The sequence below is a fragment of the Macaca fascicularis genome, chromosome 9 (assembly GCF_037993035.2).
Source record: "Macaca fascicularis isolate 582-1 chromosome 9, T2T-MFA8v1.1".
NCBI lineage: Eukaryota > Metazoa > Chordata > Mammalia > Primates > Cercopithecidae > Macaca > Macaca fascicularis.
In genome coordinates, this window is record NC_088383.1 from 135,644,297 (window position 1) to 136,560,000 (window position 915,704).

General features: G+C 44.5%; 3 protein-coding genes and 1 non-coding gene across 9 annotated transcripts; 2 read left to right on the forward strand and 2 right to left on the reverse strand.

The window, feature by feature from the left end:
• Nucleotides 1-106,902: 106,902 nt before the first annotated feature.
• On the reverse strand, nt 106,903-106,977 carry LOC123566994 (small nucleolar RNA SNORD60). Its single transcript, XR_006689705.1, has one exon. It is a non-coding gene; the product is annotated as a small nucleolar RNA SNORD60 (small nucleolar RNA).
• Nucleotides 106,978-225,573: 118,596 nt separating this feature from the next.
• Nucleotides 225,574-780,973, forward strand: DOCK1 (dedicator of cytokinesis 1). Of its 4 annotated transcripts, none has more exons than XM_005566736.4 (52): nt 225,574-225,685; nt 289,336-289,419; nt 296,878-296,918; nt 300,848-300,903; nt 306,334-306,430; nt 309,253-309,401; nt 314,390-314,525; nt 315,728-315,885; nt 316,992-317,073; nt 317,823-317,958; nt 332,040-332,112; nt 335,545-335,687; nt 343,090-343,215; nt 347,477-347,601; nt 348,946-349,044; nt 350,631-350,703; nt 355,919-356,022; nt 356,407-356,590; nt 361,093-361,190; nt 366,291-366,380; nt 366,738-366,838; nt 376,471-376,605; nt 385,889-385,997; nt 431,600-431,670; nt 436,373-436,479; nt 451,365-451,492; nt 453,582-453,677; nt 574,977-575,078; nt 582,929-583,023; nt 664,262-664,340; nt 669,611-669,711; nt 680,464-680,522; nt 687,594-687,742; nt 700,857-700,942; nt 701,159-701,315; nt 707,144-707,184; nt 708,345-708,435; nt 711,817-711,936; nt 730,952-731,041; nt 732,605-732,709; nt 737,637-737,778; nt 737,913-737,991; nt 739,437-739,521; nt 744,039-744,125; nt 747,268-747,444; nt 748,553-748,636; nt 755,081-755,218; nt 762,178-762,323; nt 767,982-768,180; nt 772,631-772,784; nt 775,865-776,016; nt 779,792-780,973. In XM_005566736.4, the coding sequence occupies exons 1-52, from the start codon at nt 225,640-225,642 to the stop codon at nt 779,885-779,887; spliced, it is 5,661 nt and encodes a 1,886-aa protein (XP_005566793.1). In that variant the 5' UTR covers nt 225,574-225,639; the 3' UTR covers nt 779,888-780,973. The 4 variants fall into 4 exon arrangements, with proteins under 4 accessions (XP_005566793.1, XP_005566794.1, XP_073859173.1 ...); XM_005566737.4 differs by having other exon boundaries at nt 335,608-335,687; XM_074003072.1 differs by lacking the exons at nt 574,977-575,078; nt 582,929-583,023; nt 664,262-664,340; ... (20 more) ...; nt 775,865-776,016; nt 779,792-780,973 and adding an exon at nt 456,538-458,242.
• On the reverse strand, nt 461,482-522,637 carry INSYN2A (inhibitory synaptic factor 2A). Of its 3 annotated transcripts, XM_045362264.3 has the most exons (5): nt 522,247-522,392; nt 505,347-505,439; nt 501,607-502,795; nt 479,710-479,781; nt 461,482-463,849 (listed from the first exon to the last, which is right to left on the reverse strand). In XM_045362264.3, exons 3-5 carry the CDS (start codon nt 502,788-502,790, stop codon nt 463,666-463,668), a joined length of 1,440 nt encoding a protein of 479 aa, XP_045218199.2. In that variant the 5' UTR covers nt 502,791-502,795; nt 505,347-505,439; nt 522,247-522,392; the 3' UTR covers nt 461,482-463,665. The 3 variants fall into 3 exon arrangements, with proteins under 3 accessions (XP_045218199.2, XP_005566787.3, XP_005566790.3); XM_005566730.5 differs by lacking the exon at nt 505,347-505,439 and having other exon boundaries at nt 522,247-522,637; XM_005566733.5 differs by lacking the exons at nt 479,710-479,781; nt 505,347-505,439 and having other exon boundaries at nt 522,247-522,637.
• A 103,899-nt stretch (nt 780,974-884,872) lies between the features above and the next one.
• NPS (neuropeptide S) lies at nt 884,873-888,387 on the forward strand. The gene is made up of 3 exons (XM_005566738.4): nt 884,873-884,940; nt 885,052-885,133; nt 888,029-888,387. The coding sequence occupies exons 1-3, from the start codon at nt 884,933-884,935 to the stop codon at nt 888,206-888,208; spliced, it is 270 nt and encodes an 89-aa protein (XP_005566795.1). The 5' UTR covers nt 884,873-884,932; the 3' UTR covers nt 888,209-888,387.
• Nucleotides 888,388-915,704: the final 27,317 nt, after the last annotated feature.

The following is a 915,704-nucleotide window of genomic DNA, read 5'->3' on the forward strand; positions in this document are numbered from 1 at the left end:
TGTATGGCCTCCAAAGCCTGAAATATTTACTATTTAGCCCTTGACAGAAAGAATTAGTCACCCCCTGAAATGAGACCAGCTGATGAGGTGGTGAGTCGGCTCTACGGTGACCATCAGCTTTGACTTCAGCAGAGTAGTCAAACCTGGTTTACCAAGGTTTACCAAACCTACCTATGCAACAGAATCACCAGATGCTTCTGAAAAGCTGTACTCCCAGGGCCCACTGGCCCTGAATCAGAATCTCCAGATGAGTGGGTGGAGCAGGCGGGTTTAAGAGGCACTAGTTGGCTCCCAGGAGTTCTGATAGCCACATCTCACCTCTCCTTCACTTTCCACCCTTTTCCTAGATCTTTCCTGTGCATTTCCTCGTTTAGTGTGAAGATGCAATTATTATTCTCATTTTGCAGATGAGGAGGTGAGGCTCCTGTGGTGTGCCTGCTGGTCAATATAGAGCCAGGGCTCAGACTGAAGGGCAGAACCTCTTCCATTAACCCCCTGACCCCTCCCCATGACCTCTGAGATCCACAACCCTATAAAGTCCCAAATAAAACAGGAAAGAAAGCCTCAAAGACAGAGCCAGCTCATTAGCATGTAATCAGCAAATGCACACATTTTGGGTTTGGTATGCCCAGGAGAGCAGGACACCTATTCAAGGAACTGTGCCTGGCACAAGGATGAGCAAGTTCACATATTCACCCATTCAATAAGCACTACAAAATTCTAGGCACCAGGATAAGATAGGACTATGCAGGAAGGAGGCAGCATGATGCTGCCCTCATGGAACATTCCAGAAGAGTTGGAGGGCAGGGGCTTACCCAGATAATTCCAGAAACATTGAGTGTTGAGCTTGCCCTTGGGTCTTGCCAATCACACTCCTACCTGGTCTCCCTTCCCTGAACCTCTGCTTGGCTCTCTCCTTCACTCAGCTCCCAACTCAGATGTCATCTTCCCAAAGACCTTTCCTGGCCAAGTTCCCCCCGTGAGTCCCCTACACTGCTCAGTCTGGTTTCATGTTACTTCTTACCCTGACATATGGATTGATTCTGGTTTTCTCTGGTCTCTCTCTTACCCCAGGATGAAAACTTTCAGAGAGCAGGACATGGTTTCATGTGTGATGGTTGTGGTGTTCCATATTTGCTCCTGCCTCCCTCCTTCTCTTGCTCCCTCCCTCTATCTCTCCTTTCCTTCCCACATTTCACCACCTAAAACATGAATGAACAACAGGGTTCTACCAGGGTATTAAGAATATGGGTACTGAAGCAGGGTGGGTATGGCCCCAAAAGAAGGGCCTGCAGGGATTAGATGTCCTTAGCAATATTTGGAAATGAGTGGGTTTGGGTTAGCCCTTCAATGCAGAATGGGACTTCTCTTGTGGCCCCATCCAATCTCCTCCTCCCCATCTCTGGCTCATTCTGTTCAGGCTTTGGCCAGCTTTGTGCAGCACTGCCCGCGGGGCCACTTTGGCCACTGGGGGATGGGGGTGTGATGGATCCCCAGAGGACACACCTGAGATGTTCTTCCTACGGCTCATCTGAGGGGCCCTTGGAGGGAGGACTGGTCACCCCAGGGGTTCAGCACTCCTCGCTTTGGTCTTTCCAGTTTCCCAGCTTCATGCTCCTGGTTCCTCACTCACTCCTCCTCCTGGACACATTTCCCAGTCAACTACGGCTGCAAGGCTTTTCTCAGGCTCTGCTGTAAGGGGAAGTCGGGCTGAGCCCAATTTCAACTCACCCATGATGTCTCCCACCATGTCACCCCTATTGAGTGGCCTGTCCCACCCCTGACCTTGAATTTGAGTTCCCCAGGGGCTTTGGTGGTGCCCTCCTCTTTTCTTGGAATGACTAACAGGATCTTCACAGGTCCTTCTAAGTGGCTGCCTCCATGCCTTGCTCATAATAGAATCTCAATAAACATTTGTTAAGTGTGGTTTCACAGAAATGAATCCATCCACATTTCTGAATAAATAACAGTTCCTGTGTATAAGGATCATGCCTGAGTCCGTGAATGAGCCTTATCACGGAACACTGAGTTAAGTAGCATTTAGAGGACCTGGTGTGACTCAGTGGCCCAGGAACTCTGCATGGTCCACCTGCTTTCTGTCCTGAGGGTCAGCTCCTTCCCCAGTAAGGCCAACACTCAGGCACTGGGGCATGGAGGCAGGTCATAGAGAATGCAATGCCATAGGCTCCCCTCTGCTTCCAAGCTACCATCAAAGGGGATATAGGCCAGAAATAACACTGAGGGGTTTTTTAACACATGCCAAAAGAGCACAAGGCTATCTCCTATTGTGTTCAAACACAGGGAAAGCGGGCAGCTAAATGCAGGGCAAAGCTGCATTTGCTCTAGCAGGCAGGCAGAAGCCAAAGGAGCTGACTCCTTCACAGTGAGCTCCCCCTCCTGCTCCTTCTCTATAGCTCACAAGTACCAGTATGTTGAGCCTTTGCCCCAGCCCCATCCTGCCAGGAGGCAGGATGCAGGAAATGTTGGTTGAATTGATCACCGCTCCAACTTTACTGGATTCTCCCTGCATTGGTTCAATAGGCTTCTATTTAACCCTTCGGATATAATTCAGCAAAGTGCCCGTCTCTCAGAGCAGGATTCTGTTTCTGTGCGGCATTTGAGTTCATCTCACGACCTGCTCGGAAACCAGGAAGGATGCTGAAGTGAGTGATCCGCTCTTGATTGCCTGGTGGACCGGCCTCCCCAGCCCCTCTGGCAGCTGTCTGGGAGGTCTCCACTTACTGAGGCGGACAAAGAAACTGCAGCAGCATTGCAAACAGACCAGGAGTGTGAGGCCTGCCGGACAAGTCTGTCCTGTGTCTGTGAGGAGTGCACACTATCCCCATTCCCCACTTTCTGTGCCTGGACACCCTGGGCTTGTGGTGAGGCCACCTTACTGTAGGACTCTGCTCCCTCCCCTCTCGTGTGTCCCCCGGGGTTCTAGCTCTTCATTCTCAGCTGCACTGCCTGACCTGTGTTCCAAGCCAGCCCATCATGCAGGGAAATTGGGCCTCAGATTCATTTCTCCTCCCTGCCCGGCTGATCACAAAGCATGCCCTGCTCGGGTTTCCAGGGCATTTTCTTGTCCCAGCTTCTCTTTCCCAGATCCTCCGTCTGCATTGGCTGAGGGCTTCTCTGTGCTCCTCACCCTGCAGTGAGCATTCAAATAGGATGACAGCCCTCTTTTTAAGCAAAGAAAACAGCCTTCTGCAGGAGAACTGAAATGAGATGAGGAATACAGGGCCGGACCAGCCAAGTGCCCTTTTTAAAAGGATGAAAATAGAAAGTCTGAGGGTTTGTTTGTTCTTTTTTTTGATAAGAAGAATCTATACTCTCGGCCACTCGCAAGGGCTAAACTAGTTTTATAAAAGGTATAGCTGGGGTCCTCCGAAGAAGGGGGCAGCCCTTTTGGCACCTTAGCTGGAAAACAAATTATTCCAGGTCTAGTGCCCAACACCCCCCACCCTGCCCCCAGGGAAGCACTCAGTGGAGCTTCCTGCTGATCCGCGTCCTAACTCTCGGGCCCACGCCATTGCATTATCCCTGCAGAGACCAGCATGGTTCACTCCCTGGCCCCATCGGAACTTCAGAGAGCCTTCTGAAGCTCCCCTCCTCACTCATGTATTCACTTCAGCGCCATTTTCTGAGCACCCTCCAGATGCCAGGCACAGTTCTAGCCACCAGATGTGCAAGGTGAACTTCAACATGACCCCGGATTGTGCACTGCTGCTGGGAAGGTAAAATGCTTCCTCTGCTGTGGAAGACAGCACGGCAGTTCCTCAGTCACTTACAAATAGAAATTGCTGCCGGGCGCGGTGGCTCACACCTGTAATCCCAGCAGTTTGGGAGGCCGAGGCAGGCGGATCATGAGGTCAGGAGATCGAGAACATCCTGCCCAACATGGTGAAACCCTGTCTCTCCTAAAAATACAAAAATTAGCCGGGCATGGTGGCGGGCGCCTGTAATCCCAGCTACTCGGGAGGTTGAGGCAGGAGAATGGCTTGAACCCGGGAGGCGGAAGTTGCAGTGAGCCAAGATCGCGCCACTGCACTCCAGCCTGGTGAAAGAGCAAGACACTGTCTCAAAAAAAAAAGAAAAGAAATTGCCAAATAATCCAGCAATTCCATTTCTCATATATGTCCCCCAAAACTGAAAGCAAGAACTTGAACCGACATTTGTACACCATGTTCACAGTATTGTCCACAATAGCCGAAAGGTGGAAGCGACCGAAGTGTCTGTTGATAGCTGAATGGATAAACAAAATAAATGTGTATGTGGCATACACACACAATGAAACAGGATTTAGCCTTCACAAGAAAGGATATTCTGACCCATGCTGCAACATGGATAAACCTTGAAGACATTAGTGAAATAAGCCAGACACAAAAGGACAAATACTGTAGGATTCCACTTACATGAGGTATCTAGAGTAGTCAAATGCACAGAGACAGAAAGTAGAATGGGGGCTGCCAGAGCTGGGGCTAGGGGGAAATGGAGAGTCATTGTTTAATGGGTACAGGGTCTCAATTTGGGAAGATGGAAAATCCTGGAGATGATGTTTGCACCACAACGTGAATGTACTTAATGCCACTAACTGTACACTTAAAAATGGTTAAAATACAAACACCGCATGTTCTCACTCATAGGTGGGAATTGAACAATGAGAACACTTGGACACAGGGTGGGGAACATCACACACCGGGGCCTGTTGTGGGGTGGGGGGAGGAGGGAGGGATAGCGTTAGGAGATATACCTAATGTAAATGACGAGTTAATGGGTGCAGCACACCAACATGGCACATGTATACCTATGTAACAAACCTGCACATTGTGCACATGTACCCTAGAACTTAAAGTATAAAAAAAAATGGTTAAAATAGTAAATTGTATGTTATGTGCATATTATCACAATACAAATAATTTAAAATGAATATGTAAATAAAAACCACAGTCCCTGATCTCAAGGCTCTCCAGGTCTTGTGGCTCTGGGCCGTTGTCCCCAAGGCTCGTCTGGACACTTGCACAACCACTGTTGTCCCCAGGAGTGATGAAAGAAAATATTACAAGTTTTATTTATACTTACTTGTATCTCATCTTTTACAATATGTGTATAGAACTTATGAGTACAATGGCTGGTAGTCATACTTTATAGACAACTAAATGGGCCATCATCAGGAGTGCCCTAACAGTTCCTTTCTGGTGGGGATGAGTGATAGAAAGGAATGTGGAGCCCCCATCCTGGTGGATAGGGCTTCGTGGAGGGCCAGGGTATACCCCCAGAATTGGAATCGGCTCCTCCTTACCGTGGGGAGGGTGGTGGCGGGTTGGGGAGTGTCATCATCCAAGATGTGCTAATGACCACAAATATGCAATGAAGTTGGGGACGGTCGTCCACCAGGCCACCAACCCTGCACTGGGAAGGCCAAGCAGGGGTCTAGAAACAGCCCACCGCAGGACTTCACATCAGCACTGGCTCCCAGCTCCCCTTCCCTTTCTTCAAAAAAGATCATGGCTTCTTTTGGAGCCTTTTGCCATTGTTCCTGGGACTGCTTGTCACCCTGCTGAACTGCGGGCAGCTGAGCCTGGCACAGCCACTGTGGCTAACACCACTACCTGGGGCCAGTCTTGCCTGCATGGGCTCTTTCCCTACTAGGATTAGAGTCTGCCATTAGACACCTCACTGTGGTGGACCTTCCTACAGCCCCACTCAGAAGGAACTTGGGTCACGCTTTTCCAGGACAGTGCCGAGTGTAGCTGTCAACCATCCTTTCCACTGTCCTTCAGCAGGGACCCACATCAGCCACTGACAAGCCTTTACCTTGGATGAGGTCCAGCCCCACCTTGGAGGGAGGGGAATTTGCTGAGGCTTCCAAGGAAGATGCTCTTCCTTGATCTGGGAGATACTTTGCTCAGTATCTGTGAAGTCCAGAACTTCCACAGCCATCCTCTCCTGAGAACACAGCTGACAGCAGGGAAGCCAGAGTGAATACACAAAAGGCAATCAGGTTCTTGATTTTGGAACAGCCAAATCAAAGCATCCCTGAGGTCTGCCTTACTACTGGATTCCAGTTCCACATGCAAATGAATCCCAAACTCTTTTAGAATTCAGTTTGAATTTATTATTTGCACCAAAAGCATCCTAATTATGCACTGGCTATTTGATTTGGGTCCCGTTTTTTTTTTTCTTGCTAGCTTTGATAGACCAGGGAACTCTCCAAGGACTTTTCTCAGGCTGGAATTATTTTCAGCAGAGCATGGAGTGATGTGTTTGCTTGTGCTCTCCATTTTCTCTCAGAAGCCAGTGAGTTCTGTGAACACAAAATGTCTGAGACAGGTCTCAGTCAATTTAGAAAGTTTATTTTGCCAAGGCTGAGGATACGTCTGTGACACAGCCTCAGGAAGCCCAAGGTGGTTGGGGGTGTAGTTTGCTTCTATGCATTTTAGGGAGACATGAGGCATCAATCAGTACGTGTAAGATGTACATTGGTTCGGTCCAGTAAGGCAGAGCAACTTGAAGTGGGGGCTTTCAGGTTAGAAGAAGATAAGAGACAAAAGGTTGCATTCTTCTGAGTCCTTGGCCAGCCTTCCACTGAATACACAATTTAGTCTGGCTCAGTGAATCTGCATTTTTACATAAACAGTAGGGGAGAGGGAGCAATCAGATATGCATTTGTCTTAGGTGAGCCTCAGAGGGATGACTTTGAATGGAATGAGAGGAAGGTTTGCCCTAAGCAGTTCCCAGCTTGACTTTGCCTTTTAGCTTAGAGATTTGAGGGTATTTTTGTTAATTATTGTAGATGAAATTATTTTCTTGATTTTTTTTTTTGGTCAGTTCATTGGTAGTGTAGAGAAACAATACTGACTTTTGTATGTTGATTTTTGTGTCCTGCAAGTTTACAGAACGTATTAATCTAACAGTTTTGGTAGAGTCTTTAGGATTTTCTATATTTAAGATCATTTCATCTGCAAACAGAAACAATTTAACTTCTTCCTTTCTTATTTGGATGCCTTTTGTTTCTTTCTCATGCCTGAGTGCTCTGGCTAGGACTTCAGTACTATGTTGAATAGAAGTGGTGAAAACGGGCATCCTTGTCTTGTTCCTGACCTTAGAGGAAAAGGTTTTCTCCAATGGTGAAAAAAATTTTCACCATTTAGGATGACGTTAGTGAAACGATGTAGTTCCCTTGACCCCTTTGTGGGACTCACGAAGGGGTTGGCTCATTTACTCAGCCCACAGCTCTCAACCCCTCACGAGAGGGGGAGTATCCAGGTGAGCAGCTGCAGGGGCCAGGATGAGTGCTTCTGGGTGCCAGCAGGAGTAGAACTCTTTGCGTCCCTGTGGCAGCATCTGGGGGATAACTGCAACCTTCAAAGCCCCAGAGGGTGTGTGTTACAGTGTGCTTTTTTAGCTTTGGCACACTGTATGGCTTACGTGTTTAACAGCTCAGTGGAGGGTCAAGGTGACAGCCTTTTGCACTCACCCGCTTGGTATCCAAGTTCTTGTCCAGCATCCAGCAAAAATCAGGTCACACAGATGAATTGAAGGGTGGTGAATGTGGAGAATTTTACTGAGCAGTGGAAGTGGCTCTCAGTGGGATGGGAGCTGGAAAGGGGATGGAGTGGGGGAGTGGGAAGGTGGTCTTCTCCTGGAGTTCAGTCGTCCCCAGCTGAACTCTTCTCTGAAGTCCCACTATCAAGCTGTCCCTCTGAAGTCAAGCTGCTTCTCTCTGCTCACTGCCCAGTGGAGCCTGGGGATTTTATGGGTACAGGAATGTGGGGCTGGGCAGGGTGGGGCAGGGTGGTTTTGGAAAAGGCAACATTTGGGCAGAAAAACAGGAACGTTATTTCTCACTTTGGTCTGCAGGTCCAGGCTTGAGGGTGGGGCTTCACCAGGGACCTCCCCTTCTCTGCCTAGTATTTCTCTGCCTCCTGTCCATATCATTAGCTGTGGGTTTATCATATATTATCTTTATTTTGTGGAGGCACTTTCTTTTTATACCTAATTTGTTGAGAGTTCTTATCATGAAAAGATGTTAAATTTCATCAAGTGTTTTTTATGCTTCTATTCAGATGATTGTTTGGTTTTTGTCCTTTGTTTTGTTAATGTGATGTATCACATTTATTGATTTCCCTATGTTAAACTGTATTTATGTAGATGCCCAATGGGTTCACCTTGCCTGCTGCCTAGACAGAGCTGATTTATCAAGACAGGGGAATTGCAATGAAGAAAGAGTAATTAACACAGAGCCGGCTGTGCAGGAGACAGGAGTTTTATTATTACTCAAATCAGTCTCCCTGAGCATTTGGGGATCAGAGTTTTTAAAGATAATTTGGTGGGTAGGGGCTTGGGAAGTAAGAAGGGCCGATTGGTCAGGTTGGAGATGGAATCATAGGGGGTCAAAGTGAGGTTTTCTTACTCTCTTCTGTTCCTGGGTGGGATGGCAGAACTGGTTGGGCCAGATTACTGGTCTGGGTGGTGTCCACTGATCTATCCAGTGCAGGGTCTGCAAAATATCTCAAGCACTGATCTTAGGAGCCAGAGGCTGCATGACCTCTAAACTGTAATTTCTTTCTTTCTTTTTTTTTTTTTTTTTTTGCAATTGCAATATTTAATAGAGTGAAATACAGTGAAAACAGAGCTCCCATACAAAGGGAGGGGACCCAAAGGGGGTTGCCGTTCCAGCTCGGCTCGAATACCTGTGTTTATATCCTGATCACTGTCCCTCCCTCTGTGCTCTCAGGCAACAGATGATTGGCTATTTCTTTACCTCCTGTTGTTGCCTAATTAGCATTTTAGTGAGCTCTCCTTACTATCTTTTTGGTTGGGTGTGAGCTAAGTTGCAAGACCCGTGTTTAAAGATGGAAGCGGTCACCTTCCGAGCTAGGCTTAGGGATTCTTAGTCAGCCTAGGAAATGCAGCTGGTCCTGTCTCTCAGTTCCCCCCTCAACAGGAAAACCCAAGTGCTGTTGGGGAGGTTGGCCGACGCCTGCTCTAACTGCTTCCTGCTGAATTGGGGCATAGCAGGGGTCGTGCAGTTGAGATTTCCTTGTGAGGGGTGCCTTCGATGTCATTAACATCGGAGCATGGGCTAGCAGGCTGGTCCGGGGATCCGCAGTGGATCTTAGTCATGGACTGCATCTGGGGCTCCATTTGAAGAACGATTTATAGTTTTACAGCTTCAATTCTGGAAGAGACAAACTTAACAAGGAGGTTAAAGATACAGGGATTGAAATGCATGGCCTGCAGTGCAGGGGATTATTTCTTTGGCACACTTCACAGGCCCTGACTATTTGCTTGATAGTTTTGAAAAGGCCTGGTCCAGTAAATAATAATTTGGCCATTTGATGGGTGCTGTCAATGCCTAAGTGAAAGGTTCGGTGAAGGGTTTTAAGTAATTTCCATTGGTTAGCTGTAGGCAAAAGTATTTTTCCTTCTTCGGTGGCTAGCCATCCTGAGGGAAGGAAACTATGTCTTCATGAGGTTCCCCTTTCTATTTCTTCTTCTGAGTACTGGGGCTTGGTGTCCTGGAGGGGAATACCACATACTAGGAGTCCTTCTATAAGCATTTTAATGTTGGGTCCTGCCTTGCGGCTCTTTTGGCTTCAATATCCTCTTGGCGGTTCCTTTCTATTTCCTTTTCCTTTCCTTTCTGGTGACTCTGGCAGTGTAAGACTGCCACCTCTTCAGGTTTCTGTACAGCCAATAATAATCTCCCAGTGGCTTCCTTACGTTTGATAGGTGTTCCCTCCGAAGTTAGGAATTCCCTTTCTCTCCATATTGCTGCAGGGGTGTGGAGGACTAGGTAAGCATATTTAGAGTCTGTATATATATTTACCCTTTTTTCTTCTCTCCTAATTCTAGTGCCCAAGTGAGGTCTATTAGTTTTGCCAGCTGAGCACTAGTTCCTGGAGTGAGGGGATTACTTTCAAGTATTCCATTATCGCCGACCACTGCATACCCCACTTTTCGAAGTCTTTTTCCTACAAAGGAACTTCCATCAGTATACAAGTTGAGGTTGGGATCAGTCAAGGGAACCTCTAAAAGTTCCCCTTGAGTGGCATAAGTTTGAGCAATTACCTGTTGACAGTTATGTTTTATCTTTTCTCCATTGTCTGGAAGCAATGTGGCTGGGTTAAGAGTTGCACAAGTGTGCAGTCGCAGCACTGGCCCTTCAAGTAATAGAGCCTGATATTTAAGTAAACGGTTGTCTGACAGCCACAAGTCTCCTTTAGCAGTGAGTATGCCGTTCACGTCATGAGATGTCCACACAGTAAGATCTCTTCCCTGTGTTATTTTAACTGCTTCAGATACTAAGACTGCTACTGCTGCCACTACACGTAAACAATGAGGCCAACCCTTTGCCACTACATCAATTTCCTTACTCAGGTATGCCATGGGTTGCAGGCTCGTCCCTCGGACCTGTGTAAGGACTCCTAGAGCTATTCCTGTTTTTTCTGACATATAAAGAAAAGTCTTGCCTTGTTGGCAAGCTTAACACTGGGGCTTGGGCTAGGGCCCTCTTTAGGGCCTGGAAAGCCACTTCTGCTTCATGTGTCCATTTTACTAAGTGGGTGTTAGCTTTCTGATAAACCATAATTTCTAATCTTGTAGCTAATGTATTAGTGCTGCAAAGGCAGACTGGTCCCCAGGCAAGAAGGGAGTCTTTTCAGAAAAGGGCTATTATCAATTTTGTTTCAGAGTCAAACCATAAACTGAATTTCTTCCCAAAGTTAGTTTTGTCTATGCCCAGGAATGAACAAGGACAGCTTAAAGGTTAGAAGCAAGATGGAGTCTATTAGCTCTAATCTCTTTCACTGTCATAATTTCCTTGTTTATAATTTTTGCAAAGGTGGTTTCACTTACATCTCAGGGATAAATCCCACTTGACCATGGTGAATGATCCTTATAATGTGCTATTGAATTCAGTTTGCTAATATTTTGTTTAGGAATTTTGCAGCCATGTACATCAGGGATATTGGCCTGTAAATTTTTTTCTCGTAGCATCCTTGTCTGGCTTTGACATCAGGGTAACGCTAACCTCACAAAATGAGTTTGTAAGTACTCTCTCTTCTTCAATTTTTTGGAAGAGTTTCAGAAGGACTGGCATCAGTTTTTCCTTAAACGTTTTGTAGAATTCAGCAGTAAAGCCATCAGGTCCTTTTGATGGGATTTTCTTTGATGGGAGACTTTTTATTACTAATTCAATCCCTTTTCCTGTTATTGTTCTGCTCCGATTTTCTATTTCTTCGTGATTCATCGTGGTAAGTTGTATGTTTCTTGGAATTTATCCATTTATTTTAGGTGATTCAATTTGTTGGCATGTAACTGTTTATAGTAATACCTTATGATTCTTTGTGTTTCTGTGGTATCAGTTGTAATGTCTCCTCTTTCATTTCTGGTTTTATTTGAGTCTTCTCTCTTTTTTTCTTTGCCTAGCTCAAGTTTTGTGTGTTGTATTTATCTTTTCAAAACATTAATTCTTAGTTTTATTGATCTTTTCTATTGTTTGTCTAGTCTCTTTATTTATTTGTGCTCTAATCTTTATTACTTTCTTTCTTCTACTCACTTTGGGCTTATTTTTTTTCCTACTTCCTTGAGGTATAACATTAGGTTGGTTTATTAGAGATCTTTCTTTTTTGATGTAGGTTTTCATTGCTACAACCTTCCTGGTTAGAATTGCTTTTGCTGCATCTCATAAGTTTTGGTATGCTGTGTTTCCTTTTCTGTTTGTCTGAAGATATATTTAAATTTCATTTTTAATTTCTATTTTAATCCATTGGTTGTTCAGGAGTATGTTGTTTAATTTCCATATATTTGTAAATTTTCCAAAATTCCTCCCATTATTAATTTCTAATTTCATACTATTGTTGTCAGAAAAGATATTTGATATGATTTCAATCTTCTTAAATTTGGTAAGACTTGTTTCTTGGGCTAACATATAATCTATCCTGAAAAGTGTTGTGTGTGTACTTGAGAAGAATGTGTATTCTGATGCTGCTAGGTATAATGCTGCATATGTCTGTTAGGTCCATTTGGCTTAAAATGTAATTAAAGTCCAATGTTTCCTTATTGATTTTTCTCTCTGAATGATCTGTCCATTCTTGAAAATAGGGTATTAAAGTCCTGTACTATTATTATCATAGTCTATCTGTCCCTTCTGATCTATTAATATATGATTTATATATTTAGGTGCTCTTGAGCATATATATATATACACACACACACACACACATACATTCCCATTAGGTACATACACACAAACACATACAAACACACACACATACAATTGTTATATCTTCTTGATGAATTAGTGACATTATTACTGTATAGTGACCTTCTTTGTCTGTTTTTATGATGTTTTGCTTAAAGTCTATTTTATCTAATATAAATATAGCTACTCCTGATCTTTCTTGGTTTCTATTTGAACGGAGTTATCTTTTTCCATCCCTTCACTTCCAATCTATGAGTATCCTTAAAAATGAAGTGAAAGTGAGTCTCTTGTAGGCAGCATATAATCGGGTCTTTCTTTTGACCTATCCATTCAGCCACTCTATATCTTTTGACTGGAAAATTTAATTCACTTATATTTGAGATAATTATTGGTAAAGACTATTGCCTTTTTATTTATATTTTTCTGTTTTTTTGTAGATCCTTTGTTTCTGTCTTCCTCTCTTTCTGTCTTCCTTTGTGATTAAATAATTTTCTACAGTGGTATCCTTTGATTCCTTACCATTTCTCTTTTTTTGTATCTACTATAGGCTTTTGCTTTGTGGTTGCCATGAGGCTTACATAAACCACCCTTTATACTCTGGTCATTATTCATCCTTCTGATTTCAACACCACTTCTGTCTACACATGAACCCAAGCCCAATCACAAGAGACAAATAATGGGAGGGAGAAATGAAACTCTGTGTATTTACTTGGGGCAAAGGAAAGAACCAAACACCATGATTTCAAGCATCTCTATTATTCTCATTCAATTTCCCATAGTTGCCTCATTTTATATCTCACCAGTCTCTCTATTAGTAGATACAAGGAACATTTTAATGTTTTCTTATATCTCAGCCAATTGTGTTCACAGGATGCTTCCAACATTGTGATCTTTAATCCAATTAATAGGCTTAAGCCCCATTTTTATTTTCTCTTGTCTTGTCCTACTTTTGTTCTATCAATCAAGTTACTATGTAGAAAGTCACTGAACTAACCGCAGCTTATTCTTCTCCAGTGCATATATCCTGGTATCATTTATCTTGCTGTTGCTCTTTCACCTCATTTCTTTCAAGAATTATGTGAACATTCACATGTGTTAAATTAAAAATATATACAACCTTGTATCAGGGAGTTATCATTTGCATAAAATACTGCCACCTGACAGCCTTGTAAGCCATTACAGACAAGACAGGACTTAAACATGAAGCTGAAGGCTGTCTGGTCATGCACAGCAGATGTCTCCTGCAAAACTCACTGTAAGTCAAAAATACTACAGTTTGGGTCATGCCTGAAATGCACAAAAGGATGTTTTTCTTTCCTCAACAAACTGGTAGTAAGTTATTTTCTACAATTAATAATGCTTATAGAAATATTAATTACTTGTGGCCGGGCATGGTGGCTATTCCCAGCACTTTGGGAGGTCGAGGCTGGTGGATCATGAGGTCAGGAGTTCAAGACCGGCCTGGCCAACATGGTGAAACTCCATCTCTACTAAAAATACAAAAATTAGCCAGGTGCAGCAGCTGGTGCCTGTAATCCCAGCTACTCAGGAGGCTGAGGCAGAGAATTGCTTGAACCCAGGAGGCAGAGGTTGCAGTAAGCTGAGATCGCGACACTGCACTCCAGCCTGGGCGACAAACTGAGACTTTGTCTCAAAAAGTGTGTGTGTGTGTATATATATATGCACATATATATATATATATATATCTTTAACTTGTAAAGGTAGCTCCAAGTTTAAATTGTGGCAATATTTTCTTAAGCAGGTTCTAGCTAACTGACAATTTGCCTGTCCACAGGAGTGGCCCTTAAATCACATGATCTTTTTTACGAGATAATTGGATAGGGGTGAAAGTTCAATTCAAACTTAGCCAATCAAATTCTCTCAAAGTGGCTTAGTAATCAAAATAGCTTTGTCTCTCAAACACAGGGAGACTCAGTCAATTAGCCCTGAGAGACCAGTCAGGAAGGAAATACAGACTGAAGTTTGTCATTTTGAGCCAACCAAGACAGAACCATGTGCATGGGTGTGATCTGAGTCTGGGCAGCAGAGAGAGCAGAAAAAAGCGGTTTGGCAGCAACAATGAAAGGGGAGAGGAAGATGCCAGAGCACCTTACCCAAGCTCACCTGCATTTACTATATTTAGAATTCAAAAAATACACTTTTATTCTATTCATAAATCCTGCATTACTTGGGCAGTCACACTGGCTAGTGTGCATTCAGTGATGCATTGGATGACGCTTTAGACAATGAAGCACAAACGTCCAGTGGCCTCTTATCCACTCATCTTTCTTGACACTAGAAACTTCTCCCAGGCAGTCAGCTTTACTCACTCTGCCTTCTTTTTTTCTTTCTTTCTAATTTACCAGCTGTTCATGAATGGCCTCTGGAGAAGCCTTTAGTGACACACTGCCAATTTATCTTCTATGAAGAAGCCCAAGTCCTCATGATGGGAATTTCCAAATCTTAGCGCACTCATGCCTTAGTTCTAATTAACAGAATTTTAAAGTTCAAAGGAACTTTATATGAAAGGACCATATGGCCCATATTTACAAGGTAATCCTCACATCAAATATTCTGTTTAATTTGCAATTAATCTATTCTCATTTTTGTTTCAGAAAAATGTTTCCCTTCAGGCCAGCCATGGTGGTTCACACCTGTAATCCTAGCACTTTGGGAGGCCAAGGCAGGAGGATTGTTTGAGCCCAGGAGTTCAGGACTAGCCTGAGCAACATGGCAAGACCCAATCTGTACAAAAAAATTTTAAAAATTTCAGATGTGGTGGCGTACACCTGTGGTCCCTGCTACTCGGGAGGCTGAGGCAAGAGTGATATGGTTTGGCTGTGTCCCCACCCAAATCTCATCTTGAATTCCTACGTGTTGTGGGAGGGACCCAGTGGGAGGTAACTGAATCATGAGGGCAAGTCTTTCCTGTGCTGTTTTCATGACAGTAAATAAGTCTCACGAGATCTGATGGTTTAAAAAAAGGAGTTCCTCTGCACAAGTTATCTCTCATTCTTTGCCTGCTGCCCTCAAGTATGATGTGACTTGCTCCTCCTTGTCTTCCACCATGACTGTGAGGCTTCCCAGCCACGTGAAACTGTAAGTCCAATTAAATCTCTTTCTTTTGTAAATTGCTCAGTCTTGGATATGTCTTTATCTTCAGCATGAAAATGGACTAATACAAAGAGGATCACTTTAGCCCAGGAGGTTGAAGCTGCAGTGAGCCATGATTGCACCACTGCACTCTAGTCAGGGTGAAAGAGTGAGACCCTGTCTAAATAAAAAAATGTTCCCCTTCCTTCTCCTAGGGATCAAAGAATAAGTGTGGACCCAGTAGCTAATCTCAAAAAGCTTACAGTCTAGTGGAAGATTAAACAAGTACATGTTAATCAGAATTCCTCAGGTTACAAGTGACAGAAACCCACCTAAACCAGGCTGGACAAAGAGAGGAACCCATTGGCTCAAGGAATCCAAGGATAGTTTAAAGAGTCAATCGGACAAAAAAGCAAGAACTCATCAAGGAATCAGAACCAACTGGGTTCTCCACCCAGACTCTTCCTCTGCATACACCAGTGAGGTTCATTTATTAATAAAATGGAAGGATAATGTCTACCTTAGAAGTCTAGGGTAAAGATTGCATTTTAAACACCTCGGGGAAGTGCTGAGAAGCATGCAAGGAAGGAGCTCAATAAATGTCCCTATTTTCTCTTATAGGTTCCACAGTACTTATAAAACACTGAGCACCCAAATGCAGCAAATCCCAAAAACAAAGAATTTGTTACCACATATACTTTACATAGGATGAAATGGAAAATGGAAAACTGAAGAAAAGGGGGAAAACAGATAAAGGAACTTTTGAGTAATTAGGGAGAATCTTCCAGGAATTTTCCAGTCCAACGGAGATATTCTTTCTTCAAAAACCAAAGAGGTACATTCAATTTCTCCCCCTCCCAGGAAAGTTGCAGGAAATTATCTTGAAGAAAGTGGTATCAAAAAGGAAACCACACTTCCTAAATTTTCAACAGTTGCACAATAGCTAAAGTATTAAAATGGAATATGTAGAGCTAGAAAAATAGGAATACATTTATAATGCCTATAGATCTGAGTTAGAAAATGTTTATAGATTCAAGAATGAATTTGGAACCACTTGGAGAGACTGAGAACTCTCTGGAATTAGCATATAAAAAATAAGCAAGCATTCTGAAATCAAGCAGCATGGACTGATCCTGATTAGTACATTAGCAGTAGAAAAACTCATGAAGATGAACGTGGATGCAAAAGGGCCCAGAACAAGACTGCCTTCATCATCCATAGCTAAGGATTCACCAGTAACCTGATAAAGAAAGATCTGAAGGAAATAATGTGAAATGAGGAAAAATACATTTTTTAAACTGTCAAAGGTGCTAATTAGAATATTTTTAAACAACTGAAATGTCTAAATGAAAATAGAAAATTATGAAATATAAACTTGTACACACAGAGAAAGCTGTTTACATGGAATATGCTAAAATAATAACAATGGTCTGTTCTTAGGGTGGCACTATAGGCAACTTGTTCTTCATTTCTTTTCTGTAATGAATATGCATTACTCTTCATTAAAAAATGATTTTAGGAATAGACAGTTCTCAAAAGAAGATATACAAATGGCCAACAAACATATGAAAAAATGCTCAACATCACTAGTGATCAGGGAAATGCAAATCAAAACCACAATACAATACCACCTTTCTCCTGCAAGAATGGCCATAATCAAAAATATCAAAAAACAATAGACATTGGTGTAAATGCAGTGGTCAGGGAACATTTCTACACTGCTGGTGGGAATGTAAACCAGTACAGCCACTATGGAAAACAGTGTGGAGATTCCTTAAAGAACTAAAAGTAGAACTACTATTTGATCCAGCAATCCCACCACTGGGTATCTACCCTGAGGAAAAGAAGTCACACAGAAAAGGAACTTGCACACGTATGTTTATAGCAGCATAGTTTGCAATTGCAAAATCATAGAACCAACCCAAATGTCCATCAATTAATGAGTAGATAAAGGAACTGTGATATATATATACAATGGAATACTACTTAGCCATAAAAAGGAATGAATTAACGGCATTTGCAGCAACCTGGGTGAGACTGGAGTCTATTAATCTTAGTGAAGTAACTCAAGAATGGAAAACCAAACACCATATGTTCTTACTGATATGTGGGAGCTAAGCTATGAGGACACAAAGGTATAAGAATGATACAATGGACTTTGAGGACCTAGGGGGAAGAGTGGGAGGGGGAAAGGGAAAAAAGACTACAAATAGGGTACAGGGTATACTGCTCGGGTGATGGGTGCACCAAAATCTCATAAATCACCACAAAAGAACTTCATCGGCTGGGCACAGTGGCTCAGGCCTGTAATCCTACCCCTTTGGGAGGTCAAGGCAGATGGATCACCTGAGGTCAGGAGTTTGAGACCAGCCTGGCCAACATGGTGAAACCCCATCTCTATAAAAATACAAAAAATTAGCTGGGTATAGTGGTAGATGCCTGTAACCCTAGGTCCTTAGGAGGCTGAGGCAGGAGAATCACTTGAACCTGGGAGGCAGAGGTTGCAGTGAGCCAAGATTGCACCATTGCACTCCAGTCTAGGTGACAAGAGGGAAACTCTGTCTCAACAACAACAACAACAAAGAACCATCCCAAAGGAACACAGCTCCTCACCAGCAATGGAACAAAGCTGGATGGAGAATGACTTTGACGAGTTGAGAGAAGAAGGCTTCAGTTGATCAAACTTCTGCGAGCTAAAGGAGGAAGCTCGAACTCATCGCAAAGAAGTTAAAAACCTTGAAAAAAGACTAGATGAATGGCTAACTAGAATAGCCAATGCAGAGAAGTCCTTAAATGACCTGGTGGAGCTGAAAACCATGGCACGAGAACTAAGTGACAAATGCACAAGCTTCAGTAACTGATTCGATCAACTGGAAGAAAGGGTGTTGGGTGATTGAAGATCAAATCAATGAAATGAAGCAAGAAGAGAAGTTTAGAGAAAAAAGAGTAAAAAGAAATGAACAAAACCTCCAAGAAATATGGGACTATATGAAAAGACCAAATCTACGTCTGATTGGGGTACCCGAAAGTGACGGGGAGAATGGAATCAAGTTGGAAAACACTCTGCAGGATATTATCCAGGAGAACTTCCCCAACCTAGCAAGGCAGGCCAACATTCAAATTCAGGAAATACAGAGAACACCACAAAGATACTCTTTGAAAAAAGCAACTCCAAGACACATAATTGTCAGATTCACCAAAGTTGAAATGAAGGAAAAAATATTAAGGGTAGCCAGAGAGAAAGGTCGGGTTACCCACAAAGGGAAGCCCATCACACTAACAGCAGATCTCTCAGCAGAAACTCTACAAGCCAGAAGAGAGTGGAGGCCAATATTCAACATTCTTAAAGAAAAGAATTTTCAATCCAGAATTTCATATCCAGCCAAACTAAGTTTCATAAGTGAAGGAGAAATAAAATCCTTTACAGACAAGCAAATGCTGAGAGATTTTGTCACCACCAGGCCTGCCCTACAAGAGCTCCTGAAGGAAGAACTAACCATGGAAAGGAACAACCGGTACCAGCCACTGCAAAAACATGCCAAAATGTAAAGACCGTCGAGGCTAGGAAGAAACTGTATCAACTAATGGAGAAAATAACCAGCTAACATCATAATGACAGGATCAAATTCATACATAACAATATTAACCTTAAATGTAAATGGGCTAAATCACCCAATTAAAAGACACAGATTGGCAAATTGGATAAAGAGTCAAGACCCATCAGTGTGCTGTATTCAGGAGACCCATCTCACATGCAGAGACACACATAGGCTCAAAATAAAGGAATGGAGGAAGATCTACCAAGCAAATGGAAAACAAAAAAAGATAGGGGTTGCAATCCTAGTCTCTGATAAAACAGACTTTAAACCAACAAAGGTCAAAAGAGACAAAGAAGGCCATTACATAATGGTAAAGGGATTAATTCAACAAGAAGAGCTAACTATCCTAAATACATATGCACCAAATACAGGAGCACCCAGATTCATAAAGCAAGTCCTTAGAGACTTATAAAGAGACTTAGACTCCCACATAATAATAATGGGAGATTTTAACACCCTACTGTCAATATTAGACAGATCAACGAGACAGAAAGTTAACAAGCATATCCAGGAATTGAACTCAGCTCTGCACCAAGTGGACCTAATAGACATCTACAGAACTCTCCACCCCAAGTCAACAGAATATACATTCTTCTTAGCACCACATCGCACTTATTCCAAAATTGACCACATAGTTGGAAGTAAAGCACTTCTCAGCAAATGTAAAAGAACAGAAATTATAACAAACTGTCTCTCAGACCACAGTGCAATCACACTAGAACTCAGGATTAAGAAACTCACTCAAAACCACTCAACTACATGGAAACTGAACAACTTGCTCCTGAATGACTACTGGGTACATAACAAAATGAAGGCAGAAATAAAGATGTTCTTTGAAACCAATGAGAACAAAGATACAACATACCAGAATCTCTGGGACACATTTAAAGCAGTGTGTAGAAGAAATTTATAGCACTAAATGCCCACAAGAGAAAGCAGGAAAGATCTAAAATTGACACCCTAACATCACAATTAAAAGAACTAGAGAAGCAAGAGCAAACACATTCAAAAGTGAGCAGAAGGCAAGAAATAACTAAGATCAGAGCAAAACTGAAGGAGATAGAGACACAAAAAACCCTTCAAAAAAATCAATGAATCCAGGAGCTAGTTTTTTTAAAAGATCAACAAAATTGATAGACTGCTAGCAAGACTAATAAAGAAGAAAAGAGAGAAGAACCAAATAGATGCAATAAAAAATGGTAAAGGTATCACCTGGTGATATCACCACCGACCCCACAGAAATACAAACTACCATCAGAGAATACTATAAACACCTCTATACAAATAAACTAGAAAACCTAGAAGAAATGAATAAATTCCTGGACACATACACTCTTCCAAAACTAAACCAGGAAGATGACAAATCCCTGAATAGACCAATGACAGGCTCTGAAATTGAGGCAATAATTAATAGCCTACCAACCAAAAAAAGTCCAGTACCAGATGGATTCACAGTCAAATTCTATCAGAGGTACAAGGAAGAGCTGGTACCATTCCTTCTGAAACTATTCCAATCAATAGAGAAAGAGGGAATCCTCCCTAACTCATTTTATGAGGCCAACATCATCCTGATACCAAAGCTTAGCAGAGACGCAATAAAAAAAGAGAATTTTAGACTAACATCCCTGATGAACATCGATGCAAAAATTCTCAAAAAAATACTGGCAAACTGAATCCAGCAATACATCAAAAAGCTTATCCACCATGATCAAGTGGGCTTCATCCCTGGGATGCAAGGCTGGTTCAACATATGCAAATCAGTAAAGTAATCCATCACATAAACGAAACCAAAGACAAAAACCACATGATTATCTCAATAGATGCAGAAAAGGCCTTTCACAAAATTCAACAGCCTTTCATGCTAAAAACTCTCAATAAGTTTGGTATTGATGGAACATATCTCAAAATAATAAGAGCTATTTATGATAAACCCACAGCCAATATTATACTGAATGGGCAAAAACTGGAAGCATTCCCTTTGAAAACTGGCACAAGACAGGGATGCCCTCTCTCACCACTCCTATTCAACACAGTGTTGGAAGTTCTGGCCAGGGCAATCAGGCAGGAGAAAGAAATAAAGGGTATTCAATTAGGAAAAGAGGAAGTCAAATTGTCCCTGTTTTTAGATGACATGATTGTATATTTAGAAAACCCCATCGTGTCAGCCCAAAATCTCCTTAAGCTGATAAGCAACTTCAGCAAAGTCTCAGGATACAAAATCAATGTGCAAAAATCACAAGCATTCTTATACACAGTAACAGACAAACAGAGAGCCAAATCATGAGTGAACTCCCATTCACAACTGCTTCAAAGAGAATAAAATACCTCGGAATCCAACTTACAAGGGATGTGAAGGACCTCTTCAAGGAGAACTATAAACCACTGCTGAACAAAATAAAACAGGATACAAATAAGTGGAAGACTATTCCACACTCATGGATAGGAAGAATCAATATCGTGAAAATGGCCATACTGCCCAAGGTAATTTATAGATTCAATGCCATCCCCATCAAGCTACCAATGACTTTCTTCACAGAATTGGAAAAAACTACTTTAAAGTTCATATGGAACCAAAAAAGAGCCCGCATTGCCAAGACAATCATAAGCTGAAAGAACAAAGCTGGAGGCATCACGCTACCTGACTTCAAACTATACTACAAGGCTACAGTAACCAAAACAGCATGGTACTGGTACCAAAACAGAGATATACACCGATGGAACAGAACAGAGCCCTCAGAAATAATACCACACATCTACAACCATCTGATCTTTGACAAACCTGACAAAAACAAGAAATGGGGAAAAGATTCCCTACTTTATAAATGGTGCTGGGAAAACTGGCTAGCCAGATGTAGCAAGCTGAAACTGGATCCCTTCCTTACACCTTATACGAAACTTAATTCAAGATGGATTAGAGACTTAAATGTTACACCTAAAACCATAAAAACCCTAGAAGAAAACCTAGGCAATACCATTCAGGACATAGGCATGGGCAAGGACTTCATGTCTAAAACACCAAAAGCAATGGCAACAAAAGCCAAAATTGACTAATGGGATCTAATTAAACTAAAGAGCTTCTGCACAGCAAAAGAAACTACCATCAGAGTGAACAGACAACCTACAGAATGGGAGAAAATTTTTGCAATCTACTCATCTGACAAAGGGCTAATATCCAGAACCTACAAAGAACCCAAACAAATTTACAGGAAAAAAACAAACAAACCCATTAAAAAGTGGGCAAAGGATATGAACAGACACTTCTCAAAAGAAGACATTTATTCAGCCAACAGACACATGAAAAAATGCTCATCATCACTGGTCATCAGAGAAATGCAAATCAAAACCACAACGAGATACCGTCTCACACCAGTGAGAATGGCGATCATTAAAAAGTCAGGAAACAACAGGTGCTGGAGAGGATGTGGAGAAATAGGAACACTTTTACACTGTTGGTGGGATTGTAAACTAGTTCAACCATTGTGGAAGACAGTGTGGTGATTCCTCAAGGATCTAGAACTAGAAATACCATTTGACCCAGCCATCCCATTACTGGGTGTATACCCAAAGTATTATAAATCATGCTACTATAAAGACACATGCACACATATGTTTATTGTGGCACTATTCACAATAGCAAAGACTTGGAACCAACCCAAATGTCCATCAATGACAGACTGGATTAAGAAAATGTGGCACATATACACCATGGAATACTATGCAGCCATAAAAAAGGATGAGTTCGTGTCCTTTGTAGGGACATGGATGCAGCTGGAAACCATCATTCTCAGCAAACTATCGCAAGAACAGAAAACCAAACACCGTATGTTCTCACTCAAAGGTGGGAATTGAACAATGAGAACACTTGGACACAGGGTGGGGAACATCACACACTGGGGCCTGTCATGGGGTTGGGGGAGGGGGGAGGGATAGCATCAGGAGATATACCTAATGTAAATGACGAGTTAATGGGTGCAGCACACCAATATGGCACATGTATACATATGTAACAAACCTGCATGTTGGGCACATGTACCCTAGAACTTAAAGTATAATGACCTAGAACTTAAAGTATAATGAAAAATAAACAAATAAAAATAATAAGTAATAAGTATCACCAGCAGTTCAAATGCCAGTAAATAAATAAAGAAATAAATAAATAAAACTTCAAGGATAATTTGAGCCAGAGAAAACCCAACTTAGGGTTGGGTGTGGTGGCTCACGCCTATAATCCCAGCACTTTGGGAGACGAGGCAGGTGAATCACCTGAGGTTAGGAGGTCTCAAACTCCATGAGTATATACCCGAAGGATTATATACCCGTCTCTACTAAACATCAATATCGTGAAAATGACCATACTTCCCAAGGTAATTTATAGATTCAATGCCATCCCCATTAAGCTACCAATGACTTTCTTCACAGAATTGGAAAAAACTACTTTAAAGTTCATATGGAACCAAAAGAGAGCCTGAATTGCCAAGACAATTCTAAGCCAAAAAACCAAAGCTGGAGGCATCATGCTAGCTGACTTCAAACTATACTACAAGGCTACAGTAACAAAAACAGCATGGTACTGGTACCAAAACAGAGATATCATGAAACCCCGTCTCTACTAAAAATACAAAAATTAGCCAGGTGTGGTGGTGCATGCCTGTAATTCCAGCTACTCAGGAGGCAGACAGGAGAATTGCTTGAACCCAGGAGGCAGAGCTTACAGTGAGCTGAGATCACGCCACTGCACTCCAGCCTAGGTGACAGAGTGAGACTGTCTCAAAAACAAAACAAAACAAAACTAAACTAAACTAAGCTGTGCCCTGATTCTTGACCCAAAGAAATTATAAGATAATAAATGTTTGCTATTTTAAGTTGCTAAACAAAACAAAACAAAATAAAAAACTACTTTAGGAAAATGTTTTAAAATGACTTGTCATTGCTAAGAGAGGTACACAGAAAATCAGACTGAAGTTTCAAAAAAAGTACCCAGAACATAAATTTAAAGGCACAACAGTCTAACACTTACTGGGTGTTCCAGTGGCCAGGCACAGTGTAGAGGGCTTAGTGTTCTAGAGGACCAGCACATTTCATCTTCACGACAACCCCACAGGTTGATGCTATGACTCCCCTCTATGCTATAAAAGGATAAAGTGAGGCACAGAAAAGGGAGTGATGTGCTCAAGGTCACCCACCTGGGCAGAGGCACAGCCAGGACGTGGACTCAAGTCCATCTGACCTGGGAGAACACACCCTCTAAACCTCTACTGGGGCAACTCACTCCATCAAAGTCCATCGGTTCACAAGAGATGTTACATTAAAACGATTGCAAAAAATCACTTTCAATTCTCATGAGAGTCCTGGGGCAGGTACAGAAGCTATGTCTTAAAGAAGTCAGGCTCCTAGACCACACTCACACAGCTGGTAGGGGCACTGCACCCATGCAGCCCTCCTCTTTCTACACTGTGGCCACAAACCTCATCAGCAGGAGAGCTGGGATTCCAACTGTGCTCTTCCCACCCAGGACCAGGGCTTTTGTTCAGGAAATTCAATAGCACATTCAACAGCTCTTCATAAAGCACTGCCCCAGGGGCTGATCACCAGGGATCCAAAGACAGAGCTTTGTCAATGTCCCTCTTTCAAGTGACACACATTCTATTGGGGTACATATGGCACAGACAGTCAAGGCAATATGACAATGATTGTGATGATGGCAGCTGTAAGATTTACATGTTTTCCACAGAAGACCCAGGAGAGTGCCCAAGAGGTCCAGACAATAAGAAAAGAAGCCTATTAGATTCTGTTGCAAGCCAGCAACAAAGATTCTCTTGTTGAATTGAAGACAGTACCCCGAGCGTCTGTAAACAGAACACAGGGAAGAGATTCAGCTAAACATGGAATCCAGGGGTGCATTCTTCCTTGCTCCACCTCCCATCCTCACCTGTAATCCGGTTAGCATCCTTTTGATCTTAGCTTTGTTCATTGGTAAGTACATTTTAGGCTATGGGATATACATGCATAATGCTATGCAGAGCACAAGCATGAGAGCCAACCTTCTTGCTGATGTTTAGACTCTTCGTTCCTGACTTCACGCTCTAGGAGGGCCAACTGCAGCTCAGTGGTACTGAGTCAGATCTGTGGTTAGCCCACAGGATGCTGATCCAGATGGGTAGAGAGGAAAGAACAAGGACACCGGGAGCTGGGCTCCTGATTTCAATTCTGTTCGTGACTGGCTTCTCTCCCTTCCTTATACCTTTTACTCCCTTTTCCAAAATAAGTGGTCTTCAATATTGGACTCACTAATTTTATAATTGGAATTAGTCTTAGAGCTAGCTGCCTCCTATATTGAATACAAGAGAAAACCAAAATATAAAAGATTAAGCAGACTACCCAAAGACACATAGGCAATGAGAGATACCCTTTCTATTCATTCTAAGTGGAAGCTGTCTGGGTGTAAAGGATCCTATTCTAGGGATAACTTCCAGGAGGAGAAGCAGAAGTGGGTTGAGGAGCCGTGGCTTCACCTGCAGCTCAGAAAAACCTGGTCACTGGGGGGACCAGAGGTCAAAGATATATACTTCTCCTCCCCTTCTCTGCCCTCACCACCCTTGTTGTGATTGGCCCCTTTCCCCTGCACATCTCTAGTCAAGTTTCCTGGCCATGTGGAGTAAATTCAAGCAAGGAAATGCAGATTTCTGGCTTGAAGGAATAAGGGAAGACTGTGTTGTCTGCAAAGCTAAAAGTGACTCCACCAACCAGAAATCAGGTCTGAGCACTGTCATCTGTTCTATGGAACTGAAATCAGGTCTGAGCACTGTCATCTGTTCTATGGAACTGAACAATGAAAGCCTCAGTTTCTTTTTCAGTAAAATAGGAGCAATGTTTGCCTTATTTACCTTAGAGAGTAGCCTGTTTAAGATAAATTTATTCTGACACTTGACAAAAAGATAACGAAGACTTTATTCAAGACCACTGCAACAGAAGTCAGCTCTATGGAATAGGGAAGAGAGTGGGCTCAACTTCAAATATAAGGACAAAAGGGCTTGACAGACAAGGAGCAGGGTAAAGGGTGGGGGAGCAGAGGGTTCAGTGGATGGAAAATTGCTCAGAAGAATATCAAGGATCAGGGGGTTCCTGCTAAACTCACCTAGCAGGATTCTTGTTAAAGGCAGGCCAAGGACTTAGATCTCAAAGTTGGGGAATGAGAAACTCGATCAGATATCAAGGGTAGTGAGAGCCTTGCTAAGGCTGAGCTGGGCAGGTAAAGGAGAGGACAGGGGCTAAACTCAAGGCCTGATCAGAAGGAGGGATCAGAGAGCCTGACCAAAGTTTAGCCAAGGAGAGAGTCTTCGTCAAGCCACAGGAATCAATTGAGACACTCACTCTAACATGCATGCTAGGAAACTGTAAAGAACAATTCATATAACTTTGCTACATATATCTTACAGTTATTTGCTACGAGGATTATTTAGAAATAATTTGTGTTTAATAGCTGGCTAAAATACAGTTGGTATTCCAAGTGTAATAAAACCAAACACACAAGATGCAAACACTGGAAGCTCTGAGAAAGGAAGGATTTCACAAGCTGATAATGTTATGACCATCTGATTAACTGCATTTAGCCATCATCGCAGCTAACAGCCAGGTAGTCAGGGACCACTGGGAAGCTGGTCTTATCCAGGCATCTGCATGATGAGCCCAGCCAGTCACCGGCAAGACCCTTGGGATGGGTACCACTTCACAGCTGGGGAGGTGGCTCAGGGTTCAGCCCACATAGAGCTGTGCTAATCAATCCTGTACTTCCAGCCTGAGGAAGAACAAAAGGAGGAATAATTCAGAGAAGAACTTTCTCATCCTGTGTCAATGTCTTTCTACTCGTTTTAAAGACAGCTGTTTAATACCTGCCAGGAATTTAGGAGATGATTTTAAATTATTTAATAGATTTGAGAATGTCACTAAGAAAACAGATCACTTGCACCAGATGCAACACTGCAATGCTGCATTTAATGCACTTTTATTCATCCAGGAAGCTTTGAAATGTGCCCAGAAATACAGCAGCAGATGAATTTAAGAGATCCAGAACCCAGAACCCAGAGAAGCAAACTAAATCTGAGCAAAGGCAGTCACTGGTCAGGGGTAGGTACTAGGCTCTGCAAGTGAGCCAATGGAGTCATCAGTCCAATACAACAACACGTAGACCACACAGGTGTGAACTAACTGAGCCCTTGGCCATTCTTCCAACTGGCACATTGGACACAGATCTGCCCAATAAGCCATGTGCTTTCTTTACTGTATGACATCTTCCTTTAGACTTCTCAAACATGGATGCCTGGTAGAAACAGAACTGCCTATTATTGTATGTTTGGGAAATTCAAAATTACTAAAGATTATAGATGCATTAACGCCATAACACAAACCACTCACACAAAAATAGGAAGTAAAAGATAAAGTTTTATCCTAAATGAAGCTCTTCCTTATTCCCCAAACTCAAAGAAAACTTTCTCACCCAAGCATCTGATATGCTGCTAGTCTTCTTCTGAGCACATTTTGTTTGTTTTGTCCTGAGGTTATTTCTGTGTTGGCCTCACCCACTGTACTCCACCACTTCCCTTTCAGGACCCATGGAGCCCTTCTGAGTCAATCAAGACTTAGGTTCTACTGGCTCTGGATGCAGCCTCAGAATCCTCAATCACTTTTCCAGGCATAAACAGCCAGTGAGCCAGAACTGGCATGGAAATCACTCAATCTGTTGCCATCCTGAGTCTAGACAAGGAGGCAGGGAAAACCTCTTACTTTATTTTTTTTTTCCCCTTGGGGCCACAGGAAATGGTCTCAATACTATTTATTTGCCTGCCTTTGCCTTAGGTTCTCACCTGCATTCAAATAATAATAATAATAATAATAATAATAATAATAATAATAAAAGTCAAATCCTCTTATATCGGAGAAACCAGCCCCCAATATTTTAATGTAGGTCTTTTCTATTTTCACTAAGTGTGAGCTGGTCTGAGAAATAAAGAGGAAGAGTACAAAGAGAGAAATTTTACAGCTGGGTCTCTGGGGGTGACATCACATGTTGGTAGGACCGTGATGACAACCCTAAGCCACAAAACCAGCAAGTTTTTATTAGGGATTTTAAAAGGGGAGGGGGTGTACGAACAGGGAATAGGTCACAAGGATCACATGCTTCAAAGAGCCATAAAGATCACAAGGCAAAGGCAAAATTAGAATTACTGATGAGGGTCTATATCCCACTGTGCACGTATTGTTTTGATAAACATCTTAACAGGAAACAGGGTTCGAGAGCAGAGAATCAGTCTGACTAGAATTTACCAGGCTGGAATTTCTCAATCCCAGTAAACCTGAGGGCACTGCAGGAGACCAGGGCATATTTCAGTCCTTATCTCAACTGCATAAGACAGACACTCCCAGAGCAGCCATCTATAGACCTACCCCCAGGAATGCATTCCTTCCCCAGGGTTATTCCTTGCTGGGAAAATAATTCAGCGATATTCCTTCTACTTGCATGTCTGTTTATAGGATTTCTGCAAGAAGAAAAATATGGGTCTATTCTGCCTGACCCTGCAGGCAGTCAGACCATGTGGTTATCTTCCCTTGTTCCCTGAAAATTGCTGTTATTCTGTTCTGTACACTGATTTCAAATTGTACAACCACACATTTTACAATCAGACTTCATATTGTTCAAACACACATGTTCTACAATCAATTTGTACAACAGTGGTCCTGGGGTGATGTACATTCTCAGCTTACAAAGATAACAGGATTAAGAGAGTATAAAGACAGGCATAAGAAATTATAAGAGTATTATTAGGGAAGTGACAAACGTCCATGAAATCTTCACAATTTATGTTCAGAGATTGCAGTAAAGACAGGCATAAGAAATTATAAAAGTATTAATTTGGGAACTGATAAATGTCCATGAAATCTTCACAATTTATGTTCTTCTGCCTCGGCTCCAGCCGGTCCCTCTGTTCAGGGTCCCTGACTTTCCACAACACTCTTACCAAAAGCAAACAGAGCTTGCAAATGCTCTAATCCAAATGTCCTAATCTTTCTGAAAAGAGAGCATACAGACAAATCTTGAAGGGCCACCTACCCTACTTCCCCCTTGCTCACTTTATTCCTGCAGGACACGAGGAGCTGCTCTCTCCAGAGGGTGAAAGAGGAGGTGCCAGCCAGCTTCTCCAACAGGTCAGTATGGTTACCTTTTGGAAAACCCTTGTCAGAATTCCACCTTCACAGACATCTGATCCTATAGAGCTATGGTTCCCCCAAAGATTTTGGATGTGAACAGTGGGGGCTCTTGTTTATCCTCCAGGGTAAAACCACCAGGGGTTTTCAAAGCGGAGCTTCAGCAGTACCTGATGCCACCTCACTTCTGTAAGGATGAAGGATGTGGGGAAGCCCCAGACCATATAATGGGTACAAATTCCTACTGGGAAATGCTTTTTCTTCTAGATGTAAAAATCCAAAAGAGTCTATGTGATCTTCCTCTAATGGACATCCATGAAATAACCTATATGATCCATTGAAAGGATGCTCTGTGCACTGAACTTACTGTTGGAAGCTGGCAGCTCTTTGGAATCAGAGTCGCCTGGAAGGTAAAGATGGGGGCAAAAGAGGCTTATGCTTTTTGAAATAGTTTTGAGCACTGAAGAGTTGATTCCATTAAACTGCTGAGTCTAATAAAAGGAAACTCCCTTCAAAAAGAGTATTTATATGAAAGGGGAAAAAATACATCCCTCAGGAACTAAGCAATAAACACATGTAAAAATGTGATAAGGAGACATTTAAAAAATCACTGTACTACAGTCAGCTAGTTTCAATGACTTTAATACTACACAAACAGGAACAAATCCGAGGATCAGGAACAAACCCTGGGCTGCCAGTACACTTTCCAACTAGCAACGCCAGAGTGCTGTCTCAAGAGGCAGCGTCTGGAGCCTGAGGATCCAAGTCCACTCAGTGTGTTGAGATGATCTGGCTGTCCTTCACAGTCTGAGGTCACCTGGTTCCAGTGGTTTAGCAGGGCAGAGTGCCCAGGAGCTGCCAGCCCTGATGCCAAAAGTGGGGAGCTGCTGTGACCAGATACAAGGTCAAACAGGCAGGGATGCAGAGTTGGAGCAAGATTGAGTTTAGAAACCAGAACCTAGGGACCGCTGTGAGGGCAGAGCCAGCAGGCCCAGCAGGCAGGAGGCCAGAGAAGCCAAGAAACTTGCCAGCCAGGCCACTGTACCTGCTGGGGTGGTATTTAGTTATGGTAGGATCTTTCCAGAGGCATGCTCCACCCCACCCTATCCCCAAACCCACTGCTTCTGTTCTTAAAGACACCTGACTCCACACCCAGCACGGAGGCCCACAGCCAGTCCAGATGCCCAGTGTCTGAGGAGCATGGAGGCCCACATCCAGTCCAGATGCCCACTGATCCAGGGACAGTGAGAGCAAGTTGGTGCAGCCACAACCTCTGTCACCTGAGGCCAGCAGTTTACAACTGGAGACAATTTTGCCACCCCTTTTCCCCGCCCCCCATTTGACAATGTCTGGAGGGATGTATGGTTGTCACAACTGGGAGGCACAAATGTAGCCTCTGGTGGCTACAGGCCAGGATGCAGCTCGTATCTTACGATGCCCAGGATGGCCCCCCGCCACAAATAATATCCAGTCCCACACATCAATAGTGCTGACACTGAGGAAGCCTGCCTTAGACCAACCAGTAGGTCATGAAATGTTTCAGATGCAAAATGGTGCTGCACCTCACACATGGTGGGTACATTGCTGGAAGTCTCTGCCTCCCTAGAATTTCTTCTTTGAATTCTGAATCTCCCGTAAAGCTGTACAAATGCCCTGATTCTCAATCATACTGAGAAAAAAGTGATCTGGAGGGTCTCGAGACCTGGCTGACTGCTTCGATGTCACCCACCAGGCTGTTTTCATACACATGCTCCTTCGTTGGGGGAGATACCCTGAAGAAAACCAATTTAGGAGAAATGAATTGTTCACTCTCCTTGCAATGAAAAAAAGAAAGCTGCAACTTGACTGAACAGGGGTCATTACCCTTGGAAAGATATCTTCCCTTTTGTCTGATTCAAACTAGCCATTTTTCATGTAAAATATAAGCTAACCAGGGAAATTACATTTCTACTCTTTTATAATACAGATTAGAAAGATGAAGAGAAATCTGCCATAAACAATAGAAAAAGCCATTATTCAGATGAAGAGCAGCCTGCAGGAGGCCAGTTTGCTGGAGATGCAAGCCCTGCAAGCTGCAGGTGACTCGAGAGCAATAATTCTCAGGCTGGGCTACACATTAGAATCACCTGAAAAGCTTTAGCAGCAACTACCAAAGCTCAGGCCACACCCCTGAACAATTCTATCAGGACCTCTAAAACAAAGATCCGGTTCTCAATAGCTTGCATCAGAATCCCTGACCGGCTGGCCACAGCTCAGCCTGCTGGTCCACCCCAGGTTTTCCACTCTGTAGGTGAGGGTGGAGCCTAATAAGTTGCATTTCTCTTTTTTTCTTTTTTTTTTTTTTGAGACAGAGTCTTGCTCTGTCACTCAGGCTGGAGTACAGTGGTGCAATCTCGGCTCACGGCAACTTCTGCCTCCCGGATTCAAGTGATTCTCCTGCCTCAGCCTCCTGAGTAGCTGGGACTATAGGCACGTACCAGCACGCTTGGCTAATTTTTGTATTTTTAGTAAAGACAGGGTTTCACTGTGTTGGCCAGACTAGTCTCAAACTCCCGACCTCAGGTGATCCACCCACCTGGGCCTCCCGAAGTGCTGGGATTATAGGCGTGAGCCACCGTGCCCAGCCATAAGTTGCATTTCTGAAAGTTCTCTGATGCCTCTCGTGCTGCTGGTCCAGGAACCTCACTTTGAGACCCACTGCTCTCAGGGAGAGATCCAGGTATTACAGGAAAGGGGTCCTGATCCAGACCCCAAGAGAGAGCTCTTGGATCTCTCGCAAGAAAGAATTCAGGGTGAGTCCACAGAGTAAAGTAAAGCAAGTTTATTAGGAAAGTAAAGGAATAAAAGAATAGCTACTCCCTAGAGAAAGCAGCCCCGAGGGCTGTTGGTTGTCCATTTTTATGATTATTTCTTGATGATATGTTAAACCAGGAGTGGATAATTCATGCCTCCTCTTTTAGACGATATGGGGTAACTTCCTGATGTTGCCGTGGCATTTGGTGGGGAGGGTAGCAGAGGATGACCAGAGGTCACTCTCATCGCCATCTTGGTTTTGGTGGGTTTTAGCCGGCTTCTTTGCTGCAACCTGTTTTATCAGCGAGGTCTTTATGACCTGTATCTTGTGCAGACCTCCTGTCTCATCCTGTGACTTAGAATGCCTTCACCATCTGGGAATGCAGGCTAGCAGGCCTCAGCTTCATTTTACCCAGCTCCTATTTAAGATGGAGTTGCTCTGGTTTACATGCCTCCTCAAGGAGACAGATTTGAGGTTTCCTCCTCTCTCCTTGTTTGGTGGTCCTATGATTTGTGGGGGAAAAAAAAATACATCTTGTGGTCCCAAAATCACTAAGCTAAAGGGAAAAGTCAAGCTGAGAACTGCTTAGGGCAGACCTGCCTCCTATTCTATTCAAAGTCACCCCTCTCACACTGAAATAAATGTATTTCTGATTGTCTCCTCTGGGGAGGCTAATCAGAAACTCAAAAGAATGCAGCCCTTCCTCTCTTATCTACCTATGACCTGGAAGCCCCTTCCCCACTTCCAGTCATCCCGCCTTTCCAGACTGAACCAATGTTCATCTTACATGTGATGATTGATGTCTCATGTCTCCCTAAAATGTATAAACAAAACTATGTTCTGACCACCTTGGGCACATGTCGTCAGGCCCTCCCGAGGCTGTGTCATGGGCGTGTGTCCTCAACCTTGGCAACATAAACTTTCCAAATTAACTGACACGGTCTCAGATATTCGGGGTTCACAGATTGAACATTTTTCTCTACTGCAACCCGGTGTCTTGGTGTATTGCCTTGCTCTGTATATTGGGCAATGTACTTACTATTGTTACAAAGTAACATCACGCACAAGGTGAGGTGACTGATAGCAATAGCACTGGGGGCAGCACAAGGGCAAATGTTTGAATTTTAGTGGTAAGATGCTCGTTTATTAGGAAAAAGGACTAGTGATCTATGACTCTGATAATATTGAAGAGGTGTTCCAGAAGTGGCACAATGTGTGAAATACAGATATAAAGCAGAGATCTAGGCATTCCTGACCAGGTGTGCTTGCTGAACCTCAGTTTACCCAGCTACAAAATTGCCGGCTGAGATCTCTTTCAAGGTTCTTTCCACTCTCATCTTCGACAATACATGTGTATATTGAGATGTTAAAATAATCGACTTTTTTGAAAGCAAGCCATGCTTGTTTTAAACACATAAGGAAATTCAAAGGGCTATCAGTAGTTAGCTTTAAATGATATTACCAATGATTTAAGTTTCTTCTTTAGTCTTTCATAAAATTTTGCAAATTTTGCAAAAAGTGATATGTAGTATTTTTATAAATCAGAAAAAAATGAACTATAGCAAACACACATACAAATACAGAAATCTAAGTGTCCAAGATACACGCAAACACATCATATGAGAAGGCCACAGATGATTTGGGATTGCTAATGAAGTTCTTCTCCAAGCGATATCACGAATTGATAAAATGTATAAATATCAATGCCTGAAGGCTCAACAAGATGCTAAAAGAAATGAGTTTATTCTATTTTCTGGAATACAAAATTGGTTTTTCTCTTACCTTGAAGTCTCAAATTATGCTGTGTTATATCTTTCCCACCAGCACTTTTACTAGGCTGTAAATGTGACTGAAACTCAAAGGACCCAACACAACTTTTCTCTGTTTTTTTTTTGTTATTGTTTTTGGGTTTTTTTTTTTTTTGAGACACAGTCTCACTCTGTTGCCCAGGCTGGAGTGTATTGGCGCAATCTTAGCTCACTGCAAGCTCCGCCTCCTGAGTTCATGCCATTCTCCTGCCTCAGCCTCCCAAGTAGCTGGGACTACAGGCACCTGCCACCATGCCCAGCTAATTTTTTTGTATTTTTAGTAGAGACGAGGTTTCACCGTGTTAGCCAGGATGGCCTTGATCTCCTGACCTTGTGATCCACCCACCTTGGCCTCCCAAAGTGCTGGGATTACAGTCGTGAGCCACCGCACCCAGCCAACACTACAATTTAAATACAGTGTTTTGGAGTAAAATAAAAACTAAGCAGAGACTACCAAGTCTAGCCATGACAGAGTAACTGGTGTTAGATGTACCTCCTTGCTATAAATAGCTGTTATGGACTAAACATTTGTGTCCCAACCTCAAAACTCATAGGTTGAAGCCCTAATCGCCAATGTGATGGTATTTGGAGATGAGACCTTTGGGAGACGATTAGCATTAGATGAGTTCATGAGGGTGGGGCCCTGATGGATAGGATAAGTGCCCTTAGAAGAACAGATACCACAGGGCTTGCTCCCTTCCACACACATACACAAACAAGAGGTCACCACCTACAAGTCAAGAAAAGAGGCTGAAAAACAAAACCTATCTTGCTAATATCTTGATCTTAGACTTTCTAGCTTCCAGAGCTGCAAGAAATAAATTTATATTGTTTAAGCCATGCCATTTACAGTATTTTATAAGCAGTTTTGCTATAGACTAAGATAACAGCTAGCCATGAAACTGAGCAATATGTATGTGGCAACTGTTTTGAGACAGTAGACAAGAGGCAATGCAGGAGAGTAACCCATGAGAGACAAGAAACATACCAGGTAAGCTGCACATTTTCTAGGAGCAATTTCCAGAGTTCAGTATGGGAAGTGAAGTCCAAACCCAGACTGATGATCCTGCAGGGCTAAGAAGTTTGGGGTTGCCAAGACAATTGGAAATTGTGGGGAACATGCAAGGAGAGAGGAAGTGGGAGCTCACCTCTGGTTCTTTAGCAACAGCTGGACTCAACATACACATAATAAGGCTGCGAAATTTAGCAAAGAGCCAGGAGATGAACAAGATGCCAGAGGTCACACAGTGCCAGGCATCTAACCATTGGAAAAAAGGTTACAGACAGGGAAAGGGACAAAATCAGAATGTACCCCATGGTGCTAGATTGGAATCGGAGTAGTCATTATGCACTCATGCATATATGCATGTATTTTCATGTTTTTGTGTGTGTGTGCACACATGTGTGTTTGTCTATACACAAATACATGTATACACATACACAGAATAACTATAAAAATAAACATATTGGCATACATATGTGCTTGAAGTATATGTACTTGTGTGTTTATGTATACGCATGCATGCATTTCTTAGCTCTGTCCACTGAGAAGATCTAGAATCAGTGACACACCAGTAGCAGTGAGCATATCTGCTGTTTAGATTTTGGCTTCTAAATACCATTCTTCACTAAAAAGAACAAAGAATCCTAGACTGATCTCACGGATGGGACAAGTAAAATATAAAATAAGACTGTGGCATCATATTGTGCCAGAAAGCAAGAAATTGCTCAAAGAATGATAGGGACATATCAAGAGAACATAGGAGCCACACAAAGCTTTCAATGACTAAGTCTGTGACAATTTGAGCACTAAAAATAATATTAGTAATGGTTAGTAACTAATCAAATAAAGTAAGAATACATGAGTCCATAAACAAGTAGATGAATACATACAGTAAGCAAGGAAAAAAAGAAAAGTTTTCCCTTCTGCCAAATGCCAACTAATAAATATAAAGGCCTTAGGAGAGTTAGAAAATCATCAATGAGTGCTAAAACTAGTGGATAAAAGTTGGAGGTGGTACATGATATTTACATAATCTCAAGGCACATCCCTTTACATTGCCTGTTAATTTCAAAGGAAAATGGTAAGTTTACATAGAGAAAGTTGGCAGATTCTACCTTTGCCAAGTGATCAAACTTAACGTCGCACGTATTGAGACAAACAAATATCACGTGCCTTCTGATATTATGTGCTGTGAAAGACAGAGTACTGTTTATTGTGTATTTCTGCTAAAACTGCTGAATCTGAATCTGAACGTGGGAAAACATCAAACAAACCTCCACTGAGAAAGTCCAAAAAATAACTTTAAAATGTCCAAGGTCAAGGAAATGATAAAAAGGACAAGAGACAGCTTCAGATTAAGGGAGACTAAAGAGACATGAAAACTGAATGCAAGAGTGGTCCAGAATTGGGTCCAGGCCTTGGGGAAAAAAAACTATAAAGGACATTGTAGGAGTGATAAATATGGACTAGGGTTTAGATAGTAGTATTTTATCAATGGCAAATGTCCTGAATTTGTTAATAGTACTGTAATGATGTAAGAGAATGTCTTGCTCTTAGAAAATACACACTGAAGAATTTAGGGGTAAAAGGGAGTGATGTCTCCAACTTACTTTCATATGGCTCAGAAAAATATTGTCAATAGATAGGTAACGATAAATCAAATGAGAATAAAATGTAAACAATTGGTGAATCTGGATAAGGAGATATTGGATAATTTTTGTATTGTTTTCTGCTACTTTAAAGTCTGAAATTATTCAAACTAAAGAGTTACAAGAGAACCTGTCATCGCTGGAAGGAACAAGAGCTTCCCTCGAAAACATGATTCAGCCTGCCAGTCTCATCCTCTAAGCCACGAGTCCCTAACCCCCCGGCCACGGACCATTACCAGTCTGTGGCCCATTAGGAACCAGGTCGCACAGCAGAAGGTGAGTGGTGGGCAAGCGAACAAAGCTTCATCTGTATTTACAGTCACTCCGCATCGCTCACATTACCACCTGAACTCTGCTTCGTGTCAAACCAGCAGTGGCATTAGATTCTCATAGAAGCACAAACCCTACTGTGAACTGAGCAGGCAGGGGATCTAGACTGCCTTCTCCTTACGAGAATCTAAGGCCTGATGATCTGTCACTGTCTCCCATCACCTTGAGGTGGGACCATCTAGTTGCAGGAAAACAAGCTCAGGGTTTCCACTGATCCTAGATTATGATGAGTTGTAGAATTATTTCGTTATATATTACAATGTAATAATGATAGAAATAAAGTACACAATAAATGTAATGCATTTGAATCATCCCCAAACCATCCACCTGACCCGAGTCCATGGAAAAACTGTCTTCCATGAAACCAGTCCCTGGCACCAAAAAGGTTGGGGATCATTGCTCTAAGCTCACTTCCACCCGTGAAACATGGTACCCCGCACATGACTGGTTGCTCAGGGTGATCTAGGGAACAGAATACTAACTGGTTATGATACACCCAGTGCATAAGCCCAGGTGAATAATTAAAGGCAGGTCACACACTAACATTCCCTTCCAAACCCCTGCACATTAACCCACTGAATAAGAATGTACCACCTCCTGGTCTGCCATAATAACAATTATCCATTCTCTGGTCACTTAGCCTGTGACATACTGAGATACTCGGTGTGACAAATGTTAGTAAACTGAGAAGTGGTGTCTATGTGTGCATGTGGGTATGCATGCATGTGTGCAGTAATAGTTGTCATTTTAATCTACTAACCACAGGCAACAATGCAACAGAGGGGTGAGCTTTTTGAAATCAGAGAATGTGTCTTCCCTTTGGAATCCTACATAAATCCTCCCACAGCACCCAGCACACACGAGGCATCCACAAGACACCCAGTGTTGTGTGGAAGAAAGCTGAGTCAGGAGACCTAGAGTTTACTGCCCAATGTTCTCCATGTGGTCCAGGACTTCTTACTTTACCTCTCTGGACTCCAATTCAGTTCCATCAAGCACACACTGATGCCGTCTGTAGCCGATCTTAAAAGTAGTGTCTGAGGCTGGGTGCGGTGGCTCACATCTGTAATCCTAGCACTTTGGGAGGCCAAGACAAGTGGATTATTTGAGGTCAGGAATTCAAGACCAGTCTCTCCAACACGGTGAAACCCCATCTCTACTAAAAATACAAAAATCAGCCTGGCATGGTGGCAGGCACCTGTAGTCCCAGCTACTTGGGAGGTTGAGGCAGGAGAATTGCTTGAACCCAGGAGGAGGAGGTTGCAGTGAGCCGAGATTGTGCCGCTGCACTCCAGCCTGGGTGACAGAGCGAGACTCTGTCTCAAAAAAAAAAAAAAAAAGTAATGCCTGAAGAGTTATTTTATCAGTCAAGGTTTAATCAAAGGAGCAGAAAACTTTGAGTATTTTGGATTAAGGGATTTATAGGATGAGGCTTTACACAATTGTGAGAAAAGCTGAAGAAGTAAAGTTCTGAGGAGAAGTTAGTAGATCAGAGAAGAGTCATTCCCCAGCTTCTAAGACAAACTCCAGAGTGTGCAGAGAAGGTCACGGAAAGCTGCAGCCTTTGCACTGAGTTTGCGTCCATCAGTAGGGCCACCGGTCAAGAGCTTGATATAGAGCGGAGAAGGGCAGAAGTCAGCTGAACTCTGCTGGAACCTCACAGCCTCTAACCAGAACAGTCTTCACAGAGTCCTACTGGCAGCTTCATTTCCATCTCTGCCACAGCTCCCTGCCTAGACAGACAGACTCCCCCCACTCAAAGCTTGGTTCCATTGTGGACACTGATAATGCACATACAACAAGCTGGTATGAAAAAATTTATTACTCACATAATTGAGCTCTCTGAGGGGGAGCAGGCCCGCCTCCCCAGCAGGCCTGACATGGCTTCAGAGATCGGGGAACGCTTTTCCTGATCAGGGGTTATATGTGGTTAGGGGGTGGGACCAGCAGAGGGTTCCTTAGTACAGGCAAAGGCTTGTATGGTTTGAATCTCCTGCCAGCACTAAAGGAAAAGAGAAGTGGGCTTTTCCATCAGCTTGTCCAGCTATGGGGAGCCGGGGATCAAAAAGAAGAGGGAGGAACGAGGCTTAGAGCTGTCAGCAGTCAAACATCAAAACAGGGAGATAGACTTCTCATTATAACCTTCAGATCTCACACAGATATCTCTTCACCAACTTTCATTCGGGGCCATACAAGAAGGAAGAGTCTAAAAAGCATAACTTCAATTTAGCCAAGTTAACCCCATGCAGAACCACCACAGATATCGCTTGGCAAGTCCATGATTAACCAGAGCCAGTTTTGTTAGATTGGGAACATCCTATTGCCCACTAAACTGAAATTCGTTACTGAAGAAAACAAAAATACAGGATAGAAGGAAACTCTTCTTCAGCTTGGCTCTTGAAATATACAACTCTTCCCTTAATTTGCAATATAAAATAATATCCTCCATATCCTGGGCGGGAAACAAACCTTGCCCTCTCCACTCACTGATCTCTATCAAGAGGACCATTTGCCGTGGCTGATGCTTATGGGGATTGCTGAAAAGATACGCCAAGGCTTCCTATCCAGTTCTCAAGCTTTTCCCAATTTCACCCCTGGATCATGCCAGCTTGTCAGGGAGCTGCACACCTGGCCATTGTCCTGCCTCCTGTGATGGATTAACAGCAGCCACCTATTTTTTTCTATTTCTCCTGTCAAGAGGTGGAGTCAATTTCCCATTGATACGGGAGCTATAAAGTAATTATTTAGGCAGATACTAAGGGCAACAGAGTCCTTGGTGGAATTTCCCTTTTAACGAAAAGCAGTCCCCAAAATCATTTCTTTTCTAATGAAGAGCGGCCTGAAAAATCAAGCTGCAGACACAGACAAGCAAGCTGGAAGCTTGCACAGGTGAATGCTGGCAGCCGTGCCAATAGAAAAGAGCTACCTGAGGGCCAGGTGTGTTCAACATGGAGGCTCCATCTTCCCTTTTCTTTGTAACCATGTGTAAAGGAACAGGCAACATGGCACCAGCAGGTAGAGAATCCAAGTGCACAATAAAAGATTAGGGTGGGGTAGCCAGATTTTCGCACACTATGCAAATGACACACCTAGTTCTAACCAATTTTTTGCGCCTTATGCAAATGGCACACCTGGTCCAACCAATCTTACGTGCCCTATGTAAATCAGACACCTCTTCCTCAAGCTCATCTATAAAACTCGCTGTATTTCACCATGGAAGCAGCAACCCATTTTTCCGGGACCCTTTCTTCTACAGAGAGCTCTGCTCTTCTCTTCTTTGCCTATTAAACTTCCACTCCGAGCCTCCCTCTTTGTGTGTCCACGTCCTACTTTTCCATGGCGTGAGGCAATGAATCTGGGGTATTTACCCCAGACAACAATGCCATTTCACCATTCTCTTGAATCTGGACTAACCCCACAATGTGTTCCTACCAATGGAATGTAGTGGAAGTGATGTATAATTTCTGAGGCTGAGCCTCAGAGGCTCAGAGGCTATGCCTGTCCCGTCACCCTTAGGATGGTCCTCTTGGAACCCTGCTGCTGTGTGATGAGAATCGAGGCATGGAACCCCAGCCCACAGCTGATAGCAGCGTGGGAGGGAGCCATGCTGCATGCTCCACATCCAGTTGAGCCCATGGATGACACCACCTCGCCACTGCCTGGCTGAGCCCAGTCCAACCCACAGAATTGGGAGAGATCATAAATTGGGCTAGTTGTACTAGGCCACTAAGTTTGGGGCAATAAATAACCAAAATTTCCACTACCCCCCAACTCCACCCACCCGCTTTGTAGGATCTTTCAGTGAAATGTGCTTTGGTATTGGGTCATCTGCTAGCATTGAAGGACACTGTGAGAGACTGGCTTTTTACAAGGTCATTACTGTCTCCAGTAGAGCTGCTTTCAAGGACAAAGTATGCAACAGCCAACACTGTTGCTTTGTGAGCATCCGAAGCAGAAATTCCTCTCAGGTGTCAGCCATAGAAAAGGCTAGGCATCTCCTAAACAACTCACCTGTACACCTGTATTTATCGTACTATCTTTTTCCCTCTTTGCTTTGTGAGCTAGGAAGTTTGGAACCACATTAATGAATCTCGCTTCCATTAGCAGTGAACTAGCCCTCTATAACTTCATTTTTTTTTCCTACTTAAAATTTCCCTTTTCTTGTTTTCCTCAACTACTGTTCCTGCATCATGCATTTCTTGCATTTTTGGAAGTTACATCAAACACTCTGTGGGCTGAGGCAAGATATAAATAAAATGTAGAGAAAACACAGTTGAATAAACATCAAAATGTGAACCTCTAAATTTGCCATTCCACATTTCTCTATAAATGTCATAAAGTGACATTAAAATAAGAATATAGAAAAATGAATGATGTCTTGTCTACCACGAGGGGCAGAAAAAGGAATTCTGTGGTTCTGTTGGTAAACCTGCTCCCAAGATCATCTTTCAGAAACTCTGATCTGACTCTGTTGCTCCATATTTTAAAAGCCTTCAGTGATTAGAGGATGCAGGGGCAGAATGATGGCCCCCAAAGATGCTCATGTCCTAATCCCCAGAACCTGTGGATATCCTATGTGACATGGCAAAGGGGAACTGAAGTTGCAGATGAATTAATGTTACTAATCAGCTGAACTTAAAATAGGGAAACTATCCTGCATTATTTCGGTGGCCCAATGTACTCTTAAGGGTCCTTAGAAGTAGAAGAGAGAATCAGAGAGAGGCAATGTGAAAAGGACTCAACCCAAAAGGAACTCAAAGTTGTGGCATTGAAGAGGATAGAGGGGGCCCCCTGCCGAGGAAGTCAGCAGCCTCTAGAAGCCGGTTAAGGCAGGAAAAGAGATTCTCCCCTCAAGCCTCCAGAAGGAACTCCGCCCTGCCAACACCTTGATCTCCACCCCAGGAAACCCATCTCAGACTTCTGACAGCCAGAATGGTAGATCATAAAATTGTATTGCTTAAGCCACTAAATTGTGGTAATCGGTTACAGCAGTCATAGAAAATAATACACGAGATAATGAACAAAGAGTAGGAATGCACCCAGGACTTTTTGTAACTTGCCTAACTTTCCCACTTCATTTCCAGCCATTCCCCGATATCTGATTCCCTTGCTACCCCACTGTTCTCCATCTTGTCCCATTCAATGCCCACTGGGCCACTAGGCCTGCCATGTCTAGTTTTTCCTTCCCACTCTTATTCTAATCTGTCTAGCTGCTAATCACCTATTCATCAATTAAGGTCCAGGTTGATGGTTACCTCCACCTTGGAGCCCTCCTTGATTCCTTTCCTGTTTCACCCACCACTCCAGGCTATGCAGAAAGAGCCCCTGGCTGAGAGCACCCAAGTGTTATACTGTTCTATCAGCATTATGGGTTTTTCTGTAGCTCTCCACAGAACCAACTCTTTGAAGGCAAGGACAGTGTCTTGATCCCCTTTGTATTCCCCAGTGCGTGGCTCTTTCTAGACTCCTTATGCATGCTGGCCTAATAGGACGGAATGGAATTGAACGAAAACACAAGAACACACCCACAGTACCCACATTGGCAGATCTTTCACCATCTGTAAAAATTGTGTCAACAAATTGGAGGCAGCACAGGGTCAGGAGGTGGGCCTGACACCAGATCACCTGGACTCCCTCCAGCTCTGCCACTGCCAGCTGTGGGCAAGTTCCTGGATGTCCCTGTGCCTTTGCTTCCTGCCCTATAAACCCAGGGGTGGTAGGAGGAAGCATCTATGTTTCAGAGTTGCCAGAATAAAATGCCAGGATTGAGCACTCAATAAATGATATGTATTATTATTTATTGCCTACTAAACAAGTCTCCATTTTTACCAAAGTCCAAAAATGAAACATTCCAGCTTTTGCCACCAATGGAGAGAAATGCTTTTGCCACCATAAAGACCTGCCCAATTGCTTGCAGAAGTGCCTCTTCCCTTTTTAGACCCTCTCCTTTCCCAATACATCTTCCAGGCTTCAACACTCCTCATCACTGGATGTAGTTTGCTACACACTTGGAGAGTCCTGGCATGTGAAGTTCATGGAAGCAGAGAGCAGCCAACATATTGCTTTGAAATTAAGAGGCTTGAAGGGCAAACTGGGGCCACAACTCATTTCACAGACAGATCACCGAGGAAATATGCTAAAATACAGATTCTGAGCTCCTCCGCCAACATCCCAGAGATTCTGATTCTAAGGAATGGGGTGAGGCCCAGGAATCTGCATTTTCCACAAGCTTCCCATGAGATTCCAATGCAACGTGCATCCATGGAGCACATTTAGAGAAACACTGAACCATGATCCTTAAATCCTTTCTTGCTGGATCTTAACAGAATTCATTCCGGAGACCTAAATGCCAAGGAATCCTGACTCCCTCCTGAAACTCACAGAAGACAGCATGTGCACCTACCTACTTGCCTGCCTCTGCTACCCTTCTTCTGAAACAGCAGCCACACTTGGCCTTTGGCACTTAGCCCTCCAACACAGGGTGTAGTGGTGGTGGGATCACCAGCCAAAGCCCCCGGCCTTTCTACTCAGCCAGCTGGCATTGCTTTCTCCCAGGCTGGTGCCCTGCAGAGGCCACCATTCACTCCTGCTCCCAGCTGGGCAGAGCACCCCCTCTGAGCTCAAGGTTTTCAGCTTTCCATCCCTACATGTGCTGCCCCACCCACTCCTAGCAAATTCCTTTATTTCACGCCAGCTGATGTCAGTTTCTGTTGCTTGCAAACACCTGAACCAGTGCAATGCAGGGTCTGTGACCTGATCCCAAGAGGAGGCACCATGGGCAGGAGCCTGACACGTGTTTGCCAAGTAAGGGCTTCCCAGGGAGGGCTGTCTCCAAAACAAGCATGAAAAAAAAACCCAACTGTGTCCTGTTCTAGGCTTCTACAACAATGGCTATCAATATTCAAGCTGCTTTTGGATGATTTAACATGAAAGAGCAGCCCTCGAAGGCAATGACTTGCCTCTTGTGAGCAGCATTTTAAGAGGATAAAAAGCACCCAGAGAGCCAGAGTGACAACGGGTGGCAATAAGAGAATTGTGGAAAAAAATAAAAAGCAGATTGTAATTCTTGTTGTGCCTTGAGTCAGAGCTTACCAAGGCTGCAGGCAGGTTGGAAACCCAATAACATCTCCCGGGTTTAGATTCCATGTGGTCGCTGCCATTTGGCAACAGCAGGAGGTGACACGGGAAGAAGACGCCCAGGAGGTAGAACACGGTAGGAACAGTCCCTGCCCATGGGAACCAGAGTGCGCTTTTGGAACTCTGTGGGGATAAGGAGAGAAGGAGTCCACCCTCCTCAGTGTCACCCACAGAAACTGATGGAGCAGGAGGTGACCTCTCTTGGACCAGGTGGGGGGAATTCATCCTGTAAGCAGGTTCTTCCTGAGCTCCTACTTCCCACCAGATGCTGTCCTGGAACCTGGGAATAAAACTGGGAAGACAAAAATGAGTCCCATCTGCCAATTAGGATGGTTATCGTTTTGTTTTTGTTAGAAAAGAAAATAACAAGTGTTGACAAGGATATGAAGAAAGCAGAACCTGCACACATTGCTGGTAGGAATGGAAAATGGTGCAGCTGCCACGGAAAACATTTTGGTGGTTCCTTGGCAAGTTAAACATAGGAAGAATTACCATGGGACCCAGCAGTTCAATTTCTAGGTATATACTCAAAAAAATTGAAAATAGGTATGCAAATAAAAACGTGTACATGAATGTTGATAGCTGTATTATTCACAACAGTCAGCCTAGATGCCCATCAACAGAATAGATAAATCAAAGGTGGCACAGCCGTATCATGGGATATTCTTTGGCCATAGAAAAGAATGAAGTCCTGACACAGGCTGCACCATGGATGAAGCTTCATAACAAGCCAAGTGAAAGAAGCCAGATACCAAAGACCTCATATTGTCTGATTCCATGTATACATAATATTCAGAGCAGGTAAATCCATTGAAACAGAAAGTAGATTGGTATTGCCAGAGGTTGGGGAGAAGACTATGGGGGTTGGGAGAGGGTGACTGCTAAGAAGTACAGGGTTATGTTTTGGGTGCTGAGAACGTTCTGCAACTATATAGAGGTGATGGTTGGACAATATTGTGAACGTGATCAGTGCTGCTGAACTGTATACTTTTAAATGACTAAAGTGGTAACATTTATGTTATGTGTATTTTACCACAATAAGAAAAAATGGCTGGGCGTGGTTGCTCACGCCTGTAATCCCAGCACTTTGGGAAGCCAAGGAGGTGGACCACTTGAGGCCAGGAGTTCAAGACCAGCCTGGTCAACATGGTGAAACCCTGTCTCTGCTAAAGATACAAAAGTTGGCTGAGCATGGTGGTGCATGCCTGTAATCCCACCTACTCGGGAAGCTGAGGCAGAAGAATTGCTTGAACCTGTGAGGTGGAAATTGCAGTGAGCTGAGATGGTGCCACTGCACTCCACCCTGGGCAAAAGAGTAAGACTCCGTCTCAAAAAAACAAAACAAAACAAAACAAACAAACAAACAGAAAAAAAAAAAAAACTCTCCTGGCCAGAGCTTACAATTTAAAGAGAGAAACAAAAAAGGAGCCAATTCTGATGATCTCTGTGTTAAAAGCATCAGCAGGGAAGACCAGATACCCCCATGCCAACAGAAAAGGGATTCATAACTTGAATATGGGAGGAAGTGTCAGCCAAGAAGACTTCCTGGAGGCAATGGTATCAAAAACGGAAAGGAAATATTGGAGTTAACCAGACTGGGACATGGAAATGCAGGTAGGAGGTGTGGAAAAGGCTGTGGGGGGATTAGGTGGGGAGACTTTGGCAGGTGTAGAGGCCCAGGGACCCGAGAGCCTCAACATCTTCCAGGAGATTTGGAGGCTACAGAGTGCCAGATGGAGTGTCAAGGAACAGGGTCCCTGGTGTGCTCGGACCAAGCAGAGCACAGCTCTGAGCACAAACATCTTCTGGACAAGAGGTCTGTCCATTCTCACTGGCTGTCCAGTCTCAGCCAGTCTTCGAACAGAGGAGAACTGTCTGAGAAGCATGTGCAGAAGGCAGAAGAACATTCTCATCTTCTCAGCACCTCTGCTCTTATTTTCCCACCATGCCCTTGTTTTAGAGCACAGAGGGTAGAAACAGGAAGAGGGGCAACCTCTCAAAGGAACAAATGGCACAGGGACTCAAATCCTGATGGAGTGCTGCTGACTCATTCAGATACAATCTCTACTCTACAGATAGGGAAACTGAGGCTCAGGGCTGTTCAAAGATTTTCTCAGAGTTATGTGGGTCATGAGTGGCAGAGCAGGGACTCAACCCCAGACAGCCTGAGTTCAGCCCCATGTGCCCAGTACACAGGGCAAGCAGGGGATGGGGGCAAGAGAAAAGGAGGATGAAGTGGGCACTCTCCCTTGACCCCACCCCCACAGAAGGCAACCCTGGTCTCCATGAAGGCTTTGCCTTCCCCTCCATCACCTGCAGGCTTCCCTGAAAGGCCAACGTTCCACTGTCCTGCAGGACCTGGCCCTAGAGGCTGCTGTGTCCTCTATGGGGCTTCCCTTCTCCAAGCTCTCTGCTAGGCCCCAGCCCCTTGTGTGTCCTGGCGAACCTGTCTCCTCACCTAGGGGCTATGGAGAGCCAGAGTGAAGGGCCTTGCTTCTAAGATCAGACAGGAATTTCCCAGCGTCCTGGAGACTTCCTGCTGCCCTCAGAAGCATTTGCTGCTCTCAGGAGCTCTGAGACGCCATTATGAGCGACTGTTACAGTGCATTGGGATCCGCATGGCCTCAAAGCATTAACAGAGCTTCCGAAGGCCACAGGCAACTTCTGCCTTTCCTGTCTAGGGCAGGTCCTGACCTCTAGTGCTTCCCAACACGGATGCTCTCTGCACAGGGTAGATAAATTATCTTTAGAAACTTTGAGATTATTATGAATCTACAGAGGCTTCAATCGAGTTAAAATAAAGAAAGCAGCAATAATGCTGTAATTATTTAATTAGGGAAAGAAATGAAAGATAAGAACCTTTATCTAAGACTTCAAAACACAAATGAGAAATTCACCCTGGATATTAGGTAACTTAGATCTCCATCCTTGAGCCAGAGGCTCCAGTCGCTCTGAATTGCTCGCCGCTCCCAAAACAAGCATGCTTCTGTGGCCTGGCACATGCTGTTCCCTCCTCTGGTTCTCCATCCCCCCCCCCCCACCCATCACCCCCCAGTGCAGCTGGGGAATTCTACTCAAATACCGAGGCCCAGGTCACATAGCTTTCCTCCAGGAAGCCTGCCTCGCTTTCCCTGGCACAACGGGCAGCTCCCTCCTGTAGCATGAACACATCCTGTTACAGTGTTTACTGTGCTGTCTTGTCGGCACTGACCTGTCAGGTTCCTGGTGAGAGGAAGCCCTTTTGAGATAAAGATGGACTCCTCTTTGTTTTCCCCATACCCAGGCACTGCCTGGCACACAGGAAACACCCCACCCACAATTGCTGAGGTGAACAAAGCCAGGGCTTCTGAAGAGGGGACAAGATTTTCCAACGATAAGATGGTTACAGAGCAAACATGGAGCCCGAATGTGTGACTCCAGTTCAAAGCTTTGGCTCTAATGCTCTATGTGGAATGATCAGACTTGGTAGGTAAAGAAAGATCGGCAAAGTTCTACAGGTCTAGCTAAGCAGGAGGCAGAGCAGGTTCCTGCCCTCGGGGAGCTCACATTCAGTAGGGAGCAGGTACAGACAGGCAGCAAAATAAATATAGAAGAAATTTTGGAGAGACAAAGCACCCACATGTGCAGACACTGAGCTACAAACTGGAGGTAGAGAGGCAATAACGATGACCTTACCCTAACAGAGATTATCATCTACTGAAGAATCCATAATCCTTCTCATGAAAAATTAAATAATCCCCAAGACTCCAGATGCCAATTTCTCAAAACAGAAGTGCAGGCATGTGAAAACATAACTTATTCTTTCTTACTTGAACTTAATTTCTATCTTAAGCTCCATCCACCAGTGGCATGAATGTAACTTTAGAGAGTTCAGGTTAAGCCCAGTTGATTCAAGGACCCCTCCCTGCCCTTTCTCCTCAGAGTACCATCTAAATTCAGGGAGGAGGGTTTATATTGGGTCAAGCAAAGGAGGAGGGAGGGGAGGGGTCCTTGATGTCATTTGTCCTACTGACAACTTTTATGGTGTCCTCATTGCCTCTAGTCACCGATCATTGGCATTGATTTCTGCTGGCATTGATGAGACATCCTCAGGGGCATCTGGGCTGCCAGTAAGATTCAACACGGTCAACGTGATGCCTTCTCACCCCAGCCTCCAGGACTCTTCAATCAGTAGCCATCTCCATCTCCATCTCCATCCCTCTCTCAGCAGGTTTGCCAGACTTAACAAAAAAGAATACAGGACACCCTGGGTTTTATCTGGCAACTTAATCTTTCAGGGACTCCAGAGGTTTGGGGGATTTTTTTCCAGTGCTCTGGGGCTTCACAAATGAATCCCTGTGGGGCATTCTCAGATCTACTCTGCCTAGACTCACACTGTACCCCACCTACCCTCCAGCCACTGCACCCCATCTACCCTCCGGCCCCTGCACCATTCATAGATGGGGGACTAGGGTTTTGCTGCTTCCCTGGGCCCAGCAAAGCAGTGCGACTCAGGCTTCTCTGGTGGCTGCATCATCCCCACTCCCCTCTCACTCCAGTGGTACTTACGAGCTGCTCAGGGTGGGGAGGGAAGACAAGGAACATGCCCCACTTCACCGTTCCACACTAGTATCAAACTCTGTGTTTCTCCCTCTGATTCTCCCCAGCTAGTGCCCAGTGAAAGACTTTTTCTTGTCCAGAACAAGAAAATTGGCCCTTTTAGTCCTCTTCATGCATCCTATTTATCTTATATATTTACCTCAACTTTTGAAATAAAAGATGAAAATTGACTCCCCATTTTCTTTGCATTTTGGCTAAACTAACAGGGGAGTCAAAAAATATTGGGAATAAAAGAATAGATTAATAATTCAAAAGTTTATTGAGACATTCGCATCCAAATGGGCTGAGGTAGCTGGCGGTTTCTATGTAGAACAGCTACAATGGCTGACAAAACACATAAGTAGCCTATGTTAAAGCAAATCCTCCAAGAAGCAGACATCAAGATATGATGGTACTTCAGTGATTTTATTGGGGAAAATGCCTTGTGAAAGAAAACAGAGGCAGCCTGACAAAGGCAGCTGGTAAAAGGAAGAGTCATTGGAGCATGATCCAAGAGTCTAATGGCAAGTGAAGGAGAATAGGAAAGGAGGAGATGTCCTAGGCTGTGGTGCAGCCTAAGGAAGTCCAGGCAAAACCATCAGGGAGGCCCCAAATCTAAGTCAGCTGGTAGAGAAGTCCTGTGTCTCCCAGGACTGGGTTGACCTTATACACCTGGGACCGTCAGTCACTGACTAAGAGAAACCCATTGAAGGTATGGCCTCGGCACAAAGGCAGTGATAGATTTCAGAACCCGGCGACTGGCAATCTTGATCAATTATGCTCCCAGTAATTGGATGTTTGTGAGGTTCATTCTCATGCCCATCACATCACCTATTTGGAAGCAGTAGGGAGCTTCTAAGGAATTAGAGGGCTAAGATTCCAGGAAAGAAAGAACTTTAGAGAAATAAGCTGGCTGCCACTGGCTGCTGTTACTCTGGCAGCTCTTCCAGTTCTGGGTATAGAAAGGAGGCTAATAATCTTACGTAAAGTTCAGTGAAAAACTAGATGAAAGGCCACTACAGAGGGATATAAAATCCAGCCCAGAGTTCTGTTGGACATTTGGGAGTACTCAAGAAAATGGGCCTGTTTCCTCTCAACAATGGCTGAATTCTGGGGCTACACAAAATGTAAGCTAAAAAGTATAGGTGGGAACTTGAAAAATGCAGTCTCATGAGACAAAAGTTTGCATTCTGGGCCTTCCAAGAAAAGGGGACTTACAAAATTTAATTGGATCTCAGAGGAAATTAAAAAAAAAATCTTGAAGAGTCAGAGATTAATCAAAGTAGACTGAGCCTTACCACAGCCTACTAGGACTACAAACTACCATCAACTCACTGATTGCATTGGAGTAATCAGATATGGCTCTATATTCCCATCAGAGAAGAGTTAAATCCTGTCTAGAGGAGGACAAAACCATTTGGGGTATCTACATTCAGTAATTACTAGGTATACCAAAAGAAATAACCAAATGACTAAAAACCAAGAGAAAAAGCCCTCAACAATACAAATATACCCACAGGATCCAGATATTAAAATTAGTTGGCAAATGGTATAAAATAATTATGATTAACATTATAGTTAATTAATAACATTAATTTTATAATAAAAATGAACAGATATGAGATAAACAATTTTAACATAGAACCACAATCTAAAAAATAAAAATCAATGATTTTTTTTTTTTTTTTTTTTTTGAGACAGAGTCTTGCTCTGTCACCCAGGCTGGAGTGCAGTGGTGCAATCTTGGTTCACTGCAACCTCTGCCCCCCAGGTTCAAGCAATTCTCCTGCATCAGCCTCCTGACTAACTGGGACTACTGGCACACGCCATCACGTCCAGCTAATTTTTTTTTTTTTTGTATTTTTAGTAGAGACAGGGTTTTACTGTGTTAGCAGGGATGGTCTCAATCTCCTGACTGCCAGCCTCACCTCAGTCTCCCAAAGTGCCAGCCATGTTCTTTAAATAATAAGATAATGTTTAAAATTTGGAACTCATTAGTTGGATTTAACCACAGATTTAATATGGCAGAATACAGGACTGTTGACCTGCACTGAAAGATAGATCAATAGAAAATATCCAAACGGAAGTATGGAAAGGAAAAAAGAATGGAAATTGGTGGTCTGAAAGGAGAGGGAAAAAAAAATGGACAGAAGCAATATTTCAACAAATAATGGCAGAGAATTTTCTAAAACTGATAAAAGATGTCAGCAGACATATACAAGATGTTCTACAGAAATATAAAGAAAAACATAACAAAGTATCACAGTAACATTAATGAAAATTAAAGCTATAGAGAAAATCTTACAATCAGTTGAGGAGGAAAACCAATTTGCCTTCAAAAGACCAACAGAATAATTAACAATTGACTTGTCCACAGAAAACATGAATACTAGAGCCAATAGAAAAAAAAACTTTAGTGTTCTTCAGGAAAATACTGCTAACCTAGAATTTTAAACTCAAGGAGAGAACATTCTTCAGAGATAAAAGTGAAATAAAGACTTTTTCATATCAATAAAACCTGGGAAAATTAGCTGCAAAGTTCACTTAAATACTTAAAAGATTTCTTCAGGTCAAAGGAAAATTATCCCAGAGAGAAACATGGAATTGCAATGAAAAGTAAGGTCTAGTGGAAAATGTCAATACAAATTATATTTATATTTGTAATTCATAATATAATTATTGAATTAACATTCAATAAAAGAATATTAGTTGAAAATCAATTGACTCTGTAATCCCAGGGCTTTGGGAGGCTGAGGCAGGTGAATCACTTGAGGCCAGGAGTTCAAAACCAGCCTGGCCAACATGGTGAAACCCCATCACTACTGAAAATACAAAAATTAGACAGGTGTGATAGATGTACGCCTGTAATTCCAGCTAGTCAGGAGGCTGAGGTACAACAACTGCTTAAACCAGGATGGCAGAGGTTGAGGTGAGCCAAGATTGCACCACTACATTCCAGCCTGGGTAATGGAGTGAGTGACACTCTGTCTCAAAAAAAAAAAAAAAAAAAAAAGAGAGAGCGAAAGAGAAAATGGATTTGTACAAAACAATTAATGTCCTGTGGTTTTCTAATATGTATACAATAAATATATTTGTAGTTTTGCATGACCCACTAATGCAAAAGATGCAGGGAGTAAGAGGAATTAAAATGTTCTAAGGTTCTAGTACTATTAGACAAATGATGAAAGTAAAAATTAATTTTAGGCTGGAATAAGACAATATTCATGTTGTAATCTCTAGGTTATCTACTAAAACAATAATAAAATAATGTGCAATTAACAAGTGAAGAGAATAAAAATAAAATTATAAAAAGTAATTTGTTGATCTAAAAGAAGCCAAAAATGTGAGAAAAAGAAATATAAAATAGGTGGGTTATATTTATGTTATTCTAAAACATAAAATTATAGAAACCCAAATATATCCATAATTAAATTCAATGTAAATGAAGTATGTCAATCAAAAGACCAAAATTGCCTAATTGAATTTTTAAAAATAACTTTATGCTGCTTACATGAGTCACATGCAAAATCTAAGCACATAGGAGATTGAAAGAAAAAGAAAAAGAAAAGAAAAAAGATTGATGCAAATAATAACCAGAAGAAAGATAGTGCTATGGACTGAATGTTTGTGTCCTCCAGAAATCATGTTGAAATCTAATTCCAAAGTGATGGGATTAAGAATAGGGCCTTCGGGCAGTAATCAGGTTATGAGGGCTCCACCTTCATGAATGGGATTAGTAATCTTATGACAAAGCCTGAGTGAGATTGTTTGCCCCCTCTGCCATGTGAGGAGACAGAAAAAAAAAGATGCCATCTTTGAAACAGAGAGCAAGCATCACCAGACACCAAATATGCTGGGGCCTTGGTCTTGGATTTCCCAGAATTCTGAACTGTAAGCAATTAATTTCTATTGATTACTCAGTCTAAGGTATTATGCATAGCATGAACTAAGACAGATAATGTAGTTATACTACAATATCAAAGTAGATTTTAAGGCATGAAGTCTGCAGATAAAGAGCGACATTTCATAATGATATAACTATCACAGTACTAAATATATATACACCTAATAACATACCTTCAAAACATATAAAGCAAAAATATATACAAAACTAAAAGAGAAGTAGATAAATACAAAATTATAGTGGGAGATTTTAACACAATTCTCTCAATAGTTTACAGAGGGAAAAAAAGACCAAAAAATATACTATAAATTCATAAAATGTGACTAACAAAATTAACCAATTTGGCTGAATTGACATATATGAAACACCGTCCTCAACAATTTCAGATACAGATGGTATTTTTTTCAAACATAGAAGAAATGTTTAACAAAATGGACCATATTCTAGGTTATAAAGTAAGCCTTGTCACATCTCAAAAAATTGAAATCATTCAGAATAAAGAATCCATGAGTCATAAGAGAAACTCTAAATAAAATGAAATATTTTTAACTAAATGATGATACAGATAAAACAGATAAAATCTTGTGGGATGAAGCTAAAACAATAGTTACAGGGAAATTTTTAGCCTTAACTTCATGTATGAGAAAGACAAATTATTAAAAATAAATAAGATTTCAACTAAAGAATCTAGAAAAGTAAACCCAGCAAGTCAAACACAAAGAAAGTTAGAAAAAAAAAATGCAAAAGAACAAATATCAATGTACTTGAAAACAAATGTTTTAAAAAGTCAATATAGCCAATAATTGTTTCCTTGAAATGACATATCAAAAAGGAGAGAAAACTCAAACTATAAATATTGAAGATTAAAATGTTATAAAAAGATAAAATATAATGAACATGCTACATGAATAAATTTGATTATTTAGATAAAGTTGGAAAACTCCGTGAAATACACAACTTACCTAATATGTCACAAGAAGAAATAATAAATCTGAATACCTCTTTGTGTAGTAAAGAAATTGAATCCATTAACATTTTCCGCCAAAAAGAAACCCCAGGCCCAGATGGCTTCACTGCTGAACGTTTTCAAATATTCAAGGAGTAACAAACACACATCTTTCACAAAATCTTCCAAAGAATAGAAAAAGAGGTAAAACTTTCCAAATTTCATTGAGGCCAGCATTACCTTTGTACCAAAATCTGACACAGATATTACAGGAAAGGAACATTTTAGCACTAATCTCTTTCATAAATTTAGATTCAAAAACCTTAAAAAATTAGCAAAGTGTATCTCAAACATGTAAAAATGATAATATGTCATAGGACTACATAAAGTTTATTCAAGGATGCTAGGTTGAATTAACATTAAATAACAATGTAGTCACTACAGAATAAAGGAGAAAAATCACATGATATCCAAAAAGAGGCAGAGAAAAGTGTCTGATAAAATTTGGTACATATATATACCATATGATTCCATTATATAACATTCTCTAAAAGACAAAACTAGGGTTATGGAGAACAGACCAGCAGTTCCCAGAGTTTAGGAGTTGGGGCAAATGTGTGACTGTAAAAACATAACACAAAGGAGTCTTTGAGGTGTTAGCACTGTTTTGTATGTTTATTGCAATAGTAGTTTTTTTTTAAAATATATAAGTTCTAGGGTACATGTGCACAACATGCAGGTTTATTACGTAGGTATACATGTGCCATGGTGGTTTGCTGCACCCATTAACTCGTCATTTACATTAGGTATTTCTCCTAAAGCTATCCCTCCCCTAGCCCCCCACCCACTGACAGGTCCCGGTGTGTGATGTTCCCTACACTGTGTCCAAGTATTCTCATTGTTCAATTCCCACCTATGAGTGAGAACATGTGGTGTTTGGTTTTCTGTCCTTGTGATAGTTTGCTGAGAATGATGGTTTCCAGCTGCATCCATGTCCCTGCAAAGGACATTAACTCATCCCTTTTTATGGCTGCATAGTATTCTGTGGTGCATATGTGCCATATTTTCTTAATCCAGTCTATCATTGATGGACATTTGGGTTGGTTCCAAGCCTTTGCTATTGTGAATAGTGTGTAATAAACATACATGTGCATGTGTCTTTACAGCAGCATGATTTATAATCCTTTGGGTATACACCCAGTAATGGGATTGTTGGGTCAAATGGTATTTCTAGTTCTAGATCCTTGAGGAATCGCCACACTGTCTTCCACAATAGTTGAACTAATTTACACTCCTACCAACGGTGTAAAAGCATTCCTATTTCTCCACAACCTCTCCAGCATCTGTTCTTTCCTGACTTTTTAATGATCACCATTCTAACTGGCATGAGATGGTATCTAATTGTGGTTTTGATTTGCGTTTCTCTGATGATCAGTGATGATGAGCATTTTTTCATGTAGTCTGTTGGTTGAATAAATGTCTTCTTTTGAGAAGTGTCTGTTCATCTCCTTTGCCCATTTTTTGATGGGTTTGTTTATTTTTTTCTTGTAAATTTGTTTAAGTTCTTTGTAGATTCCGGATATTAGCCGTTTGTCAGATGGGTAGATTGCAAAAACTTTCTCCCATTCCGTAGGTTGCCTGTTCACTCTGATGGTAGTTTCTTTTGCCGTGCAGAAGCTCTTTGTTTCATTAGATCCCATTTGTCTGTTTTGGCTTTTGTTGACATTTACAATAGTAGTTTTTACATTAATCTGTAAATGTGCTGAAATTCATAAGACTGTATACCAAAAGAAAAAGTGAATTTTACTGATGATAATGTTTTAACTTTTAAAATTTTTAATAGATAAATCATATGGTTGTATGGTATGTAAATTATATCTCAAGCTGTTTTTAAGAGGTTTTGAAAATTCAACACTCATTTATGAAAAATATTATTAGTAAACTAGTAATATGAGGTACTCTCTTAGTCTTATAAAGATTCCCTAAAAAAACCATCATATTTAATAATGAATTATTAAAATTTCTTCCTTGAGCTTAGAAACAAGATAAAGGTGCCCACTATTGTTATTTCATTAACTTTATACCAGAATTTCTGGTTAGTAAAATAAGTCAAGAAAAACAAAACTGCATGAGAGTTAGAAATGAAGAAATACACATATTGGGAATATACAAATGAATCAACACCAACTATTAAAATGGACTTCACAATATAGTCAGATATAAAGTATATATACAAAAATCAATTGTATTTCCATGTATGAGAAAAAAGTAATAGAAAATGGGATTTTTTAAATTACCATTTGTAAGGACATCACAAGACTTTGAATGCCAAGAGTATTTTAAAACTACGAAAAATATCTACACTAAAATTTTAAAATCATACTTATATACATTAAATAAGAACTAAAAATATGGAGAGATATATCAACTTCATAAGCTGGAAATCTCAATATTGAAAATATGTCAACTGTCCCAAATTGACATATATTTAAGATAGTCTCAATTAAAATTCCAATACACCTTTTGTGAACACAGAGAAGCTGAATCTAAAATATATATGGAAATGCAAATGGCCAAGAATAACCAAAGTAAATTCTAAAGGGGAAGAACTCTGTTGGGGGACTTATGTTCCCTGATACTAATCATATTATAAAATTATATTAATTAAGACAGTATTGTATTGTCACAAAGATAGGCAAATAGACCTATGGAAAAGATCATAGTTCAGAACCAGATCCACATATATAGAGAGGCCTAATTTGTGATGCTATTATGAAATGAGAAAAGAAAGAGCTTTTCAGTAAATGGTGTGAGGTCAGCTGGATATGTATATGCCAAAAAAGAAGAAGAATATTGAGTGTACCCTTGTCTCCCACCTTTAAAAAAATTTTTTTTTTCAATGGATTGTATATATCGATTTTAAAGATAAAGCTTCCAGAAGAAAACATATAATATTTTTACATTTGGAGGTAGAAAAATATATTTTAAAATTATACACAAAGTTCTAAAAATCAATGAGAAGACTGATTCATTTGGGCTGCATTAAAATGTAAAACTTCTGTTAAATCAATAGACACTATTAAAAGAATGAGAATGCAAGCTACAGAGTGGGAGAAGGTATATGCAATACACATATCTGTGCAAAGACTCATTTCCAGAATATGCAAAGAATGGCTACAAATCAATAAGAAAAAAAAACCAATTGAAAAATGGGCAAACACCTTGAACAAGCACTTCACACAAAAGATATCCAAATGGCTAAGAAGCATGTGAAATGTGGTCCATTTCACTTGTTAATTGAGAAAGGCAAATTAACACCACAATAGTATACCAATACACATCCAGTGAAATGGCTAAAGTAAAAAAGACAAACAACATCATGAATATAGATCAACTGGAACACTCATACACTGCTCATGGGAACATAAACCATTACCATCAATTTGAAAAAGTGTTTGACTCTATCTTTTAAACCTGAACCTATGCAATTGTTATATTGTATGATTGCCAACTTCATTCCAAATTAAATATTCAAAAGAGATGACTATATATTTTTACTAAAGATAAGTATGAGATTATTCATAGCAGCACTTTTCACAATGGCCCCAAATGTTTAACAATCCAAATGTCCACCTACAATATAACAGGTAAATTATGATACATACATACAATGTAATCCGTTGCCACATTAAAAGTGAATAATCTACAGTTAAATAAAACAACACGCATGAATCTTGCAAAAGTAATGTTGAGTGAAGGAAAAATCAAGAATACTACTGTGGTCTGAATTTGTCCCCCAAAATTCATGTGTTAGAAAGTTAATTCCCAAAGCAATAGTATTGAGAGGTGGGACCTAATGGGAGTTGTTTAGGTCATGGAGGCTCCACCCTTGTGAATGGATTGATGCTGCCATAAAAGGGGCTTGTGGAAGTGGGCTGACATTCTCTCTCTCTCTCTCTCTCTCTCTCTCTCTCTCTCTCTCTCTCTTCTGCCATATGAGAACAGCTTCCCTAGAGGATGCATCAATGAAGTTCCATCTTGGAACCAGAGGCTGAACCTACTGGCACATTGATCTTGGACTTCCCATACAGTAGAACCATGAAAGAATACATTTATGTTCTGTATAAATTATCCAGTCTCAGGTATTCTGATACAGTAGCACAAAATGGACCAAGACAAATACTGTGGTCGTTTCAGGTCCACATAATTGTTTGGCATACCCTTCAAAAAGTAGGACCTAAGCCTCTCCCCTTAAGTGTGGGCTGGACTAGCAAATAGAAGGAAAGTGCAAGTGACAATTCAAGACATTGGAGACTGGATCATAAAAGACACTGAAAATCCCTCTCCTCACTCTCTCAAATTGGTTCATGCTGAGATCAGCCAGCTGCCATGTTATCGGCAATCTTAGGGAGATGTGCACATAACAAGGAACTGAGGCCTCCAGCCAATAGCCATATGAGCTAAGCTTTTCAGAGTATTTCTTCCAGTCCCAGGTAAGCCTTCAGATGACTCCAGTGCTGGTGGACATCTTGACTGCAATCTTATGGAAGATCCCAAGCCAGAACTGTCCAGCTAAGCTGCTCCTGAATTCCTGACCCTCAAAAACTGTGAGATAATAAATGTTGTATTAAACTACTAGGTTTGAGGGAGTAATTTGTCAAACAGCAACAGATAACTAATATGATACATACGACATTATTGCATCTGTAAATTTCTGAAACAGGAAAACCAAATCAATGGCACTTGAAATGAGGACAATGGTTATAATTGTGAATATGCAGTAATGGGATGGGGACATGTGAAAAGCCAGCTCCAAAGACGGCCATCATCACTCCCCCATTTCCTGTACACACACAGTACCTTCTTCCCTGGGCTGACTTTGTGACTTGCTCTGACTGTAGAATGCATCAGAGAGGACACTGTGCCAATCCTGAGCCTGCCAGAAGCCTGGAAGCTTCCACTTTCTCACTCTATGGAGAAGATAGCTGGCATACTGTTATGAAACTCAGGCTAGTGCACTGAATAATGAGGACCTGCAAGGAGAAAGGAAGGCCACATGGAGAAGCGTTGAGGCACCAGACATCTGCACAAAGCCTTCTTGGGTGTATATAGCAGTGGAGATTAGCCGCTAACTGAATGCAGCTGGTTGATTTACCCGAACAACACTAGATACGGCAGAAGAACTGATCAACTGAGACCTGCCCACATTCCTGACCCACAGAAGAATTACAATAAATAAACCGTGTTTGTTTTAAGCCACAGAGTTTTGAGGTGGTTTGTTATGCAGCAATCGATAACTAAAACAGGGCCTAATGGGGTTGACAGGGTTCTGGTAATTTTCTACTTCTTAGTCTGTGTGTTCATCTTATGAAAATACACAGATCTGTACACTGTATGTACTGACGTACTTTTCTGTATGTTATACTTGTTTTATAAAAAAACCTCTAAAACCCTATCAATCTGCTTATTTATTTACCCATTCATTTACTCATTCATTCACTTAGTATCCTGGCACACAGGAGTTGAAAGTCCTGCAAAGAAGTATTTCAGAACATAGACAGTGGAAAGAGGGCAAGAAAGAAGTGAAATTTACAATAAATCCTAAAGGTTAAACATGAGCTTGTTAGGTGAAGGAGAGAATGGAACATTCCACACGGAGCCCTGTACAAGAGCATCCTGTACAAGAGCCCTGACGTAGAATAGTTCTCATTCTATTCAAGACATCAGGAAAGGTCCACATGAATAGAAAGGACAGAAAAGTGAACACTGGAGTGACCAACCATCCCAGTTTGCCCAGGAGTGTCCCAGTTTTAGCAGAGAAAGTCCCATGACCCAGGAAACCTCTCAATTTCCAGCAAACAGGGGCAGTTGGTCTCCCTAAAGGCTGGAGATGCAAACAGAGCCATAAATGCAGAAACTGAACATGCTGTGTCTTCTAGATTATAGAAAGGATGTTGGTCTTTATTCTAGGGGCTGAGGATTTAAGCAGACAATGGGATAGTGGTATTATTTTTCCCCTTAAAGAACTAATATGAATGACTGCTTGGTTGGTTTTATTGATTATGTGTGAACTTGATACTCTCCTATTCACTCCTCAATTAGTTGGTGAAAAAGCACTGATATCACAGATACATCTCTGGCCACAGTTGCTGCCTGTAACACCAATAATAGGGGGGTTGTTATGAGGAACCCAGGGGCCACTACTGTCTACCCCCTAAACACTCATCTGCCTCCAAAAATTTACCTCTCACCTCCCAGTATCTCTTCCAGCTGCTTTTCCAATTAGGAGATGTGCTTGGTTGACACCAGGCCAGTGACAGCCCTCAGGGGCCATTCCAACTGCTTCTCACTAAGGGTCAGCAAAATCTTCTTTGTAAACCTCTCATAAGTATGAATTTTCCAAAGATCTCTTTTACTAAGAAACTCGAGCAAACCAAAACAAACCAATAACTGTCAGCAGCATGGTGTGAAAAAGAGCATAGTACTTTCAGTCCTGGTTCCGTCATATACCACAAATGTGTGTAGTCTTGGAAATAGCCCTGGGCTTAGCGTTGTTATCAGTAAAGCTGAGAGAATAATCATAATAGCTGCCCTGCCTCCGTCACAGAGAAGCTGCGAGGGATAAATTACATGATGACATTTGGCCAACTGCAAATCACAAGACAACTGCTACTCTAACCAGCCATAAAATGGGGACAATGGTTTATCCCATTTAGGGTTACTGGATGGATTCTTCCATGTTTTATATCAGACACTTACTAGGGACTGGGAAAAGAGTCTGTGTGGGTTATAACAAAGTCTGTCTTCCTGGAGCTTACATTCTAGTGAGGAAGACAGATAGTGAGCAAATACATACCTTCATGTTAGGTAGTGATGAATGAAAAGGCACAGTAAAGAGATAGTGAATCATGGAGTGAAGAAGGCGGTTGGCTGCATGTTCAGGAAAGTCTCTGTGAAACATATTTATGTTTACATGAGACAGGTACTGAAACAAAGAGAGACTATGGGTAAAGGGAAGAATGAGGATCTGCATTTCAGGCAACAGAAGTGACAAACACGAAGGTCCTGTGGCAGGAAGAGAAGGAAGACAAATACGGCTAGGCCACATAAGCAACATGCAGGAGAGTTCTCAGAGGTGGGCAAGCCAGCATCCTGTGGGTCTTCCTATGCAAAGTAAGAAGTTTGCATGTAAATCTGAGTGTGTTGGGAAGCTTCTGGGGTGCAGGAGTTGAACAAGGAATGATGCAATTGGATTATATATTTTCAAAATGGGCTTTGGCTGCTGTGCAATGAACAGATAGGAACATGAGAAAGGGGAAGAGCGTGGAAGTGAGGAAAGCAGTGAGGAGGTCACTGCAGAAGTCTCAACAAAAGACAAAAGTAACAATGAGGGAGGGAAGGCAGCATAGTCCAAAGGGCAATGCATTCTACCTGCAGAGCTGATGGGAGATGCTGACAGATTGGGTGACGATTTTGAAGTAAAGTCAAAAAGAGCCACACTATTTACTGATATTTAAATAAAATAAGGCAAGAAAATCATTTCACATAGTGGCTGCCATACAAGCACTTAATGTGCTATGATAGTTGTTCACCATAATTATTTTTTATTTTTATTATGACCAAGCTGGAGACTAATGACAGGTTCCTGGGTTGGCATGGCTGCTGGAAGTCTCCAATCTCTTGCCATCACCCACAATTTCCAGACTTGTACTGACCCATCCATGCCACAGTCCTCACTTCCCAGCTGCATGGCAAACCCAGTTCTCCTCTCCAGCAAGGCAGCTGTTTCACTTGGACCTCCAGGAAGCAGGAAGACAGGCTCTTTGGACACACCTGGAGGCAACACCCATTGTTACCTGTGGGATCTGCCGCTGCTCTTCACAACCTGGACAGACTTCCTTCCCTTACAATTGGAAGTTCAACCCTTTCTCCTGTCCCCAGCGTTCATCCCCCTACAGGGTCTCCTCCCAGGTCCTCTCTGAGACCCTCCCCACTCGCATCCCACAGGGCGGATGAGCCTGATGCTGCTCTCACCTCAGAATGACTCAGCAGCTCAGCGCCTGCATGAGGTGCTACAGCCTTTCGCAGCTCACAGTTCTCCCTCCTATCTCCACTTTAGAATCACGTGGGGAACTTGTTAGAACACATTGATGCCTAGACTTCTGGGATGACTTAAATCCAAGTCTCTGAGGGACTGAACGAGACATCTATGTTGTCGTTGAAAGGCTTTTCCAGGTGATCCTAATGAATAATCTGATACGTTATTGTGGCTTTGCTTTTAAGATGCTGAGATTCTCAACATGCTCTAAAAGGGAGGCAGAATTCCTGCCAGGGAAACAGATTCCATGAGGGTCTTCAGTCCAGATGTTCATTCAACTCGGCAATTGTCAGAAGCACATAGAAGAGTTTTTATATAGAGCATGTTGTGGTGCCAAGAAACCAGCTTTCCTTTCTTTTTCTTTAACCCTGGAGAAGGCTTTGACTGCATTATCCAAAAACCAGAGGTCCTCAACTTCACAAATGAGAAATACGTGTGTAAACTGCAACAGCAGCTTGAGTGACGGGGACAAAAGCTAAACACTTGCATTGTTACGTAAGTATGTCAGTAGATTCAGCCAAACTACAAAGATGCCGAAAGAAGCATAAAAAATGGAAAGTTATCAAATTATTATCAATGATTTCCAGACTAGAACTATTTTATTTTTATTTCATTGAGATAGAGTCTCCCTCTGTTGCCCAGGCTGGACTGCAGTGGTACGATCTCAGCTCACTGCAACCTCTGCCTCCTGGGTTCAAGCGATTTTCATGCTTCCGCCTCCCAAGTAGCTGTGATTAGAAGCATGCGCCACCACGCCCAACTAATTTTTGTATTTTTAGTAGAGACGGGGCTTCGCCATGTTGGTCAGGCTGGTCTCAAACCCCTGGCCTCAACAATCCGCCCGCCTCAGCCTCCCAAAGTTCTGGGCTTATAGGCATGAGCCACCATGCCTGGCCAGACTACAATTCTTGACATATAACAGGTGCTTAATAAGTACTAGTGACCAGGTGAGTAAGTGGGATTGAAGCAATTCTGCACACCCTCATAGACACACACAAACTACTGTCAGAAGCTTTAGCAGTTTCACAGACCTTTGAAGTCCCAATCACGAGATCTATGGGTCTCAGGTTAAAACTGTTAAAAAAGACAGTGACTCCAGCGAGCAGGAGCCTACCCTTCACATCCTATAACACCAGCTCCAAGCACATGCCCGGCTTGCTGGATGAAAGAAAGAACCCTGCCCCAGCCATTCACCTGACCCTCTGGCAAGGGATTATGATTTCCACAGTTGTCAAGCCAATTCTGCTGGAGTCCAGTTCTTCTTTCCGAGGAAATATTAAGAAGTAACCTGTAATCTAGATGAGCTCAACAGGTAACAGAATATGGCCCAATAAACTCACCTGAGCTCTAAAATGCTTAGCAGCTCCTGCACCTGGTGAGCCAGCTCACATCTGGGAAACATTTACACATTTATTTCTCACTTTGGAAGTTGAGGACCTCTTTTCGTTGGGTAATGCAGTCAAAGCCTTCTCCAGAGTTAAAGAAAGGGATAAGGAATGCTGGTTTCTTGGCACTATAACACACTCTTTATGAAAATCTTTTACATGCTTCTGACAAATCTTCAGGGTAGCCGAGAATGACGTCACCCGGCCACCCTTTAATCCACAAGTCTCAGCAGCAGAAACATGTCATGCATATGTGGCAACAGAGCCGAGAGTGTGATGAGGTCCAAAGAGAATGTTTCTCTCTGAAAGTGCTTGAGACAGAAGTCAGGGCTGCCTCAATACTGTATGACATTCTGCTGGGCTTGTTTTTAAAAGCTTTATGAAATGCTTTGGGGATGTCCGAACCCAGGTACCGACTTTCTTTAAGGTCATTTTTGAAACACGAGTGAATGTTAGAGTAGCAAAAAGCACAGCTATTCTACACTCCATGTATCTCATGTTGCAACATCTACTCTATGAAGGAACCAAAAATTCCCACTGTGCTGCTACTGCCACTGCTACTACATCTACTGCTAGTAGAAACGATTAAAATAGAAATATTCCCCTGAAACAGCTTCTTCTATTTTCCTCCCCAGATGTAATCACTGCTAACTATTGCTGTGTACCTTTTCATTAAACATTTACAAACATAGATCGCTACACCTACGAATGCATAGGGTTCTTTATTATGCAAATACTACATCTATTTATTTGCAACTTGCCTTTTTTTCATCTTGACAATACTCCAGAAGACCTTCCCCGGTCATTATATATAGCGTGAAAACTAAGAATCACAATTGCATGGTCAAAAAGGTTGCACCTATTTTAACTTTCAAAGACAACATCAAACTGACCTCCAAAAAGTTCCCAAGCCCCAAAGTAACCACTCGGCAAAACAGCACACAGCTCTGGTAAGCCGCTTCACCTTTCTGTGCCTCAGTTTCCTGACTTGTGAAAAGATGATTAGTAATCCATCCCCCGCCTACATCCCAGGGTGGTTGTGAGAACCGAGTCAGACCGAATCTGTGTCTGTACTGTGAAATGTACAACACGAAGTACAAATGTTAGGGATTACTCAACAAGAGACTTCAAAGGCAGCTGGCAGCTTCACAGATGGGCTGGGCAGCCCAGAGCACAGCCGCCTGCTCACAGTTTGGGCATTTGGAAATCACAACGCTACGTTGTCACTGGCATTGTCTAAGGAGCACCAATCCTCCTCAATTGCAGAAAGAACAAGCAAAGGCTCAGCCAGGCATACAAATTGCAGGGCTCCCTTAACATACTCAGAGCATGTAGGGTTGGCATTAATTTAAAATCATTCATTGCACTTCTTATCAGGGTAAAGGACATGGGTGCATTTTGGTATTATCTTGAAGTTAATTTGAGGCTTTCAATATTTAAGTGTTTGATAACTTGTAGTCTGAAAAGATGAAACACTAAAAGAGCTGTAGATTGTCTTTATTTATCCCCAGGTAAGATTCAGGAAGCTCCCCCACCGCCCCAAATAACATCGACTTTCCAAAAGAAGTATTTCTAAAAATTCATTTTTAGGCGATTGATTCTTTCGGAATTAAGATGCTCAATCCAAGAGACAAAAAAGTGACTTCTGAATAGCTTCCTATTCTATGAAATGCCTGAGTTGGAGCTAACACTTGGTGATTTGTGTAAGTGTGCAAGGATGCATATTTGTAAAATGAGCTATTAGCACCTTAGAACCTAACCCTGTCACCTCTTCATCCCATTTTAGCAGAGCCCTTACTCCGCAGCAGGGAAAATGTGCCAGGGAGCTGCTTCTCCTGTTGGAAGGCACGCCTTTTGCGTTGTTTCCTAGGAGGAGTGATGATCTCCATAAAACACTCTTCTCTTCCCAATCAGGTACCCTTTGTACAGTTCCTTCATACATTCAGGGGAGCTGACAGCCCCTCGAGTGTAAGTAGGGCAGGGATTTGGAGAAAGAAATACATGTTTTTGAAACATGAAAAGATAGTTGGGGACACATTCACAAATGCTGCCCCGTTCCATGGAAGGATAGATTTGGAGCAGAGAGGGCAGTACCGTGAATGCCGACTGAGACATGAGACTTGCCTTGGTCAGAAGGGAGGCTGCTGATTCCCTTTAAGCAGAAAGAGCAGTGACATAACAGAGCCGGGCTCTAGGAAGGGAAATCTGGTAGGGTAATATGGAGAGCAGCTGAGAAAGGAAAAATTGAGAAGCAGGAGATCAGGTGGAGTCTCATGGGGATGCTTGCTGATGCATGATTAGAATGGGGTTGGCTAAATAAATAATGATCCGTTGCTCCTCTGTCTGCAGGACCATTCCCAGCAGCCTTCAAACATGCTGTAATTTCCAGTATGCAAGGGGGAGGGGAAGGCCCATTGGCCTCAGAGGAAAAAAATTTAAAAGATCAATTAGACAACAAGCAAATGAAAAACATGAAAATGCGCCTTTCTACTGGGAAACCTAACATCAATGATTCAGTGTCAGGCAAACAACATCATCTTTCCTAATACTGTTGTGATGTGAGTTTTATTGGTACCGTCATTTTGTTTGCACCTAATTAATCATTTGATTCATTTTTAGAGCTGGATACGAGCTATCATCATGAGAATTTTCTACCCTGTTCCATGTTTGTATATATATAGTGCAATTATAATAAGAGAATGTAAGTCATCAAACTCCTCAACCTGTCAGCTCCTGCAACCATTGATCCTCTGTTTTTGCTTTACAACAAAATTCATAGCCAGAGATATCTCAATGGTAAGGTCCAATTCCCCACCTCCCATTTCCTCTGGCATTCATTCCCATTGGATTTTCACTTCAGGCTCTCCTCAAGGTCACCAGTGACCTTCCAGCTGCTAAGCTCCGTGATCTCGTCTCAACCCTCATCCTACTTGAGTCATCAGCAGCATTCTTGTCTGCTGATCCTTCCTCCTCCAGAAGCCGCTTTCTCCTCCTGCCTGCTGCTCAACTGGCCCCTCTCCATTCTCCTCCTCCTCTCTACTGCTCCTTCCCAGGCTCCTCTGCTGGTTCCTCTTTCATTTTCGACCTCCAGGCTTTGGAGCACTCAGTCTTCAGACATCTCCCCTCTATCTGTATTCACTCCCTAGGTGAGAAGGTCCCTCGTGTGCCAATGACTCCCACGTTTGTAACTCTAGCCCAGACATCCCCGAACTTCAGATTTGCATTTCCAATTGCCATTCATCCTCTCCATTTGCGTGGAAAATGGGCGTCTTGAACGCAAAACATCCAAAACCAAACTCCTGATTTCCCCCCGTAAATCTGTTCTTCCTGCAACGTTCACAGCCCCATTAAAGGATATCACTATCCTTCCTATTGCTGGGGTCAAAAGCCTTGGAGTCATCCTGTCTCTTCTCTTTCTCTCCCACCTCATGTGCCATCCACCAGCAGATCACCCACATCTTCCTCCAAAATTAACCCACAATCCCATCCCTGCTGGCCCTTTCCACAGTAACACCTGAGCCATGCTGCCCACACCAGGTCCCTGGGTTATTGCAAGAGCCTCCTGCTGTTTCCCTGGCATCTGCCCTTGACCCCTGCAGTCTCTTCTCAACAATTCAAAAATGCAAGTCAGATCAAGTCATTCTTTGCCCAAGACCTTACCAAGTCTTTGCATTTTACAGAGAGAGAGAAAATAAAAAGTTTTAACACTGGCCTACAGAGCCCTCTGTGACCTGGCCCCAGGCTGACTTTTTAAAAAATTGTGATAAAAAACACGTAACACAAAACTTACCATCTTAATCACTCTTAAATGCACAGTTCAGTAGTGTTACATATGTTCACGCTGTTGTGAAAAACATCTCCAGAACTTTTCATCTTGCAAATATGAAACTCTGGACCCATTAAATAGCTTCCTTTCTCATCCTCCCGCAACCCCTGACAACCACCATTCTACTTTCGGCTTTACAAATCTAACTTCTCTAGGTACCTCACATACGCGGAATCATACAGTGTTTATCCTTTTGTGACTGGCGTCTTTCACTTACCCTGGGGATGCCTTTTTAATTCCTGTACTTCTCTCCCCCTTGCTCAGTCCACTCTGGCCATATGGTCCTTCTGGTTGTCCCTGTACCACACTAAGTATACCCTCTGCCTCAGTGTGTGCAAGCCAGCTTGCACCTGCTCCATCTGACTCACAGAGATTATAAGCATCTCTTTCCTACTGCACATTCAGTGACCTTATGTTGGTGGCTAGAAATCAGCCTTGGAGGCAATGTTTATATCATGGAAATCAACAAATGTTTCAGACAAGGCCTTTTTTTTTTTTTTCCAGAGAGCTGGTTGTTAGTCATTTGCCAGCATATCACTTCATTGTCTAGACAAACCTTCCCTGATTAGTATACTTACTTCTTCACTTCTTTTATGTCTCTGCTCAAATGTGCCAATTCTAGAGGGGTCCTCTCTGACTGCACTATAAAAATCGTAACCACACAGGCTTCCCTTTCCATTTTCCCTATATTAATTCTTCTCCATCTGACAAACTATGTAGTTAGCAGTTTGTTGATTGTTTGTCTGTCTCTTCTAGAATGTCAGCTCCACAAAGACAAGGACTTTGTCTTGTTCACTTCTTTATCTCCAGCACCAAGAACTATGCCTGGCATGGTGACAGTATTTGATAAATATGTGTTGAATGAATAAATAATGCATTTTAATGAATTATTTTGTGCACATATTAATTTTTAAGTCACTAGTGCACTGAAATGTTGCACAGTAAAAGAAAGACTCAAATAGATGGATCTACATATACCGACCTGAAAAGACATCTAAGATTTAAAGGGCAAGGTGTTAAATGTCAAAATAATGTATACAGTGTGTTTACATATACACACATATACTTAGAAAAATGTCTAGAAGAATATAGAAGTCTATCACATTTTATCTTATATACTTTTAGAATGAGATTTCCAGAACAATGAGCATGCATCACTTTCACTTTTGTTTTCACAAATTTCAAATCTGTAAAAGCAAAAAAGAAAAAAGGAAACCCTCTAGATTGTGAGCTCCGTGAGTCATATTTGTTCGAACATCTTTAGTGTCTAGAAGCTTCCTGGTAAACAGTAGGTGCTCAAAGATGCGATGGAATGGATGACTTCAAGTGAGAGGGAATACAGCCTGAAGTCAGGAGGAAGGGAGGGGCCAAGTGGCACAGGATCTAAAGTTGGGGGGGTGAACTGGCAGCCCCACAAGTCTGTGAGGGGACACATGGGACTTGAAGGATGAGAGAAAGAAGGTGGCAGACATGTGCTCACTTATGAGCAGGTGTTGGACATTGCTTGAGTACCAACCTCATGCCGAGCACCATGCTGGTATCTGGGGGCCAAAGGATGAAGAAGGCCTGGTGCAACCAGGCCCCACAGGTTTCTGTGCCATGGGTGAAGCATAAAACAAAACACAAGTGAGCTTGGGAGGAAAAACAAGGGACTTCCTCATTTGAAAAGTGTTGTACTTACAGAGAGCAGGCTTCAGCCACACATGCGGGAAGCAGCCAGTACTTGGAGAGGGAGCCTGTGTGTTTGGCCTCGGTGTCGTACCCACCATGGGGCTCATCCTTGCGAAGACTCACTGCTCATCCTCAGCGTGGACAAAGTGGCTACCATATGGAATCTTAATGTAGGATTTAAGACTGTTAACTTGGAAATGCCTCTCTTAACCAGCCGAGTAAGTTTATAGCATGAAAAAATGGACAGAACTAGACATAGACAATAACGCTTCTCTTCTTGGGAAATCAAACCATTTATTCTTGTCCTGGGTCCCTGATGGCACCCGATTACACACACCATTATCCACACAGTCAATTTAGGAGACATTTATCTTCTATTTTAAGAAATCATAATAGCTTATTATGGGAATGAAAAAGATTGGGCATACTTCATTATGTGTTTTCCCTCAATTAAGTGGATATCTCAGTGAATTAATATTTTTAAAAGTATAGACCTTTCTTCTGACCTGGATTCTCATTGGGTTTTCTCAAAATTAGTCAGTAGATCTCAAGATAAAAATCAATGATACATGGTAAAAAAAAAAATTATATATTACTGCATTTAAAGTTTTCCCAAGCCAATTGTTTAAACCACTATAACTTGATAAAAATAAAGAACTTCTCTACTATTTTTAGTGGTTTTCTTTCTAGAAAAGTGATGCATATGACAGGAAAAGTCTTAAGATAGGCAAAACAAGCTTGATTCTGCAACTACCTAGCTGGGTAACTTAAAGTAAGTCATACGACTCTCGAAAACTCATTTCCTCATCTGTAAAAATGGTTAGAATAATTATCACCTCCCAGGCTGTTGCGAAGGTTACTAACGTACTTTATAAAATTGTATGACAAATTTCAGCAAGAGCAATTATGACTTGCGTTCGTTTGTTATAGAAAATAGTTTTAGTTGTATAGATGTGTTATTAAAAATCACTGTGTCTTAAGCTTGTTGTAACTACCAATTATGCACATATTCCTACAACTTCTGCCAAATAACCTTTAAGAAAAAGCCAACAGGCAAATCATATTTGCTTTCCTGAGTGACCTCAGCCAACCTTCATCTTTTTTCTCCTGATGTTTTGTAAATTCTTCCATTCATCATACAAACATCTCTTACAAGACCCTGGTATGCACTGCATTCATGGCTAATTTTCAGGTATTTGATTTCTTTAGGGCAAAGAATACATGAATAAAATGGAAAGGCAAGAGCCTATCAGGCAAAAACACAGACGTCTACTTAGGAACCCACAGCCTCCACGGCTTCTTTGGTGGGTAATTGAATGTGTAAATGATGGCTTAAGAACTTGGATTCCACGAAAGGGGATTTTCTCTCACCCTTAACAAAAGACTTCCATTCATACAGTTTTGTTCTAAAGCAAAGCAGCCCTATATGTATGAGACAAGCAAAAAAGTGAAGACAAATTGGGAAGAATGACATCATCAGTGCTCCAGAGATGTAGGGAGGAAGGCATAAGGACAATGAGCCTTCCTTCCTTTCGGCAATGTAACCCCATTCACTTTTTTGAAGAAATAAGAACTGTGCCCCACACAAGCACCCACTTCTTTTTCTCTCTACTAAACCTTTCACCTTGTCTCCTTGCATCTTTCTTTTTTCTGCTTCCAAAATTTTTAGCCTCAAAATCCAAATGGTTCAGAGAAGTATTAGAGGCGGATCAAAGGGAGCCATGGGGGTGAGGTGCAGAGAAAAGAAGTGTAGAATCTTGAGTTGTTCCCACCCTCCTGACATTTTATTTTGTCATTTCCGTTAACTTCAGATCTCGTCTATTTTCCCAATTAGGTCTTAGCTTGTACTTGAGTTTCTCTTCTGAAAAGGTTACAGTGCATTTGCGTATTAGGGAGTTTAAATGATCGACACTTCAGCAAAACGTTCATCTTTAAAAGCCACCGTCTTGTCCTTGGCCTTCATATTAAATCAAGGTAAGGATTAAAATTCAACTGTTTCTACCAGTGCTTTCTTTAATGAGAAAAACAAAACTAGGTTTGAAGTGGATTAAACAACTCATTTGATGTCACTCTAGGTGAAGCTGGAACATGAGGCATTCACTAGAAGCAAGTGCATGTGTTTAGGCTTGAGGATTAAAATCATTTAGCATTTGGTGACAGGTTGACCCTGTTGCTCTGTTGACCAGACTAGAAGCTCCCAAATGGCTTGGACTTGCTGTCACTTCTTGTATCAGCAATATACAGGATCACAGCATGTGACACCTTAGGGAATATCCACAGAGTCCCAAACTTTAATGTGTTTGAGAATCATCTGGGGAGTTTGCTCTAAAGACAGCAAACCTCCTTCATTAGGTCTGGGAATAGGCAGGGCACACCAGAATTCCACTGCGCAAGTCCTGCATGTGACACTGGTGAGGTGGCCCATGAGAAACCCTGTGGAAAGCCCTGAATGATAGGACGACAGTTTTCAGGTACAGATGCACTTCCCCCATCCCGCAGCCTCTGAAGTAATCAGTGTCTTAGAAACATTCCACACTCAGGATCAACTTATAAAGAAAACAAACCCAACAGGAAGAGGAGCTTCATGGTATGAATCCTTCTTAGGTTTTAAGCATCACTATCGCCTTCTTTGCCACATACTTCTTTACACAGGACTTGACGTATTAGACGAGTATCTTACCCACCTGTTTATTTCATCCACACACAGATTCCCTGTCAGTGCTTCAGAACAGAAGAACTGAACTAATTTTAGCAAACCAAAATGTCATCCCTTAGTCTTGCCTCCCAGCCTGGCTCCTTTCAGAAGACTTGGGATGTTTGAGGGCTGATGAAGGGCGGCCGTCAGCAGCTCCAAAACACATCGCAGAGGAGGCCTAACTTTGGGAAGAACCATACCTGCAACCCTGAAGAGATGAGGCTCAAAAGTGGGAAACCCTCTTGTTTAGGGACTAGAAAATTTCCCAAATGGATGTGATTAGCCATTAAACATTGGACCAGTGACACAATTTATAATTGCATGAAAATTCATTTGTAAAACATTGAACTGAGCAAACCCTTTGGCTGTGCTTTATCATGGGTTGGGACTTCTTGAGCTGTGACTGTGCCAGGAAATGTGCCACAAATGCATGAAATGAACAAAATGCATTCACAATAGGGACCCAGAGGGACATGCACTCAAATCTCTGCCTGTCACTGACTCACTGTTGGGATGCCCGAGGCTGTGGGTTCCAATCACCAGCTTTTAGAGTTCTTTCCACAGTGGCTCCTGCACTTGATACTTCTTAAGATGAAAAGTATATCTGTGTGAGGTTGTTGGTTGCTATATAATTACTAAAGGAAGGGCACACACACACACTAAAAGCCAATCAAAGTCACCTCTTGTCTGAGATGTTTTCCGGTATGTTCTTGACAAAAGATCTGAAAGAAGGAAAAACAAATGCACTGGCTCCTAACCTGTTCACAGCTCAAGACAGAGATTCACAGACACCCGGTTGGCTTCTCTACAGTTCCACTTTCAAGCACATGTGCATTCTCATTCTCTCTCTCTCTCTCCCCCTCCTCCCCAAAAAGAAGGAATCCCTACTGCTCTTTCTGAATGCTGGGACCACCTTGATCTAAGGCTCCATGGCACTTGTTCCTCTTATGAGAATGACAATCATCCTTTAAACAACATGCCAAAAGATCAAAGATCTGTGTAGCACTTTACTCAAATCAGAGTGTTGGTTCCTGGGGGTATGAAATGCACTTTTCATAATTCCTACTGACAATGCTCTGACTAGATGAGTTTGTCCTCCCCACCCTGGTGGATTTGCTCTAGGGAGAGCTCCTGGAAGCAGAACGGAGGGACCATATACTTTCTGCTCAATGAAGACAACCCCCACTAAGAGTATCAGGCTTAAGTGCATTTGTCGGCAAGCTGAGCCTCTCAAAGTCAGATTTCACTAAATCAGTGTTAATCCCATTTACATAATCCCTTACTTGGGGCTTTCTAAAGACTGTGCAATTTAGTAAAAAGCTGCTCTGGGGTATTAAACGGGACCCCAGTAAAAGGGAACTGTTGATGTCAATATCAGCTTTGGCACCTAAGAGCCTGTTCCTACAACAAATGGACTTCCTACACACCCACTCTTAGGTAGGTTAGCAAGTGAGAAGGATACAGAGGTGATTCATTCTATTGCAGTTCACACACTCAAATGCCTATTAGAAACAAAGGTAAAGGAAATGAGGGAAGTTGGCCTCTTTCGGACAGTGGCAAACTTGGTAAGGCAGGTCGTATCCAAAAGGATGAGAAGCTATGGAGCTCCATTCAGTGCTACCATGCAAGATGGCAGTCCTGAGCTGTCAGACTTTCTAGTTCCCCCCCCCCAAAAAAAGCCAGAAATTTGTGTTTTAGGAGAAAGCCACTACATATTTTTCTTAATCGACTTAATGCGATGCATGAATATAGCTTAAAAATCAAAGGCTTATAATAACAGCTGTCTTTGACCCATCCCTCTCCAAATACAATTCCCATTCTCAGTAACTACCACTTTCAACACTTCTTTTTTCTGGTATTTTCTTCACTATAAGTAAACATTACGCTTATGTTGCTCTTAGTTATTCTAAACATGACCTATTTACCCTCTGAATTCACAGAGGTGGAATTTTTTTTAGCTCTTATTGCACCCAACCTTCCCAATACAGCCATGCCCCCTTTTGGGTGAGACTTCGCCCGAGGCTCTTCAGCTCTGCTGCCTCCAGCTGTCACCCTGGGACTTCCCTATACCTTTCTGCTGAGCTGGGTCTGTCTTCTGGATTCCACAGTTTTCTCAGATGTCATTTTGCTGGAACATATTTCTGGTGACTTCCTAAAACAGCTAGTTGGGAGGTAAATTTTTGGAGGCCTTGCCTGTTTGAAATGTCTTTACTCAACTCCCACACTTGATTGGGAATTTGGCTGGTATATTTCTGCATTGAAAATGATTTTTCTTTAGAATTTTGAAGGCATCTCTCCCTTGTCTTTCAGTTTCCAGGTTTGCCATAGAGAAATCTGATACCATCTGATTCATGTTCTTTGTGTGTGTCCTGTTCTACTCTCTGCAGACCTTAGGATCTTCTCTTTATGCATGGTGTTCTGACATTGCATGGTGACAGAGAGAGGTATCAGTCAAACTACTGGGGTCTAAAACCTGGCAATGCCACTTCTAGTTGTGTGATCTTGGACATATAACTTAACCTCACTATGCCTCTGTAAATGAAGATAAATGCCCTTTATGTAAAGTGGTGGTGCAGATTAACGAGATAACACATCAAAGCCCTTAGAACAGTGTTTGACATGTAGTCCGCAATAAATGAGCATTTGATTTTGTGGCCATTGATACTATCATCTCATTCTTTGCTCCAGCTGGGTCTTCTATCACAGTGGTTTGTGCCCCTCTTGAATTATCTTTGATAGCTTCCTCCCTCTATTTTGTCCCTTTTTGTTTCTTGCCATTCTTATTAGGCAGATACTGGACTCCTGTATTCTTCCTCCCCTACTCCCATGCTTTCATAGTTTTCATTTCTTTTTTATTGTTTCTACTTCCTGAGATATTTCCAGGCCCTTCATTCCCTATTTGATTTTCATTGATTTCATTGATGGCTATTATACTTTCCATCCCCAAGAGCTCATTCTATTTCCAATCATTTCTTTTCCGTTCACATGTTGCTCTTGGTTTCTGAATGTAGTATATTCCGTCTTTGAGAACAGCAAGTTGACTTTTATTGACATTTTCTTCTGATTTCTATAGTCACATCTCCTCGAGGTTCCTTTCTTCTATTTATTTATTTTGTTCTGTCTTTCTTAGTGGAGAATTTCTTTCTCAAAGTTCTGGCCATCCCTGGCTGTTTATTCATATACAAGAAGGTCCTAAAAGGCTGAATGGACCTTCATGCTTATGAGTTGTCTCTGTTGACTGGTGGGCTTCACCCCCCAGGTGATCAAGCCAGAGCCCTTTCCATCTCCCCAGGGTAGAATCCTCCAGGGTCCTGCCTGGGGGACACAGTCTAGCTGCAACATTCCAGGGGCAGAGTTGGGTGTAGGAGCTGGGGCTCCCAGGTTCAAGATACAAACTTCCATTGAACCCCCTATGTTTAATCCTCACGTCGACTCTGCCTTCTCAAGTCCAATGTTCTCCATTTTAATACCTTTAGAGAATGTACTTCCTAGCTGTCTAGGGGGCCAACGGTGCCAGTATCAGCTTCCTGCCAATCCCACTTACTGCTGCTCTGCCTTCTGCCCCTCATATCCTAGGGCCTCCTGGTGCTGTGCCTCTCAGGGCTTTCTGCAGAGCACTTTGGCTGTGTCTCCCAAGCACTGCCCTCCATAGGCATGTTAGACTGCAGCTTCTTTTGCTCTAAGTCAGTTTCCACTCCTCCATCCACTTTCCATGTCAAGGAAAAAAAAAATCCTGATTTTTAAAGGTTGCCAACTAATTCAAACTTTATCATGTTCTTTGGTACAAGTGGAGAACAAAAAATGTGTCAGCAGGTCACAAGCAGCCCCCTGGTCAGTTGTTAGCTCAGGACAAGGCAGTGATTCTTGAAGTTTGGGACACTTCCACCCAATCCCACCCATCACAAGAATGACTCATGATGTCAATAAAGATGTAGATTTCTAGACTCCACCACAGACCCACCGAAACCAGAAGCCCTGTGAGGAGAGCCCAGGAATCTGCTTTTTAAACAAGTTGTCCTGGGAGCTTTTGATGTGAGTGGCCTGGAATCTGTCCTGTGAAGATCAACACTCCTCAGAGGAGAGCCAACCTGGAGCTAAGCCTGGAGGCCCCATCCTAAGGCCAACAACTGCTCACCTGTTTATAAAAGTTGGCCTCTTCGTTAGACCTCCTTAGTCTCTGGCCAGCCAGCATTTATGCACTGAGTCTACTTGACACTGGCCTCCCTGGGTAGTTCTTGTGCACCATGAGCTGTAAGGCGTAACCCAGTGATCCTTTCCTTCCATCAAGGCAGACAGTAGGAGGTCTAGTCAATGCTCTGCTTGGCCCTGCACTGGAAAAGCTTTCAGCAGGAATGAAGATAAACGCCATCTTTAGCAGCACCCTTAGGACAGGTGAGTGCATCAACAAGCTCATACTGCAGAGGAAGGAAGGCTGGATGAACACCACACACACAGCAAGAGGAATGGGCTGTACCAGATGACAGGGCACACCTTGGGGAGTGTGCCATTGAGTTATGATTTCCAAGAGAAGAGGGCTACAGCAGAAGATGGAGGATAAGATGTAAAACAAATGTTTCTGAGCAACAGAATGCGCTCAAAGCCACCTTAGGACCTCCACCAAGACTGGAATCAGAGGGAGGGAGGATTAAAAGGAGAAGGAAGATCACTGTCCTGTCTCTTTGGGCTTCTTGGTACCTGGAACAGCCCTGGGGATGAGCCAGCCTGAGGACCAGACTTTAGAAGTAACTCCCAACCAAGGCGGTGCTTCTGAGGGCACCTGCGGAGATGATCAACTAACTTCCCCATAGGACCCCACCATGGCACGAGGGAATGAGCACAAAGCAGAAGGCCTGGCTCCAGGTGGAAGACCAACTCTTTGACTTCCCTGTAACTCAGCCTCTTCCTCTAGTAAATGGGGTCTCATCATCTGTTGCAGGGTCTGTGAGCCTTCCTAGGTCTACACCCAGCAACCTTTTCAAAGATGACTGTCTTTTCTCCCCAGCAGCATGTTTCACTGCACTGAGGACATAGTCTGTCTCCATAACTTCTGCACGCCCAGGACTTAACACCGCATGACCCTTAGCAGGTGCTCTATAAATGGTTTTTATTGACACGTTAATTAATTAATCTGCTGGGCTCGGTGGCTCACACCTGTAACTCCAGCACTTTGGGAGGCTGAGGCAGGTGGATCACTTGAGGTCAGGAGTTTGAGACCAGCCTGGCCAACATGGTGAAACCATGTCTCTACTAAAAACACAAAATTTAGCTGGACATGGTGGTAAGTGCCTATAATCCCAGCTACTTGGGAGGCTGAGGCAGAAGAATCACTTGAACTTGAGAGGAAGAGATTGCAGAGAGCCAAGATCATGCCACTGCACTCCAGCTTCAGTGACAGAGTGAAACTCTATCTTTAGAAAAAAAAAAAAAAAAGGAAATAAACTGAAACCCGTTTGGTAACCTCATAACAGTTAAATGCACATGCCTTTCATCCAGCAACTCCATGCAATCCAGGATATTTGGAAAAGTTGTTCACACAGCCTTGATTGTAAAGGCGAAACATTGGAGACCTCCTAAAAGCCAACCAATAAAAATTGGCCAATTAATTAAGATACGGCCATGCTAGGGAACTCTGTGCCACAGTCAAAATGAATGAGGTAACTGCCTGTTCTTACTTGGAAGGGTACCCCTATGGTATCATCAGGAGAAGACCATTATTGTTAGTAAATAGACAACTTTGTTAAAAATCAAGAGTATGTACCCATATATAAGTTTCTCTGCACAGAAAAACTTCTAGAAAAATAGAGATTATTCCCCAGAGAATGTAATTAATAGCAAGATGAGTGGTAAAGTAGTACACTCTCATTTTTTTATTTGAATGTGCTGATTTTGTAATTTTTTAAAATCTCCAGTCCTCTATTAAAATGCAACTTTCTATGGGGAAGGACCATTCCGTGCTGCCAGGCAGCAGCTTGGCTGGAACCCAGGTGAGTCATGGAAGTGGGTACTTATTAGGCAAATGTCTGAGGACCAGCCCCGGGAGCCTGGGAGTGGCTTGCAATGGAGGGGCTCAGCCAGAGTCCATCCAGCCTAGGCCCAGCCTTTTACACATGGGAAAACTGAGCCCCAGAAGGAAGAAGGATTTTCACAGGAAAGGAGGGACCAAATCCACATGGCGAGGGGGCTGACCAGAGCCATTCCCCACCTGCAGACCAGAGCACAGCAAGAGTCAAACAGCAGGATCTGTGGAGTGCTGCCCAGCGGCCTGGCCTCCTGTCGTGGATGGACAGTGACACATCTTCAGCCAGCTGCAGTCATGCTGGGTCCTGCCTCTACCACAGCGTTCACTCTCTCAAGGTGGCTGCCCATGCACAGTGTATGAAAACCAGTGGACCAAACTGTAAAAGAATTGGCCCAATATCCATCTCATGTTTTTCCTTCCAGATTGTTGACATCACTTTATATTTTTCAACATCAGAGCGTCTACTAGGTCAGAAGAATTTAAAACCAGTTACATCTGGGCCGCTTGATACTAGGGATAAAAGCAGTTTCCATTACATAATGAAATCCTTGGCTTTCCCCATCCCGAGCCACAGCTCCCCTTCTAGTTGATTGAGCTGCTGACTGGCACATGAATACTGTATTTAACTAAAATCAACAAGGGCCAGGAGGCATAGGATTTTGCCTGCAATTCCAAGCAATCTGCTGACCTTTCTCTGACACTACTTATTATATTTTAGTGTCGGAATCAATTGAACGGTGGGTTCTAAAGAGAGCAAGTGAATTCATTTGTGCTTTGGGAAAAGGCAGCCCCAGCGATCCTCATCCATCACTGTTAGAGGGAAGGGGAAATGCCTTAAAGTGGCTCGTTTTCTTTCAACTGCAATATGCCAGCGGAGCACATAAGGATTCTATAACATGCAGCAGTCACTGTGATTCATCCTCATAAGGCAGTGTCTGGGCCAAAAGAGAATGTAAATCTCAGAGAATCACCTTCCTCTGCTGTGAAAGTGGATGGGGCCATTTGTCCTCAAGGTACCAACCATGTAAGGGGCACAGTGCCCTCTGGTGGTAGCTGCTTTTTCCTGCGCTGCGCAATTCTACGCTCCTCCTACCTGCCCCATGGAAGAATGAGGCGGCTCTGTTCAGAGCACCCCATGGCTGGGTGGCTTGGGGAGTGGGGAGGCCAAAATTGTATGTGCTGGGTGAGCCTCACAGGGCCTGAGGAAGAGAGTCTGAAATTGACAGTGAGGCAATCGACATTAAAAAGTATGCCAGGACAGGCCAGTAGGTGCAGGTCTAGCTCCTGGGAGTTGTGCTGAAAAAATGGCAACCAACCATCCAGGCAAGAGGCTCTACAGAGTTCTGATAACCTCCTCTCCAGACCTACTGAAACAATATGCCCAGCCAAAAAGGAAAACAGCACTGCCTGCTGGAAGAACACGGGCTTGGGAGTCAAAGAAGCTGGGTGTGGGGCCCAGCTCAGCCACTTGCTGGTTGAGTGGCAGAGGGCAAGTAATTTACATTCTACAGTCTGCAAATCTGTTTCTTCATCTGTGAAATGGGAGGTAAGAAATCTTACCTCAAGAGGTCATTATCCAAAAAAACAAGACAATCTGCATAATGGCTCATGGCAGGGTCTAGCTGAGAACAGGTGGTTGTCAAGTGGCAACTGTGGCTGAAAGGGGGCTGGAATTTAGTGCCCTGTATTCTATTCCTTTTTTGTAGAATGTATTATTATCATTATTATTATCTTATTTTTCCATAAGTTATTAGGACACAGGTGGTACTTGGTTATATGAGTAAGTTCTTTAGTGGTGATTTGTGAGATTTTGGTCCACCCATCACCCAAGCAATATACGCTGCACCAATTTGTATTATTTTATCCCTCACCCCCCCTCCTCCCCCCAAGTCCCCAAAGTCCACTGTATCATTCCTATACCTTTGCATCCTCGTAGCTTAGCTCCCACATATCAGTGAGAACATACCATGTTTGGTTCTCCATTCCTGAATTACTTCACTTAGAATAATAGTCTCCAGTCTCATCCAGGTCACTGCAAATGCTGTTAATCTGTCCTTTTTTATGGCTAAGTAGTATTCCATCATATATATATCTCACAGTTTCTCTATCCACTTGTTGATTGATGGGCATTTCAGCTGGTTCCACGATTTTGCAATTGTGAATTGGGCTGTTATAAACATGTGTGTGCAAGTATCCTTTCCATATAATGACTTCTTTTCCTCAGGGTAGATACCCAGTAGTGGAATTTCTGGATCAAATGGTAGTTCTACTTTTAGTTCTTTAAGGAATCTCCATACTGTTTTCCACAGCGGCTGTACTAGTTTACATTCCCACCAGCAGTGTAGAAGTGTTCCCTGATCACTGCATCCACGCCAACATCTGCTATTTTTTTCATTGTTTGATTATGGCCATTCTTGTAGGAGTAAGGCGGTGTTCGCCTGATGGTTTCGATTTGCATTTCCTTGATCATTAGTGATACTGGGCATTTTTTCATGTTTGTTGGCCATTTGTACATCTTCTTTTGAGAATTGTCTCTTCATGTCCTTAGTCCACTTTTGGATGGGATTTTTTTTTTCTTACTGATTTGAGTTTATTGTAGATTCTGGATATTAGTCCTTGTCAGATATATATATAGTGAAGATTTTCTCCCACTCTGTGGGTTGTCTGTTTACTCTGCTGACTGTTCCTTTTGCTGTGCAAAAGTTCTTCAGTTTAATTAGTTCCCAGCTATTTATCTTTGTTTTTATTGCATTTGCTTTTGGGTTCCTGAACATGAAATCCTTGCTTAAGCCAGTGTCTAGAAGGGGTTTTCCAATGTTATCTTCCAGAATTTTTATAGTTTCAGGTCATAGGTTTAAGTTCTTAATTCATCTTCAGTTGATTTTTGTATGAGGATCCAGTTTCATTCTCCTATATATGGCTAGCCAATTATCCCAGCACCATTTGTTGAAAAGGGTGTACTTTCCCCACTTTATGCTTTGGTTTGCTTTGTCAAAGATCAGTTGGCTATAAGTATTTGAGCTGTTTTTGGGTTCCCTATTCTGTTCCATTTGTCTATGTGCCTATTTTTATACCAGTACCATGCTGTTTTGGTGACTATGTCCTTACAGTATAGTTTGAAATCAGGCAGTGTAATGTCTCCAGATTTGTTCTTTCTGCTTAGTCTTGCTTTCACAATATCCAGGCTCTTTTTTGATTCCATATGAATTTAGAATTGTTTTTTCTAATTCTGTGAAGAATGACAGTGGTATTTTGATGGGGATTGTACTGAATTTGTAGTTTGCTTTTGGCAGTACGGTATTTTCACAATATTGATTCTACCCATCCATGAGCATGGGATGTGTTTCCATTTGTTTGTGTCATCTATGATTTCTTTCATCAGTGTTTTGCAGTTTTCTTTGTAGAGGTCTTTTGACTCCTTGGTTAGGTATATTACTAAGTTTTTTTGGTTTTGTTTTGTTTTGTTTTTGCAGCTATTGTAAAAGGGGTTGAGTTCTTCATTAGATTCTCTGCTTGGTTGCTGTTGGTGTATAGAAGAGCTACTAATTTGTGTACATTAATCTTATATCCAGAAACTTTGCTGAATTCTTTTAACAGTTCTAGGAGCTTTCTGGAAGACACTTTAGGGTTTTCAAGGTAAATGATCATATCATCAGCAAAGAGAGACAGTTTGACTTCCTCTTTACCGATTTAGATGCCCTTTATTTCTTTCTCTTGTCTGATTGCTCTGGCTATGACTTCCAGTACCATGTTGAAGAGGAGTGGTGAAAGTGGTCATCCTTGTCTTGTTCCAGTTTTCAGAGAAAATGCTTTCAACTTTTCCCCATTCAGTATTATGTGGCTGTGGGTTTGTTACAAATGGCTTTTATTACATTAAGGTATGTCCCTTGTATGCTGAGAGTTTTAATCATAAAGGGATTCAGGTTTTTGTCAAATGCTTTTTCTGCATCTATTGAGATAATCATGTAATTTTGGTTTTTAATTCGTTTATGTGGTATACCACATTTACTGACTTGCGTATGTTAAACCATCCCTGCATCCCTGGCTTGCAACCCACTTGATCATGGTGGACTATCTTTTTGATACGTTGTTGGATTCAGTTAGCTAATATTTTGTTAAGGATTTTAGCATCTATGTTCACCATGGATATCAGTCTGTAGTTTTCTTTTTTGGTTATATCCTTTCCTGGTTTTGTTATTAGGGTGATGTTGGCTTCATATAATGAATTAGGGAGGGTTCCTTCTTTCTCTACCTGGTGGAATAGTGTCAAAAGGATTGGTACCAATTCTTCTTTGAATGTCTGGTAGAATTCTGCTGTGAATCTTTCTGGTCCTGGACTTCTTTCTGTTGGTAATTTTTTAATTACCATTTCAATCTCGCTTCTCATTATTGGTTTGTTCAGGGTATCTAAATTCCTGATTTGAGCTAGGACGGTTGTATTTTCCAGGAATTTACACATGTGTATAAATTTTTTTTCAGGAATTTATGATGTGGTTTCCAGGATTTGTTTCAAGATTTAGATCTCCTTTTAGCAGTTCTTGTAGTGGTGGCTTGGTAGTGGTGAATTCTCTCAGCATTTGTTTGTTTGAAAAAGACTATCTTTCCTTCATATGTGATGCTTAGTTTCGCTGGATACAAAATCCTTGGCTGATAATTGTTTTGTGTGAGGAGGCTGAAGATACGGCCCCAATCCCTTCTAGCTTGTAGGGTTTCTGCTGAGAAATCTGCTGTTAATCTGATCCATTTTCCTTTAGAGGTTACCTGGTGCTTCTTTCTCACAGCTCTTCAGATTCTTGCCTTTGTCTTAACTTTGGATAACCTGATGACAGTGTGCCTAGGTGATGATCTTTTTGTGATGAATTTCCCAGGTGTTCTTTGTGCTTCTTGTATTTGGATGTCTAGGTCTCTAACAAGGGCAGGGAAGTTTTCCTTGATTATTCCCCCGAATATGTTTTCCAAACTTTTAGAATTATCTTCTTCCTCAGGAACACTAGTTAGTCTTAGGTTTGGTCGTTTAACATAATCCTAGACTTCTTGGAGGTTTTGCTCATATTTTTTCTTTTTTTTGTCTTTGTTGGATTGGGTTAATTCGAAGATCTTGTCTTCAAGCTCTGAATTTCTTTCTTCTACTTGTTTGATTCTATTGCTGAGACTTCCCAGAGCATTTCACATTTCTAAAAGTGTGTCCACAGTTTCCTGAATTTTTTTATTTTTTCTTTAAACTATCTATTTCCTTGAATGTTTCTCCTTTCACTTCTTGTATCGTTTCTTGGATTTCCTTGCATTGGGCTTCACCTTTCTCTGGTGCCTCCCTCATTAGCTTAATAACTAACCTCCTGAATTCTTTTTCAGTTAAATCAGGGATTTCTTTTTGGTTTGGATCCAGTGCTGGTGAACTAGTGTGATTTTGGGGAGTGTTGAAGAGCCTTATTTTGTCATATTACCAGGATTAGTTTTCTGTTTCCTTCTCATGTGGGTAGGCTCTGTCAGGGGGAATGTCTAGGGCTGAAGGGTGTTGTTTAGATTCTTTTGTCCTATAAGGTATTCCTTTGATGTAGTACTCTTCCCCTGTTCCTATGGATGTGGCTTCCAGTGAGCTGAGCTACAGCGATTGTTATCTGTCTTCTGGGTCTAGCCACTCAGTAGGTCTATCTGGCTCCGGGCTGGTACTGGCGGTTGTCTGCACAGAATCCTGTGGTATGAACCGTTTATGAGTCTCTCAGCCATACTGCTGCCTGTTTCGGTGGAGTTGGCGATGTGGGGGGTGGGGAGTGTGCAATGGACTCCGTGAGCATTCTTAGCTTTGGTGATTTAACACTCTGTTTTTGTGCTCGTTGGCCTCCTGACAGGAGGTGGCACTTTCTAGAAAGCATCAGCTGTAGTAGTGTGGAAAGGGACCAGCAGTGGACAGGGCCCTAGAACTCCCAAGATTATATGTCCTTTGTCTGCAGCTACCAGGGTGGGTAGTGAAGGACCATCAGGTGGGGGCAGGGATAGGCGTGTCTGAGTTCAGACTCTCCTTGGCCGGGTCTTGCTGCGGCTGCCGTGGCAGATGGGGGTGAAATTCCCAGGTCACTTGACTTGTGTACCTAGGAGGATTATGGCTGCCTCTGCTGAGTCATTCAGGTTGTCAGGAGAGCGGGGAAAATCCAGCAGTCACTGGCCTCACCCAACTCCCACGCAAACTGAAGGGCCGGTCTCACTCCCACTGTGCCCCAAGTCTGTGATCCCAGTCTCACTCCCACTGTGCCCCGAGCCCCCAACAGCCCCAAGTCTGTTTCCAGGTGGTGGGTGACAGGGGCTTGAAAACTTGCCCCAGGCAACCCACCTCCCAGCTGTGAAAGAAAAGGGCTTGGTTCTTCCCCTATCTGTGGAGTCTGCACGCTGGGTTTGTACCCTCCTCCAAGTTCTGGCCAGGAGGCTTCCCACCCTGTTCAAATTGTTGCAAAGTTCAGCTTGAGAATTCCTTCTCCCTGTGGAGTTTTGCTCCCTGTTCCTCTGGCCACCCTCCCGATGGATCCCTGTGGTGCCAGCAGGAATGACCTGCTTGGGGACCCAGCGAGCTCCCAGGGCCTTTCTGCTGCTTCCTCTACCCCTGTATTTCGCTCGGCTCTCTAAACTGACTCAGCTCCAGGTAAGTAGGAAACTTCTCCTGCAGACAGACCTCCAGCTTCCCAGCAGGGGTGCGTTCAGAAGAGGAGGGTCTCCCTTTCCCATTTCCGCAGTTGAGGTACTCACAGTATTTGGGGTGTCTCCCAGGTCCTACAGGGGCGCTCCGCTTCCTCCATAGGGTCTGCGGGTCCTCTCAGGATTGCTGATTTCTTCTTGCAGTCGATCTGGAGCTAAAATTCACGATGCGAGCCTCCACACGCTGCTCTGTCCAGAGCTGCAATCTAGTCCTGCCTCCCGTCCACCTTGATGATCCCTGTTTTCTTTTTCTTTTTTCTTTTTTTTTTTGAGACAGAGTCTCACTCTGTCACCCAGCCTGGAGGGCAATGGTGTGATCTCCGCTCACTGCAACCTCCACCTCCTGGGTTCAAAAGATTCTCCTGCCTCAGCCTTCTGAGTAGCTGGGATTACAGGTGCGTACCACCACGCCCAGCTAATTCATATATTTTTGGTAGAGATGGAGTTTCACCATGTTGGCCAGGCTGGTCTCAAACTTCTGACCTTGTGATCTACCCATCTCAGCCTCCAAAGTGCTGGGATTACAAGCGTGAGCCACCGCACCCGGCCGATGGTTCCTGTTTTATATTCTTTAAGCAACTTGATGAGACTATGGAAGATAATGAGCACTTTAAAATCACAGGCGTGTATGATAAAGTCATGCCTCTAAAGATGAGGTCTAAAAGTCTGAAGAATGTGGTATGAACCATGATGTATGTTCCTTATTTTTCCTTTCCCAGTTTTCCCACCGCTTTCCGTATCTCATTCTAAAATTAACGGGCCTCAATAGCTCTTTTTAGAAGTCTCTCATAAATTACTTTTCGGAGGATTTCATATTTTAGACAACCCTACCTGCTCAAGTTAATCCAGAGCATTTCAAAGCATGAAGATCATCAACTCTGTGCCCACCAATTTTAAGTTGCAAATAGCAACTGTTCTATAGGAGTCATCTATTTGAACACTGAACTCACGTGTATAAAATTTATCGTTAGTGCCACTAAAACATATGATGGTTTGTATCTTAATTGGGGTGGTAGCTAAACCAATCTATACACTAACAAATTGTATAGAGGCCAGGTACGGTGGCTCACACCTGCAATCCCTGCACTTTAGGAGGCTGAGGTAGGTGGGTCACTTGAGCTCAGGGATTCAAGACCAGCCTGGGCAACTTGGTGAAACCCTGTCTCTACCAAAAATACAGAAACTTAGCTGGGTGTGGTGGCATGTGTCTGTGGTCCCAGCTACTTGGGAGGCTGAGGTGGGAGGATTGCTTGAGCCCAGGAGGCAGAGGTTGCACTGAGCTGAGATCGTACCATTGCACTCCAGCCTGAGCAACAGAGCAAGACGCTGTCTCAAACAAAACAAAACAAAATAAAGCACAGAAACATACACACAAATATATACAACTGGTGAAATATGAATAATAATTATAATATTATTCTAATAATAGTACCGATAATTGTTAATATTGGTATGATCTGAATTATACCAATGTTAACTGCCTGGTTGTAATATTGTATTTGAGTTTTCATTAGTGGAAATTGAGTGAAGTGTACATGAAAATTCCCCGTTCATTTTTTTGCAATTAACTGTGAAACTATAATTACTTCAAAATAAAAAGTTAAAGCAATAACATACCATTGGGTTTGCTCTAACACACAGTTACTGATAGGCATAATAACTATTCTATGCTGAGGTAATAAGAATTATTAACAGTTAGCTGTGAACATGAATTCTAATTTTTATTACTTTTCATACTCAAATACAATGCTTTCCTCCAGCATCTTTCATATTTCCTCAATTTTAAGTTCCAGTATTTTTATAGTTTAACTCCCTTGAAATCAGGATGAGTCTGATAATGGACAGCATGTCATAGTTTAATTAGCAGCATTCTTCATTCTTTCTGGCACAGGCAAAGATTCTCTCCTTGATGAAACCCTAGCCAGGTTCCTCTGAACACTCTTTTCAACAAGGCCTCAACCTGAGCCCATGAAGACCAGAAAACACTAACATAGTTTCCAACAACTCAAGCTTACATCCCTAAAACGACCCTATCCCCGCTTAAAGTGCCTACCCGAGAAAACTCAAAGCTGCCCCCCAGATTTTCTGCTTGTTCCAGCCATCAGTTGAGGATAGGGCCTCTATCTCCCAGTCTCCATGGTAGGATCACATTGTCACGTCCATAATTGCCCACCAGCAGACACAGCTGGCCTGGTTGCATTTACACCAACTGAACCTTTGTACTTCCACTTCCTTGACTCCACTGAGCCCCCACTCACCTGTTCCCCACTCCCTCATTCTCCCTTTAAAACACCCAGTCACCTCTGTACAAATCCAAGTTGATTTCAGTTCACACTGGACTCACTTTCCTATTGTCATGGTTATTACTGATTAAAACCTGTCTTTACCACTTTAACTGGGGTCCAGCTTTATTTGTATTTGGCAGTACATAAAATAGTGATGTATCTTCAACTGATGGCATCCTGGAGTCCATGGCATGTAATGAATGTGATGGTCATTAGTGCCATTTACCCAACATTGGGTAAATATCTAGCCCTTCTCCTGGATACGTGGTGCAATTGCCCTTGACTGCCTTACGAAAACTCTGTGTGGCTATGAGATTGACTTCGGGCAGCAAAAAGTGGGCAGAAATGATGCCCCTTCCAGATGAATTCTTTCAATACCTGTGAGCCACATGTCCTTCAGTTACCATCATGGCCAGCACTGTCACCATTGGTAGGGGCTTGGTCAGCCCATATTCCAGAGGAAAGGAAGTAAGGACAAGAGCCCCAGGTGCCCAAAAGGAACAGGAAACATGAGCAAGAAACCAAATCTTATTACCCTGAGGCACTGAGAAGGGAATGTTGTTACTGCAGGATAGCTTAGCCCATCCTAACTAACGAAGTGATGGTCAGTGTGGGCCGTTTCCCCTTTCACAGTTGATTCTCATACCCTAGGTGGTTATGGTTTATAAAGTCACCACAAACACTGAATTAGCAAATTAAAATACTGAATCATCACCCACAGGGGCAATACTGGGTTAGGTAGCTGCAAGCCTGGAGTCACAATATGTTCATCAACCGACCAATATATAACCTTGTTTTGGCTGGTGTGGTGGCTCATGCCTGTAATCCCAGCACTTTGAGAGGTTGAGGCGGGCAGATCACCTGAGGTCAGGAGTTCAAGACCAGTTTGGCCAACATGGTGAAACCCCATCTGTACTAAAAATACAAAAATTCCCAGGAGTGGTGGCAGGCGCCTGTAATCCCAGCTACTCAGGAGGCTGAGGCAGGAGAATCTCTTGAACCTGGGAGACAGAGGTTGCAGAGAGCCAAGACTGCACCACTGCACTCCAGCCTGGGCAACAGACTGAGACTGTCTCAAAAATAAAAAATAAAAATAAAAATTATATAAACATATATATATAAACCTAGTTTTAAGTGCATTTCTATTTAAAGACACCTTACTTATTACATATCGTTGATTCAGTAACATTAAACTCAGCCAACTCAAGCCTGTAAAAGCTTATCTAATAACATATTCTCTCTGTGAGGCACAGCATAGCCCTCTTGCGCTTAAGAACACTCACCAGCACTGTCGGCACTCTGCTTGGGGGCCATTTTAAACAGTAAAATCACCAACAAAACACAAAGGTGTGAAAAACATGGCACTAGATAAACTGTGGAAAGGTCACTTGTTTACAGATGACAGCTGAAACAAGAAGGCAGAGCGTCGCCTTGCTTGACCTCAGCTGAAAACACGCATGTCAGGTGTCTCAGATTTAAGCAACTCTGCATGAATTTGTCTGCAAGTGACCACAAAAGCACATGAGTATTGATTTTGGTGAATTTGCAAATACTGAATCTGTGGGTAATGAAGTTCAACCAGAAAGAGTCTCAGGATGTCCAGGGTCTACAAAGACCCACTTGCTGTACCAGAAGTTCAGCAAGTGGGTCTTTGTAGACCCTGGACATCCTGAGACTCTTTCAGAGAGTCGGCAAGACCCAAACAATTTCATGGTACTGCCAAGATGCAATTTGACTTTCTCTGTGCTAACATTTGCACGGACGGTGCAAAACGTGGTGGGTAAAACTGCCGGTGCCTTAGTGACCACGGAAGGCCAGGGTAGCACATCCAACTGTGCTAGTCATCCTCGTGTTCTTCACCACCCTGCACTCACAGAAAGGGAAAAAAGTCAGTTTCACTCAAGAAGGTTCTTGATAAAGTAAAAATTGTGAATTTTATTTTGTCTCTACCAATGAAAATCACACCTTTTAATATCCATTGTGACAAAATTGAGAACTACACGTAAAATACTTCTGCTGCCCGCCATAGTACCACAGTTGTCTTGAATAAGATATCTTGTGCAATTATTTGGGTTGCACACTGAACTAGCCATTTTTTCATAGAACACTGTTTCTGTTTGAAAGAATCTGATAAACTATGGTTCTTCAGACTTTGGTAAACAACGGGAACTTCCTCCCGAGTGAATGAGGTAAGTCTGTCACTTCAAGGAAAATAACTGACATCATGTGTTGCCACTGATCAAATTCAAGCTTTCAAGTGAAAATTAGATTTTGGAAAGTTTGTATCTGCTACCATGAGCTGTACAGCCTTCTCATATTTAAATACTTGCTGATGCGATCAGAGCTGATATTAACAAAGGTAGTTGTTGATTGTGTCCAATGAAATGCATCAACATTTGGAAGAGCTGCCTAACTTAGGAAACTAGTATCTTCCAACTAGTTAGTTCATGATGTTATAAAACCATGCATTGGTAAAAGACCTATTCAAAATACAAGATAGAAAAATTGTTTTTAATATAGCCAAGAATAATAAGTTCATCAATATCATTCTATATTCCACATTGCATTTAACTTTTGGGAAACTATTACTATCAAGTTTTTATTTATTTATTTATTTTTTTACTATACTTTAAGTTCTGGGATACGTGTGCAGAATGTGCAGGTTTGTTACATAGGTATACATGTGCCATGGTGGTTTGCTGCACCCATCAACCCATCATCTACATTAGGTATTTCTCCTAATGCTATCTCTCCCCTAGTCCCCAACTCCCTGACAGGCTCCAGTGTGTGATGTTCCCCTCCTGTGCCCATATGTTCTCACGATTCGACTCCCACTTATAAGTGAGAACATGCGGTGTTTGGTTTTCTGTTCCTGTGTTAGTTTGCTGAAAATGATGGTTTCCAGCTTCATCCATGTCCCTGCAAAGGACATGAACTCATTCTTTTTTATGGCTGCATAGTATTCCATGGTATATATGTGCCACATTTTCTTTATCCAGTCTATCATTGATGGGCATTTGGGTTGGTTCCAAGTCTTTGCTATTGTGAACAGTGCTGCAATAAACATACATGTGCATGTGTCTTTATAGTAGAATGATATATAATCCTTTGGGTATATACCCAGTAATGGGATTGCTCGGTCAAATGGTATTTCTAGTTCTAGATCCTTGAGGAATTGCCACACTGTCTTCCACAGTGGTTTAACTAATTTACATTCCCACCAACAGTGTAAAAGCATTCTATTTCTGCACAACCTCTCCAGCATCTGTTCTTTCCTGACTTTTTAATGATTGCCATTCTAACTTGTGTGAGATGGTATCTCACTGTGGTTTTGATTTGCATTCCTCTAATGACCAGTGATGATGAGCATTTTTTCATATGTTTTTTGGCCACATAAATGTCTTCTTTTAAAAAGTGTCTGTTCATATCCTTTGCCCACTTTTTGATGGAATTGTTTTTTTCTTGTAAATTTTTTTCAGTTCCTTGTAGATTCTGGATATTAGCCCTTTGTCAGACGGATACATTGCAAAAAGTTTCTCCCATTCTGTAGGTTGCCTGTTCACTCTGATGATAGTTTCTTTTGCTGTGCAGAAGCCCTTCAGTTTAATTAGATCCCATTTGTCAATTTTGGCTTTTGTTGCAATTGCTTTTGGTGGTTTAGTCATGAAGTCTTTGCCCATGCCTATGTCCTGAATGGTATTGCCTAGGTTTTCTTCTAGGGCTTTTATGGTTTTAGGTCTTACATTTAAATCTTTATCCATCTTAATTTTTGTATAAGATGTAAGGAAGGGGTCCAATTTTCTGCATATGGCTAGCCAGTTTTCCCCAACACCATTTATTAAATTGGGAATCCTTTCCCCATTGTTTGTTTTTGTCAGGTTTGTCAAAGATCAGATGGTTGTAAATGTGTGGTATTATTTCTGAGGCCTCTGTTCTGTTCCATTGGTCTATCTATCTGTTTTGGTTACTGTGGCCTTGTAGTACAGTTTGAAGTTAGATAGCATGATGCCTCCAGCTTTGTTCTTTTTGCTTAGGATTGTCTTGACCATACGGGCTCTTTTTTGGTTCCATATGAAATTTAAAGTGGTTTTCTCTAATTCTGTGAAGAAAGTCAATGATATCTTGATGGGAATAACATCAAATCTATAAGTTATTTTGAGGAGTATGGCCATTTTCACGATATTTATTCTTCCTATCCATGAGCATGGAATGTTTTTCCATTTGTGTCCTCTCTTACTTCCTTGAGCAGTGGTTTGTAGTTCTCCTTGAAGAGGTCCTTCACATCCCTTGTAAGTTGTATTCCTAGGTATTTTATTCTCTTTGTAGCAATTGTGAATGGGAGTTCACTCATGATTTGGCTCTCTGTTGGTCTATTATTGGTGTATAGGAATGCTTATGAGTTTTGAATATTGATTTGGTATCCTGAGACTTTGCTGAAGTTGCTTATCAGTTTAAAGAGTTTTGGGGCTGAGACAATGAGGTTTTCTAAATATACAATCATATCATCTGCAAACAGAGATAATTTGACTTCCTCTCTTCCTATTTGAATACGCTTTATTTCTTTCTCTTGCCTGATTGCCCTGGCTAGAACTTCCAATACTATACTGAATAGGAGTGGTGAGACAGGGCATCCTTGTCTTGTGCAGCTTTTCAATAAGAATGCTTCCAGCATTTGCCCATTCAGTATGATTTGGCTGTGGGTTTGTCAATAGCTCTTATTATTTTGAGATACACTCCATCAATACCTAGTTTATTGAGTGCTTTTAGCATGAAAGAGTGTTGAATTTTATTGAAGGCCTTTTCTGCATCTATTGAGATAATCCTGTGGTTTTTGTCATTGGTTCTGTTTATGTGATGGATTACATTTATTGATTTGCGTACGTTGACAAGCCTTGCATCTCATGGATGAAGCCGACTTGATTGTGGTGGATAAGCTTTTTAATGTGCTCTTGGATTCGGTTTGCCAGTATTTTATTGAGAATTTTTGCATCAATGTTCATCAGGGATATTGGTCTGAAATTTTCTTTTTTAGTTGTGTCTCTGCTGGGTTTTTGTGTCAGGATGATGCTGGCCTCATAAAATGAGTTAAGGGAGAGTCTCTCTTTTTCTGTTGTTTGGAATAGTTTTAGAAGGAATGGTACCAGCTCCTCTTTGTACCTCTGGTAGAATTCAGCTGTGAATCTGTCTGGTCCTGGGCTTTTCTTGGTTGGTAGGCTAATAATTACTGCCTCAATTTCAGAACTTGTTATTGGTCCATTCAGGGAATCGACTTCTTCCTGGTTTAGTCTTGGGAGGTTGTATATGTCCAGGAATTTATCCATTTCTTCTAGATTTTCTAGTTTAGTTGTATAGAGGTGTTTATAGTATTCTCTGATGGTAGTTTGTATTTCTGTGGGATCAGTGGTGATATCCCCTTTATCATTTTTTATTGTGTCTATTTGATTCTTCTCTCTTTTCTTCTTTATTAGTCTGGCTAGTGGTCTATTAGTGGTCTATCTATTTTGTTAATCTTCTTAAAAAAACCAGCTCCTGGATTCATTGATTTTTTTGGAGGGTTTTTCGTGTCTCTATCTCCTTCAGTTCTGCTCTGACCTTAGTTATTCATTGTCTTCTGCTAGCTTTTGAATTTGTTTGCTCTTGCTCCTCTAGTTCTTTTAATTGTGATGTTAAGGTGTTGATTTTAGATCTTTCCCGCTTTCTCATGTGGGCATTTAGTGCTATCAATATCCCTCTAAACACTGCTTTAGCTATGTCCCAGCGATTCTGGTACATTGTGTCTTTGTTCTCATTGGTTTCAAATAACTTATTTATTTTTGTCTTAATATCGTTATTTACCCAGTAGTCATTCAGGAGCAGGTTGTTCAGTTTCCATGTAGTTGTGTGGTTTTGAGTGAGTTTCTTAATCCTGAGTTCTAATTTGATTGCACTGTGGTCTGAGAGACTATTTGTTATAATTTCCATTCTTTTGCATTTGCTGAGGAGTGTTTTACTTCCAATTATGTGGTCAATTTTAGAATAAGTACTATGTGGTGCTGAGAAGAATGTATATTCTGTTGATTTAGGATCGAGAGTTCTGTAGATGTCTATTAGGTCTGCTTGGTCCAGAACTGAGTTCAAGTCCTGAATATCCTTGTTAATTTTCTCTCTCGTTAATCTGTCTAATATTGACAATGGGGTGTTAAAGTCTCCCACTATTATTGTGTGGGAGTCTAAGTCCCTTTTTAGTCTCTAAGAACTTGCTTTATGGATCTGCGTGCTCCTGTATTGGGTGCATGTATATTTAGGAGAGTTAGCTCTTCTTATTGCATTATCCCTTACCATTATGTAATGCCCGTCTTTGTCTTTTTTCATCTTTGTTGGTTTAAAGTCTGTTTTATCAGAGACTAGGATTGCAACCCCGCTTTTTTTTTTTTTTTTTTTTCGCTTTCCATTTGCTTGGTAAATTTCCCTCCATCTCTTTATTTTGAGCCTATGTGTGTCTTTACACATGAGATGGGTCTCCTGAATACAGCACACTGATGGGTCTTGACTCTATCCAATTTGCCAGTCTGTGTCTTTTAATTGGATCATTTAGCCTGTTTACATTTTAGGTTAATATTGTTATGTATGAATTTGATCCTGTCATTATGATGCTAGCTGGTTATTTTGCCCATTAGTTGATGCAGTTTCCTCATAGTGTTGGTGGTCTTTACATTTTGGTATGTTTTTGCAGTGGCTGGTACTGGTTTTTCCTTTCCATATTTAGTGCTTACTTCAGGAGCTCTTGTAAGGCAGGCCTTATGGTGACAGCATCCCTCAGCATTTGCTTGTCTGTAAAGGATTTTATTTCTCCTTCATTTATGAAGCTTAGTTTGGCTGGATATGAAATTCTGGGTTGAAAATTCTTTTATTTAAGAATGTTGAATATTGGTCCCCACTCTCTTCTGGCTTGTACAATTTCTGTAGAGAGATCCACTGTTATTCTTTGGGATCTTCCCTTTGTGGGTAACCCAACCTTTCTCTCTGGTTGCCCTTAACATTTTTTCCTGCATTTCAACCTTGGTGAATCTGACAATTATGTGTCTTGGGGCTGCTCTTCTTGAGGACTATCTTTGTGGTGTTCTCTGTATTTCCTGAATTTGAATGTTGGCCTGTCTTGCTAGGTTGGAGAAGTTCTCCTGGCTAATATCCTGAAGTGTATTTTCCAACTTGGTTCCATTCTCCCCGTCACTTTCAGGTACACCAATCAAACATAGGTTTGGCCTTTTCCCATAGTCCCATATTTCTTGGAGGCTTTGTTCATTCCTTTTCCTCTAATCTTGTCTTCATGCTTTATTTCATTAGGTTGATCTTCAGTCTCTGATATCCTTTCTTCCACTTAATCTATTCAGCTATTGATACTTGCGTATGCTTCATGAAGTTCTCGTGCTGTGTTTTTCAGCTCCATGAGGTCATTTATGTTCTTCTCTAAACTGGTTATTCTAGTTAGCAGTTTCAGTAACCTTTTATCAAGGTTCTTAGCTTCCTAGAATTGGGTTAGAACATGCTTCTTTAGCTCGGAGGAATTTGTTATTACCCACCTTCTGAAGCCTACTTCTGTCAATTTGTCAAACTCATTCTCTGTCCAGTTTTGTTCCCTTACTGATGAGGAGTTGTGATCCTTTGGAGGAGAAGAGGCCTTCTGATTTTTGAAATTTTCGGCCTTTTTGCACTGGTTTTTCCTCATCTTCGTGGATTTATCTACCTTTGATCTTTGATGTTGGTGACCTTTGAATGGGGTTTTTGTGTGGTCGTCCTTTGTGTTGATGTTGATGTTATTGCTTTCTGTTTGTTAGTTTTCCCTCTAACAGTCAGGCACCTCTTCTGCAGCTCTGCTGGAGTTTGCTGGAGGTCCACTCCAGACCTTGTTTGCCTGGGTATCACCAGCACAGGCTGCAGAACAGCAAAGATTGCTGCCTGCTTCTTCCTCTGGAAGCTTCATCCCAGAGGGGCACCTTCCAGATGCCACCTGCAGCTCTCCTGTATGAGGTGTCTGTCCACCCCTGCTGGGAGGTATCTCTCCATCAGAAGGCATGGGGGTCAGGGATCCACTTAAGAAGGCAGCCTGTCCCTTAGCAGAGCTTGAGCACTGTGCTGGGATATCTTCTACTCTTTTCAGAGCCAGCAGGCAGGAACATTTAAGTCTGCTGAAGCTGTGCCCACAGCCACCCCTTCCCCCAGGTGCTCTGTCCCAGGGAGTTGGGAGTTTTATCTATAAGCTCCTGACTGGGGCTGCTGCCTTTCTTTCAGAGATGCCCTGCCCAGGGAGGAGGAATGTAGAGAGGCAGTCTAGCTACAGCAGCTTTGCTGAGCTGTGGTGGGCTCCACCCAGTCTGAATTTCCTGGCAGCTTTGCTTACACTGTGAGGGGAAAACCGCCTACTCAAGCCTCAGTAATGGTGGACACCCCTCCCCCCATCAGGCTTGAGCATCCCAGGTTGACTTCTGACTGCTGTGCTGGCATCAAGAGTTTCAAGCCAGTGGATCTGAGCTTGCTGGGCATTGTATGGGTGGGATACACTGAGCAAGACCACTCAGCTCCCTGGCTTCAGCCCCCTTTCCAGGGAAGTGAATGGTTCTATCTCGCTGGCATTCCAGGTGCCACTGGGGTACAAAAAAAAACTCCTGCAGTCAGCTCCATGTCTGCCCAAATGGCCACCCAGTTTTGTGCTTGAAACCCAGGGCCCTGGTGGTGTAGGCACCCGAGGGAATCTCCTGGTCTGTGGGTTGCGAAGACTGTGGGAAAAGCGTAATATCTGGGCCAGATAGCACCATCCCTCAAGGCACAGTACCTCATGGTTTCCCTTGGCTAGAGGAGAGGGTTCCGTGACCCCTTGCACTTTCAGGTAAGGCGACACCCCACCCTGGTTCTGCTTGCCCTCCATGGGCTACACCCACTGTCAATCAATCCCAGTGAGATGAACCAGGTACCTCAGTGCAGAAATCACCTGCCTTGTGTATTGGTCTCACTGGGAGCTGAAGACTGGAGCTGTTCCTATTCAGCCATTTTGCCCAGGTATCTACTGTCCAGTTTTAATATAGTATAAAAGGAGAATATTCATGCTTATCCGAAGAGGCTATTAGAATAGCAGTCCTTTTTCCAAGTACACACCTCTGTAGACCAGATTTTCCTCATATAGTTCAACCAAATATATCACAACATATTACCTGAAGAAGAAGCTATGAAAATGTAGCTATCTTCTATTAAGCCAGACAGTAAAGAGATTTGCAAGCTGGGTGCAGTAGCTCATGACTGTAATCCCAGAACTTTGGGAGGCTGAAGTGGGAGGATCGCTTGAGCCCAGGAGTTCAAGACCAGCCTGGGCTACAAAGCAAGACCCCATCTCACCATCGCTAAATAAAAAGAGAGAGAGATTTGCAAAAAGGTAAAACAGTGCCACTCTTCTCACTTTCTCTTTCTTGGAAAATACAGTTATATTTGATGAAGATGTCATTTTTGTGAACTTGCAATGGCTTTGTTATTGTCATTTTTAAATTAATTAATAAACATTTTTAACATCTCAGTTGTAAGTGTTAATGTGGTACATCTCAATAGATGTAACCACCTTAACAAAGGTTTTTTGGGTTCTCAGTAACTTTTATGAGTATTTTAGAACTGCTGCCCATGCCATATCCTTCTTAGTCAATACCATCATCACTCCATATACACACTGAGCTTTACACTGGCTGCAAGAAGAAGGTTCCAGTTCTCACCTCCCAACAGACAAAGGAGAGCAGAGAGAAACTAGGTGCTTGCAGAACTGAAGGCCCTGGAGACAAATTCTCAGCCTTGAGGCTTTCATAGCAGATGGGCTTTGCTTATCTAAATCAGCACAGAACACTAGAAGCCATGTACCAAACTACTTTATCTACACCATGGAGAGAACCTTGGTCTTCACAGATAAAAAGTCTCTGAAAAGCCATTGACAGCAGTCCTTCAGGGCCAATGAAAAGAGGATTTCCATGCCATGTCCTCACCCTAAGCTATCTCATCACCCTACAAACTTCCAACTTCCATCTTTAGAAGGATTTCTCAACATTGTACTGTCAGGCTGTTAAATCTCTTTCTGTTACCCCAGTAGAAATGCAAGACCAGGCCAGGCATGGTGGTTCACACCTGTAATCCCAGCATTTTGGAAGGCCAAGGTGGGTGGATCATCTGAGGTCAGGATTTCGAGACCAGCCTGACGAAAATGGTAAAACCCTGACTTTACTAAAAATACAAAAATTAGCCAGACATGGTGGTGCACACCAGTAATCCCAGCTACTTGGGAGGCTGAGGCAAAGAGAATCGCTTGAACTCGGGAGACAGAGGTTGCCGTGAGCCAAGATTGCACCACTGCACTCCAGCCTGGGAGACAAAGTCAGATTCTGTCTCAACTAACTAACTAACTAAATAAATAAATAATAAAATTAAATAAAAACAAAACAATACCAATACCCCAAACCTGAAAATCTATTTTGGTTGTTAATGAAGTCTCCCCAGCCTATGCCAAAAAGGGAATGGCATTGCCTGGCACTCCACAAGATGAGCAAACTCTTTCAAATCCCACTCCTCGAGGCAGCCACACCCTCCAGAGTCTCTTGCCTTTTTTCTCAGGTTTTTCCTGCACATCTCTTCTTCCTCCCTCATAAAAATCCTCCTAGCTCCTCTTGGCTTTAAGGCTCCAACTTTTCTCTGTAAGTATCTCTCCCATTTTCCTACATAATTCAGTCTAGTTTTCTTCCCTTCTCTTCTTCACTTATTACATAGATCAATAGAACAAATCAATAGAACAGATTAACACAACACAAACCCCAACACAAAAGTATCAGACTCCCCCTTCGAAGGAGAATGAGATAGGCTGAGAATACTAATATGCAAATCTTTTTGGACAAATCACTTTCTTTTCTAACAGACAAATGGCATGTAGCTCCAAAGTCTTTTATATTTTTAAAATGGTTACCCGTGAAAGGTGTTTCTAAATCTGGAGTTCTTAAATGAAAATAAGTGCCGTATCAGCTTTTATTGAGGGCTCTGCCTCGGCATTTTTCTTGACAGTATTGCTTCTCTGCTACTTCCTGTGCAAATAAACACGTGGAATTTTCAGGGACAGTGCTTTGTCATGAATGCATTGTTAGTGTTGTCTTAAGTTGTCGTGGTTTGGGCTTGCTGCTATTATTCCATTTTAATTAGAAATCTTTATTAGTTTGACTCATCATTATCACTTAAATTTCTTGTGAGCTATTTGGTTTGTTATATAATGAGATGCCTATTAGCATCCATAGCATTTTTGGACCATAATTTTTCAGTGCTCAGATTTAGGACAATGTGTAATGGTACAAACATGAACCCTTCAGACTCCTATTGCTAAGATTTGTGAGATGTTATTATAGATAATTATATAATGATAAGTATGCCATTTCTATTATTTTGTTGTTATATAAATAATCCCCTTGGAATGTCTTTGGACAGTGAAATTTTCTGGATGTTAGAAATGTTTCTTCAGCCGAGAAGTTGGAACAGGGTAGTTAGGAGTCACAGCATTTGTGTCCCAAATAACTAATGTCAAAAATGTTTAAGATGCAATGATTTGTAGCATATGCTATTAATTGCTAAATCAAAATCTCTAGTCTGAATTTTCCTAAACCCTGGTCTCATATATTCAGCCATGTTCCAAAAGCAAACCCATCATTTCCCCAATCAAAACCATCTTCCCTCTCCCCACATCAAACTGATCCTGTATAGCTATTCCAGTCTCAAGAGACAGTATGTACAAGTCACCCAGTTACAGACCTGGCTGCTTCCTCTTCCCCCGTCTAAGTCCCATGAATTCTGTCTCCTAGATATTTCTTAAACCCATCCTTTTCTCCCCACCCCATCCTTTTCACAGGGTCATCATGGGCCACTTCATCCTAGCTCCTGTCCAACAGCCTCTCAGTCTCTATGCCCAGTGTATCTGCTTCCTAGGGCTGCCATAACCAAGTACTGGATGGCTTACACAACAGAAATTTACACAGCTCTGGATGCTCGAAGTCTGAAATCAAGTTGTTGGCAGGGCCATGCTCTCTCTAAAGTTTCTTGGGGAGAAACTGTTTCATGCCTCTCTCTTAGCTTCTGGTGTTGCCAGCAGTCCTTGGTATTCTTGGCTTGTAGATGCATCACTCCAGTCTCTGCTTCTGTCATCCCACAGCTTTCTCCCTACGTGTCTCTGTGTCTCCTACTCTTATAAGGATATCAGTCATAGTGGATTAAGGGCCCACCCCATTCCAGTATGACTCTATCTGAACTAATTACATTTACAAGAATCTTACTTCCAAAGAAGTTTGTATTCTGAGGTTCTGAGAAGAGCATGAACCTTTCTGCTGTGGTTCAAATGTGTCCCCCAAAGTACATGTGTTGGAAACTTAATCCCCAGTGCAACAGTGTTGGGAGACGAGGCCTAATAAAAGGTGATTAGGTCATGAAGGCTTAGCCCTCACAAACAGGATTAAAGTCATTATCTCTAGAGTAGGTTAGTTACCACAAGAATGGGTTGGGTATAAAAGTGAGTTCAGCCCCCTTTAGCTTCTGGCTCCCTCACACATTCTCTTGCCCTCTCACCTTCTGCTATGGACTGACACAGCACAAAGACCCTCACCAGATGCCAGTCCCTGGATCTTGGACTTCCCAACCTCCAGAATTATAAGAAATAAATATCTGTATGTATAAATTACCAGGTCTGTAGTTATTTTGTGACAGCAGCAAAAATGGACTAAGACACTCTCCAACCTGGTGCATCCATGACTGCAACTTCCTCTGACCAAAGGATAGGGGTGTCCTTGCCATTCCTACTCTGGTTTGAGATCCAATCTTCAACAAGTAATAAATTCCTATATGCAATTGGGTCTGTTTCCAGGTTTTTCTACTCTGTTCCATCGGTCAGTCTATCTATGCATGTACCAATTCCACACCATTTTAGCTGAAGAGGCTTTATGATATGTTGTAATGTTTCACTTTTAGAGGCTTTATTGTACCTTTAGCCTCTGCTCCCCACCCCTGCTGCTTATCTTCTTTCAGGTTCTCCTAGTGAATCTTCTGCATTTGTTCTTCTAAATAATTTTTATAAGGTACTTGCCAAACTCCAATTAAAACAATAGCTAATGCTAATTTCTCTGGTTTATTGTGGTCAGAGAATGCTAGATGTATTATTTCTGTTTCTTTACATTCATTGAAACCTTTTTATGGAATGATTTGATCCACTTTTTAAATGTCCTATGTATTTTAAAATAAAGTATCTTCTCTTATGTTGTGTGTGTGTGTATATATATATATGATTTATCTTACACATGCTCATTTGTATATAATTTACCTTACACATGCTAATTAGATCTTCCATATTCTTACCAATTTTTTTGTCCATATGGTATTCCTGCTGTTGAGAGAGATGGATTCTAATATTAATGTATTTAACAACTTCTCCTCGATTTTCTCATTGATTCTGCTTTATCAATAAAGCAGAGGTTTTTACTGGATACCTAAATATTAATAATTGTGGTATCTTCATTGTGAAGATTATAAACTATGTTTGTCTCTTGAAACGCTTTCTGATCTGAGTTCTACCTCACCAGACACCAATCTTTCCCCCTTAAATGTTTATCCTTCTTTTTATTTTATTTATGTACTATTTTACATAGTATAAGTTTGTCTATTCCTTAATTGTAAATGTATCTGAATCTCTTCATTTTAGGAGTGTCTTCAATGTAGAGCATTGTGCTGAATTTTTGTTTGGCAGCCAAAACTGTTAATCTTTTTCTTTTAATAGGGTAAGGCTTTCTCCTCCTTCTCCTCCTCCTTCTACTTGTTCTTCCCCTTTCCTTCTCTCTCTCTCTCACAGACACACACACACACACACACATACACACACACACTTTCTTTTTCTTCTTTCTTGATGGGAATTCACCACGTGGCCCAGGCTAGTCTTTAACTCCTGGCCTCAAGTGATCCTCCCGCCTCAGACTATCAAAGTGCTGGGATTACAGGCATGAGCCACCACACCTGGTATATTTGCTATTATTACCAGTATATTTTGTCTCGCTTCTGTTATATTATATGCTTGCAAGTATATACACAGATACACCTTGACTTACGATGGAGTTATGTCCAGATAAACCTGTAATGTCAAAAATATTATAAGTTGAACATGCATTTAATACCAAAGAATACCCACAGAAAAGTCAAAAAATTGTAAGCCGAACCATTATAAATTGGGGGACATCTATAAATATGTATATATGGGCTGGGCACAGTGGGTCATGCCTGTAATCCCAGCACTTTGGGAAGCTGAGGTGGGTGGATCACTTGAGGTCAAGAGTTAGAAACCAGCCTGGCCAACATGGTGAAACCTCATCTCTATTAAAAATACAAAAATTAGCTGGGCATGGGGGCACATGCCTGTAATCCCAGCTGCTCAGGAGGCTGAGGCAGGAGGACCACACTTAAACCTGGGAGGTGGAGGTTGCAATGAGCCGAGGTCATGCCATTGCATGCCAGCCTCGGCAGCACAGTGAGTCTCCATCTCAAAAAAAAAAAAAAAGTGTATATGTATATGTGTGTGTGTGTGTGTATATATATATGTACAGAGATATATACACACACACATATATACACCTGTGTACATATATATACACACACACATATATACACACACACACATTTGCATGTATTTTTAAATATATATAACAGTCTTCCAGTATATAGTCTTTTTTTTAAAGACAGGGTCTTGCCATGTTGCCCAGTCTGGTCTCAAACTCCTGAGCTCAAATGATCCTCCTGCCTCAGGCTTCCAAACTTCTGGGATTAGAGGCGTGAGCCACCATATCCAGCCCTCAGTGTATAGTCTTTTTTATTTTTTATCTTTCTACTCTTTATTTTTAATCTTTTGGGATTTAGGAAGGCTGTATTTTTATAAAAAGTAGTTACCTTTATGCTAGTGCCATTTTATAACACTTTGGTCTCTCCTCTTGTGACTTTTATTTATTGATCACCTACCGTTTAAAAAATATTAAAATTAGCTAGTAGTCTCTTCTTTGCACTCTCATTCTTCTCCCTAGCTTCTAATATGAAATATCATTTTGCTCCCAGTTAATACCAATTAGTCAATCAATGAGCTTATCCTTTTCTTCATAAATGGTTTCCATTTTTGATAGCTTAGCTGTATAGCATCAATATGGTGAGAGTCCTGTGCTATATTTCTCCTTAAAACCATCAGTTATATATTTAAGCTCACCAGCAGTCCTTTTGCCAATGTCCCTCAGTCATTTTAGTTGCCATAACTCTTTCTCCATTAGAGCAAGGCTCAAGGTAACAATAGCCCTAAGTTCTTGCATATTCATGAGAATTTGTCTGTGGCCTTTATCCTTGAAAGAGAGCTTGGCTGGATATAAAATTCTCGGTTCACAGTTTCTTTCCTTGAGTATCTTAAATATGTAATTCTGTTGTCTTTTGGTATGAATTGTTGCTGTTGAAAAGGCTGATTACAATTTGAGTGTCCCTCCCTTAAAATGACTTGACTTTTTCATATGAATGTCCAAAGACTATTTTCTTTTCCTGTCATTTTACATATTTTTATTAAAAGTCTTTAAGTTTTTTTTCTGGAATATAACCATTCTGTGTCAATGTAGACACATTGTTTACCCTTTCAATTTTCAGTGTCAAGTGATTTATTTCAGGAAAGTTTTCTTGCAAATTTTATAAAACTTGGCCATGTGGACACACTGCAGGGGTCCCTCCTAAGATCTTGGAAGGAGACAGTACAAGTGTTGGTCCCTGATGCTGAGGCTTTGTAATAAACCCACCTCGGTGAGGCCATCAGGGTTAATAATTCTAATTTCTATACTTCAGTGAGCTACTATTTTATTGAACAGTCCTTTCCTGGGGAACTCCTCTAAATCCTCTGGGTCCTAAATTGTACCAAGAGGCAATTATGGCCAAGGGCTATCTCTTACTAAGCTGAAAACATTTTAAACAGTAGGAGCATAATATACTCCAGGAATGGTTGATTTCCCACACCTCTGATGGCCATGCTGTCTCAGGGCTCTGTGTCTTTGGGCATCTTTAAACAGTGGCTCCAAGTCGGTGGATGTTTATTGAGAGGTCAATGTATGCCCAGCACTGTGCTAGTCACATATGAAAATTAGGTAATGGGAATAAAGGATATAGAACAATGTCTAGCACAGAGTAAATCATTGCTATTATTATTACGCTGAACAGACATAAAGGCTGACCCCAAGATATTGAGTGTCCTGAGTGACCAATATTGGTATTCATGACCTTTCCAATCTGACCCCCAGACCCTCTGCCTGCTGTGGACATTCAGACTTCTTTTCCATTATTTCCTGTAGTCTATCCTACTTTTTTTGCAACCACATCCTTATTTCTTGCTGGAAAACCACCTCCACCAAACTCTCATTCCTTGTTATTGGAAGAGACCTGGCCTCACCCCAGCTCCAAGGGAAGCACATGAGCTAGATCTCAGCCAATCAACAAAGATCACATTGTTTTGGGCACAGTAATTGATCGAAGGATGAACACATGACCAATCAGAAGCAACAAGATGTCACAAGATGTCTTTTAGCTATCCAGGGAAAAATATACTATTTTCTCCTGAGAGAATGCAGGGTCTGACTTGCACACGTATGTTTATAGCAGCACAATTAACAATTGCAAAGATGTAGTACCATTGACTAAGTGCCCATTGCCTGAGTGGATAAATAAAATGCAGTGCATATACACCATGGAATACTACTCAGCCATTACAAGGAATGAAATGATGTCTTTCTCAGCAACCTGGATTGGAGCCGGAAGCCATTATTCTAAGTGAAATAACACAGAAATGGAAAACCAAAAACCGTATGTTCTCACTCATAAGTGGGAGCTAAGCTGTGAGTAAGCAAAGGCATACAGAGTGGACTTAGATACTCAGAAGACAGAGAGTAGGAGGGGGACTAAGAATTTTAAAACTACACATTAGGTACAATGTACACTACTTGGATGACAAGCGCACTGAAATCTCAGAATTCACCACTCTATAATTCATCCTTGTAACAAAAAACACTTGTACCCTAAAAGCTATTGAATTAATATTTTTTTTTTAAAAAAAAAGCTAATTAAAATGTTTTACCCTCAAACTCACAACCATTGAAAAAAAAAAAAAAAAAGGCCAGGTGCAGTGGCTCATGCCTGTAATCCCAGCACTTTAGGAGGCCAAGGCAGGTGGATCACTTGAGGTCAGGAGTTCAAGACCAGCCTGGCCAACACGATGAAACCCCGTCTCTACTAAAAATACAAGAATTAGCCGGGTGTGGTGGTATATGCCTGTGATCCCAGCTACTCAGGAGGCTGAGGCAGGAGAATTGCTTGAACCCAGGGGGCAGACATTTCAGTGAACGGAGATGACGCCATGCACTCCACCCTGGGCAATGGAGCAAGACTCTGTCTCAGGGGAAAAAAAAGAGAGAGAGAGAGAGAGAGAGAGAGAGAGAGAGAGAAACAGAGAGAATGCAAGGTCTGAAGCTGTTGCAGCCCTTCTTTGACATGAGAGAAAAGATTGTCTGGGATGAAGCCCATAACTGAAGTCAAACAATAAGATGTGGAGACACAGGGTCTGGACATTTTCTGATGAATGTCCAGATGCATACCTAAAGCTATCCCTGGTTCTCACTCATGCGAAACAATAGATTCCTTCTACCTTCAGCTGGTGGGTTTTGGGGTTTGTTGTTTACAGACAAAAGTATTAAGTGGCACACAATTTGTTCTTGTTTTCCATAATTTTACTATTGAAGAACACTGAAATATCCCTCTCTAAGACACTGGGGATTTTAGCTAAAGTTAAAAGGTTAAAACACAGCCGCACACTCTGCCCCCTTCTTTGCCTTTATCAGCTCAGAAACAGAGCTCAGAGATAGTGGTGTCAGAGAGGATCCAGGAGCTGACTTCACTCTCCCCATAAATTTTCTTTCCCACATTGTCTTGCCTTTTAGAAGCCTGAAAATACTCTCTTCTTTATCTTGTCACCATGGAAGATTTGTGGCTCTTTGTTAAAATACTACTTAAGCAAGGGCCCTAAGCCACTGCCTTGAGAAAGAAATACTTTTGAAGTAAGGCCTCTCCCCCATGATGGGTAGAACATGCATTAACAAAACTTTTTCTTTTGTGCATCTGACTTTTGCTTTCAGGAAAGCATCTCAGCTAAGAACCTAAAAAGGGAAAGGAAAAAAATTATGTTTTCTCCCTACACTATCTTCTGCGTGTCTGCATCATTTTCCACTTTTCTACCTTTCTTCAGCTTCATCTTTCTATCTGGGATGGCCTTTTGCTCATCCCTGCATATCTAAAATTCTCTTCATTTTTCCAGAGTTTAGGTCAAATGATGCCTTTTCTGTAAGGAATTTAGTATTCAGGGAAGATGAGGCATCAGCTCAGCAACTGACTCCCAAATAGTTCAAGAGACCAGTGTTCTGTGTGTTGCGCTTGCACCTTTCTTATAACCGTGGAACTGTTTTGAATTTTTCATAAAGATTCAAAAAGTGTAAGCTCTTTGAGAGGCTTCTCATCAATAGAGAGAACTTCACAACCATATTATTAATATAATAACACTCTTCCTGTTGGGGTCGATTTGAAATAGCCCAAAATGTGTCCCTTCTCTTAGACAAGGTAGATGGGCCCCTTGTCAAATACGCAAAGTATTCAGGATTTATCTGCATTCCTCGCGCACAGTAGGTACTCAACAGATGTTTTTTGAATGAATGAGTGAACAGGGATGGGTTCTACACACAGGCATCAATGCATTCGTTGTGTTTGGAAATCCATAAATCATTTTTCTTTCTATTTTATTGATGTAAGAAAATATTATTAGTGTCCCAGGGTCTTCTCCCTCCATTCAAATAGGAGAGTAAGAAGGAGATTTTCTATCGACTGAAATAACTTTGCTTCCTCACTCTGTAACGGGATAATTGAAGATGCATGCAAAACTAATGGATTCTTGGTGAAAGAAAGGGATGCATGAAGAGAACCTGATATCATTGCACAATGACAAGAGCAGCATTTATTTATCAGAAAAATAAATTGGATTTGCTTGGCTCCTGGCACTGCCCCATTGTGATGCTAATTACACCTTTGCAGCAACTCATCTTGTTCTCCTGGGCCTCCTGCTGCTTTATCTTCTCTCATTTGTTGGTGCTTCTTGCATCAGACGACCCCTCTGCCTGACCCTATGTACAAGTGCAACGACATATATGGGCGTAAAACCCGCCAACACCATCATGGGTATCGCACCTCAGAAAACAGAAAATTCCCACTCTTTGAGTAACCAGCAGGAGATCATACTCAGCCTGGGTGCTGCAGGGCTGACCTCAAATTCTAATTCCACTTAGAAAGCCTTGACCCTGACTACTCTCTCAAAAAGGTGCTGTCCAAGTGCCTGGTGGGGAACTCTCACCCCGTGTCTCATGTTGCTGAAAGGGAATTACATCAGGAGTTCAAAAGAGCCCATTTCTGGTCCCATAACAGTGCTTGTGTGACTTTGATTAATTGTTCAACATCCCCAGGTTTCAGGCTGCTGATCTGGGAAGTGGATACAGCATTAACAGCCCTAAGTTCTTCACAGAGTCATAGTGAGGGTCAAATGTATGTGAAAATGCCATGAAAGAAAAGCAGCTTCCAACACCCAAAAATTCTATCAATAGGTAGATGCTAGAGCAGTAGTTATAGAGGCATGAGACATCACAGCAAAGAGAAGATAGAATGGATTAAGGAACTCTGGGCCAATCTCCAGATGAAATGGAATGATAGCCCTCTGCCGAGATGAGCCTGGCCCTCCGCCATACCTGTGGTTGATAGTATCACCAGGAAGGTGTTTATTGGACAAAGCTGTATAATATAAAGTCTAATTTTGGCATACATTAATTTAACCTGCATCTCCAACAGGTAACATCTGGGGCATCTGGTGATGTTTGGGACAGCAGAGAAATGGCATCTATGGAAACTGTGTGGTGTCTTCGTTTCTCTCCCCATCTAGGAAGACATGGCCCTTGGCATCTTTTCTCACCTGCTTTTACATTCTGCTCGGTCGTGGCTCTCCCTCTCCTGTGTATTTTCTCTTTCACTACTTCCCTCTCTTCAAATCACAGACACACTTAGATACCCCCCACACAAAAAGTCAAACCTCTGCAGTGCCACCTTTGCAAGCTGAAGGAGTCTCCCCCATCCCTTAGGTGCGTGTTCCACGGTCTAAACATTCCACCTGCTCAGTCTCTGGATAGCCTCGCACCAGAACTGCTTCCTCAAGGCCCTCACTGACCTCCTCACCTCCTCGCCAGGTGGTCTTTCCCCCTCGCTGTCCTTGACCCTGCCGACCAGCCACCCCATTCCTGGAGTTTCGCTTCCCATGAAGCACCCGGTGTTCCCCTCTCTGGGCGCTCCTCCCAGCTTTCTCAACTGGACTTCTTCTCTACTTTCCCCCATGGCCTCCAAAGTGGAGATCTGTCCCTTGGCCCAGCTCTTTCCCACTCTCCATGTCTACTTTCTTTGACCTTCTCAGCCCTCCCAGGCCCCAGCTAGCACTCTCTGAAGAGGACTCCAGAGCGTGAACTCTCCTGGCTCACTGCCAGCTGTGTGGCGTCTCCCATGTGTCCTAACCTGTGTGTGCCAGACACCCCTGCTCACCATCGGCCCACTGACATGCTTATGCCCCTCACACCGCCTTCTACCTCAAACTCTATATTTCTATCAAGTGGGCAAACATCCTTCCAGCCACCCAACCCTGGAGTCATCTGCAGTGCCCCTTGCATTCTCTGCCAACCCTGAGAACTATTTAATTCCTTTTGCTGCAAATCATGCTCAAGTCATTATTGCGGTTCTCTCAAACACTAACCTTCCAACTGCCTTGCCTCCCACCCCAAGTATTTCTCTTTTTTCTTATTTTTTCTTTTTTTTTTTTGTTCTCCCCCAAGCCTCAGTCTTGCAAGACTACAAGTGCAGCTTTCATACGAGGTGTCAGAAATTAAAGCAATTTATCACATCCTCCCAAGCGTCTATTTTTTCTAACACAACTGCCTGGTCCATCTTCCTAAATTACAACATACAGTTCCCAAATTCAAAAGCCACTGTCAGCCCCCACAGCCACTTCTCGCATTGCTTTCTGTAGAGTTCAGTCTCCTTCTCTTGGCATCTGAGCCCCTTGTAAGTCTTGTCCCAGCCATTTTTGCAGCTTTATGTCCTACTCCCCTTCACATGGACTGCATATTTCCTCATAAATGGAGTATCTGCCACTACCCAAGCACACCCAGGACTGCCCCACCTCTAGGCCTTTGCTCACACAGGTTCTTCCCAGAGTACCCTTCCTCACTTTCCATCTCTATTTGTCAAAATCATTTGAGGCCCAGCTGTAATCCACCTGTCAGGAAGCCTTCCCAGATTCCTGCTTTTCTGTCATGCTCATTAAAACCATGGGCATACATGCCTCATCTTTTCACTAAACTATAAATTCCTTTAGCAAGCAGGCCATTCCTCACTCACTGATGAATGAGTGCCACCCATCCCATGCTACCCGTGCAATAATTATTCGCTATGATAAATTGATTTGCTGAAATAAATTCTCCTGGAGTCAGTTCAAAATCTCCTCTGAAATTAACCTTGATCCATTTCTTCCAATGTTCTCAAATTTTTCTTAGACCTAAATTTCCTCTTTTGAGTTATCTAGGTAGACTTGCTAGGTGTCCGGTGACCACAACATCCATCTTGAAACTTCAGGAAAGAACAATCCAGTTCATATGAAATAACAGAATAATGTTAGATGAGGGGATGTTTGTGAGCTATAAAATGCCCAAAGGAGAAATGTTGCTTGAATATTTAATTAGCAGTGATGCAAGTGATATGGTTTGGCTGTATCCTCACCCAAATCTCATCTTAAATTGTAGTTTTCATAATCCCTACGTGTTGTGGGAGGTAATTTAATCATGGTGTAAGGGGCAGTTACCCTTATGCTGTTGTGCTAGTGAGTTCTTCCGAGATCTGATGGTTTTACAAGGGGCTTTTCCCCCTTTTGCTCTGCACTTCTCCTTGCTGCCACCATGTGAAGAAGGATGTGTTTGCTTCCCCTTCTGCCATGATTATAAGTTTCCTGAGGCCTCCCCAGCCTTGCAGAATTGTGAGTCAATTAAGTCTCTTTATAAATTACCCAGTCTCCGGTATGTCTTTATTAGCAGCATGAGAATGGACTAATACAGTAAGAAACTGAAGGAGTCACAAGGAGAGCCACTCCTCCTGACATTTCAGTTCCCTGAAAGCTTGGGGTCTCCTGTTTCTATGGCCAGGGAAAGAGACAATTTCATTTCCAGTGTAGAAATAGAAGATTTACTAAAGTAAAGTGAATTGGGCAAGTCGGCACATTGATAGGGTAGAGACAGCCAAACAAACTCTGAACAGGGCCAGCTTTAAGAGCATGCAATTTGGGCAGGTGTGCACAGCCCAGTGCTCAGAACAGAGCACTGGCTTAATGCTTGACTGTTGCCATTTTGAAATTTCTAATTTTTGAACAAAGACTCCCACAGATTACAGAGCCAGTCCTGGTCTGGGCCTCTGATGTCAGAGGACTGAAGGATGGAGAAGCGCTGAGGAGGTGACATCAGTGAGCTGCCACATATCTAATGTCACTTGATTAGCAGGGAGGGGAATTCTTGCCCTAAGGGAAAAAGTTACATATTTGCTAAAAAACATGATTCAAGCTACTGCTCTTCTCTTTTGTAAGCGAGCCTATGAAAGCATTATAGGAAACTTTCTTGTCTATAGAGAAGGGAGGAGTAGGGAGAATTTCCATTCAACTAAAGGTTTCCATGTGGAATCACAAGACCAATTAAAAAGTATAATATGCAAATGTCTCTGGCACGTATGCTCATAAATGTGTTTACAAATACTCCAGGGTGGCATGTCTTGACTGCAAATTATGCAGCCTCTAGTCTTTTGGAATATTTCTCAAATTTTCCTTTTAGAAAATGGCATGATATGGCCCTAAATAGTTTATATCCACAACCTGCAAGTTTCCTTCAGTGGAATATCTTGGTAAGGGATCATGTATGTCTATCACACCTGAGAAAGCATTCCTCTGTTAATCAGAAGAGCTAAGAAACCTACATTTTCTAGGAAAATGCCTGCACTGGAGAAACTAGAGGGTTTAACTACAATATTTGTCTTGTGACTCACTTTGGCTTTGACAGTTTGACTACAATAATTATCACTTTCTTAGGCAATATTTAATGAAGATAATAAGATAATCCTGTGCACTACTGCGCTTTCTCATTGAATCTTTTTAATCCATTATAGCAATGATAGAAAAAAAACAGTGAAGTTGTTATTAAGCTAACGCAGGACTGAATTTTCATATATGTTACCAAAAAAAAAAAAAGGTGCTTCATAATATATAATTTTAAAGTGCAGATATACCATATTTATTTGTGTAGTGGGATTTTAAAAGTTATCTGAATGAAAGCACTAACATTCTCTTTTGGGGTAGTGGGGGGTTGGTCTCATTATTTAGGAAAATATCTTGATCAGCTGCTTGTGGGGTTGAAGGAAAGATCCTCTCACTCAGTTGACTTAGAAAAAGTTAACCAGACACAGGTGAGCTGCTCTGTATGCGGGAGTCAAGGAGATGAGAGAAGCCAGGAGAGAAAGGTTGAAGGAGAGCGCCCCAGGGACTTTGAAACAGAGAATAGCTATTATAATATTCAATTTCAAGTTGAAAATCAATTCTGTCTCCCCAGCTTTCCTTCAAGTCCACCGCCCCCACAAATGCCTCCAGTGTGAAAATCAAGGGAGGGGCAGAGTTGTGCACTCAGAGTGGCTGTGAGCAGACAGACCCTTGGGGCCTGCCAAAGCAGAAACCGGGATTTGCTGAAACCTCAGGGAACACGTCCAGACCCTGGGGCTGCCCTGAGTTTCATGTAGCCTCTCCTTCAATATTACCTCTAATCTTCAATAAGAAAGTATGTTCCCGGGGAAATTCTCCCCAGTGAATTTATTTATTTATTTATTTTAAGATGAAGTCTCACTCTGTCATCAGGCTGGAGGGCAGTGGCGTGATCTCGGCTCACTGCAACCTCTGCCTCCCGAGTTCAAGCAATTCTCCTGCCTCAGCCTCCTAAGTAGCTGAGATTGCAGGCACATGCCCCCACCTCCAGCTAATTTTTGTATTTTTAGTAGAGATGGCGTTTCACCATGTTGGCCAGGATGGTCTCAATCTCTTGACCTCGTGATCCACCCACCTCAGCCTCCCAAAGTGCTGAGATTACAGGTGCGAGCCACCGTGCCCAGCCTTTTTTTTTTTTTTTTTTTTGAGACAGAGTCTATCTCTGTTACCCAGTCTGGAGTGCAGCGACATGATCTTGGCTCACTGCAACCTCCACCTCCTGGGTTCAAGCAATTCTCCTGCCTCAGCCTCTCGAGTAGCTGGGATTACAGGCGTGTACCACCATGCCTGGCTCATCTGTGTATTTTCAGTAGAGATAGGGTTTCACCATGTTGGCTAGGCTGGTCTCAAACTCCTGACCTCAGGTGATCTGCCTGTCTTGGCCTCCCAACGTGCTGGGATTACAGGCGTGAGCCACCACACCCAGCCTGTTTTTAATGATTAGAGAGATCTACTATGACTGTCACTGGAGCTTCCAACTCCTACTCTACCTCTCCCCCAAGGGAAGACTTTATCTTGAACAAGCCCACAAAAGATGAGAGAGGAAATGGCCCCGCCTCTGCAATGGGTGCCTTCTCTTCTCACTTTCTCAGTAGAACTTTAAGCTGGTTAGATTTTCTGTACTCCCAAGCCCTATGGAAAAACTCTGCAAGAAACTGGGGCGAGAGCAACCACCAGCATCATCTTCACTCAGGGTTAAAGTCCTTAAGGCTCAGTCTTTCCTTCTCCCTTCTTCCCTAGCCGCTCCCTGGAAATCTTAAACACACTCACCAAGTGGGCCCTCTTCCTCAGCTTCCTCTCAACCACCCCATATTTAAAATGTGTTTTTTGAGCACCAACTCTGAGTAAGGTACGACCTAAGGCAGTCTTGCTTAAAAGCTTTTTTTTTTTTCCTTTTTAGGAAGAAATGGCTGAAAGAAGAGGAAAACATTGGAAAACTCACCCACTAGAGTAGCTGTACTAAATAATCTTATCACTGTAACTTACAAATAGCCTGAGGTTAAGGTCCCTTGCTCTACACACCCATGACTTACCACCCACCGGCACACTCTAAAATCACCTCCTCTACATTTCTGGATGGTTCCTCTCTCTAGGGTCTGGGAGATGATGACCAAGTCCATTTCACTCCAAAACTGCCTAACAAGATAGCCTGAGGTGAGATGGGTGGCTGAGGGTTTTTTGAACCTAGATGAAGAGAAACTGGGAAACTCGTTTCTTTCTTCCTGAGTGGGATATGCTTGAGTTTGCATTTTGATGTAATCTCTTCTTAGTTCTGGGGAAACGTGCCAACGGTCTGTACAAAATCCATGGAGCAAAGAGACTTTACTGGAAAGAAAGGTTTGAGACAACGTGGCTTTGGCGTGCCAAGTAGCACTGCATAGTCATCCCAGACGCTGTTATTTTTGTGGGCAGAGCTGCCAACCCTGCAGGGTGTTGGTGACAGAAAGGCGTTTCCCTCCTAAGTGATGGCTGAATCTGCCCTTTGCCCATTCTTTTGTGTCTTACAGTACTGCGAGTATGTTCTTAGAGCAACTGTTGGACCGTGAGAATGGGATGTCGAGGTCTGGAGGAAGGATACACAAGGGTCGTTCCTCACCTCGCCCCAAGAAGGGAGACTCACCGGGACTCCAGGCTTACCTCCCCCAGCGCAGCCTGGAACACAGGCAGGATTTAAGACCAGGTAACCCATCCTGGAGAAATGTATGCATTTCCTGTGGCTGGCAGTGGGGCAAAACAGTGGCCCTAAAGAAATCAAACCTGGGTGGACTTCTGACTCAGGTGAAGGGGGAAATGTCCTCCTAGTCTTGGGGTCCAGGAACAGTTTGGCTTGGAAGCGCACAGCTGTGAGACAGAAGCATGCTGGGAGCCCAGGTCGGGTGGGGCTGAGAAAGGACCTGTGTGGGGGTTGTATATGACATTGGATTACCTATGGGCAATCATAAGGGTCAATCACAGGGGTCAATCATAGGGGTTGCCTATGATCATGGATCACTCAATATTTTTCCGGAAGTTGGAAGCTGGTCTTTGTTGTGCTGTAGGACCTGAAGGAGCCCATGGGAAAACCCAGCTCAGCCCTTGTAAAAGTTTCCTATTGCTGTTACAATAGGAACATTTGTCAAACAAATGACCACAAACTTAGTGACTTCAAAGAATACAAATTTACTCCTACACTTTTGTAGATCCAAAGTCACCAAAAGGTGTCTCAGAGGGCTGAAATCAAGGCCTGTGTGTCTCCTGGAGGCCTTAGAGGAGAATTTGTTTCTTTGTATTTTCCACCTGCTAGGGGGCTCCTGCATTCCTTGGCTCATGGCTGCCTGACACCGACTCTGCATCCACAGTCACGTCTCCTCTGACTCTGACCTTCACGCCTTATGAATATGTTGGGCCCACCTGGATAATCCATGGAAGTCTCCCCAAGGCAAGATTCTTAACCACATCTGCAGAGTCCCATGTAAAATAATTGTTTCAGCTTAACAGTGAATAATTGTTTACTATAAGAGGACCCAAATATTGCATGGGGCATACTTATACTAAAAATTTGTCATTGTTTATGTGATACTTGAATTTAATCCGACATTCTGTATTTTTATTTGCTAAATCTGGAAACCCTTGAGGAACTCACAGAAATAGTCTGGAAGCATCTAGAAAAGAAGGTACTTTGAGGGAGCTAATGCCCTACAGTGAAGCCATTAGACAGTTTTGCTTGTGCAATTTACATTATACAGGATTCATCAACTTTATAAATTACATTCATAGTTTCCTGAACACTTTATTTCCACATTAATATTTTTCTGATCTTAATTGTATTGTCTTCTGTAACACAGACTTTTCTGCATTTTGAAATTTGTCCAGTTTTACCCAGATACTAAATACATATTTCAAAAATGTGATTCCAACCAACATATCCAGTTGATTTTTTTAATTTTCATAAAGCAAAATAAAGACACCACCTGTTGCCTTTAATAAACAGACGTGTGGCTCCTACAAACTCGTGAGGGAACCATTTACTGTGGAATTCCTCTTGGTCATCAGGAAGATCAAGACAATATGACTAACCAGCTAGGTTCCTTATGCATCAGAAATTCCCAGAGATCTTTTACAAAATGCTATGATTCTTCAAAAAGCATTATAGCCTGGGTATTGAAAAGAGTTTCAAGTAAATTGATACAGCAAGGAAGTTTCCCTATGTAGTGGGTAACCAGAAGTGTGAACAAGCCTATGGTGATTTGACATCGTTTTTGAAGAGGTTTGAGCTCTTCCTTGAATTACACAATAACCTGAGCTATTTAGACCAATCCTGCCCAATAGAAGTAACTTTAGCCACACACATAATTTGAATTTTCTAGTAGCCACATTTTTTTTAAAGTAAAAGGAAACAGGTGAAGCTTATTTTAATGATGTATTCTATTTTGCTCAACATATCTGAAATATTATTGTTATAACATGTAATCAATACAAATAATATTAATGAGACATTTTTCCATTTTCTTTTTCCCACTAGTGTTTGAGATCCAGGTTGTATTTCATACTTCCAACACATTTCCAGTGCTCCATAGCCACATGCAGCTGGTGGGCTCCATATTGGATAGAGTAGTACTAGATTACACCAAACACCCAACCAACACAGTACGTTTTCTAAACATAGAAGCCCAAGCAAGCCAGGGACTATCTGGTGCTGATGGATGCTACTAGATTACAGAATTCTAAAAAGTCAGGGAACTTTTTTTTTTTTTTTGAGATGGAGTCTCGCTCTGTCGCCAGGCTGGAGTGCAGTGGCACAGTTTCGGCTCACTGCAACCTCCGCCTCCTGGGTTCAAGTGATTCTCCCGCCTCAGCCTCCCGAGAAAAATCAGGGAACATTTTAAAATCCAAAACAGTTACCCTATTTGTCTCCATTGTCATCCCTTCACACATGAAAGATGAGTGCTCAGATGCACAAAGGCAATTAATTGCAATCAAGCAATTAGGAGGAAATGCTATGTTAATTTATTCCTTTACACCTACAGGAAGAGACGCAATAAATTCAACAGCCCAAGGCTGAGGATGAGAAAAGTCATCTTTCTAAAAAAGAACAAGTTTCTAACCTGCCTCAAACATAAAATGGCTCTCAATCCTGTGACAGTGACAAGATATGGCATTTTAAATCTTCTGGAACAAATTGAAGTTTGGAGTCCCAGGGACCATGAGCCCCAGAGAAGAGGGGCTCAGGAGGAACTCTTGACCTTCCTGGATGATGGCATCTGGGAAGAAGAGTAACATGGGACCACTGGGGAGGAAAAAGTGGCTTCTGTGCCCCAGATGGCTCATGAGTATGAGCCTGCACTGTCCTCCCAGGAATGAGACTGTCAGACACTCTCAGACACTTGGGAAACTTGAGGCCATGGCTGGGAAGGTGAATGGCTGACATATAAGGTATTCTGGAGCTCAGTGAAACTCCTTTATCACAGAAACCCAGTTGTTTCAGTCAGACTCATACCTGGAATTTTTACCACAGCCTCTCTGTTAATGGCATCCACCCGGGAGGAGGCTGGTGCCCGGTTTAAGCAAGCACTTAGTTTTGCTCCCATGTGGCAGGACCTGTATATAAAAATTCACTGAAGTGTCAAACAAATGCTCCCAAGTCTACAGTTCACATATTCCATTTTTGAGGTTAATAAAATATGCCTTCGAAGTTGGAATTGTTTCTTTGGAGACAATACCTTGAGGCGTGAGGGTTTTCACCATGTACAAGATCACTTGAGCAGACTTAGAATCACAGCCACTAGATCTTTCCTACAATGGCAACAGGAACAAAACTCCCATGGTACTAATTTGAGGGAATCTCCATGTTCTATAGAAGAGAGGCTGGTCTAACTTCTCAGATGTCCTTAGATGCCATGACTTGTGCTCCTGATCTGAGCGCCTCTAGCCAATGTAAGTTACATTTTGGACTCATTTCCATGTTTCTTACCAAAAAGATTAACACTAACTGAGCTGCCAAAAACATTCTGAATATTTAGGTCTTCAAAGCACCAATAGTGTGTAGGCATGGGCCTAAGATAATTAGCATTACAGCTGCTGGCTAACATCCTGCTCTGTAAGATCTAAAGGTGTCAGCCGCCTAGTGATAACAGCTGCATTATATTCAAATAATAACATGGAAAATAGAAGCTTCTCACCCAGAAGGCTCTTCACCATGAGATGCCATCTCCAGGTCCCCTTCTATCCCAGGAAAAGAGACCGGTATCAAATCACTGAGCCTAATAATTTAGAACATACAGCTTTCTTTTTTTTTTTTTTTTTTTTTTTTTTTTTGAGACGGAGTCTGGCTCTGTCACCCAGGCTGGAGTGCAGTGGCGCGATCTCGGCTCACTGCAAGCTCCGCCTCCCGGGCTTACGCCATTCTCCTGCCTCAGCCTCCCGAGTAGCTGGGACTACAGGCGCCCGCCACACCCGGCTAGTTTTTTGTATTTTTTAGTAGAGACGGGGTTTCACTGTGTTAGCCAGGATGGTCTCGATCTCCTGACCTCGTGATCCGCCCATCTCGGCCTCCCAAAGTGCTGGGATTACAGGCTTGAGCCACCGCGCCCGGCGAGAACATACAGCTTTCTTTTGGAAGATTTCTGTTGAGGGTTATTTTTGAAAGAGGAAGTAGCGAAATAGGATTCATTGACTCCAAGCCTCTTCTTGTAGCAATGTGGCCTCCAAAGTTCATGGAGTAATCTTCTCTTTGCGGTTCCTTTTGAGACATAGAGAGAGTTGCAGCCTCTCCTGGCTTTACACCATCCTAATCTTAGAGAGACGTTTGGCTCTGGGTGGAGCTGGTTGTATGCTGACTCATGGGCCTTGATTTTGGGAATGAGAGCCACACAACTTCCCAGGGACTCAAACTACTATAGTCTAAGGGGAAATAAATGCCTTAGCCTGCTGCCATGGCTGCTACCGTGCACCAGAAAAACCTAGTGAGCAGGACATGGAGATGCTACTTTTCCCAGGGAACCACCCAGCTTTTTAAGGCGTCTCATACAAAGTCAGAGAATGAGCTAAATCAGAGCTACTCCAGGTGTGACCCAGGGACCCACAGCTTCAAGATCACCCGAGAGGATGTTAGAAATGTGAAATCTCAGGTTCCAAGCCAGACCTGCAGAGTCCATCTTAACAACTCTCCAAGTGACTCCAATGCTCACTAAAGTTTAAGAAGCACTGAAGCACTGGGCTAAGTTACAGGTTCATGGCTTCTCTTCCATAAAAACATTAAGCCCTAACATAATCAGCTTCCTGGAAAAAAAAAAAAAAAAGTAAAACAAATATTCTTTATTTCTATGTATTCATTCAAGATTTGGTTGGGGCCAGGTGAGGTGGCTCACACCTATAATCCTAGCACTTTGGGAGGCCAAGGCAGGCAGATCACCTGAGGTCTGGAGTTTGAGACCAGTCTGGCCAACATGGTGAAACCCCATCTTTACTAAAAATACAAAAATTACCCAGGTGTGGTGGCGGCCGTCTGTAATCCCAGCTACTTGGGAGGTTGAGGCACAAGAATTGCTTGAACCCGGGTGGCGGAGGTTGCAGTGAGCCAAGATCACACCACTGCACTTTAGCTTGGGTGACAGACGAAATTCCGTCTCAAAAAAAAAAAAAAAAAAAAAGACGTAGTTGGCAACCACTATATGTCAGACTATGCTAGACCTGGAGATGCCATGAGAGCCCACCTTGCTTATGCCCAGTGATGGCTGTACAACATTGTGAATGCACTTGAGGCCATTGAATTACACAGCTAAAAATGGTTAAAACTGGGTGGGGGTGGGGACGGGTAGAATTATATAGCAAGCCAAAAGAGAAAAAAAAAACCCCACAGTCTAAAAAGAAAAGGTAAGAATCAGAACCAACTCAGGTATAACCCTAATGTTTGAATTATCAGGCAAGCAATGTAAAATAACTATAAATATTTTCTTAAGGACTATAATGGAAAAAGACAACTGCAAGAACTGATGGTAAATGTAAACAGAGGGATAGACATTCTAAGAAAACTCAAAAGGAAAGAAATTTTTAAATTGCTGTTAGAGAAATGAAGTTTTGTTTTTCGTTTTCTGTTTTGAGACAGTCTCATTTTCTTTTTTGAGACACAGTCTCGCTCTGTCACCCAGGTTGAAGTGCAGTGGTGATATCCCAGCTCACTGCAGCCTCCATCTCCTGGGTTCAAGCGATTCTCATGCCTCATCCTCTAGAGTAGCAAGAATTACAAGCACGTGCCACCACACCCAGCTAATTTTTGTATTTTTAGTAAAGATGCGTTTCACTGTGTTGGCCAGGCTGGTCTCAAACTCCTGGTAATCCACCCACCTCGGCCTCCCAAAGTGCTGGGATTATAGGCATGAGCCACCACACCTGGCGGAAGAATATTTCTGATGGGCCCATCAGAAGACCAGACATGGTCAAGGAAAGAATCAGTGAACTTGAAAACAGGTCAATAGAGATTTCCAAACTGATATTCAGAGAATGAACAAAACAAAACAAAACAGAACATCCAAGAACAGTGGGATAATCTCAAAAGGTGTAACAAAGACACAACTGGAATAAATGGAAGAAAGAGAAAATGGAATGGAAGAAATATGTGAAGTAATAATGGCCAAGAACTTTCCAAAATTAGTGACAGACACCCAATCACAGATTCAAAACCTCAGAGATCGTCAAGCAGAATAAATAACAAAAAAAACCTACACCTAGGCATATCATATTCAAACTACAGAGAACCAAAGACAAAGAGAAAATCTAGAAATAAGCCTGAGGAAGGAAAAAAGAAAAAAAAAACACTTTACCTACAGAGGAACAAGGATAAGAATTACAGCAGATATTCATCAGAGACCATAAAAGCAAGAGAGAATGGAATGAAAAATTTTCTGTTGAACGGGTAAAATAAATCTGCCAATCTAGACTTTAATATTCAGAGAAATTATCCTTCAAAAGTGAAAAAAATAAAGATTTTTCCTATAAATGTAAACTGAGAAAATTCATCACTAGCAGACCTGTCCTGCCAAAAATATTAACAGATTTTTTTTTTCAGGCAGAAGAAAAATGATATAGGTCAAAAACTTGAATCTACACACACAAAAAAGGAAAAGCACTGGAGAAGAAATAAATGCAAGTAAAATAAAATATTTTTCTTATTTCTAATTGATGTAAGTAATAACTTTGTTTGAAGTAATATTAACAATGTATTGGGTGATTATAGCAAATGAATAAGTGAAATGAATGACAGCAATGTCACAGTATGGTAGGGAGAAATTAGGAATTCACTTTATAAGATACCCTTACCACACATAAAGCAGAATAATTTTATTTGAAGGTAGACCTGGATGGTATTGTAAACTCTTAGGGCAACCACTACTTTTTTTTCAAAGATGTATAATGATATTCTAAGATATTAGATAAAATGGAACCATATAAAATCTTCAAGTAAACTCAAAAAAGGCAGAAAAGAAACCCCTGGCAATGAACAGAAAAATACAGAAATAATCATAAAGATGAATTATTTAAATATTATAATTAAAAGACAGATTGTCAGAGGACAAAAAGACACAAGTATATATTATCTATATGAAACTGACTTTAAATGTAAAGTTTAATGTAAAAGTATAGAGAAATATAGACCATGCTAACACTATTCTAGAGAAAGCAGGAGTTTCCATTCCCTGCAAGCCTCTGAATAATAATAAAAAAAAAAAGTAATGAAAAAATTTAAAAAATAAAAAAGAAAGTTGGAGTAGCTATATAAACTTCTAACAAAGAAGATTTTAGAACAAGGAAAGTTTTTAGTGATACTACATAATGATAAAGGGGTCAATTATCTAAGAAGACAGAACAATCCTTAACGTGTATGCACTTGACAACCAAGCATGAAAATACATAAGGCAAAAATGGATATAAATGAATAGAGAAATATAACAAATCCATTACTATAGTTGGAGAGTTCAATATCTTCCTCTCAGTAATTGATATATCAAACAGAAAATCAATAAGGATATAGTAAACCTAAACAATACTACTAATCAACTTGAACTATCAGTTAATTTGATTTAATTGCCATTTATAGAATACTCCATCAAACAACAGCAGAATATACATTCTTCTCAAACTCACATGGAATATTCACTAAGATAGATACATTATGGGCCACAAAACACACTTTAACAAATTTCAAAGAACAGAAATAATATAAAGTGTATTCTCAGACCACAAAAGTATTAAGATATTAGTAATAGAAAGATAGTTAGAAATCCTTAAATATTTGGAAATTAAGCAACACACTTCTAAATAATGCACAGGTACAAAGGGATGTGTCAAGAGAAATTTAAAAATATTTTGAACTAAATGAAACTGAGACAACTTGTCAAAATTTGTGGAATGCAGTAAAAGCAGTGCTTAGAGGAAAATATATGGCATTAAATGAATGTATTAGAAAAGAACAAAGCTATAATATCAATACTCTAAACTTCCATCTTAGCAAACTAGAGAAGGAAGTACAATTTAAATCTAAAGAAAAGAAAAATGAATAATAAAAATTGGAGCAGATATCAATAAAGTCAAAAATAGGAAAAATAATAGAGAAAAATCTGTGAAACCAAAAGCTGGCCCTTTGGAAAGAGCAATAAATTCGATAAACCTCTAGCCAAGCTAACCAAGAAAAAAAAAAGAAGACACAAATTACCAGTGTCATAAATTAAAAAAATTTCATCACTACTTGTCTCATGGATATTAAAAAAGATAACAAAGGAAGACTACAAACAACTCTTTCTATGCCCACAAACTTGATAATTTAGATGAAATGAACTCATTCCTTGAAAGGTACAGACTACAAAAATTCACACAAAGAGATGTAGGTAGCCTGAATAACCCTGTATCTTTCAAATAAATTTAATCAATAATGAATAAGCCTCCACAAAAAAGCACCAATTCAGATAGCTTCACAGGTAAATTTTACCAAATATATAAGGAAGAAATAATGCCAATTCTCCACAATATCATCCAGAAAATAAAAGCAGCAAGATCACTCCTAATCATTCTATGAGGCCAGTATTACCATAATAACAAAATCATATAATAAAAACATTACAAGAAAGGAAAATTACAGACCAATATTTCTCATGAACATAGACTCAAAAATTCTCAAAAAGTATTAGCAAATCAAATCAACAACATATAAAAGAATTCTGTTTCACAACCAAGTGGAGTTTATTCCAGGCATGCAAGGCTGGTTCAATATTTGAAAATCAATGTACTCTACCACATCAACAGACTAAAGAAGAAAAATTATATGATCACATCGATTGACACAGGAAAAGCATTTGACAAAATCTGACACCCATTCATGATTAAAAAAAAAAACTCTCAGCAAATCAAATCAAGAACTCAATCCCTTTTATATCAGCTGCAAAAAATAAAATACTTAAGAATATACTTAACCAAGGAGGTGAAAGATTTCTACAAGGAAAACTACAAAACACTGCTGAAAGAAATCATAGATAACAAATAACATAGATAACAACAAACAAATAGAAACACATCCCATGCTCATGGATGGGAAGAATCAGTATTGTGAAAGTGACCATACTGCCCAAAGCAATCTACAGATTCTATGCAATTCCCATCAAAATACCATCATCATGTTTCACAGAACTAAAAAAAAAAAAAATCCCAAAATTCATACGAAACCAAAAAAGAGCCTGCATAGCCAAAGCAATACTAAGTAAAAAGAACAAATCTGGGGTCATCACATTACCTGACTTCAAATTATACTACAAGACAAAACAGCATGGTACTGGATAGAAATAGGCACATAGACCAATGGAACAGAATAGAGAACCCAGAAATAAAGCCAAATGCTTACAACCAACTGTTCTTCAACAAAGTATACATACACAAAAATTGAGGAAAGGATACCATATTCAATAAATGCTGCTAGGAAAACTGGCAAGCCACATGTAGAAGAATGGATTCCCATCTCTCACCTCATACAAAAATCAACTCAAGATGGATCAAAGACTTACATCTAAGACCTGAAACCATAAAAATTCTAGAAGATAACATCAGAAAAATTCTGGACATGGGCTTAGGCAAAGAATTCATGACTAAGACCCCAAAAGCAAATACAACAAAAGCAAAAATAAATAACGGGACCTAATTAAACTAAAACACTTCTGCACAGCAAAGGAAATAATCAGCAGAGTAAACAGACAACCCAGAGAGTGGGAGAAAATATTCACAAACTATGCATCCAACAAAGGACTAGTATCCAGAATCTATAAGGAACTCAAACAAATCAGCAAGAAAAAAAACAAATAATCCCATCAAAAAGTGGGCAACGGACATGAATAGACATTTCTCAAAAGAAGATACATAAACAGCCAACAAACATAAGAAAAAATGCTCAACATCATTAATCACCAGGTAAATGCAAATTAAAACCATAATGAGATACTACCTTACTCCTGCAAGAATGGCCATAATTAAAAAGTCAAAGAACCAGAGACATTGGCATGGATGTGGTAAAAAGGGAATACTTTTACACATCTGGTAGAAATGTAAATTAGAACAACTACTATGGAAAACAGTATGGAGATTCCTTAAAGAACTAAAAGTAGGACTGTCATTTGATCCAGCAATCCCACTACTGGGTATCTACCCAAAGGAAAAGAAGTCAATATATGAAAAAGACACATGTGCATGCCTATTTACAGCAGCACAATTTGCAATTGCAAAGATATGGAACCAACCTAAGTGCCCATCAACCAATAATTGGATAAGGAATATGAGATATATATACGCCATGGAATACTACTCAGCCATAAAAAGGAATGAAATAATGTCTTTCGCAGCAACTTGGATGGAGCTGGAGGCCATTATTCTAAGTGAAGTAATTCAGGAATGGAAAACCAAATATCGTACGTCCTCTCTCATAAGTGGGAGCTAAGCTATGAGGAAGCAAAGGTATAAGGATAATATAATAGACTTTGAGGACTCAGTGGGTAGTGGGAAGGTTGGGAGGGGGGTAAGAGATATAAGACTACATATTGGATATAGTGTACACTGTTCTGGTGACGGTTGCACTAAAACTTCAGAAATCACCACTAAAGAACTTATCCATGTAACGAAAAACCACCTGTTCTCCAAAAACTATTGAAATTAAAAAAAAAAAAAAACTCTCAGCAAACTAGGAATAGCAGAGAACTTCTTCAATTTGATAAAGTACATCTACAAAAATCTACAGCTAATATACCTAATAGTGAGAAACTGAACACTTTCCCCCTAAAACCAGGAATAGCTTAATATATAGATGGTTACATATAGCAACGTTTATAAATGTGTACATATATGTGTACATATTTATATACATATAAATATGCACATATAAATGTATATATGTACATGTATAAATGTGTACATACATGTGTACATATTTATAAATATTTCTATATGTAACCATGAGTATATATACATCTGCCGCTCTGTCAGCTAAGAGGGTATAAGAGATGACACACCAGTAGCAAGAAGCACGACTAACATTCAAATTTTGGTTTCTAATACCATTCTCCAGTGAAATAAAACAGGGCTCCTTAAGACATGGTTAATTTTAGGGCTGGGTCAAGAAATACACAAGATGAGCCTGGAGGAACCTGTAGTGCAAAAAAGTACTAAAAACAAACAAACAAACAAACAAACAAAAAAATATGAAGAAAGCAGGTGTGTCAAAGAGACACAGGAACCAACTGAAAGAGCACCCAGTGGCCAGTACTGCAAAAATGTGAACAAAATAGAGTAGCATTGGATTATAACTCGAAGTATAAAATGAATATGTAGCGTTCATATCAATGTAAAAAGAAATGACTGAATATGTAAATAGGAAAGAACAGACAAAGCTTCCATTCAAAAGAATTCTAAATAACTTATGTGGATGCTCTGCCCTTAAGGGGAGAGGCATAACTCCTCACTCCTTAAGTGTGGGCTGCATATGGTGACTTTCTGCCAAAGAGCAGTAGGGAAAGGGAGGGAAGTGGAAAAACCTGACAAACATGACCTCAGCCAGGTGATCGAGATCAATATCAACAGTGACAAGTCATGTTGATAGTATGTACACTTGATATGAGAATCTTATAATCTTAATAATGAGGGGAACTAAGTTCCTGTACCATCCTTGCAATGATTCTGTAAATCTGAACTATTCTTTAAAAACTTTAGTTTAAAAAAAATCAAAGGGACAGGAAAACCCAAGGTCAAAGTTCAAAGAACTCACACAACTCTGAAATCCAGCCAACTCATTTGCAAAAAAATTAAAAAAGTGTATCAAGTTAATTGAGAGTGACAAAGAGTTTTAGCATCACGCCCACCATAATGCTTATGCTGAACTTGATTCTGAGCTAGATAGGCTTAAGCATATCAAATTATAGGCAAGGTGCTGATACATACCATGCTAGTTAAGAATCAGGTGGAGTGGCGATATCTTAATAAATGAGGAGCTTGTTTTTTAAAATGCTAGATCGGAACATGAAAGCCCAGATATGTATGCTGGCCAAATCCCAACAGTGATGGGAAAATAGAATCCCAAACATTTTGCTGCTAATTTGTGGCATTCTTTTAACTAAATTGAGCAGTTTGAGGAACACCAGGGAAGAAAGATAAATAATAAAAATGGACCTAAGGAGATTAGAAACTGAGCCAGGCACTAATTAGTCCCCTCACCCCTAACACTTGACATTGCCCCATCGCCCCTTCCCACAGAGTTACGCCACAGCACCCGCCTCCCTGACAGTCACTCTCTGCTCCAGAGAGAAGAGTCGCGCCAAGGCCTAAGAGCTCCACCACTCAGGGAACATTCCAGCACATGGCAGGGCTCTGCCAGCCCTAATTTTGAACTGGCCAACCACAGGCCAGTTCAACTCGTCTTTCTTGGACACCATTGCTTGCTCAAGGGGGTCTTGAGAACAGCCCTCTTGCTAGGAGAGTGTTCACATGAGGAGGGAAGTTTCTTTTTCACTCCAGAAACATTAATTAAGCATCTATGATGTGCCAGGCACTAGTCTGACCCTGGTGCTATCAAGAAAAAGGGCATCTACTTTAAGAAAACCATCCAGTGGAGGCGGCCATCGTGTCAACACACTGTACAAGAGAGGTGCTTCCAAGAGCAGAAGGCCTTGAGCTCTGCATGGGGAGCAGGGATGGTTCCATCAAGCCGAGAACATCTCAGATCCATGCACGCATGGATGTATAATCCACATCTAAAGCCCAATGAAGGATAATGAAAAATAGGAAGCAATGGTACAGGGTGGAAGTAACTGGGTCCAGACACTAAGAGAAAAAGGAAGGAAAAGGAGAAACGAGTGATCCTGTGAGCTGGAAGGTGAGTGAGAAGGTTTCTCTTGACCTGTGACGGGCACCTGGGATGTAAGTAATCATGGATAAAAGGCACAGATGGTATTCCATGTGGGCAACATGGGGAGCAGGGCCTGAATTAGCACTGCCTGTGGGCATGAGGGAGGGGAGGAAGAGGACAGAAGATCAGTGCAGGCTTGAGCGTCATGGAGAGCACCGTCCAGCTCAGAGGGGTCTCAGGAGAGCTGGGAGAGGCCAGGGCTGGGACTCAAGTCTGCACTGGCATCCACCCCAGACAGACTCAGGACCCTCACCAGGTGCCCAGGTGGGCTCGGCCCCTGAACAGCCTCTCAGTACTGCGTGGGAAGCCAGGATAGGCCCAAACTTTCAGGTCACTCCAAGGAAAGCAAGGACGACCCTCTCCCAGCCACAGAGGCCAACTTTGCAAAAGCTCCTAACCAAAGGTCAGAACAAAATAATGACAGGTGAGATCCTCACTTTAGAGGTGACTTTTCACAGAGTCATAGCATCCCTTTGAGAGAGGGGGCTTCAAAGTCATCGGATTGGTCACCTAGTCTTGCAGAAGGTGGAAATGTTAATGACAAAGGCATGCAGTGTGACAAACAGAAAGAGAAGGAAATGGCCCGTCTCCGCTCCAGCCCTACTCTCTGGCACGTCACCTATGAGGTGACAGATATTTTAGGGGTGCTGGAATATAATAGGGGATAAAACAGACAAAAATTCCTGCCCTCTCAGAGCTTATATTTTAGTGACATCTATAAACTGCAGATACCGCTAGTGCCTCCTTTATAGAATTTTCATAAAGTTAAAGTCAGTCATGCACCGCCACAATGATTGCTTGATGGTGAAAGAAAAATTATCCCCAAGGCTGGCGTATAACCTCTGTAACAGGGACCCAACAAACGGGGGGGCTGGAGATTGGATCCCACTGCCGCAGCGCCTTGTGCCTGTGACCCCACCGGGTGCACTCCTACCCCACCAGCCGCGCCCTTCCCGGATTCCTCTCCAAATGTATTCCCAGGCATTCTAGGAACCCCGCAATCCCGTTCTCAGCCAGCTTGTATCAAAAACAAACCATTCTTTTTTTTTTTTTTTTTGAGACTGTATCTCCCTCTGTTGCCCAGGCTGGAGTGCAATGGCACAGTCGGCTCACCGCAACATTTGCCTCCCAGGTTCAAGCGTTTCACCTGCCTCAGCCTCCCGAGTAGCTGGGACTACGGGCGTGTGGCACCACGTCCAGCTAATTTTTGTATTTCTAGTAGAGATGGGGTTTCACTGTGTTAGCTAGGATGTCTCGACCTCCTGACCTTGTGATCCGCCCGCCTCGGCCTCCCAAAGTGCTGGGATTGCAGGCGTGAGCCACCAAGCCCGGCCGAAAACATTCTTTAGCAACCAGAAAGAAAAAAATTTGGTGTTTTGCCCATAACTTGTCATTTTTCTTAGTAGCCTTCCTTTATAGACACTTCCATTTACACCCTGTAGGTTTTAAACAAAGATAATTAAATGGCTCTTTCAAGGCAAAGACCAACTGGTGTGATAGAAAATTACAGTTAAGCACAAGCTTCTAATTGAAATATGCAACTTACCAGACCAAGTACCTTTTGCCAATGGCAATAGCTGCTGAGTCCATTTTTGCCACCAAATACGGGAACTAAATAGCTGAAGGACCTTGAGCAAGCCCAAAAGGGGATCTCATCCAAACACACTTGCAGGACTTTCTCTGCGTCCTCACTTTCAAGCATTGGGTGCCTCAAAGCAATGCAGCTTCAAAGTCTTAAGCTTCTTGTCTGGGCAAATCGCCAACCCAAAGGCCCAGCAAGGAGTTTGTTTGTGAAGGTGAGCTCAGCTCCCGCTGGCGGTCACAGGATTCTTCAGCTACGCCTTCCTGCTTTGTTCTGGAGAGAATGCCAGGCCTGGGACCGACAGTTCCAAGAGAAGGGCTCCTGGGAGTTGAGGCCCAGCCAAAAGAAGCCAAGTGTGCAGGTAAGCGTGACGAGGACAAGCACAAGGCCACTGCACCCATGCTCCGTCCCTTGTCTTGTTCCTTGTTTGCTAAATTCTCCAGCTCATCTGGGACTCACAACACAGCCTTCCCCACTGATCGCCCTCTGCTGTATTTTCCCAAATGCTCACACCTGTTCCTGCTAGCAATGGTGAACTTCACCTGAGCCCTGTGTTCCAGAAAAGAAATCCTGCCCCCATTGATGCTTTTGCGTTAGGGGAGGTGGCTCACTGCAAAGAACCACCCTTCCCCATAAGATTTAAATAAGACTCTTAGGCAACCCCTTGTTTATCTGTGACAAAGCCAGACACAGACCCTCACAGACACAGAGAATCCTGATTCTCTGTGTGATAAATGATCAGCTGGACTCTTCCTCCCCACTGACCCATCTGGACAAAAATGCCCACGGACTTGACTTGACCAAATGTTCCTCAGGCTTCTCTCCCCAGGCCCCTACACTTTGGTTTACCCTTGAGCGTTGGAGCAATAAACAACCCTTTCTTAAAGGCCCCTCATGAGAATCAGCTGACCTCATGGAAAAATATTCCTTGACCCACTGTCAGTCATCGAGGTGCTGGATCCACTGTCATCCATTTGTCCTGCTCTTGCACACCCAGTTCTTTCTAGCCTTGTTTACTCCTCCCTGTAAAAGAAAACCATTTTTCTGCTTGACCTTAGACAGCTTGCAGAGCTCATGGTTGGAGTATCCTCTTTGTTACAATAACCCCCACCACTCCATTGCCGTATCCCCTCCTCCTATTACACTTGATCTTAGCCAAAAGGCCCAGAAGCGATCCCCTCCTCCTATTACAATAGCCCCCTCCCCCTGTTGTGATAGCCCCCTCCCTCTCTTGCAATAGTCCTTTTCTTAGTCCATTCAGACTGCTATAACAAAAGACGGTAAACTGAGTGGCTTATAAGAGAAACGCATTTCTCACAGTTTCAGAGGCTGGAAAGTCCTATATCAAGGTACCAGCAAATCTGCTTTCTGGTGAGAGCCTATTTCCTGGTTCAGAACTACTAGTGCCTTCTCACTGAGCCCTCATTTGGCAGAAGAGATGAAGGAGCTCTCTGTGGCCTATTTCATAAGGATGCTAATCCCATTCATGAGGGCTTTGCCCCCATGACTTAATCACTTCCCAAAGACTCCGCTTACTGATACCATCACCTTGGAGGTAAGGATTTCAACATAGGAATCTGGTAGGAGACAGAAGTGTTCAGACTATAGCAGTCCCCTTCTTCTTAGTCCAATCATCCTAAAGAAGGTCTCATTACAGTCAGATCTCTTCCTACCTAAATCCAGATTCATTTCTACCTGCCATGCCAATTCCCATCTCCCACATGCCCTTTCCATCAGCCTCCCTTGTCCTTGATGACCTGGAAAGATCTGAGTACCTTCCATGACTCAACTCACCTCCTCCTTAGAGCCTTCCCTGACTATCCCTCCTCCCCAACTCAGCCCAATGGAGAGTGGATGGTTAATACCCAGCTTGGGAGTCTGGCCGACCATGGTACCAACTCTTGCATTTTTGTAAGGGCACACAGCCTCAAGCAGGTCTTTTCACCCCTCAGAGCTGAGCTTTCTCCTTTAAAAATGCTGTTAAAGATGCTTTCCTACTAGGAGGAGTAAATGGCCATGAAACACAAAGCCAGCAGACACTTTGGGGCTTCCCTGTGCCTCCTGACTAGTGGTTTCCACATGGTCAGAGCCTGAAAAGACAATAATGATAGTCTATTTTATCGATTTGTTATGCACTTGCCTGAGTTAAGGCTGCATAAACTCATTAAAATATCCATTTTAGGCTGGGCACGATGGCTCACACCTGTAATCCCAGTACTTTGGAAGGTCGAGGTGGGTGGATCACCTGAGGTCAGGAGTTCAAGACTAGTCTAACCAACATGGTAAAACCCCGTCTCTATTAAAAATGTAAAAATTAGCTGGACATGGTGACGGGTGCCTGTAATCCCAGCTACTCAGGACGCTGAGGCATGGGAATCGCTTGAACCCGCGAGGCGGAGGTTACAGTGAGCTGAGATGGTGCAACTGCATTCCAGCCTGGGCAACAGAGCAAGACTCTGTCTCATAAAATAAAATACCCATTTTAAAAACTATTTTTGGTTGGTGCTGTAACTCATTGTGGTAGCACTATTAACTGCTCTTTCATAAATGCACTATGAATATGTACAAAGTCTTTCCCAGCATGAGATCTGTGGGGAGGAAACGTTCTGGAAGATGTTCCAAGATGGACAAAAGTGAACCCTCATCTTATGCTGAAGCCAGAGAAATTGAGGGGCTTGCCAAGTTCACATTACAATAACCAGGGTCACAGATATGCCTCTAAGGTAAGTTTTACTTGGCTAGCACGTGTCCTGTTTTTGCTTGTTTTCTTATAAAATATGGTTTTTCAAATTTTATTTGTATCCATTTAAGGGGTAGTAGTAAAGTCTGAGCTTTTAGTGTAACCATCACCCAAACATTGTGCTTCATACCCGTTAAGTAATTTCTCATCTCTCACCACCCCCACCCTTCTGAGTCTCCAGTGTCTATTACTCCACAGTCTATGTCCATGTGTACCTATCACTTAGTTCCCACTTATAAGTGAGAATTTAATTTTCTGTTTCTGAGTTGTTTCACTTAATAGCCTCCAGTTCTATCCATGTTGCTGCAAAATACATGATTTTATTATTATTATGGCTGAATAGTATTCCATTGTGTACCATACTTTATCTAATTATCCACTGATGTACACTTAGGCTGATTTCTTATCCTTACTATTGTGGATAGTGCTGCAATAAACACATGAATACAGGTATCTATTTGATACAACGATTTCTTTTCCTTTGGGTAGATACCCACTAGTGAGATTGCTGGATCAAATGGTAGTTCTATTTTTAGTTCTTTGAGAAACCTCCATACTATTTTCCATAGAGGTTGTGCTAATTTACATTCCCACCAACATCTCTGCATCCTCCCCAACATCTGAAATTTTTTTACTTTTGAATAATAACCACTCTGATTATTATAAGATGGTATCTCATTGTGGTTTTAATTTGCATTTATCTGATGATTAGCGATGTTAAGCATTTTTTCATATATTTGTTGGTCATTTGTGTATCTTCTTTTGAAAAATGTCTATTCGTGTCCTTTGCCCGCTTTTTAATTAGGTTTATTTGTTTTGTTGTGCTTGTTGAGTTGCTTGAGCTCCCTGTAAATTCTGGATATTAGTCCCCTGTCAGTTTCATAGTTTACCAATATTTTCTCCCATTCTGCAGGTTGTCTGTTCACTTGATTATTTCTTTTGTTGTACAGAAGCTTTCTAGTTTAATTAGGTCTGATTTGTCTATTTTTGGTTTTGTTGCTTGTGTTTTTGAGGTCTTAATCATTAATTATTTGCCTAGACCAATGTCCAGCAGAGTTTTCCCTAGGTTTCCTTCTAGTATTTTTACAGTTTCGGGTCTTACATTTAAGTCTTTAATCCATCTTCCATTGATTTTTGTATACTTTGAGAGAAAGGGGTCCAGTTTTATTCTTCTGAATATGGCTATCCAATTTTCCTAGCATCATATATTAAAAAGGGTATCCTTTCCATAGTGTGTTTTTGTCACCTTTGTCAAAGATCGGTTGGCTGAAGATCCATGGCTTTGTTTCTATTTTTTTATTTTGTTATTCACTCTGTTCCATTGGCCCATGTATCTATTTTAATGCCAGTACGTGCTGTTTGGGTTACTATGGCCTTGTAGTATAATTTAAGTTAGGTAATGTGATGTCTTCAGTTTTGTCCCTTTTGCATGGCATTGCTTTAGCTGTTTATGTTTTCTTATAAATCTGAATTTGAGTAATCTCAATTCTGGTGGGCTAATCATTCAAATGTATGTCCTCTATTGTTCCACAGGCCCAACATCCACTGACTTACCCCTACCAGATCCCCGTGGCTGGCGCCTGCAGGTATCCTGTGGACATTTTATCTTATGACTTGAAACCAGGTCTCCTGCCTCCTCAATCAGTGGCTTTGCTGTGAGACATGATGTCCCTGGCTTGCTGGGAACACTTTTACCTGTTACTCAGAGGAGCTCTGCACCAAGTCTGCAATGCAAGCCAAGAGAATCTGTCAGGTGCTCAAGAAACTCATTCAAAAGTCCAAGATACAAAAATTCATTTAACTTTAAAAGCATGATTTTCCTTTCTGACATAGCCTTTCTACTTCTAGAAACATGTCTTAAGGAAATATGGTCCCAAAAAATGTATAATGATGTTCATCACAATGAATTGAATACCCCCAAAAATGGAAACCATTTAAATGTCTAGCAATGTGGCACTTAGTACATAATTTATAGCCAATCAGAAACTATATTTCCATTAAAAATCTTATCTATGCTATAATCAGATACATGTTTAAAAACATATTAATAGCACATATTTAAGTGGGAAAAAATTTGCAGTGGATCCAGTTTGCTTAAATTCCTGATTCCCCTACCTCAGGGGCCTTGGCTGCTTACTCAATGGGAGTCCCAGCTGCTGCCACCATGGACCTAGTTTCCTGCTGCCTCAGCCTCCCCAGACAAAGGCTGGGCTCAGGCTCAGACCCCATTGTTCCATCAATAAACCCATATAGGCCATGGTACTGCCCACCACTCCCAGGCCCAGATGAAGCCCTAGGCCACAGGGTGGGAGCTGGTTTTACCAATGGCTCCCTGTAGAGGGTGGCAACAAAGTACAGAAATGCCAGGAAGCTGATATCCCATACGGCAAAATTTGACCAATAAGAGGCAAGAGATCAGAAAGAGCCTTGGATAAGAATCCCTCCCTCCCAGTCCCTAACCAACTGTCAAAAGACAGCCAGTTGAATGTTCCTGCAAAGTTCTTGAAAGCTCAATAAGGTATCACATCATATTTGGTTTTTATTTTTTCCTGCCTCCTTCCCTTTCCCCTCACTGTTGCTGCCCTGGGATTGCACTTCCCAGTAAAGCCTTAGCAAATAAGCTGGGTGTCTGGGCTAAAACAAAAAAGATCTAATAAATATTATACCTGTGTATATATATATACACACACACACACACACACACACACACAGAGGTATATGAGGGAGAGAGAGAGAATTGGGGTCATGGATGATTTTTACTTTATTTTTATGTTTTAAATTTTAATAAATTTTAACATTGCATTTATAATATTGAAAGTTTATCCTTATGAGTATCATCCACGGCAAATTTTAACCACCCCTACAGAGGTAGCCAACTGAGAGCTAGAGAGAACACAGTCTTCAAAATTTCCCTCACTTCTCACACCAAGTGCAAGTTTGAGGAGATTCCCAAAACCACTCTCAGGAATTCTCTAGAAAAACTCACAGAACTCACCGAAAACTGTTACATTCATGGTTATCATTTATTACAGATCAAGGATACAAAGTAAAATCCGCCAAGGAAAGAGGATCCTGAGCAGAGTAAAGGAAAAGTCCCTTCAAGTGTGGAATTTCTGTTGTCCTTGCCCTGTGGACTTGTGGACATGCACACTGTGTGATGATAATATGCACAAAGTATTGCCAGTTAGGGATGCTCACCCATGTCTCGGTGTCCAAAGTTCTTACTGGAGCTCCATTGTGTCGGCACGAGTGGTTGTCCATGTAGCTGTGATCTCAGTCTCTAGCTCCCTGGAAGTTGACTGATAACATGTGGCTCAAAGCTCCTAACCTACATCACATTGTATCCTCTGGCTTGGCCTGAGGCTCCCAGGTAAACAAAGACACTTCCAGCAGGCATGGCATTCCAAGGGCTTAGAGATGACCTCCTGGAAGTTGAGGCCAGGCCTGTTTTGGGGCAATGTTAAATTCTATACTACACAACCCCTTTAAAATTCCTCACTGGTCCTCCATTGTCTTCACATCAAAGGCAAAGCTTTGCAGACCTCTCTGTGACCTGGCCATCTCTTTGGTCGTGTGCCTCCTTCCCTCAGTCCACACATGCCCCTCTCTTTCCATCATGGGCAGTTGTATGTTGATGCTGTCTCTTGTTTCCAAGTCCATGCACAGTCTATTTCCTTTGCCTAGAAACCTGGCTAATCCCAGCTCAGGCTTTGACACACGAAGGGTCTGCATCATAAGCATGGGATTCTTACACCCATAAAACTCTCTTCTTCCCTATAGGTCATTTCTCAGGCAGCAGCTCTCATGAGGTGATTTTAAAAAAAATATTGTCTCTTTGGGGAAAATAATACCAGAAAGCAAAATAGTGCTGGTGACGGAAGTAAAACATCTAAGAAAGGATGGTTCTTGGCTAGAAGGTGGAAGTGTGGGATAGATTAAAGAGGAAAATGTTGGACATGGCAGAGCTCCATATCTACACCTGTTATGACTTTGCTCTTTTTCTGGAAAAGCAATTCATGAGTTGATTCAACAAGCAGTCCTACCACTGCAAAAATTATAGACTGAGTTAAAGAGCAAACTTTAGTGATATTTAAAATAACAGTTAACTTATGGTATGTCAATATGCACAGAAAACATATGACTGTCAATGGACTTCAATAATCTGTTTACTTAACAAAGCAGTCTTAAAACCCCTTGTGTTAGGTATTTCCCCAAGCTCTTTATAAATCACTTTCCAAATTACTTATTACTCCTCTGAGCAATTCTATCAGGTTCATTCTCTAAATGTCCTGCATTTCATATGAGGAAACTGACTCACAGAGAAATTAAGTAACTTGCCCAGGGTCACGCCACCTGTAAGTAGGAAACCCAGACACATCTGCATTCTGATTCTACAGTAGTGTTAAAACCCTAGATACAAATGCCAAGACACCAGGAAGTGAGATTAATTTGTTCACAGCTATATGCCCTGTTATTAACATAGTTGTTGATCACCAATAGGTAATCAAAGGTGTATTGTTAAGAAGATTAAACATTTTTAAATGTACATTTATTAATTAATCACACTGATGGTCTAATATGTGGAACATTTAATAGACATTTGAAGACATTAAATTATTTGCCCAGGTAAAAGGATTCCATAATTTTGAAAAGGTCTTGTGGATGTGAGGGAAAGTAAATGAGTTAGACTCAGGGAAGGGATTCATGCAAACGAAAAGTCTGAGAGCCCACTCCTTCTAGCAAATAAGTGCTGGCAGATGGCTTTCCAGGGTGAATATAGCTAGGATACAATTAAATAAATTACTTGTTGAATTCTTGAGTATATTATCAGGGTTGTTAATCAATGCCCATAAGGCTTAGGTCAAGAGAATCACAGAATTTCAAAGATGCAACTGACCTTAGAGGTCATCACATTTAATTTTCTCATTTTGCCTGTGATTTTCATAAAAAGAAACCAAGACCTAGTGTATCCAAGTGGCTGGCTTATGACTATTGCTCCCTTTATGTAGAAATTGCCTCCCTCCCCTCCCAGGGTATACTGGTCTAATATATCCTACAAGACTCTTCTCAACTCTCATCCACATGTGGTCTTTCTGTACCCACAGAACCATGAGAAGCCATCTTATCTCCTTCTATCTCCCATGACACACAGTTCATAGTGCTCTTTAATTAGTTATTTTCAACAGCTGAGTATGTGTTTAATTTCCCCAGATAGGTATAAGGCTAAAAAATTATTTGTGGAGTGAATGACTGCATGCTCCATGCTGTCTGGCACTGTAGTGCACACCTGGTTTCATACTTAATGACATGCCAACTCAGGCACTTGCCCAGGGGTGGGGCCCAGAGAATACTTTATGTGCGAACTTTCACTTATCTGGGAAGTAGGTCACTGTGGCTAACATCACAAGCTCTAGAACAGACTGCCTGGATTCACTCCTTTTTTCCATCATTAACTAGCTGAGTTATTTTTAGGCATTTACTGCATTTCACTGTCCTCTTGGTCTGTAAATGGGGATAGTAATAGTCCCTACCTCATAGGGCTTTCATGAGGATTAAGTGGATGATGTTATTTTGTAAAGCCCTTAGAACAGTATTTAGTACAATGCAAGTGTTCAATAGATGCTAGCAAATATTAATTTCTTGTTGTGTCTAGAATAAAGCCTGGCATATAGTATATATATAATACATGGTACCTGCTATTCATTCCCTTGGCATCTGGAACCTTTGTTACTAACCTTCAGAAACGAAAATTTCAAATTATCTGAAGGACAAAGAATTCAGAATAGATTAATGAAACTGTACCTCAGACAGTAGTCAAATAACCAGGGAAGGGGTAGAAAGACCCATCTGCGCAGGAAGAAATGTGTATAACTACTACAGACTTTAAAATTCTATAAAGTTGCATGAGCAATTAGAACACATTAGGGACCAATTCCATATTTGCTCCCGGAACCAAATAGCATAATTGTGTCGCTACACGAATACCATCATTTCCATTTAGCTGAAAGAGTTCTCAGGTCATAAACACAATAGTTTTTCATTCTACCATGGCCAACTGCTATGAGCATAACAGGGTCCTAATGACCCAGCCAGCTTAATCAAAGCAAGGAATTTTCTTTCCAGAAGCTTCTGTCATGTGAATTGTATGATCTTAACTTAAAATTATGGCACCACCCAAACACAAGGCAATATTCATTCACCTTTACGAAGCTCTTAGCTCTGAAGATTTAAAACACTCTGAGCCAAGTACTTAGAATTCAGGAAAACAAGAGTTTCATCAGAGTTACATCATGGAGTGATAATACTTATGAGGCACTGTTCATCTTTCCTGCCCTGTAACCACATTTCACAGATGACGAACAAGGATTTCACCTTCTGCCTTTGACATCAGCATCTTTCCTCACATTGTAAATATTAGTCTCAGTCTCTTGTGGGCCCTGGTAAAATGACAAGATGCCGAAATTTGTCATGTTTCTTCCTCATTTTTGTGTTTCCCACATTTTGGCAAATGTCTAACCAACAGCATTGCCAACAGCCATGGGATCAGTGAGCTCTAAGAGACGGCCACATCCTCTACTTCTTCCTTACATCAGGCTCTGACACCACAGCTAAATATGTGACTTTAGGCAGTTCTTGGTGTCCAAGTTTACAATTCTGCTTGACATGTGAGCAGCACTTGCTGTTGAAAGATATAGAAGTCCTTGTCAGAAGTAACTTCTTTAACAGGACATTTCTTGAAAAGAAATAAGACCATTTAATCCCATTGTTAAGCTATACTATAAGGGTCACTGCCTTCTTCTCAGGTAGGAAAATTTCGTTACAAGAGACATTCTCGATGTATGTCGGTCTGAATTTTATTTGAAGATAATTCTTCTGCACTTGTAGAAAATATCTTTCTTCCTCCTCGAAGAAAAAGCAGCCCTGCTATACTCTGCCACTCTTGCTAAACAGGAGGGATGTCACCACTTGCTTTGGAATTTGACAGGAACCTGAACTTCCTGTGAATAAGATCATTATTAGAAGAATACAACTGAATAGGAAATGAATTCAAACAGGCTAAGGATGCATCAGCCTCAACTGGTTGAATAAATTATGGCAGTCATACAATGGGATATTACCAAGCTATTTAAAAGAACGAGGCAGTTCATGAACTGATATGGAATGTTCACCAAAACAATATATTACTAAGTGTGAATAGGCAGGCTATAAGTTGTGGGTATAATGAGCCATTATCCGTGTGTGTGTGTATGAGTGTGTGTGTGTATGTGCATGCATTTAAAAAGGAACTATATATGCCTATGCTTATATATGCATAGAATTTCAATGGAAGAATAAATTAGAAATTACTAACAGTGGTTATCTATGGGGGTAGGTAATCAAGGATCTAGTGCACTGTGGTAAAAGGGAGACTTACTTGTTAACTACACACTTCATGTATTTTTACTGAGCTATTGTATTCTATTCAGAAAGCAAGAGTATGAGTTACATTTTTTAAAATAAAGGATGATTCTACAAATGATGTTAGAACAGCTATCATCTATATGCCAAAATAAATAAATCTTGACCTATGTAAATGTTAACCCAAAATGAATCAGAGGTTTAAATGTAAAAATACAAAACTATAAAACCGTTAGATTTAAAACCTAGGAGGAAAACCATCAAGACCTGAGGTTAGGTAAATACTTTCTTGAAATGACATCAAAATCATGATTCACTAAAAAAATTGATAAATTGGACTTTATTAAAATTAAAGACTTGGGCTCATCCAAAGGTATTGCCAAGAAAATAGAGACAAGCTATAGAATGGAAGAAAACATTTACAAATCACATATTAAACAAAGGATTTGTATCTAGAATATATAGAGAACTCTCAAACCTCAACAATAAGAAATTAAACAACTCTTGTCTGGGTAGGAATAAAAAATAATCAGAAAAGAAAAGAAGAAATCAAACAACTAAATTAAAAAAATATTTTTAGAGACAGGGTCCCACTATGTTGCCCAGGCTTGTCTTGAACTCCTGGCCTCAAATGATCCTTCCACCTCAGCTTTCTAGAGTACTGGAACTAAAGGCATAAGTCATCACACTTGGCCCTCAATTTTTTCAAAAATGGGAAAAGGACTTAAATAGGCACTTTACCAAATACTAAATAAGGATAGTAACTTAGAGAAATACAAATAAAATCATGATAAAATACTGCTATAAACCTCTCAGAATGACTAAAAATTTTAAAAATACTGACGACATCAAATACTGGAAAGAATGCAGAGCAACTGGAAGTCTCGCGCATGGATGATAGGAATAGAAAATGGTACAACCACTCTGGAAAACAGTTTGGCAGTTTCTTATAATGGTAAACATTGACTTACAATATGACCCAGCAATCCTATTTCCAGGTGTTTGCCCTAGGAAAAAAAGAAAACATACAGTTACACAAAAACCTGTACAAAGGCATAGTGGCTCACACCTGTAATTCCAGCACTTTGGGAGGCCAAAGTGGGAGGATCACTTGAGGGCAGGAGTTCAAGGCCAGCCTGGGCAACATTCTTCATATCTACAAAAAAATAAAAATGTTTAAAAACTTAGCCAGGTTTGGTGGCACGTGCCTATAGTCCTAGCTACTTCAAAAGATGATGAGGGAGGATCACTTGAGCCTGGGAATTCAAGGTTGCAGTGAGCTATGATCACACCGCTGCACTCCAGCCTGAGTGACAGAATGAGAACCTGTCTCAAAAAAAAAAAAAAAAAAACTGTACAAAAATATTTATAGTAGCTTTATCTGTGACATCCAAAAGCTAGAAAAAATCCAAGTGTTTTGCAGTAGGCAAATGGATAAACAAAGTGTGATACATCCATTCAATGGCCTATCATTCAGCAGATTTTTTTAAAAAGCAAATTATTGATAAATGGAACAACACTGATGAATTGCAAAGACAGTATGCTGAGTGATATGTTTTGGCTGTGTCCCCACTCAAATCTCAACTTGAATTGTAGCTCCTAGAATTCCAAAGTGTTGTGGAAGGGATCCAGGCGGGAGGTAGTTGAATCACAGGGGCTGGTCCTTCCCATGCTACTCTTGTGATAGTGAATAAGTCTCATGAGATCTGATGGGTTTATCAGGGCTTTCTGCTTTCGCTTCTTCCTAATTCTCTCTTGCTGCTGCCATGTAAGAAGTGCCTTTTGCCTTCTGCCATGATTGTGAGACCTCCCCTGTCATATGGAACTGTTAGTCAAATTAAAGCTCCTTTTCTTTCCTGTGTCGGGTATGTCTTTATCAGCAGCATGAAAATGGACTAATATATTGAGTGAGAGAAGCAAGCCTTAAAACCTCACATATTATATGTGACCATTTATTTAAAAAGACAAAACCAGAGTTATGGAAAATAGGTCAGTGGCTGCCAGGAATGAAGGGGAAGTTGTCACTACAGAAGGATAGGATGAGGGCATTTTTGAGGGTAAGGAATCTGTTCTGTATCTTGATTGTACTGTTTAAATGAAGATATACATGTGTTTAAACTCAGACAACTATACAGCAAAAGAAAAATAGTAAGTTACTGTATGATACTATTTTTAAATTAAGTTGAAAAAGAGGAGGGTGACTTTCAACTTCCAAAAATAGTAGAGTAGATTGGTGGAATCAAGCTACTATTGTAATGTTCCATATTATATATGAAGTAACAAAAAATTGTCTAAGTTGATAGTGATAATTTAAAGACACAAAACACAAAATGTAGTCCCTGGAGGAACCACTACAAAAAATTAGACATAGCAAAAAGGCTTAAAAGGAACCAAAAATAATATCGTATTGACCCAAGAGAAGGTAGAAATGGAGAAACAGAGAAACAAAAAGCAAATGAAACAAACAGAAGACAAATAGCAGAATTGTATACCTAAATCTAACCTTACCAACAATTACATTAAATGTAAATGGACTAAAAATTCTAATTTAAAAAACAGAGGTTTTTCAGACTGGATAAAAAACTAAGACTCAAGTACAGGCTGTCTACAAGGACACACTTTAATACAAAGACATAAATATGTTTTGTGTGAAAAGGTAAAAATAAGGTATACCCTACAAACACTAATTACAACAAAGATGGACTGGTTATACCAATATCCAATGAAATAGATTTTAAGATAAAAAGCATTACCAAAGATAAAAAGGAGCATTTTATAATGACAAAAAGTCAATATATCAGGGAGGAATAACATGTTTACAATTGTGTGCCTAATAATAGAGCTTCAAAATACATGAAGCAAAAACTGATTGAAGAAAAGAGAGAAATAGAGCCACAATCAGTGTTTTGGATTAGAAAAAACTTAGCAATAATATAGAAGATCTGAATGACACCACAAAATCCCCTGGCCTAAGTGACATTTACAGAAAACCACAGCTAATAGCTATGGAACACATATTCTTTTCAAATATACAGGGAACATTCATGAAAATAGACCATATGGTGGGCCATAAAGCAAGTCTCAATTAACATTAAAAAGTAGAAATCTTAGAAAGTATGTACTATAGCCAAAATTTACAAGTCTCAAGTATTGGAAATTAAATAATGAACTTCCAAATAACCTATCATTCAAAGAATAAACCACAAGACATAAATCAAATAAGGTTTTATCTTACAAATCTAGAAAAAGAAGAGGGGTAAATCCAAAGTAAGTAAAACAATTAACAAAGAACTGAAAAAGAAGATAACATAGACAGTGAAGAAAATGAAGTCAAAAATTGGTTCTTTGTAATAGAAAAAAAAAGGTGGCTAAGCACTAGTAAGACCATCGAAAGAAAAATAAAAGAGAAATCAATCTCTAGAAACAGGAGCAAAAGAGGTGATATCACTGTAATTCCTACATATATCAAGAGAACAAAAAAAATTATAAACAAATTATGTCAATAAATGGAACAACTTGGAAAAATGAACAGATTATTTGACAAACACAACTTATTAAAATTAGAATGACATGGAATATAAAATTGAATTCATTATTTAAAAAACAAAAGTAAATGCCACCCCAGATATTTTCACTGGTGAATTCTAGCAAATATTAAGGCCAAAATAATGCCAATCTTATGCAGACTCTCTGAAAATAGAGAAATAAGGACAACTTTTCAATTCATTTAATAAGATAAGCATAACTTTGATTCAAAAATCTAACATGTAAGAAAAAATATTATAGACTAATACCTCACATAGATGCATTCCTAAAACATTAGCAAAGTATATATATCATTATATATTGCTATATATAATAGGTAACATAATAATAATATTAGATGTTAGATATATAAAAATGTATACATAGCATATATAATATAAAATCATATATTGCAAATATATTTATATATTACATATGCTGCGTATGTTAGTATGGCATATATTTAGTTATATAATTATGTTATATATTATATCGCTAATAACACAACTATATATTATAGAATATATTTATATATTACATATGCTGCATATGTTAGTATGGCATATATTTAGTTATATAATTATATTATATATTATATCGCTAATAACACAACTATATATGATATTATGTGTTTATATGGTAAAATATTACATATAATGCAATACTATTTGGCAATAAAAAAGAACCAACTACTGATATCAAACAATGTGGATGAATCTAACATACATTATGCTGAGAGAAAGAAGCCTGATACAAAAGAGTACATATGTGAGTCCATTTTAATTAAGTTCCAGAACAGGCAAAAGTAATCTAAGGTGAGAAATAAATCAGAAAAACAATTGCTTGGTGGGGCGGGGTGTGGGGGATTCACTGGGAAGGGGCCTAAGGGAATCTTCTGGGGGAAATGGACATACTCTGCATCATGATAGGGATGTATTATTGGTTTATCCCTTTGTCAAACTTATAGCTAAGATTTGTATGCTCCACTGTTTGTAAATACTACCTCAAAAAACAGTAAAATGTAATTGAGTGTGTGGAGAGCAAGTGAAGATACCAATTTTTTAAATTATGACTGAATGTTCCTAATTGTTGAAACTGGGTGATGAGTACTAGAAGGTTCGCTATAACATTGTATTTATTCTGTATATGTCTTAATCCACTCTGGCAGCTGTAACAAAAATACCATAAATGGAGTGGCGTATAAACAACAAATATTTATTTCTCACAGTTCTGGAGGCTTGGGAAGTCCAAGATCAAGGTGACAGGAGATTCAGTGTCTGGTAAAGGCACAACTCTCAGCGCCTAATCATTTCCCAAAGGCCCCACCTCCTCACACCATCACCTTGGAGGTTAGAATTTCTATTTGATTGTTATTATTATCATTATTATTATTATTGTGAGACAGGGTCTCACTGTGTTACTCAGGCTGGACTACAGTGGTGCAATCATGGCTCACTGTAACCTCAACCTCCCAGGCTCAATCGATTCTCCTGCCTCAGCCTCCTGGGTAGCTGAGACTACAGGCATGCATCACCATGCCCAGCTTATTTTTTGTAGAGACTGAGTCTTGCCATGTTCCCCAGGCTGGACTCAAGCGATCCACCCACCTAAACCCCCAAAGTGCTAGGATTATAGATGTGAGCCACCATGCCTGGCCAGTGGTAGGATTTCAACACATGAATTTCCAGGGAACACAAACATTCTTATCATAGCAGTGTATGTTTAAAATCTGGCTTGATAAAAGCTAAAATATAGGTTTATGTCAGGATGTATGGTCGTTAATGGGTGATTTTTAAACTTTACACACACAAAATATGGCTCCCCTGGCTCTGATAGTAGAAGCACAAGGAATGAATTTCCAGTAAGCAGTGGCACTCACTTGTTGCCTTACTTGTTCCCTATGTCTCCTTAGATCTTCCAACTCTCTAGGTGTTGACACTTGTCAACAACCACAGAATTGCCCATCTCCCCACACTTTCCTCTCCTCCTCCTTCACATGGTTGAATCCTGCCAAAGCTAATTCAGTCCCACTTCTTTCTGAGGATTTCTCTAACCACTCACCCTTCTCTACCAGGAGAAGGTGTTGCACAATACTTTCCAAGACACTCACCAGATATCTAAAACATGTTGTCTAGTAAAGCTACATTTCTTTCATTAAGTTTAATAGTTCAAAAAACTGACACTAACTTTAAAAATTATCAGAATCTCAGACCAATATCCTGAAGTATTTCCCCATGTTTTCTTCTAGTAGTTTCACAGCTTCAAGTCTTACATTTAAGTCTTAATTTATTTGAGTCGATTTTTATATATGGTGAGAGATGGGTCTAGCTTCATTCTTCTGCACATAGATATTCAGATTTCCCTGCATCATTATTGAAGACACTGTCTTTTCCTCACTGTGTGTTCTAGGTAAGACCTCAAAAGCACAGGCAACAAAAGCAAACTAGACAAGTGGGACTATATTAAACTAAAAACCTTCTGGCCAGCAAAGGAAACAATCAACAGAGTGAAGAGACAACCTGGGAGAAAATGTTTGCAAACTATTCATCTAACACGGATTAATATCCAGAGTATACGAGAGACTCAAACAACTCAAAAGTTAAGATAATAATAATAATACAATTTAAAAATGGGCAAATGGTACCGGGTATGGTGGCTCATGCCTGTAATCCTAGCACTTTGGGAGGCTGAGGTGGGCAGATCACCTGAGGTCAGTAGTTTGAGACTAGCCTGGCCAACATGGTGAAACCCTGTCTCTACTACAAAAAAAAAAAAAAAAAAAATATATATATATATATATATACACACACACACACACACACACACACACACATATATACAAACACACACCACACACACACACACACACACATTAGCCAGGCTTGGTGGCGGGCACCTGTAATTCCAGCTACTCAGGAGGCTGAGGCACAAGAATTGCTTGAACCCAGGAGGCAGGGGTTGCAGTGAGCCAAGATCACACCACTGCACTCCATCCTGGGCAACAGAGTGAGACTCTGTCTCAAAAAAATGAATAAATAGGCCAGGTGCGGTGGCTCACACCTGTAATCCTTGCACTTTGAGAGGCCCAGGCGGGTGGATCACCTGAGGTCAGGGGTTCGAGACCAGCCTGGCCAACATGATGAAACCCCATCTCTACTAAAAATACAAAAAATTAGCAGGGTATGGTGGCGCGTGCCTGTAATCCCAGCTACTCAGGAGGCTGAGGCAGGAGAACTGCTTGAACCCGGGAGGCAGAGGCTGCAGTGATTGTACCACTGCACTCCAGCCTGGGCAACAAGAGCAAAACTCCATCTCAAAAATAAATAAAAAATTAAAATAAAATAAATACCTAAATAAAAATTAGAAAATAAAAATGGACAAATGATTTGAACTGACATGTCTCCAAAGACAACATACAAATGGCCAAATATATGAAAAAATGTTCAACGTCACTAATCATCATGGAAATGCTAATCAAAATCACAAGATACCATCTCACCTCAGTTAGAATGGCTACTATCAAAAATACAAAAAATAACAAACACTGGCAAGGATGCAGAGAAAAGGAAACTCTTATACACCATTAGTAGGAATGAAAATTAGGATGGCTGTTATGGAGAACAGTATGGAGGCACCTCATAAAACTACAAGTAGAAAACTACCCTACAATCCAGCAATCCCACTACTGGGCATTTATCCAAAGGAAAACAAAAATCACCATAGAACGGAATACTATTTGGGCATAAAAAAGAATGAAAGCTTGTCATTCACAGCAACATGGATGAACTTGGAGGACATTATGTTAAGTAAATTAAGCCAGGCAAAGAAAGATAAATACTGCAAGTTCTCACTCATATGTAGCAACTTAAAAAGTTGATCTCACAAAGCTAGAGAGTAGAATAGGGGTTCTTAGAGGCTGGGAAGAGTAGCAGGTGGGGGGACAGGGAGATGGTGGTTAAAGGATACAAAATTACAGCTAGATGGGAGGAATAAGTTCTAGTGTTCTATAGCACTATAGGGTGATTACAGTTAACAAGAATTTATTGTATGTTTTTAAATAGCTGGAAGAGATGATTTTGAACACACGAAAATGATAAATATGTGAGGTAACAGGTATGTCAATCACCCTGATTTGATCATTATGCATTGTATGTATTGAAATATCACTCTGTGCCCCCATAAGCATATACAATTACTATGTGTCAATTAAAACTTAAAAAAAAATCAAAAAAATGTCAGAATCTTCATCAAAAAAATGTCAGAATCTTCATATTCAGGGTAGAAAATTGCCAATTTGCTTTTGACAAACACACTGGTAATTTCTCTCCTTAAGCAAAGATAGCTGCCTTTAACCTGTGCTGGAGAGGAAAGATCATAACACAGGAGGTTTTAACCAGTAACAAGAATCTCCTACCTTCCCCTTGGTTCACCTTAATGCTACAGTAAAAATTCACACACAACAGCAGGGAGTGGAGGAGCTGGGTCTGTGTCCACCCTCATAGCACAGGTTGCGGGGGAGAGAAGAGCAGGAAAAATGGAACCTAGATGGCGAGAGTCAATCAAGATGAATCTCTGAATTCTGCTCCTCCTCAGGGTTTCATTTCTTTTCCGTGATAGATAAGCTTTGGCTAAAACAGCTTATAAAGTCTCCAGTTATTTTCTGATAATATGAAGTGTTCCACATTGGAATATAAAATATTAATCACTCCCACTTCTAAAGCTGACGCACGCATCAAACCTTTCTAAACATGCTTGGAGAGCACCCTTAGCTCCTGCATTGTCCTCAGCCTACACTCAGCTTTTGAAACAAAAAACAAAAAGTACCAAGAGAAAGAAAAGCTTTTATTGTGCTCCCATCAGGCCTCAAAAATATATAGACTTTTAAGAGAAACTATGAAATACATTCCCATTTTCATTTTTTAAAACTTCCTGCAACATTATGCAGATAGGCAGTCCTCATTTTGTCTATGTCATGATCTAAATGTGTCCCCCAAAATTCATGTGTTGGAACTTAATCCCCATTGCAACAGTGTTCAGAGGTGGGGCTTAATGGGAGGTATTTTGGTCATGGGGCTCTACCCTCATGAATGGATTAATGCTGCTTTAAAAAAGGATTGCCGGAGTGGCTTTGCTTTTTTTCACTCGTCTGCCATGTGAGGATACAGTGTTGGTCCCTGTTTGCCCTTCCACCTTCTACCATGTGAAGACATGGCCCCAACAGATACCAGATGATGCTACCACCTTGATCTTGGACTTCTTAGCCTCCAAAATTTTGAGAAATTAATTTCTTTTCATTATAAATTGCCTAGTCTGTGCTATTCTGTTATAGCAGCACAAAACAGACAAAGACAGCATAGTACTGTGTAACTGAAATTTGTGCATATCAGGACCATGCAAAAGCAAGGACTGCCTGTGCCCTTACTTAGTAATTTGTGACTGCCTAAAATGAGAAGCAAAGGGACTATGTGATTAAAGGCAGTTGTGTAAAGCTACTTCTCTCATCCCTTTCAAAGCCATCTCAAACAACACCAAGAAAAAAAAATAGAGGGAAAACATCTTCTTAAAAGGAACAAGGAAAGAGCCACAACACCAAAGTACGAAATGATGCATACCTGAAAAATACCACAAAATCTGCCTAAAAAGGGGAAGATGGACAAGAGATAATGCTTGTTTTCAACTTTAAGCTACTCACAAATGTCCACGAAAGTTAATGTTGCAGTCCTGAGAGGCTACTCCATTCATTAACCTTTGATTGGATCTTTCGAATAGGGTAGGGCATGAGAAAAGCAAACTGATCAATAGTCAAAAGAGGTCAATGTCAAGGAGAAACCATGGTGAGATACAACTTTCATTATCGAGGACATGGCATCTGAATTGAAGTATATTGCCAGGGAAAAAGAGGAAAGAGATACAGCCATTATAGATGATAAAACAGAGAGGCTATGACTAAGGACTTTATAAGAGCTCCACTAATGTTTTGGTTGCTGAAAATTGAGAGATTACTTCTTCATCTCAAAGATACCACAGGCAACCTGATTCTCTGATAAAGGAGATCAAAGAGATATAAATATTCAAAATAATATTACAAGAAATCAGAAGAAGATAAGCAAGTTGGAAGAACTAAGAAAAACATGGAAGAGAAAAATAAAAACATTTATGAATTCAAAATCATATTGGAAACAACCAAAATTAGTATTCAGAAACATAGCAGGGACAAAACAAAATGCAAAAAATAAAGCTATCCACTGATGAGACTGCTGTCTTCTAGTAATACAACATAGCTTATGTCAGATTGACCTTTTTGTTTATAGAGTAATTATAAACATTGGACAAAATATTTTTACAATGTTTGAAGGCATTGGAGAACAACCAAAATTAGGTAGAAACTTTAGGTAATTCAACCCTTGAAAGAAAGGAATTACACTGCTGTAACCCCTGTTTATATTGCCTTTCCTGCAAGAGCATTTCCACTTTCCATAATGATAGTCTGGTAGATTTCAAGCAGAAAGCTGTAAGACTATCGGTAAGAAGAGGTAGAGGAGAAATTTGGGGTTGCTAGGGTCACTAAAAATTAAAGAGGAAACCCAACTAAGAAGGGAGGCACAGAAAAGGGAACCCCTGTATCTAGGAACAAACTCCCCTCCAAGTCATTGGCTGGCCTTGGGTTGCATTAGCAAGAAGTGAGACTCTCAGTAGCAAAAAGGAAGCAACAACAAGAAGGCAAAAGGAGCTTAAGCAGAGATTTCAGCAGCCGCCTCTCTCAAAGGAAATGGAGTTTGGAATTTGGGTCTCACTAGTTAGAAAGACGTGGTAATCACTTCAGGATATCTGTTAAAGACCAGAAAGACAACACCCTGAAAGTAAAGTTCGTGTCCCAAGACTAAAAGATTTGTCCTAAGACTAGGAGCAAAACTGAAATGAATCACTCTAACAGTATCTGAAATCTAGTCTATACAAAGCCTAAGTCAAGCCTATGAAATTCAAAGTGATTTGTCAGTAATGTACTTACTGTAATAAAAGCCAGCACTCTTTAGAGAAAGAGAGCAGAATACAGATTCTCTAAAACATATTAATAAAAATGCCAATATCCAATGTTAATAAAAATAAGAAATGTAATTCATACTCAAAAGAAATAAATCAGTAAATAGAAACAGAACTACAAAATCTCAGATGTTAGATTAGCAGAAAATGACTTCAAAATAGCTATGATAAATACATTAAAGAATCTATAAAAGAATTTCTTACCCTTGGCACTATTGATATTTTGGACTTAATAATTCTTTAACATGTAAGAGGTGGTTGTGTGCCTGGTAGATATTTAACAGCATCCCTGGTCTCTACCCCCTTGATAGAGTTTGGCTCTGTGTCCCCACCCAAATCTCACCTCGAATTGTAATAATCCCCACATATCAAGGACAGGACCAGATGGAGGTAATTGAATCGTGGGAGTGTTTCCCCCATGCTGTTCTCATGATAGTGAGTGAGTTCTCACAGATCTGATGGTTTTATAAGCATCTGGCATGTACCCTGCTGGCACTCATTCTCTCTCCTGCCGCCCTGTGAAAAGGTGCCTTTCTGCATGATTGTAAGTTTCCTGTGGCCTCCCCAGCCATGCAGAACTGTGAGTCAATTAAACTTTTTTCCTTTATAAATTACCCAGTCTCAGGTATTTCTTCACAGCAACGCGAGAACAGACTAATACATCCCTAGTTAGTACTCTCTTAGATATGATAACCATAAAATGTCTGCAGACATTACTAAATATTCCTTTGGGGAGGAAATTGCCCCTGGATGGGTCCCACTGGTTATATAGGAAAAGAACTCCGTAACAGATGAACAGGTAGCGAATTTTAGGAATGACATGGAAGGTATAAAAAAGAAAGAAAGAAATTCTGGAATTAAAAATACAGTATCTAAAATTTTTCAATTGGATAATACTATTGAAAAAATGTTGGATGGAATAAGTACATCTGCCTGAAGACAAAAAATTATCAGTAACATAAAGCAGGTCAATAAAATCATCTAACCTGAAGCACAAAGAGGGAACAAAATTGCAAAACGTGACCAAAGCTTTAGTGACTTTGAGGTCTGTACCATGCTGTTTAACATACCTGTAATTGACATCTCTAAAGAAAAGAAGCAGAGAAAGCAGCTGAAAAAATGTTTTGGAAAAATATTAACTGAAAATGTTCCAGATTTTGGTTTATAAAAATAGCAATTTGCTAATCTAGGAAGTTCAGTAACCCCCAAACAGGATGAATACAGAAAAAACTACACTTAGACAAAATTGCAGTCAAACTGCTGAAAATCATAAGTAAAATTTTTAAATCTTGAAAGAAGAAAAAAAGAGACATACTACACACAGGGAAATAATGATAAGAATGACAGCTGAATTCTCACCAGAAATAATGGAGGCCGGAATAAAGATGTCATTGAAATGACATCTTTAAAGATCTGAAAGAAAAAAACTCTCAAACTGGAATTCTGTATCCAATGGAAATACCCTTCTAAAATGAAAGTGAAATAAAGACTTTTTCAGATGAATGAAAAATGAGAATGTCATTTTTGTCAACAGCATACCCACAATACAAAAAATACTTAACTGAAGGAAAATGAAACTAGATAGAAAATCATATCTATAGGCAGAAATGAAGACTACTATCAGGAAGTGTTGATTATGTGTGTTGGCATAAAGGACTTATTTTTCCTAAATTATTTAAAAGTTAATTTATTTTTTATAACAAAATTTAAAATACTGTAGTATGAGATTTATAACATAAATAGAAATAAAATATATTACCACACTGTCACAAAGGATAAGAGGAGATAAATTGAATTACTCAGTTTTATGTTTTTATATAACATCAGTTTATATAAAAACATAAAACATTTTATAATCAGCTTGTATATGAAGCTGTGTGATAAATTAAGATTGCATATGTTATTTCCTAGAACAACCATGAAAAACACATTTCTAGATAGAAGTATCAGCCAGTAAAGGAGATAGAATGAAACAAACAAAATACTAAGTTAATGCCATAGAAAAGTTGAAAAAAAATACAAAAATTAGTTGGGTGTGGTGGTGCACACCTGTAGTCCCAGCTACTCGGGAGACTGAGGCAAGAGAATCACTTGAACCCAGGAGGTGGAGGTTGTAGTGAGCCGAGATTGCACCACTGCACTCCAGAAAGAAAGAAAAGAAAAGAAGAAGAAGAGCCAAAGTACAAAGAAGAGTCAACAAATAGCAAATAAATGGAGGTTGTGAATTATAAACTCAACAGTATCAATAAGTACATTAAACATATATGAACTAAATACCCTAATTAAAAGGCAGGGATTGTCAGACTGGATTAGAAAGCAAGATTCAACAATAAACCATTTATAAGAAAACAGCTTTAAATATGAAGACATATACAGATTGAAAGTAAAAATATGGCAGGGAAATTTCCATGCACACTTTAAGCATAAGAAAGATGGTATAGCTATATTAATATCAGACAAAATAGACTTCAAATCAAGGATAATCAGAGACAAAGGGGGACCTATGTTTTTTCAGTAAAGGTGTCACACATGTCACCCTGGATAGGGTGGAGTGGTAGGATCATAGTTTACTGTAATCTCAAAATCCTGGGCTCAATCTACCCTCCTGAAAGAGGGATATTTTAAAATGATACAGGAGAAAATTCATCAAGAAAAATAACAATCCTTAAAAATACATGCACTTATAAACAAAGCTTTAAAACATATGAAGCAAAAATTGAAAGATATAAACAGAGAAAAGAGAAATCCACTCCTACATTACTTTTTTCCCAGACCATCACTTAACCCACATCCTATAATAAGCAATAGGGAACTGTATTAAAAGCATTCATTGTGCCAAAGATCTTATATGCATTATTTCCTCTTCCTTGCTGGAGTGCTTATTGGGCAGTAATCCCGTGCCACCTTCTAACAATCCTTATATTGTTACTCAATTCAGTTCATTTGCTAATTTGCCAACATATTTATTGGCTAACACTATGTGTGGTCATCATTATGTAATTTCTCACTTACATGGTTTTCTTATCTCCCCTTCTAGTACAGGAGTCAAGATTCTTGAGAACAAGGACCTGTCTTCCCCACCTCCCAAATTATTTCTCTTTTTATTTATCACAGAGTTTAATGCACCATCTGGAGCATATTAAGCTCTCGAGGGTGTTTGATTCACCATTTATTGCTGTCTCCTACTAGCCTCCTCCAGGAAATAATCTAATTCCAGTCCAACTTGAAGAAGGGAGTCTCATTAGCTTTTGGATTATAAATTATCACTCGGTCTGTTGGGCCTGAACACAGCAATGGACACTATACATATGTCATTGATGACAGGATGTCTTTGGTGGCAAGGGATGGAGAAAGGACAGAGAGGAACTTGGGTAAGCCAGTCTGAAGTAAGCTGGAGTGGGGAGAAGAGACATAAGTGAGTGGGAAGGACTTTTTTGATATGGACTCTCACCCACCATCCCTCCCTAAACATTGCCTCTTCTCATTGTACAGCTTTTATGGAGCCCTGACAAGCAATAAGCAGTGTCCAAAAGTACTACCATGGGGGTGCATTGAGCCCTGCCAAGTGCCATGGAGATGGCAATGAGGACAGACTATTCAAGCACAATCAACTTTATCAACCCTTAAAGTTATTCTACAGATACACCAACAGCTGCAAAGATGACTGTAGAAGGATAGTCACTGAAACACTGAAGTAATTATGACAAAACTAGAAACTTTCATTCCCATCAATAAAAGAAAGATTAAATAAATTATAAAACAGACATATAATGGAGTACTATACATTCATCAAAAAGAATAAGTGACTGAAATAAAAAGAGTTCCAAAGTATTATTAATTGAACAAAAGCAAAGTGGAGGTCAGTTTTAGAATATGGTCATCCTGAAATAAAAATTTAAGATATACACATGTAAGACTAAAATATATATTTTGGAATACATAAAATCTATTATTTTTAGTATACTATGGAATGTGTATGTGTGCATATATATTAATAACTTACAACATTCCAGAAGGATATATAGTAAAGCGTACATATAACAAAATGGTGACTTCTGGGACATGGGGATGGGATCAGAGATTAAATGAAGATGTGTTTTTCATCATTAACCCTTATTTAATTTTTTATTCAATTTATGTGCTATTTTAATAATTTTTGAAAAATTGAATAATTTTTTTTTGTTGCAAACAGCTTAGCTGGAAGACTTTACAGAAAAATTCTACTACAAACACACTGATTTAACATAAAAGAATAAGGCTACTGGAACTCAGGGACTTCTGTAATCCGTTCCAAGTCCTGGAGGCAGTTAGAGCAGAACTGGGCAAAGAACCCAGATCTTGCTCCACTATACCATATTTCAGCCTTTAAATATCAGTATCACCTGCCAGCATATTGCTCTTAAGGTCAACATTCATGAAGTGTATACAATACCCACAGGAATTTCTTTTTAAAAAAATTTGGGTGGGAATGGGAAATGGAAAACAGTTTGGCAAGTTAAACATAGGACGCCTCTGTGTTCCAGCAGTTCCACCTCTGGGCATATACTAAAGAGCAATCAAACCATAGGACCACCCAAGAACTACAGGAAGGTTCAAAGCAGCGTTATTACTAATAGCCAAAAAGTAAAAATGACCCAAACATCTAGTGTATCGGACAATAAAAAAGAAGTACTGATACATGGCACAATGTGGATGAACCTTGAACACATGCTAAGTGAAAGAGGTCAAAACAAAGGGCAACATATTATATGATTCTATTTATATGAAATGTCCAGAACAGACAAAGCTCTAGTGAGAGAAAGCAGATTCACGGCTGCCTAGGGACTAGGGATAGGACAGTATGGCTAGCGGGCATAGGTTTTTAGTTATATTCTAAAATTAGCAATGAACTCATTACTAATATCAGAATATTAGTAATAAAAATATTCTGAGATTGTGGTGATGGTTGCACAAACTGTGAATATACTGAAAGGTATTGAATTGTCCATGTTAAATGGCTGAATTGTGTGGTATGTGAATATTTTAATAGACCGTTAAAATTAAAATCTTGGTTCTGTAACTTTCCATAGGCCTGAGAGAAAGGGCTAGAAAAGGGGATTCCACCAAGAATGAAAAGGATGGCTGGCTCAGACCAAGGCCCTGAGACTTAAATGAGCAGCTCTTCTTTACCCCTTTCTGCCCTGGGAGATGGAAAAAGGGAGCCAGAGAGAAGGGATGGGAAGAGTCCTGAGAAGACCAGCAGGTCACACCAGGAAGCTGGACTGTGAGGGGCTGAAGACTGCAGTTGCAGTTGTCAAAAAGCAACAAGGAGACCAGGCCAGAAGATGGATGTCCACCTGATTCTATATTGTGGGTCCCACCTCTTAATACTGTTAAAATGGCAAGTAAATTTTAGCATGAGTTTTGGAGGGGACATGCAAACCATAGCATGAAGTCATGACAAATTGTGTTACATAATGGATGGATCTGCTCTCCACAGGAGACTTGTAAAAATTCTTATTTCCTCTCACATACATGTCTTTCCCATTAAATACAAATCAACTAGGGATTTTTTCCACGAATTTTAACACTCTTCTAAATATCTATTTCTGTGATGAGTTCAAAGAGTAGAAAGATATTTTGGAGCTTTCTGAAATCCAACACATCTAATGACTTTTAAATGTGTCTTTATGGCTTTACTTTTAAGAATCAGAAAAACACATGTTTCTGGAATGACCTTTATTTATTTATTAATTCAAATGTCCATGCCCTGTTTGCAACAGATTGATTCCAAATTCATACAAGACAAATGCTAACAATGTGCTTAGCTGTGTAACCCTGGACAAGCTATTTATTGCTCGAAGTCCTCGCTATTCTATAAAATGGAAATGAAAATGCCACATACTTGATAAAGGTGTTTCATAAATAAGGGATGTATGGAAGCATTTAACCTACAGCTGGCACAGTGGATTATGCAGTAAAAGTCACTTGTCATATCCGTTTATCTCTATAGAAAAGAGTTAGTGGAAGAAGGAGCAGGGATTTGAACTCGTGGTGCCTAACTTCAGCTCTCTAGCTCCAACCTTTGTTACACTTTCTATAGAGAAAATAAAGCCCTCAGCACAATGCCTAGCAATTGGGAAATATGCAATTAATCATAGTGACATAGTGACTGTGTTCATGAACCTGGCCCTACTCTAGGCAGGGATTTACAACTGTACCAAAATAAATGTGCAAATGTACAAAGACCCCAAAACAAAAACAATGCTTCAGATTATAAATTAGGGAAGTAAAATGGCTAACTGGAGACACCTGGAATTCACTACCCCAAACAAGAACCAATGCAATTAATAAACAGCTAAGGTAGAGTGCTGACATATAGCAGAGGAGTAGAGATGCACCCGTGGTGATTGGAAGTCCAGGAGGGCAACACGGAGCCCCATATCCTCTGCCTGGATCAGATCTGCCTGGGGTCAGGAGGGCCTTCCTATTGTGAAGAAAAGTAAGTAGAAAACTCTCACCAACCCTCCTTGCCACCACAAACACCTATGGTGCTTACAAGAATCTCCATGGTCCTCACAATCCTTAAACCCAGTTTGGAGAACTGCTGGGAATTCACACAGCCACACTGCCCTAGATTAGGAGCACAAGGTATGCATTCCCCATTCCAACCCACTCCTGTGAACCAAGCTACTATAGCATAGCACCACCTTGAGACCAGAGTCACTTTTAGGGCACACCCTACTCTGGAGGCCAGTGCACCTCTGGAGTACTAGGGCTCTGTCTTCATTCCACCAAGCCCACACAAGTAGCTGGATGCTACAATCCTAGCTGCACAGAGCTTGGGCCCAGGATTGGCTATGACTCTGGTTTTGCAAAGCAGGGGAACTAACCTCCACCACCACACTACCAGCCAGATGAACAGTCTGCCAGTCCTACCTAGAGAGAACATGCTCTTGAGCCGCTCTCTCGTACCTAGAGAGCCACTGCATGCTCTCTCCCAAGCAAGAGAGGCCCCTGAGCCTCTGAGCAGCTGACATGCCCCAGAGCCAGGAGGATAGTTATATTCCCATGCTCAGGATTTTCAAAACAACCCCAAAGTGCTCCAACACCACAGACAAGACATGGCCTGCCCAATGGCCCTGCTCCCCCAATAAGGACCTGAGAGATAGCCCCATGGCCCACCCCTGGTGGACATGCTGCAGGCTGGCCAAGCAGCCCTGCACCTGCATACTGAGCCTGAGAAATCGCTCTGTGCCTATCACTGGCCTGAGGAATCATTCTGTGCCTGCCATGAGCAGACATGCCCCCAGGCCAGCCAAGCAGCCATGTGTCCATGTCCCAAACCTGAGAATAGCCCCATGGGCCACCTGCAGCAGACACACCCTTAGGCTGGCCAAGAAGCTGTGTGCTTGCATCCAAGACCTGAGAAACAGCCCATGGGCCACTCCTGGCACACACCCACACCTGAGACATCCAAGCAACTCTGTGCCTGTGCTTCCTGCCACAGTAACAGGTCTGTGTCCCCACCCTAAGTGAACCAGATCCTAAGTTGGCCAACCCATCATGTGCACACATGTACTCTTGACCTGTTGACCTGAGAAATAGCCTGGTGAGCCCATCTCTGGCAAAGCCACACCACCATCACTACAAACTCTATCAGCCTAAGCCACTGAGAAACTTGCAAACACCATTAATGTGTATTACAATCGAAGAAACTATACAGAGACAACACTATTGTGTACACCTAGAACAAAGGTGAATGCACCACTGCAAACTAACACCCCAAGACCCATTCAGATAAATAAATCTTTTCCTATAAAACCCACTTATAAAATTGGAAGAGGTGACTCTTCCACTAGAAGCATAGAAGTCAACACAGGGACACATTAACCATGAAAAAGCAACAACAAAAAAGCCACCTTCAAAGGAAAACAATAATTCTCCAGCAATGGACCCTAATCACAAGGAAATACATGAAATGCCAGAGAAAGAATTCAAAATAATAATCTTAGGGACACATAGTAAGATAAAGAGAACATAGACAATTCAATGAAATCACAAAAACAATCCATGATTTGAATGAGAAATTCAACAAAGCAATAGATATAAAAACAGAAATCCTAGAACTGAAGAATTCAATGAGTAAAATTAAAAATACAATCAACAGCTTCAACAACAGATGAGACCAAGCAGAAGAATTTCTGAACTTAAAGACAAGTCTTGTGAAATAGCACAGGCAGACAAAAAGAAAAGAATAAAAAATTATAAAGAAAGCTGACAATTTATGGGACATCATTATGCAAACAAATATTCATATTATGGTCATTGCAGAACGAGAAGAAAAAGGAAAAGGTAAGAAAAAACACATTTAATGAAATAATAGCAGAAAGCTTCCCAAGTCTTGAGAGATACATGGATATCCAGGTCTAGGAAACATAAAGAATTCCAAATAGATACAACCCAAACAGAGTCTGTCTGAGGCACATTATAGTCAAATTGTCAAAAGTCAAAAAGAAAGAAAGAGTTCTAAAAGCAGCAAGGAAAACATGTCAATTACATATAAGAGAATCCCATTAGACTAACATCAGATTTATCAGTAAAACCCTTACTGGCCAGGATAGAATGGGATTATATATGTAGAATACTAAATGAAAAAAAAAAAAAACCTGCCAGCCAAGAATATTATACTCAAGAAATCTATCCTCCAAAAATGAAGGACAAATAAAATATTCCACAGAGAAGCAAAAACCAAAGAAATTCTTCAAGGAAATGTTGAAGGGAGTCCTACATCTGGAATTGAAAAGACAATGATGATCATCATGAAAACATGCAAAACTAAAAAACTGACTAGTAGAGCCAATATACAAAGGAGGAAGAAAAAGAAATCAAACCTGTCACTGCAGAAAGTCAGTCAGCCACAAAAATAAACAATAGGAGGTCAGGAGCCCGAGACACAAGAATCACTTAAACCCAGGAGGCAGAGGTTGCAGTGAGCTCAGATCACACCACTGCATTCAGCCTGAGCAACAGAGTGAAACTGTGTCTCAAAAAAAATTAATTTTAATTTTAATTTTAAATAAAAATAGAAAAGGAAGTAAGAAACAAGGGATATACAAAACAACCACAGAACGATCAATAAAATGACAGGAGTAAGTTCTCACCTATCAATAATAACCTTGAATGTAAATGGATTAAATTGCTTATTTAAATGACATAGATTGGCTGAATGGATTTTTAAAGGACCCAACTATATGCTGCCTGCAAGAAATTCACATCACCTGTAAAGACACATATAGACTGAAAGTGAAGGTTGGAAAAAGATATTCCATGCAAACAAAAATCGAAAGTAAGCAGAAATAGCTCTACTTATATTGAAAAAAACAGACTTCAAGTTAAAAGCTATTTAAAAGAGACAAAGAAGGATACTATATAATAATAAAAAGATCAATTCAGCAAGAGATTATAACAATTATAAATACATATGCATCCAACAATGAAGCACCCACATATATAAAGCAAACATTATTAGATCTACAGGGAGAGATAGACTCCAATACAGTAAGAATTAGGGACTTTAACACCCCACTCTCAGCATTAGACAGATCGCCTAGACAGAAAACCAACAAAAAACATTGAATTTAAACTTCACCATAGACCAAATGGACTTAAAAGACATTTATGAACATTTCACCCAACAGTTGTAGAATATACATTTTTTAAATCGGTACGTGTAACATTCTCCAGAATTGACCATATATTAGAACACAAAACAAGTGTCAAAATATTTTTAAAAATTAAATCACATCAGGTATCTTATCTGACCCCAATGGAATAAAACTAGACATTAGTAACAAGAGAAGTTTTAAAACTACACAAATTCATGGAAATTAAACAACAGGCTCCTGACTGACTAATGGATGAAGAACAAAATTAAGAATGAAATTTTAAAATTCCTCAAGACAAAATAGAAACACAATATACAAAAACCTACAGGACAGAGCAAAACAGTATTAAGAGGCAAGTTTACAGCAACCTACATTAAAAAAAAAAAAAAAATAGAAAGATTTCAAATAAACAATCTAATGATGCACCTCAAGGACCTAGATAGAAAAGGAAGAACCATCCAAACTCAAAATTAATAAACACTAGAAAGCAAGAACAAACGAAATTCAAAATTAACAAAAGGAAAGAAATAATACAAATCAGAGCAGAAACAAATGAATTGAGACTCAAAAATACAACAGATCAACCAAACAAAAAGTTGATTTTTAAAAAAGATAAGCAAAATTGACAAATCATTATCTAGATTAAGATAACTGGAGGAAATCCAAATAAATGAAATCAGAAATGAAAAAGGAGTTATCACAATGGATACCACAGAAATAGAAAGGATCATTAGCAATTACTGTGAACAACCATATGCCAATAAATTTGAAAACCTAGAGGAAATAAATAAATTCCTGGACACATACAACCTACCAAGATTGAACCAAGGAGAAATAGAAAACCTGAAAAGACCAACAACAAGTAATGAAATTGAATCAGTAACAAAAAGTCTTACAACAAAGAAAAGTCCAGGATCAACAGATTCATCACTGATTTCTATCAAACCCTTAAAGAAGAATTAATACCAATTATTTTCAAACAATTCCAAAATATTGAAATAGAGGGAATTCTTCCTAACTCATTCTATGAGGTCAGTATAATACCAAAATCAGACAAGGGCATAACAAATAAAGAAAACTACAGGTCAATATCCCTAATGAATATAAATGCAAAAATCCTAAACAAAATACTAGAAAACCAAATCCAACAACACATCAAAAAGATAACACACCAGGACAACATGGTATTTATCCCAGGAATGCAAGAATGGTTCAACATATGCAAATCATTAATGGAATATATAGATCACATTAATGGAATAAAGAAAAAAACCATATGATCATCTCAATAGATACAGAAAATATTTTCTTAAAATTCAACATCCTTTCATGATAAAAAAAAAAAAAGAAACTTGATAAATTAGGTTTAGAAGAAAAGTGACTCAACATAGTAAAATCCAAGTATGACAAACGCACAGCTAACATCTTACTGATGGAGAAAAGCTTTTATAAGAACTGGAATAAGTCAAGGATGCCCACTCTCATCACTATTATTCAACATAGTACTGGATGTTCTAGCCAGAGCAATTAGGCAAGAGAAGGAAATAAACAACATCCAAAATGGCAAGGAGGAAATCGAATTGTCCCTGTTTGCCAAGAATACAATACAATATTATACATTAAAAAAACTGAAGACTCTACCAAGAAAACACTTAGAAATGATAAACAAATTCAATAAAGCTGCAGGATGCAAAATTAACAAAATCAGTAGCATTTCTATACATGAACAACAAACTAGCTGAAAAAAGAAATCAAGAAAGCAATCCCATTTACAATAGCTACAAAAAGTAATATAAAATACCTAGGAATAAATTTAACCAAGGAGGTGAATAACCTCTACAAGAAAGATGACAAAACACTGATTTTAAAAATTGAAGAGGACACAAACAGATGGAAAGACATCCAATACTCACGGATTGGAAGAATGAATAGTGTTAAAATGGCAATACTACCCAAAGCAATCTACAGATTCAATGCAAATCCTATCAAAATATCAACGCTATTCCTTACAGAAATAGAAGAAAAAAGTCCTAAAATGTGTATGGAACCACAAAGACCCCAAATAACCAAACCAATCCTGAACAAAAAGAAAAAAGCTAGAGGTATCACACTCCCAGACCTCAAAATACACTACAAAACTATAGTAGTAACAAGCACAGCATAGTACTGGCATAAAAACATATACCTAGACAAATGGAAAAGAATAAAGAACCCAGAAATTAATCCACATATCCACAGCCAACAGATTTTTGGCAAAGTTTCCAAGAATACTCACTGGAGAAAGGACAGCTTCTTCAACAAATTATACTGTGAAAACTAGATCCATATGCAGAAGAATTAAACTAGATGCCCACCTCTTACGCTGTACAAAAATCAACTCAAAGTTGATCAAAGACCTAGATGTAAGACCCAAAATGATAAAACTACTAGAATGAAACATAGGAGAAATGCTTCAAGACATTGGTCTGAGAAAAGATATTATAAATAAGACCTTAAAAACACAGGCAACAAAAGCAAACATAAATAAATGGGAATATATCAAACTAAAAGGCTTCGGAGCAGCAAAGGAATCAATCAACAGAGTGAAAAGACAACCTACAGAATAGAAAAACTATTTGAAAACTATTCATCCAATAGGGGATTAATATTCAAAAAATACAAGGAACTTAAACATCTTAACAGCATAAAACCAAACAATCTGATTTAAAAATGGGCAAACGATCTGAACAGGCATTTCTCAAAAGAAGACATACAAATGGCTAACAAATACATGAAAATATGTTCAATGCCACTAATCATCAGGGAAATCCAAAACAAAACCACAATCAGGTATCATCTCACCCCGGTTAGGATGGCAATTATCCAAAAACAAAAAATAAATATTCATGAGGATGTGGAGAAAAAGGAACTCTCATACACTGTTAGTGCAACTGTAAACTAGTATAGCAACTATGGAGAACAGTATGGAGTTTCCTCAAAAAACTACAAATGGAACTGCCACATAATCCAGCAATTTCACTACTGGGAATTTATTCAAAGGAAAGGCAATCACTGTATGAGTGACACATCTGCACTCCCATATTTATTACAGCACTATTCACAATAGCCAAGATATGAGATCAACCTAGGTGTCTAACAACACATGAATGGATAAAATAATTGTGGTATATATACATAATGAATTACTGTTCATTCATTTTTAAAAAACGAAATCCTATTATTTGCAGCAACATGGATGGAACTGGAGGACATTACGTTAAGTGAAATAAGCCAGGAACAGAAAGTTAAACACTGCCTGTTTTCACTCATACGTGGAACCTTTAAAAAGTTGATCTCATAGAAGTAAAAAGTAGAACAGAGGATACTGGAGGCTTAAAAGAGTAGGAAGGAAGGGGTATAGAGAGAGACATATATTGAAGGACATAAAATTGCAGCTAGATAGGAGGAATAAGTTCTAGTGTTCTCTACTACTGCAATGTCACAATAACATATTTTATAGTTAGCAACAATATATCTTATAGTTCCAAATGGTTAAAAGGATTTTGAACATTCCTAAGACAAAGAAATGATAAATGTTTGACATGATAGATATGCTAATTACCCTGATCTGATCACTATGCATTAGATTTATCAAAATATCACTATGTACCCCATGAATATGCGTAATTATTATTTGTCCATTAAAAAGATAAATTTTTGAAAGAATTATGAATTATGGCCCTTTTCCTCCCCCTTTCTCTTAGTTTTATAAAATCAAATAAGAACTTGGGAGGAAGGAAACAGTTGTTCTAATTATTAGTTATAATCATGCTAAGTGGAGAGAGATGTAGAACATTCTGGAGAATGTGAGCATTCTTAGTTACAAGAACAGAACTGCTACTCCCCAAAGGAAGCTAAGGGGAGTCTGCAACCATTATGATTCTAATATGTCAGCCCTCTTTAAATAAGTTGACATTCAAAACCATTTTTTTAACTCAGCAATTTCTGCCTGCTTTTTATTTTGAAATGTTGACAAAACACCAATTTGGAGATAGGCAACAATCACAAAACAAATTAAACATCATGTACCACTTTTGCACTATGCTATGGCCATCTCTCAATGACTGTGAACAAGAATGAAGCTTTTTAAGAAAAAAATAGACTAATAGCGCTATAGTTTGAATGAATCCCCCAAAGTTCATGTGCTGGAAACTTGATCCCCAATGTGTGGGGAGGTAAGTCCTAATGAAACTTGATCCCCAGCATGTGGGGAGATAGGTTCTAATGTTTGGGTTATGGGGACACTGCCCTAGTGAATGGATTAATGTTGTAATTGCAGCAGTGGGTTCCTTATAAAAGGATGAGTCTGGCCCCTTCTTTGTCTTTTGCCCTCTCTTTGCCCTTCTGCCATGCTGTGAGGCAGCTAGAAGACACTCACCAGATGCTAGCCCCTTGAACTTGGACTTCCCAGCCTTCAGAAACATAAGCCAATGAATTTCTATTCATAACAAATTACTCATCTGTGGGATTCTGTTATAGCAGCACTAAACAAACCAAGACAAATAGCATTTTTTTAAAAGAAGAGTTAGCTCTCTCAAGGGTCAGACCACATAGATTTCTGAAACCTGGAAGCCTAGTAGCATACATCAAGTCCTTTCCTGCTCCCAGAACGCTGAAATGTTCCCCTTTACTTGACAAGTGTCTAGTACCACGTGGCTACTGTTTACTGAGCACTCACTATGTGCTAGGTAGTACTGTAATAAATGCTTTCCTGACATGGTTCTTACCACCCAGTCACAGTGTTAACTAAAGTCAGGACCAGGATGCAGACTCATGCTGGTCTGATTCCAGTATGCGTGTCCTTAGGGGTCCACCCCAGGACATAGAGCTACCTGTTCTGCCTCATTTCCTATTATTAGGTATCACTTCCTAGCAGCATCCCAGGCTTTCCTGTCGCTACCTTCTTGCTTCTGCTTTTCTCTCTGCAAAAATGCCACCTCACCAGGGAGTCTGTTGAAAGCTGATCATCCTTCAAAATGCGGAGACCACGTGACTCCCTTCAGAGAGACATTTTTGCAATCCCCCCATTCTCCCTGTGTCCACACCTGATTTTCTACATGTGTTAACACCTGGTAGCTTCTTGACAAAATCATAGAAGTATCTGGAGGTTTATGGTGTCCTGGAAAGTGCGGGGACCTTCCCAGAAGAGTCTGAATCCTAGTCGTGATTTGTGTTCACTATGTGAGCTCCGGTCAGTTCCTTAGATTTCCTGTATATAAAGCAGGCCCACCTGGAAGGGTTCCCATGAGTTCTAATGAGAGACGATCTATGTGGCCCTCGCTTCCTTCCCCTTCCCCACGGAGAGCACTTCTCATTACCCGCCTCACCTAGTAGTGAGTTGGGTATTTCTCTTGCTATTTGTGTTAAATTGTGTAAGATACATAGATAGGCCATAGATCAGTCATTGTGTGTTTCCTGCTTAGCTCCATATGTTGCAGGACCTCTATTACTACCTATCAAATTGAACTAAATGCACATCTCCCCCAGCACATGGAGTAAAACACTTAGATCTCCCTCATTCATTCAATCTGGATCTCAGAATATACATTCTTAACGTGGTAAGAATGATTCAGAGTTGCTAACTTTCAGAAATAGTCTTCACACGGAACCTATAAATCTTTAGCAGGAAGCTGCATTTATGTAAACATGGTGAATTTAAGGATTTCAGTGTATTTTTTTTTATTTTATTATTTTTACTTTTTTCTTTCTTCTCCACCCCATGGTTCTGTAGCAGTATATATTTTAAACAATGTTTCCAGGCATAGTTCCTATGATAGCTCAGAATAGATTGGATTTAATTTTTAAGATTCTGTTCTTAGTTATTAAGGACACCCCACTCTGCCCCAGTGTCTCTGGAGCTCCCAGCATAGAGAAGCCAAGTAGAGAAAGGAAGAGAGCATGATTCCCAGATTCTTGGTCAATGTTAACTCTCATCAGCTGTGGAATATTTTACACATGAATAAATTCACCTAAGCCTTTACTTCCCATCTGTAAAATGGGGATAATAATAGCATTGTTCTTGCAGCAATGCTGTAAGGATTCAATTAGAAGCCATATGCAAAATCACTTGCTAATATGTCAGAAATAGGATGCTAATGATAATTATTGGTGCTGCACTATTGCAGTTCACCAAATATAGTTTTGAGCTTCCTGAATATCTAGTAAATACGGAAATTCATAGTTTATATAGTTTTTAGTGTTTAGTGAGAGGAAGTTTAATGGTTCTCTGAAAAAGAAACTTTAACCCTCTATGCACAGAGAAATTTGCCCTGTGGATACACACAGGAGACTGGGAATTTCCTAATGAATGATGGATTGGGGGCCATTTTGGAAGGAATAAAGACCTTCTTCCTGGGAATGTTTTTCACAGTGATACCTGGTAAAAGTTGAGGGTACAATATTGGATTGCCGTTCAGTAAAGGAGTTCCTTGGCAGCCAGACTTTTTGTTTCTTGCAAAGCCCTTTCTTGGGCTTGAGAATTTCTCAGTATCAGAGAATGGCTTCATTATCTATAGATCCTCCACATGGTAGAAGAGGGTGGGGGAGAGAAAAAAAAGAGAATGAGAGCTCATTTCTCTTCTGGTGTCAGCCTCACCTATCATAGGGCAGTTTCTTCCCCCTGGGGATGAAGAAACCATTCCCCTTATTCCCACCAGGCCATAGAGGGAAGGGGTCCTGGTATCTGCCCTTGCAAAGGGAGCAAGGAGATGCTGCTGGCTGAGATGGTAACCTTGAGAAGATAAGGATGTGTCTTGTAGCCCTAAGGCTGGCATATATAAACTATGGCTTTCCTTATTTACTAGGTATTCAGGAAGCTCAGAACTGTTTGGTGAACTGCAATAGTGCAGCACCAATAATATCAAGTATCCATGATTCCCTATGACTATCTTATTTGAAAGGCTGGAAGAAGATTAAAATCTTTACTAGAATATAGCACTTCACCAAGAGAAAAATCCCTCACTAAAATGCTTTCTTGCTCCAAAGTAAACTATTAAGTCACAAATTTATATCAATGAGCACAAGTCTCCTTTGCCTAATGCTCAAATATTTAGCAAATATGTGTCGGGCATCTATTATGGGCCTAACAGTATTACTATTGATAAGAATCATATAATAAAAATAATAACAAACACTTACTGGATGCTTTCTATGGGCCAAAAAACAATTCTGGATATTCTTGGTCTTAAAACAAAATATTGACATATCACACCACACACACACACACACACACACACACACATACACACACGCAAACACACACCTCTGATCTGTGGAATCCACTCTGGACCCAGGAACAGCCTCTTCTCCAGGCACTCACTCCCAACAGTGGCTCTCTCCTGGATTGTGGGCAGTGAGTCCTTCCCCCTTGCAGTTTTCTCTCACGTGATGAGGCAACACCGAGTGGATGCAGTGTTCTTCCCCCAGAGAAAAAGCTGTTCCCTTGTCTAAGCACAGTGACTTCAGACTTGAAGAACCAGACTGGAGGCAGCCTCCCAACAGACGAGGTGCTGTTCTGGGCCATCAGCAGGCTCCGGGGTGCCCACGGAGGGAGGCTTACTCACCTGGTTGACCATACAGGTCCAGGGCAGACAGAAGTGTGTGAGGTCCTGAAGGGAAAGATGGACACCCTGTTGGAACCATACCCTGGGCATGAAGAACCCTTTCCCCTTACTCCCCCCAGGCCATACAGGGCAGGGGTCCTGGTGTCTGCCCTTGCAAAGGGAACAAGGAGATGCTGCTGGCTGAGATGGTAACCTTGAGAAGATAAGGATGTGTCTTGTAGCCCCAAGGCTGGCATGGCAGTCAGCACCATCCGAAATCACTGCAGGAAAGGAGGACACGTTCAGGAAGGAAAGGTGAAGGACTGCCCATGTTGGGAAAACAGAGATTCCAGCATTGGCTCCACATCCTTTCTTTTTTTTTTTTTTTTTTTGAGATGGAGTCTTGCTCTGTCGCCCAGGCTGGAATGCAGTGGCACGATCTCAGCTCACTGCAAGCTCTACCTCCCAGGTTCACGCCATTCTCCTACCTCAGCCTCCCGAGTAGCTGGGACTACAGGTGCCCGCCACCATGCCCGGCTAATTTTTTTGTTTTTTGTTTTTTGGGTTTTTTTTTGAGACGGGGTTTCACCGTGTTAGCCAGGATGGTCTCTATCTCCTGACCTCGTGATCCACCCGCCTCGGCCTCCCAAAGTGCTGGGATTACAGGCGTGAGTCACTGCGCCCCAGTCTGGCCCCACATCCCTTCAAAGAGCACGTCTATGCTTGAGAATCTCATTTAAGTCAAATATCACAAACATGCACCCACATGTCTGGAATCTTCCTTTCTGTTGGAACTGCCTGTTGAACTCATCAGCCTCTCTCGGGCAGTGATGGTGATGGCTACTTTCTAAGTGCTCCTCCACCCCACCCATTCTCTGCACTGCAGCTAAAGGGAGAATTCTAGATTGCAAACCTGACTTCATTGCTGCTGCACTTGAAATAAACCCATAGAGGTTCCACAGCATCTCAGGATAAAGGTGGACTCCCATAAGGATTTCTAAGGCCCTACCTGATCTCTTTCTGCCAACATCCCAGGCTTTGATTCCAGGGTCCTTCTTTTCACCCTCCGACACTCAATCTTCCACAGTTTCCTTCTGAACTCTCAATTCAAGGCCTGGCATAAGCCTCATCCACTCCTTCCCCTACTTGCCTGACTCCTGTCTTCTCATCCCTCAAGCCTCTGGCTCACATCAGTGGAGAATCTCTGCATCCTCATGGGGTCTCTGACCGTGAACTCGCCCACTGTTTCTAATGTCTGGCCAGCTGTTGACAATGACAGCCCTGTGGTAAGCCCAGCGTGGGCTCTTACTGGAGGCTCAGGAAGTTGGCGGAATGAACATATTAAAGATGGCAGACAGAAGACCAGCCAAGAAGCCAGCTCCCAACTGAATCTAGAGCAACACTATAGTGGCTTCAAGGGCTATTAAATGGCCATCCCAGATCAACCAGCTCCTCACCTCTTCCTGAGGCCAAATGAACCACAGGCTGAGCTTCTGAGAGAGGGCAAGATGAGAAGGAACTCACCAGAGTTCTTGCACCCCGTCGCAGTCACATTCTTCTCCGTTTGCGCTCACCAGAAACATCTGTCTCCCCCTTGGTACTGCCTCTTCCTTTGAGATAAGGGCTGTGATTGTGTTTTACTTTATTTATTTATTTTTGAGATGGAGTTTCACTCTTGTCACCCAGGCTGAAATGCAGTGGCATGATCTCAGTTCACTACAACCTCTGCCTCCCGGCTTCAAGCAATTCTCCTGTCTCAGCCTCCTGAGTAGCTGGGAATACAGGTGTGCACCACCACACCTGGCTAATTTTTGAATTTTTAGTAGAGACGGGATTACAGGCATGAGCCACTGCGCCTGGCCTGTGATTGTGTTTTAAATGCAGGCACACTGTAGACACAGAGTATCTTCCCTCATAAACACTGATAGACATCCACAGGATGATACAATGCATATTCTAGGCTCCCACGGTCTGGGTTTTACTGGGGGTATTTTCCCCATATTTTCTGAAATACAGTCATTTTTTCTTTAGGGACATACAGCTCAGTGCATCTTTCACTGCTGGGTTTAGGTCATAATCCCAAATAACTGTGTAGCATAGGTTGCAAAATACCAGCTTCTCAGCATTTTGATGTTGAGGGTGTACTAAAGTGAAAATCATGGAATTGAAAAGCTGTAGCTTTAATTGTAATCAGCCGAATCCACCTCCCTTCTCCAGACACCCACTGGTCTGAAACCTCCAGGGCAACACTTTACACCACATTCAGCAAGCCTCACGAAGCTCACTGGGGAGCCCGGGGAAAATGGATCGACTCCCACTATGAATATGATCGAAAAAATCTAAGCAGAAAATACAAACAACGCTTTGTTTCCATACAAAACTTAGCCCCTTGGGAAATTACACTTAGATGATTTATGGAATGTGGGTCTTTAGCTGTATTACACTTTGCAGTGCCGACAAAGACAACAATAATGTATAATTGATTCCACTTGGATCTCAGAGAGTCAATAAAGAACTTTGTTTATCCATAATTTTGTTGGGCAAATCTCCCAGATGGTACTGAAATGTTGCATTTTTAAGATGTTGAGTTTGGTCCAGGAGGATCATAAATTATAAAGATAATGTGTCTCTCATATCGTTACAGTCATCTAATCGTAATCACAATTATAGTCACTGTGAAATCTAACCACATTCTATTTTAGTATTACTCTGGACATTTTTAAAGCTTCATTTATTTAAGAGGCAGAAGTCAAAATACGGGCTTCCGTAATCCCAAAGCTCCACCTGCTAATACAAGGTCAAATTTATAAATTAAAACCTTTCATGAAAATAAAAATGTAATATTCTTATATTAGGAATCAGCAGTACAAATACACACTCCTCAGTAGGTTTGAGGTTCACTTTCTCACTCCATAGTAAGAGGCTTTAGCTATGTTCCTAGGAAACCAACATTTTATCTCTGCCATAATTTTCTACTATCCAAAACATGTAATTAGTGCTTTCATTAAAGATAAAATTGTTTCTCTCTTACTGTTGCATCACACAAAAATATTTAAATAGAGAATCACAAAATTGGGAAGGGCAGGTTTGGAATGGCGTGACTTAAATATAAGATTCTGGCTTATGAGACGTCTCTGGAGGCCCCTGGTGGGTGCAGCTCCCCCGGCCAGGCAGGCTTGCCAGTGCCACTGAGACGGGTGCACCAGCATGGCCCACGTGACTCCCTCCCGCGGGAGCAACAGGGCCTGCATACTAAGACACTGTGGACAGAGAAAGCAAACAGTTCTTTCAAAAACAAGCCCCTGAGTGGAAAATTACCCTGGCAGAAGTTCCAGATTGCAGGCATCAGCTTATAATTGAGCTGCTTCTCCTGAGGGCAACCCCCCTCACCTGCTCCAGGTGAGAGGCCTCAGGGATTTAGGTATCAAAGAATGGTTAATGATTCTCTCAAGTAATGGCAGGAAGCCCGGCTGGCTTCTGAACGGAGGGAAAGAGATGGGGGCAAGGGAAGGACATAGAAGAGACTAGGGCAGCAGTTCTGAAACTCCAGATGCCTCCGAATCACCTGCAGGGTTTGCTGAAACCCAGTTGCAGGGCTCCACCCCCAGAGTCTGCTCCATGGGTCTGCGATGGGGCCTGAGTATTTGCATTTCTAATAAGTCCCCACAAGCTGCAGCTGCTGCTGGCTTTAAACCCACACTTAGGGAAGCACAGTGCTAGGGCCTGCTTACTCCAACTGTGGTCCTTGGACCAGTGGCGTCAGGATCACCTGGAGGCTTGCTGGAAATGCACAATCTCAGGCCCACCCCACACCTATCATTCAGAAGCCACAGCTTAACCAGATTCTCCAGGTGGTTCGTGCACACATTAAAGTTTGTTAAGTGCCATACTACATAATTTAACGTCCTTCCCACTCCTGGATTCAATGACAGTATTGCACTGCATAATGACATTTCAGTCAATGACAGACCTTATACAGGATGGTGCTCCCATGAGATTCTCACAGAGCTGAAAAATTGCTGTTGCACAAATACTCGCCATTGTGTTACAGTTCCCACAGTATTCAGTACAGTAACCTGCCGTATGGGTTTGTAGCTGTGAAAGGAAAATATCTCCAGCTCCCAAAATCACTCCGGAAAACCCCAGCCAGGAACTGCTCAGGGCAAACCTGCCTCCCATTCTACCCGCAGTCACTCCTCTGCTCACTGAGGTAGACGCATATCTGATTCGCCTCCTTTGGAAAGGCGAATCAGAAACTCAAAAGAATGTAACCATTTGTGTATCACCTGTCTGAGACCTGGAAGCTCCCTCCACGCTTCCAGTCTTCCTGCCTTTGCCTCAAGTTGTCCCACCTTTCCAGACACACCAATGTACTTCTTACATATATTAATTGATGTCTCATGGCTCCCAAAATGTATAAAACCAAGCTGTGCCCTGACCACCATGGGCACGTGCCGTCAGGACGTCCTGAGGCTGTGTCACGGGCACATCCTCAACCCTGGCAAAATAAACTTTCTAAACTAACTGAGACGTGTCTCAAATTTTCGGATTTCACAGAGCGTAGGAGCACGAGGCTGTACCGTCTGGCCTAGGTGCGGAGTAGGCTGTACCCGTCTGTATAAGCACACTTGATGATGTTCACACAATGTCAACATTTTGCCTAATGATGCATTTCTCAGGATATATCCCCGTTGTTAAGCAACACATGACTGTAATTCCATGTCCACATGACTCCTGGTGGTGTTTGTGTGTACATGTGTTTGCAGGTGAAGAAAAGAGGGTGTGGTTTCCCTTTAACCTCTGATTTACTTCTCTCTCTCACTCCCTCTCCCCCTAATAATGTACTAAAATAAGGGTTTGCATTCCATGTAAGCACAAAGCATGCAAATTAGTGCTGAGCTGGCTGTACCATCAGAACAACCTGGCCATCTGAGATACACCCTGACCCTGTGCCTCAGAGCAAGATGGCGACTGTCTTGACTCATTGATCTTTTTGCCACAGCGTGGTCTAGGTCAAGGCCTTGTACCCAGTTGGCGGTCAGTAAGTGTTTTGGGGTCGATTGAGAGACTGCTGGCCAAGGACAAGTGGTGAAACACACAGCACCTGCTTGTGCTGTAATACGTTCCACGTTCTCATCTCCACACCCAATCCCGCTCTTCCCCAGGGACCAGGCAGATCCCAGCCCAGCCTCCCCAGGCTTAGTCTGCTCCAGGATTTCAGGCCAGTCTCTGGAGAGCCTCTGGTTCTATGAGCCCCACAGCCTGGATGCTGGGGCCCCAGCCTGTCTAGAGCAGGGGTGGGCAAGCTTTTTCTACAAAGAGTTAAATGGTTAATAGTTCAGTCTTGGTGGACCATGCAGTCTCAGTTGTGCGCCTACTCCACCCAGCTGATTTTGCTCAAAATCATCCAAAGACAATATGTAAACAAGTAGGCATCGCTGTATTCTAAGAAAACGTTCTTTACGGACACTGAAATGTGAATGTCATATAATTGTCATGTATTGTGCGATATTCTTCTTCTGCCTTTTTCCCCACTATATAAAAAGGTAAAAGCCATTCTTACCTTACTGGCTGCACAAAAAAACAGACCTGATTTAGCACCTGGGGCGTACTTTGCCCTCCTCTGGAGGCTAAGGGCAAGGTTGAGATGACATCCTGGCTCTGCCTCTCATTCACCAAGGAATTAGATCACCTGCCTAACTTCTGCCTAGTGCCCACCTCAGAGGGCTGCTGTCAAGGTCAACTGGGAGGGAGGGTGCTTATGAAGTCTGTGGCCTGTAGTGAACGTCCCATCAATGGTGGGGTAGTTGTTGTGGCCAAACTCTAGAATAAATCAATGGAAACAAGGATCAGGAAAAGACCAGGATGTGCCAGTCAAGGAACAGAACCCTTCTGATAAACACCAAGCGGGGTGTGGACCCTTCAGAGGAGCGTGAGGTCTCCCCAAAGCGCCCCACTTGAAGGGGCTTTAAGGACAGTGAGATACCTGCCCAGTGGGCACCAGGAAGATGCCAAAAAAGCACCCAACAGTTACATGGGCAAAACCAGCACTGCAATGTGTCAGAGAGCATGAGCACGTACGGAGGGCGCTACTGTGGGCAGGACAAGCCCCATTCCCAACCTTGACCTGGAGGTGAGAAAGAGCCACAGAGTCCATAGGAGGTTGGGACGTGAGCCTGACTTACAAGCCTTATGACAAGCCTTATGACAAGCTGGGAATGGGGCGTGAGTTTCATCATCTGTAACATATTTGCTAGTTGGTCTAACAGATACTTAACTGAATACCTACTCTGTGCCAGGTAATGTGTCAAGCACTATAAACACAAATGTATCTTTTAAAAAGACAGATGAGCTAGAAAGATAGAATAGGTGGGTAGATAGATCAATCAATTGATTGATCAGCCACTGATCGATACTAACAGCTGTCATCAGCAACTTTGCTTAGGAGAATACTTTCATTAGTCTCTTGAGTTGGGCAAGGTGAGGCCCAAACGCCACGGGGCCAGCCAGAAGAGGGGATCTCCAGCTGGCTGCTGTGAGGCGGCAGGCAGACACAGACCCCTATCTGCGGGAATCATTCTGCCGCTTCGAAGGGGCCCACTCTTGCCAACTGGACCACAGAGTCAGACCATATAAGGAGGTCACAAGTGTGGAAGACAGGTCACAAGTGGACAGAGTGGGCCACTTCAAAGGGGCAGATTGATTCCTGCAGGAAGGTGTCCCTGTTGCCAGATTGTCCAAGTTTAAAAAAAAAACAACAGAATTCCAGGTTTTCATGTGCAGTGAACCAAATGTTAGATATTGGCCTCTATTTCAAAAATGTTCAAATGCTATGGGCCAAAGAAAGCACACCTGTGAGGCTCACGTCTCTTTCCTGGAGCCCACCAGTTTGTGATCTCCGATTAGAAACAGGCAGCAAAACAAAGAAATCGCTGCGCAGGAAACACTGAAGGGAGAACAGCCTGAGGGCGAGTGGAAGGGGAGGGAGAAATGGGAGAGACAAGGAGGCTAATGAGGCGTGTCCAGGGCGGACAAAGATGGCTCCTGTTTCCCATGACATCAACCTCCTCATCCCCAGCCAGACTTAGAGTAGATTGGCCTTGTGTGAGTGGTCTGGAGAGAGACCCAGAAATGGGGCCGAGTACAACCCCTGAGGCAGGGAGGGCTGGGAGCTGAGGGGAGAGGATGGCCATGCGGTGACTCCCAGAGGGGCAACACTCAGACCCCTGAAGCCCCTTGGGAGTGGAAAACAGCCTGGGCAGGAAATAGGGAGCTCATGTCCATTTAATCTCAAAGCACAGGGTCACTCCAGCCTATGGCCAGTTAAACAGAGGACAGCAAAGTCCAACCCAGTCCTCAAGGAATCTTTTAAGGGAGACAGATGAGGCCTAAGACAAGAGGATCACTCCTACCCCAGGAGTTCAAGGCCAGCCTGGGAAAAACAAGATCCTTATCTTAAAAAAAAAAAAAAAAATCACATAAGGAAGCATTTTACTGAGCTGCTCCTATGTGCCAGGTATTTGCACAACAGAACTTTGACCCTCATGGCACTACGGGGTGGAGAGTGTTAATCTTGTGTATCCACAAAGAAATCCAGGAACAGACGCTTGAATAAGGAGTCATAACGAGCCTTATAAAAAGCAGACGCAGGAATCCTAGCTGGGTGTCGGAGGTCCAAGTCCACCTTGTTACTTAGCCTCCTGCAAGGTGTGATTTGGTGGGAGGAGTGGTTGTTGCTGTTGTTGTTGTGTTGTCATTGTCTCAATCTAGCCCTATCTAGAGAAGAGGGACAGTGTCTGGTCACCAGCGAAGTGTACCTAAAAGTGGAGACAGTGCAAGAGCTGCTGCCTAATGGCTCACGTGCCAAGGTCTCCAGAAAAAGAAAGACCTACATCAAAGATGCTTTGTGCTTCTGTTGGGTTTTGTCGCTGCGGCTACTGGTGATAACATGTGCGGTCCCCCACAGACTTAGGCATCAGGGAAGGAAGCCCTGACTCTCTTCCACTGTTGGGACCTCCTCATGTGGTCTGACTCTGAGTCATTGCATCGAGTCATCTGCCCCCCGCCGGATGAGCTAATCACTGGTCTTTCAGGTGACCCCACCATGGAGCAGAGGCTGTTGGGATCTCAAGGAACTGGAGCCACTTGAAGGACTGAGCAGCCTTCTCTGACATTCGGGGCACTGCATTCCCTCTTATGCTGAACTCTCTGTTTCGTTCCACCTGGACTCCAGGGTAGGCCCCTGCTCTCTGCTGCCCCACTGACATGCACCTGCCCAGTGTTCCAATTCCCCACGACCTGCTGGAGCACACACATGACTATGGGGAACTCTGCACTGGCTAGAACTTGCCTGCAAGAAGACATGGGCCATTCACCTGGGCAGTGCCTCTGGCATCTTAATTCAAACAGTACCCGACACTGGAGTTGGAGAGCAAAGAATGAGGATAACAGGACTTGGTCTTCGCTGTGCTTGTGGGTAAGATTCTGCCCATTACCATGGTGTCAACTTTGAGTGGGAATCCCACATACCACTCCTGGAAGACACCCCTCACACACCCACATGCCGTCATCCTCATGGCTCTCAGCAACAATGTCACATGCACTGACGGCAAACATATCTAGTGTTTAAATTTCTCCCTTTTTAAATTTATTTATTTTCATTTATTTATTTATTTATCTTTGAGACGGAGTCTTGCTCTGTGGCCCAGGCTGGAGTGAGATGGTGCGGTATCGGCTCACTGCAACCTCTGCTTCCCGGGCTCAAGCAATTCTCCTGCCTCAGCCTCCTGAATAACTGGGATTACAGGCGCCTGCCACCACGCCCAGCTAATTTTTGTACTTTTAGTAGAGATGAGGTTTCACTATGTTGGCCATCCTGGTCTTGAACTCCTGACCTCAAATGATCCACCCACCTCGGCCTCCCAAAGTACTGGGATTACAGCCATGGGCCACCATCCCTGGCCTAAATTTCTCACTTTTTTAACATAAGTACATCCACTGGTCCCGTATTTTATGACATCTTGTGATCCTACCCACTCTGAACCATGTTCTGGACAGCAGAGGGGTGGCAGGTGCCAAGCACTGTGACTCTAGTGTCGGGAATTTCTATCAAGCCCCAAAACTATGAGGAGAAGGGACTACAAGGGTACAGTTGCAGGAATGTGTGGGGTGCCTGGGTATTGCCCACCTTGTTCACAGTCTCTCTGCCCTGTCAGGGCCAACCAGCTACCTGCACACATATGCTGCAGCCGCTGACATTAAAATAAAAGGTATTTGTCTTCACACCACCTTGAATCATCGCTCATAGTACATGTGCCACACTGGGAATCACTGGCCCACACTAAGGAGTGTATAATTCATCAGTGGCACTCGCTTCTTTTACTAATTTTGCAACTTAATTTTAAAAAATTAACTTTCCTTGATATGACCCATCCTTTATATACCTAAGGAATAGGCATTACTGCTTAAATTAAATATAATTTTGAGACATGCCACCTGGATGCCACCATCCCTTATGTCCTTTAAGCTATCTTCTCTTAGAAACAACGTGACATTGTAGCTGAACATAAGTGTCTTTTTTTTCCAACTGTAAATGAGCATTTTATGCCCTCCAAAAATCAAAACGATATTTTTACTGTTATGATTTTATTATGCTCCTTTATAGGGTAGTTTGCTTTTGTGAAGTTAAAGAATGCAGTGAAGTGGAAACTTGTAACAAATAGGGCATATTGGAATTGGACTGTGTGGTTTAAATATTCCATTCATTTAATTGGGGAGAAAAGTGTGTGTGTGTTTGGATATCTAATTATTGGGAAAGGAGAGGTTCATTTGTCTGAGTTAATATCCCTTAACCAAGTTAAAAATTAGCATACATCTCTTTAATTATACCTCGAAGTGACAGCATCATGCATCAGCCACTCACTCAGGCCTATTTTCCGCGGTTCTCATCCACCTGATCCTGGAATAGGGACAGGAGGGAGTGTCCTGCCCACCTGCCCCCCACCAACCCTTCCCACGCACACACTGCCCTGTTGCTGGAGGGACATCCCCGCCCCATCGCTGACTCGAGGCTCCCGTGGCCTTGTGTGACCAACTCCCCTAGTGTGCTTGGCCTCTCTGACTTCCTGGTGGCCTAAGGAGGCACAGGCATCGCTCCCAAGTCAGACCCTGCCCCTGCCCCTGCTCTGCCTGGGTAGATCCCACTCCTGCTCCCCCTGTAGGCTTCTGCTGATCCCACGGACTAGTTAAGACCCCTCTAGTCCACCCCATCCCCATCCTGACTCCCACTCCTCATCATTCACTTCCACAGCCTCGCCTCTCTCCTAATTACACAATCAATGACAACCAGGTGGTGTATTCCATGAAAGCAAAGGACTTTTCTTCATTCTCTCTCCAATTCATGGCATATCCTTAGTGCTTGTGTGTTCTTGGAGCGTAGCTGTGTTCAATAATTGTCTACTGAATGAATGAATGAATGAATGAATGAACAGAAAATGGCAAATTTGTGAATGCTTGCGAGCTCTCCCCTGTGACATTACTGGGCCCATATTTGATCTCAGAAGCCGAGCCACATGGAAACTACTGTGGACCCGGTGAGTGCACCCCCTGGAGGTTGAGGAGAGAGGGGATCTCTCTGGCTGTAGGAGTACATGTTAACTTCTAAGCACATCATCTGAAGGTTTCATTCATTCACTGCTTCTTATTATTGCCAAAATCAAATGTTCTGTAGCTTAAATGTCCGACAATTGAGAAATGGCTGAGGAAATAGTACAGTTGCAATGCGCTAAGTTGCTATTTAAAATTATGTTTATACAGAGCTTATAATAACATGAGAATTTGCTTATGATATAATATTAACAAGAAACCAAATAGTCTGTGCTGTACAATGTTATATGAAGACTATGATGGCAAATGCATTTTTTAAAACTCACAGAATTCTAATCTAATGCAAGAAGAAAACGGCAAGAAGGCTGATTGTTTCTGGGTGATGAGTTTAGGATGCTTGTTTCTTCTTTCTGCCTCTCTGTATTTACCAGATTTTCTACAGTGAGCATTTATGACTTTCCTATTACATAGAAAGAAATCATGATGCTTTTTCTTCCCAAAGAGAAGAGGATCTATAGTTGCCTCTACTCCCACAGCCAGCTTAGAATTGCCAGTTTTTGTTTTTCCAAGGATGGCCTCCTGGTGACATCTGTGTCCTGGAGGCTTTCTCGTTCCTGGGGGGCGTGGCAGCGGTGGATTTGCACCACAGAGGAGTCCAGCAAGCTCACACAGACTGGCTGGAGGCCCCACACCTCACTATAGTCACTCCCTTTCTTTTCTTTTCCTTTTTTTGAGACAGGTCTCACTGTGTTGCCCAGGCTGGAGTGCAGTGACGTGATCATGGCTCACTGCAGCCTCGACCTCCTGGGCTTAATCGGTCCTCCCACCTCAGCCTCCCAAGTAGCTGGGACCACAGGTGTGCACCACCACGCCCAGCTAATTTTTTTATTTTTTCTAGAGATGAGGTTTCACCATGTTGCCCATGCTGGTTTCGAACTCCTGAGCTCAAGCGATCCACCCGCCTCAGCCTCCCAAATTGCTGGGATTACAGGTGTGAGCCATCACGGCTGGCTAACCCCTTTTCCAACATGCACATATGCTTGAGTGTGGGGACTGAGTTTCCCCATCACCTGAGTCGGGGCGGCACCAGCAACAACTAGTACCTACGTTTTGCCTGTCAATTATTCAGGCCCTGGTGTGGCACTGCAGCCCACATTTCACTTCCAAAGTGTTTGGAAATCAATAACTAATTTATATAGAGTTCTCATAGAAATAGGTGCTATTTTCCATCTCATTAAAATGCAACTTGAAATGAAGCCATGCCTGCCACTGGGATTCGACTCTGGTTGGCCTCTCTCACCCGTGGGATAGAGTGTCCAATGGGAGAGGATGAAGAGGGTCTCCAGGCCGCAATCACAGGTGGGAAATGAAAGGCAAATGGGCAGAAAGTCCTACATGCTTGGCCCAATAGCAAAGCCCCTGAGGTCACAGCTGAGGGACCATTCTGAGTCTAGCATGGTGGCTCTCACTTAGGAATTTTTCAGTGTGCCTTGGTGTGAATTCATTTCAGGAATTAGAGTAACCAGTGATAATTGTGTGTGTGGGTGTGTGTGTGTAGAAAGGATTTTTCAAGATCCTACTGGAGGTCCTCTGATAGCCAGAAACACCCAATGCTATGTGGTTCTTACTGTTCATGTGCTCCCTAATGCACCTGCTGGATTGGATGCCCAAGGAAACCAGCATATATTCATACACTTCCTGCAATGTTTCATTTTTAAAGAAAAATCTTTAAGGTTTTAATAGGTTTTATTTAACAGCATGTAAAACACTGGCGTCATGGGTGCAAGATCTCTCTTTAAATGGCTTATTCAAACATCAATCATTTGAGTTCACAAAGATAGGATTAAACATTTATTAAAAGACCATCTAGTTAGAAAAGCACTGGACTGCATCTACCCCAAAACTCCCAGTGCACATTTTCTTTGATTTATTGATATTTCTGAAACCCAGCAACTAACTTGCTTTGACAAGGGGCCAGGTAATGTTCTCAACCTGGTCCCAGCATCTCTCTCGCTAGGTCTCACCCGGCCAGTAACTCAGATCCACTGTCACCTCCTCCCGTGCTCCAATTGGAACCAGGGGCTTTGTTCTCTGAACTTCTTTGTTCTCCATCTTCACCTTTAACCCTCTGACTCTCCTGAGGGGTGCTGTGTGGACCCTCCACCACATCACCCCTTCTGCTAACATTACGCGGTGGGGCAAGGGGTCTCATCTCCAGGGGCCATCCTACTGCTAGTTTCTGGGAAGAGGACAGGAAGGAAAAAATCAATGTTCAGAAAAGAGATGGTGAGACCATCAAGTTGAAGTTTACATTGAAGGAGGGGGAGGCTGTGAGGTCTTCCTGGAAAGGCAGCATGGAGTCACTCTTGAGAGTCCTTGAATGCAACACCAAGGCATCTGTACTTCATTCTGCAGGTAACAGGGAGCCACTGATGGTTTCCCACCAGCACAGTGAGGTGATCAGAGCTTTACTCTCAGAAGATCTTGCAATAAAGATTGGAACTGGAAGAAACCACCCCTTCCCTCCAGTTGGAAATTGAGTCACCTTATTTTAGATCCTCCTCGTTTCTTCTACCCTTTCTGTTTACGGAGACTTCTCTCTCCCTGTGGCATGGCTTTTTTCTCCTAATGGGTCTCACCATTCTGCTGGCCTGCCAGCTCCTTGCAGGCAGGGTTTGGCGCCGAACATACTTCCCCCACAAGCACCTAGGGCAGCATCTGGGGCCACTGGTATTGCCTGTCTCTCTACTTTATTTCATAAAGGATTCAAGGTACACTGTTCGTGGTCAAGAAATTAGATGAATGCACGGACAAAGAACAAATGAAGGAACAAATGAAGTCTTGAGGGAACGGCAACACTAACTGTCCCAGAGGCCTCTGCCTCTCCGGCAGCCCACAGGGGCCACAGCTGGACATGCCCTGGAACCTCTGGGTGAGAGAGAGAGGGGATTGTAGGCCCAAAGAGGAGCAGATTCCTGGACTGCTGGAACTGAGGGGCCCCTTTTAAAACAGAATGTGACGACCGGGCATGGTGGCTCACGCCTGTAATCCCAGCACTTTGGGAGGCTGAGATGGGTGGATCACCTGAGGCCAGGAGTTCGAGACCAGCCTGGCCAACATGGTGAAACCCCATCTCTATTAAAAGTACAAAAAATTAGCAGGCATGGTGGTAGGCACCTGTAATCCCAGCTACTCAGTGGGCTGAGGCAGGAGAATCGCTTGAACCCAGGAGGCGAAGGTTGCAGTGAGCTGAGACCATGCCACTGCACTCTAGTCTGGGCAATAAGAGGTAGACTCCATCTCAAAAAACAAAACAAAACAAAAAAAAAAAAAAAAAGAAAGAAAGAAAATAAATAAATAAAACAGAATGTCCCCACTTGTCACTGGGCACCAAGTGAGTCTGTCCCACCCACCCTGGTGGCCTGTATTCTCACTGCGTCCCTCGACACCGTGGTCATCCTCCCCACCTCTTCCCTTAAGAGCAGCTTATGCAAAGAACATTACAGCAGAAGGGTGGCACCCCAGTCAGGTCAAACCTCCCTGGATCACACCTCCTAGGACCACACTCCCTTAGAAAAACAGGAGCAGATTTTGCTTAGACTCAGCCAAAGTCCACGGAGGTCCACTGAGTGGATTCTTTTCCAGCTAAGCCTTTGAACACCAGTCTATCGCACATCCAATACTGAGGCAGTGTTTTTTCTGCTCCTCAAACACCAGTCTATCCCACGTCCAATACCAACATAGTATTTTTTCTGCTCTGTTGAACACCAGTCTATCCCATGTCCAATACTGACATAGTGTTTTTGCTGCTCCTTCAAACACCAGTCTATCCCACACCCAATACCGAGGATAATGTTTTTTCTGCTTACGGTACTTATTCCAGGTAAACTGGACCCTTTGGGTGAAAGAGCATTTTTAGAAATTCCACCTCCATACAAATATTACTGAAGAAACTGGACTGAGAAGAAATACGATGTGTATTAGAAAGATAAGTAGGTAACGGGTCTCCAAGTTAAGTCTATTTTTACAAATAGCCTGTACCCAAGGCTCTTTATTTATGATACTGAAAAGCACACTGTTTGGAGAGCTGTAAAAACTTTAACTATAGCGTAAAGGATGGTAATATGTAGCATGATTTGCCTGCCATTACGTTATTTGTACTGTATAAATGCAAAATTTCAGAATCAGATGTTTTATGGGGAATCATTACAATTCTGAAAATGTGACTGAACTTTCCCCAAATATATTAAAAATGGAATCACCGAGTGTACATAATTGAAAACAAAGTTTATGACGCAGTAGGTGTCTACAAATATCAACAGAAATTTAAAAGAACTGTGTCAAAATTTGTATTTAGTATATTATGCTCAGAAAGCAGCTCTGCTGTGTATGCCTGTTGTTCATGTGCTGGGTGGTACTGAGCCCATTTGCAGATGGATAAAATTGGTTGACAGGAAGGTCTATAGGGTTGGAGATGGACGGGGTCACCATGTACAGTAATGCAGGTTGTGCACTGAACAACTACAGGAGGACCCTTTTTCATTGAGAATGATGTGGAAGGCACCTGCTGGAGCTGCGTAGTGAACAACCCACACAACTGTCAGGAGTGAGTTGTCACCTTGAGAGAGAAGTAGAGTCTGCCTGTGTCCCCCCAGAGAACACAGCCAAGAATGAAAACAAATTTCAAATCTTAGAAAGAATTGCCTACCCATCAGAAGCGTCTTCAGTTCATTCATTCTTTCTTTCACTTATTTCACTCACAAGTTGTGAATTTCCCCCATGGAACTCTCACAGGGGCTGCCAGGAGATTCCTGCATCCAATGAGTGAACACGGCTCCCCCGTCTGCTGCCACTCCGGGGTCTGGGATGTCGCCAGCAAGCCAGAAAGTGTTTCTTGTGCCTCATTGCTCCTGGGCACATCTTTCTTTGACTCCAAGGTTTGTGGGTTGGAACCCTTGCTGCCTCCTGATGAACAATCAGGAGAGTTATTTTTCCAGCCAGGTTTGGATTTACATTTGAGAAAATGCTCCTCCACCTCTTCCCCTGCCATAAGTGATGGGTTCCCAACTCTAACTAGCAGAACATTAAATGGTTTCTTGAGAGCTGCCCGTGCTAATAACCTAGAACAACTCAATGAGATGTGTTCCTATTTTAGGCTCAGTAAAAACAATTCACCTCCAACAAATGATTTAGAACTGCCAAAAAAAATCTCGAAAATAAAACAGAAATGAATAAGCAATGAATTGACACTTTTTGCTTTAAAAATTGTCCAACTGGGCTAGGCTCTGGGGCTCCCAACCTTCATACAACAAAGAATATCTCTTTGGGAGTCCCCCAGTCTAGAGCTGGGTTAATTTAGCATTGGGGATATCTTTGCTGATTCTTTCCTGCCTAACTAGTATTTAATACCATCACACACAGCAAATAATTGCAAGAACTTGAGTCTTTTCCAGAGAAAAGAAGCTCAGACAATTTAGACATTAGAAAACAAGACCTAAGAGAAAAGTTTGATGGAATTAAGACTATTTCACCCAGAGAAGAAAAAGACTGTGTGATGGTTCACTAATTCTGGCAAGTTTTTTAAAAGCTATTTTACATAGGATACTGACCATCTGGTCTCCCTTTCCTGAGCACAGAGAGAAAATGATTTTCAACTGCATCGAGAAGAATTTAAGTTGGAAAATAAGGAAGAATTTCCAGATGATTAAGGTTATTAAATGCTGATTATGGAGAGAGGTTATAGCTTCACCTTTTTGGAAATAATTCAAGGGACAACTACTCGTCCATCCAGGCTGTTTTGGGAACAGTCTGAGCGGGAAGTAAGATAAGTGAAATTATCTCTTTGAAGTGCCTTCCAGCTCTATTTGTTGCGCTAAAAGTGCCTCTTGCAAGAGTTTACATAATTTCTAGACTTCCAAACATTCTTACTGTCTATCTTCTACGCACTCTTCCCAGGGCCAGAAAGGAGGAGATAAAAAGATATAAACTTCCCAAGCAAAGATCTGGTTCTGGCCTTGCCTCTGTTGAAGGTGAATAATGGGGCCTGCAACATGTCACGGGCTGTCTAAGCCCCAGGCTCCTATCCAGAACTCACCATATGCACCAGCGGTGATTTTTATTCCTCCAGCCATCTTTTTTATTTTATTTTATTTTATTTTTTTTTATTTTTATTTTTATTTTGAGATGGAGTCTCACTCTGTCGCCCAGGCTGGAGTGCAGTGGCACGATTTCAGCTCACTGCAAGCTCCACCTCCCGGGTTCACGCCATTCTCCTGCCTCGGCCTCCCAAGTAGCTGGGACTGCAGGTGCCTGCCAACATACCTGGCTAACTTTTTTTTGTATTTTTAGTAGAGATGGGGTTTCACCGTGTTGGCCAGGATGGTCTCGATCTCCTGACCTCGTGATCTGCCCGCCTCAGCCTCCCAAAGTGCTGGGATTACAGGCGTGAGCCACTGCGCCCGGCCTCCTCTAGCCTTGTTTTCCCTTTTATCGGGATATGAAAACTGCTTCACTAATTACAGGGAAGGATGCATGGCTCAGGTTGGACAAGTCATAACACCCTGTTCCTCTGTCTACCATGGCTGGTCCAGAAGTGGGCATGTAACTCAAGGTGCCAAGAAGAGCTCTTTCCCCAGAGTGCTGTACCGGAAAGTGTTTGCTGTCTTTCTGGAGGCAGGTCAGCCAGGATGGGAGTCCATGGCTTCCTGAAGCCACAGCCCCATTATCTGGAGACAGTTGTGAGCCTATGAACCCAAGAACCTGTGATAGGCTGTAAGAATAAATGTGCAAAAAGAACTCTCAGGCCTTCAAGTCAACCCTCCAGCCAGCCCTCCCTTGCCAACCCTGCATATCCTTCAGTTTTATGAGTAGGTAGAATACTGTATTCCCTTTTTTTTTTTTTACTTAAGCTAATATAAGTTGGGTTTCTGTCATTTGCAATCAAAGGTCCTGATTAATATGGGATGGGAATGAGGTCCCAAGGATACAGGTGCTAGCAAGAACCAAGGCATAGGAATACAGAGCTAAGCTGTTCTGCATTAGAAAATGATGGCAATATCTACTTATCCCTCAGAAGAAGAGAAGAGAGAAAGGGGGCAGGAAAAGGAGGGAGAAGAGGAGCTTGGAAGATGGCAGGAGGCAGGGTACTGCCCCTCGTGAACCAGCAGAGGGGCCAAGAGGGCTCTGAAGATCGACAACACAGAATGTATGATTGTAGAATATGCTCGCTGCACACCGTGCTTGTGACTATTCCCCAGGAGGACTTGTAATCTTGCAGAAAAGCTCTGCTCCATGGAACCAGCTTGTAATCTCGGTAGCTGGAAGGTAGATGATGAATCAAGGAAAAGGGCCCAGGGTCACAATTGGCCTCTCTGTAGTAGAGATAAGGAACAACCACAAGAGGCACAGAGTGTAGAATTTTGAGGCAGGACCCACCCCAGTCACTACAGAATTCAAAACCCCTCCCTTTGAGTCTTGCAAATGGCATGGCTTATCTACTCATGAGGAAGTCAGACTCAAAGGGAGGGGTTTTGATTTCCACAGGGCCTGGAATGGGTATCTGAGTTGCTGTTCGCTAGATGCCATGGGACCTGGAGATCTCAGGAGACAACTGGATTACAAAGGAATAAGTCTCATGATCAGACAAGACATCAAAATGTGGACCAGATCACCTCTTCGGGTGTTATGACTGAGTCTACTCTTAGAAAGGTCTGTGTAGGCAAGTAGACAACATGTTTTCCTTGATGAAATACTGCTGCAGAGTGATCCAGGATCTAGACATGAGGATCCATTAACAGTGGTTAAGCCAGGCCTTTCCCATTTTGCATGGGGTGTTTTATAAACAGTGGATGTGCAACAACAGGGAAAGGCTTTCCCCAGGTCTCTCCGGGAGCTGATCAGGGGTCAGGGATCAAACAGGGATGGTGAACAGGACAGCGTCAGGAAAGCAGACACAGTAATTGCACTTAAGTTGTGGGATGGAAGGAAGTAGCTTCCAGAATGGAATTGATCTGGACTAGAATTACCCAGAGCACTGTTTCAAGGCAGAAGCTACCTTTTTAACATGCTAAGCTTATTCTGAAACTCCTTTACCGTTACACTTTAACAAAAAAGATTTAATGTGGGAGAAGCTAAACTTCCATTAAGTCTTCCAAACACTCCCGATTCATATTTACTAATAATGATGATTTCCAAAAGCTCATTTCTGCAATCAAGAGCAGGCGGCACAGCAGGCGAGATGCTGTGCACGGAGCAATCTCCGTGAATAATTGCCTGTCTGCATGGCTTCTTAAAGAGAAACAGCAAGCTTACCAGATGATGCTTGGGCTTGTTGTTTAACCTGAACTTAGAAAGCAGAAAACTAAGCTTGAGCAAAATGTTTTTAGACTTTCAAGTTTACATGAAACTTGGGAGCTTTAACCTCTAGAGAGGGGCTTAAATGGATCAATGGACGCCCTGAAACTTTGCATCAGACGTTTCTGCATGTCTCTTCTATGTGCTTTTTTCTAGGAAGAGGATGCATGGGGGAATATGACCCCCTAAACATTTAACAACCGCTAAATGAATGTTCTTTCACTAGCACTGTACGACAGAACTTTCTGGAATGATGAAAACACTTTATATCTGCATTGTTTAAAATGGTAGCCATTAACTAAATGTGGCTATTGAGCTTATGAAAGTTGAGTTTATTGAGCTTATGACTAGTGCAACTGATGAATCAAATTTTTTATTTTATTCATTTTAATTAATTTACATTTTAAAAAGCAAAGCTATAAAGAGTAATGAGTGGTTGCCAGGGGTTGGGATTTGGAAGAAGGCTGACTATATAGGAATGAGGGGATATTTTGGTGGGATGGAACTTTTTTGCATCTCTAGTATGGTGCTGGGTACTTGACTTCATGCATGTGTCAAAGTCAATGGAAATGTACACCAAGAAGAGTGATTATTCTAATCTGCAAATTGAAAATTAAAATATTTTTTCAGACAGGGTCTCACTGTGCTGTCTGTCTTGAATTTCTGGGCTCAAGTAATCCTCCCACCTCAGCCTCCCAAGTAGCTAGGATTACAGGCATGTGTCACCACACCTGGCTGAAAGCTAAATTTTAAAAGATTGAGTTGGCTACATGTGGTTAGTGGCTTCTGTATTGGATGTGCAGCTCAAGACCATCACTTTAAAAGACTTACATTATATGTACCAGCAGCCATTTAGCTGGACTTTCCTATCAGATTCATTAGCTTACAAACTGTTTCCCAAACCATCACCTTAATCAAATGCATTCCTAACTCACTAATAAGTGCAACACACTAAGTGCAGGATGTTGACTCTGCCCATTCCCTGCATCCCTACTAAGTGCAGCACTCCTTGGTTACTGTGAAGTCAGGCACAGCAATCTCATGAGAAGTCTAATGACAGCATCCCAAGTTCCAAATTCCAATCTTGGGACCAAGCCGCTGCCTTCGCACTGTCCAGAGACTCCTCCAGGCAGCGGGGCAGGCAAGGTGACCTGAGTGTGCAAGGACGGTCCCTACTCAGAAGCAATCCCAAGCTCACAGGCTCATGTTAACCCTTTCAAACACAAGTCCACGCCTTTTCTTTATGACCCTTTATTAGTTTCCTAGGGCTTCCCTAACAAAGTTCTGCGAACCGGGTGGCTTCAAACAACAAAAATTGATTCTCTCATGGTTCCGGAGGCCAGAAGTCTGAAAGCAAGAGGCCAGCAGGTTGGTTCCTTCTTGGGGACTCAGAGGGAGAATCTATTCTATACTGTCCTTCTAGCTGTGGTTGCTGGCAGTCCTTGGCATTCCTTGGCTTGTGGCTGCATCCCTTCTACTCTGCCTTTGTCTTCATGTGGCCTTCTCCTCTCTGTGTCTCTCTGAGTCTCTGTCTCCAAGTTTCCCTCTTCTTTTTTTTTTTTTTAATTATTTTTTATTATTATACTTTAAGTTCTAGGGTACATGTGCATAACGTGCAGGTTTGTTACATATGTATACTTGTGCCATGTTGCTGTGCTGTACCCATCAACTCGTCAGCACCCATCAACTCGTCATTTACATCAGGTATAACTCCCAATGCAATCCCTCCCCCCTCCCCATGATAGGCCCCGGTGTGTGACGTTCCCCTTCCCGAGTCCAAGTGATCTCATTGTTCAGTTCCCACCTATGAGTGAGAACATGCGGTGTTTGGTTTTCTGTTCTTGTGATAGTTTGCTAAGAATGATGGTTTCCAGCTGCATCCATGTCCCTACAAAGGACACAAACTCATCCTTTTTTATGGTTGCATAGTATTCCATGGTGTATATGTGCCACATTTTCTTAATCCAGTCTGTCACTGATGGACATTTGGGTTGATTCCAAGTCTTTGCTATTGTGAATAGTGCCACAATAAACATACGTGTGCATGTGTCTTTATAGCAGCATGATTTATAATCCTTTGGGTATATACCCAGTAATGGGATGGCTGGGTCATATGGTACATCTAGTTCTAGATCCTTGAGGAATCGCCATACTGTTTTCCATAATGGTTGAACTAGTTTACAATCCCACTAACAGTGTAAAAGTGTTCCTATTTCTCCACATCCTCTCCAGCACCTGTTGTTTCCTGACTTTTTAACGATCGCCATTCTAACTGGTGTGAGATGGTATCTCATTGTGGTTTTGATTTGCATTTCTCTGATGGCCAGTGATGATGAGCATTTTTTCATGTGTCTGTTGGCTGTATGAATGTCTTCTTTTGAGAAATGTCTGTTCATATCCTTTGCCCACTTTTTGATGGGGTTGTTTGTTTTTTTCTTGTAAATTTGTTTGAGTTCTTTGTAGGTTCTGGATATTAGCCCTTTGTCAGATTAGTAGATTGCAAAAATTTTCTCCCATTCTGTAGGTTGCCTGTTCACTCTGATGGTAGTTTCTTTTGCTGTGCAGAAGCTCTTTAGTTTAATGAGATCCCATTTGTCAATTTTGGCTTTTGTTGCCGTTGCTTTTGGTGTTTTAGACATGAAGTCTTTGCCCATGCCTATGTCCTGAATGGTATTACCTAGGTTTTCCTCTAGGGTTTTTATGGTTTTAGGTCTAACATTTAAGTCTCTAATCCATCTTGAATTAATTTTTGTATAAGGAGTAAGGAAAGGATCCAGTTTCAGCTTTCTACTTATGGCTAGCCAATTTTCCCAGCACCATTTATTAAATAGGGAATCCTTTCCCCATTTCTTGTTTCTCTCAGGTTTGTCAAAGATCAGATGGCTGTAGATGTGTGGTATTATTTCTGAGGACTCTGTTCTGTTCCATTGGTCTATATCTCTGTTTTGGTACCAGTACCATGCTGTTTTGGTTACTGTAGCCCAGTCACTGGGTCATTGGGTTAAGGCAGGGGTCCCCAACCCCCGGGCTATGGACCAGTATTGGTCTGTGGCCTGTTAGAAACCGGGCCCTGCAGCAGGAGGTGAGTGGCGGGCAAGAGAGCAAAGCTTCATCTGTATTTACAGCTGCTCTCTATCACTCGAATTACCGTCTGAGCTTCGCCTTCTGTCACATCAGCATCAGCACTGGATTCTCATAGGTGTGCGAACCTTATTGTGAACTGCACATGCCAAGGTAAATCTAGGCCGCCCACTCCTTATGAGAATCTAATGCCTGATGACCTGTCACTGCCTCCCATCACCCCCAGATGGGACCATCTAGTTGCAGGAAAACAAGCTCAGGGCTCCCACTGATTCTACATTATGATGAGTTGTTTAATTATTTCATTATATAGTATAATGTAATAATAATAGAAATAAAGTGCAAATAAATGCAATGTGCTCCAATCATCCCAAACCATGCCCCTGACCCCCATTCCATGGAAAAATTACCTTCCAAGAAACTGGTCCCTGGTGCCAAAAAGCTGGAGACCACTGAGGTAGGTAGGGCCCATCCTAATACGGTATGACTGCATCTTAATGACATCTACAAAGGCCCTATTTCTAAAACAAGCTCATTTTGATGGGTCATTTGATGGGTACTTGAACCTATACTTTTGGGGGCCGCAATTCAATCCACAAGAGACTCCAACCATCACTGGGGCAGAATTATTTCCCTTAAAGAGTGGTGCAAACAAGACCAGGTGTGGCTTCATCTCTGACCATCTTTAATCTCATCTGTGTATGTGTGTGAGTGTGAGTGTGAGTGTGAGTGTGTGTGTGTGTGTTTTCCTCTGCAGCATTTTTACCAGTGTGAGTGTCCTGTTCATGGCAACAGGAGTGGGATGTGGCCAGTGTTCACCTTCACTGAGCCCTTAAGGAGGCACAGGGGTGTGGTATCCCTCATGTCTGTGGCCCTGGAGTTTGTTAGCAGAGCACTGGGCACGTCGAAACATGTGACATGATGGTGGAAGAGAAACTGGATTTGATTCTTATTACAGGTTACATTAAAGGAGTAACTTAGGTTTTTGAGTCTTAATTTCCTCCTTAGTCACGTGTAAATGTCCTGCCCCCTTCACAGGGTTGTTTTGCTCATTAAATAATCTACATACAGAGCACTGAGTAGCTAATTGATCAACGTTACTTTCCAAATCCATCCTTTTCTATTTTCGTTTTTCCACACACATAGAAGCCTTTAATATAAAAAGAATTTCTATTTAATATAAAAATGCAGACAAGTAAGAAGAGTAAATTAAAATATCTGCAATTCCCTCACCCAAAGATAATTATTATTTAAATTTGGGCATGTTTCCTTAGTCTTTTTAAATGCACATATTTACACACACTACTTCTGCAAAATTGGTTTCATTCTGTACATATTTGTTTTGTAGCCATGTTCCCTTAACAAGATCGTACATTTTCATGTTTAATTAAATGGTCTTCTAAAGCATGGTTTATATTGGCTGCAGTGTGATTCATCATGGATATAACATAATTTCTTCAATGAGAACCCTCTTGTCTGCTGTTTTGCCTGTTCCCAATTTTTCACAATTAAAAACAATATGGTAAGACACATTCTCATGGATACAACTTTGGGTATCTCCCTGACTATTCCTTTTGGAAAAGTTACAGGAAGTACAATTACTTAACTGCATTTTTTGTTTTTTTGTTTGTTTGTTTGTTTGTTTGAGACACAGTCTCGCTCTGTCGCCCAGGCTGGAGTGTAGTGGCACAATCTTGGCTCACTGCAACCTCCACCTCCCGGGTTCAAGCTATTCTCATGCCTCAGCCTCCCCGGAGCAGCTGGGCTTACAGACACCCACCACCACACCTGGCTAATTCTTGTATTTTTAGTAGAGATGGGGTTTCACCATGTTGGCCGGTCTGGTCTCAAACTCCTGACCTCAGGTGATCCACCCACCTCGGCCTCCCAAAGTGTTGGGATTGCAGGTGTGAGCCACCATGCCCAGCCTTAACTCCACTTTTGAACTGAGCCTTTTATAACTTGGCCTTCTCTCCTTCCCTCCTCCTCTTCACCTCCACTAATAACCTTCCCCATTTATTTCACGGAGGGCACCAAAGCAGTCTGAAGGGGACTTCCTTATCACCTTTGACCAACTAACCCCACAACCTACCTTCCTCTGGACCCAAACATTGTTCCGCCTACCGCCTTGCACCAGGGCAACCCCTCCACCTGGGTCCCAAGTCTCCACCTCTCTTGCCGACTCCAGGAGGCAGCTCCTCCAATTCTCCCCTTTCTCTCCTGCATCTTCAGTGTTTTTTCTCTTTGCTGGATCTAGATGGTCCCCAGCACCACGCAAACATGCCGATTTATCTCCCAGATTCCTTCCCTAGTGCTGCCACAGCAAATCGTCACACACCTAATCGTTTCAAACAGCATAAACAACATTCATTACCTTACAGTTCTGGAGGTCAGAGGTCCAAAATGGGTTTTACTGGGGTAAAATCAAGGCAAGGGCAGGGCGGCACGCCTCCTGGAGGCTCCAGGAAGCAGCTGTCTTCCAGCCGCTTGCACCTCTGCAGGCTGCCCACATTGCCATCACCTCTACATAGCCCCTGGTTCGTGGCCACATCTCACAGCCAACAATGGGTCACCTTCTAGTCTCTCTCCGACTCTGACTTTCCTGCCTCTCTTGTAAAGGTTCTTGGAATTACCTTGGGCTCACCTGGATAACCCAGGAAACATCCCCATCACAAGGTCCTGAACTTCAGCACATGTGCAATGACCCTCTTTGCCATGTAAGCTAAAAGACGGGCCGTGGGGATTTGGATGTGAACATTTTTGGAGGGCCATTATCCTGCTGATCAATCTGGCTTCTTTTCTCTCTGTGCCCTCTCTGGTGATAGACTTTATCCCACGAGAGTCCTGCACTTTCTGAGGTCACCAGTGATCTCCATGGTGCCACACTCAACAGGCAAGTCTTGGAACAGCTGTTGCTCAACATCTGCTCCACTGGGTCAGCTGGTCACTGTCTTCTTCACGAACCTCTTCAGCGCTGGGGATGCCAGAATTCCCTGGTTTCCCCTTTACTCACTGGCTGCTCCTTCTCCGTCTCTCTTACTCAACCCTCCCCTCCTTCTTGACCATTAAACAAATACCCTAGGACATACTTCTTCATCTGCATGTCTCCCTGGACGACCTCATCTGGTTCTAAGACATCATATATTTATTGAACACATCCAAATCCATATTTCCAGTCTCAACCTCTCCTCTGGGCTTCCAGATTCATTTGCACAATTGCCCATTTGACATGTTCTCTTGGATTCTACTAGGCCTCTCCGATTTGATACATCCAATGCTGAATCCAAGGTTTTTCTAACTCCACCTGCTCAGCATGCTATTCACACCTCAGTAAAGGGCGCAGCACACCCAGATGCTCCGGCAAAAAGCATGAATTCATCTTGACTCTGCTCTCTCTAAACTAAGCTGCATTAGCAAGTCCTGAAACTGCATCCCTACACTGACCTCTTCCCCCGCTGTGGTTCTCCTCCCACTATCCCCTCTTTCCTGGGCTACTGCAGGTACTTCCAGGTTACCTGGATTATTGGTCTCCCTGCTTAAATCCTGCTCCACAGTCTGTTTTCCATGCAGAAGGCAGAATAATCTTAACTTTTAAAATCAGATCATGTCACTCCTGTGCTCAAAACCCTCCAATGGGAGCATGTGCGAGATAGGGACAGTGGCTTGTGGATTTCAGGCAGGGATTAAAGGACTTTCTGGATGAACAATGAATGCATAGAAGGTTCAGTGCAGTGTTAGTCCAGGTGGGGCACTGGAAGTCTTGCAGGAAGTAAGCTGGAAACTAGGTGGTGCCAGTCCGAGACTAAAATAAAGACTTAGGAGAATCCCAGAAATGGGGCCAGACAGTGACTCAGAGCCCCGGCTGGGCATTAGAAACAGCCCAGGATGGTTTTGACAGTACTGAAGGCCTGGGACCACCTGAGATTCTTTAAGTCAGAATCTATCTCTGGGTATCAGTACGTTTTAAATCTCTCAAAGCTAAGCATGATGGTACACACCTGTAGCCCCAGATACTCATGAGGCTGAGGCAGGAGGATCGCTTGAGCCCAGCAGTTCAAGGCTGCTATGCGCTATGACCCTGCCTGTGAATAGCCACTGCACTCCAGCATGGACAACACAGTGAGACCCTGCCTCAATAAACAAAGCTAAAATCAACTCTTCACGTGATTCTATAATGAAAACTGAGAATATGGGAGGATGTGGATGAGGAGAGTAGAAGGAAAAGATGGAGATGGCTGGATGTGAAAAGATGAAGCAGCTGAGAGGCCTTGGTGTCAGAAGTCATTTATGTGGACACTGAGGTCTTCATGATGCTGCAGGGCAGAGAAATCCAGTTCTAATTACAGACTCCGTCTTGAACTGATCTCCTAGGCATTTTGTAGAGATAAGGAGGGCAGGTTGTGATGACAGCTGGGAGTGTGGTCTTACCAGGAGTACATGGGCCTCTTAGGGTCTCCCTCAAATTCTTCCGTGGGCAATGCAGCAGCCCAGCAGTGGGGTGACCTAAATTGGATCACTCTGAGCTCTGAAGCCTTTTTTATGTCTGTGTTAGACAGAATAATGCCCCCTCTCCACCCAATGATGTCCACATCTAAACCGCACATATGGTGAATATATTACGTGGCAAGGGGGAGTTGAAGTTGTAAATTACATGAAGATTGCTCAGATAGTTTGGATGTATGTCCCTTACAAATCGCGTTAAAATGTGATCCCCAATGTTGAAGATGGGCTTAGTGGAAGCTGTTTGGGTCATGGGGACAGATCCCTCATGAATGGCTTCGTGCTATCCTTGCAGTAATTAGTGAATTCTTGCTCTATTAGTTCACACAAGAGCTGGTTGTGTGTCACACAAGAGCATCAAGGCACTCCTCCCTCCCACTCTTGCTCCTTTCCTCGGCATGTGACACGCCTGCTCCTCCACCTTCCATCATGACTGGAAGCTTCCTGAGGCCCTCATCAGAAGCAGAGGCAAGCACCATGCTTCTTGTACAGGCTACAGAAATGTGAGCCAGATAAACCTCTTTTCTTTATAAATGACCCAGCCTCAGGTATGTATTTATAGCAACACAAAATGGACTAATACAGTTGATAATCAGCTGACTTAAAAAATAGGGAGATTATCCTGGATTCTCCAGTGGGGCACCAAGGTAATCACAAGTGCACTGGGTTAAATAGTGTCCCCCCAGAATGCATGCCCACTGGAGCCTCAGAATGTGACCCTATGTGGAAATAGGATCATTGCAAATGTAATTAGTTAAATTAACATGAGGCAATGTGCATTAGGGTGGGCCCTAATCCAACGACTGCTGTCTTTATCAGAAGAGGAAACAGGAGACACAGACACATATAGGGAGAACATCATGCAACAACACAGCTGAGATTCAATTTATGCTGCTACAAGACAAGGGCTGCCAAGGATTGCTGGAGGCCACCAGAAGCTAGGAGAAGGCCACCCAAACCTCTAGTAGGACCACTCCTGCTGACACCCAGATTTCAGGATTCCATCCTCTAGAGCTATGAGAGAATCAACTTGTTTTAAGCCACTTAGTTTGTGGTACTTTTTTTTTTGAGACAGAGTCTTGCTCTTGTCACCCAGGCTGGAGTGCAGTGGTGCGATCTCGGCTCACTGCAACCTCCGTCTCTCAGGTTCAAGTGATTCTCCTGCCTCAGCCTCCTGAATAGCTGGGATTACAGGCACACACCACCATACCTGGCTAATTTTTGTATTCTTAGTAGAGATAGGGTTTCACCACGTTGGCCAGGCTGGTCTTGAACTCCTGACCTCAAGTGATTCACCTGCCTCGGCCTCCCAAAGTGCTGGGATTACAGGTGTGAGCCACCGTGCCTGGCCAGTTTGTGGTACTTTATTAATATGGCTGCCCTTGGAAACTAAAGGGTCCCTACATGTGGAAGAGGGAGCAGAAACGTCATGGGCAGAATGATGTGGTATGACAAAGACCCCACTGAGTGCTGCTAGCTTTGGAAATGGAGGGAGGGCCCAAGAGTCAAGAAATGCAAGGAGCTTCTAGAAACAGAAACCTGGAAAAGGGAAGAAGGCAGATTCTCTGGAACTTACGGAAGATTTGCAATCTTGCCAACGCCTTGATTTGGGTCTGCTGAGAACCATTTTGGACTTCTGTCTTACAAAACTGTCAGATAATACATTTGTGTTGTTTAAGCCACTAATTTTGTAGTAGTTTGTAATAACAGTAGTGGAAAACTAATACAATATCAAAAAGAAAATTTACCTTGTTCTATCAATTTTTGGTTTAACTTGGCTATTTATTTAAGATACAACAATTTTTTTTGGAAAGCCAACTCTCTTTTATATTCTTTTATGTTTTTTTCCTTTCCTATTATGCTTAGAGCTCCTCACCATGGAGCTGAGATAAAAGTTGTGTTTTCTTTGTTTTTGCTGATTTCTTTTTTTTTTTCTTTTTTTCTTTTTGAGATGGAGCCTTGCTCTGTCACCAGGTTGGAGTGCAACAGTGCAATCTCAACTCACTGCAACCTCCGCCTCCCAGGTTCAAGCAATTCTCCTGCCTCAGCCTCCCAAGTAGCTGGGCTGCAAGTGTGTGCCACCATGTTAGGCTAATTTTTTGTATTTTTAGTAGAGACAGGGTTTTACCGTGTCAGCCAGGATGGTCTCGACCTCCTGACCTCGTGATCCACCCACCTCGGTCCTGATTTCAGTTTTTACATTTAATTTTATAATTCAGTAGCCCTTAACATTCACTTCTTGTTGCAGATACTTTGGGAATCTGATGAAATCCACAGATGCCCCACCTATAGAACACAGATACATACATGTGTAATCTGTCTACTAATATTTGTGAGGGGAGGAGGATGTTAAATCATAAGCAGATCTCAATTAGAGTGCGAAGAAATGTTCTATCTGGGTGAGAATAGGTGATTTCAGTCAGCTGGCAAGGGGGTGGGACATTTGACAGGAACCTTGAAGGACGGAAGGACTCTGGTGGCCACAGGTGGGAAGGAGCTCCCCAAGAAGAGAAAGGGATGAGCCAAGGCAGGAAGGGTATATATGTCCCACCCACTGTGACTGGGCCAGGGTACCTGAAGGCAGGCTACAGAGGCAAAGGGGATCTCATGCACCTGCTTCTGATCTGACCTTGGTCCAGCCCAACACATGGATGACCAAGAAGACATTATTCTGCAAAAAAGTCAAGAGAGAAGCTAGGCCCTAAGGAAGATCAGGAACTCTGGAGGAAAGAGCTCAGGAAGAGAAGCACTGAGTGTTGATATTGGAGAGGTGGAGAAAATGATCTGATACGATGAAGTGTTAAAGGAACAGTAACACCTTGCCCAGAATGCTTTCTTCCATAAGTTCCATACAGATACATACAGTGACCTGCAGGGGAAAAAAGTGGGAAAATATTATTTCTAACAGTGCTTTTTTATAGATAATGATTCAGACGAAGGCACAGAGAGAGGTTAAGCAATTTGTCTAAGGTCAACGATTTGTAGAAGTATATTCCCACAGAGTAACGGGGGAGAATAGCAGCATATTTAACACCAGCATTGATAGAATTTATAAGTGCATGGACTTTGGGGAAGCTTTAAGGATTCTTAAAAGTGATTCATATCATTCACATGTCAAATAAAAACACAGGGATTCAGGAGGTGTAAGTAACTCATCTAAGACCACAAAGCTATTAGAACCAGACTCAGTCCCAATTCTCAAGAATTCTTAGCATTGCAAAGGGCACGTTACCCTAAGCAGTTATGGCAAAGTTTTGCCAATGACATAGTAGAATCTGGTGCTGAATCCTGCTTTGGGTTCAGACCAGCTTTATAAGCAGCCCCACAGAACTATGCTTGACTGGGTCTCTCTGACTGGTGAGCAAATCATTTCCTTTGGTGTGCTCCATTGAGATTCACGAAAATTTTAATGTGGTCCACTCCTGGGCAATATGGCATCTAATTACCACCTTCACATAAAGGCGTCTTGTGGCTTGGGACCCTCTCTATGGCACACAGGACTGTTGTGGTCCCAGCTCAATCCGCGGTCCAGCCTCATCTCCCTTCACTCCGAACCACACGCCTGAGCCCCAGCGACATAGAACCCCCATGCCATGCCCACGCCCACCAAGTCGGCATGACCCAGGGCCTTTGCACATGCTGTGTGTGTTCCCTGGTCTCTGCTTTCCCCTGCCGTGCCAGTGAAATCCTACCTCTTCAAGATTCATCATTTAAAAACCTATCTTCTACACCCATGTTCATAGCAGCATATTCATAAGAGGTGGAAACTACTCAAGTGTCCGTCAACGGATAAATGAGTATGTACAATGTGGTCTATCCATGCGACAGAATATTATTCAGCTGTAGAAAGGAAGGAAATGCTGAGGGTGGCTACAACACAGATGAACCCTGAAGACATGATGCTAAGTGAAATAAGCCAGTCCCAACAGGACAAATCCTGTGTGATTCCACTGATAGGAAATCCCGAGAGGAGTCAAATTCATAAAGGCAGAAAGCAGAATGACGGCTGCCAGGGGCTGGGGGGGGGGAGAATGTTGTTTACTGGGTATAGAATTGCAGTTTTGCAAGATGAAAAAGTTCTGGAGATAGACTACATCGCAATGTGAATGTACTCAATGGTACTGGGATGTGCACTTCAAATGGTACATTTTGGTGTATTTTACCACCACTTTTTCAAAACTATTTTTATTTTATTTTATTTTTATTTTATTTTATTTGAGATGGAGTCTCGCTTTGTCGCCCAGGCTGGAGTGCAGTGGCACGATCTCGGCTCACTGCAAGCTCCGCCTCCCGGGTTCACACCATTCTCCTGCCTCAGCCTCCTGAGTAGCTGGGACTACAGGCGCCCACTGCCACGCCCGGCTAATTTTGTGTATTTTTAGTAGAGACGGGGTTTCACCGTGTTAGCTAGGATGGTCTCGATCTCCTGAACTTGTGATCCGCCTGCCTTGGCCTCCCAAAGTGCTGGGATTACAGGTGTGAGCCACCACACCCAGCCTTTAAAAACTATTTTTCAAAACCCTATCCTTTATAAAGGCTTTCTTGAGTCCCCACAAGGAGTGAGCTACATCCCACTTTGGTGTCTGACCACAGTCCTCTGGGCACACTGACCATGGACACCAAGTAACTACTTACTGAGGTGCTTCCTTCTTCTGCAAGTGGCAGGCCTCTTGAGGGAGCATGGCCTGACACCAACTAGTCTGTATAGCCGCACACTCTGGCATGGCTCCTGGTTAATGGCTGGGGCTCCACACATCTTTGCTTACCAATGAGGACTGTAAGTAGGACGTTACCATGAGGCATCCAGCCTTCCCCGGCTCTTTGATAGAATCACAGATCCATGAAGATACCACCTGATGCCTTGACAACTGACAGGTCATTTATAAAGAACGGGCTTTGATAGATTAAACACTTTCCCCTTGAAAAATGGAGATAAATACGAAAACATTGCACATCCTGAAGCAATCGCGTGATTTACAGGGACATTAACGAGAGCTGCGCCCTGCCCAGCTCAACTTTGCATTGTCGGCATCTAATTCCCCTCCATAGCCTTCCTCCCCTTATCGGGATCTGCAACCCAGGAGCCTATAAATATCGTGGTAGCATATGACCAGGGGTGTCAGAGATGTCAGCTGTGGGGATAAAAGTGTCTGTCTAAGAGGCTTGAGGATGAGTCACAGTGAAGGATGGACTGGAGACAGGAGGGTGAGTGGTAATTACAGGCCTGGGGTTTGGGATGCAGGAGCAGAGGTAGCCTTGGAGGAAAGGAGGAAGGAAAAGGCTGAAGAGTTGCTGAGGCCTGGCCTCGTCCCTGGGCCTTCCTCCCCCTCCAGAATATCTGGCAGCTGTTTGCTGTTCTCAGCGCTTGTGCATTGGGCCTGGTATCTAGGATGTCATTGACTCTCAACCCAAGTCTTAGCACATGTTCATAGTTCCCTAACCCTATGCCACATCCCTCCCACTCCCATGGTCAACTATCTGGCCTCAGCTTGGGATATGAAGAGGGGCAAGTACTCCAAAGAGGGGTGAGTAGTAACCCAGAAATGTGTGTGGAGGGGGCTAATCAGTGGAAAGTGGGTGAAGGGTTTGGAGTTCAATGTCAATGAGAATCTCAGAACCAAGGTTTCACAGAAAGTCTGGCAGGATTCATAGGGAACCTTTCGGGGGAATGAGACTTAAAAAAGGTCCAGGGCTGGGCACAGTGGCTCACACCTGTAATCCCAGCACTTTGGGAGGCCAAGACGACAGGATCACTTGAGGCCAGGAGTTTGAGACCAACCTGGGCAACATAGCAAGACCTCATCTCTACAAAAAATGAAAAACATAGTTGGGCATGGTGGTGCGCACCTGTAGCCCCAACCACTCAGAAGGCTAAGGCAGGAGGATCATTTGAGCCCATGAGGTTGAGGCTGCAATGAGCTATATTGGCATATCAGCGCCACTGCACCCCAGCCTGGATGACAGAGTACCCATAGTAACTCATGTTGATTAAACACTTATTCATTGTCAAGCACTGTACTAAGCACTTTTAAATGGACTATCTCGCTTATTCCTCCAGTGACTCTACACAGTATATTCCATGATCTCCACTTTCCTATTAAGGACATTAACGCATGGAGAGGTCAGGTGACCTGCTCAAGGACCTGTCTGATGTCAAGATAAGGATAAATGTGGAAAGGCTGCATGGCCGCCATCATAAACCAAGATAAAGAGCCTCAACCCTGTGCCAAGTCACTGTGAAAACATGCTAGTGGTCACCAGACACAGGCCAGCGATTGTAGTCATCACCAGGAGGCAGATGGTCAGAAGCCAGAACTAAAATGTCATCTAGGTATCGAGCACTCACGATACCTTGGTAAAGGGGGCAGGGGAAGAAGTGGGAGCAAGGTAGGTTGGCTGCTTTGGTCCCTGCCCCAAGACGACAGCTTCCAGCAGTGAGGCTGAGCACACTGCGTGCAGGATGCCAAGGGACACTGAGCAGCTGCTGCCGCCAGGGAAGGTTGACTCCTACCCCAGGTCCATTCCCACACACTCCAGAAAAATGTGGGCCACACAGAGACAGTGTCCTGACCTGGTAGCTCAGATACCCATGCCCTTTTAGAAAGGGAGAAGACAGTACCTTGGCAGGAATCCTCTACCTGCCTCTTCTCCAGGATCTGTGATGAAATCCACCTGAATTTATAGGCTCAATTTTTAATGATCGCTCATTAAACTTGCAATGAAAAAAGATCAAGTGCATTGTAAAGTAGATACTGGAGAAAATATACTCACTTTGATTATTTTCACCCTGGAGATATGCCACATGGGTGAAGCCCACACTGCATTCAGCACTCGGCAGATTTTCCATAGGGCCCGCTTCAGGTCAGGCACTGTGCTTGGCACTGGGGCGGCTTTCATGTCAAAGAAGACATGGGCTTGGCGCTCAGTTTCAGGAGGGAAGCAAACAGGTCAATCAGTCTGCAATAAGACTGCCGGAAGCCCCATGGTAGGAATGTACCTGGGGCTCTGCAGGAGCACAGCCCAGCATTGCTGTCTGGCTTGGGTGTACCCAGAAGCCAATCCTAAGACTGGAATTAGGTTGGGCGCGGTGGCTCATGCCTGTAATCCCAGCACATTGGGAGGCCAAGGAAAGTGGATCACCTGAGATCAGAAGTTTGAGACTAGCCTGGCCAACATGGTGAAGCCCCTTCTCTACCAAAAATACAAAAATTAGCCAGGTGTGGTAGCACATGCCTGTAAATCTCAGCTATTCAGAATGCTGAGGCACAAGAATCACTTGAAGAGGTGGAGGTTGCAGTGAGCTGAGATTGCGCCACTGCACGCTACCCTGGGCAACACAGCAAGACTCTGTCTCAAAAAAAAAAAAGACAAAAAGACTGGAATTGACATACAAGAAGCTACCCAGGAGGCTCCAGGTATGCTGTAGGAGAGTGAAGAAATGAGACAAGGAAGGGCACATTATCAGCCAGCTCCCCCATGAGATGGAGTGTCATTTTGCTGGGAACTCCAGGAGCCAGCTAGAATACCTACCTCTGAGTTACCCACTGGAGAACTAGGGAGCTGGGGTGTTTATGTGCCAGCTCTCACCAGTTGCCAGATGAACCTGCTCCCAAAGACCTTTAATTCCCTGGCACTTCTGACCTGCTGTGCAGGTGGCAAGCAGAATCCCTCAGGCCAACAAAAGCTCATGCAGACCCTGGGCGGCGGCCGGGGAGCACTGGAGTGCTAAACGTGGGTGGGTTCGCGGGGCCCCCATGGGGTCTGGCCAAGGGCCACACACCTCCCAGCATTTATTTTTAAGGGGTTCGTCTTGCCTCTCAAACAAGACAATAAACCTGACCAAAGACAAAGGCCACTCGTATGCCTCTCGGCATCCAGCCACACAGCATGGCCATGTGCTTGACCAATACCCTATGCCAAGATCAGGAGGTTTACATGGATAACAATTTCCCCAATAGTTCTCATGGTGTGAGATCAACTCAGTTTTACAGAGAAGGAAACAGATTCAGAATCAAGCCTGCTGCATGTGAGCTGTCGGTGTTATGCGCGGCACATCCACAGGGCATTCTATTCATGTGGACTTCTACGTGGATAGAGCCCTCTAGGGTTGTGCAGTGCGCGGCCTGTGCAACCATACACAGGGGCCCTGTGTGAGAAAGGTTATGCCACTTGCCAAACATCCCACTACTAAGAAGGGCAGAGTGGAATCCTCACCTGTCTGCTCCAAAGCCTGACTCCTCGTCCTCAGCCTCTTTGCAACGAAAGCCTGGGGAAAGCACTTCATAAATGCTTAAAGACAGCACAATGCTCCAAAAAACACCATCTTAACTCTTCAGTCCCTGGATGCCACTGAGTCATTTAGCTTCATGGCTTAAAGGAGCTGCTCATAAAACCAAGAAGAAACCAGACCCAGCCAGGGGGAGGCATGAGTCATGCCAGGCAGAGGGAAAGAAACAAGCAAGAATCAGAGATGCGGAAGTGGGCCTGAGAAAAATGCAGAGCTCTTTAGAAGACAACAAAAAAGCGAAAGCCATTGGAAGGCAAATGGATACAGAGAGAATGAGGGAGGCTTAGAAAAACAAACCCCACAGCATCGCAAGGAACTCGGCGCCCCATGAATGCGAGGGATTCCTTTGGACTCTGGCTCCCTGTAAAATAAACCTCCCTTGAGACCATCGCTGGGGAGGAGGTCCTGGTCAGAGGTGCGCAGGGTGATCCTGGGGACCCGGCCACGATTCCACATTAATGTCTCTCTGGCAAGAACTTGAAGCAGAATCTAGCCCAATTCCGATGGAGGATCTGAGGCCCTCGGCCGCAGGGTAGGTGCCCAGTGCTGTTGGTCAAACAGGAACACTGTTGCCAAGAACAGAGGCTTGTCTGAGCCCAAACCAACACCCCCTCCTGCTCCTCAGGGGAAGACTCCCACTCTTGGCTTCTAGGGACCCCACTGTGGGGATTCCTCCCAATTCAGTGAGGGCCCCTGAGACTCTGCACCCCACCCCTCTGCTTATCTCAAGAGCTGCACTCCCTTTCTCTTTCCCACTTTATCAAGTTCTTCTCCATCAGCACGCAGGCCCTGCACTTGCAATTCATTCGTATGCTCTGTCTCCATCTCTGGCCTCCTCCAGACAAGCTCGGAGCCCCAGGACCCCAGCGAAGTCATTCTTATCAAGGCCACACTTGAGCTCCATGTGACCAAGTCAGTGGTCCCCGCTGTGTGCTTGCCTTACCTTCTTAGCCCCTTCCCCATGGCGAACCACTCCTCCCTGCCGAAACACTTCTCCCCTGGCTTCTAGGACCGTAATCCCTTTCCGGAGCTCCCTCCTGGTCCCTTGAGTGTGCCTCCTCAGCTCCCTGTGCTGGCTCCCCCAGTCCTTTTCTGACTCTAATTGATGGCACATGTGAGCTCTGCTTGTGGCCACCTTCTTTTCCTCTCCACACATTTCTCCCAGATAATCTCATCCTGTCTCCAGGCTCCAAATGCCATTGACTGAACTCTGTCATCCCTCTCTCCTGCCCCCATCTCCTCCCGGAATTCCAGACTCCTTGATCCAACTGCCCATTGACATGGCCTAAGAATGATCTCAGACTGAACAGGGTCAAAGAGAATTTTTTATTTCCCACCCTTGCCCACAGTCTGTGCCTTCCTTCATCTTGATGACTTCTACTACCAACCACCAGCTTCTTAAACTGAGCATCTTAGAGGCTTCGTGGAATTCCCTCTTTGCCTGCCTCCCCACTTGCAGCTCGTTACTGAGTCCTGTTATGTCCCTGGCCTACCACTGTGGGCAAAGCTATCCTACTCTCTAGAGATCTCCAGCCTAATGGGTTCCTATGTCGACTCCTGGTCCTCTTCAGTGTACTCTTGATAGAGAAATTTGAGTCTTTTTTTAAAAAACATCAAATATGTTACCCTTAGCCTAAAACCCAAGGCTTGCCACTACATTTAGAATACAACCCAACCCTCTAGATCCCCTATACCTGTCTACCCCTCAGCTCTGATCTGCCCCGCTCTGACCTTGTTCACATCTCTCCAGCCATCAGCTGTTTTTATCCCTTCAAAACACCGACTTTATTCCTCTCAGTGGGTCTTGGCTCTCCCCAGGACCTGTCCTCAAAATTTACCCCTGCCATCTTATTTTAAATTTCCTCTTCCCAACCTATACTCTCTCTTATCTCCCCTTATTTGAATTCTCTGCAGAACCCTTAATGCTATTTCCTTTGCTTTCTTACCCATTGCTTGTTTATTATCTTTGCTTGGAGCAGCGACTGCACCGAGAAGCATTTCAGTGAATTAAGAATGAATGAATGTTTGAATTGACCCAAACAATGGGCCTTCAAATATCTTTCAGTAATGGGTATCCTCAAAAGTCTTCTGAGAAGTAAATCACCCACAAGGACAATGAGATGACGATTCTTCTATCCTCAAAGACAAATGAGAAAATGAAAGTCATGTCCAGATGTCCAGTCAACAGGGCGCTCCTGCTACTTCTCTTTACATCAACCTCATCATTTCCATGAGAACATTTTACACCAGTGACACCAGCAATGACAGATAAAAATGATCCCAATTTACAATCCTCAGACTCAAACTTCAAAGAAATGTTTATTTCCGTCTTGACCCTTGACTCTCATCGCTGGTCACTAAACGCCATGCAATGAGCAATAGCTTGGCAGTCATGCCACACTTGTCAGCTGCCTAGGTCTTCCTTCACCCGGAATTTGAAATTTGATCAGTCACTTTGCTATAATTATGTGTCAGGATTATATTTTCATAAGACAACCAATTTGAAGTCAAAAGTATAGGTCCTAATGTAGACAGTTTTTAAAAACATACCAACACCATAAGGGTTTGTGAACCTCTATCAGATAATAATCAGAAGTCAGGGTGGCCCAGAGCTGTGCAAAGTCAAAACTTGGTGCTGTTGTTGTTCAAATGGGTAAACTCTATGTGTGTGTAAAGAGCACAGTCTAATAAGGAAAGGACTGGGCTAATGAAAGGGGAATATGCAGGGCTTTCTCTGCTAGAGATAGGTTTTGCCTTTTGGTGTCAACTGACGCTCTCAGACCCCATGTAACCTATAGCTATAGCCTATGGACCTTCTCCCTAAAATTCTGACTTTAAAACTGTAATGCATTTTACAATATGTGTTGGCTTAAAGCCTGATGAAGATAGCATGATTCATGTTACGCTAAATATTAATAACCAGCTTCTCCCCATCATTGTACTTTACAGGAGGAGTTTGTGACTTAAGGATGAGCATTTCAATGCAGCCACAAGCCCATTGCTTTATGTGGGAAATCTCTCCTGAGGGTAGGGCCACCCCTGAATGACTGAAAGTTCAGGTGATTTACTGTGCCAACAACAAGAGTCCTGTTTAGAAGGCTCTTAGGCGGGGGGCGGTGGCTCACACCTGTAATCCCAGCACTTTGGGAGCCCAAGGGGGGGCAGATCAGTTAATGTCAGGAGTTCAGGATCAGCCTGGCCAACATGGTGAAACCCCATCTCTACCAAAAATACAAAAATTAGCCAGGCATGGTGTTGCATGCTACTCAGGAGGCTGAGTAAATAAAACGAGAATTGCTTGAAACCAGGAGGGTGGAAGTTGCAGTGAGCTGAGATCATGCCACTGTACTCCAGCCTGGGTGACAGGGTGGGACTCTGCTTAAAAGAAAAAAAAAGGCTCTTAGCTCTTTTGTGTTGTGCTTTATCTTATCTCCCATCTGGTCTGGCATTTCCCATCCTTCTTTGCTGCCCCATGAAGCCCTCGTTGCTTCTTGCCCAGTGAGACCTGCCTGCAGATCCATCCCATCACTCCCCACCCTTCCTTCCCACCACCCCACACTGAAGCTGTACCAGCCACAGACTGATTTGTGTCTTCTTAGCTTTCCTCACATCATGTTCTCCCTTCATGTAAGGTGTTTCCTCTCCTGCCTCACCTTCCCCATCAGTGCCCTTCTACTTACTCCACAAAGCATGGCTTCACCACCTCTGGCAGGTCTTCCACAACCCAGGACTTTGCTCCAGGCCCCTTCTTTGCAACCACCACACCCGGTGCATGCTCTGGGTTCCCAATAGACTATTGACTGGTCCACCTTCCCCAGCTGGTTGTGACATCCTCGAGGGCAGGGGCAGGGGCAGGGTGGTTTCTGGCACACAGCAGTCATTCAACAAATGACAATTGAATGAATCCTGAATGAATGAATGAGACAGGGCCTGTTTTACAGTTATTGCCAGAAGCTTCTTCTTTTTTTTTTTTTTTAAACAAAGTGCCTGTTCCCATGATGTGGGCCACAGGAACCATAGACAAGAAGTTGGTGTCCAAGCCTGGGTGTAGTGTTAGCAGCGAGGTAGATTAGCTCTCAGAGGCCATTGTGGAGGTGAGCACAGGAATCAAAAGAAGAAACTGCCCTTATGACACTGATATGGTTTGGCTGTGTCCCCATCCAAATCTCATCTTGAACTGTAGCTTCTGTAACTCCCATGTGTTGTGGGAGGGACCCCGTAAGAGATAATTGAATTATGGGGGTGGTTTGCCCCATATTGTTCTCATGGTAGTAAGTCTCACGAGATCTGATGGTTTCATAAGAGGTTTCCCTTTTCACTTGGCTCTCATTCTCTCTTGTTTGCCACCATGTAAGATGTGCCTTTCACATTCTGCCATGATTGTGAGGCCTCCCCAGCCACGTGGAACTGTGAGTCCGTTCAATCTCTTTTCTTTTATAAATTACCCAGTCTTGACTATGTATTTATTACCAGCATAAGTACGGGCTAATACAGATGCCAAACATGGAAGTCTCTCATTTGAGTTTCAGTGAGGAAAACAAATTTTCTGACATATCTACATTTGTGCAAAGGTGCCACAAGTAGAGACAAAAGAAGGAAAGGATTGGTAAAGGAATTTGAAAACAAAAGGCTAAAGAACTCAGATATTTAAAAATAATAACTGAATTAAAGAAGAGGTGCCAAGATATAGGAATAGCATGAGACTGATGAGGAGCCATCCACAGACCCCTCAGTGCGGTTGCATCTGAGCAGGCACCTACTGTAGCATGAGCTTCCCTCTAGGGGAGTAACAAGAGGACTCTCCATTTACCTCATTAGCTTTAGGGCTGTATTGAGGCTCAAAAGACAATGGACAGCTTCAAGTTCCTGAAGCTATAAGAAGAAGGCGAGATTTATCTACCACCCAGGGGGCCAATGTATATGTCAACAGGCCCTCACAGGGGTATGAGCTAGATATTTCTTAGCTGAGCTTCTCACATGCTAGGTACTAGATATCAACTTTGCAGATACAGAAACTGAATCTAGGGTTGACATAAGGAATAAATTTATGTTAACCAAATTTCCAAGAGGTGGATGAATGGATCAAAACAGCATATATGTTCATTTAAGTCAAGAAAGAAAATAGAGGCCAGGCACGGTGGTTCATGCTTGTAATCCCAGCACTTTGGGAGTTCAAGACAGGTGGATCACCTGAGGTCAGGAGTTCAAGACCAGCCTGGCCAACATGGTGAAACCCCATCTCTCTTGAAAACAAAAAAAAAATTAGCTGGGCATGGTGGAACATGCCTGTAATCCCAGCTAGTTGGGAGGCTGAGGCAGGAGAATCGCTTGAATCTGGGAGGCGGAGGTTGTAGTGAGCCAAGATCATGCCACTACACTCTAGCCTGGGTGACAGAGTGAGACTGCTCAAACAAATAAATAAAATAAATAAAATAAAATAGGAAGTAGCCTCCGTGAATATCCATGACTGTAGATCTGTGCATACTTTCCCTGGAGGGGAATCTGCAAGGGAGGTCATGTCGTCAATTGGAAGGCAATGAGGAGTGCAGAGTCAAGCGGAGGTTGATGTTCCGGCTGCCATAAAGAGAAGGCCTGGGGACTCTACCAGCCAACGCTCCCGTCTCTACTGTAAGGCGGGGTCGAACCTACTCCTCAGAAGCGTGGATTGGAGTGGACCCATCTTTGCTCTCTGTCTGCACCTTCTCTAACCCATCTCCCTTCCTCAGACTGGAAATGCTGGATTAGGTTTAGGACTTTTGGCGATAATATCCAAATTTGTTGGTGTTACATTTCCGAAAGCCAGCAGTCTCCAACCTTTTGGGCACCAGAGACCAGTTCTGTAGGAGACAATTTTCCCACGGAATTGGGGGGGGGGGGCAGACAGCTTTGAGATGATTCACGTGTGTTACATTTATCATTAGATTCTCATAAGGAGTACACAACCTAGATCCCTAGCGTGTGCAGTTCGCAACAGGGTTCCTGATCCAATGAGAATCTAATGCTGTGACTGATGAGAGCGGGAGGAGCCCGGGTGGTAGTGCTCACTCACCTGTCGCTCTCCTCCTTCTGTGCGGCCCAGTTCCTAACAGGCTACAGACCCATAACCAGTCCATGGCCTGAGGGTAGGTGACCCTTGCCAAAAGCAATATTGCAACAAAGACTTGAGTGAAGGCAGCTTTGGGGGAAGGTGATCTCAGGAAGCACAAGAAGAAAGTGAGGAGGGTAGAGCCAATGAAGACAGAAAAAAAAAAGTCTACGAAGGTTCATTAATGAGCAGGGTGTACCTGTGGTCCGCCGGTCCATCTGAGACACCACACGGAGCATGCCCAGTAGAGCTTTTATCCAGATTCTCTTCCCCACTGGTTTAGCCCTTGGGGAATTTACTCTCTACTCCACTTCCAAACTGTGCCATGTACGCCTAGGCAAGCTTCAAGATGCCAAAGAAGGCTTTTAAGCAGAGGGAAAGAGAGAAACCAGAGCTCAAGGCTCGAGCTGTCAGGGCACAAGTAGGGCATCTGCAGAGGCGAGTGAGTTCACGTGAGCCTAGAGCCCATGCCACAGCTGGGAATTCCCAGATCACTTGGGCCACATATTTACAATCAGCTAAATGCTCTAAAAATGGAGAACTGTCTGATAATTGATTCCTTTTTATTCCCAGGAGGAGTCCTCTCCTGATGACCTCTGCTCAGGCCCCAAGCTCACAATCCCTTGGCACTCTATCAAAGAATTCAACCCCAAGAATTAAAATCATATTATATGAAAAGAGTGTTCTCTTTTCATAATTTTTGCATTCACTGTGTCATATAAATGATTCATAACTTGATTTTCCCCACCTGTCACAAAATATGAATTTTCAGTTCATTTTAAAGATTAAATTTTAAACTTAAATCAGTCCCTAAAAAAAGTAGAATATTATTTAAAATAATCTGTCAATTCTTTTCCATTTTGATATAGAGATTAACAGAGATATCAAAGATTTAAGATTTTATCTTTTTATGCAATATCTTAGCATTAAGTATTTATTATTAATGAAAACCAAAAAATTATTAATTATCCCTAAATTACAATCAAGCCAAAATTTCCCAAATTAAGATGTGATACTAAAACAAACACTTATCACTCTTTTCAGCCGATAATATAATTACAGAGACAGTCAAACTGCTATTTATCTACAGTATTCATTCAACCATACCATAAACCATTAATTTTTAGGGAAAGTTTAGTTGCCAAGTTCCTGGCTTATGCTTGAACATCTAGAATTTTTTTTTTTTTTTTTAGATGGCATCTTGCTCTGTTGCCCAGGCTGGAGTACAGTGGCGCAATCTCAGCTCCCTGCAGTCTCTGCCTCCCAGGTTCAAGCAATTCTTCTGTCTCAGACTCCCAAGTAGCCGCGACTACAGGCGCACGTCACCAGGCCTGGCTAATAGAATATATTATTTGCCCCTCTACCCACCGTAGCAACAAATGATAGTGACGAAATTTTGGCATCTGCTACCTCTAACTGGAGTGCAATTATGCATGGACTGCATCATAAGTAAAAGCCATCAAAAAGCAAAGGTCAAGGGGAATTGTGAGAGCAGCTGTTGAAATCAGGAGTGCTTTAGTCCCCTCCAACAACTGGTAACTGCAGGGGGCCTGTGGAAGGAGGGTCAGAAGGGGCCGGAGCAACCCAAGCCCTAAGAACCCTCAAACTGTCCTTCCAAGCTCTCTTTGAGCACAGAGAAGACACTTCAGACAATGAAATAAAAATTGACACAGGTGGCCGGGCGCGGTGGCTCAAGCCTGTAATCCCAGCACTTTGGGAGGCCAAGATGGGCGGACCACGAGATCAGGAGATCAAGACCATCCTGGCTAACACGGTGAAACCCCGTCTCTACTAAAATATACAAAAAAATTAGCCGGGTTTGGTGGCGGCGCCTGTAGTCCCAGTTACTCGGGAGGCTGAGGCAGGAGAATGGCGGAACCCGGGAGGCGGAGCTTGCAGTGAGCCGAGATTGCGCCACAGCACTCCAGCCTGGGTGACAGAGCGAGACTCTGTCTCAAAAAAAAATAAATAAATAAAATTGACAAAGGCAGAGATAATCGAGACAAAGAGACGATCCAGACCACAGGGAAGGGGAATGGATCCAGAAAAGCTCCGGAAGCAAGCTGTTTAATACACAAAAACTGCATGACAAAATAACCTGTACAACAAACCCCTGTGACATGAGTTTCCCTACATTACAAACCTGCACATGTGCCACCAAACCTAAAAGTTCAAAACAAAACAAAACAAAACACAAAACAATGCACCAAAGCAAGAGAGGTAGAAATTCTGTGGAGTCAAAACAGTTTTCTTAAATGGGAGGTTTGGGTGAACTCACTTCACTTAAAAATAACCACAGATGAGTATCGAGATCAAATCCTGTACAAAATGACTATAAGAAAAGCAGAACGAGGGTCACCATAAACACTCCTACAGACCATCAAAGCATGCCAGGAAGACGTGACTATAAAACAGAACCAAACCAACAAAATTAACCTACTCATTCAAAACGAGTTACAATGACACAACAGATGAGTGAAACAACATTTGGGAAAAGTTGAAAATGAGAGAACAGAACTCCTAAAAGAATTCGAAGTCAAAGAGAAGTTTATAGCAAAATTGAAGACTAAATTAGAAGGAACACAAGAATGAACGAACAAAAGATAATACCTGAAAAGAAAGAGTAGATTTAAAAAAGATAATAATGTTACATTTAAAAAAATGAAAAAATATAAAAAGATTTGAGAAAAAGAAACAAATATTAAAGATAGGCAAAGAAGATTAAACATGTAGATAGTAGGAGTCCCTTAAGATAATAATCAAAGCAAAGGAAGAAAACAAATATTAAAAACATAATTCAAGAAAAATTCCCTGAAATTAAAAAAGAAAGAGGGGAAACTACATATTGAAAAAGCATACTGCACATCTGAGATTACCAACTCAAAATGACCAACATGAAGGCAAAGTCTAGTAGAATTGCTGAGTTAAAAAATAAAAACAAAAGATTTTGTGCATCTAGAAAAAAAGCACATGGGATGTGTAAGGGAAAGAAAATTGGGGCCGAGCGCGGTGGCTCACGCCTATAATCCCAGCACTTTGGGAGGCCAAAGTGGGCAGATCACCTGAGGTCAGGAGTTTGAGACCAGCCTGGTCAACATGGTGAAACTCCATCTCTACTAAAAATAAAAAAAAATAGCCAGGCCAGGTTGAGACAGGAGTATCGCTTGAACCTGGGAGGCGGAGGTTGCAGTGAGCCAAGATCATGCCACTGCACTCCAGCCTGCCTGATAAAGCGAGACTCTGTCTCAAAAACAACAATAACAACAACAAAAAAAATAGATAATCTTCACAATTTTTAACTGCAGTGTTTCATGCCAGAAGAAAATGGAGCACATATTTAAGAAACTGAAGGGGAGGAATAGTAAGACAAGGACCTTATATCCAGCAACACTGGCTCTCAAATATGAACACAAATTATTCTGAACATGCAAGAACTCAATAAACAATGTTTTTGCTGGGCCCAGTGGCTCTTGCCTGCAATCCCAACACTTTGGGAGACCAAGGCAAAAGGATCACCTGAGGCCAGGAGTTTGAGACCAGCCTGGCCAACACAGTGAGACTCTGTTTAAAGGAATTTTCTTTTTTATTGAAATGGAGTCTCCCACTGTTGCCCATGATGGATTGCAGTGGTGCGATCTCAGCTCACTGCAGCCTCTGCCTCCCAGGTTCAAGTGATTCTTCTGCCTCAGCCTCCTGAGTAGCTGGAACTACAGGCATGCGCCACTATGCCTGGCTAATTTTTTTTGTATTTTCAGTAGAGATGGGGTTTCACCATGTTGGCCAGTCTGGTCTTGATCTTCTGACCTCAAGTGATCCACCCGGCTCAGCCTCCCAAAGTGCCAGTATTACAAGCATGAGTCACTGGCACCCAGCCTAAAAAAATTTTTTTTTAATTAGCCAAGCATGGTGGTGCATGCCTGTAGTCCCAGCTACTCACGAAGCTAAGACGGGAGGATTGCCTGAGCCCAGGAGTCCACGCCTGCAGTGAGCTATGAGTTTGCCACTGCACTCCAGCCTGGGCAACAGAACAAGACTCTGCTCAAAAAACAACAACAACAACAACAAAACAAGAAAAGCAAGTGTTCCCACAAGCTCTTCCTGAGGAGTCTAAGAGAGATTGAGCCTCAGACCCCTACATGGTCAGAGTCACCAGCACAAGGACTGGTGGTGTATGTGACATCTATCGTTACCTATAGAACTATAACAAAGTGAGGGTTCTCTAAGGAAATTAAAGAGATGAAGGAAGAACCTAGAGATTAAAAGAGACTTAAAAGACAAATCAAAAATATTTTAAATGTAAGACTATAGTATGTACAGAGTCTTTCTGGGTGATAAAAAATGGATGTAGAGTCTATTTGGGTGATAAAAAATATTTTTAAAAAGCACAAGAAAGTTATTCCTATAAAAAATCAGGACAGTGGTTGGTTATGGGGCTGGAGACAGGGCTATGAGGAGGACAGGTTCATGGATGAAGGGGCTTCTGGGCTGGCTAGCAGAGTTCTATTTGTTTCTTAGCTTGAAGGTATCTGCCTTGTAATAATTCACTAAGCCATACATTTGATTTCTGAAGTTTGCTGGATTTGTCATTTCTTTTACAATAAAAAGATTTAAAAGAAAAACAAAAGCAAAGATTTACTCCAAAGATTTGTTCTTGAAAACCAAAACCTAATTTGTCTTATGTTCTCTTCTAGAGTTTGTAACATAACTATCTCTATGAAATGAAGATGGAAACAAAACCTGTTTAGAAACTTGTATCCCGTAGCAGAATGAACACACAATTTTCTACTCGCTGAGTTTCACAGGGCTCTGTGTGGCTGTTCCAGTCTGCGGAATAGAGAAATTCACCCACACACCTCCTTCTCTCAGAACAGGATGAAGTCACGTTTCTTCAACAGAACAAAAATGTACGTCTCCATTTTCTGTTTGAGACTAACAGAGACACAGTGTGAGATTCTTCAATTTCCTTAGAAAAGTATAGCTCAGTGTGGCAACTTAGGGTCATCCATGCTGGGTTGGACTTGAGCTAGCCAAGGGCTCCCTGGCTCAAGTTGATGAATGAGTCTAAGCAGGTTTGAGCACAGCTTTGCACTCGGAGATGTCCTGGCTCTGCCTGAGCTCTCCTGCCATGCCCTCGGGCTGGATACTTCCATTTGCACCCTTGTTTAAGAGCTGCCAGTGCCAGTCATTTAGTAAACAGACACCAGGGCCCTCCAAAGATGTTAGACTTGAACTTTGACTCCCCAGACCCACCAGGGAGGTCAAAAACAGCCCCTTGCATTTCTCAAGGACAAGGAAACCAGCAGAAATGTAAGATGTAGGTCTGCTTTTCTGAAGTCAACAGCACTTTCTGCATTTGTGCTAACCTAACCTCATCCAAATGGGCAGTACTGGTGGCATCTGCCTATGTAAATTTCCCTGCCAGTGCGGCTCTTCCCCAGCTGCAGTGAGTCTAACAGTGAACTTGAAAATAACAAGAATCTCTAATCTTGTCACTGGAGAAGGGAACTATACCTTTAAGGCATACCTGAAAAAGGTCAGGATGCTGGGCTCTGGGAGCTCCCGGACTGTGGGTGGAACCCAGGCCTCCTGCCTTCCCAGAGCCCCAGCCTGCAGTACAAGCCTACATAGCAGAGGCCCTCAATACACACTAATGTGCAATAATAAATACTCTGTGGCATGTATTATACATGTATATTTATGTCCACATATCAATGATAATATGTAATGTTAAGGTGTGGGTTCTGCCTTGGAGAGTAAGGGTGTCTACTTGGGTTGATGATCCTCCCACACAGGCAGCAACTAAGAAGCAACTGAACACTGAGCTACCTTACCCGCCCCTTGCCTGCCATTCCACATGCCTCCTGCCGGCCCCGCCATGCTCAGCACTCTCGAGGCCCTTCTGATCCTAGGATCTGCCAGGCTCATTCCTGCCTTTGCACTTACTGTTCCCTCAGTTCTAAATGCTCTCACAACACACTACACACACGACACACCACACACGACACACACACTACACGCACCACACACATTACACAGACCACCCAGGTTTTGCAATCCTTCTACTTGTCATGATTCAGGGCTCAGCTCCCTGTCATCACTTCCCACAGGCTTTCCTGAAAGCCCCCAGCTAAAGCATGCACACACACACACATGCACACACACATACCACACCAAAACTGCACACATACACCACACACCACACGCCACACAACATTCACAACACACATGCACACCACACATGCCATACACACCACACACTACAACATACACACACACACACCTGCACAGACACATACCACACCAAAACCACACACATACACCACACACACCACACCACACAACATTCACACACACACATGCACACCACACATGCCATACACACCACACACTACAACATACATTCACACATACACACCTGCACACACACATACCACACCACACAAACCACATACATACACATGAACATACACCACACACAAAAACGTACACACACTACACATTACACACACATTCATGCCACACACCACATACCTTTCCACAACACATACAACACAACCACCACACACATACATACCACACACTATCACATACCACTCACCACATCACACACAAAAACATACACACACCACACACTCCCATATGCCATAACACACAGACACACCACACATATACACATTCTCACACACACACACCATACACACATACATATCAGGCACACCCCATACCACTCACCATAACACACACACCACACACCAAACACCACATCACACAAGCCACATACACATACACACCACACCACACACACACACACCACACACCTACACACCACACACATATACACATACTACATACACCACAACACACATACCATATACAACACACACACCACACGCACACATCATATACCACATACCACTCACCCACATGCACATACCACATAGACAAGCTACAACACACAGCACACACACCCCACACATACCACTCAGCACACAAGACACCATAACACACACACACCATATATACACATACCACACACATACATACACACCATGCACACAGCACACCTAACACACACGCACACACACACACGCACGCGCACACACACTGAGATTTTCCCTGTAACCCAGTTTCGTTTTCTCTCTGGCACTTACCAGCAGCTGGGATCTGGCTGATCTATTCGTTCACTGGTTTATTTCCTGTCCCCCACTGAAGGACAAGCACCCTCAGAGCAGGCATCCCTCCACTGTCATATCCTGAACCTCTGGAACACCACCAGACTCCAAGAGCTGTCCGGGGAACCAGAAGTTGCAGGGAGGCCCCTAAACTTTGCCATCACCATCCCCATTCCCATCCTCAAGTCTTCACCCCCCTTACAAACCCCAGGGCCGGGGTTTGTGCTGAGCAGCAAAACTCAGGGATGGGATTCCCTTCGCCCAGTTCTCCTGTCAGCCTGGGGGACCTCTCTTCTCCTTCCTGATTCAGCACACACCCTCCCTTTGTACCTGCTACCAGACACTGGCCTCTGTCTTTCCAAACATCATAGCTGAGTGTCTTCACATGAGGTGGGGAACCTTGTTGACAGGTACATTGAGGGTGTGTGCTCAAGAAAAGGGCAGAGAGGAAGCAGGAGGCGAGGACATCAGGGCAAGAAGTGGTGTCCTTGGAGACAGAGCAGCTTCCCCTGATCCTGGAGACCCCTGGAGCAGGAAAAGCCCCACAGACCTGTCCCACTTGCAGGCAAGAAGTCAGCATTGAGTGCCTCTGTGCCCATCAGTCAATGGCCTCAGCCTAGGGTGGGTGGAGCCGAGCTCTCAGCCAGCCAGGGCAAGATCTGCCAATGGGGGGCAGCTAGAGCTTGCTGCAGCTGGGGATGCCGCCCTGGCAGGGAAAGTTACCTCGGCAGGCTCCACGGGCTTCCACCTGTAGTGTTTAGGTTCATACAAACGCCCAAAGAGCTGTGGACATCAAGCATCCCTTTGCTTCCTGCTGGGGAAGCCCCTTGGGGAAGGAAATACTGAGTGGGGAGCCCTGCCCGAGTGGAGCCCAAGAGAAATATGCAGCCCAAATCGCTGTCTCACATCTCACGCATTAGAAGCAAGTGTTCAATAAATGTCAGTTCCTAGCTGTCGGTGTGCCCCCTGCAGCAGGGAATAAAGAGGCCTGGGCTCCCCACCTGCTCTCCCAACCCAAAGCCAACCCTGCAGGCTTGGCAGCCTTGTCTGCTCACCTTCCCACGGGGTGCTCAGCTCAGAGAACAAGATCGAGGAGACCCCTTTTCCCTGCAGCGCCTCTGCTCTGCAACACTCTTTTCCAAGCAGCAGGAGAGCCTGGAGCTATCGGGATAGCCTGGAGCTATCGGGATGATAGCCTTAGGAAGTTCCGTTCAGGTGGTGCTGTTCTCACAGAATTTCTTCATTACTATTTTTACTTGTGAAAAGAAAATCAAGCATGCCTAAAATACACTAAGAGCACCTGTTTCAGAAACCTGTTTTATTCCATTGATTAAAAAAGAAAAAGAATGAACTTCAGAAAATGAAGATCCCTTTTTCAATCTCGATTCATCCAGAATAGGAATTCTACATAGAGTGCAATTATTAGATAATTTAAATAGTTTGAAATTTAAATGTTTATAACATTATCACAACCTGGTATGTGTCACGGGTCAACCCTGGAAGACATTCATGGGTCCACCTGGGGGTGGGGTGCGGGGTCCTCATAACTCTGAGTTCAAGTGGAGTGTGGCAGAGGCTGAAAAAATTCCTTCCAAAGCCTGCCCCAGAGGGAGTCTAACCCACCCAGAGGGCCTTGCCTGTTACCTGCACCCAGGTCAGAGGAGCAGCCAGGAGCCACGAGGGCACAGGCACTGTTTTGTTCAAGGTTTATCTCCCTGTATCCAGAATTCCGAGACTGTGCTGGGGTCCAGCATGTTCCTGGCCCTTTCCTGGTCCGTCATGGCCGAACCGCTGGAGGCAGGCAGCCCCCAGCCCTGCTGCCTTGGCCATGTCCTCCTTATCTGATTGGAACCCCTCTATTTATGATCTTGCCCCTCCAATCCAGCAGAATGCACTTTCTAATGCTTGGCTTTGTCAAATGTGCCACTCTCTGCTTAAAACTCTCTCCTGGCTCTGCCTTCTTCTAAGACAGAATCCAGAATGAAGGGTCCCCAGGGTGGATGCATCCACCCTGACCCTGTGAATGGTCCCCACTAGAGACTGCAGGTACCTGTTGTGAACATGTACACGTGCATGCACACACGTGTACACATGCACAGCTTCCCACTGCCAGTCTGCATCTGTGCTGTTCATTGCTGGTGGAGCTCATTTCTTCCTCTCCACAGGTAGGTGCTTTTTTTTTTCTTTTTCTTTTTTTTGAGACAGGGTCTTGCTCTGTCCCCCAGGCTGGAGTGCAGTGGTATGATCTCGGCTCACTGCAAGCTCCGCCTCCTGGGCTTACACTATTTTCCTGCCTCAGCTTCCCGAGTAGCTGGGACTACAGGTGCCCACCACCAAGTCTGGCTAATTTTTTGTATTTTTAGTAGAGATGGGGTTTCACCGTGTTAGCCAGGATGGTCTCGATCTCCTGACCTCGTGATTCGCCCGCCTCGGCCTCCCAAAGTGCTGGGATTATAGGCGTGAGCCACCGCGCCCAGCCCAGGTGCTTTTTCTTCTCCGCTCCTTCATTCATTATTTCTGCAGCCCCATTACTGCTGCAGGGCTGGGCCCCTACAAACCCCTCCTCTGCCAACTCCTCCCATGTCCCCACCCTGCTTCTCAGCCTGCCTCGCCCTCTTTGGGGCGACAGCCCTGCAGAGGGCATAGTGTCCGCGGTGTGGGATGGGAGAGGGTTTGAAGTGTGTACATGAATGAGCACTTCTTTCTTCGGGTAGTCAGGCCTTTTTTTGTTATCTTCTATTTGTGGCAAGTAATACCGGTTCTCCTTCCTAAAAACAACTTATTTCTTTTTCATTTTAAGAAAAATATTGAGCAAATAGTGTAAGTGATGTTGGATGTGCCCAAAGTCCTTCAGGTAGTGGAAGAGTGACTGGTTTGCAGACTCACGGCCCCAGCTGTATCTCCTCTATGTTGCATGTACACCTTTCCACTGTAGCTTTTCCTAGTCTGTTGTTCCCTCTGGACCAGGAGCTCCCAGGGGGAGGCAGAAACATCTCTTGGCCATCATTGTGTCCCCAAGGCCTGCGATGCCCAGCACTCAGTGCACGGCACACTCAGTTCCTGCCTGAGCTGGGCACTGTGTGCTCCACAGCCTCCCGCTAGGCCTGGTTGTGCATCTGACGTGGCCCAAAAGTGACTTCCTCATTGCCTGTGGTCCGGTCCTGGTCCCTGGATGACAGCCAAGCAGGGAACAGTGTGTTTACCTGCCTGCATCTGGCTGTGGTCCGGTCTCAGAAGTTCTCACGACTCCACTGCTGACCTTGGGTCTCCTGGGTGGCTCTGCAGCACCTGGTTCAGGGCGCAGCCAGGGAACCGGAAAGACAGAGCCTAGTAACCGGCTTGTGAACGGATTTGAAGGTCACTGGCATGTTCTCTTCTGGGAAGAGGTCTGGGAGTGGGTGCCCTGTGATGCTTACTTTCAGGTGGCTTGTCCAGGTTTTAAAAAAGGTTAATTGGGATTGCTATGTATTCTCCACTGTCATTCATCTGCTCCCTTACATGGGCCAGATCAGCTGGTGCCCAGGGCAGAGGACTTGGGCTTGTATCTCTTCGTGCCATACACAGCTCCTGCAGCACCCAGAGGAGAGGTTGAGTTGCTCAAGATTCCCCATTCATTCAATCCTTCCTTTCTTTAGTCATTCATTCATTCCACTGTAGCAGGATGAGCTGCAGACAAAACTCAGACACGAGTTAAAGAAGGAAGGCGTTTATTTGGCCAGGGGCGTTGGCAAGACTCCAAGACTCCTGTCTCAAGAGCTGAGCCCCCCAAGTCCTGTCCCTTTTAAGGGCCCACAATTCTAAGGGGGTGCATGTGAGAGGGTCGTGATCGATTGAGCAAGCAGGGGGTACGTGACTGGGGGCTGCATGCACTGGTAATTAGATCGGAACAAAACAGGATAGGGATTTTCACAGTGCATTTCTATACAATGTCTGTAATCTATAGATAACACAACCGATTAGGTCAGGGGTCGATCTTTAACTACCAGGCCCAGGGAGAGGCCCCGGGCTGACTGCCTGTGGATTTCATTTCTGCCTTTTCGTTTTTACTTCTTCTTTCTTTGGAAGCAGAAATTGGGCATAAGACGATATGCGGGGTGGTCTCCTCCCTTACCATAAACACCTTAACCCATTTCCTAAATTCCAGTTTCCTCCCTCCACAGTCTCTCTTCCCTACGGCCATCAGGGTGAGCTTCCTAAGGCATAGTTTCAGACTGCACTACTCCTTGGGCTCAGTGATCTCAGTACCCAACCCTCTGACCCCATATCCTGCCACTCACTGTCCACCTACCCCCATCCTCCAGTCCCAGGCACTGAGTACTTTGCCAGCGAGGACTGTTCCTTCTGCCATGTTTCCATCACGCCCGCCCTTGCCCCAGAGGTCACCTCTTAGTCCACTTTCCCCAGTTCCTCCAGCTAGTAGGAGTTTCTCTTTCTTCTGGACACCTTAAGCCTGCAGTCATGCAGGCTCCTCCCCTGAGGACGGGAAAGGTGTGGGTTTATGTGTTGGAGCCCCTTGAATGACACCTCGGGAGCCTGCCCCTAGTGTGCCTTCTGACATATCAGCAGAACCATGTGATGAATGGAAGGTCTGGCACACGGTAGGCACTCATTCAACCGTGGGAAGAATGGGAGAGTTGGCACATGGTGGACACTCATCCAACAGTGGGATGAATGGGAGGTCTGGCACATGGTAGGCACTCATCCAACCGTGGGAAGAATGGGAGAGTTGGCACATGGTGGACACTCATCCAACAGTGGGATGAATGGGAGGTCTGGCACATGGTAAGCACTCATCCAACCGTGGGAAGAAGGGGAGGTCTGGCACACAGTAGGCACTCATCCAACCGTGGGAAGAATGGGAGTTCTGGCACACGGTAGGCACTCATCCAACCGTGGGAAGAATGGGAAGTCTGGCACATGGTAGGCACTCATCCAGACTCTTTGGCGATAACTAGGAAGCTTGGCATGTTCACAAGGACCCTCCTGGATAAAGGAATCAGGGTCCGAAGAGGAAGCTGCAGCAGTGGTGGTTTGAACCTTCAGATGGTGATGGCCAGACCCTGGAGTATGGCCAGCCTCCAGCTCTGCAGCCCCCACACTGTCCTTAGCCTTTGGGATGGCTCTGAGTGAGGATGTATGACAGAGGGCAGCCTTGCAGCTCCTGTGCAGGAGACTGCAAAAAGTCAGCAAAGAGAAATGTCAGCCATGTTTACTGAGCACCTACGATGTGCCAGTGCATTCTTTTTTGTTTAATCTTTCCAACCACCCTACAAGGCAAGGATTAGTTCAGAATTGGAGACTGAGGCTAAGACAGGTTAACCCATTCATTTAAAGTGTTATGATTAGGAGGTGGCTGAACTTGGAGCCTGCTGACATCTGTTTGACCCAAGCCCTGCAATTTTACATAGTCATGGCTTTTTTCCTATCATTAGTGCATAAACTCAGTTCAAATAGTTTGAAGAAAAAAGGCCGGGTATGGTGACTCACGCCTGTAAACCCAGCACTTTGGGAGGTCGAGGCAGGCGAACCATGAGGTCAGGAATTTGAGACCAGCCTGGCCAATATGGTGAAACCCTGTCTCTACTAAACATACCAAAATCAGCCAGGCATAGTGGCACATGCCTGTAGTCCCAGCTACTTGGGAGGCTGAGGCAGGAGAACTGCTTGAACCCAGGAGGTGCAGGTTGCAGTGAGCCGAGATCGCACCACTGGACTCCAGCCTGGGTGACAGATTCCATCTCAAAAAAAAAAAAAAAAAAAAAAAAAAGCCATGCGTGTCTCATGTAACTGAAAAGTCCAGGGAAGCGTGTCTCGTTCCTTCAGGTCCATCAGAAACTCTAAACTGAGTCAATAGATGGGTCCTTGAAGTAAGTGCTGGGCTAAGAACAATGGCTTTCACTGATTACCGGGACCTGGGTCATGAGACAGCCCCTAGCAGGCAGTGGGGAGGCTCTGTCCCTCCTGAACTTCTTGGACTGAGAATAGGGGAGGGTGGATGTACTAGTTTCCTGGAGCTTCTACAATAGAATATCACAGACTAGAAGGCTTAAATGACAGAAATTATTTTCTCACAGTTCTGGAGGCTGGAGGTCTGAGAAGTTGCAGGCAGATCTGGCTTCCTCCGAGGCCTCTTTTCCTTGGCTTGCAGATGGCCACCTTCTCCTCACATGGTCTGTATGTGTGTGCAGCCCTGGTGTCTCTATGTGAGTACAAATGTCCTCTTTTTCATTTGTAGAGACAGGGTCTCACTATGTTGCTCAGGCTGGTCTCAAACTCCTGGCCTCAAGTGATCCTCCCACCTCGGCCTCCCGACGTGCTGGGATTATAGGTACGAGCCACCTTACCCAGCCCTGAATTTCCTCTGCTTGTAATGACATCAATCAAATTGGATTAGTGCTCACTCATTTTACCTTAGTGACCTCTTTCAAGGCCCTATCTCCAAAATACAGTCACACTCTCAGGTACTGGGCATTAGGACTATAACATATGAATTTTTGGGGGACATCATTCAGCCCATAATTGTGGATCCCCAAAGAACAATCAGGATGGTGTTACCAAAAGAGGAGTGAGTGGGGACACACAGTCCCAGTAGACAGCCACTGTAATTCACAGAGCTCAGAACAGGCAACAGTGAGTGCTCCCAACCAGAGATAGGAAGGATCACTTCTGCCTAAGTTTAAAAGAAACTGAGAATACCAGAATTTGCTGGCTAGAATAAGTGACCTCAGAGACTATCTACACCAGTCCCACATGACAATCACGGCTCCCATGAATGTACTGGCTCTGGCTTCCTTGGCCTCTGGTTCTTTCCTCATTATGTTCATGGTTTTCTCTATCTCTCTGGTCACATACAGTATATTTATAACACTGTTTTCAGGCCTCTGCTAATTCCATCATCTTTTTCATTTCTGCATTTGTTTCTACTGACTTTTTCCCCTGGTTGGGGGCCATATTTTCTGGCATCTTTGCATGGCTAGTAATTTTTGAATGGATGCTAGACATTGTGATTTTACTTTGTTGTGATTAAACACTGCTGGACTTTGTTCCAGCATGCAGCAAGTAACTTGAGCAGAGTTTTATTCTTTTGAGCTGGCTTTTAAGTTTTATTACTTACCAGAGTAGCCTTTGGTTTAAAGCTGTGATCTTTTGGAGGACTCTGCCTGATACCCTCTAGATTGTGAGGTGTTTCCACACTGGCTGGAGGGAACATTGAGTACTGTGTGAGCTTTCCGAATCATTCCAGGCCTGGTACTCTCTGGTGTTCTTTCTGCTGCCAGCCTCATGGAGCTTCACTCCACAGATGCAGAGATCAGCATTCATTCAGAGACTCAGGGTGGCCCTTCTGCAGAACTCTGGTGTTCTCTCTTTGGGTGAGCAGCTCCCTCATCCTGGGTACTCCGACCTGCAAATCCTAGTGACTTGGCTTCTCTGAACTCCATTATCTGTTTCCACCCAGTGAGACTCAGGGTTCAGCTGACTTCTCCCTCCTATGCGCAGCCCAAAGCTGCCTCCAGGAAGGAAGCTGGGCAACTGCAGGGTGCACCTCATTTGTTTCACTCCTTTCTGGGATCACAGTCCTCCACCACCTGATGTCCAGCATCAGAAAACCATTGTTTCACCTAGAGTCCTTACCTGGGCTAAGTTCTGCTGCCATTATTTCATTCAATCTTTAAAACACCTTAGAAGTCAGACTATCTTAAAAATGAGGAAACCTTGCCAGTCAGAATGGCAATTATTAAAAAGTCAAGAAACAGTAGATGCTGGCAAGGCTGTGGAGAAATAGGAATGCTTTTACACTGTTGGTGGGAATGTAAATTAGTTCAACCATTGTGGAAGACAGTGTGATGATTCCTCAAGGATCTAGAACCAAAACATATCATTTGATCTAGCAATCCCATTACTGGGTATATACCCCAAGGAATAGAAATCATTTTACTATAAAGACACATGCACACATGTTTATTGCAGCACTATTTACAACAGCAAAGACATGAAACCAACCCAAATGTCCACCAATGGAAGACTGGATACAGAAAATGTGGTACATATACAACGCAGAATACTATGCAGCCATGAAAAGGATAAGATCATGTCCTCTGCAGGGACATGGATGAAGCTGGAAACCATAATCCTCAGCAAACTGACACAGGAAGAGAAAGCCAAATACCACATATTCTCACTCATAAGTGGGAGATGAACAATAGGAACGCATGGACACGGCAGTGGCTGGGGGCGGACAACACACACACCAGGACCTGTCAGGGGGTGGGGGCCAAGGGGAGCGAGAGCATTAAGACAAATACCTAATGCATGTGGGGCTCACAACCTAGATGACAGGTGCAGCAAACCACCATGGCACACGTATATCTATGTAACAAACCCGCACGTTCTTCACATGTATCCCGGAACTTAAATTTAAAAAAAAAAAAAATGAGGAAACTTAGAGTGGCCAGGTTACTGTCTCAGAGTCAGACAGCTGCCAAGGTCTGGAACACATTTGTTTCTATGAACTCTCCCTGGCACTGTCCTAGACCTTGAGGCCCAGAGGTGGAAGGTCTGAGAGCATCCAGGCTCTAGGGACAAGGCCTTGCAAACAATATCCAGGCCTCCTTTCACTTCAGAATTCTCCTCCTGCAGATGTCCTGGCTCCCAGTTTCAGAGCTCACTTCTTTGTGTACACAGTGTGGGAAGGACTGCTTGGTCTGCATTTATAGTTACCATCACATTTGCCCATAAGGCACTCTGACGCAGCACACAGCATTCTCTGTTTAACAGCATATTTGCTTGATGAAACTGATTGAAATTTAACATGTAGGGTCTGCCTTAATGATCTTGTTGGAGAATGCTGAGCAGTGCACCTGGAGAGTGGAGGCAGCATCCAGGCTACTAGAGTGAAGCCAGTCAAGGTGGCTGCTTCTCAAACGGATTTTGCAATCTCAAGCTCCTCCTTCCCCCACTTTGACTTTATTATACAAAAGATTTCAAATATGGAGAAAAAAGTAGAAAGATGAAACACTCATAGACCCATACCTAGATTGAGCAATTTTGCTTCATCTTGTTTATTCCTGTAGTATTTTAAATAACAAATACAATGACGGTTCACTTCTAAATACTCCAGCATGCATCTCTAAAATTTAAGGATCTTTTCCCACCTAACCATGATAACAACTATTATTATACTTAAGAAAATAAAAAAATACATATCTAACCTAATAACAGTCCATAGTTCAAACCACCTCTTGCCTTTAACATTTTTTTAAGTGTTGGATAATTAAAAGCAGTTTCCAATCAAGGATAACACAGTACATTTAAATGTTGTATTTCTTACATCTTTTAAAATCTAGAACAGCTCTTCTCCACTGTCCCCTTCGTGCTCTACAATATTGACTATTGAAAAGACCAGATTACTACCTGAAAGAATATTCTACCCTCCAGCTTTGTTTCAGTGTCTTTTTTTTTTGAGATGTAGTTTCATTCTTGTTGCCCATGTTGGAGGGCAACGGCACGATCTCTGCTCACTGCAACCTCGGCCTCCTGGGTTCCAGCGCTTCTCGTGCCTCAGCCTCCCAAGTAGCTGGGACTACAGGTGCGTGCCACCATGTCCAGATTTTTTTTTAGAGACGGGGTTTCACCATGTTGGCCAGACTAGTCTTGAACTCCTGACCTCAGGTGATCCACCCGTCTCAGCCTCCCAAAGTGCTTGGAGTACAGGCATGAGCCGCTGTGCCTGGCCTGTTTCACTGTTTATATTATGGTGTCACTTGTTCCTCAACCTCCTCTATTTCCTGTAAGCAGGAAGTTGGGTCTAAAGTCTTGAATATATACTTTTGGGCAGGGTGGCATTGCGCATTGTGACCACATGCCTGGTCATCCAGTATGATGCCCAGATCTGCCACTGGATCCAAGAGGCAGTGGGCATAGGCCTCCCTGCAAGACCTTGTTCCTCCCCTTTCAAAGGGTAAGCAATGTGTGGTCAGGCCCCTTTTCCTGCATAAAATCTCCACATCCCTGCCCCATTCTCATCTCTTCCCACCAACTGAGAAACATGCCCCACTGACTCGCTGTGCCTTCTGGTACCTCCACCAGGAAAGATTTTGCTGAGTTTACCTCCTGAATTTGTAGTGCAAATGTGTGAAATTTTTTTGAATTGAAAAAATTAAAACTATAATTTTCAAAATTTAAAACTGTAATATTAATTATGTTCTTCATGGCTCTGAAGCAAGATTCTGTTGTATCTTGGAGACGGGGGGCCACTACTCTGAAATCCCAGTGACAGGCAGCACCGAGCAACTGAGAGCCTCAGCATTCTCGGGCTGGTCACACCCACAAGCATGGCACAGACCCAAGTCCTGCAAGATGTCTGGGAGGACAACTGAGACCTGTGGTCCAGCCACATTGACTCAGGAGGTAAAAATGTCAACAGGCCACAACCTCTGGGGCTCCTGGAATTGGAGACGAAGCCAGCTCTGAGTTTATGCAACCACAGGACAGTGAGAGAGGGCCATGGACTTGATTTAGAGCCACAAGATGAGACCACTGCCCAAACACCCCAGGGATGCTGACGAATCTTCTCAGAGCTTCCAGGACTATGGCTACAGGTACATCTTGGCCAAACGTGGGCACATGTTGCAATCAAGGGACTGAAGCCACAATCACAAAAACCTGGCCCATGGTCCCCCTGGAGTTGTTCTGCTTTGTTTGTTTTTGAGACAGTCTCGCTCTGTCACACAGGCAGGAATGCAGTGGTGCGATCTTGGTTCACTGCAACCTCTGCCTCCTGGGTTCAAGCAATTCTCTTGCCTCCCCCTCCTGAGCAGCTGGGACTACAAGTGTGTGCCACCACACCCAGCTAATTTTTGTATTTTCAGTACAGACAGGGTTTCTACTAAAACCCTGGTTGGCCAAGCTGGCCTCGAGCTCCTGACTCAAGTGATCTGCCTGCCTCAGCCTCCCAAAATGCTGGGATTACAAGCATGGGCCACTGTGCCCGGCTCCACCTGGAGTTTTAAGATTCTGATTTATAAATGTATTATATGATGGTCTACCAAAAGTATGCAAATCCTGCCTACACTTATTAACGCATTCAGTGAGTCCCCTTTATCTGAGTGCAAGCGGCAACTGTTCTAGAAAATGGGAACCATGAGGTTATCAAAGAACCTGGAAGTAGGGTGAGATGAGGAAGCACATCTTTACGATGTCTTCCACATGCAGTCACGTCTCCTCTTACAATCCTAAGACTGACCTGTGAGGTTCATATTACAACCCCTAGTTTATATGTAGGAATGTCAGAACCCCAAGGTTTAGAAACAGAATAGCCAGAAACAGGAGGGTGGCCATGCAGCTCGGCATGGCAAGGTCAGGCCTCCCAAGTCTACATGACTCTTAATAAGCTCCTGGCCATTCATTACAGCATGCCATCTCCAATGCAGAATCACACCAACAGAATTGAAACTGCGCATTAAAGAGAAGGCGAGTGTCACCAAAATCTATTTCCCAGGCTTCTTTGCAGAATTCCAAATTCCTAGCACGACCAATAAGGCCCTTCTTCTACATCTTGCAGCCTCAATTTACGTCACTTTCCTGTTGTTCCCTGTGCTTCGGCCATCCTGGCCTTTCCGTGCTCTGAAGGAGTGGTGTTCCTTCCTAAACCAGGGCCTTTGCACGTGCTGTTCCCACTCCAGTTCACCTAGCTGGTTTCCACTTATCCTTAAAGTCTGGGTTTATCTTATCTCCTCAAGGGAGCCCTCACTGCTCTGGAGCAGGTCAGGCCACCATGTCCTTTATCATAGAGCACCCTACTTCTCGTGGACAGCACCTTCACAGATGCTTCTCCTTCAGGGGGTTGGAGTCACCAGGCCACCACCACAGCGCCCGAAGCCTGGAGGTTTCTGATTTCCACAGAAAGCTTCAAGTGCATACTGTGTGTGAGTGAGCCTGGCCACTTCCTCTGTGGGATTTCAGTTCCTTATCAGTAAAACAGAGCCCGTGGCTTTCCATGAATGTGGGGTTGACTTACCAGAATGCTCAGGTCCCACGTTATCCTCTTGAACGCAACAGGTTCCCTCTAAACCCACGAAAATGGAAAAGCTCCGCTGCCATTCCTGAATGTTTATTTAATCTGCATTCTGGGTGGCCCCTAGGGTAGGTGATGGGCATTCGCCACCCAGGATGGTGCCCCACCTGGTCCTCCCCAGGCCCTGTGGCCATTCTGGCCACCTCTCTGTGGGCTCCCGAGCCCTGCTGTTCAGCACTGTCCCTACCCCACAGAGGTAGGGACCTCTTTTTCTTACCTTCTTCTTTTTACCTTCTTTCCTCCAATCCCTGATGGCCCCCTAATCTAGTGCAGTTGTCTCTGTGTCTTTGGAGAGAAGACGCCCCATTAATGTGTCATGAAACCAAATTTACTCCATTTAAAGGGCTGCCTTCATTCGGAGGTTTTGTCCATTTCTTGGTTTTAACCTCTCTTTTCTGAAATTGCAGTAAAAATAAATAGGTGTGTGTTGCTTTAACTTTTCCCTTGGAGAAATCTGAAGCCCCCACCTTTTACTGTCAAGAGAAACACCGGGGCCTGAGAACTCCCATCTTGGGCGAGGATGCCGTTCTTGAGCCCCACGCGTGGCCTGGGCTTTCCTTTCCCGGCTTCTCTCTTCCTCAGATCCTGAGTCCCACAACTATTCTAGCATCAGCTTCTGCAAGCCAAGCCGGGCTGAGGTTTCTGCGACTGCTTCCTCCTGGTCTCTCTGGAAAACTCCACTCATTCAGTACCCAAGCAAGAGGTCATCTGTCGGGAACGCACTCCCTCGGCAGCGCTGTGCCACCTCTTTTCACTCCATTTGAGTGGCCGGCACTTACCTGTGCTGTTACCTGACGCGTCCCTTCCCCCAGCACACTCGGGCAATGGGTGGGCAGGCGCTCAGGTAACACTGGTTGAATCAATGAATGAATGAGCCACGTGCTCAGGAGGGCCCTTCCCAGGGCTTCTGCTGTTTGCTCTGCTCCGGGATTCTCCACCAGGGAGGAATCCGAGTTGGGGACCTCGCACCACCCGGCTCCGGCCTAACCCCGCGCCTTGCAGGCCGCCCGTTTCCTACCCCGCGTAGAAACCCCCCGCCCGTCCCGCCCCACCAAGGGCGCACCCCTCTCACGGTGTGAGCGCCAGCCCCGGGAGCTCCAGGAACTCAGGAGAAACCCGCGGGGGTGCCCGGGTGCGGGGCGCGGGGCTGGGCGCACAGGGACCGAGGAAGGGGCGCCCGGCGGCCGCGGGGTCCGGGCCCAGGGTCCGCGCCGAGGGCGGGCGCAGAGCCCGCTGCCGTCCCGCCTCCCGCCGGCGCTCCCGGCCTTTCCCATCCGGCCCGCGACGCTCCGCCCGCCCCGTCCCACATGACGCCGCCTCCGCCGCAAACTTTTTCCTCCCCATCCTGTCGCGGCTCGAAAGGAATGGAAAATGGCGGCCTAGACGCGGAGTTTCCTGCCCGACCCGCGGCGGCTCCGGCGGCGCCATGACGCGCTGGGTGCCCACCAAGCGCGAGGAGAAGTACGGCGTGGGTGAGCAGCGCTGCCGCCGCGCCTCTCGCCCCAAGCCCGGGCTCCGGCGGGGCGGGTGTGCCGGGAGCCTGTTGCTGCCGCCCCGAGCGGCCGCCGGGCCAGGGAGAGGCGCTTCCGCCCGCGCCGCCGCCCCGCGCGCAGTGTCCAGCGCCCCCCGCCGCCCCGCGCCCCCGCAGCGTCCGCTCCAGCCCGGGGAATCTGGGTCGGGAACAGGAGGGGGTAGGGTGGGAATGGGGGCGGGTGCGTCCCTCCCCAGGGCGTCCCTCCCCAGGGTGTCCCCTCCGACGCCCGCTCCTCGGGACCCCTGCAGCGGAGCCCCCTGAGCTGCTCTCTGCACGGCTGGGCCCGTCAGGGAAGCTCAGGGGTCACTGTCTCGCGGTGGCTTCTGCTGCTTGGACGAACTTGCGTCCCGCGTCCGGGCTCTGGGTGGGCGGGCTCAGGTCGGCGCGGTCAGAGCGGAGAATTCCGCCCTTTCCCGGCGGGGAGGAGCGGGCGCGACCCGGGTGGCCGGCGCCCCTTGCCCCTCGGCGGTCTCGCTGGGGACCGTGTGGGACCTTGGAGAGAAGGCGAGCGGCCGAGCGCCCCTGTGGGCCCGGACCTGGAGACCCGTCCGGGAGAGCGGGGGCCTGTTTTTGCTCCGCGGCTCTTTGTCGCTTCCGAGGGGGGATGGAAGGAGTCGGGTTGCAAGTTTACATTTCGGACCCGAGTGCGCATTCCAGAGAGGGAGGCGTTCCCTTGGGGCACAACAGACGGGTCCGTCCGCTGGGGACCCGCAGCCCGCCGCCGAGGCCTGCGGACCCCCACCTCCTCCTGACCTGTGCGCCTGGTCTCGGGACCTTGCCGTGGCTGCTCTCCTGCTCTCCGGGGTCCGGGATCTTCCCATTTGGTTTTCGGGCTTGCTTTTCCCCGTCCCACCATCCACAGACATCCTTGACCGCCTGCCTTCTCCAGGCCAGTCGGCCCGACTGGAAAGACCTTTGGTGGCCTCCCATAGCCCACGCTGTGTCCTCCGAGGGCACCGTCTCAGCAGCAGCCCCGCGCCCATTCTGTGCCTGGCCCGTGCTGGGCCTGCACTGGCAGTGACTTGCCCGCCCCTCTGCTGGTGTGATTCGAATCCTGGCCCTCTGACTTTTGGGAAGCGCCCTTGTTCCCGGAGCGCTCTCCTTTCTGTGAACAGTTGCTTCTCTGTGCTGTTAATGACTTACAGTGGGCCCTGACCACGGAGCCAGCTGAACAGTGGTCGTGGGGACAGTGCTGGGACAGCCCTGGGTCCCACCGGGCCTGCACTTAGCTTGTTCCACATGCTGGGAGGCATAGGGGGGGCCTCCTTGCTTCAAGACCGTTATGGCTGAGCTTCCTCCCCATCTCCCCATTTTGCAGATGAGGAAACCGAGGCTCAGATACATTCACAAAAGTGCAGGAGAGCTCGTCTGTGTGCAGACTCTAACCTGCACCCTATGCACCACCTAATGGATTCAGTCTGGGGCACTTGGCACGTGCCTTCAGTCTGCATCGGAGGAGGGAGGTTCAAGGTGGAGATTCCAGCTGAGAATACTTGGGGTGTGGCGACAGTGGGGGTCCTTTGGGGGGTAATGTGTAAAGGAGAGAGTTGAGGACTGACTTCCAGGGAACTAGCACTAGCACGCAGAGAGAGAGAGAGAGCGAGCGAGAGAGAGCGGAGGAGGTGGATAGTTGGGAGAGGCAGGAGGCTGGCAGAGGAGCAGGCATCCCATAGCCCTGGCCCTGCTGAGGAAGCAACTCAAGCGCCCATGGCAAGGGTGCAGTAATGGCCATTGGGGATGCAGTGGGGGCCATCACTGCTCCCATTCTACAGAGGCAAGGAAGAGGTGGATTGCTTGCCCGAGCTCACATCACTAGTAAGTGGTGCCTCCTGGATGTGAAGTGTGGCCCCCTCAGGTTCAGCTGCTACAGTGTCCTGTGACTGCCTGCAGATGGGCAGGGCTTCTCTTTGGGACACCACATTTTAAGAGACCTTGTTACCCTTCATCTGCTCCCAAAGAGACCTGGGTGGTGTCAGTGAGGATCCTATAGCGTAGCTGGATGGTCTGGAGAAGACTGAAAAGAATGTTCATAGATGGGAGAACGGGGTCTCCTTGCTGAGGAGGAGGCTATGGGCCAGAATGGGGCGGTGCCCTTGAGTCTCACACCTTGCAGAAGCTTCACCAGCGCTCATGGTGGTGACTTCTAACATCACACCTCTTGCTAATACTTTGGTTTTAAGAAAACTCCATGTTTGATTAAGAAAAAATACATTTAAAAAAGTTAAGAAAACACAGATAACAGTGTTGGAAAATTTTAAAAGGTGAAAAGTATCTGGGATGGTTTTGCCAGGAAATTCCAGGAAAGATGTGAAGGGCTGAAGGTAGAGGAGAGAGTGGCTGCTGTGCTTCCTCTCACTGAGTGCAGATGACATCTCGCTGGGTAGACGATAATGAGACAGCACCACTCCGTCGGCATCCAGTGCACTTTAACCAGAGTCCCCCATCAGGGAGGGTGGGAGAGGAGCTGAGCATGAGCGCTTTGGGGCCGTCCCAAACTCCCCACTTGTCTGGAAGTGTGCAGTGGGAGGATTTTAGTGGTTCTCACGGAGGGTGCTGACTGGGAAGGATGTAGGTGCTGGGATGTAGGGATTTATTTCCAGTAGGTGATTGGCTGTTTCCACCTAAGGGAAAATTACTGGAGGACCCCTCCACCACCCTTACCAACGCCAGCATTTTTCGGAGCTTAACAACAGTGCTGTGTTTCCCTGGAGGCACTCTGGTGGCTCTGTGGGTGGACCACACTTCCACTTTGGCCACTTGGCCCATGAATGAATCACGAGGGGAAAGAAAATGATAAAACTCCATCTCATTTGGAAACATGAATCACAGCTTATTGTTTGCAAGTACTGGGAATCTGTTAGAAGCATTGTTTGTAAATGAGATACTTCAGTTGTTTATTTTGTAAAATTGGGAAAGGAGTAAACAGCTGATCTGGGGTTCCTTCTGCAAAGGCAGGAAATGCTGGTTCCTGCTGATTCATTCCACTGGGGGCTGCCTGTGAAATTTAAGCAGCACGTGTTTCCCCCTTGGCTTTGAGTTGGTGGGTCATATTTACGGGCCTGGCTTATTAACAGGCGTAAACCTTGACTTAGCTGTCACACTGGCCAGGTGATCTTTTCCCTCACAGCCCAGTAGGCAGTCTTATGTCCCAACATCAATAAAATTATGTTCCTATGGATCCTGTTCCTAAGATGAGGTGAAAAGATGCAGTATGTTCTAGAATCACATGTGAAGACCATGTGCTCACTCACATCTCAGCGATGGTGTTGAAGGCAGAATAATGGTCCCCGAAAAGGTCCATGCCCTAATCCCCAGACTCTGTGAATTTGATACGTTACGTGGCAAAAGGGACTTTGCAGATGTGATTCAGGTCACCTGGAGTTGGTCGTCAGGACCATCCACATGGGCACAGGGAACTTTGGCTGTGAAAGTTATGAAACAGGCAGTCAGAAGAGCCTATGTTTGGAGGCACAGTTGCTGGCCCTGAGATGTAGGGACTCACTTGCAAGGACCAGAGGGAGGCCTCAGGGAGCTATGGGAGGCCCCTAGCTGATGACCAGCATGGAAACCTCAGTCCTACAGTCACAAAGAATTGGATCCTGCCAACACCCTGAATGAGCTTGGAAACAGATTTCCTCCCAGGGCCTTCTGCTAAGAGCCCAGCCAGCCAATACCTTGATTTTGAGACCCTGAGCCGCTGGGCATGTGACCTGTGGAACTGAGATAATAAATTTGTGTGGTTTTTAAGCTGCTTAGGTTGTAATTTGTTATGGCAGCAGTGGAAAACTAATACAGATGATGGGAGAGAAGCTTGCAGGGTGAGGCTCTCTGCACCCTTGAGATCTGTTACTAAGTTCATTGAAGGTGGTGAACCCAAGTGTGCTCTTCACTTCGGCCACTTCCAGGGTACAGCTCTCAAACGGGATGGGGCATTGGCACTACTCGTCTTCATAATGGGATGCTGGAGCAAATTACTCATACTTCTTAGCCTTGGTTTTCTCATCTGTGAAGTGGAACTAAGCCTGCTTGCTGCTGAGTTGTGAGGACTCGTCGAGATGATGTTGGCAGAGAATTTAGCACTGTGTTCAAGATATGCCAAGTACTCAGTGAAGCATTGCTTTTATTAACTTTTTATTTAATAAAGCACAAAGTTTAGAAACGTAGCGACAAGTAGCTTCTGTGTGCATTTAACAGGTTGCCGAAAAAATGCCTTTCTTCAAAAGTTGATTTCTTGATGGTATGTTTTACTTTCTAATGGGGTTGGAAGTCACATTTGCTCAGTGTGAGGAGCCTGACTTGTATGCGTTCACATTAGCTCTGAGCGGTGATAATTGCTAAGAATTGTGTGATATCCAAATAAATTTGGGAGCGTGGGAGTTGAAGAGAGATCTCTTTTGTTATCTAGAGTAGCAAGCAAGCTGCTACTTTGGGGAAGAAAAATTAGATTTGATCATAAGTAAATAGAAATGCAGGCATTTTCATTCACTGGAGTTGCAGCAAAACCCAATCAGGGCATATTATATTTCTACAAACCTGATTTTACTTTGGAAACATAAAAAATTTAAATTTATTTCTATGCCATTGTTTGCCTAGGATACCAGACATCTGATCAGGATTGTCTTAGCGTGTGTCAGTAGTTCTGTCTCTTGTTCATTTATCACCTCTGTGGATGCAGGTAGTGAAATGGGGAGGAAGAAATAGGCTGTGTGGGTGTCCTTTGCTGGGTGTGGTGCTGGCGCCCCAGGGCCATCGCTGTAGCAAGTGCACGCTTGTACACTGTCCCCACTCTCCTTTCCTCCCTCCCTTTTCCCTTCTTCTCTGTACTTTGTATTTTCAGATGATTGCATTAAACTTTGTATTTTCAGATGATTATAGCCAAATGTGGGTGTAAAATATAATTCAGAGAGATCATGAGTAGCCATTACTAGTTCCCCCTAAGGTTATGTCTTGTAAAACTGTAGTACAGCATCACGACTGGGATATTGACATCGATAGTCAAGGTACAGAACATTTCCAGCACCGCAAGCACCCCTCAGTTGTCCTTATGTACCTCCCTTCACGCCTTTCTCCCCTCAAATCATGGCTACCCTTTGCCTGTTCTGTGTTTTTATAATACTGTCCTTTAAAGAGTGTTTCATTAATGAAATTGCATAGGAGTTAAGCTTTCGGGATTGGCTTCTTTCACTCAGTATCTCTCTCTGGATATTCACCAGGATTTTGCTGCTTTGCTGAGTATCGTTTCATGGTTTGGATATGCCCCAGATGAACTCTTCACCTGTTGAAGGACATCTGGGTTTGGCTGTGACAAATATAGCTGCTATCAACATGCACATACAGGTTTTAGTGTGAACCTAAGTCTTCATTTTCTGGGATAAATGCCCAGGAGTGCAGAGGCTGAGTTGTCTGGTAGTTGGATGTTTAGCTTTTTAAGAAACTGCCAAACTTGCCTGGAGTAACTGTGCCAGTTCACATTCCCACCAGCAGCATATATGTGATTGTAGATTTCTCGGAATCCTTGCCATCATTTGTCACTGTCCTTACTGCTTGTGTAGGTGTGTAGTTGTCTTTCATTGTAGTTGGATTTTGCATTTGCCTTGGTTTCATTTGGGAGCCAGCGTGCAGCTTCCTGTGCTGCCGCAGTACAGGAGAAGGTGGCCGATCCAGAGGGTGCTGGTGGGGCTCGGTATGCGCGGGTCCACTGAGCTGTGAAATTGTCGAGTGTGTTCAGGGGAGGACTTTGATCCAGTTTGAAGAGACATCACGGAGTGGAAGGCTCACTGGGCACATGCAGCAGTGTGGAGACCACGGTTAACGCTAGGCGGTCCCTTGTCAAGATGTGGTTGTCAGGATGTTCACTTTTCAGACCCTTCAGTGCATCTGGAAGGCCTTCAGGGAGGAAATGAGGAGGCGACCCCAGGAGGGGTCAGAGTTTGAGTTTTAGCCTTGACAAGGCCACTTTTCATGCATGTGACCCAGGGTGAGTGTTTGAACCTCTTCCAGTCTGGTTTCCCCGTTTTGAAGCAGCGCTGTTCAGGATGGTACTGTGGGCTTTGCCTCACTGAGGCTGGGCTGATGGGAGTTCACAGGAACTAATTAATGCACCTTAAGGCAGTTTGGAAACATTGTTATGCAAATGGATTGTATTCGCCATCAGCCACTGTTCTTCAATTTGCTTTTATTGATGTCCTGGGAAGTGCTTTGGGGCTGATGTTGAAATCAGTGTGGAATTTGTGTGTTGACTGGAGCTACCATAACAAAGGACCACAAGACCTGGTGGCTTAACCAACAGGACTGTGTTTCTTCACCTTTCTGCAATGCTGGAGTCAAGGTGTTTTGGCAGTTGGTTTCTTCTGAGACCTCTCTCCTTGGGTTACAGACAGCTGTCTTCACTGTGTCTTCATATGGTCTTCCTTCTGTGTGTGTCAGTGTCCTCATTTCCTCTTCTTATAAGGCCACTATGGCCAGGCTCGGTGGCTCACGTCTGTAATCCCAGTACTTTGGGAGGCTGAGGTGGGCAGGTCACCTGAGGTGGGCAGGTCACCTGAGGTCAGGAGTTAGAGACCAGCCTGGCCAATATAATGAAACCCCATCTCTACTAAAAATACAAAAAATTAGCCAGATGTGGTGGCGGGCGCCTGTAATCCCAGCTACTGGGGAGGCTGAGGCAGAAGAGTCGCTGTAACCTGGGAGGCAGAGGTTGCAGTGAGCCGAGATTGTGCCATTGTACTTCAGCCTGGGCAACAAGAGCGAAAATACATCCCCCCCCCAAAAAAAAAACAAAAACCCGGGCACAGTGGCTCATGTCTGTAATTCCAGCACTTTGGGAGGCCAAGGTGGGCAGATCACGAGGTCAGGAGATTGAGACCATCCTGGCTAACACGGTGAAACCCCGTCTCTACTAAAAATACACAAAATTAGCCGGGCATGGTGGCGGCGCCTGTAGTCCCAGCTACTCCGGAGGCTGAGGCAGGAGAATGGCATGAACCCGGGAGGCAGAGCTTGCAGTGAGCTGAGATCATGCCATGGCACTCCAGCTTGGGTGACAGAGTAAGACTCTGTCAAAAAAAAAAAAAAAAAAAAGTCACTACTCATACTGGAAAAGGACCCACCCTAAAGACCACACTTTAACTTAGTCACCTCTTTAAATTCCCTGCCTCCAAATACAGTGACACATCCAGGATGCTGAATTTCTGAGGTTAGAACACTGACATATGGATTTGGAGGGACACAATGTAGCCCATAATGGTGTGAATTTGATAACATAAGACTTTTCATCTACAGTTTCCGGAACTCTGTCTTTAGTGGCCTTTGAATTTTTTTTTTCCTGCAAGGCTGTGGGTCCTGGTGCTACTGGACTCCAGGGAGGTTAGGAGCTTTCTAATGGACTCTGATTTGTGTCTGTATTCAGATCTGGAAATTCCTTGTAATCAAATTAGTGACAGAACAACGCAATCAGTTGGTTGGCACCCCAACAGGAACTTCAGAGCAGTTCTTTTTAAGTGTGATCATTCTGTGAGCTTGGCTCAGTCTCTTCGAGCTCAACCTACCTGGGCTTCAGCTGCATTTAGCATTAGGATATTCACACATCCTGCTTGGATTTATTTCCACTTTCTTATCATTTATGTTTTTGTAGCATGAGTAGGGCAACCACCCTCATACTGGCTCTGGAATCCCAGTTGGACAGTGATGGCAAAACCCGGGCTTTGATGCTGGTGTCGCACACTTAGTGACGCAGGGCTGTCCCACACAACTCCAGGGGGCACTGTTCTTCTCCACAGCCCAGGAGGCTGGCTTCTCTCCCCCACTCACACCAATCACAGCCCTCCATGGCCTTGGGCAGTCAGAAAAGCGCTTTAATATCAGGGGCCAATGGGGCAAGGGAGGGGGCTTGGCTTGTGAAATAAATGACACCGGGCTTCTTGATGATGACTTACAAGCTCAGTTTTGGCCTGGCACTCTGCAGGTATCCACATGCTCACATGCACGTGGGAAACCGAGTGTCCACGCAGGCACTCCCCACCTTCAAAAGGCAGATGGTTTCACCCCAGACAGATGCCTGTCAGTTTGTTAAAGTTTCATTTGGGTGCCTTGAGGAGAAAAGGGTCCTTTCTCTTGGCATATAGCATGTGCTTGTCAAAACAGCTCAGGTTAGAGGTGTAGAGATGTGTCTTTGAATATCAGCCTTGTGTTTTATTAGGCGTGTGACCTTGGGGGTTATTTACATTAAGCCTGAGTTTCTCCTTTGTAAAAATGGTGATAACGCCAACCTCTTTGGGCCCTTCTTAGGAGAAAGAGAAAACCTAGCCCAAACCGGGCCCGTGGTCTGTGCCTGATAATGTTAGTTTCTTTCATCCTTTATTGATTGCTTTGTAAGTAGAAGGCCGTGTTGCCCGGGACTGAATCTCTAGCTTAGTTCAGGCTCTCCCCAGCCCTGCTGCATTGGGCCCCATTGCTTCTGTAGCCCCGGCCTGTTGCAAAGTGCTGGTCAGAATTTTAATGTTAGTTCTGAGGTTAGATCAGGGACTGTAGTTCTTATTGATTGCTGGGGGGCCCTGAAGGGACAGGATGAAGGCAGATCTCTACATCTCTCATCAGAAATGTTACCTTGAGTCTTTATCTAGTTGCAGTTGCTGTTTAGACCTGTGATTTCTTGCTGCATCTCCTGAGGAGTGTGATGGAAAATTTATATGCCATCTTGAGTGATTTGTTTCTGTTTTAAATTGTATTTTATTTATTTATTTTTATAGACAGGACCTTGGTCTACTGGCCAGACCGGAGTGCAGTGATGAGATCATAGCTCCCTGCAGCCTTGAACTTCCAGGCTCAAGTGATCCTCCCACCCTGGCCTTCTGAGTAGCTGGGACTACAGGTCTGGCTAATTAAACAAAACGTTTTAAAAGAGATTGGGAAAGGGTCTTTTTATGTTGCCCTGGTCTCAAACTCTTGACCAAAGTGCAGGGATTGGAGATATGAGCCACCACACCCAGGGGAGTGATTTAACTTAATTGATTACACTAGGTAAACTTAGGTATATGTATGTAACAGTCATGATTTCCTTTCTGACTAAGGGTTAGTTGCTGTAACAAACAGCCCCAACATTTTACTGGCTTCATACAATACAAGTTTGTTTTTCATTTGTGTCATAGCAGGCGGTGGGGAGGGTGAGCAGGAGCTCTGCTCTGCTCTGCCCAGCCATTCAGAGTCTCTGCCTCCTTCGACCCTGCCAGTCTGCCCTCCACGAGGCTCCTGGGCCCTTTGCCATTCAATCTGTAGATGGGGAAAGGAAGAGATGAGGACTGTGCATAGATTTTCTTTCTGGCCCGGGCTGTAGGTGGTATCCATCCCTTCTGCTCACATTTTCTCACCTTGACCTGAGTCTCTGGTCAGACCTGCGGCCAGTGGGGTGGGAAGTGTAATCTGACTGTGTACCTCGCAGGAAGAGGGGAATGTGGATTCGGTGGTCTCCTCCACGTGTTCCTACTAATGCTTATTTTCCCTTACCAGGAGGAGTGTTAGTCTGGACTCTTCAGCTTCATTGACGTTGAGCACAGAGATTGTATATCCTCAGGACTTTCACCCTGAAAGTCAGTTGGCAGAACAGATGTTCATGTCCCTATAAAGATGGAAGTGATGCCAAGGACAGATGCCGCCTTTTTCCTTGGGGTGTATTTTGCTACTTATGTCCTATAGATTTCAGGATATTCTTCAGGGTGTACCAAGCCCAAGAGCAGTGCTGCTTTCTCAGTGTGTTTCTTTCTTTTTTGTGGGGGACGGGGTCTTGCTCTGTTGCCCAGGCTGGAGTGCAATGGCACAATCTTGGCTCACTGCAACCTCCGCCCCTGGGTTCAAGCAATTCTGCTGCCTTAGCCTCCCAAGTATCTGGGATTACAGGCGCGTACCACCACATCCGGTAATTTTTTTGTACTTTTAGTAGAGACAGGGTTTCACCGTGTTAGCCAGGATGGTCTCGATCTCCTGACCTCGTGATCCGCCCACCTTGGCCTCCCAAAGTGCTGGGATTACAGGCGTGAGCCACCGTGCCTGGCCTCAATGTGTCCTTTTCATATCTATCTGGCTGTTCCTATTCCCACCATCCAAAAACACATGCAAACCCCAGGCCCCTTTGCTGTGCTATTTAAAATTCTTTTGGCCTCAGAGGGCTGTGTACTAAAGCTTGCTAATGAGAACTGTGTCTTTGTTTTTAAGTGTTTTTTGTCTTTATAGAATGGAATCTTTATATTCTGAAATAACACTTGTCTGAGTATGTATGCAATGAAAAAGGCTATAAAATTAAATCAAGGAGAGCAACAGTGACTTAAAAGTTAGGCTTTGGGACACTGTGGTGTGGAGTTTAGAGCACTGGATTGGGAGCCTTAATAATGGGGTCTGGTATTCCTGGGTACAGCACTTACTGCTGCCTCCTCTGCCCTTCCTGAACCCCGGGCCGCTTACCTGGAGTTAGGGCGTATCTTAGCACATCTGTGCATCTCAGCTCTGCCCAGGGGAGACAGCAGGATAGTGTGTGTGGAAGAGCTTTGAGAAGAGAAACTACTACTCAGTGTTGGGCTATTCATGTTAAACTGTTATACAGTCAATATTAACTTCTTACAGAGAAAATATACGGTTTCTGGTGATTGTTTTAAATTGGAAAAGGGCAGTGTGGCATTTTGAGTTTCACTTTCCTTAAAGTTTTATAATTTTTATTTTACTTACTAGTAGACAAATTTTCTAGTAATTGATTATGTTGTGAGTAGATGAACATCTTGCATAAGCAGCTAGCCTGGGCTGCTGTGTAACCTATGTATAGAGACGAATGGTGATGAACCCTGTATGTTTCAGCCTCGGTGAGGAACCTGTGTCCTAAGCCACAGAAAAGTTAAAGAAGACTCTGCCTCGAAATAACTCATTTCTTCCCGCCCTTCTCCCCTTCTTCCCTCATTCCTTCTGTCCTTTCTTCCTCCCCTCCTTCCTTCTTTCCTCCTTCCTTTCCTCTTTTATTTCCTCCCTCCCTCCTTCCTTCTCCCTGTCCTTTCCTTCCTTCCCTTCTTTCTTCCTCCCTTCCTGTTTGCTTGTCAGCTCTGTTCTTAGACATTGGTATCTGCAGCTGCCCTCATGGGGTTTATAGTCTGATACAGCCAACTCTTCCATATCTGAAACTCTCGAGGCCAGTGGTGTTTCAGAATTCCAGTTTGTCACAGTGTGGAGAGACAGGTGGGAGCTGTGCTTGTGGCTCCCGTGCCGGACACCCCCGAGCAGCTCTGGGCAACACCCTGGCGTCGAGCACACTGATTCCGCTGCCACGAGTGTGTGAACATTCACAACACGAGGGAAGCCATCTGTCATTAGCTCCTCTCCGCTCAGGCTAGACTTTTGCTATTAAATGAATTACAGACATCTCTTTGGGTTTGGGAACTTTGTGGGTATTTTGGGCTTGTGGGTAATGAACTGTCGATGTTGTATTTTTTCACAGCTAAACCAACACATTCAGGTTTTGTCTTCTCAGGGCCTGTCATTCATTCTGGTTCTCTGATCAGATGTCCTCGGACTGTGGGTGCCTGCGGCCAGCCTGGAAGCCCTTTAAAATGCCCTTCGTGGCCATCCTGGCCTCATTCCCAGATCCACTCCTGTCCAGCTGGGTGCCTGGCTGGTCCCAGGTTACAGTCTGCAATTCCCGCTCCCCTGCCTCAGCTTGACAGGGTCTGTGGCTGATCTGGGTCAGGTCCCGGGCACTGCTGGCCTCATCACATTGGCCTCCGGACCCCTTCTGGAAGAGACAGCCCTTTGTTCCATCCCGGGCTGTGGGGACAGGCTTGTGCGAGAACTGAGGGCCCAGTGAGAATGGTCTTGAGTCCTTAGGGCCTGGGAGTCCTAGGTGGAAGTGGGAAGGAGGAGGAGGAGAGTAGGGAGGAGATGCGAGGACTGTGTGCACCCGGGGCCAGGTTTAAGAAGTCAGGGTTAAGGACATTAGAGGCCTGTCTCCCCCAGAACGCAGAGAGCTGTGAGTTTTCCTCCTTTAGTTCCTTAGCCAGAACCCTCTAGAGCAGATTCTGGGGTGATGGAGCTTTGGGTATGAGTTCTTGTCAGCCAGGCGTAGTTGTTAGGAGCTTGGACCTGCAGTAGGTAGCCCTCATCTGGATGAGAGGGACTCAGCTCTGCCTATTGAGAGCTTGTGCTGCCCGCAAAGTGACCTGCCTGAGGCTCATTGCCTGGTCCCTGTGAATATTAAGTGGCATCAACACAAAGAAGGGACTTCCAGGGGAGGCTGCCCGGGATTGCGAGCGTGCAGTGGGACTCCACTGATGCCTGGGATTGATTGCCAGCATGCAGCGGGGGCTCCGCTGATGCCCGGGCTTGCATGTCGCTGCTGCTGCCTGCTGGTGCGTGACTGTAGCCCCCTGTGCCCGGCTGGTGTGCTTGTCCAAGGTGACGATAGTACTTTTTATTGCACAGAGTTGCTGGAGAGTTGGATGAGCTGTTTCATGTCAGTACAGTTTCTCAGCGCCGGCACTATTGACATTCCGGGCAGGATAAATTTTCACCCTGGGGAGCTGTCCTGTACCTTGCTGGACACTTAGCAGGTCCCCCTCCAGCTCTGTATGTTCTTCAGGTGATTTGGGGATATGACTGGTATTTTAATAAGTTCTAGAATTTCCCCCATTGACATTGCCAGGATGTCTCAGACATTGCCAACTGTCCCGGGGTTAAGTGGGGCAGGATGGCCTAACTCACAGTAAATACTCAACAGCTGTTTACTGTTACTAATGATACTGTGTTATTAGCAGCAAAGTCAGCAAAGTCACTTCTGTATATTTGGGAAGAAAAGCTAGAAACCCCAACGACTTGGTTCTGGCAGAGTGTGCAGGTGGGCACAAAGGATTCGGACAGGTGGGCATGGAGGATTCGGATAGGTGGGCATGGAGGATTCGGATAGGTGGGCACGGAGGATTCGGACAGGTGGGCACGGAGGATTCGGACAGGTGGGCACGGAGGATTTGGAGGAGGAGAAAGCTAAGAGGGAGTGTGGGGGCCCTTCGGCCTAGTTTCTTGGCTGTCTACAGATCATTAGGAGCTGGCAGTGTTTGTTTCCCCTTCTGAGAGACAAACATGAGTTTCTCCTGAGGTCTGATCCCAGGAGTGATGTGCAGATTAACGGGAATTGTGTGGCTCATCCCAACATCTCCTTTAAGAAACCCCACGCAGGCTGCTTAGAGACCTTCCTAAATGCAGCAGGTCAAGCATTTGCTTCTTGGAGTTTTATTTGCTGGAATAAAGGCACTTATCAACCTCTTTTTTATTTTTCGAAAATAATAACTTATTTTCTTTAACATAATTGACTTTACTAGGGGCAAATACTGATTTAGCAGGAGGGAAATGTGATTATTTTTCTTTCAAATTGCTGTGCTTCTATTAACTTCACAAGATTTATTTTCACATCCTCCTACCATCATAAGTGTTTTCCTGCCCATTTTTCAAAGGCAGGAATGGTCTTATTCCTCCAGGCACCATGGCCAAGTGGCCAAATTTCTTCACATTATTCTTGGGGGTTGTTGCTTTGAGGATCAGCCCAGTGAGGCCAAAGGGAAGGGGAGGTGGGGTGTTTGCAGGAGGCCTGAGACTTAAGTGACCCCGATGATGGTCTGTGCTATTTCCATACTCAGGCTCTGTGGCCATCAGCCCCTGTTGCTCTGAGGGACAAAAGCTTTCTTATCCCAACCCAGGCTGGATGACCCCCGCCTCATCCCGTGTTGCTTTCTGCAGTTCTGCGACATGCTTCCCCTCCAGTCCCCTGGGGGCAGGTGGTGTCTCCATGTCCCCTGCTAGACGGAGAGCCCTTGAGGGTGAGGGCTGAATCCTGTTGCTTTCCCTCTTCCTAGCACCTGCTGTGGTCCCTGGCACACCTTGTCGAACATTGAATGAAGGCAAAGGGAGAGATTTCATCTTAGCAAAATGTCGTGAGCTGCCTGGAGAACCACAAGTTTTCTGTTGGTGGGGATTATGTCTTGGAGGGGGCGCCACTTCCAGGACTAAGGCAGAGTCGGCTCAGCTCAGGAATGCAGTGGGTGATGGGGTCAGCAGCCCCCGTGGCTGTGGGAAGCACCCATTGAGGGCCCCATCCCGATTGGCTTCCTGAGCTAAGATGGGTGCCTTGTCCATGCTGGATAAATATGTGGCATTGTCGGTGGGTTGGGCAAGTCAGTTACACGACTCTGTGTGCTCGTCAGATGATTTGGGGATATCACTGGTATTTTAATACGTTCTAGAATTTCCCCCATTGACATTGCTACAAGGCCACTTTTAAAGTTCCTTCTTAATAAAATGTTCCAGTAAAACACTTTCCTAGTCCCTGTGTTGATATGTTTGTCTGCAGTGACTGGATCAGCTGGTGGAAGAACAGAAGGAAAAGTGGGTTTTTAAGGGAGATTGTGCTTGAGTCCCACTTCCAGCTCCTAGTCATTGTGGGACCCCAGTGGGGCTCCCCAGATCCTTCGGGTCTTGATCATCTGTAAAATGAGGGTCCTGCCTCCAGTCTTTTCTGCTCCCAAATGCAGTGATGAAAAGCCAATGAAATCAAAATATATAATATATATGCTAAAGTACTTTGTAATTATAAAGCATTAAACAGCTAAAAGGAATAAAAAATTCTTTGTAGAGCACAGATTGGCAGACTTTTTCTGCAGAGGTCTAGAAAATAAGTACTTTAGGTTTTGCAGGCCAAGAGGCAAAATGGAGGATACTATGTTAAAAAATTAAACCCAGAACTATCCTCTGACCCGGTGATTCTTCTTTTAGGTGCGCACCCAGAAGGAGAAACAGTTCACATAGGCTGGTCCGAGCGCAGTGGTGTTTGCAACTAGCTGATCACAACCAGTTACTGATGTTATTGTGCCTTCTCCACTCCCACTGCTTCTCTTACCTTTACAAAAGGTTCAGGCTGGGCATGGTGGCTCATACCTGTAATCCCAGCACGTTGGGAGGCCGAGGCAGGCAGATCACCTCAGGTTAGGAGTTTGAGACCAGCCTGGGCAACATGGTGAAACCCAGTCACTACTAACAATACAAAAAAGATTAGTTGGGCGTGGTGGTTCGCACCTGTAATACCAGCTACTCGGGAGGCTGAGGCAGAATCACTTGAATCTGGGAGGTGGAGGTTGCAGTGAGCTGAGATTGCGCCATTGCACTCCAGGCTGAGCAGAAGAGTGAGATTGCATCACTGCTTTTCAGCCTGGGTGACAGAGTAAGACCCTGCATCCAAAAAAAAAAAAAAAAAAAAGTTATAATTGGCTCATGTTTCTGTAGGCTGTACAGGAATCATAGTGCTGGCATCTGCTTCTGGGGAGGCATCCGGAAATTTTCAATCATGGCAGAAGGGGAAGGGAGAGCCAGGGCATCACAGGACAAGAGCAGGAGCAAGAGAGGGGAGGAGCTGCCACACTGTTAAACAACCAGATGTCTCATGAACTTACTGAGCAAGAACTCGCTCCTCACCAGGAGGATGGTGCCAAGCCATTCAGGAGGGATGTGCGTGATCCAAACCCCTCCCACCAGGCCCACCTTCAACACTGGGGATCACATTTCCACAAGATATTTGGAGGGGATAGACATCTAAATGGTATCAGTGGCTTTGGAGTTTCCTTTTGCAGTGATGAAAATATTTTAGAACTAGACAGAGGTGGTGGTTGCACAGCATTAGGAATGTACTAAATATTAAACACTACTAAATTGTATACTTTAAAATGGTTAATTTTCTGTTATATTAGTTTTACCTCCTTTAAAAACAAGATGAGGACCGGGTGCGGTGGCTCACGCCTGTAATTCCAGCACTTTGGGAGGCTGAGGCGGGCAGATCACCTGAGGTTGGGAGTTCGAGACCAGCCTGACCAACATGGAGAAACCCCATCTCTACTAAAAATACAAAATTAGCCGGATGTGGCAGCACATGCCTGTAATCCCAGCTACCCGGGAGGCTGAGGCAGGAGAATCGTTTCAGCCTGGGAGGTGGAGGTTGCGTTGAGCCGAGATTGTGCCATTGCACTCCAGCCTTGGCAACAAGAACGAAACTCCATCTAAAAAAATAAAATAGAATAGAGTAAAAGATGAGACCCATTCTTCGCTTATGGACAGTATAAAGCTAAGCTGTGGGCCAGATTTGGCCTGTAGACTGTGGTTTGCAGATCCCTGGTCTAGAGTCTTAGAACCTTTTAGTTTTAGAATAATGACCATTATTTTTGTAATAATGTTGTATGCTAGTTATTAAAATGTTGCAAACTATATTAAAGTTAAAAGGATGTAGAAAAACTTAGGCATGGCTGGGTGTGGTGGCCCACGCCTGTAATCGCACCACTTTGGGAGGCCATGGCAGGTGGATCACGTGAGGTCAGGAGTTCGAGACCAGCCTTGCCAACATGGTGAAACCCCATAACTACTAAAAATACAAAAATTAGCCGGGTGTGGTGGCAGGTGCCTGCAATCCCAGGTACTCGGGAGGCTGAGGCAGGAGAATCACTTGAACCCGGGAGGTGGAAGTTGCAGTGAACCGAGATGGCACCACTGCACTTCAGCCTGGGTGACAGAGCAAGACTCTGTTTCAAAACAACAACAACAACAAACCTAGGCATTCTCCATGCAATCTACCATTGAGAAAGGACTGCCATTCTCAGCATCTCCACGAGCGATGGTCCATACCCTCCCCCTCCCCACTTCATACACAGAAACCTAATCACGAGGTGATGGGATTAGGATGTGGAGCCTTTGGGAGGTGATTAGGTCATGAGGACTGAATGTCCTTCTAAAAGAGGCCCCGGAGAGCTTGTTCCTTCCACCCTGTGAGGACACAGTGAGAAGGTGCCTTCTGTGAGCCAGGAAGCAGGCCCTGGCCAGACACCAAATCCACCTGCCCCTCAGTCCTGGAATTTCCCAACCTCTAGAGCTGTGGGAAATGAATTTCCGTTGTTTGTGAGCTGCCTGGTTTATGATATTTTGATATTGCAGCCTGAACAGAGGTAGATACCACGTGTCGAGAGAAGCAGGCAGAAAAATAGGAGAACCATGGACTTTTAGAGTTGAAGGGTACCCCACCCTCCTTGATTTCTAGTTGAGGAAATGGAGGCTGTGAGTGCTGCAACTGAGCGGGGACCATCTCTGGGGAGCCCTGTCCGGAGCCTTAAAAAAGGCAAACGGCCCTTGAAATGGCAGGGTGGGGAGAGTTGAGCACAAGGTTAAAAAGCAATTTAACAGAAATCCATTTCTTTAGGATTCTTGCTTTTTCCACCATGTTGCCTCCAGAAGAACAGAAAATAAAATCTCCATTTTGCAGTCTTCGTCTGACTAGTAGTTGCCGCGGGGGCCAGGTGTGGTCAAGGGCTCTAGAACATTTGTCTGCACAGTTTCCCTCTTTGATCTCTGTGATTTATAGACAGGCACTTAAAGGTGGGATTAACGTGGAAAGAGCCTTCAGAGTGAAGGGTCTAAGTCCCTGGAAATGAAGGATTGGATGAAAGTGTTTCTGAAGGACAAAGTTTTAATAATCGTGGCATACATACTGTAGCATTAGTACTTCATTGTAAAAACTTGGTATTTTATTTACCTGCCAAAGTCTACTGCTTACCTGCACATATGTGCAACACCTTTGTAGATTCTTTTTAAATGTGTCAGCCCATGTTTTTAAAAACTGGTTTAGAAAATTCTCACTGGGCTTCCTGCCTCTATCACTGATCTAGTCATGATTCATCTTATGGTTAGGAAAGCATCACTAGCCGGGAGAAACGGTGGTGTTGAGTCTTGTTTTCAGTTTTTATTAGTATTTCCTGTTTCATACAGCCCACATTTCTGGGCAATAAGCCTAACATACCATAGACTGACTTTGTAAAACACTTTTATTTATGCACACACACACGTACACACATAGTTAGAGCTGGATGAAATCCTGGCGGTAATCAGGCCTGCTTCTGCATTTTATCCATCAGATCTCTTGATGCCTCCTCTTACCACTCAGGGTACTCATGTGAACATTTTTTTTGTGTTGTTGTTTTTTGAGACGGACTCTTGCTCTGTGGCCAGGCTGGAGGGCAGTGGCACCATCTCGGCGCATTGCAAACTCTGCCTCCCGGGTTCAAGCAATTCTCCTGCCTCAGCCTCCTAAGTAGCTGGGATTACAGGTGCACGCCACCACGCCCAGCTAATTTTTGTATTTTTAGTAGAGACAGGGTTTCACATTGCGGAGTGTGTGTCTGTGTGTGTGTGTGTGTGTGTATACTTGCGCGCATAGGTGCATCTGCAGAAATAAGTCTACAACTCCAGGCTGTAGCTGGGGAATCTCCAGGATGGACTTACGTCACAGTAGGGCGTGATGTGGGGTGTGCCTGCTGTGTGTGTTGGGTGGGGTTGGAGTGGGATGGGCTGAGCTGGTAACACTGAGAATCTTCGGCCCTGAGCTCCATAAACTGAACCCATGGGGGAGGTGCCTAGCTGGATGCAAACTCCTTAATTCCTGTTTGACTTTGGCCCAGTTAGTAAACCGCTCTGAGCCTCAGTTTGCACATCTGTAGGGTGGGGATAAATAGTACCTGCTTCCTATGACTGGAGAAAAGAGTGACATGATAGGGGGAAAATGTTCAGCATCATGCCAGACACCTGGTAACCAACTGGTGGTACATCGGAGCACCACCAGGGGCACCATGGAAGCCTGAAAATTGTTCCAGGTGACAGAGCCACCTAAGTGTGTTGTATTCTGTTTTTTTTTTTTTTTTTTTTTTTTTTGATATCAGAGAGCTGTTAAAAGTCATCAGATTTCCACATATATGACTTGATGTTTGTTCTCAGCTCAAAAGTAGGTACAAACATCAGTGTGAATTGAGATTTCCAGGAAAAGTAGACAAAAGAAAAAAAAAAGCTTTGAAAAACATTTTCCCGTAAGTAATTTCATATGTTTACATATCAACTTAAGGGAAAACACAACTACTTATGCTTGCAATTTTATGACTGTATCATTTAATAAACATTCTGTGCCAGAGGAGGTTACGGGTTGAGTCCCCTGAAAAGGCAGGCTGAAGGCCTAGCCCTTAGTGCCTCAGAGTGTGACCGTACTTGGAAATGGGATCATCGCAGATGTAATTCGTTAAGATGTGATCACACCGGATTAGGGTGAGCGTTTAATCCAATATGCCTGCTGTCCTTGTTAAGAAGAGGAGGGACTCATGAGAACTCAGCCAAGTAAGGATGGAGGCAGAAGTGGGCATTACACGGCCACGAGCCAAGGAATGTCCAGGAGCCGCTAGGGCTCCCTGGAACTGGAAGAGGCAAGGAAGAAATCTCCCGCGGAGGGTTTGGAGGGCGCATGGCCCTACAGGCACCTTAATTTCTAACATCGGGCCTCTGAAACTGTGAGAGAATAAGTATCTTTGGTACTTTGTGTGGCAGCCCCAGGAAACTGACGCAGAGGTAGAAATGCAGTTGAGACACAGGGGAAAAGGTATTTCTGGGGGTGGACGATTGAGAAGGAGAGACTTGTGGGCTTTTAGTGCCCACCCCAGACCGTTCGCGCCCCACATCTTGTCTTATCTCCAGGCAATGAGGAAAGAAGGCTCAGAACAATTGTGCCCTGGTGTATTTTGCATCATCTTTTTAGAGGAAAACTGCCTGGAGAGTGCGGTGGTGACTACCGTGCCGGATGTGTGACCATGTTAGCAGATTTCGGTCCCTGATCTGCTTTTTCTTTGGATTTGATGTGAATGTTGTTGACCAGAACTGGAGGCGAACAGGAGAGAATTAACTATCTTCCCTCCAGAGGGACTAGGTACTAAAAGGTGCTTTCCGGATCCCCCCGGCACAGTGAACTTTGGAGTTAGAGGACGAGCTGATGATCTCTTCCTTTCTTTCCAAAGAGGATGTCCGTGAGTTACGGTCTTCGTTCCTTTGTTTTTTAAGACGGGGTCTCACTCTTTCACTCAGGCTGGAGTGCAGTGGTGCCATCTCAGCTCACTGCAGCTTCCGCCTCCCGGGTTCAAGGGATTCTCCTGCCTCAGCCTCCCAAGTAGCTGGGATAACAGGCGCCCGCCACCACACCTGGCTAATTTTTGTATTTTTAGTAGAGACGGGGTTTCATCGTGTTGGTCATGCTGGTCTCAAACTCCTGACCTCAGGTGATCTGCCTGCCTCGGCCTCCTAAAGTGCTGGGACTACAGGTGTGAACCCCCGCACCCGGCCTGTCTTCATTCTTTCACGTGTTCATTTATCGGACATCCAGCCAAAGCTGCCCATGTGGTGACACCCTTCCTAGGTGTTGAGGACTCAGTGAAGAACAACATCAGCTTGGCGTCTGCCCTCAGGTTGCTGTGGCTGCCTAGCAGGAAAGACTTGGGGCCAGGCAGTTACCATGCTTGGCGGAGAGGTGAGTGCTCTCAGGGAAGACACCTGCTGTGCAGGTGCGGGGCACCTACCCAGGTGCCACCTGGTCTGCGAACGCCAGCGAGGGGTGTATTGTTTCTAGAATCTGATGGACATACTGAAGATACTCAGGGGAAGAGGGGCTAGGTGTTCTCAGCAGTGGGAACCGCATGTCCAAGCCTCGTGTGGCTCGTTGGAGAAGCTGAAAAAATAGAACATGCAGGGTGAAGGCGTTCAGCAGAATGAGAATAAGCCGTGAGTGAGAGAAAGGACTCGGAGCCTCCCAGGTCGAATGAGGGCCTGGAGGAAAGCAGGAGCACATGGAACCCATCTCCCCGGGCTCTTGCCGTGGGCCAGGGTTCAGCCTGATGAACTGCTGAGAGCTGTGTCCCCGGCTGGTGTCCATGTGTCCCAGGCCCTGCCCCCAGGGACTTCAGTGGAACCTGCAGTTCGTAAATTTGCCCAGTATTCTTAAGCCTCCAGCTTAAGATGTGGTCATACTAGATTAGGGTGGGCCTTTAATCCAGTATGCCTGGTGTCCTTGTTTAAGAAGAGGAGGGACACATGAGAGCTCAGCTGTGTCCTGAGAGCTGTGTCCTCAGCTGGTGTCCATGTGTCTCAGGCCCTGCCCTCAAGGGCCTCAGTGGACCCTGCAGTCTGACTTGTAAACTTGCCCAATATTCTTAAGCCTCCAGCTTAAGGCGTGGTCATACTGGATTAGGGTGGGCCTTTAATCCAATATGCGTGATGTCCTTGTTAAGAAGAGGAAGAGGAGGGACACATGAGAGCGCAGCCATTGAGGCTGGAGGCAGAAGTGGGTGTTACATGACCACAAGCCAAACAGTATCCAGGAGCCTCTAGGGCAATTTACCACCCAATTTACCGGAAACTAAAGAGAAATGGACTTCCTTTCCTCCTCTCCTCTATTTCTAAGCATTATTTTGCACAATCACCCCATAGCTACTGTTGCCCTGAGCCAGGAGGGTTGAGCTATTGAGTCTAGAGTGGTATTACAGTTAAGCGTTTAATCAGGTCACTTTCAGAGGCTTGGTGGGGGGCCTTTAATCTCTTGAGCATTTTCACATGTCTCATTTGACGAGGGCCTCTCTGTCCAGAAAGACTGTAGGGCGGAGCCAGAGCTTCCAGCCGTCTTTAGATCCATCAGGTACAGGTGAAATTCCATGGAAGCTTTTTTGCATTGGAATTGATTCTGCAGTCCAGTATCAAGTCCTCTCGTGGGCTACATTCCATTGACCTGAAATCCCAGAGGGTTAAGAGATGGTTTGCAGTCGGACTGATCTGAGGATGAACCCTTTGCTAGTTGTAAGTTTTGGAATTTACCTCACCCTCTATGCTTTGGTGTACTCAACCTGTAAACTGGGGAGAAAAGCAATTGCTGCCCCTTGGTGTTTTCATGAGGATTCAGTGTTGACACCCAGGAGATGTTATCATTTATTGGACTTTGCTCCCTAATCTCGTAGAGAAATGGACCACAGGGTGACAGTTGGGAGGATGGAGCTGCAAAGTGTTTGCTGTTGACCAGAGAAGGGGCCTGGGGCTCAGTATGCCTGGTGGAGTCTCTGGGAAGCTTCACCAAGGAGACTCCTGGTGAGCCTTGGAGGACGCCGAGGATGTGGAGGGAAGCAGAGGGAGAGTGGCAGACTGGGAGGAGCCTGAGGGAGGCGCTACCTGGGCTTCAGATGCATGGGAGAGAGGTTGAGTCAGGGTCAGGAGTGCTCAGGCCAGCTTAACAGGTAGGACTTTAGTCCTGAGAACCTCAGGATGGAGGGACCGTTGGGGGGAGGGGCAGGGGAAGCAGGTGGGAGGGCAGTTCATGGCACAGTTGTAAGTTCATGAATCAGTTGCATGATTTAAAAACAAAATAATTGAGGTGAGAGTCACATAACATGTAGCCAACCATTACCAAGAACAATTCTGTGGCATTTAGAAGGTCACAGTGTTGTGCAGCCACTGCCACTGTGTAGTCCGAAACATTTCTGTCACTCCAAAGGAAAGCCATATACCCATTTAGCAGTTCCTTCTTTTTTTTTTTTCTCTCCCTCCAGCTCCTGGCCGCCACCAAACTGTGTTTTGTGTCTCTGGATTTATCTGTCCTGGACAGTTCATAAAAATGCAGATCCCACAGCATGTGGCCCTTGTGTCTGCATTCGTCCATTTAGCATGTGCATCCACACTGTAGCATGGATCGCTGCTTCGTTCCTTTCTGTGGTGGAATAGCCTTTTGCTGTATGAGTAGACCACGATTTGTTTGTCTATTCCCCTTGTGATGGACATGTGGGCTCTTTCCACCTTTTGGTTCTTGTGACTGGCGCTGCTGGGAGCATTCATGTCTATGTGTTCGAGCAGGGGCTCGGTTCTCTTGGACCTGGGAGTGGAATTGCAGGGTCATGTGGCGCTTTCGTGTTTCATTTAGTTGCATGATCCTTGGACACAGCAGCAAAGCCTTACTGGACTTCCCTGGCCCAGGCGTGCACTGCGTGCTCCACTCCCTCACCTCCCTGAGCCTTCCCTGTGACCGTCGGGGTGGGGAACAGGTGCCCTTCCCTGGGTGGGTGGCATGGGCGCTGGTGGTCCTCTTGGCCGCTTTGCTGTTCGGTCTCCTTAGAGGGGGTGCAGCGCCTCCTCCTGCATTTCCAGGGCTGGCCCTCTCCAGCCTTGGGAGACTGGAGATTCTGATTCTGTGGTTCAAGGCCTCGCATGGGCAAGGCCTGGCCTGGGGTCACTGGCCTCGCGCGCAGGAGTCCGGGCCAAGGCAAGGTTTTGCCAAGGTTGGCATCTAAGACATGTAGAGACAAAGCTGCCTGTGCTGCCCCGATTGCATTAGCCGTGGCAGAGAAGTGTGGGCATCAGCGCAAGGACTCGGGGCCCAGACCCTGGTTTTCTCTAGGTGAGTACCCCCTACTGGGTTTTTGGCTATTTGGATATCAGGTAGCTTCTGACAGTTTCTGAGATGCTTGACCTGAGGACATGAAAGGGGAGCTGATAGAGGACCGACTCCCTGTCTCGTCATCACATCCTGCAAGGGCCCATCTCCCTTGCCCATGGGCAGTGCCAGCGTCAGATTCCCTGCGTCGAGGACGGGGGCGACAGGAAGCCAGTTTATTTTGGAGTTGGGAATTCTCCTGGGCTAGTTGCTGCACGCCCACCGAGCCAGGTCTCTGACCCAGGAGCGATGGAGCATCTCGGAAGTAAGATCTCGGCAGTATAATCCCAGAGGATGGTGGGTGGGAGAGTCAACAGTGTGTTTTCACTGCAAAAGCCTCTCATGAGCTCAGACTTGGAGAGACATGGATGGAAGCCAGAGAGAGAAGCCCGGACGGGATTCTTTCACTTTCTTGAAAATTAAAACGAACACCGTTCCAGGCTGTCCTGGGGGAGCGTTTGCACGCTGTGTGGCTGTGAGGTTTGGAGGGGCGAAGACACCAGGATGCATGGCTGATCCTTCTCTGTGTGGAGGTCTGTCTTGGAGCAGTGGGTGGGACCTGGTCTGGTGGCGCCGGGGGAAGCGAGGCCCAGACGTGCAGGTTCAGGAGCCCGAGCTGAGCTGAGCACAGTGAACGCAACAGTGTGTTTTTACTGGAAGCCTCTCATGAGCTCAGACTTGGAGAGGCATGGATAGAAACCAAAGAGAGAATCCCCCACTGGGTTGGAGTCGGGGCCTCATCTGTTGAATGGGCGGTCGACTTTCTAGGAGTTTTCCAGCCCCACTTTCCCGTGTATTTCAGGGAAGCCAGTCTGAAGCGGGAGGCGGTGCGGCACAGGGTTTATGCAGGCAGGCTCTGGAGTACGGCCTTCCTGTCACTTCCAGGAACCAATGTGTCTTCATCTATCGACAGAGGATACGCGCGGCCCCAGTCCTCCCTGGGCTTTGGGAGGACGCAGAGTCACTGGAAAGTGCTTAATCTTGTGCCTGGTGCAGAGTACCTGGCATTATTATTAGCCCAGCCAGCACACACTCAGTCTCCCCTTCCAGAGGTTACTCAGAAAGGTAACAAAGAATTGTCAGGTAGTAAAAAGGCGTGAAGTCTTTTGTTAACAGGAATAAAAGTGGGCCGCTGAGACAGTTCGTAGAATATTGATGGAGATGCTGATGACTCCGGAGATCCCACGTGTTGGATATGTGGATTCTGGAAGGTTGATGACAGTCAAAGCTGCACGCCAGAATCAGTATTCAGAGCGTTTGATTATCTGAGCCCACAGGCCTAGCTCTGAAGGAACCTCCTCCAGGCTAAATGTGAAGTTTAAAATTAGGGGCTTGGATCAGCTGATGACTGCAAAATAGCAGAGAAGGGCCTTCAAAGCCATGCTGGGGCGGGGTGTGTTGGCATGTACCTCGTCTCAGCTATGCCGAAGGCTGAGGCAGGACGATTATGAGTTCAAGCCCAGCCTGAGCAAAATAGCAAGACCCTTGTCTCCAAAAAACAGAACAAACAAAAAACCTGACCTCTTGGGAAGACCTAGAGATTGCTTTTGACTCAACCCAGTCAACAGGCTAATGGGATTTCTAGAAAAGTAAAATTAGCACCATTCCAGGCTGTCCTGGAGGAACATTTGAACGCTGCAGCTGTGAGGTTCGGAGAGGCGAAGACACCAGGATGTATGGCTGTATGGGACTCTGTCTTGGAGCAGCGGGTGGGACCTGGTCTGGTGGTGCCAGGGGAAATAAGGCCCAGCAGTGCAGGTTCCGGAGCCCGTGTTGAGCCAAGCACAGGAGGCCCTTTGTGGTAGGTAAGGGGCGGATCGTCCCTGGAGTACCACGGCCCTCGCTGGTGGAGGTGGGTGCACTGGGCCACTGGCTGATGCACAGGCGACTGCAGAATATCTTCAGGTCTCTCTCCGCTTGACGTTTGGTTAAATTACTGCCAGACTTGGGGGAACTTTCCCTCACCGCAGGTGCCCAGAGTTGAGATCAGGCCGAGATCCGGGCCCTGTGTTACCGTCCCCTCCTGGCCAGCTCCTCCCCTCCTGCTCTGGGGTGTCTCGTATATGTGTCCTTCAGTCCTTTTTCCATAGGTTGGCCTGGATGTATGTGGAGGAGTCTGAGGCATTTTTGAGCTTGTGGAGAAGGACCGGGAGGACCTTGGCTTTGGAGGACTGGACAAGCAGAAGGCCCGGGGCTGGGGCCTTGATGTGGGGACCTTCCTCTGGGAGGCCGCCCAGTGTGGCACGGCTTCCCACAGTCAAGACGGAGTCTGTGGAGGTGTTGAGATTTGCAGCTCTTGCAGGTGTGTTGAGGTGAAAGTGCAACTTCATTTTGGGGGAAACAAATGTTTCTTGCATGGTAGATGCCTGCAGCTGCAGCCGCTCCCAATGGACATCTTTTGTTGAGTGAAGCTGTTCCTGTAGGTGCTAAGATGAGAAATGATACTGTCTGTCCTTAAGGATTTAACTTTTGCCACTGTCAGGGGGGTAAGGAAGAAGCCAGCCTGGGTCCTTCGGTGTTCTCTAGAGTCAGGTTGCCTCCTGCCTGTACAAGTTAAACAATGTAAGAATGCACAAGGATTCTGTAGAGCTCCCTGGACTTCCTGGGTTTTGCACGTGGCATTTGCTGAGGTTTCCCTGTCCTACCTTCTGGCCTAGGGAGAGGGTAAAAAGATGGAGGAAGCAGGACTTTGCTCTTGGGGTGCCCTGAGTCGGCCTGGGTGAGCAGGAGGACATACATGCAGGACGAACGGGAGGTTCACACCCGGCAAATGATGAAGTGCGTATTCTCTCTGCTTCTCTTTGAGGCATCAGTGGTTTGTGGGAGGTCGGAGACATTTGCTGAGGGGCCATTTGAACCTCTCCAACATGAATTCTCCTGCGATCTTATAATAGGGAATTTGAAACTATTTTACTTAATCTTTTTTTTTTTTTTTTGAGACAGAGTTTCGCTCTTGTTGCCCAGGCTGGAGTGCAATGGTGCGATCTCAGTTCACTGCAACCTCTGCCTCCTGGGTTCAAGTGATTCTCCTGCCTCAGCCTCCCAAGTAACTGGGATCACAGGTGCCCGCCACCATGCCCTGCTAATTTTTGTAATTTTTCAGTAGAAATGGGGTTTTGCCATGTTGGCCAGGCTAGTCTCAAACTCCTGCCTGACCTTGTGATCTGCCTGCCTTGGCCTCCCAAAGTGCTGGGATTACATGGTGACCCACTGCACCTGACCTATTTTACTTACTCTTAAAACTCAGAGTTTTTTTTTGTTTTGAGATGGAGTTTCACTCCTGTTGCCCAGGCTGAAAACTCTGATTTTATATATAGTATTTCCATTGTCTGTTAGTCTAAACAGGATCTAGATTTTTATTACCAAAACAAAACAGCCTGGTACCTGCCTTGTCATTTGTGCTTCTGAGAAAGGGGTACCGTTGACGTTGAGTCAGAACCTGGGTGACAAATGCTACACTCAGTGGTAGCCTTGAGTGTGACCCACGTGCTGTGGGGCTCGCCCTGACACCACTGGGGCTCTGTTGCAGGTCCCACCTTCGGAGAGAAGCTGTGCACCGTTTGACTCACTTTTTCATGATCGTAACACTTGGTCGTTGAGAATCAAAAGCTGATAAATTCTGCAAATACCCAAAGATGAGTTTTAACATTATCTTTAAAAATCACTGATGCCTGATGTGGAGCCACACATTTGGAGCAAGACTGGGCAGTCTCTTTAAATCCACATTGCAGGTTATTTGAAAGATGGGTGTCAACTTAACCTACTTTCCGACCCACTGTGAGTCTCACTTTGTGCATGGCTCGCTAGCACAGCTCGTCACAGCCTATTTGGAATTTATGAGGTTTTTTTTTTTTTGTCTTGATAAAGCCCTGTGCACATAGGGTAACAATAAGGGTTATGAAAAGTATAAAACTAGGCCGGGCGCAGTGGCTCATGCCTGTAATCCCAGCACTTTGGGAGGCTAGGGCGGGCACATCACGAGGTCAGGAGATCGAGACCATCCTGGCTAACACGATGAAACCCCGTCTCTACTAAAAATACAAAAAATTAGCCGGGCGTGGTGGTGGGCGCCTGTAGTCCCAGCTACTCAGGAGGCTGAGGCAGGAGAATGGTGTGAACCTGGGAGGCGGAGCTTGCAGTGAGTGGAGATCTTGCCACTGCCCCCCAGCCTGGGTGACAGAGCAAGACTCCATCTCAAAAAAAAGAAAAAAGAAAAGCATAAAACTCTGTTTTGGGATGTAGATCATTATAATCATAACCACATAAAAAGCCTCAATTAGGATGTTGCTGATTTTCATCTAGAAATTGTCTGTGAAGAACTCCATGAAGTTGGAAGAACAGCTGTAAATATTAATATACTTTGCTTAGTGATTGTGTGGCTTTAATCTACAGTGTGTTCATGCGTGCTGGGTTTGTGCAGCCCTCTGCAGTAGGGCAGGAAGTTGGAGATGGTAATTGCTCTAGGCCAGATCTCGGCTGGCAGCCCCCAGAGGAGTCTGGCTTGCATCCATGTAGGAGGGCCTGGGAGACGCAGATTGGAGGCTTGTTCTTTAAAGGTCCAGTGGGGGTCTGGCCTGCCCTGCCCTGCCCTCTGTGCTGCTGCTGGGAAGTCCAGCCAGGCTGAGCCACATCCTTGAGCTGTCAGAGAGTGGCGTGTCCTCTTCTCTCAACCTGGAAGGCACCTTCCTCACCCAGCAGCTCTTCCTTCCTTCCTCCTCTCTCCTTTCCTTCCTGTGTATTCCTGCTCTTTGCCTAACTTCTCTCTATCCCTTGGATACTTGCCTTCATGTGGTGAAGGTGGCCCTACTCTGAGCTGCCCCAGCATCCTGTGAATCAGAGGGCAGTGTTGAATACTGCATTGGGATCGCCTGGTTCCTGGGCCATCTCCACCATCTAACTCCATGAGGACAAGGGCAGCATCTGCCCTGCTGGCATCTACTGCCATCCTTACCACAGGGCTGGTGCTTAGTAAATACTTGTTGAATGGACGAGGCTGAAATGTGTAAATTGCAGAAACTTTTTTTTGAGACGGAGTCTCGCTCTGTCGCCCAGGCTGGAGTGCAGTGGCCGGATCTCAGCTCACTGCAAGCTCCACCTCCCGGGTAATTGCAGAAACTTTTTAAAGATTTGTGTGAGCACTGTTGCAAAATGTTTGAAATTAGGGCTGTTCTGGAAAACAGTTGGTTTTTTTTTTTTTTTTTAGTTTGTCATCCAGGCTGGAGTGCAGTGGCACAGTCATAGCTCACTGCAGCCTTGAACTCCTAGGCTCAAGTGATCTTGCCACCTCAGCCTCCGCAGTAACTGGGACTACAGGTGCACACCACCATACTTGGCTAATTTTTAAACATTTTGTAGAGACGGGGTTTTGCTCTATTGCCCAGGCTGGTCTCAAATTCTTGGCCTCAGCTCAGGTGATCCTTGTGTCTCAGCCTCCCAAAGGGTTGGGATTACAAGCGTGAGCCCCTGTGCTTGGCTGTAGATTTTTTCTGTTAAAGGCCAGAGAGTAAATATTTTAGGCTTTGTGGGCCATCATGGTCTCTGCTGCAACTCCTCAGCCCTGCCATTGTTAACACAAAAGCAGCCACAGACAGTGCATAGGTTCATAAGCGTGGCTGTGTTCCAGTAAAACTTTAGTTATAGACAGTGAAATGTGTATATACTCGATAGTTTTTGCATGTCATGAAACATTCTTATTTTGATTTTTTCCAAAGTATTTAAAAACACAAAAACCATTTCTTAACTCACAGGAGTACAAAAACTGGTGACAGTGAGATTTGGCTTCTAACCTATAGTTTGCCCACCTCTGGTATCAGTTCAAAGTATTTCATGACAAAGAAATATTCTTATAAATGGGAGTAGACATCTACTCCCATTTATAAAGAATACAAAACATTAGTGGAAAATCAGAGAAACATGATCAAACTTATTGGGAAAAGTAGATTCCCAAACTGCTCCCTGGTGAACATGTTTGCTTACTTCTTTTTCCTTTATTTTATAAAATTGTGGCAAAATATACATACCATGAAATTTACTGTCTTAACCGTTTTTAAGTGTGCAGTTCAGTAGTATTAAGGACGTTCGTGTTGTTCAACCGACAGCCCCATTCATCACCGGAACTCTTTGCATCTTCCCCAAAGCAACTCTGTGACCATCAGACACTAACTCACCCTTCCCCCTCTTCCCAGCCCCTGGCAGCCACTATTCTGCTTTCTGTCTACAAATTTGATGACTGTAGGAACCTCATAATCATATAGCAGTTGTCATTTTGTGAGTGGCTTATTTCACCTAGTTTAAAGCCCTAAAGCTTCACTGTGTTTTAACATATGTCATAATTACCTTTCTTTGTAAGGCTGAATAGTATTCCATTGTTTGTATATGCTAGTTTTGCTTATGCATCCGTTGCGGATGGATACTTGGGTTGATTCCATGTTTTAGCTCTTGTGAATAATGCTGCTATGAACATGGATGTACAAATACCTCTTCAAGACCCTGATTTCACTTATTTTGAGTGTGTACCCAGAAGTAGAATTGGTAGGTCATATGGTAATTCTATTTTTAATTTTTTGAGGGACTGCTGTACTGTTTTCTACAGTGGCCCTATCTATTTTACATTCCCACCCCCAGTACACAGGAGTTTGCGTTTCTCCACACTTGTTTTTCTCCAACACTTGTTACTTTCTGTTTTTTTTTTTTTTTTGGTTTTCTTTTTAATCATAGCCATCCTTGTGGGTGTGAAGTGGTATCTTATTGTCCTTTCGAGTTTTCTTAAGGATTAGTGATGTTGAGCGTTTTTTTTTTCCATGAGCTTATTGACCATTTGTGTATCTTTTTGGAGAAATGTTTATTCAAGCTCTTTGCCCATTTTTAATCTGTTTCTTTGTTTTTATTGAGTTGTAGGAATTCTTTATTCTGGATATTAAGCCCTTAGTGGATATAGGATTTGCAAATATTTTATCCCATTCTGTGGTGTTGCCTTTATACTCTGTTGATAGTCTCCTTTGATACACAAACGTTTTTAATTTTGATGAAGTTCAACTTCTCTATCTTGTTATTGTTGTCTGTGCATTTGAGGTCATATCCAAGAAATAATTGCCAAATCCAGTGCTTTGAAGTTTTTCCCATTTCCTGCTAAGAGTTTTACAGTTTTAGCACTTATGCTTAGGCTTTCTGTCCATTTTGAGTTAATTTCTGTGAATAGTACAAGTGTCCAACTTCATTTTTTTGCTTGTGAATATCCAGTCTTCAGCCATTTGTTGAAATCATTTATTGTCACTTCCCACTGAATGGCCTTGAAACCATTTCCCATTGAATGGTCTTGAAACCATTCAACCCTGTTGAAACCATTGACCGTATATGTGAGGATTTATTTCTGGGCTCTCTGTTCTCTTCTGCTGGTCTCTATATATCTATCTTTATGGCAGCTGTTTTGATTGACACTGTTTTGGTTATGAGTTCTTTCTTAGTCCATTTGTGCTGCTAGGACAACATACATGAGACTGGATAGTTTATAAATAATGGCAATTTATTCTCATAGTTCTGGAGGCTGGGGAGTGCAAGATGAAGGCACTAGCAAATTCTGTGTCTAATGATGGCTGCTCCCTGCTTCCAAAATGGCACTTGCTGCTACATTCTTCTGAGGGGATGAACACCGGAGGGGCCGAACGCCAGAGGGGCCGAGCACCGGAGGAGATGAACACCGTGCCCTTACATGGCAGAAGGGATGCAAGGGAATGAACCCCCGTCCTTAAACTCTTCTGTAAGGGGCCTGAGTCCATCCATGAAGGTTTCATCCTCTTGATTTAATCACCCCTCAAAGGTCCCACCATTTAAAATGATGACATTGGCTATTGAGTTTCAACACATGAATTTTGGGGGACATCAGACCATAGCAGTAGCTTTGTACTAAATTTTGAAATCAGCAAGTGCAAGTCTTCTAGCTTTGTTCTTTTTTTTTTTTTTTTCAAGATTGTTTTGCCTATTCAGGGTCTTTTGAGATTTCATATAAATTCTATGATGAATTTTTCTATTTCTGCATGTACCTGTTTACTTTTGCCTTATTTCTTAGGCTGCTAGGTTAAGGGACATTAATGTTTTTACTTTCATTTAAATTTATCTTTTAATTTTTCTCTTTTTATTTGTAGTAGCTTGATTTAGTAATCACTCACCTCAGGTGATCCTCCTGCCTCGGCCTCCTGGAGTGCTGGGATTACAGGTGTGAGCCACCGCGCCTCATCCAAAATACCTATTTTAGAAAACAAACTCTTCAGTCCAGATGAGTCAGAGTCATCATGAGACCAGTGTTCTGTGATAGGCTGTAGTTCAGGGAAGTGCATCAGAGTCGCTGCTTTCATTCCTTTGGATGCTTTGGTTTGGTGTTTGTTAATCCCGGAAGTCAGATTATTAGGCCTTTCTGTATTTGGGTCCCTGTCTTGGCAGCTGTAAGTGTGACGCATGTCCCCAATGAAGGAGACTGCTTCTTTTGTCCTTCGAAGGCCACGCCTACCTTGTTGCCTGAATAGAAGCCTCCAGGAGCTGGTGGCTGGATTTAGCCCTGAGTTGGGGCTGGCATTGGGAGTGAGTCTAGGCTGAGACATTTGGAGGAGAGGCAAGAAGGAGAAGGGTGCAACTCCTCCCTAATGCCTTTCCTACCTTTGAGAATTGTTTTTCACAAATGACGTTTTTGCCTCTAATCTGGTCATTTCTTTGTAGTCTTGGTAATGGATAAGATATTTGCCCTGTGAGTTAAGCATGGTTTCCAGGGATGATGGCAGACTCAAATATTTGGGGATTCAGTGGTTTGCCTTGCTTTGTAATTTTGGTTTAATTTGCAGTTGGGAGTGATTGAGAATAATTTGGAATAAAACTGTTCTAGAAGGAAGACGTCCATGCAAACCATTCTGCTTATTCTTTCAAACCAGGTGGTTTTCCAAATAAGATGACAGGAGTCTGGAGCACTTCATACTCAATATTCAGAGTACATATTTTATTTATTTATTTTGTGGAGACACGGTCTCTGTCACCCTGACTGGAGTGCGGTGGTATGATCTCAGCTCACTGCAACCTCTGTCCCCCGGGTTCAATTGATTCTCCTGCCTCAGCTTCCCAAATACCCGGGATTACAGGCGCCTGCCACCATGCCTGGCTAATTTTTGTATTTTTAGTAGAGACGGGGTTTCACCATGTTGGCCAGGCTAGTATCGAACTCCTGTCCTCAAGTGATCCACCCACCTCAGCCTCCCAAAGTGCTGGGATTATAGGTGTGAGCCACTGCGCCTGGCCCAAAGAACCTATTTCAGTAAACAAACTCTCAGTTCGAATAAGTCAGAGTGCCTTTTTTTTGTAGTTGGCCAGGATTTTTATAATTAGTTTATCAAGTAAAATTTGACTTGTATTGACAAGAACTGGAGTTGGGATAGCAAACGGTAATTGCTAACTCTATCTTATCAGGGAAATCAAAAGTGTCTATTGAATTACAGTGACTCTATTATATTGCCCTGTAACCTCACCAAGATGATTCTTTGGAGGATGATTAAATGTAGTCATGAATCCATATATATGAGAAAGCAAACAGATGGATAAACAACCAAAGTAATTATCATCTGTACATTTACATTTTTCCATCGCAATATTTCAGGGACCTGCTGGTCCAGAGTCATTTGTTTGGTCATTGTCTGGGAGGATGATATTCTTCATAAAATGTACCCGATTGGTTTATCTGCCCTGCACTCTTACCAGAGGGCATTTCAGCTGTTTAAACTCCCAGAAAGTGTTGGTAGCTTCCTTGTTTTTATTGGTGTCTAGTGGACAGAGGGGACAAGAGAAATTTTGATGGGATGTATTCTGTGGTTATGAGAGGAGATGCTATACCGTATAAAGAAGCCCCCAAAAACCAGTTTAAAAAGATTGTTTTGTGGATAGATTGCATTACCTAAATTCTGATGAAATATTTCATGATGCTAATTTTTAATCTAATCTTTTTAAACACGAAAGTAAAACCAATCCAACAGCGCAAACATCTTCAAAACCCCAGTTAAACAGCATTTGTGGATTGTACCTGTCTTAATAGTGTATAATCACCTTTTCCTAGAAAACTTCCCCTTTCTCAGCCTGCCTTTGCAGGTGAGGCGCTCAGACTGCAAAGTCCCATAGGAAGATAATTTTGCCAATTACTCTCTTTTAAGCTGCTTTGTTTAAAGGATTCTAAACTCGCATCATGAGGAGGGGAGAACCGAGAGGGTGTCGGATGTGTGTTGTCACTCTGATATTTGCTTTATTTTTTTTTTTGAGACGGAGTCTCGCTCTGTTGCCCAGGCTGGAGTGCAGTGGCGCCATCACGGCTCACTGCAAGCTCCGCCTCCCAGGATCACGCCACTCTCCTGCCTCAGCCTCCTGAGTAGCTGGGACTACAGGTGCCCACCACCACACCCGGCTAATTGTTTTGTATTTTTTTAGTGGAGATGGCATTTCACCGTGTTAGCCAGGAAGGTCTCCATCTGACCTTGTGATCCGCCCGCCTCGGCCTCCCAAAGTGCTGGGATTACAGGCGTGAGCCACCATGCCTGGCCAATATTTGCTCATTTTCCAAGTGTTTTGTGAGTCCTGAGGAATGAGCTCAAGGAGAAGATGGGTTCATTCCTTCTTCTAGGTTTGTTTTCAAGTGGGGTGAAGCTCACTTTTAGTTTCAGGTGGAAGCTGTGCACTGGATTCATTTGCGAGCAGGCTGGCAGGTAGAACAGTAGAATAAATCTTGAAGACCTACAAGCATTAGAATGGGAGAGGAGTGGATGGAGCTGCTCCTTCCTTCTGATTTGCAGGAAGTTTCCTTAATGAAACAAGCTAGCCCCGAGGGAGCCGTCATCTGGGACCCTGGGATCTGCGATGCAGCGGAGTTCCATTATCCTGTTTATTTTTGCTGTAAATACACTCAACATTACACAAATTCATTAAAAGATAAGCATGATCTGTCCTGTTGGGAAGCTTCTAATGGAAAGTAGGGGATGGCTGATGATTCCTCTGGATGGGCATTTATTTGCAAGATGTTTCTTTCCAGAAGATACTTAACTAGATTGCATGTTTCATGACCTCAGTATAAATTCTTTTAGTTTTCCTGACCTTTTATGATTTTAATTACTATCCTAAATTATATTGATTTCCTTTTCTTGTTCATCTAGAAATGATCGTTAAAAACAAACAAATAGGCCAGGCGTGGTGGCTCGTGCCTGTAATCCTAGCACTTTGGGAGGCCGAGGCGGGTTAATCACTTGAGGTCAGGAGTTCCAGATCAGCCTGGCCAACATGGTGAAATCCCATCTCTACCAAAAAAAAAAACAAAAAACAAAAAACCAAAAAACTGGATGTGGTGACGTGTGCCTGTAATCCCAGCTGCTCGGGAGTCTGAGGCAGGAGAATCATTTGAACCTGGGAGGTGGAGGTTGCAGTGAGCCGAGATTGTGCCACTGCACTCCAGCCTGGGTGACAGAGAGAGACTCCATCTCAAAAAATAAAAACAAACAAATGAAAGGTTTAAGACCTTCTTTGAACCTGACTGCCTTACTTTCTTTGGCGAGCTAATTTTTCTGAGGTCAAGAGAATAGGTGCTGGAACCAAACTGCTTGGGATCAGATCCTAGCCCTAGCACTGGTTAACCTGAGGGAAGTTAATCTCTGTGTGCCACCTTTCTCTGTTAAATGGGGGTAGTAATAGTGGTTGTGGCATAAGATTTAGGTTAAATGAGTCAGTAGATGCAAGCACCTACTGAATGCTATTTAAGTTAATGCAATAATTCAGTGGATTTTGGCTGAATTCATGCATTCAGTAAATATTTACCCTCTGCCTGCAAAATGACTGCTGTGTGCTTGGCCCTGGGATACAATACGGACCAAAGTAGATATGGGGGAATGGCAAGTAAGTAGACGGCCACAAGACAGAGCTGTGAATGGTGGGAGGGAGAAAGGACTACCAAGGGAGACTTCCTGGAAGAAGCAGCTTTTTAAATAGGTGCTTTGAAGAGAACAGATATGAATTAATGAGATGAAGAGGGGTAGGAAGGAGTAGCATCAGTTTAGCTGAGGGCCCTGAGGTGCAAGAGTGCACAGGCCACTGAAGTTCAGTCTGGGTGAGTGGAGGTGAGACTGGGAGCTAAGTAGGGTCGTCCCAAGCTGTCTGGAGGAATTTGGACTTAATGCTCAGAGCAGTGGCTGGTGATTGAAAGGTTTGGAGTGGATAGGTCTTGAAGGGTTCAGAGCTACATCAGAGTTTCTTGTAGGAAGAGTTCATGGGCAGTGGTTTGAAGAACGGGAAGGAGGAAGGAGAGGAGACAGGTGATGGGGAGGCATGGCGGCCATGCAGGGGAGGTGATGGGGCCTGAATGGGGTTGATGGTGGTGGGGGTGGGGAGGAGCCGGTGGGGTTGGATAAGGAGCGCCATGTCCTGACTGATTGGTTGTAGGGGAGGGGAGGGAAGTGTCCAGGCCTGGATGCAGGGGCTGCTGGTCTCCGGTGGTCCTGGAGAAGGATGAACTCAGGGTACAGTTGTTCCCCAGCACTGGGCACAGGGTGCAGGGCCATGCCCGTGGTGGACAGTAGGAAATGCTTGCTGCAGGAAGGCCCTCAGCAGGCAGAGCCATGTGTGGTCTCTGAGCCTTGCAAGTGAACCTGCCAAGGCAGCTGTCGGGTGGCTGGAGCACAGTTTATGCAGTTGGGAGTCAGCATGAAGATGGGTATGGAAGCCTCCAGAGATGACCTGGGTGGGAGGGTTTGGAAAGTGAGGAGAAGCTGAGGAGCTGGAGCCCCAAAGAACAGCTGCACAGAGGACTGAGACGGAGGAGACCCGGGGAGCAGAGGCCCAGGGAGGACACCAAGCCCGAGGAGGAAGTGGCTGGGAAGGAAAAGAAGAAAGAGTGTCGATGCCAGGGTGCCCTCGGCTCTGCAGGGCACGTGTCAGTGGCGAGGTGGATTGGGGCTTGTGTGGGCAATGTTGGTGCAGACAATTGGCTGTAAAAAGACAAGAGAGCTCTCAGTAAGAACCTGGAGAGGGTGTTAGTTATCAACAGCTGTGTAACAGGTCACACCAAAACCTAGGAGCTGAAAACTTTTTTTTTTTTTTGAGATGGATTCTCGCTCTGGTGCCCAGGCTGGAGTGCAGTGGCACAATCTCGGCTCACTGCAACCTCCGCCTCCTGGGTTCAAATGGTTCTCCTGCCTCAGCCTCCTGAGTAGCTGGGATTACAGGTGTGCACCACCACACCTGGCTAATTTTTGTATTTTTAGTAGAGATAGGGTTTCACTATGTCAGTCAGGCTGGTCTCTAACTCCTGACTTGGTGATCCACCCGCCTCAGCCTCCCAAAGTCCTGGGATTACAGGCGTGAGCCACTGCGCCTGGCCAGAAAGCATTTTTTATCCTAGTTTCTGTGTGGCTTAGCTGGGCCGGAGCTCAGGCCCTCTGAAGTGCTGCATTTAAGGTGTCTGCGGGGAACAGAGTCATTTCAGGGTCTCACTGGAGGAGAATCGGCTTCTGAGCTCACACAGTGGTATTGGCAGGATTCACCTTCTTGGTGGCTGTTGGCAGAGGGAACTTGCATTTCCTTCCCACGTGGGCCTCTCCATAGGGGCAGCTTATGTAGGGCTGGTTTTGTCACAGCAGGTGAGTGGGAAGCAGAGGATAGGGCGGGCGGGGGGGGAGAGAGAGAGAGCGAGCGAGCGCGCGAGCGATAAAAGCAAGAGAGCACACAAGGCAGAAGTCGGAGCCCTTTTGTAACCGAATCATGGAAGTGACATCCCATCACTGGCAGTATTTTATTGGCTAGAAGTGGGTCACTAGGTCCAGCCCATACTCAATGGGATCATTTTTATGGATTTTCTTTTAGGAAATGAATGAAGTGAGTCAAATACTCTTTACTTTACATGTGGACGTGCTTGGCTGTGCATCTGGGTTTGCTGCTACCGGCCTCTTTTCCAGTCCCGAGAAACACACATTCATGAATCCACTTGGGTGCAGATGCACATACTGTATGGCTGGCGGTCATGAGCAGTTTCTTTGAAGTTTCTGGCACTTTGCTGACGCAGGCAGCTTAGTGTCGGAGTGGCCAAGAGCAGGGGGTTTTGAGCACGTCTCTGCCGTGCACCTCATGATTGCCACGGTGCTTTATTGAGCGTAACAACTTCGAATGTTCAGGTGTGGTTTGCGGCATTCACTCGCTGGTGAATGTTGACCTGATAGGCAGAGACTTTTTAAACAGCTTTCTTGAGCAGTTGCTCACATACCATGCAATGTATCCATTTACAGTGTACAGTTCTATGGTTTTTGGCATATTACATTAATTTTTTAAATTTATGGAAAATATAGATAACATAGAATTTTCCCTTTTAACCCTTTTAAAATGCACATTTCATTGGCATGAAGTATATCTACGGTGTTGTGCTACTCATTCTCTGTTTCCAAGACTCTCACCATCCCAGACAGAAATTTTGTACCCATTAAAACCTAACTCTTGGCCAGACGCGGTAGCTCACGCCTGTAATCCTAGCACTTTGAGAGTCCGAGGTGGGTGGATCACTTGAGGTCAGGAGTTCAAGACCAGCCTGGCCAATATGGCAAAACCCCATTTCTACTAAAAATACAAAAATTAGCTGGATGTGGTGGCGGACACCTGTAATCCCAGCTACTTGGGAGGCTGAGACAGGAGAATTGCTTGATCCCAGAAGGCGAAGGTTGCAGTGAGCCGAGATCGCACCACTATACTCCAGTCTGGGCAACAGAGCGAGACTTCATCTAAAAAAGAAAGAAAAAGCTAACTTTCCATTCCCTGTCCCCTCAGCCTCCGTTAATTTCTAGGCTATTATATTTTCTCTCTCTGAATTTGACTACTCTAGGAGCCACATATGAATGGAATTGCACAGGATTTGTCCTTTTGTGTCTGGCTAATTTCGCAGAGCATGGTATCTTCCGGGTTCATCCATGTCACAACACCCGTCAACACTTCCTTGCTCTGAAGAATATTTCACTGTATGCATAGCCCACATTTTGTTTAATTTGTTCGTCTCTTGATGGACACTTGCAACATGGTTTCCCCAGCGTTTGACTGTCGTGAATAACTTATCCACTCTTTACTGGAGGAAGCGCGTCAGTGCCTATCTCATGGTCACAGTGGACAGGCTCCCCTCTTGGGTCAGACGCTCATTGTGAAGCAGATCAGTGCAGCGAGAATGCAGGTCCGATCCTGTTCCCCATCCCTGGCCTGTAACTGGGGAGAGATGCGGCCCCCTCAGCCTGGCCAGAGCTGAGGCAAAGGACTGGTATCTGGAGGCTGGGCAGCAGCATGCCCTCCTTCCTCCTGCTGTTTGCCTCAGTCTTTGCGTGCAGAAATGGGGTTGCTGTTAGCCCTATTTCTTAGGGTTGATATGGGATGATGTGGTGTTAGTGGCGTTTCTGGTCTTTCCCAGGGCAGAATGAAGTTTAACTCTACCATGATGATGGTGGTGCTGGTCGTATTATGGTTGACGATGGTGGTGGTTGGTAGTATTACTGTTGGTGGTGATGGTGGTGGTTGGTAGTATTACTGTTGGTGGTGATGGTGGTGGTTGGTAGTATTACTGTTGGTGGTGATGGTGGTGGTTGGTAGTATTACTGTTGGTGGTGATGGTGGTGGTTGGTAGTATTACTGTTGGTGGTGATGGTGGTGGTTGGTAGTATTACTGTTGGTGGTGATGGTGGTGGTTGGTAGTATTACTGTTGGTGGTGATGGTGGTGGTGGTAATATTGCTGGTGATGATCGTGTTGGTAGTATTGATGTTGCTGGCGAGGGTGGTGAAGGTGGTAGTAGTGTCCAGCCGGGCCTTTTGAGGGCATCTGGCTGAACCTCTTTCTTACTTGGGGTGGGATCGGGGTAGGCACCCTGGACCAGGGCCCTCAAAATGCTCTAGGCCACACATGGAGAAGGGAAGTTTCCCGACGTGGGGTTGCAGGGTCAGGTACACTGAGCCAGAGGCACTGCTTCCCAGGAATCCTTACCTCTCAGAGCCTGTGATGTGGGCGCCCTGCTGTGCAGCTGCTGTCCAGCCTGGATCCCAAGCTTCCCTTCCCTGGAATCACTCTGAGCTGCTCTGGTCCTTTGGGCTGGATTTTCCATCCTCTCCGTCGAAGGGAACCTGGTTCCCGCTGCCTGTCGTGAGGTTGAGGGTGTGTGTGCTGGGCCTGGCCCAGGGCAGTACTGGGGTTGCGTGAGAAGGCAGATGTGGAGCTGGTCATATGCCTGGGCCTAGCAAGCTGGGTGTTCAGAATCTCTTTCCGTGGCCCGGGCCCATCCCCTGGACCCTGTTCCCTTTATAACTGAGCTTTCGTCTTTGCCTCGAGTCCCTGGCCACCCTTCGGGATCCTGACCTCTTCTGGGAGTGGTGCAGGTTCTGCGGGGGGGAGGTGCACCCTGTCCTTGCTGCCCGCCTGGCACTCTGGGTTCCCCTCTGTACTTGTTTGCTGATCCATCTCCATTGAGTCCTGAAGGTGCTTATTGATGGTGACCTGGGCCTGAAGACATGGGGTTAACACACCCAGCTCCTGCTCTCCTGCAGCCCTCTCCCTGTGGGGAGTGGGGAGCCGCAGGACAGCCCCTGAGCCATCTAGTGCCTCTGGGGATTCCAGGAAGGCACTCCTTGGGTGGACATGTTGCTTGGCAAGTGCAACCCAGGCAGGATTTCGGCTCCCACGTGTCCCTTCAGCCCTGAGCCTTTGGCAGTGAACAAACCTACCAGCTGTACATGGCAGTCCAAAATGGGTAGGTGTGTGAGGGTTGGTCCTATGATGAGACCCATTCTTGTGAAACCCTTTTTCCCAGGGCATCAGTACATCCCCTGCTTAATTTCAGAGCAGCAAGGGCAGAGCTGGGACATGGATGGATCTCTCTGTGATGAGAGCATCGGGTGTTGAATGTCCTTTCTGTGCTATAACTATAAATTCATGTTAGACAGCAAAATGTAGGCGTTTGACTGATGGAGGAAGGATCTGGAGGGGAGAAGTATTACTCAAGAATATTTCACCTAAAAAGAACTTTGTGACAAGGTTTGCTTGTGACAGTCCTTGTATGATATTGGGTGATATTTTTTGTGACTTTTGTTTTGACACGTCTCTGGCTGGTTTTATGAGGGCTATTCGGGGAGCACCAAAGGGAGAGTGGCCAGAGAGGCAAAGCTCTGTCTGGCTGTCGGTGCGAGGGCTGTGCTTTTTCAGAGTGTGGAGCTGCGTGTTATGCAGCATGCAGTGTTGTGGCTAGGGATAGAAACTGGGTCAGAAAAATTAGCCCCCCAAAGCTGGTTTCTCCCACCCTTCAGACCTGTGTCTTTGAGCAACCATCTAATGTCCTCTCTAAGCCTCATTTTTGTTTTTTTCATTTGTGAAATGGGATTGAGTAGTAATCCCTCCATTGTAAAGTTTTTGTGATAATGAAATTAGATAAATTGGGTAGTCCACGAGAAGCAGTCAGTGGCTGTTCCATGGTAAGGGGCTAAGAGCTCTCATTACAGCTTTTCCTAGTTTATTATTATTTGGAGAGCTGGTTCCTAATTTGAGTTCGCCGCAGCTTATCTGTATCATGTCTTGTCTCCTCTTTGGGTGGCAGTTCTTACCTGGGATCTTGGGTGGTAAATATTTGTTAGTCGGTCTGGATTGACTGGATGATTAGAGGTCTGGTCTGTGCTCGCCTGCAGGGTCAGCTTAGCCTAGCTGTGACATGGAAAGGCTCTGTCTCCTCTAGACTGGGGTTCTGTTCATGGGATTAATGGAATTGTTATTTCATCCTGTCTCAAGGGCTTTCTGGATAAAGGGCAATGGGGCCTTTGACACTGCCCAGAATTGTCACTGTCCCTTTGAAGCAAAGGGAAATCGGTTGCAGAGAGAGGGACTCTGCAGCCTTTGTTGTGGATGCAGCAGTACAGTTACTCTTTGTTTGGGATGTGCTGGGAGTGCTGTTCTCAGAGCAAGGCCACATGATGCCTGGAGGCGGGGCGGCAGCATGCCCTCCTTCTTCCTGCTCTTTGCCTCAGAGTCTTTGTGTGCAGAAATGGGGTTGCTGTTAGCCCTACTTCATAGGGCTAATATGGGATGATGTGAGGAAATGCATCAAGTGTTCTTTGGAGTTTCTCGTCTTTCCCAGGGCAGAATGAAGTTTAGCTCTACCATGATGATGATGGTGCTGGTGATAGCGGTGGTGCTGGTGATGTTGGTGATGTTATTGTTGATGATGGTGGTTGGTAGTATTGCTGTTGGCGGTGATGGTGGTGGTGGTAATATTGCTGGTGGTGATTGTGTTGGTAGTATTGATGTTGGTGGGGGTGGTGAAGGGGTAGTATTGTTGGTTATAGTAGTACTGGTGATGGTGATGGTAGTATTGTTGGTAGTGTTTTAGCATTGGCGAGAGTGGTGGTAGTATTCTTGGTAGTATTGTTGGTAGTGTTAGTATTGTTGGTGATGGTGGTGGTAGTATTGGTAGTAGTGCTGTTGGTGATAGTGGTGGTGATAGTATTGTTGGTGATAGTGGTGATGGTGGTAGTATTGCTGATAGTATTGGTAGTGGTGGTGGTAGTATTGGTGATGGTGGTAGTATTGGTAGTATTAGTGATAGTGGTGGTGGTAGTATTGGTGATGGTGGTGGTAGTATTATTGGTAGTAGTATTGTTGGTGATAGTGGTGGTGATAGTGGTGATGGTGGTAGTATTGTTGATAGTATTGGTAGTGGTGGTGGTAGTATTGTTGATAGTATTGGTAGCGTTGGTAGTAGTGGTAGTAGTAGTATTGTTGGTAGTATTGTTGGTGATAGTGGTGATGGTGGTAGTGTTGTTTTTGTTGGTAGTATTGCTGTTGGTAGCATTGTTGGTGATGTGTTGGTGGTGATTGTGGTGGTGGTGGTAGTATTGTTGGTAGTGTTTTTGGTAGTGGTGTTGGTGGTAGTATTGTTGTTGGTAGTATTGTTATTTGTAGTATTGGCGACAATGGTAGTAGTGGTAGTATTGTTGTTGGTATTAATAGTATTGAGGCAGGAGAATAGGGCCTGGAGGCAGGAAACCGAAGGACTTCCTAGAACTAAATAAAATGGAAACACGCTGTGACAGGAAATAGCCTCTTCATTTACATTAGGTGTATACTGATTAAATGACTTTGTAACTTTACTTCAGCCTCTTCATATTTTTTTTTTTTTTTTTTTGGAGACGAAGTTTCACTGTTGTCATCCAGGCTGGAGTGCAGTGGCACAATCTCAGCTCACTGCAACCTCCGCCTCCTGGGTTCAAGCAATTCTCCTGTCTCAGCCTCCTGAGTAGCTGGGACTACAGGTGTGTGCCACCAGGCTCAGCTAATTACTGTTTTCTTAGTAGAAATGGAATTTCACCATGTTGGCCAGGATGGTCTCAATCTCTTGACCTTGTGATTCGCCCACCTTGGCCTAGCAGAGTGGTGGGATTATAGGCGTGAGCCACCATGCCTGGCCAGCCTACTTCATTTAAGTAACCAATGGTGGTGGTAGTATTGTTGATGATATGGTAGTATTGTTATTGTTGGTAGTATTGTAGGTGATGGTGGTGGTAGAAGTATTGTTATTGTTCATAATATCGTAGGTGATAGTGGTAGTGGTGGTAGTATTGTTATTGTTGGTGCTATTGTAGGTGATGGTGGTGGTAGAAGTATTTTTATTGTTCATAGTATTGTAGGTGATGGTGGTGGTAGTGTTGTTGTTGGTAGTATTGTTGGTAATGGTGGTGGTAATATTGTTATTGTTGGTAGTATTGTTGGTGATGTGGTAGTATTGTTAGTGTTGGTGATGTGGTATTATTGTTAGTAGTGTTGGTGATGTTATTGGTAGTATTGTTGGTGATGGTGGTGGTGGTAGTATTGGTGGTGGTATTGTTGGTGATGTGGTAGTATTGTTATTGTTGGTAGTATTGTTGGTGATGGTGGTGGTAATATTGTTATTGTTGGTAGTATTGTTGGTGATGGGGTATTATTGTTAGTAGTGTTGTTGATGTTATTGGTAGTATTGTTGGTGATGTGGTAGTATTGTTGGTAGTGTTGGTGGTGGTGTTATTCTTGGTAGTATCATTGGTGATTGTGGTGGTGGTAGTATTGGTGGGAGTATTGTTGGTGATGTGGTAGTATTGTTATTGTTGGTAATATTGTTGGTGATGTGGTGTTGGTGATAGTATTGTTGTTATTGGTAGTATTGTTGGTGATGGTAGTGATAGTATTTTTTTGTTGGTAGTATTATTAGTGATGTGGTAGTGATGGTGGTAGTGGTAGTATTGTTGGTAGTATATTTGGTAGTGGTGGTGGTGGTAGTATTGTTGGTGATGGTGGTGGTGGTAGTATTGTTGGTGATGGTGGTGGCGGTAGCATTTTGGTGATGGTGGTGGTGAAGTATTGATGGTGGTGGTGAAAGCATTGTTGGTAGTAATTTTGGTAGTGTTGCTGGAGGTAGTATTGTTATTGGCGGTGATGGCAGTGGAGATGGTAGTGATGGTAGTATTGTTGGTAGTATTTTTAGTCGTGTTGGTAGTGGTAGTATTGGTGATGGTGGTGGTGGTAGTGTTATGGGTGATGGCAGTGGAGGTGGTGATGGCAGTGGAGGTGGTAGTGGTGGTAGTACTGTTGGTAGCATTTTTGATAGTGTTGGTGGTGGTAGTGTTGTCAGTGATGGTGGTGGTAGTATTGTCATCCGTGGTGATGGCGGTGGAGGTGGTGATGGTAGTGGAAGTGGTAGTAGTAGTAATACTGTTGGTAGCAGTTTTGGTAGTGTTGGTGGTGGTAGTATTGGTGATGGTGGTGGTGGTAGTATTGTTAATTGGTGGTGATGGCAGTGGAGGTGCTGGTGTTAGTACACTGTCATCAGTGGAGCTCCCATTTTTCAGCTGAATGCCTTTGTGTCATAGGCCTCCTGGGAATGAGTGTGGGTAGAATATCCCTCATTTGTGGTTGAGATTTTTCCCAGGAGCTGTGTTGGTGGGGGAAGCCTTGCTCTATGTGTATTGGGGTTCGAGGGCATTGTGGTCAGCGGTCAGCTTTGATGTCACCTGAAACATGTTACAGGTGAGTCAGGTGGAGCATTGGGGAACTGCAGGGAGATGAGTGTTTTCTGATGTCAGATGTCATGGAGCTTTAACAGCTAAAAATGAAACAAACAGAAAATGTGGAGAGATCTTCAGTAGTTTGCTTGGTACATTTGTAAAACTTCCGAGTGGTCCTGTGTGTTGGGTGTCATGGTGGGCACACTGCTGTGGGTGCTTTCTGGGCAGAGTCTCCCCTGCCTTCCCTTTATCCTTGTCTGCTTTCGGTCTGCTCAGCAGCACCTCCGTAAGCAAGCAAACAGGGTTTTATAGCCTCTTGCTAAGTATTTCTCATCTCTTGCTAAGTATTTCTACTATGGTGCAAAAGCAATCTTATTATGTGTTGCTGTATTTTTATAGTCAATTGAAATGACTATTAAAATAGAACGTTGCTCATCAGGCTCAGAGCGGCGCTGCTGGAGAGGCCTGCCCCTGCAGACCAGGCGGCTGAGTCCTGGAAAGCGAGGCCTTCTTGGGAATCACAGCCGATGCCAGGGGCCTGAGGCCTGCGCTGCTCTGTAGGCCCCCCCACAACCTCAGAATGGCCCTGGGCTCTGCTGTCACATCTTGAAAAGTTTTTTCTATTTTCTTTATTGTGGCAAGATACATATAACCTAGAATTTCCCATTTGAACCGTTTTTAGGTATACAATTCATTGGCATTAAACACATTCACGTTGTTGGGCAACCATCACCACCATCCATTGCCAGAACTCTTTTCTTCTTCCTGAAGACAGACTCCGTTCCTATTAAACACTGACTCCCATTCCCTCCTCCTCCCAGCCCCTGGCAGCCGCTGTGCTATTTTCTGTCTTTTTTTTTTTTTTTTTTTTTGAGACGGAGTCTCGCTCTGTCGCCCAGGCTGGAGTGCAGTGGCCGGATCTCGGCTCACTGCAAGCTCCTCCTCCCGGGTTTACGCCATTTTCCTGCCTCAGCCTCCCGAGTAGCTGGGACCACAGGCGCCCGCCACCTCGCCCGGCTAGTTTTTTTTGTATTTTTTTAGTAGAGACGGGGTTTCACCGCTTTAGCCAGGATGGTCTGGATCTCCTGACCTCGTGATCCGCCCGTCTCAGCCTCCCAAAGTGCTGGGATTACAGGCTTGAGCCACCGCGCCCGGCGCTATTTTCTGTCTTTATGCATGTGGCTACTCTAAGAACTTCACGTAAGTAGAATCACACAGCTTCTGTCCTTTTGTGACCGGCTTATTTCACTCAGCATAATGTCCTCAAGGTTCATCCACATTGTAGCATGTGTCAGCATTTCCTTTTTTAGGTGTGGGTAATATTTCATTATATGTACATACCACATTTTAGCCATTCATCTGTTGGTAGACGTTTGGGTTGTTTCTGCCTTTTGGCTATTGTGAACAATGCTGCTGTCAACCTTGGTGTACAAGTTTCTGTTCAAGTCCCTGCTTTCAGTTATGTTGGTATTGCCTGATCATACAGTAGTTGTATATTTAACTTCTGAGGAACTGCCAAATGGTTTTTCTGTGGCTGCACCATTTTACGTTGCCGTGACCAGTACACAAGGGTTTCTGCTGCTTCACGTCCTTACCGACATTCGTTATTTATTTAAATAATAGCCACCCTAATCATCTCCAAATGTATCATAATTTTTGTTTTTTGTTTCTGTTTTTTTTGAGATGCAGTCTTGCTCTGTTGCCCAGGCTAGAGTCAGTGGCGTGTTCTCGGGTCACTGCAGCCTCCGCCTCTCAGGTTCAAGTGATTCTCGTGTCTCAGCCTTCCAAGTAGCTGGGATTACAGACATGTGCCATCATGCTTGGCTAATTTTTGTCCTTTTTGTAGAGAAGGAGTTTCATTATGTTGGCCAGGCTGGTCTCGAACTCCTGGCCTCAAATGATCCGCTCACCTTGGCCTCCCAAAGTGCTGGGATTACAGGCATGAGCCACCCTGCCTGGCCCAAATTTATCATAATTTTCGAACAAAGGCCTTTTCATTTTGATTTTGCCTTGGGCCCTGAACATTTTGTAGCCAGTCCTGCTGGGAACGGATGCAGCCCGGGTGTTCTGTGGAGCCCCGCCCATGTTCAGGGGTACAGGGGTTTGGCCAGGTGTCAGTTTAAGCTGCTGGGGAAGACAGGCTGGCGCTGTCTGGGGTTAAAGGTGGTTCCCAGAAGGCGCAGATCTGGGGCAGAGTCGCTCTTTGTGCAGTGGGTTGGCAGGCAGGAGGGCATGGCTGTCTTGGCTTCCGCTGCTTTATTTAGTGCCTTACCTAGAATCTGTATTCCTGCCGAGTGGCCACGTTGCACAGGGGTTGTGAGCAGATCAGTGGCTCCCTCTGTGAAGGGCGGCTCACCCACACACATTTTGGGTGCTATCTAGGGAAGGAAAATTTATCAAGCAGTTAGCTAAGAAAAGATTTGTCTGTGTCCTCCGGGAACTGACACTGCACACTAGCTGGCTCAGATAGTGGTGTTGAGGGTAGCCTTTGGGTGAGGCCTGTCCATATGCCTGTTAAAACAGATGACAAAGGCAGGCAGCCCAGGTCTCGTCAAGTCGGGAGCCTTGGCTCCCTCCTCCAAGGCTGTGCTGGGATGAACTCTCCGCCACTGCTCAGTTTCTGTCTGCAAGTATGGAAATGCCCGCTTCTCTGTAGCCGGTGCATCTGGGCCAGGCCCAGGCTGCCACCACGCAGTTGTTGATCGCAGTTGTAGCCCGGGAACAAGAGGGCTATGTCTGGGCCGCCTGTGCCTCGGAAGAGCGCATAAGCACTCAGCATCCGAGGTGTGCAAACACATCTGAGCAGACTTCTCCCTCCAGAGCTCTGCCCTGTCGGGACTTCTGGAAGCCTGGGATTTCCCCAGCAGAAGGTCGTGCGTGTCCTGACCTCTAGGATCTGAGAGTGACTTTGTACCTTCTTGTGCTAAGGCCTACAGCCTACCAGCACCTACCCTCTGCCTAGTTAGAAGTGACTGTACCAGGTCCTGGTGCAGCTGAGTGAGTGGGAGGAGAGGGGCTCAGGTGGGGAGCCCGGTTGAGCCGCTCAGTAGGAAGATGGGAAGACACTGCAGATCCTTGCTCCCCACCCATGTGCCTTGTTGGGAGAGAAAAGCAGCTCCTCAGCTCGCACTCAGGCCGTCCGAAAATCTAAGCAAATGTTTATCGGGGACATGTAGGGTGAACCCCAGCTGGATGGGCCTTCATACATAGAAGCTGATACACACTCACTAGGGACCCGTTTGCTGTCATCCCCCCGTTTCATGCAGGGAGAAACTGAGCTTCCCAGAGCTCGTGTTGCCTGTCAGGGCACAGAGCAGGGGTTTGGGGCCGAGTCCATGTCTCGATTCCAGAGGTTGAGTGATTGGCTCAGAGGGAGTGGCCAGGCTGGTCTGCAGAGGTCCAGGGATTATGTCCTGAGCAGTGGGGGGCCACCAGCCTTGAAAATGGGACTCTATGGTGAGGCAGTGGAAGTGAGGCCCCCTCGGGGAGGGGTCGGGGGTGTTGGGGGCACCTCTTCACTCTTCATCTCTTCACCCTCGGGGGCACCTGTCTTACTCTTCTCTCATCTGCGTGGTGGGCAAGAGCCCAGACTGGGCATTCTCCCTAGGATGCTAAAGGAGGCTCAGGCCAGAGCCCACAGGGAGGAGACAAAGTGCTTTGTCACCTGAGAAACCCCTACATTGGAGGGCACGTGGGCTCTCCCTGGGCACAGGCTGTACCCGACGGGGGGACGCAGGGAAGGGGTCTCTGCAAGGGAGTCCTCTCCAGCAGCCTGTGCTGAGGTTCATCATTAACACCCAACAGGCACTAGGCTTTATTGTTTTTCTCACAGAGGGCTTGATTGGTTTTTAATCTTCAATGTTACTTTTTTATCAAAGCTGAATAATGTAACAACGACAGAGGAGGAATTTCAAGCAGCTACAAAGAAACTAAATGTTTTTTTGGCGAATCCCTGGTGTGACTGCCTTTCCCTGCCTTCTCCCTCCTAGTTGCAGTATGGACAGAGGTGTCACTCTTCAGGCTTGGGGACGGCACTGGGCTGCTGGCTCACCTGAAGATGGCTTTGGCATGTGCAACTTCTTCAAAAGTGCAAATGCCTCCTATCAAAGCTGAAATTCCATGGGCCAAGAATGCATTCACAAAAAAGTTCATGCTGGAATGTTCATTCCAGCTTTATTTATTTATTTATCTTCATTTTTATTTTTTTTAGAACCAGAGTCTCACTCTGTCACCGAGGCTTGACTGCAGTGGCACGGTCATAGCTCACTGCAGCCTTCAGCTCCCGGGCTCAAGTGATCCTGCCCCAGCCTCCCGAGTAGCTGGGACTGCAGGTGCCCACCATCATGCCTGACTAACGTTGTTTTGTAGATATGGGGTCTTCCTGTGTTGCTCAGGCTGGTTTTGATCTCGTGGGCTCAAGCAATTCTCCCACCTCAGCTCTACAAAGTGCTGGTTTCACAGGTGTGAGCCACTGTGCCTGGCTGCAGCCTTATTTATAATAACTCAAACCTGGAAACAAATAACTCCAATGTCCATCAACAGGAGAATGGATAAACATGTTGTGATGTGTTGATATCAAATGTCCATCAACAGGAGAATGGATAAACACACTGTGATGTGTTGATAGGATGGAATACTATTCAACAATAGAAAATAACAAACTGCTGATACAGCACAATTCATGTGGCTCAAAATGTTGAGCTAAAGAAGCCAGACATAAAGGAGTACGTGGAATTCCATTTATTTGAAGTGTAAGCATTAACATTTATTACTTATCTGTGGTAATAAAAATTAGAAAACGGTGTTTTGGGAGGAAAATCTAGAGAGGGGCCTGAGGGTACTTTTTGTATCTCTTCCTATCTTGGGTGTACATGGCATATAGAATTATTCAAAAGTCACTGAGCTGATCACCTAAGACTGTGTGTTTTATTATACAACTAACATACATGTGAGTGTATGTATGTAGATGAATGTGAGCATATTTATGTGTGTATATATGCCCATTTGTTACATGGTTCACGGTGTTGAACTTTTTTCTGTAGTTGGAGATATGAGATATTACGGTCCACAGTCTTTGTGTAATAGCCAGGAATGTTGCTTCTTTGGCTCCATAATTGTAAACTCACAGGGTGTGTTGGGGCTTCAGAAGCCAGCCATACAGAGGGTAGGTTCACAGGGAAGTCACAGCTCATGGAGACCAGAGCAGGGACTCTGTTTTGGCATTTTGGCACAGTGAGTGTTCCCACATCTGTGTAGAAGGTGATCGAGAGATGACGATGTTTTGATGTACAGGTCCCGAGGCTGGGTATTCTGGAGCCATTGGGGCGGTCAGGGCTCTGTCAGATAAAGCAGGTAGGTTTTCTCTAGAAGGCTGAGTCCTTTGGGCACCTGGGTATTAGTATGCTAGAAGATGTGCCACAGGGCTCTAGGGACGTCTTCCTGATTTTAGTGGGTTGGGGACCTTTGAGGAATCTTCTTCATTCTGGGGTGGGTGCTGCTTAGTTCTTGCTGTTTCCCTCCACTCAGATGTGTTCAGGCGAGGGTCACTGCTGAGGGTTCCTGTGTCAAAAAAGTCGAACTCTGTGAAATATTTGAAGAGTTTTATTCTGAGCCAAATATGAGTGGCCATGGCCCGTGACACAGCCCTCAGGAGGTCCTGAGAACATGTGTCCAAGGTGGTCAGGGTGCAGCTTGATTTTATACATTTTAAAGAGGCATGAGACATCCATCAAATACATTAAGAAATACATTCTTAATTTCCAGATAGGTGTCCAGATGGGTGGAGCACCTCAAAGCAGGGGCTTTCAGGCTGTAGGTGAATTTAAACATTTTCTGGTTGACAATTGGTTGAGTTTGTCTAAAGAACTGAGATAGATAGAAAGGGAAAGTTCAAGTTAAGGTAAATATTGTGGAGACCAAAGTTCTTTTGAAGTCTTACATTGGGTGCCCTTAGAGACAATAGATGACAAATGTTTCCTATTCAGATCTTAGTTAATCTTTTTAGGATTGGGAGGGTCTGGAAGAAAAAGATCTAGCTATGTTAATAGAGATTCTTCACAGATACAGATTTTCCCCCATAAAACAGCTTTGCAGGGCCATTTCAAAATATGGCAAAGAAACATGTTTTGGGTGAAATATTTTGATTTTCTTCTTTGTCTCGTTATGCCAGAGTCAGGTTGGAAAGTAAATCACGATATATAGGGTTAAATAAAACCCATCTGATGAGAATTTATGGTTTGTAGGGCATGACTTCCCAGACCCCTTAGATAAGAATTTGGATTAGATAAAACAAAAATCAGAGTTTAGCCCACACATGGAAAGGGAGACCCTCTGACGTGCCAGGCTGCATCTTCCCCAGGTGGGCCCTGGATCAGAGCCAGTGTGACCTCCTCAGTCTTTGCTGCTGCTGGGAGCTCCTTGAGGGTGTGTACAGCTGCCCTGGGGAGGATCGTTAGCACCAGTTTTTCAAGTGAATAGAGTGTGCTTTGTTTCTGGACATAGGGGTTGGATCTCCAGGACATGCCTACCTGGTTAGACTGTTGGAAGTTGTCTCTGCTAGTCAAGATCCTGGTCTGCTCTTTAGTTTCTTTTCTTTTCTTTTTTTTTTGAGTCGGAGTTTTGCTCGTGTTGGCCAGGCTGGAGTGCAATGGCGTGATCTCAGCTCACTGCAATCCCTGCCTCCTGGGTTTCTCCTGCCTCAGCTTCTGGAGTAGCTGGGAGTACAGGCATGCACCACCATGCCCAGCTAATTTTGTATTTGGAGTAGAGATGGGGGTTTCACCATGTTGGTCAGGCTAGTCTCGAACTCCTGACCTCAGGTGATCTGCCTGCCTGGGGATTACAGGCATGAGCCACCACATTTATTTGTTTGAAATAAATGCAAGCAAAGCCGCAGTGGTTTCCAGTGGGCTTAACATTCAGGTAATAGTTTTACTGCCTTGACTTCCTCTGTTGATTTTTAAGTGATTCACTCAGTGAGCATTTGTAGCACTCCAGGTGCCAGGCACTGTTAGGCATGGATGCCGAGATGGAGAAGATGCAGGTTTGAGGTGCAGAGAGGTCAAGGGGTCGCCAGCCCTGTGGTGTTGTAGGGGGAGCATGGAACAGGAGATTAGAGGAGGGGTCCTCAGTGGTGGCTGCACTTGAGAAACCTTGATTGGGTACCTGCTATGTGACAGGTGCGGGCAGCAGTGAGCAGTCGCCTGGCGGTATATTGTTGGGTGTGCAAGGGTGCTGTTGAGCGTACACGAGGCCTCTGACTCTTCTGGGGGAGTGGCAGGGAAGGGTTTCATCCTGAGGTGATGGGGACCTGGAGAGCCAAGCCAGGGAGAGGTAGGGCTGTGGACCAAGGCCTGAAGTGGGAGGGCGCATGGGGACTCTGTGGTTTGCTTTGGCAGGAACTCATCTGTTTATATTTGCATAATGACAAAGCCTCCTCCAGGATGATTGGATGATTGCAGGCTTTATTTGTGAATTATAAATGGACCCACCCTCAAATATATACATATACACACACACACACACACGTATACACATACACACACATATACATATATGCACACGTATATATACACACGTACATATACACACACGTATATGTACACACACACGTATGTGTATATATGTATATATATGTACTATAGGTAGAGTCTTTGCCATTAAGAAATAAATGAGCACTCTGAAGCGTTCCCCTTGTCCTTCCCTTTCCCTGTTGGTCACCGTTGATATTAGATTTAATGATGTGACACACAGGTGAGAAAGGAGAAGGGAAGGGGTGGCTTCATATTCTGCAGAACAAATGATTTGAGACTTTTCTCTGAAGCGCAGGAAGAGGAGTTCGGGTCCACGGCAGAGTCACTTTATCAGTTAGTATCACAAATAGTTGGCTGTAGGCCCGAGTTTTCAAGCCCCTCCTTTTTTCTGCTAGGTCCTTCTAGGTGGAGACCAGTCTGCTCTGCCCTGCAAGGTCCCCAGGCCTGTGCCTGTTTTCACAGAACGCTTTAGGTAGAACCCGTTTGACTGGTGAGGGGAAGTGCAAGTCCAGGCCAGGTTTATAGCAGAGAAAGTAAGATGGTCCTCACTCAACTCAGTCATCGGCGAGGTCTTGGCTGCCTGCTGGTCCCCATCGGGAAGCTCCTTGGGACCAGCCCCTGATCCTGGAGTCTGCTGGGCTTTCATTCCAAATGGTCTTGGTGCTGCTCTGCAGTGAGCCTCTGTGGACTGGCCAGTGATGGGCTTTGCCTGGTGAGGTCCCCATCAAGTCCCTGTCTCCCAAGGGGTCAGTACTGGACTCTTTCACTAGCCGATATTTTTCCAAGTTGCAATAAACTTGAAGAAGGATGATTAAAGAGATTAAATCTTGTCCCCTATCTTGCCTCTTTGCTGCTGAGCAAAATTCAATGCAGAAATAGTTAATTTTCAGGTCAGCTAAGTCTTTTCTTATTTGTGGGTAGATTTGCAAAGACTGTCAATAAGGAGGCCAGTGTTTTTCTATCTTAGAATTGACTTTATGGGAGATGAAAATGTAGAAAAGTAGAATCTTACTGTTCTGCCTTGGAATAGCAGTAAAGCCAGCACTTACCCACAACTCAGAATTTTGCTTCCTAAGAAGCCTGAGTGTTTCCGCACTGTGGCCTTTTGGGCTAGACAGAAATAAGATAGTTGGTCTGGGCGTGGTGGCTCAAGCCTGTAATCCCAGTGCTTTGGGAGGCCAAGGTGGGCGGATCACGTGAGGTCAGGAGTTCGAGACCAGCCTGGCCAACATGGCAAAACCCCGTTTCTACTAAAAATACAAAAATTAGCCGGGCGTGGTGGCGCATGCCTGTAATCCCAGCTACTCAGGAGGCTCAGGAGAATCGCTTGAACCTGGGAGGTGGAGGTCGCAGTGAGCTGAGATCCTGCCACTGCACTCCAGCCTGGGCGACGAGAGCGAGACTCTGTCTCAAAAAAAAAAAAAAAAAAAGAAAAAGAAAAGATAGTTGCTGCTAGTTGTGGATAAGGCATACAGAGATGTTTTATTCTGAAGAAAGATATTAAAATGTCTTTTATTGTGTCTATCAGTTCAATTAGAATGTGAGGAAAGGCTCTTTTGTATATTTCTTTTCACATTCTTATCTTCACCATCCCTCCCACCTGTTTCCAACTAAAAGCCAAAAAGAAATATTGAATAACAAATGATGGTTCCCCTGTCTCACCAGGCCCAGCTAGCTCCGTTTCCTTAATTATGTAGATGACTCCTTGATTCTATTATCCAAACAGTGCATGAAATACTGCCTCAGGGGATTTTATTGGCAGAGACACAATCTTTCTGTTCCTAAGAAAGATATGAACCCAATAGGAGTAACTTGGTGACTTTGAAAGTGGTGTCCTTTTTAGAAATGTGGGGTGGGGCCAGGCGCGGTGGCTTATGCCTGTAATCCCAGCACTTTGGGAGGCTGAGGCAGGTGGATCACTTGAGGTCAGGAGTTTGAGACCAGCCTGACCAACATAGAGAAACCCTGTCTACTAAAAATACAACTCTTTGTCTTCCCCAGTGAAACTCAGCATCCATTAAACACTAACTCACTCCTCCTTCATCCTCCCAGCCCCTGGCAACCACCTTTCTTACTTTCGTTTCTTACTTGTCTCTGAGTTTGACAACTCGAGGAAGAGGAACCTCATGTAAGGTACTGTATTTGTTTGTGACTGGCTTATTTCATGCAGCATAATATCTTCGGTGTCTTCAAGGTTCACCCGTGTTGTAATGTGTCAACCTGTCCTTTCTTTTAAGGCCGAATGATACTCCACTGTATGTATATGTAACGTTTTTGTTGAGTAATTTACCCGTTGATGGATACTTGGGTTGGTTCCACTTTTTGGCTGTTGTGAATAATGCTGCTGTGAACGTGGATGTACAGATGTCTATTCCAGACCCTGCTTTTAGTTCTCTTGGGTAGGTATCCAGAAGTGGGATTGCTGGATCTCATGGTCATTTGCTGCTTTCTACAGCAGCGGCACCATTTTGGATGCCCACCAGTAACTTGCAGAGTTCCAGTTTCCTCACGTCCTCACCAAGGTTGTTATTTTCTGTTTTGGTTTTTGCTTTTTTAATTTTATTGAGACAGAGTCTCACTCTGTCACTCAGACTGGAGTGCAGTGGTGTGCTCTTGGCTCACTGCAACCTCCGCCTCCCAGGTTCAAGCGATTCCCCTGCCTCAGTCTCCCAAGTAGCTGGGACTACCTACAGGCACGTGCCACCATGCCCGACTCATTTTTTTTTTTTTTAGATGGAGTTTTGCTCTTGTTGCCCAGGCTGGAATGTAGTGGCACAATCTTGGCTCACTGCAACCTCCGCCTCCCCGGTTCAAACAGTTCTCCTGCTTCAGCCTCCCAAGTAGCTGGGACTCCAGGCACGTGCTGCCACGCCCGACTAATTTAGCAGTTTTAGTAGAGATGGGATTTCTCTGTTTTTCAGGCTGATCTCTAACTCCTGACCTCAGGTGATCTGCCCACCTTGGCCTCCCAAAGTGCTGGGATTATAGATGTGAGCCACCACCCCCGACCAATTTTTGCCTTTTTTTAGTAGAGTTGGGATTTCACCACGTTGGCCAGGCTGGTCTCCAACTCCTGACCTCAAGTGATCCGCCTGCCTCAGCCTCCCAAAGTGCTGGGATTACAGGCATGAGCCACCGTGCCCAGCCCCCAGGAATTCTTTATATGTTCTGGATACCATTCCCTTATCGGATATGGGATTTGTAAATACTTTCTTCCCCCTTCTGTGGGTCACCTTTTCTCTCCGTTAATAATATTCTTTAATGCACAAGAGTTTTTAATTTTGATGAAGTCCAACTTAGCTATCTTTTCTTTTGTTGCCTGTACTTTTGATATAATATCCAGTAACTCATTGCCAAATCCAGTGTCATGAAGTTGTTCCTCTAGGTTTTCTTCTAAGAATTTTATAGTTTTAGCTTTATGTTTAGGTCTTTCATCCATTTTGAGTTAATTTTTGTGAATGATATAATAGTCCAACTTTATTTATTTATTTTTTTGCAAGTGGATATCCAGTTTTCCCAGCACCATTTGTGGAAAAGACTCTCTCCCCGTTGAATAGTCTTGGCATCCTTGTTGAAATCATTTGACTTTCTATGTGAGGGTTTACTTTTGGGTACTCTGTTCTATCCCATTTGTCTGTATATTTGTCTTTATGACAGTACCACACTGTTTTGATTACTGTAGCTTTGTAGTAGGTACTGAAATCAGGCCTCCAATTTTGTTTTTGTTTTTCAAGATTGTTTTGGCTAATCTGGGACCTTTGAGATGGGTTTTTCTATTTCTGTGGAAAATGTCATTGGGATTTTGATAGGAATTGTATTGAATCTGTATATCGTTTTGGATCAGCATTGACATCTTAACAATACTAAGTCTTCCACTCCATGAACACAAATATTTTTCAATTTGTTCATGTCTTTTATTTCTCTCAGCAACATTTTGTTTTAGTGTACAAGTCTTGTACCTCCTTAAGATTATTCCCAAGCATGTTATTGCTTTTATTCTCCCCTCCCTCCCTCCCTCCCTGCCTCCCTCCCTTCGTCCCTTCCTTCCTTCTTCCTTCCTAGGCCTGCTGTGTGCCAGGTGTTTTTAGATGATTGCGAAAAATAAGATGCAGATTTTTGTCCTTGAGAGGCTCACAGTCAAGTGGAAGAGAACAGGTGGTTAAATGGTGGCAGTGTGATACAGTAAGTGCTTGGATTCAGGCTTATCTCTCTGGGAGGCTCTAATCCAGCCTAAGGCATTTGTCCCCAAACAAAAGCAGTGGAAGGATTTTGCTTCAGGTCATAGAAGCTTGGTGATGGCGTGGCTGCCAGTTTGATTTTGAAGATAGAGTTTAGGAAACCCAGCCTCCAGCTCCAAGTGGGTGCCATCTAAAGCTGCCTGATGACTTTATCCTTTTATTTGTGGCTACTGGGATCACATTCTCGCCAGTAGTACCGTGGGTAATGTTGGGTACTGAGCCGTTTGCAACAATATAGTTGACTTGTTCTTCATCTTCACCAAGTTGCTATAGATGGCTGGTCTCTGCCCCAGGGTCAAGTTCAAAGGGTGTATATAACGTTCTGATTCTCTCTACATGGTGTTTCCTGAATGGCTCGGTGAAAGGTTGTTCCTTGGAGACCTGGCTTAGGCTGATTTCCTCTCTGGGGTTACATCTGGCTTATCTCCTCTCTCCAAGCCCAGCTCAGTGTAGACCAGCGCAGGGGCCTATGGAGGCTTAGGAAATGCAAGGTACCTGCATGGACCAGGCAAACGTGTAGGCTGTGTGAAGTTCCAGACCAGGTGGATGGCCCTAGGGTGAAACCCTGTTGGAGCACAGACAGGGAGGGCCCTGGCCTGGGGCGGTGTGAAGACATGGCCTGTATTTCCCCCAGCCCTGAGAAGATGCATACCATTGAAAAGCTTTTCCAACTGAAGGCAAGAGAAAGGAAATGAGAACACAGATAGAGCAGTTAATTTTCACAAATTGACTTTAAAAGAATTAATTAACGTTTAAGTTGCTACTTGAAGTCTTGAAATCATGTTTCAGTGGTGTATGAGAGAGGCAGAGACTGAGCTGAGTTGATTTCGAGGAGTAATGTATGGCCACCCCCGGCCTTTGATGCTTTGGGGAAGCTTTGGACCTGAGCACTGATGGCGGGTGGGCTATCTCCTTAGATCAAAAAGACCCAAAGCAGAGCTGGCAAAGCTAATACTGTGTTTCTCTTTCTTATTGATTAAGTCTCAGCCGCTGGATCGTTCTGCAGAGGGCAAGAGCGTTTTGAAGACGAACAAATGCTACAGCTTTTGCTTTCGCTCTTTGAGACTGCGCGAGGAAGAATACTTTGGGATCTGGTTAAATTCAGTGTATTTTTATTGAGTGGCTGCAAGGTATGGTTTTAGCTACTGTGGGAAATCCAATGATTAATAAATATTTGCCTCTCTCAAGGAGTTTGTGTCTGATGGGAGAGACAGACATATAGATGAGCAACTCTGCGAGGTTGTGGGGTGGCACACAGCGTACAGGGAGTTCAGAAGCAAGCCGTTCATTTAGGTCTGCGTGTAACTTCTTGGTAGGGGGAGAAATAATTCTGTTAGGGCCTGGAAAAGGCTGTGGAATTAAAGGCAGGCCTTGTAGACAAGTGGGGTAGTCAGAGGCGGAGGGCGGAAGGATTTTCAGCTGCAGAGGAGCGTGTGGCAGGCCTGGCAGGGCAGGTGGAGCCGAGGGGCTGAGATGAGATGGAAAGGTGGGTTGGGTGCTGGAGAAATGAGGCGTCATTCAGAATGCCGGGCGAAATGGTCGAGGCTTTGGAGCGAGAGTTCAGGAAAGTAACTGGTGGTGGAGAGAAGGGAAGACTGTACATCTCATTGAGGAGTGATGAAGTCTTGGGCCAGGCAGTGTGGAGTGGGGAGATAGCCTGGGAGGGAAGCCCGAGGATCCCAGGGCTGCCATCAGCTCACTGTGCACCTTGAGCTAGTCACAGTGCCCCTGTAGACCTCTGTTTTCATCTGTGAAGTGGGTTGATGGACTGTAGTGTTTTTTCTCAAGTGAGAGTAGTCAAGTTGGTTTTTTTGCTTTTCCCTGAATGGGTGTTACAGTTCCTTAAATGCTTTTTCTGCATCAGTTGAGATGATATAATAATTGTATGTATTTATGGGGTACACGTTGATGTGGTGCATATGAAGTATGGTGATCAGATTAGGGTAATTAGCATGTCTCTCATCTCAAACATTTATCATTTCAGTATCTTCCTTCCAGCCATTTGAAACTGTATGGTATATTATGGTTAACTGTAGTCATCCTAAGGAACTATAGAACACTAGAACTTATTTCTCCTACCTAGCTGTAATTTTGTATCCTTTAGCAAATTTCTCCCTATCCCCACTTCCCCCTACCCTTCTTAGGCTCTAGTATCCTCTGTTCTCCTTTTTACTTCAATAAGCTCAGTTTTTTTTAGCTTCCACCTATGAGTGAGAACCTGTGGTGTTTAACTTTCTGTTCCTGTTGTATTTCACTTAATGTCCTCCAATTCCATCCATATTGTTGGGAATGACAAGATACTATGTTTTTTTCAATGGCTGAATTGTATTCCATTATGTGAATTTACCACATTGTTTTGTATCCATTCATTTGTTGTTGGACGCCTACGTTGATTTTCTTGTTGATTTTCTTTATTCATCCGTGTTGGACACCTAGGTTGATTGGGTATCTCAGGTATTATGAATAGTGCTGCAGGAAACTTGGGGTTGCAGATGTCTGTCTGATACACTGATTTCCTCTCCTTCGGATAAACGCCCAGTGGTGGGATTGCTGGATCGTATGGTGGTTTTATTTGTAGTTTTTTAAGGAACCTCCATATTGTTGTCTGTAATGGCATTCCCACCAAGTGTCTAACAGTTCCCTTATCTCTGAACCCCACTGGCATTTGTTATTTTTTGTCTTCTTGATACTAACTATCCTAACTGGGATGAGATAATACCTCATTGTGGTTTGCTTTGCATTTTCCTGGGCAGCTTGTTTATAGACAATCAGACTGAACAGAGGTGATGGCAGTACCTTTTTAGGTCTCTGATAAGGCACAGCTGCATGAGGCACAGTGCAGGCTGTTAATTTTTTATTTTAGAGAAAAGATCCACTCACTCTGGGCTGCTGCAGACTCTCCTTGAAAAAGGAAAAAAACCCAAAAAACCAAAACATCATCCAAGCAAAGAACTTGGTGCTTCGTTTATCTCTGTCTGCTTTCCCACTTCACATCTCACACATGTCCAGCTTCTACACTGGAGTCTGCCGTCCAGGGTCGAGAAATTCATGTGGATCTGAAGATGCTCGTCTGCAGCCAGGCCATTATAAAAGGAAGATGGACTTGACCAGGGAGAATGTAGTAGGCATTCAGCCCACCACCCAGAGGGAGGCTGGTGCCACCCTTGCCAGGATGTGAATGGGACGCCATGACCCTGTTCTCTGTGGAGTTGTTCCCAGACCCTAACGGATGAGGAAATTGAAGAAGCAGAACTGAGCGATCAGCAAAAAGGCCGCCGTCTTTGTAGGACGTCACACGTCAGGTGAAGGCATCTTAAATCAGATGCCGTTTGTCATCCTCATCCTTCTTAAAGGAGACAAGAAGGCCGGGCGCGGTGGCTCAAGCCTGTAATCCCAGCACTTTGGGAGGCTGAGACGGGCGGATCACGAGGTCAGGAGATCGAGACCATCCTGGCTAACACGGTGAAACCCCGTCTCTACTACAAAATACAAAAAAACTAGCCGGGCGAGGTGGCGGGTGTCTGTAGTCCCAGCTACTGGGGAGGCTGAGGCAGGAGAATGGCGTAAACCCGGGAGGCGGAGCTTGCAGTGAGCTGAGATCCGGCCACTGCACTCCAGCCTGGGCGACAGAGCGAGACTTCCGTCTCAAAAAAAAAAAAAAAAAAAAAAAGAAGTCCTTGCTCTCACCCGCTAAGAAGGGGCAACTGTGAAAGGCCAAATAATCAGAATAAAGGATAGCCTCTCACATTACATACTTTTGGATTCACTTAAAAAAAATTCCCTACATGGTTCTTGTTTTTCTCATATCACTCAAGAATTGGGAACCACGGCCCTGGACTTGTCTGGGTTTAGGGGCCTGCAGTGGAGACCCTTGTTCCAGCTGCCTTAAGGAGTGAATCAGTGAACCACAAAGTACCACTTTCAGATTGCTTTTCAGACGCCTCCTTGTACGAATTTCCTATTGCTGCTGTGATGAATTGCCACAAACTCAGGGGCTAAAACACGAGATTCAGTGTCCTAAAGTGCAGGTGTCAGTGGCCCATGCTCCCTCGGGGCTGTGGGGGAGCCTGTGCTTCCTCACCCCTTCCAGCTTCCAGAGGCCACTGTGTTCCTCGGCTTGCTTTGCCTCTTTCTTGCATCTCTTCGACCTCCTCTCCTTGTCTCTCACTCTGAAAGAGGACCTTTGTGATTACATTGGGCCCACCTGGATGATCCAGGATTAACCCTCATCTCAAGATCCTAATTTTTTTTTTTTTTTTTTGGAGACAGAGTCTCGCTCTGTTGCCCAGGCTGGAGTGCAGTGCACTGCAACCTCCGCCTCCCGAGTTCAAGTGATTCTCCTGCCCCAGCCTCTCGAGTAGCTGGGATTACAGGTGCCCACCACCTCTCCTGGCTATCTTTTTTGTATTTATAGTAGAGACAGGGTTTCGCCTTGATGGCCAGGCTGGTCTTGAACTCCTGGCCTCAAGTGATCTGCCTGCCTCAGCCTCCCAAAAGTAATCCCCCCAAAGTGTTGAGATTCCAGGCGTGAGCCACCCTACCCAGCCAAGATCCCGAATTTAATCACCCTCGCAGTGCCCCTGTGGCCGTGGAAGGTGACGGACAGACCCTGGGAGCCTTTTGGAGTCATCTTTGGAGGGCTGTTACTCTATCTGCACCTTTCTGCCCATCTCTCCTACTCCCTTGTCAAATACCCTTGCAAAGTTGTCTTTTAATTTGTCTTCATGTATGGGATTATTTAATCATTAATCCTAAAATGAACAAAGGGCTAGGGGCTGGGCATCTGGGGTTGTGATCTTGACTGGGTTGCATGATTTGGGGCCATGTGTATAACCCCTGAGACTCTTCTTTTTCTTACCTACAAAATTGTGGGTTGTCTGGCTCACTTCATAGTTAAATTAGAAGTTTCCATATCCATGTATGAGATTTTAATCACTGCTTTCCACTGTCTGCTTTAGGGATTGGGGAGTAGGGTATTTAGAGGTGAAACAGGAAGGAAGGAATCATGTGTATGTGCTTTACAAATTCACATGTGCCTGAATGTATTCACCCTTGATGCGCTCATTTTATTTCATTTTTATGATTTTTGACGTGTTTATTTTTCCCCACATCTAGAACAGAATAGGCGTGCTGGCGGGGATGCTGTTAAGAACTGTGATAAATGCATTTATGGTTCCTGAAGGTTTAAGAATATGGTCATGCTGAGCTGGGGAAGTCCAGCCTCTGCCCTGGGCTTCCTTCACCTGATGCAGTTATTTCGTGTTAAAGATTCACTGTAAAATACCAAGTAAACTTAATAACTACTAATAACCATCTTTGTGAGTTGAGGACACTTAAATTTTATGAATTTTGGGGAAAATATAGGAAAATACCTGAGGAAATAGAATTTTCAATATCATAGGTATGGCTTTTGATATTATAGAATTTTTGTGCACATGTGGCAAAGTGCTTGCTTTGGCTTTCTAAAAAGAATTCAGGTAATGGTAGACGTCTTGATAGCAGTAAAAAAATACAACCAAAAGAAAGGCCTTCACCGTTACCTGAGTGTTCACCATGGACCCCGTTGTGCCAAATCCAGCGTGGGCATCATTTTCTCTAAGACACAGAACGCACACACAATTCTGTGAGGTCAGTATTCTGTCCTTATTCTGGCCATTGCAAACCCGAAGATAGAGCAGGTTGTTTGCCGGGGAGGCAGGCGCCCAGGTGCTCGGGGAGAGGTGCCGCCCTACCCACTTTAGCTGTCTGTAGAGACCATGGACATGAACACCAGGAGGCTGCGTGCCCCTGAAATTCTGGACTTACAGCCCAAGGCTCAGCTCAGGCAGCTTGGGTTTATGGAGGCCATTCCTTGTACAGCTAAGCACTGTCCTGTCCTTGGAGGTGTGGGTAGGAAACATTGAAAGGGAGGTGGCTCTGCTCTCTGGTGACTTTTCTTCAGTTGGGAACTTTTTTTTTTTTTTGAGACGGAGTCTCGCTCTGTTGCCCAGGCTGGAGTGCAGTGGCCGGATCTCAGCTCACTGCAAGCTCCGCCTCCCGGGTTCATGCCATTCTCCTGCCTCAGCCTCCCGAGTAGCTGGGGCCATAGGCGCCCGCCGCCTCGCCCGGCTAGTTTTTTGTATTTTTTAGTAGAGACGGGGTTTCACCATGTTAGCCAGGATGGTCTCGATCTGCTGACCTCGTGATCCGCCCGTCTCAGCCTCCCCAAGTGCTGGGATTATAGGCGTGAGCCACCGCGCCAGGCCAGTTGCGGACGTCTTAACACACAAATCTGAAATAAAACTGGCTGATACAGAACAAGAGATGGGAAGCTTTGTGTTGTGCCAGGACTGTTTGGAAGAGCGGAATTGAAAGATCAAACACGGACTTGGGTCTGGCTTTTGTGATGAGGTGCACCCAGTGGGAAGGCCCAGCTGGCGAGGGAGAAGTTGGTACCCAAAGGTACGGGCTGAACTGGCTTCTTTCCTTCAGTAGAAGCAAGGACCCAGGGAAGGGAGCGTGTGGTGGGAAGGTACGGTGGCCCGTGCTTGCCAGAGGAGTTTGCACATGACATGGTTTAATTTTAGAGGATTTTAGAGGTCTGCCACAATGAAGGTGCCTTTTGTGTGTAGCCTTGCCTGGCTGGGCTGTGGAGGATGGATGGATGAGAACTTTGATCAGGGATTTTGAAGATGAGTTTTATATTGAATGCTATATCCTTTTAGGTAGAGGCTGTTGGGTGGGAGGAACATTAATATATATATTTTTAAATTGAGGGTGGGCTAGTCGAATACTTTTTGGGCCTTAAAACACTTTGTAGCATCCTTTTTACACCGGTGACTGTTGCCTTTATTCTATAATGCATGAGCAAAAGTGTGGTTTGAATTTAATGGTATGACTTTTTAGGGGCTTATGTAGGAGCAATATTATCCTTTTGCAAAATAGGAACAGCTTTATGTCAGGATAAACATGGGATTTCAGACATTTCTTGCTTATTGTCAGTTTTAAGGATTTCTTCTAACATAGGACATATTTTTGTCTACTGTGATTGTAATGTCATCTATTGGTTTAATATCAACATTGCAATATGATAATTTTTTGTTAATTTGGTTTCCAAAGAATATTCAGTCCATGTGCAATTGATTCATAGTTAGGAAAATAAAAAGAATCTAGTAGTGGAAATAAAAGATAGTATTGAAGTGTCGATCAGAATGCTGTTAACAATGTCTTCTTATGTCAGTTACGGTCATCTGGCGTCGTGGGTAGTTATGAATTTCTCCTCCTTAAACTATTGACCCTTTATGTTTGTCTGAAAGAAAAGGCCACTTCTGTGGGTATCAGAGAGGATGATCCAGGCAGCGACTGAACGTATTTCAGTATTAAAAAAAAAACATTAAAACAAGCCAACACGACTTGCATGGTCACTTCTATCTTTACTATTACTAATATATTTCCCCTTTTTCATCACAGCTTTTTATAACTATGATGCCAGAGGAGCGGATGAACTTTCTTTACAGATCGGAGACACTGTGCACATCTTAGAAACATATGAAGGTGCGTATGCCTCTTGGTATCTTTTCTCGTACATGTTTGGGTAGATGGCACACCTTCTCAGTGCCTGCTGGGCAAAGCATTCCTCTGTTACATAGACAGTCATGCTCCCTTCTCAGGCTCACTTTTCTTGCAAATGGATCCTGTTTCACGTAAGGGTAGTAGTGAGGCTGTCTGTTGTTTAATACTTTATTAAGGTGAACTTAAAACTGAAATTCCCATTTTTAAACTCATTGGCTCCTTATTCTGCAAGCACGTGTAAATCTTTTTTTTTTTTTTTTTTTTTTTCTTTTGAGACAGAGTCTTGCTGGAGTGCACTCACCCAGGCTGGAGTGTCGTGGTGTAATCTCAGCTCACTGCAGCCTCTGCCTCCCAGGTACAAGTGACTCTTGTGCCTTAGCCTCCCAAGTAGCTGGGACTACAGCTGCCTGTCACCACGCCTGGCTAATTTTTTTGTATTTTTAGTAGAGACTGCATTTCACCATGTTGTTCAGGCTGGTCTTGAACTCCTGACCTCAAATGATCTGCCTGCCTCAGCCTCCCAAAGTACTGGGATTACAGGTGTGGTCCACTCTGTCTGGCCAAGCGTGTGTAAATCTTGATTATTAATAGTTGACCACTTTATAAAAAGTAGGTTTAAGATATTTTAGTTTACTTCATTGTTTTGTTTTTGAGACAGGGTCTTGCTCTGTCACTCAGGTTGGAGTGCAGTGGCACAATCACAGCTCACCGCAGGCAGCCTCTACCTCTTGGGCTCAAGCAGTCTTCCCACCTCAGCCCCCCAAGTAGCTGGGACTGCAGGTGCATGCTACCATGCTCCGCTGATTTTTATATTTTTTGTAGAGACAGGGTTTCTCCATGTTTCCCAGGCTGGTCCTGAACTCCTGAGCTCAAGTGATTTGCCTGCCTCGGCCTCTCAGAGTGTGGAATTACAGGCGCGAGCCACTGCGCCCGGCCTGCTTCATTGTTTTGATGTGTTTGATGTGAACTGAGACTTTTTCTTTTAATGTCCTCACTTAGATTTATTAGCAGTATGTCTCAGAGGAACCACAGTTTTCATATCTCTTATTTCCTTTCCTTTTTTTTTAAACCTGTAATACCCATTTTCTTGGGATGAACAGAGATTTATCACAGTTATATGGGATGCCATCCAATGAAGCAATTTTTTTTTTTTTTTGAGACGGAGTTTTGCTCTTGTTTCCCAGGCTGGAGTGCGGTGGCATGATCTTGGCTCGCCACAACCTCTGCCTCCCGGGTTCAAGCGATTCTCCTGCCCCAGCCTCCCAAGTAGCTGGGATTATAGGCATGCGCCACTGCACCCACCTAATTTTGTATTTTCAGTAGTGACGAGGTTTCTCCATGTTGGTCAGGCTGGTCTCCAACTCCCGACCTTAGGTGATTTGCCCACCTCGGCCTCCCAAAGTGCTGGGATTACAGGTGTGAGCCACCACGCCCGGCCTGAAGCAATTGTTATAATTATCCAATAAATAAACTGTTGGTGACAGTGGTTTTCCAATGTCCTTGACTTTTCAGACAGTTTGTTTTTGTATTTTGTGTTTTGCAAATAATTTGAGCAGGCCATATTTCATTTTATGCTGTGGTTATTGTTGCACAGAAGGGAAGAAATGATGGGCTTGATTTTTTAAAGACTGTTCAGATCTGGAGGTTTTGGTAAGATTGTGTTTTCTTATTGTTGTCGGCTTAATTTCCTGCTTGAAAGGGTGGTTCCCATATAGCATATGAATAAAAAGGATAATTTCAGTAGCAAAATTGCTTTTTCACAAAGGGTTTTAGCAAAACCCTTCCACATAGGAGGTGGGGGTGAGAGAGCAAATCGAAGACATCCCATAGTAATCACCAAATTGAACTTGCAACTTGAAATCCACTTTACGAGGAATGAAGTAGTGCCAAGCTTCCCTGCTCCGGGCCAACTGTGACCAGCGCCTGGTAGACTCCTCTGAGAAACACAGACCTATTAACAGACCCATGTTCATAGCCCTTATTTCCCCATCTGATGCATGCTGTACCTTCCCTAAAAAAGTCCTATTTGAAAAAAAAAATCGACTTTAGTGGCCTCTGCCTGGAAGCCAGTGCAGCTCTGCAAAACCAGTCCCAGTCCTTAAGCGGATGAGTCGCTGTGATGGGGGCTCCTGCTTATTTTCCGTGTTTACAGCTGACAGCTGTGTTCCCTTAGCTCCTCTCAGTACATGCTGCGTGTGCCTGAGAGCAGACAGAGAGAAATTAAGTAGAGGTTAAGGATCAAACCACTCATCTCAGATACTTTTCTGATCTGAAGGGAAATGCTCTTGTATCTTTTTTTTTTACTTTTGCTGCCGGTCAGTTGAAGTTGAAATGCTGGTTAACAAACACTGGGCAATGATGTCATTCCTGAATAGTTAATGATTTCCTGTGGCCCCTGGGCATGTGGGGACTGCATTCTTGTTCTTTGCTTCTTAAGAGGAATGTGTGTGTGGTGGTGTGTTTTTTTTTTTGAGATGGAGGCTTGCTCTGCTGCCCAGGCTGGAGTACGGTGGTGCAATTTCAGCTCACTGCAACCTCTGCCTCTTGGGTTCGAGGGATTCTCCTGCCTCAGCTTCCTGAGTAGCTGGGATTACAGGTGCTCGCCACCACGCCCGGCTGAGGAATGTGTTTTTTAAACAGTGAATCCTCAGGTATGTCTGTGGTCCTTGTAATACATGTAACTTTAAGAATATCTGATTACAGGCATTTGACTTTTTGACCGACATCATGATAAGAGATCTACAGTGAACATTAATTTTCTGGGCTAGTCAGTCTTTCTAGATTCTGATGAAAATATTTCAGTCTTTGTAAAGACTCTTTAGCATAAAATGAATTTCCGTTCCTTGTCAACTAACTTTTTGGTTTTAATCTGAATCTAATCAGAGAAATGCATTTGGAGAAGTATTAATAGTTTTGACTTTGGGAAGCATGGTGACTTTTTGTCATTAAATAAAAAGAGAATAATGTACTTCCATTTGTTTTCCAATGTCTTCCTCTTGTTTTGTCTAAATTTCATGACTTGTATTAGAGTCTGGCATTTTCTTTTTCTTTCCTTGGCTCTCCTTTTCCTCTAAGACAATTTTTTGGTTTAGCAATGTTTATTTTCTTTTTTTCTATGATCCTTTCCAGGATATTATAGAGCTTGCTCCAGAGGATATAATTTCTAGATGATAACTCTTTATTTTAAGGTTCAAAGACTAAATTTACCTTCAAGTTATGGTTAATTTCTCTTTCTCGAGCTCACGAAGGCTCGACATAGAACAAAGAAAATGAACTTTCTAGCTCCTGGTGGAAGTGGAAAGAGCTTTGAGAGGTCATATTGGTGCCGACCACTGCCTTTAAACAATGTCCTGGGCCAACCAGATAGGAGAGGTGAGGCCAGGTCCCTAGTGTTGATTGAGTGACTCTTGTCTGGTCAAGGGCATGCCACATGCCAATCCTGTTGTCGACTTGTTTCCATAGGGTCCCCAGGGCTTCCTTAGCGTCCTCAGAGTGAGATGCTGCACCAGAGGCAAGCTGCAGGCATTGCCCAAGGATGAGGAAATTCTCCTTTAGATTCAGCCACATTCAAACAATTTATTCAACTCTTCAAAAGGGATAGTGATACGTTTTCTTCTATAATGACTAGACCGCCATTTTCCTGTGCTGGACTGTGCCCTCCCTGAGTTTGGACCTGTGTTTTGCCTGCATTTGCTTGTTCCCTGGGTGGATGTCTCTTTTTTTGGAGCAAGTTGGTTGACTACGTGGAGGCCACTTGCAAGCCGTGCCAGGGAGAAGTTAATTCTATAACAGCTGTGAGTCTTTCTCCTCCCAGCCTCATCCCCTCTTTGCTGTGTCCCCAGAGCAGCCAGGTAATGGTTCTGTTCTGTTCTCTCACCCTCCGGTGCAAAACCTCTGCCGGGACATCCTCTCTCCTTCATGCTGAACTCTTGTCTTGCAGCAGGGTTTGTGGTGTGACTCCTGCTTGTCTTAGGGCCCTTCCAGCTTCTGAGCTCATGGAGGACAGAGATTGGGTCTGATCTCTTTCTGTATTTGTGGTGCCCAGTGTGGTCTCTGGCACATGGTGTGTGGGCTCACTTTGTTGAAGAAATAGTGCATGCCAAAAATCATGGGGAGGAAAACCGTAGGTTTTCATTTTGCTTAGGAATGCCATTAGAAGAGGAATCGACTGTCTATGAACATTAAATAAAGACACACAACTCCTTGCCTTTCATGCCTACTGCTTGGCCCTTCCTCCTCCTGCCTCCCATAGAAAACCTTTCTGCTGTGTTTGAAGTGGCCTCTCGTTTGCCTGTGTTCTTGTGCTGTTTGGTGTGCATCTGTTTTTAAGTGTGTGGTTATAGTCTTGTTCTGTTTGTTATTTTCCCTGGTGCTCCATTTAAATTGTACTGTTCTCTGTGTCCCTTTAGTCCATAGCTCTAACTGCATTGTGTGCACATTTCATGTTTTACTAACTGCCTGCCTCACCAGGTGTGAGCACTTAGGCTGTCCCCGCTTCCCACCACCCAAGACCAAGCTGCCCTGAGCATCCCGTGTCCGTCTCACCCTGCAGGGCACACAGATGTCTTTGGGCTGCGTTCTCAGGAGGGGGTTGCTGGGTCTCGGGAGTGGAGATGTAGACTTTGGATAAGCAGGGCCTGTGCTCCCAGGCTGGTGGCCGCAGTGGACACTGCCGCCCACGGTGACCAGGGGCTTCCTGCATCCTGCAGTGTTCTGCCTTCTACCATGCTTAACTGTGCACTTTTCATTTCTCCGATTATTATTAAACTGAAGCATCTCTTCATACATGTGGAGGTCTTATGGGTTTCTTCTGTACATAGTTTATAAATTTGCTCATTTTCTTTCTTTTTTTTTGAGACAGAGTCTTGCCCTATTACCCATGCTGGAGTGCAGTGGCACAATATCAGCTCACTGCAACCTCTGCCTCCCTGGTTCAAGTGATCCTCCTGCCTCAGCCTCCTGAGTACCTAGGATTACAGGCATGTGCCACCACGCCCAGCCAATTTTTGTATTTTTAGTAGAGACGGGGTTTTGCCATGTTGGCCAGGCTGGTCTTGGAACTCCGGACCTCAAGTGATCTGCCCACTTCGGCCGCCCAAAATGCCAGGATCACAGGAGTGAGCCACCACTCCCGGCCTCATTTTCTTACTGTACTTAGTCGCTGTCTTTTTTTGTCTCTGTATTATTTCCTTATATATTCTAAGACGTTAATCTTTGTCAGTTTCAGAAAAGAAAGGACATGTTAATGTTGAAAATGCAGGAAGACTATAATAGGATAAAGGACAGTTGTGGAAATGGAGTACACAGCTTCGCATAACTCATTCAACTGACCTTTCTTTTTCCTTCTTGATATATGAGCACCGCGTCATAGATGGGCGCTGATACTGGGTTAGCTTATCAGAACCACTGAACTTGACAATATGGCTATCAGGAGATAATCCTTCAAATGTGTGGCTGAAATCTAGGCATTTTGTATCTGAGGTTCCCCCTAATCAGTCTGTTGAGTCTCCATGTCAAGAGAGTGAAATGAGTTCAGTTCGTCGTAACTGGGTCTTAGCAAAACCTTTGCAAGAGTCCTGGCAGTTTCTGTCCTCTTTTCTGGATACGCAGGAAACAGCTGTTTAGTAATCCCTTGGGGATTCTGCTCATCTTGACATCATTGCTTTCTGGTTCGTAGTCATCCTTTCCATCCCTGGTTGTGAGAATTCACCTTTTGAGAGACGTGGAGGCCAATTGCTGCAACAGTGGCCCTTTTTCACATCTGTCTGATCTTTGGTTTCTGAGGTTTGACTTTTTAATCGTGTAAAGAGATGGGCGGATCACGAGGTCAGGAGATCGAGACCATCCCGGCTAACACGGTGAAACCCCGTCTCTACTAAAAAAAAAAAAAAAAAACGAAAAACTAGCCGGGCGAGGTGGCGGGTGCCTGTAGTCCCAGCTACTCAGGAGGCTGAGGCAGGAGAATGGTGTAAACCCGGGAGGCGGAGCTTGCAGTGAGCTGAGATCCGGCCACTGCACTCCAGCCTGAGCGATAGAGCGAGACTCCGTCTCAAAAAATAAAACAATTAAAAAAAAAAAAAAGAAACCCAATATTTGGTTCTTCTCTGGGAATTTACCCAGCTTACGTTTTCCAAGTGTCCTCTGTCGCTCTCTGACAGGGTCCTTTGCTCCTATGGGGCAGAGTTGGGATTTGTCTTTGAGTTTTTTTTTTTTTTTTTTTGAGATAGAGTCTTGCTCTCTCATCCAGGCTGGAGTGCAGTGGCATGATCTTGGTTCACTGCAACTTCTGCCTCTTGGGTTTAAGCAATTCCCTGCCTCTTGGGTTTAAGCAATTCTCCTGCCTCAACCTCCTGAGTAGCTGGGATTTCAGGGGCCCAGCACCATGCTTGGCTAATTTTTACATTTTTTAGCAGAGACAGGCTTTCACCATGTTGGCCAGGCTGGTCTTGAACTCCTGACCTCAAGTGATCCACCTGCTTTGGCCTCCCAAAATGCTGGGATTATAGGCATGAGCCACCGTGCCTGGCCTCTTTGAGCTTTTGATTAGCTTTCCAAAAGCTAGATGGCCTGGAGTGACTTAAAAATGTTTAGGATTAAAAAATCATCCATCTGACCTCACAAATGGTGGGGTGCTTGGAGACTGGATACTGACAGGAGACCCCTAGGCCTTTGCAGGGAGAGTTCCTGTCCTCAGCCTGAGAGGCGTGCCAGGGGTGTGGCTGGGTCTGGTCCCTTGTTGAAGGGACTCTTCTGTGTGGCATCCATGGCATGCGGATGGTGCGCGTGTGTCTTTCTTTCTGCTCTCACTATTTTCTTTCATTCGCCACTTGGAAGGAGCAAGAAGTGGAGGCTGGGCCAAACCCAAAAGGGCAGGTGTGCCTTGTGCTTGGCCCTGGAGCTTCCTGTGGGTTGAGGGCTGTGTTGTTGCTACAGAAGTGCTTTGTGAGGTCGCGGCTGCTCCGGGAAAAAGTGCCCTGTCTTGAAGTGGGAGGAAGTTATCTCTCAATGGGTTTTCTGTTTCGGGGCAGCGAGATGCTGGTATGTGCCCTTGGAGAGATCTTGGTCTAAATCAGGCAGAGGGAGAGTGAAGAAAATGCATATACAAGAAGCCTGCTCAGGGCCAGTGGTTGAAAGGCCAAGTCCTGCTCTTGGAACTGTGCATCTGAACTTCAAACTGCTGCTTCCGAACCACCTGAGACGATGGAGGGGAAGGTGTGGAGGCCCACATGTGAAGGTTGCCAGCTGGGCTCCGGGTGTGCTGTTGAAATGCTCTCTGGGAAACTCCATAGTATATCTCCAAAGCCTTAGGCTCATTGAAAAATGCTGGTGACAGACTGACCTCACTGGTTCTGCCAAACTGAGTTCTACACATCATGAATGTATTGTGAGAACCCCAAGGCGTCTCTTTGTACTAACTGCTTCAACTTTGTGTTTCTTTAGGGTGGTACCGAGGTTATACCTTAAGAAAAAAGTCTAAGAAGGTAAGTCCTTCTTCTTAAACACAGTGCATGTCTCTTCATAAATCAAACCTTGAGAGGAAATCAATTCCATCTCATTTGTGTCTGAGAGTTTTACTTCTGTATCTCTTTCTCTGAATTAAAAAAAATATATGGGTGGGAATGTGAACGACCTTGGATTGTTTTCTTCTGAACTATATGTGCATATAGAAATTGTAGCTTCATCTTCGTGAATGAATTGCTGGGTTGTGATATCGTGTTGGCCTGTTGTCGTCTGTTCCTGAATTTTGCGTCCTTTTTAGGCCTCGGTGTGTCAGAGAATGATCTGAGTAAAGCGACTTCAGGAAAAAAATTATTTCTCAAAGTTGTCAATCTTACGTTGTCCTTAATAATAGATTAGCAAATTTACAAAGCTCATGCGTACTGTTTCCCTCTTGCATTTAACTATTTTTACATGGCCTAAGTCGAGCTGTGAAAAAAGGAGTTCTGCTCTCCTAGAGCAGTTTGCATGAGTGGTTGTTTGAATTGCTGAAACCAAGACGTGTAATTATACCTCGGATCATTGTGGTGGGCACTCCCGTACACAATTCTGTTGTGGCTTTAACATTCTTAGCTTCTCAGAACCTAATTATGGCTCTTCTGTTTCATTCTGTGATGTTAAGATTTTGAAGTAACCTCTATTCTAAGCTGTGGTTGGGCCGTCCACGTTAACTGATACATTTTCATATCTAATTATTCTTGATGGATGGTTCATTTTACTTTTGTGTCCTAAATTTGCCTCTCCTCATCTCCTTATTGGGCTGGACTCTGGATTGTGGTCCTGAGCCTGTAATAAGTCCTCCAAAGTCTAGCGACCCGAGTGCCAGGGCCCTCCCACTCTGCCCTCCCCAGAGCCCCTAACCCAGGCTTTGCTGAGCAGGTCAGAGTGGGTCTTTCTCTCGCTGCACCAGCACTTGGGGAGGGTCCAGGGTGGTCCCTATGGCAGCCATCCTCTGGCACCGTCATGTCTAATGTGAGAGACACTGTTAGGAAATCAGTGAGCCAGATCTGCAAATTGGGACCAGGACCTCTCACCTCGGCCTTGCCAGCCTCAGACTGGGCTTCAGGTCTCTACACATCCAGTGACCTACAGCCATGAAGTTGGGACGAGATAGATTCGACCCAGTGGATGGTGGAGTAGATTTCTCCAAGGAAAGTTCTATTTGCCCATTGATTTTCCCTTCCACAGTCAAGAGTGAATTCCAGCCAGGCCCAGTGGTATGCACCTGTAGACCCAGCTACTTGAGAGACTGAAGTGGGAGGATTGCTTGAGCTCAGGAGTTTGAGACCAGCCTCGGTTGGTCATGATAAGTGAGATCTGTCCCTAAAAAAAAAACAGTGTATTCCTGCAGATGAAACTCTGAATTTGGGAAAGCTGCAGTTGAAACCTTTAGTAATAAGAGATTAAGATCATGGAGTAGTATGCTCCTCCCCCATCCCACTCCTACATAGGACACAGCTGCTGCATCCTGGGCTGGATGTGCCCCAGGCAAGCTATTCCTTTTTCTTTGAATCTTGTTTGGTATTTGTTATCACCTTCCCCAATTTGAGATCTCTTCCATTCCCACGATGTCTCCCCAAACCACAGTACTTTTGCACTACACCTGGGTGCCTAGACATCATAACTCATTCGTAACTCATCGACACAGTAGAGCTGGGTAGGGCGTAGCTATTTTTCCATCTAAGATCCCCACTGGTAGATGAAGAAATTCAAGCTTTACAGAGATTGTAAATTTGTAAGGGGCCTCCCAGGCAATAGCAGAGAAGGGATGTGGGCCCCAGGAATCCTCACACCACGTGGCTGTAAACGACTTTCCTGTAGTTAAAAGTGTGCAGTTGATCAGGGTGGTGCTGAGCAGGCCCAGCGGAAGTTGCGCATTTCAAACCCGCACGTGTGTTCAGCCTCACGCAGTCATTATCCTTCCTGTGGCGTCATGATTCTCCAGTGGATTTGCTGAGATTGAGGGCTGTCTCCGCCTGTGGACATGGACAGGACTGGCATTGGTTTTTTGTTTTTCTCCCCCATCTGGGTGGACACCTATTGCTGTTATGGGAAGACACCCAGGCGTGTACCTGGGATTTGGAGGTGTCCCGGATAACCAGGACCTGAACACAGCAACCCAGCGTTGGGTCCCTTCAGACTTCTGTTTTTTTTTTTTAAGTTAATGTTTTATTTTTTTGGAGGCAGGGTCTCACTTTGTGGCTCAGACTGGAGTACAGTGGCATGATCATAGATCACTACCACCTCGACTTCCTGGGCTCAAGAGATTCTCCTCCCTCAGCCTCCCAAGTAGCTGGGACTACAGGTGCACACCACCACGCCTAGCTAATTTGTAAAAATATTTTGGCAGAGACAGAGTCTCAGCATCTTGCCCTGGCTGATGGCGAGCTCCTAGGCTCCTAGGCTCAAGTGATCCTCTCACCTCGGCCCCCCGAAGTGCTGATTGCAGGTGTGCACCTCTGAGCCTGGCCCGGCCTTGTTTGTTGCTGAGCCTTTGACTTTCTGCCTGATGCCTTCCCTCTCTGTGATAATTCTTCTTTCTATGGAGTTTGGCCACTTTCCTTGTTGGCAGAAGCAACATGAATCACTGGTGCCTGCTAGACCCATTCAGCCCCCTGCCTGCCCCCTGCCCTTCCCAAGCTTGAGTAGTAGTTTGTTTTCTGCATCATTCAGGGCTTGATGCTGGGGAAACCCAGGCAGAAGCTTCTGTTCCCACAACAGATGCCTTGAAGCCACAGGGGTGCCAGTTAATCAATTTCTGCTGCATGTACTAAACTTCATGGAGGAAGCGGTAGCTGGGTTGCGTTGCACTGCCCAAGATCCCAGCCCCATTGCCTCTTTTCTTACCTTCCTTTGCTTGCCTCTGCTTTACTCTAGTAAGGGAGTTATTTTGCTTGCTCAGGAAGCAGGACCCTAAGTTTTTCTTTTTTTTTTTTTTTCCTGAGGCAGAATGTTGCTCTGTCACCCAGGCTGGAATGCAGTGGCAGGATCTCTGCTCACTGCAACCTCCACTTCCTGAGTTCAAGCGATTCTCCTGCCTCAGCCTCCTGAGTAGCTGGGATTATAGGCCCCCACCACCACACCCGGCTAATTTTTGTATTTTTAGTAGAGACGGGGTTTCACCATGTTGACCAGGCTGGTCTTGAACTCCTGACCTCAAGTGATCCACCTGCCTCGGCCTCGCAAAGTGTTGGGATTACATCCCGCCTGGCCTAGGACCCAAACTCTTGATAAAGCTCTTCCTGGCACTTCATAGAATGTGCCTGAGGCTGAATGTCCCATTGAAAAACTCTCCCGCAGGCTTCATTCTCTCAGCTCACATGTGCATTGCACTTGAGAGAGGCAGGCCACCTTATCAGCGGAAGCTAGGGTGTGCCCCCAGGTGTTGTGCAGATCGGGTGAAATTCGGCCTGCCTTCCTGTATTTTACCAGAGAGCCCCCCTGTTGGGGAGATCTCTGAGAAAGTCCCCGTGGGTCTGGGTACGTGGTCAGTGCACAAGGGACAATTGGTGGTGTAAACCAACTTTCATCATTTCAAAAAGAGGAGACCATCACCAAAAATTGCTTTGGAGGCATCAGTTGGCCTTTGATCTGCCTGTGTTGAGGTCAAAAAGGTGTGACCTATGGAGCAGCCTGCGAATTGCCTGTATCTTTGTGGACTTTTTCCTTTGCACGTGTGTTGTCTGTTTGCTTCTAAGACATCGGCAGACTCTGTACGATGAGCCGAGTGAGTTGCCGTCTTCTCCATTCTTTGTGTTTTCTTTGATGTGTTACATATGGGGCTTAGCATAAGACTTAAAAAATTAAGAGCGATCTGGCCACCGCTCATCCCACCTTTTTGGGTACTATTGTTTGATTTGCAATCAGCAATCCTATTGATAATAAAAGCTACTTTTTTTTTTTTCCTCCAAAGGGTATATTTCCTGCTTCATATATTCATCTTAAAGAAGCGATAGTTGAAGGAAAAGGGTGAGTCTGGTCTTGATGTTTAAATGAAGAATTGCGATGACTATATTTGGCCTTGCTGCTCTTTTGTATGATGGCGTAATATCAGAGGGTCAAGACAGTGGGTGTGATTGACTCCAGGGGGACAGGAGTTTTGGGGAGAGAAAGGGGACTTGTGATTCAGAGTTGTGTTTAACATGGCTTTGATCCTTTACAGAGTCTGAAGTCAGTACCGTGCTTGCACTCACTGTCCTTGAACCTGGGGTCACTGTTGGAAAGCATTTGCCCTGGTGCTCTGTGCTTCCTCTGTGACCTACTGACTTCATTTGGCAGAGACTCCAAAGCCCCCCAGCTCTGTGTCCCTTTTTTTTTTTTTTTTTTTTGGGAAGATATTGCAGGTTGTGATATAAATGGAGTTTAGGGTGAAGCAACAGTTGCTAAATTGGGACATACATGAGTTTACATTTTGTCTAATTGTGATGTATGTGTCCTAGAGGTCATAAAACTGATGTATAAGATCATTAAAAGGACATTTCTAGAACAGGAACCCATTAGGCAGGAATGGCAAGTGAATAAGCAGGTGTGAACTTGGAAGAAGGAACATTAAAATGTTTTCTTTTTTTGTCTCTGCTGCATCTTCACACTCAGTTAAATATGTAAATTATAAAATTACTAATCATATGATTACTGCATAATGACATCTCTTTGGCTGATTACAAAATTGCCTTTCCAAGCACTGTACTTTTAACATATGAAAGGGACTGTTCGGGTTCCATAGTTCCATGATGCATCATTAAAATGAAGAAAATAATTGAGAGGCATGAACGACGATGATCTACAATATGGTACTTTTTAGACAGATTAAGTGTTTTGTATGCAAAGTTTTAAAGGGAAGAAAAAGAAAGTTGAAACTTTTACTCTGTGAAAGTAACTGAATCAAGTGTGAATTTAGTGTACTTTGTATCTGCATTAGAATCCTTATACAGAGGAGACTGTATATGATTATTTAAAAAGCACTTTGCTGTATACAAAAGAATATATGTAAAATGTAATTATGAAGCATGATAATAAAGTGGACAACAGCTTATTCTGAGTCTCAGTAAATGAGTCACACCTAACCAGACAGGCAGACAGAGACACATTTGGTTCCTGTTTCTGAGCCTTCTGGTCCAAGGTGCTCCACTGTGGGCAAATGCATAGAGTTATGGTGAAATGAAGAGTTTAGAAACAGTTTCCCTGCTGTTGCTTTGGGTTCCCTGGGATTGTTCCCCACAGTCTTTACCTCGCTCTATCTGTCTCCCTTGCCGCGGCCACTCAAGTCTAGCTGCCCAACTGCTCTGAAGAACCCTGGCTTCAGGCTTGACAGGTGCTCTCATCCCTCTTTTCTTCCAGGTCGTTGTAGACTTCCGCCTTCCCTTCTTCTCCTGGTCCTTTCCCCTTTCCAGTGCCAATGTGGACCACTCTATCATCCCACCTCTGCCTGCCTTCTTGCTCTCCAAGTTTATTGTCCTGTCTCTCTTGTAGAGTCTCTCTCTTTCAGGATCTGTCTCTTGCTGGTCTCTTGCATGATCGTTCTCATATAGTCTCTGTCTTGCAGGCTGCCTTGTCAGCCCCTCTTTCTTGCATGATCTCTCTCTGGAGTGACCTGTTTCTTGGAGGCTCTGTCTTTCTCTTGCAAGGCTCTCTCGTGACCTCTCTCACAGTATCTCACCTGCATTGACTGTCTTGAAGGTTCTCTTTTGCTTCGTCTCTCTTGTCTCTGGACGCTGACTTCATTCATTCTCAGACACCCCAAATGATTACTCTATGCCTGTTACCACTGATTCTGTACCTGTTCCCCCATAACCAAAGCCATTCTCATTTTGTCCCCCACACTTTTCCCGGTACTGACATGGTTAGCAATGCCTCCTTATGTCCAGACCTCGCAGTGTCTTCTCATCCTCTGCCTCCGGAGCTCTACTGCAGCCTTGGACACTGTTGATCCCCGTTTCACTGAAAGCTCCTTTTAACTCCGATGCTCTCATCGTCTTCTTGTTATGCTGACCTACTGCTCAGGCATGTCACCATCTCCTCTGTCCCCTGTCTGCTACTCTGAGGGTGCTGTCCTAGCCTTCTCCTGTTTCTTTCTTGCCCCTCCCTGATTGGCATGGCCTCTGTTGTGTTCCCCTCTTCAGCTGATCTGTCTCTATGGGTGATGCTCACGTCGGGACCTCCAGCCCCAACTTGTCTCTTGATCCCTCATTCAGTTAGGCAGCCAAGTAACTAAATGAGAGTCGTCCCCACTGTTGGGTGAGCATCTGCTATGTCCTATTCGTTCTCTTCTCCAAAAAAATTATTATTACTATTTTTATTTTGTATTGTATATTTTTATTTTTTGAGATGGAGTCTTGCTCTGTCACCCAGGTTGAAGTGCAGTGGCGAGATCTTCGCTCACTGCAACCTCCGCCTCCCAGGTTCAAGTGATTCTCCTGCCTTAACCTCGCCGGTAGCTGGGACTACAGGCATTCACCACCACGCCCAGCTAATTTTTGTGTGTGTGTGTTTTTATTTTTTTCCAGTAGAGACGGAGTTTCACCATGTTGGCCAGGCTGGTCTTGAACTCCTGACCTTAAGTGATTCACCCGCCTTGGCCTCCCAAAGTGCTGGGATTACAGATGTGAGCCACCGTGCCCACCCAAAAAATTATTATTTTTAGATTTGACAAATAAAAATTGTATGTATTTATGGTATACAACATAATGTTTTGAAGTATGTATACATTGTGGGATGGCCAAATCAAACTAATTACGTGTGCATTACCTTACATACTTATCATTTATTTGTAGTAAGAACACTTAAAATCTACTCTCAGCAATTTCAAGTATACAATACATTGCTATTGACTGTAGTCACCATTGCGTAGGATAGGCCTGTTGAACTTATTCCTCCTATCTAACAGAAAGTTGGTATCCCTTTGACCCAGCATCTCCCCACTGCCCTATGTCGCATTTATTCTTTTTTTGGTTTCGTTTTTTTTTTTTTTTTTGAGATGAAGTCTTGCTCTGTTGCCAAGGCTGGAGTGCAGTAGCATGATCTTGGCTCACTGCAACCTCTGCCTCTTGGGTTCAAGCGATTCTCCTGTTTCAGCCTCCCAGGTAGCTGGGATTACAGGCGCACACCACCATGCCTGGCTAATTTTTATATTTTTAGTAGAGGCGGGGTTTCACCATGTTGGCCAGGCTGGCATCGAACTCCTGACCTCAGGTGGTCTACCTGCCTCAGCCTCCCGAAGTGTTGTGATTACAGGCATGAGCCACTGCGCCGAGCCCCATTCATTCTTAAAGATGCTCTGCCTTGATGCTCTTTCCTTCAGTCTTACCAGCAGCCCTATGAGGCAGGCATTGTTGGGGTTATATATTCTTGAACCCTGGCGGGTGACAAGGTGGTAACAAAGATAAGACCATAAAGCCAGATCAAATGCGTTAGTGCCAGCTGGTACGTTAATCCCAGGGACCCACTGTGCCTATCAGAAGGGAGGAACCTAAGGCGGAACCAGAACCGACAGCAGGACGTGGTGCATGCACTGAGGCCCTGTTCACCCTGTTCACATGGTGGAAGGGAGGTCACTGAGCCCCAAGCTTCTCATAGCCAGTGTGAGGAGCCCCCAGTGGACTCCACCCAGGATCCACAAGATGCAAACAGCCCAGTTGTTGTTGCAGATCCTCACAGTGAGTGGAAGGAAATTTCTCCCTGCGGACTTTGTAGGGATGACACCTTAGCCTGTAATGGACCACGTTTCCATCAGCATCCTTACTGGGAAACTTGGGCACCTCCTTGGCAGGCTGGAGTGCAATGGTACAATCTTGAGTCACTGCAACTTCCGCCTCCCAGGTTTAAGTGATTCTCCTGCCTCAGCCTCCTGAGTAGCTGGGACTACAGGCGCACCCCACCATGCCTGGCGAATTTTTTGTTTTTATTTATTTATTTTTAGTAGAGATGGGGTTTCACCATGTTGGCCAGGCTGGTCTCAAACTCCTGATCCACCCACCTCGGCCTTCCACAGTGGTGGGATTACAGGCATGAGCCACCACGCCCAGCCTAAAGGGTCATTCTTCATGACAGTTTTCTAGGGGATGGTCTTACCTGCACCCTTCCCTCCGATGTCTGGTTCTGGAACTATCCACGAGACCACCGTTCTTTTGGGGTCCCCGTTGTCTCTTGCTTTGGGATCCTCCCCTCTGCTATCAATAAGTCATTGCAGGCCTGATCCCCAATCGTGAGCCAAAGTCAGGGTTCCTTCCACAGATCTGGACTCTGTGCACATCAAGGGATGTAGGTGGAACCTATTGTAGCGTCCCTCAGGATTCCATGCTGGCCACATTCTTGCCTGTTCAGGACACACAGACAACCTGTGGGACCAGCTAGCCTAACTACACCAGCCACAAATTCACTCTCTCCCCCCAGCCCCCGGTAGTCTGAGTCTTACTTAGCATAGTGCCTGACCCAGAGCACATGCCCAGGAAGCAACAGTTAATTTGATGAAAACCAGCACATAAATAGGTAATGAGTTAAGAATAAGTCAAGGGGCTGGGCGTGGTAGCTCATGCCTGTAATCCCAGCACTTTGGGAGGCTGAGGTGGGTGTATCACCTGAAGTCAGGCGTTTCAAGACCAGCCTGGCCAATGTGGTGAAACCTCGTCTCTACTAAAAATACAAAAATCAGCCGGGCGTGGTGGTGGGCACCTATAATCCCAGCTACTTGGGAGGCTGAGGCAGGAGAATTGCTTGAACCCAGGAGGCAGAGATTGCAGTGAGCTAAGATTGCACCACTGCACTCCAGCCTGTGTGACAGAGCAAGACACCGTCTCAAAAAAAAGAATGAGTCAAAGGTTAACTTTTTGGGGTGGAAGAAAAAGGGTAAGAAAGAGGATACAGAGTTTGATCCAAGTTGGCATCGGATAGAGTAACCATGGACATTTGGAAGCTGTAACCTGTCATATTTCGCCAAGGATAACTGCTTCATGTATTATCATGTAATGAGTTTTATGCATGATGGAAAACGTAAAAATCATCTTAACCCAAACCTGCATTTTAATGCCACATGGACCAGCTATAATTTATGGCATCTTTAAGATAGATGGGTACACATATTATGAATATACTTTCCTTTTGCCAGACCTTGACGTTCTGTAGACTTTTAATGGAATATCATTTGCCTCCTTCATCTTACCTTGACGTATGAGGTGGATGGCTTACGTGCAGGGTAATGTATGAACCTTCCCAAGCTCTGTACAAATATAACTTGTCATTTGTGGAGACATATGTATTTATATGTGTGAATGCAGTCTTATTTGTAGATTTTCTTCCCATTTGCTTAATACTGAGCACTATGGCCTAGTGGTGAAATTTACAGGTACAACTCACAGCAGGCAGTGAAACCGTGGACTCAGCTGCTCTTTCCTTCTTTCCTCCCAGGCAACATGAAACAGTCATCCCGGGTGACCTCCCCCTCATCCAGGAAGTCACCACGACACTCCGAGAGTGGTCCACCATCTGGAGGCAGCTCTACGTGGTGAGAAAATGAGATATTCATTCAAAGCTTAGAAATAGAGAGTGGGCTTTTTTGACCCTGATTTGCCAATGGGATGATTTTCTTTCTCAGCGAACCTTAAAAGCAGAGCTTCCGAGACAGGGTTTTACTCAGCAAAGGCAAAGGAAGCGACACGACTGAGAGTTTAGCCCCTGTTGGGGGCTGTGTGCCCTTCGACCTGCCATGTATTTGGGTGTATTACAGTGAGCTGTAGCGGAAGGGACTATCGGATGTGTCTTTCTTTGCATTGGAAGGAGAAATGTGGTTGTTTTCAGGCTAAACAGTAATAGGTGCTTATTTAAGGATCCAGCAGAGGGCAATTACTATTTATTTATTTATTTATTTTTGCCATTGTCTGACAGTAGGTAATACCTCTTATCATTTAAGAAAAACAGCAGAGTCTTCTAGATTTACCCGTGTTTGTGACAGGGATAGGGAAATATTTTACATTCCAGCTTCGTGTGCGATTGTCCAGTTCTCCTGATCACAGAAGAATTCTTATTAATGCAGAGAGGTTGAAGCTCTGACATCTTCCATTTCATATTCCCTCAGGGCATTTCTTTGCACATAAATTCATATTTGCAGAAGATTACCTTTTGTTAAGCTTGTATTTCTATTCAGAGTGTTGATTTCCCATATGCTAATGTTATTATCACCAAGCCAGGGCTGTGGAAGGAAGTCGGTACGTTAATTTCTTGAGAACATAGAAAACTTCCTAAAGTCCTGCAGCTGCTTGTTGGGCAGGCTTGTTGTTTTTGATTATACAGTGGTTTCCTGTAAATGCACAGTAATAAGCAGTTGCAGTAATTGTCATCAAACGTAGTCAAAAACCTAAAAGCGTAAAGTTAGCCATGAATGTTTTGTGTAAATCTGAGCAATTCTGTAGTCAGTGTTTCATCTTCAACTTAGCAATTTTTAAACAAAAATACGGCAACAAAATAAACAGGAGTTGATGCTAATAGTCAGTGGACCTCCTTCAGTCTATCACCCTAGAGTAGGTATTCTTAATGAGCACTTTCGTTTCCTTTTACAAAACTTGAATTTGCCTCTGATAGACTTACATGGTTGGATTTGTGCAACGAAAGCCAAGCCAAAAAATGGTTATAATATTTTTCTATGGGTTGGGTGCAGTGGCTCATGCCTGTAATCCCAGCACTTTGGGAGGCTGAGGCGAATGGATCACCTGAGGTCAGGACTTTGAGACCAGCCTGGCCAACATGGCAAAACCCCATCTCTACTAAAAATACAAAAATTAACTGGGTGTGATGGAGTACACCTGTAGTCCCAGCTACTCGGGAAGGAGAGGCAGGAGAATTGTTTGAACCTGGAAAGTGGAGGTTGCAATGAGCCAAGATCGCACCATTGCACTCCAGCCTGGGTAACAGAGTGAGACCCCTTCTCAAAAAAAAAAAAAAAAAAAAAAAAATTCATAAGAGTTTTTGGCTCTGCTCTGTGGTCGTAGATATTAGCAAACTATTAAGGATTTTAGATAGTTGATACAGCCTTAGAGCAGTGGACAAGAGAAGGCAGTGTGGATATTAGAAACTCCTAGAAAGAAGGTTAAATACCAGTGTGAGGTATGTGGTTCAGTTATGTAGAAGGGGAGCTTTTAAAAAAAGTGGCAGTGAACACAGTTAATGTTTTAAAGGGACCCTGACATTTAGATATCTTTTTTATTTATTTATTTTTTGAGACAGGGTCTTGCTCTGTCGCTCAGGCTAGACTAGAGTGGCACGATCACAGCTCCCTGCAGCCTGAACCTCCTGGGCTCAAGCGATGCTCCCACCTCAGCCTACTGGGTAGCTGGGACTACACCTGTGAGCCACCATGCTCAGCTAATTTTTTAATTTTTGAAGAGATGAGGTCTCCTTATGTTGCCCAGGCTGGTTTCCAACTCCTGGGCTCCAGCAATCCTCCCGCCTCTGCTTCCCAAAGTGCTAGGATTATAGGCCTGAGCTCCCAAGGCCAGCAATGCTTAGAATTTTATCACATTAGGTTCCACCTAGATTTCTTTTCATGGAAAGAACCACTGAGTTATTTTCCTTCAGATAATCTCTAATCTCCTTGATCATTGTACACTTGTAATTGCAAGCTGCAAACTGTTGCTTTTCTTTGAACCGTGAGTCCCATCAAAATTCTTAGAAAGTGGTAAGAAGTGTGAGTTTTGCATCTTATTTGCATTTTCCTCTTGTCACAGAAGCACCAAGAGCTTGTAGATTGAGATTTGGCCTCTTGCAGAAGTGTCTCTTGTGGGTTGTACACACCACAGTGTGCAGCAGCCAGCCCAGAGCGGAATGCTGCTTCTTCCCTATAGTTCAGCTGAGAGCAAGGCCGAGGAGTTCAGGTTCTCAGTGTGCTGAGAAGGGTCCAGGGTGCAGGGTGTTCTGAAGACCATATGCAGGTTGTAGGATTCAGATCTTTAGGCTCAGACTAATTCTGGAGGAGCTTTAAGAGTTGCCCGTCTCTGATCCAGATGCGGGAAGCTCACGAGCAGGTGTTGACGTTCAAGGTCTAGCCTGTGTTGGGATCACTTTTTTGCTTCAGTGGCACGTAGAATGTTGGATGAAATCTTGGGGATTATGCATTACTTTTTATTCTTTTAATATTTTAATGTCTCATGGAAAACCAAATCCAAATAATATGTTTCAGTGTATGCTGAAAGCACCTTTTAATTCAACATTAACTAAATCTCACGATCTAGTGCTTATACCTCATGTGTATTTGAAGAGATATCCATTCTCTACCATCTTCACAATGCTGTTTTATAACAAAATCTTTATGATTGGGTTTTTCCCCCTGTATAGCAAGATAACAGGGAGATGTTTCGAAGTGTGCGGCACATGATCTATGACCTTATTGAATGGCGATCACAAATTCTTTCTGGAACTCTGCCGCAGGATGAGCTCAAAGAACTGAAGAAGAAGGTCACAGCCAAAATTGATTATGGAAACAGGTTTGTTTATTTGAAAGATGATTTCACGCTTAAATTATCCAATGTAATAACATCACTATAAGCCTTCAAGAGACCGAGATCACATTTTATCATAAAACAAAATTTCTACCCCCAAAATAATGGCATGTTTTTCATTTTGAAAAGGATGAGGTATTTTCCATTGGATTCTGAACACGGGAATTTTGTGAGCCATTCTTGAAACCTTGTCATTATTCAAGGGATAGAGTCAAGAAGCCAGGGACCCTGTCATTTTCACCGTTCTGGAGGGAACCGTATCATTGCTCCCGTAGCAAGGAACTTTTACTTCTGATCATAGTTTTTGACGTTGAGTCCAGATCTGGCAGGGCCTTGTGTAGTGACAAGCAACAGGTTTCTTTCTGTGGAATCCAAAGTTCTGAGAGTCGGAGTGGATATTAGATCACTGGAAAGTTTGTCACCTGTGTAGGCTTGCCAGATTTCACAAACAGAAATACAGCCCAGTTAAATTTCACTGCAGTAAACAACAAATAGTTGCTTTGTGCAATTATGTCTCTTGCCAGAGCAAGAGCTGTTCCCATCCACAGCAGGCATTCCCCCAGCTCTGCATGAGTGCCTTTAGTGCTCACTCCTGCCTCCAGCTGTACCTTCTAGTGTTAGCACGTGTTTTTTGACGCCGAAAGGAAACAAGCTGCTCTGATCCTAATTCTGCTGGGTCCTGTAACTAGAATGAGGCCATGCCCTTTTCCACCTGATAATATTTGGTTTTTCGTAGAATAGCGGAACTGTAAGAAGCCTTAAAAAGTATCTGGCCACATGGTTCCCAAGTGCTCTTCTATATCAGAATCACTTGGATAGCTGTTGAATTATAGAATCTCGAAACCTATCCCTTAAGGCTCTGATTTGTGATATCTGGGATGCTGGCTGGAAATCTCAAGTTTTTTTGTTTTGTTTTATTATTATTATTATTTTTTGAGATGGAGTTTCGCCCTTGTTGCCCAGGCTGGAGTGCAGTGGTGTGATCTTGGCTCACCACAACCTCTGCCTCCCAGGTTGAAGTGATTCTCCTGCTTTAGCCTCACGAGTAGCTGGGATTACAGGCATGCACCACCACTCCTGACTAATTTTGTATTTTTGGTAGAGATGGAGTTTCTCCATGTTGGTCAGGCTGGTCTCAAACTCCCGACCTCAGGTGATCTGCCCGCCTCAGCATCCCAAAGTACCGGAATTACAGGCGTGAGCCACTGCGCCCGGCCGGAAGTCTCAGTTTTTAAAAATAGAGTGGGGTTGTGCTGGACAGCAGATTTGGAAAACTTCTGGCTTAATTCAACCCCCTCATTTTGCACACTGGAATGTGGAAGTCAGAAAAGAGAAGGGGCTTGCTTCCAGCCACTCAGCAGAAAGGAGTCCGGGTAAATCAAAGAACCTTTCTGTAAAATCAGAATTATCACATAATTTTCTGGTAATTTATGTTTTGAAGTATGAAAAATTTCTTAAAGCAACGTTATGAGCAAGATGTAGGGTTTGGATTAGAAATGCTGTAGGAGAAGGTTTTTGTTTTTGTTTTCCGGAAAGCCTGAGATATTAGCTATTATTGCAGTAAAACCCACTTCAAGACCACCTGCTTAAAAAAGCAGACTTTTGGAGCTTTGATTTGATTTTCTATTGGAGTATCATAATTTAAACTTATGTTCAGAGACCACCTGCTTAATTTGGCTGCAGGAAGCTAGCAAAGTACATTGTATCATGGAAAAATGTAGTTAAGGAAGGAAGTGTTTCCAAATACAATTTACTACTTTGATAGGAAATACAGTCCTTAATAAGACAGTTTTTTTTTGCCCAAGGATCTCCAGCCTCCTCCATAATTTCTCCAAAGCCCAGCACTCTGCATATATCTTCCTAGTGCTTCCTTCAGAAAACCTGTATGATGCAAAATGATATCACAATGTTGAATGTTTGATTTTAAGGTGGGTGGATTTAATAAGGAAAAGATGTTTTGTGTCTTTTTCATTCACTGCTTAGGCATTCTTGCCTTTGAAATTTATTTTTAACCTGGGTGGAGGGGTTTGGAGAGCTATTTGAGAATGTGATGAAGGTCTTGGACCATATCTCTAGAAAAATGCACATACACAATACACACATACGGGCACACAGACCTCCCAACACAGACACACACACAGACACAGACACAGACACACACACACACACACAGTTCTACACATGATTTCAGGTTGTGGGGGGGCTCCCACCCTGTCCTCATAGGTGCCTTAGGTTTCCATGGGCTTCATCTCGCCATTGCCTTGTTGTGGTAAGTTGCACCTTCATAATGGAAACTCACTCTGATTCAGAACCAGCTGCATACTGTTTGCTGAGAATAATGCGTAGAAGGGTTGACCGGACAAGCCACTTCGTGTGACGGTTTGCATGTGGCATTCTAGAAGGAGCATGGCTCTGCCATTGGAGAGTTCTGACACAGCCCAGGCTTTTGGAATAAATAACTTCTCCGAGCTTCAGTTTCCTCCTTTGTGCAATGGGTCTGACCATCTGCCCTGGCAGGTGTGAGGTGATGACATGGCAGGACGTGCATAGCAGGCTGGCACAGGGCCGTCCTCGCATGTGTTCCCGGAGGGACCCCAATTCTGCGTGGCCTGTAGGACCTACTGGCTGGGCCTCCTAAGCTGGTGCTTTGCAGCTACCCTGGCACCAGCAGTGACGTGCCCATACCAGAACTAATCATGCCTACACTAGAAGTGAGCACGCCGCCACGAACACTGGCCCTACCCACAGTAGTACTGACTCTATCCACGCATTACTGACCCCTGCCCACACCAGTACAAACCATGCCCACACCGTCTGACCCTGCCTCTACCAGCACGTTCCTAGGGCTAGTTCGGGGATAGGTTAAGGAGTAGTATTTGGGAGGGAGGAGCTTGCCTTGTTAGTGAGACATGTTACAAAGATAACTAATGAGACCTTAAAATGCTTTTTACATTTTCTCCAGATGTCTTTCTGTTGGTCTTGAGGCACCCCGCTTACACTGCAGCCACTGAGGCTGTTTTCATGCAGTGCAAAAGCCTCTATTTGTTTAAAGTCTGTTTACCCTGATGCTGTTGACAGGCCCCGTTGGTCCTCCTGCTTCACCGTCAGTGGAATTTGCTCAATAGATATTAAAAGGAAAAAATGAGTTTTCTGTATTTGCCTTCCCAGTGGTACAGTGCTTGAGCAAAACTCCAAAGACTAAATATGTTTGAGCTGCTGGCAGACTCATATCTGACTTTAAGGTGTGTGACCTCGAGACTCGAAGTCTCAGGGTAGTTTTTCTAAATGGAGCATTTATGGGCAATTCCACTTTCCTCTTTAATTTGTAACTATAAAGATGTTCTCTAATTGAAATTTATCATTCTTTTTTTTTTTTGAGATGGAGTCTCGCTCTGTTGCCCAGGCTGGAGTGCAGTGGCTGGATCTCAGCTCACTGCAAGCTCCACGTCCTGGGTTTACTCCATTCTCCTGCCTCAGCCTCCTGAGTAGCTGGGACTACAGGCGCCCGCCACCTCGCCCAGCTAGTTTTTTTGTATTTTTTTAGTAGAGACGGGGTTTCACCGTGTTAGCCAGGATGGTCTCGATCTCCTGACTTCGTGATCTGCCCGTCTCAACCTCCCAAAGGAAATTTATCATTCTTTCAAATGACTCTCTTTCCTTTTTCATATTGTTAAAAAAGCCTGCCTCCATCGACTTGTTAATTACAGGAATATAAAATCCCAACGGCAGGGTAAGAGGCATCTACGGTTAAATTTCTCCCCTTAGACCTACATGTTTTGTGAACGAGAAAGCCAGAACCTACTGCCAGATCACAACGCTTGATCTCTTTTGTTACACAACTGCCTGTGTTCTTTAAATAAAAACTGTGGTAAAAATCACCTTATAATTTTGTTGGATTTGAGGAATCAGAGACAATGTTCCCCAAAATATGTAATCTTATAGACTGGGCAGATTTATTAGCCAGATGTTGCTTGTGTTTTTAGTTGGCAACTGCATTTAGCCATCTGGCCAGGAAGTTCCTTAACCTTGTTGTAGATAACGTCCATATGTTTGGTGTTCACATACAATAGAACATCTGTATTGAAAATCTTCCTATGGCTTCATGTAAGGACTAGAAACTGACTCGAAGTAGAAGGGGAGACATGCAAGGGACCCTGCCGGGGTCAGTGGGGAGTAAATAAGGTGGTGGGTAGATCTCTCCTCCAAGTTTTTTTCCCTCTCTCCTTCCTCAACTCTGTGATGTTGTCACAACTGCCAGCTATGTGTTTGGGTTGATGGATGTATATGTGATTGCATATATATGTGAATATGTGTGTGTACATATGTAGTGTGCTTTAGGCTAGGTGTGCTGGCTCATGCCTGTAATCCCAACACTTTGGGAGGCCACGGTGGGTGGATCACCTGAGGTCAGGAGTTGAGACCAGCCTGGCTAACATGGTGAAACCTCATCTCTACTAAAAATACAAAAAATTAGCCGGGTGTGGTGGCACACGCCTGTAATCCCAGCTACTTGGGAGGCTAAGGCAGGAGAATCTCTTGAACCTGGGAGCAGTGGTTGCAGTGAGCCGAGATTGCGCCACTGCACTGTAGCCTGGGCGACAAGAACAAGACTCTGTCTCAAAAAAAAAAAAAAGTATGCCTTCAAACTTTTCATATTTTACATAATAATTAGTAATACATACTTCACTTGGGCCTTGTAGATCTGTAAAACTTCTCATTGGCAGACAAAGCCACTGCTGATTGCAATGGAAGTAAAAATTGAGGAATTTTTTTTTTTTTTTTTAACTTCTCCCGAGGTGACACATTTTGAGCTAAAGAGAGCAACCTCTGAGAATTTCATATTCCTAATATTTGTGGGCAAGCCTGACTTTCTAGGATGTTTTTACCTGCCCAGTTGCTGTGGTGGGAGTTGTGCTAGAAAATTCAACCTCCTTGGTCTATGTCCATGAACTTCTAAATTCTTATTGTTCTAGAATTCTAGATTTGGACCTGGTGGTTAGAGATGAAGACGGGAATATTTTGGATCCAGAATTAACTAGCACGATTAGTCTCTTCAGAGCTCATGAAATAGCTTCTAAACAAGTGGAGGAAAGGTTACAAGAAGAAAAGGTAAGTTTGACTCTCTGTAATATGCCTTTTACATTTGGAACACGTTTTCTCAGTAATAGGTTTTCAACATTAGTAAAATATCAGTCAAGCCCAGAATTTTCACTAAGAAAGAACCTGAAAAGGAGTAGCTGCGGAGTGTGTGTCCTACAGCCATGAGTGGAACGGAGCCTGGTGGCACAGGATGTCACCCATGACATGAAAGGGGATTGGACAGCATTGTGTTTCATCTTAGGGGACAGGATCCTAATGATGTTGATTTTGTGTTCTCATCTGTCAAATGGGACACAAGACTTGATTCTGCATTTCCTCTCTGTTAATGGTAGGCAGGTTATGTATTCAAGCTCACTGAGGGCAGACAGCACATGTCTTACTGGTTTTTCATCTTCTGTGATCTTTAATGGTATCATATATGCATTAGCCTATTCTCTCCTTACTATAAGGAAGTGCCTGAGACTGGGTAATTTATAAAGAAAAGAGATTTAATTGGCTCATGGTTCTGCAGACTGTATAGGAAGGAGAGTGGCTTCTGGGGAGGCCTCAGGAATCTTACAATTATGGCGGAAGGCGAAGTGGGAGCCAGCACTTCACATGGGTAGAGCAGGAGGAAGAGAGAGGGTGTGCAGGGGTGCTACATGCCACGCTTTTAAACAACCAGATCTGTGAGAACTCACCATCATGAGGACAGCACTGAGGGGATGGTGCTAAACCATTCATGAACAATCCACCCCATGATCCAGTCACCTCCTACCTCCCATACACATACATACACACAGTAGATATTCAAACCTGATTGAATAATTGAATCATCTGTTAATTCAGTAAGTATTTACTGAGCATCTACTGTGTACCAAATGTTGAAGACATAATGATAAATGAGACAGATGTCCTTGGAGGGTTTAGTCTAATGAGGGAACAAAAAAATAACTACACATATAATAATTATTTTGATTTATTGGTTGGACACCTGAAAGTTTTGTATCTTCGAAAATAGCACAACAATTGCACGGGATACGATTTTTTTGTCTGTTGTGTGAATGCATGATTTAAGAATGTGCGGGGGAGATAAGAAGGTGACTGCACCAGTGGCTTTGCTGGGTTATGCCAATGAATTATTACCTTTTTCTATTCTGTAGGGAATAAAGAAAGCAAGTGTTAGTGATGAGCGTTGCTGGGGTTGACTTTCTGTTTCCTTCCATTCACAGTCTCAAAAGCAGAACATAGATATTAACAGACAAGCCAAGTTTGCTGCAACCCCTTCTCTGGCCTTGTTTGTGAACCTCAAAAACGTGGTTTGTAAAATAGGAGAAGATGCGGAAGTCCTCATGTCTCTGTATGATCCTGTGGAGTCCAAGTTCATCAGGTAGGTGAAATTTCTTGGCGGCTGTCTTTCCTCTTTGGTTGGTGTTAGGAACGTGGGATCAGAACCACTGACGCGCGCCATTCATGCCGAGAGGCCCCGGATGAATGGCTGCTGGACACGACCAAGCAGCCGAGCCAAGCGCTGTCTTGGACAGTGTGATGGCAGCCAGTTTGGGCTCTGGGTCAGGGTGAACCTTCTCGCGTGTAGATTGCTATTTGTTTGTAGAGTTATAGCAGTTGCAGGTACACTCTGGTCATATCTTAAGAGTGCAGCTGAAGATTGAAGTAATACTTTGTTTCCTAAGTTGTCTTCATAAGATTTTATGTACCCTGGTCCCTCAAATATCACTATTTCCATTTTTCAAAATTTGGTTTCTTTGAATGCCACTTCTGTGACTTTCATCCTGTTGTTTTTTCTGCAAGATGATTGACTGGAATGCATCATTTAGAATGGTGCCTGCCACATACAGACTGTCAATTAATATTTGTTAAATGAAAACACTGTAAGTCTGTTATTCCTGCTTAGCCTTCAGTATAACTTTCTCTTTGCCCAGATGGAAACACTGTGGTTCAATTATGTATGAATTGTGTGTGTGTGTCTGTGTATATGCTAAAACTCTAGGATCTTCACTTGTATTATTCAAAATTTGAAAACTTAGTGTATGAATGATACAGAAAAATATGAGTGGATTTTATTCTCACTTCTGGTAAAGACTTTGTTTCCTCTTGACATGGGATGCAGTTTTTATTTTACAGTGTATTTGGTTTGTCATAGGTTTTGAAATAAACATGCATTGTGCTGAATTTTATAGTATTGTCATTCTAAATGAACAAATAGGCTCTTAAAAAAAAACCAACTTAGAAATACCATTTGCAAGTAATTCCATTACAGTGACAACCCAAGACATCCCACATTAAAACTTGGCAGGGATTTTCTGCTGTGGATGTTAATTGATGAGTAGCTGTATGTGATATTTTTGATATTTATAAACTCATAGTTGTCTGTATAGTGCACCTACGTGGTATTAATTATGAAGCAATGTGGATGTACATTTGGTACTCTGTTATTTGGAAAATTAACTTGCTTTTATTTCTCCCTTTTTCAAGTGAAAACTACCTGGTTCGCTGGTCCAGTTCAGGATTACCTAAAGACATAGACAGATTACATAATTTGCGAGCTGTGTTTACTGTAAGTGCACGCAGAGATGTTTGGTTGAATTGGCCACCATTCTAATGACTACTTTTAGTGATTTCTCTCGGCCTTCCTGCCACACTAGAACATGGGTCCCTGGGATGCCTGTAGTATCGGTTAATTTAGTATTACTAAGTAGAGTGCCTTTCCGGAAATCTTTTGAGTCTCTAGCCACCCTTAGAATGACCGTGACAAAGATTTACCCCATTACCATGGAATGTGCCTCTTAAATGTGTATCTTTTTGTTTTTTTTTTTTTTTTCCTCCAGACGGAGTCTTGCTTTGTCACCCAGGCTGGAGTGCAATGGTGTGATCTCAGCTCACTGCAACCTACACCTCCTGGGTTCAAGCAATTCTCCTGCCTCAGCCTCCCGAGTAGCTGGGATTATAGGCACACACCACCACACCTGGCTAATTTTTTGTATTTTTAGTAGAGATGGGGTTTCCCCATGTTGGCCAGGCTGATCTCGAACTCCTGACCTCGTGATCCACCCTCCTTGGCCTCCCAAAGTGCTGGGATTACAGGTGTGAGCCACTGCACCCAGCCCTTAAATGTGTATCTTAAGCTCACTTAACAGTAATTGATTATTGTTATTAAATTCCTTTCTGTCATATGAATAACTGATTAAAATTATAAAAATGAGTCTGAGAAAAGAGTCTCAATCCATTTTTTTTACTGTCCTTTTCATTGGAACTTGCATTGAATAATGGTTCTCCAAAATAATTTATGGAAACTAATATTTCCAGGACCTCGGAAGCAAAGACCTGAAAAGAGAGAAAATCAGTTTTGTCTGTCAGATTGTTCGCGTGGGTCGCATGGAGCTGAGGGACAACAATACCAGGAAACTGACTTCGGGGTTGCGGCGACCTTTTGGAGTGGCTGGTAATCCATTTCTCTGTGTTTCCTTGAGAGTTTCAGATCTTCACAGTCACTTTCAAAAGAACCACTGCTGAATGTTGATTGGTCAATGGGCAGCTTTGATTTATAAGCTTTTCTGCTAGAGAGAAAAAATATATTTATTAGTTATTTTCATTGTGGCTTCCAGTTGACCTGCTAGGCTCAGGATGTTCTAGGCCTCAAGTTTCAGATGTAAATCATATATTTGGTTTTAAAGTGGATCTCATCTTTCCCTGGGAGAGATCCTGACCCATATTCTCAGTCTGTAGGAAAGCCAGTCAGTGGAGGGTTTCAGGTCTTGGTGATGGACATCAGAATGGATTTGTGCAGGACAGTCAAAGCAACGAAGGGGAGGAAAGAAAGCAAACCGTGAAGAGGACGCAGTTAGCTTCATATTGGTGCGCTTCCTCCGCCACGTGGGTGCGCTTCCTCCGCCACGTGGGTGCGCTTCCTCCGCCACGTGGGTGCTCTTCCTCCGCCATGTTGGTGCTCTGTTATTTTTGGTGACAGCACGAGGAATGTGAAAGACCAGTTATCTCTGTTGAGGAAAGATAAAGGCATACCAGGAAGTTCTAATTATTTGCCCTATTTCAATGTCACTCTCATTTTTCATAGTTTTGGGAAGTGGTTTTCTCTCTTTAATGGTTGCTACAATTTCATTACTTAGCACTCTGATATTTATTTTATGTTTGTGATTTTTGGGATTCATGTGAATATTCATGTGGGAAAGGTTCCTGATTCTTGACACACAGCTGGATTTTTTGTATGAACAGCCGTGGAAGACGTTCTTTGCCTTGGCTACCAGGAAACTCTGAACTTAGTCCATTCCCCCCCTGCCTTTTGAATAAACATTATTTTTAGAAAGGTTTTAGGTTCAAGCAAAATTGAACAGAAAATATAGACAGTTCCTATATATTTCTCCTTCCTTCCCCCTGCGTCCCCATTATCAATATCCCCCATAGATTGGTACATTGTTTGCAGTTGGTGAACCACATTGACACATCGTCGTCCTGTGAAGTCCATAGTTTACATTAGTGTTCATTCTTGATGTTGTGCCTTGTGTGGGTTTCGACAGTTGAATAATACTGTATATTCCCCATGGTAGTGCCACTGGGTAGCTTCACCATCCTAAAATTCCTATGTGCTCTGCCTGGAATTTTTGGAAAAATATTTCAAGTCATTTAAATGATTTACTATATCATAAGAAGTAAGCCATAGCAGTGATATAGACATAATGAGAGCAGCATATTAATTCAGTTTACTTGAATTCAGTTTACCCATAGAGCTAACTAACGGAGTGTTCCAATGATCTTACCATTTGTGAGTGAAATGGTGAGGGTGAGGTTTTCTTTCTGAAGTCCCCACAACCTTGGGCTGGGGAAATCCTTTTGCATTTTCATCTCTCTGTCTTTTTGTTTTTAAGAGACAGAGTCTAACTCTGTCACCCAGGCTGTGTGATCACAGCTCACTGCTGCCCTGACCTCCTGGGCTCAAGTGATCCTCCTGCCTCAGCTTCCTGAGTAACTGGGACCACAGGCGCGCCCCCTCATGCCCTGCTAACATTTTCATCTCATGACTTGAATACATACTTGAAAATTGCCGCTCTATTTGTCAGAGCCTGTAGCATCTTTTACATGTAATCTAGTGTTATATTTAATTACCTTTCATTTTCCAGGATTTTTTTTTTCTTTTCCATCTTGATGGTAGTTTTAAGAAAATATTTAATTTTTGTCTCAGACATAATTGGCTCCATTTGAGCAATCAGAGACATTTTTGATAACACACGGAAGTCACTCCTCTTTTCAACAGCAGACCTACAGATTCTCTGGTTATTAGATTACAAGATGGATTATGTCATAAGTGCCTACGAATGCGTAGTTGTATTTCTTAAAGGTGAAATCTAGACCACAGGCTGACAGTTTTTACCTTCTTTTGATTAAAATTTTTGGAATTTAAAAATTTGGAATATTTTTCAGTTTTCATTGGATTGACAGTCCATGAAGGTCTAGGTACTAATGGATGGAGAGGCTGATGGGCATGGGCTCAGCTGACACCACTGTGGCCTTTCACTGTTTCTTACATGCTCACTTACGCTTGCTTGGTGGGGTCTAGAGTTAGGTTGGGCCCCCCAGCTCCTGGAGTTCTCCATGAATTATGGAAGCCCAGGTTATTCACTGGGGTAAAGCGGGCACCTGGGACATAGTTCCTTGTTTCTGGAGCCCCCACCTGTGTAGTGTTGGCTGAGACACTACATCTGGTCACTGGAGTTTGGATCCCTGGCTGTGCGGCCACCAGGGACTTCTGTGCCCTGATATCTGCTGACCACACGGACACCCCCTGTGGTCCCTGGTTCCTCCTGTCAGAACTGGTCTCTGGTTCCTTCCTTTCCTGTCTTGTGTCCCTGGCACCCACTGATATTGGGGCTTCTGAAAGCCCACCTGGGGCCAAGTTCTAGCCTTGTCGTTTTGCTCGTGAATTCTCTGGAGTGTGGCTTCTTCTTGCTGCTCTGCTCTGACTGGCACATGGGGTGTCCCCCCTCATTTTGGGGTTGCAAAGAACCTGTGTGAACCTGCATGAACCTGCACGAACCTGCGTGAACCTATGTGAACCTCTGTGAACGTGTGTGAACCTGTGTGAATCTGTGTGAACCTGCGTGAACCTGTGTGAACCTTTCTGAACCTGCGTGATGCTGTGTGAACCTGCGTGAACTTGTGTGAACCTTTCTGAACCTGTGCGGACCTCTGTGAACATACGTGAACCTGCGTGAACCTTTCCGAACCTGCATGAACCTGTGTGAACCTGCGTGAACTTGTGTGAACCTTTCTGGAACCTATGTGAACCTGTGTGAACCTCTGAACATGCATGAACCTGTGTGAACCTGCGTGAACCTTTCTGAACCTGTGTGAACCTGCGTGAACCTGTGTGAACCTGCGTGAACCTCTGTGAACATGCATGAACCTGTGTGAACCTGCATGAACCTTTCTGAACCTGTGTGAACCTGTGTGAACCTGCGTGAACCTGTGTGAACCTGCGTGAACCTGTGTGAACCTTTCTGAACCAGTGTGAACCTGTGTGATCCTGCATGAACCTGTGTGAACCTGTATGAACCTGTGTGAACCTGTTTGAACCTGTGTGAACCTGCACGAACCTGTGTGAAGTGCTTCAGAGATACCCATAGGCGTTTGTTTTCCTCTGTGGGAAGATTTCAGGCCTGCAGCTGTTAATGTTGGGTTTCCAGGTCCTTTGAATTCTCTGTCCTTTCTGGTGTCACAGTTGCTCAGCAGTTGCTGGTTTGCCTACCTCCACTGCATGCCCTGAGTGGGGATGTCGTGTTCATGCCTCAGTCCCAAGCTCTGAGCACTGAGTCTTTGTGGCCTCTGTGCTCACTCCAGAGGGGCCAGCTTTCCTAGACCTGCTCAGTTGGTGTGTGATTGTACATTGCAAGTAAGAATCTGGCTGGGTGCAGTGGCTCACACCTGTAATCCCAGCAATGTGGGAGGCCGAGGTGGGTGGATCACCTGAGGTTGGGTGTTTTGAGACCAGCCTGGCCAACATGATAAAACCCCATCTCTATGAAAAGTAAAACAATTATCCAGGCATGGTGCATGCCTGTAGTCCCAGCTACTCAGGAGGCTAGGGAGAAGAGTTGCTTGAACCTGGGAGGACGAGGTTGCAGTGAGCTAAGATTGTGTCACTGTACTCCAGCCTGGGGAACGGGGCGAGACTGTGTGTCTCTCTCTCTCTCACACACACACACACACACACAGGGCCGGTGCAGTGGCTCCCACCTCTAATCCCAGAACTTTGGGAGGCCGAGGCAGGCTGATAACGAGGTTAGGAGTTCGGAACCAGCCTGGCCAGCATGGTGAAACCCTGTCTCTACTAAACATACAAAAAAGTTAATTGGGCGTGGTGGCAGGTGCCAGTAATCCCAGCTACTCAGGAGGGAGGCAGGAGAATTGCTTGAACTGGGGAGGCGGAGGTTCCAGTGAGCCAAGATCACGCCAGGGTGACAGGGCGAGACTCTGTCTCAAAAAAAAAAAAAAAAAAAAAAGTAAAGACCTGATCATTCTGCTTGTGGAATTTCCAGTTTCCTACTAGAAACTCTTCTCTGAGACATTTCATTATGTGATCTATGTAAATTTTTGGCACAAAAAGTAAGTATCTTAATGCAGTGGTTCTCAATCCTAACTGAATATGAGAAAAATCTTGCAAGCTTTCAGTAAAAATTCTTGGTCAGATGCTGTGGTTCATGCCTGTAATCCTAGCACTTTGGGAGGCTGAGGCAGGCAGATCGCTTGGGCCCAGGCATTCAAGACCAGCCTGACAACATGACGAAACCTTGTCTCTACTAAAAATTACAAAAGTTAGCTGGGCGCTTGGTGGCACTCACCTGTGGTCCCAGCTACTCGAGAGGCTGAGGTGGGAGGATCACCAGAACCCAGGGCGGTCCAGACTGCAAATAAGCCATGATCGTGCTGTTGTACTCCAGCCTGGGCTACAGTCAGATCCTGTCCCCTGCAACCCCACTCCCAAAAAGAAAAAATTGTTGCACAGGCCACACTCCTGTCCAGTTAAACCAGAATCTCTGCTTTAACCAAAATCACTTGTTTGTCACTATGGGCCACTCAGTGACTGGCAGTTTGCTGCCACCAGACCACCTGCCCCCCGCCCCCCCGCCCTGCCCTGCTTATCACGTGGTGGCGTTCAGCACATCTGGGGAATTTTTTTAAATAGGATTTGCTTCTAACTTATTCACTGTGTCGTCCAACCAGATGTTCTCTTTGTTACTGAGAAAGGACACTCGGTCGGGTGCAGTGGCTCACACCTGTAATCCCAGCACTTTGGGAGGCCAAAGTGGGTGGATTGCTTGAGTCCAGCAGTTTGAGACCAGCCTGGGCGATATGGTGAAACCCCATCTTTACCAAAAAAAAAAAAAAAACACACACACAAAGATTAGCCAGTCATGGTGGCTCATGCTTGGGGTGGCCAAGGCAGGAGGACTGCCTGAACTTGGGAGGTTGAGGTTGCTGTGACCCATGATTGTACCACTGCACTCCAACCTAGGCGACAGAGCGAGACACTGTCTCAAAAAAAAAAAAAAAAAAGAAGGGATAGAAGGGATGCTTCCCACATCTAAGAAGGTTGATCAACATTTTGGTAATCGTATTCTGCCTGTTCGTATGCAACTTCAGTTTCCACATGCAAATTTAATTTTGAGGCTTTCTTCAGAATGACTTCTGCATGTCTGTGTCAGCAGAGTTCAGTTCCTCAAAATGAGAAAAGTGTTCATGGGCCTTTAAGGCGACAGTTCTTAGTCTTTGGTTGAAAATAATGGGTCACATTTCTGTTTTTTAACCTTTTTATAATGTAACCTTTTCTATCTCTTTCTAAAAGATAGAAAATTGTAAAAATAATGGAAATTTTATGGAAAAGTGTAGTTAAATAAATTATCCATAGTTTTACATAGCCGGGGTAGTACCTCATGTTTATTCTGATATGTTTGTTTCCAAATTTTTTTTTCTGTGTGTGGCATATGATTTTTAAATACAGTATCACATCCTACCATGTGTTTGTTTATTTACTGATGGATTTTCAATGTCTTTTTAGTCCCTTTTTTGCCATCTTAACCACTTTTAGGTGTGCAGTTCAGTAGTATGTTTGCATTGCGTATACTTTTATCTTTCTAACAAATGTAGCATTATCTTATGAACATGTCATTTTATTAAGTGTTATTCAAAAATTCGGCTTCTCGGTGTCTGCAGCCTGTAGCCCTGTGATTGCAGCAGGCCTTTCCTTTGGGCTCTGAGGGTATCTCAGCCTTGCGGTGTAGTAGCTACGCAGTGAGCATCCTGGAGCTTAAAGCATCCCACCCGTGCCTGTTTGCAGGGCAGCCTCTGCAGCGCAGTTGCTGACTCGCAGGGTGTGGGGGTCCATTTGCCGCGAGCAAGTCGTCCTGATGCAGCCCCACCAGCGGGACTGAGCCGTCAGCCCCTCTCCCTGCAAGACGTTTCTCACCTCCCGCCTTCTGCTCTCCTGCCTTTGCTGGCCCTGTGCCTCCATCACTCTTGTCCTGACACCACTGCCTCCTTCCTTCTCCTGCCCTCTGAATTCCAGCATCATGCGGTGCCGTCTGTCTACCCGGCCTCTCCCTCACAGAGCTGCACTGACTTCAGCTGGACTCTGTCTTTTCACCATCCTCTTACCTGAATGTGGAGACCCTGGGCTGGCTGTTTGGGGGAGTTTTCCCCCCAAGACCTTTATTTCCTCCTTTGGTGTCAGGGACATCTTGTCCAAACTGCAGGGAGCGCTCCCTCCACATGGGGCTGTGTGCGGGAGAGCAGGCGGGAGAGTGTTTGGGAAGCGCCATGAGCAGTGATGACTGGTGATGTCAAGGCCTTCTCCTCGAGGCTCAGGATGGGTGTGGGAAGCGCGATGAGCAGTGATGACTGGTGACGTCCAGGCCTTCTCCTCGAGGCTCAGGATGGGTGTGGGAAGCGCGATGAGCAGTGATGACTGGTGACGTCAGGGCCTTCTCCTCGAGGCTCAGGATGGGTGTGGGAAGCGCGATGAGCAGTGATGACTGGTGACGTCCAGGCCTTCTCCTCGAGGCTCAGGATGGGTGCGGGAAGCGCGATGAGCGGTGATGACTGGTGACGTCAGGGCATTCTCCTCGAGGCTCAGGATGGGTGCGGGAAGCGTGATGAGCGGTGATGACTGGTGACGTCAGGGCATTCTCCTCGAGGCTCAGGATGGGTGTGGGAAGCGCGATGAGCGGTGATGACTGGTGACGTCCAGGCCTTCTCCTCGAGGCTCAGGATGGGTGCGGGAAGCGTGATGAGCAGTGATGACTGGTGACGTCCAGGCCTTCTCCTCGAGGCTCAGGATGGGTGTGGGAAGCGCGATGAGCGGTGATGACTGGTGACGTCAGGGCATTCTCCTCGAGGCTCAGGATGGGTGCGGGAAGCGCGATGAGCGGTGATGACTGGTGACGTCAGGGCATTCTCCTCGAGGCTCAGGATGGGTGCGGGAAGCGCGATGAGCTGTGATGACTGGTGACGTCCAGGCCTTCTCCTCGAGGCTCAGGATGGGTGCGGGAAGCGCGATGAGCGGTGATGACTGGTGACGTCCAGGCCTTCTCCTCGAGGCTCAGGATGGGTGCGGGAAGCGCGATGAGCGGTGATGACTGGTGACGTCCAGGCCTTCTCCTCGAGGCTCAGGATGGGTGCGGGAAGCGCGATGAGCGGTGATGACTGGTGACGTCAGGGCATTCTCCTCGAGGCTCAGGATGGGTGCGGGAAGCGCCATGAGCAGTGATGACTGGTGACGTCAGGGCCTTCTCCTCGAGGCTCAGGATGGGTGCGGGAAGCGCGATGAGCAGTGATGACTGGTGACGTCCAGGCCTTCTCCTCGAGGCTCAGGATGGGTGCGGGAAGCGTGATGAGCAGTGATGACTGGTGACGTCCAGGCCTTCTCCTCGAGGCTCAGGATGGGTGTGGGAAGCGCGATGAGCGGTGATGACTGGTGACGTCAGGGCATTCTCCTCGAGGCTCAGGATGGGTGCGGGAAGCGCGATGAGCAGTGATGACTGGTGACGTCAGGGCATTCTCCTTGAGGCTCAGGATGGGTGCGGGAAGCGTGATGAGCGGTGATGACTGGTGACGTCAGGGCATTCTCCTCGAGGCTCAGGATGGGTGCGGGAAGCGCGATGAGCGGTGATGACTGGTGACGTCCAGGCCTTCTCCTCGAGGCTCAGGATGGGTGTGGGAAGCGCGATGAGCAGTGATGACTGGTGACGTCAGGGCATTCTCCTCGAGGCTCAGGATGGGTGTGGGAAGCGCGATGAGCAGTGATGACTGGTGACGTCAGGGCATTCTCCTCGAGGCTCAGGATGGGTGCGGGAAGCGCAATGAGCAGTGATGACTGGTGACGTCAGGGCATTCTTCTCGAGGCTCAGAATGGGTGCGGGAAGCGCGATGAGCGGTGATGACTGGTGACGTCCAGGCCTTCTCCTCGAGGCTCAGGATGGGTGCGGGAAGCGTGATGAGCGGTGATGACTGGTGACGTCCAGGCCTTCTCCTCGAGGCTCAGGATGGGTGCGGGAAGCGCGATGAGCAGTGATGACTGGTGACGTCCAGGCCTTCTCCTCGAGGCTCAGGATGGGTGCGGGAAGCGCGATGAGCAGTGATGACTGGTGACATCCAGGCCTTCTCCTCGAGGCTCAGGATGGGTGCGGGAAGCGCCATGAGCAGTGATGACTGGTGACGTCCAGGCCTTCTCCTCGAGGCTCAGGATGGGTGCGGGAAGCGCCATGAGCAGTGATGACTGGTGACGTCAGGGCATTCTCCTCGAGGCTCAGGATGGGTGCGGGAAGCGTGATGAGCGGTGATGACTGGTGACGTCCAGGCCTTCTCCTCGAGGCTCAGGATGGGTGTGGGAAGCGCGATGAGCAGTGATGACTGGTGACGTCAGGGCATTCTCCTCGAGGCTCAGGATGGGTGTGGGAAGCGCGATGAGCAGTGATGACTGGTGACGTCAGGGCATTCTCCTCGAGGCTCAGGATGGGTGCGGGAAGCGCAATGAGCAGTGATGACTGGTGACGTCAGGGCATTCTCCTCGAGGCTCAGGATGGGTGCGGGAAGCGCGATGAGCTGTGATGACTGGTGACGTCCAGGCCTTCTCCTCGAGGCTCAGGATGGGTGCGGGAAGCGCGATGAGCGGTGATGACTGGTGACGTCCAGGCCTTCTCCTCGAGGCTCAGGATGGGTGCGGGAAGCGCGATGAGCGGTGATGACTGGTGACGTCCAGGCCTTCTCCTCGAGGCTCAGGATGGGTGCGGGAAGCGCGATGAGCGGTGATGACTGGTGACGTCAGGGCATTCTCCTCGAGGCTCAGGATGGGTGCGGGAAGCGCGATGAGCAGTGATGACTGGTGACGTCCAGGCCTTCTCCTCGAGGCTCAGGATGGGTGCGGGAAGCGCGATGAGCGGTGATGACTGGTGACGTCAGGGCATTCTCCTCGAGGCTCAGGATGGGTGCGGGAAGCGTGATGAGCGGTGATGACTGGTGACGTCAGGGCATTCTCCTCGAGGCTCAGGATGGGTGTGGGAAGCGCGATGAGCGGTGATGACTGGTGACGTCCAGGCCTTCTCCTCGAGGCTCAGGATGGGTGCGGGAAGCGTGATGAGCAGTGATGACTGGTGACGTCCAGGCCTTCTCCTCGAGGCTCAGGATGGGTGTGGGAAGCGCGATGAGCGGTGATGACTGGTGACGTCAGGGCATTCTCCTCGAGGCTCAGGATGGGTGCGGGAAGCGCGATGAGCGGTGATGACTGGTGACGTCAGGGCATTCTCCTCGAGGCTCAGGATGGGTGCGGGAAGCGCGATGAGCTGTGATGACTGGTGACGTCCAGGCCTTCTCCTCGAGGCTCAGGATGGGTGCGGGAAGCGCGATGAGCGGTGATGACTGGTGACGTCCAGGCCTTCTCCTCGAGGCTCAGGATGGGTGCGGGAAGCGCGATGAGCGGTGATGACTGGTGACGTCCAGGCCTTCTCCTCGAGGCTCAGGATGGGTGCGGGAAGCGCGATGAGCGGTGATGACTGGTGACGTCAGGGCATTCTCCTCGAGGCTCAGGATGGGTGCGGGAAGCGCGATGAGCAGTGATGACTGGTGACGTCCAGGCCTTCTCCTCGAGGCTCAGGATGGGTGCGGGAAGCGCGATGAGCGGTGATGACTGGTGACGTCAGGGCATTCTCCTCGAGGCTCAGGATGGGTGCGGGAAGCGCGATGAGCAGTGATGACTGGTGACGTCCAGGCCTTCTCCTCGAGGCTCAGGATGGGTGCGGGAAGCGCGATGAGCAGTGATGACTGGTGACGTCCAGGCCTTCTCCTCGAGGCTCAGGATGGGTGTGGGAAGTGCGATGAGCAGTGATGACTGGTGACGTCAGGGCCTTCTCCTCGAGGCTCAGGATGGGTGCGGGAAGCGCGATGAGCAGTGATGACTGGTGACGTCCAGGCCTTCTCCTCGAGGCTCAGGATGGGTGCGGGAAGCGTGATGAGCAGTGATGACTGGTGACGTCCAGGCCTTCTCCTCGAGGCTCAGGATGGGTGTGGGAAGCGCGATGAGCGGTGATGACTGGTGACGTCAGGGCATTCTCCTCGAGGCTCAGGATGGGTGCGGGAAGCGCGATGAGCAGTGATGACTGGTGACGTCAGGGCATTCTCCTTGAGGCTCAGGATGGGTGCGGGAAGCGTGATGAGCGGTGATGACTGGTGACGTCAGGGCATTCTCCTCGAGGCTCAGGATGGGTGCGGGAAGCGCGATGAGCGGTGATGACTGGTGACGTCCAGGCCTTCTCCTTGAGGCTCAGGATGGGTGTGGGAAGCGCGATGAGCAGTGATGACTGGTGACGTCAGGGCATTCTCCTCGAGGCTCAGGATGGGTGTGGGAAGCGCGATGAGCGGTGATGACTGGTGACGTCAGGGCATTCTCCTCGAGGCTCAGGATGGGTGCGGGAAGCGCAATGAGCAGTGATGACTGGTGACGTCAGGGCATTCTTCTCGAGGCTCAGGATGGGTGCGGGAAGCGCGATGAGCGGTGATGACTGGTGACGTCCAGGCCTTCTCCTCGAGGCTCAGGATGGGTGCGGGAAGCGTGATGAGCGGTGATGACTGGTGACGTCCAGGCCTTCTCCTCGAGGCTCAGGATGGGTGCGGGAAGCGCGATGAGCAGTGATGACTGGTGACGTCCAGGCCTTCTCCTCGAGGCTCAGGATGGGTGCGGGAAGCGTGATGAGCAGTGATGACTGGTGACATCCAGGCCTTCTCCTCGAGGCTCAGGATGGGTGCGGGAAGCGCCATGAGCAGTGATGACTGGTGACGTCCAGGCCTTCTCCTCGAGGCTCAGGATGGGTGCGGGAAGCGCCATGAGCAGTGATGACTGGTGACGTCAGGGCATTCTCCTCGAGGCTCAGGATGGGTGCGGGAAGCGTGATGAGCGGTGATGACTGGTGACGTCCAGGCCTTCTCCTCGAGGCTCAGGATGGGTGTGGGAAGCGCGATGAGCAGTGATGACTGGTGACGTCAGGGCATTCTCCTCGAGGCTCAGGATGGGTGTGGGAAGCGCGATGAGCAGTGATGACTGGTGACGTCAGGGCATTCTCCTCGAGGCTCAGGATGGGTGCGGGAAGCGCAATGAGCAGTGATGACTGGTGACGTCAGGGCATTCTTCTCGAGGCTCAGGATGGGTGCGGGAAGCGCGATGAGCGGTGATGACTGGTGACGTCCAGGCCTTCTCCTCGAGGCTCAGGATGGGTGCGGGAAGCGTGATGAGCGGTGATGACTGGTGACGTCCAGGCCTTCTCCTCGAGGCTCAGGATGGGTGCGGGAAGCGCCATGAGCAGTGATGACTGGTGACGTCCAGGCCTTCTCCTCGAGGCTCAGGATGGGTGCGGGAAGCGTGATGAGCAGTGATGACTGGTGACATCCAGGCCTTCTCCTCGAGGCTCAGGATGGGTGCGGGAAGCGCCATGAGCAGTGATGACTGGTGACGTCCAGGCCTTCTCCTCGAGGCTCAGGATGGGTGCGGGAAGCGCCATGAGCAGTGATGACTGGTGACGTCCAGGCCTTCTCCTCGAGGCTCAGGATGGGTGCGGGACTCGGGCTGTTTTCCACCTGTGGGTGCTCAGGCTCTGCTTGCGTTTCCTGCTTGTTTGCTGCCTTCCTGCACATGGTCCTGTGTTCCAGGGCTGGGCACTGGGGATGTGGCAAGGGAGTCCCATGGTCAGCCGGTGAGATGAGTCCCATGGCAGAGAGGGGCTCTGCAGGCACCCAGCAAGGCCACCCAGGACCAGCTGGCATGTGAGGGCTGGCCTGCCTGGGTCAGACCACCTTGGTTCTGGCTCATAGTGGGCTGCTGCCCAAATGAGTTAATGAAGGATGCTGAACTGGTGGTCTCAGGTGTCTTGGAAAAAGGTAAAAAGGTGGGTGCTTTCCACAGTCGCATGTGGTAAAAAGCAGTCGCATGTGGGTCAGTCAACCCCAAGAGTGGTGGAAGCTGGTAAAGTCTTCCCCCAGGCCAGGTGAGGGCCGGTGTCCAGACCATGCATCTTCTGAGCAGCTGTCATTTGATGTTCCAAGGTATTTGGGATTCTTTGACCTGTATCTGCAAACACAGCTGTGGGCTCTTAGCTCTTTGAGTCCCCTTGGTTCAGTGGAGTGTGGGTGTCGTCCCTTAGGACACAATACTGAGGCCCGTGGGCTCCACCAGGGCAAGCAGGGGATGAGAATTCTGCTTTTTTGGTTCTACATGTCCCTCCCCCTTTTTGGAGGGTGGTGATGGTGATGGTAGAAAGGAAAAATCTCAATGTATGATTACTCGTGTATTGGACAAAGTATATTTAGACTCATCCTCTTACCTGAACATAGAGACCCTGGGCTACAGAGACCCTTCTGGGGAAGGGTCTTGTGCGAAGAAAATAAACAAGGCATCTTCCTCTCTTTTCTTAAGTCCGGCGTGGCGGTTGAGCAGTAGCAGAGACAGGGAAAGTGACCAGGGCCATCTGGGGTTATTCTTGGATTTTCTTGTTCTGTCATGACCAAGGGCAAAAGGAATTGTTTGAAAGGTAGACAATGTGTCTGGGTTTACTCCTGAGTGTAATCAGGGGATGTCTTTTTAACACAAGAACATTGCAAAGGATATTAGCCTTTCTTGTGATGTTAGCAAGCCTGGACCTCCCAGGGGGATGTGTTTGTGAAGGCAGTTTAATAGTATTGAAAGAGTTTGGGTCTTGGAGACTTTCTTTTTTTTTTTTTTTTTTGAGACGGAGTCTCACTCTGTCACCCAGGCTGGAGTGCAGTGGCCGGATCTCAGCTCACTGCAAGCTCCGCCTCCCGGGTTCACGCCATTCTCCTGCCTCAGCCTCCCGAGTAGCTGGGACTACAGGCGCCGGCCACCTCGCCCGGCTAAGTTTTTGTATTTTTAGTAGAGACGGGGTTTCACCGTGTTACCCAGGATGGTCTCGATCTCCTGACCTCGTGATCCGCCCGTCTCGGCCTCCCAAAGTGCTGGGATTACAGGCTTGAGCCACCGCGCCCGGCCGGGTCTTGGAGACTTTCTAGCTGTAGACTTTTGAGCGTGCTTGTTCATGCCTGTCTTTAAGCCTCAGTTTCTCGTCAGTATGGTAGGTAACTCTGAGGATTTGCCTTGAAGTGTCCTCTTGTAAGAGCATCGACAGATACCAGCATGTGGTGGGTGCTTGGGAAATGGTAGCTACTTGTTTGCTTAATTGTTTGGGGGAATGCACTAACGTGAGGCTTCAGAACAGTGCTGGCCAGCATGGTAACCACTGGTCACATGTGACTAGTTAAATTTAAATTAAATGAATGAAGTAAAAGTAAGTTTTCAGTTCCTCCATCATGCTTTCTACATTTTTATTTTTTTCTTTTGTTTTGTGGCAGGGTCTCTGTCATTCAGGCTGGAGGGCAGTGGTGTGAATTCTGCTCACTGCATCCTCCACCTCCTGGGCCCAAGCAAGTCTCCCATCTCAGCCTTCTGAGTAGCTGGGACTACGGGTGCACACCACTATGCCTGGATAATTTTTGTATTTTTTGTAGAGATAGGGGTTTTGTCATGTTGCCCAGGCTGGTCTCGAACTCCTGGGCTCAAGCAATCTGCTCACCTTGGTCTCCCAAAGTGCTGGGATTACAGATGTGAGCCACTGCGCCCGGCCTGTGCTGTCACATTTTTGTTACTCATTGTTATGGAACATTTTCCATCATCACAGAAAGTTGTATTGGACAGGGCAGCTCTAGGGTGACAGCTGGATAATAGGCAAAGGAAATTATTAAATGGAACTCTGCCATTTGAGCCCCACTTCCATTTGGGCCAGCGTTTTCTGATAACTTAATTTGTCTTTCAAGCATGGACATAATTTAGACTTGACGATGAGAAAACAGCTTTTGCTGTTGTTTGCTAGAAGATATTCTGATGTTCCTTTGTTTGTTTGTTTGTGTTCTGTGATTATAGCATTTAAGCCAAAACAATCTCTGTTCTCTTTTTGTCTCCAGTGATGGATGTAACAGATATAATAAATGGAAAAGTAGACGACGAAGATAAGCAGCATTTCATTCCCTTTCAGCCGTAAGTATGGAGCAATTCAAGTACTTAGCCAGATATAATGTGGAAAACATAGGCTTGTAATAGTTATCTTTATAATTAAATAGATAAACCTAAGTAAGAATTGATTATTTTATAAGTATGAAAAACCTCTTTAGTCACTGCTGTAGTACATGGAATTTTTTTGTAGCCGTAAGAATCCTGGGTCAAAGTTTGTTTATGGTCCTGGAAGTAGAAGATTTTACCTGCCTGATCATGTAGAAGGCACAGAATTATGACTCTTCTCTGAGCCTGAACGTTTCTTTACATAATTGATTTATTCTAGTAGCTATTTGTAGTTTCAAAGCACAATACTTCCAAATTCATCATAGAAGGTTGCTGTGTTTAAAATAGAAAACCAAACAAAATTATGATGAATTATTTTAAAGCGGGAAATAATGCTTTAAAGCATAGAATCATGCTGCTGATTTTTGTTTCTTGGTTTTTGCTTAGAGTGGAGCATATCTGTGCTCGTTTTTCGGCTTTCTCTAGTTCTGACTTGAAGTCTTTAAAGAGGCACAGAAGCTGAGAAAAAGCTCTTGGAGGAGATTCATTAAATTGATTATCTGATTTGTGGGTAGAACCCAGGGAACTGGTGGAAAGAATTGGCATTTATTTCCCTCGTGTGGAAGCAAGAGTGTACCCAGATGATTGTCGTTGGCCACTTAAGGGCACTCCTACTCCTCACAGAGGAGGAGAGAAAAGGAATCCAAACGGTTGAGGTGAATTATAAGAGACGGCTTCCTCCTGGCTGTGGGGTTGGGGGGCGATGTTAGGGGAGAGTGCGTGGTAAGGGTGGCCCCCTGCCATAGTGCTCTGCAGTTTTACTTTTCCCTCATTTCTCTTCTTAATCGATTTTAGACTTGAAACACATTTTTAGATTTTAGAAATGTTACTGTTTTCAGCTGTTGGCTGAAGGGTTTCGGAGGCGGGTAGTAATTGGGTGGCTGAAGGAGTCCTGTCCTTGGGGGTCCGGAGATGTGAGGTTGGCTTCCCTCTGCCCCATGCATCCTTGGTGATGGACCACCGCACTCAACCCCACCCGACTCCTCTGGGACTTGAGTGCCACTGGCTAGGACAGGAAGAGTATGACTTTCTTTGCAGGCAGGCGATCTGGTCAGGTGGCACCCTAAAGCTTTTTGTACAGCTCAGTAGGAGATTTTGCTGTCTTCCTGTCATAAGAATAACAGCAAACCCTGCATTATTGAACTGGGAGTCAGGGTTAAGTTATATGTATCTCACCATGCACCACTAGAGGCAGAGGTCTCTTTGTGGCTTAAATGCTTTAGGTTTACTCTCCTGTCCAGTGTGGTAACCAGTAGCTCCATGTGGCTATTTAAAATACTTAAAATGAGCTGGGCACAGTGGCTCACGCCTGTAATCCCAGCACTTTGGGAGGTTGAGGCAGGAGGATCACCTGAGGGTCAGGAGTTCGAGACCAGCCTGGCCAACATGGCAAAACCCCATAACTACTAAAAATACAAAAATTAGTCGGGCGTGGTGGCAGGCGCCTGTAATCCCAGCTACTTGGGAGACTGAGGCAGGAGAATCGCTTGAACCCGGGAGGCACAGGTTGCAATGAGCCGAGATCACGCCACAGAACTCCAGCCTGGGTGACAGAGGGAGATTCTGTCTCAAAAATAATAATAATAATTAGAATGAAGTAGCATTAAACATTGAGTTCTTCGGTCACATTGGTCCTGTTTCAAGTGTTCAGCAGGAGAGGAGGCCAGCGGCACCGTCCTGGGCCGTACGTACACAGCACGTCTCCACCACTGCAGAAAGCTCTGCTGGATAATGTTGTTTTGTCGCCCCACCCAGTGAGGAGAGTTTATAAAAGGAACGCAGTGCTGCAGAATCTGGAAGTTTCCTTAGCAAACAAGGAGAACAGTATCGTGGAACGTGGGCAGATATTGAGGTCATAAATAAAATACACCTTTGTAAAATTATAATATTAAATTGCCTCATTCTCTCGTGAGAAATAATGCAGCCCCTACTGTTTTGAATGCTGTATTATGTATTAGACCTCAGAGGTTCTTGATGCCCAGATGTACCACTAAGTTGAAATTACCTGTTGCCTGCTAGTGTCCTCTGTGAAAAGTCAAAAAAAAAAAAAAAAAAAAAAAAAAAGAAAAATCCCAAAACAAACAAACCCAACTTGAGGGATTGTTTGAAAAGTTAGGGAGGTTATTAGTTTTAGATTCACTGATTTTCACAGAACATGTTATGAGTTGTTTGAGATTGCCTGTGCTTTGCTGCCATCTTTTTCTATCTTGTAGTGGAATGTCCACTTGGAAAATACATTATTCCATGTGTACCTCTTATGTAATTTGTGACTCCGTGCTCCATTAAAGGAAGACTAATAGATGAATATTTGCAGTGTTAGAAACAAAAGAACAGCATGATTTTTAATAGCAAAATAAGCAATGAAACCAGTTCTTTGGGAAATGTCATGCTAATGAAACCGTTTTTTGCTCCATTAAAACTGATTTATTATCTCACAGGGTTGGTTTTAGGGAAGGAAGCACATTGCACATCTCCCTTCCTCCCTGTCTTTTTTAACTTGGTGAAGTAAATGACAACAGTCTTCAGTTCCCTTGAGTCTTGTGGCTCCAGTGATGGATAGCACTGTCCTTGTTCCCAGGATTGATTTTAAACATTATGGCCATGCTGTCTATTTTCTTGTTCATTTCATAGCGCACTTTGCTGTGCTACATGGTATTTCTATTTGGGCATATGCTACCTGTTTTCAGCTAGTCTCTCGTATAGCACAGCATCTGTGATAGGCTCCTGATTCACGGACCCTGAAAATATGAGTGGTCTGTGTTCATAATGGCGCCACACATGAGAATAGGTCGTGGTGTTCTCCAAACATGGTGCCATTCTTCTCACATGTAGTCATTTTAGGGTCTATTGTGTACATAGTCCAAGAGAGTAGAGTAGAAAGCTTTTGCAAGCAGTTAGGTTCCAGGGACTTTTTTTTTTAATCTCGATTTTGCGTTTCCCTTTAGATCACCTGCCCCTTGACCTATGCTATGTTCAGAATTATTGAAATTGGAGGAATGGCCATAAACATTCTTTGGGATTAAATGCCTTTCACCCATGTGGCTTTCAGACAAGCTCCTTTTTTTAAACACAAGCGTCTGATGGAGACGCAGTGGAGGCCTGGTGCACGTTTATTTCCTGGGGAGAGGGTTGCCCTCGTTTGCTCTGTTCCCTCTCATGGTTCAGCATTTTCCTGATCAATGCTTTTCCCTGTTTCTCTTGTCACCTCTCCCATCCTTTGTCGTGCGTTGACTCATGATGCCTCCCTCTCACACTCGGTGACGATGATCTCTTATGTTCCCTTGTTACCGTGACCCATGGGTCTCTGTGCCCCTTTGTCTCCTGTGGTCTTGGTCGTCCCGTGCCCTCCAGGCTCGCGTTGGACGACGCCATTCGACACAAGCCGCTGAACATGTCATCCCGTTTTTCACCCAGGGTGGCAGGGGAGAATGACTTCCTTCAGACTGTTATAAACAAAGTCATCGCTGCCAAAGAAGTCAACCACAAGGGGCAGGGTACGTATTTTCCTATTTTGTTTCCATCAGTGTGTATTTGCATGCGTTTGGGACAGTGCTGTCTGGGTTGCGTTTTAGTTTGATGTTGATCATGATGGTGTGAAGATGGTGGCGGTGACAGTGGTCCTGGTGGAGAATGTGTGTGACGGTCGCCCCCATGTACGGTGCACGACGGTTTTCTGGCCCATCACCTTTGTGAACATTGCTGAGAGCCCGCTCCTGGATGGAGAGTGGGGTCGGATTAGATGTTCAGAGGAACGTGCAGGCGGTAGGCGTAACTCCCCTCTGCCCATGTTGTGTGCTAATTACTGCCTGTTCTGGGGCTCCCCTGCTGGTCCCCCTAAGAAGGTGACTTCATTTGTGCAGACTTGCTCCCCTGAGTTCTGTCATTTAAGTGATTTCTCCTCCCCTATCCCCCCGCCTCACACTCACCGTTTTTAATCCTGCACTGACACGTTCCCGAGCAGCTGACCTGCTGCTGGCAGAAGGAATGAATCAATCACCTCGGGCTGGTGACAGTTGGCACTTGGCTGGCCAGGAGGGCTGCCAGGAAACAACTGTGACTGAGGCCCCGCCTCCAGCCCAGGGGGAAGTCACCTTCAGAACTTGACCGTCTCACTCCCTGATCCGTGCAGACTGCCCATAAACGCAGTAGAGCTTAGGCGAACAGACCTGCTTCATCGTCCAGCTACCTTATGTCACTAGACTTTTAAAAAACAATTACCTTGATTCATTTCCCACTGTTCTAAAGGAGAATGTGAAATGAGCCTGAAGAATGTTATAGAGAATGAGCCTTCCTAGGGCTCTGCAGGGACCTGCAGCTTTCCTCTGGCGTGAACTACCCCTGTCTCTGGCAAACAGTAGCAGGACAAAAACCCCAACCCAGAACATTAATGAGATGTGGCCTCTGCAGACAGAGCAATTTTCAGCTGACCCAGGACCCATCTTCTCCTGAATTAACAGCCCTCCCTATTTGCACTTTAATTGAAAACCATAGGGAGGTCCAATTAGGGCTGTTTAGATTGGAGTCACTCTCCGGCTGGGGACACCATGCAAAGGTTGCCAGCCGATCCTTCAGTGCTTCGAGCTGGGGCTGCCCTGGGATCTCCAGTTTCTTTTGCAGTCATCAGAGTTTTGATAAACTTTTATTAGAGTCATTCAGGGAGAGTGGAGTTTGGTGTCAGGCCAGCAGGAAATCGCTGGGAAAGAGGACTCGAAGCCTGCCGCTGCCAGGCTGACTGGTGTGTGGCCAAGATCTATGAAGCCAGAGAACCTTGGGCCGATGCCCAGGGGTCCAGTTCCTTCAGCTTCTGGGAGGAGTGGGCATTTCCAAGTCACAGTGAGAACGGAGGGACAAGAACAGTGATAGGGGATCACAGGTGACTTCCTGAATTAGAATGGCCTTAGGCAACATGACTAGTGCTTGTTTACCTTGAACCTGAATTTTCTCCAGGGCCCACTGGTGGGTGGAATTCAGGTCAGAGGTGAGCAATGTGGCCAGCGAGTGCAGCCGCACAGATCAGCCGCCGGGACTGCAGGGCGCTGCCCACCAGAGCTCATTTTATCACCAGCAGCCCAGGCTTAACCTGATCCTTGCTTGTCTGTCAAGTGACTGTTAGCGGTCCCAGGATCGGAAGGGACATGGAGGAGATACTCATCTTCAGAGAGAGCCGCTGGATTTTTTCGCCCCTCTGTCCACATGGGCCTCCTGTCTCTTGAGCTTACCACTTGGCCTTGGCCGATTTTTGGTTTATGCCAACATGTTTCCTCTTTACAATAGACACAATCCTGAATATTTAATCCAAATTATTCTGAACCTAGAGGTGTGGGACATTTTATGTGGACAGTGAGTTCATGAAGACTCCAGACATCTGGTTCTATTGTTTGAGATAGAATGTATGCTAATCTTCTTTGTTTTTAGTTATTCTGGGTAAGCAAATGTCAACGCCAAATGCACTTTTTTTCTCCTGTGAGAAAGCATTCAAAACACAGGGTAATCAGGAACATTTAATTTCCATTTTTAAAGTGTGTGGTAATAAATTTAATTGTGTCACTAATGCATTAGTTTATGTATTAAGATATTTGAGCAGGCTGGCGTTTCTGAGAAAGGGTTTGAAATGCAGGATTTCTAATATTAAATGTTAGGTGTTCCATCCTCATGTCTTAACCTTTGACCTCTGTGAATGACCTCACCACATCCTGCAGTCCTTCAAAGAGCATCTTTCTGTTAGATTTATTTTGTGGACATTCATTCTCCAGGGAGGCTTTTGGACTCAGACTCCTGAGATTTGAGAAACTCTTAGCTGCATCCTGGTGTCCAGGGAAGACCAGCTCCCCGTCAGCCACGGTGCTGATTCCTCAGGCTCTTCTGTCAGGGTCTGGGCTTTGGTTTGCTCTCCTGGAGGCCAGGGCCAGGGGTTAGGGTGAGGAAGTGCCTGGCCCTTTGCAGATCTGTCTGCTTACCTATTCTGCAGGTCTGGAGCTGCTGTTAGCTCAGGGTGCTTTTGTGTGAATTAGAAAAAGGGGCCTCATCGGCCGGGCGCGGTGACTCACGCCTGTAATCCCAGCACTTTGGGAGGCCAAGGCGGGCGGATCACGAGGTCAGGAGATCGAGACCATCCTGGCTAACACGGTGAAACCCCATCTCTACTAAAAATACAAAACAATTAGCCAGGCGTGGTGGCAGGCACCTGTAGTCCCAGCTACTCAGGAGGCTGAGGCAGGAGAATGGCGTGAACCCGGGAGGCGGAGCTTGTAGTGAGCCGAGATGGCGCCACTGCACTGCAGCCTGGGCAACAGAGCAAGACTCTGTCTCAAAAAAAAAAAAGAAAAAGGGGCCTCATCAACTAGGTGAGTAGGAAGATAGTGCCAGGGCCTGTGGCTTGGTGAGTGAGTAGAGGCAGGATTTAGCTCCCACTTGCCTTTTGTGGTCAGTTGTCTAGTGAAATGCACATTCTGGGCAGTGGTACATGTGCTCCTGTCTGGGTGCCATCCCTGATACCTCTTTGGGGACCGCTTTCTATTGGTGGTTCTTCCTTCCTTCAAACTCTCCCTCCCACGATCTGGAATTTCATGTCTTAAAAAGAAAGGAAAAAGAAAAAAATATATTAAACAAAAAGGAAAGAAACACCAAGAAACAGTCCTACCCTGAGTAACGCATCTGTCTCTGTGTATGTGGACTTTCTGGACTTCCTCTCTCATTCATCTTCGCCCTTCTGTGTCCCAGCATCGGCCCTCTCCCTGAGCGCCCCCGCCCCCGTCTCCCGCCAGGAGCCCTGTGGCTGCATGGGCATCCTCCCGTCCCAGTTTCCTGTTTGCCCTGTTACCTCTGACATCTCTGTCCCCTTGTGAGCTCTCAGAGTGGACCCTTCTGCCTCTCTTTGGGACTCTTCTTTCCTTCCCTACTATGGGTGCTTGCCTTTCAGGCAGCTCAGCCTGGAGCGGGTCTTCCTGTGCCAAGGAATGGTACCCCTGGGGCTTGCTAGTGGTTGTGCCTGCAAGGGGCACCGTCTCTGTAAGCTGCGCCTCCTCCTACCCCAACTCCCTGTGGTTCTGCTGGTTTGACTTCCACGCTGGTCCCCTTTCCCACCCTCCATAGTGGCGTTCACATCCTGGCAGCCAGCTGGGTTCATGCGGTGGCCGCCCTGCTGCCATTCCATCCTCACGGTGCTCTGTACTCCTGCCTACCCGTTCCCTGTTAGCCACAGGGTGTCAGGTCAGAGCCTAACTCTTGTTCCTGAGCCCCCCTCTGGATGCCCCCCATCCTTCAGATAGACCACAGTCCCTGTCACCCCAGCCTCCCCACTGTCTTCCCATAGCATCTGGGGGCTCCACCTCCCTGGGGTGGGGACAGGTCTGCAGTTCTCTTGCTTCCTGCAGGTCTCAGCCCCGACATCCCTTGCTCTGTGACCCTTGAGACTGTGGTCCCAGGATGCCTTGCAGTGTGCTCAGGACTTCTCCCATGAGAACTTTGCGGTTGCATATTTCTCTAAGAGACCGTGGAGTTAGCGTCTAACCGTTGGCAATGGAAGCTAAACCCCTGGCCGGGGAGGTTGTGAGGGTCTGCCCTATGTCTGCAGTAGGGGCAGTGCCCTGTATTTGCATAGCACATAGTAGGTGCTCAGTAGCTACTTTTGAATAAATTAGAGGGACTCACTAGATAGCAAGAGGAAAGAGGGTTTCACCAGCTGGCAAAGAGCAAAACATCATCAGTGACTTTTGACTTCTCAGCTCCAAGTAATGTAAATCTGTGCAAAAGAGAACACCGTTTCCAGGATAGCGGATGTAGGAGTGGGCAGCCAGAGGACAGGGCGTGAGGTGCGGGACTGAATCAAGAAGAGGTGCTTCCGTCAGGAGCGTCGGGAGCAGCCTGAGGTGCTGGCACTGCTGACGGGCTGTCAGTTATCTCCCAGTGCTGCCCAGCAGGCAGGCTGCTGGAGGACAGGCCTGCGACTGTCTCAGTTCCTTCTACCCAGGGCAGGGCGCTGAGCTGAGGGTGATGGAGGGCGGGTCTTGCTCTCAAGGCATCTGGAGAGGGGACAGCTGCACACACACACAGAGATGGATACAGACACATGCACACACACAGATACACCACACACACACACACACACACACACACACACACACACACAGATACACCACACACACACACACACAGATACACCACACACACACACACACACACAGATACACCACACACACACACACACACACACACACAGATACACCACACACACACACACACACACAGATACACCCCCCCCCACACACACACAGATACACCACACACACACACACACACACAGATACACCACACACACACACACACACACACACAGATACACCACACACACACACACACACACACAGATACACCACACACACACACACACACACAGATACACCACACACACACACACACACACAGATACACCACACACACACACACACAGATACACCCCACACACACACACACACACACACACACAGATACACCACACACATGCGCGCACGCACACACACACACACACAGATACACCACACACACACACACACACACACACCACACACATGCGCGCGTGCGCACACACACACACACACAGATACACGACAAACACAGATACACATACACAGATACACCACACACGCGTGCGCACACACACACACAGATACACGACAAACACAGATACACATATACAGATACACCACACATGTGCACGCGCGCACACACACACAGATACACCACACACACACACAGATACACATACGCAGATATACCACACACACACAGATACATCGCAAACACAGATATACACAGATACACCACACACACACACACACATGCGCACAGATACATCACAAACACAGATACACATACACAGATACACATACACAAATACACCACACACACACACGCACACAGATACAGACACCACACACACATGCACATACACAAACATACACAGATACAGACACCACAAACACATACACACACACAGTTACAGACACCATAAACACAGACACACACACACACACCAGATACAGACACCACAAACACACAGATACACCACAAACACAGATACACATACATAGATATACCACACACACACACACACACACACAGATATAGACACCATAAACACACACACGCACACAGATACAGACACCACACACACATGCACATACACAAACATACACAGATACAGACACCACAAACACATACACACACACAGTTACAGACACCATAAACACAGACATACACACACACACCAGATACAGACACCACAAACACACACACAGATACACGACAAACACAGATACACACACATAGATATACCACACACACACACACACAGATATAGACACCATAAACACACACATGCACATACACAAACATACACAGATACAGACACCACAAACACATACACACACACAGTTACAGACACCATAAACACAGACATACACACACACACCAGATACAGACACCACAAACACACACACAGATACACGACAAACACAGACACACAGATACACAGATATACTTATAGACACACACACATACACACATGGATATAGACACAGACACGCACACAGACATACCCTCACACCCTCACACACAGATACAGATATACACATAGACACAGATACACAGACAGACAGATACATACGGACACAGATACAGAAACACAGGCAGACACAGATTTAGCCCCACACATAACACATATACATAGGCACAGATACACAGAGCCACACACACGAACACACAGACACGGGCACACAGACACACAGGGGCACACACAGACACAGGCACACACACACGCACACACACACGCACAGTCACAGGCATGCGTGCATACCCATGCTAGTAGCAGAAGTGAGGACAGAGGCTTTGGTGTTCTGAGGGGCAGATGAGGCCCTACCGAGCTGAGTGGGGGAAAGCAAGCAGGCGGCCCCGCCGAGGCCTCAGGGATAGACGGCCCCCATGTGCCAGCCCCTTCCTGTGGGGGGAAAAATACCGTCACAGAAGATAGCTCAGGCCGACCCCTGCCCGCCCCTGCCTTTGACTTGTTGGAAGTGTCTGGCTTGTTTCCTCGTACTGTTGCCTCCTGTTTGATTGCTACTCAGTATTTATATAAACCACAGTTCATCAGCCTTGCAGGGAGGAAGAACCCGCATGCACGCCCTCACACATAGACCCCACCAGGTTCACTGCGCTCTCCCCAGGACACCCCTGGCATCTAGGTTTAGAGGCTTTGAAAGTCTTCATTTTTCTCTTGGAGAAAAGAGCCGAGAGCAGCTGGAGCTTTGTTCTTTTCTGTGTCGCTGTGGTACAGAGGGCCTGGCTCTACGGGCTGCATCTGTCCTGGCTGGGGAGGGCTGTCGTGCTGTTGGCCCTGCAGCCTAGTGCTCCCCTGCTCGCCCAGGTTGTGTGATGCTGCTTAGCTGCTTGAAACTTTGATGGGTTCTCAAAACTGTGAATTCACCTCCAGAATCCTCCCCTGCCTTTGTCTTTCCTGGGAGATTAGAAAATGACAGACTTCTCAGCCCCCTCCCGGGAAAAGGCGGCCTGCTGATTTATCTGAAATGTCTACCCGCTCAAAAGAGGCATTGGTCCTTGGCAGTGCCCAGCAGCACAGCGGGTGCACAGCAGCTGCTGATGTGCGTTCAACTGCCTGTGAGTCACCCTAGAGCAGGGCTGGCATCCCAGCTCGTTGGATGCATGGAGTCCCCATGAAGGGCACCTTTTTTGCCTTGCCCCTCTCTTTCTCATATACCCATGTTTTTTCTCGAGATGTTGAATTGTGAATTAAAAGTCTCTTGTTCATTGAAATTGGTTTTGTGAAAACTTCTGAAAATGCATAGGATAAAATGTGACTTAACAGATCCGTTGTTTTTCCAGGTTTGTGGGTAACACTGAAATTACTTCCTGGAGATATCCATCAGATCCGAAAAGAGTTTCCGCATTTAGTGGACAGGACCACAGCTGTGGCTCGAAAAACAGGGTTTCCGGAGATAATCATGCCTGGTAAGAACTGGCTCTTCCAGGGCTTCTGAGCATGGCGTAGGGGTAGCCGGCCACGGAGAATGACGTGTGGGCCGCATCATGTATGAGCTGTGGCAAGGAAAGGGCTCAGCTCCTGGCGGGTGACCCTGTAAGCCCCAGCATGGTTATAGATCATGGGGCTGTGACCGGAGTGGTAGAATATGCTCCCTGGCCCCCTGTACCCCTGGACGGATCAGCTCTCCCCAACTGCAAGGGTTGTGTGAGGGGGACGTGGGCACCCAGTGAATGTCTGTCTGGATAGACATCAGGTCGAAAGAAGGAAAGAGGTCAGAAAGGGAACTGCCCGATGTGAAGCCCACCTAAGCACAAATGTCAGGGTTGGATGGTTGCTGAATGGAAATGTCTGTGCCTTTACCTGCTCACCTGGTGTACGTTATACTGGCATTGCTGCATGAATTCTAAGTCATGAATTCTAAACTGACCAAACCAATAACAGGATTTCCGTGGTAACTCGTATTTACATAATACATTTCAGTTTCCAAATAATGTTAATAATAATCTGATTTGATCATCAAGAGATCTTTGGAAGCATGTTGATTTGTAGCCTTTATATCCGTGTGATACTTTTTGGTTTGCAAGTAATGCTTACGTGGCTTGGCCGGGCGTAGTAGCTCATGCCTGTAATCCTAGCACTTTGGGAGTCTGAGGCGGGAGGATTACTTGAGCTCAGGAGTTCAAGACCAGACTGGGGAACATGGTGAAACCCCGTCTCGACAAAAAAATAAAAAAATTAGCTGGGCATGGTGGTGTGTGCCTGTCATTCCAGTTACTTAGGGGGCTGAGGTGGGAGAATCACTTGAACCTGGGTGGTAGGGGTTGCCATGAGCACAGATCGTGCCACTGCACTCCAGCCTGGGTGACAGAGTGAGACCCTGTCTCAAAACAAAACTTAACTTGAACCACGTGAGGCTCTTGGAGGCCCACAAATTGGTGTTGAGTTAATTCCTATCCAGATTAAACTGTAGCCTAAAGTCGCTCAGCTGATGAGCCCTGGAAATGAGGACAAACTACCCCACGTTCAACGTGGCCTCCTTATATAGGCCTCTGCTATATAGCTAGGAGAGTGGTGGCTATTCAGGGTGCATGCTGTAGGAGTTATTGCTTTGCTTACTTTAGCACAACTTCAAGACTCGTTCTTTCTACTCCTTTTGTCTTTCAGGGCTGTTGTGGGTCATTGAATAGTGGGTCTGGTAAATCCATATGAAAGACATCTAAATTGGTTAGGCTAGATACTAGCCAGGCTTACCTGTACGGGAAGCAAAGCATGACGTTTCGTCAATTCTGAAGCGATTGCTTGTGTGTGTCAAGTCTATATGCAGCACATTAATTTAGGTTTATTAATGGGAGGGGACTAATTTGTATACCTATTATTTGTATTTGCATTTGAGATGCAGATTTATAAATTAGCATGAAGCGGTTGGCAATATGCATTTGTCTTGGCGTCCTTAGGATGTCCTGATGTTCAAAGGGAAACTCAGAAGCTTCCAGTTCATGCCAATAGTGTTTCCCTTATGATGGATAGACTTGAAAACTAAGTCTAGGCCCGGAGTAGTACCAGGTGAGCGCCTGTAGTACCAGGTACTAGTGAGACTGTGGTGGGAGGATCCCTGGAGCACAGGAGGTCAAAGCCACAGTAAGCCTTGATCACAACCACTGCACTCCAGCTTGAGTGACAGAGAGAGACCCTGTCTCAAAAAAAAAAAGTAAGTCTAAACTTGTAGATCATCTCACGATAGATTCATAGGGAAGTGATTCAGTTGACCATTGTTCTGACAGTTTCCATGTGCTAAGTCCTTGGGTATGTATCCCATAGGAAGGGATTCTAGCTAAGGTGGGTCACCTGTGTTCTCTGATGGCTGAGTAATCACTGACCAGGCTGTGGGCACCAGAGAGAACGAGTGTGGGCGGTTATCAGTCTGTCTGCCTGCCTTTAGCCTGCAGAACCTGTGTATCACCCGGTTTTGTCACTGTTTGCAGGGATGCGCATCTTCTTTGGACAGCGGAGAGCCTGTCCTGTCACCTAGCGGCCTGCTTTGCTACTTTCTCATGGCTCACTGGACTCCTGGAGTCCTTCTGAAGGATCCAGGCAGGCAATACTAAGTTTTCCTTTGAGCTGGGAAGGTAGCAGGAGTCCACTATGTCTGCTTCTAGTTCCTTCTTCCCCAGAATATTCTGTAACCCGGGGAGGCGTTTGATGAGGGTCTATGGTGATTGCCCATCTGTGGGGTTTGCCTACTGTAAATGAGGTCTTACTTCTGAGCTGGCCCTGGAGTAACGCACTCGAGGTGTACTTGGGAGCGAGGCTGTGGGAGTTTCACCCTGTCACCCAGGCTGGAGTGCAGTAGCATGATCTCAGCTCACTGCAACCTCTGCCTCCTGGTTTCAAGCAGTTCTCCTGCCTCAGCCTCCAGAGTAGCTGGGATTACAGGCACACACTACCATGCCTGGCTAATTTTTTTATTTTAGTAGAGACGGGGCTTCACTGTGTTGCCCAGGCTGATCTCGAACTCCTGAGCTCAGGCAATCCACCTGCCTCAGCCTCTCAAAGTGCTGGGATTATAGGCATGAGCCACTGCACCCGGCCTTGAAGTTCCCTTTTGATGATGGTGTTTGAGCCTTGATAGAATTTTTAGGCTGAGAGACCATGTAGTTTATGCCTTCCCTATCAATGAGGCTGGTTAGTGGTGCTGGTCTTGGAGGCTAACTTGTCCAAGGTCACACAGCTAATGAGCAACAGGTCTCGGCTGGTGGCCTTGCGCCTGCCCCTTGCCCTGTGCTCCATGCTTCTTAACTTCTCTCGCGGTCAGAATCAGCGAGCGACAGCCGCGCCTCCTTCCGTACAACTACTGTGGCTGTGGTAGCAGCCCACTGGGATTATTATGATAATGACTTTTAAATGAAAGCTTAATTTAATAGTTGGATACATTAAAAGCCAAAATAGAGCAGTTTAAAAGAAAAAAAGAAAACAACAACAAGAGCAAAAACAAGAAAGCAAGGGATCCTTGGTCTTCAGCCAGAGCGGGCATTTGCTGTGCTTGACGGAACAGCTCTTTGGCTCCGTGGGAGAGCAGGTGGTCAGGGCGTGGGAGGTGGCCAGGCAGGCAGCAGAGGAGCAGTGGCTGGGAACAAGGCTTCCTCTAAATCATGTTGCTAATGAAGCTTGTGAAGTTCTCCCAGTCGGGCCATTACCAGGGGCTTCCCATGTTCTCAGTAGGAAGAAGAGTCTTGAGCTCATTTCTTGTGTTCCCCGCCCCATAATTAAAAGCCCATCTCACTTTAAAATAGACAGGTCTGTTTTGTTCTTCTCTCTGTGGTCCCCATTCGGGATCCTGACAACCGCCTGCCAGAAGGGAAGAGCCATGCAGAGAGTTTCTCTCTAGACCCATGTTTCCTCCCTGATCCTAGGCTGGCGATCCTCATTCTTTTTTTCTTTCTTTCTTTCTTTTTTCTTTTTTTTTTTTTTGAGACAGAGTTTTGCCCTGTTGCCGAGGCTGTAGTGCAGTGATCTCGGTTCACGGCAACTTCTGCCTCCCGGGTTCAGGCGATGTTTCTGCCTCAGCCTCCTGAGTAGCTGGGATGACAGGCCTGTACCACCATGCCCAGTAGCTAATTTTTGTATTTTTAGTAGAGATGAGGGTTCACCATGTTGGCCAGGCTGGTCTTGAACTCCTGACCTCAAGAGTTGGCCTTCCAAAGGGTTAGGATTACAGGTGTGAGCCCCCGCGCGTGGCCGGTCCTCATCTGATTAACTCCTGGAGTTGTGCTCTTAAGAAGAATGCATAGGAGGCAACCTCGCCAGTTATCTGGGAGTGCCAGTGGATACTGCGATATTCCTTGGCTACCGAGGACTCAGACAGCCGTAGCCAGCTGCCTAACAAGGGACAGTGGTGTGGGCTGCCATGGGTGGTGGATGCCATCAACAGTATTGGAGCCCCTCTGGTTGCTGGCTGCCCCCAGAGGGGTAGAGTGTCCTCTGCCCAGATGAGAACCAAGCAAATCATTAGAAGCTTTGAGATTTTTCCTCTTTCTAGCAAGTTTTATGATGATGAAAATTGCTCTTGTCATGTATTTAAATGGTAAGACTGTTATGTAGAAAACATTTCATAATCATCTGATACGTATTTGTAATAGTTTATGAGGATAGGTAGACAGTCTTGCAAAATTCACAATTATGCTGTGAATAATGAATTGGTTTTTAAATGTATGATTTCTCCCCCCTCAGGTGATGTTCGAAATGATATCTATGTAACATTAGTTCAAGGAGATTTTGATAAAGGAAGCAAAACAACAGCAAAGAACGTGGAGGTCACGGTGTCGGTGTATGATGAAGATGGGAAACGATTAGAGGTATTTATTGTGGTGAGGGCTCATCTGTAGTGTTTCAGTTTTACTTGCCAAGTGCTCACCTTGGCTCTGCTACAGCATAGAGGTTGTCACAGGTGGGGCTTTGGAATTCCATTTCTTGGGATTGGCGTTGGTTCTTGCTTCCCTTTCTCCAGCTTGCCATGCAGGACCTGGGGTCCTCTGATCCTGGCAGCTGGCCTATATCAGGAGGTCCCTGTGGTCTTTTTTTTTTTTTGAGACCGAGTCTTGCTCTGTTGCCCAGGCTGTAGCACTATAGGTGTGTGCCAACATGCTGGGCTAATTTTTATATTTTTTAGTAGAGATGGGGTTTCACCATGTCGACCTCAAGTAATCTGCCTGCCTTGGCCTCCCAAGGTGCTGGGATTACAGGTGTAAGCCACTGCGCCCGGCTGGGTCCCTGTAGTCTTGACCACTTTCACCCAGCCTTATCATGGAGTCTCATTTGCTGTCATAAACCCAAGGCCCAAAGGTCTAGCAGTCACGCTAGAAGTACAGATACCATCATTACCATTTGAGAGATGGAGAAATGAAGGCCCTAAGAAATCAGTTAAATTGCTCAGGGTCAGAGAACTAGCGAGAGGTAGAACTGAGCACCTGCCCATGACAGCTGGAGGTCTGACCTCGTGCTCTACCTACCAGTGGTCACGAACATCTGCTTCCATGGCCACAGCAGCCTGCAGGGTCTACCTGGGAGATACTCAGAAGCTGTTGCCTCCTCTGATGACCAGAGGTCAAACCAGGCTGCTGTCCCTGTGAGGTGCCTGTTTGCACCAGGGCTGGAGGACTGGGTTTTTCTGGGCCCATGGGGTTGTGCTTAAGGCTCAGTGTCGCCGAGAGAAGCATGATGTCTTTCTCTCTGGGTGAACCCTGTCCAGCATCACTGCCTGCCTTGTCTCCCTGGAAACATAGGTACTGTCCTTGCCACTGGTCTTTCCGGTTGGAGTGAAGCAAACAGCGTTCATGGCTGGAGGAAGGAGAGGGAAGGGTTCCCACCTTTTAGTCTATAGTCCCTCACCCTAGACCTATGGCATGGATCAGGCAACTTCCTGCAGATCCTAATGTTGAAGTTATTAGGATTGAGGGTCTGAGGGGATAGAGGTCTGTGTCATCCCCATGTGTCATAACCATCAAGATCTTTAATGTGTGAGAACAAGGGTTGGAGCTGGCCGCTGGCTTCGGGTGGATCTGTGCTTCCCTTGCTGGGAACACTTTCGTTTGTGGTGGGGTGTGTTGGTGCTCTTGGAGCGTACCTGTCCTCCCGTGTATATGTATATGGTGTCCAGCTCTATGAGGTCTTACGTGAGCTCTTTCTGTTTCCTTTTAAAGCATGTGATTTTCCCGGGAGCTGGTGATGAAGCGATTTCAGAGTACAAATCTGTGATTTACTACCAAGTAAAGCAGCCACGCTGGTTTGAGACTGTTAAGGTATTACTTACATGGTCATTTTATCACATGGCACTGATGATGAAATGCTCATTTGTAACCCAAGGAAACATCCTAACATCCTCCTCAGCCCGGGAGCTGATCTAGGCAGGCAGAGTGTCTCCCAACAAAGTCATTCAAGGTTGCTAAGGAACCGCACTGGCGTTTCTTAGAATACATTTACTCTCGTCTCCTTTTGGACGTAAAAATAGGACTTTCATGGAGACGAATGACAGAGTCTTTTTAAGATAGCTGTTGTCTTTCTCTTCGCGGTACTGTTTTATGTGTGGCATGCTGTCTTTACAGCAAACAAAAAAACTGAGCCGCCAGCCTGTGGAGGTCATTGCTGGGGAGTCGGGTCCTGTTCTGTAGCACTGACGTGGTACATTTTCATAATGCAGCGTGCTCACATCTCCGCCCGGGAGTAAACACTGTCCCGCCCCCAAGAGCTTGAATATTTGAAAACCAGGCCAGGGACTGCCTCTGGAATACAGATGTTTGATGTGAGAATTAGGGACAATGTTTGCTTAGAGGCAGCACGTATTATGTCTTTTTTCTTTGAGTGTAATGTGTCAACAGGAAAGCTTTCTTGGTGCAGCTGTGGGCAGGTCACCACAGCTGTGGAAGGAGTGTAGACCCTTCCAGGTTGGGGCTAAGAAGAAAAACGGCAACTTTTTTTTTTTTTTTTTGGAGATGCAGTCTCGCTCTGTCACCCAGGCTGGAGTGCAGTGGCGCGATCTTGGCTCACTGCAACCTCCACTTCCTGGGTTCAAGCGATTCTCTTGCCTCAGCTTCCTGAGTATCTGGGATTACAGCCATGTACCATGGCACCTGGCTCATGTTTTTGGTATTTTTAGTAGGGATGGGGTTTCACCATGTTGGCCAGACTGGTCTCGAACTCCTGAACTCAAGTGATCCACCCTCCTCAGCCTCCCAAAGGGCTGGAATGACAGGCGTGAGTCACCACGCCTGGTCAAAAAACGGCAACTTTTAGAAATAGAATCTTAGCCGGATGCAGTGGCTCACGCCTGTAATCCCAGCACTTTGAGAGGCCGAGGTGGGCAGATCACCTGAGGTCAGGAGTTCGAGGCCAGACTGACCAACATGGAAAAACCCTTGTCTACTAAATATGCAAAATTAGCTGGGTGTGGTGGCGCATGCCTGTAATCCCAGCTACTCGAGAGGCTGAGGCAGGAGAATTGCTTGAACCCAGGAGGTAGAGGTTGTGGTGAGCTGAGACCATGCCATTGCACTCCAGCCTGGACAACAAGAGTGAAACTCTGTATCAAAAAAAAAAAAAAAAAAAAAAGGAAACAAAAAAGAATCTTAACAGTAATGATTAGAGCATTCAGAAAAAAAAATCCAACTGTGTCACAGAGTCGGCTTGGCAACTGTTACAATGTGATCTCGTTTAAATTTGGCAAAGGCATTTTGTCTTTGGAAAAACCATGTGGGGACTAGATGTACAGTATTTTCACCACCGCAGTGTAGCAATGTTTACAGTTGTACCTGATAGCTCCATTTGAATAAAGCTGTTACGCTGGACGATATAGATCACAGTGCTTAAACTTCTTTCTTAATTCTTGAAGGTGGCCATTCCCATAGAGGACGTTAACCGCAGTCACCTTCGGTTTACCTTCCGCCACAGGTCATCACAGGACTGTGAGTAGTCAAGCACTTTCTTCCCCCAAGGATTTTTAAGGGAGAACTGGGGGAAAGCGCGAGAGGCCACTCTCAGTTGTTCTGGAACTTGCTATCATAACACAATAAGGCTCACTTCCCACCTTATTCTTCTCTCTTTTTCCTTGAGCAGATCTCAGGAGATCTTAATTTCTTTCTCCAGTTCCTCCTACCCAGTATTGCTGGTCCCCTTCTTTCTTTTGCTTTCCGGTCTTCTGTGTTGACTTGTCATTCATCCATGTCATCCATCAGAAAAGTTACCGAGCTGTAACAAATACCTCTCAAACATGGGCTCTTAAGGCCCCCTGTCTAGAAACTGGACATCTTGAATCCTTTTCGTCTTTTTTGGTGGCTCTTGCTGTCTGGAGCTCAGGGATGGCTTTTCTCATAGACATTTCTCTGATACTGACCATGATGCCAAGACTTTAGGAGGAAAGAACTGCTGTAGGAATCACTCTCCTTCAAAAAGAATTTGTAATTGATGACTGAAGTTTGTTCCATCACATTTTGTTAAATTAATTGTCAACTAAAGCTGTAGCCCTGTGCTAGACTTTAAGATATCACAGAAGGAAAACATGATTCCTGTCTTTCAGGGTGTGTGTTTCTTTGGCATTGGGAACTGAGACATATTAATATTTGGGACAATAAGTGGCAAAGAGAGTTGACTACAGGCTTGTGTGCCGCAGGCAGTTAAAGGAAAAGAGTGGTGTGGAGGGCAGACCACCCTTCGTCACCGATGCGCCCGCTGGGGTCGCACCGTGCAGTGGGCAGTTTCAGGTTCTGTGTACTCTGGAAGGAGCTTAGGCATGAGCCTCTTCTGTGTCTTCATTTGAGGATAAGAACAACTTCCTGGCTGGTGCCGTGGCTCACACCTGTAATCCCAGCACTGTGGGAGGCCAAGGTGGAAGATTGCTTGAGCCCTGGAGTTTGAGACCAGCTTGGGCAACACAGTGAGGCCCCATCTTTACTGAAAAACCAAAACAATTATCCTGGTGTGACGGTGCGTACCTGTAGTCTCAGCTGCTCAGGAGGCTGAGGCAGGAGGATTGCTTGAACCCGAGAAGCGGAGGTTGCAGTGAGCTGTGATTGCACCACTGCACTTCAGCCTGGGGAACGGAGTGAGACCCTGTCTCAAAAAAAAAAAAAAAAAAAAAAAAACAAGAACAAAAACAAGAAAATTCTCCTCTTAGGGTATTCTTGAAGGTCAGGTAAGGTGGAGACTGGCCACCTTCTGGCACGGTGCCTGCTATGGATAGGGACTCCATGGTGGTTGCTGCTGCTGGGATAATGTGTTCATTCACCTGACTGTTTCTGGGGCCTGGCCTGCCCTGGGCCCTCCATGTGGGGTGGGTGTGCCTGGACAGGGGTGCTGCAGGAGAGCAGCCTGGAGAGCAAATGCGTGAGCACGGTCATGATGTTATGGTGCAGACCACCTTGTGGGACCATCGAGAAGCTTGGGCCTGCTGTCGTTCAGGGGAGTTGGGGAGGCCTGGTGTGTGGGGTCTGCAGAGCTGGGGTGCAGGCCCACGACTGTCAACGGCAGGTGTGTGTGTGGTGGGGCGTGGCCTGGAATGTGGCTGACTGGAGGGGTCTCGAGCAGCATGGGGTGCCTGGTGGTGGGTGGTGCATGGCCGGGGAGTGCGGGGCGGGGGGTGGCGGCTGGCAGCTGCTGAAAGCATCATTGCACTCCTGTCCTGTCCCAACAGTGCACGCAGGTCACGGGTTCAGTTACAAGGGCATCCGGGTTTATGTCTAATGGGAGAAGCTGGGGCAGGAAGGCCGCCTGCTTGGAAGGCAGTTCCCTGCCATCTCATCCTTGCCACAGGACCAGATCTAGGCCACCAGACCCCAGACCAAGTCGGATCTGCTAATGGTACATGACATCCTTGGTGGCCGAAGCTGTAGGATAATAATAACCATCAACAGATGTTGGCCATCGTTCACTGTGCTCTTACCATGTGCCTGACACAAGAAATTTATTGTACTATTTGGATTCATCCTCACAAGATTCCCATGTGGTATCAGTATTACTACTTCCCACATTACAGATGAGGAAATGGGCTTGGAAACCCTAGGTCAGGGGCTGAAAGTCACCCAAGTAGTTGGTGGAAGAACTTTGGTTCTAACCCAGGTCCTTGTGCCGGAGCCTTACGCTCCAGTGCCTTACGCTCCAGTGCCTTGGGGAAGTGGCGAGGCCACTTCCCTCCTTTGGCTTTTATTGAGTTCCTGCTGTATACACAGCAAGCTGCTGGAGTTTCTCCTCTTGCAGAGCTTAGGTGTGAGTTGAGGTTTGAGATTCGTTTGCAAGAACCAGCTAGGGTGTGGCAGCCTGTGAGTATCACGTGAATTAGGCAGAGGTATGATGTGGGCGGAGAGTGCTGGTGGAATGGGGATGGCGGTGGGCACAGGTGTGTCCTCGGCCAAGGCATGGTGGGCCAGCCTAGTGGGCCACAGTGCGCCCTAGGCCCTCTAGGGCTCCATGCATACATCACCCTGAGGCCCATGGAGGAAGCAGGGTGAGGACAGAGTTCTGGAATCCACAGAGGACTTGTCTCAAAATCATGCTCCCGTCTTTTAACAAACTCATTCTCTCTAATTAATAAATTACACTAGGGCAGAGTGATAGCTCCTGTAGCATTTTAATTTTCAAAATCCTTGTTTTTCTTGTCAGTTTTAAGTACTTATTATAGACAAGATGCTATCACCCGACATACCAGGACACATTTGCATAATAAATGAAGTCTTGGTGGCCACAGCTTGTGGGATTTTGGAAAGATGTTGAGCATCGCAAGTGTGATGCCGATGAAAACCTGGATATCAGTCGCTGACCATGGCCTTTGGGGCCTCGCCAGCCAGCCCTGCATGCAGATACCTGGGGCAGAAACAGGTAGAAAGAGCTGAGGCCACATTGGTCCCCGCTTGCTACCCTAAAGAGGAGGCTAGCAAAGGGAACAAGTGATGGGATTTCTCACCTGGGATCTGCCCTTGGGATTGGAAAGTTTGGTGTCAGTGGGTTGACATAATATCTTTCCAGCAACCTGTCAGCAACTCCAGGTGCACTAGACCGTGTGGTCCATGGCGCCCGGCAGACTTGCAGCTCTCAGTTCCAGCTGGCCAGGAGCTGAGTTTTCCTTGATTGTAGTGTGCTTGTTGGGTGGGGCGGCCTAGGGAATGGGCAGCTCTACCCACACTCCAGAACACGTGACCTCTACTGTGGTTCCTACGGTTCTGTAAACTGGTCATGTGAACCGTCCACCTCATGATGGCTGCTAGTGAGCCTTCAGTAAAAATCAGTCCATTCCTCGGATGTGAAGATGCAGAATGTTAATAAAAGGTGCACCTATTGTACTACTGTCTGGTAGGGTTAGTAGAAGCCATCTGCTGACCATTATTGTCCCATGTCCTTCTGAACCCTGGCTGTTTTCATGGAGGCGTGTCTTTTTTTGTTGTCGTTGTTTCCAAGTCTACCCAAACTTAGGAGGAACTGTTCTGTTCTTTGCCATTTGTACCTTGAAATATTTTATGTACTCTGGTGCCCTCTTACAGAGTTGTTTTTTCAGAATCCTAGGGTACTTATATTTTACTTCTGCTTCTTCCTATGTTTTTTGGCTGGTTGATTATTCATGGAACCCTTTGATTTGCCAGGATGTATTGAGCACCCACTGTGTGCAAAATACTGCTGGACACCAGGAAGGCAAAGGTGATGAGCCATGTTGTCTTGGGCAGTGGGATCTGAGGGTAAATATTTTGAGCCGCTGACTCAAGACGGGTGGATGCGTGATTCTCCCTCTGATCTCTGTCCTTTCATCTGTAAAGAGAAAGCTCTGTAATTGTGGAGATAGTTTCCAGCTCTGGGCCTGTGTTTCTGTGCTCTACTGAGATTGCAACTTGAGGAATTTGTGGCAGATCCATTTCTTCAGTCCATGTTCCTCATCTGTCCTGGCTCATCAGTCCTTCCCCGCCTTTGACTCTCGCTGCCTATCACCAGCCACACTGGCCTGCTGTCCCCAGATGTGTCACAGTGGTCCTCGCGAGAGCCTCTCTCTGCCTCTTCCTGCAGCTTTGACATCTTGGCTTATGTGCTGTCCAGCTTCTCAGAGACATGTCTTCTGACCAAGAAATTGGATTGTCCCCGTTGTCACTGTGACCCCTTAAACCACAGTGTTTTTGTTTTCTTTATCATCTGAAAGCTCATTTGTTTGTTGACTGTCTCCCAAAGTGGCACAAATATGGATTGAGTATCTGTTGGGCACCAGGCAGTATTTCATGTACTGGGAAATGGCTGTAAAACAAAAGGTCACTTACATTCCAGGGTCCAGTGGATGAAACCAACAATAAATAGCAACAAGATCAACAAAATTCTCTCTCTCTCTCTCTCTCTCACACACACATACACACACACACAAACACAGAAACACACATGTCAGGTAGTGATAAGAATTATAAAGAAAACTAAATCAGGTGAGAGGAAAGAGGGTGACTAATGGACTATTTTAAACAAGATGTGGTCACTTTGGAGGAGGGGACATTTTGGCAGAAACTTGAATGAAGTGAGTGAGCCCCACATGCAGATACCTGGGGGATGAACTCTCTCACCAAAGGCAGCACAATTTCACATGGAGGTCGTTAGTCCGTTGGTAATTCATGTGATGGATATTGCGAGGCAGGAATTGATTTTAGTTTTCTGTATTGACGCGAAGTTTCCTTGGTGGAATGGTCTGCCCCTTCCCAGCCTCTGTTGTTTGCTGTGGCCTCTCGTTTCCAGGCCCTGATCGTTTCCGCTGGTCTGGGCGTCCTAGGTTAAAAGCATACAATCTTTCTTATTGTCACTTGACAGTTACTCTTGCTTTCTAGTGTTGCGGGCTTTCCTCGGCCTTCTTCAATACCATGCTGCCCTTCTTGGCCCTTTATTCTGGAATCCGTTTTCACGTTCCAGGAGAAATCTCTTCTATGAGATTTTGATTAGAATGGCTTTGAATTTACAGATTAATTTGAGAACAACTGATCCCTTTATGCTAGGGGTCTTCTTACTTGTAAACATGGTCCATTTTTCCATATGTTTATGAGATTGACTTTAATACCTGTTCGTATAATTTTGTAATTGTTTTCTTGAAGGCAACTTTTGTAGCATCTTACAATGTTATTTTGTCATGATAATTGAAGGCAATCATCAATTTTTTTGTTTTTTGTTTTACAGCTAAGGATAAATCTGAGAAGATATTTGCACTAGCATTTGTCAAGCTGATGAGATATGATGGTACCACCCTGCGAGACGGAGAGCATGATCTTATCGTCTATAAGGTATCTGGTTGCATTGGGGCAGTATTGCTGCTATAGACAGTTTCAGTCTTTTCTGGGCTTCCTGACCCGAACCAACATTTCCCATCATTGTGAGGAAGCTGCTATCTAGCTACATTTAATTATGTCAATGAACATTTCCGATGACCAGCCCTTTTGTTGTTCCTAACAGGAAAAGATGATATACAATATAACAATAGGTGCCATATAAAAATGCCATGAACATGAATTATGCTGCAGGAATAAGGGAAATTGTTAAAATGTGTATTTAATATGATAAAAAGCAATTATGATGGTTACAAGGATTAGGGGTAACAAAGGATGGCAAAAAATGGTGTGTTGCTGTTTGGGAATTGCCTTTGACATATGGCATGACTAAACCCGCAGGCCGAAGCGAAGAAGCTGGAAGACGCAGCCACGTACTTGAGTCTGCCCTCCACGAAGGCCGAGTTGGAAGAAAAGGGCCACTCGGCCACGGGCAAGAGTATGCAGAGCCTTGGGAGCTGCACCATTAGCAAGGACTCCTTCCAGATCTCCACGCTCGTGTGCTCCACCAAACTGACCCAGAACGGTGCGTTCGAGAGGAGAAACCCATTCACCCCAGGAGCTCTGCCTCAGTCCCGTCTTTTCCACGCTCCTTCCTGTGTGGAGGTGTCCTCTGTAGGCGTACGAACGTCACCCGTAAGGCATTCATTGCATTGGGCTGTGATGACCTATCAATGCATAGAAGGTGGCATTTGTTGTGATTTAAAATTCACACTTCTACTCTGGTCTAAGGGTTATTCTTCCCCCCCCCCCCCCAGACAAGGTCTCATTCTCGCTCTGTTGCCCAGGCTGGAGTGCAGTGGTGTGATCTCAGCTCACTCCAGCCTTGTCCTCCTGGGCTCAGGCCATCCTCCCACCTCAGCTTTCCATGTAGCTGGGACCACAGGTGTGCAGCATCATGCTTGGTGGCTAATTTTATTTTTAATTTTTATAGACATGAGGTCTCACTTTATTGCCCAGGCTATTCCCAAACTCCTGGGCTCAAGCAGACCTCCAGCCTCGGTCTCCCTAAGTGCTAGGATTACAGACATGAGCCACTGTGCCCAGCTGTGTTATTCTTAAAGGGAGATAAAGCAATGGATTTACTTCTTAAAATGATTTTTGGCCAAAGGAAGGTAGCGTGGCATAAAGGAAAGTACATGAGATTTGGAGTCAGACCAAAGACCTGGAATCGGACCGTATCCCTGTGTTAACCCTGGGGATGCCCTTGAACAAGGGTCTTCTGCACGTTTCGGAGTCTTATCTTCCTTGTCTGTTGATACGGGAATAGTGCCTGCCTCAAAGGGCTTAGTGAGGGTTACGTGAACAGTGGGCTGGGAGCTCACCTCCCTCTTTATGCCTTCCCCATTCTCAGCTACTGTCTGAGATAATTACCAGTTATCTTTATTTTTAAAAGCTGGTTTGGATGATCCTTTCTAGCCCTCCTCGTGGTGTGGGATAAGGTACCCCCTGCTGACTCCCACACCCCAAAGCTCAGCCCTAGTGTGGTACATCACTCATCCATCAGCTGGTGCCATGCCCTTGTGTGGCAGTTGGCCGACTGCTTTGAGTGCCTGCACCACCACTGCTTTGAGTGCCTGCACCACCACTGCTTGCAGCCTCTCCAGTGACATTGCTGTCCAGCCAGGGGTACTTCTTATTCAGAGCACACTGATGTTGTTGCTGTCACTCTGTCTGGAAGAGGCAGAAATCCTACATTTAAAAATTGCATCTTCCAAATGCAGCCGTATCACAGCTGTGCAGAGTGACTTTATGCTCTCTCAAATCAGAGCTTGAAAACCCAGTTTTTTCCTCTTAACTGCTCGATATGGATTTTGATTATTAATGTCTGTTGCTATCAGGAATTGTGTCTCTGGGGGATTGTCCGTAAATCATGGCAGTAGTTTTGGATTTGTCCAAGGGACAGTCATCGTTTGGACTTTAATAGGGTAAATACAGGACAAAAGTAAAGCCATCGTCTGGAAGTCAGGACATTGTAGTGGAGCATGCAGCATGCAGTGAGTGTGCTGTGTGTTTGGATGTGCCAGCCCTGAGTCAAATGCTTTTAGATCTTGCCGTTTCTGCACTTTGCACTCTGTTGTTCTGGGCTACACTTTCCCACTGCTGGTCTGCTGAGTAAACTTCTTGGTGTGGGAGCAATAAGTCTCTTAAGTGCCTTAAGCCTGTTGGGATACTTTTGTATTCCATTTGCATACATGTCTCAAACCATTTATGAAGTGTCCTAGCTTGTGGTTGTGTAGTGGTCTCCATGAGCAAATGAAAAGCCTTAGCTGGGGGTGGGATTCCTGTTCATGCTGCTGATAAAGACATACCTGAGATTGGGCAGTTTACAAAAGAGAGAGGTTTAATGGACTCACAGTTCCATGTGACAGGGGATGCCTCACAATTGTGGTGGAAGGCAAGGAGGAGCAAGTCACCTCTTACATGGATGGCCTCAGGCAAAGAGAGAGAGCTTGTGCAGGGGAACTCCTCTTTTTAAAACCATCAGATCTCGTGAGTCTTATTCACTGTCACGAGAACAGCACAGGAAAGACCTGCCCTCATGATTCAATTACCTCCCACCAGGTCCCTCCCACAACACGTGGCAATTCAAGATGAGATTTGGGTGGGGACACAGCCAAACCATATCAAGTGGTCAGCAGTGCGGGGCTCAACCTGGGACTTGGTTATGGAAAGGATGCCCCCCGTGACATGTTAGTCTCTGGATGTGGCCTTGATAGCTCCACTTACCTGACAGATGACAGCATCCAGAGCCTCATTTAACCCAAAAGTGACATCTCCAGGGGCACACTTCAGCATTTCAGTAGGTGCCATGTGTTGCAGTGCTCATGGTGCAGGAAGCCGTCATCTCATACTTGGGTCATGTTCCAAAAGCATGCTTGGAAGTCATTACTTGGAACTTGATCATCTTTCCCCATTCAAAGCAATGCTCTGAGCTGCGGTTAGGTGATGAGGCCCATCCACAGAATGCTTCTTAACCCTCATGACCCTGGAGAAGGGACTGTGGACCAGGACATCCCACCAGGGTCAGTGGTGATCCCTCCTTTCCCCTTCAAGCTCCTTGAGTCTCACCAGCTGCAGAGTAATCCCCTCCCCAGACTGAGGGAGAGGGCACCCTGCTCTCAGCAGCAGCTGTTGCCAGGCAACAAGGAAATTCCAACGTGGTGCCGCTCACCGGGACTGACGGGAAATCTGCCTTTCATTTCACACCAGCCACGGTTCCCCTTCTCAGGATTGTGGCATGTCAGGTGTGTACAAGATGGAGCTGCCCCAAATGGCATCTAAGCATCGACTCCCACATTCTCATTTGAGGGAATCATTTTTCTGAAACCATGATTTGTTCCTGTGAAGTTCCATTACTTAGGGAAACGCAGTGGCTGAATTATTCATTGAGGTTTGTATTAAACTTCTCTGTCCTCAGCATTATGCTAGATGCTGTGGGGGATATGAAAGAAGTATAAGACGTGATTCCTCTTCTCAGTTAACTGACTATATAATTAGAAAGGAGTCATGAATATGGGCTGTGAGTCCCAGTAATAAGGGGCTGGGGTGGGCATCTGCCGTGGGCAGCTTCATGGGGTCTGGACAAGCCCTGTTCTCTTCCAACACTCCCTTTGCCCCAAGGTGTTTTACTACTCGTTAGCCCAATTGGACTTTGTCTCAAACTTACCGCACAGCGTGCCACCGACTTTGAATGAAGGGGATCCACATTATTAGTGTCTATTAAGGAAATACTGGTAATTCTTGTGAGATGGAAATCTCCCTTAACCCTAGGACCAAGAGTGTGTCTGGGCAGGATGGAGCCTTTTCCTCCATGACTTCCCTTTCGCTTTAGAAATGAAGACACGTTGGCCAGGTGCAGTGGCTCACACCTGTAATCCCAGTACTTTGGGAGGCTGAGGCATGAGGCTCACATAAGCCCAGGAGGTTAAGACCAGCCTGGGCAACATGGCGAGTCCCTATCTCTACTAAAAATTAGCTGTGCATGGTGGCATGCACCTGTAGTCCCAGCAACTTGGAAGGCTGTGGTGGGAGGATCGCTTGAGCCTGGGAGTTAGAGGCTGCATTGAGCCGTTGTTGTGCTGGAGATCAGGAGTTTGAGACCAGCCTGGCCAACATGGTGAAACCCTGTCTCTACTAAAACTACAAAAAAAATTAGCTGGGTTTGGTGGCAGGTGCCTGTAATCCTAGCCACTCGGGAGGCTGAGGCAGGAGAATCTCTTGAACCCAGGAGGTGGAGGTTGCAGTGAGCCGAGATCGCGCCATTGCACTCCAATCTGGGCAGCAAGAGCGAAACTCCGTCTCAAAAAAAAGAAAAAGAATATCTTGATCCCTTAAACAAAAACATTTCTGGACACTGTCTTCTTCCACATTGAGTCTTTAAAAACCAGTATATTCATTCCTTGCTCTTTCTATAAAAAATGCAACAAACAAAACAACCGTAAGAACCACAAACTTCTATGGAAGCCCAGACATGGTGAGGGCCGGAAGCTCGCTCAGTGCAGGTGTGAACCTCAGTGCAGGCGTGGTCTCAGTTGTCCGGAGCTACTGTAGCTGCGGAGACTCTTAACCTTGCAGTCTCAATACTTTAATTTGTGTTAGTTATTTTATTTATATCATCTATAAAAAAATAGTGGCTTGTTCTTGAGCAGGAAAAACAAATCATTTGGTATCCAGTGCCTGGGCAGTGCTTTCTGGGTGAGCAGGCCTCTTCAGGTGTTGTGGTGCTCTGAAACTGCCTTCTTGTAGAATGGAAAGACAAGTTCTTTTTTAGTTTCCCAAATGTATTTTTAAAGCTGCTACATGGAAATCATTTCATGGTAAATGTCGTTGGGAATAATGAATTCAACCATACTAGGTGTTAAGTATGTTGCTACAAAGGAATGGAATATTTAGCAGGTGAATCTTTTAAAATAGGGTTGATTTCTCTGTTCACAAAATTTTATAGAGAACCTCACTTAATGCATGATTAATGGAGACAGAACAGAGTTCTTGCTGTGAAGAGCTGATTGTCATTTCTGTTTCCAGTGGACCTTCTGGGGCTCTTGAAGTGGCGCTCCAACACCAGCCTGCTGCAGCAGAACTTGAGGCAGCTGATGAAGGTCGATGGTGGTGAAGTAGTGAAGGTAACGTGGAGCCCAAAGGGACTTTTTGGGTCTTTTTTTGTAAATGTATATTAACAGAGGCCGGGCGCGGTGGCTCACGCCTATAATCCCAGCACTTTGGAAGGTTGAAGCGGGCGGATCACGAGGTCAGGAGATAGAGACCATCCTGGCTAACACGGTGAAACCCCGTCTCTACTAAAAATACAAAAAAATTAGTTGGGCATGGTGGCGGGCGCCTGTAGTCCCAGCTACTCCAGAGCCTGAGGTTGGGGAATGGCGTGAACCCGGGAGGCGGAGCTTGCAGTGAGCAGAGATGGTGCCACTGCACTCCAGCCTGGGCGACAGAGCCGGACTCCAAAAAAAAAAAAAAAAAAAAAAAGTATATTAACAGAAGTAGGCAGTGACTCCAAAGGTAGTATAGGATTGTGGTTATACTCCCCTTTAAAAAATAGTGACATATGGGCCAGGAGCGGTGGCTCACGTCTGTAATCTTAGCACTTTGGGAGGCCGAGGTGGGCGGATCCCCTGAGGTCAGGAGTTCGAGACCAGCCTGACCAACATGGAGAAACCCTGTCTCTACTAAAAATACAAAATTAGCCGGGTGTGGTGGCACATGCCTGTAATCCCAGCTACTCGGGAGGCTGAGGCAGGAGAATCGCTTGAACCCGGGAGGCGGAGGTTGCAGTGAGTGAACTGAGATCGCACCATGGCACTCCAGCCTGGGCAGCAAGAGCAAAACTCCATCTCAAAAAAATAAAACAAAATAATAGTGACATACACCTCTAGGTGCACAGAGTGCTTCTTGGCTTCTGGTTTTGGGGGGACTGTCTGGGTTAGCCGTGAAGGAGACTAGCTTTGCAATCACCCTCATCGTGGGTTCCATGTCCTCTTCCCACAGGTCCTCGCTGCAGGACTCACAACAGTTCAGTGGCCTTTTTAGGCCTCTCTTTCCCCTGCCATGAGAAGGCGGTAACAGTAGTGCCTTCTGCAGGGTCACTGTGGAGCCTCAGGTCTTTTTACTATTCTCATGATCCTTGTTACTGCCAGCAGCGTTCGTACTGGCCCTGGCTTGTGACTCCCTGAGATCCTCTTTAAGTGACCAGGATTGGTCTGTGGTGTGATAGAAAGATCACGACACAGAGAGGCTTGTCTGGGCCGTTTTCCTCCCATGGGTGGCTCTGCAGCAGCGTTGGGTGTAATTATTTATTCGGGCCCTGTGGCCTCAGCGTCTTTATCTATGAGATAGGACAGTCATGTTACATGGCTTGAGGTCCCTGGGAGCACTCAGCTTCTGGCATTCTTTATTCTGTAATTGTTTGTGGTTCTGATATTGCAGTATTAGGCTCTTCTCTGCTCTCAGATACGCCACAGTTTGCTGGGACAGCTTTTCGTTGTACGTGAGGAAGCGAATTTCCATTTTTAGTCGGTTCTGTTTTTGACCATGGGATGATAAACAGGTCACTGGCATGTGGCGTTCTGTAAGTGTAGACTTTCCAGCCAGGTCTGTCTGTTGCTGCCTCAGTTCCTCACGCTCTAGGAGAGGTGATTGCAGAAAGAAACGACCTTATCTCTGCAAAAATTAATTACTTAAAATGGCCTTAATTAACCAGCAATGTGCTTCACTTCAGTATCAATTAATTTGGTCGCACCGGTTTCCTGAATCATTGTATAGCCCTTCAGACATGTCCTCGCTAATCTTAAAATTTTAATCATCTTCTCAGTCCTGGTCTTCTTCCAATGGCTTGGACAATGTTAATTGCATTTTAAACTTCCCTGCGTTCTGTAAATTCCCTAATTCAGATGGAAACTAGGTGAATACGTGAATGTAGTTGAGAAGAACCCAGTTAATGAAATTTTGTCCTCTTTCATTTTGAAGTCCCTGTATCATATTAGGAATGAGTTGTATTTCTGATGACCGGTTGCCACAGTTACCTGGAAGAATGTAGAATGATCTTGTCCCATCATTCTCCCCATTTCCTTCATCTCATAGATTCTCACATTTGATTATTCATCCCTGGACATGGCCTTTATACCTTTCCCTTCTTCCCACGCATGCTGGTACCACGCAAGCCTGGGTGACCTGTCCAGCCCTTACCTACCTTGCCTAACTTTGTGCTTTTTCTCTGCTGGCATGTCTGACATGCGCCGTGAACCTGGAGAGTGGAATTGACTTGAGGCTATGGGGCTGTTAACGGCCAACCAGGACTTGAGGAATTCCCGCCTGCATGGGGCTCCTTTTGCACTGTTTAGGGATGCTGATAGATTGTGGGTTTGGTTCTGTTTATTCAAGACCTCCCTCCTGCATATTGATGACTGATAGGAGAGAGATGGCATTGCTTGGTAGATTGAGGAAGGTGTTTAGCAAAAGATACGCTGTCCCATTAGATGGAAAATGGAAATGGTGAGTTTGGTCCCTTTGAACATGCTCTTAGAGAGAGGGTGGGGTGCCAAATGAAGCCCTTTCATGGCTCTGTGTGAAGGCCCTCCTTCAGGTGCTCGCCCCTGCCCCACTGCAGCTCCGCACCCCAATACGTGCAGCTCCATCTCCCTGTGGTTCTGTTTCTGTGCCACTGACCATGTCATGTGTCTGGGTGGGACCAGGTGGTCTACTTCAGGGACTTTGCATGAACTGTGACAAGCCAGGTCCTGTCACCTGGGAACCTGTTGGCAGGGGAACATTCGGCTGTTAGCAGATGGCATCAAGTTTTGACCTTCGCAAAGAATTTACATTCTGAAAATGATGGGAAATGGTACAAAAGTAACAAAGTGGTGCAGATCCAAATAGTGAGGAGTTGATTAAGCCCTTGATATCCAGACCAGCATGCCTTTTGGTCAGGGTGGTTTTGTTTGCCACTGTTTGCATGTGACATTTCCTGGTATAAAGTAGGTGGTGACAGGCACAGCCAAGCATGGAGAGGATTTTACTCCTTCAAGGGTCTCCGATCTCATGTTGGGCATGCCGGGCGTCCTCTCTCTCGAAGGAGGCGGGTGAGACTCATGCCGGGCATGCTGGGCGTCCTCTCTCTCGAAGGAGGCGGGCGAGGCTCTTGCTGCTGCTGCGGTTCCATGGCACTCCTTTGCAAGCAGGAGTCTGTGGTTTGCTTCTTTAGTCTTGGGGCTATAGCAGTTTGAGATCCTCCGTGCCTCCCCGAAGGCCCCCTGGGTGTCGGGAAGAGGCTGCACAGTCCAGGAGGAATCTGAACCAAACGCCTGACCTAGCCTTCCCTGTGATGTCCTTGCTGTGTGATCACCTCACCCATTTATTTTTATTTTTCTTTAAATTACAGTTTCATTGAGATACGATTCACATACCATAAAATTCATCCTTTTACTCAGAAGTTTTTAGTGTCTTCACGGAGTTGTACGACTATTACCATTGTCTAATTTCAAAACACTTTCATCATCCCAAGAAACCACATAGCTGTCAGTGGTCACTTCCTCCTCTCCCTGTAACCACTAATCTGCTTCCTGTCTCGATGGATTTACCTGTTCTGAATATTTTATGTAAATTGAATCATACGCCCCGTGGCCTTTTGTGTCTGACTTCTCTCACTTAGCATTGTGTCTTCAAGGTATATCAGTGCTGTAGCAACTATCAGTGCTTCACGGCTTTTTTTTTTTTTTGAGACAAAGTTTCGCTCTTGTTGGCCAGGCTGGAGTGCAATGGCGCAGTCTCAGGATCTTGGCTCACCACAATCTCCGCCTCTCAGGTTCAAGCGATTCTCCTGGGATTACAGGCATGCACCACCATGCCTGGCTTATTTTGTGTTTTTAATGGAGATGGGGTTTCTCCATGTTGGTTAGGCTGGTCTCAAACTCCCGACCTCAGGTGATCCGGCCTCCTTGGCCTCCTAAAGTGCTGAGATTACAGGTGTGAGCCACTGCGCCTGGCCTGCTTCATGCCTTTTTATGGCCAATAACATTCCATCACATGGATAGACCACAGATTGTCTTTCCATTCATTAGTTGACACACATTTGTATTGTTTCTGCTTTCTTGGAGATGATGAATAATATTTGTGTACAAGTTATTTTGTGAACATATGTTTCCTTTCTTTTGGAGATATGGCTAGGAATGAAACTGTTGACTCGTGGTAAATCTGTGTTTAATTTTTTGAGGAATTGTCAAACTGTTTTTCATAGCAATTGCACAATTGTACGTTTCGACCTGCAATGTACAAGGGCTCCAATTTCTCTGCGTTCTTGCCCACACTTCTTCTTATTCTTCTTTTAAACTGTAGGCCAGATAGTGGGTGTGAAGTGATATCTCATGATGGTTTCCCTTTGTATATCCCTAATGAGTAATCATGATACATCAGTACTTCAGGTTTATGGCCAGTATTTCGTTGTGTGGCATTCTGCCTCTTCTTGACCTTCTCTTGTAATACGGATCATCACTTTGAACACAGTCATCTTCAGGCCATCTTACATTTCCTGCAGGGGAGGATGGGGTGGGACTTGAAGCTGACTTTTAGTGTGACATGTCTTTGAAGTCTCTTCCTAATTACATGTATGATGCTTTGTCCTTCTTTGCGGTAGAATTTATTTGGTAAATTTTAGTCAGCTGTAACTAATTTCGACATTGTTGTTGAATAAAGTAAGCACCTTCTGGTCCCCAAACTGGGATACTGCTGTGTATTCCAGTTTCAGAAACACGCTCCTCTTCCGTGCCTGGGCACCCTGGTTGGTAGAAGGTCCTTTCTTCCGCTCAGCTGGGTCCTGTCCCTATGTAGCTTCTGCCCGTTCACTAGCTGGAGTCCTGTACCCAGTGTAGAATGAATCAGATGCATCTTCCCAGAGTTGCCATTCAGCGCTTTGTCACCAGCCTGATGAAAACCAAGAGGAGGGTTGGAAAGGCCTCCTGGGGGAAGCAGTAGGCCCTCTCCTTGCTTTGACCCTCTCCATTTAACTCTGGTGGCATCATTTCTTTGTTCTGAATTCACTCATCCAAAATTTTTGTCTTGTGCATCTAGTGGCTGTAAAAGATCCCGAATGGCTTTATAGGTAGTGTTGGGGGCAAGGTGGGTATTTGGAGTACGGCGGAGATGATAGCTATGCCAGTGTGTCGGGGGAGTCTGGGGGGGGGGTTCACACTATCAGCTGACCTTCTGTGTCTATGCAGTTTCTTCAGGACACGTTGGATGCCCTCTTCAACATCATGATGGAGAACTCGGAGAGTGAGACTTTTGACACATTGGTCTTTGATGCTCTGGTAAGAGAGCTTTCCTTCTCATGTGCTGGGACAACAGCGTTCTTTCATGCCGCAGCCTTTGAGGCTGGGGGTGGGGGCTTCGTCCCGGTGACTTTGAACGCATTTTCAGTTGTAAATCCAATCAAAGATGAGTTGGGGTGGCCAATTTTTTTTTTTCTTTTCTTTTCTTTTTAATTATAAAACTGTAGTTAGGCAAATGTCATTTCCAGGGTAAGAAGAGGTAAACTAGCCACCAACTTCTATGTGAAAATGTTGTGGTTCATTTCCTAACACAGGGGTGCAGATGGTTCTGATGAAGACTATAAAATGGCTTACATTATGTTATGCTAATGAAAATATTACTGATTAATTTGACAGGTATTTATCATTGGACTGATTGCTGATAGAAAATTTCAGCATTTTAATCCTGTTTTGGAAACTTACATTAAGAAACACTTTAGTGCAACTTTAGCCTACACGTAAGTTCCCACTTTGTTTTAAAATCAGTACCTCTTTTTTTGGTATTTGTGCTATTTAGAGTCTTTTTCATGTACTTTTGTCTATGACTGTGTATTTACCCCCGCTCAAAACTCTGAGTTTACTGGGATAATTTTTAGTATTGTTTCTCTCTTAACATACCTAAAAACCTTGTTGAAAGAGATATGTGATAAATCATAATATTCTGGAATAAATTCTTGTTCTCCCACACACCTTACATTTATCTTAGAAATCTTCAGTTTATGTTTGATGAAACTGAGCTATGGATGTGGAGTGTCTGACACCGCGGCTTCCCCACGAGCCTTTGATGAATGGGTAAATGCATGTGTTCCTGTGTTGAGGAGATTGGTTGTTGAGTGTGAATTAGATGCAGCTTTGTACTTTGCAACGTATCTCCTTGCTCTTTAAAGAGCCCCTTCCCTTTTCTTTGACAAGCTGCAGCTGTCACTGTCTTGGATTCCTTCTGTCCACCCTTCTGCCGTCTGTGCCCCAGAGGTCTAGGAAGACACCAGAGGCTGCGCGTGGTGCCTGGGCCAGCTTAGCAGCGTGCCTGGTGTTGAAGAGCAGAGCCCTGGGGTCTGGAGTCAGGCTGCCTGGGCTTGATGTGCAGCTCTGTCCCTCACAAGCTCTGTTGGGCAAGTTGCTTAACCTCGCTGAGCCTCAGCCTTCTTGTCTGTAATCAGAGCATGATTGTAGGCTTGTGTGGAAATTTTAATAAGTTATTACATGTAGAGTGCTTGGACTAATCCCTGGCACTTAAAAAGCACTAAGCAATTATTGGGTTTCATTATTATTAGATTTATTATGGTGACTTACTGGCTCTTTCGTGGTGGAATTTATTGGCATTTATTCAAACTTTTTATTGTGTGAGTTACAGCAAAACATAAAGATTTAAATAGTTTCTTTAAGAACATCCCACTTAGAATCAGTAGAAAGGATTCTCGTTAGTGTGAGTAAATTTAGTTAAAACTCCCTTCTGTGTCATCAACATTCTTTGCAAAATACCTGTTTTTCCTCCCTGTGCAGAGTCACGAACTCGTGTCAGAGGACTCTGGCCTTCTGAAGCCAGCTGTTACTATAGCCCAGTCCTGCGCCTGGATTCTTTGCTCTCTGCCTTGAGTACGTGTTTACTGTGAGGTGGTGGGTGGAACTCCAGGAAGGCTAAGAGCTGTGAGGTCCTCCAGCCTGCGGAACGAGCTGTGACTAGTTCTTTGCACTTGCTTGCTAATAAACGTTTGTTTAAAACATTTTGTTGGCTGAGTGGAGACGCCCGGTGTGTGGGCATGTTGAGTAGTTCCTTACGGACCATGGGGAGGGTGCATTGCAGGGCACTTTTCCTGGCTCTCGTGACCAACACGAGCGTGTGGGATTTGCAGAAGTGGTCTGCAGACTGCGGCAAACGTAGCACGGCCTCCAGGTGTGCACGCCCTCCAGGTGTGCACGCCCTCCAGGTGTGCACGGCCTCCAGGTGTGCATGCCCTCCAGGTGTGCACGGCCTCCAGGTGTGCACGCCCTCCAGGTGTGCTCGTTTCCAAAATTCTGCCTCTTGATTGAAATATGGCCAAACAGCTCTTCTCAGATTAGGCTCCTCGCTTGAATTTCAGAAGATGAGAGCCATGAATCAGCTTACCACACCGCAGCCACGTCTCTTCATTGGCGCCAGCCTTGCCACGCTATGCTGTTGGGGAAAGAGTGATGCAGCCATTCTCATAGGTGGAGAAAGAAAAATGGAGATTTTGACGAGTTTCCTAATGAGACAAACAAAAAGTACTATTTTTTCTTTATCCTGTGATGGGCCTGAGATAAGAATAGTATCCTCATGGCCGGGCGGAGTGGCTCACGCCTGTAATCCCGGCACTTTGGAAGGCCGAGGCAGGTGGATCCCATGAGGCCAGGAGTTGGAGACCAGTCTGGCCAACCTGGCGAAACCCCATCCCTACTACAAATGCAAAAATTAGCTGGGCACGGTGGCACGTGCCTGTAGTCCCAGCTACTCGGGAGGCTGCAACCCAGAAGGCAGAGGTTGCAGTGAGCTGAGATCGCACCATTGCACTCCAGCGTGGGTGACAAATTCAAGACTCCATCTCAAAAAAAAAGAATCCTCTCATTCAATCTTTGGAATCTGCTGGAAAAGAAATTTTTATTTTGGAAAATAAGTATTGTTAGCATGTTTTGGTAAACTGGCAACCTCAGGTGGTTCCTTAGCAGCCCCATGTCTCCACCTTGAAATTCCAGAGGAGTCAGTGGTGATTCAGACAGCTGTAACCACATCATGGAAGGTCGCCCCTGCATTGGTGATATGCTTACAGTATTCTCTGGGCCAGGCCAAATTCCAGTACTGAGTATTATGCCAGATTGTCCTTGTCCTCTTCTCCTCTAGAAGGCTTTGGCAGGTACAGGATTACTGTAGACTCTTGTCCATGTAGCCTCTCTCCTTTGGTAAATGTTGAGATCTTCAGCCCTTCTTCCCAAAGAACACCAAGAGAAGGCATGAAAGATTTTGGCAGCAGGCAGTTCTCTTCAGCACCCCGAGCCGTGTCTGCGGCTCCCCTGCGTGGGTAGTTCATGGATGCTGGAGCCCCACTGGACTGAGCAGCACTGGTCCGAGTGAGAAGGAAAGGAGGCGTCAGCTTTGGGGGCTGCTCTTCCATAAAACCAGCATGGCTGGGTTCCTTTTTGTCCACCCTACAGAGCTGCTGCAGGCTCCTCACTGACAACTGGTGCTCCATCTGCTCCGCCCCTCTAGCCAGTGCCAAGGGGGTTGCTGTTTGTGCCGATATAAGATGGCCTGGCAGATTTATTTTTATTTATTTTCTTTTTGTGTCTAATTCCAGGTTAAGATTCATTTGCTGGTTCTAAGTCCTTCTTTTATTTATTTTCTTTCTTTTTGCTGTCTAATTCCAGGTTAAGATACATTTGTTGGTTCTAAGTCCTTCTCTTTGCAAATTATTATTATTTTTATTTCTTTTTTTTAACTGGTTTGAAGAATTTCCAAAATGTGTTCTATGGAATGTTTATTCCCTGGGATATTAATAGATGTAATAAGAGGGGTGTGGTCCAGTAAGTTTGGGAAAATTAGTAAAACTGAGTGAAGCAGGCTTCGTGCCAGGGTGTTGCGTGCTCTCCTGTGCAGTGAGCACCACCCGCAGAGTGGTGGCAAGGTGCGTTTTCCAGCCGATGGAGCTGGACACCATGGCAGGAGGATCTGCAGACCTCACCTCTTCAGAACACCAAGCAGGAGTTTGACTCTGAGAGCATCAGGGCTCCCTGCTAGAGCTCTGGCACCTGATCAGTGTTAGAAGTGGCTTCACATCCACTCAGTCTCCCAAAAAGCTTTTCAGGCCATGGGTGGTGGCTCACACCTGTAATCCTTGCACTTTGGGAGGCCGAGGTGGGCGGATCATTTGAGGTCAGGAGTTCGATACCAGCCTGGCCAACATGGTGAAACCCCATCCCTACTAAAAAAAGAAATACCAAAAAGTTAGCCTGGTGTGGTGGTAGATGCCTGTAATCCCAGCTGCTGGGAAGGCTGAGGTAGGGGAATCGCTTGAACCTGGGAGGCAGAGGTTGCAGAGAGCCGAGATCGCGGCACTGTACTCCAACCTGGGCAGAGCGAGACTCCGTCTCAAAAAAAAAAAAAGCTTTTCATGGTGATGTATTGGTGAAATAGTTACTCTTAGCTCATCCATAATTGCAGTGAACGTTGCTCTTCTGAGTGTCTCATTCCATAACCTGAGTGAGCAGTCTGGCCTTTACTGGCTCACAACTGAAACAGACATGCTGTCAGTACCCCAGCAGATTGCTTTTATGAATATAAAAGTCTTTCATGTGGCTTTTAAAAAGCCTCAGTGAATCTTGTTGAGTGCATAAGATGTTGGTGACTGGAGACATTTGGTTGGGATATTCTTCCTGGTGTCTTACTGGCTGTTCGCATGGTGTTAGTTTTTGGAGAGTTGTAGTTCAGCTCAATACATTAAAAAATGGAAGTGTGTTGTTGTTAATTTAGTTATTCTTTTATTATGTGTAAGCTGTTGCTTGAGGGTCATCCTTATGAACAAGGATTATTATTTGATGAGCTAGTAATGGTTGAAAGTGTAGAAGTATGAATGGAATTAAAAATGGCGTATCCTCACTACAGCCTCTATCATTTAAAAATAACACATGCTCAACAACAACAACCAAAAACTAAAGAAATCTCGTATTACCCAAATGTTACAGTGCAGATGGTAAAAGTTTTCTGTATATAATGCTACACATTGGAGATATCTACTGTGCCAGCATTTATTTCCTGTGTTTATATTAACGTTGCTATTAAGATTATGACTAGTTGCGTATTTTACAAAACAGCATTGTTATTTTTGCTTACTTAAAATTTAAAAACTTTTAAAAATTGTCCTAATTTGCATACAACAAAATGCTCATTTCATTTTGTTTGGACAGTTTTTGTATAACTTTTGAACCACTGCCCAAAACAAGACATAAAACGTTGCCATTCCCCAGGAACATCCCTCTTGGCCTATCTGAGCCCATCCACTCCCAGACAAGCAGCCACTCTCTGGTTTCTGTTAGCAATGTGTTTTGCCTGTTCTTAAACTTTACACCAGTGGGGTCATGCGCTCTTTTGGGTCTGGCGTCTTCCCTTCCACTTAATTCTCTTGAGATTCACCCATGTTGCTTTGTGCGTCATTAAATATTTGATTTTGCTTCTCTATTTCTGAGCAGTATTTTGTTGTATGAGTATTTCATGATTTGTTTAGCCATTTTCTTGTTGTTGGCTACATGAAGTGTTTCTAGTTTTTGGCTATTCCGGATAAGGCTCCTGTGAATATTCTTGTCCAAGTCTTTGGTGAAGTTTGTTTTTGTTTCCCTTGGATAAGCACCTGGGGGTGGCATTGCTGGGCTAAAGGATACGTGTATAGTTTTCTTTGTAAGATATTGCCGGACAGTTCTCCAAAAGGATTGTACCGTTTTGCATTCCCACCAGTAATCTGTGAATATTTGCTCTGTATCCTCATCAACATTTAGTATTGTATGACTTTGTAGCTATTGTACTGGGGGCAAAATTAGATCTCTTGGTGATTTTATTTTGCAGTTACTGGATGACTGATGATACTGAGTACTTGTATATTTTTTGATTTGCCATTTGTGAAATGTCTGTTCAAATCTCTTTTTCATTTTATATTTTGTTGTCTATTATTGATGTGTATGGTATCTGTGTGTATGTGTTTGTGTGTTTATTCACATAAATATATGTATTTTTTTTGTGTGAAACACAATTTTTGAACATTTTCTTCCTGCCTCTGTTTATCCCTTTTCTTAATGGTGTCTTTTGGTGAGCAGAAAGTTTTAATTTTGTTGAAGCCTAAATCATCGTTTAAAAAAACAGGGATTTTCATTTTGTGGCTAAACAATCTTTGCCTAGCCAAAGGCCTTAACAATGCCTGCAGTGTCTAATGTCACAGCACTAGTCTCGTGGCTATTTAAATAAAATTAAACATTTACTTCCACAGTTGTGCCAGGTGTATTTCAAGTGCCCAGTTGCCACATGTGCTGAGCCAGGTTGGACAGCTCAGAAACAGGTTTCCATCACCGCAGAAAGTTCTGTTGGGCACCACTGTTTCAGAAGCTTTATGCCTTTGACAGAATTCAACATCTATTTATGATAAAATCTCTTGGCAAAGTAGGAATAGATGGGAAGTTCCTTGATCTGATAAAGCTCAGCTAAGAAAAGTCATAGCTAACCTTATATATAATGCTGGAACATGGAAAGCTTTTCCTGTAAGTTCAGGAACAGACGTGGATGTCTCTTCTTGCCATATCTGTTTATTATTGCACTGGGATTAGTAAAGCAAGAAGAAACAATTTCAGGTATAACGATTGGAAAGAAAAACTGTATTTTCACAATGTGATTTGTATGTAAAAAACCCTCCTGAATCTATTTTATAATTTATTTGAAAATAAAACAAACATAAAAGGAAACTTCAATTGTCTATGTACACATAATTGAGAGAGGGAATTAAAAGTACATAGAATTACAGTATGGTACAGTACAGTACAGTTTATGGTATTATCAAAAAGTCATAGGCCGGGTGTGGTGGCTCATGCCTGTAATCCCAGCACTTTGGAAGGGAGGCTGAGGTGGGTGAATCAGTTGAGTTCAGGAGTTTGAGACCAGCCTGACCAACATGGTGAAACCCCATCTCTACTAAAAATACAAAAATTAGGCAAGCGTGGTGGTGGGCAGCTGTAATGCCAGCTACTCGGGAGGCTGAGGCAGGAGAATCTCTTGACCCTGGGAAGGAGAGGTTGCAGTGAGCCAAGATTGTGCTTCTGTAGAGCCTGAGTGACAGAGTGAAACTCTGTCTCAAAAATAAATAATAAATGAATAAAAATAATGAGGAATAAAGTTACTGATAGATGACTGAAAATTGCAAAATTTGCTAAGAGAAATGTAAAAAGAAGTAAATAATTGGATAATATATACCATGGTCATGTATTGAAAAATAAAATACTGCTTGAATGTTTATTTCAAATTACAGTTTGAACACAGTCTCAATGAAAATTCTATATGCTTTTGTGAAAAAAAATGGACTAGCTAGTTTGAAAATTTATGTTTCAAAAAGTCTGAAATACTGAAATAATATTTTAGAAGATCAAAATTTCAAGATTTAAACATCAGTAACCAAGATAGTATGGTATTGGCATAAGGACAGACAAAAAGATCAGAGGAAGAAAATGTAAAATACAGAACAGATTCACAACAGACCTTTGATTTTGTAACTGCTGTTTTCTTTTAACAGCATAATGACAAAACTGGCCTTTTTTTTTACTGTAGTGATGAGGGAGTTCTCACTTTGTGTATTGAACTGCTGTGCAGTATTTCATTGCAGGGATGTATCACCAATTATTGAACTGGCTCTCAAAGGTTGGGCATTTGCATTGTTTATGTATTTTTACTAGTCAGATCATGCGGCAGTGAACATCATTTGATTCATTTGTAATCGTTTCTGTAGGATAGTTACTAGAGTTGGAATTCCTGGTGTCAAAGGATTTTAATAACCTTAATTATAATGATATTTCCAACAGATATTATAATATGTATTTCCACTTTACCCTCTAAAATGTTTTATGCCTGGCTGGGTGCAGTGGCTCATGCCTGTAATTCCAGCACTTGGGGAGGCTGAGGTGGGTGGATCACAAGGTCAGGAGTTCGAGACCAGCCTGGCCAATGTGGTGAAACCCTGTCTCTACTGAAAATACAAAAATTAGCTGGGCATGGTGGTGCGTGCCTATAGTCCCAGCTGCTCAGGAGGCTGAGGCAGGAGAATCGCTTGAACCTGGGAGGCGGAGTTTGTAGTGAGCTGAGATCATGCCACTGCACTCCAGCCTGGGCAACAGAGCAAGACTCTGTCTCAACAACAACAAAAAATTTTATGCCCATTTATCCAACAGCAGTGTTATGATACCCCAAAGTTTGTCTGTACTAGGCAGAAATTTATAGTAATTTTCATGTATTTATTAATGAAGTTGATTAATTTCATACATTTGTAGATTTTTAAAAACCTTCTAATCTTCTCACATTCCCTAAAACTTTGAGTAGATCTATTATCATTTGAACTTTCTGGTTATTTGAATTATAGTAAAGTAAAAATACTTTATTAATACATTTCCCTTCATCTTTAGCAAGGAACTAAAAAAACCTATCTATGAATTAAACACTGAAAAAAATATATATGTATTTTTTATTATACTTGAACTTCTAGGGTACATGTGCACAACGTGCAGGTTTGTTACATATGTATACATGTGCCATGTTGGTGTGCTGCATCCATTAACTTGTCATTTACATTAGGGTATATCTCCTAATGCTATCCCTCTCCCATCTGCCCCCTCACCCCCCCAGCCTACGACAGGTCCTGGTGAAAACACTGAAAATATATATGAAGCCATGAATTAGCATTAAGCTTCTAATATATAGTTTATTTATACCAACTGTCTATAATTGCTTCTGTAGTAGGATGAAAAATTTACAAATAATTTTAATCAATTTTTTTGTATTCTAAAGTATGTAAACTTTTTGTTATCATGGAAAAGATTTTAAATGTTTTCATATTAGGATGTTACTTGGTTTTAGATCCCAATTTATAAATAAATAGACTAAGAGTGTAGTAGTCATTATGTTTTTAAAACTAAATGTTTTTGGGAATCTTATTAGGAAATGTAAAAAATATTTTAAAATCTTCATGTGTCCATTGATAGTATTCTTACTGTTCTTATATATTGTTTATACTCTTTTCTATAAGGATTTTTACAATATTTATTAATAATTTAAGACTGCCTCCTATTTGAAAAACTTTGTAAAATTTTAATTTTCAGCATAAGAACTCTAGTTTTAGAAAATCAACTAACATGAATAAAAGTGAGATGCTCTCCAATAACAAATACTATTTCATGCCTTTAAAAAAAGTTGTAAAATACACATAACATAAAATTCACCTAATCATTTTATTTTATTATTATTTTTTGAGACAAGGTTTCACTGTTGTCGCCCAGGCTGGAGTGCAGTAGCGCAATCTTGGCTCACTGCAACCTCTGCCTCCTGGACTCAAGTGATTCTCCTGCATCAGCCTCTTGAGTAGCTGGGACTACAGCCATATGCCACCCTACCTGGCTAATTTTTGTATTTTTTCTAGAGGCGGGGTTTCACTATGTTGGCCAGGCTGGTCTCAGATTCCTGAGTTGAAGTGATTCTCAGGCCTTGGCCTCCCAAAGTGCTGGGATTCCAGGTGTGAGCAACCGCACCCGGCCCCTACCTAATAGTTTTAAAGTGCAGTGTTGAGAAAATCATCACCACTATCTACCAGAGAATATTTTTGGTGTCATGCCTTTTTGAAAACACTTTTTGTGTCTCGGTTTGGCTGTAATGAAAATCTCTTCGATTTTATTGTTTGACCTTCGGGAAGCTAGTGTTTTACCTGTTGAAGTCCTGGTTTCCTCATCCATTAAATAAGATAATACTGCCTCATAGTGTGTGCTGTAGAGGCTAAATTAGATAACGCATTTCACCTGCTTAGAACAACATCTACACTTAGAAAGTGCTTATTAAATGCTCAGACTTTGCGCTCAGAGAGAGATTTTATCAGGCGCATTTACTGATTAGGAAATGTTTTACAGGCCAGGTGCGGTAGCTCACGCCTATAATTCTAGCACTTTGGGAGGCCAACGGGGGTGGATTGCCTGAGCTCAGGAGTTCGAGACCAGCCTGGGCAAACGGTGATATCCCGTCTCTACTAAAATACAAAAAATTAGCTGGGCGAGGTGGTGTGCGCCTGTAATCCCAGCTACTTGGGAGGCTGAGGCAGGAGAATCGCGTGAACCCAGAAGGCAGAGGTTGCCGCCTAGATTGTGCCATTGCACTGCAGCCTGGGTGACAGGGTGAGACTGTCTCAAAAAAAAAGAAAAAGAAAAAGAAAAAGAAAACGTTTTACAGATATTCATAAACTGATAGATGGAAACCAAATAAAAGTAACCTACTTGTGTATTTCCTTAGCAGTTAAGATTTGAGATATTATCCTTTCCTGAGCTTATTTGTGCGTGTTTGTATTGTGAATAGGAAGCTGACAAAAGTGTTGAAGAACTACGTGGACGGTGCTGAGAAGCCGGGAGTAAACGAGCAGCTGTACAAAGCCATGAAAGCGCTGGAGTCCATCTTCAAGTTCATCGTGCGCTCCAGGATCCTGTTCAATCAGTGCGTACCTGTTCCCTGCACGGCCTCTCAGAGGACTGGCAGGAGATCCTTCACTTCTTTCCTTCCCCTTCTCTCGGCCCCTTATTCTTTCCTTTCTTCTTCTCCTCTTTTTCCCCTTGCTTTCTAGGCTGAGAGAGCACTACTCGATAGGGATCCTGGGGTGGGCTGCGCACTCTCTCCTTACCCTCCCGGGTCCCTGCTGGTGCTGAGGCGAGAGCCCTGTTCCTCATCTGAGATGTGTGCCTGTGAGTCCAGCCTTGGCTCCTGAAAGCATTCGCGATGGCGCAGGTGCAGTCCTGGGCATCCACCGAGGGCTCAGAAGCCCTTTTCAGAATATCTTTATGTGGCACAAAGCCCCAAAAGAACAACAACAACAAAATAGGCCGGGCGCGGTGGCTCACGCCTGTAATCCCAGCACTTTGGGAGGCCGAGGTGGGTGGATCACGAGGTCAGGAGATCGAGACCACCCTGGCCAACATGGTGAAACCCCGTCTCTACTAAAAAATATAAAAAAGTTAGCCAGGTCTGGTGGCAGGCGCCTGTAGTCCCAGCTACTCGGGAGGCTGAGGCAGGAGACTGGTGTGAACCCGGGAGGCGGAGCTTGCCGTGAGCCAAGATCGCACCACTACACTCCAGCCTGGGCGGCAGAGGGAGACTCTGTTTCAAAAACCAAATAAATAAATGAAAACAAAACAACAGTGAAAAGGCAAAACCAAGTGAAATTGCCTCACTTGGACAGACTCTGGGATTTCCTTCTCTTTTCCTCAGTAGAGTGAAGTTTCATTTCGGGAGAAGTCTTCCCACATAGGGTATTTCCATGAGGAAGGATACTCAAGTGCTGTAGCCTAGTGACATTTTTCACACCCTGTGTGGATGCACCTATGAGTGATTTTTGAGCTTTAAAGTAAATCGAAGGGTTAAAGGGGAACAAGAATATAAATGTATTTATTACCATTGAACTGTATACTTAAAAATGGTAAAGATGGTGAATTATATCTATGTATATTTTACCTCAGTAAAATAAATTGGGATATTTGTGACTTGATTATTTTATAGAGAGCCTTAATATTGTATAGATACAGATGCAGGTTAAGAGCTGTGCTAAAATGAGAACTTTCTAAGTTGGCCCACGCCTCTTCACTGTATGATTCAAAGGATGTGAAAAGCAAGCGTATTGAGGTGTGGTGTGCAATTTCACTCCCTCTGCTTGGTTTTTTGGGGGATGGCTATTTTGTGGGTGACCTGCCATGAGTGATGTCAATGGATGTTGGTGGTCCTACGCTGTTGTTGTTCTTATTGTGAGTTCCACACACAGATGGGGTTCATTAACCTGTGTCCCTCTGAATTAGCAAATACATTTGCCTTTGAAAAGCGTGGTGCCCTTGTAACCCATTAGCGAAAATCAGCGATTGTAAGTGTGGACCCACATCAGTGCCTTCCCATTTCCTCCTCACTGCGTTTTCGTTTGTCTGAAGCAGTCATGTCCAGAAGGACCCAGGAGAAGGGGAAAGAATTCACAATCTGACCATTTGTCTACCATGTTAGAAATAAGGACAGAGCAACAAGTGATTGACTGTGTGTTGACCTACCGAAGTCATAAACAGGGTGGCAACCACCAGTGATGTGAGACTGGAGTGTGTTTGTGTGCACTCTGGGGTGCCCATGGTTAAAACCACAATCCTCATGCTGCCATTTTTGCATACAAAGATGGCATGTTTGAGGGCATCATGGTTTTATCCTTGACTTAGATATTAAAGATACACCCTTTTATTTTGCTTATTATGGATATGCATGACCTTTGGTGTGGATTGAAGCTTTCCCTCAAGGGTCTAAGTTGTCATTTATTTGCTCATTGTCAGGGTGAAACACAGCATGGTAAGCTGGGTTATGTTTTCTTGTATTTTGATTATGTTTCAGTACAGTTAATTCTATTTCAGTAAAGTTAATTCTATGAAAATGAACTTCCTGGCCCCCTCTGCCTTGTTCTTATATTTTCCCCACTGATTTTAAATCTCTGATGACACTAAACCCAAATCAGTACTAGGATGGGAGGATGAACTTGAAAGATGTTACAGATTTTGTCGTGTTTTATTTGAAAAATGTTAATCTTATGCAGTTTGTGATCAATATGACATTGACTCAGGCATTTGATGATCTGCATATTCTCACCAGATAACACTGCTGACTTTCCCTTTCATTCAGAGGTTTGTAATTCAAACGATCGTGCATTGATAATCATGGTGTTGGCCGGGTGCGGTGGCTCAAGCCTGTAATCCCAGCACTTTGGGAGGCCGAGACGGGTGGATCACAAGGTCAGGAGATCGAGACCATCCTGGCTAACATGGTGAAACCCCATCTCTACTAAAAAATACAAAAAACTAGCCGGGTGTGGTGGCGGCGCCTGTAGTCCCAGCTACTCGGGAGGCTGAGGCAGGAGAATGGCGGGAACCCGGGAGGCGGAGCTTACAGTGAGTGGAGATCAGGCCACTGTACTCCGGCCCGGGTGGCAGAGCGAGACTCCGTCTCAAAAAAAAAAAAAAAAAGATAATCATAGTGTTTCTACTATTGTAGTAAATGCTATAATGCTGCTTTAAAAAAGATTGAGTTACCCAGGTTGACCAGTAGCAAATTATTTCTCTGCCTCTTTCTTTAATCTCCTTCAATTTCAAACTACAAATGGCACAAAATCTTAGATTCATGGTCCGTAATTTTTTTTTCTTTGATGTCTAATAGTGCTTAGGAATATGATTGGCTGCATGTAATAGAAAAACCCCATTTATGTAACTTAACCATATGGGGTTCACTTTTTTTTTAGTCACATAATGTGCAGCCTGGAGGAAGTGTTCCGAGTTCATGCACTTGCATGAGGACTCTGTCCTGATGTCCTTGGCTCCTTTGATCTCTCTGCCCCACCATCCTTAGTGGGGTCTGTTTATCTCCTAATCCTAAGATGGCTCCTGTCCTTCTCAGCATCAGCTCTGCGTTCCAGGTGGAGGAGAGGGGAAGGCAAAGGGGAGACAGCTGTGCCAACTATTCTCCTTCGAAAGAGCTTCCCCATCCCTAGAAAGTATGGTGTGCTTTCATCTTATTGGCCAGAACCATGTCACATGACCACCCTACCCGCAGGAAGCTGGAAAGGATTTTTAGATGGGCTGATTGATGCTTTCTACAAAACCAGAGTGATTTTAGTAAAGAAGTTAGGGAGAAATAGATAATGGATGGGCAGTTAACATTCTCTTCCTCATACCTTCAGCCCAGAAAGTCTGTTCTCTGAGAGCTTCCCTAACTCATTCTGGGTTACTAAATCTTACTTAACTAGGCTTTGCAGAGCCTTTCTTCTCCATTAGTTTGGGAGTCAATCTCTGAGACTTCTGTCAATAGTATCTCTTTGGCTTTAAGTTTCTCTTTAGGCCCTAAGTGATCCACTGGCATGGTTTTGTCCTACTAGGCTACATAGAAACTGACTGAAGTACTCAGCTGCCCCTTGTGTTTGGGACAGGAAGTGTTCAGTGCTAAAGTCGTCTGAATGCCTGCATTCTGGTGGTCAGCAGCATGGCACAGACCATGATCCCTCTGCCTGCCTTTGTCCTGGTGTGGACCCAGCAGGAGCCACGCATGGTCCACAAACTGAGTTTCTTTGCTGGGGTAACTTGTTTGTTAGAAGAGTTGAGACTGTCGAGGACACAAAGTGGTCACAAGACAAGTTGTAGCAATTGTTACAACTCAGTGAGGCTCCCTAAGCCTCTGAGGCCATTGTCTGGGCATTCCTGACTTTAGCTGACCAAGTACTGCAGTGATTCTGGAGATCCTGACGATGCTGCTACTGCTCCTGGTCATGATGATGATGATTATTTGAGACAGGACCTCCCTCTGTCACTCAGGGTGGAGTACTGTGATGCAGTCATAGGTCACTGCAGCCTCAAACCCCTGGGCTCAAGCCATCCTCTTGCCTTAGTCTCCCAAGTAACCAGGACTACAGGCAGGTGCCAGCACACCTGGGTAATTTTTTGTAGGACATGGTCTCACTGTGTTGCCCAGGCTGGTCTCAAACTCCTGGCCTGAAGCGATCCTCCTGCTGTGGCCTCCCAGAGTGCTGGGATTCCAGGTGTGAGTCCCTGTACCCCACTGATTCTGGGGAGGTTGATACTCATGTTCCTTCTCTCCCTCCCTTTTCTTCCCTTCTTCCCTAGCTTCTTCCTTCTCTCCTTTTTTTGTTCTTTCCTCTCTCCATCCCTCCTTTTTTCTCTTCTTTGTCCCTTCCTTCCTTCCATGAATACTTAATGAGCATTTGAGCCCCAGGTGTATCCCAGACTTTCATAGTTTGACTTTATTATTTTTTCTCTGAACGTTTCCTGAATGTGGATCCTGGCTGCCTACCCTGATTTCGGAGGGGAGAGAAGGACACAGCGTTCTTTGAGACGTAGAGCACCTAGCTGTGTTGTGCAGAGACGACAAATACTTAAATTTAAATCTGTATTCTGAAATGGCTGAGAAGATATTTCATAGATTTTATGAGAGGAGAAAACCCATGCCCTTAGAATATTGGATGGTAGGGCAGACGTCTTCTAGTAATCCCTCCCCTTCTGTCCTCCTCACTCCAGCTCCCCATCATCCCACCACAGCATGTCAGTTGTTACTTCATCTGTGCTATCACAGGTCTGAATTGTAGATGAAATCGTTTTCCTAGCTTGTGTAGGCTACTTAAAGGAAAAAGAGCCCCAAGTCCCACGCAGATGTCTAGGATGTCTGATCCGTGACAATCTCCAAGCATATCTCCTGTGTGGTGCTGTCAGAGGTGGGGAAGAAAACAAACTAGGACTCTCATCTTCTTACCTCCAGCATGTGTATTACCTTGAGAGAAAAACAATTGTGCTCACAGCTGGAATTCATGAATGTGTTTTCCTTTTTGTAGTTGGGATAAACTTTTGAGATCTTACTTTTCTTTTGCTTTCAAAATGGTCTGCTGTGTTTTCCTGTAATGCAGTAGCTTTGTTAAATTCCAGGATAATTGACCATAATTATTCTTCCAAAGAACAAAGAGGTGAAACTTTGGAGATGAAGATACTGAAGCTTATATTGTTAACTTACTATCTTTCTTGCTATGCAGTCTCATATTTTTTGTTTTGTTTAGAAAGCTCATTTTGTTTTGAAATGAGAACAACAGTTTAAAAGCTGTGGCCCAAAGACATTTGATTCCTGGGGAACCCACTGAAAGATTCCTGACAGCCAGGGGCACTTCTCCACTGGTTTTTGTTTGTCTGTTTTCTGTGTGGGCGGATCGCATTAACTAGGAAGCCAGAAAACAGATATCCTGCATCAGACCTTCAGAATCAAATTACTAAATCTAGTTACCGCCTGCCTCCTCTTCTGGGTTTCTTGCGCTTCGTAGAGTTTTTGCCTGTCATCTGGTGTTAGCTTTATAAATAATTAGTTATTGATCATGAATAAGTTGTACAGACCTTTTTGCTCTCATTCCCTGGGTCACAAAATAGAATGTAGTTAATAGACAAAGATCCTGTCATTCCTTGTTAATGAATACTTATTTAAGTAGAGCAAGGAATGAGCAGATCTTATTCATCTGTTTATTGATATATTTCTGAGTTGTTTTTTCTCAGTTTTTTATCCACCTTAGGGTGGATCAAAAAAGTGGCTCTCCCTGGTTTATCTGGGAAAACGAAAAGGGGAGATTCTAGAGACTTTCACAGTCATCTTTTGTTACAGAAAGATGCTTCAAAAGGATCACTGCAAAATGCTATGTTCTAAACATATTGGTTGGTACAAGATAAACTTTAACATTTTTATTCATGAGAGGTTCTGCAGAATTTTTAAAATATTAAAGATTCATTAATCATGCTTTATAGATTTTGAAGCTGTGCTATTGGGGGCATACAGATTTAAAATTGTGATGTCTTTCTTGTGGATTTATTCTTTAATCAATATGAAAAGTTTATCTTACTCTTCTGGCTAGTATTTGCATGGAATACCTATTTCCATTCTTTCATTTTGGTGCTTTCTGTGTCTTTATACTTAAGGTGTGCCTCTTATTAGCAACATATAGTTGTATTTTTCTTTAATCCAGTCTGACATTCTTCTTAATGGAGCATTTCATCCATTGATATGTAGTATAATTAAGTAATATGTTAGATTTATATATATTATTTTTACATTAATTTTCCCTTCCCCATCTGTGTTATGCTCCCCTTTTACTCCTTTTTTGCCTTCTTTTATACCAGTTACACTTTTTTTAATCATCCCATTTTCTGATTTCTTAACATATTATTTGGATACTCTTTTACTATTATTTTTAACAATTATCCTAGAGATGGTAACATGCATGTTGGACTTGTTTTAGAGTATTTCAAATGATTACTCTTACCAATCCACTGATAATGCTAGATATGGCCAGAAAAATAGCACACTAGGATTGCCATTTTCTTCTCTTCTGTTTATATTATTATTGTATTTCAATTCTACATATTTTATATTCCATAAGACATTACTGTTATTTTATACAGTTAGTATTCATTTGATGTGTTTTATGTTTGTAATTGTTTTTCATCCTTCAATTTCACTTTTCCTTTGGGATCATTTTCTTTCTGTAACTCCCTTGTATTATTTCTTTTAGTATTGCCCAGTTATGGGGCTCTGTTTGTATGAAAATGATTTATTTCATCTTTGTGTTTGAAAGATATTTTCACTCACTATAGCATTCTAGATTGGAAGCTATTTTCTTCTTCCATATATTATTCTATTCTGTTTTGATTTTCTTCATTTATGGTAAGTCATTAGCTTTCAGACTTATGGATACATCTTTGAATTTAAATGGTATTGTTTTCTTTCTTGCTGCTTTTAGTTTGTCTCCTTTTCTGTGGTTATTGACAGTCTTACTATAGGTTGCATAGGATTGTTTTTGCTTTTAATTTATCCTGCCTTGCATTTTTGAATTTTTTGATTGATATCTTTGATCAGTTTTGGACGATTGGTGGCCATTGTCTGTTCTAATGTTACTTTTGTCCCATTATCTTCCTCCTTTTCTCTTGGCACTTGAATTACATGTATGTTAGATCTCCTCAATATGCCTACACATCCCTAGCCCTCTTTTCTGTATTCTCTTCCTTGGTACTTCTGTTTAGTTATTTTCTGTGGATTGTCTTCCATTTTACTAATTCTGTCTCTTGCTGTGTCTACTCTCTATTTTGTTAATCCATATAATAAATTTTTAATTTTAGAGATTATATTTTGCAGTTTTAGAATTTCCATTTGATTATTTTTAAATAGATTCATTTCTCTACTAAAAGTTTTCTCTTACCTTCTATTTGTCATATTTTTATCTTATTTTCCCTGTTCTCAAATATGATGATTGTAGTTGTTTTGATGTTCTAGGAAACCGTAATATCTAATCTGCGGGACTGTTTCTGCTCTCTTTTTCCTCTTTCACTTGGACTGTGGTCTGGTTTTCTGCTAAGGTTAATAATTTTTGTTTGAAGTCAAGACCTTTTGTATGTAAAACTGTAGAAACTTCAGATGATGTGATCTTCTTCCAGAGATAATTCATCCTGTCTTTTTCTAGATAAAGTGGGTCTGACCATGTTATTTTAATCAGAGCCTGCTTAGTTTCAAGGCTACATTGTACCCTTAGTATGCCTCTGTCTCCATTTACTATGCCTCTGGCTTTCTAGGATCCTTTCATCTGAGAGTCAGCTCTGTTACCTGGGGACTCTCTCCCTGGCTTTTTCCAAACTTAATTTTCTCTGATGACTGATACAAATTCCACTTTGCTTTATAGAGGTTTTCATTTTGGTTTTTAGTCTTCTACCCCATACAGTTCTAGGAATTACAGATGTCCTGAGGGGAAAAATGATTGCAGCTTGATGCCTCTGAGGGTTGTACCAGTCTACCAGGTGTTCTCCATGTCACCTGCAAGCAGAAGTTCATGACTCACATCATTTTAATTGTTTGGTACATCTCTTAAGCAAATGCCATTTGGAAACCCTTATTTACAAAACAGATCCACTAGGTTGCAATTTCCCATTTTACACAGAATTTATTGCTTTACAGTGGAATCCATTTAAATATCAGACTACCTCTAGGGTAATTAATTATCACGTAGTTTACAAAATTTTCCATTGTACACAAGTTTTCAGGTATCGTATATTTTTAATTAGGCAGCAAACTAGTATTAATAAACTCTGCATTAATAAAACATCTGAGTCACAGTATTTTAAAATGCAAATGTGTTGCTTTTTAGTAACACAGCAACTTGAAGTAACTGCTAACAAATAATTTACAGATGAGACTTATTTTCAGTTAGTAACATATATTAGCATACATGTAACCAATGCACAACTTCCTTATTACCTATTTATTAAATATGTCCCACCTCTTGAATACTTTTCAGTTACCACTGATGCTGAAATGAATACATTTGTATAGCACTGTTACTCTGAAATAAAAAGTAAAGCAACTCTTGTAATGTCGTGTTAAAGGATTAGAAGATCCTGGTAAATTGAGTGTGTTGTTGATTTTCAATTTGTGACGTAATGGGTTTAAAAACACTGGTAGTGGCTGCCTGGCGGCTCACACCTATAATCCTAGCACTTTGGGAGGCCGAGGCGAGTGGATCACCTGAGGTCAGGAGTTCAAGACCATCCTGGCCAACATGGTGAAACTTTGTCCCTACTAAAACACAAAAGTTAGCTGGGCGTGGTGGCGGGTACCTCTAAGCCCACCTACTTGGGAGGTTGAGGCATGAGAATTGCTTGAACCCAGGAGGCGGAGATTGCAGTGAGCCGAGATTGTGCCATTGCACTCCAGCCTGGGTGACAAGAGTAAGACTCCGTCACAAAAATAAATAAATAAATAAAATAAAAATAAAAACTGGTAGAAAACACAACAGCATCTTAATAGTGTAATTTTTGTGGGGTAGAAATAAAGCTGAATTTCCCCATCCTCTTTCCCTCCTTCTCTTCCTTGGCCCTTTCCTCCCTCCCTTTCTATATATTTTCTGTGTTTTTCAGATTTATAAGATGTAGTATGTTACAATGAAAAGGCAGTGAGTGGTAGCATTAAGAGTCAGCCTCTGTATGTGGAGGCATGCCACCTTGACTGAGTGGTCTGCATGAGTCTCGCCGCCGAGTCACCTTCCTTGCTTCATGGGTGTTGAGGATGTGGTCTCTCATTCTAACTTGTCACCCAAGGGATTCCCTTCATGGCTATAGACAGGGATTCGAAAAATGTTGAGGTGTTTCTGCCAGGCCCCCACAGTTTGTGTGTTTCTTTGCAGACTGTATGAAAACAAGGGAGAGGCCGACTTTGTGGAATCTTTGCTGCAGCTCTTCAGGTCCATCAATGACATGATGAGCAGCATGTCAGACCAGACCGTCCGGGTGAAGGTGAGTGCCGGCCACCGCCAAGGCAGCTTCTCTTTCTTTTCTTCTTTCATTATCGTTTTTGGAGGTAGGTATTTTGATTACAGTTAATAAACTTGCCCCAAATACTATAGTTGTTAATGTCAGAGATCTCAATTTGATTTCAAGAGCTGTGCTTTTTTTTTTTTCCTTCCTTCCTTCCTTCCTTCCTTCCTTCCTTCCTTCCTTCCTTCCTTCCTTCCTTCCTTCCTTCCTTCCTTCCTTCCTTCCTTTCTTTCTTCCTTTCTTCCTTTCTTCCTTCCTTCCTTCCTTCCTTTCTTTCCTTCCTTCCTTCCTTTCTTTTTTCTTTCTTTCTTTCTTTCTCTCTCTCTCTCTCTCTCTCTCTCTCTCCCTCTCTCTCTCTCTCTCTCTCTCTCTCTCTCTCTCCCTCTCCCTCTCTCTCTCTCTCTCTCTCTCTCTCTCTCCCTCTCTCTCTCTCTCTCTCTCTCTCTTCCTTTCTTTCCTTTCTTTCCTTTCTTTCCTTTCTTTCCTTTCTTTCCTTTCTTTCCTTTCTTCTTTCTTTCGTTTTTTGTTTTGAGATGGAGCCCCACTCTGTTGCCCAGGCTGGAGTGCAGTGGCGCGATCTTGGCTCACTCCAACCTCCGCCTCCCAGGTTCAAACAATTATTCTGTCTCAGCCTCCTGAATTGCTGGGAGTACAGGTGCATACCACCATGCACAGCTAATTTTTTTTTTATTTTTAGTAGAGACGAGGTTTCACCATATTGCTCAGGCTGATCTCCAACTCCTGACCTCAGGTGATCCACCTGCCTCGGTCTCCCAAAGTGCTGGGATTACAGGCGTGAGCCACTGTGCACGGCCTTTTTTTTTCTTTTATTTGTAGTTGACACATAATAATTTTACATGTTTATGGGATACATGCTGATAATAGAGGTATACGGTGTGATCAAATTAGGGTAATTAGCATAGCATCACCTTGAACGTTTTTCATTTCTTTGTGCTGTGAACATTCAGAATCCTTTCTACTAGCTTTTTGAACATATACACTAAATTATTGTTGACCTTCTTCACTCTACATTGCTACAGAACACTGGACTTTATTCTTCTTATCTAGCTGTATCTTTGTATCAAAGTGCACTTGTAGATGAAGGGCTTCGCCTGTGGCTGAGTGAAGGGGCTGTGGGCCCTACCAAGCCTGAACTAGAGGGAAAGGCCCCGAAGCCTGTTTTGTAGTGAACATAATCACGCTCCATGTGCAGTGAAATCCTTTCTTCCTCCTCCCCAGGTGCTTTTAAATATTTTCATTGCTTCTCTCTTTGCTCTTTGGAAAGAGTGATTCTGAATTTACTTTATTTAAATTTGGGGGAATTGATGAGAATCATGTTTTACACCTAATTTCTCAGGGTGTCCATGCCCCGGAAATGGTGGTGAATCTTCATGCTTCAGCGGATCTTTGCCTATGCACAAGAGCGAGCCTTCCAGTGCCCCTGTTCTTCTGTTCTTCTTCCCTCTTTTGATGCCCTGATCTCACCATGTGGTCCTTTGGAAGAAAGATGCCTTCCCCTCATGAGGCCTGAGTGTTCTTTAGGATGCTCACTGGTGCGGAAGTGCCTGGGAGGCCCGTGGAGCAGCTGCAGGACCCCCACACTCTAGGTTATTCCAGTGATGGCAGTTTTCACTGGGCTGACTTATTGCAGAAAGAGCTGTGCAACTTGCAATTTGCTGCCTGCACTAATTCCTTCAAAGAACAAGAATCTTCCAAATGATTAACTTACATCTTTCACTCGACTGATCGTGGTAGACGCTTCTGTTCTTCCTCTTTTAATGTTCGTTTAATGTATAATTTTAGAAGGCATTCTTACGGCTAGTGTCTTAAAAGTATTTTGGTCAAGTCATTTCCCAGCCTTAAAGCTTTGCCGTATGCCCTGGAACAAAGATGTATGTGTGCTGAGACGTGGCTTATGGTTGCTGTGACCAAGGAAACCAGCATAAGCAGACATGAATCGAGTCGGAGCCTACCTTTCATCTCAGAGGTGGTGCAGCTGTTCGGTGGAGCCATTTGGACTTTTTACTATGATTTCTTGATTTTTTTTTTTTTAACATGAATTTACTATAAAAATTGGTGATTTATACAGAAAGAAATATATGTGGTGCATACATTAAAATTTTGGGTTATTTTGGCAACTTGATATTGCCCAAAGCCATCTTATTGTCCCAAGGTTAAAATTAGCAATGTGTATGGTACATTTACTACTGAATTCAGTGGCGTTTTAGAAAAACAGACGTGCGTAGTGTAAGAATAGATAAAAATTACAGGAAGTTTTGAGCCCAGCAGTAATTTTAGATTGCTAAATATATTCTTACATTATTAAATTTGATTGGGCTTGATTTGTGTCTGCCTCCCTCCCTTGAAGTCAGATTACTTAGTGACTAGGAACTGGGAAGACCTTGCTTCAGTGGGTGTTTTATTATAAGACACAAGCAAATTGAGTGACGTGTGTGCATCGATGCAAACCTTACATCTGCAAGACAGATGCGTTTTATTAGACATGTCGCCTCCCTTCTGCTAATTTGGTATCATATTATTTCACAATAGGTGCTTTCTCGATGACGTTGGAAATTTAAAGATTCCCATCGTGGGAGCCTGGCTTTTGTGGTGTTTTAACTCTTTCAGTTTTGCTGTGTCTAAATGGAAGGAAATAACCTTGTGAACCATCTTACATAGACAAAGTATATTTTCAGACTGTGACATTTAAAGGTTAAAGATTGTTTCCCCAAGCATGGCCCATGTTGGTACCAAAGGGTTGGTGCCTTCCCGGTTCAAGTGATTCTCCTGCCTCATCCTCCCAGTAGCTGGGATTACAGGCACCCACCACCATGCCCGGCTAATTTTTTTGAGTTTTTAGTAAAGAAGGGCCCCATCCCCTTCTTGGTACCAAACCCGCCACTGGTATCCACTTTGCAGATTAGAATCAGCCACGGGATTTGACAAGTCAGTGAAGGGGGAGGGCAGGAGGAACTTCAGATGGCATTTACTGCAGGGTAAGCGTGGTCTCCAGCTAGAATTTTCAACAGGACTGTTGTCATTGATTTAGTGACAACATTTTTCCAAGGTCATTTAAGTGAGAAAACACAAATGGAGGATGCTTGGGCAAGTTTTTATGTTAAGTCAAATGTCCAGGAAGCTCCTGGAGTGTGTGGACGCTGCCTCCCTTCACTCCCCTGCCCAGCGGCCACCTCTCGTTACCCCCGCTCCCCAGGCGCCTGCATGCCCAGATGTTTCAGTGTCGCCTCACCGTCCCTCAGTTAATGGCCCTCAGCCTCGGGGCTGCAGCCAAATGCTTTTTGAAAACATACTGCCGTGGCCAAATAACATGAAATTCCTCATTTCTAAGTGTCCCGTTCAGTGGCATTAAGTACAGTCACATTGTTGTGCAACCATCGTCACCATCCTCCTTTAGAATTTTTTCGTCTTTCCAAACTGAATGAAACTCCAGCCCTGTCAAACACCAACTCCCCTCAGCCCCTGGCAGCCACTGTCCTACTTTCTGGGTCTAAGAATTTAATGGCTCTGGGAACCTCGTGGAAGTGGACTCATACCGCATTTGTCCTTTTGTGTCTGGCTTTTGTTTGTTTGTTTGTTTTGTTTTGTTTTGTTTTGAGACGGAGACTGGCTCAGTCGCTCAGGCTGGAGTGAAACGGCGCAGTCTTGGCTCACAGCAACCTCCAGCTTCCCGGTTCAAGTGATTCTCCTGCCTCCCAGCAGCTGGGATTACGGGGACCCACCACCACGCCTGGCTAACTTTTTTATATTTTTAGTAGAGACGGGGTTTCACCATGTTGGCCAGGCTGGTCTTGATCTCCTGACCTCGTGATCTACCCATCTCGGTCTCCTAAAGTGCTGGGATTACAGGCGTGAGCCACTATGTCCAGCCGTGTTTGGCTTCTTTTACGTGGCATGATGTCTGCAAGATTCTACCAGGTCGTAGCATGTGTCAGAATCGTCTTCCTTTTTAAGGTTGTCATGTTGCTGTGTGTCTTGTCCACGTTTTGCCTGCGCACTCGTCCCTGGATAGAGGCTCGGCCTGTTCCCCCCTAATGGTGGTGGTGGTTCATGCTGCTGGGAACTTGGGTGTACAGGTGGCTCTGGAAGACCCTGCTGCCAGTGCTCCAGAAGTGGAATTGCTGTTTCCCGTGGTAATTATGCTTGAATTTTTCAAAGAATCATCCTGTTTTCCCCAGCACCCCACCATTCTACCGAAACCTCATTTGAAATTCCATGTTGACTTTCCCTTAGCAGCTCCTTCTGCAGCTCCTCGAGCTCCAGGCCGCACACCACCTACCTTGAGTGAATGATGCCGCTCTGACTGCCGCACTGAAAAGACCTGGGGTCGGAGGTGGAGGTTGCAGTGAGCCGAGATCGCGCCATTGCACTCCAGCCTGGGCAACAAGAGCAAAACTCAGTCTCAAAAAAAAAGAAAAAATAGAAAAAAGAAAAGCCTTGGGGTCTCGGCACCACCTCTTTCTGTCTTTTCTGTCTGTTTCCCTCTGAAGAGGAGAAGCCTCCCCCTCCCTGAGACCCGCTCCACCCCTTGCTGTTTCCTCACCATCTCAGATCTCCTGTCTTCACCTTGGGCTGCCTCTTCACCAGGACCAGATGTTCTGGAAATTCAATCCCTGCCTTCTGGATTCTTCTTTGCCCTTGGCGTCTCTCTCTCCCACCTGACAAGAGGGTTCTTGGCCCCGTTGCCTCTGCCCTCCAGTCCTGTTCTCTGTTCTGCCCCAAGCGATTGTGGCTGCTGCTCCTCCCGGGTGCCCCCGCAGCCCCCAGCTGCGGTGTCTCCAGACAGCCTCGGAATTCCCTTCTGCTGTCTTCGTTCTCTGTGCTACTGTGGCGGTGGTTTCTTGAACCACTGGGCTTGGTAGGTCCCCAGTTCTTCTTCCTGAAATTAGGGCGGAAAAGTCTTGGAACCATTTCCCGCACCCTGGTGCTGGACCTGCCCCTTTTTTCCTCGGCTTCTCTTTTGGTGTTTTCCTGAAACTCCCATCTGGCGATGACTTGCTGTTTCTCAGAAAACCGTGCTGTTCTTCAGCTGCCAGGAGAAATGGGTCAGATTGCAGTGTGTGACACCCAGACGGCTTCACAGGCAGCCCACCTGGCTCTCCAAGCCTTTTCCCCTCTTGGAGACCCAAGTAGAGCCAGTGCCTTCCCCAGGAAACACCAAACATCTGGGTGTGGGGAGCCTCCTGAGGGTTAGCTGCCCCCATCAGTGGTTGATAGAAATAGCATGAGCGCCTAGTGCCGGAATAACTGGAGCTGATACTGATCACCTGCTGTTCACCGTGCTTTGTATTTCTCAACTGATTTAGTCTTTACAATTGCCCTACTAAATAGATACTTTGATTGCTTTCTGATGAAGACACTGAGGCCTCGCGACCTTAATCAACTTACCCAAGGCCATGCAGCTGGGATGGGGTAACGCCCTGGTTTAAACCCTGTTTGGCCAGTTCCAGAACCACTCTTTTCCCCGTTTGGCTCCTAGAGACAGTGTTGCTAAGCCCTGGCTATCCCATGGTGTTTGCAAACAGGGCCCATGCCTGCCATCCACGTTAGTGGAGAACAGGCTGGATGCTTTGGGCTGGTAAGATGCCGACATTATCCCTGGTGGGGCTTTCCATCTAAGTGGACGTGCGTAAAGCAACTTAAAAACTGGTGAAATGCCACAGGAATTAGGTGAGTGTGAAGGGGAGGGGAGGAGACTTAGAAAGGGCCGGTCACGAAGGCTGGTGGAAGGAGACCTTGGCGATGGCCCCACTGTGTTGGCAGCAGGTGGCTGTTTGTTGGCCACTTGTGGATTGCAGTGCTGGATTGGGGCGTTTGGGGCTTTGCAGTCAGTTCTTACAGGCATTGACATCTTTTCAAGTCCACAAATATTACTCCCTTCCCTTGAGATGACCCTGGGAAAAGACTACCCCATGCAGGACGTTGGCATAGTCTGTTCCATCTGGGGCTGAGAATTCCAGAATTTTCTATAGGAGGAAACTTTGACCATGATCCACAGTGGGAAATTGATGCTTACCCGGTACGTGTGTGTGTGCGCGCGTGTGTGTTGTGCATATGAAGCTAGAAAATGCTCATGAAGCAGTTGTGCACTAATTCCCTGTGATGCATTCTGGCATTTTCTGGTCTAGTCTCCTTTAGTCTATTCTAGACTAATGCATTTCAGTTAAAAAAAAAATTGCTGGTTGACAGGCACTAAATTTATTTCATGAGCACGAATGGATCTAAACCTGCATTGGAAAAACACTGCTCTTTCTCCATCTCAGGACTCTGCCCCTGTGTCTCCTGCTTTGTTTATTATGAAAAGATTATTGTTCGCTTTCTGCATTTCTTCCATTGTTGTGTAGAGCCCCAGGCCCCTGGCGCTCAGGCAGCTTTCCCGACCGGCATGCGGATTGGACTGGGGTGAAGATTAATTGAATTTGAGGCCCCCCAAGCTGAGGCTGGCACACAGATATAGAGGGTTTGTCTTCCTTCTGGGGCACTGTCCCCAGGGAGCAGGCTTCCCCGTCTCTTTCCATTCTAAGCATCACATAGCACCATTTCCATCTGGCCTTCTTCGAGAGGGGCTGTGTTGAAATTAGCTATTCTGTAATCTCAGTAAATACAGCTGGTGGGTTAGTTCTGCCCTCCAAGAGGCACCTTTTTTGATTCCCTTACAAATAATTTCCTGACTTGAAATGAACTGTACTTTCTTGCCTTATATCTTACCCACAATTCTTCCTTATGAGAAGTTTTTGCTGCTTTTTGTCTATTTATTTCCAGGCTAGCATCTGGGATCCACACTGCTACTCACAAATTTGTACACAGAGAACTTTATTGTCCTCAGAACAAATGATCTGAATGTGTTAGGGATGATGACAATTTAAGATCAGATGAAGTAGGATTTGCTTGCAGGTGAGGAAGTCACGTTTCACTGAGTAACTCTGGGCCCGTCTGGTGCCTCTCTTACAGCAGCTCCCGACTTCGCCCCTTCGTCTTTATATGCGTGTTCCAGATTTTCATAAAGATATCAAGTCCTGGTAGTTGCATTAAACAAAGCAGCCATTTATTGTGTCCTTGCCCTCAGTTTAAAAGTAATATGTGATCTGGTTAGAAAAATGCCACAAAGTTAATTAAGAAAAATAAGAATCATTTATCACCCTACCTTCCAGAGATTACACTGTTAGCATTTTTGTTTTGATAATGGTGAGCTCTTTTTGCTCATTTAGCATTATGCTATATATGCACACACATATGTATACACCCACACCTATATATACACACATATAAATGTAATATGTATAGTACAAATTCTCACGTGTACACACACACACACACACGCTTTTACAGTGTTGCATTTTTCTATATATATCTGCCTGTGTCCTTCAGTATTTTTCAAGCACACATTTTCAAAGGTTACACATTGCCTCATGGCTGTATGATAACTTACTTAACCAATTTTCCATTTGAGGGCACTTAGCTGGTTTCTAGTTTTCAGTTTTCATGAACAGTGCTTGGCTGACCTCTTTGTCTATGGCAAAGGCCGTGCTCCATCTGGTTTGCTCTGAGGCATCCAGATTTTCAAACGCTCTAAAGTACTATGAAAGTCATGATCAAGGCGATTAGGACTTGATTCCTGGGTGATGACTCTCTGCTTCTTTTGTCAGGGCCACGTGTATGAAATGTGTCTGCCCCACCTTGGTTTCCACTAGAGCTCCTGTCTGTCTGTGTTTCTTTTCCACTTCCTTCTGTGTTTCCTGGCATTGGGCTATGCAGCTGCCATGGTGGATGAGTCAGGAGCCACTTTCCTCTCTGGGAAGCCACCTGCTTCTGTGACCTTTGTGTTTCTCGGTACAGGATTGTTGGCTAAGTTAGATAAGGAGGTGAGAACTCCGGTGAGTTCCACTCCCTCTGACCTGACAAATCAGGGCCTGGAGCAAACCGGCCAATGAGATGTTGGCACCGTCATAGACCAGCAAACAGCTTAGAGAAATTGGGGAGCATTTTGAGCCAGAAGGGTTTACTAAGAGCAACTAATAAAATATTTTCGCCTTGATTTTGAGTGGGGGGGGTGTGCATTGCTGGTGTTAATTGATCTGAGGATGTCATGGGCACGAGTCAGGACTCTGAGAGTCTCTCGTCGTTCGTGGGGACACAGATGCGGTGGTTTGGATGAGGACCGTCTAGGTCACATTGTCCGTGTGGAGACAGACTTGTTGAATTAGAATATTGGGCAGCTGAGGCTAGCACCTCAGGTGAAGCCAACCATGACAGGAATGACTACGCTTGCTGAGAATCAGCTACAGGCCAGGCCTTCTGGAGAGTTCTCCTGCAACATAGAGAAGAGAGGGAGGTTCCAGAGTCAAGGAGGTGAGTGGCCAAGCTTGAAAGTTGCTCTAACAAAATACTACAAACTTGGTAGCTTAAAATAGCAGTTTTTTCCTTCTCTCAGAGTCCTGGAGATTAGAAGTTTGAAACCAGGGTGGCGGCAGGACAGGTTCCCTTTGGCTGCTCCAAGAGATGACGTGTTCTGTGCCTTTCTCTAGGCTTCTGGCGATCCTTGGTATTTCCTGCCTTGCAGACGCCTCGCTCCAGTCTCTGCCTCCGTCTTCACCGGCACTCTTCCCGTGGGTCTGCCTTTGTGTGTCTTCTCTTCTTACGAGGACATCAGTCATGTTAAATTCCGGGCCCACTCTACTGTGGCATGGCCTCAGGCCAACTCGAGTGTATCTGAAAAAAGACCGTTTCCAAAACATTCACGGGTCCCAAGGGTTAGGAATTGAATGTAGCCTCTTTTTTTTTTTTTTTTTGAGATGGAGTCTTGCCCTGTCACCCAGAAGCCTGTTACACCGTTAGCAATGGTGTGATCTCGGCTCACTGCAGCCTCTACCTCCCGGGTTCAAACTGTTTTCCTGCCTCAGCCTCCCGAGTAGCTGGGATTATAGGCGCCTGCCACCACGCCCAGCTAATTTTTGTATTTTTAGTAGAAACAGGGTTTCACCCTGTTTGCCAGGCTGGTCTCAAACTCTTGACCTTGTGATCCCCCTGCTCCCAAAGTGCTGGGATTATAGGCATGATCCACTGCACCTGGCCTGAACGTAGCCTTTTGAGGGACACAATTTCACCCATGGTAGAAGTCATTGTGGATGTCAGAGCGGAGGCCACTGGCAGTCAGGTCAGTGGTGAACAGAGGACTGGAGAGGAAGTGGGTCCTTAGCCAGGCACCCACAGTCAGCTTGACATGGGAGCGGCAGGACTGGAAACTTCTTAGACTCCAGTGTGCACATGATCACCTGGAGGTCTTGTTTAAATGTGATTCTGACTCTGTAGGGAGGGGCCTCAGGACGTTTCATTTTAATCAACCCCCAGGTGATGCTAAGGTTGTGAGTCCCTGGCCATATATGGGGTGGGAAGTGGCCAGGCCTGGCCTTGCACAGAGAGCTGCTGTGTGAGCAGTAGTGTTTGTGGGCAGGGCACCTGGTCTCAGTTCTTGCAGCCTTCAAGGCTGGCTTCATTTGGGCTGCCTGCCCTCAGCTGTCTGACATTCCGGACTAGTTTGCTTTGATCAGTTTGCCCTCCGCACAGATGATAACACGCTTGCAAGTGTGGCATGTTGAGAAAGACTCAGCGGAAGGAAGAGCAAGGAAAAGTGAAGAAAATATTTTATGGCTTGCCTTTAGAGGACCTGTGGGTCCAAATGCTCCCGATTTCATTCCACCGCTTGCTGGTCTGTGGCCCTGCAGAGGGTTTCTGGCTGAGATCTGAACTCACCAGGTGCCGCAGCATTCCAGTCTTCTTGGTTGCTTCCTAGGATTCTTCCTGCCCTCTCTGGAGGGAGCAATACCACTCACATAGGCAAGAATTAATCTGGGGAGGTTTGGATAAATACACTTGTTTCCTTGACCACCTCTCCACCCCCATTTATATTGTGCACAGTACATTGCAGCAGTAGCAGAAATTGCAGCAGTAGCACTGCCTTACAGAAATGCAGCAGTAGCTGAAATGAAAATTCATCTCTCTTCCACCAGGGTTCTTCAGCAAACCAAGTATTTCTATTGGTTTCTAGTGCGTGAACATCAAAATGTTTATACTTACAACCTGCATAGTTTTTGGTTTACTGATTTTTTATCATTATATCACAACACCTGTCCATTATTAATGTGTACTCATAATTGTAATGGCTGTATGCCAGTTCAGAACATGTGCCTGAATTGATGTGTAATCAAATGATTTTTCATCAAATTAATTTTTCTATTGTTGAATATAACAATTTTGCTTTTAGCATTTGAAGCCTGCAACAAATTATTTCATTGATAAGTAGTGTGTGTTTATGTTTTCTTTAATTTTATGATCCATTTTTCCATGTTGATTCCTTCATATTGCCACCTGTTAGAGGACAAGGCTTTCATTTGAGATTGCAGAATTCTAGGCACTTCCTTGCCATCCCTCCTGCCTTGTCCCCCTGTAATGACACTCACTGGTGGAAAATCTCTCCTTTGGCCATGGTGGCTTCAGTGCTCAGGAACCTGAACTTATTTTCTTCCACCCTTGACCTTATTCAAAGATCTCTGTTGCCAGGTGCTCCTCCCACATCTGTGCCCACGGTCTTGGATTCTACCTACTGTCAGCATGCAGGGTGCCAGTGGGCCCCTTTCTCCTTCCTCCATCATGGTCAGGATTCAGCGTTCCTCTGAAAGTGAGCAAGTCTCAAAGTAGAGTTATGCTTAGTACCTCATCATTGAGTTATGTATTCATCTATTTTAAAAATTCCTTCAATCATATGTTCATTCTCCTGTGTGCCAGGCACTGTGCTAGGTACTGAGGGGTTTCAGCACCAATCACAAAGGTACGCTCTGTATTCTCATGGTGGTTCCATTGGAGTGAGCAAGGCAGGCGTGAACTCAGTAACCATCCCCTATGCATAGAGTTGCACAATTGCAATATGTGATTTTAAGCAAATCACAGACATAAAATTATCATTGTGGATTGTAATCAGTCATTTTCAGAAAAAGTAAAGGTCAGGGTGACAAGGTATATCGGGGCATTGGAAGTAGTTTTGGGGTTCAAAGAAGGTTTCAAAAAGGAGTTAAAGAAAGTGTGGGTTGTGGAGAAACTAAGCAGAGGCAGCAGACAGGAAGGTGTTTGCTGCATTCAAGAAATTATGAGATCAGCAGCTGTGGCTGGACAGGGAGAGTCCTGAGAAGGCGGGGATCCTGAGAGAATGGAGAGGCAGGGCCAGGCGTAGGCGGGGCTGTGCCGGATCTGAGGAGGCCTCTGGAGAGGGCTGGTCAGGTCAGAGTTGGCTTTTCCAAGGATGGATTCAGCCATTTCAATTAGAGGGATTGAGAGAGGAACGGAGAGTGAAAAGCTGTCATGTGACCCAGATTTGCGCCTTGGGGTAGAGCATGTTCTCCACCACAGCCCTCTTGACATTTGGAGCTGGATCGTCTGTTTCTTATGCATCTAAGCATGTTTAGCAGCTTTGCTGGCCCGATCCCAGTAGCACTCTCTGGTGGTGATAACCAGAAATGTCTCCAAGTACTGCCAGATGTCCCCTGGGGTAGGGGTAGAGCAGGTGTAAGGAGATGGCTCCGGGTTGAGAACACTGGGCCGTGCTCTTGGTAGACTTTAATGAAGGGATGGACACTTTTGCAACCTTGGTGGTGCTGGATCTGTTACGGAAAGCGAGGAAGAGGAAGGGTGGCATTGTGATTCTCTCCCAAATCTTTGCCTCAGGCAGCTGTGGGACACTGTGAAAAAAAAGCCATCAAGCCTATGGAATGTGTAGACCTCAAGGGTGGGCTTCTGCACCGAGACCCTCTTTGAAAATCATCTCCCTCTGGGAACTGCTGGGCCAGTTGGTTCCTGCCTTGCTCCATTGGGGGAAAGCTGTACCTGCCGGTCGCACGGTGCTGCTAGGCACTCACTTCTTGCTGCACATTTTGACTCTCCTCTTCCTTTGGATCCGTCTGCCATTTCTAATGCCATTCCTGGTTTTTAGGACAGGGTTTCCATTTTCCTTTAGTTTGTGGAGAGTGTCCTGCCTCTGCCTCTTGTCTGGTATTCACTTAATAGTCAGGGGCTGTTGGCTGGTTGGTGGTTGTGCAGATACAAAGGCGGTCGCCATTAGGTGCTTGGATATGTAATACAGCGGAGGAAAATGCCAAACCTAGACTCTCGTATGGTTTGGAGGGAACTATACTGCCACTTTTGTCCAGATGGGTTGTGGAGCACGAAGTAATCCTAATCCCTTCTGTTTATGCAGTACTCTCTCAGGCACCAAAGCCTTTGATGCATGTTATCTCTTAGGATCCTCCCAGCACTGCCATGGTGGTGGTTAAAAATGATGAAAAAGCTTTCTAAAGGGACGGGCAGAGAACATAATCATGCAAAGTCTGTGCGTCTTAATAGCTGACTCATTGATGGAAACATTTATATCCCACATCTACTGGCTCTTGTCTGACTTCTTCAAATGCATCTGTCCCTAGGAGCCCTTCCCAGAGATATCTGCGTTTAGAACAGACCAGTCTAAACAAGGTCTTCTCAAGCGAACTGAAGATACTAGGTCTGCAAAGGCTCATCTGCACCTCACTTACGATGTGGCATTTATAAATGCATTCGCTGTAGGTGTTTGTAGATCCTTTTTATGTTTCAAGTTTGCAGCGTTGAGGCCTATTTTGATTGCAAATTGCATAAACCTCAAATAAGATCTAAACCAAAGGAAAGATATTCCGTGTTCATAGGTGACTCAATATTAAGATGTCAGTTCTTCCCAACTTGATCCATAGATTCACTGCAGTCCCAATCAAAATCCCAGCAAGTTATTTTGTGGCTATTGACCAACTGATTGAGAAGTTCATGTGGAAAAGCAAAAGACCCAGAATAGTCAGCACAGTATTTATGGAGAGCAAAGTCAGAGGTCTGGCACTACTTGACTTCAAGTCTGCTGGAAAGCTCCCGTAATCTAATTACATAAACCCAACTCCAGTTCACATTAGAAAGAAGGAAATTAATCGATTCATGTAGTTTTGGAGTCCAAGTGTTAGGCATGAGTGAGTTTAGGATTTAGAAGATATCCTTCTCTTGGCTTAGTATTTATTTATCTCCATTCGAGGGAAAAGTGGCTGCCAGTAGCCAGAGGCTTGCAATTTTCTTTTTTGTTTAATAGTCTTCGAGGACACAGAGTGACCGTCTCTCTCTTTAAGGCAATGTTAATCTTCAGACAGAACCCTCGTTAACCTTCATCTTTTAAGCAGGAGGCTATCCCTGAAAGGAAAAGACTGTGACGTTGAAACAGAAGTAGAGCTTCATAATGTAGAAAGTGGAGAAAGAGGGATGAGAGGACTCGCAGGAAGGCTGAAGGGACATTTGTAAATGCAGCTGAAGCCAGTGCAAATTGGTGACTTTGTGAAATGGGTTTTGCAGCTATTCTTTGGAGCTGTCTACTGAGCTGATGGAAAGGGTAGTTAAAAGCTTCATTTAGGATTGGTGTTCTGCCAGCATGCCAAGTAGCCCAAACCGAGGCCTGGGAGAAGAGCAGACTTTAAATATGTCCCAGAAAACATTTTGTTGAGAAACACTTCAACTCCCACTATAGCATTATCAAGAGGGAAAGAAGAATATTTCATATGTGAGCTTAAAAAATCATTAGCTCTGTTCTATTGAATACTTAAAAAATTTCATTAGAACTGTTTTTGCAGAATTTTACGATAGAATAAATTACTTTTGTGTATGTATTGATGAAATCGTGGAGTTATATGAGGTTGGATTTCTCAAGCACCCAAATAGTCAACATCAAGAATCAGGGAATTAGGAGGTTAGAAAGTCACATATTTAGTTTTTTCAGGAACTTGCTCAGGAACAGAGGGGTCCTAGGTGGGATGACCAGACCCCAGTTCTCTGTTCTTCAGCCCAGTGCTTTTTTCATGACATCACTCAAGTCAGATTTTAAATTTGTACATTACACTGGCTTTATTTAGAATCCTGTGCCAGGCAGTATAGTTTTGATTAGAAGCTGAACAGTATTATTCTCCATGAACTGTGAATGTGACACTTTTATAATTCAAGTAGAATTATTTTTCCCTTGGGAAATCCTATACATTCAATATAGTACATTGAATTAGGAAAGAGGTAGAAGAAAAAAGGGGCTATAAAAAGTGTATCTTATTAAAACAAAGTAGGTTTTCTTCTTGCCTATGTCACCTTTAGATAGTGATTCATCGAATCACTATTTTTTAAATCATAAATTGTCTTCTATCTAGTGAAATGATTAAGAAAGAACAGTAGTCCTCATCTGATTAGGTAAAACATGACAAAAGTCTAGTTGATTTTTGAAAGGGTCATTTTCATATAATTCCAAGAAATACACATTCTGACTTTAAACATTATATATGGTCACTACTGAAGATTTAAAGGAAAGGTGTTGGCCGGGTGTGGTGGCTCATGCCTGTAATCCCAGCACTCCGGGAGGCTGAGGCAGGTGGATCACCTGAGGTTGGGAATTGGAGACCAGCCTGACCAACATGAAGAAACCCTGTCTCTACTAAAAATACAAAATTAGCCGGGCGTGGTGGCGCATGCCTGTAGTTCCAGCTACTTGGGAGGCTGAGGCAGGAGAATTGCTTGAACCCGGGAGGTGGAGGTTGCGGTGAGCTGAGATCATGCCGTTGCACTCCAGCCTGGGCAACAAGAGCAAAACTGTGTCTCAAAAAAAAAAAAAAAAGGAGTGGAGTGGTGTTATCTCTGAGAAATCAGGTGGCCATCAAGTTTTTTCATGGTTTTCCTTTTATTGGTTGATAGATTTGATTGATGTACTGAGACAGAGTCTCACTGTCACCCAGGCTGGAGTGCAGTGACACAATCTTGGCTCACTGTAGCCTCGACCTCCTAGGCTCAAGTGATCCTTCCACCTCAGCTCCCAAAGTAGCTGGGACTATAGGCCAGCACCACCACAAATGGCTAAGTTTTGTAATTTTTCTAGAGATGAGGTTTTGTCATATATTAGTCTCTTTTCACACTGCTATAAACAACTACCAGAGACTGGGTAATTTTTGAAGAAAAGAGGTTTACTTGACTCACAGTTCTACAGGTTTAACGGGAAGCATGACTAGGAGATCTCAGTCATGGAGGAAGATGAAGGGGAAGCAAGGACATGGAGGCAGGAGAGAGAGCAGAGGGGAAAGTGACACACACTTTAAACTGTCAGATCTCGTGAGAACTCACTGTCGTGAGAACAGCAAGGGGGAAGTCTGCCCCCGTGATTCAGTCACTTCCCACCAGGCCCCTCACCCGACACGTGGGGATTACAATTAGAGATGAGATTTGGGTGGGGACACAGAGCCGAGCCATATCACGCCATGTTGCCCAGACTGAGTGCTAGATTCCTGTGTGTTGTTTTGGGGCACTTTATACTTTTATTATTTACCAGTGTTTGAGAAGCTTACGATGGTTCACAAAACTTTCTCTTCCTACGTGGGTGCTACGTGTGTTTTTGAGTGTGCCGATGACACGCTCGTGGCCAGCACCGCTCTGTGCTGCGTTTCTCCACCCAGTGTGTGGACATCTTGCCACATGCACAGGTAATATGTCCTTCTTACACAGAGGGATGCGAAGGTTGAGTCAAATCAGCGTTCAAGGAGATGCTAATAGATTGAGAACTTCCTGACAGCAAGTGATACCAAAACTTCAACTAAAATGATCAGCAAAGATCCATTAAGAAAATATCGGCCGGGCGCCGTTGGCTCATGCCTGTAATCACAGCACTTTGGGAGGCCGAGGCTGGTGGATCACGAGGTCAGGATACCAAGACCATCCTGGCTAACACAGTGAAACCCCGTCTCTACTAAAAATATAAAAAATTAGCCGGGCGTGGTGGCGGGTGCCTGTAGTCCCTGCTACTTGGGAGGCTGAGGCAGGAGAATCGCTTGAACCCGGGAGGCAGAGATTGCAGTGAGCTGAGATTGCGCCACTGCACTCCAGCCTGGATGACAGAGCAAGACTCTGTCTCCAAAATAAATAAATAAATAAATAAATAAATAAATAAATAAATAAATAAAAATAAACCAAGAACCAGAAAACAGGGGTTGTGGCATAAACCTTGGTGAGAACCTTGGAATTCAAGGTCAAAGGCGGAGCATGCCCCAGGGAGTGGTGAGGGTTCCCGCAGCTTGTGCAGCTGTCCCCCCACCCTGGCATCCTGGTTTCTCCTCACTGCTCTCAGCTCCTCCAGGATCATTGCCTTTCCACCTCATTGGTGGAGTTGCTCCATCGAAACCCGAGACTCCGTTCCAGGCCTGGCCTCAGCCCCATCTCCGCCCATGGCTGACGGGGGTTCCCTCATCTGCTACCCCAGGGCCTGTGCCTTCCTCCTTCCTCCTGGTGGCATTTCCATGTTGAGGGCCCTGCTTGTCCCTGGGGTGCAGGAATTCTGCAGCACCTCTGGCACTCTGCTCCTGCCTTCTTGCCTGGAGTTTCACTGCTGTCTGCAGGCCTTTGAGAACAGAGGCAGGGAGCTGCCAGAAGCCCTTGGGAGCGTGGCGATTAGGGATTGGATGCCCTGTGTGAATAGCAAGGAGGATGATTCTTGACAGAAAATGTCGTGGTAACTTAAATTTCTCTGAGGTCAGCTTGCTTGTTGTTAATTAAGTTCTTACCAAGAGAGCCGGGCACGGTGGCTCATGCCTGTAATCCCAGCACTTAGGGAGGCCGAGGTGGTGGGATCACTTGAGGTCAGGAGTTTGACACCAGCCTGGCCAACATGGTGAAGCTCCATATCTACTAAATATACAAAAATTAGTTGGGTGTGGTGGTGGGCTCCTGTAATCCCAGCTACTCAGGAGACTGAGGTGGGAGAATCACTTGAACCCAGGAGGCGGAGGTTGCAGTAAGCCCAGATTGTGCCACTGTACTCCAGCCTAGGCGACAGAGCAAGACTCTTTCTCAAAATAAAAATAAAAAAAGTTCTTATCAAGAAAGCAATGCTGAGTACTTCTCCAGCGCTGCTTCATGTCGGTCTGCTTCTCCAGACATGGGCCTCTTGGATGTTATTGGAAAGGGTAGTGTTTTAATATACATGCAGTTTTCACATGGATTCAAGGATGGCATGGGTGGGATTACTGGACTTTATAGCATATTAAGTGCTTATTTGGTGCCAGTTATGGACTCGTACTGGGCAGATGCCATGAGGAATGTGCAGTGGAAGATGTTGGATTCTGACTGCAGGAGAGGAAACCAGGTATTCGACCCCCCAAATAGATGACAGATTGTGTGGTACCTCACTGCATCATTGGGTGTCCAGACGAGAGATTGCAGGCGAGACAAGGACCTAAAGAAAGTGGCAAGTGCCCTGAAACCACCAGATAAGGCCTCCTTGGAGCAGACTGGACTGCCCTGAGCTTTGAGGGGTGGCTGTGAGTTGAGATGGGGGAGCATTCCAGGAAGGGGCAGGAGGGTATGGGTGGGAGGGAGAAGGAGAGTGGAAGGAGGTGGTGGGAATTGGTTGTTCTCTTCAGAGCCCAGATGCTGGAGTGGAGGCCGGCAGCCTCCTTCCACCCCTGGTATTCAGTGCCGAGAAGAGAAATGTGGACGAGGATGTGCTCTGCTAATCAGAGGCAATATTAGAGATCCTGAGCTGACACACCGGAAATTGATATATGGGTTTATTTGTTTTGTTTGTGTTTTAAATAAAGGTTAAGATCTTCCAGAGAAGACATAGGAGGAGAAATGGGCATTATTTTTCCAGGGGTCTCTTAGTATGTAAATAACCTGAGTTCTTAAAGATTTTATCTTATAGAATTTTTTTTTATTAGTTCTTTTTATTTTTGTCATGGGAAAACTTCAGAAGTTTTCCTGGAAACTTGCATGTCTGCTTTCAGAGTTTTGTGGTCTTATCAGGAGCCCTTTGGGGGTGCAGGGCCAACAGGTCCCCATCCCTCAACACTGCCAACATTGCATCCCAGGAAACCACCTGGGAGATTTTAGGACTGACACCTCCTCTCTACTCAGCCTCCTGGGAGATTCTGGGGCTGGTACCTCCTCTTCACTCAGGCTGCCTCCATCAGCTGAAGAGGTGAGAGTGTCATAGCATGACATGCTGTGTATGTGCAATGTATTTGTAGACAATACTGATCTTTTGATCTGGCAGTCCCACTCCTGGGTATCTACCCGGAGGAAAAGAAGTCATTATATGAAAAAGATACTTGTACACGCATGTTTACAGCAGCACAATTCACAATTACAAAAATTGTGGAACCAGCCCAAATGCCCATCAATCAACAAGTAGATAAAGAACGTGATGGAATACTAGTTAGCCATAAAGAGGAATGAGTTAATGGCATTTACAGCAACCTGGATGGAATTGGAGACCATTATTCTAAGTGAAGTAACTGAGGAATGGAAAACCAAACATGGAGTCTCTTCTTCATCCTTTTTCTTTCTGCCTTTCCTTGTTCTCATACTTAAAGACAGCGTGTTGAGAGCTGTATATTGCTGTTGTTTTTGTATTCTCCAATCTGACGACCAGTGTCTTTTATTTGGAGTATTTAATCCCTTGCTTTTTGTTTGTTTAATAATCCCTTTATGAAACAGCTGAATTATAAATTGATGTATAAATTTATAGATGTTGAAAGGCACAAATCTGAAGTATACAGCTTAATCAGTTTTGGCAAATGCTGACACTCATGTATCCCCCACACTGGCATATTTGCACTAGAATAAAGAACATCTCCGTCACCAGTCTCTGGACATTGGATGCATTTACCAGTGTTGTTGGGTGTCTGTCTTCCATACTCCCGTCTGGAATCTGAACCTCTCGGTCCCATTTGCCTCAGCAGCTCTGGTTCCTTCAGACTGAAACTTTTTATCACACTGTATTTTCTTGTTTCCATCAATAAAGGAAGGGATTTAAACTATGTTCTGCAGTTTTCTCTGCATTTACTCTCTGTAATCCTCCTCTCTCCAAACAAAATGGTCACCTCTTTAAAACAGGCAATGAACATCAAGGAAAACCTTGCATAGGCTGAAAAGGGCAAAGTGCTCTCATTTGCTTGCATTGGGAAGTCATTTCTTTTAAGAATGCATAGAGACAGATTAATAACAAAATCTGTTGAGTGTGTAATGTGGTAGTCATTCTTTAGAAGTGCTGTACCTTTGTATTTTAATCGTTCTCAGAATTAGCATGCCAGCTGTGTGATGTGTAAAAATTCTTTTCTGGCTGGGTGAGGTGGCTCATGCCTGTAATCCCAGCAGTTTGGGAGGCCGAGGTGGGCAGATCACCTGAGTTCAGGAGTTCAAGATCAGCCTGACCGACGTGGTGAAACCCTTTCTCTACTAAAAATACAAAAATTAGCCTGGCGTAGTGGTATGTGCCTGTAATCCCAGCTACTCAGGAGGCTGAGGCAGGAGAATCGCTTGAAGCCGGGAAGCGGACGTTGCAGTGAGCTGAGATTGCGCCACTGCACTCCAGCCTGGGCGACAAGAATGAAACTCCGTCCCAATAAAAAATAAATAAGTCTTTTCCCTAACTCCTTTTTTTTTTTTTTTTTTTTGACTGTGTTAAATTCAGTGGAGCAAGGTCTCATTTATATCCTCCTTAGTCATAATTTGGGGTAATTAGTATAGTGGTTGGACTGCCATTCGTCTCTTACAGCTAGGAAAATGAGGTTTGCGAGATGAATACATATTATAAACGGGATTAAGTCATTTGATGGCATGCTCATACTTCCTAGGAGAATTAAGTCTTTTCAGGTACCACCGTATGTATGAGTCCTTCTTAACTCTTATTTCCACCAAGGAGTTTAGAACCGATGGACTCCAAGTCTCCCTCTGGATGAGACATTTTGAGTTCTTGCCAATGTCATGCTAAGCTGGATTGATAATTTCCTTTGAAAACGAGTAGCATTTCATCTTTGGAAATCTATCATTCTTCAGACTTTTCACTAATCTCTCCCCTGTCATAACTGACCCCCTCCTGTACTCCAGGGTTTGACTGATATTTGCTTTTGTATTGTAATTACTATTTAATATCCAGCCCTCCTGAGGTTTGCTTCACTGCAGCCACATCGTATTGCAGGCAGAAAATGTCACATCGCCTGAAGCTGTTGGGGTAGTGTGGTTGTGGTCCTTTGGGTATTTCCTGGCACACCTGGCTCCTGACATCGTGCAGAGCTGAACAGGCTCTAGGAGTAGGAAGAAAACCCTGCCTGGGGTACTTGAAATTACCTATCACAGTGGACCCTGAGTCTGCCTCTCAGCCTGTCTTGAATGCCAGGCTATTACAAATCAGCTTTATTTATTTTGTGTGTGAATTTGGACTTTCCTGTTCAATAATTCAATATTTTTAAATGACACCTTTGGTCTTTTTTTTGTCGTAAGCGAGGGTCGAGTTAGCCAGCCTGCAATTTCTCTGCTCTCTCCGCCCCTCAGTGTGTAGTCATTAGCTTATAATTGTTTTCTGAACCTCCTCAGAACCTGATGTGATCTTACTCTCAACCCTTCTTGACCTTCCAAGGTAGTTAAATGAGGTTTTGCTTTCTCTATGAATTAAATATGTCATATCTATTTGAAATGTTCCTGAACCCATGATGCTGTATTTTGGCAAAATACATACTATTTTCAGAGACTGTAAGACCCATCCATTTCTATTTCCTTTTATTAGGAGATAGAATCATTTTCTTAGGTGAGCAGTTATCAGCTAATGTTCACCTTCTTGGAGGAAGGGGCTGCTGGCAGTTTTGCTTCAAATGCAACCATTTGAAGTATCTGATTTGGAACGTTTCGTACCCGGTGCAGAGGCCACTTGTTTCGCAGGTGTGTCATGGTCGTCTGTCCTCTGTGCCATTGAACTCCCAGAGTCTTCTGCAAAGTACATATAATAATTCTTGCCTATTAATGTGTGGACACTGTATGTGGGGCCTTTTTTTTTTTTTTTTGGCCTGTTTGAGACTTCCTGCCTTTAGGAGTAGACAGTGACCTTTCATAGGTTTAATGCTTCTGTTGTTCTCAGGTTTGAGAAGGTGGTGTGTCCCCTGGGTCCCTTTCTGACATGAAATCCAACCCAGAGGGTCAGTGTGTTTCTTGTGTGTTTCTGTCTTCACTCTTCTGTCTGCTTCCATCTCTTTCCTGGTGAGTCTCTGCCTTGTCATAAGCAAATAACCTTAGTTTTTTCCTCCCCAGTGACGGTGGCTTCAATCGCTGTGGATTTCCTGGCCTGATTTCAAGGCTAGGGGAAAATGCCTGTGTCCTGGTTCAGAACAGGGAGTCTCTTTATTTCTTCTATCTTGCCATGGACAAACAGAATCATGGCCCCTTACGAGTTCTTTCTAAAAAAATCACCTTTATTGAGGTAAAATTTACATGAAAAAAAAAATAGAACCATTTGAAGTACCTGATTTTGGATCATTTTGAAAACGTCCCAGATGTCCTCTCATCACCATCATAATCCCATAATCAAGAGCTGGAACATTTCGCCACCCCAGTGATCTCCCTTTGCTGGCCTCCAGCGACGCTTATACATGTGGTGGTTCTTCATGGGAAAGCAGCTGACCTCAAAGAGGGTGAACATGAGCCCTGCTTTCCTTTCCTCTTTGACTTCCTCTGCGATCCATCCCTAAACTACAGGATTTTGTTCATGTGCGTTCCTGTTTTCTCTCTATTACCATGAATGGCTGCTGGTGCTGCAGGCTGGGGAAGGTTAATTGTGGTAACAAAGAGTAGGTTTTCCCGGCAGGAGCCATTTCCTTACCCAGGAAACAAACAAATGCTTTCCTTTCTCACAGTCATCTTCTCCTTCTTGTGTAAGTAGAAATATTAGCCATACTCAGTCTGTCCAGGTCCTGAGAACTGGTGTCTGCCCGGGTCTGGGTTTGTATTAGTCTCTTCTCACGCTGCTAATAAAGACATCCCCAAGACTGAGTCATGTGTAAAGAGAAAGAGGTTTAGCTTAATGGACTCACAGTTCCACAAGGCTGGGGTGGCCTCACAATCATGGCGGAAGGAGAAGGAGTAGCCAAGGCACATCTTACATGGCAGCAGACAAGAGAGCGTGTGCAGGGGAACTGCCCTTTATAAAACTGTCAGATCTCATGAGGCTTATTCACTCTCATAATATCATGAGAACAGCACGGGAAAAACCCATCTCCATTATTCAGTTACCTCCCACTGAGTCCCTCCCACAATACATGGGGATGATGGGAACTATGATTCAAGACGAGATTTGGTTGGGGACACTGCCAAACTGTATCAGGGTTGCAGAGGCTTTTGTGGGAGAATCAAGAATGACAGCAACTGTCTGGCTGTAGGGGAAGGAGACAGAACCTGTCTCTGGGCCTTTGTCTCCTTTCCCCTTGCCCCACTTTGAGCCCTGGGGAGCTGTATTCTCTCCTCACACTCCTTTGGCTCCCTTCTCATCTCTGTACACAGCCCAAAGCACAAATTAACTGCTCATTTTCCTGGCCGTGCTGTGCTTTCCTGTCTGTGTGTCTTTGCAAGCAGGGATCTTTCTCCCTGGAAGGCCTTTTCTCTTCCTCTCTCCCAGGACAGCTGCTGTCAGCAGTCAGTCTTCTATATCCAGTGCAGAGGCCACTTGTTTCTCCAAGTTTGTCCTTGCCTTCTGTCCTCTGTGCCGTTGGACTCCCAGAGTCCTCTGCAAAGGACACCATGTTTTCATTAAACACATAGAGGAGGCATGTTGGTGAATGTCATTTGCAGATCTGTCTTCCCTTGCAGGGCAAAGCTCTTGGCCATTGAGCACTTTTCCTGGCATGCCATAGGTTCCAACACTTTCTGGACAAATGAATAAGTGAACTGGAGATCAGAAAGTTATTTTGAAAATGCACCTGCTGTGGCGTTTGAGGAGACATAAAATACCTGGTGCCCTCTTTTCCCAGGACCCTTCCGAGCTGGGCGAGCAGTCCTGGCTCCTTGGCGGGGCCTTATCTGGTGAGCCTTGAGGGTGTGCTTGGGTGCCAGCGTTTTCCCCACCCTTTGCTTCGTTAGTTTTTGCTCCTGACCTACTGCTTTGATTTGAGAAATCCTTTGGTTATTAAAATATGAGTTAATAATGTAAGAAACTCACTAACTGAACTTCATAGTGAGGAAGTATGCTTCCTGTTGATAGATAATAAAACAGAGTGGAATAATTTGAATTCTTTATAATAGATGTGATTATAAACGATTCCCTCATTTACTCATATAAAAGGCTAAATGGAAGATGATTAGTGAGTTCTGTTTTCTGTTTTTCCTAAGGTGATTTTTTAATCTTCCCAACAAATTCCTGCGATACAGGGAAGAAAAAGAAAAACCCATTAAAATTTGCCTAAAATCTTTTAGAAGCTGTTTAAAACTTCAGAACTGAGTAATCTTTCTGCCCCCTTAGTATATTATGGCACAGGAGAGAAAACAAATTGTAGACAACCACTCTACCTTGCTTTAATGTAGAATTAGGATTGCTTGACATCTTCTGACCGCATTATTGTGCTGCTGATACTTGTCATAAATGTAGTGATGAGATTCTGGATGTAAAAATATTTATATTTTTCCATCTCTTGTTGTATTATCCCTAAAAAATTAATATTTGTAATGGGTCTAAATCCTTCTCAATCCCATTATTTAATATTGTTCTGCAATTTGATGATTAAAGAATTGTTATTTTTTTTACCTCCTTTATCCTTAAATCCTTCACCCATAATCTCCTGTTTATAATTGTGGGTGTCTAATAACTCATAATTAGTTAATTCTTGGTTGGTGAGTGAGTGTTTCATATTGCAATTAGGAAGATAATGCATAAAGCCATTTCTAGTTAAATATATGTATGTTCTTTACCAGGCTTGGGTTCAAGAGGTCTGTAGTTACCACGTTATAATAATCTCTGACCTTATTTTTATTAAGCAAAGACGTCTGGTTCAAAGACCCTCTCTCACCAGCAGGCCGTTCTCATTCAATCTAAGCATGTTGAAAAAGGCCCTTTCTGTAGATGGGCCTGGGAGCAATACTGGGGTTGTGGCTGTCCTCAGGGTGTCTGAGCGCTTCTTTGGTAGTCTGCAGGGGAAAATACCAATACTGGTAATGCCCCATTCAGGTGCAGTATTCTGTCCAACAAGGCATGATTGCCTGCCTGGGAACAGGAGGCTGAGATACACAATTGATTGTTTCCTGTGTCGCTTGTTAAGGGGAACACAACACAAGGGAATGTCTGCACAAAATGTATTTTGCTGTACCTTTCTAACAGGTTTGCATGAGGGGATGGAGCTCAAAGTTCACAGGATGTCCTATGCAGAGTAGGTCCTCCCCTAGGGATGCTCCTGCTGCCCTCACTCCACCTGTCTGCCACCCACCAAGGCACAGAGACCCCAACAAATGTGAGGAAGAGGGTGGGGATTGGTTGATGGGCAGAGCTGGCTCTGTGAAAGGGGGTTAATCTGAGGTATCTTACCTCCTGAAGACTTGGGTGGTGGGAGGGAGATGTTTCTGGAGCCCGGGGCAGCTACTGTGGCATTGAGACCACCTTAGCCTGGGTTGGGATGGAAGACTGGAAATCTTGCCTTTATTCCTGTCTTGTTCATTGTCCTCTGATCTAATCTCTGCATTTTAGCCCATTGTCTTCCCAAAGCTGGATTCTCACCTCTTCCTCTCAACCCCTGGCCTCTGTAATAATGGAGAAACCTTGGGTCTGGAATTTGGAGGGGAAGAAAGGGAAGTTAAGAATACTTATCCTTTTGCTTTATTATGTGACTTCCTGGATCTTTTCGTACAATGGTAAGCAGACTTTTGTGAACTAGTATATATTAAAAACCACATCAATGCCAACTAAACAAATTATATCCACCAGATGCTTTTGAGCCCTCTGGTGTGTGCTAGGCAATATTCTAGGCACGGAGCTCTATCAGTGGGCAGGGGGTACAGGTGGCGGTAATATACAGCTGACCTTATTTTCTCATCAGGGCAAAGAGACAGTAGAGAATTGCATTATCCATCAGTTAGTGATAAAACAACAAATACTCATTGCTGTGTATTATCCCTATCATCTTATTTAAGAAAGGAACTCTTGGCCGGGCATGGTGGCTCATGCTTGTAATCCCAGCACTTTGGGAGGCCGAGGCAGGCGGATCATGAGGTCAGGAGATTGAGACCATCCTGGCTAACGCAGTGAAACCCCGTCTCTACTGAAAATACAAAAATTAGCCAGGCATGGTGGCGGGCGTCTGTAGTCCCAGCTACTGGGGAGACTGAGGCAGGAGAATTGCTTGAACCCAGGAGGCGGAGATTGCAGTGAGCCAAGGTTGCACCACTGCACTCCAGCCTGGCAACAGAGTGAGACCCTGTCTCAAATAAAAGAAAAAAAAAAAAAAGAAAAAGAAAGGAACTCTTTGTCTTCTTAGAGCAGGAGGGACCTGGGCTCTTCATAGAGAACAGATCTAAATTATATAAGCCATTATTATTTTTTCCCCATTTTTCTGATTGTGTCACAGTCCAGTTGTGGGACATTGTGGATCACTCCAGGCTACACACAGGCATTTGGAAGGCATGACTTCTTTCTGGGTACTATGCCTTTTTAGAGCCTTTGGTGATTTTATTCATACTTGCTTTCATTCAACAAATGTTTTCCAGCACCACCTGAAGGCCAAATGCTATGGGAAGTGCTGGAAAGGTATTAGAGCCTCAGCTCTTCAGGAGTTCCTGAGTCAGTGCAGGGATGCAAGAGGGATTCAGTGAGGGAGACACAGCCCCCCGCCCCTTACAGTCCTGGGCTGTGCTGCAGTTGGATGAAACTGCTATGCAGGTCTTAGGAACCAGCCCTGGAAACCCCGCCTCCCACCCCCCACCTCCCATCCCCCCACCCCTGGTGCAGGAAGGGAACTTGGTCTTCATCATGTGACCACCCACTTATGTAGACTTCCTACATTTGCCCCCAAATTAGTCCTCAGAAGTTGAGTAACCTTCTCTTTGAGTCCTTGTACGATTTTTATCTGAAATGAAAAAACACATTTGCTTGAAACCTCCATGCTAGCTTGGAATGATTTTAGAAGTTACCTGGCAGAATGAATACAAAAGAAGCAAAGAAATTTAATATGTACTTGGCATTTTCTTGTTGGCATGAACATAATTGTTGGATGTCACTATAAATAAACCTTTTGGTACTTTAAAAATAGAACAGTTGGCTACATTGCAGAGATCATGAAAGATCATGAATATGTACATAACAGATAATTTTTAAGAAAACAACTGCTAATATTATTTAAATGGGTGCTTGTGGCTTGGGAAAAAATTTTCTGTGGTTCATAAAAAGTGCCATGTCTTAAGCACTTCAGATTGACGTAAAATGATGACAGAAATGGGTTTTGGTGATGATGAAGACACTCATGTCAAAGGGACATGTAAAAAGTTAATATAAAATAGTTTTATGAAATGGAGAGTGGACAAAACTGCTTTAAGTTAATATTCCTGTCCATGAATATTAGATTGGAATGCATAGTTAAATTAATAACATGTTTTAGTAGGCACTTGGCTTCTATCTGTATCTGTTAAAGGATAAATACTTGAGGTGGCCAAAACTCGACGTTTTCTCATGGTAATGCAATTCTTATTTCATCCAGAGTCACCTCACTCCTAGGGACACAAAGCATTTCTGTAGAGCTGAATTGGTAGAAGAGCGGTTCATGGGCTACATAAGCCTCCAGAAGGCCAAGGGATGTGGTCAGGCTGGTGGAGGAAAAAGCACTCTGCAGCTTGTGCTTAGAGCACCAGGTTCATTAAATATCTAAATGGGCATTTTTCTAACGGGTGACTTTCTTCGTGATACGTGAGTGCTAGATTCAAACTACGCTTGGCAAAGTCATGTGAGTTTTCAGGAGATGGGTTTACAGTTTTTCACGCAGCAGAAGGAGCATCAGCTTCTCCAGTGGGTGCTGAGACGTTCTGTGATGTTTAGAGAATCCAGTTAGATGGATCATTGTTTTATGACTTTGAACCTAGTGTTGACCGAGTCATGGAAACTCATGCCGAGCTGAGACTGCGACGCTAACGGGCAGGGGAGTGGAGCGGAGGAGTGCTGCTTTGTGGGCCTGTCTTGGGGAGAATATTGAGCAGAGTGTTGGTCGCTGGAGCCTTTAGGGTGGATTGTGGTGCTGTGAGTCCTTCCGGGAAACAGTCAGTGGCTAACCTGGGGTGGGCAAGGGAGACTCTTTCAAGTTAGACCACAGACCCCATTCTCAAGAAACACCCCCTACTCTTGCTCCGGTGTCTCTGTGAGGTTTGGGGTAGTAGCCCAGCCTTGGTGAGGTTACTCTGATGAAATGTAAGTAGCGTTGTAGAACTAGGAAATGGCATCATTTAGGACCATTGACCTAAAGTAGAACCAAAATAATTTGGTATTAATTGGTCACTAAATAGATAATGAAGCTTTGGCTACAAATACACGTCTTGGAAATAATGCGGGCTCTCATCCTGAGCTTCCCTCGTCCTAGCTTTATTTTTATACACAATTGTATTGATCAAATTCTAGCCCTTCCCAGCTCCACAGCCGAATTATTTAATTTTCTCTGATGATCATCTCAGTTCATTTTCCAATAAATGTAATTATTTTCTTGCCATCACTTTCGTATTTAGTTGTGAAGTTTTCTCCGATTTGTTCTAAATCATCTTTTACAAATGCAAAGTGAAAGGTGGCAGGGTTTTCTCTTCTCATGGTGGCGATTATAAATGTAATTTTATTTAACTTGATAACCAGTTAGCTGCCACCAAGGGCCTCATGTTTCCTTTATCATATGTCTGGGCACACTGTGAAATCATCAAATACCAAACCTTTTGTAAATTGGATGTGCATGCTTTTGTCCTTTTCACTTATTGTACTGTTTACCATCGTCTTCTGTGACATTTTCTCTTGCCTTCAGTCAATTTTGGAAGCAGGCACATTCTTCTTCTGCAGCAAAACACCATTGTTTTCTTGATTGTAAACAGAGAAGTCATTCCTGTGCTTGTGTTAAATATACTCATTAGAAATTATTAAAAACTGTCCAACTGACTAGTGGTTCTGTGCATGGTAGATACCTCCACTGTATTTGTTTCGTTTGTCCTGGGTATATGTCTCTGAACTCTTGTTTTTATTGAAATTAATCTCTTGTTTCCATTACTGTCTGAAGATAACAATGATTATGGTGCTTTTTAAGTAACTCACAATGTGTTTAAACTGTGTGTGGGAAAGAGAATGTGAAAGGTATATTGTATTTATTTTAATGTTACCCCTCAAAATGAACTGGAAGCCGGGTTTTGGGAGGAGTCCATTTAAATGCATTTATGCTGACCTTTTCATGATTCTCACGTTTAACTGTGTTGCACTTCAGAGTCACCCAGCCTGAAAGGGACTTAGAATCCCATGGTTGCCAGTTGTTCTATGACTGTGCCTTCCTCAGTGGTCAAAACTGAAAGAGAAAGAGAGAAAGGAAAAGCCCTGCATTTGGAAGGTTATATCCAGAGGAGTTCGACACTCCTCAGAGTCTAAGGGGCTTCCTGATGATACGGCCCCACTACTGCAGATAAATGCCCCCAACCTCCATGCTTAGTTTAGTGCACCAGGGGTCTGGAACCCTCTCTCCCTAACACACAAGGCTTAGTTTAGTGCCCCAGGGGTCTGGAACCCTCTCTCTCTAACACACAAGACCGTCCATAGCTGGGTCGTCCTCCACAGACTTAACCCCAGCCGTGCTGCAGTCACCAACACTTACCTCCAGACTCCTGAGGAAGCTAGGCGGCTCCCTTGTGTCACTTTGGCTCTGCCATCCTGTTCCCTGCCCACACACATGGAGCACTGGACACGGTGGCCAGCACTGCCCTCGATGGAGTGCCTTGTCCTTGGGCCTCTCCCGTGACTCAGCTCTGTTCCTGTTGGCCTTCTTGTCTCTGGTTAGCCTCTTTCGGTTTCTCCCGTTGACTTTGCTTCTTGCCCCTGTTCTCTGTGTGTTTTTTGATGCCCTTTCCAGTGGCCACTCCCTGGAGGCCCCCACATCCTGGAGTCAGGCCCCCTACCCCTCGGGCCCCTCGTGCCTCCTCTACCTGGCCCCTCCTCTTTTCTCCCTTGGCTTCTCCTGTGTACCCACTTTGTTTCCTTCCGTTCTGCTGTTCACTCCAGCCTCAGTCTCCACTCCCAGTGACTTACTGCTTCCTTGTCCTGGGGACCTTAGGAAAATGGAGGATTCTGACCCGGACGCCTAAGATAATAGGAAAGAGCCTCCCTTGCCCAGGAGAGGGGGCTGTCCCTGCCCAATGCCCCTGGCCAAGTCTGGGCTTCAGGCTGGCTCTGCCTTTCCAGGCCATGGGTGATGTTTGAATGAGGCCCTGGGCAGGGAGTGGAAGTGGAGTGAGCCCTCGAGTCCCCGGTCGTGGATGCTCTCGTCTCCAGGAGAGATGCCGCCGAGTGCTGGCGTGTGGAGACCGTGCCGTTTAGTCTTCCCCAACCAGCTTTTCCTTTGGAGGAGAAAAGATTGTTTGACCTGTGGCAGTACTTTTATTTCCGTAACCGTAAGCTTTTCTTTCTCTCTTTTGGTGGCATTTATAAAAATTCCCCGTCCCACATATCTGACTACATTTTAAAAACATTTATTAGTTTAGATGCTCATGTTTAAATCCCATCATGTAAAATGTTTGCTGAGACACAGCTAGAGGATCGTTGAAAACCACTGTAGAGAAGCAGGAGCTTGTTTAAGGGGTGGGAGGTGCGGGCGGCAGTTCTGGACGGTGACTGCTGTTTGGGACACTGGGATGGTTCTCCCTTCTGGCTTCCTGGGATCGTTTTTCCTGGGTAGGTTATATTAAACCTTGCCTAATGAAGGCACTGGCATTGATAGTGGCTTGCATTAGACAAGACATGGCTGTTCCCGGGTACCAGGCAGTGACACTGGAACTCATTAAGAAGGTTACTAATTTCGGGGCCGTGTTAACATAGACTGAGGCTCCATTATGGTTCCCAGGTGTTTGTCGGTCGCTGCTGGAGACCATCGTGTGGATCAGTCACATGATCTGCTGCAGTGTGAGTGACAGACGGTGACTCGCTGTCAGTACACAAGGGCACCCGGTGACTATTCCAAGAAGTGTCATTTTCCAGTGGAGAATGAGACTTTTTTTTTTCCTGTTAATAATTTATTTCTTAATTGTGGTAAAATACATGTAACATAAAGTTAATCCTTTTAACCATCTTAACATGAACAATTCAGTGGCATAGGCTACATTTACAGTACATCACCACTAGGTAGATCTAAATCATTTCCATCACCCCGAAAGGAAACCCCACAACCGTTACAGTCACTCTCTCTTTCCCCTTCACACTCCCTGGCAACCACAAATCTTTTTTCTGTCTCTATGATTAGCTTCTACTGCGTATTTCATATAAATGACATTATACAGTATGTGGCTTTTTTGGGTATATGGCTTCTTTTACTGAGGATATTCTCAGGCTTCATCCGTGTGTTGGCACCCCATTCCTGTTCATGGCTCAGTAGTATCATTCCTGTTCATGGCTCAGTAGTATCCCATTGTATGGACAGACCACAGGTGTTTATCCATTTATCTCCTGATGCACACCTGGCTTACTTCACCTTTTGGCTGTAGTGGATAGAGCTGCTGTGAGCATTCCTGTACGGGCTTCTGTCTGAACGCCTGTTTTTAATTCTTTTGGGTGTACATCGAGGAGTGAAACTGCTGGGTCTGTTTCTGTTGATTGAAGAAAGGATATTCTTTTTATTGCTCTATCTGTGTGGACCTCTCCTGCATAACTTCAGCGAGTTGTGAAGGTTGGTCTGGATCGCTTTGCCGTTTCCCTTTTTGAATTGTACCTTTATCTGTAGGTTGAACACAGGCGCTGTCTTTCACGTTTTCGGATCTCTAAGATCTTCACTGGGGGTCAAGGTCCAAGGAATCAAAGCTTAGGCTGTGTTTGCTCCCGAGCGGGAGAGAGCGTTGTTTAGAGGGAGGGAGAAGGGGGATGCTTGAGGTCAGAATCACAGGACAGCATATCCGTGTTGAGATTTCAGAAATCACCATAGCTCCGTGCCGCTTCCTAGAGAACAACGTGTCAAAATACAGCATTCCTAATTAAAGGAAGCAAAATTAGCTGACTAAGTCGTAAGACCTAGGATGGTGAAGAGTCTCAGAATGACCAAAAACACACCGACTCTGTTCTCAGGGAAGCTCCTGAGCCCTGACCGCATGCTCCATAGACCCCTGCCCTGTGGGGTCCATTCGTGCTCACAGGGTTCATCCTCTGGGAGAAAGCATGACAGGGTGATACGAGAGAATCCGAGGGCCGGGATGAATTTCAGGATAAAAAGAGCTGACTGAGGGATGCTGCCATGGTACATCATCTAGATTTGCACTGCCCTATTGAAATTCAAATAGAATACAGCTAAATGTTCATTCCTCAGTCACCCTACCTGTATTTCAAGTGCCTGATGGACGTGTGCCCAGCGGTGACTGTACTGGCCAGAGCTGCTGTAGAATAGTCCCATTGTTGTGGAAAGTTCTGCTGGTTAAGTCTGGCTGGACTGTAGACACAGGAGTGGCCACAGCAGTAGTGCTGGGAGCTGAGAAGGTGCCCAGTGCATGGAGCAGGATGAGCTGGATCGGGGAGGAGAGGTCAGGATTTGATCCTGGAAAGGTGTAGTTGTAGTCCTGGCTCTGTCATCCCCCAGCAAGGCGTGTCTCCTGCCACAGGGCCCCAGCGTCCCTGTGTGCCCACCACAGGCCTGGCACCGGCCGCCCTCTGTGCCACCCAGGGCAGGAGAGGGTTGTGCCGCACATGCGTCCTGATTGCTTCTCCATGACGAAAAGAGGACAGACACTCGGAGGAAACGTTGAGGAACCTTGACAGAAATCCCATGCTGCTCTGTCATCCGAGTGGCTTTTTGGTTTTCTAGGCATTCTTTTTTTTTTTGAGGCTGAGGTTTGAGCAGTTCTCCTACTTCAGCCTCCCAAGTAGCTGGGACTACAGGCCCCCACCACCACACCTGAATAATTTTTTTGTATTTTTTAATAGAGACAGGGTTTCACCATGTTGCCAGGCTCGTCTTGAACTCCTGACTTCAAGTGATCCACCTGCCTCAGTCTTCCAAAGTGCTGGGATTACGGACGTGAGCCACCGTACCCGGCAGGCATTCGTTTTTATTACAATTTACAAAGGTATTGGTCAGAAACAGAATGAAAATGGAAGCAAATCCTAGTCTCCAGGTCATGGGAGAATCCTTGCTTCAAGTGTCTCATGGGGTGAGGTGATGTATTCGTCTCTCAGGGCTGCTGTCACAAACAATAAAACAAGGGACTTCAAACGACATCATTGTGGTCCCTCATCGTTCTGGAGGCCAGAAGTCCAAGAGGAAGGCGTCTCCAGGCCCATGCTCTCCCCGAGGCTCTAGAAGGATGTAGGGCAGAATCCTTCCTGGTCTCTTCCAGCTTCCGGGGCTGCTCACAGTCCTCGGTGTGCTGTGGTTTGTGGATGCACCGTGCTCGTGTCTGCCTCTGCTTTCCTGTGGTGTGTGCAGCTGGGCATCCCAATCTCCCTCTCCTTTTTCTTCTTTTTCTTTTCCTTTTTTTTTGAGACAGTGTCTCACCCTGTCATCCAGGCTAGAGTGTAGTAGTGTGATCTTGGCTTACTGCAACTTCCACCTTCCAGGCTCAAGAAATCCTCCTACCTCAGCCTCTCGAGTAGCTGGGACCACAAGCATCCAGGCTGGAGTGCAGTGGCATGATCTCGGCTTACTGCAGCCTCCACCTTCGGGCTTAAGTAATCGTCCTACCTCAGCCTCCCTAGTAGCTGAGATCACAGGTGCATGCCACTGCACCCACCTAATTTTTTGTATTTTTGGTAGAGACTGGGTTTTGCTATGTTGCCTTGGCTAGTCTTGAACTCCTGAGCTCAAGCCATCCTCGTGCCTCAGGTTTCCAAAGTGCTGGGTTTATAGGTGTGAGCCATCACACCTAGCCTTGGCCTTTTTTTTTTTTTTTCCTTATAAAGATACCCATCATTGGATTTAGGACCCACTGTAATTCTGTTTTGCGTTTATCTGCAAAGATTCTGTTTATAAGTTCATTTGTATTCATAGGCACCAGGATATCCTAGTCCATTGTGTGCTGCTGTAACAAAATACCCGAGACTCAGTAAAATACCTGAGTACTTTATAATGAACAGCAATTTACTGGCTCGCAGTTCTGGGGGCTGGCAAGTCCAAGGTCTAGGTGCTGGCATTAAGGGCCTTCTTGCCTGGTCATCCCATGGCAGAAGGTGAGAGGATGAAAGGGTGCCAAACTCGCCCTTTTACAATGACCTAATCCTCCCTATGTGGCTGAGTCCTCATGGCCTAATCACATTGCCTCTAAAGTTCCTGCCTCTTTTCCTGCCTGTAGTCCCAGCTACATGGGAGGCTGAGATGGGAGGATAACTTGAGCCCGGGAGGTAGAGGCTGCAGTGAGTTGTGATCATTCCGCAGCCCTCCAGCCTGGGCGACGGAGTGAGAACCTGTCTCAAAAAAAGCAAAAAAACCCCAAAAAAACCCCATATGTTAATAACTGTTACAATGTCAATGTCAATTGAATTTCAACTTGAATTTTGGAGGGGACAGACATTAAAATGATAGCACAGGGATTAGGTCTTGAACCTTTTTTGGCAGGGTCACAATTCCATGCACTGCATATGAGAGTGGAAGGGGTAGGCCTGTGGGTGGGGAGCCAGGGGCTTGAGCTCCACTCTGCATTCAGTGTTCGCTCTACCCCAAAGCCTTCCCTTCCCCTGTCCTGCTCTCTCTACCTGTGAGTGTCTGTGCACCCTGGCCATCCTCGATGGCAGTGAGCCTGAGTATTGGTAGGCTGGGCTAGAGCCTGGGACAGCCAGGCAGGTGGAGGGTGATGGAGGGTGGACGGGTGCGCAGTGGACAGACAGAATAGCCTGCGAGCTTCTGCCTCATTCCTGCATGTTTCTTCCTCCTTTGTCCTGCACACACTTCGTCTTACACCCGCTTCTGTTCCTGAAAGGCTCCGTTTTGTCAGATTATTCAGACCATGAAGAAAACACAAGTGTGATATGCTTCATTCTGCACTCACTGTTTGCAAAACCATTTTGCTACAGTTCAGACCCTTAAGATGCTGTGGAACTGGACCATTTTCCTGTCTGTCGACTTCTGAATTTTAAGTGTTTTTCAGAAAGTCTCCGTCATTTGGAAGTCGTGCTTTGCCTCCTGGAAGCTGTCTAGACAGGTAACCAATTTTCACCAATTTGGAGGCTATGGAGGCCTTTTCCAAGGATCGCTGCCCTCTCCATGAGCCTCTTTAGCTGGGTGACTGTGCTGGTATCAAGTGGAAAAAAAATAAAGAATAGTTCAGTAGTTTAATTCAAATTTGTTCTTGCCTAGATTACGGTAATGCTTCTATTTGGTGTGACTTAATTCCTGGCAAATGGATTGTGGGAGGTTAGAGAGAGCATCCTGACTCCAGAGCAGAGAGCAGAAGAGGGTATTCTTGCTGTCTGTGCTGAGGCTGGCTTAATCTTTCTTTTTCTCTTGCTTCATACTTTTTGCTTTGTGGCTTCTGCTGCTTACCTAGTCATCTGCAGGGCATCATTGTAGCCCTATCCTGACACGCTGAGTTCTGGTGGCTTCTACTCTGACCCTTCCTGTTCTTTTATAGATTATTCCATCCTTGACCACAGTTTTTTCTGTTCTCCTATGTGCCTAGCTTTGGGGAAGTAAGGATGAGTTAGGTGCAGACTTTGGTTGCTCATTTGAACAGTGATTCTGACTACAGTTAGAGAAGGGGTATGGGAGAGAAGTGCAGGGGATTTACTTAGCCAAGGCTGAAGGCAGAGAAAGCGGTCATTGCTGCATGGCACAGCTACCTGTGGCCAGAGAGGAGCCATGGCCCAGGTCTTGCTGGGCTGACCCAAGGGCCGAGGAATTTTGTGTGCCAGGCATCCATCTGTGACACAACCACATGGGCCAGGAGCTATTTGTGTGTGTGTGTGTGTGTGTGTGTGTGTGTGTGTGTGTGTGTGTGTGTGTGTGTGTGTGTAGGAGCAATTAATGGACAGGATCCAGAGATGCTAAGAGCAGTCCTGCACAGTGAAGACAATATCAATATCCCTCTCCCTGAGAAGCCCAGGAGACCCGTTACTCATCGTATTACATCATGCTTCAAGGAAGGCATAACAAATTGATTTGTGTAGGAACTTTAACTGGATTCATTGAAGAATCTCAGGAAGTTCGTGCTTTTTTCAGTTTGGGCTTTGTGATGGAGACACACGCAGATACTTGTAGGAACAATGTCCCTCAGGTGCTAAATTGACATTTGGGATTGAGTGAACCAAAGCATTGGTGGTGGAGATGGGGAATGCTATCTGAAAAACCGGAATCACCTTTAAGGAAGCTGATTACTAAGATAATTGATTATAAAAAGTATTTTTGGATTTGAAATACATAAGATGTAGGCAGTCCTAATTTAATGATATAAGGAATTGAAGCCCTTGTTGCCATCGTCTTTCTTTTTGTTCTGGACTGCTGTCACATACACCATAGAGATGCATCCTTGAATGTCTTCAAAGTTCTGTGGATTTCCTTTCTTCAGCCGCCTCAGCCCGTCACGTCCAGCCATCCGTCCTGTTTTATCAAGTCCCGAGAGTGGGTCCAGGGGCACCAATTGGCAGAGCTGGTCTTGGTGCATTTTCCCCTATCCAAGTTTATCTGATTTCCGGAGACTGTTTGGCTCTTCCCCACATCTTCCAAAGACAGAACACTAAGGTGTAAAAGGAGGAGGATTTGTGGACCATATATATTTTAGCTCAAAACCTCCAAGTGGAATCATTTTAATATGAATTTTCTTGAGAAATATGTAAATTAATAATTGCTTCATACATTATTCAAGAAAAACTTATTTTGTATCACCCATAGCTCTTCTAATCTTATATAAAGATATGCTAATGGGTTTAATTAAAATAATTATACTGAATAATGTAGCCTGAACTTTAAAATAGTATCTATTAATCATCATCAGTAATATTTTTAGCCAGAGAGACACTTACAACCTTAAGCTGATACTAGATGGAAAGTGCATTTATTGTTTGAGTTTTCAGTTTGGATTAAGTTGGCATTCTCATGAGATCTGGGACAATTACATTTGCTTAGAGACGAGTATAAAATTTATTTCTGGGCTGGGCACAGTGGCTCAAGCCTGTAATCCCAGCACTTTGGGAGGCCAAGACGAGCAGATCACGAGGTCAGGAGTTCGAGACCAGCCTGGCCAATGTGGTGAAACCCTGTCTCTACTAAAAATACAAAAATCAGCCGGGCGTGGTGGCACACGTCTGTAATTCTCGCTACTCAGGAGGCTGAGACAGGAGAATTGCTTGAACCTGGGAGGTGGAGGTTGAAGTGAGCCGAGATCATGCCATTGCACTCCAGCCTGGGCAACAGAGTGAGACTCCATCTCAGAAAGGAGAAAAAAAAAATGTTATTTCTTTAACCTGAAGTAGTTCAGCAATTAGAAAACTTTTAGCATCTTCTGCCCTTTCCTGTTTCTTCTTTTCCCTCTAAAGCTTTGGTTTCAGTGTGTTCTTGTCTGTCTGGTTCAGTTTTGATCTGACTTTCCCTCCCAAGAGTTGTGATTGCTGAATACGATGAGTTCCTGATTGCCTGGATATTAAGAGGTGAACCGAACCTTAAGAGGGGCACTCGGCAGCCCGCCTGTCTTAATATAAACAGAAATAGCTTTACCACTGGCTGGATTTCTCTCTAATTTTGTTTGTGTTTTCTTTTTGTGGCTTGCTGGCTTTCCGTCAGTGCTCAGTGAATGGTTGGGGGCCCTTATGCATTTGGTGGTAATTTCAGTTTCTCCTTAAGCCTCTCTCATGCCTGAGTGTGTATGGGACCCAGGTATGTGTTCTTGGTGTGTCACTGGGTCCTGCCCACGTGTTGATTGGTCCGAGGACTAAATGCAGGTAGAATCAGACCGTCCCGCTCAGGTGGATAGACGAAAGCTTTACCAGGTCGATAGAATAACAGAAGCCAGGACTTAAACTGCCATTAAGTTAATCTACCTAAGTTTAAAATCAAATCTGAAGACATTACTTGCCTAAATAGCAAACATTTACTTGGTAAGTTCACTTATAACTTGATGAACAGGCGAGGAATAAAGAAAGCTAAAATCAGTGACTTCATCTGAATTTTGTAGAGAGTACTCTTCTCTGTTCTTGGCTGGGCCAGGCCATAAGGGGGCATTCATACAGCTCCATGGTCCATGGTTCATACCTGTGGGGTCAGGGGGCATAAGTGGGCCTCACTCCAAGCTCAGCTCTGTCTTTTGGGGACATCCCACGAACTTTGTCCTCCTTGCCACTTTTTGTTCCTCACCCCCAGTGGATTGATTTGTGATTATCCCGCTGTGCTGCAGGGAACCTTGCAGGTGCCTGGGAGGCCCCGTGGAGCAGACACCTGCTGAGGGACTGGCATCCTGGCCTCTCACCACAGTTGAAAACAGCTTTGCACATTCTGAGCACAGTTTTATTTAAATAAAGATCGTCACTGATTTACACGAATAACAAAAGGCAAACAAAAACAGGTAAAATCTTCAGTGTCCTCAGTTTCTATCACCCTGATCTTTTTTGTGATTTGGGAACTGATTCTGCTCAATACTTGCCACAATGTAGATGGCACTTTACAAATGGAAGTTTGTACTGAATGGAGATTGAGGTCTGAGAGATGTGCACGCGGAGGAGGTTTTCCGTGTCAACACCTGCCTGGGTCCACACGCTGTCCTGCCGCCTCTGCTGGTGGTAGCGGTGGCCAAGGTCTGTTGAGCAGGAGCAATGCGTCGAGCGTATCACATGCACAGTGCATCATTCCATTCTCCCACAGCCCCTGGAGGCAGACCCTGTTGAGCAGCACCGTTTTGCCCATGAGAAACCCTGATAGGAAATACTATTCCCAAATTCACACAGCAAGTGGTGGAGGAGCCTGGCCAGCGTCCCAGAGCCCTGACCTCATCCACCATGGCGCTGCCTTCCTTTGATGGTGCTGGTTAGGGTCCCCCACATGCGTTCATGAATTTTTATTTTTGGAAGTGTCTTTCTGTAGATAAGATTCCACCCAGCACTGTCTATCCACAGGGCAGGTGTCCCCTGCTTCGTCTGTTGGTTGCTCTGTGTCTTGGCAAGCTATTGAGGCAGGAGCTGTTTCCACTCAAAAGAGACCTGAATTTAGTGAAGCTGCCACACTCCACAGAGGAAACTGAAGGTTTTTCCTGCAAACATGAGCAGAATCTAAAACACTTGAAACTCTGGACAAATAACCAGTATTAGAAATGAATCAAGTTAGGTGTGGCTCTTAAAATAGTGGTTAATGGAACCCTCCTGCCAAGGAGAGCCAGAGCCTGTGGTAGGAGGGAATCCAAGTTCCCTTTGCATCTTGTCTTTGTCTCACTAATCCAACTGGATGGGGAAGACAATTTTTTCCCTTAGTTAAGGAGGTGATTTCTGTGGCTGAATGCGGAGAGGAATTCTTCTTGAAAATAAAGAGATCACGACTATATATGAAGTTTGCAGTCAGTCTGGGAGTCGACTGCCCAGTGTGCTCTGCAAGGACAGAAGGAGACAAGGCAGACTGAAATAGGCCCTGTCCTTACCTGTGAGGAGCTTATTGTCTATGGGGAATACGGACAAATTGACCTTCCATTGCAGTCCAAATAAGAATGTCTCTAGATGCTGTATTCATCTATTTTGCGTTGCTATAAAGAATACCCAAGCCTGGGTAACTTACAGAGAAAAGAGGTTTATTTTGGCCCCTGGTTCTGCAGGGTGCACAAGAAGCATGGTGCAGTCATCTGCTTCTGGTGAGGGCTTCTGGAAGCTTCTGCTCATGATGAAGGTGAAGGGGGAGCAGGCGTGTCACATGGCAAGAGAGGGAACAAGAGAGAGAGCAGGGAGGCGCCACTGTCTTAAACCGCCAGTTCTCATGTGAACTAATAGAGCGGGAACTCACTGGTTACTGTGGGGAAGGTACCGAGCTATTCATCAGGTACTGCGGGGAGGGTACCAAGCCATTCATCAGAAACCCTCCCCCGTGACCCAGACACCTCCCACTTTCCCCACCTCCATCACTGGCATTATGCTTCAGCATGAGAGATGGAGAGGACACATGTCCAAACAATGTTGGATTCCTAACCTGGCACCTGTGTGTCCTGGACGAAATGATGTCTAAGCTAAGGACTGAGGGGTACCAGAGCCTAACTGTGTGTTTGGGGTGGACTTGGGTGGGGCGGCAGAGCAGTGACTCCAGAAGAGGGAACAGCATGTGCTCGAGCCTCTGAGCTGGCAGAGGGGCCTGGCCCATCTGGGAAACTGGAAGAAGCTCAGCTTGGTGAGAGACAGTCCTGCAGGTACCAAGGATGAGTCTGGGGCCATGGGGCCAGAGCCCACGGCCCTCCATGGGTGCAGAGGAGGTTCTTTGTGTCCTATGAGCAGGGGACGTTGCCACAGTATCTAAATTCCATTTGCATTTTCAGAAGGCTGCTCTGGCGGCCAGTGAGGAGTGTCCTTGAGGAGTCAGCGTGGAGGCAGGGAGGGCGGGTGGGACGCTGTGGCAGCAAAGCCAATGGGAGGCAGTAGTGGTGCAGCCCAGGTGCTGTTTGTCCCGGGGGTAGTTAACAGCCTGAACCAAGGGCTCTGTCGCTGTCTAGAAGGGGGCTGTGAGGAAGAGAGAACGCGTGGTATGATGCCCAGGCCTGTGGCATGCAGCTGGGGCTTGGTGGTGCAGTGCCTGGCACTGGAATCCCTAGGGAAGGCGAAGCAGCTGTGGCTTCCACCAAGGCAGGGGGAGTTTGCAATGTCTAGGGTCAGCAAGGGTGGAGCCCGGTGGGTGTAGGCTGTGGGTGTTGGGCTCGGGAGGAAGGAGAGCCCTGGAGATGGATCAGAATTGGGAGTCATTGGCATGGCAGGAGGTGAGGTCCCTTGGGGGATATGTAGAGGGACCCCGAGGAACCCACGGGCAAGGGGCTGGGGGAGCGGGGCCCCACACAGGGAGCTGGAAGGAGGGTGGAGAGGAGGGCGGCCACCCTGGGAGCGAGGGCCACGAGTGCCCCGCAGGTGAGGTGGCCAAAGTGTCATCAGAAAGGCCACTTGAGAACAGCCTGAAGTCATTGTGGCGTTGGCAGGAACAGAACTGTGGTGCGGGCCAGAGTCAGGCTGCAGTGGGAGTGAGGAGGGATCGTGCGGGAAGTGGATGCGGGCCTCGGCCCACAGTGTGGGGAATTGTCTGATGGAGCGGAAGATCGCAGGGCCTGGGGCTGCTTTTCTGGGTGAGAGGCTGGCGTGGGCTTCATTATAGAAAGCAGGAGCCAGAGGGGTGAGAACTGAAGGCTCTGAGGAGAGAGAGAGAGAGGACAAAGGGCAGGAGGGCCCTGAGCAGACAGCAGGGAAAGAGGTTGAAGCCCCACAGAGCAGGCGGGTGCCCCGAAAACCCAAGGCAGGGGCAGAGGCTGGGAGCTGGAGTCTAGTGTTTGGTTTGGGTGGTTGGAAGCTTAGCGAGTTCCTTTCTTGTGGTGGCTTTTGTTTTTCTCTGTAGGAGGTGGTGACATGAGACAGGAGGGGTGGGGGCCAGGCTTCAGGAGAGCAAAGAAAGACTGAGTCAGCCATGGAGGGAGAGTGGAGAAGGAGAGGAAACCCAGCCCTTCAGGAGAACAGGTGGACCCACAGTGTAAGACGCGCCTCTCCCCATGTTTCTTCTGTATTCCGTTCTCTCTGTCCTGACTTTTGTTCCATCACCTAGGACTGATAGCAGATGTGGGTTCCTCCCAGTTCTTGCTAAACCTCATTTACCGAGAGACACAAAATCATCTTGGTCAGTTAAGCAGAATTCTGAGTTAAACCAACATTTTGGGATCACTGGCATTGCATGTCCCCACCTCAGGGGGCACGACCCCTTCTCTGGGGGTGTCATTGTGACATTTTTGATTCTAGGAGCTCGGGAAGACCCCAGCAGGGAAGGCTTTGGGAGCCCTCGCCCTGCCTGGCGCTCTGCCGGTCCTGATTCATGCAGCATGCGGTGGTCCGAGGGGAGCCAGCGGCAGGTGGACCATAAAGGCCTGTCTTGTTTGTGGCCAGTTCACCCTGGTGAAACGGTATTTATAAACTTGCTACAGGCAGTTGATGCTTTGCTGGGCACAGTATAAAATGCATGAAGCCAATTCGTGCCTCACCCTCTGGGTGTTCGCAAGTGATACGAGAGACCGGGAGACTGAGCAATCAGCCTGTGCCAACGCTGGCTATTAAATGTCACAATAAATGTTTTCTGTTTTTTTCCCCAAGCAACACTGAGGTAGTGGAAGCAGAACTTTTGAAATCAGAATGAAATTATTACTATTTAATGCTCTTTTGACAAGTTGCATCCCAAAGCAGATGGTTGGGATCTGGTTGGCATTGAAGGACAGGGAGAACGCTGAGGTGAACAACAGCATGGATCGCATGGATTGTTCTGGAGTGGAGATGTAGGGGGCAAAAGTTGCTTTATCCTCTACTATATTTTTGGTGAAGGTGAAGCGTGGTGGTTTTGCAAAATTAGCTTTGGGGCTGCACAGACCAACCCCAAATCCCAGCAGTGCCAGTCTGGGCCAAAGACTTCAGTTTTGCGTGTCTCCACCGTCTCCTCTGTGAAAGGGGATAGTAATAGGCCTCCTTCATCAGGTTGCCATGGGGATTAATGTGTCCATAGAGCCCGGCACCTGGAAACTTGTCTGGCAGGTGCAGAATACTCACATTAGAGATGAGGCAACTTGAACTCACCTGAAATGACTTGACCTGCACCCCAGAGTTGAGACACCAGCCTGCCATTCTTTCAGGCATTTCCCATCCCAGGTAACTATGGAAATATGCCCAGGGAATATATTCTTAGTCACTTACAAAATTAAAGTATAGGCTGGGCACGGTGGCTCACACTTGTAATCTCAGCACCTTGGGAGGCCGAGGTGGGTGGATTACTTGAGGTCAGGAGTTTGAGACCAGCCTGGCCATCATGGTGCAACCCCGTCTCTACTAAAAATACAAAAATGAGCCAGGTGTGGTGGTGGGCACCTGTAGTCCCAGCTACTCGGGAGGCTGAGGCAGAAGAATGACATGAACCTGGTGGGTGGAGGTTTCAGTGAGCCAAGATTGTGCCACTGCACTCCAGCCCAGGCGAAAGAGTGAAACTCTGTCTCAAAAAAAAAAAAAAAAAGTATAATTTACATACAATAAAATTTACTCTTTTTTACTGGACAGCTGTGCCAGCTTTGACAAAGGCATAATGCAGTCATCCCATGGGAGGGCCCCTGAGCCCCCTGCATTCCCCTGTCCCCTTCCCCACCAGCCACTGACATGCTCTCCATTCCTATAGCTGTGCCTTTTCCAGAATGTTATGAAAATTGAGTCATACGGGCTGCAGCCTCTTGCGTATGTCTTGTTTTATTTATCACTGTGTTGTTCAGGTGCATCTGTGTTGTAGGTAACAGTGGTTGGTGCTTCTGTGTTACTGTGTCGAGTTCCGTTGTATGGATTCCCCTCTTGAGGGGACATTCGGGTTGTTTCTAGTGTTTGGGGATTACAGATAAAGCTGCTAGAGACGTCCACGTAAGGGTTTTGTAACTGTAACAGGTTCACTGTCCCATGTGCATGCCAAGTCAATGTGCTGCGGCTCTGGGTTGCAGCAGAGAAAGAGTTTTAATCATAGAACCACCAAAACAGGAGGAGGAAACCTCAGATTGTCTGCTGGAGGAGTTTGGGGCTAGGTATTGTTAAGTGTTTTTGGAGCAGGCCTAAGTGGGTTGAAGAGCGTGGGGTGAAGGGACAGGGAGATGAAGAAACTGCATTGCAGTGCTGATTCCTTTCCTCTGTGGAGGGTTTTCAAACCAGTTGGCACCAGCCGTTTCCCTGGGATTCAGGATCTGAGAAACACCTTAAGCAATTCTTCAACAAAAGACTTATGATCCTAATATCAGAAATCCTATTTGCAGGAACGTTGAGGATGCAGATGACCAGTATCTAGTGCTGCGTGACTTGGGATTACGAGAAAGTGGGCTGAAGGGCAACCTGTTCCGGGCTTAATTATCACTGTATGGCTGTCCAGAGTTCTTGTTAACCTTACGAGGATGCCTTCAGTTTTTGTGAATGTAGGTTTTCACTTCATTTGAGGAGGTAGCTAGGAGTAAAGTGGCTGGGTGCTACGGGTTATGAATGTTTACCTGTGAGAGACTACTGAACTCTTCTAAAGTTGCTAAACTATTTTTGCATTCAGACTAGCAGTGTTATACAAAGAGCACGTTATACGAAGAGTAGGAATTTTGTTTTGTTTTCATGATTCTTAGAGACGTTACTTGTATCTTATTGTCATTTTAATTTGCAGTTCCCTGATGAGTAATGGTGCTGAGCGTCTTTTCAAGTACTTATTTGCCATCTATCTTCTTTGGAGAATTGTCTCTTCATCTCTTTTGCCCATTTTGCGGGGAGGGGAAGATTGTTTTCTCATGATTGAGTTTTAAGGGTTCTTTGTGTATTCTTGGTACTAATCTTTAGCAGATTTATGATTTCCAGTCATTTTCTCCCTGTGTAGTTCTTGTTATCTCAGTAGTACCTTTCAAAGAGCAGAAATTCTTTATTTTGATGAAGTCCATTTTATCAGTTTTTTCTTTTACACATTGTGCTATTTGTACCATATCTAAGAAATCTTTGCTTAGCCCAAACTCACATGTATTTTCTTCCGAAAGTTTTATAGTTTTTGAAGTTCTACATTTAAGATCTGTGATCTATTTAAAGTTGAGTTTTGTGCAGTGTGAGAGAGTAGGGCATGAAGTTTATTTATTTGCCCGTGGTACTGTGTACCTTTGTTACAAATCCATCAACGTCTGTATATGTTCAGGGGAATACTTTTCAAATGAGTTTCTGCCTACTTGCTTTTGGAGAACAATTGTAAAAATTGTTTCTGTAATCGTGTAGTATTTTCCAGTGTTCAAAGTGTTACCCTATTCATTTTCCAATTTGATTTTGAGCTTTAATGCAACCCCTTGAAGTATCTGGCGTGAATGTTATTTTCCCCTCTTACTTAAAGACACAGGTAGAAGGTGGCAGAGCCAGAGTCAGATCACTTAAAATCTAGCAACTTTTCCCAACAGAAGAGAGCAGAGGGACTCAGTCTCTGGCTTTCCCCCAACTGAATTTAATTCTACCTTAGTTCAGTACTAGCTTTATGAACAGGGACAAAGTAATGAATGTCTCCATTGTCGGTTTTTTCTCCTTCCTACTCAGCTACCTTATAATAGGTGATGTGATTTGGCTGTGTCCCACCCAAATCTCATCTTGAACTGTAGCTCCCATAATCCGCCTATGTTGTGGGAGGGGCCTTGTAGGAGGTAATTGAATCATGAGCACAGGTTTTCCCTGTGCTATTCTGATGATGGTGAATACGCCTCCTGAGATCTGATGGTTTTATAAGGCACAATTCACCTGCACACACTCTGTTGTCTGCTGCCATGTAAGATGTGCTTTTGCTCCTCCTTCACCTTCCACCATGATTAAGAGGCCTTCCCAGCCATGTGGAACTGTAAGTCCATTAAAATCTTTCCTTTATAAATTACCCAGTCTCAGGTATTTCTTCATAGTAGGATGAAAATGGACTAATACAGGAGGTCTGTAAGAATTAAAGATCAAATATACACGGGTCCTAGCACAGTGTGTAGCATGACAGGATCTATCATGAATATCATTACTCTGTTTTTTGAGGGTGTTTGTTTTCTAGAAGATACATTACTGAAGAACAAAATGATTCATAATTAAAGTATATGCAGATATACAGGAAAATATTTTTGGATTGGAACAAAGACAGTTGACTTTAATCATTGAATGTAGAAGAGTTGAAGTGAATTTAATGGAAGAGGATTATTCTGAGGGGGACAGGTCTTCATTTTGCTTTAACCTCACAGAGCTCTGCAGGGGTTAAAGGAGAAAATCACATGCACAGAAAAGCACATTGTATAGGCACTTAGGCCGCAGGTGGTAAGTGTTGGCTTCTGTTAATAATAATTTTATTTTGTGTCAAGACAACCTGTAAGAATTTAGCATTCTTTGAGCATTCTTTGTAGATTAGAGGTTCGTTTTCTTTTTTGAGACAGGATCTTGCTCTGTTGCCGGGGCTGGATTGCCATGCTGTGATCGTGGCTCACTGCAACCCCTACTTCCTGGGCTTAAGTGATCCTCTTGCCTCAGCCTCCTGAATAGCTGGGACTACAGGCACAAGCCACGAACGCCAGGGTAATTTTGTTGTAAAGGTGGAATTTCGCCATGTTGCCCAGGCTGGTCTCAAACTCCTGAGCTGAAGCGATCTGCCCGCCTCAACCTCCCAAAGTGCTGGGATTGCAGGTGTGAACCACTGCTCCTGATGAATTTTTTCTTTGCTCTGTTTTCATCGTGTTAGCCATCAGCCCCTCATCTGGAAGTGATCTTTCTCTTCTCAGTATTTCTGCGGTTCTTCTCATAAGGATTACAAATTAGTATGAGCACTCCCTAACCTGCATGCTGCTCAGCCTTCTTGTTTCTTGGTTTGCAGGGGGCAGCACTGAAATACTTACCAACGATCGTCAACGATGTGAAATTGGTGTTTGATCCCAAAGAGCTCAGGTAAGTGTGCAGCCTAGGCGAATGCTTGTCACGTGCCGTGTGTGTGACCTCCTTCTCAGTGCACTTAGTTTATGGGATGCTCAGGGTTCTGCCTCATGTCTCCATATGTCAGTGCCCTGGATCATCCTGGAACATGTGTTGCTGGTGGTGTCTGTGACTCTTTGATAATTATGACATGATATGGAAAAGGCATCACCAGTCAACTCTCAGAATATTTTTAAAGAAGATTGTTTACAGTCTAATTGGCATATAATGCCCATTTGGCATTTTGCGTACTTTGAGGTTTGAATTTCAAGATGTGGTTGTTGGTTTTGCTCTTGTTTTCAGCACCTAAAAATCCTGACGTAAGAGCTTTAATATTCCTGTGCCAGCTCCTGCTTCTATAATGGAAGCAACTCCTCTTTGGGAGGGGCCCTGAGCCTCAAGCAGAAGACTCAGAAGTTGCTAAGAAAATAATTTTTAGAAAACCCCACAAACAAACTTGGAGAAAGCTGGTCACTGGGCTTGCAGACCAAGGAGTGAGATTGGACACCAAATCCTTCCTTTTCTCTCCCTAACTTGCCGCCTCTCAGTGGCCAGGTGCACTGCTTGTTTCCTCATCTGTTGGTATCACTGCATTCTGAAAAGTGCCATTGTGAGCAAATGGGATACATAGCCTTTATAATTTATTTTTTAAGAGATAGGGGTCTCACTCTGTTGCCCAGGCTGTAGTGCAGTGGCATGATCATAGCTCACTGCAGCTTCAAACTCCTGGCCTCAAGCGCCCCTCCTGCCTCTGCCTTCAAAGCACTGGGATTACAGACGTGCGCCACTGCTCCCACCCCAGGGATGCACAGTGTTTTAAACCGCAGACATTTAATAGCGCAGTCTTCAACTACTTTTTGTTTTGGTTTTGATTTGACACAATAAACTACCTGTGGATGAAGACGCCATTTTTTACCGGCCAGCGAAGCCCTCCTAAATATTAGTAAAGGGCCATCTGTCCACTGAGCAGTGAAACTGAATAAAAAATGATCATCCTTCTTGTTCTTTATGTCTACCATAGGTCACTCGTGCCCTGGAATTGAAGGGCGAGAGGCTCTCTGGGAGGTGCTGTCCCCCACCAATCATTGGGAATCTGATGTTCCCTAGGATTTAGTGTCCTGCAGGGAAACATTTATTTTCTGCTCCCGGGGCACTAACAGTGCTGGCCATTAGCTTAGCAGGCCCTACATGAGAAAAGGAGAAACACACGGGCTCATGGGCAGCGTCTGCCCACCTGGCACGCTGTAGAGTCTTCTCCTTGGCACATGCTTCTCCAAGAGTGGGCCCCGAAATGGCAGCTCCAGTAGCACTTGGCAACTTGTTAGAGAAAGCCAAACTTTGGCTTCCTCCCTAGACCTTTTGAATTAGAAACTGCACAGTGGGGCCTGGTCATTTGGTTTTAACAACCCTCCTCCCCACGCAGGTGCTTCCAGGGCTTTCTCATATTTGAGCATTTGAGCAGCTCAGGTCTTGACAAACTGCGAGGAAAGTGGAGAAAGCTGCAGCTGGTGTTGGCTGTGGCCATGCTCTAGGCCTGTCTCATGGTGCACACAGATCAGCTCCTCACCCGCGAAGGGGTATCGTTGTTGCTGTCAGTTTGTGCTTGAGCCAGGCCTATCCTCTTTGTACACACAAATTAGCCCCTCACCAATGGAGAGCCAGGCCTGTTCTCATTGTACACACAAATTAGCCCCTCACCAATGGAGGGCCAGGCCTGTCCTCATTGTACACACAAATTAGCCCCTCACTGATGGAGAGCCGGGCCTGTCCTCATTGTACACACAAATTAGCCCCTCAAGGGGTATCATCGAAGCTCACAGTTTGTGGTTGAGCCATGTGCTTGGAGATCCTAGGAGGACCTGCTTGGCCAGGGCCGGTGCAGGCGGCTGCTGGCCTGTCTGCGATTTGTGCATCCCTGTGTTCCTCCTCAATGCCTGTTACACTGATTTTTTTTTTTTATTATTATACTTTAAGTTCTAGGGTACATATGCACAATGTGCAAGTTTATTACATATGTATACATGTGCCATGTTGGTGTGCTGCACCCATTAACTCGTCATTTACATTAGGTATATCTCCTAATGCTCTCTCTCCCCCTACCTCCCCCCACCACAATAGGACCCAGTGTGTGATGTTTCCCTTCCTGTGTCCAAGTGATCTCATTGTTCAGTTCCCACCTATGAGTGAGAACATGCGGTATTTGGTTTTCTGTTCTTGCGATAGTTTGCTGAGAATGATGGTTTCCAGCTGCATCCATGTCCCTACAAAGGACACGAACTCATCCTCAATTTTTAAAAATGACTTTGAAAATCACATACATACATGTTTCTATTTAGAAAATTGGCTCATGTTTTAATAAACAGAAGAGATGAGAGAAGAGGATAACTCAAACTTAAGTCCACTACCCAAAAGAATCAGAAAGTGCTGGATCCCTTTCATACACACATACACACACACCTAAAAACGTCACCATTCTTGGTTTGGCGTGGTGACTCATACCTGTAATCCCAGCACTTTGGGAGGCCGAGGCGGGCAGATCACGAATGAGGTCAGGAATTCAAGACCAACCTGGCCAGCATGATGAAACTCTTGTCTTTATTAAGATACGAAAAATTAGCTGGGCATGATGGCACGTGCCTATAATCCCAGCTACTCAGGAGGCTGAGGCAGGAGAATTGCTTGAACCCGGGAGGCAGAAGTTACAGTGAGCCAGGATCGCACCATTGCACTCCAGCCTGGGCGACAGGGCATGACTGTCTCCAAAAAAAAAAAAAAAAAGTCACCATTCTTTGTGATCAGCTCCTGCACTTAAGATATCTTCCTCTCCCATGCCATGACGGCATCTTCTGTATCATCATTAATAACTTTCATGCTGATTCCGTCCCATGCTGGCCCATCTTTAAGCAGCAGTAATAGACGTGGCATCTATTATGTGCTTTCACCAGGTAAAATAGGCTTTGCACAAAGCACTTGTATGAGCCCATTAATCTTTACAACAATGGTATGACATAGGTTCTATTGTTAGCCTAATTTTATCCTCAATAACTTGTCCGTGATAATTCAGCTGGTAAATGGCAGTGGTTCAAGGCCAACCCGGGCTTTTTGATTACAAAGAACAGGCCTCTAGCTACTGTGCTACCTGATGGCTGTTGAGTTGTATTGAAGTTTTAAAAATATATATATATTATAAAATGCCGGGATAGAGTTTCCTGTAGCTTAATTGTAGTTTCTGCTCCTATTTTATATCACTAGGATAAAAAGAGAAACGGCATTACTTCGTATTGCATTTTCTTACAGAATTTTCAGTAGATTTTATCTAGTTGCCCCCCCCCCCCCCCCCCCCCCCCCCGGAAGGTGAAACCAACATTCTACCAGCATATGTTGGTGTCGGTTTTCCCAAACATTGCTGATACTGGGAATTCTCATTGTATAGAACCGTGCCATTATGACTGGGAAACCATATCTGCCCACTTTAATTTGTGTTTATATAGTTACTAACAAGAGCTCTTCTACAATTTCTTCATAGGTCTGTTAGCCTTTCGTAAAAGGGCATATATATATATATGCATTTATTATTATACTTTAAGTTCTAGGGTACATGTGCACAACGTGCAGGTTTGTTACATATGTATACATGTGCCATGTTGGTGTGCTGCACCCATTAACTCGTTATTTACATTAGATATATCTCCTAATGCTATCCCTCCCTCCTCCCCCCTCCCCACAATAGGCCCCGGTGTGTGATGTTCCCCTTCCTGTGTCCAAATGTAAAAGTATATTTAAAAAAAAATTGAGATATTATTTACAAACTATAAAGTTACCTGTTGTAGACGGTTCAGTTCAGTGGTTTTTAGTGTATTTATGAAGATGTGCAACGATCACCAGGGTCCAATTTTAGAACATTTTTATAACCCCGGCAAGATCCCAGTGTCCATTTCTGGTTGTTTTTCCTTCCTAGCCAGTCCCGGGTAACCCCTAATCTATTTTCTGTATCTACACATTTGTCTTTTCTGGCCTTTTTATAGAGCTGGAATCATACAACTTGTGGCCTCTGTACTGGCTTCTTGTACTTAGCATAACGTTTTCAAGATTTCTCCATGTTTTCGCATCAGTGCTTCCTTCTTTTTGTACACGAATTGTGTGGATAGACTGCATTTTGTTCATCCATTCATCAGCTGATGGACTTCTGGATTGTTTTTACTTTTTGAGTGTAATGAACAATGCCACTTGGATTCATGGACAAATTGTTGTGTGGATCTATGTTTTCATTTTTTTTGGGTGGGGTGAGTGGTATATGCCTGGAAGTGGAATTGCTGAGCCATATGGTGACTGTGTTTAACATTTGGAGGAAATGCCACACTGTTTTCCAAAGTGGCTGCACTGTGTTACCTTCCCACCAGCTTGGTGTGACTGTTTTCATTTCCTTATGTCTTTACCAACACTTGTTATTGTCTGTCTTTTGGATTATAGGCATGTTAGTGGTTGTGAAGTGAAAACGAACACTTTCAAAACATCATTTCCTGGAATGAGTTATTGACCCCATAGTGCATGAGTGGCCGTGTTGAACATACTGGTGACATTAATGACCATGTGATGACCTTATATCTCAGTATTGTAACGGCATTGGATCCTTTTGCTGTGTGTCTCAAAATTATTTCCTTTGTGTTTTTCCTCACAGCAAAATGTTTACTGAATTCATCCTCAATGTTCCCATGGGCTTGCTGACCATCCAGAAACTTTACTGCCTGATCGAAATCGTCCACAGTGACCTCTTCACACAGCATGGTGAGTGGAACCCCAAGAATTATTCACTTGTCCTGTTATTTATTTTCTGAAGACATTGACCCTCTGAATTGCCTCCTCTTGACAAAAGGAGTGGAGGTTGCAACCAATTAAAACTGCTGTATTACAAGACAGGAAGATTTAGCCCTTACAAGAGAAGGGTAATTGACATGTAGTGCAGGTGATAGATCATTGAGAAATGAAGGCAAAAGCTCCTAGTTTGTAATTTAGGTATACACCAAAGTCCTAGGGTAATCAGCATACATTGTAGCCTTTAAGATATGTGATTGTCTGTCCCGGGGAGGCAATCACTTCGCTCCATTGTGATGATTGCAAGGAAAAGAATTCAAGTTTTCTTTAAATCTGAAAGTAATGGTTTTATCTTATTCTGAACTTTGCATTCTTTGACAGCATTTCTTCAAATCCTACTCAAAGTAATAAGAATTTTAATGATTCTTCAACTCATTTATCCTGCAGAACACCTTATATTTCCCCATGTTATCTCCTTGCCCTTTTTGTTAATCATTTTCTTTCTATTTGGCAGATGGAATTAGTATTTTACCCTTGTCAAGCAGTTTTATTGAAAGCTTAAAACCTCTGCATAATTCCACAAACTTCCTCATTTATTGGAGGCAGACGTGAAGTCTGTTGAGTGACATTCTGACTGAGACGCCTGGATTCATTTGATTCCTTTTTTCACCGGCGTTTGGCTGCTCCATTCATTTTCTATTGTCCTCATTCTTGGTGGTGTTTTCAGTTCCCCTGTGCTTTCACGGATCCCAGACTCGAGATGTCCCTGTTAAGTTACTGGCTGGGTTTGGAACGCACTCTGTGCATGGCTTGGTCCTTTGTGCCTTCTGGGATGTGAATTTTAATCGTCTTTCTTGGCTAAACCTTACAAAATGCACCAGAGTGTACACTTATTGCGAAGGCCAATATTGAAAGCAAATGTTGACTTCATTTAGGTGGGAGTGTTCTTCTCTAGAAAAAAACACATCAAACCAAGACGTGGGGGGCATGTAGACCTCTCTCTGAGTCAGAAGCCATTTCTTACTGTCATAAAAGAAAGTCAGTTCTCACCATTGTCTGGGACTCAAAGCACATGACTCTCCATTCAGCCATTATTCCTGACTGTCCATGTTTCAGTTTCTCACTGGAGACTGAATTGCCCACTCACCAGGTGTCTTACAAAACTTGGGGACTCTAGGGGACTTAAGGAAAGGCTGATGATAGAGGTGATGACCAGGGACCCTGCTTCAGGATTTCCTCCTACAGTGAATAAGCTTTATAACACAGCAAGTAAAATCCCCTGAAAATTTTATGTCTGGTTCTTATTAGGTGAGTTACTGGTGCCCTATCTCCTAACCATTCAATGCCAAGACACAGAAAGAGACATACTGTCACCAGCACTACCATCATCAGTATCTTCATCAAATTAACAGCTGTCAATAAGTGTCAGCTGTCCATGGAGAGCAATTGTCAGTAAATTGTTCATGAATTGTGCTTGATTTTTCTTGAGTGTTGATTTAACAAAGATCTTCTTCAGGATATATTTACATATATTTAAAAATTTCTATTGCAAAACTTTGTTCTGTATGTTACTTAGTTTCTTTGAATAAGAATGTAAACCATAAAAGATTCAATTAGATTTTTTTTTTTTTCCATTTGAGATGTAGTCTCGCACTGATGCCCAGGCTAGAGTGCAATGGCATGATCTTGGCTCACTGCAAGCTCCGCCTCCCGGGTTCAAATGATTCTGCTGCCTCAGCCTCCTGAGTAGCTGGGATTATAGGCATCCGCCACCATGCCTAGCTAATTTCTGTAGTTTTAGTAGTGATGAGGTTTCACCATATTGGTCAGGCTGGTCTCAAGCTCCCGACCTCAAGTGATCCACCCACCTCAGCTTCCCAAAGTGCTGGGAATACAGGTGTGAGCCACCGAGCCTGACCCCAGATATTTTTTCTCTATTAAAGCTTGCTCATTTGTTTTAGCTCATAGAAAGCTTGAAGGAAACTTACTGTTTATATTCAATGATTTTGTTAGCTTAGGTGTTTGTAATTGTTTCTCCCCCTCTTTCCTACGCTCCATTTGTGTTTCATTCTTGTTCTCTAAGCCTTTTATCTTAGACAGCCTGAGGTCCTCTTTTGAAAGTATGCAGGATATGAATACATACTTAGCTTTGTTTAATATGGAATTACCAGGTGATATAATATTTTGAAGTAATTAACTTACTATCATCTTTTTAAGTATGGAGTTAGGATTTTGATCTTAGTATAAGCAAGTTGTATCCAGCATAGTAAATGAGATTGTATGAACTATATGAATCCCAAATTATTGTGGGCTAAATGAACCAAAATTAGCCTGAAGCTTCATGTCTTACAAGCAGCTCCAGAATTGCCCCATCAGTAGAAGTTGTCTAAGCCATAATTGGCAGCTTAAATGTACTTCTAAATGCTTCGTGGTTGCCTAGAAGCATTTCAGAATGCTTTGGCCAATGTGAAAATGGTCCTATTTACTGCCTTTTGAGTTTTAAGTGTTTTTCTTAAAACAACCTCAGTTTTTCTCATCCGCAAGCTCTCTGCTTGTTCAAAGCAGCCAACGGACATCTTAATCTCCTGGTCAAGAAAGATTTATCACCAGAAATCTTCCAGTTGGTCCATACTTACAAAAGATGTCATAACTTTTGCAAAATATTCTGTGCTACCCTTGGTATGAGAATTTAAAGCCAAGCCGTTTTCTGATGAGACATGTTGGATCTGATTTTCATGCTTTTTTTTTTTCTGTTTCTTGTTAATTTGTACAAATGTCGTTGTTTTTGTCCTGTTTCCTGATCCCAGTGGAATCAGTCAAATGAACTCGCCTTGTGTTCAGATTTCTAGAACTTAGTATAACTGGATTTAGCTGCATATGCCACTGAATGCACTTGCCCTTAGTAAAGATCCTCTGGAGGATGTGGTCAGAATGCGTCACTGTGTGTGTCCTCCGGGTTCCTTCGTGGGGGCTCCCTGGGTGAAGTGGGATTCCCAAGTCTTTGCTTCTTAGCTTGTGTGTTGCCTTACTCACTAAAAGAGGCCCACTGGTTGCTTTGCACTAAAACCTTTCTTTTTATCTCCCTCTGATATAATGACAAGTGGATCTGTTTGCAAGAGGCTGGCAGTGAATTCTGAAGCTGGTGTTGTTCCTCTGCAGAAAAGCCTTTCGTTGCCAGGTCTAGGTCCCAGCAGGCCAGGCCTTACAGTGCCTTGGTTGTTTCTGGCCTTGTTTTCCCTATTTCTCTCTCTTGGAGAACATGGAAACTGTAGATGCATCCAGCTGAGTTTGTTGGGCTTCACAGGAGACACATCTTTGGGCTTGTCAAAGCAAGATAGCTGTGTGTGATCCAGCCCGTGTGGGACTGGCCTGAATGAGGACACCAGGGCTGTGTCACTGCAGCCATTTGCTCACAGAAGAAAGTTCAGCTTTCCTCTGCCCTTCTGTTCTATCCAGGCCCTCAAGGATTAGATGATGGTCACCCACACTCTGCAGGGTGGATGTGCTTAACTCAGTCTGCCAATCCCAATGCTAATCTCTGCTGGAAACATCCTTACAGACACACTCAGAAATAATGTTCAGCCAGCCCTCTGGGCATCCATGGTGCAGTCATTTGGCATTTAAAATTAACCATCACTGAGTATTTCTTCCAAGAGGACCCTGCTTAAAATACCCCCCTACATGCTGCCTCATGGCTCCTCATGGCATGCTCCCCATGTAGAATCATTGTATTTCTTACTTGCTTGTTTGTGGGCCTTCCATAGGATGAGAGCTTTCCAAGCTGGGCCTTGTTCATCTAGATTTTGCTCTTCTGCTGGTACCTAGTGCATGCCTGGCCTCAGCATGCCTGCAGTGGATATTTATTGAATGAATGAAATGCTTAGGGGTATTCCTAACCAGGAGGCAGTACAGAGAAAGCAGCAGGACTGGCTATACACATGTGTAGTTGACTTGATTGAAGGGAGGTGAAGGTTTGGGTTCATATGGGGAAATTGGCAGTCTTTCCTTGTCTTGGCTTTGAATGAATTGATCATAGGGGAGAAAGGAGAGGTCTTAGGGGAGGAGTGACATCAGGAGAAAAGGGAGAGGGAGAAAAGTGAGAGACTTGAGGTGTGAAGAGTCTTCTCTGAGCGTTTTATAAAATCGAGATGCTCTTTTATTTTCATTTGATCTAATCCTCTGTTTTCTGGAAATAGGAGGGGGGTGGAGTTCAGATCTATGCATTCAAGATACCTTTTTGCTAAAACTATGGAAAATTTCAAATATAAAGAAGAAAGAAGAGCATAAGGCAGTATACTCATCACTCAGCTCTACAAATTATCAACTCATGATCCATCTTTTTTTTTTTTTTTTTTTTTTTTTGAGATGGAGTCTCGCTCTGTTGCCAGGCTGGAGTGCAGTGACGCGAACTCAGCTCACTGCAACCTTTAGTTCCCGGGTTCAAGCGATTCTCCTGCCTCAGCCTCCTTAGTAGCTGGGACTACAGGCACATACCACTACATCCAGTTAATTTTTGTATTTTTAGTAGAGACGAGATTTCACCATGTTGGCCAGGATGGTCTTGATCTCTTGACCTTGTGATCCACCCTCCTCGGCCTCCCAAAGTGCTGGGATTACAGGCTTGAGTCACCACGCCCAGCCGATCCATCTTTTTTATCTATATGCCCACCCCCCAGATATTTTGAGGCAAATCTCTGCCATCACAGCATTCCTTTTGTGTCGTTTTAAATGTATGGTGGTAATATAGAGGGCACAACAGTGTTCCTAAGAAGAGGCTGTGCAGAGGAGCTGGTCCCCATGCTGGTGAGGCATCCACCTTGGATGTTCCCACCCCTGCCCCTCTGCCGAGGTGGAGGGCCTGTAACACGTTAGCATGCTGTGCATGAGAGTCAGTGAATGGGCAGTGTGCGTGAGAGTCAATGGGCTGTGATGGCTTTAAGCTTTGTCTCACCATGTGACTTGACTACTTGAAAACTGGTTAATAGATTGTGTGCTTCACCAAAAGATGACTCTTGCATATAATCTGTGGTGTGGAGTGAGCAGATTTTCAAAGCAAGATAGATACAAAGAGAAGGAAAGGTCAAAGCTTCATCATTTGTGCATTTGTAGCTTTGTGTCCACGTGATTATATTGGTGCTCATATAGCTGACAAAAACTGTGAGAATTAAAGCTTAAATCGTATAGAAATGAAACGTTTTCGTGTAATTAAACACTGGAACACTGACGTTTAGGATTTATGCTCACAAAAATGTGTAGCATTAATGTTACAGAAATTGAAATAAAATGAAGCAACCTGAGCTAACATTACCTTTTAAGTTAGTAAAGAGCATTGGCCATACTTGTAAGAAGCCTTTGACTGGAGGTGAGAGTCCTCCTGGAACATGTTCTCTCACCCTGTGGCCCCTTTCTGAATCTGACACTGGCCCCCTTCTGAACCTGACAGCTTTGGGAAGCTTGTTTCAATGAACACTGGGTCACTTCTTTGCCTTTCAAGATGTAATTTTTCCGTATTCCCGTTTCTATAGTGGCCAAAGCAATGGACAGGTTTTCTTTGGAGCTTACTGTGTCCTTATCATTTTGTCCTCACTCAGTTTGTTTTGGATGGGAGTGTGAGATTTTGAGAGTAAAGTTTAGCGGTAAGATTACCCCTTTTTAGTCTTGCAGATAGTTGAATACTCTAGATAGGCTGCTTTTCTGTAAGTCTGCGATTCTTTGGTACCCTGTGTAGTTTTCTGATTTGCCTGTTGGTTATTTTCCTGGTGGTTGGACTCTGGCAGTGAGTAGGAATGGGAAAGAGGCCATTCGCTCATACCTTGGCCCTCCTGGGGCTCCTCCCTTCACTATAGCGAACAGGCTCCTTGTAGACAGTGTTCATGAGTCTTTTCAAACTTCATTTGCTTCCATTTTTGAGCAATACAGAGCTTCTTGAAAGTGTAGGCCTGGTGAGTTTAAATGATTTTCCTTATTATTTTCAAGGTGAATGATGCTTGTAGTTATCAAGCAAAATAAAATTCTCCTTTTTAATGGTGGAAACATTAGTTACAGCAGCCCTTTGAAATCTGAGGGCAAAGTCCCAGACACCTATTGGGACTAGCTATTAGGAAATATCGAAGTCAGATTTCTACACTATTATCATTGTGATTTGATCCATGATAGAAATTTATATCTCAAAAAATTACCCCATTAGTCAACTTATTATGCCTTAAATTATAGAAAAGCTGCATGTTTAAAACAAACCCATAATATACCTTCTTAATGTTTTTTGATAAAAGCATTTTTGATAAAAAAAACAAAATAAAATATCTTGAGCTTTGCTGTTGTGGAAAATAGAAGTATATTTTGCTATATCGAAAGGGATCTTAAACCCGGAGCTACTCTGCAGTAGTTTTGTTAACTTGGTAGATGTTGTGCAGAAGGAACAATTGGGGTTGGGGTCAATTTTGCCACAGTCACTTAATGTACCACTCATATAGCATTCTGCAGTACTTTAATTAGATAGTTGAGCTGATGACTTCTAATGAACGGTACCAGCTGTGAATCCCGAAGACTGATTCTTTTAAATAATGGTGGAATGTAAACATCATTTTCTCTTCTGTTTTTTTCATGCCTTGATAAAACTTTTTATCTGTAGTACTGCACCTTTTTCATCCCTCATTCTGTATATCATTATCTTTCATTATATATGTTTTTGAAAAGACCATTTGTTAAAACACTGCAGGATTTTAGAAATGACTTATTGAATGTAGGAGGGTGAACTCAATTTCAGGTTTTTTTAATTGTATCCATTTCAATTCCATCATAATTCATTGAATGTCTGCCGTGTGCTCGGGACCATTGGTTAGCTAGTTTGCTTCCTTTGAGAGTCTTCAGTCATCTACTTAAAAATGTAGAATTGAAAAAGAGTGATTATCTCAGTGCTCAGATAAGGACACCAGAGTTCAGCAAGAAGCCTGGCAGGGAGCTGTCCACCGCCATGGTGCTGATCGAGGAGGTGGCTTCTTACAAATCCATCAGCCCACTCTTTTCTTAAACTGTTTCACACCCACCATATGAGTAATGCATTTTGAAAACGGAGTTTACTTCAAATGCCATATGGAACAAGACAAAATACAAACAAGTGAATAAATAAACATACAAATAAATTAAATGTATAAAGTATACGGCATTGTGCTCATATGTTAATGGAGTTTTAATAGTTTTTCTCTTCTTTCTGTGTGGGGACTTTTATCTGTGATCAAATTGGTGGTGCCAACAGTTCTTTATGGTGGAGCTGGTGTAAACTTTATCATTGTCTGTTGAGTTCTGCTGTCACTTCTGGGTGGGCTTCTGTCCCTGTTGCTGGATGTTGAAAGCAAGAAGAACAATCTGAGAAGAGACTGTGTCAGTTGTCCTGTATTTAGTCATGTGCACACTGGGCACCAGAAAAGCAAGTCCCTGAGTCCCCTTACTCCATGATTTCTTCTAGATCCTGGGAGCTGGTTTCTGTAACTGCATAATATGTTGTCTACAGTAACTAGCCTGGGACAGTGGGAAGAACCCCAGGTCAGCCTGCAGACTTCTAGGTTCTGCTTCAGGACCTCCATCTTTTCTTGGGCGTAGACTCCTCCCTGGGTGCACAGTCCTTTCCCTAAGAGGAACTACAGCACAATATAGGGTTTTAACATATGTATTTTATTGTCAGAGCAACCAGGAGGGGAGTTTGTACAGGACCACATGGGCCAAGACCTATATTTTTTGCTACCGTTATTCTCCTGGTTTAAAAAATACCCACCATTCCACAGTGCTGTATATTCTCTCTTGGTTTTCTCATCTTCCACATGGTGAGATCCTGCCTGCAGACTGACAGCCCTGTAAATTCTTTCTGAACTTAACACAAGCCACATCCTTGATGTACTCCCATCCACCTAGAGAATAGACTTCCTGCCTGACCAGTTCTTCCCACACGGTGTTCTCTGGCATTTTTCTTGCATCTTGCTGATTTTTTCATCTACTAATGAATGGGACTCATTTGTGATTTTTCTCCATTGGCTCTTCTTTCATTTCTTCTGACAGCTTGTTACTAGCAGAGTCATGGAAGTTTAATCTTTAGTTTTCCAAAGTAAAAGATACAAAATATCTGCTCCCTCACTGCCTTCCTTTAAAGGATGGCTCGCTTTTTTTACAAAGCCTTGTGCCAATGTCCAGAAAACATATCTTTGACAAATTTCTTTTTTCTATTGTTCAACAGTCCACGTGCTACTGTGCCACCTCCTTCCAATTTCCAACACCCTTTTGCTTGCTCTGTCACCTTTTCATTTCAAATTCCATGATACTGAACACCTCAAGGGTGAATTGCAGATTACCACATTTCTGACATTTTCAGCCCTCTGCCCAGTGGCCCTGTTCCAATCAGAACACTTAAAAGGTACTGCCCGGCATCTTGGAATAGAAACACTGCACAGGCCATTTGTGTTTACTCCATTTTACAGACTAGGAAACTAATGCGCAGAAAGGAAAAGTAAAAGTGACTTACCAAGGGTAACTCGATGTTCATTTATTCTCTGGTACTGCTAACTTTCATGACTTGTTAGGTTAAAATGATTCTTGAAAAATTTGCTTTGCATCTGTTATGTAAAAATGCCTGAATCATACAGGTTTACACACATGTGTTCCTGCACGGATCCTTTACCCTGCGGAGCTCCAGCTGAGGAATCAGACATCTAATAATTCGGACTCTGATGGTGCATAGGGGTGCAATCCTGAAGGTTCCTTCACTCAGCTCCCAGTTCCCACATCTGTGAAATGTGGAGCTAAGTAGTTGGCTCTGTGATTCCTTACAGTGTCGGCACCGTCTTCTGTATTTCTGTTGTTTGAAGACTTGAATGGAGGGAGAAAAGCACCTGGACGTGTTGAAACATGTGGGTCCAGGATTCTTAGATGGTTGGAAAATAAGACAATTGACTATACAAGATGAATACCAAACACCCCCCCATGTATATGGTTCTTACTGTTTAATTCTCATGAAAAGTGTTATTCTGGATCTCAGTTCTATGTCACACTCACAGGGTTATTAAATGCACTTTATGGATCATTTATTTAATGTGACTAAACTAAAAATTAAGAAGTACATTACTCAGTGTTCATAAAAATGAATGTTTTAAATGGACAAATTCATTCTTGTATTTGCATCTTGCTTTAATGTAGAACTGTAATGGGGTTATGGTTGGATATTCTGCTTGGACATTTATAAGCTGATAATGCTTGTTGAATACCTTTTATAAAGATTAATATTTTTTACTCTGTCCCCATTACCAGAGCATTAATCATCCTGGCTTCGGCCCTTGCAACTGAGGATGAACAGATGTTGAATTATTGCCATCTGTAATCATTGTAGATCACACTGGGGAAGGGCCGTGAAAGGGTGACTGGTGTGATCCTCACAGCCGATTTGCATGGAGCCTGGGCCCACCTGGCTACCTTTATAGCTCTGAGCGTGGCAGAGGAAACCAGGACAGCTGTGCTAGCTGATTCTAGCTTCCTCGTAGGTCACCATAGCCTTAGTCAGCACTGACAAGCACTGGCATTGCTGGAGTCATGTATGTGTGATGGGGTGTCTGATAGGAGAGAGCTGTGGCCGTGACTCTGCTTACAATAAATGCCAGTTCATAACAATCAGAAGTCACATACAAGGTCTTTAACATCTGCTTACTAGCATACTCTGAGACTGTGCTGTCCAGCAGAAATAGAATGTGAGCCATGTATGTAATTAAAAATATTCTAGTTGCCACATTTTAAAAAATGAGGCAATTGATGAAATTAATTTTAACAATGTATTTTGTCTAAAACATTACTGCAACATGAATTCTCTCTAAATATTATTAATGATACATATTTTACGTTCTTTTTTTCATATGAAGTCTCTGAAATCCAGTATTTTATACCTGTACAGCACATCTCAGTTTGGATGTGAAATTTTCACCAGACACTTGATCTTTATTTTCATCATTGAATATAATTTACCTTTGAAAAATGAGATTCACATACCCCAATTGTTTCAAACATTGATTTCTAATAAGTAAATCCAGTAGCACTTTTTACATTTAAGTTTATATTAACTACAATTAAATAATGTTAAAAATTCCATTCCTCCATGGCACTAATTAGATTTCACATGTTCAGAGGTTTCTGGACTGGATATCACAGTTCTGAGGTATTAGTTTTCTTTTGTGTCCTTTTAGTTGAACAGGCTGACTTTGTATAATACTATTCCTTCTGTTACCACCATTTGTTGTAGGCTCATATTTGCTAAATACACGCATTGTATCATTTAGTTCTCACGGTCAATCTGGGAGATGACCAACAGCATCCCCATTTTGCACAAAAGAAGAATTAAGACCTAGAGAGTTTCAGTAACTTTAAGTAACTTGCCCAAGATACAAAGCAAAGAGCCAGCAGGGGGGATTGCACTATTTCTTCATATGTGTGAGTAAACTGATTAAAAGGCTTTCCCCAAATCTCGTAAAGTGACCCAGGTTCCTGGACTTCTGGTCGAGTATTTGTTCCAGAGTTTTCAAAAGATGATGTGTTTTTCTTTAAAATATAAGATCCCGCGTTCCTTTTTTTTTTTTTTCCTCCTGGTGGATTATTTGTTGGCTTCCCAGGCCATCTGCTTTGGAACTAATGGGACTATCAGTGCCAAACCCGTGGAAATGACATTTCGTCCATGGGAAGAGTGTTCAGGACATTTAAGTGTGAAGTCCATAGGAAGACGGGAGATTCTGCTTCCTTGACTGCCAGAGACAGCTGTTCATGCTTTAAAATAGGTCATTGTAGGGTGCGTGTGTGTGTGTGTGTGTGTCTATCTGTTCCTTTGTCTGTCTTTGTAGTGTACGTTCCTCAGTGCTCTTGATTTGCTATCTTAAGATAAAATTCTAGAGTCTTACTGTTACTTAAAACGTGTACTCCCACCACTTCTTGAAAAAACCTACTATCTGTAGACAGAAATACAAAATAAGAGAAGCCCCTTAAAACATGAGTTTTTTTTTTGTTTTGTTTTGGTTTTTTTTTTTTTTTTTTTTTTTGAGACGGAGTCTCGCTCTGTCGCCCAGGCTGGAGTGCAGTGGCCGGATCTCAGCTCACTGCAAGCTCCGCCTCCCGGGTTCACGCCATTCTCCTGCCTTAGCCTCTTGAGTAGCTGGGACTACAGACGCCCGCTGCCTCGCCCGGCTAGTTTTTTGTATTTTTTAGTAGAGACGGGGTTTCACCGTGTTAGCCAGGATGGTCTCGATCTCCTGACCTCGTGATCCACCCGTCTTGGCCTCCCAAAGTGCTGGGATTACAGGCTTGAGCCACCGCGCCCGGCAAACATGAGGTTTTAAGAAATTTATGTTTTCACTTTTAGGGAAGGCAGCTGAGTGGCTACTGTACTGGATAGCACAGCTGTATGGCTTTCGTTTTCTTTGTATCTTTTTAGTTGAAAAGGCTGACTTTGTATAATGACATTTGTATTATTGCTATTAACAGCTACCATTTATTGAGGGTTGGGAGCAGCAGACCTGCTTTTAACTGCAGACTTTAGTTTGATACCACATGCATGTAATTGCAAGTTAATCCCAGACACACACTCATACTACCACTGTCATCAGGCCTTGGTTTATGTGCTTGGATATGCCATTTAAGGAAAATAAGAAGGCTTCTGCTTTTATGGAGATTGCATCCCAGTAAGGAGGAACAGATAATTAAAGCAATCAGTATTTCAGATGTTCCGATAACGGGGCATTGGAGGCCTGCCTGTACCTGGGTCCACCAGGGGCTGTGCTGAGGCCTGCAGATCACAGGTCACCAGGGAGGTGCACTCCTTGGCTTTGCTGCCTTTGGCTTCGGTCCTCCCAGCCTCTCTGAGTGGCTCTGGCGAGTTGACTTTCTTTGGGGTCTGGAATGGGTTGCTGTGGACCAGGTGACAGAAGGTACTGTAAGGTGCCACAGCCTGTGTGACCCTCTGCCTGGAGGCCTGGTTGAAATCCCTGGCATGGGCAGAGTGACCTTTGGCCTTTAGGGAAAGCCTGGTTGCCAGCCTCAGTGACCTGGTTCTGTTTTGGGGTCAGGGGCATAGTTTCCTGACGCTGATGGTGCTGGGGGAGACCTCTCACTGAGGCATGTTGGATGACTTTTTACAAAGTCCCTCAAGCGTCATCTCATTTTGTCCCAACAGTTAAAGTAGACATAGCCCCACCTCCCGCCTTGATCTTGACTGGCCATGGATGGCTGGGTCATGAAGGCTGAGGTGCAGTTGGATTCTCATCTATCAGGATGATTATAACAATTTTTTTAAAAAATCTTCTTGGGGGCTTAGTGAATGAAATGTCTTTATATGGGACAAAATGACAGTGACATTTCTAAAAGTTTTGTTGTTTCTCCTCAAGAGAGGCTGGATAGCAAACAGGTGAAGGTAGCGCAGTCCTCCAGGTGGGGTGGATGGTGAACGTTCCCACCAGGTAACCAATGATGGTTGATAGCATCTCCCAGCCAAAGATGAGCAGGCAGACACCTCTTCTTTCTCCCCAGAGTAATTCTAACAAATGAGACCAGCACACTCAGTTAGCTCTGAGAACAGCACAGACCACAACTGCCTACCCAGCATGACGGATAAATGGTGCAGTGAGGGATGAATTTAGGCCGGGACATCTGGGTACCAGAGTCTATAGGGCCAGCTCTGCTGTCTCTGAGCCCAGTGCTATGTTCCCCTGATTTTCTGGAATCACTTAGGGACACACCCTCCTTCCAACCTGTACTGGCTGGTCCATTAAACCTTTTCCCTCTCTTTGGTCTATGCTAGGCTTGCTTCGGAAGTCGGCTTCTAAGCTTATGTAGTCATTTTTTTCCTTAGTCACATTGTCAGGGGCTATCATTACCTGCAGGGGTCTTAGTGGTTCTAACTACTCCCTCTGAGGTTTCTTGGAAATTCAGCTTGTTTTCCAGAATGGTGGCAGTGCTAGGGATGACCAAGTGACAGGGTTGGCCCAGGGCTCTCCCCATGTTGAGGTTGGCACAGTGCGTGATGTGTTTCCAGCCAAAGGGCAAGAGGACTCATTTGGGAGATATTACGGTGGGCACCACGAGGAAGAGTGCTGGCAGGGCTGGGCTCAGATAAGGGTGGGCTGAGGAAGCATTTCAGCCAGCTGGGCTAGAGCATTTGGAGTTAAACCCTACGTTGGATGCTGCGTTGTGGTTAAGGTCAGCAGCTCAAGGGTCTGGATGTAGTTTGTAGATTCTATAGGAAAGGCATTGAGATTTGGGGATATTTGTGGAAATAGTGGGTCCTATGTGTTAGTGTTTCCAGGCTGGATTCACTCCCTTGAGGTCATTTTCTTACTCATTTCTCTTGGACTGCCTTTGTTCTCAGGTGGCTCTAACACTCGGGCAGTCTCCTACAGGGCCAGCCCATCCCATCTTGGCACTGTGCTCTCCCTCACTGACCTCTTGAGGGATTCCAGACACCACAGCCTTCGAGGCTGACATGGCCTCTTTCCAGAAGATGTGCAGCACTTAGCACATCCTGCATTACTTCTGCCTAAGTATTGACTACTGGCATTGTGAAATCAGCAGGGACATTCACATTTTCCTATGTTAAGTGGACAAAACTTTTTGGAAAAATGGCGTTGCTATCAGTCCTTTCCTGGGAAATCAATAAAAATTGGAACTGGGGAAGGCTTTGGCAGGGGCCGCCCACATGTGATCCACTGGAGACAGGGGAGTAGAGGGGTTTGTGCTTCTTCTCAATCTTTGTTTCTCTCTGCGTGCACCCCAGTCCTTCACTGTAGTGTAGTTTGTGGGAAAGTTGCTCCGCGTACTCAGAAGAACCATTCCAATGTTGCATGCTTATAGTTTTCTTACATAAAAGAAACATTAATGCAAAGCATGTTTTAATGTATCATTAATGTTGTAAGTCTTAAAATATAAAATCCTGAAAACCGGCTAAGTCTATTTAAGGTTTTAGAGCACTGCTGTCTCCTCATGTGCTCTGCATTTAAAGGAAACAAGAATGGCTGGACTAGCGTCGTAACACAGAACTGGTGTTGTAAACAGATAGTCCATGCTGGAGAGCGGATGATGCTCCAGTTAAGTTGGATTTCCCAACTGGAAGAGACAATTAGGAATTGCATTTCACCTTTAATCGTATTTGTGTCTGTTTCCCTATTGCTCTTTTATTTTCTGAACATCCTTCCTATGCTCCTATCGAAAGAACAAATGGAAATTGAAACCTGCTTTGCCTCTGATCCTTACACCATGGCATCCCTTAATTTTATAGCCACGGTTCCCGTAGCGGGGCCTCTGCCCTGGTTTCCATTTCCTGTTCCTCCTCAGTGAGGACTCTGTGTGCCTTAAATTGCCACATTCCAAGATTGGCATCTTCTACCCAGGAGAAGGAAACCATACTTTTTGACTCACCTTGGAATGGATGAAAAAAGCTGCCAATTCAAATAATTTGTGTTGTAGGAAGTATTTCTTTTAATGTTGTAAATTAGTGAATTTATAGTTAGAGAAAATTCATTAAAAAACCCATGTGTGTTTGTGTCTGCATTTATGTGCACACAATGGGATGTAAGTGTGTGTGTTTATATGTATCTTGTGTGTTTGCAAATTTTCTATTTACCTGGGATCACACACAGATGCATGGAAGTGTGTTTATGTGTGAATTATTTACAGTAACAGCAGACGTGACGTTCTCACAGTCAAGTAATTGACCCCCCCTCCAGATGTCAGTTTCACGTGTTGCACAATGTAAATGCAAACTGCTTGAAAGGGCAGACAAGCTTATAGCAAACATAGTTGTGTTTTGGTGGGTTTCACACTGACTGGCAACCCTGTGTCCTATGTAGACTGCAGAGAGATCCTGCTTCCCATGATGACCGATCAGCTCAAGTACCATCTGGAGAGACAGGAGGACCTGGAGGCCTGCTGTCAGCTGCTCAGCCACATCCTGGAGGTGCTGTACAGGAAGGACGTGGTGAGTGCTGGCTCTGTGCATGATGTCCTGTCATTTGTCTGAACCTGCCATTTGCCTTGCAGTACAACTTTATTCATGTAAAAATGAATGGCCTTGATTTTAAGGTCTAGCCTCTCTTTTTGTCTCGGTAGAGTTGCACCCTTAAATTATTTTTATTTATGTATATATGATGATTATTACATTATAACATTTATCCTTCTGCATTGAAAATCATTTTTTATTTCCTGTGTCTTCTCAGCGAAATGCCTCTCAGGACCTAAATTTTCATCTTTAACGTCAGACAAAAAGGCTTTGGTGCTTAAACTTGGCTAATTACCTGCATTCTTTCTTCTTATTTTTATTAAAGTAATACATGCACAAAGTCAAAAAAAAAAAAAAAAAAAAAAAAAAAACAAGGCCAGGTATGCTGAGAGTGGTAAGGAGAAGAGCAGCTCTTTTCCTCCCCCGAGGCTCTCTCCCCATAGGTCAGTGCTTTGCTTTTGTAGCTCTACCCTATTCGTTTTTTTTTTTTCCTTCTTTTGAGACAGAGTCTCACACTGTCGCCCAGGCTGGAGTGCAGTGGTGCAATCTCAGCTCACTGCAACTTCCGCCTCCCGGGTTCAAGTGATTCTCCTGCCTCAGCCTCCCAAGTAGCTGGGATTACAGGCGCCTGCCACCAGGCCCGGCTAATTTTTTTGTATTTTTAGTAGAGATGGGGTTTCACTGTGTTGGCCAGGATGGTCTCAAACTCCTGACCTTGTGATCCACCCGCCTCGGCCTCCCATAGTGCTGGGATTACAGGTGTGAGCCACCGCACCCGGCCAACCCTATTCCTTTTGCATTTCTAAATTGTATGCTTCTTTCAGGGACTTTTTTAAAAATCGGAAGTTGGTGCTGGCCCAGGGCAATAACTCATGCCTGTAACACCAGCCCTTTGCGGGGCCAAGTTTGGAGGATCGCTTGAGCCCAGGAGTTTAAGACCAGCCTGGGCAACATAGTGAGATTCCATCTCTAGAAAATGAAAGAAAAAATAAAAAGCAAGTTTGTGCCAGCACATATGGAAAAGTCTGACCCTGTGCCTTTCACTCCCAACATATGAGCACCCATGTGATGCTATTGATTTTCCAGGTGTGCCTGGAAAGGTGAAAGCAGGGCTTTGTCCGTCCTTGCCCTTAGCCCTGGACAGAGTAGCCAGGATTTTTAAGTAGATGAGGCTTGTCCCTGGCCCTTTCTTGCATGACCTTGGAAATCCCTCCTAGTCACCATGCCCACATACCTGGTCACCCTCTCCCCTGTAGCACTGGTTCATTCTCTCAGAGCCTGGTTGGTGATCTAGAAGAAAAAGATAGGATTAAATCTGTTCTTAGTGATGCTAGAAACCTTAGCTCTTACAGGAGCGTTGCCTTTGGAGAGGATTTTTGAAAGCCTTCACCCAAAGGCCAGCCTCCAGTGATCCCATTTCTGGCTCTTTCCTGTTCTTATTGGAGAAAAGCTTGGTGTAAGAGCTTGTTTGGCCAAAGCTCGCAGAGAAGGTGGTGACGCTGGGAAGGGCCTAGAGCATGCGTTTAATCAGATTCAGAGTTCACAAAGAAGAATCAACAGTCGCATCCCACACTAATAAAAGAGTCAATTTTTACTGATAGAAAATGCCACAGCAGTGTGAAGCTTAGATAGTTTGCTAAATGCTGTTTAAACATTCTAGCCTATGTGACTATTTAAGTTATTTGCATTTGACATGCAGAACCATCTAGGACTGTTACCTGCCTGCCTTCCATTTACAGATGGCCAAATATCTTTAGAAACTAATTGGTGGGCTAATCAGGGATCATAAACATTATATTGTTTAAACAGATTTTCTTTTATTTTTAAGATTTGCTTAAATTACTATGATAATATATATAACAAATTATCATTAATGGACTATAATTAATAAAACCCCCTGAGTTTTCTTTGTGGGAGCTTTTGCCTTTGACAAGGGCCATTTTTCATCTCATTAAGGGTTATAATTGATTTACTCTTTACAGGGTAAGTGGATTCAATGGCAGCCACTGGGGCTTGCGTGTTAGTGTTTCTGTTTGGCGTTCATGTTCATTGGTGTGTCCTTCCCCAGGGGCCGACTCAGAGACACGTCCAGATTATCATGGAGAAACTTCTCCGGACTGTGAACCGAACCGTCATTTCCATGGGACGAGATTCCGAACTCATTGTAAGTGCTTGGTGACATACGCTTAGATATTTAACTGGGACTGACAGCAGCCTTCTCCAACTGCTGTTTGAACATAAGCCTATTATATTACATTGTAGTGAGCCGTCGAGATACAGCCTGGTATATAAAATGTCCTCATTTTCCAAATGAATGTCAAAGTTGAAGGGGAAGCAAACCAATTTTAAAGACAGAAACATTTGGCTCTTGTCTTCTAGCAAAAGATATGTATTTTCTGCTCAGTCCTCATTCTTCTGGCAGTTTTTCCGTAGTGTTTACATTTAAGGTGCCATTAATAAAGTTTTATGAAGGACCCTAAAAAGTAATTGAGGTACTTCACCTTAGTTATTTTATTGTCTACTCATGTATTGTAGGTGTTTCTCTTAAACAGTAATTAGGCAGGAGCCTATTCATTTTTTTTCCAGAATATTTTACTAATTAGACAGTCCATCAAGTTTCTGATCACGGTACCTTTTCCCAGGGTTCACTGCTGTCCTCCCCACCCCCTTACCTTAAGTTTGTTTCCTTCAGCAAAAAATGCATGAGTAGGTCTTGTTTAATTTTTTTTTTTTTTTGAGGTTCAAGAGGTTATAATTTCTTCTCTCTTTTTTTTTTTTAACTCTAAGTTCTGGGATACATGTGCAGAACATACAGGTTTGTTACATAGGTATGTATATGCCATAGTGGTTTGCTGCACCTCTCAGCCCATCATCTAAGTTTTAAGGCCCGCATGCATTAGGTATTTGTCCTAATGCTCTCCCTCCATTTGCCCCCAACCCCCAACAGGCCTCTGTGTGTGTTGTTCGCCTCCCTGTGTGCATGTATTCTCACTGTTCAGCTCCCACTTATGAGTGAGAACATGTGGTGTTTGGTTTTCTGGTCCTGTGTTAGTTTGCTGAGAATGATGGCTTCCAGCTTCATCCATGTCCCTGCAAAGGACATGAACTCATTCTTTCTTTTTTATGACTGCATAGTATTCCATGGTGTATATGTGCCACATTTTCTTTATTCAGACACATGTACACGTGTGTTTATTGCAGGACTATTTACAATAGCAAAGACTTGGAACCAACCCGAATGCCCATCAAAGATAGACTGGATAATGTTTAAAATATTTAGTACACATTATCATTTAACTCGTCTTGGTAGATCCTTTTCCAGAAAATAACTTGAAATGAAAGGAGAAAACGTCCTTTTGGAGTTTTCACTTGACATCAGAGGAGGTACCCTGGTCTTTCCTAGATGTGTCCTGCCCATCTGGGGTGTGAACAGGGAGGTGACGTGTGTCTTCTTGGACAGCATAGTCCGAACGGAGCACTGGGGTCCTTTGCATTTCTATGTCTGGTGTCACCACAGAGGACTCTGTTTTGTGTGAGTCACAGACAGGTCCCTCAGATGGACAAATGCTGCCTTCGTGTGTTTCCATCCAGTAAAACAGTTCGTGTCTTAGGGCTTCAGCACGTGTGAGGTTCAGATTTTCCTTTTTAAAGTGTGCTCTTTTAGGTTTGGGTTACAACATGTATGACTCAGGAAATAAAATGTTTCCATGTAAATTGGCTTTATTTACAGTAGACTTTTTCATTATTACATAAACGTAAATTTGCCTGCCTTTTCTTATTCTCCATCATAATCATTCATAGTCTTGAAACACATTTGGAACACATTAATATGGAATGGGCACTGAGCCCATGGAGAAGGATTTGCGGTGACTCCAGGAGCCACCTGTTGACCCCTGAGGTCCGGTGTTGATCCCTGATGTCCGGCGTTGACCCCTGAGGTCCAGCGTTCCTGTCTTCTCGGGGTTGTGTTGCAGGCGCAGTCTGCACAGTCTCAGGAATGGAACTGGAAAGGGCGTTGTGTAGAGCAAACAGTGTGTGGCTTGAACTTGAACCAAGTGTGGTTCTGCCAAGACCCTCTTGGGATTGGCGGACTTAGAAAGGCTGGGGATGACATGATGGCATGCCGGGATGGTGGCAGGTGAGGGAGAGGGTGGAAGTGGAGGCCGGTGGTCTCATGAGACTGTTTTGTCTCTGTTTTGGGGAGCATGATTCTGCCTGTGCTTAGGGAAACATGGTACTGTCTCTGGTTAGTGAGTCATGGTCCTCTCTCCGATTAGGAGGTCCTGTCTCTGGTCAGAGGGGCACAGTCCAGTCTCTGGTTAGGGGTGTGGTCCTGTGTCTAGTTGGGGCACAATCCTGCCTCCAGTTAGGGTCTTTCTTTTCCCCCTCCCAAAATAAGAGTGTCACTCTGTCACGCAGGTTGGAGTACAGTGGTGCAATCTTGACGCACTGCAACCTCTGTCTCCTGGGTTCAAGTGATTCTTGTGCCTCAGACTCCCTAGTAGCTGGGATTACAGGTGCATGCCACCACACTCAGATAATTTTTGTATTTTTTAGTAGAGATGGGGTTTCACCATGTTAGCAAGGCTGGTCTTGAACTCCTGGCCTCAAGAGCTCCACTTGCCTCAGCCTCCCAAAGTGCTGGGATTGCAGGCATGAGCCACCATGCCCAGCCTTATTTAGGGTCTTTATGGTGGGTGTGTGTTCACTTGGCTTGTAGCCCATTGACCAACAGTTAAACTGGAGGGAAGAGGGCAGAGAAAAAAGCTCATAAAGTTTCATGGGAAGCTGGGAATGTGGAGAGATTGTAAGATGTGCTCGCAGCTTCATCAAAGGGTAGAACAGACCCTGCAGGGAATGGTGTCTCCTCACAGACCATGTGGTCCAGGATGTCTTTGAGAAATTTCTCTTATCTCAGGCATGATGATAAGTGTGGTGGTAATAATGGCACTTCTTCACTGAGCATGCATTTACGTGCTAGGCACTATGTAATGAACAGGAAGATTCTCATTTAATTCTCACAGTGCCCTGCAGACAGATGAGAAACAGTTCAAGATCCCACAGCTAGCATGGCAGCACTTGTTTTGAGCCTGGATTTGGTTCCCGTGTATGCTGTCAGTCCCTTCTATAAGACACAGGCACAAGATGCTGATGGCCATGGTCCACTTCATAAGTCATCGAAAGGACTGAGCTGCTCCTAGATCCCTGTCCTGCTTAGGGAGACAGCTGTTCAGTGAAATAAGCACCTTTCTATTGTCTACCATGTTGTATCCATGGTCCAACTCTAGGATCTCCTTGCTGGAAGGGCCAGACCACAAGCTAGGTGCCCATTTCCTGAAGGGCTTGGGATGCTCCAGCTTGGAAGAACCCATGTATTCTAAGGAACTCTGAGGAGTTCCTCAGGAAGAAGCCTTGCATGTTCTAAGAAGGGGGTGTGACAGCGAGGACCCATGCTTGGTCTTATCCGGAGCCACATTGATATCAAGCATTTGGCATAGGGGTCTAAGCAGTGTCCAGGAATGGAAGAATTAGAGCAAACTGCCCACCTCCAGAACCATCCTCCACAGCCCTGACCTTCCCAAACAGAAGCCTCAAAGTGGGAAGATGAGAGAGGTCTTAAACGGACTCCTCCCAATTCTACCATCTCTAAGATCTGTAAAGAAGTAAAAAAAAATCCTTGGAAGTTCTTTTGTAAAACGCAGCTGTCTTGGAAGGACTCTCAAAAAGATTCTGAATAAGCTATAATCATTTAATGAGTGATGACAACATCAAGATGTTTTCAAGAAGGGCCTTCGCCACTGAAAATTCGAGTTGTTTAGTGGGACCTTGTAATCTCCAGCCAGCCACGAGCCCCCCTCTCTGGAGTCAACAGAGCAGTGTGAGTGAAATGCTACCCTGTTTAGGATGCCTGCCCTTGCTCTTCCAATTTGCATCAAATGTAGATTTGTGCATTAACTTTTTAAAGTCATTGTTGTTGCTCTGTGAATTTAGATTAGAGGATGATCAAGGCAAAAAGTATCCCTGACAAAGTAGACAAAAACCTTAATCAGTGGACCTTCTAGAGTGGAAAAAGAGCAGAAAATAGTTCATAGATCTGTTTTGGGTAGGCTGTACCATTCCATTATATACCTTAGAGATTCCAGTCTTTATGTGTTACTCAGTTTTGCATAAATATAGTAGAAATTATGTAACTATGAATCAGCTTAAAAATTCTAAGTAATCACTGAAAATGAGTTTTTTAAAATTAAAGTGATTAAAAAGAACTCTGAAATTGATATACTTTACTTAATGATTTATTGCATGATGTTGTCAACAACAGTACTAGAAATGTGGCCTCTTTCCATCGGAATAAGTTATTAATTGGGAATGTGATTATGCCCTGACAGCTTCCCCCTATTTATGTAAGGAATAGAAAACTGGGGAACTTCACACTTAATTAGATAAGTTGGGATATGCAATATAAGGCTTTTATCTATATCTGTGGGATTTTACAAAAACTCGACTTTGCAGTCAGTTGTATATTGTTTGCTTTAGTTGATTATATTTGAAATGGGTGATTGGAATGCATCTCGTGCCTAGGATAATAATGTGCTATGATCCTAAGTATTACATCCTTAAGGAAAATCCGAAACAACTCCATTTGGCAGTTATGGAACTGTAGACCATGTGAATACTTAGCATATGCCCAGAGACAGAAGTGTTGCAATAGCCTTGCCACAGAACGAAAAGGTCATTTTATCTTTACTCTGATGTAGTCTGATGCGGTAGAAACATGGAGTGAAATACTTACTTTTATATTAAGTTAGACTTCAGGATTTATTTTAGCATTCCTTTTTGAGAAGCTTTCTAAGCCCTCAGCATTAAGCCGCATTTTTCCTTATCACGCACGGGTCTGAGCAGGTGACCACGGCTGGGATAGGTGCTCTTGTGTTTTGTGCAGGTGGGCTGGCCAGCCACTGGGTGTGTGCTTTTCCTAGAATAAGAAGCACTCCAGGCTGAGATGAGAGCTGGTGAAATGAGTTACATTTCCGTCTCCTGTGATATGAGCTGCTGTTGCTTCTTTCAAATGATCAGATTTACATTCTGTTAATAGGTCCTTTAAAAATGTAATGGAGTGAGACGGACTTCTAAAGATTTTTCTGTGGCCTGGATACACACAAGGGGATTAGAAATTACTAATTCACTAAAATGAAAATGTGGGCTTCTTTTAAGGAAAAATTCCCTTTGAACATTGACAGAAGTGGGCTTAGGGAAGGGGAAGATGTTGCCTGGATTTTCCACTTAACTCTTGTGACCACTGGAGCATCCTGACTCCCTAGACACAAGTGATGGAAGTTATTTTGTTTCCACTCTAAACATTCTCTCAGGGGGACATTGACGGGATGGTGGAGGGTGTGTTTCATTGTGACAACAGCATCTTGGGTAGGGAATTTGCTGTTGGTGAAAACCCGGTGCTTTCTCTAAGCCTGGGTGATTGATAAAGGTCTGACATGCTCCTTCATTTGGAAAATGGTATAATAGAATTGGCTTCCCAGTGAATAGTGCCTTTTTCCCAAGACTCATAACCAAATATTTTCACAAAGATGTTATATCTCCATGCATGAGCATTCATTTTGAGATGTCCATTGTAATACAGTTTAAGTATGAATGTGTTTTAAAAATGATTTTAAAATCATTTGCAAAAAAAAAATGTGTTTCAAATAGACAGTGTCTGGCTTTTGTATATAATCATCATAAAAAATGTCTATAATTGTGCTGTTTGCTAATAAACCTGCCTGCTTTCAGAAAATCATCCTAAAATGTATGTGTGCAACAATGGTTTTATAAGTTCATTTTTCTTTGGGGCAGCTACAGCAATTTTAGGTTTCTTTTTATATTCCTGTGACCCTGGTATTTTTTCAAGATTGGTTACCAGCTATGGGTTTACTGCAGAAGAAGTAAAAACCACATGATTGAATGGGCAAAATATGCTCTGCAGTCCTTACATATTCATACCAAACTACAAAGGTATTTGCAAAACCAGACTGCCTTAAGTTAATTTTTGCACAACTTAAAATGACCTTGTCATTAACCAGAATGTATAGGATCCACTGTAGCATGATGACTTTATGCCAGTTCATGAAACGGATGTTCTTTCTGATCTTTGCACCACAGAGTTGTTTACTTTCAGTAAATAAAGTGGCTGCACATGCAGCGCATGCAAATATGCTAGTGGTAGAGTTTCTATAGATCAAAGACGACGTGCTGGTGTGGGAAGCAGCTGCTCTGATCTTTAGGTGACACTGCTCCAGCAAAACTGCCCTGATTCGTAATTACATCAGCTTTCACTTGCTAATAAAAATGCTCCCAAGGAATGGGTCCATCAGTGACAGGTTTTCTAAACAGGCCATGGTGTTACTAACATCATGACATAGAGAAGTTCATGCCTCTTTCTTGCTTCCTTTTCTTGCTGTCTTCTAGGAAAGGCCATTGTTTGATGGTCTGTCTTCACAGTTTTAATTAACGGTTGTGTATCTTGGTTCTGATATGCCCGTGTGGTCTCCCAGGAAAACAGTGTTGCAAGTCATCCTCCTTGTGACTGTAGGTTGGAATTGGTCTGCCTGAGGCTGGGCCATGACTGTGACACCATTTACACCCAATAGTCCAGCCACATCTCAGTTCTCTGTGGCTGTAGATAAGTAACTGCCCCTCAGGGTACATGGGAAACGCTGCCAACTACCTAAGTTGTTTCCAAGGTAGCAAGGTTTTCCCATGCTTTGAGCCTCTCCCCATTTATCTTCTGCTGGCAGGTCAGAGATCGAAGGAGCAGATGCAGGACTACAGGATTTCTGCTTCTTGGAAGTAAGTTGCACACTTGTAGAGTGACTGGTGGGCACCTGGGTGGTGGGCACCCTTCATTGTATCTGGGTGTCTGTAGAACAGGACCTTTGAGGCAGCACCAATAGTTGGCTCAGAAATGATTATAGAATGGGACAGACCCCTCCCTCTGCCTGCTCTGGGCTGTGCATTGGGCCTTCCTTCCCTTTCTGCATGTGTCAGAAAAGGAGCCCCCTTCTTCTCCCTGAAGAACATGTGATGGTAGCAGGAGCCTCGAGTCTCAGTCTCCAGTGCCCTCTCCCTTGCACATGGACTCCGTGGTTGCAGATACTGGGAAAAAGGGTCGTGGCCTCTCCTCTCCTAGGCCGTCCAGGTGAGGCAAGCGCCAGCCCACATGTGCAGATGGGTTAGTATTAGGCTAGTGTCAGCAGGAGAGGCAGGCGCTCAGCCTATCTCCCACTAGGGAGGGGAAGAAGAAAGGAAGAAGGCGCTGGTCCCTTGAGGCTGGGGATGTGCACGATGGAAGATCTAGAGAGGCGCTACCTTCCCTGGGCCATGGAGGCAAGATTTACATGCCACAGCTTACTCTGACAACACTCAATGTATTTAGCCGTCTCTTCTGAGGGTATTTAAAAATTAAACCTCAGACACCTCCTGCTGTGAGCCTGTGTGCATTCTAAAATGCCACCATGTCTTCTGGTGGCCTAACTCCATGCCAGGGTGCATGGGGGGGCATGTGTCAGTCCCTCCCCTCCCCAGGCCAGGCCAGCTCTGGCTGGTGGGTCAGGCCCAGCCTTTACGATGCTCTTGTCTTCTGCAGACCGATGAAATGCCTATCGGCCCAAACATTCTTCCTTTATTATTCTTTTCTTAGATTACTTTTATGTTCCCCAATTTTTGAGGCCATGAAATAAGTTTAATAGCCACATAAAACATCTTTGATTTTTTTATTTAAAAATTAATAAAGAACTTAATGACAAGTATAATAATTTAATCTCTATATGCAATGCCATGTGTACATCTACATAAGGGAACCCTGTGCGTTTTACCTTGCTTTTGTATCAGAGTTTTTACTTGAATCTTTCCAAGAGAAGAATCACCATCTGTTAGTGACGAGTTGCAATTAAACTATGAAATGATTTTGACAATAGTTTTTTCCGTTTTAAACATACTTTAATTTTTAGGGAGGAATTAGTTTGTCTTCAGAAGTTCCTTTTTGACTCTGAACATTTTAATTTTTTTTTTCTTTTTGGTCTAGACTGGTGTGAAACAGTGACATTATTTTGTGTACTAGGATGTCCTCTTGTTTAGACAGATTTGTATTACTGATTAGAAAACTGCTAATACCCTTATTTCAATTTACTGAGATAGTTGGGATTCTTAAAACAAAAGGACAGAGAACTTGTTGGAAACATTTTTATAACTTTAGTTAAAAACAGTATAAAAAACATGAAACCCATTTTTAAATGTTTACATGAAACAATTACACTTCCTTCATGTTATAGGATCAACTTCCTCATTGTTCTTGCACAAAAATATTTCTGATTTCCTTTTACTGATATTCAGGGATTCGAACCTCATATAGTGTTTCCGCAAAAGATGTGTGTGTGCACGTGTGTGTTTTAAATTAAAGCATACAACTGCAGTATTGTTTGAGTGGCCCCCAAAGAATGTTTACACGATATACTCTTCATTTTTTTTCAAGGTCCGATCTGATTACTGATCACTAGGTCCTTGTAGAATCAAAACACTTAGAACTAAAACAGATTTGCTATTGAGTCAGGAGGAAAATACATGGCAAGAAGTAGCTCCATTCTGATAAAAGCAGGTGCGATCCTTTTACCAAGGTCAGCCACTGTGTGTTTGGCATCTAATCAATGAGGTGTGCATGTCAGCACTCTGCTAGATGTGAAACTGCTGGACTGAAACTTCAAGACTAGGTTTTCCTGTATGCTCACAAACTATTCAAAATTTAAGTTGTACAAAAAAAAGGCAAAGTAAGATCCCTACTTCCTATTGTGAAAATCAAAAAAATTGATAGACAAAGGCATTAATAGACTAGGGGATTTGATTTCTATAAAAAGATACTTGCAAGGTGCAAAGAAATGAGTGAAAAAATAAAGGAACTAAGATTTACATTGCAATGTGTAATCAAGAGAGAACTCTAAGTGTTACTGTTGATTTAAAAAATATCTAAAAACATTTGATTCACAGCTTTCCCCTAAGTATGTTGTTTAGTACAACTTACTAATAGGTTAAATGTAGGCGATGTTGTCCCTCGGTAGCAGCTAAACTAAACACACTATTTCTCTTTGAGATGGTCAGGTCTTCCACTGTTAATACAAAGCATGATGAATTGTATATCATGTCTGGCTGCACTTACCATGGCTAACAGTTTCTCAGAGGATTGATCCACAAAAACACTGTCTGCCATGGCACAGAATGCCTGTGATTCATTGGTAGTTGGATTATCCATCGTGTATCTCTATGTGTGTTCTCAGATTCTTGCCAGAATGTATCAGTTGGCCTTTGGGTACCAAAAGATTAAAAATGAGATCTAAGAAAGCTTAGTGTCTGATAGCTCTGACCCTGTCTACTTGTAGCGATTAAAGGCATATCCTGACTTTGGGGGGACTCCTGGCTGCTGGCCATTTGGAAAATGAGCAGTAAACATGTCGTAAGTCTGGAGATGAAGAGGATGCTAACTTTGAGGTGTCCATGTGACACTGAGATGTGGTCACTTGGCTTAGCGCTATAGCACATGAAGGCAAATATACATATAGTCACATTTTAGAGATTATTCATGGTCTCCGACCACTTGAAAAAATTGTGCTTTCTCCGGAATTTGATGTGCTGAAAATTGCACTCGCCCCCTGCTTATTTGCAAAATGAAACATAAAAATGAAGTCCTTCGCAAACATAAGGCTTGCTTTTTCTTCTCATTATTAAAAAGAAAATCAAGGCTTGAAAATAATTATGAGTTATAGCTGTGTACAGGGTGACAGCCTGCCATCTTGCAGGTTGATAATGTATTACTTGCAGATCGGGGGTGGGGGGAAAATTTTTACTTATCATCTTTGACTATGTAAGTTTCATTTCAGATTTCACATCTCACATCAGTGAACTGCAAAGAACAGCTGGCAAGGAGTGACACGGAATACCTTGATTCTGTTAATTATCTGTTGGTACAAAGGCCTTTTTGGTACGCAGGGCGAGAAGTGGGAGGTGCCTGAATGGGCACCACAGTTCCCTCGATCCTATTCATTTTGGAAAAGTGTTGACTTAAACTCCAGTGGGTTCTAAAGACGGCCTCGAGACTCCAGACACCGTGAGTGTTAAAGGAACCAGAGTTTCCATCTTCCGTGCTTTTTAGATTCAGTTTTGGATTTTTGCTTGGGAGTTGAGGAGTAAGTCTCCTGAGAGTAAGGCGAAGGTATGACCTGAGTTTCCTCAATAGGGTGGAGTTTTCTCAGAACTGGCTGGAGTTTGTCTTCTTGCTGCTTAAAATCCAGCTCCACACTAGAAAAGAGAGAGAGTGAAGAATTTAGCATTTGATCTTTTCCATATGAAGATCCCTCTTAGTGACAGCAAAATTTGGGCATGGCCAGTGTTTGTTTATAATGTAATTTTATGGTTTAATAATAGCAAGTCGATACACTATGTTTCAGCTGTGTGCTGCCGTGAAGTATTTCAAGTAGGCTCACTTCCTTTGGAAAATAACTTACTTGCTTCTCTCGGTGAATCTTTAACATTGTGTTACCGTGCACAGTTGGTGTATGTATTTGTGGAAATGAAAAATGTGAAATATGAATAACCCCATTGTTTGTCCACAGTCTGTTCACCTAGGCTTCATGGAGTAAAACAGAAAACCAAAAGTATGAGTGGGCGGGGGTCACCTTCGTATATCTATACCAAGTGCACGCAAGGTCTGTTCCTGTGCAGTGTGTCACAAGATCAGAGAAATAGATTTCTCTGATCCTCCCACCTAAAACAATTCTGAAAGGAAATGACCTTGGCTGACATTCTCCTTGGCAAAAGCTTATCTGTCTGAAAATCTCATAAGGGCCATAGTGCCCATCGCTGGGGAGAACAGTGTGTTCATGGAGTCAACACCATTGAACGGTACTCCGTCATTACTAACCACAGTTGATTTGGGAGAAGTGTGGGGTGTGTTCAGTAAAGACAACACAAAAGTAAAATCACATCACTCAAGTCACGGCATGCAAGCACAGAGCCAATGTGGAAGCACATATGCCAGCAGTGATAATGTTTGTGTTAGAAGATGGTGTGAAAGATGATTTTTGAACTATGTTATTTCTTACAGCATTTCTCCGAAAATTGCTGTCAGCTTGTCTAGAGCCCTCTCTTTTCTCCATGTCTTTGCAAAGGACCACATTTGATCTTCTAACTTTGAGTCTTAACAGGTCCCCTTGGCAATTAGGATAGGACCCCCGGTCCCTGCATCGTTTTTCTGTGACGATCCCTGCATTGAGGAGCTTTGCTTCCCTCTCTGCTCGCCCTGTCCCTCCTTGGGACCTCTGTGGTCTGGGCCAGGCCTTGGGAGGATTCCATTCTGTCCTCCTTCCATGTCTGGTCTGGATGCCAGACTAAATGTCAGCAGATTTCAGTAAAGGCTCAGCGTTGATGATAATGCATGAGCTCATAACATTTCATAACCAGTGGAACCATAAACCATTTATAAACATGAAATCCTATTGATTTAGAGAACCATTAATCCTAGACAAATTTTGACGTTTGGGAAAGACAGAAACAGCCAAGCTATATTATCTGGAGTTTTAAAACAAGTTCAAGACCCATCTAATGGGCCATTTCACGTTTTAAATCCACTGTTCCATTTTTTCTCATTGTCAAAGACTCTAATATTACTCAAAAAATTAAAAAAAAAATTGTCAGAGAAGTTTTTGGCTAGTAACCTCCTGCTCCCAAAACAAGTTATCCTTTTCCCTTTTTTCAAAGAGCCTCTTTGAGTTATGCTCTAATTTATAGGAAGTAGAATAAAATCTCATGAATTGAAGTCTTGCTAATCCAGACTATGTGATGATGGAGGTGTAGTCCCTCTTAAGGACAATTGTGGAAAGTGTAATCTAAGGCTATACTGCATTAATGAAATTCGGGCCTCAGTTCTGTGATGTGGTGCATTAGAAGGACATAGGATTTCCGCCCTGCCTCTTCCACCTGATGCTGGTTTGGGAGTTGGGGGCTCGTTAAGCTTCAATTCATTCACTTCAAGGAGAGATAATAGTTCCTTCCCTGGCTATCGTAATTGCTGAATTGTGGTAACAGTCTCTCCCCACCAAAGAATGCCCGTGGACGAGCCTCCTAAACTATAAGATGCAATTTAAATATTATTGTACCATTATTATCTGTTGATCACTAATCTTATAATGGAAACAAGAGCTAAGTAATAAAGGTATCTATTGGGGATCTCTTCAACTTGGACATTTAACAAGGAAAACAGGAGCCTGTCAATCGAACCTGTGAATATATGGTATGTTAGGTACAGGAGCGTAATTTTACCAAGTGCTTCGGTAATATCAAAGGTGTGTTCTCCAGATCGTAACCCTTTCGACAGCCCCAGGTTGGTTTTGGGTTATTAAAATGAGAGAAGGTGCTAGCATCTCCTAGGCTAACAGTACAATTCTGGCTACCTGTAATTATTGAATTCCCGTTAAGCAACTACATTGGGAATCCTGTTATTAACCAATTTATCACACCAAGGAACCATGTAATCACAGAATAATCTAATCTGAGTTCTTGTTAACAGAATGACTCGATTATTTGTCGAGTTGATTCCTGTTTGCATTCCCCATTACGCTGCCCTGGGAATCTGCCACCAGAGGCAGATTCCTTGGTAGAGGGCACTTGTGAGTCTGTGAGGGCCCACTTGGAAATGCCCACAGTGGTGGCCAGCGAGTTGACCCTGAGGTCCGCCCCCCAGCCCATCTCCCCATCTGTCACGTGTGAGTTGCAGTGGATTTGCATGTGGGATGATGCCCATGCACCAGCCAGGCAACGTGTGCAGAGGTGCAAAGGAATAATGTGTATTGTTCTGGACACTGCTTCCTGCTCAAGGACTTTTCTTGGGGAACCACACCAAGTCTCTAGGTTGAGTTTGACACACCGAGTCTCTGGGTTGAGTCTGAAGCAGGAACCTGACTGGAGGGGACAGCATCAGAAGGTTAACAGTCTGGCCAACTGGCTGACATCGAACAAAAGTCCCTTTAGTCTTAACAGCTAAATGGATCAAAAGGCAGCAACACCTGCTCTTCTGGTCAGAATAGTGGACTTGGAGAAAAGCTGCTGCTAGATGTTCCAGGGCACTGGGACTGCCCTGCACATAGACCTCCCTCTGTATTTGAGCCAGCAGTTTGTCCAGATAGTGCCTGGGGGCCTGCCTGGTGGAGGGCCCGTGACTCTTGCTTCAGCTTTCCCTTCCTGCTGCCTGGCAGACCGGTGGTAGGAGGGTTGGTTGCCCTACTTGGGGCTACATCTTTGTCTGCTGCTGCCTGCTTCATGGTTATCACTTTCTCCCCACCTGAAATGCCTTTCTGGGCTCTTGGCATGGCTGGCACTCCTTGGCCCACTGTTTCTCAGGTCTACATAACCTCCTTGTTGTCTGACCACCTTCTGAAAGGTTGCCCAATCCATCCTTCCTTATTTGTTTTTGCACTAACCACATAATTATTTGTTCCCATATTACTTGCCTTCATCTTCCTAAATGCATCTTCTCGAATGCAGGCACCATAACCAGGGGATGCCATGCCGTCATCCTCTTTCTGTTCCCAGCAACTGCAGCAGGGGCTGGGTCCTGGCAGTTGCCTAAGTAATATTGCTAGAATTAATGAATGAGAACAGAGTCTTAAAAGGCAAATTCTGGCCAGGCACGGTGGGTCACGCCTGTAATCCTGGCACTTTGGGAGGCCGAGGGCGGCGGGTCACTTTGGATCAGGAGTTCGAGACCAGCCTGGCCGACATAGTGAAACCCCATCTCTACTAAAAATACAAAATTTAGCTGGATGTAATGGTGCATGTCTGGAATCCCAGCTACTCGGGAGGCGGAGGTTGCCTCCACACTGGGCAACAAAGTGAGACTTTGTCTTGAAGAAAAAAAAAAAAAAAGGCAAATTCTACCCCACTTTTAGTCCCAGTTGCCCAGGACTGCTTTATTTTGGCCAAAAATTAAGTTGCGTCCTCCCATAATGAGACCCCTTCCTTGCCACAAACAAATAGAGCTCTGCCTGGAGGCAGCGTCAGGACCACTCCAGATGGAGTCTGTGGCCTGGTTCCATTCTGTCAGAACTTATCGAAGATCCTGAAACGTTTTCTGCAAGACACACTCCAGGATCTTTTTGGAGCCTGGCTCCCATGCCACAGTCCCCTCCTTCCCGTCTTCTAGTATTCTACAGTAAGATCTTGGATAGGATGGGTGCGGCCAGCAGGGTCTGCTTGTGAGTGACCAGCTGCCACTGTCGCTGTGCTAAGGGGGAGCCTGAGTGTCACTTTATCCCCTTTTCACTTTTTTGTGGATAGAAGGTGGAGGTCTAGCCCGATGTTTTCTGGGCGATGTTTGTTCTGAGCACCATCATGGTCCCAGGCCTCCAGACATGCTGTGTGGACCTGCTTTCCCAGGGCGGCTCCAGCGCAGCGGCTCATTCTACAGCCACACAGGCACATGGGAAGCCGGGGCTCCAAACCTTGTTGTGGTTTCTCAGGACTCTGGCTGTGGCTTTGCACAGCCCTGCTGCAACCTCCCAGGCCCCTCTCCAGCAGCTCAGGAGGCCAGAAGCCGAGGGTGGTGCTGCTGCTTCCTGCTGGAGGGATCTGGTGTTGGTAATGCATGGGCGGGGGAGTGTCCCTGTCATGAGGAATTCTTACTCCTGGGGAGGAGCGGCAACCTGGAAAGAGTCCTGATTCTTGAGATTCAAAGCATGAGTCTGAAGCAGCTGGAGCCAGGCCAGCCTTACCTGTGCGGGGTGTTCTGTCCTATAAACACCTCAAACACAGGCTGCAGAGTTCGCTGGGTGAGAAGGGAAGATCCCTGGATGGCTGGGGATGTTGACAAGACACGAATCCCTGGGGACTGTAGGGATTTACCTTTGTAGCCCTCTCCCTGCCTGCACCTCCATTCTCCCTCCAGATAAGGGAATCATCCACCCAAACACTCGGTGCCCTGGGGCTGTGTCGCCCTCGCTGTGCTCTTGGCAACGCCCTGTGATGCATGATTAAAGCAACTGAGAGATTTAATTTCTTGGTTGGTCTTTCCCTTTTCAAAATGAAAGTTTTAAGTGTGGGAACTTTCTTACAACATGATTGTTCTGTACATTTCCAAAGAAAGAAGAATCTGCCCTACATCTCAGGCTGCTCTCCAGCCTGCACCCAAGCTTTATTTTCTTCCCAGAGACTGTGCTAGGCTTTGTAGTAACACTTCTCCCCGCTGCCGCATGCGATTTTGCAGAGCGGCATCCTTCTTGCTTCTCCAGCTTATTCTCTGTTTGTCTCATGCTCCTATAAATACTCAGGCCCTGCCACAGTTTCTTTAGCAAGCTGTCACTGAATCCTCAAGATAATTTAAGAGGAACACGTTTTTAAAGTTGCCTTCTCCAGTCGCCTGTGTGTATCAGTTAAGAATTAAAAGCAGGACAGTCTGGTGCCCTGGAGCTTGCTTGTTTTCTGGAAGGGAAGAAAACCCTTAGTCTTTGGGGTCTCCAGCCTCCACAGGGCCGTGTGGCTCGGTGGCCAGCAGGTCAGAGGCCTCTGCCTTTCATTCTCTTTGAATTAGATCTCGGAGTCTCCCCAGTACTAACTGTGGCTCTGCGCTGACTCACGCTCTGCCTCTGTGGCTAAATCACCTCACCTTGCGGACCTGAGTGTGCTTGGCTGTGAAGTGATGGACGAGATGTGCTCCCACTTCACACAGGGGTCTCCTGGAACAAGGCCGAGGCCCAGGAGGGCAGGCGAACTGGGATATGGGCTGGCTTTTATTGTGTAGCTTTGGATAGGACCAGCCATGTCCCCAAAGCACAACCATTTATGTCAACTGACGTTGGTGCCAACTTGGCCAGTTTTATGTGAGCGCCATGGGCAACACCAGCATTGTCCAGAGGAAGCTGAAAGTTGGGGTCCCAATCCCAGGTTTCGCTCTCCCCCTTGTATGAGAGGTGAATTTAGGCAAGTCCTTTCTGGGCCTTGGTTTGTGGATGTGACCCTGGCTCCCTCTCCAGGTTATATAAGAACCAGGACCCCAAATATTTGTTGTTCTCTTCTGAACACATCTCCGTGTGCATATCTAAGAGGCCCTGGAAAGCCAGCATGTCCAGAACCAGATCTTTTCCCCTGTCTGCATCTCTGTCCTTCCAGACTCAGCCTGCAGCCCCCATTCACTGCCCCGGACGACTGCAGACCCTGGAATCTAGCTCGACTTGCTCCTCCTGCCTCTGCATCCCTGGGTCGAGTGGATTTACCCTCAAAACACCCGTTGTCCTTCCTTTCCACCCACCTTCCGCTGCTCTAGTCCAGAACTCCAGCAGTTTTCTCCTTGGCCATCGGAACAGCTTAGCCTCCCTCAGTCTGTATTCTCTCCCACTCCAGTTACCAGAGTCACCTTAGGAAGACTGGCAAACTCCTTCTCAAATCCCTGCTTATCCCTGAAAACCTAGGTGACACATCACCCCTTCTTTCTGTGGATTTTCTAGAATAACGAAGTCCACCCTCCATCCTGCCTCATCCACACACCTCCGGGATGAGTTACCGCTCTGGCAGCATTGTCTCCAGGTTTCTATGAGAGCCTGTCTGCTGTGGGATCACAGCTGTTTTCCCCAGGTCTGGGAACTCAGAGGGATGGACCATGTTTAAATTCCTCTTTTGTCCGCAGTGTATTTAACACAGTGCCGGCTCCGAATCTGCTCTATTTGTTTGTTGAATTGCAATAAACTGATGAACTGAACCAAATCCCCTCACTTCTAATCTCAGCAAAGTGCTGCTGCCCTATTTTCTGTTTTCCTTTAAAATATATACATTTGTATAATTCTGTTTATTCTGTCTATATACTTTGTTATATACTATTCCTATATTATGTGCCTATATTATATATATTATGCATGGATCTCATCCTAATAGTTTAAAATATCAGTGATTTGTAGTTACTAGCTTTTCAACACTTCAAACATAGAAATGATTCACTGTAACTTTGTGTCCTTCCTTTACCACTATTTTACATAGTAGGTGCCTCAATCAATGTTTATGGTATCACTGTAGGGCTTAAAATATCAGAATAAATGGCTGATCCATGATATTGACACTCAGACTATAAGATCTGTCCCCTTTTCCTGGTATGCTGTGAACAAGCAATTATGATTGTAGTTTTTTTAAAAGAGCATTAGCCAGATACCCTAGCTATATATTTTACTACAAAGGATCCAAAGTGATAGTTAGACGATGAGCTGAGCTTTCTGAATGCATCTTGGATGTTTTCCCTGACCATACTGGAGGCCTTGCTTGACTGAAGCTCATCCTAGGTGCCCCTCCTACCTGCGGCACTCTCTGCAGTGCACCTGTGGCTCTGGGGCCTACGCCTCATCTAGGTGCCTGGGTCTGAGGGCAGGTCAGATGCACAGGGGTTGGAGAACCTGGCATCCCATAAATAGTGTCACCGAGGAGCAGAGGCAGACCCAAGTCATTTGGAAAGCCTCTGCCCATCGTAAGTTCTCCACGAGGAAAGTCACCCCATGACTAACAGCACTGCCATGTGTCTAGGAAGCATATCTTATGCCATCCCCCTAGGAAGCCAGGAAGATGGGTCGTGATAATCCGAGGGGTCAGTCCCTTCTTAGACGTAGCCTGCAGTACACTGCTGTTCCTGACCTCAGCGAAGAGCAGCCAGTTTTCCGACTTTTGTCAGAAACTGTGTTATAACTGCCTTGAAAAGGCAGGGCTGTTGTCCTCCTGTTCTAAGCTGGTTGCTGTGAGTCCCTCATGGCCAACCCAACCCTGAGTGGGCTCCCATGACCAGGACCATCACCTTGCCTGCCCATCTCCTTTCGAAGATGGGAGTGCGTCTGTCTAGAGAGACGGGTGACGTCCCGGGCTCCCAGTGTTGGAGGGAAGGCTACAAAGCCACCCTGCCTCCCTGGGCCACCAGCCTGGAACCCTTGTTCTTAGATGTGGTCAGGAGCTCCCATTCCATCCTGATACCCGCTGAGAGCGTCACCTCCACTAAATGCAGCAGTGATAGTTCTCATCACACACGGAAACCATTGGCTGCTTGTGTGTGTCGTCTGGTGTCACCAGTGACCGTTCTAAACGTCAGCCTGCACATTCCTGCAGGAGGTCCCTTCTCAAACAGGTTCTTTCAAGACGCCTCTCTGAGGAAGAGCCTGCCCCGGGGATCCCGCACCACTGAATTCCCTAGTCACTCTATTCCCCATGGAATTTCCTATGACCTAGCCCGGGACATCGTGACCAGGTCTGCATCCTGTATTGACCCCCAGAAAAATCTCCATACTCCTCTAAAACTGAATTATCTTTATCTTCCCATGAAACTGACAGCGCAGCCCCCTCATGCTATTTTGGACATTGGTAAATGCCTCCTTAACTTTGACCTTGGGGTATAACCAAAGGCTGCGACTATCAGTATAATTAGCCTTTCTCTGCTAATAAATTTTAACGAATTGTTCCACAAATAATATGTTGAGATGGCTAATCAGTTTTCAGTTTTACGGCTGTAACGAGTTTTATAGCATCTAAATAAGAGAATTAAGGTGTTACTAAACATTAGTAAAAATGACTAAACCTAAATCCATACATATGCGAGGGATATAAATAATATATTTTTAGATTTCAAATAGAAAAGAAAAAAACTTGGATTATTAGCTTTGGGAATTTTCAAGAAGAATTTTGAGGTCTGTCAAAATCATTCTTTTTTCGTGACTTCATTAAACAAAAATATTTCCTTACCCAGAATAACATTGTGTAAGGTGTCATTCAGGGATTCCTTTCGTCATCTTCCCACCCTGTCACTCACGGTAAATACTAGAAACGGAGCGCTAAACATTAGGCAAAAGGGAAACTCCCCCCACCTCAGTTCATGCTGCTAAAGAACTTAATATGCACAAGTGGTGGTCACTGAAGCAGGGCTGGAAAGGGCACTTCCATAAAGAGATAATCGCTGAATGACAAAGGCTGCAGAGACTCCACTCCAAGTGGGCTCCGGACAGGCTGGAATTGGCACGGATTCTGCATACAAATGCAATTACCACTCGTAACAATAGGACTTCATTAGTCAGGAGGCGCCCGGTTCTGCCGGCTGTCTTGATCGTGCACTACCCTGACCAGCTTGCTTTTTGCAATACACTCAGAATCAGTGAAGTGCCAGTGTGCGTGATTTTATCTAGAACTCTTTGCACCCTCTGTTTTGTGGTCTTATTGGTGTTGCAATAAATTACCAAGGATGATGTGAGAAAATGCAACCCATCACTTCTGTGAATTCTTCATTTAATCTCATAATACTAGATATTTTCCTCATCTTTCCTGAAATCCTCCAGTCATTTGGGGAAGGCACTTGCCCTCTTTGGGAGCTTCCTGCTTGAGAAGCCGTCAAAAATTGTGATGGACTGGGACGTTCTCCAGCTGCTGTAAGGGGGAGTGTTCACGGGTCGTGAGGTTTCCTGTCCATCCTTGGGGATGCGCTGGCTGTTTCTCCTCTTACTTCCTGCCAGTTGTTCCTAACTCTCTAGCCTGGAGGGCTCTAGAGAGACCATCCAAATCCTCCCTAACCTGGCCTCCCTCCACAATTATCTTTTTCTTGGAGTCTGCTTTGCCAGGTTGGGCACCCTGGCTTCCTTAACCTCCTCCTCACCTGCCTTTTACGTCCTGCACCTGTGGTTCCCACCTTCAGCACAGAGGGCTCCCTGTCACCACAGCTCTGTCCTGACCCTCATCCCAGGGTCCCAGGGCAAGGGGCCCTCTCGCCACAGCTCTGCCCTGACCCTCATCCCAGGGTCCCAGGGCAAGGGGCATGCATGGAGTTGTCTGCAGCAGCTTCACACTCCTCCCAGTCTCCCAGTGCCTGGTGCAGAGCTTGTCTCTTAGGAGGTCCCTTGAAAAACGCCTGTTCAATTAATGCCCATTAGGACCCCAAACGGAAAGGGCTAAGACATTTTTATCAAAGTGGTTATTTAAAATTCCACCTGTCCTTGGCCGGGCGTGGTGGCTCATGCCTGTAATCCCAGCACTTTGGGAAGTTGAGGCGGGTGGATCACGAGGTCAGGAGTTTGAGAACAGCCTGGCCAATATGGTGAAACCCCATCTCTACTAAAAATACAAAAATTAGCAAGGCATGGTGGTGCACGCACGTAGTCCCAGCTACTTGGGAGGCTGAGGCAGAAGAATTGCTTCCACCCAGGAGGCGGAGGTTGCAGTGAGCTGAGATTGCACCACTGCACTCCGGCCTGGGCAACAGAGCGAGACCCTGTCTCAAAAAAAAAAAAAAAAAAAAAAGAAAAAAAAAAATTCCACCTGTCCTTGACCATCATATCAAATGGTGAAAGCATGGCATACACAGCAAGGCATTTCACAAGCTCCTCCTCTCTGTGGTGTCAGACAAGTGGCATGGAGCCTTATGGCATTCCCAACCAGTCAGGTTCCAAGCCCACTCATTGATCCACTGCAGAATTATTAGTGTCACTCGAGGCCACTTTTTGTGGTGGCTGTGATGATCCAGAAATGAAGCAGGCATGGCGTGCTCCAGGAGGATGTGGTCACTCAGGGCTTGGAACTAATGGTAGGAATTCTACCATTTTACAAGAAGATTCTAAATTCTGGGAAAGATGCTGTTTAATGAATCTGAGTCAGAATTCCTGTTATCTTTTAAATATTGCTTGCATCTCCAAAAGCCTTTGGGTTGCAGTTGGTCCATGTTATTTTCATGAAAATGTACAAATTAGAATTCAGGCCATTTTGTTGCAGTACTATTTTACAAATTAACCATTTCAGCAAAGGAGAGAATGGCTGGTTTGCAATGATATGTTTCATTGTTCCTTTCTGAAACCACATCTGAACAAAAGGTGAATCATCAGTGGTGTGACTCATCAGATTAGTCTGACAAAAGAATTACCAAAATAGGGCTGGAGAGAAGAAATTTCAACTGCTTATGAGCAAAGATTATATTAGTAATTTATCCATAAAACATTTTCTGAAATAATTACAGCATATTTTGACAAGCAATATGGAAGATAAGCCAGAAAAGTTTTACTAAAGAAAACGGAAACCGGAATCTCTTTTAATCTTCTTTCATGCTGAGATGGTTTTAATTAGAGTAGCACAATTGGTCTAGATCACAACCGAAGGGATGCCTGTCATCTTAGAAAACAATGTAGCTGTGTCAACCATCTCAAAATTTGTCAAAAAATACCACTTTTGGTACTTGGAGTTTCAGTGGTCTAGGAGGAAGCCCATCAATCCTCTGCCGAAGAAGGGTTACTCAGCTCTGAGTCAGTAGATTTGCCAATAAGGGAGAGGTGTTTTTCAGCTGAGAAATGCCTTGTGACTCTCCACATTTTTACCCGTCTGTGCATTGTCTCTGGAAGCCCATAGTTCCATCCCTTGCATAATTGTAAGAAGCAGTTCCTGGGATTTCAGATCTGGAAGGGACCTCGATGATGCCTTAGTGCAACCCCAGAGGACCTGGAGACTGAACAGACACCCCACCCAAGAGAGAGGGCAGAAGCTCAGCCCTAACCTTGCAAGTAGCGGCAGGCCCTCACTGGCTGATGTGTCTCACCTTTCGCTTGTCGTACTGGTGGGTTTTTTTTCTCCCTGAAATTGCATCAAGACCTTTTGTCCTTTTGATGCTTTTTCCTAGTCCTCTATATTTCCATGACAGAATTATTTTTCATAGAGAAATATGTACCACCTCCCATGGCAAAGGTACACATTTATTACAGGGCTGTGTTGCTAAAGCCCCAGGCAGCCAGGTCTTGAACACAGTATCCTCTTCATCTCCCTGGGCCAGGCATTACTGGAAACACGATGGACAGCTATGCTGCTCGGAGAGGGTAATTGGATTTCGAGTGAAAAGCAGTGTTTAAATGCAAGACAGGCAGGGTCAAATTCATTGCCCTCCAGGGCTTTTGGCCTTCCAGAAAGCAGAGTATGACAAATTACAATGTGTGAACACTGGCAGCTGTGATGGCCCCACCTGTTCTCAAGCCTCTGGGACAACCACAGTCATGTGACATTTTAAGATTTATTTTGAAATTCCTTTAAGCTACCCAATCCCAGGGTGTTCCAGGCATCCCACGGTGCACATGGAGAAGTGGGTTGTAATGGTGGTGTAGGGACTCACAGCAAAGTTCCTGAGTTCCCGGATTGAGGCCCTTGCAACTAAGAGCCAGGCTTTGACCCGACCGCAGGGACTGTGACCTGAGCTACACTTTCCCCTGCTGCTGGGGTTGTATCTCTACAGATTCGTATGCAGGAATTGAAGGAGGACTTGCCTGTAAGTTTTCATGTGAGAACAAGACATGGACTTAGATTTGTAAAGTCTTTGAAATTTGGAGACACCCTCTGGCTCACTGGGAGTCTATACTTCCGCGATGCTGTGGCCCCCCATGTGCACTGCTACTGGGTCACCTGAAAAGGTGATTCTTCGTGCTCAGGGACTCACTGGGTTTTGAACAGTTTTCTACCAAAGAAACTTCTATTCTTAAGCTTCTGACATTTGGGGGTTGACTCACAGGACTGACCGCAAGCTGCGAAGTCATCCAGCTCAGTCCCCATTGCTTACCCTCCCCTTTCTCTTTGCTCAGTGGGACCCTGAGGGAAGTTACCTGTCCTTGTGTATCAGCAACGCTCAGCCTCCAGGGCAGAATCAGACAGACCTGAGGCTTCCCACAGCCAGTCCAAGTATCTGTTCCTCCTAGTATACCAGTGTTTGGTAGTCAGATAGGATTACATAAGCCCTCTTAGCTGACATAGTAGATTAACCACATGGCCCTGGCCTTTCACGCTGTAAGTGGTGCACCCATGATGTTGGCACCCTTAACTGACTGACTGCTCAGTCTTTGTCCTGTGACTCTCTGTTCTTACTTCTCAAGTTTCATGCTTACCGAGAGGATGCTAGATTTGTTCCTGGACCTGTTTATACAATTAGTACCCACTATTGAAATGATGTGATTATTGAATGTCATGCGAACCAATAAGGCATGAGAAGATAGTCATTGCTGTGAGTTCAATGCTTTGGAAAGAGTGGGCTGCCACAAAATATACAATGAAAAAGGTAGGGATAGGCCAAGTATGGATTCAGAAGGATTCTGATCTCAGATTCTGCCACCTTTGCTCCACTTTAAAGACAGGAAAATTGGTGTGACTCATGCAGATAACTTGGAACTGTAGTGGGGGTGCCCACATTCAACGGAAACATCTGGGCCTCACCTCTGAAGGCTGCCCTAACTTGAAATCATTTAAATGTGAGATTTCAATTCATGCGATTCAAATTAAAATAACATGTTTAAGTTAGATACATGTCTTTTTTTATGATTTCCCCGTTGATTGATTTTTCCATTAATGGACCAGAAGTGAGCTTTCACTGCCATTATCATCTCTTCCTACAGACCTCAGAAAACTCTTACCCAACATAATAACCACCTTAAGAGTAATTGTTAAACTTTAATTATTTCCGTTATAACATGATAGGGAATTTAGGAAGCAGCATTTGATGAGCTCTCTATGTTCAACTTGGTAATCATAGTGCAGTCTTTATTTGAATACTGGTTCATTTCTTGAGTTTCACACTAGTTTGTTTCATTGACAGGACTCAATGAAATAAAGGCTTTGGGAGGCAGTGGGAATCCAGCCGAAATATTACTCTGCAGACGTCCTGGGACCAAAAGCCTTCCAGGGTAACTTCTGTTTGCAGCAGAAGTTTGGCTGTTGTAGGGATGTTTTGTCACTGTGATCACTCCAAAGGGAGTGATTTTAAAAATCAGGAAAGAAAGATCTAAAGCTCCACTTTTCCTCAAACACTACCTCTTCCAGGATGCTTCTCCCATTTATAAGGGGGTGACAGTTGGGTCTGCTGGCTATCGAGGGCCACATCTCTATTCAGTTTCTGAGGATGCCACCAAAATCACCCGTCTGTAAAATTGCATCTGCAGTAAAATTCTCAATGAGTAGTCATGCATTTTCCCTGTTCATATGAGATAATCAGAGCAATCACAGTGCCTCACTCTCTACCTAGTGAGTCTTCCTAAATCTTGGCAAATTCCTGTGGTGCTTGGTCACTCCCAGTTCTTTTAGCAAGTGGACCAGTGGCTGATGTACTGGGATTCATGTAGAGTGGTGGTTGAGCCAGTTCAAAACAGTGACCACTCGAGTAATTCCTGAAAAGACAGATTTCTGCCCTTCAGACACTTACTCAGTCACTTTTAATATCACTTTTTATAGGAGTGAGTTCTGGATTTAGAGCTAAATTCATTTATATTATTTCAGTTACATTAGACAGTATTCATATATATATATTTTATATATATATATATATTTTTTTTTTTTTTTTCCCGATCACCCACAGAATATTACATAGGTTTAGGCTGAACAGCTCATTCTCTGAACCTGCCCTGGATGTCTTGACTCACTGTTGCTTGGTTGCGTTAAAGACAGTATGAACTTTAGCTCCCAAAGTGACAGAAGCTGAACTCTGAGTATATGCAGGGTCATCTGCACTCTGCACTTCCTAACGTACTGATGTTAGTGAAGGGTAGTTTTGGGTCAGCATTATAACCCTTCATTGTTGATTCAGAATTCTCTTTTGCAATATGAGTGGAGTGAAAAGTTTCCCATTAAGCAAACTTCTCTGATCTGTTGCTATCATTGAGTTTCTAATTTGGAGGAATTGTTGAATAAAAGACCTGCATGGATGCCTCATTTTAACCTCCTCATTGGCAATTGCCAAGAACAGTCAGCAGTTTGGTGTGCCATGCCAGGCTGCTGCAGGGGCCCCTCCTCCCTTCCTTCTGCCAGGAGGCCTTACCAGTTTGTGTGTGCCTCTTACAACACTCTAAGGTGGGCGTGGTTTCTGTAAGGTAGGCTTTTTCAGCCTCAGTACTATTGACGTTTGGGACTGGATAGCTCTTGGTTGGGGGGCTGCCCTGTGCAGGCAGCATAGGATGTCAGCAGCATTCCTGGCCTCTACCTGCTAGATAACCAGCAGCAGCTCCTCAGCTGTGGGCAACTGAAAACGTCTTCTTCCAGACTTTGCAAATGGCCCACTGATTGAGAACCTCTGCGGTTAAGGAATGTGCTAATGTGGACTTCGGTGCCCATCTCTATCTGTGGTTTCTTCTGCCTCCTCCGAGACAAGGTCTCCAGGTGACCCAACTTTGCTTTTGCTTTTAAGGAACCTAGGCCGGAGGCTGGGATGCTCTGTCTGGATCGGAGGCATAGATGGCCAGATCTAGGCTTTCCCTTGGGGGAGAACCCTGATGGGTTCAAGATTGTGTAACCTCAAGCCTCTTTGCTCTCCCCATGTCTGTGTTCTTAATGTAGAGGACAGTAACTTTGAGTAACTTTTTAGAGGGTGTTTGGTTTGATAATTGTTTTTTGATAATTTGGTGGATCACTAAAATTATTCTCCAGTCTAAACTTTAAAAAAAAGAACTTACAACATTTCTCACTACTTTTATATTTTGTGAAAAATTACATTTGCAAAAAGAAAAGAAAAAAGGATAGCAATCCTTCTGAAGGTTTTGACTATATCTTAAAATCCTAAATTACTGATGAAAGCCAAACACAGCTTCTTCCTGTTGGGAGTTTCTGCTGTATTCTTGTTGATGTCAGTCATACAAACAACAAATTAAAAACCACAAGAACAGCTGTAGGGGCTCTGGAGAGGGGATTCTGCCCGGAGACAGGCAAGCGGCACAATCCTTGAGAGTTCCCAGGAAATAGAATTCCACATTTGGTGTGAGCAGCCCAGGTCTTCCCATGGTATTCCTAGCACACATGGTGTGGTTTCAAGCCTTTGATCTATACCCTCTGAAGGGACTATATTTTACAACCTTTCCAGAACACACAACCCAGGGCTCATGGCTATCGGTTCCAAGGGAGCAAGCCATCAAACTTATACCAATTCTTGAAACCACTAAGATACATTTGCAAGATTAATGGGTTCAAGCTCTCCCACATCCCATGGTTCTATACTTGGGGTGGAGTATTTGGAGGTAGCTTAGAATTACAGTCAAGTAAGGTCCTTCCCTTTTTGTCTGATAGAATCATCCCAGCATGGCCCCAGATTGTTCTTGCATTTGTGGGTAAACATCATTTGTCACTCATAATAAGAAAGTGGGAAGAGGAGAACGTTAACATACCTATAGATAATACATGCACTGTTCCTGCATGTGTCACAATTAGCTGTGTCTTGCCCCGTCCGATATGAAAGCCTACAAGATAAGAACAGGAGAGCATTACAAGCGGTGGCTGGGGGTCACTGGCTTTATAGAGCAGATGCCTCAAATCAGATGCCTTCCCAATGCCAAGCTCATCATGGTCATGGAAATTGATTAATGCGTGTTTCCCAGTTTGCTCCTGTCTCTGCTTTCCTTGTACAGGACCAATGCAACACTACAGCTAAGATGGTATTAAATTAAATTTAGAAGTGAACATACGCTCCTGGATGAAGTAAATAATATAATTTTGTTATAAGCACAGGGAATTTCAGATGTTTCAATGCAGATTTATGGTGTTTTGAAGAAACTTTGAGGAAAAACCAACCACAGATACATATGCTGACTCCATGGCTTATGTTTGCTCTACCCCCGCCTGTCCTGCTAGAACCGGGACTGGCTAAGTGCGGCCTGCATGCCAAATCCTGCTGGGGCCTGGTTTTGTCCAGCAAACTAAGAATGGATTTTACATTTTTAAGTGCTTGAAAAAGAAATTGAAAGCATATAATATTTGTGACACATGGAAATGATCTGAAATTCACATTTCAGTGTCCATCAATAAAGTTTTTACTTTTGTCAATAAAATGGTGAAAATTTTTATGAAAATACCTATTTCTAGTATCCTCAATTTTGCCTCTTGGTCTGCAAATCCCTGAACATTTACTTTCTGGCTCTTTAGAGAAAAAAAAAATGCCAAGCCTTATGTTAGGATGTCTTACTGTCATTGCCATAACTTCTGAATTACTTTCTCTGACTTTATTCTCTGGTGAGTTCTGTCAGACCCCCGAGGCCAGGCAGATTTTGGCCTTTGTGGGGGAGGTTGCTGATTCTCCCCCCTAGTTAAAAAATTAATAATAATAACCTTGGGGTCTTTCTGTAGTATATTGTTGAAGGTTATATACACAGAAAGGGGTTGATGATGAGAATTTTCTGGACCAGGCTGGAGTTGCCTTGGCTATTTCTTGGTCCAGCCACCCAGGAACAGTTGGGGGGTGTTTTGTGCTCTCACGGTTTCTCCTGTTTCATCCAGCCTTTCCTCTCTGACATTTTTAACATGCAGATTTGTATTTTCTGAATATTATTTTATGTCCAGGCACAGACATGATAACCGGAATGTTAAATTTGTGGCAGGAGAAAAGCTTCCATCTGGATTGGCTTATAAACACTTTGGGGGCAAATTTCCATGTACAGAGCTACTCACCAGAGTAACAGTGTGCACAGAAAGTCTTCTGTCAACATTGCTAGTCAGTATTTTTTATCCCCTTTGCTATGTAAACTTCTCTGCATCATGGGTTCTAAATTGAAAATAACTTGTTTTCCTCATTATATTTTCTGTTACATCAACATTTGACAAAAGGATTGTCTGCTACATGCCGTGATTGTCTCAGTGGGCTTGCAAAACTCAGACCTGACCTCTCAGTTCCGTGCAGTTCGTTGATCAAGTGACCATATTCTGCTCCAAAGTGTTGCCAAGCACTTCCTGTGATTCATCATATTTCAGCCGGAATTGGAGTGACAGTATGGCTGTCTCTATTGTCTTTTCATCATCCCCTCCCACTTTGGGTGCCTTTGGAACCCCACATCAGGCCATTCCATTCTCCCGCTGGCTTTGTCAAGGGAGACGGGGATGAACAGCCTGTGTCTTATCCCTTCCCCTTGTTCCTCATCAGACACGGTGAGTTTTCAGTCCTTACCCCTTTCCTCCTCATGGCAAGCCCAAGAATGCATTCCTCCTGCACCTTCCCACCTGGCTCCAGACTCGCCCACCCCATGCCAAGACTCTTCCACATCATGACATCACTCTTCTCCCTTCTCTCTTGCCCTATATAGACTTATAGCCTTTTTCCATCAGCTAATTCTACTGGAGCTTGGCTCTAAGCTCAGTGCTGACCAAGGTCATTTTGCACAGTGAAATAAGTGCCATCCTTGAGCTCAGGTGCTAGCACGGTCCATGCTGAATGTGTTGTTAAACCGTTGGCCTGGGTTGCATATGAGGTACTGCTCTACTATTGTGTTGTGCTGGTGGGTATAAACCTACAGTCAGGAGAAAGAGTACCTAATACTTGTCTATAGGTGCTAGTCATATCCAAATTTTAGGTTCTTACAGTGGGCCAAACCGGGGGTATTTAACAGTTTTCTGAAGGCACTCTTTTTGTGCTTACAGGAAAGTGTGAATTCTAAGCTTATGGCACCTTCCTGCCCTAAACCTCAGGGCAAATCTCTATCAAGCCTCATCAACATCAATACTCCTTTCTCGCCCAGTGTCCAAGTTTCCCAGTGCCTCACTTGCATTAGAGCCCTGAGCCTTCTAATTATGCTAGCCTCACTTACAGAGGAGAATACAGTCACACTTCAGGTCCAGGATCTCATTATTCTTAGACCTCAGGCTTCTCATGCTCCCTGTCACCTTGCTTGTACTCTGGGGCTGGTGTTCTGCACCACATGTAATTGGCAGCTTGGGATAGGCAATGGACCTGACAATGAGAGGACAAAGGCTTCAGGCACCTGAAATGTACAAGAGGAATCTTCCAGGACCTTGGAGTTCTTCAGTAAGAAGTTTCTTTTCTTTTCTTTTTCTTTTTCTTTTTCTTTTTTTTTTTTTTTGAGACCAAGTTTTGCTCTTGTTGTCCAGGCTGGAGTGCCATGGCACGATCTGGGTTCAAGCGATTCTCCTGCCTCAGCCTCCCGACTAGCTGGGATTACAGGCATGTGCCACCATATCCGGCTAATTTTTTATTTTTAGTACAGACAGGGTTTCTTCATTTTGGTCAGGCTGGTCTCGAACTCCCAACCTCAAGTGATTTTCCTGCCTCGGCCACCCAAAGTGCTGAGATTACAGGTGTGAGCCACCGAGCCTGGCCCAAGAAATTGCTTTTCTGAAGCCCATCCTGAAAAGACTTTACTGCAATCACTTTGTAGAAAGCACATATGTCCCCGTTACCGTCAGTAAGCAAATAGTTATTAAGTACCTACTAAGTGTCAAACATTTTTCTGGCTCTACAGGAGACATTTGCAAATAAGATAGAGTCCTTTTCCTCACAAAGCTCACCGTGGCATGGGAGTGGCAGAAGGGCAACATAAATGCATGAATGAGCGAACAGCTAGATAATTTTGATACTGCTGAGTGTTAAGGAAGTGTTGTGAAGCAGTCTGGCCTAGAATGAACTCTAAGGAGGTGACATTTTTAGTGAGACCTGGATGGTAATAAAAAAGCAGTCAGTCATCTGTTGATCCAGGGTTGGGTGTTGCAAACACAAAGACCATCCCGTGTTAACATCCTGCAGTGGAAATGATGCTCCTTCTCTTTGCAAGTCAGAGAAAAAGGCCAGATGCGGCAGGTGAGAGTGGTGAGAGATGAGGACATGTGTATGAAATGAGAGGTCCTCTGGGCATTATTTTAAATTGAATGGGAAGCCACTATAGAGGTTTTCTTATAGGTGGTTGAATGACATGGAAACACTTCTTGACTTTTATTCTCTATCCTCTCCTTCTGTAACATCATTTTCACTCAATGTCCTTTCTCTTGCTTCCTTTATTTACAACGCAGCCCAATTCACCAATTCCTGAGAAAATGGCGTGGTTTGGCTGATGTTTGTTGGTAAGAAGCAAAGGAGTCATTATGTTTTCTTTGTTTGGAGATGTATCTGTGGTCATCCTTTTTTCAGCTAGTTGGAAACATAATGGGTGGTCTGTCCGTTTCTAAATATATGTATGTTTCTGCCATGTGCGAGAATTATTTTTAGGACTTCATTACCATGAAGGTGAGGTATTGTTTAAGTTTTGTTTAGGATCTTCCTTTTGTTTAAAGGAATCAATTGTTTGGAGTCCATGAATGTCAGCAGGAGATTAATTTGTGAATAAACTTTAAAGTGTTGACCTTGTCATGTGGTTAATTCACAGGCAGCTGCCAGCAGCTGATGTCAATCAGGGTATGCTTGCTAAAATTTTATTAAGCACGAGTGTTCTCAATAGAGGGCTTAAAACTATGTAATCCATTGTGCTTATTGCTTTGATAATCCATCTAATTGTCCTTGAAGCTTCCAAGCTGTAGGGTTTGGCTTCACTGATAATTTTATGGTCACATTAATAATTGGGCTGCAGCATCTGAATATGTTCTCCAAATAGAGATGAAACAGATAAGTTATTTCTACAGGACAGGGAACACAGAGTGCTGTTATGGAATTTCCCTATTTTTTCCTTCTCCACTTGGAAACACGTCAGCAAATAGTACTTTGAATGATTCTCTTTCTATATTGCCATTGCCATAAGGCAGAACAATCTAAAAACTTTAAACTGCTAGAGCAGATACTTCTCCAGTGACTGTAGGGCTGGAAATCTTTTGTGAATTAGAAGTTTAGAGAGGAGAAAGCTTAGGTTATTGATGTAAAAGCTGCAGTAGAAGAACATTTGGGTCACAAATTATAAATTTTCTGTCTTGCAGATTAATTGCTACCTTTGTAAAGCACTCTTCCCTTCTGCTTTGAGGAACCTGTAGTTTACACAGGCTTGTAACTCCATGCGTGATACAATACCTGGTACCTTCTGGGCATTCAGTTAATGTTAATGTAGCCAAGTCATAGAGTCCATGTTTGTATTTTCGTATCGAAGTCCAGAATAACACATCTGTCTATTTAAAGAATTCCAACTGAGTGTGGAAAAAAACCCTGACAAATATAAATTGTGAAAAGTGCTAGTCTTCATTTTTCTCCCCACATGAACTCCTTTGGGTGCTAATGATAAGCATGTCCATTGTAAATACGGATTTTGTGGCATTCACTATTTATTGTCCCATAGCAGTTAGTTGTAAGTATTCGCTTAACAATGCATATAGCTTGGAAAACATCGCATTCAGCACCAGGGACAGTGTCACAAGTCCAAGGCGCTCTCTTTTTTTGGTGCTTTTGTTTTCTGTTCTGTTGACCCTCTAGCCTCCCATCCTTCTAGAACTGAGTTTTATCCCAGGGACCAATCTGGGGACCCTGGACCTCCCCTTGCTTGATGCCTTTTGAACACTCCTTGGTCAAGTTGGGCTTGCCTGTTAGAGGAGCCTGGACATGAACTGTTAATAGGGAAGCTAAGAACATAGAATCTGCGACAATGCATGAAAGAGAAGATGATGCTCTGTTCAAAACAGAAGGGATCTGGACAAGCCAATTTTACAGGGTAGTTTTGGTGGAGTCCAGTTTTTGAGTCATTTACACTTCTATTTCATAGTGAACCACCTGTCTTCACAGGACTTCGCTGTACTTTAAAGAAAGTAAAATAAACTTGACTTACAGAACACAGTGTGGAGCTCTAGCCAGTGCACCCTCCTTTAAAGGAAACCTCAGGGCCACCTCTCTGTGGTAGCCTGGACCTCTCAGGTTTAGCTCAGCATGCAGTTCCCCACTTTCTCCAGCTACCTTATACCTTTATAATAATCGGCTCTAATTCTTCAGCTGTTATTATCAGCAATTCCTGAATGTACAAATACATATATATACTTGTATACTTACAAATATATAACATGCCTGAATTTTTTTTGTTTGTAAATACACACACATACATACATACCTTTGTAAATGTATTTTAAAAAGTGGTGACAATTTGGGGCATGCAAGTCCTCAGTTATTCCTTTTTGGACAGTAGCAAAAGAGGGAATATACGCACCTTTGTATATTTATTTTAAAAACTGGTGACAATTTGGGGTATGCGTGTTTTCAGTTATTCCTTTTATGGACCATTAGCAAAAAAGGGCATCACAGATAGACATTTGAAAAGAAACTAAGAAGGGCAGGCCCATGGCAGAGCTGGTGCTGCAGTTTTTGTGACCCCACTGCAGGAACGATAAAGGAGAAGCAGTGTCTGCCGGCGTCAGCCTGAGAGCCGCACCATGGCCACGTCCTGGGCGGCAAGGAGCAGGGCACGGGAGGGCTGGACGGCATCTGCTCTTTCATACCGGCACCACAGGGAGATCTAAGTCAGCAGGGCCCTGGGTGTTAGGAAAGGGTGTTGAGAAATGTCAGAGAAAGGTCACTGCAAGCTTTCTTCCCAGCCACATCCAAGCTGCGCAGTGTCTCCGAGACCTTGAAGATGGGGCCTGAGAGGCAGGACTAACAACTCTGAGGCAATCATAACAAAACATGAATTGTTTGGTTAAAAGGTCAAGAAAGAAAAAAAAAAGAAAAGTCTCACTGTGCTATCATTAGAAGCAAACACCGAGAAAGTGACAAGCATCTCGCAGAGGAATGGTTAGCAAGTGGAAACTAATTTTACAGTACCTAAGAGTAATGACAGTACTAGTATTAGGTTACTGGATTGATTTAAATGTGCTGCTTTTACTGCCGTAGTCCCACAACACTATTTCCTTCATACGATTTAAATTCTCAATGGAAAGTTCTCTTCTCACATTCCTGGGTGACTGGATGGGGCATTTGTGTGTACCTGGTCTGGTTGCAGAGTTCAAGCGGCAGCAAGCATTCCTCCTTGGAAGATGTATTCAGTGTACAGTACACAGGAGGGCAAGCGGCCCCGTTGCTGGTTTGCTGCTCTTTTAAATGGCTTGTTAATTTTCAGCAAGTTCAGAGCTTCCAGTATGTGAGGGTATTATCTCCTAGTATTATCCACGTTGGATAATGCTGAAATCAAGGCATGACCGTCTAAGTGTGGTCTTCAAAACGTTCATCACATAGCGTATTGAAGTTGTCACACTGAATTAGTTCAGAGGCTGTATTCTAGGTTTGCCTGTATGGACCTAAGCTGTCGATGGTGGTTGTTACAGAAATAAAAAAGGCATGGTCTCTGCTCTCAAAGAAAATTCTTTCACCGTTAATTTATTCTCTCCCGTTTGATCTCTCTTGTTCTTTCCATTTTCCTACTGGATACAACAACCGTTTTTTTCTTCTGCATTCTTACCCAGGTTTGTGCACTAGCTGTCTCTTCTTGATAACGAAGCCATCATTTATGTCAGCATCTTGAAGGGCTTTGTCACTTAATAGTCTCAAAGTGACATTAATTAGAGGCATAAAATGATACCATTACTATTGCTGGGAGAAATTATGTTTCAAAAAGTAGTAAAGGCGCTGGTTTCAGTGAATCCCTCCTATGTTTCAGAGCCACTCTGAGCAGTAGATTTGGCTTGTTCCTGAATCTAAGGTCTCACCAGGAGTTTGCCAGATTATGCCCTGGACGTGTACTTATTTCAGATGTCAGCTTTTTACAGCTAAAGTGGATTTAGACTTCAGCATATACTCATGGAAATGCAACTACACTGTCATAAGCATTTGAGCTGTTAAATGCTAGAATTTGAGGGAACAGCTAATTTATGGTTGCTAAAAGAATATGAAGTCGATTTTCTTAACCAACTCCCGAGATCACCCCTTCATCAGTCAAAGGCGGTACTGGCTTTTGGTGATGGCTTGTCTGTTCCCTTTTTCCCAGTAGCTGATAGGAGCCATCTGTCAGCCAGCACCCAGCTTGCTAACGTTAAGCTGAGCAGTTCTGAGATCCTTGCTGGCCTTGGATCTCCAAGCAGACAAAGGAAGTTGTTAGTGGTAAAAACTGAAGTTGCAATTTGAAGAGCACAAATTCACAGTGACCCTCCGTACTGGTAAGGCTGTTAGGAGTACTGCCCCTCTTCTCCCCTGCCTTTGGGATGTCGAACAGGGGTGAGTGTTGACGCCTCTCCAGCTGCCTGGCTGCCACCTTCTGAGAGCTCTGCCAGAGCAGCTCCATCAGCTGCTCTTCACGGACCCTTTGGCTGGCTCTCCCCCACTGTCCTCGCCTCTGCTCGATGTCCTCTGCCAGAACACGTGTCTTGCCATGTTGTCATGGCAGACTAATCCTTCTTTGTTCACCCAGCAAATGAATATCTGCCATGCCAGTCACAGTGGAGATGGTTTGTGGATACATGGAATGATGAATGAAGGAGCAAATGAAAAATATAATTGAAAAGGTGTCTTTGTCTCAGATCTGTGGGGGTTGGATTGACCCCTGTTCCAGAGAAACTTAGCAGCTTTTTCCTGACAGTTAAGTAAAACTCTGGAAAACTGTCTCCCATGTTTTCTGCTCGGACTTTGATGACGGAACAGCAGTGTCTGTGGTAGAGTTACTTTAATATAACCACCACTCATGGGTTTCGAGAACGTTAATGTGATTTGATATTGTATGATTGGTTTCTCTTTTCTCCAGCTCTTTCGCCTGTAGATGTATGTCAGGTGGTAAAGCTGTTCCCATTAACTCAGTATTCTCCATTTGTCTAGAATGTCTTTCTGGGGAAGGGCAAATACTTCTTTTTCAGACACCCGTGTAATCTCCCTCAATATGAACATGCATGTTCTATAGTGTTTCTTGCATACAGTTGTGTCCCAGTTGATTAAGGGGGATCTATTTTGTAATCCCATGTGAGAACTTGGAAGTAATGTATCTCTAAGAACATGACAGTTAGATCTTACAGCATTCTAATGCTGAATCTCCATATAGATTAAAGGATTTTGAGGGCTACCCTGGCAACCTCAACACAAATTACTTAGAAATGATGTTTGGAGTACAGCTCATTCAGAAGTTGAGGTGCGTCTGTCTTCATCCCATTTCTCTTTACCTTACTTTTTTTCCATGGTAGGGCAAAGTTCTCAGAATCACACACGTCCCATTCCCCTAAAGCCAGCAATCGAGATGTTAAACCCTGGAAGGATCACCTGTACATGTAAACTCCATGTGATCTCCTTTAACATGTCAGGATAATTTTTAACAAGCCTAGTTATTTCTACTTAGTGCTCTAGTCATAGACCTTAACAGACTTTCCTACAAATGAGCCAACATAACGAACCGGCCTCCCCAGGCCTGTTCATCAGGTGTTTGCTGTGCATCCGCTCTGTGCATGGCCTGTGGAGGAACAGTTGCTTGGAAGAATAAAACACAAGTCTTGCCCCCAGACACTTAAAATCCAGAAGACCTTTGTTTCCAAAATGAAGGAATCGTTGATGGGTTAAGGAAGCAAAATCACATAACTCTCAACAGTAGCACTCCTTCCATGGGGCTGTTCTAACCCTCATGCAAACCCGCATCCTTGGTCCTGGCCCGGCTTCTCTCTTCCTTCCCGGGCAGCGCAACACACCCTCTGGCGCACTCCCAGCACGTTGTTTGTTCCTTTTCCCAATCCTAGCTGATAGCTTGGTGACTTCTGCAGATCAGGGCCTGAGGTGCATCAGCAATGCCCGGTCCTTTGATGCCCAGTGAAAGTCAGTTTCCTTCCCACCTCTCCCTCCCTCCCTGCTTGAGACTTCTCCACCACACTTCTCGCCATGGAGCATACCATGAGCTGTAGCTATTTCGCTTTCCCTGTCTCCCTCCATGAGAAGGTCAGCACGATGTGGGCAGAGGTTTTTGTTCCCTGGCGGGCGAACTTTCAGTGCCCACCTCAGGGCCAGGAGTAGAGTAGATGACCGAGAAATATTTTTTGAATAATGCTTGAGTGAATGAATGAGTGAATGAATGAGGAATCTGTGTGAGTGCCCTTTTGGGTGAACTGATAACATACCCTTTTGCTTCTGAAAAGGAAAATAGGACTCGCACAGTTTTGTGATGCATCTGTCCAAATAGTACTCATAGTAGCCCATTTTAAATTTCCTCAAACAAGTAGGAAAAAGGTCAGTCGTCTTCTGCTACCAACACCCAGTTTTGAAAGTCAATAGCTTGGTCTTGCACCTAAACCAGGCCCACTTCATGTCTGAATAAAGGCTTTTTTTTGCCCTGAAGCAGTCCTGGTGGATATGTTCCAGGAAGAAACACCCTTAATGAACTCAGTGGTTTTCTTTTGACGGTGTGGACAAATTAACTTTTATTGGCCTTGCAGCTCCCCAGATGTGGTGACACTATAATTCTGGGGAGGCTCTGGCTGTTAGGGAAGCTTTTAATGCTTGTTTTCATTATCAAGAATTAAAGGGTAACAATACTGGTGTATCGTGGCAAAGCATCACAGTTAGCAGGGAGATTCCAACCTGTGTGGCGTCGTGTCCCAGAGGACACAGGGGTCAGCCGGGCTCCCTCTCCCCTCTCTCTCCCTCGGCCCTTTGTCTCCCCTGTCATTCGCCTCCTTGTTTTTTGTTTGTTTGTTTTGGAGACAGAGTCATACTCTGTCACCCAGGCTGGAGTGCAGCCTGAGATCTAGGTTCACTGCAAACTCCACCTTCCAGGTTCAAGTGATTCTCTTCCCTCAGCCTCCTGAGCAGCTGAGATTACAGGCGCCCGCCACCACGCCCCACTAATTTTTGTATTTTTAAGTAGACACGGGGTTTCACCATGTTGGCCAGACTGGTCTCAAACTCCTGACCTCAGGTGATCCGCCCGCCTTGGCCTCCCAGAGTGTTGGGATTACAGGCGTGAGCCACCGTGCCCGGCCCTGCCTCCTTGTTTTTGTAGCTCCTCTCTGTGGCCCTGTCCCAGCAACTTGTATTCTTCCTTTTTCACAGAGCCATCATGCATGATGAAGAAAATGGAGTGCATTCGTATTTTATAGACATTATTATTGTCAGGGATACATGCAGATTTGGACTGGGACAGATACAGAGATGAACACTGTTATTAAGACAGGACTTTTTAAAAAGCTTTAGTGACTTTTAATCATATTTTCATAACATAAAATCATAACATAAACATCAGGAAAGCTAGTAATTATTATTTTGTGTGTGGACTGCCTGGCTATATTATAAACAGGGCAAAGCTTAAGTTTTCCTTCCTTCCTTCATGCAGTCAGGGAGATGCTAAGTTGCAAAATGATGACAGTGATACACACAAGTCACTTGGCCCAGAAGGCACCAAGAGCAGCTATTAATAAGGAAAACAACTTTTTCCAGCTGAGGCCGAGTTGATTAACTTATTTTCCTGGAGGAGAGATAAAGCTTAAGCTATAATTTATTGAAAATTAATGAAAATTAATTTTGGCGGCACTGGCTACCAAACTAGAATGAAAATAAGAATGTGAGCATACTGTATTAAACCGGATTTTCCTTCTGGACTCCCATATTTCTTCAGCTCTTGTACTGTCACAGAGGTTCGAATTTGAAAGCATTAATGTTGTCTATTTGCCAGTGGTTCTGATGGTAAATATCCACAGAGTCTTTTATCTTTAATTTCTTTTGATGTGTGTTTTTAGATCAAGCTTAGTTAACAATTTTTAATGAGAACTTATACGTCTTGGAGCTTTAGTGCTTTGTTTCAAAAGCCTGACCTTGCATTTGCTTTTTAAACAAATGTGGCAGAGAGCTCTTGTTGCCAAAGACTAAAGTCTTTAAAGTTTGGTGTGATCATTTATAAAATTCTTGATGTCCAATTATGAGACTTTTCTGGGGGGATAGCCCTAGTGCTGTAACCAATGAAATACTGAGAGAGAAAACTTTACTACCTTATTGGTTAAAGGATGCTCATTTTTAGATCATTTTTTTTCCTCCAGGATCTCAATTTTCATGAATGTTCTTTCCAGCCTATCTTTAAGGTTTATTTTTATATTGCAGTGCAAACAATGCAGTATCAAATGTTTGTTGTTCACGTGGATGTGGACATCAATATGAAGAAGGAGGAGCCGGACAGGCATGTCACGGTCCTCTGAAGGGCCACTCATATTACAAATGGCCTAATGGGCCGGGCGCGGTGGCTCACGCCTGTAATCCCAGCACTTTGGGAGGCCGAGGTGGGCGGATCACGAGGTCAGGAGATAGAGACCTTCTTGGCTAACACGGTGAAACCCCGTCTCTACAAAAAATACAAAAAATTAGCCGGGCATGATGGCTGGCGCCTGTAGTCCCAGCTACTCGGGAGGCTGAGGCAGGAGAATGGCATGAACCCGGGAGGCGGAGCTTGCAGTGAGCTGAGATTGCGCCACTGCACTCCAGCCTGGGCAACAGAGTGAGACTCCATCAAAAAAAACAAAACAAACAAACAAAAAACAAATGGCCTAATGAACTGGGTTCCCAGGCAGGTTCCTCAAGGAGAGATGTTGCATCCTGGCACCCACATCCCTGCACTTAAAAGATCAATGGCCTTGATTTGTCTGAAATGACCTCACAGAGAGGATTTCTGTTAATGATTACAACAGATCCTTCCCAATACACTTTATGGGACCTCTTCAATGGGGTGGGGGGGGGGGGTGGTCTCTGCTGTCTCCAGCACCGGAAAGATGCTTTCACCAGAAGATGAATTGGCATGAACCCTACCGGGCCTGGGGGATAGGAGCTTCTGTAGCCTTTTCAAGTAAAAGGGAAAACCCACACTTGGATTAGCAAAAAAGTTAAAAAAAATTTTAAGAATGCCTGCATTTTCATTAGTTCATGTTAGGTTCCCCATTTTCAGGGGGGAGAGAAGATGAGTGGTCTGGTCTGACAGCCCAGATGTGAATTCTGGCATTAACATGTCTCATCAGCTTTTTGACTCTGGAGAAGGTACTGAGCATATCCAAGCTGCAGCTTCCTCATGGAGGGCATTCCCACCTTGGTTGTTATTTTAAGGATTAAAGAAGATAATACTGAATGGCTGGCACATTGTAGGTGCTCAGAGCAGGTGGCCTCTGTAGGTACTCTGTGTGGGGGTTCTCGTTTCACTGGTGGCCTCTGTAGGTACTCTGTGTGGGGATTCTCGTTTCACTGGTGGCCTCTGTAGGTACTCTGTGTGGGGATTCTCGTTTCACTGGTGGCCTCTGTAGGTACTCGGTGTGGGGATTCTCATTTCACTGGTGGCCTCTGTAGGTACTCTGGGGATTCTCGTTTCACTGGTGGCCTCTGTAGGTACTCTGTGTGGGGATTCTCGTTTCACTGGTGGCCTCTGTAGGTACTCGGTGTGGGGATTCTCGTTTCACTGGTGGCCTCTGTAGGTACTCGGTGTGGGGATTCTCGTTTCACTGGTGGCCTCTGTAGGTACTCGGTGTGGGGATTCTCGTTTCACTGGTGGCCTCTGTAGGTACTCTGTGTGGGGTTCTCGTTTCACTGGTGGCCTCTGTAGGTACTCGGTGTGGGGATTCTCGTTTCACTGGTGGCCTCTGTAGGTACTCGGTGTGGGGATTCTCGTTTCACTGGTGGCCTCTGTAGGTACTCGGTGTGGGGATTCTCGTTTCACTGGTGGCCTCTGTAGGTACTCTGTGTGGGGTTCTCGTTTCACTGGTGGCCTCTGTAGGTACTCTGTGTGGGGTTCTCGTTTCACTGGTGGCCTCTGTAGGTACTCTGTGTGGGGTTCTCGTTTCACTGGTGGCCTCTGTAGGTACTCTGTGTGGGGATTCTCATTTCACTGGAACTCTCCCTCAGCTCTGGTGGGAAACAGAACTCAAACCATTTTTGCATAGCTTAGCAGGAATTGCATGGAGTTTTTTAAATTATTTGAAAATTGGAACTTGCATTTCATTTTTTTAAAAATCCAAATTCTGGGACACAAATCCATAAATTTCATAAATGATCATGCCTTGCCTTGAATTGCTCATTTTATCTGCAAATGGGCTGTCTGGATTGCCTAGTGGCTCAGTGGCGGGGCTTTTATTCACCTACCAACTTAAAAGGCTGAGGAGGTATTTGAAATCTATTTTGGCATTCTGCACAGGAAGATTATTTAAATTACATTTTCAAGTATGTGTGATACCTACATGAAGCCCAAAGCAAGAATTCGAAATGTGTTTTATATTCTTACAAATATATTTTGCTTTATTTTTCGTATTAGAGATGGAAAGCCTTATTATTTTTTTAAGAACTTAAAAGTATTGTTTACAAAGTTATACAAATATAAGCTATAAAAAAGGCTTGCTGTGACCCTGTGAACTAAATGAAGAAAATGATAGAAAGAATATGAAATGTGCTTCACATTTCAAAATCTCCAAGAAATGATAACTTATATTTGGGGTTTCCAACTCGAATATTCTATTGCAAATAAATAAAAGCCATTAGTTTCAACAGAAAAAGAAAAGAAAATGGCTTCCCTGAAAACAATTCAAAGGATTGCAACCCTGAAGGACAGAGACCAATTCTAGCGTTTGTAGTACTGGGAGAGACAAGGAATTGATGAAGTGTCAACAGGAAAAAAGAAAACAGAACGGTGGGATCATTGAACACTTTTATTGACGGAGATCTGCAGAGAGGTCCCCCCGCCCCAAACTTTTATGAGTATTATAAGGCAGTGGCTGAAACTGTGATGTTCTCAGACACCTCTATAGAATATGTTCTTGGAGCAGGAAGGAGCCTCTGGAGCCTCCTCTCATTTGGACCATCTTCCTTTCATACCAAAAAATGTAGCTCAGAGGCCAGGCCAGGATGAACTACAACAAAATCCAGGTCTCCTGACTCTACATCAGCTCCCTTGCCCGTGACACCAAATGAACTGGTCCTGTCCTTTGCTCTGGAAACCACCAAGACAAAGCTTGATGTCTCCCTTTAGTGATCCTCACCACCACCTCCCATGCCCAAAATAAACCACGCTGTAAAATAAAGCAAGAAAATCTCTTCCTGTGTTCAAGCTCATCCCCTGGCTTCACCTCCCTGAATCTTAGCACTTGGAAGGTTGCTTCCCAGTAGCCAAGTATCCCCGAAGGGAGTAACTTACTGAGCGCAAACATAGTCTGAGGACTGAGACCCTCTTTGTCCATGATTCATTTCATCTCCAAGAGAAGCCCAGGAGGCAGGTATTCTCAGCTGTCTGTTACAGAGAAAAGCTGAGGTCCAGAGGGGTTCATAAGCCTGCGCACGCAGGTCAGGGGAGGGAAGGTCAGCATCTCAGGACCTGCAGAGTGGAGAGCCCGGTCACCCCACCCTACCCGTCTCCTGAATCTCACTCTGGAAAAATGGAAGAAGCAAGTGCATGGGAGGTTGACCTCAGCCAGCTGGCTGGAATGATTTAAAATATTTTGGGTTATGATAAATGTGTGGAGAGAGACATCGAAACTGATTTATCAAAAATATTAGCAATTGAAGTGCTGACATCTCCATGCCATTCAAATAGGGAGTGCTAAGGCACAGGAGAGCCTTCGGCAGCAACAGCCTTTTTGCTTCTGATCTCGGCTCAGTGCTGCTTTCTCTCTGCTGCTCACAATGCGCTGCTTTTCTGTGATGCGTCTGGCCAGAGCCAGGGAACACGGCACTCGGCATTCCAGAGAAGAGCCACAAGATCGTTTTCAGGACTGCAGCGGCTGTTGAGAGACCGTCTAATGCCACCCACCTCCTCTCCTCAAAATTGGGCCATTCCCAGCTAACCAGGTGGAAGACTTTGATCTCTATTAAGTGGGTAGGTTTTGGCAAGAACAACCTAATCATCCTGCTAGAGAGTGCACAACCAAATTGGGATGGGATCGCCTCACTGTGCCCAGCTTTCCCCTTGGCTCTTGGAGGGGGGGAACCTGGGAAGCTGGGAAATCGGACTCTAAGCCCGTACCTTCGCGATTCCTCAGCATTTATGCACAGCTGCTGCAGCGGTGCACAGTCTTCCATGTGGGTTCTTTCAGCTCTGTGACTTAAATAGTCCCCTTATGCTTCCTCTGTAATTGTGATGCAGTGTTTATTCTGTTTGGGCATTGGTAATTAGAGCAAATTCAGAGATTTCCTATCCTCTGACAGGTCTCTCTGAAGAATGCCTGATTCTGAGTGATTTGTCAATATGAGGACATAAGATACAGCAAGTATATCATTTCTACCCATCTAGCATCAATATCTAGGTTAACGCAAGTCACGTCACACAAACATGTTCTGTGATGGCTTTTTCTTCCTGCTGCTGGGAGAATGAGACCTTTTTCATGTTTCCAAGAGATGCTGTCATATACATTATCCATACATATTAGGTATATGTGTATCATACACAGAGTTCCAAAGCAGGACCCCAGGTTGTGTGGGCTGATGAGCAATTAAGTGTATATTTGAACAGTCTGAATGCCCATGAACTGTGAACCCCTCAAAGGCTGGGCCCTAATTCCTTTGACTCTCACATCCCCTCATTGCCTGGCACAGTATCCATCACTTCGGTGATGAGTGGCAGAAATCTAAATGTGTGAATGAATGACGGGCATGTGTGCTTGGCAGTCACACACGTTGGATTGCCTGCACCCATATTCTGGCCTGAACATTTTTAGCTGTATGAATGTGGTCACTGTATTTACAAACCATATAATAGAAGTCCATAAATTATGGTCTGTGGCCCAAATCTGGCTACCACCTGTTTTTGTAAATAAAGGTTTATTGGAACACAAGTATGCCATTCATACAGATTGTCTGTGGGTGCTTTCAGGATACAATGGCAGAGTTGAATCATTGTGACACAGACTGGCTCTCAATATGTATTTACTATTTGGCCCTCTGCAGAAAAGTTTGCTGACCTCTGCCATATAGGAACTGACCTGAGACCTAGCAATAAACACAGATGTCCATGAAACTAAGTTCTTACTTCTTAAGTATGTGTATGTGCACATGACCTTTCACATGACCTTTCATTACTTGTTGGCTATTCTTTTTTTTTTTTTTTTTTTTGGTAAAGTTAAGGAAACCTTCATACAGGATACCACGCTTCGTTTGTATTAACTCTTTCCATCCCTCAGATCTTTCTTCCTTGCTCCCTTGTCTTAAACATCACTGTGAATGGCACCCTCACAAAGCCCCCGAACTCAGGGGGTTCCTTTAGCTTCTTTTTTTTACCACCGTGTGCCTGAGACTTGGGAGAGCTGGGCCTCACACCAAGAAACCACCCTTTCTCAATGAGGATGAACAGGACCCCTACTGTCAGGGAACTGACCCCGCGATGGGGTGGCAGGGATGATGGGAGGTGGTAAATGACTGGGTTTGCCACCCTTCCTGCAAGGTACTAGACTCTTTGGGTTGGTGTGTTACTTGGGATTTTCTTTTCTTAATCATCCTCTTCCCTTTGCTCTGAATTAGTAAAGTCACAAAGCCTGAAGCCTCAGGGTCTCATCACTACCTGCTGGTCATGTTTAAGGGCCTGGGTCCTCTTGCTCTCTCCCGCTACCCCAAGCCTGCAGATAACACCCAGCAAATGCTGAGGGAGGCCTGGCCCGTAGAAGAATCTGCTTCACTCTGGGCAGTGACAGATCCTGATCATGTGCTTGATATCCTCAAATAAATCTTCTCACGATCATTTCTGGTCTTCTCCAAATAGCAGAGTATCACTAGGCTGTCGCCAGCCAATGGACACTTCAAGACACTAAATGTTTGGCATAGGAAATCTAAGAGGCAAAGAGTGCTGTCAGGGTTGCCACACCGTAGTTGCTGGTGAGTTTACCCAACGAGCCACCAAGACCTACACCCCACTCGTCTGAGGATCTCCTGCCCAGGAATCCCATAGCTGCTACAGGGGATTCCTACTGTTCTAATAATTGATTGGGTTTTTTAAATTCACTGCCCCATTTGCCTTGTTCTTAGCCTTCAATGACTCCCATTAGTGACTTATTTTGGTAGCCTGTGTGACCCTGAACTTCCCCGGAAGACACAAGCATAATACTAAGAGCTCTGAAATAAGCAGGATAATTCTTGGCATTCATGCAAGCCCGCACTGCATAAAGCAGAGTGATTTTAGTGAATTGCCCCAGTGTTTTACAAGGGACTAAAAGGCATGATTTTGCATACTTTTTGCACATCTAACCTACTTGCAGAATTCATCCCACTGAAATGCTCGTAAAGGATATGTCCTTTATTCAGCGCCAACTGTGTGCTGGCTGTAGATGGGAGCTTTGTAGATACTGTATTTCACCACCCCTAGTTGATTTCAGACAAAACTGAAGCTCACAGAGGTTAACCTGTCTCTGCCATAAACATTCTTTGCCGAAGCCTTTTGGAAATCTACATAAGCAAATGAAAATAATGAGAGTCTCTTATGAAAAATAATTTGGAAGCTACTGAAAGTGGTTGTAGCCAGTGACACAGAAATTCCTGCACAGGTTAAGAACTACAGGGAAGCATTTGCCTGACAAACTCAATAGTGAAAAGAAGTACTATTAAAGAGATTTTACGATAAACATGTTCTAAGAAACATACATTGCCCAGGGCCATCAGCAGGATTCAAAGAATACTGGCTTCCCAAGGAACAGGCCCATGGCCCCTTTGGGCCAGGTCGTCAATCCTGAAGCACCGTATGGAAATGTGGGGGCAAGATTTGTCACTTGCATTCAAAGTCATGGGCTCCGAGGTGCCTGCCCTCACTAGGACTGACTCTTCTGAATGCAGATGAAATTCTATTGGAAGCCCCTGTTTGCTTTATTGGGGTGGTAAGTCGGGAGAGGAACTGACTTTCCCCAGTTTCAGAGTGTTCTCCAGCTCCTAATTTGTAGGCCTTAGCATGTTTTCCAAGAAAAATTTCATTGATTTTGATTTTTATGTTTTTGAGATGAAGTCTTGCTCTGTTGCCCAGGCTGGAATGCAGTGGCGTGATCTTGGCCCACTGCAACCTCCACCTCCCGAGTTCAAGCAATTCTCCTGCCTCAGCCTCTGGAGGAGCTAGGATTACAGGTGCCTGCCACCACGCCTGGCTAATGTTTGTATTTTTTAGTAGGGATGGGGTTTCACCGTGTTGGCCAGACTGGTCTGAAACTCCTGACCTCAAGTGATCCACTCGCCCCGGCCTCCCAAAGTGCTGGGATTACAGGCGTGATCCACCGTGCCTGGCCTCCATTGATATTTTAGCTTGGTCATTCAGTTCATTGTCCTATCATATAATAACTGTGTATCAAGGTACACACAGCAGAGTGCATTTTCCTGTTTTCTTTTTGGTTTTGGTTTTGTTTTTTTTTTTTAAACCATGAGGTGCAACTAGAATACCTACTCCCCAGTTCAGACCTGGTACATAAAGTAAGCCCTGTGAACCCCTCGTTCTAAAGTCCTAGAACTTGCCCTTCAAGGGATTTGTTGGGTGCTCGGTGGGGCAGAGTGTTACATTTTTAGGATTTTGTGAGATTGAAATTGGCCACGGTAGCAGTATTTACACCATGGAAATCAGCAGATGCTACTTCCCTTCCATCCAGAGCTTGTTGTTCCAGATGTCCCAGACCCGTGCTGGCTGCCACTGCTCACAGCTGTCACTCCCGGGACTCTGTGCTGTACCCAGGGTCTGGGAAGGGATGGAGAATGAGCTTGCATCTTATCTGCCTGTCTCTGAGGCTGCAGTCCCCTCCTGTGTTCTGACATGGAGAAGAAGGGTGGGAACTTTGAATTTCAGCCAAATTAACGACCCTGGGGCATGGATCAAGAGGGGGCCCCATAAGGTGGCCTTGGAGTTTGGAACCACTTGATTCTTTGTTATCTGAGTCCAGAGGGCTCTGAGAGAGAGGAGGAAGTGAATGTTTCCAGGAACACAACAGAGACCTGCCTTTCTACCTTCCACTGTGAGCTTGTGCTGGCAGCAACTGAACTAGGATTGATTTTAAAGTAAAACCATCCTTTGTCTTGATTTAAGGTACCCAAGTCCTCAGATGCTTAAGAACCAGGCACTGTGCCATGTTCTGGGATACCGGAGTGAAGGACATTTCCTGATGATGGAAATGTTCCGTAGCTGCACTGTCTTATGTATGTGGCTATTGAGCATTTGAAACGTGACTGCTGTGACTGTGAATTTTCAATTGTCATTAATTTGAGTTTGAATTTCAGTAGCCACGTGCAGCTAGTGGCCACTGTATTGGACAGAGCAGCTCCAGAGTTTCAGCGACAGTCTTGTGTGGCAGCCTCTGTGCCGGGCATGGAGAGGATGCATTCATAACACTGGATGCCCACAAGACCACTAAGTCCTCCCCAGACCCCCCGCTCCAGCATTGCTAGCCAGCAAGACCAACACTCATGCCACTAGCGGACATCTGCCCATTCAGACACACCTGCCACTAGGCTGAACACATTAGAAGGTCACCCCATGTCATTCCATCCCATCTGCAGGACAGACAGTGATCTCAACTTACAGGTGAAGAAAGAAGGCACAGACAGATACAGCCCTTGCCCGAGCCCTCAGTGCCAGATTCCTACCCAGACATGTCTTAGTAAACTTAGAACCACACTGCCAGATGGATGGCATCTCAGAGAACCCTGAGGATCTTATTTAAAGCAATCTTCCACACTTGTTCTAAGAGCAGTGTAAGAAGGAGCTCCCATGTATCGTACGGTTTTCCTTTCTCGTGCGTGTTCAGCCTTCTCAGGTTCTTATTCGGGCACACGCCCCTGTGAGTATGCACATTAGTGTACATATTTCATTTTACACCATTTGGTGAACTTTATTTCCCAACTGGTGATGTTGGCATCTTTCTCTTTTGCTGTCCGGTTTAATTCACTACCATCTATATCCATGTCAGTGACTGGGTCACTGTTTGAGCTTTAACTTTTTTTGCAGGAATGTGGACTACTGATCAGTAAATCACTGATATCCCTCACCCCACCCCCGAGGAGTGTTGCTTTTGGATCTGTACTGATTAAAATGGGATGAAAATGGAGATGTAAACCCAAGATGGAACAAGGCCTTTTGGAAATATTACATGGTGTTAGATTACCTATGAATCTACGGTTAAGATTTTTGTACATTTGGCTGGCACTTCTTTTTGCTTAAGAGCATCAAGTTGTAGACAGGCCTCCTGCGCCAAGCTGGAGCAGCCAGAGCCAAGGGCACAACCTGCCCCCAGCCTCAACGCTGCTGGAGCTGGGCCTTTCGCCTCAGCCTCCACCTGAAGGCAGGAGGGGTTTCCTCCCCATTCTTTGCAGTCAGCAAACAACTGTCTCACTCAGCCACAGCAATCCTCTTAAGGCAACTTTGTGCCCAGGTGGTTTTCTGTCCTGAAAATACATTACTTGGCTTATTTCAGGCTGGCTTCTAGCCTGCTAAACCCAGGGCTCAGGGCTCACAGAGTGAAGGGTGCACACCACATAAGGCAACAGCACGCTGCCTCCGATGTCACCTGCAGGACACAGGCTGGCAGGAACACAGACACTTTCCAGGGGTAATGGGCAAGAGAGGTCTCAGCAATCCAGGCAAAGTCGGATAACCCCGAACACAGAGTAGAACAGGCTACTTTGTATCAGTTGAGCACATGGCAGCCTACAGGAGCCTTCTGCACTGGGGAGCTCAAGAACCAAAGCCCCACCTTTAGGTCATTTGTTTTTAAAGACGCTGCTGCACAGTTTAAACTTCAAAAGATGAAGTGCAACAGGGTCTTATCAACGCAACAAAGTATCGGCCGTGAAGCTGGTCTCATTCTCTCTGCAGCCCCGCCAGACATGGAGGGCAGCCCGTGGGGAAGGGCATCTGTCTCCTAACCATATACAGTCAGGACTGGCCTCACGATGCCCATTGCTTGAGTTCCAGGTACAGAATGAAAAATACAGTGTCTACTATGTAAAGCCTTGTACAGTCCTGAATACCAATATTATTTCAATTATTTATTATAAGCAAGTCAGCATTTACTTTTCCAAATGTCACATGAAATTTCCTTTCTCTTCCTAATATGATTCCTAAGAGGCCTATGGCTTCTTCTCTTCCTAATATGATTCTATTCTTATTTAGAATGGATATTTTGGACTGGCATATGCTATTATACATTATCAATATCACAAACCTTTAGCCCTAGCAGAATAAAAAGAAATGGCTAGCAATTCATTCTAAGCATAGGTATGGTTTGAATTCAAGGCCAGAAAGATGAACATTAATCAGAAAGAGTATCGTGCAGGATGCAGTGAAGTCTAGTATCATACAATAATCTGTGACCCCTTGGAGCTCACCACACCCTTAGACTATGACCCGTTCACAGAAATGCTGGCGTTAGTCTCGTTACGGACTTGGGTTTGGGGCTACAGATGGACCCTGTGGTGATGGGCCTGCATAGCTTCCTAAGACATGGGTGAACATACATACCCTTCCCGATGGGCCTCTCCTTTTTCCAACTCCTGAATGACCCCCAAGAGCACTTTGATGGTTTCTTGGCTTGAACTGATCAAGTTCTCCATCATCTGAAGTTGTGCTTTGAGGTCGACCACTTCTGTATGAGGCACGATTTGTTGGCATTCTTCACCTGCAGCAACCGCTGTGGGACTAGGCTGGTTCCCCAGCCCCGGCGGGGTGTGAGTCTGCGAGGGCTGCTCACTACATTCAGGGGACAGGCACTGCATCGGGGGTGAGCAGGCCAGGGCAGTTTCCGAGGGCGCCTGGAGCCCATTGAGATGTGTGGCTCTCCTCCGCTCCTCGTCTGCTGGGCAGAGTGACCACTGGCTGGCGGCCGCAGAGTTTGACAAACCAGGCTCGGGGGCCCTGGCACTGAGGGCAGGTGCGTAAACGGTGGCAACCTCTGTTTTAAACACCCTCCCGAGGGCAGGTGGAGCGGGCTCCTCGGAGTTTGGCCTGTCCCGGTCCTGCTTGGCCCTCCCGAGCAGCTGGTAATCGGGCTCTTCGGAGGGGGGCCGAGCGGAGTTTTGGAGCGCACCTTCTCCATAGCTGAGCAGCTCCGGGCTTTTACAGGGTTCTGCGCAGTTGACCCCCAAAGGCTGGTCTGCTGCGTTCATGTGTTCATTAGAATGGAAAACCAAGGCTGTGGTCTTGTACACCCGCCCTGCGCCACACGGCCGGGCCGCCTCCATGAGTCCAGCCTCGTTCTTCTCTTTAGCATCCGTTAGAAACCCATTGTTTTGGCTTTTAAAGGAATCTGCAGCTGGGAGGCTTTTGAGGTTCCCCTTTTTGCGGTCCAGAGGGAACGTCTGGTAACACTTCTTCAGGTCGGGCGAGGTCTGCACGCCTGTGCTCTTGGTGACGTTGGGGATGGATCTGCGTGCGGGCACTGTCATGTATTTGCGGTAGGCGGCTCTGCAGGACACGGACTTGGCCTCCCGCTTCTCCCCCAGCTGGCCCGAGGACAGCTGCGTGTCCCTCTGCTCATTCTGTGCCTCGCAGATATCCTTAAACCGCACCTGCAGGGCTTTGTTCCGTTTTTTAATCTGCCGGTTGGGGTCCAGGGCGTATTTCATCTCCAGGGCCAGACAGGCGGCGGATTCCACTTCACTCTCCGACGTTGTGAGTATGCATTTGCCGGTGTCCTTACTGACCATGGTTCCTGCATTCAGAAACAGCAACAGAGGCGTCAGTGGGACAGAAATACACACGCAAGCAGCGGCCGCACAAACTTTTAGCCACCGCGATGACTGCCTGTTTCCTAATTATGTTTAAGCAGGTGAGGTCGGCCTTTATGTTAAGGAAAATCACACGGGCTGAGGGTCGCTGGCAGCACAGCTTGAAACGCTTCTCAGATATTAAAACCTGCTTGCTTTTCCAGGTGGGATACACTCGCTTTTTCTTTTGATAGTAATGCATGCTTCCCCATTAGACAAACCTGTTTTACTACATTCATCAAGAAACCCAATGATGCTGCCTCTTCTGCTTTGCAAATTATCTTTTCACACGCGTGACTCCCCTTCTTAGGCAGATGGTTTACCAAGTGCTACTTATTTGGTTTGCGTTTTGACTATTTTTTGAGGATGACGTCATTAATCTATTGCTGGAATCTGGGAGAGCTGCTGTTTTAAAGACTTACTGGAGCTGCTACGTCTTGAGCAGATAAATGTGGAGAGCCCTCCGAGGAGGAACGGAAAGAAATCTATTTGCGTGAGCCATTATGGATTCCGTGGGAGAGTTGGCCATGCTCCTGGGTAGGAACCATAAAGGAGAAGTCGTCGAGGGAATGGTTGCTTCTCATGGGTTAACACCAGCCCTAAAAAGAATGTGGGTTTCCCTGCATCTACAAAGGCCGTGTTTGCAACTCTTTTGATTCCATGGAGAGTGGTACTGGAAAATAATTCTTAAAAAAAAAAAAAAAAGAAATTATTCATTCTAGAATCAAGTTTTGTGTTTTGATCACAACCTCCAAAAATGAAAACAATGGTGGTTGTTTCAGTACTTAAATTCTGAAAGCAAATAAAACCATGAGGCTTTATGTTAATCATGCAAATTCATCCTGGGCTGAATTATTAAATGCAGCTAAAAAGATGCAGGTGGCCAATGACTCCTCTCGGGGAATACCAGTGGGGTAAAATGGCTTCACTTTATTAGGCAGATTCACAGCTGTTTATTGCACATGGAAGAACTTATTTGATGGTTGCACTTAAAGCAAGAAAATAGAGTTAAGTATGTTGTTTGTGAGTGAGGCTTTGCCTTTTACCCCTTTGTGTTTGAGAAGAAAACAGTCAAAGGGAAGGCACGGAGGGTGTACAGGGCCCGAGTGGCTGGAGCCGAATGCTCAGAGAGGCAAGGTCATGGACCTGGGCCCATGAGAGCTGCACAAAAACAGGCTTCGTCCACATTGCCCCCAGCCCGGCTGCTGACAGACCTTGTGTTCTGTCCTGGGGGAGTCTGAAAAACCAGCCCAGAGACCTGTGGCAGCACTCATTGGAAAATGCCGCAAGAACTATGACACGCACGGCATGGCCACTGCTTCTGGAGTGAGGTGGTTCGAGAGCCAGATACTCTGCTCGTCCACATACAGAATACCTTGCTTACAAATGTTCCTGAAGGTCAAGGCTACACTTCCCATTTCAAAGAAGATACTAGGGTTCAGAGATGTTGTGTCACTTTTCAGTGTCACACAGCAAATAAGTAGCGCAGGCAGGAGCAGGACCCTGCTTTAGTGACCTCTGAATCCATGCTGTTCCTCATAGACCCAGCTGTCCAACAGACAGAGGCATGACCCCTCCCCACATCCTTAGCCCTTATTGAGTTAGCATGACAGGCCGAGGTGCACGGTGATTCCCTAAAGGGGAATAAGAGACAACTTCACAGCCCCCATCTGAAAGTAAGTGACATGACTGACCCTCTGTTAAACTGACCTCTGTGTCTCAGGTCAGCCTGGTCCTGTCACCTTGCCAGCCTCCACTGCTGTTCACTGAATGACAGAGTGAAGGAATCACATTCTTCAAACATTATGCCATGAACAACTAACACGTAATCATGTGTAAGAACAACAAAAAAACAATCTCTGTAGCATTTGATTTAGATGGGACCAGAGTTTCCAAATCCTGGCACTACTGGTATTTCAGGACGGATCATTTGCTTTGGAGGGGCTGTCCTGTGCAGTGCAGGGTGGTCAGCGGTCCCTGGCTTCTCCCCACTGAAGAAGTAGCACCGTTCCCTCCCACTGTGACAACTAGAAATGTCTCTGGACATTACCAAATGAGCCTGGGAGCAGAGTCTTGCCTGGCAGAGAACTACTGTATTAGCCCTTGCACCTCTGGATGCCTCGGGCTCCTGTTCGATTATCCTATCGTGTGTCCTGAAAGGCGAGGCTTGCGTAGACAGCAAAGGAAGTCCTTGGTACTTTACTAGGTGCTGGAGATATTTGGAGATTGCTGCAATTTGAAACTGGAAAAACTGGGCAGTTTTAGAGAAGAGAGAAAAGGCAAGAAACAGACTGGAGATGCACCAATATCTTGACTCCGTTTGGGATGGCTAGATGATAGGTGGGAGGAGGGACAAGGCGTGCCTACTCAGGAGAAAGCATTGGTGGCTTTTAGAGATTCTTATCCCAGTGGGTTAAACAGATGCACACAAGACAGCTTGGTGTGGGGGACAGTATGGGTGGCAGTGGGGGTGGAATAAGAAAATTAAATCTTAACCTTCACTCTGATCTCCTATTCATTCTTTAACTGCCTTTGTTGTCCAGGTATGTCAGAATGTCTTGTGCCATCATTCTGCAGAAGACCTTCATACTAGGGGAAATTTGAAAGAGAGAGCATTTTTACAAAAAGCAATTTACTAGTAATTTTTCAGCATTTTCCCTGCTACCTCTGAAAAATGTGTGTCTGAATACGTTTGTCCTGCCATGCTATTCATCATCACCATTTGCTAGGGACTGCACTGAAATAATTTTCTGGCATCCGTTGGCTGGGGCAAGAAATATTCTAGGTCTTGGACCCAACCATCAAACTAATACAACACATCAGAAGAATTAATTGCCAGTGGCCAAATAATAATAAAAAATTCTAAGCTCTTCTCTGTTTTATAGAGAGTTGCTAGTACATAAAAATCATCTTGTTGTTAGTAAAAAAAAAAAAAAAAATGATGGTAATACTTCGGATTTTTAATCCGTTTACTTTGTTATTGCTGACTTAAAAAAAAAAAAAAAACCGGAATAGTAATTGAGTTGTTCTTATTCCCTGATAGGGAAAACACCAAGGAATTTTTGCGGCTGGTTTATTTTGGCTTCAAATGAGGCTATGAGTTCTTTCTGATGGCTGGATGACATTTTCTAAAGCTTTGAAACTGAATTTCTGGACATTAAGAATTACTAAGGTGGCCACATCTTTTCAGGGTGTTCATTTGCTCTTTATTGGGGGTGGAGGGTAAGGCTTACAGTGATTACCATTAAGAAAATGATTTTGTTATGAAAGGAAATGGGGCATTCTACAGAGGACTGTCCCTGAGACAAGTGGAACCTTCTCCCACACTACTCCATTCATCATGCCTTCGTGCATTTATTCAGCAAGTGAATGTGCATACGTTACAGTGTAGCGTTAACATTCAGTAAGCATGCAGTTAAGTGCTCCTATGTGCTAATCAAATGTCAGCATTCCCCTATGCATAGCAGTTGCGTTTTCTAGATTTGATCCTCATCATATCCTTACAAGGCAGCCACTATTCATATCCTCATACTGCAGATTGAGAAACTGAGGCACATGATTTTGTTTTGTTTTGTTTTTTGGCATCTTGCTCAGAGTCACATGACTAGTAGGCCACACCCATTGAAACGGCTGAATCCGTTTGAATCACATGCCCTAACCCACTACTCTTGCTCAAGAAACTCTGTAACTTGAAGTGATCCATGATAAACTTTAAAAGCATCAAACAACTGAAACTCATCTGAGCAATGTCCTTATCTTGTTCCCACAGTGTATCTGGGTGCCGGTTAGGCAAGGACATCCAGGTAGTTCCAGTAACACAGCAGGTGTGGGAGCACTGAGCGAGGGTTGCCTTGAATTCTGGACTGAGCATGAAGCCACAATAGCATTCTTCACGATGGCTTGCCTCGGCTGGGTCACCCTAGAGAACCACGGACTCTGGTTCAGGGAGGTAATCTCTTGGCTCTAAAGCAGTAGGAGTTCATAAAGTTTATTTTTCATAAGAAAATTGTGTTTTAGAACTCATTGGACTGTGCTGTCTTGAGGTGAAAATGGCTAGTCATGGTTGTGCCTGTTTGGCTCGAGAGAGCTAGATGTCGAGGAGCTGTTTGGAATATAAATGTCTTAATTACCCTCAAATTAAATTTCATAATCAAATGTGAGTTGTAAATATATAAACCCTGCATTTTTAGATTAGTGATGGAGAGCCATCTCCGCATGCTGCTTTAAATTAATGGCTGATATGAAAATGTGCATTCCAACTTAAATAAGTGAAAAATGGAAGCAACTAAATGGCTAACAATAGGTAAACAGTTAAGTAAATTATGGTTTACATTCACTCTGGGTGGCCATTAAAAGGATAATTATAGAGATTATTTAGTATCATAGAAAAACACTTACGAAATAATGTTAGGTGAAACAAAGCAGTCTACAAATTATACTGGAAAAAAATGAACAAAAACGGTCATCGTTGTGGTATTAAGAGAACACATTCGGAGAGATTTATTTTTCCTTCTGTTTTCCAATTTGGGGAGAATGGAGGGAGGTACAGCGTCGTTCTGGTTTTGCCCATGGAAATAACATAAGGTAAAATCCAATCCACACCTGAAGCAGGCCTCTGGAAGGTATAACCACTCGTATCAGAATAAGAAAAACCCAGAAATGATGAGATGGGGGTATAAGTCATTTGCCAAAGGTCATCTTTGATTGTTTTGAGGGAGCCCCGATAAAGAACGAAAATGAATTTCAAGTGTGTGTATGTGTGTATATATGCATAGGTATATACGTGCCTGCGTATGTATTTAGCTATGTATAGTTAAGTGTTTAGCAGAAGATACGTCAATATTTGAGCAAACACACTGTAAGGAAGGAAGTCAGCATCTGTTTTAATTAGAAATAAAACGGATTCAATAGTCTGAAGGCAACTTTGTGGGGTTCCATCAGCTGACAAGACAAACTCTCCATTGGATTCTGTCCATTCTTAAAATGTCCGTGCAGATTTGCAGGTTTGCAGTTTGACCCTGTGATGGGATTTGCAGGGGAGGATGCAATCAGCTGCCAGTCTGACTGAGACACCTCCCAGGGCCCAGCAGTCCCCGCATATAGCAAGATAGCTAGGCAAGCAGTCTGATGAGTGCCGCAAGGGACTGTATGAAATTATAGGGTTTTCTAGTGGCTTTCTCACCGTTCAGACACCTTGGAGTCAAAGATGCTGGCTGGGATTCAAGATGAACTGGATCAGCATTTTCTTCCATATGCTGAGGGGGCGCCTGAACATGAGGCTACTCAGAATGGGACAGTGGTGAAAATGAAATCCCATTCTTCACCACCGGCTTCCCAGTGGGAAGGGGAGGTGAAACAGAACCTCGCGCACTAAATGAAGTCACTCGTGTTATGAAATAGTTAGCTTAGAGACCTGTTTCATAGGCGCCAATTGAGTCTTCAGAACTGGAAATCCTCCTTTCCTTGGGGACAAAGCCAGCTGCCGTAGATGGCGGACTGTGTCTTAGATTCATTTTCTGGTTTAATTTTCTTTATATAGTGAAATGTTACTTTTTCCCTATATTTGTTGTCTTCTTCAGAGGTCACTGATGAGAAGGACCGAAAAGGGGTGACTAGATGAATTCAGACACCCTTGTGTGACTGAGCAATGTGGGAGGAACTGTTTTCTTGCAGAACTGTGGCTCCTTGGAGGAAACACGGAGATGGATGCCCCGTTCCCTTGATGTGTAGAATATTGCAGTGAAACCTCTGTTATTAAGAACCGATGACCACCCAGTCCAAAGAAGGGAAAAGGGGCACTCATGGAGCTTAAATGTAGGCATCGAGGCAAAAGAAAACCTATCTTAGGTGCACTCCCCCACTCATGCATATCTGTGATTTTAGAAAACACACTCAACCAACAAAAAAACCTATGGTCTGTTGTTTCAGCCACATAATGTAAACCACACAGGCTCACACTGGCCTGCTTCAAGGCAGTGAGAACAAAGGAGGGGAAGCATGGATGCTTGGGGTTTGGTGCTCATGTTTTAAAAGATCCAGAGAATGGCCCTCTTAAATGGTCCAGACTTTTCATTTATGTTTCACTACCCAGTTCTTTGATTTTCAGCTTATGCTGATGTTAACCTTTGCTCATCCTGTCTAAATGGAATCTACATTAGCAGAAATGAATTACCAAAATTTTATGATGTTGGTGAAAATCAACTGGAAAATATGCCTTGTTGAAATGAGACATTATGTCAATGTAAAAAAAAAAAATTTTATTTGCAGCAGTTAGCTATGCCAGCTAATAATGGCCAAAAGGAGTTCAGTACAGTTGGTTCCAACAATTCACCAAAATCACCTGTGAGATTGGTAAAAGGAACTAATTTCCCTGCCTCCCCCTTTCCCATCATCATGACAGTGACCGAGTGTGAGACAGGAGGGCTGTGCTTTGAACATAGCTCATGAGTACATTTAGGTATGATAGCAAGTGTCCCACTGACCCCGGAGGCTTCCTAGTGATGAAGCAACAATCAGCTGATAGTTTGGGACCCATCAGAGGCGGGAGTTGGCAGGACACAGAAGAGGTGGTCTCCCTTTTTTAGACTTAATGGGAATCTCACTCGCATGAAAACAAAAGGATACATACTAGAATGTACTTGGGGAGTGCGTTGCCTTCCTGATTATGCTGAATCTATATTTTTGTTTTATTAAACAGCATGATTTGATTCAGGATTTATCTGAAACTAAAACTAGGACATTGATTTTCCCCCCCCCCCAAAATGACTTATATCAAAGGAGTCTGTTTTCCCTGCCACTTCCCAGTCTTATTTGAGGATACCCCATCGGAACACTCAGGGCAGGATATCTGCTTGGAGGTAGCGTTCATGACAATGGAAGTCATTTAGAGCTGAAGATGCAATCCGTCTTTCCGGCAAGGCCATGGGAATGCCTATCAACTCAACCATCAGAATGGATCCCCCTTATATTATCATCGTAGTGTGAAAAGACCACGATGTTTCCTTGGTTTGGCCAAATCCTAAGCTTTGCATGGTCTTCGGTTCACTGCAGAGGTAGCTGTGCCAGGAAGAAAAGGAGACTTGAGCATTTCTTGTAATTGGCTTCCATTCCTAAGCTGATAGCCAAATGTAGAGAAAATAACCTGCCCTTGGGGTCCGTGTACACAATCCTAACTGAAGTCTGCAGAAAGAGTTAGTGCTTGTAATCTTCATGGCCCTCATACAGTTTGCAGTCCATGGCGTAGTCTGAAAAGACTGTCTTGGTTTGAATGAGCTATTTGTTGCAAGTGTGCACAGAGCGAAGTTTTAGCATTCATAACACAAGATGTCATTTTTGTTGGGGGGACGGTGAAGAGAAGAGAAAATAAACAAAAGGTCTATATATTGTCTACTTTACACTGTATATTTTATTCCTTAAAAATAAAATCCACCTCTTATCAATCCTGGTGTTACTCTGCCAGGTGAGTTGGTTGTTTAATGTTTTCCTTGACCAGCAGCTGTTGTGAACCTCTGTCTTCTCTGTGCATGATAATAAGTAGCTACATTTTAAAAACATGAAACCATATCCTTCCCTCACAAAGTTTCATCTAATGTCTTCAAAGGTTTCTCTCTTTGTGCATGAAAAACTTGGCAGTGTCTCTGGTAGTCTGGAGGAGGAGGACTCAGTGGTCTTTCTTGGGAGGCAGTCTAACACGATGTAATGCCTGAGACCCAAGGGTGGCCTGGACTCAACCCAGCAACACAGCTACTGTGCTTACCCCAGCTGAGCTTGGAGCAAAAGAAGACACCCCATGTTAAAGGCAGGACTGGACTTGCTTTGCATTGGGGTCACGAGACCCATCTCCAACTTAGTAGAGTCTTTCAGTATTTTTATACTGAAGGCTTCCAACAAGTGCTGCCAATGGCTTGCTTAATTCATTCCCCAGTCTAATCCCCCCATATCGGTCGTCACCATGCCCTGTTCATTTTGTTTTTCCTTCCTGTTCCTTCTCCTATTGATTTCTTCCCTTTAGTTCCACACTGTTCCCACCCTGATCTTGGCCTTCTTAACTCTCCTGCCCTCAGCTCTCCATCCCCCATACCCCACCCCCGTCCCCCATCCTGCAGGTCCTGCTAGTCTTGGCTCCAAGTGCACATCACTTTTCTCTGCATATACCTGGATACATCCCAGTTGGTAGCACTTCCAAAGAGCCTTTTATTATAAGATCATCTATACTTTTTCCTACCTGCTCATCTTTCTAGATTTCTCCTGGCTGCTCAAAAATGCTCCATCTGCTGACTTCCATTAAGCCATTTCCTGCACTGTCTCCTGAACACACCATGGTCAGTCTCAACTTTGTGTCTTCACTTCCGCTGGTTCACTTTCCAGGACCGTGCCCTGGTCCTCCTTCCTCATGGATAGTCTGTGTTTGTTGGTCTAGATCTAGTCTTGTCTTCTATGCCTTCTCCAGTCCTTATCTGTCACCTTCATTTACTCACTGAACAGTGCCTGCATGCCCAGGGTGACCCAGGCACCATACTAGATGCTGGGCACACAGGAAAAAACAAGGCATGTTCTTGGGCAGTGTCTAGTCCAGCAGCGGAGAGACACATCGATGGCTGACCCCAGTCCCCTGTGTGCAGGACCATGTAAGAGGAGGGAGGTACTGAGAGTGCTCCCTGGGGAGTCAGGGTAAGCTCCACCTGAGAGATGTACAAGAGCAGGCCTGAAGGATGCTCACTTTGCTTTGCTGTGTGTCAGTTTTCTCTGCTTAACACAAATGTAAGTGTTCTGTGGAGTAGGTCCCTCTAAGCACCGTCTTTCTCCTATGCTCAGTCATCCGTCCTTACTTACTGGTTTAAGAATCTTAACACTGGCCAGGCGCGGTGGCTCATGCCTGTAATCCCAGCACTATGGGAGGCTGAGGCGGGCGGATCACAAGGTCAGGAGATGGAGACCATCCTGGCCAACATGGTGAAGCCCGTCTCTACTAGAAATACAAAAATTAGCTGGGCGTGGTGGTGCATGCCTGTCATCCCAGCTACCTGGGAGGCTGAGGCAGGAGAATTGCTTGAACCAGGGAGTCGGAGGTTGCAGTGAGCCGAGATTGTGCCACTGCACTCCAGCAAGAGAATCTTAACACTGTACATCACAGTATCCTTAGAGCTGGGGTCTTAGCTGAGATATGGCAACAAGACTTAGGATGAGTGTATAATATTAGTGGCTTCCAAGGAGTCTTTCTACATTATTTGGATCCTCAGATTAGGTAGAACATGGCTGTATAATGAAACCTGAGTAGGAATTAGAGAAGTGGAAAGGAGAAGGGATAGAGTTTTATTCGTTGAGGTAAAACCATACCCAGAGATTTTTATCTTCTGAACTTTGGCATAACTATCTTGCGTGGTTGTTGTACAAATGTTTACTGTGCTGAGGGGAGAGAAGGAGATGGCACACACACTCACAGAAATGAGTGGATGGCACAGAAATTGTACAGGTTCTATATTTAATCATGCAGTATATTGGGGTCCCATACTGTTGTAGAAAATGTGACTTGCTAGGAATTATCAGAAGCTTTGTTCTTATAGTACTCAACTTTCTTCCAAGATATGGTAGTAGCAAAATAAATTCAGAGTTTAATTAAAAAATCTCAGCAGCTTGGAATACCATTTCAGAGCATGGTACCTTTCCTGACCTCAGTTGTCTAATCTGCTCTAGAGGATGAATCACTGGCTTTCAGAGGGAAAAAAACAATAGAGGGTCTGGGGCATACCCGTGGGTCTAGTCACTTCCAAGGGTGTATTAGTCCGTTCTCACACTGCTATGAAGAAATGCCTGAGACTGGGTTATTTATAAAGGACAGGTGTTTAATGGACTCTCCGTTCTGCATTGCTGGGGAGGCCTCAAGAAACTTAAAATCATGGTGGAAGGCAAAGGAGAAGCAGGCACCTTCTTCACAAGATGGCAGGACTGAATGAGCGCAAGCAGGGGAAATGCCAGACACTTAGACAACCATCAGATCTCCTGAGATTTCACTCACGATTATGATAGCAGCATGGGAGAAACTGCCCCCCGATCCAATTACCTCTCCCTAGTTCCGCCCTTGACACACGGGGATTATGGAGATTACAATTCGAGGTAAGATTTGGGTGGGGACAGAGAGCCAAACTGTATCAGGGGGGCATAAACATATGAATGAAACAGCTTTCATTTGCCTGTTATTTGAATTGAGAACAGTGAATATGAAATTATACTAAATGAGGAAGAGCAGTACTTAGGAATCTCGTGCCACACTGCTGTTGTCCATTGAGATGAACATGGAGAGGCAGGAGAAGGGAAATGGGGGTGTATAAAGAGAGAAAGGATGTTAGGGGAACGGTGAGTCGAGAGAAATGCACACACAGACACAGGAAGGGAAGGGGATGTGTGCTGGAACATCAGTCCAGGTCAGCTGTGGGACATCTGTGGGCTGTTCCCTTGAATCAGGCTCATAGAGTTCTGATGGCCTTCAGCCACAACTCCCATCGTTTTGGCTGCTCTTAAAGGGCCAGTTGCAGCAACCCCATCTCCTGTCCAGAAGGGAATGTGACAATTCACCCTGGGGCAAAACAAGAGTGCAGGCTCGGGCAGGCACCTGAAGCAGGACCTAGTATGGTTTCCTGTTCTATGAAGCACCCAACACATAACACATTAAGTGTTAAACTCAATGAAGAGTCCCATTTTCAGCAAATATTCCTACGTTAGCCTCTATCTTTTGATCTCTCCAGCACCTCCTTGGAACAGATGCCCTGCTACTTTACAAGGCTTGTGGAAAAGAGAAAGAGAACAGTAGCAAAAGCCTGTGCAGTTCATGAATAGAAGGTAGCTTCGTAGTGAGTAAGCAGTACTGATGATCTATGAAGTGATTCTCTGTGGATTGAGCACGCTAAAAAGATCTTAAAAAGGAAAACATAAATCTTTCCAAAACCTCACATGACCCCTGTATGCTTCGGCCTTCTTCAAGCTTTGGAGGAGAGCATAGGTGTGGATGAAATGGAACCTTTTGTAAGTTTTTTTGGTTTTTGTTTTTGTGTGTGAATTTTTAAAGAGAGCATTTCCTGCCACGTAGAAGAAAATCCAGGGGGTGGCTGTCCTCCCACAGGAAGGAGGTAAACACACATTTTTCCTTAAGGGCTCTATTCCCTCAGCCTGGCACCCTCAAAGGCCACACTTGGAGGCCAGGAAGTTAATCCATTCAAAACAAGGAGAAGAAAGAAGGAAAAAGCATATTGGTCTCTACCCCAGTCCAGGCAAATCAGTACTTCTGGAGGATGGAGACTGGGTACCACTTTTTGTTTTAAACACCTCACATAATTTTAATAATGTCCCCATGATAAAGAACTACTGGCCTTCTTCCTTTATCTTTTTCATCCCTTGTTGTCTTCTATTTCCTGCTGTATCCCCAAAGCTTAGAGAAGCTTGTGGTATATAAAAAGTACCCAGAAATATTGATTGAATGAAGGGCTTAATGAATGAGTGAATGTCACAAGGGAGCAGGGAAGACGGGCCCCTTCCATTTTTCTCTGGAATAAACCTAGACATCAGCCAGGTGTTGAGATGATCACTAGCAGATCCCACACAGGCTCACAGAGTGTCTGTGCCTTGGCCTGGCTGGGCTGTGCTGTGCACCGACAGACAAGGTGGATTCATATTCCACAGAGGAGGTAGCTAGTGGCCAGTCATTGTCATGGTTGAAAATCCAGGTCTTTCACAACATCCATTAATTATGGGATGGCAAATTCCAAGTAAATTGTAACAGAGCAGACCCACAGTAGGAATAGGGCATATTCACACTTTTTATTTTTAAATATTTCTGATTGGAGATGCAAAACATTTAGAATTCTGTTCCCTTCTAGGAATTCAATGGCTTGGGGCAGCTCTTTTTAGCCGTGGATCTGGGGTTTGAGACCAGTCGTTCGTACATTGACAGTCTTGGCACAGTGAATAACTTTGGATTTTCTACATTGGAGAGGGGGTGCTCAAGGTCTGCCCATGCTGCCGTGGTTTGCTAACATGGTTAATATCTGGCCGTAGTCCCTAAGAACTGGGGCTTTGAGACCACCTGCTTGGTTTTGAGTTCTGGCACTTCCCCTCCACTTAATAGCCCAGAACTCTAGGCAAGTGATCTAACCTGGGAGAGCAAAGATAAGAAAAGGTAACACTTGTGTATAACACTCAACACAGGCTAGGTACCATTCTGTGCTTTGTGTATGTCTGAACTTTTCATTCTCCAAACACCCTCTGAAGGAGAAATTACTATTTTTAATAAAGATGGGGAAACCGAGGCACAGGTAGTGGAGTCACGTGCCCACGGTCACACAGATAGTTACTGGCAGAGCGAGGAGGGCAAAGGAGGATAGCCTGGCCTGGAGCCTCTTCTCTCGCCACCACACTGCACTTCCCTGTGAGCTGGGTCAGGGCTTAGGAGGTCGGCTCCTAGGAAGCGCTCAGTACACGGCCCTGGTGGTGAGGTGGATGTGCACAAAGACAGCACACCTCGGGATGTGTTGTGCATGTGGATGACACCGGACGCAGGACCTAAGAGACACAAGCTTGAGAATTACCGCCAGAAGGTTCCAACCTTAACTGGCTGATTAAAAACTGTACGGTTGGCTTAGAGTTATACTTTAAAGCTGCATTTGCCAGTGGTCACTCTCACTGACTCTTCAGATACAGAGTTAGAACTGATGCTTCCGTGTGTAATTTAAATAATTACCAGGAGTGAGTTGGGGTCCAGTCTCTGCCACTCACTCAGTAGCTGACCTGCCCAGTGCATTGTGGGGCCAACCCTGTCAATGAGCCAGGGCACTCTGTCTGAGGGTCCACTGTCCAGCCACCTGCTAACTTCTGTAATTCAGCCTCACCCTGGGTGTTTTTGCCACATGGATAAATCTGATAGACACAATAAATAAAGTAGATATATATTCAGAATAAATATTATACAGCGAGACTAAAATATAAATAGCAAGTGCAAAACAAATTAAATGAGGATGTGAATGACTTCAGTGAACCCACTGAGCTAACAACTACCATTAAAACAAGAAAAGTAACTAATTGAGAAATGCAGTTATCATTGGGCAAGAAGTCAAATGAAAAATATGGGTTGAAAGTGAAAAACATATTTTCAGCATTCCTTTAATTTCACACACTACGTTTGCACATGGCACATTATCTAAGCTATGGGAGTCTCAAGTGCATGGTTAAGTGGACACTGTGCAATGTGATTTACGCAAGGGAAAAAGACAAAAATAATCTTTATGCAGTACTCTTATTGATTTTTAAAATGAGAAATTGGTGGGTCTGGCACAGAGATCAATGGAGTTGAAGTCACGACGTCAAATTGAGATGTGAGGTTAAGGCTGAGAGACAGACATCTCGTTCTCTCATGCTGGCCCAATGAACTTTCCAGTTTTTTTGGTGAGTTCCGGTGAAAACTCTTTTTAACCCAAAATGTCAGCATTTGGGTTAGAAGAACATTAATTTATCTGACTGCAGTGAGATGCATTTTCTCAATTCTCGTTGTTTGCTTCTTTTACCCTAATACTAGGTCGCTAAATCCAAAGACATTCTTTCTCTAAAAACTCAACTTCTACCCAATTGAATTTTCACCAAAGGAATTGCCAAGGTTGAGTTTGGTGGTAAAGAACCCAACCCTTTGGTGCTTTTTTCTTTTCTAAACACTGCATGGCCGGACGTCAGGACTGCTCAGCCCTGGAAGTCGCCTTCCTCTTTACTGCCTTCTCATGGTGTTTCCTTTAATTCCTACTACACAAAAAGTTACAATTGGAAATGGAAGAAAACAATTATTTCCCAATTAGGATTTCCTGAGTGGGCAGCAAAATCACTGACTAGGTTTGTGTTAGTAGCCTCATTAAATATTTACTAAGCACCTGTTATAGACAGTACTATGCTTAGTCATTTAAGGTTTTGAGTTGTGAATCGCTTCGTCCATTTTCCTCCCATTTGAAAGTATTTCTCTTGGACATTCTAGGAGGTAAGAAATAATGAAAATGTTGTTTTTTAAAATAGTATTTCCAGTTGAAAATTCACACTCAGATATTTAATAGAAATCCTATCTTTTCCCCAGTTCCTGCTGGCTCGCAGACTTCTGTTTCCATTAAAATCCCCCACCGCCTTGCTGGCCTTGGGTAGCATCTTTAGTCCCTTCTTTCTATCTTGCCACATTACAAAGACTTGCCTGCCAAAAGGTTTTTCTCATAGCTGTCCCCTAACTTACTTCCCAGTGCTACTGGGACTGGCTCATTTGCACCTGTGACACCTTCTCAACTGGTCTCCAACTCCTCTCTTCTGGTTCACCTCCAGTTATACCGTCTTAATCTTCTGAGAATATATGTTCTTGTTTAAAACATCAACAGAGGACCCTCCTGCTCTGCTGGTTCCTCCTCAAACTGACTCCAAACTGTGCCTCTACTCTCTGATCCCAGCACCTCAACCTTTGCCAAATGTCACTTCTCACTCTGACCATACAAGTCTGTAGCCCTGAGCACCCTCCCACTTGGCTTAAGCTCCAGGACTAATGTCTGCTGGGCTCAGGAGTCCAGTCTCAAGCATCACCCATGAAGTCAGCCAGGGCATCACTCTCTGCCTGTAATCTCCTATCCTGATTCTTCCTGGGAGTCTTTAGGCTCCTGCCACTTCTTGCCACCACCTCCTCTCCTCCTGGACTTGAGCTTCTTGGAGTCCCCCCACTTGGTCTTGTAACACCTTACACATTGCCTTGGCCACTGCTGCAACAGCTCAGTACATATCCACAAATCAGAAGTCCTCTCTGAACAAAGCCATCCGCGTATCCATCTACCTTCCCTATGCTTGCCCCATTTAAAAATCCCAGGTTTTATATCTTTGCTACAGTTTTAAGGATGGTAAAATCGCTTACTACAAAAATAAGCAGATTTCACTGTACAAAATGCAGGTCGTAAGAGTTATCTAAAATCTAACCACTAAGTACATATAGAAGAGATTTTAAAAAACATTAAGAAGGGCAGTTGACAAATACAAGATCCTTCCTAGAGAAGAACAAGGGTGGGGGATCCCACATCACCAGTGGAATGACCTAGAAACACAAAGACTACTCAATTTCATTAAGGTTGGCATGAGTATGACATAGCCCCTTGCTGCTTCCTCAACTGAACAGCTGTCAGAAGGCCCTCATGCCATCAGCTGTGCTTTCTCCTCTTTCTCTCTGGGATGTGCCTGTCCATGGAACCCCTGCTTTGGGATATAGCTGTGATCATCTCTACTGAGATGGAGTGAGAGCAACTTTTATCTGCAAGGCTGCCTGTAGTGTTTTCAGCATTCCGTAGCCTCCTTCCCATGTCTCTCATATGCTATAGTTTACTGCATTTCATTTCATGGCCAAAGCTAGATTAGTAAGGACTGAATTGGAATTTTCCATATTAAGTAGAATATAAACTTCAACAAGCATTTTGATATGCTGGGTTTGTTTGTTTGTTTCTTTACCATTCTTTTGGATAGAGTAGTATAATTCATATGAATGTACGGTATGCAGAGATGCAAGAATCTCTTTCTTTTCTTTTTTTTGCTCAAACTTCCTAATAGCAGGATAGGGTGGGAAAAGGAACATGTCTATGGATGTGCAATACTTTGAATAAACAGTTCAGTGCTCTATAAAATAAATATTCACAAATAATGACTTTGGGGAGAGTTATTTCCAAATCCCTTTGAAATATGTTGTTAGCCAAAAGGTTTATAATTTGGAATCATAATTCCTGCTTATCCCTAATATCTGCTATTCTCCATTCAAGTTAATTTTCTCTCAGGCCCAGTTAGAGCTGGGAATATATACCCAGCAGAAAGAGACACAGTCGTCAAGTTAGAATGTTTTGTATTTATTCAGATAGTGATTTGTCATCTGGTGACATCTTTGTACACCTCAAAGTCCCTCAACCCATTCATGATGGTTTGAATAATGTTTAAAGCACATATGACTCAGATGCACACTGAATATCCTGTGACTTACAGTACAGGGTTCTCTGAAAGGACTTGAATTTGGAACCAGGAAATGTCTCTGAAGTTATGGTTTTTCTCAGTGTGAGAGGTAAGATCCTTGGTTGCCTGGAAATACCTTAGTTAGTGCCTTCAGGATCTGAAACAGACACATTATCACACATGGTCCAAAGGTTCAAACCTATACTTTCATGGCTTAGTGCTTAACACAAGACATTGGCCAAACAACTTGTTTACAGCAATCCTGTCAGGGTCCCTGTAGTTTGGTTCCTGCAAGTCTGTATTCTGTCCTTAATGTATAAGAACAATGTACATGTTAAATAAACTGATGGAAAGTCATGAAGTTTCACTACATACATATCATAGGTTAGCTCCGGTATTTGATAAAGACTTCTCTCAATGTCTGTATGAGAGTTTCATGGTAATGAAGGTGTCGTCATGTAGTATCAATCATATTAAATTTTGCTTTAAAATACTGAAGTCACTCCATAATGTTATGAAATATTAAAATCAAATATGTGAGGAGACAGAAGAAGATCTGCTTCATAAATCATGCCAGCTAATTTCTGGTTGGGGAATGTAGGTCTCCAACCAGTGGAATTATGGTGGGGAGGGGATGTGGCGCTTCACATTTATGAAGGACTATTAAAAATGACGATGACACTGGTTTTATCTGGGGAGTTTTTATGACCTCACGTTCCCAGAATGACAGTGGTTTGCCTCAGGTATGTAGAATTTGCCAGCCTTCCCAACTGAGCTTCTTGGGTGCTATGGACGGGTTAAACAGCATCCTTCACAAGCATTAAAATCCCTGGTGAACCTGTCACTGCCCTCCTATGTAAATTTCTGACCACAGAGCTGCTGCTTTGGGATGTAGCTGTGACCGTTTCTGTATCATGAGTCTCTGAGAAGCGTAAGTCACCTGCTTCTCATATTCCAGAGTTCAGTAGTTGTGTCTCTAAATGAGATAGCCATGGCTGGGTGCAAACAAGAGAATACAAATGTCTACATGAACGGGTTTGTCCTGTCGCTCTGCTTCGATCCATTGTTATTTCTGAGAATCATTTTGATTTTTGGACTGCTTATTTCAATGTGTAGGAGTCTTCCTTGTAGATGAATGCCTTTCACGTATAAGTCTTTCTCTTATTTATTGATTTATTAAAAAAAAATTTCCCTACAGAGGGAGAAACAAAACACAAAAATTCCCTTTCCTGTCACAGGGGAAAATAACTGGCAAAACAGAGAAGCCCCCAAAGTAAACAGAGTAATAGAGTACCCAGCCTCCCGTAGAGCTTGCAGAAATCTCATTGTGCAGACGTGGAGCTCCCCAGCTTTTGCCTTGTTAGCCTATTTCTGAACCAGTAGTTCTGTTTCTTAATAGGGTAAAGGGCCTGACTTACGTAAAAGCTCAAAGTCTTAATCACAATGATAAAATACAAAGTCGTGGCAACTGTAGTAAGTTTAAAGACATATTTAGCTTTTCAAGGACATCCTGTCTTTAAGAAAGAGTCTTTCATTTAGCTAAAGGAATTAAACTGAATTTTCAATCTTTTAAACAAAATGATGAATTTAGTGAAGAAAACAAAACTCTCCATGGCTAACGTAATTTATGCAAAATCACGCAATTAGTGATAGCTGTGCTAGACTTTTTTTTCCCTTCACCAAATGCGCCTCTAATAAAACCATCGTGAGGAGCAGTGCCATCTAATGTAAGTAGTAAACATGGATAGTAAATGATTAATATCTGGTGAGGCATGCAGATGGCAGGACTTCCATTTTTCCTTTGAGCCCCCATGCATGTTTGCTAATCATTCTTGCAAAAAAATTGCAAAGATAAATATGAACTTTGGAAAGTAATATTCAACAGGATATGAATGTAAGAAACAGCACAGTGTGGGGGAATAGTAAAAACCAGCACTTTTCGCCTCTGCATGGTGAAATGACGGTAACCTGCTGTAGTGTAAGCTTAATAAGGGTTATATCATTTTCACCTATGTACTACTCTGGGCATGGCCCGGGTCTTGTGAGTGGTATTTTTTTAATCAAGACCCCAGCCAGCGCAGTCACCCTGACAGTCCCCCCACTGAGATATGGAAAGGTAACCCTCTAGCAAGTCCTGGTTCAGGGGAAAGCGTTCAAGTGCACAGACGTCTACCCTGTGCTAGCCTGAGCTGTAGTCTTCTGAAATGATCGCTTGGCTTCCCAGCCAAGGCAGGGCTCCCCCAAAGTTCCTTCCCACTCTTGCAGTTTCACCTCGGGATGCTTCCGCAGAATTTCAGTGCCTAAGCAGACAAGGTCAAAGTAAACTCCTTCACCGCTGCTTCTGGCGCAGGGGCCCAGAGCGTATCCAGACCCCCAGCACAGACCAACAGCAGGAGAGGGGTCCGGGCAGGAGCCCTGGGCTGTAGATAAGCAAAACGCACCCATTTTCTCTCCTATTTACTCCAGAGGCACCTCTCCTCCCCCACTCCTGGCATCTCCTTATCACTGGCTCCCTCTCCCTGTGGCATATTTTTGGGTAGTAGAATGCTGAGGTCACAGGGAGCGGCTCTTTATCCAAGCAGTGGGGACGTCAGCCTGGAGCCCTGAGCATGAACCAGCAAGATGCAGGCTCTCGCTCTTGACTTTGGGCTCCAGGCGCTGCCCCGGCCCAGGGCTGCCCGCGAGCTCCCTCCTCCCTCCTGCCCTCGCCCGCCAGCTCGCCCTGTCTTAGGTCTGCAGCGTTGGTTGGTTTCCCACGCCTGTTCTGGTCTGACTCGGGATGCCAGGCACCCAGAAGCCCCGCGGGCACCGACCCCGGCCCGCAGCCCAGGGAAGGTGCCAACCCCAGAGAGTGGTGGAGACTGGCATTTCACGTGGGCATCTGCCTTCACTGCTGCTCGCGCTTCTCCTCAACGGCTGGCGTCAGGGCCCTTCTGCTCCAACTCATCCCCCCCGAAGTTAATCAGCCGTACTTTCCAGGGCGCTTTAGTTTGGAAAATACTTAAAAGCCTCGAAATGTTCATGGGAGACGGCCGCCCCCGGATCCCCCAGTTCTGCCTGGCTAAGGCTGTCGGGCGCTCAGGAAGCTGTGGCGTTTGTCTGGAACCGACATCGCAGAGGCGCAGCCCCGCTCCTCGCTGGCGTCGCCAAAGTTGCCAGACGCCCCTCGGTGACCCGGCCGCGTCAGATGCAGTTGCATAACCTCGCCCCCCACCTGCGCCCGCGCAGGGTCCACTACCGGCTGCTCCGGGGTGTCCCGGCCCCGGGAGCCGCCGAGTCTCCGGCCAAGCCGGTTTGGGGGCGAGTGCGTTCGCCGGAGTCGGGGTGGGCGCCTGTCCGAGCGGTGCTCTGCCCGCGGCCAAGTACGACGGGCGCGGGGGTGCGGGAGGAGGGCACTTGGGGCTCCGCTTACCTTCCGCTGCTTACAGATAAGTCGAGGTCGGTGCAGCGCCTGGCTCGGGCATGTCTCGCCGCGGACCCTGGCAAGCCTGGCGCGGCACGGAGCACTTCGGGCAGGGCATCCGCGGCCAGACTCACCGGGCTCGCGCGGAGGAAGGCTCGGCTCCGGGGACTTGGCCGGCTGCGCGCCTGCTGCCCGCCCCCTCCACCGCCGCCGGCCCGGCCCTCCTGGACCGGCGGGCCCCCGCGCCGCAGCTCGCGTCCCTCTGGCCCCGCTTAGCGATGCGCGCGGGGAGACAGCGGCTCGGCCGGCTCCGGGGACGCCCGCGCGCTCGCTTGCTCGCGGCGTGGCGGAGCCAGCCACAGCCACCCGGCTTCGCGCTCCTCCGATGTCCTCATTTACTGCAATTGTCTTCAGCGAGATCTCAGAGCCAGGGCCAGGAGGCGGGGGCGGGGCGGGGGAGGGAGCAGGAGGGAAGTCCTTGCCGCTGCTCCAGGTCCCAGCTACTCCGCGGAGCCTGGCGGCTAGAGGCGAGGGCGCCCCGCGCCTGCTGCCTGTGCGCCCGGCTGGCACCGAGGCGGGCGGAGCCCCGGGCCCCGCGGGGCGGGGGTGGGGCGGGGGCGGCGCGGGGCCGGGCCGGGCCGCGTGCCTGGGGTGGGGGATAGGGAGGGAGTGGAGGAGCCCCCTCCCACCGCCGCGGGAGCTGAAGGAGGAGGAGGAGGAGAGGAGGTGGAGGAGGAGGTGGTGGAAGGAGCTGCCGCCGGCTGCCGCCTGCGCGCGGGGCTCCACCACAGCGCGTCCTCCGGGTTTCTGGGCTGCAGGCGGCGCTGCATGGCCCGGGAACTTGTTGAGTCTACCCTGGAGCCGCCTCCGGAGCAGCTGGAGGCCGGGGGACTCTGTGTGTTCTCTCAGGGATTGAGGGGTGGCTGGGGACCCTGCTGCATGGCTGTGTGGTGTGCCAGCCGGCATGGCACGGCCGAGCTTTGGGAAGCCAGGCGCAAAGGGTGCGGGTCGTGTACGTGCCTGGCCCCTCACCTGCGTATGGTGCCTTGTAGAAGCAGGGGTTCGGGGATCCCTTCAGTGCAGGCTCCAGCCTGGTGTCAGCCCCTCTACAAGGGGACAGGAAGTCCTATGAGTGGCCTGAGGAATGAAGTGGGAGGACTTGCCTGATAATGTTGCATGCTGACATTTAGGGACACTCCAGAGCCAGCGCCACTGCCACTCCTAGCCAAGAACCCTACTCCCTCCAGAGCACACACTCTCCACCAGCAGAAGCCACAGAGCGCAGAGGCTGAGTTCCTTTGGGGCAGAGTAGAAGTCTCTTGGGGAGGAAATGACCTAGGATGCCAAGGAGCTATCCCCACCCTTAATTTCCCACCCACCAAAGAGTATTGGGTGTTCTGAGCTCAGGGCAGCAGACCCAGGGGTCCCTCTGATGCCTGGTAGGCCCTGGGGCCTGGGCCAGGGACTAAGCAGCCAGCCGAGTGCAGGGCTCCTGGCCCCCTGGATTTGCTCCTAGAACGTAAAGTAAAATGTAAGTAGCCACATGTATTAGTCTATTTCTCAGGAAAGGACAGAAAAGTGGTGGACCCCAGGGAAGGGACAGGCTACAGAGAGTAAATTGGGAGGACAAGTGCTAAGTCCTTTCACCCACCCACCTCTTCAGACACGTCAGTGGGCAGTGAGACCTCTTTGCCTGTATATCCCTGAGTCCCTGCACCTAGCACCAGCTCTGTGCCTCTGGCCAAGCCATCACTCCATCCTTGTTCACTGAGCTGAACTGAGCCTAGCACTGCCTTATAGAGTGTCTGTTTTTTTGTAAATGGCTTTATACGAAATACCTTATTTGTCTGTGGATACTTTGGGCAGTGTGTCCAGGCATTCCAGAAGAAAAAAAAATCTAAAATGTCGTCTGTTTCCCTCTTACCCTGCAGCATCCTTTGGGATACAATTTTGCCAGCCTTGGGGATCCAGATATGCTCAGGACAGGAGTCCTTAGCCTGTGGATCCAAACTCTGCCCACCTCACTCTTCTTGTTGTCCCTCTTAACTCAGATCCCCCAAGCCCGATTTTCTAGCTTACCAGGGAGGCTGTTGGGAGCTGGCTGGAAAGAGATGCTTAATTCTGTGTGAGCAGTTGGAAACTGCAGTCCCCTCTTCTGCCTGGAAGGGGCCAGGAAAGGGAATGTATAGGAGTTGGGGACGTTTAAAACTAGATAGGAGAAGATGCCACTCTCCAGCATGTTCCCTTGGGGATGTGCTGTTACACCTGCGGGCTCCAGCAATTTTCCCAGCGGTCTGGGGAACTTCTGTAAATCTTACTTTATTGGCAGTCCATAAAATTGAAATCTGCCTTCCGTCTTTTAAACGTGACTGTAAATAAAGCTGCCAGGAAACATGGGCATTGGGCTGATAGTATCAGAAGGCTGAAGTTTTCCGGGGCCAAGAGTGAAAACGGGTCAACATAAATGCATGCACAGCAAGGCAGAGCTCAGCCACAGGTGGCACTGTGAGCTGGCAAGAAAACAACTCCAAGGACAGTGCTATCTGAGATTCGCATGATGTATAACTCCAGGAAGAAAATGGAAAGCCGTAATTGGCAGATTAGAAAATCCACTTATATGAAGAAGAGAGTATAATAGAACTTTGTAGCATGATCAAGACTGCTTAGAGTTGTTCAATTGTCTAGTAGACTTACAGTTGTTTTGCTAAGTCTATTAAAATCATTGGCATCCCTTCTTTTGTTTTGAAGAAACGATTTACATATTATATTACTTAAGTACATGTCTTCAGCATCACAAATCAAAATATTGATGAAAATTTGCCTCACCATACCTTTGACTCGGAGAGATATTCCACATGGGTGAGGTGTGTGTCACCATGCTCCAGACTTTAAGGCAGGCATCATGCTGGGGGCTGGCTGGGGAGAAGGGAGTTTCAGTCATCGTTCTGCCCACGGATCCCTATTGCATTTTTTTTAATAGATGGGATGTAGGCTTATTTTTAGGGTCTAGAATGAGTCAATATGCTCAGCTTCCTCAGGAAAAAAAAAAAGTGAAACTTGATAGAAAGATTCATTTTAGGAATCAATTGGTATTGGCTTTTTATATTTTGCTTAAGATTTTTGTTGAAAAAGATAGACTTGCAAAGGAGAAAATAGCAACTTTTCAAGTGGGATTTCCTAAAAGCAGAGGAATAAAAATAAAGGAAAGTTCAAGACAGCTAACTAAGCAAAATATCCAAGTCTCTCTTCTTTTGCCTTCTTCTTGGAATTGTGCAGGGGTTGTACAGAGAATTGCTGGAATTCCACCTCTATGGTATAGTAAGTTTGAGGTCTCAGTTTCCACATAAAAAGTCAAGAATATACAAGTCAAAGATGTTCAAGAATGTTCATAACAGGTTTATCTATGTCTGTTCCAAACTGGAAATAATCCAAATACCAATCAACAGGAGATAAAGATTTATTGGTTCTTCATTTAGTGGAATACTAGACAGCAATCCAAAAGCACTGACTGCTGATTGCATGCGTGGAGGACTTTTACAAAGGTGCAGATCAAAGGAAGCCAGACACCCAGTGTTTATGACATGATTCCATTTAGATGAAGTCCAAGAATGTGACAAAATTACTGATGGTGGGAAATATCCGAATGGGGATTACCTTTGAGGCACACTCCTTGCCCAGAACCACAGCACCTTCAGTGGTGCTGGATCGTTCTCTTACACTAGTTGCTTATGCAGTTTTCCACATACATAGAAATTCATGGAGATGTTTCCTGTCTCAGTGTGACCCCATTTGTCTGAGCGTCATCACTGTGTCATTGCAGTGTCCACATGAATGCTCCCCAATAACCCTCACCTCTCAATGATCCAGCATATCTGTCAGTGCGATTAACCTGTATCCTCTCCAGTGTGCAAGGCAGGAGAAGAGAGAAGTGTCTCCAAACTAGCAGCTGCCGAAGAGGAGCCTTCCGGTTTAGCTGCACAGCAGAACTTCCTTCTTTAGGAGGCTGCCGATGAAACGCCTGCCCTTCCAACTGTCCGATGTGGCTACGACAGAGTTCACCATGGACATGAATTTTTCTTTCCCGTATCTTTGTTACATGAAACGGGTCCCAATCCAGGTCCCAAGAGAGGGTTCTTGGATCTCACACAAGAAAGAATTCAGGGCGATTCCGCAGTACAAAGTGAAGGCAAGTTTATTAAGAGAATAAAGTAGTGAAAGAACAGCTACTCCATAGACAGAGTGGGACATTCCCAAAAGTAAGAGGAGGAACGCGTCCAGCCTAGATACAATACTCATATATATGGGGAGCTCTGCTCTGCTACAAGGATTTGTGATAAAGGATTAAATTTCTGAATTACAATATTTTGCAAGAATCGGTATTATCTGTTTTTGTTTTTGTTTTTGGAGACAGAGTTTCGCTTTGTTGCCCAGGCTAGAGTGGTGTGATGTCAGCTCACTGCAACCTCTATCTCCCATGTTCAAGCAATTCTCGTGCCTCAGCCTCCTGAGTAGCTGGGATTACAGGCGCCCGTAACCCTGCCTGCCTGGTTTTTTGTATTTTAGTAGAAATGAGGTTTCACCATGTTGCCCAGGCTGGTCTCCAACTCCTCAGCTCAGGCTGTCCCCCCATCTCCGCCTCCCAAAGTGCTAAGATTACAGGCGTGAGCCACTGTGCCGGATATTATTATTTTTACAGTAAAATTAGGAATGCCTTTGTTCTCAAGATGTCTGGATATTAGGACACTCCTAAGTCTGGGTCTGTTTAGTAAACATCATCATTGTGTTCCCTTAACCTTAACCATCTAGAGGTGAGGAATGCCTAACTTTCTAAGAATGCAGCCCGGGAAGTCTCAGCCTCATTTCCCTAGTCTTCACTCAAAATGGAGTCGCTGTGGTTCGAACGCCTCTGACATCTTCATATTCCAGAGAGACTCTTAGATGAGCCCAACCTAAGTCTGTCATGGGCAGGTTCCACCTGTCAGTTCAGAAGCTGTGGTCGCAGATCAGCCAGTGCTCAATGCCTGCAAGGGAAGAGTAACTCCTATCGCCTTAGACCTGTAGGGTCGAAATCAATCACTTGGGGACACTTTAGCCTTGCCTTTCAAGAACAAGACAGACACAATGCTCAAGGGTGCCCCAGTGGGGCCTTCTTTTCTGCCGAGCCCTGCAGGAAGGCTTTCTGCATCATTCCCCTTGTCATATTCTGCTTGAGCCTTTACTCTCCTCTTTCTGGGCTTATTTCTGGTTTAAGAGTCTCACTTTGTTTAAAGCCCCTTGCCCGTGGCTCTTCCACTGTCCTGGCAGCCGAGCCGTGTTTCCTGCTGGTGGGAACCAGAACTGCTTCTAAAGTGCTGGTTCATGTTCCAGGGACATGCCACTCCTCTGGCCTTCTTTTCCTTTCATGTTAAGAAACTAGAGATGGTTTATTGGCCTGAAATACACATTTGTTTTGGAAAACCTGAGCATCGTGAGGACTAGTTGACATCCCTGGCTTTCTATGATGCATCATTGTGAATCTAATTTATCTACAGAAACGGGAGGTTTTCCTTTTGAAAGAGAGTGAAGTGGCTCTAGGTGGTTTTTTTTTTTTTTTTTTTTTTTTTTTTTGATGCTCCGTACAACCGAGGCAGTGATGTACAGGAATAAGGAAGAGTAGGCATGCACTCTGCCTCTCCCTTCTCCCCTCACAATCCCTCATTTTCAGGGCTCTGAGCAAACCCCAAGGCTTTCCCCTCCCAACTGCAGTCTCTCCTTTCTTTTAGGTGGACTCCTGAGGAATGAAACAGAAACCCTTTATTTTGTTGACCTTTATTTGGTTTCCATAGGGTTTCTTACTATCCCGTTCTCATCACTGGGGAGCCAACCTCTTCAGCACAGGTAGGTGGCTCAATGGGCTTGTCTTAATCCTTGCTGGCAAGGCCACTAGTCTCATTGAGCCTGCTGAAGCCACCTTCTCATAAAGCGGCTTCCATGCCCACGACAGAAAGTGACACTTCTGATCAGAACTAGGGCAGGAAGGGCCCAGGCGCTTATGCCTGTAATCCGAGCACTTTGGGAGGCCAAGGCGGGCAGATTGCTTGAGCTCAGGAATTCGAGACCAGCCTGGCCAACATGGTGAAACTTTGTCTCTGCTAAAAGTAGGAAAATTAGCCAGGCATAGTGGTGCATGTCTATAATCCCAGCTACTCGGGAGGCTGAGGCAGTAGAATCACTTGAACCTGAGAGGTGAAGGTTGCAGTGAGGCAAGATCATGCCACGATATTTCAGCCTGGCCAACAGAGCGAGCCTCTGTCTCTCCACCCACCCAATCCCCCAAAAAAAAGAACTAGGACAGGAAGGGGTAAGAGGGGTAAGAATGGATTTCACGCTTGAGCTTCCAGCCTACCAGCACTCTGTACTGGTGCTGGAACTACTGGCTGCCCTTCCCAGGCCTTCTGCCCTGGTGCACAGAAAGCTTTTCTTTAGGGAGCCGCTGCAGGGGGACCTGGAGTCTTCTCCCAGCTGGGTGGTGTAGGAACTTCTTGTTTGCCCTCCATCCCCACCTTAGGTTCCACAGGCATGGAACGGGGATGGGGTAGAGGAGAATGCAAGGAAAATGGAAGCCTCTTTGTTCTGCTTTTTTCCTTCCCCAAGCCCTGACTGAATATGAGACTTTGATGAGAATGATGCTCCACTTCGGCTGTGCACCTCCAGGGTGCCAGGTACTCGGTACATTGTGGGTTATATACATTGGTTCTTACCAGATAACCGTGAGTGTGATATTGTTAAAGTCTCTCCACAGATGTGGATCAGAGAACGTAAATGATCCTCCAAGGTCACACAGCTAGGAAGGGGTGGAGCCTGGATTGAAATCCAGTTCTGTCTGATGCAACCAGAGGACAGATTCTGACCAAAAATGCCAGCTGCTCCTGCCAGGCTCTCAGGAAGCTGACGCTGCATCCTGTCTGGCTGGAGAGTAGCTTTGACCAGCATTCTTTTGTCGTCATTAGCCGCCCCTCATCATCTCACTGTGTTAGTTACACTTTGAAATAAAAACAGGCACTGGAACAGCAATATACCCAAATCATTTTGCATTTCGATAGCACTCTAAGCTTTCCCAATATAATCTCAGTGATATTATCACGTTTTCTTCGTTGAATAACAGCTATTAAAATGATTCATCACAATATACGTATCCCATCTATACCACAAGAGGCTACTTCACACCCTTAGGGTGCCATGTATAATGGCATCGTATTACCATGGCCTTTGGATTATCCTGAACACCTCTTTGGTACTGTCATTTGCTGAGATTCAGTCATAGTGGACAGGATATGTGCTTTTATTTTTTTTAAAGATGACTAACACACTGCATATAATTCTAATTACCTACCCTTGACATTTTATGCACTCAGTGCAATAAATTATTTTGCTAATTTGGTCTAAGAATTGACGACCTGACTTTAGAAGTATTTATTTAGTAGCATGGCTCATGGGTGATGTGATAGCAAGCTATTGAACATTGGAAAGCAAGCATTTTGCTCTTTTTTTTTTTTTTTTGAGATGGAATCTCGCTCTGTAGCCCAGGCTGGAGTGCAGTGGGGCGATCTCGGCTCACTGCAAGCTCCACCTCCCAGGTTCACGCCATTCTCCTGCCTCAGCCTCCTGAGTAGCTGAGACTACAGGCGCCCGCCACCACGCCCGGCTGATTTTTTGTATTTTTAGTAGAGACAGGGTTTCACCGTGTTAGCCAGGATGGTCTCGATATCCTGACCTTGTGATCCGCCTGCCTCGGCCTCCCAAAGTAAGCATTTTGTTCTTAAACACCAAGCTCCAAATGGGAAAAGTACAGAATTAAATAAAAAAAAAAATCTTTAGTTATGTTTGATGACCTTTGAGGGCACAGAGGTGGTCAATTCCATGTTTTCCATAAACATTTTTTTTTCATATTATTGAGTCTTTGGAGAATTCAACAGTCTTCACGTTAACTGCACTTTGCGGTAGGGCTGCAGATCTCCCCATGTCCAATTCACCTAATTTGTGCTTTGGCACATTCTGCAGCTGTGCCGTACTCTAAATGTGTGTGCACCCCTCACTTCTGGGTTCTCATATGTTAGTCCATTAACTAAAGTTAAAGTAAAAATCAAAAACTTATTTTAAGACATTTCTTATACAATTTTGATTTCTTTCTTTCTTTTTTTTTTTTTTTTGAGATTCAAAGAAAGGCAGGGAATTTTGCTTGTAAATGTTGCTTAATGTTTTTTTCTCTTTTTAGAAAATTCGGTGTTCATAGTTTAAAGTCAGTATGGCTAGAATGTTGTACAAATGCTCCTGGCGTCATCCAAATCCCTGTATCTCGGCAGTCACAGCTCCCTGGCACCTTCCCCTTGCCTGGACGGAGGCCTCTGAGTGATCTCCTAGACCTTCCTCGATTGAGAGGGGAGACGGAGGATCTTAAGATTCCAGAATATTCATCTCATTTAAGCAAGGGAGGCAAATCCTACAGAGCTTTTTCCCATTTGTGTTATTGGCTGTTTCTGTGGATTCAAGAAAGAAACATGAAAATCTGTTTTGTTTTGTTTTGAGATGGAGTCTCACTCTGTCACCCAGGCTGGAGTGCAGTGATGTGATCTTGGCTCACTGCAGCCTTCACCTGCCAGGTTCAAGCCATTCTCCTGCCTCAGCCTGCTGAGTAGCTGGGATTACATGGGTGCGCCACCACACCTAGCTAATCTTTGTATTTTTAGTGGAGATGGGGTTTCATCATGTTGGCCAGGCTGGTCTCGAACTCCTGACCTCAAGCAGTCCGCTTGCCTCAGCCTCCCAAAGTGCTGGGATCACAGGCGTGAGCCACTGTGCCCAACCTTTTTTTTTTTTTTTTTAAATAGAGATGGGCATTTGGAAATTGAGTCACCCAAAAGGTGAAGTAGCATTGTCCAAGAGATCTGTTACTCAGTATAAAGTTGAAAGGAAACCTAAATTCATTTTATTTGTGTTTTCAGTGTGCATCCCAGACATTTGTTTCAGAATTTGTTAAATATTGAAGAAGATCACGTAGGGTTGAGTAGGTGAGAAAAGTAAATGTGGGTTTGAGAGGCCATGATAGCCGATACCCTCACTGGCTGCTCTTGGCCTGTTGGACAAGCCATCGTTGCACATGACTTGCTATCCTATGACCCGCCTCCAGATCGGTCACCCTCCCCATTTGACTGTGGGTGGCCTGGCTCTGTTTGATGACCATGAGCAATAAAGTTACCCTTTCATTACCATGCCTTGGGCTATCTGAGCTGAATGCCCCTAAGTTCTAATAGAAAATAACATTTATTGATTTTTTTTTTCTTCTCTGAACTCAAATATGACAATGAAGAAATTTATTTTAATGGTACTGATTTTTTCCTTCCCCAGAGTAAATAGTGTCACATGGAATTGCTCATGATACTTTTGAGTCCCTTAAAATAAGACTTGTGATTCATTCACACCATGAAAATGGTAGAGAACCAACATCTTCACCTTCAGATTCATACGTTATTGACTCTTTCCTTTTTGGTCCGTGGGTGTTAATGAACATTTTCACTCTGGAGCTTTCTCGGCTTCCGACTCCAGCATGGATAAAGGAGTGCAGCTTCTGGCTGCCTGGTTGATCCTCTGGGTCTCTCAGCCCTGGGATTTCCAGGTTCCATCTCTGTTGTGGTGGGCGAGTTGCATGATACATTCGATTTGGTATTTTACAGAACCTCTACTGAGAAAATAGGGTAAGCAGATTAAAGCTGAACTCAGACACGTGTTTGGCAACCACCCACTCTTGGTGGCGTAAGTGGATGGAGGCAGGTGGCCACAGCAAACAGCATGTGGCTTTACGAAGAAATGTTCCCCTTCCATACATTAGGCCTGTGTAAAGTTCCTTGTTGGACTTTTGCTTCTTCGATGACAATACATATTTTGTTAGTATTTAAAGGACATTTTTAAACATTACTGAAGTGAAATCAGCTTAAATTGCGATTCATATGACAAGTGTTGAAACAGGGTGATGTTTGCCATGAATTTAAATAAGCTCCGTTAAAGTACAAATGTCTATATACCATGTAAGACGCAACGGTCTCCCATAGACTTCCCCTATTCTTTATTTCTCGACAAGCATGCATAATCTCTCTGTTTGAATACAGAATAGAGTCAGTTATTTTAAAAGAGTTATCATCTAGGGGTATAGTACACTTTAAGCAAACTCTTTACATGCAAGTATGACTTACCAACAAGTAAACCTTACCAAATAAATGCTCATTTTGATTAACACTACCTTCAAATAACCACTGTTTACCATGCACTTAGAGGGATTCAGTTTTCCAAAATAATTTAAAAGGTGACTTTTTAGAACATCATCTATTACATTATTGTCTACCATATATTCTTCTTCTTCTTCTTTTTTTTTTGAGACAGTCTCACTATGTTGCCCAGGGTATAGTGCAGTGGTGCAAGCTGAACTCACTGCAACCTCTGTCTCCCAAGCTCAAGCAATTCTAGTGCCTCAGCCTCCCTAGTAGCTGGGATTACAGGCACTCGCCACCACGCCCGGCTAATTTTTATATTTTTAGGAGAGACAGGGTTTTGCCTTGTTGGCCAGGCTGGTCTCAAACTCCTGACCTCAAGCGATGTGCCCACCTCAGCCTCCCAAAGTGCTGGGATTAAAGGCATGAGCCACCGTGCCCGGCCTACCATATATTCTTGTACATACATGTGTATAAGAATACACATTTACTTAATATACTATCAATGTACAAAATTGTTGTGGATTTCTGCACATGTTCCTTGGGTAAGAGAGTCTTGATGTGATTTGCACTGTGAGAGCAGAACTTAGGTGCTCTGTGTTCTCCAAAGTCCCCCTCTACCTCCTGGATGGCATTTATTGAGTAGAATCCAGAGCTCAATAAATAAAGAACCTCATGTACTTCCCAAAGAGCCAGACATTGTGTTAGCTGCTTTATACATACGTCTCTTAATTTTCGTTGTTTGACAACATTATGAACTATGAAATGTTGATAGGATATGAAAAATCAAGAGCTGGTCTTACAGAATAGTGCAGGATTCCTTCCCTGCTCCATTTTTCCAAGCTCTGCTCCATTGGAACTTACTACTGTGCTGTCTTTCAGTACGTCTGAAGGTCTTTTTCAATTTAAATCAGTTTATTCCCATTTTTACCATATCCATCACCCTGCTCCTCCTAATATAAACAGACTTAGTGGCCTATTAAGTATTTTACTTCTAATGCCTTTCAGTTTCTTCTTGGCGGTGGAGGTGCAGTCTCTTCCAAAACCTGCCTGCACTTCACAGAGAACAGGACCTCAGTTGCCAAGAAGAAACTGAACCTTTGTGGGGGAAAAAGAAAAATACAGCCTTCCCTCATTCTCCAGTCTTACTTGAGCCAACTCAATTTATGCCCACCAGTTCTCACTACTCATAGTTCTAGAGCTTTATGAGAATTAAATCCCGATCTCACCTTAATCCTCCTAAAATCTCTGTGAAACTGGGCACTGTTATCCACACCATTGTGAGATGAGGCAGCCAGCACAGGGTGGTGCCTAAATGTGACCAAGTCAGGAATCTTATGTAGAAAGCGGTACCAGGAAGTTGGGGGCTGATTAGGTATTGTCTCCAGAAATATCAGATGAACAGTTCAACTTCTAGTGAAGCAAAAGATAGGCATATTTTGGCCTTGTTTAACTTGTACCTGAATGTACCAGTAACACTTTTGGAAGATTTGGACGTACTCTTCCTCTTTTCCCAGGAAAATAAGAGAATATGTATTCTTGTACATGTTGAGAACACGGACAATTCTCACATTTTGAGATTGCCTTAATAGGCAACTGACTTTGTTATCTAAGTGTTGATTGAAAGAATAGTTTATAGCAGGTGTTAAAAGTTTTTCTAAAAGCGCTACATTATAAATATTTTAGACTTTGAAGGCCATAACATCATAACATTTCAAAGGTCATGAAAACCCAACTCCGCTGGTGAAGCAGGAAAGAAGCTGTAGAGAATATGTAAACAAATGGGCAACCACTGAGTTCCAACAAAACTTTATTTACCAAACCAGGAGGTGGGCCAGATTTGGTCCACAGGCTGCAGTTTTCTGAGCCCTGGCTTATAGCGTAAGTTGTTGGGCAGAATTTTGATACCATATGTAGACCCAAATTTTAAGAATGAATTGATGCGTTTGACTGATGATGGGAGAATTCAGTGTTTTTCCCCTTTGCTTCTTACATACACTAGATTGTAGGCTCACCCGGCCTCATCTGTGATTTGGGCAGAATTAGAGCAGTATATCCTATCAAGGCTTACTTCTGGCAAGGGATATGGTGAAGGGGCCATTCATCTGTTAGTATTTGAGTAAGAAATAGTTCCATACAAACAACTGGGAATGTCTTTGTCATTGTGAAGCAGAAGAATTTTGCTTTCTCAGTTATGGGAATACTCCAGTTATGGGAACCAAAATGCAGTCATTACTTTAAAATGGACAGTCGTATATGTTTGGCTCCTTTGTCCAATAATTTTATTCACCACGTTCCCCTGAGAGAAGACTTGAGGAGACAATCCTGAACAGTCAGTATTGGATTTTCATCTCCCGCTGATTTATTTAAGTATTTCATGCAACCCAATGGAGTATCTTTGCTGTAGGCTTTTAATACTGGAGCTCTTATGATGACTGTTGTAATTTAGTTTCCTGTATTGATGGTTTCCAAACAATTGAGATGAATAGTTAAGTTTCTATAATAGTTCTCTGTAACCATATGAAAAGTGATTATGTATTAGCTTAACATGAGTTTTTCACTAAAATAAGAATCGATAATCGGTTATCCTTTTGAATATTATATTTAATGCCTAAGATTTGAATATTATCAGGAATCCAAGATTTCAAGACCCCGTTTCATTCTTTTAAAAAACATGACAAAATGTGACATCATGAACATTGGGATCACTGAGCTTCATTGTGGATTAACACCCAACTTTCAAATTTGTCAGCACGTTATCATCTGTTAGTACATTGAGATATTCTCTAAAGACATAGGATAGACTTCCAATTTAATTTCCTATTGCAGTATTTTTGTGTTGCCTATCATTAAGACTGTAGAGCTTCTTTATTAATTAAATTTAGTTCACTGTGTATATTGCTACCACTTACCAAGTGGTAGTTAATACAGCCTCTCTTAGGTGATGGCTTCTTGTTTACCTAGCAATGAAATGCTTAACCTACACTGCAGTTTTTTCATGTGTGTTTAACCAAAGGAAACATCTTTGTCTTTGAATTTATCTTCTCATTGCATAACTGGAAACACTGAAATTTATTTGATGATCCAGAATCAGTTTCTTGGTTTTTAACTTTATTTCCATCCACAACGGGTGGCAGCTGTGATAAGGTTTCATGTTCTTTACACTGAGATTCCACTGGATGAGTCTGAATGTTTAATTCCCAGAAGTTAGGAGAAGACTGAGCTGGCTTTTGGGGTTTAAGAATGAAAATGCAAGTGCATGTGTGCCTATTTTAGGGCCCGAGTTGGATTTTCATAAAATAAAGCAAAATCTGAGGTCACCCTGTGTGGGAAAACCTCATCTGAGACTGGAGATTGGAAATAGCAGCAAGGGCCAGAAGTAGCCACCCAGAGAGCAGAGCTAAGGATTGGGTGGTGCCTGTGTGTCCTTTGGGCACCTGGTGACTTTCAGGATATCACAGACGCAAGAGTGAGGGTGCATCTCATCCTTACTGTCAGAGGGAACAGTGCAGCCCTGAGTGTATTTCACATTATACCGCTAGACCTGGGTGCTTAAAGGGCATCATCAAACCCATTTTTCTTTCCTTGAGCGGAGCTGCCTTTCATTTTTAAATGATGGATTTGAAAAATGGACAAGTAGTGAAAATGCAAGAAAATGATCCGCATCGGTAGGTGCTCCATCAGATGTGGTGTAAAAATCAATATGTCGCACAACTGGGCAATTAAATGTTACACATAGAATTTATGGAAAGAACTTCAGAGTGTCCCAGGGATTGCAAAGGTGGTTATAAATGTGTGTGTTCACCTCTTCCTGTTAGCACACACCCCTAAATATGCAGAATCTCTCAGTAGAGACATTCCACTGAGAGTCCGCTTAATACACCTCATTTTAATTTTATTCACCTTAGTAAGGCTGCAGGAGTTGGTAAGTCCTGTGTGTCCAGTTTTCCAAGGACATGGAGACTTGGGTTAAGGGAATTCCAAGCTTGATTGCTAGGTTGCTGGCACAAATCATCATTCTCTCTTTATAGTCGCCTGGTACATTACGACGCGATGCCAGACCCCCCAACCCCAGTTAAGAAATAAAAAAAGGTTTCTCTCCATTTCCTGGTTCCCTCACAGTGAGAATGAGATTTTTTATGAAGTCTTACATTTGGTGGTTATTGGCCCATTACCTATGGAAACCACTGTAGAGACCTCACAGTGCGGCCATCAGCAGGCGCTGTGGCCTTCGGCGGTGCCACATAAGGTGGCCCCAGTGCTCATCCCAGGAAGAATGGCCCCGGCTTGTCTCGGCAGACGACTCCCATGGAAGCTGTGGAGAACCACGAAGGTGACAGGCGGCATTAGAGGGGCTGTAAAGGGACAGATGCCTGAGAATTTCTTCTGAAGGATGTAGAACCGTGTGCATTTGGATGATAATGCAGTCAGAGGGGGGTTTCTGTGATTACTGTGGAATAACTCTCAGGCTGAGCCCAGGAAACTAGGAAATGCACATCTACCAGGTGCCAAAGCAGAGCTGTTTCTTTTTCCCTCTTGCTCTCTCTCGTTGAACCTCAGTTCTTCTGTCTGTCCCTGAGTCCTGCCTCGGAGCCACGGCCTGTTCTCTGGGTGGCTCCAGCCGTGGACTACAAGGGTGCTGGGCACATAGCTCATGGCTCTGCCCCTCTGGTGAGTGGAGGCTGATGCAAGATGGCCTCTACTCCCTCCCCCTGCCTCTTTTTGTTTTCCTTCTCTGAGGGTTCCTCAGCCTCATGAAGTTTAAAGGCTCGTGCACATCCTCTCCCTCCACTGCATTGTTCTAGGTGTTGCTGAATTTCTTCAAAGAGAAAAATAAAAACTCAGAATATTCTTGTGACTGATTTCTGAATGTGACACGTGGCATCATGACTTCAATGTATTACAGCCAGCAGCTCTTGGTATAGGACCCGTGATATTTTATTACATTTTGTTGAGTATTTTGTTTTACTTTATTATTTTCTTGTCTTTGTTTTATTTAGAACACTTTACATCCACCCTTTTCACAGTTTTAAGTGTACATTACGGTACTGTTAACTGTGGATACGGTGTTGTGCAGCAGATCTCTAGAACTTACTCATCTTGCAGAAGTGAAACTGTACAACCGTGTCTACGACCCTTCTTAAAGCCTTAGCTGAGCTGCTGAGTCCCGCAATCTAACTGCAGGAAGGGCAGCTAAGGAAAGCCAAGTGCAACTTGCCAGACAGATGGGATTTTCATGTCTCATCTGTCAGGCAGGACATTGTCTCAGTGTACTCAGCAGACTCCTAGACTCGGGTTCTGGGCTGATGCTGTCAGACATCATAGAAGGAGAGACACTCCTCTCGTCCTGTTCCTAATACCCCTAATAAGCATGCTTACGGTTCATCTACTGGCCTTAGCAAAGCTGCTATCTGTGTCTCCGATTTGCTGTCTTTGTAGACATCACCATCCCCTATTAGTGAATTCGGGGTCTTGAGACGTGATCTGATGAGGACCTGCTGTTTCATAGAGGAAATATAGCTGTCTGTGTGCTTTTGATTATTGTCATGTGTGCCGCTGACATTTCACAGCTTTCATTTATTGAATTTTGAAGACATTGATTTTTTTCTTCATAGCAGAAATTATGGATCAGATAATTGGCCAAATAAGAAAAATTCAGACAGCATTGTTTTTCTAAACATACTGAAAATAATGCATGTACCTGGTGAAAAGTGAAGATGTCATGGCAGAGGCTCCAGCCCTGCTGTCCAGGCCACCCCTGGGATGGGAGCCCTGAATCCTCACAGGATGTACACTGAGATACAAGGAGGTCCCTGCACACACCTGCCCTTCCCTGCTGCTGGACTCTTGCAAATCACTTCCTGTGAGTGTCAGCCAGCCCACTACATGTTCTGAAAGCTCTGCAGAGTGTGCCAATATTCCGAAGTTTCAAAGTAGTGCGCTTTGAAAAGATTTAAACCTGCAAATAAAATTAAATTGGCCTTTGAGAATAGAATGTGTTTTCCTTCTTGAAGGACTCAATGCTTTGGAGGATAAGCATATATTACAAAATAATTCAATCACCCATCACTAGTGGGTGTGTCATTCTGGCTCTGTGCATCCTTTCAATGACTCCGAGGATGATATCCTCATGGAAGTAGAGTTATTTAACCCCAGTTCACTGATTTCTCAGAGTTGTTTACGAGGTGACTTTTTCCCTGATGTGTCTGCTTGGGTAAGGTATTAAATTATTTCAAGAATCGTTTTGGTCTTTGCTCTCGTGTAAAAGTGGTTTTAGAAGCAAACTTCTACCAGGCCATCACGTGGCAACACTGGCTGCATGTCAAGCAAAGTGAGACTTTACTTTTACACATTATTTTATACTCATGTCTGCTTGAAGAAATATGCAAGCGTGAGATCTAATCCATACAGAAGTTGAGAATGTGTTGCCATTAGAAAGTAAAGAGCCTCTAATATTTGAAGCCTTTGATTCGGCGGGCAGGTGTGAACAGTGGAGGACTGTGCTTCTCGCTTGCAGACACCTCTATTTATTTTTCTTTAGCTCCCTCTTTGCTTTCAGGGAGCCTGTGTGAGTTAAGCCTCTCCTTGTAGTGATTTCGCAATGCCCAGCAAGACTGCAGCTCTCATTTCCTTTAGGAGTGTTTTTTTTCCCCCCCCTCAATGAAGGATGAATTTTCTAAATCCATAATTACACCTGTCTTTGAGGGCAGCATCTCTGTTAAGGCCTTGGAAAGTACCTTGTTAATTACTTGACTTATTTTGTCAATATTTTTTCAATCCCACTCTCCTCACCCCTTGCCAAAAAAAAAAAAAAAGGATGGAGAATCACATTTTTGCTTCAGCGTCTCTTCTCTGATGATTTCTTGCTTCTTAAATTCATGTTTGGAAAAATGTTTTCATTTAAACAACCTCCCTATTTAAAATAATTTAACAGTATTATCTGCTTTTTATAATGAGTGGAAATAATACACTAAGGATGTATAAAGTCAAAACTAATCATTCTTCTCCCCCACCCCTTTTCTATCCATCCCCTTTAGATTACGCAGCAACGTTGACAACTTGCTGTATGTCTTCACACACCTTCTTGTTTGTGTGTACCCGTGCAAGCTTTTATATGCATAGATATTTCTTTTACATGTATTTCTTTTTTTTTTTTTTTTGAGACGGAGTCTGGCTCTGCCGCCCAGGCTGGAGTGCAGTGGCCGGATCTCAGCTCACTGCAAGCTCCGCCTCCTGGGTTCACGCCATTCTCCCGCCTCAGCCTCCCGAGTAGCTGGGACTACAGGCGCCCGCCACCGCGCCCGGCTAGTTTTTTGTATTTTTTAGTAGAGACGGGGTTTCACCGTGTTAGCCAGGATGGTCTCGATCTCCTGACCTCGTGATCCGCCCGTCTCGGCCTCCCAAAGTGCTGGGATTACAGGCTTGAGCCACCGCGCCTGGCCTACATGTATTTAAAAAGCTCAGAATATTGTTGGGAAGGGAAGAAAGAGAAAGAGATGTTTTGTTTGATTTTTAAGACAGCACTTGGAAGTTAAGTGTGGGCATCAGTGTAAGTAACAAGTAGGATGCTAGAGACAGAAAGAACAAGATGGGTGGTTTTTCTTTTTATTCAAAGCAATCAATGATACGTTCTAACGCTTTGGAAAGGTTCTCTGCCTAGAATGTTCCCAAGAAAGGTCTGATTTATTCTTCATAAAGTGCTTTTGTATACTTCTGAGCTAGGGTGGAATTTATATGATTTTGAATCATTTTGGGGGGTGTTTTTCAAATGTTTTCTTGGAATAGTGATAAGTTCTCTTCAAAGTGATTGATCACATGAGATTGGGCAACACCAAGATGAAGAGAATGAAATCTGTCTCCCTATAGCAGAGCTTTCAGAAACGTGAATACGTTAATGTACACCAAGTGTTTGTAGAAGAGGGATTAGGGTTCAACATTACAGTGTTTTCCTAACTTTCCTCACCCACAGGCTCCTTACTTATTTATTTTTTGTTAGGCTGCCGTGGCCAGCATTCCAGGGAACACACTTTGGGAAATGATGCCCCTTTGCCTGGGTAGTGCCCATGGGGCTGTGAGCTTCCTCCATAGACGTTTCTGCCTTGTTCCGACTGATCGGTCATGTTCATCAGCATCATTTCATTCTTTTTTTTAAGACAGAGTCTCGCTCTGTCGCCCAGGCTGGAGTGCAGTCGTGCGATCTCAGCTCACTGTGAGCTCCGCCTGCAGGGTTCACGCCATTCTCCTGCCTCAGCCTCCTGAGTAGCTGGGACTACAGGAGCCCGCCACCTCGCCCGGCTAATTTTTTTTTTTGGCAGAGACGGGGTTTCACCGTGTTAGCCAGGATGGTCTCCATGTCCTGACCTCATGATCCACCCGCCTCGGCCTCCCAAAGTGCTGGGATTACAGGCGTGAGCCACTGCACCCAGCCTTTTTTTTCATTTTTAAATCAAAACAGATCATTCATACAAGGGAAGAAATACATATGTAGAGGTGACACATCATTCAGTGGGCCTCCGTACTGCTTCCCGCTCCAGTCCCTGAGTAGTTCTCCCCGCTCAGCTGTGCACTTCTTCTTCTTTGTGATGTGGTCTCTACACAGATTTGGGACTCATTTTCCCTCGCTTTTCTTTTTAGTTTTACCACATATTCATGTATCCTTAAACAATATGTTTTTAAGCCTTGCTTGCTTTTGCCATTTATAGAAGTAGAGTCAAACAATACGTATTTTTCCATGACTTGCTTTTAGGTTTCAGCACTGTGGTTTTGCAGTCTCTCTAGGTTGATGAGTGCAGCTGTGGTCTGTTAGTTTTCTTAGCTGAGTAATAGTTCTGTTGTAGGAATAGATGGCAGCAGGCGTAACCCCTCTTCATGGATGGGTACCTGGGTGATGCCGGTGTTCGCTGTTAGGACAGTGGTCTTAGATCCTGCATTTAACCATCTCCAGACACATTTGCGGGAGAGCTCCTCCAGGAAATACACCCCGGGGTAGGATTGCCAGACCAGCAGGTCCTTAAGGCAGATGCTTACCTTAGGGAAACAGAGGCCCCAGTGTTTCTTAGGCTTCAGAAGTGTGGTCTACACAGCAATAGTAATACGAAGACTCAGCTACCATGATTCCTTCTCAGCCATTCCTCCTCTTTTCCTAACCCCAGAATCATAGTTATGATCTTGTCATTTTAAACCTGTGCGTGTAGTTTCTATGTGATGGAACATGGTAATGAGAATCTTAAGTATCCAGCGTGGTCACCCGCTTCTTTCCGCCTCACATGCAGGATGGTCGCCCTCATTTAATCATTGTGTACAGTCTCCCTCGGGCACCCTGAGCCCTGCATCTCTTTGACCCAGGGCCTCCCTTTGGTTCTCATTTCGTTCTTTGCCTCTTCCATGACTCCTGCCTGCCATCTGCCTCACTATCAACCTTCTTTAGAATACCCAGTGGACAGCTCGTGTAATCATGTTCTCCCACATCCCCAGGAGTCCTGGCATCCAGGAGTGGCTGTTTGTAAATCTCAGGAAACTTTCCCTGTCTTCCTGCCCTGCCCTGTCTTCCTTCCCCTGGTCCACTGGCCTCAGGTGTCCTGCAGCATCCATGGAGCGCTTGGCAAGACCCAGCCACACAGCTCCATGTGGCCCCTCTCTGATCCACCTGGTGCTACTGCTGAAAGGAGGGCCTGTGTTACATGGCCCTGAGCATGGCAGGTCCAGCTCCCACGGATAGCCAGGGCATCTAACCAAGATAAGGTAGAGCAGAAGCTGTAGCTAAATTCTGTACCTGTTTATCCTGAGTTCCTGCTAGGAGGTACCAATAATGATGGATTGTGAACAAATAGCTCTGCCTTGTTTTTTTAGACCCCGAAACAGGTTGGCTTTGATAATGCTTTTTGACTGACGGGCACTTTTTGTGACTAAATCCCATTCAAATGCTGAAAATATGCCTCCCAAGTTGATTTCAAAATATATTAAATTGATCTAAAGAAAAATAAGTAGGAAAAAACGTCCTACCTGCACATCGGATGATGTATGGACATTTTCAAAATAGTCACAACCCAGCTTTACCATGCAAAAACAAGCAAACAACGTCCCCCCTTCACCCCCCAGAAAACAACAAAAGCAAAAACATCAAAGTCATCCCTGCAGTGAAACGAGATTTCCCCTTTACTCCTCAGTACCTTCAGCCAAAAGGAACTGCACCACTTTATTAAATGTGGCTCTGAATATTCATTTGTGTTTGCGTTGCTGGATTATCTAACTACTGCTTTCCATCTGAAACGTTAAGTCCATGGAGATGATGCTCCCCAGTCAACTATCTTAGCTTTACAGGACAGGGTCTTCACTGAGTGTAATAGAATCCCTGATCCCCAGGAGGAAGGGAAGGGGCCAAAGACGAAATGCATGAATGACAGTGGTTTCTAGAGAGGATGTAGTCTGCCTCCTCTTGGAGCTGCTTTAGGGAGAGCAAAAACCAAAAAGTCCCCTTTGGCGTCACTTGTGAGCTACTGGAGACCTGTTCATGAACGGATCTTTCATTATATGTGCTTTTAAGTGCCCAAGTAGCTATCTGTGAGCTTTTCTACCAGTCTTCAAGCCAAAGTGATAATTTAGTAAAAAAAGAAAAGAACAAACAAGCCCTCGAAACCAACCTGAAAGTGCAAGATACAGATACTTATGGGCAGAGAGAGACTATTGCCTGTCTTTAGAAGCATGGCCAGCTGTTGCTGGGAAGACCACTCCTACTTAGAGGGGTGGAATTCCTTCTGAGCTAGCTTGTCCTGGAAGGCTCCGCCCCGAGAGTGTTCTGGGTGATTGTGCCTTGCAGCCTTTGGGCTGGGCGACCTCACCTTTCCATTGGCTGGAAAATGCAGAGGATAAACCCCACTCTCATAGGCAGTCAAAAGGTTCCTTTTGATAAAGTCATGATTTCCCCATCTCAATAATAATAGTAATGCACCCATCCCAACCGCCCCAGAGCTTTGCTGTTCTGGAAACATAGGCATATCTCAAGGTACCCTTCACCTTCATTTTCAAAGTCAGTGCCTTGTCTCATGACTTTTCAAGGTTGGTGAAGTTCTGAAGTACTTTAAAAAAATTGCTGATTTAATAAACTTGCTGATTTAATAGAAGAGTCAGACCAAGTAGAAAGTAGTTTTACCACAGATGTGACTTTTTGTTTTTGTGGTGAGTACATGTCCCGGGCAGTGCATGGGGCCTGTCAGAACTGGTATCATTTCCATTTGGTTGAAATCGAGTCTCTGCATCCTGCCTTGAGATCAGGGCAGAACCCTTGCTTTTTAGCTTCATGGAGGCTATATTATAACAGAGAGGAAGAAGGAAGAGGGAAGGAAAGGAGGAGGAAGAAAGAGAAAAGAAGGGAAGGGGCACAGGCAGGAAAAGAATAGGAACATTCCAAAGCCATGTCTCAGGACATTAGAGCTAGAACCAGTGTCTGTGCTAATGGGACACCTGCTAACACCCTCTTCTTTCACTTTACCTGGAGTGAGTTTTTGATTTCCTGCTTTAACACATGAAAACTGGTTTTTTAATTGGATTCTGCATATTACCTCTGTGAATCTGTAGAACATAAGCGGTTTAAGTAGTGTCACACTGGGCTTTATTCCATTAGTGATATGCTGTATGGATTATAATTCTTCTAAACTGATAATATGCTGATTTACTGGAAACCAAATTGACAAGAAGCCTATCATGTGTATTGGCAGTCTGTTCAGCTTGCTGGACTTGGCCAGGAGACCTTGAGCTCCTAAGATTTTTTCATTCTTCTCTTAAAAAATAGCAAAGATATATCTTTATTTTCAGTTATTAAATTTTGAGTTCACTTAACAGTTTTTTACCTGTTTGCAGAACCACGTGGAAGTAATGACAAAGTCTTGTTTCAGATATATAATGCCAACATACTAACAATCTGAGCATACTCCAGTATGCTTCTGCATCTTGAAGAATAAGGTTGTCTTATATGCTAGTAACATTTATCTGAAAAACATGCTACATAGAAATACCTTTATGGGAACTTAGCCATACATTCTTTGCCAAAGCCAATGTCAAGAAGGTTATTAACTAGGTTTTCTTCTAGGATTTTAATAGTTTGAGGTGTTAACATTTAAATCTTTAATCCAACTCAAGTTAATTTTTTCATATTGTAGAAGTTAAAGGGCCAGTTTTAGTTTTATGCATATGTTAGCCAGTTATCCCATAACCATTTATTGAAAAGGAGTCCTTTCCCCATTGCTTTTTTTTTTCTTTCCTCTCAGCCTCGTTGAGGATCAGGTGGTTGTAGGAGTGCAACTTTATTTCTGAGTTTTCTATTCTATTCCATTGGTCTAAGTGTCTGATAAAATAGAAGTTGAAATTTTTTAAAAAATATCTTTATGAAATCTAAAAAATGTGGAAAGTAATTAGTCTTTTTAAGAGAATCCTTGTTAATGTATTTGAATACAGATATTTATAGAAATACAACTATAATTTGACTTAATATGCAGTAGTATACATGAGACTTTACAATTGAAACTATTGTTTTTTCTAAACAGAATCTGCTCATTTCCTTTTTACACCAGTAATAGTAGAGGTGGAGAACTTTGGTTCACAGTGGAGTCATCAAGTCATAAAACTTTTGAACTTCAAGGGATTTTTCTATTTTTTTGGTTGCAGGTGATAATAGGGAAATCTTCAATGACAGTAAGTTAATGACTTGCATTACGTCTTGGCCAAAGTTAAGACTAGCACAAAATCTGTTCAGTATTTTCCGCATCATCCCTGTGATTATCAAACTTGTCTCACTCTGCCAACCAAAAATGTTCCCTTGGAATGACTCCCGATTGTGCCAAAATGAAGCAGTGGTTTTTCAAAGCTCACACATGACCATATGAACGCTGCACAGTTGGTGCCATACTAAAATTCAATGCCTCTTACCGTTTTTTCCCTCCACTTTCTGTTGCTGTTTCCCAATCAAAGTAAAACCAGTATTAAGATCTTAGTTCACTTTGTGATGTTATAACAAAATTACCTGAGACTGGTAATTTATAAAGAACAAAGATTTGTTTCTCATGGTTCTGGTGGCTGGGAAGTCCAAAATCAAGGCACCAGTCAGTTTGGTTGTCTGGTGAGGGCTGGTGTCTGCTTCCAAGATGGTGCCTTGTTGCTGTATCCTCTGGAGAGGAGAAAGCTGTATCCCCCCCTCCTGGTGGGATGGAAAGGCAAGCCAACCTAAGGCTGAGTGAAGCCTTTTTTTTTAAGGGCCTTAATCCCACGTCTTAAAGGATACACTTCTCAATACTATCACACTGGCAATTTTGGAGGGGGCACATTCAAACTGTAGCAAGGACTAACTCCTAGCATATTATTTATTCCCCAAATTAAGTAGTGGGGTCTGCAGATTAGTTCTGAAGTTTTCCTTTCAGGAGAAAGTAGAATAAAAGGGTAAAGAAGAAACCATGAATTCATCTTGGGTGGAGTTTCTGAAAATATTCTACACATCCCAAGAATTGTGAACGTGCTGTTTTGCCGTCTTATCAAAGCAGTATTATAGATGGAAAGGCTTTGGTTGAGCATATGGCTATTTCCGAGTTACTTAGCTTTCTATTAACTTTCTCATCACCCGTTGGCCTACTTGCTTAGGCCAGTTAGCCCTTGGCCATTTTGTCTATGTGGGCATGCTAGGTCATGTCAGGGCTGATTTTTTTCTTTTCAAAAAATTTTAATTGTAAAATATATATCACATAAAATTTATCACCTTTGCCATTTTTAAGTGTACAGCTCAGTATTGTTAAGAACATTCACATTTGTGCATGACTAAATTCCAGAACTCTTTTTATGTTATAAGACTAAGACTCTCTACCCATTAAATAACAACACCCCATTTCTCCCTCCTCTCAGCACCTGTAGAACCACCATTCTACTTCCTGTCTCTATGAGTTTGGTTACTCTAGGTTATTGGGCCAATTTTGACAGCCTTCCTTGAGGTGAAATCCACTTCCCAACATACTTGTTTCCATGGTCAACCATGACCCTGCCCTGGAGCTCTACCCTACACTCCATCCCATCCCCGTCTTTAGCCCACCCTGCTTGGCGACACCCGCCATGGCCCCAGCCCACACCTTCAGCAGGTGCAGAATGTCTCTTAGTGTTGACTTACACCCTGGCAGTCCTGTGCACCATTCACAGGATCGTCTTACTTACAGATTGAGAATCTACAGTTTTGAGATCATTATCTTTACATTTCTGTATCCTCCATCCTTCGCAGAGTCTTCAGCACAGAGCATGAGTTCAAAATCAGTGCTGGGAGCATTAGGAGAAAATTACAGAGAAAAAATGTTCAAAGATTTCATGTAGTTAAACATTCATTCCTTCTGCTTTTGCATCCTAGATTAACCCCTGTTGTGTCTTCCTGGATAAATGGGAAGTTGTCTGTCTCAGTTGATGTGATATTTATATATACCAGAGTTTGGAGTTTTCAGAGAAAGAGTGTGGAGAAGCTAAGTAGGGGACCTTGATGAGTCCCTAGACTGAGGATACAGGAGAATAGGGAGGAGGCAGGAGCGGGCAGGAAGGAACAGAGAACCAGGAGGCCAAGGGACGTGTGTGTTGCAGCACACGTCTCTGTTTTTAAGTTGTTCTCTTTTGAATACTCTGTGCCGATGCTTTCAGCATCCTCAGAACAGCAGCTGGAAGGCAGTAGGTTTTATGGGGATAACTGTGCACTCACCAGTTTAGGTGTGTGGTTGCTAAGAGTCACGGTGTGAATGGGCGAGAATGAACTGCATGTGGGGCTGCCACATTTAACAAATAAAAATATAAGATGTGCAGTCAAATTTTAATTTCAGGTAAAAAATAACTTTTAATTTAAGTCTATCCATGCAATATTTAGGATATACTTACACTAGAAAAAATGTTGCTTATCTGAAATTCCAGTTTTACTGAGTGAGTGTCCTGGATTTTGTCTGGCAACCCTAGCTGTAAAGGGAAGAAGGAGCTTTGTGTGATAGAGCCAAGCGCTGGACTAAGGCACGGATGGAGGAGCAATCGGGGTCCCTAGTCGAATTCAGTAATATGGAGGGAGAAGGGTGAAGATTACAAGAATTACAAGCGAAGATGGGGGCCGTGGAATTCCATCTTCCACCTTTAAAGAATTTGCCCTTTGTTTTTTTTCCTTTAATTGATTTTTCCCTCCGTTTTTAAGTTGTTCTCTTTTGAGTACTCTGTTTATAGATTTATTTCCCAAACAAGTGCTGTTAAATGGCCTCCACTTAACAGGCTCTGTGGAGGAGCAGAGCTCTCCTCTCTCTGTGCCGATGCTTTCAGCATCCTCAGAATAGCATCTGGCAGGCAGTAGGTTTTATGAGGATAACTGTGCACTCACCAGTTTAGATGTGTGGTTGCTAAGAGTCACGGTATTTGTTTGTAAACCTGTTGGTACCATTGGTCCATGTTTAGCTTTGTTTAATATACGTAAACAAAAAAGTGTAACTGGAAGCTATGGTATTTTATTTTTCAATTAGCTTTGGAAAGTCCAAGAAAATCAAGTTGCTAAGCAATTTCTGTTGAATTGGATGTGGGTAGAACCATTATCAAAGGTTGGAAGAAATCGTAAAAATGGGGAACATTTTATATTCACGTTGTTTTTCCTATGTCTTCAGGTTCTTTAAAGGAACTGAAACTGGAAATTGCAGAAAATGCATTATGGGTGTGATTTATGAGGTAAAGAAGAGTACACAGTGCACGGTGTACCTAGGATTATGGCAACTCTAGCAAACTAATACCAAGATCTTATCTCAAGATACTGATCCTCATGTATGTTAACGTAAAAGGCATGTGTGTCCTGTGTGGAGGGCCTCTCCAGGTGAGAGCATGGCTGTGCTTTCACTCATGGTCAGCTCCAATCTGCTTGGGGAGCTCTGGGTGCCCATGGGCACATGGGTGCCCTCTGTGGGCCCATGCGTCGTCCTTGTGACGTCCGTTCAGTGTCGGCTACTTTTATCCTTTGATCTACTGCTCCAGGGCTCATAATGCATGATGTAATTGGTTGGAAAGGTGGACGTCCAAAAAGTGCATCAACACGCAAGGTCATGTGTCCTTTGCTTTGAGGTGTCACTCTGGGCAGAGCTGTCCGGTGCAACTCAGGGGAAGTCAGAATGTGGCTTGAAATGAGCTCTTGTCTGGAGCTTGCAAATTACGGCTTATCTCTCCTTTAGTAGGTTTTCTTCATTTATTTCCTTAATTTAATGGAGCGCCTTAGTGCTATTTCAATTAAAAAATATTGATGGTAAATGTTTGGGAGGACGTTCTGCATCCTTTGATGCTCAAGATTTTCTTTTCTCCAAAGCAATAGAGACATTAGCCTCACTCAAAGGAGAGTAAAATTATGTTCAATGTGTACACTTGCTTGCTGCGTAACAAAGTAATATTATGGCAGGGTGTTTGACAGAGACTCTTTAGCTTAATGAAATTCTATCAGGGAGATGCAGTTTTAATAGCATCGTTCATTGCTTTTTGTCTTTGTAGTCTTTAAAGGCTTGCATGTGGGGAGGACAGTGGCCGCATCTGAGCTGCCAGCAGCAGTGCAGGAGTTCAGATGTGAAATTTCACTCAGGCCAGTATTTCGAGCATTTATTTTTAATCAGGTTCTGCGCTTACCGATGGCCTGTTAAAAAGGAATTGTGTAATTAGCCTACTTTAAATCACCTTTCCTTCCTCAGTCTCGCCTCATCTCTGAGAAACAGCCCCCATATCACTGTGGCTTACTCTCTCTCTCAATATGTTGTAGGAACTACAGAAGTTTCAGCATACCCACAAATACTGGGTTAAATACCTCTTTTCAAACATTAGTTTTTGAAATTGTAGCCACGTTTTAAAAAAATGCTGGAATCAGAGTATGTCAAATTGTCATGTTAACATCATACACAAGTTTCCTTGGGAGATGAGTGTTGTGCTTTCCGTACGTAGAGACCCCTTTCTTTTTGGTTGACATTTCATTCCTCCTACGTTTTGGTTTTGTTTTGTTTTGTTTTGTGTTGAGACAGGGTCTTGCTCTGTCACCCAGGCTGGAGTGCAGTGGTGTGATCATGGCTCACTGAGGCCTTGATTTCCTGGGATAAAGTGATTCTCTCACCTTAGCCTCCCAAGTAGCTGGGACTACAAGCACTTGCCACCACACCTGGATAATTTTTTTGTTTCTTAAAAATTGTTTGTGGAGATTAGGTCTCACTGTGTTGCCCAGACTGGTCTCAAACGCCTGGGCTCAAGCGATCCTTTCGCCTTAGCTTCTGCAAATTCTGAGATTATATGTGTGAGCCACTGTGCCCAGCCAATTTCTCCTAGGTTTTAAAAGATTGACTTTATAGGTTAGATCTGCAGAAAAGTTTAAAAAAATTATAGAACCTATTCCCATGTATCCTTCATTCAGTCTCTGTCCTCATTATTGACATTTTGTGTTACCATGTCACAGTGGTCACAACTAATAAATCAATACTGAAAATCTCTTTGATTTCATAACAATGTCTGATTATTTAGTTTTATTAATCTGTAAAAATTTGGAACAACATAAATTGCAACTTTCAAGGTTTTTTCCTGAAAGAAAGTAGCTTAGAAAGTAGCTTAGAAAGTATACAAAAGTATACAAAAGCAAATCAACTCAAAGTGTGCATTTATCATTTAGAAAGTTAAAAATCTATTTTTCCTACCAAAATTATCTCTTAATGCCTTTTAACTTAATAACATGGTGTTAGTTAACTCAGGATTTTCTTGAGTTTAGTAATTCTATCTTCCTAACGTACCTTCAATTTCTACTTATTTAGTAGAATGTTACTATTACAGATTGAGTATCCCTAATTGGAAAATTCAAAATCGGAAATGCTCCAAAACCCAAAAATTTTTGAGAGCTAACATGATGCTCAAAGGAAATGCTTATTGGAGCATTTTGGATTTCAGATGAGGGATACTGAACCGGTTTATAGTACAAATATTCCAAAATCTGAAATAATCTGCAATATGAAACATTTCTTGTCCCAAGCATTTTGAATAAGGGATACTCCACTTTTATTCTTATTCACCAAGAAACCACCAGAGAAGACATCAAGCATCAAATAAAAGCTACAGATGAGCACTTTACTTTTTAGGGAGTGCTGTTTGTTCTTATAAAGAAGTGAGGCTTTTTAAGAAGTGGCCTTTTTAGTGACTTTGATTCTTTCTCCTTTGCACCCTTTTTATGCTGATCACTGTCTCCTTGTCTTTAGAGGGGACCCAGGAAATCTTAGGTTACAGTGAGGCTCAGGGTGGAGCTTAGTTACTTGTCTCAGTATCAAGGGACAGGATCAAGGGAAAGGGTGCTGAGCTGTGCTTGTGGGTGGGAAATGAGGTAATTCAGCCATGATAACTGCCACGATAACTCTGGTGTTTGTTTTCTGCTATTTAGGCTATCAAAGTTAGTTAGAGACTCACAGCAAAAAGAAGATACTGATATTTTCTTGAGTTTTGTTTATAATCACGTTTTGAGTTTACATAGACATGCTCCTTTTAAAAATTCATTTATTCGCTTTTCATCCATGGGAAACCAGTTTTTTTTTCATGAATTATCAATTATTTAATAAGAAAAGATTCTGATTTAATTATATCCAGAGACGGCTTTGATTATGTTATTTAAGATGGGGAATGATTATTTAGAAATACTAATGTTCGGCCGGGTGCAGTGGCTCACACCTGTAATCCCAGCACTTTGGGAGGCTGAGGCAGGCAGATCACTTGAGGTCAGGAGTTCAAGACCAGCTTGGCCAACATGTTGAAACCTTGTCTCTAATGAAAACACAAAAAATAGCCGGGCGTGGTGGCACACGCCTGTAATCCCAGCTACTTGGGAGGCTGAGGGAGGAAAATCACTTTAACTTGGGAGGAGGTTGCAGTGAGCCAAGATCACGCCACTGTACTCCAGCCTGGGTGACAAAACAAGACTGCCTCAGGAAAAAAAAAAAAAAATTAACCGGGTATGGTAGTGCATGCCTGTAGTCCCAGCTGCTTGGGAGCCTGAGGTAGGAGGATCACTTGAATCCAGTAGTTTAAGGCTGTGGTGAGCTATGATCACGCCCCTACACTTTAGCCTGGGAGAAACAGCAAGACCCTGTCTCAAGAAAAAAAAGAAAATAAAAGAAATATTAATGTTCATTCGTATCTATCTATATCAGTATATTTTAAAATTATAATTTAAATTATTTCAGTAGAAATTTGACGTAGGAGTTTTAGGGAGAGGGCAAGAAGGAATGCATGCATTCAACATTCCTTTAGACTCAAGACAATGGAGCCACTGAGTACATTTTAATGAATGTGGATGTTACCTGGGCTGCTGGGAAACAATGAAAAAGCCATGCTTAATTGTTTAAGGAAACCGTAGAAGAAGCTACTGTTGGGTAGACTGCTACCCAAGTACACATAAGTTGTTTTTCAAAATATATCCTGAAATTCAAATTTCCACCATTAAATCTCTTCTGTTTCTGCCAGGAAACCTGAATTAGAGAGGTTTGGAGGTCTTATGTTGTTACGTGCCAAAAATACAGAAAGTAATTTATGAGAAGGACAAGAATTGCGATATGTGACTAAGGACCATGTAATTTTCTAAGTACCAAACTGACAGGTGTTTTATATATATTTGTATGTTTTATTGGTAAAGACAGAAAACAAATACATCTTAGTCAAACAGCGTTCCCTGACTTACCCCATTAATGCCAAGGACACAGGAGGGAGTCTGCAGTAACTTCCTGAAGCAAGGCAGGAAGGAGAGCAGGTAACCTATGACATGACCTGTTTGTGAGTCTTGATGTTTTCTTTGGGTTTCATTCTTTCCTTTGAGATCTGAGGCAAATGACACAACGTAGGTTGTAATGGAACCCCTCCTTTTCCTTGTTTAGACTCTTGAACATCTCATATTGCTCCTGACTGCCGAGAACCAAATGAAGGGCTTCATTAGTTATAGCTAATTAACTACACACCAGACTGAAGGATTTCTAGCCAAGGTGTTTGGGGTTGCTTTGGAATAATTGTGAGAAGCTAGTCTTTGGAGTTTTAACTGTTGGATCCCTAGCTTAGAAAGTTACTAGTACCCTTTTTACCTTTTCACTCTGTAATGGGCAGGAATAGAAATTATGTACAATAGTGGAAAAGTAGAAAACCAAATCAAACCTGGAGTACTCATAAGAAGTAGTTGGACGGGCGCCGTGGCTCACGCCTGTAATTCCAGCACTTTGGGATGCCAAGGGAGGTGAATCATGAGGTCAGGAGTTTGAAACCATCCTGACCAACATAGTGAAAACCCGTCTCTACTAAAAATACAAAAAATTAGCTGGGCATCATGACTGGCGCCTGTAATCCCAGTTACTTGGGAGGCTGAGGCAGGAGAATCGATTGAACCCGGGAGGCGGAGGTTGCAGTGAGCCAAGATCATGCCACTATACTCCAGCCTGGGCGATAGTGCGAGAGATTCTGTGTCCAAAAAAAAGATGTAGTGATTCGCATATGCTCATCTTTAAGTGATCACCCAAATTGTTGGAATTTCCTAATCATCAGTTTTTTTTCTCTGTCATTTTGAGCTTCCTGGAATAGGACTGAATTTGCAAGTTGAATGATTATGCATAAGACTCAGGAAAAACTTGAAGGCAGATAAAATTGATTTGTACTCCTTTGCTCTACCCTACCCTGTCTACAGATATTTCTTGGCAGTCAGCGAAGGACCAAACAAGAACAGGGTTGGGTAATGCTGTCATCCAGGCCCACTACATCCCATACCAGGCGCTCATGGCCTCCGGTCTCTGCTCCTGCCTCACTTTCTGCCTCTCTGCCCAGCCCCCATAAATAATATGTGGGAGGCTGGGTGCAGTGGCTCACATCTGTCATCCCAGCACTTTGGGAGGCCGAGGTGGGTGTGGGTGGGTCGCTTGAGGTCAGGAGTTCAAGACCAGCCTGGCCAAAATGGTAAAACCCCATTTCTACTAAAAAATACAACAATTAGCTGGGCATGGTGGTGTGCGCCTATAATCCCAAGTACTCGGGAGGCTGAGGCAGGAAAACTGCTTGAACCCGGGAGGCAGAGGCTGCAGTGAGCCAAGATCGTGCCACCGCATTCCAGCCTGGGCGACAGAGGAAGACTCCGTCTCAAAATGAAAACAAACAAACAAACAAAAAGAGTGAGGGGGGCTCCCGATGCCTTCGCCGTTGTGATTAGCCAGCACTTCTCCCTAGACTGCTTTTCTCCTGCTCCCATCCCCACCTTCACCTGGGAGGCATGCCTGTGGCATTCCCCACAGCACCCGGGTCACCCCATCATGGCCCTGTCACACTGCACATACCATTACTCCTTCAAAGGGTCATTTCTCATTAGACACAGGGGGGGCAGAGACCTTGTTGCGTATTTTCTTCCATGCCCCAGCACCGGGCTTGGCCTATAGCAAGTGACAATGCTTGTTTTTGTTAATGAATGAGTACACAATCCCAGGAATCTCGTTGAAGGCCACTTCTCCACGTGGCCACCCTTGACTCCCCCAGCTCACCTGGGATTGACACCATGGCCAGCCCTGTTCCTCACCTGATGTCTGCCTGTAGTCTTCGGCCTTGCTGCTCCAGAACTTTTCATCCTGGCCCCTTCAGGGCCACAGCAGCACAAATACACTTGGTAGGTGAGGCCATGAGGACACCTGCCACCATTAAGGATGCCTGTGGGGAGCAAGGCTGGTAAGACCCTGCCAGTGCGGACCTGCCTCAGTGCCTTGGAATGAGGCGTTCCCAGTGCCTCTGAACCGCATCCCAGGATGTCCTGAGCACCCATGTGACCTTGCAAGAAGCAGGCATGAAAGGCGTATGGGCCGTGGCCTCTAGCCTCCTGCCACCTGCATTCCAAGCCACGTTCCAGTAGCACTTTAACTGAAACATCTAGCTACACAGATGGGCTGAGCACTCTACACAGATGCTTGTCCACACAGAAACGCTATCCCTTCTGCACCTGAAAGGTTTCCCTTGATTAGAAAAGGTTTGCTTCAAGTTCTGTTATAAAGGAAGGCTTGTGCATAGTTAGTTTGGAAGCCACAGGGATGTGCAACTTTTCCCTACAGCCTTGAGGTTCCAGGCACTAAGAACTTGGCACATCTTGCCATGCTGGCTGAAATCAAAATAAAATCTTCTTTGACTTTTGACCCTTCTGCTGGGGCATCGACATTGGGGTTTGACACTGGCTCAGACAGTCAAATCTGGAAGCCAAATCTTAGAGTGGCATTAGGACTAAGCCAAGAATAAATTCTCAGTGATCCCATTCATTTGCCTCCCAGTATACTAAAGTAGGACTTTTGAACCTTCCAGAAACCTGATATGTTGGCGTTTTCTCAGCTTTGACTCTTTCTTCCCCATTGCCCTAAACCCTTGCTTGAATTTTACTGGCTGCCTTATAATGGCTATTTGTTAAAAATCAAAACGGTTTTCCATCCTTGTAAAGTTGTAAAAATATCAGTAGTTAGCAGATGGTGAATAACTGCCTTTAATATTTCAAAAACAAACCGTATTTGCCTCCTGCCCATTTTCCTTATGAGAGAATTATGCTGTGGGGTGGTAGAGTGAGAAGAGTTAAATCTTTGGGGGCCCAACTTCCCTCCTTCCTCATGGAATTTAGATGAATGTGCTCTTGCTAAATGTGCTCATCTCCTGAACGTGTATGTGCGTCACCCCAGCGCTGCCCGGCCCGGAGGTGGCTGGAAGTCTCACTTGGTTTTTCATCTGCTGGGTGGTGACCAGCAGAGAGCACTGAGCGGACTGTTCTTTCAAATGCTATAAAAAGCCTGTTTGCAAAATGAGGATTTCTGCTTCCAGGGGCTGAATTCCACGTCTGCATTCTACTTGCTGGGTGGGTAGCAGGCACAGTCCGTGGCTCGGTTGTAGCCTTTGCCATGTCTTTTGATGATGTCACAGGCCTGAGACACACGGTGGAGCTCTGCGGGGGGTGGGCAGCCACGAGGCTGTGCTTGCATGTTGGAGCAGAACCTTGTTACTGCTGATTGAATAGACTCACAGACCCCCCCTTTCTGTCAAACGCAAAGCCGCGTGTTTTTGTTCCATGTGGAAAATCACACCAATTCTCCAGCATATTAGATTGTCATTATGTCAGAATTTTTAAATATTATTTTTTAAATTGATGAATTAAAATTATTTATTTATGATGTACGACATGATGTTGTGACGTATGCTTACATTGTAGAACGGCTAAATTGAGCTAACTAACATGCATTACCTCACGTACTTATTTTTCTCGTGTGGTGAGAACACCTGAAAACTGCTTTGGCCGGGCGCAGTGGCTCACACCTGTAATCCCAGCAGTCTGGTAGGCTGAGGCAGGTGGATCACCTGAGGTCAGGAGATCGTGAGCAGCCTGGCCAACATGGGGAAACCCTGTCTCTACTAAAAAATACAAAAAATTAGCCAGGCGTGGTGGTGCGCACCTGTAATCCCAGGTGGCGCACACCTGTAATCCCAGGCTGAGGCAGGAGAATCGCTTGAACCCACTAGGCAGAGGTTGCAGCGAGCCGAGATCGCACCACTGCGCTCCAGCCTGGGTGACAGAGCAAGACTCCATCTCAAAACAAAACAAAACAAACAGAACACACAAAACTCTACTGTCTTTGCAGTTTCCAAGTGTACAGTACATTGCTATTAACTAAAGTCACCGTGATGTAGACTTCTTGAACTTACTCTCCATGTCTAAATGAAATTTTGTGTTCTTTGACCAGCGTCTCCCCAGTCCCCCTGCTCCCCAGTCCTTGGTAGCCACAATTCTACTTTCTGCTTCTATGAGTTCGGCTTGTAGAGTCCACCTAGAAGTGAGATCATGCTGTGCTTGTCTTTCTGTGCCTTGCTTAGTTCGCTTAAGATATGCCCTCCAGGTCCATCTGTGTTGTTCCAAATGATGTTATTTCCACCTTTTTTAAGGCTGAACAGTACTCCACTGTGTTTTTAGATCACATTTTGCGTATCCATCCTTTGATGCACACTTAGGCTGTTTCCCTATTTTGACTATTGTGAATAATGCTACAGTGTACATGGGAGTGCAAATATGTCTTCAGCATACTGATTTCATTTCCTTTGGGTATGTTCTCAGAGGTGGGATTGCAGCATCACTTGATAATTTTATTTTTAATTTTTCGAGGACTCTCTATTGTGCTTTCCGTAATGGCTGTTTACAAATTTACACTCCCACCCACAGCACAGAGGGGCTCCCGTTTCTCTGCATCCTAACACTTGTTCTCATTCCTTTTGTTGATAGTAGCCATTCTAACAGGTGTAGGGTGATATTTTATTCTGGTTTTGATTTGCATTTCCCTGATTATTAGTGATGTCGAGCATTTTCTCCTACATCTGTTGGCTGCTTTTTATTTTGAAAAATAACCCCTGATCACTTTAGCAGCACATGTACTAAATATGTCTGTTCATTTCCTTTGCCCCTTTCAAAAGCAGGTCATTTATTTTCTTGCTATTAAGTTATTTGAGTTTCTTATATATTTGGGATGTTAATCCTCTTTCAAATATATGAATTGCAAATATTTTCTCCCATTTTGTAGGGAGTCTCTTCACTCTGCCGATTGTTCCATTTGCTGTACAACAGCTTTCTAGTTTGATTTAACATCATTTGTCTATTTTTAGCTTTATTTTTTATTGTGCTTTTTAAGGTTATATCCAAAAACTCATTGCCCAGACCAATTTCAAGAGGTTTTTTTCTTTATGTTTTCTTCTAGTAGTTTTACAGTTTCAGGCCTTAGGTTTTTAATACATTTTGAGTTAATTATTGTATATAGTATGAGATAAGGTTATAATTTCATTCTTTTACATGCGGATATCCAGTTCTTCCAGCATCATTTTTGAAGACTATCCTTTCCTCATTGTGTGTTTTTGGCACCTTTGTTGAAAATCAATTGACTGGAAGTGCGTGGATTTATTTCCAGGCACTCTATCCCATTTCATTGGTTGATGAGTCTGTTTTTATGCCCAGCACTATATGGTTTTGATTACTGTAGCTTTATATTAGATCTTGAAATCTGGTAGTCTGGTGCCTCCTCTTTGTTATTTTTACCCAAGATTGCTTTAGCCATTCTGGGTTTTTTTGTTGTTATTGTTTTTATTTATTTGTTTGTTTGTTTTGGTGGTTCCAAACACATCTTAGGATTGTTCTTTTAAGTTTAGTGAAAAATGTCATTGGAATCTTGAATAGAACTTGCGTTGAATCTGTAGATAACTTTGGGTAATATGGATATTTTAGCAATGTTAATTCTTCTAATCCATGAACATAAGATATCTTTCCATTTATTTGTATCATCTTCATCAATGTGTTATAGTTTTCAGTACACAGATCTTTTTCTTGGTTTAATCATTCCTAAGTCTTTTATTTTTTGAAGCATATTTTATCACACATTTGATTACTTTTATTAATGCAACTTTCATTAAACAACCAGAAATTTTTGTTTTAAGACTCATCTGGTAATTCTTTTCTATCAGAGCAGGGTTAAAGTTTACTTTGAAAGTGATCACATGGAGATCAAACTCTTTAGCAAATGGGTAGACTGAATCCAAGCTTTTTTGTTTTTGTTTTTGTTTTTTTTAACATTTAAATGCCCTCTCCACAAGCCCCAACACAAAGTTATATTGAAAATATGAATTCAGTTCTATTCGACACAAGAAAATGCTGGCACAGTCAGTGTCTTAGAACGTACGTTTTAAGTGTATTGTAAAAAAGAATATTCCCTGCATGAATTTCTTTTTCTTTTTTTTTTATTTTGAGATGAGGTCTCTCTCTGTTGCCCAGGTTGGTGAACAGTGGCACAATCATGGATCACTGCAGCCTCCACTTCCTAGGCTCAAGCAATTCTTCTTCAGCCTCCCAAGCAGCTGGGACTACAGGCACACGCCACCATGCCTGACTAAACACATTTCTTAGAACAGTGCCATTTAGCTAGAGGCTTGGGGATCTTTAAAAATACTACAAATGAAATCTACAACTTTGTCAGAAGTACATTCACTCATTAATTGATAGAATCATTTTCTCCTTATTTAGACTCAAGGCTTTTGTTGGAATGAATGTTTTTCCTTCGTGTTTGTGTCAGGCTTTCTTCTTTTCTTTGCCTTTAAATGTTCTTTAAAACAAATAGAAGACTGAGCGCATTCACTCAGGCAGCTTCGTTTGTTCAAATAAACTTCTCCATTTGTTCAGACAGACTTGAATAAATGGAGAGACAGTTCGTGTGTCACCTCTGTAAAGGCTGTCTGCTAGGGGTCCTTCAGCAAGCATAATCAAGGTCCCTGCACACGTGGAGTTTATATTCTAGTGAGGAGAGACAATACACAATTTATGCAATTTGTATCAACCTGACTGGTGCATGGAGAAGGCAGAAAAGGAGGGAAGGAAGTGAGCCAGGTGGTCAGCTGGCAGAGAAGCGTCCTGTAGAGGGCACAGGTAGAGTACAATCCTGAAGGGTGCACACCTTTTAGTTCTGCATCTTGGTGGTCATAAGTATTGGAAGAGCTTGAGAAAAATGAAAATACCATTTAGCTTAAGAACTTGTGAGTTATCTGCAAATCAACTTATTTCAGGAGTGGAAGAATCCCCAGAATGATTTCTTAATATAAAAATGTATGCAGGTTTCTCTTTTGAATGTCTTGTACATTTAGAGAGGGTGCTGTACAAAGTCTCCTGTTTTCCATACAGCAAATTCCAGGATCCCTTGCTGGATACTGTGGCTGGAGCAATGTGAGCAACAGAGGTAAAGTCCAGGAGGTGATATGGGGCTGGGGCACTCATCATGGCCTTATAGGTCTGTGCCTTGGTCCACATTCGTACTGCAGTGATTGTTTTTATTTGTGATAATGATTTTATACTAAATAATGGTGATATTCCTACCGTACTCACCACATAGTAGTGTCCAAGGTTTCTGATTCTTTCAAACAAATGCCTCCTGTTCACCCTGTTTCTATTTAACCAATGCACCTAGATTTCTGCTTTTTGCCCCTTTATGACACCAACACAGCAGGTTGAAATTCAAAACAAGTGGACTTCATTTAATGATCTCGTGTGCCTCTTATTTAAACATGGAATAGGAGCATTGCATTTCACAACTTTTAACTGTGTAGCCAGATAATTAGCTTGTGAAAAACATACTCAATTTTACAAGCAAGTAGTGATTCTGGAAAGTAATAAAATGAGTCATTATAGTAGTACTTTGTGAATTTACCTTCCACTGCATGCTGTTAAGATCTCATCTAAGCAAGATTAATAAAAAATAAAAAATCTTGACTGAACATCTGTTGCAAAGTGACTTTCAATTTGGCTCTTCACTATGTGACTGGTGATTAGTTTTTGGTTTAGGTTAAGGGAATTTGATTGGATTTGGCATGGCCCCTTTTTAATTTTATGTATGGGGCAAATAACTGAAATGTCCATGATTGTCATAAGTGAAAAAATGTCATTAAAATATATGAATTTTGTTCAAGCAGATTAATCTCTATAAACTAATGTTTTGTATTCCCTAATTAGAATTATGATAGTCGCCAGTATGATCAATGCTAAGTGTTTATTTGGTAATTAGAAAGTGCAAGCTCTAAATTTTGATAAGATTGATGAAATGGCCTCTTCTCATATTTTCATTATGTCTGTATAAAAATAAGTTGGAAGTTGGAAATAATGAGTTTTGTCTACATAATAGTGGACATGCTACAACAAACAAATATATAGCTAGAAACAAAGCTATATATTTACACTGATATCCCCTTGATTATTTTTCTCAATGACCATTCAAGAGATTTTTTCCCCCACAGAACGTGATGGGAAACATCTACAATGTATACTTGCCAAGTGCATAACTATTAACTTACTCCAGGTACCAGATGGTCTTATTAAGACACTAATTAATGTCAACTCTGACAAGTGGAGCTAATGTTTAAATTCAGCTGCCAGTAAGTTCTCTGTCGGAGCACTCCCAATAGAATGTGAGCTTTATGTGGGCTTCTAGAACAATGTCCGAAACACAGTGTGCTTTCACAAAGGTTCCAGCGAGCTGATAAATAATGTGGCTACATTCCCTTTCTAGGAAATAAGAATTATAAAAAAAGCTTATCTTCTAAGTTTAATTTTATTATAGTTTGACCTTACATGTAAGTTGTTTTGAAGGCACCCTTCTTCCCCTCTTAGTGAGAATGTAACAGCATCCATACGATGTGATTTCAGCTACTCTATTTTATTGTTGATCTACCTGTTCTTCAATAATAGAACTCTTGTTTTATAATAATTTCCATAACCATATTTGTTAACCAATAATATCCATAACTATAACTTGAGGCATTTTGTTATAGCCGGTCCTGAGGTTAGGAATACTTCCTTGACATGATATATACAGTGTCTTAAACCAACATTCAAAATAGTAGTTAAAAATTAGGCACTAAAAGCATGCCCATGAAAATCACTTAAAACAGGCACTTGCTGTCATTACTGTAATTTGACATTACCGCGATAGTACAGCCTGAGGAGTAAGTCTAGAAGCAGAATTAAGACCTACAGTGATTAGGAAAGACAAAGCAAAAATATTGACAGATTTTGGTTTGATGTATTTAGAAACCCTCTCCAAAGTGGGGGAAAAATAGTTTGGAAGTAATAGGAGAATTCTGTAGGTTCAATCGCAAAATACACATATTAAATTCAATTGTTTACCGTAATATCCAAATAAAAATATACAAAATATTCAAAGGGTTGTTTCAAAAAGCACTCCCTCCAAAAGAAACAAAAATAAAAAGAGCTGTTTAAGATCCTTAGGATGACAACCACAAAACATTCCTGAAATGGCATAAAAATAGACTTGAACAAATGGAGAGACAGTCTGCATGTCTAAATGGGAAGGCTGATATTGTAAGCCTCTTCAATTAATTTAAAAATTCAATGGAATTCTAATTTGAATCCCAATAGGACCTTGTTTCAGACTCAATAATGTGGTTCTAAAGTACATGCAAAAGAATACGTTGGCAGGAATACTCAAGAAAAATGTGAAAAACAAGGGTAATGAAGTAGGCCTTGCAATATTGAATAGCAAAACCATTTGAAAGCTACAATAAAGTATTAATTAAATTGAAACTACTCTGTTTCTATATAAGTGTAAGAGCAAGAAGGAATCCTTTGAAATACAGTATTAATTACATATGGCTTATAGGACATGGTGATTTTCAGATTTTCTTTGTATATTTTAAAATATATACTTTATATTTTGTACGTATAAAGTATATGGATTTTATACATAAAAAGTGTATATGTATACTTTACATATATAATATATAAGTATATATACTATATAAAGCATATATACTTATACATAAATCTATATAAGGTATATTTTTTATACTTTATAAATACCTATATTTTATACTTTATATATATATATTTTATATAGTAACATCCATTCTTCTTCTTTCTAAATTTTGACAGACAATACAGCTGTGTAGCCACTATCAAATATAAGATTTAGAATATTTCCATTTCCATAAAAATATTTCTCATGCCCTTCTGTAGTCAGTTCTCTCTTCTTTGTCACTCTAGTACTGCCTTTTCTAGAATGACGTAAGAATGGATTCATACAGTATCTAGCCTTCTGTATCTGGCTTATTTTGCTTAGAGTGATGTGCTGGAAATTCACTCATGTTTATTTACCAGTAGTTTGTTCCTCATTCGTTCTGAGTACTATTCATCATGTCGATGTGCCATAATTTATTTGTTTATTTAGTAGGTAGTAGGTGTTCGGAGTGTCCCCTATGTGTGGCAATTATGAAGAAAGCTCTATAAATATGTGTATAGAAGTGTCTGTGTGGGCATATCTTTTCATTTCTCCTGGGTGAATTCTTAGAAGCAGCATGGTTGGGTCATGTGGTAAGTATATTATCAGCTGTATGTGAAGCTGCCAAACTATTTCCTAAAAAGTCTTTACCATTTTGCCTTCAGACCAGCAACGTGAGTTTCCATTGTTCTGCATCTTTGTGGTGGTGGTTTTTTAATTTTAGCCATTCTAATCGGTGTATAGTTATATTTCAATGTGGTTTTAACTTGCGTTTTCCTATTTACTACTGAGATAGAACATGTTTTCATGTTCATCTCGGCCATTTGTGTTCCTTTTTTTGATGAAATATCTGCTCACATTTTTTGCCAATTTTTGGTGGGTTGTTTTCTTATTGGTTTTTTAGAATTTGTTATATACTCTGGATGCAAACCCTTTGTCAGATAGGTGTTTTTAAAAATATTTTCTCCAATTCTGCAGTCTGTCTTTTTACTTTCTGTATAGTGTCATTCAAAGACCAAAAATTTTTAATTTTGATTTAAGTTCAATTTATCAATTTTAAAATTTTATGTTTCATGCTTTTTGTATCCTAAGAAATATATTCCTATGCCTAGGTCCCAAAAGTTTTCTATGTTTTCTTTAAAAAGTTCTGTTGTTTTAAGTTTTGCATTTAAATCTATGATACATTTTGAGTTAGTTTTTGTACATGGTGTAAGGTATAGCTCCTTTCTTTGTCCCTCCCTCCCCTTATCCTCTCCCCTCCTTCCCTCTCTACTTTCTTCCCTCCTTTCCTCCCTCCCTACTTCCCTCCCTCCCATTCTCCCTCCTTCCCTTCCCTCCCTTCTTTCTTCCTTCCTTCCTTCCTCGGTATTTGGGTATCCAACTGTTTCAGCACCGTTTGTTGAAAGTACGGTTTGCACATTGATCTTTCTTGACACTTTTTTTTAATAAATCAGTTAACCGTACGTGTGTAGCTAGTTTATTTGTCTGTCTGTCCTTTCCAGCACCACACTGTCTTGATATCTGTAGTTTTATAATAAGTCTTAACCATATTGAGTCTTCCATTCCATGAATATGGTATATTCCTGCACCTTTTGGGTCTTATTTGACTCCCTTGTCAATGTTTTATGTGTTTCAGTATTCAATTTTGTGACTTTAAAATATTCTTCTGTATATGGTTTTGTGTTTTATTCTTCATCACTGTCATCACCACCACCATCATGATAGCCACTATTCATTTATGTAGCCAGCTACTGTGCAAATATCCTTAAATGCATATCTAATTAAACTTTTCAAGAATTCCAGATTTTAGAATCACGATCCCAGTTTTACAGATGAGGAAAATGAGGCTCAGAAAGGTTAAATAGCCTGTTTTAATTTATATAGCAGTCACACCCTTGGTCAAGTGATTATTCCAAATTGTCTGCCTTTGAAACCTTTACTCTTGACTCTTAAACTAATTTTGTATCATTTATCTATATAACTTTTGCCATAAGACCAAAAAGTATTGGCTGGGTGCGGTGGCTCACGCCTGTAATCCCAGCACTTTGGGAGGCTGAGGTCAGGAGTTTGAGACCAGCCTGGCCAACATGGTGAAACTCTGTCTCTACCAAAAATATAAAAAATTAGCCAGGCATGGTGGCAGGTGTCTGTAATCCCAGCTACTTGGGAGGCTGAGGCAGGAGAATCACTTGAGCTCAGGAGGCAGAGGTTGCAGTGAGCCGAGATCACACCATTGCACTCCAGCCTGGGTAGCAAGAGCAAAACTCCATCTCAGAAAAAAAAAAGACAAAAAGTATTATAAACTAATGAAAGCAGCGAGAGTGGTGTTGGGATCCATATTTGGCAGGGAAGCAAGACATTTGTACTCTTTCTTACACTTCCACTGTATTTTGTTAAGACTGGAATATACCTCTACAGTGGACAGTCCAAATAAATAAACCATTCCTGTACTTAAGAAGCATGCATATGGTGGAACTTTATGTGCAAAAGCAACAAAGACCTCTAGTTATATTTTAGCTCCTCAGACATTTTTTGGAGTGATTATTCCTGTTGCTTAAATCTCTGTACTACTCACGTTTGCCCAAGTTAAAATACCTAAATCATTGATTGTAGTTTTATTATTCTATTCAGCAATAGTTCCTTTGATTGGAAAAGCAGTACCTCCTTTTTAGAATTCCCTGGCAGTCTGTAATAACTCCCTTTTATAGTATTTGTAACATTGTGTCTTAATTAATTGTTGTCATATAAGTCTTCTCAGTAGACTGTGAGTAGAAGTTGTTTTCCTTTGGCTTTTTGAGATGTTTCATATGTACAAAAATGTTGAATCAATATTAGCGTTAAACACACGTGCCCACCTACATTCACTACATAATAACATTTTGCCATGTTTGTATTATCCCTGCATGTGTAAACTTTCTTTCTTAACAGACCAAAAAGTTGGTCCCAGATATAAGAACACATCATTCCTCACTTCATGCAACTCCTATGAGTAACTGCCCTATAGTCATGGTAATATTAAGATACCTATGAAAATGAACAGTGATTCTCGAATAGAATGTAAGATCTCTTCCCTGTGAAGTTTTCTCTTTGACTTTAAGGGTCGCCGCCATTTGTCTTGTCAATTGCTGTGTATTCTGAATCCGTCTATTCATTTCCTCATCATGGAACATTTTTGGCAAAAAAAAAAAAAAAAACTACTTAAGTGATCCTGTGTGCTTAGCATTCTACCTAAAGGCCGAGACTATAATTAGGAAGAATCTATAGGGTGTTGCTTACAGATTGAGTGAGGGTCTTGGTCCCCAAAGACTTTTTACCTTGAGGTTTCAGTGCCCATTGAGGAGCCTCCCATGGACCAACCATTTCTTTAGGAGTTGAAACCTTCAGTTATCAAGTTCTCTTCTTCATTCCGTGTTGTTTTGGCTCGTAGTCTTCCACAGGTCACAGCTTTACTTTTACCCTCAACCCTGCCACCTCGCAGGTTTCTATATCTAATAGAATATCTTTCTATATTATTTGTCTGTATAGACACATGGATTTTTTTCTCATTCAGTTTGCTACATTTGTTTATTGCATTGTTCATTTTGATACTCAGATTGTCTCAAGCATCCCACCTGTGGCCAGGGGAGCCTCCCCACACCACCTCCTGTGTCCTTTTGACGTGGCCCCACTAGCCCAGAAGAAAGCCATGATCCAACCTCCCACTGAGGTCATCCTGGTCAGGGGCTGTTTTTATCTCCTGCTGACCTACTCCTGGGAACTCAATGCTGTCAACACACTGCACACTCATTGAATGTTGGTTGAGTGTTGCACTTGGCAGTGCTCTTCATGGTTTTGAATCTTCTTGTCATTTTAGCCTTATCCCCTCCATTTCTCATGACCCATTCTAGGAGGACCCATTTAGGGAACCTTCAATTTCCTATGGGATGTGGGGAAAGTGAGACAGGGGGTGGAAGTAGAACCTCAGTGGGATGTGCTTCCTGTGTTGATGCTTTCCTGCACACCCTGCTGGACAGGTACAGGGCTACTGTAGAATTCCTCATGGGTTCCCACAAATTGAGTCTCAGTCCACCACAGTAGGTGATTTTGAAAATAAACATTAGGCATTTATGGCTAAAATCACTTTGGTAGCTTATGTAGTTGTAAGTAGATAAGCTATTGGATGATCACTTGCCATGTGCAGCGTTTGAGCATACGACCACATGCAACATATGTATATATTATGGATACATACGTATTTATAAGAAATACCATAAAAGATTATCTATGTTTTTATTTACTATAATCTCATATTTCAAAGTATCTTTTATTCTCCTTATGATTCATTTATTTAATGTTTTAATACTTAATATTTAGAATAATACTTAAGTATTTTTATGTGTATTTATAATACTTAAGTATCATAAATGTTATCATAAATATTAAATACTTAATATTTAATGATGTATGTGACATTCCTCCTTATTATATCAACCAATGTTAATGTTGAGGACAGTATCCTTTTATGATTTATATAAGGCATTCCATTTTAGCTAAGAAAGAGTTTCAACTTTCATTTATAACAATGATAATCCTAATGTCGTTTATGAAAGTCAGTTTAAAAACATGTATAGACATATCGATCTTCTCTTCAATAATAAGAGGTTTTCTTTTTAAGACCGAATTACTCTTGTTTCTATTACAGTGTGTTTCTAGATCCTCTATATCATGCAATAAGACTTCGAAAATTCTAAACTCTCTAAGGCTTTAATATTACCTGATATATTGAGTTTATAAAAATAAAATATAAAATTTTCTGCTTTGCTGTCTTGCTTTAGGATCAAATGAATTATATTAAGAAGCTGCAAACAAAGTATATATTCCTCATTACACCATAAACTATAATTTTATATGTAATATTTGATTATAATTTATTTTTATTCTTCATAACAAATGTGAATATGTGTTTAAATTATTATCCTGTATAAGTAGCAGATAACTGTTATGGGTAATTTAAGGTCCAAATATTCCCTTTTGGTATATTTGTCCAATAAACATCTTCTGCAATTACTGCCACTATAAAAAGGAAATCGATTTTGTTTTTAAATTATATTTATTTCCTTATAGTGCCTGGAATGATATGAGATGCTGGTACTCTATGAATTCAACTAAGCACTCAGTTTAAATTTAAGATACAGGTTTAATTTTGTTATTAGTAGTTCCCAATAGCCACAAGGTGACATTAACGTAAGTTATTTTCTCTTTTGTATAGTTTTGGCATTTTTTTTTTAAACAAACATTCTTCAAAGTTTCTTTATAAAATAAAGAAATTATAACATTTGGGAGACCACATGAGTAAAAATTAATTATATATTGAATAAAGGCATCATGGGAATGAATTTATCTTTAAATGAAAAAAGGAACAATTTCACCGTGGGTCGTTTATATGAGAAAGGTTTTGTAAGTTCACTGATGAGAGTGGACACCCGTTTTCCTGTGAACTTCTGTTTTAACAATAATACCTGAATCAGCCTTTTTATTATGTCTTATGCTTAATCAAATATTTAATTCATAAAACATGACATGCTTTTTGAGAGCACAGCGATGACTCCTGACGTTCAGCGTATGTAGCACTGCACACTATCCTCTGTCCTCATTTTATGACATCGTTCTTTCTATATTTCTACTTATTCTTTCTTTCCTATACTCCCCTCCCACCTTAATCGTAAAAGGATTTTGAGGTAGCTTTAAAGAAATTCTATATAATATGAAAACACATGTGTGAGAAAATCAAAGCAAAGAAGAGAAGCTATCTCATTTTTATTTCAACAAATATTAAGTGAAAGAACAATGTTACAAGGATTACAGAAGTTTGAAAGATTTATCTAAGTATGTTATTATTTTAAATCTGAGAAATATGATAGTTATAAGGGCAAATCATTTGATTTATCTTGAAAATCACTAAGTCAGGGGAGGAATATAAGTAAGATATGATAATCATGAATATAATATCATATCTACCTGAGGATAATGATTATAGTTCTTTGGCTGGGCACGGTGGCTCAAGCCTGTAATCCCAACTCTCTAGAGGCCAAGGCGGGTGCATCACCTGAGATCAGGAGTTCGAGACCAGCCTGGCCAACATGGCGAAACCCTGTCTCTACTAAAAATACAAAAAATTAGCCAGGTGTGGCACACCTGTAGTCCCAGCTACTCCGGAGGCTGAGGCAGGAGAATCACTTGAACCCAGTAAGCTGAGGTTGCAGTGAGCTGAGATCACACCACTGCACTCCATCCTGGGAGACAGAACAACACTCCATCTCAAAAATAATAGCAATAATAATTATAATAATTATATTTTAATTATATACATTACATTATATACATCTACAATAATAATTATAATAATAATTTTTTACTTCTCTTACATTCTCTAAATGTTCTTCCTTTCCTCTGGGTTCTGTTTTTGTTTGTTTGGGCCTCCTTTATTAATGCTGGATGAATTTTTTTCACAAGGCCCAGTGCTCTTGCTCAGACCTCTGTCTCCAAGCGTGTGCACAGAACATGGAGGTGCATGGGCTTTCCTGCATGGCAAGACTGGATGGGCTGAGCTCTCATACTTTTGGAACCTCCATGCTTAGTATTAGTGCTCATGTTCTCTTTGGCTGGTCATTCTCACCAAAGAGGATTCTTCTGGTCTTCTTCCTAGGTTTGGTGTGGGACTGAGGTTAGCGGGGGTTAGTTTAAGCCTCCTTGCTGATATGCGGGGAGCTGAGTAGAAGAGAGAGAGGGGAGTATGCTGTTTGACTTGACATCAAACTAAACAGGTGTTTCTTCCAGGTGATTCTTGTCATTGTGTTCTGCTTTTCAGGCACCTCCCTTGTCCGGAGAGTAAACACGTGGTCCTCTCCCCAGGAGTGAGTTGGGGAGCCCCTCACTGGACATGCTGGGCATAGGCAGACTGGATATAGGGTCACACTTCAAAGCGATCAGCACTGTTGTTTTTCACCTCCCATGTAGCCTCCTGAGTACCTGGCACCCCCAGTTTCTGGGCCTTCTTAGGGTTTTGCACCAGCGATTCACAGGCTTCCTGTTCAATGTCACCACCTTCTCGCCTCGAGGGCAGTTGGTACCCACTCATTACCCTCTTTCCTGCTTCTAGAATTCTCTTATCTTTAGTTGCATCTCCTCGGAGTCCCCTGACCCTTGTGATTTTGTGCATTTTTAATATGTGCCTTACTGTCATTTAATGTGAGGAATCGGGAATGCATGTTTGAAACAGTTTTTAATTTGTGATGTAGGTGCCCCCTATGTATACTTTGACAAACTCCAGCTCTATGCAGATTTTGCAGGAGTTTGGGGCTAATATATAACATTTTGAGGTTTTGTTTGTTTTTTGGACTCCCTGTTTTTTCCCTTTCATATTTTCTTACAGAAAAGACCACATATGAACATTTTGCCATTGGCTTTCCCTCTAGAAAAGAGAATGCCATTGTGCTCTGTAGGCCTTCCATCTTATCAGCTCTGAGAACTTAGTAATACTTGGATTTATTTCAAATCATTTTAAAAGAAGGCCTTGACTCTCAGTTACATTCTCTTTTCCTATATTCTCTTTTCCATAATGTTGCTTTACAGTATTGATTCTTTGGCTTGAATGCACCCCAAAATAAAAATCATCCAGAAGTAATCACCTTTATGGGTTTGTTGTTGTTGTTGTTGTTGTTTAGTAATATATTTTAAAATGTTACTGGATAATTCATTTTCATTACTTTTTATCAGGATTATAAGATGGCTTTATTTTCATTGATATGTTTGAAATTTAAGCATTTGAATGAAATTTCCTCTTCTAAATACCTGCCTCAGTGACAACATGGTTAAACTTTTTAACAAGACCCCAGTTGAAATCATCAAATATAATCCCGGATTCAGTCATTAGAATTCTGCTTTTATTGAAACTGGGCAACTGCTCTCCACACTCGGCAATCGTGTGTCTCTGTTTACAGCTCCAACAGCTTCTGAGGCTGGAAACGGCCCAGAGAGCCTTTGGAATTTAGAGAACTGAGAAAAACATTAAATTTCCTGCCTGTGTTGTGTGTCCCAGAGAGCAGATCTGTGCTCCATGCAAAGTGTGAGCTCCGGGGTCAATTGAGACAGCTTGTCTGGCCGATGAAATTACCAGGCTCAATTTTATACCCTGCTATCCAAGGCACATGGCTAAGTCCATTTTCATTACACCTTCACAGCTCCTCAAGAATATGAATTAAAACCCTTTGGATGTTGTCTTCTAATTCATACTTAGACCTTCCACTAGGCATAGTTGACAAAGGCACTGTTTAAAAGGTATGCCTCATCCTGAGTTTTCATTCTTCAGTCTGTTTTTGTTAGCCTTTTGTTTTTATATCCTCCAGTGACATCCTACATTCAACTTGCCTGTCACCAAACGTCCCCCTGCTCCACCACCAGCGCCCCATTCTACCTGTGCTGTTTTCCTTCTGCTGAGACTCACTTCCACCTGTGCCCAGTGCCACCTGCCTTTCCTTCTACCCAGCCTCAGTCCTACCTATTGTCCATTCTACCTACACTTAGTTTTGTACTCAGTTCTGTCTTTCCTTCTACCCAGCCTCAGTTCTACTTGTGCTCAATTCTACCTGCCTTTCCTTCTACCTGTGCTCAGTCCTACCTGTTCTCCATTTCGCCTATCAAACTACCTGGTGAAATGGGGCCCAAACAGATTTAAAGCTGGGGCACTGAGGTACTTCAGGAGGGCTGGGGGAGTGCAGGGACGAGTTCTGTCCAGGGCTCCCTCCAGGAGCCGTGCCAGGCAGTAGCCAAGGCCACACCAGCAGGGGGAGCCCTGCGAGAGAGACGTTTGAAGACAGGAGACTAAGAAATGAACTAGATCAGGGGCAGACGGGGAGAGTTTGTGGATCCTTTTCTTTCTGGACCACCTTTAAAAATATTGACATACTTTCTCTTTATAAAAACAATCTGGGCTTAGTCTCCCTCCACTCATGACTATCTGGTATCTTTTCTAGTCATTTTTTGTTTTTCTTGTACTGTATATTGTTTACATTGGTCAAATGTGTATACATAATTACTGCAGTTTTCCTCTTCAATTATTTTCTCATGCTAATAAAATGCTCCATATTTGCATAGTTAATGTTTAATGATTTAATGGTTGCACAATATTTCATCATAACACAAGTTATGGTTGCTTGATTTGCCAAATAAAAATATAGGACCCCCAGTTCAGCTTGAACTTCAGGTAAACAACAGATATCTTTTTCTAGTATATGTATATCTCATGTAATATTTCACTGCAACGTTTGGGACATATTTATTTTTCTTTGTTTATCTGAGATTCAAATGGAGCTAGGCATCCTGTATTTTATCTTGCAACCCTACAAAATATCATATTATTTACACAGTTTCTTGTGGTGGATGTTTAAAATTTTCAGCAATGCTATGAACATCTTTGGGTATGAAATTTTCTATTTTGAATTACTTCCTTTGGTGGATTATTAGAAATAGAATTACTGAGGAGATGAGTATTTATTTTCAAGACTTTTCAAACCTATCTCCAAATCACTTTTTAAAAAGGTTATAGCAATTTATGTTCCCACCAACAGCATATAAGAGTCCTCATTCCCTGCACCCTTGCTCGCATTATCATCATTGAAATACTTCTTTGCTATTTTGGCAGGCAAATAACGATGTATCATTTTCATCTTTGATTGCTAATGAGGTTCACTTTTTTGTTGTTGTTTATTAGGCATTTAGTGTCCTGGTTTTTAAATTTTCTGCAAGTATATCCTGACTTCTGTGGCCCCATTTTGCATTGCTTTGAAGATGTAAGGAATATGTGTTATTTTTACTTATCGACTTATTTTTCCTCAGCTGCTGGTGCTGGAGCCTGGTCCCTATGTTCGGGTTCGGAGATGATTCTGCACCGTGGCTTTTGCTCCCAGCCCACCTGCTAGGCTACCCATTGTCTGGAAGATAAACGCTTCATGTAGGAGTCATCTCCCAAATGCATTTAAAATAAATCAATTAAAGCATAGAATAGTAATTTTCTTCTGAGCATACAGAATTAAAGTTTTATTTTCACAGAGCTCCCTCATTTTTGTTCTTAATAAATGACTGGTTTCAAAGGGCTTCCATAAATACTCATTTATCCACCCTTATAAGCCCACAGATATGCTGCACAGTCCTGTTGTGTTCATGGAAACCATAAGGCTTCATGGTATCTGCAGTGTTTGCCCAGTGAAAATACTGATCCCCCAAGGTTGGGACTCCATTCCCAAAGGGCAGGGAGGAAAGAGAGGGGCATTTCAGTGAATTTTAGAATGCAGATCATCCCTTTCCTAATGGAATTCATGCTACACCTTAGAAAAGAGCTGAAAAAGCAAGACTGACTTTCGCTAAGAAAGGAAAGCCTGAACAATGCAAATGACTTCTGGAACGTTTCCTTAGGTTTGGTAAAGAGGCCACGCACAGTGCCCGGCAGCACCGCCTCTAACTTGTGGAAATGACCGTCTTTCTGGCCCTCTGGGCTTCCTGTAATGAATCCCCATCGCGGTTAAACAAGGGGCCGTTCGGTTGCCTTCTCTGATATTCTTGTCCAGAGAGACCTCCCAACAGGGCATTTACGTACTCCCAGGACTTGCTTTATGGAAACTGCTGTGTTCTCTTCAGTTTTTTGTTTTCTGTGTTACTACAGTTTTGGCATTTGTTGCCTTGCATGAATTTTTCAGCATGACATGACTGTCCGCTCCCTGAATTCAGTATGTCCACATCACCTGTTCACGTATCTGGCCTGAGTCTGGCTGCACTGGTATTTCTCATTAATGTTACTCTGTGCTCATACCCTCAGGATTTTGAGACCTCCTCAAGGGTTATGCTTTTCTTTCTACTTTCAGCCTGATTGTTTAAGCTAAGCACATTGATACATTGCTTCTGGTGATAAATAGCTGACTGTGTGATTTCGTTTATTCTAATGTGTAAGTCTCCATTGTGGAACTGGTTTGACCTGCAGAAAATTGATTTCAGCACCTACTAGGTCCACCTAGGCTGATACAGGCCTCTTCCTCAGCAGGAAAAGCTCCTCATCTCATGGGGAAGAGTCTGGGTCACAGCAACTGCATCAGGATCAAATGTGGGCAGAGTACTTCGAAGGCTCTTCTTCCTCCCCTCTTCCAACTTTTTCTGATGACGGCAAGAGTAGGGGAAAGTGAACCTCTAGCTTGTGTTGGTCATCAACAGTGGCTTCAGATTCCTTACAGGAAGAGTTAAAATGTGCATCTGGGTGAGGGGTAAAGAAATAAGGTTAGCCAGTAAGTACCTGTCTTGTAGCCCTGGAGTAGGGCCTCCACACCAAGGTTTGCCATTCACTTCTTCAGAGAGCGAAACCTCTAAGCCTCAGTTTCACTGCCTGTAAAGTAGGACAGGAAGAGAAAGTTGTGTGTGATTGAAAGAGGTTGTGTTCTGTTAAAGTCACAGTGTTGAAAGGGCCATAGTTCTAACAGCCTTAGCCCAGTGCTTGATCGGTGTGTAATATTATTAAGACGATTATCCACAGGACACATCTCATTGTCACAAGGAGTAGACAAGACACAAAGGCAGCCTCTCTTGAGCTGAAATGGTATGCCAAATATTTATGTGTTTCAGAAGTTCATGAATAGACCATTTTGCCATTTTACTAATCATTGCCTCAATGGAAAACAAGCATTATTTAGCTGTTTCCCTGAACACCAACTTGGAATCTAAATCTCAGCAATTATCATCATTCACAAATAATTTATATTTCTGGGCAAATGGAAGATATCATATCATCATTATTGTATTTGTTCAACTTGAGTAATGTGTCCTTTGAGGACTCATTTGGAAGCAGATATGTATACTATACGTATAAAATGAATTGGAGAAAATATTGGATTTTAACATTTCCCTGTAAAGCCTGTATTCCAAGTTAATATAGAAGACATTTAGGCATTCTGATATATTGCTGGTAAAAGGAGAGTTAGTAAAAGAATGCAATTTGAGAGCTCATTTAATAGGGGAAAAATAGAGACATGTCTCAAAGTATGTTTCATGCTATAATTTTACCAAACTTGTACTGGCTTAATGGGGAAAAAATATATATCCTATGTTCCTTCAATGTCATTATCTTAGGGGAAAATATTTAAGAGCAAGGAAGGCTTTACAGTGTTCTTAGCTACAAGCCCTAGCAGTGAGCAGTTGCGGTTAATGGCAACAGAACTGCCTAGCTCACAACCCCCCACCAAAGCAGGCACGCTTCAGGGCACGCAAACAAACGTGTGCACACGCACGTCCACACACATACTGTCTGCCTCCATTTGCAGAGGCCAGACAGACTTTTCAGCTTTGGCCCTTTACCTTCCCCATTCTTGATTTTCTGTGTTGCTTTATTTTTTCCTCCTTCTCTTCCTTTCTCCCCAGCTCCGTCTGGTCTGAGAAGCTCCCAGCTCTCCCACTTGACATTCTGATGAGCCCGCGTTCCTCCTCTCCTTCTTCTCGGGGAGGAGAATTGGGCCATAACTCATTGTGGAGTTGTGGTGATTGCCTCCGCATCGGGCGCGGGGGGATACAGGCTGATTTTGAGAAATTAGAGGCCTTTCTTTGTCATGGCCCGAGAGGAGAGGCTGCACACACATTTGCCTGATAATGAGGGCAGCAAGTTTCCAGGAGAGCACAGAAGTGCCCGTGATTTCCATGTCTTTAATTTCCAATGTCTTTAATTTTCTTGTATTTAATGCAAAAATATTTCGAGCTCGTTTTTCCGGTCTGGACAACCCTGTATCAGGAAACATTTGAGGTATTGCTAGTTAGGGAGAATAAAATACAGCCCTGAGTGTGAGTGCACCAGTGTGTCTCATTCATGTTACTGTGTGCTCATGTCCTCAGCATTGTGAGACCCCCTCGAGGGTTTTGCTTTTCTTTCTACTTTCAGCTTGATCTTCTAAGGACCCCCTACCAAAAAACCATTCCTGAGGTTGGAAGTGACCCACGCCTTATGCTGATCAGCCCAGAGAGAGGGGCAGCAGAGCCCAGGGCTCCTGTCCGTGCCCCATTGCTTCTCCCTGATAGTTTCAAGTCCCAGCATCTGGGATGATTCCGGCTTTTCCCATGAGTGTTGTTCTGTCTCATCTAATTTTGTCTTTTGATTCATTTACAGGGAAACTTCGTGGCTTGCATGACAGCTATTTTACGACAGATGGAGGATTACCATTATGCCCACTTGATCAAGACTTTTGGGAAAATGAGGACTGATGTGGTAGTAAGTGTCCCTTTCACCCTGTTCATGTAACCATGTTTTAGGGCCAGCACTTTAGACAAAAGCCTGATATCAATATATTCATCTAAAATAGGATTTTGCATGAGAACTTGTCTCTGATTGATTTCAAATGCCTCCTAGGAAGGTCTGACTGAAGCCTCGTTTCTAACAAGACAAGGGTCGGGACTTGCAGACTTGCTTCTAGGGCTGAACGGAGAATGATTCAGGGGCCGAGCCCAGAAAGTCTCTTGTCTTTCTTGGTGACAGTCTCCTCTCCTGTGCTTTGGGGTAATTGAAAATTTGGAGATGTTATCCATGGATAGTCTCCCATTAACTCCTATTCATTTATTGGTTGACTTTTTAATAGCAGAAGCCAGAGTGACTTTTCAGCTTTAAGTTGTACTCCGTTATTAATTAGCTGTAATCATGGAAGCTCATCAACATTTCTCCAAATAATTCTCTAGTCATCCTCAGTAAAACTATGATACAACTTAATTAGGAAAAGTATAATAGAGGGGAATTTATTGCTTACGAACTACGTCCCTAATGACCTGAAATTACATTGCCATATGGCAAATATCCTCTGCAAAGCTGCAACCAAACTTGTTGGCAGACTTCGTGATTACATGTTGACTTGAACTTTTAGATTCCATTTCTAAGGATCCATAAGGTCCTGTAGAACAGGGTCCCCAATCCCCGGGCCACACAGCAGGAGCTGAGTGGTGGGCAAGCGAGCATTACTGCCTGAGCTCCGCCTCCTGTCAGATCAGCGGCTGCATTAGATTCTAATAAGAGTACGAACCCTATGGTGACCTGTGCATGTGAGGGATCTAGGTTGCACGCTCCTCATGAGAATCTAATGCCTGATGATCTGAGGTGGAACAGTTTCATCCCGAAACCTGCCACACCACCCCTTGGTCCATGGAAAAATTGTCTTCCAGGAAACTGATCCCTGGTGCCCAAAAGGTTGGGGACCACTGCAACAGAATACCCATAGATACCTGCAGAACACGGCAGTGTCCTGGTGTTTCTAGAACAAGGGTTGTTGCACTTGACATGTATCTTATTAAGAAATGGGAAGAAGAGAATGATCTTCACGATTTTTTTCAAAGGATTATTTCTAATACATAATTTTCTTTTTGTTGCCACTATATATATAATGCATAATTTTATTACATATCTATAGTGGCAACAATAAGAAAATAATGTATTAGAAATAATCCTTTGAAGATATAATATTTTTATATTTATATATACACATATATACATGTGTATATATATACACATATGTACATGTATATACATACACATATACATTAACATACACACACACACATAGTCATGTGTTGCTTAACAGTTCTGCCAAATGCATCGTTAGGCGATTTCGTCGTTGCGCGAGCCTCATAGCGTGTACCCTTACTTAAACCTAGATTGTGGAGCCTACTACACACCTAGACTAGATGGTCTAGGCTGCTGCTCCTAGGTTACACACCTGTACAGCATGTGACTACACTGAATACTATAGGCAGTTGTAATACAATGGCTGTGATGTCACCAGGTGATAACAATTTTCAGCTCCATTATAATTTTTGGACCACTGACATATACATAGTCTGTCACTGACCAAAATGTTAATATGCAACGTGTGACTGTACTTTAAGATTTCTAAGGAGAACAAAAATGGGTCTAGACCTTAAAACCCTAGCAGTTTCCTCTCAATAAAAGTAAGGGAATAAGACCACGGTGAAACCCCGTCTCTACTAAAAATACAAAAAATTAGCCGGGCGCGGTTGTGGGCGCCTGTAGTCCCAGCTACTCGGGAGGCTGAGGCAGGAGAATGGCGTGAACCCGGGAGGCGGAGCTTGCAGTGAGCCGAGATCGCGCCACTGCACTCCAGCCTGGGCGACAGAGCGAGACTCTGTCTCAAAAAAAAAAAAAAAGAGTATGTATATGTTTGTATTTCTGTGTCTGTTTTTTCCTGAATATTAATGAGTAGTTGATAGTAGGAGTATACTCAAATATGTAACCTGTATCCAATGTTTATATCCCATGACTCTTTGGAAATCATGGCATAGCAAAATCAAATTTTACATTTGTAACATTTTATTCCATAATTGAATCTAAACTACACCCTACCCCCTGCTTTGGTGAGTGTAAAGAATAGTTGTAACTTAAAGCTAGAGGAACAGTTTTTTAGATAACGTTCCAGGTTGAATAATAAAGTCTTCAGAAATAGAAGAGTTACCCATCTGGAAAAGTCAGGACTCCAATTAGTACTTTGCCCTTTTTCAGAACAATCACTTCATAAAAATCCACACATGCAAACATTTAATCTGAACTATTAAGTGCTGTGATTGATAAGGAACCTTCAAGGTAAGTGAAAAGTGGTGATGCCAAATGGTATTTAAAAATTACTGTAGCTTGCTGAATTCCAGCTGTGTGCCCTCTGTCTTTGCTGAGATCCCAGGATCAGATGTTTACTATGTGTTGTGGTCCCAGTTTCCCAGGGGATGTTTTTCCATAGACACAACAGTTCAGAAAATCAATGATTTGCAGACAGTTTGACTTCCATTAAGAAATGACGTTGACCGGGCACGGTGGCTTACGCCTGCAATCCCAGCACTTTGGGAGGCGGAGGCGGGTGGATCACCTGAGGTCAGGAGTTCAAGAACAACCTGGCCAACATGGCAAAACCCCGTCTCCACTAAAAATATAAAAATTAGCCTAGCATGGTATTGGGGGGGCGCCTGTAATCCCAGCTACTGGGGAGGCTGAGGCAGGAGAATCGCTTGAACCCGAGAGGCGGAGGTTGCAGTGAGCCGAGATTGGGCCACTGCATTCTTGCTTGGGCGACACAGTGAGACTCCATCTCAAAAAAAAAAAAAAAAAAAAAAAGACGTTTGCGGTTTTTTGTACCAGAAATTTAGACTGGAAAGATTGTGAACTTTTTTACTGTTGTTAATTGTCAGAACTTTTGTAAAATGTGTTCCTATCTGTTAACTATACCGAGTATATGACTATTTTTCTACTCTGACAACTATTTTTTTTTTTTGAGACAGAGTTTCACTCTTGTGGCCCAGGCTGGAGTGCAATGGCGCAGTCTCGGCTCACTGCAACCTCCTCCTCCTAGGTTGAAGCGATTCTCCTGCCTCAGCCTCCCAAGTAGCTGGGATTACAGGCATGCACCACCATGCCCGGCTAAGTTTTTTGTATTTTTTAGTAGAGATGGTGTTTCTCCATGTTGGTCAGGCTGGTCTCGAACTCCCAACCTCAGGTGATCTACCCACCTCAGCTTCCCAAAGTGCTGGTATTACAGGCACGAGCCACTATGCCCGGCTTACTCTGACAACTATTAAATAAAAGATTATTTTGTACAAAATTATTTGATGTTATTTAGTATTTCAATATGAAAGTAGCCAAAGCCATTTTTCCTGAGACTATTTCCTTTTAACAAGTACTAATTCAGGTTCTCAGATGTAGCCCTTTTTGGTTGCGTGAGTCATTTTCATACAAAATCACACTGATTACCAACACCAATGATAGTGAGCATACAGAGCACAAGTGGAAAGACTGATCTGGAAGAGAAAAGCAATAGACATGTTCAGTTCAGAACTCTCAGGACAGAGGCCATCCCAACCCTTTAGGATTCGAACCACGAAGAATCTGTAGGATCCTCTACACTGGAGTTGCTGATCTGCCCAAGGGGCTGCTGGCTGCCACGTGTCCACGTCTCAGTAACAGAAGCAGAGAATGTGCCCCGATTCTCTGTAGTCAGCTAGAAGGGAAGGAGGAGGGCTTTGGGACTTCTAGCGGAAAGTGTTGTCTCGCCACTTCTCACAAATTCTCACTGTGTGGCTTTGGAAAACACACACTAAATTTTCCTACACTCTCGCACTTCTGTGACCAGAAGTGTGTGGGTGTCTCCCACCGCAACCCATTCTCTGACACCAGCTGGATGTCCTACAATTCAATTCAATTCTGACACCATCTACCTGCAGTTAGCATCAGATTCTGCAAGGAAAAGGGCTTATCTGACCTTACTCAGATTTCACCAGTGTTTTCCTTATTCTCTTTGCCCTGTGGATCACAAAAAAATTTTACAAATACAGAAAAGCTGAAAGGATAATACAATGGAGCCAGGCTCAGTGGCTCACGCCTGTAATCCCAGCACTTTGGGAGGCCGTAGTAGGAGGATCTATTGAGCCCAGAAATTCAAGACCAGTCTGGGCCACATAGTGAGACCCCCATTTCTACAAAAAATAAAAAAAAATTAGCCGGGCATGATAGATCATGCCTGTAGTCTCAGCTTCTTGGGAGGCTGAGGCAGGAGGATCGCTTGAACCTAGGAGTTTGAGGCTGTGGTGAGCTAAGATTATGCCATTGCACTCCAGCCTGGGTGATAGCATGAGACCCTGTCTCAAAAAAAAGAAAAAAAAAATTGAAATCTTGCTACCTGCCACCTGAATTCATCAGTTGAAAGCACGTTGGCATATTTGCTTCCGTCATGTGTCTCCAAGTATCTCTGTCTATACAGCCAACCCCTTTCAGTCAGTGAGAGACGGGGATGCACCTGCCCTCAGCTGTTCAGCAAATATCTCTGGGGAGGAAAGACATTCTCTGTTGGTCTTATTGCTCCATCAGAATGCACCAACCACCCCTTGTGCCATTTATATTCAGATTTCCTTCATTCTTTCCAAACTTTTATGTCCTTTTCAGCCATCACATTTGGGGGTTGTGTCTCTTTAATCTTTCTTTTTCTAAAATAAATCCATCACCATCACATTGTTTTGTTTTCTTTTCATAGCATTGCTTTTCAGTTTTTCTGAAGAGATCAATCCATAGCTTTTGTAGACTATCTCCCATTCTGGACTTTTTTAATGCTGCCTTGTAATATGCCTTTCAACTGGTTTCTTTATCCCCCTGTGTGTTCTGCAAACCAGAAGCTTGTTCTGAGATTCAAGCTCAACTCTTTGGCAAGAGTGTTTCAGTACTGGTGTTGAAAGCTTTCTGCTGTGTTACTTCAGGAGGCTGGGCATGTCGTGCTCACCCACTACTAGTGATGCTGAATTTGACCACTGGGTTAAAAGCTGGTAACTTCCAGATCCCTCCATTGTGAAAATATGTACCTCTTCCTACCTTTGCAATTATCAGATAACCTTTGGATGAAACTTTGAATCCACAAAAATGTGGACATGTCCTATTTCCCTAACAATCCTTCATTGGATGGGTTGAAAATCTATGGCTGGTCCTTGTCTATGATGGTTACTCCTTTGGCTGAGCAGAATGGAAATTTCCTAAGTCTAAGAGTCAAGTGCTTTGTCTTTAGTCTAAGAGCATTGGGAAGCCATTACAGAAATGGGTTCCATGTGATGTCTGGAAAGCATTGATGCCTTGATCAGATTTATCATTTGAAAAGTAAAGCGTGGGGACAACAAAGGACAAGGATGGACCTAAGTCCAGGTGCAAGAGGATGGCTGTTTTATTCAAGTGGGGACAGGGATGGAAAGGTGCAGACAGAGTTATGACATGATCTTGCCTCTGAAATAGATGGATGGCTATTGTTAGAGCAGCCTGCTTGTTGTATAAGACATCCTGTGAATAGTCAAACTAAAACATGCAGCCGGGCACAGTGGCTTACACTTGTAATCCCAACACTTTGGGCGGCCGAGGCAGGAGGATTTCTTGAGCCCAGGAGTTCAAGACCATCCCGGGCGATATAGCAGGATACCATCTCTACTAAAAATTAAAAAACTAGCCAGGCATGGTGGTGCACACCTGTGGTCCCTGGATACTCAGGATACTGAAACAGGAGGATCACTTGTGTCCCAGGGTTAAAGCTGCAGTGAACTAAGATCGTGCCACTGTACTCCAGCCTGGGTGAGGGAGTGAAATGAATAAATAAAATAAATAGAAACTAAAACTAAAAAATGCAACAGGAATAAATCCACGTTGAATGATGAAATTTTTACAAAATACCCCTTGTTGACTTGGAGACCCTAGTGGAACAGTCTGGTAAGCCTCGTCAGCTGCTCGAGGCAAACACAGTTGTTAGGGGCCACTGCCATGGCTAGTGAATTATGCAGAAAGCAAGGAAGACTTGCAGAGCCTCATCTCCCACTAGATGCAGCATTTTGTTTGATCAGCAAAGTACCAAAATTTAACAGCTGAGCCATACTAATGAAGTATGGGACTGTGTCTCTTAGAAAAGAAAGAGAATTGGGAAAATATGCTTCTCTTCCAGAATAATAAAAACGAGAGCCTGTATCTCAATTATTAGGATTTGAGAAGTAATCATCAAGAAAGCCAGCAATTTCATGCAAATAGAGATGTGACTGAATTGCGGTACTCAGCCTACAAAATATGCAGCCTGGTCGTTAAAATGGGAAACTCTTGACAAAGTGAGGAAACTCAGTAGTGAAATATGAATTTCAATAATTAAACTGGAAAAGAAGCCATTTGTTGTGTCGGAAGGGAGGACTGGGATGCTCCCGCTCCTGAGATCAGGAGGACACAGCGCCCACGTGCAGAGTTTGGAGGACATCTGGACTGACTTTTCCAACTTGATTTTGTCCAGGTCACTAATGTCTCCTAGACTGGAGGCATCCGCTCAAATAGAGTGATCAGGATCACTCATTTTATTTATGGTGGGGGCACAGCAAACTCCTCACACCGCGGACTTCACCTGCCAGAACCTGACTTGGCCATTAGAGTTGGAGAGAAAGTATGTTAACTTTGAACATTAGCTTGTTATTGTCATCAAATTTAACTTGTGCCTCTTTGCAGGAGCTGCTTATTTAGACCTTGTACTGGGAATTGCTTTCTTGGCTGCTTAAATTCTGTTCACCACCTTGGCCTTCACAGCCATTGCACCTAATTATGATTCAGGAGATTAAATAAATGAGAAATATCCACTCATTTGACGATCCTGACCACGGCCTCGCTTTTCTAAGACAGTTCTTGGTTGCCTTTTCCTTTCCCATCTTGGGTGTTGTGTGAGTTTGGGGCTACCAGGGATGTGTACTTTTTGGGATAGCCACTTGTTTTGTTCAGGTTAGCTCAGGGCACCTGTCAAGCTCTCGAAAGTAGGAAATCTTCTAATTCTGATACACACATAGTGGACAGCCCCTAGGAACTGGCTGCCCCTTCCTGATGCCAGGCATATTCTTATTGGCATGGAAGCAGGGTAGAGCAACTGGGTGTGTCCCGAACCCTGATTCTTTTCAGTTGCCCTGCAAAGTACAGAGCATCATCTAAGATACTAGAAGCGTAACTCGATAGCTTTTGGGGATGTAGCTGCCATCTAGGAGAGTTTGGCAACATGGCCATCCACTCAAATGGTTTACTGTGTGCCGAATCTGTGCAGATGGTCAGGAGTTCCTATTGGAGCCTTTCATTTTGAAATTCCATGAGCGAAAGGAACAGACAGTAGTATCCTGTATTCAACCTGAAATCATGTCCTGTTCATCATGAAAAATGGATTTAGAGCAAACATAAGAAAAAGCTGTAACCTGCAAGCCTTGTTTGTAAAAATCATATTTTCCTAGAAGCAAAAAGGATTTGAATGCCTATTCCTAACCTTTGGGGATTTACTCTTTAACTATTAAAGAGACATGCTCAGGGACTATTTCAGAATATATTCTTGAAGAAGCCAGCTCAGACAGGAGGTGCTCGGCTAAACAGAAAGACGGGTCTAATTCACAGCTCCTATGAAATGTATCTTCATTACTTTTCAGGATGTTTTCATTCGGCCCTTAAAAATGGGGTCTTTTATAATCTAATCATCGATGGGGGGCGTATCGTTTTTACCTTTTTCTTGGTGGGCCATTTCAGTGTTTTGTTTTTTTTTATTTCAGGATTTCCTAATGGAAACATTCATCATGTTTAAGAACCTCATTGGAAAGAACGTTTACCCCTTCGACTGGGTGATCATGAACATGGTGCAAAATAAGTAAGTGTGGGGAGAATGGCTCTCACCTTTTCTGTGGCTCCCAATTCATGTCTGCTGGGAACAGTGATGTTGCCTGGAGACCAAGCTGGCTTCAATGAAATGTTCTGCAAACGCTGTTCCTAACTCTGTGAGGCAAACAGTTGTAGGGAGACATGGACTCTGAGTTTGTGGTGACTTCCTTATGACAACACAGGGCTCTAGCTGTAAGAACTTGAGCTTCATCCCCTGGAGAAAAACAGCCTGGACCTGGATCTCCCATAGCTGTCGTCATGGGCACACGGGTTCTGCTCGGCGTCGCTTTGCGCTCGCATGTTACCCACATGTTTTTATCAGCCCTAGCCACCGTCAGCTCCATGCAAGAGGCTTTTGCAGAGTGTTGACATTTCACGTATTTCAGTTTTTTTAATCATGAGCATTTTCTTCTTACTCATTCAGTATTGAACTTGTGCCTTGTTTATCATCTCCAGTGAGGGCTGTTGGTTAATTTTCTAGTACACTGGCTTTTATCATTTCTGTGAGCACTAACAATGACCGTAGAATTCTCAGTCACATGGGATTTTTAAAAAGAACTTTCTGTTCATCTCTGTTTTTCTTTCTCATTGCAGTTTTTATGGAGATAATTGTGGGTTCGTGTGCAGTTGTAGGAAGTCATAGAGATCTTGTGTATAAGGGAGTCGATGATGCAATTCACTGATCTTACTCGGATTTCCTCAGTTTAATTTGTATTCATTAGTGTTTGTATTGAGTTGTGTGCAGTTTCACCACTTGTATATACTGTGGACTCCACCACAGTGAAGCCACTGAGCGTTTCCATCGCCACAAAGGTTCTGCTTGTTGCCCAATTATACCCACATATACCTCTCCCCTCCCCGCCCCACCATCCCTAAGCTCTCTCAACCACTCATTCGTTCTTCATTTGTATAATTGCTTCATTTCAAAAATGTTACATAAGTGTAATCATACTGTATATATGCTTTTAGCGCTGGCTGTTTTCACTTTGCTTAATTCACTGGAGATCCATTTAGGTTGCTGCCTGTATCAATAGCTTATTCCTTTTTATTGCTGGGTAGTGTTCTGTGGTACGACTGGACCAAGTGTGATGAACCATTTTCCTGTTGGAGGACGTCTGGGCTATCCCCAGCTTGTGGCTCTTATGAATAAAGCTGCCAGCAGCCTTCGTGCGGCTGTTTTTGGGTGAACATGAGTTTGTTTCTGTGGCATATATGCCTTTGTGGACAAATGCTGGGTTGTCGGGTAATTGCACATTTCATGACATAGGAAACTGCCAATCTATGGCTGAACCGTTTTACATTCCCACCAGCCATGTGAGTGATTCGGTTTGTCTGCATCCAGCCTTTGCTGTTGACATTGTTTTTTATTTTAGCCATGCTGGTAGGTGTGTAGTGTAGAATTTTCTGTGATGGCTTTGCCTCTTTTTAATGCCTGTTGTCCTTCCCTTCGACAAATCCAAAGCAGCACGACCTTTCCTTTGGCCTCCTCTGGGTTTTGCTGCTTTCTGGGGCAGCAGAGACAGATTGGCCTTGTGTACCATGGCTGCAGGAGTCCTGCAAACCTCCCTGAGGGGTAAGCCTGAGGGAGGGAGTGATGTTCACCCCACGTCAGATGTTACTGAGGTTGAAGTCTCCTTCCACACATCAAAGACGGCATTTGAGAGTAGATGGTGAGGACGCCCCGGAGACCCTGGCATTGCTGTATCCTTAGCCCTGGCCCAGGGACCAGAGTGGGGGTCCTGGCCTCTGCTCCTTCTCACCCTTCCACCTGCTGGGTGACTTTCAATTATTCCTGTGGCCATCTCTCAGCTTCCAAGTCGTCCTCTAGAAAATGATGGACTTAAAATAAAGCGCTGGTCTTTTCCCTTTTTCTCTGTCAGGATGAACTTTTGTGATGGACAGTCTAGATTTCCTCTGAAGAGCTCTATAGCGTTGTGTTTTTAATGGCTGTATTTTGCACATAGAGAAAACAAGCAAACACACCAGCAACAAGGATCAAAACCCCCGCCGCCCTGGAGCTATAGATCACATGACATCATTGGCCAGGAGCAGAGGTGTGGCTGAACAGGCCCCTGAGCACAGGGTGTGGAGGCGGCCTGGCCTGGTGGATGCCGTGCTCTGCCTCCTGACTCCTCCACATGTACACCTGACCTTCAGGTCTCCCAGCGGAGCAGCACATCCTGGCTGTCAGGCTGTAGACTCTGTGGCCCTGGGTGAGCACTGCGCCGACAGAGGTCAGGTGGGACGGGCTCCCTGAGGTTGCATTCATGTCGCTTCTACTCCGAAGGTCTCCTGTTTAGGAGGGCATAGTCAAAATCTACTTATTTTATGATTTTTTTCTTTCTTTTTTTTTTTATTATCAAGAGCCTGTTTTCAGTTGGAATATTGTGGCCGCATCATTCCCTCTTCCTACTTCACTGTTTTCCTCCTGCCACCAACCCTGCGCTACATAAGGGTTGCTGCAGCACTGGCCGCGGTGCAGAGCCACACAGTCACTAAGTAAGTGGTCTGGGGCTCAACCCTGGGAGTGCTATGGTTCTGGTTCCCTTCTCCAGAGACCTTGTCCATCTTCTCCTGGGATATTCTGTTGTTTGTGGGGTGAGCAGGTGGCTTGATCCACATTCCTTGGAATCGTGAATTCGCTGCAAACCAGTGGCAACCTTCCCCGGCCAGCACCCCTCCTCACTAGAGCCCCTCCACAGGGCACGGTGCCTGACACAGGTACACGCACTGCAGCAGCAGGTTGGTGCGGTGGCGTTTGGGACCAAAGCCTTTCCGTCTTAGAAACAGGGAAGAGAGTCTTTTGTTTTGAGGACAGGGAAACCCTGTGGGAGAAGCCACAGTGCTCAGTGTCCTCTCAGCGGTTGATTGGATGAGACTTCTGAGGATAAAGTCTACCTTGGTGATAATAAAGTCCACCTTGTTCTCTTGCTCATCGTGTACACAGACCGCAGCTGCAAAGGTGTCTTGACAAGGGAAGCAGCCTGAATGTAAAATCCTACAGTTTATTTTCTGTTTTACATAAAATGTTATGCTGAACCGTCTTATCAAGGATTCTAGTTCTCTGAGGCCAGGTCGTTGGGCAGCCAGTGTTTCCTCCATGGGAGCTTCCTGCAGAGAAGCGGTGTGTGCCTGTGGATGTGCCCGTGCTCATCTCTGTGTGTGCCTGCATGTGTGTGCATGTGGGTGTGTGTGTGTACCAGTGCTCATCTGTGTGTGTACCCGTGCTCATCTGTGTGTGTACATGTGGGTGTGGGTGTATACCTGCAGGTATGTGCATGTGGGTGTGTGCACCCATGCTCATCTGTGTGTGTGCATGTGGGTGTGGGTGTGTACCTGCATGTGTGTGCATGTGGGTGTGGGTGTGTACCCGTGCTCATCTGTGTGTGTACATGTGGGTGTGGGTGTGTACCCGTGCTCATCTGTGTGTGTACATGTGGGTGTGGGTGTGTACCCGTGCTCATCTGTGTGTGTACATGTGGGTGTGGGTGTGTACCCGTGCTCAACTGTGTGTGTACATGTGGGTGTGGGTGTGTACCCATGCTTATCTGTGTGTGTGCATGTGGGTGTGGGTGTGTACCTGCATGTGTGTGCATGTGGGTGTGTGTGTGCACCCGTGCTCATCTGTGTGTGTGCATGTGGGTATGGGTGTGTACCTGCATGTGTGTGCATGTGGGTGTGTGTGTGCACCTGTGCTCATCTGTGTGTGTACATGTTGGTGTGGCTGTGTACCCATTCTCATCTGTGTGTGTACATGTGGGTGTGTGTGTGCACCCGTGCTCATCTGTGTGTGTACATGTGGGTGTGTGTGTGCACCCATGCTCATCTGTGTGTGTACATGTGGGTGTGGGTGTGTACCCGTGCTCATCTGTGTGTGTACATGTGGGTGTGGGTGTGTACCCATGCTCATCTGTGTGTGTACATGTGGGTGTGGGTGTGTACCCGTGCTCATCTGTGTGTGTACCTGCATGTGTGTGCATGTGGGTCTGGGTGTGTACCTGCATGTGGGTGTGGGTGTGTACCCGTGCTCATCTGTGTGTGTACCTGCATGTGTGTGCATGTGGGTGTGGGTGTGTACCCGTGCTCATCTGTGTGTGTACATGTGGGTGTGGGTGTGTACCCGTGCTCATCTGTGTGTGTACATGTGGGTGTGGGTGTGTACCTGCATGTGTGTACATGTGGGTGTGGGTGTGTACCTGCATGTGTGTGCATGTGGGTCTGGGTATGTGTACCCGTGTGCTGAGGTGTTGGTTTCAAGGAAAGGCACTTTTATTTGCAGAGATTCTGACTCAGAAGCTCAAACAAACCCATATTCCTATCCCAGTTGACACACTGAGCAGAAACAAGTTCCCAAGGTCACGCAGCACAAGAGTCAGCCACGGAAGAGGCATTTTAGGTCCCGATTGGAGTTGGTCACTGGTAACTGTAACTTTTATTCCCACATCCTTCTGCCCCCAAATGCTGCCCTTTGTGTTGAATAAACAAGATGAATGTTTAGAAGCGGGATCAGGTGGGTGTTTGAAGAAGGTTATTGCCTCCCTGTGGTCAGATACTTGACGCTGTCTGGAGACAGCTGGTTGGAAGACCCTTAAGTATTCTTTGACACCTTTGCTTCAATACCAGCTTCAAAATTCAATACCAGCTTCAAAATGAAGGGTTTGCGTCCCTTTCCCTGTGCGCACGCATTCTCTGTGAGGCAGTGCGCGTCCGCACTGTGGAGCCGAGAGTGAGCTAACACTGGGCATGCCTTCCAGCACCAGTCCCTGCCGTGGGGCTATCATAGGCCATCACATCCTGAATGCCCTCAGCAGCCCCCGGGACAGCTGCTGTGTTTATGTCCGCTTTACACATGAGAAAATTGAGGCATGAAGGTCGGGTCACTTGCCAGAAGACACAGAGCTGGGCGGTGTTAGTGCCAAAACTTAAATCCAGAGCATCCACCCCAGAGCCGCGCCTGAGCCACCCAGCTATGCTGCCTGTTGGTCTTAAGTAGGTCTCCTGTTTCCCAAGAGAGTGTTAGGAGTTTTTGTTTTGTTTTTATTCGAGTGTCCATAAAACATAACAACTTTCCATAAGGTTTACTGCTTACATGAGTGAATTTTGAGCTGGAATTCATTACATTGCTACTTACTTTCTTCACCTTTAGAAGGGTATGCACCATTTATTAATGTGCTTCATACAAGCCAATCTTGCTGTGCAGTCTAGAAAAATCACATCTCCCTAGTATTGTCATAAAGTAATCCCCTTATGGAAATTACAGATACCATATTCTATGTCTTTATCTACCTGCCAGATATGTGTATCTATATTGCATCTTACTAGATTAACATTTTATATGTTGCCAGACTTCCCTGCTTCCTCCACCCCTTAACAAGTACCAGAGACTTCCTTGCCTCGGCTGGATGAGCAGTGGTTCCAGAAGCTTCTGGAGTCTGTTTCAGTTTTAATGGCACAGTTGGACATGTAGTTTTACCACCTATGGCTTAGAAATGGACAAAATCAGCCTCTGTGGTCTCTTATATTCGTACACTTGTTTATCTTTGTCTCTGTGAACATACCTTTCCTCGATACATGGGGCTTGTAAAATGTAATTAAAGACAATATCTATTAGTTTTGGTGATAAGACTTGTAAATCAAGAATCAAAATTATAGGATTTAATGAATATCCCAAAGGATGGTGTTCACTCGGTTGTTATGTTCAAGATGGGAACTGATTGGCGATGGCCTGACATTATAGCTCTGCTCTAGGATATGAGAGTGCCAGATGGCAAGATGACATTTAAGATGAGCACAGCACAGAGAGAGTAGAAGTGTGCTTGTGTGCTAGCACCCAGAAGTGCTTTATAATCTTCCCAGAGGGGAACAGCTGCTAAGTTTTCACTGAAGCTCTCAGGTTCTGTTGGAAGCACAGACCTTTCCCTGTTGGCACCTACATACTGGTATCCATCCTGGAACTCTTATTAGCTGACTTTCTCAGATTCACGCTTTGTGTGTGCAGCATAGTCTAAGGGCCAGCAGTCATTCCATGGCTATCCTAGAGTTGTCCTTGGTTGTTAATGAGAATATGACCACTTGCTTGAATTTGTGTGTCTCTTCTAGCCTTAGGGTTTGCCTTAGTGCTCCAGTAGGGTGCTTGAGTTTATGTACTAATAACCCCTAGTAGAATTTTAAGTGATAGGAATGACCTGGTAGGAAGTGAGTCAGCCAGGTAAACTGAATCCCTTTGTCACCTCGAAGAAACCGTTTCTTATTAACTGCCTTACTTTTGCTTGAGAAACGCATTTCTACAACATGTAGTGGCTGAGAGAGAGGCCAGTACTGAATGTATTCCCCTGTTTCTGGAATTAGACTTTCTTGTTCATAATGACTACATAGTGTGTAACAAAACCTTATCCACAGTTGTCAGCTACTCAGACTTATACCAGAATTTTTAAAAATTCAACTACTCCAGCTCACAACTTCCCTAGTCCTCCCTGCCTACCGTACCCTCTGCTCTCAGGATAATAAAGACATGAAACCAGCATTTGCATTTCCTCAGAGCTAGTGTGGTTTGCATCTGGGATTATCAGTTGCTTCCAGGCATTCCTCTCTGTTGGCATAGGTTTTGTGTTTGAGACTTCCTGTTCGTTTTCAGGCTAGGCTGGGACCTACCGGAAATAACGATTAGGGTTTTGAAGCCCACACACTTTCACAGAGGACGTGGTATGTCTTGCAAGTAAAGGTTCATAGAACATGATTATAAAATAGAACATGTAAAATTGTAGAGAAAACGACGCTTTCGAGAAGTCATAATACTCAAAGCTAACTGCAAGATAAAACGTAAAGGCAAATAAGACGGTTGCCGGGTTCTCACTAGATGGTGAAAATGATCCTTGCCATTTACCAGGGGAAGCTGATGGTTCACAATGTAGTTGTTTGTTTTTTGGTTTTTTGTTTGTTTGTTTTTCTGAAACAGGGTCTCACTCTGTTGTCCAGGCTGGAGTGCAGTGGCAGGATCATGGCTCACTACAGTCTTTACCTACTGGATTCAAGCAGTCCTCCCAGCTGAGCTTCCCAGGTAGCTGGGACTACAGGCACATGCCACTGTGCCCAGCTAATTTTTTGTGGGCTTAGTTTTTTGGAGAGATGTTGTTTCGCCATATTGCCCAGGCTGGTCTTGAACTCCTGGGCTCAAGTGATCCACCTGCCTTGTCCTCCCAAAGTGCTGGGATTACAGGCATGAGCCACCACACCCGGCCATGATGTAGATCTTTATATAGGAGACACTGATCAAGAGAAGATCATAGGGAAGGAATCAGTTGAGAATTCAAAATTCTGCCCGTAGAAAACAGAAGAGATGATTCTTTCAGTTAGGAAATGCGTAAGATGTTACCAGTCAGCATGTTGGTTATATCAATGGCTGGTTATGATTGGACTTGTCGGAAAGACTAGCTCATCAAATTAAAGGGATTTAGCTGACCTGCTCCATTTAGTCTTGTCTAGTCATTGACCATTTCAACATTGAAGATTGTCAGTCAAAAACTATTGTTTGGTTTTGTTCTATCTTCAATCTATACTTGTCCTTTCACACTTTGAAATTTCATCCCTATTTGGAGTTTGTGAGATCATGCTGCTATTTATTTCCAGTGTCTATGTGTTACACATGTAAAAAAAAAAAAAAACCATGGCCATATGGAGACCGTCCCAAACAGATCAGGATGATGCTTGCAGTCTGCAAAGAGTGGAGGATTTTGATCTCTTGACTGCATTTTGACGACCACCTTGGCTCATTTCTCTGTGGCCTCTCCTCCTCTCCCCATGATTCGTCCTTCTTTCAGCCAGGAAGTGTTTTCCTCAATCCACTGACGTGGCGTATTGCATTTTCACCAGCCTGACATCCTAAGGCACCACTTGCCTTAGGATGGGAGAGAGGGAAGAGTTAGCGCCCATGTGCAGGGGACCTGCCCCCAGGACCATGGCACCAGTGGCAGCCTATGGATGGCTGAGTCAGGAGGATTGCCTGTTTTCTTTCCTGTTCTACCTCCGTCCAGAGAAGCACCTCTGCATCCCAATTAAGGGTGCATAGTTGAATATTCTTTGTGCGGGTTGAAATCACGGTTATACAGCATTTGGGACTTGAGAAACTCTTGGATTATTACTTCTTAACATCTTGTTTCCTTTCTTTGAAGCCTGGATTTTAGTTGATATTGTGACTTCTCATTTAATTTATTTTTAAAATTTATTGGTTTACTATGGAGGTTTTGCACATCCAATGGCTTGATGAGTTTAGGCACACTTTAGAATTATTTTTTTCCTATGAAACAGTATACAGCAGTTGTTGACAGAAACACTGTCGAAACATAACTAGCTAAGTACCAACACACACACACACACACACACAGACCATACTGACTATACCTTTTGCTTTGTGCCGAGAGATGTTTCAAGCATAAAATAGACAGGGCCTTTGGCTTTGGTCCTCATAACATGAAGTGCCTCCTCTGGCATTAAGTGCCAGCGGGATGCGGTATTAACACCAGCCAGGTGCTCACAATGAGATGTGCATGGTCTCTGAGAATTTGGGGTGAAAAAAATAGCAATTCAAAGTCAGTATAGTGAAAACATTCTGGAATGAAAATTTCCCTAGAGTTCTCCATACCTGCATTTTACTACAGCTCATACGCTTAACAATACTGCTCTTTGAGCCGTCTTCCTCTCCAAGCACTGGCCTAACCTGAGACATTTCACAGCCCAGAGCCCCCAGTTGGCAGGCCCCAGGGCCCCAGGTCTGCTTCCTAGGTTGGTTAACTTGGGCCGTACCTGAGTGCATTTCTGGCAAGTCACCCGGAGAAATACATGAGACTTTTTTGGGGGCTGTGTTGGCCATTGTGACGCATCAGGATTTCAAGACAGTTACTGACTTGGATCCAGTAATGATGCTCTGGACCCTGCAGCAGGAAAAGGACCCCACTGGGGCTACATTGCTACGTCTATCTTTTAGTTTTTCCTTCACAGATTGCTTTTAGAGAGGACACAGGCACATTGGCAGTTCTCTGTCAGCAGCTTTTGGGCCTAGGTATGGTTGCATTTGGTGTATCAGAGCCCGCCGCACCTTGGGATGGAAACTGACCTATGACCAAATGCTACCTGTTGGAGTTCTGTTCATTCTTCAGGCATGGTCATAAATTAGTTCAGATACTTTCCGTACCAGTTATTCTATGGCATGGCTGCTTTTGCTTGTTGCTTAATAACTAAAGCAAATAATTTCCAGAGTTTTACCTGGTTGTTTATAACCAAGGTAGTGCACATAGCCTAGATATTTTAAACTGTGTCGTCTTATTCAGATTGCCTCTTTTAAATTTTAATTGAGAGATGAAAAATCAAGCTACTCTCAAAGGAGTGGCGGTGATGAAGAGCTCTCTGCAGGACTCTCATTTAGGGAAGCTCGCTTTAGAGGAAGGTTTGAAAAGGGCAAAGTCTGTTTAAGAATTCTCAGAGACCATGCGCACCTCGTCGGGAGTGCCTGGCTGGTACGGATGCCTTATCCCGCTGGCACTTAATGCCAGAGGAGGCACTTCACGTGATGAGGACTGAAGCCAAGTGCCCTCTCTGTTTTATGCATGAAACATCCCTCCGCACAAAGCAAAATGGAGGAAATACAGTTTATTACGATCCTCCTCCCGATCCTCTCATGCTAAGTTTAAACCTCCTGTGCTACTGGGACTTGGAATAAAGTCTATGCGGTATAGGACCCTCTGGTGTGATGCTTTTCTGTCTAGATCGGGAGGAGGAGGAAGTCATGGTAACTGAGTCCTCGCGGGCTTGCCGGGCAGAGTCTTCCGTGTCTTTTTGGTAGCTCTCAGTGAAGGACAGTTGTTTCCCCTAGAGGAAAATCGACAGTGTCCACACACATTGTTGGTGTCACAACTTGTGGGGAGAGGGCTGCTGGAATTAGTGAGTAGAAACCAGGGATGCTGCTAAACATCTTATCATGCATGAGACAGCCCCCTGCCACAAAGAGTCATTTCATCCAAAATGTCACTAGTGTCTCCCTGTGATCGATGAAAAAAACAGAGTCTCAGTGATGCTAAGTAACCATTAGAAATATATAGAAATATATGTGCAGTGGCTCATGCCTGTAATCCCAGCACTTGGGGAGGCCGAGGGAGTTCGAGACCAGCCTGACCAATATGGTGAAACCCTGTCTCTACTAAAAATACAAAAAAAAAATTAGCCGGGCATGGTGGCGTGTGCCTGTAGCCCCAGCTACTCAGGAGGCTGAGACAGGAGAATTGCTTGAACCCAGGAGGTAGAAGTTGCACTGAGCCGAGATCACATCACTGCACTCCAGCCTGGATGACAGGGAGACTCTGTCTAAAAAAAAAAAGAGAGAGAGAGAGAGAAATATGTGTGTTTTATTGCAGTGACTCTTTCTCTTTGTTTCCCCATTTCTCAGCCACCCTTCTCGGCCATATGACCTCAGCCAAACCTCTAGAACAAATAATAGCAGCTGCCTGCTGAACATAGGACTCATCTTCACTTATTAGGGGGCTGTCCGAGAATTGGAGGCAGTTTCCCCAAGTCACTCTGCCCGGGGCTGCGGTGTCTTTGCAGGACGAGATTCTTGTGGGCTTTGGTTTGGAGTGGTGGTTGGGAGCAAGATGGCATTGGAATCACAGTGACACCAATGTCCATGCCAGGGCTGCCTCCAGTCCTAGCTGGCATGTGGGACATGCATTGAAAATATTAGCAAGAGCCTGTTCTCAGGATGCTTGGGCTGCCAGCTCCTGTACCCCCATTCCGCTGAGCCTGGGCTGAAGGAGTAGCCATATGCCTTTCCTCTCTACCTCTGCCAGCCAGAGGCCACCTTCAGTGCAAGGGTTGAGAGCGGAGCCCTGGAGTCAGCTTGTCAGGTCAAATCCATGCTCCACCACTTGTGAGCTCTGTCAATTTAGTGTTTGGCAGATTTACCCCGTGCTGTAGTTTCTTCACCCATAAATTACAGACGGAAGTCAAGCCTTGCTGGAGTGTTTTGGGGGAATAAATGAGAAAGTACATGTGGGGTGCTTTGTTCAGAGCCTGACCTCCAGCGACCTTGCAACAAGCGGTGTCTGTAGCCACCTCCATTTTTATGAAGATATGATAGTATGTCAGTGTCCCTCTGAATCTGAGAATTGAGCCCACAGGTAGGGTGTGCAGCACAGACATTACCTTGGAGATTCAGAGCACTTTGTCCGTGTATTGAGAAGTTACTTTATAAAGAAATACAATTCTTTGCTTTCAGAGATTCACTCTCTTCTTGTGAGGGTATTTGTATTATTCAAATTACGGTTTTCCTTGATTTATAGGTAGTTAAGTCAACCCATTTTGCTTGCTGTTTTCCTAGAAGCAGCATTTGCAAATTGCTTTATGTGACACGGCTGACACACTGTCAAGCAGAGGTCTTGTGCAGTGTCTCTGTTCAGAAGCCAGTCACCAGAATGGTGGTCCTGTCTGCTCTGGCATCTTGGAAGGACAGAGCTGCAGTCCCCAGAGAGGATCCCGTGTCCCTCATGTGCAGGTGAGGTTCTGAGGTTCAGGGGGGTTGAATGAGTGGCTCTGGGGCCCCCTGTGTGAGTCGCAGGGCAGACTGGATTCAGGGAGGTTGAATGAGTGGCTCCGGGCGCCCTGTGTGAGTAGCAGCGCAGACTGCAGAACTGGTTGCTCCTAAGCCTCATTCAAGGCCAGGCAGATAAAATGTGAACAGTGATGCCTACCACCCATGCAGCTCCTTGGGAAGCCCCATTGGCATAACAAGAGTAGAGAGCTTGACAGGGAGGTCCTCAGTAAATGAATGCCAACTCCTGACCACGCTCAGTTTTGGTGACAGTAGGTGGCACTGTCTACAGGGCCTCACAGGAACCAGGGACTCCACCTGCCTCCTCTCCTTCTCCCACCCTCGGAGACAGTCATACACGGGCCCAAGTGGATAGGACTAGAGTTCCTGAAGCCAGCTCCCCAGAGCCTCCTCCGAGCTGCCATCCTTCTCTCCTGTGGCAGGGGCGTCCTGCTCTCAAATCAGTGTACATCTCAGCCCTGGCCCCACCTCCACAGGCTCCTGATGTCTTGCAAGAAAAGCTAAGCAGAGACTTCCAAACGGTTTTGAACACAATTCCAGCGAAGAAAAACATTTCCGATCACTGCTCGACGCACTTCCCAACCCCATCGAGGTGTAACTGAGCGAGAATTCCTTACTATGTAGAACCCTCCGATGTTTTTATTCTGTTCTGTTCTGTTCTATTCCAGCCCATCCATTCTATGCCTTTTCACTAAATAAATAAATAAATAAATAAGTAAAATTTCACATTCTACCCATTCTATTGATTTCATGCTCCACTGAATGAATCACAGCTGATGCCAGCCTGTGCCACCCAAAGCAGAAAATGCTGCATGGCTGACTTCCCCCCCTCCCCACCTCCCTCCCCCTCCCCCTCTCCCCTTCCTTCCCCCCTCCCTCCCTCTTTCTCAGTGTCCTTGCCTGCATGTGGTGTGGTCATTGTTTTTCATTTTAGCCATTCTCATGGGTGTGCAGTGGTGTGTAGGCAGGGGAGCTGCGTGCCTTCAACTTCTATAGGAGCCGCCATCTACCTTTCCAACAAGACTCCAGAGAAGGCTTCATTATTGTCTAGAATTGTTCATTCCACCTTTTTACACATCTCCACCCCCGCAAGCAGTATTCATGTTGCTGTGCAGTCTCAATCATACTTTATACCATCAGACTGAGTTTTCTTTATCCAGTCTGGTGGTGTGTAGTGAGATTGTGTTAAACGCGCCTTTCCTTGATATCTGATTAGGTTGAGCACGTTTTTATTTATGAGAAATTATCATTATTATTATTTTCTCTTGTATTCAAGGCTCTTGTCCCATTTTTCTGTGCTTAGCAAGAGTTATATATATGTGTGTGTGTGTGTGTGTGTATATATGTTCTGGATAAGATCCTTTATACACATATACACATATATATATTTTATACATATATATTTATACACATATATATTTATGTGTATAAATATATATATATGTTCTGGATAAGATCCTTGGGTCAGGTATGTGTGCTGTAGATTTCTTTCTCCACTCAGTGACTGGCAGGAATTTTTTTTTTTTTTTTTTTTGTCTCTTAATAGTGTTTTTTGTTGGGTGACATTTAAAATGTCTTTTGAAGATGCTTGCAGAAAGAACCTGAATGGACTCACCTGCTGGTGACTGTCTGGGTAGCAAGGTTCAGCATGCTTGCTATGTGGAAGCTTCACGAAATGCCATTTAAAAAATAAAATTATCTTCAAAACCACACATGCAATTCCACCATTCTTTGTCAAGTTCCTGCTATTTTTTCAACATAAAATTGGAAATAAAGTTGAATAATATACTGTCTCCATTTTCAAGGAAGCCTGACTGTGATATACTTAAATTTTTAAAAATTCACTTAGGTAATACATCTTCAGGTCTATAAAGAAATGATAACATTTAATTATAATTTCTCCACAAAATCGAAATGTTAACAGCATTGTGACTTTTCTATACATTGTTTTTCATGCAGGACCCTTCTATGTAGCATTTAATATTTGTCACGTGGGATTTTGTGCATTTATGCGTGGATCTTTGGCATTGGGGGAAATCTCTTCTGAACATCTCAGTGGCTGCACTGTGCACTGTCCCATTACCCAGCACACAGTAGGTGCTCAACAGGCAGTGACTGTGTAACTGCTGGGCTGAAAGAAGGCATATCCCTAGGAAATGTTCTAGGAACAAAGTGAACCAATAAAATACATGAAATACTTTTGTAGCAGTTCATTTCGGAGAATAAAGGGCAGTTACTCTTTTTATATTTGAGTCCACAAAGAAACAATTGCAGCTATAAATATGCAGTGAACAAATACCTCTTATTCTCTTTAAGATCTGTTAGCCAGAGCTAATTCCTTAATTGAATGTTGTTCTAAATTTACCACCAAAATGCACAAGGGCGATCTGTGTTGATCTGTGTTTGTCCGTTCCAGCCAACTGCATCACATCAGTTCCATCACAAGTGCAAGTTTTGCAGCGGCAGGAAGGCTGCTGGACACGACTACTTGCTGTTTTGTGGTCAACCTTTCCAATAAGACTTCAGAGAAGGTTTTTACTTAATACTGTACCTGTCAAATTCCCAGAGCTGCAAGTAAATTGAAGATACAAATTATGTTGTAAAGTGAAACATTTTGTGTTATTCTGCAGTGTGGTTGATTTAGGAAGAAAATGAACTCTGACAGCTTGATCTTTTCAGTTCAGTGGATTCTAATGGTTCAAAACAAAAGACCCGCACGGAAGCCTCTTTCCTCCATGCTCTGGCAGACACCACTGTGAACTGTTCTTCATGCTCAAACCTCGGCGGCCACTGGCTCCATGTCATGGACGCACAGAGTCCTAGGAAGAGAGAGATTGTGCTAAATGCTAATGTTTGTAAATATAAATATTAACCATACCCTGAAAGGGAAGGAGTTCTTTCACTCTCTGACGGATGTAGCTTTTAGCACCTGCCACTTTTCTCAGCATGCAGTCTAGTTTTTATAGACAGAAAAGATCACTTTTTCTAGTTTTTCTGATTTGCTGCTGTTGCCTCAGTGATATTGCTTGGGATGCAGAGGTTTGGCAAAGAAGGTTAGAGGAGCATCCCTGCATTAGTCCGTGTTCACGCTGCTGATAAAGACATACTTGAGACTGGGCAATTTACAAAAGAAAGAGTTTATTGGACTTTGCAGTTCTATGTGGCTTGGGAGGCCTCATCATCATGGGAGAAGGTGAAGGGCATGTCTCACATAGTGGCAGACAAGAGAAGAGAGCTTGTGCATGGAAACTCTTCTTTTTAAAACCCTCAGATCTTGTGAGACTTACTCACTCTCAAGAGACCAGAACAGCACGAAAGACCTGCCCCCATGATTCAGTTACTTCCCACCAGGTCCCTCCCACAACACGTGGGAATTCAAGATGAGATTTGGGTGGGGACACAGCCAAACCATATCAACCCCATTTCCTCTTCTGTTCTGTGATGACGGTGGACGGCCTCACCTTCTTTTCTTATTCTTTGTATTCAGGGGAGAACACTAAAGTAAAGTTTCCTGTAAGAGCCAGAAAATCCTAAGTTAACAAATTGAATTCTGCAATTGAGATGCAGTGGGTGGATGTAGGGCTGGGCTCTTTGGACCGAGGCTGGACCGTAAATACCTCCCAATTTGGAATTGCTTTGAGGAGCTTCCCAGCATTCGCCCTTCACCCTTTTGCTATGTGCCTTTGCCTTAGCTAAGGAAGTCTAGGCAGCTGTGCAGGATTTGATAGGTGGCAGCTTCAGCTTGGACTCTGGAAGTTCCCCACTCCCTGCTAACGCCAAGCTGGCTCCTTGCAGCTGTCCCCAGTGTCCCTTGGACTGTGGGGCCAGGAATCTGATTTGATTCTTCAAACTGAATGTTATTGCTTCACTGAAGTAAATGTGTAGCATTTACTTTATTTAAGTAAATGGCCATCTTATTGACATCTGATGCTGTAGCATATTGTGCAAAAGGTATTTTTAATTAGCTGTTAGCAGCTGAGTGCGGTGGCTCAGGCCTGTAATCCCAGCACTTCGGGAGGCTGAGGTGGACAGATTGCCTGAGCTCAGAAGCTTGAGACAAGCCTGGGCAACATGACACAACCCCATCTCTACTAAAAATAACAAAAATTAACTGGGTGTGATGGCACGCGCCTTGGTAGTCCCAGCTACTTGGGAGGCTGAGACAGGAGAATTGCTTCAACCTGGGTCGCAGAGGTTGCAGTGAGCCGAGATCGCACTGCTGCACTCCAGCCTGGGTTACCGAGGAGACTGTCTCAAAGAAAAAAAAAATAGCTATTAGCCTGCAGATGATTTGGAAATGGGACCTAAAAAGCAAGCTGATTGATAGATGTATTTATTTATGATATTCAGCCTAAGAATTAAGCTGGATTTAGAATAAAGTGTTTTTTTCTTATGAGATATGCTTGCAGGTAAACATAATCTGCATGTAATTCACAGGACCTTCCTTTTCAGAGCAGTATTCAAATAGCTGCGTGTCTGCCATGGACCGCGAGCTCCCAAAATACAGCGCATGATGAAGTGAGTTTCAAATACTGACAGGGACAGTAGAGAAAGGGCATGTCCTGGTCCTGGTTACCATTGATACTCTGCTTGGAGCTTGGATTTGGGGTGGTGTTTTAGCTTAAAGAAACCGTATATACCTCCAGTGAGAGAGACTTTTGATTGAAGAGGGACTGGAGGGAGCCCATGGAACGGAAAACAGGCCGGGCTTGCTGCGATAGCCCGCGTTCGTTTCGAGATGGAAAGTTGCTGGAAACTTTCAAACAGAGCGCTGCTGTCACTGCCTGATGATTTTCAGAGACTGTTTGGGCCACTCTGTAGAGAGTAGGAGATTCATGTGCAAACTGGAGGGCCAGCGAGGGCTCTGGGGATAAGCTAGACCAGCGATGGCCATGTCTTTGGCCAAGGTAGCCACTGGGAAGAGGAAAACGATGAGAGATTTGGGGCGTGTTTTGGAGGCCACATGAACTTGTAAAAAGTAGATGTAAGAAGTGAAGAAAAATGAACAATCAAGGAAAAGTCTTAATATTTTTGGCTTGAGCCAGAAGTGATTGGTGGAAAGTTTAAAGATAAAGAAGCAGGCTTGCAAGGTGGGAGTGTTCCTGAGCTCTGTTTTAGCCTAGTGCAGTGTTTCTCAACCTGCTTTATTATTTTTTTTTCCCCATTATGACCCTTCTAAGGAGAGGAGTAAATTAACTTCAAATTTAATTAAGAAGAGAAATTAAATGCTAAGGAATAAGAATTTGTGGGGTAGGGTGTGCTTTGGAGGACTACAAGCAGAATAATATCGAAAATGTTCTTTGCCCCCCTCCCAAGAATCAATTTCAGCCCCTTGGTGGAGATGCTTCCCCCAGTGTGGCTGTGTGGCTTGGTTCATTCTGAGGTGCCCAGGAGGGGGCCAGATGGAGAAGTTTAGCTAGCAACCAGAAATTCTGCACTGACATTCAGAAGAAAGGTAAGGCTAGAAGGTACAATTTTGGATTCAGATGATGATATTCAGGCCACCTGGGGGGCAGTGTCTCTAGGGAAGAGAAGCCAATCCAGGCTCATGCCCCAGGGCACTTTGATATCCAGGGGTTTAGCAGTGGAAGATAAGTCAGCAAAGGAGACCAAGAGCAGGAGTCAGTCATAGGAAAAAAGAAATAGAGGAGAGAGAAGACAGTGTTGGATTCCTGAGAGAGAGCGTAGAAATGAACAGAGAAGTAACCAGAGGATATGGCCACATAGAGGTCACTGCTCCTGTGGACCAGAACTGCCTCCGTGGAGTGAAGTGGCAGAGGAGGAGGCCAACCTGCTGTGCAGCACAGAGGAAGGCATGGAACGAGGTAGGCACCCTGGCTGTGGGTGCTCACTGGGTTTTCATGGCGCTCAGGATCAGACAGATGGTGACCCTGTATCAAGAGCTGTGATACCAGGAGAGTTTGTAGGTATCTGCTGTTGATTTAGGGCATGTTGGGAACACTCCGGTGGAGATGAGCAGATGATGGGTGAAGGTGGAAATGCTGGGATGGAGGAGGTTCACAAGGGCAGTGAGTTCTAGAGGAAAGGGATGGCAGAGGAGGGGCTGGCCTGGAGAGGAGCAAGGTCAGGTGATTTTTTGTAACAGGAGAGGACAGAGGGAGGTACAGGTGTCAACCTGTGTGTAGATGGAGGTGGTGGTTGGAGGATGGAAGAAAAACCCATGTTTCCGACTGCAGTATGAGTTCAGGTAATTAGTGAGAAGGGGTGCAGGGAATAGTCAAATATGATCTCTCTATATCTCTATGATGGCCACATTAATATTTCACCTCTCACCAATTTCCCCGCTAATACCCACGCATGGCATACAGGCCACGTCGGAGATCCCTGCGGCTCATGCAGCCTTATTATGTAATGCCCCGGAGAGGCCTCACAAGTAGAAGAGTCTAAAATGATAGATTGCTTTAAATAACTCATGCTAAATCATCCTCCTGTGAACATTTCTCGATGGATCTTGTCTTTTAAGCTTCAACAAACCCTATTAGCCATCAGAATCCTCCAGTCTCTCAAAATAGCCCTCATCAGACTTGCTCCCACATGCTTGCGTCATGGCTGGGTGGCCACTGGAGAGGTTGGGTGGGGATGCTGGCTGTGGACATAGGAACCAGAGCCCCTGGAGAGACGACTTGTGTCTGAGCACCATTCTTAAAGCTTTCCAATGCATGGGCTGTCAGTGGCTGTATGCATCTTCTCTGTTTGACTTGGCTTAGGGATATTTGGGAGAGGGAGGGGGGATGGGCAGCATTAAGCATCCTTTTGCTGGTCCTCTTTCTTTGAATACAGTTCAGTGATACTCAGGTGTCTTCCAGAACTCTCTGCTGTTTCATTGTGGAAATTCCCAGAAGACCAGGGTTCCTGTTCCTTCTCTCGCCTCCTGTGCTTTTTGTCTTTCTCACCCTCTGATTCTTTAAGACCACAAAGCAGGGACTCAGGACACTGGTGACATGGACATTTCAGGCTCTAGCTGTGGGATGCTTCAGGCAGGCAGCCTGATCTTTTTTCTATTTTGTTTAGAGGTATAGATTGTACACCTCTGCTCCAAGCTCCTTTATCAGGTCCCAGAAATCAGGGATGCAGCAAAAATTTTGAAAATCAAATTTTTCCTATATTATCCCACTTACTCTTTGGTCTCCATGAGGCCACTGTTTTTCCAGTTCCTCTGTTGCAGAATTCATGAAGGGAATTTAGAAATCACATGGTAAACATTATGGGCCATTTCCTATTGCTTACTTTACCTTCTTAGATCCTCAGAATCGTAAGATGAATGTCCCTGGTGCCAGTGAGCAACCGGTCAGTGTGCACAGAGCTGGAAAAACTAATGGACTAGATGCATCTTACTGATCACGTTGATGTGGAGGGGCCTCATCTCTCTGGTTCAGCTGGAAATGTGATTCTGACTGGGGTGGCAATGACTAAGGGATTCCTATCTCAGCTGCCTCTGTATGGAGAACTGAGCTCAACTGGTACACGCTCAGTTTCCCTTTCAGAAAAGAATGTTACTCTCAAGCGCAGCGGTGATTCACATGGCCTTTTGACTTTAAAAAATTGTCCATTTAAAAATGTAGAAGCATTTTATCCTATACAATTATCAACATTATTGGTTTCTAATAAAAAAATTTTGATAAGGCCATAGATCATTTAAAAAAACACATATATACCTTGCACACTTCATTTTGACTTCTAGTAGGTAAATATACATCCATTTCACAAAGCATGTGCATTTGTCAAGTTGCTTTTTCTTGTTTGTTTGTTTTTTTATTTGACTTAAGATGTGTCTATAGATGAGTGTTTGCCTTTGTTTTCTGTGAGCCAGTTTTCATACCTTTAAAGTTGAATAAGGGTTGGGCGTGGTGGCTCACGCTTGTAATCCCAGCACTTTGGGAGGCGGAGGCAGGTGGATCACCTGAAGTCAGGAGTTCGAGACCAGCCTGACCAATTATTAGCCGGGTGTGGTGGTGGGCGCCTGTAATCCCTGCTACTGGGGAGGCTGAGGCAGGAGAATCACTTGAACCCAGGACACGGAGGTTGCAGTAATGCAAGATGGCACCATGGCACTCCAGCCTGGGTGACAGAGCGAGACTCCATCTCAAAAAAAGAGCTGAAGACAGTAGATTAAACAATTTGAACACTTTTTAGATTTAGTGAGTCTTTAAATGGTCTCTCACCCATCTATGACTTGCCAGCACTTTTTCAAGTGAATCATCTTTTTAATCTTTTCAAATCTTTAGAATTCATTTTCATGTAAAAGTCAACTTTCTTTTCATAGCCCTATTTTATCCTTTTATATAATATTTCATTAAGTAATACAGTTATATTAACAGGTTTATTTGGTATAAAGCAGGTATCGAGCACACACACAGCTGTGTACACTCACTAATCCATGTGCACACGTGTCCCTCTTGGCTGTAGATGCCACATGATCACATCACTAGGGGAGCTATCAAATGGAACCTCATGCTGTTAGGCAGATTTTTAAACACTCTGTTAGAGTAAAAAAGTATATCCTCACTGGCCAGTGTCCAGTGTAAGTGAATTTGCCCATGGGTGTCCCTTGAGTCACTGCAGTTACCTTTTAAAAAGAAAGAGACAGAAATTCCACTGTGTAGATCTTTCCCCAGCCAAGAGACCATTAGCATGTGGTACAGTAAGGCAACCACTCATTAACTGTTTGTTTACCTGGCAAAGAGGGCAGGTTGGTGAGCTCCCAAGTCCTCAGAAAATGAGACTAAGTTGTATTAAGATCTGAGGGGTAAAGAATAAAGCAAGCAGAACTAGAATTCACTGGACCAGGAAGTTTTGTTCTCCCTTTTCCAGCTAATTTCTCTCATCCGATCTGAGAGAGAATTAAGCAAGGGCGAGGGAGTTGCAGGTAGCTGAATTCAGGAAGTCACCAAAGGAGGCTGATTTAACTCAAAAGACATATTTTCTTCCCAGAGCCCAGGCTATTGAGCCAGAGTACCTGATCACCCAGTGAAGCACCACCCAGGCTGTGAGGCTGGCCACACACAGGGAGGCAAAGAGAGAAGGAGAGACGAGCTTAACTTTGTTTTTCTTCAAAAAGATGTGTTGTTTCTTGGCAAAATGTAATCACCATCGTTAGCAAACCCATGAGATGCTCTCAGCAATGTTTATCAAATAGAGCTTCCTTCTGTATGACAAGCAGGGGATCAGAGTGACAGTGTGTAGATCTGTTACTTACAAGATGATGGGGACAAAAATTAGTAACTGTGCAGGCTGACTCCTGAAGTCTTCATCACCAGAAATGCCAGCATGATGTTCAGGCCCTAAGGTGCCCAGCACGTCCCCATGAGAGATAGGCAGTGCCATGAACAGTCTGGATTTTCCAGAAATACTTGATTTGGTGATTGACAAATTCTGTTGTTCCTGCTTTATAGTTAATTAATAATTTTCCAATGTAGCGTTTCCTATAGTAATGTGAATCCACACACATGGCTTTTTCACAATAAAATAGCATTCGTGGTGCTTTAAAACAGCTGGAAATGCCCCCAAATTATTAGACTTGTAGGTGGATTTCTCACAAATTATTATTAAAGATAATGAAAATCAAACTCAAAGCATTTCATACTTACTGTGTCTTTAGTGTAGGCCACACTTTACAAGTATCATTTTAAGAAATCCTTATAAGAGGGCAGGTCATGTGATCCTTATTTTTCAGGTAAGGAAGCTGAAGGCAATACTGATTTAGTGTCCCACGCAAGGTCATGTGGCTAATAAGTCAGAGAAGAACCAGCTTTGCTTGACTCCAAAGTCCGTGTTCTGTATGTCAAATCTCCAGTTATTATTATTATTATTTACCTCCATTGTATTTTCTTTAACCTTTTTTGGATGATTAGGGGAAAAGACAAAGGCATGAGGTCATCCAATAAGGTAATCTCTTGGACAAACATTTTCCTCCACTCGTTTTGACGTAGAACTTCTATACCAATTGTAACCCTCTGCCAGTTGAGTAAATATTTGGGTATAAATATAAAGCTGAAATTCAAACAAAGAAACATGTTACTGTTTTCTACAGGGCCGGTCCTCACCTTTTCACAATCCACTTTGGAAAACCAGCACAGAACAAAGGCCCCTCCCAGCCTAGTGTATTCAGACCTCACTGCTTTGCCTGGGCCACAGCTCTGTTGGGAAAAGGCGGCAGTTCAGCTCCTGAGGCTGGTGCCTTCGGCAAGAATGGGAGAGCCTGGTAATTTATAAAGGATTATCACATGCAAAGGCAATACTTGTTTTATTCCACCATCTCTCATTCTTTCAAAGCGGTGGCTTTTTCCTAGTATTGCCACGTAATAGAGTTCGAGAAAATTGAGGCACGTGTCATGCTTTGAGAATGCATATATTCATTTTTTAAAGACATTTTTGTGGTTTAAAAATTTTATTTCATATATTTTTATGTTGTAAAAAGGGGAAGCCTTTGTTCTTTGAGTAAAATGCCCTGGTAGTGAACATTTTTTAAGGTTTTTTTAATTTTTTACACAGACATTCCATGCCCTACATTTCACACAGCATCACGCTTACCCATTCACATACCTTGCAGTCAGAAAGCTCTCAGGCACTTGCAAAACTGAAGGCCAGAATGACGGGAGCTCATTCATCCTTGACAACTGCTAGGGACAAAGTTGGCAATTTGTTCATTGTTCTTGCAAGCACTTAGCCTCTCGCCGAGCACTTTAACATCAGAGAATTCTGGGCATAGATCAGAAATCAGTGGCTGCAGAGGCAAGCTATGTGCAGGTAAGTTAAGGGCTTACAATAGAAATGCAAAATGCCATCATTCTTCACCGTGTTCTGAGAGGTTTCATACTGCTGTCGACACCTGTGCTGGTGTAGAATTGCAGATCTCTTTCTGTCCTTTTTTTTCCTCCAAGCTAAGGAACATCAGAATAGTTTCAACTTTACCTTTGGTAAAATAGTGCAAAGGAAGTAAAGATCACTTCAGCCCATGGTCCGTATTTTATTCCTTGAGTTAGCAAATCACCAACAGTATTTAGTTTAGTGAGTTACTCCTTTGGAATTTACAGTAAAGCCATATTTAATATATTTCCATTTAGCAAGTATTTGTTTTAAATAACAGCCTTGGCTTCCATGTTTGGTTTGTGAGGGAGATTTTGCTTCTGTGTTTCCAATGTGGCTGGAAGTGGAGGCTCCAGGGCTTTGCCTCACTCATACAGTTTTATTTTTAAATTGAAAGTGGATTTGTTTAACATCCTCCAAGAAGCAAACTCATAAAACTCTGACTTTCCTAAAATGCATTGCCAAAATCGTAATTGGTAGAAAGTTAGCAAGAAAGAAGGATTAGCTCATTGAGCCGTGGCATAGCAAATTGTAATGGGCTCAAGTAGTTTTGTGGCTTGTTGAGAAAATGATACAGAGTTTAGGAAGCATAAGGACACAGCAGTGACACAGCAGAGCCTCACAAACACTGCCTTTGCCGGGATAATTGAGAATGGGACCATTCTTGACCTTCGTGGAAGAACGCAGAAGGACGTTTCACTCCAGGAGGCGTCAGTAGGGAAGAGTGTTTCATTGTTTTCCAGGAATCTGTTGTCCCTGGGAGTGGGTCACAGGTGCTGCACACACACTTGGTGTCTCTGAAGGAGCCCTCATCACACATTAGAGATGGGCTTCCTCCTCGCCTCAGGACCCTGTGCCTCACTGGCATTGCTGCACGGGGACCCCAGGGGCTTGTGGCAGTCAGAAGTCAGCAGAAGACTTGCAGGGCTGATCCGTGCACATGGACTCCGATCTCACATCAAGAGCCAGGTGCCTTTTGACCGGGATGATTTTAGAAATGGTGGGAGCAGGGCAGTTATCAATTCAGATGAGTAGATGCTGACTTAGCTCCGTACAGCTCCCTGGCACCTCCCGTGGTAGGGGGATGCAGGGATTAGGAGAACGCTGGCCTCCCTGTAGATCAGTGGTGTTGCATCACTACTGGGATTAGGCTGGCGTGTCCAATCTTTTGGCTTCACGTTGGAAGAATTGTCTTGGGCCACACAATAAACAAATACACCAATACTAACAATAGCTGGTCAACTAATAAAAAGATCTGTGCATGAATCTCATGTTTTAAGAGTTTACGAATTTGTGTTGGGCTGCATTCAAAGCCATCCTGGGCTACATGTGGCCTGTGGGTTGCGGGTTGGACAAGCTTAGATTCGAGGACAGAAGAACTTGCAGCTTTCAGCTTGGTTGGTTGCTTGGGTAAGGGTGCGCTCTTGTGTTCTCTCTCTCTCTCTCTCTCTTTCTGTCTCTCCGTCTTCCTCTCTCTCTCTCTCTCTCTCCGTCTTCCTCTCTCTCTCTCTCTCTCTCTCTCATCTCTCTCTCTCTCTCTCTCTCTCTCTCTCTCATCTCTCACTCTGAAAGAAGTCCTGTTGGGGGAGTCCCAGATGCTAAACCATTGGCCTGGGGGAGAAACGTGTGCTGAATGGAAAAGAGGATGAAGGCACAGACTCATTGACTTGCATGTCTCCGAGGTCCTGTGATGTGGCCAGGCAGCCTGCAGCTCACCTGAGAGACGCAGCCAGGATTTCCTCTTGCTTTAGAAGTCAGGCAGCCTGCTTGGAGCAGGCTTGTTCTCAGATTCATTGACACTTCTGCCCATCAGGGTGATCTGCAGGAAAGCAAAGTGGTTAGAATTCTGTTGCAAAGATTAATTTTAAAAGGTCCGTGAACACCCACAAGGGGGTCACCAGGGCAAAGCCACGGCACACACCTGCCTCTCCGTTTAGCGCACACTTGTCCAGGCGCTCTGCCTGCTTTTACCTGCTTTGCCTCTTGGTTCGGTAACAAGCATTCAGTTGACTACATATTCTCCTCCCTCAGTTTCTTCCAAAGTCTTTGTGAGACCTGAGAGCAAGCTCTGCTGTGGTGACATCCAGTTGTCATTTCTTAGTGGCAGCCTTTATTTTTCAAGACGTGAAGAAGGATAGGCGGTCTCTGCAGAGTGGTGGTGGGAACTGCCAGAGGGGCAGCAGAGTCACACGTGGATCCTACCAACTGTGTTTCCATCCTCTTTTCTCCTACCACAGAAGAACAAATAAACGTAGAGCTCACAGGGAAAGGTCTCCGCACCAGGGCTGCCTGTCCTGAGAGTGTAGAATGTGCTGGGAGAGCAGGGCATTCTTTGGAGCCTGTTTGGTGGCAACAAGGGGTGTTACATGGTCTGTGACCAGCTGCCGCACCTCCTGCTTTGCTCTGGAAGGCCTTGAAGGCTGGTTGGAAGTTCTGCTCGGCTGCCTTGAATAATGAACCATCAATTCTGTTTCCCAGCTGTGCTTTCACACGCTCACTCTTGGATGGGACTGCTGGGTTCCTTGTCTGCCACAGGCGGCAATTGTTGGAAGTAGCAGGTCAGAATTGGGAACAGAGGCCTGGACTGCATAGCCAGGCAAGTGAGTGAAGTTGGAGCAAACCCTTGAACAGGGACTAGGCCCACCTTTGCAGTCTTGTTACCATAGAGGTTACCGAAGCTTCCAGAAGGCACACTGTCTGATCCAACTCACAGGCCAGGGGAACACTGAATAGTTTCCTTCTGATACATTACATTCATTAGTTATAGAAGGAATAGAGCCATCCTATATCTTCTGAAAAATGAAGGAGTGAAAAGAGCACATGTAATCCTATTACGGTTGCAACTCTTCCCGGTTTGGTTTTCTGTAGATCTATTTACATGCATACTTTACTCTTTCATAATCATGGTGTAATATCATCTGTGTATTGCACTATTTTATTTACCATTCTATCACAAGAATTTTTGCATGTTACTCCAGAATTTTCATTGCCAACTTTCTTATTGGCTGCGTAAGAGTCTATCCAGTGGGTATACCTTGACTTGTCAGCATACTCTATCATTTTTGTACATTTAGGTTGCTCTCAAGTTGTATCTATTATACATAACATTGTAGTGAGTGTCTCCATGCATATGGTTTCTGTATTTTGGATTATTTCCTAGGACACATTCCCAGAAGTCGGATTACTGGGGCTCGATACACATTGTCAAATTGCTTTCCAAAAGGATTTTACTCATTTTATTGCACTCCCGCCAGAATTCAATATTATCTTTTAAAAAAAAATTGTTACTGTCATAGCAAAATGTTTTATGTTTACTAAATTTTCATTTCTTCAGTTAGCAAGATAAAACAGTTCCCATCCATTTTCTTTCCAAATGTAGTTTCTGTTTTTTGTAAACTATTCACATCCTTTGCTCATTAGTTTTTTCTTAAGAATCTTCTTAAACATTGTTATACCATGCTCATAGTAACCTATTTCATATTTCCACAGTTATTTTTTCTGTGGTGGTGTTTGCCCATCTCGTTTGGTTAGGTTTGTAAAACTTTGTTTTTATTATTTTACATACAAATACTTATCTTTCCATCTTTTTAAATGATTTCTCCATAATAGCATCCTCCCTCTATAAATTTGATATCCTATTTTAGATTTTATTATTTTATGTTAAACTTTTGGTTTATCTAGAATTTGATGCTTTGTATTAAATGTATATAAGTTGATTTTTTTAAATTGCAACTAGCTATTACAGCACCATTTGTTAAATAATTCTTTATGGTTTAAAAGTGGTTCTTTCAATTAAGGTTTTCACATAATGTTAGGGGTAATTTCTGGGCAATTTGTTGCTTCAATAATAACATGTTTGGCCAAGCACAGTGGCTGATGCCTGTAATCCCAACACTTTGGAAAGCCAGAGTGGGAGGATCACTTGAGGGCAGGATTTCGAAGTTACAGTGAGCTATTATCATGTCACTGCACTCCAGCCGGGGTGACAAAGTGAGACCCTGTCTCTAAATAACAATGATCATCATCATCACCTTTTATTCTTGGGTTAGTACCACATTGTTTTAATTACCAGTTCTTTATCGTGTGTTTTAGATATTTGGCATCGGCCAGGTGCGGTTGCTCACGCTTGTAATCCCAGCACTTTGGGAGGCTGAGACAGGTGGATTGCTTGAGCCTAAAAGTTCAAAACTAGTCTGGGCAATATAGCGAGACCTTGTCTCTACAAAAAAAATTTAAAAATTAGCTGAGTGAGGTGGTGTGCCCCCTGTAATCCCAGCTACTCTGGAGGGTGAGGCAGGAGGATTGCTTGAGCCCAGGAGGTCGAGGCTGCAGTGAGTCGTGATCATGCCACTGCACTCCAGCCTGGATGACAGAGTGAGAACCTGTCTCAAAATAAATAATAAATCAATATCCAGCAGCCCATTGCTCTTTTACTATTCATTTTCTGATTTTTCTTCTGTAGTTTAACCTATTGTTCTACCAAATGTAATTTAAAATCATGCCGTGAAATCCAGCAAAAATAGTTTTTTATTTTAATTTTGATTAGATTTGCATTAGAGCTCAGTATTAAAACAGGCACACCTTTTGGTGCCAGATTTCATACTCAACATAATTTGTTCCTTTTGTGCAAAGGAAATTATGTTTATTATGAAAAACAGTGAAAGATGAGAAGTAAATGACTCATCCTCCATAAATGGCCATTGCTGACTGTTTCATATAGAACTTTCTGGTCTGTGCCTATATCTTCTCTCTCCAGGCTTTGGCAGTGGGGCTGATACTTCGCAGTCTGTTCCAGTACCATTGCACCTTCACTCTGGAGGTGGGAGCGGGACTCTGTGCTGAGGACCCTAGATGCACTTCTGTCCCATTAGCAGGGAGCCAGGTCCAGAGGGTGAGGCATGCAGGGAGTGGTCATATGGAAGTTGCAGTCAGACCACCAAGGTCATGCCATCTTCTGGGCACTGGTGGTCCCTATGGAGCTGCTGCTGGCCAGCGGGAAGATTTGGAGGATTTGAGGATACTCTTCAGAATGTGCTTCCACAGTCCAACCCTCCTGCTTGATGACCTGTTATCTGTGAGATGGTGGCTTTGTCTCAGGAATCACCTAAAAGACCTCTATCTGGGCTCCGTGAAACTACCTAAGCAGTTCAGTCTTTCAGTGAACTGATCTGATATCACTGGGCTCTCACGAGCCTGAGGCTGGCTCCCCACTTTCAAATCATCCTCAAAAGGCAGGGCAAGTGTTTTCCTCTGGTTGGTGATGGTGTCCTAGCATGCCCTTTTTCCAGCTGGCTTCTGACTGGGCTCAGCCCGACGCGCCTACTGCAATCCCCCTTTCCTGTGTTGCCCTCGGATAACTCCATGTGTAGGCCTGAATCGTTTTCATTTCCAGGAAAAGTAAATGATGCATATCTTACTTTCCATCTGTGGTCATTTTTTTTCTGCTTGAGAAACACCTGGGTCTGCTGGTTTTGAATTCTCTTTTTGTTTGTCTGAAAAAGAAATTTATTTTATTTCAAAAATTCAATATCAAAGGATAATTCAGATTTAGAATTTGAGGCTAGCAGTTGATTTCTTTCAGCACTTCAAAGATAATTATTCCACCATCTTTTAGCTTTCATTGTTTCTGTGGAAGATAACATATCTTTTTCTCCAGTGGAGATTTAATCTCAGTGCTTTTTCATCTTTGTTTTTAAACTTTTTATTATCAAAGCTTTCATACATGTACAGAAGTAGAATAGTATATACTATTACTATTCTAGTATATAGTATATACTACAGCCCTGTTATAACCATCGTTCACCTTTACCACTGTCAACCATAGCTAAGGTTCTTAGATTTATCATCCCAACTCTTTCTCACCATTATTTTGAAGCAAATCTTAGGCATTATATCATGTCATTCATAAATATTTCAGTTGTATCTCTTAAAAATCAGAACTTTTTAACACCTCTATATTATTACTCCTTAAAAAATATTGTTTTATATATAGTTCCTATAGTTGTGCAATTTAGTATCTAAACAAGGTAAAACTATTGCCTTTGGTTGTTATATCTAGTAAGTTTCTGATAATCTTTAGGTTGACATTCCTACTTTTTTTTTTTTTTTTTTTTTTTTTTTTAAGTACATGGTCTCACTCTGTTGTCCAGGCTGCAGTGCAGTGATGTGATCATAGCTCACTGCAGCCTCAGACTCTTGGGCTCAAGCAATCCTCCTGCCTCAGCCTCCTGAGTAGCGAGGACTATAGGTGTACACCACCATACCCAGCTAATTTTTAATTTTTTTGTATAGATGCAGTCTCACCATGTTGGCCAGGCTGGTCTTGAACTCCTGGCTTCATGTGATCCTCCCACCTTGGCCTTCCAAAATGCTAGGATTACAGGCATGAGTCACTGCACCAGGCTTTCCATTTTTTTTTTGCCTTACAATTTATATTGCAATGTTTGCTCAAGTTCTGTAGGAAATTCCACATTCTGAATTTTGCAGATTGAATCCACATGGTGTTATTTAACATGTTCCTCTGTCACCTTTATTTATGTAAACTGATAGATCTACCGACTTAATGAGATTCAGGTTTTGTTTGTTTGTTATTTTTTAACAAGAATACCTGGTAAGTGGTGTGGTGTTCTTCCCATCATGTTTTTCTGTCTCTCTTATAACATGAAGGTTGATTAGTGGCATCAAGTGCTGCCAGCATTTATCCAGATTCCTTCAATATACAGTAGTTTTTCACCTAATTGTTATGACAACCAATGATGATCATTGACTAGACCCATTATTTTTCCTTTGGAGTTAAAAAAAATTATTACTCTCATTATGTTATTCAGTCTGTTTTCATTAGCCAGAATTCTTTCACAAGATAGAAACTTTTTTCATAAAATAGATGGTACCCTGAGAGCGTTTCTTAAAGGAAAGGAAGGATAAATGCTTGTCTCTTTCATTTTAATTATCTATTTGCTAAATAGTGAATTGGTTCCCTGGCATCCTCCAAGGATGACCAGTAATTTTTTTTCTTTAATGTCTTCATGAATTGTCATGTGTCTCAGTCCATCGTAGTTATGATTCTTTTTGCTGAACAAATTCTTCCATCTTGGTCCACTGGGGGTCTTTTCAGGTGGATTCCTGGGTCCTTACCGCCCTGCTCAAGTAGTCTTTGATAATGGTTTTCTTTTTGATGTGACAAAATATCTCAGGCTGGTCTTTTACATTTTCCATTCCAAACCTGGAATGAGCCAAGAAAATATAGTTGCTTTTAGTGGGAAGTGGTATTTAGAGATCATAATCTGGACAACGAGGGTGCTCACTGCAACTGAGTTAGTCATTTTTTCCAAGCCTTTCAGTGGGCAGAGCTAGGAAATACATTTTCTTTTTTTAAATTCTCTTTTCCCTGCACCAGCATGTAAAGTAAGGAAATACATTTTCAGTAGGAAAAAAAATCAACATGAATTCATACTGATATTTCCATTTCCAATTTAGGATTATGGATATTTTAGTTATATTCTTTGATTTTATATGTGTAATTTGCTTCTTACACTGAAAATTTGGTCCCTAATGATACCAACATGATGTCTTGTTGCTTTGTCTGTATATATAAAATATATAATAATTTGTAATATACAGCATAATATAGAATACATAGTATATAATATACAATATATATTTCACACACACACACGCACACACATGTAAAATAGTTTGAGAATAACAATACCAATTGTTACTTGAAAAGTTTGTTTTCTCCTTAGAATATATCCTGCAGAGATACACAATCAAGTCATTATGTTTCTCAGGCACTTGAGATGAATCCTTGCATGTAGCTAAACTCATCAATTTGATATTAGGATAATTTTATTTTGTTTTTGATTTTTAGTGATTGCACTTTTTCATTTAGAATAATGTGCCTCAAGTATACTAAGCAAGTGTTTTCATAGTATTTTCACTTCTGCCCCTACCTTTCCCTACAGGAAACCATTTTTATTCATTTGTTGTTTATCTATACATTGTAAATTAACTTTTAATATCAGTAAATACACACACACCCTGCCCACACACACACACACGTGTGCACACACACACTTGTATTCCTATCCCTTTCTTATTAAATGGTAACGTCGATACTGCTTTTTTCATTTAACTTTGTATTCTGGAGATTGGTATGTTGTAGTATATAGAGATATTTCTCATTACTTTTTACCACTGTGCAGATTCCATTGCATGCATATTCATATTTTCTTGCACCAGTCCTCTAATAATGGGTGTTTGATTGTTTTTCATCTTTTACTGTTACAGGTGGTGCTTCATTTATAGCCTCATGCACACATCTGTACATGGTTGTGCCAGTGTGTCTTCATGATAGATTCTTTGCAGTGGGTTGATGTAATTAGAAGGCAAATGCGTATGACAATTTTGGTAAATAATACTCAATGGAATGCCATAGGGTTATTGAATTGTAACATCTCACCAGAAATAAACGAGCCTGGTTATTTCTCCACAACCTTTCCAATATATTATGTTACCAGACTTTTGTACCTTTGAAAATTTATCAAGTGAGAAATGGCATCTGAGTGCAGTTTTATAGATCTCAGTGTGTGTTTTTGGTTTCTTTACTGCTTAGAGTTTATAATATTTCGGAAAATTCTCAGCCAGTATCTCGGTTATCGTTACTTCTACCTCATTCCCTTTCTCTTCTTCTTCTGGAACTTGATTACAGATTTGTTAGACCTTATCCCCACATCACATACATGTCTTATGCTTTTTTTTTTTATAAAACTTTATTTTTCATTCATTTTCTCTCTCTATTTTATTCTAGCTATATATTTCTGATACATTTTTTTACGTTTGTGTTTCTTCTGTCATATAATCTGCTGGTGAATTCATGCATTTTTGTTCTCGGTTTCTGTTATGGAATTTTCATTTGGTTATTTCTGCTAATTGGAAACTAAAATTCCCTATTCAGTCTTCTGGTCCCTCAGAGACTCTTGGTGGTTCTGTTTCTGTGGATCTGTTTCTGTTGAGTTTTTTGGGAAGAAGTCAGTCTTGTTTTATGATCACATCCTGGTTTCTGGTGTGCCTAGATTTTCCTGAAATGAACGCTATAGATCATATGTAAAAAAATATACAGAATTAATTGAAGGTACGATGATGTTATCTTACTCCAGATAGCATTTATTTTTTTCCTCATTTCCTGTGTTTTTATGTTGTGTATATTTGTTTAATACCATGCAACTCCTTTTCTGTGATATTCAAAATGAAGGTCATGATAGTTTGGAGTGGAAAGCAGTTTTGTATTGTGTTTTTAAAACTTTTTATTTTCCAGCAATTATAGATGTCCCCAGTTATGAGAAATAATACAAAGAGATCCTGTAGAGCCTTCTCTCAATTTTCTCTAGTGGTAACATCTGGCATAACTGTGATATATCACAACCAAGAAATTGTGTTACTCTTTTAAAGGCAAAGCCACTTTTCTTCTCCTCACCCTACCCAGTTTCTGACAACCACTAATGCCTTCTTTATCTCCATAATTTTTCACTGTAAGAATGTTACGTAAATGGGATCATACGGTAGGTAACCTTTTGAGACTGGCTTCTTTTCCACTCAGCATAATTCCCTTGAGGTCCATCCAAGTTGTTGTATGTAGCAATCGTTTGTTCCTTTTAGTGCTGAGTAGTATCCCATAATATGGATGTAGCATAATTATTTTCAACCATACAAGGGCATTTGGGTTGTTTCTAGTTTTGGGTTATTTTAAATAAAGCTGCTTTGAACATTTGTGTGCAGTTTTTTGTATGTGCACAAAAGTTTTTATTTCTCTGAGTTAAATGCCCAGGAGTGCAGTTGCTGGATCCTATGGTAATTGCATGTTTAGTTTTGTAAACGTCTGGGAGGCAGGACTTTAAGGTTGCTGGGGCCTCAGGGATGCATAGGACAGCTGGGACTTTGCATCCTCGACTACTTCAGCTGAAGACACATTCTAGAGTCTGTGTACTGTGACTTAGGTTGAGATTGGGAAGACATTGCTTGTTCTCACTTCCAGCCCTCTCACTTCAGTCAAGACTTTTGCTTACAAAGCGCAGCACATAGGCTCACAGTGCTTAAGCAGCACATGGATTTATTGGAAGGCAAATGCATATGACAATTTTGGTAAATAATAATTATGTTGTGTATATTTGTTTAATACCGTGAAACTCCTTTTCTGTGATATTCAGAATGAAGGTCATGGTAGTTTTGAGTGGAAAACAGTTTTGTATTGTGTTTTTAGAGCTTTTTATTTTCCAGCAATTGTAGATGTCTTAGGCTTTACTGGATTTACTTGGATTTACTGGACGGACCATTCGATACTCACTGTGCACATGTGAGGCAAGTGGTATCGAATTTTACCTGGTAGCAGGTGCCAGCTTCCTTCCTGCGTGCCCTGTCCCCTTTATCCTGAAAGCAGGCAGAGAATATGGCCACTTGGCATTCTCAGGCTCAGTCCCCACAACCCATCCCCGACAGAGATTTACACCAGTCCCTTAATTTGAGTTCCAGACGTCCTAAGACAGAACTCTGAATGTCCCTTTGGGTCCTATGTCTAGTTCTGTCCCTGGTGGCCAGTGCCAGAGTCTTACAGCACAGCCTCATGTGTTGAGAGTGCCAGCGCTGGGGCAGTTGTCATAGACAGTAGCGCCCTGTCGGGTCAGTTCTGTGTGAGAACCTGAGAGGGAAGGAGAGTTGCTTACGGTAAGACAGGAGCTCTCATCAGCAGCTGAGCTTGCATCCCCAGGCATTTGCCTCCTTCCTTTGGTTTTGCTGATTTCTCTTCCTCGTAGGGAGACAGAGCTCAGCCTCTCTGCTCTCCTGTCGCACTAGCTGTGTACTGTTTATTATAGCCTAGATAGAGAGAACAGAGAGACACATAGCATTTCTGGTGACAGGGCACATCCAGTGAAATGCAGCCATAAATCATCCTTTAAACAAGGGTGGGATTGGGTAGGAAGACCTGTGTGAGGAAAAAGGGTCTCTCTGGGCCCCCTCCCTCCTTCACAGAGCACCTCCTGACCCAGGGTCGCAAGCCAGGTTCTGTGCCACGCACCACTCCAGAGCGGCTATCTGTGGCTTGACAAGGATGCACAGAGCAGCCCATCTTTGGGAAGTCTGTGTGTCCAAAGTGCCTCTGGATATATTTCATGGACCTGCCTGAACTGAGTCACAGTTAGCCTCTGACAATATTTCTAATAGACCACTCTGTTGTTGGACTGTTTTCACCATTTGCATTTCCAGTATGACCACTCCAGGTCTCTGCATTAATTTTTCTTTTTAAATCTTCTGTTTTAATGTTTTCTGTGGGGGTGGTCCACGTCTATCTGGAAATACCCATCCAGACACTGTGGGTTCTGTGCCAACGCCAGGGAAGGAAGCTCAGGGTTCTGTCCTGGGCCCTAGGACCTTAGTGACTCAGGCAGCCCTACTACTGGTTGGGAGCCCTCTTCACTGGCCATCTCTGCTGCAAAGCTCTTTTCTCTTGCTTCATAAAAACTGGAAGTGTGAAACGGTACAAGGGGGCCTTTCTGAGTGTTTACAAGGGAGATGGGCCATCAGTGTTTGTCACTGGAGCTTCAGAGCAGCATGCCTAGGAAAAGGGCAGACAGGGGCCTTGGGGCTGTGGAGTCATGCTGGGGAGATGAAAAAAAGACAGCTGGTAACTGACAAATTGCAGGTGTGATCATTATTATCTGTGACTCCCTGTTTCTCAGATGCATTGTTGCTTACATCGTTGTACGCTTTTGCATTCCTGCTGATTGATTCAAGGTGCAGCGTGCCTGCTTGTCAGGTATGCTGTTGATCACATTATTTAAGAAGAAATAAAGTCATTCCCGCAGCTCCACCTGCAGTGATGGGCTTTACGTTTTGTGCTTCCCAAGGAAAACCTGCCGATGATGTGAAGTGACATTCAACCCGCTGAGAGCTGATACTGGCAGACAAATTTCATGTCCTGTCTCCTGGTCACCAGGTTGCTGCCTCCGAGTTGTTAGGGATATTAAAAACAGGGGTGGGAAGTCCGCACTTGACAGGTTCAATTTGTAATGTGAAAGGTGCTGAGAAACAAAGCAAGGACCCAGGCAGCTTCCTGCCAACGCTGCTGGCCCCACACTCACAAGGCAAAGAGAAAGGGGATCTATCTGCTAATAGTATGAGTGCGGGAGAGGAAGGGGCTCTTGTAGGATGCCCTGGAGGACTCTTGTAGGACTCTGCTGTTAGCCAGGGGCCACAGAGCGTCCGGGACATTGAGCTCCTGTGCATGCTCCTGTGGCCTTGTGTCACCTGAAGAAGCACAGAAGTGGCGGGAATATCCTTTTCATAGGGGATGGGATGCTGCAACTGATGTCCAATCTGTTATCTCAAAGAGACTTTAGCACAAGTGGGAAAGGAAAAAATTGCCCCACCATGGAGAGAACACAAGTGGGCTGAGTGTAGCTGCCTCTCCTTACCTGTGGCTGGTGCCATGAAGGAGCACTGCTGTCATTGTCTGGACACCGCTGGGCCAGCACCAGGTTTTGCGTGTCACTTACGTTCTCCCTTGGTGCATGCATCCCAGACTGGTTTCCTGGTCCCTTCCCAGCAAGCACTGTGATGGCTTTGCCATTGAGGTGGATGGAGGTCCTTGACCAAAGCATGCTTCTCCCCCACCCCATCCCACCCCATCCCACCCCCACATTGGCAGCTCATCCTCTTGCACCTGCTGTGAAAGGGATGAGTCTGGGGACATGGGATGAGGGCGACTTTCCTGCCCTGTGAACCGAAGATCAACCCCTCTGAAGCCAGGCAGCAGATTCTGTGGCTGGATCACCCTTAGATACAGCACAGGGCCTAGGGTGTTGGTGGCACCCACTACATATTTGTGGAATGCTTGAGGAAATCAAAAAGAAACCAACACGAAAGAAAAGACTCTTCACTGTTAAAAGCCTGATGAGAACAGACAGGATGTGGCCTCTGCCAGAACCACCACCCACTTCCCCACCCAACTCTCTGCCTCCAGTATGCCCTGAGAACCTGCCTAGTCATCTGGTCTGCTTCCGTCATGCAGGCTACTGAGGTCCTTCACTCCTCAGGTAGAGCCACCCGAAACACACCGCGGATATGCAGCATGAGGAAGCCAGTGTGTGCTCGCCCACATCACCCTCCAGGGCAAGTGTGGGTGGCCACCTCTCTCAGCCCACCTGGCCCCTCAACTCAACTTGTTACTGACGCCCTCTCTTGTATCCTCATGGTCCTTGGGGTGTCCAGTTTAAGGCCTGTCTCAGATATAATTCAATAGAACAGATTTTAGTTACAAGTTGAACTTCCTTTTTTCCCAGAGAACATTATTTGCACTAAATATGGTTTTTTTGTTTGTTTGTTTGTTTTGTTTTGTTTGTTGTTGTTGTTTGAGATGGAATCTCCTCACTCTTGTTGCCCAGCCTGGAGTGCAATGGTGCGATCTCGGCTCACTGCAGCCTCCGCCTCCTGGGTTCAAGCAATTCTCCTGCCTCAGCCTCCCCAGTAGCTGGGATTACAGGCATGCACCACCACACCCGGCTGATTTTTGTATTTTTAGTAGAGATGGGGTTTCGCCATGATGGCCAGGCTGGTCTCGAACTCCTGACCTCAGGTGATCCACCCACCTTGGCCTCCCAAAGTGCTGGGACTACAAATGTGAGCCACTGCGCCCGGCCAAATGTAGTGTTTTATGTGAGCTGTCCTATTCTTTTGTTTTTTTTTTTTTTTTTAAGACAGAGTCTTGCTGTATCACCCAGGCTGGAGTGTGATGGTGCAATCTTGGATCACTGCGATCTCCGCCTCCCTGGTTCAAGTGATTCTCCTGCCTCAGCGTCCCGAGTAGCTGGGACTACAGGCATACACCACCACACCTGACTAATTTTTGTACTTTTTAGTAGAGACAGGGTTTCGCCATGTTGACCGGGCTGGTTTCAAACTCTTGACCTCAGGTGATGCCACCCACCTCAGTCTCCTAAAGTGTTAGAATTATAGGCACGAGCCACCGCACCCAGGCAAGTTGTCCTATTCTTAAATAAGGATAGCACATACAGAATTATTATGGGGATTTGGGTGTAACCCCAGGGCTTTGAGAGGCCTAGGTGGGAGGATCGCTTGATGCTGGGAATTTAAGTTTTCAGCCTGGGCAACAGAGTGAGACCCCTTATGTGAGTCCGTTTTGTGTTGCTCTAGAGGAATACCTGAGGCTGGGTAATTTAGAAACGAGGTTTATTTGGCCCATAGTTCTTCAGGCTGTACAAGCATGGTACCAGCATCTGCTCAGCTCTCAGAGGCCTTAGGAAGCTTTTACTCCTGGCAGAAGGCAGAGGGGGAGCAGACATGTCACATGGCATGAGCAGGAGTAAGAGAGAGAGAGGAGGTGCCAGGCTCCCTTGAACAGCCAGCTCTCATGTGAACTATCGAACCAGACCTCACTCATTACCATGGGGTGGGCACCAAGTTATTCATAAGGGATCTACTCCCATGACCGAAACACCTCCCACTATGCCCCATCTCCAGCACTGGGGGTTGCATTTCAGCGTGAGATATGGAGGGGACAGACATCCAAACCATATCGCCCCTCCCTCCAGAAACATTTAGAAATACCTGGGTGTGGTTGTGTGCACCTGTACTCTTAGCTACTTGGGGGGCTGAGGCAAGACGATCGCTTGAGCCTGGGAATTTGAGGTTACAATGAGCTGTGATTGTACCACTGCAGTCCAGTGAGACCCTGCCCACCCCACCCCGATAAAAAAAGAAAAAGAAAAAGAACTGTGATTGGGAGGGTTTGGGGCCAAGGTTGCTTGAACAAACACAGCCCACAGCTCTGTGCCAAATGAGGTTCGAGATTCCTGCCTCACCCCTAGATACCTGATAAAGTAGCTAGGATACATTAAGTTCCTTTTGTTCTTAAGAAAAGGTGATGGGTGTAACTAGGGTGTTGACAACATGAAAAACCTAAAATCAGGTTGGAGATAGATATTTAAATCTCCTCTATTGGATACTGATAATGATGCTCTTAAGTAAAAATAAATATAGCAGGGGCCTATTTGGAGGAGACAGGCTCTGACTTTCTTACAGCATGCTGTGTGGTTTGGGTCACGTTTCTTAACCTCCCTGGGATTTCTTTACCTCTTGTCTGAAATGGGCAGTTGTTGTACTTGCTGTATAATTTTTGAGGCCTCTTCTTAAAACTTCTGACTGTTTTTAAAGGATGGAGCATTACCTCTCTATACCTGACTGTGCCATATGGCATTCGATTTTGTTATTGACGCAGGTCAGCAAGCTGTTTTTCACATAGATTCTTACAGTGCAACGAAGCATCACAGTTACTCACAAGGGAAGGCAGGGGAGGAGGGGAAGGTGGTGTCAGAAGCCAGACCCATCCTCACGTAGTGGAGCTACACCTGCCCGTCTCCCAGAAAGTCCTTCAAGCCCCTTTCAGCACCTCCACCTGCAGGCCTGTTCTGTGCAAGCCTAGCTGTGGTCCGTTTTGCATAAGAGAAGATTATCCAGCAGTGGGGTTTGCTTTTCTCTTTTTACATGGCTGCCAAAGCAAGCCAGCAAGAAACCTGCCATGTGGAGTGAAGGTCAGGAAACCTTGCAAGATGCCATCGAAGCTCTGTCTACACCAGGCAAAGAATCTTCCAGATTCCTGCTCTCTAACTCAGTTGAAAATAGTTGCTGCAGAGTGTATTTGCTTTTCTGTCTGCCTCAGGGCTGAGCTAAACACCCCTGGTCTAGTGGGTTGCACAGCCGATTCCAGGACAAGGGGACCAAGGAAGGGGAAGAGAGAGGCTGTCAGAGGTGGCGTTTATGTGGCATGCACAGGAAAGGGGTAGGGGGCGCTCTAGAGCCACAATTGGAGGTGAGGCTTAGCCTGAATCTCAGGGTGCAGCTGAAGGAGGAGAGCAGCCTGGAAATGCCTCCTGAAGAGCCGCTCAGCTGCGGCAGCTGTGAGCTGGGGCCCATCATTGGCTGGAGGTAGGACCATTCGAGTTTTTCACTGAGATAGAGCCTGTGTCAGGTGTTCTGAACAGCTTGTGGTGGCCTCATGTGAGCTTGGCCGTCGAGTCAGGGAGGCCAGCCCAGAGCGTGGGGCAGCTATTCCCAGTTCATCAACACCAGCCACGGTGTGCAGAGGAGGGTGGGAGTGAGGGATGGTTGAGAGGGAGAACCTGCTGATTTGCCCACTAGCTAGTTGTGGAAGACAAGCACAGGCCAAGAGAAGATGTGGGTGGACGCCATTACCGGAGATGGAAGGGGGCATTGGAATGGAGGGACGTGGTCATTGACTTGGTTTTGGACATGCTTAGTTTGAGATGCCTCCAGGGCAGTGGGATAAGCTAACCTGCGGGAAAGTGAAGGACGAATCCATAGCTGGGAAGCAAGTGGCTTCTGCGGGAAGGGATTCTATTGGCTGGATCATAGAGGGTCATTGAGTCATAAGAATGAGCCCTAATTGTAGAGAGTAGGATGTGTGATGAGAGAACTGGGGACACATTGTCATAGGGACCATCTTGATGGAGGGAGGGAGAAAAGAAAAGAGAGATGGGCAGTGAGCACAGAAGCGGGAGAGGAGAACCAGGCAGGAGTATGCCACTGACACCAAGGAAGGGAGCATTTGACCAGGCAGGAGCTATGCCCGTGACACCAAGGAAGCTTTTGACCAGGCAGGAGCTATGCCACTGACACCAAGGAAGCATTTGACCAGGCAGGAGTATGCCACTGACACCAAGGAAGGGTGCGTTTGCTGTGATGTGTTTTCATCACATTTTCATAATGAACCAACAGAATAATATTCCTCAGAAATACAGAGCAACTCTCAATCATGCCATAATTTCTTCCCAACTTTACAGCAATACATTTCATAACTCTCTAGTTATGTTTTAGCACCTTGGAATATTGAAAACATAAACCAAACCCTCATGGCACTAGCATGGGAAGCCCTTTGATGAAAATCAGCTCAATGAGAGGGGAAATGAGGGAAGCATTTTTAGCAGAAAGTGATGACAGCTTGGAGCATCGCAAAGCTATGCATTATTCAGACGTGTCGGAGCAAGAAGGCCCGATTTCACCGCCCATTACCTATTGGGATGCCTTCGTCTCTGCTTGCTAATCTGAATATTATTCATTTCAAGGTTTTGTTTATATTATCTTGAGGGGAAACAAACACTACCTAATTAATCCCACCAAACATAATATTGGAAAACCAATTATTCCCACCACGTGTAATAAGCCATCTGTAGGGAAAATAATCCATTAAGTGTGAATCAGTGTGAATTTTAAAACTATTATTAAGATCAGATTGTTTCCTTGTTATGAGCACCATAATTTTAGTATTTGCTCATGCATACTGTGTTATACCATGTTCTGTAACCTTAAATCCTTACTATCCAAACAAATAATATCTATATGCTAATTAGTGTCAAAAATCACAGGTCAGCCAATCAGGCGTTTCACAGATGAGCCCGTTTGTTGGGGGTTAGCCTGAATCTGTGATTAATTAGAAAGCAAGTCCCCTATTTTGAACTTCTAGTGATAATTGTAGCAGAGGGCTGAATGTATTTGCATTTTCAGTAAACCATCCATTACCTGAAATGAAATCTTTTTGTTAAATTCCTGCTCCTGGTTCGGTTAAGAGGCAGTTTTCCGTTCATTTTTAAACGTACTGGAGTATCCTTCAGTTCTCCTTGAGTGAGAAGCAATCGCTTTGACCATTGTCAACCAGAAAGAATTTCCCCACAGCATTTCCCTCTTTCCCAGCTGGGCCATAAATTGTCTCGTGACTGAGGTTGCTGTCTGCTCCTGAGCAAGCTGGAAGCAATGATCTGCTCAGAGCTGGGCTTTATTAAATCTTAGGAAGACGCATAAAAATTGTTAGCAGTTGATTTCGAAGGAAACACCCGGCAAACTTGTCGGGGTTTATATTACGAAGCCCAGGGCCTGCAGTTAGCAGATCATCTCTTTTGAAAATCATGCCGGTACCTTTGTCAGAGCTTTTCTGCATTTTGGCTTTGGAAGGTACCTGAGAGCCATGGTTGTGAGAAAGGAGAGAACCCACCCAGGGTGTCCTGGGGATTGTTTTATTCATAAAGTAATTCGGATGATGTCGAGGTTGTCCGGGGAGATGGGATAGAGTCAGCCAAGGTGTCTATTGTAAGATAGATTGTGAACGCCTTGAAGATACGCTGAAGTCCTTACTCCTGTCACCTGTGATTGTAACCTTATTTGGAAATAGGGTCTTTGCAGATGTAATCAAGTTCAGGTGGGTGCGTGTTGGAGTAGGGTGGGCTCTTTATTTTTTGTTTGAGATGGTGTCTTGCTCTGTCACTCGGGCTGGAGTACAATGGCATGATCTCAGCTCACTGCAACCTCCATCTCCCAGGGTCAAGCGATTCTCGTGCCTCAGCCACCCAAGTAGCTGGGATTACAGGCACGTGCCACCACACCTGGCTAATTTTTTTGTGTGTATTTTAGTAGATACAGGGTTTCACCGTGTTGGCCGGGCTGGTATTGAGCTCCTGACCTCAGATGGTCCACCTGCCTTGGCCCTCCGAAGTGCTGGGATTACAGGCGTGGGCCACCGTGCCCGGCTGAGAAGGGCGGGCTCTTGATCCAATGGCTGGTGTCTTTATAAGAGAAGACACAGACACATGGGAAGAACGCTGTGTGACCGTGGAGGTGGATGGGAGTGAAACATCTGCAAGTCAAGGAGATTGCCAGCAACACCAGAAACTAAGAGGAAGGCATGGGACAGAGTCTTCCAGACAGGCTTCAGAGGGAGCATCGCCCTGCCAGCACCTGGATCGGGACTTCTGGCCTCTTGAACTGCAAGAATAACTTTATATTGCTTTAAGCCCCCCAGCTTGTGGTCACTTGTCATACCAGCCATAGGAAACTGACATGTCGTCTCTCCGTGTGACTGGTTAAGTCCCGATGTGATCTCCTAGACCTACCTACTTTGGAGCTAGCCAGGGTATGATCAGCGAGAGGCATAGGACTTCGTTAGTTCAACCAAGTTGTTGGAGCCCATTCTTGCCTCAACAGTAAAATCAAACCTTGTATCCTTTTCTCCTGCCTTTCTAAAGATGTGGATTTGAAAAAAAGAAAAGTATTCCTGCAAAGTTACTTATCTCAGGCTCCATGGCATTTCTCAGAGCATCCGGCCATTGAGAGCTGACTCTGTTTCTCCAAATGCAGCCTTCCCATGTGAGTTCTGTCCTGAGACGTGATTGGGGAGTGGAAGCCAGGCAGACCCAGCAAAGGGAAGGTGACCAGTGGTGAAGGTGACTCCACCTGCTCAGCAAACCCTGACCTGGCTTTTCCTTTCTGGAAAGTTCTGCAGGGCAGCTGGCATCCTCCCCCATGGCATTTCCTGGAGTCCTCACCTGAACTCTTGGGAATTGCCCCCTAGAGACCACCATGCAAAGCAGGATATTGAAGACGAATTGGAAGGCTTCTTTCGCACTACCCCTCCTCTGCGGCTTCTCTCCGTTGTCTGTCTCCTTTCTCGTGCTTTCTGGATACTTCTGGGTCTCTTCTAAAGCTTCCTGGGAAAAGCCAAACAGGAAATGAGCCACAAAAAGAGACTGGGCTTAGGCAACGATGGCCACAGTAGAAAAGATTCTATGTTCTAGCCTTGGGGACTGCAGAGGAGACAGCTGCCCCTTTCCAGGACCTATCGAAGGACAAAGTCTAAGGCCCATGGGGATCACCCTTCAGGAAGACGACGTCAGGCCGCAAAAATAGAAAGGAGGTATCGCCCTCCCTTTTATAGCATAAACATTACCAGTCATGCTAGTACCAAAAATTATATTCCAGTTTACTTTCTTCTTCCCTTTCGGGCCTGAGATGCCTGATTGATCCATCTTTGAATACTTTCAGGGAGCTAATTTTTCTTGGGCCTTTTTTCCCCTTAGGGGCCACCACAGAATGACCTCTCCAGCCTTTTTCTTTCCCTAATTCTGGAGCCTGGCCTGCCTGTCCTCCGGAGGGCCCCACCTGACTTGCTTTGCTTTGCTTTGCCTGTGGCTGAGCTTGTTTCATCCATTCCTCCTTGCCATTTTGAAGGCGGTGATGAGGCTGGAGAAACCCTATCAGCGCTTGCAACCCCACCCCGAGGCCGGAGGCTGGGAGGGCTGGGCATATCCGCTCACTATAATCTCCAGAACAGATACCCAGCTTTTCCTAACCCCTTAGCCTGTTCTAACCCTTGAACTGCTTGAGAGATGTCAAAATCGTAACTCTCTGGGGAAGAGGAGTCAATGTTTCTGTCTTAGCAACACGCATCAGTGCAATCAGAGCTCTATGAAAGAAGCCAGGATCCACCAAGGGGAGGATTTGTGAAGCTTTTTTCAGTTACAGTGAGAACCGGGCAGGCACTGGGTCTGTTTCAATGCTGCTTGAATGCAGGGTTTCAGTGTCACTTGAGTGCTAGGCGGAAGTGCAGGTTAGGCCTGGATCGGAGGGTTAATGATCAGGTTTCTCCGGGGTTGCTTTTCACACCAGCGCTGTGCAATAAGCAGTCTTACAAGTCAGCGCTGCTTCCTTCGTTTGAGCTGCTAACGCTGTGTATTGAGCCTAGGTAAATAACCCCAGTATTAGGTTAATATAACAAATGAATGTGTAAAACACACTTCAGTGAGTACTGTGCTAACCGCTTCTTTTGGTGGGGGGAAGAAAGAAGGGTGTTTGCAAAATGACTTCACTTTGCTGTTGTCATGAGTAGAACAGGAATTTCTCAAGGCTTTGTGGTCACCAGTGAATATATGCATCTAGGTTTTAGTATTTATTTGAAAATCAAATGTATTATCGGCAAGAGTTTATAATGAACCAGCCATTTAAAGATCCTTGGACATAAAATGCAAGCTTTTGGCTGGGCACTGTGACTCATGCCTGTAATCCCAGCACTTTGAGAGGCCGAGGGAGGCAGATCACTTCATATCAGGAGATCGAGACCAGCCTGGCCAACATGGCAAAACCCCATCTCTATTAAAAATACAAAAATTAGCCAGGCATGGTAGCAGGCGCCTATAGTCCCAGCTACTAGGGAGGCTGAGGCAGGAGAATCAGTTGAACCCAGGAGGGGGAGGTTGCAGTGAGCTGAGATCGCACCACTGCACTCCAGCCTGGGTGACAGAATGAGACTCCATCTCAAAAAGAAAAAAACATGCAAGCTTTTGACAAAGGCTGCCTGCCTGCTTCGTGTGTGCCTTCCCTTTTTCTTGCAGTGGCCCTGTGGGTTTGCATGACCCTCTCTGGCCAGCCTCAGGATCCAGGGTCCTCTCTGCCTGCAGCACAAGCTTTGAATGCTGATCCAGTTCCTCTGTGGCCCGGAGCTTTTCCGCAGCCTGTGTTTCCTGCTTCTGGTCTGCTCTAGAGAAATTCAAGTCAGGTTTGGCCTGGCTGGGCCAACCTGAGTTTGCCATGCACCTGAGTCCCAAGGGTGTCAGTCCCCTAACTCTAGCCACCTGTCGGGGAGAATTGGATTTTGGGTGAAACCCAATGACTTTGGGATTGTGCACTCTGATGAGTGGGGCAGAAGAGCCCAGGTGTTCTAGGGGAGCCTATGGCTGCGAGTGGTCAGTCTGTCATGGACACTGGTCAGTGTACTGTCCTGAGGCATTGCAAAGCCTCGTTTACCTCAAAGCCTTGCTTCCCTGGAAATCATGTCTGAGGAGTTCTGTGTTCCTCGAGTGCCCAACAAACATTGCTGGGCATCTTTAGGAGGGAGATGCTGAGGAGAGCAGAGGTGTGTGCAGACCTGGTGGGACCAGACTAAGGAGAGCCCTGGGGGGCCATTTCTGGGTCCAGGAGCTGCTCCCTGCGGGAATTCTGAGGCTGGTTTGTGATTCTGTGTCAAGGCTGCCTGCCTCCCAGTGGAAGCTGTGGTTGCTTTCCATAGGTAAAGGCAATTTCAGGGCCGCAAACATATTTTCCCCCACAGAATCTATCATTATCTGGTGATGGGCCGGCAGTCCAAACCATAGCCTAGAAATCGTGGCTTAGGAAGTGGAGTGCTGAGAGGAACAATTCAAACAATTTTGTTTCCTAAATATTCTTCAGTTGAAATCTTTGTGGTTAATGTTGATAGTCTGTAGGACAATCACTCTTCTATGCATAGGGGCAGCTTTTCCTAACTCTGGAAAAGAGGGTGTGTGTGTGTGTGTGTGTTGTCAAAAATCAGTGGAAGAGAAACACTTCAAAATGGGTGAGAACAGAGAACAGCATGAAATATGGGCAGCAGACAGCTCTGTGTGCAATGAAAATGCAGGTATGTGGTCACTAGAAAAGCTGCTTCATTCTTTGAATTTCTGGCTCTTTGAAACACCAGTGTGACATTAAATTTTTTACTGAAATGTAGTAGTATTAAGTCTTGCATTTAAGTTTGTAATCAGAAACAAAAACGCCATGTCCTGCTAAGAAAAGAGTTATTCTGACAACGGTTAACAGGGTAAAGAAGACTTTACTCAGTAATACTGTTACTATTGCAATAGGTGTCAAGATCCCACAGAAGAGGAGAGAGATCAGTCTCAACTTTAAATACAGAACAAAACTTGGGACTTATAGCCAACAACCTGGGTAAAGCAGGCGACGGGCAGTGGATGGAAAATTACTAAGAGGACACCTCAAGGATAGGAGGTTTCTTGCTCCTAATAGGATTCTTGCTGAAAACGGGCCAAGGACTTAGACAGCAAAGGTGGAGGATGAGTAATTTGATCGCATATCAAGGATGGGGATTCACTCTAAACTCTCTTAGCAGGATAGAGCCAAAGTCAATGCCTAGTTGAGAAGAGAGCTCAGAGGAGCCAGGCTAACATTTAGTCAAAAAGAGTCTTGTCAGTGCTAGTTTAGTTTTATTACTCAACACTTACTAACACCTTCTGAGCTAGGCACTGGGTTAAACACATACACACACACACAAAAGGTTGGCTGGGCATGGGTGGCTCACACCTGTAATCCCAACACTTTGGGAGGCTACAGTGAGAGCATCCTTTGAGCTCTGGAGTGCAAGACTAACTTGGGCAGCATAGTGAGACCCTGTCTCTACAGAAACTTTTTTAAAATTAGCCGGATCATGGTGTGTGCCCATAGTCCCAGCTACTTGGGAGGCTGAGGTGGGAGGATAGCTTGAGCTTGAGAGGTTGAGGCTGCAGTGAGCTGTGATCCCACCACTGCATTCCAGCGTGGGCAACAGAGTGAGATCCTGTCTCAAAAAGAAATAGTTTAGTGGCAGGTGAGAGAGTATCATGTAATTGCGACGTGTAAAAATGTGCAAGAGTGGAATTGTGCACAAAACCCAGTGCGGGCTCATCAACCGGAAGAATTCCTTCTGGGCCCCAGGGAAAATTCAGCAAAGGAGCTACCTTGGGGATTGTTCTTAGATTTTTTAACAATGTGCTGGGATGAGAGTATTTGAGAGTAGAAAGGGCACTGGGCTGAGGGAAAAGCACGTGCCAAGCGATGGCAAACCCAAGAGCCGGGTTCTGTGGCTGCTCAGGGGGCAGAGCTCCAGCCAGACCTACAGGGCACATGGGGTGGGAGTGGGGGTGGGGGCAGGAGCTGAGGCTGCGGAGCAGTCAGGGAAACCTCTTCCGCCATTGACAAGTGAGCCCAAACCGTGCTCTTTTGGGAGGTGTTACCCCAGCCGCTCGTTATGAAGCCCTCTGTTACTTGGGATGATCTGAATGGCTTTCCATGCGCTTCAGAAAATAAATTCCTTTTTTATGGTGATCTGAATTCTAATATATATTTGTATTTTCACTAACCTTACCAAAGAGAAAAACGTCAGCCCTTTTCCTGAAGTTTCTTTTGTCCATTTGTGACTTTCAATTACATTTTAAAACCTCCAGAGTAGGATGAATCCCCCACAGAGACCAGAAGTTAGCTGGTTAATTGAAAAAGTGGGAGCTATTTTTATGACTACCACGTACCTTATATTTTATTTTTACTGAAAGCCTGTAAGTGAGGTCAGGTGTGTTGGCTCATGCCTGTAATCTTAACACTTTGGGAGGCGAGGTGAGAGGATTGCTTGAGCCCTGGAGTTTGAGACCAGCCTAGGCAACATAGGGAGACCTCATCTCTACAAAAAATAAAATTAGCTTGGTGTGGTGGCGCATACCTGTGGTCCCGGCTACTCAGGAGGCTGAAGTGGGAGGGTCACTTGGGCCCAAGAGTTCAGGATTGCAGTGAGCCACGATCACACCAGTGCACTCCAACCTGGGTGACAGAGTGAGACTTTCTCTTAAAAAACAAAAAAAAAACAAAAAAAAACTCACATAAGTGTACCTTAGGCTATTTTTGGTTTTTGTTTGTTTGTTTTGCTTACCTTTTATGTAAGTCCAAGGCTTCTTTTTGAACATGGTTCCACTGATGAGCTTCTATAATGCCTCGTCAACAGTTCTGCCTACAATTTTTTAAAATGGAGTTAGTCACATTTTTCAGGTTTTCCAGTTGTCTCACCTCGGCCTAATTTTGCGTATTTTTTTAGCTGCTTACCTTTATTATAGCCTTTCTAAAGCATTCCATTTAGTTTTCCAAAACTGGTCCTTTTTCATGGCACTAATAATTCATTTTCTCATGTCACATTTAATTGAATTACCTAATAGTAGCAAGGAGAATTGGTATTAAGTTTGGGGTGAAACCCAATGACTTTGGGATTGCGCACTCTGATGAGTGGGGCAGAAGAGCCCAGGTGTTCTAGGGGAGCCTGTGGCCGCGAGTGGTCAGTCTGCCATGGACACCGGTCAGTGTACTGTCCTGAGGCATTGCAAAGCCTCGCTTACCTCAAGGCCTTGCTTCCCTGGAAATCATGTCTGAGGAGTTCTGTGTTCCTCGAGTGCCCAACAAACATTGCTGGACCTTGAGGGGACACTTGGATATACATGATCTGGTCCAGCCGTAAGGGCACACAGTGTAGGAGACAGGAGGCCATTCTGGGAACAGTGGAGAAATGAGATGTGCCCTCGGGGAGATCAGACGAGGAGCTGCTGGAGACCAGCAGGGAGTAGCAGCGACTGTGCTCAAGCCTCAAGACAGATCCTCAGGAACATCATGTTGGGTTCATTGGACACTGTGTACAGTCAGAAAAGAACCCAGAGGAAACGCAGCTAAGAGAATTGACACAGCAATTTGCTGTGGCATCTCCGCACAGAGGAAGAAGTTTATTGATTTGTTTCCTCTGATTTCAGAAGTAGTTTTTCGTCTTGTTTTCTTCAGTTTCTGTGCATGTCATGGCCCCTGTTCCTCCATGCCCCTTACTCTGCTGGGTTGACCAGATGACTGGCACCCACACTGTGGTTAAATATGATTATTAGAGGCTGAAGGTTTTATGTGGTTAGCTCAAGTACGTTTTACGCATTTTTTTTCCTTTTTTTTTTTTCTTTTTTTTTTTTTTTGAGATGGAGTCTCGCTCTGTCTCTGAAGCTGCAGTGCAGTGGCATGATCTTGGCTCACTGCAACCTCTGCCTCCCAAGTTCAAGTGATTCTCTTGCCTCAGCCTCCCAAGTAGCTGGGATTACAGGTGCCCAACACCACGCCCAGCTATTTTTTGTATTTTTAGTAGAGATGGGGTTTCACCATGTTTGTCAGGCTGGTCTCGAACTCCTGACCTCAGGTGACCCAACGGCCTCGGCCTCCCAGAGTGCTGGAATTACAGGTGTGAGCCACCACGACCAGCCCATTTTATGCATATTTGATTTTGATTGGTGAATCAACTCGAAAACCTCCAAAGGGGGCTGTGAGAACACAGCATTTTAGGGATAGGTTTCCACGTTCACCGATTTCATCTGAATGGACTGTTGGTGCTTGGTGCTGTGGCCATGCCCTTGACTCCTGCATTCAGGAGCAGTGAACGTGGTGTCCATCTGAAGATGTGGCTCAGCATCACACATTAGAGGCACAACTTTTGGTACAGGAGCTCTCAGGGGCACCTAGGAGGTTGAGGATTATGAGAACTTTCTTCTTTGACACAGGAGTTTGTACCCTATTCAGCATTACATCAGCTTTCTCTGCCTTTGGCATGGTGTTAGGAATTTATCAGGGAAATACATCCTATTTATACTGGCTACATTATGGGAAGCTTGGATAACTGTTTGGGGGACTTTTAAATTTATCTCTCCGTGATAGTTTTTCAGCTATTGTGAAACTAAACCAAACGAAGGCAGTGGGGGCCATTATAAAGGAAGTTTCAGAATTTGAAAGTCTTGATTTCTTAAAAGGAATTTTACCGTAATCTCTCTCTGGATAAGAATTAAGGAAAATACTTACATATATTATGTGCAAAGCGTACCCGTTAAATTCACCATAATTGAAAAGATGCAATACACTGTCAATAGTTTGGGAATTGTTTTAGGATTAAAAGTGAGATCCATTTGTAAGAAAATGTTTTCATTTTAGTAATGTTAATTTGATAACTTCGTTATATTACTTCTCAATATATTACTTTGAGAGCAGGTAAAAAGAGTTTTCCAGAGCCTACTGGAACTATGCTAATCAAGCTTATGGTACTTCTTATTTTCCTGGCCTTTCTTCACTCTGTTTTCGTATTTGAGTCTTCTGTGTTGACAGCCTGTCATTTTTTGAGAGACAGGTGAAACTCCTTCCTGCTCTGGCCCACATTTGAGCAGCATTGTCCCCCACCTGGGCTGGCATCATCAAGCAAAACATTTTGCTGCCATGTTTTGACGTTTTATCTTTTCAGGTTCTGCACTTTTTCTGTGGGACCATCCCCTCTTCCCTGCCCGGCCTCCTCTCTCTGGGGTGTTTTAGATCTTAACCCAGCCTCTAACACTGGACACACAAATCCTCCATGGAGTTCTGTCGTTCAGCGCACTGTCATGGCAGACAGTGCCCAATCGAGAAGCAAACGTGCTCTGCTGGCGGCAGGCTGCCTCGTCCCTCCCCGATCCAAGGAGGTGTCGCATGGTGGTGATCCTTCCCAGGCCTGGCCTGGGGCAGAACGGGATGACAAACACCTCTGCAACCTCTGGGTTTCGAGTCCTGCCCTGGGTGGGCCTGGCTTCGCCCCGTGAAACCCTGGGTACTGTCTGACTCCCTGCCATAGCTGGGTGCCTGCCTCACCCCCACTCTGAGTTCAGCGCACATCCTGGTGTGAACGCCACCATCTCTGGGACATCCTGCTGCAAAGCTTCTCTCTGTCTCGTTGGTCTCTTGTCACCTACAGTCTTTCTCATGGTAGCCCCAGCCCTCAGAAGGCTTCCCGTCTCTCCTGTCCGTGAGTTTTCCTGGAATTGTCACAGTGCAGAGAATGAGTCTGTGGGGAGGGTGGGGCATGTAGCCCTCTGGCTGTCCCAGCGAGTGGCCCCTGTGGGCTGGTGGCTGGCCAGCTGGTGATCTGGCTTCCTTTGAGACTGCCTTGAACCATGGGGACTCCTGGGGAGGGGCTGGAGCCGTCAGGCTTCTTTCTGGTGGATGACGTCGCTGTTTCTGGCAGCACCATTGGCTGCATCACAGATTGTGTCTCTTCCTTCAATTCTGTTGACGTCTCAGTTTGTGGAAATTCAGAAACCACATGCCCTTCGAAGCTCTTGGCGTGCCAGCGCCATGGCCTTCCATCCTCTCAGCCCTCATGAGTGTCTTCATGCTGAGTGGTGCCATCATGGCATGTGTTGGGCTGCTAACCAGCCCCTCCAGTGTGGGGTCTGGCCTCCTCCTTGCCACCTCCTTGGTGGAGGTGACCTGAGATGCTGGACTCAGTATAGGGTTGTCTACATCTTTCTCCCAGTTACACAGCCTTGACCAAGCTTCTTTATTCCTCTGATCTTTTTTGTTTGTGTGTTTTTACCTTAAGTTCCAGGATACAAGTTCAGAACGTGTAGGTTTGTGACATGGGTATACAAGTGCCATGGAGGTTTGCTGTGCCTATCAACCCATCATCTAGGTTTTAAGCCCCACACGCATTAGCTATTTGTCCTAATGCTCTCCCTGCCCTTGCCCCCAACCCCCTGACAGACCCTGGTACGTGTTGTTCCCCTCCCTGTGTCCGTGTGTTCTCATTGTTCAACTTCCCACTTATGAGTGAGAACATGGAGTGTTTGGTTTTGTGTTCCTGTATCAGTTTGCTGAGGATGATGGCTTCCAGCTTCATCCATGTCCCTGCAGAGGACGTGAACTCATTCTTTTTTATGGCCTCATAGTATTCCATGGTGTACATGTGCCACATTTTCTTTATCCTGTCTATCATTGATGGGCTTTGGGGTTGGTTCCATGTCTTTGCTATTGTAAATAGTGCTGCAGTAAACATACGTGTGCATGTGTCTTTATAGTAGAATCATTTATATTCCTTTGGGTATATACCCAGTGATGGGATTGCTGGGTCAAATGGTATTTCTGGTTCTAGATTCTTGAGGAATCACTACAGTGTCTTCTATGATGGTTGAACTAATTTATATTCCCACCAACAGTGTAAAAGTGTTCCTATTTCTCCACAGCCTCACCAGCATCTGTTGTTTCTTGACTTTTTAATAATCGCCCTTCTGACTGGCGTGAGATGATGTCTCATTGTGGTTTTGATTTGCATTTCTCTGATGATCAGTGATGTTGAGCTTTTTTCACGTTTGTTGGCACCATAAATGTCTTCTTTTGAGAAATGTCTGTTCATATCCTTTGCCCACTTTTTCATGGGGTTGTTTTTTTCTTGTAAGTTTAACTTCCTAGTAGATTCTGGATATCAGACCTTTGTCAGATGGGTAGATTGCAAAAATTTTCTCCCATTCTGTAGGTTGCCTGTTCACTCTGATGATAATTTCTTTTGCTGTGCAGAAGCTCTTTAGTTTAATTAAATCCCAGTTGTCAACATTTGCTTTTGTTGCAACTGCTCTTGGCATTTTGATCATGAAGTCTTTGCCCATGCCTGTGTCCTTAATGCTATTGTCTAGGTTTTCTTCTAGGGTTTTTAATCATTTTGGGTTTTACATATAAGTCTTTAATCCATCTTGAGTTAATTTTTGTATAAGGTGTAAGGAAGGGTTCCAGTTTCAGTTTTCTGCATATGGCTAGCCAGTTCTCCCAGCACCATTTATTAAATAGGGAATGCTTTCCCCATTGCTTGGTTTGTCGAAGATCCCTCTGATCATTTTTAAGGCTGGTTGAGACCAGCCATGTGGAGGACTTCCTTAATTTTCAATGTCAATGTTTTTAATCAGTGAGATGACTCACAACACTAAACAATTCACCATGTATCTTATGTGTTAGGTTAAAGGAATACCATGCTTTTGTTTTTTTTGTTTGTTTGTTTGTTTTGAGACAGAGTCTCAGTCTACTACCCAGGCTGGAATGCAGGGTGCAACCTTGGCTCACTGTAACCTCCACCTCCCGGGTTCAAGCAATTCTTGTGCCTCAGCCTCCCAAGTAGCTGGGACTACAGGCACGTGCCATCACCCCCAGCTAATTTTTGTACTTTTAGTAGAGACAGGGTTTCACCATGTTAGCCAGGCTGGTCTCAAACTCCCAATCTCAAGTGATCTGCCTACCTCAGCCTCCCAAAGTGTTGGGTTTTAAGCATGAGCCCCTGCACCCAGCCTGCTCTGCACTTTTTACATAGATCCTAGTGAGAATTGGACCTGGGATTTTTCTGTGAATGAGAGCCTGTTGTATGCCATACCCTCACCCCACCCCTACAGCCTTCCTAATATAAGGAAGAAATGAAGCAGCCGAGCCATCATTAAGCAGATCACCTCTCAGGTCACCTCTGAAAATGAAGGAAATGGGATGAAAGCTCTGCCCCAGCAGCTGAGTGCTCAATTAGCAGGAATCACGGGAGGCGGAGGGCATGGCCTGGCTTTGTCGCTGCCTTATTATGGATTTGATAGGAAACAGCTTTTTTGACTGTTTACATTATGGAAATGTGATAACCCATTTGTATTACTTAAACTGTGCATTTTGTAAGTGTTGTCAAAGGGAGGGAGTAATTTGTAACAGAAGCAGAGTATGTAGAAACTGCTCTCGTAAAAGTGTTCTCTAAATTGCTTTGCTTGCAGCTGCGGAGGTTGCCATAAAGAATGATTTCTCTTATTAGATTTTCAAAGCCACAGGAGTGGCCACAGAGCAGGCAACGGACAGCCCAATGATTTAAGATTATTTAATGCCCCAGTTGTCGTGAAATAGAAGGACATAAACTCCAGTGGACTGCTAGAACACATTACTACAATCTCTTAATGCGCCAAACTAGGAGACTGATTTATCTCTTGTTATGTCTTATTAAGTGACATTCAGAAGAAGAAAAGAAAAAAAAAAAAAAAGGGGGGGCAACCAAAGCTGATGGCAGAAAATTACCCTGAAACGAGTGTGATGCAGGCAGCTTGTATGGTTCTTAAGTTCAAGAACCCAAGCTTGAACTCAACGCTTTTTCAGTGTGTTTTATTTGTTAGTACAGAGATATTTGAAGATGACAGATTGGGCATAAGAATAGGCCAAAAGGCTGTCTGCCCCAGTGCTTCCCAGACTTCACTGAGCACAGGAATCGCCTGGGGCTCTTTTAAAATGTAGATTCCAATCCAGAAGGTCTGGGAAGGAGCCTGCAACTCTGCATTTCTACCAAGCTCCTCTATGCTTCTGAGGCAGCTGTTCCTGGGGCCATGCTTAGAGGAGCAAAGTTCTCATTCATCCTGCAGAAAGAACCTGCAGAAATTCTTCGTCCTGTAGAAGGGACCTGCAGAGATTCTTATTCATCCCGCAGAAGGAACATCCTCCAGGCAGAACCAGAAACAGCTCATGGTCTTCCTTTATGTCCTACACTTAGGGCGTCCCTAATCCAAACATCCGAAATCCAAACTGTTCCGGTGAGCATTTCCTGTGAATGTTATGTCAGTGCTCAGAAAGTTTCGGGTTTTGGAGTATTTTGGAATTTTGGATGTTCAGATTAGGGAATGCTCAGCCTATAAGCATTCCAAAATCCCCCCAGAAGAATGAAATCTGAAACACTTCTGGTTTTAAGCATTTTCAGATCGGGGATACTCAGTCTGTTGTTCTTTATTTCACAGTCATCCTTTCGTCCTTTACATAACTGTTGTCCCTGTCTGTGCACAGCTGATTCTGAGTGATCAGATTTCAACTCCCTACACCCTCTATCCAACCCATTCCCCTCTTGCCTCATCCTCAGGACAAAGAAGTTTGCTCTGGTCTGCTTAAATGGACTCCTACATGCTCAATGTGTATCTTTTTTTTTTTTTGAGATGGAGTCTCGCTGTGTCACCCGGGCTGGAGTGGAGTGCAATGGGGCAGTCTCAGCTCATTGCAACTTCTGCTTCCTGGGCTCAAGAGATTCTCCTGCCTCAGCCTCCTGAGTAGCTGGGATTACAAGCCCACACCACCACATCCAGCTAATTTTTGTATTTTTAGTGGAGATGGGGTTTCACCACGTTTGCCAGGCTGTCACCATACATTCTTGTGGCTCAAATGTTGGCTTTTGTTTTCATGGCATTCTGTCATGAACCCAGAGCTCTTGATGGGCCCATTACTGCCTACGAAGAAGAGAATTGGGGCTGTTCAACTTGCGGGTTTGCAGGTATCCCAGCCGGCACTCGTGAGAGCCAGTGTCCATAGAAGTAGCACTGATGATCACCAAGCTCTCCAGTGTGGATTCCGAGGACAGGGCAGCAGAGCCATCCACTCCCCAGTGCACTGGCTGGTAGTGGGGGCTGTCACTGCCCCTCTGGGGGCTGCAGACACAAGAGATCTGGGCTCCCGGGCCCTATGCACTTCTGCAGGGCACAGGCTTCTTCTTGCATTCTCAAGCCCCCATGGGTAGGAAAGCCCTATGAATTGGGATGGCTTCCAGTGAGGGCTTCACACTTCCTTTACTTGTGCAGCATTTTAGGTTGGTGACTGGTATGCACTGGGCCAAGGGTCCACTCTGTCTCCGTCCTTACCCCCAGAGCTTGAGGACTAGCCCCTGCCAAATTTTTTAAGGGCTTGTCCCAGTGGGCTTGTTCAGTGGGCTGCTGGGTTTGCAATGCCTGTCCCTCCTCTATTTACCAAAAGCAATGTTAGTTTTCTCTCTTCACTTGCTAGGGTTTCCCATTGTCACTGTGCCTCCACCCCCATCCTCCTGGCAGCCAGATGGCCTTCCTCCTCACAGCCATCACTCTCTACCTCCTTCCCTCTTTCTTTCCCTCCCTTCCACCAAACAACTCACCTTCTGGTCTCTGGACCTCCTGCCACATACCATTTTCCACACCGAGACCACTTCTCTTTCCTGCTGGAAACCTTTCAAGGATTGCCATTTAGGAGAGATGTAAGTCCACTCCCCTAGCCTGACCACTGAGGCTCCGTGGCCCCCCCAGTCCTGGGCTGCAAACAAACTGAAGTTCTGGGCTCCCTTGACCCTCAGCCATTGCCCATGCCGTCCTCTCTGCTAGACATCATGACTCAGCCAGACCCACTCCAAGCACCAGCTACTCTATGAAGTCTTCCCACCTGGATACTAGCCCCAGACCCTCATCTTCCTCCATTTCCATAAGTCACCAGATGCACCCCTCACCTCCCCTGGGAGTGCCACCCATATGCGATGCAATCACTCTCAATAGCCCTGACGCACACAAGCAGAAACAATGTTCTAAGCCTCTTTACATCCCAGAACAAGCTCATGAGTAGGCATGCAATGATGGAATGGAAGAGTGGGTAAATGGACAATAGATATCACTGCTTGGTTCCTTCCACCACAAGCACAGGACTTTTAGGGAACAGCATTTAAGTCATCGCAAGAAAATAGCTAATGGGATTTCCGAAATCCACAATAAAATGTCAAATGAAATGTTTCCTCCTTGGGCCAGTCAATGAGCTGATTTCCCATATTCTGATATTGTTATGGGCTTGCTTCAGCCCTCACCATACCCTTCAGGGGTCTTGCCTCAGGTGACCATTTTCAGAAGGATGGAGTCCTGAGAGAAGGCCCTCATTCCCGGTCCATACCCGTCCTCCACCCCTCGCCCCGCAGCAGACACCTCCAGGGTTCCTCTTCCCCCCGCTCCCCCGGCTGCCTCGTTTCCCTTTGGGGGTACTTTCAGGGGATGCTGCCAAATGCTGGTTCCTGTTAGACAGGTTCACCTAAGAGCTGAGGGATTTCATCTAGAACTAGAGCCCCTCGAGGATACTCCAGGGACTCTTGGCTCTCTGGCTGCCATCTGGCTCTGAGCTTGCTCCTATTTGTGTTTGATCCCGGCCTGTGTGTGTTACATTTTTATAGGCTCTCCCGCCAATGTACACATCGATTTATTCTGTTCAGATGCTTTGTGTGGAACATATTTTATGTGGTGGTTTTTGGAGTTTTGCACCCTCTAGAGAAAATGACCTTTCATGCCCGTGAATAATGAGACTGGAAATATTTCTCTTAACTCAGAAGCATCTGCACGCACCTATTTTCACACTTGAGCTGATGAGCCTGCTCATGGCATGACTTTCCTCCAAAGACCTGGGGAGCCGAATAATGCCTATTTTTAGTGCATCCTGAAAACAGGAAAGGGCAGGCCGTGGAAATGTTTCCTTTGTGGGAGTATTTAGCTTCGAGTTTAGCACTGGGTGGGAGTGTGTGGGTGTTGTGTGTGTTGTGTGTGTAGGTATGATTTGATAGGTCATTTTTCTCAACTACACACTGAAGAAGGGGAAAAGGAATCATAAAGGACTACCTGGAGACCAGTAGTGGCTCCAGCAGCGGGTTCTGGGTGAGCTGTGGCTGCGCAGTGCCTGCCGGACTCCAGATGAGCGTCCCATTCATGCTGGGGAGAAGCCGGGAAGCTTGAGCAACTTCCAGTGTAAATGGACTTCATTCATTGTGAGTTATTTTGAATGCCCTCCTGGCCCTCTTGGGAAAGGCAGATGGTGACGTATGTGTGTACACAGAGCCTCACAGATCCTGTCTCCAGTGCTAGGTTTTTGTTGAAAATTAGAGGTCACAATGTGACAAAATCCCTGTGTTCTTAAAGCCAGAAGAGCCACCCAGGCCCAGAAGCACATTCATGGGAAGCCAATTTTCAAAGTCCTCCCAGGTTTCTCCAGAAAGTAGCTGCTGGAAAGAGCCCTGTCTGTCAGGGTCTGGAAGCTCACTGCCGTGTGTGTGCTGACCTGGCACCCTCCTAGGGCAGGCAGGGGGCTGAGACCGTCTCAGGCCACCAGCATCGTGAGTAACACACGGCAGCGGGGGTGTGTTCAGAAAGCACTCGGACTCCGAGATCAAGGTTCCTGCCACTCCCATGGGCAGACAGATATCTAGAAACAACCATGACAGTAATAACAGCAGCTGGTCACCACGGAGCAGGGGAGTGCCCGCAGGGGAAGGAGCAGCCCCGGGGAAAAGCAAATCCCCTCCTTCTGGCCCAGGGCCTGAGCCCTGGGAGGCTCCTCATCTTTGGGTAGGCTAAGCCAGCTCATTCTTCCTAATGTCAGTGGGGTTATGCCCTTGGCATGGCGGAGAGCTGCCCCTCCTCCGAGAGAGTGGATTAGAAGATGGTGGTGGGGGTGTTAACAAGGAAAAGTAACACCAAATGTACGCAGAGCTACATCCAGGGAAACCTGTTCTGTGGACTATTAAAAATCCAAAATTCATCTTGAGGTCCTACCTCTCAGTACCTTAGAATGTGACTGTATTTGCAGATAGGGCCGTTAAAAAGGTAATTACGGGGCCTGGGCAGTGGCTCCCGCCTGTAATCCCAGCACTTTGGGAGCCCAGGCGGGCAGATCACCAGGTCAGGAGATCAAGACCATCCTGGTTAACACGGTGAAACCCCATCTCTGCTAGAAATACAAAAAAAAAAAATTAGTCAGGTGTGTTGGCGGGCGCCTGTAGTCACAGCTACTCTGGAGGCTGAGGCTGGAGAATGGAGACTCCGTCTCAAAAAAAAAAAAAAAAAAGGTAATTAAGGTTAAACAAGATCATTGAGATAGGGCCTCATCCCATCTGACTGGTGTCTTTATAGCAAGAAGAGATTAGGACGCAGACACACAGAGGAGAGGCCATTTGAGGGCGCGGGGGGAAGATAACCCTCTAGCAGCCAAGGAGAGCGGCCTCAGAATGAAACCAACACATCTCACACCTTGATCTTGGACGTCAGCCTCCACAACTGTGTGAAAAGAAGTTTCTGTTGTTCAAGCCCCGCTACCTGTGGCCTTTTGTTAGGGCAGCCCTGACAAACTCACATCAGTTGAATTTCAGGATTCCAGATATCCTTTCCGAATAGCTGGGATGGGGTCTGTCTCTGTCGCCCAGGCTGCAGTGGTGCAATCTTGGCTCACTGCAACCTCCGCCCTCCAGGGTTCAAGTGATTGTCCTGCCTCAGCCTACCGAGTAGCTGGAATTACAGGTGCCCACCACCATGCCCAGCTAATTTTTATATTTTTAGTAGAGACGGGGTTTCACCATGTTGCCCAGGCTGGTCTCAATCTCCTGACCTCAAGTGATCCACCCACCTCAGCCTCCCAAAGTGCTGGAATTACAGGCGTGAGCCACTGTGCCCAGCTGGGGACAGGCCTTTGAATGCTTACTCTTTTTTTTTTTTTTTTTTTTAAAGTGTATATTTAAGGGCTACAATGAGATGTGTTGATACATGTAGTGAAGTGATGGCTACCTTCAAGTAAATTCACATATCCATCATCTCACAGAGTTACCTTTCAGTTTTTATTTTTTATGGTCAGAGTACCTAAAATCTACTCATGTAGCAAATTTCCAGTATATGATACAATATTATTAACTCTGGTCCCGTGCTGTACCTAAGAGCTCTCGACTTGTTCATGGACAGAACTGCAACTTTCTACCCTTTGACTTAGATCTCCCCGTTTTCCCCACTCACCCCACCTTTATTTAGAATATGGAGGAAACAGAGACTGATGCACTGTGTCTATCTGGTGATAAAACTCCATCATATTAGTTAGAAGGGAGGAGGGTAACGTTGCTTTTTTATTTCCGGAAATCAGAAATCATATGGAGACAAAGTTAGAAAAAGCCATCTTGTTCTGTTTGGCTTTGTATTGGAGTCATTCTGAATTGACTCCTAAAAACAAAAGGGTTTGCCTCATTTCTTCTTTCCTTGTTATATTTGAAAGCACTGTTTGGGTTGTCATTTTTGTGATGCCTTTATTTTATTTTCTGGGACTGTGAGTGATTTCGGCAAAGATGTATGACCCTTAACTCAAAGGGATGGGGTTTACAAGCTCACCGAGGGTGGGTTTATGAGCAGCATTATTCTGCAGGGACACAGAAGTGTACAGACGGGGCAGACCACAGAGTGGGGCCTGAAGCAGCAACCTGTCAGCCTCCCCTTGCTGCAAACCCTGCTCTGCCCCACTGGATCCCAGGTACACATGTGGCCATGTGTGTGGGGGGGCTTGAACATTGCCACTCCCCCACCAAGAACAAAGACCCCCTCCCCAACACTAAGAAGAATATCAGCATGGAACATAAACGTTCCCCTCAGATAATCAAATATTTCACCCCAAACTGGCCACTGTGCCGTCACTGGCTAAAGCGAGCTGACTTTTCTGTATACGCTCCGTATCATTTTCCTGGATTATTTCCCAAAGCTTGACAGACCTTAGGAAAGCTATTTTGAGGCTTTGCTGACAGTTTTTCTGGACCCACAGTATGTATTTCAGACATTTCAGTGATAACTCTGTGACCTCATTAAATGCATATTTTTTTATGAGCCTGTGGGTATCGGTGCAAGGACACACGTTGTATTCTTATTTAAAAATCCCAAGTTAAAAACAACCCTGGCCTTTCGGAGTCATGGCCATACATCTGAGTTTGGACTAGGAGAGTGGCTTAGTTCACTACAACCTGTTACCACAAAATATTGAAGCCATGTTTTTTCTAAAATATGGCATAACACAGAATTCTTGGATTTGCTGAAATCATACAGATTTTCCTACGTTCGTTTGCTTGCTGCGTTCATGCAGGTGATTTGCAAATGTGCAACCCGGCGTCCAGCTGTCTTGCCCTTTATGCTGGGCACCGTTCGTTCCTCCGCTCGCCCAGCACCATTTATATTACAGGACTCACAGCGAGGTGGAGAGAAGTCACATCTAGTTGTGTCCTTATGCACGTTTCTATGTAAAGGTGGGAGAAAAGAAGGGAAATAAGTCCTGAGCAAGGACCACGCCGCAGACAGGCTGCCAGCCGCATTAAAGATGCCACCTACCTTCAGTAGAAGGGCCTGATGACTTCCCTAAGACCACTGTCTTCTTTACCCTTCAACAGAGAGAAGTCGGAGCCTCTGGGTACAAACTGAATGCGAACCAAACACCTTGAGGAGTCAAAGTAAGAGCTCAGGCCTCTTCCGAGAACACCAAGAACAGGCAAGGCACGGAGTCAGGAGCTCTGGATTGGAGCACACATTCACCCACTGATAACACTGAGCAGGCGATTCACCAAAACCATCTTGGGCTGCAGCCTCTTGAATAGCAACTTAATACATGTCCCGGAGCCGCCTCATAGGGTTGGGTTAGTTGAGATAATGAACTTGGCCAGCTTTGAAAATCCGACAACAGGAAGTCTTTGAAACCTGCCAGTGGGCCTGCATGTTCTGTGTGTGCCACTCCCACGCTGCTAGCAGTGCCTTGCCTGTTCTTGGTGTTCTTGGAAGAGGCCTGAGCTCTTACTTCGACCCCTCAAGGTGTTCGGTTCGTATTCTTGTACCCAGAGGCTCTGACTTCTCGCTGTTGAAGGGTAAAGAAGACAGTGGCCTTAGGGGAGTCATCAGGCCCTTCTACTGAAGGTAGGTGGCATCTTTAATGCGGCTGGCAGCCTGTCTGGGGCATGGTCCTTGCTCAGGACTTATTTCCCTTCTCTTTTCCCACCTTTAAGTAGAAATGTGCGTAAGGACACAACTAGATACTGATTTGCTAAGTTCAATGACATTCAAAGTGAAAATAATGCATATACTTGTGGATTATTTTCGTTGCAAAGTTTGTTCATTCTTTCCCTATTGGGTGTGCATCGAGCGCCTGCTAAGGGCTGGGCAGAGTGCTAGATGACGGGAACTGTGTGAGCCAACGCAGGTGTGGAGCCTGTTTTCTGGGAGCTGAGAGGCTGGGGGTGAAGAGGAGGCACACTGGACATGGCTTGAGCAACCGAATGAGATGACAGGTGTGATGCAGGCACACTGAAGGAGAGGCATGCGGTTCTCTAAGAGCATGTGAGGAGACTAGTAGGTCTGGGATGGCCGAGAGCCGTGACATTGGAAGGAGTTCACCATGTGTCCAGGAGACAGCAGCCTCCTGGGGAGAGGCAGCAGCATGTGCAAAGACCCAGTGCGTAGGAAGGACGGAGGCAGGGCCGGGGCCCAGCACTGGGTCCCTCCTACAAGCATATGTCAGGGCCTCAAGGCCACTCTGATAACTGCTTTCCCTCCCCGAGCTTCCTGCAGTGAGAGTGAAGCTCACGAATGCTTTGGGCATGGCGTGGCGGAGTGATCTCATTGTATAAGGTGTTTTGATTATGATTGGACTTTTGTACCAGGACCTATTTTAAATGCTGGGGATGTGATGCTGAATGAGCCTGACCAAGCCTCTGCCTTCGTGGAGTTTGCCTTCTACTTAGGCAGGGGCTCAGAGAGTAATCCAGCAAACCTGGAACTGGGCCATGCAATGTCAGAGACTGTGAGTGTTATTAATAGAAATAGACACAGTATAACAAGGGGCCAGAGGGGCCTGGAAGGCTGCGTTGCTGTGGGCAGGGAGGTCTGGGAAAGGCTTTGGAGCATGGGTGCTGGAGCTGTCCCTTCATCAGAGACTGGAATGATGAAGCCAGCCTTGCCAAAGGGTCCCCTCTGTGACTTGCTCTGGCACTCTGATGGCAGGGGTCTGCCTCCTTGCCTTCTCTCTACCACACAAAACTGATTGCCTTCCCCAAGGACCACAAAGGGGAAGAAAAGAAAATGAAGAAATCAGAAAAGATAAAACCAAGAGAGATCACCAAAGGCGCGTGGCGCAAATACTGATCACATCAGTAAGAAAATTGTTTCCATCCCTGATTTGCTTTTCCTTTAAATAGGACATTCAGTCATAGCTTCACTATAAAATTGATTTATTGTGTTGAAATAATTTCCGTAGCAGGGGAACTAATTTGATTGTGTAGCATAAAGAAAATGTATGTGGGACAATGGGGAAGAATTTAGCCAAAATGAATCCAATATATTTTAATCTCTGCAATACAGATTATATTTTCAATTAAGAAGCTTAACTTGCATGTGTTCGGCGGGCAGGAGCTTCCCAGAGCACTTCCTGCATGTGTTTATGGGTAATAAGTCAGTTAGCATTAAGAAGGTAGATGATCGTTAGCCCATGATCACCCAGTTGCCTCCTGTTAATAGCAAAGTCAGTGCAAACCATCGCTGTGGCCATATTCGAGTGGTAAAATGGGGAGTTATATGGAAAGTAGAACTGTTATATTGGTGAATACGATTTACTAGACGGAACAAGGAAATCCTGAATTCCATCCCCTATGGGCCATGGACAGCCCATATTCACAGTCAAGTGCGAAAGTGGCTTTTGGGCCACCCGTGCCCTGCCTGGAAGCAGAGCATCATGTGGCCACGTGTCTGATCGGCTCTGCCTTACTAATTGTGTTTAACCTGAGCTCTGCTGCAGACAGGCTTTGGTCTTTGCTCCATGCATCCTTCCGGCATGACCTAGGAGTTGCTTGCCAGTGATGGGTAGAGGGCGAGAGCAAGATGCTAGCTGGCTTTTGTCCAGTGGTCCACTTGTCTGGGATCGCATTTCATCTTAAATCAACCCATAAGGTGGAGAAGCCATGATCACCATATTATATAGGCCGTGGAATCTGCCTCGCGGGCTGTTGTAGCAGAGCAGTCAACAAGTTAGAAGCCAGAGCCCTTGTACACTCATTGGTGCCCACAATAACTCATTAGGTTTTTTCCTCTTCTTACTCCTAGTCCCAGTAGCCATCTAAGAGCAAAAGCTTCTGGGGCCTGACCTTGCAGACACTGGCCTTTGACTCACCTCTTTATAATTAAGACAAGAGCATGGAAGAAATAAAGGAGTCCTTAAAAAAAAAAAAAGAAAGAAAAAAAAAACAAACAAAAGGAATCTGGCAGGAAAAGCAGAGGCAGATGTGGAGCTGGTTTAAAAATCTATTTCGAATCTTTCCAGCGGCTGGCTGGGTATTCGGGGGTCGCCAACACACAGGGGCCGGTGCAACCAAGGAGCAGTTGCGTAAGTCCTTGCATAAGTAGAATGAGATGCCCAGGGCTCCCTCCAGCGTGGCCACGTGGCTGGAAACCTGTCAGGTTTTATAGCATCAAATCAGACACCGTGCACCAGGATGGAGAGTCCGGAAAGAGGTCAGAGCCGGGGAAGGGAGGTGGGGGCTGTAAACCCAACAGCAGCTTGAGGAATGGGCTCAAGGCAGATGGGGTGAGCAGAGGTGTCCCAGGGACAGTGGTGAGCCCGAAACTAGACATGGGGAGAGAAGAGACAGAGACAAGAATAACAATGGTGGTAAGGTGGCAGATCCTCAGTTTAAAATCCGGCCGCAATGCCATTCACTTAGGCACTCGCTTGTTTTAAAAGTATTTATTAAGCACTAGTTGTGGTGGGTGTAGAATGGATCTGCCCCCAGGAAACCCCGGATCTGGGGCTCCGAGTCATCTGAAGGCTCCAGCCTTCCCTGTCGATTGTCCCTTCACCTCCAGATTCTTCTACTGCAGGGAAGCTCCCTTGACCTCACCCTAACCCTCACTGTGGACACCTCTGTTTTGTCCTTCACAACCAGACCACACAGAGTGGCTCCTAGGTCCCCAGCCTTCACTCACTCTTCATCTCCCTATGAGGCTAATGAAATCTGTTCTACTGCGTTACCAGTGGTGTCCTCATCACTAAGCCCACATTACCGCCCTCTCCGGTCTCAGACACGGTTGGTGCCGCCCTTGCTTTGAAGTGCTCTTGTCCAGTATCTTCCATGACCCCACATCTGCCCCTTTTCCCTCTGGCATGTCTCATTCCTTCTCTCCCTCTCACTCTCTCTCTCTCCCCTGCCCTTTTCTCCCCTCCCCCTCCTCCCCTCTCCTCCCTCCTTCCCTTCTTTCCTTTCTCTATCCTCTCTCTTCTCTTGTCTTGTCTTGTCTTCTCTCTCTCTCTTTCTCTCTCAAGCTCACTTTTTTTTTTTCTGCCCAGAAGAAATACTGACATTCTCCAAGGCTTTTTTTCTCAGCCTTCTTTTTTAGGTTCTTGTTCTAAAATCCCTCTTCAGTGCTCTCTCACTGATTTACAAGGATTTCTTTATAAGCAGACTGAGACCAAGTTCAAAATGTACCTTTCGCTCTTGACCTTCACTTGATCCCAGACCCCACTTTCACCTGTGTCCCCAAGACTGAGCACAGTCCCCTCCAATCCCCAAGGAGGTGCTCTGAGCCCACTCCCCATCGTTGTGGATGATTCCCCCACCTTCTGCATGAGGTGGACACCCAGTCACCTCTACAGCCTCCTTCCGCTCAGCTGTACCCCTCCCCCCCACCCCCGCCCTGCTAAATTTACTTTGTCACCCTTTCCAGACCAGGTCAGTTCCAGACATGACCTGGGTGCTCCTTCTGCTTAAAGAATGAATGAGCAAGAGGCCAGGCACAGTGGCTCACACCTGTAATCCCAGCACTTTGGGAGGCCGAGGCGGGCCAGTCACCTGAGGTCAGGAGTACAAGACCATCCTGGTCAACATAGCAAAACCTGTCTCTAGAAAAAATACAAAAATCAGCCAGGTGTGGTGGCACACACTTGTAATCCCAGTTACTTGGGAGGCTGAGGCATGAGGATCACTTGAATTCAGGAGGTGGAGGTTGCAGTGAGCCGAGATCATGCCACTGCACTCTAGTATGGGAGACAGAGTGAGTCTCTGTCTCAAAAAAAAAAAAAAAAAAAAAAAAAAGAATGATAGGCCATGGCAGATTGGCACACACATAATTTTATAATTTTTTTTTTTTTTTTTGGAGACAGAGTCTCACTCTGTTGCCCAGGCTAGAGTGCAGTGGCATGATTGCAGCTCACTGCAACCTCTGTTTCCAGGGTTCAAGTGATCCTCCTGCCTAGCCTTCTAAGTAGCTGGAGTTACAAGCATGTGCCACCATGCCTGGATAGCTTTTGTATTTTTCTTAGAGACGGGGTTTCACCATCTTAGCCAGGCTGGTCTCGAACTCCTGACCTCAAGTGATCCACCCATCTCAGTCTCCCAAAGTGCTGGATTACAGGCATGAGCCACTGCACCCAGCCGGCACACACATAATTTTCTTAGCCAGGGTTTGACAAGCTGTAACTGATGACCCCAATCCAGCCCTCCATCTGTAGTGTGTGTGTGTGTGTGTGTGTGTGTGTGTGTGTGTGTGTGCCCCACCAGCTACGAATAGTTTTTATGTTTTTAAAGGATTGAAAAAAGGCAAGAATAATATTTCATAACCGATGAAAATTATATGAAATTTAAATTTTACTGTCTATCAATAAAGTTTTATTGGCACATAGTCATACCCATTGCCTTTTTTTATTGTCAGTGGCTGCTTTTGCGCTATTGTAATAGCAGAGTCTGTTAGTAGATGCAGAAGAAACCATATGGTCTGCAAGGCCTGACTTCTTTACTATCTGGTCATTTGCAGAAAAAGGGTACTGATCCCTTGACTAGACTGTCTAGAATGGAAAGTGCACTGTTAAGAATAGTTGCATCTTAGTCACAGACTGTGACCAATAATCAATAATCAGTCATTGGGATGTGACCTGAGAACATACTATGTAGAAAGCGTGCTGTGGAGGATACCGTGTGCTTCCCCGTGTGCTCGCCCCAGTCTGTTTCACAAGTTCTGGATGACTGATCAATGCTTGATCAATGCGAGCTCCCTTCTCCTTCGTGGGAAGAATGGGAAGCCTGCCCCTCCCGCGCAGTGCATTTGGCATCCGAGCTGGTGTTCAGTGCTTCCCTCTCTGCTGGGGGAGGAACTTGTGGGTGAGGATTTCAACATAAAAATGAGGGGTAAGGCGCAAACACCAGACCAGAGTCACAGGAGACGTTATCTTCCCCATGGCCGCTCTGCCCAGTGAGTTCACTGATTTGCCTAAGGGTGGTGCTGGTGTGTGTCTGGCACCGTGCCTCCCTCCAGCCTCTCAGAGATGTCCCCTCTGATGGGGACGTCTCTCCTGTGGATATTTCTGGTGGCTGAGCAGAGTGCTTGTGGTTCCTTCCAGCCAATTGTGCTGAAGCAAAGGCTGGCCACTTAAATTGCAGTTTCTCTGATGTATCTTCTAAAAGCCAAACATCATTATCCACAAAGGGTACTTTTCTGTAACACCAGGCACTTGAATAGATCTGTGGGGTCTTCCTCTGTGGGTGATGAGTCTGGGTTTCAGCGTCGCCCTTCTCCAGACCACGTGGCCACTGATCCGTGAGGTGCACAGAAGGATGGACAGTCACGTGGCAGATTCTTTGAGTTCTGCCACCTACAAGCTGGGTAGCCTGGGCAAGTGGCAAACCTCATCGATTCTTCATTGCCACCAGCAAATTGGGGAGAGTAATTGAGAGGGCATTTGTGAGCTCCTGGCCCAGCAGGTAGCATGTTAGAGCTGCTTGATCAATGGGAGCTCCCTTCTCCTTCATGGGAAGAACGGGAAGGCTGCTCCTCCCCTGCGGTGCATTTGGCATCCGAGCTGGTGTTCAGCACTTCCCTCGCTCCTGTGTGGTGCCAAAGCCTCCTGTGGAATAAGGCCCTGTGCTGCTTCATTCTCCTGGGAGAGCGGGCAGTGGAGCAGGATGCTCCATGCCGAGCTGGCTCTTGGTTCTTGAGGAGTGGGAGCGGTGGCTCTCCCAGCCTAGCTGTGAGTGGTCCCAGGATGAAGGAACAGCAGGAAAACAAAGATAATCTCAAGGCCATGGGGAGGAAGTGTGAGGTAGATGCTGGCACAGGAGCCCACGGTTGGGGAGAATCTGCTTCTGATGCCTTCCACCCTAGAACTCAAGTGTCAAACAGCAAGAGATGGGCTGAGCAAAAATCACCCATCTCAAATTCAGGTGACAGTACAGCACCAGCCATGTCTCCTAGGAAACAGGAAGTGACCTTAACCATCATCTGCCTGTCATCTCAGGCTTGCCATTAATCAGGCATTCATTAAAGAATTCTGTCAATAATAGAAATCAGAAATGCCTGGAAAGTAGATTTCTTGCAGGGCAGATGGAGAAAACAGCCTCTAGGTCTCTAAACCCCTTTGGCTTCCACTGGGGTTTCTGGGTGGGACTGGGGAGCCATGTGCATGTCATCTCAGGGCAGCTTTCTTTCTCAACCCATTTTGCAGATGTGGCAGCTGAAGTCTCATGCAGCTCCCAGTCACACCTCTCTTGGCGGAGAGCCCCACCACTGGGAGCTGAGCAAAGGCAGTATTTCAGTTATTTTTTTTCAAAGATACTGTGAGTTGGTCCTCACTAGACATGGGTGTAAGTTAACTGTTATCTCACCACTTCGCTACCAGGTTATAATCAAAGAAAGTCATATCAAAGTCAGCCACACACACAGACATTTATGAAAAACACTTTTGTACAATCAGTGCATACAGTCTGTTCTTAGGCTTCATAAAACCCCCTTCCCTGTCATTTGAGGTGCTCCGCCTGAGCCTCGGTAAATGATTCGTTAGAAGCAAACCAAAAGTATTCTGGAGGCAAGATTCAATTTGCACTGATAGTCATCTTAGGGAACCAGCATCCTCCAGACCCACAGCTTCTTACCACTAGAACATAGGGTCCAGTGTTGGGCACTGTCCTTCAACACTGGGCTTCTTACACACACAAATCCAATCCACGCACAGCCCGGGAGAGTCCCTGAAACATTTTAGCTCATCTACATACCTTGCATGGTGTGGAATTCAACAAGGAGAACCCATTTCTCTAAATCATAACACTCATTAAGAAAACACAAAGCTCACAACAGAAAACAATTTCTAACTATTATCATTCTGCGGTTTCTGCTTTTGATCACGATAAGGATAGCCAAAGCACCCACCCAGGTCACTCTCGTGGAATGGGGTTTTCGGATTAAAGATTGGCAACCAACTGATGGCTTGTAGCGCATCCTTTAAGCTGGCCCTCACTGTTTGAGTACTTGAGAGTAATTTGCAGACTTCCTAAGTCTTTCATTTTGCTAACTGTGTGTCAGAAGCTGTTCTGGGCACTCTGTGCAATGTGAGCTTATTTGATGGTTACCACTTAGGAGGCTGGTGTGCTCTTGACACCCGTTTCCCAGATGCAGAATCTGAGAAATCTACTCAATGTTTACACAACCAACTGGTCAGTGGTACAGCCTGGATTTCATCTCTGGGTGTTTGTTCCTGGAGTCCCTGCTCTAACCATCATGTTAACCTGCTTCTCAACACCAACCAAAGCTTGAATCCAGCCTTCCACATCTCAAGCCTGGGCTTTTGTTAAGGAGGACGCTCAGGGTTTCTTGGTAGTCGAACTCCTGTATGTCCAGGAAAGAATAAAGACCAGATGGTCTTGATACGAAAAGGTAGCAGACTTGAACTACAAAATGGGAAAGGAGTAATTCGTTTACAAGGACAAAGTGGTGGAAACCGTTCTTAGGCTTAGGGTAGGTGATTATATCTTATCTCTTTGAATATATAGTCAAAGCTATATATTCAAGATACTGTGGGCTCCCTACCAGACCACCACGAAAAAGTGAATTTTGCAATAAAGCAAGTCACACAGATTTTTTGGTTTCCCAGCGCATATATGAGTTATGTTTACACTATAATGTATTTTCTTAAGTGTGAAAAGTATGTCTTAAAAACGCAATGTATATACCTTAACAGAAATACTTTATTGCTAAAAAATGCTAACAATTATCTGAGGCTTCAGCAAGTCTTCCTCTTTCTGCTGATGAGAGTCTTGCGCCAATGTTGATGGCTGCTGACTGATCAGGATGGTGGTTGCTGAGGGCTGAAGTGGCTGTGACAATTTCTTAAAATAAGGCAGCAGTGAAATTTGCACATCATTTGATGCTTCCTTTCACACGAGATTTCTCTGTAGCCTGTGATGCAGTTTGATAGCATTTTACACACACTAAAACTTTTCACATTGGAGTCAGTCCTCTCAAACTCTGCCAACTGCTTTGGCAACTAACTTTATGTTATATTCTAAATCCTTTGTTGTCATTTCAACAATGTTATCAGAATCTTCACCAGGAGTAGATTCATCTCAAGAAACCACTTTCTTTGCTCACAAGCATGAGCAGGAACTCCTTATCCATTCAGGTTGTATCATGAGATTGCAGCAATTCAGTCACATCTTCACAGTCCACTTCTAATTCTAGTTCTCTGCTGTTTCCACGACATCTGAATTTACTTCTTCCTCTGAAGTCTTGAACCCGTCAAAGTCATCCATGAAGATTAGAATCAACTTATTCCAAACTCCAGTTAATGTTGATATTTTGACCTCCTCCCATGAATCATGACTATTCTTAATGGCTTTTAGAATGCTGAATTTTTTCCAGAAAGTTTTCAATTTACTTTGGTCAGATCCATTAGAGGAATCACTCTCTCTGGCAGCTATAGCCTTATAAAATGTATTTCTTAAATAATAAGACTTGAATGTCAAAATGGCTTCGTGATTCATGGACTGCAGAATGGATGTTGTGTTAGCAGTCATGAAAACAACATTCACCTCCTTGTACGTCTCCATCAGAGCTCTTGGGTGACCAGGTGCATTGTCAATGAGCAGTAATATTTTTGAAAGGCATCTTGTTTCTGAGTATCAGGTCTTAACAGTGGGCTTAAAACATTCAGTAAACCATGCTCCAAACAGATGTGCTGTCATCCAGACTCTGTTCTTGCATTTATAGAGCACGTGCAGAGTAGGTTTAGCATAATTCTTAAGGGCGCTTGGACGTTCAGAATAACCAACAAGCATTGGCTTCTACTTAAATTCACCAGCTGCCTTAGCCCCCGGCTACAGAGTCAGCCTGTCCTTTGAAGTTTTGAAGCCAAGAATTGACTTCTCCTTCCTAAACATGAAAGTCCTAGATGACATCTTCCAATATAAGGTGGTTGCATTTACACTGAAAATCTGCTTTTTAGTGTAGCCACCCTCATCAATGGTCTATTCTAGGTCTTCTGAAGAACTTGCTGCAGCTTCTCCATCAGCACTTGCTGTTCACCTTGCACTTTTATGTTATGGAGATGGCTTCTTTCCTTAAGAACCAACCTCTGGTAGCTTCAGACTTTTCTCCTGCAGCTTCCTCACCTCTCTCAGCCTTCATAGAATTGAAGAGAGTTTAAGGCCTTGCTCTCAGTTAGGCTTTGGCTTGAGGGAATGTTGTGGCTGATTGGATCTTCTATTCACACCACTGAAACTTTCTCCATAAAAACGTTTCACCGCTAAAACTTTGCCCACTGCAAGCTGAGAAGATCCTTCGGAGACCTCTTTTGAACACGTAGCAAAGAAGATGACAGAAGCCGCCATCTTTTGTGTCTTTACCATACTTTCAAGAGTAAGCCTGTTTCATTTTCTTATTCGTGTGTTTACTGGAGTAGCACTTTTAATTTCCTTCAAGAACTTTTCCTTTGCATTCACGGCCTGGCCAACTGGCACAGAGAGGCCTGACGTTCGGCCTGTCTCCACTTCCTACACACCTTCCTCACTCAGCTTCGTCATTTCCAGCTTTGGTTTCAGGTAAGAGTGTGTGGCTCTTCCTTTCACTGAACATGCAGTGGCCATTGTAGGATTATTATTTGACCCAATTTCAGGATCATTATATCTCAGGGAATAGGGAGGCCTGAGGAGGGAGCTAGAGACAGGGAAAAGGGCAGTTGGTGAAGCAGTCAGAACACACACAACATTTATCCATTAAGCTCTCTGTCGTAGATGGATGCAGTTCCTGACACCCCAAAACAGTTACAAGAGTGACACCAGGCCAGATGTGGTGGCTCACACCTGTCCTCCTAACACTTTGGGAGGCCGAGAAGGGTGGATCACCTGAGCCCAGGAGTTCGAGACCAGCCTGAGCAACATGGTGAAACCTCATCTCTACTAAAAATACAAAAATTAGCCAGGTGTGATGGTGCACGCCTGTAATCCCAGCTACTGGGGAGGCTGAGGCAGGACACCCTCTTGAACCTGGGAGGCAGAGGTTGTAGTGAGCCAAGATCGCTCCATTGTACTCCAGCCTGGATGACAAGAGTGAAACTCTGTCTAAAAAAAAAGTGACATCAAAGATCCTTAATCATAGATCACTATAACAAATACAATAATAAGGAAAAGATTTAGAAATAGTACATGGACAGTGACAGTTGAAAAAAGTCCCACGTGCTCAATAATTGAATGATAATAATTCTGAGCCACCATAAAATCAAGGAGCTGAAAGCTCTCAGCTACAAGACTTTCTCTTTTCCTAAGAGCTTTGACAGCAGCCGGGCTATCATGGACATTAACCTCCTCAATTCTCCTTTGCCCACTGCAAGCTGAGAAGATCCTTCGGAGACCTCTTTTGAAACACACAGCAAAGAAGATGACAGAAGCCGCCATCTTTTGTATCTTTACCATGCTCTCAACGGTAGCTACCAATTATTGAACAGCTGGTAGGACCCAGGCTCTCTATAGACACTGAGGCTTCTAATCTCCTTCTTCTCAAGACCTCAATAAGGAAAAAGAGTTCAGAGCTGTTATTAACTTGAGGAGGGTTGCACAGCCTCAAAGTGATAGGACATGAATCAACATGACCTGTCACTTATAGATCACTTATGACCTTGAGGCTCCTGCTCTTTCTGGTTATTATTTGACCCCATTTCAGGATTGGGTAGCGGGGCTTAAACAACAGAAACTTCTTTTCACACAGTTGTGGAGTCTGACGTCCAAGATCAAGGTGTGAGATGTGTTGGTTTCATTCTGAGGCCTCTCTCCTTGGCTGCTAGAGGGTTACCTTCCCCCCGCGTCCTCAAATGGCCTCTCCCCTGTGTGTCTGCGTCCTAATCTCTTCTTGTTATAAAGACACCAGTCAGATGGGATAGGCCATATCTTAATGATCTTGTTTAACCTTAATTACCTTTTTTCTTTTTTTGAGACAGAGTCTCACTCTGTCGCCCAGGCTGGAGTGCAGTGGTGTGATCTCCCTGCTTCCTCTGCCCATCCATGGCTGTCCTTCACTCATTCAATTAGTGATCACAGGACAACAGGAGGAGCCTGGGGGAGGAGGGAGGAGGCCTGAGGGATGGACACTGGAGTGCTGAGGCAGAGGTCTCTGGGGTGAGCAGACACTGTGGTGCTAGGGCACGGTCTCTGGGGTGCTGGGGCAGGGTCTCTGGGGTGAGCAGACACTGGGGTGCTGGGGCAGAGGTCTCTAGGGTGAGCAGACACTGGGGTGCTGGGATGAGGATTCTGGAGTCAGCAGACATGGGGTGCTGGGGCGGGGACTCTGGGGCAACCCAGGACCCTTCTTTATTTGCCGGGATGGAGTCTTACAGTCAGGCTTTGCCCTCTCTCGCGGCCTCCCCCAGCCGTAAAGACTTCTCACTTCCTGATGTTTGCTGATGGGCATTTCTGATGTGTTTGTCTTGGAGGTGTTTTTTTCATTACCCAAGCTGCTGCTAAATCCGTCAACACTTATTTTGCGAAGTTGAAATAGGTGGACCAGGCAGGATTGGGAGGAGGTAGAGGCGAATAAGAAGGACCAAGTAGGGGAGAGTGGAGAGAGAGTGGGTGACCTATGATATTTAAAACATAATCCTGAAATTAGACTGTTAGTGAGGATGGGCTTGGTGCTCTGGAGGTGCAAGTTGAGGCAACCTGCCTACCTGGATTTCCAAACTGGTTTATCCCGACATTTGCTCACTCCACGTTAGGGCTCATGGTGGCTAATTGTCTGTAAGCTTTGGAGGGAGCATTTTAAGGTCTTTTTGATCAACGAATTTTATTTTTTGATGACTTAGAAACAGGTGTGAACTCTCCAACTCCCCACCAAAAGAAAGTAGGTGGAGAACTCTTCAAAATTTGTAAAGCGGACGTATCAGAACTGAATCACAACTTTTCAGACCTTGGCAAAATTTTCTTTAAAGGACCAACACAGGCACACCTACTCAGCACTGCTGGTGGACTGGGGAAATGGCTGGGTAATCCCTAGTAAAAGAGTTTTGCTGTGTTCTAATAAAACTTTTTTTAAACCACCTCACACCCATTAGGATGGCTACATCAGAAAAAAAGAGGGAAATAACAAGTGTTGATGAGGGTGTGGAGAAATTGGAACTCTTGTGTACTGTTGCTGGGAATGTAAAACAGCACACCCACTATGGAAAATAGTAGGATGGTTCCTCTAAAACTTTAAAATAGAATTACCAGATGATCTGGCAATTCCACTTCTGGGTATCGTCTCCTGAAGAATCATGAGGTTCATAAATTGGGAAAGCACAGCTTTATTTCTCATAAAGGGTTGCAGCCTGCAGTCCAGCCATTCCGCAGCCTAGGAAGCGTGGCCTCCAGCTTCTGCCAGGAGCAAGCACTTCCAGGGAGGAGGAATGAGACAGGAATTTAAGCTGAGTGGGTTGTAAGTATGCATAATCAATAAGCTGTAGAAGAAGTCATGAATATTAATGAAGGAGAAACACACGCATGTGCGATTGAGCCATGCCTCTTTGTGGGTCCCATGGTCAAAAAAATACCAGCATTAGGATGACCTGAGGGTGGAGGTTTTGGCCCTCTGATGTCAAAAGGTCAAACAGAGGCCACGAAAACCCTCACTGCACATCCTCCTTAGACGGGCCAGAGCCACCCTGCAGTTGGTGGCCTCTCAGCAGGAGGGCATGCAGTGTGAAACTGGCAAGCTGTCACATGGAAACTGCAAAGAGGGAGGGGGAGTCCAGTTGCGGCTCAGACAGGTGGCTACAGGTGATATAGGAATGAGTTGTCTGCTTCTCGTTTTCTAGAGCCAGTTTCTGCTTCCTCCTTAGGAGAGAATTCATCCCATCATGGTCATGGCCTGACTCAGTTTTTGTTGTTGTTGTTGTTTCTGGTATTTTGTTGTTGTTATTGTTGTTGTTGTTTTTAGATGGAGTCTCGCCCTTGTTGCCCAGGCTGGAGTGCAATGGCACCATCTGGCTCACTGCAACCTCCACCTCCCAGGTTCAAGCGATTCTCCTACCTCAGCCTCCCGAGTAGTTGGGATTACAGACGCCTGCCACCGCGCCCAGCTACTTTTTGTATTTTTAGTAGAGATGGCCAGTCTAGTTTGAACTCCTGACCTCTGGTGATCCACCCACCTTGGCCTCCTAAAGTGCTGGGATTACAGGCATGAGCCACGGCACCCGGCCTGGATTCAGTTTTTAAGGCTTCTCTGGGGTCCCTTTGGCCAAGAAGGGGTCTGTTCAGTCCTTTGGGAAACTTAGGATTTTATTTTTATTTCTCAGTCTATATCCAAAGTACTTGAACGTAAGGACTTGAAGAGATATTTGTACACCGATGTTCATAGCAACATTATTCACAGTTGCCAGAAGGTAGGAGTACTCAAGTGTCCATCAGCAGATAAATGAGTGGTATACACGATGTGGCATATGCATCCAAAAGCCTCCTTTTCCTCATATGTAAAATATTGGGTGATTCATACCCCGGAAGACTTGTGAGCATTAAATCACATGATCTATGTGAAAGCAATGACAGTGTCTGGAACTTAGTGGGTACTCACCAGATGCTTAGCAGCAAAGCAGCAGAAACTAGAGGTGGTCGTTTAGGAGAGGATGGAGAACCCGGTGGCTGGGAACTGACTACTTTCAGGATTTCTTACCTTTGGCCCATGACAATTCCTTGGCCAGGAATGCTGTTTTGGTGGAAACTGGGATGCTATGCATACAGCATGTCACTCTGTTTAGCAGGCATCAGATTAGTAGACAAAGGCCCGGTAATCTTGGCTCATGAGGCCCAAGTGGGGATGACACGGCCTAAGGCTAGAGCAGACACGCCCTGAGAATCCTCTATGTTCTTTTCGGCATCATAGCCCACGCCTGTGCCTAGCAGGGCTGACCAGCAGAGAGGTCCGGGGCAATTTAGGTTTCAGTTAAGAGTTTGATGGTGTTTAAGCTTTTATTGATATGAAAAAGAAAAGAAAGGAAATCTTGGAAAAAAGAAACTCAGTGTAGTGCAGACAGGAAGTAATAGCAATGAAAACTTTTGGCTTTCCTGCTCCTGACCCCAGAGGTCTCTTCCTGGCTTTAAAATCTTCAGCCCCCCTCCCCCCGCCCTCCGCCCTCTCCACCCCTGTTGCCCACAAGCAAATATGCAGACTCCAGAGCCCCACATCCCTCTCGCTCACAGTCTGGCCCAGGTGATCCCTCTCACCTCATTCCCAAAACTTTCCAGTGACATTGGTCTTCCCACCATTTCCCAAATCTCAAAGACACGAGGCAGATCCCACCCGGGCCCCCAGCTTTGCATGACTTTGCCCTTGTGATACTGGGGGTCTTTCTTGGAAGTCACTTCTTTCCGTACCTGTGGTTTTCATTTCCCCGTCAAGGTCCCCAGGTAGGAAGTCACTGGCCATGTGAGTCACCACCTGGACGAAGGAGCCACCCTGCCACGTGTGGGGAGGTGCCAGGAGACAGACCGGCTGAGGTGAAGCATTCATTCTCCTTCCCATGGAACTGAAGTGACGTTCTCTGCATCTCTGTTACCACTTCACCTTAATTTGCCTCTTCCCAGCATCCCTGAATTATGCAGAAATCATTTGAAGGCAAATTCCCAGCTACTATTGCTAGACTCAGTTTTTCTGCAGGGATGGAGGAATGTGTCGCTTTTAATTTGTTTCCTTTTTTTCCCACCCATTTTGGGTAAAACATTGTGTTACAAGATACATCGTCTCCACCCCCAAAGCAGCCTGTTTTCATGCCGGAGGTATTTAAATGCCCTCTTATTGAAGTGAACAAGCTAATTATGTAACGTAAAGTAAGTTTAGGGAAGGAATTTAAAAACCCCCACAGCTTCACACTGTGATGAAATGGGGCTGTGTAACCACTGGAAGTTCCATGCCTTTCTCCACATTCTCCCTCTGTAGTAATGAGGCTCCTCATCTTCCTGTTTTATTGGCAGCAAACACTGGGTAACAGGGGTGCTAGAAGGGCCTGAGGCTCTGTCATAATCAAGGGCCTATAATTGTGCCAGGAGCCTGGAATAGTTAAATTGGTTCCTGATTACTTTTCACTTGCTAAGTTCCCCTCTAGTCAGTTAACACATAATTATTTAGGACTGTGCTACTTTTATTACTGGCACATGGCTTTCCAAATAGGCAGCTTTGGGGGATGGTCTCCTGCGGGAGTCCACGCACTGCGTCCACCCGCCCTTTTGGTCCAAGAACAAAAGCAAGGCTGGCGGGACCTCCTCTAGAACCTTTGTGCTTCCGAGAGGCTTGGACCTCGGCAGGTGCCTCCTGCAGGCAGAGCCTCGCCGGCCACACCAGCCTGTCTCCCAAAGACGCACAGAACTGCGGAATTCACAGGGCTTGTCCTTCTCTTTCACTAAATGCGACTTAACATTCTGTAAGGTGTCAAGGGCGAATCAAGGGAGAATCATATCGGTGTTCAAATAACTTTGTATCATGTGATGACGCCTCTTCCTTACCTTTAATCTAAAAAGTCAAAAAACAAAACCTGTAGGTTCCAAGTTCCACGGAGCTTAGAGGCGCTGTGGTTGAGCGCTTTCATTTGTTGGTGGAGAATATGAGGATCTTGAAAACTTCAGCAACATTTTTTGTTTTGACATTTTTTAATCCTATTTCCAATTGACAGATAATAATTGTGTATGTGCATGGTGTGCAGTGGATGTTACGATACATGCATTCATCGTGGAATGATTAAATCCAACGAATTCACATGTCTGTTCCCTCACATCTCGTTTCTTGGTGGTGCTGAACAACATTCTGAAGGTCAGGTAGCTCCATGTTTAAATGAACATGAAGTCATCGATAGATAGATATACGTGAATTAAGACTTTAATTTTACAAATGTGTGTATGTGTAGGCTACAATTAAACTCATGTTTGACACTGTCAAGAATTAGTAGTTTTTGTTTCGAATGGGGTTAAATGTCCAGGATAGCAGAGAAAGAAGTCAGGAAAGCTTCCTGGTTTGTTGTTGTTGTTTTAATTGCATTGGCTTGGGAGTGAACCCGTCTCCCTTTCCTATTGGCCTCACATTTTTTTAAGTGGATAATGTTATGACAAGTTTGATAAAGATGATGCTTCTGGCTTCCTGGAGACAGGAATCAATTACCAAGAAGAGAAAACATTTCTCTCCATTGAGCCATTAAAAATAAAATTCACAGGCTTCGAGACCTTATCGCTTTTTGAATCTTTTTAGGTTGACATAATTTCCCTGTGATTCTTTCTGGATTATTTATTTGTACGTTTGGTTTTATCTCCTGAATTTTAGATTACCAATAATCCTTCCATAGATTTTGACCATTTTTAGGACAGCATTCTTGGAAGCATTTAATTCTCACAGCATTTGTTTTTTGTTTTGTTTTGTTTTGTTTTTTTAGAAATTACTTAATTCTCCGGGCTCAGAATAAGACATAACTTCATAACATGTGTGGTTCACAAGGTGTTTGATCCCTTCCCCCTGAGTTTCTGGCGTTTCTGGTAGAATCCCTAATGAAAAGTTTGCATAAGAAGAACCTGAAGAGAGCTGAATCCCACCACAGAAAACCTACCTGGTTTTCTGCAAGGACTCAAGGAGAGCCAGAGGCAGCCAAATACTCTAGCCTCCCAAATGCTGAGGCTCCCATTTGGGCCAGAGCCTGACCTTCTGAGCCAGCTCCTTCATCCATTCATTCATTCACTTATTCTTCCGTCCACTTACTCATTCATTCCTGTGTCCGTTACCTAGTGAGCACATACTCTGCACCAAATGCTGACTCAGCACTGAGGACACTTGGGTGAACAAGCAGATGTGGCCACTGCCTTCGAAATACCTACGCTTTACTCACAATCTGGAGGGCTTCTCTTACCTAAAGCCGACTCCAGCAGCGTCCAGCACAGGTAGATTCGTCAGGATGCAGAGTCAGGCACATTCATACCCCGCACGCCCTGGGATTGCCTGCTGGACAAAGGACTGTGATCCCGCACTGTGTAGAGCCCTTCATGTAGTTTTGGCAAGGCAGCCTCCCATCCAAACACTTGGCTCAGCCTGCGATCCGTCTCGTATTCCTCTGTAACAGAAAGCGGATTGGGATGCAAACGCTTCTCATTTGATTTTCTTATTTATTTTCCCTACTTTCACATTTATTAGAGATAACTTATGAATTACAGTAACTAATAGTTTTTGTGGGGTTTTTTTGTTTTTTTTTTTTTTTGAGATGGAGTCTTGCTCTGTTACCCGGGCTGGAGTGCAGTGGCACAGTCTCAGCTCACTGCAGCCTCTGCCTCCTGGGTTCTAGTGATTCTCCTGCCTCAGCCTCCTGAGTAGCTGGGATTACAGGTGCACACCACCACGCCCAGCTAGTTTTTGTATTTCTTTTTTTTTTTTTTAGATGGAGTCTCGCTCTGTCGCCTAGGCTGGAGTGCAGTGGCACAGTTTCAGCTCACTGCAAACTCCGCCTCTCAGGTTCATGCCATTCTCCTGCCTCAGCCTCCCGAGTAGCTGGGACTACAGGTGCCCACCACAATGCCTGGCTAATTTTTTTGTATTTTTTAGTAGAAATGGGGTTTCACCATGTTAGCCAGGATGGTCTCGATCTCCTGACCTCATGATCTGCCTGCCTCGGCCTCCTGAAGTGCTGGGATTACAGGCGTGAGCCACCGCGCCCAGCCTGTAATTTTTTTTTTTTTTTTTTTTTTAGTAGAGACAGAGTTTCACCATGTTGGCCAGGCTGGTCTTGAACTCCTGACCTCAGATGATCTGCCCACCTTGGCCTCCCACACCACACGCGGCTGACTAATAGATTTTCTTACCTAAAAGTTAGTCTCTGGTTATGTTTCTCCTTGCCTCGTTAGGTGACTGGCCCGAGGCGTAGCTGTGTTTCTTTCCCATCACGTGTGGGCTGTAGCATATCATTTATGCATGTCCTGGAAGTTTCTGTGCAAGTGACACAGCTCTTGACGCATTGAGCCCAAGCACCATCTGATCTTTGTTTACTGCACTGATTATGGTTTTATTTGATCTTTCCTTCAGTTTTCCTCATGCTACTTGAATTTCCATGTTGTTTGTGTTCCGGCATTTTAAAAAATTTATAGGGAATCTGAATTACAGAATCTGCCTCTCAGCCCTGCACTTTCTCGGTTGTCAGTTTCTTAAAAAGTTTTTGTTCAGCCTTCACATTATTTTAGCATGATGTGTGTGTGTGTGTGTGTGTGTGTGTGTGTATACATATATATATATAAATTTTTTTTTTTTTTTTTTTTTTTTTCTTGAGACGGAGTCTCGCTCTGTCGCCCAGGCTGGAGTGCAGTGGCGCAATCTCGGCTCACTGCAAGCTCCGCCTCCCAGGTTCATGCCATTCTCCTGCCTCAGCCTCCCGAGTAGCTGGTACTACAGGCGCCTGCCACCACACCCGGCTACTTTTTTGTATTTTTAGTAGAGACAGGATTTCACTGTGTTAGCCAGGATGGTCTCGATCTCCTGACCTCGTGATCTGCCTGCCTTGGCCTCCCAAAGTGCTGGGATTACAGGCATAAGCCACCGCGTCCGGCCAACGCATTTTTTTAAAAGTCATTTTCAGAACTGTCTTTATTTAACTAGCTGCAATTGTCCCAGAGCTTAATTAGAAGCAGCATATTGCAACTGTTTGGGTGCTATCTTGAGGCAAAATAATTACCCTATAATAATAATGTGTGTTTTAGTAAACTTGTCATTATTGTCATAGAGGGCTGGAAAGAGTGTCTTCTTAAAGCCCATGAGGACCCTAGGGTACTCTGCGAATAGCAGAGTTCTAAAGCTGAAGGAAAAAAATGAGTGAAAAAAAAACTGTGTGAGTGGTCAGAAGCCCCATGTCCTTATGCATCATGGCACAGCCCACCCTGTAATGACAAGGTGTTGTATTCCACTGACACTTGGGGGCTCTTCTGTGATCCCTGGCGTTGCTGCGTGTACATCCCCAGAGGCTCTCTCAACACAGTTACCAAGGTCAGATGGGTTACTTAGACCATCTCTCTAGCTCATACCCTGTACTTCCGGGGGCTGAGGGTGACAGGACAGACCCCAGCCCAAGACTGGAGGCTGATTAGAGTTGCCAGACATCCACTATATGCAAAGTATGTCCTGAATTTTGCAACTTTTGTCCTGGATCCTTTATTAATTTGTCAGGATGCCCTAAATGTCCTGTATTCAGCTTTTCTTTTTTCCAGTCAATTACAGAATTCAACAATAAGAGCTGTTATTCAGATTTAACCGGGCATACCCTGAGGCTGAAGAATGTTGCTGCCCAACCCTTGCTCTTGGTTAATGGACAAGGCAGCAATGCCTGCATCCCTCCATTAATAGTCACTTAAAAACACTCATTCCTCCTTTCTGGTTATATTTTAATGTCCCCAGGGAAGAAGTCAAATAACTCTGCCTACAGTTTCTTTAGTGACCAAAAGAGCAAACTCCGTGACGGGCCGTTTGTCGTAGCTGTTTTGGTCCCAGATCCAGCTGATAGGTTTCTTGATGAAATAATGTCTGCGAATCCCTTTCTCAGAGCGGCAGGCGGTGTGAGTGTGAGAGAATCTGCAGTGACCGCGGGTGATGGGCGGGAGGTGGTGGTGGAAGGTGGTGATGGAGACCTCCTTAAAACCCCAGGTGGTGAATTTCTTCTTCCCTCCTTCCTGACTCACTGCCTTTTAGCAGCTGTGACATGGCCAGGGCATGGGGAGCTTCTCCAGGCGCACTTAGCTGAAGAGATAACGCTGTCAGAGGACAGCAGTTACTAGTAAGTAACCTACATTTCCCTTCTACTCTGGCTGTTCCCTGCTGTCTAAATAGAGAAAGTGGAATTAAGTTTATTATCTGTGACCTAATGCTAATTCCTCTTGCATCCTGCCTTTGTGCAAAGGGATAAGGGCCATTGAAAAAGTAGTGGACGAAGCTTTAGTATTGTCAACACTTTCAAGGGTTATAAAACAAATCTATTGAATGATTAAGAATGTGAGAAACAGTATTCTAGAGTCATGTGTGATCGTCCAAATTGTATATTTCATTATAAAAAGTATATAAAGTCATGGTATTATAGAGCGTTAAAATTATACATTATCAATGAATCAAGAAATTAAAATTCCTGATGAAATTCTTGTCAAATCACTTTCATGTCTACTAAAGCTTTTAACTTTTTCTCTAGTAAAATAGTGGTCAAAATTAGCATGCGGAAAGTAGGCCAGTGATACTGAAGTCGTAAGTGATGCTTCCAAGCCTAGAGATATTGCAGCAACCTCTTCCAAGCCTGATAGCCCCTTGCGAAGAGTGCTTTCAAATGGGTAACTTGAAAAAGCCAGCTAAGCAAAGATCAGTGGCATCATAGAACATTAAGACATGGCAACTTGAGAAAAAGATTTAATTTGCACCTTTTTTTTTCTTTTTTTAAATTAGATTTTTTTTAAAGTGATACTTTTCAAATGTTACTTTCAGAAGCTGTTATTTTGGTCTGTTTCTTTCATCCTGCATGTGCTAATTTCCTTGATTAATTTGGAGAACATCTGCATATAATTCCGTGGTCTTTTCATTGGCAAAACCTCACAGCTTTGTGCAAGACTTGGAGAGTTCGCATTCCAGACAGTCTGGGATTGTATCTAATTGAAATGCCAAACCTACCGAAGTGCCAGAGCGTAAGTGTATAATTATGTAATTTTCTCTTGATCTTTCAGAGTCTTCCTGCGAGCAATTAATCAGTATGCAGATATGCTGAACAAAAAATTTCTGGATCAAGCCAACTTTGAGCTACAGGTAAGAGAAGAGGTAGACACGACCTTTGTGGATAAATCATGTTGGAACAAATTGCTGGTCTGAGCCAATATCTTACAGTATTTCTAATCCTTGAACTTAATTGGTCTCCCATCCAAGATGCGGAAATGGAATTTATAGTATGTACTATTGGAACCTGAGGAGTGAAAATTATGCCTTTGGAGTATTTGCTTAATTTAGCAAGGAAGGAGACAGCGTTGTTTCAGAGAGAAGCTATTGAATCAGAGTGACAAGGAGGAACTCTCCAAGCAGGGAGGCCACCGAGTCCCAGTGTGTGTAGCTGCCAAAATTGTCTCAGCTCATCTTACTGTGGAGGGAGGATCAGCAGAGGACGAGACGCGGGTCTGCACCTCGAGCTCAGCTTGCTTTTATAACTCTGTGTTCCCTCCATATCCTCTCTCGGCCTTGTGCTACTAGCAGTGGCTTTTAGCAGGCCAGAGACCCTGCCCCCGAGACCCCATGGTCCCTCGGAAATGCTCCTTTGGTGCATGCAGTGAGAGAGAGAGAGAGAGAGAGAGAGAGAGAGAGTGTGTGTGTGTGTGTGTGTGTGTGTGTGTGTGTGTGTGTGTGCGCGCGCGCGCGCATGCATGCTGTGAGGATTGATTTTTGCCTGGCCTGATTTCTTACTGTGCATCCAAAATGTGTGGCTCTCTCTTCCATTGTACTCTTCATGTGTTTCTGCTAATAATGATTTTATCGGTCATTATTATTAGTTGTTATTTTAGTATAGTTTACAAATTTTTGAAAGGCATGCAGATACCAATGGCATGTTTATTTCCTGGGCAACATGGTTCACTCTCTCAAAAGGAACCTGAAGAATTTTTGTTTACCCATTGGGCGATCCAACCCCAAAATAAGTTACCCAGTAGCAAAAATTATATAGCCACCTGCTTTTCCATTTGCATTTCCCTTATTTTTATAATTTTTAATTTTTAAATTTTTATTGTATTGGCATTATAGGACAGAATTAGATAATAATATATCAGGTGCCATATATCTAAACATGTTACTTGTTTGTAATTTTTTTTATCATTTTCTGTGCTGAATGCTTGTTTTCATGTGTCATAATAACATACTTTCTCCTGATACAATGTATATGTGCTGAATATCAGTTTAGCAGGTAAAACAGGAAACATTCCTTCCTACTTTGCTGCCTCTCACTGCTCCTCTACAGGAGTAACTTTTAACTCATCGTTCTGAATTCTTGGTCACGCTTTCAGCATTTATATGGGCCTGTGTGTGTTTTCTTTTGGCCTTTAACATGAACTGGATCATACTCTGTGTTTTTCAGCTCTGTCATATTCCACGATGTGAACGTACCAACATTTATTCACGATGTGAATGTACCAACATTTATTCACGATGTGAACATACCAACATTTATTCACGATGTGAACGTACCAACATTTATTCATGATGTGAATGTACCAACATTTATTCATGATGTGAATGTACCAACATTTATTCAGCCATTTCTGCACTGATAACCTAGAGGCCGTTTCCAGTTCTTTACAATCACAAGCTGTGCTGCCGTGAAGGCCGCAATACGTGTGCCTCTTAGTGCACGCATTGCTGTGGAATAGGTTGATCTCTAGGCCAAATGATACGACATTTTAAGTTTGATGGAAAATGAGCGCTTTCCTTCCTGACATGATTTTAGCAATTTGCCATCCCACCAACCTTGTTTGAGAGCAGCCACTTTCTATTTAGAATCTTCTTCAACACTGATTTCTTTAAAATGATTGATTTATGTTTTTATTGGCATTTTTCTGATGATTATTTAGGCTAAGAATACTTAGCAGCCGTGTGGGTTTCTTCTGTGAACTCTCTGATCATTTCTTCTGCTCATGTTTGTATTTGACTGTCCTCCTTTTTTATAAGTTGGAATTCTTGATATAGGCTAGGCATGGTTTTAGGCTTATCGTATAGAAATATTTCATTTTTCTACAGTGAAATCTGTAGAAAATCTGTATTTCTTTTACAGCTGTCTGGTTTTATGTTTTACTTGGCAACTCTCTCCTTGCCTTAATATTATATACTTCTAAATTTTACTATTTTGTATTAGAATCTGCTAATACCTTTGTGATTTTGTGTTTTTGTGTTTGTTTTACCTTTCAAGTGTTTAATCCATTTGGAATTTCTGTAGTTAGTATAGGGGTAAGGATCTAACTTACTACATCATTTCATAAATAGATGACCCTTTCTCCAATGATTTGAAATTATAATTAACATAATTATAAATGTATGTGTGTATAAATTCCATTTTTTGTGTTAATATCATAGAGGCTTAATCCTTTTACCTTTGTGCCCAGCTAGCAGAGTCACTACTTTTCCGCTCGTTTTTTTGTTTGTTTGTTTGTTTTTTTGAGACGGAGTCTTGCTCTGTCTCCCAGGCTGGAGTGCAGTGGTGCGATCTCGGTTCACTGCAAGCTCTGCCTCCCGGGTTCACGCCATTCTCCTGCCTCAGCCTCCTGGGTAGCTGGGACTACAGGCGCCCGCCACCACGCCTGGCTAATTTTTTGTATTTTTTACTAGAGACGGGATTTCACCGTGCTAGCCAGGATGGTCTTGATCTCCTGACCTTGTGATCCACCCACCAAAGTGCTGGGACTACAGGCGTGAGCCACCACGACCCGCCTTCCACTTGTTTTCTACTGCAGAATTCTCTTGGCTGTTTTTGTGCATGTCCTGTTCCATTCGGAGTTTAAAATCAGATGGCTGAGTTTCTCTTTTAAAAACATACCACTTGGATTTTAGCTGGAATCCCATTGAATTGATAAATAAATTTGGGGGAAGTTTATAGTATTTGAGGGAATACTTTGCAGTATTTTTTTCCCCATCTCATACTGGACTATTTAGGTATTTGTTGTGCCATTTTTCTAGTTTTTTCTAGGTCAGGTCTCACGCGTGGCTTGCTGGGTAGACTCCTGTGTGTTGTAGGTGTGGCTGCTCTGGTGGGGGAGCCTGTTTCTCGGCGTGCTGGTTCTCCCTGGCTTTCTTCCTGTTTCAGGAGGATGGCCCCTTGGACTCTCACCGTGAGCCCAAACACCTTGCAAGCCATGTGCTTCAGGGCCCACATAGAGCTTTGCCCCTTGGCAGGTGTGACACACGTATTTATTGTTTGAGGAGGATTTAGCAGGAATTGCTGCCTGCTGTCAGCTGCATTCTGACAGTCACAGTCAGAGGCCCATCTAGAACAGGACCCATGTCTGCACGTACCCAGAACAGATCTTAATTTAAACACCACCACCACTACCATGAGTGCTCTGCCTCCAAGGCAGTCCTGGTCCTATATAGGAAAAGAACGAATTAGGAGTTGGTGAAGCTGTCATGTAAAAAGAAGCATTCGTGTTTTGTTGTTGTTGCTGCTGTTGCTATTGTTGTTGTTAAAGGGAGCAGGTAGGAATTAAGATCTGTTCTGTGTCCTTGCAGGCATGGGTCCTATTCTGGCTGAGCCCCTGACCATGATTCTCAGAATACAGGTGGCTGCAGCCAGTGATTCCTGCTAGTGCTATGGCAAGGCTGAAATCAGTGGAAGTCCCAAAAACAAAAGGAATGACTTGTATTTTATTAGCTGGTGCTCCCCTTTCTTTATAAAGGGGTCTAAAAAAAAGAGAGCCCCACTGTGGGCTCTGAGGTTGGGGGTTCCGGGCTCAGACCCCCCATTCTGCTTCATTTGTTTCCTGTAGCTTTGGGCTGGTCTCTAAATCTCAGCTCTGCAATGGAGATGACAGCACCTACTTGGTTATTCTGTGGTAATCAAATGAGCTGGTGCATGACTATAGAAAGTGTGCCATTCATGGGAAGTGTTGGATAAATGCAAACCCAACAGACTTTTCTCAAATCCTACAAATGCTCTTAAATTGCCACTTACTTCTCAGGTCGTTACAAATAGGGTCAATATAATGTTCACGCTTTATTTTTATAGAACTCTTTGCAGCTATCTCCTTTGGTATAATAAATATTATCCCTGGTTTTTAAATGAGAAAAGAGACCCACAACTTTCTTCTAAAGGCCATAGTCTTTTAAACCACACATATGTAGTCCCTAAACCCTTGAAATATGGGTGTATTGAAACACGAAATATTTGATCTTTTTACATTTGTTTTCCTTGTCTAGTGTATATATGATTTGGCGGTATAGTAGCATCCTAAATTTTGGAAATCTATACTATTCTTTTTTTTTTTTTTTGGAGACAGAGTCTCGCTTTGTCACCCAAGCTGGAATGCAGTGGCACGATCTCGGTTCACTGCAAGCTCCGCCTCCCAGGTTCACGCCGTTCTCCTGCCTCAGCCTCCAAATAGCTGGGACTACAGGTGCGCACCACCACGCCCGGCTAATTTTTTGTATTTTTAGTACAGATAGGGTTTCACCATGTTAGCCAGGATGGTCTTGATCTCCTGACCCCATGATCCGCCCGCCTCGGCCTCCCAAAGTGCTGGGATTACAGGCATGAGCCACCACGCCCAGCATGAAATCTATACTATTCTTAACTGAAGAGCTTCATAATTACATTAATAAAAGCTAACATTGGCCCGGCATGGTGGCTAACACTTGTAATCCCAGCACTTTGGGAGGCTGAGGGAGGTGGATCACTTGAAGTCAGGAGTTCGAGACCAGCCTGGCCAACGTGGTGAAACCCAATCTCTACTAAAAATACAAAAATTATCCAGGCATGGTGGTGCACACCTGTAATACCAGCTACTCAGGAGGCTAAGGCAGGAGAATTGCTTTAACCCAGGAGACAGAGGTTGCAGTGAGCCAAGATCATGCCACTGCATTCCAGCCTGGGCAACAGAGGGAGATTCCATCTCAAAATAAATAAATAAATAAATAAATAAATAAATAAATAAACTAACATTGATGAAGTGCTTACACATGCTCTGTACCATACCGCCTTAAATTCTGTGCATATATTTACTTCTTTGATCTTCTGAGCACTCCTATAAGATAGATACTCTTGAAATTCCCATTTCATCCATGAGGAAACTGAGGCAGAAAGAGGTTAGAGTAGTTGTCCAAGTAAATGGCAGAGCCGGGATTTGAATATGTGCACTGTGGCCTCCGAGCCCACACACTCAGGCCTGAACTACACCGTGGGGGGCTGGTTAGCAACATGTATAGAGTGAGTGTGGGGTTCTTTTAACTTTTCAGAAGTGTGTGCTGAGGAAATGATAAATGTCTGAGAGCATTGTTGAGATCCTGTATCAAGCTGTTTAACAACTTAGCATCTCCTCCTTTTTGGTTTTCAGCTGTGGAACAACTACTTTCACCTGGCTGTTGCTTTCCTTACTCAAGAGTCCCTGCAACTGGAGAATTTTTCAAGTGCCAAGAGAGCCAAAATCCTTAACAAGTAAGTTCTCGTCCAGCTCTGAAACTGCGGGCAGGAGCCTCCAACTCTAATAGCATAATTTTCATGTCGTTTCTAAGCCAACTTGGTACAAATTGAGATGTAATCGCGGTGTAATGAAAGGGTGGTTTTAAATCATGAATCAGGTTTTGCCTTTTCTAACCCATGAATCAAGATCTAAAATTGCAGGACTCATCTTGGAAGGTTCCAAGTCAGTGTAATTCAAGACTATTAGTGCATCGCAGAATTTCAGTTTCCGGAGATAATTCCTTTTGCTGTGCACTATTCTGATGTCATTTCACATATGGTTCACTTTAGTGCTTAATTCTTCAATTCGAAAGGAGCTTCTGATGAAAGCTCTTGGCTCTGTTGGGATTGTTGAACAACTCATTGGGGAGTTATTGGTGGTTCCTTCTTGGCAGCAGAAAACCCCTGTCTTCTTCCGGGCAGGAGCTTTGAATGGACTGAAGTGGCACCTTGTATCATTGTAAATAAACATCTCCGAAGCTCCATGAAGGCTGAGATCCTTGCCGGCTCCTTCCGCTCTGTAACCCCAGTTTGCATCATGCACTGCTCATGATTCAGTCTCAAGAAACACAATTGTTGCATGGGCTTCCTTCCCGTGTTTGGGCACCCGGAGGGTCTTGCTCCTGTCTTTTTGCCTCAGTTTCACTAATTTCTCACTGCTGTCGGTGTTCTTTTCATAAGTCCTTTGGAGAAGAGTTCTGAAATTGCTGTGGTGTTGCCGAGTCATCAGTCACTGTTTGTCATTATATAAATACTCTGCAATATCTCGACCCTTCTAAGGCTTGGCCAACTCCATGCTGCTAACTGAGGTTAGAGATTCCAGAAAGAGTTTCAGAAGGCGGTGGCTGCTCTTTCTCATATCCTGTGAGTCTGTATCTCACTTTCAGGGCAAATCCAAAGCACATTATCTCTGGAGAGTAAGAATTATAGTCATGAGCTGGGCTCTGGTCCTCAGCCAGTAGTGGTAATAGCAGCTACTTGGGAGGCTGAGGCAGGAAGATCACTTGAGCCCAGGAGGTCAAGGCTGCAGTGCACCATCGTCATACCTGTGAATTGCCATGCACTCCAGTCTGGGCAACATGGCAAGACCTCCTTTCAAAAAAAAAGAAAAGAAAGAATTATAGTCACGCACTACATAACCACAGACTACATGCTGTGTTTTTCTGTAACTTTTCTTTGTTTAGATACACAAATACTCACCATTGTGTTACATTTGCCTGTGGTATTTATTATAGTCACATGGTACCTTACAAACATGTCGTACAGGTTTGTAGCCTAGTAACAGTAGGCTATACCGTATGGCAGAGCTGTGTAGTAGGCTGTAGTATCTCGGTTTAAGTTCACTCTACAATGTTCACACAATGACAAAATCACCCAGCGACATGTTTCTCAGAACATATCCCTGTCATTAGGAAAGCATGAGTGTATTTCAGCAAATCATTTACTCAGCCTGTACTTTATGTCAATGACTTTCTAAGCATTTCATGCGCATTTTTCATCTATAATCATTAAAAAACAAAACTATTCCTTAGGCCCTCATATCTGCCCTAGTTTCTAGATGAAGAAGGTCACACACAGTGACCGAGCCACTTGGCCAGTCCTACACCTAGAATGTGGCAAAGCAGCATTCTAATCTAGGCAGTTCAGGGCCCACGATTTTCACCTGGGCTGCTTTTAGAACCTTCAAGCTTTTGGTCTGCACCTATCTAACTAAAGATCAGCTTTCACCTGGCCATCTTTCCGCCAGGCTTCCTCAGCTGGGTGATTCCTGTCTGACAGCCATCCATGCAAACAGTGATCATTGTTCAGAAACAAGAAATGCACTTGCTGAGCCGAGCATTGAGAATGGTGTAGGCAGAGTGGGTGCTCGCCTCTGACTACCGGAGCGGCACGCAGCAGCTGTAGCCCCCCACCTCGGGGCCTGCACAGGTGGCTGCCGCTCGTCCTGGCTTCTAACATCAAGAGACAGACTTCTCCAGGCTACATCTTCTGGAGACTGGCTGGGCAGAGGCACGGGCTCCTGCTTTGTGGAATGCACGCTCCCTCAGGGCCCAGGGGAAGGGAGGGATGGCGCTTTGTGGTTGTTGCTGTTGTTGTTGATTTGTCTTCATGCTGGGAATTGTAGTGCAGACGGTAGTGACCAGTGCACACTAAGCAAATGAAGCACAACGCACTTCAATGCACTGTGAATCCACTAGGTGCAGACACACCTCTTTCAGCACACGCCCCCTGTTGTCCCGTCCAGCGAAAGGACAGCTCGGCCACAGCAGGTGGAGCCGCCTGCCCACGTGCCCAGGGCCCACTGTAGGGTGAAGCTGGGACCCGAGCCCAGCCCCAGCTGTCTTCAGAGCCCACTCTTTGCCAAGCACGCTGCAGCTCCTGGCCTTGGAGATGCCTGCGGGAGAAGAGAGGTGAATTTAAACTGGAAATCTGCCTCAAAAGAACAGGCATCTTCTTAGTGGATTCTAGAATAAAACAATTTGGGGCTGAGCATCCCGCAAGCCCTAGCAGGGCAGCTCTGTGCTGGGCCCTTCCTCCTGTTGGTGTGAGTGTTAAGAGCCTAAGGCAACATCGAGACAAGCATTAACACCGGTGCAGTGGCTCATACCTGTAATCCCAGCACGTGGGAAGGCCAAGATGGGAGGATAGCTTGAGTCCAGGAGTTTGAGACCAGCCTGGACAACATGACAACACCCTTCTCCACAAAAAAATACAAAAATTCTCCAGGCGTGGTGGCGCGCACGTGTGGTGCCAGCTACTCCAGAGGCTGAAGTGGGAGGATCTCTTGAGCCCAGGGCGTTGGGGCTGCAATGAACCATGATCACACCACTGCACTCCAGCCTGGCTGACAGAGTGAGACCCTCTGTCTCAAAAAAAAAAAAAAAAAAGAAAAGAAAAGAAAAAGAACATTAACCTCGAAGGGCTTTGGCTGCTAAAGAAAAAGTTTGCTTCCCACATAGTGGCGTGGATTCAGAAGCTTCAAAGCCACAGAAAATTAAACACAGCCAGCTGGTATCGCCCCCTCAGGAGTCACCCAGGGTCTCTCCTTAGGGCTTTCGTATTCTCTTTGTCACAATGGTAACAACAGGAGACTCTGGAGTTTCCCCAGGAAAAGTCCCCAGGCAATTCACAAGTTGTCTTTGCAGACCCTGGCAGGATAGCCTCGGGGCTTTGTGCTGTCTGAGGGGCCTCTCCAGAGCTCCCCTTGTGGAGGTGACAGGAGATCCAGGACAAAGCCCCGAAGCCTGAGATAAGGCTGCCTTGACCTTGAGGCCGCGCGGCACACACGCGTGGAGGGTCCGCCTTATTTGTTGCAGTCTTTATGCCACTTGATAAGCCTTCGGCCCTTCATAGTCCATTTGCAAATTTTGTTTCTAAATAGCAAAACCTGCATAAGAAATATGTGAAGATGTCCTACCCCAGTGCTTAAATTTTTTCGGGCACATACAGTACCTAGAAATGTGATTTAAAATTGTCTGGTTAAAAGGGATTCAGTGCCCGCTCTGTGCTCAGTCGGGCCATGGTCCTGGTGCTGGGGACAAAGACACAGACCTCATAACAAAGAAGGTCATGGTCTAGTGGGGTAAATGGAGAAGCAAAAATAATGAGTGGAGTGGGGCACACATGGAGTGGTGACAGAGGGCCTTGGCAGCCCGGAGATGGCCTGTGGGACTCAGCCATGGGATCCAGAGGCCTCCTGGCAGCTTGAGCTTCCCAGCTGGGTGGTGAAGGCAGCTGAGAGGTGTGCCGGGGAACATCGAATGCCAAAGGGCATGGCGCCATCTACATATAAGCAGAGACATGATCTGGGTTGTCGAAGTGTAAGGGAGCAGCAGGACCTGGGCGACTTGGAGCTTGGGGCAGGGCGTGGGGGCTCGTGGTCTGGGAGTCAACCTCACACTCTGAGCAAATGGTGAGCGCTGACTTGGAGCCCCATGGAGCAAGATGCATGCACCTGTCTGTTTCTAGGGGGAAAGCCATGTGGTCTAAAGGTGGAGCCATGACACACCCACTTAGTAGGCTCAGCACTGCCTCCATCTGGGGCCTGTCTCTCACTCTAGGGCTTGTGAGTCCAACCTAAGGCATCCGAGGGAGCATCCCCAACCCCTCAGCCTACGCTTCCCTTCCCCCTTGCCAAGCCCTGCAGCTCCTCACCTCTGCTTGGTCCACAGCTTTATGGCTCAAAACAATAGAAATTCCAGCATCAGGAGACCTGCCTGCTCCATCCTCCTAATGACTGAGGTTGGGGAGATAATTAGGATTTTCATTCTAAAGACATTCCCCAACGTGCATGGGAGTAAATAAAAGAATGGGCCATACCACACAGAGAACTGATTATGGCAGACCCAAATTGAGTATGATATTCGCCAGTGTACCACAAAATAAATAACCCCTAGGAATCAAGTCCATAATATGAAATTTTAACTGGCTCAACCTTCAGACATCCTTGGTGCTAGTGACTCCCAAGGAAGGACAGAGACATTAACAGAATTCTAAACCTGACCAGCAGCTCTTCCTCCCAATCCAGCCCCCTAGACTTTTTTACCTTATTGAGGCTCAGGAAATATGACCAAAATGTAAAAGGGATGACTTTTGATTAGCAGCCAGCTTGACAGTTTTGATATGCAAGACACGTGCACCCTGGTGTGGGGCAGTATGTTGAAAGACTGCGAAGGAGCTTCTGTGTTCAGGACCAGAAGAGGAAAGGGGTTCATGAATTGGGCCTCCTGCATATCTCAGCATAAAGGGCTCACTTAAAGTTTCAGCACGAGAGGTGAAAGTTTGATGGCAAAGTTCAGCTCAGTGCAGAGAGGCCATCCACAAAGGCCTCCTCCCCACCTGGTCCCTAGGCTGCTTTCAGTTTTCGGGAGGTTTTGTTTTTGTTTTTGTTTTTTTGTGACTATACAGTTCTGCAGTGTTCTAAGAGGATAGCTTTCACAATGGGACCGAAATATCCCCTTCTGACCAAACACTGGGTTCTGCACCTCCAGGAGATTAAGTCAAATTCTAGATACTACCTTTAAGGAAACTAACAGGAAATAAACATGCTATGCAAGCCCCATTTTGCAGTGTGACCTAATCAGAAGCTGCAACTGTATATTCCTGATTGTAACAGGAGATGTGATTAATTTAATTTGTGTCTGTGCTAATTTTTTTCAAGAGACTGAAATTATTCAAAATTAAATTCACTTATTAGAAGGAGACTCAGGGAGTTAGACTTAACAAGCGGTGACCTGTGCCAACTTCAAGTCAGAAAAGCTCACTGTGTCCCACATGCACCGGTGGTGGTGTGTCCTGCCTCAGGCAGGTAGGCACTGTCACATCAGACCTGTGTCTGGCAAGGTTTACTCCCATTCATTGGTTCCCATTTGAGGTCCCACCCCTCTCACCTCTTTAAGAACCCACCAGTCTTTCCCATGAAGTTAAAAATGCCTCACCCCAGCCATCAGCTCCCTCCAGCTTCCTTTAGGTCCATCTCAGCCGTCTCCTTGTCTCCTTTCCCCACCTCCCAGCCACTCTGATGCTGGCTCTGGGCACTGCATTCCCCTAGAACCTCAGCCAGGTCCCAGCTGCCCCCAAGCAGGTGGAAGGGTGTTCAGCCTCCTAGATATTCTCCTCCATCCTCAACAGATTTCTTCTTTCCCTCTATCTCAGAACATGCTTTTCTTCGCTCTCAGAACTCTCCTGAGTTTCTCTCCAAGCTTTTTGGTGTCTGCTCTCGCTTGTCAGATTCCTACCCCTGAACCCCAGCATCGAGTGGCAGGGGGCTCCTCACACCTTGGTCTTAGGCCTTCACATTCTATTCTCTTTCCTTAGAAAAGCATTTTTCAAACTGCAGGTCTCAACCTTTGATTGGGTCAGAATATTCACTTAAAGGGTCATCACATCTGTTTCCTCGGCTGATCTGCCGTAACAGTGAACACAAACCGGGTGACTTGAATTTATTGTCTCACAGTTATGAAGGCCAGAAGTCCAAAATCAAGGTGTGGGCAGGATCGGTTCCTTCTGGAGGTTCCCTACCTCCCTCCTGGCTTCCAGTGGCTGCCCGGTCTTCGGCGTTCTTTGGCTTGTGGCTGTGTCACTCCAATCCCTGCCCATCTTCCTGTGGCCTTCTCCCTTGTCTTCCTATGTATCTGTGTCTGTCAATCTCCCTCTCCTTATACGGACGCAGGTCACTGGATCTAGAGGCCACCCTACTCCAGTATGACTTCATCTTACCTTGAGTACATCTGCAAAGACTATTTCCGAATAAGGTCACAGTCATGGATACCAGGGTTTAGGACTTCAACATAGCTTTAAAGGGGACACAGTCCAACCCACACTAGTCATGACCAATAGATTTTTTTTTCTTTTTTCAGTGAAATAGAATCTAGGAAAAAATACCAGCATTCATTGCAGGCAGTAAGGTTAAGCATCATTTCATAAAACTTTATACCCATACACATATATTAATATATGTGCTGGTTAATACATGTACTTTTTATGTCAGAAAAGTTTATGAAACTTAATAAAAAGTGGCGGGGGGGGGGGCGCGCTTTAAAAACACCTGCCTCCTGCAGCCTCTGCTCACAGTGCATCCCCCTCACCCCCGGCCTCTCCCACTGAAGGAGCCAGCTCTGTGTTCTGCAGCCACACCCACCGGGCACTCACCTACTCCCCACCTGCCACGGGGCCTTGGCGCCTGCTGGTCCTTCTGCCCGGAATACTCTTCCCTACGCTCTTCGTCCAGATTTCATCTCTCCTTCTTCAAATCTCAGAGCAAATATTACTGGCCTAGAGAACTGCCAGAGCCAAGCTGAGCCCACTGTTAAATTTTCTCACAGTTCCCATGTTTTCCCTACAAAGCCGTGATCCTGGCCTTCACAAAAACAATTCCTCTATCTCTATATCTATACATGTTTATCTTGTGTGATTATTTTGTTAGTGTTCGTCTCTCTTACCGTGCTCATAGCCCGCTGTGGTTTGTGGGTCTTGTCTGTTCTCCATATTATAGTAATATTAATATTCCAATATGAATATTCATATTTCTGCATTAGCTTTGTGTCTGGCCCAAGTGCTCAGTAAATGTTCACTAAGTGAATCGATCTAAATGACCATTGCAACCATGAGGGGTATATTATGCCCAGCCTGAGATTTTAAAGGAAGGACCTAGCATGGCTCCAGTGCCTGCCAGATAAGACAGGGACACCATCACTCTCTTGTTGTTCACAAACACCTAGGACTGAGCATCATGTACCATTCTCCCAGCACTACAGAGGAGGAGACGGAGGTCAGAGTGGTCGAGTAAATTGCCCAGTGTGCTTAGATTCAGGCTCAGGCTGGCCCTACCCCCAAGCCTGGGCTGTCGCTCGGGGGTATGTTTCTTGGAGTGAAGATGCAAGAAACCAGGTGCTAAGGTTAGACCACAGGGACCAAATTCACACAATTTTATGTCCAGGTTACAGCCTGGATGTGGGATCCCAGATCTCCCTGGGTGGTAGGAAGTGTGCCTCCCAAGCATACGTTCTCCTGCTCAGTCATGCCGTGGGTGGGCGCAGGTGAGAAGCTCCAGGCCATCCTGGCTCGGTGGAGTCAGGCATGTGTGTTCCCCACTGTGAATCTCAGCTCTCTTATTGAGAAAATGGGCACAGAGGTGTCGGCTTGCTCAGCTCATAGTCTGATTCCAAAATCAAGTGAAAGGAAAGCACTTTGAAAGATGCGACGCTGCGTCGTACTGTGGAGGCACGGAAAGTCCCTGGTCCCGGGGGTGCGTGCTGTGGGTGTGGGAGTCTGAAGACTTAGATTCTCTACTTCCCGGTGAGGATGGCCATGTCCTTTTGCTTCTCTCTGTACAACTGGTGCAGTCCCTTAGGCTGTTTATTGCTAGAGAGGAACTTAGTTATGGTCCCCAGGGCTGCCGCCAGCCCGGGGTTCTGCTTCCAGGCAATAAGCTTTATTAGCCCTACACTCTCAGTTATCCTTTTTTCCTCCTCTGTGGGAAGAATGAAGAAATGGCTTGGGAAGCCCTCTTGAGGTCTGGTGACAGCTGTGACTTTATTTGGGGATTATTCTGGGGCATGTATAGATTCATCAAAGCTGCCTTCTTATTAAAACCAAGGAAAAGATCCCTCTCGCTGCCAGGGACATCCAGCCGGCCCCTCCCCTCAACTCCCCGCTCTCCCTCACTGCCTGTGCTCCGGGCTAGAGCGCCCTTGTCCTGTTTGACAATTAAAGCCGCATGTTTAGCACCTTGACGCCGCAGGCCCGACTCTCCTGAGGGGTGTGCTCTCCTGTCCTTGCTAATCCCCCAGTTCTCAAATACTGCCAGCGGCTGTCATCTTCCACCTACACGACAGTAAAGTCTACCTGAGAATGGAACTCCCTCACCCCTCAGCCTCCTTCACCACCCAATGGAGAGGCATTGTACAGGGAGGCAGGGAGGGGTGGGGAGCAGCAAGGAGGGGTGGGGAGGGGCAAAGAGGATGGGGAGGAGCGGATGCACCTGGCCTTCCAAATCCAGATTGTGGTGCCAGCTCTGGAAATACAGCAAGTCATTCCTGAATTTCCCAAACCGCAAGTGGGAAATCCACTGCAGCTGAGTCTCCTGTACTTTAGGATGTCTGAACTTTAGGATTTCCCTGGAATCATTATCATTCTAATCATTCTGGGACCTGAGAGAAGTAACTGAGCCGGGTCCAGCAAGGCACAGACACTGATGAAGTTCAGCCTAGCATTGGGCCTTTTTTTTTTTTTTTTTTTTTTCTTGAGACAGAATCTTGCTCTGTCGCCCAGGCTGGAGTGCAGTGGTGCAATCTCAGCTCGCTACAACCTCCACCTCCCAGGTTCAAGCAATTCTTCTGCCTCAGACTCCCAAGTAGCTGGGATTACAGACACGTGCCACCACGCCTGGCTAATGTTTGTATTTTTAGTAGAGACAGGGTCTCACCATGTTGGCCAGGCTGGTCTTGAACTCCTGACCTCAGGTGATCCACCTGCCTCGGCCTCCCAAAGTGCTGGGATTACAGGAGTGAGCCACCGCACCTGGCCTGGGCCTTCCTATTTTGAGGGAATCATCCCAGAATGAGAAGAACTCTGTGTCGCTGGGATGGAGAAGCATGTGCAGAGCTTGAGTGGGTCAGTACATGCCAGGCCGATCCCACTGTGAACAGTTCACCTCTGCTGGGGAACACGGGGGCAGGGACTGTTTGTGTTCGGGGGGGCCACCTCTTTCTGATGCCACGTTCCTGGGCTTGCCCAACACCTGCTTGGCTGGAAGGTGACTCACCCACCTGCACAGCGAGAACCTCACCAACCTCAAGGATGCCAGCCTGCCAGGTCACCCCACAGCCAGCTACATCCTTGCCCAGCCCTGGCCGCAGCAGCCGCTGGGATCCCTTTGTCTTAGTGCAGGAGCAAAATGGGAAGGGGAGCCAGCAGTATAAGCTTCCAGGCAGTGTTCAGGTCGTGTGTCTCCTGGGCAGTTGGGGGCGTGAGTTAGGCAGGTGCTTTCCTCTCTCCCACCCACCCGGATCCAGTAGCTTTGCTGCCTGCGTGCTTTCGCCAACCACGGATGGGCCTCTCCTACTGTGGCCTCAATGCTGGGCCGTCTCCCCATCTGAGATCCACCCCCCTTAACCGAGTCTGCCTGCATCAGTGCTCACCTGGTTTAGGGCTGCGCTTAGAGCTAGCGTGTCCTGGTAGCGAGTGGCGTAGGCTCCAGTTCCTTTTCTCCGCCGGCACTGTGGGCCAAGGCGCGTGGCCTCCCACGCACCACAGCAGAGCTGCCAGGCGAGATTGATCTTCTGTGGTTGAGATGATCACTCTGGCTGTAGCCTGCTCACACCATGAGTGACAGACAGGTGCTTAGGGCACCAGAGACTTCTCTAATAAGGTGGCAGCAGGCCCAGGTTGTTGATTTACCGTCCAGGATCTTCGTCTCGAGAGCCACAGCGCGTTCGTCTATAATCAGTGCTTTCCTTCTCACATCTCCTGACACGAGGATGAGCAGAGCAAGCTCGATGACACAGCTGCTCAACTGTAATCCTGTATGATCATTTTGCAAATTATTATTTTTAATATAATCAGCTTTTTCCTTAGGCAATAAAAGAAAAAGTTAAATTGCTCACAAACTAATAAAGGTTTATCTTCTGGAGCATCAAATTCTGTTTACTCATGAAACACACACCTCCTCTGTGCGCCCTTCGGGAGGAAAATTAGCATTTATTTTCCCTGAAAAACAAAAACAGTGGAAGATTTGTTGGCATCTTTTGGTGTTAAGCCCTTCCTTACATTTAAAATGACATAGAGGAATGCAAGAACTTTGGAAGAGGTCTGCCCTGACTCTGGATTTAATTTTAACTTTGGAAAAAAACCTGTTGTGTGCAGTAGGATATTATGTGGTGTCTGCAGTGCCTAGACGCTAACAACATGCATGGAACCAAGCTCCCCCTTGGACCCAGGAGCCAAGAGACTGAAGAAAGGGAAATGCTTTCATGACTCTCCACAACTTCCCCCACGTTCCCACGGGAGGGACGATGTCGTGTACTCCTCAGTGATGAGAAAGTGAGATTCCCCCAGCTAGATCCCTCCTCCTTTGATTCCTTTTGGTGGCAAGAGAAGTTGAAGCTTTGACACTCTCTTTATTTGTCTCAGTGCTAAAAGGCTTTAACTGCACTTAAAACTAATTCCATTGCGATTTTCAGATGCTCTCTGGAGTGATTCAGTGTTTTTCTTTTCCCTGATTTCCAGGTACGGAGATATGAGGAGACAGATTGGCTTTGAAATCAGAGACATGTGGTACAACCTTGGTGAGTAGCCTGGATGTGGGAGCATGGTGAATATCTTGCATCCCTGGTGCGTCATGACACTGGCCCTGTTCATCAGTGTTGGGATGTCTTAAGATCTTAATGGCTTCTGTTCCTTGGACAGCAGTTGCTACTCTTTGTAGTAACTGTTTTCAGGATTTAAGAGATAGAAGACCAAAGGCAAGGAAAGAAAATCTCACGGGTGTGGCAAAAAGAAAAATCCGCAGAGCACCCTCTTGTGTCAGGTGGACATATGGCTTGGAGCTCCCCCCTCCCTGGCATTGCCTTCCTCCCGCAGTCGCCTCAGTTCCTTCTGTGTCAAACAGGAAGCTCATCCTGCTTTGACATTTGCCATCACCTACCATATTCAGTTTTATAGACTCTGCCTTCTGAAGGGTTAATTCACCTCCTCAAAAGCAGATCCTGTATTTAGGTACGCTGCCACCAGGTGGTGACAGCCTTACATGCTCCTGCACTCAAAGCAGTGAAGGGTCTGTGTGTATATATGAAATTAATATGATTTTATTTATAAATTAAGTAATTAAGTTTTTCCAACTAATTTTATCATGAACAGTAAGAATAAATTCACTATTAAAATTTCAACCAATGTGACATGTAATTCTTGTAGATAAGCCCCTTCAAGAAATCAGTGACTGACGATAACTTGGTATCTTCCCAGCATCTTTACAGTACCCTCAGCATCTCTACGGTACCTCTACAGTACAGAATCCGGCCTCACTCCTCCTTGAGATGAAGCTCCCTCTGGCTCCCGCCCTCAGCCCTGGGCTTGCTTTGTGCCGAGGTGTCCTAGGCCATGGGGTGCTGGTGGCCTTGCCTCGGTCCTGAGCAAAGCATCAGTTGCTTTTCTGCCCCAGGATCTCCAGGCCTCTACTTCCTTCCTTCAAATGGACACGAGAAGCCTGCATTGGCTTGTTGCGAGAAACCCTCCACTCTCCCCTCTACCTCAGAGAATCTTTTCCTACTAGAAGGAGGCAGGGGTCCGTCCGCATCACTCTGTTAGCCTCGTTGCATTAGGGTTTCACTTGTTGCACCAAGGTTGGGACAACTTAGTGCGCCCCAGCCTGCTTACTTCCCGAGCCTCTGTGAGTCCCTGCGGTGGCTGGAGAACATGGCAAGAAAGACGCGGAACCCAGCGAGCCACACTTCACTTCTAGCTCACTATTTGCTTTTGCATCTTCCTTGCCATTCTTTGGTTTGACATGAGGCCTAATTAGGTTCTCAGGAATGGAAAGCCACAGCAGATGCTCCCAGGTGAGGATGGAGAGTGGGTCAGAGTGGCCCTGTCTGCCTGTGCCCTCCCAGTACAAAGAGAACCTACACCATTGCATCCTTTCTGGGTGTCCGTCCTGGAGTCAGTGGAGGACCCCTCAAGGAAGCTCTGTGCTAGGTCTCTGCACATGACTTTGCTGCAGTAGCTCCTATGTCCAGAATCTGAGTTTGGGGTCTCAGCTGTCAAAGGGCCTGCTGATCTCTGCAACATGGTATTTACCAGGCACCATCCTGTCCTTGGCCTTCCTGCCATCCCAGGGAGGAAGGTAGGGGCTCTGGGCTCAGAGTCAAGAGAGATGATAAGTCCCACCTTGAAGTTTTCATCCTCTCCTACTCCTGCCTCCCTGTGAGGCCTAATTCACATGGCTCAGTCTTTCTGGGCTGTTAGATAAAGTGGTTGGACTGAATTTTTCAAGAGCCTTCCAATCCCAAAACTCAAGAGTTCTATGACATATATATACGATGATCTCAGTAATAAAGTGCTAAGGCTTTTAGAACAGGGAGGAGGACCATCCATGATTCATTCTAATTGATCTCTGTGTTCTTTGTTAAAATCGTGCTCTGACAGATGTATGTGTCATTTGCTCTGGCAGGCCAGATGGCAGGCCCAACACCAGGCGGGGACCCAGTGTGGTCCCAGGAGAGAGGGAGGCAGGAGAGGGCGGAGGGCTTTCACAGCAATGGCATGGAGGGGGGCTGTTCTCTCTTGGAATTCAGGGAGTCCAGGACTTTTAATAGGCACCAGCGTTCATGAAGGAGGTGATATGAGCTCCATCTGCCACAGTCGGGCTCTCAGGGCAGACCCCAGACCTCTCCTCTGGACACAGGCTCTCTCTGAGGCCATCTTTTACCCTGGCCCCTCCTAAAAGAGTGAGTCTGTTTTCTTCTATACTTCAACTCTGAAGTATAGATGGTGAGATGTCTATTTTCCCCAATTGGACACTTGCACATATACTTTCAAATGAAGGTTCTCATTCTGATGTGGCTCAATAACATTTCACATCATTTTTGATAACTAGAGACACCACCCTAGCAGAGGGTCTGATGGGTATTTACATACTGAAATGCTTCCTTCTCCCCGTACACAGCTGCAGCCACCATGTGACTCACCCTGGCCCCTGAGCACCCCCAGGATCCTCCACTGCTCTCCATGTGCCACGGTCATTGCCTAGCACCGAGGGAGCCTCTAAAACTCAGCTCGAGCCACAGCTGGCCAGAGATCACCCTGACTGATGGGTGCTCCTGCCTTTCTAGTTTTCTGGTTTGGGGTTGTTTTTGTTTTCAAGAATATTTAATGTCACCTCTGTAGTCCCTGAGATTGATCACCATTGAAAGTGGCTCCATTTCAATTTGTGCCACGTGCCACAATAACAATGAAGGAAGGAAAGGTGGGCCCAGAAATGGTGAGTTTCTCCTCGTGCCCCCTCCAAGTGCTTGAGCAGGCCCAGCCTTCTGAGGATACACTTGGGTCTGACACAAAGCACTTGGTTCTCTTGACGTTGTCTGTCATGCTCCAGATAGGCCAAGTCAAGCGACAGGAGACTTTTGATTTGAAAAAGGTTGCAGTGAAGAGAGCAAATTTCCCCCTTACTTCCTGTCAGTGGCTGATTTGAATATGGTGATTAATGCATGAGATGTGTGTTTTGCAGCTTTTTAGCCAGGAACATTGACTCTGGCCTGAGAAGCGGCCAAGACGTCAAAAGTAAACCATGACTGGCCAATTAGGGTCACGGACTTGGAAACAACAGGAAATAACAGTCAGCCACCAGAGCTGGGTTCCTTGCTGGTAAATAAATTATTTTTCAAAGTGAGGGAGATGATCGTAAAAGCACCTGCAGCCCACAGGATATTCCCCAAGCAGCCCCTCAGGATAGCTAAGGATAGCCCCACAGGGTGGCCTCAGGAGCCCAGCTCCTTCCTGCCATGATCCCAGGTGCCTGAGTGTCTTTGCCAAGGCTGTCACGCTCCAAATTTATGACAGCACATCTCAGTTTCCCAGGATGTACACAGCCTACTTTGCACGTAGTTTGTTTGTTTGTTTGTTTGTTTGTTTACTTTTTTTGTAAATGGGTGCAGGTTTGGGAACATATTGGCAGGATGATAGCACTGACTCTGCCAAGAAAATAGAAATGGAAATCAGATCTATTTATCAGCTTGCAATTAATAAACTGTCACTTGAGCAGACCTTCAGCGGAACGCTCCACGAGTCTCCTCCTTGAGTCTTTCCAATAGTATGCATGGCCCATAGAGAGGAGCATCTCAGCTCTTGCCTCCTCCATGCCCAGCCTCAGAGCAAGGATCTGGGGTCTGTTTTGCTCAATTTAATGCAAGGGCAAACGTGGCACTGCCCCATGGGACAGAGTGATGTGTTTCTTTCCCTCCCAAACCTGTCATATTTTGAGTCTGAAAGGAGAAATCAAAAGCAGGCTCTCTCTCAAAAGAAAAAAGGGGGGAAAATGTGTTTATTTACCCAGCTCCTGAGTTATTTATCAAAGCGTACTCTGTGCAGCAGCCCGCCGGAGCACCTGATCTCCTTGCCTGTGCCGCCTCGATTTACATTTTGTTTATTACATCCAGCACACTGGAGCGAGCACTAGACCCGAGCCAGCCAGAACAAATGTGCTTGGAGCAAGATCTTTATCCGCTGTGTTGGGTTTGGGATATTTTTCATGCAGGGATTCCCTTCATGGGTGTTTTTTGGTGACTGAGCAAATGGTGTTCTTTTCATTAAAACCTGTATACCGTGTGGCCTAACGGGTTTGGCTGGGTGGTGGAACTTTTTGCTCTGCCTGCTGTTGTGTATAGAGATTTTTCTGGGATGAGTCTATGTTTAATGTCCCAGATTTTTTAACACCAGTGATTGCAAAGAGATCATTTAAACACCTACAAGGAGGCTTCTGACAGGGGAGGCCCTGGCTTCGTGAGAAAACAAGATGTTGTTCCCAGGGGAAGCAGCTCCATGTTCTGTAACTAGAACAGACTCTAGGTGGGCTATGAGACTGGCAAGGACTGGAGGTAAAATATTCTCCTCATCACCTTCCTTTGTCTCAAAAGCGTGCCCTCTTTTTCTTTTAAGTCTGCACTGCAGGAGTCACCTTGGTCCTCATTGGTTCCAAACCTGAGTTCATCGTTAAATTTGAGCAAGATGTGCTCCAGGGAAAATCCATAAGACAAATATCAAAAAAAAAAAAAAAAAAAACGGTGGCTACCAGAGAACATTCCCTCCCCACTCCTGCTCGCCTTGGGGACCACTGGTTTGCGAAGAGTCAGTCCCCAGGGTTGTCAGTGTGCACAGAACTCGGTACCAGCTCCAGGCCAGCGTGTGTCTGTACTAATAAGGAGGGTAATAATCAGAGGTTAAGCTACTGTCGTTTTGGTCGCTTCTTTTTCCAATTCCTGCTTCTACAACCACTTGTTACTGCTTTCTATGTTTTTCCCAGCTTGGAACAATAAAACCTGTTGGTGACAGACAGAACTTTATGACACTGAAATTGTGGTTGATGAACAACTTGCTGTCACCATCATCTGTTTTCTGAAACATTGGCTCTGACATTTTTTAGGCATAATACACGGAAAGTTGTCACCTGAGAGATGGAATATAATAGAATTTTCAAGAGAATGCTTTGCGGCAGTTACAGGCCTTTCAGAAACATTAAGCATTTGGGAAAGTGATGAGAATCACCCAATGATAGTCTTAGTCAAATTATTAATTATGTTGTAAAAGTTAAAAATAAGATGTTAATTACATTTTATGTGCATGTCCATTGAATAAGAAGTCATTCAGTCTAATTATGAGGATTACCTATTTTCTTAAGTATAGTTATAGTAGCCACATTTGTTTAATGATTCTCTTTACAGAAATGTATATTCGCTGAATTGCAAAGAAAACTAAAGAATTTAGTTTCCTGATTGTGTAAAAATATTAATAAGATTGATTAATTTGGGATACATTGTTGGTGTTAACAAAATATCACAAATATTTTATTCAAACATTTAATGTCTTGGGCATTCTTCTGTTATATTTCGGAAATGAAATGGTTTAGTTGCAGTGGGGTGAAATGAAAACAAAATCAAGATTTCTGAAAGACAAGAGGGTCGGCTTTTAAAAGACCACCTTTTTGATAGGACCTGCCTCTGAGTTTCGTTATGTCGCCTTAACTAAGGTCCGCAGCCCCGTGTTTAGAAAGGAGTCTTCCAGGAGCTTCGTTCCGGAGGTGCAGGGTCCAGGCGGTGAAAGAAGCTTGGCAGCTGCTGTGGTTTCCGCCCGCCGCCATCGCTCTGAACTTGCCTGGTTCACTTCAAGCTCTTTAGGAGCTCACCCTGATCCTCAGAGGTGCAGCAGCCATGTACCCACAGGATATGGGGTCCCCAGCTGGGGTGGGGACAGTGGCAGCCAACCCACAGCTAGCAGGAGGAAGGGGCTGGCCACATCAGGCCCAACCACCGGCTGCTCGGCCCGGTCACCAGATTTCCCGATGGTGATCCTGGGCTAGCATCTTTCTAAGTCAGAGATAGAGGCCCAGGAAAGTACGATACCAAGATTTCCAACAAAAACCATTGAAATTAAAAACATAAATTGAGTGCTTGTGAGAAGCCAGTCTCGACTTTCTGGGAGTTTATTTTAGAATTGTAATATCTCAGCAGTGGTGGATAAAATGACAGAAAATGACAGATCACTGACCTCTCTGTTCATTTTGCAATTATAGAGGACGAATAAGGGAGTGGACAGCTCAAACAGTTTCTCTTTCAGAGAGGCGGGTAGGGTCCGAGTGCCATGCAAAGATCCTGAGACAAGCAAACAGGGAAGGAATTTGTAAAATGAGAGTCACAGCTAAGCCTTCATAATCTCAGACCCGGGTTCAAATCCTGCTCCTCCCTTTCTCTGAACAGCTCGCGGAATAGCTTTGGGAACAGCCCACTTTCCTCATCTGTTTAACAGGTTAAGAAGGTGCCCATCTCACAGGGTTACTGTGAAAATTCAGTGAGCTGATGCTTTCTCCTGAGCTTGTCATGTAAATTGTAAATGCTAGCTAATATGATCGTATTATGATTCACATTTGAAAACTTTTGAGAAACATTTTTCTCAGTTCTTTAAAAATCATATCTGGGACAAGCTAGGTGAGATGAGATACAATAAAGTTGTTCTTTACATAAGCATTTTCCTATCAAACAATAGCTCGAGAAGGTCGAATCACTGCTGTTTTTAGGGCTGCAGCCTCGGATGCCGGCGCCTTGATTTACTTTGATTGGAGTCATTTGGAATGTTGCAGAAATCACTCTCCATTATTTACAGAGGTGTCAAATGGTAAACTCATCTTCATAAGATGTGGGAGATAAAAAGGACCCAAGAGACTCTCTGCTCTCTCTCATTTGTCGGCTCCTGTTCCTGTCAGTGTGCACAGAGTTAGAGGCTGAGACTCCCCACTCGCAGCCCCTGCTCTGTTCAGAACTGGGAATCAAGCTGCGTGTGTTCTGAATCCGTGTGATAGAATCGGCTACTTGTAAAACAGTGTTTATCTTCTCTGACAGAGAAGTCATGATTACAGGCTTATATTGCGCAGCTCTTTGAATAGCTTCACTTATAAAATGTGGAATACAGGCCACTTCTTATACTAATGGCTGGGAAAGTTCAAAATCATCATCTGCAGAGAGAATTTGATGCATATTTTCAGGATCCTGCTGCTCAAAGTCACAGTGATCTGTGTTGTGTTGTTTTATCCATTTAAGCCCATTTTAGAATTCTATTTTGCTTTATTTCTGAATACTGTATTTCTTTATTCCAAGGTCAACACAAGATAAAGTTCATTCCAGAAATGGTGGGCCCAATATTAGAAATGACGTTAATTCCCGAGACGGAGCTGCGCAAAGCCACCATCCCCATCTTCTTTGATATGATGCAGTGTGAATTTCATTCGACCCGAAGCTTCCAAATGGTAAGGACATAGATGTGCAGCGAGTGGCCGGGGACATGAAGGAGACAAACCTGAAAACCTTGAAAGAAACTTGTAGACAATTCTAGAGTTAAAGGTGCCAACGTGGAAAACACATTTTCCTACAGCTTGAGACAGAAAAGGCCTGTGATTCTCCTTATTGAAGAAGCTTATCATCCCTTGCACTCAACTTTCGGAAGGATTATTCTGAATTTTTAGCTCTTACTTACTTCTTTTAATCTGGGTTTACTTACACATTCAACCCTGGATAAAAGTCTCTTGCTCCCACTTCTTGGTACGTGCTCTTGTAGAGTGTTTACTCAAAGGTCATGTGTTATATTCTCTCAGTCCGGCTGCTTATTGCAGAATTATGGTATTTTGAAAGCTAAAGTCTTTGCTTTTATTCTCTTAAGTGTGTGTCTTAAGAGACTTAAGGTCTTTTGCCTGTGTGATGAAACTGATGAAAATTCCTCTAAGAAAGTGTATATAAAGTGCTCAAAACATACTGTGCCAAACAGCATGAGGGACCAACTCTGCTGCATAACTTACGCTCAGGAAGTAACAAAATCTCCTGGATCCCAAGAAAATAAGTATATAGTGTTTATGTATTCTTGGGTTGGCACCCACACCCACACATACACAGGCACATCCCCACACACACATACACATGTGTATCCCCACACACACACATACACATGTATATCCCCCACGCACACACACATATCCACACACACATACACATACACATGCACATCCTCACACACACACACATGTATATCCCCACACACATATACACATACACATGCACACACACACACACACACACACACACACATGTGTATCCCCACACACACATACACATGTATATCCCCCATGCACACACACATATCCACACACACATACACATACACATGCACATCCTCACACACACACACATGTATATCCCCACACACATATACACATACACATGCACATACACACACACACACATACACATGTGTATCCCCACACACACATACACATGTATATCCCCCACGCACACACACATATCCACACACACATACACATACACATGCACATCCTCACACACACACATGTATATCCCCACACACATATACACATACACATGCACATCCACACACACACACACACGTGTATCCCCACACATACACATGTATATCCCCCACGCACACACACATATCCACACACACATACACATGCACATCTTCACACACACACACGTATATCCCCACACACATATACACATACACATGCACATCCACACACACACATACACATGTGTATCCCCACACACACATACACATGTATATCCCCCACGCGCACACACATATCCACACACACATACACATGCACATCCTCACACACACACACGTATATCCCCACACACATATACACATACACATGCACATCCACACACACACACATACACATGTGTATCCCCACACACACATACACATGTGTATCCCCCACGCGCACACACATATCCACACACACATACACATACACATGCACATCCTCACACACACACATACACATGTATATCCCCACACACATATACACATACACATGCACATCCACACACACACACACACGTATATCCACACACACATACATATACACATGCACATCCCCCACACACATACACATGTATATCCCCCACACACACACGTATATCCTCACACACACACACGTATATCCACACACACATACATGTACACATCCTCACACACACACACACACACATCCTCACACACACATACACATGTATATCCACACACATACACATACACATGTACATTCCCCACACACACATACACATGTATATCCACACACACACATACACATACACATGTATATCCTCACACATACACATGTATATCCCCACACACACGTATATCCCCCCACACACATGCACATCCCCACACACACACACATGTGTATCCCCACACATACATACACATGTACATCCCCCCACACACATGTATATACACATACACATAGACATCCTCACACACACATACACATATATATCCCCACACACATATACACATACACATGCACATCCCCCCACACATACATATGTATATCCCCACACACACACACGTATATCCACACACACACGTACATCCCCCCCACACACACGTATATCCACACACACATACACATACACATCCTCACACACACATGTACATCCACACACATGTACACATACACATGTACATCCACACACACACATACACATGCACATCCCCACACACATATACATGTATATACACACACACACGTATATCCCCCACACACATACACATGTATATCCACACACACACATATATCTCCACACACATGCACATACACATGCATATCCCCCCACACACATACACATGTATATACACACACACACGTATATCCCCACACACATACACATATACATGCACATCCCCACACACACATACACATGTATATCCACACACACACACGTATATCCCCACACACATACACATACTCATGCACATCCCCACACATGCACATGGTATGACTTTCTCCTTAGTGTACTAATGGTTTGGCCATGATGCTTTGCAGAAGACCTAGGAGAAGCCCAAGTGCTAGGGAGTCCTCTGAATTGAAAGATACCTTTTAAAAAGTATTATACTGGACCAGATGTGGTGGCTCACGCCTATAATCCTAGCACTTTGAGAGGCCAAGGCAGGCAGATCACTTGAGCTCAGGAGTTCGAGACCAGCCTGGGAAACATGGCAAGACTCCGTCTCTACAAAAAATACAAAAATTAGCCAGGCATGGTGGTGCACGCCTTGGTCAGGGAAATCAAGACTGCAGTGAGCTGTGATCACACCACTGCACTCCCGCCTAGGTGACAGAGCCAGACCCTGTCTCTAAATAAATACATAAAAATTAAAAATTATTATAGCAATTCAAGTCAACATACTAAGCACTTTACATAGATTTTAGAGGAATTTACAGAAAAATTCCTATAATGAAAGGAAATCAAAACTTCATCAATCAAGATAGTTTAGTGTTGGTAGGATCTAATATTAAAGGGTATATTATCCTTACCCACCTCTGCAGTTTATCATTTAAGGAAGCTTTGAGTAGTTTATAGATTTTCATTGGTCATCTTCATCATATCACACGAAGGCAGCATCCACGAAGCATGATTTTGCTCTTTCGTAGAACAGAAAAGAGAGAGACAAAACCAAAACAGTCTCCACACCGTGAGTGGAAGTTGAGTTTAGATACTGAGGGCAGGGAGACTGAGGTTCACAGGCTTAGCCAGGTATTATCTGGGTCTTCAGCAAATCACTCAGCATCTTTTAAGTCTCCAATTCAAGCTTGTAACCTTGGCATGAAATAGAATCTACCAGAAAGGCGTGTAGTGAGAATGAAATAAAATCAGACCTGTACACCCCCTAGCATGGTGCCCGGCACCGTAAAAGGTGGCTGTGGATGCTGCTGTTCTTTCAGGGCTCAAACCTCCCTTGGTCTGGGTGTTTGTGGAGTGCAGGGGGCAGCCTGCAGGGTGAGCCCCCAGTGTCTGCAGGCCCGTGGGGCCCAACGCTGCATACAAACCTGGGCGTGGCCATTTCATCGGGGTTGCTCCTGAAGCCGGGGAGGAGCGCACGGGAGATGAACAGAGTCTGACTGCTGGAGCCGTTTCCTTCAACCTTCACGTGCCCACAACTGTGCTTCCAAACCCATTGCAGAGGAGCCTAACACCTGGCTAGGGTATCATTATTTGTTTTTTGCACTTTGCTCCACTAGGCAGTTTTTTATTTTTTTGAGTCGGAGACTCACTCTGTTGTCCAGACTGGAGTGCAGTGACGCAATCTCAGCTCACTGCAAACTCCGCCTCCCGGGTTCAAGCGATTCTCCTGCCTCAACCTCTGAGTAGCTGGGACTATAGGCGTGCACCACCACGCCTGGCTAATTTTTGTATTTTTAGTAGAGACAGGGTTTCACCGTGTTGACCAGGATGGTCTCAATCTCTTGACCTCGTGATCCACCCACCTTGGCCTCCCAAAGTGCTGGGATTACAGGAGTAAGCCACCGCGCCCAGCCCTAGGCAGTTTTTTATAAGGTGACTGTTATTTTCACATTATTCTAACTGGACAGTAGGGAGGGCTTTAGTTTAACTTCCCCAGTGTAATATCAGTTGTGCTGGGATGAGTGGTGTTAGTACCTGCCTCCCTTCTTCCTTCCTTTCTCCCTCCCTTTCTTCCTTCTTTCTTCCCTTCCTTCTTTCCTTCCCTTCTCTCTTTTTTCCAAGATAGCAGAAGGTCTCCCTGTATTTATTTTTAATAATATTAAAGATAATTCGTTTTCGAAAGAACAGCTGTTTTTGTTTCTCTGGCTCACTCTCAGTCTGTGTATACACAAAGTGTTTGTATAAAGACTGTACTAATACAACATTGTAAATACTATACTTAGATTTTTTTATTAATGTTGTTTCTGTTTGCCAATATATCAAAGAGCTTTCCCTTAATTACAACATAGCAACCATGATATTAGTGATATTACTGATGGCATAAAATGAACTATCACTTTCTTGATATAACTGAGCATGTAGGTTGTTTGCAGATTTTCACTGCTGCGAATAACTGTGCAGTGAACACATTCATGCATATAGCTTGAATTTATTTTCAAAGTTTTCCCAGTATACATTCTCATAAATGTAATTACTGATTTCAAATATGTTTGTAACTTTTGATATTATTGCCAAATGGTTTGATGTTAGTACCATAAGATTTGCCCCATCTCTGTAGCGCTGGCACGATATCATGGCCCCAATTTCACTGCCAACTCGTTGGAACTACGAATTATAATTTAAATGCTTTTTCCTAGGCAGAAACTTCATCTGACTTTTTGAATTTTATATAAATCAAGCCCAAAGAAGGACTTTGTGAAAAATTGCTACTAAAGAATCAGGCTAAGGGGGAAAGTGTATTTATATAGATAAATGTCACTAGCACAGAAAACTAAGATCAAAAGTATTTAAAATATCATTCCATTTGTCACTTTTTAAGCAGTCTTTGGGTCAAAATAAGGTTAAGAGCAGTTAGAATAAAGATGAATAAGAGTTTGGTTTCTGAATTGTTCCCCTTTTCCCTCACATTCTTTTGTCTCATGGCTGCCTTGTGGTAGGTTTAAAAAATCTTACAATAGTCTTCTGAGGAAGTGGTTCATTTTCTCCAATTTGCAGGGGCCCCAGGTTTGCTAGGAAATGGTCTGAAGTTAAGGAGAGCCACAGAATTTGTGCCACCATTTTAAACACTGTCTTCCCATTGGGCTTCACACTCCACCCAGCGTCAGGAAACATCTTTCCAGAAAACCAAACTGTTTTTGAGTAATACCATGAAACAGGTGGTATATTTAGTTCCATCTCATAAACACCAGACTATTTCACAGGCATGAAACATGCCATGCTTGGATGTATGTAAATCCAAGCATAAGCGTGAAGACACAGATTCACCCACAAGAAGGACCCACCAAGCGTGGTCAGCTCCCTGAACTGTTGGTTCAGAGTCACCTGTTTTATGTCTGTTGTCATCTGCTTGAACCTCTGCAGACAAGGGATAGCGTACATTAAAGATCTTTAACATGAAGGCAGAAAAACTAACTCATGTTTTAGAAAAATCTCTCTTGGATGTGAATCTGCTTCTGTGATTGGGAAAAGATCAGTTTTCTTCTGTTTGATGTGCCCAGCTCAGCTTCCCAGCTGGAATGCCCCAAGCTTGCAGCGTCGTCCCCTTTTCTGCCAGTCTCCTTGTCACTGGGTTTTCCGGCTGTGGGTCGTGCTGGCCTGGCCTTTGCTTGCTCCCCTGGCCTCCGTAGGGTCGTTTGTGAAGCTTCATCAATCCTCCCTCTGTCTCGTCTGCAGCCTCCATCCTCTTTGCACAGTCACCATTGCACTAGGCCAGGATTATTCCTGGGCCACGGCGTTTGTCTCTTGACTTACTCTATCTACGTTTTCTAAGTCGTTTCTGCCCCCAGTTCCACTCGTCCCTCAGCTGGTCTTCTGAAGCACAAGGGATGGCACCTATTCTTTGTTGGTGATGTGGGCGAATGTGTAGAGTGGGCATGTGTGTGGCGCATTGGTGCAGGGCTGGTCCCACCTGCTTCTCCATCCATGAGCTTCTGGGCTGGGGATGGTCGGCTGCTGCCTGACTCCTCTGCCACAAGCCCAGTTACCTCACCTTATTAGTCACCTCAGCAAGGGCTTAAGTTGCCTCCACTTTAATAGCAGATGTGCAAACCCTACTGGAGTGGGGGGGAAGACATTAGGGGGTTTGTTTTTACAACACTTTAGTGTTTTGAACCCATGATAGAGCTTACTTTTTAAAGGTTGCTATGTCTTTTGGAGTGGAGCTGTTAATGTGCTACTGTTTGTGAAGTATGAAATAATATGTATGTCCAGGTTGTATTTTACTCTTACAATTGGAGTAGAGAGGAGACCTGCTGGATTCAGAAGAAAAACCTGCTATTTTACTCAAGATTAAACTGCACCAAACCATTACTGGAATTTTAAAAGCATGTGTTACAAATGGGCTTTTCTAACATTGCCTGGAGTTTCCGCTCTCGTGCTCGCTCTTCAGCCGCAGCAGAGGGCATCTCATTAGAACGTTCTTTCCCTTACACCTCCTCAAGAGCCTGCTGATTTCCTGTCTCCACTTGTGCAAGAAAGAGCACAAATTTCCCTTCAGAATAGACTCAGCCTCGCCCTTATCCTGCTTCTCCAGGGTCCATGTGTTGAGGGGGCTCTCTTGGCGGCAGGTTGGGGTGACATGGAGTTATCCTTTCGTGGGCCATGTCCTCCTTGTGGCCTGGGACACTCTGTCCAGAGCTGCAGTGAGTGCCTTAGGTCAGCTTGACAGCACTCGCTCTGGGGAGGTGGCGATGAAGCTCCACGAAAGGCTCCAGGCTGAAGGTCCCTGATGCTAGTGGAAGCCCCCTGTGAAGGGCCGTGCTGGGCAGGGGCTGGGCCAGACAGAAGCCTGTGAGATGGGAGGCCCCCAGATGTGCACAGTGGCCGTGAATTCTTCTTAGAAATCCCTCCTACCTTCAAAGTCGTATGTTTCACTGTGGGCTGGGTCCACAGCCATAGAGCTCCAGTCCACTGACAGAAAGGCGCTCCCAGCGACTGGACGCTGCGTGACGCTCTAGCAGTCTCACACCTCTCTCCCATCCCAGCCCTGTTTGTGTACGGCCAGGAGGCTGCTGCCTGTGGAGGGATTTCTTTTCCTCCTAGTGCTTGTAGTGTGGATACTGCAGGCCGAGGGAGGTGGGGATACATGTGGGAAGCCCCAGTGGATGCCTACTGTAGCCATGCCCCTGAGGTGGCCCCCAGCCCTGTGGCCGCTGTCATCAGCCATTCCCTACATCACTGGGCACTCTTGTGCCACTTCCCTGCCCTGTCCATACTCAAGGCCACTGTGGACATCTGGGGCCTCCTAGGCATCTGTCTGTCCAAGTTCCTGCCAGAACATGGCCCTTCACAGGGGAAGTTCCATTAGCATCAGAGACCTTCCGTCTGGAGGCTTTGGCAGAGCTTCATCACCACCTCCCCACAGCCAGCTCTGTCAAGCTGACCTAAGGCACTCACTGCAGCTCCTCAGCAAAAACCCATTTCTCATCTCTTCTGCCTCTTTTGTCTCTGAGTGCTCCAGCTGCCTGTGGTCATCCTGGCTCTTCCAGCACTTTCTGTGAATCTTTTTATGATCCGGATGCCCCAGCCATTCTCCTGACTCATTCCTCCACTGCTGCTTCTTTCTGTCCTGGTGCCTAAGGGCACATTCTCTGCCCCCTTTCCTTACAGCTGGCCAACTCCTCAAGACACCACCACAGCTGTGGTCATCCCACCCCCTCGCCCTGTCCCCACCCGAGTCCAGAGAGTAGCATGTTTACCCCTAGACTCAGGACTCCAGGAATCTCCACTTGTTTGAAAGGAGAGATCCTCCTTGGTAAGATTTCGGAACTGAGAAGCTGGCAGGGGAGATATGGAGAGGCACTGGGGTCTTCATGTCCCTTATCCCACCCACCTGGACGAGCCTGCCCGTGGTCACAGGAGATGAGCCCGCCCCTGGCCTTAAGCTGACTCTCCCTACCTCACCAAGAACCCTGCCCTGCCATGGACCACACTCCAAGTCTCACCCTCATACTGGATTTTGCTTCATAATAAAAAGCATACTTTTAAATTCCCTCCTGGCATCTTTTTAAAGAATTCCATTTGTTATGCCTTTGGAAAATACAGAACTAACAGCTGAGAATTGCAGCAAATGACCATGTGGGCCATAGACCATTAATAAAAATGGAATGGAAAAAGCTGCCCAGCAAAAATAATATTTTCAATCATGGAGCTATTTTCTGTCATCTTGGTGAGGCTCAGTAAAATGCTCCACAACTTCCAGAAATTCCCATTTAGTCCTAACAGTATTAGAACATGAGTAATCTTCATGTCATCAGTGTTGCCAGGCTCCTGTTTGAATAATCTCTTCACGCTGCCCGTGCCGGTAACCAGAAGCCAGTAATTGAATAGCCGGGTGAATGTCGTCGGCTTCTGCCACTTGGTGGAAAGGCCAATGTATTTTCCACTGTAATATGAATGTGAATGAGTTTGGTAGCAATTTTGTCTTGTTTATTCTTTAATTCATTGGGATTTTATTTGTTGGTTTGTTTATTTTTGCTTTCGATGTCAAAATAATTCTTGCCTAAAGAGGAAATACGGCACAAGAGGCTTCTGTTTCATTGAATCCAGACCCAAAGATGCTCTGAGAGGCCATGGAAACCAATATCGTTGACTCCAGGAGCAGTGACTATATTGAATTCCATTCTTAAAAGCCCTCCAGCAAAGAGATTCTCAAACTTCCATAATCCCCTTTAACCAAATTAAACAGGACTAATTTTGAGGCCATGTTCCCAGACTCCACTGGAATTGCATGCAGCCCTAAAGTCACTCTGATCTGTGTCGTGTAGATGTAAGGAGCCGCTGCACCTGTCACAGGCATCAGCAAGGTGTCATGTATGCGATGGACAGCTCCCAGCCAGGCAGCTCCACATGAGTGGCGCTGGGTCCTCCAGGCTCATGAGTGTTTCACAAGAGCTCCAAGGTCAGCAAGCCCCCTGCTTGGTGGACGTAGGAGGATGTGGAGGTTTTTGAATGTGGGATGAAGTGCCACTGATTAATTAAGTGTGTAATTAAGTTTTCGGAGCAGTTAGGCAAGAAGAATGCTCTATATATAAAGATATGAATGTGTCTGAGCACAGGAGCTCAAGGCTGAGTGAACTCAGTCCTGAGTTCCACCCAGATGCAGTCCAGCAACTTTCTCCCGCCCACCTCCTCCTGCACATCCTCAAGGGGTAAGGTGTGGTTGTGCAGTTTCATCAGATTGGCGCCATTCCGGGGAGAGAAGGCAGAGGGAGTCTGATTCCTTGGTGCCCTCTGAAACCAGGAGGTGGTCCAACACCATGCCCCTGCCTGCAGTATCTTCTGAGCATTTTTTCTTTAAATACAGGAGAAACTAGAGCACTCTGGGCAAACAGCAGCATTGTACTAAGGTTTATTTGTAAAGGGTCAAATAAGCCCTTCTGCTAATGTACTTAGCAGACCATGTCCATAGATTTCAGATTTCACCCAGCTCTTGAGGACCTCGGAGCCCTCCGTCAAGGTGGTGAGTGATCTGTGCAAACCTTTCCACCCTGGCGCAGCCTCCTGCTGCACTCCCACAGAACCCTGGAGCTCTTCTATTATGTAAAGCGTGGTCCTGGCTGGCTGGCAAGTGCAGGCTGATTTTAGACATTACAGACGTATAAAATTATAAATGCATTAGTAAGAATAGTAAATCTCACCCAAAACAAAAATTATGCATTCCAAACCACATATAATTGGCTTTTGGATTAGCACTACTGGGATCCTTCTCTCCATGATCTTTCAGATAGGTGCCATAGCCTATGGTTAACTGTGGCAGTGAGTGGCAAAAGCAGTGGTTCCTTTTCAAGTTAATTGAATTAACAAGATGTCAATACCGCTTTGAGCTCAGCCCCCTGATTCCATCACGTTCAATTTAACAGCAACTTTCCGAAAGGCCTTCTGTCCATAAGTGTTCTCTTGTTTCATGTTCTCAGAGGGCCGCTGGTATCAGACGCTTAGAGACTCTCTGTTCAGTGTTTTAAGTTGGACACCCTGTGAATATTTTTGTAGCAATATTAGTGATTCAGAAAAGAGAAGAAAATATAATGGTTTTGCTTATTATGTGAGTGAGCCTCTGCCACCTTTTGAGCAACGCAGGAAACCCTTGCTAATTTTATCCCAGCCACAGAGAACCTTGTTGCAAATCAGCAGACAATGTGCATTTACGAGGAAGATAATAAGCATGATTTTTATAAAACCAGCTCTGCTCTATCAGCAAGTGTACTGTCTCCAATTTAGTGGGACAGGATCATTTCATTCTGATTATAGTAACAGTTCACAGCACACTAGCGAATCAATTCGAGTGTGTTCTGTAAAAATTAACGAGGATCCTAGAATTGGAGGCTAGCTGTAGATCTCTGGTATTGAATTCTTGCTAATAAACAGAATAGGGTAGCCAGGTGTTTGTGTAAATTACTTAGTTTGGACTAGGGTTAGCAAAATTAGAATCAGCTGTGTTGTGATGGACTTACCATTCATCCACTTTTTTTGGAAATCATTAACTTCTTCAGTCAAAATTTGATCAGCAGCACAGCCAGGTAGCTGTAGCTTCCCCATTGCCGGTGTTTGTGACAACTAGATTTACGTGGAAGCAGAGAAAACATGCCGTTTTCATAACCTACACTCCGCGTTCAGATCCCTTCGGATTGACCAGTGAGGAGTGATTTTAAATGCTTGTGTGTTTGCCCATGTTTCTCTGCACCTTTCTCTGCATTCTCTGTACCTTTCGTGTTGTCTGTACTCATTAAACATACGTGAAATTGAATCATGTTTTGATTAAATTTAATTTAATTTTGTGTCTTTATTATCTGTCCTAAAGCATCAGCCCTCATCAAATATTTAGTCTTTGAAGTCTGTCTGGATCATGCCACCACCTGGGAGATGGGACTGCCTTGAAATGCCAACTTTTGGGCTACTACCAAGTGTTCTCCCTTGTATCTGATTCCAAAAAGAACTACCTTTTGCAGAATTATTTTCTGTAAAGAGCAGGATAGTGGTGTTTAGTATCAAAAGGTTGTTATTTTACGGTAAAAATCGTTAATGTGAGATTTCAGGTGAAAAAAATAAAGCAAGTCATTCCTCCTTCAATAGAACCATCTGTCTATGCTGCTAAAATCCCTCAACTTCTTAGGCCAGACAGAATCAAAAAGAAGTGTTTATTTGGGGGAAGAGACCGTGGAGAAGATCAAGAAGAAAATTGGAGAGATTCGCTAAGGTCCAGGTTCTGGGAATGTTACTGAGTCCTTGATGTCAGGCAAGAATCAATACTTCTCTCCAGCCCTGAAAGCCTGTGTTTCATCTGTAGTGTGATACAGCTGTGGCTTTGGGCAGTGTGTACTGATCAAGGACAGGCAGGGCGTCTGTGTCCATTTCGAGGCCCCTCCTTGGGTATCACCACTCCTTGCTTTTTGCTTCTCAGGGGGCCATAGTCACCTGCTCCTGCTGGGGCATCCCCAAGTCTCTGGTGCCCACAGTGTCTGTCACAGGCACTCTGGATGAGCTATTTTCACTTCTGGGCTTGGCTTGGCCAAGAATGCAGGTTGTGATTTATCAACCCTGTAGACCACTCCTTTGCTGACATATTAAGCCCTCTCCAGCTTTATCCAGTCTAAGCACTTTATCCAATCTAAGTTGGTCTAAGACCAACTGTATTCAATAGTTTCTATACACACAGCACATTCATTCCATTACAGCATCAAAGGCACTGTTTGAGGTTTTGGGGCTGGCTAGAGCAATGACCAAAGGAAAATTCTTCCTCTCACTCAGCTTAAATTCCACTGGGATCCTAATAACAGTGGATGGCTTGAGCATTGTTGCCTGAGAAAGTAGGTGATTGAACATGGCTTTAAAGAGATCCTGGAGACCCTTGCATACATGCCCGTGGTGTACCTGCTTTCTGAACCCTGAATTCAGCTTTCTTCAATTCTTCCTTTGTCTATCTTCCTTCAGTTTAGAGTGTGCATGTCTCATATTTATGTGAACAAACAATCTCACAGCCCTTCCTTGCTACTGGCACAAGTCAATGGTAATTCAGGGTCCCCTGCAACATGGCTGATCACCAGGCCAGAGTCCCAGTACTGAGGTGGCTGTGAACTCTGCCAGGGACAGGGAACTGGGCAGTGAGGATGGAGAAAACACGTCCATTGTTATTGAGGTTTTTTTCAGCCTGATCAGACGCTTGAAGACGTTTTAGAGATTTCCACCTCCCCAGAATTTAGAGTTTTTCTAAAAGCATGGATCTGAGACATAACTAGCTGATACTGGCAACCCTTCTGCACCCTGATTCCCAGGAAATTTAATCAGAAGCTTGGGGATGGAGGATCGGCTGGAGATGGACCTTCTTGAGGTGCCTGCTGGTCTGTCTTTAGGAACGTTGCTCCTCTTGCTCTTTAGAACATTTTTTCAGCCAGAGTGAGGTATTTCACTATGATCTATCAAGGAATGGCAGCTAAGTGGCCCCTAGGATGTTTTCAGATTGCCGAGAACTCTTCACTGGCAGGAGAAACACCATCTGTTCATTTCAGGAACCAACGAGCTATTTTGGATGTTACGTGTTCGTAGAGATGAAATTTGAGACTTTTTTCCATGCTGCGCTTTGATTTTTTTTTTTTCCCCCTACAGTTTCCTTGTCTTTCTTCCCCTGGTTCTTGCTCCTGCTATCAGGACATGCATGTTCAGGCTCCATTAACCAGAAAAGGAAACGGAAGGTCCCCCTGTGGCCGGGGATCATCAGAAACCTCCAGGGGTTCTGTGTTGGCAACTCTTAAATGAGGCTTCAAAGGCAGAGGGTAGCGTCTGGGATGATCTCTCTTGTTGATTTATGTGCTATTGACACTCAAGTCAGAAAATGAAATGCCCGCCATGCTGATTATTTATGCTTCCTCTGTTTAATTATAGTTTGAAAATGAGATCATCACCAAGCTGGATCATGAAGTGGAAGGAGGCAGAGGAGACGAACAGTACAAAGTGTTATTTGATAAAATGTAAGTGTTGATTAGCAGTGGGATTTATGTCGGAGAGATATAGAGCTCTATATCTCTCAGGGAGAGATAATTAGGGAGACCGTAATTAGACTACAATGAACTTTGTAGCCCAGAAATAATTAAAATGTGTTAATAATGGAAAATAGTTAAAATTGCACCTCCGTTGAGTTTCTTTTTCTGAGTGTGATTAACAAGGTGTGTATAATTATTTTTCAGCCTTCTGGAGCACTGCAGGAAGCATAAATACCTCGCCAAAACAGGAGAAACTTTTGTAAAACTCGTTGTGCGCTTAATGGAAAGGCTTTTGGATTATAGAACCATCATGCACGACGAGAACAAAGAAAACCGCATGAGCTGCACCGTCAATGTGCTGGTGAGTGAAAGGTTAATCACGTGTTTTCAGTTCTCACAGCACACTAGGAACTGAAGCAGGGAGTGCCCCAGCCCTTATCTATGACAGTCAGCCACGAAGCTTTCCACGGCAGAACAATCTCCTTTACTTGTTTCCTCATCTGTTGCAGGGAAGGAATCATAAAGTTGTCCACTCTGAATAAGTCTGTAAAATGTCCCACCTCTGGACGTTTTAACATAGCTCTCCTTGTCATTGTGAATGATGAGTCATCGTATTTTGCAGCCAGGGTAGTGCCTCCTTGATTACACCCTTAAGGCTTTGTGATTAGGAGACTATAAACGCATGCTATGTAGTAGGTAGGCTGAATGGTGGCCTCAAAAGTAGATCCATCCCCCAGTCCTTAGAACCTGCGAATGAGACCTTATTTGGAAACAAGAGGCCCTGCAAATATAATTAAATTAGGAATCTCAGATGGGATTATCCTGGATTACCTGCAAGGGGAGTGGAGAGGTACTAGCTCCAATGACAGGTGTCCTCATAAGAGACAAAAGAGGAGAAGACACAGAAGCAGAGGCTAGACCTTGTGAAGATGGAGGCGGAGATTGGAGGGATGCAGCCTCAAGCCAAGGAATGCCATGAGCCACCAGAAGCCTGAGAAGGCCAGGAAGGATCCTCCCCTAGAGCTTTCTAGGGGAACGTTGTCCTACTCACACCTTGATTTCAGATTCTGGCCTCCGGAACTGTGAGAAGAAACATCTGTTGTTTTAGGTTTGTGGTAATTTGTTACGGCAGCCACAGGAAACCAGATCTGGGCACCATGGAGAGCAGACGCCTGGGTGACCTTGGCTGCTGCCATCTGTCTGCCTTTTGCATTCCTGCTGTTGCCCTGATACAGCTGGGTTCTGTGGACACCGCCTTCCTGGTGGAAGGCGTGGTCCCTAATCCAGGAAATCCATTAGTACTGATGAGCTTCTGGGAAGCTTTGCGACAAGCTCAGCTCCCGGCCAGCCTCATGGCTCTCAGCAGCCTCGTGACTCCCACAGCCTGGCTCCAGAGCTCTCTGCTTCTCCCTTCGCTGCTTCTCTTATAAGGAAACACAAGGGCTGACTCCTGGCCGTAGTAGGGCTTTCCTCAAGTTTCCTTGCCTGTCCCATGGCAGGAATGCAAGAAAATACTACTCCTGCTTTGCTCTGCTTACCTCCCTTCTCTTCCCAGCCACTGGCCTCTGGATTTCAGAGTCGCCAATAACATTTAGATACATAGCCCTCACTGCCACATCCACCTTGTATGTGGACTTGTGGGTGCTTTATGCTCACGGAAATGGACTTCTGTGCCAGGAGGAACATGACACATCATTCATTCTTTAAAAAGCCAGAGTTGTGTGGATTAAAAAGATAAACGAAAAGGAATACTTTCACTTTTCATCGACTGTGGTATCAGTGCTGGATCTGTGCTTTGCCATGAGGAATTTCACAGCTAAAAGATCATGAGCAGTCTTCGCCCCTTCATCCCGTGGCTGGACAACCTGGTTAGGCTAATGATAAGCATTTCTCTAACACGTTTTCCTTTCCTTAAAAGTCTAAATATAAGGAACCAGTTTTTGGTCTAGCGTGTAGAGCTTGCAAATTGTCACTCCCGTCCTCACAACAAGAAAAAAGCTGAATAAATGGAAAACAATCAACAATTATTAGTTCCATCTTCTTAGATCCATAGACAAACTTCTGACCCCAAAGTCAGAGAAACAAGAAGATACAGAGAACCACAGGGTGGAAGCCCAGGAACAGAAACCACCACTGGAGCCGGTACTGGATTCCTTTTACCCAGTCCATCATACTCGCTTTCAATGTATTATCACAATGCACACTAAAGACAGAAACACAGTGAAGAGGCAGAGCAGGCATTAGAACCAGACTCTGATATGGCAGAGGTTTTGAAATAATCAGAGCTGCAATTTAAAATAACTGTGATGAATATCCTGAGGGCTCTAGTGGAAAAAGTAGATAAAACACCAAAGAAGATGGGTAAAGCACTGCAACAGTGCGAAGAATGCCTCTGATGGTCTCGTCGATCAACTGGACACGGAAGAATCTGTGAGCTTGAGAAATCTGAATGTTTGCAGATCCATCATAGTGTCTTAGGCTACTGTCGAAATTACTGGCCTCTGATGTCTGACCCTGAGGTCTGGGTCGTGGCTGTGTTTGTCTTCATATTCACCTGGAGACGGAGCAAGGGGTACAGCAGCAAGCTCTGCCCCAGGTCAGTTGGTTTGATCTTACAGACAGGAAAGAAGCTGGCGCTTGCTTCACTGTCTTCTTGCATTCCAGCCAGCGTTCAAAGTAATGTATTGTCATGGTGCCAATGTAATTGACGTGAAATAGGAACCAGTATTTTTCTATGGGAAGGAAAGGGAGACCTTTACAAAATCCTTCCCTATTATGGACATAACTTTTTAGTGTTCCTCCTAATCCTTAAGGGGATCTAAGAGGCTGATAAGTGCCCAGAAGGAAGAATTATCAATAAGTTTTTTAGTTTTCCAACTTTGATGATTGAGTCTTCTATTTGTTTTAAGCAAGATCTCTTAGGTTCACCAGGACGTGAAACAGTGGAGAAATGGTGGTGTGGTCTGAATATGGGCTCTTGTCACCTGAATCTAGGGTCAGGAAAAAAAACTCTTGTATTAAAACCTATAATCACACTTTCCAATGTGAACTTGTGTTCCTCTTTCATTCAGAGCCTGCCTCAGTGCCCATGTACTGTTACTGTGGTCGGCACTTGCTCAGTTTTAACTAAGAAATACACCCAGGGTTCTCAAGATTATCTGACATTATTAACTTTCTTCAAATGGGAATGTCCTGAGTCATTTAGTGAAAAGTCAAGTGTTATGTTCTTAACCATTTCCTGGGGATGGTAAAATGGATCCCAACGGTCACCGTTTTTTCATTTAGAAAATAAATCTGTGGAATAAAGAGAAACAAGAAACCAGAGTTTTAAAGATAGGTAGCTAGGTGTCCTAACCATAAATACTCACTGCCCAGCTCCATTTCCTGGTCAAGTTTTCCCTTTCCTCCTGGTACTTTTATTACAGCAGCAGAGTTTAATAGGGATGGGTATGTATAACCATCTCTAAATGAATATAGATGTATAGATATTAGAGATGTATAAAATATACTCTTTTAGTCACTAAGAAAAAATGAAGCCTAAAGTTAAAAAATTAAATAAATAAAATGAATATAGAATTTACTGATGCTCTTTAAGTCTGTTGCCAAGTTTTCTTTAGAACCAGCTTTGTGGTTTCTTACCAAAACACAGTTAGTGGAACATTGTAAGCTGTGTGAGCTCCTTCACGTCCTATTTTTTTGCCCTTAAAAGAACAAAAATGGGATCAAGTACAGTGGCTCACACCTATTGCACTTTGTGAGGCCAAGGAGGGAGGATCACTTGAAGTCAGGAGTTTGAGACCAGCCTGGCCAACATGGTAAAACCCTGTCTCTACTAAAAATACAAAAATTAGCTGGGTGTGGTGTTGGGTGCCTATAATCCCAGCTACTCGGGAGGCTGAGGCAAGAGAATAGCTTGAACCCGGGAGGCAGAGGTTGCAGTGAGCCCAGATCACACCACTGCACTTCAGCCTGGGCAGCAGAGGTAGACTCTGTCTCAACAACAAAAGAAGAAAAATGAAAATGAAAAAGCAAGAGATGCGAGCAGTCACGCTCCTTGGCCACCTAAGTCCCCAAGACATCCCCTGCAAGGATATCTGCATGTATATTGGATCTTGGATATATATTTGTAATTCTTTAACTAGGATTTCACTGACACCTCATAATCGAGCATCTTTAATTATTGGTCACTAACGTTGCTGAGTGTCACTTAGTTCTTCTGTGCAGTCACCCACACATCCCATCTCTGAGACGGGTAGACTTGTCATTACTTTGCAGATGCCGGTTACTTCTCTTCATGGCCCCGTGACAAGGCTAATTAAATGCAGAGTGGGGTCCGGTATTTTTAAAATCTTGGTATCTGTTTTAGTCCAAAATGGAAATATAATTCTGATGTCTGCGTTCTGGAAGATCAATGCCTAGCGGTGGATTGGAGTTGGGGGGCCGGTCCCAATGGGGTTCCTCTGGGAGCTGAGCTGCAAGCTTGGCACAGACGTCAGTCAGCCCTGGTGTGGGGGGACTTGAGAGACAAGGCTGCCCGCGGAGCCCAGGAGGAGTGGGAGCACCGCGTGGACCTTTACGTAAGAAACACAAAGGTTTTATATAGAAATTGGGATTGGAGATGAGTGTACTTCGGTTGTGGAGAGGTTTTGAAGTCCTAGGAAGGCAACAGGACTCAGCACAGGCAGAAAATAGAAGACATTTCATATCTCCGAGAGAGGAATGAAGGTCGCATGATATTCCCATTGTGACATTGTAAAGAAAAATGATCAAAACCTGAGAAAGGATTAAAAATACGAGTAGAGAAGGGGCTGGTGTGAAACCCTGGCTTGTAAATACTGGCGAGATTGAGTTGGAAATGAAGGACTTATCGTCTGCCTTTGATGCAGATTCTCTTTGTTGCGACGCTGAGTTGTCTGCTGAAAATATCCTCATTACTGAGCCGTGTCATATGAACTGGAGGACATTAAAATGTCAGAGGCAACGAAACTTGAAAATCTTGGTGCATTTTTCTAAATGTGCCCCCGCTTATTTTCTAGACTTAGTTATCATTTCTTTTCAGAGACATCAATTGTAGAAGCAATGCTGGGTTTCGCTCATGAAATTAAAGAGCCTATGCCATTTTCTTGGATAATTGCATGTCTCTGTAATGGTGATATTCACTAGTTACTTCAGGCTCCAATTCTAGAGAACTAACATCGTTTTTAGGTGCTAAATTGCACATTGAAAGTGACTCTGATGTTTCCTTACCTTAGGCCTTGTTAGGTGACTTCTGTGCCCTTCTGGTGGCTCCTGTGTGAAAAAGGTTTTAAAGTGTTTATGGAGATGTTCACCGTAAGAAATATAATTTTGATAGAAATATTATTGCTCAACCAGACGATATTTTCCAGTAAAGATGTAGAAATAATCCATTGGTTTTAATCTACTAACTAAGCTTTCTCCATCAGTGTTTATACACAGGGATCTTTTTCAGAGGCAGCCCATATTTTTTTTTTATTTAACCGTGGTTTGGAAGGTTTGTCTGCCTGGAACAGTGCTATCTACCAGAAAGTTCTGGGATAATGAAACAGTCTTGTGTCTATACTGTTTGATACAGTAACACTAGCCCCATGAGGCTGTTGAGCACTCCAAGCGTGGCAAGTGCAGCTGGGGGAAGTGAATTATTTATTCAGTGTTAATTAAATTTACTTTACCTTTTAATATATGTCTTTAATATATTGGCTAGTATATTCATACCTCAGATCTATATTATCATATTGTCTTTTTTGCTGAGGCTGGGCCCAGAAAGCTTTAAATCATGTTGATGATACTTATTTGCTTATTCCCAAATTTGGGATATTTATTTATGTATTCGTTTGTTCTCATAAGATTACTATGGCTAAGATATCACATCTTCATGTCTTTTTGGGTAATACTTTGTTTTAACTAAAGACAAGTGACTTTCAAGTGATAGGAGTTGATTTTAGTCGTTATAGTGTTCAGTGTAGAAATGGAATTGTGTTTGACTAGCAAAAAATAAAAGTGAAGAACCGTGTAAGATGGTTTGGCAATTTATGTGAATTTATGGTTCTGATCCGAAGAGCTGGGTCCATTTGGCCATGTTTGACAGAAGATGAAGTATCTTGAATTTTTAATGTGCATGTGACACCTTTTGTGGAACAGATTTCTTAAGACAGTATTATGGTTTTTCAGAATTTCTACAAAGAAATTGAAAGAGAAGAAATGTACATAAGGTATGTATGCATCACACTTGTTTGCATGTTAATTATAAATAATAATATATGTTGTATGCTTACCTATGCTGAGAAATGTATTATAGCCACAGAGGTTTATTTTGTAGAAAATTGTGAAACGTATAAGGTAGAGTTTGGTGGAGCTCCCGGATACATTCTCAGCCCTCGTGCAGCCCTCGTGTTGTCCAGACTGGTGTTGAGTTCTTGGTGGTCACCTTTAGTCAACTCAGAAGCAAAACTACTAATAATTGTTTCACAGCGTTTTGTCCCTGTTGACCAACTCCTGTGGCCCTTTTGCAAAAAGATAAGCACATACATTTTAATGTTTCACAGTAAGTTATATGATCCAGTGAGAAATCCAGTTATAACTTTACCAGACATAGGTGAGTTATAATTTTTCAGTCTGCTATTAGTTAACGGATGCCCTAGTCCCATGTTTTTTATGTCTTTCTTCCATGAAGAAGAGAAATGTTTTGCATTGCCTGCTGGATTTTGCTTCCCTACTCACCTTGCTCCCTGAAGTGAGGGACTGTGATTGAGCCCCTCTCTCTTGGTTACTTCTAAAGTCTAGTGTCAAATAATTAGGAAGATTACCACTCTGGAGACTAGGAGAAGGATGTAACCTACGCAACATGAGTTTTTAGTGATGTGTTTATTACACTGAGTGTGGTTGTCTAATTTTCTATTTCTAGGTTTTTTTATTTCTCCTTTTTAAAAACCTACTATGTGAATTCAATAACTCAGTTACCTGTATTTCTTTATGGCAAAGAAATTCTTTTGATCACGTTGACTGTAATCATTGGAGCTCTTTATTCTGATGGATTTGTAGTTTTACAGATTTCGTTGTGCATTTGGACTCAGTAGAAATGTAGGAAATCACAATCAAGCATTGGGTGTCTCATTAAAAATGTTTAAGGGAAAATGAAAAGGAATGAGAAATTTAAAGGAAAATTCTACCTTTGTGTATCATCTTTATCTTTTTCCTGAGTTTTTCTTAGTGCTTTCTGTACCAAAAGTTTTTAAGGCATTATGAATTATGAACATTGTAAAAAGAAAGTATAGCTGTGATTTACTGTTGAACATAGAATTTAGCTCTTGCAGTCCTCAACACAAATTATTTAGTGACATTTGAAGAACATACCTCTGTCTTCTTATCTCAGGTATTTGTACAAGCTCTGTGACCTGCACAAGGAGTGTGATAACTACACCGAGGCGGCCTACACCTTGCTTCTCCATGCAAAGCTTCTTAAGGTAATGTCAATTACATGACGATTCTATTGTTATGCATTCTAAGAGTATTGAGAATTTCATTTTTCCATGACAAATTTTAGTAAGTATAACTTAAGGTTTTATGAAATTGACTAAATAAATGCAAGGATACAATCAAAAAAATTTAGGAAGTACTTTGGTTAGAGATTTGTCCCTTCTGAATGCAGATTTAATTAGATGTCGTAGCAAGTGATCACTAAGCATTGTAAACTCCCATCACTTGGCTGTGAGCTGACAGCAAGTTAGAGATTCTACAGTTCCTTGTTCAGGACTAGAGGACTCCAGGATGGTGAAGAACAATATCAAGAAGGAATTTTCCTGGTAGAACAGCTAAGAGGTAGGATGCGACACACCCCTAATTGTCTTAGTAAAGAGTTAGGGACCAGATCATGACTTTTCACTCTATCAGTTCACGTTGAGACCTCCTGCTAGCGCTCTCTGCCTGATTCTTCTAAAGCGTGTTGCTCCTAGCACAGGTCTGGCATGACAACGTCAACTCTTAGTGGTTCTTTTATTAGATAGCTTCAGACGTTGACTTCCATTGTTTACAGTGATGGATGGATGGATGGATGGATGGATGGATGGATGGATGGATGGATGGATAAACTGCTATACAGCCCCTAGATTTATATTTCATAACTTCAGCAAGTTATTAGATGATCTTGCTCATGACATCCTTATAAAAATTTGAAAAATTATGAACTGGATGTATAAGAACAGTTACAAGAATTAGAATTTAGTTTGGTGGCATTCCACAAGACTACTCATTCAAGGAGTCATGTTTCCAAATCTAGGCCAGCCTCCTAAAAACCAAAAATGTAATGAAAGAGAACCAGAGAAAATTACATTAAATGGGTATTAAGTAGTGTCAATTAGGTAATAGGAGTTCAGGAAGACATTGTGTTATGAAGTAAAACTCTGGTAAGACTCTTTCCATCTTTGGCCCGATGCTGAAATTTCTGCTAGCTTCTGTGACACAGATATACACAGGCTGCCCTAGAGACATTTGGGAGTGGAAGTTGGCCTCTGCCTAGAAACAGCAGTGTCTGTTACAAATAAACACACAGAGCTCAGCTCAGTCTGGAGGCCTCATCAGTTGTCCTCCTGAGGCTGGCTGAGGACCCATTTGGCCCCGTGCCACGTAAGGCTCTCCCAAGGAGCATAATTTATGAGGATGGAGGTTTCAGTTGGTACATCTGATACCAGCTCTCACACTATGAATTCTGACGGCCTTCATTTATTCGAAAGTCAAATTTCAGTAACAAGGTGTTTTTGCAAATGTGAAGATATTTCTTTTACCCCAGGGAAATTAAAATGGGGTTGACAAACTGCTCACTCAACCCTTACTCCGTCTCTCACAGAATGTAAACTTTTATATGCGTGTGTGAATGTAAAACATATATATGTGCATAAAAGATCGTTTGTTTAATCATTGGATTTATTGAGTACAGATGGGTTTGTCACAAACTGCATGATGGTTTGTTTCACAGCTCAAATCGATAGGCCCAATTGCATTATCATTTCCCCTGGGCTTCTGAATTTTCCAGTTTAATGGTGAATTCTACATAATCTCTCTCCATATCTTTTGCCCCATTACATTTTGCAATTTTTTCTAAGTATGTTTTGATATTACTGTAAATGTGAATTCATGCTATTTAATCAACTCACCAAAGGACATGATTTGTATCGTTGTGAAAATTCTTCAGTATGACAGATATATTATTGTTTGTTAACTGAAAATCCTCAAATAGAATCTTTTTTGGTTAGGCATATCTTTCGTCAAAACCAAGAGCGATAAAAGCTTTAGTTTTTCACCTAGCAATCAAATTATTACATCTCCACGTGGAAGTAGAAGGTAGAGAGGATTTTTCCTTCCCTAGTCAATGTTTTCATTTGCAAACCTGATTTAAAAATGCAAAGAAGTCATTTGGATTCTGAACCTGCTTGTTCTTAATTTATTTTATTGTGGTTACATTTCAGAATCTAGTTTTACTTTTATTCTCCATCCTCCAATAAAAGTAGACCAATTATGTTGTACAAACTTCAAAGTTACAGAGTTTGTCCAATTGTGATGGAGAGATGCAAGTTTAATTTTAAGGTGAAAAACTTTGCAGACCACTTAAAGGCTTCTCACTCCTGCCTGACCTTCCTGGAAAGGGGGAGCCATTCAGGGCCCATGCCCAGTGCCTGGGAGACCTGATGTCTAGCAGGAGGTGCCCCCCGGCCCGTGGTTTCAGGAAAGTGGGGAGGGGCATGTGCTAAGACAGTAAGCAGCTGACGGAGCCTTGCCCCATTGCCTAGACCCCAGCTTCCCACTTAGTGCCTTATTTGCAGCACCCTCCGTGGCCTGGCTGAAAACAGGGTCAAGTTCCCTCTCCTGGGACCAGCAGTAAGCAAGCGCATGCTCACCCTGTCCTTCCGTGAGCCTCCAGGCTGCCCAGTGGGAGCACATGCCTCCTGCCCTTGGGTGCTCATGGAGTCTTTTTTTGCAGTGTTCTTTTTCTTGTTCTGTTTTTCTTCTTCTTCTTGGAGAAGGGTCTTGCTCTGTTGTCCAGGCTGGAGTCCAGCGGCCCGATCCTAGCTCACACAGTGTTGTCCTGTGTCATTATGCTCTAATGTAGAATTGCACCATCCTGGGGGTCAGGCGTCTTCCACCTCCTCTTTGACCCAGCTCGGGCACACAGCAGGTCCTCATCAAATAGCTGCTGAATTTTATTGAACCCTATACTTAATGCCACTGATGTGTTGAGCCCAAGTTCAGGAGCTGACACGTTGTATCTGTCAAGTGGCCTTGCCTTCCCTCTGGCGTGTCTCCTTGTGCATCTTCAGCTCACACACTGACTGCACCAATGCTTCCAGGAATACTGGCCAAGCCCTGACTCTGTGCCCAGCACCATGCCTATGGCTGATGGTGCAGACACCTCCCCATCCTTAAGGAGCTTGACAGCCTTTCCGGTCCCTTTCCATATACTGTCTTTGCTGTTGATTAAAATGCCAACCCACGCAACACTGAGACCAGAGCCCTGGGGTGCCGCCCTTGGGATGGCCCTGGATCACCTGGTTCCTGATTTGTCCCGGGGTATTAGGAGGTGGCATTTGCAAGCTGTCGGTTCTGTGCTTTCCAGAACCTGCTGGGTTTTTCTTTTGTGTGAACCCCACTGCAGCTCTGCCTCCCCCACGTCTTTTATGCCTGTCGATGTGTCCAGACAGAGGCTCTGCCCTGGCAATCCCCAGCCTGTTGACAGCAGCCACGCGTGTCTCCAGAACCGCGGCCCCCACACGTGTCCGATGCGAAGCTCACACCATTCTGACGTCCTTGGGTGTGTCTGCCTCGGGGCCGCTCATGCTCTGCTTCTCCCTTAGTGGTCGGAGGATGTGTGTGTGGCCCACCTCACCCAGCGGGACGGGTACCAGGCCACCACGCAGGGACAGCTGAAGGAGCAGCTCTACCAGGAAATCATCCACTACTTCGACAAAGGCAAGGTAAAAAGCAAACAAAAAGCAATTTTTCTTATTTTCCTCTTTCCTTGCACCTACCTGCAACGTTGTAAACACGTTTTTTTCGCCTGTGATGTTTGCAGAACCAGAAATTTGTTACAAATTGTATATTGAAATGTTTTATGCATGTTCCTTCAGCTTGCACTTAAAAGTAGAAATCTTAAAAAAAAAAAAATCAATAGCCCTTTTATAGATGCTCTATAAAAGCACCAAGTATTTTTATAACCCTTACCAGAGGGAACTAAGTCTGGAACACCGATTTGGAGGTGTTTCCATGCCCACAGAGCTAATGTATTCCTTTGACATCTTGCATTTTTCTATTGTCACGGAAGAATTAATCCCATGGTAGGATGGATATTGCTCCATCCTGGTGGCTTCTAGTTTAATTGGCTTAAACAAAATTATAGATTCCACTTGACTTCCACTAAAAGGAAACCTGCCGTCATTTTAATCAGCCAGTATTGTATTTGATCACTGTAGTTCTTGTGATTCAGATATGCAGTAACTATTAAAAAAAAAAAAAAAAAGGCTGTTTCAGTTTCAGAAGTTTTTGAAACCTGCCACCGAAGTGACATTGGAACTCCTTCTTTGGTTTCATCAAGATTCCTAACTCATTTCAGAACCTGTTTTATTTTTTTTTCCTTTGAGAAAAGTGGCTGGCACACTTTATGAAGGTACCGACGTTCACATCCTAGGGCTGCTGTCGCACAAACTGGGTGGCTTTCAACAACATGAATGTATTCTCATAGCTTAGTGATGGGAGCTGCAAGCCTGATGTCACGGTGTTGGCGTGGCCACCCCCTCTGAAGACTGCAGGGGAGAATCTGCCCCGTGTCTTTTCCTTTGCATGTGTTGCTTGTGGTCCCTGGCACTGGTCAGCTGTAACTACCTCGCTCCAAGTTCTGCCTTCATCATCACAGGCCTTCTCCTCATGCGAGTCTCTGTCTCAATCTCCTTCTCCTTAGGAGGTACCAGCAGTTAGATGAGGGCCCACTCTCCTCCAGCAGGTCCTCATCTTCCCTTGATTACATTCAAATACCCTGTTTCCAAATAAGGTCAGAATCAGAAATACCAGGGGTTAGGACTTCAGATATTTCTGGGGACACAGTCCTACCCACAGTTACAGTGACGCCCGGGAGGGATGATGGCTGCCCCTGTTTGTGGCTGTTGACGTAAACCAAACCCCACTGAAAACAATGACTTAACACAGTCCCCGTGGTCCCAAGCTTGGGATTCTGCTCACATTCAGAGTAAGCATTGCTGCGTCCTTTATTTGTCCCTGCCATTCTTGACACAGGGAGAAAGTCTGAAGTTTTCAGAATGGCATGTGGGCTCCCAAAGGCTGCTTGGAAATAAGGATCAGAAATGTTCTGTGAATTACACCCAGTCCAGTAGTTCAGGGGTCTCCAAACCCCAGGTCCTCGGCCCCGGTGCAGTTCGTGGCCTGTTAGGAACCAGGCTGCACAGCAGCAGGTGAGCGGCGGGTGAGCAAGCAAAGCTTCATCTGTTTTTACAGCTGTTCCCATCGCCCGCATTACCACCTGAGCTCCAGCTCCTGCCAGATCAGCAGCACCATTAGATTCTCACAGGAGCGTGATCCCTGTTGTGAACTGTGCATGTGAGGGATCCAGGGGCCACCCTCTTTATGAGAATCTAATGCCTGATGATCTGTCACTGTCTCCCATCTTCCCCTGATGGGATCATCTAGTTGCAGGAAAACAACCTCAGGCTCCCACTGATTCTACATTATGGTGAGTTGTATAATTATTTCGTTAGGTATTACACTGTAATAGTAATAGAAATAAAGTACACGATAAATGTAATGCCCTTCAATCATCCTGAAACCATCCCCTACCCCGGTCCATGGAAAAATTTTCCTCCCTGAAATCAGTCCCTGGTGCCAAAAATGTTGGGGACCGCTGCTGTAGTAGAACAGGATATATTTTTGTTCTCCGGAATGAGAAGCATTGAGGATTAGGGCCAATTACTAAAATTGTACTAGGTTAGCCAGGAGAATCCTGTTTCTCAGCAAACTGGCAAAGAAATGGAGCAAATGCAGCCAACCCTTCCCTGCAGTGGCTTCTTGGCTCCATAGTGTTCTAGGGAAGGGCGAGCAGTGCTACTGAATGGGCAGGGCAGGAGGCAGGGACCCTGGGGTGGCCGGGAGGCCCAAGGGCCAGAGGTCGTGGGACTGAAGGCATGTGTGCGTTTGTTGATGGCTGTTGCCAGGTTCTCTTTGTGGCAGCACATCCTCTGACCAGCGTTGGCTCCCGCGACCTCTCCACCATCGCTCCCTCCCTTGCCCTCTGTGTTCCAGCCACACTGGCCCTTCTGCGTCCTGAAATGCACCAGCCCTTTCCTGCCACTGCCCGGCGGGTTTCTGCTGCGCTGGCTTGAGGACATTGCTTGAGTCAGTTTTCCTTTTGCTGCCTGTACCATTTTGTCACTTGAATTAGCTTTTAGTAAGCCAGGCTTTCTCATTCGGGGCACGATTGGCATTCTGGGCTACCTGTTTCTTTGTGGTAGAGGACCACGTGTGCGTGGTAGACTCAAAGAATGTCTCCCTGCTGTGCCCTTAACTTCCTGTGTCAGCTGAAATGTCACCTCTTCTCCAGCCACGGAAACATCCTCTTTTCTCCTTTATGGCACCTACTATCATTTGCAATGATAGATTTGCTTGTGTGTTTCTTTAATGAGTTCCCCAGTAGGCTCTGAGCTCTGTGAAGACAGAGCCTCACCCGTCGATTCCCCACCACGCATCTAATGCTCAGAACAGTGCCTGGCAGACAGCACGTGCTCATTCCATTATGGATGTGTGTGCAAAGAATGAACAGATGAATGAAAAGTCAACATTTAACATGCTTCCTGACATATGAGAAATGCTCATGGATGGCAGGACGGGTGGCCTTCAATAAATGATAAATCAAAAAACAAAGTCTTTTTTCTTTTTTTCTTTTTTTTTTTTTTTTAGCAAAGGTAGCCAAATATCTTTTTCTACATAGTGATAGTTCATCAAAAAAATCACATGGAAGGGCAAAATGAATGTGTTTGGTTCAGAACAGTGGTTCTCAACTGAGATCTGCAGGAGTATTGTGAGTTTTCCTGACTAGGGGAAGAGAAGGTGCTGCTAACCCTCCAACAGTGCATACATGGCACCCACACCAGAAAGAAATAGACCAGAATCCCTGTCGTGTCCAGGTTGAGAAAGCCCGCCTTAGAAAAAATAAATTCAAGTGACAAAATGGGATGGGCAGCTGAAGGAAAACTGACTCAAGGATTGTCCTCAGATGTCCCTGTGTTTTGGTGGAGACAGAACAAGGGCTATGGCAAAGTGATCATTGGCTGGCCTTGAATCAGAATGAGTTTCAGGAGGATTTTCTTCATAGTAGCTGTATTGATAAAACCGATGGAAAAACCACTTCTGAATATCCATAATATTTCCACGAGAATGTTAAAAAGGAACAAAGCCTCCTTATCCCTCTAAAACTAAAGCGAGACGAAGAACAGGTGCTGGAAAGAATTTGATAAAATGAAATTTGAAGTATCTGAGTGATCAGCTGCAAGGCAAAAAATTCATTTTAACATCAACAAGTATTACATTTTCTGGGAAAAAGAGCAGTAGGAAATAATTCATCTTCTGTAGCAGTCTGGATGGCCTGTGCTGGAGTTTGAACCTCTCCGAATCTCCATGGCTCCAAACAGCTCAGGTGTGTTTCTCACACATGCTCCATGTCCTCCTTTTCACTTGGAACCCAGGTGAGCAGAGGTTCCACCACAGAGGGACACAGCCAGAGAGGACAGCAAGGAGTCCCCTGCCCTGGGGCTTCTGCCCCAAAATGACAGTGTTCATGTCATTGGCTGAAGCAGATCAATGGTCACCCCAGACTTCAAGGGGTGGAACAGTGCCCTTAGGGGCAGGTGAGTGTGAGCAGCACCCACATGCACCACACAGCTCGTTAGACAGGTGAGTCGGGTTCCAATCAAGAGCACAATCCAATCTAGATTAACAAAAGTTCATCTAGAAATCCCCTAAGTATGCATGTATTCTGAGAAGGACAACGTCCACACTAGTCTCCCAAATAACTCGACTTCCCCACAACTAGAAATGTGAGAATAGCATCTCATAAAATGTATTGGGCCTCAATCCTCGTTTCTCTGTCGTGGAGTTTCTTTCTTCTGTTAGAGAGGGGGCTTAGGTAGGCAGGATCCTGCAGGAGAAGCAGCCTGAGAGAATGGGCTCCTGACCCCTGTGACTGTGATGTGGGGAATCCCACCATGTGGCCAGTGCGGGAGGGAAGGGGGTCACAGTAGAAGCTCAAAGTGTGACATTTTGTGCCAGACTTCGAATCACTTTTGTTTAAGAAACAAGGCTGAGGCCTGAGTATCCCTGGCTGCTTTGGGGATGTGCCATCATTTGAGAAATAACATCCTCCTGCCTTTTCTAAATGCAGTGGAATAAGACAAAGGCTATGACAGAAGGTTGAGAAGCTGGAAGTTGGAATGGCCCAGGGCATGCCTTTCCACACTCCATTCCCAGATTGCAGTTATCTTGGGGGAAAAATATTTTTTAAATGGTCCACAGGTCATCACAGGCCTTAACTGGCAGGTGACACAGCCCAAGGAAACTTGAAGGAGAGCCTTGATTGGTGTGGGGCCCTGATATGGTTTGGATCTGGGTCCCTGCCCAAATCCCAAGTCATTGTAATCTCCAGTGTTGGAGGTGGGGCCTGGTGGGAGGTGATTGGGTCATAAGGGTAGATTTCCTTCTTGGTGCTGTGTCGTGAGAGTGAGTGAGTTCTCTTGAGATCTGGGTTGTTCAAAACTGTGTGAGACCAGCCGGGCATGGTGGCTCACGCCTGTAATCCCAGCACTTTGGGAGGCTGAGGTGGGCGGATCACCTGAGGTCAAGAGTTTGAGACCAGTCTGGCCAATATGGCAAAACCCTGTTTCTACTGAAAATACAAAAATTAGCCGGGCGTGGTAGCAGGCGTCTGTAATCCCAGCTACTCGGGAGGCTGAGGCTTGAGAATCGCTTGAACCTGGGAGGTGGAGGTTGCAGTGAACCAAGATCCAGCCACTGCACTCCAGCCTGGGTGACAGAGACTCCATCTCAAAAGAAAAAAAAAAAAAAATGTGTGGGACCTCCCCACCTTCTGCTCTCAGTCCTGCACCTGCCATGTGAGATGCCTGCCCATGTTGCCTTCCGCCATGAGTATAAGCTCCCTGGGGCCTCCCCAGAAGTAGATGCTGCCGTGCTTCCTGTACAGCCTGTGGAACTGTGAGCTGATTAAACCTCTTTTCTTTATAAATTAGTCTTAGATGTCTCTTTAAGCCCTCTGAACAGCTGAGCACCAGAGAAACCAGCTCCCAATTAATGGGTAGGACTCTAACCCTCACTGTTGTCCAGTACTGAGTCCTGAACCACATGTGGCCATTGGGCCCGTGTGAACCATGTTTCTAAGACGAAGTACAAAAAAACATATGTTCTTATGGGCTGAGTTGCATCCCCGCAAAATTCCTATGTTGAAGTCCTAATTTCAGTGTTTCAAAATGTATTTGGAGGTAGGGTCTTTAAAGAGGTAATTAAGGTAAAATGAGGTCATTAGGGTGGGTCCTAATTCAATCTGACTGGTATCCTTATAAGAAGAGGGATTAGGATGCAGACTCACCCAGAGGGAAGACCATGTTGAGGATACAGCAAGAGGGCGGCCGTCCACAAGCCAAGGAGAGAGGACTCAGAGGACACCAGCCCTGCAGACACTTTGATGGCAGAATCCTGGCCTCCAGAACAGTGAGGAAGTGAATGAATGTGACTTGAGGTCCCCAGTACTCAGTCAGTGCCTCGTTATGGCAGCCCTGGCAAACTAATACCCACACCAGGTGTCTCATTCATTTGTCTGTATAGATTTCATGTTGAAATAGTAATATTTTAGATAGAGTCGATAGTACTAAAATTAGTTTTAGTCTTTAAAAGGTAGCAGCTAGGAAATGCAGCATTCACAGATGTGGCTCCTCTTGGGTTCCTGTTGGACGGTGCTGCTCTGAGTCAAAGACTTTGCTCTTGTTGAGTGCCAAGAACATCCTCAGACCAGCACTGCCGCCCACATTCGGCTGGGAAGCGGAAGCTGCCCGCTGTCCTGTAGGGCCTCACGGGCAGCCGGAATTGCCTGCGTGCCTGTTGGTATCTACTCCTTATACTACATGAATATTTAAAAAGCTAAAGATTTCTAAAAGAGTTACAAAATGGGGACCCAAGTCTGGAAAGAATAAAATATATGTGGAAATGGCACGGAAGAAAGCATGATCGAGCGTAATCACAAGCACCAAGATACGACGTTTTTTGTCCTGTGACTCAAAGTCATTTCCGTAGCAGTGAGACAGCTGTCAAGAGTACGGCAGTTACCAGTGGGAACCTGGAGGGAAGGGGGACTTGGGAGCTTTCACATGGCCCTGAAGGAAATACAGATGAGGCAAATAGAAGAGAGGTAGAAAGAGGTAGCTGCGAAGATAAAGTGTGAGAAATCAAGAAAAAGCAGCATCTTCTTGTTGGAGCAAGACAGAGTTTTCCGATACGTATTTTATTATTAAAATTTAGAATGTTGCCCCTCGGTGATGTTGTTTTCATTTGTGCTTTGGACAAATCCCATTACAATCTCATTTTTCATTTCCCGGGCTTAGCAAGGATAAGTCACGTTTGCTCCTCAGGATCTGTCTATCCACGTGCCTCAGGGAATATGAGCCTTCCCCGCTGACAGACTGGCTCTAAGATCGGCACCATCTTGGCCCAGTTCTACCTGAGGCACTTTTGAACAACTCGGGCATCTGGGCAGAAGCCCTGCTGCTAGATCCAGTTTACTTTGTGTCTCCTTGTAAGTTCTCAGTCCCTCTCACCTGGGTCTGTCTGAGATGCCTACCCACTCTCCTCCCCAAGGCCCCATGCCTGTCTCCACCCTTCTGCTCCTGCAGGTAGATACCAGTCGGGTTTCTAATAATGTGGCCTCTGGATCACAGCGTGAACTGCTTCAAAGATGCCCAAACCTCAGGGATTCCCCCATCTCCTCTGCAGGTGATCCAGGCCTCTCACCTGGCACGAAGCTTCTTAGAGTAGGAATCGAACCTCCAGATGTACCCTCTCATCACCCACAGCATCTGGCCTTCTTCTGAACATGCCCTCTGATCCCCAAGCCCTTGCGTCTTCCCATGGTCTGTCCCGGCGTGGACCAGCTGCTTCTTGCTGCTGTCTCGTGTGACGGCTGCCATGACGGCTGCCTTCCTGCCTTCTGGGCATATTTCCCTGCTCTCAAACGTTCTTGGCTTTTGGAGTTCACTGGGGAATCTTGTTAAAAATCCAGATTTTGATTCAGCTGGTCTGGGGTGGGGCCCAAGGCTCTGCATTTCTGAGAAGCTCCCAGGTGATGTCCCAGCTGCCCCAGCAACCATCCCTGAGTCCCCAGGGCCCGTGCTGACAAAAGCTCCTAAGAGCAGAGGCAGTGGCTGTGGCTGCCACCTCTGGATCTCCCTCTGAGGGATCTGTGCCGTGGCCTGGGCTCCACTCCATTTTTTTAAAATAGCTTTTTAAAGAGTGGTTTTAGGCTCAAAGCAGAATTGAACAGTGAGTACAGCCAGGTCCCAGACACCCCCTGCCCACACACATACACAGGCACGGGACTTTCAAGGTGGTCATTTGTTAGTGAGATGAGCACATTCTGGCCAGCACTTGAGAACACAGCACACAATCAAGAAGGTGGCCGTCAGTCAGACTTTCCATAAAGTTCCTTATTTGGGGCATATTTTGTTTGTTACAGATCTTGCTTCCTGACCCAGACTGAGCCCCTGGGAGAGCGAAAGGCCATGCCTCCCACCTGTCCCCAGCACCGGGCTGGGGGCAGATCCCACCCGACTCTGCCACGTGCCGCATCGCAGTCGGATTTTATCAGGGTGCTCCTTTCCCAAGGCTAACACGAACTTGACTTTAGCACCATGTTCACTGCAATGGTTATGGATCAGACGGAGACAGATTCTTGCAAGACCAGGGCTGGATTTTCCTGTCTAGAATCTTGTATGTTAAAAATAACAATCTTCCGTCCGAATGATTACAGCAGTTTATTCAGTGAGCGAACGGGCAGACAAGCATGCAGGGAGGACAGTCAGCATCCACAGAACTTACCGACCTGGCTGATGGCGCCACGTGCACCAGGCTCACGTCCTGAGCATGTGCCCGCAGCCCTTGGAGTGTTTATATCACAAGAATTTCCTTGGTTCGATCTTACATGTATTTCATTTTAGGGGGGAAAAAATGCAATTCCAGTTTTAAAAATGTATTGGGGTAAGGAGACTTAAGACCTCAGTTAAGCTTGTAGACCGGTGATCACTGGTGCTTGCAAGATGATAGAATGGAAGCCGAGTGGGACATCAGTCTGGCAAAACCGTGACCCAGCTACAGCTCCACTGGCCCAGCTTGTCTCCTCGTGGCCCGTTTCCGTATGCAATTAAGGAAATCTTCATTTACATACTTTCTCTGTGGAAAGGATATACATCCTAGAACTCATTCATTGTTTGAAATATCTACAGCCTCCTAGGGCAAATAGGGGCTTCCAGAATCCAGGACAAGCTTGCCTCTGGACAAGGCCGAGCAGGCCATTAAGGGAGCAGGGGTCCCCATCCCAGGCCCCCTGCAATGGCGTCTCTCTTTGCTCCCCGGGAGACCAGGGGGGGCCAGGGAGAGATGGGAATCGGGTGATATTAAAGTTTCTCTGCCTTTGTGCTTAGAAACCAGCAAGGCAGAATGGATTTGCTGCTGTTTTATATTGGACACTGGCTTTATGAATGATGTTCTGTTATCTTTCTGTATTTCTTCCCCAAGGAATCATTCTTCTATTTTTACTTTTCCACCGTTTTTTAAAGTTTTGAATGTCTTTCAGCCTAGCTCTTGGTTTCTTAATCTTTTTCTCTGCAAAATGTCATTTCCATCTGTTTCCATTTTCATTCTTTTACGTTTCTTCCTTCTCGAGCTAATAATGACTCCTTGCTCCTTTTCCGTTCTATTCTTACCGCCCGCCTGAGCGTCCCCCAAAAGCCTTCTGTTCGGTTTTATCATGGCAGACCAGTGTTCTTTTCTGAAGATGCTCTGAATTGTCTGTCTTATTGTGTTTGGTTGAGGCCTAGTAATTTTCAATAAAGCCCTTAATCCAAGTACTTCACTGAAAATTACCAGGCTTCTCTGTGGAGGCTGAGAGTCAAAGATAGAAGTCCTCCTCTAAGGAAAGTGCAGTCAGAGTGAGGCAGTCAGTATTAGCCAACACCAGCCACCTCTGAAATCAAGAAACAGCCTGGCAGGTTGACAAATGCGATACATAATTTATAGCCCAAGTGATATATGAAGCCCCGTGACTATTTTCAGCTGGAGCTCTGTTTTATTTTCTCTTAAAATAACCTTTCCTTGACAAAGTTCACACTTTGCCTTGCACCAAAGTTAAAAAAAAAAAAAAAGCATCTTGTATCATGTAAACTAAAAATAGGAGTTTGGAGCAAATTTCCATTTTTGGTCAAATGTTTGTATCTCTTTTCCAAGTATTTGGGTGAAATCTTCTCATCCTTTAAGTTTCTCTTTGGAAACAGTTGTTATTAAGAGGGATTGCAGGTCAACATAATGGAGCCTTCATATGGGTTTCTTGTTGGCATTTCTAGAATTTTTGAAAATGTGATATTAGCAGAACCTATTCAGCCAGCATTTGGCCTGAATATTCAGAAAGATCATATGTTCTTTATGATTTGCTCCTGTATAGTAATTTATGACAAAGCATGAGAAAGTCCATTTTCGAGTCAGTAACAACACTGCTCCCTTAGTTCATGTGGGATCACTAACAAGCTTTTTCCACTCAAAGCCCAAGTGTGCCCAGTGCCATCCTGCACCATGAAATATCCAGATGGAGCCAGGCCCACCTCGAGGCAATTCTACCATCAGGGCTGTTGTATGAGCAGATAAATAACGAAACCCACCTTCCGCCCATCACACAGGTGGGCGCTGGCTCTCCCTATCTCACAGGTGAGGAGTGATGCCTTCTTTTGGAGAGCTGGAGAAGACTTCACAGAGATGGTCATGTTTAGCGCTTCTTGAAGAGTGAAATTAAGTTTGCCAGATGATGGCTGGAAGGATCGGGAATTCCAGAGTGTGAGAATAGCGCCGGAAGGGGAAGAGCTACTGACAACATCTCGCTTTTCCAGGGAAGGAGAGCCATCCTGGGAGATAGCAATGCGGGGGACTGACTGCCTTCGTCCCTTCGTGCTCCTGTAACAAAATGCCACAGATGGTGTGGTTTATAAACCACAAATTCATTTCTCACCGTTCTGGACCTGGGAATTCCCAGATCAAGGCACTCGCAGATCTGATGTCTGGAGAGGGCCCTCTGCCTGCTCCACGATGTTGCCTTCTCTGTGTCGTCATGTCCTGGCAGGTGTGAGGGCACTCTCCTGGGCCTCTGTTTTGAGGCCACTCATCCTCACTCATTCGTGAGGGCTCCAACCTCCTGACCTAATCACCCTCAAAGGCCTCATCTCCTAATGCCAACACCTTGAAGCTGAGGATTTCAGCCTGTGAATTTGGGAGAGACAGAAACATTCAGAGCATAGCAAGGACATTGGAGCTAGTTTGCCAGTGGCCCTGTATTGTGTCCTAAAGATTTGGCTTACAAGGACCCAGTGGAAATTTCAAGAAAGTAGAAAATAATGACATCATATTCCTCTTTTCAGGGAGTAATTCTGGCAACATGGTGGCAGCAGACTTAGAGGAGGGAGGGTGGGGGCCAGAGACCAGACGAGGGGTGGGGCATTGGGCCAGGCCTGAGCCCCACAGAGCTAGTGGCAGGTGGAAGTGATATCATGAGACTTCAAGTTAGCTAATTCCGCGGTGCCAAAGACCCTTGAACAGGGTCAGAGTCAGAAAAGCACGTGCCAGGAGTGACTGGGGCCACCACTGGCCTGGAAGCCCAGAGTTCTTGCTGGGAGGAAGATGTACGGAGGAAATGCTCCACTTGCTGCAGAGAGCAGATGGGGTCCTTTCCTCCTCTCAGCATTGAGCAAGGCAGTGAGGGCGCACACGGAGCAGTCCTGTGCAGGGCATTTAAAGGACGGGGTCAAGAAAGGGAGAAAGGAGCAGGGTCTCAGCTGCAGTGATGCTGCATGCATAGAGAGTCCTGGGTCAGGTCTCAGCTGCAGTGATGCTGGGAACATAGAGAGTCCTGGGTCAGGTCTCAGCTGCAGTGATGCTGCATGCATAGAGAGTCCTGGGTCAGGTCTCAGCTGCAGTGATGCTGGGTACATAGAGAGTCCTGGGTCAGGTCTCAGCTGCAGTGATGCTGGGTACATAGAGAGTCCTGGGTCAGGTCTCAGCTGCAGTGATGCTGGGTGTGTAGAGAGCCCTTGGCCAGGTCACAGCTGCAGTGATGCTGTGTATACAGAGAGTCCTGGGCCAGGTCACAGCTGCAGTGATGCTGGGTGCATAGAGAGCCCTGGGCCAGGTCACAGCTGCAGTGATGCTGGGTACATAGAGAGCCCTGGGCCAGGTCACAGCTGCAGTGATGCTGGGTACATAGAGAACCCTGGGCCAGGTCACAGCTGCAGTGGTGCTGGGTACATAGAGAACCCTGGGTCAGGTCACAGCTGCAGTGATGCTGGGTACATAGAGAGCCCTGGGCCAGGTCACAGCTGCAGTGGTGCTGGGTGCATAGAGAGCCCTGGGCCAGGTCACAGCTGCAGTGATACTTGGCGGCTCCCCACCCTGTGCCCTGGATTCCTCCCAATCCCAGGACATCTCACCAGCACATCTGCACTCTCCCCTTGCAGCAACCACGTGTTGTTCTGTCAGCTCCCACCCTCCCACCTGCAACCATGCCATTATTGCTCTCATCTTTAAAGAGAGTTCTTTCTTGTTCCAACTCCCCTGTCCAGCCACTGCCCATTTCTCCTCCTCTTTCTACAACACTCCATAAAGGGTGATCTGCACTTGCTGTTCCTCTCCTCCTGTTGTCTCTGGAGCCCACTCCCTCACCAGTGGCCAGTAACTGCCGTGGAAGGCAGGAGTGAGCAGCTCCGTGTCTCTCTCTCTCCAATTAAAGCACCGAGCAAGAACCAGCTGTATCTCTTGCTGCCTGCTTTAGGCTTTTCAAGGTCTTTCTTTGCAAAACTACAAATGTAGTCTTTGCAAAACTACAGAAGACAATAGTCTTTGCAAAACTACAAAAGAAAAAATACCCTATCTCTGTTAAAAAAAAAAAAAAATCATTTTTTACCTAGCACATTACAAGCTGAGTGAATAGTTTTCTGTTTTGACTAATAAGGAATTGCTGTGGAATAAAGAAGCCATGTTGATGAGCATAAGTCACATGGGCAGTGGATCATATGAGATCTGAGCAGTGACTCCTGCATGACACAGGTAGTGGCTCCTGCGTGACCAGGCAGTATGTCCTGTATGACTGGGACAGTGACTCCTGTATGACCCGGGCAGTGGCTCCTGTATGACCCAGGCAGTGGTCCCTGTATGACCCGGGCAGTGGTCCCTGTATGACCCAGGCAGTGACTCCTGTATGACCCGGGCAGTGGTCCCTGTATGACCCGGGCAGTGGCTCCTGTATGACCCGGGCAGTGGCTCCTGTATGATCCGGGCAGTGGCTCCTGTATGATCTGGGCAGTGGCTCCTGTATGACCTGGGCAGTGGCTCCTGTATGATCCGGGCAGTGGCTCCTGTATGATCCGGGCAGTGGCTCCTGTATGACCCGGGCAGTGGCTCCTGTATGATCCGGGCAGTGGCTCCTGTATGACCTGGGCAGTGGCTCCTGTATGATCTGGGCAGTGGCTCCTGTATGACCTGGGCAGTGGCTCCTGTATGACCTGGGCAGTGGCTCCTGTATGATCCGGGCAGTGGCTCCTGTATGACCCGGGCAGTGGTCCCTGTATGATCCGGGCAGTGGCTCCTGTATGACCCGGGCAGTGGTCCCTGTATGACCCGGGCAGTGGCTCCTGTATGACCTGGGCAGTGGCTCCTGTATGATCCGGGCAGTGGTCCCTGTATGACCTGGGCAGTGGCTCCTGTATGATCCGGGCAGTGGCTCCTGTATGATCCGGGCAGTGGTCCCTGTATGACCCGGGCAATGGCTCCTGTATGACCGGGGCAGTGAATCCTGTATGACCCGGGCAATGAATCCTATATGACCCGGGCAGTGGTCCCTGTATGATCCGGGCAGTGGCTCCTGTATGATCCGGGCAGTGGTCCCTGTATGACCCGGGCAATGGCTCCTGTATGACCGGGGCAGTGAATCCTGTATGACCCGGGCAATGAATCCTGTATGACCCGGGCAGTGGTCCCCGTATGACCTGGGCAGAGGCTCCTGTATGATCTGGGCAGTGGTCCCTGTATGATCCGGGCAGTGGCTCCTGTATGATCCGGGCAATGGCTCCTGTATGACCCGGGCAGTGGCTCCTGTATGACCCGGGCAGTGGTCCCTGTATGACCCGGGCAATGGCTCCTGTATGACCTGGGCAGTGGCTCCTGTATGACCGGGGCAGTGAATCCTGTATGACCCGGGCAGTGAATCCTGTATGACCCGGGCAGTGGTCCCTGTATGATCCGGGCAGTGGCTCCTGTATGATCCGGGCAGTGGTCCCTGTATGACCCGGGTATTGGGTCCTGCATATCCTGGACAGTGGTTCCTGTATAACCTGAGTAGTGACTCCTGTATGACATGGGTCGTGGCTCCTGGATGACACAAATAGTGGCTCCTGGATGACACAGGCAGTGACTCCTGTATTACACAGCTGTGACTCTGATTTGACAAGGCAGGGATTCCCGTGTGATGGGGTAGTGCTCCAGTATGACATTGCCGTGTCTGGTCCATCTTGTGCACACTTGGGGTGACTTTGGCATCATTACTGCAAGATCAGTCAGCTTTCAACTGCAGACCATCTTTGCTGGGGCAGGGAGTCAGGCCTGAGTCTGCCTCAGAAAGGTCTTCGCAAAAAGTCAATCCTGCACCAGATCAGTCAGTGCCGGCTGAGCACTCCAGGAGGACCAAGGATGAGGCCTGGCTCAAGGAAAAAGGGAGGGGCCTGGAGAGAGTGGACATGCTTGAAAAGGGTCTCCATTCCTTGCAGTACAGTTGCAGGCAACACCAAGACTAGCTGGGCCCTTGGAATCATCCAGGCCCACCTCACCAGGGCCGCCAGCCACACACCTGGAAGGGACGCTGTCACTCAGCACGCATTGAGCAAAGAACGGACTGAACGCAGCCTCCTGCTAGCCCTGGGCCTCCCTGGCCCCTGTGCTGCTGCTGACGGACCTCCCCCAGAGCTCTGGATTCTTCCACACCAGTGATTTTAATCCATTTTGATGTCAGAGACGTGTGTGGGACTCTGGTAATTCGGAGGGTAATTGAGTATGACTCTTTTCCCAATAACTGCTGTAAAAAAACAGAACAGATGAATTTTAGAAGGATGTCTGAAATGCAAGCATCCTATAAAGTATCTCCACTGGTGAGTTACTTACAGCTAGTCAGCAAATGAAACCAGAGTCGCCCACCAGTATCCTGGTGAGTCATCGCCAGCCTGAATTATTAGAAAGGGACGGCTGTCCCGGCTGGCATCTTTCCTTTCATCTGCTGCTGTTCCCTTGTCCTGCGACATCCATGTTGTCATCCTATCAGAATCATCAACATCACCTCATGGGTAAGAAATCAATTCCTGCTGCATTCTCTACAGCTGCTCCTGTCTGGGAACTAAGGAAGGAGTTTTATTATAAAAGAAAGTTTTTATTCCATTTTCTATTCATGGAACTTGAAGAAATGGAACTTCCTGAAACCAGGAGGTTCAGAAAAATAGAGAGAAGATTATCATCTCAAAAGAACACGTCTCATATCATCTGGGGGAAAGCAGGGGTGGGGAGACCGTCCTCCGTGCTGCAAGTCAACCGGCAATTTCGAGAATGCCAGAAATTGAATTAAAGATTTCGCATCAGAAAATAAAGTTGTCTGCTGATACGGGGCTTTTTCATTGGGACTGTGGCAAACCTGATAAACCTGTAGCACTTCTGAGAATGGAGCCAAAGCAGGGTATTCAATCGCAGAGGTTAAAGCGCTTCTTTCACTGAGATCATCTAAATCTAGATCCTACTGGATCTGCCTTCTCTCTGGCACGGAAACGTTGTCCAAGGTATTCACGTTGGAAGTGTGAATTCCCCACACTCTCTTTAAAGCCCCATCCAATTAAAAGGAGATGAAAATCTCCTTGATGCAGAGGCCTTTGAAACACGCTGAGGGTAGTGGGGAGGGATGAGAGATACATATTTACAGGAAATCTGATAGAAAAGACCACATGTAGCCTGAGGGTGAGTCTGAGAAGATACTTACTCAAGACTTGTATTTCTTTTAAAAACAATTACTTTTGATATGTATCTAAAGTATCTCCTCTGTCATTTAGGATAAAGACAGATTAGGCTTTTACTCAGGAATGAATTAGAAGCCCTGGCATTCTAGGAAGCTAAAGAGTTTGTATCCACTTGCAGAAAACTGAAAATAATAATAATAATAATAATAATCTGGTGTAAGAGACCTACAAGGAAAGGTAATGTTCTCTTTGAAATGGAAATCTGCTTAGAGAGGAAGTGGTCACTGGAGCTTTAAAAAAACATTAAAAGTAAGGAAGTTCTCCCTTCCTAGAAAATGTGAGCTGGGGCTCTAGCAGAGGACACACGAAAGACTTAGAGCAGCAGACTGAGATATTCCAGGAACGGGAGGCAACTGTAAACCTTTAGCAGGATGGGGGAGACAGATGGGGGCTCTGGAAAGGGACCAGGTAGCAGAGCGGGGACCGTAGGCAGGGCGTCTTGGGCCACCTCCTGCCCTCCCTGGACACTGGTCCCAGCTCTGAAATCTTTGTTTTCTTTGGCCTTGCTTTTATTTTGTTATTCAAAGTATTAAAATGCCGCTCTGATTCTAGAATAACTTTTACTCTCATCGAAAATAGCTGATGGCTTCTTTACGTCGTGGCTATGACAGGAGTATTTTGGGAGCATTTAAATAAAACAATGTTCTTAAGTTTATTAGGTGGCTCTGAAGTGAGTGAGGCTTCAATGGGGTCATCCTATAGAAAGAAAAGGCAAAGGCCAGCGGGCAGGTGGGGGCTCAGTGCCAAGGATGACCCATGTTTAGGGCTTGGCAGTCTGTCTCCCCTATGGGAACCTCGAGTTCAAGGCCAGCCTGGACTCTTTTCAAATCATCCTGGCAGTAGGTGGGGAAGCCGCTTGGAAGGGCTGCTCCGTGGCCATCAGGAACAAGGACTTTCAAAAAGGCCACGCTGGGTCAAGCCCACCGCTTGTCTGCTGTGCGTCCTCGGCAAAGCTGCTGACCAGTCTGATCCCTAGATTCCTTATCTGCAAAATGGGTGTAATGCAGATGCCCACCTGACAAAGTGATTGGAGGCCTTAAACAGGAGAGCACAGGTGGCTGGACCGAGGAAGGTGGGAAAAACCGAAACCACCTTTGCAAAAAAATTAACAGTGAGGAAACTATGTCAATAAAAGAGATCTAATCGAAATCCTCACCCGCCCCCTGTAACCAGCTTGAGGTGTTTCTAGCTCTTGGGAAACTGCCTTTCCCTGGCGCTGTCTGCGACCAATTATTATTTTAGAGAGACAGTGTAACAACTGCCTGACGGTCACCTGACTTTACTGGTAGGATGTCAGGGGAGCCCTCTCCTGCCCCGCTCAGTCATGCCTCTCCTATAATCATTCCTGGGCTTTGGCTAAGCCAACTCTGGGAGACCTCTAGTTTAGAGTTTAAATGATAATAGGCCTTCTCTAAAACTCAGCCGCCTTTATAAAGCTAATGAAAGGCCGTCAGGCTAGGAAGAGGAGAGAAACCTGAATTCTGCTAAGGTGTAGACTGGTCACAAAATACGCAACTTCACTACTATAAATTAGCCTTTTGAGATCTTTTCAGATTTTTTGCTTGTCTGACACCTGGCTCCACCCAAACCACCAGCCCCACTCCTGTGGCCCACCTAGAAGCAACTCAGCTCAAGAGGGCAGCTCTGACCCCTGTGATTTCGTCTCCAACCCAACCCATCTGCAGCAGCATCCATTAGCTGGCCGCCACCACCCCTTCCCCCAGACTGCCTTTGAAAAGCCCCTCCCCTGGGAGCCTTTGGGGAGATTGATTTGAGTAGTGTTACTGGCTGCAAATCCCTACGGCTCTGCAGCAACCTCAGTTCTCACCACCTCAGAAGAAGGAATTCGACTGAGGGGCATAAAGCAGAAGAAGAGACTGAGGCAAGTTTCCGAGCCGGAGTGAAAGTTTATTAAAAAGTTTTAGAGCGGGAATGAAAAGAAAGTACACTTGGAAGAGGGCCAAGCAGACATCTTGGAGGTCAAGTGCCCCATTTGACCTTGGGCTTGGGGTTTGATATGCTGGGCTACTTTCATGTGCCGCTTTTCCAGTGGAATGCCCCTGGAAGGTGACCAGTTAAACTCCGCCATGATGCCTCTCAATTCACATGCTTGAGCCCACTCACCCAGCTCCTGAAATCTTACCAGGAAGCTGCTGATGACCAGCTTGAGGTGTTTCTAGCTCTTGGGAAACTGCCTTTCTCTGGCACTGTCTGCGACCAATTATTATTTTAGAGAGACGGTGTAACAACTGCCTGACCGTCACCTGACAGTCACCTGACTTTGCTGGTAGGAGGTCAGGGGAGCCCTCTCCTGCCCCGCTCATGCCTGACTAGCTACCTGCTGTAACAGCATGGCTGGCCTTATGTCAATTAAACTCTTTCTTTACTGCAAGGCCTTGGTCTTTTTTTGTGCAGCCGGCGGGTGGGGGCTCAGTGCCAAGGGTAGTCCAGGTTTGGGGCCTGGAAAGCCTGGCCTGTTGGGTGGTTCCGAAGCTGTGTGGTTCCCTCCTAAGGACTGGTGCTACCATCCTGTGGGAATGACGGCAGTTGAGAAGTGGTGATTCGTGGCTGGGAATGCAGCATGTAGGATGATAGGAAGCTTTCCTGGTTGTAAATCAGCATCCAACAGTTCTGTTCACTAAACCTTCTCAGGCAGGCCCTGGGTTAAGGTCCAGAGGTTTTACAGGTTGATAAAGCTGAGCCCCTGTCCTTATGGTAGTTTCCGTACATTGCCAGAAGTTTTGAGGCAGCAGGATCCTGGGTCTTTGTGGAAGCACAAAGGAGGAGAGTGGGAGGCAGCTAGGAAGGCTTCCTGAAAGAGATGATTCCTCTGATTTTTCCGTGGTTTTCTCCAGTAATCCACTTTGTTTTTCCCAAGAAAAATAAAGACAATTAAGGCCAACTATCTTTCAAAAAATTATTCCACATGTGTCAAAAGCTTATCAACATTTTAATCACTGATTTAGAAAGTAACTTACCTTGCAAAGTTCCCCCTTTTCAAAATGATACCTGGCTTTATATCCATAGCATAGTCACACACATACATCAAACTTTCTGGAAGCTTTAGTTTAGAGTCGAAGTCTGCCCTGATATTTGTGATCATTGGTGATTTTCGACATAGCATTTTGTAGGTGGATGGCATGGGAAAATAGCCAAGTCAGGCCCCCAGTTTCTACATAAATGCATCCCACAGCCTCTCTTCACCCTACAGTTCCTTTTCTCTGGCTCCAAGGCTGTTGGGACAGATGGGCTTCTGGCCCCAGCTGGCAGCAGGAGACCAAGGACAGAAGCGGTGAGGACTGGCCAACAGACTGCTGTTACCATGGCCAGAGGCCTGCGTGATTGACATGCCAGTGATTGACCTCTTTGGCCAGCTGATGCTGTGGGTCACGAGCCAAAAGACAGGAGCTTCAAGAAAATATTTGTATTTTTTCAGTGTTACTCCCATAGTGTTTCATTTCTTCAAATGTACTTCTACACTGTTTTATTTTGAATGATTGCATTCCTGTTTTACTCTTCGCACAATTCAGGCCTCGGTGTCTCTTTCTTTTCTTTGTTTCAACTCAAGATGTGGGAGGAGGCCATTGCCTTGGGCAAGGAGCTAGCCGAGCAGTATGAGAACGAAATGTTTGATTATGAGCAACTCAGCGAATTGCTGGTGAGTCTTTATTTCTTTTCATTTAAATCAACACAGGCAATCTCAGCTGGTTTTTCAGGAATTTCTCTTTCCATGTCAAGGTTGGGGTTCACTCCAGACACTCTGGGACCCAGGCCATGTCCCTCCGTTTTGCCTAGGAAGATGGTTTTAGTTTATTTGCTGGTTGATATTTGGCCCATAAATATTTACTTTTTACTCCCAAGTCAGCTCTTATAACCAAACTCTTAAGGCTTCTATGAACAAATTGTACATAAACAACTGCTGACCTTGTGTGTAGTGGTCTTGACAGCCCAGGAGTCTGAGCATTTGTACTAGTTTAAAACTGCCCCCAGGCCGGGCACACTGGCTCACACCTGTAATCCCAGCACTTTGGGAGGCTGAGGCGGGCGGATCAAGAGGTCAGAAGATCGAGACCATCCTGGTTAACACAGTGAAACCCCGTCTCTGCTAAAAAATACAAAAAAATTAGCCCAGCGTGGTGGTGGGCGCCTGTAGTCCCAGCTACTCGGGAGGCTGAGGCAGGAGAATGGCGTGAACCTGGGAGGCGGAGCTTGCAGTGAGCTGAGATCGTGCCACTGCACTTCAGTCTGGGTGACAGAGCAAGAATCTGTCTCAAAAAAAAATAATAATTATATATATATATATTTGTAATTTTATAGTTATAAATGTAATATATTATTATTGTAAAAATCACCTTTAATAGCACCACCGTTGGCCAGGCACGGAGGCTCGCACCTGTAATCCCAGTACTTTGGGAGGCCGAGGCAGGCAGATCATGAGGTTAGGAGATCGAGACCATTTTAGCTAACACAGTGAAACCCCGTCTCTACTAAAAATACAAAAATGTTAGCCGGGCGTGGTGGCGGGCGCCTGTAGTCCCAGCTACTCGGGAGGCTGAGGCAGGAGAATGGCGTGAACCCAGGAGGTGGAAGTTGCAGTGAGCCGAGATCGCGCCACTGCACTCCAGCCTGGGCAACAGAGTGAGAATCCGTCTCAAAAAACAAAAAACCTGACCCCTTCTATGAGAGAGGAATGGACAGATAATGACCAGACCTTTCTTCTGCCATGGGAACGCTGTTAGTTTCTAATCACTGCCTCCTCCACCTTGTCATTTTTCTATTCAGCAGATCACCTTAATGATGTGGGAATGTGTGTCATGAATTTAGAACAGAACGATTCTGTTCTTTTAAATTCTCCTTGAATGTATCCCACTATCTGACCCATACCTTTTAAAAAGTACTAAGGGCCAGTCATTTAATCAGAAGAAAACGCATTTCTTTGGCACCTCTTCGATTATTGAAAACACCCATAAGTCACAACTGTTTGCTGAATTTGGTCTTGTTTGTTCAGATTCCTTTGCGAAATGATGGAGAAGGAGTGAAAAATAATATCAAAACAATGAAGTGAGATGAAATTCAGGTGCAGCCTCAGTACCATCTCCCACCATCTCCCTCTCCCACCCTATAGAAGTCGCCAGAGCTTTTAAAGAGCCCACAAGAAGAATCCAGAGGTACACATGCTTGAATACTCAAACCTGAAATGCATTCTCTTTTTTCCTTCCAGAAAAAACAGGCTCAGTTTTATGAAAACATCGTCAAAGTGATCAGGCCCAAGCCTGACTATTTTGCTGTTGGCTACTACGGACAAGGGTTCCCCACATTCCTGCGGGTAAAGTTTGATTCTGCCTAATCTGAGCCATGATTGTTCCCCCAGCAGAGAATCCCCTTCCCATTCTGAGGAAGGGTGGGGAGTTTGCATCCGCGTGGCAAGGTGCAGCTCTCCACACTGCCATAGCCTGGTGGTTAGCCCAGGGGACAGAGAGAGGCTGACGGGATTTTCTTTGGTTGCATATAACCTTTCCATCTGATGTTTCCTTAAAACGACCCTCCTTCAGAGATGTACGTGTATTATTTTAGTTGAGGTGTGGTATGTGTAACATACTATTTGCCATCTTAACCATTTTCAGGTGTGTAGTTCGGTGGCATTCATACATTCGCATTGTTGTGCAGCCAGCACCACCATCTGCCTTCAGAACTTTTTCATCTTGCAAAACTGAAATTCTCCATCCGTCAAACACTGCCTCCTCATTCTCCCTCCCCGTAGCCCCTGGCAGCCACCATTCTACTTTGTGTCTCTGTGAATCTGACTGTTCTAGGGACCTTGTATCAGTGGAATTGTACAGTACTCGCCCTTCTGTGTTTGACGTGTTTCACTCGGCCGAATGCCTTCCAGGTTCATCCAGGTTGTAGCCTGTGTCAGAACTTCACCCTTTTTAAGGCTGAATGGTATTTCATTGTATGGAGAGGCCACATTTTATTCATTCATTGATCCATTGATGAACATTTGGGTTGTCCCCACCCAATGTGCTGCTGTGAAGATGTATGATTTTAATTATATGGGAAGTTGGAAGTGGATCTGTATGGCCACGGTGCTGGAAACTCCAAATCAGGCTCCATCCCTGAGACAGGCACGTGCTTTCGGACATGTGATTGAAGCAGTAACCGTGATCACCTGCCAGATGCCCGTTTCCCAATATTCACATGAGGCCAAAGGAGAAGTTATATAAATATTAAGAATGCTGCCTGGCCTACCATATAATTGTTTATACATTTTCTCAAAAACACATTCTTGGATGGCATTGACCAGTGGGTCATGATTTCCTGATATTTCTTACGACTTTTTTTTTTTTTTTTTTTTTTGACACGTGGTTTTCTCTTATCCTAGGAGACCATGTGTGATTTCTCTGGCTTTAGGAAGCAGAAGCTCTGTGTCTTGAGCACGGCTGTCTGGGGCAGTTGAAACCAGTTGGGTGATTCCACTGGTTCCAGACATTGCTCATTTGGGGTCCTGTGTTTCCGATTCCACGGGAGTCACTAATAGTGTGAGACACCTCTTCATCACGGTACCCAGAGGATACAAACCTCCCCTTAGGAAGGACATGTCCCTGTTGACAGGAGAGCCCCACAGTTCTGGCCTGCTCCACGAGGTGAGGCTGGCTGCCCACTCCTCAGTATCCTGCCTGGTGATGGAGGCGTCTGGCCCTGTCCTGGTCACTCCTGGTCATTGCTGGTCAGCTTCTCCTCTTGCCTTCATCGTGCAGCAAAGAAAGTGGTTGATCAGAAGCACAGATTCTGAACAAAGTCTTCCCTTCCAGAGAATGAATAAAGGAGGCTTAGTTACAAGCTGTGAATTAGAGACAAGTTTGAAACTAGCTTCATTCTCAATAAAAAGCAAAGCTGAAAGGTGGAATGAGCTTGGAGTTAAAGCCACTTACTGTTGCTAAAGGCTTTAATTCGAGTGTGTGTGCTCCAGAACATACATCTTTAAGAAAGGGAGAGAAATGGACCAAGCCATGGCAGCCTTGTGCAGTGCTTGGTGTTAAATGGTGCGTGTGGCCCCTGTGGATGGAGATCTACCTCTGGATATGTAGGCACCAACTCTGGATCCATGCAGTATGGTTATCCCGGAGTCCAGAGCTAGGGAGCAGCCTGCGTGGAATATTATGTGAAGGCAGTGCCGGGTGCGGAGGACATGTCATGGCCCCCGAGCCCAGTAGACGCCAGGTTGTGCCAGGAGCTCATGCATGGCAGGCTCCAGGGACGGTCCTGGGTCATCTCCACCACCAAAAGGACAAAATGAAAAGTCCAAATGGGGGTTAACAGGCTTGGTTAATATTGAACTGACTTTCCCTCCACACCTGGATCATTCTGCGGGGCTGCAGCAATGTATTTATCACGCTTCACAGATCACCTGGCAGGGGTCAATCTGCCAGTGACACTAGCAAGTTACCAAAAAGTGGGCGGAATGTTTGAGTGCTTCATGCCCTGCTGGAGAGGAGCCTCCAAGAACTGACTAGCTGTCCCTTTTGCTTTGTTTTTCTCTAAAAATTGATCTCACTGTTGTTTGTGCTCATATTAATATTTATAGGTCTTACAAGGAATAAATATCTTTGACTATATGTACATTTTCCCCTTGTTTTCATGTTCGAAGGGATCATTTCAGAATGCAAAGTAACTGACATTTTCCGAAAATGTTATTCGTGTTTTTATCTATAACTTACCAGCGTTTTTCGATTAAAGTTTTTATATACATTTTTATTATTATGTCTTTCTTATGTAAAGCATAAGAAAAATGCTTGCTAGTTTCATAGTAGTCTGTTATACGTTAAATCTTACTGAATTTTGGAAGTGTGTGGCTTTATATAGCCTTAGAAGATATTCAAACTGTGTATTTATATTTCTAATTAAGACTACATTTTATCTGGTTTCTGCTTGACTTTTTTTTTTGGAGATAAATAGAATATTTTTCTTCCATAATGGTACTTTTAAGACATATCTAAGCACAAAGTGAAAAAGAATTCAATTCTTAAACTGGTTCTTTTTTAGTGATTTAGGAGAACTCAGAATAAGCTGGGGCGAGGGAAGGGGACTGTCTTAGTCCACTGGGGCTGCTGTAACAGAATACCTTAGACTGGGTACTTTATAAGCAACAGAATGTGTTGTTCCCAGTTCCAGAGGCTGGGAAGTCCAAGATCAAGGTGCCAGCAGATTTGGAGTCTGAGGAGGGCCATTCCTCGTAGATGGTGCCTTCCACCTGTTCTCACGGGGTGGAAAGGGCAGGCAGCTCTCTGGGCCCTCTTTTCTAAGGCACTGATCCCTTTCACAAGGGTGGAGCCCCAATACCTAATTCCCTTCCAGAGGCCCCACCTTCTAATACTGTCACCTTGGTGGTTAGGTTTCAGCATCTGAATTTTGGGGGCTACAAACATTCAGACCACAGCAGGGATCAGTTGATTCGGTGTCATACGATCTCTCTTAATCCTTTTGAAAATCCATTAGTTAGACAAATTTTAATTTGACTTCAATCTTGGTCTTTAGGGGATAAGTGTAAGAATATGCAGCAAGGTGCTGTCCTCTGGCTGCCTCTGTCTGTTCGTCTCCCTCTCTGGCACCTGTCCAGGAGTGACTGCAGATGGGGCAAGGCTGCAGCTGACTTGGGAGCAGCCAGCCTGGAGGTTCTTTCCCAGCGTCCCCCGATCGAAGAACAGAAGCACCTCAGCAACCACATCCCGTCCTGGAAAGCGTTACCCCCAGACTTCTGTTTCTTGTACCCCGGTGACTCCTGCTTGCTGTCTTCTCCTTGTGGCAGTTTTCATTTCAGTTGAGACAGCCTAGATGGGACAGGGTGGGTGGCGGGAGGTAGAAGGCTTCCAAAACCAGCAGCAACATTACACCAGATACTCATTGGCCCCTTTCTGTGACCCAGGTGACACTCAGAACACACGTGTTGAATTCGGGAAAACAGGGAGACCTGTTACATCTTGCAAGAAAAACGTTCCTTACGGGTGTATTTACAGAGGACTGTGTCACACTCAGGCAGAAAAGACCTCAACAAGACAGCCTTGTGGAAGGAAGAAAACTTACCTACTTAACTCCCCTCCACGCCCCAGGCTGCCTAGCCTAGCCTAGCCATCTATATCAACCCCAGTGGACTGACACTCCAACTTGGAATTTATGGAGGTGACAAAAGTGTCATTGGAGATGGACCAAACCCAGCCCTTCCAAGAAGAGCTCTGTGTATTTTATCTTGACATATGTTGATGAATAATGACCTGCACAAGCACTCTTAAGTGCAGGAAGGGAAGTCCTGCTCTCCGTCCTTCTCCAGTCACTCCCTTGGGGGAGGCCAGGAACTTAGTAGCTCTGGGCTCTGGACTGCATCCCTTCCCCTCGGGTTCTGCTCACCTCGACTGTGTCTCACAGGAGTCGGCGTGGAGTGGCCATGCTCAGGCGCTGGGACCCCACCTTAGCTCATGCTCTCTTAAATTCCTTATGGCAGAATGGGCCGGGCGCGGTGGCTCAAGCCTGTAATCCCAGCACTCTGGGAGGCCGAGACGGGCGGATCACGAGGTCAGGAGATCGAGACCATCCTGGCTAACATGGTGAAACCCCGTCTCTACTAAAAAAAAAATACAAAAAACTAGCCGGGCGAGGTGGCAGGCGCCTGTAGTCCCAGCTACTCAGGAGGCTGAGGCAGGAGAATGGCGTAAACCCGGGAGGCAGAGGCTGCAGTGAGCTGAGATCCAGCCACTGCACTCCAGCCTGGGCGACAGAGCGAGACTCCGTCTCAAGGAAAAAAAAAAAATTTTCTATGGCAGAATGAAAACGACTTCATTAGGGCCTACCTGAAAAGAAAACAAAAACCAGAAAAAGCGTGGACATCATTATCCACTTGCCCTGGCTGCCTTACCCCCTTCTAACCCTTTCATGCCCACTCTGTTGTAAGCTTCTGAGTGTTCATTTGGTTTTTCACATAGTTTTTAAATCAGTTGTTACTGTCAAGATGAAAACATAGCACAGATGTTAGTAGCTCAGTGTTGAGTGCCTCTTAAACAGTATTAACTTACATGCTTGATGACCATGTGTTCTTGATTAACAAAGCCAACGCAAGTTAAAAAAAAAAATTACAAGTTGTTCTTAAATTCAATGACATTTTGTAAGAACCCGTAAGGCATATTTTAAGACCAGCACATTGCATGTGAACTCTTCCTGGCCCTTTCTCTGTGGTGTTATTAAATGAATGTCACCCTTTCCAGGGAAAAGTTTTCATTTACCGAGGGAAAGAGTATGAGCGCCGGGAAGATTTTGAGGCTCGACTGTTAACTCAGTTTCCAAACGCCGAAAAAATGAAGACAACATCTCCACCAGGCGACGATATTAAAAACTCCCCTGGCCAGTGTATCCTTTAAGACAACCGCGTCAACTCTGAAGCCATGGCGACGCCGTTCATTTGGGTGGTTGGGTGTGATGGGGGGCCTCTCTCATGGTTGATGTCTGTGCTGCCTTAGCGGTCCTTAACCCCCTCACCTCAGATATTCAGTGCTTCACAGTGAAGCCCAAACTCGATCTGCCTCCTAAGTTTCACAGGCCAGTGTCAGAGCAGATTGTAAGGTAATCATCCCATTTTTCTTACCCAACATGAGGGTTGTAAGAGGCTGTGTGGACAGATCTCTTCCTAATGATTCCACCTTTTAAAGGATGATTTTTAGCCTTTGATTCGCTTTCCAAATGCTCTTTCTGTCCTCTTTGAAGAGCAAGGGAAGCTAATTATTTTCAGCATCCAAAAAAAGTGAAAGGAGATGTTAATCCGTGTGCTGGGAGCGTGCAAAGCCTATTCCTTTCCCAAAGTCAGCTGATGGCAAAAACCTAAGCGGGCAGTGGAGGCCGTCTGGTCTCCTTTATAGGCCTGCCCCACGGGGTACAATCTCCTAGGGAGCTTCCCAGCAGTGCATCCTGCCCATTTCCAGCAAAGCCAAGTCCATACACGTGAGTGCGGCCTGAATGTTTGCATTTCGAAAGGTGGGAAATGGGATTTGCACATTTGCTCCTGGTGACACACAGGAGAACCCTTCAGCCTCACAGCACAGCAATTCCATAATGTAGGATTATGAGGGGGCTTTTAAGCCCCCTGAGTCAACTGTCCATAGTTGAATGAGATTTTCTGCCTGTCGGTTGAATCGCACCTGACTTAGCAATGGCATAGAATGCTTTAACAGATGTGTTTGATATTAAGACTTTGCTGTTCTGTTTGATCCATGTTCTGGTGAAAATATTAATCTCTTTGATGACTTCACATTCCTTAGGATCTGCTTCATTTTGCTTCCTGAAGTTTGGTGGTTTCTTTGACCTTTCATTGTTTCTTTGACCTTTCTTCAGCAATAATGGGAAATAAACAGGGACCCCGTGTGTTTACAAATGACTGCTCTCACAAGGCATACATTTTAAGGGTTGCAACCTTTTTTTTTTCAGAGGCCTTAAGCAAATAGTGAAGCTTAGAGCCTTCTCAGATGCAGTAGTTTCTGTTGCTGTGGAAGTCTGCCTGCATTTCAGTGCAGGGGAGGAATCGGTCTTGGTCTCTCCACGCCCTCCCTGTGCGTGCGGATAGCCTGTCTCCCACCCTGGCCGCGGAGGCAGGTTACTTACGTTTTCCTGTGTGTCACTCTTGCGGTGGTTGCAAAATCTGTACTTTGTAGATCTGAAACTAAAGTATGTGATACTTTTTAAAAATAATAATAAACACATACATTGAACACAAAAGCCTTTTTTCTCTCTCCTTCGCTTCACCCTTCCTGTGTTCTTGCTCATTTCACTCTTACTCAGCTTCTGTTTTCCCTCGAGGTGTTGGCGGGGACAGGGAAGAGGCAAAAACTCAAGTTAATTTTTCCACCTGCCAACATCTCCCTGACTGGGAGAGGACGCCAAGGCGATGGCTTCAGGTCAAGGTTAGGGAGATTTTGCAGGCGGCAGTGACATATTCTAAGGCCAGACCCTGTGTCCAAAAGCAAATTGGCTGTTTGCCGGGTTAAATGTCTAATGATCTGTCTGTCTCTGTATAGTTTTTACAGGGTGAACGAGGTCCAGCGATTTGAATATTCTCGGCCAATCCGGAAAGGAGAGAAAAACCCAGACAATGAATTTGCGGTAAAAAAACAAACCACCAAAACAAACAAACAAAAAATATCATTCCACCACCAATAGAACTGCCAGTGGAGAAGCGAGGCCTCAAAGGCAGCCACAGGGCAGTATTAAATGTCTCTGTATATTGTGTGCAGAAATCCTAATCTATTACCCCCTCCAAAGTTAGAAAAACTAATTGCCATTTCACTAACAATATGACTAAGGTCACTGAGATATTTGATAAGGAGACTGTGCCGGCCGAATGCCGGAGCTCCCATATGAGTAGCCTGCCTTCCCCGTGAGCCCCAGGTGAGAAAGCAGGTGCCTATTATCGCTAGTTACAAATGGGCCCGTGGAGTGCTGAGGTGCTGGGTGCTGACGTGGCTTCCTGCAGGTGCTTCCTGCAGCACATGAACTCATCCCTAACTCAGGTGCTCATCCTAACTCAGTATCCAGCACCTGAACTTCACTGGAGCACAACACACAACTGCAGGGTTGACCCTAGCACTACTGGCGATACAGACTGGGTTGTTCTCTGTGGTGGGGCCATCCTGTGCGTCCAGGGATGTTTGGCAGCATCCCTGAACTCTGCCTACTAGGTGCCAGTGTCACCACCCCAGTTGGGACAGCCAATCAAAAAGATTTCCAGACTGGGCGTGGTGGCTCATGCCTGTAATCCCAACACTTTGGGAGGCTGAGGCAGGTGGATCACATTAGTTCAGGAGTTCGAGACCAGCCTGACCCACATAGTAAAACCCTGTCTCTACTAATAGTACAAAATTAGCTGGGCGTGGTGGCACATGCCTGTAATCCCAGCTACTTGGGAGGCTGAGGCGGGAGAATCGCTTGAACCCAGGAGGCAGAGGTTGCAGTGAGCCGAGATCGCTCCATTGCACTCCAGCCTGGGGGACAAGAGTGAAACTCCATCCAAAAAAAAAAAAAGTTTCCAGAAATGGCAAAATAAAACATCTACCCCCTGTTGCAAACCACGGCATTTGAGTTGTAGAAATAACAGCAAACATCTTTAGAGCCTTTTTTTCTTTTTCTTTTTTTTTTTTTTGAGACAGTGCCTCACTCTGTCACCCAGGCTGGAGTGCAGTGGTGCAATCTTGGCTCACTGCAAGCTCTGCCTCCCGGGTTCACACCTTTCTCCTGCCTTACCCTCCCCAGTAGCTGGCACTACAGGTGCCCACCACCACGCCCGGCTAATTTTTTGTGTTTTAGTTTTCTTTTATTTTTGTGTGTTTGGACGGGGTTTCACCGTGTTAGCCAGAATGGTCTCAATCTCCTGACCTCGTGATCCGCCCACTTCAGCCTCCCAAAGTGCTGGGATTATAGGCGTGAGCCACTGCACCTGGCCATAGAGCCTTTTAAAAATTCTACATACAAACTGCTTTCATGGATTCATTTGTATTTTTATTTTATTTATTTTTTTGTATAGAGGTGGGATCTATGTTGCCCAGGCTGGTCTTGAACTCCTGGGCTCAAGTGAGTGGATCCATGTTGAAAAGGCATCAAAGAAGCCATAATTTTTAAAAAATGTTAATGTTTATCCATCTTGCCTGGGAAACCTCCGGAAATCCCTATGTAGTCCTATATTGCAAGGAGGCATTAGTCTGGGGTCCCCCAAGGAGGACCAGCTCTGCTGAGAATGACTTCTCTTGTGTGCCGTCTGAAGGCATCTAGGCTATCAAGGTCAAAGGTGAATTAGCACCCTACTGCTGACCAGAGCAAAGCTCAGAACCCTTCCAGCAGGGTTGCCTCAAGTAAAGAGTGGCGTCTACCCACTCTCCCTGCCAATCCCTCAGGGGTCCGCCAGTCATCGGATCCTCAGGGCAGTACCTGTGAGTCTCCTATCTCAGCTCTTAAGAGCCATGGGGAAGTTCCTTCCAGCCCTGAGGCCAGATTCCTTGGTGTCACCAAGGAGCACAAAGGAGCTTGGAGTTGGTGGAATCTGCAGTATTGTGCAGTCCCAGCAGGTTGGTTGTTTGAAGATTAAGACCCTATTTATTGGTGAACCCAGCACCCTGGACCTCCTCCAGGACCGGTCACTGCAGTGTCTATTGTCTGTAGCAGTGCGGGCAGAACCTAGGCATGTCTAACCTGGACACCCTCGCTAAGGGCAGTGGCTTTCAGAGCATTCTGCGCCTGTTACTGTCATCACAAGCACTAACGCTAGTATTTATATGGAGTCCCTCAACTGTGGGATTTATAGGCAGTTCTTGAATTTCCCTCACACGTCTCCCATCTGGCAAGTAGATATATTCTTAGACTATAAAGAAATAGACACAAGGAGGTCAAGTGAACTGCTGAAGGGTGCGCAGCCAGTTGGGTGCAGAGCTAAGAATAACGAAAGCTCTTGACATTTTGAGCTGTGCTGAGCCCAGAGGCTATGCTTCTTCTAAATGGCCCTGAAGTCCCCTAACGGCCCCGTTTAGGTCCAGGCACTTGGACAAAGTGTTCGGAAGCCGCAGGATTTGGTCCTTCACATGCCCCCCAAAACCTCAGATAAGTACAAAGTCTTTTGCTCTACTGGGAAGCCAGGCTCCGGCCCTACAGCAGGGAGCCCAGCTCCAAGTGCAGCGGGCTGGGGAAGCTGCCCAACAGGCCGAGAGCAGAGCAAGGTGGCTCACACCTGCACACCTGGCAAGGGGTGACTGACGTGCTGGGGAGTGAGGGCACTGACAAGGAGGAAGATGAGACAGGGCCTGTGTGAGCAGGAGCTGGCCGTAAAGCCCAGGATGGAACCCAGAGGTCCCTCTCAGGGCATATTGACATGAGAAAAAGCACTGGAATCTGTCCTAGAGGTGGATGTGAGAGGGCCAGACCTGCTTCCATTGCTAGGACAAAAACCTGAGGGAGCCGTCCCCATGGGGCAAAGGAGGACTGGCCTGGGACATGGAGGTCTTGCCTGTGTCCCTGTGGCTTCAACCAGCTCCTTCCCTTAGAAGTGTGGGATAAATGCTTTCCAAGATCCAAGCCAGTTTTCTGAATTCTTTTTTTTTAATTTGAGACAGAATCTCGCTCTGTTGCCCAGGCTGAAGTGCAGTGGTGTAATGTCAGCTCCCTGCAAGCTCCGCTTCCCGGGTTCAAGCGATTCTCGTGCCTCAGCCTCCTGAGTAGCTGAGACTACAGGCACCTGCCACCACACTTGGCTGATTTTTGTATTTTTAGTAGAGATGGGGTTTTGCCACATTGCCCAGGCTGGTCTCGAAGGCCTGAGCTCAGGCAGTCTGCCTGCTCTGGCCTCCCAAAGTGCTGGGATTACAGGTGTGAGCCCCCGCGCCTGTCCAGTTTTCCGGAATGACTGGCATCCCATTATCCCATCTGCTTAAGTCTAGATTCCTGTTGACAGACTCAGACTGCTCGGTGACCCTGCAGTGCAGGGCGGTTGGAACGGCAGAAGATTGTTGCCAGCTAGACAGTATAAAAGAGGCAGTAGGGTAGGGTTTCCAGTTGACCCCTGCGATGGAGTTTTTGTGCAATCCCTAAAGAGAAGTAGAATTATATTTATTGGCTTAGAACAGTTTCCTGTGATATGTAATACATTATTTTACAAAGAACACCGATAAATGATGTTTTTATTTAAAATATGCATAGATATACTTTTTAATACTTAGTAAGAAGTCTTGAACAATAGATACTAAAGCATGTAGGTTATCAGCTTCAGGTAGGGGATAGTTTTTCCTCCTGCTGTTTCCATATCTTTATGTTCTCATGTAAACATATTAGTTACGTCAAAACTTTGTTTTGTTTTGTTTTTTTGTTTTGAGACGGAGTCTTGCTCTGCCCCCCAGGCTGGAGTGCAGTGGCGTGATCTCGGCTCACTGTAACCTCTGCCTCCTGGGTTCATGCCATTCTCCTGCCTCAGCCTCCCGAGTAGCTGGGATTACAGGCACTTGCCACCACGCCCGGCTAATTTTTCGTATTTTTAGTAGAGACGGGATTTCACCGTGTTAGCCAGGATGGTCTCAATCTCCTGACCTTGTGATCCGCCTGCCTCGGCCTCCCAAAGTGCTGGGATTACAGGTGTGAGCCACTGCAACCGGCCACGTCAAAAATTTTTAAAGCTTAAAATACCGACTGGTTTTGTCAGAACATCAGAGGTCACTTGGATTAAATCCAGTCTCCCAAACATGTGTTTACCCCTTTTAGTTTCTTAGGAACACTGGCTAATGTAAGACTTCTTTGGAGCCTTTCTCAAAATCTCTTTGGTCATGAGGGGCTCCCCATGCCTCATTTTGGAGTGTACACATCTTTCTCACTCACCTAGTATACCTGCATTGTCATATACCAGAGTGGTGGACAGTGTTGGCTAGGGGACAGCGGATACTTTGATGTATCCTGAGGGACTGTTAGGCAGAGCGTGGCTTGTGAGGTACTACCTGAAGGCACATGTGCCCTGTGCTGAGCACCACAGACCCTGTCCTGCTGAAGGACCTGACTACTGTGGAGTTATTCTGTAAATCCCCCTTAAGGCAGAGCTGTCCACCTGCTGACATCCTTCTAACCCGTGTTGTGTGTGTGTGTTTCCTTTGCAGAATATGTGGATCGAGAGAACCATATACACAACTGCATATAAATTACCTGGAATTTTAAGGTGGTTTGAGGTCAAGTCTGTTTTCATGGTAAGGATGGCCCCCACCCCAGAAGGAATTGTCCGTTCCCTTCCTCAATACAGTCTGCCACGCCTTCTTCACCTGCTCATGCCCCGTGGCCAGGGTGTCAGTGTGCACACAGCAGACCCTACAGTTCACGTAACCACCCTACCTGTTCTTGAGAGCATCAATATCTCCTCGCCCACGCGTATTCATATTCTAGTGGAAATGCTGTGTAATCACGACCAACTCTAGCTTATCAAAAAACCAGAATGAAGATTTCATTTATTCTTACAGCATATTTAAATTCAGTCATAGCTGTGCTGTTTGACAGTGCTTTCTGTTAACCAAGTGAAAAGCTTAAGACAAATTGCAATTTAGATGAACTTTTTTAAAGATATTTTTTCCTGATGGTTTTATTGCCTTTTACGTGACAAACAACTATTAATTAATACTTCTTGCCCATTTCAAGTAAGAATAGCCTGAGAACATACCCCTCCCTGACCCTTTTTAAAGAAATAACGATTTCCACCTCTCAGCAAAGCTGAACCTTGCTTTGCGATGGGACCATTTCATTTACATGAAACTCACATTTGCAGTGAGCTATTGGACAGTTTCATTTACATGAACCGGAGTTGAGCAGCAGATTTATTGACAGTATTGAAATGTCAAGGCCAAGGCAACTGGCAATATAAAAACATCTGATTGAAATATGTAAGTGTTTGTTCATGTGTCTCAATGCCTTTTGTTTTCCCCCAGCAAGAACTCACTGAGCGGGGTGGTACTTGCCATTTAGTTTTCAATGAGTCCCCCCGAAACCCCTGATTATTCGTCTCTAGGATTTGGCCGGCACCTGTCTGCCCAGCTGCGTGTCCAGCGCCGAGCCTTCTCCTTTGCCCACACCAGCATGAGCTATGGGCAGCTATGGGCCACTCTCTTTGAGAGGTCGCCTGTGGTCAGAGCCACCTCTTTATACTCGAAGCACCCAGGGCTCTTCGCCTACCCCTCCTGGGGGCACTTTCTGCTCTGGAGTTCGCTTTCTGTGCCCCTAGCAGCCAGGCAGCACCTGACAGATAGAAGGCTTTAGGAGTTATGTGTCGGGTGGTAAAAATGCACCGCCTTTGCTGGGTCCCTTTGTAGCTGGTGAAGCACTGTACATACAAGAGACAACAGAAGAGCAGGCCCTCCACCTAAACAGGCCGTGATCCTCTTAATCACCCTCTGCGCATGAGCCCTTTGTAATCGGGGCCTGCCAGCCCGCGGCTGCCGGATGCAGGAGCTTAGGGAGGTGGAGAGGGGAGCCCTGAGCTTTCGTGAGGATGCAACGTCTCCTCAGGTGCGTTGGTCATTTTGAACAGACTAAGAGGCCAGGAAGGCAAATAATCCCAGAATGGCAGGACTGACATCCTGCTGCCAAACCCTGTTGCCCTCCTATGCCACTTGGGACCAACACCCATGGGATATCTGTAGGAGCAGCAGCTAACCTTGTTCCATACAAATAGGAAGGATTCTTTCTTAGCACAAATGAGATTAGTAACAGGGAGTTAACAGTCAGCCCAGGTGGAATACTGCCCTGGAGTGTGCATTTGGTGAAACTGTGCCCGGGATGAAATGTAGGGCCTGGCAAAGCAAGTTGTGGGTTCAGGACAGCATGGCTATGCCTGCTGTCCAGGACACCAGACAAGGGGCCCTCTCAGCAGTGTGCACTTGGCTGGCCACACCCAGTGTATCACAATCTCCCCGAGGCTGTCCCTCCATCAGTGCAAGGACAGTGACATCGGTGGGCAGAGAGCCTCTGTTATCTCCACAGCCACCTAGGAGTGCCAGTCTGGGGTTGCTGATGGACAGAATGGCCCATTCTCTGTTCATCTCTGCCCTGCCCCACCCCCAACTCGCAGGCAGTCCCCTGGAGGCTGCAGCAGGAAGAACGCCAGACATGAAGATACCCAGAGCTCTTGGGCACGGGTAGGGGCCCATCACGCCTCCTTTGGAAGGAGCAAAGTTATTGCTGGGGTCACCCTGGGGCGTGGTCCCTGTGGCCCAGCGTGAGGAGGAGGTTTGGTCTGCTCAAGCAAGATCTGAGGGCAGCTGTGGTCCCTGCCTTAGACCAAGCCAGCCACGTTGCCCTGGCACCTTAGGGCTGAGCTGGAGGTCACTGGGCTGAGACTTGGCCAGGCCAGGCCCTGTGGGGCCCTCAGAGAAAGAGGGTGGAGGTCTCTGAGAGACATGCACTGGGAGCCAGGAGGACAGATGGTCAGTCCCCTACCTCCAGCACTGACAGTCTCGTTAACCATGGCAGGTGTGCAAATGAGGCCTGTGAGGGCAGCCTGAATGCTCCAAGCAGCCTTTTCCTCCCAACCCCGGGGGCCATGAGCTCTCTTTGTTGTTGTTGTTGTTGTTGTTTGTTTTTTGGAGTCTCACTCTGTTGCCCAGCCTGAGTACAGTGGCACAATCTCGGCTCACTGCAACCCCTGCCTCCTGGGTTCAAGTAATTCTACTGCCTCAGCTTCCCGAGTAGCCAGGATTACAGGCATGCACCACTACACCTGGCTAATTTTTTTATTTTTAGTAGAGACAGGGTTTTTCTATGTTGGCCAGGCTGGTCTCGAACTCGACCTCAGGTGATCCACCCACCTCAGCCTCCCAAAGTGCTAGGATTGCAGGCGGGAGCCACTGCACCTGCCCATCACTCCTCCTTCAAATGATGGTGTGTGGTGCCATGGCAGGGCCCTCCCTTGACCTCCTTTGCCCTCCCTAACTGGACAGGTAGTGCAGGCTGCCCGGGCCTGGATTCCTCAAGTCCCGAACGTCTCCCTCTGCACAGCAAGCAGAGAACAAGAACAGAATTGGAAGTCTCTGTTCTGAAGCAGGTGTGTTCAAGCACCACTCAAGGCTGTGTGTTTTCCCGGGATGACCACATGTGTGCATAGCCACGTGCACACACAGCCCCCGCCCCCAGAGCGGAGCAGCAGCTTTGCTTTGTTCCTTTGGAATTTTCATCTATGAGAACAAACAATAGTAATAAAATGCCCAGCTGCCCAAAAATTCTGTTTGGAAGAAAGGTTCATGGAGGAGCAGGAAGCCTGCCCCAGAGCACGTGGCTCCTCTGGTGAGACCCCGGGAGTGGAGGCAGCCATGGGGCTGACATGCAGGCTCTCCTCTCTCCTTGCAGGTGGAAATCAGCCCCCTGGAGAACGCCATCGAGACCATGCAGCTGACGAACGACAAGATCAACAGCATGGTGCAGCAGCACCTGGATGACCCCAGCCTGCCCATCAACCCACTCTCCATGCTCCTGAACGGCATCGTGGACCCAGCTGTCATGGGGGGCTTCACAAACTACGAAAAGGCACGGGATCCACCAGCTTGCTCTGGGCAGGCAGTCCTGCCCTGGGACAGACTGAAAATTCCAAAGTCTCCAAAGCCCAGAAACGCGCCTGGTCTCATTGAGCAATCTCAGCAGTGGCCCAGCCAAGGCCAGGCAGCAGCAGCCAGTGGTAGCCCCTGAAGGCTGCAGCAAAGTCAAGGCCTGAGCCCCTGGCAAGGCTCCCCTGGGCATCCCCAGACAGCCAGGCTGGGCTTATCTGTGCCCAGGCCTCCAGTGGCTTTTGCAAGGTCTGGGATCTTAAAGGCCAAAAGATAAAGTTAAACAAAAACATCAGAATATCAGGACTAGGGAGGTAGCGCTTTGACGGTGGAGGGGACCTGGCCTGCTGGTCTCCCTGGATCCTAACTCTGTAGGAATGGGTAGAAGTTGAAGGACACAGGGTATATCCTAGACCACGGGCCTGCCCCTGCCTGTGTTTGTAAATGCAACTCTTTTGGAACAAGGCCGTGCCTGTGTACTTACTTACCGCCTGAGGCTATTTTCCTGACACTATAACTGGCGAGTTGAGTAGTGGCAGCATCGAGTAGTTGTGATAGAGACCTGTATGGTCCACAAAACCTAAAATGTTTACTGTCTGGCCTTTCACAAAAAAACCTTGTTGACCCCTGATCTAGACAGAGTGAAAACTGAGATAAGAGGGGTGCTGCCTGAGAGAAGGCTGCGAGGAGGCGGTTACCCGCCCTTGCACAAAGAAGTTCGTTGCATTCAGGTGTAGGTCAGGCCTGGGCAGGTGCAGGGGCTGGGTGGGGGGCATGGGCATGTGAGTAGGTGAGAGGGCTGTATTCACTGCCATCCAGCAGGACCAAGCCACCAGGTCAGCTATGGCCTTCTTGGACCCCAAGAAGCGGGATTGCTGCTGTAGACAGCCCATTAGCTCCACTTTCAGTGTTTGCCCTTATGGGACATTTTGTCCTGGGTGCTGCAGAGGGTGTGACCCTAGGTCTGCAGTGAGCTCCGTGTGGATCTGTTTTATGCACAGCTCTATTCTCAGGGCCTGGAGCACAGTAAGTGTGCAAAAACCTGTGTTTGCTGAGCAGGTGCACTGAGTGACTCTCCCTGTCTCCACCAGGCCTTCTTTACAGACCGGTACCTGCAGGAGCACCCTGAGGCCCATGAAAAGATCGAGAAGCTCAAGGATCTGATTGCGTGGCAGGTAAGGTGTCCAGCGAGAGCCATGCATGGCTGGAGGGAAGGAAAGCTAGGAGGGTCTAGGCTCAGCACACACACCAGCCGGCATGGAGGTCCCTGGGCTGCAGTCATGATGCACATGACTATGATTGTCCCTGGGTGAACCCGCCCACTGCTGTCATGATCAGCTCGGCTCCTGGGCTGCAGTCAGGAATTTGAACACCCAGAAAATCATCTCTTGCAAAGGAACAAGGTCTCTTTCCTCCCCTTGGTCATTTCTGCCAGCTGCTGGAAAACTCTTTCTCTGTCTGTATTGATAGAACATTGAGGTGAGCTCAGTGCCATGAAGCCTTGAGCTCTAGCCTATGCCAGGAAAGGCGCTCGGGCCAGTGCAGTCCCTGTGAAACGCACGTAGGTCAGAAGCTGCGGTGCACTCTCTCCCTGTTCGTGCACCTCTGGCAGTGGTGCGTGTCCTCATTTGTGTTTTCCCAGCTGAAGTTGTGCATGTTATTTCACTGTTCTGCTCATGCTCCTGAAGCCTCTGGAGCCTTTCCCAGAGGGCCATCGTCTTGAAAGGGGTTCAAGACTCTGGGTGCCTTGGGTTCAGTGTCAGAACCTAGCAGATGTGTCTGTGCTTCTCAGAGCCTTCCTGAGCCTGAAGTGTAGGGGTCATCAAGAGCCCGTCCTTACAAGCGCTTGGCCGGCACCTGCCTGCTCTGCTGCTTTAGGCCACTGCCACTTTAGGCCTCCCTTTCTCATGTGGGAGGCGAGGAGGCTGCTGTCCCCGAGGTCTCGCCACACTGTGTAAAGAGAGTTGAGGGAGGTGGAGGCAAAGGCCTGCATGGGTTTGGACTGGGTGTCATAGCTCAGGCCACTTTGCTAAGCTGGGGTCCTAGGCTCCCAGTCGAGGCCCAGAGATGCTGTGCAGTTGATCTGTACTCAGTCCAGAACAGGGCAAGATACAAAATTCACCAGGCATGGTGGCGCATGCCTGTAATCCCAGCTACTTGGGAGGCTGAGGCAGGAGAATCGATTGAACCCGGGAGGCAGAGGTTGCAGTGAGCCGAGATCATGCCGCTGCACTCCAGCCTGAGTGACAAGAGCAAAACTGTCAAAAACAAACAAAAAAAAAAGAACAAGGCAAGGCTGTTCCTCTTATGAGACTTCACTGTGAGCAGGTTTATTTGTTTGTTTGTTTGTTTGTTTGTTTGTTTGTTTGTTTGTTCTGGAGATGAAGTCTCACTCTGTTGCCCAGGCTGGAGTGCAGTGGCGTGATCTCAGGTCACTGCAACCTCCTCCTCTGGGGTTCAAGTGATTCTCCTGCCTTAGCCTTCCTAGTAGCTGGGACTACAGGTGTGTGCCACCATGCCCGGCTCATTTTTTTTGTATTTGTAGTGAAGATGGGGTTTTGCCACGTTGGCCAGGCTGGTCTTGAACTCCTGACCTCAGGTGATCCGCCTGCCTTGGCCTCCCTAAGTGCTGGGATTACAGGCATGAGCCACTGCACCAGGCCACTGTGAGCATTTTTATTCTGGCATCCCAGCGGGGCCTCCTCTTAGTGGTTTCTCTGCTATCAGCACATTGGCCAACGAGACATCTCAGAGTGGAGCAAGGCTGAGCTTTGGTTTTGAGCCAAGATACGAGTCCTTTTAAATTTGTGTTTAGATGTATAGGACGGGTTGGATTTGTATAATTCTAAGTACTTATATTGTTATACAAACATAATATATGTTTTATATATATATGTTATAAATAATTGTGATAAAATGTAAATAACAAAATTTCCCATCTCAAACATTTTTAAGTGTCCAGTTCAGAGGCAATAAGTACATTCGCATTGTTGTTGTACAACCAGCACCACCACCGTCCATCTCCAAAGCCTTGTCGTCTTGCAAAGCTCCAACTCTGTACCCATTGAACAACTTCCCCATTCCTCCCTCCACCCAGCTCCTGGTCACCACCATTCTACTTTGTGTCTCTATGAATTTGCCTATTCTAGATACCTTATATGAGTGGAATTGTGTAACACTGGTCCTTATTTGTCTGGCTTGTTTCTCTTAGCAGAATGTCTTCCAGGTTCATCCATGTTGTAGCGTGTGTCGGAACTTCATTCCTTTTTAAGGCTGAGTAATACTCCATTATAGTGCTGGACCACAATGTGTTTCTCCACGGATCTGTCGAGGAACAACATGTGGGTTGTTTCTACCTTTTAGCTGGTGTGAACAATGCTGCTGTGAATGTGGGTGTACAAATACCTGCGCAAGTCCCTGCTTTCAATACTCCCATAGTTTGGGGTATACACCCAAATTTAGACTTGCTGGCTCATGTGGTATTCTGTGTTTATTTTTTGTGAAACTGCCAAACTCTTCTACAGTCGCAGCACCATTTGACGTTCCCATCAGCAGTAATGCATGATTCCAACTTCTTTGCACCCCCAACAAGACTTGTTATTTTGTCTTTTTTTTTTTTTTTTTGAGATGGAGTCTCGCTGTGTCACCAGGATGGAGTGCAGTGGCGTGAGATCTTGGCTCACTGCAACCTCCGCCTCCCAGTTTCAAGCGATTCTCCTGTCTCAGCCTCCCGAGTAGCTGAGACTATAGGCGTGCACCATCATGCTCAACTAATTTTTGTATTTTCAGTAGAGTAGAGTAGACAATGTTGGCCAGGATGGTCTCGATTTCTTGCTCTCATCCGCCGGCCTCAGCCTCCCAAAGTGCTGGGATTACAGGTGTGAGCCAGCGCTCCTGGCCTGTTTGTCTTTTAAATAATAGCCGTTTTAATGAGTGAGAAGTTTTATTTATGTGTATATATAAACAAAAATTAAGAGGGAAGAAATCAGACTGTCACAAATCTGTCTGCATTTGAAATCTGCATTTGGAATTATGGTTTTGAAAGTGCTCAGAGTTTGACTGAAAGGGACATTGTTGGCCAACTGTGGCTTCTTTGCATGGAATGTAAGCCTCATGTAGACAGTGTCCCTCTGTCACTAAAAACGTGGGAGTTTAAAATTGTGAATGCTTCCATTTCAGATGTTGTAGATTTTGTACTAAAGGGTACGAAATTCAAAATTCCTCTGCAGGCTATAAAACTATTGCTATACAAAAACTAGTTTGGTCTGCAAAAGTTCTATTGATTTTTTTTTTTTTTTTTTCCTGTAAGCTTTTACAGCAAATTGGATTTTAAGAGTTTCAAGTCCTACAGAGGAAAATAATTTGTTCCCCAGAGAGCAGCTTTATGTCAGCACCGTGTCATCATTCCTAATAACTGTATTAAAGGATGAATGTTAAAGCAGGTCACAGGAAAGTTAAAAGAATCAGTTTTCTAGTAACTTCGTTGTATCAAAGAGTGGTGAAAAATGCATATTGCAAACATCACCTGTGATTTTGCATTCATTTGCAAATGTTTGGAAAACCCATGTCTTGGTATTGGCAGCTGAGTCATATGTTCATTAAAAATAAGAAGTTTGAGTTTATCAGAATGCTTTGTTCTCTTTTTGTGTATTAGTTCATCTGGTTTGGTTTTTTCCTGAAACTCTGTCAGGGCAGAGTGAGGCTTTTCTCCTGGGAGCCCCAGGACTCGTGTGCAAAGTTTTCATCACTGATGTATAATAAGCACAGCTCCAATGCCCACAGTGGTTTGTGAAGGTTGGTGACTATGTCCCAGACAGCTCCTCCTCAGCCCTGCTTGCTAACTCAGAAACAGAGGATGGGCTGACCTGCTCCTCGCTGGGTGGAGGTTGCAGTCAGCGTGCACGCTGCGAGGTGCCTCCTCTAGGTTCGCAGCTGGCACCAGGTCATGAGTCCCTTTCTCAAAGGCACAGTTCCATCTTTCCCCGTACACAGCTGTCATTGTGGAGCATCCCTGCCGAGTATCCAAAGATAAATCCATACAGTCCCATATTAAACTACTGTGATGTGTACGTATTTCTCTTTTGAAAAGTACAAAGATGAAAGGCTGAACTCAGCCATCATCCCCAGCTGATGACAAGCATGACTGTTGTGTCCAGGGGTGGTGCTCCTGGAGCACTGAGCAAGGCTTCCAGATGTTCTGCGCTGCTTTCAGGGCATGAATCTGCGCAGGGGACAGACAGGAGCAGACTTCAAATACGGCCCATCAGGAGGGCGCCTTTATAGCGCAGGCAGCAAGCTCGCTTTGATCAGCTAGAGGTGCGACTTAGGGAAAGTGCTCTCCCAGCTCTGGGCTCAGAGAAGCTCTTTACGAATGCAGATTCCTGGGATCTGCCTACAGCAAATCAGGGCTCTGGAGGTAGGGTTCAGGAATCTGCCCGAGACACTCTGATGCTTAGCCAGAGTGGAACCCACTGAACTACAGGGTCTCCAGAGACCATTTAAGACCCTCGGTCTATCTGTATGTTAAGTGCCTTGTGCGTTGGAATGTGTTTACTCAGGGCATCCTCTTATCTTCTTCCATTTAGAATCACACCTGCAGTTCAGCCCCACGTAGACATAAAACGGGACCAGGTCTGTCCTCTAAGAAGGTTATTTCCCATCAGTGTCAGGAACTGTTGAGAGTCATGAATTCTCACACCTTCTAAATTTCACCTGTCAAATTGCAGTTCGAGCAGCACCAGTGATCTAAAGCAAATGGTCTTAACTGTCATCTAGCAAGAACCTTCTTTGACAGAAAGAATCTGACCAATTAAGAGTTTTATCACACCACCATCAACACCAACAATAGCAAAACTCAGAAACTAGGTTACATTTTATAGTCTGAGAAAGGCCCACCCTAAATCAGAAATGCTTTTAGTATCTAGGGTGCCTGTGCTTTCACCTTGCCACAGCGCCTCCACACATCCCTGCCTTTGCATCCAGAGAGAGACACAACACATTCGACATCCCGCCAAAAGTTGTCCCAGTCTGCCTGCGTCATCCCCCAAGGCGGAACTCAGGAGGCAGAAGGCTGACAGTGAGCATTTTCTACTGCTGGCCCTGAGTAAACTGCGGCTAGCCCCGGGGAAGCTGCCATCTGCACAAGTAATTCATAGGGAATATTAAAACAACCCATGTATTTTGAAATCTCTCCCGCATGCTGTCGTTTCGGTGATAACTGGCCAGAAAGGCCTGACGTGTGCCTAGCGTTTGGGCCCAGCTGTCAACAAAACAAACTTTTGTGTCGGTGCAACCTCAAAGCAGGCTAGGAGGGCTGTGAGTGAGGAGAGCACTGCTACTCCCTCCTTTCCTGGAGCATCAAGAGAGGCAACAGCTGCGTGCTATAAATGGTAACCAAATACATTTGATGCGTTGATTCATCTTGATAAGATTTCTTGAATTTGCTCACATGAAATTCAATTGTGTACTTATTATCGTTCATACTAATAAATCTGCTCATTTAGATTGGTGTTCTGTCCTATTAGGAAAATCTGTTTTTAATCAGTATTTTGATTTAATTATAAATTATTGAGAGGAAGCCTCTTAGCTTGATTACATGGAAGAATGTCTAACTGAGTCCGAGCCCTGGCGGGAAGCGGAGACCAGGGACGTAAAGGAAGACTTTTGCTTCTCCCGCCCCCAACAGCAGCAACTCTGGTGGGTCTCTGCAGCTGGGAGAATGAAAATGTCTCTCTTAGAACGTTTTTAAAGGTCAGCTTCATCTCCACTCTCGGAAGTGAAGTGTTGGCATGGATATTTTGTGACAGCAGTGTCGGCAGAGAAGCGATTATTTTTAGTTTTAAAGAAGAATAAATTTGGTTTTCCCTTCCAAAAAAGGAATACTTTTCAGGACTATAGATCACATGTAATTACCTTTTGGAATAGGGTTCTCGTAACGGCAATATTCTTAGCTGAAAAATGTTTGCACTCTGACATGACCCTTTGCTAACAGAACAAGTTACATCTAAACAAATTCGAGGTGCAGCTCTTCCCAAACTCAACTGAAAAGCACAGATTAAGTCTATTCTGGGCCGGGCGCGGTGGCTCAAGCCTGTAATCCCAGCACTTTGGGAGGCCGAGACGGGCGGATCACGAGGTCAGAAGATCGAGACCATCCTGGCTAACACGGTGAAACCCCATCTCTACTAAAAAATACAAAAAAATTAGCCGGGCGAGGTGGCGGGAGCCTGTAGTCCCAGCTACTCAGGAGGCTGAGGCAGGAGAATGGCATGAACCCGGGAGGCGGAGCTTGCAGTGAGCCGAGATTGCGCCAGGGCACTCCAGCCTGGGAGACAGAGCGAGACTCCGTCTCAAAAAAAAAAAAGTCTATTCTGGGAAATTGATTGAGTAGCCATGGTGTAGGGCGCACCACACTGGACACAGTCAATTCAGAACACGAATGGTTTTCATGTAACCATTCTGGTCTTTGGTGGTAATATGCCTGCTGGTGAATTGAATCCACTGGTTTGATTTGGAAACCAAAGCAGATCATTTTGCCAGTTCCCCTTTCCCCAGGTGTGCGTGGCTCTTCCTAGATCATTATCCAAGAAATAAGGAATGTCAACCTCTGTATTTTCCAGATTCCTTTTCTGGCCGAAGGGATCAGAATCCATGGAGACAAAGTCACGGAGGCACTGAGGCCGTTCCACGAGAGGATGGAGGCCTGTTTCAAACAGCTGAAGGAAAAAGTGGAGAAAGAGTATGGCGTCCGAATCATGGTAAGAGGGTCGGATGGGTAGTACTGCAAGAGAGTGGGTGTCTGGGCATCCCACTGTTGAACTAGGACAAGCTCCCAGAGCAGAGGAACTCACATGTGCACATGGTGCCTGCTTAGGAAGTGGGATGTGAGGGAGCTCAGCCCCCTTGAGCAGTCTGTCTACCAGCAGCTCCGCAACCTCCTTTCAATAACCGGAAATGCCAGGGCGAATAAACATTCATGAATTTCCTTGATAGCCAAATGCCCCCTCACCTGCTGTGAACACGGTCCAACCTTATTGTTGTAGAGCAATGGAGAAATCTCACAGCGCCCAGGCAACTCAGCTGGTTGACAGTGCACACCTACAGTCATATAATACACACAAAGGGTTCGGTCATCCACAGGGCAACAGCACTCATCATGGCCCGTGACAGAGGTGGCCCAGCCCAAAGTTGATGTCGGAGGATCATGGCCATCGGGGAGAAGTGACGGATGTCTGGAGTGTGAAATTATTAGCAAAGATTTACCTGTTGTAGGAAGGGGTAATTGATCTAGACCAAGGAGGATAAGCCAGATGTGGTCAGGGGAGGAGATCAGGAAGACACTGCCTGGAGAAAGGAACTTCCTCAACAAAGGCTGAGAGGCAGGCGTTTGAATGGCAGGCCAGGGGCCAGTGCAGACACAGGCATGCTTTGGGCAGAAAAGAAAATTCGGAGTAGACATGGAAAGGCATCCAACCTCCAAGAACGAGGGATGCCAGGCTGGGGCAGGAGGCTCTGCTTGGGATGAAGGGCAGAACTGAGCTTTGGCAATGAGTTTATGGAAGGTTTCGGAGGAGAGGCTGGCATCAGGAGCAGGGTGGAGAGCAGCTTGTGAGTTTTAATGATGCAAAAGCCTTACAGTTCAAGTCTTACAGCCCACTTGAGACCGTCCCCAGGAGCCATGCCTTAGCAGATGTGGGGGCAAAGCCAGGCACCGTGAGTCAGAGTGCTGCCCTGCCCTGCAGCTCAGAGTGCTGCTTCCATCTTTCCTCAGCCTCTGGGAGCTTTGCGGGGCCTACACTGTCTGCCCAGGCACAGCAAAGGGTCCCCACTCCCCACTGTTCAGGGATGGGGGGCAGTGTGGCACAGAGAAGCAGGAAGCTCTCTTCTGTCTACTGGAATTCCATGCCTGCTGGCACTGAGGGGGTGTGCACAGGGCTTCAACTCCCCTGCAAAAGGAAGACGAGCTGTGGGAAGTCGCACTGCCTCTCCCAGATAACATACAGCACTTTCTTCTGCTCCTTGAAGACCAGGTGTCGAGTGGGGTGTGCCATTTTGGCTTTTTTCTTGGCCCAGGGCGGCCTGTCCACCAGTCCCTGAAGTTCTCAGCTGCTCTCTGTTAAACCCTCTTTTCCTTCACACATTGATCTCAATCAGCAAACACTAATTTACTGCTTCCCACATGCCAGGGACCTTCCTAAGTGCTATATAGATACTCAGTTGCTTAATCTGCTTCATACTCTGTGAAGCAGGCACTGCAGTCATCCCCATTTTACAGTCAAGGAAATGGGGACATGGGAAGGTAACTAGTTACACCCTAGCACATGGCAGACCCATAGTTCAAGCCCCATCCATGTACCTCCCGGGTCTGTGCTTTTAGCCCCTACTCCAGGGGCTAACATTTGGCACCACAGAGCTTCTACGCCTCTTTCCTACATGGTAGGAAATGCATATGGGACCTGGACAACACCTGAGAGAAGGTAATTTGGCTGTGATCACACTGCATGCCCTCCCAGTCTCCCCACCTCTGCCGGGCATGACTGAACCTTGTTGCCTCCAAGCCTAGGGCCTGGTGTCCATCAGATGAGAGGTCCCAGGCCCAGCAGGGCTTGAACCCAACAAAGCCAACATAACACAACTGCTGCTCTGAGGTTGCAAACTCAGCAAGTGGGAGTCTAGAACTGCCAGCCCCGCGTGAGCTGCTGCAGGTGAACAGGCATGGCAATCAAGGCGCTCTCCTTCAAGGCTGGGCTGGAGGACCCTTTGTGCAAGTCAGGATGCTAGAGTAGTGCTTGATAGCTTCAGAGCCTGCAACTCATTACAATCAGAGCTGAGTGGCAAGAAGCGTTTCGGAGTGCGTCACGGCACATCTCTTTCAAAGTTGATGCCTGTATTAATTCTTTCTAAGAAACAAACACTTGTGAAATCTTGACATTTTTTTCCTAAGTGAAAAACTTCCTCTTTTCTCAGTCATTTAATGTATATTTCAAAATCACAGAAAGCTGTCTGGCTCACCAGACATCCTGCACATCCCTTTCTCTGGCACGGTTCATGAGTTCTGAGTGTTCTTGCTTTGGGCACAGGTGGAGAAAGCAAGGGCAGGAAGGTAAGGTGCCGTGTGGACTGCGGTGCCGTGTGGATTGGGGTGCCGTGTGGATTGGAGTGCCGTGTGGACTGCGGTGCCGTGTGGACTGGGGTGCCGTGTGGATTGGGGTGCCGTGTGGACTGGGGTGCCGTGTGGACTGGGGTGCCGTGTGGATTGGGGTGCCTTGTGGACTGCGGTGCCGTGTGGACTGGGGTGCCGTGTGGATTGGGGTGCCGTGTGGACTGGGGTGCCGTGTGGACTGGGGTGCCGTGTGGATTGGGGTGCCGTGTGGATTGGGGTGCCGTGTGGACTGGGATGCCGTGTGGAATGGGGTGCCGTGTGGAATGGGGTACCGTGTGGATTGGGGTGCCGTGTGGATTGGGGTGCTGTGTGTCCTTGGCTGGAGCTTATTTCCAGCACATCGTGAGACAGCACCGTCTCCAGCAAACTCCCCACCCTTCTCTGTAGCGCCAGCTGGGGCACCCCTCCTAGGGGTGGGAGGCTTTTCCAGAATGAAGGTTGCATTTTCCACCCTGGGATACTTTGTTCCCTGGGCCCACCTTGCAGAGTCCTGCTCCATCCTTCGACCCCAACAGCAGGCTCTGCAAGCATCCTTTGAGCAGGCAAGGGGACTGGCAGGTCCCCCTGTCCTTCCCTGAGAAATGTGGCAATAAAAAGCAGTCTGGGGTGTGCCTTTCCTGTCTTACCTACTTTGGAAACTTGCAAGCATCTTAGAGCACTTTGAAAAGCCATCTAGTATCACCCTGTTTGCAAAAAGATGGATTTTAAAATTTAAAAATAATCCCATAGAAAGGAGGTAAACCATTTTGTCAATGTTTCTGAGCCAGCTTAAGCCATTGAAAGAGAAGATGTGGACGCCCTCCGACTTCTCGATACCCAGGCCCCTCTGCCACTCTGCCTTGGCTTTCATCTTTCCAGTCCTGGGGCTCCAAGGAGCTGCCATTCCCTGGATGACAGCTCTGCAGCTCAGCTTCTCCTGACCTTTAGGGAGCGAGGCGTGCAGGGCCCTGGGGATGAGCCCATGAGCATCTTCCACGTTCAACATTGAGCCCCGTGCCCTCACCGGCCCACAGCACCACGTTCGACATTGAGCCCCGCGCCCTCACCGGCCCACAGCGCCAGGTTCAGCATTGACCCCCGCACCCTCACCGGCCCACAGCGTGCAGGAGGCATGTGTGTTGGCCTTCAGGCTTGTGAAAAAGAGCTTTAGGTTTCTTACCAAATCTTCATCTACCTCTTCAAGTCCGATTAGGAGCAGGGTAATTGACCCTGGTTCTGCACTCTCTACTCCCGTCCACCTCATCACTCCAAACACCATGGAGAGCCATAACCCCAACATGCCACTGTCCCCCTCTTACCTCCCCACCTACTGTCACAACACCCACTGGCCACCCAGACCCGGGAGAGACCCAGCAGTCACCCTTCCTCCCTCAAGTTAGTTCTAGCCGCGGTATCCCCTGGTGGTGCTGGGGTTCACCCCACCATCTTTGCCATCACAGTTGGCCCCTGACCTGGCCCCCAGCTTCCAGGATTTCTCCTCTCGCCTTCCCTCCACAGCTGCCAGGGGGACCCATCCCAGTAGTTCTCTTAACTGGGATCCGTGGGACCCCGGGGTTCCTCAGAGGCTGCTGGGAGGGGTGTTGATTGGGAAGCCTCAGCAGGAGCATTAAGCTTCACCTGTTCCATGTGCTAGAGTTCCATGGGGAAGAGAAGCAGTATGGCATGGCCTACAAGAACAGCCAGGGACCAGGGTTCTGTTTCAGACGCAGAGCTGATGGTGCAGCTGTGTCCTTCAGTCTTGTGGCCTCTGAGGGCCGGCCAAGATTCTAACACCACACTTGCACCCTCCCTGCTGGGCCTGCCCATCTCCTGCCCGCGCCCCCAGCCCCTCCTCCCCAGCCTGCCCTCCGCAAGGGACAATGTGTCACCCTCTGTGGGATTTCAGGCTGTAACTGGCATTTGTATAGCATCTGGAAAGGGACATTCCAGATCACGATGAAGTGTGCCTGCTTCTCCCCCTTGCTCGCACAGCACTGGTCCCTGTGATTAAGTTCAGCCGACCCCCTCAACCCAGCCCATTCCCATCCAAGATTCTGGGCAGTAAACGCCTGTGGCTGGCTCAAGGTGGGACGTTACAACTCAGCTGGGAGGGAGACAGCGATGTAAAACTCAGGGTCACTAGGCAGGGCCGGGGGTCGCTCCGGTCAGAGAACTGGAATGAGAGTTTGCTTAGGCTGTGAAGACAGCAGCAGCCATCAGGGTAGCGAGCCCTGTGGGTGTCCCTGGCATCATTTCATTTAGTCCTAACGCTGGCCCTCTGGACGGGAAGGACTGTTCCCTGTGTGCTCAGGAGGAAGCTGAGGCTCGGAGTGGCTCCGGGTTTTATGGAGGGTCACACTGTCAGTGCCAGGGCCACAATTCTAGCCTAGTTCCAATATCCCCAACTCCTACCCACCAGCCCTGCTTTCAGTCAGTGTCTGGCCCTGGAGTCACACCTGCCAGGACTGGGTGAGACTCTAATGGCATCAGATGGAACAAAAGTAAAGCCCTGAGGTCTTGATTTCTAGAGGCTCTGCTCAATCAAGAAGGAATTATGAGGCAGACCGCCCAGTAGAATCCATGGTTGCACCCAGGGAGTGCCCTGCAAATATGGGACCCCGAGAGTACCCTCTGTCCTTCCTTGGCGGGAGTCATCCTCCTGCCAGCCCCCTTCCTTTATTCCTTGAAATCCATACTCACACATCTCAGCCAAAACCTGAGGTCACCTTCTGAGATTTAAGTATAGGGTAAGGTTTTCACAATTGGGGATAATCCCCAAGGAACCATTTCCCTTTTAGTTTCTTCTAAAGGCAGAGTAATTACAATGGACATCTCCATGGAGCTATCCCCTGGCACCATCACTGGTGCCTGGTCAGTCCAAGACTGACCAGCTCCTCTCTGCTGGCAAATCCCAGCTGCACGTCACTCAGAGCCAGTGGTCAGCAAACTGTGGCCCCCGGCCTGGTTGTGTAAATAAAGTTTTGTTGGCAGGCGGGCCATGCTCATTCATTTCTGTATTGTCTGTGGCTGCTTTTGTGCTGTCGTGCCGGCGTGTGGTAATTTCCACAGAGACCATATGCCCTGCAAACCTAAAATGCTTACCTGGCCCTTTGCAGCAGGGGGCCCCAGCCCCCAGGCAATGGACTGGTACCAGTCTGTGGCCTGTTAGGAACTGGGCCCACAGCTGGAGGTGCGCGGCGGGTGAGGGAACATTACTGTTTGAGCTCTGCCACCTGTCAGATCAGCGGCGGCATTAGATTCTCGTGGGAGTATGAACCCCATTGTGAACTGTGCATGTGAGGGATCTGGGTTGCACACTCCTTATGAGAATCTAATGCCTGATGATCTGAGGTGGAACAGTTTCATCCTGAAACCACCCCCTGCCAGTCTGTGGAAAAACTGTCTGTTTTCCATGAAACCGGTTCCCGGTGCCAAAAAAGTTGGGGACCACTGCTTTACAGAAAATGTGCAGAAAATGGGGGCCAATTCGTGCCCTTTTACGATTTTGAAGTTTTTATTATTGAAGAGATAGTTTACACATCAAATGCTGTTTTATTTGGGATCACATATTTAAGAAAGGCCCACTTTTCAGATGGTGAAGTGGTGTTATATGAATATTACCTGTAATCTACCGCTTCTGGCCTCAGAGGGCTGGAACCATGGTCTACAGCAGGTCTTCGGTAGGTGATTGGCTGAATGAGATGGGTGGGGTGGGGCTGCAGCGTGGGGAAGTCAACGCCACACAGAGAGGAAGTGCCCTACAGAAATTTAGTTTCCACATCCTCAGGTTAAAGGAAAGTCCTTGTGCAGCAGCTGCAGTCCCAGATGTGCCAACATCTGGCTCGGGGTACAGGTACACTAGAATTTTCTAGCTAATTGGATGTTGACACACGCTATATTTCAAGGACACTTGTTTCAGTAATATGTCAAGAAGAAGATGGAAAAGTCCGTCTAGAGATCTTTTTTTTTTTTTTTTTTTTTGGCACAATGCATCACTAGTTCACTACCTAGCACGTGAGAGAAGCTTTAGCAACTTCAGCGGTGGTTTCATCTACTCCACGGCATCAGTCACTTGCAGAAAGGAAACATACTTTTAATTAGGCAGCAGGAGCATCTTATTTTTGTCTACAGGAGGTCAGTCATTATGGATTCATGCATTTTGATGGCCTGTATAGTCTATCAACATGCAGAGATATACAAAATTCATCTAAAGATCGAAAGACTCTTTAATCACTCGCTAGGTGTTACTCTACATTAAACTTTCTGGTCGGCACATTCTCCTGTGGCTTTGGAATGTATTGACACATTGCGGTCTTTGAAGAAAACTGCATTGAGTATTAAAAGGCTAAGAAGGTTCCTTCCGATGCTTTCACAGTATTGGGTTAGGTTTTAAAATACTCCAAAATAATCATTGTTTTTGTCTTCCACTCAGAACAAGAACAGGTACTGTTTACAGAAGTCTAAACGATGATGGTCTCGATTCCACACTGCTAAGATCACTTTGTCTCAGGAGTCTGACCATGGCGGGCACAGGCATCAAACAAGTCTCCTTCTCTCTCTCTTTCTCGCTCTCAGCCCTCAAGTCTGGACGATAGAAGAGGCAGCCGCCCCCGGTCCATGGTGCGGTCCTTCACGATGCCTTCCTCATCCCGGCCGCTGTCTGTGGCCTCTGTCTCTTCCCTCTCATCGGACAGCACCCCTTCCAGGCCAGGCTCCGACGGGTGAGTCAAGCTCACAGCACGGCTGGGCTGAGCAGCGAGGGCTTGGGGGATCTGGAAGGAGCCACCCAGGGCCCTGGGTTTATTTCCTTACAATTGAGGATTTTGTGTCCATCAAAATTATCTTTGAAACTGGGACCCTCCGAGACTTTCTGACCAATATTACTTTGAGGTCTTGTGAGTTGTTGAGAAAAACATCCTCTCTTTGGGTACCACTTTAGGTAAGGGTTTCATCTAATTTAGAACCTCAGTGAGTGTTCAGTCCTCTTCAGCACGGCTTTGAACAGGCTCGTCCAACCCACGGCCCACATGCAGCCCAGGATGGCTTTGAATGTGGCCCAACACCAATCCATAAACTCCCTTAAAACAGTATGAGATTGTTTTTGTGACTTTTTATATATATATATATATAGCTCATCAGCTATTGTTAGTGTTAGTGTATTTCATGTGTGGCCCAAGACAATTCTTCTAAAGTGACTCAGGGAAGCCAAAAGATTGGACACCCCTGGGAAGAAGCAAGGTGCATTCCCTGCTGGCCAAGCACTTTGTACTTTTCATCTCCTGTTCACCTCCACGGTCATGCCCAGGCAGGAGCTGGTGTGGTCTGAGCATGACACAACCTGCACTGTCTACCCGTGACACCATTCTGCCAAGCCAACTGTCACAGAGTCAGGCTTTCATGATGGATGGCTGGGCCACCTTCTTTTTTTTTTCCTCCCTTCTTCATTTTTTTGGAGAGCAAATTTTTTGTTTATTTTTGTTTCTGGTGAGGTTTATTACCTTTTAAAGGGAAATGGTGTTTAAGTGAGTGCTTCTGAGAATGACCATCTGTCCCTACTTTTTAGGACACCTCTGGAAAATAAAAGGCATATTATCCTTTTTAAAAATTTTTTTTTGAGGCAGACTCTCACTCTGCCACCCAGGCTGGAGTGCAGTGGTGGAATCACAGCTCACTGCAGCCTCCACTTCCCAGGCTCAAGCGATCATAACCATTTTAAAGTGAACAGTTCGGTGGGATTCAGTAGGTTCACATTGCTGTGCAGCCATCACCACCGTCCACCTCCAGAACTCTTTAATCTTGCCAGACTGAAACTCTGTACCCACTTAACAATTCCCCACATTTTACCCCCCATACCGATTAAACACTAACTTCGCATTCTCCTTTCCCCCCACCCCTGACACCCTGACAATGTCTACTTTCTTTTTTTTTTTTTTGAGAGGAGTCCCCCTCTCCAGGCTGACTGCACTGGCACAATCTCGGCTCACAGCGACCTCCGCCTCCCAGGTTCAAGCAATTATTTTGCCTCAGCTTCCCAAGTAGCCTGGGACTACAGGCACCTGCCACCATGCCTGGCTAATTCTTTGTATTTTTAGTAGAGACGGGGTTTCACTGTGTTAGCCAGGATGGTCTCGATCTCCCGACCTCGTGATCTGCCCACCTCGGCCTCCCAAAGTGCTGGGATTACAGTTGTGAGTCACCACGCCCGGCCAATGTCCACTTTCTATCACTATGATTTTGACTATTCTAAGTACCCATGGGCCACCTTCTTTCTACAAGGCCACTTCGGAGATGCATTTTTGCTCTTGAGTACCCAATAGTTAACATTTATTGAGCACACACTGTGGCTCTTGCATTAGCTCAGATTATTGCAAAGAGAACTGCAATATTGGTAATTTTTTGTATTTATGAGTGGCAAGCATGTAAAGTTTGTTCTTCTACAAAAAGAAAAAAATGTTGCATGCAATTTCAACAACACAGAAGAACCTCTAATTGTTTTACTGCCGATTTGCACAGTTTGTGTGTCCAATCCCATTTGGTTTACAATCCATCACCCCATCAAACCCGCTGGCATCTGGCCCCTTCAACACACAGACACAAACTTCCAGAGACCCCCAAGGGTCGGCTTAACTCTGACTGCCCTTTGTTGCCAACGAATGATGTGCCCGATGGATAATTGCAAACTATCCCCACATTTTTTCTTAACAGTAATTTTTATCAGCATCTGATATTTATAAGGCCAAGTCCATATGGAAATTCTCAATTTAGAGGTATTTAAATCATGTGTGCTTGTCACTTACAGCAAGATTGCTAAAGAAATTTAATTCAACTTCTCCCCGAGAAAATCCCCAAGCTAGTTAGGGAAAGGTTTTTATATTTCTAGGAACATAGGGGTTAGGGTGGAAATTGATGGGGAGGTTTTAGATAAAAGAGCAGTGAATTGCACATGTGAACTCGGGCTGCCAGCTCTTCCCCAGAAGGCATTTGTTTAACCTTTAACTGGAAGGCATCTTTATTACAGTCCAGATTTGTGTTCATTCTTGGGGTTACCACCCTTTGCTAGCTAACTAATGTGGAGAAAATGAGGCTTTGGTCTCAAATGTCACAGGTTATGTGCAGAATAAAGTTCATCCTGTAGGCAGTTGCTTCTCATAATGTGAAAATTTAGAACTCCACCTGCCTTTCTCTGGGTTCTTTGTATAAGCATTAGGATTTCACAACCAGGGTCTTCTCCCTGAGCTAAACAGCATCTACTAATCCTTTTCTTACCTACATTATCTCAAGTTCTGCTAAACCTAGAATAAAATCATGAAATGTTTGGTTGTTGCTTATAATAGATATAATATTTCACACCTAATGGTTATGGATGTATCATAGATCCAGTGCGAAAAGTCCAGATGTCCCCAAATGCCTTAATGATCTAAGTCAATACTGGTATATTTTATCAATCATTTTTTATTTTTTAAACATTTCATTATAGAAGAATTTCAAAGCTGAGTCCAGTGGCTCATGCCTAAAATCCCAGCACTTTGGGAGGCTGAGGCAGGTGGATTGCTTGAGCCCTGGAGTTGAAGACCAGCCTGGGCAATGTAACAAAACCCCATCTCTACAAAAAATATAAAAATTAGCTGGGTGTGGTGGTGCATGCCTGTAGTCTCAGCTCCTTGGGAGGCTGAGGTGGGAGGATCACCTGAGCCTGGGGAGGTTGAGGCTGTAGTGAGCCGTGATTGCACCCTGCATTTCAGCCTGGGCAACAGAGTGAGACTCTGTCTCAGAAAAAAAGAAAAATTTCCGATATATACAAAGTGGGCTGAATAGTATAATGAGGCCCCCATGCCCCACAGCCAGTCTTGACAATTATTGGGTTTTAACTAATCTTTTTTTTTCAGTCTGTATCAATCATATTTTCCAGCAGATCTCCAATATCAATCATTTTATCTATAGCTATTTCAATATGAATTTCTAAAAGGTATGAACTCTTTTTTAAAACCATAACTAGGTTATATTATATAAACTATAGTAATATAGTTTATTTCACACCAAAAATATTGACAGGAATTCCATATTATTATAATAATATATTAGTGTTAATTTTCCATTGTCATGTCTTTTTTTTAGTTTGTTTAAAGCAAAATCCAAAGAAGGTCCCCACCTTGCACCTCGCACTTGGTGGATATTATCTCTTTAGGTCTCTTTCAGTCCCCTTTTCTCCCTTGTAATTTATCTGTGGGAAATCCTAGGTTGCATATCCTGTCGTGGTCCCCACCATCAGGACTTTGCTGATAGCGTGCCCTATCGCATTGTTTAATTCGTGTCTCGATTCTCCATATTCCCTGCATATTGGTAATTGAATCTAGCGATTTGATCAGATTCAGATTTGATTTAGGGATGACTTCATAGGTACTTGTATGTTCTTCCATTCAGAGGCACATCATATCCTGTTATCTGTCTTATGGAGACGTTAACAGCTATTGATGAAGTGCTTAGATTTAATACCATTACTGTTTACATAGTGTATATTCCTGCAGCACATCCTACTGCACAGCCACATTAGATGGGAGAAGCAAAGAGTAGGTGGTGCTTCTTGCTCTGGGCAGTCTGCATCTTCAGCGGATTTCAGCGCAGTTTTGCAAATGATCCTTCCCTTCCTGGTTCAGTTGACTCCCCACTATGGGACACACAACCTGGAAATCAACAGTGAGCACATCAATGGGGAGTAAGATTGTTGCAATGGCCATCCAGTGAGCACATCAATGGGGAGCAAGATTGTTGCAGTGGCCTTCCAGTGAGCACATCATTGGGGAGCAAGATTGTTGCAATGGCTGTCTTTTTTTTTTTTTTTTTTTTTTTTTTGAGACAGGATCTGACTCTGTGACTCAGGCTCTGCAATGGCACAATCTCGGTTCACTGCAATTTCTGCCTCCCAGGCTCAAGCCATCCTACCACCTCAGCCTCCTGAGTAGGTGGAGCTATAGGTGCACACCCCCATGGCTGGCTAACTTTTGTATGTTTTGTAGAGACAGGATCTCGTCATGTTGGTCAGGCTGGTCTCGAACTCCTGAGCTCAAATGATCCACCCGCCTCAGCCTCCCCAAGTGCTGGGATTACAGGCATGAGCCACCGCATCCGGCCCTGCAATGGCCTTCTTAATGAGAACAGTGGCTTTCTTCCAAGTGTCCCATGCAGAAATACGTGTAAGAGAAACTAGAGCTAGGATGAAAATATGACTGGCTGGCTAAATTTTCTTCTCTTGAAATCATGCTCCCCTTGAAAAAGCCAATTTCTTCTCCAGGCAGTCAAGGAAGTCAGGTTTGGAAGTTGCTGTGAGGACTCAGAGCTCCAAAGAGCAGGTTATATTTTGAAAATGTAAGATCCTAGTAACAGCCCTGCCTTCCATGTGAGTTATGCTATATGGTTTTTCAGGCCGGCCCATGCCTTCATCCGTTCAACCGCCTCTCCTGACTCCTCTTCACAGCAGGAGCTTCTAGGGATGAGACTCCAGTCTTAGAATTGGATCAATTTCTTCCACCTCCTGATAAGACTTCTAGGACCAGAAACAGGATGGACATGCCAGTCTTGTGTTGGAGTGACAAATCACAATCGTGTGTGGATGTGCGTGCACACTAACCTTTTGGTACATGCCTTAGAAACTAGCCTAAGATTCATTTACTCCATGGCGTAACCACGAAGGTGTTTTGACAGCAGCTGTGGGGTAGACAGAAGGATGGTGGTGTCTTCATACCCTTTTATAAGTGAAACAGCTGCCAGAGGTTGTGAGGACATCAAGAGTCACCCACAAGTGGCAGAGCTAGAATGCAGGTCTTCTGTCTCCAGCTCAGTTGCCAGCTGGAAACCTCAGGGCATCTCCAAGCACCTGTGAGCTGGCCCTGGCTTGCTTCTGACCAAGCCATGCAAAGTGCTTTCACCTGGAAACAACCGTCTATCTGTAATCATAGAGCCTTGGTCAGGATTAAGGTAGCAGATGTTTCTTTGCATTGATGTCCATTTTTCCCCATTAAAAAATACACAGAATATTTCTATATAAATCTCTAAAAGACAAGGGTTCCCCTTTTGAAATATACCCTAAATACCATCCTCCCATCGTAAATGAACAATTCCTTAATGTCATCATCAAATATCCGGTCAGATTTCACATTTGCCCTGTCGTGCTAAGTGTTCTATCTTTTTCACAGTTGTCCGTGTTGGGATTGAAACACAGTCCTTGCATCTGGTGACTGTGTATCTGAAGTCGCCCTTGGCCTCCCTTTTAAATCATTGCTTTCCTTGTAAATGTCTTCGATGGATTGTGAGTGACTTTACACGTGTCTGTGGGGTGGAAAGCAATTGCTCTCCTATTAAGACATCATTGACCTTTCCTTTAGGTTTGCTCTGGAGCCTCTCCTGCCAAAGAAAATGCACTCCAGGTCCCAGGACAAGCTGGACAAGGATGACCTGGAGAAGGAGAAGAAGGACAAGAAGAAGGAAAAAAGGAACAGCAAACATCAAGAGATATTTGAGAAAGAATTTAAACCCACCGACATTTCCGTGCAGCAGTCGGAGGCTGTGATCCTTTCGGAAACGGTAACCTGACAGGGTATCTTCCCTCGCTCTGTGGTAGCTTCAGGGACCTACCTTTGCCCCACCTGTAGCCAACAGGGCTGACAGTGGGCTCTGACTGCACTTGTTATAAATTAGCAACTCAAAAACCTGGGGTCCTCCTTCCCTAACCTGGAATGTCCCAAGGCAATAGGACAGCCGAGCCGCAGAGCTGGGCTTAGCATTCGTGCAGCTTCCGCAGGGCCTGGGGCAGGGCCGCTCTGCTGCTAGGCTCTGCCGCGCTGGCTCTGTTGGACTTGTTTCCTACACATGTCCTAACATCCCAGAAGATGAGCAGGAGTCCTTTTGTTGTCAGGAAACAGTCCTGCGTGTCAGATACTGCCTTCTCCTCGCCCCTTGTTGACTGGAACTCTAAGCTAGTTATAGCCCAAGTGTGAAAATCAGCGGAACTAGAATCCAAAGACCTCTTCCCACCAGGCCCCAGCAGCTGCACCTGCTCCTGGGGTACCTGCTCTGTCTCATCTGCTCCACCTTTCCGTCTCCTGGCCGTCTTTCACAAGGACTTACAGGGACTTCACGTGGCCCGTGTTGCTGAACCGACCTTAAACACAGGTCCTAGTGAGTCTCGTTCGTTCCACAGTTGTGAGCGTGTGAGGGTGGTGAAACCGAGGAGCCGGCTCTCATCCTGGGGCTGGGCCTGAGAGCTGATCCTCCCAGAAGTACACCACATTGGGAGTCTGTGTTCATCTGTTTTGTGTTACTGTCAAGGAATAACTGAGCCTGCATCATTTATGAAGAAAAGAGGTTGATCTGGCTCATGGTTCTGCAGACTGTATGAGCATGGCACTAGCATCTGCTTGGCTTCTGGTGAGGCCTCAGGAGGCTTTTATTCTTGGCTGAAGGCAGGGGAGGGGAGCAGACATGTCACATGGTGAGAAAGAGAGTATGGGCAGGGGGTCGTGTTCCAGGCTTTTTTAAATAACTAGGTCTCACGTGAACTGATAGAATGAGAACCAACTCATTACCCCTATTACTGCAAGGACAGCACCAAGCCCTTCATGAGAGGTCAGCTCCCATGACCCAGACACCTCCCACTGGCCGCACCCCCAACATTTCAACATGAGATTTGGAGGAGACAAGCTGTAGCAGAGTGTGACTGCAAAGATGAGGCACAGCCCACTTCCATAGCGAACTTGATTCTGAAAGTGCTAGCTGTAGTTGGAAACAAAAATAAAGAAGGGGTTCTCGTGGACTGTCAGTTTCAAAGGCGAAGTCAGGATTGGAGCTGCCCTCCCTGGAAATGGATGGGTGTTTGCTTGTCTCAGTCCTGGGCAGCCAGCGGGCTATGATTAGAGGGTTAGACGTACTGCACTGCTTGTTTATAACTTAAAACCCAGAAAGTTGGTTTTATCTATACTTCATGCCACTCAGAAAGCAGTCACATGCTACCTGGCTATCTAGAGGTGGAAGGCAAACCCCCCAGCCATGACTTGACGTCCAGCAGGCCAGCGCTGCTCTGCGGCCTGTGGCTGCATTGGGGCTGGAGAATTCCCGTGAGGGTGGCCGAGATGTCAGGCCTCGGGGGGCACTGGCTGGAGGCTGGCCCGAAGCACCCAGACGCTCAGCCTCCAGCAGATTGAGGGGGTCCTGACCACACAGCGTGCTCTGTCTGCTATTCTCGGAAGTTGGGATGCCCACCACCCCAGAGGTTGGCTGAAGTCTCCTTCTCTCAAGCCCCAGGTAGATTTCTCAAGTCTCAAAACATCGTAGCTGGGTAGGGGAATGAACAGAAGCATTTTTGAATATTACTTAGTGCCAGACACTATGCAAGTCTTTCATACATTTTAATTTAAGCTCCGTTTTAAGATGCTAAATTGGAGGCCTCAGAGAAGTTGTGCCAAGTGGCAGGATTGATCACAGCTGACTTGTGTGAAAAGTCCAAAGACACAAGCACACACGTGACAGGCACAGAGCCAGCACAGTGCATTTTCTGTCCCTGCCTGTGGTGGCCCAAGCATCCTTCTAGGATCCTTGCAAACAGCAGGGCTAGGGGCAGCACCACAAGGGCTGCTTCCCCACGGTTGTCCGCAGCACCCTCAGCAAATCCGCAGGAACTCAGCAGGGTCAGAGCACAGAACATTGGTGGCGCTTCTCAGCATCTGGCCCAGTGTCAGCTTGAGCCTTCCAGCACCAGGAGGCGAGGCATCCGAACCTCCCACTGGGGACAGGCTTCCTATTCTTGGTCCAGCCCAGCAACCTGTCTGTCTACACAGAGGCCACCTCCTCCAGGGGACGGGTGCCGGCAAGGTCTGTGAGGACAGTCAGACACCTGAAGTTTCCCAGCAGGCGACTGCGTGCCTGTGACCAGCCATGCTGCAGGGGAGGTGGGGAGGAGGTTCACAGGAGCAGAAGTAGCAACCCATTCCCTGGGGACAACACCAGCCACCCTCCCCACCCCCCCACCCCCGCTTACCCCTACTGTAGTGTCCTCCTTGCCCTTCCCCCATGCTGGCCTCCCCTGCACCCCAGCTTCTGCCAAGGTTTTCCCTCCTCACCCCTGGGGCTGGGTTTGGTTTCCTACTTGATTTGCATCATCAACAATTTCCTGACCTTTAGCTGAGCCTCTCCAGCCAGAGCCTCCAGGCTGCAATTTGCATCACAGCAGGCCAGCCTCCTCACCTCTCTGAATCAGAATGTGCCCGCCCTGGGATGCAGGGAAGCCAGGAGAAGCACCTTAGCAGATCCCAAATCTCTCTTGCCAGCACATTCGCCTTCAGAGGGCCCAGCACTTCACCCAGCCTTTCCCGACTTCCCACCGCAGTTCTGCTGCCTGGAACAAGGCCATTTCTTCAGAGGAGGTGCAGCTCCTGGGCACTTGGCTCCCCTGACAGCACAGTATAGTTCTGGAAATAGACCTGTTGGCCTGGCTCTGTCACTCATTTGCCAGAGGGCCTGAATCTTCCTCCCAAGCCTGGTTCCCATTTCCTCCTTCCAGCCTCAGTAACCCCCAGACTGGCCCTGGCTCTGCTGACTCCTCCTGGGGCAGACATTGAAGCCTACCTGCTCTGTTGCTCACCCAAACCAGCACAGCCCATCCGCCAGGCCCCCAGACCTAGCACCAAGCCGGAGCTGCCCACTCACCTGCCTGCCCTTCCTTGGGGGAGAACCTTGACCCTTCCTTTTTGGCTGGGTTAATAAGTTTTCTAATTACTCCTGCCTCAGAGTATTCTGTCACTGCTCCTGTTCCCCAAAGCCTGATGAGCAACCTGTAAGAAATACATACATACAACTTACTGATGGAACAAACAGGGAAAGGGCTTCTGTGGGGGAAAGTCAAGTGCCTCCAAAAGCCAGAGATGAGCAGGAAAAAATGCATTGAAAAGGAGAGAAAAAGAATCCCTGCCCGGTAATGACCTAGGATGTGAGAAGCAGCAAAGGAAAGGAATAGCAAAAATCCTTCAGCCAGTTCCTAGACTTTCAGGTACACACCAAAGAGACCAAAGCATGCTGAGTACACCTGGGAATAATTCTGCCACGGAACACGTGTCCATGTCCAAACTTCCCTTTTTCATAAGGTCACGTGTCCTATTGGATTAGGACCTGTTACTGGGAAGTGTGCAGGTCCTTGATTCTTAGTCTTAGAGGACAGAATTCAGCCAAGAGACCAATTAGTAAAGTAGGGAAATTAGTAAAGTAGGTAAAGCAGGCTTATTAAGGAAATAAAAGTAGCGTAGACTCCAGGAGAGGAGCAGGCTGACCCTGTGGAGAGCAGCCCCTGGGAGTTCTGTGTTGTGGTTTTTATACTGGACTGATTTAAGCTCCCACCTCTGTCTTAAGCCTCTCCCTTTGTCTTCGTGTATTTTCCCAGCTGTCTTAAGTCTCCACCTTTTCCCTGCCTAGTTCCCGCCCAGGTTTGTGGGACTTTCCCTTGCTGCTAGTTGATGTGCACACTCGGGCTCAGTGATCAATAGGAATCCTACCTAATGGCAGCATTGCTCATTACCACCACCCCAAGAAGGTCGTATTGCGGTCAAATCTGTACATACTGTGCGAGTGTGTCTCTTAGGAATTAACCCCTTGCCCTGTTTCCCTCCTGATCAGCATGTAGCCAGCTACATTGTAACAGGTTAGCTGCAGAGGGAGCAATTACTGGGTGTCTTATGGGGTGTTTCAGGGCGCTCCCTCCTGCCTAGGTATTCCCCTTCCCTCTGCTCACACCTAGCATGTGTGTTTCGTGGGGGTCTCTGGGGCATGAGATTTTCCAGAGTTTCCTCCCCCGTCTACCTTTCCTGTTCATGTCTTACAATCTGCCCACTAACAGGCCACACCTCAGCTTAATCATTTGCAAAGACCCTATTTCCAGTTAAGGTCATATTCTAAGGTAATGGGGGTCAGGACTTCAACATAGGAATTTAGGTGAAAATGCAGCTCGGCCCATAACAGACCCTGTGCTCTTTCTCTCCTTTCAATGTAGATAAGTCCTCTGCGGCCCCAGAGACCGAAGAGCCAGGTGATCAACGTCATTGGAAGCGAAAGGCGCTTCTCAGTGTCCCCCTCGTCACCGTCCTGCCAGCAAACACCTCCTCCGGTTACACCAAGGGCCAAGCTCAGCTTCAGCATGCAGTCAAGTAAGTAGAAGAGTCCGCACATACGTATCGTGCTATAGCTCTGTGACTTCCCCTGGCTGAAGGCTCTGAGGTTAGAAGCGCTTCCTGCCTCCCTTTGCAGCAGAGGGTGGGAGTTCAGATAAACACCTGGCTTCCTGGGAGTGTCCCTTGGAACAGGCTGTAGAGTCTGGACTTTTGCAAATCAGGCCAAAACTCAGAGCCCAGGTCTCCAGCACTGGAGGGGCAGAAAGTGCAGGGTTTGTCCCAAGGTCCATGTGGAGGGGACCTGTGAGGCACGTGGAACTGCCCCACTTCCTATCCCAGGACAGAGAGCTGCAGGAGGCCGTGGGCCTGCTTGTGTCTAGGACTGTGCACTGGAGAAGCACCTCCAGGCAGTTGGCAACAGCTAAGGGGCACAGCTTATTTTTCTAGTTTTGACCAATGTTTAAATTACCCTAGAAGTTGCCACAAAACTAGTGGCTCCAAACTGCAGAAATCTGTTCTCTGAAGGTTTTGGAGGCCAGAACTCTGAAATCAAGGAGGTACCAAGTTGGTTCCCTCTGGTGGCTCCAAGGGAGAGCCTGTCCCAGGCTTCCCTCCAGCTTCTGGTGGCTCCCAGCAGTCCCTAGCCCTCCTTGGCTGTGGCCACATCACTCCCCTCTCTGCGCCTGTCTTCACGTGGCCTCCTTCTCCGTGTCCTCTCCTCTTAGAAGGACGGCAGTCATTGGATACAGGGTCCACTGCAAATCCAGGATGATCTCACCTTGAGATCCTTCGCTGATGACATCTGCAAAGACCCTAAATCCAAATAAGACACATTCTGAGGTTCTGGGTGGCCCTAAGAGGTCTGCATTTTGGAAAGACTCTACTCAACTTACTCTAAGTGGTAGACAGCTTTTCACCACTGGATTCAGAGCCAGCAGAGAGGAGAAATCTTGGCAGGGAGAAGGTGCTGGGGGTGAGGATGGCAGCAGAACTGGGGAGCCCACTCTGCTTCCTTCCTGTGGCACAGAGAGGGGTCCCAGGCAGGAGAGCTCCATGCCCTGTGGCGAGGGTATTGCAAGGCAGTGAGTGATTGTCCTCTGCTCCTGATTTTCCTCTTGCTGAAAGGGGAGCAGTCATGATTTTGGAGACTGTCAGTGGGTGGGGAGGCTGGCTCCAGGAGTGGATGCGTGAGTTTAATTGAGTAGGCGGAGAGCTTTCTGGGCACTGGATATGTCTTTGGAGGGTGCATCTTCACATCCTTACACTATTACTACATGATCTTTCTAAAAATGTGTTTAAAATCTATTTTAATACTGCAAACAGGCACCATCACTGCTGCTGCAGAAAACAATTTAGTGGTTCCTCCAAAGTTCAATGTAGAATAAACATAATATGAACCGGCAGTCCTGCTCCTAGGCCTGTACTCCAAAGAATTGAAGGCAGGGACTCAAACAGATACTTAATATTCGTAGCAGTATTTTTCACAAGAGCCAGTAAGCAAACACAGGCCAAATGTCCATCAACTGATGGCCAGATTAACAAAATGTACATCCAAAGAAATGTCCGTGCAATAGAATATTACCCAGCCGTAGAAAGGAGTGAAGGTCTGACACGTGCTGCAGCACGGACGAACCTCAGAACCATGATGCCAAGTGAAATAGATCAGTCGCAAAGGGACAAATATTGTATGACTCCACCTAAATGAAAGATCTAAGGCAAGTTCACAGAGACAGAAAGGCGTGGCTCAGGCCTGTAATCGCAGCACTTTGGGAGTCCAAGGCGGGTGGATCAGCTAAGGTCAGGAGTTCCAGACCAGCCAGTCAACATGGTAAAACCCCGTCTCTACTGAAAATACAAAAATTAGCTGGGTGTGTTGGTGTGTACCTATATTCCCAGCTAATCAGGAGGCTGCGGCAGGAGAATCACTTGAACCTGGGAGGTGGAGGTTGCAGTGATCTGAGATCGCACCACTGCACTCCAGCCTGGGCAACACAGCGAGACTCCATCTCAAAAAAAAAGGGAAAAAAAAGAGAGTAGAGTAGAGGATACTAGGAGCTGGAGGAAAGTTACTGTTTAATGATTACAGAATTCCATTTGGGGCGATGGAAATGTTTCAGAAATACATCATGGTGATGGTTGTCCACCATGGCCGACGTGATTAATGCCACCAAATTGTCCCCTAAAAGATGGCTAAAATGGCAAATTTTATATCATATATATCTTACCACAATAATAGCAAACAAATAGGCAGCAATCATGAAGACAGTCACCCACCGAAGGCTTATTTCCCTCAGCCCCATGGCAGAGCTGCCCTCTAAGCTGACACTGTGCCCTTCCTAGGATGCATCTTCCTAAAAAAGGATTTTTCATGAGACGGATCCTAGTGGAAAACTCCAAAAGAGACTCATCAGTAAAAATGTCAATTTTTCTCTCCTTAATATAAAAGAAAACAAATTATTTTTAAGAGTCTCAACAAGGGTTGAGAAAATATCCTGTCTTAATGATTATTCCTCCTTTTGAAAACAACTATTTTTTCCAGTTTACTTTAAAAATCAATTGTACTTCCCCTTGGCTTATTTAAAGCAACAGCCACAGTGACTGCTACAGCTAATAAGTTCATTTCATGCGACTGTGGATTTTTCTATGGAAAGAGATTGGACGCTGGGTGGCTGGTCACCATGTTAGACTTTGCTTAGCAAATCTCTCCAGGTGATAACTGCAGGGGTGACTGTAGAGGCCTGGCTGGGCTTTGAAAGCAGTAGCAGCAGCAGCGGAGACAGTCCTGTGGCACCCAGCTGTTTAACTTCCACCAAGGCAGGGGGCCCGAGGGAGGGGGCCCGAGGCAGGACAGAAGAGGCCGTGGTGAACGTCACCCTTTCTACAGTGGCTGTATGCCTTGCTTCATGCTCCGGTTTTAGTTGTCATGTGATACTTGCTATTCTCTTTCTAGAACATTGCCACTGGGAGAGGGTCCCACCCTTTGTGTTCACCCCCTCCCTGCCCTCATCTGCTCTGTTGACAAGCGTGCCTGCCTGTCTGGGAGGGAACAGGGAACCCTGAGCAGTTAGGATCCATGGGGAAGTCGGGCCGATTTTAAATAAATCCCGGTTTTCCAGGCTTGGAGCTGAATGGCATGACGGGGGCGGACGTGGCCGACGTCCCACCCCCTCTGCCTCTCAAAGGCAGCGTGGCAGATTACGGGAATTTGATGGAAAACCAGGACTTGCTGGGCTCGCCAACACCTCCACCTCCACCTCCACACCAGAGGGTAAGTCAGCAATCTGAAACATCGGCTTTCATTACTTCACCTCCACAAAGTAGGACGAGTCCCTCATTCCAGATATTAGCAGGTTTACTTTGGACTAGTGAGCACGTGAGGAAAACCATGTATGATGGGCCGGGTTTGATTTTGCAAAAGGTATCAAAGCAGTAAGGACTCTGGTGAGTAAGACCTGTGGCTCTGTGTCATTATCAATAACTGCATCAAAAAGCACATTTTGATATCATGCCTCAGAAAGAGGAAGAGGAAGAGGATAGACATTCCAAGATTGTCATCGGTTATCACCACGGAGATCATTCCACTGGAAATGCAATTCTAATGAAATTTTGATTTTTGAGAAGTAGCTTTTCTATCAAGAGGTCTGACTTTTTAAAGAGGTTGGCCAGTATCACCCTGTATGGCAGGCACCTGTTGTACACCTGCTTGGCCCTGGAGAAGCTCATCTCCAAACATTCTCATCTCCAAACGTTCCTCCAGGCAGCCTCACTTGGTGCTGGGAGCTCCTGGGTGTTGACAGGCTCTCACCTTACAGAGACTGCAGAGGACAGCCAGGTTTGGCTCCTGGGCACAGTCACCGTCACTGTGCCCCCACCCCTGAGCGCCCTCCCCAGTGCTAGTTCGGGGGTGCTAGCCTGGCTTCCTCTGGCAGCACTGGCCTTTGTAAGCCTAAGCAACCCGCTGGAACCCTTCTTTGGTGTGAGTCCCTGAAGCTGGTACCTCCCAGCAACCGTTTTAGTCATTCTTCCCACCCGACGTACCTGTTGCCGAACAGCCCCTGGGCCTGCCTGCCCGTGCAATGTTAGTCGGAGTCATAAAAAGCCATTGAAACAAGCATCTCAGTTACCAGTTGACGGTTCTAGAAACATTCTTTTCAGATCTACCCCGTTCCTCTCCTGGTTCTCAAGGATGCTGTCGGGCATCACTCAGCCCTGCGGGTCCCAGCCCCATCCTCTCGTGTGGGGCCCAGGCGTGTGCGGAGGGCAGCATGAGTGGGATGGAGGCGGGCCAGTGACTGACTCAGCTGCGGCGGGAACTTCTGCTTCCAGGCTCAGCCCTCCCCGGGCCATGTTATTCACAGCCTTTGACAATTAAATTAGTGTGGTCTGAAGAGTAAAATATCCCTCTTCATATCTGGACTGCTGGCCATATTTTTTTGCTATCCAGCCTCAGTAATTATATGGCTGCAAAACTCCTGTAGAACGTTGAAAACAGGAGACTGTTGGGTGGCTCTGTTTTTTTCATCATGGTGAGACATGGGTTTGTTTTTTTTTTTCTTTAATAAACACTATAAATCCCACATGCTGTTTCTTTTCCTTTTTTTTATGGAGACTTGTTCCCGGCGTGTTCCACAAGATCATTACATCCCTTATGAGAGGAGTGGAAGAGAGAGGGTGTTTGTGTACATCATATGTATTTCATCATTCCCTTTGGATCAGAAAACTAACAAGCAGTCATCTTTAATATCAAAGAGGCAGATTGCGCTTCCGAGACCCAAGTGCCATTTAAACAGGCTCCCTCTCCCTAGAGACGCCTTGATGAGGAACCGGTCCTGGAGGAGGCACCAGGTTCCCCTGTGAAGAGCGCTTTCTGGCAGGCTGGGATGGCTTGTTGCACCGCAGAAATGGAAGCCTGACCTTTCCCGGTCATTTCTAACTACTGTGAGAGCAAAACGAGGTTCGGGGGGTCTAGCAAGAATACTGGGTTGCTTGGAGTATTGTTTCCCTAACAGCTACGTTAATTGGTCACGTTTTTGTCTCTTTATTTTACTGGAAAGGCAGGAATGTTCCCCCTAGTCTCCCTACACTAGTAAACTGAAAATTCTAAACTTAAGAATTACAGCCACTTCCTCGTCTTGTTACACATCAACTCTGGGGTAACATTTTATTGTCTCAATTTCTTGGATACACCATTGTGGGTTACCGCTGCTACATATGGTTGATTAAGTAAGGGATAACATGGATTAGCTCTGTCTCAATTTATAAAGGGGGTGTGAATTCAATTAGATTGATGACCCAAGTGTCTTCCGTCTTTGTTTCTTGTTAATTTACTTGCAGCCTGAGCGCATGCTCAGGTGACATGCTGCTGGTTAGTATGTCATCATTAGGCGGAAGCGGCTGCATTTCCTGGGGTGCCTCCCTTTGCACAGGCCCTGAAAGCTGTTCTGGGATAATGATCATCCGTCTGCCATGATGGGGGTGTGATCAATATCCTCCTGTCACTCTCATTGATCAGCCTCAGGCTTGTGGGCAACTCTGTCTCTAGTTGTTGCCACTAAGCTGTCATTTCTTTCCAAACAGCTCTTCCCGTCAGTAATCTGAGCTATCATTTTGCTTGTTGGTGGTAAGCTTTTGACATGCCCATATTTGGCACAGAGGTCATCTGCAGTGCTGTGTTGGTATCAGGCTGTGTTAGTCTGGTCCTTACCTGCTCCTCATTGGCCTATCAGTATGGCTTTCACATGTAAACAAGCAGTTTCATCAGACCTCAAAAGAGATGGCTCTTTTAACGGTTCTAACCAGCCTTAAAAAGACTTGTTGTTTGACCTTCCTTAATATAAGGTCATATACTCATAGGATGTCTTTAACGGTTTTACTTTCCCACGTGTATTCTCCTCTCTCTGTTAAGCACTCGGTCATTTTTGTATTTACTTGTCTGTGAATCAGGAGGAAATCTGGGCGATGAGTGAGAGACTCGACTACGTCACTGTCTATCCTTGAAAACCTCTTTTCTCACATTCAGCTAAATGCAAACCCACACTGAGAGGCTGTTAAAAATCCACCCTTACCCTTAAGTTAGATGATAGTGTTCTGTGCGTTCAGTCTGCTTCCTCTGCCTGTGGCATGCTCGCACCTACCCTGGTCTGTTCACTTCTTCATTCATTTCTTTGTTTACTCACCTGTTCATTTCTTCATTTATCCACTGACTCATGTATTCGCTCATTCATGTATTCACTCATTCATCCATTTTCCTATTTGATCGACCCATATTTCTAGAGCGTCTCCTGCACATCAGGTGTGTGTGATGGGCATGACGGTCCTAAAAGCAATAGGGTGCAGCTGCCCTCAGTCGTAACACTCCAGCCAGGCCCATCAGCAGGGGGTTTGCTATTATCTTCACATTGGAAATTAATGTTATTTTTTGTGAATCTCAAGTGACCTATGCCCATGAGCTGAAGCCAGCCAACCAGCCACCTGTTTCTGTGAATAGTTTTCTTGGAACACAGCCACACCCCTTTCTGTACACACCGTCAATGCCCGCTTTTCGGCCACACCAGCGGTGTTCAGTGGCTGCAACAGAGACCGTGTGGCCTGCCGAAAAGCTGGAAATATTTACTATCTAGCCCTTTCCAGGAAAAGCTTGCTAACCTTTGCCCGAAGCTCAGAAAGCAAAAGAAGTTCTCTCATCTCACCCCTGGAGAGTGCCTCTAAGGACTTGTTTATCCCTTAGACAGTAGATGGATAACTTGGTCGATAGCATCTAAATTTAAAAAGGCCACGCAAAGGGCAATGGTACCTCTCAGGGACCGAGCAGATGGTAGGAGAGTGCTCAGAGGCGTCAGAAAGGCCCAGGCCCAGGCCCATAGCAGCCCAGTCTTGAGCCTAGCAGACCTGGCAGCCCCGAGTCAGACAGTATGGAGCCCAACTCACGTGGAGAGGATGGTTCTGGCTGAGAGGCTGTGCCAGGTCAGACCCCACCTGGAGACGGCTTCTTTTCCGTCAGGACATCAGTAATGTAACGTCTTCCCCATCCTCATGTTTTCTAGCATCTGCCACCTCCACTGCCCAGCAAAACTCCGCCTCCTCCCCCTCCAAAGACAACTCGCAAGCAGACATCGGTGGACTCCGGGATCGTGCAGTGACGTCGCAAGGCTGTCTGGAAAGAGTGCGCTGCCCCTCCCCCATCTCCATGTCCTCTCCTTCCGTGTCCCCTGAGTCTGCTGTTTACCTCATTGGGCCTGCGATGTTAACATTTCGTGCAATTGCTTTTCCATCAGAGGAGTTCAGTTCTCACCATGGAGTGAGTGGCCTTTAGTGTCATGGAGCAAGGTGGGTCAGGGAGGTGGGTATGGGCCCGGGATGTGCCATTGTGGTTATCAGAGTTGGGGGCCTCTGAGAGAATCTGAGTCTTGCCCAAACATTCTCTCTTTTTGTGCCAAATGACTTGCATTTGCAAAGAGCTCAGTTGCCCTGAGCTCAGCCAAGTAGGAGAGGCTAGGCCTTCACTCTTGGGAAGCAGTGTAGTGACGATGTACAGGAATCCTCCTCACTGCCATGGGATGTTTTATCCAGCCCCTCCTTGTTCCGGCTGGTGGTGTGACTTCGTTGGTTGAGGTGTGTCTCCCGCCTGCATCAGACAATGAAGTTCAGCCCCTCCAGGGAAGCTCCTGATTTCCCCTGGCATAATTTAAAATAGGATATTTCTCAGCTACTGAACAGTTACTAATTTATGGGGTGGAAACAGCATTAAAAATACTGAATCAAATGGAAAAACAAGTGCATAGAGGAAGGTAAATTTTCGTTCTTTTCTGAAAAAGAATGTGTGTACCACAAGAGCTGGTTTTAATTGGGGGAACGGTTTTTGTCCTCATTCTGTACAGAAATTTGTATATATGACGGTTCTTAGAACTTGTTTTAATTTTTGTGGTCCTTCTGTTTATTATAATAGGCGTCCACAAATGATTCTCCATATGTGTTCTTAATTTTTAACTGCCGCAAGTGTTAAACAAACACACACACACACACACACACACACACTAAATTTTTTTTTCAGAACTCCAAAGTCCTGAAAATTTTGGTGGACAATGATTTTTAAAAAACTAACTTTGTATAACCTAATATTTGTATTCTCTCATCTATATTTTTTTATTCACTATAATCATGATACTCTTCTAATAGACTCAAAAGTTAATCATTGACAATGAAAAATAAAATGTTATTTTAAAACACTCATGGTGTCTGACATATTATGTTTGTATCCTTGATTGTAAAATACAGACGCTGCTGTTTCTATTCTGCTTTGTTAAAGTGCTTGGTGACACACATTAGTATATGTACCTCTTCCTCAAACGTTGTTTTTAATATGTCTGATCTGGAGCCCGGATGGGAAGTGCCCATGTCCCGTGCATGGCTGTATGTCCTGATAGACAGGAGCTGAGCCGAGCCCCAGCTGAGTGCTTCCCCATCACCAAACCCACAGGGCTCTCGGGCTGCAGATCGCGTGGGTCTCTTTTCAGCTGCTAATTTAAGAGAGGGCTTTGGTTAGTGGGTGTGTGATTTAGCTGTAGAGGCCTGGACATGGAGAGCTTTCTCCAGGGCCTACCTGGCTGGATCTGGAGTGGCAGGAAACAAGGAAGGCAGAAGGTCCTCTTCTCAATGGACAGGGCTCTCACCTCTGCTCCTGCCAGACATGTGGAAGCCATAAGGGCTGGAAGCCATAAGGATGTGCCCGTCTGCCCATCTAACCTGGCCTAGGAGGAGGCCGCTGTGGAGCCCAGGAAGCTGGGAGGCTCTTCTCCCACTCAGGTACTGTCCCCAGCGTATTCATGCTTGTAAATATCCGTTCCGCCCCCGAGAAACCGTAGGATTTTTCTCTTGAATGTGGGATTTTTGTCTTCACGAATCTGTACTGTTTCAACTGTGGCACCAAGATAAATACTCATCTTCTGTCGAGTGTGTGAGAAACCGAATATTATCCACAACCCTAGAAATTGTCAAATGGGCACACCCATGTAGGTGACCACGGAGAGCCCAGCCTGGGGACAGATTGTTTTTGGGCAGTCCATGCCCCACATTGTATAAGCGGCCACCAGAAACGGAAAGAATAGGCCGGGCACGGTGGCTCACACCTGTAATCCCAGCACTTTGGGAGGCTGAGGCAGGTGGATCACCTGAGGTCAGGAGTTTGAGACCAGCCTGGCCAAAATGGTGAAACCCCATCTCTACTAAAAATACAAAAATTAGCCCGGCACGGTGGAAAGCACCTACAATCCGGTAGGCTGAGGCAGGAGAATTGCTTGAACCTGAAAGGCAGAGGTTGCAGTAGCTGAGATTGTGCCATTGCACTCCAGCCTGAGTGACAAGAGTGAGACTCCATCTCCGTGTCTATCTATAAAAATAAAAAAATATAAATTTTACCTTTATAAATATAATTGTATTTATAAAAAATAAAAATTATAAAATGTATAAAATATAATTGTATTTATAAAAAAATAAAAACACAGAATAGTGCCTGGCCCTATGATAAATGATGGTTTTCTTGTGGAATGGTGTGTGGGCTCCTGCTCTTCCCCCATCTACTGGGTTAACCCTCGCACTGCACAACCCTGACTGGAATCCCCACCCCACAGCCCCCCAAGGACCTTATATGCCTCAGGGATCTCTAGAGCTGGGAGGTTTTTTTGAGAACGCAGAATAGTTAGAGAAAGAAAAGTAAAGACAGCCAAAATGTTGCAGAAATTTCCTATTTATTAATATGAATTACAAATATGCTAATATATTCACCAATGAGGAAACTTCTCAAACGCTTCATGCAGATGCAGCATTTCCTCAGCTTGTCAATCAATGGATGGGCTGCAACACAGTAATCAGAGGCAAACCGGCCTCCACGCACAGTGCCTGCTACATGCATTCCTTCTGGAAAGTGGCTCCAGGGGAAGGTTTGCCTCTGTACATGGAGGGACACATCCCTTGGATGCAGAAACCCTATTTCTTAACCGGTTTTTTGTTTGTTTGTTTGTTTCACAATTACCTTTCAAGGAGCCTTTTTAGACATTTTTTCCCTCCATCACTCTCATGATGAAATTTTAATGGTACAGCCATACTGTATATCACTTAGACTATATACTGCATATCTATTATCTACTTTATGTATACATATGCTTTTTTACATTAAAAAATGTTTGTTTGTTTCCCAAGTACTAGTTTTCAGGGGGTGATACTGCCTTTTTGCAAACGCATGCCCTAAAGCTTGAATGGTGAGCTTCTTAGGTTCTACTTTTGCTTTGGTTTCCAGGATGCTCAAAGCCAAATTTTGCTCTCACACATGCAGTTACATTTTGGTTTTATTCTCCTGCCTTCCAAAAGCTTTCTGGACTATTAAAAATCCATCTTTACTTTTAACTACCTAGTTTCATATGTGCTTCAATCAAATCTTTATTCAAAGTAGTTAGTATATAAACTGTATTTTATAAATGGAAAAGTCTTTTTCTTACTTGAAAACCACACTTGGTGCTTAAAGATTGCTTCCTAGTATTTAAAGAAATTATTTTTTAATCAATTTTAAGATTATTCTTTCATGCAAAGATTTGATCATTTAAATTTCTTACAGATTTCGTTATCTTCTGCTCTGGATTCTTTTATGGTATTGCGCTTTGTTTCATGTCCACGGAACTCTTTGTTAGTTTAATGGATTTTCGTTTTTGCTTTTTAATTCTATCTCTAATTACTTTTTAATATTTTACTCACTTTTTAAAGTCTGGGAACTTCTGCCACCACACTTTTTGGCAATCTGCCTTTTCAGAATTATTTAAACATCTACTGTTTCATTGATGATGGCTCAAAAAAATAGGGAACCTGTAGGCCAATAAGCCTTTGTACCCAAATAAGCTAGAATTGTCCTGCCCTGTTTGTCTCCCACGCACATGAGGAAACCTCTGCTCCTCCAGGTTGTACAGTGGCCTGAGTGCAGTGTCGCTAGCTGGAGAGGGAAGTGAGGACTCCCTGGATGTCTGATGCATGGCAAAACTCCTGGGTTAGTTTCAGCCCTGGACAAAAGAGTTCTGATGTGGTCTTAAGTGTCCACCTGGCCGGACAGCAGTAGCCAGTTAATCAAAGCAACTGTAAGTCTTGCTATGAAGGTATTTTGTAGATGTGGTTTACATCTATAATCAGTTGACCTTACATAAAGGAGGTGACCCTTGATAATGTGGGTCAGCCTCATCCAATGAGTTGAAGAGGCCTTAAGAGCAAAAACTAGAGTTTCCTGGAGACGAAGGAATTCTGCCTCAAGACTGCGGCATCAACTCCTGCCTGACTTCCTAGCCTGCTGGCCTGCCCTACAAATTTTGGACTTGTCAGCCCCTACAATGGCTGAGCCAATTCCTTAAATCTCTCTCTCTCTCTCTGTACACACACACACACACACACACACACACACACACACGCTCTGACAAAGGGTAGACCATAGCAAACCTCCTCTCATAAGGTGGTATTTGGCAGAAACAGGTGACTGTAGGGATACCTGGAGTAGAATCCAAGAATCTAGAGACCCCCAAGCAAGCCACTTAGCCTCTCCAGTCATGAGTGTCTCTGGGTCACGTGATAATATCTGCTGCCACCTTGTCATGGTGTCTTGAGGCTGGAACGTCCAAGATGGCTTCCTTCACGGGCCTGGCGCGCTGGTTCACTGCAACTGGCTGGGCATTCTCTCTCCTCTCTCTCTTTCCTTCTCCCCCTCCCTCCTTCCATCCCCCTTGGGTCGTCCTTCATTTTCCAGGGCTGTTTCATCTGTAGGAAGCTACTTTGCATGCTCAGGGTTTCCCTATTTAAATTCCAAACAGAATTTCTTTTTCCTGGTAAACCATCGTGAGCTTGCCACCATGACCTATTCTTCATCTCAGTCCGCCTTGGTCACGCTCTGCGGCTTCCCTGTGTTGCAGCCTCTCATGCTGAGCTCTTGGGTGAACCTGTCCTTGTTCCCCCGGCCCCCAGCAGGTGGCTTGGGAGCTGGTCCTGAGCCAGCCTCACCAGGCCTCCCATGCAGCTGTGCTGGCCTTTCCATTTTTTGATGTGCTTTGTCTGCAATGTAGGACTCCGGAACTTGCTATGCAAACTCCAGTGACCATGCTGCCCTCCCGCCACTAGGAAGGGCTCCATGCCTTTGTCTAGCCCCAGAGCACTATCTCCTCATCTCCTTCCTGTCCCGTCACTTTGTTCACCTTTGGCACCCAGGTTTAAGCTGTTGCTTACTAATGAATGTTTCTTTTCACTTTGGGGAAGTGCTTAATTCCATCTCTTCTTTGGCTTCTAAATACCATTCTCCAATCAAACAAACCAAGGCTTCTTTAAGAAATGGCTGACTCTGGTCTGGGAATACAAGACAGCCTAGAACATTTTGTACCAGAATACAAGGAAGTGTTCAAGAAATAAGGGCCACACTTCAAAAAGACATTGGAGCCCACTTGAATTGGCTTCTATGGGATGGCCCACATCTGGGACAATTTGAGCATCAAAATCAATGATGATAGTAACAAATTTTAAAGCCATTGAATGAAGTAGGACTTTTCTGTAATTCCATGCTGATATAAATCAACAAAAAAATTGAATATTTAATGAAGAACAGGATACCTACATAGTTTCAAAGTGTCTTCCCACAAAACACTTATTAATTACAAAGGGAAAAACAATTTCATAGTGGAAAAGGCTGGCAGATACCACCTTAATCAAGAAATAAAAGAGAACATCATCAGTATGGGGACAAATTAAAATTACGTGCTCCCCCCACCACCACAGTACGAATGCTCTGGGAACACATCAGCTCTGCAATATTCCTACCAAAGATGCATAATCAGAATGAAATCACAAGAAAACATCAGCCAGACTTAAACTGGGAGGCAGTCTATGAAACCACTGACCCTTCATATATGATTCCATTTACATGAAATGTCCAGAAGAAGCAAACCCACAGAGCTAGGAGGTAGATTAGTGGTGGTCAGGTGCTGGGAGGAATAACTGCCAACGGGTACAGGTTTTTTCCTTAGGATGATCAAAACGGTCTAAAATTAGATTATGGTGATAGTGCCCAACTATATGACAAAACTAAACACCATGAATTGTACCTTTAAAGGGGTGAAGTTTATGATTATTGAATTATATCTTAATAAAGCTTTTTTTTTTTTTTTTTTTTGAATGGCCTATAATCTTGGAAAGGGTCAAGGCCATGAATGACCTAGTCCTTACTACAGTGGACTAAAGAGATACGACAAGTAAATGCAACTTGTAATTTGGAACTGGATGTTCTCTACATTGGATGTATTGGGACAATTGGCAAACCTTTGAGGATTGGACGACGGTGATCTATCAGTGTTCATTTCTTTACTTTGTTGGTTGTACTGTGGCTATGTAGGAGGATGTCATCATTTAAAAAGAAAGAACCCTGAGCCATTGGGGATAGTGCGGTACCAGGCAGGCAACTTACTTCCAACTTACTCTGGGGAGGGGGGCGGGAATGACCCATATTGTACTTGTGCAGAACGCCATTCCTTTTCCAGGCTAGAAATACTTTTTTCCCCAGGGAATAATGATATCATTTTCACTTGCTTCTCTGACAAAGCCTTCTGGCCATGCCTATATACTGGATTTTGCAAAAACAGTTTACAGGCACATTGCCACCCTAACAGGAGGCAGAGACTCCTAACAGGAGGTAGCCACCTCTGTGCTTCTAGAACAATCAAGGCTCCACATGGAACCCAAAGGAGGGAAAAATGGGTCCCCATCTCAGGGGCGTTGGGCAGGCCACAGTAAGGGCAGTGTTTTCTTGTCTATACTAAATGTTTACAGAGTCCCTGCCAAGCCCAGCCCGGTTCAGACTTGGTACAGAGGTGGGCAGGACAAACAACGTCTCCAAAGTTCCTCAGGGAGAGGACAGGCAATATTCGAGTAACCAAGTAAGGCCATTCCACATGGCCGTTAGAACTGGAAGGGGTGAGAAAGGGTAGCCATCCAAAGGGCGGGCTCATCTCCCCTGCTGGGGGTCCTCCCTGAGGCCGGGAGACTTCGGCAGAGACCTGCGAGCTCGGTGAGAATCCAGGGTACGGTGTGGAGAAAGAGTCAGCAGGCACACAGACCTTGCTTGGGCTAGGACCGACCTGGGAATATCTGCAAAACAGAAGCAGGAGGTGAAGGAGAGTAGGGGGAAGAGCCAGTGGATGGCACTGTGGGCAGGGAGCTTGGCCAGGGCAGGCCGTGAGTTAGAAGAGCTTGGGTTTCATGACAAAGGCAGGAGGAGGAAGAGATGACCAACCTTCCTTAGGTGAGGGCCAGCTGGGAGGGAGTGCTCCCCCTGCAGTTGGCTGGAGGAAGTAGAAGGTGTGGCCACAGGGTCTCCTCACCCCCCACTGTGTGTCTGGAGTTGGTTCCTTCCGGTGAGTTCTTGGTCTCGCTGACTTCAAGAATGAAGCTGCAGACCCTCGCGGTGAGTGTTACAGTTCTTAAAGATAGTGTGTCCAGAGTTTGTTCCTTCAGATGTTCAGATGTGTCTGGAGTTTCTTCCTTCTGGTAGGTTTGTGGTCTCACTGACTTCAGGAGTGAAGCCACAGACCTTCGCAGTGAGTGTTACGGCCCTTAAAGGTGGCAATTCTGAGTTACTTGTTCCTCCCGGTGGGTTTGTGGTCTCGCTGACTTCAGGAGTGAAGCCGCAGACCCTTGCTGTGAGTGTTACAGCTCATAAAGGTAGTGTGCTCATAAAGGTAGTGCGAACCCAAAGAGTGAGCAGCAGCAAGATTTATTGTGAAGAGCAAAAGAACAAAGCTTCCACAGCGTGGAAGGGTACCAGAGCAGGTTGCCACTGCTGGCTTGGGTGGCCAGCTTATATTCCCTTATTTGACCGCACCCACATCCTGCTGATTGGTTCATTTTACAGAGTGCTGATTGGTGCATTTACAAACCATTAGCTAGACACAGAGAACTGATTGGTGTGTTTTTACAGAGTGCTGATTGGTGCATTTACAATCCTCTAGCTAGACAGAAAAGTTCTCCAAGTCCCCACTGGACCCAGGAAGTCCAGCTGGCTTCTCCTATCAACTGGACAAAGCAGAGGTCCACCCCTTAGTGGAAACGAAAAGCCCCCAAAGCGGCAGCTGGTGTTGGGATTTTCGTCCCCACCCTGAGAGTTCCTAATGTTCTTGCTATGGGTGAGAGGGGAGAGAGGAGCGCCCTCAGTGGGAGCCAATGGTTTCTCCCATGGCTGCCCTACCCTAAGAGACAAGGAGGCCCATGTGTCCTCGGAGTTGGAAGCCTCACGGTGCTGGTGATGTCCCCCATCCTCCCAACAGTCACAACAGGTCACAAATTTGTTGTCCACGGGGTTCTGAGGCAAGCTGTGCATGTGCACCCATGGACACCTCCCATGGACACCTCTCATGGAAGTGACCAGGAGTCCAGAACCCACGCAGAAGCTCGATCACAGCACCCTGAGTCGTCAGCCTTCAATGCAAAAGTGCAGCAATTTGGGAGGTGAAAACATGCAGTTTGGGAATGGGAATCTTTTCGAATTAGCATAAATTAGACTATTTAAAAATAAATGTTAACAGTTAATTTAGCATTATGTCCACTTGCATTGGAGAGGAGGGCACTTAATATCAAATAAGGAGCGACCTGCAAAATGCAGGGTTATTTTTAAGCTCCTACATATTTTTTGGTTTTTCTGCAGGGAACACAGATGACATCGTGGGGTTTCACTGCCTCGCTAAAGCTTTTTCACATGAAAAGCAAACTTTGAAAGGCAAAGCAATTATCATGGAAAAGCAACATCAGAAGCATTCCTCAGAAATGTTTCATTTTTCAGAAATGTTAGGGAAATGAGTGCTCTTTGACAGGAAGACCGTATTGTTTTAGCTCTGGCGCGGGCAGGTGCTCCTTCTTTTGGCCCTGTGCCTCCCGAGGAGGCTCAGTTGGCAGCCTGGAGGTGAAATGGACAGAAGGGGCCTGTGGGTCAAGGCTGTTTTTGTTTGTTTGTTTGTTTGTTTTGTTTTTTAGTGTTCCTTGGATAAATGCCCCCTGTCCCCAAGGGAGGACCGCTAGGGATTAGACGCAAAAGCTGACAGCTAAAACGGTGCACTTCCCAAGTACCTCGGTCCTCCTGGCTGAGAAAAGAGATTTGCATGGAATTGTGGAGAGTGTGCCATCATCATAGGAAGGGATGACCCAGCAGAAAGCAAACGTGACCTCCAGAGCCCTGCTGCTCGGCAAAGCAACCTGGAATTTTCAAAATCTGTCATGCAATGAAGACTCAAATGCATTAGCCACCTCAATCCTTCCAGCTGAATTTGCCATCAGAAGTAAAAGGAAAGGAAGGATCCACAGCTGGAACAGGCTCATGTTTTAGAAAAGCCAAAAATGAATTCCAGTTTTTGTCTCAGGAAGGACCCTGAGAACTCACAGTGCTCAATGCCCTCAATGTTTAGAGTCTTTTTTCATCATAACACTCCACGTGAGCCTGGGAGGGACAAGGTACAGAATGGCCATGCAATATGCCAAGTCACATAGCTGGTTTGCTATTTGATGACATTCATTAGAGCTCACTTTGGATTAGAAATGGACAGTTGAAAGGTGGGTCTTTTATTTTTCTTAAGGCTCCAAGCCTCCTTCATTGGTGTGAAGCACGACTCATAATTGAAAGCAGCAGATTGGAGTACTCAGCGGCCACCTTGTTCTTCCCTCTACAAGTGTAACCAAGTAGCTGGCGGGGCTGCTGTTCCTTTTCTAACAATGGTGTAAATATGAGCCAAAGCCACAGTTACCAAAGGCGATTGTTCATGCCATAGTGCCTTACCAAATTGTGTACATATTAATTACTCAAAGCTATCAACCTGTCAATGATTGAAGTAGCCATCCTTTCACACCACCCTCCGTGGATAACCATGTTGAAAGAGAGAGAGAACCAGTTCTTTCTTTCCTCACTTTTGTGAGGGAAAGGGGCACACCCAGTTGGCCAGGGTCCAGCGGAAGATAAATAGAGTTCTTAACCCAAACAGGCTGCTTCTGAATAATCTCATTGTAACCCAGAGCCCCAGGGGAGCCAGTCTTTGAGAAAAGCAGACTCAAATGAGCAACATTTGAATAGAAAAAAAGGATTAAAACCAATGGTCTTGCAGAAATCCACTGAACTTAAGGGCCGGGAAGGAGTAGCAGGTACAGTTCTTAAAAGCCCTGCTAGTCAGCTTAAAAACAGCCTTTCTCCTTTCTGATCACTGTTCATCAATGCACGTGGCAGCTGGGCCCTCACACTCTGCCCCACTCCCAGTTCCCTCCAAAGCCCTCTGGGAACACTCACCCTTCCTATTCCAGACGTTTCGTTTGTTTCTACCTGCCATTCTCCCTGCTTTTGAAGGTAGGTCTCCTCCTCCTTCCAGGACTCAGCTCTTTGTTCCCAGGGTCCTCCCAGCCTACCTGAAGCCCACAGAGGCATCAGGCAACCAGAGCCCCTTCCCAGGTGAGTATGGAGACCCCAGAGGGCTGTGCCTCCATCACCGTGTTTCCTGCCACATGGATCATGCCATGTATGGTGACAGGGAAGAAGATACGATGCTGTTGGAGGAAGGACTCCATGTCCTTCACTTCCTTCCTACGTCAGGGGTCCCTGCTCTCCCTGTGCCCTCCCTTCAGCTAACCGCCCCCCTTCTGCCCCTGGGCATCTGTCTCCTCCACTGGAGCAGCACCCATGGGACCCTCTGTAAAGCCTCACATTCTTGCTGGAGCTGGGGAAGCCGAGTGGCCACCCAGTCTGATTTCATTGTGTGCCTTTGCTCCTAGTACTATATCCTCAGAAGCCATCTGGTCCTTCCCCAGGGGAGGGGGAAGATGGGATGCAGGGAGCCTCCACCCATATACACTGGAGCTTGGGTCAGTGGAGAGGGTCACCTGATGGATGACCAGGAAACCTTCCTTGTCCTTGTCCTGCCCTGGGTGAGACCAGGAGCCACCAGTGCTCCTCCCCTCCTGTAACCAGCAATTTGCCTTATTCTTATCCTCCAACCCTAGCAACACCCTCAGTTGGAGAGTGAGTTCGCTGGGCACACGGGCTCGGGTTCCCATTGGTTAAGAGTCGCCTGTGGGGCTATTAAGTGCCCCAACCCTCTAGGCTGAGAGAAAGCCTGAGCAGCTTCAGAGAAGCCCTTGAGGCACAAAGCTGAGAGCAAAGGGGCAGTGGGGGTGGGTCCTGTCACTTCTTCAACTGTGCTGAGGTCATAGCTGAGCCAGAGAGCATGGCACGGCATCCTGAGAGTGTCCACTGTACTTAGCAATGACACGGGAGGCAACGTCATCAGCCATGAGCATGGAAGGTGAAGAAGAGGAGGGTCAACAGGGATTATGAAGCACCTGAGAAGAAGAACAGGCATTGAGGTGGCGAGAAGGACCAGGCCCCAGGGTCTGGAGTTGCTAGGAAGTGAGGGAGAAGATCAGGAGGTCAGCAGATGACAAAAAAGTAAGGGATTGCAGATGGGGAACCTGCTGGGATGAGGCATCTGGTCCCAGATGTAGCTCAGGGCCAGGTACTGGTGGTGGTGGACATCATTTCTCCATGGGAGCAGGAGGAGGATGGGGGAGGAGTGGCCAGGAGGTGGCAACCAGGAGCAAAAAGGACAAGTACCTGTTCATCACCACCACCCTAGCCCTGAGGTACAGGGGATGTGAGAGGAAACGGGGTTTGTTAAAGACGGTTGCAGGGAATCAGGGTCTGCAGGAGTCAGGCAGCAAAGCAATCCAGGTTCAGGTTAAGGGAGGTGTGGAGGTGATGGGGAGGGGCTTCCAGAAGGTGGGTGCAGGTGCAGACCCCAAGAGAGCACTGGGCTTCCAAGTCCAGAGCAGCAGCGGCAGGGCCATGTGTCTTTGAGAACTCCTGTTACCACAGACCAGTCCACAGAGGGAGAAAGTGGGATTGACAATACTTGAAGACGAGAGAGAAAGAAGGAAGAAGAGAGGTAGAGGAAAAAGGAGAGAAGAGGAGAAAGGAAAAGAAGGAGGGAGGAAAGAAGACAGAAGAGAAGAGGAGAGGAGAAAGGACAAGAAAAAAAGAACGCCTGGCCCAGCTGTGCAGCTGCAGCTCTACCTAATTCACACACTCTGGGGGACCTGTCATCAATTTCACCGACTCAGAGGATGCACAACCAAAGAAAGAAAAAGAAAGAAAATCCCAGTCAGTGCCCACCGAGTGCCCAGGCTTGCCTCTTTCTGACAAGGCTAATTCTCACCCTTCTCTGTCACTTGTTCCCTTCCTGATAGATTTCTTTGATGGGGACAGGAAATGCCATCTGAAGTCTGAGGAAATGAAAAACAGAAAAACCTTAACAATTAATCACTGTCATCAGCTTCCTAGAGCCCCTTAGTCATGAGCCAAGAAAATTATAGTGTTGGTGAATTATTATTGTACATAAAATATAACAATCTGCATTATGGTTATAGCAGTAATTGTTCTACTTTTTAAAACACCTTCACCGGTATTATCTTATTGAATTTTTTTTTTTTTTTTTTTTGAGACGGAGTCTCACTGTGTTGCCTAGGCTGCAGTGCAGTGGCATGATCTCGGCTCAGTGCAACCTCTACCTCCCGGGTTCAAACGATTCTTCTGCCTCAGCCTTCTGAGTAACTGGGATGACAGGCGCACACCACCACACGTGGCTAATTTTTGTATTTTTAGCAGAGACGGGTTTCACCATATTGGCCAGGCTGGTCTCAAACTCCTGACCTTGTGATCCACCTGCCTTGGCCTCCTTCAAAGTGCTGGGATTATAGGCGTGAGCCACCGCACCCAGCTATCTCATTGAATTTTTATAAATATCTTGTAAATAGATAAGAAGAGTAACGTATTTCCTTCCCATTTGATGGAGGAGGTACTAAAACTTGAGAACTTTGGGTCCCTGTGGCTGTGGCAAAATCAAGCCCCCAGACTTTCCAGTCAGGCCTCCCATGAGGCTTAGAACAGGTAATGTCTCATTTAATCTTCTCAACACCCCATCCGGTGGCTGGAGCCTGACATACTCATTTATTCCACCTAAGTCCATTTTCCTAGGTGCTAGGATAAGGCAATGGGAAAATGCCCATCCAAAAAGCCCTTCACCTTAGGGCTTACAGAGTGGTAGGGACTCTGTCTCTGGAACCTGACAGCCCAGTGTAAATCCCAGCTCTGCCACTTACCACTTGTGCAAATTATTCACCTTGAGCAAGTTAATGAACCTAAGTCTCATCATCACTATCAAATCATGATATAAGTAATTTGAATAATAATATGAATCTATGTACTGAAGAATGGGATTGATGTGTCAGCTGGTCATTATCCCAGCCAATCAGCATGAGCATCCCCTGGCAATTTTTAGTGGTCCAGAGATGGACATGAAACCTACATGGACCCAATCAGACTAAAGGGAGTTTTTTTTTGTTGTTTTTTTTTGTTTGTTTGTTTGTTTGTTTTATCCTTGGGGAAGAGGTTCTCCTGCTCTTGATGGTCATGAGAACGACAGCTTTTGTCCTCAGTGATGACTACGCATGGACTCTATTGGATAGCTCTCTGGTAATCAGGACAACCAACCTTAGCACCAGGCTGGCCCTGTGGATAATCTCTCAGTCACATGCAGTTATAAACAACCCTGAAATCTAAGTGGCTTAAAACAACACACATCACTTACTCTTACTATCTGATTCACTGTATTCAGCCCTCCTGGAGGAGAAAGGGGAGCTACTCACTGCAGGAACTCAGTGGCCCAGGCAGAACAGAAGCTTCCTCCCACAAGGGGCTTCCACAATCATCCCAGAGAGGGGAAAAGAACATACTGTGAACATTGCCCCACTCGTAAAGCAGCCTCCCAGAAGTGACCCGTGCCGTTCTGCTCACACTTCACCGGCTAACTCAAGTGGTGAGCAGGAGCGTGGTGTAATACTAGCAAGTGCTGGGAAGCAGAGAGTGTAGAAATACTGGGTGAGTATGGAGTCACAAAGCAAAGAGAGCCTGTGTCCCTGATGGCACTGCTGAGCTGTTGTCCTCGATTTCCAGTTACTGTATGTGAAACGATGGTTTTGCTTGTTCTTTGAGCTGGGTATTTCTTTCTGTAAGGTCAGCATAGCCATGCCCCCTCTTTCCTGCCTGACTTTAGTACTTTGAGTATTCTCTCTTTTGTTCTTGGTCTGTCTAGTGAAAGGTTTCTCAATTTTGTTGATCTCTTCAAAGAACCAACCCTTGGTTTCGCTGATTTTCTCTATTGATTTCCCTTCTCTATTTCATTTATTTATGCTCTCATCTTCATACTTTCCTTCCTTCTGCTTACTTTGAGTTTAGTTTGCGCGTCTTTGAGCCCTTTGTTGTTTACAGCTGTGAGCATCTGAACTGGTCACCTACCTTGTGGTGGCAGTCAAGAGGCCGAAGTGATACAACATGCATGGAGCACTCAGCTCTGTGCAGGACACAGTGATTGGCAGCTGTCATGACTGACATCCAACTCATCATCCACAACCTATGGAGGCAGGCACTGCCATTTCACTGTGTCTGAGAAGACTGTTCCTCAAGCTCCCAGAGCCCTCTGGGGGAAAAGCTGAGATTTAAACCAGGATTGATTCCCTAAGCTAGACTATCCAGGCCCACACCTTACCACAGCACTGTGTGCTCCACCTCCCTTGCCTTTGTCTGGGGAGGCGTGTCCCTGAGCGGGAGGACAGCTTCCCCTGCAGATAGGAGCTGATGGGAGGCTCGCGGGAGGGCAGCATCTCTAATGGGCAATGCCCACCGCTGTGGAGTTCCCGACAGTCTTGCTAACCCATCATTATGTGTCTTCCCTGGGAACGATTGCTTGTTCTTCAGGTCACGGTTACACCAAAGAAACAATTTTCCTCTTAGAACTGCCTTGCTGCCACTGCTCTTATTTCTGCCTGACAAAGAGCATTAGTGATGGGACCGCGTAATTGGAAGTGACTCTCACCATGGAATCATGTGGGGGTGGTGCTTCTCGATGAAGGAAAACACATGGATACAAGGAACTCTCCTGCCTTTGTCGATATTGGGGGACTGGCTGAGATGGGACAAGACCCTTTTAGGGCCACTGCCACCTGTGCTTAACCCAGGCTGGTGAACAAAGTCCTCCTCAGGGATCTGATGGAGCCCAGCCCCGTTCATCCTGAAAGTTCTGAGTATGCTGCTGAATTTCCCAAGTTATCCTGAGAACTAACCTCCATCTTCGGGGTGTTTTCACACTGACAAAGTACCGGGGAGCCACTGGCTCAGGCATCTTTTTCACTTAGCACATGGCCCAGGCTGTCTCATTGAGGCAAGGTCCCCATCAACACACCCATGTGCTGGGTGACGTTTCCCTCAGGACACTCGTGCTCCCATGATGCCTCAGAGAGGTCACAAGTCTTTCTGAGCAGGAGTTAACGTTTCTGAGCTCCAGAGTGCCCCTTGTCCCTGCCCCTCTTCCTGATGTGTCCCTGCTGCCAGCCAACCTGGGGAACAGCAAGGGGTGTCCCTACCCCTGCACAGAATTAGGAGAGTGGTTCTCCTCTTCTTTTGTAAGTGAAGACCACAGGGGAGAGGCAGGTGCTCTGAGCAACAGCTGAGGACTCGGGAGACTCACGGCCCTCCTTGCTTTGTTCCTGGGAAATGACAGCGCAGCTTATCTACTGTGACCTTGGGCATCTGAGTGTGTACTTTGTACATGTGTGTGGGCATGTGTTGTGTGCACACATGTGTGTCTGTGTCTCTGTGTGTTGTGTGTGTGTTCACGCATGCAGGGTGCTTTAGAAATAGCTATCAACAAATAACTGTTCCAATGGAAAGGCCGTTTGTTGAGTGCCTGCTTTATGTTCCTCGGTTCACTAGACATTTTCTCCACATTATTAGGCAAGATTATATCCCCTTGACAGGAGAAGAAGTGAGCGTAGAGCTGGCCCTTCATCCCAGATTAGAGAGGCTTCAAGTTCAGCCCTCCATGCCACCCTGCCCTCCAGCTGTTTCCAGGAGGTGATACTGTCCACGCTAAACCCAGCTGGGACCCAGTGGCAATTTCAGCCTCCCTCTCCATCCCGCAAGGTCTGGATCCCACATGCAGGGACGAAGCAGAAGCCCTTTGGCCCTTAGCAGCTCAAAGTAGAGAGAAGGCAGAGTGACAGGGCCCAGGAAGGGCATGAAGAGGTGATCCATCTCAGCACCACGCATGATCCAGTGGGCTCGTAGATGCTTGCCCGCGAAGCTGGGCAGGCGAGGGCTGGTTCCATCACCTCCTTCCACAGGTACGTAGATCCTTCCAAAAACAACCAACCAGTCTTAAGCTCCCCTTTAGTGAGAGGACCTGTACTAAAACAGAGCTGTGGCCCCAGTGAATTAGGGGTCAGTGTGGGAGGAGGCCACAGGAGAGGGGTCCCCACCCACCCAGAGGAGGTGCTTACATGAGGATGAGCACAGTATTAGGAGCCAAGGCCAGCTATGCCAGCTTGGACACAGGCGGGACCAGTGACCAGGACAGAGCCACGTGCCACTTAGCCACAGTTTTTTTTTTTTTTTTGAGATGGAGTCTCACTTTATTGCCCAGGCTGGAGTGCAGTGGCACGATCTCGGCTCACTGCAACCTCGGCCCCCCGGGTTCAATTGATTTTCTTGCCTCAGCCTCCTGAGTAGCTGGGACTACAGATGTGCGCCACCATGCCCAGCTCAGTTTTGTATTTTTAGTAGAGACGGGGTTTCACCATGTTGGCCAGGATGGTCTCGATCTCTTAACTTCGTGATCTGCCTGCCTTGGCCTCCCAAAGTGCTGGGATTACAGGTGTGGGCCACCGTGCCCAACCAGGCTTCAGTTTTTAAGAATGTAACCAGCCTGCCTTTGGAAACTAGTCAGGAGCTATACAACCGGACCAATGCAGCTGCTCTGTAGGTCACACTCTGAGTGGCAGAGGGCCCTGAGAACCGCAGCTGCCATATTCAGGATGGGAGGATGGAATCCTGGCTCAGGGATCAGCAACTCGGCCATGGCCCCCCCAGACCTGCAGAGCTGGTCTTTACATCTGCAGAGACCCCAGCCCTGCTTCCACACCTGGGTTTGTGCTGTCCCTCTTGGACCCAGCATGCCTATCACGTCCTTCCAAACTCAGTTCAAACCCAGGCCGGGTCCCTGGCACAACCTGCCTCCTTGACGGACGGCTCAACCCAATTCTACTCCTATCTAGATTTGTTCAATGTTCCTCAGGCTTGGTTTTCAATTACTTCAACTTCTGGTGGCTCCCCTTAGCTCCTCACCCCTGGCTCTTTACACGTTAAGCACTCAATACATAATTGCTGTGTAACCCACCCATCACAGTAAATTATGAAGGAAAAAAAAATCAGCAGAAGCCAATGTCATCAGCAACAACAATAAGAAAAAGACCCTCTAAAACATCATCTTTAATATATGGCTCTCTGCTGAGCATATCAACTTTGGAAACATCCCGGTGCCTATCTTGCTGAACTCCTTATAACAAAACTTTAGGCTCCTCAGTCATGAACTTCAGAATCTAAAATATGTCTGTATTGAGTCCTGCCCTGCCTTGACAGATAAAGTGAGTCTTATCAAGGGATATACATTACACAATGTCTTTTGTTTCAGATCTTACACGAATCCCTGTGTCCAGGGAAACTCTCTGAAATTCATGGTTCAGAGCCTTTTGTCTTACAAACGAAGTCATGCTCCAAACTCCAGTTCCTTCCCTCTGCCCATCCTAGAATTTGCTTGTGTGAAGGAGTCTTTCTTCAAGACCTGAGAAGACGACAGCTTGGTACCAAAGAGCAGGCTGGATAGAGCCGTGAACGAATCCATCCCTGGCCACGGTGAGGGCAGCTCTTCCAGTCAGGGCTAGCCAGGGTCCACGCACACCACCATCATCCTCTGACTCCTGATTTCTTTTGAGGGTCTTCTGCAGGGACCCCGGTGGTCCGTCTCTCTCTGGTCACATGGCAGGCCTTCAGGAGGCTTTGCGGGGGTGGTTCAGAATCCTGCAGCGAAAGCTGCCCCGACACAGGCTCAGCACAGAGAAAGAACTCGCCTGGCAGTTCAGATGTGCTGGCACTGATTCACCAGCTGAGCCCCACCACAGGCAGGGGATTCCCTCGCATTCCCTCGTCTCTGATCTCAAGCTCCGTTCCTTCCCTCGCAGCCTCCTGAGACCTGCCTGATCATAAAGTGTACTCTCTGCCCAGCGTGAAAGCTCTTAGGAAGATGGCAAGCTGTGTCCTCAGATGGTCTTAATAGACCTAATTTCCAGGGAAGCTATACATGGTGCTAAGGCTGGATAGTATTTGTCAGTGAGAAAACTGTTTGGTTGCTCCAGAGTGTGTATCACTTGAGCACTTAAAGGATGGAGTGTGTCGATTTTAGCCTCAGGAGGGAAAGGTCTTCCTATCAGGGCAGGCCAGGGGCTGGTCTATCCTACAGCCTCAGCAGCTGGATCTTTGCTCATAGGGGTGCTTGGTCAAAATGATGAGTAGATGGATGGATGGATGGATGGATGGATGGATGGATGGATGGATGGATGGATGATAGGTGGCTCTGAGCAGCATCTTCCAAAGTGGGCTATGTTGGAAAGGGAGGAAATCTACCTTGGGAAATAGAAATAATGAACAGAATAGAAACGCAGGCTTCATTCAAAGAAATACACGGCAGGGCCGCTTTGAAAGTGCTTCCTGCTGCTCTTCTCTATGCTAGGAGTTAATCCAACCAGGACTCAAAACTTTCCTCCACAGGCAAATGACTCAGGAAGCTACTTCCTCTGGGATTCCATTCCCAGGTGCATGACAAAGCTGTTCTTTTCCAGTCTCACCCGCCCAACCACCTGAAGGGAGGAGATCATCAGAGCACAGAAAGTTTGATTTGGGGATAGTGAGTCCGTGCAAACCACTGGCTTTAAATAAAAACATCTTTTGGCTGCAAATATATTTCTGGAAATCCACATGTAAAGCAAATCTGGGTGAATCAAACCAAATCTTGTCATGAGAAATAATGGCAAATGGAGAGTTATGGGGACATCTCCCACACTCGCAGACGTGCCTGCATGTATTTTCCTGGCTCATTTCAATACAATGAATCATTCATTGCAGAGTAAACCAAGAATTAGAACCTAGAAAAGAGGAATGTAGACCAATTTCTACAAGATAAGAAAAGAAAATGCACATATGATGGCACCACTCATTTGTACAAGTGTGTGGGGCTGTGTTGGGAGGGTTGTGAAGAGAATACAGGAGGGAGCAGATTATGGCAGAGGATGAGGGAGGGTAGAGGGAGGGAAGGTGGACAAAGGAGAGAGATGAGGACAGGATGGTGCAGGGGAGAGAGCAGGGAGGGCATGGTGGAAGAGGTCTGATGATCTCTTCCCTTCAGGTGTGTAGGGGCAGGTGAGACCAGGTAAGTGGGGGCCACCATTTGTGGTAGATGGTGCTGACATTAAACATGATGGAGAGGTTACTTTATAGTATTACTGCTTGTTGGCTTCAAAGACTTCTTTAGATTCCAAAAAAACACCAAATGTGCTGCTCCCTCCATGTTGGTTCCAGAATAATGGCTCATAGTGCAGTCTCAGAGTTGCTCAAGACATGCCTGATGGCTGCAGAATGTTTGCAGTAAAAAATCTAACTTCTTCTCTGTAGAGAGCTCTAGAAGATAGAGGTAGCTTCTAGAGACTGCAGTTCTCTCCATGATGACTCTTCTTTTAGCCTCTTTTCTTGGCTAATATTTCCAACTTAGCCTCCCAAATATATTTTCACCAATTTATTTTTCCAAGTGAATTTTAGGATAATTTGGTCAATGTATTGGAAAGGAAAAGGTATTCACTAATTTCCTAACATTGACCTGTAATTTTATTTCTACAAATGCCTTCCTTGGTCATGAAGTAGTATTTGTATTCATTTAATAAAGTTACACATTACACTTGCAAATATTATTGCTAGAATTTTTTATTTCATCTTCACAAAGGGGATTTGTTTGTCGTTTTATTCTGGGTGAAATGTGGGCATTGGTTTCACATTTTGGTATTAGGACCATTGTGTAACTTCATAATATGTCAATTTGGCCTGGCTGAACTAAGGTTAGGCTGAACCAATTCCTCAGATTTCCTATTCTGTAGTTTTGAGCTAGGCTGGGCCACAGACATTTTTGTATGAGATGTAATGAGGCCACAGCCATTTTTGTTTTTCCAGGTGGATGGTCAGGGCAGGTGCTTTTGGAGCTCACATGCTGTCACTTGTCTGTTGATTCACCTCATTGGCACAGGGCAGCAGCTGGACCGGCAACTGCTCCACCCTCCCTTGAACATTCCTTGGCTTCTCTGACTCCAGGGCCAGTTGTGTGCTTAGTCTCTTGATGCGTTTTACCAAAAGAAAAGGCAGTGGGACTGTCACAGGCTCTCGTCTGTCCTCATGGGTTTGATCCAGCTTGTGCCCAGGAACTCCAACTCATGTTATCTTTACTCCACTTGATATCTGTGCTCCCTTCCCAACTGACTGCCCTGTGGACTTAAAGCTCCACCATCAGACACAACCATAATACAGACACAATTCAGCCAGCATTCACAACCAATAGATAAAGTCAGATCCTTTTAGATGTATTCCAGTGGCTCTAATCTGCTTCTCTAATTGAGCCCTAATGGATACAACATTTGATACCAAGAGTAGGGTGCTGTCATAACTAAAGCTTAAAGTATGGAAGCAGCTTTGGAACTGGGCAGTAGGCAGAAGCCGGAAGGACTCTGAGGAGAGTTAGTGAAGAAATGCTGAAAGGCCTTGAAGAACCAATTTTAGAAGCATGATGACTTTTGACATAGGTGTTAAAGGAAAGCAAGGAATATTTTTTTCAAAAGGGACATCTCTTCATTTATTGAGGCAGCTTCAACATGTTTACACACACACACAACGCCTGCACACAAAGTCAGTTGTCGTGATAATGTACTTTCACAAAGTCACATTAACGAAAAAATGCAGAAAATGAATTGGAGCTTTCTAAAAGTGAGAAAATCTTATTAAAAACTGGAGGAAAGACCATCTTTGGTCATATGTTGGCAGAAAGCTTAGCAACACTGTCACCTGTGATAATGTAGGAGGTAGAATAATGGACTAGATAATCTAGCTAAGGATATTTCCAGGCAAAGTGATAAAAATGCAGCTAGTGATAAAGATGGATTCTTATTGCTGTTTACAGTACAATGTGAGAGGAGAGAGACAATCTAAAGGAAGGGCCACTAAACATTAAAGGAGCTAGGACTTGTGTTTTTGGAACTTAGCCTTTCCTGAAGGCAAACAATGCTGAAATAAATAAATGGCTTCTAGGTAAAAATCACATTCGGGGTGCTCATGGGCAAGTATTGCCTCCAGATAAATTCAGGAGTATTATGTGAAGTCCTCTGTTTAAACCCCGGAAAGATATAACGTGGTGCCTCAGAGAATTGTTCAATCCAATAGTAGAGCTTCCAAGAAGCTTAGGGGAATTGTCCCTTAGCAGAAGCTCAAGGTAGAAAAGGATTTATCCTGAAGATATCCGTGGCTGTGGCTTTGGTCTAATGGAATGAATGTTCAATTAGATTTGCAGGAGACCCCCAAACTTTTAAAAAGAAGTATATTAGCATAAATACCACCAGCTTGGACTGCAAGGGAGAGAGAAAATAGAAAATGAAAAGAAAATTTTGGACCCACAAATTCAGACTGGAAGCAGGTTGAGAAATTTTTGCAGGTGTAAACATGGTTACCATTTATGAAAATGAAAGTATGATTTGGAAGGCAGAACCAAGAGTTCAGGGGATAGAGCCAACAGCCAAGGCAGGAATGGGACCAAGTCCTAGTTTTTAAAAAAATCTACAGCTTGCCTGGCTGGATTTTAAAATTAGTATGGCAAATCCCTCATGTCTTCCAATTTCCCTTTTTGAGCAAGTGTCAATAGCAATTACTTTATGCCCACCCCACCACTGTACATTGGATGTGTAAGGGTCGGATAACTTTCCTTTTTGGTGCACAGGTCTCCAGTCAAAAGGGAGCGCATAGGAGGAACTCTATTTCAGGAACTGCATCCAAGGAGCCCCGTTCAATCTAGACTTGACTTAGAGGAAAACATTCTGGATATAGCTAATGATATAAGGGAATGGATCTTTGAGGGAGTCTTGGGGAGGGGTGAGTATATTTTGCCTGTGGAAGATATGTAAATCATTTGTGGCCAGAAGGCAAGCTATGCTGGCTTTAACATATAGCCACAAATTCTTTGACACACTTCCTTCAAGATGTGCAGCTTCATTCCCCCCTCTTTAAATATGGACTGGACTTAGTGATTTCGTTTTAATGAATAGAATAAGGCAGAAATGACAGGGTGTGACTTCTAAGCTAAAGTCATAAAAACCATCGCAACTTCATCTTGTTCTCTTTCAGGTGACTGATTTTTGGAGAAGCTGGCTGCCATGTCAAGAGAATATCTAAGCCTATGGAGAGCCTTACATGGTGAGGAACTGAGGCTGCTTTCTGACAGCCAGAAAAGAATGAGTCCTCTGCCAATAGCCATGAGAATGAACCATCTTGGAACTGCAAACTGCAGCCCCAGAGAAGCCTGCAGATCAGTGCTGCCCCGGCCAACACCTCGACTGCAGCCTTGTAAGAAACTCTGAGGTCGAACTACCCACCTGTGTTGCTTCTGAATCCCAGACCCGCAAAAGCTGTGAGCCAGTAAAAGGTTCTTGTTTAAAGCCACTAAGTTTTGTGGTAATTCATCATAAAGCAATGGATAACTAATGTAGCTCTGTTACATTGGAAAAATAAATTGGGACAGTTTCCATATTTTTTATGACATGGAATGGCTAAAATCACATAGAAATGGTCAATTTCTTGGGAGTTTGATAGGACTCACTCACAAATCTATTTGCAACAGGAAGTTTTTAAAATTTTATTTTGAAAGTAGATCCTTGATAGACATAAAATTTTCTCTTTGGCTTATTTGAGTTTTCACCATAAGGACTCCTTGATAGATTTAAAATGACTATGGCTTATTTGACTTTCAACCTCATTTTAAATTGACCTTGGTTTATTTATGCTTTCCTAAGAAGAGCATCCATTTAATTCAAACTTGAAAACGTCTTTTCAGAGAGTTGTTTATACCCTACCTTTAAAATTATTATATTTGTGTTTATATCCTTTTGTCATTCATAATGATGTGCTTTTGTTGGAAATCATTCTTCTTGATTAGATTTTCCAGAGGTTATCTTTTTATTGTCTTTTTAATAGAAACATTGGTTGGACTCATCAATGTTTTCATCTTCTTTGTATATTCCAGTTCCATTATTTTCTCCTTTATTTTGATTAATCGTGTTATCATGGCTTCCTCAGGTTTCTCTCTCTCTTAAGTCTTTGGTTGAAAGATAAGCCTATTTTTAATTTTTTTGATTTAATAACGAAAAAGCAAATGAGAGTGTGACTTCATCTAAATAAGGTTTTTACATTTGAAGTTTCCAGTATCATTATTGTGTTAATACTCTGCAATGGCTATTTATTATTCTTTAAATTGATAAAAGTTATATCCATTTATCATGCATATGATGTTTTGAAATATGTATACATTGTGGAATGGCTAAATTGAGCTAATTAACATATGCATTACCTCACATACTTTTTCGGGGGTGAGAACACAAAATCTACTCTTTTAGCAATTGTCAAGAATATACTATTAAGCATAGTCACCATTCCTTACAATAGATCTGTGGAACTTATTTCTCCTCACTGAAATTTTGTACCCTTTGACCAACACCTGCCAGTGCCCCCACCTGCAGCCCCTACTGACCACCATTCTGCCCTCCACTCTCATGACTTCACTTTTTTAGATTCCACTTTTAGGTGAGACCATGTGGTATTTGTCTTTCTGTGCTTGGCTATTTCATTTACCATAATGTCCTCCTGGTTCATCCAGGTTGTCACAAATGACAGGATTTCCTTCTTTTTGAGGCTGAATAGTATTCCACTGTGTACATATACTCCATTTCCTTTATCTATTCCTTTGGTTTTTTTTCTTCCAACTTTTTTATTGTGTTAAAATACATATAACATGAAATTTACCATCTTTTTAAAAAGCTTTACTTTAAGTTCTGGGATACATGTGCTGAATGTGCAGATTTGTTACATAGGTATACATGTGCCATGGTGGTTTGCTGCACCTATGAACCCTTCATCTAGGTTTTAAGCCCCAAATGCATTCGGTATTTGTCCTAATGCTCTCCCTCCCATCACCCCCTACCCCTCAACAGGCCCCAGTGTGTAGTTTCCCTCCCTGTGTCCATGTGTTCTCATTGTTTAACTCCCACTTATGAGTGAGAACATGTGGTGCTTGGTTATCTGTTCCTCTGTTAGTTTGCTAAGGATGATGGTTTCCAGCTTCATCCATGTCCCTGAGAAGGACATTAACTCATTTTTTTTTATGGCTGCATAGTATTCCGTGGTGTATATGTGCCATATTTTCTTTATCCAGTCTATCATTGATGGGCATTTGGGTTGGTTTCAAGTCTTTGCTATTGTAAATAGTGCTACAGTAAACATATGTGTGCATGTGTCTTTATAGTAGAATGATTTATAATCCTTTGGGTATATACCCAGTAAGGGGATTGCTGGGTCAAATGGTATTTCTGGTTCTAGATCCTTGAGGAATCGCCACACAATGTATTCATTTGTTGATGGGCACTTAGTTTAATTGCATTTCTTGGCTATTGTGAATCATGCTGGAATTCACATGGGAGTGCAGATATCTCTTCGACATACTGATTTAATTCTCTTTAGATATATACCCAGTAGTAGGATTGATGGACCATATAGTGTCCTATTTTTAATTTTTGAGGAATCTGCACATTGATTTCTGTATGATTGTACTAATTTACTTTCCCACGAACAGGGTATGAGTTTTTCCTCCACATCCTCACCAGTACCTGTTATCTTACATCTGTTTGATAATAGCCATTCAAACAGATGTGAGATGTATCTGATTGTGCTTTTCATTTGCATTTCTGTAATGATGAGTGATACTGGGCATGTTTTCATATCCTGGCTGGCCATTAGTATGTCTTCTTTTGAGAAATGTCTATCAGGCCCTCTGCCATTTTTTGAAATCAGGTTGTGGTTTCTTGCTATTGAGTTGTTTGAGTTCCTTATGCATTTTGGATATTAGCCCCTCATGAGACATAGGATTTGCAAATATTATCTTCCATTCCATAGGTTATCTCTTCCATAGATTCCATAGATTGTTTCCTTGCCGGCGTGGAGACTTTCTGGTTTGGTAAAATCCCACTCGTCTACAATAGTCCGTACTTATCGATGAGGATACTTTTTAAGACCCCAGGTAGATGCCTGAAATCTCAGAGAGTACCAAACCCTATAAATACTACATTTTTTCCTACACATACATTCCTATGGTGAAGTTTAATTTATGAATTGTGCACAGTAAGAGATTAACAACAGTACTAATAAAATAGAATAATCATAACAATATGTTATAATAAAAGTTATGTGAATGTAGTCGCTCTCTCTCTCTCCCTCTCTACCTTGCTCAGAATATCTTATTGCACTGCACTGAAACTGTAACTAAAACTGCAGAAAGCAGTTTCAGTAGGGAGGACAACTGCATTTTCACTTTTGTTGCCTGTGCTTTTGGGGTCATATCCAAAACAATCATTGCACAGCTTGACATCATGGAGCTTCCCCGTTATGTTTTCTAGTTGTTTTGCAGTTTCAGGTCTTATGTTTAATTCTTTAATCCATTTTCAGTTGATTTTTGTATATGGTATGAGATAAGGATCTAATTTCATTTTTCTGCATGTGGGTATCCAGTTGCCCCCAATAGCATTCCTTGAAAAGACTGTCCTTTCCTCGCTGTGTGTTTTTGTAACTGCAATTTTGATTTTTTTCTTGTGTCAAGTGTTATCTATAAGATTGAAATGTTTTACTTCTCAATGGTTGAATTTTCGTCATCCATTTTTATGTGGTCTGAGAAGGTGATCTAAACAGTCTTAACTTTTAAAAATATTTTAAATTTTTGTACATGGCCCAGGGATATTTCAAGATAATATGTATCATCTAGAGTGCAAAGTTTTATATATTTATATGTTTATATATATTTGTATGTGTTTAGATATACATAAGCATGTGAATAAATGTAAATATATAAAGCTATAGATATTATACATATAGTCACCCTGTCTCTTCCACCTCAAACATCCCCTCTCTGCTTGGCATACTCCTAGTCTCCCTTCAGAGACAAAATCAAACATCATCTCTTCTGCAAAGCTTTTTCTGACTCTCAGCCACAGGAGACCATTTTCTCAAATCATCTCTGCGTCCTCAGAATACTTAGTTATTTTGCTGTGATTGGAGTGATCCCATCCGATGCTAGTCAGTGTCCGTCTTTCTCCTCGAGGGCAGGCTATGTCTCCCTCCATTCTGCATTTTCAGGGATTAGCGCTGCACTGGGCATCAAGTAGGAACTTGGTAAATGTTTGTTGAGTAATATATTTCCAAGGCCAATGACTCTAGTGTCCGTTGGGCACACATTTTCTTTGTGAAATGTTATATTTTATTAAAAACATGCAGATTAGCTAACTTTTCATTTAAAGCATAATATTACCCTTGTGTTAAAATTCAGAGCTTGTAGCAGATTCATTGTTATCAACCCTTTTTCAACTTTAGTCTCGTCAAGCTTCATTATTCCAGTCTGACAATCCGGTCTGATATTTGGAGATTAGAAAGATATCCCCTGCCTGTCCCTAATTACCTGGTTATGCAGGTAGCAGACCAGGCGAATTGCTGCTGACCTTGAAGGTCTTGTGTACAGTGACTTTAAAATCCTCAGAATGTTCAAAACTATTTACCCAGTGCTTGCCTAGTGACATTAATGCTGTTCCATATGGTATATGCAAGTTATTTTCATTTTTTAAAATAGCTTTTATGTTTAAAGCAATCTTAGATTCACAGCAAAATTGGGCAAAAGGTACAGAGAGTTTCCATATACCCCCAGTTCTCATAGGCAACATACTTTCTAAGAAAGAATATTTACCAGTTTCTTCAATGTTGTAAGGGGACAATTCTTTTTATACATTTGTATTCAGGGGCTTAGGTTGTAACATTTTCTTCTTTATGCTACTCAGGCATTTTCAAGGGCTTTTAACATGCAGAATTTCTTTTTGTGTTTGTTTTAATTTACAAACGGTCCATGGTCAAAACAAGGCTCTTGTCATCCTGCCACTTCCCTGAACGCTCATTGAATCATCTCTGTCATAGACAGAAAGGCATTATTGGAGGCAATGTATACAGAAATTGCCTAATTATTGCTTGAACCCTGACCTGAGAGCTTTCGTTCTGCAAAAGAGAAGTGGCTAACACTTTGGCTGAATGATCATATTCTCATGTCCCTCTCCCAGGCTCACGTGTGAGATAATGACATTTATAGGTGAAAGAAAATGATTCAGTTTACTTCCTTGTTCAATAAAAGTGATGTTGAGACATATAATCCTCTCTCTCTGAGAGATTACTGTCCAAAGAATACAATGTAATCAACACACTGGACACTCACTCCTATTTTTTCTTCTAACAGTTTATAATGGATGCAGCTATGCCCTCTACAGAATGTAGAGGTGAGTTTTGATTAAGAAAAGTAGATCAACTAACAATAATTTTGGAGTGTTGTGATCAATGACGGAAAGTGAAGTGTTTTAAAAAGGTTTCCCTAAAAGGAACTTTATTTCTTACCTTTTTTTAATGTGGTTGTATCATTTCTTTCACTTTCATAGGTCAATAGACATGAACAATCTCACAGTGCTTCATCCTATTTATTATATTATGAAGATGACTTCTAAACGTCTTAAATATTATGCTCCCATCCACAGACATGAGCGATTGTTCTTGATAAGTTCGGTGGAGTGCATCATTCTCCCAGAAGCTCTCCAGGGAAAATGGAGGAACTTCCTCATAAGAGGTTGCTTTGAACAATTTCTTCAAACTCCTTCACCAGAAAATGTTCCCAGCGCAACAGAAAGAGGTTAAAATGGTTCATAAATTTGTAACAAATCTCTGTTGACAATAAAATAATTCTTGTCAGACCAGAACAGTTAAGAGATAATGAAAAAATAGAATGCCCTCTTCGATTGTTTCCTAGCAGCTAAGTACTTTTTTTAGCAAGTTTGTTTTAATTCTTTCCTCTGATAATTTAGGTAGCTTGAGCTTGAACTAATTAAAACAAACATGGAAACAAGGATTGAATAGCCTGACAAAAAGATTTATTCCATTTGTATTTTAAATGCCAGCTGAAAGGCTATGTGTTAAAGCATTCTTTTTGTTGTTGTTGTTTTTGTTCTACGTCATTAAAGATTTCTATTGTCAGAAAGGTTATAGATTAAACTGTCCCTCCAAAAGAGACATTTGGTTATGTTATTGTCTTAGAAGAAGGATGAACTCTTCTCAACCTCTTTATCTTGGTGACCAAGTTATTTCTTTTGGGTTTACAGTTTTTAAGGCTTCTTTGTTGATGGAAGAGGCAAGTATTTTCAGAAACACACATGGAGTTTGGAGAAGCAATGAACATGTATTGTGCCCCCACTAGACATCAGTTCCTTCCCGGCAATTGGTAATCATCACCCCACCTGATTGTCAGTCTCACACTATGGGGCTGGAGGTACGACCTTCAGTTAATGAACAGAGTTAGGGCGAGACCTGAAGGGGCCGAGGAATTTTCTCAAGGTCATAACACCTATCTCTGGGTTTTCTATGTAGCCTGGAAAATCTTGTGTGTTTACACAGCCAGTGTTCTCCCATTTTCTGCAAGGCTGTGCCCACTACATCCTCCTTCCCTTCCACTCTCTGTCCCCCATGAAGGGCCCTTCCTTGTTACCCCCAGTACCCACAGCATGGAAACAAGGGATTGGACAGATGAGATGTTCCACTCTCCTTTACTGAAGGTTCCAGTGGTTTATTCATATCCAAACCCATAGAGTGTGGAGCTTATTAGCCCAGGGAAGCAAGAACTTCTACGGGGCTATGTCTCTGCTCTGCTCAGCCCTCCAGGGAGGCAGGAGCCTTGTTCTTGACTCCACATTCACCACTAGGACCACATCCTCCAGTGTGCAGGGAGAGCCCCCATTGCCCTTCAGTTCTGCCACATCTGCCCCTTCACGACCAACCACACCTGATGCCTTCACTTCAGCTGAGTGCAGATGGGCTTTTTCCTCCCTCATCCAGTAAGATCCCTATGCTGGGTTCACTGATGATACATCTTTCATCATATCCATAGGCAATATTTGGTCCTTGGTTTCACCTCTCCCCAGCACTCCATGCGGTTCACCTTCCCTTTGAGGGACCTCATCTTCCCTGCCTCCAGGAAGCCATACTCTCCTGATTTCCCTCACACCTCACCAATGGCTTCTCCAAGTACCTTCGCAGAATTTGGCTGTGCCTGTCCAACATCTCGGCTGATGGTTCTTCTCACTCCGTGTCTGGCCCAGACATTTCTCCCGAGTTTCAGGCGCGTATATTCAACCACGCGGGTAAGGGGCCACGAAGATGTCCCCTGGGCCCTCAGTGTCCCCATGTCTGTGCTGGCTGCTCTCTGCCTGGCTCTCCCCCATCTCCACCCTGCTCCGTGCCCAGGAGGTGACCCTTGTGGACTGTGCCACGGGCCCTTCCCCCTTGGGTTTCTGCGGGAGACTTGGAGGGCCCAGGCAGAGTTGGGGGCTCTCTCCCCTCCCCTTCCCTGCAGGGCTGGGGGTTGACTTTGTGTCCCCCTCTGCACAGCTGCTCCCTCTGACTCAGTAATGGATGCTCCCTTCACCTTCAGGCCTGGAGGATGTGCTGGCCTCCTGCCCCCATTTTCCGGCAGCTTCATTGTCCCTAGTTGCCCCTTCATCCCTTCATCCCTGCCCAGGTTGTTGCCATTGGTGCCTTCGCTGCCCTCCCCTGGGTTCCCTGACGGGCGTGCCCTCTGCTTCTGCAGCCAGTGTGATGATCCCCCTGTCTCTCTGCCTGCTCTTGCCCACCTTCCCCCCTGTCCACTCCCTGCTCACCCCTGTTTCTGAGTTCAGTGACTGGCCCCTCACCACCCAGTTGCCCCAGCCAGGGCACTGGGACTCTTCCTGATGTTTCCCTCTCCCTCACCACCTGGATTCACCCCATTCAAGCTCCCAACTTCTGTTCTTGGGCTCTCCATCTTCATGGCCACAAGCCTTGTCTAGACCACTGTCATCTTCCAGCAGGACATCACCTGGTCTCCCTCCCTCCTCTGCCTCTGTGTCCCTCAATGACTCGCCACACTGCAGTCAGGACCAGTCTTTCTAGAATTCAAGCCTGACTGTGTCAGTGCCCAGTAAACCTGTATTGAATTTCCACTGGAGAAACCCCTCAAGTGCCTTCTACAGCCCTGACATCCCCGCCAGTACTGTCTCCCCTGTGCTCACTTCAGCCAAGCTGAAATGGCCTCCAACGCACCATGCCTCCTCACTCTGACACCTACACGAGGTATTTCCATGTAATTGTAATTGTGTGGAACGTAATCCACCTGGCTAACACTGATCCTTCAGATAGTCATCACAGACATCACTTCTTCCAGGACGCCTTCCCTCCTGCCCCCACAACTGCTATTCTCGTGCTCCTATGACGTTCCTCACACCCTCCCCCTCCTCATCATCAACAGTTGTGACTTTCCAGACACTATGTGGCAAGAGTTGCACTAAGTACTCTGCATGAATTACCCTTTAATCATCACAACATCTCTGAGAGCTGGTGTGGCAGCTGTACACTAGATGAAGCCCATTTTCTTACCTAGAGCATGGACTGGCAAACTTTTCCTGAATGTATTTTTAGCTTTATGGGTCTTAGGGTTTCTCTTGCAACGATTCAACTCTGCCAGTGCAGCCTAGAGGCAGCCCAGGACCATACGTAAATAAATGAGCCTGGCTGTGTGCCAAGAAAATTATTACTCAATGAGGTGGCAAGCCCAGTTAGAGCTGGGGGCTGTCGCTGAGCCCTGCTCTTGACTAGACTACAAGACTCATGAGGTTAGGGACACTACGTCTCCAGCATGGGGACCAGCACACAATGGTGCTTCAATACCATTTCTCCTCCCACTGCCTCCAAGGACCGATTTGGGGTGGGATGAATATGAGGGAGAATCTAGGTGTTGACAATTGCTGAGCAAGTTGACTTCTCTGCTCAATATGCCATCATGTCCCTAAGAAAGTCTCCATTTTGCTGAGCCCAAGTCTGCTCCATGTGGCTCTTCGCCCTGGTCTTTCCTCTGCTTTTGGGAGCTGCAGACAGAAGGTATGATTCACCTTCCGCGGGGATTCCTTCTTTGGGGTTCCAGCTCCCACAGGCTCTTCTTGGATTAAGCCTCTCCCATCAGTCCCCATCCCCACGGTGTCCAGACTGTCCTCATCCTGTCTCCCTCCTCTGCAGGCTCCCCACTGGCAATTTCCCCTTTAAAGGACACTCTCCCAAAGGGAAACAGAGCTCTCCAGACTCCTGGGATGCCATGGTCTAAACTCTGTGCAACTTTCTATGCAGTCCAGGAACTCCTAGGCTCTAAGAAGTCGCTGCCTGGGCTCTAATGGGACCACTTGTGGGCTCTACCAGGACCAGTGTCTTGGCAATTCCCAGGCCTTTCTTAGCAGAGCTGCTGCTTTGAAAGCAGGGCTTTCCCCACCACCCCATTTTTCTGAGACATTTCTTAGTTTCATTGATTTTTTTTAAATTCTATGTGCAGAATCGTGGCAGGAGATTTTGATCTTGGGGCGATACGATGAAAACACTGTTAGAAAAATTTATTCAGCCCTGGATTCCAGGGTGGATTGTGTAGGGGAGAAAGGGAGGCAGAGGGGAGATCTAAATGCAAGATCCCACTTTCTCACGGAGTGGTGTTAAGATGATTTCGTGCTTGAAAATATGGAAAACCATCTCATATTTCAGAAATTCTTATTGCAACGTGAGAGGGGCTCCACTTAAAATCACCCTCATCTGTCAAGGGCTCTGCCAAAATGCCAAAGCTTCTGTGAAGCCTCCTGCCACTACGAGACTCCACTGTCATTCCCTGTCTCCCCTAATACCCTTTCAGCCCCTGTCGCACACCCGCCAGCACCTGATTTGGGCTAGAGCTCATTAGATGTTTGACTTTTGGATCTATGGGTCACTCTGAGTTCTTCAAGAATGGGACTTGTCCCAGCCCAGTGTTGGGGCCTTGCACACGGTTATGGACTTGCGTGGGCTCCGGTGAGTGACAGGACACTGCCATGGGTAGAGAGCTTGTGGTTGGGACCAGCGGCAGCAACCTGCCGCCTCTGTGCTCTGCATCTCTGGTAGCAGCTCAGCACACCCGCTGTCCCAGCCCCCCTGCTTCTGCGCCTGGGCCCCAGCCTGGCTCAGCCTCCCTGCTGGAGCTCTGCTGCTGACCTTGGTGCTGAGCCTGCCGTGCAGGCTCAGCCACTGAGCAGTGGCCTCTGCAGGGCCCCGTCATCCCTGCTGCTCTTGCTCACGCTGAGTCATAAGACATAGGTCTTAAACCTCCTGGCATGAAGCTCTTAGCAAAATAATTTTGCAGAGGTGATTGCTCTGTGTTCCCAGCATTAAATAATGCAATAATGGAAGCTTCTCAAGGTTCTCCCTGCTTTTGAGTCTCTCAGCATGTGGCTTGAATTTTCCCAGATGTCCTCCATGGACAGGTTAGCTATGCCTGGAATGTGAAGCTTTGACAAACTTGTACACAATCAAACACCTGCTTGGCACATGGGAGGACTCAATAGATGCAGGCTGAGTGAGGAGTAAAGTAGTCGATGATCCAATGAATACTTTCTCCTGGTGACCTTTCCGATAGCCGTAACTGGACACAGAACTGAGCAGCACTAAGCGCAGTGCGTTAGGGTGGCTTCAACAATTTCAACATTCTTTCTAAGGGCTCCATTCTTTTCCTTGAAATCCATTCGTTGTAGTTCCCATTTATTTTCTCTACTGATCTTTCTGCTTCTCTGACGTCTCCTTGAACAATTGAGCTGCCAGATTAATTTTTCAGAAGTGCAACTTCCATCCCAGAATGATCAAATCGCTCACTCAAAGACTTCTAATGCCCCACTGCCTAGATGCTTGTCACAACCTCTGGGACAGGTCTTTGAGGCACCCCAGTTTCTCCCAGGCTGCCTCTCCCTCCCTTCTCATACTGTTCCTTCCTCCTCTGAACAGCTGCTTCCTTCCAGAAACTTCTCTCTGTTTTGTTGCCTCCAGACCTCTACTATCCCCTTCAGCAATGAGGCACTTATTCCCCAAGCTGCTGCTGGGACAGCTTGCAGCTCACAGCTCACACCTGAGCCCCTGCCCAGGCACACACCCTCTAATGGCTGGCCGATGCAAGGGTATAAAGGTCTTGTTCCCTTGCCCTGCAGGTACCTCTGAAAGGCCTGCCAGCTCTTAGTATGGTGAGCTGAGGCCTCTTTTGCAACAGCACCTGCTCAATTCTTCTTCCACATCATTCCAGGTGTTGTTCCTGAATGTTCTCCCCAGCAAACCTCCCAAGCAAATCTCAGTCTCTCACCCGATTCCCCTGAGGCCCGAACTGCTGTGTAATATTTCACTGCATGGCTGCACCACATGTCATTAAACAGTGCCCTCCTTAGGCACATTCAGCTTATTTTCAGCCTTTGACTATTTCAAACATTGTTGAAATTAACATCTGACCACACATCTTTGAACAAACTTCTGATGACTTCCTTGCAATAGCATCACAGAGTGTGTCTGAAAGTATAGACTCTGAAAGTCCCTGAGACACTTTCAGGAGGTCTGTGAGGTTAAAGTTCTTTTCACAGTAATATAAGATGCCTTTTCTCTTTCACTGTGCAGACATTTGTACTTATGGTACAAAAGCAGTGGTGAGTAAGACAGTGATCTTTAGCAGGAATCAAATTAGCGGTAGCCAACTACACTCCTGGTCATTTTATGTACTCACAATTTTTCATTTTTATTTTTTTATTTTTTTTTAGCACCAGCCATATGCGGTGACTCATGTCTGTAATCCCAGCACTTTGGGAGGCCGAAGCGGGCAGATCACTTGAGACCAGGAGGTCGAGACCAGGCTGGCCAACGTAGTGAAACCCTATCTCTACTAAAAATGCGAAAAAATGAGCTAGGCTTATTGGCACACACCTGTAGTCCCAGCTACTCAGGAGGCTGAAGCCTGAGAATTACTTGAACCTGGGAGGTGGAGGATGCAGTGAGCCAAGATCGTGCCACTGCACTCTAGCCTGGGTGACAGAGCGAGACTCTGTCTCAAAAGAAAAAAAAAAAAACAAAAACCCCAGTTTCACTTAAGAATGTTTTTGACAAAGCAGGGTAAATTATGAATTTTATTGAACCTTGGCCCTTGTGTACATACCCTTAATATTCTCCGTGGTAAAATGTGAAGTGTGTGTACCCAGTGTGCGCATTGTCTCAAGTAAAAGCACTTGTGCGATTAATTCGTTCTGAGCTGAATGAACTGCGTCTTCCTTGGACCATCATTTTCACTTCGGAGAAAGACTGACAGACGTACCACGGCTGTTCAGACTTGGGTATTTGCTGGACATTTTCTTTAAAATGAACGAAGCGAGACTGTCACTTCAAGGAATGCAACTGACATTATTTTTTGCCCATGATAAAATTCAAGCTTTCAAGTGAAAATTGGAATTTTGGAACATTCCTACCAGCCACCATGAGCTTGACAGCCTCCCTCGACTTAAATACTTCACTGATGACACAGGTGGTGATTTTAACAAAGATGATTTTTAAATCTTGTACAATGAAATGTGTCAACATTTGGAAGATCTGCATAACTCAGTGACCTGCCATTTTCCAATGACCAATGCGTGGTGTTATGTGGAGAAATGATCCTTTCAAAGCACAAGATGGACCAAGAGTTTAATGTAGAAGAGTAGAAAATGTTCCCTGGTGGGGTTTCTGATTCTACGTTGCAATATGCTTTAAGAACCTATAACTTGCTGAGTTTTTATATAGTCTATAAGAAGAATATCCACAATGACTGGAAAAGGCTATTAAAATACTTCTCCCTTTTCCAACGGCATATCTGAATGAGGCCTGAATTTCTTATTATACTTCTACCAAAACCACAGATCACAACAGGTTAATTCTGAAGATCCAGCCATCTTCTACTAAGCCAGACATTAAAGAGATATGTGGCAACGCCACTCTTTGCATTACATTTTGTTCGCTTTGGAAAAAATAGGTATTTTTAAAAAATAAAATAGCATATGTTAATACAGCATGACTTTATTAGTATTATTTTAAACTGTATTAAGAATTTAGAAGCATTTTTAGTTTTATTTTCTAATACGATAAAAATTAATAGATATAATCCACATTAACAAAAGTTCTTTGGGGGTCTTCCAACATTTTTGAGAGGGTAAAACTCTTCTCAGATCCAAAGGTTCAAGAAGTACTGGCCCAGTGAATCCTTGTCCTAATCCCGCTCTCACCTAGGGAGGAGAAGACAGTAGGCTGATAGGACAGTGACTGCATCGCACCTGCAGCTAAGCCTGAGAATCAGCGTGCATTGCACCAAACACAGAAGCACAGGATGCCCCCTCTGCTTCCTACCCAGTGTGGCTGGGGCATGAGCGCCTGATGCTGGCTGCCTGCCTCTCCTCCTGCCTTTCTTCCTGGCAGCTTGGACATCACATGGGTCCGGCATCCTTGTCGTTCCCGTTCTCAGATCTCCGAGGTTCCAGGAGTCCCAATAGTTTTCTCTCTTCTCACTTCACACCCTAGACTACTGTTTTTCATGGAGTCCCATTGTTTTCCAAATATGTTGCAGTTTTTCCAAGTTTGTTGTTTGTTTTTAAACTTTTTTGCTGGTGTCTTTTGACATACAAATTATTTCGATGTTTTATGTAATGTAAATTTTTATTTTTATTTTTATTTTTGGAGACGGAGTCTCGCTCTGTCACCCAAGCTGTAGTGCAGTGGTGCAATATCAGCTCACTGATGCAACCTCTGTCTCCCGGGTTCAAGTGATTGTCCTGCCTCAGCATCCCAAGTAGCTGGGGTTACAGGCGCCCGCCAACATGCCTGGTTAATTATTTTGTATAGTAATCAGTTAATTTATAGCTTTTGCTTTGCTCTTTCATGTTGACGAAATTACTCTTTACCATAAGGTTATAAAAATATTCTTCTAAATTTTCTTTGGAATTTTAATGTCTTCTTTTTTTTAGATTTATCCCTTTAACACAATTGGAATTTTAAGAAGTTGTTTTTGAAGTTAATCAGTGTACGATAAAATGAATGCACCCATACTAAGTGTAGATTTGATGTATTTTATATTTCCACTGAACATATTTTTATATAAAAATCTATATACCACACACGTACATACTGTTAAATGTAAACATCACTGTATACCACTATTTAGACATTTAACTATTGAAGCATAATTGAGTTGTTTCTGCTTTGGATTAGAAATAGTATTTTGTTATATTGTTAGTAAAGCTGATAGGAACATTCATATACAAGTCTTTTTGTGAATATAGTTTTAAAGATTATATATTCAAATGGGTTATTACTGATATAAAGGAAAATTGCTTTGAAAAGGATTTTAATGTTATATGCAGGAATTTTAAGAAATGCTCTTGTTAAGGAGTTTTAATCATGTTTCTTAGAAATGCTCTTAGATTTTTCTGGGTAGACATTGAGGTAACCTTCTAATGATTATCATCTCGTCTTTTCCTTTGCAATAGTTAAACATCTTGCTTTGTGTTTTTGCCTTATTATGTTAGTTACAGCCTTCAGAACAAAGTTGAAGAATAGCAATTATTCTTGTTCCCAACTGTATGAGTCATCTATTGTGTGATGTTATGGTTGAATTGCGTGTCTTAAAATTCATGTGTTGACATCGCAACCCCAACAACTCAGAATGTGATCTAGTTTGGAAATAAGGTCTTCACAAAGGTAAGCAAATTAAGATGAGGTCATTAAGGTAGGCTGTAATCCAATATGGCTGGTAGCTCTGAAAAGGAAACATAGACACATACGCAGGAAGAACGCCGTGTGAGTCTGAAGATGGCCGCCCACAAGCCGGGGAGGGAGCCCCTAGAAGAGATCCTTCCCTCACAGCCCTCAGGAGAAACCAGTCCTGACAACATCTTGATCTCAGACTCTGGCATCCAGAACTGCGGCTCCCCATAATGCCTGTTGTTTCAGCCACTAGTTTCCGGTACTTTGATACTGTAGCCCTAGCAGACTAGTACATTTAACAAATCACCCCAAAATGTAGTGGCGTAGAACAGTCTAATGATGTGTTAGTGAGTATGATGCTTGTGGGATGTTTCTAATAGATACTCTTAATTTTAGAAAATTTACTTCTACTCTTGGAATACTTAGAATTCATATCAGAAGTGGATTGTGATCATAGTAAATGTTTTTTTGGCACCCATATAGATGACCATACAGTTTTCTCATTTAACCTCTTAACATAATGAATCGCAGCAATGGCTTCCCTGATATTCTGTTTCTGCCCGTAGTACAGTTTATCTTCTCTCCACTTAGGTGAGTTCATTGAGGGTGTAGCCATCCCTGTATCCTCCTTGCCTGGTGCAGGGGCTGGCAAACAGCAGATTCACAATTAATGTCTGCTGAAATGTGTTATATCAATTATCATTTAAATTCAAGGCCATCTTCTCCCAGTTAAATCAGATGGAGCACTAGAGGTGACATTTTTTTTTTCTAGTTTTCAGCACAGCTTATTCCTAGACATCCAGTGAGCCGCCCACCTATGCAGCCACAACTTTTTCCTTCTTCCTTCCCCCTCCCCAGTCCCCTTCCCCACTGGAGTACGTTCCTGTTCTGCAAACACAGCTGTGTCTTCTCTTCTTCATTATTCAGCAATAGGAGGTGTCTATAAACAAAGCCAAGGGGAAAGTGCATTGTTTGTATTTATAATGGTCGTTCTTTATTGCCTGAAGATGAATTTGTTTTTTTAAAAAACTAATTTTGGGGAATAAGTAATTCTCCGGAGTAGTCTGAAATTCACGAAGAAGTAACCTCTGGGAGATTGTAATGGGAATTTTGGTTCCGAAGTTTTTATTTTTCTCTTATGATTTTACTATTTTCAAAATTTTACTGGAAAAAAATGGGGACAAAAGTAATGCAATTTCAAACTCTTTTTTTTAAAAATAATTTTTTAGCAGTTTAATCACTGTTGTACCTTCATTAGGAGAACAGAATATGATTTCATTACCATGAATCAAGGGCCAAAGCAAAGCTGTCTGGAGGTTTGCAGGCATCAGGCTTCATGCACCTAAGCTGCCTGCACAGACATACCCTTGACCAGGAGTAACGATGGAGGCCCAGGAAGCTGCATGCAGATTGTGCTCGAGTGGCAGAGTGGGGACTGGAACCCCAGCATCCTGATTTTACATTTTCACACTGCTGGACTCAATGCAGAGAACAGCCGCTGAGCCAGGCAGTAGAGAGTCAGCATTGCTTTGGAGGAGGATCAGCTGTGAGCTCATGGGCCTGCGAGAGAATCAGGCAAAGGAAGAAACATTCCAGGAGAGATCCCTTGGGACCAGGAGCCAGGACGGCTTGAGGCACCCAGCCATGCTCTGCATGGCCCAGCTTCTTTCATGAATCTCCTAACTCAGCCTAGAAGAGTCAGAGCCTCTGGGATGGTCTGTAAGCCCCCCTCCTCCTCCCCTCTAACTGCAAACCCTCATTAGAAGCAGGTGCGCTCCACAAACCCACAGTTAGCAATAATCTCTCTCTGACTCAATTTCTTCACCTCTAAAATGTGGTGAATAATGGTGCTCTTCTAGGATTGTCGTAAGGATAGAATAAGGAGACACATGAGTGCCTGATAGACAGTGAGTATTCAAAAGTATTTGTTGAGTACTCTCTATCTCACCTAATATATCTTCCTTATATATTAGTTTTTTATTGATGCTGTAACAAATTATCACAAACACAGTGGCTTGAAACAACACAAAGTTATCTCATACTTGTGTAGGTTAGAAGCCTAATACAGGTCTTACAGGGTTAAAATCAGAGCATTGGCAGCGCTGCCTTCCCTTCTGGAGGCTGGAGAGGAGAATTCGTTTCCCGCTTTCTCGACTTCTCCAGGCTTCTCACATTTCTTGGTGTATGACCCCTTCCTCCATCTTCAAAGCCAGCAACAGCAGGTCAAGTTCTCTTAAAGAATATCTCTGATCTCCTCTCCAGCCTCCCTCTTCCTCATTCAAGGACCCTTGTGATTACATTGGGTCTACACAAATAATCCAGGATAATTTCTCTATCTTAAATTCAGCTGATTAGCAACCGTAATTCCATCAGCAACCTTAGTTTCCCTTGTTTATAACCTAATATACCATAGGCTCCAGGGATTAGCACATGGACTTTTTTTGGGGGGGGTGGGGAAGTGAGCATTCTTCTTCCTACCACCTCTGATCATGATTTTTATAATTGCTAAAACAAAATAATAAAATTAACATAATAAATATGGTAAGAATTACATTGCACTCACTCTTGGTAAGCGACTGGATTCACAGTGTGATAGCTGAGAATGAAGACTTGGACCAGACAGCCTGGGTTGCGATGGCAGCTCCCGTATTTACCTACCGGACAGTTTGAGCAAATTACTTAGTCTCTTTGTGCCTCCATTGTCCAATGTTTAAAGTGGGATGACAATCACCGTTCCTCCCTTATGAAGACTACATGAAAAACCCTCCCAGGATGCTGAAGCCCAGCACTTGCTAAGTACTTTTTAAGGACTAGTTGTTAGTTGTTAACTGAATAAAGGTCCCTCAGCTCTGCCCTCTTGTGTGGGGCTCGAGGCCACACTCACCCCGGCCGTCAGAGGGCGGCTCCAAGCCCATGTCCCTGCTGTGCCTGCACCAAGCATTCCCCGCACAGATGTTTCTTCTTTGTGTTTCACTTTGCTTTGCCCCTACTTCCAGCACCCTGTGTTCCCAACGAGCCTCTTAGGAGGGTCTCGTGGCTCTCCCATATTTGAATCCAACTCCTTGCAGTTCCCAAAGCCAACTGCTATGGTTTGAATATCTGCCCCCTCCAAAACTCATGTTGGAATTCAATCCCCAATGTGGCAATATTGAGCGGTGGGGCCTTTGAGAGGTGATTGGGTCTTGGGGGCTCTGTCCTCATGAGTGGATGTATCCACTAATGGATTAATGAATGAATGAGTTATCACAGGAATGGGACTGCTGGCTTTATAAGAAGACTGATGGAGACCTGAGCTGGCACAATAAGCCCCTTTGTCATGGGATGCCCTGTGCCATCTTGGGCTCTGCAGAGAGTCCTCGCCAACACGAAGGCCCTCACCAGATGTGACCCCTTGACCTTGGACTTCTTAGCCTCCATAACCATAAGAAATAAATTCCTTTTCTTTGTCAAGTACCCAGGTTCAGGTATTCTGTTATAAGCAACAGAAAATTGCCTAAGACATCAACAGAAGTGAATTCATAGACACAGACACCTGTATCCTTCCTGACAGACTGAGTTCTAAAGACTGTTCCTAAGGCCACATATACATATCCACATATACAAAGGCTGTGCACATACGCACATATACACATATAAATATACTCTGTTGTCATCCTTTTTCAATTAAAAAGATCTTCTTTATTATTATTTGCATGACCATACTTCCCTCTGTCTTCATCTGCTGCTATATTAAAATACCATAGTCTGGGTGGCTTATAAACAATAGATACTGACTTCTCATAATTCTGGAGGCTGAAAGTCCAAGATCAGGATGCCAGCATGGTTGCGTTCTTCTGAGGTACTCTCGTGGGTTGCAGACTGCCTTCTTCTCATTGTATCCTCTTATGGCTGAAAGAGGGGTGAGCGCTCTCAAGACTCTTTTGTAAGGGCACTAATCTGATTCATGGGGTCTCCACCCTCATGACCTGATTACCTCCCAAAGGTTCTAGCTTGTAATATCATCACAATGAGGGGTAGGATTTCAACATCGGATTTTGGGGGGAAACGGGGCACAAATATTCAGACCACAGTACCTTCACATTCACAGTCTCAGCATTTGTTTACATTCTGACTGGCTTGGTGCTTATCAGACATAATGAAGTTAAAACTATTACAGAGCCCCCGCAAACTTGAGCATGAGCTTATCCAGCCAGGGAGCAGCCCAATGGAGGTCTTGAAGACAGTGTGACCACTAATGCCATCCGTTGGTAGTGGGCAAGTTGGTGCAGACAGGCTCTTGCTGTAGCTTTGTTCATTAGATGAAAGACCCTGTGCAAAGACACATTGGTGTTCAGATGTCACAGTTGAGTGGGATTCCTTCAGTAAGGCTACCCAGGGAGCCCAGGCAGCTGCAGACTCATTTTTAGCATCTCACTGAAGGGTTTCATCTCTTCACCAGCTTTGAGATACGAGGGGGATCTCATTGTCAAACTTCTATGATGCTCCCTCTGCTATAGAGTTGTCTCACAGGCACTGCGAACCCCAATAGATCACAAGTGAATGAGACAGGAAAATTGCTCAGTGTAATCTAAGTTCAGGAGCAGAAAAGTACAACTGGGAATTTAAACATAACTGTGCTTTAGCAAAAATAAAACCACTGTGAGATACACACTAGAAGAACATTGTTGGTGTCATAGGAGCATTTTTGTTTAATTGTTTTCTGCAATTTAGGGTTATGTTAGGTCTTTTGTGGGTGCATTTGTGCGTTGAATACAGAACTGACACTGTGAAAGTTTTAGAAATTTTGCTAAATTTCTATTTAGTCTGGTTTATGATTCCAGACAAAAAGTTCAATGATAAGGTATAGTTTTAACAAGCTATTTGGCATGAGAAATTCCATCTGAGTTTGGGGACAAGTTCTGTACTATTCTGGCAGATGAAAAATGATGGCATTATTTTGCAAAATCTCCTCCTGTTTGTGTATTATCTGTCCAACAACAAGATGAAAACAGTAAGTAAATGAAGTCCTTCATCAAGCAAGGAAACAAACACAAATGCCAAATCTTGATATGAGTATTCTGGAATCTGGAAAAGATAAACCGAAATTAAGTACATTTATTCAAATATGGAATCATTTTACTATAAGATTAGAGTAAAATAAGCCATATCATGAGCTATGTGGTGACTCAGGGGTCACTAAATAAGGACAGTGTCACTTATATTTCACATGGCCTTGTCAGGGGTAAGAGCTTGAGGCAGGCTCTCAGTTGGGTGCTCTTCATTCCCATAGGGCTGTCTTTAAAAAAATTAACAGATTTTTTTCTTAAAGCAGCTCTCAATTTACAGAAAAGTTGAGCAGAAAGAACAGAGTTCCCGCATTCCCGCTCCCTAGTTTCCTCTGCTATTCACCTCTTACATTGGTCTGGTGCGTTTGTTACAGCTGATGAACCAGCATTGCTATCTGATTATTAACTGAAGGTGTTGGTTTACATCAGGGTTACTCCTTGTGTCTTACAGTTCTATAGGTTTTGACAAATGCGTAATGTCACATATGCACGATTACAGTATCAACACAGGATCATATCACTGCCCTAAAAATGCCCTGTGTGGGCTTCCCTTTGTAGGAGTCCTGTGGCAAGCATGCGTATTTGTTTTGTCTTAGTCTTCTAATGATCGTCCATCTCAGGATCTTTGTTCCCGCGAGAGCCTCATGTCTGTGCTTTAGTCCCAGTCCCTCTCCTGGCTCTTGCATATCACGCAATGCTATACTGCTCCAAACGTCCTCGCAGGCTGGCTTTCCTTCTTTGGCACTGCCTTGATTACTTCTGCCCTCCGCCCGCACCTCCATGCTCCCTGTCAGTCTTGGGTGGGAGACTGACTTGCTCTAGACGCTCTAGACAGCACATCCTACAGCCTGTTTGATGGAGCTTGATTCATATTTTGCACCTTGCCAGTCCTTCCATCCGTGGCCCTGCCAAAACGTCAGTTTGGTTCCTCCATGGATAAGTAACATCTGTTTTATGTAATGATCCGGCACTTTCTCCATTCTCATGTCCCTGGTTGTATCCCCAGGGCTCACTTCCTGTACAGGAACCTGCCATGAGGAGCTGTTTATCAGTATCTCTTCTGAAGAATCAAAATAGCTGATTCCGTATGCGCTGTCACTGGCCACGCTTGAAGTTCGCTTGGATTCAAGGTCATTCGTTCCGCTCCCATGCTGATTGCGGTACCCTCGCCTGCACTTTCCTGCAGAGGGGGTTTAATTGTTTTTTCATGATGCTGGGAAGTCAGTGGCTGGGCCTGCATTTATACTTGAAGTGCACATTCAGGCCAGGTCCCAGATGTGGTTCCCCTCTTAGCCAGCCAATCCTGAACTGTCAGAGTTGAAATCCACCCCACCTCTGGCTCTGGGCCTGAGAGTCTTAAACCCAGATCTGAGACCCTGGCAGTGGTCCCAGCACTTGTTAGGATTCGCACACTGTAAGGAATCGGCTCTTTTGAGATTCACAGTCTCTTTTTCCTCCCTAGTGGCCTTTGCCTCTCAAAAATTAATCTTGTCTGATTGAAGAGGCTTGTTAGCCTCCAGACCCCAGCAGCAGCCACAGATTGGCGAGGTCCAGTGGGCCACTCAGTTTCCCCGTGCAAACTGCCATAATCACAACTGCTTAACAAGCACTCCTTGCATCTCCTGCGGGCCCGGGCTAGTAGCACCCCATGCAGCTGGGCCCAGGTAGACGCCAATTCCGCCTAAGCCCAGGACTTCACCTCTCCATGCTTGCTGAGCCTGAGCATATTGTGAAGGTTTCCAGAGGGGAGACCATCTGTCTGCTCGCGAACTCACATGGTCCTCAGTCAGCCGCCTCTTCCTAGGATCCTGCTGTCATACCCTGTGGGGCCGGAGCAGCCGCTGCATGGCATTTAGCAGCTGTTGCAGCAGTCAAGGGCACAGGCGCCCACAATGAAGATCCCTAACCTGGCTGCTGTTTGCATCCCAAGTGCAAGAATGCAAGTGGAAACATCTGCAGTGATGAAAAGGAGAACCCAGAGGGCTGGGGCTTTGTCAACTCATCATGCCTGGGATGAAATTTTGTGCCAAAACTTGTCTGAAAGATTTGAGAGGTGCAGGACTCTGCAGGTGAAGGAATGAGGACAGAAGTCTAGACAGAGATGGAGACATTCTGAGATCTCTTTTTAAAAACCAGAAACCATTGCCACATTGTAAAGATGGGAAAGTGATTTGATGTGTGGACATGCTCTCCCCGGTGACACAGTGAAGGCTGAAATGCGGGTTCATATTCTTCGCATTCCTTCTGTTGCCTCGCTAAGGCTGACAAGGCAGAGAGTCACGGAGCCAGGCTCTGGGCTGTGCAGGTGTCTGCCCGCCCTGTGTAAGAGTAAAAAGCCACTGGGGGTGTTTGGGCAAGGTTGGCGTCATCTGCATTGGGTAATCACGTGCAGGATACATGAGAGGTGGTGAGATGGACGGCAAAGGCCTACACAAAGGTGATGGCGGCATCCACAGGAAGAAACAGGCAGCCTGGAGAGCCCCGGAGGGACGGGCTGACATTTCTAGCAAGCTGTTAGATATTATAAAGAGCAATGTGAGGGACCTCTGGGTGTGACGAGGAAGATGGCAAGGCCATTAACGAAGCTAAGCAGCTCAGGATGAGTGGTGGGACGAGGACACAGGCAAGAGCGGGTAAAGTGTGGGTGGGCTCTCTACGTGGGAACTGCCGTTAGGCCACTGGAAAAAGTGGCGTGGAGCTCAGAGCCAGGGAGGGACGGGCTAGGTAGACGGAGCAGGAGCAGAGGGATGCGTGGTGGGAATCGTGGGACGGGCACATGATTTCTTCAGTGGCTGCAGGTTTGCAGGAAAACTTGATGGCTAAGAACACAAAATCTTGGAGCCCTGGTGAAGGGGACAGTGGCCCACCCTGAGAAACGATGACCGAGATGTAGGACAAGAGCTAGCGGAGGCTTCCACGGAGGGAGTGACCAACCATGTCTGTGCTTCGGGGAGGTCCGGAAAACCAGCTCAGGGGTGGCTGCAGAGGCTGCTCCAGTATGTGCTGGAATGTGTCCAAATACTAATAGACTGAGGGCTGAGGGGGCACAGCGATTCAGAGGTGACACGTTGCATCGGTCCTCCAATAAATGTCAATTAAGCACTGAGGGATTATGCCTCCCAAGGGCTTTCAGTTAGGAGGGGAGACAGACATCTGAAAAAAATAGACGAGTGCACAGTGTCGATGGGGCCATGGGCCCGAAGCAGGTCGTTCCTTTTTGGAGCATGAAGAGAGGCTTCTCAGAGAGAGCATCTTCTGAGTTGAATTTTGAAAGCTTTCTAGCAAAACTGGAATAAACAAAGCTATCTACCATAACATAGAGCTTTGCTGTGTAAGCTTGTGTGCATTCCCCATTCCCTCTAAAGACTGAGTTTCCTCGTTTAAAAATATGCAGGGCCAGGCCTGTGTTCTGTATGAGTGTTTTTTCCTCCAGAAGTGAAGAGTTTAAAAAAAAAAAAAAACCTTGAAATATGCAAAACAGTATGGATGTTCCTCAAAAAATTAAAAATAGAATTATCATATGATCCAGCAATTTCATTTGGGTAGATGCCCAAACGAATCAAACAGGGACTCGAACAGGTATCTGTACATTTGTGTTCATAGCAGCATGATTCATAGTAGCCGGAAAGCAACCAATAGCCAAAAGGTGGAAGTCACCTAGGTGTCCATCAGTGAGGGAATGGATAAGCAAAACGTGGAGTATTCATGCAGGAGAATATTAGGAAGCCTTAAAAAAAAGTATTTCTGACACATGCTACACCACGGATGAACCTTAATGACATTGTGCTAAGTGAAATAAAATGGTCACAAAAAACAGATGCTGCATGATTCCACTTCTATGAGGAACCTAGCATAGTCAAATTCACAGACATAGAAAATAGAATGGTGGTCAGGAGGGGCTGGAGGAGGCGAAGAGAGGGGAACCGTTGTTAAATGGGTACAGAGTTTTCATTTGGCAAGATTAAAGAGTTCTGGGTGGATGGTGGTGGCGGCTTCACCACAATGTAAATGTACTCAATGGCAATGAATTGGACATTTAAAAAGGATTAAGATGGTAAATTTTAAGTTATGTGTATTTTACCTCAATTTTAAAAAGTGACACTGGGGACTTCAAAAGGAAGGAGGATGGGAGGGGCCTGAGGGTTAGAAAAAATTACCTGCTGGGTACAATGTTCGCCATTCATGTGGCAGGTACACTAGAAGCTCGAACCTCACTGTTATGATATATATCCAGGTAACAAATCAGTGCATGTAGCCTCTGAATCTAAAATTTTAAAAATGTGCTGAGAATACAGATAGAACTCACGATTCCTAAATTTTTGTAAAATTGGGATTTTGAATTTTTATGAAAAGAAAACCATTGAAAAAGGCAAATCACCTTAGACTTGGTGTCAGAGACTTGAGTTTTATTTAGTTTATTTAGTTTCATTTGAACTGAGGCTTGGGTGGGCAGCTCTGTCAGTGGCAGATTGGCACTGTGGCTGAGGGTTTGGCACCTGTCCTCTTCACATGTTGCTTCTTTGACCCCTGTTACTCGGGGCATAGCTTTCTCATAGCAAGAGGCAAGAGTACAAGGGGTTGATTCAAGTGTACTGTGCCGGTAAGGCCTCCGCTCAGGTCCCATTCACAACTTTCCATTGAGCAAGGCAAGTCACACGGCCAAGGCCAACCTAACTGGAGAAGAACAGTCTGCTGGCAGGGGAGGGGCTGCAGAGTAACCTGGCAGGGGTGCAGAGGCACGGAATCCCATCACAGACGGCGAAGGAGCAGAATCAGTGGTCCAATCTATCTCCATCACATTCCAAAACGGAAGTGGTTTTCCTCTGACTTCAGATATTTCACTGAAATCAGATATTCCAATACTATTTCACAGTGAAGTTGGCCATTTTTTGTTGCTCCAATTTATTCAATTTCTTGCACGATCTTTTCCATAACCAGCCCTTAATTTTCATATGACAGCGTTCGTTTTGCTGTTTGGGTAAACAAATCACGGCCTCCTGGAGAAGCCACTGCTTCTCTGTTTGTTCTATTTCTGTCTGTGAAAATGGCTCGCAGAATCTGAACTCCCTGACTTACGTGTGTTCCGCCGGCATCCTTCATGCCTGCTGGAGTCACTCTTTCAAATTCTTGCCAATAGCTATTTTGTGATTTCCACACTACATCAGCTTCATCACAGTGAGTAGCCTGACCCCGGTGTCTAGCTCTTGTTAATTTCCTAATACCATCTTGGTCATTAGTTGGAAACAAATCTAGACATTAAGCATTCCTGAAAATGCCTCTGACATGTAATCATTTACCATATTCGTCATTTCCACCTTCATTATGCTCTGTGTCAGGAAAGTTCCCCAATTAACATTGGGGAGATTGAAATCAAACATATTCTCATCACAGCTGAGCTTTCCTATCAGGGTTCTTTTGTTTCAAAGTAACTGCACGGGCAGACATGCAGATGGCAGAATTTTTATTAGATGGTATGGCCCAATTTTCCTGGCTCACAGAAAGTAAAAGAGGTAACAACTCAGGAAGAACATAAAATGCTAATTCTCCTACTCAATTTCTCATCAATGGCAAACATTGGCGAACATCCAGGTTCCACTTTATGTGTCTGCACTTAGAGCTTCACCTGTTAATTCTGGGCTTTAAAACAACGTTCTGGGACATGTTGTCTTGGTTTATCGTAAAATGAATCGCTTTCCAGAGAGAGACCTTTCCCTTTGCCAGGATGTAAACATTACTTGGGGGGGATACACACCTGTGTGCTCCCGAATTCAGCAGCAGGAGAATGCAGTGTAGAGGCCAAGAAAGGGTGTGGACTCTGCAGATATTAAGCAGTAAGCTGAGCTCTGTGATATCAAGTGGCCAAGCCGGAAATACCTTGCTTGGAGTGATGGGTTCTGGTGGAACATCCTTGATCATGTGGTGATATTGCAGAGTTTCAGTTGACACAGTGCTGAATGAGGACCCTAGAAGACACAGTGTCTTTGCAAGATGCTTCTTGTATGAGTGTCAGTGTGAAAGAAAGACAGCTGGTGGTGATCAGGTCTGCAACTCTTGATCTCAGGCAGCAGAAAAGATAAAAACATTAAGTTTGTGCCAGAAGGGCCTTTACATACGGGGCTCCTTTGTGAGCCAGGCAAGCCCCTGCTTGCTCAAAGCAGAGATGGCTCTCTAGGGTAGATTGCCCAGCAATAGGACAATCAATATTCTTCAGTCCTCATCCAAACTCACTGTCCTGGCACACCCCCTGTGCTGTACCTGGGCAAATGCCTGGCTTGAAAACACTCATTCAATGATGAGAAGCACCAAAAAGGAATCTGTATGGGTCTCAGAAGTAAAACTGCAAAAGAACATTTGATAAAAATCAAATGTAGGACCGAAATACACAAATGAAAGAATTATGCCCTGAAACAACACGTACTAGTAAACAGACACTTCTCTGTGATAGCAAATAAATAAAAGACGGTGCGGTCACATTGAAACAGGCACACATAAGTGAGCTATAAAAACTCAAAGGTAGATGATAAGACAACAGAAGGTGGTGAAGAGCTTGGGAACAAAATGAAAGAGAAAAAGCAAGTCATTTACAGATATGAATGCCAAATTAGAACCAGTAAAAAGGAGACTGACATTGTTAAAATTGCAGTCAGGGACATGAAAAAGAAACTCGAGGACATAAGATAGAAAAAAGCAGAGTGTGAAGGATTATAGAGAAATGTTATACCTGGAAGACAGACAAAGGAACCACAAACTGCACAAATCTGGTGTTCTTGGAGAAGAGAAAAGGCCACATGGAACTGAAAACATGTTCAAGGATACAGCAGAAGAAAACTTTCCTGTGAGCGTGGAATGACTGAATATGAACTCGGGAAGAGCAACAAGAAAAACTAGTACAGAGTGAAAACTTGAGAGAGAGAGAGTTTGAGATGTAAAGACAAGACGTAAATTGTATAAATATCAGACAAAGGGGAATAAAAATCAAGTCACTTATTTAGCAAGACAAGAGCACAGGGCATACTTGATCCCTTATTTATACCATTACATGATTGAAAACATCCAGCAAAATGAAAAAGTTGGGGTGAAAGGATTGGCGGTGAGCATTCAATCTATTTAAATATGATAATTATGTATACAGAACAGAAAAAATACTGTAAACCTTGAAATGTAGAATCAACTTAAGTATAAATATTGGGAGGTCAAGAGTGCAGAGGAGGTGGGAGGAGACAACTGATGCTTTCAAAGATAATAAATCAAGTAAAGATGATAAATGAAGAAAAGGTTTAAGTATGTTAAAATTATAGGCAACTCCTAAAGGAATTAAAGTGCAATATAACTAAAATTCCAAAAAAGTAGAAATTATACAGAATGTATATTCTAATCAAAATGAAATAAAACTATCCATTAATAATCGAACATTTCTTATCACCTGGAAATTTGAAAAACTCTTTTAAACACACATTGAAAAGGAGATAACCAAAGTTATCTAGAAAATTATAATAAGTAAAGAATTATGTACCCAAACTACAAAAGTAGCTAAAGGATAAAGAAAAGTTTTATAGCTTTAAGTACCTGTTACCAAATAAGAATAGCTGAAAATAAATGTATCATTTAAATAATGCAGCATAAAAGCAAACAATAATGAAGACAAATGAAAGCAAGATGAAATAATAAAGTTAAAAGGGGGAGTTAATGTATTGGAAATATAGAAACAGAAAACTAATCAATTAACTTTTTTTTTTTTTTTTGAGACGGAATCCCGCTCTGTTGCCAGGCTGCAGTGCAGTGGCGCAATCTCGGCTCACTGCAACCTCCAGCTCCCTGGTTCAAGCTATTCTCCAACCTCAGCTTCCCGAGTAGCTGGGATTACAGGCAGGTGACACCACGCCCAGATAATTTTTGTATTTTCAGTAGAGACGGGGTTTCACCATGTTGGCCAGGACGGTCTCGATCTCCTGACCTCGTGATCTGCCCACCTTGGCTTCCCAAAGTGCTGGGGTGCCACCGCTCCTGGCGAAAACTAATCAATTACCTTTAAGAGATGATTCTTTGCAGTGGGGGAGAGAAACCCTAGCTAGAATAGTTAAGAAAAAAGGACAACGCATAAATATAAAAAATCAGAAATGGAAGTGAAAAATTAAAAGCAAATACAAGGTGATTAAAATAATTGTTATGAAAGTATACTTCATCAACACTATGCATAAATCTTAAATACCTGGATGGAATGGATTTCCAGTTGGAAAGCATAAAATTACCAGCATTAGCCCTAGAAGACTGTGGTCACATATTCAAATACTCCCCCACGCCTACCAAAGATATTCCACTCTAATCCCTGGAATTTGTATTTATGATGAAATATTTGTAAATATGATGTAAATATTTGTAAATATGATGAAATATTATTCCCACCATGATGTCTTCTTGTATGTCACATTTGACCTTAAAATAGGAGCTTTTGGGTCATCTAATCACATTAACCCTTAAAAGCAGAGCGCCTTCTCCAGCTGGTGGTAGAAGGAAGTCAGAAAGATTTGAAGTGCAAGAACTCAGTGCACCATTGTGGGTGTGGAGATGGAAGGGGCCACCCACGAACGGATGCAGGTGGCCTCTAGGAGCAGAGAGTAGAGAGCCCTGTCAGGCAGCAAGGACATGGGGCCGTCAGTCCTACAGCCACAAGGGATTGAGCTCTGCCAATGAACTGAACGAGGACGTGGGGCCATCAGTCCTACAGCCACAAGGGATTGAGCTCTGCCAATGAACTGAACGAGGACGTGGGGCCGTCAGTCCTACAGCCACAAGGGATTGAGCTCTGCCAATGAACTGAACGAGGACGTGGGGCCGTCAGTCCTACAGCCACAAGGGATTGAGCTCTACCAATGAACTGAACGAGGTTTTAAGCAGATTATTTCCCAGAGCCTTCAGACAAGTGCCCACCTGGCTGACACTTGGATTTCTGCTTGGCATAACCCTAAGAAGACGACCCAGTTGAGTCCACCAGAAATGTGGTCTACAGAACTGTGTGATCATAAATGGGCTCTGTTTTAAGCTGTGAAATTGCGATGATTTGTTACAGCAGCAATAGAAAACAAAGATACAGAACATCAAAGTCGATGAATTTCCAGGAAAGAAATAGAATTATCAAGAAGTCTCAGAGGCAAATTTTGTCAAAACTTCAAAATACACATAATCTAACTTCTTTATTAAAGCCAGAGTAACATGGAAAATAAAACTTGTCAAACACAGCAAAACAAAACAATACAGATGACTAGGGCAATTTCACTTAAAAATATTGATACAGTAATTTGAAATTAAATATTAGCAACAGATTCCAGCAACTTATTACACAAACTGAAATCTAATATAAAATGTGTTTTTCCCAAGGATGTATGGATAACATGACATATCAAAGATATGACAGAAGACTAGGGCAATTTCACTTATAAATATTGATACAGTAATTTGAAATTAAATATTAGCAATAGATTCCAGTAACTTATTACAAAAACTGAAATCTACTACTATCAAGTGTGTTTTTTCCCAAGAATTTGTAGATAACATGACATAGCAAATCCACTAACATAATGCAAGATATTAATTAATCAAAGAAGAATGAACAAATGAACTTCTCCATGGATGGCAAAGTACATACATGAAAAAGTTCACATCCCATTTTTACACTATAAATACTTCTTAATAAACTAAGACATCGTGGAAATCTTTCTACAGTGTAAAACCAAAAGCTAGCATCCGGTGAGTGGGGAAAATACGAGAAGCATTCCAGTTAAGTTATGACGAAGATGCCCCCAGTGTTAGTTTGCTGGGGCTGCCATAACAAAGTGCCACAGACCGAGTAGCTTAAACAGCAGAAATACGTTTTCTTGCAGTTCTGATTTATAGATGGCTGCTTTCTTGCTATGTCCTCACACGGTCACACCTCGGTCTGTGTTGTCTGCTTCTCAATCGCCTCTTCTTATAAAGGCATCCGCCATGTTGGATTAGGGCCCATCCATATGACCTCACTGTACCTTAATTACCTCTTTAAAGACATTGGCTCCAAATCCAGTCCCATTCTGAGCTATGGGGGGTTAGGACTTCAATACATGAATTTGGAGGGACACAGTTCAGCCTGTTATACTCGCTATTATTGCCGTGATATTACATTCCTCTGGAAACTAGTAGATGGTAATTTGGCCACATTGTTAAAAGTCAGAATGCATGTAACCTTTGAATTTGACATTCCAATGCTATACCATTATTTTAAAGATAAAATGGCACATGTGCACAGACTGCTATGTTCCCTGCAGCTCTGTTTGACTAGTAATTGGCTGGACCAAAGGTCTCTCATTTGATGAATGGATAGACACAATGTGGGTTATCCATACAATAAACTATTAATCAACCATAAAAAGGAATGAAGTACTGGTACATGCTACAACATGGATGACCCTTAAACACATGTTAAGGGGAATAAACCAGTCACAAAAGGCCATATATTTTTCTCATTCCATTTATATAAAGTTTTTAGAATAGGCAAATCTATAAATACAGAAAGTAGATTAGCAATTGCTTAGGGATGGAAGGGGAAGTCAAGGGAGCAGGGGGATTGCGTAGTGATGAGCATGGAGTTACTGTGGGGGAACAAAAATGTTCTAAAATTATGTTGTGGCTGTCTGTACAATCCTGTGAATATCCTAGAAGACATCAAATTACACACTTTAAATTGATGAATTGTGTGGTATGTAATTTATATTCCAATAGTTATCTTTTTAAATAGCAAATGACTAGAAGAAAACATAAATGCTTCAACATATGAGTCCTTTAAAAAAAATAGACCATTCTATGTGTCCTGATATAACCTATTTACAATATAATACATTATTAAGTGAAAAAAGTAGGAAAAGATATTTGCAACCCATAAAACTGACAAAGAGGAGATAATCAAAATATTTTTTAAAACTCTGTAAATCACTACAAAAAGACAGACAACCCAGCAGATAATAGATAAGAAACATGAACAAGCCATTCACAGGAATGGAAAGTGGAATGACCAATGACATAAAATGTGGAAAGCTCAGCTTCACTATTAATCACGGAAATGCAGATTAAAACCCCTAATACCAACAGAGTAGCTACAATTAAGAAGATAGACAATATTAAATGTTGGTGAGAATGTGGGGGCAATGAGGCCTCTTGTGCATGGCTAGTGGGAGGGGAAATTGGTGCAGGCACCTTGGAAACGACTTTACATCATGTGCTGTCAGTTCCACAGTTCCACTCCTGGGTAGGTGCCCAGCAGGGATGCATATTTGTGGCAGCATTACTCACAATACCAGGAACTGAAGTCAACCAATACCAGGAACTGAAGTCAACCAAATGCCTATCATAATAGAAGGGATAAATGACTTTTATATGGTCATACAATGGAATGTACAGCAACGTGGATGAATGCATTCCAACTATAGAGAGTAACATGAATGAACCTCACAGATGTCATGTGGAAAAATGAAGCCACATACAAAATGTTAGATACTGTGTTTGTCCACAGACAAGAAGTAAAAAAGCTGTCAAAACTAAACAATGGGCCGGGCATGGTGACTCATGCCTGTAATCCCAGCACTTTGGGAGGCCAAGGTGGGCGGATCATGAAATCAGGAGATCGAGATCATCCTGGTGAACACGGTGAAACCCCGTCTGTACTAAAATATATATATATATATGTGTGTGTGTGTGTGTGTGTGTGTGTGTGTATATATATATATATATATATATATATATAGCCAGATGTGGTGGCTCACACCTGTAGCCCCAGCTACTCAGGAGGCTGAGGCAGGAGAATGATGTGAACCCAGGAGGTGGAGCTTGCAGTGAGCCGAGATCGCACCACTGCACTCCAGTCTGGGTGACAGAGCGAGACTCCGTCTCAAAAACAAAAAACAAAAAACAAACCCAAAAAACTAAACCATGGTGTTAGGAATGCATTCTTATGCCACAAAATCATAAGAAAAGCAAGTTAGTGACTATCATAAAATTGATCATAATAATGTTTACCTTTCCTAGGAAGAGTGCTTCTGAGACACTGGTCTTCCTTTTTGCCTGCCTGCCTTCCTACCTCCCTTCCTGCCTCCCTCCCTCCCTGCCTCTCTTTTTTCTTTCTTTCTTTTATAGGATCTTGCTATGTTGCCCAGCCTAGTCTCAAACTCCTAGGCTCAAGCAACCTTCCCACCTCAGCCTCCTGAATATATGCTATTTCTTGATATGGGTGGTGGTTACATGGATGTTTGTTTTATTATAATTCTTTAGACTGTAAGTTTATATTTTATGTATTTTTCTGTATGTGTGTTATATTTCACAATACAAAGTATTTTTAAAGCAAGGTCAAGAGTTTGAGATGTGTGATATGCTACTATTTGTGTAAAACATAGATGAGCATGGGCTGAGCACGGTGGTGGTTCATGTTTGTAATCCCAGCACTTTGTGAGGCTGACGCAGGAGGATTGCTTGAATTCAGGAGTTTGAGGCCCACCTGGGCAACATGGTGAAACCCTGTCTCTACAAAAAATACAAAAATTAGCCGGGCATGGTGGTGTGCACTTATAGTCCCAGCTACTGGAGAGGCTGATGTGGGAAGAATTGTTTGAGCCTGGGAGGTGGAGGTTGCAGTGAGCTGAGATCTTACCAGTGCACTCCACCTGGGTAATAGAGTGAGATTCTGTCTCAAAAAAAAAAAAAAAAGAGCATGTATGTATATAGTCTGAACCTGTTTTTGTATCTCCATAGACAATATTGGAGGTCTACAAAACGAACTGCTAACAATGGCTTCCTCTAGAACTTGGAGTCTGGGCTAGAAGACATGTTTTATGGAGTACTTTTTGTACCGTTTGAATTTTTAAATGTGTGTTTAAAATGCATAACTTTGGACCCTCTGACTTTGTAATGCTCTGCCATAGCTGACGTAACTGACTAGTTAGGAGTTAAATAGGGAGACGCTGGTCACAGGTCAGTCTATGTTTCCTTAAACTTGGCATGAGGATACTTGGGAGGGACTGCTAAATACTCAGCGGTACATCCCCTGAGCCTTCCCTCATGGGTCTCAGTTAATGGCAACTTAGAGAGAGAACCACAGGCAAACCTTGGAAGGCTGAACTCCTTTTCCTACCTGCTCCCATCACCTGCCTGACAGATGTACCAAGAAACACTCCCAGAGAAGATGGCAGTGGGGACAGGGTCTGTTGCTACCTTGTGGTTCTTGTACTAACATGAGAACTCATTGTTCACACGGGAATCTCAACACGAGAAACTTATAATTGATTCCATTCGCCTATCATTATCTCCATCAAGTCAAGCACCTACAAAGGGAGAATGACAATTGGGAGGAAAAAGAGGTAGGATGCTTTCCTAGATGGCTGAAGTTTCTAGAGCTTGCCATATACTTCTGTTCCAAATCTACTTGGGAAATCAGACAGTCTGAAGAAACCACAGGAAACAACTTCTCTGGTCCACTAGACTCAGGTTTTAAGCAATTCCTTTTCTGAGACATCAAATGTCAACCTCGACACAATATTCAAAAATGGTTTTTTCTTTGAACAGTTCTCCTGGAATGTCCTGTCACTCAGCTGGAGTTGGCAGGAGTGATGAAACCTATTTGTCACCTGAACTGTGATCGCCTGGGGATACTGACCATTCTCCAGAGACTCTGTGGCTTTCAGGTTCCTATAAAAAGATCAGAACGAAGAAGCTACATTTATGGAACATTCACCTTGAGCCTGATGCTGTGCTATACACATTACATACACAGCCTTATGGAATCCTCACAGCACCTTATGAGGAAGACACCCTGACACTTTTATTATATTCATTTTGCAAATGAGGGCACTGATCTTTAAAGTGATCAGTCACTTTCTTAAGGCTACAGAGTAAATGGCTTGACCAGGATTTTAACCTTTTTCTGTCTGCCAAACCCAAGCACACTATAAGCCTTACACCTGTGTCTCCCTTGGAGGGTGAACTCACGTGTTAACTTATGGAGACTCCTAGCACAGGGCCCAACACTTCTGCCTCAGTACGCATTCAGAAGCAGGAATGCTGAGTGAATGCAACCCTCTGCGACAGCCTCTAATGAGGGCTGGCATACAGGACACACATTTGTTGAATGAATGAATGAATGAATGATTATCTTTTGGGCCATTAGCTCAGTCTTAGATAGCTGAGATTCATTAAAATCCAAACTTTGGGAGAGAGCAGTGGACGGGACTGCTTTTAACACCTGGTCACATAAGCTTGTTCTTAAAAAGGACTTGGGCATCTCATGAATGACAGCAATGGCCTTGCTGTAATCTCGTAACCCCTTTGCAAATACCACAAGTTTTTCCCATGTTATATTGCAAGGGAAGATCAGATTTGATATTTAAAAGCTTGTTACAGATTCTCATTTACTAAAACACTTTCTGTAAAGTAAAATTTTCCTTCCCTCGTTCCTTGCGATCTTGGCTCTTTAGAAGATGACTTGAAAGGATGGACGTAAGTCAACCCTTCGTGCAGCTGGAGCATTTGCAAAAGGCGTGTTGATGAGAACATTTCCTCCATAACTCTCAGGAGAGCAGAGGTAGACGGCACCCACACAGTAATCATGCACTTCCGCCTTTGGATGTGCAGATTAGATGACAGGAAGCGGCCTTCTTTGAAATTCAGTGAGGTGGATGCTTTAAGCTCATCATGGCTAGAAAAGTGACTCCACACTGCTCAGAACTAGAGATATATGGAAGCACCAAACAATATGCATTTTCAAGAAATTAAAAATGTTTTGTGTGTTTATTTCTTCTGAAAATCCCCCAAACGAAAAAAAAAATGCAAGAATATTTCCAGTGTTCTTTGATCACTAATTCTCCATCAGGCTCCTATGAGGAAAAGGTCATACCTGATTTACTGATATTTTCTAGCAAGGACCTGTAAGGTGTCTGCACCGTGTAGGTACTCAGGTGTTCAATAAAGCCACATTAAATAAGGAAAGATTCTTGGAAGAAAATGAGATATAAAATGACTTAGCATGAACTCAGATAGCCCACTCAATTTCATCTACATTGTTTGGTTTTCAAAGGAGAAACCTAGCTCCGAGCTCATTTTTTTTTCTTGATAAACAATCCCTCCATGAATAGCAAAACAAGCCCTGCTGGCATTTAGATAATCATTTATAGCTGCGCTGCTTATTAAAAAGTCAGATTTCTGGTCTTTGCTCCTAGAGATTCTGATTCAGCAGACCTAGGCTTTTGTAGCAATCTCCACTTTGAAATACCTTTTGGGATGATTCTGAGCAGAGCTGTATTTGGGAAGCACAAATTTATAATTATTCAAAGCCAGCAGCAGGGTCAGCAATACTTTTAAAGAGGATTAAATCACTGCAAGGTAAGATGTTAGATCACCTTAGAGCTGAGCCAAGCAGTCAAAGCATCTCGGTCTTGAGTGCACATTACAACCACCTGCAGCAGCTTTTTAAAAACAGTACTTTGCCCTCTTTCCAAACCACTTAAGTCAGAATCCCTGCGGTGAAGCCAAGGCATTGTTCATCTTTTAGAGCTTTCTTAGAAGATTCTAGAGCAGCCAGCATTGAGAAAAATCGAGTTAAATAAAACCCTGTTCAAATGCACGTCGATTTGGTTGCCTTTTGCTGACTTTTGAGGTCATCCCGGAAAAAAGTCTTGCTTGTCAATTTCCTTAATCATATTCAATACCTTACAAAGTACACAGTATGCACTCTGAATTAGGTAGGGCTGATCTTGTCAACTACATTTTACAGATAAAGAAAGTTGTGTTCAGAAAAGTAAAAGCATTTGCACAAGTTAGCCCAGCTGCAAGTGATGGAACAAGCACGCAGGTTTTCGGAATAGGCCAAGCCCAGTGGTCTTGCCATTGCATCACATGGCCTGCAAACTCTTAAAGGTTTATGCTGAGTGGAGCTTGCCCATGTTAGAAGTTGTTTGATAATTACTTTTTATGTGAGTCTCTAAGCTTGACTGAGTAGGGGGTAGATGTCCAGGGCGTGGGTGAGGAACTACACAATCACATACGCTCATAAAAGGCAGCCGAGGATGGACTGGCTTCCTGTATGCTCATCATTTGCATCTTATTAAAAGATGCTAGGAAAAGAGAAAAAAAACCTTCAAAGACAAGCAGTTAAGTGAATCAAAAACTTGCAAGGAAAGGGATAAATGACTCAGGGAAAGAGAGAGCGAAAACAAGATAACATAATATATATATTTAGGATCAGGCTTCCTAATTTACTGCAATCTGTGATTCTCTGAATCTGACTACATTGGGTATAATTATTTCTGTCTAAATAATTTTGCAGACTTGCAGCATAATAACTCAGGATTACAAATAAGAATCAACTCCACTGTGCTCACAACACAGCAATAATTATGTTCTTGAGTTGGTACAGCTCCTTACAGCTTAGTGCAAAGTAATTATGTTTTTTCTTGGTGCAAAGCATATTAACCTGTGAAAATTACAAACCGTGAAGTGTAAGAAAAGTCTGTGTTTCAAATGGGAAAAATGCCTACTGAAGAATTAGCTGGCACTGGAAGGACTCCCTGGTGGAAATTTCTGGTCACTGGTAAGGTCATCAGCTTCCCACACAGACAGACAGAACTTTCAGTGAATGAGATATAAAAGCAGCTACATATTGCTCAATTAAGATAGTCATGTGCATTTGACTGTGGAAAGAGCATGGAGTTCTTGAAGTCTATCTAGGTTGATACCTGTGGTTTAAGCAATTCCTTCTTATGGCTGTATATTCCATTCCGTGAATATACCACGACTTGTTTATTAATGACTGGCTGCGTCTGGGGAGTGGTGAGGATTGGTATGGTGTGCTATGGAAAGTGATTGAAGAGGGATCCCCGGCAGGCTTCTACTGTATTTGTGATGCTTTTACTTCTTAAGCGGGATGGTGATTGTACAATATTTGTTATCTTATTCTCTACATTTTTATGCATTTTAAATAATTTATAATTTCCTTTTTTTCCCAAAAGAATACAATTCAAAGAAGCTGTCAGGGGACATAGTTTTTGAATTTTGTAGAATCTCCACATAAAAACAGAGCAACTACATAGCAAATCAAAACCCATGGACAAAATTTACAGGAAAACTAGCTAGCAAGGTATTCCTGCAATTTCAAAAATGCAAGCAAATGGGAAACAATCTCCAGTGGTTGCCAGACTTTTGGAGTCAGTATGGGAGAAAGGGGAAGAAAGACTTGAGAACAGGGGGTCCCCAAGATGGTCAGCAGATATTCATGGGTAAGCACAGCGTGACAATCTGAGAACAGTGGTTGAAATGTGGAGAGATTTGGCTTGTTCCAATAATGAGCAATGACAAGAGACAGGAATTAAGAAGAATCTGAGGCTATCTAGCTAGCCCTGATGAATCTTGAAACTGACTCTTAGGAACCTCTAGGACAGAGCTTTAAATTGAGAATATGCTGTTAGAAGTGCAATCAAAATTGAGCAGGAAAGAGCCCCAGGGATAATAGAAATGGAAAGTGAGATAAAATTGTAGAAGTGGAGGAAACAGAGCCATGAAATATCAAAAAGTAAGCAGTCGTATTTGTACACCATATGAAAACAGCAGAAGTTAGAAAAGCTGTATCGGAACAAGCCACCTTCTAGAAGTTCAGAAAAACTAATTTCATGTAAAGAATGACAACAGATTACTATCAAGATCAAATCCCAGGCCAAGGTACACTAAGGAAAATTAGATTATGGAACAGAGTAACATCCCCACAACGAAAGCATTCCAAAAAGCCAAACCCTTTCAAAATGTGCTAAGACATTGAGAAAACAACACATGACACAAAAGAACAACATAAATCAGAATTGGAAAAACTCAGAATCAGGTAACAGAACTCAAGAAACAATTGGAAATAAACTTTAAAACGTAATTAGAAATTAGGATTAAACTAGAAGGAATGCAAGAGTAAATAAGCAAACAAATAATGTCTTATTAAAAATAGTAGGTGAAGGCCAGGCACAGTGGCTCACGCCTGTAATCCTAGCACTTTGGGAGGCCAAGGTAGGTGGATGATTTGAGGTCAGGAGTTCAAGACCAGCCTGACCAATATGGTGAAACACTGTCCCTACTAAAAATACAAAAAAAAACTAGCTGGAAGTGGTGATGTATGCCTGTAGTCCCAGCTACTCAGGAGGCTGAGGCAGGAGAATCGCTTGAACCCTGGAGGCAGAGGTTGCAGTGAGCCAAGATTGTACTAGTGCACTCCAGCCTGGGCAACAGAGCGAGACTCCATCTCAAAAAAAAAAAAAAAAAAAAAAAATACTAGTTGAAAAATACAGTATTAAAAATAAAAAAAAAAGAGGCCAGGTGCGGTGGCTCACGCCTGTAATCCCAGCACTTTGGGAGGCCGAGGTGGGCGGATCATGAGGTCAGGAGATTGAGACAATCCTGGCGAACACAGTGAAACCCCGTCTCTACTAAAAATACAAAAAAAAAAAATTAGCCGGGTGTGGTGGCGGGCGCCTGTAGTCCCAGCTTCTAGGGAGGCTGAGGCAGGAGAATGGCGTGAATCCAGGAGGCGGCGGAGCTTGCAGTGAGTGGAGATCATGCCACTGCACTCCAGCCTGGGTGACAGAGCGAGACTCCGTCTCAAAAAATAAAAATAAAAATAAAAAAATAAAAAAATTAAAAAAAGAAATGAATAAAAATATATGTTTTTTTAAATTGAAGATAATGCACAACAGGATTAAAGATAGACAAAGAAGATCCAACAGGTAAGAGTAGTCCCTAAAGAAGAAAACTAAAGGAAAGACATAGAATAAATAATACAAACTCTAATGCAAGGAAACTTTCTTAAAATAAAGAAAGATATATAAAACTACTTGCCAAAGCAGCACACTATTTGCCTGAGAATATCAACACAGAACAAGCAATAAGAAGATATATTCCAGTGAAATCACTAGGCTTATTTTTTTTAAAAAAAGGAAAAATCCTCTGGCTATTCAGCCAAAAAATAAAATACAATTAAAAAGGAAAATAAACATAGATTATTAACAGATGATTATTTTTTTCAGAACATTTTGTGCCAGAAGAAAATGAAGTAGCACATTTAAGATATTTAAGAAATGAAAATATAAGTCAGGATTTTACATCTGACAAAGTTTATCTTCAAGTATAAAGAGCACAGATAAATGGTTACCAATGTAAAAAACTCAAGGAATCTTGTTCAAGCGAGATCTTCCTAAGGAACTAGTAAAGAACACGCTTCAGGCAATCAAAATGACCCTAGAGTCTCAGCCTAAGGGCTGGAGTGTGTGTTACATATATATTTCCTTGTAATGAAGACTCAATAAAAGCTGAAAGGGAAATATCATAGCGTGTAATGGCTATAAGCAAAATAAAAAAATTAAAATGTTTTCAATAATCATAACCGGTGATGATAGTATTAGAATGCTTGCCATCTAAGCAAGGGGGTGTAGCTGAGGGGTAGATCATTTCACTGCGGAATAATTACCATCTGACTCTACTATGTGTAAATAAGATGAAACAATTGAGTAATTATAGGTATTCTAATTTTACCATTTCCTGTGTCCTTTAGGACCAACATTTTTAGTGTAAAAAAAAGGCCAGGGGGAATTTCAATGTAATAGAGTTCAAAACCCTGTAACTTTGAATGTAATTTTAAAATATCAGTATGAACTCACACATTATTTTATTTTTACTTGGAGTGGGGAGTGAGAAATCTATTATCTATCTATCTATCTATCAATCATCTATTGATATAGCCCAACTCTGTCCATTGTAACTGTGAACATCCAGTAGCAATGAAAATTGTAAGAACCCAGATTGTGGTCTTGAAATATCATATTCCAATAAAAGAAACAAGAGCTTACAGAAATAATTGATTCCAGGTCTGGAGCAAGAGATGTATAAGATGAATCTGGAATATTACATAATACTGGATAGTAAGTGATATGGTTTGCTGTGTCCCCACCCAAATCTCATCTTGAATTCCCATGTGTTGTGGGAGGGACCTAGTGGGAGGTAACTGAATCATGGAGGTGGGTCTTTCTCGTGCTTTTCTCGTGATAGTGAGTAAGTCTCACGAGATCTGATGGTTTTAAAAGAGGAATTCCCCTGCACAAGTTCTCTCTCTTTGCCTGCTGCCATCCATGGAAGACACGACTTGCTTCTCTTTGCCTTCAGCCATGATTTGAGGCTTCCTCAGCCACGTGGAACCGTAAGTTAAATTAAACGTCTTTCTTTTGTAAATTGCCAGGTCTTAGGTATGTCTTTATCAGCACTATGAAAACAGACTAATGTAGTAAGGAAGCTTATAAGACTACTTCCTCTGGCCAAATGTGGAACAAGAGGGCTTTGTTATGAATAAGAATTGCAATGCATTGAACTCCAACAAATATGTTTACATCGATGAATTTGCAATGACTTTTTAAACAATTAACTTGTCACCTTTGGAAAATGACAGGAACCAATTCGTTATCTTGGAAGCTGGGAAAAAATAGAGAAAAGAATTAAGCATTTACTTCACCTTTTCTTTAAGAACTATACCACTGATAACCAAACAGTGGGAGAAGAAAGCATCTTTTTATGAAATTATTCCAGTGAGGCCGGGTGCAGTGGTTCACGCCTGTCATCCCAGCACTTTGGGAGGCCCAGGCGGGCGAATCATAAGGTCAGGAGATCGAGACCATCCTGGTCAACATGGTGAAACTCCATCTCTACTAAAAATACAAAAAATTAGCCAGGCGTGGTGGCCCCTGTAATCCCAGCTACTCTGGAGGCTGAGGCAGGAGAGTTGCTTGAACCTGGGAAGCGGAGGTTGCAGTGGGCCGAGATCGTGCCACTGCACTCTAGCCTGGGTGACAGAGAGAGACTCCATCTCAAAAAAAAAAAAAAAAAAACAACTAAATGAATAAATAAAATTATTCCGGTGAAATGAAATGATAGAATGAAATGAAATGAAATGATGGAATGAGAACATCACTGTTCTTTAATGCCCAGGGAATTAATGGATACAGGCATTAAGCAACATGGCTGCTAACATTTAAAGAGACCATAAATCAGACCCTCTTTTCTCCTGATAAAAGAATACAACCTGCAGACTTGCCAAAATGTTCCAACCTGAGTGTGACCCAGCTTTGAGATCCAGCTGACAAATTCCAGGAAATACGGAGGCCCAGGAACATGATGAACCACATCGGGATCTTGCAGTCGGCAAAGTCCAATCTATGGGAAACTGTAAGTCAAAGAGCCTGGGTTCTTCTCCATATAAACTTTAGGGAAAGAAAAACAATATGGATTACTCAAAACTTAAAAAACATATCAAGTTTCAAAATATGGGCAAGGTTAAATGGAATATCTGAAGATAACGCAGGTGACAAAAACATAAGGGATCCCAAGGATGTGATTACTTTGAACATCAGAGAGTGGTGACCTAGAGCAAGCAAGGGTCTAGGGTTGAAAGGGGGTGACTGGCCAAGTTCATGATTGCAGTGATGGCTGCAACATTGCTTGCTTTAAAATTATTCACTAAACTATTGAATCAATAAATGAATAAATGGCAAAAAGGAAGAAAGAATAGTAGACTTGGGATTAGACCACCTAGGATTAAAATCACACCTCCTGCCCTTGTTAGCTATTTCACTTGGGCAAGTCACTCAGCTTTGCTGAGACTTCGTTTTTCTCATCAAAATGGAGTCCAACTTGCAGTGTAGTGGCAAAAATGCTTCCTGCCTCCATATTTTTGTCAACATGGAATAAAATGTGATAACGTAAGTACATTTCCCTGAGCCTCGCTGACTAGCACTAAATAAGACCCTGGGAAATGATCTTGTGATATGAATATGGATCTTAACCATCTAGAGTCAGCTTTGCTTTGGAAACAGGAGAACTGGGTCTGCCAGTCATACCCTTCATGATGAGGGAAAATCACTTTTAAAATAGGAATAAACAAAACAAAACACACACACAGCCCTGGGTGACTGTAACAAGTGAGGGCGAGAACAGGTGTGGACACTCTGTGAACGGTCAAGAGAAAGAGCCATTGTTCGAACCCTCCAGGGCCTGGGGAGGGATATTGTGCCTAATGGCAGGCGGGAAGGGTGGCTGTGTTTCAGTGGCTGCTCTAGTCTACGCAACATTTTAAAGTTCACTTATTAAAACAAAGTTTAAAAAAACATAATGAGAAGCCTTTATTGGCCAATTGCTATGATTCAGGTAGCAGTGTGAGGCAATTTATATCAATTGAAGCGTAAGCTACAGTGTTATTTCCGCTGGTTATGAATGGGGAGAGATACCCAGGATTAAGTCAGAGGCACAAAACCAGTGCCACAGAGTGGGGAAGCAGGATTCAGACCAGGCTGGTTGGCCCCATGGCCTGGCTTTTCATCCCTAAGAGGCCCAGTAAAGAATGTGCAGAGGCAAAAGAAAAGCCTCAAAAATCTCATCCTCTTCCGGATCCTCTGGTGCCCCACCTCTGAACGTGCTTCTGTGGGGAAGACCTTGCTTAGGGAATCACAGCTACAGCTGGACCCGCAGACCCCATAGCTCCTTATCCTCCTTAGCTGCAGATCACCTGGGAACCGTGGCCTTGTTTCAGTTCTCAAGACGGCTTGCTGTCCTCTGAACTCGGGGGCCACGTTTCTGCCTCCCCAGAGAGTGATTCCTTTTCTCCTCTCCACCATGACGCTTGGACAAGCTGCTGCTACGTGAATACAGACGGACTCTGGCAAGTACTTTTATTGGAAAATGGTCATTCTGATCTACGGCTTCCCTTTAAAAGTAGGAGGCAAATAGCCTAGATGTTAAGGGCTTCAGTTTAGGGGTTAAATTAACTGGGGTTCAAATCCCATCGTCATCCTCTGCTAACTGGGTGGCCTTGGACATATGCCCTAAATTATCTGTGTGCCTCAGTTCCCTCACTGGTAAAAGGGGAATCATACTGCCTACTTCATAGAGTTGGTGTGAGAATTTAACATAAAGTGCTTAGCCTAGCACCAGGCTCATGAGGAGTGTTCAATAAATGGTAGCTATTATTATCATTTATGACAACGAGGCCCAAATTAGAAAGCCCTACCTCTCCAATGCCCTCAAAAGCCACGACTCCAAGGATCCTAAGAAAGAAAGCTCTTTACATTTCATATTTTATGTTCAAAATTCACGTGATTTTTGCGTTCTACTTCTGTGTTTTCTGGGAGAAAGCATTTCCATCTTAAACCCAAGGCAAATGGTTAATATCTTAGCATATAAAAAGTTCTCTAAAACAACAAGAATAAAAGATTCATAAACCTGATTTCCAAAATAGATGCCAAACACAGAGTTTAGATTAAAAGAAAGGTAAACGGCCAGTTGGTGTATAAAAATAGGCTCTGCCTCAGTCCTGATAAGAGAAAGATAACTGGCTGGGTGCGGTGGCTCACACCTGTAATCCCAGCATTTTGGGAGGCTGAGGTGGGTGGGTCACAAGGTCAGGAGCTTAAGACCATCCTGGCTAACACGGTGAAACCCGGTCTCTACTAAAAATACAAAACATTAGCCAGGCGCAGTGGCGGGCGCCTGTAGTCCCAGCTACTCGGGAGGCTGAGGCAGGAGAATGGCGTGAACCCGGGAGGCAGAGCTTGCAGTGAGCCAAGGTGGCGCCACTGCTCTCCAGCCTGGGCAACAGAGCAAGACTCTGTCTCAAAATAAAAAATAAAATAAAATAAACAATAAAAAAGAAAGATAACTAAAACTACCCTGAAATGTCATTTTTTACCTGTCATTTAAAAAATGCAGACATTGAAAAACACACTCTGTTGGAAAGTCTGTGGACAGATAGGCTTTTATATATTTCTGGTAGGAACACACAATTACATGAACGCTATGCAGTGGAATGTGGTGTAAGCCAGCAAACCTACTGTATTTGTCCTTGACCAGACTATCTCCTTTCTAAAAAGCTACCTTGAAAATAAACTTCCACAAATACAAAAGCATGAATGGAAGTGGCTGCCCACGGAGGCAGGAAAGTGGACTAAGGTGGACCTGGTAGAGAAGGAAATGTGAATTCTCAAAGAATACCTTTTATACGGTCATGGCCTTGAATCCTGAAAATGATTTATTCAATTCAAATCCTATTATTCAAAAAGTACAATGTAATCCTAAAAGGCAAAAAAAGAGAAAATCTAAAAAGAAAATTCAAATAGAATCAACGAAACTAACTACAAATCGAGTTGGTTAAAAAAAAAATCTGCAGGAGTGAGCTACCGCTGCTTACATTTGGATACACTCTCCAGATGGTCAGCACACAGTAAGAGTTATCACCTCAAAAAGAACAGCAAAGAGAGAAAGTTTGAATGTTTCTTAGTGATTTCATGGGTAGAAATTATATTGGTATTGTAATTTTGAAAGTTTAATCTACATTGTAGGATAAAGTAAATAGGAAATACATTAATGCTATTAGAAACTAAGATATTCATGGTACCAGAAAAGAAATACAACTATAAAGTCTAAAAGCGTAAAAACAAAACCCTATAATGTTTAATTTGAATTGGAATAGCAATATGAACTCATGCTTTTTAAAAATAAAATCCTACCTTCGCCTCCTGAGAGAGCCTAGAGACTCTGACTCCTCAGTAGCAACAAACCTATCTAACACCCAGACCTTTGTTTCTAAATATCGTTTTCCCCTAAAAGGAAATCAGGATTCTTGGGGCAGAAAATAATGATTTCAGATAAGAAAGATGGATGGTAAAACTGGGACATCATTTTTATCCGGAAAACATGGAAATACTCAAAGGCTAAAGGGGTCTTATTAAAATGACTGGGGCTCTACTGGTTAAATGAGATAGGGGGAGACAAGCTGAACTTCAAAGAATAAAAAAAAAGACTGATTCATAGAATACATAAAAATACATGAGTCCCCAAGTGGTGCACCCTGAGAGGGGGCTGGTGGAGGGGGTAAGTTTTCCAGTGGCTTTGCATTAACTCTTTACTCTGAAAGTTGGTAATTGAAGGGGGAAAAGCATAAACTGCATTTTTTGAGAAATGATCTTTATCTCCAGTTTATACTAGCAAGCTCTTCTTTCAGAAGAATGCTGGCTAATAAATGTAGAAATGATGATAAATGTGGCAAATCACCATTCTGCAGTCCTCAAGGAAATAACTGATATCAGCAAGGAGACTTAAACGATGATAAAACCATTCTGAAATGTTGGGGAACAGAATATTTGCATAGTGCCGAAGTGTCCCATGTGGATTGAGGACTACTCACAGTGGGGAATCCAGCCTTTACAGGGGGAGATCCCAGGGCCACCCTTTAACCAAGCGGTCGGACTTCGCATCACTAATAGGAATGTAGTCTGACATCCTGACCCACACGGTATTACCTTTGAAGCATTCTTGCCAAAAATGTTTAACCAGAATCTAACAAAGACTTTTGACCTCATTGCCAGTTTATAGCAAATTTAGTGGATAAGAGAACATAGACAACATCACAGGAAATAATAAAAGAAATCCAGAACGTTATAGAATTTAGCAGAAGGCTATATTCACTCAGCATTCCTGTTTCTGAATCTGTACTGAGGCAGAAGCACTGGGCTCTGTGCCTGGAGGCTAGCGAGGTTAAGACATGACTTCGCCCTTAAAGAGCAACACAAGCGTGAGGCTTACAGTGTGCTTGGGCTTGAGAGACACAAAGAGGTCAAAAGCCCGGTCCAACCATTTACTCTGTAGTCTTAAGACAATGACTGAACACTTTAAAGACCAGTGTCCTCATTTGCAAAATGGATATATTAAAAGGGTCAGGATGTGTTCCTTGTAAGTTTCTGTGAGGATTCCATCAGGTAATACATACAACACACATTGTACAATTACCTGGATCAGAGTAAATTTTTATCCTTTTAAATTATAAATAAATTACAAAGATTATAAAAATATGTACATATGAAAACATGACTTAGAAAAGCTTGGCAGTCCATGGATAAAGAAAAAATTAAGGAAAACCTCAAAGAAATAATCAGACCTAGAACATGGAATATTTTTCAAGACAACTGGAATTATCTTTTCAAAGAGTCAATGTCATTAAAACCAAGTAAAGGGGCAATTTCAAATTAGAGATATAACAAAGAAATGCAGTACGTGAAACTTGTTGGGATCCTGGCTGGAAAACAAATGAGCTATAAAAGACATCTGCCATAGATTAAATATGAACATGACCTGGACATTAGACAAGAAATTATGTCATACTCTTAGCTGTGATAGTGATCCATAATTTCAATGTTCATATTTTCTTTTCTTTTCTTTTCTTTTTTGAGATGTAGTCTCGCTGTGTCGCCCAGGCTGGAGTGCAGTGGTGCTATCTCAGTTCACTGCAAGCTCTGCCTACCGGGTTCACGCCATTCTCCTGCCTCAGCCTCCTGAGTAGCTGGGACTACAGGCACCCACCACCACGCCTGGCTAATTTTTTGTATTTTTAGTAGAGATGGGGTTTCACCATGTTAGCCAAGATGTCCTGGATCTCCTGACCTCGTGATCCACCCACCTCGGCCTCCCAAAGTGCTGGGATTACAGGTATGAGCCACCGCACCCAGCCAATGTTCATATTTTAAAGAGATCCAGTTGAAGTATTTAATAGTGAGGCATCAGGATGTGTGCAACTTACTTTTCAATGGTTCAACAACAACAACCTCTGTCTGAGCTGGTAAGACAATTATTTCAAGTGTTGATTTGCATGGTAGGTATTCAGTTGGACATGACATTCTTCCTTCAATGTCTCTGTATGTTAATTATGCTTAAACTCTGTGTATGCTACTTCAAAATAACAAGAGCCATCTATGACAAGTCCACAGCCAACATCATACTGAATGGCCAAAAACTGGAAGCACTTCTCTTGAAAACCAGAGCCATGCCTTCTCTCACCGTTCCTATTCAATGTAGTATCGGAAGTCCCAACCAGAGCAATCAGGCAAGAGAAATAAATAACGGTATCCAAATAAAAAAAGAGGACGTCAAACTATCCCTATTTGCAGACACCATGATTCTATATCTAGAAAACCCAAAAGTTCCTTGATCTGATAAGCAACTTTAGCATACAAAATCAGTAGCATTCTTATACACCAACAGCATCCAAGCTGACAGTCAAATCAGGAGTGCAACTCCATTCAGAACTGCCACAAAAAGAATAAAATACTTAGGAATACAGCTAACCAGGGAGGTGAAAGATATCTTCAATGAAAATTATGAAACACTGCTCAAAGAAATCAGAGATGACACAAACAAATGGAAAAATATTTCATGTTCATAGATAGAGGAGTTGATATTGTTACAATGGCCACACTGCCCCAAACAATTTACAGATTCAGTGCTATTTCTATCAAACTGCCACTGACATTCTTCACAGAATTAGAAAAACTATTTTAAAATTCATATAGAACCAAAAAAGAGCCCAAATAGTCAAGGCAATCCTAAGCAAAAAGAACAAAACTGGAGACATCACATTACCTGACTTCAAACTATACTACAAGGCTACAGTAACCAAAACAGCATGGTACTGGTACCAAAACAGACATATAGACCAATGGAACAGAATAGAGAGACCGGCTGTAAACCCAGACACCTACAAACATCTGATCTTTGACAAAACTGACAAAAACATGCAATTGGGAAAGGACTCCCCATCCAATAAATGGAGATGGGATAACTGGCTAGCCATATGCAGAAGCTTGAAACTGGACCCCTACCTTACGTAATATAAGAAAATCAACTCAAAGTGGATTAAAGACTCAAATGTAAAACCTAAAACTGTAAAAGCCCTGGAAGATAACCTAGGAAATACCATTCTGGACATAGGGACCGGCAAAGATTTCATAACAAAAACACCTAAAGCAATTGCAACAAAAACAAAAATTGACAAATGAGACCTAATTAAACTAAAGAGCTTTTGCACAACAAAAGAAACTATCAACAGTGTAAACAGACAACTTACAGAATGGGAGAAAATATTGGCAAGCTATGCATCTGATAAAGGTCTAATATCTAGAATCTATATGGAACTTAAACAAATTTACAAGCAAAAAAGAAACAACCCCATTAAAAAGTGGGCAAAAGACATGAACAAACACTTTTCAAAAGAAGACATACACACAGCCAACAAGCATATTAAAAAAACCTCAGCATCACTGATTATTAGAGAAATGCAAATCAAAACCACAATGAGACACCATCTCACATCAGTCAAAATGGCTACTAATAAGATGTCAAAAATAAGAGATGCTGGCTAGGTTGCAGAGAAAAGGGAACATGAATACACTGCTAGTGGGAATGTAAATTAATTCAGCTATTGTGGAAAGCAGTGTGGTGATTCCTCAAAGAACTTAAAATGGAACTACTATTTCATGCAGCAATCCCATTATTGGGTATATACCCAAAGGGATATAAATCATTCTACCATAAAGACACATACACAAGTATGTTTCTTGCAGCACTGTTTACAATAGCAAAGACATGGAATCAACCTAAATGCCCATCAGTTGTACACTGGATAAAGCAAATGTGGTGCATATACACCATGGAATACTATGCAGCTATAAAAAACAAGATCATGTTCTTTGCAGCAACATGGATGGAGCTGGAGGCCATTATTCTTAGCAAGTAATTCTGGAATAGAAAACCAAGTACTGCATGTTCTCACTTGTAAGTGGGAGCTAAACAAGGAAAATGCTTCGGGCGCAGTGGCTCACACCTATAATCCCAGCACTTTGGTAGGTTGAGGCGGGTGGATCACTTGAGGTCAGGAGTTCAAGACCAGCCTGGCCAACATGGTGAAACCCCATCTCTATTAAAACTACAAAAAAATGAGCTGGGGGTGGTGGCAAGCGCCTGTGGTCCCAGCTACTTGGGAGGCTGAGGCAGGAGAATGGCTTGAAACCAGGAGATGAGATGACAGTGAGCCGAGATCGTGCAACTGAACTCCAGCCTGGGCAACAGAGTAAGACTCCATCTCAAAAAAAATAATAAAATAAATAAACAACCCCCACCCCCAACAAAAACCAAAAAAGCAAACAAACAAGGAGAAAGCATAGATGTAAAGAGGGGAACAACAGACACCTGGGCCTACTTGAGGGTGGAGGATAGGAAGAGGGAGAGGATCAGAAAAAAACACCTGTCAGGTACTATGCTTATCACCTGAGTGACGAAATAATCTGTACACCAAACTTCCATGACATGTAGTTTCTCCATATAACAAACCTGCACATGTACCCCTGAACCTAAAATCAAAGTGAAAAATAAAATAAAATAAAATGCATTCGTAACCCCAAAAACACTTTTGGTATACTTGATTACATTCTTAAGAAAACATGGAAATTATTTTCTAATTAAATACTTATTTTTTTTTCCAAATCTTAAAAAGAAAATTGATACATGGGAAGATGTGCAGTGTGTGTGTTTTGGAAACTTTAAGAGCTGCCCCCTACCCCAAGGCAGGCGCAGTAATGTCAGAAGTGGGGAACAGAATGGCAAACTGTTGAGGCTCAGATACCTTGGACCCTATATTACCAGGGCTCAGGAAGGTTAACCTTGAATCCCTGGCTCAGGATCTCCCCTCCTCCTATGGCTTCCCCTTCAGATGCCCAAGGCCAGCTCCCCAGGTCAGCCCTGGCCAGCTGCCCTCTTCAGGACTGTGTGAAGACAGACCCTTTTTTAAAAAAATAACTCCAGACACAAACTGGCTAGATGGAGAATTCCTCACTGTGTGACCTGGGGCAGTGACAGCTCCTTTGAGCCTCAGTTTCCTCATCTGTAAAGCAGACTCAATGACAGAACCCACTTCATAGGCCTAAGGTGGCGAGTCGCTGAGATGATGCACGCGAAGTGGTTGGCCGAGTGACAGTCCCATGGCAGATCCTCCATCAATGTTCGCCCATCCTCATTCTCGCTCTCCCCTACACCCACACGAAACGCTGGGCTGACACTTTCAAAAAGCATTAAGGGACCTTACAGAACTGGTGATTACCAAATGACAGAAAAGACTGCAGGTCTCAGGCCAAACATCACCTCCCATGAGTGACCCTCACTGTACCTGTCTAGACGAGGATCTTCCCTGAACATCTTTTGAAAATAATTCTACATCACTGTCCATAGTTTAGGTGTTTTCTGAAACAGAAATCACCTGCTCCCATTTTATTTCAGTCTTTGTAAAAATGAGCTCGTGACTTCTTGCTTTAAGTGTGGTCAAAACGAGACTTAAGCTTAAGCAGTTCAGGGTCCTCTTCCCTGTTTGTCTCCCACTCCTTTGGGTTGCAGTCCAGACACCACACTGGGGTGGGTGGGGTGGTGAGGGGCTCTGTGTCACCTGGCCCTGGGGGCACGGCCTGGGTCAGGCTACTTCCACACTGATGGCCTCCTCTGGATGTAGCTCATCCACCCAACCGCTGTCCTCGTCCACCAGTCGTGGCTCCTGAAGGCTGACTTCTCTCTTTTCCTTAGACTTTGGGCCCTCTGATTCCTTTTCAGCCCTTCTCTTCCAATCTGGAGGGAAATGAGAACATCTCAGGTGCATGTCCGCCCCACTGTGGGTTGTAGGGAACTCCAAAGCCCATAGGATGGGAGGCTGGAGAGGCACCCACATCTGGCTGTCCTTGAAGAAACCCAAGGGCAGCTTCACAGTCCCATGGTGACCTGGTGGCTCCCATTGCCCATCCTTCTTTTGAAGTTTTGACCTCAGCAGTGGGTCAGGACTGCAGACTTCTCAAGGTTCTACAAGTTCTAAATTCATGCCAGTCCCCTCTGCTCTTTCTCCTACAACCAACTGGGCAAAGCCTTATCCCCTTTTGTACAGAAACAAACAACTTCTCTTTCTAATCTATTATATATGGATTAACTTTCTGCCTTCATCCTTCAGACTTCAGCTTTTGATTTTCCCAGCGAAGTTTTTTGGAATTCAAATCAGCCTTTTCTCTCTCAAGGGCCTAGCTCTCGCCACTCAGTGCTGTGGCTTTCAAGACCGTCCTTTGCCCCAGCCTCCTCTCATCTTCTTAGAGCTCCTCCAGGGCAAGGGAGGTGTTCATGAAAGACCTTCATGCTGCTTGAGTGGTGGGGGGGAGGGAAGAAGTAAAAGGAACTCAAAGAAAAAACAGATGGTAATTATTGTAGGCTAAACAATAGCCCCCAAAGACGACCACATTCTAATCCCTGAAACCAGTGAATTTACCCTACATGGCAAAAGGGACTTTGCAGTTGTGATGAAGTATCTTGAGATGGGAGATTATCCTGGATTATCAGGGTGGGCCCAACGTAATCAATGGTGTCTTATAAGAGGGAAGCAGGAGGGTCAGAATCAGAAAAAGGAGATGAGACAACAGAAGCAATGGTTGGAGGGATGAGATTTGGAGATGGAGGGAGGAATGAGGCCAGGAATTCAGGCAGCCTCTGGAAGCTAGAAAAGGCAAGGAAACAGATTTTTTTTTTACTGGAGTTTCTGGAAGGAATGCAGCCTGCTAACACCCTGGTGTTAGCCTCGTGAGACTCATTTTGGACTTCCGCCCTCCAGAGTTGTAAGATAATAAATCTGAGTTGTTTTAAGCCACTGAGTTTATGAGAATTAGTTACAGCAGCAATAGGAAACAAGTGTAGTAATATGTCAAAATCTTATGTGGTGACCCGCCACTATTGGTGGGGTTGGGTGAAGAATGCTGCCTTTCCCCTAGAGGACTGTCAACATCACAGGGTAGAATCCAGGTTAATTTTGCTTGCTCTTGTAGTCTACGTGGGGTGGGCACACAGAAGGTATTCACAAAAGGCATGAGTGAATTGTTCCCTTTCTCAAAGATAACTTCTGCTCTGATGATAACCATCTGCCAGTCTCAAGGACCTATTTCCTTTTCACTATGGTGGTGTCTGGCCTGTAGTCTCTGCAAGATGCAAGCGTCTTACTCCCCGCTATGTTATTATCTGTTTTCCAAAGTCAAAACACTCCCATCTCATGCCTCCCTGCAGGTCCAGGCGACATGCTTTATCTCAGCCAAATGGTAGGACTGGAATGCTTGCCACGACAGTGAAAATGCCCCTTCCAGGCAAGACTACACTCTCTGCCAATCTTTAGAATTATTTGTGAGGACTCAGGTAAGACCCTGTCATCCTATCCGCTCTTCAGTGGCCTGGTCTAAGCGGCTTCACTTCCCACTGGGATGGAACCATACCCTAGACTTCACATAACATCAGGGAATCTAAGGTTGCCCGCAGCAGTCATGACACTCCACTAGGAGAAATCCTTCCGTGCTCAGGCATTTTGCTACAAGGGTTAAAACCCTTCTGTTGCTTCTGACTTAGCTTGGAAGAGGTGTGCTGACTGGCCTTTAGAATATCAGCAGACATGCACCAAGTCTGCCCAGAAAGCTCAGAAGGCTAAATGAATATTATCCCTGATACCTGCCACCCTGGTCTTAATCAGTGGTGGAAAAACTATCTCACAACTGTTTGTTTCAATTGGCCATTTCAGTTTCGTAGTAAAAGACTGGTTAATGATAATAATGCATCATAAAACCTTCAGAAGGAAAGGAGTATGTTTTGTGGACCACTTTGGTTTTCTTTTTTGTATGTGGCAGTTTTGAGTTACTAGTTTTTAAGATCAGTACTTTTTAATGGAAACAACTTGACCAAAAATTTGTCACAGAATTTTGAGACCCATTAAAAAAGTTTAATGAGAAAAAAGAAAAAAGAATATCAGCAGACATAGATCTGTGGAGGAGTCTCCTTCTCCTTCCCAGCACTGACAGTCTACCCCAGGGATGGCACACAGGTGTCCTTGTACACAGCTGTAACTGATTCATAGTGGCTGCCTGGAGGACCACGCTGGGGAAAATTCAGAAGCGACATCTCAGTTCAGACACAAAGAGTCCCACAATGAGGGATGCCTGCTGTGGGCAGGAGGGGTGGGGAATGAATTTCCCATTTCCGTGCCACCCTGTTGGCACATTTACGCTGCTGTGAGTCACCCATTTTCTTTGTGCATGTCTCTCCAGCTGTGTTATAAACTTTTGAGTACAGAAACCAGGACACAGGCTTCTTTGAGTCCCCAGTCCATAACACAGTGACTGACACACAGTAGGGTTTTTATAGACGATTGTTTCATCATTCTCTGAGTATTAAAATATGGACTTAGAACCAGAGTGTTATTAAACCCCTTGGAGAGCAGCCTTGTCTGGTTTCTATCCTCCCCGTTCACTGGAGAGAAGCCCAGGCACAAATGGGCGTGCTCTGAACACTGCTGACAATGTCCTGCTGATTTCCCCCAGTTCCACTTACATTCCTTTTATTCTGCCTTCCATGAAGCCTTTCTTATCAGAGTTTGAGATACACACAAATAGCAGAGCTCTAATTCTGGCATTCAAGTAGTTGTGGACAGGTTAATTCTCTAGGACAACATCTCTAAACTGGGTAGCAACATAGGTAGTTAGCAACTTGAAGAAACAACCACTGGAAATCCATGTACACACTAATAGGGTTCTTTATTACATATTTTTGAACTGAACATACGGAATAGGATACCGATAAAGTAGCAATTGTGATGCTGGATTGAGCAGAAATAATGATCCCAAATTCTTAACCATGTTGTAGTTAAGAATGAATCAACTATCATACAAATGTCAATGAAGACATTCTCCTCCTAAATCATCCTCCCATATTTAACTGTCATTCATAGATGACTCAGCTCAATGAATAGATGAGTTTAATTCTCCCAAAACCTTTCTTCAGCCTGACTACTAACCAGCTGTCTTACCTCACAAAGTTCTTTCTGGCTTGCTAAGTATACACCAGATGGCTTAAGCCCCATCTTCCCCCCTATAAAAGTTGGGGAGACAGGCCTGTAACCAAGATATTTTATTAACTGTTGGAAATGCGTTGTACTCAGGCTTAAAGCTTTTAGTACTGCTTTGAATCTCAAGAAGTGACAGTTCATGCTAAAAAGGGTTAATCAGATTTAGTGGATTGCCATCCAAGTTTTATCAAATGTCAGGCTTTTCTCAATATGCTGCACATCAGCAAGATGAGAATATCATTGAGAGGAAATTTATAGAATGTGTCTGTGCTGATCCCAGGATACAAAGGGAGTCATCTCCCAGGCAACAGAAATGTCTTCATATTCATCGGGTTCAGGGTCCTTTCTCAGGCTCTTTGTTTCCTAGACTTGTGGGTTTTGTTGGGCGTAGGACACATCCTCTTTGTTAGGAGGAAGGTGGGGCTATCTTGGCTGAGCTGACCTGGGCTCCCAGCCTCCCGTGGCCAATCTTTCAGGCAGAAGGGAGGGGGAGTATTGCGGATGGTCAGAATGAGGGGCAGATTGAATCCATGCCAGGAAGGTTATTACCCTCTTGCCTGACTGCAGATAAGTGGATTTTGGAAACAGATGGTGCTGTCTGCAACCCAAATTATAGGAGGCAGGTACAATGAAGAGGTAAACAGTACTTACCTTCTTTGCCAACAGATGGACAGATTCTCCACTTATTACCCAGCTACAAGATACAGTTTCAATTACTTTTATTTAAAATTCCAACTGGGAATGGTTATATTGGTACAAAATAAGGGGAGGCAATATCAAGTGAGAGATTAAATATTTAGGAGCAAAGAAGAACTTGAAAATTAATGCTATGCATAATCATTTCAATCACAGTTTTTCAAAAATTGGACATGCAGATACAAGGCTCTTATGACAACATATTGGAAAGGCCCACTTTAATGAATCAGTGCCCCAAGCCGTTCTGGATGTTTCTATAGTGCAACAAACATCGACCATGATTTCTTATCACATAGGCATGGCCTCCCTGAGCCCTCACATGTGACTGATGATCAGAGGCCTTCAAGGCACAGGACACCGGGTCTTTCAGATGGGCAGTGACTGAGCAGAGGTTGCCTTCAGATTCTTCTCCTAGCCCAGGGAGCCACATAATTCATATCTCAGCAGAGATGCCATTCTTCATCAAAACCTGTTTCCTCCCCTTCCCCAGGAAGGAGAGAAAGAGACAGGGAAGTGGCAAGAAAGCCAAAGTTCAGTTTCACACGTGTGAATTCAGATCTCCTAGGAATATTCTTGTGGACATGGCAGTTTGAAATATGAGTCTGGAATTCAAAGGGGAAGCTTTCGTTTTAGATGCACTTTTGAGATGATCAGGTTTGGAGTGGAACGTTATGAAAGGCACTATCAAAGTTCTAATAACAGCTCAGCCACCAGAAAGTGATTTCAAATTAACCCGATTCCTTCCTTGTCTTTTGCACTCTTGTTGAATGGCATGTCTCATGCAGGGCGGTACTTCTCCCAATCCTTCCTCTTCCTCTGTCTGCCTTTCTCCCAGGCTCCGGTCCCCCAGCATCCCCTTCCTACACACCTCTCCCATGACTTCTCCATGTACCTGTCCCACCTTTTCCCAACTCTGCAACACAATGCAAAACCCTACAAACGCTGGTTGGCAATTCCTCAAGGAGAGAAAAGAAACATAACTCATTAAACCAGAATCTTCTAGGAGTGAGAAAAGCTGTCCCACCAAATGAGCAACAGAACTTCCGATGCCAAAGTTTCTTCTGGGTAGAAGAGAGCACCTTTTCATCACACAGGATAGGAGGAAGCTTTCAGAGGCAGCAGGAGAGCCGGTGTCCTCATCTGGCTGAGGGTCTCACTGAGATGATGAACCGACCCTACGATTTACTCCTTGTTCACCTGCGTCAGATGAAATGTTGTAAGAGAATCCACATTCGCAATAGAAAGCCAAATAACATGTATGAGAAGGTATCTTTGAATCTTTTTGGCATATTTTGGAAAGCCTCTTCCTGTTTCAAGCCATCATTGTTTTCATGAGAGGAAGTGATCAGCTTGGGGCTGTGGTGTGGAGCCAGGATGTTCACAGCCAGCCAAGCTTTGTCGAGAGAAGAGCCAGCTGTGGGCGGGACTGCCATGCTGGAAATACTTCAGAAAACCAGACTGCACCGAAACCTCCTGAAGATCGTCTGAAAATGTGGCCCTGACTGTGAGCTGTGAAGTGTTACTAAAAGAAGAAAATAATACAGCAGTTATCTGAAATCACGAATTAGCACTCCGATGTGAAAATAGGACTTGAGAATGTCAAATAGCTACAATAGAGAAAAGACTAGAAATTCTCGGTTGTACTCATTTGCCAAATTGGAATAAAGATTCGGTCTTGCTGAACCAATTGTGGCCCGCTTCCCACATCAGCCAAAAATTTTCCTCCTCCTAGTTTCTGATGCTTATGACAATGAAGCATTTTGAAGTGTGTGTGTGTGTGTGCATGTGTGTGTGTGTGTGTGTGTATGTGTGTGATCAAATTTCCACTTTGCTATGGAAATAGGGAGTTAGAGAGGTCCTAGGTCCTTATTAGAGATTGCCAAAATGTTTGGATAAACTGCAATTTTGTGGCTTTAGTTGACTTTGAAAAGTACATTACATTTTCAAAGAACTGTCAGATCGTCATCACATGACAGAGCTCGGAGATTTAACAAGATTTTATTACAATGGGATGAGAATGTGATTTTTAATATAACCCTCAATTGATGCATTTTTGGAAGTGCCATTCCCATTCAAAATCATCACTTTTTGAGTCTACTCATGGTTTCCAGGGCTTCTATGATCACTCAAACAGCTGTTTGATCTGGTGTTCAGAGCTACATTATTTGAAACTCTGGAAACTCCAGAAAATCATTCTCATGTCTTCCCAGCCACGCCTCATGTTCTACCCTAATCATACGGTATTGCTTGGTTTGATCCCCCACTGAATTCACAGCTCTGATTCAGAATGACTTTTCCTTTCTGAAAGTCAGCACCATCTGAGGCTGACTGGTTGAAAGTCACAAGGAAAATTCAAAGGTATCGTGTTTCTTATTTTCCCAAACTTGGAATTAAGCTCTAGGTTTTTACAGATAATTGCTTTTTGGTTAAAACGTTGTCTGTAGACTGTAATTTGTCACAAAGAAGTATTCATGAAGGAATGAATGAATTTAACAAGCATTTGTTCAGTGTTTATATGTGTCCTTTATTATGGGTCCAACACAGTGCTGGGTCACTGGGACATGCACTTGGACAAGGCGTGTCTTGGTCTTATGGGGTTCTTAGACAGCTGGGGACAGGCTCACACATGGATAAGAGTGTGGGGAAACATGGTTGAACGTGGGTTCTACAGACATCAGGGCATCTCGGCTGGCGAAGGGGGACTCAGGCAGAAAGTGCTCCTGGGAATAGCAGCAGCAGGTGAGGAAGCAGCCGCAAGGGAACTACAAGGGCGGGAAATGAAAACATTTCTTTCTTTAAAATTTCTGCAAATTTATTCTAATTTGGCAAAGGACCTACAAGACCTACAAGACCTACAACTTCTGCCCAGAATCAGCACATCCAGGAGGCACAGTGGGACCTCTGCCTGGGGCTTATGGCATTTTAGAACCTGTGAAGATACTTTAATTGTTTTTAGAATCAGAAGACTATAAACCAGCCTGATTATATTTTTCTTTATGCCACCAGTCATAATATATAAAATTTAATATTCCTTTAAAACATTTTTTTTTTTGAAGAAAGGGGCCTATGAGGACAATAATGTCTTTGACCCATGAAAGTCACAATGTGGCCTTGCTTCAGGCTGACCATCTATGAGATATCTCAGAGTTGTCCCTAATGGAGTCAAAAAAGTTGGGTTTTTGCCCTCATGCAGGGACTGTCTCTGATTAGCAATTGTCCAGGCAGTGTGAACTGTGTGGTTGAAAGCCACAAGGAAAATTCAAAGGCATCATGTTTCTTATTTTCTTGGCTGCACTTGGCTCTCTGCTCCAGGATCTCCCAGGGGCAGTCTCTGAAGGAGAGCAGCAGGTGCTGGCCCTAGGAGCCTGGAGGAGGAGCTGGGGCACAGAATCAGCAAACAGGGGCCTGAGGGCTGCCGGGGCCCCCTTGTTTGCAATGCAAGAGAAGTGCCCAGGGCCGGGCTCAAACGTGTAATCCCAGCACATTGGGAGGCCGAGGTGGGTGGATCACCTGAGGTCAGGAGTTCAAGACCAGCCTGAGCAACATGGTGAAACCTCATCTCTACTAAAAATACAAAAATTAGCAGGGCGTGGTGGTTCTCGCCTATACTCCCAGCTACTCGGGAGGCTGAGGCACGAGAATCGCTTGAACCCAGGAGATGGAGCTTGCAGTGAGCCGAGATCACACCATTGCACTGCAGCCTGGGCAACAGAGTGAGTCTCTGTCTTTAAAAAAAAAAGAAAGAGAGAGAGAGAGATTGAGAGAGAGAGAGAGAGGGAAGTGCTGAGAAGTTACAGCGGGAAGCTGGGACCAGGGCAAGGAGATGGGGCTGTCATGGTCACCAGGGACCAAGCTGATGAGCAGTAGCGCTGAAGCTCAGCAGGAAAGCAGCTTCATTGTTCTCTTTTGAAAAACACTGGGGACACGGGAGACTGCACCAGAGGGAAGGACATGCGTTGGTTCTCCTCTGACTTCCAACAGATGGTCTCAAATCGCTAACAGACAAAATGGGACCCAGCCATCCAGAAAGACACCTTCGAAAGAGAAGTCTGAGACTTGGTGAAAAGGGGACTGAGACGAGAAACACTCCCTGGCACAAGGTGTATGATGTTCTTGGACAAGCGTCTGCTCCTGAGTGGAAACCAGGCCGGGAGCTCAGACCCAGACAAGGTGTCGCTTGGGCTGGGATTATGCTGCAGTGACGCTGGCTGCTTTCTCTGAAGGGAACCTTTTTGCAGAAGATGATAGGCATCAACTCCTGGGCTCCTGCTGACATTTTCTGTCGTGTGGCTCTTTCCCCTACCAGTCACTTCTTAATAAAGCCTATCACCTGGAGATGGTGAGGAGCCAAGCTGCCTCTGGCGTTTCGTGCTCCCTCATGGCCTTCTTGCTATCCCTTGAAACCTAGCTCTGTACCCACAGCCTTTTCTCCCTGGAACTCCACGCCTGAGAGCTTCTGGAGTGGCCTGGCTGATTTTGATAACTAAGCCGCACCACAGTCTCTCTGCAATCATCTGGAGAAAGGAGCAGCTTCATCTCGGCTTCTCTTTCCGGATTTGCATGTCCCTGAGCTCCTCAGAGAACCCCGCTACTTTCTGTATGTAGTTCTTTAGAATGAGAAGGGAACCCCGTAGAGAGGTGATATGGGGGAACAGAGATGGTCCAGCATTTCAATTCCAACCTTGGGCGGCTCCATGGGTTTGTGACCCATGCAGTCCCATGGGACCCATGCTCAGAAAGACTCCTCATTTGTGTAATGCTCTGCTGTTCTTGTCTGGAAATTCTTAGTAGTTTTGGAGCAAGGAGCCCCATATTTTCATTGTTCACTGGGTGGCTCTGCAAATATGCAGCAGGTCCTAGATCTCAGGCAAGATGGTGACAATAATGGCGACCCCGTTGAGCTGTGCCAGGCACTGTTCTGGGCACTTGTGTCTGCGTGCATCTCACTGCAAGTCTATCAAGTAGTTATTGGTATTTATTATTAGCTCCCCTTTACAGATGAGGAAACTGAGGCACAGAGAGGTTAAGCCACTTGTCTAAGGTCACAAAGCTACAAGGTGGGGGTTCAAGGCTCCAGAGTCTGATGCTCACAACCTCACACACTGCTGCTTCTGAGGCAAGTATCTGATCTCCCTGAGCTCTCTCTGTGCCTTTGCCCACCTGGCATTCCCAGGATTCTGAGGCGGCAGCCCTCTGCGTGAACTCTATGGAAAGGCCCGACTACCTTCCAGGATGCTCTAGTGGAGTAGTTCATGCTTGCCCTGAGCCCACCCTAGCAAAGCCTTATGAGCCAGATAGACCATTCTAACTTTTTCCTCTCTGGAATTTTCCTAGGGGACAGAGTTGCTAAGTGCTCTGTCACCTCGCTGCGTCCATGCGTTTCTGCTACCAAGATCCCTGGGTCTGCCTGGATCTGCCAGCCCCAGGCCCCGTTGCTCAACTCCTTTCTTCCTGTGAGCCTCCCACAGACTTCCTTGGTCTGGTTGAATGAGCCCATCTCCGTGTCATACAATTGAAAACTCCACCCTGTACAGGGCCTGGGGTGCTTGTCTGTGGAGCATGGTGACAATAACTGCCATGCTAGATTGTGGCAACAGAGCAATGCCTGCCACGTGCCTGGCTCAGACCCAGCACACAGTAGGTGCTCAGAAAAAGATGGCTGTGGCCATTTGAGCTCAAAGTCAAGGACTCTGCTCTTTACATTCTGGCAACTTTACTGGCAATTTATTCTTGTGGCTGCTCAGAGAAATTCCATGTTTATCACATGCTCAGCTGAGAAGCCAAAGGAGCTCTTTATTCTAAAGTGTGATGAGGCTTCATCTTTGACAGGTATCTTTTCTGTAGCACTGACATCTTTCTCAAGTAGCAACTTGCCGTAGAATCTCTCTGAGCTGCCTATGAAATCGTCATCCTGGTTGGTGGACCCAGTTTCCCAGGTTCTCTAGCTGCTGCCAGGTGGAGGAGGCACATTCTGGGCCTCCTAAGCCAAATTCCAAACAGAAAGAATGTCCCGCTTTCTGCCGGTAGCCCCCCGCCTTCCTCCCAGAGCTTCACATATGAATGTAAAGGAAATGAATAATCTGCCATGTAGATGTGTTGATTCTTTAGACTGAATTGGCCAAGTCTTTCATGAGCTTTCATGGAAAATAAGTAAAATAATTCTAAAAGGAGTGAAATTCAAAAGTCCTCACAAATCTTTCAAAACCAGGATATTGGTGCTATTCAGACATGAAGTTGAAGTTGGCTCTTGGAGGCCCTGCCAGCTCTTGGCTACCAGCGAGGGTGGGCTGGGCACAGAGCAGCCCGGGGAAGAGAGGAGGGCAGACACCAGCGGTTCCACTTCGCCCATGCTGGTGCCAGGCCTGCCTGCCTCTGTGCTTCTCTTCCTCTAGAACTTCCTCAATCTTGTAGTTAGCAATCTCTAAAATATGGTACACCCTTCCTCCACCTTGTCCATTCTTGAGGATTCGCCAGAAATCTGTATTAACAAGAAGAAAAAAATACGCAACTACCAGACAGACTTTGGGGCTGATAAATCTCTTAGGCAAGCTTGTCCAGTCCATGGCCTGGGGGCCACATGCGGCCCAGAATGGCTTTGAATGCGGCCCAACAAATTCATACACTTTCTTAAAACATTATGAGATTTTTTTTGCAATTTAAAAAAATCTCATCAGCTATCATTAGTGTTTTAATGATATTTTGTGTATTTTATGTGTGGCCCAAGACAATTCTTCTTCTTCCAATATGGCCCAGGGAAGCCAAAAGATTGGACAGCCCTGCTTAGGAATCACAGACTATCAGGGAAGGATGAAGCAGTGCCAAGAAGCCATAAACACTTCCTCAAGCTCAAGGCAAGTCCCTTCAGGAATGGCCACAGCACAGAGGAGGTGTCGTCGGTTCCTGGGGGTGGACCTGGCATCAGGTAGCCAGTGAATGCCATTATAATGCGATTCCTCCCCAGGCTGGAATCTTGCCTCTTTCCTTTGCAGTGTCCACCATGGCTGTTTTTGCTGCCTATTTCTCAGGCCAGCAGCACTCAGATAGGCTGGCAGAGCTCTGGCTGCTGAGATGAGGTGGTTGGCAGTGCTGTCGGGCAGTCCACTCCAGTGGGAAGGGCACCTGCCCCCGTGCACTCTTGAGTAAGTGCAGAGTCTAGCACTAAGCCTGGGGGTATGTTCCAGCAGGAGGAGTGGGCGTCCCGCCCCCTCAGGGAAGTTGAAAAGCAAATGGAGGCCTGAGGACTGACCTGCAGGCAAATCCCCAGTGGCTCCCACTGGGAAATCAAGAGAACTCAGCCAGGGCTGTGGAAAGGGGCGTGAGGAACATTTGGGACAGAACACGTCATCAGCAGAAGGCCTGCAAGTTTACCCTCTGGAATCCTAAACCATATCTGCTCCGACCCTCAGGGGCCTTCCCCTCATCTTCCAGTCTTTTGGGCCAACTTGATCAAGGCTACAATATAGAACTTACTATTGTCAACAAGAAACCCTAACATTTTTTTCCCCACCTAAGCTACATATTGCAGAAATGGAAGCAAGTTTTAAAGAACTTTGCCAATTCCACCTAATTTCAATGCACTGCCATGGTCATCGTTGCTTTTACAGGCAAGGAAACTCTGAAAGGTCACCAGTTAGAAGACGTTTCCTAGTTGGCTGACCTAGTGTGATGGGTATGTTTTCTGAGACGGTTAATTAAGGAAGCTTACATAGCTTATCAACCATGTTTGTCTTTTGCAATTCCACTGGGGAGGGGAAGCATGAATGCTACCTAAAAAAGGCAGAAGCTATGACTTAGGGGATTCCTTGTAATTCAGAAAGTGAAAGTCACACAAATCCTTTCCAGTTCTGAGGGAAGGAAGGAGGCCAGTGGTGAGAGGTCAGTGTTCGCCCATCTCCCCTTCCCATCCGCAGCTCTGTCCACAGTGGAAACTTGGTGGCAGAGGGAATCAGTAGAAAAGTCTCAGATAAATAGAAATGGCGCAGAAGCAGAGGGGTTTAACCTCTCTTCTCAGTCTCTGGAAGGACTTCATTGTTGACTCCCGAACCAGAATGGGTGACCACAAAATAGAAACCACAGCTTAGGGTTATCTAAGCCAGAAAGAGGACCAAAGATAACTCCGCAGGGCTCCATGAACCATCAGGTGGAGAGGGAGGAACAGAGGCGTTTCTATTGCTCTCAGTGGAAGGCAACTAAAAGTCGAAAAGCCATTGTCCCCACCTGAGGGGACCAGAGCAAGAAAGCCCAGGCCCCTTGGTGAGGCTGCAGGTGAGCAAGCTAGGGGCAGATGGAGCTGTCAGGACAGGGTGGGGACAGGAGAACATACCAGTCTCAGACACCTGTGGGACGGCCCTGCTCCGGGAAGGAGCAGCCAAGAAACAGGAATCCCTTACCTGCAGCCACAGCAGAGCAGTTCCTACCGTACCCAGGTGCCTCTGGGAGAGGAGCAGGAGATGGCAGGAAAAAACCCCACCAACACATGGTTGACCTACAGGCTGCTGTTTAAATACAAGGAGATCCTTATTGGCAGCTGAGTTACCTTTCAATGCTAAGTTTAAAACATCTCCAGATGCCTCCCCCGTCGAAGTGTCCTGATGTGAGCATGATGAGGAAACAGATAGAGAAAATAGAGAGGCAATAGTTATTGCTCATTTACCTCTCTGTGTCTCGGGCATCCCGTGTGTAAAATAAAAACAAACATTCCCAAATGTATTCATCTGTGTTTATGCTGCTGATAAAGACATACTTGTGACTGGACAATTTACAAAAGAAAGAGGTTTAATTGGACTTGCAGTTCCACGTGGCTGAGGAAGCCTCACAATCATGGTGGAAGGCAAAGAGGAGCAAGTCACGTCTTACACGGATGGCAGCGGGCAAAGAGAGAGAGCTTGTGCAGGGAGACTCCTGTTTTTCAAAACCATCAGATCTGGGGGGACCTATTCACTATCAGTAGAACAGCATGGGATAGACCTGCCCCCATGATTTAATGACCTCCCACCGGGTCCCTCCCACAACATGTGGGAATTCAAGATAAGATTTGGATGGGGACACAGCCAAACCATATGACCAAATTTATGAAGTTTTTTTAAGGACTAAATACCTGAAAGTGCTTGAAAAAAAAATGAGTGTGTTATCCAAATGCAAGACTCAAAACACACTATTATGAGTGGTTTTCAGGTTGGAGCCCCACAGGCGAATTCTCCACATATCTTCTTGCCTTTCTTGCGGCACAAAGAAGAAAGCAGGTGACAGCCATGGCTGTCTCTCCCTCCTTCTTTCAGCGAAGGGGGCCACGGGGTAGAATCTGTAGATCACAGTGACATATCCTCGGCCAGAGGAAGGAAGGGCCAGGGAATAAACGCAGCAGCCCCAACACCAGCCATCGCAAACCTTCTGCCTCCCAGGAAGCCAGACACTACCCCCGTCCTGGTGGAGGGATCCTGTGCCCTGGCTCTGCTCCCAGCTTGGTGAGATTTTCTGTCAAAGCAACCCCATGCCTGAGCCTTCCTTTTGCTCATCTTTGCCCCCAGCCACACCCACTCTTATTAGGCATTTAACTTTTCCATCTGGCCAATGTCAGATGTGTGTTTCAAATTTTTCCCACTTAAGCATCTAACAAGATAGGAATAAAGGACATAGATATTTAGAGGAAACGAGCTGCTTTTATTGGGTTCAGCAGCCTCTCATTTGTGCAGGAGTGAATTGTGGTATCTGTTACTAATTGTGTAGTTAAAATATTAGTTGGATGCCCTTGCAATTTTCACAAGCAACTGTATTCATAATCTGTCTAAAAATGAAAGGTGACAACCAACGGAAGTCCACTCCAAACCCAAACCACATGTAGTGTAGATGCCATGTTTATAATCAGGCTTTAATGTTCATTTCTGCAGGGAAATTATATACTTAATAGTCACAGATAGCTTCAGAATTCTAAATAAAAAATTCAAAAATGGTAAAAAAGATTCACAAAATAACAAGAGGGAGTTTGAGTGAAGAGATAAATTTATCATTTTCTTGTGTAGGGGCCTGAGATTCAGAAAGCTCTGTCTCTCAGAGGAGCTTGATAATGACACAAAATTATTTTAGCTGGGAGATCAGGATCATTCTGTAGGCCAAAGCAGAAGCTTCCAGTAGATAAAGTTTCAAGTGCCTGGTATTTATTTGTCCGTGAATACAACCCTAATAAAAGACTGTAAAGTTTAAAGGGGTATGTAGTTGGAAGATAACTATGTACTCATAAAAACTCAATAGTAGAATCTATGGATGAGAGGTCTAAAACCTTGCAAAAATGAAAAAAGAGAGAGCAAGAGATGAGGACAGAGATGGAAAACAGAACATACCCAGCAGGTTCGTCTGAGAGCTGGGATTTACTGGCATCACTGAGGTGTGGAGCACTGCCTCCAGAGAAGTCTTTGAAGCTAGCAGCCCCTGAGGGGCCTGAAGACTGTTGTGTTGTTTCTGAGCCTTTCAGCTCTGGAGCCCAGGCAAAATTCTCTCCGGGATGTGAGAAGGTGAGGGCTAACAGGGGCTGGCTGCGCCTCCCTGTCCAGGCCAGCATTGCTCCCTGCCCCATCACCTGCTATCTGCATTGCCATGCTTAGGGAGATCATTTGGGAAGCTGCCTCTGGAGCAGGAGGGAGGGAAGCAGGAAGGGGAGACAGGGCTGGGCCCCTGGAGCTGGTGGCTCTGCAGGCTATGGTTCTTCCTTGGGCACAGCTGTGTGGGGTCACGCCCTGGCTGGGGCATTGTGAGAGTGACCTCGGATGTCTAAGCTGGAGCCCAGATGATGCCTGGGTATCCACATCCTTGAGCAGGGATGAGAACAGCCCTTGCTTCCCATCACCATGGGGAGGATGCAGTACAGAAGTGAGTGTGAAGCAACCGCACAGCGCCTGGCACACACGGCTCTCTTCCTTGGTCATCTTAGTGTAATCTCTGAGATGCACAGAAGGAAGAGGAAAGTTCTGTACCTTCCAGCAGAACACTGCACCTGGCATAGCTCTGCCCTTCTGCCTGGCCCACAGATGTCTTGAGAGGCCGTTCATGATCCTGGCTTCCCCTTCTCCGCGGTGGGACCTTTACAGCCACTTGGCTTCTCCAGCGTTGTGATGCCCACCAAGTGAGGGGCTCCAGTTTCCTCCTGTGACCGTGTCTCCCGTTCTTCCTCCTCATTTCTGCCCCTTACGTACTGCGGTGCCCTCTTCTCCCTCAACCCCATTGCCACCCTTAATCAATCTACCCTGTCCCCTAAACCCGGCTCTACTCAGCCATGACACTCACCTGAACATCTGGTCAAGCATCCTGGGCACATCCTCATGGCTACCCTAGGTTACCTCTGAAGACTCTTGGACACCCATTGCCAATTCCCAGGGGCTGTTTCCAGTGCTGCTCCCTTTGCCGGAGAAAACATGTAACACGCTCATGGGATGTGTCCCACAAAGGTGATTCCGGTCTCCCCAGACTTTCATGGCAGTGTGGGCCCCTCGCCCGTTTCGAACCTGGCCCCCACCTTGTCCGGAAGAGAGTGGGGGTGGGTGATTGGTGGCACATTAGGCAGGGAAGGGAAGGGAGGAGGAAGACAATCCCTGTTGCTCTCATCGTTTAGGCTTCTTCTTCATCCACCCTGTGCCTGGTGAGAACAGGGCACGGCCCTGAGAGAAGCTCTAAACGTACTTGTTGCATAAATAAACACACAGTTTCTCTAGAGTAAAACTGAACATATGATCTCCCTCGTGAAATCAAACTTTGCCATAATCCTTTTGCTGTTGACGATGCACGCATTCTCTTCTCTTTATTTCATTAATGAATTCATTTGACAAATGACTATTGAGATATTTCTGTTCTGCTCTGCAGAATAAAGCAGAGAACAAGATGGTAAACTACCTGTTTCTGGTTGGAATGGGACAGGCAGGACACCAAAAATAAACAAGCAGAAGAAACGAAGTTATCAACGATGAGGGTGAAGTGTTGTGGGGTGGGACAGCGTAAGGGGTGGTGACTGGGAGCACTTCAGGTGGAAAGGGACTGAGTAGACATCTGGAGGAGGCACGTTTTTGAGTGGCTGCGGTGAGTTGGTGGTAAAGATCCCCTCATCACACCCACATATCCAATTAGTAACAGTGTCAATTTGCTCCTGTGCCCATCTCATTGCCACCGCCGTGGTCCACGGCCCCATATTCTCACCTGGGTTCATACCACAGCCCCTAGGGTGGGCCCTCTACCTCAGTCACTGACCCTCTCATCCCACTTGTTTCTGGCAGAGCAAGCCTCCAAAACACAGATCTGCTCAGGCCCCCACCCCTGTCTCTGTGGCCCTCAGGATCAAGTCCAGATGCTCTGGCCTGGCGCATATGCCTTGCACAATGGGGACCTGCTGGGGCCACCTAAGTGGGCCCTTGCAGCAGTGAGGCTGAGCCACGTGCATGTCCTCAGATCACCGTGGGCTCCATCCCTGCCCCGGTTGTGGCACATGCTGCTCCTGCCCTCTCCTGGGTTCTGCTCCACCTCAGTCTCACCCTGACATTCCCATATCTCCTGCTTTTATGCCTCTTTGGTGTTGACTTATCACTGCACCCCAGAAGCTCATCCAGTCCCCGGTATGTAGAGGACCCTCACTGGTTCTTTGAGAAATGTATAAATGCAGTGTTGGCTCCTGCAAAGAGCTGTCCTTGAAAATGCTTTCAGGAGGCTGTGCTGTCCCTGGCAGGGCAAGGCGCTTTGTAACAGGATTTTCCCTTCTTATGGTGGTTCCTTAGAAAGGCCAATACTTGGCTATGCCTGTAGTCTCAGCACTTTGGGAGGCCGAGGTGGGTGAATCATGAGGTCAGGAGATGGAACACTTCCTGGCTAACACGGTGAAATGCCGTTTCTACTAAAAATACAAAATACCAAAAACAAAACAAAACAAAACAAAAACCAAAAAAGCCAGATGTTGTGGCACGTGCCTGTAGTCCCAGCTACTTGGGAGACTGAGGCAGGAGAATTGCTTGAACCCAGGAGGCAGAGGTTGTAGTGAGCCAAGGTGCCGCCACTGCCTCCAGGCTGGGAGCATGAGCGAGACTCCGTCAAAAACAGAAAGAAAGGAAGGAAAGAAGGAAGGAAGGAAGGAAGGAAAGAAGGAAGGAAGGAAGGAAGGAAGGAAGGAAGGAAGGAAGGAAGGAAGGAAGGAAGGAAGGAAGGAAGGAAGGAGGGAGGGAGGGAGGGAGGGAGGGAGGGAGGGAGGAAAGGAAGGAAGGAAGGAAGGAAGGAAGGAAGGAAGGAAGGAAGGAAGGAAGGAAGGAAGGAAGGAAGGAAGGAAGGAAGGAAGAAAGAGGGGCTATTACTTATTCAGAAAGATCCAGGCATATACGTAGTAAACCATAGATACCACATCAATGATTGATGGGTATTTACTAAACAGAATACCGTGTAGGATACGATGAAATCATGCCTGGTGTGACATCTGCCTTCTTAAAAACAAATTCAGAGTATCATTTACAAAAAAAAGTACAAGAAAAATAAGACCATATGTAGAAGTTTGTAACTAAGAACATATGTCAGTGAAAAGAAAACCTAATAGCGTATTTTATTACTAATTGCTTAAATCATTATGTAATACATAAGCCTTTTGTTCCAAATGCTGTTGCCTTCCATATATCTAAAAGTAAGTGCCATCTTTCATTGAATCTAAGACTTGATCAATCATAAGATGAGCTGTTATTTTATGTACAGCACTGCCCCACTCATTCACCCTCCCATTCTTTTCTGCCTGCTTCTGGCAGCCAGATCATTCTTCCAAACCACAGATCTGATTAGGCCCAATCCCTGCTTGTGGCCCTTTGGTGGCCTCTGGGGCCCTCAGAATTAAGCCCAGATGCTATGGCCTGGCACCCATGCCCTGCACGGTGGGGATCCTCCGTGTCCTCCCACATGGTCCTTATGGCAGTGAGACCGAGCCATCTGCAGGTCCTCAGATCACCATGCACCCCTTTCCTTATTTTATGCACTATCAATAAAGAAAAATATGCTGCCAATTAACTGTGACCCCTGGTTGTAAAGCGTGTGACTGCCCTGCCTGTTCACCTCCACCAGGAGAGTCTGAGTATAGAGTTTACCTCTAGAATAGTGGTTCTCAACAGGGGATGCTTTTGCTCCCCACCTTGCCCCAGGGGACGTGGGCAACATCTAGAGACATTTTCACTTGTCACAACTGGGCTACTGGTGGGACTGGTATCTAGTGGGCAGAGCTCAAGGCTGCTGCTAAATCTCCTCCAATGCACAGGGCAACTTTCAACAACCAAGAATCATCAGCCCAAAATATCAGTAGCACCAGTGTTGAGAAACGGTGCTCCAGAAAAAACAAGAATTGCTTGCACTTTTTGTATTCTGCCACCATGAGTACTATCATCTTCTGGATTTTCTTTGCTTTTTTTTTTTTTTTCTGTAGAGCATTGATCTTAAACACCAGGCCCATTCGGAATGCATATATGAAAACTCTAACAAAGCATTTTAGGAGCCTCCGTGAATTGGAACCATGATTTATTCCAATAAATTAACCTAAGCTCTGCACACGCCTTTATTTCTCCCACTCTAGTATAAAACCAGAAAATTCACTTAGACACATTCTGCATTTTAATTATACTTTCAGAGGCTATAACGGTTGTATGAATTAAGAAGCAGTAAAATTAAATTGATTTTTCCATACATGCAGAAGGATGCAGGACTTAATGTGCATTATAATTAGGGACAATGAAATCAATTGTAGAATTTGTTTCAAAGTCACTAAAACCCTAAATCGTGTTGAACTGCCAACCTCTTCCAGCTTGTCACTTGTTTCCTTAAAATCAGTCTAACACCTTTCTAAGTCCTGCTTTTGGCAAGCTGCTAAACCCAGTAGCAATAAAGTTGGCCCTTGTAAGATGTTTTTTTGTATGACAACAGGAAGCTTTAGGAATAAGAAAAGGCCTCCTTTGATCTTTTCAGTCCAAAATATGTCTGATTTGACATACTGAACTTCTGAGGGGTGATTCCAAAAGCGTCTCAAACATGTTAGCATTGACAAATGAAAAGCAAAAGTCAAAAAAAAAAAAAAAAAAAAAAGAATTTGCTCACTCTCTCTTGCTTTTGCACTGATGTTAGGAGGAAACGTGTGAAGAGAGCTTGGGTGACTCTAAGACAGTTACCTCATGACAAAGAGGAGGGTCAACATTCCATGAGAAGTCGTACAAATTCTAGGACGGGGCTGGGTGCTGACCTTTGCTTTTGGTGTAGACAGTTGGTCTTTGCACATTCTAATTGCACACTACATGCTCATTGTAGACATCACACTTCAGAAGCATCACCAAGAGATGGTCCAGTGCCAGGCAAACCCTCGTGATCCTGTACCAGTCAGAATCCTTTCGAGGTTTCTGACACTCTGTTCCCATTTCTGCCCTCCTTCGTGTGTGACACGTAGCCACCTATGATTTTAAACATCCATAGCACAGTTTTCTTTCTGTCCTCGCCACAGTTAAAATCTGGTTGAAAGAAATATCTTGCATTAGTCATTTGCAGAGGAGGGTGATGCTGTTGCTGGGTTGGGACATGTTGATCCTAGACCCTAATTAGAGTAGTGAAAGGCTCTGCTTCTCACTGAGGAAGTCAAGCCTCTATCAGTGATTTGGGAAGGAAGCTGATATGCTGAAGCCTTGGCCCTGCCTCAGAAGTCAGGGCCATTTACATAACCTGACCCCCAGCCCTGCTCTCTCCCAAGGGTTTGCACAGCTGCTTCCTGGGTGCTGCTTTTAATAAGCTCAGAATTAAAAAGCAAATCCTGCTATTTGAGCCTTCACTGAGTGCTCCATGAAGACAAGAGATAGGGGTCAAGGGCATCTTGCTCACTCTTGGTCCCCTGCATCTGGCACAGGTCCCAGTATGTGGGTGATGACCAAGCAATATGGATCCAATGAGTAAATGGTAGACTGAACGCCTCTTGAACTAAACATTGTGATGGATTCAGAGGTTTCTTTCAAAGGCAGGAGGTGTTCCTGTGGGCAGACCCAGGCCTTGAAAACTTAATTTTATTATTTATTTATTTATTTATTTATTTATTTATTGATATTTCAATAGGTCTTTGGGGAACAGGTAGTGTTTGGTTCCACGCATAAGTTCTTCAGTGGTGATTTCTGAGATTTTGGTGAACCCATCACTCGAGCAGTGTACAGCTGCTTCCTGTGTACCCAATGTGTAGTCTTGTATCCCTCACTTGGTCCCAACATTTCCCTCAAGTCCCCAAAGTCCATTGTATCATTCTTATGCCTTTGCATCCTCATAGCTTAGCTTCCACTTACGAGTGAGAAAATACGATGATTGGTTTTCCATTCCTGAGTTACTTCGCTTTGAATAATGGTCTCCAATTCCATCCAGGTGGCTGCAAATGTCATTATATCTTTCCTTTTTTATGGCTGAGTAGTATATACATGTATACATGCATATATATTATATACTTATGTATATATTATATATAATATTTATATGTTAACATATATTATATATAACTATATATATACACACACACATATATATATATATAAAACATTTTCTTTATCCACTTATTGATTGATGGGCATTTAGGCTGGTTCCATATTCTTGCAATTGCAAATTGTGCTGCTATAAACACATGTGTGCAATTATCTTTTTCATATATTGACTTCCTTTCCTCTGGGTAGATACCCAGGAGTGGGATTGCTGGATCAAATGGTGGATCTACTTTTAGTTCTCTAAGGAATCTCCACACTGTTTTCCATAGTGGTTGTACTAGTTTACATTCCCACCAACAGTGTAAAAGTGTTTCCTTTTCACTACATCCATGCCAACATCCCTTATGTTTTGATTTGGGCTGTTCTTGCAGGAGTATGGTGGAATCGCATTGTAGTTTTGATTTGTATTTCCCTGATTATTAGTGATGTTGAGCATTTTTTCACATGCTTGTTGGCCATTTGTATATCTTCTTTTGAGAATTGTCTCTTCATGCCGTTAGCCCACTTTTTGATGGGATTGTTTGTTTCTTTCTTGCTTATTTGTTTGAGTTCCTTGTAGATTTTAGATATTATTCCTTTGTCAGATATACAGATTGCAAAGATTTTCTCCCACTCTGTGGGTTGTCTGTTTACTGATTATTTCTTTTGCTGTGCAGAAGCTTTTTAGTTTAATTAAATCCAATCTATTTATCTTTGTTTCTGTGGCATTTGCTTCTGGGTTGTTGGTCATGAAGTCTTTGCCTAAGCCAACATCTAGAAGGGTTTTTCCAATGTTATCTTCTAGAATTTTTATGGTTTCAGGTCTTAGATTTAAGTCTGTGATCCATCTTGAGTTAACTTTTGTATAAAGTGACAGATAAGAATCTAGTTTCATATCTGTACATGTGGGTTGCCAGTTTTACCAGTGAGAACTTATTTTAAACCACTTATACTCCATAATCTTTATTACTGTGTATGAGAGGTGATCACTCATTGTTCAGTGGTCAATGTTAGCGGAGATGTTCCTACCCCTATTCATGGTGCCAGGAGGTGTTTGTGTTTGGGGATGGAAGGCCAATGGGATTATGTCTGAGAAGGAGCTGCATTCAAGACTTTCAGTGATTGTTTACCGAACACCTACTGTACCAGTCTTCTGCTACCAATACTCCCCAAAACTCAGTGACTTAACAACAGCCATTTATCATGGCTCCTGAGTCTGCAGGCTGGGGTGGCTGATCTAGGCTGGGCTATCTGGAAAGCACTGCTCCATGAGTTTCTTGTCTTCCTGGGATCAGCAGCCTGACATGGGCATGTTCTTCTCAGGGCAATAACGGACATGCAAGAGAGCAAGTGCCTTTCATACCTTTTGTAGCATTATGTCTGACTGAGATCCATGCACCAAAACAACTTACATGGCTGTCCTCAAATCTGAAGGGTGGGAAAGTTCACTCTGCATGGAGAGGGGAGACAGGAGGAGTGAATATGTCTGAACAAGAATCTCATCTATCAGACCAAATACATGCCAGAAATATCCCATTAGCGTCATTCACGATAAGACTTTGTACTCTTTGCTCTCTTTATGAACCTTGTCCTGTGAATGAGTGAATGCGTGGGTGCTGTGAGGATGATGGCAGAGGTGGGAAGAGCTGCCATCTGTCCAGCTTCCATCTGCCTGGGGGTGAGACAATTTGGATTTGTTATAGGTGTATGTCTAAACCAGTAGTTGTTATCTTGGAGGGAGGCCCATTATTATTTTGTATTCAGCCTGGGGTATGTTAGTCAAACTTTTTCACTTACAATCACTAGTTTGTATAAAGGGGGTGTGGGAGCTGGTATATGTAAATGGGGAATTGAAGGAGAGAAATTAGTTTCAAGCATGGTTGGAGCCAAAAGTTTAAACAATATCATCACCTCTCAATTTCTCTCTATCTCTGTTTCTCCCTCTCTCTCTCTCTCTCCTTCTCTGCCTCTCTCTCTATGTCTTCATCTTTCCCTTTCCCCCTCCACCTTTCCAACTCTCTCTACTTCTCTATCTACCTCTTTCTCTCTGTCTACCTCTCCCTTTCCTTCTCTCTCCCCATCTCTCCATTTCTCTCTCTCCCTCTCTTTATCTCTCTCACCTCCTCTCCCTCTCTCTCTTTCTCTTCCTCTCCTTCTCTCTCTTTCTCTTCCTCTCCATCCTTTTCCATCTCTCTCTCTCTTTCTCTCTCTCACTCTCTCTCTCTCTCTCTCTTTCAGCCCTCTCCCTCCTTTTCCCTCTTCTCTCCATCTCTGCGTTCTGGCTTCTGGTGTATGCTTCCTTATCAGGCAGGCTTTCTCAATGCAGTTGTACAGGTGCTTTCTGGAATCTCCAGGCATACCTAGTCCATAATGATGTAATTTTTCAAAGCTTTAGTTTCTTTGCAGTTAATGGTGAACCATATTTAAGGAATCAGATCTTTCTAAGGGGCATTTTTACAAAAGCAGCAGTCTCTGCTTCTCATTCAATTTCTTCCCCTGGAGTCATCAATTTCAAACTTTTTAGCTGATTATCTTACTATTCTTTCTAAATTACATAGTACATTTTGATTTTTATTTTTTCATCCTGTTGTGAATTCCTTCTATGTAAGTTAGGCAATTCACCTCACCACAGAAATATACCCTTCCCTAAACCCAGTTCCCACTATAGTTAAATTATCCTATTGTTAGATTATTATTTGGTAATGACATTATTATAACCATGTGAATACTACTCCAAGCTGAGTGAAGTAGTTAACTATGAAATACATACTTCTTTTTTGTATATAATATTGTTTCATTGGAGGGAATACGTGTTCCTCTTTTTCTTTTCTTTTGCTTAGTTTTCTATAGATTTATCACTAGTTCAATCACAAGTTCTCTAATTTCCTGATTCTCCACTCAAGACGTCCAGACATTCTATGGCTTTCATACTTCTGCAGAAGTGCCTCTCAGAGTCTTCTAACCCACAGAAATCTGGATCTGTTGCCCTCTAGGTCTAGTGTACAGTTCTCACTGGAGATCTCTCTTTGCTGTCATCCTGAAATTTTTCTTTTGTCTCCTGTACTTATGGCCTGTTTATGTATGTCTCATGTTTTTCTCTTTATAGGTTTATATACTTATTTTGTTGGAGTACATCCTGAAGTAGTTTCCTGAGAAAGGGTCGGGGGAAGTATAATTTTGAGATCTTACATATTTGAAAATGTTTATTATAGTATTAATGGAGAGTAATACAGTCTGGTTATTCTTGAATCATTGGAAATAAATTCTAGATTAAAAATATTATTTCTTTTCTTCCAGGGTTTTGAAGATGTTGTTCCATTGTCTTCTAAGCTCCCAGGGTTATTTTTAAGTCCAAAGTGTTTCTGACTTCTGAGACTTTGTAGGTCATCTGGAAGCTGGTAGGATCCAATTTGCTGAAATTTTATGAGATGTACCTTGGTTTGGGTTGAATGTTACTCACTGTGCTGGAAACTTGATTAGTTCTTTCCATCTGGAAAGTCACAGCCTTGCATTATGGGACATGATATTGTATTTTTTATTGATAATTCCTTCCATCCTCATTTTTCTGTTCTCATTTCTAGAATTCTTTTGTTTCTGTGTTGGACCTGTTAAACTATTCTTATTTTATTATTTTGTTAATTTTCTCTCATTTGTCTTTTTTCTCTGATATCTGGGAAATTTATTTGACCTTATCTTTTAATTCTTCTAAGTTTTTTTTTTATCATTTTAATTTTTCATGAGCTTTTTCTAAGTCCTTGATGTTTCTCTTTTTAATTTTATTTTATTGTATTTTTTGTTAGACTTTAAGTTCTAGGGTACATGTGCACAACATGCAGGTTTGTTACATATGTATACATGTGCCATGTTGGTGTGCTGCACCCATCAACTCGTCAGCACCCATCAACTCGTCATTTACATCAGGTATAACTCCCAATGCCATCCCTCCCCTTCCCCGCTCCCCACAATAGGCCCTGGTGTGTGATGTTCCCCTTCCCATGTTCAAGTGATCTCATTGTTCAATTTCCACCTATGAGTGAGAACATGCGGCGTTTGGTTTTCTGCTCTTGCTATAGTTTGCTGAGAATGATAGTTTCCAGCAGCATCCATGTCGCTACAAAGGACATGAACTCATCCTTTTTTATGGCTGCATAGTATTCCATGGTGTATATGGGCCACATTTTCTTAGTCCAGTCTGTCACTGATGGACATTTGGGTTGATTCCAAGTCTTTGCTATTGTGAATAGTGCCGCAATGAACATACGTGTGCATGTGTCTTTATAGCAGCATGATTTATAATCCTTTGGGTATATCCCCAGTAATGGGATGGCTGGGTCATATGGTATTTCTAGTTCTAGATCCTTGAGGAATCGCCATACTGTTTTCCACAATGGTTGAACTAGTTTACAATCCCACCAACAGTGTAAAAGTGTTCCTATTTCTCCACATCCTCTCCAGCACCTGTTGTTTCCTGACTTTTTAATGATTGCCATTCTCACTGGTGTGAGATGGTATCTCATTGTGGTTTTGATTTGCATTTCTCCAATGACGAGTGATGATGAGCATTTTTTCATGTGTCTGTTGGCTGTATGAATGTCTTCTTTCGAGAAATGTCTGTTCATATCCTTTGCCCACTTTTTGATGGGGTTGTTTGTTTTTTCTTGTAAATTTGTTTGAGTTCTTTGTAGGTTCTGGATATTAGCCCTTTGTCAGATGAGTAGATTGCAAAAATTTTCTCCCATTCTGTAGGTTGCCTGTTCACTCTGATAGTAGTTTCTTTTGTTGTGCAGAAGCTTTTTGGTTTAATTAGATCCCATTTGTCAATTTTGGCTTTTGTTGCCATTGCTTTTGGTGTTTTAGACATGAAGTCCTTGCCCATGCCTACGTCCTGAATGGTATTACCTTGGTTTTCTTCTAGGCTTTTTTTGGTATTAGGTCTAACATTTAAGTCTCTAATCCATCTTGAATTAATTTTCGTATAAGGAGTAAGGAAAGGATCCAGTTTCAGCTTTCTGTTTATGGCTAGCCAGTTTTTCCAGCACCATTTATTAAATAGGGAATCCTTTCCCCGTTTCTTGTATTTGTCAGGTTTGTCAAAGATCAGATGGCTGTAGATGTGTGGGATTATTTCTGAGGGCTCTGTTCTGTTCCATTGGTCCATGTATCTGTTTTGGTACCAGTACCATGCTGTTTTGGTTACTGTAGTCTTGTAGTATAGTTTGAAGTCAGGTAGCATGATGCCTCCAGCTTTGTTTTTTTGACTTAGGATTGTCTTGGCAATGCTGGCTCTTTTTTGGTTCCATGTGAACTTTAAAGCAGTTTTTCCCAATTCTGTGAAGAAAGTCATTGGTAGCTTGATGGGGATGGTATTGAATCTATAAATAACCTTGGGCAGTATGGCCATTTTCACGATATTGATTCTTCCTATCCATGAGCATGGTATGTTCTTCCATTTGTTTGTGTCCTCTTTTATTTCACTGAGCAGCGGTTTGTAGTTCTCCTTGAAGAGGTCCTTTACATCCCTTGGAAGTTGGATTCCTAGGTATTTTATTCTCTTTGAAGCTGTTGTGAATGGAAGTTCACTCATGATTTGGCTCTCTGTTTGTCTGTTGCTGGTGTGTAAGAATGCTTGTGATTTTTGCACATTGATTTTGTATTCTGAGACTTTGCTGAAGTTGCTTATCAGCTTAGGGAGATTTTGGGCTGAGATGATGGGGTTTTCTAAATATACAATCATGTCATCTGCAAAGAGGGACAATTTGACTTCTTCTTTTCCTAAGTGAATACCCTTTATTTCTTTCTCTTGCCTGATTGCTCTAGCCAGAACTCCCAACACTATGTTGAATAGGAGTGGTGAGACAGGGCATCCCTGTCTTGTGCCAGTTTTCAAAGGGAATTTTTCCAGTTTTTGCCCTTTCAGTATGATATTGGCTGTGGGTTTGCCATAAATAGCTCTTATTATTTTGAGGTACGTTCCGTCAATACCGAATTTATTGAGAGTTTTTAGCATGAAGAGCTGTTGAATTTTGTCAAAGGCCTTTTGTGCATCTATTGAGATAATCACGTGGTTTTTGTCTTTGGTTCTGTTTATATGCTGGCTTATGTTTATTGATTTGAGTACATTCTTCTCTCTTTTCTTCTTTATTAGTCTTGCTAGTGGTCTATCAATTCTGTTGGTCTTTACAAAAAACCAGCTCCTGGATTCATTGATTTTTTGATGAGTTTTTTGTGTCTCCATCTCCTTCAGTTCTGCTCTGATCTTAGTTATTTCTTGCCTTCTGCTAGCTTTTGAATGTGTTTGCTCTTGCTTCTCTAGTTCTTTTAATTGTGATGTTAGGGCGTCGATTTTGGACATTTCCTGCTTTCTCTTGTGGGCATTTAGTGCTATAAATTTCCCTCTACACACTGCTTTAAATGTGTCCCAGAGATTCTGGTATGTTGTGTCTTTGTTCTCACTGGTTTCAAAGAACATCTTTATTTCTGCCTTCATTACGTTATATACCCAGTAGTCATTCAGGAGCAGGTTGTTCAGTTTCCATGTAGTTTGGTGGTTTTGAGTGAGTTTCTTAATCCTGAGTTCTAGTGTGATTGCACTGTGGTCTGAGAGACAGATTGTTATAATTTCTATTCTTGTACATGTGCTTAGGAGTGCTTTACTTCCAATTATGTGGTCAATTTTGGAATAAGTGTGATGTGTTGCTGAGAAGAATGTATATTCTGTTGATTTGGGGTGGAGAGTTCTGTAGACGTCTATTAGGTCCACTTGGCGCAGAGTTGAGTTCAATTCCTGGATATCCTTGTTAACTTTCTGTCTCGTTGATCTGTCTAATGTTGACAGTGGGGTGTTGAAGTCTCCCATTATTATTGTATGGGGGTCTAAGTCTCTTTGTAAGTCTCTAAGGATTTGCTTTATGAATCTGGGTGCTTCTATATTAGGTGCATATATATTTAGGATAGTTAGCTCTTCCTGTTGAATTGATCCCTTTACTATTATGTAATGGCCTTTTTTGTCTCTTTTGATCTTTGATGGTTTCAAGTCTATTTTATCAGAGAATAGGATTGCAACCCCTGCTTTTTTTTGTTTTCCATTTGCTTGGTAGATCTTCCTCCATCCCTTTATTTTGAGCCTATGTGTGTTTCTGCATGTGAAATGGGTCTCCTGAATACAGCAAACTGATGGGTCTTGACTCTTTGTCTAATTTGCCAGTCTGTGTCTTTTAATTGGACCATTTAGTCCATTTACATTTAAGGTTAATATTGTTATGTGTGAACTTGATCCTGTGATTATGATATTAGCTGGTTATTTTGCTCTTTAGTTGATGCAGTTTCTTCCTAACATCGATGGACTTTACATTTTGGCATGCTTTTGCAATGGCTGATACCAGTTGTTCATTTCCATGTTTAGTGCTTCCTTCAGGGTCTCTTGTAGGGCAGGCCTGGTGGTGACAAAATCTCTAAGCATTTGCTTGTCTGTAAAAGATTTTATTTCTCCTTCACTTATGAAACTTAGTTTGGCTGGATATGAAATTCTGGGTTTAAAATTCTTTTCTTTAAGAATGTTGAATATTGGCCCTGACTCTCTTCTAGCTTGTAGAGTTTCTGCCGAGAGATCTGCTGTTAGTCTGATGGGCTTCCCTTTGTGTGTAACCCGACCTTTCTCTCTGGCTGCCCTTAACATTTTTTCCTTCATTTCAACTTGAAGGAAATGAAGGAACTTGAAGGAAATGAAGTGCATCTGACAATTATGTGTCTTGGAGTTGCTCTTCTAGAGGAGTATCTTTGTGGCGTTTTCTGTATTTCCTGAATTTGAATGTTGGCCTGCCTTACTAGGTTGGGGAAGTTCTCCTGGATGATATCCTGAAGAGTGTTATCCAACTTGGTTCCATTTTCCCCCTCACTTTCAAGCACACCAATCAGATGTAGATTTGGTCTTTTCACATAATTCCATATTTCTTGGAGGCTTTGTTCATTTCTTTTTCCTCTTTTTTCTCTAGACTTCTCTTCTCGCTTAATTTCATTCATTTGATCTTCAATCATTGATACTCTTTATTCCAGTTGATCAAGTCGGTTACTGAAGCTTGTGCATTTGTCATGTAATTCTTGTGTCATGGTTTTCATCTCTCTCAGTTCGTTTATGGCCTTCTCTGCATTGTTTATGCTAGTTATCCATTCTTCCATTCTTTTTTCCAGATTTTTAGTTTCTTTGTGCTGGGTACGTAGTTCGTCCTTTAGCTCTGAGAAGTTTGATCAATCGAAGCCTTCTTCTCTCAACTCGTCAAAGTCATTCTCTGTCCAGCTTTGATCCATTGCTGGTGATGAGCTGCATTCCTTTAGAGGGGGAGATGCACTCTGATTTTTCAATTTCCAGCCTTTCTGCCTTGCTTTTCCCTCATCTTTGTGGTTTTATCTGCCTTTGGTCTTTGATGATGGTGATGTACTGATGGGGTTTTGGTGTGGGTGTCCTTTCTGTTTGTTAGTTTTCCTTCTAACAGTCAGGACCCTCAGCTGCAGGTCTGTTGGAGTTTCCTTGAGGTCCACTCCAGACGCTGTTTGCCTGAGTATCAGCAGTGGAGGCTGCAGAAGATAGAATATTGCTGAACAGCAAGTGTTGCTGTCTGATTCTTGCTCTGGAAACTTCGTCTCAGAGGTGTGCCCAGCCATGTGAGGTGTGAGGTGTCAGTCTGCACCTAGTGGGGGATGTCTCTCAGTTAAGTTACTCAAGGGTCAGGGATCCACTTGAGGATGCAGTCTGTCCATTCTCAGATCTCAGCCTCTGTGCTGGGAGACCCACTGCTCTCTTCAAAGCTGTCAGACAGGGTCATTTACATCTGCAGAGGTTTCTGCTGCTTTTTGTTTAGCTATGCCCTGTCCCCAGAGGTGGAGTCTACAGAGGCAGGCAGGCCTCCTTGAACTGCGGTGGGCAGTTCGAGATTCCCAGTGGCTTTGTTTACCTACTTAAGCCTCAGCAATGGTGGGCGCCCCTCCCCCAGCCTTGCTGTCACCTTGCAGTTAGATCTCAGACTGCTGTGTTAGCAATGAGGGAGGCTCCGTGGGCGTGGGACCCTCCAGGCCAGGTGTGGGATATAATCTGGTGTGCCATTTGCTAAGACCCTTGGTAAAGTGCAGTATTAGGGTGGGAGTTACCCGATTTTCCAGGTGTTGTGTGTCTCAGTTTCCCTTGGCTAGGAGAAGGGATTCCCTTCCCCCTTGCACTTCCCAGGTGAGGTGATGCCTCACCCTGCTTCAGCTCTCACTGGTTGGGCTGCACCAACTGACCAGCACTGATTGGCACTCCCCAGTGAGATGAACCCGGTACCTCAGTTGAAAATGCAGAAATCACCCATCTTCTGTGTGGCTCGTGCTAGGAGCTGGAGGCTGGAGCTGTTCCTATTTGGCCATCTTGCTCAGGATCCAACCGATGTTTCTCTTTCATAGATTTCTTTTCTTATTTGTAGATACAATATCTCAGTATCATCCCTTTTCATGAAGAATATTAAGGTGTTTATTTTTAAGGTTTTCTTCTCCTATGTTTTCTCTTATTTCCTTTGAGTTATTTTTTTCTGCGTGTTTTGGTCTCCATTTTTCATGATAAATTACTATTGCTATAGAGTTCTTATCTTCTTTGTTTTTGTTAGATTATGACTTTACAAATATCCTTCATTCATTTCAATGTGTCTCTGGGTTGTCTGTTTAAAAGTGGACACTAAAAAGTTCATGGCAGGATTTTGTGTGTTATTGGGAATTGTCAACTGTGAACTTCTGTGTACTGCAATTGGCTGAGATGTTTTTATTAGAAATCCTAACATCTGTATCTCTAGGTTTTTCCTCTTGGGCTTCTCATAGGAGGATCTTCTGTTGACTTGTCTTGAGGTTTAAGACCTGTCTGGCAGTATGCTGAGAGTTGTGTCAAGGAAGAGGTCCATGGGTCTCAGCATTGAGTGTAATCCTTATTCAATCTTTGTTTTTAGAAAGATACTCTTTCATTTCACTATACCTGATCCCCTGTTTACCTTCTCCTTAGAATAAACCTCTCTGACCAGATGCAGTGGCTCACACCTGTAACCCCAACACTTCAGCAGGCCAATGCAGGAGGATCATTGCTTGAGTCCAGGAGTTTGAGTTTGAGAACAGCCTGGACAACACAGTAAGAGTCTGTCTCTACAAAAAAATAAAAAATTAGATGAGTAAGGTGGCGCATGTCTGTAGTCCTAGCTACCTGGAGGCTGAGGCAGGAAAATCACTTGTATCCAGGAGGTTAAGGCTGCAGTGGGCCATCATCGTGCCACTGCACTCCAGCCTGGGCAACAGAGGGAGACCTTGTCTCAAAAATAAAAAATAAAAAATGAAAAAATAAAGATAATAAACCTGTCATCTCCTGCCAATTCTAGACAGTAGACAGTGTCTGGCAATGGGAAGTTGGGAGGGGATGTGTTATTGATTGAGCTGATTCTTAAACAAATTTCCACTTAACCCTCCATTTTGATACTGTCTTCACTACACGCAAAAATAACTTGAGTCTGTTGGGGGTATTTCAGTAAGCTCCTTTCTCAGATCTACTTGATCAATTGTTTATCGCTTGATAAAATCCTTCTGCATTCTTTTTTGGTTTGTGTGTGTGTGTGTGTGTGTGTGTGTGTGTGTTTTAGCTGAAACAACCAAAAATAAATGTGTATGTTCAGTCCCTCGGTACTCTTAGGTCCTTTGTCTTCTAATATCCACACAATGTCCCATATGAACACTGATCAAAGACGTTTGGATCACTTGCCTCAGCTCCTCAACTTGGCTCTAATCCTGTGAGGTTGGTTCTCTTGAGAGTCTGGGTCATCTGCTTTTCCTTGTGAAAGGCAAACTGTGACTATATGATTGACAGCTACATAACAATCATGCAAATGGCAGTTCCCCAAAGAAAGAAATGCAGTGCCAACAAATTGGCAGCAACTGTCCCAGACACAGGGCAGCTTTGTCCTCCAAAAGGTGCTGATCTCGAGGACGCATGGATTATCCTTGGTTGCTTTGTATTCAAAAACTGTTGGCATCATCTCAGAAACACTAGTTATCCAAGCAGAAAGCACCTCCCTTGGTGTTTTTCTCCATTGTAAGCCTCAGCAACATCTGTTCACACTTAGCGCTCCTGAATCCATTTATTAATGCAGATGCCCATTGAAGTGCAAGGACAGCAAAGGCTTCCTGGAGAAATCCCATACCCTGGGGAGGAAAAAGGAAGCCATGACAAGCAGGCTCTCCCAGAACTGTGGGCCTGGGACTTTGGGAGTGCATGTGGCATGGACAGGGCATACACAGTGTCCTTCCTTTATTTGGATGACTAGCAGAAAAGGTGTGACGTTTGTTTTCCTACTTTAACTGCTGAAGTCCTAAAGGAAAGAAATCTAAAGTAGAAAATGTAAATAATCTGCATTAGTTGTTTGAATAAATTTTTTTTTTTTTTTTTTTTTTTTTTTTAGCTAGAGTCTGGCTCTGTCACCCACGTTGGAGGGCAGTGGTGCGATCTCATCTCTGCCACCTCTGCCTCCTGGGTTCAAGCAATTCTCCTGCCTCCTGTCTCAGCCTCCCAAGTAGCTGGGATTACGGGTGTGCACTACCATACCTGGCTAATTTTTGTATGTTTGGTGGAGATAGGGTTTCACCATGTTGGCCAGGCTGGTCTCGAATTCCTGACCTCAGGTGATCCACCCACCTCGGCCTCCCAAGTGCTAGGATTACAGGTGTGAGCCACCGTGCCCAGCTGGGTTGATGTTCTTTATTCTTGTAAGCATTTTGTGTTAGTTTCTGAAACATAATGTCTGGGGCATTCAAAGAAAGAATGTCATCCTTCTTAAAGGTTTAAATTCTAAGCTAAGAAAACCTTTTGTTTCCTTTTGAGACCTCTGGCCACCCATGCCACAATGATGCAGTCTCGAAGACAATGGTTTTGAAGGACATTCTTAATGGCAAACTTTAAATGAAGTCCATCATTGGCAGCTCGATGACAATGCCTATATGTTATGTCCTTTTCCTACTTAACAAGAACAAAAGGCCACAGCCAGAACAATTAGTCATATAGGAGGGATGAGATGACATTTTCACTCCCAAACTTTTCTGGTATAAAAGGGCCACCCAGTGAGGGTCTGACAGTAAGTGTGAGAAAATTGGCAATAAAATCACCTATCTGCACAGATTTTCGGAAGTCCAAAATGATTAGGTAAAAGGCTATGTTTTTCTGCAAAGAAAAATGTTGAATTTTTATATGCTGTTTTACTTATTTTTGCCTACATGAGACTAAATTTTGATTGTGATTTTTTCTACTTTGCAGCTCATTAAAACTCAGTCTCATCCTAGTTCTGTCGCTGTCCACAATGCATGTGTTTTGGTGTTATCCAGTTCCATCTTCTAAGGTAAGGATTTGCCTCCATTTTAGATACTTAAATAGATAACTAGAATGGTAAAGTATGTAAATTCCAAATACTTGCAAGGAACATGTGACAGAAAAGTAATTTCCTTTATTATTAGTGTTCTCAATGGGAAAAAGTCAGCAGATTGATGATGTTAGTAAAAGAAAATATTTGTGTGACAAGTAATACTGGACTATATTCAAATTTTTTTGAATTATTTAGGGTTTGCTCCTGCAAAGGGAAATATTCATTTCAATCTAAAATAATGTGTTTTTTTTGCCAATGGCAATTTATTTATTCCACTTGCATTCATTCATAATCAAAGTGAACACTTAACTGTGGAAACTATATTAAAATAAAGTGGTCATTTTTCAAAAACAGTTGAATTTTTTTCAGATGCAGAATATAGATAAAATCTTAGATCTAAATAAAATATCACATAAAATATTAATTCATATATTTATTGGAGAATATTGATTGAGCTCCTATGTTCATTGAACTGTTCAAGACATTCAGAAAATAAATATCTTTCTTTGGAATATTTAATACTATTTCTACATCATATTTCGGTTGTTTTTATGTCAATATTTTGTTTACAATTTTAAAATACCTTTTGTCATTGACGGCATTTTGAACTTTAACTTTTTTTCACTAAAAATCTGTCACATTATAATTACTGAAATCAATGTGATTTATGAAACTACTTTTAGGATAAAAGGATGTCACATAAATCCTAAATGATAAAAGTATGTCCAAACATAATGATTTAGTTATTTATGTTATTGGCCTTTTCACTAATCTTTGCATCTGTCATTTTTCTATTTCTTGTTTACTTAATATAGCTTCCTTTTTTTGGTTTTACTCCTATGAGCATTCAACACGAATTTAGTCATCAATTCTTTAAGACACCACATTGATCAAGCTGATGAGTCACAATCCATAAATTGGTATATTTTCTCAAGTGTCTTCCTAATTACTTTTTGTTCTTTCCCCAAAGGTTTACTCATGACGTTTCTGTTGAATAACAGACTCTTCTCTGTAGCTTTTTAAAAAGAATTTAAGAATGTACTTTGTTCTAAAATACTTATGAGACTTCCTTGTCCATAAATGAAATGTTTCTCCTTTCGTTGCATTTTCCTTATTTCTATTTTTGCATGTGACAGTTTTGTTCCTGTTATTACCTAGTCCTGTAGTGAGAGTGTGGATGCTATTCATGCTAATTTGATTGCTTAGGGTGAATGATTATGAGGGCAGAAGACGCATAGTCTTTTATAGTATTTGTTGCGAACGTCACTGAGTCCATTAACCAGGCAAATATACAACCTTATTATGTTAATGAGTCCGCCCTGGCAAGGGCTGCCTTCAATGACCAGCAAAGTGCATCAGTGTCTTTTTAGGGATGTTTCAGGAATCTCATAACCAGAACTGATACATTCCTTTTGCAGTATAAAGGTGGCATCATGAGTATTTCTGGAAAGAACTGGCTTGCTTCCCTTCCTGCAATGACTCAGAGGCCCCTCCCTGCTGGGGATTTTAAATAGAAGGCATTCTATCTACCATGTTTAGATTTCCTCCGTTAACACACGGAAAAACACATAGCAGTTGTCCGACTAAGAGTGTTTGATTGGTTTTCTCATGACCAGTATTTTGGAAACTCTCTGACCAAACTCTCTGAGATGAAAAAGGGAGAAAAAAACCCCAATTTCTTTTTTCCCCAGAGGCCAGTGAGAGTGATTTGTCTGGGATGCACTGAATCTTCAGTAAACCACCCACTCGTGGGTGAAGAATTACAGGGAACGTTTTATGCCCTCTGGCCCCATTTCAACTTCCAAATACAGTAACCTGAGACCACACTTGTTTTCCTGCACCTAGATAGAAAAAAAATGTCTGAGTTTTGCATTTTAGTACGTCTCTTTATTGATAATAAAAGCACTCACTTTCCTTTTCCTCTTGTAGTTCTAGTCTAGTTGAGAAACCTAAACTTGGAGTCAGATGCTTTGAAAATAACAGTATCTACTTCACAGAGCTTTGTTCAGGAGTAGGACAAGAGGATGCCCATAACGCAAGCGGCATACAGATCATGGATAAATCTGTGTTTTGCCTTATTGGTGAAATTTGTATTAGCCTCTTATCAGTGTGTTATAATTCTTCTGAAACCATGCACGAGGGAAAACATGACAAGTGTTGATGATTCGTACGCAAACCCTGGGGCAGAGCTACCTCTTGGAATCCCAGCCCTGCGACACAGGGCATGCACCTTTGGTCTTGTACTTAGTTTGTTTTCTGCAAAATATGGGGTTGAACTTCAGGTTCCCGAAGGCCAGTTTGAACTCTAAGATGGCAGATCTATTTCTTCCACCACTAAGTGCCCTACACTCTCCTACACTATCCAGGCCTCGAGCCACTGATGAGGACCTGAACTGAAGTCAGAAGTTGAAGATGCCGTTGTTCAAGTAGGAAGACATCCTTATGGGGAACCTTGGCAAATGGCCCAAGACAGACCCCAGGAGAAAGGTGGTTCTGATTGACACCTACAGTTTGATCCTCATGGATTGTTTTTCTAAGTCAATTTTAAAAATGATTCCCAGGGCTAATTAGTGCTGCTTGAAATATTCTTTATAAAATAACAGCAACAAGATGACTTATGTGTAGTGCCTGATGTAAATACAGAATAGCAGCAAGTATATAAGCAGTGTAAAAATGCGACAAGTAGGTAGATCACGCCAAATAATATTTTGTATCTAGATAAAGTAGCTTATTGTTTTAGCAAAACTTCTGCCTTTAAGATGATGGATGTATTGGATTTATCGCCATAAGGTTTTGAAAGTTGTTACTGTTGAAATACACTTTTAACCCTAAGGCTGTATTCTCTTTCTCCTCCCCCATCTGAATTGCCAGGTGTCTGGAAAATCTGATTACTTTCTCATTCTGCTGAACAGCTGCCCAACCAGATTGGACAGGAGCAAAGAACTAGATTTTCTAAAGCCAATTTTGGAGAAGATGTTTGTGAAAAGGTCCTTTCGCAATGGAGTTGGCACAGGGATGAAAAATACTTCCTTTCGAAGAGCAAAATCATGACTAAGTGTGCAAAGGACTCCGGGAATTAATCTCAAATTGTAGAGTGTGACTGACATGCTCAAAGTCCATCGTCTCCTTATCATTGAGTGTTGGCATGCTCTTGATTCTCAAATATTTTTCCTCTCCTAACAGGTACAGAGTAAATTGTGTTAAAAAAAAAAAAAAAAAAAAAAAGTAAACCTGTCTCAAACTTCCACTTGTGAGAGAAAAAACGATTTATGTGGTCCATTAGTGACTTTTTCCCGAATGAGATGGACACTTTTGCTTTGGTTTTAACTTGGCCAGAATGCATGAGCATGTTGACAGTCATCACAATTGTATGATTTTTTTTCCTGCCTATAATATCATAACATGAATACTGCGATATTTGTTTTTCTTTTTAATACCATTTTCTCAAATGACTTAACAGGCCCAATTCTGCGGGGGCGGGGGGGTGATGTGCTATTTCTGTTTCTAAGGGGCTTGTGAAGTTAACCAACATTAAGGTGAATGGTACAGCTGTATCCATCAATCAATTAATTGAAACCAAGAACAAACATTGCCAGAGCCCTCTAGATGTCATTCTTGTCTCCCTTTTCCTATTCCAAATATACTTAGCTATAGGGTGTTGTTTTGTTGTCTTGTCTTGGAAATTTGTTGCCTTTTAAAATCTTTAAACACAGAAATGCTGCCAGTAACAACAACAACAGAGACTGACAGTGCCCTGTGTTATCGGGGCAGCCGTTTGGAAATCTATTCCCCAAACTGTGCTGATTAACACCCTCTCCTTTCCCCCATTCTTCCAGGAAAGACCCCCGACTTTTTGCATTGAAACTCCTGACACTGCTTTTTAAAAAGGGTAACACGACATTGGTTGACATGTTATTTCAAATGCATAACTTTAATATATATCTGTTCACTCATATTGGATTCTGTAGCACACTAAGGGTGTTCGCTGTAAGCCACGCACAGCTCCTAGACTGGGGGCAGCGGAAGCCTCAGGATGACCTGTCCTTAGTCATCAGCTTTGGATAGAAACACAGTCTTCAGAAAACAGTACTCACAGTGAGCTGGTCTCACGGTAACTAGCTAGGTCCACACAACCAAATCGGTTTCTACACAAAGCAGTCTTTACACTTGCCGTATTGTTGGTGATGTGCCAAGTGCCCACTGAAAGCAACAGAGGCCCCTAAAGGTCTTCTGTGGTTTGTTGCTGACTTCTATGAAAACAAGTGGTTTCACGGTTGTGGGGTGTGCTTATTTTACTCTTATTATACAGATTCGTCCTAAGTATTGGGGGATGAAGTAACACAGATCATGCAAATGCAAGTTATAGGAAGGAGCATTTATTTTAAGGATCAGAGAACTTCAGGGAAACACATTTTGGGAAGCACAGAGGAGCTTGGTAGAAGTAGAAGCCATCAGGCAGCAACCCTGCCCTCCGGGGTCCCTTGCGCCCTTCTAGCTGCGTTTTCTTCCCTGCAAACCGGATGGTCTGCAAGACCTTTGTTTCTGCTGTCCCATAACTTCCATCTGCCTGGGGCTTTGTGTTGCTCTATAGGGCCTCACAACATCAGGCCCAGAACCTCCCCCAGGCCAGCATCTTTGATTTCCCTTTGGGGTTAGGGATCCACTCCTGGTTCTCTCTGCAGAAGCCAGACATACAGGCAGGGTCATGTGTCTGTGACTGCTGTATGGTCTGTGGTAGGGCAGACCCCTACGAAGGGGTATGAGAGAGCAGGAAGAGGAGGACATTGCTCATTCTGCTGCATCACCCACTGTACCCTCACTGTTCCCTGGATCCAAGGCCACACACGTGGCCTTCCAGTCTGGTCCTTCTTTCAGTGGATGCTTGATGTATAGGAATGCCAGATGTACCCTTCAATAATTTTTAAACAGTCTGCTTAAACAAATCCATATTTTCTTTCTAAGATCACCTCCTTCTCCCCATCAGTGTTGCCCTAAAGACACACACATGCACAGGAACACACACCAGAAGGGGCAGCTATGGGCCGAGTTTCTAGATGCAAAGGCATGGCCTTGAGTCTTGATGCAAACGTGGACTGTGGGCATCCGCAAGGACAAACAGGTGGGGATACAGGGTGTGGGTGGCACTGGGAGAGGAAGAGCTAGCTCAGGATGGGTGTCCTCCACCTGCTCCTCTGCTGCTCCCTCATCTGTTCATGGGCCTGGTCCTTTCTCAGTCACAGTCACATTAGCAGTGGCCCTGGCATCTTCCCCTACCAGCAGCCACATGAGAGGTCATACCAGCCCACTGCCATCCCTTCAGTGGCACTGTGGCCCCTGTCTCTGTTCCCAGGGGCAGATGGGAGACTTCTGTGCAAGTGTTGAAATGAGAGATCAGCCCAGCAGTGCTCCAGGTCTTGGTGTAGGATCTGGAGGCATTTCCCTTATCAATTAATGACATCCAGTTGCCTTCCTGCTTGGTGGCCACACAAGTGGCTGAAGTCATTGAGATTTTAAAGAAATATTTGAAATCAGAAACAAGCAAAACCCTTCAAAGTGGATGTACCTTTAATTCTTTTTTAACCCCCAAAAATCAGTCCGTTTCCCACTACTCCCTATGTATGTGGACACAGATGCAGTGAAGTCCTCAGGCAATCCTTGTGTCCTGCCACTATGGCCTCTGCCACTATGTTTTCTGCCATTTACTGCCACTATGGCCTCTGCCTTTGTTCCTATGAGGTGGCTTTAAACATCTAAGCCATCAGCCAGTGGCAGCACCACTCTCCTTACCCTCGGCCCCGAAACTGGAGTTCTCTCGGAGCATCTGCAAATGCGGCAAAGGGCTCTGCAGCACCGTGAGGTTTCAAGGGTAACACGCACAGTGCTTCCAATAAAGTGTGCAAAATATGACAGAAGTTTGTCAGGGAAATTGGCGTTTCTTATCTGCCTAACGTTATTGGCAGGGAAGCTAATTAGATAGGCTGATAGGCGTTATTTACTCCTGTGGAGTAGAACGCGAGTTACTGCATTAATAAGCTCATGGTGACTGTGGTGTCAATGAGGCATCTGGTGTACAGAAAAGATTGTTATTTCAGGAGAATCTTCCTAATTTTCTATTATTTGCATTTATATGGATTGACTGGAATAATAAAACACCAAAAACATAATTGGAAAAATTCACTTCCCATTTCTAGATCTAAGATATCATTTTAACCTCAGGGGGAAAAAGGCCTATGAAAAACTATTTGCACTCCAAAAATCATAGCAGATGAAAAGCTGGTAGGCAAGGGCATTTTCTTTCTGAAGAAAAATTGCACCTCTTGCTAAAGTTTTAGGAATAAAATGTTTAAGAGCAAGGCCTGCTCTCAAGGCTGCATTGGCAGGTAGGAGAGTGGCTTGGGGTGACAGGGGGCAGTGATGAGAGAGGGCCCTGGTGACCCTCTACCCTCCAACACCAAGGTTGCTGCTGGGGGCCTGAATTTCACTTTTAGTTCTGGATGCATCAGGCAAAGCTTTGGAAGCCCTTGGACTGCAAGCATCCCAAGGGATGAATAATCTTTTAGTCAATTTTGGCCAACTCTACCTGAATGTGATTGATCTTCATGTTCTATCTGGAGAGATTTTATTGGAAGGGAAGGAAAAGAACTCATGAGGGCCACGATACCTGGAGAGAGCGAATGCTGGTGTGGAGGAGGAGAGTGCAAAGGGAAGCTTAGGAGGCAAGATACCAAAGGCACCCGGGCCACATGAACTGTACTTGAATCCTGAGGTCCTTGTTCACTCAGTGGTGCCACCTTGCTCAAGCTTCTGGAATCCTTTTGAGCCCAAGTTTCATCATCCATAAAATGGAGCCAGTATTACTTACATTAGAAGATTTTTCATTTATTAATTAATTTATTTGTTTGACAAATATTTATTGAGAACCTTCTGTGTTCTCGGTACTAGGAATGCAGCAGTGAAGAAAATAGAGCCCAATTATTGGGTTGGGATGGGTGATGGAGTTAGAGAAAATAAGTATATATTTAATATATAATCCTATATATGCATGTATATATAAGTGTGTGAATGTACATAGTATTTCGGATGGTGATAAGGAGAAACAGTAAGGAAGGGGGAGCTGGAGTATTGTGAGGTGGAGATGGGGATGCGATTTCTGATTCAGCAGTCAGTTAAGGGATCTCTGAGAATTGTGAGAATCCCAGTTTCCTGGCTTGCAGTGAGCAGGGTGAGGGTGGAGAGAGATGGCACCTTACAGGTAGGAGGGCTTCTGTGTGGCCTTGCAGGACTTTTATTTTTCCTCTGAGTGACAGAGGAAACCACTGGAGGGTTTTTAAGCAAAGAAATGACATCATCGAATGTATTTTTGGTTTTCGTAAATTCCTAAGAATGAAAAATACGCACCTAGCAGGTTTCAATAAAAGTAGGAGAAATTCGTTGTGTGAATGACATCCGGCAACATGGATTCCCTCCTTCCTTACCTGCTTTGCAATTCTGCCCTGAGAAGTAATTAAGCCGCGATGTGAAGCCCTGGATTGGGCCAGGACCCTGGGACTGGAACGCGGCTGCTCTCCAAGGTGCTGAGGGGATTTGGGGCAGTAGAGCAGATCCCTGGCCCATCGTCTGAAACTGGTCTTGAGGCTAGAATGCCATGCTCCTGGATTATTTTTCATGTGTGAATGAGGAACATTTTGTTCTCACAAGTATCTACTGAGATTGTCATAGAAATATCCCCCATTATTTTTTGGAGGGATGCATGTTGTGATGGTTAATACTGAGTGTCAACTTGATTGGATTGAAGGATACAAAGTATTGACCCTGGGTGTGTCTGTGAGGGTGTTGCCAAAGGAGTTTAACATTTCAGTGGGCTGGCAAAGGCAGGCCCACCCTTAACCTGGGTGGGCACCATCTGGTCAGATGCCAGCACAACTAGAATATAAAGCAGGGAGAAAAATGTGAAGGAGAGACTGGCCTGGCCTCCCAGACTACATCTTTTTCCTGTGCTGGATGCTTCCTGCCCTTGAACATCAGACTCTTCAGTTTCGGGACTTGGACTGGCTCTCTTTACTCCTTAGCTTGTAGAGAGCCTGTTGTGGGACCTTGTTGTCGTGTGAGTTAATACTTAATAAATTCCATACATATATTAGTTCTGTCCCTCTAGAGAACCTTGACTAATACACGTGAGTATGGGTGGAAAGTCTGTGGGTTAAGGCTCAAGCAAAGAAATAAAATAATATAAAATAATTAGGATTTCTACTCTTGCACCTGAATTTTTAGGGTGCTCCTCTCTTTTTTTTTCTGTTGGTTATTTATTTCTAATGCTAAATCCTTAAAAAACAAACAAAGAGGTCTGCTATAAAATTTCTACTGCAAACATTCATCCCATTCATCTTTGAGTACTTGCAGTAAGAGATCAACATTTTAGGGAAGGGAAATCTGAAAACAATTCGATTTCATCTCCCACATGCAGTAAGGCTGAGAATATGGCAATTTGATATAAAAGGCCTGTTCCTACACTCAATATTCTCATCTCTCCTTTTGTCCCATCAGAAAATAATAGTGAGGGTCCAGGAGCCTCCCTTCCACTCTTTCCCTCCTTAACTCCTTGTTGTTAATGTTCAGACACACTCACATGGTGAGGAAAGAGGCAGGCTTCTCTGTTGGTGGAAGATTTTGGCTTGACTTCTCCTTTATGGGGTAAAGATGGTCTTTTGGTTGACCGTGATGGCTCTCTCAGGGCTGTCTGGGATGGAATCTCACCTGTGTTTCTCCTCTTCATGTGGGCTGTGCACACTTTCAACTTCCTCCAGTGACACCTTCCCCCAAGCCAGGTGTGCAGGTTTTCTGAGCAGCTGACCCCACCAGCTTAGTGTTTGTCCCCAGCTTGCAAGGTCATTCTCATGCTTGCCTTACACAAAGGGAGATGAAAGGCAAGATGCCTCTCCTGGAGTGCAAACCATGGTGGTGCCACAGATGCAGCCCTTGCAGCCCAAACATCCTTCTCCAGAATAATAAAGACCAAGAGTGGGTCCTGCAGGATCATTCCATCTGCTGGGCCTTGCGCCTATGAGCTCCATCTTGCACTGTGCATTGTTTAGTGTGTCTGAGCCTCTGGCTGGCACCTACCTGGCTGACATCTGCCTATCAAGTTTTAAATCCAGCTAATGCCCTTTATGGAGAAACTTTGCCAAGGAATCTAACCCAAGGAGACAAGTGAGACTCAACATGTGGTTACCAACTGGCTCCTCCTCAATGTTCACCTAATTTCCACTTGACAGGACTGAAGTTGCTGCCAAGTGCTTTCCATATAGTGTCACATTTGCCCCTCCACAGCCATGTGAGGGGCACTGGGGTGTTCTTAGTCTTGTGTGCAGACAAGAAAACTAAAGCTTAGACAGATGCAGTGATTTTCTTGAGGTCACATATCTGGTAAGTGGCAGGTCTGCCTGGCTTCAAAGCTGGTGCTCTGTGATCTGTGATGTCCAACTACCCACAGTATAATCTCAAGGCTAGTTGGGGGGAAAATTTGCTTCCAAGCTCATGTGATTGTTGGCAGAACTCATTTCTCTGTGGCTGAAAGCCTGAGTGCCTCAGTTTTTTTGCTGGCTATTGGCAGGAGGCCACCTCAGTTCCTAGAGGTTGCCATCAGTTCTTTGCCACATAGGTACCCACTGTGACTGCTAGCTTCACCAACACCATCATGAGGGAGAATCTTCTAGCAAGAGGGGTGCTGTAATCTTAGGTAACATCATCATGAATGTGACATCTCATCACCTTTACTGTATTCTAACGGCTAAAATCAAGTCACTAGTCCTGCCCACACTCAAGGGGAGGAACTTAAACAAGGGAATGGACACGGGGACATAAAGACCATGGGGGACACTGTGGAGTCTGTCCAGCACTGACATTAAGAGTGGCCACCTCAGCTATGGGAGAAGACCATCCCATGCTGGAACAGAGCCCTAAGAAGTGAGATCCATACCAAATTTGACTAGTACGTGAGCAACACCTACAAAAAAGAATGTTAAGTGTTAAACCACAAGTATATGTGTTATATTAGTCCGTTATCACACTGCTAATAAAGACATACCTGAGTCTGGGTAATTCATAAAGGTAAGAGGGTTAATTGACTCACAGTTTAGCATGGCTGGGGAGGCCTTAAGAAACTTACAATTATGGCAGAAGGGGAAGCAAACATGTCCTTCTTCACGGGGCAGCAGGAAGGAGAATGAATGCACAATGAAGGGGGAAGACCCTTATAAAACTGTCAGATCTCGTGAGAACTAACTCACTATCTTGAGAATAGGATGGGAAAAACCGCTCCCATGAATAAATTATCTCCCACCAGATCCCTCCCACAACAGATGGGAATTATGGGAGCTACAATTCAAGATGAGATTTGGGTGGGGACACGGACAAACCATATCACACATGTAAGCAAGCTTCTCCTTCATAGGGCTTGTCTGTGTCCCTGCGTGCTATAGAACAACCTTGAGGCTCAGACTTAGATTCTTTTAGGGCCTAAACTCATATAAATAATTGTGCTATTGTAGTCCTACTATGTGCCAGTCACTGGTTGAAGAGTTTACACATGGTTTCATTCAATTTCCATAACAACTCTAAAAATACAACAAAATACCTTTTAGGTAGATACTCTTATTAGCCTCATTTCACAGATAAGCCACTAGGTACAAAGAGGTTAAGTTCTCTGCCCAAGGTCATGTAGCTTGTGAGCAGTAAAGCCACGTTGGGAACCCAAGCAGTCTGACTCCAGTATATGAATGTGTCCCCAGCCCAGTGTCTGAAGCCTTTATCTTACTTGAGTGTCCCAACGTTTTTGAATGGCACAGGTTGGTTAAGAAAAGCTGGCTGCATTTGATTACAGGAGAGACAGGGTGCAGAGTAAGTAAACAGAAATGGCAGAAAGGACACAGTGAGGGGAAACCAAGATGTCTTAGGAATTTTCAAGATATATTTCCTGTGGTGAAATGTATTCCCATGGGAAAGAACAAAGGAGCAATTAGAAAATGACTGGACGCAGTTCAAACAGAAAATTATGAAATTATAAAGAAGCTGATCTTGCACTTGGTAAACACTGATATAACATTGTAAGGTAACTCTTCTGTAAAGAATGGATCTGCGGTGTCTTGTCATCTACAACAGTAAATGCACTAAAGTTTTACTGGAAAAGACAGCCTGCGGGGGGTTTGTAACTCTTGTTCCCCTGTCCATGATGGGACTCCATGCATCCTTGGGCAAGCAGGTTAGTACTCATCAAAGTGAATTACGGTCACTGCCAAAGGATGACACTAGCTAGAATCCTGCTTCCTGCAACCGTGATGGAAACTCTCCAGGTATATAAAAGAATTATGGGTTAAGATTCCTTTATAGTCTTTAAGAAGCAAGATCTGCAGCTCAGAGCTGGTGCATTGCGTTCTCTTCCAGACTTCTCTGGGATTTGGTAACCCAGGCCGGATGTGTGGTCAAATCATTTTACAGGGTCTCACATTTCCTGGGATTTATAAGCACTGGCTTTACAGTCAGACATACCTGCGCTCAAATGGCATACCACTTAACAAGGTCCATGACTGTGGCCATGTTCTTGGACCTCTCCAAGCCTCAGTTTCCTCATCTGTAAAATGGAACTCAGTGATATCCCAATGGGGCTGTAGTGAGATATAAGAGAAATAGTACATGTTATGCACTCAACCCAGTGCTTGATCCCATGTGAGTGCTCCATAAATGGCAGCCAGAGTCACAGCAGGGGTGTTATGAACATTCCAGTTTAATGCTGAATCGAAAGTTGGCTATATAACTCATACTTATAAATTAAATCAGTTAAGAATAGAGGCAGATAATACTTGCTGATAATGGAAATATAGATTAGATATTATTCTGAGTATACTGCTAAGCCAATATAGATGCTGGTATGGCTGAGTCCCAAGGGAAAAATTCTATATTTTTTAGAAATGATGTGGCCAATAGTGTAAATTAATTGCAGCACACTGAGAGATGAATATACAAACGGGCAATGGTCAGACCATGCAAAACGATGCAAACCCACAAGGCTGCAGCAGCCAGTTCAGGAAGCCAATCGCTGCAGTAATGGGCTCAGAACAGCCAGGACACGGTCAATGACTGCCAGCATTCCCAATTCCCTCCCCCTGCCCCCAACTTCTAACTCAGAACCAGCAGAAAAAGCCAAATATGTTCTCCAACCAATTATATACGATGTCTTACTTCATATTACTCCACCTGCAGTTTCCCCACACCAATACCCTGCCAGTATATCACACTGGAAGCCATTCCGTTTTTCACTACGAAACTTTCCACCTCCCCTGCTTGCCTTCAAATCTCTGCCAAACGCAAGTGATGATGCCTGACCCTTGCCATAGAAGTTCTGAATGCATAGCCTCTCTTTGTCCTAATTTGGGTGCTCTTTAGTTGTGGAACACTAATATGGTAAAAGTGGCACACAGCAAGACCAACGTCACAGGAACTCTCCAGTGAAAGTCACAATCTTTTAGTATAAAAAGATTAAGTAGTGTTTTTCTTAAATAAAGGCAGTTGTATTAATGACTCTTACTGTAAATTTAAAAGTCAGACAGTTAGAAAATTTACACTAAGAAAGGACAAAGAAGTAAAAATGTAACCCCTATCTCTCTCCCCATGGAGAACCATCCTCATGCGTTCAGATACCTTTGTGATGTGGGTGGGAGTATGCGTGTGTGCACACACACACATACTTTTTAATACATAAATGTGATTATAAAATTCTCATTCTGAAATCCAAAATATTGATGGATATCTTTCCAGGTCAAAGAATGCTGAAATACAGCATTGTGCTGAACATCTGTATGATATTCAGTTGAATGGATATATCATACTTAACTAAGCTATCCTCTATTAATGGACATTTAGATTATTCACAGCACTGTGCTAATGGGAAGATTGCTACAAATGTATACTACTACACATCTGTCCTCTGGTTTTATAATGATAGAATGCTAGAAGTGGGAAAGCTGGTCAACGATTATACACATTTACAATCTCAACACTTACTGTAACTTGCCCCCCAGAACAGTCATATCACTATAGGAACACTGAACATTGTCTACCTTTTTCAATTTTGCCAGTAGGTTAAGTAAAAAGCAATATCACATTCTTGTTTGAATATGCACTTTTTCATGATGAGTAAGAACAAACATTTGTACACACACACACATGCACATTTGGAATTCTTTTATAAATTGCTTTTTCATATATTTGGTCCATTTTTCAGCTGGGTACCTTTTCTTACTGATGTTAAAGCTTCCTGATGTAATTGGATATTAGCATTTTTGTCACATTGGTAATTATATCTTGCATTGTTTGTGTTTGCCTTGCAAATATCTTTCTTTTTTCTCCTTTACAGTTTCTGGTTATTGGGTCATGGGAAAGAAAATATGTTCCCATTAGAAGATAATAAAAGGTTTTAAGGTTTTATTTAAATCTCTGTTCCAGGACAGTATCACTTATTGGGTGAGATTATATCAAGCGCGTTTCATATATTAATCCCTTTTGGATATTTCGAGTGTCCTTCTGCAGACTTCTCATGTAAATAAGTTTCTTGAGTATACAGTTTTCAGACTTGCATTTTTTTCTGTTAAAATATTATAGACATTTTATTGCTCCATTTTATCCTGCAGTCTTATGTTGTTGACGAGACATTCTACCCAATCTTTTATTTTTTATTTTTGCTTATAAACCACCTGTTTCTTCTTATTGAATATTTATAAGTTTGTTTTAGTTATTTTGAAGTTTAGTAATCTTACCAGGATAAATTCCAGTATTTATTGTTCCCTAATAATATTCTAGGTCATGGTACATTTCTTGAAAGTCCTTTTCTCTTGCATTTTTATTATTAATTCCATTGGCACATTCTCTATTCTATCATATTCTCTAATTCATGGAACCCAATATCATCTCTATTGTCATCACATTTTGATCATTTTCTAAGTCTGAATTACCCCCAAAACAGATTATGAGCAAAACCTCATGGAACCGTTTGTTTGGAATCCAATTCCAGGACAGCAAGGATGAAAGAACAACGACAGTGAACGAAGCAAAGGAAAAGGCAAAGCAAAAGCAAGGTGCATTCCTGATTTGGTCTCACATCCATAGAAGACAGCTCGTGTTCCGCGGCTTCAGGAACCACTGTGTCCTGGAACAGTTCATCAGGCAGCGGGTGGAGGTCCAAATCATTTGTCACCAAGTCTTTGGTAACATTTGTCTGCTTGCTCCTTTCCATCCAAGTTTACCACAGGGTTCACCACCTGCTCCTTCATACTGGGTTGTGCTACCTGAGCCCTCCGGCAGCTGCTGGGCAGTCGGAGTCCTCGTCCCAGTGTATGATGCTTCATCTGAGCCTGGAGTTCATGGGAGGAGAAGGGGGTTAGATGCAGATGTAAGCCTAAGCCTGTGGTATTAGGAGAAATGCCTGAGGTCCTGACCTGGGGCCAGGTGTGTGTGTTGGTTGTACTGTGTGTGTGGCTGTAGCCCCTGATGCAGGTTGTCTTCACTGCGGGGCAGGGCAGCCTCCCTGCTGAGGCTCCCCAGGGGGTCCAGAGGTGTGCAGCCCAGACAGTCTGGGAGGCTTAAATGTCGGGCACCCGAACAGTAATTTTCTCTGTATTTTTTTGTTTCTTTGTCTTCTGCCTCTATGTTACCTGTGACTGTTCAGTCCTGTCCTGAATGTTATTGAATTGGTTTCTGCAGTGTCCATTCTGGTAACTGCAGCTTCTAAAACATTTGGGATTTCTGCAGTGGCACTGTTTTTCTCTTCGTTATCTTCACTTAGGCCTGCCAGGTCTGTTTTAATCTCATTGTATTATCTTCTTTAGGCTTTTATCTTTTGTTCGTTTTACTTTCTAAGTATGTGAAGAAATTCTCAGATTTGTTTGATTTTCAAAAGTGACCACTTTGTGTCTTCCTTTCTCCCTTCTTTCCTTCTTTTCCTCCTTTCTGAAAGTAAAATTCCAGAATAATCATGCATTTTTGAGTGCTTACTAATGGCAAGTATTTTGGTAAACATTCTGAATCCTTACAACAATCCTTATGACAATAGTATGACATAGGTAGTGTTATCTCAGTTAAACATAGAGAAATCCAGTAAATTGCCCAAGGCCATACAGCTAAAACATAGAGGAGACTTAAACCCAGCTGTACTTGATTCCAAACTCTGTTTTCACATATTGAGGGCTTTCTATGTATAAGCACTTATTATGCCTTCCCAAATAGACCTTTTAGCCTTGTTTATTTATCTGATTAGCTGCAGAACTTTGACCAAGTCATTGCACTACTTATGCTCAATTTCCTTATCTGTGAAACACTGAGCTTAAATTAATTTTCCTCTAGCTTTGAGCTTCTTGGCTCTATTTTCTCCCTACTCCATGCTGTATTGTTTTGGAGACACAAACCGTACTTTCAATATGGGCTGCTCGTTGTCCAGGATTAAAACAATGGGGCTGCAATCTCAGCTCCTCATCTGCCAAAAGGGAGGTTTAAAAACCTGATAAAAATGACCGACTTTCTTCCCTGCCCCCAGCATTCATCTCAATTGGGTAGCAGGGTGCAGTGCACTGCTGATTACCAGACACAGAAAAAAACTGCTAGAAATTTGCTTCTCAGCATTCAGGAGAGGAACAAAGCTTTGGTGTGGACTCTTTCTTGGTTACGGGAGGATAACTGGAGGAAGCCCTCCTGACCACCAGGTGTAGGCCAAGCAGTCACTCTGTGTCCTCTGCATTGCTGCAGATATTGAGTGAACACAAATTCAAAGGCAAGCACCTCAGGCCAGGATAGTAAGTGAAGCATCTCTTTTAATAATATAAAATGCTGTCCCAAAGGAGAGGGTGCATCTCTGTGGATTTTTTTTAAAAGTTATAAAAATTCTTTTAATTGGAAGTTTCCTCTGGTTTTCAAGAGAAGACATCGGAGGATGCTGGGGATATAGGTGGGGACACAGCTCATGAGGTGGGTTCTCCATTAAGGACAGAAACATGTCTGATATTTAATACAAAGTCCAGGATTTGGACTTCATTTGTAGAAATTAAGGAGGTGTCATGAAGAGAGCTGGTTGTGATGTCCTTATGCTTTCTCCAGGTTTGCACAGTGGACACTAGCTGTTTGTCACCACCTAGTATCCTTTCCCCCTTCTGGTAACACAAGATTGCATGTCGGGGACCCACATTCCTATACTGTTGGCCCTGTGGTTCCTCTGGGTTTGACCTCAATTCCAGGGGTGGCCATGTGACCAAGGTGGAACTAGTCAGACGCCTACTAAGCTCCGTTCTGCAGGGATGGGTGCAGGGATGATCACGTGGAGTCCAGATTTTTGCTAAACCCGCCTAGAAGGAAAATTCCTTTCTTCCATGGTCTTGGGGCTGTTGGTAGCCATTTTTCCACAGCAAGGGAAAACTTTCAGTAGTATTAAGGGATACAGGAAAACGGAGAGGCACCAGTCCCTGGAGACAAGGGCTGGGGCTCTGGAATCCATCATGCCAGAAGCCATATCCACCCTAGCCCTTCACTTGATGTAATCCAATAAATTCTCTCTTATTTAAACAGCTTTGAGCAGAGTTTTCTGCAGCTTGCAAACGAATGCTTCTACAGCACACTGTTCACCGTGGCTGCTTGGATGCTTGACCAGGAGCCTTACTGTTTTTTCTTTCCATTGAAATCGGACGTCAGTGCTTTCTCCAGTGTCTTGCTTTCTACTAAACAACTCTGATGTCCTCTAATAATTTGGCCATAACATTTCAGTTGCCCAATGCACCTGCCGTAGGGTGTTATTTTACGAAGTATTATATAAAACTTTCAACAAGCACAATTAATATAAAGTTGCCCCTTCTTAGGTGGGAGACTTTATTTCCTTTGTTTCTGGGGCGTGTGAGTATGAGAAGGTTCTGAATTACCCTCCATCCAAAATGTGTACTGACTAGCTCTCTCATAAATTGGGAGCAGGGAGGGAGAATAAAGGCAGTGGCATCTTTGGTTATAAACTCCTGCCAATAAGCACAAAAATAGAAGATACAACAGAGGACAGGGGGAGTTGAATGAGGCTTTAAAAATTCTTTTGTTTCATTTTGTGGCTATAACCATAAAAAATCACTTCCATTTGGATAAGGCTTTTTTCTTTTTATATCTCAAAAAGCTTTCACATCCATATCTGAACTGATCCTTATAATTCTCTGATATAGCGGAAAAAGATGCTGCAATTTCAGATTTTACAGCCGATGAAACTGAGCTCCATAGAAATAAACCAGGGACACACTCCTAATTATTAATCCATGCTCTGTGGGTTCTAAGGATTAGAACTTCTCTGTTTTCTGACTTACAGATGATATTATGCTATATTTCAAAAAGATTATGCATAAACTTGCCACTGAGAATATGAACTCTCTTGTCCACAATCCCAGAAGTTCCAAATTATGAAAGAATTTTGCAAAGGACCAGTGTTACCACTGATACTATGCTTTCATTAGTAACTCTTAAAAAATTAATTTTAAATGCTACATTCAATTTTTTTATAAGAACTTTTGGAAGGTTTAAATAATTATCCAATTTCCAAGCTCTCCTTAAGTTTACCATTTCAGAAGCAGCAAATTGTATCAGGTTGGAAGAACAGATATTTGCAAGATCCCAGTTAAAATACAACTGCACTTTACTGAAGAAACAGACACAGCTACATTGCAAATCAAGTGTGGGCAGGCAGATCTCCCTGGGCTCCTGGCCTCAGATCAATGAGCAAAATCAGGTGGGACTGGAATGCATTGTATGCTATCCAACCCCCATCAGGGTCATGGGCCCTGGCATTATAGACCTAGGGGTACTCCCAGCTCACCATTCACTAGCTGGTTGCCTTAGGTAAGTTACTTACTTATCTAGGAATTATGTCCTTACACTGTAAAATGTCCTGAATAACAATAATGGTTTTACAGGGTTTTGCAAAGATTAAATGAGGTAATACACATACAGTACTCAGTACAGAGCCTGATCCTCTGTAAGTACTCAAAAAATTGCTACTTTTAGCATTACTCTTGGCATAGCACTCCCCCTATCCCCTGAATCACCATCATCATCATCAGCAGCAGCAGCAGCAGCAGCATCACAGTTATGGAAACCATGTTAGGTCTTCTTTTGGGGACTCTAGTTATCGACTTTCCTGAGATCCAACACAGTTTAGTGTCTTGACTCCATGGCCGTGACCTTGCCTGTCTGCTCATGATATAGAGGTATGCTTTGTGTTTCTTACTTCCTTTTTCTTTTACTTGAGACAGGGTCTTGCTCTGTTGGCCAGGTTGGAGTGTGGTGGTGCAATCTCGGCTCACTGTAACTTCTGCTTCCTGGGTTCAAGCAATTCTCATGCCTCAGCCTCCCAAGTAGCTGGGATTACAGGTGTGCACCACTGTACCTTGCTAATGTGTGTGTGTATGTGTATTTTTAGTGGAGACAGGGTTTTACCATGTTGGCCAGGCTGGTCTTGAACTCCTGGCCTCAAGCGATCCGCCCACCTCAGCCTCCCAAAGTGCTAGGATTATAGGCATGAGCCACTGTGCCTGGCTTGTGCTCTGTGTTTCACATGCCCAGCATCACACACAGGAGTCGGCATAAAATATGACAAGAAATATAATTCTCAAATGGTAACATAGTGCTTATGTAATTGTAGTTGAATGACTCAGTAGCTCTATAAACACTCCACTAACAAATTAGAGGCTCATGTGGATATTTACCATTTTATAGTTATAATCCTAAATGATGGAAATTGGCCTTACTTGCTGACTGTAGTCACCTCTGTATTTTTCTCTCATTCTGCTTCGCACTGGGCTCTAATACTGCATAGCCCAAGAGAAAATCCAGGACTTTTCATTAGGCACTGCACTCCAACCTGGCCAACAGAGCAAGACCCTGTCTCAAGAAAAAGAAAAAGAAAGCAAGAGACACAAAGCACACCTCTATATCATGAGCAGACAGGCAAGGTCATGGCCATGGAGTCAAGACACTAAACTGTGTTGGATCTCAGTCAAGGAGTATATTTTACTTGAAGCAGATACTCCCAGGTGCAAATCTGATGGCTTTATTTGTCAAAGTCTTGTTGATTAATACCCCCTTGTGATAACTGTATATTTTAAATAGTTCTGGTTTGGAAAATCACTTGCCACTAGGAGACCCCTCCATCTGTGTATTTTCACGAAGAAAATACTGCTAAAAGCTTTTACACTTTCAAAATATAATTTGGCTTAATGAAAGAAAAGAAAGTCTTTCTATTTGGTGAAATGGTCTGAGACAGTTGTTGGAACAAGGTATGCTAAAAAAATTTTTAATAGATTAGAAAAATCTATTCCATTTCCACTTCCCTCCTCTCGTCTATAGTAAGATATTCAGTTGCTGGAAAGAAAGAAAGCAATTGTAAGATTTAAACTACATATTTTTTAAAATCATAAGGTTTTAGAATTCTTATAGTAGAGTGGTTGTGTGGGATGTCTGTTTACTTTCAGCTAAATTTTCTTTGCTTAAGTTATGTGCACAAGTTTCTGTTTCCACGTTTAATTATAGAATGGTGCTCAAGTTTGCAGAAAATATTTACACATAAAAAACTAAGCATATTGCACTATCATTAACCCCAAGTCTTGTTGACACTCATAACACTTCTTTGTGAGCACAAAATCCATAATTCCAACCCTTGTGAAATTGTAGCCACAGCCCTCTCAAGCTGTGTGTTGGTATTGTTCTGGTTGTAATACGGTAGGTTTGGGGATTTGATGCAGGAGAAACATCAAGACATCATAATTCTGGTTCTTTAGATACAGGCATAAAGGTTTTCCATTAGGGAGCATCAAGAGATACATTTGGCTTGTTGCATGGTAACCAGTTCCTTGATGAAGGAAGACAGTTGATCTACTCATGTACAAGGATCTGTTGTGCGCCTCCTCTACTCTACATCACAGGATTCAAAGTAGAAGGAGGAGATGGGGGAGGAGAAGATGCATCCCTGTCCGTAAGCAGTTGGCGCTGAGTAGGAGGCCTATTAAAATAGTGCATGAGCTGAGTAAGTGAACCAGTAAAGAAAGGAATGTGACAACTCACCCTCATTTGGCTCCGTGCTCCAAAAAAGGACTCTCTTACAAGCAGAGGGAGAAGCATCCCCTCTGAGGGTGGCTTGACCGCACGTGCCAGCGGGACTCTCATTGTTGCTGGCTCAGAGAGACGTTTCCTGTGTATTTCAAAGCAACTTTGATCCCAACAGACTCTTTTTCTTTTGTCTCCCCTTCTTTATTCTAATGTGAAATATCACTTGATGTGAACTCTGGAAACAGAACAATTTTTGAGAAAATGTTGGCTCAATGTGCTTGAGGAAGAACCACAGGAAATCAGCAACATCTGCTTCTAAGGAAAACCAAACAGCACGTGTTGGGCTGGGGTGGGCTATTGGTCAAGACTGCTTCGATGGTAGGTGGCGAGAGCCAAGTTCAGTGGAGTTTCTGAAACACAAAGCATATTCTCAGACACGGAGGAAGGAGTGTGGTCGGGCCTCAGAAGCCACTGATCTCAGGTCCAGCTTCAGCCGGACTCTGTCTGGAAAGTTCTCCTCCATTCTCTCTCTGTTGGCTTCTCTCTTCTCCCACTCGACAGAACAGCTCCATTCATGTAGTTGGACCTGGGGATACCTTGTGCTCATCTAACAGCTTCAGCGGCTCAGGGAGAAGGAAACTCCCTGAGAAGGAAACTCGTGCTCTGAGTCCTTGGTATTTGGGAAACTCTGGTGGAAGGATTCTGACTGGCCAGGCTCCAGGCAGGCACTCTCTCCTGACTCAATCAACTGTGGCCAGGAAAGACCCCTCTGTCTGAACACGGTGCATGACATGCTGAGTCTCATTACGTATGAACCTCATTTATGAATGACAACCTCAGAACCATGATGTGGAGGATCAGCCTCAGGAGGGAGACATTCATGTAAGACAATCCCATGGAAGTCCACTGAAGGTGAAATGTCCACTGGACTTCTCTTCAAAGACAGGCTTTCTGTGTGTCTTCCAGAGAGTCTACAAGACATTTAAACACCAGGAAGAATTGGTAGGAAAGATAAATAAGTCTGCCCATTGCTGGGATGTCATGTGGACTGGGCTGGGTCTTCAGAATTGATCATTATTAATGTCTAACCACCTTCCCTCAGCTTTTTGGAATAGGACAGGTGGCCTGAGTGACGGGAGATGGCGGTGTCACCTTCACAATGCCCCCTGGGACAGCCATCTTTCCTTATAAAAAGCATATTTTCAGGGAGAAGAGGCAGCACCCAGGATTGCTTGCTTCAGGGAATATGACTGTACCTGGATTCCAGGCCATGCACAACAGTAGGCACATTAGGCATGGGTAGTCACTTCCACAGGGTGATGATTAGGAAATCCTTGGGCAATTTTACAGCTAAATATATCCACCAAACTCTCATAAGGACACATTTATTTCTAAATTTCAGTATGGTTCACATATTTCTTGCTAGGTGAAAGTTTTACGCCAGTTTTCTAGCCTGAAAAAATACAGCAAAATGCAAAATATAGCACTTGCAATGGATTTTTTCATATGCTGTATTCTCAATTTTTATTATATGTCCTTATAATAACCACGTCCCAAACATGGTTCCTATAAATACATAAATATCTTAACATAGTTTTTAGTGGCAAGCCAATATAAGTATATTACATAAAATGTTTGTTTGCAAACTGTAATTAAAGATGATAAAATAATATAAGGAGATGCTTCTTTCTTCTATTATGTAACCATTAGAACTTGGGAAATAAGCTTTGTGAAGTGGAGTTTCCATATTACATGTAAATGTAACTAACGTGCCAAGAGGACCAGTGAAGTTCTCACACCAAGTTGATGGAAACCAAAACCTAATCTTCCCCCAAATAATGTCATCCAAAACAATTACTTTTTTGTGTGAGAATTTTTTGATGTGTTAATAGGATCATTACATTGCAGAAGAGAACTTCAAAAAAGAGTTCAAAATGATTAAAAACATGAAAGAAATAGCTAGTCCGAAAAACATAGGCCATGCCAAATTTTAATCATCAGTTTAGAGAATGACTACTAGAATTTAAGCTCCACTAGAACAGGAAATAAGGTCCCTGTGCACATGACATATTTTTCTAATTTCCTGTTGCTATTTCTGTGCTTAACACAGTGATTGGAAAATAATAAATACTTGCTGATTAAGTGAATAAATTATTTACTTACTTAAACCTTGCTTTATTTTCAAGAAATTACTCACTAGGAATAAGCAGAACTAAAAAAAGTATCTAAGGAATCACAATGGATTATAAACTGCACTTAAGTACGAATTAAAAGTTAAGATGATTCTTAATGAAAAAGAGCAGTCACTTCCTTCCATTTATGTTTAATGGTGCCTTAATGGAGTACTTGAAAACGTGCATAAGAAAATCATTGATTAGCTGTCTTTCATCATCATGGAAAATGGGACAAGAGAAAATGAGTTTAAACATTAATACGTGATATTAGAGGTAGATATAAACAAGTGATTTCTCAACTGTTAAAGGGAAATCTTGGCTGACTTTCCACTAAAGGTGGAAGATAGAACATATGCATCTGCGTTTATAGCCTCCAGAAGCTCCACTAAAATCATAATAAAAGGATGTTTAAAACAAGCATAAACCCAAAGGATAAGGAGAATGAGGGAGGAAACAACAACAATACAATTTTGAAAGAGACAAAGAAGATAGAAAAAGGGGTAAATTACCTATCAGGCCCTGGAAAACTTAATCCTAAACTGGCAATGGAAAAAGCTTAGAGTTAAGATGACTCAACCAGACATGGTGGCTCATGCCTGTAATTCCAGTACTTTGGGAGGCCAAGGCAGGTGGATCACTTGAGGCCAGGAGTTCAAGACCAGCCTGGTCAACATGGCAAAACCTCATCTCTACTAAAAATGCAAAAATTAGCTGGGAGTGGTGCCAAACACCTGTAATCCTAGTTACTTGGGAGGCTGAGGCATAGGAATTTCTTGAACCCAGGAGGGAGAGGTTGCAGTGAACCAAGATTATACCACTGCACTCCAGCCTGGGTGATAGAGTGAGACTCCACTTCAAAAAAAAAAAAAAACAAAAAACAAAAAAAACAAAAAACATGATTTATACCTCAAAAGATTTAATATTTAGTGGCACCAGATACCTCTGGAAGTAGGGTTAAAGTGGGTGACTAAAATAAGGAGTGTTTTTAGAAGTTGGTTTAAGAAGGAATCAGACCCCAGATTCCCTCTTTAATTCTAGGTGACTACCTCTACCCTGTGCTCCTTGCATGATACAAGACTGGAAGTTTATTCCTTGTCAATAATAAAAAGGAGGGTTTTGGACTGGAGGAACTAGGCAAAATTGAATGCAGAGATACTCTACTAAGAACTTAGGGGGCAGGTGAATATGGACACCCTGGGTCCTGAGAATCTCTTTCAACCCTCTACCCTCACTCAGTTCCTACAAGCCTGACACTTCACCCTCCAGTCATAAGATTTGGACATTCTTTCCTGGGTTGTTTGGCCACCCGAAGGAAAGACACAAAGAGGCTAACATTGGAGGTTCCCCAGCTAAGCAGTCATCCAGCCCACCTAGCAATGAGGCACATAGAAGAAAACCTCCACCTAACGTGTTTAAAGCTCATGGCCAACTCGGCAGTGCATTCTACTTAATAGGAGAAGACAATCAAATATTAAGGGACATCTGAGGAAAGCCTTTAGCATGGAAGATAGATATCGAGCATTTCTAAAGTTAAAAAAACAACTTATGGGAAATAGAACTATACAGGAAGAGGAACACGACAACATCAAAACCAAACCAGATCAAAGCAACACCAAAAAACGATCAGTAATAACCTTACAGGAATAAGAGGATATAATGAAACAATGAAATAAGAACTGAACGCTATAGAAAACGAATATTCAAAGAATAGCAACAACAACAAAACATTATTGGGAATAAAAAACATCAAAATAGAGAGCACAGTCAGTAGAAAGTTTGAAACATAAGTCAAGGGAGTCTCCCAGAGAGCAGAATGAAAGATTTAAAAAATATAAAATAGAAGAAAATAATTAGTGGACAAGTCTAGGAGGTTCAACATTTAAATAATATGGAAATAGTGGTTCCAAAAAGAGAACATATGGAAAGAAATAATCAATGAAATAATGCAAGAAAATTTCCAATAATGGAAGAACATTAGTTTCTAGTTTAAAAGAGCTTGCCAAACATGTAACACAATAGTTGAAAATAGGCCTCACCAAATCTGTTCACATATCATAAAATTTCCGAACATTCAGGAAGAAAAAGAAGACCCTATCTATAAGCTTTTATAAGTTTAAAAAAAAGTCACATCAGATTCAGAATCAGAAAGGCTTCAGTCTTCTCAATAACACTCATGTATAGCTGAGAGCCAATTGCATGAGATTTTTGTAATTCTGAAGGAAATTGTGGAGTGAAATAAAGATATTTTCAGGCAAGCACTGTCTCAAAGATGCACTTCTCATGCACCATTTCTTATGAGTCTGTAGACAGATGTGCTTCACACCAAAATAGAGTATAGATCAAGAAAGTGACATAGGAATAAAAGAGCTTATGATGAAGACAAAAGATAAATGGAGGAAACCTGCAAATTATTCTGAAGCGTGATTCTAGGGATGGCTGTGCCCCAAGCTTACAGGTTGACTGATTCAGACTGGAGTGGGTTGGGAAACTCTGAGAAAGGTTTCTTCAGGAAAACTAAACAGACAAAGATCCAGATGCGTCTGAATGTCTTAAGAGGAGATTATACCACTAATGAAGCTTTTGTTGATGGATTAAGGATGAGTACATAGACAATTCATCAAATTAAAGAGATAAATTTATTAACTCCAGAGAAAGCAAAAGTTGTGCAGGAAAAGACGAATACTCTTAGCTTACTATATGGCATCCCTGTGTCTGATGTTACAGTCACAATATGTAAACAACTGTTGATCTCACTAAAATGATGAGTTAACTCTATAATGTCTGAAACAGAAAAATAAAGAAGGAATACAGGCATATTTTTGTAGACATGGAGGTGATAAAATAATCAGCTGAAGGTGTTGAAAGTGATTGCTTCTGGGAAGGGGAAAGGGGAGTGAGGAAATGTGTGTGATTAATTGGCTCTTTAACTTACGTACATGTGTAAGTTTGATAAAACTAAAAATTGACAAGCAAAGGAAAAGGACAAAGGGATGAAGGGTGCAAGAAAGGAAGGGAGAAGTGGGAGAAATGGAAAGAATGAAAGATAAGAGAAGGAAAAAAGGGTGCATAGATTCTTTATTCTGAGCAGATGACATTTTGACTGATACCTGGTCTTGATCATATACAGGACTCTGAACTTCAGGCAGCAAGGTTTTCAGAGCACACAATTTGATCTGCGATGTGTACATAGGCACATTTTCTCCTCCTGTCTTCACAACACTAATTGTAGGGTTTAGCTCACTCTCAGTCTGCCTGTAATAATTTATTAACAAACCAAAGGGATATCACAGGAAAATTTTTCCAATTCATGCTGGGCTGTGACAGACATGTCTGAGACGAGTCCATTTACACCAGTGCAGCTTTTGCCCAGCTGTTCAGACATTCATAATACATTGGGAGATCACAGCTGTGTTTGTAGAATTTATACTTCAGATTAAAGTAGAATTTAATAGCTATTTACAGCATATTTTAGAAGACAACCCTTTGATCTTCTCAAGTGTTATACACGTGTAGCTTTAGCTGCTATGTACAGGAAGGAGCAGGGCAGCTCTGTCAGAGAGTAAGAGGCAACCTTTAAACTAGTGCTGATCTCCTGGTGTGACCAGATTTCAGTGGGTGGAGACTTGTAGGAACATGTGCACACTTCTCTTCCATTTTCTTTCTATTCTGCATTGCAGTGGGCCCTGTTGGAATCACTGGGAATAACCTTTTCCCTTGACTAAGAGGGCTATGTGGGGGACCCAGAGGAGATAAGAGCCCCCACAGATGTGGGTTTCAGTTTCAGTGATGCCAGTCATCTGGGCAATTTACTTCACATCTCTAAGCCCCACTTTCCTTACCTACAGGATGAGAATTCCAACATTCTTTCAGAGGTTCTTGAGAGGATTATCTGAAATCATGTAAGTGAATAATACAGTTCAATGAACAATGAATGAAACTGTTATTACCCTATGAATTCCCTTGCCGATAACCTTGGCAACCACTGGCTCTGCTTCTTAAAAATGATGACCACTTCAGGTGACAACATTTATAGTTTGAATTGGGATCCATCACATGCCTTTGAACTTGACCACCATAACAACTCTGAGGAAGAGAATGAGCAGGTGAAAGAGATGACCAGAGGGGTTAAATAACCTCCTCAAGGTCATCCAACTGGGAAGTAGTAAAGTGGAGATTTGAACCTGAATCATTCTGGTACTCCATTTAGGAATGCTCTCACTTGTGTACTATCAGGAGCAGTTTGAATTGTTCCTTACACTGAGTGGGAATTGGCCTTTCATTGACATTAACCCCTTTCTTTGATGTGACAGTCTTTCAAGCATTTGAAAAAACAGCTACTCTGTCCTTCAATGCCCCTCTGACCTGCTGCCCAGTGGTTTGAAGCTAAGACTCAATTACCCCATTTGCAGGTCAAATACTAAGTGTCTTCCAGGCACCAGCATCCGTAAAGACATGAGTGTCCCAGGTCATTGGCAGAAGTCCCAGCCAAGGGTATTGGAAGCTTCGGGCGGCCTTGTGTGAATGGTGCAGGATGTTGGATGCTTAGATCCCTCAGAAGGCCTTGCCACAAAGCCCTTTGTGACAGCTTTTCTTACCAGCATTAGGCTTAGTTAGTCATCTTTACAAGCTTCTAGGAGGCTGGCCAGTGTGACGATTGGAGTAACCACCTAATAAAAAAGTGTTCAAGGCCCATTTCCCTTGGCCAGACTGCTCCTGTTCTTAGGGCAGGCTACGCATTCCCACTTGATTAAATCAACAACGTGCATTTCATTCACATACAACAGTTTTCACGAACTGAAAACTGCATCCAAGTCTGCCAGTTTCATCTTCCTGTAAATTTGCTGTGCAGCCCTCAGTTGGGTGACCCCAATCCTCCATCTGTATGGGCTTGGAGGGCTGTGCGTCTTGGGGGCAGCAGGGAAGGGCAAGGGAGTTTTGCCATACTAATTAGTAAAGATCATCCTAAATGCAATACCAGTTAGAACAACATACCCTTGGAAATAAAACTGAACACAAAATAACCCAATTCAAATCCCAGAGAGAGTAAGAAGGCACAGGTTCTGGATGAGGAGGAGAAAATACAGACTCTGACAAATTACTTTGTGCTGCTCTGTGTCTCCTCCCGGGCCAAGAGGTCAGAGTGTCTGCTGGGTAGAGACGTTGGCTTTGAGTACATCTGTGTGGGCTTAGGATCCAATTCCCAGATGGAGATGGTCCAGATGGTGAGAGCAGCACATATGAGTGGGAGGGTTCAGTCCCTTGGAGAAGGAGTAAAATCATATTCCCAGATGGAGAGGTCAAGGCTGTGGGTATTTTTGGTGCCTTTCAGTAGGAGGACAACGTTATTCCCACACCTGATTGGCAATCTCTTTTGGCGTAATGGAATTTACATGTTGGCAAGGATGTCGTCACGTGACTGTGTTACAGAAATAAACCTCGGGGTGCTCGGCTTGTCTGTGACGTATGACTCCCTTCCCTGCAGGCAGACTTCCTTGTCTGCAGGGAGTGAGTGAGAAAAGCACTCGCTGGATAATTTTAGAGAAGAGAGCTGAATACGACTTCCTTTCTCCTCTTTGATAGAACACAGGAAAGAGGAACTGTTAACCTGTTAAAAGCGCATCTTATCCATACAGCTCAAGTCAACTTGTAAACCAATCAACGGAAGTGTGCTCCCAGCCAAGCAGTGATGTTTACCATTTGTATAAACCTTAGCAAAGGGGCTAGCAGTAGAAAATATAACAAAGATTTAAATTTTTCATCGTATAATTTATATAATTTCCTGGAGGCAGAAACTTACTCAGGAACTCTTAAAAACTCTGTTTCCCGTTGGAATTCCAAATTCTGTTGGAAGTTTCAAATATTGTTGGAATTTTAAGCATATTAGTGAGAAATACCTAAAGTCCATCCTCTTAAACGTTTAATAAAATGAATCAGAAGTAAAGTGTGCAAGATAATACCACTTTATCTTTTCTTAATGAAAACACTGCCACCAACTGGTTAATAAATGGTTTTGTCTACTTTTTCATTGACCAGAATAAGCAAAGTAGTTTTTTCTTCATTTAAAAAGGGATCCCAATTTCTATTAAAGGTAATTGTTTTCTCTTTTCATAAAAATTAATAGCACCTCATAATTGACTGTCATTCTTCAGTCGTTTGCAGAGTAAAGATGGCCTGAAAAGGGCATATACTTGCCATTCCCCAAGCAACGGTGGGCAGCGCTTTAGAGGGCACACCGATGGTTTCCAGGAGGATTTGTTGAATTTCACAATTTCAGCCTAGTGAACCACACAGCCAGGTTCATTAAGCTAATGGGGCAGTTGTCCTCATTTTTATAAAAGTAGGAAGAGCCCAGCTGACAGAGTCAATGACCACAGGACATATCTTTTAGCAGCCTCAAGATATGTGCATACTGGGTGGGTTAGTCCTTCGGTCCTTATTGAAAAGCAGTCCAGTTCTCTCTCTGCTTTTGTGCCGGATATGCTCCAGAGGACTTATGTTGACTTTAGAACTTTAAGTGACCTAAGCTGTCTTGAAGTGTTAAGGCACAGAGAAAAAAAATAAAAAAGAAAAAGGAAAGGGAAGACTCAAAACAGCTACATCTGATAAACATAAAAAGAACTCAGGGCTTCTACCTGATCAGATTTTGTAAAATCTGAACCATCGTCTGGACACTCAGATGCCTTCATCCAGGTCAAGTGTGGCACCAGGAGCTGAGCTGCTGTGCTTGTCACTTTGCTGGGAAGCATCCTTCACTGAGGAGGGAGGGAGCTGTGAGAGGAGCTCTTGTTTGTGGGGAGCACAATCATGATGCTTACGCCAGGCTCAGTTCAAGGCACTGCCTCAAGAGGTCTGAGCTGAACCTTCAAGGTCAGCAGGTGAGGTCTCCAGGGGTGGGTGTGGGAAATATCCCTGAAAGGATCCACTAAATGTGGTGCCCCAGGTGAAGCCAGGTTGAAAGAAGAACCAAGAACAGATCTGCGGGGGGAAGATCACTGTGGGCTTGGGGTAGAAGGAGTGTGAACCGGGCCAGCAGCCCCTCTCAACCATGAGGACAGTGGAATGGGGAGGGGTGACCCAAGGGGACCCACATTCGAGAATCTAGCCACGGAATAGTTTTGGCTTTGTTTCCTTGAAGTTTGGTTTCATTTTTAGTCAGCCATGGCTGGAGTAACAATTCCTGAGCTGTTCCTGACTATGCTCCTTTAGCAGGATGTTGGTGGGTGGGGTCCAATCATTCCAAGATCTGCCAAATGACACAAAGCTGAACAATGTGTTGTGGCCCCCACACTTACTCCGCTATGAATTTCCTTTGAACAGAGCATGGGGTGGTACTTGTGCCGAGGAACAAGGCATCAAGAGACTGGCAGCGCTGACTGCCTCCCACCCATTGGGTCCCCTCCACCTCACCCCAGTACCAGCAGGATGGGCCCCGATGGCCAGGGCTGGGTAACCGCACTGAAATTCCAGAAATCTGCTTTCACTGAGGCACATCGAAAGCCTTGTAAGGAAGGCTACCTCACTCACCTCCAGCCTGGGAGTAGGTGGCCCCAGCCCCACTATGGGGTTGGGAAATGGGCTGATATTCAAACTTATGTGTTCCTGCTCCTTCCACACCACACGGTGCAACAGAAGGGCATGGAGTCTGGGCCGTGACCCCAGGCCTGCTGGAGACCTTGGCCATCTCCCTTGTCTTCTCTGAACCTCAGTTATCTCACATGGAAAATGAGGGCTTTGGGCTAGAATGATCTCTTGAGGACCTCAGGTGTTCTCACGTTCTGAGGTTCCCCCAGCCATGTCTGTGTGCCTGTGTGGTACACACTCATCCACACACAGGGTGCTCACTATAGTAAGAGCTTGGTATGGGGAAGCTTGTAGCTGCATGGTTGTATCAACTGAATTTTCACTCTAAAATTTGATTCCAGTTGTTTCAATGGAACACAGTCAGATAGAGGCAGTGGGGGCGTGGAGAGAGAGAGAAAGAGAGAGGTGGCACTCACTCATTCACTAGAGTCCCTTTTCTTCCAACGAATGAGGAAAATGGTAAGGATTCTCTGAATAAAAAGATTCATTTCTCAAAATGGCATTAATAAGAAAGGGGGAAGGATCATTAAGAGTTTAAAATATGAAGATAAAAAGCTCTCAAAGGTTCCTAAGCACCAACATTAAGCTGTAACATCATTTATTAACTACACGGTTTTGTAGGACTCTTCACAGTTAATATTTAACTCAGTTGAGTTCACAGGTATAAAAGTATTTATGCAGCACAA

Bases quoted from the DNA above. Each gene is read 5' to 3' on its own strand.
- INSYN2A (XM_005566730.5), bottom strand. From the start codon at position 502,790: ATGGTCAGTAAGGACACCGGCAAATGCATACTCACAACGTCGGAGAGT. The intron at 479,782-501,606 runs GTATGTATGTTC...CTTATCTTGTAG, and splicing joins GGAGAGGCCCATCGGGAAGG to GCTTTCATATCGGACGGGGC. The intron at 463,850-479,709 runs GTATGTTAACGT...TCTCTTTTCTAG, and splicing joins AGTGCATGTATTATCTATAG to TGTGGAGCTGGATTTTAAGC.
- NPS (XM_005566738.4), top strand. The intron at 885,134-888,028 runs GTAAGGATTTGC...CTGAATTGCCAG, and splicing joins ATCCAGTTCCATCTTCTAAG to GTGTCTGGAAAATCTGATTA.
- DOCK1 (XM_005566736.4), top strand. From the start codon at position 225,640: ATGACGCGCTGGGTGCCCACCAAGCGCGAGGAGAAGTACGGCGTGG. The intron at 731,042-732,604 runs GTGAGTCTTTAT...TTTTCCTTCCAG, and splicing joins AGCAACTCAGCGAATTGCTG to AAAAAACAGGCTCAGTTTTA. The intron at 732,710-737,636 runs GTAAAGTTTGAT...CACCCTTTCCAG, and splicing joins GGTTCCCCACATTCCTGCGG to GGAAAAGTTTTCATTTACCG.